Source organism: Petromyzon marinus, chromosome 34, assembly GCF_048934315.1.
Source record: "Petromyzon marinus isolate PM22_M1 ecotype Great Lakes invasive population chromosome 34, UKy_Petmar_22M1.pri1.0, whole genome shotgun sequence".
Lineage (NCBI taxonomy): Eukaryota > Metazoa > Chordata > Hyperoartia > Petromyzontiformes > Petromyzontidae > Petromyzon > Petromyzon marinus.
Window position 1 is genome coordinate 4,210,527 of NC_133700.1, and position 1,001,356 is coordinate 5,211,882.

Genomic DNA, 1,001,356 nt, shown 5'->3' on the forward strand with positions numbered 1-1,001,356 from the left:
TAATGAATCGACTTGCTTGGGGTGCTGAGCAGGAGCCAGATGGGTTAATGAATCGACTTGCTTGGGGTGCTGAGCAGTAGCCAGATGGGTTAATGAATCGACTTGCTTGGGGTGCTGAGCAGTAGCCAGTCGATTCTTTAATGAATCGACTAGCTTGGGTGCTGTCATCTCCTGGACCCCTCTCGGAGGGCAGCACGCTTGAGAGTTTAATTCTCGGCGTGATCCACCAACCCCTGCATTCACAGCGCTGGTCTGGTGAGTGCTGGGGTGGTGGTGACATCGTTCGTTGCAAAGGTTCGCGGTTCGAGACCCAGCGGCCACCCTGGTTAATACTGCGGGTGTGCGTATTAACCGTAAAATGTTTTACTTTGCGGCGTATGCTTCACAGTGGACGTTAAAGATCCCGTGACGTCGTTTGAAACGAATACGCCATTGTGTACCGGCTTCAGTCTACAAAATTGCGCATTGCGAGAATTCATGGCAATCATTGCACTGGCAGACCACTGGTGCTTGGACCAAGTGTTCGTAGCGCCGGCTCTGGCTGCCTCTGGGCCGCTCGTCTCTGGTTTCCTTGCGCCTCCATGTGCAGACGTGAGTGCGTTCCAAATTGCGAGATTTACTTCTCTATCAAGGAGAGCCTCGTCAGGATGGCGCTGCAACGTTTAAGATGTTTTCATCCATTTAATGACGAGCTGTTTATTACACAAGTGGGAGGAAACCCACACGCGTCAAGGGGGCAGCACTCGATCCCCGTGCAGATGGCAACAGGGCATGGCACCTCGACGCCCACGTGAAGGGAGTTTCACAACATCTGTCCGTGATCCACAAACCCTCGGTGCATGCCTCCACAGTGCTGATGACGACAGGCAGCCACGTGCAGCAGCGAGGCGGCACCTCCCGGCTCAGTAAACACGTTGCGTTTGAGCACACTTCGTACACCACATTACTCCGTCACACACACGGCGAGCTAGCTAACACGAGCAGATCACCCAACTATCAACATAAGCCTCACACCCTACCAGGCAACCAGACATCGTCATCGTCGCTGTCTCGACATGATCCATTCATCATCGCATTATCTACACATCGTTATATGTACATCATCGCATTATCTATGCTATCACAATTAATCCATTCATCATCACATTATCTTTCCATTATAATACATATCCATGCACTCATCATCATCAGTGACATCATCATTAACATCCATACCCCCCCCCACGCCCTGCCAATAAATCCCCGACCAACAAAACAACTCAACCCCACACTCAAATCTGTCTCCCACACGCCTTTGCCGGACCCCTCGTATCCCCCAGACCCCTCTCGATCCCCATGCACATTTCAACCCTCCCCAGACCGCGTGGTCCTTCTCCCACCCTCTGCGTGACCCCTCTCCCACCACTCCGCCACACACCCCCCTTCCCCTACCTCCCCCCCGTCTTGCGGGGTGGTGTTGTTGGAGGAGCGATGGTCGCATCTCGGATGGAACATGTGAAAGCTTCCTGTTGTAATCAATGCCGAGGGCTCCAATTGCCGGATCATTGTCACGAAGCAGCCACGGGGCATCTCAACGCCCCGGCGGTAGCAGCCATCGTCATCATCGTCGTCATCGTTTGTACCGCATCATCCACCACGTACTTTTGTCCGCACATCTTCAGGTGTACATCGTCAGTCGATCACTGTCATCATCATTATGTTTGTATCCATACGCCTTGAAGCAGATGATGATGGCGGTGGTAATCGTGATCTTTTATATACCACTGATCATCATCATCATCAATCTCTGTTATAATTTTCACATCACCATCTTCGCCGTCCATATATCTCTATCCATGCATCATGATGACCACTCATTCATCATCATTTGTACATTCACAAAATATCACTTCAACGTTATCACCACCATCACATTACCTATACATTGCATCATCAAATCACCGGAATCTACACTTTCACATAATCATGCACACATCATCTTCCGTATGTCATCACCGGTAGAACATCAATTATCCAAGCAGCATTATGTTAATATGCACATCGTATTAATGTTTAAATCATCACCCGTGGTGTCCATTACTCATACATCACACGCACATCACCAATAAAATATCCTCCTCGTCGCCATCGTCTCCACTCTCACCTGATCTCCCAAAGAGCCGAGAGCACGGGGCCTCTGACTCACAAGCCTCTTCGCTCATTCATTCACTCGCTCACTTCATTCATTAGCGCATTGATTAATCGGCTCATTCATTCGCTCTCCGAGCCGCCCTGGGACGGGTCACGAGTGCCAGTAATGGATGTTCCCGTAACCCGAAAGGAAACGCGGAGCAGGGAGAGCGGCCAGAATCAATAGCCGATAACGCATCTCTTTCTGCACGCCACGATCATCGCACGCCGAGAGAAGGGACGCTGTTGCCGCTCGGTGCGCGCGTGTGTGTGCGTGCCCGGCAGAAACACTCACAATTGCAACCTGCTGAGTCAGTGGTGGAAATGACACATTGCCATGACTCGGGCAGCCTCTCCGCGATTCTCTCCATTGGACATCCACCGTTGACTCCCCCACAAAGTGGTACTCATTTTATCGGCCCCACGTGGGATGATGGGTTTATGCAACCAGGATTTTGAACTGCCAACCTTCTGATTTCGAGCCGTTGAGCCACCTGCTCGGATGCTCACTTAGACTAAAAGTTAAAGGTTCACCCCTGCAATTTCTTGCTCACGCCACTGCTGAAAGAAGGGCCTTGACAAGAGGTTGCTCTAGAGAGCTCCTAGAGTGGATATTTGGCCTACTCTTCCATGCTGGTCAAAGTCGTCTTTCAAGGGGTGATGATGATGCTGAGTGAGGGTGATGAGTCAATGTAACGGGAGGTGAGGATGAGTGGAGCTAACAGATGGATTTATGCACACATGTAATACGTGCCATAGGCAAGAGCTGGAAACTGGCTACACTGGATCAAGCAAGGGGGATCCGAAGATCTTAGTGGAGATGACAAGCAGGATGGAGATGATACGTTCATAGATTATAGCACGCAGTGACTTGGCTAGTGCTATTGTTGCATGTTTAACCATAGACACTTGAATCTGGGTTTTCTCATTCATGCGGAGTCAAAATATAATTTACAGCCAGCCCACTACTGCATGAAGGGTTGCCGATGCTGGGAGTCTTTTGAGTATACGTCACCAGGCTGGTCAGTGCAGGTTGAAGGGGATGATGCACAGCCCAGGACCAGTTCTGATATCACTTGCTGCTGATGTTAGCTGTGGCCAGGAAGGAAATCAAAGTAACCGCAGAAAAGCCACAGATAAGAGCGATTCACACTCAAATTCCACACAGATGGATCAAATGCTGTGCTACCATCTCCTAGCCACCTGGAATTCCAAGCCAGTTTCCTATCAAAGCACCAACCAGGCTCATCATCGTCCACGATCAATCTACCGCTGGATGAAGGCATCCTCAAACCATCTCTCAAAGCCTTCATCGTCTCTCCACCCGAACGAATCCTGAATGATCACGCAGTCACGCCAGGTTGTGACGAGCATGCGCCCAGGCGGTTTATTGTGTCTTCCACTCTCACCGAACCCTCGGGGCGTGAGCTGCACACGAGAAGAGAACCCCGATCCGCGTGGGCACGCGGTCGCCGCTCGTGGACAGCAGCCGGCGTCACTTTACTGTTGAAGCAACTCGGAGATCGGAATCGACCTGCACATCTGACCACGCTGCGATTCGTAAATCCGCAATTTGCATTCAGCACTCAGATCAGCACGAGCGATGTCGCCAACAGGAAGATTATGGACACGCATTCACATCAACCTAGAATCATACACAAAACACCACGTAAGAACCACGAAAGGAACGCAATATCTGAGACAAACGCTTAACATGAGCCAGAGACTTGCAAGGTCAACAGCTTTTTTTTGGCCAAGATCGTAATTGACTACGTGTGGAGCAAGGAAGCGATTGCCACGGGTGCCTTGCACTGAATTACCTCGGGTTCGTGAGGGCCAATCGTCCATGCCTCCTCGCTGCCAGGGTCATGGGTACAGTGAACACCACCACTGAAAAGTGACCCAACCATGGAAAAGGGGCTTTGACAAAGAGCCATAGGTAGCACGGTTAAGGTCAGTGGGAGTAATATTAGTGGCTTGTAGCTACTTGTTTAGGTTTGAGGGTAGTGATTGGTTGGCTAGTGTTATGGTTTAGCGAGAGGTAGGGCTAGTACTAGCGGCTGGTTGCTTAGTTGGTTCGGGGAAGTGTTTAGTCGGTATGGTGAGGGTTTAGAGGGAGGGTGAATACTATTGGTTGCTTGAATATTTGGCTCGTATTAGGATCAATAAATAACTAGCACGAGTGGCTGGTTGTTTAGTGGTAGTGGTTGGTTGGCGAGTAGTCGTTATGGTTTAGTTAGAGGGAGGGGATGGTAAGACTGGCTGGTTAAATAGTTGGTTAGTGGTGTTAGGATCAGTGGAAGGGCTTGTCGTACAAGTGGTTTCTTGGTAGAGGTAGTGTTTGGTTGGCGAGTGTGGTTAGGGTTTAGTCAGAGGGAGCGCTAGTACTAGTGGCTGGTTAGTTAAGGGTAGGGCTATCATTTGGTTGGTGAGTGTTCTGTATCCCAAACTGCATGCCCCTCCTCTCTATTGCAGTGTATGGCCTTTCCAGTTTTTGGCTGCTTTTCATTTCTCTGGTAAGATGCATAAAACACAATTTACGTTTTTTCACCCGCTTAACTTACACCCGAATTCAATGACAAACGAAGCGAATTTCACCCAAGGTAGTTTATGCCATCCTGCCACTAGCGTTTGCAGCACACCCACGGTTATCGGAGCATCAGAGCCCCCTTGTGCGTTGCGGCCGTTGGGCACTCTCTGTATGAGCAGCGGCCGTACGTGACGCTTCAAGCAGGCAGCTCATATTTCACATTCGTGGGATGTGGCGATTACTGCTCAATGAATTATCCGCCGGGCCTCACCCATTCCCAGCAACATCCATCTACAGAACTGTGTTTCATAGCAGGCGCAGAGGAAATCTTGAAACAATGCGGACACTTTTGCTAAATCTTGACACACACAGACGACACAGATATTAGAACCAGGAACCACAGATACAATTGCGTGGGAGAATAAGGATCGTGGTGTAGGTTCGCGGCAGCTGCGCTTGAGATGCTAATGGATGGGATCTTGAGCTGTGAACCGAAGTGTTGGTCACATTTTAACCTGCGGGGGTCACACGCAAACGTATTTTTTTCATCGCAATCCCAATGACGGTGTGTGCTGATGTCGCCGGTAGTGGTGATTCTGTGGGGAGGAGGGCGGGGGGTGGGCATGTCTTCCTAATAGCATTGCCTCCCATATGCCCCCTGAAATGGAGTGGCAGCGAGTGGATGGGAATTGAGTGATCGGGTGGCACTGAAGTCGAGGTTGAAGAGGTGGTCATCACGTCCAGTGCTGTTGATGTCACCGCACCTCGCCCATCACCTTCTGCCAGATTCCACAGCAGTCGCACAGTCCACACCCGAGACCCTCAAGGTCTGCTCTTAAAGTCTCATCCCACTCGTAGGGTTTTACGCACCCCCGGACTATGAAGTGGCTCCCAACTTGAGGCTCCCCGTTTTACCGTGTCCTAGAATTGCCGGTGGCCACGAGTCGGCAGGGATCGCCGCACCCACAGCCTGTTCATTTAAGCAATGTATTCTCTCAGAAAAATAATAGCAAATCTCATCTCTATTCAAATATGATAATAATCTTAAATCTCTGATGATCGTGGGTCACACGCAGCGAGTGCGCACCCCGCCGCTCCGTCTGTCCGGCCGTGCTGACGGTGCCACCGGCGCCCATGCAGCCACGGCCGTCACTCGAGCACCTCGGGCACTTCCACCCCGTTGAGGATGAGGCTGTGCACGATGCCCTCGCGCCGACGCCCGCTGCTCACCGCCTTGATGCAGCACTCGTGCCGGTCCAGCAGCGTGAAGTGCGTCTCGGTGCCCTCCTCCACAAACTCGCCCTGCCACCGTTCGTTCAGCAGCAGAGAAAGGGGCACGTGGGTGGGTAAAACGCTGGTGGTGGCGGTGCAGCGGTTAGCGCGATGCGCTATGCACCCGGCGACCCGAGTTCCATTCCCGTTCACGGCCATCAACATAAGTGATGATTAATGATCTGAATCGGTCCTGGGCCTTCCCTAAGTCGACTTAGCCTTAAATGAGTGCTTGGTGCGATGCGAAAACATCAGCACTGGGGTGACAAAGGCGGCCGGACCTGGCGTTGGCCATACTACCCCCTCGTGTGGCGTGCCGGCCTTCAGAGGTGCTCGCCAACAGCACTTGCTCAAACAGTTTGGTAAATCTATACAGGGGATCTTTGTCTTTGGTGGTGGCACATGCCTGTGATATCCAGTGCTTTGAACGTGAGGGGTTGGTAGTTCGCAAAAAAACATCTAAAACCCACTGCGCTGTGAGGTGACCAGGAGGTGGTGGTACAGCAAATGTGTTGTGACCCTGTGTGTGTGGACCTTTGAGTGTTATCCCCACCATATAAGCGAGTTTCCCCTGGGTACTCTGGTTTCCTGCCGCACGATAAACACACACTCATGGTCCCCTAGCAGCCACACCGGGTGTTGTCATTGTGTGGGGCCACGTCGTGGGCAGCAGAGGGTAGTGGTGGGCAGCAGAGGGCAGTGCAGTATATCTGTTGCACACTACTTTTCTGCTTCCACGCCTTTGCCTCCCCACATTCACCACTGACCAGTGGCTGTAAAGTATGGTTAAATAACCCCCCATGGTCTACATGGGTTGGGGAGGCCCTCATTCAGCAGCGGATTGACAAAGGTTCCATCGTACATGTGTGTCGTGTGGTGTTACAAGTACGGCATGGGTGTCGTGTAAAAGGCTGACTGCAAAATGCAAATGACAAAACATTCCAATGCAAGCAGCTTTCCGCAACGAGAGTTGAGGCTCGTTAAGGATTTCATGGTTGAATTACATTACAAGGACACATTTAAATTCACATAATTAAAGCTAGCACGGAGAAGCTAGGTTTCAGGTCACAGCGTGGGCAGAACAGGAAGACTTGTGGATCCATCCCAACTGATCGAAGGTGAACAGATCATTAAATTAAGCGGCACATTAAACCGTAATTATGAACTGATCTTTGTCAATCCACTCCTGGATGAAGGCCACCCCACTCCGTGTTGGCCATAGCGCTTATTTTACCATACTTCACCACGCTGGTCAGTGTGGGTTGAAGGGAGCTCAGGGTTGGTTCAGATAACCGAGTGGCGGTGGTGCACGCCTGTAATCAAGTACTGGGGAGGCAGCGAGGATTGGTAGATAATATAAATGTTGTGAAACTTCCTTACCCGTGGGCATCCAGGAGGTAGGGCAATAATGTGGACTCCACCTGTTCCTTCCGTATGGGATAGAGTGTTTCCCCCTCCTATGCGTGGGTTTTCTCAGATTTCCTCTCACATGTAAACTCATTAACTGACTGAACACATCTTATTTCATAGGGGATCACAGAGCTTGGACAATTATTGGCACCGGCTCACCGCCTGGCGGCCGCCTTCCCATTTGTCAGCGGCTCCTGCGGGGCACCTCTACGTCGGCCACTGTCTTCGAGAGCGAGCGAATACCGTGCAGCACTTTACAAGTTGAAAACAATCATATATCGCTCTCCACAGATGTTGACCATTGCTGGGAATCATGCGTAAGCCCCTGGGTTCACATCACCATGCAATGGAACACACTGTGCCACTTGAAGAGAAAAATGAAAATAAGGTCATTCATATAGCAAGGACAGGCTCATTGAGTCTAAAGGCTCTCTCTTTCAAGGTTTCCCTTGTAAATAAATAAACTAATCACATCATCCATCTATACAGTGTAGGTTATAAATAAAAATAATCAATGTCCTTGTGCTTTCCGGCGAATAGTGCTGGCTCTCAGCATTTCAATCGGCAACCTTACAACGTGCTCATTTGCACATTTATGATTGTCAAGGAAACGCACCACAATATTCTTTCCGCACGTAACCAACTCCAGTTGTTTGTTTTGTACAACCCCATTGAAGGCCGTCTTTTGTACAACACCATTGAAAGCTGTGTTTTCACATCCAAAAAGATACCCTTTTATCAGCCCCAATAGAAGAGCCGTGGCGATGAATACGGGAACGTTGCATACTGCCGACACTGGAGAGCACAGCTGAACAGCACGTACCGCTCCTCGGAGCAAGCAGCGGGAACACTCACCGCAGTCTCCATCTTGTCTCCATTGCACCAAATGTCCATGGTGTCCTTCTCTGTAGAATGGGGTACACAACGACAAAGATAAGCCATATAGCCTCAACCAAATGTGGGGGGAAGTGCTGTTAGCGAGCAGCACCTATGATGGTCGGCATGGCACACGAGGGGGTGGGTGGCCAGCACCACGCCGGGCCGCCTTTGTCTACCCAGTAGTGATGTTTATACACTGCACCAGGTACTTATTTGAGGCTGAGTCGACTTAGGGGATCCTCAGGACCGGTTCAGGTAATTGTCACTGATGTTGATGGCCGTGAGCGGGAATTCAACTTTGGTCTCTGGGGTTTGTAGAGCAGCATGCTAACTGCTCCACTACCGCTCCTCCAAAAACAAGCACGCAGTAACACACGCAAACATGAACATACAAAGTCTGTAGTAGTGGCTACAGTCATCACCTGCACCGATAAAGATAGTTACATTATCCTGATACTCTGACCAGCCAAAATGACTCTCAATACAATTCTGGATCAACTTCAAGATTGCCCTGTTTTAAAGATCCTCCAATGACTAATGCTTGCCTACCTCTCCCCTCTCATCTCACTCTGCTCTCCTCCTCGTTATCTCCGCTCCAGAAGACAAGGGTTCCTGTCAAAGCCGCCAGTCAACCATCACTCAGTAGGGGGTCGCTCATTCTCCTCTGCTGTCCCCATCCATCTATCCTGCCAAGTTTTCGACTCCCTGCCCACATTCAAGTCCATCCGTGGGGCCTCACCGAGCACCACGCGGATGTCCACCCCATCCAGCTGCAGCACCCACGTCTTGCTGGTCTTGGACCGGTTCTCGATGAACTTCTTGAGGCTCTTGCCGTTGATCTCAAGCGTGTACTCGTACGCAAACCTGCGACCCAGCCGGACACATGGGCATGCACGGGCCACGTCAGGCGCTCAAGGTGCTCCTCATCACAACTCCACACGCCGAGTTGAAAACCCCACGAAGGACCAGAGTGCACAGGGACAGTCACTGCTCAAGTGGCAGCACAGATGGATTTAGGTATCATTTCCCTTGGGACACGAAAGAAGAAAAGACCGAACACTTCTCGCCCCCCCTCTCCTCCACCCCTCCCCAACAACAACAGCCGCCATACGCCACGAAGTGAAGGTGACGTCACCGTATCGATTGTGCCACGGCTAGCTGCACATTGATGCCGTCACGTGAAGTGTCGATGGCTTTCTGCCAGGTGTCATGGGAAAGGCCCTTTTTCCTCAACTCTCCAACCCTCATGCCAGGATGCGGCGGGTGGGGAGCGGGTGGGGGCTGGGGTCATGGGAAGGCAGCAGCAGCATCATCGATCACTCACCCACTCACGGCGTCAATGTTGATGGTGGCTTTGGTCTCGGTGGCGCCAACTGTGAAGGTCTCCTTGCCAACCAGCTTGAACATCCAGTCCCGGCGGATGAGCTCCTAAGTAAATGGCCAGCGTAAAGGGGCATGGGAGCGGTGGTACAGTGGTTAGCATGCTGCGTGATGAACCCGAAGCCCCGAGTTCAAATCCCGGTCATGGTGAGTAACATCAAGTGGCAAGTAATATCAGAACCGGTCGTGCCCTCGAGCCCCTTCACCAATCTGCACTGACCAGTTTGGTGAAGTATGGTAAAAAAACAAACAAACAAACAACATGACCGACATGGTGTAGAGACCCCTTCGTCTATCAGAGATCCCCTGATGTCATTTGAAACGAGCAGGCCATTGTGTGCCGGTGTCATGGCCCAAATTTTCCAAATATTATTCATGAATTACTCACTTGGAATAACGCATAGAGTAGCAATCATCAAACCCTTCTGGCAGACTAATTAACATCCGATTGCCGGCCAGGTGCTAAGTCACCTCATGTCCACAGGGACAGCTGCGACTGGGGGTGTTCATTTAAAATATTTGACATGCGATGTGAATTGCTTATTGCATGCAAAGGGCGCTACATTAAAAACAAATCATTATTGTTGGATTGACAATGAATAGAATGTTAATTTTACTTTACTAAATGGGCATGAGATAGGTGTGGGTGGGTGTGTGCATTGGGGTGTGCAGGGACACATGTAGATGTTTGGGCATGTGAGCAGGTGTGCATGCGTGTGGGAGCGGTGGCGTAGTGGTTAGCACATCAGCGGAAATAACCCAGCGAGCCGGGTTCGCTTCCCGGCCACGGCTAACATCAGCGATAAGCGATATCCGTACCTGTTTTTGGCATCCCCTAAGTAAACTAGGCCTTAAATGGATACCTGGTGTGGTATGTAAACATCAGCACTGGGGAGACAAAAGTTCAGCAAGGTGTGGCACTGTCTATCTATGTGTGCTGCGCCGGCCTTCGTAGGTACTCAATTACAGTACTTGCCCCAGCAGTCTGTTAAGGCTACAGGGGGGATCTTTGTCTGCGTGGGTAGGGCGTGCGGACCGCACCTTGCCGTCGACGTACACGACGCGCTTGCCCGACGTGGTGCCGTGCTCAAACTCGATTTTGTGCACTCCGTCGCTCAGCGCGACCTCCCACATCGCGACCAGGTCTGCCATGCGGTCCGCGTGAGCGTAGCGCGCCCTGCCCAGTGGCCACAACCACACAGATTAGCGGCTGACGGTCGCGGTTCAATACAGGACTAAGCAAAGTATTTGGTGATGCTGCTGCTGTGTTGGCAGTGGTGCACAAGCACAATGAAGAAAAAAGTCTACACGTTCATCAATAGCGAGACTTTAAGCCATGAATTTAATCGTTATTGTTTATTTTAAATTATTGATCTTTTTTTGCTGTTACTCCAATTATGTTTTGCTGCATGTCAAGAGACTTAGTGCAATTTGAAGTTGTGACTATATATTGGAATTTATTCCTTAAAAAAATAAATTTTGCCGATTTGATGGTAATAATATGATGATAATTTAATAAAGTGATGATATTTGTATTTTGATTATGTTAATGACAAGAGGATGTAATTGCTGTTTATATTATGTTGATGATGTATTTCACGTTTCCTTTGACCTGTCTATGTTCTCTGCGAATGTCCTCAAGTTAAATATGTCATTTTGGCTGTTAAGAAAAGTGAGAATCTAGATTTGAAGCTTTCGTGACTGCAGGAATGCATACTCTCTGGTTCTTTCGGTAAAGTCACGTAGGTATAAAATAAAATAAATCACGACGTTTCGGTTGCAACACAAGCAATCATCATCATCATCAATGATCATCATCAATGATGATGATTGCTTGTGTTGCAATAGAAACGTCGTGATTTATTTTATTTTATACCTACTTGACTTTACCGAAAGAACCGGAGAGTAAGAGAAGTGAGATCGAGCAAGCCATGTTGCTGGAAGGGACAATGACATATTTGAGAATAATTTCTGAGCGGTAGCCAAGGAGAGGGAGTACGCCTGAGAGGACGTCTGATGTAGAGACGGAGCAATGAGATGACCACGTATGCAGGTGCCTGATGGATCGTTACATCGCAGGACTGTGGGAGAAGGCGACAGCTCGGGAAGGCCTTCAAGTTAGAGACGTCACTTTGTCACGAGAAGTTAAGCAGGTTTGGGCAGGGCACTGCTGGACAGGATGATGGCCAACGGTCGAGACTAACGATGATGGAGTGGCAGCCAACGGGGGATGCACGCGCGAAGTGGACGTCAAACTACGGAGGTGGAGCAATCAAGAGGAATTGTTCAATTGCGAGATGGTAAGTGATGGCGATGCCTTCAGCCAAAGTAGATTGATCATAGCTGATGATGATGCTGACATAGTGATGTTGATGATGGCGTTGATCATTGTATGCTGATGACGATGTCTGCTCACGCACCGCATATCCTCCTGGGTGATGGTGATTTCATCGCGCGACGCCATTGCCCCTCGTAGCTCCAACCTGGACAGAGAGAAGCAGATTCAGGGTTACCCTGAACCCATCAACAAGCACCCATCGTCCATCTCCCGGGCATATTTCAGCGCGGTCAAAGACATGGAAGATATTTATGCACCCTGCATACCACATCCTCCAGGGTTGTGCGATACGGCCAGCAAAGTTTTGAGGTCTTCGGCCTGTGGATCTGAAACCAGTTGCCGGCATGTTTGGGATCTATCCTTGAGTCTGAGCCAGTTTTGCAACAGTGGTGGCCCAAAGATCAGTGTGGTGAATGGGTGGTGGACTAGACTCAAAACAGTGTGCGGTAACAAATGTTCAGACTTACTTACCGTGGCTACGATCAAGTCTTTAACATTTTCTTTGACCTGTCTATGTTCTCTGCATATGTCCTGAAGTTAAAGACGTAATTTTTACTGTTAAGAGAAGTGGGATTGAGCAAGCCATGTCGCCGGAAGGGACAATGAACATATTGGAGAATAATGTTGGAGCAGCAGCCAAGGAGATGGAACAGACCTGAGAGTACGTCCGATGTAGAGATGGAGCGGAGGGATGAGCTGGTGTGTGGATGCCTGATGGCACGTCTACCAGCGACTTGGAAAATATTCAGTGAGATTTTCAGCTTTGCCCATTACCCTACACCTCCATCTGCTCCACCCATGCTCTATCCACTCTATGCCTCACTTATCACCCAACCAGTTACCCATTCACTGCACCCATACTCCATTAATTCTCTGCTATTTCTAATGTGGATTTTCCGAGAACATTCCTCCACAAGTGAGCCGCCATGTTTCCAAGCACAAAGCACTCACAAAATTAAACACCAGTGGAGACTAGGCTCTAAGAAAAGCTGTCTCGGGTGTGGAACAATCAAATTCAAGGACAGTGCATATTATTATCAGAGTTGTCTCTTTGTTTGCATTTTGACTGCTTGTGTTGTGGTTATTGCAAACATGATGTCTTGAATAAAGGTGTCAGTTTTTGTGCCAGTTAAAAGGGTAAAACCTATTACTATATTAAAATAGTAATTTACAGTCCTTTTGTAAATCCACTGCTGGATAAAGGCTGGGCATGGGGTTGTAGGACCATACTTCCACCACGTTGATCATTGCAGGCTGGTAGAACGTTGGCATTATTATTGGTAGGTATTTTTTTACCATGACTAAAATCGTATAATAATCAACCGAGCATATAAATAGGTTTGCTAACATTGGCCCAAAAAAAAAGTAGTCAAGCAAGGGTGCCGGTACAGATGAGACAGCAGACAATGGTATGAGAAAGCACCAAAAATCAAGACAATACAAAATGTGACAGCACAACCGAGACAGACAGTACAGGCAACGTAGTCAGGAGTCAACAATAATAATTCACTCTTGAATTGAATCGTGACCCAATATCATGACAATTTATGGAATCACAGGTGAGGTGAATAATGAGATCCCGAGCATACTACCGGAGAGGCCTGTAACACACGAGTCGTAACCCGGGGCGGCCACTTCGCCCAAATTAAACATCGCAGTGGTGAGGATGCCTGCTGACGGTTGCGTAAGCTCGCATTACTGGCTACGTTGCGTTTTATTGCAAGTGTTTATCCAATGCGTTTATGACGAGGGCAACCAACAACAGAAAATGGCAAAGCGTAGCAGGCGAAAATCGCATACATTATTATGCCGCTGTGCAAAAGTCATGAAATACGTGACACATGAGGATGCCTTTAATTCGCCAACTCATGCAAATAACTATTTTTTTTTACGAGCATTAATTTAAATGAAACAAGTTTCCTTTGGATAAAAATAAAATGCGTGACTCTTAAGTTTGGTTGAATATTTTTTCGGAGAGTATTCAATGTGCATAACAGATAATCCAATTGTATGAAGCTTCTCTCATCTGTGGTCCTATTACCCAAGACGTCCATTAGCCTCGACTCCAATTAATGTGACAAAATCCTATTATCACAGAGAGATTTTTTCCTTCGATACGAATTTGTGGATCGGAAGCGGTAACCCAGCACTGGTGAAAAATAATTAACACTCTGACAGTATTTGCCTTTACCCTAAATCACATGCAAGTGGTGGTGGCAAATTATTCACGGATAAGTCACCCAGCATTCGCCTGCACTGATTATTGTGGTGAGTTTTGGTCAAGTATCCTCAATGGTGGCACTGCATATGGAGGCCTTTAGTAGCAGTGGATTGACAAAGGGCAGTACATTCTTGTTAACTGTAATTACGAAATCACTCAGGCGTGGCCTCTGGGGGAGGCATTAAATTTGTCCTATTATCCACAACTTTACGTGGATAAGAGGAGTCGCTTGGGAGTGGTGGTAACCTCGTCCTATAATTATCCGTGTGTGTGTTGAGTTTTTTTCGCACCGTACGTGGCCAACCGTGCTAATCGGATGTCTGTGCAGCTATGAGTTTTCATGAGAGCGAACACGATTCACAAATAGTGCCCCCCCCCGCCCAATTCAATGTGTAAATGTTTCTCGGTACGGCATTTAATTGTAAACATAGGTAGTGGCGTTCTTTGATCCATCTGTCATGGCTTCTCATGTCAAACAGACAGGGGTCCTTGCCAATAACATCCGGAAATTCACTAGCATTTGTTGAAGCAAGCCTTAGTCTTCATAATAACGGGTTTTGGGTTAGATCGTGTACGTATAAATGAGTCTTAACCCTCCACTACCCGGCACAGACAAATGTTTGTCACGTAAACAACGCGACAATGAGTTACTACTTCAGCCCACCGGTGTGTTGGAGAGTAAATCCACAACATTTACACACCGGTGGGCTGAAGTAGTAAACTAATTGGCGCGTTGTTTACGTGACAAACCTTACTGGCTGTGTCGGGGGTGGTGGAGGGTTAGGACACATTTATACTTAGGCAATCTCACCCAAAAAAAACATTTGATTACGAATAATATTAGTCGCGAAAGCCTACGTGTTAAGCCGTACTCTGCTGATGAAACACTGCAAGTAAAAACCAGCCCAGAGTTTGCTTGCGTTGAACAAAAATCACTCCAAGAAGGCCGCGTGGCCAATGGCATGTGAAAAACAATGTTTAGATTTAATGTGGAGGGCCAGATATGGGAAGTAAGCGGATTTGTCCTGCTCATTTATTTTGTCATTATATAGGAAGGCATTTGCCCGGATTAACAACCACAGAGTGAGGACGGAAGGCTCGCTTGTATATCACTGACACCGGGGAAACACTGCGCAGATCAAGGGTTATGATCCTGTGGCACACGGGGGCTAGACGTGGTTGTACAGGCTGCCCACTACTGCCCACTGGTGCATTTTTAGAGTGGAGCAACACTCAAGGACACTGTGTGTGTATATGCACAAGGAACCTTGGAAGCTAACACACACAACTGTGTGCATAAAGCGTTGCTCATGTGCTTCTATTAACCTAATTGTCGGTACTGCATCAGGCTTATATAACTGCATACCAGATATTTAGGGCACAGCGCTAACCCTATTTACGTACGATGTGGGTCCAGTGTGAAAACTATGAAAACTGACTGGACGTCTGTGAAAAAGAGCTTCATAGGACATCGGATTCCTCCAAGTAAAAATATTATCGCTTGACCCTGCTCACTGACTCGAGCAAACAGCGTGTGCTCTCAGGGACAGGGGTACTGTATATGGGTTGTGATTAGGGGGTCCCTGGCTTAGGGTTATGGGGGTCTCAAGGATATGGTTAGGGGGTTCTCTAGGTGAGGGGGCCTCTGGTTTGGGATTTCTGGATTAGGGAAAGGAGGTCCCTGAAGTAAGGTTGGGTTAACCTGCATTTAGGGGGTCTTCGAGTGAGGGATTTAAGGGTACCTGGGTGTGGGTAAAGGGATGTCTGTTAAATGATGTTTGGGTTAATGAGTTAGGAAGACGATACGAATCTCTACTCCTCGGGGGGGGGGGGGGGTCTCTAGGTTCGGGGTTAGAGTCACCGGGATCAGGGGTTGCGGGGGTCCCGGAGGGGGGTGGGGGGGGGGGTCCCTGCGAGTGCTATGATGAGGGTTAGGGGGTTCCCTGGCTCTCCAGATCGCCGGATGAGTGGCGGAGTCTCTGGGCGTGCGTGCACACCTGGGATGCGCGCCGGGACGGAAGAACCTTCGGGGTCTCAGTCCCTGGGTCCGGTCCCCCGTCTGGATTTCAGCTCCTGGTTCTGTTCCAAGGACGAGTTACGAGTCGTGACCTCTCCCCGCTCCCGCGTCCTGCTCTTGTCCAGATGACCCGTCTTGCCCCTCGCTCGGCTCCGGCTCTCGGTCCCAGGCTACGGTCTCAAACCTCGGCTCCGGCTCTCGGGTCCTGCGCTAGGTTCTGGTCAGGGTAAAGGTCCCCGAACCCTTGTCCAGCGGTCCCCGGACCCCAGGTCCTGCTCTGAAACGTCAGGTCGGGGCGTAGGCTGTAAGCTCTTGCTTTCACGTAATTCTAAACGTGTACTTATGCCGGATATTAAAACACAAGTTGATGAGCACAGGCCCCTCACCACCCCCCCCACCCGCAAAAAAAAACCACGGCAAGCAGTCAGCAACACGCAGCACTTAATATAAAGGCTTACGATACGGGGGATTTAACCCAATATATATTTGCTCGCTTCGTGAATTGAGCAAAGGCTAAGGGGGCGGCTGCCTCTGGCTGTGTGCTTCTGTATCAGGATCGAGGGATCCGCGGAGTGGGGGGGGCTCGCCCGCTGCTCGTCTCCCGCGCGTTGCCATGGTTGCAGAAACCTCGCGCCGCGTCCCCGTTGGTCGCGCGTGCCCCACGTGGGATCCCGCCGGGCACGAAAGCGCCCGGCGATAGCCCGCCCGCGATTGGTCGGCTCGCCTCGCCCGCTAACGCGATATGCAAATGAGCGCGCGTCGTGTACCGGAAACAGTTTCGCGCGCGCTCGCGCCGCCGTCGCGACAGCCCGTTGCCCTTCGTTGCTGGGCAACGGTTGTTGCTAGGCGATGTCGTTTTCTTAATGGACCGTCGTTTTTGCCCCGTATGTTGCTAAGGTTCCTTTGATGCCGCAGATTGTTGATCGCGCGACTGTCGTTTGTTCTCCGACGGTGTTACACGTTTGCGTTAACGCCTCGGGACATTGTGAAAGGCGCCTAATAAATGTTTTTTGTTTTGTTTTATTGTTACACGGGGATGGTTGTTGATGGAACTTCGTTGCTAGGCACCGCTGTTGCTGTACGTGTTGTTACTTATTGAGGGCCGGCCGTTGTGAAAAATGCTGAGTTAGGTAACTTCTACGCTTGCCCGAAGCAGTTACTATGGTTACCCGTTGCTAGGTTACGACGGTGCGTTGCTGCGGTGATGCGTCGCTAAGGCATGTGCGCTGCTCGAGGGGTGGGCATGGCGAGACGCGACTCCCATTGGTCGGCGCGCAGGGCGCGAGGCATTTGAACGCGACGCTTCCGCTTCCGGTGTGAGCGACTGCGAGATACCGACTCCCCGTAACTACACCAACAACAACTAACAACAGCAAGGTCTGTAACGATAATAATAACAACAATAACAGCTACAACTACAATCGTTACTAAAGCTACTACTATTACAACTACTAATAACAGCCAAAAAACGCAATACCAGCAAACGGCGTCGAGCTGCGACTGTCGCATTCTTCACTCGGACAGCGCGAACCAACGACAGCTGTGACCACCACCACAACAACAGCAGCAGGAGCAGCAGCAGGAGCTCCAGCGACGGGCAGGAGGCGCGCCGCGTTGTCATGAACGCCTCCCCGCTGGCGGTGGCGGAGCGTGGCCGGCAGAGACTCCGAGCCGGTACCGATCCCTCACCCGTTTACTCGGTCGCCTTGGACGGTGATACGTTTCCCGTTGCCATTGACCCATACTCTTTGGTTCTTTCGGTAAAGTCGCGTAGGTAGAAAATAAAATAAATCACGACGTTTCGGGCGCAACGCAAGCGTCCGTCATCAGGTGGGAAAGCGTGGTCTGCTGATGGACGCTTGTGTTGCGCCCGAAACGTGATTTATTTTATTTTATACCTACGTGACTTTACCGAAAGAATCAAAGAGTATGGATTCCTGCAGTCACGAAAGCTTCAAATCAAGATTGCTATTAACCCGTTACCATCAACCCGTTACGCTTAACCCGTTACGATTAACCCGTTACGCTTAACCCGTTACGATTAACCCGTTATACCTCATCCACCCGTTACCTGTTTCCCGTTTCTCTACCCTTGATCCAACTCTGACCATAACCCCTTACCAGACCCCGAATCCTTCATCCACCCAGAACTTCACCCGTTACCCGACCCCTAACCAGAACCAAAAACCTGACCTTTACCCGACCTCTAGAACTGCCCTTTCACGTGGCACCGGATGACTGATGGGACCTTGCCGCTGTGAGCCCTGGGCCGCACTGAACTCCACTGAGCTCCTTTTCATTGTTTTGCAGATGCCTGCACTGGAGGAGAGGAGGTACAGCGACTGACACATCGATGCATCCGTGACACCGCAGACACGGCAGTGATGCTCGGGGTTTAATTTTAAAACAACACACAGATATGTGCAAAGAGCACACAGCCTCTGTGCATCACGCAACATCCTTTAGCAGTTTCTGAATACGTGTAATGAAGTCCTTATGTCTGAGGTCACCATCAAAATAAATGTCAGCAAACGTAAATGATGACAAAAATGCATCATAACTCATTGTCTATCCACTGCGCATTTGCTTTCCTTGGGCCATTCCACAACACGAATGGTTGCCCTGCCACTGTGCGAGAGATCCGGATTATTTCAAAATCGATTCTTAATTTCACGGCATGACGCTGATAGCACAGTAGTGATAACATTGGGGGAAAGTGGATTTTACCTCTCGGAGGGTTGATGAACTTGTGGTGATTAACGCAGTGCTCTGACGAGTGAGCGATGTTTAGCCAGTGTGTGCTTAGAGGCTGTGTACTGTGGGTACTGTGTGTGGGAGCCCTAACCCTGGCCAGGGCATCTCTGTAAGATAGTGGTGGCCAATACACCAATCACTTATCCATTTTTAGTGGATCTCAACCAGAAAGCTCTGACCAACAATTACCCGGATTAAACCCAGTAATATACGGTACTACAGGCTCTAGATTTAAAGCTTTCGTGACTGCAAGGATCCATACCTACGTGACTTTACCGAATAGAACCAAAGGTACTACAGGCGTTAAGTATTGGCAGGTGTTATTTGTTTCAATGTTACGTGTGGTTTTGTAGTCTGGGATTTGTATTTGCTCTTAGCGAGAATGAAAACATTTTTGTGCACTTATGTTCGTGTTTTGATATTTCCTGAGATCCACGAGAACATATTTAGCGATCCACCCGTGGATCTCGATCCTCGTATTGGCCACCAATGCTGTGAGAGGTCCTGCTCACGCTGCTCCCTCTCCAGGTGGAGGAGGAGTGGGAGGAGGTGAACCGGTTACTGCGAGGACAGGGACTGGGTACCGTGCGTGTGCGGGGCTCCCGGCGACACGGCAACGGTGCTGGGGGTGAGACGGCATGCGTGGAGCGGTGGTGTTGGTGGTCAATGCCGAGTGATGTGGGTGGTGTGTGTACATTGTGGTGTTTGCACGACTTATGCCTTGTATTACGTGTGTGTTACATGTGCCGTGTAGGGTGTGCCGTATATGTTGTACGCTGCATGTACTCTGTGTAGTGTGATATGTGTTATATCTTCAGTGTGTGCTGTGTGTGCATTATGTACTTCGTTGTGGTATGTTATGTGTGAGTATTTTATGTTGCGTGCCGTGCACACTGCGTTCCATGTGTGCTGTGGATACGTTTGTGTGTGCACACGTACAACTGAGTACTGGTCTTGTGCCGTGCCAGCTAACTTACAGCACTTGCCCCAACAGTCTTTTAAGGCTACGTGGGGATTTTTTTGTTTTTTTCTTCGTATCAGATGACGTTGTGCTGGATGCGTGTGAGCTGCGGCGCACGCTGCAGACGCTGCTTCGTGATGCCGAGCGCCGGCAACACCTGATCCAGGACTTGGTCCTCACCAACAACCGCCTCACGTGAGCGCACGGCACCAGAAGCACCCACGTCTCGCACGCGGCTCAGGGACCGAGGCATTGACGAGATCACCTTCAACACCGTCTCTATACTCCACGGGCTCTCCCGCTCACCTCTCTCCTGTCCTGCGAAGACTCTTAATCTTGCCTTTTCTAAATTCTCAACCTTACTAATATTACTGTGTCCTCTACAGCCTCCCCAATTCTTCACCTCCACACTACGCACGACCTGGAACGCTGCCAGGCTTCTCAATACCCCGACGCCTCTATTGGATCTGAATCTAGCACCAAATACAAGATCTCCGTAACTGTCTTCAAGGTCCTCCATGGAATTCCTACCCTTACCACCCCTTCTAATTTTTTATTCAGGTCTTTTTTGTGTTCTCACTGTTCCAGCAACCGAGGCCTTTCAAACCCCCCAGTCAACGTTTGCTCTATGGAAGGTCACTACTTTCTGATTGTGCCCCTGCTGTCTGGAATATCCTTCAAACGAGACAGACATTTACAATATTAATTGATTCTTGAATCGAATCGCCACCTTAAATTTTGTCAACTTATCCAATCGCTGGGAAGGGGTGGGGGGGGGAAATGAATTGCTACAAGCTTTGTGTTTGTGCTCTAGAATGGGTGCCAATTTGCGCGTGTGTGTGGTGTGTGTGTCTACGCGCTGCGTGGTGTGTGTACGCGCTGTGTGGTGTCTGTGTTGTGCATGGCGTACACGTTGTGCACGTACCGCCGATTCCGCCAGTGCAGACCTGCGTGCACAGCAGGCGCGGGTGCAGAGTGCGGAGGAGCGGCTGCGGAAGCTCGAGCGAGCACAGGAGAGAGGTGGAAGCGGTAAACTGGGCAGCTCACAGGGGCCGCCGATGAAGGAGCACACACAAAACCGGCGCCCGCGGGTCCTGGAGGGGGGGAGCAACCCTCGGGGGGGCAGCGCCTCCCCGCACGAGAGGAAGGGCACCGCCGTGACTCCCGGCGCCGCACGGAGACGGAATGAGGGAGAAGGGGAGCATCCAGCAGGGAACGGCTGGGAAGACGACGCCCTGATAGGAGCGCAGGTGCGTTCCGCTGGTGGCGACGCCACCCCCGGGTAGCGTCGCACTGGGAGATGATGCACCGGGAGGCGTCACAACAGAGGTGCTCTTATAGATTCTGCTTTGTGGTTTTGTATTAGCTAGTGATTGCATTGCTATGAATATGGTTGTGGTTAAAGTTGTGAAGATGGTAATTATTGTGGTGTGATTGTAACTGTGGTAGTGATTGCATTGTTGTAGGTGTGGTCATGATTGTGTTGGTGTTGTGGTAGAGATTGTGCTGCGGTTGTATTGTGGTTGTAGATGTGGCTATGTATATATTGTGGTTTTCTAAAACTCACAAAAACGTGCGCTGTGTGTAAGGAGAGCTTTTAGCATTAAACAGGAAATCACCAGTTCGGTAGAACTGCTTTGTGGTCACTTTGTCTTCGATCACCATAAATTAACATTGCAGTTCTTCTAAACGGGTCGTTTCACGTTCTAATTTTTCTATTATCATGGCTTTGCTTGCATTTACAGTATTTTAGTTGTGGTATTTGTCGTACTGATTGTATGCGGCGGTTGTAGTTGTGGCTGTTGCAGCGTTTGCTCTGTGGCTGCGTTTGTGGGCAAAGCAGGGCCCTGCGTGGGGAGCGTCGCGTGCGGTGCTGGCGGGGCTGGTGAGCGCCGTGCAGCGGCTCTTTGAAGTTCGCTCCCTGGGTGGGGTGTACCCGCACCTGCACACCATGTACATGCGCCTTGGCGAGATGAACAACGCCGTGCGCACGCTCAAGCAGCTGCTGTCCCTCGGTACGCAAGCGGCACGGAAGGGGCCGCCATGGCCAGGAGACAGAGATAGAAAGAGAGAGATTCTGACAGCACAGAGTTAAACTCAAGACAATTTGTCAATGTGGATTGATGTAGTGTCTCAATGGTGGCCAATGCACCAAGCACTGTGATTCATTACGGTGGATCTAAACGGGCTCCGTAATCCACCAGAAAGCTATGATCAACAATTACCTGTATTTACCCCTGTAATATACTACACTATAGACACAAACTACCAGCGCCATCTATTGGTAAAATATTTTTTGTAAGCTATTCTTAGTTGGGGATTTTTTTTGCCATCAGCCATTGGAAGAATTGTTCAGTGCTTATGTGAGTGTTTCTTCTTTTCGTACTGAGATCCACAAGACATTGGTCACGTGGAGAACTGGTAGACCTCGCCGAGGCCCCAGAGGGTTGAACCACATCCGCATGTGCCCCCGCCTGCACGTTACGGTCGATGTCGCGAGTGCTGTGATGCGTGTTTGTGACGTGTAGACGAGGCGGCGCCTGTAGCAGCGGTGGTGGATGCTGTCGGCCGGCTGTGCGTCATGCCGGGCAAGCTGACGTGCAGCCAGCGGTCTTCTCAGACCTCACCGGGGAGTGACTGGTGCGTTAACCTCTCGCCTCGTTACACAGCACACATCGGCGGTCAGTCGCCCTCTTAAACCTTCTGTCGCTACTACCATGGTTATTGGCCAAATTAACTTTACTGATGGGTGATTTGTTCACCCATGTTGAGAACTCAGTCTACTAGAATCAGCCATGCTGTGTACACAACCACACTTTTCTTTTGCTTTGGAATTCCCTCCTGTTGTCTCTTTTCGCAAGTCTTATAACTTTGGCCATTTCAAGAAACATCTTGTACTCTTATCTATTCAACTTTCAGATACCTCTTGCAGTACTACATCAACACATTCACGTCTGTAAGAGGCCCCTGCAGTGGCAGGAGTGACTGAGAGCACTAAACAGTGTACTTACCAGGTCGAAGATATTCCCCTTTAATACCCGATTAGTGCTACTAAGACGCTTGTAAGGGTGAAAACGTATTCTATGGGTGACATTTTTAAGTGGTAGGCCTAATGGCTGTGGGCCGTATGAAACGAAGCCCACGGGCTGTAGGTTCCCACAGCTCCCTCGGAGAAAGACTCCTTTGACCAAGTCACCCGAAATGCGCACGATCTCTTCAGATCTCGGAATCTAAGTGAGTGTTGAGCCGGAACATTGCTTTGGTCGGCGATCGCCGTGCAGAACACAGCCCGCTGTGTGCTGCTGCAGGGCTGCATGGTGGGCAGCAGAGGGTGGCGCAGCACATTCCATTGTTTTATTGTACTATACTGCCACATCTGTGCTCCCTGCCTTCGTCAGTCCGCATTGACTCGCACGGTGAAGTGTGGCCAAATAACTCCCTCACGACTCGGACTCGCATAGGTGTGGCACGGCCCTTACCGACCAGTGGATTAACAAGATGGCTGTTATATATACAGCACTTCCATGATTGTAAAAATCGATACATCGTCATATGGCCATAGGGCCTCGGTGTGCGATCACTGGAGTGGAAGTTATTGTGGGGGTGTGTGTTTGTGCATTTGCAGTACAAGATCCTGGCTTGAACTGTACGAGGAATTCTTCCCAGCTTTCCAGCAGTTGGTGGAACAGCTCAAAGATACTCTGGGTAAGGCTGCCAGCGTCTCCCTGTCTCTCGCATCTCTAGCACCAGTTTGGAAAGACCGGCACTACCGGCCGGCTTGGAGAACAGTTGGCTGAAAGTTTGTATTTTATCTCTCATGTCTTTAAAATAACGTGACGGTGTGACGAAGTGGCATATTAAGTCGTGATGGTGTAAATGGGATGGTATAACACGATGGTGTAACGTTATGTGAGATTGTAATCGTGATGGTACAATGGGATTGTGTAATGAGATGGCAGCATCCAGCCGGGAGGAACAGTTTCCTTGTGCCGCTGGGTGGTTACAACCAAATCACTGCCGCCTCTACAGGGATCGACAGCCTGGATGCCATTTTGCCGACCGTTCAACGGTTAAAGGCGGAGTCGAGGGGCCGGCCTTCACGGTGACCACCACAGCCAGCGGCACAGCGCGGTGACCCAACAGCGTGATCTGATGACCCAACATCCCGACGTGGTGACCCAGTCGTCGCATGACCCAATAGCTCAGAAACCTCACACCCGGTGACTAAGGAGCATGATCGAGTGACTCAGCAGTATTATCCAACGGCCTGGCAACCTCACCCGGCGACCCAGCAGCATGGCTTGGCGACCCAGGATAAATGACCGAATGACCCAGAAACCTGGCCTAGTGACCCAGAAACCGGTTACTATCAAGCAGGATGAAGCACCACTTCATGAGCCATTGCTGGCTCCTCATATCCCTGTAAGTCCCTGAGCACCGATAAGCGAGCAGGCGGTGCGTGCGTTATCAGGTTGTAGCGCATGCCAGGGCAGTTTAAAATAGAATTGTGTAAAGGCTAATAGAAAAAAATAAGTTAGCCTCACTGCTTGTAAATGTGATATTTGTCTGTAATTGTTTAAAGCAGGAAAATTAGTTTGGACTAGTTTCTGCCTTATGTATCAGGCCTGTTAAACATATGCTGCTGTATTCCAGATGGTACTGGTAAAAAACATACACTTAAGCTATTGGGCCTGTTTGGTGCAAAACTGCAACATTGAAAAAATCATAATGCGTTGTTGCAAACATTAAATTGGGCATTTGGTTAAATATTGCTGGAAAACATGATGCCTGAAGGCTGACAGTGTGATAAACTCAAACATATTTCTATGTAGGGAGATGGACATTGGTCCATTAATTTTTTTATTTTAAATCCTTCAAACTACATTATGAACTAAATTTTGATTTAAAGCTTTCGTGACTGCAGTAATTCATATTCTTAGTTTTTTCGGTAAAGTCACGTTGAAGAGAAACAACAAAATAACAAAATATATATAAAACAATAAAAATTCTCACGACGTTTCGACCATAACTCAAACGGTCATCATCAGGTGTGTCGGTTTGCATAAATTTATTTTGAAAATGGCATATTTATTTATTTATATAAAAAATAACGTTTGCGTCACGCGCAACGATTGGCTGTTTGCCAGGACTAGTCCATCTATTTTTTGAAAAGAGGAGGGGGGAGACGAAATTTGTTTTTATGTATGCTGTCTGAAAGCCACTGTAAGCGTGAACAATCAATCAAGAACTGAAATGATTTATCAAATCTTTCCAATGATTGCTAAGATAGAATCCATCTTCTCGGTTGAAATTGTCTCTGTGTTTGTATATGTGGATAGCCTCATGAACGAATCTCTCATGGAAGCCAGATGGCTTACAAAGAACCTCCGTCTTGGAAAAGTCAATGGTCTAATGGTTACTCCGACTATACAATCCGCAAAGCTATCACTCAAACCATGAAGAAGAACCCTCTTGAGGAGCCTTTCAAAACCATCACTTTACCCTACATTGCTGGGATCACAAAAAAGATCTCCAAAATCTTGAATAAACACAAGATCCAGGTCCGTTTCAACACATTACATAAAATCCGTGATCTGGTTCCGTCTGTAAAAGATGTGATTCCGGACATACAATACCCTGGTGTCTACAAACTAAGTTGCCTCTGTGGTAGTAGTTACATTGGAGAAACCAAACGCCATATCTCGGACCGCATTCGTGAACATAAAGCAGACCTTAAACACGGTAGGACCAACACCTCGGCCGTAGCAGATCATTGTTCTAATTCAGTAGGCTCACATGCCATTGACTTTTCCAAGACGGAGGTTCTTTGTAAGCCATCTGGCTTCCATGAGAGATTCGTTCATGAGGCTATCCACATATACAAACACAGAGACAATTTCAACCGAGAAGATGGATTCTATCTTAGCAATCATTGGAAAGATTTGATAAATCATTTCAGTTCTTGATTGATTGTTCACGCTTACAGTGGCTTTCAGACAGCATACATAAAAACAAATTTCGTCTCCCCCCTCCTCTTTTCAAAAAATAGATGGACTAGTCCTGGCAAACAGCCAATCGTTGCGCGTGACGCAAACGTTATTTTTTATATAAATAAATAAATATGCCGTTTTCAAAATAAATTTATGCAAACCGACACACCTGATGATGACCGTTTGAGTTATGGTCGAAACGTCGTGAGAATTTTTATTGTTTTATATATATTTTGTTATTTTGTTGTTTCTCTTCAACGTGACTTTACCGAAAAAACTAAGAATATACATTATGAACTGTTTATTTTAGAGCTGGGCTATCTATTTATAACATTTATTTATGGCCGATTATCAGATGAATTAGTCGACTCATTGGATAACACAAAAATAGTTGGGGGAAAAAAAATCTCACCTTTGTTACCACGTGTGCCACTGGATGGGAGGTGATGGGTAGGGCTTGGTAATGTAATCATCGGCTGCACATAGCTTGGATGAGATTCTTGCCTTCCGGATTTTTGGGCAGTCGTTATTTGTAAAAGAGCCTTCGTCGTCAACCACGACAAAACTAGTCGCTTCTAAATTTTAGTTGATTAGTGAACTTAATTGATTCACCGTCCTAGCTACGGTTTAGTTTTAAAGGCTGCAACTGTAGAGATTGGTCGTGAGGGAGTTTAGGTGATGGGTTGTCTTGACACGGGCCATTCTCATGTTGGCGACGAGTGTGTTAAGGGAATTAGACTGGTGTGATGAGCAGCATACCGCTGAGACACCCTGGGAGGAGCCTGGCAGGATACATTTTAATACACTGGGGTGAAAGGATATAATAAAGTCTTCTGTGACATACGGCAATAATGCAACACCCTGGCGAGGCATATCAACATATCTCCGCGGACAACTTTGACTGTGTTGTGTTTGTTGCTCTGACAATAGGAAGCTTGAAATATTTGTTCGTACATCTTGCGTGTCATTTTTATTGTTAGATTGTAAATAAGCAACGTATGGGAATATCATTTGAGACATGAGATGTAAATGTTTTGCTTGTGTATGAAGGTGTCATTTCATTTATTTATCCAGGAAAAGTCTTATCGATTGTCAAGATACTCTTTCAAGAGGATTTGCTTTGGAATGTTTGGAAAATTTCACTTTAAGGGATGGTTTGCACGTGGGAGGAAACCATCAGTTTGTCAACACAGAAAGGCAATTTACAGTTGAATGTATACACAAGTAAAGTCATGAACTTACTTGCTCTACTGCCATGGTTTGGAGAGTATGAGAGTTTCACATATACAGTTAACTCTCAATTTCTATGAGCAGGTGATCCGAGTTGCTGATTTACCATGCTTGCGAATGAAAACAAAATAACAACAACAACAACAACGTATTTTCACACATGTATTATTAGCTGGTCCTCACTTATTGGGGGCCAGTGACTCGGTAACCGCCAACACGTCGGCAAGTAAACTGATTACGCAGAAATAAAATCAGGTGACACATTGTAAGTAAATAAATGCAATGCAATAGCCTAATTAACATGTTTTCATGACCTGAGTTTTTGTTTTATTCGAGCCTTCCCTCCTTACTAATTACCACTAATGTAGAGTTTATCTGTAAATGTGATCAATCAACCTTTGTGTTCCAAAGCGATATATTAGATGCATATGGGACCGTGCCTGGTGCAGCAGTGCCTCTTACTGAAAATGAATGCACTGACAGGCCCTTTGAGGCTGTTGCAAACTGAATCCAAGCAAGCCGTAAGTACTGAACAGGGAGATTTGAAAAGGTCAGCGGGTCTGAGATGGGAATCCCCGTCCAGACAAGTACACGCTCATGGGTTGATGCAATGAGAAAATACAAGCTTGTTATTTCCTTAATACACCATGCCTAAGACGGACAATCAACAGCGTGCCTTGATTGTTGTGGTTGGGACCAATAACTTTTGCCTTTTGAATCCTGGAGAGTATATTTGAGCTATATATGTGAAACGTCTTTCGCACCATACGTAGCCAACCGTGCTAATGTTTGAGTAATGTATTACTCTTCTGATTAGCAAGTCCGTAACTTGGCTCATTAGCTCGGTAATAGTATTGCCTTTGTGTCGACTGGTGCCGCTGGACGGGAGGTAATCGGCAGGACTTGGTGATGTCACTGGAAATGTTTGCTGTCACGCTTGGCATGACCTGCGTGGAGGCGGCCACTATTTTTGAGTAATCTGTTACACAATAAGTAGTTGATATTCATAGTTTATTTTTGGATTAATCGAAATTGCCCCAGCTCCATTGGAGAGTCCAACATTCACAGAGGTGGCTGGGAGAAGGCTAATATTTAAAGTACATTAATATGCAATATCCATTGCGGGAATTCTGTATTTACGGTACATTGTTTTATACCTGTGTTGAAAATGTTCGGGTGTGTTCTAGCTCAGTGGGCTTGCGCATTGAAATAAACGAGTTTCTCACTTGAATTGTTGCACAATGCATGTGTTTACACACTCGTCATCACCACGAATATTGATATGCACAGCAAACTCGGTCTAGATGCGAGGGTTTTGGAAACAACACATTCAGGTTTTAAATTACAGTCCACGAATGCTCAGAAAATGGTTGCTGCAGAATTGTCAACATATAAGCTTCACTTGCATGCAACCAAGTTTCGCAACTGATAACTCGATGTGGACAAATCTCTGTAGTGTTTTTCTTGAAACGAGTCTACTATAAGAAACCAATTACGTAACTGCTCTCAACTGGTTGCAGCCAGGTTGCATTCAACTAAGTTGAAAACAAGTTGCACGCAGTTTAACACGTAGGCGTTCACGACCAATATCCATAATAGAGGGTTTTGGGTTAGATTGCATAAATATAAATGTGTCGTGAAACCCGCCACACCCGACGGCAAATGAGCAAGGTTTGTCACGTAAACAAAACGTTACTAGTACAGCACACCGGTGTGTTGGAGAGTAAATCCACAACATTTGCAATTTGAGTACGACGTTTCGCCAGTAAGGGGCCGTCCATAAATTACGTCACGCACCTCGGGGGGGGGGGGGGGGTCAGACATTTGTGACGATTTTTTACCCCCCCCCCCCATCGTCACACGGCGTCACAAAAAGTCAGACCCCCTTCAAATATGACGTCACAAAGCTCTGCACCCCCCCCAAAATAAAACATGCTTCAAATCGCTTTAAACTATTGTCATTGTAGTGCGTATTTAATGTGGCGCTGCACTCTGATGTTGTAGGAGAAAACATTTATTAAAAAGTTTATTTAATTAAGTAGAACGTGTTGTCTATATTTATTTAAAGTTGCGCATTTTTATGTGACGTCACATTTCTCAAACCCCCCCCCCTCGTCACACATCGTCACAAATGTCGGACCCCCCCCCCCTAGGTGCGTGACGTCATTTATGAACGGCCCCACAGGTGCAAACAGGTTGCACGCAACAGGTCACTCCGGTGTGGTGAGCCACCTGAACGTTTGTCGCGTCGCGTCATCGTCGATTCACCCCTGCGACTCGACGTCACGGCGAGCGCAACCAATCAGCGTGCACTTTGCTCAGGGCCCGCCCCCCCTTACCACACCCCACCACCACACCCCCCTCGAGTCACCACCGGCGTCGCCATGGAGATGGCCCAGGCGTGCTGATTGTGCGACGGGCAGATCGCGCCTCTCATCACCACCTCGTTAGGCCTCCTCGTCGCCTCCAGCCGCACTCCTCCTCATGGCGTCACGCGAGGTACGGGGGCCGCCTGCGCTGGCCTCTGCCGCCGTGGCTCGCCGTGCGGTCCCTGCGCGCGGGGCGGTGTTTGCACCTGCGAGGGCCTAGTCCGGAGCGCGCGACATCGGCGTTGCCTGAGCAGGCCTGCCTGGGTGGGCGCGCCCGTCGCCACCGTTAGGGGGAGGTCGAGTGCGCGGGGATTGGGGAACGCGCTACGGTTTGAGCGTGCGCGCACTCAGCCGTCGTTTAAGCGAAGACCGGTGATTTTCAAGTTTAAACACACACACGCATGACTGTAGGAGAGAGAGAGAGAGCGAGGGTTGTTGCGAAGGAAGGCGAGGTGCGGATTTAAGTTCAGTTACTGCATCAAAATTTATTCAGTTCCCGTGGTTAAGCATTAAAAGCAGCGCGAGTTGAGGGAACATTGCTTAAGGTGTTTTTTTTCTTTTTGCAGCCGGCCACCGATTGAGCGGGCTCCCATCCGCTTTTAATTGAGCCTAATCCGTCCGTGACCTCATTATAACCCAGTCAAGACCAAGACCCAGATATGACCCATCCAGTGACCCAGATACGAATGAACCAGACCTGACACAATCACGCCGCAACCATTACCCCAAAATGACCGAATTATGACCGAACTATGACTCAGATGTGCCGCAAATATGACTCAGATATAACCCAATAATAACCCAGACACGACTAAACTAAACTATAAAGTAAACTTTTTTTTATTTTACCAGGTAAGGCCCACTGAGCTATATAGCTATTTTTTTTAGAAGCGACCTGGCCACAGATGATAGTTAAACGAAATGGCTTATCGCGTAGAAATGTATAACAGCCAAATACTTTAATCTCATATTTCAAATGTGGAGGAAAAAGCCGGAGGACCTTGAAAAAAATCCTCTCGACCACAAGGAAAAACATGCAAACTCCAAATTTACAGGCGTCAGGGTCAAACCCACGACCTCCTGTATACCTGGCGAGGTAGTTCACATCTCGCCACAGCCTCATGAACCTAGTTGTAGCCTGAAGAAGCTAGTTGCAATTACTGGCTAAATGTCGAACTCAGATTGTAAATGTGCCTTGGCTCTCCAACACTCCGGTGTGCTGTACTAGGGACGAATTGGCCACGTTCTGTTTACGTGACAACCCTTACTAGTTGGCTGTGTCGGGTGGTGGCGGGTTTAACGACACATTTATATATTTACGCGATCTAACCCAAGAAACCTCTATTATGGACTTCACGATTTAATTCGAGCGGCCACCCTGGTTATTACCGAAGGGGCATTGACCGCAAAAATACGCGCCGTCTGTTTCAAAGTGAACATCGAAGAGCTTGCGACATCATTTGCACGAGTAGGTCATTGTGTGCCAGCGTCACGCTTAGAGTTTTAAAAATTACATGAAAAAAATTCAATTGAAATACATGTATAGTATAGCAATCATCGCCCCCTACTGCGAAATCTTGTCAGAACCCTTAAAAATACTTATGAGACTCGACGAGGCTTTCATGGGTAAACAAGCCTAAAAGTAACACAACATGGCAAAATTTAAAAAAAATTAATGAGAAAATAGAACGATTTCCTTGATTGTTATACTTTACTTGGCGTCGGCCACCTTACAACGCAGGTCCGATAAATAGAGGTGGTGCTTGTGTTGTTATTCTGGACCATAATGGGAGTGCATTCCGTGAACAGTGTGTGTTTCCCCTCACCGCAAACTGTTTTATAACTTTACCACCGAACATACCTGGCCCACTAAGTTTCACGTGTCCTTAATTATTACACGCTTTTTATTTAACTCACTCTGTCTGTTGTTGTTGTTGTCGTATCATCAAATCTTGTAACTCAATTTTAACCCACTTCCCAATGTGGTATCGACTCAAACTTCGTGTACTTATGTCTTACTGATGGCAATACTATATTATATCATAACAAAATATAAAATAAATATTTTAACCATCTTTTTACACGCTTTCTATGAACTCACTCTGTCTGTTGTTGTCGTATCCTCAAATCTTTTAACTAAATTTTTACCCACTTCCCAATGTGCTATCGACCGCAAACTTGGAATACTTATGTCATACTGATGACAATCCTATATTATATAATTAAAAGATATATTTTTAAACCATCTTTTTTATGTTATGTTTGGGCCTGGGTCTAATTGTCTACGCTCAACTAACGTTGGCTGTAAATCACCACGGTGGCCACTTCCTGGAGTCGTGGAGTTTTGCCATTACGAGTACGGTACATCTCATTAAAGCGTGTTTTAAAAAAAGTATTTTCAAATATTACTTTTTTTTTTCAGAAAAGGACCAAAGAAGATACTTGGAAATCAGAAGACTTGAAGAACCAGCTAAAAGTGGGAGCTAATTTCGTTCTTGAATTCAGGTCTAATTAATTACAGTAAAACCTCTTGAAGCCGAATTGGGGTAAGCCGGAATTTAAGGTATGCTGGAAAGGCTACTGAAAAAACTAAAAAAGAAAGAACAAATACCAAAAACTCTGATCGGAACACTGGGTGCTAATTAAGCTGCGCAAGGAAAGATGTGGCATTGTCATCATTAATGAATTAAAATACAATTAAGAAACAAGCAATAAATACAACCGTTATGAATGGTTAAATTATTTAAGTACAGTGTATTCTGCTCGTTGATTACCGCACTTGAAATACATTTAAAAAAAATAGTCCAGCTTCAAGAGGTTTTGATGTGATTAAAACCGCATGCGCCGTTTATCGCCACGTGTGGCTCTGTGCTGCCGGTGGTGCTTGTGCGCCTGTATGGGCTGCGACGTTGATGCGGCGTGCCATTGCCTGTCCCGGCTAGCAGGGCGTGCATGCCGACATGAAGGAGGCGGAGGAGGCCGAGCGCAGGAGGCGCAGGGAGCAGCGACGACAAGCAGAGGAGGGGAGAGGCGAGGAGAGGCTCCGAGGTGAAAGGGATGCGGAGAGGAGGCGGCCGGGAGAAACCGCAGGAGACAAGAGCAGAGACAAGCGTCGGGAGAGGGACGAGGACCCTGCGCGACACAGCAACAGGGAGAGGTTAAAAGAGGGAGAACAGGAAAAAGGGAAAGATAGAAGAGAGCGCCAGGAGCAGAGGGAAAGACACGATCGTGTTGAAGATAAACCGCGCAGAGACAAAGAGAAAGAGAGGAGGAGGGAGCGGGAGCAAGAGGCCGATGGGGCTACAGTGGGCATCCATGAGCGTAGAGACAAGAGAGATAGGGATGCTGGAAAAGAAGAGAGAGTGAAAGAGAGAGAGCGAGCTCAAGATGGAGAGAAGGAGAAGAGGAGGGACAAGGAAAGGATGTTTGGTGGAGACCGTGATGCTGACAGACACAGAAGTAGCGGAAAGGAAGGAGAAACTTTGACAAAGAGAGATGAGGGCAGTCGGAGGGAGAGAGGCAAGGGGGCACTCGATGGGTATCAAGTGAGTGACAGAGAAGTCAGAGAAAAGGACCGAGACAGGCACAGGAACCATGAGACACACAGAGATCGTGACGTGGAGAGGGATGGAGGGAAATTAGCAGATCGAGAGAGACACAAGGATAAGGAGAGAGACCGAGAGAAACACAGGGAGAGAGACAGGGACAAGGAGAGAGAAATGGACACAAGGAGAGGCAAAGAAATAGACACAGAACGAGACAAGGAGAGAGACAGGCACAGAGAGAGAGATAAATATAGAGACCGAGAGGAACACATCGACAAGGACAGGGAAAGGCACAGAGATAGAGATAAAGAGAGAGATGCAGAAAGAAACCGACACAAGGAGAGAGCTCGAGACAAAGACAAGGATAAATACACAGAGAGAGAAAGGGATAAGCGAAGTGTCAGCGAAAAAGACAGAGACAAAGAAAGGGACAAGGATAGGGACAGAGAAAGGCATAAAGAACGAGACAGAGACAAAGGTCGGGAGAGGGAGCGAAAGGAGGGGAGAGACAGGGATGTGGAGCGGGACAGAGATGATCACACGCGTCGTGCTGAGAACGGGGACAAAAGAAGGGTGAGGTATGCGGAGGCGGAAGGGAGTGCGGGAAGGAGACACAGGGACAGCACTGCAACCACAGGTGGCGGAGGAGGATCTGCCGTGGGAGCCGACTCCACAGGCCTGGGGAGGCCCTCACAGGTGTGTGCTGCATCTGCTGTGTACGCGTGGGTAGTGGAGTACAGAGGGGTTCAGCTCTCATTAGCCGTGCCTGTAATCACAGTGCTGTTGGTAAAGCCCTATGTTATTGTCTATTCCCTGTTGTGAGATACAAAAAATACGTAGCAAAGCCACACAATGTGTTTGCAGTATCTTACTGTAATGGGTCGAGGCGCATAACTCTACTGCTTGAGTTTGGTCATCATATGAATTGTGTAGCAGAAACAAGTGTGGTTATGAAGGTATTCCTCTTCATAATAATTAATGCATTTATCCAGGAAAGCCTCATTAAAGGTCCTGCATTTGGGATGTTTGGCCAAGTCCACACAGGAGTGGTTTTGCATGTTAGAGGAAATGGACGTACCAGAGAAAACTGAGGCATACAATGGAATAACCCTCGTATGTCTACGGAGATTGAAGAACTTGTTTTCTGTCCTGTTACCTCTGGTTAATATCATAGCCCAAGAATATGCAGGGATTCATATTCTTGGTTCTTTAGGTAAAGTCACGTAGAAGGGAAATAATAAAATAAAAAAAGTTAAACAATGAAATTCTCACGACGTTTCGATTGCAACACAAGTAATTGTCATCAGGTGTGAAAACCACAGCAAGAAAATGTGTTATGTTTATTTATGCAGGAAAGCCTCACTGAGTCTCATGACACTTTTTAAAGAGGATTCTGCCATTTGTTTGCCGTAGGGGTGATGTTCGCTATGTAGATTCCAATTGATTCGTTTACAGCTAATTTTTCAAATTTTGCATGTTCAGACAGTGACAGCCGATACACAATGACCTACTTTTGCGAATAACATCACGGGATCTTTGATGTCCACAGTGAAGCAGATGGCTCATATATTATGGTGAATACACCGCCGGATTACAAACTCTGCAACTCATGGTGAAGGCGTCACCGCTAGGTCATGTCACCGAGTTTTACAAATCTACATGATCCACTTGCCACTAAAGTGTCGATGTGTATGTCACTACACCTGGGTTAGGATTTACCATTAGTCTATGCCATGCCCATCTAATTTTTCACGAACAGCAGCCCGCTAGGTTGTGGGGTAGACGGGTAGCTGTATGGCTGAGTGGTAGGTGGGTGGACAGATGGGTGAGCAGGTAAAGGAGTAAGTGGTTGTGCAGGCTGTGACGGTCGTGTGTTTCTCTTTGACAGCCTGGAGCCGCCGGTGCAATCCGGCCTTCATCTCCGCAGGATGACGCAGCAGCGGAGTACGAGGACGACTTTGAGGTGCTCTAATCACAGTCTAGTTTTATTCCTTCTGACATCATTTCCACTCATGTGAGGTCTGACCTCCTGGTCTTTTTTCTCCACTCATTCATGTCCTGGGTTATCTTCACATCCACTCAACACAGTCTTTCATATTCTAGCCCACCACTTCAAACTACCTTTTCAAATGCCTGCCTCAGCCAACTGAGCCGATTTTCTTTACGCTTGTCTGAGATGGACACCACGAGCCTGATAGTAACATAGAACACGTTAGGGACTGTTGGCAGTGCTGCACAAGCACAAATCAAATCAGGTACGAATGTTTATTTTGCGTAATTTAAAGTCTGATGCAATTCCTTCATCTTTAGACCAGGTAACAGCCCATTGAGATGAGAAGTCACTTTTACAAGGGATACCTGGGTAAGAAATACATTGTAACAGCAAACAGGAGATGATGAGATGAACAAAGTAGATGCCTGGACTCTCGACCCCCTGATTATGTGCTAGGTTCTAAACCCACAATAATAATAACATGTTAATTATTCTAAAAATGGTAATGCACTAGTAATTGCCATAATTATAACACGTGTCATCTATCATGGCAATGCAGAGAAACCCTGCCACATACACGTACACATGAAACATTTGCAGAAAAAGAGAACATGTAATGTGCCATCAGTCCAACAACCCCAACACAAAGAAACCACTCAACAGGGCCAATGAGCACACGCACATTGTTTATGGATAGTGACTACAGAAAGGGAGGTCTATGTCTCCCAGTATTCAGGTTAAACAGGTGTCTGTTATAAATAGACTTTGCATTAGTTTTTCAATAACCATATGTGTACACCCAAAGTGCCTGCTAATAGCACTTGCCCCAAAAGTGTATTAAGGCTATACAGGGAATCTTTGTCATTGTATACTCTAAGTATTCAGTTCCTCATGTGTTCCACCATTGTCTGTATGTGCTGCAACAACATCTTGTCGCTGGTGTTTGTGTCAGGATTATGATGATGACTTTGAGGATGAGGAGGGCAGTGCTGAGGAGAAGGTGGTGGAGGTGAAGGCCTCGAGGGAGGTCAGCGAAGGTCACCCGGGCTCCAATCGCGAGCTTGAGGCCGTGCGCCGGGCCATCGCCGCTGAGAATGAGCGCGTTGCATCCTGGAGCCCAGGGGATGTGGTGCCCCCAGCAGCTGCAGGTTCTACGCGCACTCGTCTCACGCACGCTCATCTAACGCACGCTCATCTCACACACGCTCATCTCACACACGCTCATCTCACGCACGTTCATCTCACGCACGCTCATCTCAAGCACGCTCATCTCACACACGCTCATCTCACACACGCTCTCATACACGCTCATCTCACACACGCTCTCATGCACGCTCATCTCAAGCACGCTCATCTCACGCACGCTCATCACACCCATCTCAGTCTCCTCACCCTGCACACATTCTGCCGGGCCCCACAGTATTATGTCACATGTGACGTGATCATCACATATCTGTACTGACCATCTGTACTAACCTTCCTCACCCAGTGCAGTATTTGTACATGGTGTAACTGACCTTTTCACACACAGTAAAGTGTTCTTAATGTCACAATTGCATACAAGGGTCATGGTAGGTGGAGCAGTGTCACAGTGGTAAGTGTTACTGCACTGTGAACATGGAAACCTGAGTTCGATTCCTGGCCACGGCTAATCATCCAGTGATATCTGAACCGGTCCTGGGCATCCTATGTCCCCCACCCCCTTCATAAACCTGCACTGACCGGCATGGTGAAATGTCATCAAGAAACACACATGACTTACATGGTGTGGGTAGGCCTTCAACCAACAGTGGATTGACAGAGCCGTACAATGATCATGGCATTGAGAGTTCCCTCGCAGAACTTTTGCCGTGCAAGCTATCTGACATGTTAAGGCACAGCCACGTGCCCGTGCCGCCCGGATTACCTGCAGTACCGTGCGCCCGTCTGTGCAGAGCCCCAGAGTGCGAGAGCAAGCAGGAGCGGCGGCAGCGGGAAGACATTTATCGACTTCACGGGGGCCGGGGAGCGCACTGCTACTCGGAAGGTGGTGGCCAAACAGCGGTGAGTGATACCGGCCACCGAGGGTTGCCACCTAGCTGGTCCTGGCTTGTCCCAGGATCTTCCTCTTTTTGTGCTAGCTGTCATGAGAACATCAGTAAGTCTTCCCATGACATTTTAAGTGAAAATTATTTTGCTAGTGGCGGAATAATACACCAATAATACACCACTCGGTACCACTCAAAGGTGGAACCCCCCTATGCACACCTCATGAAACTACCACGCAAACTACAGTTACTGGGTTTCAAATTTACTTCTTTGTCAAAATGGGTTCTGTTCTTTAAAATGGATTTTCTAATAAAAAAAAAACATTCTTTGGAAATTTTATAGGAAGGATAAAATGTAAACTTCTTGTCCAAAAAACATATCTTTTTATGAGAAAAATAAAACGTTATGTGTCCTTTGTAGTTTATTTCTGTGAAATGTATTGCCAATTTGTTGTGTATTCGTACACACAAAGACCATGTGCAAGATTGCAAAAATAGGCGAGGGAGGAATTGTGCACAGTGAGGATGGAGCGGTTAAATCAGCTCATGGACAGGATATGCCAGGTGGAATTTTACAGCATGCAGGACTGAGAGAGATGGCGATGGATTAGGGAGGCCTTCATCCAGCATTTGTTTGATAATCTTCACTTATTTTGGTTTAACAAAATCTTGTCTTGATTTTTGATGACTGTGCTGTTCGTTTTCCTCCACGGAGATGTTTTGCACAGTTTTTTACCCAGGTTTCACCACTCCTTTTTTTCGCAACGGGTTCTCACCTGTTTGCACGGTTCATGTACGTATGTTGAACTTCTTTTGCACCGTACGTAGCCAACCGCACTAATGTATGCATATGAAGTACGCGTCGTGTTGCCAAGTGCGGAGGTATGGTGATGTTTTTGTTGTTGCAGCAAGCGTGGCCTGGAGGTGCTGCGCATGATTCAGCTGGACACCGTGACTTTTGACCTGCTGGACATGCCCCCAGTCAGCGAATACGACGCTTATATTTCAACCTACGGTCGCTCCAACACCAAGCAGGTACCCCGCTACAAAGGTACATCACAGGTCACTCACGCGACATATACCTCGCATCACAGGTAGCTCACCTCACAGTTGCCCCACCTCATTATGTATCAGGTGAGTGCTGTGTGCTGGGGTTATATGCAATGTAGTGATATGATTGCTGTATGCAGGATTATTTGCATTGTGATGTGCAGTGTAGTGATGTGCAGGCATAGTGCAGTGTGGTGGTATGAGCAATTTGGTGATGTGATAGTGGCCATATTCATCATGGCACTGTCCAGTCGTCCAAAGGGACTCGTGGGTCCCATCAGATGTGTCGTGACACTAACCGTGCAAGAGGCCTTGTACAAAGCGATGAAAAATTACTCAACGGGCCTTGGTCACTTACGTGTTTCTGATGATGATGATGACGATATGCAGGCATAGTCCAGTGTGGTGATGTGAGTGCCACGTGTCGACATATGTGCAGTGTGGTGCAGTGCAGGCGAGGTGCAGTGTGGTGATGCGAGTGCTTTATGCAGGCGTATGTCCAGTGTGGCGAGGACGATGTGGAGCGAGAGGTGCAGACGGAGGAGATTGAGACGGAGGAGAAGTGGAGCCAGCACCCAGGGGAAGGCCCCATTGTGTGTGCAGGTCAGGCAGAGTCTTTTACACATTTTTGATCATCATACACTACACTGGTACTCTGCATATGTATGCTATACGTGCGTGTATCTACACCGTGCACACACCCACAACAACGCATGTACCGATATAAAAAAAAAAACTTCACACATTCATCCGAAACAGTGCCTTAAAAGGAAAAGTACATAATCACTTGCATTTGGGGCATATGCTATGAAGAATGGCAATGGCCCTATGAAGGCAATGGCCCTTCTTCATAGCACATGCTCATTGTCCCAAACATAACTTTTTACATACTTTTCATTTTAAGGCAGTGTTATTGATGGATATATCGAGTTTTGTGTGATTTGTGCTTATGTACCACTGCCAACGCAGTGTCCCCACAGGATATACCTATATCACGTACGTTCCTCAATTTTGCACAATTGTTAACATTGTATCTGAAAACTTGCATTATAGATACAGTACATGCATACGTGCTTTATATATTACATTCCCCTGCTTTTCTGTATCGTATACACATCCCAGCGTCATATACAGTAAAACCCCGGGTAGCTGGATTTCATGTCCATCCGTATTGATCCGGCTAGCCAGACTTTGCAGTTACCTCCTCAGTGAGTGCATGAACACTGAAATAAAGAAAATGGAACATATGTTGAAAAATACACAGTGAAGCATGGGGCAGTGTGTACTGGGAATTAACACTGAGAGACAGAAAGATAAACACATGTGTAGGACAATAAATGCAAATTAGAGACATCTTGTTAACTAGTAAAGGAAGTCGCTTGGACAGGACCTATCGATGGAAGGGGATGATGGCCTATGGATGAGACTGGTGACAGAATGGCAGCCAAAGGAGAGAGGGAAGCCAACATGGAGATGGAGTGATGAGATGAGCTCGTGCACATGGGCGAGCTGGATTTTGGTAGTGTAGCACCGTGAGAGATGGCGATGAGGTAACGAGGGCTTAATCCAACATTACATAGGTTATGCATGGTGATGATATTACAATTAAGAATGGATATGAAATGAAAAATAGTAAATCAAACACAACATTTTCACATACAGGCTATAATTGCTACATTTTGAGAAGCCGTTGTCAGCTATGATCCAATAAAGACCTTCCCAGACCTCAACCATCTTGTGGTCATGCAACGCAAAATTCCGTCGCTCTCCTGCACACAATACGAGCTGCTCTCATCACTCCATACTCTCGGTGGATGTCCTGATTGCGGGCACGTTCCCTCCTAAAGTAGATAACTTTGATTTAGTTCACACAAATGGTTTAATTAAATCTAGTGCACTTATTTCATGTAAAAGTAATGATTTTCAATAGGCGGACAAATCACGACTTGGGTAGTAATGCATGTTGGCCGTTTTGTCAGGACGTGAATCTGGTGCATGATACCCAGTGCTGTTGGGATAGTAAGTGTTGGGACTGTCGTGCACAATACGACTGCTCTGTAGGATGGAGCTGAAATCTGGAGCCCTAACTCCAACCCCAACCCTATCCCCATCTCCTTGTTCCTACACACCAGGGGTGGGGAACCCAAATGCCTGCCTTTGTGGACCAGCGGTAGCTTGTTTACCGCTTGTTGCAGAGGTTCGCGGTGTGAATCCATTGGGATGACACACAGCAGCAACACCCCCACTGCAAACATTTGGCAGGACCCTCCTGAGTAAAAAAGAGTCATGACACTCGGCGAGGCTTTGCTGGGTAAACAAACGTAATTATGAAATAATTAATATTTGGCCCATGTAGACTGTGATCGCCACACTCAGTCGCGTAGCGTGGTTGGCATGTGTCCCGGTACAAGGAATAGAGTGAGGTTCCCTGTCAATTTCCACTCCCCCTGCCCCCCCCCCCATGTTTCATAGCCTGGCACCCATAGGCCCTGGTGCAGTTCCACTGCCTGCACACTCGATAGCTGCGCAGCTGCTCACACCGTCTCCGCTTCTGTCTGCAGGCCCAGCGGACGATGCTGGAGGTGGTGTGGGAACAAGAGAGGAGCAGCAGCTCGACGCACAACGCCTCCAACGCTTCCTGGCCTCCGCCTTCCAGGTACGGCACGCGTAGTTGCTCTTGCTATAGCTGCTGCTGCTGCTGTTGTTGCTGCTGTAGCTGCTACGGCTGTTGATGCTGTAGCTGTACCATCTGACGTACTGTGGAAAAATCCCAAGAACGTGTGTTTGTGCTGAATAGTTACCGATTTTGAGATGAATTTACACCTCTTTATTTTGGTGTCCTGTGTGCTGAATGGTATCCATGTCTGTGCTGGATGATATCCCCGTGTGTTTTGTGTCAGATGACATGTCTAGTTTGTGTATTGGATGAAATGACCGTTGGTGTGCTGAATGACACCTTATGCGTTTGTGCTTCTCAATCTGTTTCATTCCGCACCACACTTTCGAGCATGCTCGATTTTTACGGCACACCAAGCCAAAAATACTTGTAGGCCCGAGTGGATAGTTGGCCGGGGGTGGGGGTTGACGGGTATCTACCGTACTACGCCGTGACCAATAGAGAGGGGAGGATGGGACGTGGGGCCTGGATCAGCCACTAATTGGCACGGATAGTTCGTCTATCCAAGCTTGCGCATAGCGATCTTCTTTCCGATAATTCCAAAAATACCGCAGCACATCCGGCTCTTTGCGTGTCACACTGGTGTGCCGTGGCACACAGGTTGTGGAGCACCGTGCTAGGTGATCGTATCTTGTCTATGTGCTGGATGTCCTGTTTGATGCATCTGTTTGCTGGGTGGTGTCATTATGTCTGTGTGCTGAATTATACGTCATATTGACGTGCTGGATGGTGGCTCGGCTTTTTGCAGTACATTGGAGCAGTGACGTGGCCTGGCGGTAGCGCGTTCGCCGTTTGTTGCAGAGGTTTGTGGTTCGAATCCAGCAAGCCACCCTAGGAGTGTGTTAACTATAAAGTACATGCCATCCACTTCACACTGGATTATCCCCTAACGTCAGTCAAATCGAATAGACCATGGTCCAAATTAATCTTGATTTGAAGCTTTCGTGACTGCAGGAATCCATACTCTTTGGTTCTTTCGGTCAAGTCACGTAGGTATAAAATAAAATCAAATGAAACAAACCACGACGTTTCGATCTCAACACAAGCAATCTTCATCAGGTGGAACAACCACAGCAAGAAAATGCTTCAGCATTTGTGATTTGTTTTATTTTATTTCTACCTATGTGACTTTACCGAAAGAACCAAAGAGTTTGGTCCAAATTAGCCAAATAAAAAAAAATTACCCGCAAATTACTCATTTGGGATGACAAATAGCAATCTCTTTCCCTTACCAGCGGACTAATGCCCGCTTGCAGGACAGGTGCTCGGGCACCTTGTGCCACACAGGAACATCTGCTGCTGGAGGTGCCTTTGCAGTTTTTTGAGGTGTGATGTGATAAGTTGGTTATTTGTGTGCAAAGCGCTCTGAGGTTCCCCTTTGCGTAAAGTGTGCTCTATCAAAAACAAATGATCATCATTACCTGCCAAGGTGGTGTCTGTGCTGCTGGAGGAGGAGTGGACAGAGAAGGAAGCCTCAAGGAATCTCGAGACACGCACCAGCAGCCTCTCAGTCGGGAGCAGCTTCTACCCTCTACACACGGACCTCCCGTTTTTGCACGGTACTCGATACACCACCTCACCACACGCGGAGTTGGCCTGATAACTTTAATCTAAATTGTCTTATGGTTGTTAATGTTTGACTTGCATCGCACTGGGATTTTGCACACAGCGTTGTAATACGATGTTTTTTTTCTGGAAGATTTGCTGGTTTATCCAGGATGTTTCTGTTGCGCGTCATCGCTTTAAGATGTTCTCTGTTCATATTTTGTTTATTTGTTGCGGTTGCACCCGACTCAAGAGCCGCATGGCTCACTTGAAACACACCGTTCCATGCTTTCGTGTCCAGTAGAGGGCACTGTATGAATAGGTTTTGGATTGAAAGTGGCTTCAAAACAAGGAGGTGGCTTGGTGCATCAGGGAGATAATTAATACCCTGTCAGAGCTGCTGAAAGTCTGGGTTTGGATCCAGGTCCCTGTCCTCACCCCCTCTCTACCAATTACACCCTACTTCTCTAATGTTGTCCCTCGCGCATGTAAAGGTGCGGTTGCATATTAAAGTTCAGTCAAAGTAATTTCCTGCTTAAATAAGCATTGAGGCAGTGGTCACCTCCTGATTATTGTCCTAAGCCAGTGGTGGAGTTTCCATGTACCCTGTAACAGGGCTAGTCTATCCATAGGACAACTGCTGTTGACTTCCTCCAAAAGTGGTACTCAGCCCATTATCAAAATTTTGTCTGTCAACCTTCCGATTGTGAACAGCTGATCCACCAGGTTGCATTTATACATTAAAATTGTTATATTTGTGTGTGTATGCTGTGTGTGCGCGTGCACACTGTGTACAGGCCGCACTGTGTCGAGGTTGCACGTGTCTGAAGTGCAGAGGCACATGCTGCTGAGCGTCCATCCTCCCGGGCCGAGCAGGCTGCAGGTGGACGCCGTGCTCGCCCGCTGTGTGGTACTGTGCGTCTGGGACCTCAGGCAGCCATCTCAACCACAGAGGGTGCTGCTCAGTGAGCCAGAGGTGAGAAGTTGTGTTGCTTTATATGCTACATATATGTACGAATGTTGTTAAAAGGTAAACACTAAACCGGTTACGATTTAAAACAAGATTTTTGTAACCGAAACTCCCTTCCCGTGGGCGTTGAGGTGCCATACCCTGGCTTGCCAGTAGAAGGCGGTACAGCAAGTGGACTAATTGCCATCTGCCTGCATCCATCTATACGGGGATTGAGTGTTGCTCCCTCGCGCAAGGCGTGGGTTCCTGCAGCTGCTGCGGTTTCCTCCCACGTGTATAACAATTGCTCATCATTAATTGGCTGAATACATCCTAACATAATACCCAATGCACGAACCTCTTGAAAATAGTTATATGAATCAAAATGACGTTCTTGGATAAATAAGTAAATTATAATTATCAAATTATGATGTTAGAAATGTTTTGCTTGATAATAGGCATTTATACATGTGCCTAAAACTGCCAATACCGGACCCCGGTCACAGCTTCGGCTGTCGTCTGGAAGGAACTCTGTGTAAATGTGTGTCACAGTGGGAATACTCAGAATCGGTCAGGAATTGTCACCGTAATGCACAAAGTGACAATGACATAACCCAGTATACATCAGGTAGATCTTGGTACTGGAATTTGAAAGGAAACATGGTTTGCAGGATCAAGGCAGTGTGCTACTCGAGGCTCAAGATTTACAACCATTCAGATATAATCCCAGCGGTAAACACAAGCTGCACCAGAAACTCTAATCCTAATCCTAGCCTCTTAATCTTTACCCCTAGTCCATAATAACCATAACTCCAATTTTAACCCTGTGCATTCACACAACTAATCGTTTCCCTAATCTTCACTATAAACCTCAGACGTAGGCACTAACTCAAGTCCTACGGCTCTGCATCTAACTCGAACACTCGCCCCTATTTCTAACACTGGCATTAATCATAACCGTAGCCCCAACCCTTTCCTTAATCCCATCCATACCCTCCTTTAAAGGATGATAAAACAAAAAAAACCCAGTAGCTAATGCCGATATTGTGTCTCCTGGGAAGTTTAATGCAAGTTTGAAGCAAACTAAACAGTGCTGCGTCATATTGCCCTCCCGATATCACTGCTTTGGTGTTGTATTGTAATGTATGGAAGTGATGCCACATTGACATCACTGGAGTGATATAATGGGTTGCCTTCCTGTTACTCTCAGGCTTTTTGTTTTCTCATTAACAATGCTCGATCTTGTGTCCACCCAGGACACACATCACAGGTGGGTATCCACTCGGCAACCGACGTAAAATTGATTGGTTATCATGATTAGTGATTCTTGCTTAATTTCAAGATTCAATACTCTTCTTCTTAAGAGTGTAAAAATAAGTTTGCTCGGTTACATTCGCTCCAGTAGTCTTAATTGTAACGTCATAATTATTTATGTACAATTTGCATCGGGTCCTCAACGTGGGTGCGACGACCGGTTGGAGGAGGAGGATGAGAAGAGAAGGAGAGAGAGAGAGAGAGGGAGAGGGATAACCCTGATCCTCTCTCCCTGTCCTCCAAGGTTTCCTGCTGCTGCTTTGGGCTGGACCGCGCCGGGCTGCTGTTTGCAGGGACGGAGGAGGGCGGCCTGCTGCTGTGGGACCCGCGGGAGCCGCCCGCCCTGCACCGCGCACTGCGTGACGACGGCGAGCACGTCTGGCCGCTGCGCCTGCCCACCTACTCGACAGGTACGGGGCAACCGTGCCCGCTCGCCCCCTCGTAGCACGTTCCCTTGCTGCCCGCCCCGCCCGCCCGCCCGCCCCGCCTCCACCCCCGGTAAGCAGGCCGTGTGAAGATGCTGTTGGGACCCCGAATGAGATCAAGTTAAACTATAAGCTACACTGCGTAACACGATTTTTGTTCCCGGGTAGTGAGTGTTATTTTCTTAATGCTTATGCCTCAAAAGTATAGAAAATGGCTATTATTCCACACAAACTTTGCTTTTGTGACCAGGACTTTATGTGAAGGAATAACACAAATGCACACATTTCCTCATTGAAAATAGGTACATTTCAAAATAGCACTGTCCTGGTCACACAAGCAAAGTTTTGTGGGGAATAATAGCCATTTTCTGTACGTTTGAGGCATAAACAATTCGGAAATAACACTTACGTTCATGTTCCATTTAGACTCACCACGTATATTGCTGCTGGCGCTGTTGTTTGTGCTGTGCCTTGCAGTGGGTGCGGCTTCGGGCACAGGGCACTCGACGCCAGTGCGTGCCGTGGAGCCAGTGCCGACACCATCCGTTCACCCATCTGCACGCTCATCCACAGGTGATTACACCACACCACAGAGCAGCAGGCGGCACCCCCAATGGGTCAGGTCCATCAAAGCCACTGCCACTCGACTCTACTCTCCACACACTCTCCAACCCCTCCCGTCTCATCTCACTCTACTCCCCTCCACGCACTCTCCTACCTCTCCCCTCTCATCTCACTCTACTCCCCTCCACGCACTCTCCTACCTCTCCCCTCTCATCTCACCCTACTCCCCTCCAAACACTCTCCTACCTCTCCCCTCTCATCTCACTCTACTCCCCTCCACACACTCTCCTACCTCTCCCCTCTCATCTCACTCTACTCCTCTATACACAGTCTCCTACCTCTCCCATCTCATCTCACTCTACTCTCTCCACACACTCTCCTACCTCTCCCATCTCATCTCACTCTACTCCCCTCCACGCACTTTCCTACTTCTCCCCTCTCATCTCACTCCACTCCCCTCCACGCACTTTCCTACCTCTCCCCTCTCATCTCACTCTACTCCCCTCCACACATTCTCCTACCTCTCCCCTCTCATCTCACTCTACTCCCCTCCACACACTCTCCTACCTCTCCCCTCTCATCTCACCCTACCCCCCTCCAAACACTCTCCTACCTCTCCCCTCTCATCTCACTCTACTCTCTCTACACACTCTCCTACCCCTCCTGTCTCATCTCACTCTACTCCTCTATACACAGTCTCCTACCTCTCCCCTCTCATCTCACTCTACTCCCCTCCACGCACTCTCCTACCTCTCCCCTCTCATCTCACTCTACTCTCTCTACACACTCTCCTACCCCTCCTGTCTCATCTCACTCTACTCCTCTATACACACTCTCCTACCTCTCTCCTTTCATCACGTTACTCTCCAAGCACCCTCTGCTCCATCGCTCATTCTCCTCTGCTGTCTCCATTTTATGTAACCTCCTTCCCCCTCCCATCAGTGCTGTTGATTCCCTGGCCCTGTTTAAGTCCAGACTGAAATCCTTTCATGTTATCTTTTGCCTGTGATTTACTGCCTCCCCCTATAAAATAAGTATGCCCACTGTTTTCTGAGTGGCGTCTTGAGATGCGGTAACATTTAGACGCTGCTTAAGTATTTTTTGTAGGCCACCTCTGCCACCCGTGCTGCCCTAAAAGAACACAATGCCACTCCCTGGGCAGCTCCATTTTCTCCTTGAGGCTGACAGCACCGTCCTCAATTATGCCTCTTTATGGGTGCTCGGATGCATTTATTATGCATACAGATGCTGTGTCCGTGAGCTGCCACTGTTTATTATTTAGGCACTTTAAATATTCATCATATTGAGCGCATGGTTCTCAAGGTGGATGCAAGATGACACCGTTATGCAGGACAAACCCAGTGTTCTCTGCTCGCTGGGATATAGGTCACCCACTATTGCTTTCCAGCTCTGACCAACGTGCATAGACCCCTCGGTATAGTCCCTGCCCTAATAGTGTGTCATTAACTTAACAAGTAGGTGTTTTGCCGTTAATATTTATGGCTAAATATTTATTTATTTATTCATGCTGAGTAATGATCTGGCCGAATTTGTATGTTTAAGACCTCTCCACCACCCGACAAAGCCAAACAACTTTTATTGTCACGTGTGTGTTTAACGTGCCAAATGTTTCAGCACGTGGGTATGTTGTAAGTGGAAGAACAGTTCTCACAGCAGAATGTACAATTTCAATATCACATTTTGCTTGAGAAACTACATCAAGTATCATCAGGACAAGATCAAGTAGAGATTTGTTGAATGGCACTTTTTTTTGTGTGGTCGTTGGTGACCTGGCTGGAACCATTAACTCGTTACATTTGAGAATTTGGTTTAATCGTGGCCGAAACCTGGATTCTAACCCAAGTCCTCGGAGTCTTTGGCTCTGCACTCTGATACATTATATGCCCCCAGTGCCATCCAGGCAGGTGTATCAGTTTGCATTTCACTATCGGCATGGGGGCCGTACCTGTGGGCAACCTTAATCCACACTGAGCTGGCCTGGTGGCTCAAGAGGTCAGAGCACTGAGCTGGCACAGCTGGGTTTGAATCCAGGCTGCCACCTGTGGCCAAACTGGGTTCTCAAGTGCAGCGAGTTCAAGGTGACGGCTCATAAAAGCATAACGCTAAATTTGGTTCTGTGCTTAATCTGGCTATGTTCCAACCCTGAGGATTAAAAATAAATTGATTTCACTTTCACATGATGAACATTATTCTCAGTGGGAGAGTTTGTGGGAAAGTGCTGCTCCCTACCGTATTGGACAGAGGTCACTTGACGGGGTCTCAGATGTAGCTCTGTGATATCCACTTACATTTGTTGTTCTCTAATACGAAGGGTTTCACCGCTCTGCGAGAGATACGAATGGATTATTTGTCTCTTGACACGACATTGACGGTACGTTCTGGATAAAATTGGAGGGAAAAAGAGAGATTTAACAAGAACAAAACATTTTAACCCATGCTGAGGACAACAAGGCATCGCATCACAAAAATGCAGCCACAGATGTGAGGCACGTGCACGAGGGCGCTGACGAGTAACAGAGCCACGTGGCCCTTCAGCTGGAGCCAGGTACACTGGACAGGCTACACCACAGCACCCTCGGCCTCGTCTCACGTGTCGCTCGCACACGAGGCGGGCTCCACCAGTAGGCCACAGAGCGCCGCGCTGGTGGGATGCCAGTAGTGCCAGTAGCGGCTTCTTGTCGCAGCGGTACTGAGAGCAGCAGTTTGCGGTTTATGCCCTAAGCAGTGCCTCCTGGATCGGCTTAAAGGAAGACAACCTAAGTTATGTTTGCTTGTGAAGAGGAGACTTGAGCTGGTTAAGAAGGATATTTATTTTCAACGCGAACTTACACCACACTTCCACTCGTCATCCAAAGCCAACCCCCGAACTCTTCAACTCCGTCCCTTTTTATAGCCCATCTCCCCCGTTTCCCGCCAATCACATTCTCGGATTTTTCTGCCCTTTTACAATCCTTCTCCGCACCAATCCGATCAGAGTGTCCCACTCAATCATCGGATTGCGTGTCGTGCACGACAGTGCTCCCGTGACCCCTGACCCTTAACCCGCGGTTGTGTCGTGTTCGTGTGTGAGGATGTAACGAGCATCCTCTAGACTTGTATTAAACCAACGTGGCTTAAGGAAATCACTCCCAGAAGGCTGTGTGGCTGATGGGATGTGTAAAAAAAATGTATTTTTTGTGTGTAGAGAAAAAAAGATACAGGAAGGAGGCTTATTGTCTGCTTGTTTAGTTTGTTACAGAATGTATGTGTCTTATCCTGTAGATGCATGCCTAGGCTCTGTGTCCTGTGCTGTCCAACATTGTTGAGAAAATAATCCTTGATTGCCAAGGTTGGGTGCATATTTATAGGAATCGAGTGATGTATTGGGTGCATATTTATAGGAATCGAGTGATGTATTGTGATGATACTCTCAATATTGTAAATATAACGGCTGTGCAGTGACATCACTCAAGTGCTATGATGGACTGCTGGACTGTGATTTTAACGCATATCCACTTTCACGAAGCTTCAGACTTCTCGGACAAATTGAGACATACATTTTCGGAAGCTATCTGCAAGATAAAAGCTGTTTGATTTTTGAGTTGTATTTTCATTTAGCGTGGTACTGGACTGCGTGTAAACTGAGACTTTGAGCACACGTGCATTCCATGGTAGGGGAATAGAGGCGTGGCCACAGCAGATCGGATAGCTCCCATTACACACAGACCAGATGATGGGCCGTATACACAAGCGGCACGCCAGACAGCTGGCCGTACACACAGTTCAATGGACAGTGATGTTACACAGCATGGTACATGAACAGTGGTGACGCATGGATCCAGTTTCCATATGCAGGTGATGTGTACAGGTGGATTCATTGGTAATTGGAATGCGATGGCAATGGATGATGGTGAAGGATGATGGATGTTGAGGATGCTGATGATGCTGCACCAGTGCTGGGCTCCCACCAGAGAAGTCCTCCTGGGAGGCTACGTGGGCTGCGTGTGGTGTAGAAAGCTCTGCTGGTGAAGCCACTGAAAGTGAATTCCAGTCACGCTTCACCTGAGAATGGAAAAACCGAGGTGGAGTTTGCAGCCTTCTCAATCTGGGGCCACATTGTGATACTTGCCGTGCAAGTGGTTTTGCTTGGTACATTTATTGAAATGAGAGTGATTCCCTAGAGACCCAGAGCAGCCGAATTCCTGAGGCTACCACCTACCTGCAAAATGAAGTATCGATTCCCAGCAGACCTCTTGTTAAAAAAAAACAACTTACAGGGGGCAGAATGCAGTCTGGAAATTAAAACATATGGCTGACTCAGGGAAAACAGTTCTGGCTTCAATTATGTCCTCAAATTCCAAGGCTGATGGAGTCAAAACAACGTGTGTATTATTGCAAATGTGTTGTTGATGTGCTGATGGCATGCTTGATGGCGATTATGATGTACATGATGATGATGGTGGTGGTGGAGGTACTGATGATGATGTGCTCGCTTGCTTATGAAGAACTGATGGTGTTGAGTTTCATTAAGATATGATGATGTGATGTGTGGTATTTGAAACTGATGATGCTGGTAGTGGTGTGTTTTGTGTTGTGCTTCATGATGTACATATGTTGAACTTCTTTCGTACAGTACATAGCCAACCGTGCAATGATGACGATGAGCCCGATGGTGTGCTTGATGATGAAAATTATTTTGACGATGTTTTTGATAATGCTAATGGTGGTGGTGTCCTTTATAACGACTATGTGACTGGTGCTTGGTGGCAGTGGTGTCGTGTTTGGTGATGTGGGTATTGGGCATATAGATGCCGGTGATGTTTTTGATAGCAACGAGATGGTGGCGTCGTGCTATGTAACAATGGTGACATAACGGTGCGGTACTTGGTTATGAGAAAGGTGGCATTTGATGATGATGTATTTAGTGTTGATAATGACGATAACGACGGCGATGACGACGAGGATGATGATGTGCATCTCCTCCCACACAGAACGTTCTGGCTTGTCATACCAGCTGGCCTCCCTGGAGGAGGGAGGTGTCATGAACCTGTGGGTGAGAGATTGTGCATCGACACGCACGTACGCATGCACATACAGTGAGGGAAAAAAGTATTTGATCCCCTGCTGATTTTGTACGTTTGCCCACTGACATAGAAATGATCAGTCTATAATTTTAATGGTAGGTTTATTTGAACGGTGAGAGACAGAATAACAACAAAAATCCAGAAAAACGCATGTCAAAAATGTTATAAATTGATTTGCATTTTAATGAGGGAAATAAGTATTTGACCCCCTCTCAATCAGAGAGATTTCTGGCTCCCAGGTGTCTTTTATACAGGTAACGAGCTGAGATTAGGAGCACACTCTTAAAGGGAGTGCTCCTAATCTCAGCTTGTTACCTGTATAAAAGACACCTGTCCACAGAAGCAATCAATCACTCAGATTCCAAACTTTCCACCATGGCCAAGACCAAAGAGCTCTCCAAGGATGTCAGGGACAAGATTGTAGACCTACACAAAGCTGGAATGGGCTACACGACCATTGCCAAGCAGCTTGGTGAGAAGGTGACAATAGTTGGTGCGATTATTCGCAAATGGAAGAAACACAAAATAACTGTCAATCTCCCTCGGACTGGGGCTCCATGCAAGATCTCACCTCGTGGAGTTGCAATGATCATGAGAACGGTGAGGAATCAGCGCAGAACTACACGGGAGGATCTTGTCAATGATCTCAAGGCAGCTGGGACCATAGTCACCAAGAAAACAATTGGTAACACACTACGCCGTGAATGACTGAAATCCTGCAGCGCCCGCAAGGTCCCCCTGCTCAAGAAAGCACTTATACATGCCCGTCTGAAGTTTGCCAATGAACATCTGAATGATTCAGAGGACAACTGGGTGACAGTGTTGTGGTCAGATGAGACCAAAATGGAGCTCTTTGGCATCAACTCAACTCGCCGTGTTTGGAGGAGGAATGCTGCCTATGACCCCAAAGACACCATCCCCACCGTCAAACATGGAGGTGGAAACATTATGCTTTGGGGGTGTTTTTCTGCTAAGGGGACAGGACAACTTCCCCGCATCAAAGGGACGATGGACGGGGCCATGTACCGTCAAATCTTGGGTGAGAACCTCCTTCCCTCAGCCAGGGGATTGAAAATGGGTCGTGGATGGGTATTCCAGCATGATAATGACCCAAAACACACGGCCAAGGCAACAAATGAGTGGCTCAAGAAGAAGCACATTAAGGTCCTGGAGTGGCCTAGCCAGTCTCCAGACCTTAATCCCATAGAAAATCTGTGGAGGTTGCTGAAGGTTCGAGTTGCCAAACGTCAGCCTCGAAACCTTAATGACTTGGAGAAGATTTGCAAAGAGGAGTGGGACAAAATCCCTCCTGAGATGTGTGCAAACCTGGTGGCCAACTACAAGAAACGTCTGACCTCTGTGATTGCCAACAAGGGTTTTGCCACCAAGTACTAAGTCATGTTTTGCAGAGGGGTGAAATGCTTATTTCCCTCATTAAAATGCAAATCAATTTCTAACATTTTTGACCTAAGTTTTTCTGGATTTTTTTGTTATTTTTCTGTCTCTCACTGTTCAAATAAACCTACCATTAAAATTATAGACTGATAATTTCTTCGTCAGTGGGCAAACGTACAAAATCAGCAGGGGATCAAATACTTTTTTCCCTCACTGTACGGGTGGCCACTCTCACTCACATGCACACATAGTTTCACAAATGCTCAAAAACACACGCGCGCACATGCGGGGCTGATGACGATTGCGCGTTACAAGGCCCAGATCTCATGTACGGGCGGCCGGTGGTCGTGAGATGACAGCATCATTTGTTTCGTCTGCAAACTCAAACACGGCTGTCGCGACGTGTTTGTTTAAGGGAAATGAATGTTTGAGTGCTTTAGAGATAGTGTGTCCACTACTTGGCACCTTATAAGGGAAGAGGGGTTCATAGCGAGTGGCACTTGGTATCTGCAGGCTGGGGTCATCGTGAGCTGTCAGGGCGCCTCTTGTAACCTGCAGGGTGCGCGGAGTGTGTGTGGTGTTCAGGGTGTGTGGGTTGTACCGTGTGCGCTATGCTCAGGGTGTGTTTGTGAATGCAGAGTGTGCAGAGTATGATGGGTGTGCAGAGTGTGTATGAGAATGTGTTGTGTATGCAGGGGGTGCTGGGTTTTTGCTGGGTGTGTTGCTGTGTGCAGGGTTTGGCATGTGTGCTGGTACATTGAATGTGCAAGGCATGTTGATTGTACTGGGTGAGTTTGTGCTGGTGCGTTGGTGTGTAGGGTGTGCTATGTTTGTTGGGTTAGATAGGTGTACGGGGGGGGGGGAGCAGGTGTGTTAGATTTGTTAGTTGTGCTTGGTGTGCAGGTTTGTAAAGGATTACTTAGATGCCCTTGTAAAGTTGGTCACTAGTCAACATCAAACTACCTTCCTTCGGCTAAATAGCCTGCATTTTTCATGTGTTTTTTTTAAATTAATGTTTCTGTCTATTGGCAGGGTCGCCCAGTATTACCTTACATTTCCTTGAGATGGCGTTTGCATTCAGATGTTATATAGACACTGAGTGTAATTGCATTCTAAAGTGGAGCCTGTTTTTGAGTGGTGCAACCAAGTTTGTGTCTGTGGGCTTTGTTTTTGGTAAGATTCACGCCACGTCTCAACCTCACATCTCGATCCACCCCATCCATCTCTCCCAGTGTTCCACCATGGCCCTATGTGAGACACGAGCGGAGTCTGCAATGTTAAACAAAAGCAGCGAGTGTTTTGGGTTCAGTCTTAGGAGAAAAGCTTCAAGCAGCAGGTGCAGTGCAGGGCACTTATATCCTTTCACAAACCAAGCGTGTTCATCAATTTATGGGTGAACTGTGAGCTCAAACAGCCAAGCAAGCACTGCTTGTCCTGATCACTGGCTGCCTACCCAGGGAAGAAAGTTAATTTCCCTGTCTTTTATTTTACATTGCATTCCACGAGAGGGCAGCTCGATGATTAGCATGGTTGTCTATGTAATGGTGTGAAATAAATTCAACATACATACTAAAGGGTCTGTTTAACATTTAGACTTTCGCGACCAATATTGTTCATAATAAAGGTTTTTTGGGTTAGATCACACAAATCCTACGGATTTACTTTAAATACTAAAGGGTCTAATATGGTGTCGGAGCTCAGAGCCGGTACCACTGCCGGAGGTCCTGGGTTCCAATCCTAAAAGCCACCTGTAGATCAAACTGCTTCACTGTAGATTAGGCTTACACTGGAGTTTTGTGCATTTCATAGTCTTAGCCCAGTCACAAATTATTGCATGAAAAAAGCCCATCACATATATATAGAACGTGATTTGTCATTTACTTGGGCTTATTTCGACTGTTTGATTGACGTCCGATGGACACCTCTGTAGCAGAACGTGTGAGAAGGTGTGGTGCCCCTCGTATTGATGCGGGGCGAATGAAAGACCTCGGAAGTAGTTCTACGATATTGTGTTTTCGGGATGTTACCGTATGCTGTTCCTCACGACGTCCAACATTGTCTCCACGTGCTGGGAGCTTCTTCAGAAACTGGAGAATTGAATCTCGATTCAACTACTGAAGAGGCTCCCGTTCTGGACAACACATCGCACAACCATGAAAAGCTGCACAATCGTTCAGTGATATTACCTCCAAAAAGGCCATTATCTCTCGTGGGGTCATGCACTTGATTTCTGTAGAGTTCCATATGAAAATGTCTCCTGCTCATCTCATGACAACATACATACAACGTGAATGAATGCAATTGGAAGCATCAACGTCAGCCATGAACAATCTGCTGCTGGACGAAGACTTCCACAAGCTGTCGGTCTCCCTCAAAGTTCCGCGATGCAACAATCCAACCGTCTCTTGCAAACACGTGCTATTAAAATCCAATTGGACGAGTGGGGAAAAAAAAATGCCCCCCACATTCCAACACAACCTCGCGGTGCGAAGATCACAAGCCTCGCCTCACACAACACCAGTGCTCCGAGTGGCATCACTTAAGCCTTCCCTGAGTGCATTCTTAGCTCCGTGAGAGAACGGTAATTATTTGAGGTCACCGTCCAGGCCATGTGTTATGATAGGAGGTGAGTGGTGCGTGCACATGCACACACACACACACGGCTGGCGTAGGAGCCCCCGTGTGATGTAGCTGGGTTTCCTGCGCAATGTGGAACATGGGTTTGTAATTGGGCTGCAAGATGTAAAAGAGATGGCATGAGGGAAATGGAATGTATGTCTGTTGAACCTCTTTCACGGCACACGTAGGCAACCGTGTTAATCGGAGGTGATCCATGTTTGTGAAATGTTAGTGTTATCCCTTCATTATGGGTGGGTGTTCTCTGGTTGCTCGGATTTCCTCCCACACGCCAAACACTAATGGAATAGGACAAACATTATTGTGCAGGACAAGAGCCATTGTAACCCAAGAGTCTGTTAGCGAAATAAAGGGCAATGCCAACCGATGCCTACTTGTCTGCAACAGTCTGCATCAGTCCACTCCGTCCTATCTCACCGGGCAGTGTGTACGAGCCTCAAAAGAGCCCAGTCGATGGAGTCTACGATCCGCAGCCCACAGGGACTTGCTGCCTGCTTTACCCTTGCGTAAACCTTGTGCAAGCGGGGTCTTCGGCCCGAAGACCTGGAACCGGTCACCTGCGAATGTTCGGGATCCATCCCTGAGTCTGAGCCAGTTGTGCAATATTCCTAAAGCAGTGTTGTTCCGAAGAGCTTACGATGTGCGGTCAGCGTGGTGCATTCGTGATGAACTGGACACGTTAGAGTGCACTTTGAGGAAATCGTGGAGAGTCCTCAAACTCAAAGCCGCTGGAAAGTGAGGTAACCAGTAGGTGAAGGCACAGCAAGTAAGCCATGTAGGATTGTGAACCCATCGATAAAAACCTTGTTGAGTTTTATCCCCTCGTATGTTTTTAGCTTTCTTTAGGTACTCCAGTTTCCTGCTCTCTGCACATTCTTTAAAAATGCGTGCCTTTACATGTGTATTTGTATGTATGTTTAACTTATTTGCACCGCGTAGCCAGCCATGCTGATTGGAGGTGTGGAGGAAGGACAGTGTATGTATGCATGTAAGTAAGTGATACGCATGTGCGTACTCGTGCGTATAGTATTCACGTGCGTGCGTGCGTGTGTGAATGTGCCAGGTGGTGTTGGAGATGCCCACAGCAGATGCCGCTGGCTCCCTGAGCGACCTAGGTGAGCGTATATTCGTCACACGGCCTGTTGCGACCTGCACATGTGGCCAGCTACAACCTTTCACAAGATTTGTCACGTTGCCTGCACAAGAGCTGTCACACCAATCACACGAACCAGTTGTGTTCTCGCATCTAACTTCTCGCACCTATAACACATCGCCAGTGGCGACCAATCACACTCGGCCACAGCTGCCACTTGACCTGCCACAGAACCTGTCACGTACACCTATTACACCATCGCGTTGTCTATCACCTGATCCGATCTTAACTACGTCGCCTGGTATACAGGAGGTCGTGGGTTCAATCACGACCCTGATGCCTGTGTATTTGTAGTTTGCGTGTTCTTCCCGTGGTTGCGTGGATTTTTCTCTGGGTCCGGTTTTTCCCTCCACATTTGAAATAAGTGATTAGAGTATTTGGCTACTACACATTTCCACATGATAAGCCACTTCGCTGAGCTATAATTTGTGGCCAGGTCGCTTCTGAAAAAGAGCTCTATAGCTCCGTGGGCTTTACCTGGGGAAAAAAAAAGTAGAAAAAAAGTGTTTACGTCTTATTTAAGATGAGTAAGTGGGCCAGGGAAACATGCGTCGCTAGTTACAGTGGCAGCCAAAGGAGAGAACACGCCCGAGAGGCACGGAGATGGAGCGATGAAATCAGCTCTCGCGCTGGTGCTCGGTGGATTTTTACATAGTAGCGCTGTGTGAGACGACGGCTTGGGTATGCTTTTGTCCAGCGTGAAGTGGCTCACAGTTGATGATGTGAAGGCATTTAAAAGCACGGCTCCTTTTCTTCATATAAGTAAAAAAAAAACTAATTTGGCCCATCGGACCGACATGATCCAGCAGCATTTATTTAAGTGAACACACTCAGGACCTTGCGGGTCTCATCAACAGAGACGGGCTTGTAAGCCAATGCCGCTGGGCTACCAGACGCTCCTGCTAAATGCTTGTTGATGATGATGATGATATTATTAACCATTACGCTTATCACACAAACAATCAAACTGTCACGTGGCCAGCCCTGCCAGCCCGACCCAGTCAAAAATCCCCCCCCCCTCCACCCCGTGGGCCGCATTCCCCCGGGGGCTTGCGGTGCGTTGCCGCACTCCGTGACCGCTCCCCGTTCCGTTTGTTCGCGGCCACGTTGCCGATTTGTTCCCTGGCGGAGGCTGTGGGCTTTCTGCTGCGGGTTGCCGTGGAGACGCCTCCTCATTGCGGGCCGGTCCCCCCCCCCCGCGCGTGGCTCGGCACGGCACGGCTCGGCTCGGCTCGACTCGGCACGGCGCCGTTCCGTGCCGCATGTCGCGTTTGTGACGCGCCGTCTGACATGCGACTAATCGCCGCTCGTTAGCCGCGACGGGACGGTGGTTACTTGCGGGGCGTCCCCGTGGTGAGGAGGCGGATTCTGCAATGCCCTGTTTGCTACGCACGCCCAGGGCTATCTTTGCCCGGCACATTCAGCATATATATATTAAAAACACGTGCGCGCGCGCGTGCTTGAACGGTATAGTAATAATAATAATAAAAAACGATACGTTCAGCTTTGCAAGTGTTTCAATTAGCGAGGCCAGGGAGAAGAAAAGCTGTTAAACGATCAGGAGGCGACAGTGGCGCGGCTTCCCGTGCGGCTCGCGTCACGGCAGGTGTCGGCTACTAATTGTCTTGTGGTTAACTTGCAGATACTTGGGACTGCCGGGGCGATAATGAGAGCTGCATTACCATCAGGGTCAGTGGGCTGGGCAGATTGGGGAGGAGGGGTGGTGGGGGTACGGCGTGGTAGTGGTGGGGGGGGGGGCTGTGTGCATGTAGTCACGGGAAACAAACGGTGGTGGTGGTGGTGGTTGCTATCCGTGGGTGTGTGACAATCGAATTGGAAAATTCAAATCGATTCTGGCGTCCACGATGCCTGATTTTTTTTTAGTCTTGTGGGTGAGAATTGGTTACTTGCAGTGTATGCTAATTATGTACAAATGTTACCTTCGGGCTAATGGTGAATAAGACGGAACAAACGAGGACACGCATGGCAGACAATACAAATGAGACGTAGCTAATGAGCACAAGTGCAACGATACATTCTTGAAGCGAATCACGATAGTTCATTGGGTAATTAATTACAATCCTAGTGTGAGTTGTCGGAGTGCGTGGTGCAAGTGTCAGTTGCTAGGGTATTAGTTGCTCAGGATGTGAGTTACTAGGGTTGGTGTTCAGGAGTGCGTTGTTAGGGTGTGTCAGTTGCTAGGGTATGAGTTGCTGAGGATGTGAGTTGCTCGGGTATGAGTTGCATGGATGTAGTTGCCATTGAGTTAATTTGCTTGGGTGTCACTAGAGTGGGAGTTGCTGGCAAGTTAGTTTTTCCAGGGAGTTAGGAAGTGAGTTTGCCAGGGAGTGAGTTTGCTAGGAATTGAGTTGTTCAGGGTGTGAGTTGCTAGGGTGTTAGTTGCTAGAGAGTGAGTTTGTATGGTGTGAGTTGCTCGAGACTGAGATGCTCGGGTGCGAGTTTGCTAGGGACTGAATTGCTCAGGGTGTGAGTTGCTAGAGATTGAGTTGCTAGGGTGTTAGTTGCTAGGGAGAGAGTTTGCTATGGTGTGAGTTGCTAGGAACTGAGTTGCTCAGGGTGTGAGTTTGCCAGGGAGTGATTTGCTAGGAACTGAGTTTGGTCAGGGAGTGAGTTTGCTAGGGTGTGAGTTGCTAGGAACTGAGTTGCTCAGGGTGTGACTTTGCCAGGGAGTGATTTGCTAGGAACTGAGTTTGGTCAGGGTGTGAGTTGCTAGGGTGTTAGTTGCTAGGGAGTGAGTTTGCTAGGGTGTAAGTTGCTAGGAACTGAGTTGCTCAGGGTGTGAGTTTGCCAGGGAGTGATTTGCTAGGAACTGAGTTTGGTCAGGGAGTGAGTTTGCTAGGGTGTGAGTTGCTAGGAACTGAGTTGCTCGGGTGTGAGTTTGCCAGGGAGTGATTTGCTAGGAACTGATTTTGGTCAGGGTGTGAGTTGCTAGGGTGTTAGTTGCTAGGGAGTGAGTTTGCTAGGGTGTGAGTTGCTAGGAACTGAGTTGCTCAGGGTGTGAGTTTGCCAGTGAGTGATTTGCTAGGAACTGAGTTTGGTCAGGGTGTGAGTTGCTAGGGTGTTAGTTGCTAGGGAGTGAGTTTGCTCGGGTGTGAGTTGCTAGGAACTGAGTTGCTCAGGGTGTGAGTTTGCCAGGGAGCGATTTGCTAGGAACTGATTTTGGTCAGGGTGTGAGTTGCTAGGGTGTTAGTTGCTAGGGAGTGAGTTTGCTAGGGTGTGAGTTGCTAGGAACTGAGTTGCTCAGGGTGTGAGTTTGCCAGGGAGTGATTTGCTAGGAACTGAGTTTGGTCAGGGTGTGAGTTGATCGGGTGTTAGTTGCTAGGAACTGAGTTGCTCGGGTGTGAGTTTGCTAGGGTGTTAGTTGCTAGGAAGTGCATTTGCTAGAGAGTGAGTTGCTTGGGACTGAGTTTGGTCAGGGTGTGAGTTGCTAGGGTGTTAGCTGCTAGGAAGCGAGTTTGCTAGAGAGCGAGTTGCTTGGAACTGAGTTGCCGAGGGTGTGTTGTTGTGTGTTGATCAGCATAAATAGTTTAAACGAAGCTCATGGTTTCGGGATGAAAAATCCAGGCCTCATTCAGCTTCAGCTTTGGACGAACAGTTAACACTACACGCCTGAAATTCCAAAATGTAATGAGAGCTATTATTTTAATGAACTCAAAATGTTCGAGTGACTACATCTCACTGCGTCTCCCTCTTGTCTGTATATCAGTTGTGGCTCTTACCGCATATCTCATTTACACCATCTTATCTCACCACCGATCCATGCTTTCTTGTTGTGTAACACCGAGTCTCAGTCTCTTACCTCTCCTCTTTTTTATTTTCTCACCTAACTCTTCTCTCATTTCAGGCTTTTGCGAGAATAATACCTAATGAGGTATTGTGTACTTCGGTATTCGTCAGATAACTGTTGAGTAATGCACCCTTACGTGAGGGTTACAGTGGTCGACGTTGGAGTTGCGGGAGGGTAATTTGAGTGCTGGAGCTATCCCGCCCGACGACAACGATGGATCCGTAATGACGACTTGACACACTTCTCTTGAGATGGCGCCCCCCCCCCCCCCCCATGATCCGATCGAAATCCCTAATTTCGATCGGATCATTGGGGTTTTATCTCCATATACATGAAAGGCAAAGTTGTGAATATGAATGTGTCTGTTCAAAATGTTTAGCGTACTTCCCGACATGCAACAAACTGCAAATTTGCCATGTGGGTACTTTCCAGACTGTACACCATGCAAAAATTATAAAAATACACTTTTTTTTTGGGGGGGGGGAGCTCAATAATGCATATTTTTATTGCACGGCAAGTGAGCTGTGACGTCAAATCTGTCACGTGACCCGCGCATGTGGAAGCGTAACGCATTGTAGTGTAGTGGTTAGCGCGCCGCGCTACGAACCCGGCGACCCGAGTTCGATTCCCGCTCACGGCCACCACCGGTGACGATTATTTCAACCGCTTCTGGGCCTCCCCTAGGTCGACTCAGCCTCAAACGAGTAACTGCTGTGGTGTGTGAACATCGCCACTGGGGAGACAAAGGCGGCCGGACGTGGTGGATCCAAGTCCCGGGCGAAGCCGGGTGGTACAGCTAGTTAGTAATAAATCGGCATTTTGCGACCCACACTGTGTAGCATATTATTACGTGCCAGGGACTCTATGAGATGATAGACAATAGCCTGAGTACATAATTGGCAATAAGTAACGGCGAAGCAGTTATAAGTGACTCACAGAATTGTGCGCAGTTGCGTAGACAGTCCACGACTTACCCTGAAGGCATCAACACCTTCAGCGAGCGCGATGCCGATCACACAACGCGGTTCGAATTTGACCCTCGATCGATGGCTGCGCCATCGCCGCACACGCTTCGAATTAAAAGCAAGGGATAAGTCCTTACTTACTAGCAACTCCTTACTTACTAACAACTCCTTACTAACAACTCCTTACTTACTAACAACTCCTTACTAACAACTCCTTACTAACAACTCCTTACTTACTAACAACTCCTTACTAACAACTCCTTACTAACAACTCCTTACTTACTAACAACTCCTTACTAACAACTCCTTACTAACAACTCCTTACTTACTAACAAGTCCTGACTTACTAACAACTCCTTACTCACTAACAACTCCTTACTAACAACTCCTTACTTACTAACAACTCCTTACTCACTAACAACTCCTTACTAACAACTCCTTACTTACTAACAACTCCTTACTAACAACTCCTTACTAACAACTCCTTACTTACTAACAACTCCTTACTCACTAACAACTCCTTACTAACAACTCCTTACTTACTAACAACTCCTTACTCACTAACAACTCCTTACTAACAACTCCTTACTCACTAACAACTCCTTACTAACAACTCCTTACTTACTAACAACTCCTTACTCACTAACAACTCCTTACTAACAACTCCTTACTTACTAACAACTCCTTACTAACAACTCCTTACTAACAACTCCTTACTTACTAACAACTCCTTACTCACTAACAACTCCTTACTAACAACTCCTTACTTACTAACAACTCCTTACTCACTAACAACTCCTTACTAACAACTCCTTACTCACTAACAACTCCTTACTAACAACTCCTTACTTACTAACAACTCCTTACTCACTAACAACTCCTTACTAACAACTCCTTACTTACTAACAACTCCTTACTAACAACTCCTTACTAACAACTCCTTACTTACTAACAACTCCTTACTCACTAACAACTCCTTACTAACAACTCCTTACTTACTAACAACTCCTTACTCACTAACAACTCCTTACTAACAACTCCTTACTCACTAACAACTCCTTACTCACAACTCCTTACTTACTAACAACTCCTCTATCATTTTTCATTGCTGGAGAGGTTGCTCCCCCAACCCCCCCACCTGAAAATCCTGGCTCCGCCATTGCCTTCACTTGACATCAGGCGGAGAGCCCACTGCAACAGCCCCGAGTCTCCCGCGCATCTCCCTTTTGAATACCAACACGAGGCCACGCCCACCTCCTCGATCCTTCTCGCTGACTCTGGACGGCGCCCTCTACCGGCAGACCTCACCGGCCTCTTCCGTCACCTGACCGCGCTCCCTTCTCGAACATTCGCGTAGCCACCAGTCCCTTCGCGCTCGCAGCCGATACCCCCTGCTGTCATTACCCCCTGTGGCCACCAGTCCACTCGCACCGCACGCAGGCCTCTGTTGCCGTCACAGATGAGTGGACAAGGTTGTGATCGCTCGCGGGACGGGGTGGGTGCGGGTGTTGCTGTGTGCGGCGTTCACAGAGAGTTGCGAAAGGCCGCCAGAGGGGGGTGGGGGGCGATTTCGAGGGCGCTTTAAATCTGTTCTCAACCCACCCATAGGTGTCACGCTGCACCCGTGGTCCGCGCGCACGCACGCACGGCTGTGCGCGCGGCTGTCATTAGCATGCCTCCCGTGCGGTACCGGTCCCCCACGCACTTGGGCGCGCGGCACACGTGCCCGCTCGCCCGCGCTCTCATTAAGATTCCGCGTGCGTGTCCGTTCGCTCGCAGGGACACCAGCGGCTTTGTTTTCTCCACAGCGCCCCGCTCATCGGCATGCCCGGCCCGCGCTTTGCCACCACGCGCGCGTGCACGGCGCCGGAGAGAGAGAGCGTGTCAGCGTGCGCGCATTTCAAACGCCCGCACCGCACGCTTTTGGGGTACGAGCGGGGGGGGGGGGGAGTGCGCGCGGCCCCTTCTGAATGCCGCATGGCGCACACACACACACATGCGTGTACCGTGTGTGTGTATCGAGAGCGTTGAGCACGCGCGCGTGTGTGTGTGTCGTATATACGACACACACACACGCGCGATGATGCTCATCAGCATGCCGAGCGCCGATCACGACTACAGGAGCAGCTGCTTTGTTTGAGGTTGCTGTGAAAACATGGGCGTGAAAAGCGCGGGGGCCTCCCGCCCCCTTGCTCCCTCCCTCCCATCTCCCTCCCCTCGCATCTCCCTCCCTCCCATCTCCCTCCCCTCGCATCTCCCATTGCCTCGATACCTCCCCACCCTCCCCCACTGCCAGTCTCGCACGCAGTGTCCTGCAGAACACGGCATTGATATTCAAGGCAGCGCGCCTCGATTGTTTCACATTCACCCAAGCTGCGCTCTCATGAATTAGCTGCTAATTTTCATCCCGGGTCACAAACAGGTTTTCCAGCCTCTCGCCTCGGCAAAGCTTCCCCGTGACTGAGCTTTGCTCCCAGTGACGGATCCTGATGCTCTCCTCCTGGTTCCGATGCGAGGCTGTGAATGCCCAAATGTGCTGCTTGTGCAGCTGCTGGCTGGGTACGGATTCTGGGTTGGTTTGACCGTACAATGGTGCCCCGATGGCCATGGCAACGCAGTTTTTATGCAAGGATTCTGGTAACCCCGGAAACTGGGTTCTGATACAAGGATCCTGGTAACTATGGTGACTGGTTTATGATGCACAGATCCTGGTAACCATGACAGCTGGCTTCTGATATACAGTGAGGGAAAAAAGTATTTGATCCCCTGCTGATTTTGTACGTTTGCTCACTGACAAAGAAACGATCAGTCTATAATTTTAATGGTAGATTTATTTGAACAGTGAGAGACAGAATAACAAAAAATCCAGAAAAACGCATGTCAAAAATGTTATAAATTGATTTGAAATTTAATGAGGGAAATAAGTATTTGACCCCCTCTCAATCAGAAAGATTTCTGGCTCCCAGGTGTCTTTTATACAGGTAACTAGCTGAGATTAGGAGCACACTCTTAAAGGGAGTGCTCCTAATCTCAGCTTGTTACCTGTATAAAAGACACCTGTCCACAGAAGCAATCAATCAGATTCCAAACTCTCCACCATGGCCAAGACCAAAGAGCTCTCCAAGGATGTCAGGGACAAGATTGTAGACCTACACAAGGCTGGAATGGGCTACAAGACCATTGCCAAGCAGCTTGGTGACAAGGTGACAGCAGTTGGTGTGATTTTTCGCAAATGGAAGAAACACAAAAGAACTGTCAATCTCCCTCGGCCTGGGGCTCCATGCAAGATCTCACCTCGTGGAGTTGCAATGATCATGAGAACGGTGAGGAATCAGCCCAGAACTGCACGGGAGGATCTTGTCAATGATCTCAAGGCAGCTGGGACCATAGTCACCAAGAAAACAATTGGTAACACACTACGCCGTGAAGGACTGAAATCCTGCAGCGCCCGCAAGGTCCCCCTGCTCAAGAAAGCACATATACATGCCCGTCTGAAGTTTGACAATGAACATCTGAATGATTCAGAGGACAACTGGGTGAAAGTGTTGTGGTCAGATGAGACCAAAATGGAGCTCTTTGGCATCAGCTGAACTCGCCGTGTTTGGAAGAGGAGGAATGCTGCCTATGACCCCAAGAACACCATCCCCACCGTCAAACATGGAGGTGGAAACATGCTTTGGGGGTGTTTTTCTGCTAAGGGGACAGGACAACTTCACCACATCAAAGGCACGATGGACAGGGCCATTTACCGTCAAATCTTGGGTGAGAACCACCTTTTCTCAACCAGGGCATTGAAAATGGGTCGTGGATGGGTATTCCAGCATGACAATGACCCAAAACACACGGCCAACAAAGGAGTGGCTCAAGAAGAAGCACATTAAGGTCCTGGAGTGGCCTAGCCAGTCTCCAGACCTTATTCCCATAGAAAATCTGTGTAAGGAGCTGAAGGTTCGAGTTGTCAAACGTCAGCCTCGAAACCTTAATGACTTGGAGAAGATCTGCAAAGAGGAGTGGGACAAAATCCCTCTTGAGATGTGTGCAAAACTGGTGGCCAACTACAAGAAACGTCTGACCTCTGTGATTGCCAACAAGGGTTTTGCCACCAAGTACTAAGTCATGTTTTGCAGAGGGGTCAAATACTTATTTCCCTCATTAAAATGCAAATCAGTTTATAAAATTTTTGATATGCGTTTTTCTGGATTTTCTTGTTGTTATTCTGTCTCTCACTGTTCAAATAAACCTACCATTAAAATTATAGACCGATCATTTCTTTGTCAGTGGGCAAACGTACAAAATCAGCAGGGGATCAAATACTTTTTTCCCTCACTGTAGGCATCCTCCTAGCCATGTAAACTGGGTTACGATGTAGGGATTCTGGTTACCACATCAACTTGGTCCCGATACAGGGGTCTCGGTCGCCATGGTGATTGGGCTTTATGCAGAGGTTCTGGTCGTCATGGTAACTGAGTTTTGATGCAAGGGTCCTGGTTACCATGGTGACTGGATCCTAAAGCAGGGGTTCTGGTAACCATGGTGACTGGATTATGATGCAGGGCTCCTGGTTGTCATGGTGGCTGCGTGCGTCTGATATTAACGAGCAAGCGCAAAGAGAGCACATCTAATTGTCTGCACTTTTGGCCCTGAAGATTGGCAGTTTTGTCTCCATGACAATGCTCCAACGTGTACCGGCAATTTCAGATTCCAACGGAGCTTCACTCCGGACAGTCACACTTGGGAGACAGTGGAATCACACGGCTGTAACTTTAATATCTCTATTTGTCATCGATGAAGCTTCAAGCTAATTTCACACAGAGCCTCTGTGCACATCTCCCTATAAGAGCTCTTTACATTTTGCGTTGCGCAATTTTGAGTGCATCACTGTTTGCGCGTGTGTGTTGTCATCTATTTAAAAAAAAAACATCTTGTATCTGCATGTGTGTGTATCTGTGTGCGCGGGGCTGTTGGGGAGAGCGACGGTGCAATTGTTTGCGCACTCCACTACGAACCCCCACGACCTGGGTTCAACTGCAAGCCATGGCCGACACCAGTGGCGAGCAATATCTCAACTGATTCTGGGCCTCCCCTGCGCTGACTCGGCCTTAAATAAGAACCTGGCGCAGTGCGTAATCACAAGTACTAGGGAGACAAAGGTGGCCAGGTGCGCGGTGCTGGCCACACAGTCCCCATTGTGCCCTGCTGGCCTCAGTGGAGCAGGGGCGGTGACCTGACCTAGTGGTCATGGTAGCGCATTCGCCCATTGTTGCAGAAACCAACGAGCGTGCTGATGAATACATTGGCGGGTGCGTTCATCGTGAGAATAGGCGCCGCCCGCTTCACCGTGGACTTTAAAGATCCCGTGACGTCATTCGCAAGAGTGGGGACATTGTGTGCTGGAGTCATGGTCCAAATTTGAAAGATTACCCACTAGAATGTGCGTAGAATTCAACGCCCTCTACTGAGGAAACTTGGCAGGACCCACCTGAAAAATATTTTTGAGACTCGGTGAGGCTTTCCTGGCTAAACGAATGTAATACAATGACAATATGTCCTCGCTAACAGCACTTGCCCTAAATTGCTGTGATTGGCTACACAGGGAAGCATTGTCTCTGTGATGACTATTGCTGCATTCAGCCAAGCTTGTGGGGGTAGCTTTATGTACAGCGAGTGTGGCCAGCGTGCCAGCGTCAGTGTCAGCACTCACTCTAACAGCCTCCGAAAAATTCCGTGAAGTAGATTCAGTCAGTGCTGGTTGCTTTTGTACATTGACACGGGTGGGGTTTTTCGCACGCACAGCTGTGCCTCACTGAGCTTTACTGAGGTACTCTGACATGGCGCATCTGTTATTATATTAGTAGTAAGAATAAAACCCAACCCTGGTTCTCTGCTCGTCACCCTGGTCCGTATGTCTTTCTATTGCCCAGTTGGCACAGCGGCAGAGTGAGCGGCTCGCAATTGGAAGATTGCAAGTAAAAATCCTGGTTGGGGTTGACTCAGCCTATCATCTGGGTGTCGATAAAAATACGTACCACTTTGCGCGGAAGTCAACAGTGATTGTTATAAGAATCGCCCCCACCATGAGAATGTGGAATTTACCACCACTGGCTCTGCAGGGCTGCAAACAGGAGATGAGCACCGATGCCTCTCAATGCTCATTGGAGCAGGAAATCACTTTAAACTTTTGTCTTGAGAAGTGGTATTTAGACGTTCTGTAAATTAAAAGTTAATTGTAACTGTATTCATCTCGATGAATCGGCTGGATGAGTTGACCGGGTGTCGGCCGGGTGAGCACTGACCGTGCACTCTGACACCTGCTCCCCCACGTGCCAGGACTGATGCCGGGTGGCCGAGTCAAGCTACTCCACAGCTCCAGGATACAGCTGCATCCAACGTGAGCACAGTCTGCACCTCACCACGCCTCAACACATCACACTAAACTCGGCACAACTCATTACGCCTCGACATCCCTCAAACGACACTTTTAACACCTCACCGCATCTCACCATGCCCGCCAACACACCTCACCGCACGTGGTGAGGTCTGTTCGACGCCGCTGTGTTATGTTGCTTCTGTATCGTGTGATGCTGCCACTGTGCGAAGCTTCTGTATCATGTTGCTGTATCCGATTGCTGCTGGATTCTGTTGCTGCGCTGGGCAGGCTGTTTGGGAAGAGCCTTGCTCCTGTGGTGCAGCCCGTAACGTTGGGCCTGCACTTTCTTCCGTGCGACCCTGCCCACTACCTCATCATTACGGACACGGTGAGCAATGCTCGCCGCACCGTCAGCCCACACCACATTGAGCTCACTGCTCCAGCCGCTCACTGCTCCAGCCGCTCACTGCTCCAGCCGCTCACTGCTCCACACTCCCACTGCTTCACCCACTCACTGCTCCAACTTCTCACTGCTTTCGGCACCCATGGGCACACACGTGTGTATGCGGGTTCCCGTGTGTGTGCGCGCGAGGCAGGCGTACGTGCTCCGTGGTGCGCGCCCCGGGTACCGCTCCTCCACCCGCTCCTACCATCCCAGCCCTGGCGCCGGCTGCCCACTCTCCCGGCACGCGAGCACCTGCTCCATCTCTCCCTTCGGGCTGCCTCTGTTCCTCGTGAGTGTAACACAGAAGCACAGGCGGCTGGTGGCCTAACAGGACTTGGTCCCCCAAAACCTATTCACCAGCTCTAGCATTCAAACATGGCCTACAGAGTCAAACCACCTGAAGCCGGTCTTGGAGAGAGCACGAGGTCACCACTCGTACAGCACGTGGCAGACTGACGCAGTCGGGCAACCCGTGCCCTTGGCTGCGTCGGTCTTCCACGTACTCACAGTGTGACATTGTCTATCTTTGACAGTGTGCACTCCTTGGTATTGTGTACCACTGATAACCAACATGTCTAGTGCAGTGTTTCACTGATTCTGGTGCAGTGTTCCACTGATACAGAAGGACCTCTGGTGCAGTGTTCCACTGATACAGAAGGACCTCTCTGGTGCAGTGTTCCACTGCAAGCGTGCTGCATCTCCCTGCGTGTTCCCCGCGTTGTGCAGATGGGCAGCGGCGACGGTGGGATACGTCTGCACTCGCTCGGGCACGAGGAGCCCCTGGAGAGCTGGCCTGGGGAGCGGGAGGGCCTCGCGGAGAGCCGGGCCCTCCGCGCTGTGCGGTGGTCGCTGTCGCGCCCGGCCGTGTTCTTCGTGCTGGACGGCGCGGGGCAGGTCCGATCATGGGACCTCCTAAAGAGCCGCGGCGGGGCACTCGGCGTGGAGAAGCCGACACGTGGGTACGGTCGCCCCCTCCTCCCCTGCTCCACCCCCTGTCCGGGCCTGCGCCGCGCTGGCCGCCGGCGGTTAAAGTGGAGCGTTACGCAACGGTGTGTGTGTGTGCCAGTAAGAAAGAAATGGGGCACGACGAGATCACGCCGTACGCACGCCTAGCGGCGTGTGCACGGCGTGTAACGGAATTTTGCGTGAAATTGAGGTGTAATGCCGAAATATTCGTGAGGCGTGCACATTTAAATTGTCTCATTGTTTATTTTATTTTTTTGTTCATTTGAGCTATCTCTTTAAGGTTACGGTACCATTTACATATGGTACATACGATATGCACACACGATACAACGTCGCATCCCCAACCATCACATATCCGCCTCGAGTGATTAATCACCTACATCCAGTGCAGGTATTGGTGCGCGATGACACATTTTTTTTTTATTGACGTTCACAACTCTTGACTTTTCGATAATAAAACTAAACTATTTATTTTAACAGGGTAAGGCCCGCTGAGCTATATAGATATTTTTTAGAAGTGACCCGGCCACAAATGATAGCCCAATATACAGGTTTCAGGGTCGGGATCGAACCCAGGATCTCCTCTATACCAGGTGAGGGTGATAACATCTCACCACCGCGACACCCCACACACAGTAGGGTATGTTTAATCTCACATTAATTTGCTCACTTCTCAACAGCAGTAAAATATTTCCTCATGTTTAAAGCCATCTGTGCCTTGCTTTGGTCCAGTAACCTTATCTGCGAGTCAGATATGCGACAGTGTCCTGTAATTTGTAGAAATCGTAAAATAATTGTTCTTACACACATGACTTGATGCATGTGTCACAGGCTTGAAAATCAATTATAATTGCTGATTTGATGGATCGTTAAATGCTTAGTGCTCAGCATTAACACTTTGCTATCCTTAAAACAAAAACAATTTATTTTTTCTCACGATTATATTCCAGTTTTACTTTTAGTGTCGCGTCACGAGCTGGAGAAATTTCCATTTGCAACTGTAACAGAATTCAGCGCATTGTGCAACGTGAGAGCAAGTCCTGTGCGGATGATGACGTCAAAGCACTACAAACATGTTGGGTATTGGCCCCTCTTCAAAGTGGATTATATATATCCTGAACTGTCACGCAGTGTTCATGATGAAAAGGGTGATATTTTAAATGTTGTTTTTGATTGCGTACCACCGCAACTGTCCACTTAACATTTTGATTTTAATCGCAGAGCTCCAAGGGTCCTTTCAATTGCCTCGTGCACCCACCAGGTAGTGCACGGTCTCGCATGCCCCGACTGTCGAGGTGCTTGTCGCATGGCAATCAAGGCAAACGTCGTGTAGTCGTCAAAAGCTGGAATATGACAAATGAAGTGGGGAATAAAATGGCAGTGCTTGTTCTGTGCGGTCATTGGCGAGTGACCCATACATGTGATAGACTGGAGAAACCTGGCTTAGTAACGGTTGCCCAAATGTGAACCCACGCTCAGGATTGACACCGTGCTTTGACTTTGGCGTGAGTCACCTAAGCCACATGGCCACCTCGCGCTTTTTAGCCTCTTTGATGACTCCTCAATTCACCAGAAGTAAACCTAACATTCCAGAGCCATAAACAATCGGACAAATCAGCATAACATATATCTGCGCTGCTGTGGTTTGTGGTCATCTGGGTTTTGTTGAATGATGAGTGTTATCTGGGCTGTTTGAATGTTTCTGAATGAATGTGCCCATATCAAGCGTCTGCTGTGTTTAAATGTGTTCTCTCGGATTGTGAGCTGTGGTACTGCTGCTCCAATTCGGGCAACGTGAGTTTGATTCTCAGCAGCCGTGGATAACATGTGACACATGGCATCCAAAATTGTCCTAGGTCTCCAATTAGGGTTGCCACCTATGAAGTAAAATAAACTGGGACGCATTATGGGAATATTTTCCCCAGTACTGGAAGAGGGGATGACTGCATGGTAAGTGCATCGTCTTGAGTGGTGTATTGCTATGCAACTGACGAAAACTGAAGTTTTTAATGTCCAGGGAAGACTTACAGATTTTGCAAATCAGCTCCCTCAAAAACATGATCCTAGGATAGGTGGAAACCCTACCTTCACTCAATCTACTCAGCCTTAAATGAGTACTTGGTGTGATGCGCAAACCACAGCACTATAAACAAAAGGCGTACATGCTTACTACTGGCCAAATCAGCCCTTCGTGTGTTGTGCCAGCCTAGCCTATACATGTGCTCCACCGAACGGCACCAGCCTCAGCAGTGTTTAACGCTACATGCGGGGACCTGTATCTCCTACGGTGTGGCAGGGTGGTGGCGATGGCTGCGTTTGGAGACCCGGAGAAGCCAGGCCTCCCATCGGGCCTGGTCCTTGCCAAGGAAGGTGGAGCTGTAGAGGTTCATCAGCTGTCTTCCAAATTGTCCACCCCGGACGAGGATGAGGTATCCCGGCTGGAGACACTACTCCATCAGCCGGCGGCATAGGTCACCTCTGGCCTCAGGGAGTGACCTTCTTGTGGCACCGGCGGTGTTACCACCCCTGGCTGTGTGTGCCACTGTTCAGGGTAACGTGCGAGACAATCGGTGCAGCAGCAGCAGCACTTCCCCTTCAGAGATGCTGGGATGCAGTGAGGCTCGGAGCAAGGAGATTATAGATCAGGACTTTATACTGTACATGCATTGGTAAATCACTTTAGAAATGCCTCCTCCTCCTTTACAAAATGTTGTTTTTTTAACTAGTTATCCTTAAAACATATTCATAGGTTTCAAACGGTAGTCCACAGAGTGTATTTAATGAGCATACGATACATTTGTAAATACATTTAATAAAAATACAATTTTGTGATTTGTCACAAGTGGCGATGTAAAATAAACACATGACGCCCATCATATTGCTGTGTGCATTGCCGTGCGTTCAGGTGTGACGGTGTGCTGCAAGCGGTGTTGTTTTGGCACGCAGTGTGATGCTGTGTGTTGCAATGGCTTGTCTTAGTGCTGTCTTTTCGAGCTGCGGTCGGTGTAATGCTATGCAGTCTGTGCCTTGTGGGAGGGATCACATTAAGAGGCATTGAACAATTCACTATCGCCTTCGGCCATTCAATTAATTGTCGTGTTTCGGTGACACGATTCAATTGAAGAATCCATTCTTTTGTTCCGTCCCATTTGATACAGCCACCTGCACTGTCCCATTTGTTGTTTTGTCTTGTTTTGACGTGTTTGCCTTGTTGCTTCGCTTAGATGGTTCTACCATCCTGCACAGTTAATCGTCCATTTATTAGAGACTTTTGATGCGAGTACCATGAGCGTACAAATCGAGTTTTAATTGATGAACAGTTTGCACGTTCTACCCTTCAGGCACTCTGTGGAAGCGACATGGACCGCATGTGCTCTGCCCGTTGGCTGCAGGGCAGGTGACGGGGAGACAGACAGATATCTGATTATTCACTCTTCCTCTTCAGATGCTCAAGCAGCCCTGTGCCTTGAGCACAGGGTGTTACTATGTCACTGAGCAGCACGTGTGTGTATGCGCACACGTGTGTGTGTATGCGCGCGAGCGAGGCTGCGAGGCTGTGCGCGAGAGTGCGCGAGAGTGCTGTTGTTGGATGATAAATATTATATGAAAACCATGAATTCATGCATTTAATTTTTAGCGAAGAAATTGACAAAAATGATGAGCAATGTCATCCTACCTATAGTGTGTCTCACCACACTCCATATTTCCACATTATGCTTCTCTACACCAAATCTCACCCTACCCAGGGGAGGTGGGAAAGGAGGAGAGGGCGGGAGGGAGGGGTCGGGGACGAGGAAATGAGTGGATTGGAGGAGAGAGGTGGCAGAGCAACGAGGGAAGAGAATGGAGGGGTGCAGTGGAGGTTAGGAGAGAGATGGCGGATAGAGGGTGGAGAGAGAAGTTAGTGTAACGCAGGGAGGAGGGAGGCTGTGGAAGTAGCCCGTGATGAATTGGGGAAGCGACGCTGTTACATACATGGGGCCAGTGGAGCGCAGTGTGCATACGGCAGCAGATGTGAATGGGGGAAATTACGACAAATTGGCCAAACATGGAGAAAATGCAGCCGCATACACCTTCCTCCATATGCACAGAGAGAAAGACCCCTCCGTATTGACTGCTGGGGCTGGTGGCGAGCACCTATTGCACACGAGAGGGTGGTGTGACTAGCACCATGCCTGAGCTGATGTTTATACACCTCAACATATAATTACCTAAGGCGGAGGAAACAACCTAGACAAAGCCCAGGACATATTAAGATATGACTCGCAACATTTGTCAGCCGTGGCCTGGGATCGAACCCAAATCGCCGGGTTCGTAGCGCAGTGTGTAAACCACTACGGCACCATTCCCTATACACCAGCACACACATGCACACTTGTACACGATTGTGTAAGCCCAACAACAATGGTAGCAGCTGAGCACTATTGTAGATCTTGGCCAGAATCGGAGCTCCCATGCTGAAGCGAATGGGGGGCCCCCCTGTTGGTGAGAATATCCCAAGCACAGAGGGGTAGCGTGTGATGTGAAGAGAAGCGTAATGTGGTAAATCAAACCTCTCCGCTCCCTGCACCAATCCCATTTTTAGCCCGCCACGTCGCTGGCGTGCAAACAGCATTCCCTTAGCCCCTTCGCCCACACGACCTCCACCCCGCCACGTAACCGGAAGCGGTTTGACCCTCCGCCCACTCAACTGCGCTCCCTCTGCACCTCGGTTACGCGGTGCTTCACCCTGGTGTCATTCGCACAGGCTTTAGCGTGACAACGTGCTGGGTAAGGTCACGCATATGACCGTGTGGTGAAACGGTGGTCTCCTTTTCTGTGGTGGGGAGTTGATCAGGTCACGTTTGCATGTTCATGTGAAGGTTGGTGAGTGAGCCAGTGGACGACCTCAGGAGTCGCTTCATGTTAAATATATGAAACGCTGCTGGTGAATGATCGAATCGGGCAGTGCTGTGTGAACGCGGTCAATGGTTTGAGGGGTGGTGAGGGCGTGTAAGGAGGCTTAAGGACGTGTGGTGAAGTCACGATTAGGGTTATGCTTCCGCACTGCACGCAATTTTGTGCCTGTTGCCCAAGATGCCAAGGGCAATCACCGCACGATGCCGCCGCCGCCACCACCACCACCACGGAAAGTGCCCCCTTTCATGCGGATCTCCATTCCACTGCACATGAGCGATATGACACCCAGAGCCCATCGACTACAGATGCTGGAATCAAAGATATGGCTGGAGCCAAAACAGCACGACTGTGATAAATTTGAGCGTACGCTCAGGCGTGGCGTAGATGCACCGCAATCATCGTCCTGGCTGTGGGATGGGTTAATAAGACGGCGATCACCCAGTGGGAGCACACACTCTGGGGAGAGCAGCGATTCTTTGAGCGCGAGTATAAGAGCGCATCCGCGCATCTAACACAGTTTTACAAGCGCGCCCTGATTCTACAAAAAAATCAATCCCGGTGACAACAAAGGCTCAAGACACAGGCACTGAGGGTCATGTGGCCCGGGAATGGGGTCTCTCTTGTGAAGTAGGATGCACATGACCCAACCGATGTCCGTTTACATTGCCCAGCGTAGCACACGCACCAAGTCATAACACCCTCGAGCACATTCACCTGGTTATAACGCCCAGCGCAACGTACATGCACGCACAGTTACAATGCTCGGCACAGTTACAATTCTCGGCACAGTTACAATTCTCGGCACAGTTATACTGGTAGGAACGAAGTTGTAAACTGAGTGTACCAGCCTGCAATAGATTAATGTGTCCGTCCGTCCGTCCATCCGTCCCCTTTCAATACTTTAACGAAGTGAAATCTCGTGCTGTTGGGTGTAAAATCAGCAATAGACAGCGCAGCGACTTGTCCTACCAGCCCACCCTGCAGGGACCTGTTAATGCTCGGCACAGTTACAATGCTCGGCACAGCTATAATGCTCGGCACAGCACGCTCGCTCGGCTATTACCCACAGCAATTGCAGGTGCTCCTCGATCCACCCACAAACACCAACAACGTCCACATCGCCAAGAGCCTCGTGGATTCAATCAGAGCAGCATTCACTTTGCAGCACCACTCGTGCTGCTCCCATCACACTCCAGCGAGGAAGTTCTGGCGTGGCGCATTTGTCTCGTGGCGTTCGCGTGATGCCTGGCGCTCACGGTGCAAGGGTTTGGATCTCGGAGGTCGCCCAATAAAAACCAAATCGGTCCCCACGCCCCGCCGTCCCCGGCCCCACTCATGGCGCTTAGCGATGTCTATCGGCGCACAGGAGCTGCACCAACAGAACGGCCGCTCCCTCCCTTGGCTTACCCCTCCCTTGGCTTACCCCACTCTCCCGTCGCCAGTCCCCCGACCACGCACCATTGTCTCTTCTCGCGACCCCTCCCTCCCGTGGACGCTTGCTTTTTTTCCTAACAGTTAATATTAAACATTAATGTCCACTGGCTTCAAATGCAAAGCCATTTTTGGGAATTGGTTGTCACCTCTTTCAATGAGGCACCTCTGTGCCAATTATTCCCTGGAGCCAGTTTTGGCCAAGGGGCAATAAACCCATCGTAGGTTGAAATGTAAAATGGTGGCAGCTGCTGTGGGTGTTGTTCAAAAGTTTTGAAGAGATATTGCATACTACATGTGTTGGGATGTCTCTCTGATAAAAAAACAAACTCCATATGTAGACCAAGTGTATGATGTCGTGCAGTGGCGCAGCATTACCCCACCTATAGGAGGCTACCAAGCCCTTTATTCGCAAATTTCCCGGCACGGTATCCTTGCCAAACCCGCCGGGCAGTGAACTGGTTAGTGGGTTCGTGGAACCATTTGTGCTAATCTTTGTTATTCCCCCTTGTGCGTGGTGATTTCTTTGTCCTTACGCTCGATATTTTCTTTCACTTGCAAAGCATTACATTTGAAGGCTACAAGGAAACGTACCGAAGCAAGACTCCACCTGATAAAGAATGCAGAAATGCAGTGAGGCTTTCCTGGATGAATACATGCATTCGTGATGATTATCATTAAGTGGGTGTATAATAAGTGGGTGTAGTGTGGTGGTAAGCCTGGTGATAATTATCCAGACCAACATTCGCCTGGGTTGCAGTAGCAATAAAACAGCATGTGCAGGATGTTGCAAATGTACAGCCCTCTGCCAATTCACTGCTGGATAAGGGCCTTCCAAGGCCGAGTGGATCTTGAAGGATATTTGACCATACTTCACCACGCTGCCCAGTATGGGTTGGTGAAGATGGGGAGCATAGCCGTGCGAGCAACCTATGACAACCTGCAATGCATGGCGGTCACCCATATAAGTATCTCTGAGACCTGATGAGATTGGGCGCATTTTTGGCCAATCGGTTGCAGGCGTGCAGGGTTTAACACCACTCAAAACTAACAGAGAACATTCTGCGCAAACGTTGGACATGGGTCCAACCCAGCGTCTGGGCACATGCAGGTAACGGAGGCGAAGGGTTACGGTCAGGGCAGGAGGAGCGTGTGAGCATCGGTTCACCCGTCACACCCGTGGGCCCGAGTCGCTGTCCGGCAGCACGAACGTTGCTGCCACCATGCTGGGAGTGAGCGCTATCCCCGGGGCGCCCCCTCCAATGCTCTCCTGGTCCTCGGGCGACAGAGCTCGCTGGAGCACCAGCGCTTCGCCCAGTAGCATCGTCGTTGTGCCCGCGAGCATCGTCCTGTACGCGACACGGTGGGGTCAGCTGCAGGTCACGGCGGCAACTCGTCCAGTGCAAGCGGACTTCACAGCGGACGTGAACTTCGTCAAGGAGCACGCTGTCGTGGAGGTGTTCGCGGCTGTGTTGTACGGCTGCGCTACAAAACCGGGGTGACCCGAGTTCGATTCCCGCTCACGGTCACGAGTGACGATTATCTGAACCAGTCCCGGGCCTCCACTAGGTCGACTCAGCCTCGAATTAGTACCTGGTGCTGTGTATAAGCATCGCCACTGGGCAGACAAAGGTGGTCGGGCTTGATGCTGGCCACCCATGCTGGCTTTTATAGGTGTTCTCGCTCGCAGCACTTGTCCCAAAAGTATCTAAAGGCTATATATATAAAGGGGATCTTTGTCTTTATTGTACGGCTCCCTGACGTTATTTTGGATCGTACCGCGTTTTGTCCGGCACTATGTCTGACGTCACGTTCCACGCGCTCATACGCTTTTTCAGGAGCACGTGGAACGAAACGTCGGACATCAAGCCAAACAGCATGCGGTACGACCCACAAAAACATTGGAGAGCATTTGGTATGCTTCAATGTGGCCGGGCAGATCAGGGGTCAGAGGAATGAGATGGTGCCACTGAGAGCCTTGGTTTGAATTTGGGGGCAGCCACTTGTGATTAGTGTAGCGAGAAGTTCTCAGTTCTCACTAGATGTGTAGTGATGATCTCAACCGAGTCACCAATGACTGCACAAAAAAAGTTTTTTTGCTTGCTTTGTGGTAAAAAAATCCCACCTAGAATAAAAACCCCATCTATTTCACTGCCATGTGAGTAACATCTCTGTAATAACGTGCACGGAATTATCTGGTGCCTTCTACTGGATAAGAGGTCACCAGAAGGTGTATCAGAAGTAGTTCTGCAATATCACCCTCTGCGGGCCATTCTCTAACACGGACAAGGCATTTCATCGCATGGCACGCCGCCAAATGAAATAAAATTGGGCAAAGCACAAACAGACCGTGCTGAATTTAGCATCCCCGGTGTCAACACGGGAACGAGGAGCGCGTAGTGGTGGTGGCGCACAGGTGCAATGATCCAGCACTTCGTGGGCACGGGGTTTGGTGGATGCTGCTCGTTGGTGAAACCCTGAAAGCCGCTGGGCTTCGAGGTGGCATGGAGGCGGCAGGTGGCTGTGTGACGGAGCTTGTGTGGCTCTTGGGGTGTTAATCCGCCCGTCCGTGTGTGAGAGGTGTGTGGGAGGTGTTCTCCGGGTGCTCTGGTTTCCTCCCACACGTGAAACTTTCTTTAAAAAAAAAAAGGACAAATTCCTTTTCCAATGCAGGACCCTCCTGAAGACGAAACTGAGTGAGGAGTTTTTAGGTAAATGAATAACTAAATCTTGACTTAAAGCTTTCGTGACTGCAGGGATTCATTTTCTTTTTCTGTAAAGTCACGTAGGTAGGTTCAAAGAAAATAACAAAAAAAACTACAACACAAACGTTCGTCATCTTCTCCACCTGATGACATCTGCTTGTGTTGCGATCGAAACGTCGTTTTTTGTTATTTTCTTTAAATCTATCTATGTGCCTTTATCGAAAAATAATATGGAAATGAATAACTAATTATTATTGTTATTATACAACTCGTGTGAACTCCTCGGGGCGTCAGGGCGGTGCTGTGGTGACACTTGTGTATCACAGCAAGAAGGGATTGGGTTTTATTCTCAACTCGGGTGCCTTCTTGTGTGGAGTTTGTATGCTCTTCACCTGTTCTACATGGAATTCCTCTGGGTTCCCTATCTTTCCTGGCATAGCTAAACAACAACAACAACCGCCATTCGCCACTAAGTGGCGGTGACGTCACCACGACGCTTGTGCCAGGCCATGTGCACCTTGAGACATGGCTAAAACACACACACAGACAATGTAACTGGTATTGGCCAAACATCCCAAAGCAAAAAAGTTAAATACCTGCAAATTACTTAATTGGGATCACACACAGCAGCAACATAGGCCCCATACTCATTAATTTTATTTAGTTAAATTTTATTTTATTACTACATACGTGACTTTACTGAAAAAATTATCTATGTGCTATGTGCGTGATGTCCCCCTATGTGTTCCCCCCGCTATTTGTTTTACACCTGATGATGATCGTTTGTGTTGCGTTCGAAACGTCGTGATTTGTTTTAATTTAATTTAGTTAAATTTTATTTTATTTCTACATACGTGACTTTACCGAAAAGAACAATGAGTATAGTAATTTCTGCAGTCACGAAAGCTTCAATTCTATATTAACATAGGCCCCCTACAGCTAAAACGTGACAGAAGCCTCCCAAAAAAACAATCTTGAGACCGAGTGAGGCTTTCCTTGTTAAACAAGCATCATAAAAGGAAGATTAATAATACAAATAATAATAACAAATAATAACCTAGACCCGTATAGGCATGCCCAGTGTGAACACGTCCACGAGAATAACAGCTTGTGTGATGCAAGGCAGCATGCAGCGTGAACATCGTCTCATGAAAAACACCACCATGGCCAGTGCAGGCAAACTGCATCTGCATAGTGAACACTCAATCAAGCCTTTATGGACACATAAGCGACAGTCCTATTATATATAAGTAGCGTGAACACCTACACCCGTAGAGGCATACCCAGTATAAAAAAAAAAACCTACACTTGCATAATCAGCAGGGGGTGAGGGGAGTGGGGGTTTAAAGGCCTCTGCACAGCAGGCGTGGCCCAGGCCACCACATCTGCAAACAGAACACCACGGAACTTAATGCCAGCACACTTACCCGGTGCACCGTGCCATGGGCTGTAACCGCCTGCAGCTATATCGCGACCACGCACCGGTGCGAAATCCACGCGGGGCTTCTAACAAGCGCAACAAATCTCACGAGGAGCGTTTCACAGCAGCGTGCGTCCGGCCTCTTGGCTGTGCATGTGCTGGTGGTGAGGGCGTTGTGTGAAGGTGAGCGGTACCAGCTGGGCGTGGTGGAGTTGGGCTGTGAAGAAGAGGTGAAGAAGAGGAGGCCTGGCGGCAGGAACCTCTGCCAGTCCATCGCACCCCTCCCAGCATCCTGAACCCACGCGGCGGCACACGTGATCACTCCGCAAACTCAACGTACACAGCGCACTCATGCAAAGACCACCCACCAAAACAAAGACGAAGATCCCCCGTGTAGCCTCTAGCAGACTGTTAGGGAAAGGGCTTGAAGCGATCAAGGCCAGCGCGGCGCACGAGAGGGCAGCTATGGCTTACGCCCCCCGATGCGAGGAATGGAACGGGGCCCCCAGCGCTCGATCGCTGTCCCCTCTCACCGGAGCGCGTTTCACACACGCGCGTCTCCAAGGAAATAGGCCGAGGTGTCTTCGTGCCGCGTCTGCAGATCACGTGACACAACACCCACCGATCACAGCCACACTGCTGCAGAATGTTACACTGCCGCCCTGGACAGACGCCTACGTTGCCTAAATCCGGCAGTGCCAGGGTCCCCAGCCCTGACAATGCCGGCTGGCCGGTGCCTATGCTCCTCCTGCCTGTGCTGCCCTGGTGTAGTGGCACTGCCAGCACGCTCGATGGCTATGCCAGTGCTGCCGAAGGGTTCGTAGCAGAAACTGAGCGTGGTGGTCAGGTCGCATCGCCGGTGGCCTTACCCTGCTTGTGAAGGCCCTGCGTTGGGTCCGGGGCCTCCTCGCAACAGCCCCTGGGCCCCATGTCATCCCGCCACTAGGAAGCACGGCGTCAAGATGGACGTCCACGTGAGGCAGCATTGAGACACGGGCCTGAAGGCTGGGCGCTGCGCTCTGCACCAGTGGCAACGCGGGAGAGTGCAGCTCATACAGCGGCGCTACGCAACACCAACATAGCACAGTACAAGCTCAACAAAGCTCTACTCAACATGGCAAACCAAGAGGAGGCCAAATGCCCATTCAGGTCAGCTCCTACAGAGCTCCCTCTTGTGTAGGCAAGTAATTTAAGAGCTGCGCGTTTACCTTTTAGAGCAAAGGCAGTGTCATAATAACCTCACTCGACACACCGAACCACACTTGGCACGGCACATCATCACCAAAGCCAAAGGCCCTCCACATAGCTTTAACAGACTGTTGGGGCAAGTGCTGTTCACGAGCACCTATAAAAGCTGGCACGGCATACGAGGGGGTTGGTGGTCAACACCACACCCGGCTATCTTTGTCTCCCCAGTGGCGATCTTCACTAACCGCACCAGGTACTCCTTTGAGGCTGAGTCGACCTAGGGGAGGCCCACGACCGATTCAGATATCTGTCACTGATATTCATTGTTCGTGAGCGGAAATCAAACTCGGATCGCCGGGTTCGTAGCGTAGAGGGCTGACCACTGTGCCACCGCTGCCCACATCATAACCTCACGCACACACACACATACACACGCACTGTCGTGTGACAGCGACTCTTACGAAGAGTAGTGGCGAGGGGTGTGGGGGGGTTAGGAGCAGTGTGGCGGGCGGTGACATCAAGTTGGGACCGCCATCAGGGTCTTGGGTCGTCTCACGTCCTCGCTCCGCCTGCTCCGACTTCCCCAGACCACCGACAGTCGGGTACCCACTCGGCTGCTGCTGCTGCTGTTGCTCCTCCTGTAGACAAGATGACGCCAACAAGACCATTAATGCTTCGTTAAGCTTGAATAACCTTGGAGGGAAAGGTGCTGTTAGCGAGCACATCTCAAAGCTGCAATGGGGCAAGGCGTTGCCGGCACCACGCCTCGCCGCCTTTGTCGCCCCCAAAGTTGGTGTTAACACACCACATTAGGTCCTGGTTGGTTTATTTAAGTCTGAGTCAACCTAGGGGACGGTCATTTTGTCAATCCACTGATATATTAGGGCGTCCCAATGCCATGCGGGTCGTGTGGGTTATTTTGATCATACGCCACTGCCCCTGTACATGGGCTGGAATCGAACCCAGGTGACCTGGTTTGTAGCACGATGTGTGAACCACTGCGCCACACTGCTCCCCGCACAGAATGGCTGTGTTGCCAATGCAAGTGTTAATCCGAAACAAAAACAATTTGGAAATAATTTGCATACATTTTGCTGTTGTTAGGATCTCGCAAAATGCAATAAAACCCAAATAAATCTCGGGCCCCTGGGCTGCGACCCATGAAGCCCCTGCGTTAATATACATAATACACGCACCACACACGTGCACCAACGCAAGGCAAACTCCACCAAAACACTACAAATAGACCAATTACACAACAGCAGCCCATACATGTCCAACGCACCACACCATCCGCATAAACCAAAGCAGCACGTACGTAAAATACAACGGTAATGGTAATAAGAAAAGCAATGATGTCAAGTCATTGTATCTGTTTATGCGTTTCCATTTTAGAAGACGGGGAGCCACTCAATCGACACGACTAAAAATAGCGACGTCTTTATTTTGAGAGAAAAAAAAAAACTCAACACGCTCAGCAACAAACACCGTGTGGCCTTTAAAAAAAACAAAAATATGTATAAACAGCGACGTTTTCGGCCTATGGCCCTTCTTAATAGCTCTTCTGCATAACGCATAGAAGGGCCATTCTCCTAAAACGTCGCAGATTTTATATTTTTTCTTTTAAGGCCAATGTTGTTGACGTGCATGTTGTTCCTATAACACACAGGCTTTTTTTGTGTTAGATCGCGTAAATCTGAATGTGTCCTTAAACCCACCACCACCCGACAGCCAATTAGTCAGTTCAGATTGAATCTGGCTGTCACCTGATGATGCTAGTTGTAATTACTTGGCGAAACGTCGTACTCGAATTGTAAATGTTGTGGATTTGCTCTCCAACACACCGGTGTGCTGTACTAGTAACGAATTGGCACGCTCTATTTACGTGACAAACCTTACCAATTGGCTGCGTCGGGTGGTGGCGGGTTGAACGACACATTTATATTTATGCGATCTAACCCAAAAAAAAACCTCGATTATGATTTCGGTGTGATGTTAATTGTGCGTGTGCACCAATGCCAATGCAGCCGCAGCAGCATCACCGCATAATTTGTTTACTCGATGGCAATCAAGAATGTCGATGTGTTTCGTGAATTCATAGTGCAGTCAACTATGGCACAGCGGCTACCTTAAATGTCAGGCAAATAATGAATGACTTAACCTTGTAGGTGGCTTGGTAGTTTTGGTGGCGGCTGTTATTTCAGAGCACTGACCCTGTATGCGTCGCTGAAGGTGTATTTTTATCGTTGGGCTTGCTGAACTTCGCTAATTTTTGGGAACTGTTTTAATGTGTTGTCGTTAATCTGCACTAAAATATTGTGCACCACACTGCAGGTCCCACACACTCACCCACCAACTCGCTGACCCACACACTCAGCCACGCACTCACCCACACACTCAGCCACCCACTCACCACACTTCATGTGACAACACTTCTCTGTCTGCATCTTCTCTCGCACTGCTCCACTCTGCAATTCCCTCCTCCCATCATCTTCTCTGCTCCCCAAGCCCTAGCAATATTAATAATAACTTTGCTCAATTCAGGAAATGTGTTATACTCTTTGGTTCTTTCGTTAATGTCACGTAGGTATAAAATTAAACGTTGATGGTGTTGTTGCTTGCTGGCCTGTTTGACGTTGTGGATCTTCGGGCCTGTGTTCAGCGACTGTGGCAAAAATAAAATCATTGCTCACGCCCCCCAGGTCTTCTTTGCAAGAGGGGCGTTTGTCTCCATGGGATCTTAACTTGTTATAAACGTTTTACGTATTCGGTTTGTGAGCATATATGTATACGTACGTAGGTACGATCATGGATTTTACATGAAATGTATGGATTTATATTCGCCGAATTATTCCAATTGCACGGTTTTAAAGTTTTATTGGAGAATAATATATTTACGTACGGGGAACTTGACTGAAGAAAGGTGCCTTTAAGTTAATAAATATTTGATTGATTGATCGGTTTATGAATGTGTGCACGAGTGTGTGCATGAGGGAGTGCAGACGGAGCCGAGTCACCTGGGGCCTGGGTGGCAAGCTGCGGGGCGCGATCGGGAGGGCCGAGCGGCTGTAGGTGAGGAACGCATCGTGGACCGACACGGGGCGGTACCTGCCCAGCTGCTGCGAGTCCAGGTTCACCTGCTCCGAGCACAAGCACACGCGCGCGTAGGCAGAGAGATCTCCCGACTCGCCGCGTACGCCGTTAGGGCGATAGGGAGCACCAATGGGCACCTCCCAGTCGACGCTCGGGTATCCGTGGCTATACAGATGAATGCAAATCGTACGAATACTCTGGCAGGACTAATGGTGAGGAGATCGCGCGGAGCACAGTTTAACCTCGCCCGTGTCATCGGTCTATGGTTTAACCTCACTGGTGTCATTGGTCTATGGTCTAACCTCGCCCATGTCATCGGTCTATGGTTTAACCTCACTGGTGTCATCGGTCTATGGTTTAACCTCGCCCGTGTCATTGGTCTATGGTTTAACCTCGCCCGTGTCATCTGTCTATGGTTTAACCTCGCCCGTGTCATCTGTCTATGGTTTAACCTCACTGGTGTCATCGGTCTATGATTTAACCTCGCCCGTGTCATCTGTCTATGGTTTAACTTCGCCCGTGTCATCTGTCTATGGTTTAACTTCGCCCGTGTCATCGGTCTATGGTTTAACCTCGCCCGTGTCATCGGTCTATGGTTTAACCTCACTGGTGTCATCGGTCTATGGTTTAACCTCACTGGTGTCATCTGTCTATGGTTTAACCTCGCCCGTGTCATCGGTCTATGGTTTAACCTCGCCCGTGTCATCGGTCTATGGTTTAACCTCACTGGTGTCATCGGTCTATGGTTTAACCTCGCTCGTGTCATCGGTCTATGGTTTAACCTCACTGGTGTCATCGGTCTATGGTTTAACCTCGCCCGTGTCATCGGTCTATGGTTTAACCTCACTGGTGTCATTGGTCTATGGTTTAACTTTGCCCGTGTCATCGGTCTATGGTTTAACCTCACTGGTGCCATTGGTCTATGGTTTAACTTTTCCCGTGTCATCGGTCTATGGTTTAACCTCACTGGTGTCATTGGTCTATGGTTTGACTTTGCCCGTGTCATCGGTCTATGGTTTAACCTCGCCCGTGTCATCGATCTATGGTTAAATGTGCAACTGTGTAGAACTGATGAGGTGGTGGTGACAGGAAAGTTCCATCTCTAACCCCGCCTACTCCAAGCATATATAACCTTTGCTTGCGGTGGCTCTGCATTTGGCTCAAGCAGCTCTCTCGCTATATTTCTCTCAACGGTCCGCCCAGCTGTGTTTGTTCACCTGAGGACGATCGCTTGTGTTGCGATAGAAACGTCGTGGTTTTTTTTACCTTTTTATTATTTTCTATCTACGTGACTTTACCGAAAGAACCAAAGAATATGAATTCCTGCAGTCACGAAAGCTTTAAGTCAAGATGTAGGAAAACAATCCTGCAACTTTTTCGAAATGACTGATTAAAAACCACTTCAACTCGTAATGCGTCGCACGGCATTCGCTTACTCTCTAACGAGTCGAGAGGTGCGAGGAGGAACTACAGACAACCAGGAAGGTAGCCACGTGGTGAGCGGGTGTCAACAATTGCCCAAGCTCTGCGGTCCTCTATATATGAAGGTATTGTCAGCCAATAAATGAGCATTTACACGCGGGGGGAAAACGCATCACCCAGAGAAAACCCACATGTGCGAGGAGGAGACACTATCCCATCCAGACGGGAGGGGTGGAGTCTACATTGCTGTACCGCGTTCTGCTGGCGAGCCAGGCCACGGCACCTTCCCTGACGCCCACAGAAAGGGAGTTTCACAACATTCGTGCGATCCACCAACCCTTGCCTCCAGTGACGGATTACAGGCATGCACCACCACCGCCCAGCTAATTATCCCTCCTGTAAGAAAAATGTTGCCGTGATGTCTTTGATTATTGCTATTTTCCTAAGCACGTACTGTTTTGGCATGTTAATTGATTCTCTTGATTTCTGGATATCGTTGGGGGTAGGGGGGGGGGTTGGATAATTAAACTCTTCTCAAAATCTTAACACCTGCAGAAGGTGCGAGATTGCTGTGGACCCACCCACAGTTATAACAACCACCCACTTTTAATTCAAACATTAATTCGAATTGCGACAGGTACATTCAGCTTGGCAACATATTTATTGCTTAGCTGCATAGGAGTGGGGCTCAAGAAGTGTGATGTCCGGCAAAACAACCCCCTACCTCCTCGCGGTGCCGGACGGGCAACTCTGTCGTGGACAGCGCTGTGGGGGGAGATCCAATTTTGATTGGCTCCTCCCCTCATGGCATATGTGTCCACCACAGGGGCTAAACGGGGGCTCTGGACGGGTGCGAGGGGCTGGTAACCCCTCCACCTTCAATTAATTACCACGAAACTACGAATTAAACTGAAATATGTAACAACTAAGCTTGTGCCGGAGGCCCCGGGGGGCCAGGCGTCTATGACGTCTCCTGGCCAAACCCCAATTGGCGGAGCCAGGAGATTGAATACCTACCCTCGGGGCTACTCCAGAAACAACGAAAAGCCACTACGGTTGGCCACGTGGAATGTTCGAACGCTCACTGCAGAGGAGAGGCTGCCACTCCTCTGTCGGGAGCTGGACCGGTACTGCCTGGATCTATGCGGCATTCAGGAGGTCCGGTGGACCGGCTCTGGCTCCTGCCACCATGAGGGGTGGACAGTCCTCTACTCGGGGCAGCAGACTGCCAAACAACAGGGTGTGGGTCTTCTTTTGAACAAAAGAATGAAGGGGGCGTGGGAGCGTGGCGGTGAGGTGTGGGAAGCTGTAAGCCCCAGGCTACTTTGGGCTCGCCTTCCCATCAACCGGAGGCGAGGAATGGTGGTCGTGGTTACTTATGCCCCCACCGAAGATGAACATCCGTGGAGGGATGCAGGCAAAGCCGATGAGTCAGATGCCTTCTATGACCTCCTGTCACAGGTGCTGGCTAAAGTGGCCCCTCGGGATAGAGTCATCATGTTGGGTGACTTCAATGCCCGAGTTGGTCATGATACTGGCACCTGGTCTGGAGTGATTGGAGGGCATGGGCCAGATCAGCTCAATAACAACGGTAGGAGGCTGCTAGATTTTTGTGCAGCCCATGGGCTTGTAATTACCAACACGCTGTTCCGGCATCGGCGCATCCACACAACATCATGGATGCATGCCGGGTCCAAGCAAGAACATCTGCTGGACTACATAGTGACGGACCAGCGAATGCGAGCCCATGTCCTTGACACCAGGACCTACCGTGGAGCTGATCTGCCCTCTGACCATCGACTAGTCATCTGTAAGATGCGCCTGCCATTCTTCCACTCCGGTGGTGGGTGTACACCCAGGACCCCATTCCAACCTAAAGTGGCCTGGTCTCAGTTATCTGATGAAAGTTGCAAGCGAGAATTTCATCATCGCTTGCGGCTGGGATTGGCATCGTCCCCGACTCCTCCTGATGTCGAGGGTAAATGGGCGAGGTTTAGGACTGTGACTCATGCAGCTGCAATGGCTGCTTTGGGTACGCGGTCCAGACCTCCCCAGACACCCTGGATGACAGAGGAGTTGTTCACGATGGTTGAGAAAAAGCGACAGGCCCACTGTCATCGGCTACAGAATCCCACGTCAGAGAATGAGGAGGCTTACCGCAGCCTTCGCTCGGAGGTTCGGAGAGCCGTGAGGCGCTGCAAGGATGGGTGGTGGTCGCGGATCGCTGAGGAGATGGAGTCTGCCTCAGTGGCCCGTGATCACAAATCTCTATTTAACTCCATCAAAAAAGTAACCTGCAGCGCCACACCTATTACCATCATTAGGGGAAAAAACGGTGATCCAATTTCCGACCCCCAGGAACAGGTTCGCAGATTTGCTGAGCATTTCTGTGAGGTCCTGGGGGAGGGAAAATCCCTCAGCCAGGAAAACATCGTGGCACAAAGTGAGGATGACCCTGCTGAGGCTGCGGTGCCTCAAATATTGGATGAAGTCACCCCCTGTGAGTGGCTGGCTGAGGTGCCATCTGCTGAGGAAGTATTGAAGGCGATCCGGAGTCTGAGACCAGGAAAGGCAGCGGGCAGAGATGATCTCCCAAGCGAAATGCTGAGGGAGGGTGGCGTTTGTGCACAGACTGCCCTATATGACATCATAACAACAGTCTGGACCACTGGACGGGTTCCGCAGGATTGGAAGGATGCCCTGGTGGTCCCCCTTTTTAAGAAGGGGGACCGCACAGACTGTAACAACTACAGGGGCATCTCACTCCTCAGTGTGCCGGGAAAGGTCCTGGCAAGGATTATTCAGCATCGCCTTGCCAGGCACGCTGAGGAGAGGCTTGCGGAGCCCCAATGCGGTTTCAGGAAAGGGCGGTCCTGCACAGATGCCATATTTTCTGTCCGTCTGCTACAGCAGAGGTGTAGGGAATTCCAACAAGACCTACATCTCTGCTTTATTGACCTGGTCAAGGCCTATGATACCATCAGTAGGCCTGGGCTCTGGGTCGTTCTTCGTGCTTTTGGAGTACCTGACCCTCTGCTCACGATCATTAAGGACCTTCATGATGGTGAGCGGGCCCGGGTAAAACTACGTGGCCGGGAGTCAGAGCCATTCCCTGTACACCTTGGGGTGCGACAGGGATGTCCTCTGGCTCCCACATTATTTAACATCTATTTTGACCACGTAGTTCGTGAAGCCTTCAATAGCTGTACCGGGGGAATCTCCATATGGTACAGATATAATGGGAGGCTAATCGATGCCCGGGTGCGGTCAAGGGATGGCTCCCTATTGCTCAACCACGTTATGTATGCTGATGACTTGGTAATAGCTGCTCAGTCAGAGGAGGAGTTGGAGACGCTGCTGCTGAGACTGGAGCGTGCCACTAAGAGGTGGGGCCTTACCATCAGCCCCACCAAAACTAAGCACCTGCCTGGGTATTTTGTACCATCGGACACTCCACCCCCACAACTCCCAATCGGTGATGGGGCAGTTGTGGAGAGAGTGGAGAGTTTCCCATACCTGGGCAGTGTGCTTATGACTGGCTCCAGTTTAACAGCAGAGGTCTCACTCCGAATCAGTCGAGCGGCAATATCTTTTCATCAGTTGCGTAACGCTGTGTGGAAGCTACCTGGTCTGTCGCTCCGCACTAAGCTTCAGGTCTTCTCGGCCACGGTCATTCCCTCCCTTCTCTACGCTTGCGAAACGTGGACCCCCCTAATGGAACATCTTCGCCGCTTAGAAACATTTAGGCTGGCCTGCCTACGATCCATCCTGGGTTTAACCAGACTGGATTGCGTGAGGAGCTCACAAATCCTTGAAAGATCTGGGCAGGGTCCCATCGGTGAGCTCCTCCGGCAGGCAAGGCTGCGATGGCTGGGTCATGTAGCCCGCATGCCCAGCCACCGCATGCCGAAACAGCTTTTGTTTGGCCGGATTGAGGGGGCTAAGCGGGCGCGGCACGGGCTAGAGAAGAGATGGAGTGATGTGGTACAGGAGGACGTGGAGCTGAGTGGACTTGCCGATGACTGGTACCAGCGGTGTCAAGATCGGCCTCTGTGGAGGAGGCTCGTGAAGGATGCTACTGGGCAGTTGGAGGCAGTCGCCCTCCAACAACAACGGAGGGCGGAGGAGCGACGCTCACAACAGCGAGCGGAGCGCCGGGTGGCTAAAGCACAGCAGGTTGGCACAGTAGGGGGCACAGGTGGTGCATCAGCCAGTCATCTCAGTCAGTCGACCCGTGGCACCTGGGTCTGCCCCGTGACCTCCTGCCAGCGGGCGTTCGACACTTCACGTGGCCTCAGGGTGCACATAGCCTGGCACAAGCGTCGTGGTGACGTCACCGCCACTTAGTGGCGAATGGCGGTTGTTGTTGTGTTGTTGTTGTCTGATCGTATTGATTCTTTAAGTAGCCTGTGTGCTTGCCGACAAGTTTGTGCAAGGGTACTGCATCACTGACCCTCCACGAGCGAGGAGCGTTTAATAGTTAAACCAACGTGGATGTGAAGATTGTCGTTTTCAACAAGGAGGGTTAATCCGCAACTCAGATAAGCTGCCTCACCCCCTCTCCGTGCAACTGAGCGGTTAGGCTGGAACGGCACCCACGGGCGGACCAGGAGCCAGCATCGTGCTCCGTTGTCGTGGCTGATGTTCCCACGTTAAAGCAGCCACTCATTTAAGGCCGAGATGGCAGAGATGGCCCGGATTCAAATATTCTTTGCCACCGATGTTAACTGTGGCAGGGAACTAAACTGTTAGCACGGTTGATGAGCACGGTTGGCTACGTACTATGCAAAAGAAGTTCAACATATATACGTACGGGTTATAGCATAGCACTATAACCACTGCACCACTACTCTCTACAAATGCACACAAAAGACAAAGATTCCCTGAATAGCATGAACAGACTGTTAGGGCAAGTGCTGTGAGTGAGCACTTATGAAGGCCGGCACGGCACACGAGGGGGTTGGTGGCCAACACCGCACCCGGCTACCTTTGTCTCCCCAGTGCTGATGTTTACACGCTGCACCAGGTACTCATTTAAAGCTGAGTCAACCTAGGAGAGGCCCAGTACCAGTTTAGATAATCGCCACTGTTATTGGCCACGAGCAGGTATCAAATTCAGGTCGCGAAGTTCTTAGCACAGTACACCAACCACTGCACCACCGCTCCCCATACAAGTGCATACACACGTACATACGCGCACACAAGTGTACAAACACGCACACACAAGGATCCTTTCTATTGCCGTAGAGATTCTCGGGGCAGGTGCAGTTAGTGAGCAGCTATTTAGGCTGGCACAGAGCATGAGGGGGTGGCGTGGTCAGCACCCCGCCTAGCGGCCTTCGTCTCTCCAATGTTGATGTTACCAGATGTTACCAGATCGCACCAGGTTGCGAAGTCGATCTAGGTGAGGACTGAGGATCAATTCGGATAATCGCCACTGATGTTAGCCGTGGCCGGGGAATCGAACTCAGGTTGCCTAGCTCGTGGCCTAATGCGCTGGCCACTATGCTGAACACTCCACCCCCCTTGTGCACGCACGAGTACAAGCACGCGGGCACGCACGGGGGCACGCACGCACGCACGCACCCACAAGCGAACAAGGGCCTCTCCTTTAGTCTCTTTAGACCGTGGGGGCAAGTGTTGTTAGAAATGGTGAGCTTTTCTGGGGGAGGCCACGGTCAGGTTTAGAAGAGACGAATGGGCAACCAATCAAACGCGCTGGCTGGGGGTTGTACACGTTGAAGCTGTGCCGCTGAAATAATAGTGCACGGAGCTTATCGCCATGGCAACACTTCCAAGAAAACAAGACCATCTGAATCTGCGCGGCGTCTCTCAATGTGACCGCGTCTTGAGAGGCTGAGACACACACGCACGTACCGACAACACGGGCAGAATAAAATGGGGGAGCAGAGTGCGCGCCGTACCTTCAGGGGTAGGTACGGCACCTCGATGGGAATCCGCACTTCCGTTGGCTCGAGGAGCTGTGGTTGTGAGGGTGGAGAAGCCTGCGGGGTGGGCGGTGGGAGGACGAGCGAGGGCAAATGGAGAGGCGATGGGAGAGATATACAGATCGGAGGAGTGAAAAGAGATGGAAGGGGATCACGGGAGGAAATGAGAAAGGAGAGGTGATCGGAGAGATTCGGAGAACGTGAGAGAATGCAGAGGGGATGAGATTGGAGGGGGTGTGAGACAGAAGAATGAGTGGTGATGGGAGATGAGAAAGGAAATGAAGATGAGAGAAGACGGGAAAACAGAGATGAGATGAGAGGGAGTGGAAATGGGACAATTTATGAAAGTGAAAGGAGATGGGAGAGGAATATGAGAGAATACCGGAGAGATGAGAGGGAGAAGACGGAAAGGGAGAGTTGGGGGATGAGAATGAGAAGAGACATGAGAGAAGCAATGATGGGAGAGGACTAGATGTGATGAGAGAAGGAGGGAGGGAGAGGAGATGGGAGGGATGACTAAGAGAGGAGAAAATATAGCAGATGGGAGAAGAGATGAACGATCAGCTGGGAGAATGGGGAGCGAATGATGAGAGAGAGGAAGAGACAAAAAGGTTGGGAGATAGGGAAGGAAAAAAACCCATCAAGGAACATAATTAGGAATTGAGGAGAGAGATAATAATAATAACAACAGGGCTATCATTCGCATGTTTAATCCACTACATTCTATTGTTTAGAATTCATCCTCGCCACGGTCTCACGTCAAACGATGTACCATGCGTACCGGAAGCGGGCGCGTGTTCACGCATGCTCGTAACGTTGACCTTTATTTAACGGGTAAGTCACGCGGAGATTACCATCTCAAGCGAAGCAGAACTGGCCACGGGTGCATCGCAATATCAAGAGAGGCACGGCCCAGAACATTGCCAAACAAAGCGCGCGCGCCATCAGATTTGCCCCTCGCAGACTGCCCCGCTGCATGTTCTCCCACTGACGTTGAAAACTGCCACGCGTGGTGCAAGGCTGCGGCGCATTTGTACGCAACTAACCGGGCTGCCCAATACAATCTGGATGAAACCGTCTTCTTTGGTTCTTTCGGTAAAGTCACGTAGAATGAGAATAAAATAATAAAATAAAACAATAAAATTCTCACGACGTTTCGGCCACAACACCAAGCGGCCTTCTTCAGGTGAAGGAACAAAAAACTGTCGGGACGCTTGTGTTGTGGCCGAAACGTCGTGAGAATTTTATTGTTTTATTTTATTCTCATTCTACGTGGTGACTTTACCGAAAGAACCAAAGAAGATGAATCCTTGCAGTCACGAAAGCTTTAAATCGAAATTGAATGAAACCAGTCGCAAGGTTTGCCAGGTTTTAGAGTAACTGCTGCTGGGGAAGAAGGGTCCTGCAACTGAAGAATGCGTTCCTGTTATCACTTTCACGTCTCTTCCGACGAATTCAATTTATAATTATACTAAATAATAGGGTATATGAGTGGTGGTGCAGTGGCGAGTGCACTGCGTTACAAACCTGGTGACCGGAGTTCGATTCCCGGTCATGGATAACACCAACTGTGATTGATATCTGAACCGGTCCCATGTGAATCCTTTAACCAAAACCACGACTCACCAGCATGGTGAAGTATGGTCAAACAGCCCCCTTTGTGTTCAATAAGGAAATGGGGATGCCTTCAAGTAGTGAAATGGCAATGGGTGCAATATTTTAAATGTTAAATAAACACAAGACAAATTTTAATTAAATTTAAACAGGGTAGGTACTGTGACTGCATGCTCATTAATACTGGTATTATACTGAACACAGCGGCGGAAAATATATTGACGAATCAATTCTTACACGCATTTATTTGCATGTGAAGGAATTGATGTTTGATTCACATACGTTCATATATGTTGTATGTAGTGGGCTGAGATGATCCCACCAGCCTTGATCAAGTGGCTAAAGTCCACACGTGCTTCACATGTGCAGTGCCCTCTTTGCTCAATTGTATTTCCTAAATCCCACTGGCGCTTCGGGACTTGTACTTGTGCGAGGTGCGACATATCGAGTAACTAATGATGATGATAAATTCACCGCAATGTTTAAAAATAACCCATTTGGTAAATCCAATCGTGACCCTAAAGTGGGACAATTCACGGAATTGCGAGGTGGATGAATCATCGCAGCGACTTGCCCTAATAATTGTCCAAGTGATTTCCTGCTGAGATGGGCAGTGAGGTTGTGCTCACCTCTTTAGAGCCCACAGCCATTGGTGGAAATTCCACATTCCTATGGTGGAGGCCAGCCTATCCACAGGAAAACCACAAATGACTTCCCCACAAATCGGTCTGAACGTTTCCCGCTTGAAAAACTGCGCATGTTACAAAATGTTTATTATAAATATTTTATCGACCCCCGGAGGGATGATGGGCTAAGTCAACCTCCAACCAGGGTTTGAACTCACAACATATCGATAGCAAGCCGCTCGCTCTACCACTGAGCGACCGGGCTAGTTCTGGCATCGCCCGGTATGTATGTTGTACTTCTTTCGCGGCCGCATGTAGCCAACCCTGCTAATCAAAGGTCTCTCTCCACGAGAGATCCTTATGACAGAGTCTTGAGACTTTGTTTTTTTCCCCATGACGATTGTTGGAGAGAATGATTCTGCAGATCCGCACAGAGGGAGTCCCAATCCAGCACTGCAGGGGGCTGATGCCACAGAGTGAGTTCCAACACAGGCAGTTGGTGGGGGGTGGTGGGGGGGGGGCTGATACCATTCCTGACTATCGGCGCAGAAGAAGGAGCGACCTGTCACCATGGCTTTGAGCAGTAGAGCGGTGGTTCCCAACCTTTCTGGACCGCCGTGTAGTCAAAACTACAGGACGGTGTTTGTGAGAAAGCATCATATCTGCAACAGGTACGCAGAGCACTTCCCACACACACACACACACCTAAAGACAAAGATCCCCCGTATAGCCTGAATAGACTGTTGAGGCAAGTGCTGTTCACGAGCACCTATGAAGATCAGCATGGCACACGGGGTGGGTGGGTGGCCAGCACCACGTCCGGATGCCTTTGTCTCCCCAGTAGCGATGTTGACACACCACACCAGGTACTTATTTGAGGCTGAATGGACGTAGTAGAGGCCTAGGACCGGTTCAGATAATCGTCACTTGTGTTGGCCGTGAGCGAGAATCGAACCCAGTTCATAGCGCAGCGCGCTAATCGCTTCAAACCCACGTTCACACGCACATAAATCTTCATCTTGACGCATTCTTGGCCAATTCCCTTTCAGTAATAGATTTTAATCTCTGCGATGTGCTCGTAAAAATGCCAATAAAAAAATTCCAAGCATTCGGATAAACCGTGCATGTTAAACGTCCTTACAGGACTCCTATCAATGCATATCTCACATACGAGGGAGCGAGTTGTCACTGTTGTCATGTAAGGTGCACAATGGATGTTGGCAATGGTGGCTCGTATGAGGCTGCGTGTGCAATGCAGGGTACGCAAGAGGCCCTGCTAATACCGAACAGTCACCACGGGACACTCTTCCTCTCACCGCACAACTCCTTTCGCACCATTCTCACTCCGCTCAATAGCATCCTCATGCGGTCTGCGTTCAGTACAACGGAGCATCCTCACGCGTGCATTCCCCACCAGTAATATCAACTTCGACCGTCTCGTCTAAGCCATTCATAGCATCCTCGGTCTGCATGTGCAGGCTGTGTGCACCATTCACAGCATCCTCACACAGCCTGCCTATAGCAACGCATTGCATCTTCACTCGCACAGCCAGCACCTACCCATCTTAGCATTCTCACACAGCCTGTCCCCACTCAGTCTTCTCAGATAGCCAATCCCTACCCGTCATACAACCTGCACACAACCAGACTCTCTGGTCATAGCATGCTGAAATAGCTTGCCTTCACCGACCATAGCATCTTCACACAGCCAGTTGCTATGATTTATAGCTTTCTCACACAACCAGACCCTGATCACACAGAATCTTCACACAGCTAGCACTTGCGTTGCATCCTCACGAGAGCCAGACCCTCCACTCATAGCATCCTCACACAGCTTGAACCTAATAATCGTAGCAAGTTCGCGACCATCAAAAACAAATATCCCCTGTATAGCCTTCACAGAATATTCGGGCAAGTGTTATTAGCGAGCACCTATGAAGGCCATCATGGCATACAAAGGATGGGTGTGACTAGCACCACACTCGGCCACCTTTGTCTCGTTCGTGGCGACACTGAGTCGACCTAGGGGAGGGCCCAGGACCGGTTCAGATAATCGTCACTGGTGTTGGCCGTGAGCGGGAATTGAATTCGGGTTGCCGGGTTCGCAGTGCGGCGTGCTAACCGCGGCACTCACACACGCACGCGCACCTTCACGACTCATTGCACCTTCGCCCAGCTTAACCCCACTCCCTAACAGCATCGTCACGCAGCCATTCCCTACCACTGCCAGTGTCCTCAGATAGCCTGCCCCGACTCACCTTGTCCTCAAATAGCCTGCCCACTGCCACGGGCTTGAATGACACTGGAAGGATCCTCTCTATGGAGATTTTCAAAAGCCTCTCCTCTTCTTCCTCTGACTCATCTCCACTCCACGTCGCTTCCCTCTTCGCCGCCACGTGCCCTGCTCACGACACACGAGCGCACACGGACGCACACGGGCACACACGAGCACACAGGACCGGCACCCAGTTGTGATAAATGAGCCTATATACATCCTAGCTCATCAGACATTGATGCCAAAGCAAGCAGGGTTAGTAGTTCAATGGGCGACTGCGTGGGAATGAATACCAAATCTTGAATGCTTGGGTTGTAGTGTGTCAGGAGATGACACTGCAGCAGTGGAATATTTGATCTATCCGTAAGGAGCTTTAAGTGCCATCCTCTCGCAATGCGCGGGTTTCCTCCAGGTCCTGTAGCTTCCGTCCGCCCATTAACGTAATTGGCTGAACATCCCAATGCGGGATCCTTTTGAAAATCACAAATAAACTCAGCGAGGCTTTCGCGGGCAAATAAAGGGTATCATTATTTCTTATTGTGATTATTTAGCGTCCGTAGCAAGCGTGTACATTTGCATACAAGCAACAGAGGGCGGTGTGCGTATGTGTTAGTTACATCTGGCCGTGAGCTAGTTACATCTTGCCGTGAGCTAGTTACATCTTGCCGTGAGCTAGTTACATCTTGCCGTGAGCTAGTTACATCTTGCCGTGAGCTAGTTACATCTTGCCGTGAGCTAGTTACATCTTGCCGTGAGCTAGTTACATCTTGCCGTGAGCTAGTTACATCTTGCCGTGAGCTAGTTACATCTTGTCGTGAGCTAGTTACATCTTGACGTGAGCTAGTTACATCTTGCCGTGAGCTAGTTACATCTTGCCGTGAGCTAGTTACATCTTGCCGTGAGCTAGTTACATCTTGCAGTGAGCTAGTTACATCTTGCCGTGAGCTAGTTATAGCTTGCCGTGAGCTAGTTACATCTTGCCGTGAGCTAGTTACATCTTGCCGTGAGCTAGTTACATCTTGCCGTGAGCTAGTTACATCTTGCCGTGAGCTAGTTACATCTTTCCGTGCGCTAGTTATATCTTGCCGTGAGCTAGTTACATCTTGCCGTGCGCTAGTTATAGCTTGCCGTGAGCTAGTCACATCTTGCTGTGAGCTAGTTACATCTTGCCGTGAGCTAGTTACATCTTGCCGTGAGCTAGTTACATCTTGCCGTGAGCTAGTTACATCTTGCCGTGAGCTAGTTACATCTTAACGTGAGCTAGTTACATCTTGCAGTGAGCTAGTTACATCTTGCCGTGAGCTAGTTACATCTTGCCGTGAGCTAGTTACATCTTGACGTGAGCTAGTTACATCTTGCCGTGAGCTAGTTACATCTTGCCGTGCGCTAGTTATAGCTTGCCGTGAGCTAGTCACATCTTGCTGTGAGCTAGTTACATCTTGCCGTGAGCTAGTTACATCTTGCCGTGAGCTAGTTACATCTTGCCGTGAGCTAGTTACATCTTGTCGTGAGCTAGTTACATCTTGCCGTGAGCTAGTTACATCTTGCAGTGAGCTAGTTACATCTTGCCGTGAGCTAGTTACATCTTGCCCTGAGCTAGTTACATCTTGCCGTGAGCTAGTTACATCTTGCCATGCGCTAGTTACATCTTGCCGTGAGCTAGTTACATCTTGCCGTGAGCTAGTTACATCTTGCCGTGAGCTAGTTACATCTTGCCGTGAGCTAGTTACATCTTGCCGTGAGCTAGTTACATCTTGCCGTGAGCTAGTTACATCTTGCCGTGAGCTAGTTACATCTTGCCGTGAGCTAGTTACATCTTGCCGTGAGCTAGTTACATCTTGCCATGCGCTAGTTACATCTTGCCGTGAGCTAGTTACATCTTGCCGTGAGCTAGTCACATCTTGCTGTGAGCTAGTTACATCTTGCCGTGAGCTAGTTACATCTTGCCGTGAGCTAGTTACATCTTGCCGTGAGCTAGTTACATCTTGCCGTGAGCTAGTTACATCTTGCAGTGAGCTAGTTACATCTTGCCGTGAGCTAGTTACATCTTGCCGTGAGCTAGTTACATCTTGACGTGAGCTAGTTACATCTCGCCGTGTTAATAATGTCGGCAGCGCTTTGTGTTCTGGGAATGTGCAGCCTGGATTGCGGTCTCCACCGCCCGCATGAGGCGGTGGCTCCTGCACGCTCCCTCGCCTCCTCGTGACAGCTTTAAACCACAATTGCAACAAAAGGCATGGCACACTCTACCCCGTCAGGGCCCGACACCCGTAATTACAGCCTTTCTTTATCCACAAGCTGAAACGAAGCAACATTTTAATCATCTCCCGGGTAAAAAATGTTTTTACTCTATCAATACATTTAAAACGTAATAATAGAAATGCAATTTACGTATTCGTAATAAGAGTAATGGTGCGCTGGTGCATACTATAAATCTTCCGACCTGCATTCGATTCCCGGCCACGGTTAACATCGGTGGCGAGTGATGTCTGAACTGATGCAGTGGTTAGCGCACTGTGTTGTGACCTGAGTTTGATTTCTGCCCATGGCTAACACCCATAGCATATGATATCTGAACCACTTCAAAGTCATCTCCTCTTCACGGGCACCATGGTGGCAAGATGTTAACTGCCTCGCCTGGTGTAAAGGAGGTCGTGAATTCCCTGACGCCTGCAAATTTGGAGTTTGCATGTTCTCTTCGTGGTCGCGTGGATTTTTTTCTCCGGGTCCTCTGGTTTCTCCCTCCACATTAGAAACACGCGTTTAGACTATTTGGCTGCTATAAATTTCCACGTGATAAGCCACTTCGTTGACCTATCATTTGTGGCCAGGTCGCTTCTGAAAAAGAGCTATATAGCTCAGTGGGCATTACTTGGTAAAATAATAAATAGCTTAAAATTTTTAAATAGTTTACTAACCTGCACTGACCAGGATGCTGAAGTACGGTCAGGCGTGCAGAGGCTATTTTCATCCAGCATTGAATTGACAATGGGCTGTACATCATGATAATAGTCATGTCAGGAAAGCCTCACGGAGTCTCAAGAACTCAGGAATACCCTGCATTGCAGAGTTTGGCCAATTTCTACGTAGAGAAGTGCACCGCTGCACGTGGGAAGATATTGGCAAGAGAAGTCCATTCGATGACTCGAATCGGCCACAAACAAAAATCCACCAACAGCTTGGAACATGAAAAAATTCAAGTATAGCGTCAACCGCACAAACCTTTTGCTGCTGCCAGAGGCCAGAGTTAGTCCACCTTGACGGAGTCAACATTTCAAAGGGGTGAAGTTTATAACACAAACTATGCTCGCTAGAGGATACCGGAAACACACAAGGCAGCATCATTGTGATTAGCGCCGGGACGCGGGGGTCGTAACGAGGCGAGGAGATAACCGCGCGTGCACCTTTCCGTTGCTCGTTTTCATCACGGTGACAGTTGACGACTGGGCAGGGCATACTGAGTGATTCATTCATTCACAGCAGCGGCGACAACAGACGTTTTGTTCAATGACAAATGAAGATTTAACATTTGCTTACTCATCCATTTATAGTATCCTTATTTTATATATTTTTTTGTATTCACGGTAACCAACTTCATTGCATGGGATTCACACGGGACCCCGTGCTACCTGTGTCCGGTTGAACGCGGTCTTCTTGAGCAGGCAGGGCCTTGAGGCGGGCCAGTCGTGTCATAAGTCTTGCTCTCACAATCACCTGCATTGACGGCACCACCACCACCACCACCACGATGTTACTTACAGCCGGGACGACTCGTGTATTCAAGTCAAACAATTGACTCAGAATTTTTATTTTATTTGTCGATTTTTCTTTCTTCAATTACTGAGGCCCCTACATCCATCCTCGTGAAGGCAGGAAAATCCCTCACAAGCCAGGGCCAGCGTGGAGCGGTTAATTGTGCTAATAACACCACCGGGCTCTGCTCATTATTCCCCACGTACGCAATAATTGCGAATAAACCAATTGTTGATAAATTAACGTCAAATCACATGCTCGTGATACATGTGCAATTAACTGTACATGTAAGAATAGGTTTACAATATATGCATATTACATGCAAAAAATATGCTGATAGAAAATTACAACACTGCAATACAATATACATGTAAGTGAAAAGAATCAAAAGATACAACATAAATGAGACAAAAAATGCATTCATTCTTAAATTGAGTCGTGACTACAAATTGTGACGATTCATCACATCACCAGGGAAACGCGGGCGGAGGGGAGGGGCGATGGATTAATCATTGCCCGCGTAAAGAGAACCCTTAAAATGGAATTGTCCAAACATCCCAATGCAGCAAACTGCTCAGCAAGAGACGAGATTGCTGAGGCTTTCCGAGATGGAGAAATTAACATTATTACTTTGACGAGTACTTCGCATCAGCACTGCTGCGTAGGCTGTGGCGGTTGTGCCGTACGTATCAGCTCTCCGCTGTGTGTTTTTCCCGGGGTTGTACCACGTGCGGCGTCCTAAACAACGCGTGGTGCAACCTGAAGTCCACGTCGGGCAGGCTGTGCAATGTTCAGGCTTGACTACAGCGCGCTGCCTGGCACGCTCCCCTGCATCCGCCATGTGTCTCGCTCCCTGTACCGTGCCTGACCTTGCGGGCCGCTTGTTGCAACCGCTCCAGCGCGCGCTGGCGGAGAGGCCAAGGATCGTTCGCGAGGACATCCATGCCGGGCGGCACAGGCAGCTCCTGCACGTACAGCGCAATGCAAGTTGGACGGTTTGCAATGAAAGGTAGGGGTGCGAAAAGGTGCAGCCCTGCAACCGCTTAGCCTACGCCGCTGCTTGCCGAAGGGCATCCAATCGGGCGAGCTCAAACATCCCCCTCTGGAGGGTATTTGGCCTGCTCTTCCATGCCGGCCAGATGCCGCGGAAGAGGTGGGAGTGCCCACACTTTACCCCACCACACGTGGCCTGCTGATCGACTTACAGTGGTGTACCGGTACGTACCGCTGGGCGGACAGAGAAGGGGTGGAATGAAATAAACTTGCAACATATTATCAACTGCCATGCCGAGAGATCTAAATGGACCGGCAAACCCCTGGATCGCAAGTGCGATGCGCTAACTGTTACACCGTGGCAGCAGCATCCCTAAAGAATCTAAATTTGACTATATCTCTAGACGTGGTACAGAAACAGCGAGACATGCCCATGTAGAGAGTAGGAAGAAGGGGTTTTGCAAAGCAGGAAATCATGGATAGAATTATTGCCAGATAGGGAAGTATGGTGACAATGTGGTAGAACTGGTGGGGGAACTGGAGTATTTTGATTCAACGGAAACACAAAACAAACTATCAACTCGCTGCACTTGAGACACCAAACGTAATCACGGGCAGCTGAAACACCGATATAAACCCAGGGTGTTAGTCCCCTGAGCCACGCAGCCGCCCCACAGTCCCACGATCCTAACCACCCTTGAAGCAGCTGGGAGTCTTTGTCCCGGAACCGTGAGCGATGGCACCTGCGAGATGAGGCGGCAGGAACGGTGTGAGGTCAACACCGTCTCGACGCTTGGTTGCGCGAGCACACCAACGTGCTCCCCTCGGCTCCGCTGGGGGGGAGAAAGGAAGCAGAACGCGGGATGAGGGGCAGAGTGCGGCGGGTTCAGAGGTTAGACAATAAGGGTCAGAGGAGATATGACAGGGGTTAGAGGTAATGAGGTTGTGTGGCATTAATGGCTTTGGAGATGATGACACCCTGATCTTGAGAGATCACGGTGATTGTAGAGCGGATGCACCATCGCAGCGCAGGCAGTGCGGTGTCGGGAATGGAGGGGGGACTGCGCGGCTCATTGGCCAAGCCGCAGAACGCGGCCCCACCGCCTGTGTGGCAGCGCCACGTCCCCCATCAAGGCGAGCGGCGCTCGCGACCGGAGGAGGCAAGGGGCACGACCGCCCGCCCGCGGCGGTCGCGTGCGCTAAACGAGGGCTGCGGCGCAGGGCTTCCCGTGAATCCCGTGTCCCGGCCGTGACCTCGCACCGGCAGCAAAAGAGGTGGCGCAGAACGCGGCGGTGATATCAATCCTATAGTGGGTGGTACAGAACGGAGGGCTTATCGATGCACCGGGTCGCGTGGCTCGCTGGGGCATTGGCAGAAAAGGTGAGCCTTCTTCAGCATCTAGGCGCTTCCCTTCAGGTGGGTTCACAAATAAGCGATCAGTTGGGCAACTTGGTTGCAAGCAACTCAATCCATCTCTGCTGTGAGCAACCGGTTGTGCAATAGTTTGCAACTGGTTGCTCACAGCAGAGACGGATTCTGCTCAGCGATTTCTAGCAACATATTTAAACACGTGCCACAAGGCTACGATTGGTCGTGACCAATCCTAATGCGGTTTAATTCGCCGTTGTAAAGAGGCAACACATCCACGCGAATATGATCACCAATAACAACAATAACAACAAGAGAATGCTCTCAGGATTCTTGTGCATTACAACACCATCGGCAATTAATGTAGCGATTGATTAAAAGAACTGGCAGCGCCACGAGAGCCAGTCATCGCGATTACCAGAACAAACTACGAGGGCAAAAGACACACGCAGACGCTTCCTAACGAGGGAACATTGCTGCGCAACCAATCGCTCAGGAGTGCAACCGCCGTGAGCCATCGGTGGCGCTTCAAGGATTGCACACACCTCACCTGGTACTCCAGCACCGCCACTCGCAGTGCCTCCGCGAGTTCCCATTTCTCCCGAGATGACAGCGGCTCGCTGCCCAGGTGAACCTGCCTGCACACCCGCAGACACACGCACACACGCGCAGACAGACACACGCACACACGCGCAGACAGACACATGCACACACGCGCAGACAGACACACGCACACACGCGCACCATGTGCAGAGGTACCGTGTGGCCGTTTGTTGAGAACTACTCTTTGTGTTTAGTTTGTTGTCCTATCCCGCACCTCTGATTACAACGGTTGGCTACGTACGGTGTGAAAGAAGTTCAACATACATACATACATACATGCCGACTGTGGGACAAGAGCTGTTAGCGAGTACCCGTTAAGTCCGGGACAGCATATGGGGGGAGGAGGGAGAGTGGTTCAATGTGGCAAGCAACATTCCGGGCTAACTTTTGTCTCTCTGTTGCCGGTGTTTGCACATAACACAATGTTAATTGTTATTATTCATCCCCATGGTCTGCCAAGTGGGAGAGCAATGAAATAATTATACTGATGATTTCGGCTTGTAACACGCAGAGTATTCGCTCACTCTCGTAGAGAGAGAGAGAACAAATGGGAGGTGCAGTCCTCTATGTGTGACGGTGTTATCGGCCAATAAGTGTTTACACGTGGGAGGAGGCCGGAACACCCGAGGAAAACCCACACGGGTGCGAGGGGGAGACACTCTATCCCATACAGATGGAACAGATGGGGTCCACATGTTTGCTGTACTGCCTTCTCCTGGCAAGCCAGGGTCATGGTTACCTCCTTGATGCCCACAACATCCGTGCGGTGACCCACCGACCCCCGCTGCTTCCACAACGCTGAATCACGGGTCACGTGCATAGCCACCACCACCACCACCACCACCGCCCGGGTACAGGTGGCTGTGGGCTCTGTTGGTGATGTCCCCAGGCTGGTGGATAATGCCCTGAGAGGGGGGTGGAATGCTCACCAGCGCAGCATGTTGGCTCGCTCCTCCCTGGTGAATCTCGCTACTTTCTGCAGGAAGAGCGCTTCGGCCGCATGCCGAGACCCCTGCCCGCCTCCTCCTCCTCCTCCTCCTCGCTCCGCTGGAACCGCGGGGCGGGAGGGAGAAGAGCGAGGCAGGCTGTCTCACAAACAGAAATATTCAACGGACTTCGACGTACGTGACACAAGACAATCATACGGCGTCATTTTGGAGAACACCGTGTAAGTAACACGATAAATGAGGAGACAATATTGCTCCCTCACGTATCTGTCCCTCCACAGTTTTCCCACTCCGTGCAAACACAAGGCATTCTGGGGGCACGTAGTTTGAGCGGCATTGGTTCCGTACAAGCACTATCTACGTCGAAAATGGCCTAGAGTTTGCTTGTCATTCAACCAGGTGTGTTGTGGACGTTTTGCTTCTGCCTGGTATTCACGTTGGAAAATAATCTGACATCCGTAACAAACTCCTGCACTGACTGTCCCCGTAAATTGCGGCGCAGCACTTCCCGACATTTCATTTTTACGACCGGTTGAGTGAACATTATGATTGGCTGGCGCAAGACTTACGGACGCGCTCGGTGCGTCTCGCTGCGCGGATGCGCGTCGTGCGACGCGGAGTGCGCCGTGAGGTCGAGCCCCCTGCACCTTTGTCACCGATTCGGTGCGACGCTGCGAGTTGACTCACAGAGGCTCTTTAGGGCAACTCTATCTCAATACTGAACAAGAGGGAAGAGGTCCCGGGGGATGGAAGGTGCCTGGATTAGCAGGTGAGAGATTAAGTTTACGAGTGGGTGTTGGCGTCAGAAGAATTAGCTTGTACGTAAGTGGGTGGATGGGGGGGGGGGTGGATGATTAATTTGCTGAGTGAGTGAACCTATACGTGAGTAAGTTGGGTGTGAGCGAGTGATGAGTATTCCACGAGCATATGTGTGACACATTGTGGGTGATACGTACCTTACATTGCTCACTCACAACTCCTCATTAGGACCATATCTCAGCTGTGCTCAAGTCTCTGCATTGGCTTCCAATTCAAACCCGCACCGAGTTTAGGCTTCTCCGACTCGTGTTCACGACTTTAAACAGGCAAACTCCACCATACATCCAGGAGTTGATTTAGCCACACATTCAGCAATACGCTCCACTGAGATCTCTGAGATGCGGCGTTGCATGCCCTACTCAGCTGACCGCAGTGCTGGCACCAAATCTGGAGTGACCACCAGGATGTTGTCCGCGTGGGCGCCCGGCCTCTGGAGTTCCCTGCTCTTATAGGTCAGGGACTCTCAGTCGATGGAGACTTCTAAGTTCTGGCTGAAGAGCCCACCAGGCGTTTAACGAAGCCCCCTTCTCTCTCTCTCTAGTTCTCTATCCGGTCTCTTGAGTCTTTCTCTCCCCGGTTACTTCTCACTTACCTTCCTCGTTTATTCGCAAGCCATTCTGCAATACATTGTTTAACGGTGCCGTATAAATCTAAATTATTATTTTATTGGCGATTATGAGATGCACTTTTGTCCCCTGTATTAAAAGCAAAAGTTGGGGGTGCATCTTGACAGAATACGTTGGTCTTCTGGAAGACGCGTTTTGATTTGGTTGTTCAGAATCATCTTCTGAAAGACGGTTCTCCATGGCAATACATGCCCACCCAAAGGATGGAAGGCCACCAGCATGGATTCATAATCATCTTCCAGAAGATACTTATCCTGATTTTAAAGCAACACATCCATAATCCTCTTGTGAAGATGCCTTTGACGATTATAAAACAGCCTTTTATTCTCAGTGTCCACTCCATATTCCGTTTCTTTAGATTCTACACACGTGCTTCCCATTTCCCTTGGATGTGGACAAATATGGATTGAAACAAAAATGATTTATCCAAAGTTTTAGGTGCATCTTGCTTTGCAGAGTGTCTTGTAATCCATGGAGTATGGTATACTGTGGTTATGTGTAGATTTGAGTGTTTGGGATTGACGATCGGTGATTAGTGATGCGTTTTAGGTGGTGTGTTATTGGTGATTGACAAGGTCGTGATGGCCGAGTATTGTTTTGGTCTTCTGGTGTACTGTATATTGCATGTGATTATACGACGAGAAAAGTATTTTGGTCCATTTGATCATAAATTAAGTGTGTGATTGTAGGATGGGTGACTGTCTGAGTGGTGTGTGATGATCTGGAACAGTGGTAGATGAGTGATAGGTGGCAGCCTATACAATTATGGATATGTTATATGTGCTGGTTTGGTACTGGTTGGTCGTCAGGTGCGTACCATCCCGGAGATCTGTTGCATGGGATCGGTCGGGCTGCTCACGAAGGATGCGACTCACAGCGAACACGGTGTCCAGGCGCGGCGGCACGCCCAGACTCGCCCCTCCTGCAACCACCCCGCTCATCGATCCCTGCAACGTCTCACACACACACACACAGCTCTGATCTGCTGGCAGGCAGGGCATGAACTACGTGGGACCACTACATCTAAGCGAGCCGCAGTCTCCACAGCAAGTAAGGTCAAGAGGTCTTCGTGGCAGATGCTGATCATGCTACTACACTACATTGTCACTAAGTTGTTTCTTTCTGCAGATGAATAAGCCCTCGTTTTTAATTCAACCCAAGAGCTCATGCAGGGAAGCCCCGCCGGTGTAGCTGTTGAAGTATATCTTAGCTGTATGAAGTGACAAGCTCAAGAGGTCATGACAACCAATATCACCGACATCCATCAGGCCTCCACAGAGGATATTGAAAGGCTCAAATGACCTCGAGATCCACAGGTAACATTGCTAATTCCATCTTGCCATACGAAAGAAGAAGTCAATTCCATGAATTCCACCGCACACCATCATTGCTTTCCTCCTTTTCTAGTAACTCGCACAGCTGCTGCGCAGTCAGTACCTGACCTGTAGCCATTTTGCTCTTAAATTAGCCTACTACGCTACAATCTGGTTTAATGTCTTCCACTGGTGGTAGGCATTTGGGTACCACTCCAATGCCTCTCTTGGTAACCTGCCCTCCTCCTTCCCGCACATATACTTTGGCCATTGCAACCTCCTCTTCCTGATTCCTGATATCTGCATTACTCGCTTTTCACTTTCTGGAGTGAACCTCCCACTAATTTATCGTATCCTTTTATAAAATTCCTAACATCCTCCGCATACACCCATGTCAACAGCTTATTTTCTAGTCGCTTTGAAGAAGTCCAGTTCTCTGGCCCAAAGTGACTCCAGCCTCAAACACTTAACAGTGATGCTAACCTCTCCACTCTTGCAACGTTGTTTATACAGCCCATCAAAACAACACTTTGCCAACAAAATACGTCTCTTGACCACATTCTCACAACCCTCTGTAGTATGCACATTACTTCCTAAATACATAAAGCTATCTATTTCTTTTCACATGTTCACCTTCAATGGTAAATAGGAGTGTTTTTTGATGATACTATTTCGTCGAATTTTAACCTGACCCATAGGGGAGGTGGCATGGTCTAACGGTAGCGAGTTCTTTGCAGGTTGCGGAGTTTCTCTGTTCCGATCCAGCGGCCACCCTGATTAACACCTCGGGTGTTATGAACCGTGAACATACTACGAGCCATGTCCTCGCTCTCAGTAATTCGCAAGAGAGTAGGCCATTGTGTGGCAGCGCCATGATCAAAATTTGTCAACAAGTAATCCGTAAATTACTCAATTGGGATTATACACAGCAACTGTAAAAACCTGGCAGGACCCTCCTGATCAAGAAAAACTCACGAGACTCAGTGAGGTTCGCCTAGGTAAACAACTAGATCAATAACACGAGTAAAAAAAAACACATTTTATTTGATGTTTTACTGCTATCAGTTCTGAGTCGCTGTGGCAAGTTTCCATGACATTCAATGTATTCCTCCGCATTACTTGACCTAAATAGATTTTCCTCTAGAGCGCCTATAGATGCTTCAGGTAGTCAGATGCTAAATATATACAAATTCTCGTCTCGACACCTGTAATAACGGAACGGTATACCAATGCACAAACGCTACAGGGAGATCTGCGCTTTAGCAGCTGCTGATGTTATGTCTCACACACACACAAACAGGCTCAGTGGCACTGCTCAATGTCACAATCACGCAACGAGACAATGTCTCCGCCTGATAAAGACCGCTTGTGCTGCGATTGAAACGTCGTGGGTTTATTGCTTTGATCATTTTCAATTTATTTAAAAAAAAAATTCTATCCATGTGACTTTACCGAAAGAACCAAGAATATGAACAGCATACCGCTGCTTATAAGTAACCTGCATGGCACTCCAATGTCCTTGGTCGTCCGACAAATACATATTGCCAAGTAAGAGTTGTGCAGCAAATGGAAATGTGGCACGCAAGGTTATTCAACTTCATTAGGATGGCACTTTTGTTGCAAGGGCATTATTAGAACGTATAACCAAGTCTTTTCAGACGAGGAAATGAGACCTTGAATCGATTGCTTACGATGGTAATATCGTCACCTGTTTTTTTTTGTACAGAAAAAAAACCCCCCATTGAGTCTCAAGACTATTTTCAGGAGAGTCATGCGATTGCGAAGTCAAGAAAATTCATTTTTTTAACAAGATTTTTTCACGTGAAATTGAACCCAAGTGCCTGGAAATCCCATAAATCTACGTGATTCATGCCAGCCTTCGTAGGCGCCCGGCACTTACCCCAAAAGTCGGAAAAGGCTCTACGGGGGATCTTTAGGTCTTTGTTTTGTACATGCGCCCGAGTGTTCGCTGGGGTGGTATGACGTACACTGCGGTGGGAGGAGAGTTGACCGAGGCGGCGAGTTCTCCGTGCCTGTGGACCCTGGGAAGCGGTTGGGCTGGGAACCGCTTTGCTGCTCCGATCCTCCTTGGCTGCCCGCACACGACTACACATACACGATACGGCATTCATCCCGGGGGCACGGGAAAGGGTAAATGTAATTTCATGCTCAGGCCACTCTTAGCAGAAGGGCCTCCAACTTGCCGATTGTCTCTTCTTACCTGCTGCACCATGGCCAAAGGCAACACTCTGGCTTGTAGCATTCTCGGCACATGTCTCGATTATTGCAACGCCACCCTCACTGGAACGTGGGTAAAAATATCTCAAGAAACGACGGCGGCTTCAGAGCGACCTGTCTTGCGCTGTGTCCTGGGCGTTAGGTGCTCATGCAGCTTCCATAGCTTCGCTGAACACGTTGCGCCAACTCATTTATAATAATTTTCATTTGGAAGGCGCGTTTCATCCGTAGATCCCAATGTGCCATGGGTACAGTACAACATCGCTATCCTGTGACACCGAGTTCTCTTCCAAGGTCACACCACTCCACCCTTCTCACTCTACCGACCATGGAAAATCGGCGCGTCCTACGGAGCACATCTAACAGACGGCTGATTGTACCCAGAACCAGCACCGGCCTGGCTTCGCGGTGTTTCCGGGTAGCTGCACCGGCAACAGCAGCCGTCTGGAACGCTCTCTCTCCCACTGCACATTCGTTGCATCAAAGCTTTATCCACCTTTTAGCAGCAGCTCAAGGCTCACTTCTTCAGGCTCTCACCTCTTCAGGCTGACATGTGAGGCGCTTTGCGTTTTGGCTCCACACCTCCAAATTCTCAAGCGAACAATGCGTCCGATTCAGAACGTATGTGCATTATTAATTGTTGTTGCTTGTCCAGCGTGCTAACCATTACACCACGGACGCATTCAAATGCAACCTTTTGAAAGGAAGAGACAACCTTAGTAAAATACTATACAGGTGTGCGTGATGAAATACGTCACGATACATTTATGAGCGTGTCAGTGGTACCAGCAGGTGAGCAAGAGACAGGTGCACTGAGTCTTGGCTCGGTGTCTCCGAGTTTGCCATTGAACAATACATCTGCTTCGCGAAAGGTGTGCGTGTTCTGAAACATTTTCAGATCTTTCACGTATTACGCGCGTCTCTCACCGCGCGTGCGTTCCGGGCGTGCTCGTCCCTGTCACGGTGCACTCGAGCGGCTGGGCGTTGAACTGCGATACGAGCAGTGAGAGCGTGGCGCGGGCCGTGCAGAACTCGCGCGGGGAGAACCGCACCGCCAAGCGCGTCTCCCCGTGGGCCGGGATCAACCCTACGATGCAACGGCGCGCACACGCAACACACGCGTCCCGCGTCAGACGCCGCTGCACCCTCCTCAACGCGGGCAAAGCAGAGCGCCGTTACACCACAGCACCTCTTCCGATTTATCATTATTGTCATTGTTATCGCACGCTCGTCTTGCCGAGCCAGGCGGATAACTGCCGCTTCATCATCGGTGCAGGGGGAGGGCCTCGAGACCACCGTCGAGTCCGGCCAGGGGCCACTCGTCGACAATGTGCGACCCGGTGTGTCGCTGACCACATCCCGTTGGCCCCAGGCTTGGAGGTCGGCTGCACGCGAACCCTGGCCGGTAGGGAACATGCTGAGCAGGGCCCGTGACCAGCGTGGCAGGAATATAAACGGCGGCATCGGCGATGAGAAAGAATTGGGATCGGCATTCTGGTTGCGCTCCCCGTCGGTACTGGGACCTGTCTGGGGGGAGCTAACAATCCAATCTCACGGACCGCATTCTTCAATGAATCTCAATCGCTTTGCCAACCAATAACCTCGGCGAAGTGCCACCCTGAGAATTATGAACAATTGGGCCGGCACTATGAGTTCTTCAACTTAACATTGAGGCTCTTGTCGGTTGCCAAGCACAGCCAAACCAGTGACCTCTTCCAATGGCCACCAACACAGCGGGTACTATGGCCGCTCAACAGTCAATAACAACTTAACAAATAGTAGTTTGTTGCAGCCGATAATATGAATCATAATAGATTTAATGTTAGGCCACATGCTGATCTAACCAAATTATTATGGCTGTCAGGTGGAGGTTGGTTGCACGACCTAAATGTGGCCCGATTGTTAAGCGACCTGACCCAAAATCATTCAATAAATATGTTTGGTCATCTGGTGTAGATTCATTGTGAAGAAAGCAGGAACATCTGGGACCCGAGAGGCTTTGGGACCAAACCTCCACTCACGGTTTGCACCGGGCAGCTCGTGTCAAGCCAATCTCTTGAAACGTTCTGTGGGTGCAACCAAGGCTGGAGGGCTTGCAACAAGGGTGCACCCGTACACATGGTGACAAAAGACCTCTGAATGCAGCCTAACCTAACCTACACTTACATTAAGCTTCATTTAAGGAAAGATACAATGCAAAAAAAACACTTAAAATGTAGTCCGCGTGTCCGAGGCTGTCCCAAGTGATTTTAAAGCTTGGTTAATGAACAAATACACTTTAAAATCACAGCCGAGTGCTTCAATACAGAAGTCCAGTTAATGCTGCATTATAAACTGTGGGAGTGATGTCACAGCAACATTACCGGAGTGCAAAAATAGCCTGACCTTGATTTAAAAATGGTCTATTCCCCCCCCCCCCCCCCCCCCATTAACGAAACTTTCAACTCATGATAGACAGCCCAGGACATCCAGTCAAGGCGCGTATCTACAAGCGCCTTTTATTTATGGCAGCTTTTAGGCCACCGTCCACCCATTCCGGCCTACATGTTTGCCAGGCAAAGGCGTGCCCTGCTCCCCGGTGTGGTCAGTAGGCAAAAGTGTGGGCGGTACGAGTAGTCAGAGGAGAGGGATAGAGAACAAACGTTAATAAGACCACAGACTCCTATTTATATTTTGGACATTTGGACCTTTGTTTATCGCCAAATGACCCGGAATTCGATAAATCTGCTCAAATCTCAAGAGGCTAAACAGATGTGAGCATGGAGAGTGCTTGGATGGGTAATCACCACGTATAAAGCAGATGTTGTAGGCTGCTGTTGCTGCTGCATTACCAAGCCTCACTGACCAGCACGGTTAATTGTGTCCAATTAACACAAATGACCCTATAGCATGGGGACGCCCTCATCCAGCAGTGGATTTGCAAAAGGACTGTGTCTAGTACATGCACACGGAGACCTTAAGCCTATTGGTGGGTATGGGCCCCAGTGCCGTTCCTAGAGAAGGGGATACACGCAGGGTGAGATACGCGGGGCCTGGGTGAGACACACACGGGGCCTGGGTGAGACACGTGGGGCCGGGTGAGACAACTGGAGCAGGGTAAAGACACACAGCGTCTGAGTACGGCCGCTGTAAAGGACCTGCCCAAAGTCACTGTGAAAGGCTGCACCACACCCCATTGGCGAGCTTCCGTACGCGGGAAAGAGTTAGTCACCTGAGCTGGGCGTGACCGTGATCGCCGGGTTGGGCTGCGTGATGGACACCTGGAACTCAAAATCGATGGGGCAGCTGCAGCGCAGGGGAATGGCAACTTCACGGCTGTTGAGACACAACGCACGCACGGCGACGCAATGAAGCATGGCGACACAAAGCACGCAGCGACGAAGGGAAGGAAACACGGCAACACCGCATGTGCGGGGGACGCACGAGCACGGACATGACGCAACACTTCCCCGTGCGTAAGATACACGCGCAGTGACACGACAAAACACAATACGCGGGGATATCACACAACACAGGAACACAACGCAGCGGTGCGACATAAAAAGGATAAGACACAACACGGAAACGTAGGAGCACAACATACACAGCAAAACAGACAGAAATACATGGGGCAGTAACCCATTCAAGCAATGCCCAGGCTTAGCTTCCGAGATCTGAAGAGATGAAATACATTACGGGTGATTTGTTCATTAGCGCACTAAGAAATAGACGCCGGCAGACACGCAAAAGCACATACAAATAGACGCACACATTAGGCATGCACGCTTACACCCATGTGCTTAAACGCACATGTGCTAATCACACTGGTACGATGTACGTAACAATGCTTTTTTATTTTACAAAAGTATTATATTGTCAATCTTGGACAAAAACATTTTTGAACGTGGGCATTAATATGATTAAGCTGTGCGAAACGTTGCCGTGATTTTTTTCTTGTGAAAACATTTAAAAGTATCCTTGGATTGACGAATATAATATATAGCGGGTACGGCAATAATTAGCCTGTTGGCTTTGTTTAAAAATACAGCAGGGCTACGAACTCATTGACACGGGGAGAACACTAACAATGTTTATCAAAGCAAAGCAGCATCTGTGGCTATAACAGAAAGATGAAGACTAATGTCTCATGCATTTACAGAATATTACAATTATTCAGACTCGCGTGTTTATGAATACATCTACAATAGGTTATGTGAGTGCAGGTAACAGGGTTTTATGATTTAGAATGCCTGTACTCAACAGCGTGGACCAGAATCTCATATTGACAAATGCTCAATTTAGTCTAGATACTTTTACGTGTAAACGTTAATTTGCGTTTCCATCAATCGGCAATGCGGTGATTCACCAAGGGCGACGTGTTTCGGCTGTTTTGCGCAAATGTGAATCTGGCCCTATTACTGTCATCGGCTCAGACCAATTTATCCACTGATGGATGGTCACAGCAAGTCATCACCATCTCTCGATACAATAAAGATAAAGATCCCCTCCTGTATAGCCTCAACAGACTGTTGGGGCAAGTGCTGTTAGTGAGCACCTACGAGAGCCGGCACAGCACACGAGGGGGGTGGGTGGCCAGCACCACGACCTTTATTTTCCTCGTGGCGATGTTTACACGCCGCACCAGGCACTCATTTGAGGCCGAGTCGATCAATGGGAGGCCCAGGACCAGTTCAGACTATCGTCGCTGGTGTTGGCCGAGAGCGGGAATCGAACTCGGGTGGTCAGGTTTGTAGCGCGGGGTGCTGACCGCTGCACAACAAACCGCCTATCACCTGCAGGTGAGCCGATTTCATCGCTCCATTATTTACGGTGCATGCCCTCCCAGCGACGCATCTCATTTCTTGGCTGCCACTCTGTCACCAGTCTTGACCACCGGCCACCGTCCCTTCTGGCAACATGTCCTGCCCAAGCCCACTTAATTTTATTGGCAGCTAACGTGATGTCTCCAACCTGCAATATGTTCAAAAATCCACATGTTGCTCTTTCTGTCTCTGAAGTGTGGTTACAAACGTGCAGCTAGTTGCTCATCATCCACTGCAAACTTCAGAAATTCAACGGAGGTATAGAAGCAATTAATTCAGCCTCACCTGAAGCTGTCGTGTGGTGTTGAAACTTTGATGTAGACACGTAAGTTGATATCCACAAAGACATACGCAAGAAGAGGATCCAAAATATGCATTTCTCCAAGCTTTTGTGCCACTTTTCAGCTTCAGTTAAATTTTCTTCATCGTGTTTCTGATCCACTTGTGACAACTAATAATACGCACCGATTGAAAAAGGCACATTCTTCAGACACACTTGTATGTCACTTGCACGGACCAAACTCGGGACAGTCACGAGCAAAGGGAACGGGCCACATTGACTGTGGCGCGTGGGACAAAACAGACGACCCCGTAGCAGGGGTCATGAACCAGGCCCTAATTGCAATTGCTACGAGGACCAAGACCCCATCCGTCACCTAATACGAAATAACAGCGAGCACACCGCCAGTGCACGACAACACGAACGCCAATTTTTTCACAAGGCGTGGAAGGTTACTCGGCAATGATGAACGTGTGCAATTAAGATGGGATTTGGTTTACTGGCCGTGCCTGTTTAGGGACGCAAATGAGGGCGGGGGACGGGCGGAGGGGGGCCACGCCACAGCAGCAGGCGCATGGCGGCGCTGAGCCGTGCCGCGCGGGGCGATCGCCGATCGATCAGCCCGACCTCCGGAGGAGACCGCTGCCGTCGGCCGCCGCTGGCGGGCCTCGTATCGTCGCCCTACGCACGGCGCGCAACGACGACGAAACCATCACGCGTGCACTCGACATACACACAAGGGCATTGCCCCCTGCACGTGTGTGTGTGGGTTGTTAGATATGGGGAGCGCTAGCGTCGTGGTTAACGCACGGCGGCACGGACCCGGCGTCCCCACTCCGATTCCCGCACACGGCCAATACCTAGTCGCAATTATCTGAACCAGTCCTGGGCCTCCCCTAGATCGACTCGGCCTCAAATAGTATCTGGTGTGATGTTCAAACATCACCACTGGGGAGGCAAGGGCATGGTGCTGGCCACCCACACCCACGTGTGTGCCATGCCGACATTCAAAGGCGCTCGCGAACAGCACTTGCCCCAAAACTCTGTCACGGCTAAAACTGGGGATCTTCATCGTTGTTAGTTAGATGTGGGGCGCAGTGGCGCAGCATTTTCAGCACTGAAACTATCAATTTGTTTTGCCCGAATACAATTTCTGGCGACTGTGTTCTCCATTTCTTGAGACACGTAACATAAATTTCGATTTAAAGCTTTCGTGACTGCAGGGATTCATATTCCGTAACATACTCCGTACAACTGAACTGATAAAGGACCCCAGTGCAGAGCCCTTGTTAATAAGAGTCGGGGGAGACTGAGGGAGGCGTTCCTGAACAAACAAATTCAATTAGAGGTCCAATTTCCTTTTTGTGTGTGTTAGGCCACGTCGCAGTTTTATGCCCAAATTATTGTAATTGAATCCTCCAACACCCGAGAAGTTTATCGCGTTTTCAAAGGTATACGTGCCATCGTACTGATCGAATTATGACCGATAAAGCTACTCACCGATGGCCTGAGACTCTTCATGACTCAATTTAACACCAACGTTAAGCCGGCCGAGTCGCCCCTGACAAAGAGCCTCTGACATCTGATAAGAAGAGCTTTCGCTCAAACCGCGTAGGGTCTCCTCACGCAGTGGGCTGCCTCGGTCGACTGCGCTTCAGATACCCACGTGTCAAGCAGCAGCCCTTCTTCATAGCACGAGAATGTGCCGTGTGCGGATGGGCTATGCAGAAGGGCCACTGCCGAAAAAGTCGCCTATCATAGATTCATCCTCTTAAAGCCACAGGGTCATTGACGAATATGTTGGAGGTTTTTGTTGTTGTTGCCGTCAACGCTACAGTGGGTTCGAAACAGCGTTGGAATAGCTGAGACAGCAGCAGTGGTGAGCGGTCTTAGGGGCCGTCCATAAATGACGTCACGCGATTTTGGACGATTTTTGACCCCCCCCCCTTTGTCACACGGCGTCACAAATAGTCACACCCCCCCTCAAATATGACGTCAAAAACCTCTGCCCCCCCAAAAAAAAAAACATGCTTCAAATCGCTTTAAACTATTGTCATTGTAGTGCGTATTTAATGTGGTGCTGCACTCTGATGTTGTAGGAAAATACATTTATTAAAAAGTCTATTTAATTAAGTAGAACGTGTTGTCTATATTTAAAGTTGCGCATTTTGATGTGACGTCACATTTCTCAACCCCCCCCCCCTCGTCACACATCGTCACAAATATCTGACCCCTCCCCCCCCACCAAGGTGCGTGACGTCATTTATGGACGGCCTTTTTACTGAACATTGCAGGAAAGGTGTTTATCAGAGTTTTTTTGTTTGTTCGTGAATACTATTCTACTTTGGTTCTTTCGGTAAAGTCACGTAGAAAATCAAATCAAATATTAATATAATACGACGTTTCGGTTGCAACACAAGCAACCACCATCAGGTAAGAATGAATGATAAAACACAGACACGGGAACAGCATAGGCAGACACACATGCAGAGAGAGAGACATACACCAAGACAAACAGGTTTGTTTACCGAAACAATCGAATCTAATACTATTCTAACAAAAATAATTCAGACAGCCCGGACATTTAATGGGAGAAGCAGTGTGGGATTATCTCAAAGCAACAAACAGCTAAACGTGAATATCAGCCAGGGTTCTGACTTTGTCCTGGAGACTGCAAGCGAGCATGTGATCGTGTTTGTTCAGGAGCAGACGGATAATGAGGATGGGGACGGGGGAGGAGGAGGCTGTTTGATTAAATGTCACCACGCTGGTCTGTGCGGTTTGGGTAATACAGCGAGAAAGACGCGCGGGAGCGTAGACGGTACCGTACAACAATGGATGTAACTACACTGCCCTCTGCTGCTCGTGCCACAGCCTTGCAGCCTATAGCGCTCAGTTTTTTTTGTGAGCGGTCGTCACCCATCCCAATCATTAATGTATGTAGAACTTATTTTTTTTTCGCGCCGTGTGCAGCCAACCATACTAATCGGACGTACTAAAAACCTAAAGCCAGATGGTGAGATACTGTATTAACATCCACGATGTTGTATAAAGCCGGGCGGTGATGGCTCTGCTGCACGTGGCCTGTAATCCAGCGCTGTAGAGGCAACGAGGGTTGGTGCACCATCGCACGAATGTTGAGGTGCCATCTACCCTTGCTTGCCAGGAGAGGGCGGTACAGAAAAAGGTGGACTCCACCTGTTCCACCGACATGGGATAGAGTGTTACCCCCTCGCATGCATGCGTTTTCTCTGGGTGCTCCCGGGTTTCCTCCCACACGTGAAGACTCATTAATTGGCTAATAACATCTTAATATATAGACAACCACAGAGCTCGGACACATGTCGGTGTCAGATCCCCATGTGCCTGCTGCCTTTGCACTCGTCTGTAGTAACATCTCGCACCTCTGAGAAGCCTCTCTCTTCGAGAGTGAGCTAATACTGTGGGGCGGCGAGTTACAAACTGAAATTATTATCCTTATCCGACAAAAGGAAGAATCAATAGCAAGGCACGGCAACATCAAAGGCACGGGCTCTGATGACCTCTTGATCGTGTCACTCTATACAGCTGAGGTGCAGCTTAATTGGTACAAATGCAGTGCTTCTCAGCTCGAGAGTATGAGTTTAACTCCTGCGTAGTCAATTCAGTTGACTCCATCATCATGATTTGCCCATGGTCGGCAAAGTGAGCTCCAACTGGTGAGAGTAGATCAATTGCTAAGGAGCCAGCAATGATTGCAAAATTACTAGTCCATGGCACAGCAGCATTGCATTTCCACGAAAAGACACAAGCAACCAACGTATTTTTGTTTCACTATTGCTCTTTTTATAAGTCCACTTTCTGATCCTACTCGCAGTGTGGGAATATTTAAATCATACATTGAGGGAATATAAAAAAAACAACGTAGGGCCCGAGCCTCGGGAATTGTATCCAATCTTTCTGGAAACTTTTATAATCATTCATTCAATCGAGGGAGGTCGGCATCACTCCCACAGCGCGGGGCGTCACGCATCAGATGGGCCCGTCTCATTTTCACACGAGCAGCAGCAGCCCTTGAGCAGCCATTTCATTTTGACGTCCCCCGCACGTGCGGCGGACGTCACGTGCGGGGGACGTCACGTGCGGGGGACGTCACGTACGGGGGGGGGGGACGTCACGTGCGGGGGGGGACGTCACGTGCGGCGGGGGACGTCACGTGCGAGGGACGTCACGTGCGAGGGACGTCAAGTGCGGGGGACGTCACGTGCGGGGGACGTCACGTACGGAGGACGTCACGTGCGCGTTGACGAGGCTGCAAGGCGATTCTGTGCTTTTTTTTTCATTTCCTGCAGTGTCATTCTATGAAGGACAACACGTGGAATGTGACGACACAAGGCCTGAATGACCGCACACTGAATTGGAATGACCACACAGGGAATGTGAATGAATTCACACGCGGTGTTCACGATTACCCAGAAAATTGTGAAGGATTACACGCACACAGTGCGAATGACTACGTACACAATTGTGAATGACTACACACACAATTGTCAATGGCTACACACAATTGTCAATGGCTACATACACAATATGAATGACTACACAATTGTGAATGACTAAACACAATGTGAATGACCACACAGAATGCTCGTTGACATTCTGCAGCATTTCTTGGAGATTGTGTGGATCTGGGGTTTTCTATTTTTGTTTACATTAAAACTGACAAGGTGCATCCCTGTTAGGTGAAGGAGATCCTGTTAATCGGATGGCTTTATCTTCTTCCGAATCTTGCCACCAGCAGCACTCGCTATTGGATACACCGACTCTTAATTTACGGACGTTATGACGTCACGCCGCAATGTGACGTCATAACGCCTGCACGTGTGATCGCATATCCGTTGCCCTCATGCGTCTCGTTTTATCTCGCGTTCACGTCACTCATCTGTATCTCCGGTCTATAGCCCTCTCATCTCTATCGTTAGTTAAGCTCTCATCTCACTCATCAGTATGTCTTATTAATCAACTGCAATTGATGAATGTGTAGGGGTGTCAGGGGGAGGATTCCCACCAATAGGAGGGGGAGTGGGACGGTGACAGGAGAAAGGGGAAGAGCAAGCGAGGGGATATAAGGGAGAGGACGGGTGGGAAGAGGGGTTGGTTAGCGGGAACGAGATTGGGACAGGTGTGGATGGGAGAAAAGGAATAAAAGACGAACCCCTTGCAACCTTGCGTCGGCTCTCCTTTACAAATGTGTGCACTGTTAATTGTCTAATGTTCATAGCGTGGCATTTGGATAGTCAGTTTAACACTTAGTAGGCTTTCGCGACCAATATTATTCATGATAAAGGTTTTTGGGTTAGATCGCGTTATTTACGTGTCGTAACCCTCCACCACCCGACACGGCCAATCAGCACGTTGACAAAAGACAAATAGTTCACTACTTTAGCCCACCGGTGTGTTGAAGAGTGAATCCACAACATTTACAGTTTGAGTACGACGTTTCGCTGGTAATTACATCCAGCATCATCGGGCAATTCGCCAGAATGGTAAAGCCCTCGCTTGCTCCCGGTCTTAAATAGAGCAGCAGGGTGACGTGGGGGGGGGTATTGTACCCCCCCCTCCGCCTCAAATCACTGCACCTGAAATGAGTTAAACTATGACGTCATCCTGCTGCTCTATTTAAGACCGGGAGCAAGCGAGGGCTTTACCATTCTGGCGAATTGCCCGATGATGCTGGATGTAATTATCAGCGAAACGTCGTACTCAAACTGTAAATGTTGTGGATTCACTCTTCAACACACCGGTGGGCTAAAGTAGTGAACTATCTGTCTTTTGTCAACGTGACACTTTTTTGCTGATTGGCCGTGTCGGGTGGTGGAGGGTTACGACACATTTATAAATAACGCGATCTAACCCAAAAACCTTCATTATGAATCATTTGGATTGTTTTACGAACTCCACGATTGGAGGAAAAGGGCCATCACTCACGGTTTAAGCCATCGTTTGCGTTCACAAAGACAAGCAATCGATGAGCTTGCAGGGCCGTAGATACACCACCACGACTGCACTGACTGCACTAACCACACTGGCTGCAATCGACCAGGCCAACCACACACTTTCCCCTGTTTCTCACCATGCCGAGCCACCCCACCTCCCCCAGACCCCACAGGCCACACAACATCACGTCCTTGCCGCCAGTGGCCATTAAACATTCATAAGGAACTCTCAGATGTACGAGCCAATCGATATTTACTGTCTTGCAATTAACTTACACACATCGCACATGTAAAAATGCAGGAAATACAATGCATGGGTCAAATATAGCGTGTCAAATGAGGAATGCGATCACTGTGAAATCCGGCACGTGCGGTGCTAAGTGCGCTGCACCCTAAATCCACAGGGCCGAGTTCAATCCCAGTCGGGGGGGGGGGGCATGATCAGCGGTGAGTGACGTCTGAACCGGTGCTGGGACTCCCTTTCTCCAACCAGCACAGACACAAGCACGGTGAAGTATGGTCAATCCACGTCCAACACAGTGTGGGGAGGCCCTCATCTGGTAGTCGATTGGCAAAGGCGGTGTATATGTATTATTGTGATTCGCAATGCGTAGGTTACACTTTATTTAGGTACTGAAACTTCTACTTTGTAATTTTTTGGTTTCATAGGGAAGTAAAGAGGCGGAGTGAAAGCAAGGCGATTCCAGGAACGTGGAGCAGCAAAGCCGAAATACTTTTTACCAAAGAACGTTTTAGAAAATGGAATTTATAGCAGGATTAAGGCTACATTTCGGAGGCCATGGGAGTTAGAAGACTTAAGTGGGCCTTTAGATAATTTGCAGATTTGTTTAAGAAGACCCTTAGTTTTAAGCCATCAGTGGCATCCCTCGTGCATTTAAACTATAGGGACTGTGCTATTGTTTAAAAAAAAACAGGGTTACATTTTAAAAATGATAGATTTCAGCTGAGAAAAGTGTAAGATAACCCAAGAATACGTAAAAGCAGTTTCAAAAAAATTAGATGTCTATATTCGTCTCATGACATGTGTCACGTCATTTCTTGCAGAGAAGTGCAATCTCACTTTGTGTTAGAGAACGTCCCAAGGAAGCGGATATCACAGAGCTACCTCTGAGATCCCTTCAAGTGACCTCTGGTCCTCACAGTGAGTGGGGAGTTTTCTCCTTCCTCATGACAGTCAAACTAATATTCTAAATTCTCAGAGCTGGAATTTAGCAAAAGTACCGAACAAAATGTGACTGGACGGAGACCATCACATCAATTCTGCCTGAATCTAAATGCAGGTTTTCAGTGGTGCCAGCTCAGTGTTCTGACCTCTGCATAACCTGGCCATCTGACATTAAACCTTGTATGTATATACAGTGAGGGGAAAAAAAGAATGCAAAAAAACATACTCTGATAATATATATATGCATTGTCCTTGACAATGCATATATATATTAGAGACAGCTTTCTTTTGAGCCTCGTCTCATCATGGGATCTCCTACTGGCAAAGGAGATCCCATGATGCACAGTGAGGGAAAAAAAGTATTTGGTCCCCTGCTGATTTTGTACGTTTGCCCACTGACAAAAAAATTATCAGTCTATAATTTAAATGGTAGGTTTATTTGAACAGTGAGAGACAGAATAAGAACAAAAAAATCCAGAAAAACGCATGTCAAAAATGTTATAAATTGATTTGCATTTTAATGGGGGAAATAAGTATTTGACCCCTCTGCAAAACATGACTTAGTACTTGGTGGCAAAACCCTTGTTGGCAATCACAGAGGTCAGACGTTTCTTGTAGTTGGCCACCAGGTTGGCACACATCTCAGGAGGGATTTTGTCCCACTCCTCTTTGCAGATCTTCTCCAAGTCATTAAGGTTTCGAGGCTGACGTTTGGCAACTCGAACCTTCAGCTCCCTCCACAGATTATCTATGGGATTAAGGTCTGGAGACTGGCTAGGCCACTCCAGGACCTTAATGTGCTTCTTCTTGAGCCACTCCTTTGTTGCCTTGGCCGTGTGTTTTGGGTCATTGTCATGCTGGAATACCCATCCACAACCCATTTTCAATGCCCTGGCTGAGGGAAGGAGGTTCTCACCCAAGATTTGACGGTACATGGCCCCGTCCATCGTCCCTTTGATGCGGTGAAGTTGTCCTGTCCCCTTAGCAGAAAAACACCCCCAAAGCATAATGTTTCCACCTCCATGTTTGACGGTGGGGATGGTGTTCTTGGGGTCATAGGCAGCATTCCTCCTCTTCCAAACACGGCGAGTTGAGTTGATGCCAAAGAGCTCCATTTTGGTCTCATCTGACCACAACACTTTCACCCAGTTGTCCTCTGAATCATTCAGATGTTCATTGGCAAACTTCAGACGGGCATGTATATGTGCTTTCTTGAGCAGGGGGACCTTGTGGGCGCTGCAAGATTTCAGTCCTTCACGGCATAGTGTGTTACCAATTGTTTTCTTGGTGACTGTGGTTCCAGCTGCCTTGAGATCATTGACAAGATCCTCCCGTGTAGTTCTGGGCTGATTCCTCACCGTTCTCATGATCATTGCAACTCCACGAGGTGAGATCTTGCATGGAGCCCCAGGCCGAGAGAGATTGACAGTTCTTTTGTGTTTCTTCCATTTGCGAATAATCGCACCAACTGTTGTCACCTTCTCACCAAGCTGCTTGGCAATGGTCTTGTAGCCCATTCCAGCCTTGTGTAGGTCTACAATCTTTTCCCTGACATCTTTGAAGAGCTCTTTGGTCTTAGCCATGGTGGAGAGTTTGGAATCTGATTGATTGATTGCTTCTGTGGACAGGTGTCTTTTATACAGGTAACAAGCTGAGATTAGGAGCACTCCCTTTAAGAGTGTGCTCCTAATCTCAGCTCGTTACCTGTATAAAAGACACCTGGGAGCTAGAAATCTTTCTGATTGAGAGGGGGTCAAATACTTATTTCCCTCATTAAAATGCAAATCAATTTATAACATTTTTGACACGCGTTTTTCTGGATTTTGTTGTTGTTATTCTGTCTCTCACTGTTCAAATAAACCTACCATTAAAATGATAGACTGATCATTTCTTTGTCAGTGGGCAAACGTACAAAATCAGCAGGGGATCAAATACTTTTTTCTCTCACTGTATATAGAACTTTTCATACATATAGCCTTACCTCTGGCAGAGGGGTATGCAGCTGGCTGGTCCTTGAAGCCCTGGGCCATTCCTAGGACAGCCCAGCATGGCTCACTTACTCTGATTTCTAATTGTTATGGAAACATGGCCGTAATTACCATGCACATACTCAGAAATGATTGCATTCGCTAAACATGGCCCTTGCCTTTGGTCGTGCCCAGTACCATTGAGCTGATGAAGAGCACCCCTGCAATGTATAAAATCAAGGTTAATTTTATTTCCATCAGTCTCATACCCTCCATAGTGCCGGCGATGTGACGCATTAACCTATGGATTCATCTCAATGACCGTGTGCTTCCGTGTTCTCGGATATTCACAGCGGCTCACTGGCACAATGAGCTCTCATCAGACACGGCCTACGCACACGAGGGACACTGGCTTCCTCTGACATCCATTCCCATTGAGTCCACAATGACACCGCGAGCGCAGGGTTTGATTACAGGGCCGACACAGATGACGAATTAGAGGGTTGACACCAATGCATCTTTCTTGGAGAGCTAATGCCATTCCAGAGCACATGTTAATACAATGAAAGCTCCTGCGTGTGTTTTGAGATTCGTTTTTTTTCTTCTTCAAATGACACTCTTCAGCACAAATAAAGTAAAGGGTTATAATAAAGATCACCTTGGTTTGCTTTGTTTGATAAAGGCTTCATCTTTTGGAGCCCTATCTGGACTCCTCACTCACAAATGTAAACGATACCACATCACCGCAATTGTCAGGTCACTGCATTAACTCTTCATGCAGTCCTTGATAAATTAAAATATCACCCTTAAAATATCTTCAAGGTCATCCAAGGACTTGTCGTCTCTTTCTATCTCTCATAGTCTATGTCAATTTGCGTGTCTTTCTGTTCTCTATGTCTAATAATAATGCTTTTTTTATCCAGGAAAGCCTCACTGAGTCTGAATACTTTTTCAGGAGGATGCTGTGTAGTGAGGTTTAGCCAATACCATTAATGAGTGTTGAGTATCTGAGAGTTATCAGAATACCCAGAGAAAACACAGAAATAAGGAGTTAACACTCAAAACTCTGCACAGATAGATTAAAAAAAATACATGACTGTACTGACTGCCATTTCCTCACCACCTCATACTCCAGGCTATCCTGTTCCTCACTGTATGTCTCTGTCTCCGCATCTCTGTGTATAGTAGATGACAAGGCCCTCACCATTATCAAGATCCTCCATTGACTCGCTCCTCCTTGCCTCTCTCGCAACTCTATTCCCCCTCCACAAAATCAACCGATTGTACTTGTAAATACCCCCCCCCCCCCAGTTGACCTCTGCTCAGTGTCAGTTTGTTCCTTCTCCACTGCTGCACCTCCAGCTGAAACTCCATGCCACTTGCGCTGTTTAGGCCCAGGCTTAAGGCATTCCTGTTCTCCTCCTTTACCGTCCCTCTCTCTATGAATTGCTTTATTTTCCCTGTCTGTTCTGTAGCCTCCCATCCATCACTGTCCTCTGAAAAGAACCCACACAAAATCCCCTTGCACCCATAAAACCCATATCTCTCATATTTGTCTAGAGATGCAGTCACGTAGTGGAGTGGGGGGTGGGGGTTGCAGATTCTCATCTTAATCGATTAACGGTCTTTCTGAAAAGTGCATATCTTTACGTCGCCAACAATGGGGTACATTGTCAAGGGGATGTGTGCTTCAGCCGTCTCGTAAAAAAGTGAATGTGGTCTTAGAGGCGACACAAATCTAACCGGTGTCGCATTTTGTCTCGTGTGCAGAGGCCCATCCGGCGTGACTTCGGGGCAGCACCGACACAAGGCTCCTGGCGGCGTGCACAGCAGGAACGACAAGGAGACAGGCAGGATGCCTTCCTTGCCTTTAATCCCAGGGCCTACCATCGATCCCTCCGCAGGGAAGCACAAAGCCTAGCAACAGTCACATCTGCATGCTATAGGTCACTACACTGCATTACTTTCAAACGCATGTATTTCCATTTCAAAACAGGCCTGTCTGAAACGTCTCCGGGGGTGATGGCAATGAAGCCACAATAGGCACGTTAATCCTATTATTAGGCTGTCGCAGCCTCTGTTGACCTTTTCTTCTCATTTTGCGTGCATTCACGGGATGAGGAGAAGAGCTACATGTACGTGAAATTCTCGTTTCCCCGCTGGGGGTGGGGGGCGGGGGAGGTTTTTGGGACCAAGGTTATATCTAAATGGTCTAATTTCTCCCTCAATTTACGCGGAAGCAAAAAGCCGCGAGACACGTTTGGCATTATGCAGTGCCTGTCCGCAGGGCCCCGCCGCGACCGGCAGGCACATAAACAGACGGAATATGCCCTGCAGGGGAGTTGCAGAGTAATGGCATTTGTTACCATGCGTCAGAGCCTTGCCAACACCAACCGATACGTGCGGCGGACAATTTACTAAAATACCTCCAGTTTGGAATTGCGCTTACATCACCGTCCTAATGGCTCCAACAGTCACGACTTGCGGGTGCTTGTGCATTTCTGGTAGGGTGGGTGGGAAATCTGTAAAAGAAATACCCCCTGTAAAGGAGCGCTGTGCCATAGCGACTGTGGGGATGCACTCTTGGGCACCATGTAGGGTTGAGCAATGAGGTGGTGAGCTTCAACGGTTTGCAGCCCGCCCCTCAGTGGTGGAAATTCCGCATTCATATGATGGGAGAGAGTCTATCCATAGGACAGCCATCCGTTGACTTCCCCACAAAGGTGTACCCATTTTAATGACCCTCGAGGAACGATGGGCTGAGCGAACCCCATCCAGGATTTGAACATGCAACCTTCCGATTGCGAAGGCGCTCATTATATCTCTGAGCCACCCTGCCGGTACCGAAGAAGAATATCTCGCAATGCCAGAAAACATGAAAACTACCCGTACATGTATTGGCTTGGCAAATAAATAAGAAATAGCATCCTCCAATGTCTTGACAAGGCGTAAACAATAACAAAAACCCCAGGACAGTAATCTCAAGAAGAGGACGTTCTGGGAAAACAAGCACAGGTGGCAACCGCAGCGCATCACTAAGCCGGGGTGGAGGGGGTGGCAGCAGCCGCCCACCGGCGAGCTCGGCACACGACGGGGAAATGAGGGCGCTTATCGGTGCGCGGCACCTGCCCGCGAGACCGGGGCTTCGTGCGCGCCACTTGCGTCCCCGCTGCAGACGCTGCTCACGACGCGATTCTGCCAGCTTAATTACCTGGGTGCCGCCACCCTTGCCCTCCCCCACCGGGCCCCGCGCGACTACCCGCGCTCGCACCCCAAGAGTCACCCGCTTGAACACCCACCTACCCCATACCCCCTTCCGCCGCCACCATCGCCGCTGCTGCCGCCACCCCTCCCCCTGCATCTCCATCTCTCTATCCCCAACCCATTCATCCAAGCAGCTGGGCTGACAATTACGGATTAAATTTAATCATGAAAAAGCTCATGTTTTTTGCCGATTGCTTTTTCTGTAATGTATGAAATCATGAGGATGCGACCCCGGGCTTTAAAATGCATCCCCCGCGTCGCAGCTGCATTGCACGTGTTTTGCCCGGAATTGGGGTGCGGCGGCACGTGATTTACCTCTCTCCGAGGGCGGTGTCTGGGATATTGAGGAAGGAGGGGAGGTCAGGAACGTTGACGACCGGGTAGCCGTGGATGGGGACCAGGAGCGTCTCGTCACCCTTTGGGGGGGCGCGGGGCGGGGGAGTGATGGGATGCAACACGCGGAACAAATGGAAGGCCACAAAATGTGGCAGACACACTCACCACACCTGACACCACACTTCAGGAGAGTCAAATCATCGTTACATGACACAATATGTAACCACACAAACCCAGCAATGATTTACAAGCAATATACAGAGCCCACGTATAATGACTGAACAGGAACCTATTGCTTAGTCCCTTCGACAGTAACCTAAAAGTCTATTGTTAGTGTACTCTGCATTAAGTTAATAAGCACGGGATTGATTGTTGTATATTCACCCCCACTTGATAATTATTTATTTGGAGAATTTGTAACGATAATATCAACTTGTATCGTGCACAGTATTCACTCACCCACGTAACATTGCTGACTAAAGTCAGACATTTCGTACCAATGTCATCTCAAAAGCGAAATAAGAAAATCACAAAACACGTTTTATTTATAAAATATGTATTTCCAAGCAATGCCACTCAATGATCTCTCCCTTGCAAAATATTGGAAAAATAAGGTATCTTTATTAGCTTGTGTTACCTGTGACCAAATCACCCATAATTCACCGAATCTTGTTAGATCTCAGAAGCTAAGCAGGTTTGATCCTGGACAAGGGCTTGGATAGACAACCTATAGACAGCTATAGGGCAACGTGGTGGGCAGTCAAGGGCAGTTGAGCATAACCCATTGTTGTGTTATGCTGTCTTAATCCCACTTCTATGCTCAACGCCCTCACTACCAACCCAGAGTGACAAAGTAGGGTCAGAGAAACCCCCCACGACCCACACGGTGTGAGAAGGCCCTCATCCAGCAGTGGATTGTACGTAGCTCATTAATAACCAATACAATTATTGCAGTAATTGCCGTGTGCTACCCGCTACGATAAACAGTTCAGAAACGTGATCATTAAGGAGACAAAACAAAGTGAACGACGGTACGTTTGCAAGGAAGCATGGAGAGATGCATGCTTGGAATTATATGAAGACACAGCAAGAGGAAAAAAACATGGATTTGTAAACATACGCAGATTAATTACACCATTAAAGCTGCTAAGAAAAGCAAGTGGGCTTGAGCGCGACACGTGCCACTTGAGGGGACGATGGCTGATGGTCAAGAAACAGTGACCAAGCGGCGCCAATGAAACGGGACGCGTCTGCGCAGACGTTCACCGGGGAGACGGAGCAATGAAATCGGCTTGCGCGCAGGCGCTGGATGGATTAGTACATCACATGAACATGATGGGTGGCGATGGCGTGGGGGAGGCTTTTATCCAGCAGTGCATTGATCAAGGCTGATGATGATTATCATGATGATGATGAATTAAAGACCAACCTGGCAGTGGACGCGGATACAGTCGTAGTAGTAGCGCCACTCGTCTGGACAGAACTCTACACACACGCGTAATGACAGCCCGGGCACCAGTGCACCCTGGGAACAGACACCACAAAGACAAAGATCACCACACGCCTGATTTTAGACACCAGCGGTCTATCGATTGCAAATGCAGTGAGCTAACGGTTACACCATGGGGGCAACTCCCCTAATTTCTCAGTTAAAAAGGTGACAATGTACATTTCTTGTTCTAGATATTTCTGTACGTGCAGCATACTGGTAAGCGTTTTTGTTAACTGTTTTGTTTTCATTTGGTTACCGGTTATGCAAAAAAATGATTTGAACAAGTTTAGTTCAGAGTGCATCATCAGAAACCGCAAGCACTTTTGACGAGTCACCCACCTTTTTGGAGTACTTCACTTGAAAGTGTTTGCTTTGCGGAGGAATAATGTGCATGTTAATGCACTCAGCTGAAATGTTGATAAGTTTCTGAAAAACACAGGGGAGTATTAAGAAACGTTGTAATATTAAGATATCTGTATTTTCCTCAGTGCCACTTTGAACAATTTGCAATAATTACCCCCCTCCCCCCCCCAACTTTATTTCTCAGTTTCCATGTTTCTGATCTAAGTCATGGCTGGCAATATGCACTTATTGAAAACGTTACGCTTCAGAGACAAAGCCAGGCGGTGGTGGCTACGCACGCCTGTAATCCGGCGCTACGGAGGCAGCAAGGGTTGGTGGATCATTGCGCGGGCGTAACCTGGCTCACCAGGAGAAGGTGGTACAGCATAAATGTCGACTCCGGCTGTTTCGTCTGTATGGAATACAGTGTTTCCCCCTCACATGTGTGGGAGTTTTTTTTCCGGGTACTCCAGTTTCTTCCCACATGTAAACAATCATTAATTTGCTGATAACACTATAATATAAAGGGAACCGTAGAGTTTGGAAAATGTTTGGTTCTGGTTCCCCGTGTGGCTTCCTTTCCCTCTCGTCTGTGGTTCCCCCTCGCCCCTCGACGATGGTGATCGAATACTCGTGCGAGTTACAAAGTGAAGTGATCTTCTATGCTGCTTTTAATAAGCAAGTTCGACTTTCCATCAGTGCTTTATCCTGCGCTCATTTGCATTCTTATACCATAATTTTGATTCCAATACTCTTTCCCACGCCACCCCCCAAAAAAATGCACGGATGTAATTTGTCTAGCGTACTTTGTTGTGCCTTTTATTTTGCTCATATTTATCTTGAGTCCAAATTTGCAGTCTTCATTTTGCAGTTCAATCATTTTCTGTAATTAGTTTTCCGTTGATATGATAGAACAACTCTACCATCAGGACATACAAGATGTAGAATGCTTCATTCATTTACGCTCATACCATTATTTAATAAAAAAAACTATTTTCATGAAATGTTGTTGTTGCTATGAATAGATTTTCTGAGTGCAGACCTCCTTATCTGACTTCTCTGAATTGTATGTTCCTTCTATATTTACTCCATCTCAAAGTAGCAGTTGCATCATGCATTTCTTTATGAAATGCCTAGGGTTGTGAACGCTTTGATGATTGCTTTAGCTTTTCAGTGAACATAATGCCATTTAAAATCAATAACAGCCAGACACCGTGGTATGTGATACACATTTGTCTCTTTCCACTCAAGAGACGAGAAAAAGGGGCACATGGATCAGAGGATAAACATAAAGCAGACACATCACATTGACTGTTAACGAACAACAACAATAATAATGATTTGTTTTTGATTGAGTCTCCCTCTTTAACGCCGAGGAATCTCAGAGCGCTTTGCACGCAATCGGCGATTTACACCAAATCTCATCTCAAACATTTGTATGGGCACCCCCAGTGGCAGCTGTCAATAAACATTTCATTACATCATCCTTGGGAGTTGATGGTTGGGATTGATGATGGAGTAGCAGGCAAAGAAGAGCTCTTACATGAGAGGACGACTCTTGTGAAGACGGAGCAATTACATCCGATCACATGCAGAATTTACATTAATTTTGGCATCAAAGGACCATGGGGGAGAGTGAGAATGTGAGAAGGATATTATCCAGCAGTTAATAGGAAATGGCTGATGATGAAACCACGAATAAAACTTTATAATAAATACCCCTTTAAGGCATAAAAAAACATTTTTTCAAATAGAAAAATGTTATAAAGTTCATAGCAGCAATGCAATAACCGTAACAATATATCAATCGACTAAAATGAGCAAATTGACAATGTGGTAATAATTACACAACTCTGCACAAATTAATAAAAACAAATGCGCGTAATTATGGCAATGAAATGTAGTCAATAAAGCATTTTAATCGGTAATGACAGCAAAAATAAATAAATCATGGAAACATAAACACTGCTTATTTATTTTAAAAGCCACAAAACTTGAAAGTGACAGATTTACAGTAAGGGAAACTATAATTAAAACAAAAAAAACTGCCATTAAATATTTCTATCATGTTTAAAGAACGCCAAAATATGGAGATTAATTAAAAAGTCAAGCGCACCTCAAAAGAAATCCTTTGCCAATCAGCCTTCTGGAATTATAATTTTCCAGCAACGGTAGCAGCAGCTAAATCCTGGATTGGAATTAACTTTATAAATCTCACCAGCAGGGTATATGGCTGGTTAACCAAATGCGGCGAGATTTCCAAATGTTATTGGGTGGCAAGAGTCAATCCACCAACACCACGAGGCCTGTTCACTTAAAAAAAAGCATTACGTGCCGTCGTGGAGAATTGTGATAAATATGGACAAAGTGTGTAATAGGGTTGCTTGCTACATATTCCAGAACAATTAAACGAGCAGACAATTAGTGGCTCAAAATATGTCCTGAAATTGAAAAGATCAATATCATGAAGGTCACAATGACCGGTGCTATTTAAGTTACAATGCTTAACTACTAGCATACTTCTATCGGTTCCTGAAACTGTTCCACATGACAAAAATGCAGTCCTGTGCAAAACACACACAGCCATTGTGTATATGCCAACAAGCCGTCATCATTTCCTGAAGAATTGCATTGTGGTCTTCTTATCTTCGGCCACCATCTCAAAACATGTGAGCAAATGTGACCGACTGACAGCAGCAGAGATGATGCAGTGATGGACAACTGTGGGCTGGTTTATCATAATTAGGACTCATCAGCACAGCAGAGTCACCCATGTTAACTGCTGCAGTCTCCCTCTGAGAACCATATATGTGGAGTACCCACATCCCCACGATGGGGTGCATGAGTTTGGCTAATGCCAACGGATTTTAAATGCGAAAATCACAAGAGAAAAAAACATCATGACAGAATCATAGTGCAGGCCGTAAAACCACATATTTCAAACAAGACAAAGAAATGTGTAAGAAAAACACAATGTTTGCATTTCCTGAAGATGAACATGCACTTCTTCATGATATGCTGATGGTTTTTCGCTTGCGCGCAAAGGCTGTGTACTTTTACACATTTCTGTCTCGTTTGAAACTCATGGTTTTCCAGCCCACATTATTAGTCTGTTTTGATGGGTTTTGACTCGTCAATTACAGATTTAATGACTCTTGCACAGCCAACACCTGATCTCCAACGTCTACTCTTACAGTATCCCATCACTTGACTCGACATCTTCCCGCACCCGTAAACGGTTTCTCACCGACACCAATAAACAACACCACATCCCTCCAATCCCAAGATGCCTCCGCTGGCTCGCAATCAAATCCTGGATCAACTACAAGATCATCTTAACTCGTCTAGATGCTTCACGGACTTTCCTCGGCCTACCTCTATCCCTCTCACCTTGATTTACTCTCCTTCAAGTGATGGCCACTCCAGCAACCAAGCACGTATTTGGAAACCCCAAATAAACCTCCACTCAACAAAGGGAGTTTGCTCCTCTCTGCCGCTGTCCTGATTAGCTATATTTCCCCTTCTGCGCACTCATGCTGCTGATTATCTTACCCTATACTAGTCGAGGCTCAATACTTTCCTCATCCCTTCTGCTTAGGATTGACTGTATTTTGTCTATGTAGATGTATGGTCATTTTATCGATCCATTGTTGGATGAGGGCCTCACCATGCTGACACGGTGGTGGGGATTATTTGAGCATATTTCATCACACTGCTCAGTCCAGGTTGGTGACGACGTGGAACACAGGCGTTTTAAAACAGCATCGCACAACAATGGCTATTGCTGCACTTGCCATAGCTTTTCTCTATCACATCAAGCCACACTCTTATCTCTTTGCCCTTTCTGTTCTACAGTCTTCTACCTCTTACTCCCTTCCCCATTGTCAAGTCTTCTTCATCTGCATGTCCACCTTCCTGTACAGCATCTTTAAATATACAGTATTTGCATTAACGCTCGTTCGAATACCAACAGTATTATACTGGATACACTTACGTCCGGGGGCAGTACGGGAATATCTACTTAGAGAAAAGACAGACAATTATATTCGAGTTACCCTGTTACCACTTTGTTGCAGCAGACATTCTGGCACGCTGTTATGGTATCCCCCATCTCACACTAAACACGTGTAATTGAGCGTCAGTGGTGATGTTGCTGCGTGCACTGTCGATCTAGAGTTGTCACTCACCATGGTGGGGCCTCGGGACCAGGTGAGGAATCAAGGCCAGGTGGGTACTAAAAGTACAGTGGAAACTCAAAGGAAGGTAGAAGTAGGATTGCCCCCGCCAAGGTACAAAGGTACATAGAAGCCAGGACATATTGCAGGAAATAAAAAAATATATCACAATACCAGGACAGGGGAGAACGACATGTTAATGCCTTGTCTTCAGTGGTATATTATTCTGCTCCTGAAAAAAGCCAGGACCGTTAATGTCCCGCAGAGACTTACATGTTTCCCAGGACAGCTACCCCAAAAAGGGAACAATCCTGGGAAAAACCCAAAGCAGAATACTAATGGGAAGGTGCGAATCTAAGTCTGGCAGTGCTCGAGGCCGGGAAGAGTGAGCGGCAGAGGTGGCTGTGGAGGCCGGAGTTACCACGTCCTGTGCATGCCGTTTCCCCAGCTCGTAGCCTCCGAAATGTAGGATCCCAGGCTTGGCCTCGACCACTTGGTTCTTGACAATGTTCCTGAAGGTTCCTGCAAAACGGCCAGCTTTTTTGGAACGCGACCTTTACCGCGAAATGACAAAGCAGTCATAATAATGTGAAATTATCAAATTCAAAGGTGCACTGCCACCGCTGCGGTTCTTTCTGATAACGGCAAGGCTTTGTAGTAAAAAAAAACAGAACGGAAGAGAAATAAATGAAATTTCATAACCTTACTGATAAAACGGCGCTGATTTGACAAGATGTGTTTAATCTCTAAAGCCGCAAGGGTGGGTTGCACGTGCATTCAGAACGTACGTGCACGTATTGCAGCGTAAACGGCATTCTCTCCGGGGCCCTTTGCTCAACACGCTATGAAATTTAAAACACTTACAATTTATTCATGAGAAATGCACATAAAGTTAATATTACTGAGCAACGAGTTATCGAATTACATTGAATGGTTCCGAAATAAACTCTTTCTTATACGCTTGTTCAGGGCAGGTCTGAATCTATGAGCATCTCCACCATGACACATGAAATTGACCATTTGTATAATAAAAATAAATTATTACGCTTGTTTACCCAGGAAAGCCTCACTGAGCTTCCAATTATTTTTCAGAAAGGTACTCCCAATTTTTTTTGCAGTCAAGGGCAATGTTGCTTTGTGCATCTAAATTGAGAAATTTGCAGGCAACTTTATTTTGCATTGGGATGTTTGCAAAATATGGGGGAGAATATACAAACTCCACACAGAAAGGCTGCCGAGTCGGGAATCAAACCTACGCCATCCGAGCTGTGAGGCACAAGTATTACCACCTTGCCACCCTGCCACCCTAATGGCCCTTGTACAGGAACAGCTATCTCAGCGTGGGCTGGTATTTAGCTGCATGCTGAGTTTTGGCAATGTTCTGGGCGTCGAGATGGTGGGATGTGTGTATCCGCCAAGCATCGAATAATTCACTTCCCCCACACTCCTGCAGTGATTCAATGAATAGTCAAGACTCGGGGCTGCGTTTCAATTTATAAATCAAATATATTTAATGTTGCTCATTCTGTCTCATTCTATTCATTATCTTTAGTGTAACTTATATATGTACATGTGAATAATAACCAGATGCCAAACAAGACGTGGTACAACTGGGAAACACACTGGAGAGTATACAATGCAACCGCAAATCCTACACAGCACTAGCCACATTCAATGATATCAACATCTCTCTGCGCTGTGCAATGCAGGCAGATGCAGCAGACGAAGATGTCTGCAGAACTCACTTGTTTGGAGCAAGTGGTTGGGCACCAGCCTACGGGGCCCTACGAGGCTTGGGCTTCTGGTCCGGGGAGCAGAAGGCCTGGCGGGGTCTGGGTGATCCTGGGGTTGGAGTGCTGGCCTCCACCTGCTCAGCTCCCCCGAGGAGTAGGGCCTGGCCACGGTCTGCATTGTGCGGCTGCACCTAGCAGACAGTGGCATGGCAATATACTCGCTTCATTCAACGAACACGCGCAGTCCCCACGGTCCTCACACCTGCTCTGAGAAAGATCACACATGGGCACTTCGACCTGCCCTGCCAAATGGCCTACTTAACCAAATTGGGCAAAATAGTAAAATGGATATTATCCATCCTTGTCCAACAGCTGCGTCTTGTGTGTTAAACTAACATAATTGGGAAAATGTAGGATATTATCATCAATGACTGCAAATGGTCTGGAATGGACTGAAATTAACTGACAAAGTGCCATGGGCAACAATGGATGGACACACAATGGATTGACACGTGGTAAACTCACACCAAACTGTGGCCAAGTAGGTGAGAGAGAAAACAACCGCCAATTTTTTTTTATTATTCTTTGGGTCTTTCGGTAAAGTCACGTAGATAGGTTCAAAGAAAATAACAAAATAACAAAAAACTACGACCTTTCGATCGCAACACAAGCGGTCATCAGTGTCAAAACGGTGTTAGACCAGAGGACGCCAAAAGGCGTACAGCCCAAAGACAATGCACTATCAGAGTAATGAGAGCTCGGGGTGAGCATCTACAGTGAGGGAAACAAAAGTATTTGATCCCCTGCTGATTTTGTACGTTTGCCCACTGACAAAGAAATGATCAGTCTATAATTTTAATGGTAGGTTTATTTGAACGGTGAAAGACAGAATAACAACAAAAAATCCAGAAAAACGCATGTCAAAAATGTTATAAATTGATTTGCATTTTAATGAGGGAAATAAGTATTTGACCCCCTCTTAATCAGAAAGATTTCTGGCTCCCAGGTGTCTTTTATACAGGTAACGAGCTGAGATTAGGAGCACACTCTTAAATGGAGTGCTCCTAATCTCAGCCTGTTACCTGTATTAAAGACACCTGTCCACAGAAGCAATCAATCAATCAGATTCCAAACTCTCCACCAAGGCCAAGACCAAAGGCTGGAATGACCTACACAAGGCTGGAATGGGCTACAAAACCATTGCCAAGCAGCTTGGTGAGAAGGTGACAACAGTTGGTGCGATTATTCGCAAATGGAAGAAACACAAAAGAACTGTCAATCTCCATCGGCCTGGGGCTCCATGCAAGATCTCACCTCGTGGAGTTGCAATGATCATGAGAACGGTGAAGAATCAGCCCAGAAATGCACGGGAGGATCTTGTAAATGATCTCTAGGCAGCTGGGACCATAGTCACCAAGAAAACAATTGGTAACATACTACGCCGTGAAGGACTGAAATCCTGCAGCGCCCGCAAGGTCCCCCTGCTCAAGAAAGCAAATATACATGCCCGTCTGAAGTTTGCCAATGAACATCTGAATGATTCAGAGGACAACTGGGTAAAAGTGTAGTGGTCAGATGAGACCAAAATGGAGCTCTTTGGCATCAACTCAACTTGCCGTGTTTGGAGGAGGAGGAGGAATGTTGCCTATTACCCTAAGAACACCATCCCCACCGTCAAACATGGAGGTGGGAACATTATGCTTTGGGGGTGTTTTTCTGCTAAGGGGACAGGACAACTTCACCTCATCAAAGGGACGATGGACGGGGCCATGTACCGTCAAATCTTGGGTGAGAACCTCCTTCCCTCAGCCAGGGCATTGAAAATGGGTCGTGGATGGGTATTGCAGCATGACAATGACCCAAAACACACGGCCAAGGCAACAAAGGAGTGGCTCAAGAAGAAGCACATTAAGGTCCTGGAGTGGCCTAGCCAGTCTCCAGACCTTAATCCCATAGATAATCTGTGGAGGGAGCTGAAGGTTCGAGTTGCCAAACGTCAGCCTCGAAACCTTAATGACTTGGGGAAGATCTGCAAAGAGGAGTGGGACAAAATCCCTCCTGAGATGTGTGATAATTTGGTGGCCAACTACAAGAAACGTCTGACCTCTGTGATTGCCAACAAGGGTTTTGCCACCAAATACTAAGTCATGTTTTGCAGAGGGGTCAAATACTTATTTCCCTCATTAAAATGCAAATCAATTCATAACATTTTTGACATGCGTTTTTCTGGATTTTCTTGTTGTTATTCTGTCTCTCACTGTTCAAATAAACCTACCATTAAAATGATAGAGTGATAATTTCTTTGTCAGTGGGCAAACGTACAAAATCAGCAGGGACCAAATACTTTTTTCCCTCACTGTACATCATGGGATCTCCTTTGCCAGTAGGAGATCACATGATGAGACGAGGCTGAAAAGAAAGCTGTCTCTGGTGTGGACCAATCAGTATCAAGGACAATGCATATTATCAGAGTATGTTTTTTGTTTGCATTCTGACCACAAGCATTGTGTCTAATGCAGACATGATTCCTTGTAAAAAGTTTCAGTTTGGTGTTTTAACATCTCAACACCTGTTTTGTTGCCAGAAAAATGGGGAAAACCTATTCTCATATTTTGGTACTGGCAAAGGAGGTCCCATGATCACGTAGATAGGTTACAAAAATAATAAAATAAACAAAACAAAAAAACTACGACGTTTCGATGCCAACACAAGCGATCGTCATCAGGAGGGAAAAAGTCAAGATTCGTTTATCTTATCTCCCAATTTCCAATTGTAATTATTAGAAACAACATGAAGACATGAACATCTGGAAGTCATACAGAAAGGAGTGCATTATTCGAAGTTAGCGAATCCCCTTTGGACAGTGATATTAAAGAACTACTTGAGATCCATTCAACTGCTTTTCATCCACATCTTTACCGCCCTTTCTAATGTGCCCTCCTATATGATATTCTCGGGCTTCATAGCAGGAAATATGAAATTAAGCGACAAGACAAATTCAACACGACGTTATGTTTTTGTGCAGGGGCTGATGACCAGCCTGAGACCATATGGCACCTTCAGTGTACTCGAGAAGGCAGATGAATCACATGGTGTCTAAACCCCCAATCTCAGCAGCTGCCAGCTGAGTGTCCTCTGACGGCCATTCAGACTCTTTTGAGCCACCCGGCACATTTATTGGCCCATGTTTGTTACTGGCATGTTGCTCATCTTGTGGCCTAACTGTTAATGTATTTTGATGAAACACAATCCATGCTGAGAAGTACACATGGCTGTTAATCTTACTGCTGCTGAGAAGTACACATGGCTGTTATTCTTACTGCTGCTGAGAAGACTTGCTGTTAGTGTTACCGCTGCTACCAATGCTACGACTATCACCACCAGCGGTGTTGCTAACCCATTGGGGGACACAAACAGAATTTATCTCTGAGGGCCCCTTTATCAATTGATGAAACCCTGGTGATATGACAGGAGAGATATAGACAATAAATTCGTCGTAGTAGTGAGAGACGATATAGATGCTGACAAGACAGAGATGAGACATTCATTGAGGTTTTATATTAATTGCGATAGCTTGTAGTTTTTTTTTAAAGATTTGAATTTGAGCTCATATTAGACGCACCACGATTGTATTTAAATTAATTCAGGGGGGCTTCAGCTATCTGGGCCACTCTGCTTGTGCTTTCACGTAAGCTAACACCTCATTGGCTTTGCCTGGTAGGATGGGCATGGTTTAGTTTTATGTGTTTTGGTTATTTGTTTACCTTTCTTATACTTTGCACTACGATCATGTTTTTTTATTGTTTGTTGTTGTAACGTTCTTACTGGACAGCCTGTGAAAAAGAGCTTTATAGCTCATCGGATTCCTCCGGTGTCAATAAATCTTCTGATTATAATTCCAAGCGCCGCCACTGATACGACCCTGACTACATACTGCTCTTAATACTACAGTACCTGTACTGTGAATACTGCTTGTCGCTACTGCCCAAGCTATGACTGCAGTAATGATAATATTGTTGTTACTACAACTGTTGTTGTTATGCCAGTATTACTCTCACGTTCGTTAACTACCCTGCTGTTGTTAATATTGCCGGCATTGCTATTGTTGCTGTTAAAACAATACTACCTTTGCCACGAACACCGTGATGCTACTGTTTGTTTATATTGCTTTGATAAATGCTGTGCCGGCATTAGCAGAGTTGGGCACAATAGGGGGTACAGCTGGTGCATCAGCCAGTCATCTCAGTCAAGTCAACCCGTGGCACCTGGGTCTGTCCCGTGACCTCCTGTCCAGCGAGCCCTCAACACTTCACGTAGCCTCAAAGTGGACCTAGCCTGGCACAGGCGCTGTGGGGATGTCACACCGTCACTTAGTGGCGAATGTCGGGTCACATTGGTGTGGCTAATAACGCACTAAACGTGTTGTTGTTGGCGCAGTCGTGGGTGTTGCTGCTGCTGCTGTTGCATCGATGTCTTTGTTGTCAAAGACGTCGTCGTCGCTTCTGTCACACTGTTCTCGCTGTGTTTAGTACTGTTGGTGTTGCTGTGTGTATAGATTATTGAGGAGCGGTGGTGTAGCGGTTTACGCTGCGCTACAAACCCGGCGACCCGGGTTCGATTCCCGCTCACGGCCAACACCCAGTGATGATTATCTAAACCGGTCTTGGGCCTCCCCCTAGGTCGACTCAGCCTCAAATGAGTACCTGGTGCGGTGTGTAAACATTGCCACTAAGGAGACAAAGGCGGCCTGGCGTGGTGCTGGCCACCCACCTCTCGTGTGCCGTGCCGGCCTTCATAGGTGCTGCTCGCTAACAGCACTTGCCCCAACACTCCATTAAGGCTATACGGGTGATCTTTGTATATTATAGCCGGCGCTGCTGTAAATGACTATTCTCATTCATACGATCGTTAATGCTGCTGATGTTATTACTGCAGCTGTAGCCGTCACTACTATGCGTGTTGTTGTTATTGTTTCCGTTATTGATGCTGCTGCTGTTGTTATACCCTGAATGTTTCTGCTCTCACTTTTGAGATCGTGTGTAGAGCGATGTTGATGTTGCTGCTAATGTTGTTAAGGTTGCTCTTACTGTGTACGTTGTGTTGACGCTCTTGATTGTGCTTTCACTGATGTTGCAGTTGTTGTTGCTGCTGTTGAAAATATAGTTGCTGCTGTAGTAGATGTTGCTGTAGTAGATGTTGCTGTAGATGTTGCTGTTGCTGTAGTAGATGTTGCTGTAGATGTTGCTGCTGCTGTAGTAGATGTTGCTGTAGTAGATGTTGCTGCTGTAGTAGTAGTTGCTGTAGTAGATGCTGTAGTAGTAGTTGCTGTAGTAGATGTTGCTGCTATAGTAGTATTTGCTGTAGTAGATGTTGCTGTATATGTTGCTGCTGTATATGTTGCTGTTGTAGATGTTGCTGCTATAGTAGTAGTCGTTGTAGTAGTAGTTGCTGTAGTAGTAGTCGCTGTAGTAATAGTCGCTGTAGTAGTGTCGCTGTAGTAGTAGTCGCTGTAGTAATAGTCGCTGTAGTAATAGTCGCTTTTGTAGTAGTCGCTGTAGTAGTAGTAGTTGTTGCTGTAGTAGTAGTTGCTGTAGTAGTAGTTGCTGTAGTAGTAATAGTCGCTGTAGTAGTAGTTGCTGTAGTAGTAATAGTCGCTGTAGTAGTGTCGCTGTAGTAGTAGTCGCTGTAGTAATCGTCGCTTTTGTAGTAGTCGCTGTAGTAGTAGTAGTTGCTGTTGTAGTAGTTGCTGTAGTAGTAGTTGCTGTAGTAGTAGTCGCTGTAGTTGTAGTAGTTGCTGTTGTAGTAGTAGATGCAGTAGTAGTTGCTGTAGTAGTAGTCGCTGTAGTAGTACTAGTTACTGTAGTAGTAGTTGCTGTAGTAGTAGTCGCTGTAGTAGTAGTAGTTGCTGTTGTAGTAGTTGCTGTAGTAGTAGTTGCTGTAGTAGTAGTCGCTGTAGTAGTAGTCGCTGTAGTAGTAGTAGTAGTCGCTGTAGTAGTAGTTGCTGTAGTAATAGTTGCTGTAGTAGTAGTCGCTGTAGTAATAGTTGCTGTAGTAGTTGCTGTTGCAGTAGTTGCTGTAGTAGTTGCTGTTGTAGTAGTTGCTGTAGTTGTAGTAGTTGCTGTAGTAGTAGTTGCTGTAGTAGTAGTCGCTGTAGTAGTAATAGTTGCTGTAGTAGTTGCTGTAGTAGTAGTCGCTGTAGTAGTAGTCGCTGTTGTAGATGTTGCTGCTGTAGTAGATGTTGCTGTAGTAGTTGCTGTAGTAGTAGTTGCTGTAGTAGATGTTGCTGTAGTAGTAGTCGCTGTAGTAGTAGTCGCTGTAGTAGTAGTCGCTGTAGTAGTAGTCGCTGTAGTAGTATTCGCTGTTGTAGATGTTGCTGTTGTAGATGTTGCTGTTGTAGATGTTGCTGTTGTAGATGTTGCTGTTGTAGATGTTGCTGTTGTAGATGTTGCTGTTGTAGATGTTGCTGTTGTAGATGTTGCTGTAGTAGATGTTGCTGTTGTAGATGTTGCTGTAGTAGATGTTGCTGTAGTAGATGTTGCTGTTGTAGATGTTGCTGTAGTAGATGTTGCTGTAGTAGATGTTGCTGTAGTAGATGTTGCTGTTGTAGATGTTGCTGTTGTAGATGTTGCTGTAGCAGATGTCGCTGTAGTAGTAGTCGCTGTAGTAGTAGTCGCTGTAGTAGATGTTGCTGTAGTAGATGTTGCTGTAGTAGATGTTGCTGTAGTAGATGTTGCTGTAGTAGATGTTGCTGTTATAGATGTCGCTGTAGTCGAGTGACTGTTGCTGCGGTTTCCGCCGCGTCTCCGGTGCCGCTGGTCTCCATGGAAACCAAACACCAACTTCCTGGATGACGCCACGTGACACGCGACCACGTGGGGCTCCCACCTGTCTGTTGTCACCTGCACTTGGGGGATGCCACCTGTCCCGGGTCGACCCGGGACAGGTGGCATCCCCAAGTGCAGGTGACAGGTGACATCCCCAAGAACAGATGACAGGGGGCATCCCCAAGTACAGATGACAGGTGACATCCCCAAGTACAGATGACAGGTGACATCCCCAAGTACAGATGACAGGTGACATCCCCAAGTACAGATGACAGGTGACATCCCCAAGTACAGATGACAGGTGACATCCCCAAGTACAGATGACAGGGGGCATCCCCAAGTACAGATGACAGGTGACATCCCCAAGTACAGATGACAGGTGACATCCCCAAGTACAGATGACAGGTGACATCCCCAAGTACAGATGACAGGGGGTATCCCCAAGTACAGATGACAGGGGGCATCCCCAAGTACAGATGACAGGTGACATCCCCAAGTACAGATGACAGGTGACATCCCCAAGTACAGATGACAGGTGACATCCCCAAGTACAAATGACAGGTGACATCCCCAAGTACAGATGACAGGTGACATCCCCAAGTACAGATGACAGGTGACATCCCCAAGTACAGATGACAGGTGACATCCCCAAGTACAGATGACAGGGGGCATCCCCAAGTACAGATGACAGGTGACATCCCCAAGTACAGATGACAGGTGACATCCCCAAGTACAGATGACAGGTGACATCCCCAAGTACAGATGACAGGGGGCATCCCCAAGTACAAATGACAGGTGACATCCCCAAGTACAGATGACAGGGGGCATCCCCAAGTACAGATGACAGGGGGTATCCCCAAGTACAGGTGACAGGTGACATCCCCAAGTACAGATGACAGGTGACATCCCCAAGTACAGATGACAGGGGGCATCCCCAAGTACAAATGACAGGTGACATCCCCAAGTACAGATGACAGGGGGTATCCCCAAGTACAGATGACAGGTGACATCCCCAAGTACAGATGACAGGTGACATCCCCAAGAACAGATGACAGGGGGTATCCCCAAGTACAGGTGACAGGTGACATCCCCAAGTACAGATGACAGGTGACATCCCCAAGTACAGATGACAGGGGGCATCCCCAAGTACAAATGACAGGTGACATCCCCAAGTACAGATGACAGGGGGTATCCCCAAGTACAGATGACAGGTGACATCCCCAAGTACAGATGACAGGTGACATCCCCAAGAACAGATGACAGGGGGCATCCCCAAGTACAGATGACAGGGGGCATCCCCAAGTACAGGTGACAGGTGACATCCCCAAGTACAGATGACAGGTGACATCCCCAAGAACAGATGACAGGGGGCATCCCCAAGTACAGATGACAGGGGGCATCCCCAAGTACAGATGACAGGTGCTGACAGGAATTAATTCGTATCTGAGGTCTCGTACCGGTATTGCCGTGTTGAACTTTACAACATAAAAAGTCCACAATGTTGTCAATAGACCAAGGCTGACTTGAGACATACAGCCCGGTTTACTCTGCAGTGGAAATCACCGGTACCAGGATAACATCAGATACAAGACTGCAATGACTTATCAAATCAGGAAAATCAGTGACTATAAATGCATTTTATTGCAATGGTAATTTGGGTCCAGGTATATATTGCGAGGTGGACTGTGCCTTTGGGGCCGTCCATAAATGACGTCACGCACCTGGGGGGGGGGGTCAGACATTTGTGACGATGTGTGACGATGTGTGACGAGGGGGGGGGGGGTTGAGAAATGTGACGTCACATCAAAATGCGTAACTTTAAATAAATATAGACAACACGTTCTACTTAATTAAACAGACTTTTTAATACACTTTTCTCCTACAACATCAGAGTGCAGCGCCACATTAAATACGCACTACAATGACAATAGTTTAAAGCGATTTGAAGCATGTTTTATATTTTTTGGGGGGGGGGGCAGAGCTTTGTGACGTCATATGTGCGGGGGGGGTCTGACTTTTTGTGACGCCGTGTGACGACGGGGGGGGGGGGTCAAAGATCGACCAAAATCGCGTGACGTCATTTATGGACGGCCCCTTTTCCCTGCGGGGTCGCCAGTACCGATCAACTGCAAAACAACCAGACTCATTTAACTGGGAATACACGATGATGGCCTTCACCAACCCGCACTGACCAGCGTGGTGAAGTATGGTCAAATAACCCACCACGACCCGAGCTGTGTTGGGAGGCCCTCAACCAGCAGCAGATATACAAAGCGCTGAAATCTAATAAATTAAACAAATAAAGCAAAGCCTTAAACCCGTGTTGGCACAGCCGAATACAATTTGACACAGGCGAATCTAACCTGGTACACGTGCATGATACAGTTTGTACCTATTCTGGTACACGTGATCCCATCCTTACAAATGCTAATAACACAAGCGTACCTATCCTGATACAGCTAAATCCTACAGGTGTACCTAACATGGTTCAGGTACACCTGTGAAGGTATGTGTATCATCTGTACTGTATCTAAATGATAGAAACATTCGTTGTGTCTTGTGTATTCCTGTAGCTAGGATAGATGTGCTTTATAGATTAGCCAGCGGTTTTTTTCACGCATTTGTGTGAATTGCATCACCAGTTCATAGGGTTATGCAAACACCGTTAAGACGCTTCATAAACAGCAGAGCCTAACAGCATGGCCTGGCAGCAGCCGCGCAGTCCATAACAGAACTCTGGGTGGCACACAGCGTTGGCTTAAATACCAGCCGGGCTGTAGTTGGCTTGCTGCACCTGGCTGCCTGGAATCCAGCACTGTGTGGAGACAACAGCGAGGGTTGGTGGATTACACACAGATGTTGCGAAACTCCCTTACCGTGGGCGTGGAGAAAGCCAGACCCCTGGCTCTCCAGGAGAAGGCGGTCCAGCAAAATGTGGACTCGGCATTTCATCCCACCTGTGTGGGGATAGAGCGTTGCCCCCTCGCACACGTGGGGTTTCGCCGGATGTTCCGGCGAAACCCCACATGTATATATACTCTTGAATTGGGCGACACAACCCTACTAAATAGAGGAACGCAGAGCTTGGGCAATTGTTGGTAACTCCGGCTTCTCACCGCTGCGTGGCTGCTGCTGCTCGTCTGTGACTCCTCATCCTCCTGTCGCCTCCGAGTCGTCCTCTCTCTACAAGAGCGAGCAAATACTCTGCGACGCGACTGGATCTTGCGTTTTGTGTGGAGAGGAAACCTGAGTACTCACACGTACAACGACTTCACATGCAAATGTCCCCATATACGAGGTACACAACCCACTTGCTGTACTGCTACCTGCCGACCAATTTGCCCTCCTGTCTGGAGAAAGAAAGTATACACTCACTCGCTAGTCTACGCGTGATCCACCAACCCTGGATAAGCACGCGTGCCCCCACCACGCCCCGCTAAATAAAGGAACTTGACCACAGTACGTTTATTTGTTTAGGTAGTTGAACTCAATTTTGTCCTTGATTGTGTCGCGTGCGGTGTCGTGTGAAACGAATTGGTCACTCGGATCGCTCGCAGAGAATGGCGCACGGAAGTAGATACCGCAAAACTACTTCTAGCATCCCTTCAAGTAGGGAAGGCGGGGGGGGTAGAACTGTTCCCAACCGCTCTGCCTGATGGTGCTGGTTGTAAATACCAGTAATACCTCGGACTACCCAATAGGTGAATGTCGTGGATTGCTCTCAAACACACCGCTGTGCTGATGCGGTAATAAACCAGCACGTGTGTTCACGTGACAACTTCAATAATTGGCCGTGTCACACATTTTAATGTTATTATTGCTATTGACACGCATTTTACTTACCAGATCTGACGAAGAAAATATATTACGAATCAAGATCCCGAAGTCAGCCAAATGGGGTTGTGGAACAAAATGTGAAGCGACGAGACAATTATTTTTTGTCACGTGTGCTACGATCGTGGTGACCGAGCCGAGACCACCATCGACATTGCCCGGATTCAAACCCAGGCTCTCTGCGCGGAGCTTTGCTCGGCGCTTTGACCTTTGAGCCACCCCACCCGGCCATCTCCTAGATAATTGATATGGTTATATATGTTATGATTTTGGCGTGCTCTGTAAGCACCACGTAACCCTATATTGTAGCTTATGCAGATTCAATTAAAGCGCTTCTGCCTCCAACTGTCGAGGCACCCGGGCAGCACGCGCGTGCGCGCAGTAGGGCCTCGTATGCCCGTGAACATCACAGATTCAACGCGAAGTCCCCGCTATTAAAGCTGGACAGCGAAGTGCCTCTCTTCCTTAAACCCCCCTCGACCTTTCGGACCGTTGGAGCACGTGGCCGTTTCCGTCGCCGATATCTCCTTTGCAGTGGCCTCTCCACCGTTTCTCTGCCCGTCGCTGCGCACGTGCGTCTTGCACTGAGATAGCTTCCCATCGGTTCCAGAAGAGGGGGTATCCACACTTTACCCCACTGCAAGCCAACTGCCGTTCGCATACTTACCGTGGTGGTGTAAAGCCCATTTCTATTATTGGTTCTTTCGATAAAGTCACGTAGATAGAAGAAAACTAATTTAAAATAAAATAAAAGCAAAAAAAAACCCACGACGTTTCGATCGCAACACAAGCGGTCTTCATCATCTTCATCAGGCGGATGAAGACCGCTTCATCAGGCGGATGAAGATCGCTTCATCAGGCGGATGAAGATCGCTTCATCAGGCGGATGAAGATCGCTTCATCAGGCGGATGAAGATCGCTTCATCAGGCGGATGAAGACCGCTTGTGTTGCGATCGAAACGTCGTGGGGTTTTTTTGCTTTTATTTTTATTTTATTTATTAAATGTTCTATCTACGTGACTTTACCGAAAGAACCAAGAATATGAATTTCTGCAGTCACAAAAGTTTGAAGTCAAAATTTAAAGCCCATTTGTTTATAAAAAGCGCAAGTCCAATGTTCGATAAACATCCATTACACCACGGCAGGATTCCTGAAAATTGCAATATTCATCGTTAATTTGTTTTGTATTCTAGTTCAATGTGAAAATACGTAACGGGAGGAGATGTATATTTACTCCAATTGTATTGCCTCGCGCGAATGGGGAGCGGTAGTGTAGCGGTTCGTGCGATTCGCTACGGACCCGGCCACGAGTTCGATTCCTGCTCACGGTCAACACCAGTAACGAATATCTGAACTTCAAACGGGTACCTGCTGTGGTGTATAAACTATCTCCAAAGGCTGCCCGGTGCTGACCGTGCCGTGTCGGCATTGATAGGTGCTCGCTCACAGCACTTTGCCCCCAAAGTCTGTCGAGGCTATACGGGGGATCTTTGGTGTGGCTTGCACCTCGTAACGCCACCCGTCACCACGCCGTGGCCCAGGGTAGGGTTGAGTGTTGTCGGTGGGTGTGTGATGGTATTTGTTTGCAGAGGGGATGGGGGCTGGGATGGTTTGACCAATGGGTGCGTGTGGGGGTTTATATGAAAGACAAACAACATGCACACACATGTCAAGTGACGCATGGCCGCACTTTGCTGTGTGAATCGAGGCAAGGGATAGCAATAGCGATAGTTCTGCAATGGGGAGGTGTTGTCAGTGGCTTACAGACTATGGATCACATAGTAGACCACAAGTACACCTGTGAGTGATGCTGTCACAGGGTACAAGGTGTTAGCGATGTCATTCCCGGATCCTATTTGATATGTGAAGTTTGGTGAAGGAATGCTAAACAAGAAATAAAAAAACGTGCATACGCATGGATTCTGAACACATTATTTTTCCAAACTTGCGTTAGTGTGGCACGGCCCTAGGCCACGATCCATCCTCAACTGGAACGCAAAAAGAAAACACGTGCTCTGGGCATGTCTATGTCATTGAGGGACTGTCCTTTGTTGTCTCGCTGTGGTATGGGACTGCTGTTACTGTTTTGCTGCCTTGCCCCAAGCTTGCATTTGGTGTTAGACGAATCGGCAGGAATGTGCGTGCTTGTGCAATTTCTACTTACATACGTTCTTTGTTTATTCATTTATGTCGAGTGCTTACCTTTTCTCTATTGTGCGCTCGTATCGTCTTTTGTGCGTGTTGACGTTGAACGTCTTCCCCGCCGTACGTAAAACCGACCGTGCTAAACGGAGATTAATATAACTCGCTGACCCGCCCTTACTGGACGTCTGTGAAAAAGAGCTTCATCGCTCATCGGATTTCTCTTCCAGGATGAAACCAAAAAAACATTCGGATCCGATTACGGCGCCCGTTGTCCGTGACTGCGACGTCACTCCCGTAGGTTCGCTTGCATTGAGTGTACGTTGAACTTCTTTCGCACCGTACGTAGCCAACCGTGCCGATCGGAGGTGCAATGACAATGCAGTGTCGTCACCGGGGTTGTTATGTTGGTGCGCGATCGTGAATGTAAAATTATTAACAATAAGAATTTTAGTTTTTTTTAATGCACACTTCGCGAAAAAAGATTCACACTCGCATGAGCAGGCGAGGCACACGGTCTCCCGCATGGTGGGGTGACTCGTCGGGACGGGCTCCGTGGGAATGTTTGGGTTGCATCTGTACCGGGACGAATGAATTCGCAGTCTCGGCAATGCACGCGTCTGCCGCGCCCGCGTCTCTCGGCGAGAATATTAAAAATCCGCGGCAGCATCTCCCCGACCCCTTTCATTGAACCCGGGAGTCAACGTGTAATTTACATTAGGCCGCTGCGTAAGGGCAGGAGAGGCAAGGTGACAACAGGGAGACGCAGGGAGACACGGGTAGGGGAGACAGGGGGACACGGGTAGGACAGACAGGGGGACACGGGTATGACAGACAGGGAGACACAGGGGGACACGGGTTGGGGAGACAGGGAGACACAGGGGGACACGGGTAGGGCAGACAGGGAGACACAGGAGGACACGGGTAGGACAGACAGGGGGACACAGGGGGACACGGGTAGGACAGACAGGGGGACATAGGGGGACACGGGACACGGGTAGGACAGACAGGGGGACACAGGGGGACACGGGTAGGACAGACAGGGAGACAGGAGGACACGAGTAGGGCAGACAGGGAGACACAGGGGGACACGGGTAGAGCAGACAGGGAGACACAGAGGGACACGGGTAGGGCAAACAGGGGGACACAGGGGACACGGGTAGGGCAGACAGGGAGACACAGGGGGACACGGGTAGGGCAGACAGGGGGTCACGGGTAGGACAGACAGGGGGACACAGGGGGACACGGGTAGGGCAGACAGGGGGACACAGGGGACGTGAGGAGAGACAGAAAGAGACACAGAGGTACACATAGACGCCGAGACACACACAGAGGGAGATAGAGGGACACAGAGATACGGGGACACACGGAGACGCAGCACACAACAGCCATGGAGAGGGCCACACAAACACAGAGGAACGCAGCAAGAGCGACGCAGACACGCATAGACACACACAGACGCATCTTGAGAGAACGACACAGGCACAATCGCACGCATAGAGAGACACATAGCCGCTGAGACGCACGCAGAGACACCCAGACACAAAGGTGGAGGAGGCTCGAGTCGACATCACGGAGAGGTGCGGAAAGGGACAGAGAGAGGGGCAGTGCGCTCTCCCCCTCACTCCCTCCCTCTCTCGCTCTCTCCCTCCCTCTCTCTCTCCCCTCGCTGCTGCTGCTGCCGCATTTCACTCAAGAGCTGAGCCGGGGAAAGAGTCACCCGGGGATCCCATCGGAGACGCCGACGATGGTGGCGTGAAGAGTGTCGCCACACGTGTACGTGGTCAATCGCTCGCCAAGCTGGTCACCCACCCCGGTCAATTCGACGCAGCGCAGGTCACCCCGCTCACCCAGTCGCGCGTGAACCACACCGGCCGCATTACGCACCGAGTCAGCTGAGTCAATTAGTCGCCTGAGCCGTCCGGTCAAATACATGTGACCGGCCGGTCACGTAACAAGCTAGTCGCCCAGTCACGCGGTCACGGAGGAGACATCCTCGTCACCGGATCACCTCGTCACCAAGTCACGCAACCAGGCAGTCACCCAGCCAGTCTCACCTACAACCACCCCCGGTCGACCAAACGCGCACGTTCACGCGCAGTCAGTGAAGTCACGGGGATATCAACCCACCCGGTCATCCCAGCAGCCGGTCACCCGGGTCACACTCGGTCACCCAAGCGGCCACGCGGTTTAGGCGGGGCATTCTCCACCCCAGTGAGGACGGCCACTGAATAATAACCAACGCGCAAGGGCGAGAGAGAGAGAGAGAGGAGGCGCGGAGAGGAGGTGCGGAGAGCCATCCAAACCCGGGAGACGCGGCACCATGGCAGCCACCGTGGCCACCCTTCTGCTCCTCGCGCAACTCGCAGCGGTAAGCGGCCCGTGCCCCCGCTGTGCCCCCAACCCGTGCCCTCTTGCCCTACACCTTGCCCGCCCCCCCCTCCCCACCCTCTCCAGAGGGCAATGTGATGGATATGAACTCGCGGTTGTGGCGAGAGAGAGAGAGAGAGATGGAGAGATATCCACCCCATCACCGCGGAGCGCAAATGCACGGCGATGGTAATGAATTGACGCGAGTCACGCGTCTCAGTAATTGATGTCATAATTAATTTCTTGGGCGCTGAGGGCGCCAGTGGAGAGCAGGGGGAATGGGCTGCGGTTGGAGAGGAGGGGCTGGGTGGTGGCAGCATTAGATGCGACGGAGCTGGAATGGTGACGATGGTGATGATTGTTCGAGGCGCAAGGATAGAGTGGGAGCAGGAGGAGAAATGGAAGCGGCCGCTTAGGAATCCGCGCACGTGCGCGTCTTGAGCAACGCTGGTGGGGGTGGGGGGGGGGTACACGGAGGTGGTGGCACGGGAGAAATGGGGGTAAGGGTTGAGTGGTCGGCGGTGGAAGGGATGGTTGTCACGGAGGGATGTAGCGAAGGCATGAATGGGTCGAGTGGTTACACACGTCACTGGGTGATGCAGATTGAACACGTAGAGATGTCGCAGCGGGATGGAGATTGAGCGGTTGCAGGGAGATGTTGCAGCGGTTGCGGAAGGGTTGGCAGTCACGGGAGGATGTCACAAGTTGGATCGGGATAGATGCATGGCCGTGTGACGAGGAGACACGAGGGGTTTGTGGTTACAGGGTAATGTTGCGCGTGATTGCGTGGAGGTGCCGTCACGACGACTGATTGCGTGGTTACGGGGAGAATGTCACGAATGGACGGGGCTGGTAAGGGTGAGTGTTTACAGGGAGTAGTGACAAGCGGATGTGGTTAGACACGTGGATATGTCACGGCGAGATTGGTAGCCATGGCAGGGCTGCTGGCTGCAATGCGATGTCACGGTGGGATGGCGTTGACGATGTGGATATACAACGGGTAAAATAGGAGTGGGAGATCACGGAGAGATGTTTCTGTGACTACCAGAGCAGAGATTTATTGAGACGTCACAGGAAATGGCGAGGAATATTTTTTTTTTATAGCTCGCGGCTGTCTCTCATTCTCGACTCCGAGTTGACCTCTGAGGTCGATTATGGTTATCTACATCGCCACGATCATTTTATCAACATCATCATGGTCCGTGTTGTCATTAACTAATATAATGAGCCAAGAATGTCAGTGTGTAACGCACGTGACGTCACTCCACGTGCCCCCCCCCCCCCCCTCATTATTATTCATGTCCGCCTGCTTTTTTTGTTTAATAACGCAGAAGAAGGTCGAGCGGCTATGACACATTTTTAACGCAAATTCCCTTTCGATTTCACGTATCTTTATAGAAAGTTAAGGCAATTAATAATTATACGCCGCTTCGCAGTGCATTTCGTGCCTTTTTTTTCCCTTCGCCACCTCAAACAAAAGACACGTACGTGTACCTGACGCTTCCTAATTGTGCTACGCATTAAACACGTCTCTGCTACTTTGCAGACATTAGATCGAATTCCAATTGTTTTCAACCCCAGCGAGCGAAAGCGGATGATAACGAAGCATCAGAGCAGTTAATTTCAAGTAATTGAAGGTCCACTAAACACGGTGCTACTGTCACATTACGTCAGGTGCTTTCCGGCATAGTTGCGTGCAACAACCACTGCCATTAATGCAGTGCTACAGTGAAATGCAGTGAAGTGTTCGATGACATTATTTGTTTTCAATATTTCCCTGCCATTACATTCACACGAGATTGTAACAATTGTACTCTGATCATTTCCCCCCCCCTCCCCCCCCCGTAACTCTGATACTTATGTTTGGTCTTCGCTATTTGCTAAGTTACTTCGGACAGTATCGCCACTCAACTTAACAGCTTCAGGTGATTTGAAAACAGTGCTAAAGTTAAGTCCAGTAACGGGTTTTTTTCTCCAATTTCTCAACCAAAGAGATTGTTCGCCTTCGACTATTGTGGAAGATACCGAAGAGTCCCTGGTCAAAAAAAAATCACCAATTTTAATGCTTCTTTTGCCTCAATGTTAGCGAAATTTGGCCCCTCTGCAGATCACGCGAAATTTGGCCCCTCTGCAGATCACGCGAAATTTGGCCCCTCTGCAGATCACGCGAAATTTGGCCCCTTTGCAGATCACGCGAAATTTGGCCCCTCTGCAGATCACGCGAAATTTGGCCCCTCTGCAGATCACGCTGGCCCTATACAGTGTCTGAAAAGCGCGAGGGAAGCTTATTCGCAGTGTTCCAGCTGCTGGAGCACGTTGAGTGTCGTAATATCTCAATACGTCAGCCCAGGGTTGCCAAACATCATGGAGGACGGAGATACCGCAGATCAGAAACGCCGTTTGCAGGGAGAAAGACATCAGAGATTGAGAGCTCGCCAGAGCCAAGCAACGTTGGACAAAATGCTTCGGCAGAATGCTAATAGCCCTTTATTTAATTTAATAAGTCAAGAAACATTTATTTACGTTGCAGCATTTCCGAACAGATTTTACAATCACACAAGAAAACGCAAATGTACATCTTTAATATTACAGCTTCAGCCATAGGACGGGCAAACAAGCTAGTCATATAGACTCATCAACATCATCATGATCAACATATCATAATATAATTATCAACATTATAATCAACATCACCTTGATCATAATACAATTATTATCGTCATCATCATCATCAAATTAACAAACACCATGATCATCACATATTATCACCATCATCCGTGCATCACCATTATCATATATGCTTATCTGCATCACAATTTTCTCTGTTTCATTCACGTGTCTCCACCGTCTCGTCTCTTTGTCCACTCTCTGTGTCTCACTGCGTCTCCTCGTGTCTCCTCCCCCCGTTCGTCAACGTGGAGCCTCGTTGTTGTCTTCTCTGTCCGCTTGTGTCTCCTCCCTGTGTCTCACGTCTCCCTTGCATCTCCTCCGAGTATTTTCTCTCCGAGTGGCAATGGCCGCGTTCTTTTATAAGATGGAAACAGCACACGCACGCAAATACAAAAAAAATCCCCCATGTAGTCTCTTGGGGCAGGTGCTGTTAGCGAGCAACTATTAAGCCGAGATCGTTGTACGGCAATATATTGTAGCCAGCACCACGCATGGCCGCCTTTGTCTCCCCAGTGCTGTTGTTCACACATCAGATCGTGTTCATTGTAACGCTGAGTTGCCCGAGGGGAAAGACCCGGGACTAGTTTAACACACCGTTTGCCACTGATGTTAGCCGTGCTCGCGCACACGCATCTACTTAGGGGTGCCTCGCTACATCCCTAACGTGGCATCTTCAAAATGCCTATATGATTGCATAGAGTATTACGTTATTCAATGGAGTCAATCTCTATTCACTGCCACGTTAATGCACCAGCGCACTCCGCATGCACACCATCAACGTCCAATGGCGATGGATACACCTGCGTTCCAGATTAGTGACGTCGGCAGGATAATGATGATGCTGCTGGTGGTGGTGGTGACGATGACGTTCACCACTCAGGCTTCCCATGTGTTGTCGGTGCGGTGGTGCAAGATGTCGCTATAAAGAGGTGGCAGCGTTGAGTGTCATCCCCTCGAATCGTGGGGAGGGCAGGGGAGGGGGGGTTGTTCTCCGGGTTCTCAAGCTATCTCCAACGTGAAGGCAAACAAAACGATCGTTAATGGGATTGATCAAACATCCACATTCAGGAACCGAGTGGAAAAATGCCTCGCTCAATGCGATTTTCCTGGAAAAATAATGACGCTGGATGAAGGAATCTCAAGACGTAAACATATTCACTAATTAAATCAAAATAAACACACCTGATACAACGCAGTAGTGGTTTAAACGCTACACTCGTCAGTAACAAATACAGTATATATTCTGCCCTTAAGTAATCTAAGTGGAATGGTTATCCCAATCCTTATAATTACGTATACTAATTATAATAATAATGGAGTTCTGGTTTCTTACTAAGAGGGTCACAGAGGTAATGTTTTTTCTTATGTGGCTGACTTTTTAAAGTAAGGTGCAGCTCATAAAACGGAGCTCGACAGCTCGGCTGCACGTCTCGAATGAAGAAGATGCAACCCCTCCCTACTTGGGGACACAAAACGATGACTGCGGTAGTTGTATTCGTGCTCTAAGATGGCTTAAACAGCCTGGTCACCACGGTCACCGTCCTACTGAACGCTTCACACACTTCAGCTGTGAACAGTGGCAGGAGCAGCTGCACTCTATGGCTCAATGTGCTAAAGTGGGGTATATCTATCGGGACTCAATCAAGGGCAACAGAACCAAATATGGCCACGTGAGATAAGAAATCACTGGAGCTTTTATATATGCCAAACACAAATGGGCAAACATGTTTCGACATTATTTATGAGGTTTCGTAATAACGCACAAGTGAAACCACTCATTTATTTTCTGAAATTGACCCAAACACCCGAATCGCTCTTCATGAATATATACGCACGCGTCATTGGTGATGCGTGATGCTCCTGCTGCGTTGGCATTCGTGCACAAGCACCATTTGTACAGAACAAAAATGTCATCATATTCATCAATAAGACTGCGGCCTTAAAGATAAATATATAATTGTTGTTTCAGATAATGGACCTTCTTCATAACAAGTTGCGATGAAGAAGCTTCACGTGCTATAAAGAAGACGGGACATTTGCCAAAACGTCACCTATCCTATATATATGAATATATATGAATATATATTTTTAAGGCTGCAGTTTTATTGACGAGTGTTTACTCTAAAACATAAATGAACATTTTAGTCCTCTTAATTATCAAACAAATTATTGGATGCTGCTGCACAGTGGCACACGAGCACAATCATCAACAAGTCAACACACTCGTCAATAAACACATTGCGTGGCCTTAAAATGAAATATAATCGGTGACGTTTCAGGCAATTGCCCTTAAGGGCTTAATTATGAGCTTTCGCATAATTTTCGCGCCGTTTCTATGGCAACCGATTTTTTTGTACGTAAATACTACTGTATTCAGGTGAAATAAAATGACAATATAGAGGAAGAGTATGTCTTGGGAAAAAAGTAATCTACGCAATAGGACTAAATCTCGGGGGGGGGGTGGGGGTGGTCAGAATTTCAAACATCACCATACACGGCACACACTTGTAATCCAGTGCTGTGGAGGCAGCGGCGAGGGTTGGTGTATCACACACAGATGGTGTGAAACCCGCTTCCCGCGGGCGTCCAGCAGGCACCTTGCCCTCCTCTCACCAGACGGTGACGCAGTGAATGTGGACTCCATCTGTTCCGTCTCCATGGGATACTGTGTTTCCACCTCACACGTGTGAGTTTCCTCCAAGTGCTCCAGTTTCCTCTCGCGCGTATAACCATTGGCCAATATCACATACTTGTCAACCCTTTATTAGTGCCCACCTTATTACAGAACAAATCAGACCTTATTGGTCACCCCGTGCCCCTTATAAATCTCAACGTTCGTCCTACAAAGTCACCATCACAAGGGAGAAACACAAACAAATAAACAATCACCATTAGTACACTCACCACTACACTCACCACTACAAACCTGTCAACTCCTCATCAATGCCCTACCTTATTATAGATCAACTAGCTCGTTTGCCCGTCCTAGGACGGAAGCAGTAATATTTACGAAAGAATTTAGCAGAGTAAAGTTGTATCTTGTGTAAATTTAATGGCAGTGAATATTGCACTAAAGTATGTCATCAAACACATCACTGCCGTTTGCTGTAGCACTGTATTAGTGGCAGTGATTCTTGCACAAAACTATGTCATAAACACCTCACTTCATGCCACTGTAGCACTATATATAACTGAACTTCAATTTGTTCAAATTCACTGCTCTAATACTTTCTTTTCTTCTGCTTTCAGTCGCTGGGGTTGAAATAAATTGGAATTCGATACAATATCTGGAAAATCACCGAGAAATGTCTATCTTACCATAATGTAGAAGCATAAATTAGACTTACCTTTTGTCTCAAGTGCTGAAGAAATAAATAAAGACACCAAATCCACTTTGTTGATGCGTATAATTATTTATTAGATTCACTTTCAATAAAGAAACGTCAAACTTAAAGCGAATTTGCAAAAAAAACGTCTTTCCGCTCGACCTGCGTGAGTGTAAAAATCCACCCACTCATGAATATTAATGACGGGGGGATGCGGCATGTGGAGTGACGTCACGCGCGTTACACACAGACATTCTTGGCTCATTATAGTAGTAATTCAGACCTTATTGGTCACCCCGTGCCCTTATAAATCTCAGCGATCATCCTAAAAAAAGTCCCATCACAAGGGAGAAACACAAACAAATCGAATGTCTTGATGTTGCCCGGATCGAAACGGCCGCACGCCGAATGGACCTGAAATCTCAGTATTCCCTGTACAAGAAGACGGGGTTAAACCGCGATGGGTTGACGGGTAATGGTATCGCCTTTTTGTGTGTGTGTATATATAGTGGACGGCAGAGCTCAGGGGGCGCAATGTGGCAGTGGCTCGCCGGGTAACAGCAGCAACAGCAGCAACAGCAGCTGCTGCTGTTGCTGCTTTCGTGCCCGTCTGTGGTGCCTCCTCCTGACGTCGCCTCCGAGTCGCCTGCCTCTGCGGTCGCATTCCCCACTTGGTGTGAACAACCTTGCAATCAATATTGCAACGTTTTGGAAAGCATAGCCATGGCCGGCAGTAGCTCTGAAGGTCGAATCCTCATTTCATGGCTACAAAGTGGAGCATGTTCCAGCAAAACAAAAACGTGTGATGGTTTGCATCATCGGATGTACCGTTAATGATGTGTACGGTATTCATATTTTGCGGCGTTTCGGTGGTTAGGTTTAATGGCAGGGACACGTGTAAATTTCAAGGCTGGTATTAATGAATAATCACTGCGTCAACTTTCGCTGCACGGGCGCAATATGCAGACGTCGTTGCCGGTAAAATGCAAATATACCCAGAGGGCATTTTAGACGTCCGTTATCTCGCATTGCAGAAAAGCTGTATCTTTAATGCCCTGGGTCTCCCAAGCGGTGGGCGGGAGGCTCCAACGCGCACGAGACCATCACGGGCTTCTTCGTCCCGAGGAAGTTCACGGGAAATCCCCGCCTGTCCCAATTAACAACATTTTTCTCCAATACATTGTCCATTGAATAGCGTCCAATACAAACCGATCGGAGCCCAAAACATCCTCGCGGAGTCGGTGACTCGCGTTTGTATCGGTAGAATCTTCCAGAAGATTGCGTTTTCAACCCCCCTCCTCCCCCCCCCAATTGATTTGTATTTAAAAGGCTACCTGAATACGTGACATCATAGTTACTCAAGGCTGTGGCTTCGACGCGATGACGTCACAGCACGGCTGGAATGTCGACGGGATGACGTCACCGCACAAATTTGCGTGCAGTGCCCGTAGCAATTACATTCCAAAGCCGAGCTGTCACCCCATACGGTTTAGGGGCGATCCATTTAGTACGTACGCATGGAGGGGGGAGGGGAGGTTAAGCAAAATGTGTACGCTTGCGTATGGGGGGGGGGGGTCTACTGACAATGCGTACGCATAGGAAACTGGGGGGGGGGGGGGGTGAATCCTCGATAGTAATTTGGCCTTCAAATGAGTCATATAGGATTCGGGAGGGGGGTGCGTCAGCCGTACGTACGCAGGTGGGGGGGGGGGGGGTGTAAAAAGCCCGCGTGCGTACAGGGAGTGGGGGGGGGGGGTTAAGTTTTGACAGATTTTTGTGTACCTACTCAATGGGTGGCCCCTTCATCCCGTAGTCTTATACGGGTACATTGAGTTTTCAGGTCCATACGGCGTACAGCCGTTTCAATACGGGCAAAAAAAAAACACATGTGTGTTTCTTCCTTGTGATGGGACTTTGTAGGATGAACGTTGAGATTTATAAGGGCACGGCGTGACCAATAAGGTCTGAATTTGTAATAAGGGTAGGCACTGATAAGGGGTTGACAGGTATGCGATAGCCATCCTGCTTGCTACAACGCACACGTGTACATTTTCAGTTTCACTTTCATTTATTTTGGTATAGCCCTGTGAGCCATTCGGCTCTTGAATCGGGTGCAACCGCAACAAACAAAAACACATCAATAAGAAACGTCTTAAAGTGACAACGGGCAACAGAAACAAATCCAGGAAAAAAACAGCAAAGTCTTCCAGAAAAAAGCACCGAATATCAACGCTGTGTGCAAAAATCCCAGTGGGATGCAAGTCAAACGATAACAACCATAAGACAAGGTATAGGAATAGGTTTTACCCTTTTAACTGGCACAAAAACTGACACCTTTATTCAAGGCATCATGTTTGCAATAACCACAACACAAGCAGTCAAAATGCAAACAAAAAAGACAACTCTGATAATAATATGCACTGTCCTTGAATTTGATTGGTCCACACCCGAGACGGCTTTTCTTAGAGCCTAGTCTCCATTGGTGTTGGACCAGAAGACGCCAAAAGGCGTACAACTAAAAAAAACCATAAGACAATTTAGATTAAAGTTATCAGTCTAACTCTGTACAACAACAAACAAACATGGCTAAACCAAAACGTTTTCAAAATCACCAAAATAAAGCAATAAAAACAACGTAACAGTGATCATAGGAACTGTGATTGAAATTTTACAATAAACGATATACATAACGTGTACATTGCGATGTGAAACACACTCAGGATGCTATTCATGTTATTTTTAGTCTCAACAACAACCGCCATTTGCCACTAAGTGGCGGTGACGTCACCTGGGCGCTTGTGTGCCAAGCTGGGTGCACTTGAAGGCCACGTGAAGTGTCGAAAACGCCCGTCGGCAGGAGGTCACGGGACAGACCCAGATGCCATGGGTCGACTGACTGAGATGACTGTCCGATGCACCACCTGTGCCCCCAACTGTGCCAACCTGCTGTGTTTCTTAGCCGCCCGGCGCTCCGCTCGTTGTTGTGAGCGTCGCTCCTCTGCCCTCCGTTGTTGCTGGAGGGCGACTGCCTCCAACTGCCAATTTTTGTCTCAAAAGCCACAGAGACAAACAATCTGTACCGTAACTGTGATTGACATGATCGTCATCATCACGTGTTCCAATGCAATCGCTGTTGTTATGACGTCACACCGCAATCTATCACAATAAATTTAAGTTCAGTCTCTGGTCAAAATTCAAAATGCTCATCATCACAAGTGTCAATCTCCGATTTGGTCTGGAGGTGCTCGTGCCGTTTACAACATAGTCGTCCATCTAATTGCCTTTTAACTATCCCAAGAACAGCCTGCCGGCTGCACCAACGTTTTGGAACCATCTTGTTTTGCTCCCTGAAGATCGTAAATCTTGTTCCAAAAATAAGTCTGAAGCAGAAGATTAGCGCTGGATAATAACCACATTTGCAAATGTTATTATGTAGCTTTGATCCTTACCCATGTATCGATAGTTCGATTTTCATGCGTAATTGTCTAGACGGGACTGTGTCATCCAAAATAGAATTTTTTTTGGGTTAGATCGGGTAAATATATAAATGTGTCGTTAAAACCCGCCACCACCCGACACAGCCAACTAGTAAGGGTTGTCACGTAAACAGAACGTGGCCAATTCGTCACTAGTACAGCACACCGGTGTGTTGGAGAGCCAAGCCACAACATTTACAAACTGAGTACGACGTTTCGCCAGTAATTACAACTAGCTTCAGCCTTACCAGTTGGCTGTGTCGGGTGGTGGCGGGTTTAAAGACAGATTTATATATTTACGCGATCTAACCTAAACAAACCTCTATTGGGGGACTGTGTGTGTTGTTTTTGGTGTAATCTGGAATTGTTTTTGTGTTTTGCTGCCTTACCCCAAGATTTGGTGTTTAAAAATCGGCAGTAATTTATGTACTTGGCTACTATCAATTTCCACGTGATAAGACACTTCGTTGAGCTATCATTTGTGGCCAGGTCGCTTCTGAAAAAGAGCTATATAGCTCAGTGGCCAAAGCCTGGTAAAATACAATAAACAAAAATGCTTTTTAGTTTAAGTGGGAAGAGATGTCTTGCAGGAGCAAGAAACTGAAATTCACGCAGAAAATCTTCATCAAAGACAGAGGGCCTGAACTGAACTAAATCGGTATATTTAAAAAGCCAGATAACATCGATAGATTGGACCATGATAAAAAAAAACATTTTCAAAACGGTGAATAGAGATACAGGAAAATATTGCTGTTTGTATCGTGCAGCTGACGATTCAAAATGAGCTCCCCCGTTACGGAGGATATTTCAACCAACATCGATATATTAATTTAAAAAAAGGAACGTGCTTTTGAATAAGCTTAACCTGTGATAACGTTTACTGCTATTTTTTTTTACAAGCCATACATTTCTATCATGTGTACATTTTTGTTTGCCACGGGACATCGGTCCCAATTGTGGACGAAATCAATGAACTAAATTAATCTAAGCATCACACGCCGCCTGAATGCATCTCACGTGTGGGGAATATGCCGCACGACCGCAAGCCTGAGCTAATCCGATGTCTCCACGCCACGCGCCGAGTGTACGCATCTCGAGACGAATGTCCACATGACAGGAAGCGAAAGCTTCGTCGACTGTTAAAGACCGTTCGAAACCCAGACAAGGCTCGATCCGCGCATTGGTACTGGTTTGGTTACAGTACACCACGCGTCGCATATATCAAACAGATATCAAGGTCATGGAGCGCGTGCGTGGCGTCACAGTTGTTGTTGGGCGGATGGCTGGAAAACACCCACAGGCTTTTTGCTGACATCCTTTCCGGCAATTCTAAGCATCGAGGGTGAATAAACGCCGAAATTGTTGCGGCGTCCCAATGTGATTTATCAGTGGCAACCATCGGAAGGCCACGGGGTATTGGTAAAGCGGCCAAACTGCCCATCGACTCAGAAGGCTTAGTTGGGTACCCCCATGAGGCGATTGATGTCATCTTGCACCGCGCGGTGCAACGGTCACTCAACTCGACTGCGCTGCCGTGCCTTCACCGACTCGCAATTGAACCGGCGTGGTGAAGTATGGTCAAACAAGCCGACCACACGAGCAGGCACAGCGTGGGAGAAGGGGGCCTGGTCTAAGCGGTGGGTTTTACCCAATAATAATAATAATAGCTGGCGGCACATTGTGCAGTTGATGCATGCCGCTATATCAGGCGTTCTTCATTGCAAGGCACCGCGGGCAACTGGCGACCCCTGCGTGGTCTTTAGTATGGCCCCTGACGTGCGGCCCCCCGACAAATACACAAATTTGAAAACACCCCCACAACATCGTGCTGCTGTCAACCCCCCCAAATAGTTTCAAATGTGTGGCGGCCCTCACCTATGATGTCTTATTGGCGGAAGTGGCCCCCCTCTGAAAATAAGCGAAGAACACCACGCTCCAATATTCACCGTTATCGACAATAAAAAAAACGAATAAACCTGTGATTTTAAACGACCCGTAAATCACGGTGACCTCGACTGATCTCGAAAAAACACACCGTTAAAACGCAGTACTCCCTGGAGATGTGGCCAACGGCAGGCCGACGCTTTTTTTCTTCAAATCAATATTTGTTTGCTTTAAATGCCCTTTGCAGCATTTTCCCATGACCAGCGTTACTAAAATTCAGGCGGAGTTCGGGAAAATATTTCATGAGAAATGAAGCCCTGCCTACTACTACAGTACTATAGTAACTACAACTACTTAAGGATGAAATCACCCGGACTGCCCCCGATCTCGCGAGATCTTGGGAAGCTCATCAGTACCCCGGAGCCTGGACAGCGCCTGGGTTTCCGAGCCGGCTGCGAAAAAAACACTGTCAAGCGGTAGGTAGCAAACTCCAATGTTGTACTGCACTTCTGCTCCCCCACAAGGGTCCCCGCTTCAAACCTCTTCGCCAAACCCACACTGACCAGCGCGGTGAAGCATGGTCACATAACCCACATGACCCCGACGGCGTGGGGTGACCCTCAATTCAAAGGGCTACGTCCTTAAATGCCCTTTTACCTCATTACATTGCAGGGGTAGTGAGAGATGGTTCGCGGCGTGTGGTCATTATCCAGCAGTGGACCGAACACGACCCCCTCTATAATATTTATTCAAGAAAGGGTCACGGAGTCTTGAGGCTCATTAGTAGGAGCAGGAGACACGGTCCAGTATGGTAAGAGCAGCTCTTCGTCTAGTATAGGGGTGGGGAACCTTTTTCTACCAAGGGCCATTTGGATATTTATAACATCATTCGCGGACCATACAAAATTATCAACTTAAAAATGAGCCTGTTATATTTGGTCAAACATTTAATTAACGTACCCCTAATGTGATGGCTGGAACTGCTTCTCTTTGGCGAGGCGTGTGATGTTAGCCGGTATTGATGATGTTGCTACTCGCAACTGCTTTTCCAGGTTTGCTCTCCTAGATTTATTGAATTTCGAGTCCCGCCTGCGGTTGCCTTGGCAGGGCCAGACCAAATGATTTCGGGGGCCTCACACGGCCCGCGGGCCGGACGTTCCTTACCCCTGGTCTAGTAGCTGCCGTGTGGTATCGGGCTGTCAGAGACACGATGCTGGAATCTTTCGTTCATGAGAAATAAAAAGGCTTTAAAGTTACGGTCAAGCGCGGTTTTCGAGTGAGGACATTGATTCGAACGTGTGGGACTTCTCGTTGCAGTGACATCACGAGAGGGGCAATGACGAAACGGCTCCTTGTAACTTGAGACTTTGTTTGGATTATAGTTCATGAGAATGACTCGATAACATTGTGTAGCCGTAAAAGGAAAAGTATACAATAGGCGACGTTTCGGGCAGCGACCCTTCACAGCACATGGAGAGGCCATGTACGTAACAGGTGGTGAGTGGGCTAGTCAGGGTTAGGGGCAGGCGTAATATTTGCGGCTGCTTAGTTGCGTAGGGTCAGTGAGAGGACTGGTGCTAGTGAGCCCAATGTGGGCCCTGAGGATACATTACCTTGGCAGGCCACACTTTCAAGAGGACAGAAGAACTACGGACAAGATCTAGAGATGTAGCAAGATAAGAGAAACATAGACGGGGATGTAGTAGAATGGAAATTCGGACAAGATATATAAATGAGAGAAATTAATTGGATTTCTGAAATTTTAAAACGGCTTGTTTACGCTTCATAGGATTCGAATTTAATCTGAGATGTTTTGATACAGCCAGATAATCGCATGAATCCCGGGCCCCTTGAGCCGTTTGGGCACCCTAATCATTTGCTTGGTTTGCTGATGCCTCGCACAACCACGGGCTGGTTGGTTCGTTGATTAGGGCCACTGGTGTAGGGTTCGTACTTCATGGATGCTGGGCTATTAGTTCAGGATTATTGAGAGAACTTTCACTCGTCGCCGATTTACTATATGGCAGAGTTAGGGGGGCCATGGTAGGGCTAATAATAATACTCGTGGCTGGTTGGGTAGGTGTCTAGGGTTAGGGTAGAGCTGGCATGTGGTTGGCTGAGTTAATTACAGTATAAATACATATTTTGAATTTCTGAACTTATCTTTAACCGCCACCCATGCCTGATGCTAAACTAGGGTCGCCGTCTTGGGTTTGACTCGGACAGTCCGGGAATCGGCGTCTTGTGTTCGGCTGGCTGCACGAATTGGTTGGTACCGAGGTCGAGTACCGGTGTGTTACTGTGCGGATCTTTATTACAGGATACCACACAGTTGTCAGAATAAAATTACGTGGAAAAAGTTGGCAAAACACCATAACCAAACGCTCCATTGTTATTTACCTTGGTTACATCAGTTCTGTTAAAAAAGAAAATACACCTGTAATGTACCGCGCAGTATTCGCTCACGTTTTGAAGAGAAAGAACGACTGAGGTACGATGAGTTGCCACAGACAAGTGGAAATGGCAGCCAGGCGGCGAGCCGGCGCCTGCGATTGCCCAAGCTCTACGATCCTCTGTATATAAATATTTTCAGCCAATAAATGAGTGTATATACTATACTGTATATATATTTTTTTCCAAGTGAGGCCCACTGAGCTATATAGCTCTTTTTTTTAGAAGCGACCTGGCCACAAATAATAGCTCAACGCAATGGCTTATCATGTGGACATTTATAACAACCAAATTCTCGAAACGCATGTTTCTAAATGTAGAGGGAAAAGAAACTGGAGGACCCAGAGACCACGAGTAGAATATGCATCTCTAAATATATAGGCGACAAGGTCGGGATCGAACCCGCGACCATCACTATATACCAGGCGAGGTAGTTAACATCTCGCCACCGGTGCACCATATACGTGTGACGAAAGCGGATCACATGGAGAGGCGGCAACAACCGATTGCGCACTCATAAAACAGATGGAGATTAGTCCACACCTCGCTGTACCCAATTCTCCTGTCGAGTCCAGGATTGATGGCACCTCCGCGGCAACCACGGGAAGGGAGTCTCGCGACTTCCGCGTGAGCCACCAGCGGTGTTTTCAGTTGGCTTCAACTCGGGGCCACTTTAGCCAATATTTGTTGCGTGTTGCAATCCACCGGTGGATTGACAATTTGAAGGCCGTACCTGTATATGGATGGACGAGGCACCTGTGTGCCTGTGCCCGGAGAAGAGTTAACGCACGTCAAGGGAAAGAAAAAGCCAACTCGAGAATGCCACACACCGTTCGGCAGCAGCCTTTCCTGCTGCACGTGCTCTGCCACCTGCCGGCCGGCCGGCCCGTGGCCCTGGCGGCAACGCGGTTGAATGTTCGAGGAGGCGTTGCCACGCACGGACCGCTGCGACGTCTCGTGGCCGTATTCGGGAGCACGTTTTCCCCGCGATTAATAACTTAACGACCGCTTTAACTGTTATCGGCGGTTGCATATATTTACAACAGCGGGCGGAGTTTAGATTGACGTCGGGTGGCGTGGCTCTGCGATCTGCTTGGTACGCGGGAGAAGGATAAGCGTTGTCATCACTGAGCATATGCATCGATCGGTCGCATCGTTGTGATTCGTTCTTGACGAAAGAGTAACAATCGAAGTGCTTCGTTTCGAGTGATGTATCCGATCATTTTCATTTGTGAGGTTTCAATTTACGAAACCGTGCGATGGCAGAGAAACGGAAGCGTATTGTTTTAACTTTAGATCGGAAAACTGGATATTATAGACGTAAATTGGAAGACAGTATTTCCAATGTTCTTAACTTCAACGTGTTTTACACCCATATCAGTGTTTTTTTCGCATCGAGCTCCACGGAAGTGTGTTTTTTTATTATTCGCGATTTTGGATTATCCGCGGGCATCCTCCCCGTAATTAGCGCGGACAATCGAGAGTCCACCGTGTAGCATTCAGTTGATGTTCTCATTTAAACCAGGTGAGAACTCAAGATACCAGGATTGAGTCTCATTTGCGAGAGTGACCCTGGGGGCAGTCGTCTGCCAGCAGGGCAGCGATGCTTGCTCCCTAGAATCCCAACCGAGGAGCTCGCGGTGCAGTTTTAGAATTTGGCAAATTTGGACCCCGTGACGCCGGCACCGCACACAGTGGCTCCCTGCTCTTGCGAATTACGTCAGGGGATTATTCTTCCTCTTCTTCTACCTCTTCTTCTACCTCTTCCTTCTTCCTCTTCCTTCTTCCTCCTCTTCTTCCTCTTCTTCTACCTCTTCCTTCTTCCTCCTCTTCTTCCTCCTCTTCCTCTTCCTCCTCTTCCTCCTCTTCCTCTTCCTCCTCTTGCTCTTCTTCCTTCTTCCTCCTCCTCCTCCTCCTCCTCCTCCTCCTCCTCCTCCTCCTCCTCCTCCTCCTCTTTCTCTTCCTCCTCTTCCTCCTCTTCCTATTCCTCCTCTTCCTCCTCTTCTTCTTACGTGCACGTGTACACCATTGTATGCGCAGTGTATTGAAATGGGATAAAATAGTAAGCGTCACACCGGGGAATTACCGTCGCCCACTAATAGTCGACGATTTCGACGGATATTTCCTACAGATTTCGTTGACGATATTAACACGACGCACGTGCGTCTGCGTCGTCGTGCCATCGACCAGCTCTGTACATAATGGGAACCCCCCATCAGAATCAGAGTGCAGGCTATAAAACCAAAAGAATGCGGTTTCCAGAAGCAAGACTTTCTACCAAGTGAGCCTTGGTGATTATAACTGTACCGATGAGTCCCAATAAAAACGAAGCCAGTCCACAGTTTTTCTATCTCTGCATCACTGCTGCCCGTCAGGCGGTAACACGTTTACTCGAATTGATTTATTTTGATGGTGACCTCGAGCAACAAGGGAGGGCCCCACGGTGCGGTTAGTTCTTCGGGAACTGCCGGCAGTTTTTGTTGTTGCTGCTGCTGCTACTGCATGATGCACAAATGCTGTGGTCCGGTCGCTGTTCTGCGCCAGGTGACGGGGATCTTGCCCGAATGTGAATTCCTCGTGGAGCTCAAGAAGCGGGAGAACGAGTGTGCGGAGCGCGTGGGCCACGAGATCAACGCGTCCGTCGCTCGCGGCCTCTACCTGCCCGGTACCGTGGTGACCCAATGACAAAGACAAAGATCCCCCCCCCCCGCGTAGCCTTAGAGTGTCGGGGTAAGTGCTGTGAGCGAGTAGCGCATGCGAAGGCTCGAACGACACACGAGGTGGTTGGGTGGCCAGCGCCACGCCCGACCTCCTTTGATTTCCCCGGTAGAGATGTTTACACAGCCTCACCAGGCATTCATTTGAGGCTGAGTCGACCTAGAGAAGGCCCGGGAACGGTTCAGATGAATTATCGTCGGTGGTGTGGCCGTGAGCGGGAATCGAACTCGGTTAGCCGGGTCCGGAGCGCGGCGCGCTAACCCCTACACTACCGCTCCTCCGTGACCCACTCCCTCCACCCACGTGGCGGTGTGGGGGGGATAAGGGTAAAGCCCTCCCCCCCACCCCCTGATACACGTACACGCAACGTGGGCTTTAGGGGCCTTCAGCACTGAGCCAGCGACAGTAACGACGGATTCCTTGGCTTCGGGTCTCGATGGTAAAGGAGTGGGTGGGGGTGGGGCGGGGGGGGGTCAAAACGATAACAGCCCTGCCCCCCCCCCACTCAGACTCAATCTGGCTCTGAGCCACGTGCGCACAAAGATGTGTGGAGGGGCATGAATGGGACAGCCATTAAGTTGATTCATCAATTGAAAATGGTCATCGGCTAACGTGTTCTGGAGGATTGCTTTGGGCCCTGTTAACATAAGAAAAACAACGAATAATATGTTTTACTTGACCAAGTAAGGCTCACTGAGCTATATAGATCTTTTTTTCAGAAGCGAACTAGCCACAAATGATCGCTCAACGAAGTGGCTTACCGTGTGGACACTTATAGCAGCCAAATACTCTAAATGTGGAGGGAAAAACCAGAGGACCCGAAGAAAAATCCACGTGACCACGGGGAGAGAGACACGCAAACTACAAATATACAGCAGGCGTCAGGGTTTGAACCCACGGCCTCCTGCATGCCAGGCAAGGGAGTTAACATCTCGTCCAAAGCCGGACTCATCCATTGCCGGAGGAGTTGGCGTCAACACCCCCTCCGTAGCTCACGCTATTGGAGACCCTTCCGCCAGCGAGTGGCGTGGGCAAGACAACACGGCAGCACTGCGCTGGTACCCTGCACCAAATTGAAAGACCCTCCTAAGAGGTCCGTACTCCCCGTAGTTCTCAGGTTTCGGCCTCCAGAGGCCATTCTCGAGCACGTGACGGGTCGGGGGCAACGATGTTACCCGGCTGTTTACGAGTGAGTTGAAGGTCTGGGTTGAGTTCCGAATGTGGTATTTCTCCGTCGCACGATGCCGTCGGCACAATCGGATCGCAAACGCGTCACGTGAAACGAAAAGTAAAAGTTGCTCTGTCCGTGCATTTGTCCGCGTTTGTGCGCGTGTGTGCGTGCGCTCGCCTCGTGCCAGGCTGCCCCGGCATGTGGGACAATCTGTCGTGCTGGCCGGCGGCTGCCCACGGAGACGTGCGGTCCGTGCCCTGCCCGGATTTCATCGCCCTCTTCAAGAAACGAGGTGCGCGCTCGCGGTCACGGCAGCAGCGCGCCTGAACACGCGCGCCATCAACACCGGCGCACTCTCAAACCACCCGCACCGCTAATTAGCAACCGCACCGTCGACGACTGTTTCGCGATGGGCATCGCTTGTTCGGGTGGCGGCAGGAATGGATTCGTGCAGGTGACCTGGTGCCGGCCGGCGTTGCTTTGCGGAGCTTCGTATACAGGAGAAGGCAGAGACGCTTTCGATGACAGGCCGAGCGGTGGCTGAGAAACGCGTCCGGGTTTTGCTCTCCAGTTGGAAAAGGTGGCGGCCCTCCTATAGCTGAGACCCCAAAGGCTGCAGCATTAAATACCTCCAGGTTAGCGGTGGCTATGCTGCGTGTCGCCTGTAATCCAGCGCTGGAGGCGGGGGGGGGGGTTAGGTGGATCACGGCACAAATCTTGTGAAACTCCCTTCCCGTTGGGCGTCGATGAGGAGCCGTACCTCGGCTTTCCAAGAGAAGGCAGTACATTAAAATGTGGACTCCACCTGTTTCATCTGTATGGGATAGAGCGTTGCTTCCTCGCATGCGTGGGGTTTGTTCCCACATGTAAACACCTCAGTAATTGGGCCGATGGCACCTTAATACATAGAGGACCGCAGCGCTTGTGCAATTTGCTGGTGCCGGCTCACCACGTGGCTGCTTTCCTGCTCGTCTTTCATGCCTCGTGCCTCGCTTGACAGCACTTGCCCCTGGCGGTCTGTTAAAGGCCACGTGTGGGGGGCATTTGTTTTCATGCGTGTGCTCATCCAGGCGTGGTGTATCGGAACTGCACGCACACCGGCTGGACCGACCCCTACCCCAAATACGACGAGGCCTGCGGCTTGGACGACGTCAACGAGAATGAGACGGACGAGAGGGTGAGGGAGCCGTCTACAGGACAACCCCGCCCCAACCCCCGACTCCCTTCGGACAATCGGCATCCGAAAACTGCCCCGGCCTTTCTCGTTGGCTGGGCTCGACCCAACACGAGCGAGCTTGGGCTGCGTGGCCGTGTGCGGCCGTTTGCCGGTGGCAACGCGGGCTCTGTGGGCACGACGTCCGGGTGTCGATTTTATCTTGCCCTATCGTAACCACCACCGTTACCGTCCCCCCCCGCTACGTGTTCTCATCATATGGGGCTCACTCATTAACCCTTTTCGTTCAATCCATTCATCGTAATTTACTGTCGTCGATTTCGCTTTCACCGAATTGACGCATCCCAGATTCGGCCCCCCCGCCTCCCCATTGCTTCCTCTCATCCATTTGACTCACCTCATCTCCACCCTTACGCTCATACGTTCTACCGTTGCTAATGCTCTGTAAAGCGCCCTGGTTGAGGCGCGATATACATGCACGATAAGATTTTGTGCGGCCTTGCTTCAAATTCACACCTCAAGTTTATTCGGCTGTCGCGCGTCACAGAAATGTGAATGACATCCGGACTTTCCGCGCCCACGTGCTGCTGGGAGCTTCTTCAACGAAACGACATAATTCAGGAACGATTCAGCTCCTGAGCAAGCTGCCAGCACGTGGAGGCGAAACGTCGGACATTGTGCCGAACAAGCACGTGGCACAATCCGAAAGCACATCGGAGAGTGTGTTTGGGGGAGCGGTGGCACAGTGATTAGCTCGCTGCCCTACAAACCCGGTGACCAAAGGTCAATTCCCACATGACCAATCAACGGTCGCAAATATTTTAACTGGTCCTGGGCCTCTCCTACCTGGTACGGTGTATAGACATCAGCATTGAATGCCTGGCATGGTGCTGGCCACCCACTGACTCGTGTGCCGTGGCGGCCTTCATAAGTGCTCGCGAAGCAGCACTTTGACCGCAAACAGTTTGCTCAAGGCTACACGGGGGGGAATCTTTGCCTTTGTGTGCGTGTGCAGTCGTACTACAGGACGGTGAAGATCACGTACACAGTCGGGTACAGCACGTCGCTCATCGCTCTCACCGCCGCAATGCTCATCCTCTGCCTCTTCCGGTGCGAAGCCGAGGGCACGAAACACGCGGACACGCGTGGGTGGGTTCGTGCCGTGACCTCCCGGGGGGGGGGGGGCCCTGCCGGCCTAGCGCTCGGTCACGCCGCGGGGCCTCGGAAGCGCACATAGCCCGGCACGAACGCCGTGACCGTTGTTGTTGACGCGTGGCGATGGGACGTGCGGTTTGTTCGGTGGTTGCGATTGGTCGCGTATGGGGGGGGCGGGGGCGGTGTGGGCTTTGGTGCACGAGAATACGGGGGGGGGGGCGGGCAATTTTCTTCGTCCGGCCCCACTGGCCCCAGGAGTGCCGTGGCCACCGCCTGCACACCCAGTGCCGGATGAAGCTAGTGCGGGGCCTGTAGCATGTGTTACAAAGGGGCCCGAAATACAAAAAAAAAACACGTAAATATATAAAAAGAAAAAATTTACCTGCAGAGTAAAGTAATTTGATTTTTTCATTTGCTATACAGCCAGATAATACGACAAATCGCAAACCTAAAACACGCAGTCGTTCATAAAAATTGAAGGCGGTATAGTACTATAGTAATTGAGCAAGTGCAGAATCACTGAACCGGAATTGATAGCTTTAAAGTATTTATCGCGGGGCCCTTGAAAGTGCGGGGTCCCTAGCCATATGCAGCTACTTTTGCGACTAGAAGAATCCGGCACTGTGCACACCCGATAGCTAGTTTTATCGAACAATAGAGTTGTGATGGTTCAGTCTTTTTTTTACGTGTTATATCAAAATTCGCGATCATTCAACATGTGAAGACGCTGACGATGCGATGTGTGATAACGCAAGGGTTGCCACCTGTGGTCCGGGCGTCAGCTGGTGCAGTCCTGGAATCGGCGTCTGTGTTCAGGTGGCAGCAGCAATTGATGTGCGCCGAGATCCGGTACCGGTGTAGCTGCTGCGAGGAAATTCGTTACAGAAGTCTACCGCACGCTCCTGATAATAGACCCAGTGCGGGCTGGGGGAATCTGTCCAGGGTTTGGCCGACAGCGGAAAAGGTGGCGACACTAGATGACGCGTATGTGTATGTGTGCGTGTGTGTGTGTGCGCGTGACGACGTGTGGTGCCCGTGTCTGCAGGAAGCTGCACTGCACGCGCAACTACATCCACATGCACCTGTTCATGTCGTTCATCCTCCGCGCCATCTCCGTGTTCATCAAGGACGCCGTCCTCTTCCCCGACAACGAGGGCAGCCGCTGCTCCACCGCCGCGGTGTGCGCACACGCACACGTAGACACGCACAATCTCTGTGACAAACGGCAACGAGGACCCGCATCAAGGAAGCTCATTCACGCGGGAGCAAAGCCCGCTGTCGACGCCCGATGGTGGCCCGGATGTAATCTCCGACGACGGAAACCTCGTCTGGAAATCGCAAAAAAAGGGTGCTCGCGTTTTGAAAGTTCCTCCGGTTTTTCACGATTAGAATAACCAAATTAATTTGGCGCATTTGCTCGCGACGTGGAAACTTGATCTGATTGGCTCTGTCGGGTGGCAGAGGGTACAGCTGAAAATTGGGAGGGCACCTTACGTGATGATTTCAGCCAAAAAGTGACGAACAATTGCCAATAGCTATTAATGATTCTTAACAATTGTACAGTTACGGTAATTAATAATGATTAACAATTGGGTTTTCACCGCCGACGTCGTGAGCTCTTTTTTTTATGGCTCAGGCTCCGCCGTGATGACCGCCGACCAGATCTGTGTCACTGGAAGCCCTCCACCAGCCGACGCGGCGAAACGAATGAAATTGTCGCGCGTGCGTCACGGCGAGCGTTTGTCACGGGCGCAGATAACGTCGTGTCGAGCTCACTCAACGGGGCAGCGGGAGAATAATTCTCGCGACCAAAATGTTCGCAGCGAAGTGACATTTACCTGATTAATCCTCTATTTAGGAAATCTTCTGCAGTTACAGTGCTAATTTCTCACATTAACATCACTAGCCCCGGCCACTTCTTTGTGACCCTTGGGCAACACCCATTTCAAGCCCTTTGGAGCAGTCTGCCTCAGCAGCAGACCCACGCTTTCCCACCTGATGGCGGACGCTTGTGTTGCGGCCGAAACGTCGCGATTTATTTGATTTTATACCTACGTGACTTTACCGAAAGAACCGAAGAGTATTAGTTAATCCTCTTCATCCACGTGTGGGACACAAGGCCGCAATGACTCCCTCCCCGTCTCCTTTCCTGTCCTTGGCCACGTGTTGAGACTCGCCCCGAGAGAGGTTGGTCTCTGCAACCAGCTCGTTCTTCACCGTCTTGCACCACGTGGTCTTGGGTCTCCCAGGTGTCCTGTTTGCCCGGTGCTGTCCATCTTAGCAACAATTGTATGCGACCTTATCTAGGAATTATAAATGTTACGTTAGTTATTGGGTGATGGATAAAAAGGGGATGGGGTTTGAGTGTTGGGGAAGGGAAGGGAAGGGATGGAAAGGGAGGGTGATGGTGAGGAAGGGGGAGGATGGTGAAGGTTTTAAGGATGCGGACAGGAAGTAGTCGAGGGATACGCTATTGAGACCACGTCAAAGTCAGAATAACAGTCCAGGAAGTCGGAATCGAGGGATGGCGATATCACCACAGTGCCTGGTCACGTGAGCGATGTGTGAGTTGTGTTGGTGACGGCGTGTGTTGTGTTGATGGTGGAGCAGTTATATTGGTGATGAGTTGTGTTGCGCTGGTGACCGTATTTTACGTGTCTGGCCAGGATGAAGATGAGTACTTCGATGACATGGAGAACATGAAGGTGATTGCGTGTTATAAAACCCGCAGCCCCACGCAGAACCCACACGAATACACTTGCGCACGCGCGTACACCTCCCACTCATCATCATCATCATCCCTGTAGACACCTACACATGCCAACATGTACCACTTTAAGACGACAAAAACCCGTATAGCCTTTTACAGACTGTTGGGGAAAGTGCTGTTAGCGAGCACCGACGAAGGCCGGCACGGCACACGTGGGGGGTGGGTGGTCAGCATCACGCCCCGCCACTTTTGTTCACACACCGCACCAGGTACTCATTTAAGGTTGAGTCGACCTAGGGGAAACCCAGGACCGGTTCAGATAATCGTCACGCGTGATTGGCCGTGAGCGTGGTTAAGGAACGAGCAACTCCCCCTCCCCCCTCCCAGCCCCCCTGCCCCACCCCCGTAACACGAACGACGATTCTGTGTGTGCGAGCGTAGCTGGGCTGCCAGCTCACCATGGTGTTCTTCCAGTATTGCATCATGGCCAACTACAGCTGGCTGCTGGTGGAGGGTCTCTACCTGCACACCCTGCTCCTCATCTCCTTCTTCTCCGAGAGGAAGTACTTCTGCTGCTACATCCTCATCGGCTGGGGTGAGCTGACCGGTGGCCAGCGTTATCCCCGCAGCCGGCCCGCCCGCGCGCTTTCCGGGTCGATTCCGCGTCACCGGGGCGAGGACTCCGGGGGGACCAGGATCGGGTGTCTTGTCCGCAAGAGTGACCTGGCCGTGGTGGCTGTGCGTGCGCGGCTCGCCAAAATGACGTCAGAGGCAGCTGGCTCTGGCCGCCACTGCGACCGCACCGTTGTATTGGCATTGACATTTCTCATCGAGCCTTGCGCTTTCCAGTTCTATTTATTTTTTGCGGCGGTGGCTCTTGTCCCAGTCTCACTTGTCCCAGTCTCTCTTGTCCCAGTCTCACTTGTCCCAGTCTCACTTGTCCCAGTCTCACTTGTCCCAGTCTCTCTTGTCCCAGTCTCACTTGTCCCAGTCTCACTTGTCCCAGTCTCACTTGTCCCAGTCTCACTTGTCCCAGTCTCACTTGTCCCAGTCTCACTTGTCCCAGTCTCTCTTGTCCCAGTCTCACTTGTCCCAGTCTCACTTGTCCCAGTCTCACTTGTCCCAGTCTCTCTTGTCCCAGTCTCACTTGTCCCAGTCTTTCTTGTCCCAGTCTCTCTTGTCCCAGTCTCACTTGTCCCAGTCTCACTTGTCCCAGTCTCTCTTGTCCCAGTCTCACTTGTCCCAGTCTCACTTGTCCCAGTCTCTCTTGTCCCAGTCTCACTTGTCCCAGTCTCACTTGTCCCAGTCTCTCTTGTCCCAGTCTCACTTGCCCCAGTCTCTCTTGTCCCAGTCTCTCTTGTCCCAGTCTCTCTTGTCCCAGTCTCACTTGTCCCAGTCTCACTTGTCCCAGTCTCTCTTGTCCCAGTCTCACTTGTCCCAGTCTCTCTTGTCCCAGTCTCACTTGTCCCAGTCTCACTTGTCCCAGTCTCTCTTGTCCCAGTCTCACTTGTCCCAGTCTCTCTTGTCCCAGTCTCTCTTGTCCCAGTCTCTCTTGTCCCAGTCTCTATTGTCCCAGTCTCTCTTGTCCCAGTCTCTATTGTCCCAGTGTCTCTTGTCCCAGTCTCTCTTGTCCCAGTCTCTCTTGTCCCAGTCTCACTTGTCCCAGTCTCTCTTGTCCCAGTCTCTCTTGTCCCAGTCTCACTTGCCCCAGACTCTCTTGTCCCAGTCTCACTTGTCCCAGTCTCTCTTGTCCCAGTCTCACTTGTCCCAGTCTCACTTGTCCCAGTCTCACTTGTCCCAGTCTCACTTGCCCCAGTCTCACTTGTCCCAGTCTCACTTGTCCCAGTCTCACTTGTCCCAGTCTCTCTTGTCCCAGTCTCTCTTGTCCCAGTCTCTCTTGTCCCAGTCTCTCTTGTCCCAGCCTCTCTTGTCCCAGTCTCACTTGTCCCAGTCTCTCTTGTCCCAGTCTCTCTTGTTCCAGTCTCACTTGTCCCAGTCTCACTTGTCCCAGTCTCACTTGTCCCAGTCTCTCTTGTCCCAGCCACGCGTCGTTCCGTCTGCCGTGGGTCCTGCTCAGGCTGTCGCCGTGCGTACCAGGAGGAGCTGCGGCGCCCACCGCTGCATCGTCCTCGTCCCATAGCCCACGTGTTTTTTTGTTTACTCGATTGAGCGTTTAGAATGAGGAGCTGAGCCTTCGGATTGGGGTAGGTGGGGGGCTCAGCCTTTTCCAGCCCCCCCCTCCCCACAACGCTACAAGGGCTGCCTTGTTAACCTGCAAATTCAACAATTCCACTTTTGGTTGAAATTCAATTCCAGAATCGCGCACGTGTAGTATCTGGGCAGAGGCCTATCTGGAAACTTCCCAAGGGGGGAGCTGTCTTGAAATTTCAAGCTTTTTAAACATGACTCTAGATTACGAAAGAGACTTTCAATGCAATTTCTCTGATAAATATCAATGATTTATCAATGTTTCGCGGTCGCAAGTGGATGGGGGGGGGATATCACCCCCACATCGCCCCTCCCCCCCCACCCTACCCCCCTCCCCCGCACCACTTTGAGCCGCCACTGACCCGCGGCGTGTGATGTCGCGTCAGCGAGCCGAGTGGGTGTCTTGCAGGAGCCCCCGCGATCTTCATCGTGCCCTGGGCCCTGTCGCGCTGGATCTACGAGAACACCGGGTGAGCGCTGCCTTCACCTCCTGTCACACCACAGCCCCTCCCCTCGACCCCTTCCCCCCCCCCCCTCGACCACCCCCCCCCCCCCCCCAAAGGCAGCCGCGATTCCCAAGACGCGGGGAGTCGGCGACTCTACCCCGCGGCCGCTGATACTGTAGCCGCCACCTCTGCTGTGCGAACATTATTTTGACTATGAACTATTATTATTATTTTAACCAGGTAAGTCCCACTGAGCTATGAAGCTGTTTTTCAGGAGCGACCTGGCCACAAATGGTAGCCCAACGAAGTGGCTTATCACGTGGACATTCATATATCATCCACATACTCTAAACGAGTGTTTCAAAATGTGGGGGGGGGGGGGGAACCGGAGGTTCCAGAGGAAAATCCACGGGACCGCGGGGAAAGAGACACGCACAACTCCGAATATACAGCAGGCATCGTCATGGTCGGGATCGAACCCACGGCATCCTGCACACCAGGCGAGGTAGTTAACATCTCGCCACCGTGGCGCCCTGGCTGGCTGGGCTCCTTATGCCGTAATTATACAACTGAAGAAACAGTTACACGTGGGTTCGAGAACACGGGTGCGGCTTAATGACATCATCCGATGCATTGTCTCCGATTAGCACAGGTGGCTGCATACGGTGCGAAAGAAGTCCCTACGCTCAAGATCCATACGCTCAAGCGATTAGCGCAAGCGAGGGGGCCTGGGCGGGACGCGGTCAAGAATAATAACGGGGTGGCAGCCGAGGAGTCGAGCGCATCCGAGAGGGCGTCCGTTGAAGAGACGTAGCGGTGAGATTGGTTCGTGTGCGGATACCGGGGTGGATTGTTGCGCCGAAATAATCGCGAGACAGCGGTGGCTTGCGGGAGGCCTTTCAGAAGATGACGATGATAATGATGATGACAAAACAAGGACTTTTGAGGACAGCAGTTGCATCAAAACGAGGACGTTCTGAGAAAACCAGGACAGCTGTCAACCTTTGTCACCCAGGAGCAAACAGCGGTACCTGTAGCGGCGTCAGCGACGTCAGCAGCAGGTGACACGTGGTCTCTCTGTGGTGCTGTGTACAGCTGCTGGGACACGAATGACAACCACGAGATCTGGTGGATTATCAAGGGCCCCATCCTCTTCTGCATCCTCGTGAGACGCGCGCGCGTGTGCACACGCGCACACACTCCATTCACACACACACACTCCATTCACACACACTCCATTCACACACACACACTCCATTCACACACACTCCATTCACACACACACACTCCATTCACACACACTCCATTCACACACACACACTCCATTCACACATACACACACTCCATTCACACACACTCCATTCACACACACACACTCCATTCACACACACACACACTCCATTCACACACACACACACACTCCATTCACACACACACACTCCATTCACACACACTCCATTCACACACACACATACTCCATTCACACACACTCCATTCACACACACACTCCATTCACACACACTCCACTCACATGCGCATACTCCATTCACACACACTCCATTCACACACACACACTCCATTCACACACCCTCCATTCACACACACTCCATTTACACACACTCCATTCACACACACACTCCATTCACACACACACACATACTCCATTCGCACACACACACTCCATTCACACACATACTCCATTCACACGCGCACACAACAACAACCGCCATTCGCCACTAAGTGGCGGTGACGTCACCACGACGCTTGTGCCAAGCTATGTGCACCCTGAGGCCACGTGAAGTGTCGAACGCCTGCTGGCAGGAGGTCACGGGGCAGACCCAGGTGCCACGGGTCGACTAACTGAGATCACTGGCTGATGCACCACCTGTGTCCCCTAGTGTGCCAACCTGCTGTGCTTTAGCCACCAAGCGCTCCGCTCGTTGTTCTGAGCGTCGCTCCTCCGCCCTCCGTTGTTGTTGGAGGGCGACTACCTCTAACTGCCCAGTAGCATCCTTCACGAGCCTCCTCCACAGAAGCCGATCTTGACACCGCTGGTACCAGTCATCGGCAAGTCCACTCAGCTCTACGTCCTCCTGTACCACATCACTCCATCTCTTCTCTAGCCCGTGCCGCGCCCGCTTAGCCCCCTCGATCCGGCCGAACAAAAGCTGTTTCGGCATGCGGTGGCTGGGCATGCGGGCTACATGACCCAGCCATCGCAGCCTTGCCCACCGGAGGAGCTCACCGATGGGACCTTGCCCAGATCTTTCAAGGATTTGTGAGCTCCTCACACAATCCAGTCTGGTTAAACCCAGGATGGATCGTAGGCAGGCCAGCCTAAATGTTTCTAACCGGCGAAGATGTTTCATTAGGGGGGTCCACGTTTCGCAAGCGTAGAGAAGGGAGGGAATGACCGTGGCCGAGAAGACCTGAAGCTTAGTGCGGAGCGACAGACCAGGTAGCTTCCACACAGCGTTACGCAACCGATGAAAAGATATTGCCGCTCGACTGATTCGGAGTGAGACCTCTGCTGTTAAACTGGAGCCAGTCATAAGCACACTGCCCAGGTATGGGAAACTCTCCACTCTCTCCACAACTGCCCCATCACCGATTGGGAGTTGTGGGGCTGGAGTGTCCGATGGTACAAAATACCCAGGCAGGTGCTTAGTTTTGGTGGGGCTGATGGTAAGGCCCCACCTCTTAGTGGCACACTCCAGTCTCAGCAGCAGCGTCTCCATCTCCTCCTCTGACTGAGCAGCTATTACCAAATCATCAGCATACATAACGTGGTTGAGCAATAGGGAGCCATCCCTTGACCGCACCCGGGCATCGATCAGCCTCCCATTATATCTGTATCATATGGAGATTCCCCCGGTACAGCTATTGAAGGCTTCACGAACTACGTGGTCAAAATAGATGGTAAATAATGTGGGAGCCAGAGGATATCCCTGTCGCACCCCAAGGTGTACAGAGAATGGCTCTGACTCCCGGCCACGTAGTTTTACCCGGGCCCGCTCACCATCATGAAGGTCCTTAATGATCGTGAGCAGAGGGTCAGGTACTCCAAAAGCACGAAGAACAACCCAGAGCCCAGGCCTACTGATGGTATCATAGGCCTTGACCAGGTCAATAAAGCAGAGATGTAGGTCTTGTTGGAATTCCCTACACCTCTGCTGTAGCAGACGGACAGAAAATACGGCATCTGTGCAGGACCGCCCTTTCCTGAAACCGCATTGGGGCTCCGCAAGCCTCTCCTCAGCGTGCCTGGCAAGGCAATGCTGAATAATCCTTGCCAGGACCTTTCCCGGCACACTGAGGAGTGAGATGCCCCTGTAGTTGTTACAGTCTGTGCGGTCCCCCTTCTTAAAAAGGGGGACCACCAGGGCATCCTTCCAAACCTGTGGAACCCATCCAGTGGTCCAGACCGTTGTTATGATGTCATATAGGGCAGTCTGTGCACAAACGCCACCCTCCCTCAGCATTTCGCTTGGGAGATCATCTCTGCACACTGCCTTTCCTGGTCTCAGACTCCGGATCGCCTTCAGTACTTCCTTAACAGATGGCACCTCAGCCAGCCACTCACAGGGGATGACTTCTTCCAATATTTGAGGCACCGCAGCCACAGCAGGGTCATCCTCACTTTGTGCCACGATGTTTTCCTGGCTGAGGGATTTTCCCTCCCCCAGGACCTCACAGAAATGCTCAGCAAATCTGCAAACCTGTTCCTGGGGGTCGGAGATTGGATCACCGTTTTTTCCCCTAATGATGGTAATAGGTGTGGCGCTGCAGGTTACTTTTTTGATGGAGTTAAATAGAGATTTGTGATCACGGGCCACTGAGGCAGACTCCATCTCTTCAGCAACCCGCGACCACCACCCATCCTTGCAGTGCCTCACGGCTCTCCGAACCTCCGAGCGAAGGCTGCGGTAAGCCTCCTCATTCTCTGACGTGGGATTCTGTAGCCGATGACAGTGGGCCTTTCGCTTTTTCTCAACCATCCTGAACACCTCCTCTGTCAGCCAGGGTCTCTGGGGAGGTCTGGACCGCGTACCCAAAGCAGCCATCGCAGCTGCATGAGCCACAGTCCTAAACCTCGCCCATTTACCCTCGACATCAGGAGGAGTCGGGAACGATGCTAATCCCAGCCGCAAGCGATGATGAAATTCTCGCTTGCAACTTTCATCAGATAACTGAGACCAGGCCACTTTAGGTTGGAATGGGGTCCTGGTTGTACACCCACCACCGGAGTGGAAGAATGGCAGGCGCATCTTACAAATGACGAGTCGATGGTCAGAGGGCAGATCAGCTCCACGGTAGGTCCTGGTGTCAAGGACATGGGCTCGCATCCGCTGGTCCGTCACTATGTAGTCCAGCAGATGTTCTTGCTTGGACCCGGCATGCATCCATGATGTTGTGTGGATGCGCCGATGCCGGAACAGCATGTTGGTAATTACAAGCCCATGGGCTGCACAAAAATCTAGCAGCCTCCTACCGTTGTTATTGAGCTGATCTGGCCCATGCCCTCCAATCACTCCAGACCAGGTGCCAGTATCATGACCAACTCGGGCATTGAAGTCACCCAACATGATGACTCTATCCCGAGGGGCCACTTTAGCCAGCACCTGTGACAGGAGGTCATAGAAGGCATCTGACTCATCGGCTTTGCCTGCATCCCTCCACGGATGTTCATCTTCGGTGGGGGCATAAGTAACCACAACCACCATTCCTCGCCTCCGGTTGATGGGAAGGTGAGCCCAAAGTAGCCTGGGGTTTACAGCTTCCCACACCTCACCGCCACGCTCCCATGCCCCCTTCATTCTTTTGTTCAAAAGAAGAGCCACACCCTGTTGTTTGGCAGTCTGCTGTCCCGAGTAGAGAACTGTCCACCCCTCATGGTGGCAGGAGCCAGAGCTGGTCCACCGGACCTCCTGAATGCCACAGAGATCCAGGCGGTACCGGTCCAGCTCCAGACAGAGGAGTGGCAGCCTCTCCTCCGCAGTGAGCGTTCGAACATTCTACGTGGCCACCCGTAGTGGCTTTTCGTTGTTTCTGGAGGAGCCCCGAGGGTAGATATTCAATCTCCTGGCTCCCGCCAATTGGGGTTTGGCCAGGAGACGTCATAGACGCCTGTCCCCCCGGGGCCTCCGGCACAAGCTTATTAGTTACATATTTCAGTTTAACATGCGCACACACACCCATTCACACACACATACTCCATTCACACACGCACACACACTCATTCACACACACATACTCCATTCACACACGCACACACACTCATTCACACACACATACTCCATTCACACACACACACACACTCCATTCACACACACCCATTCACACACACACTCCATTCACACGTGCACACACTCCATTCACACGTGCACACACTCCATTCACACACACACTCCATTCACACACACACTCCATTCACACACACCCATTCACACACACACACTCCATTCACACGTGCACACACTCCATTCACACACACACACACACTCCATTCACACACTATTCACACGCTCCATTCACACACTCCATTCACACACGCACTGCGCACACACATACACACTCTATTCACATACGCACCGCACACACACACACTATTCACACGCTCCATTCACACACTCCATTCACACACGCACTGCGCACATACATACACACTCTATTCACATACGCACCGCACACACACACACTATTCACACGCTCCATTCACACACTCCATTCACACACGCACTGCGCACACACATACACACTCTATTCACATACGCACCGCACACACACACACTATTCACACGCTCCATTCACACACTCCATTCACACACGCACTGCGCACACACATACACACTCTATTCACATACGCACCGCACACACACACTATTCACACGCTCCATTCACACACTCCATTCACACACGCACTGCGCACACACATACACACTCTATTCACATACGCACCGCACACACACACACTATTCACACGCTCCATTCACACACTCCATTCACACACGGACTGCGCACACACATACACACTCTATTCACATACGCACCGCACACACACATACACACACTATTCACACGCTCCGTTCACACTCGTACACCCTCCGTTCACGCACGCACTGCACACACGAGAGGGACCTGGTTTAATCACGAGGGGCTGGATCCCGGATGTGAACCCAGACCCCTCGGCGTTGCCAGCTCAGTGCACTGAACCCCTGAGTCACCCGGCCACCTGCAGACCCAGAGTCTCAACCTGAATTACTGGACTTGTGGAACTACAAAACTTCTCCCCAACACCAAACACTGGCGGAGCCAGGGGGGGTGACACGTGCCCCCCCCCCCCAATGATCCGATCAAAATCCCTAATTTCGATTGGGGTTTATTAGTAATAAATCGGAATTTTGCGACCCCCACTGCCACTGTGTAGCATATTATTACGTGCCGGGGACTCTGTGATGATAGGACAATAGCCTGAGTCCATAATTGTCAATAATTCACGGAAAAGCGGTTATAAGTGACTCACAGAATTGTGCACAGTTGTGTATACAGGACACGACTTCCCTGAAGGCATCAACACCTTCAGTGAGCGCGATGCCGATCACACAACGCGGTTCGAATTCGACCCTCGATCGATGTCTGCGCCATCGCCGCACACGCGTCGAATAAAACGCAAGGGACAAGTCCTTACTTACTAGCAACTCCTTACTTACTAACAACTCCTTACTAACAACTCCTTGCTTACTAACAAGTACTTACTTACAACTCCTTACTTACTAACAACTCCTTGCTAACAACTCCTTACTTACTAACAAGTACTTACTTGCTGACAACTCCTTACTTACTAACAACTCCTTACTTACTAACTCCTTACTCACTAACAACTCCTTACTTACTAACAACTCCTTGCTTACTAACAACTCCTTACTTACTGACAAGTACTTACTCACTAACAACTCCTTACTTACTAACAACTCCTTACTTACCAACAACTCCTTACTTACTAACAACTACTTACTCACTAACAACGCCTTACTCACTAACAACTCCTTACTCACTAACAACTCCTTACTTACTAACAACTCCTTACTAACAACTCCTTGCTTACTAACAAGTACTTACTTACTGACAACTCCTTACTTACTAACAACTCCTTACTTACTAACAACTCCTTACTAACAACTCCTTACTAACCTTACTCACTAACAACACCTTACTTACTAACAACTCCTTACTTACTAACAACTCCTTACTAACCTTACTTACTAACAACTCCTTACTTACTAACAACTCCTTACTAACAACTCCTTACTTACTAACAACTCCTTACTAACAACTCCTTACTTACTAACAGCTCCTTACTAACAACTCCTTACCTACTAACAACTCCTTACTTACTAACAACTCCTTACTAACAACTCCTTACTTACTAACAACTCCTTACTAACAACTCCTTACTAACAACCTCTTACTTACTAACAACTCCTTACTTACTAACAACTCCTCTATCATTTTTCATTGCTGGCGAGGATGTCCCCCCGCCCCCCCCACCTGAACATCCTGGCTCCGCCATTGACACCAGCCCTCAATTGTAACCTCGACATCCATGGGCGCGTTTTACCGAGACGTGATGATGTTCATTTGTCTCAGGCCACGCTTACCCGTGTGCCAGGCTGGGTGCACGGCGAGCCCGTGGCTCGCCATGCGCCTGAGCCTTGGAAACAGCGCTCCGTCTGAACAACGGGGTCGCGTTCGGCCCCCATCGTTTCCACGGAGTGCTCTTGCCAATGCAACGCCGGAACCCGGCAGCATTTGCCCAACTAATCCTGACTCGGCTGGCGGGACCCGGGAAGGTCGCAGGCGGCCCTGAGTTTGCGTGCCGAGGCAAACGCCGCTTGGGTAATGTTGGTCTGGAAAGTCAACGTGGTGGATGGACTCAAACGGGTTGAGACGCAGGCCAGAGGTCTAATGGTGCATATGCAATCACCCACGGTGATCCGCACCAGCGCGTAACGAGGCGGTGCCATTGCAGGTCAACTTCATCCTCTTCATCAGCATCATCCGCATCCTCATCAAGAAGCTCAAGTCCCCAGACGTTGGAGGGACCGACTCGAGCCACTACAAGTGAGACGACCACCCTGGGCGCGTGCGTGCGTGCGTGTGTGTCTGTGTGTCTGTGTGTAGTGTACCTAGCTTGGCACAAGGTGCACCTGCGCTACGAACCTGGCCAACCCAAGTTCGATTCTCGGTGAAGGTCACCACCAGTGACGATTATCTGAACCGGTCATGGGCCTCCCTCAGGTCGATTCAGCCTCAAATGAGTAACTGGTGCGGTGTGTAAACATCACCAGTGGGGAGACAAAGGCGGCCGAGCGTGGTGTTGTGCCACCCACCCCCTTAATAGGTGCTCGCTAACAGCACTTGCCTCAACAGTCTGTTAAGGCTATACGGGGGGATCTTTGTCTTTTTGTTTTTTCTACTGCAGGTGCACCTAGCCTGGCACAACGTGCACCTGGTGTGGCACAAGCGCCGCTGAGTGGTGAATGGCGGCTGCCGCTGCTGCTGTTGTATCTCCCCTATGTCGACCCAGCATTAGAAGAGCCATGTTTGCGGCGTGTAAACATCGCGCCACGCCACTGGCTCGTGCGCCGTGCCGTCCGTCATCGGCGCGACTTGCTAACAGCACTTGCCCCAACGGTCCGTTGAAGGCTGTCCGTGCGCCCGCAGGCGTCTGGTGAAGTCCACGCTGCTGCTGATCCCGCTGTTCGGCGTGCACTACATCGTGTTCGCCTTCACGCCCGACAACATGCTGCGCGACTTCCCCATCGAGATGAGACTCTACTTTGAGCTGTCCTTTGGCTCCTTCCAGGCATGTCCACGCTCACCCCCTGCACTCAGCCACACGCTCGCTCGCTCGCTCACTCACCCACGCACTCGCCTGCTTACTCACCCACACACCAGCTGGCCACAAACTCACTCGCCCGCACACTCACCCACGCACTCACCCACGCACTCACCCAAACACTCACCCACTCACCAGCCCGCTCACTCGTTAACATGCTCACCTGCTCACTCACCCGCAAACTCACTCACCCACGCACCTAAGAACAAAGACCCCCCGTGTAGCCTGTAACAGACTGTTAGGGCAAGTGCTGTTATCGAGCACCTATGAAGGCCGGAATGGCACACGATGGGGTGGGTGGCCAACACCACGCCCGGCCGCCTTTATCTCCCCAGTGGCGATGTTTACACATCGCACCAGGTACTAATTTGAGGCTGAGTCGACCTAGTGGGAGGCTAGCACCGGTTCAGATAATTGTCACTGGTGTTGGCCGTGAGCGGGAATCGAACTTGGGTAGCCGTGTTCGTGGCGCAGCACGCTAGCCGCTGCACCACCGCTCCCCACAATCACACATTCATGCACACGCTCACATGCACACCCGCCTACCACTGTTGTACTGCAGTATGCACCGACGTCTATGCTGCCCATCTTCACCGACCCGCATTGACCAGGGTGGTAAAATACGCTCCCGTGACTCTCACGACCCGCAGTGTAAGGCAGGGCCCCCCAATCCAGCAGTGGATTGGCGAAGGGGCAGTGAACGTGACATGCCATTTACAGCGGGCAACGTGCATCGGTTGAGCGTTGGCCCGCAGCTGCAGCGCACAATCCCTTGGGATCGACGTCAGACGGTGTTTTCACGTCCACTGCCTAAAGCACAGACGACGGCTCGTCTTTTGGTCTTCACAAATCAACTCGGGGATTATTGAGCGGCTGTGAACTTTCTTATCACAGGTACCACGAGTAAGAATCATAGTAATAATATTTTTTTTATAGTCGCGTCATTGATGTAACTGCATCACACACTGCTATGCAATTAGAAACAAACGAAGGTGCGAGCGCTTGAACTACGATATTTTCAACCAACTAATGAGTGTACGCGCACGTGGGAAGAAATCAGAGCATCTGGAAGAAAAGTCACGGGTGCGAGGGGGAAACACTGTATCCCGGACAGAGGGGATCCTCAGTCCACGTTTTGCTGTACTGCCTTCTCCTGGGCGTCTACGGGATAGCGTGTTGCTCCATCGCGCGTTCTGCGGGCGCTCCGGTTTCCTCCCCCACAATTAATGGAGTTGGCCAGACGTCCCGACTTAGGGCCGCAGAGCTTGAAAAATTGACGGCACCGGTTTCCGACTGCCTTGCTTCCCGCTCGTGCGTGGTCTCCCACGCCCCTGGATCTACGGCAACTACGCGGCGTGTAACTTTAACTTGTAGCCGCGTCCCGTGAGAGTACACGGAGGCAGCCAGTCCCTGTGTGGTGTTCAGCCAAGTCCCCCTGTGTCGACTTTCAAGCGTCGCGTTTATTTTGTTCAACCCAGCTGAGAACCTCCCGAGATCAGGATGAGTGTCACGTACGAGGGTGACCTCGGGGTCACCAAAGCCGTGTGCCGGCCGTGCGTGGTGACCGTGATGTGCTGACGGCACAGGCGACCGTGGCGACTGTGCCCAAAGCCGCCGTCTCCCCTCTCTCCGCGCTGTGTCCGCAGGGCTTCGCCGTGGCGATCCTCTACTGCTTCCTCAATGGAGAGGTACGCGTCCACACACGCACGCACGCACGCACGCGTCCACACACGCACGCACGGTCCACGTGTTCACGTGCACACATGCCCAGCGGTCCATGGTGACGCAGTTCGAATCTGGCGGCCGCCCCGGTTAATACTGCGGTGCGCACGAACCGCAGTATACCGCGCACCGTCTGCTTCACAGTGAACGCGAAAGATGTATGCGTGTACGTTGAACTTCTTTCTCACCGTACGTAGCCAAGCGTGCTAAGCGGAGGTGTGGGAAAGATCGCCTAATGCCGTTTTTGAAACGGGTGGGCCATCGCGCGCCGGCGTGAAGGTCCAAATTTGCCAAAATTCGACATGTGACCCCCACAAGTTACCCAATTGTGATTTACACACAGACAGCAACATCGCCCCCTGCTGTGTTATACCTCCTGCAGACTCTGCCTGTGAAACAGCAGCAGCGTCTTCCTTCGTGATAGCCTTGCCGCTACTGCAATGGCGCGAATTCCAAATGTGCTAAATTATGATTAATTATGAAACCTATTAGTTCCATAGCTCACGGCGACTGCTGCCTCCCCTCTATGCAACTTAGAATACGAATAGGAACCGTTCTGAGCAGTGCCGGTGGTGTACCACATTTAAAAGAGAGCATTCAGGCGTTGCTCAACATCCCGGTGCTCATTTCAATCGACCTTAGCCGCAGGGTGGAGTCAGCGAAGGTTGGTGGACCACTGCACAAATGTTGGGCGTTAAAGTGCCATACTCGAGGGTGGGACTTCATCCCATCTGTACGGGGATCGAGCGTTTCCCCCTCGCACGTGTGGGTTTTCTCCCGGTGCTCCCGGGTTTTCTCCAACATAAAAAAAAAACATTCGTTGGACAATAACCCCTTCATATATATTGGACCGCAGAGCTCGGGCAATTGTTAGCATTACCACGTGTCTGCTGCCTTCTCACGCATCTCTGGTTCCCCCATGCACGGTGGCGGCACGTTACGAGTTGACATTATTAGTACTATTATTGTATTAGTATTACTATTATTAGTACTATTATTGTATTAGTATTACTATTATTAGCACTATTATATTAGTATTACTATTATTAGTACTATTATTGTATTAGTATTACTATTATTAGTACTATTATTGTATTAGTATTACTATTATTAGTACTATTATTGTATTAGTATTACTATTATTAGTACTATTATTGTATTAGTATTACTATTATTAGCACTATTATATTAGTATTACTATTATTAGTACTATTATTGTATTAGTATTACTATTATTAGTACTATTATTGTATTAGTATTACCATTATTAGCGCTATTATATTAGTATTACTATTATTAGTACTATTATTGTATTAGTATTACTATTATTAGCACTATTATATTAGTATTACTATTATTAGTACTATTATTGTATTAGTATTACTATTATTAGTACTATTATTGTATTAGTATTACTATTATTAGTACTATTATTGTATTAGTATTACTATTATTAGTACTATTATTGTATTAGTATTACTATTATTAGTACTATTATTGTATTAGTATTACTATTATTAGTACTATTATTTTATTAGTATTACTATTATTAGTACTATTATTGTATTAGTATTACTATTATTAGTACTATTATTGAATTTGTATTGCTATTATTAGGACTATTATTAGATTAGTATTACCATTATTAGCGCTATTATATTAGTATTACTATTATTAGTACTATTATTGTATTAGTATTACTATTATTAGCACTATTATATTAGTATTACTATTATTAGTACTATTATTGTATTAGTATTACTATTATTAGTACTATTATTGTATTAGTATTACTATTATTAGTACTATTATTGTATTAGTATTACTATTATTAGTACCATTATGGTATTAGTATTACTATTATTAGTACTATTATTGCATTAGTACTACTATTATTAGCACTATTATTGTATTATTATTATTACTATTATTAGTTCTATTATTGAATTTGTATTGCTATTATTAGGACTATTATTAGATTAGTATTACTATTATTAGCGCTATTATATTAGTATTACTATTATTAGTACTATTACGGTATTAGTATTACTATTATTAGTACTATTATTGTATTAGTATTACTATTATTAGTACTATTATTATATTAGTATTACTATTATTAGTACTATTATTACATTAGTATTACTATTATTAGTACTATTATATTAGTATTACTATTATTAGTACTATTACATTAGTATGACTATTATTAGTACTATTATTACATTAGTATTACTATTATTAGTACTATTATTACATTAGTATTACTATTATTAGTACTATTATTACATTAGTATTACTATTATTAGCACTATTATATTAGTATTACTATTATTAGTACTATTATATTAGTATTACTATTATTAGTACTATTATATTAGTATTACTATTATTAGTACTATTACATTAGTATTACTATTATTAGTACTATGATTATATTAGTATTACTATTATTAGTTCTATGATTATATTAGTATTACTATTATTAGTACTATTATATTAGTATTACTATTATTAGTACTATTATATTAGTATTACTATTTTAGTACTATTATATTAGTATTACTATTATTAGTACTATTATATTAGTATTACTATTATTAGTGCTATTATATTAGTATTACTATTATTAGTACTATTATATTAGTATTACTATTATTAGTGCTATTATATTAGTATTACTATTATTAGTACGATTATTATATTAGTATTACTATTATTAGTACTATTATTACATTAGTATTACTATTATTAGTACTATTATTATATTAGTATTACTATTATTAGTACTATTATATTAGTATTACTATTATTAGTACTATTATTACATTAGTATGACTATTATTAGTACTATTATTACATTAGTGTTACCATTGTAATAGAATGAGCCAACCTCCAACCTAGGATTTTTGACTCGTAACCTTTTTCCGGCTCGCACCGCCGCGCGGAGCCAGCCGGGGCGGATTCACATTGGCGGCTAATGCCGGTGGCGAGCGGTAACTGAACCCGACCGCAGGCCCCCTACCCCTCCTTCGGCGATCCGCACCGAACGGCACGGTGGGGTACAATCAAACGGCCCCCCACTCCGTCGTCCGGTAACCCACAGGTGCAGGCCGAGCTGAAGCGCAAGTGGCGACGCTGGTGCGTGGACCGCTACCTGTCGGTCGACCTGCGGCAGCAGCACAACTCCACCGTGAGCAACGGCAACAACGGAGCCACGCAGCTCTCGCTGCTCACCAAGTGCAGCCCCAAGACGCGCTCCTCCAGCCTGCAGGTGGACTCTTCGCTCATCTAGACCCAACCGGGGGGGCGGGGTGGTCACGCAGCACGTGCCCCCCGCCATCACACACGTCCCCCTGCGATCGCACACCCCCCCCACCCACCCTCCACCCAGCATGGTCCACACCCCCCCCGCCCTCCTCACCCTCCATACTTCGCTCCACTGGACGCGTCCCTCCGCCTCACACCCCCCCCCCCCTCCGCTCGGCATGCGCCTCCCCGCGCCCTCGTTCCTCCACTCCACGTGCGGTGTCCCTCCATGCGTTCCCCCCCCCCGCCCCCCTGACCTCTGCATGTCCCTGCGCTCCACGCGTCCCTTCGCTCCGCTTACCTCTCCGCACCCCGTAAACCACGCGGGCCCCTCTGCCCCACGCTTCCCTTGCCTCCCGCACGCCACCTCGCTCTCCACTGCGCATGGCCCAGTGCGATCGCGCGCCCCCCTCTCCGCCACACTTCCCTTCGCTCCGCACGTGCCTCGACTCGTCGGCATGTTCTTCCACTCCAGATGTCCCTCTGCGTTCACAAGTCCCTCCATCGCATGTCCCTCAACTCCACACATGACTCTACATGCCCCTCCACTCTACATATCCTTCCATATCATACTTCCCTCTGAAGTTCACAGCCCCACCACACACACGCGCACCACACCCATCTCCACACCCTGCACACTCCACATTGCTCCACGCACGAGCACCCCTTGCTCCTCTCCCTTGTACAGCCATCCATTTCCCAATGCCTCCCACTAAGCTTTTGCCCTTTACTACTCACCGATTAATATCGACAAACGCCGAGTCTAACCCAAGCGGTAGAATCAATTTTATACGGCTGAATAGGGAGACACAATGGACCTACGCCACACCCATCATTTCCCCTTGGCCTTTTCCACCGTCAGCCACAACCTCACCGCTACCAATCCTTCCCTCCGGACCTAGGGCTCCTCATGCTCGTCTCTGCAGCCACGCTGGGAGACGCTCCAGTTGCTTTACAGGCGGCTCTCCGGAGGCCACAGTGCCAAACCCGACGCTCATGGCACTTTGCACTTGGAACAAGCGAGCTGCCCGCCTGCCGGCCGGCAACCGCAGCCCTGTTGAGCCACCTTCTCAGTAAACGTTGGGCCAACGTTGACTCAACGTTGACTCAACGTTGGCTCAACGTTTCATGTTTCCTGAGAGTACTCGGTAAACGCGCAACGTTGGGCCAACGTTGGCACGTGTTTGGGACTGTTGGACCAATGTTGACTCAACGTTGGCCCAACGTTCCATGTTACCTGGGAGTTCACGGTAAACGCGCAACGTTGGGCCAACGTTGGCACGTGGTTGGAACCGTTGGCCCAACGTTGGCTCAACTTTGGCCCAACGTTCCATGTTCCCTGGGAGTTCCCGGTAAACGCGCAACGTTGGGCCAACGTTGGCACGTGGTTGTCACCGTGTTTTAACCGGGTTGCTTGTTCGTTCCGCCGTAGCCTTTAGCTGATATCGCAGGGGTTTCGTTTTGAGCTCCAGGGCGCACACGCACAGGGAGGGAAGCGAGCGGTGAGATTGGTCATCACGCACCCTGCCCCTCCAATTTTCGCCGCACACCAAAACACCCAGCAAGCAGCGCAACTGCACCAGACCACGCATTCCGCGAAAGAAAAAGTTCGGAAAAAATTCTGCATGCGCACAGGTCGTGTAACGCTCTCCGAGAACGCGTGCGTCCTTCGGAGTGTTTAACCAGCAGCGCAGAAGACCACGGGTAACTTTTGCGTATTTCTATCGTCCTCTGTCCCCTCGGTTATATTCTCCAAGTGTTGGGCAATCACCCTTTGATGAACTTGGCCGCTTTTGCGGACAGGGTTCATGCCGAATAGCGACACAGGGTTTCGCGCGAATTTCGTTCATATCCGATCGCCTTTACGAGTGCTATCGCGGGCCCCCACCCCCCCCCCCCCCCGTTACTAACGTACAGAACTAGCGCACAAACCCTTTCGTGCTTAGTTGGAAAGCGTTACACATTATATATATATATTTAAAGCAAATCTTGCGCTCGCAGAAATTTTTTACAAGAAAAAAAAAATTCTTATTATCCTTTGTGCTTTTTTTTTCTTCTCGTTGGAAGTGCCCCCTCGGGGTGGGGCGGTTGGAGGGGGGGGGGGGGCATGCCGTAGATGTAGAACGCTCGTGTGCGTGTCGTGTGGTGTGTGTGTTCTTGGCTCGTCCGATAGACAGTAACCGCAGCCCCGGAGCAGCATGGCGCGATGATCAGTGACTGCCGCGTGTAGCCGTCCCGTGGCGCCACCCCGCGTAGTGTCCGTGGTTTCGTAGGGACCCCTGTCGATGTATAGCCGTCCGCAAGCTCGGTCGCTGTAGCGACCTCCGGCTTTTATGGCGCCGGTTTTCCCGCAGAGCGCGGGCAGAAACTTCCCCGCGGAAAACGTCTTGCTCGATCCTTAGGGTGCGGAGGCCTCAGAACACCGGTCGGGGAAAACCAGGCGCCGGCCAAAGTTTTGCGCGCGCGACGCGTCGTTACTGTTATTATGATGATGATGATTATTATTATTGCTGCTCAACGTCTCCCGGCAGCAAAAGTGTCAACTTTTCTATTTCCACGGGAGGATTGCCGTTTGGTCTGAGCGAACCACTCGAGCTTGCGGCTCTTTGTGGTCACGTGGTCGAGGCCGTCGTACGCCCAGCGAGAAGGCGGCTGCAGTGGCCGAGACGCGCCCCGTGCAAAGGGGGGGGGGGGGAGGGTGTGGGGATGGCCATCCTTCGGATTTCCATCAAAGCATTCTCGCGATTGAAAACACGGAAGCTGAATGTGAGCACGCGGGCTGGATCGAGACCAAGCGCGCTTGTCCCAGAAATCGCCCTCTTGCCTCCCCCCGCCACCCCTCACCCTCCCATCAGCGTAACGTGAGGACTTATATGAGGACTGTACTTATATAGGGTGTGCTTGTATCCGGCTTCTAACATAATAGGAATAATTTGCCCAGATAAGCCTCACTGAGTCCGAAGGCTTTTTCTTTTTTTCCTGGAGGGTTCTGCATTGGAATGTTTCGGGTGAATTCCATTGATGCGTAATTTTGGTATACGGAAGGAGTAACTGGAAGAAAAAAAACATCGAAAAACTCTTCTTGCAGTTGAGGGGGTTCCACTCAGCATGGCAATCTACCTTCTGGCTGCCACTCGCCTACAACACGTGGCTATCCCTGGCACACACGTGGTGCAAATACCGCTGAGTCATCGATATCCGACAAGGTTGGGCGCATTGAGGACCATTTGGCCGTAGGTCATAGCCGTGGAAATGTGTCCAGCAGAGCGTCCGTTGCTTCACGTGGCTCTCTCGGCGAGACTCCGCCAACGCCGGTTCGTCTCACGTACGGGGGGCGGGCGGTGGGGGGGGGGGCGAGCAGTGGTGAGGGGGGGGGGCTACCCACCCCCCATGTGGTTTCGTGCCCGTGAGAGCCGTCGCTCACGGGCAGCGCGTATTCCGCAAACGGAATTAGCGGTGCAAAATATCCGCCGTCGACGAAAGTGTTTGTGTAGTTTACGGTGATTCGGACGAGTGGACGAAGTGATCGAGCGACGACTACTACGACTACGGACGCTGCCCTCCAGAGACAAACGCGCGACCCGCTGAGACAAACGTAGACGCTCCTCCGAACGCTCTGAACAAAAGCGGAGACTTAAACTAACTCGAGCCGTGTTCATCAGCGACTACGTTGCAGCCTGGAAGACCAGAAAATGATAACTGCCCGACACGGTATGTACGTATTTAAAACGGTGTACCTCGGTCACTGATTGGCTGAGCTGATGACGTTGTGGTGGGGGGGGGATCGCGTGCCCACGTCACAAACATCGCTCGTCTGACATTGGATGACACTCTCCACTGCCCTCGTCGACCAGACCCCCCAAAATCAGTGACGACATGAAATCCGCAGACCTGCGGTTCGACTAAATCTCCACGTGGTTGTCGTCGCCTCGGCTAGGACTGGGACTCGGACAAATAAATAGAACGCTGACTAAATGTCCGCCGCTCCCGGGCTACGGTCGAGGGGTCGCCCAGTGTCCTGAAGCGTTGGGGGGGGGAATTGCCCCTCTCGCCACCCTCCCCCCAGCAGTGCTTTCGGACGTAGCCCGAGTTCCGGTCGTCACTCGTAGACCTCTGCTTAGGTTTCCTCGCGGTGGCGCCGTTTACGGCTCCCCGATTGTGTTTTTACGCTTGCGCCGCGTTTTGCTGACGTTGGGCACGACGGCGGGCGACGTTTTATTTATTTATTTTTTTGCTGCCGCTCCGCGCGCGCTCGGGAGCCGCCGCTCCCTTCGGGAACCGAACGTTCGCTCGTCCGCGCGCTCGGGGTGTTCGCCGACTCAAAGTCCACGTTCCTCCCGGCGTGCGGAGCGGTGAAACGTCGGGCAATGGTGGTGCCGAACGGCGCGCGGCCCCGAGTGGGGGGGGGAGGGGGGGGGGCGTGGGTTGGGGGTACGACCCGACAACAGGCCGGAGGGAGGGCTCCCTTAGACTCGCGCGTGCGTGCGTGTGCGTGCGTGCGTGTTCACCTAGAAAGTGTTTTTTGTAACCAAAAGCCCTGTGGGCGAGGGAGAGCGGGCGATGTGGAGGACGAGGAGGAGGAGCACTGGTGTCGTTAACGAGTCGGGGCCCCCCAGCCTGGCCTGATAGAATGCAGCGTGAGGGTGGGAGGGTTACAGGGAACCCACCTCTGGCTTGAGGGGTCATTTGCTACTCGATATCTGTTTCTTTCTAAGTAAAAAAAAACCTGTTCGTGTACGAATGCCGAACTGTTCACATGTTAACGTGGAGGTTTTTTGGAGCGCCGCAATGTGATGTGTACCGCGCGTGACTTTCAGCTGTAAGCCAGTCAATCGATCTATGTGATGTGTATCACGTGACTCTCAGCTGTAAGCCAGTTGATCGATCTATATGGTGTGTATCACGCGTAACTTTCAGCTGTAAGCCAGTCGATCGATCGAACTTACGTATCTGCCGTCTCTTTCTGTTACCCATTACCCGCAAAGACTATCCCATGGCACATTTCTGTTACGAGGCCACGTCAGTGGCGAGCGTGGTGAGGCTGGTCATCGTTTTCGCGCGTCGCATTGCCCACCACGAGCGCCACCCAGCGGGTCGGACCTGCGTCATTCGCTCTGCTGCAAGTCATTTCTTGTATCCGACGCTTAAAATGAGTTTCGATGTCCCTACGCGGAGACTGCGATCATTCCCCCCCCACTCCGTCCAGCCATGGGCTTTCGCGAGAAAAATTCGATCACGGCGTTCTACTTCCATTTTGTGTTCGACGGCTTGCAGCCCCCCCCCCCACCCACGCCCCGTGGCTGCACGTGCGGCACCACGTGGCGCCGTGTTTTGATAATCGCAAAGGTGGCTAATAATGTGTAATGCGTTACCAATCGTAAATGAGAAATGTTTGCAGTAGTACACACACGCTTTTGTCGACGGAATGGATACAGCCAGGGCTGAATTTCTCACTCGATATTCTCCAGAACGCTGCTGGGCTGGCTCGGAGTAGGGATTGTAGAGCTACAAGGTACGTCTATACACAATAAACCTCGGTTGTCGTCGATTACTGTACCCTATGTTCCAATAATCCCACGAGGATAAGATTAGTAGGATTACAAAACAAGGTGAGATTGATGGTGGCGTGCTCAAAACAATTCCCCAGAACAGTGTTCCGGATTTTTCGTGTTGAAATTAAGACTTCTGGTATGTACCTAATTACAGATATACATGTAGCGTTTAGGCAAACGTTTCGGGTAATTGCCATGTTATTCAGAGTAGGAGGAATATGCAGACGAGAGCGACGTGCTGAATAGTTGGAGACAACGCATTGCAGGGTCCCATGAGCCCAGAGCCAGATGTCTCACCCGTGGGGTGCCACCTCAAGTGGCATCCATCACTTAAGCGGTTCCAAGTTTCTTCATGTTGGACAATAGCCGTGATTTGTGCGTTATGACCGTTTGAGATGAGTGGGGTCATCAGGTTATTCACCCTTGTTATAAATAAACTCCGTACTGGTAAAGATGTTGCTCCCTTGGGGTGGTACCCACTTACTGCGCTGGCCCCCATGGACCGATGACGAAATGCTTTCTCCAGCTACGTGTCGCTCCGAGATATTTGCTGGCTGCGGCGTTCCCCACCCCGCTTTCAAGCAGGAACAATTGTCCAAAACGTTCCTCTGCTGCCGTGCGCTGTATCCTGTTGTTGTCCTGTTCCGAGGAGGGGGGTGGGGGGGGTGTTTGCCATCGGCGATGGCATCGTCAAGTGTTCTGCTCTCCCGATCTCTGCGCTGCCTACAGCCCCCACTTGCACCGATAGGGCGGCGCGGGCTGCCACTCGCGTCGCCACCTCAAACGCGCGCGCGCCCTGAAATTTTCTCTCTCGCGTGCGTGCACGCACGCGCGCACGCGTACATACAGCGGCGGATAGAAGGAGACTTTCAACTGTATTTTATGTAACCCAGGTGCGAACTGCCGCAGACCAGGACGCGAGTTGCGTTTGCAAGAGCGACCTTTTGGGCCCATTGCTTTGCCGGGAGGGGGCCGATGGTTGCTGTTGCTGCTGCACGTGTAATTCCAACTGAGTGGATTTTTGGACGTTTTTTTCGAAAAAAATTGGTACATTTGGACGCTGACGCCGACACGCCATGGACGGCCCACTCCTGTGATTGACGTCGGGGCGGCCCGCTGGATGCGAACCGTGAACTGTTGCGGCAAGCGGCAAACGCGCTACCGCTGGGCCCCTGTTGAGGGGAGGGGGGGGGGGGGGGCAGGTGTACCATGTGATCACTACTAGGGTTGCCACCTTCACAGACTCAACCCGTTATGTAATTCCGGTCGGCACGAGGTGTCTTATGCTTATGACAACCTTGCAGTGTACCCTGTGATGAAGATCAACACAGCAACACTGGCGGTACCGGATCTCGGTACAAATTGATTCCAGCGGCCACCCGAATACAGGTGCCAAATGCCGGACTGTCTGGGTCAACCGTTCCCTCTGGGTGACCTCAGGTTACGGTTGCCACCTGTCCAGATCAAACCCGGAGAAGCAGCAACCCAAGCCACTGCACAGTGCTGTGAGCACCAAAAGCTGAAGTAAATGTCAAATGAACAGGGGTCTGGGTGAAGCACTGAAGGCGGTGGGACGAGGTTTGGTGCGAATGGCTTGTTTGATTGGCTTGTTGGAGCGGAGTACTGGTAGAGATATCGAGAGATAGTACTCGTGGCTGATTGGCTAGTGTGCTTTTGGGCTCGGGCCATTGGGATTTGGGCATCATTCTTACTAGTGGCCGGTTGGCTATTGTGGCTAGGATAAGTGGTTGAGATTGCACTAGTGGCTGGTTGGCTATTGTGGCTAGGGTTAGTGGTTAGAGATTGTACTGGTGGCTGGGTGGCTATTGTGGCTAGGGTTAGTGGTGTAGATTGCACTAGTGGCTGGTTGGCTATTGTGGCTAGGGTTAGTGGTTAGAGATTGTACTGGTGGCTGGGTGGCTATTGTGGCTAGGGTTAGTGGTTAGAGATTGTACTGGTGGCTGGTTGGCTATTGTGGCTAGGGTTAGTGGTTAGAGATTGTAGTGGTGGCTGGGTGGCTAGGGTTAGTGGTGGAGATTGCACGAGTGGCTGGTTGGCTAATGTGGCTAGGGTTAGTGGTTAGAGATTTACTGGTGGTTCGGTGGCTATTGTGGCTAGGGTTAGTGGTTAGAGATAGTACTGGTGGCTGGGTGGCTATTGTGGCTAGGGTTAGTGGTTAGAGATTGTGCTGGTGGCTGGTTGGCTAATGTGGCTATGGTTAGCGGTGGAGATTGCACTAGTGGCTGGGTGGCTATTGTGGCTAGGGTTAGTGGTAGAGCGACTACTAGTGGCTGGTTGGCTAATGTGGCTAGGGTTAGTGGTAGTGGTAGCACTAGTAGTACTCGTGGTTGGTTGGATAGGTGTGGTTCAGGCTGAGGTCAGCGGGAGGGGTAAGTGCTGTTGTGTGGTCGGCTAGCTGGTTGGTATCAGAGATAAGAACCAGCCATGTGATTGGCTCGTGTACTCTGCTAACGAGCGGCTCGTTCCTCTCCTGCCACCGCTGCTCGTTGCTCCTCCATGCGGTTGTAGACTTCTCCGATTTGTTGTACACTTTTTGTTTTGTAGACTTATTGTTTTGTAGACATCTTATTTTGTATACTTGTTTTGTAGACTTCTTGTTGACTTGTAGACTTGTTGTGTAGACTTCTTGTTGACTTGTTTTGTAGACTTGTTTTGTAGACTTGTTTTGTAGACTTCTTGTTGACTTGTAGACTTCTTGTTGACTTGTAGACTAATTGTGTAGACTTGTTGGTGACTTGTAGACTTGTTTTGTAGACTTGTTGTGTAGACTTCTTGTTGACTTGTAGACTTGTAGACTTCTTGTTGACTTTTTGACTTGTTTTGTATACTTGTTTTGTAGACGTCTTGTTGACTTGTAGACTTGTTGTGTAGACTTCTTGTTGACTTTTTTACTTGTTTTGTAGACTTGTTGCGTAGACTTCTTGCTGACTTGTAGACTTCTTGTAGACTTCTTGTTGACTTGTAGACTTGTTGTTGACTTGTAGACTTGTTGTGTAGACTTCTTGTTGACTTGTAGACGTATTGTGTAGACTTGTTGTTGACTTGTAGACTTGTTGGTGACTTGTAGACTTGTTTCGTAGACTTGTTGTGTAGACTTGTTGTTGACTTGTAGACTTGTTTTGTAGACTTCTTGTTGACTTGTAGACTTGTTGTTGACTTGTAGACTTGTTTCGTAGACTTCTTGTGTAGACTTGTTGTTGACTTGTAGACTTGTTGTGTAGACGTCTTGTTGACTTATAGACTTGTTGTTGACTTGTAGACTTGTTTTGTAGACTTCTTGGTGGACACGTGGTGGGGGGGGGGGTTGCACGCTGCGTGACGCTTCTACATGATAGGGTCAGAGATGTGGCAGGTGGTGTTCAGTTCACTGCAGGCCGTGTAACGCGATATTGTTTACCTACTTTAGTAGAACCCTTAAGGGTGGCAGATTTAAAAAAATGTATTTTAGGTGGGCGGTGTGGGGCGGGCCCCTGCAAAAAAATTAGGTGGGGGGGGGGGCATCTGCCTGACATAGTCGTTGCTCTGCCGCTGCCTTTGTCGTCACATTAAACTCAGAAAGAAAGACACCTCCCCAGTACTCATCATGCATGGCACGCACAAAGCATAAGGCACGTGCCACGCATGTTCGTGTACGGCCATGTGGGTCCACTGCTGGATAAGGGACCTCTCCTCCCCGTGCAGGTTACGTACCACCAGCCGTGCTGGTCAGCGTGTGTTGGTGAAGGCGGGCAGCGTAGAAGCGCAGTACAACAATACAGGTTACTCCGCTACTTACGAACGAGTTAGGTTCCGAAGGTCTGCACGTAAGTTTATTTGTTCGTAAGTCCAACGCTGCTCCTGTCGATTTCAAATATGTTGTACGGCGTGTACACTAAACACGGGGGAATGACTTTAAAAGTTGTACAATCTCTTGTAGATGTAAATGGCTCTGGTTCGTCATGTTCTGGAGATGTAGATGCCACTGGTTCTTCATGTTCTGGAGATGTAGATGCCACTGGTTCTTCATGTTCTGCAGATGTAGATGCCACTGGTTCTTCATGTTCTGCAGATGTCGATGCCGCTGGTTTGTCATGTTCTGGAGATGTCGATGCCACTGGTTTGTCATGTTCTGGAGATATCGATGCCACTGGTTTGTCATGTTCCGGAGATGTAGGTGCGGGAGTTCAGCTTACAACTCTCAGTCCGAACAGGCAACTGGACACACGGACAACTTTGTTCGCATCTCGGAAAGTTCTCCCCCAGTGGCGATATTTACACACCGTGCCAGGTATTCATTTGAGGCTGAGTCAACCTAGGGGAGGCGCAGAACCGATTCAGATATTCGTCACTGGCTGTTGGCTGTGAGCAGGAATCGAACTCTGGTCGCCGAGTTTGTAGCGCAGTGCGCTAACCATAACACTACCGCTCCTCACATTACAACATGCATATCACAGCTGAAATGCACAAAGCATGCACGCTTGTTCATACCATGTGCATCATACTCATGTATAGGATCGCACCCTCCTATTTACGCCTGTATAAACGAATGCTTTGTGTGCGATTTCCACCAAACGCTACACATGCTATATAACATCACACTGTGTGTGTGCGTGTGTGATGTGTACCTGTGCATGCCCGCGTACATCATTGTGTGCTGTTGCATGCTGTATCATGCGACGTCGGTCACACATGCCGTGTAAGTGCTGTGCGTCATGCGTGCTCTGCGCTGTTGCACCCTGCATGCCGCCGTGTACATCGCGCGTGCTGTGTGACGTGACGACGTTCCGTTCAAAAAGCCAGCCACATTTTCTGGGAGCCTTAGCGAGGACACACGGTGAAGCTGGCTGGCCCCATCCCCACCTGTAAAGCCAGCCTCGTGTTCCTTAGCCGCACTCATTCCTATCGCAAGGCCAGGTTCGCATTGAGAGTGGGATTCGCTCTCAACCTTGACATTGCCCACCAAATACTTCTGATAGACCCCTGCCTACTACCCCCCATCATCCTGTCATAGCTCAGTGCTGCCCACTGCTCAGTTAGCCCTGCCCTTTGCCCCCATCGTGAGGCCAGAACATGTTAAACCAGGGACAGTTACGATTTTCGCAAAAAAAAGCTTCCGGGGCTGCTGGGCGCATCGCCAATGTGTATTTGAACGTGGTGCGGCACCATCTTTTCCACTGTCGACAATACCCAGGCATATTTCTCAGTCGGCACTGGCTCTCCTGCAGTGAAGTTCAACACGGCACCACAGGCACCAGGTGTCGTACATGGGTCAAACCTGGACAGGTGGCAACCTAAGTTGTGCGTCGAGTGTGCGAGATGCGCGATCACAACAACGCACGCGCTGTGTACGTGCTGGCTGCGTCCGTTCCTCCGTGGTGTACACACACACACGGCGATACACACCGCCGTGTGTGTGTGTGTGCATGCCTCGGCAAGCACACGACGCTGCCAAGGAGCCACGCACCGCTCCACGTGCCACACAGCGCACTGCCCCCTAGAATAGTGGCACACCCTCATCCATCGAGGGCCCCGCCTCGTTGAAAGAAGAAGCCTTCTGCCCCAGCCACGGCCACATAACGGGGCTCCACGCCCGTGAATTCACGGGGGGGAATCTTCATTAACCTGGGGAGCCAGCGATGTGCCAGCGGTGTAGCTTGGTTGGGATGGGCCCTCGTTAATAATCCCCCCTCTCTTCCCCTCCCGCCGCCCTCTTTGTATCTCGCTGTCCGTGTGCCCCCGCTGCGTCACTTTCTGATGGGGGGGGGGGAGATCTCTGTGCGAGGTGAGCTTCTGCTGAGTCGAGAGGTAAAGGCGACGGTTTGAGTCGTCGGTTCTGTCAACGATCGGGGTTCCTTGTGCGTTGTATTGCGAGATGTGTTTCTGTGTGCGCTGGGAGTTCCAATTCAGAAGCGAGTCGCGGGTTCTGTGTGCGATATGGTGATGGTAGTGGGCGGGGGGGGGGGTGATAAATGGGCACCGTGTTTGTGTGTGTGATGAGTGAGTCTGTGATGGAGAGTGATAGTGGGGAGTGATAGTGCATCGGTTAGCGCGCTGCGCTACGAAACCTGGCGACCCGAGTTTGATTCCCGCTCACAGCCAACTCCGGTGAGGAATGATCTGAACCGGTCACGGGCCTCCCCGTGGTTGACTCAAAGGTGGCCGGGCGTGGTGCTGGCCCACCCACCCCTCGTGTGCCGCGCCAGCCTTCATAGGTACTGCTCGCTAACAGCACTTGCCCCAGCAGCCCGTGTAGGCTACACGGGGGATCTTTGCCCTTGCCTTTTGGGGATGGAGATGTCTCGGTTGGCTGCCATAGTCGAATGTCGGCGTGCATATTCGCTCAACCTGCGTGTGTCCCATCGCTGCGGCAGCTGCTGCTGCTGCTCGCGGGCTCAAGACGATGCAGGGGGCATCGCGCCGCGCAAGGTGTGACGAACCCGCACCTGGCCGCACCTACGGTCAGCACGCTTGGCTACGTACGGTGCGAAGGAAGTTCAACGTGGGGCGCGAGTATCCGCCACAACTGTGAAAGTGTAGAAAATATGGAAAGCGGGCCTCACTTTAGTTGTGATGGAAGTCAGGGTTAGTGTCAGGGTTTGGATGGTTGTACCAGTGGCTGGTTGGTAAGTTGCTTTGGCTTAGAGAGGTCGGGCTAAACAAAGTTTTGGCTCACGTGCTCCACCTTCAAGCCGTGTGCCCATCCTCTCCATCGCACCGTGTGCCTTTTCGATATTTGGCCGCATTTCGTTGCTGATGACTACAGCACACTGTAGTCGTGGCCTATGAACCATTGAGCTGTCATGGTCTGCGTAATGGGAATGGCCTCCACGAAGCAGCTCGGAACGTTCGCGGGACACTGCGAGCGTTGATGCTGCGGGGCAAAACGACAATCAAAAGCGCTACGTTTGGACCCCTCAACCTGAAGCAGTGAAAAGATCATGAACGTTTATTGCGGTCCGTTCAAGGCCCTCACCCTTTTTCTATAATTCAAATCGATCCGTAAACCTTAGACGTCTCGCTGACATGAACTGGGAGGTTATTGTGTCGGCATTTAGCTTCAGAGATATTAATATGTGCACATAGGAATGATCTCGGTATAATGTATGGGAATGAATGTCAATGGCATTTGCAAAGTGCAAGTTTCATTTGGAAGTTATCGACAAAAATGAGGGTTCGGTTGATCAAAACAATTTTTTTGAGTTATATTTACGACTGTTTACCCAGGAAAGTTTAACCGAGTCTCATAACTCTCTTCCAGTGAGGTCCTGCCAAGTTTTCGCATTCGGGGGCAATAATTACTGTGTAGAGTCCCAAATTGAATTGACTGCTATGTGGGTCATTTTTCAAATTTGGCAAATTTGGATCGTGACACCAGCAACACAATGGGGCCTCCGCTTGCGAGTGACGCCAGGGGAATCTTACGTCCACTGCGAGTGAAGCAGACGGCGAGTAGTGTTATTACTATTCGTATTATTGGTGGTTGTTACACCCGCAGCATTAATCAGGGTTGGCCGCTGGAATCGAACCGTGTGAACCTCTGTGGCGAGCGGCGAATGGCGCTGCCGCTAGGCCCCGGGTCATCTCAAACCCAACGACGTCCACGTTTCCGAACGCATCGCGATGCAAGTCGAGAACGATCCGTTCAGAATCCGATCCACGACAAACAACAACAACAAAAATGAAATGGCGCAAAGCTTCGTCCGGACAAACGTTTGTGCGCTTTTTTTTTGCCAACTTTAGTTCCCCCCGCCCCACCCCCCCTCGTGACAACGTCTCATCAAGGCTAACTGTCGGGACAATTATAGTGGCTCTTGGTGACGATTCAAGGCACCCACCAATTTCAGGGGCCTGTATCCGTCCACTACGTTACACTCGGTGTAATTGCCCAGTGACGTTTCTGACCCTCACGTCTGTCTGGTGCGGGCGGGTGTCGGCAAACTCCCTTCGAGGACTGCTTCGTGACGTTATGTATCAAGGACCCCACCATCTTGTGTTCACATTGCATTGCGGCTCTTGAAACATTGAGTTGTGTCGTCGTTGTTGTTGTTGCCGAATTGGAATAAAATGCCTCTCCTTATTTCGCTTGCCGACTCCCCGGGTTCTAGTGACACACGGCTTTTTTTTTGGGGGGGGGGGGGGTGGTTCGTTTGGGCCGCTATCTCCGCTTCGACGCGTTGGTCAACAAAACGGCGCAAATGTAGCAAACTCTCGCAAAGCGTCCACCCCCCCCTCCCCCCTTGCAGCGCCCACTCCCCCTCCCTCCCCTCGGTCCCAGCACACGGAGACCGTCGCTGGTTCTCCAACAGCTGTCGCTTCGGGTTGAAAATGTGAAGGGCGCCGCTGGAAGGGTGTGCGGGTCTCTGCCGCCGAGCGCATTTCGTGTCTCACCGTGTGCCCCGGTCCGCTCCTGTCCCCCATCCCCTCTCCCCCATCCCCTCTCCCCCATCCCCTCTCACCCATCCCCTCTCAACCATCCCCTTTCCCTCGCTCGCCGCGCTGCCGCTGGCTGTGCCATGAGTTTTGTATCGTCTCACGTGTTTGTAATTGTATTTTGCGATTTAGCGATTTGTATTATGTAACATGGAAAGTAAACTACAAAACGTACTTATAAACACCGTCTTTCGCGCCCGTGTGCTTCTTCGAGTGAAACGGACTTTCGTCGTTGAGGACGGGTTCATCAGACGGAGGGTTCTCGCTGGCTCAGAGGTGGCGTCGCTGAGAACCTGGGTTCGAATCCAGGTTTCAGGCCGCCCGATGTACGTATGCTGAACTTCTTTCGCGCCGTACGTAGCCAACCGTGCTCATCGCGAGGTGCGAGCGTGGAGAGACAACGTTTGTAAGGAGGCAAATTGCCTGCTGGTTTATTGAAGTCACACCGTTTTACAGCAGGGGCCGGCCAATGTACACCAGTGCGCGCACGCACAGGTTATCTGTAGCAAGTGTAATCATGCCCTTACCTTACCCAGGAAAGGGTTTCGTATTGGAATGTTTGGCCAGTTCCAGTCACGAGTGACACGAAGGCAGAAAGTGGAGCATCCGAAAAAAAAAGCCAATGCACTATTGCTTACAAGGTAGTAAAATTCAAAAGCGCCACACTGATATATACTCAATATTGCATTGCTGGACTGTCATCTCCTGGTCACCTTGCAGCCCAAGCCTACTACAACACCTGGTATTCCTGCTAAAGGTCTCCCATCTAAGTACCGGCTGCGCTCCACTGAACCTGCTTAGCTTGCGAGACCGGACACGATCAGGCACGTTCAGGATTCCAGAAAGCAAAACTGGGATGCTGCCTGCGTGAGTTTTCGCGAGCTGTGCTCTATCGCCCTCCGACGCGGTCTTTCCGGTCGCACCGCGCTGTTTTTGTTCGGCGCGATGCTCGACGTTTCGATGCGCGTGCTGGGGAGCGTCTCCAGGAGTTGAGCTTCTTTAAAGTTTGTGAGCAAACTCCCGACACGCGGGGCGCCCAACAGGAACCGTCGGTCATCGCGCGGCGCAACACGCGGCGCGACCCGAGAGCGCATCCAACGTCCGCCCCGGTAAATACCGGCGGGTTGTTATTAACACGCTACACGCCGCCGATTCGCGGTGCACGCTGAAGATCCCCGCGACGTCGCTCGCAGGGAGTAAGGCCACCGTGCGTCGGCGTCCCGGATCGAAAGTTGAACGAAAAAAAAATGCACCGCAATGATTACGCGCCGCGACGAAAAAGATACACGGCAGGCACCCGGCTGAAGAAGAAAAAGGAAGGAGAAAAAGAGTCACGAGGCTCGGTGAGGCTTTCCTGGGTAAACATGCGCTGTTAATTCATGCATAATAATGAATGAGAGAGAGAGAGTATTCGTGGTTATTTGGTCATAGGCAGTACTCGGCAGAGTACACGACAAGGGGCGGGGGGGGGCAACTACAACGACCCAAGGCAGTCGAATAGCATCCCCACTACGGATACCCCTGGATACCTCGCTGGGGTACTCCTGGATACCCCGCTGGGGATATCCCACTGGGGATACCCCGGATTCCCTGTTGGGGATACCCCGGATACCCCACTGGGGATTCCCTGCATACCCTGCTGGGGATACCCCGCTGGGAATACCCCGCTAGAATACCCCGCTGGGGATACCCCACTAGAATACCCCACTAGAATACCCCGCTAGTATACCCCCCTAGAGATACCCCGCTAGAGATACCCCGCTAGGGATACCCCACTAGAATACCCCCCCTAGAGATACCCCGCTAGAGATGCCCCGCTAGAGATACCCCGCTAGAGATACCCCGCTAAGGATACCCCGCTAGAGATACCCGCTAGAGATACCCCACTAGAGATACCCCGCTAGAGATACCCCGCTAAGGATACCCCGCTAGAGATACCCGCTAGAGATACCCCACTAGAGATACCCCGCTAGAGATGCCCCGCTAGAACAAACGCTAGGGGGCAATGGCTGCCGTGTTCTGCGAGACAAAGGCACAAAACGGGTTCACCGTGGCTCCGAGCACGCTCCATAGCTCGCTTAACGGTTTGGCGTCGAAACGCCTTCCTGCGGCCAACTACCCTGCAGGTGACACCATCGGGAGACGGCACGGGAACACGCGCAGGTGTCTCTATAGTGCGTGTGTGTGTTCGTGCTTTCGGGTTGCGATTGAGCCTGATGTGCCACTTCTTGCCCCATGTACATACGACTCTTGTCCCTTCGTGCCCGTTCTGCTGCGTCTTTCTATCTCACGGTGTCTATCTCTGCGACTGTGCGTCTGTGCCCTATTCACATGTCCGCCTTGCCACTCACTGCCTCTGTTGTGTCGTTTTCTGCATCTTTCTCTCTGTCTCTCTCTCTATCTCCTTCTTGCACCTCGATCCGCATAGCTCCGCCGTCTCTCTCTCTCTCTATGGCTGGGCGTCTGTGTTTGCATATCTCTCTTATCTGCCTGCGTCTTGCCGTGTCCAGTCTTTTATCCAGATTTGAAACTTTGGGTGATGCAATGATGAGGTCAGGTGAGGTGGAGGTGGGGAGGGGTGTGGCGACTCTGTCACTTGGCCGGGGTGGGTGAACACGAGGGAGGGTGCAGATCAATGCCTCGCCGTGGGTCTCTTCCGATGCATTCGTTTCTCTCCATGTCTCTCTCTGTGCCGCTGTCCATGCTTTTTTATCGGTAGTGCCGCACTAACCCAACCCCGCTGCCCCCCCCCGGATCTGCACAGGTCCCCACTTATACCCCTTTTCTGCTGAAGAACCGAGCGGTGCCAAGCTCAGCTCAGGGAAGCGCCAGCTTGTTTTATTTCCTTCCCTTCCCACTGCCGAACCTGAGCCACCGACGCCGTACGCCGCCGATCGAAGCCGCAACGCGACACGCAGCTGAACGCGGTGCTGCCGTGCCTTCACGGGTGCACCGACTCACGTCACGCGCAACGACGCGTGACGTTGGCCCCACCCTCGACCCTGCTTTTGCCCTCCCCCCCTCCTCCAACCTCGAGTCACATTCAGATGTCTTGGGAGTACCAGCGGGAAAGGGGTAATTAAGCGTAGAGACGGCCCTACCGTGCTAACGCGTGGCAACACCGCGGAGCGCTGCGCGCCTCGTGCGGCCGCAGCGTCATCCACGTCGAAAATCTACCAGAACCCAAAAGCAAAGCAACGCCGGTGTACGCGGGGGCGCGCCGGGGGCCGGGGGAGAATGCGGGCGGGGGGTGGGGTGGAGGGGGCGCGCGACGAGAGAGGTCACAGCTTGATGTCGTCTGGGCTCTCGGTCGAGTCGTGGGGTGCGGGCGAAGCCTCCTCGATGGGACCCGCGCGGAGAGCCCTGAGCCGCGCTCGCAGAGGCATGGAGCGCGGGGCGAGCAGGAAGTCGTAGAAGAGGGCTGCACACAGCGAGCCGCTGAGCGGGCCCAGCCAGAACACCTGCGGGGTGAGAGGGAAGGCAGTCGCTCGGGTAACTGGCTCGATGCAATATTGCAGTTAAAAAAACTCCTCCGTCCTGTCCACGAGTCGTGATGGCGCTTTGTATGGGACATCATTCATGGTCCGCGCGGTCGGAAAATTCTGCTCCTTCGTGAGATTCTAAGAACTTTTTTTTAGACAATAGAGGCGTTTTTTCATCGCGGTGTATCGGTGATTATAGGATCCCCCCCCCGCCATGAACGTGGATTCGAGGCATTTTACGTGATAGCGGATATCCAATAATTCGCGTTGATACGGGGAGGGGCCAGGTCGCAGATCCTGTAATCCGCGACGCACCGTGGATGTGAAACTTATAATCCACAAAAAAATGCTGTCGCCGCCGCGGTGTTGCCGCAGATTACGGGACAAATTGGCCACGCCATTCCATAAATCCGCAAAACAAATATCCGCCTTACAGAGGAAACGCAGAACGTGACTCGCGGCCACATTAATCCACGATAAATTGACGGATTATAACTCCAATTGGCACAACTCTGCCATGTGGGTCTACTCCGTGAAAGGATATTTTTCCTTCATTTGACTTCAAATTATTGGATAGCAAATTATTGTATTTCTGAAAAATAAGAATAGGTTTTACCCTCTCTGGCAATACAGCAGGTGTTAAGATGTTCAAACACCACACAAGAAAGAAGGGTGTCTCTCTGGTGTAGGCCAATCAGTCTCTAAGACAATTCCATATATGTTTGCATGTTCACCACAAGTACGTGTGATAAATGCAGACTTGATTCCCTGCAAAAAGTATCTATTTGGTGTTTGAACATCTTTACACCTGTTTTATTTCCAGAAAGGGTAATATCTATTCTTATTTTTCATACTTTCATACTGGTAAAAAAGGTCCGATAATATTGTATTTCTGCTGTACTTGTTACTAGCCAAAAATATCTATTGAACAACTCTCCACTCTTACTCATTCCCCCAAAACATCTGCAATTCACTCCACATTCCCCAATACTTTTGGACTGAAAATCAAAGCTCAACATCATACTCTGAAAAAGGATGCTGCTATTATTCCGTACGACATTCCTCACCAGAAGCGTAGAGCTAGCTAGTTTGGTCACGACACTTTCGGTTCCAGAAGAAAAAAAACTGTCCTGGTATCCCAAAAGGTTTACGAAACTTTGCGATTTTTGTGTCTGTCTGACAACATCTTGGCCTCATGCCCGATTTGTGATACGGGAAAATGGGTGGGGAAAAGTGGATGAGTGAGGCGGGGCCTGTGAGCTGTAGGCAGTCTCAATGTCAGAACGTTTTAATGAGTTTACAGTCGCCTCTCGATTATTCGAGTGCGGTTAACCCGATTTGCGGATTAACCGCGTGCCTGAGATTTTGACATGGATGGATTAACTCATGGATTTCCCCTTGAGCCCAATTGCATAATCTAAAAACAGTTATACATGTTTATTACCAGGTCACGTGCTTAAACCGAATAATATGTGCTCCGGTTAATCCGAAATCCACGTGATCGCCCCTACAGTACAGGAGTTGCATTTGTTGACAACAGTTGGTGGAGTTAGATTGATGTCGATTGGCGTGGTTCTTCTATCCAATTCGTGGGCAGTCTTCTGCGCGAGAGCAGGAAAGTGTTATCATCACTCAGTACATGCATCGATCGGTCAGATCGTGCGTATTCCTCGTCAATTTGAAGAGTAAGAATCGAAATCGTCAGGTGTGCTGCATTTTGAGTGATTTGGTTTGGACTTAGATCGATATATTATTTAGTGCAAATGTTGTTTTTGTTCATGAACAAATTCAATTTTCTTAACTTAAACATAATTGATACCAATTTTAGTGGCTTTTTTGGCGTAGAGATTCGCGTTAAAATGGATATTTTTGGATTAGCCGCGATTTTAAATAATCCACGACCGTCCTCCCCGTCATTAGTGCGAATAATTGAGAGTCTACAGCAGTTAGTTTCGTGTACCTAGGTGATCACTCAAGAAACAGGATGAGTCTCATTTGCAAGATTGACCTGGATCACGAGCATGACAAAAATAAAATAAAAAGTGCAGCAAAGTACAGCGAACGAAGCAAACATGAAATCAGAACAAGCGTGTCACGCGAGAAATCGAAAAAAAAACGCACAAACACACAAAATGAATGCCGACTAATGAATTCCCTGCGAGGCGAACCAGCTGGGACAGATTATGCCTCGACTGATCAAAGTGCAATTGCAAATTAAGTTACAGAAATATCAACACAGATGCAGGCTGACCATTGCACAAACATGTAAACAGACTGTATCATGTCAAGTAATAGAATTAGGTCACTCGCTGTGGGCAATGCAAATTATATGCCGCTACATTTCGGCGAGTAGAAAGAACAATTGTATAAACTGGAAGGACCAAAAAGGATTACAAACAATACAACTGTGTTTACCCGTTTACCACACTCTTATTATTGTTTATTAAACTATTGCTTTATTTTACCAGGTAAGGTCCACTGTAGCTCTTTCTCAGAAGCGACCTGGCCACAAATGATATCCCAATGAAGTGGCTTATCGTGCGGAAATGTATCGCAGCCAAATACTCGAACACGCATGCTTCTTAATGTGGAGGGAAAAACCGGAGGACCCGGAGAGAAATCCACGTGACCATAGGGCGAGAGAGACACGCAGACTCCAAATATACAGCAGCAGGCGTCAGGGTCGGGATTGAACCCACGACCTCCTGCATACCACGCGAGGTAGTTAACATCTCCTAGCCACCGGGGGAGTAGAGTCGGTTTCGCAAGAGGGCAGCAGACGGAGCGACAAAACCAGGGAAGGGGAAGGGAGGCCGGCACGGAAGTTCCCCACAAGACGGAAAACGAGGGCACGGCTCAAGACGAGCAGCGTGAAGGAGGAGCGCTGGGCGCCGAATGGGGGAGGGAGGGCGAGAAGCCATCGTGGAGGGGGGGGGGGGGGATAAGAGGGGGAGGGGAAGAGACGGAGAAGAGAGAAGGAGCGAGCGGTAAGAGTCCCTTTTCGCAGGGGGTGGTGGTGTGGTGGTGAGGGGTGAGAGACTCAGTGGGGATGGCCACACACAAGTCGCGTGACGTTACGGGAAGGTTGAGCTGGTTTACGTAGATAGAGATGAAAACAAGACGGCAGCGATAAAATAACAAAGAGTTGATTCTTGGGGCGAGCTGCAACACAAAATGAGGACAATCCTTCAAACTGCTGGGCGAGCCATTGCCTCGCCAATCCGAGCCGAGCAGAGGGCCACTCCTCCCCATGTACCCCCTGAGCTCGCGAGGCGTGTGGCACGGAATTCGTGTGCTCATCGAGTTAACGACTGCTGCATCCGCAGTTCCGCGCACCGCTGTCTATCCATCGCACAAAAGAAATGAACGCACAAGCCGTTTCCATTGAGCTCGCGAAAAGCATTTGACTCCGGAGGGCAGGGGGGAGGGGGGCGGTTGGCAGGGCGGGGGGTGGGGTGGGGGGGGTCGTGAAAGGATCCACAACCGCGGCCGCCAGCGCCTGTGGCTTCGCAATTAAAATCGAGCGCTGGTTTCAGAGCGAGGGTGCGAGCGAGGGTGCGAGCGAGTTCGCTTTTGCCACACCGATGGCCGAATTGGGACTTTCAGATTTCGCCCTTGGCCCTGCAGCCGCTCTTATTCACCGCACGCGAAGCGCGGTCGCTCTCGTCACTGCAAGGCGGCCTTGCAGTGACGCAGGTGACCGCTGGCCAAAATGAGAAACCGTCTTAGATTATATACGTAGGCTTTCACGGCCAATACTCCGATTCATAATTGCTTGTTGTGTTTCGATAAGCTCGTGCGTCGTGACAGCCCCCTCTCTCCACCCAGCACGACCAGTTAATAAACGTGTCACATGAACGAACCGCATTCAATGCATGAACAATCTCAGGACGCTGGATGTAATATCCAGCCAAGCGGCGTTACCCACGTGAATGTTGTGAGGCTCCTGTCCACCACCAACAACACCACCACCACCACCGGTGCTGCTGCTGAAGCAGCAACGCATTTAGCGCATCGGTTTCACTTCGATTAATTGGCCGTGTCGGGTGCAGGAGGGTGTACGACACAACGTTTTAAACTATGACTTAACCCCAAAGAAACCAACTATGAATCATTATTTTGCTAGGTTAAAAATATCAGTTCAGTTCAGTTTATTTTGGTATAGCCCTTGTGAGCCATTTGGCTCTTGAATCGGGTGCAACCACACCAAACAAAAAACTAAAACACGAACAAGAAAAACATCTTAAAGTGACTATGTGTGACTGTGCAAACAGAAAATCCATGGAAAAAAACCCAGCAAAAATATTCCTGAAAAAAAAGCACCGTACACCAACGCTGTGTGCAAAATTTCCCAGTGGGATGCGAGTCAAACAACAACAACAACAACCACAAAAACTTAGATTAAGGCCATCAGTCTAACTCCGTACTACAACAAAACAAACATGTCCAAACCAAAAAACTTTTCCAAATCACCAAAAAATTAAGCCATAATTGCAACGTAACAATGATCACAAGGACTGTGACCGAATTTTTACAATAAACTACATAAATAACATGTAACACCAAATCCTAGAGCCATAGCTGGCTGCATGAGTTACTCCACAAAAACAGAAGCATCGGTCGGAGTATCAAATTTTTCAGTGCACCTTATATGCCCCCTTATATGCCTCTCGAGTACCCGATTAGCGTGGCCAAGATGCCCGTAGTGGTCGATGTTTAGAAGTGGTTGGCCTCATGCGGTCACGGGCCATACTGAATGCAACCGGGAGCTGTTATCGGGCCTGTGAGCCACAGGTAGCGTTGCCACCTTCCCCACAGTCCACACCCGCACGTGCTTCTCAGCCATCAGCAGGTCTACCGTTATCAAATTTGTGCGGTTTGCTGGAATAAAGTTGAAACACGGCGGCGGCGGCACCGGATCGCGACACCAAATCAATTCCTGCCACCCGCACACAGATGCCACTTCCCGGACCATCCGGGTCAAACACGGACCGCATTGTGTCAATCGTACGAGGGCCGTGAGTTGTTAGGCGCTTAAAACTAGGCCCCGCCCGAGTAACCAGCACTCGCCCTCCCACTGTACCTAACCCAACAGACTTCATGTTATCCGCACTTCTAAGAGCGGGGCCACTTCTTCGTGTCACGTAAACCATTTCCGTTCGGCGCTGCTGTTCACAGAGGAGTGGAGAGCAGAATAGGCTCGTCGGCTGGCTCACGTGATCCTGCTTACGAAAATCGCTCCGTACGATTATTCAAAGCCCAGGCCCGTCTTGTGTCCCTCTTCACACAAACACGTTTTTAAAACGAACCTATTTTTATTTTTTTACCAAGTAAGGCCCACTGAGCTACACAGCTCTTTTTCAGAAGCGCCTGGCGATCACAAATTAAAGCTCAGCGAAGTGGCTTGTTTTGAAAATGTGGAGGGAAAAACCGGAGGACCAGGAGAAAAATCCACGCGACCACGGGGGGAGAGACACGCAAACCCCAAATATACAGCAGGCGTCAGGGTCGGGATCGAACCCACGACCTCCTGTATACCAGGCGAGATAGTTAACATCTCCGAGCCACCGTGATGATGATGGTGAGAGAGACACACATACTCCAAATATACATCAGGTGTCAGGGTCGGGATCGAACCCACGACCTCCTGTATACCAGGCGAGATAGTTAACATCTCCGAGCCACCGTGATGATGGTGAGAGAGAGACACACAACCTCCAAATATACAGCAGCAGGTGTCAGGGTCGGGATCGAACCCACGACCTCCTGTATACCAGGCGAGGTAGTTAACATCTCACCAGCGTGGCGCCGCCATCAAGTGAAAATCTAAATTTGTCCGCAGTGTGCCTGCTTTTAAAAAAATACATTTTGCCAAGCACAGGGCTCAGAGGCGTAAAACAGCAAGAGACCAGCAACAAGCAGAACTATTGAAGGTGTGATAGAGGGTGCATCAACTTTTTTGAATTGAGCGAGGTGATAATTATTCGTATGAGAGATTGAGGAGGAGAGACGGTTAGGAGGGAATTCCACGGTGGAGCAGTGCGAGTGTTGAAGTGTGGTGCGTGAGTGGGTGAGCGTGTGGGCGAGCGAGTGAGTTGTTGGGGCCTGGAGCTTAGTGGTGGTGGAAGACACGATACAGTTTAGTCTGGTAGACCGAGTTTCTGAACATAAATGGAGGAATGAATGAGTGACGTTTACGTGAACGGTAACCACGATTATGGCGGTACGACACCTCTGTCACTCACCCTACCCACTCACCCACTCACTCACTCAACCAACCAACCGGATCCACCCACAACTTCGTCACTTCTCTTTCTCCATGGGCACCATGACAGGTGACGGTGGCTGGTTGTCACCTGGCCCGGCGCCGTCTCTCCCAATTCGCAGTGAGATTGGCAAACCTCCTTATCCTAAAACAATTTATATAGCGCCTTGGTTTATAGAGCGCCTTGGTTTACGTAGAATTAACAACGGTACAACGTGCGAATGTCATGTTGGAGGCGAGGTGAATGAAATGGATGAGAGGAAGCAATGAGGGCCGAATCTGTGTTGCACGAATTCGGTGAAAGCGAAATTGATGGCAGTAAATGATGGTGAATGGATTGAATGGATGGGGTTAATGAGTGATGGCCATACAATGAGATTATGAAGACGAAAAGGTAACGGTGGTGGCTATCAGGGGGAGATGAAGGGGTCGTGGGGCGAGCTAGGGAACAATGAGTGTGAGTTGTGAGGGAGGAGCGGGAAACTGGCGAGCGAAGGTGACCGCTTAATGTGGAGGGGGAAGTTTGTTCCAGTGCAGGGGGTGGACGAGAAGATAACAAGAGCCAAAGCGTGGATTGAGCACAATGGGGAGGAGGAGGAACAGAGAGAGAGAGAGCAAAGATTGAGAACGTATAGGGCCGAGAAGGCCACGCAGAGAGTGGCAAGACATGGTCGGGCAAGACCACGAAGGGATTTGAAGATCACGGTGAGTAATTTGAACGGGCAACGGGAGTAAAGAGGGAGCCAGTGCAGCTGACACGGAGACCGCCTCTTGGTATCGGAGCTTTACCAATACACTACGAACTGAGCATGTGGGCAATCGGTTTCGCACGCGCTGGAATCGGCGCGTGTATCGCGAGAATAAGGATGGATTTCAACAGATAAACTCGTGCATAGTCACGTGCCAATTACTAATACTCACAACGCAAACAACGCTGCAGTAATCAAACGCATGCCATTGAGGCTGCCACTAGAATAGTGGCCACGCGAATCCACGGTTCAAAAGGGTACATTTTTAAGTGCCATACGGAATACGGGGAATGAATGCACTTTATACACTGACATTACATTTAGTTTAATGGTGTGACTGAAGCTGTCTTAATAGTTACAGGAAAAATTTGAAACAATACAACAGCGTGGGGTTTCACACTTGTGCTACAGAGACGTTTTGATTTAAAGCTTTCGTGACTGCAGTAATTCATATTCTTAGCTCTTTCGGTAAAGTCACGTTGAAGGGAAACAATAAAATAATAAACGGTCATCATCAGATGATGACCGTTTGTGTAATGGTCGAAACGTCGTGATAATTGATTTTGTTTTATATATATTTTATTATTTTATTGTTTCCCTTCAACGTGACTTCACCGAAAGAGCTAAGAATATGAACTACAGAGACGTGTTTTCGGATTGCACGTACGTTGAACTTATTTTGCACCGTACGTAGCTAAAACCGTGCCGATGCCGCGTATTGTCCGGCACGAAGTCCGACGATGCACGCCATGTGCTTGGCAGCTCCTTCGGGCGCCGAATTCTTACATCCTCAAGAGAGCTTCCGAAGCACGTGGACATCCCTGGTGAACAGAGCACGCGGTGCAATGCGAGAGAGAGAGAGAGCGCGCGCGTACCGGAGCAGGAGTTGTTATTGTTAGACTTGCATCCCACTGGGATTTGTGCACACAGCGTCGATATACGGTGGGGTTTTTTTTCTTTCTGGAAGACTTTGCTGTTTTTTTTCCTGGATTTTTCTGTTGCGCGTAGTCACCACCTTAACATGTTTTCTTTGTTCATGTTTTTGTTTGTTGCGGTTGCACCCGAGTCAAGAGCCGCATGGCTCACACGGCTATATACCTAATACATGAAACTGCAACAAACTGAAGGCACAAAGGGGCAAATCACCACCGCGCCGGGCCGCGACGAATGCCCCAGAGCCTCTTGGAGGGGTGACATCGCCACTCGCCTCGGTCAGCTCGACGTCGACATCCCGCGGCCCTCTCGCCGGGGCAACGCGCCCCAACTCACCCAGTGGTCTTTGAAATTCCTCGTTAGCACGGCGGGAGCAAAGGAGCGAGCCGGGTTCATGCTGCACCCGGTGAAGTTGATCTGTGAACAGAATTCCGTGCGTCGCGCGCAGCTCAGCTCGGTAAAAGGGGGGGGGGGAGGGGGGGGGGTGATGCAAGGCACAATTCACCGCTGTTTTCACATCGAGTGGCGCTTCACGTTAATTCATATCGTCAGCCACGGTCTAGCCGCTGACGGACGAAGGCTTCTTGCGTCGGCATCGCATTCTCTCACGGCCCTGCGATACCACGGACCACGAGAGCGATGTTTACTCAAAACAATGATTGGGAAAATAACTCTAGAATGGATTAACGCTGCTAAGTTTTTTTTTATGAAGAAGTGTTCTTTAGTGTATCGGCGAGTGAGCTGACACAATTAATAATTGGCGTGCCGTTAAACGCTTCAGTATACACCACGTGATAACTAAATGTGTTCGGCTACGTGGGGGGTTCGTGGAGGGTCTTCCAACAGAAATCGAGGCAGCATTATTCGTCACGTGGCCTAACCCAAACGTGACGACATCAGCTGCGAAAGCCTAGGTGCGAATCTGGTGTCTGTGTATTTTTTTTTGCGCGTGGCAAATTTCCTCAGAAGAGCTGAATGCAAGAATGCATTTCTCCGAGACGGCGGCGTGGGGCTGTGTTTAAGGTGACACGAAGACTTCACGGTTGGGGCCACTGCGACAAGGCTACCGTCTCCCGCGCTTACGTGTGCCTTGAAACGTAAAACCCGTGCTTTAAAAAAAAAACTTGCCGTTCTTAAAACCGGGATAGCAAATGTTGGCGCCGCCCTTATTATTTGGCTTACGATAAATGCATCGTGAAGAAGGGGTGGATGAAAAACGGGACGGCTTCGTCACGCGTGATGAATGCCATCCGAGTGGGTGGCAGGGGGGAGTGCGTGCACAGTCGGGCAAGGGGTCAAAACTGCTGTGCCCCGAAGCTGACCAGAAAAACAAACAAACAAAATGTATGCACGAGCATCCCCCCCCACCGTCCGCTCTATTAATCTAAATCACAATGTAATTGCTTCTCAGCAGGTGGCAGTGGGCCCAGTGGTATACGCAATTGCCCAGAGATCAAGTTGTCTGGCGCAACAGATATCGTTTAAAGTCCAAATATTATTTTGTTTAACCAGCGGGAAACTCAAGAGGCCAGGATAAGTCTCAAGTGCAAAGACTAATTTGGCACGAGGGACCTTGATCACCAAAACGACAAATGCAAAAATAAAATGAAGTACAGCGATGACATCAAAACAACTGTGTCACATTTACATTGCATTGACTGAAATGGTAATTGGGCTCAGGAGTGCATTGCTAAGTGGATAGAGCCTCGTGCTCACAAGAACAGGTCTTCCTACAATGCAACGTGCCAGCAAGACGTATTTATAATTTTACTTTGGAAAATAGTTTATTTAGCAGCGATACTTTTTAATAATGGAAGTATTTTTCTGGCACCATAAAACATTAAAAACATTAAAAATATGAAAAAATATATAACTATCGTATAATTAATTATCAGGCCCCATGGTGTAAGGTGCAGTCTCCGCTGTATCTCTGCCCTCTGTATCTGTGTGCGAGGAAGCGGGACCATTACTCAAAATGTTTTATTTTAAGGCCCCAACTATTGTTATTGACGAATGTGTTGTTTTTTCTGCGTGAGTTTTAACACGCAATAGGCTTTCGCGACCAATATTATCCATAATAGAGGGGGGTTTTTTTGGGCTAGATGGTGTAAATATATAAATGTGTCGTTAAACCCGCCACCACCCGACACAGACAATTAGTAAAGGTTTGTCACGTAAACAAAACATGGCAATTCGTTACCAGTACAGCACACCGGTTGTGTGTTGGAGAGCAAATACACAACATTTACAATTCGAGTGCGACGTTTTGCCAGTAATTACAACCGGCATCATCAGGCGACAGCCAGATTTGTGGAGAAATCCTCCAGTTTCGTTCTTAAATAGAGGAGAATAAATGTGATGTCGCCACCTGCAGCAGCGGCAGCAGCAGCAGCAGCAGCGGCATCGCCACCGAATAAGGGCGTCACGAGTCACGACAAACGAGAGACCGAAAACGTCGCGATTTAAACGCGCGCGATCTCACAGCCCCCTTTTCGTGTCCGCACGCCCGAGTTGGCCTCTCCGCCCTCCGCCAAAGGCGTCCGTTCGTCGCGGGCGATCTGCCGCGAGCGGAGCCACTTGCGCTGTCGGTCGTCTCACCGCGAACAGGTGGCCCAGCGCCACCGCAAAGCCCACGGCGAGGGGCAGCGAGCCGCCCACGTCGCGGCGCCGCGAGTCCGTGGACGCGAGGACGCAGAGGACCAGCGCGAAGGTGATGAGCACCTCCACGCCGAAGCCCTGCGCGTGAGTCACGCCGGGTCCCAGCTGCCGGGAGGGGAGGGGAGCGGGGAAGGTTAAGGCGCAGCCCCTGCAATTGGTCGGTCGCGACGCCGGCACCCGGCGGAAAGAGTTGTCCGCTGTGGTGAGCTCTGGAGGAGCCCAACTTCTAAGATGTTGTTTTGGCCTACTCTTACACGTCAGCCGTGCATATGCATTTGCACAGGTCTGTATGGTGCTAGATCCTCCGTGATCCGAAAACAGAGGCCGAGTGCATGAGTCCTCTTGTGCTGGTACACAGCCCATCTACAGACCACAGACTTACGGTACCAAACCTGTCAACCCCTTATCAGTGCCTTACCTTATTACAGACCAATTCAAACCTCATTGGTCACCCCGTGCCTTTATAAATCTCAACGTTCATCTTACAAAGTCCCATCACAACGGGAGAAATACATTTTTTTTTACAACAAAAATGTTTTAGTCAATTTCCCTGTACAAGAATTACGGGGTACGGGTTGGCAGGTGTGCAGTACCTCCCCGCGGAAGCCATGGCAGCAATTAGGCACTGGGGCACCGAGGCCACGGGTTGGCAACCTGCGGCTCCGGAATCCGCATGCGAGTCTTGAAAGACCGCTTCTTCATGACGTTATTATTTATTTAGGCATTAATGACCACCGTCTCGCATTCACGTAAGCATTTCGGATCTTTAAATATTGCACATTTTTTTGCTTTTTTTTTACCGAAGTAGAACCAAAAAAATTGCTCCACTTGTGAATTTGGTTTCCGACCCCTGACGTAGTCTCAACCTGCAAGGGCTGTCGTAGAAGGAAATTTGAGTTCAAACCGGGGCAGCAGAGAGAGGGAGAGCTGGCTTAGCTGCCCCAGCTCGTGAGCAATAGAGAGGCAGGTGGACTAGGTGACGGGGGAGGGGTGGGGGGGCGACGCTGACAACTGGTTCCCCATTCGAAGATGAATGGTCGTGGCACAGCTACCTATGACGATAACCTGACCTGACGCCGGGCCAGACACCATTGGAAGAGGTTGGTAGTAGCCCACACTTTACCCAACGACCCGCAATGACCGGGAATTCTTTTTGAGGCTGCGTCTTGAGATGTGGCTTGTGTTGAGACGCCGCACACGTCGCAAATTGTATTGCGTTGCACGTCACCACCCGGAGAGCGAGCAAAACTAAAAAATAATAATTTTTTGTTCAACACAAGCGAGGGGAGCCGCGCGTTAGCGACGACGGCTGCGCACGTGGTGCGCTCTGCGCGGCTTTTTTGGCGTCCGAGCTCTGTGGATGAGCCTTGATCCCGTGCGCGCGGGAGCGGCCGCTAATCGCTCCGGACGGGAGCTTTTGTGGTTGGACGCGCGACCGACGGCTGTGGCCGCGGGCTTCGCTGCGGCCGGCGGCTCTGCGGCGGCCTGCACACCCCCCCCCTCCCCGCCGCGGGAGATTAGCGACCCGTAATCCGGCGGTGAATAACACCGCGCGGTGTGCACAACTCCGGACACAATGAGGCCGACTTTTTTTGGCTGAGCACGGACGTTTTTACGGATCGGCGATCGCAGTGCCTGCAACTCGCTCGGTTGGGCCGCGCAAGACACGAACGATTTTTCTCTGGCGCACAGGTGACGCGAGCCCGTTGGGTTAACCGACTGGAATGAAAGCGCCAATGTGCGGTGATTCATTGGGGTCGCCACCATTTTCCACTGCAGACCGAACGCACGTATCTTCAAGTGAGCACTACGTCTATTGCCAAAACTGTGCAATTGACCACAATAAGGTTCAACGCAACACTGGTGTCAAATTATGGTACAAATCAATTCCTGCCACGCGAACACAGATGCCAATTCTCAGACTGTCCGAGTTCAACTGTTGTCCTTTGTAGACCGGACAGGTGGCAACCCCTGGTGACGATGCCGCGCCAGCGCTGGGCTCCCAGCAGACCAGCGCCTCCGGGAAGATGCACGGCCTTGGAACGCCCGCGTGGCAGGGAACGCATTGACGATGAAACCGCTGTCGTCGTAATGCAGCGACCGCGTGTATCCACCCTCTGTGTCTTCAAGTGAGACTGGAAAGCTAGCACGAGACGGACCTTGACGTTGTCGGTCTGTGTGTGTACTGTGATATCTAACGAACGCACAACGATCCCCCGTAACCGCCTGGACAGAGTGTAAGAGCAAGTGCTGCGTGCGAGCACCGATGAAGGCCAGAACGGCACAAGAGGGTGTGGGTAGTCAGCACCACGCCCAGCCGCATTTGTCTCCTGAGTGGCGATGTTTACACACCGCACCAGGTACTCAATTAAGGCTGAGGGGAGGCCCAGCACCGGTTCAGATAATTGTCACTGGTGTTTGCCATGAGCAGGAATTGAACTCAGGTCGCCAGGTTCGAAGCACAGCACGCTAACCACTACACTACCGCTCACAATCATTAAGGACCTTCACGATGGTGGGCAGGCCCGGGTAAAACTACATGGCCGGGAGTCGGAGCCATTCCCTGTTCACGTTGGGGTGTGACAGGGATGTCCTCTGGCTCCCACATTATTTAACATCCTTTTTGACCGGGTAGTTCGTGAAGCCTTCTATGGCTGTACTGGAGGAATCTCCATCTGCTACAAATACAATGGGAGGCTAATTGATGCCCGGGTGCGGTCAAGTGATGGATCCATATTAGTCAACCATGTTATGTGTGCCGATGATCTGGTCATTGCTGCTCGCTCAGAGGAGGAGTTGGAGGTGCTGCTGTCGAATCAGGAGCATTCCACTACGAGATGGGGCCTTACCATCAGCCCCACCAAAACTAAGCACCTGCCTGGGTGTTTTGTGCGATCAAACACTCCACCCCCTCAACTTCCCATTGCTGATGAGGCAGTTGTGGAGAGAGTGGAAAGTTTTCCATACCTGGGCAGTGTGCTTATGATCAGCTCTCGTTTTACAGCAGAGGTCTCACTCTGAATCAGTTGAGCGGCATTATATTTGATCGACTGCGTAACACTGTGTGGAAGCTACCTGGTCTGTCGCTCCACATGAATCTTCGGCTCTTCTTGGCCACGGTCATGCCCTCCCTTCTCTATTCTTGCGAAACGTGGACCCCCCTAATGGAACATCTTAGCCGGTCGACACATGTAGGCTGGCCTGCCTACGACCCATCCTAGGTTTATCCAGGCTGGATTGTGTGAAGAGCTCATATCCTGAAAGATTTTTCAAGTCAAGTTTGCATTCAATCCAATGGTGAGCTCCTCTCGCAGGCAAGGCTGCGTTGTCTGGGTCCTGTACCCCGCATGGCCAGCTACTGCATGCCTAAACAGCTTTTGTTCGGACGGATAGAGGGGGCTAAACGAGTACGACACGGGGTAGAGAAGAGATGGAGTGATGTGGTACAAGAGGATGTGGAGCTGAGTGGACTTGCAAATTACTAGTACCAGCAGTGTCAATATCGGTCTCTGTGGAGGAGGCTCGTGAAGGACGCTGCTACTGGGCAGTTGGAGGCAGTCGCCCTCAAGCAACAACGGAGAGCAAAGGAACGACGCTCACAACAACGAGCGAGGCGCCGGGCAGCTAAAACAAAGCAAGTTGGCACAGTAGGGGGCACAGTGCATCGCTAGTCATCTCAGTCAGTCAACCCATGGCACCTGGGTCTGTCCCGTGACATTCTTCAGCGGGCGTTCGACACTTCACGTGGCCTTAAAGTGCACTTAGCGCCGTGGTGACGTCAATGGGGTCTCATGCTTAACTAAATTAAAATCATGATTTATATCACTTTATCGCGCTATCAACCATCCTATAATCTCATCAGATCCCGAAGAATGCCGGTTAGCAGAGTGAAACAACGCAGACGTCCAGGATGAACACCTCACTCAACACACAGTCACAATTTCACCTCCCGGCTTTGACATTCCTCCATCAAAGACTCCGGTGGTGAAACCAACAACCGCATGAGAACATCAGCAGGGCGATGAGCAACATCTCCTTTATCAACGGAGAAACTATCGGCCAAAACACGCGGTGCAATTGTGGCCATGTAATCCAAACTATGGACCACGTACTAAACCGCTGTAGTCGGCGCTCCTTCAAAGGAGGCAGTAACAGCAAAACCACACGAACTTTATACTCCTGAAGCCCTCTCTGGTCGTGGCGAGCAGACCTCGTGAACCACAGCGCCACCATGCATAAGAAATAGAAAGCGCGCACAGTGCCGAAGGCCCCTCGTCCCCCCCCCCCCCCCATGAGAAACCCGCTCGTCACGGCGCACGAGGAGAAGAGGAGACGTCGTCTCAACAGAGACATGGGGGGGGGGGGGCGGGGGGATGGCAGGGGGGGGGGTGCACGACCGTGAGGAGTGCGCTGTCTCTGTGTGGGTGTGAAGGCTCCCTACCGAGTTGAGGCCCAGGGAGCCACGCTGCACTGCAGGGGTGAGGCCGTAGAGGAGGCCGCTGGCCGCCAGGGCCCCACTCACCTGCGCCACCATGTAGAGGAGGGCGCGTGGCGCGCTCAGCCGGCACCCCACCTGGGAGAGAGAGAGAGAGAGGTCAGGCATTGAGGGAGCAGGGGGGCATTCACCTGGGAGAGTAATGGAACCGATAATCGGTATAGTGATCGATAACTTCCATTACCCTGTAATCCTACAGCCCAGCTAACTCCAGGGTCCACCAGTCGGCGTTGGGTCTTGTTTTGCAGCCCGCGAGTGACCTTCAAGTACCACTCTTACATTCTTGTGCAGGTTGACTCAGGTGTCTCTTGAAATGTCTCAAAGGGCCCTCACCTGGAGTTGAATAAAGAAAATGTGCGTGCGTGTGTGTGTGTTCAGGCTGGGAACTGAGTGTGCGTGGAAAGAGACCTCCGCTGGGACTTTAAGGGGCTTCCAAAACAGGCCTGTGTCTGTGCCTCTCTGTACGTGTCTGTGTCTCTGTACGTGTCTGTGTCTCTGTAAGTGTTGTAGTATATCTGAATGTGTCTTTATCTCTGTCGCTGTGTCTTTCTCTGTTTAGCTTTGCTCCTCTGTGTGTTTTTGTTTGTCTTTATCTCTGTTGCTCTGTGTCTCTCGTGTGTCCAACTCTGCATATCTCTCGTGTTTATCTCCATGTCTCTGTGTGTCTCCAGATGTTTGTGTCTGTGATTGTATCTGTGCATAAAGCAGCTATGTCCTCATCACTGATTCTGTCTCCATGTGTCTTTGTATAACTATTTTTATCTCTATGTATGTGTGTACGTCACCATGTCTTTCTGTTTGTGTTTCTGTGTATTTATTTGTTTGTTTCAATGTCTGGATGAATGTATGTACGTGTTTTTGTCCCTGTGTTTCCATCTCTAGGCCTCTCTCTCTGCCTCCATGTCTGTCTCAAGCTGCGTTTCTCTATTTCGTGTGCAACATTCACCCATTGGACGTTTGGGCGGCAGGGTGGCACACGGCAAGAAGGACCTGGGGTAGATTAATGATTCGGACGCCTTCCTGCGTGGAGTTTGGTACATTCTCCCCCGGTACTGCGTGGGTTTCCTCCGGCTTTCTCCGCTTTCCTCCCCATAGCGAAACAAAAATCGAACAGTGTGACCGGTATTGGCCAAATCATCCCAATGCTGAAGAATCGTTACCAGTAAATTACTCAATTGGGATCGCATGCAGAAGCAGCAGCATCACCCCCGACTGCGAAAACTTGGCAGGACCCTCCTGAAAACGAGTCTCGGGACTCAGTAAGAACAAAGACTATACAGGGACAATAATAACGTCAGTAAGAAATAATTTTGAAGGGAAAGTTTAAAACATAATATTTTATGCATTAGAAACTCGTATTAATTTTAACCATGCAATTGATAAACAAATAAATGCCAAAACACGTAATTGCTGTTACAAATGTAAATAACCAATATGTTTCCATATTGATATTGTTTTAACCAGGTGACAACCAGGGTGAGTGTCATTTGCAGAAGTGACCAAAATGGGGTATTGATCCGCCAGTAGAGGGCATTGCTGGCTGTGTATCGCCCCAATTGAGCAATTGGGCACAAAATTAGACCCTGGGGCTGGTGAAAGCTTATTCCAGACACTTGTGATGCCCCAACATCTCCAAGTCTTCATACCTCTCTCTGTGTCTATCTGCCCCTCTATGTTTCTCTGTCTCTCTCTCTCTCTATGTCTAGGTGTCCCTCTGTGTCTCCTTCTCTCTCTCTCTTTGTCACTTAGTGTCTATTCCAATTCTCTCTTTGGATGACTCCCTCCCGCGTCCCCCATGTCTCCTTGACACCAGGTACGACAGTGATTGTCGATGCCCGTGCTTGCAGCACACAAACAAACTCTGCCCTCAGCTCGCATCAGCTCGTCTTGAGTGTTCGACCCTCACGCGACGCATCTTGCAGGTATCGTCTGGCACGTATATGAGATTAGGGCATTAGCCGGGGTCGTGGATTAGCTGGCGGTCGTGTTTATATTTATTACCAGGAGGTGGCCCGCAACGGTGTAATAAACCGCGAGCTTTTACATTGCACCGTAAGCGTTCAAAGGGATAGTGGCGCCTCATTATCACTCGATGAGCCTCAGGCTTTAACACTGACTCCCCTATAACATGCAAAGATGCCCCAATCAGACTCGATCAGCCTCATGCGTGAATAGTGAACCTTGTGACGTCTAAATGTGCCTTAGTCTGGCTCTATGAGCCTCAGGCATTCACAATTAACATTACGGATCCTAAAGGTGCCTTATAGCTTGTGTCTCTGCGTGTTATTGTATCACAGGGTAAAATATATACTTGGCTCCTCTATGCATGTCCCTTCAATAATACAATAACGCAAACTAATTATGTTCGTCTAATTTCAACAGCATTGATTCAACACATCGGAGCACAATTCAACTGTGGGATTTACTGCCCCGCCCCATCTGCTGACTGTCACGTGGCCCCGCGGCCTATACCACCTATTGTGCATGATGGTCGTCCTTATCAAGCACTTGTCCAAGCTCAACACCCCACTTATCTTTCGAGATCTGGCGAAATCGATCGGCGATTCGGTGAATATAAATCGAGATCGGAACGAGGGGTGGAGCGGTGGCGCAGTGGTTAGCACGCCGCACTGTGAAGCCAACCGAGGCCGTGGCTAACGAACAACGGAGCGGGTTGAGCGGATTCCCAGGACCCGTTTGGAATTTTACTCGCCACTGATGTGAGCCCTGGAGGGGATCTGAACTCTGATTGCCGGGTTCATGGTTATTGCGGCAAACTACGACGAGGTGACACAATCTCATTATGCGTTGGCGTAGAGCATTATATAGTTAAAGAGCCTAATCGCAGCCCCTGTCCTGTCTCTCCATACACATGCATGCATATGCTAAACGTGCTTCTAGTCAATCCCCTTTTTGGCTTCGCTGCGCCAGTGTCGAAACTCCGCACGGGTCTCCACGTGCTGGCTTGCATCGGCGGGCGGTGCCAGGCAGGCTTGTCAAGCGAACGCCGTTGCATTGACCGAATGCAACGGCGTTCAGAAGAAACCCCGACGGGACGCCCAATTGAGCTCGAAGGGGCAGTGGCCGTGGTCACGGCGAACACGGCGACTGCACGTGTGGGCTACGCTGACGAGGGTACCCCGTCCGCCACGCGTGTGCCGAGTGCGTGCGAAACGAGATGTGCATCACTGCATTGACACCGAGGGTAACTTTGAAGGACTCATGGGACGAAATGTGGTATTGTTTGTTGATGTTTCGTGACGTGCTCACCATGTTCTCCATGCTGCACTCCCATCGTTGTTTTATTTGTTGTATTGTTTGCTGTTTGTAATTGGCTGACCCCGTGCCCATAACCGTACATATGTGACAAAAAGAGCTTTATAGCTCATCGGATTTATTCTACAGTTGAAATAAAGATTCTGAAGCGGGGGGGGGGGGGTTCGGTGGTCTTACTTTCCGAAGCTTAGTCCGAAGAATGCGCTAGCTAACGTGGATGAGGTTTGACGGCGTACGAAATTGATGCCTGGAAGATGTGTTTACACTCCTCGAGCATAGTGGCACTACAAGACGGAAGAAAGTAAATACAAATTGACGAAATGTGCAGTGGACACCTTACGGGCTACCTGCCCCATGGATCGTGATGAGGATGATGATGAACGTGGACGAGTGAAATAGTTCCCCACGGGGTGGGGGATTGAGGGTGGGATGTGTAGAAGGTCAAAAAAGTGTCACACCCACCAGGAGGCCAAACGTGACGGCAGGGTTGAGGTGTCCACCGCTCACGTGACCCACGCACTGCACAAGCGTGGCCACCGCCAGCCCGAAGGCCAGAGACACGCGCACGACATCCACCGAGCCGTCGGCGCGTCCCCACCGGAGTGTGGAGCCTATCCCGAGAGCCACCAAGGCGGCCGTGGCCAAGAATTCCGCGAAGACCGCTCGCCAGAAGGGTCGAGAGCGCAACTCGGAGGCCATCGGAGGAGATCGGAGCGAGCGATGCGGTGACGAGGTGGCGGCGGCGGCTGGGAAGGAACGTGGCAGTGGAGGTCGAGGTGCCTTGCGCAGGTGAGCAAGGTGAGGCGTTGGGAGGGTAGGTTCGATGGATGGATGTCTCGGGAAGGGTGTTGGTTGGGGCTGCTTCGACGGACGGATGGGCTATGTCCAAGCTTGGCAGTGGACAGGCGCGGCGCGTGGATAGGCGAGACGATGTCCGCTTCGGAGCTCGGGAGAGTTCAAGTGAAGGCGACAGGAGACGAGGGAGAGACGCGCGCACACAGAGAGAGAGAGCGACGGGGTGCGCTGAGTGTCAGCGGAGTGCGGAGTTGGCATTGAGCGCCGCGCTGGTGGTGGCGATGGTGGTGGGGGGGGGCTCGACTTTATATTCACGCACGCGCCAACACTCACACACACAGATTACACACACGGATTACACGCACGGATTACACACACGCAAACGTACACAGACAAAGATTCCCCGTAAAGCCTACGCAGGCTGGTGGGGCAAGTGTTATTAGCGAGTGCCTACGAAGGCCGGAACGGCACGCGAAGGGGGGCGGTGGTGGGCAAAACCACACCCGGCCGCCTTTGTCTCTCCAGTGGCGATGATCTCACATCGCACCAGGTACGCATTCATTTAAGGCTGAGTTGACCGAGGGGAGGCCCAGCATTGAGTCAGATGTTGGCCGTGAGCGGGAATCGAACTCAGGTCGCTGGCTTCGCAGCGCGTGAACCGCACCACGGACGCTCCCCACTTGTACAGACTATAGACGTAGTGGACACAGATTTTTTTACACGCGCAAACATACAAAGGCAAAGACCCCCCCCCGTGTAGCCCTGAAGACTTTTAGATGAAGTAAAGCAATTCCAACACGCCATACACAGACACGTACAGACACACGTTCAAATATACGCACGCTTACACAGACATGCAGGCGCATAGGCACAAAAGATCGCCTTTGTCTTCCAAGTGGCAATGTTGACACACCGCATCAGGTACTCATTTGAGGCTGAGTCGACGTAGGGGAGGCCCAGGACCGGTTCAGAAAATCGACACTGATGTTGGCCGTGAGCGCGTTGCATAGTGCGCGCTAACCGCTACACTACCGCTCCCCACATAAACAGACATGCACACACACACACAAAAATGCACGTAGGCAAAATTATTCGCATACACAGACACACATATGCCTACGCATAGATATATACAGTATATGTAAACTCAGAACCATATATAGTATACATAGATCACCAATATTTCCAATAAGATACGAACACACATGGCCACACAGACACATACGCAAATATTCACACACATACGCGCACAAAGAATCATAGATTATACAGACACAACACAGATTAAAATACGCATACACACACGTAGACTAAATACGCAGTCACGCGTACTTTATTACACAGTCACGCAGATACTGAAATTCACCCTCACACACAGTAACACAAAGTGACACACACACAGTCGCTCACAAAGACGAAGATCACCCGCATAACTTTTAACAGACTATTGGGGCACGTGCTGTTGATGTTTTTAGCACGCCTCACCAGGTACTCGTTTGAGGCTGAGTCGACCGTAGTGGAGGCCGCTAGGACCGGTTCAGATAACCGTCACCGATCTTAGCCGTGAACGAGGAATGGAACTCAGGTCGGCCGTGTTCGTATATCGTGTAGTGCGCTCAGGTCGGCCGGGTTCGTATATCGTGTAGTGCGCTAACCACTGCGCCACCGCTCGCCACCTAGTCTCACGCACGCACGGCCACTCAGTAAAGGAGGAGTCCAGTAGGAGGGAGACAGCGACGGGGAGGTTGGAAGGCATCGGAGGTTTTAGCCACGGTGATCTCTCAACATTGACCCTCAAGGCTTCCTCTTTGGACAGCTTCCTTCTCGCAGTTGCAATGTGGCCAGCAAACAAGAGAGCAATGGTGATAGTCCATCGGGCAAGGAGAGAACGCTTTCCTTGAAGTGAACTCAGTTTATACAACCAAAAATCCCGTGGACAGAGATCGATGAGAGTGAGTTTCCAAAGCTGAGGAGCGTGATAGCAGGATGTTGCGCACATGATGGACGGTTGGAAACAGTGATAGTCCGAATTTGCAAAATAAAAAAAATGACACCGCAAATTCATCAATCAGGATTACTGCATACACACTGCAGCAATTATCGTACCCTATCAGCAGACTAATGCCCCCCCCCCCCGAACACTTACAAACGAGACTCATATTGGTATCTTGAGTTCTCAACCTGGTGAAACACAGAATGAACTTGAAACTTAGTAGAACAAGTCCTTGATATTGGCGCAGGTGGCAAGGCCCGAAGGTCATGCGAACATCGGCTGTGGAAGTAGCGACTGCACTTCCAAAGCCCAGGGTCAGCTCATTAAGCAGCCTCGCTCGCGCCTCCCGAGTCCGCGAATGGAGCAAAACGCCGTCGTGCCTTGAATTCATGCGTGACAAGTCTCAAGTCGTCAGTGAGGGTGGAGCTTTATTGGTGAGAATTTGAACGGCACATGGGCATCGTATGAATCATATCTTTGCAAACGTGACAACGCTGTCGGGGGGTGAAGGGTTCACGACAACAATGTTGGCATACAATCACAGCCACGTGGCATCCAAATCAAATGTGAATCACGGAGGAGCATCTATCTATTGGCTTTGAGTGTCGTTAGCTAGCTGACACGGGAGGCGTGATGCAGGTTGACCACATGGGCGCTCATAAACTACGATGGTGGCCGTGTGGTTGAAGGTTCAGAGCCACTGAGTCAGAGCTACTGAGATCCAGGGTTAGCATCCAAACAGTCACGTGTGATTAAACCAGGTTCTCAAATGTAGGGAGTTGATGGTGTCAGCCCAGTCACTCTTGACCGCACAAATTATATTAAATTAATTTTTCGAATTCATTTCGCAGTATTTAATCTCTAAAAATATAATAAATATTCCATTGATTTATATGCTAATGCAAGGGGTGGCCAACCACAATAATGAGAAAAGCCATTTTTTTTCAAATCCAGAAAAAAAAAACCCTCAATGCGAGACGATCCTAAATATAATAAATACATTCACGAAGCAACGAGCAATTGTAGCGCTGCACTTTGAATCGTTATTTCTCCTGGGAAGTCTCTTGAATGTTTTTTTTGTTTAACCAGGATCTTCTGCTAGCACGTTAGGCCAAAATTGTTTTCACAAAGTGTTTTGCAATTGGGAGCGAACTTTTTGCTCACGCTCGAAAGGTCTGCCGCGCCAGAAGAGGTACAGAGCCGCTTGGTATACTGCCGTCTGCTGGCCACCATGCAGCGCAGCGGGTTTGGGGAGTTTCAACACATGAACCGCAGCGGGCACCTATCAGGGAATGGAGACCAATGGATGGCCATCCGTGGCTTTGCATTGCCACGTGGAGGGGGTGGGGGGAGGGGACAGAAAGAAGGGGCTGTCCACGCCAGGGGTGGATTGACGGTCTAAAAGAGGCCCGACTTATAGCAATAGGTTTTACCCTTTTAACTGGCACAAAAACTGACACCTTCATTCAAGGCATCATGTTTGCAGGCCCGACTTGAGAGAAATAAACCAAATGGGCCAGCAGGAAAATGATTGCCACGACCGGGGGGAAATAAAGGCGCTGAAGAAGTTGGTCCGGCCTCATCGTTAGCCGCCGTGCGATGACTGAAATAAAGAATACGAACGACAAGCCCCTTTCCTTGCAAAATTTCGTGTTACAGGATAAACGCCACTCTCTGCCCAACTCGTTCCCTCCTCAAAAAAAGCATTCGCTCATCGGTGGCGGAGGAGCGTGCACGGGTTGTGAGCACAGGAGGCAGATGTCCACCAACACTGGAGTTTAGAAGTGCCCTGGTTATAACAGCACCGTCATATGGGTATAATCGTATGCTCCCCAAACCATGCTACAGACAGCCAATCAGGCCCTCCTCGATTCACACAACAAAATAAACATTTTTTTTTATTTTACCACTGAGCTATATAACATTTTTTCAGAAGCGTCCTGGCCACAAATGACAGCTCAACGAAGCGGCTCATCACGTTGGAAATTTATAGCAGCCAAATACTGTAAACGCATGGGGTTTCTAAATGTGACGGGAAAAAACGGAGGATAATCCACACGACCACGGGTAGCGCGGGCACGGCGGCTCCGGACAAGCTGTGCACCTCCAGGGTCCCGATGTCGTGGCACGTGACGCACACGCCACACACGCATTGGAGCTCTTGAAATATTGAGTTTTTTCATTTTTACCAAATTCGAACAAAAAAAATGGCTTTCTTTGTGATTTTGGTTACCGACCTCTGAGCTTTGGCGAAGGATACCGCAGGAAAAAAAAACACACACAGCGAAGAAAACCCCCACGGGGCAGCGAACTTGACGAAGGAGACGAATAACAATAATAATAATAATCACATAACGGCCATTGGCGAGCCCTCCCCACGGACTCATCCCTCCGCCTCGGGCTTCACGGCGGACACTTTGGAGTGGCGCTTGGGGAGGGCGGGCGCGGCGGCCACGCCGGGCAGCGGCGCCAGCGACGAGCGGGACGCGCTGCGCGCCTCCGTGATCTCGATGTCGCGGCACGTCGCGCACGCGACGAGGCGGTCGCGGTTCGCGGCCGACGAGAAGACGAGGTCGTGAGCGGCGGCGGCCAGGAGGCCGCCCAGCAGGGGCCCCATCCAGTAGACCTGCGGCACGCAGTGTGGGGGGTGGGGACGTGGGGGGGGGGGCGTCGTGGGGGCCACACTGTGGTCGAGTACGATACTGCAGGTCACAATAACTCATTCACTCACTCATTCACCGCAATGAAGGTCACGACAACTCGCCCACTCACCACACCGCAGGTCACGACGCTGACAGCAGCCGTGCTCAATTCCAGAGATGTGTTAACTCTTATCTAGTCGAGAACTAATTTAAGAGTGCTGTTTCTTGCTGGCCGAAAGAAGTTTAACATACATGCATACAGGTGTGGCAATGATGCCTCGATTAATTTATATTGACTGTAAGCGTATAATGCTTGCAAATAAATTAGGAATTTTTCAACACGTTATTATTTAACCATTTATGCAAATACTATTGAGGCTAACAGAGAAAACTAACCTGTACAAGTGAGACAGAAAATAAATTAAACAACACAAACGAGACAATAAAGAGAATACATCTTTTTAAAAATTACTCAGCAATCCAAACTGGTGAGTGATTAATTGAATGATGCATTGCAAGAGGTCTGGACGGCTGCTCGTTGTGACAGGCCAACAGCACGCTGCGTGTCGAGGAGGTGCGTGGCACTGCACGCTGTACGTACCCAGTGGTGTTTCCATAATCCGCACACGAGTGCAGGTCCAAACGACCGTGCTGGATTGAGGCTGCCCCCAGAGAACTTCTCCTGCAGAGGAAACGAGAGGTGTAGCGTAAAACCAAACCACGATACGCTGCTGGCCTCACAAAACAACTGAATCTGGCTCGGGGCCAAGCAGGACCAGGGGTAAGCAGCCAATGACATCGCCTTAACGCCAACACGCGTCTCGACCCGTTCGTTACGCGTGACGCCAACGGCATGGCTCAGTTTCCGCAGTGGAAAACCAACCCGCAGCCTACCTGAGCAAGTGCCCGGTTTGGATTGACACAGCTCTGGCACGGCTCGGATATTCAGTGGAAAAGACGTTATCAGATTCACGAGCCCTCTTGCGGTCCAAATTGTCCCGTTAAAACTCTGGCCGGCTCGCCTGGGCCCTCTCCGTGCCGCGTGGCCTAGCCGGGGGCGGTGAGAGACGAACCGAGGCGAGGATGCCGGCGCCCAGTGCCAGCCCGACCGGCAGCGGCCCCGCCTCCCCGGAGCGGCGCACGCGGTGCTCCTCCCCAGCGAGGGCGCTCAGCACCAGCTGGAAGCTGCAGAGGAGCTCGGCCGCCAGCGCCTGCCCCGCGTTGCCCTCGCTGCCAATCTGCGGAGAGTGAAACACGGTGGGACATTTTGTGAACGGTCAGCCAGCGGACGTTTCATGAAGCCGCCGAATGTGCTGGTTGGGCCGGAACTGTTTTGTGAAAAGGTGGTCTTACTGTGCTGAAGAGTGAGCGACAACTGGGACCTTGTCCCGGGTTGAATTGTGAAACGGGCATAGGATCTGGCTACCTAAGCAGTGGGCATGGCTACCAGAGGAGTAGGCAGGGTCTGTGAGCCAATACGCGGGCCCAACGTCACAGGGCGTGAAGAGGCCACTCTCTTTGTGTGAGCGGGGCTAGCCATAGAGTGGGCGTGGCTATGTAAAAGTGGGCTGGCTGAAGGAGGGAAGGGCTGCTAGCTAACAACCATGTGTCTCGGTTATTCTTCCCAGGAATTTGGTAACTTTAACTCGACAACCAGACCAATGTCAAAGGATAAGTATAAATGTGTCACAACCCTCCACCACCCGACACGGCCAATCAGTAAAAAATGTGTCACGTTAACAAAACACCAATTAGTTACTTCTGCAGCCCACCGGTGTGTTTGAAGAGTGAATCCACAACATTTAGAATTCACTATGATTGTCAAAGGAGTCACAATTCCTTTTACAAGTGTCACACGCAGTATAATTTAAGCAATATAATTGAGAATAATTTCATATATGGATTTAAATGCATGTAAACAAATCTAGGAGGAAAGGGGGCTGCCTGAGGTGTAAACATTTTTCTCACGTTTTGTTCCTTGATATTCAGCTAGGCTCAATCATTGTATTGGATCTCTCCACTTGGCCTCCCAGTCAGGTAACTGGAGGGTGCATCTCATCACATCCCGGTAAACATGTCAACCAGTTGTCGGATTATCCCAGTAGCAAAAGTAGCTACACGTGTAGTAGCTACGGGCCCCGCACTTTCAAGGGCCCCGCGCTAAATGCTTTCAAGCTATCAATTCCGGTTCAGTGAGTCTGCCCTTGCTCTATTACTATAGTACTATACTGCCTTCAACTTTTATGAACGACGGGGTGTTTAAGGTTAGCAGCGATTTGTCGTATTATCTGGTTGTATAGGAAATAAAAAAAACAATTACTTTACTATGCAAGTAAACAAATGTGCGTTTTAATATTCATGTGTTTTTTTAATTTAGGGCCATTTTATAACATATGCTACAGGCCCTGCACTAGCTTAACCCGGCACTGATGCCAACGTTGAGTCAACGTTGGCACGTCGTTGGAATCGTTGGAGCAACGTTGGCCCAACGCTCAAAGTTTACTGAGATGATACCTTGTGACGTCACCAGTGATTTTGAGATGGCAGTCACCGCACTAGCAGAGACGCTAAAGAAGAATGCACAGTCTGCGGCACGTGACCAGGCAGTGTCTGAGGGGCCTCCCTCCTCATTCACACACAAATGTTCAAAATGAAAGAAAAACAAAGTATCAACAAGAAATTTATATGAACAAGTATTTTAGGAGTATCAAAATAAATAAATAAAACAAGTGCAAAATAAACCCAAAACATAAATTACTATAACTGTAAGGTTCAAATAAATGACTGAAACCTATAGTAAGACATGCTAAACTAATGCTTGACAATTGTAAGTCGTTTACAATGTAGAATGTTAGTTTGATGTCATTATAACGGCTGCTAGTCTCAAAAACATTTTTTATTCACGATTGCAAATTAAAGATTAAATGATGTGAAATTAGACTTGGACAAGACCGTAAGCGATAACAAAGCCGAGTCTTCTATGGATAATTAAAGGGCATTCATGTTATTATGTATTTGCCCGTGATACCATTCCACTTTATTGGAAACTATGGCCCATGGCACCACCCCCACTCCTCCAGTTGCTACATAGGTCAGGGAAAGGGCAACGTTGTTCCGATCTTCTAGAGAGCTCCTTCACTCACAACACAGTGGAGTTATCCGACTAAGCCAGTGGTTCTTAACCTTTACTGCAGCAGCCTCGCACCCCTTTCGCTCTTAATTGTTGAAACATTTATAATGTTCATACATACAAACGTTTGATGAAACAAAATAGTCGTACTTACCTGCCCGTGCTTAATTTGTGTTTTCGATTATTTACCTTCTTTAAAAAAAAACAATCTGGCCATGTCTCGCACCACCCCCCCCCCCCCCCAGAAAGGGCATCTCACACACCCCCCACACACACAACGGGACCTCCCACTGTCACCCAGGGCGGCCCAGCGAGCAGAGCAGAGCAACCGAACCCAACGACCGACGGCGATCACCCCACAAACGCGACGGGGGAGGAAGAGGAAGAAGAGGAGGGGACACATAAAAAAACACAATATTCTGAATCCACTCACCGACGTGACCAAGTACTTTCTGCCGGACCGTTCCGGCAGCAGCAGGGCAACGACTCCGGCCGCCACGACCGCGCCCAGGCACTGTGCCAACACGTAGGCCACCGAGGGCAGAGCGCCGAGGCGGCGCGTGCACAGCAGGGCCACTGTGACGGCGGGGTTGAACTGCGCGCCGCTTGTCGGTCCCAGGCTGTGGGACAGCGCCGCGCACGAGAAGGCGGCGCTCAGAGCCACGGGCAGGGAGGCCGCCGCGCCACCGACGCAGCCGCAGCCGCAAGCGGCGTCGGTGGCGGGCCCTTCTCCCGCCGTGCCGGGCCAGGCCGCGCCGAGCACGGCGAGGACGAGGAGGAAAGTGCCCACGGCCTCGGCGAGCGCGGCGCGCCAGAGGGACGCGCTGCGGATCTCCTACGGCGGTCGGGGGTGGGGGGGGGGGGCATTGGGGGCTCCCGCCGGAGGCATCGATGGTGCCAGGGGGAGGGAGAAGAGGAAGATGAGATGGGGCGTGGGTGGGGTAGGGGACTCCAGCAGAGTTGACCAAATTTCAGGTCTCGGTTTCATAAACACATCGGAGTTGCATCGACCAAAGGTCGTCCTCTCTCATGTATCCCATCACCTTGGTGCACCTTATCGGCAGGCCCAGCCCCTGAAACGTTGACCTTCAGAACAGGAGGTATTTCTACAAACTTGCGTTGTCTGGGAAATCTCAGCCTACTTGGGAAAATGCCCTCATTGGTGGTGGTGCTGGAGTCCAGCTCACTGAGGGTTCAAATCAAACAGTCGGAGTTGACTTCGCTAGTTACAACTCGAAGGGTAGACGGGTGTCATTAATCTGGCCTTCCTGAGAATCCTGCATGAGGTCCGAATAGCACGGTTGGCTACGTACGGTGTAAAAGAAGTTCAGCATACGGTACTCGTTGACAATCGCTGCAATTCATTGGGTCCAATGACAACCAAGCAGAGCGATCTGACAACACCCCACCAATGACATAACCGTGTGGACCTGCAGGAGTTGCGGATTTCCCCCAAAAGATTTGTCATACGGTAACTCATCACGAGCTTCAACCTCGCTTTGGGTGACCCGTAATTGCCTCTTGTGGATCATTGCCCTGCCGGATTTGAGTCCAGGAATGAGTCGAGAATTTACAAACTACATCATTAGACCTCCTTTGCCAGTGCCAAAATATAATAATAGGGTTTTCCCCCTTTTTTCTGGCAACAAGATTGAAACCTTTTTACAAGGATTCATGTTACTGCATTAACCACAATACCTGCAGTCAAAATGCAAACAAAAAACATACTATGATAATATATGCATTGTCCTTGAAACTGATTGGTCCACACCAAGGGACGGCTTTCTTTTGAGCCTCGACCCAATTGGTGCTCGACCAGATGACGCCAAAAAGCGCCTTTTGAGGACAATGCCACATATATTATCATAGTATGTTTTTTGTTTGCATTTTGACTGCAGGTATTGTGGTTAATGCAGACATTAATCCTTGTAAAAAGGTTTCAGTTTTGTTGCTAGAGAAAAGGGGAAAACGCCTATTATTATTATACAAAATATTGACTATTTTTATTTTATTTATTTTACCAGGCAAAGGCCCACTGAGCCATTACAGCTCTTTCTCATAAGCGACCTGGCAATCGTAAATGATAGCCCAAATGAAGTGACTCATCACGCGAGGCAAAATGAAGGATCGCATTAAAAGGCTGAGGTTTTTGTTTTTCACTCTCTCTCTCTCTCTCTTCCCCCGTAGCGGTCGTAGTGGACCCGTCGTGCGCACACGGCCATCTTACTCACGTCTAGAAGAGCCATCGGTGCTCGTGTCGCGTCGCGGCTTGCGTGCAGGTAAATTTGTCGGGCGGGCGACTTGCGGCGAGAGACGAACAGAGAGAGAGAGAGACCTATGGGCCACATCACCCACGCCAACGCACACGGGGAGCTCATTAACGCCTCCCATTGGCGGGAGTGAATCACCAACCGAGACACCGCCGTCAAATTAATGCGGACCTTTAATGATTGAGAGAGCATTCATTCTCTGCTTTGAAGTGTCACGTCGGAGACCTCTCGTTCACATCGGGGTGGTGGTGGGGGGGGGGGGGGGGTGTGTGCAGGTAGAGGGGTGGTGCCCATTGTTGGGCACGGAGCAAGTGGCCTCCGGAGTTGAGGAGGCCCTTGCGTGGACACGCGCACCTCCAGCAACGTTTCCATCGCAAACCCCAAAACGAAGTCGTCGTGTAAACCGCCGACGCCGCTTCACTCACCTCGTCGAGTTATTCGATAAATTCGACTGTCGCTCGGGAGAGGTTTCACTCACGGGGCGGCGCGCAAAGCGCCGGCGGCGGTGCGTCGCGCTACGCGCGGTCGTCGCTCGACGCCTCGGGGTCGCTTGTGACCAGTCTGACGCAGGTGGCACACGCCGGTTAATTATTCTCGCCCATTCACACCGTCCCCCTCTCGCGTTTTGTACCCAAAAGGAGTACTCGAGGTTGCCGTGGTGATGGCAGTGGATGCGCGCGTGGTGCTGTTGACGGAGGTCCGCGCAGTCCCCCTCTCTGAGCCCACGTCGCTGCGCGCCTCCCAGAAAATCCGCGGCGCTCTCCGCACAGGGGCAGCAGCAGCAGCAGCCTCACCGGCAGCGGCCCCGACACGCGCCACGTCGCCCGTGGCAGGGCGCGCCAAGCTGCTGGTCTCTCCCCCCACCTTGCCGGGGCCTGCGGGCCGAGGAGTACGCACGTCGTTGCCGGCGGCACCTTGTCGAGGCTCGCGGTGTGGCTCTCGCGAGAGCCGGCGTCCTCTCGAGAGGTCAACGCGGCCCACCGGAGCCGTCACCTTTTGGCCCACGACGCAGTCGCCAAACGGCGGCCGCGCGTCTTCGTGGTGAAGACGCAGCTCGCGATGGCCGCCCGCTCACGATAGCGCGTCCTGTTACTTCGCAATGTTAAGGAATCACCGCATTTGTCTCCCGTGTTTTGCTTTCGTTTGACCCTTGCCTCTACGCTTCGGTTTTACAGCAGTGGGTAGATCATCGCTGCCGCTGCTGACGATAGATCGACATAGCGAAGGCCCTCAGGTACCCGTCTGTGAAACAATGTGCCCTTCGCGATAGCCTCGTGCTTAGAGAATGGCGGGAATTATTCCGACTCAGCCTTTATTTCAGCTGGTAGGGCCCCATTGAGCTCAGTAGCTCTTTGGTGATGACGACCACAGCCCAAGACACTCGGTTGTGGTGATTGTTACATTACAGGATACTGCAGGGTGGAGGGAACGTGCAAACTAACCAGAGCGAAAACAACAACAACAACAAACACGTTATTTACACGGAACCCACGCCAGAGCTCACTGCACACATGAGAAACAATATACAGGGCTTACATACAAATCAAAATCAGTGTCAAAACCTCCCCGTCACAGACGTGCGGAATGTCCTCGCTTGGAAACAGGGCCTTAACGGGCAGCGAGCCCAACCGGCTCCGGATTGGACACTGATTCCAAAGTTCGCCCTTATAGGTTAACATTCGGAATTTGGTGTTGATGGGCGCCCAAATAATAATGGCATTTCCTCGTGAACGACGTCCTTTTATCAATTTTCAGAATTTTTGGCGAAGATTTCCGGTTCAAGGCGGTTTATAAACTTCCCAAAAAAGGAAACCAAGCCAAGCTTCTAACGAGCTGAAAAGAGACACTGTGTGAGAAATAATAATAAAAATGAGAACAGGGAGAAGATTTCCACGTTTAACATTTTCACACTGCTGCGCGTACACAAAAGCAAGCGGTAAATTTCACGAGCGGTTGAATGAGGTTTGAACACGGCCCACAAATTCACTCTGGTCACGCAGCGCAATGAAATGCAATAGAATTTGGACTTATACAGCGTCTAAATTGCCACTGCATCTCAAGGTGTTTGTACAGTATGATGTACATCACCAGGAACAGAATAGCGTGTGTGTTTGTATATACATATAGTTTAAATAGATGTATATACATACAAGAGCAATAGACGGAAGAGGAGAGGATGATTTTGAACCTGCTTCAGCTGAACAGGGGCATGCGGTTGGCAGTGCAGACGGCCAGTGGGTCTGAGGTCCATTAAACAATTAGCGTACGGTGCAAAAGAAGTGCAACATGCATACCGTACATAAAGCACAGAGGCACCGTGACCAAAGACATTGTTTGCTGGACTAACACACGAAGCGGAGTATAGTGAGTTCGTAGCAGGGCGAGTCCGTGGAGGATCTTGAAGACGCTAAGGGTGATATTGATGCCCATACTGGACATCTGCGAAAACAAGCTTTATAGCTCATCGGATTCCCCCGGTATCAATAAATATTCTGAGCCAGTTGGGTAACTGGGGTGGTGCAGGAAGTGCCGCCTCGAGAGACCGCGGGCAGGAGGCGAGGCTGCACGATTGCGGGGCTAAGGCCCATGAGTGTTTCACGGTGACCACGCTTCTCTGGGATAGGAGCGAAGAGTCGATGTTTACGGAGGAATGGGGGAGCTCCACGCTGCCTCCGTAAATGCCATCATTTGGCTCAAGAAGACTGGAGCTAAATATCTCGATTGCTCCTTGACTTTTCACACTGAGCCGCACGCGAGTCGTAGAGTGTTCACTGGCGTTGTGCGTTTTTCACCAAGAGCGTTAGCTTTACAATAACGCCTAGCAAATTTAAACTTCGAGTTGAGCAAAGAAGGAACTTTATTCTGCGCCTCAATACTGAGTTACCCCCCTCCTCCCTGTGCTTCGATTGTGCTGCTGTTACTGCTGCGTGGTCAATCCCGTAGAATGCTTGGGCCAGACCCGGCCTCAGCAAACTCCTGGCGCCAGGAGATGAGGTGGGGTGAGCACACAACTCTCGAATGTCACCGAGCCGCAGTCAAAGAAATCGTGCTCTTTGCAACATTCAGCCACGGCCGCGGCCAAATCACCCGGGGCTGTGTGCGGTGTCTCACCAAGACCTCAGAGGCTAAGCTGGACAGATAGGGTTAGGACTTGGATGGGAGACTACCTTCGGGAATACCAGGAGGTACATGTAGCCTTTGGGCTGCTAGGTAGCCAGGGGATGGTAGCAGAGGAATGGGTTTTGAATCTATCTGTGCGGAGTTTCGAGCGTTACCTCTCACACGCGCGGGATTCCTTGGGTGCCCAATGGTCCTCTTCTTTTTACTTCCGATATTAGGAAGCCACTGGAGCCGTGCATATTTATATCTACGTTGAAAACTCATTTCTTTAGAACTGCTTTTTTGTGTTCAGTTTTGTCGTCCTTCCCCCGCACCTCCGATTTGCGCGGTTGGCTACGCACGGTGCGGAAGAAGTTCAATATACATGCATACGTGAAGCCAAACACTCATGATTGCAAACTGGCTAAACATCCGGGATCCTTGTGAAAAAGAGGTCTGAGGGTCAGTAAGGCTCTCTTGGGTAATTAATGGACATTATTATTATTCCGACGACTACTATCGGAAACCGTCGACGCTGTCCCATGGAGCCTCTTGCACAATACACGTTTGTAACACCCAGCGAGATTCGTAATGAAATGCGCAACCGCCTCCTGCCAGAGCGGCTCGTAATTTCTAAGAAATAAACGTCAGCAGTGTCCATTGAGGTCGCCTCTCGGCGCAGTCGGTGGCACGCAAACCCGGCAACAATTACAGCAGTAGCAGCAGCAACAACGACGACGACAAAGCCGCGAGAGAGGCGGCTCTGTGTGCCCAACTTTGCGGCAAGCAACTCTATTCAGGGCATCGTGACGGTGACGCCAGAGGAGGGCATTTGCTGGCAAACGTGGTTGGGAACGAAACTTTTATTTGTTTTTTCACCTTGTGCCACACTAACGCCTTGCACTCACGCACAACTCTCACGCTCTTAGGGAGTGTAAATCTCTTTCTCGTCCTCCCTCCTCATCCTCCTCCGTCTTTTTGCGTCCGGCTGAGTTGAGAGCGACGTTAAAGATCTCGCTCTGAGCGTCAAAGCCACGCAACGGATTCAGCTGATGGCTGAGTTCACTGCTGTCGCTACTCCAGCTGCTACTGCCTCCGATGAATTTTCAAAGTTGGCAGCGGCAGGGTGTGAGAAACAGACACCGTTCTGCCAGTCTCCGCTGCAATATGCCCTCTCCTCGCCTACTCTCTAGCCATGTGTTTGATGGTACACACTCAGCTCCAGGAGATTTACTTAAACCCCATTATGCTCCACGGCAGCGGCATCACGAGTTTGTGCACGGCATTGCTAATTGCGTTGAACGGGGCCCCATATTTTGATATGGAGCACTCTTGCCAATAACATATGGTAATCCGGCAACGTTTCCATAATACGCATGTATCTATCCATGAGAACCGGAAGGTCGCAACCTGGTCCAGACGGTGTTTGCTTAACAATAAATGCTGCTAGGTAATATTGGTCTCGAAAGATAATATGCTGGTGAACTAAAACATATATCCGTTTTATTTATACGTAAAGAGGCAGAATTAACTGCCTCTTTACGTATTTTGCTCATATCAATGTTCTCCAGTGCACGTGGGCGATGCTGGCCCAGTGCAGGGTGCGGGTGGGGGGGTCAAGAGGAGGCCGCCAAGTGAGAGACCGAAATCGCGGCAAGTGTGCACACAGCACGCCTTTGCTGAACTCGGATCGCCACCTTTTCCCATTGTAAACCAAACCCGGACCGTGTTTCTCAGTCATCACGAGGCCTGTTATCAAAGCTGTTCAAGTTTATGCTGTAATAAAGGTCAACAACAATAAAAAAAACCGGTACCAGATCTCGGTACAAATCAATTCCTGCCACCCGATCACAAAACATGAACCTTATGGCGGGACCCCGGGGTCCCATAAGCCCCCGGCTCTCGCATAAACTTTGTTGCGACGTCATTTTATGTCTGTTGAAGGTGAACGAAACGGAAATCTATCCCTCTCGACGAGCTCTACACGATGCGCTAATCAAAGTTTTGTTTATGCCTACGGGAATTTTGGCAACGGCGGGTGCTTGGTGAAGAACGAGCGGATTGACTTCTGCTGGGTCGCAGCATTTATGTGCGCGGTGGGACGGAGTCGCCAAAAATAAATAAATTAATTACGATTTTGACTTCCGTTTATTCGAGACCCCGGGGTCCCGCCATAAGGTTCATATATCAATTCCCAGACTGTCTGGGGCAAACCCAGACTGGTGGCAACCCTATGCTGAACCCCAAAACAAACCCTCCCACTGGGTTAATTTAGCCGTGCAGTGGCTAATCCCTGACGTCCTGACCTTCACATGCACCTCAATGACCTCAATAACTGGAACAAGGAAGATTGATAATGGATGTTTTTTTCTCTTCTAAACTCTATCAATTCATGCATTTTTGGAATTTCAGGCCTCGAATGTGCGGGCACTGAGACTGGTGCTGGGAACCACTGCTGCCACCAGCTCAGCGGGGTCACACAGCCCACGCAACCAGCCAGGCAACCAGCCACACACTCAGCCAGGCAAGCGGCCACACACTCAGTCGACCCCTGCAGGCACCGTCCCAGAACACGCACCCAGCCACCACACACACACCCACACATTCAGCAACGCATCCAGTCACAGGATTCATTCACACCACCAGCCACGTAACAAAGTGCTGTTAGCGAGCTCCTATTAAAGCCAAAACGGCACGCAGCAAACTACGCTTAGCCGCATTTATCTCCCCAGTGACGATGTTACATAGATCCCCCGTGTAGCCTTGAACAGACTATTGGGGCCTTTGTCTCCCTTGTGGCGATGCTTACACCATCGCACCAGGTACTAATTTGAGGCTGAGTCGACCTAGGGGAGGCCCAGGACCGGTTCTGATAATCGTCACCACTGGTGTTGGCCGTGAGCGGGAATCGAACCCGGGTTATCAGATTCGTAGCGCAGCGTGCTAACCGCTACACTACCGCTCCCCACAAAGATCCCCCACATAGCCTTAACAGACTGTAGGGGCAAGTGCTGTTAGCGAGCACCTATGAAGGCCGGAACGGTACACGAGGGGGTGGGTGGCCAGCACCACGCCCGACCGCCTGTCTCCCTAGTGGCAATGTTTACCACCGCACCAGGTACTCATTTGAGGCTGAGTCGACCTAGGGGAGGCCCGGGACCGGTTCAGATAATCGTCACTGGTGTTGGCCGTGAGCGGGAATCGAACCCGGGTCACCAGATTCGTAGCGCAGCGCGCTAACCGCTACACTACCGCTCCCCACACACACAGTACCACACACACAGCACCACACACACACACATCTCATGCACCTCCGACAGGGCCCTCGAAGTCCCTGGCACACATTACCATGGCAACCGTGATGTGCTGTGGGGGGGAGGGGCGAAGTGGGGGTGGGGGGGTGACAATTCGTACCCGGCCCCCCTCCCAAAACGACTTTCTCCCTCCCACGCGGTGAGTGTTTGTGCCATGGAGAACCATCTTCAGCTGCAGCCCACCGGACCCCCACCCCGCACCGCGTCCACAGTGAGGCGCTTTGTGCCGATCGCCCCAATGGGCGCTCGGCAAGATTTCTGCTGCACGGGACAGAGGCGCAAAGCCGTCGTTGGAATCGCTCTCCCCGCACCGTGGCGGTGCCTCGCTCGCAGTGGGCAGGCAAGGGTCACAACACACACACACACCCCTGTCCGCCTGCGAGCCCGAACAAGCGCACGCACAAGGGGGTGACCCAAAAGTCGGGACACGTTGGGTTATTACATTTATTTGAACGAATCACGTTTGGGGGTTTATTTGCATTTTTTTTATTTTGACGCGCGGCATGCGCACCTTTTGGCTGTTTATTCTGTAAGTTAAAGTGTGCATCTAAGTGTTGTTATCATTAAGATCAATGTGCAATTCTTCCCTTTCAGATGACCTTTGAACAAAAATTGAAAGAACATTTATTACAGCTGGCGTTCCCCCTCTCGCTCAAACTTCAACGGTGATGACGACGACGACGACGCTTGTGACGCGGCACGGAGTTCCCCAGAAGCGACAAGCAAGCGCCGTCTCCTCCCCGTCAAAGAGCCGACGACGAAGACGCATCCTGGCGTTCGAGCATTCCACGACGCTTCTGCGCGCAACCCCTGACACCGCATCAACCGCACACAAACCAATGTGAGCAGCAGCAGCAGTAGCAGCAGCAGTAGCAGCAGATGCGGACAGACACTTGACGATGCGGACACTTGACGATGCACAGATGGAACACGGAGAGCTCTCCGGCAGCATGCGGTGACTGCGGTCACCCAGAACAGATCCTGCGGAACGTGGCGCCGCAGGGAGAAATCAGTGATCGGAGCGATCGACATCACTGCCATCGAACGAAGACGGCCATTGCATCGCGCGCTTTCAGACGCGCTTCTGCGGCCGTCTGGAACGCTCTTCCTTTCGATATTAGGAAGCAACTGGAGCTGTACACTTTTAAATGTAGATTGAAAAAAACAATATTTCTTTAGAACTGTTATTTTTAAATTTAGTTTGTTGACCCTGCCCCCTCACCTCCGATTAGCGCGGTTGGCTACGTATGGACGACACAAGTTCAACGTACAGTACAGCAAAATAGATACATACAAAACCATCCCCGTATCCATGTGACTGACGGGCGGTGTTTTATTTTTGCCCACCTCTAACTTCGAGAGACTTTCGAAGTCACCTGAGCGGGTAGCCCCCTCTGCGTACCACACACACGTTGGACGTTAATAAAGACACCGACTCGCAACCACACACGTAGATCGAGTACGTTTCTTTCTTATGCTCGTTGTACGCGTATATATATATTTGCGTTAAGTCGAATCTTGAAAACAATTACGGGTATGAAACAATCAAGAAAAGGTGACACACACAAAATTCGAGGGCATTAAATAATATAATAATGTTTTAAAAAAAGCCTCCGCCCCCCCCCCATGCCCCGCCCCGTCCAAATCGCTTCCACCCTCCTCGGAGTCCGACACCTGCCCCTCCCCCACCGCATTTTGGCCCACGGGTCTCCGTGCAGTTGCACTGCCTGCACACCGGACAGCGACGCCACTGGTGTCCCCTCGCCAAGGCGTCAGCAGCCAGCAGCCAGCAGGTGAAGTTCGTGGTACAAACGCGATGACTCTGCAATGCACAATCTGTCAAGTACTCTGTGTATATATATATTTTTTGCAATTTATGACAAAGCCACGTGGTTCTTCATTGCAAGGCCCGCGGACCACTGGCGGCCCCTGTTGGCCTTTAGTGTGGCCCACTGACGTGCGGCACAAATGTGAAAACACCCTATCATCATCATCATCGTGCTGTCAAACCCCCAATGCTTTCAAATGTGTTGCGGCCCTCACACTGACGATGTCTTATCGGCGAAAGACGCCCACCCCACCCGCCCCTGTGAAAGTGAGTGCAGGACACTGGACGTGAACATTCGAGTCGTGCGCGTCCTCCTGTGTTGGCCCTGCTGAACTGCATCTGACTTGTCACAAAAAAAAAAAACTTTGGGGCGGGCCACGCCGTGGGCTGCAGAGGGCATCGCGGCAAAGCGAGGCGACATCCACTGCTGTGCTCTGCCAACGCTCAAGTTGCCCGCACCTCCCCCCCACCTCCCACCCGACCTTCACCAACCAGCACAGGGCCAGCAGTGGTCAAGAACGGTCCGACCAACGTGGGGAAGCCCCTCAGCCAGCGGTGGACGGCCAAGAGGGCTGCCGGATGGTCTTCGCACGCTAATTGTTGGCGGGCTTATGCGTAATGCTCTAATCATAGCATCAGCTTGCAACGCGCCGCTCGGTATCCGCTCGCTCTCGTCGAGGAAAAAAAAGAGAGAGAGAGGGAAGGGGTAAGAAGAAGGAGCAGAGCTGGACATCTTTCGTGAAATATTTTATTTATACAGTGGGGGGGGGGGGCGGGGGGGCACATAGAGCAAAGCATTGAAAAAACAAAACCGAAATGATGAACGAAGCAAAGTGCCGACTACACCGAGCATCTTCTTATTTCCTCTGATCGTAAAAAAAAAACAGAGAGAGGGAGGGAGAGGACGGACTCGGCGGAAGCCGCAGACAAGCGGGGAGCCGGCCCCAACAATTTCCCCAAGCTCTGCGATACTCGATATATTAAGGTGTCGTCGGCCGAATCATGAGTGCTTAGGCGTGGGAGTGAACTAGAGCATCAGGAGAAAACCCACACGTGCGAGGAGAAATCACTCGACCCCATACAAATGGAACATATGGCGTCCACACGTTGCCGTAGTACACATTCTTCTGGCGAGCCAGCGTTGTGTGACACCTCCTCCGACGCCCACGGAAAGGGAGTGTCACAACATTTGTGTGACGAACCACCGACCCTGGCTGCCTCCACGGCGCTGGATTACAGGCCACGTGCAGCATAGCCCTCCGATCAGCGCGGTTGGCTACGTACGGCGCCAAGAAAATAAGAAGTTCAACACAGACATAGCCACCGACCGCTATGGGGACCACTTGACCCTCTCCTCCTTATTTTGGACAGAGGGTAAACCAATACTTTGTGTCTCTCAAAATGCCTTTACAGACCCGCCCCACGCCCCCCCCCCCCCCCCCCCCCCATGGCCACTTAGACTCTAATTTTCTCCAAAAATATTCACCTGGTCTTATGATACATATGGCTGATGTGTGTACGATATGTATCAATGGCTAAATGAACCATTGCGCGTTTGCCTAGTTTCTGGATGCAAACACGAGATTACCATCGTCCACGAAATACCGTTAATCAGGCCCGCTGCGGAGATGGAGCGATGATATCGGCTCGCGTGCAGTCCCGAGATTGATGATTGCGTTAAAGGTCCGTGGGAGATGGCGACGGCTTGTGGAGGCATTCGTCCAGCAGTGGATTGATCGTGAATGTCGATGATGACCAAATAACTGTGATTTGGTACCTGTGGTTGGTAAGTGAACACATTGGCACATTTCTGGTCACTTTTGCCCATTATTGCAGCGAAATCAATTGAAAGTGAATGTTTATTGTTGTTCCGAAAAGCCGGTGGCCATCACAGCGCATTCAAGCGTAATTGTGCGTCAACAAAATGTGTTACAAGCATAATGTTGCATTGGCAATTACATTAAAAGCCATGTGTATGGAGCCTAATAATGATAATTATATAACATCGTTCGGCAAGAATGTAACGCGGGGAACCAATGTTCCCAAGCTGTAGGAACATTATAGGGCATTTCGTATTTAAATCGGCAGATTGAGACCATGTTCCAGAAAACAGGGAGACGAGGTTTCAGGCCACATTGGTTAAGGATAAAAAAATATTTTGAAAAGATAAAACTGTATTGTGACTTAGAAATAATTAAATTTGAACGCATCTCAGAGGTAGCCAGATGGCTCAGAGTGCTTCAGCTGGCGCTGGCAAGATCCTGGGTTCGAATCTGGGCACTAGTTCTTGAAGGGTAGTAAGTTGATGGTGTTTTGTACAGTCCCCAATGTCTCACATCGGGACGCATAGACTCACATAGAGACCCATAGAATGAGCTGTGTTAAATTTGGTGCTGCCCTTAATTTGGCTAAACCACATCTCCGAGTATATGTATATAAAAAATAATAATGGTTGAGCTGTCATTCGACAGGCATTATTCTCAGTGACAGAATACGCGGGAAAGTGATGGCCTCTCCTGATGTTGACCAAAGGGTCACTTGAATGGATCTCTGAGATAAGTGCTGTGATATCCACTTCATGGGCCATGAGCTAATTGTGAAGAGTTGCGAATAATTGGGACACAATTTGTATTTCTTTAATAGATCGCATCTCAAAAATGCAAACAGGGGAAACTCGAGGGTTTGAATAGACTTGTTTTTATTTTAACAATGCTATTTACAGGGACAACTGATGATGGGTAGAATTCTATAGATCAGAAAGAGAACTTGGAAAGGGCATTTTAAACATGTTTCAAACATTTTGGAATTCATCCCCACATGATATCATGCCCTGCGTTGCAGCCATTATGTGCCATGCCTGTAAATGAAGAGACCTGGACGTGGGGTTGGTGTATAGCACAGAGATGGAGCAATCACACGTGTGAGGCACGCATCTGCAGGCCAGTGAGGCAGTGCCTAAGAAAGCAGTACACAAAGTCGGTCGTGTATAATAGGGCATGAGTGCAATGGTATTTGTGTGTGTGCTGTTTTCTGTTAACACATAGTTCCTGCTACAAATCAAAATACCCTAAGAACAATTGGTCAAATACCCGAAACAGGACCCTCATGAGAAGGCATTGTATGATGCACTGAGACTTCAATATGCAAATTAAGTTCTAAAACATGGGGGTTGTGGGATTATCGTTGAATGCATTAAACAATAATCATAACCTTCATCTCAAACCTGTGCTGCATAAAGCTGTCACGAATAAATTAAGCAATTTACATTCTGTATTCCCACATGAAGAAAAAAATATGTTCGAGCTAATTTGCCTTTTGCCCCCTACCGTAATTTTATTTAACCAGCAGCATCTGTTGAAGCGCAATAGGTCGATAGGTAAAGGTGCAGCCCCTGTAATTTCTTGCTCATGTCACTGCTGACACAGGGGGCTTCACTTCAGGGAGCTCTAGGGAGCTTCACTGGAGAGAGAGACCAGTAGACTTCAATATATGTTCTTTGCGAATATATGAAAGGGAAAATAACGTATTTAAATTAAATATGCATCACCCAAAAGCTTGCTCCGCTATCGTGCGAGACAATCGTTCGTTATGAATTCTAATGAGAGTCACGGGTCTCCCTACTCCTGACCTCCGGTCTCCGTGCCACAAGGTGGCTTTTGTGACCGAGCTCAACGGGCATGGATAGAGAACACATACAGGCAGAATACGACAATGTCACAACACACAAAAAAACTCCCATAAATATTTGTTACGCCCGCCTCTTCCCAGCGACACAGACACAAATCGATACGAAATATGAAAACCGATGTCTGTGTAAACGGACCCTTATTGATATTGTCAGTCGACGAACGCGCCCCAAACCCATCCCCTAGCCCACCTCGATATAAACCTCGTCATATAACAGCTACATAAATAAGATTTACAACAGCGCGCAAGGGACACGTTTAAGTACAGCGGGACGTGGGGCGTGCGCAGGGTGGGGCAGGGGGGCGGGGTGTGTGTGTATGTGTGTAACTAACAGCGTTCGTCAGAGCAGAGACGTCTCCCGGCTGCTGTCGCTGCGTGCGCTGGGGGCGAATCGTCCGCAGGACACCAGCGAATGTCGCTCGACCGCTGCGTCGCCGTGGAGTTGCATCGTCACCACCCTCACGGGACGGTGCTCGCCGCCGCCGCCGCACGCGCACGTGGTGGGGCCCCGTGTGACGATCTCGTCGCGTGCGGTCAAACCTCACACGTGCTCCGTGAACCCTGACCCCTGCTTGACTTTACTATTACGTGGCCACGGCCAGAACATCATTCCCAAACTAATGGGCACTGACCAGCGCGGTGAAGTATGGTGAAACAACGCCCCCACCCTCCCCCCCCCCCACCGTAGATCAGCAGCAACAACGCACGGTCATGCTGCGCCCCCTCTCTACCGGATGTCCGTCTCAAAGGGATGCAGCTTTGTCTTAGCCTAGGGGGCCACCCGATGACAGCCGTCCCATCACGACGCGGGGGAGATGGCCTTCATTCAGCAGTGGATTGGCAAAGGGAGCTGTCTATTATTTTATTTTTCCAAACCTTAATTGGTGGTAGAGACGATTAGTTTGTGTTAACACCTTACACACCTGGGATTTTGTTTCCTTCTCCTGGTTCTCAGGTTTTCTCCCATGCACAAAATACCGATATATACTCATTGGCCAAATATTACCAATTCTGAAAAGCAATTTTGAAAGGTTGTCCAATATACGCTTTTTAAAACGACAAATTGACTGTGATTATATTTTTTGAGAAATCTATTAAAGTTGTCTCAGTGAAATGACATCGTAGTACTCCTCATTCTAATTGGATACGGGGGGGGGGGGGTGTTTACAGGGGTATCCGCGCGGGCACGAGGGAGGGGGTGGAGTGGAGGGTGGCACGGTGATTACCGCACTGCTTCTGGGAACACGGCGGCGGCTGCTGCTGCTACTGCGTTGGCAGCGGTGCACAAGCACCGCCAACAATGTGCAACTCAACACGCTGTGGCCTTAAAAAAGTATAAAATCGGGAGATGTTTATGCAGCAGGGCATATGTGTTGTGGATCGTTCTCCAGCACATCTGTGGTGGTGCTCAACCAGGAATAAACTGGCACCTTGGTTCACGTGGCAACTGCTGGACATCTGTGAAACTACTGGACATCTGTGAAAAATAGCTTTATAGCTCATCGGATTCCTCCACTATAAATACATTATTCTGTTGGCCGTGTCAGGTAGATGACGGTGTACGACACATATTTCCCTTTCACGATCTGAACACAAAAAAATAATAATTCAGAATCAAAAGCAGCAGAGTACGTATACGCCGGGTGATCGTTTTGGCTGGGTGGAACTGGCACAATTACACGATTCGTACCGGGCTGTTCTCGCAACGGTCCCGGCACAGCCTCGGGTCCAATTCCTGACTGCCGTGGAAACGCGGCACTCCAGGGGCACCGTCGAACGAACGGACTGTCCGCGGACTGTCATCGATTTCGTCTACGGAATAAAGTAGGACCCATTTCTGGTCTGGTTTGTATCTTCCTTTAATACAAATGGACTGGAAAACCATCGCGACGATACACCTTGTGTGATATCCGTGGGCCGTATATTCACAATGTGTAGAGTAACGTGTATGGCGTGTGTCATTTTATTTTTTTATCAGGCTTCCTTCCTTTGATGAAGCCGGTCCACACAACGTGACCGAGCGCAGCGCGGCGCAACCACAAGGCAATACCCATCCTTGGTTGTTGTCCCATTCTGCTGTTGCCCTTTCGGCTGTTGCCCCTTCGAAACGACAACTCACACTCGAGAGGCCTCCGAAGAGGTTTTGTCAGCCTGCGGAAGCCACGTGGGATCGATAACGCACTTGGCGTGACTTAATAAAGCGTGGGGTTTTTCGCAGCCAAATATTCGAGAGTGGTGATTCGCTTCTGGGTTCGGTCACGCAGTCATCAGCTGCCCATATTTCTAGCGCGAGACCCTCCGCCACCCGACACAGCCAAACGAATGACATCGTCACGCGGCATACAAAGCAAGTTTGGTATACACGCGTTTAACGACGGGCCAATTATAATTTGTTCAGCTCGCCCACCCCACCGGTTTCGATGAAGCGCAATTCTCCAATTGCCCAATTCGGGAGTGAGTATTGTCCTTCAACTTTACCGGTGGGTGAGCTGAAACAAGAACAAAAATCCTCGGCACGTTCTTAAACGCTCGTACGCCACGTGACAATTTCACCCGTTTGGCTATGGCGGGTCGCGGAGGGTGCCTTGACCAAAAATAAATCAGTAGTGAACAATGCGTGATGCAATTACTTGCGCGATTAAAGTGTAGCTAGCATTTGGACACCGGCATGGGGCCATATAACCACGTGTGTGTGATGATGATCGTCACACCCACATCTCGTGCTGTTTCACCCGAAACAGCACGAGATGTGGTGAGAGCACCGACAGAGCGACGATCTTTGTGCCAGTTGCTCTTTTGTCACCCGGACAATCGCAAAGTGTGGACCAGATTCCCATACATTTCCACCGCAGCGTATTCTACATAACGGCCTTCGGAACTGGTCTTACCCAACACCCCCATAAGTCTGTACATTTACAAAGTGCACCAAAAAACGAGGCAGCCCCCCCGCATAGAGAACACCCTCCCCCATCCCTCCCCTCATGCACGTGTACAAATTGCACAAAACAAATCGCGGTGACATCCAATCACGTGCGACTGGCTGGCGAGGTCATTGTGCCCACTCCCTTGCGATTGGCTGCTAGGTATGCACAGCCTATGACGTGCGCTGTTAAGTGAACTGCCGGCCAATCACACGTACGTTGGGGGTGTGGCTATCCGACACCCGCCGACCAATCACGTGAGAAGTAGATATGGCGGCTCTGCTTGACGGCCAATCGCATGCGAGTTGGGCGTAGCTGCTTTTCAGACCAACGAAAATTAAGGTTTGAATTTATTCAGTAGATAATAATAATAGCGACAGCAGCATAAAGGAGACCTCTCGCCTGGCAGACCAATCAGTGCTGCCCTTCGAGTACTCAGTGGCTCAACAAAATAAACAAAGCAAATGACTTTAGAGCCACCAACTATTAAATGCACGTGGCCGACGCAGGAGATGCTAGATACATTACGGAATGAGCTGATTTCAAGTCAACAGTAAAATATATGAATCACAAGTAAATGTTTCTGTCGAAAACCAATCAATGATGATTCAATTGTAGTGGAGAGACGCTGCAGCTGAGGGGATGAGACAGAAGAGGACCCTTCGCTTAACCTTCCGATGTTAACAGTTTAGAGGTTGATTTGAAAGTTAAAGACAACTTTATTTCGTGATAATTACTCGTCTAACGTGAATTCAATAATACAAAATGAACCAAATACAATATGTACCCCCCCCCTTTTGTTAACCCATTCCATTGGGCATCTCTCTCCTTTCTTCCTCCACACAGCTTCAACCTTGAACTCTCCGTCATATATAATGGCCAGTCAAAGCTCCTCCTCCCCCTCTAAGCTCCCATTGGTCTGCTGCCGAGACCCTTGTCCATGCCTTACTCTTTCTACGTTCGCCCCCCACGATCCCCTCACCGCAACATTCCAGACGACCCAATATGACGCTTTCCAGAATTCTCACTCGCACCGCAATCACGTGACGACATCACCACGATTCTCCGACTGGGCTCACACTACAATCGCACATCAACGAGATCATCACATTGACCATCTTCAAGGTATTCTTCCCTCAAGGTACCCCCTTCCCGGCCCACCTTCCCTCTCAGCCCACTCTCCTCTCATCCGTGCACACTCCGCTCCTGCAACCAATTGCTTTCTGCTGAAGCCTCAAATCGACATTCGCTCAGTGCGAGGTCGCTATTTTGCCTGTGTTGCCATCAAACTATGAAACTTCCTTCCCCCAGCCACCTGTGCTGTCCCCTCCTTGCCACTGTTCAAGTCCAGGATCAAAATCTTCCTCCCTTCCTCTGACAAACTCTCTGCTGAACATCTGTGAAAAAAAGAGCTCCAAAGATAATCAGATTCTTCCGGTATAAAATCAAGAGCCTGCTTCTTTAGTCATGAAATCAATGTTACTCTTTTCCATAGGATTTTCATGTACAACTGTTGTGTAACAGCATATCGAGATTTGGTTGCAATTAGATACTATATAATGTTGAAATTGTATTGTGTTGGTAATGGACTTTTTTTTTTCACCACGGTCGGTGGCTCTGTGTGGATTGGTCATGACAAGCGATGGTCAGGAATGGTTCGAATATCACTCGCCACTCATTTTAGTCACAGTCACCAATCCAATTCAGGTCACCAGGGTTCATAGCAGTGCTGTGATTCCTGCACCACTGCAACCTCAAATTGAATATGCATGCCACAAATTAAAAGTTGGACTAAGAAACTGTATTATACTCATCATCTGTGCTAGGCAATAAAACCCGTTTCCTTTTACGCGAGGCTGCTTGGTCTCCTACTCTCTTGGCTACAGCGTCCCATTGCCAAGGTACGCTCATTTGTCACGAGAAAGTTACTGGTAAATACCTGGCGTCACCCTCCACCCATGCAATGACGGTGGCACCCGCTTATCCCCCCCCCCCCCCCCCATCAATGCAAGGGTTAGCGAACCCAGGAGGGGTTCTGGGTAGGTTCCAACGTGATCGTAAACCTCCAGAGAGCCTCCGGACAATCAGGTGCAGAGGAGCCGTGGCCACGTGTTTGGGTACACTCTGCGAAAGGTCACAACGCGAAGTTGACGCCCGCTTGTTGAACACCCCCCCCCCCCCCCCGATCACCCTTCCCCTGCTCGCAAGTAGCTGGAGCCTATTGCTTACATTACACACACCGCCACGAGAGAGAGAGAGAGGCGCAAGCAACGAGAAAGTGAGTAATTAAAAGGCCTCCAACGGAAACGTCGAATTGCCAATGAAACATACCCCACGAAGATCAAAGCGGCGAATTTCCAGGTATTCTCCGCGTTAGCAAGATGCAACCCACGACTTTTTTTGGATCAGTATATGATTGAGCCACGAAGCGTGGAATATACGAATGAGCCATGCAGCTTGGAGCACATGAATGAGCCACAAAGCATGGACAAATGAATTATTATGAACGCACTGCTTTGTAATGGGGAGGTCGGGAAGATGAGTCCGCACAGCCCGTGGTGTCGTCTGCTTGTCCTCTTGGTGGTCGCTGTATTGCTATGGAGAACTGAATTCCGGAAGGTGACTCTGAAAAGCTAGATTATCAGGACGCATCGCGAACGTTTTGCTTTAAAATACAGGGGAAATAGATTGGATCTAATAATCTGGAGAATACGGTAAGAGGTTGTGTCGCCCATCGTCATTCTCGATTCACATTGTGAATTAGAGTTGACGTATAACGCTTCCAAAGGCTGATTTTATTCACTTATGTATTTGCTGTCACCCTAATTGGGTGTTTTAAATTGAAATATGCACCGTCTGTTGGAGATCTTTAATTACTGAACTTATTACTTTCACCTGTCATACACCAACACCACCATCATCATCACCGACGATCATTGCGCCTGCGTAAGAATGATTACCGTCAGTTGCCATGAATGTTGATCAACATTATTTCAGTCAACATCATCATCATCATCGTCGTCGTCGTTTGACAAAAGACGCAGAGCCGAGTAAAAACCCACCAGGCATGGACTGATAACCGTCGGCAAAAAGATAAAAAAAACATTTGCGCGACCCAAGTGCCGAAAGCCTCTCCTCGTTTGTGCGAAACGACGACGTGCACGGGAAGCGCTTGCGAGCCGCGAACGCCGCCGTTTGCGTCGAGACGCAGTGGATACGCTTGGGTTGCCGCATGGCTGGCTCTGACCTGGGATTGACCCCGACAGTCCAGGAATTGACAGCTGTCATTTGGTGGCAGCAGGGATTGATTTGTACCGAGGATCTGCTACTGGACATTTTCTTGAACTTCGTCACGGTAAACTGCCACGTTTTCATACCACTCATCGGGGCAGGAATTCATTTGTAGCGAGGATCTGCTACCGGCGTTGCCGTGCACGAACTTTATTGCAGGAGACTGCGGCACAGATCTGATCACTGACCCAGTGTGAAGTATGTCCGGGTTTTCTTCTCTCCAGCGGACAAGGTGGCAACCCTGAGGTGTACCCGTTGCCCGTGGGCATGTTTTACCAGGCTCCGCATCGACGACCGTCGCGCCCGTCCAAAAGATCAATCGAGTAGTGCTACAAAACGCCCCCTCGAAACCACGAACAGCCACGCCCGCGCATATGTGTAAATATGTATATATATACATAGAGAATACGTAGGTGGCGCGTGTGAACAGTTATACCCTATGCCGTGGCATCGTAACGGCGCGTGGGAGTGACGATGCCGTGACACTTGGCCAGCAGCCCTCTGCCTCGCTCCCGTGACCGGACGTTCCCGGGCTGTGTTTGTCCAGCCCGAGCCGTCTGTGCTCTATCCACCCACCCCACTCCCCCCACCCCCGGTGTGCCCATTAGGCTCTGGGGACTCTGAAAGTCTCACTCTGTCCCTCCCACAACCTTCTCTCCCCTTCTACCCCTGCGGCCGTAAGGGTGGCGGGTCAGTAAAGGGGGAACCGGTATAATGACACGTGACGAAGTGTGTGTGTGTGTGTGGGGGTATAAGATTATATAGTCATTTTCAGTATTTGCCGATCCGCTGACGGACAGAGACATCTCTAAAGCCTGATGGTCACGGGTGTTTTTTTTTTTTAAGCGAGCGCACTTCAATGCGCTGGTTGAGTGCGGATCGGTGAAGTGAGGGGGTGAGGGGTTGAGCTCAGTACTGGTTCGGATATCACTCATCGCAGACGCTGGCAAGGCGGCCCTGGTTATTGCTGCAGTGTGCACTAACTGTGATAATACGTTGCCGTCTGATTAACAGTGGGTGCTCAAGATCCCGGGATGTAGTTCACAAAAAATTCTAAAGAGAGACAATGAGTCATTCGGAAAACTCTACCGCCCACCGACAAAGCCATCCTCGCATCACCAGCAGCAGCAGCAGCAGCCGCTCCACTCCACCCCACGTGGGACTCTCTGCACGTGGATAAGGATCAAGGGACAGGGGCTCGGGGTTGAAATTTGGAGAAGGGTGTAATTGAGGCAATCACAGGAATGCATCAGTGGATGACTCCGTGCCACCTGCGGTCCCGTCGCTCCTCATCGACACTCGTCAACGCTCCTAGCCTCTCCGCGACACTCCCCGTCAATACTTGTGAGTGCTCTTAGTCGCTCCACAGTCAGTCCCCTATTCATGACTGCAAACTGTGAATCTTTCTACATTCCATGCGTCCTCTTCATAACTACAAACACTACCCCGTCACACCACACCCCATCACACCTCACCCCATCACACCACACCCCGTCACACCTCACCCCATCACGACTCACCCCGTCACACCTTAGCCCATCACTCTTCGTTATTCCTCCGTGCCACTCAACACCACCACTTCTCCACAACCCGATCCCTCCTCTCCCTCATCACAACCGTGCAGTCATTACTTGTTTGTCTCCATCACCATCACTCATCCTAATGCCCCTCTTCCACGCCGCCCCCTCGCCCCTCGCCTCCCGCCATCGGCCCTCCGTGTCACTTCCTCCCCTTCCTCCTCCTCGTCGTTACTCCTCCTCCTCGTCATCGTCGCCCTTGTCGTGGTAGGTGATGAGCACGACGGCCGGCTCAAAGCAGTCGTCCAGGAACTTGAGCAGGCTCCGGTAGAAGTGGCGGCGCGAGTGATTGTCCAGGAGCGTGTGGCCCTCGTCCGGGAAGATCTGGGGAGCGCGTGCCAAGTGAACGAAGCCGAGTGTCAAACGTGACGGAGGAGCGAGCTGGTGAAGTGGTGGAGATTCCACATTCCTATGATGGGGGTCGAGTCTATCCAGAGGACAAACCGGTCCCGCACCACCGATTTAGCACGGTTGGCTACGTGCGGTGCGAAAGAACTTCAACGTTCTCACGTGGACTTCCCCACAAAGTGGTACTCATTTTACCGTCCGCGGAGGAATGATGAGTTAACCACCCAACCAGGTTTTGAACTCTCAACCATCTGACTGCGAGCCTCTCGCTCGCTCTCCTGCTGGGCCACTTTGGGGTTCAACGTACGTTGAACTTCTTTCGCACCGTACGTAGCCAACCGCGCTAATCGGAGGTGCGGGGGACGGACAACAAACTGAACACGAGAGGCAGTTATAAACAACATCAGCCACCCGCGTGTGCGTACAACGAATGCGACGATGGGACACGCGCAATGCGATACCATCGTACGATGCAATTCGGGTTGGACACAGTGACTTAGCGTGACCGCACGTCAGGACGCTGGGCAGAACAACAATACGTGTTGCGCATATTCATTTAACGATAAGTCAGCCATAGACGATTGGTACTGTAGGTGATGTTGAAGGTGGAATAGTTGATGATGAAGATGATGATGATGCCAAAGACTTTGACAGTGAGCAGAGTTTGTCAGTGGTGCCACAGGCACACTCGTCAATAACAATGAACACACCCGGCGATAACACTGCAGCCTTAAAATAAAATAAAAACCGGTGACGTTTCAGGCAACAGCCCTTCTTTCACAGCACACAAGGGCAGTGGTTGTTGATGAGTGTGTTGAGCTTTTCATGACGGTAAAGGTAGCAAGAGAAGCACCGACGGTGATGATGATGATGACGCTGACGACGATGATGTTAGAGGGCTGTACCTGGAGTGTGTAGTTGGCCCCAGCGTTGATGAGGTGAGTAATGAGCTCCGCCGTGTGCTGAAAATGCACCTTGTCTACACAGACGGCACACAGACGGCACATACAGCCAGCACACAGAGACAGTACACAGAAGGGACACACACACACAGCACACAGAGCCAGCACGCACAGAGCACACACACAGCACACACAGACACACACAGCAGACACATATACACACGTGTAAAAATACACACGAGACAAAGATCCCCTGTGCAGCCTTGACACGCTGATGGGGCAAGTGCTGTTAGCGAGTAGCACCTATGAAGGTTGGGAGGATGAACTTTGAGATTTGTAAGGGCACGGTGTGAACTAAGAATTGGTCTGTAATAAGACAGGCACTGATAAGGGGTTGACAGGTATGTATTTTTTTTTATAGAAGATATGTTGGTAAATTTTTGTTAAATCATACAAAGAAAAACATGGGCACATTTTTTTAGTAGGCCCTTTTAGTTTTCTCAGGCCCTAGTCACAGTGCCTATTGGATAATACGGCCCTGGTGGGTGGGTGAGTGCGTGGGTGGGTGAGTGAGTGGATGAATGATTAGTCAGCCAGTCAGTCAGCCAACTCGGCTCAGTCAGCCAACCCATGGCAACCTGGGTCTGTCCCGAGACCTCCTGTCAGCGAGCCTTCGACACTTCACGTGGCCTTAAAGTGCACCTAGCCTGGCACAGGCGCCGTGGGGACGTCACCGTCACGAAGTGGCAAATGGCGGGTATTGGTATTGGAGTGAGTATGGGGCGGTCCATAAATGACGTCACGCGATTTTGGACGATTTTTGACCCCCCCCCCCCCTCGTCACATGGCGTCACAAAAAGTCAGACCACCCCTCAAACATGACGTCACAAAGCTCTGCCCCCCCCCCCCCAAAAAAAAATGCTTCAAATCTCTTTAAACTATTGTCATTGTAGTGTGTTTTTAATGTGCCGCTGCACTCTGATGTTGTAGGAGAAAACATTTATCAAAAAGTATATTTAATTAAGTAGAACGTGTTGTCTATATTTATTTAAAGTTGCGCATTTTTAAGTAACGTCACATTTCTCACCCCCCCCACCACCACCTCGTCACACATCGTCACAAACGTCTGACCCCCCCCCCCGCCCCCAGGTGCGTGACGTCATTAATGGACGGCCCCTATGCCCTAGGCCCGTAGTCTAGGGTCTGCCTATAGGATAATACGGCCCTGACGAGGGCGCATGAAGCAGCAGGTACCGTCGGCCGTGCCGTGCACCAGCAGGAGGCGCCCGTCCACCATGCGGGCCACGTGCGGCAGGAGATTGGCGTCCTGGGCGGGGTGGGGGTCAAGTCGTCAGCAAACACATGCACGGTCAATTTTCGTCAATTCCACTGCTGGATGAGCACCATGTGGGTCGCGGGGGGGGGGTGGGTTTTACGGAAATCCCCACACCGCGCTCGTGGAGGCAGGCGGCATATAAGCGGGCATAGAGGGTGCAGTACAATGACAGATTTCACCTAGACACGGCTGCCAAAAATAAACCTCGGCCCGCAAGCCCTTGAACAACGCGCCTTGCATGTTGGTTACTCATCCAAGCTCTTAACCGTGCCAACAAGTGGAACCCACCTGGTCATAGATACTCACTTATAAGAGTTAATAATAAATACATAAAAACACATCCATCATAAACACTGCGGCCTGAACAGAAAATAACAAAATAGTTGACGTTTTAGGCAATGGCCCTTCTCCATTGCACTTTGTTGTTGTTGTTAATTGTGCACCACTGCCAATGCAGGAGCAGCATCATCAAGTGATTTGTTCCCGGATTATGGCGATTACGTGTTCACTCATTAGGGCGACTGCTTGTTCATCAGTTGCGTGGCTTCAGTTTTGCGGCGGGCGGTGACGGACTCCCACCTTGTAGGCCTTGCCGTCGCGCGAGGGGATCCCCAGGTATCGCTCGGAAAAGGCGGAGGCTAGGGACAGGACGAGGGCGCACGGATGGAGAAAGCGGCACATGGGAACACACAGAACACACCACCCACAAGACACACAACCGCAATTATTCCAACGCTGAGGCAGTCCCTCCCCCCCCGCACCCCCCCCATAGCCTGACCTTGTCAGGGAGAGGGTGGTGCACGTCACAGTCAGCGTCACACACACACACGTTCAACAAATGTTGAAACGCTCGACGGAACGAGCACCCGATGCACGATCTGCTGTTGCCCGTCGCGCATATCTGCTCCAGCTCTTACTGCCTGAAATGCGGGGGGGGGGGGCGTTTTCCCCCGCCCCCTTTCCGCCCCTCCCCCTTCGTTTAGCCGTGGGGGACGCGCAAACCGACCAAGCCCACGTCAAGAATCCTGCAGCAAAAAAATCCCAACGGCGAGTGGCACACACGGGGAGAGAGAGAGAGAGAATCGTGCGCGCGAGCCTCACCATAGAGAGAGAAGTCAGTGATCGGCGCCACCACGACTCCACATCGGGCGAGGCCTTCGCCAGCGCTCAGCAGCATGGCGCTCATGTAGCCCCCGAAGCCCTGCGCGGACAATCAAGCACGCGGCGCTCGCTCGTTCACGGTTTACATTTACGCCGCGCGCAAATTGAACTCGAATTGGATTGTGTAAAATTGACAAACGTGGTGACGTTTAAAAAAGGTGCTGAGCTACGTTTGCTCCGCTGCTGTCCTGGACAGCATGGCTCCAGCCGTGGCGTGCCGCTGGATAGCTGTATTTTCAACCCCTTATCAGTACCTTTCTTATTACAGACCAATTCAGACCTTATTGGTCACCCCGTGCCCTTTAAAATCTCAACGTTCATGCTACAAAGTCCCATCACAAGGGTGAAACACAAACAGACAATTTATTTTGCCCGTATTGAAACGGCTGTGCGCCGTATGGACCCAAAAACTCAATTTCCCTGTACAAGAATAGGAGGAGGGGGGGGGGGGGTAAACCATATGGGTTCACAGCTATGGTTATTAGGATGTTTTTTTTGCCATCCCGAGTGCAATTACCTTTGACGATACGAGTTAAGTCACGTGCTTAATAAGGAAATAGACTTGAGGGTGTTGAGAGGCGCGGGGGAATGAATTAAAGAGATAAGTCTTGAGAATTTGACATCAGTAAGTGATGGCACCGACGCCAGATGAATCACGTTCAGGAGGTGACTCCCCGGAGGCACCAGGAGGCTCATCGCCAGCCAAAACGAAATGAAGACCGTCTGGATTCAGCTCAACATACCTCTGTGAGTGTTATTTATTGACTTAATTATTCTATAAAAATGCCTTGTATATTTGCATTCTTTATGAGTCCAAATTCACCCAGCTCCCCTCCAAAACACATTTTGAATAAAGACTCAGTGTATCCGATTATGCAATTTCCGGCTGTTGCATCTGCTCACTTGCTGCTGACCAAATTCCTTTCTGATTGGCCATGGTTGTGTATAAATTGAGGCTGGTGAAATGGAAAGTGTCGTGCAGTCTCCCCAGGTAGTGGTCATCTTACCGTTATGATGATGGTCGTAATGATGATGATACATGAAGAATATAATGATTATGATGAAGCTCTCTACGAAGTGAACGACATCCTTGCCATCACAGTTAATCAGGCCTCCAGCATCGTGTGAAGCAATGCTTACCTTTCCATACACACCTACGCGGCTTGAATCTATGTAGGGTAAGGTGGAAAGGAACCTGGACACAAATACACAAAATAAATCAGTGCCGGATTAAGCTAGTGCGGGGCCTGTAGCATATGTTATAAAGGGGCCCTAAATATAAAAAAACACATAAATATAAAAACACACATTTTTAACTTGCATAGTAAAGTAATTTTCATTTGCTATACATCCAGATAATACGACAAATCGCTAACCTTAAACACCCAGACGTTCATAAAAGTTTAAGGCAGTATAGTACTATAGTAATAGAGCAAGTGCAGAATCACTGAACAGGAATTGATAGCTTGAAACCATTTAGCACGGGGCCCTTGAAAGTGTGGGGCCCGTAGCATATGTTACTTTTGCTATTGGGATAATCCGGCACTGAAAAAAATTACAACTATTTACTGTGTTTACATTTGTCCCATGGGCCACAGTAGAAATTGCCACCACCTAAGGTGGCATACACATCTGTAGTGGTACCCATGTTATTTATACGACCAATGAGGGTGGATTTCACGAAAACCCCACTCATCTCAAATCGGGGTCACACAATTCACCGTTACTGGCCACACAAAAACAACGGGAACCGCTAGATTTATGTCATCTCGGACAGAACCGATAACAGAGGGCATCTGGTTCCCGGGCTCATGAACTAACTTGAGAATAAGGAGATACAACTCAGCTTTCAAAAATTCCAAGAGTGTCCTATGTGTTTATTCGAATAAGTGGAGCAGCTTCAGCGTTTTTCCCAAAACAAAATTGCTTCTCGATAATGGCCACGAACGGAGTACATTAAACTGAATAATTTCACTCTATTTACCAGGTAAAGCCCAGTGCGCTATTAGCTTTTTTTATTCAGAGGCAAAAAGGCCACGCGTGATAGCTCATCGAAGTGGTTTATATAATACGTGGGCATTTATAGTTGCAGACAAATAATCTGGAAGCACGTTTCTAAATGTGGAGGGCAAAAGCGGAGGACCAGGGAGAAAAGTCAACGTGACCACCACCGGGAGAGAGAGAGAGAACACAAAAACTCCACATATACCGGCATCATCGCGGTCCTGGATCGAACCCACGCCCTCCAATGTACCAGGCGAGGCAGATAGCAACTCCTTGTCACCGCAGCGTCACGGAGGTACGTGCGCTGCCGTGATTTTGACGAAAGTTTTTTGTCCAGTTCACATCGCGACTCAGAACTGCATTCCCGTCGTGCTAAATGCATTATATTTGACGAAATCTGACGGGCCCACGGACTTTCATCCTCCTCACGAGCTGGCAAGGCGCGCGTCTACTTGTGTCGCGGCATACCGCCTCGCGTCACATCGTGCGTGTCACGTGGTATTTCTGTGACTGCGCGTAGGGACGTACCGCGTCACACAGCGTCCCATCACCGTCACCTTGCGTCACACCACCTCGCCGTGCCAACCAGGGCATCGCGTTGTGACGCTCTGCGCCGTGCCGTATCGCTTCACGTTGTGACGTACCGAGTCACACCGCATTGCATTGCGACATTCTACGTCACACCGCATTGCATTGCGACATTCTACGTCACACCGGCGCATCCCGTTGTGACGCTCTGCCCCGTGCCGCATCACGCGGCGCCACGCCGCGCGATGCGTCACGCCGCTTTCACCGCGTACCGGATCGCGGAGAGGTGGTCTCGCAGCGACACGCTGCCCAGCCGGCGGTACGCCGCGTGCAGGAACTCGCTGCCGCGCCCGCCGCTGCCGCGCACGTCGCAGCGCGCCAGCACGGCCGGGTGCTCGCCCATGTGCAGCGCCCAGTCCCAGCGCGACGCGGCGCGCTCGCTCACTGCCTGCTCGCCGGGGGAGCCCTCCCTGCACCGCGCGACGCGCACACACGCACACGCGCACACACGCACACGCGCACACACGCACACGCGCACACACACACACGCGCACACACGCGCACACACGCACATGCACGTACGCACGCACACGCACGCACGCACGCATGCACGCACACACGCACGCGCACACACACATGCACACGCGCGCACACACGCGCACACACACGCGCACACGCACGCGCACGCACACACACGCGCACACACACACACGCGCACGCACACGCACACACACGCACACACACGCACGCACAGACGCACACACACACACGCACGTGCGAGCGCAGCGGTTACAGGCGGAACCACGCTTGCAAGCGACGGTTCGAGAAACGCATTAGCGGAGAGAGGCAGATAGCAGGCGTCCGTATGGATGTTGAACTTTGTTTTGTTCCACACGTAGCCAACCGTGCTGATCGGAGGTGCGGGGGGGGGGGAAGAGCAATAAACTGAGCACAGAGGGCAGGTGTGGGGCATAGCGCTGAACGATTAATCGATTTCAAATCGATTAATCGATTTCAAATCGAAATCGCAAATTGAAACAATAAGATAATAAAATCGCAAAGGCTGCGAATTTTAGCGGTTTCAAAAGTCCTATTACTTTCTGATTGGAATTTTTATTATTCTATTATAATAACTTTATTTATTTAACTTAACAATTGTTCTATGTTTGATTGTTCTATTTCAATTAAAACAGTTTAATAATTACATGTTGGAAGCAATTCATATCTTTTAAGTTCTCATCCTTGCATTAGAATATATCGAGCAGTTCATATTTTGATGGTATCATGTGACAATGGTCCATCACACGTTTTAAATCTATTACACCGAATATTGAACTGAAGCTTGACTTATATTTTTTATCGCAAATCAAATCGTGATCGCAATATCTGTTAGAAAAATCGCAATGATATATTTCCCCCAAATCGTTCAGCCCGAGTGGGACAGTCCCCAGCAGCATTGCCGTTCGACGTTCCTCACAAAGATAAAGGCAAAGATTCCCCATGTAGCCTTTAACAGGCTGTTGGTGCAAACCGCCGTTCACGAGCAGCACCTGTGAAGGCCGGCACGGCACACGAGGCGGTGGGTGGCCGGCCGCTTTTGTCTCCCCAGTGCTGATGTTTATACAAACTGCACCGGGGTACACATTGGAGGCCGAGTCGAACTAGGGGAGACCTAGAACCGGTTCAGAAAATCGTCACTGGCGTTGGCCGTGAACGTGAATCGAACTCAGGTCGCCGGGTCTGGTTGCGAAGCGCGCTAACCGCTGCGCCACCGCTCCCCACACACGCGCGTACACGCATGCACATACGCACGTGCGCCCCGCTCCCGCTTAGCCCCGCAGAGCGATGGTACAGGGAAGCCTTCGCCACGTCGACTTCACTCCGCTACCACGGTTTAATACCCGCACGGTTACAGCCCTCTGTCAATCAGCTGCTGGACGAGGGCCTCCTCACGCCGTGCCAGTCATGCCGCTTGCTTTGGCCCTGCTTCACTACGCCTGCCGCTGCGGACTGTCGAAGGATGGTGGGGGGTAGGGGAGGGGTTCCCAGGACTGGCTGAGATGTATTTTTTGCGCCACTGATGTTAGCCGTCGGAGGGAATCAGAACGCAGGCTGCCGGGTTGCCCACGTAATGCGCAAAGCACTGCGCCACTGGTTCTACCCCGATGCCCGAATGAATGAGATTAATATCACGTGTTAGATATGGTGATTATGATGATGCAATGGTGTACATCATTATCATTTACCATGAGTGCCGGTGGTCTCTAATGGCTAAATATTAGACCCAATGCTTCACGGCTCATTCACATTACAGTATTATAATTCATAAATTGCACTTGTTTTGCTCAGGAAAGCCTCACTGAGTGTCAAAGCTCTTTTTCAGTAGGGTCCTGCCAAGTTTTTTGTATAGTAGGAGGGCGGGCGGACGAAGCTGCAAAAATGCAATCCAAATCGAGTTATTTTCGGGAAGTGTTCCATCATTGGGATGTTTTGTCGATGCCAGATACATTGGGATGGTTTTATTTTTGTCAGCTGCATCATCCAATGCGTGACTGTGCAATCTTATCTCAAATGAATTTATAAAGAATTAACAACGGCACAACGTGTGAATGTAAATGGTGGGGACAAGGTAAATTAAATGGATGAGAGGAAGCAATGTGGGCGAATCTGTGATGCGCGAATTCGGTGAAAGCGAAATTGATGGCAGTAAATGATGGTGAATGGATTGAATAGATGGGGTTAATGAGTGATCGCCATACAATGAGATTATGAAGAGGGAAATGTAACGGTGGTGGTTATGAGGGGGAGATTAAGGGGTCGTGGGGTGACCGCTTAATGTGGAGGGGGAAGTTTGTTCCAGTGAAGGGGGTGGGCGAGAAGAGAACAAGAGCCAAAGCGTGGATTGAGCACAAGGGGGAGGAGGAGGAGGAACATAGAGAGAGATGGCAAAGATTGAGAGCGTAGAGAGCGAGAAGGCCACGCAGACAGATACCAGATTGGCAAGACATGGTGGTGCTGAGTGCCAGTGGCTCATCGCCAGCGGCTCCTGGTTTACTCACAGGATCATAAGCAGGGGGTAGAACCCATCCTCCGTGAAGCCAGAGGGCAGGTCCAACTGCACCTGCACTCCTGGGGGTGGGGGGTGGGGGTAGAGAAACACGCAGCGTCGTCCTTTAACATTGACAGCATCGGCGTGGTCCTCATCACCGTCACTCGCTGGCTTCCTCCCACCGTGCGTAAACACCCATCAAGGGAGTTGGGCAAACACGCCGATATAGGAGCACAGAGCTTGGGCAATTGCTGGCGCTGGTTCAGGGCTGCCTTCCCACTTGCCCGTGGGGTTTCCGCGTCTGCGTGCAAAGACAGCGTTCGTAAAATATTGTTTAGCGCTTTTCAAATGCAATTTGCGAAATTAATTTAAATGAAACGTTATTACCATTGTGCTCATTTTTTTTTATCAAGCTCCTAATTTTTTTTATAGTGGCAATTTTAATCCGAAAGGTCAACACAAAGGATGAGCCCCTGCGTGGATGGCCGCAAGCGGCGTGACGGCGTTGAAGGCCGCACAGCTGGGATACAACCCGGACGGAAACAACCTGTCGATGAAAATCTACTTAAACGATTCTTTTATTTTACCAGGTGAGGCTCACTGAGCTTTATAGCTCTCATTCAAAAGCTACCTGGCCACAAACCGATAGCTCAACAGGGTGGCTTATCGCGTGTAAATGCATAGCAGTCAAATACTCTAAAAGCGTCATGTTGATTCTCAATGAGCAGGGAAAAAACCGGAGGGCCCCGGAGAAAGAAAAAAAAAGCAGCACGCGACCACGAGGAGAACACGAACAAAACTCCAAATATACAGCAGGCGTCAGGGTCGCGATCGAACCCACGACCTCCTTGCACACTGGGAGAGGCAGTCAACATCTCGTCGCCACCGTGACGCCGTGATCGTGACTCACCGAACTCGTCCAGAGCGAAGTTGAGGTAGCGCCTCGTGGGCAGCCTCTTGGCGGCCAGGGTCGCTCGCAGAACCTCGTTGCTTTCCAGATCGACAAAGTCTGCAAGGCACCCCCCGCGCACCCCACCACCACCATCACCACCAAGACAAGCGGTGAACGCAATCGCCGTTCCGCGCGCGCTCGCTCGCTCGCGCTCGCTCTCTCTCTCATCGCGACAGATTGCGGGAAGGTGAAGTAAGGGGGACAACAACCCCCCTGCAGTCGTTTTTTATTATTATTATTTTCTGCGGCTCTTCGGAAGTGTCGCGTGCGCATGGCGTGTTACACAGATTCTCTTGCGTTGTTGGTTGATGGACCGAAGTGTCAAATTTGTTGTTGTTGTTGTCGGTGACCGAATGACCACTTTTGTCCATTAATCTTATTTTGTTTTATTACCCACAGTTCGCTGTTTCGCATTGAATGGGCCCCGCGGTGTTCGAGGGAGGCTCTCGCTTGTAGACGGCCCAGGCAGCACAGCACGAAAAAAAACCCCACTGCATTATGGATGATATTGGTGGCGAAAGCCAACGTGTTCAACAGCGCCATTTGTTTACTGGGTCCGCACGCTGCCGATGAGACGCGGAACAGTCCAAGCAGCAACGAATTAGCTGCTGTAAACAAATAAATACCACCAGAAGACATTGGTCTACTAGACACATTGATTCATTGATTGATGAACGATTTAAATTCTCGATATTACATGGCCTCGCCCGACGTTCAATCAGAAGGGCACGATCTGGATTCTCACCGGGTCGAATAATGAGTTGGGGACGGAAAAAAAAAGCCAACTTATTTGGCGATGAAACCGATCAACTAAATGAGAAAGGCGTTTTTTGCTGAATTTTCAACTTTTAAATTTCTAAAAGTAAATACTGCGGAGTAGGTAGACGTGGGGAGAGATTTAGGCGACAAACGGCGTGGCCTGACAGGGTCTCCTGGGCGGGATGCCACCTCTGAGCCACACGGGGGCAGCTCAGAACCGCGCACGTAGCGCCCGCGTTCTACAGACGCGAATCACTCCGCTGTCTCACACCACGCAGGCTTTCGCGACCAATATTATCCATAATAAGACGGGGTTTTTTTGGGGGGGGGGAGAGGGGAGGGGGGGAGAGGGGAGGGGGGGATTAGATCTAGTGAATATAAATGTGTCGTTAAACCCGCCACCACTCGACGCAGCCAATTAGTAACGTTTGTCACGTAAACAAAAACATGTCATATATTTGTAAATGTTTTCAACTTAAATGCTGTGGGTTTTCTCTCCAACGCGCCGGCGTGCTGTACTAGTAACGAATTGGCATGTTTTGTTTACGTGACAAACCTTACTAATTAGCTGTGTCGGGTGGTGGGAGGGTTTAACGACGCATTTATATATACGCCATCTAACCTAAAACATCTCTATCATCCACTATGTTGTTATACTTTTATAAAGGAAGACTGAAGCTCGTCAGCTCTGCGATGTGTTTTCAGGTTTAACGGCGTAGGCCTTCCGTGACCAATATTATTCACGATAACGTTTTTTTATTTCGAGTTAGATTGACATTTACGCGATCTAACCAAACAAAACAAGACCCTATGCTTCTAGATTGTACCGAGTCTTGTTCGGCATGGCGTCAATCTTTCGGAGCGGAGCGTTCCAGAAGAAGCTCCCAGCACGTGGACCGAAACGTCGGACATCGTGCCGAACGACACGCGGCACAAACACACGAACGCACGTCGGAGAGATGTACAGAGCAATCGCGTGAAACCTGCGCGGTAGTAGAGTAATCAAGTTCACGAGAGGTACACGCCTGGTCTCAAGTCTTCTATCCAGAATGAAGAATTCAATCGGAAATCTCACATCTCCCCCCCTCCCCCACCCTGAATTGATTCCAGTTGCGTTGTTGGGGTCGTGCCCTTAGACGAATAAAATCCATGCAGGGACTTGAGCCCAGGCAAATACCTCCGTTGAACTTTTCAAGTCAGGACACCGCCCTCCCTGAAAAACGATGCTCCCTTTAAAAGGGGTTCCAGACAATGCATCAATCCGGTCACTGGATTACAAAATCGGCAGAGCTATTTCTATATAATCATTAACCGCATTCATTGTTAATAGTGTCTGTAAGGTAGAGGAAAGTGTGCGTGTGTGTATATATAGGCTGAAATTTCAGGCAATGCCCCTCCTTTAGAGTTTAGAGGGAGTACGGGCAGAGAGGTTGACATTTGCAGTATTTTAAATTTCTCGTGTGATGAAGTTGCTTTTTTTGCTGCTGTATAATTCCTTCATTGCTTCACTTTAATTTTGTATTTGTTTTTGCTTTTGCCACTTTGGTGAGCCAGATCACTCGTGCAAATGAGACTCTTCTGCTGGTCTCCGGAGTTCAGAATCAGAATATGTATTTATACTGGAGGAATCCGATGAGCTATAAAGCTCCTTTTCACATATTTTCAGTAGGAGCGTGTAAGAACGTTACGACAATAAACAATAAAAGCAAAAGTCGTGCAAAGTATAAGAAAGGTAAACAAATACAGATACAGCTAAACCATCCTAGATTTGAAGCTTTCGTGACTGCAAGGATCCAAACTCTTTGGTTCTATTCGGTAAAGTCACGTAAGGTAAAAATAAAATAACCATCCCCATCCTACCAACCTGAAACTTGACGGGGCTTGTATTTGGAGACTGTAGCACTTACTGGCACGATGCGTTGGGTTGAAAAACAAAAACTGGGAGACTGTGAAAGCTGCCACGAGCAGCTCTGGGGAGGTGATGCGGCCCAGCGGAAATGCGTTGTGACCGCTTGTTGCAGAGGTTCGCGGTTCGAACCCCCGCGGGCTCCACTGGTTAATACTGCGGGTGTGTTATTAACCATTAAAATAATAACGCGACGTCCCGTTGTAGATAACTAAGGATCCTGTCCATAGACGACTCAAAATTGAGTAGGCCATCGTGTGCCGACGCGAGCGTCCAAATGTGCCGATTAGCGGAGGGCATGGCATGCAGAAGCAGCGCAACCTACTCGATCGGGATCACGCAAAACAGTAGCAATCGTCGTCTCTCGGGACGGCAGACTAGTGCCCATTTGCAGGCCAGGTAGCGAGCCACTTTGTCGTCACAGGGACAGCTGCCACTGGGGATGCCCTTTGAAATGTTTGAGATGAGATGTAAGGCGCTCTGAAGAAGCCCCTCGGCGTGAAGGGGGCGCTGCGTCGTCATTATTAGATAACGTTAATTTGTCCATCTGTCACTGTCGCCGAGTTAGTTACCAATCTCCCAAAATATATCATAAAGCACGAGAGCTTTGCAGCCGATGCAGGAAATCAGATTAAGTTGAGGCGCCACGGACGTTCACCGTGGCTGTTAATCAGACCCAGGTCGCCGGGGTGTCGTGACGCAAAGTGCTGCCCCCGCCGCCACCCACACCCATACGCACGTGTGCGCAACCACCCCCCGCTTTGTCCTTGCATGCCCCCCCCCCCTCCTCGCTTGTAACATTCACAGCTTCGCCGCTATAGCCAACCGTACGCTGAGTAACTACTGGAGCTTTCTTAGCAGTTTCCTGAGCGGGAGGGGAACTTCGCCGTAATGAGCAGTAGATTGTCCGCAGGTTTTTTTTTTACGATCGATGGGGCCAGATTCCAGCCCAAGTCGGGAGACGGCTTCTAACCTGGGATTGGGGGAGACCCATTAATCACATTATGCGGGGATGCACCGCACACATACGCAGTGCCGACTTCATCATTAATAACCCAAGTGACTCAAGACACTGGCTAGGCCCAGTTCGCGAGAGAGCCTCAGATTAAATTGGTCTTGAATTCTACGGAGTGTATTTCCACCCCAACAACTTTATGCTATTTGCGTCGTATGCTGAGATAAAGAATCCATTCGGAAACCTCACGGAGCAGTGTTGCATCGTGCGCCAGGGCATGGCATGCAGAAGCAACCTTTCAGAAGCCTTCTTCTGGAAAATTATTCAAGTGGCCTTTTTTTCCTGAACACGTTCGGGGGGTAGGGGGGGGGGTGCATGCTCCCACGAGCTCAGCTATGGGATTGTCACATGGCAGTCCAACGAATATAATTGGCTTTCATATTCTTGGTTTCTTTCTTCGAGTGAAGACTGCTTGTGTTGCGATCGAAACGTCGTGGGTTTTTTGCTTTTAATTTACATTTTTGTTTTCTATCTACGTGACTTTACCGAAAGAACCAAGAATGTGAATGCCTGCAGTCACGAAAGTTTTAAGTCTAAATATATTTGGCTTTTTTTTTAATGAGCGGAGCTGGAATTGAGCCAGATCAAGCACTCAACCGAAATGAAAACGACATTTTATTTGTGTGTGTGTGTATGTGCGGCCGTTCGCCACTGGGCTGAGACCATCAGCTCGCTCCACTCGCACACCCAGTGTTCACGTGGGTTGGGCTGCCACCCAGATGTGAACTCAACCGTGCCGGTCTCTGGAGCCATCCGGCCGCCTCTCCTCCCTTGCCAAAACCAGGGAGAGTAAAAGCTGAGCCAAAGCACCTCCCCCCCTTGGCAGCAAGGCCACGTGTGCTTATATTCGAAGTAGTGTCGGATGTTTCCCCATTGTCCACCCCCCACCAGTGTAATATAGGCACGTGTTGCTTATATATATATACAAGCACGGGGGAGGGATTGTCAGAGCTTAAGCTGAGCTCTGTACACCTTTGAGCTTAGACTATACCACTTCTGTTCTCACCATTAAGAATAATCTCATGTGAGCACTCTGCACACGCGGCTCGTCATCGCTCATTAACATCACGCTTCGTGCCGCGCTGGGTTCGGGGTGGCTGTTTCTGGCAGCACAACGATACGGTTCACTTGCTCGCAAATACCGGTCACCGTGTCGGCGAGCGGCCCCTTCTAGAGAGGCCATCAAGCCGCCAGCGGTACAATGCGACACCAGGGCCGCTTTCGCCCAGAACAAAAAAAAAAACCGTGCTCATCGGCGTGCCATATCCAGCTACGCACGGCCACTATCACCCAGAGCGATGCGACGACGATAACACGGAGAGAGAACGAAGCGGGAGGCGCCAGGAGGAACCACAGACAAGCGGGAAGGCGGCCACGCGATGAGCCGGCGCTACAAACACATCCCCAAGCTCTGCGGTCCTCTATGTTTGTTAAGGTTTAGATACTTTCTTTTACGGCCAATTAATGCGTGCTCACAATGTGGGAGGAAACCCGGAGTACGCAGAGAAGACCCACCACGCGCGCGAAGGGAGCGACGCTCCATTCCATGCAGAAGGAACAGGTAAGAGTCCACATTTTCGCTCGCACCGCCTTCCACTGGCAAGTATGGCACCTCGACGCCCACGGGGAAGGCGATTTTGCGACAGCTGTTCGATCCACCAACCCTCGCGCTCACGGTGCCGGATTACAGGCCACGTGCAGCATAGCCTCCGCCTGCCCGCCCGCTCGCCCGCCCGCCCGCCCGCCCGCCCTCGTATTGGCAACGAGATGTCAGCTAAAGCAACGCGCCTCCAAAAGGCATGGAAACGAAATGGTGACACGTGGGCAATTTCAACAAATGATGCAATCTCACGGTCAATACATATATACTTAGAAAATAAAGTCTCTAACAATGTCAACCCACTGCTGAATAAAGACATCACCACACTGTCAGTCATAGGAGTTGTTTGACCATACTTCAACACGCTGGTCCGTGTGGCGTTGTGAGCGGGGGGGGGGGGGGTGCAGGATCGGTTCACATATCGCTCACCGCCGATGTTAGCTGTGGCTGGGAATCAAACTCATACGGAAAGGGTTCATAATGTAATTTGCTAATCACTGCCAGCGCTCCAACGGCAATAGTAATACGCATGAGGTGTAATGTTTTGGGTAATTATAGGTTAAGACAATTTGGCTTATTTATAAAATAAGTAATTGGTTTTGACAAATAATGATGGAATGCACCGTGAGGTGTTGATGAAATAGAAATTCCGTCTGACTCCGTGGGATTTCACGAGCGGTTCTCCCTCTTCACCAAAGCGGGACAAATTATTTCTCCCCAAATCACCTTCCTAATTGTTCGACACGCTGCACCCCCATGTCGAAAGCCACTCTACAATAACGCCTAATGATTACACACATCTTTTGAAATGTCTGAAATCTACATCCCAAGTTGCGCATGTAATATTGCCTGCAGAGGTGGGTGGGGGTGGGGGGGTAGACTGTTGATCTGGGGAGGAGAGCGACTCAATTCCCTGCCATGCTCACCAGTACCGGGTTAATCTCGTGCGGGCCCTGCAGCATATGTTATAAAGGGGCCATAAATTAACAAAAAAAGAAAGCAAATATTAAAACACAATTTTCAACTTGCATAGTAAAGTAATTGTATATTTTTTTATTTGCCATACAGCCAGATAATACGACAAATCGCTAACGTTAAACACCCAGTCGTCCATAAAAGTTGAAGGCGGTATAGTACTATAGTAATAGAGCAAGTGCAGAATCACTGAATCGGAATTAATAGTCTCTGTGTGTCGATGTTGTGTGTCTCTCTCTCTGTGTCTCGGTGTTGTCTCTCTCTCTGCTTGTGTGTCCGTCTATGTGTCTCCATGTCTGTGTTTTGTCTCTCAAATTCAGTTCTACCTGATGACGACTGCTTGTGTTGCAATCGAAACGTATTCTATTATTGAATTTATTTTCTTTCTAAGTGACTGTACCGAAAGAACCAAAGAGTAATTCCTGCAGTCACGAAAGCTTCAAATCTAGTTCGGAATTGATAGCTTGAAAGCATTTAGGATAATCCGGCACTGATGCTTACCCACACCCAAGACTGCGATCAGCCACCCATCCCCTTGCCCCCCCCACCCCCCACAACAGCAGCACGATTGCTTTTGCCTCACTGGGAACGCATAATTTCTTGTCGAGCATGAAATCGCATCATCTTGCCCCGATAATCGGAGCATGGGTCAAGCAATTAAGACGTAAATAGGCGATGGAAACAAATACTAATTTCTGGTAATTGCCCGTGGGCTTGGTGATTGAGTGACAGTCGCCTCTGCCCCCTCCCCCATCCCTGTTCCTCCACCGTCCTCCCCTTCGCCCCCCCCCCTTCCTCACCGCCACGCTCCGGGGAAATAATCATTATGGCGCTTCAAAGTGGGGCCATGAATTAAAGATGCCAACAGACAGGATGTGACCGCTACTAGCCAAAATCATCTCAATGATTAAAAAAAAACCCTGAAAATTATTCACTTGGGATTTCACGCATAGGAGCAATGTTGCTTCCACTGCTGGGAAAACTTGGCAGGGCCCTACTGAATATAAAATGGCCTTGAGACTCAGCGAGGCTTGTCTGTGTGTACAAGCGCAAAAATATAAAACAATGAATAACAACCCATAGCGCTAGGGTTGCCGTGACATCAATTTCCAGGATACAATACGGAATACAATTTCACGATATGACAGCTGTCACGATATCAGTGTTCACTACCTCTGCTGGTATACAGGAGGTCGTTGGTTCGATTCCTACCACGACGCCTGTATATTTGGAGTTTGCACGTTCTTCCCGTAGTCGCATGGATTTTTCCCCGGGTCCTCCGATTTTCCCCTCCAAATTTAGAAACAACATCGTGCGTTTAGAGTATTTGTCTGCTACACATTTCCACGCGATAAGCCACTTTGTTGAGCTATTATTTGTGGCCAGGCCGCTGCTGAAAAAAATATCTAAATAGCTTAGCGGGCCTTTTCTGGTCAAATAAAAAAAAAGAAGAATCGCTCATAGTTTTAGTCCCATCGCGTGTGACCGGCTGATCAACTCGCTGTGGGTGTTCTGCTTACACTGCTGGGTGGACAGAGGCACGGTGAGAGACATCTCTCCTTCACGGTTTTTCCTTCCACATTTAGAAGCAAGATCGCACCCATAGAGCATTTGGCTGTTATACATTCCCAACGAGATGACGATAACCCACTTTAATGGACCCTCCTGAATGAAAAAGGTGACATGAGACTCGGCGCGGTTATCCCGGGGTAAAGAAACGTAATAATACAAATATTGCTGGATGAAAAGAGGCCGGGGGGAATTTAAGAAACTAATTCCGACATCAATATACTGGAAACTAACTCCATTGATATTAAATTTCGACTTAAAGCTTTCGTGACTGCAGGGATTCATATTCTTGGTTCTTTCGGTAAAGTCACTTAGAAGGGAAACAATAAAATAATAAAAATAAAACATAATAAAATAAAATTCTCACGACGTTTCGGCCACAACACAAGTAGCCTTCCTCAGGTGAAGAAACAGAACTGTCAGGAAGACAGCGCTTCAGTGAACAAGGCCAAGCTTGGCAGCGTCTTTTAAGCTGGGTGGGAGGAGCAGAGCGCCTTGACGAAGGAGTTTACATATCAACAGAATAATTTAGCATTGAAGTAGCTGTGTTAATGGGTTGGATTAGCAGGATGTTAAAGTCAGAAATTAGCATGTAACTGTGAGATTAGCATAATGTTAGTGTGAGGGATTAGCATGTAACTGTCGGAAAAAGTGGCGGTTTCTTTTTACTTTTCAACGTTAGTACCACGGAGAGCGGTGCTAACGTTGAAATGTGACGAAAAATTGCATTCCCATATCACCTCCCCTAAAAAAAAGACATCAAACAATAAAAAATCCCCACCACCAACATTTATGGCCCAAAAACCTACAAGAGCCATTATATATCGGAGCAGCGATGTCGTCGTCGTTGTCATTTATTTTTCACCAAGGACAATATATTCACCGAGTCTAAGGACGGCTTCAAGAGGAGGATCCTGGCTTTGTGTGTTTGGCCGATTTGATAGATTGTTGTTCTTCCTGTTTAGGCGTGCCAGTTGCACGTGGCAATACAACGGGAGAACCCGGAGGCAAGCCACCGTTTCCTGCCACAGAGAGGGTTCACAGAACCCGCCTGCTGTGCCTCATTTTCCTGGCCGCCTCACATGCCCAATGGGTTTGTGAACATCTCAGATACCACCAACTCTTGCCCACGCCGTTCTGGGTCACTGGCCTGCAACCACTACACCCAGCTACCCAGCTACGTTTAAAAGTGCTTGCTCACGCGGCAGTGCTCACGCTTGTCAGCTGGCCAGGATTGGCAATCCAAGATGTTTTTTTACTTTTCCTTCTCTTCATATTTGTATGTTTTGCTCAAACCGAGATGTATGAAGCCCCTCCGGAACACACTGTAAGGCAGGATGGTAGCATCGATTGAATTGAGTTCATTATTTCATAGAGACAATGTTAATCTGGCTACCCGCAGGCTGCAGTGAAAACTTGGGTTGGATAGCTCTTGCTCCGTATTGTTTCACGACGCGTGTTTACCCAGTCTGAAAACCGAGTCTGAAAACTTGAATTCAGGAGGGTCCTGCCAAAGTTTTCGTAGTATTGGGGCGAGGTCGCTGTTGCTGCTGCGTGATCCCAAATGAGTAACTTTCGGTGTCATTTTCCAAATGTGGAAAATTTGGATACTGACGCTGGCATATGATGGGCCCACTCTTGCAAGTAATGTCACGGAATCTTTAGCATCCACTGGCCAATACCCATGCAGAGAAGGGGGAGAACATACAAACTCCAAACGAGGATGCCCCGCATAGCCTTAACAAACTGCCACGAACTCCACACACCCACACACTTACAAACTCGCTATCACTCACACACAGCAGAACAGAGGGACGGCATACAAACTCCAAACACTCACACTTTGCTCAACATGGCTAGAACATTAATTCCAAAGACAAAGATCCCCCGTCTAGCCTAAACAGACGGTTGGGGCAAGTGCTGTTAGCGAGCACCTATGAAGGCCGACAAGGTACACGAGGGGGTGGGTGGACAACACCACCCCGGCAAACTTTGTCTCCCCAGTGGCGATGTTTACACATCTCACCAGGTACTGATTTGAGGCTGAGTCGACCTAGGGGAGGCCCAGGACCGGTTCGGATATTCGTCACTGGTGTTTACCGTGAGCGGGAATCGAACTCGGGAAGCCAGGTTCGTAGAGCAGTGTGCTAACCGGTACACCACCACTCCCCACATATAAATTCCACACACTCACACACACTCACACGCACTCAAATACACTTACACACACTCACACGCACTCACACACACTCACACGCACTCACACGCACTCAAATACACTCACACACACTCACACGCACTCACACACACTCACACACACTCACACACACTCACACACACTCACACACACTCACACTCACCCGCACTCACACACTCACACGCACTCACACGCACACACACTCACACACACTCAAACACTCACACGCACTCACACACTCACACACACTCACACACACTCACCCGCACTCACACACTCACACGCACTCACACGCACTCACACACACTCACACGCACTCACACGCACACACACTCACACACACTCACACACACTCACACACACTCACACACATTCACACACACACACGCACTCACACACACTCACACACACTGACACGCACTCACACACACTCACACAGAAACTCACACACACTCACACACACACTCTCACACACACACACTCACATACACTCACACACTCACACACGCACACATGCACACACACTCACACACACACTCACACGCACTCACAACAACAACCGCCATTCGCCACTAAGTGGCGGTGACATCAACACGACGCTTGTGCCAGGCCATGTGCACCTTGAGGCCACGTGGAGTGTCGAACGCCCACTGGCAGGAGGTCACGGGGCAGACCCAGGTGCCACGGGTCAACTGACTGAGATGACTGGCTGATGCACCACCTGTGCCCCCTACTGTGTCAACCTGCTGTGCTTTAGCCACCCGGCGCTCCGCTCGTTGTTGTGAGCGTCGCTCCTCCGCCCTCCGTTGTTGTTGGAGGGCGACTACCTCCAACTGCCCAGTAGCGTCCTTCACGAGACTCCTGCACAGAGGCCGATCTTGACACCGCTGGTACCAGTCATCGGCAAGTCCACTCAGCTCCACGTCCTCCTGTACCACATCACTCCATCTCTTCTCTAGCCCGTGCCGCGCCCGTTTAGCCTCCTCGATCCGGTCGAACAAAAGCTGTTTCGGCATGCGGTGGCCCAGCCATCGTAGCCTTGCCCGCCGGAGGAGCTCACCGATAGGACCTTGCCCAGATCTTTCAAGGATTTGTGAGCTCCTCACACAATCCAGTCTGGTTAAACCCAGGATGGATCATAGGCAGGCCAGCCTAAATGTTTCTAACCGGCGAAGATGTTCCATTAGGGGGGTCCATGTTTCGCAAGTGTAGAGAAGGGAGGGAATGACCGTGGCCGAGAAGACCTGAAGCTTCGTGCGGAACGACAGACCAGGTAGCTTCCACACAGCGTTACGCAACCGATGAAAATATATTGCCGCTCGACTGATTCGGAGTGAGACCTCTGCTGTTAAACTGGAGCCGGTCATAAGCACACTGCCCAGGTATGGGAAACTCTCCACTCTTTCCACAACTGCCCCATCACCGATTGGGAGTTGTGGGGGTGGAGTGTCCGATGGTACAAAATACCCAGGCAGGTGCTTAGTTTTGGTGGGGCTGATCGTAAGGCCCCATCTCTTAGTGGCACGCTCCAGTCTCAGCAGCAGCGTCTCCAACTCCTACCTCTGAATGAGCAGCTATTACCAAATCATCAGCATACATAACGTGGTTGAGCAAGAGGGAGCCATCCCTTGACCGCACGCGGGCATCGATCAGCCTCCCATTATATCTGTACCATATGGAGATTCCCCCAGTACAGCTATTGAAGGCTTCACGAACTACGTGGTGAAAATAGATGTTAAATAATGTGGGAGCCAGAGGACATCCCTGTCGCACCCCAAGGTGTACAGGGAATGGCTCTGACTCCCGGCCACGTAGTTTTACCCAGGCCCGCTCACCATCATGAAAGTCCTTAATGATCGTGAGCAGAGGGTCAGGGACTCCAAAAGCACGAAGAACAACCCAGAGCCCAGGCCTACTAATGGTAACATAGGCCTTGACCAGGTCAATAAAGCAGAGATGTAGGTCTTGCTGGAATTCCCTACACCTCTGCTGTAGCAGACGGACAGAAAATATGGCATCTGTGCAGGACCGCCCTTTCCTGAAACCGCATTGGGGCTCCGCAAGCCTCTCCTCAGCGTGCCTGGCAAGGCGATGTTGAATAATCCTTGCCAGGACCTTTCCCGGCACACTGAGGAGTGAGATGCCCCTGTAGTTGTTACAGTCTGTGCGGTCCCCCTTCTTAAAGAGGGGGACCACCAGGGCATCCTTCCAATCCTGCGGAACCCGTCCAGTGGTCCAGATTGTTGTTATGATGTCATATAGGGCAGTCTGTGCACAAACGCCACCCTCCCTCAGCATTTCGCTTGGGAGATCGTCTCTACCCGGTGCCTTTCCTGGTATCAGACTCCGGATCGCCTTCAGTACTTCCTCAACAGATGGCACCTCAGCCAGCCACTCACAGTGGGTGACTTCTTCCAATATTTGAGGCACCGCAGCCTCAGCAGCGTCATCCCCACTTTGTGCCACGATGTTTTCCTGGCTGAGGGATTTCCCCTCCCCCAGGACCTCACAGAAATGCTCAGCAAATCTGCAAACCTGTTCCTGGGGGTCAGAGATTGGAGCACCGTTTTTTCCCCTAATGATGGTAATAGGTGTGGTGTTGCAGGTTACTTTTTTGATGGAGTTAAATAGAGATTTGTGATCACGGGCCACTGAGGCAGACTCCATCTCCTCAGCAACCCGCGACCACCACCCATCCTTGCAGCACCTCAAGGCTCTCCGAACCTCCGAGCGAAGGCTGCGGTAAGCCTCCTCATTCTCTGACGTGGGATTCTGTAGCCGATGACAGTGGGCCTGTTGCTTTTTCTCAACCATCCTGAACACCGCCTCTGTCAGCCAGGGTATCTGGGGAGGTCTGGACCGCGTACCCAAAGCAGCCATTGCAGCTGCATGAGTCACAGTCCTAAACCTCGCCCATTTATCCTCGACATCAGGAGGAGTGGGGGATGATGCCAACCCCAGCCGCAAGCGATGATGAAATTCTCGCTTGCAACTTTCATCAGAAAACTGAGAACAGGCCACTTTAGATTTGAATGGAGTCCTGGGTATACACCCACCACCGGAGTGGAAGAATGGCAGGCGCATCTTACAGATGACTAGTCGATGGTCAGAGGGCAGAGCAGCTCCACGGTAGGTCCTGGTGTCAAGGACATGGACTCGCATCTGCTGGTCCGTCACTATGTAGTCCAGCAGATGTTCTTGCTTGGACCCGGCATGCATCCATGATATTGTGTGGATGCGCCGATGCCGGAACAGCGTGTTGGTAATTACAAGCCCATGGGCTGCACAAAAATCTAGCAGCCTCCTACCGTTGTTATTGAGCTGTACTGGCCCATGCCCTCCAATCACTCCAGACCAGGTGCCAGCATCATGACCAACTCGGGCATTGAAGTCACCCAACATGATGACTCTATCCCGAGGGGCCACTTTAGCCAGCACCTGTGACAGGAGGTCATAGACGGCATCTGACTCATCGGCTTTGCCTGCATCCCTCCACGGATGTTCGTCTTCGGTGGGGGCATAAGTAACCACGACCACCACTCCTCGCCTCCGGTTGATGGGAAGGCAAGCCCAAAGTAGCCTGGGGCTTACAGCTTCCCACACCTCACCGCCACGCTCCCACGCCCCCTTCATTCTTTTGTTCAAAAGAAGAGCCACACCCTGTTGTTTGGCAGTCTGCTGCCCCGAGTAGAGGACTGTCCACCCCTCATGGTGGCAGGAGCCAGAACCGGTCCACTGGATCTCCTGAATGCCACAGAGATCCAGGCGGTACCGGTCCAGCTCCCGACGAGGAGTGGCAGCCTCTCCTCCGCAGTGAGCGTTCGAACATTCCACGTGGCCATCCGTAGTGGCTTTTCGTTGTTTCTGGAGGAGCCCCGAGGGTAGAGATTCAATCTCCTGGCTCCGCCAATTGGGGTTTGGCCAGGAGATGTCATAGACGCCTGTCCCCCCTGGGGCCTCCGGCACAAGCTTATTAGTTACATTTTGTATCCGTAGTTTAGTGGTAATTAATTGAAGGTGGAGGGGTTACCAGCCCCTCGCACCCGTCCAGAGCCCCTGTTTTAGCCACTGTGGTGGACACAGACGCCATGAGGGGAGGAGCCAATCGGAATTGGACCTCCCCCCACAGCAGTGTCAACGATAGAGTTGCCCGCCCGGCACCGCGAGGAGGTAGGGGGTTGTTTTGCACACACACACACACTCTCACACACTCACACACTCACACATGCACACACACACACTCTCACACACTCACACACACTCACACATGCACTCACACACACTCACACGCACTCACACACACTCACACATACTCACACACACACGCACTCACACACACACTCACTGTGCATGAACAATGGAGGGAGGCAGCGTGAGAGTGACGCTGGTTAACCACTGGGCTATTGTTCTGTGCGTGAACAATGGAGGGAGGCAGTGTGAGAGTGACACTGTGTTACCACTGGGCTATTGTTCTGTGCATGAACAATGCAGGGAGGCGGCGTGAGAGAGGCGCTGGTTAACCACTGGGCTATTGTTCTGTGCGTGAACTATGGAGGGAGGCGGCGTGAGAGAGGCGCTGGTTAACCACTGGGCTATTGTTCTGTGCGTGAACTATGCAGGGAGGCAGTGTGAGAGTGACACTGTGTTACCACTGGGCTATTGTTCTGTGCGTGAACAATGCAGGGAGGCGGCGTGAGAGAGGCGCTGGTTAACCACTGGGCTATTGTTCTGTGCGTGAACAATGGAGGAAGGCAGTGTGAGAGTGACACTGTGTTACCGCTGGGCTATTGTTCTGTGCGTGAACAATGCAGGGAGGCGGCGTGAGAAAGCGCTAGTTAACCACTGGGCTATTGTTCTGTGCGTGAACAATAGAGAGAGGCAGCGTGAGAGAGGCGCTGGTTTACCACGCGGCTCCAGGAGGCTGTGCACCGTGAAGCGAGGCACCGACGGGCCTGCAACCAGAGCGGAGAGACGCTGGGTGAGACGTTTGTTACGGAAGGCCTCGTGTACGTACGCTGGACTTCTTTTGCGCCGTACCTAGCCAACCGTGCTAATCGGAGGTGCGGGGGAAGGACAACAAACTGAACACAAGAAGCAGTTCATTCTTATGCAAAGCGCCACATGCAAACAAATACACGCGATGAAAATTGTCCGTTGCACCGCCAACAAATAAAATAACATTTCCTTTTCGTCGGCCAGCCAGCTTTCTGGATCATCACCTTCCAGTCGCAGCTGTTTACTAAAACGAATACAACCACAGGATCCGTGTAGATGTTTTCTTTTCGGCTCTTTCTCACTAATTAATTTGCAAATGTGCTCTCGGTGGTATGTCATAATAATAATGAATTACGTTTATATAAAGCACCTTTTATACATGGTACTCAAGGGGCTGTACATCACAAAGAAATATCATAGGCAAAGGGGAGGGAAAACTAAGAAGGCAGAGAGGCGTTCATGAGAGAAGTGAAAGCGAGAGAGCGGCAGTGACCCCGCATCGATCCAGCGGTGTTTCCACCACTATGCCCTTGTCTCCGAATCCCGAGCAACTCTGGGCAGGGTACTCCAGAGGCTGGGAGCAGCAGCAGCAGCACGGCGGAGTGCGCGGTGGGCGCTGGGCCTCACTGTGCCCCACTGGGAGCCGCGCCCGAGGACAGCACGGTGGGCACCGCCAACAAAGGACGAGGCCTTCGTGAAGGCCACACGCACGGGCAGGGCTGTGTTATTCAATAGGCACTGTGTCTAGGGCCTACGAAAACTAAAGGGCCTAGGAAAGACAAATTTTGACCGTGTTTTTATTTTATTTTGATGATACAAAGCATCCGCGGCGCACAGCGCGCTCCCATCCAATTGGAGCACAGGCTAAATGATGAACGTGTCAGTAACGACGTCTGTCGAGCGGCTGGACGAAGTACCGCGTGAAACAAGCGGAGTGACAGCGGCGGTAGTAGTGACATGGGGCAGCAGCAGCACCAGTTGTAGAAAGTTATAATTGAAGGCCTACGAAACAGAAGTGCCTCGGGCCTACAAGAACCTTAATCCGGCCCTGCAAAGGGGGTCAGTAGCTGTATGGGATCATGCGGTCTTCCACTCTGATGGCCTTGTGTGTCAGAAGGACTGTCCAATTATGATCCCTGCAGCAAGCAGTGGACCCCCCAATGTCAGAGAATGGCCCCTGGAAGATGATGTCACGTAACTGCTTCTAAAAACAGCAGTGTACGGCTCAGTTCCGTGACCCGTTGAGCGACACAGCCACCTCTGGTTTCAATTTCATGAGTTTCATCAGCAGGGTGTGGCCTATTAAAATGAATGCTGCTAGGTTTCTTGGCGCTGTAGGCAACAGCCCTCCATGAACAGTCACGCCTATTCAAGGCAGAATATATTTTACCAACATTTATTACGTGTGACCTTATGGGATTGTGGTTAATTCAACACATACATAATTCAGTCGAGGCTTTGTTTAAAACAAATGAGAATCAGAATCCTTATTTAAACTGGAGGAATCTGATGAGCCAAGAAGCTCTTTTTCACATGTCCAGGAGGTCCACCAGTCAACCTCGCAGCATTTCTCTAAAGGCTACGTCATTCGGATGAGACCTGGAAACGGCAAGGCCAGTCTGGGGTTTGTTTGCTTTAAATAACCCTGAAAACTAAACACCACAGACCTATCTTTGGCCGTCCCTTCAATAAGGTCTCACACAATAGCGGACATCATTCCGTCACGCATCTATGGAGTGGTTTGTGACATGTCAACATCTGATACGTTTACACATTTTATCCCTCAAGAGCTGGGGCTAGCTGACAATGTGAGTGGGAGGGGGGGCAGGGGGAGACATTTCTCAATAATAATTTTTGAACGCATTCATTGGTGACCGGGCTGAGCCCATCAACTCACTGCGTACCAGAGCCTTGTGTTAAACACTCGGGGGCTGCCCATTATTAAAAGGCTGCACCTCAGTGGGTTATGGCTCAGTGGTCTGACACGGCCATTATGAGCCTCATGAACCAACCGGGCTGTCTTATTCAGAATTGTATTTGAAGACACGTCTCCATGAATTAATCATGTGTTTGAAAAAAAAAACCAAAGAGAAGCATTGATGTTTTAGAGGTGACTATAATTTTTTTTTTATAATCTGGTTAATAAGTATGAGTCTCCGCATAATTGTATCCACTGTCGAACCCCTGCCACTCTCTCCTGTGAATTTCCCCTTTGTAATCACTGTCAGTGAAAGCGTCTCACATTCGAGCCTTTACTCCTTTGTTATCTCTGAAGTCTGACCTCTCCGTCCCTCCCTCACTGCTCACATTCTGCCCTTATCTCCCCCCCCCCTGCCTCCACCCCTTGCGATGAGTTTCCGTAGAATGTCAACCGGGCATTGACACTGACGACCATTACGGTACGCCACGTCCATCCGCAGTTGTACCTCGAGCACCGATAATCCGGCTATGTGCTGTGGGACCCTTTCTCCCCGACTTATGTCGTTTTTTTTTATAACGATAATGATGATAGCCAAAGTAATTACAGTATCGTTGTCGATGTTGGCCATGGCGGAGATAAGTTTTAACTCTTTCAATCCCGACCCTGATGCCACATTTGGAGTTTGCATGCCTCCCTCTAACGCGCCGCCACACGGTATCCGCTCGCTCTCGTAGAGAGAGAATGACTCAGAGGCGCGAGGAGGAACCACAGACAAAAGGAAGGCAGCCACGTGGTGAGTCGGTGCCAACAATTACCCAAGCTTTGCAGTCCTCTCCATATTGACGTAGGATTGGCCAATTAACGCCTGCCTTCATGTGGGAGTAAACCAGAGCACGCGGAGAGAACCCACGCGTGCGAGGGGGAAACACTCAATCCCATACAGAGGAAACAGGTGGAGCGCACATTTTTCTCGGACCACCTTCTTCCGGCGAGCCAGGGAACGGCTCCCCCTCGCCTCCACAGCGCTAAAGCAGCGCGCCACCACTCCGCATAAACACGAACGCGTGTGCAAACACACACGCGCGCATGTGCAAACACACGCACGCACACACGCGCGCGCGCACGTAACACCAAGTCAAAGAACGCACGAAACAAACGGCAAAAGTGGGCGGCGAACGCTAACGGGGTCCGCGCGCGGTACCAGTGCTCATCATTAAATATGCATCGAGCAATCGGCGCAGCACTCATACGTCGTGAATAAGGAACGCGGTATGACGGCGCGCTGTGCACCGCGGCCCCGAGGGGTTGAGGTGGTGGCCGGGGAGCGGTGCTGTAACGTACCCAGGCAGTGCAGCATCACATGGCCGCAGCCCGGGCTCATGAGGGCCGAGAAGTAGCTGCAGTTGGGCACGAGGTTGCACGACTCGCAGCTGCGGTGGAACGAGCCCTGTAGGTCCACACTGCGGGGAGCGCGGCCGCCACACGACACGCGACACGCAAACAGAAACGGCTCGGGCTGATCGCGTGCAACAATCGCGCGCAACGTTTCGTTGTGCGTACACAGATCGCGTCTCTCGCAAATCGCCGGGGAATCACAGGCGAGCGTGAAGGCAGCGGGCGAGGGGGCGAGGAGCTGGCGTGACCAACAATTGCCCAGGCTCCGCTAACCTCTGACACATTCAGGTGTTTTCAGGCAGCTCATGAGCGCTTACGCAAGTGGGAGGAGGACACCGGTTCACCCGGAGAAAACCCAGGCGTGTCCGAAGGGGTGACGCTTCGTCCCCACACAGAAGGGACAGACGATGAAGCCTGATCCCTAATTCCTAACTTAACCTAGGCAAGGGCTGGCAACGTCCAAATTGTGCAATCCTCTACTCATGTACAGCGTGGCCAGGGATCAACAGCAGGCTGCCAAGGCTGCAGCGCGAAACAAAAGTAAGTTTTGGAAGAGTGGTGGCAAAGTGGTTTCATTTTCTGGATACGGCTAACATCAGTGGCGTATGACCCTTTGTCAGTCCGCACTGAACCAGCACGGTGAAGTATGGTCAAACGATGACACTGGGGATGGCTCCAGACAAGCTTCCTAAGAGTTCCCTCCAATGGTGGCCTGCCCGCCAGCAGTGGCGTGAGCAAGCAATTGCAGGGCCGCGCCTTTACCTTATACAAACAAAGACGAAGAGAATCAGAATCGTTATTTACACTGGAGGAGATGTCCAGTAGGGGCACGGGGTCAGAACGTTACAACAACAAACAATTCAAAAACGCGATAGGAGTGCAAAGTATAGGGAAGGTAAACAAATCATTTAAAATATACAAACATCCTCTGATATTATTAAACGTGCTCTTATATCATCAGAGGATGTTTGTTTCCATGCTCACCACAAGTACGTGCGGTTAATGCAGCGCTTGATTCCTTGCAAAAGGTTCCCCTTTGCCGTTTGAACATCTTAACACCTTTGCCAGAAAGGGTAAAACCTATTCTTATTTTTCAAAACTAAAATATATATTTTTCAATCCGACCGGGCAAAGCCCACCGAGGAATTTACTTGTTTTTGTTTCAGAAGCAACCTGGCCACAAACGATAGCTCAACAAAGTGGCTTTATCGCCTAGTGGAAATCTTTCGACAGAGACGGGGGGGGGGGGGGGGGGGGGCGGTCCCAACGACGTGGCTGGGTTGTGATGCGCACGAGTGCCGGACGGGTCACAGAGATATGCAGGCGCACGGCACTGCGTCGCGCTGTTACCCTTTGCGAACCGTTTGTCGGATGTAAACCAGGAACGCTTTAACGGGGGGGCGGGGGGGTGGGAGGGGGAGGAGTGGGGGGCTACATCCCCCCACAACCGCCCACGCCCATCGCTTGTCGCGTTCAATTCCGTAATGAGCCGCTCATGCAATTCTGCCGGTGACTCATTACACAATAAAGTAGTGGAATTTAATAAACTCACTCGGAGAAATAATGGAAAATTAAGCTCATAGCTATTATGGGTAATTACCTGCCATGTCACCGCCGTTGGATGGGTCGCGCAAACGCCGGGGCGGAGGGTCTCCAATATCCCGGCGTAAAACGAGCGCGCGCACGAACGTACGCGCTCCCATGAACGAACGCACGCGCATGAACGGACGCGCTCCCATGAACGAACGCACGCGCATGAACGCACGCACGCGCGCGCCGCGAACGCCGCGAACGCCGCGCACACCGTGCACTGCACGCTCCCGTCTTCAGCACGCGAAGCTTCCATCGGCGTGGAGAGGATGGCCTTTTGGCAGTTTGGTCCAGAGCCGCTCAAAGATTGTGAAATGTAGGGAAGGCACGGGGCCAGTGTTACTTCTAGTCAGCATTTTTCCTATAAGTCTGGGGCTGCTGACAGCCTGTGGAATATTAATCAAAAGTCCTAAGTCTGTGGATTTCATTTAGTCATTCAGAATTTTTTTTTTAAAAATCTGACAAACTTAACAATCCCATACCTATGACTCTTCCGAGGCTGCCCTCCTCCCTCCTCCCACCCCAACCGCTGCCAGAGTAAGACTGTGCTCTGCCTGGGGGAGTGATCTATGGCGTGTGAGTACTGTGCAACACTTGTGTAGTGTCTTGTTAAATTACTCACACCGACACGTTGTAACAAGTCACCTGCTTACACTTTATTTCACCTGTTCTCGCGCCAGGTGTAGGCACTCCTATAACTATCTGTAAGGTCACAAACACTTGACTTCTCCCCGCACTTATTCTGCACTCAGCGACTCTGCACACAGCAGCTCCACACTCAGCGACTCTGCACACAGCAGCTCCACACTCAGCGACTCTGCACTCAGCAGCTCCACACTCAGTGACTCTGCACACAGCAGCTCCACACTCAGCGACTCTGCACTCAGCAGCTCCGCACTCAGCGACTCCGCGCACAGCAGCTCCACACTCAGCGACTCTGCACACAGCAGCTCCACACTCAGCGACTCCACACACAGCAGCTCCACACTCAGCGACTCTGCACACAGCAGCTCCACACTCAGCGACTCCACACACAGCAGCTCCACACTCAGCGACTCTGCATTCAGCATCTCCGCACTCAGCGACTCCGCGCACAGCAGCTCCACACTCAGCGACTCTGCATTCAGCAGCTCCGCACTCAGCGACTTCGCACACAGCAGCTCCACACTCAGCGACTCTGCACACAGCATCTCCGCACTCAGCGACTCTGCACACAGCAGCTCCACACTCAGCGACTCTGCACTCAGCAGCTCCGCACTCAGCGACTCTGCACACAGCAGCTCCATACTCAGCAACTCTGCACACAGCAGCTCTGCACTCAGCAACTCTGCACACAGCAGCGCCGCACTCAGCGACTCCGCACACAGCAGCTCCGCACTCAGCGACTCCGCACACAGCAGCTCCGCACTCTGCGACTCTGCACACGGCAGCTCCGCACTCAGCGACTCTGCATCTCCACCGCTGCCCTCACCTACGCTCCCTTAGAACCGCTCACCCGTCTGTCCAGGGCAGCGGGTTCAGCCAACACCCGTCCGGCAACGGCGTGAGGGTTGAGGTCCCGTTGATGGCTTGACCGGCAGCGGCGAGATGTCTTCACACTTCGTTCCCGGGAAACTCAACCCTCCGCTTACGCACACTCCCCTTACAGTATATATCCCTACTAATTCTGAGTCCCCACGTGCTCCCACTTAAGCTGCCATCTGCCCGGCGCCCCTTGCCCTCGATAATCCTGATCATCACCCTCATCTCCCGTCTCCACAGCGCCAACCCCATGTTCCCACGCGCACACCTGTTCGACCTCAGTTTTACCCGCTTCTCCCCTTAGTTACTGGTGGTTTGTTGGTGCAAACATCATGTTGCAATGCACACATCCATTCGACCTCAGTTGCACCCACTTAACAGCGCGCACCATGTATATTTCTCCTCTACATAATCCCCCCCCCCCCGTGAATAAAGACGCAGCCGTCCCGGCTGTCAAATCTATGCGAGCGTGCGCACATGTGCTGTGACCGACCCATTAAAACTAACATAATCGTAAGCAGTGACCGCGGAAGGGGCAACGAAATAACAACAATAAACAGTATCTAGCGTAATGTGATGGCGTGAACAATCCGTCCTATTAACGAAAAGTAACGCGTTGTGAGCGAGTGCGTGTGGCAGGACCGTCCCCACGGGTAGAGTTGGTTTCGCTCCGGTGTGAAGAATGGTCCGCTGCAGGAGTCCTCATCGCTCCATCCATGGACGTTAGGTGCTCCGGTCCTGTAGGCATTACAGAACAATTCCCCTCACGTCCCGTTTCCTCAGCCATGGCGGTCAGCGCGCCGGACACATCAGACATTGGCCGCAAGAGATGTGGGGATGAATCGACAGGACCGGGCGAGACATATCTTTTTAACCACGACGGATGCACGAACCAGCACCGCTGGCCCAACCTCGACCGGTCCTTGCCAAGGACGGTACAGTTTTGGGGATGTGCCTACGAGCTCTTGAGGGCAGTGCAACAACGCCATGTCACCGTTTTGCCAAGGCACCCCTGGACCTGCTTGTACCCACAGCCACTCGTTTCCTGCCTGCGTGCGGGCCGAGTTGCTCCTAGCAGCCTCGCGGGCCAACCGCAGCTGCTCAAGTGTTAGTGACATTGGGTCTGGCACCACCGACCCCTTCCAACAAGGGCACAAGCCCATCTGAACCTGCACCGGGGGTTTGGGCTCTCTCCGATACATCAAATAGAACGGTGAGAATCCCGTTGAGACATGAGGAGCTAGCCTGTAAGCAGCGAGGACCCTTGGAATGTGAAGATCCCAGTCCGACTGGCCCATGGTCACTTTCTGTCATAGCATGGAATTAAGTTTCCTGTGCATCTGCTCGACCATCCCATCCGTTTGTGGATGATACGGTGAGGCACATGATTTCCACGTACCCAGAGAATCGCACACCTCCTGGAGCAACTTAGAGGATAAATTCCTGCCCTGATCCATGAAGAGTTGCTCAGGGGCCCCCTTATCAAGAACATAACCATAAAAAGGCGTCGGCTTTGGATGCGGCTGATTGGTCAGCCGGAAGCCAGGCCATAGGCCAATGGGTCAGATATTCAACCCCAACAAGTAGGTACTTGTGTCCTCTCTGGGAGACCGGAAAAGGGCCCCAAAATGTCAAGGGCCAACAATTCATTCACCAGTGACACAACAATAGACTGTGCGGTCGCAGGGCAGGAGATTTCTGACGTGCACAAGCAGCACAAACTTTTATCAGGAGGAGTACATCGGTTTCCATGCTAGGTCAGTAAAAGTCCTTTTTTAGTGGCGCTAACCTTTTATGAACGCTCAGGTGCATCAATTGTTCGTGTATATCTTTAGCTAGTTTTCCCCTAAGGACCATGGTTACGACCAAAGAATAACGCTAGGACTCCCCTTCCTACCACATGAGGAGTCCCTCGTCTCGTGTAGTACATTGGATGGGTGACCCCCGGGGCCTGGACCACGAGAAGCACGATGACGCAATCTCAAGAGTGAGGCGTCATCAACCTGTAGGGTAGCCCACGCATCGTGGTCAAGATTCAAGACAGAATCACGTGGTGACTGAGCACCTTCAACCCGCGTTGTCCCGGCCGCCGCAAGCACCACGGGCGTACCCTCTTCCGAGGGCTTACATCTCGACGTCCCCGAAGCAAACGTGCACGCTACATGGGGCGGCAAGCGGGACAATGCGTTAGCGTTGACGTGCCGAGTGCCTTTCCTGTACACCACCGTAAATGAAAATCCCTGGAGGATTTCAAGCCATCGGAACAACTGCCCGGACGGCTGGTCGATGCGCACAGAGTACTGGAGGGCCGCATGGTCCGTGCGGACGACATAGTACAAATACGGACGATAAAGTTGGATGAAATGGACCATGGCCAGTAACTCCCTGCACGTGACGCAATAGCGCTGTTCAGCAGGAGACAAGACTCGACTGCCGTAAACCACTACCCTCTCTGTGCCCTCGACAAGCTGGGAAAGGACTGCCCCAATGCCCGTATTGCTCGCGTCCGTATCCAATATGAAAGGCCTGGTAAAATCAGGCTATACGAGCAGAGGGGCATTGGCAAAGAGCGAGGAAGGAATCCTCCTCAGCCTTTTCCCACCGAAATTTCTGGCCCTTGGCCGTGAGGGCGTGCAGTAGTTTAGCAATAGTGGCAAAATCCCTGACAAAATGCCGAGAGTATGAAGTGAATCTGACGAAACTGTGTACTTCTGCCACCAACTTGGGCACCTGCCATGTGTGCACTAACACGGTTTTCTCCGGATCCGTGGCAACACTGGCTGCACTGACTCTATGGCCCAAGTATTTAACCGATGTCTGAAGCAAATGACATTTCGGAGGTTGAAATTTCAACTTAGCTGCACGTACTCTTTCAAAGATCGAACGCAAGTGCTGTTAATGTTCGTCAAAGGTACTGTCAAAAACGATGACGTCGTGCAAATAAATGAGGCAAGAATCCCATTGCAATCCTGCTAGGACCAATTCCATTAATTGCTGAAAGGTGGCTGGCGCCGAATTCAATCCCATCGGAAGGCAATTGTGGTAGAGGCCCTGCGGCATGCAAATAGCGGTTTTTGGTTTGGATTCGACATCGAGGGGCAATTGCCAAAACCCAAACAGTAAATTAAATAAAGTGTCGAAAAAACTGAACAGCCGATAATGCATCTAGCAAGTCATCCATACGAGGGAGGGGATATGCATCCGCCACCGATATCTTATTCAATTTGCGGAAATCAACGCAAAATCGTAAGTTACCATCACGTTATGTCACTAGGACTATGGGCGCCCCCCAAGGGCTATTTGACGGGGAAATAATATCTGCTGCTAGCATCTCATCCACAGCCTGGCATACTTTTTCCTTCTCCGCGGGGCTAAGTCTGTGGGAATTAATCCGAATTGGGGGCGAGTCGCCCGTATTGATATGATGTTGGAGGAGAGGAGTGCGCCCAATATCAAATTTGCTGGTGCTAAAGACATCGGCAAAATCGCATAAGAGCCAGCGCAGCTGAGCTCGCTGAACCTCCGTCAGTGCAGGGTTCTCGGAGCATAGAGATTCCAACCATGCGGAATCCGGCTCATCAGGTTTACCAACGCTTCCCGCGAAACTAGGGGCTGGCTCTGTATTATCAAAACACCGGGCCGCCAAGGCGTGCGCCAGGACAGTGCCCACCTGAATCACAACCGGTGTATGTCCCCGCATTAAGTACTTGTAGGAATGGTATCCGCTCGGTGGATACAATAGTCATAGCCCCCGCCAGGGAAGGAGATTGCGACATGGCGTTTGAAGGGGTTAGAAGGATACCCTCCTCTGGGCCTGTTGAAGGCAACTCTTTGCGCAATCACAGCGGTACGAGCATTTGGAAACTCGGAGGCACTTTAACGGTTTGGTTCGCTATCGCTTGAATGACAGCGTTCTGTGATGGTTGTCGACCGGGGGAGTTCAGAAACAGCAATCGCTTACTCGATGGCATTTCAATACACCCCTGGTCGTTGAGAATTTTCAAGGGCATCCTGCCTAGAAAATCGGTGCCCAGCAAACAGGGCACGGCCAACATCCATGAAACCAACAAATGTCCTTCCAAAGAGATTTCTACAATTTGCACAGAGGCCACCATCTGACCCATAATGCCCAGACTCCCCCCATTAGCCCCCACGTAAGCGCTCTCCATGGGGGCAAGACGATCGGACGACGAAGGCAACGTATGAAACACAGCCTCGGAGACCATAGTCGCAATGGCCTCTGTGTCTATCAACAGATGAACCTGGATCCCCTGGATTAATCCCATAATTGTTGAAGAACCCGCCGCGGCGCCCACTACGCGATGAGCCAGTGCGTTCCACTGTTCGATGCCGCACGGCCAACACGATAATGACCCCGCACCCTGTGTATGAGTCGCGACGGGATGAGACTTCACAGGATGAGTCCGCACGCGACCTATGCTAGATGGATGATGGGACAAAAACGGCCATGTGTCTGATGCGTCCGGACTCGCCTGTCTAGTCCGGGAGGAGGAGGCATTGAAGCTGGATGATGGAGGCGACGAGAACCCACCGGTCCCCTGGCGGCAGTCGACGGCGATGTGGCCCGGGCAGTCGCACCTATAGCAGGTACGGTAAGAATGCTCCAGGCGGCTCCTGGCTCAGCTTGGGGTGCCATTCCCGTGCCGATGGCCGCAGGCTAGCGCTCCTTCCCCCCGATCCCCGGGCAAAAAAGGCACACGCCCGCTCATCCCTGGCTGGCTCCATTGAGCTGGCCGCCACCGCCGGCTAGTCCTTAAGGTTGAGGTGTGCTTCAATGCCGCGGGCCACCTGCAGAGAAGTCAGGTTGTCTTCCTCTGCCACCGCGAGGGTGACCCTCAACTCCCGAGCCAAGGAGAGAAGCCGTTCCAAGGCGAGGGAATCCAAGGCGACTCTGTCCATGCGAGGGAAGGCAGCGAGCCCCAAGGCGAGGAAGGCACTGCGATAAGCCAGCGGCGTCTCGTTCTCTCCTCGTCGGTGCAGCCTGAATCTTCTCCGAGCATGAGATGGGGGATCAAAAAGGTCGCTCTATCTGACTCGGTGATAGCGAAAAAAGCAGCTAACGAGACGTCATTGAGGTCTGTGTGGAGAGCTTGAAACGCCTCCCGGGATGTCCATCCCACCGAGATGTAGGCGGCCTCGAATCGACGACAAAAAGCCATCCAATCTCCTCCTGCAGCAGTGAACTGACGCACCGGTGGCAGCCGTCGGAACTTGGAAGCGTCTTCAACCTTGGCTGCTGCTGCGGCGCGGGCCGATCGCCCGAAATGGAGAACGGGTGGAGCGCGGCTGCAGCCACCGAAATGGCGGGAAGGTCCAGCGCACCAGTCACCTCGGTCATGACAGCGGCGGGAAGCGTGTCGTGGCGTCCAGTGGAAGTCGCAGCCGTTATTCGCTCGAAGAGATGAGCGGCGGCTGACAGCAATCTTCCCAGCCAGCTCTGCGGGGGAGGTGGCTGGGCTGGACTCGCCACGCATTGCTGAGCCGACTGAAGCACGTCGTCGGAGCGGGTGCTCCCAATACTCTCTCATTTCCACGGACCGATCCTTCAAAAAACTCCAAAACACTTTCATATGCCTGACGCTTCTCGTATTATAGATCATTCTTCAAACTGCTGGTCCGTCTATGAATCCCGATCCTTCTCAAACGACAGGCACAATGGATGCAAGTTTCTTAAATCCTCCCAGCCCTGCCCACCCAGCAGCATGAATGGGCAGAACCGCAGTCAAGTCGATCGGCTGGTCGCGTACGGTGGGATCGAGTGTGGGTACTCCCACCCCTTCAAACATAATCTACCCGCCTTGAAAAAGTAGGCCAAAACAACCCTCCCTAGAGGGTCTCTCCCAGAGCTCTCTCTTAGTGGAGGAGGAGACCCCCACCCCCATCCGCCAGCAGCTACACTAGCAAAGCAATTGCAGGGCTGCACCCATAGGCGACGTTTTACTTTCATATTTTGGGAGGGGGGAGGAGGGGGAGTTCGCTTTGCCCCTCACGTTAGGAATCGCGGGTGCATACAATTGCTAAATATTTTTTTTTTATCTTAATTGTAAACTACTGAAGATGAATTAATAAAAGGTGTCCAAATTCAGCCCATGGCTGCCCCTTCACAGTTGCCTCTTTGCCTTTTGTTTTGCGCCGTGTTGCTTCGCCGTAACGCGCGTTATCGTATAATTCTTGTGACGTGTCGAAGGAAACGCGAGGCGAGCTCAGACTCGTTCTCGTCGTCTCATGGCCAGGCTAAACGAAACAAACAAGCAACAAAAGACTCTCGCAAGGAAATGGAGAGGAGGAACTTAATTTTTTTTTAATAGGTGCGAAAGCTTAAACATTTTCTAATGTGGCGATTCTTATCGCAGTAAATTGCGGCAACGCGTGTCGCGCGCGGACGCATTATAAAAAGGCTGATTACCTAAAGCCAGCCTCGTTCCAGCCCAATACACAGCAGAGCCGGGCTCGGATAAAAATTTTTTATATAAAAAAAAAAACCTTTCACGATTTCACTGCACAGAAACGCACGGCAGATATGTATAAGCCCAATATTATTACAGCGCTTTATTAGTTATATTCTCTTTCACACCCTCCAGACAATGGAGCACGCGCGGCAAGCACAGGAGGCTCAGGGCGTAATTAGATTTTTCATACGAAATCTCATAACCATAATGCAAACGCTGTAAGCCAGAAATATAAAGGCGAGTTTTATTACTTTTTATATATATACTTTAAATAAAATGATACAAAAAAAAATCTCACTTTTAATGAATATGGCCAAAAATGTGAACACCATGCTTCTTGCTGGAACGTTTTTACGTGAACATGTGGGGTGGGGGGGGGGGGAAGAGGGGGGAAGTGGGGGAGAGGGGGAGGGCGTGCTATGCCAGTGGTGGGAAGCGCGGAAAAAAAAACAACGCTGGACAAACTGCTCAGAAAGATCTCGGAGGCGTCAAGCATCTAAACGCTCCCTTCATGCCCTTTTAAAGCACTTACGTCGAAAATTAATTTCTTTAGAACCGCTCCTCGTGTTTAGTTTGCCGTCCTCCCCCCCGCGCCTCCGATTAGCACGATTGGCTACGTGCGGCGCGAAAGAGCTTCAAAAATGCACGCGTACACAGGTGCGTTCCTTCCCACATAGTTTTGCCAGTCACCTTTCCCCACTTTCGTAGTCGACGCGATGATTGCAATGGCGTGGGCGATCATCGGTTGCCGCTGGTAAATTCCCGGATGCGAATAGGGTGAGCATGTTTGTACAGTGACCAAAAGGTACCGCGTAGTCTCATTCCGCCGTCGTGGTGCACATCTCTCCGACGCTGCGTGTCGTTCGGCACGATGTCCGACGTTTCGCTCCCGAAAAAATTACAGGAATCCCGACACCCAATTTGGTTCCTCCAGACCAGCAGCGGGGAGCGAACCGTCGGACAAAAATCACGCTGAACAAAGACGTGGACACCAACCCAAAAAGACCCGAGTCCAAAAGTAAAAGGCACGTGGTCTTACGAAGCTCTGAATGAGCCTTCCAAGTCAACATGGAGCCCGATAATTTGACGTAATTTTTATTTCAGAGTTGTCCTGTGTTCCAAAATTCCTGACCACTTTTTTTTCTTTGTACAATTCCCCTGGAACGTGACGCTGGGGGGGAGCGGGTGGCTTGGAGGGAAATTGAAGCCTCGTCTCAGCGCGAACCTCACTCCACAGTACACCCTTTATGCGCGCGACGCGATTTAATGTTTGTCTCCAAACGAGAAGCTCGAGCGGAATTTCAATTTGATGCCGGCAAAATCCAGCGTGAACTCACGCCACTGAAAGGTCGTTGCAAATATTGCAAATAAACACCCAAAGTTACACTTACACTGAGCCATCAATTTCACCCGTAAACTTGTGACTCAACGAGACAGATTACATGGCATTTAAAAACGTAATAAATGTCTGGAAATTTTGATTCAGTCCGACACTTTTCTGGACTGTTATATTCAGAAAAAACTCAGAAATGAATTGGCTTTTCTGTACAACTAAAATTCATGGGCATATATATTTTAATTAATGAATCATAAATGGCTCATCTCCCCTACTTTCGCGGCAATTATGATCACCAAATGTACAAATCAATTGGCAATTGTGTGAGCAAGTCTGTACAAATGAGATACAATTTTTCATGATGAGTAATATTCAATTCTTGATACAAGCTGCTATATTTTACTCCATCACCGTGCTCTTTACAATCACTCTGGTTTATGTCCTCTGTCGTTGTGAATAAAATTACAGAGACCACATTTTTTGAGACGAACAATAACACATTTGTTTTTGATAGAGCGCCCTTCGTGCGTCTCACACGTGATGAGCGACTTCCATTGCGCGAGTCACCTCAACGCATTTTCAACGGTGACCCCCATTGGCAGCTGTCATGCAGGGCACACGGCGACCCGGCACATGGCCTGCAATCGGGTGTTAGTCTGCCAGTAAGGGGCGATGATTGTTGTATGATAGCGGGCTGTAATGTTTCGAATTCGGCAAAAATTGGGCCATGATGCCAGGACACAATAGCCTGCTCGTTTCCTACGACCTCACGACATCTCTAACGCCCACCAAGCAGATGGAGCGTATCTTATGATTGACACACCACACACGTTAATAACCAGGGCGGCCCATCGGTTTTGAACCTCTGCAACAAGCGGTGAACGCACTCCTCCCGGGCCAGGTCATGGTCCCGTGGGTGTGCGCCACAACAATATGATTCGGAGGTGGCCGGATAGTTGAAAGGCCAGATGTATGTATGTATGTTGAACTTCTTTCGCACCATACGTAACCAACCGTGCTAATTGGAGGTGCGATTAGCACACACTGAGCCAGCACTGGTACCATCCCTGGGTTTTGAATCCAGGATTCACCCAGCCATGATTTAAACCGTGTTCCTAAGAGTAGTCAGTTTACGGTCTCAGCTCAGTCATTAATGACTTAATAAAATCGCCATTGTGTTGGAACTATTTATTTATTAATTTGGCCAAAAAAAAAGTTGGGTTCAATGCCCTGTTATGATAGTCTCTATAGCGAGGTGCGTGAGAAAATTCAGCGCCCGTCGTATGGATAAGATGTTACTTGTAGGGATCTCAGAAGTAGTTCTTTGATGCCACCTTCGATGGGTCATTCTCAAACACTTGGTGATTCACTGCATGATGCCGGTATCACCGTTGGAATAAAATGGAGGGTGGGGGGGGCGGAGGGAAATGACGAAGAAAAAATATCTCATAACTCCAATTACCAGCTGCATATAAAATTCTGAGCCACGCTTAGAAAACTATATGTCACAATCCTCAAGTAAATATAGAATTGGTTCTGATATGCGTTAAATAGGATGACTCACACACATGGAACGCAATGATGTCACATCAGCATTACATTGATCATTCCTCCCATTTCAATCCATTTGCTTCACGGATTTAAATATTAATTGGCATGGCAATGATGAATAAATTATTTTTTACTAAATATAATAAGCGACTGTATTATAAAATTATAATTAAAATAATAAATGTACAGCCCTTTGTTAATCCAAGGCAGGATAAAGGCCTTCCCTACGTCATTGGGGTTGTTTGACCATACTTCACCCTGCTGGTCACTGGGGACTGCTCCGGATCTCGCCACGAGGGTTGCTACATATTTAAAAACCCTGGATATATAATGGGAATTATAATAATAAGAATCATAATGATGCTGTTATTAGCTCACAATACCGGGAGAGCGGAGATGCAAATGAGTTGCCTTGAGCCGTGTAAATTTTTTATTGGTATATCTCTTTAGTGATTTGTTTGCCTTTCCTGTACTTCGCCCTGTTGTCGTGTTTTGTATTGTTTTTTTTTTGTAACGTTATTACCCGCCCCTTACTGGACACTTGTAAAATAAAAAGCTCCGTAGCTCATCGGATTCCTCCAGGAAAAAGAAGGATATCGATTCTGATTATTACGCAACTTGTGCAAATCAGGCACGATGTCCTCGTAGGAGGCCTGGCAAATGCCCCACGCCAGCAGCGACCTCAACAAGATCCCCGGGGAAACCAGGACAGCTGACACCCCGAGTGGGAATCTGGTCTGAGTCCAGGTTGCGACCCGGTTCACTTCGCGGTTGTCATGGAGACGTGGGTTCTGTCTCGCGATTCCCCACCCTTCCCGCTGGCCGATCCCACATCGAACCCTGGCCACATTCCTGAAACCAGGAGGAGGCGTGGGGGGGGGGGGTCAAAGCTGGGGGTGCCCATTGCCAAGCTGTCCACCATAGCTCTCGATTAAAAACATAAATCTCTTCTTGACAAAAGCAAGGATGAGAAAAAGGAGACAAGGATGCAGAATCTGCACCCGCGCACGCAAAGCAGAAGGTGCCTCCTGGAATGCCAAGTGAGCAATTTTGTAATTTATTCCACCAAAAATAAATAACTAAAAATGGCAAAAAAAATGTGCGCGCCCTATTAATAATAATTTGTTTTGGCAATTGTTGTAGCAACACAGTGAAAAAGGTGAAAATCTACCGAGTAAAATTTAAATAAAAACTAAAAACAAGGGATTAGGTTGGCAGCGTTGAACAAGCGGACATATACAAAAATATAAACTCAACGTAACACCTTCGCTGCTCGTAATTAACGCTGCCCCAGAACAAAGGGATACGCGGCACACACTGCAGAATTCTCAGAGCAATAGCCGCTCTGCAGAGCGAAAAGAAGGCCCGGGGAGATTGACCGACGGGATTCCGTTTTTTTTTCTTCCAGAAGGTACCGGCACATTGTTAAGTGCAGTCTACCAGCATTCGCCAATCTCACCGCACCAAGGAAGAGCTATTGCCTGCAGTATTATCCTGCATGGATTAATCCCTCCGCTTGGCTTTACAGACTGCGGACGGGCCAGTTTGGTTTAGCGATTTCCTATTATGGCGGGCACATCAAGCGTGATAGAACGGTCCGGGAAAGATGAACAATTATTGTCACGTTTATTCTTCGAGGTATCAAAGACAAAGATCCCCCAAATATCCTCAACGGATTGTTGGGACAAGAGCTGTTAGCGAGTAGCATCAATGAAGGCTAGCACGGCACACGTGGGGGTGGGTGGCCAGCACCACATTCGGTCGCATATGTACCCAAAGTCGAGATGTTTACACATCGCACCAGGTACTCATTTGAGGCTGAGTCAACACAGAGGAAGCCCAGGAGCAGTTCAGATAATATAATTAATCGTCACTGGTGTTGGTGGCTGTGAGCGGGAATTGAACTCGTGTCACCGGAGTTCGTTGTCCAGTGCACCAACCACTACACCACTGCTCTCCATCATCATCATCATCAACACAATCTAACGTCTTTGTCTAAAAGGTATATGGCACACGCAGAAACAAATATGCTTTTCACGAATGGGTATTATGGGGAAAATTAGGGTGTGTGTGTGGGGGGTGTAGGGATCACTAGTTATTGATTGGTGTGGGGGGGGGGAGTCACCATACCAACAAGGGTTAGAACCACGGCTCTATAATGACGTACCCCCTCCCCCCTTCCTCATCCACCACGCTTGTGAGACGGAAATGCCGACCATGAGTGGGAGTCGAAATGAATAGGCAGACGAGACGTCGCCTCCGCATACCCCTCTCTCGGCTATTTCCTACACACCCCAGAATCCGCACAGCCTTCTCAAAGTGCAACTTTCGGCAGCATCGTTTCAAGACAAGCAAACCCCGGACCGGCTTCCACACGCGGTTTCTCATCAGCAGAGCGAGGCTTGCTTTGAATCGATGCTGGCAAACTGTCGATCTTTCCCTCCCCTTACGCTTTGGGGTCCCAGTTCGAAGCAAAATGATATCGTTCCTGGCTCTGAGTTATTAACGGTAGTCGATGTATGTATGTATGTTGAACTTCTTTCACACCATACGTAGCCAACCGTGCTAATCATAGGTGCGGGGGGAGGACAACAATCTAAACGCCAAAATCAGTTCTGAAGAAATCAGTTTTATAATCTTGAAATTAGTTTTATAATCTAGCCACCATCGATGAGGTGGCAACCGTCGCTCACCTGTACAGGTGCCGTTGCAGGGGCGACTCCTCGGTACTCATGAAGTACCTGTGTGCGAGGAGCGGCGGGGAGACAAATACGGCAGGGATGAGTGGTGCAGCCATGCGGAAGGGGCTGAGCGCTCACGTCGCAATTGATCCGACTGAAGTCAATGATTTCCCTCGCAATGCCGCGTGCAGAACAATCAGTTTCATCATAATCATCCCCAGCGGCAGTTGCCCGTCTAAGGCCACAGACGCAACACGCCGTCGCCAGCCCTCAAGGTCCGGTGCGGCTACCCTCCGTCTCGCCGATGAGCGTGGAACGGATTTCACCGCTCCGCGCCTCCACGATCGGTCGCCATCTTGGACGCGTGTCATTCATTTGGCTCGCCTCATTGGCCGTGGCCCATCGTCCCCGTCACAGCATCTGTCGTGTCTCGTCGGTAGCCGGCTACACCAGGGTGTTGTCGTCGAGCGCAGCCCGTCCTATGCAGGTGGTCAATCATCGTGTCGGCTCTCACGAACCCCCACACCGCTCATCCACACCAACGCTGATCACACCACCTCTGCTCTACCCTCCATCACCAATCACAGTCACAGGTGTTTAGTCCGAGGTCGAAGGTTGGAAGTAGAACAAACGAACGAAACGCGAAACTGCTTTTTGTGTCGGTTTGTTGTCCTTCTCACGCACCTCCCATTAGCGCAGGATGGCTACGTACGGTGCAAAAGAAGTTGAACATGCATACAGACAGACAGAGGTACATCCTCAATTCCATAGGTCCCTCACTTCTAAAGACCCTTGCTTCTGTACAAACAAGAGCCATATTCTTAGCTCTTTCGGTAAAGTCATGTTGAAGGGAAAACAATAAAATAATAACATATATAAAACAATAAAATTCTCACGACGTTTCGACCATAACACAAACGGTCATCATCAGGTGTGAAAACCAACGGCAAGAAACATTTGAAAGAACTGGCGGTTTTCACACCTGATGATGACCGCTTGTGTTATGGTCGAAACGTCGTGAGAATTTTATTGTTTGATATATATTTTATTATCTTATTGTTTTCCCTTCAACGTGACTTTACCGAAAAAGCTAAGAATATGAATTACTGCAGTCACGAAAGCTTTAAATCAAAGCAAGGGCCATTCAAGTGACTGCACTTTCCAACACATTGTGGCTCTAGATGAGCGGGCGTCTAAGTGGGACCGCATCTCAAGACGCTGCACGGAATCATCGGGCGCGTTCATTTTGTAGACGGAGGCAATTCGTTGTCGGCAGAAGGAAACATGGAAAGCATTGGGCCTGGACTTACACCGGTACATGGAGTCGGCAGTACGGACAGCTGGGGGAAGGAAGTTCACGAATATTAGGACAGCAGAGGAGGACGAGTGGGCCTTGGTTGTAGAGGGATTTTCTCCAGATTCTTACAACTACGTTGTTTCTTGTGCATGCACCACATTGCCAAAAAAAAGGTATCCTTTCGTAACAAATGTACATGGACTCTGAATAGTTAAAGCCCTTTTGCAGACGAAGGGGTTTTGGTATTAGTGCGGGGGGGTGGGGGTGGGGGTGTTGTTTTCGTGGCTGCTGAGCACAGGCCCAAAGGTCCAAGCATGGCATGTGGTCAGCGACAAACATGTCCATTGGAAGTGTAATAGATAAGGAGTCGATGCGTTTTTTGACTTGAGCAAGGTTATTCATAAGAGCTTGGCGAAAGAGAGGCGGTGGGAGGCAATTGTGGAATTGCAAAGTCGAGCGGTGCGATGGAAGAGCAGGGAAAAGAGCAGCGCTGTGACCTGTAGTGTAGCGGGTGAGTGAGACGGTGAGTGGGTGAGTGAGACGGTGAGTGGGTGAGTGAGACGGTGAGTGGGTGAGTGAGACGGTGAGTGGGTGAGTGAGACGGTGAGTGGGTGAGTGAGACGGTGAGTGGGTGAGTGCGCAAGTGGGTGAGTGAGAGGGTGAGTGGGTGAGTGAGACGGTGAGTGGGTGAGTGAGACGGTGAGTGGGTGAGTGAGACGGTGAGTGGGTGAGTGAGACGGTGAGTGGGTGAGTGAGACGGTGAGTGGGTGAGTGCGACGGTGAGTGGGTGAGTGAGACGGTGAGTGGGTGAGTGAGACGGTGAGTGGGTGAGTGAGACGGTGAGTGGGTGAGTGAGACGGTGAGTGGATGAGTGAGACGGTGAGTGGATGAGTGAGAGGGTGAGTGGGTGAGTGAGACGGTGAGTGGGTGAGTGAGACGGTGAGTGGGTGAGTGAGACGGTGAGTGGGTGATTGAGACGGTGAGTGGATGAGTGAGACGGTGAGTGGGTGAGTGAGACGGTGAGTGGGCGAGTGAGACGGTGAGAGGGCGAGTGAGACGGTGAGTGGGTGAGTGAGAGGGTGAGTGGGTGAGTGAGAGGGTGAGTGGGTGAGTGCGACGGTGAGTGGGTGAGTGAGACGGTGAGTGGGTGAGTGAGACGGTGAGTGGGTGAGTGAGACGGTGAGTGGGTGAGTGAGACGGGGAGTGGGTGAGTGAGACGGTGAGTGGGTGAGTGAGACGGTGAGTGGGTGGGTGAGACGGTGAGTGGGTGAGTGAGACGGTGAGTGGGTGAGAGAGACGGTGAGTGGGTAAGTGAGACGGTGAGTGGGTGAGTGAGACGGTGAGTGGGTGAGTGAGACGGTGAGTGGGTGATTGAGATGGTGAGTGGGTGAGTGAGACGGTGAGTGGGTGAGTGAGACGGTGAGTGGGTGAGTGAGACGGTGAGTGAGAGGGTGAGTGGGTGAGTGAGACGGTGAGTGAGACGGTGAGTGGGTGAGTGAGACGGTGAGTGGGTGAGTGAGACGGTGAGTGGGTAAGTGAGACGGTGAGTGAGACGGTGAGTGGGTGAGTGAGACGGTGAGTGGGTGAGTGAGACGGTGAGTGGGTGAGTGAGACGGTGAGTGGGCGAGTGAGAGGGTGAGTGGGTGAGTGAGACGGTGAGTGGGTGAGTGAGACAGTGAGTGGGTGAGTGAGACGGTGAGTGGGTGAGTGAGACGGTGAGTGAGTGAGACGGTGAGTGGGTGAGTGAGACGGTGAGTGAGTGAGATGGTAAGTGGGTGAGTGAGACGGTGAGTGGGTGAATGAGAGGGTGAGTGGGTGAGTGAGACGGTGAGTGGGCGAGTGAGACGGTGAGTGGGTCAGTGAGACGGTGAGTGGGTGAGTGAGACGGTGAGTGGGTGAGTGAGACGGTGAGTGGGTGAGTGAGACGGTGAGTGGGTCAGTGAGACGGTGAGTGGGTGAGTGAGACGGTGAGTGGGTAAGTGAGACGGTGAGTGGGTGAGTGAGACGGTGAGTGGGTGAGTGAGACGGTGAGTGGGTGAGTGAGACGGTGAGTGGGTGAGTGAGACGGTGAGTGGGCGAGTGAGAGGGTGAGTGGGTGAGTGAGACGGTGAGTGGGTAAGTGAGACGGTGAGTGGGTGAGTGAGACGGTGAGTGGGTGAGTGAGACGGTGAGTGGGTGAGTGAGACGGTGAGTGGGTGAGTGAGACGGTGAGTGGGCGAGTGAGAGGGTGAGTGGGTGAGTGAGACGGTGAGTGGGTGAGTGAGACGGTGAGTGGGTGAGTGAGACGGTGAGTGAGTGAGACGGTGAGTGGGTGAGTGAGACGGTGAGTGAGTGAGTGAGATGGTGAGAGGGTGAGTGAGACGGTGAGTGGGTGAGTGAGAGGGTGAGTGGGTGAGTGAGACGGTGAGTGGGCGAGTGAGACGGTGAGTGGGTGAGTGAGACGGTGAGTGGGTGAGTGAGACGGTGAGTGGGTGAGTGAGACGGTGAGTGGGTGAGTGAGACGGTGAGTGGGTGAGTGAGACGGTGAGTGGGTGAGTGAGACGGTGAGTGGGTGAGTGAGACGGTGAGTGGGTGAGTGAGAGGGTGAGTGGGTGAGTGAGACGGTGAGTGGGTGAGTGAGACGGTGAGTGGGTGAGTGAGATGGTGAGTGGGTGAGTGAGACGGTGAGTGGGTGAGTGAGACGGTGAGTGGGTGAGTGAGACGGTGAGTGGGCGAGTGAGACGGTGAGTGGGCGAGTGAGACGGTGAGTGGGCGAGTGAGACGGTGAGTGGGTGAGTGAGACAGTGAGTGGGTGAGTGAGACGGTGAGTGGGTGAGTGAGACGGTGAGTGAGTGAGACGGTGAGTGGGTGAGTGAGACGGTGAGTGAGTGAGATGGTAAGTGGGTGAGTGAGACGGTGAGTGGGTGAGTGAGAGGGTGAGTGGGTGAGTGAGACGGTGAGTGGGCGAGTGAGACGGTGAGTGGGTGAGTGAGACTGTGAGTGGGTGAGTATGACGGTGAGTGGGTGAGTGAGACGGTGAGTGGGTGAGTGAGACGGTGAGTGGGTGAGTGAGACGGTGAGTGGGTGAGTGAGACGGTGAGTGGGTGAGTGAGAGGGTGAGTGGGTGAGTGAGACGGTGAGTGGGTGAGTGAGACGGTGAGTGGGTGAGTGAGACGGTGAGTGGGTGAGTGAGACGGTGAGTGGGTGAGTGAGATGGTGAGTGGGTGAGTGAGACGGTGAGTGGGTGAGTGAGACGGTGAGTGGGTGAGTGAGACGGTGAGTGGGTGAGTGAGACGGTGAGTGGGCGAGTGAGACGGTGAGTGGGCGAGTGAGACGGTGAGTGGGTGAGTGAGACGGTGAGTGGGTAAGTGAGACGGTGAGTGGGTGAGTGAGCCGGTGAGTGGGTGAGTGCGACAGTGAGTGGGTGATTGAGACGGTGAGTGGGTGAGTGAGACGGTGAGTGGGTGAGTGAGACGGTGAGTGGGTGAGTGAGACGGTGAGTGGGTGAGTGAGACGGTGAGTGGGTGAGTGAGACGGTGAGTGGGCGAGTGAGAGGGTGAGTGGGTGAGTGAGACGGTGAGTGGGTGAGTGAGACAGTGAGTGGGTGAGTGAGACGGTGAGTGGGTGAGTGAGACGGTGAGTGAGTGAGACGGTGAGTGGGTGAGTGAGACGGTGAGTGAGTGAGATGGTAAGTGGGTGAGTGAGACGGTGAGTTGGTGAGTGAGAGGGTGAGTAGGTGAGTGAGACGGTGAGTGGGCGAGTGAGACGGTGAGTGGGTGAGTGAGACTGTGAGTGGGTGAGTGAGACGGTGAGTGGGTGAGTGAGACGGTGAGTGGGTGAGTGAGACGGTGAGTGGGTGAGTGAGACGGTGAGTGGGTGAGTGAGACGGTGAGTGGGTGAGTGAGAGGGTGAGTGGGTGAGTGAGACCGTGAGTGGGTGAGTGAGACGGTGAGTGGGTGAGTGAGACGGTGAGTGGGTGAGTGAGATGGTGAGTGGGTGAGTGAGACGGTGAGTGGGTGAGTGAGACGGTGAGTGGGTGAGTGAGACGGTGAGTGGTTGAGTGAGACGGTGAGTGGGCGAGTGAGACGGTGAGTGGGCGAGTGAGACGGTGAGTGGGTGAGTGAGACGGTGAGTGAGACGGTGAGTGGGTGAGTGAGACGGTGAGTGGGTGAGTGCGACAGTGAGTGGGTGAGTGAGACGGTGAGTGGGTGAGTGAGACGGTGAGTGGGTGAGTGAGACGGTGAGTGGGTGAGTGAGACGGTGAGTGGGTGAGTGAGACGGTGAGTGGGTGAGTGAGACGGTGAGTGGGTCAGTGAGACGGTGAGTGGGTGAGTGAGACGGTGAGTGGGTAAGTGAGACGGTGAGTGGGTGAGTGAGACGGTGAGTGGGTGAGTGAGACGGTGAGTGGGTGAGTGAGACGGTGAGTGGGTGAGTGAGATGGTGAGTGGGCGAGTGAGAGGGTGAGTGGGTGAGTGAGACGGTGAGTGGGTGAGTGAGACGGTGAGTGGGTGAGTGAGACGGTGAGTGAGTGAGACGGTGAGTGGGTGAGTGAGACGGTGAGTGAGTGAGTGAGATGGTGAGAGGGTGAGTGAGACGGTGAGTGGGTGAGTGAGAGGGTGAGTGGGTGAGTGAGACGGTGAGTGGGCGAGTGAGACGGTGAGTGGGTGAGTGAGACGGTGAGTGGGTGAGTGAGATGGTGAGTGGGTGAGTGAGACGGTGAGTGGGTGAGTGAGACGGTGAGTGAGACGGTGAGTGGGTGAGTGAGACGGTGAGTGGGTGAGTGAGACGGTGAGTGGGTGAGTGAGACGGTGAGTGGGTGAGTGAGAGGGTGAGTGGGTGAGTGAGACGGTGAGTGGGTGAGTGAGACGGTGAGTGGGTGAGTGAGACGGTGAGTGGGTGAGTGAGACGGTGAGTGGGTGAGTGAGACGGTGAGTGGGCGAGTGAGACGGTGAGTGGGCGAGTGAGACGGTGAGTGGGCGAGTGAGACGGTGAGTGGGTGAGTGAGACAGTGAGTGGGTGAGTGAGACGGTGAGTGGGTGAGTGAGACGGTGAGTGAGTGAGACGGTGAGTGGGTGAGTGAGACGGTGAGTGAGTGAGATGGTAAGTGGGTGAGTGAGACGGTGAGTGGGTGAGTGAGAGGGTGAGTGGGTGAGTGAGACGGTGAGTGGGCGAGTGAGACGGTGAGTGGGTGAGTGAGACTGTGAGTGGGTGAGTATGACGGTGAGTGGGTGAGTGAGACGGTGAGTGGGTGAGTGAGACGGTGAGTGGGTGAGTGAGAAGATGAGTGGGTGAATGAGACGGTGAGTGGGTGAGTGAGAGGGTGAGTGGGTGAGTGAGACGGTGAGTGGGTGAGTGAGACGGTGAGTGGGTGAGTGAGATGGTGAGTGGGTGAGTGAGACGGTGAGTGGGTGAGTGAGATGGTGAGTGGGTGAGTGAGACGGTGAGTGGGTGAGTGAGACGGTGAGTGGGTGAGTGAGACGGTGAGTGGGTGAGTGAGACGGTGAGTGGGCGAGTGAGACGGTGAGTGGGTGAGTGAGACGGTGAGTGGGTGAGTGAGACGGTGAGTGGGTGAGTGAGACGGTGAGTGGGTGAGTGCGACAGTGAGTGGGTGATTGAGACGGTGAGTGGGTGAGTGAGACGGTGAGTGGGTGAGTGAGACGGTGAGTGGGTGAGTGAGATGGTGAGTGGGTGAGTGAGACGGTGAGTGGGTGAGTGAGACGGTGAGTGGGTCAGTGAGACGGTGAGTGGGTGAGTGAGACGGTGAGTGGGTAAGTGAGACGGTGAGTGGGTGAGTGAGACGGTGAGTGGGTGAGTGAGACGGTGAGTGGGTGAGTGAGACGGTGAGTGGGTGAGTGAGACGGTGAGTGGGCGAGTGAGAGGGTGAGTGGGTGAGTGAGACGGTGAGTGGGTGAGTGAGACGGTGATTGGGTGAGTGAGACGGTGAGTGAGTGAGACGGTGAGTGGGTGAGTGAGACGGTGAGTGAGTGAGTGAGATGGTGAGAGGGTGAGTGAGACGGTGAGTGGGTGAGTGAGAGGGTGAGTGGGTGAGTGAGACGGTGAGTGGGCGAGTGAGACGGTGAGTGGGTGAGTGAGACGGTGAGTGGGTGAGTGAGATGGTGAGTGGGTGAGTGAGACGGTGAGTGGGTGAGTGAGACGGTGAGTGGGTGAGTGAGACGGTGAGTGGGTGAGTGAGACGGTGAGTGGGTGAGTGAGACGGTGAGTGGGTGAGTGAGAGGGTGAGTGGGTGAGTGAGACGGTGAGTGGGTGAGTGAGACGGTGAGTGGGTGAGTGAGATGGTGAGTGGGTGAGTGAGACGGTGAGTGGGTGAGTGAGACGGTGAGTGGGTGAGTGAGACGGTGAGTGGGCGAGTGAGACGGTGAGTGGGCGAGTGAGACGGTGAGTGGGCGAGTGAGACGGTGAGTGGGTGAGTGAGACAGTGAGTGGGTGAGTGAGACGGTGAGTGAGTGAGACGGTGAGTGGGTGAGTGAGACGGTGAGTGAGTGAGATGGTAAGTGGGTGAGTGAGACGGTGAGTGGGTGAGTGAGAGGGTGAGTGGGTGAGTGAGACGGTGAGTGGGCGAGTGAGACGGTGAGTGGGTGAGTGAGACTGTGAGTGGGTGAGTATGACGGTGAGTGGGTGAGTGAGACGGTGAGTGGGTGAGTGAGACGGTGAGTGGGTGAGTGAGACAATGAGTGGGTGAGTGAGACGGTGAGTGGGTGAGTGAGACGGTGAGTGGGTGAGTGAGACGGTGAGTGGGTGAGTGAGACGGTGAGTGGTTGAGTGAGACGGTGAGTGGGCGAGTGAGACGGTGAGTGGGCGAGTGAGACGGTGAGTGGGTGAGTGAGACGGTGAGTGAGACGGTGAGTGGGTGAGTGAGACGGTGAGTGGGTGAGTGCGACAGTGAGTGGGTGATTGAGATGGTGAGTGGGTGAGTGAGACGGTGAGTGGGTGAGTGAGACGGTGAGTGGGTGAGTGAGACGGTGAGTGGGTGAGTGAGACGGTGAGTGGGTGAGTGAGACGGTGAGTGGGTGAGTGAGACGGTGAGTGGGTGAGTGAGACGGTGAGTGGGTAAGTGAGACGGTGAGTGGGTGAGTGAGACGGTGAGTGGGTGAGTGAGACGGTGAGTGGGTGAGTGAGACGGTGAGTGGGTGAGTGAGACGGTGAGTGGGCGAGTGAGAGGGTGAGTGGGTGAGTGAGACGGTGAGTGGGTGAGTGAGACGGTGAGTGGGTGAGTGAGACGGTGAGTGAGTGAGACGGTGAGTGGGTGAGTGAGACGGTGAGTGAGTGAGTGAGATGGTGAGAGGGTGAGTGAGACGGTGAGTGGGTGAGTGAGAGGGTGAGTGGGTGAGTGAGACGGTGAGTGGGCGAGTGAGACGGTGAGTGGGTGAGTGAGACGGTGAGTGGGTGAGTGAGAGGGTGAGTGGGTGAGTGAGATGGTGAGTGGGTGAGTGAGACGGTGAGTGGGTGAGTGAGACGGTGAGTGGGTGAGTGAGACGGTGAGTGGGTGAGTGAGACGGTGAGTGAGACGGTGAGTGGGTGAGTGAGAGGGTGAGTGGGTGAGTGAGACGGTGAGTGGGTGAGTGAGACGGTGAGTGGGTGAGTGAGATGGTGAGTGGGTGAGTGAGACGGTGAGTGGGTGAGTGAGACGGTGAGTGGGTGAGTGAGACGGTGAGTGGGCGAGTGAGACGGTGAGTGGGTGAGTGAGACGGTGAGTGGGTGAGTGAGACGGTGAGTGGGCGAGTGAGACGGTGAGTGGGCGAGTGAGACGGTGAGTGGGCGAGTGAGACGGTGAGTGGGTGAGTGAGACAGTGAGTGGGTGAGTGAGACGGTGAGTGAGTGAGACGGTGAGTGGGTGAGTGAGACGGTGAGTGAGTGAGATGATAAGTGGGTGAGTGAGAGGGTGAGTGGGTGAGTGAGAGGGTGAGTGGGTGAGTGAGACGGTGAGTGGGCGAGTGAGACGGTGAGTGGGTGAGTGAGACTGTGAGTGGGTGAGTATGACGGTGAGTGGGTGAGTGAGACGGTGAGTGGGTGAGTGAGACGGTGAGTGGGTGAGTGAGACGATGAGTGGGTGAGTGAGACGGTGAGTGGGTGAGTGAGACGGTGAGTGGGTGAGTGAGACGGTGAGTGGGTGAGTGAGACGGTGAGTGGTTGAGTGAGACAGTGAGTGGGCGAGTGAGACGGTGAGTGGGCGAGTGAGACGGTGAGTGGGTGAGTGAGACGGTGAGTGAGACGGTGAGTGGGTGAGTGAGACGGTGAGTGGGTGAGTGCGACAGTGAGTGGGTGATTGAGACGGTGAGTGGGTGAGTGAGACGGTGAGTGGGTGAGTGAGACGGTGAGTGGGTGAGTGAGACGGTGAGTGGGTGAGTGAGACGGTGAGTGGGTGAGTGAGACGGTGAGTGGGTCAGTGAGACGGTGAGTGGGTGAGTGAGACGGTGAGTGGTTAAGTGAGACGGTGAGTGGGTGAGTGAGACGGTGAGTGGGTGAGTGAGACGGTGAGTGGGTGAGTGAGACGGTGAGTGGGTGAGTGAGACGGTGAGTGGGCGAGTGAGAGGGTGAGTGGGTGAGTGAGACGGTGAGTGGGTGAGTGAGACGGTGAGTGGGTGAGTGAGACGGTGAGTGAGTGAGACGGTGAGTGGGTGAGTGAGACGGTGAGTGAGTGAGTGAGATGGTGAGAGGGTGAGTGAGACGGTGAGTGGGTGAGTGAGAGGGTGAGTGGGTGAGTGAGACGGTGAGTGGGCGAGTGAGACGGTGAGTGGGTGAGTGAGACGGTGAGTGGGTGAGTGAGACGGTGAGTGGGTGAGTGAGATGGTGAGTGGGTGAGTGAGACGGTGAGTGGGTGAGTGAGACGGTGAGTGGGTGAGTGAGACGGTGAGTGGGTGAGTGAGACGGTGAGTGGGTGAGTGAGACGGTGAGTGGGTGAGTGAGAGGGTGAGTGGGTGAGTGAGACGGTGAGTGGGTGAGTGAGACGGTGAGTGGGTGAGTGAGATGGTGAGTGGGTGAGTGAGACGGTGAGTGGGTGAGTGAGACGGTGAGTGGGTGAGTGAGACGGTGAGTGGGCGAGTGAGACGGTGAGTGGGCGAGTGAGACGGTGAGTGGGCGAGTGAGACGGTGAGTGGGTGAGTGAGACAGTGAGTGGGTGAGTGAGACGGTGAGTGGGTGAGTGAGACGGTGAGTGAGTGAGACGGTGAGTGGGTGAGTGAGACGGTGAGTGAGTGAGATGGTAAGTGGGTGAGTGAGACGGTGAGTGGGTGAGTGAGAGGGTGAGTGGGGGAGTGAGACGGTGAGTGGGCGAGTGAGACGGTGAGTGGGTGAGTGAGACTGTGAGTGGGTGAGTATGACGGTGAGTGGGTGGGTGAGACGGTGAGTGGGTGAGTGAGACGGTGAGTGGGTGAGTGAGACGGTGAGTGGGTGAGTGAGACGGTGAGTGGGTGAGTGAGAGGGTGAGTGGGTGAGTGAGACGGTGAGTGGGTGAGTGAGACGGTGAGTGGGTGAGTGAGACGGTGAGTGGGTGAGTGAGACGGTGAGTGGGCGAGTGAGAGGGTGAGTGGGTGAGTGAGACGGTGAGTGGGTGAGTGAGACAGTGAGTGGGTGAGTGAGACGGTGAGTGGGTGAGTGAGACGGTGAGTGAGTGAGACTGTGAGTGGGTGAGTGAGACGGTGAGTGAGTGAGATGGTAAGTGGGTGAGTAAGACGGTGAGTGGGTGAGTGAGAGGGTGAGTGGGTGAGTGAGACGGTGAGTGGGCGAGTGAGACGGTGAGTGGGTGAGTGAGACTGTGAGTGGGTGAGTTAGACGGAGAGTGGGTGAGTGAGACGGTGAGTGGGTGAGTGAGAGGGTGAGTGGGTGATTGAGACGGTGAGTGGGTGAGTGAGACGGTGAGTGGGTGAGTGAGACTGTGAGTGGGTGAGTATGACGGTGAGTGGGTGAGTGAGACGGTGAGTGGGTGAGTGAGACGGTGAGTGGGTGAGTGAGACGATGAGTGGGTGAGTGAGACGGTGAGTGGGTGAGTGAGACGGTGAGTGGGTGAGTGAGACGCTGAGTGGGTGAGTGAGACGGTGAGTGGTTGAGTGAGACGGTGAGTGGGCGAGTGAGACGGTGAGTGGGCGAGTGAGACGGTGAGTGGGTGAGTGAGACGGTGAGTGAGACGGTGAGTGGGTGAGTGAGACGGTGAGTGGGTGAGTGCGACAGTGAGTGGGTGATTGAGACGGTGAGTGGGTGAGTGAGACGGTGAGTGGGTGAGTGAGACGGTGAGTGGGTGAGTGAGACGGTGAGTGGGTGAGTGAGACGGTGAGTGGGTGAGTGAGACGTTGAGTGGGTCAGTGAGACGGTGAGTGGGTGAGTGAGACGGTGAGTGGGTAAGTGAGACGGTGAGTGGGTGAGTGAGACGGTGAGTGGGTGAGTGAGACGGTGAGTGGGTGAGTGAGACGGTGAGTGGGTGAGTGAGACGGTGAGTGGGCGAGTGAGAGGGTGAGTGGGTGAGTGAGACGGTGAGTGGGTGAGTGAGACGGTGAGTGGGTGAGTGAGACGGTGAGTGAGTGAGACGGTGAGTGGGTGAGTGAGACGGTGAGTGAGTGAGTGAGATGGTGAGAGGGTGAGTGAGACGGTGAGTGGGTGAGTGAGAGGGTGAGTGGGTGAGTGAGACGGTGAGTGGGCGAGTGAGACGGTGAGTGGGTGAGTGAGACGGTGAGTGGGTGAGTGAGAGGGTGAGTGGGTGAGTGAGATGGTGAGTGGGTGAGTGAGACGGTGAGTGGGTGAGTGAGACGGTGAGTGGGTGAGTGAGACGGTGAGTGGGTGAGTGAGACGGTGAGTGGGTGAGTGAGACGGTGAGTGGGTGAGTGAGAGGGTGAGTGGGTGAGTGAGACGGTGAGTGGGTGAGTGAGACGGTGAGTGGGTGAGTGAGATGGTGAGTGGGTGAGTGAGACGGTGAGTGGGTGAGTGAGACGGTGAGTGGGTGAGTGAGACGGTGAGTGGGCGAGTGAGACGGTGAGTGGGTGAGTGAGACGGTGAGTGGGTGAGTGAGACGGTGAGTGGGCGAGTGAGACGGTGAGTGGGCGAGTGAGACGGTGAGTGGGCGAGTGAGACGGTGAGTGGGTGAGTGAGACAGTGAGTGGGTGAGTGAGACGGTGAGTGAGTGAGACGGTGAGTGGGTGAGTGAGACGGTGAGTGAGTGAGATGGTAAGTGGGTGAGTGAGACGGTGAGTGGGTGAGTGAGAGGGTGAGTGGGTGAGTGAGACGGTGAGTGGGCGAGTGAGACGGTGAGTGGGTGAGTGAGACTGTGAGTGGGTGAGTATGACGGTGAGTGGGTGAGTGAGACGGTGAGTGGGTGAGTGAGACGGTGAGTGGGTGAGTGAGACGATGAGTGGGTGAGTGAGACGGTGAGTGGGTGAGTGAGACGGTGAGTGGTTGAGTGAGACAGTGAGTGGGCGAGTGAGACGGTGAGTGGGCGAGTGAGACGGTGAGTGGGTGAGTGAGACGGTGAGTGAGACGGTGAGTGGGTGAGTGAGACGGTGAGTGGGTGAGTGCGACAGTGAGTGGGTGATTGAGACGGTGAGTGGGTGAGTGAGACGGTGAGTGGGTGAGTGAGACGGTGAGTGGGTGAGTGAGACGGTGAGTGGGTGAGTGAGACGGTGAGTGGGTGAGTGAGACGGTGAGTGGGTCAGTGAGACGGTGAGTGGGTGAGTGAGACGGTGAGTGGTTAAGTGAGACGGTGAGTGGGTGAGTGAGACGGTGAGTGGGTGAGTGAGACGGTGAGTGGGTGAGTGAGACGGTGAGTGGGTGAGTGAGACGGTGAGTGGGCGAGTGAGAGGGTGAGTGGGTGAGTGAGACGGTGAGTGGGTGAGTGAGACGGTGAGTGGGTGAGTGAGACGGTGAGTGAGTGAGACGGTGAGTGGGTGAGTGAGACGGTGAGTGAGTGAGTGAGATGGTGAGAGGGTGAGTGAGACGGTGAGTGGGTGAGTGAGAGGGTGAGTGGGTGAGTGAGACGGTGAGTGGGCGAGTGAGACGGTGAGTGGGTGAGTGAGACGGTGAGTGGGTGAGTGAGATGGTGAGTGGGTGAGTGAGACGGTGAGTGGGTGAGTGAGACGGTGAGTGGGTGAGTGAGACGGTGAGTGGGTGAGTGAGACGGTGAGTGGGTGAGTGAGACGGTGAGTGGGTGAGTGAGAGGGTGAGTGGGTGAGTGAGACGGTGAGTGGGTGAGTGAGACGGTGAGTGGGTGAGTGAGATGGTGAGTGGGTGAGTGAGACGGTGAGTGGGTGAGTGAGACGGTGAGTGGGTGAGTGAGACGGTGAGTGGGCGAGTGAGACGGTGAGTGGGCGAGTGAGACGGTGAGTGGGCGAGTGAGACGGTGAGTGGGTGAGTGAGACAGTGAGTGGGTGAGTGAGACGGTGAGTGGGTGAGTGAGACGGTGAGTGAGTGAGACGGTGAGTGGGTGAGTGAGACGGTGAGTGAGTGAGATGGTAAGTGGGTGAGTGAGACGGTGAGTGGGTGAGTGAGAGGGTGAGTGGGTGAGTGAGACGGTGAGTGGGCGAGTGAGACGGTGAGTGGGTGAGTGAGACTGTGAGTGGGTGAGTATGACGGTGAGTGGGTGAGTGAGACGGTGAGTGGGTGAGTGAGACGGTGAGTGGGTGAGTGAGACGGTGAGTGGGTGAGTGAGACGGTGAGTGGGTGAGTGAGAGGGTGAGTGGGTGAGTGAGACGGTGAGTGGGTGAGTGAGACGGTGAGTGGGTGAGTGAGACGGTGAGTGGGTGAGTGAGACGGTGAGTGGGTGAGTGAGACGGTGAGTGGGCGAGTGAGAGGGTGAGTGGGTGAGTGAGACGGTGAGAGGGTGAGTGAGACAGTGAGTGGGTGAGTGAGACGGTGAGTGGGTGAGTGAGACGGTGAGTGAGTGAGACGGTGAGTGGGTGAGTGAGACGGTGAGTGAGTGAGATGGTAAGTGGGTGAGTAAGACGGTGAGTGGGTGAGTGAGAGGGTGAGTGGGTGAGTGAGACGGTGAGTGGGCGAGTGAGACGGTGAGTGGGTGAGTGAGACTGTGAGTGGGTGAGTTAGACGGTGAGTGGGTGAGTGAGACGGTGAGTGGGTGAGTGAGACGGTGAGTGGGTGAGTGAGACGGAGAGTGGGTGAGTGAGACGGTGAGTGGGTGAGTGAGAGGGTGAGTGGGTGATTGAGACGGTGAGTGGGTGAGTGAGACGGTGAGTGGGTGAGTGAGACGGTGAGTGGGTGAGTGAGACGGTGAGTGGGTGAGTGAGATGGTGAGTGGGTGAGTGAGACGGTGAGTGGGTGAGTGAGACGGTGAGTGGGTGAGTGAGACGGTGAGTGGTTGAGTGAGACGGTGAGTGGGCGAGTGAGACGGTGAGTGGGCGAGTGAGACGGTGAGTGGGTGAGTGAGACGGTGAGTGAGACGGTGAGTGGGTGAGTGAGACGGTGAGTGGGTGAGTGCGACAGTGAGTGGGTGAGTGAGACGGTGAGTGGGTGAGTGAGACGGTGAGTGGGTGAGTGAGACGGTGAGTGGGTGAGTGAGACGGTGAGTGGGTGAGTGAGACGGTGAGTGGGTGAGTGAGACGGTGAGTGGGTCAGTGAGACGGTGAGTGGGTGAGTGAGACGGTGAGTGGGTAAGTGAGACGGTGAGTGGGTGAGTGAGACGGTGAGTGGGTGAGTGAGACGGTGAGTGGGTGAGTGAGACGGTGAGTGGGTGAGACGGTGAGTGGGCGAGTGAGAGGGTGAGTGGGTGAGTGAGACGGTGAGTGGGTGAGTGAGACGGTGAGTGGGTGAGTGAGACGGTGAGTGAGTGAGACGGTGAGTGGGTGAGTGAGACGGTGAGTGAGTGAGTGAGATGGTGAGAGGGTGAGTGATACGGTGAGTGGGTGAGTGAGAGGGTGAGTGGGTGAGTGAGACGGTGAGTGGGCGAGTGAGACGGTGAGTGGGTGAGTGAGACGGTGAGTGGGTGAGTGAGACGGTGAGTGGGTGAGTGAGACGGTGAGTGGGTGAGTGAGACGGTGAGTGGGTGAGTGAGACGGTGAGTGGGTGAGTGAGACGGTGAGTGGGTGAGTGAGACGGTGAGTGGGTGAGTGAGAGGGTGAGTGGGTGAGTGAGACGGTGAGTGGGTGAGTGAGACGGTGAGTGGGTGAGTGAGATGGTGAGTGGGTGAGTGAGACGGTGAGTGGGTGAGTGAGACGGTGAGTGGGTGAGTGAGACGGTGAGTGGGCGAGTGAGACGGTGAGTGGGCGAGTGAGACGGTGAGTGGGTGAGTGAGACAGTGAGTGGGTGAGTGAGACGGTGAGTGGGTGAGTGAGACGGTGAGTGAGTGAGACGGTGAGTGGGTGAGTGAGACGGTGAGTGAGTGAGATGGTAAGTGGGTGAGTGAGACGGTGAGTGGGTGAGTGAGAGGGTGAGTGGGTGAGTGAGACGGTGAGTGGGTGAGTGAGACGGTGAGTGGGTGAGTGAGACGGTGAGTGGGCGAGTGAGAGGGTGAGTGGGTGAGTGAGACGGTGAGTGGGTGAGTGAGACGGTGAGTGGGTGAGTGAGACGGTGAGTGAGTGAGACGGTGAGTGGGTGAGTGAGACGGTGAGTGAGTGAGTGAGATGGTGAGAGGGTGAGTGAGACGGTGAGTGGGTGAGTGAGAGGGTGAGTGGGTGAGTGAGACGGTGAGTGGGCGAGTGAGACGGTGAGTGGGTGAGTGAGACGGTGAGTGGGTGAGTGAGACGGTGAGTGGGTGAGTGAGACGGTGAGTGGGTGAGTGAGACGGTGAGTGGGTGAATGAGACGGTGAGTGGGTGAGTGAGACGGTGAGTGGGTGAGTGAGACGGTGAGTGGGTGAGTGAGACGGTGAGTGGGTGAGTGAGAGGGTGAGTGGGTGAGTGAGACGGTGAGTGGGTGAGTGAGACGGTGAGTGGGTGAGTGAGATGGTGAGTGGGTGAGTGAGACGGTGAGTGGGTGAGTGAGACGGTGAGTGGGTGAGTGAGACGGTGAGTGGGCGAGTGAGACGGTGAGTGGGCGAGTGAGACGGTGAGTGGGCGAGTGAGACGGTGAGTGGGTGAGTGAGACAGTGAGTGGGTGAGTGAGACGGTGAGTGGGTGAGTGAGACGGTGAGTGAGTGAGACGGTGAGTGGGTGAGTGAGACGGTGAGTGAGTGAGATGGTAAGTGGGTGAGTGAGACGGTGAGTGGGTGAGTGAGAGGTTGAGTGGGTGAGTGAGACGGTGAGTGGGCGAGTGAGACGGTGAGTGGGTGAGTGAGACTGTGAGTGGGTGAGTATGACGGTGAGTGGGTGAGTGAGACGGTGAGTGGGTGAGTGAGACGGTGAGTGGGTGAGTGAGACGATGAGTGGGTGAGTGAGACGGTGAGTGGGTGAGTGAGAGTGTGAGTGGGTGAGTGAGACGGTGAGTGGGTGAGTGAGACGGTGAGTGGGTGAGTGAGACGGTGAGTGGGTGAGTGAGACGGTGAGTGGGTGAGTGAGATGGTGAGTGGGTGAGTGAGACGGTGAGTGGGTGAGTGAGACGGTGAGTGGGTGAGTGAGACGGTGAGTGGGTGAGTGAGATGGTGAGTGGGCGAGTGAGACGGTGAGTGGGCGAGTGAGGCGGTGAGTGGGTGAGTGAGACGGTGAGTGGGTGAGTGAGACGGTGAGTGGGTGAGTGAGACGGTGAGTGGGTGAGTGCGACAGTGAGTGGGTGATTGAGACGGTGAGTGGGTGAGTGAGACGGTGAGTGGGTGAGTGAGACGGTGAGTGGGTGAGTGAGACGGTGAGTGGGTGAGTGAGACGGTGAGTGGGTCAGTGAGACGGTGAGTGGGTGAGTGAGACGGTGAGTGGGTAAGTGAGACGGTGAGTGGGTGAGTGAGACGGTGAGTGGGTGAGTGAGACGGTGAGTGGGTGAGTGAGACGGTGAGTGGGTGAGTGAGACGGTGAGTGGGCGAGTGAGAGGGTGAGTGGGTGAGTGAGACGGTGAGTGGGTGAGTGAGACGGTGAGTGGGTGAGTGAGACGGTGAGTGGGTGAGTGAGACGGTGAGTGGGTGAGTGAGACGGTGAGTGGGTGAGTGAGAGGGTGAGTGGGTGAGTGAGACGGTGAGTGGGTGAGTGAGACGGTGAGTGGGTGAGTGAGATGGTGAGTGGGTGAGTGAGACGGTGAGTGGGTGAGTGAGACGGTGAGTGGGTGAGTGAGACGGTGAGTGGGCGAGTGAGACGGTGAGTGGGCGAGTGAGACGGTGAGTGGGCGAGTGAGACGGTGAGTGGGTGAGTGAGACAGTGAGTGGGTGAGTGAGACGGTGAGTGGGTGAGTGAGACGGTGAGTGAGTGAGACGGTGAGTGGGTGAGTGAGACGGTGAGTGAGTGAGATGGTAAGTGGGTGAGTGAGACGGTGAGTGGGTGAGTGAGAGGGTGAGTGGGTGAGTGAGACGGTGAGTGGGCGAGTGAGACGGTGAGTGGGTGAGTGAGACTGTGAGTGGGTGAGTATGACGGTGAGTGGGTGAGTGAGACGGTGAGTGGGTGAGTGAGACGGTGAGTGGGTGAGTGAGACGATGAGTGGGTGAGTGAGACGGTGAGTGGGTGAGTGAGACGGTGAGTGGGTGAGTGAGACGGTGAGTGGGTGAGTGAGACGGTGAGTGGGTGAGTGAGACGGTGAGTGGGTGAGTGAGACGGTGAGTGGGTGAGTGAGACGGTGAGTGGGTGAGTGAGACGGTGAGTGGGTGAGTGAGACGGTGAGTGGGTGAGTGAGACGGTGAGTGGGCGAGTGAGACGGTGAGTGGGTGAGTGAGACGGTGAGTGGGTGAGTGAGAGGGTGAGTGAGAGGGTGAGTGGGTGAGTGCGACGGTGAGTGGGTGATTGAGACGGTGAGTGGGTGAGTGAGACGGTGAGTGGGTGAGTGAGACGGTGAGTGGGTGAGTGAGACGGTGAGTGGGTGAGTGAGACGGTGAGTGGGTGAGTGAGACGGTGAGTGGGTCAGTGAGATGGTGAGTGGGTGAGTGAGACGGTGAGTGGGTAAGTGAGACGGTGAGTGGGTGAGTGAGACGGTGAGTGGGTGAGTGAGACGGTGAGTGGGTGAGTGAGACGGTGAGTGGGTGAGTGAGACGGTGAGTGGGCGAGTGAGAGGGTGAGTGGGTGAGTGAGACGGTGAGTGGGTGAGTGAGACGGTGAGTGGGTGAGTGAGACGGTGAGTGAGTGAGACGGTGAGTGGGTGAGTGAGACGGTGAGTGAGTGAGTGAGATGGTGAGAGGGTGAGTGAGACGGTGAGTGGGTGAGTGAGAGGGTGAGTGGGTGAGTGAGACGGTGAGTGGGCGAGTGAGACGGTGAGTGGGTGAGTGAGACGGTGAGTGGGTGAGTGAGACGGTGAGTGGGTGAGTGAGACGGTGAGTGGGTGAGTGAGACGGTGAGTGGGTGAGTGAGACGGTGAGTGGGTGAGTGAGACGGTGAGTGGGTGAGTGAGACGGTGAGTGGGTGAGTGAGAGGGTGAGTGGGTGAGTGAGACGGTGAGTGGGTGAGTGAGACGGTGAGTGGGTGAGTGAGATGGTGAGTGGGTGAGTGAGACGGTGAGTGGGTGAGTGAGACGGTGAGTGGGTGAGTGAGACGGTGAGTGGGCGTGTGAGACGGTGAGTCGGCGAGTGAGACGGTGAGTGGGCGAGTGAGACGGTGAGTGGGTGAGTGAGACGGTGAGTGGGTGAGTGAGACGGTGAGTGGGTGAGTGAGACGGTGAGTGGGTGAGTGAGACGGTGAGTGGGTGAGTGAGACGGTGAGTGGGTGAGTGAGACGGTGAGTGGGTGAGTGAGACGGTGAGTGGGTGAGTGAGACGGTGAGTGGGTGAGTGAGACGGTGAGTGGGTGAGTGAGACGGTGAGTGGGTGAGTGAGACGGTGAGTGGGTGAGTGAGACGGTGAGTGGGTGAGTGAGACGGTGAGTGGGCGAGTGAGACGGTGAGTGGGTGAGTGAGACGGTGAGTGGGTGAGTGAGAGGGTGAGTGAGAGGGTGAGTGGGTGAGTGCGACGGTGAGTGGGTGAGTGAGACGGTGAGTGGGTGAGTGAGACGGTGAGTGGGTGAGTGAGACGGTGAGTGGGCGAGTGAGAGGGTGAGTGGGTGAGTGAGACGGTGAGTGGGTGAGTGAGACGGTGAGTGGGTGAGTGAGACGGTGAGTGAGTGAGACGGTGAGTGGGTGAGTGAGACGGTGAGTGAGTGAGTGAGATGGTGAGTGGGTGAGTGAGACGGTGAGTGGGTGAGTGAGAGGGTGAGTGGGTGAGTGAGACGGTGAGTGGGCGAGTGAGACGGTGAGTGGGTGAGTGAGACGGTGAGTGGGTGAGTGAGACGGTGAGTGGGTGAGTGAGACGGTGAGTGGGTGAGTGAGACGGTGAGTGGGTGAGTGAGATGGTGAGTGGGTGAGTGAGATGGTGAGTGGGTGAGTGAGACGGTGAGTCGGTGAGTGAGACGGTGAGTGGGTGAGTGAGACGGTGAGTGGGCGAGTGAGACGGTGAGTGGGCGAGTGAGATGGTGAGTGGGTGAGTGAGACGGTGAGTGGGTGAGTGAGACGGTGAGTGAGTGAGTGAGACGGTGAGTGGGTGAGTGAGACGGTGAGTGGGTAAGTGAGACGATGAGTGGGTGAGTGAGACGGTGAGTGGGTGAGTAAGACGGTGAGTGGGTGAGTGAGACGGTGAGTGGGTGAGTGAGACGGTGAGTGGGTGAGTGAGACGGTGAGTGGGTGAGTGAGACGGTGAGTGGGTGAGTGAGACGGTGAGTGGGCGAGTGAGACGGTGAGTGGGTGAGTGAGATGGTGAGTGGGTGAGTGAGAGGGTGAGTGAGAGGGTGAGTGGGTGAGTGCGACGGTGAGTGGGTGAGTGAGACGGTGAGTGTGTGAGTGAGACGGTGAGTGGGTGAGTGAGACGGTGAGTGGGCGAGTGAGAGGGTGAGTGGGTGAGTGAGACGGTGAGTGGGTGAGTGAGACGGTGAGTGGGTGAGTGAGACGGTGAGTGAGTGAGATGGTGAGTGAGTGAGTGAGACGGTGAGTGAGTGAGTGAGATGGTGAGTGGGTGAGTGAGACGGTGAGTGGGTGAGTGAGAGGGTGAGTGGGTGAGTGAGACGGTGAGTGGGCGAGTGAGACGGTGAGTGGGTGAGTGAGACGGTGAGTGGGTGAGTGAGACGGTGAGTGGGTGAGTGAGACGTTGAGTGGGTGAGTGAGACGGTGAGTGGGTGAGTGAGACGGTGAGTGGGTGAGTGAGAGGGTGAGTGGGTGAGTGAGACGGTGAGTGGGTGAGTGAGACGGTGAGTGGGTGAGAGAGACGGTGAGTGGGTGAGTGAGACGGTGAGTGGGTGAGTGAGACGGTGAGTGGGTGAGTGAGACGGTGAGTGGGCGAGTGAGACGGTGAGTGGGCGAGTGAGACGGTGAGTGGGCGAGTGAGACGGTGAGTGGGTGACTGAGACGGTGAGTGGGTGAGTGAGACGGTGGGTGGGTGAGTGAGACGGTGAGTGGGTGAGTGAGACGGTGAGCGGGTGAGTGAGACGGTGAGTGGGTGAGTGAGACGGTGAGTGGGTGAGTGAGACGGTGAGTGGGTGAGTGAGACGGTGAGTGGGTGAGTGAGACGGTGAGTGGGTGAGTGAGACGGTGAGTGGGTGAGTGAGACGGTGAGTGGGTGAGTGAGACGGTGAGTTGGTGAGTGATAAGGTGAGTGGGTCAGTGAGACGGTGAGTGGGTGAGTGAGACGGTGAGTGGGTGAGTGAGACGGTGAGTGGGTGAGTGAGACGGTGAGTGGGTGAGTGAGACGGTGAGTGGGCGAGTGAGACGGTGAGTGGGTGAGTGAGACGGTGAGTGGGTGAGTGAGACGGTGAGTGGGCGAGTGAGAGGGTGAGTGGGTGAGTGAGACGGTGAGTGGGTGAGTGAGGCGGTGAGTGGGTGAGTGAGACGGTGAGTGAGTGAGACGGTGAGTGGGTGAGTGAGACGGTGAGTGGGTGAGTGAGACGGTGAGTGGGTGAGTGAGACGGTGAGTGGGCGAGTAAGACGGTGAGAGGGCGAGTGAGACGGTGAGTGGGTGAGTGAGAGGGTGAGTGGGTGAGTGAGAGGGTGAGTGGGTGAGTGCGACGGTGAGTGGGTGAGTGAGACGGTGAGTGGGTGAGTGAGACGGTGAGTGGGTGAGTGAGACGGTGAGTGGGTGAGTGAGACGGGGAGTGGGTGAGTGAGATGGTGAGTGGGTGAGTGAGACGGTGAGTGGGTGAGTGAGACGGTGAGTGGGTGAGTGAGACGTGGAGTGGGTGAGTGAGACGGTGAGTGGGTAAGTGAGACGGTGAGTGGGTGAGTGAGACGGTGAGTGGGTGAGTGAGATGGTGAGTGGGTGAGTGAGACGGTGAGTGGGTGAGTGAGACGGTGAGTGGGCGGGTGAGAGGGTGAGTGGGTGAGTGAGACGGTGAGTGGGTGAGTGAGACGGTGAGTGGGTGAGTGAGACGGTGAGTGGGTGAGTGAGACGGTGAGTGGGCGAGTGAGAGGGTGAGTGGGTAAGTGAGACGGTGAGTGGGTGAGTGAGACGGTGAGTGGGTGAGTGAGACGGTGAGTGGGTAAGTGAGACGGTGAGTGGGTGAGTGAGACGGTGAGTGGGTGAGTGAGACGGTGAGTGGGTGAGTGAGACGGTGAGTGGGTGAGTGAGACGGTGAGTGGGCGAGTGAGAGGGTGAGTGGGTGAGTGAGACGGTGAGTGGGTGAGTGAGACGGTGAGTGGGTGAGTGAGACGGTGAGTGGGTGAGTGAGACGGTGAGTGGGTGAGTGAGACGGTGAGTGGGTGAGTGAGACGGTGAGTGGGTGAGTGAGACGGTGAGTGGGTGAGTGAGACGGTGAGTGGGTGAGTGAGACGGTGAGTGGGTGAGTGAGACGGTGAGTGAGTGAGTGAGACGGTGAGTGGGTGAGTGAGACGGTGAGTGGGGGAGTGAGACGGTGAGTGGGCGAGTGAGACGGTGAGTGGGTGAGTGAGATGGTGAGTGGGTGAGTGAGACGGTGAGAGGGTGAGTGAGAGGCTGAGTGGGCGAGTAAGACGGTGAGAGGGCGAGTGAGACGGTGAGTGGGTGAGTGAGAGGGTGAGTGGGTGAGTGAGAGGGTGAGTGGGTGAGTGCGACGGTGAGTGGGTGAGTGAGACGGTGAGTGGGTGAGTGAGACGGTGAGTGGGTGAGTGAGACGGTGAGTGGGTGAGTGAGACGGGGAGTGGGTGAGTGAGATGGTGAGTGGGTAGAGTGAGACGGTGAGTGGGTGAGTGAGACGGTGAGTGGGTGAGTGAGACGTGGAGTGGGTGAGTGAGACGGTGAGTGGGTAAGTGAGACGGTGAGTGGGTGAGTGAGACGGTGAGTGGGTGAGTGAGATGGTGAGTGGGTGAGTGAGACGGTGAGTGGGTGAGTGAGACGGTGAGTGGGCGGGTGAGAGGGTGAGTGGGTGAGTGAGACGGTGAGTGGGTGAGTGAGACGGTGAGTGGGTGAGTGAGACGGTGAGTGGGTGAGTGAGACGGTGAGTGGGCGAGTGAGAGGGTGAGTGGGTAAGTGAGACGGTGAGTGGGTGAGTGAGACGGTGAGTGGGTGAGTGAGACGGTGAGTGGGTAAGTGAGACGGTGAGTGGGTGAGTGAGACGGTGAGTGGGTGAGTGAGACGGTGAGTGGGTGAGTGAGACGGTGAGTGGGTGAGTGAGACGGTGAGTGGGCGAGTGAGAGGGTGAGTGGGTGAGTGAGACGGTGAGTGGGTGAGTGAGACGGTGAGTGGGTGAGTGAGACGGTGAGTGGGTGAGTGAGACGGTGAGTGGGTGAGTGAGACGGTGAGTGGGTGAGTGAGACGGTGAGTGGGTGAGTGAGACGGTGAGTGGGTGAGTGAGACGGTGAGTGGGTGAGTGAGACGGTGAGTGGGTGAGTGAGACGGTGAGTGAGTGAGTGAGACGGTGAGTGGGTGAGTGAGACGGTGAGTGGGGGAGTGAGACGGTGAGTGGGCGAGTGAGACGGTGAGTGGGTGAGTGAGATGGTGAGTGGGTGAGTGAGACGGTGAGAGGGTGAGTGAGAGGCTGAGTGGGTGAGTGAGACGGTGAGTGGGTGAGTGAGACGGTGAGTGGGTGAGTGAGACGGTGAGTGGGTGAGTGAGACAGTGAGTGGGTGAGTGAGACGGTGAGGGGGTGAGTGAGACGGTGAGTGGGTGACTGAGCCGGTGAGTGGGTGAGTGAGACGGTGAGTGGGTGAGTGAGACGGTGAGTGGGTGAGTGAGACGGTGAGTGGGCGAGTGAGACGGTGAGTGGGTGAGTGAGACGGTGAGTGGGTGAGTGAGACGGTGAGTGGGTGAGTGAGATGGTGAGTGAGTGAGACGGTGAGTGGGTGAGTGAGACGGTGAGTGGGTGAGTGAGACGGTGAGTGGGTGAGTGAGACGGTGAGTGGGCGAGTGAGACGGTGAGAGGGCGAGTGAGACGGTGAGTGGGTGAGTGAGAGGGTGAGTGGGTGAGTGAGAGGGTGAGTGGGTGAGTGCGACGGTGAGTGGGTGAGTGAGACGGTGAGTGGGTGAGTGAGACGGTGAGTGGGTGAGTGAGACGGTGAGTGGGTGAGTGGGTGAGTGAGACGGGGAGTGGGTGAGTGAGACGGTGAGTGGGTGAGTGAGACGGTGAGTGGGTGAGTGAGACGGTGAGTGGGTGAGTGAGACGGTGAGTGGGTGAGTGAGACGGTGAGTGGGTAAGTGAGACGGTGAGTGGGTGAGTGAGCCGGTGAGTGGGTGAGTGAGACGGTGAGTGGGTGAGTGAGACGGTGAGTGGGTGAGTGAGACGGTGAGTGGGTGAGTGAGACGGTGAGTGGGTGAGTGAGACGGTGAGTGGGTGAGTGAGACGGTGAGTGGGTGAGTGAGACGGTGAGTGGGCGAGTGAGGGGTGAGTGGGTGAGTGGGTGAGTGAGACGGTGAGTGGGTGAGTGAGACGGTGAGTGGGTGAGTGAGACGGTGAGTGGGTAAGTGAGACGGTGAGTGGGTGAGTGAGACGGTGAGTGGGTGAGTGAGACGGTGAGTGGGTGAGTGAGACGGTGAGTGGGTGAGTGAGACGGTGAGTGGGCGAGTGAGAGGGTGAGTGGGTGAGTGAGACGGTGAGTGGGTGAGTGAGACAGTGAGTGGGTGAGTGAGACGGTGAGTGGGTGAGTGAGACGGTGAGTGAGTGAGACGGTGAGTGGGTGAGTGAGACGGTGAGTGAGTGAGTGAGATGGTAAGTGGGTGAGTGAGACGGTGAGTGGGTGAGTGAGAGGGTGAGTGGGTGAGTGAGACGGTGAGTGGGCGAGTGAGACGGTGAGTGGGTGAGTGAGACTGTGAGTGGGTGAGTGAGACGGTGAGTGGGTGAGTGAGACGGTGAGTGGGTGAGTGAGACGGTGAGTGGGTGAGTGAGACGGTGAGTGGGTGAGTGAGACGGTGAGTGGGTGAGTGAGAGGGTGAGTGGGTGAATGAGACGGTGAGTGGGTGAGTGAGACGGTGAGTGGGTGAGTGAGACGGTGAGTGGGTGAGTGAGACGGTGAGTGGGTGAGTGAGACGGTGAGTGGGCGAGTGAGAGGGTGAGTGGGTGAGTGAGACGGTGAGTGGGTGAGTGAGACGGTGAGTGGGTGAGTGAGACGGTGAGTGGGTGAGTGAGACGGTGAGTGGGCGAGTGAGGGGTGAGTGGGTGAGTGGGTGAGTGAGACGGTGAGTGGGTGAGTGAGACGGTGAGTGGGTGAGTGAGACGGTGAGTGGGTAAGTGAGACGGTGAGTGGGTGAGTGAGACGGTGAGTGGGTGAGTGAGACGGTGAGTGGGTGAGTGAGACGGTGAGTGGGTGAGTGAGACGGTGAGTGGGCGAGTGAGAGGGTGAGTGGGTGAGTGAGACGGTGAGTGGGTGAGTGAGACAGTGAGTGGGTGAGTGAGACGGTGAGTGGGTGAGTGAGACGGTGAGTGAGTGATACGGTGAGTGGGTGAGTGAGACGGTGAGTGAGTGAGTGAGATGGTAAGTGGGTGAGTGAGACGGTGAGTGGGTGAGTGAGAGGGTGAGTGGGTGAGTGAGACGGTGAGTGGGCGAGTGAGACGGTGAGTGGGTGAGTGAGACTGTGAGTGGGTGAGTGAGACGGTGAGTGGGTGAGTGAGACGGTGAGTGGGTGAGTGAGACGGTGAGTGGGTGAGTGAGACGGTGAGTGGGTGAGTGAGACGGTGAGTGGGTGAGTGAGAGGGTGAGTGGGTGAGTGAGACGGTGAGTGGGTGAGTGAGACGGTGAGTGGGTGAGTGAGACGGTGAGTGGGTGAGTGAGAGGGTGAGTGAGAGGGTGAGTGGGTGAGTGCGACGGTGAGTGGGTGAGTGAGACGGTGAGTGGGTGAGTGAGACGGTGAGTGGGTGAGTGAGACAGTGAGTGGGTGAGTGAGACAGTGAGTGGGTGAGTGAGACGGTGACTGAGTGAGACGGTGAGTGGGTGAGTGAGACGGTGAGTGAGTGAGTGAGATGGTAAGTGGGTGAGTGAGACGGTGAGTGGGTGAGTGAGAGGGTGAGTGGGTGAGTGAGATGGTGAGTGGGCGAGTGAGACGGTGAGTGGGTGAGTGAGACTGTGAGTGCGTGAGTGAGACGGTGAGTGGGTGAGTGAGACGGTGAGTGGGTGAGTGAGACGGTGAGTGGGTGAGTGAGACGGTGAGTGGGTGAGTGAGACGGTGAGTGGGTGAGTGAGACGGTGAGTGGGTGAGTGAGACGGTGAGTGGGCGAGTGAGACGGTGAGTGGGTGTGTGAGTCGGTGAGTGGGTGAGTGAGAGGGTGAGTGAGAGGGTGAGTGGGTGAGTGCGACGGTGAGTGGGTGAGTGACACGGTGAGTGGGTGAGTGAGACGGTGAGTGGGTGAGTGAGACGGTGAGTGGGTGAGTGAGACGGTGAGTGGGTGAGTGAGACGGTGAGTGGGTGAGTGAGACGGTGAGTGGGTGAGTGAAACGGTGAGTGGGTGAGTGAGACAGTGAGTGGGTGAGTGAGACGGTGAGTGGGCGAGTGAGACGGTGAGTGGGTGAGTGAGACGGTGAGTGGGTGAGTGAGACGGTGAGTGGGCGAGTGAGAGGGTGAGTGGGTGAGTGAGACGGTGAGTGGGTGAGTGAGACGGTGAGTGGGTGAGTGAGACGGTGAGTGAGTGAGACGGTGAGTGGGTGAGTGAGATGGTGAGTGGGTGAGTGAGACGGTGAGTGGGTGAGTGAGACGGTGAGTGGGCGAGTGAGACGGTGAGAGGGCGAGTGAGACGGTGAGTGGGTGAGTGAGAGGGTGAGTGGGTGAGTGAGAGGGTGAGTGGGTGAGTGCGACGGTGAGTGGATGAGTGAGACGGTGAGTGGGTGAGTGAGACGGTGAGTGGGTGAGTGAGACGGTGAGTGGGTGAGTGAGACGGGGAGTGGGTGAGTGAGACGGTGAGTGGGTGAGTGAGACGGTGATTGGGTGAGTGAGACGGTGAGTGGGTGAGTGAGACAGTGAGTGGGTGAGTGAGACGGTGAGTGGGTAAGTGAGACGGTGAGTGGGTGAGTGAGACGGTGAGTGGGTGAGTGAGACGGTGAGTGGGTGAGTGAGACGGTGAGTGGGTGAGTGAGACGGTGAGTGGGCGAGTGAGAGGGTGAGTGGGTGAGTGAGACGGTGAGTGGGTGAGTGAGACGGTGAGTGGGTGAGTGAGACGGTGAGTGGGTGAGTGAGACGGTGAGTGGGCGAGTGAGAGGGTGAGTGGGTGAGTGGGTGAGTGAGACGGTGAGTGGGTGAGTGAGACGGTGAGTGAGACGGTGAGTGGGTAAGTGAGACGGTGATTGGGTGAGTGAGACGGTGAGTGGGTGAGTGAGACGGTGAGTGGGTGAGTGAGCCGGTGAGTGGGTGAGTGAGACGGTGAGTGGGCGAGTGAGAGGGTGAGTGGGTGAGTGAGACGGTGAGTGGGTGAGTGAGACAGTGAGTGGGTGAGTGAGACGGTGAGTGGGTGAGTGAGACGGTGATTGAGTGAGACGGTGAGTGGGTGAGTGAGACGGTGAGTGAGTGAGTGAGATGGTAAGTGGGTGAGTGAGACGGTGAGTGGGTGAGTGAGAGGGTGAGTGGGTGAGTGAGACGGTGAGTGGGCGAGTGAGACGGTGAGTGGGTGAGTGAGACTGTGAGTGGGTAAGTGAGACGGTGAGTGGGTAAGTGAGACGGTGAGTGGGTGAGTGAGACGGTGAGTGGGTGAGTGAGACGGTGAGTGGGTGAGTGAGACGGTGAGTGGGTGAGTGAGAGGGTGAGTGGGTGAGTGAGACGGTGAGTGGGTGAGTGAGACGGTGAGTGGGTGAGTGAGACGGTGAGTGGGTGAGTGAGACGGTGAGTGGGTGAGTGAGATGGTGAGTGGGTGAGTGAGACGGTGAGTGGGCGAGTGAGACGGTGAGTGGGCGAGTGAGACGGTGAGTGGGTGAGTGAGACGGTGAGTAGGTGAGTGCGACGGTGAGTGGGTGAGTGAGACGGTGAGTGGGTGAGTGAGACGGTGAGTGGGTGAGTGAGACGGTGAGTGGGTGAGTGAGACGGTGAGTGGGCGAGTGAGACGGTGAGTGGGTGAGTGAGACTGTGAGTGGGTGAGTGAGACGGTGAGTGGGTAAGTGAGACGGTGAGTGGGTGAGTGAGACGGTGAGTGGTTGAGTGAGACGGTGAGTGGGTGAGTGAGACGGTGAGTGGGTGAGTGAGAGGGTGAGTGGGTGAGTGAGACGGTGAGTGGGTGAGTGAGACGGTGAGTGGGTGAGTGAGACGGTGAGTGGGTGAGTGAGACGGTGAGTGGGTGAGTGAGATGGTGAGTGGGTGAGTGAGACGGTGAGTGGGCAAGTGAGACGGTGAGTGGGCGAGTGAGACGGTGAGTGGGCGAGTGAGACGGTGAGTGGGTGAGTGAGACGGTGAGTAGGTGAGTGAGACGGTGAGTGGGTGAGTGAGACGGTGAGTGGGTGAGTGAGATGGTGAGTGGGTGAGTGAGACGGTGAGTGGGTGAGTGAGACGGTGAGTGGGTAAGTGAGACGGTGAGTGGGTGAGTGAGACGGTGAGTGGGTGAGTGAGACGGTGAGTGGGTGAGTGAGACGGTGAGTGGGTGAGTGAGACGGTGAGTGGGCGAGTGAGAGGGTGAGTGGGTGAGTGAGACGGTGTGTGGGTGAGTGAGACGGTGAGTGGGTGAGTGAGACGGTGAATGAGTGAGACGGTGAGTGGGTGAGTGAGACGGTGAGTGAGTGAGTGAGATGGTGAGAGGGTGAGTGAGACGGTGAGTGGGTGAGTGAGAGGGTGAGTGGGTGAGTGAGACGGTGAGTGGGCGAGTGAGACGGTGAGTGGGTGAGTGAGACGGTGAGTGGGTGAGTGAGACGGTGAGTGGGTGAGTCAGACGGTGAGTGGGTGAGTGAGACGGTGAGTGGGTGAGTGAGACGGTGTGTGGGTGAGTGAGTCGGTGAGTGGGTGAGTGAGACGGTGATTGGGTGAGTGAGAGGGTGAGTGGGTGAGTGAGACGGTGAGTGGGTGAGTGAGACGGTGAGTGGGTGAGTGAGATGGTGAGTGGGTGAGTGAGACGGTGAGTGGGTGAGTGAGACGGTGAGTGGGTGAGTGAGACGGTGAGTGGGTGAGTGAGACGGTGAGTGGGTGAGTGAGACGGTGAGTGGGTGAGTGAGACGGTGAGTGGGTGAGTGAGAAGGTGAGTGGGTGAGTGAGACGGTGAGTAGGTGAGTGAGACGGTGAGTGGGTGAGTGAGACGGTGAGTGGGTGAGTGCGACGGTGAGTGGGTGAGTGAGACGGTGAGTGGATGAGTGAGACGGTGAGTGGGTGAGTGAGACGGTGAGTGGGCGAGTGAGACGGTGAGTGGGTGAGTGAGACGGTGAGTGGGTGAGTGAGAGGGTGAGTGAGAGGGTGAGTGGGTGAGTGCGACGGTGAGTGGGTGAGTGAGACGGTAAGTGGGTGAGTGAGACGGTGAGTGGGTGAGTGAGACGGTGAGTGGGCGAGTGAGAGGGTGAGTGAAACGGTGAGTGGGTGAGTGAGACGGTGAGTGGGTGAGTGAGACGGTGAGTGAGTGAGACGGTGAGTGGGTGAGTGAGACGGTGAGTGAGTGAGTGAGATGGTGAGTGGGTGAGTGAGACGGTGAGTGGGTGAGTGAGAGGGTGAGTGGTTGAGTGAGATGGTGAGTTGGTGAGTGAGACGGTGAGTGGGTGAGTGAGACGGTGAGTGGGTGAGTGAGACGGTGAGTGGGCGAGTGAGACGGTGAGTGGGCGAGTGAGACGGTGAGTGGGCGAGTGAGACGGTGAGTGGGTGACTGAGACGGTGAGTGGGTGAGTGAGACGGTGGGTGGGTGAGTGAGACGGTGAGTGGGTGAGTGAGACGGTGATTGAGTGAGTGAGACGGTGAGTGGGTGAGTGAGACGGTGAGTGGGTGAGTGAGACGGTGAGTGGGTGAGTGAGACGGTGAGTGGGTGAGTGAGACGGTGAGTGGGTGAGTGAGACGGTGAGTGGGTGAGTGAGAGGGTGAGTGGGTGAGTGAGACGGTGAGTGGGTGAGTGAGACGGTGAGTGGGTGAGTGAGACGGTGAGTGGGCGAGTGAGACGGTGAGTGGGTGAGTGAGACGGTGAGTGGGTGAGTGAGAGGGTGAGTGAGAGGGTGAGACGGTGAGTGGGCGAGTGAGAGGGTGAGTGGGTGAGTGAAACGGTGAGTGGGTGAGTGAGACGGTGAGTGGGTGAGTGAGACGGTGAGTGAGTGAGACGGTGAGTGGGTGAGTGAGACGGTGAGTGAGTGAGTGAGATGGTGAGTGGGTGAGTGAGACGGTGAGTGGGTGAGTGAGAGGGTGAGTGGGTGAGTGAGACGGTGAGTGGGCGAGTGAGACGGTGAGTGGGTGAGTGAGATGGTGAGTGGGTGAGTGAGACGGTGAGTGGGTGAGTGAGACGTTGAGTGGGTGAGTGAGACGGTGAGTGGGTGAGTGAGACGGTGAGTGGGTGAGTGAGAGGGTGAGTGGGTGAGTGAGACGGTGAGTGGGTGAGTGAGACGGTGAGTGGGTGAGTGAGATGGTGAGTTGGTGAGTGAGACGGTGAGTGGGTGAGTGAGACGGTGAGTGGGTGAGTGAGACGGTGAGTGGGCGAGTGAGACGGTGAGTGGGCGAGTGAGACGGTGAGTGGGCGAGTGAGACGGTGAGTGGGTGACTGAGACGGTGAGTGGGTGAGTGAGACGGTGGGTGGGTGAGTGAGACGGTGAGTGGGTGAGTGAGACGGTGATTGAGTGAGTGAGACGGTGAGTGGGTGAGTGAGACGGTGAGTGGGTGAGTGAGACGGTGAGTGGGTGAGTGAGACGGTGAGTGGGTGAGTGAGACGGTGAGTGGGTGAGTGAGACGGTGAGTGGGTGAGTGAGACGGTGAGTGGGTGAGTGAGAGGGTGAGTGGGTGAGTGAGACGGTGAGTGGGTGAGTGAGACGGTGAGTGGGTGAGTGAGACGGTGAGTGGGCGAGTGAGAGGGTGAGTGGGTGAGTGAGACGGTGAGTGGGCGAGTGAGACGGTGAGTGGGCGAGTGAGACGGTGAGTGGGCGAGTGAGACGGTGAGTGGGCGAGTGAGACGGTGAGTGGGTGACTGAGACGGTGAGTGGGTGAGTGAGACGGTGGGTGGGTGAGTGAGACGGTGAGTGGGTGAGTGAGACGGTGATTGAGTGAGTGAGACGGTGAGTGGGTGAGTGAGACGGTGAGTGGGTGAGTGAGACGGTGAGTGGGTGAGTGAGACGGTGAGTGGGTGAGTGAGACGGTGAGTGGGTGAGTGAGACGGTGAGTGGGTGAGTGAGAGGGTGAGTGGGTGAGTGAGACGGTGAGTGGGTGAGTGAGACGGTGAGTGGGTGAGTGAGACGGTGAGTGGGCGAGTGAGACGGTGAGTGGGTGAGTGAGACGGTGAGTGGGTGAGTGAGAGGGTGAGTGAGAGGGTGAGTGGGTGAGTGCGACGGTGAGTGGGTGAGTGAGACGGTAAGTGGGTGAGTGAGACGGTGAGTGGGTGAGTGAGACGGTGAGTGGGCGAGTGAGAGGGTGAGTGGGTGAGTGAAACGGTGAGTGGGTGAGTGAGACGGTGAGTGGGTGAGTGAGACGGTGAGTGAGTGAGACGGTGAGTGGGTGAGTGAGACGGTGAGTGAGTGAGTGAGATGGTGAGTGGGTGAGTGAGACGGTGAGTGGGTGAGTGAGAGGGTGAGTGGGTGAGTGAGACGGTGAGTGGGCGAGTGAGACGGTGAGTGGGTGAGTGAGATGGTGAGTGGGTGAGTGAGACGGTGAGTGGGTGAGTGAGACGTTGAGTGGGTGAGTGAGACGGTGAGTGGGTGAGTGAGACGGTGAGTGGGTGAGTGAGAGGGTGAGTGGGTGAGTGAGACGGTGAGTGGGTGAGTGAGACGGTGAGTGGGTGAGTGAGATGGTGAGTTGGTGAGTGAGACGGTGAGTGGGTGAGTGAGACGGTGAGTGGGTGAGTGAGACGGTGAGTGGGCGAGTGAGACGGTGAGTGGGCGAGTGAGACGGTGAGTGGGCGAGTGAGACGGTGAGTGGGTGACTGAGACGGTGAGTGGGTGAGTGAGACGGTGGGTGGGTGAGTGAGACGGTGAGTGGGTGAGTGAGACGGTGATTGAGTGAGTGAGACGGTGAGTGGGTGAGTGAGACGGTGAGTGGGTGAGTGAGACGGTGAGTGGGTGAGTGAGACGGTGAGTGGGTGAGTGAGACGGTGAGTGGGTGAGTGAGACGGTGAGTGGGTGAGTGAGAGGGTGAGTGGGTGAGTGAGACGGTGAGTGGGTGAGTGAGACGGTGAGTGGGTGAGTGAGACGGTGAGTGGGTGAGTGAGACGGTGAGTGGGCGAGTGAGACGGTGAGTGGGTGAGTGAGACGGTGAGTGGGTGAGTGAGACGGTGAGTGGGTGAGTGAGACGGTGAGTGGGTGAGTGAGAGGGTGAGTGGGTGAGTGAGACGGTGAGTGGGTGAGTGAGACGGTGAGTGGGTGAGTGAGACGGTGAGTGGGTGAGTGAGACGGTGAGTGGGTGAGTGAGACGGTGAGTGGGCGAGTGAGACGGTGAGTGGGTGAGTGAGACGGTGAGTGGGTGAGTGAGAGGGTGAGTGGGTGAGTGAGAGGGTGAGTGGGTGAGTGCGACGGTGAGTGGGTGAGTGAGACGGTGAGTGGGTGAGTGAGACGGTGAGTGGGTGAGTGAGACGGTGAGTGGGCGAGTGAGACGGTGAGTGGGTGAGTGAGAAGGTGAGTGGGTGAGTGAGACGGTGAGTGGGTGAGTGAGACGGTGAGTGGGTGAGTGAGAGGGTGAGTGGGTGAGTGAGACGGTGAGTGGGTGAGTGAGACGGTGAGTGGGTGAGTGAGACGGTGAGTGGGTGAGTGAGACGGTGAGTGGGTGAGTGAGATGGTGAGTGGGTGAGTGAGACGGTGAGTGGGTGAGTGAGACGGTGAGTGGGTGAGTGCGACGGTGAGTGGGTGAGTGAGACGGTGAGTGGGCGAGTGAGACGGTGAGTGGGCGAGTGAGACGGTGAGTGGGTGAGTGAGACGGTGAGTGAGTGAGTGAGACGGTGAGTGGGTGAGTGAGACGGTGAGTGGGTGAGTGAGACGGTGAGTGGGTGAGTGAGAAGGTGAGTGGGTGAGTGAGACGGTGAGTGGGTGAGTGAGACGGTGAGTGGGTGAGTGAGACGGTGAGTGGGTGAGTGAGACGGTGAGTGGGTGAGTGAGACGGTGAGTGGGTGAGTGAGACGGTGAGTGGGTGAGTGAGACGGTGAGTGGGTGAGTGAGACGGTGAGTGGGTGAGTGAGACGGTGAGTGGGCGAGTGAGACGTTGAGTGGGTGAGTGGGACGGTAAGTGGGTGAGTGAGAGGGTGAGTGGGTGAGTGAGAGGGTGAGTGGGTGAGTGCGACGGTGAGTGGGTGAGTGAGACGGTGAGTGGGTGAGTGAGACGGTGAGTGGGTGAGTGAGACGGTGAGTGGGCGAGTGAGACGGTGAGTGGGCGAGTGAGACGGTGAGTGGGTGAGTGAGACGGTGAGTGGGTGAGTGAGACGGTGAGTGGGTGAGTGAGACGGTGAGTGGGTGAGTGCGACAGTGAGTGGGTGAGTGAGACGGTGAGTGGGTGAGTGAGACGGTGAGTGGGTGAGTGAGATGGTGAGTGGGTGAGTGAGACGGTGAGTGGGTGAGTGAGACGGTGAGTGGGCGAGTGAGACGGTTAGTGGGTGAGTGAGACGGTGAGTGGGTGAGTGAGAGGGTGAGTGGGTGAGTGAGAGGGTGAGTGGGTGAGTGCGACGGTGAGTGGGTGAGTGAGACGGTGAGTGGGTGAGTGAGACGGTGAGTGGGTGAGTGAGACGGGGAGTGGGTGAGTGAGACGGTGAGTGGGTGAGTGAGACGGTGAGTGGGTGAGTGAGACGGTGAGTGAGTGAGTGAGACGTGGAGTGGGTGAGTGAGACGGTGAGTGGGTAAGTGAGACGGTGAGTGGGTGAGTGAGACGGTGAGTGGGTGAGTGAGATGGTGAGTGGGTGAGTGAGACGGTGAGTGGGTGAGTGAGACGGTGAGTGGGCGGGTGAGAGGGTGAGTGGGTGAGTGAGACGGTGAGTGGGTGAGTGAGACGGTGAGTGGGTGAGTGAGACGGTGAGTGGGTGAGTGAGACGGTGAGTGGGCGAGTGAGAGGGTGAGTGGGTAAGTGAGACGGTGAGTGGGTGAGTGAGACGGTGAGTGGGTGAGTGAGACGGTGAGTGGGTAAGTGAGACGGTGAGTGGGTGAGTGAGACGGTGAGTGGGTGAGTGAGACGGTGAGTGGGTGAGTGAGACGGTGAGTGGGTGAGTGAGACGGTGAGTGGGCGAGTGAGAGGGTGAGTGGGTGAGTGAGACGGTGAGTGGGTGAGTGAGACGGTGAGTGGGTGAGTGAGACGGTGAGTGGGTGAGTGAGACGGTGAGTGGGTGAGTGAGACGGTGAGTGGGTGAGTGAGACGGTGAGTGGGTGAGTGAGACGGTGAGTGGGTGAGTGAGACGGTGAGTGGGTGAGTGAGACGGTGAGTGGGTGAGTGAGACGGTGAGTGGGGGAGTGAGACGGTGAGTGGGCGAGTGAGACGGTGAGTGGGTGAGTGAGACGGTGAGTGGGTGAGTGAGACGGTGAGAGGGTGAGTGAGAGGCTGAGTGGGTGAGTGAGACGGTGAGTGGGTGAGTGAGACGGTGAGTGGGTGAGTGAGACGGTGAGTGGGTGAGTGAGACGGTGAGTGGGTGAGTGAGACGGTGAGGGGGTGAGTGAGACGGTGAGTGGGTGACTGAGCCGGTGAGTGGGTGAGTGAGACGGTGAGTGGGTGAGTGAGACGGTGAGTGGGTGAGTGAGACGGTGAGTGGGCGAGTGAGACGGTGAGTGGGTGAGTGAGACGGTGAGTGGGTGAGTGAGACGGTGAGTGGGCGAGTGAGAGGGTGAGTGGGTGAGTGAGACGGTGAGTGGGTGAGTGAGACGGTGAGTGGGTGAGTGAGATGGTGAGTGAGTGAGACGGTGAGTGGGTGAGTGAGACGGTGAGTGGGTGAGTGAGACGGTGAGTGGGTGAGTGAGACGCTGAGTGGGCGAGTGAGACGGTGAGAGGGCGAGTGAGACGGTGAGTGGGTGAGTGAGAGGGTGAGTGGGTGAGTGAGAGGGTGAGTGGGTGAGTGCGACGGTGAGTGGGTGAGTGAGACGGTGAGTGGGTGAGTGAGACGGTGAGTGGGTGAGTGAGACGGTGAGTGGGTGAGTGGGTGAGTGAGACGGGGAGTGGGTGAGTGAGACGGTGAGTGGGTGAGTGAGACGGTGAGTGGGTGAGTGAGACGGTGAGTGGGTGAGTGAGACGGTGAGTGGGTGAGTGAGACGGTGAGTGGGTAAGTGAGACGGTGAGTGGGTGAGTGAGACGGTGAGTGGGTGAGTGAGACGGTGAGTGGGTGAGTGAGACGGTGAGTGGGTGAGTGAGACGGTGAGTGGGTGAGTGAGACGGTGAGTGGGCGAGTGAGGGGTGAGTGGGTGAGTGAGTGAGTGAGACGGTGAGTGGGTGAGTGAGACGGTGAGTGGGTGAGTGAGACGGTGAGTGGGTAAGTGAGACGGTGAGTGGGTGAGTGAGACGGTGAGTGGGTGAGTGAGACGGTGAGTGGGTGAGTGAGACGGTGAGTGGGTGAGTGAGACGGTGAGTGGGCGAGTGAGAGGGTGAGTGGGTGAGTGAGACGGTGAGTGGGTGAGTGAGACAGTGAGTGGGTGAGTGAGACGGTGAGTGGGTGAGTGAGACGGTGAGTGAGTGAGACGGTGAGTGGGTGAGTGAGACGGTGAGTGAGTGAGTGAGATGGTAAGTGGGTGAGTGAGACGGTGAGTGGGTGAGTGAGAGGGTGAGTGGGTGAGTGAGACGGTGAGTGGGCGAGTGAGACGGTGAGTGGGTGAGTGAGACTGTGAGTGGGTGAGTGAGACGGTGAGTGGGTGAGTGAGACGGTGAGTGGGTGAGTGAGACGGTGAGTGGGTGAGTGAGACGGTGAGTGGGTGAGTGAGACGGTGAGTGGGTGAGTGAGAGGGTGAGTGGGTGAGTGAGACGGTGAGTGGGTGAGTGAGACGGTGAGTGGGTGAGTGAGACGGTGAGTGGGTGAGTGAGAGGGTGAGTGAGAGGGTGAGTGGGTGAGTGCGACGGTGAGTGGGTGAGTGAGACGGTGAGTGGGTGAGTGAGACAGTGAGTGGGTGAGTGAGACAGTGAGTGGGTGAGTGAGACGGTGACTGAGTGAGACGGTGAGTGGGTGAGTGAGACGGTGAGTGAGTGAGTGAGATGGTAAGTGGGTGAGTGAGACGGTGAGTGGGTGAGTGAGAGGGTGAGTGGGTGAGTGAGACGGTGAGTGGGCGAGTGAGACGGTGAGTGGGTGAGTGAGACTGTGAGTGGGTGAGTGAGACGGTGAGTGGGTGAGTGAGACGGTGAGTGGGTGAGTGAGACGGTGAGTGGGTGAGTGAGACGGTGAGTGGGTGAGTGAGACGGTGAGTGGGTGAGTGAGACGGTGAGTGGGTGAGTGAGACGGTGAGTGGGCGAGTGAGACGGTGAGTGGGTGAGTTAGACGGTGAGTGGGTGAGTGAGAGGGTGAGTGAGAGGGTGAGTGGGTGAGTGCGACGGTGAGTGGGTGAGTGACACGGTGAGTGGGTGAGTGAGACGGTGAGTGGGTGAGTGAGACGGTGAGTGGGTGAGTGAGACGGTGAGTGGGTGAGTGAGACGGTGAGTGGGTGAGTGAGACGGTGAGTGGGTGAGTGAGACGGTGAGTGGGTGAGTGAGACGGTGAGTGGGTGAGTGAGACGGTGAGTGGGCGAGTGAGACGGTGAGTGGGTGAGTGAGACGGTGAGTGGGTGAGTGAGACGGTGAGTGGGTGAGTGAGAGGGTGAGTGGGTGAGTGAGACGGTGAGTGGGTGAGTGAGACGGTGAGTGGGTGAGTGAGACGGTGAGTGGGTGAGTGAGAGGGTGAGTGAGAGGGTGAGTGGGTGAGTGCGACGGTGAGTGGGTGAGTGAGACGGTGAGTGGGTGAGTGAGACAGTGAGTGGGTGAGTGAGACAGTGAGTGGGTGAGTGAGACGGTGACTGAGTGAGACGGTGAGTGGGTGAGTGAGACGGTGAGTGAGTGAGTGAGATGGTAAGTGGGTGAGTGAGACGGTGAGTGGGTGAGTGAGAGGGTGAGTGGGTGAGTGAGACGGTGAGTGGGCGAGTGAGACGGTGAGTGGGTGAGTGAGACTGTGAGTGGGTGAGTGAGACGGTGAGTGGGTGAGTGAGACGGTGAGTGGGTGAGTGAGACGGTGAGTGGGTGAGTGAGACGGTGAGTGGGTGAGTGAGACGGTGAGTGGGTGAGTGAGACGGTGAGTGGGTGAGTGAGACGGTGAGTGGGCGAGTGAGACGGTGAGTGGGTGAGTTAGACGGTGAGTGGGTGAGTGAGAGGGTGAGTGAGAGGGTGAGTGGGTGAGTGCGACGGTGAGTGGGTGAGTGACACGGTGAGTGGGTGAGTGAGACGGTGAGTGGGTGAGTGAGACGGTGAGTGGGTGAGTGAGACGGTGAGTGGGTGAGTGAGACGGTGAGTGGGTGAGTGAGACGGTGAGTGGGTGAGTGAGACGGTGAGTGGGTGAGTGAGACGGTGAGTGGGTGAGTGAGACGGTGAGTGGGCGAGTGAGACGGTGAGTGGGTGAGTGAGACGGTGAGTGGGTGAGTGAGACGGTGAGTGGGCGAGTGAGAGGGTGAGTGGGTGAGTGAGACGGTGAGTGGGTGAGTGAGACGGTGAGTGGGTGAGTGAGACGGTGAGTGAGTGAGACGGTGAGTGGGTGAGTGAGATGGTGAGTGGGTGAGTGAGACGGTGAGTGGGTGAGTGAGACGGTGAGTGGGCGAGTGAGACGGTGAGAGGGCGAGTGAGACGGTGAGTGGGTGAGTGAGAGGGTGAGTGGGTGAGTGAGAGGGTGAGTGGGTGAGTGCGACGGTGAGTGGATGAGTGAGACGGTGAGTGGGTGAGTGAGACGGTGAGTGGGTGAGTGAGACGGGGAGTGGGTGAGTGAGACGGTGAGTGGGTGAGTGAGACGGTGAGTGGGTGAGTGAGACGGTGAGTGGGTGAGTGAGACGGTGAGTGGGTGAGTGAGACGGTGAGTGGGTGAGTGAGACGGTGAGTGGGTGAGTGAGACGGTGAGTGGGTGAGTGAGACGGTGAGTGGGTGAGTGAGACGGTGAGTGGGTGAGTGAGACGGTGAGTGGGCGAGTGAGAGGGTGAGTGGGTGAGTGAGACGGTGAGTGGGTGAGTGAGACGGTGAGTGGGTGAGTGAGACGGTGAGTGGGTGAGAGAGACGGTGAGTGGGCGAGTGAGAGGGTGAGTGGGTGAGTGGGTGAGTGAGACGGTGAGTGGGTGAGTGAGACGGTGAGTGGGTGAGTGAGACGGTGAGTGGGTAAGTGAGACGGTGATTGGGTGAGTGAGACGGTGAGTGGGTGAGTGAGACGGTGAGTGGGTGAGTGAGCCGGTGAGTGGGTGAGTGAGACGGTGAGTGGGCGAGTGAGAGGGTGAGTGGGTGAGTGAGACGGTGAGTGGGTGAGTGAGACGGTGAGTGGGTGAGTGAGACGGTGAGTGGGTGAGTGAGACGGTGAGTGGGCGAGTGAGGGGTGAGTGGGTGAGTGGGTGAGTGAGACGGTGAGTGGGTGAGTGAGACGGTGAGTGGGTGAGTGAGACGGTGAGTGGGTAAGTGAGACGGTGAGTGGGTGAGTGAGACGGTGAGTGGGTGAGTGAGACGGTGAGTGGGTGAGTGAGACGGTGAGTGGGTGAGTGAGACGGTGAGTGGGCGAGTGAGAGGGTGAGTGGGTGAGTGAGACGGTGAGTGGGTGAGTGAGACAGTGAGTGGGTGAGTGAGACGGTGAGTGGGTGAGTGAGACGGTGAGTGAGTGAGACGGTGAGTGGGTGAGTGAGACGGTGAGTGAGTGAGTGAGATGGTAAGTGGGTGAGTGAGACGGTGAGTGGGTGAGTGAGAGGGTGAGTGGGTGAGTGAGACGGTGAGTGGGCGAGTGAGACGGTGAGTGGGTGAGTGAGACTGTGAGTGGGTGAGTGAGACGGTGAGTGGGCGAGTGAGACGTTGAGTGGGTGAGTGGGACGGTAAGTGGGTGAGTGAGAGGGTGAGTGGGTGAGTGAGAGGGTGAGTGGGTGAGTGCGACGGTGAGTGGGTGAGTGAGACGGTGAGTGGGTGAGTGAGACGGTGAGTGGGTGAGTGAGACGGTGAGTGGGCGAGTGAGACGGTGAGTGGGCGAGTGAGACGGTGAGTGGGTGAGTGAGACGGTGAGTGGGTGAGTGAGACGGTGAGTGGGTGAGTGAGACGGTGAGTGGGTGAGTGCGACAGTGAGTGGGTGAGTGAGACGGTGAGTGGGTGAGTGAGACGGTGAGTGGGTGAGTGAGATGGTGAGTGGGTGAGTGAGACGGTGAGTGGGTGAGTGAGACGGTGAGTGGGCGAGTGAGACGGTTAGTGGGTGAGTGAGACGGTGAGTGGGTGAGTGAGAGGGTGAGTGGGTGAGTGAGAGGGTGAGTGGGTGAGTGCGACGGTGAGTGGGTGAGTGAGACGGTGAGTGGGTGAGTGAGACGGTGAGTGGGTGAGTGAGACGGGGAGTGGGTGAGTGAGACGGTGAGTGGGTGAGTGAGACGGTGAGTGGGTGAGTGAGACGGTGAGTGAGTGAGTGAGACGTGGAGTGGGTGAGTGAGACGGTGAGTGGGTAAGTGAGACGGTGAGTGGGTGAGTGAGACGGTGAGTGGGTGAGTGAGATGGTGAGTGGGTGAGTGAGACGGTGAGTGGGTGAGTGAGACGGTGAGTGGGCGGGTGAGAGGGTGAGTGGGTGAGTGAGACGGTGAGTGGGTGAGTGAGACGGTGAGTGGGTGAGTGAGACGGTGAGTGGGTGAGTGAGACGGTGAGTGGGCGAGTGAGAGGGTGAGTGGGTAAGTGAGACGGTGAGTGGGTGAGTGAGACGGTGAGTGGGTGAGTGAGACGGTGAGTGGGTAAGTGAGACGGTGAGTGGGTGAGTGAGACGGTGAGTGGGTGAGTGAGACGGTGAGTGGGTGAGTGAGACGGTGAGTGGGTGAGTGAGACGGTGAGTGGGCGAGTGAGAGGGTGAGTGGGTGAGTGAGACGGTGAGTGGGTGAGTGAGACGGTGAGTGGGTGAGTGAGACGGTGAGTGGGTGAGTGAGACGGTGAGTGGGTGAGTGAGACGGTGAGTGGGTGAGTGAGACGGTGAGTGGGTGAGTGAGACGGTGAGTGGGTGAGTGAGACGGTGAGTGGGTGAGTGAGACGGTGAGTGGGTGAGTGAGACGGTGAGTGGGGGAGTGAGACGGTGAGTGGGCGAGTGAGACGGTGAGTGGGTGAGTGAGACGGTGAGTGGGTGAGTGAGACGGTGAGAGGGTGAGTGAGAGGCTGAGTGGGTGAGTGAGACGGTGAGTGGGTGAGTGAGACGGTGAGTGGGTGAGTGAGACGGTGAGTGGGTGAGTGAGACGGTGAGTGGGTGAGTGAGACGGTGAGGGGGTGAGTGAGACGGTGAGTGGGTGACTGAGCCGGTGAGTGGGTGAGTGAGACGGTGAGTGGGTGAGTGAGACGGTGAGTGGGTGAGTGAGACGGTGAGTGGGCGAGTGAGACGGTGAGTGGGTGAGTGAGACGGTGAGTGGGTGAGTGAGACGGTGAGTGGGCGAGTGAGAGGGTGAGTGGGTGAGTGAGACGGTGAGTGGGTGAGTGAGACGGTGAGTGGGTGAGTGAGATGGTGAGTGAGTGAGACGGTGAGTGGGTGAGTGAGACGGTGAGTGGGTGAGTGAGACGGTGAGTGGGTGAGTGAGACGCTGAGTGGGCGAGTGAGACGGTGAGAGGGCGAGTGAGACGGTGAGTGGGTGAGTGAGAGGGTGAGTGGGTGAGTGAGAGGGTGAGTGGGTGAGTGCGACGGTGAGTGGGTGAGTGAGACGGTGAGTGGGTGAGTGAGACGGTGAGTGGGTGAGTGAGACGGTGAGTGGGTGAGTGGGTGAGTGAGACGGGGAGTGGGTGAGTGAGACGGTGAGTGGGTGAGTGAGACGGTGAGTGGGTGAGTGAGACGGTGAGTGGGTGAGTGAGACGGTGAGTGGGTGAGTGAGACGGTGAGTGGGTAAGTGAGACGGTGAGTGGGTGAGTGAGACGGTGAGTGGGTGAGTGAGACGGTGAGTGGGTGAGTGAGACGGTGAGTGGGTGAGTGAGACGGTGAGTGGGTGAGTGAGACGGTGAGTGGGCGAGTGAGGGGTGAGTGGGTGAGTGAGTGAGTGAGACGGTGAGTGGGTGAGTGAGACGGTGAGTGGGTGAGTGAGACGGTGAGTGGGTAAGTGAGACGGTGAGTGGGTGAGTGAGACGGTGAGTGGGTGAGTGAGACGGTGAGTGGGTGAGTGAGACGGTGAGTGGGTGAGTGAGACGGTGAGTGGGCGAGTGAGAGGGTGAGTGGGTGAGTGAGACGGTGAGTGGGTGAGTGAGACAGTGAGTGGGTGAGTGAGACGGTGAGTGGGTGAGTGAGACGGTGAGTGAGTGAGACGGTGAGTGGGTGAGTGAGACGGTGAGTGAGTGAGTGAGATGGTAAGTGGGTGAGTGAGACGGTGAGTGGGTGAGTGAGAGGGTGAGTGGGTGAGTGAGACGGTGAGTGGGCGAGTGAGACGGTGAGTGGGTGAGTGAGACTGTGAGTGGGTGAGTGAGACGGTGAGTGGGTGAGTGAGACGGTGAGTGGGTGAGTGAGACGGTGAGTGGGTGAGTGAGACGGTGAGTGGGGTGAGTGAGACGGTGAGTGGGTGAGTGAGAGGGTGAGTGGGTGAGTGAGACGGTGAGTGGGTGAGTGAGACGGTGAGTGGGTGAGTGAGACGGTGAGTGGGTGAGTGAGAGGGTGAGTGAGAGGGTGAGTGGGTGAGTGCGACGGTGAGTGGGTGAGTGAGACGGTGAGTGGGTGAGTGAGACAGTGAGTGGGTGAGTGAGACAGTGAGTGGGTGAGTGAGACGGTGACTGAGTGAGACGGTGAGTGGGTGAGTGAGACGGTGAGTGAGTGAGTGAGATGGTAAGTGGGTGAGTGAGACGGTGAGTGGGTGAGTGAGAGGGTGAGTGGGTGAGTGAGACGGTGAGTGGGCGAGTGAGACGGTGAGTGGGTGAGTGAGACTGTGAGTGGGTGAGTGAGACGGTGAGTGGGTGAGTGAGACGGTGAGTGGGTGAGTGAGACGGTGAGTGGGTGAGTGAGACGGTGAGTGGGTGAGTGAGACGGTGAGTGGGTGAGTGAGACGGTGAGTGGGTGAGTGAGACGGTGAGTGGGCGAGTGAGACGGTGAGTGGGTGAGTTAGACGGTGAGTGGGTGAGTGAGAGGGTGAGTGAGAGGGTGAGTGGGTGAGTGCGACGGTGAGTGGGTGAGTGACACGGTGAGTGGGTGAGTGAGACGGTGAGTGGGTGAGTGAGACGGTGAGTGGGTGAGTGAGACGGTGAGTGGGTGAGTGAGACGGTGAGTGGGTGAGTGAGACGGTGAGTGGGTGAGTGAGACGGTGAGTGGGTGAGTGAGACGGTGAGTGGGTGAGTGAGACGGTGAGTGGGCGAGTGAGACGGTGAGTGGGTGAGTGAGACGGTGAGTGGGTGAGTGAGACGGTGAGTGGGTGAGTGAGAGGGTGAGTGGGTGAGTGAGACGGTGAGTGGGTGAGTGAGACGGTGAGTGGGTGAGTGAGACGGTGAGTGGGTGAGTGAGAGGGTGAGTGAGAGGGTGAGTGGGTGAGTGCGACGGTGAGTGGGTGAGTGAGACGGTGAGTGGGTGAGTGAGACAGTGAGTGGGTGAGTGAGACAGTGAGTGGGTGAGTGAGACGGTGACTGAGTGAGACGGTGAGTGGGTGAGTGAGACGGTGAGTGAGTGAGTGAGATGGTAAGTGGGTGAGTGAGACGGTGAGTGGGTGAGTGAGAGGGTGAGTGGGTGAGTGAGACGGTGAGTGGGCGAGTGAGACGGTGAGTGGGTGAGTGAGACTGTGAGTGGGTGAGTGAGACGGTGAGTGGGTGAGTGAGACGGTGAGTGGGTGAGTGAGACGGTGAGTGGGTGAGTGAGACGGTGAGTGGGTGAGTGAGACGGTGAGTGGGTGAGTGAGACGGTGAGTGGGTGAGTGAGACGGTGAGTGGGCGAGTGAGACGGTGAGTGGGTGAGTTAGACGGTGAGTGGGTGAGTGAGAGGGTGAGTGAGAGGGTGAGTGGGTGAGTGCGACGGTGAGTGGGTGAGTGACACGGTGAGTGGGTGAGTGAGACGGTGAGTGGGTGAGTGAGACGGTGAGTGGGTGAGTGAGACGGTGAGTGGGTGAGTGAGACGGTGAGTGGGTGAGTGAGACGGTGACTGGGTGAGTGAGACGGTGAGTGGGTGAGTGAGACGGTGAGTGGGTGAGTGAGACGGTGAGTGGGCGAGTGAGACGGTGAGTGGGTGAGTGAGACGGTGAGTGGGTGAGTGAGACGGTGAGTGGGCGAGTGAGAGGGTGAGTGGGTGAGTGAGACGGTGAGTGGGTGAGTGAGACGGTGAGTGGGTGAGTGAGACGGTGAGTGAGTGAGACGGTGAGTGGGTGAGTGAGATGGTGAGTGGGTGAGTGAGACGGTGAGTGGGTGAGTGAGACGGTGAGTGGGCGAGTGAGACGGTGAGAGGGCGAGTGAGACGGTGAGTGGGTGAGTGAGAGGGTGAGTGGGTGAGTGAGAGGGTGAGTGGGTGAGTGCGACGGTGAGTGGATGAGTGAGACGGTGAGTGGGTGAGTGAGACGGTGAGTGGGTGAGTGAGACGGGGAGTGGGTGAGTGAGACGGTGAGTGGGTGAGTGAGACGGTGAGTGGGTGAGTGAGACGGTGAGTGGGTGAGTGAGACGGTGAGTGGGTGAGTGAGACGGTGAGTGGGTGAGTGAGACGGTGAGTGGGTGAGTGAGACGGTGAGTGGGTGAGTGAGACGGTGAGTGGGTGAGTGAGACGGTGAGTGGGTGAGTGAGACGGTGAGTGGGCGAGTGAGAGGGTGAGTGGGTGAGTGAGACGGTGAGTGGGTGAGTGAGACGGTGAGTGGGTGAGTGAGACGGTGAGTGGGTGAGAGAGACGGTGAGTGGGCGAGTGAGAGGGTGAGTGGGTGAGTGGGTGAGTGAGACGGTGAGTGGGTGAGTGAGACGGTGAGTGGGTGAGTGAGACGGTGAGTGGGTAAGTGAGACGGTGATTGGGTGAGTGAGACGGTGAGTGGGTGAGTGAGACGGTGAGTGGGTGAGTGAGCCGGTGAGTGGGTGAGTGAGACGGTGAGTGGGCGAGTGAGAGGGTGAGTGGGTGAGTGAGACGGTGAGTGGGTGAGTGAGACGGTGAGTGGGTGAGTGAGACGGTGAGTGGGCGAGTGAGGGGTGAGTGGGTGAGTGGGTGAGTGAGACGGTGAGTGGGTGAGTGAGACGGTGAGTGGGTGAGTGAGACGGTGAGTGGGTAAGTGAGACGGTGAGTGGGTGAGTGAGACGGTGAGTGGGTGAGTGAGACGGTGAGTGGGTGAGTGAGACGGTGAGTGGGTGAGTGAGACGGTGAGTGGGCGAGTGAGAGGGTGAGTGGGTGAGTGAGACGGTGAGTGGGTGAGTGAGACAGTGAGTGGGTGAGTGAGACGGTGAGTGGGTGAGTGAGACGGTGAGTGAGTGAGACGGTGAGTGGGTGAGTGAGACGGTGAGTGAGTGAGTGAGATGGTAAGTGGGTGAGTGAGACGGTGAGTGGGTGAGTGAGAGGGTGAGTGGGTGAGTGAGACGGTGAGTGGGCGAGTGAGACGGTGAGTGGGTGAGTGAGACTGTGAGTGGGTGAGTGAGACGGTGAGTGGGTGAGTGAGACGGTGAGTGGGTGAGTGAGACGGTGAGTGGGTGAGTGAGATGGTGAGTGGGTGAGTGAGACGGTGAGTGGGTGAGTGAGAGGGTGAGTGGGTGAGTGAGACGGTGAGTGGGTGAGTGAGACAGTGAGTGGGTGAGTGAGACAGTGAGTGGGTGAGTGAGACGGTGACTGAGTGAGACGGTGAGTGGGTGAGTGAGACGGTGAGTGAGTGAGTGAGATGGTAAGTGGGTGAGTGAGACGGTGAGTGGGTGAGTGAGAGGGTGAGTGGGTGAGTGAGACGGTGAGTGGGCGAGTGAGACGGTGAGTGGGTGAGTGAGACTGTGAGTGGGTGAGTGAGACGGTGAGTGGGTGAGTGAGACGGTGAGTGGGTGAGTGAGACAGTGAGTGGGTGAGTGAGACGGTGAGTGGGTGAGTGAGACGGTGAGTGGGTGAGTGAGACGGTGAGTGGGTGAGTGAGACGGTGAGTGGGCGAGTGAGACGGTGAGTGGGTGAGTTAGACGGTGAGTGGGTGAGTGAGAGGGTGAGTGAGAGGGTGAGTGGGTGAGTGCGACGGTGAGTGGGTGAGTGACACGGTGAGTGGGTGAGTGAGACGGTGAGTGGGTGAGTGAGACGGTGAGTGGGTGAGTGAGACGGTGAGTGGGTGAGTGAGACGGTGAGTGGGTGAGTGAGACGGTGAGTGGGTGAGTGAGACGGTGAGTGGGTGAGTGAGACGGTGAGTGGGTGAGTGAGACGGTGAGTGGGCGAGTGAGACGGTGAGTGGGTGATTGAGACGGTGAGTGGGTGAGTGAGACGGTGAGTGGGCGAGTGAGAGGGTGAGTGGGTGAGTGAGACGGTGAGTGGGTGAGTGAGACGGTGAGTGGGTGAGTGAGACGGTGAGTGAGTGAGACGGTGAGTGGGTGAGTGAGATGGTGAGTGGGTGAGTGAGACGGTGAGTGGGTGAGTGAGACGGTGAGTGGGCGAGTGAGACGGTGAGAGGGCGAGTGAGACGGTGAGTGGGTGAGTGAGAGGGTGAGTGGGTGAGTGAGAGGGTGAGTGGGTGAGTGCGACGGTGAGTGGATGAGTGAGACGGTGAATGGGTGAGTGAGACGGTGAGTGGGTGAGTGAGACGGTGAGTGGGTGAGTGAGACGGGGAGTGGGTGAGTGAGACGGTGAGTGGGTGAGTGAGACGGTGAGTGGGTGAGTGAGACGGTGAGTGGGTGAGTGAGACGGTGAGTGGGTGAGTGAGACGGTGAGTGGGTAAGTGAGACGGTGAGTGGGTGAGTGAGACGGTGAGTGGGTGAGTGAGACGGTGAGTGGGTGAGTGAGACGGTGAGTGGGTGAGTGAGATGGTGAGTGGGTGAGTGAGACGGTGAGTGGGCGAGTGAGAGGGTGAGTGGGTGAGTGAGACGGTGAGTGGGTGAGTGAGACGGTGAGTGGGTGAGTGAGACGGTGAGTGGGTGAGTGAGACGGTGAGTGGGCGAGTGAGAGGGTGAGTGGGTGAGTGTGTGAGTGAGACGGTGAGTGGGTAAGTGAGACGGTGATTGGGTGAGTGAGACGGTGAGTGGGTGAGTGAGACGGTGAGTGGGTGAGTGAGCCGGTGAGTGGGTGAGTGAGACGGTGAGTGGGCGAGTGAGAGGGTGAGTGGGTGAGTGAGACGGTGAGTGGGTGAGTGAGACGGTGAGTGGGTGAGTGAGACGGTGAGTGGGTGAGTGAGACGGTGAGTGGGCGAGTGAGGGGTGAGTGGGTGAGTGGGTGAGTGAGACGGTGAGTGGGTGAGTGAGACGGTGAGTGGGTGAGTGAGACGGTGAGTGGGTAAGTGAGACGGTGAGTGGGTGAGTGAGACGGTGAGTGGGTGAGTGAGACGGTGAGTGGGTGAGTGAGACGGTGAGTGGGTGAGTGAGACGGTGAGTGGGCGAGTGAGAGGGTGAGTGGGTGAGTGAGACGGTGAGTGGGTGAGTGAGACAGTGAGTGGGTGAGTGAGACGGTGAGTGGGTGAGTGAGACGGTGAGTGAGTGAGACGGTGAGTGGGTGAGTGAGACGGTGAGTGAGTGAGTGAGATGGTAAGTGGGTGAGTGAGACGGTGAGTGGGTGAGTGAGAGGGTGAGTGGGTGAGTGAGACGGTGAGTGGGCGAGTGAGACGGTGAGTGGCTGAGTGAGACTGTGAGTGGGTGAGTGAGACGGTGAGTGGGTGAGTGAGACGGTGAGTGGGTGAGTGAGACGGTGAGTGGGTGAGTGAGATGGTGAGTGGGTGAGTGAGACGGTGAGTGGGTGAGTGAGAGGGTGAGTGGGTGAGTGAGACGGTGAGTGGGTGAGTGAGACGGTGAGTGGGTGAGTGAGACGGTGAGTGGGTGAGTGAGAGGGTGAGTGAGAGGGTGAGTGGGTGAGTGCGACGGTGAGTGGGTGAGTGAGACGGTGAGTGGGTGAGTGAGACGGTGAGTGGGTGAGTGAGACAGTGAGTGGGTGAGTGAGACAGTGAGTGGGTGAGTGAGACGGTGACTGAGTGAGACGGTGAGTGGGTGAGTGAGACGGTGAGTGAGTGAGTGAGATGGTAAGTGGGTGAGTGAGACGGTGAGTGGGTGAGTGAGAGGGTGAGTGGGTGAGTGAGACGGTGAGTGGGCGAGTGAGACGGTGAGTGGGTGAGTGAGACTGTGAGTGGGTGAGTGAGACGGTGAGTGGGTGAGTGAGACGGTGAGTGGGTGAGTGAGACGGTGAGTGGGTGAGTGAGACGGTGAGTGGGTGAGTGAGAGGGTGAGTGAGAGGGTGAGTGGGTGAGTGAGACGGTGAGTGGGTGAGTGAGACGGTGAGTGGGTGAGTGAGACGGTGAGTGGGTGAGTGAGACGGTGAGTGGGCGAGTGAGAGGGTGAGTGGGTGAGTGAGACGGTGAGTGGGTGAGTGAGACGGTGAGTGGGTGAGTGAGACGGTGAGTGGGTGAGAGAGACGGTGAGTGGGCGAGTGAGAGGGTGAGTGGGTGAGTGGGTGAGTGAGACGGTGAGTGGGTGAGTGAGACGGTGAGTGGGTGAGTGAGACGGTGAGTGGGTAAGTGAGACGGTGATTGGGTGAGTGAGACGGTGAGTGGGTGAGTGAGACGGTGAGTGGGTGAGTGAGCCGGTGAGTGGGTGAGTGAGACGGTGAGTGGGCGAGTGAGAGGGTGAGTGGGTGAGTGAGACGGTGAGTGGGTGAGTGAGACGGTGAGTGGGTGAGTGAGACGGTGAGTGGGTGAGTGAGACGGTGAGTGGGCGAGTGAGGGGTGAGTGGGTGAGTGGGTGAGTGAGACGGTGAGTGGGTGAGTGAGACGGTGAGTGGGTGAGTGAGACGGTGAGTGGGTAAGTGAGACGGTGAGTGGGTGAGTGAGACGGTGAGTGGGTGAGTGAGACGGTGAGTGGGTGAGTGAGACGGTGAGTGGGTGAGTGAGACGGTGAGTGGGCGAGTGAGAGGGTGAGTGGGTGAGTGAGACGGTGAGTGGGTGAGTGAGACAGTGAGTGGGTGAGTGAGACGGTGAGTGGGTGAGTGAGACGGTGAGTGAGTGAGACGGTGAGTGGGTGAGTGAGACGGTGAGTGAGTGAGTGAGATGGTAAGTGGGTGAGTGAGACGGTGAGTGGGTGAGTGAGAGGGTGAGTGGGTGAGTGAGACGGTGAGTGGGCGAGTGAGACGGTGAGTGGGTGAGTGAGACTGTGAGTGGGTGAGTGAGACGGTGAGTGGGTGAGTGAGACGGTGAGTGGGTGAGTGAGACGGTGAGTGGGTGAGTGAGATGGTGAGTGGGTGAGTGAGACGGTGAGTGGGTGAGTGAGAGGGTGAGTGGGTGAGTGAGACGGTGAGTGGGTGAGTGAGACAGTGAGTGGGTGAGTGAGACAGTGAGTGGGTGAGTGAGACGGTGACTGAGTGAGACGGTGAGTGGGTGAGTGAGACGGTGAGTGAGTGAGTGAGATGGTAAGTGGGTGAGTGAGACGGTGAGTGGGTGAGTGAGAGGGTGAGTGGGTGAGTGAGACGGTGAGTGGGCGAGTGAGACGGTGAGTGGGTGAGTGAGACTGTGAGTGGGTGAGTGAGACGGTGAGTGGGTGAGTGAGACGGTGAGTGGGTGAGTGAGACAGTGAGTGGGTGAGTGAGACGGTGAGTGGGTGAGTGAGACGGTGAGTGGGTGAGTGAGACGGTGAGTGGGTGAGTGAGACGGTGAGTGGGCGAGTGAGACGGTGAGTGGGTGAGTTAGACGGTGAGTGGGTGAGTGAGAGGGTGAGTGAGAGGGTGAGTGGGTGAGTGCGACGGTGAGTGGGTGAGTGACACGGTGAGTGGGTGAGTGAGACGGTGAGTGGGTGAGTGAGACGGTGAGTGGGTGAGTGAGACGGTGAGTGGGTGAGTGAGACGGTGAGTGGGTGAGTGAGACGGTGAGTGGGTGAGTGAGACGGTGAGTGGGTGAGTGAGACGGTGAGTGGGTGAGTGAGACGGTGAGTGGGCGAGTGAGACGGTGAGTGGGTGATTGAGACGGTGAGTGGGTGAGTGAGACGGTGAGTGGGCGAGTGAGAGGGTGAGTGGGTGAGTGAGACGGTGAGTGGGTGAGTGAGACGGTGAGTGGGTGAGTGAGACGGTGAGTGAGTGAGACGGTGAGTGGGTGAGTGAGATGGTGAGTGGGTGAGTGAGACGGTGAGTGGGTGAGTGAGACGGTGAGTGGGCGAGTGAGACGGTGAGAGGGCGAGTGAGACGGTGAGTGGGTGAGTGAGAGGGTGAGTGGGTGAGTGAGAGGGTGAGTGGGTGAGTGCGACGGTGAGTGGATGAGTGAGACGGTGAATGGGTGAGTGAGACGGTGAGTGGGTGAGTGAGACGGTGAGTGGGTGAGTGAGACGGGGAGTGGGTGAGTGAGACGGTGAGTGGGTGAGTGAGACGGTGAGTGGGTGAGTGAGACGGTGAGTGGGTGAGTGAGACGGTGAGTGGGTGAGTGAGACGGTGAGTGGGTAAGTGAGACGGTGAGTGGGTGAGTGAGACGGTGAGTGGGTGAGTGAGACGGTGAGTGGGTGAGTGAGACGGTGAGTGGGTGAGTGAGATGGTGAGTGGGTGAGTGAGACGGTGAGTGGGCGAGTGAGAGGGTGAGTGGGTGAGTGAGACGGTGAGTGGGTGAGTGAGACGGTGAGTGGGTGAGTGAGACGGTGAGTGGGTGAGTGAGACGGTGAGTGGGCGAGTGAGAGGGTGAGTGGGTGAGTGTGTGAGTGAGACGGTGAGTGGGTAAGTGAGACGGTGATTGGGTGAGTGAGACGGTGAGTGGGTGAGTGAGACGGTGAGTGGGTGAGTGAGCCGGTGAGTGGGTGAGTGAGACGGTGAGTGGGCGAGTGAGAGGGTGAGTGGGTGAGTGAGACGGTGAGTGGGTGAGTGAGACGGTGAGTGGGTGAGTGAGACGGTGAGTGGGTGAGTGAGACGGTGAGTGGGCGAGTGAGGGGTGAGTGGGTGAGTGGGTGAGTGAGACGGTGAGTGGGTGAGTGAGACGGTGAGTGGGTGAGTGAGACGGTGAGTGGGTAAGTGAGACGGTGAGTGGGTGAGTGAGACGGTGAGTGGGTGAGTGAGACGGTGAGTGGGTGAGTGAGACGGTGAGTGGGTGAGTGAGACGGTGAGTGGGCGAGTGAGAGGGTGAGTGGGTGAGTGAGACGGTGAGTGGGTGAGTGAGACAGTGAGTGGGTGAGTGAGACGGTGAGTGGGTGAGTGAGACGGTGAGTGAGTGAGACGGTGAGTGGGTGAGTGAGACGGTGAGTGAGTGAGTGAGATGGTAAGTGGGTGAGTGAGACGGTGAGTGGGTGAGTGAGAGGGTGAGTGGGTGAGTGAGACGGTGAGTGGGCGAGTGAGACGGTGAGTGGCTGAGTGAGACTGTGAGTGGGTGAGTGAGACGGTGAGTGGGTGAGTGAGACGGTGAGTGGGTGAGTGAGACGGTGAGTGGGTGAGTGAGATGGTGAGTGGGTGAGTGAGACGGTGAGTGGGTGAGTGAGAGGGTGAGTGGGTGAGTGAGACGGTGAGTGGGTGAGTGAGACGGTGAGTGGGTGAGTGAGACGGTGAGTGGGTGAGTGAGAGGGTGAGTGAGAGGGTGAGTGGGTGAGTGCGACGGTGAGTGGGTGAGTGAGACGGTGAGTGGGTGAGTGAGACGGTGAGTGGGTGAGTGAGACAGTGAGTGGGTGAGTGAGACAGTGAGTGGGTGAGTGAGACGGTGACTGAGTGAGACGGTGAGTGGGTGAGTGAGACGGTGAGTGAGTGAGTGAGATGGTAAGTGGGTGAGTGAGACGGTGAGTGGGTGAGTGAGAGGGTGAGTGGGTGAGTGAGACGGTGAGTGGGCGAGTGAGACGGTGAGTGGGTGAGTGAGACTGTGAGTGGGTGAGTGAGACGGTGAGTGGGTGAGTGAGACGGTGAGTGGGTGAGTGAGACGGTGAGTGGGTGAGTGAGACGGTGAGTGGGTGAGTGAGACGGTGAGTGGGTGAGTGAGACAGTGAGTGGGTGAGTGAGACGGTGAGTGGGCGAGTGAGACGGTGAGTGGGTGAGTGAGACGGTGAGTGGGTGAGTGAGAGGGTGAGTGAGAGGGTGAGTGGGTGAGTGCGACGGTGAGTGGGTGAGTGACACGGTGAGTGGGTGAGTGAGACGGTGAGTGGGTGAGTGAGACGGTGAGTGGGTGAGTGAGACGGTGAGTGGGTGAGTGAGACGGTGTGTGGGTGAGTGAGACGGTGAGTGGGTGAGTGAGACGGTGAGTGGGTGAGTGAGACGGTGAGTGGGTGAGTGAGACGGTGAGTGGGCGAGTGAGACGGTGAGTGGGTGAGTGAGACGGTGAGTGGGTGAGTGAGACGGTGAGTGGGCGAGTGAGAGGGTGAGTGGGTGAGTGAGACGGTGAGTGGGTGAGTGAGACGGTGAGTGGGTGAGTGAGACGGTGAGTGAGTGAGACGGTGAGTGGGTGAGTGAGATGGTGAGTGGGTGAGTGAGACGGTGAGTGGGTGAGTGAGACGGTGAGTGGGCGAGTGAGACGGTGAGAGGGCGAGTGAGACGGTGAGTGGGTGAGTGAGAGGGTGAGTGGGTGAGTGAGAGGGTGAGTGGGTGAGTGAGACGGTGAGTGGGTAAGTGAGACGGTGATTGGGTGAGTGAGACGGTGAGTGGGTGAGTGAGACGGTGAGTGGGTGAGTGAGCCGGTGAGTGGGTGAGTGAGACGGTGAGTGGGCGAGTGAGAGGGTGAGTGGGTGAGTGAGACGGTGAGTGGGTGAGTGAGACGGTGAGTGGGTGAGTGAGACGGTGAGTGGGTGAGTGAGACGGTGAGTGGGCGAGTGAGGGGTGAGTGGGTGAGTGGGTGAGTGAGACGGTGAGTGGGTGAGTGAGACGGTGAGTGGGTGAGTGAGACGGTGAGTGGGTAAGTGAGACGGTGAGTGGGTGAGTGAGACGGTGAGTGGGTGAGTGAGACGGTGAGTGGGTGAGTGAGACGGTGAGTGGGTGAGTGAGACGGTGAGTGGGCGAGTGAGAGGGTGAGTGGGTGAGTGAGACGGTGAGTGGGTGAGTGAGACAGTGAGTGGGTGAGTGAGACGGTGAGTGGGTGAGTGAGACGGTGAGTGAGTGAGACGGTGAGTGGGTGAGTGAGACGGTGAGTGAGTGAGTGAGATGGTAAGTGGGTGAGTGAGACGGTGAGTGGGTGAGTGAGAGGGTGAGTGGGTGAGTGAGACGGTGAGTGGGCGAGTGAGACGGTGAGTGGGTGAGTGAGACTGTGAGTGGGTGAGTGAGACGGTGAGTGGGTGAGTGAGACGGTGAGTGGGTGAGTGAGACGGTGAGTGGGTGAGTGAGATGGTGAGTGGGTGAGTGAGACGGTGAGTGGGTGAGTGAGAGGGTGAGTGGGTGAGTGAGACGGTGAGTGGGTGAGTGAGACAGTGAGTGGGTGAGTGAGACAGTGAGTGGGTGAGTGAGACGGTGACTGAGTGAGACGGTGAGTGGGTGAGTGAGACGGTGAGTGAGTGAGTGAGATGGTAAGTGGGTGAGTGAGACGGTGAGTGGGTGAGTGAGAGGGTGAGTGGGTGAGTGAGACGGTGAGTGGGCGAGTGAGACGGTGAGTGGGTGAGTGAGACTGTGAGTGGGTGAGTGAGACGGTGAGTGGGTGAGTGAGACGGTGAGTGGGTGAGTGAGACAGTGAGTGGGTGAGTGAGACGGTGAGTGGGTGAGTGAGACGGTGAGTGGGTGAGTGAGACGGTGAGTGGGTGAGTGAGACGGTGAGTGGGCGAGTGAGACGGTGAGTGGGTGAGTTAGACGGTGAGTGGGTGAGTGAGAGGGTGAGTGAGAGGGTGAGTGGGTGAGTGCGACGGTGAGTGGGTGAGTGACACGGTGAGTGGGTGAGTGAGACGGTGAGTGGGTGAGTGAGATGGTGAGTGGGTGAGTGAGACGGTGAGTGGGTGAGTGAGACGGTGAGTGGGTGAGTGAGACGGTGAGTGGGTGAGTGAGACGGTGAGTGGGTGAGTGAGACGGTGAGTGGGTGAGTGAGACGGTGAGTGGGCGAGTGAGACGGTGAGTGGGTGAGTGAGACGGTGAGTGGGTGAGTGAGACGGTGAGTGGGCGAGTGAGAGGGTGAGTGGGTGAGTGAGACGGTGAGTGGGTGAGTGAGACGGTGAGTGGGTGAGTGAGACGGTGAGTGAGTGAGACGGTGAGTGGGTGAGTGAGATGGTGAGTGGGTGAGTGAGACGGTGAGTGGGTGAGTGAGACGGTGAGTGGGCGAGTGAGACGGTGAGAGGGCGAGTGAGACGGTGAGTGGGTGAGTGAGAGGGTGAGTGGGTGAGTGAGAGGGTGAGTGGGTGAGTGCGACGGTGAGTGGATGAGTGAGACGGTGAGTGGGTGAGTGAGACGGTGAGTGGGTGAGTGAGACGGTGAGTGGGTGAGTGAGACGGGGAGTGGGTGAGTGAGACGGTGAGTGGGTGAGTGAGACGGTGAGTGGGTGAGTGAGACGGTGAGTGGGTGAGTGAGACGGTGAGTGGGTGAGTGAGACGGTGAGTGGGTAAGTGAGACGGTGAGTGGGTGAGTGAGACGGTGAGTGGGTGAGTGAGACGGTGAGTGGGTGAGTGAGACGGTGAGTGGGTGAGTGAGATGGTGAGTGGGTGAGTGAGACGGTGAGTGGGCGAGTGAGAGGGTGAGTGGGTGAGTGAGACGGTGAGTGGGTGAGTGAGACGGTGAGTGGGTGAGTGAGACGGTGAGTGGGTGAGTGAGACGGTGAGTGGGCGAGTGAGAGGGTGAGTGGGTGAGTGTGTGAGTGAGACGGTGAGTGGGTAAGTGAGACGGTGATTGGGTGAGTGAGACGGTGAGTGGGTGAGTGAGACGGTGAGTGGGTGAGTGAGCCGGTGAGTGGGTGAGTGAGACGGTGAGTGGGCGAGTGAGAGGGTGAGTGGGTGAGTGAGACGGTGAGTGGGTGAGTGAGACGGTGAGTGGGTGAGTGAGACGGTGAGTGGGTGAGTGAGACGGTGAGTGGGCGAGTGAGGGGTGAGTGGGTGAGTGGGTGAGTGAGACGGTGAGTGGGTGAGTGAGACGGTGAGTGGGTGAGTGAGACGGTGAGTGGGTAAGTGAGACGGTGAGTGGGTGAGTGAGACGGTGAGTGGGTGAGTGAGACGGTGAGTGGGTGAGTGAGACGGTGAGTGGGTGAGTGAGACGGTGAGTGGGCGAGTGAGAGGGTGAGTGGGTGAGTGAGACGGTGAGTGGGTGAGTGAGACAGTGAGTGGGTGAGGGAGACGGTGAGTGGGTGAGTGAGACGGTGAGTGAGTGAGACGGTGAGTGGGTGAGTGAGACGGTGAGTGAGTGAGTGAGATGGTAAGTGGGTGAGTGAGACGGTGAGTGGGTGAGTGAGAGGGTGAGTGGGTGAGTGAGACGGTGAGTGGGCGAGTGAGACGGTGAGTGGGTGAGTGAGACTGTGAGTGGGTGAGTGAGACGGTGAGTGGGTGAGTGAGACGGTGAGTGGGTGAGTGAGACGGTGAGTGGGTGAGTGAGATGGTGAGTGGGTGAGTGAGACGGTGAGTGGGTGAGTGAGAGGGTGAGTGGGTGAGTGAGACGGTGAGTGGGTGAGTGAGACGGTGAGTGGGTGAGTGAGACGGTGAGTGGGTGAGTGAGAGGGTGAGTGAGAGGGTGAGTGGGTGAGTGCGACGGTGAGTGGGTGAGTGAGACGGTGAGTGGGTGAGTGAGACGGTGAGTGGGTGAGTGAGACAGTGAGTGGGTGAGTGAGACAGTGAGTGGGTGAGTGAGACGGTGACTGAGTGAGACGGTGAGTGGGTGAGTGAGACGGTGAGTGAGTGAGTGAGATGGTAAGTGGGTGAGTGAGACGGTGAGTGGGTGAGTGAGAGGGTGAGTGGGTGAGTGAGACGGTGAGTGGGCGAGTGAGACGGTGAGTGGGTGAGTGAGACTGTGAGTGGGTGAGTGAGACGGTGAGTGGGTGAGTGAGACGGTGAGTGGGTGAGTGAGACGGTGAGTGGGTGAGTGAGACGGTGAGTGGGTGAGTGAGACGGTGAGTGGGTGAGTGAGACAGTGAGTGGGTGAGTGAGACGGTGAGTGGGCGAGTGAGACGGTGAGTGGGTGAGTGAGACGGTGAGTGGGTGAGTGAGAGGGTGAGTGAGAGGGTGAGTGGGTGAGTGCGACGGTGAGTGGGTGAGTGACACGGTGAGTGGGTGAGTGAGACGGTGAGTGGGTGAGTGAGACGGTGAGTGGGTGAGTGAGACGGTGAGTGGGTGAGTGAGACGGTGAGTGGGTGAGTGAGACGGTGAGTGGGTGAGTGAGACGGTGAGTGGGTGAGTGAGACGGTGAGTGGGTGAGTGAGACGGTGAGTGGGCGAGTGAGACGGTGAGTGGGTGAGTGAGACGGTGAGTGGGTGAGTGAGACGGTGAGTGGGCGAGTGAGAGGGTGAGTGGGTGAGTGAGACGGTGAGTGGGTGAGTGAGACGGTGAGTGGGTGAGTGAGACGGTGAGTGAGTGAGACGGTGAGTGGGTGAGTGAGATGGTGAGTGGGTGAGTGAGACGGTGAGTGGGTGAGTGAGACGGTGAGTGGGCGAGTGAGACGGTGAGAGGGCGAGTGAGACGGTGAGTGGGTGAGTGAGAGGGTGAGTGGGTGAGTGAGAGGGTGAGTGGGTGAGTGCGACGGTGAGTGGATGAGTGAGACGGTGAGTGGGTGAGTGAGACGGTGAGTGGGTGAGTGAGACGGTGAGTGGGTGAGTGAGACGGGGAGTGGGTGAGTGAGACGGTGAGTGGGTGAGTGAGACGGTGAGTGGGTGAGTGAGACGGTGAGTGGGTGAGTGAGACGGTGAGTGGGTGAGTGAGACGGTGAGTGGGTAAGTGAGACGGTGAGTGGGTGAGTGAGACGGTGAGTGGGTGAGTGAGACGGTGAGTGGGTGAGTGAGCCGGTGAGTGGGTGAGTGAGACGGTGAGTGGGTGAGTGAGACGGTGAGTGGGCGAGTGAGAGGGTGAGTGGGTGAGTGAGACGGTGAGTGGGTGAGTGAGACGGTGAGTGGGTGAGTGAGACGGTGAGTGGGTGAGTGAGACGGTGAGTGGGCGAGTGAGAGGGTGAGTGGGTGAGTGGGTGAGTGAGACGGTGAGTGGGTGAGTGAGACGGTGAGTGGGTGAGTGAGACGGTGAGTGGGTAAGTGAGACGGTGATTGGGTGAGTGAGACGGTGAGTGGGTGAGTGAGACGGTGAGTGGGTGAGTGAGCCGGTGAGTGGGTGAGTGAGACGGTGAGTGGGCGAGTGAGAGGGTGAGTGGGTGAGTGAGACGGTGAGTGGGTGAGTGAGACAGTGAGTGGGTGAGTGAGACGGTGAGTGGGTGAGTGAGACGGTGATTGAGTGAGACGGTGAGTGGGTGAGTGAGACGGTGAGTGAGTGAGTGAGATGGTAAGTGGGTGAGTGAGACGGTGAGTGGGTGAGTGAGAGGGTGAGTGGGTGAGTGAGACGGTGAGTGGGCGAGTGAGACGGTGAGTGGGTGAGTGAGACTGTGAGTGGGTGAGTGAGACGGTGAGTGGGTAAGTGAGACGGTGAGTGGGTGAGTGAGACGGTGAGTGGGTGAGTGAGACGGTGAGTGGGTGAGTGAGACGGTGAGTGGGTGAGTGAGAGGGTGAGTGGGTGAGTGAGACGGTGAGTGGGTGAGTGAGACGGTGAGTGGGTGAGTGAGACGGTGAGTGGATGAGTGAGACGGTGAGTGGGTGAGTGAGATGGTGAGTGGGTGAGTGAGACGGTGAGTGGGCGAGTGAGACGGTGAGTGGGCGAGTGAGACGGTGAGTGGGTGAGTGAGACGGTGAGTAGGTGAGTGCGACGTTGAGTGGGTGAGTGAGACGGTGAGTGGGTGAGTGAGACGGTGAGTGGGTGAGTGAGACGGTGAGTGGGTGAGTGAGACGGTGAGTGGGCGAGTGAGACGGTGAGTGGGTGAGTGAGACTGTGAGTGGGTGAGTGAGACGGTGAGTGGGTAAGTGAGACGGTGAGTGGGTGAGTGAGACGGTGAGTGGGTGAGTGAGACGGTGAGTGGGTGAGTGAGACGGTGAGTGGGTGAGTGAGAGGGTGAGTGGGTGAGTGAGACGGTGAGTGGGTGAGTGAGACGGTGAGTGGGTGAGTGAGACGGTGAGTGGGTGAGTGAGACGGTGAGTGGGTGAGTGAGATGGTGAGTGGGTGAGTGAGACGGTGAGTGGGCAAGTGAGACGGTGAGTGGGCGAGTGAGACGGTGAGTGGGTGAGTGAGACGGTGAGTAGGTGAGTGCGACGGTGAGTGGGTGAGTGAGACGGTGAGTGGGTGAGTGAGACGGTGAGTGGGTGAGTGAGACGGTGAGTGGGTGAGTGAGACGGTGAGTGGGTGAGTGAGACGGTGAGTGGGTGAGTGAGACGGTGAGTGGGTGAGTGAGACGGTGAGTGGGCGAGTGAGACGGTTAGTGGGTGAGTGAGACGGTGAGTGGGTGAGTGAGACGGTGAGTGGGCGAGTGAGACGGTGAGTGGGTGAGTGAGACGGTGAGTGGGTGAGTGAGACGGTGAGTGGGTGAGTCAGACGGTGAGTGGGTGAGTGAGACGGTGAGTGGGTGAGTGAGACGGTGAGTGGGTGAGTGAGTCGGTGAGTGGGTGAGTGAGACGGTGATTGGGTGAGTGAGAGGGTGAGTGGGTGAATGAGACGGTGAGTGGGTGAGTGAGACGGTGAGTGGGTGAGTGAGATGGTGAGTGGGTGAGTGAGACGGTGAGTGGGTGAGTGAGATGGTGAGTGGGTGAGTGAGACGGTGAGTGGGTGAGTGAGACGGTGAGTGGGTGAGTGAGAAGGTGAGTGGGTGAGTGAGACGGTGAGTAGGTGAGTGAGACGGTGAGTGGGTGAGTGAGACGGTGAGTGGGTGAGTGAGACGGTGAGTGGGTGAGTGAGACGGTGAGTGGATGAGTGAGACGGTGAGTGGGTGAGTGAGACGGTGAGTGGGCGAGTGAGACGGTGAGTGGGTGAGTGAGACGGTGAGTGGGTGAGTGAGAGGGTGAGTGAGAGGGTGAGTGGGTGAGTGCGACGGTGAGTGGGTGAGTGAGACGGTAAGTGGGTGAGTGAGACGGTGAGTGGGTGAGTGAGACGGTGAGTGGGCGAGTGAGAGGGTGAGTGGGTGAGTGAAACGGTGAGTGGGTGAGTGAGACGGTGAGTGGGTGAGTGAGACGGTGAGTGAGTGAGACGGTGAGTGGGTGAGTGAGACGGTGAGTGAGTGAGTGAGATGGTGAGTGGGTGAGTGAGACGGTGAGTGGGTGAGTGAGAGGGTGAGTGGGTGAGTGAGACGGTGAGTGGGCGAGTGAGACGGTGAGTGGGTGAGTGAGATGGTGAGTGGGTGAGTGAGACGGTGAGTGGGTGAGTGAGACGTTGAGTGGGTGAGTGAGACGGTGAGTGGGTGAGTGAGACGGTGAGTGGGTGAGTGAGAGGGTGAGTGGGTGAGTGAGACGGTGAGTGGGTGAGTGAGACGGTGAGTGGGTGAGTGAGATGGTGAGTTGGTGAGTGAGACGGTGAGTGGGTGAGTGAGACGGTGAGTGGGTGAGTGAGACGGTGAGTGGGCGAGTGAGACGGTGAGTGGGCGAGTGAGACGGTGAGTGGGCGAGTGAGACGGTGAGTGGGTGACTGAGACGGTGAGTGGGTGAGTGAGACGGTGGGTGGGTGAGTGAGACGGTGAGTGGGTGAGTGAGACGGTGATTGAGTGAGTGAGACGGTGAGTGGGTGAGTGAGACGGTGAGTGGGTGAGTGAGACGGTGAGTGGGTGAGTGAGATGGTGAGTGGGTGAGTGAGACGGTGAGTGGGTGAGTGAGACGGTGAGTGGGTGAGTGAGAGGGTGAGTGGGTGAGTGAGACGGTGAGTGGGTGAGTGAGACGGTGAGTGGGTGAGTGAGACGGTGAGTGGGTGAGTGAGACGGTGAGTGGGCGAGTGAGACGGTGAGTGGGTGAGTGAGACGGTGAGTGGGTGAGTGAGACGGTGAGTGGGTGAGTGAGACGGTGAGTGGGTGAGTGAGAGGGTGAGTGGGTGAGTGAGACGGTGAGTGGGTGAGTGAGACGGTGAGTGGGTGAGTGAGACGGTGAGTGGGTGAGTGAGACGGTGAGTGGGTGAGTGAGACGGTGAGTGGGCGAGTGAGACGGTGAGTGGGTGAGTGAGACGGTGAGTGGGTGAGTGAGAGGGTGAGTGGGTGAGTGAGAGGGTGAGTGGGTGAGTGCGACGGTGAGTGGGTGAGTGAGACGGTGAGTGGGTGAGTGAGACGGTGAGTGGGTGAGTGAGACGGTGAGTGGGCGAGTGAGACGGTGAGTGGGTGAGTGAGAGGGTGAGTGGGTGAGTGAGACGGTGAGTGGGTGAGTGAGACGGTGAGTGGGTGAGTGAGAGGGTGAGTGGGTGAGTGAGATGGTGAGTGGGTGAGTGAGACGGTGAGTGGGTGAGTGAGACGGTGAGTGGGTGAGTGAGACGGTGAGTGGGTGAGTGAGATGGTGAGTGGGTGAGTGAGACGGTGAGTGGGTGAGTGAGATGGTGAGTGGGTGAGTGCGACGGTGAGTGGGTGAGTGAGACGGTGAGTGGGCGAGTGAGACGGTGAGTGGGCGAGTGAGACGGTGAGTGGGTGAGTGAGACGGTGAGTGAGTGAGTGAGACGGTGAGTGGGTGAGTGAGACGGTGAGTGGGTGAGTGAGACGGTGAGTGGGTGAGTGAGACGGTGAGTGGGTGAGTGAGACGGTGAGTGGGTGAGTGAGACGGTGAGTGGGTGAGTGAGAGGGTGAGTGGGTGAGTGAGAGGGTGAGTGGGTGAGTGCGACGGTGAGTGGGTGAGTGAGACGGTGAGTGGGTGAGTGAGACGGTGAGTGGGTGAGTGAGACGGTGAGTGGGCGAGTGAGACGGTGAGTGGGCGAGTGAGACGGTGAGTGGGTGAGTGAGACGGTGAGTGGGTGAGTGAGACGGTGAGTGGGTGAGTGCGACGGTGAGTGGGTGAGTGAGACGGTGAGTGGGTGAGTGAGACGGTGAGTGGGTGAGTGAGATGGTGAGTGGGTGAGTGAGACGGTGAGTGGGTGAGTGAGACGGTGAGTGGGCGAGTGAGACGGTGAGTGGGTGAGTGAGACGGTGAGTGGGTGAGTGAGAGGGTGAGTGGGTGAGTGAGAGGGTGAGTGGGTGAGTGCGACGGTGAGTGGGTGAGTGAGACGGTGAGTGGGTGAGTGAGACGGTGAGTGGGTGAGTGAGACGGTGAGTGGGCGAGTGAGACGGTGAGTGGGTGAGTGAGAGGGTGAGTGGGTGAGTGAGACGGTGAGTGGGTGAGTGAGACGGTGAGTGGGTGAGTGAGAGGGTGAGTGGGTGAGTGAGACGATGAGTGGGTGAGTGAGACGGTGAGTGGGTGAGTGAGACGGTGAGTGGGTGAGTGAGACGGTGAGTGGGTGAGTGAGACGGTGAGTGGGCGAGTGAGACGGTGAGTGGGCGAGTGAGACGGTGAGTGGGTGAGTGAGACGGTGAGTGGGTGAGTGAGACGGTGAGTGGGTGAGTGAGACGGTGAGTGGGTGAGTGAGACGGTGAGTGGGTGAGTGAGACGGTGAGTGGGTGAGTGAGACGGTGAGTGGGTGAGTGAGACGGTGAGTGGGTGAGTGAGACGGTGAGTGGGTGAGTGAGACGGTGAGTGGGTGAGTGAGACGGTGAGTGGGTGAGTGAGAGGGTGAGTGGGTGAGTGAGACGGTGAGTGGGTGAGTGAGACGGTGAGTGGGTGAGTGAGACGGTGAGTGGGTGAGTGAGACGGTGAGTGGGCGAGTGAGACGGTGAGTGGGTGAGTGAGACGGTGAGTGGGTGAGTGAGACGGTGAGTGGGTGAGTGAGACGGTGAGTGGGTGAGTGAGAGGGTGAGTGGGTGAGTGAGACGGTGAGTGGGTGAGTGAGACGGTGAGTGGGTGAGTGAGACGGTGAGTGGGTGAGTGAGACGGTGAGTGGGTGAGTGAGACGGTGAGTGGGCGAGTGAGCCGGTGAGTGGGTGAGTGAGACGGTGAGTGGGTGAGTGAGAGGGTGAGTGGGTGAGTGAGAGGGCGAGTGGGTGAGTGCGATGGTGAGTGGGTGAGTGAGACGGTGAGTGGGTGAGTGAGACGGTGAGTGGGTGAGTGAGACGGTGAGTGGGTGAGTGAGACGGTGAGTGGGTGAGTGAGACGGTGAGTGGGTGAGTGAGACGGTGAGTGGGTGAGTGAGACGGTGAGTGGGTGAGTGAGACGGTGAGTGGGTGAGTGAGACGGTGAGTGGGTGAGTGAGACGGTGAGTGGGTGAGTGAGAAGGTGAGTGGGTGAGTGAGACGGTGAGTGGGTGAGTGAGACGGTGAGTGGGTGAGTGAGACGGTGAGTGGGTGAGTGAGACGGTGAGTGGGCGAGTGAGACGTTGAGTGGGTGAGTGGGACGGTGAGTGGGTGAGTGAGAGGGTGAGTGGGTGAGTGAGAGGGTGAGTGGGAGAGTGCGACGGTGACTGGGTGAGTGAGACGGTGAGTGGGTGAGTGAGACGGTGAGTGGGTGAGTGAGACGGTGAGTGGGCGAGTGAGATGGTGAGTGGGCGAGTGAGACGGTGAGTGGGTGAGTGAGACGGTGAGTGGGTGAGTGAGACGGTGAGTGGGTGAGTGAGACGGTGAGTGGGTGAGTGCGAAGGTGAGTGGGTGAGTGAGACGGTGAGTGGGTGAGTGAGACGGTGAGTGGGTGAGTGAGACGGTGAGTGGGTGAGTGAGACGGTGAGTGGGCGAGTGAGACGTTGAGTGGGTGAGTGGGACGGTGAGTGGGTGAGTGAGAGGGTGAGTGGGTGAGTGAGAGGGTGAGTGGGTGAGTGCGACGGTGAGTGGGTGAGTGAGACGGTGAGTGGGTGAGTGAGACGGTGAGTGGGTGAGTGAGACGGTGAGTGGGCGAGTGAGACGGTGAGTGGGCGAGTGAGACGGTGAGTGGGTGAGTGAGACGGTGAGTGGGTGAGTGAGACGGTGAGTGGGTGAGTGAGACGGTGAGTGGGTGAGTGCGACGGTGAGTGGGTGAGTGAGACGGTGAGTGGGTGAGTGAGACGGTGAGTGGGTGAGTGAGATGGTGAGTGGGTGAGTGAGACGGTGAGTGGGTGAGTGAGACGGTGAGTGGGTGAGTGAGACGGTGAGTCGGTGAGTGAGACGGTGAGTGGGTGAGTGAGAGGGTGAGTGGGTGAGTGAGAGGGTGAGTGGGTGAGTGCGACGGTGAGTGGGTGAGTGAGACGGTGAGTGGGTGAGTGAGACGGTGAGTGGGTGAGTGAGACGGTGAGTGGGCGAGTGAGACGGTGAGTGGGTGAGTGAGAGGGTGAGTGGGTGAGTGAGACGGTGAGTGGGTGAGTGAGACGGTGAGTGGGTGAGTGAGAGGGTGAGTGGGTGAGTGAGACGATGAGTGGGTGAGTGAGACGGTGAGTGGGTGAGTGAGACGGTGAGTGGGTGAGTGAGACGGTGAGTGGGTGAGTGAGACGGTGAGTGGGCGAGTGAGACGGTGAGTGGGCGAGTGAGACGGTGAGTGGGTGAGTGAGACGGTGACTGGGTGAGTGAGACGGTGAGTGGGTGAGTGAGACGGTGAGTGGGTGAGTGAGACGGTGAGTGGGTGAGTGAGACGGTGAGTGGGTGAGTGAGACGGTGAGTGGGTGAGTGAGACGGTGAGTGGGTGAGTGAGACGGTGAGTGGGTGAGTGAGACGGTGAGTGGGTGAGTGAGACGGTGAGTGGGTGAGTGAGACGGTGAGTGGGTGAGTGAGAGGGTGAGTGGGTGAGTGAGACGGTGAGTGGGTGAGTGAGACGGTGAGTGGGTGAGTGAGACGGTGAGTGGGTGAGTGAGACGGTGAGTGGGCGAGTGAGACGGTGAGTGGGTGAGTGAGACGGTGAGTGGGTGAGTGAGACGGTGAGTGGGTGAGTGAGACGGTGAGTGGGTGAGTGAGAGGGTGAGTGGGTGAGTGAGACGGTGAGTGGGTGAGTGAGACGGTGAGTGGGTGAGTGAGACGGTGAGTGGGTGAGTGAGACGGTGAGTGGGTGAGTGAGACGGTGAGTGGGCGAGTGAGCCGGTGAGTGGGTGAGTGAGACGGTGAGTGGGTGAGTGAGAGGGTGAGTGGGTGAGTGAGAGGGTGAGTGGGTGAGTGCGATGGTGAGTGGGTGAGTGAGACGGTGAGTGGGTGAGTGAGACGGTGAGTGGGTGAGTGAGACGGTGAGTGGGTGAGTGAGACGGTGAGTGGGTGAGTGAGACGGTGAGTGGGTGAGTGAGACGGTGAGTGGGTGAGTGAGACGGTGAGTGGGTGAGTGAGACGGTGAGTGGGTGAGTGAGACGGTGAGTGGGTGAGTGAGAAGGTGAGTGGGTGAGTGAGACGGTGAGTGGGTGAGTGAGACGGTGAGTGGGTGAGTGAGACGGTGAGTGGGTGAGTGAGACGGTGAGTGGGTGAGTGAGACGGTGAGTGGGCGAGTGAGACGTTGAGTGGGTGAGTGGGACGGTGAGTGGGTGAGTGAGAGGGTGAGTGGGTGAGTGAGAGGGTGAGTGGGTGAGTGCGACGGTGACTGGGTGAGTGAGACGGTGAGTGGGTGAGTGAGACGGTGAGTGGGTGAGTGAGACGGTGAGTGGGCGAGTGAGATGGTGAGTGGGCGAGTGAGACGGTGAGTGGGTGAGTGAGACGGTGAGTGGGTGAGTGAGACGGTGAGTGGGTGAGTGCGACGGTGAGTGGGTGAGTGAGACGGTGAGTGGGTGAGTGAGACGGTGAGTGGGTGAGTGAGACGGTGAGTGGGTGAGTGAGACGGTGAGTGGGTGAGTGAGACGGTGAGTGGGTGAGTGAGACGGTGAGTGGGTGAGTGAGACGGTGAGTGGGTGAGTGAGACGGTGAGTGGGTGAGTGAGAGGGTGAGTGGGTGAGTGAGACGGTGAGTGGGTGAGTGAGACGGTGAGTGGGTGAGTGAGATGGTGAGTGGGTGAGTGAGACGGTGAGTGGGTGAGTGAGACGGTGAGTGGGTGAGTGAGACGGTGAGTGGGTGAGTGAGACGGTGAGTGGGTGAGTGAGACGGTGAGTGGGTGAGTGAGACGGTGAGTGGGTGAGTGAGAGGGTGAGTGGGTGAGTGAGACGGTGAGTGGGTGAGTGAGACGGTGAGTGGGTGAGTGAGATGGTGAGTGGGTGAGTGAGACGGTGAGTGGGTGAGTGAGACGGTGAGTGGGTGAGTGAGACGGTGAGTGGGCGAGTGAGACGGTGAGTGGGCGAGTGAGACGGTGAGTGGGTGAGTGAGACGGTGAGTGGGTGAGTGAGACGGTGAGTGGGTGAGTGAGACGGTGAGTGGGTGAGTGAGACGGTGAGTGGGTGAGTGAGACGGTGAGTGGGTGAGTAAGACGGTGAGTGGGTGAGTGAGACGGTGAGTGGGTGAGTGAGACGGTGAGTGGGTGAGTGAGAAGGTGAGTGGGTGAGTGAGACGGTGAGTGGGTGAGTGAGACGGTGAGTGGGTGAGTGAGACGGTGAGTGGGTGAGTGAGACGGTGAGTGGGTGAGTGAGACGGTGAGTGGGTGAGTGAGACGGTGAGTGGGTGAGTGAGACGGTGAGTGGGCGAGAGAGACGGTGAGTGGGTGAGTGAGACGGTGAGTGGGTGAGTGAGAGGGTGAGTGGGTGAGTGAGAGGGTGAGTGGGTGAGTGCGACGGTGAGTGGGTGAGTGAGACGGTGAGTGGGTGAGTGAGACGGTGAGTGGGTGAGTGAGACGGTGAGTGGGTGAGTGAGATGGTGAGTGGGCGAGTGAGAGGGTGAGTGGGTGAGTGAGACGGTGAGCGGGTGAGTGAGACGGTGAGTGAGTGAGACGGTGAGTGGGTGAGTGAGACGGTGAGTGAGTGAGATGGTGAGTGGGTGAGTGAGACGGTGAGTGGGTGAGTGAGAGGGTGAGTGGGTGAGTGAGATGGTGAGTGGGCGAGTGAGATGGTGAGTGGGTGAGTGAGACGGTGAGTGGGTGAGTGAGACGGTGAGTGGGTGAGTGAGACGTTGAGTGGGTGAGTGAGACGGTGAGTGGGTGAGTGAGACGGTGAGTGGGTGAGTGAGAGGGTGAGTGGGTGAGTGAGACGGTGAGTGGGTGAGTGAGACGGTGAGTGGGTGAGTGAGACGGTGAGTGGGTGAGTGAGATGGTGAGTGGGTGAGTGAGACGGTGATTGGGTGAGTGAGACGGTGAGTGGGTGAGTGAGACGGTGAGTGGGTGAGTGAGACGGTGAGTGGGCGAGTGAGACGGTGAGTGGGCGAGTGAGACGGTGAGTGGGTGACTGAGACGGTGAGTGGGTGAGTGAGACGGTGAGTGGGTGAGTGAGACGGTGAGTGGGTGAGTGAGACGGTGAGTGGGTGAGTGAGACGGTGAGTGGGTGAGTGAGACGGTGAGTGGGTGAGTGAGACGGTGAGTGGGTGAGTGAGACGGTGAGTGGGTGAGTGAGACGGTGAGTGGGTGAGTGAGACGGTGAGTGGGTGAGTGAGACGGTGAGTGGGTGAGTGAGACGGTGAGTGGGTGAGTGAGACGGTGAGTGGGTGAGTGAGGCGGTGAGTGGGCGAGTGAGACGGTGAGTGGGTGAGTGAGACGGTGAGTGGTTGAGTGAGAAGGTGAGTGGGTGAGTGAGAGGGTGAGTGGGTGAGTGCGACGGTGAGTTGGTGAGTGAGACGGTGAGTGGGTGAGTGAGACGGTGAGTGGGTGAGTGGGTGAGTGAGACGGTGAGTGGGTGAGTGAGATGGTGAGTGGGTGAGTGAGACGGTGAGTGGGTGAGTGAGACGGTGAGTGGGTGAGTGAGACGGTGAGTGGGTGAGTGAGACGGTGAGTGGGCGAGTGAGCCGGTGAGTGGGTGAGTGAGACGGTGAGTGGGTGAGTGAGACGGTGAGTGGGTGAGTGAGACGGTGAGTGGGTGAGTGAGACGGTGAGTGGGTGAGTGAGACGGTGAGTGGGTGAGTGAGAAGGTGAGTGGGTGAGTGAGACGGTGAGTGGGTGAGTGAGACGGTGAGTGGGTGAGTGAGACGGTGAGTGGGTGAGTGAGACGGTGAGTGGGTGAGTGAGACGGTGAGTGGGTGAGTGAGACGGTGAGTGGGCGAGAGAGACGGTGAGTGGGTGAGTGAGACGGTGAGTGGGTGATTGAGAGGGTGAGTGGGTGAGTGAGAGGGTGAGTGGGTGAGTGCGACGGTGAGTGGGTGAGTGAGACGGTGAGTGAGTGAGATGGTGAGTGGGTGAGTGAGACGGTGAGTGGGTGAGTGAGAGGGTGAGTGGGTGAGTGAGATGGTGAGTGGGCGAGTGAGATGGTGAGTGGGTGAGTGAGACGGTGAGTGGGTGAGTGAGACGGTGAGTGGGTGAGTGAGACGTTGAGTGGGTGAGTGAGACGGTGAGTGGGTGAGTGAGACGGTGAGTGGGTGAGTGAGAGGGTGAGTGGGTGAGTGAGACGGTGAGTGGGTGAGTGAGACGGTGAGTGGGTGAGTGAGACGGTGAGTGGGTGAGTGAGATGGTGAGTGGGTGAGTGAGACGGTGATTGGGTGAGTGAGACGGTGAGTGGGTGAGTGAGACGGTGAGTGGGTGAGTGAGACGGTGAGTGGGCGAGTGAGACGGTGAGTGGGCGAGTGAGACGGTGAGTGGGTGACTGAGACGGTGAGTGGGTGAGTGAGACGGTGAGTGGGTGAGTGAGACGGTGAGTGGGTGAGTGAGACGGTGAGTGGGTGAGTGAGACGGTGAGTGGGTGAGTGAGACGGTGAGTGGGTGAGTGAGACGGTGAGTGGGTGAGTGAGACGGTGAGTGGGTGAGTGAGACGGTGAGTGGGTGAGTGAGACGGTGAGTGGGTGAGTGAGACGGTGAGTGGGTGAGTGAGACGGTGAGTGGGTGAGTGAGACGGTGAGTGGGTGAGTGAGGCGGTGAGTGGGCGAGTGAGACGGTGAGTGGGTGAGTGAGACGGTGAGTGGTTGAGTGAGAAGGTGAGTGGGTGAGTGAGAGGGTGAGTGGGTGAGTGCGACGGTGAGTTGGTGAGTGAGACGGTGAGTGGGTGAGTGAGACGGTGAGTGGGTGAGTGGGTGAGTGAGACGGTGAGTGGGTGAGTGAGATGGTGAGTGGGTGAGTGAGACGGTGAGTGGGTGAGTGAGACGGTGAGTGGGTGAGTGAGACGGTGAGTGGGTGAGTGAGACGGTGAGTGGGCGAGTGAGCCGGTGAGTGGGTGAGTGAGACGGTGAGTGGGTGAGTGAGACGGTGAGTGGGTGAGTGAGACGGTGAGTGGGTGAGTGAGACGGTGAGTGGGTGAGTGAGACGGTGAGTGGGTGAGTGAGAAGGTGAGTGGGTGAGTGAGACGGTGAGTGGGTGAGTGAGACGGTGAGTGGGTGAGTGAGACGGTGAGTGGGTGAGTGAGACGGTGAGTGGGTGAGTGAGACGGTGAGTGGGTGAGTGAGACGGTGAGTGGGCGAGAGAGACGGTGAGTGGGTGAGTGAGACGGTGAGTGGGTGATTGAGAGGGTGAGTGGGTGAGTGAGAGGGTGAGTGGGTGAGTGCGACGGTGAGTGGGTGAGTGAGACGGTGAGTGAGTGAGATGGTGAGTGGGTGAGTGAGACGGTGAGTGGGTGAGTGAGAGGGTGAGTGGGTGAGTGAGATGGTGAGTGGGCGAGTGAGATGGTGAGTGGGTGAGTGAGACGGTGAGTGGGTGAGTGAGACGGTGAGTGGGTGAGTGAGACGTTGAGTGGGTGAGTGAGACGGTGAGTGGGTGAGTGAGACGGTGAGTGGGTGAGTGAGAGGGTGAGTGGGTGAGTGAGACGGTGAGTGGGTGAGTGAGACGGTGAGTGGGTGAGTGAGACGGTGAGTGGGTGAGTGAGATGGTGAGTGGGTGAGTGAGACGGTGATTGGGTGAGTGAGACGGTGAGTGGGTGAGTGAGACGGTGAGTGGGTGAGTGAGACGGTGAGTGGGCGAGTGAGACGGTGAGTGGGCGAGTGAGACGGTGAGTGGGTGACTGAGACGGTGAGTGGGTGAGTGAGACGGTGAGTGGGTGAGTGAGACGGTGAGTGGGTGAGTGAGACGGTGAGTGGGTGAGTGAGACGGTGAGTGGGTGAGTGAGACGGTGAGTGGGTGAGTGAGACGGTGAGTGGGTGAGTGAGAGGGTGAGTGGGTGAGTGAGACGGTGAGTGGGTGAGTGAGACGGTGAGTGGGTGAGTGAGACGGTGAGTGGGTGAGTGAGACGGTGAGTGGGTGAGTGAGACGGTGAGTGGGTGAGTGAGGCGGTGAGTGGGCGAGAGAGACGGTGAGTGGGTGAGTGAGACGGTGAGTGGTTGAGTGAGAAGGTGAGTGGGTGAGTGAGAGGGTGAGTGGGTGAGTGCGACGGTGAGTTGGTGAGTGAGACGGTGAGTGGGTGAGTGAGACGGTGAGTGGGTGAGTGGGTGAGTGAGACGGTGAGTGGGTGAGTGAGATGGTGAGTGGGTGAGTGAGACGGTGAGTGGGTGAGTGAGACGGTGAGTGGGTGAGTGAGACGGTGAGTGGGTGAGTGAGACGGTGAGTGGGTGAGTGAGACGGTGAGTGGGCGAGTGAGCCGGTGAGTGGGTGAGTGAGACGGTGAGTGGGTGAGTGAGACGGTGAGTGGGTGAGTGAGACGGTGAGTGGGTGAGTGAGACGGTGAGTGGGTGAGTGAGAAGGTGAGTGGGTGAGTGAGACGGTGAGTGGGTGAGTGAGACGGTGAGTGGGTGAGTGAGACGGTGAGTGGGTGAGTGAGACGGTGAGTGGGTGAGTGAGACGGTGAGTGGGTGAGTGAGACGGTGAGTGGGTGAGTGAGACGGTGAGTGGGCGAGAGAGACGGTGAGTGGGTGAGTGAGACGGTGAGTGGGTGAGTGAGAGGGTGAGTGGGTGAGTGAGACGGTGAGTGGGTGAGTGAGACGGTGAGTGGGTGAGTGAGACGGTGAGTGGGCGAGTGAGACGGTGAGTGGGTGAGTGAGACGGTGAGTGGGTGAGTGAGACGGTGAGTGGGTGAGTGAGACGGTGAGTGGGTGAGTGAGAGGGTGAGTGGGTGAGTGAGACGGTGAGTGGGTGAGTGAGACGGTGAGTGGGTGAGTGAGACGGTGAGTGGGTGAGTGAGACGGTGAGTGGGTGAGTGAGACGGTGAGTGGGCGAGTGAGCCGGTGAGTGGGTGAGTGAGACGGTGAGTGGGTGAGTGAGAGGGTGAGTGGGTGAGTGAGAGGGTGAGTGGGTGAGTGCGATGGTGAGTGGGTGAGTAAGACGGTGAGTGGGTGAGTGAGACGGTGAGTGGGTGAGTGAGACGGTGAGTGGGTGAGTGAGACGGTGAGTGGGTGAGTGAGACGGTGAGTGGGTGAGTGAGACGGTGAGTGGGTGAGTGAGACGGTGAGTGGGTGAGTGAGACGGTGAGTGGGTGAGTGAGACGGTGAGTGGGTGAGTGAGAAGGTGAGTGGGTGAGTGAGACGGTGAGTGGGTGAGTGAGACGGTGAGTGGGTGAGTGAGACGGTGAGTGGGTGAGTGAGACGGTGAGTGGGTGAGTGAGACGGTGAGTGGGCGAGTGAGACGTTGAGTGGGTGAGTGGGACGGTGAGTGGGTGAGTGAGAGGGTGAGTGGGTGAGTGAGAGGGTGAGTGGGTGAGTGCGACGGTGACTGGGTGAGTGAGACGGTGAGTGGGTGAGTGAGACGGTGAGTGGGTGAGTGAGACGGTGAGTGGGCGAGTGAGATGGTGAGTGGGCGAGTGAGACGGTGAGTGGGTGAGTGAGACGGTGAGTGGGTGAGTGAGACGGTGAGTGGGTGAGTGCGACGGTGAGTGGGTGAGTGAGACGGTGAGTGGGTGAGTGAGACGGTGAGTGGGTGAGTGAGACGGTGAGTGGGTGAGTGAGACGGTGAGTGGGTGAGTGAGACGGTGAGTGGGTGAGTGAGACGGTGAGTGGGTGAGTGAGACGGTGAGTGGGTGAGTGAGACGGTGAGTGGGTGAGTGAGAGGGTGAGTGGGTGAGTGAGACGGTGAGTGGGTGAGTGAGACGGTGAGTGGGTGAGTGAGATGGTGAGTGGGTGAGTGAGACGGTGAGTGGGTGAGTGAGACGGTGAGTGGGTGAGTGAGACGGTGAGTGGGCGAGTGAGACGGTGAGTGGGCGAGTGAGACGGTGAGTGGGTGAGTGAGACGGTGAGTGGGTGAGTGAGACGGTGAGTGGGTGAGTGAGACGGTGAGTGGGTGAGTGAGACGGTGAGTGGGTGAGTGAGACGGTGAGTGGGTGAGTAAGACGGTGAGTGGGTGAGTGAGACGGTGAGTGGGTGAGTGAGACGGTGAGTGGGTGAGTGAGAAGGTGAGTGGGTGAGTAAGACGGTGAGTGGGTGAGTGAGACGGTGAGTGGGTGAGTGAGACGGTGAGTGGGTGAGTGAGACGGTGAGTGGGTGAGTGAGACGGTGAGTGGGTGAGTGAGACGGTGAGTGGGTGAGTGAGACGGTGAGTGGGCGAGAGAGACGGTGAGTGGGTGAGTGAGACGGTGAGTGGGTGAGTGAGAGGGTGAGTGGGTGAGTGAGAGGGTGAGTGGGTGAGTGCGACGGTGAGTGGGTGAGTGAGACGGTGAGTGGGTGAGTGAGACGGTGAGTGGGTGAGTGAGACGGTGAGTGGGTGAGTGAGATGGTGAGTGGGCGAGTGAGAGGGTGAGTGGGTGAGTGAGACGGTGAGCGGGTGAGTGAGACGGTGAGTGAGTGAGACGGTGAGTGGGTGAGTGAGACGGTGAGTGAGTGAGATGGTGAGTGGGTGAGTGAGACGGTGAGTGGGTGAGTGAGAGGGTGAGTGGGTGAGTGAGATGGTGAGTGGGCGAGTGAGATGGTGAGTGGGTGAGTGAGACGGTGAGTGGGTGAGTGAGACGGTGAGTGGGTGAGTGAGACGTCGAGTGGGTGAGTGAGACGGTGAGTGGGTGAGTGAGACGGTGAGTGGGTGAGTGAGAGGGTGAGTGGGTGAGTGAGACGGTGAGTGGGTGAGTGAGACGGTGAGTGGGTGAGTGAGACGGTGAGTGGGTGAGTGAGATGGTGAGTGGGTGAGTGAGACGGTGATTGGGTGAGTGAGACGGTGAGTGGGTGAGTGAGACGGTGAGTGGGTGAGTGAGACGGTGAGTGGGCGAGTGAGACGGTGAGTGGGCGAGTGAGACGGTGAGTGGGTGACTGAGACGGTGAGTGGGTGAGTGAGACGGTGAGTGGGTGAGTGAGACGGTGAGTGGGTGAGTGAGACGGTGAGTGGGTGAGTGAGACGGTGAGTGGGTGAGTGAGACGGTGAGTGGGTGAGTGAGACGGTGAGTGGGTGAGTGAGACGGTGAGTGGGTGAGTGAGACGGTGAGTGGGTGAGTGAGACGGTGAGTGGGTGAGTGAGACGGTGAGTGGGTGAGTGAGACGGTGAGTGGGTGAGTGAGGCGGTGAGTGGGCGAGTGAGACGGTGAGTGGGTGAGTGAGACGGTGAGTGGTTGAGTGAGAAGGTGAGTGGGTGAGTGAGAGGGTGAGTGGGTGAGTGCGACGGTGAGTTGGTGAGTGAGACGGTGAGTGGGTGAGTGAGACGGTGAGTGGGTGAGTGGGTGAGTGAGACGGTGAGTGGGTGAGTGAGATGGTGAGTGGGTGAGTGAGACGGTGAGTGGGTGAGTGAGACGGTGAGTGGGTGAGTGAGACGGTGAGTGGGTGAGTGAGACGGTGAGTGGGCGAGTGAGCCGGTGAGTGGGTGAGTGAGACGGTGAGTGGGTGAGTGAGACGGTGAGTGGGTGAGTGAGACGGTGAGTGGGTGAGTGAGACGGTGAGTGGGTGAGTGAGACGGTGAGTGGGTGAGTGAGAAGGTGAGTGGGTGAGTGAGACGGTGAGTGGGTGAGTGAGACGGTGAGTGGGTGAGTGAGACGGTGAGTGGGTGAGTGAGACGGTGAGTGGGTGAGTGAGACGGTGAGTGGGTGAGTGAGACGGTGAGTGGGCGAGAGAGACGGTGAGTGGGTGAGTGAGACGGTGAGTGGGTGATTGAGAGGGTGAGTGGGTGAGTGAGAGGGTGAGTGGGTGAGTGCGACGGTGAGTGGGTGAGTGAGACGGTGAGTGAGTGAGATGGTGAGTGGGTGAGTGAGACGGTGAGTGGGTGAGTGAGAGGGTGAGTGGGTGAGTGAGATGGTGAGTGGGCGAGTGAGATGGTGAGTGGGTGAGTGAGACGGTGAGTGGGTGAGTGAGACGGTGAGTGGGTGAGTGAGACGTTGAGTGGGTGAGTGAGACGGTGAGTGGGTGAGTGAGACGGTGAGTGGGTGAGTGAGAGGGTGAGTGGGTGAGTGAGACGGTGAGTGGGTGAGTGAGACGGTGAGTGGGTGAGTGAGACGGTGAGTGGGTGAGTGAGATGGTGAGTGGGTGAGTGAGACGGTGATTGGGTGAGTGAGACGGTGAGTGGGTGAGTGAGACGGTGAGTGGGTGAGTGAGACGGTGAGTGGGCGAGTGAGACGGTGAGTGGGCGAGTGAGACGGTGAGTGGGTGACTGAGACGGTGAGTGGGTGAGTGAGACGGTGAGTGGGTGAGTGAGACGGTGAGTGGGTGAGTGAGACGGTGAGTGGGTGAGTGAGACGGTGAGTGGGTGAGTGAGACGGTGAGTGGGTGAGTGAGACGGTGAGTGGGTGAGTGAGACGGTGAGTGGGTGAGTGAGACGGTGAGTGGGTGAGTGAGACGGTGAGTGGGTGAGTGAGGCGGTGAGTGGGCGAGTGAGACGGTGAGTGGGTGAGTGAGACGGTGAGTGGTTGAGTGAGAAGGTGAGTGGGTGAGTGAGAGGGTGAGTGGGTGAGTGCGACGGTGAGTTGGTGAGTGAGACGGTGAGTGGGTGAGTGAGACGGTGAGTGGGTGAGTGGGTGAGTGAGACGGTGAGTGGGTGAGTGAGATGGTGAGTGGGTGAGTGAGACGGTGAGTGGGTGAGTGAGACGGTGAGTGGGTGAGTGAGACGGTGAGTGGGTGAGTGAGACGGTGAGTGGGTGAGTGAGACGGTGAGTGGGCGAGTGAGCCGGTGAGTGGGTGAGTGAGACGGTGAGTGGGTGAGTGAGAGGGTGAGTGGGTGAGTGAGACGGTGAGTGGGTGAGTGAGACGGTGAGTGGGTGAGTGAGACGGTGAGTGGGTGAGTGAGAAGGTGAGTGGGTGAGTGAGACGGTGAGTGGGTGAGTGAGACGGTGAGTGGGTGAGTGAGACGGTGAGTGGGTGAGTGAGACGGTGAGTGGGTGAGTGAGACGGTGAGTGGGTGAGTGAGACGGTGAGTGGGTGAGTGAGACGGTGAGTGGGCGAGAGAGACGGTGAGTGGGTGAGTGAGACGGTGAGTGGGTGAGTGAGAGGGTGAGTGGGTGAGTGAGAGGGTGAGTGGGTGAGTGCGACGGTGAGTGGGTGAGTGAGACGGTGAGTGGGTGAGTGAGACGGTGAGTGGGTGAGTGAGACGGTGAGTGGGTGAGTGAGATGGTGAGTGGGCGAGTGAGAGGGTTAGTGGGTGAGTGAGACGGTGAGCGGGTGAGTGAGACGGTGAGTGGGTGAGTGAGACGGTGAGTGAGTGAGATGGTGAGTGGGTGAGTGAGACGGTGAGTGGGTGAGTGAGAGGGTGAGTGGGTGAGTGAGATGGTGAGTGGGCGAGTGAGATGGTGAGTGGGTGAGTGAGACGGTGAGTGGGTGAGTGAGACGGTGAGTGGGTGAGTGAGACGTTGAGTGGGTGAGTGAGACGGTGAGTGGGTGAGTGAGACGGTGAGTGGGTGAGTGAGAGGGTGAGTGGGTGAGTGAGACGGTGAGTGGGTGAGTGAGACGGTGAGTGGGTGAGTGAGACGGTGAGTGGGTGAGTGAGATGGTGAGTGGGTGAGTGAGACGGTGATTGGGTGAGTGAGACGGTGAGTGGGTGAGTGAGACGGTGAGTGGGTGAGTGAGACGGTGAGTGGGCGAGTGAGACGGTGAGTGGGCGAGTGAGACGGTGAGTGGGTGACTGAGACGGTGAGTGGGTGAGTGAGACGGTGAGTGGGTGAGTGAGACGGTGAGTGGGTGAGTGAGACGGTGAGTGGGTGAGTGAGACGGTGAGTGGGTGAGTGAGACGGTGAGTGGGTGAGTGAGACGGTGAGTGGGTGAGTGAGACGGTGAGTGGGTGAGTGAGAGGGTGAGTGGGTGAGTGAGACGGTGAGTGGGTGAGTGAGACGGTGAGTGGGTGAGTGAGACGGTGAGTGGGTGAGTGAGACGGTGAGTGGGTGAGTGAGACGGTGAGTGGGTGAGTGAGGCGGTGAGTGGGCGAGTGAGACGGTGAGTGGGTGAGTGAGACGGTGAGTGGGTGAGTGAGAAGGTGAGTGGGTGAGTGAGAGGGTGAGTGGGTGAGTGCGACGGTGAGTTGGTGAGTGAGACGGTGAGTGGGTGAGTGAGACGGTGAGTGGGTGAGTGGGTGAGTGAGACGGTGAGTGGGTGAGTGAGATGGTGAGTGGGTGAGTGAGACGGTGAGTGGGTGAGTGAGACGGTGAGTGGGTGAGTGAGACGGTGAGTGGGTGAGTGAGACGGTGAGTGAGTGAGATGGTGAGTGGGTGAGTGAGACGGTGAGTGAGTGAGTGAGATGGTGAGTGGGTGAGTGAGACGGTGAGTGGGTGAGTGAGAGGGTGAGTGGGTGAGTGAGACGGTGAGTGGGTGAGTGAGAAGGTGAGTGGGTGAGTGAGACGGTGAGTGGGTGAGTGAGATGGTGAGTGGGTGAGTGAGACGGTGAGGGGGTGAGTGAGACGGTGAGTGGGTGAGTGAGACGGTGAGTGGGTGAGTGAGACGGTGAGTGGGCGAGTGAGACGGTGAGTGGGTGAGTGAGACGGTGAGTGGGTGAGTGAGACGGTGAGTGGGTGAGTGAGACGGTGAGTGGGTGAGTGAGACGGTGAGTGGGTGAGTGAGACGGTGAGTGGGTGAGTAAGACGGTGAGTGGGTGAGTGAGACGGTGAGTGGGTGAGTGAGACGGTGAGTGGGTGAGTGAGACGGTGAGTGGGTGAGTGAGACGGTGAGTGGGTGAGTGAGACGGTGAGTGGGTGAGTGAGACGGTGAGTGGGTGAGTGAGATGGTGAGTGGGTGAGTGAGACGGTGAGTGGGTGAGTGAGACGGTGAGTGGGTGAGTGAGACGGTGAGTGGGCGAGTGAGACGGTGAGTGGGTGAGTGAGACGGTGAGTGGGTGAGTGAGAGGGTGAGTGGGTGAGTGAGAGGGTGAGTGGGTGAGTGCGACGGTGAGTGGGTGAGTGAGACGGTGAGTGGGTGAGTGAGACGGTGAGTGGGTGAGTGAGACGGTGAGTGAGACGGTGAGTGGGTGAGTGAGAGGGTGAGTGGGTGAGTGAGACGGTGAGTGGGTGAGTGAGACGGTGAGTGAGTGAGACGGTGAGTGGGTGAGTGAGACGGTGAGTGAGTGAGTGAGATGTTGAGTGGGTGAGACGGTGAGTGGGTGAGTGAGAGGGTGAGTGGGTGAGTGAGACAGTGAGTGGGTGAGTGAGACGGTGAGTGGGTGAGTGAGACGGTGAGTGGGTGAGTGAGACGGTGAGTGGGTGAGTGAGACGGTGAGTGGGTGAGTGAGATGGTGAGTGGGTGAGTGAGACGGTGAGTGGGTGAGTGAGATGGTGAGTGGGTGAGTGAGACGGTGAGTGGGTGAGTGAGACGGTGAGTGGGTGAGTGAGACGGTGAGTGGGTGAGTGAGACGGTGAGTGGGCGAGTGAGACGGTGAGTGGGCGATTGAGACGGTGAGTGGGTGACTGAGACGGTGAGTGGGTGAGTGAGACGGTGAGTGGGTGAGTGAGACGGTGAGTGGGTGAGTGAGACGGTGAGTGGTTGAGTGAGACGGTGAGTGGGTGAGTGAGACGGTGAGTGGGTGAGTGAGACGGTGAATGGGTGAGTGAGACGGTGAGTGGGTGAGTGAGACGGTGAGTGGGTGAGTGAGACGGTGAGTGGGTGAGTGAGACGGTGAGTGGGTGAGTGAGACGGTGAGTGGGTGAGTGAGACGGTGAGTGGGTGAGTGAGACGGTGAGTGGGTGAGTGAGACGGTGAGTGGGTGAGTGAGACGGTGAGTGGGCGAGTGAGACGGTGAGTGGGTGAGTGAGACGGTGAGTGGGTGAGTGAGAGGGTGAGTGGGTGAGTGAGAGGGTGAGTGGGTGAGTGCGACGGTGAGTGGGTGAGTGAGACGGTGAGTGGGTGAGTGAGACGATGAGTGGGTGAGTGAGACGGTGAGTGGGTGAGTGAGACGGTGAGTGGGTGAGTGAGATGGTGAGTGGGTGAGTGAGACGGTGAGTGGGTGAGTGAGACGGTGAGTGGGTGAGTGAGAGGGTGAGTGGGTGAGTGAGACGGTGAGTGGGTGAGTGAGACGGTGAGTGGGTGAGTGAGACGGTGAGTGGGTGAGTGAGACGGTGAGTGGGTGAGTGAGACGGTGAGTGGGCGAGTGAGACGGTGAGTGGGTGAGTGAGACGGTGAGTGGGTGAGTGAGAGGGTGAGTAGGTGAGTGAGAGGGTGAGTGGGTGAGTGCGACGGTGAGTGGGTGAGTGAGACGGTGAGTGGGTGAGTGAGACGGTGAGTGGGTGAGTGAGACGGTGAGTGGGTGAGTGAGACGGTGAGTGGGTGAGTGAGACGGTGAGTGGGTGAGTGAGACGGTGAGTGGGTGAGTGAGACGGTGAGTGGGTGAGTGAGATGGTGAGTGGGTGAGTGAGACGGTGAGTGGGTGAGTGAGACGGTGAGTGGGTGAGTGAGACGGTGAGTGGGTGAGTGAGACGGTGAGTGAGTGAGACGGTGAGTGGGTGAGTGAGACGGTGAGTGAGTGACTGAGATGGTGAGTGGGTGAGTGAGACGGTGAGTGGGTGAGTGAGACGGTGAGTGGGTGAGTGAGACGGTGAGTGGGTGAGTGAGATGGTGAGTGGGTGAGTGAGACGGTGAGTGGGTGAGTGAGACGGTGAGTGGGTGAGTGAGACGGTGAGTGGGTGAGTGAGACGGTGAGTGGGCGAGTGAGACGGTGAGTGGGCGAGTGAGACGGTGAGTGGGTGAGTGAGACGGTGAGTGGGTGAGTGACACGGTGAGTGGGTGAGTGAGACGGTGAGTGGGTGAGTGAGACTGTGAGTGGGTGAGTGAGACGGTGAGTGGGTGAGTGAGACGGTGAGTGGGTGAGTGAGAGGGTGAGTGGGTGACTGAGACGGTGAGTGGGTGAGTGAGACGGTGAGTGGGTGAGTGAGACGGTGAGTGGGTGAGTGAGACGGTGAGTGGAAGAGTGAGATGGTGAGTGGGTGAGTGAGACGGTGAATGGGTGAGTGAGACGGTGAGTGGGTGAGTGAGACGGTGAGTGGGTGAGTGAGACGGTGAGTGGGCGAGTGAGACGGTGAGTGGGCGAGTGAGACGGTGAGTGGGTGAGTGAGACGGTGAGTGGGTGAGTGAGACGGTGAGTGGGTGAGTGAGACGGTGAGTGGGTGAGTGAGACGGTGAGTGGGTGAGTAAGACGGTGAGTGGGTGAGTGAGACGGTGAGTGGGTGAGTGAGACGGTGAGTGGGTGAGTGAGACGGTGAGTGGGTGAGTGAGAGGGTGAGTGGGTGAGTGAGACGGTGAGTGGGTGAGTGAGACGGTGAGTGGGTGATTGAGACGGTGAGTGGGTGAGTGAGACGGTGAGTGGGTGAGTGAGACGGTGAGTGGGTGAGTGAGACGGTGAGTGGGCGAGTGAGACGGTGAGTGGGTGAGTGAGACGGTGAGTGGGTTAGTGAGAGGGTGAGTGGGTGAGTGAGAGGGTGAGTGGGTGAGTGCGACGGTGAGTGGGTGAGTGAGACGGTGAGTGGGTGAGTGAGACGGTGAGTGGGTGAGTGAGACGGTGAGTGGGTGAGTGAGAGGGTGAGTGGGTGAGTGAGACGGTGAGTGGGTGAGTGAGACGGTGAGTGGGTGAGTGAGACGGTGAGTGAGTGAGACGGTGAGTGGGTGAGTGAGACGGTGAGTGAGTGAGTGAGATGTTGAGTGGGTGAGTGAGACGGTGAGTGGGTGAGTGAGAGGGTGAGTGGGTGAGTGAGACGGTGAGTGGGTGAGTGAGATATTGAGTGGGTGAGTGAGACGGTGAGTGGGTGAGTGAGAGGGTGAGTGGGTGAGTGAGACGGTGAGTGGGTGAGTGAGACGGTGAGTGGGTGAGTGAGACGGTGAGTGGGTGAGTGAGACGGTGAGTGGGTGAGTGAGCGGGTGAGTGGGTGAGTGAGACGGTGAGTGGGTGAGTGAGACGGTGAGTGGGTGAGTGAGACGGTGAGTGGGTGAGTGAGATGGTGAGTGGGTGAGTGAGACGGTGAGTGGGTGAGTGAGACGGTGAGTGGGTGAGTGAGACGGTGAGTGGGTGAGTGAGACGGTGAGTGGGCGAGTGAGACGGTGAGTGGGCGATTGAGACGGTGAGTGGGTGACTGAGATGGTGAGTGGGTGACTGAGAAGGTGAGTGGGTGAGTGAGACGGTGAGTGGGTGAGTGAGACGGTGAGTGGGTGAGTGAGACGGTGAGTGGGTGAGTGAGACGGTGAGTGGGCGAGTGAGACGGTGAGTGGGTGAGTGAGACGGTGAGTGGGTGAGTGAGACGGTGAGTGGGTGAGTGAGACGGTGAGTGAGTGAGTGAGACGGTGAGTGGGTGAGTGAGACGGTGAGTGGGTGAGTGAGAGGGTGAGTGGGTGAGTGAGACGGTGAGTGGGTGAGTGAGATGTTGAGTGGGTGAGTGAGACGGTGAGTGGGTGAGTGAGACGGTGAGTGGGTGAGTGAGACGGTGAGTGGGTGAGTGAGACGGTGAGTGGGTGAGTGAGACGGTGAGTGGGTGAGTGAGACGGTGAGTGGGTGAGTGAGACGGTGAGTGGGTGAGTGAGATGGTGAGTGGGTGAGTGAGACGGTGAGTGGGTGAGTGAGACGGTGAGTGGGTGAGTGAGACGGTGAGTGGGTGAGTGAGACGGTGAGTGAGTGAGACGGTGAGTGGGTGAGTGAGACGGTGAGTGAGTGACTGAGATGGTGATTGGGTGAGTGAGACGGTGAGTGGGTGAGTGAGACGGTGAGTGGGTGAGTGAGACGGTGAGTGGGTGAGTGAGATGGTGAGTGGGTGAGTGAGACGGTGAGTGGGTGAGTGAGACGGTGAGTGGGTGAGTGAGACGGTGAGTGGGTGAGTGAGACGGTGAGTGGGCGAGTGAGACGGTGAGTGGGCGAGTGAGACGGTGAGTGGGTGAGTGAGACGGTGAGTGGGTGAGTGAGACGGTGAGTGGGTGAGTGAGACGGTGAGTGGGTGAGTGAGACTGTGAGTGGGTGAGTGAGACGGTGAGTGGGTGAGTGAGACGGTGAGTGGGTGAGTGAGAGGGTGAGTGGGTGACTGAGACGGTGAGTGGGTGAGTGAGACGGTGAGTGGGTGAGTGAGACGGTGAGTGGGTGAGTGAGACGGTGAGTGGAAGAGTGAGATGGTGAGTGGGTGAGTGAGACGGTGAATGGGTGAGTGAGACGGTGAGTGGGTGAGTGAGACGGTGAGTGGGTGAGTGAGACGGTGAGTGGGCGAGTGAGACGGTGAGTGGGCGAGTGAGACGGTGAGTGGGTGAGTGAGACGGTGAGTGGGTGAGTGAGACGGTGAGTGGGTGAGTGAGACGGTGAGTGGGTGAGTGAGACGGTGAGTGGGTGAGTAAGACGGTGAGTGGGTGAGTGAGACGGTGAGTGGGTGAGTGAGACGGTGAGTGGGTGAGTGAGATGGTGAGTGGGTGAGTGAGACGGTGAGTGGGTGAGTGAGAGGGTGAGTGGGTGAGTGAGACGGTGAGTGGGTGAGTGAGACGGTGAGTGGGTGATTGAGACGGTGAGTGGGTGAGTGAGACGGTGAGTGGGTGAGTGAGACGGTGAGTGGGTGAGTGAGACGGTGAGTGGGCGAGTGAGACGGTGAGTGGGTGAGTGAGACGGTGAGTGGGTGAGTGAGAGGGTGAGTGGGTGAGTGAGAGGGTGAGTGGGTGAGTGCGACGGTGAGTGGGTGAGTGAGACGGTGAGTGGGTGAGTGAGACGGTGAGTGGGTGAGTGAGACGGTGAGTGGGTGAGTGAGAGGGTGAGTGGGTGAGTGAGACGGTGAGTGGGTGAGTGAGACGGTGAGTGGGTGAGTGAGACGGTGAGTGAGTGAGACGGTAAGTGGGTGAGTGAGACGGTGAGTGAGTGAGTGAGATGTTGAGTGGGTGAGTGAGACGGTGAGTGAGAGGGTGAGTGGGTGAGTGAGACGGTGAGTGGGTGAGTGAGATGTTGAGTGGGTGAGTGAGACGGTGAGTGGGTGAGTGAGAGGGTGAGTGGGTGAGTGAGACGGTGAGTGGGTGAGTGAGACGGTGAGTGGGTGAGTGAGACGGTGAGTGGGTGAGTGAGACGGTGAGTGGGTGAGTGAGCGGGTGAGTGGGTGAGTGAGACGGTGAGTGGGTGAGTGAGACGGTGAGTGGGTGAGTGAGACGGTGAGTGGGTGAGTGAGATGGTGAGTGGGTGAGTGAGACGGTGAGTGGGTGAGTGAGACGGTGAGTGGGTGAGTGAGACGGTGAGTGGGTGAGTGAGACGGTGAGTGGGCGAGTGAGACGGTGAGTGGGCGATTGAGAAGGTGAGTGGGTGACTGAGATGGTGAGTGGGTGACTGAGACGGTGAGTGGGTGAGTGAGTCGGTGAGTGGGTGAGTGAGACGGTGAGTGGGTGAGTGAGACGGTGAGTGGGTGAGTGAGACGGTGAGTGGGCGAGTGAGACGGTGAGTGGGTGAGTGAGACGGTGAGTGGTTGAGTGAGACGGTGAGTGAGTGAGACGGTGAGTGGGTGAGTGAGACGGTGAGTGAGTGAGTGAGATGTTGAGTGGGTGAGTGAGACGGTGAGTGGGTGAGTGAGAGGGTGAGTGGGTGAGTGAGACGGTGAGTGGGTGAGTGAGACGGTGAGTGAGTGAGACGGTGAGTGGGTGAGTGAGACGGTGAGTGAGTGAGTGAGACGGTGAGTGGGTGAGTGAGACGGTGAGTGGGTGAGTGAGAGGGTGAGTGGGTGAGTGAGACGGTGAGTGGGTGAGTGAGATGTTGAGTGGGTGAGTGAGACGGTGAGTGGGTGAGTGAGACGGTGAGTGGGTGAGTGAGACGGTGAGTGGGTGAGTGAGACGGTGAGTGGGTGAGTGAGACGGTGAGTGGGTGAGTGAGACGGTGAGTGGGTGAGTGAGACGGTGAGTGGGTGAGTGAGACGGTGAGTGGGTGAGTGAGATGGTGAGTGGGTGAGTGAGACGGTGAGTGGGTGAGTGAGACGGTGAGTGGGTGAGTGAGACGGTGAGTGGGTGAGTGAGACGGTGAGTGAGTGAGACGGTGAGTGGGTGAGTGAGACGGTGAGTGAGTGACTGAGATGGTGATTGGGTGAGTGAGACGGTGAGTGGGTGAGTGAGACGGTGAGTGGGTGAGTGAGACGGTGAGTGGGTGAGTGAGATGGTGAGTGGGTGAGTGAGACGGTGAGTGGGTGAGTGAGACGGTGAGTGGGTGAGTGAGACGGTGAGTGGGTGAGTGAGACGGTGAGTGGGCGAGTGAGACGGTGAGTGGGCGAGTGAGACGGTGAGTGGGTGAGTGAGACGGTGAGTGGGTGAATGAGACGGTGAGTGGGTGAGTGAGACGGTGAGTGGGTGAGTGAGACTGTGAGTGGGTGAGTGAGACGGTGAGTGGGTGAGTGAGACGGTGAGTGGGTGAGTGAGAGGGTGAGTGGGTGACTGAGACGGTGAGTGGGTGAGTGAGACGGTGAGTGGGTGAGTGAGACGGTGAGTGGGTGAGTGAGACGGTGAGTGGAAGAGTGAGATGGTGAGTGGGTGAGTGAGACGGTGAATGGGTGAGTGAGACGGTGAGTGGGTGAGTGAGACGGTGAGTGGGTGAGTGAGACGGTGAGTGGGCGAGTGAGACGGTGAGTGGGCGAGTGAGACGGTGAGTGGGTGAGTGAGACGGTGAGTGGGTGAGTGAGACGGTGAGTGGGTGAGTGAGACGGTGAGTGGGTGAGTGAGACGGTGAGTGGGTGAGTAAGACGGTGAGTGGGTGAGTGAGACGGTGAGTGGGTGAGTGAGACGGTGAGTGGGTGAGTGAGATGGTGAGTGGGTGAGTGAGACGGTGAGTGGGTGAGTGAGAGGGTGAGTGGGTGAGTGAGACGGTGAGTGGGTGAGTGAGACGGTGAGTGGGTGATTGAGACGGTGAGTGGGTGAGTGAGACGGTGAGTGGGTGAGTGAGACGGTGAGTGGGTGAGTGAGACGGTGAGTGGGCGAGTGAGACGGTGAGTGGGTGAGTGAGACGGTGAGTGGGTGAGTGAGAGGGTGAGTGGGTGAGTGAGAGGGTGAGTGGGTGAGTGCGACGGTGAGTGGGTGAGTGAGACGGTGAGTGGGTGAGTGAGACGGTGAGTGGGTGAGTGAGACGGTGAGTGGGTGAGTGAGAGGGTGAGTGGGTGAGTGAGACGGTGAGTGGGTGAGTGAGACGGTGAGTGGGTGAGTGAGACGGTGAGTGAGTGAGACGGTAAGTGGGTGAGTGAGACGGTGAGTGAGTGAGTGAGATGTTGAGTGGGTGAGTGAGACGGTGAGTGAGAGGGTGAGTGTGTGAGTGAGACGGTGAGTGGGTGAGTGAGATGTTGAGTGGGTGAGTGAGACGGTGAGTGGGTGAGTGAGAGGGTGAGTGGGTGAGTGAGACGGTGAGTGGGTGAGTGAGACGGTGAGTGGGTGAGTGAGACGGTGAGTGGGTGAGTGAGACGGTGAGTGGGTGAGTGAGCGGGTGAGTGGGTGAGTGAGACGGTGAGTGGGTGAGTGAGACGGTGAGTGGGTGAGTGAGACGGTGAGTGGGTGAGTGAGATGGTGAGTGGGTGAGTGAGACGGTGAGTGGGTGAGTGAGACGGTGAGTGGGTGAGTGAGACGGTGAGTGGGTGAGTGAGACGGTGAGTGGGCGAGTGAGACGGTGAGTGGGCGATTGAGAAGGTGAATGGGTGACTGAGATGGTGAGTGGGTGACTGAGACGGTGAGTGGGTGAGTGAGTCGGTGAGTGGGTGAGTGAGACGGTGAGTGGGTGAGTGAGACGGTGAGTGGGTGAGTGAGACGGTGAGTGGGCGAGTGAGACGGTGAGTGGGTGAGTGAGACGGTGAGTGGTTGAGTGAGACGGTGAGTGAGTGAGACGGTGAGTGGGTGAGTGAGACGGTGAGTGAGTGAGTGAGATGTTGAGTGGGTGAGTGAGACGGTGAGTGGGTGAGTGAGAGGGTGAGTGGGTGAGTGAGACGGTGAGTGGGTGAGTGAGATGTTGAGTGGGTGAGTGAGACGGTGAGTGGGTGAGTGAGAGGGTGAGTGGGTGAGTGAGACGGTGAGTGGGTGAGTGAGACGGTGAGTGGGTGAGTGAGACGGTGAGTGGGTGAGTGAGCGGTTGAGTGGGTGAGTGAGACGGTGAGTGGGTGAGTGAGACGGTGAGTGGGTGAGTGAGACGGTGAGTGGGTGAGTGAGACGGTGAGTGGGTGAGTGAGATGGTGAGTGGGTGAGTGAGACGGTGAGTGGGTGAGTGAGACGGTGAGTGGGTGAGTGAGACGGTGAGTGGGTGAGTGAGACGGTGAGTGGGCGAGTGAGACGGTGAGTGGGCGATTGAGACGGTGAGTGGGTGACTGAGATGGTGAGTGGGTGACTGAGACGGTGAGTGGGTGAGTGAGACGGTGAGTGGGTGAGTGAGTCGGTGAGTGGGTGAGTGAGACGGTGAGTGGGTGAGTGAGACGGTGAGTGGGTGAGTGAGACGGTGAGTGGGTGAGTGAGACGGTGAGTGGGTGAGTGAGACGGTGAGTGGGCGATTGAGACGGTGAGTGGGTGACTGAGATGGTGAGTGGGTGACTGAGACGGTGAGTGGGTGAGTGAGACGGTGAGTGGGTGAGTGAGACGGTGAGTGGGTGAGTGAGACGGTGAGTGGGTGAGTGAGACGGTGAGTGGGTGAGTGAGACGGTGAGTGGGTGAGTGAGACGGTGAGTGGGTGAGTGAGACGGTGAGTGGGTGAGTGAGACGGTGAGTGGGTGAGTGAGACGGTGAGTGGGTGAGTGAGAGGGTGAGTGGGTGAGTGAGAGGGTGAGTGGGTGAGTGCGACGGTGAGTGAGACGGTGAGTGGGTGAGTGAGATGGTGAGTGGGTGAGTGAGACGGTGAGTGGGTGAGTGAGACGGTGAGTGGGTGACTGAGACGGTGAGTGGGTGAGTGAGACGGTGAGTGGGTGAGTGAGACGGTGAGTGGGTGAGTGAGACGGTGAGTGGTTGAGTGAGACGGTGAGTGGGTGAGTGAGACGGTGAGTGGGTGAGTGAGACGGTGAATGGGTGAGTGAGACGGTGAGTGGGTGAGTGAGACGGTGAGTGGGTGAGTGAGACGGTGAGTGGGTGAGTGAGACGGTGAGTGGGCGAGTGAGACGGTGAGTGGGTGAGTGAGACGGTGAGTGGGTGAGTGAGAGGGTGAGTGGGTGAGTGAGAGGGTGAGTGGGTGAGTGCGACGGTGAGTGGGTGAGTGAGACGGTGAGTGGGTGAGTGAGACGATGAGTGGGTGAGTGAGACGGTGAGTGGGTGAGTGAGACGGTGAGTGGGTGAGTGAGATGGTGAGTGGGTGAGTGAGACGGTGAGTGGGTGAGTGAGACGGTGAGTGGGTGAGTGAGATGTTGAGTGGGTGAGTGAGACGGTGAGTGGGTGAGTGAGAGGGTGAGTGGGTGAGTGAGACGGTGAGTGGGTGAGTGAGACGGTGAGTGGGTGAGTGAGACGGTGAGTGGGTGAGTGAGCGGGTGAGTGGGTGAGTGAGACGGTGAGTGGGTGAGTGAGACGGTGAGTGGGTGAGTGAGACGGTGAGTGGGTGAGTGAGACGGTGAGTGGGTGAGTGAGATGGTGAGTGGGTGAGTGAGACGGTGAGTGGGTGAGTGAGACGGTGAGTGGGTGAGTGAGACGGTGAGTGGGTGAGTGAGACGGTGAGTGGGCGAGTGAGACGGTGAGTGGGCGATTGAGACGGTGAGTGGGTGACTTAGATGGTGAGTGGGTGACTGAGACGGTGAGTGGGTGAGTGAGACGGTGAGTGGGTGAGTGAGACGGTGAGTGGGTGAGTGAGACGGTGAGTGGGTGAGTGAGACGGTGAATGGGTGAGTGAGACGGTGAGTGGGTGAGTGAGACGGTGAGTGGGCGAGTGAGACGGTGAGTGGGCGATTGAGACGGTGAGTGGGTGACTGAGATGGTGAGTGGGTGACTGAGACGGTGAGTGGGTGAGTGAGACGGTGAGTGGGTGAGTGAGACGGTGAGTGGGTGAGTGAGACGGTGAGTGGGTGAGTGAGACGGTGAGTGGGTGAGTGAGATGGTGAGTGGGTGAGTGAGACGGTGAGTGGGTGAGTGAGACGGTGAGTGGGTGAGTGAGACGGTGAGTGGGTGAGTGAGACGGTGAGTGGGTGAGTGAGACGGTGAGTGGGTGAGTGAGAGGGTGAGTGGGTGAGTGAGAGGGTGAGTGGGTGAGTGCGACGGTGAGTGAGACGGTGAGTGGGTGAGTGAGATGGTGAGTGGGTGAGTGAGACGGTGAGTGGGTGAGTGAGACGGTGAGTGGGTGAGTGAGATGGTAAGTGGGTGAGTGAGACGGTGAGTGGGCGAGTGAGACGGTGAGTGGGCGATTGAGACGGTGAGTGGGTGACTGAGACGGTGAGTGGGTGAGTGAGACGGTGAGTGGGTGACTGAGACGGTGAGTGGGTGAGTGAGACGGTGAGTGGGTGAGTGAGATGGTGAGTGGGTGAGTGAGACGGTGAATGGGTGAGTGAGACGGTGAGTGGGTGAGTGAGACGGTGAGTGGGTGAGTGAGACGGTGAGTGGGTGAGTGAGACGGTGAGTGGGTGAGTGAGCGGGTGAGTGGGTGAGTGAGACGGTGAGTGGGTGAGTGAGACGGTGAGTGGGTGAGTGAGACGGTGAGTGGGTGAGTGAGATGGTGAGTGGGTGAGTGAGACGGTGAGTGGGTGAGTGAGACGGTGAGTGGGTGAGTGAGACGGTGAGTGGGTGAGTGAGACGGTGAGTGGGCGAGTGAGACGGTGAGTGGGCGATTGAGAAGGTGAGTGGGTGACTGAGATGGTGAGTGGGTGACTGAGACGGTGAGTGGGTGAGTGAGTCGGTGAGTGGGTGAGTGAGACGGTGAGTGGGTGAGTGAGACGGTGAGTGGGTGAGTGAGACGGTGAGTGGGCGAGTGAGACGGTGAGTGGGTGAGTGAGACGGTGAGTGGTTGAGTGAGACGGTGAGTGAGTGAGACGGTGAGTGGGTGAGTGAGACGGTGAGTGAGTGAGTGAGATGTTGAGTGGGTGAGTGAGACGGTGAGTGGGTGAGTGAGAGGGTGAGTGGGTGAGTGAGACGGTGAGTGGGTGAGTGAGATGTTGAGTGGGTGAGTGAGACGGTGAGTGGGTGAGTGAGAGGGTGAGTGGGTGAGTGAGACGGTGAGTGGGTGAGTGAGACGGTGAGTGGGTGAGTGAGACGGTGAGTGGGTGAGTGAGACGGTGAGTGGGTGAGTGAGCGGTTGAGTGGGTGAGTGAGACGGTGAGTGGGTGAGTGAGACGGTGAGTGGGTGAGTGAGACGGTGAGTGGGTGAGTGAGACGGTGAGTGGGTGAGTGAGATGGTGAGTGGGTGAGTGAGACGGTGAGTGGGTGAGTGAGACGGTGAGTGGGTGAGTGAGACGGTGAGTGGGTGAGTGAGACGGTGAGTGGGCGAGTGAGACGGTGAGTGGGCGATTGAGACGGTGAGTGGGTGACTGAGATGGTGAGTGGGTGACTGAGACGGTGAGTGGGTGAGTGAGACGGTGAGTGGGTGAGTGAGTCGGTGAGTGGGTGAGTGAGACGGTGAGTGGGTGAGTGAGACGGTGAGTGGGTGAGTGAGACGGTGAGTGGGTGAGTGAGACGGTGAGTGGGTGAGTGAGACGGTGAGTGGGCGATTGAGACGGTGAGTGGGTGACTGAGATGGTGAGTGGGTGACTGAGACGGTGAGTGGGTGAGTGAGACGGTGAGTGGGTGAGTGAGACGGTGAGTGGGTGAGTGAGACGGTGAGTGGGTGAGTGAGACGGTGAGTGGGTGAGTGAGACGGTGAGTGGGTGAGTGAGACGGTGAGTGGGTGAGTGAGACGGTGAGTGGGTGAGTGAGACGGTGAGTGGGTGAGTGAGACGGTGAGTGGGTGAGTGAGAGGGTGAGTGGGTGAGTGAGAGGGTGAGTGGGTGAGTGCGACGGTGAGTGAGACGGTGAGTGGGTGAGTGAGATGGTGAGTGGGTGAGTGAGACGGTGAGTGGGTGAGTGAGACGGTGAGTGGGTGACTGAGACGGTGAGTGGGTGAGTGAGACGGTGAGTGGGTGAGTGAGACGGTGAGTGGGTGAGTGAGACGGTGAGTGGTTGAGTGAGACGGTGAGTGGGTGAGTGAGACGGTGAGTGGGTGAGTGAGACGGTGAATGGGTGAGTGAGACGGTGAGTGGGTGAGTGAGACGGTGAGTGGGTGAGTGAGACGGTGAGTGGGTGAGTGAGACGGTGAGTGGGCGAGTGAGACGGTGAGTGGGTGAGTGAGACGGTGAGTGGGTGAGTGAGAGGGTGAGTGGGTGAGTGAGAGGGTGAGTGGGTGAGTGCGACGGTGAGTGGGTGAGTGAGACGGTGAGTGGGTGAGTGAGACGATGAGTGGGTGAGTGAGACGGTGAGTGGGTGAGTGAGACGGTGAGTGGGTGAGTGAGATGGTGAGTGGGTGAGTGAGACGGTGAGTGGGTGAGTGAGACGGTGAGTGGGTGAGTGAGATGTTGAGTGGGTGAGTGAGACGGTGAGTGGGTGAGTGAGAGGGTGAGTGGGTGAGTGAGACGGTGAGTGGGTGAGTGAGACGGTGAGTGGGTGAGTGAGACGGTGAGTGGGTGAGTGAGCGGGTGAGTGGGTGAGTGAGACGGTGAGTGGGTGAGTGAGACGGTGAGTGGGTGAGTGAGACGGTGAGTGGGTGAGTGAGACGGTGAGTGGGTGAGTGAGATGGTGAGTGGGTGAGTGAGACGGTGAGTGGGTGAGTGAGACGGTGAGTGGGTGAGTGAGACGGTGAGTGGGTGAGTGAGACGGTGAGTGGGCGAGTGAGACGGTGAGTGGGCGATTGAGACGGTGAGTGGGTGACTTAGATGGTGAGTGGGTGACTGAGACGGTGAGTGGGTGAGTGAGACGGTGAGTGGGTGAGTGAGACGGTGAGTGGGTGAGTGAGACGGTGAGTGGGTGAGTGAGACGGTGAATGGGTGAGTGAGACGGTGAGTGGGTGAGTGAGACGATGAGTGGGCGAGTGAGACGGTGAGTGGGCGATTGAGACGGTGAGTGGGTGACTGAGACGGTGAGTGGGTGAGTGAGACGGTGAGTGGGTGAGTGAGACGGTGAGTGGGTGAGTGAGACGGTGAGTGGGTGAGTGAGACGGTGAGTGGGTGAGTGAGATGGTGAGTGGGTGAGTGAGACGGTGAGTGGGTGAGTGAGACGGTGAGTGGGTGAGTGAGACGGTGAGTGGGTGAGTGAGACGGTGAGTGGGTGAGTGAGACGGTGAGTGGGTGAGTGAGAGGGTGAGTGGGTGAGTGAGAGGGTGAGTGGGTGAGTGCGACGGTGAGTGAGACGGTGAGTGGGTGAGTGAGATGGTGAGTGGGTGAGTGAGACGGTGAGTGGGTGAGTGAGACGGTGAGTGGGTGAGTGAGATGGTAAGTGGGTGAGTGAGACGGTGAGTGGGCGAGTGAGACGGTGAGTGGGCGATTGAGACGGTGAGTGGGTGACTGAGACGGTGAGTGGGTGAGTGAGACGGTGAGTGGGTGACTGAGACGGTGAGTGGGTGAGTGAGACGGTGAGTGGGTGAGTGAGATGGTGAGTGGGTGAGTGAGACGGTGAATGGGTGAGTGAGACGGTGAGTGGGTGAGTGAGACGGTGAGTGGGTGAGTGAGACGGTGAGTGGGCGAGTGAGACGGTGAGTGGGCGAGTGAGACGGTGAGTGGGTGAGTGAGACGGTGAGTGGGTGAGTGAGACGGTGAGTGGGTGAGTGAGACGGTGAGTGGGTGAGTGAGACGGTGAGTGGGTGAGTAAGACGGTGAGTGGGTGAGTGAGACGGTGAGTGGGTGAGTGAGACGGTGAGTGGGTGAGTGAGACGGTGAGTGGGTGAGTGAGACGGTGAGTGGGTGAGTGAGAGGGTGAGTGGGTGAGTGAGACGGTGAGTGGGTGAGTGAGACGGTGAGTGGGTGATTGAGACGGTGAGTGGTTGAGTGAGACGGTGAGTAGGTGAGTGAGACGGTGAGTGGGTGAGTGAGACGGTGAGTGGGCGAGTGAGACGGTGAGTGGGTGAGTGAGACGGTGAGTGGGTGAGTGAGAGGGTGAGTGGGTGAGTGAGAGGGTGAGTGGGTGAGTGCGACGGTGAGTGGGTGAGTGAGACGGTGAGTGGGTGAGTGAGACGGTGAGTGGGCGAGTGAGAGGGTGAGTGGGTGAGTGAGACGGTGAGTGGGTGAGTGAGACGGTGAGTGGGTGAGTGAGACGGTGAGTGAGTGAGACGGTGAGTGGGTGAGTGAGACGGTGAGTGAGTGAGTGAGATGTTGAGTGGGTGAGTGAGACGGTGAGTGGGTGAGTGAGAGGGTGAGTGGGTGAGTGAGACGGTGAGTGGGTGAGTGAGATGTTGAGTGGGTGAGTGAGACGGTGAGTGGGTGAGTGAGAGGGTGAGTGGGTGAGTGAGACGGTGAGTGGGTGAGTGAGAGGGTGAGTGGGTGAGTGCGACGGTGAGTGAGACGGTGAGTGGGTGAGTGAGATGGTGAGTGGGTGAGTGAGACGGTGAGTGGGTGAGTGAGACGGTGAGTGGGTGAGTGAGATGGTAAGTGGGTGAGTGAGACGGTGAGTGGGCGAGTGAGACGGTGAGTGGGCGATTGAGACGGTGAGTGGGTGACTGAGACGGTGAGTGGGTGAGTGAGACGGTGAGTGGGTGACTGAGACGGTGAGTGGGTGAGTGAGACGGTGAGTGGGTGAGTGAGATGGTGAGTGGGTGAGTGAGACGGTGAATGGGTGAGTGAGACGGTGAGTGGGTGAGTGAGACGGTGAGTGGGTGAGTGAGACGGTGAGTGGGCGAGTGAGACGGTGAGTGGGCGAGTGAGACGGTGAGTGGGTGAGTGAGACGGTGAGTGGGTGAGTGAGACGGTGAGTGGGTGAGTGAGACGGTGAGTGGGTGAGTGAGACGGTGAGTGGGTGAGTAAGACGGTGAGTGGGTGAGTGAGACGGTGAGTGGGTGAGTGAGACGGTGAGTGGGTGAGTGAGACGGTGAGTGGGTGAGTGAGACGGTGAGTGGGTGAGTGAGAGGGTGAGTGGGTGAGTGAGACGGTGAGTGGGTGAGTGAGACGGTGAGTGGGTGATTGAGACGGTGAGTGGGTGAGTGAGACGGTGAGTGGGTGAGTGAGACGGTGAGTGGGTGAGTGAGACGGTGAGTGGGCGAGTGAGACGGTGAGTGGGTGAGTGAGACGGTGAGTGGGTGAGTGAGAGGGTGAGTGGGTGAGTGAGAGGGTGAGTGGGTGAGTGCGACGGTGAGTGGGTGAGTGAGACGGTGAGTGGGTGAGTGAGACGGTGAGTGGGCGAGTGAGAGGGTGAGTGGGTGAGTGAGACGGTGAGTGGGTGAGTGAGACGGTGAGTGGGTGAGTGAGACGGTGAGTGAGTGAGACGGTGAGTGGGTGAGTGAGACGGTGAGTGAGTGAGTGAGATGTTGAGTGGGTGAGTGAGACGGTGAGTGGGTGAGTGAGAGGGTGAGTGGGTGAGTGAGACGGTGAGTGGGTGAGTGAGATGTTGAGTGGGTGAGTGAGACGGTGAGTGGGTGAGTGAGAGGGTGAGTGGGTGAGTGAGACGGTGAGTGGGTGAGTGAGACGGTGAGTGGGTGAGTGAGACGGTGAGTGGGTGAGTGAGCGGGTGAGTGGGTGAGTGAGACGGTGAGTGGGTGAGTGAGACGGTGAGTGGGTGAGTGAGACGGTGAGTGGGTGAGTGAGACGGTGAGTGGGTGAGTGAGATGGTGAGTGGGTGAGTGAGACGGTGAGTGGGTGAGTGAGACGGTGAGTGGGTGAGTGAGACGGTGAGTGGGTGAGTGAGACGGTGAGTGGGCGAGTGAGACGGTGAGTGGGCGATTGAGACGGTGAGTGGGTGACTGAGATGGTGAGTGGGTGACTGAGACGGTGAGTGGGTGAGTGAGACGGTGAGTGGGTGAGTGAGACGGTGAGTGGGTGAGTGAGACGGTGAGTGGGTGAGTGAGACGGTGAGTGGGTGAGTGAGACGGTGAGTGGGTGAGTGAGACGGTGAGTGGGTGAGTGAGACGGTGAGTGGGTGAGTGAGAGGGTGAGTGGGTGAGTGAGACGGTGAGTGGGTGAGTGAGACGGTGAGTGGGTGAGTGAGACGGTGAGTGGGTGAGTGAGACGGTGAGTGGGTGAGTGAGACGGTGAGTGGGTGAGTGAGACGGTGAGTTGGCGAGTGAGACGGTGAGTGGGCGAGTGAGACAGTGAGTGGGCGAGTGAGACGGTGAGTGGGTGAGTGAGACGGTGAGTGGGTGAGTGAGACGGTGAGTGGGTGAGTGAGACGGTGAGTGGGTGAGTGAGACGGTGAGTGGGTGAGTGAGACGGTGAGTGGGTGAGTGAGACGGTGAGTGGGTGAGTGAGACGGTGAGTGGATGAGTGAGAGGGTGAGTGGGTGAGTGAGACGGTGAGTGGGTGAGTGAGACGGTGAGTGGGTGAGTGAGACGGTGAGTGGGTGAGTGAGACGGTGAGTGGGTGAGTGAGACGGAGAGTGGGTGAGTGAGACGGTGAGTGTGCGAGTGAGACGGTGAGTGGGTGAGTGAGTCGGTGAGTGGGTGAGTGAGAGGGTGAGTAGGTGAGTGAGAGGGTGAGTGGGTGAGTGCCACGGTGAGTGGGTGAGTGAGACGGTGAGTGGGTGAGTGAGACGGTGAGTGGGTGAGTGAGACGGTGAGTGGGTGAGTGAGACGGTGAGTGGGTGAGTGAGACGGTGAGTGGGTGAGTGAGACGGTGAGTGGGTGAGTGAGACGGTGAGTGGGTGAGTGAAACGGTGAGTGGGTGAGTGAGACGGTGAGTGGGCGAGTGAGACGGTGAGTGGGCGAGTGAGACAGTGAGTGGGCGAGTGAGACGGTGAGTGGGTGAGTGAGATGGTGAGTGGGTGAGTGAGATGGTGAGTGGGTGAGTGAGACGGTGAGTGGGTGAGTGAGACGGTGAGTGGGTGAGTGAGACGGTGAGTGGGTGAGTGAGACGGTGAGTGGGTGAGTGAGACGGTGAGTGGGTGAGTGAGACGGTGAGTGGATGAGTGAGAGGGTGAGTGGGTGAGTGAGACGGTGAGTGGGTGAGTGAGACGGTGAGTGGGTGAGTGAGACGGTGAGTGGGTGAGTGAGACGGTGAGTGGGTGAGTTAGACGGTGTGTGGGTGAGTGAGACGGTGAGTGGGCGAGTGAGACGGTGAGTGGGTGAGTGAGACGGTGAGTGGGTGAGTGAGAGGGTGAGTAGGTGAGTGAGAGGGTGAGTGGGTGAGTGCGACGGTGAGTGGGTGAGTGAGACGGTGAGTGGGTGAGTGAGACGGTGAGTGGGTGAGTGAGACGGTGAGTGGGTGAGTGAGACGGTGAGTGGGTGAGTGAGACGGTGAGTGGGTGAGTGAGGAGGTGAGTGGGTGAGTGAGACGGTGAGTGGGTGAGTGAGGCGGTGAGTGGGTGAGTGAGACGGTGAGTGGGCGAGTGAGAGGGTGAGTGGGTGAGTGAGATGGTGAGTGAGTGAGTGAGACGGTGAGTGGGTGAGTGAGACGGTGAGTCAGTGAGACGGTGTGTGGGTGAGTGAGATGGTGAGTGGGTGAGTGACACGGTGAGTGGGTGAGTGAGACGGTGAGTGGGTGAGTGAGACGGTGAGTGGGTGAGTGAGACGGTGAGTGGGTGAGTGAGACAGTGAGTGGGCGAGTGAGACGGTGAGTGGGCGATTGAGACGGTGAGTGGGTGACTGAGACGGTGAGTGGGTGACTGAGACGGTGAGTGGGTGAGTGAGACGGTGAGTGGGTGAGTGAGAGGGTGAGTAGGTGAGTGAGAGGGTGAGTGGGTGAGTGCGACGGTGAGTGGGTGAGTGAGACGGTGAGTGGGTGAGTGAGACGGTGAGTGGGTGAGTGAGACGGTGAGTGGGTGAGTGAGACGGTGAGTGGGTGAGTGAGACGGTGAGTGGGTGAGTGAGACGGTGAGTGGGTGAGTGAGACGGTGAGTGGGTGAGTGAGACGGTGAGTGGGTGAGTGAGATGGTGAGTGGGTGAGTGAGACGGTGAGTGGGCGAGTGAGAGGGTGAGTGGGTGAGTGAGACGGTGAGTGAGTGAGTGAGACGGTGAGTGGGTGAGTGAGACGGTGAGTCAGTGAGACGGTGTGTGGGTGAGTGAGACGGTGAGGGAGACGGTGAGTGGGTGAGTGAGACGGTGAGTGGGTGAGTGAGACGGTGAGTGGGCGAGTGAGACGGTGAGTGGGTGAGTGAGACGGTGAGTGGGTGAGTGAGAGGGTGAGGAGGTGAGTGAGAGGGTGAGTGGGTGAGTGCGACGGTGAGTGGGTGAGTGAGACGGTGAGTGGGTGAGTGAGACGGTGAGTGGGTGAGTGAGACGGTGAGTGGGTGAGTGAGACGGTGAGTGGGTGAGTGAGACGGTGAGTGGGTGAGTGAGACGGTGAGTGGGTGAGTGAGATGGTGAGTGGGTGAGTGAGACGGTGAGTGGGTGAGTGAGACGGTGAGTGGGTGAGTGAGACGGTGAGTGGGTGAGTGAGACAGTGAGTGAGTGAGACGGTGAGTGGGTGAGTGAGACGGTGAGTGAGTGAGTGAGATGGTGAGTGGGTGAGTGAGACGGTGAGTGGGTGAGTGAGACGGTGAGTGGGTGAGTGAGACGGTGAGTGGGTGAGTGAGACGGTGAGTGGGTGAGTGAGATGGTGAGTGGGTGAGTGAGACGGTGAGTGGGTGAGTGAGACAGTGAGTGGGTGAGTGAGACGGTGAGTGGGTGAGTGAGACGGTGAGTGGGCGAGTGAGACGGTGAGTGGGCGAGTGAGACGGTGAGTGGGTGAGTGAGACGGTGAGTGGGTGAGTGAGACGGTGAGTGGGTGAGTGAGACGGTGAGTGGGTGAGTGAGACGGTGAGTGGGTAAGTGAGAGGGTGAGTGGGTGAGTGAGACGATGAGTGGGCGAGTGAGACGGTGAGTGGGTGAGTGAGACGGTGAGTGGGTGAGTGAGACGGTGAGTGGGTGAGTGAGACGGTGAGTGGGTGAGTGAGACGGTGAGTGGGTGAGTGAGACGGTGAGTGGGCGAGTGAGAGGGTGGGTGGGTGAGTGAGATGGTGAGTGAGTGAGTGAGACGGTGAGTGGGTGAGTGAGACGGTGAGTCAGTGAGACGGTGTGTGGGTGAGTGAGACGGTGAGTGGGTGAGTGAGACGGTGAGTGGGTGAGTGAGACGGTGAGTGGGTGAGTGAGACGGTGAGTGGGTGAGTGAGACGGTGAGTGGGCGAGTGAGACGGTGAGTGGGCGAGTGAGACTGTGAGTGGGTGACTGAGACGGTGAGTGGGTGACTGAGACGGTGAGTGGGTGAGTGAGACGGTGAGTGGGTGAGTGAGAGGGTGAGTAGGTGAGTGAGAGGGTGAGTGGGTGAGTGCGACGGTGAGTGGGTGAGTGAGACGGTGAGTGGGTGAGTGAGACGGTGAGTGGGTGAGTGAGACGGTGAGTGGGTGAGTGAGACGGTGAGTGGGTGAGTGAGACGGTGAGTGGGTGAGTGAGACGGTGAGTGGGTGAGTGAGACGGTGAGTGGGTGAGTGAGAAGGTGAGTGGGCGAGTGAGAGGGTGAGTGGGTGAGTGAGACGGTGAGTGAGTGAGTGAGACGGTGAGTGGGTGAGTGAGGCGGTGAGTCAGTGAGACGGTGTGTGGGTGAGTGAGACGGTGAGTGAGATGGTGAGTGGGTGAGTGAGACGGTGAGTGGGTGAGTGAGACGGTGAGTGGGCGAGTGAGACGGTGAGTGGGTGAGTGAGACGGTGAGTGGGTGAGTGAGAGGGTGAGTAGGTGAGTGAGAGGGTGAGTGGGTGAGTGCGACGGTGAGTGGGTGAGTGAGACGGTGAGTGGGTGAGTGAGACGGTGAGTGGGTGAGTGAGACGGTGAGTGGGTGAGTGAGACGGTGAGTGGGTGAGTGAGACGGTGAGTGGGTGAGTGAGATGGTGAGTGGGTGAGTGAGACGGTGAGTGGGTGAGTGAGACGGTGAGTGGGTGAGTGAGACGGTGAGTGGGTGAGTGAGACGGTGAGTGAGTGAGACGGTGAGTGGGTGAGTGAGACGGTGAGTGAGTGAGTGAGATGGTGAGTGGGTGAGTGAGACGGTGAGTGGGTGAGTGAGACGGTGAGTGGGTGAGTGAGACGGTGAGTGGGTGAGTGAGACGGTGAGTGGGTGAGTGAGATGGTGAGTGGGTGAGTGAGACGGTGAGTGGGTGAGTGAGACAGTGAGTGGGTGAGTGAGACGGTGAGTGGGTGAGTGAGACGGTGAGTGGGCGAGTGAGACGGTGAGTGGGCGAGTGAGACGGTGAGTGGGTGAGTGAGACGGTGAGTGGGTGAGTGAGACGGTGAGTGGGTGAGTGAGACGGTGAGTGGGTGAGTGAGACGGTGAGTGGGTGAGTGAGAGGGTGAGTGGGTGAGTGAGACGGTGAGTGGGCGAGTGAGACGGTGAGTGGGTGAGTGAGACGGTGAGTGGGTGAGTGAGAGGGTGAGTGGGTGAGTGAGAGGGTGAATGGGTGAGTGCGACGGTGAGTGGGTGAGTGAGACGGTGAGTGGGTGAGTGAGACGGTGAGTGGGTGAGTGAGACGGTGAGTGGGCGAGTGAGAGGGTGAGTGGGTGAGTGAGACGGTGAGTGGGTGAGTGAGACGGTGAGTGGGTGAGTGAGACGGTGAGTGAGTGAGACGGTGAGTGGGTGAGTGAGACGGTGAGTGAGTGAGATGTTGAGTGGGTGAGTGAGAGGGTGAGTGGGTGAGTGAGACGGTGAGTGGGTGAGTGAGACGGTGAGTGGGTGAGTGAGACGGTGAGTGGGTGAGTGAGACGGTGAGTGGGTGAGTGAGAGGGTGAGTGGGTGAGTGAGACGGTGAGTGGGTGAGTGAGACGGTGAGTGGGTGAGTGAGACGGTGAGTGGGTGAGTGAGACGGTGAGTGGGTGAGTGAGATGGTGAGTGGGTGAGTGAGACGGTGAGTGGGTGAGTGAGACGGTGAGTGGGTGAGTGAGACGGTGAGTGGGTGAGTGAGACGGTGAGTGGGTGAGTGAGACGGTGAGTGGGCGAGTGAGACGGTGAGTGGGTGAGTGAGACGGTGAGTGGGTGAGTGAGAGGGTGAGTAGGTGAGTGAGAGGGTGAGTGGGTGAGTGCGACGGTGAGTGGGTGAGTGAGACGGTGAGTGGGTGAGTGAGACGGTGAGTGGGTGAGTGAGACGGTGAGTGGGTGAGTGAGACGGTGAGTGGGTGAGTGAGACGGTGAGTGGGTGAGTGAGACGGTGAGTGGGTGAGTGAGACGGTGAGTGGGTGAGTGAGACGGTGAGTGGGTGAGTGAGACGGTGAGTGGGTGAGTGAGATGGTGAGTGGGCGAGTGAGAGGGTGAGTGGGTGAGTGAGACGGTGAGTGAGTGAGTGAGACGGTGAGTGGGTGAGTGAGACGGTGAGTCAGTGAGACGGTGAGTGGGTGAGTGAGACGGTTAGTGGGTGAGTGAGACGGTGAGTGGGTGAGTGAGACGGTGAGTGGGTGAGTGAGACGGTGAGTGGGTGAGTGAGACGGTGAGTGGGTGAGTGAGACGGTGAGTGGGTGAGTGAGACGGTGAGTGGGTGAGTGAGACGGTGAGTGGGCGAGTGAGACGGTGAGTGGGCGAGTGAGACAGTGAGTGGGCGAGTGAGACGGTGAGTGGGCGAGTGAGACGGTGAGTGGGTGAGTAAGACGGTGAGTGGGTGAGTGAGACGGTGAGTGGGTGAGTGAGACGGTGAGTGGGTGAGTGAGACGGTGAGTGGGTGAGTGAGACGGTGAGTGGGTGAGTGAGACGGTGAGTGGGTGAGTGAGACGGTGAGTGGGTGAGTGAGACGGTGAGTGGGTGAGTGAGACGGTGAGTGGGTGAGTGAGACGGTGAGTGGGCGAGTGAGACGGTGAGTGGGTGAGTGAGACGGTGAGTGGGTGAGTGAGAGGGTGAGTAGGTGAGTGAGAGGGTGAGTGGGTGAGTGCGACGGTGAGTGGGTGAGTGAGACGGTGAGTGGGTGAGTGAGACGGTGAGTGGGTGAGTGAGACGGTGAGTGGGTGAGTGAGACGGTGAGTGGGTGAGTGAGACGGTGAGTGGGTGAGTGAGACTGTGAGTGGGTGAGTGAGACGGTGAGTGGGTGAGTGAGACGGTGAGTGGGTGAGTGAGACGGTGAGTGGGTGAGTGAGACGGTGAGTGGGTGAGTGAGACGGTGAGTGGGTGAGTGAGATGGTGAGTGGGCGAGTGAGAGGGTGAGTGGGTGAGTGAGACGGTGAGTGAGTGAGTGAGACGGTGAGTGGGTGAGTGAGATGGTGAGTCAGTGAGACGGTGAGTGGGCGAGTGAGACGGTTAGTGGGTGAGTGAGACGGTGAGTGGGTGAGTGAGACGGTGAGTGGGTGAGTGAGACGGTGAGTGGGTGAGTGAGACGGTGAGTGGGTGAGTGAGACGGTGAGTGGGTGAGTGAGACGGTGAGTGGGTGAGTGAGACGGTGAGTGGGCGAGTGAGACGGTGAGTGGGCGAGTGAGACAGTGAGTGGGCGAGTGAGACGGTGAGTGGGCGAGTGAGACGGTGAGTGGGTGAGTAAGACGGTGAGTGGGTGAGTGAGACGGTGAGTGGGTGAGTGAGACGGTGAGTGGGTGAGTGAGACGGTGAGTGGGTGAGTGAGACGGTGAGTGGGTGAGTGAGACGGTGAGTGGGTGAGTGAGACGGTGAGTGGGTGAGTGAGACGGTGAGTGGGTGAGTGAGACGGTGAGTGGGTGAGTGAGACGGTGAGTGGGCGAGTGAGACGGTGAGTGGGTGAGTGAGACGGTGAGTGGGTGAGTGAGAGGGTGAGTAGGTGAGTGAGAGGGTGAGTGGGTGAGTGCGACGGTGAGTGGGTGAGTGAGACGGTGAGTGGGTGAGTGAGACGGTGAGTGGGTGAGTGAGACGGTGAGTGGGTGAGTGAGACGGTGAGTGGGTGAGTGAGACGGTGAGTGGGTGAGTGAGACTGTGAGTGGGTGAGTGAGACGGTGAGTGGGTGAGTGAGACGGTGAGTGGGTGAGTGAGACGGTGAGTGGGTGAGTGAGACGGTGAGTGGGTGAGTGAGACGGTGAGTGGGCGAGTGAGAGGGTGAGTGGGTGAGTGAGACGGTGAGTGAGTGAGTGAGACGGTGAGTGGGTGAGTGAGACGGTGAGTCAGTGAGACGGTGAGTGGGTGAGTGAGACGGTGAGTGAGTGAGTGAGATGGTGAGTGGGTGAGTGAGACGGTGAGTGGGTGAGTGAGAGGGTGAGTGGGTGAGTGAGACGGTGAGTGGGCGAGTGAGACGGTGAGTGGGTGAGTGAGACGGTGAGTGGGTGAGTGAGACGGTGAGTGGGCGATTGAGACGGTGAGTGGGTGAGTGAGGGGGTGAGTGGGTGAGTGAGAGGGTGAGTGGGTGAGTGCGACGGTGAGTGGGTGAGTGAGACGGTGAGTGGGTGAGTGAGACGGTGAGTGGGTGAGTGAGACGGTGAGTGGGTGAGTGAGACGGTGAGTGGGTGAGTGAGATGGTGAGTGGGTGAGTGAGACGGTGAGTGGGTCAGTGAGACGGTGAGTGGGTGAGTGAGACGGTGAGTGGGTGAGTGAGACGGTGAGTGAGTAAGACGGTGAGTGGGTGAGTGAGACGGTGAGTGAGTGAGTGAGATGGTGAGTGGGTGAGTGAGACGGTGAGTGGGTGAGTGAGAGGGTGAGTGGGTGAGTGAGACGGTGAGTGGGCGAGTGAGACGGTGAGTGGGTGTGTGAGACGGTGAGTGGGTGAGTGAGACGGTGAGTGGGTGAGTGAGACGGTGAGTGGGCGAGTGAGAGGGTGAGTGGGTGAGTGAGACGGTGAGTGAGTGAGTGAGACGGTGAGTGGGTGAGTGAGACGGTGAGTCAGTGAGACGGTGAGTGGGTGAGTGAGACGGTGAGTGAGTGAGTGAGATGGTGAGTGGGTGAGTGAGACGGTGAGTGGGTGAGTGAGAGGGTGAGTGGGTGAGTGAGACGGTGAGTGGGCGAGTGAGACAGTGAGTGGGTGAGTGAGACGGTGAGTGGGTGAGTGAGACGGTGAGTGGGCGAGTGAGGCGGTGAGTGGGTGAGTGAGAGGGTGAGTGGGTGAGTGAGAGGGTGAGTGGGTGAGTGCGACGGTGAGTGGGTGAGTGAGACGGTGAGTGGGTGAGTGAGACGGTGAGTGGGTGAGTGAGACGGTGAGTGAGACGGTGAGTGGGTGAGTGAGATGGTGAGTGGGTGAGTGAGACGGTGAGTAGGTGAGTGAGACGGTGAGTGGGTGAGTGAGATGGTGAGTGGGTGAGTGAGACGGTGAGTGGACGAGTGAGACGGTGAGTGAGTGAGTGAGATGGTGAGTGGGTGAGTGAGACGGTGAGTGGGTGAGTGAGAGGGTGAGTGGGTGAATGAGACGGTGAGTGGGCGAGTGAGACGGTGAGTGGGTGTGTGAGACGGTGAGTGGGTGAGTGAGACGGTGAGTGGGTGAGTGAGATGGTGAGTGGGTGAGTGAGACGGTGAGTGGGTGAGTGAGACGGTGAGTGGGTGAGTGAGACGGTGAGTGGGTGAGTGAGACGGTGAGTGGGCGAGTGAGACGGTGAGTGGGCGAGTGAGACGGTGAGTGGGTGAGTGAGACGGTGAGTGGGTGAATGAGACGGTGAGTGGGTGAGTGAGACGGTGAGTGGGTGAGTGAGACGGTGAGTGGGTGAGTGAAACGGTGAGTGGGTGAGTGAGACGGTGAGTGGGTGAGTGAGACGGTGAGTGGGTGAGTGAGACCGTGAGTGGGTGAGTGAGATGGTGAGTGGGTGAGTGAGACGGTGAGTCGGTGAGTGAGACGGTGAGTGGGTGAGTGAGACGGTGAGTGGGTGAGTGAGAGGGTGAGTAGGTGAGTGAGAGAGTGAGTGGGTAAGTGCGACGGTGAGTGGGTGAGTGAGACGGTGAGTGGGTGAGTGAGACGGTGAGTGGATGAGTGAGACAGTGAGTGGGTGAGTGAGACGGTGAGTGGGTGAGTGAGACGGTGAGTGGGTGAGTGAGACAGTGAGTGGGTGAGTGAGACGGTGAGTGGGTGAGTGAGACGGTGAGTGGGTGAGTGAGACGGTGAGTGGGTGAGTGAGACGGTGAGTGGGTGAGTGAGACGGTGAGTGGGCGAGTGAGAGGGTGAGTGGGTGAGTGAGACGGTGAGTGAGTGAGTGAGACGGTGAGTGGGTGAGTGAGACGGTGAGTCAGTGAGACGGTGAGTGGGTGAGTGAGACGGTGAGTGAGTGAGTGAGATGGTGAGTGTGTGAGTGAGATGGTGAGTGGGTGAGTGAGAGGGTGAGTGGGTGAGTGAGACGGTGAGTGGGCGAGTGAGACAGTGAGTGGGTGAGTGAGACGGTGAGTGGGTGAGTGAGACGGTGAGTGGGCGAGTGAGACGGTGAGTGGGTGAGTGAGAGGGTGAGTGGGTGAGTGAGAGGGTGAGTGGGTGAGTGCGACGGTGAGTGGGTGAGTGAGACGGTGAGTGGGTGAGTGAGACGGTGAGTGGGTGAGTGAGACGGTGAGAGGGTGAGTGAGACGGTGAGTGGGTGAGTGAGATGGTGAGTGGGTGAGTGAGACGGTGAGTGGGTGAGTGAGACGGTGAGTGGGTGAGTGAGACTGTGAGTGGGTGAGTGAGACGGTGAGTGGATGAGTGAGACGGTGAGTGAGTGAGTGAGATGGTGAGTGGGTGAGTGAGACGGTGAGTGGGTGAGTGAGAGGGTGAGTGGGTGAATGAGACGGTGAGTGGGCGAGTGAGACGGTGAGTGGTTGTGTGAGACGGTGAGTGGGTGAGTGAGACGGTGAGTGGGTGAGTGAGATGGTGAGTGGGTGAGTGAGACGGTGAGTGGGTGAGTGAGACGGTGAGTGGTTGAGTGAGACGGTGAGTGGGTGAGTGAGACGGTGAGTGGGCGAGTGAGACTGTGAGTGGGCGAGTGAGACGGTGAGTGGGTGAGTGAGACGGTGAGTGGGTGAATGAGACGGTGAGTGGGTGAGTGAGACGGTGAGTGGGTGAGTGAGACGGTGAGTGGGTGAGTGAAACGGTGAGTGGGTGAGTGAGACGGTGAGTGGGTGAGTGAGACGGTGAGTGGGTGAGTGAGACGGTGAGTGGGTGAGTGAGACGGTGAGTGGGCGAGTGAGAGGGTGAGTGGGTGAGTGAGACGGTGAGTAGGTGAGTGAGACGGTGAGTGGGTGAGTGAGACGGTGAGTGAGTGAGACGGTGAGTGGGTGAGTGAGACGGTGAGTGAGTGAGTGAGATGGTGAGTGGGTGAGTGAGACGGTGAGTGGGTGAGTGAGAGGGTGAGTGGGTGAGTGAGACGGTGAGTGGGCAAGTGAGACGGTGAGTGGGTGAGTGAGACGGTGAGTGGGTGAGTGAGACGGTGAGTGAGACGGTGAGTGGGTGAGTGAAACGGTGAGTGGGTGAGTGAGACGGTGAGTGGGTGAGTGAGACGGTGAGTGGGTGAGTGAGAGGGTGAGTGGGTGAGTGAGACGGTGAGTGGGTGAGTGAGACGGTGAGTGGGTGAGTGAGACGGTGAGTGGGTGAGTAAGACGTTGAGTGGGTGAGTGAGACGGTGAGTGGGTGAGTGAGACGGTGAGTGGGTGAGTGAGACAGTGAGTGGGTGAGTGAGAGGGTAATTGGGCGAGTGAGACGGTGAGTGGGCGAGTGAGACGGTGAGTGGGTGACTGAGACGGTGAGTGGGTGAGTGAGACGGTGAGTGGGTGAGTGAGACGGTGAGTGGGTGAGTGAGACGGTGAGTGGGTGAGTGAGACAGTGAGTGGGTGAGTGAGACGGTGAGTGGGTGAGTGAGATGGTGAGTGGGTGAGTGAGACGGTGAGTGGGTGAGTGAGACGGTGAGTGGGTGAGTGAGACGGTGAGTGGGTGAGTGAGACGGTGAGTGGGTGATTGAGAGGGTGAGTGGGTGAGTGAGACGGTGAGTGGGCGAGTGAGACGGTGAGTGGGTGAGTGAGAGGGTGAGTAGGTGAGTGAGAGGGTGAGTGGGTGAGTGCGACGGTGAGTGGGTGAGTGAGACGGTGAGTGGGTGAGTGAGACGGTGAGTGGGTGAGTGAGACGGTGAGTGGGTGAGTGAGACGGTGAGTGGGTGAGTGAGACGGTGAGTGGGTGAGTGAGACGGTGAGTGGGTGAGTGAGACGGTGAGTGGCCGAGTGAGAGGGTGAGTGGGTGAGTGAGACGGTGAGTGAGTGAGTGAGACGTTGAGTGGGTGAGTGAGACAGTGAGTCAGTGAGACGGTGAGTGGGTGAGTGAGACGGTGAGTGAGTGAGTGAGATGGTGAGTGGGTGAGTGAGACGGTGAGTGGGTGAGTGAGAGGGTGAGTGGGTGAGTGAGACGGTGAGTGGGCGAGTGAGACGGTGAGTGGGTGAGTGAGACGGTGAGTGGGTGAGTGAGACGGTGAGTGGGTGAGTGAGACGGTGAGTGGGTGAGTGAGACGGTGAGTGGGCGAGTGAGACGGTGAGTGGGCGAGTGAGACGGTGAGTGGGTGAGTGAGACTGTGAGTGGGTGAGTGAGACGGTGAGTGGGTGAGTGAGACGGTGAGTGGGTGAGTGAGACGGTGAGTGGGTGAGTGAGATGGTGAGTGGGTGAGTGAGACGGTGAGTGGATGAGTGAGACGGTGAGTGGGTGAGTGAGACGGTGAGTGGGTGAGTGAGACGGTGAGTGGGTGAGTGAGACGGTGAGTGGGTGAGTGAGATGGTGAGTGGGTGAGTGAGACGGTGAGTGGGTGAGTGAGACGGTGAGTGGGTGAGTGAGACGGTGAGTGGGTGAGTGAGACGGTGAGTGGGCGAGTGAGACGGTGAGTGGGCGAGTGAGACGGTGAGTGGGTGAGTGAGACGGTGAGTGGGTGAATGAGACGGTGAGTGGGTGAGTGAGACGGTGAGTGGGTGAGTGAGACGGTGAGTGGGTGAGTGAAACGGTGAGTGGGTGAGTGAGACGGTGAGTGGGTGAGTGAGACGGTGAGTGGGTGAGTGAGACGGTGAGTGGGTGAGTGAGACGGTGAGTGGGTGAGTGAGAGGGGGAGTGGGTGAGTGAGACGGTGAGTGGGTGAGTGAGACGGTGAGTGGGTGAGTGAGACGGTGAGTGGGTGAGTGAGACGGTGAGTGGGTGAGTGAGACGGTGAGAGGGTGAGTGAGACGGTGAGTGGGCGAGTGAGACGGTGAGTGGGTGAGTGAGACGGTGAGTGGGTGAGTGAGAGGGTGAGTGGGTGAGTGAGAGGGTGAGTGGGTGAGTGCGACGGTGAGTGGGTGATGAGACGGTGAGTGGGTGAGTGAGACGGTGAGTGGGTGAGTGAGACGGTGAGTGGGTGAGTGAGACGGTGAGTGGGCGAGTGAGAGGGTGAGTGGGTGAGTGAGACGGTGAGTAGGTGAGTGAGACGGTGAGTGGGTGAGTGAGACGGTGAGTGAGTGAGACGGTGAGTGGGTGAGTGAGACGGTGCGTGAGTGAGTTAGATGGTGAGTGGGTGAGTGAGACGGTGAGTGGGTGAGTGAGAGGGTGAGTGGGTGAGTGAGACGGTGAGTGGGCGAGTGAGACGGTGAGTGGGTGAGTGAGACGGTGAGTGGGTGAGTGAGACGGTGAGTGAGACGGTGAGTGGGTGAGTGAAACGGTGAGTGGGTGAGTGAGACGGTGAGTGGGTGAGTGAGACTGTGAGTGGGTGAGTGAGAGGGTGAGTGGGTGAGTGAGACGGTGAGTGGGTGAGTGAGACGGTGAGTGGGTGAGTGAGACGGTGAGTGGGTGAGTAAGACGTTGAGTGGGTGAGTGAGACGGTGAGTGGGTGAGTGAGACGGTGAGTGGGTGAGTGAGACAGTGAGTGGGTGAGTGAGAGGGTAATTGGGCGAGTGAGACGGTGAGTGGGCGAGTGAGACGGTGAGTGGGTGACTGAGACGGTGAGTGGGTGAGTGAGACGGTGAGTGGGTGAGTGAGACGGTGAGTGGGTGAGTGAGACGGTGAGTGGGTGAGTGAGACAGTGAGTGGGTGAGTGAGACGGTGAGTGGGTGAGTGAGATGGTGAGTGGGTGAGTGAGACGGTGAGTGGGTGAGTGAGACGGTGAGTGGGTGAGTGAGACGGTGAGTGGGTGAGTGAGACGGTGAGTGGGTGATTGAGAGGGTGAGTGGGTGAGTGAGACGGTGAGTGGGCGAGTGAGACGGTGAGTGGGTGAGTGAGAGGGTGAGTAGGTGAGTGAGAGGGTGAGTGGGTGAGTGCGACGATGAGTGGGTGAGTGAGACGATGAGTGGGTGAGTGAGACGGTGAGTGGGTGAGTGAGACGGTGAGTGGGTGAGTGAGACGGTGAGTGGGTGAGTGAGACGGTGAGTGGGTGAGTGAGACGGTGAGTGGGTGAGTGAGACGGTGAGTGGGTGAGTGAGACGGTGAGTGGGCGAGTGAGAGGGTGAGTGGGTGAGTGAGACGGTGAGTAGGTGAGTGAGACGGTGAGTGGGTGAGTGAGACGGTGAGTGAGTGAGTGAGAGGGTGAGTGGGTGAGTGAGACGGTGAGTGGGCGAGTGAGACGGTGAGTGGGTGTGTGAGACGGTGAGTGGGTGAGTGAGACGGTGAGTGGGTGAGTGAGACGGTGAGTGGGTGAGTGAGACGGTGAGTGGGTGAGTGAGACGGTGAGTGGGTGAGTGAGACGGTGAGTGGGCGAGTGAGAGGGTGAGTGGGTGAGTGAGACGGTGAGTGAGTGAGTGAGACGGTGAGTGGGTGAGTGAGACGGTGAGTCAGTGAGACGGTGAGTGGGTGAGTGAGACGGTGAGTGAGTGAGTGAGATGGTGAGTGTGTGAGTGAGATGGTGAGTGGGTGAGTGAGAGGGTGAGTGGGTGAGTGAGACGGTGAGTGGGCGAGTGAGACAGTGAGTGGGTGAGTGAGACGGTGAGTGGGTGAGTGAGACGGTGAGTGGGCGAGTGAGACGGTGAGTGGGTGAGTGAGAGGGTGAGTGGGTGAGTGAGAGGGTGAGTGGGTGAGTGCGACGGTGAGTGGGTGAGTGAGACGGTGAGTGGGTGAGTGAGACGGTGAGTGGGTGACTGAGACGGTGAGTGGGTGAGTGAGACGGTGAGTGGGTGAGTGAGACGGTGAGTGGGTGAGTGAGACGGTGAGTGGGTGAGTGAGACAGTGAGTGGGTGAGTGAGACGGTGAGTGGGTGAGTGAGAGGGTGAGTGGGTGAGTGAGACGGTGAGTGGGTGAGTGAGACGGTGAGTGGGTGAGTGAGACGGTGAGTGGGTGAGTGAGACGGTGAGTGGGTGATTGAGAGGGTGAGTGGGTGAGTGAGACGGTGAGTGGGCGAGTGAGACGGTGAGTGGGTGAGTGAGACGGTGAGTGGGTGAGTGAGAGGGTGAGTAGGTGAGTGAGAGGGTGTGGGTGAGTGCGACGGTGAGTGGGTGAGTGAGACGGTGAGTGGGTGAGTGAGACGGTGAGTGGGTGAGTGAGACGGTGAGTGGGTGAGTGAGACGGTGAGTGGGTGAGTGAGACGGTGAGTGGGTGAGTGAGACGGTGAGTGGGTGAGTGAGACGGTGAGTGGGTGAGTGAGACGGTGAGTGGGTGAGTGAGACGGTGAATGGGTGAGTGAGACGGTGAAAGGGTGAGTGAGACGGTGAGTGGCCGAGTGAGAGGGTGAGTGGGTGAGTGAGACGGTGAGTGAGTGAGTGAGACGGTGAGTGGGTGAGTGAGACGGTGAGTCAGTGAGACGGTGAGTGGGTGAGTGAGACGGTGAGTGAGTGAGTGAGATGGTGAGTGGGTGAGTGAGACGGTGAGTGGGTGAGTGAGAGGGTGAGTGGGTGAGTGAGACGGTGAGTGGGCGAGTGAGACGGTGAGTGGGTGAGTGAGACGGTGAGTGGGTGAGAGAGACGGTGAGTGGGCGAGTGAGACGGTGAGTGGGTGAGTGAGACGGTGAGTGGGTGAGTGAGAGGGTGAGTGGGTGAGTGAGAGGGTGAGTGGGTGAGTGCGACGGTGAGTGGGTGAGTGAGACGGTGAGTGGGTGAGTGAGACGGTGAGTGGGTGAGTGAGACGGTGAGTGGGTGAGTGAGACGGTGAGTGGGTGAGTGAGACAGTGAGTGGGTGAGTGAGACGGTGAGTGGGTGAGTGAGAGGGTGAGTGGGTGAGTGAGACGGTGAGTGGGTGAGTGAGACGGTGAGTGGGTGAGTGAGACGGTGAGTGGGTGAGTGAGACGGTGAGTGGGTGATTGAGAGGGTGAGTGGGTGAGTGAGACGGTGAGTGGGCGAGTGAGACGGTGAGTGGGTGAGTGAGACGGTGAGTGGGTGAGTGAGAGGGTGAGTAGGTGAGTGAGAGGGTGAGTGGGTGAGTGCGACGGTGAGTGGGTGAGTGAGACGGTGAGTGGGTGAGTGAGACGGTGAGTGGGTGAGTGAGACGGTGAGTGGGTGAGTGAGACGGTGAGTGGGTGAGTGAGACGGTGAGTGGGTGAGTGAGACGGTGAGTGGGTGAGTGAGACGGTGAGTGGGTGAGTGAGACGGCGAGCGGGTGAGTGAGACGGTGAGTGGGTGAGTGAGACGGTGAGTGGGTGAGTGAGACGGTGAGTGGGCGAGTGAGACGGTGAGTGGGTGAGTGAGACGGTGAGTGGGTGAGTGAGGGGGTGAGTGGGTGAGTGAGAGGGTAAGTGGGTGAGTGCGAGGGTGAGTGGGTGAGTGAGACGGTGAGTGGGCGAGTGAGACGGTGAGTGGGTGAGTGAGACGGTGAGTGGGTGAGTGAGACGGTGAGTGGGTGAGTGAGACGGTGAGTGGGTGAGTGAGACGGTGAGTGGGTGAGTGAGACGGTGAGTGGGTGAGTGAGACGGTGAGTGGGTGAGTGAGAGGGTGAGTGGGTGAGTGAGACGGTGAGTGGGTGAGTGAGACGGTGAGTGGGTGAGTGAGACGGTGAGTGGGTGCGTGAGACGGTGAGTGGGTGAGTGAGACGGTGAGTGGGTGAGTGAGACGGTGAGTGGGTGAGTGAGACGGTGAGTGGGTGAGTGAGACGGTGATTGGGCGAGTGAGACGGTGAGTGGGCGAGTGAGACGGTGAGTGGGTGACTGAGACGGTGAGTGGGTGAGTGAGACGGTGAGTGGGTGAGTGAGACGGTGAGTGGGTGAGTGAGAAGGTGAGTGGGTGAGTGAGACGGTGAGTGGGTGAGTGAGACGGTGAGTGGGTGAGTGAGACGGTGAGTGGGTGAGTGAGACGGTGAGTGGGTGATTGAGAGGGTGAGTGGGTGAGTGAGACGGTGAGTGGGCGAGTGAGACGGTGAGTGGGTGAGTGAGACGGTGAGTGGGTGAGTGAGAGGGTGAGTAGGTGAGTGAGAGGGTGTGGGTGAGTGCGACGGTGAGTGGGTGAGTGAGACGGTGAGTGGGTGAGTGAGACGGTGAGTGGGTGAGTGAGACGGTGAGTGGGTGAGTGAGACGGTGAGTGGGTGAGTGAGACGGTGAGTGGGTGAGTGAGACGGTGAGTGGGTGAGTGAGACGGTGAGTGGGTGAGTGAGACGGTGAGTGGGTGAGTGAGACGGTGAATGGGTGAGTGAGACGGTGAAAGGGTGAGTGAGACGGTGAGTGGCCGAGTGAGAGGGTGAGTGGGTGAGTGAGACGGTGAGTGAGTGAGTGAGACGGTGAGTGGGTGAGTGAGACGGTGAGTCAGTGAGACGGTGAGTGGGTGAGTGAGACGGTGAGTGAGTGAGTGAGATGGTGAGTGGGTGAGTGAGACGGTGAGTGGGTGAGTGAGAGGGTGAGTGGGTGAGTGAGACGGTGAGTGGGCGAGTGAGACGGTGAGTGGGTGAGTGAGACGGTGAGTGGGTGAGTGAGACGGTGAGTGGGCGAGTGTGACGGTGAGTGGGTGAGTGAGACGGTGAGTGGGTGAGTGAGAGGGTGAGTGGGTGAGTGAGAGGGTGAGTGGGTGAGTGCGACGGTGAGTGGGTGAGTGAGACGGTGAGTGGGTGAGTGAGACGGTGAGTGGGTGAGTGAGACGGTGAGTGGGTGAGTGAGACGGTGAGTGGGTGAGTGAGACAGTGAGTGGGTGAGTGAGACGGTGAGTGGGTGAGTGAGAGGGTGAGTGGGTGAGTGAGACGGTGAGTGGGTGAGTGAGACGGTGAGTGGGTGAGTGAGACGGTGAGTGGGTGAGTGAGACGGTGAGTGGGTGATTGAGAGGGTGAGTGGGTGAGTGAGACGGTGAGTGGGCGAGTGAGACGGTGAGTGGGTGAGTGAGACGGTGAGTGGGTGAGTGAGAGGGTGAGTAGGTGAGTGAGAGGGTGAGTGGGTGAGTGCGACGGTGAGTGGGTGAGTGAGACGGTGAGTGGGTGAGTGAGACGGTGAGTGGGCGAGTGAGACGGTGAGTCGGTGAGTGAGACGGTGAGTGGGTGAGTGAGACGGTGAGTGGGTGAGTGAGACGGTGAGTGGGTGAGTGAGACGGTGAGTGGGTGAGTGAGACGGTGAATGGGTGAGTGAGACGGTGAAAGGGTGAGTGAGACGGTGAGTGGCCGAGTGAGAGGGTGAGTGGGTGAGTGAGACGGTGAGTGAGTGAGTGAGACGGTGAGTGGGTGAGTGAGACGGTGAGTCAGTGAGACGGTGAGTGGGTGAGTGAGACGGTGAGTGAGTGAGTGAGATGGTGAGTGGGTGAGTGAGACGGTGAGTGGGTGAGTGAGACGGTGAGTGGGTGAGTGAGAGGGTGAGTGGGTGAGTGAGACGGTGAGTGGGTGAGTGAGACGGTGAGTGGGTGAGTGAGACGGTGAGTGGGTGCGTGAGACGGTGAGTGGGTGAGTGAGACGGTGAGTGGGTGAGTGAGACGGTGAATGGGTGAGTGAGACGGTGAAAGGGTGAGTGAGACGGTGAGTGGCCGAGTGAGAGGGTGAGTGGGTGAGTGAGACGGTGAGTGAGTGAGTGAGACGGTGAGTGGGTGAGTGAGACGGTGAGTCAGTGAGACGGTGAGTGGGTGAGTGAGACGGTGAGTGAGTGAGTGAGATGGTGAGTGGGTGAGTGAGACGGTGAGTGGGTGAGTGAGAGGGTGAGTGGGTGAGTGAGACGGTGAGTGGGCGAGTGAGACGGTGAGTGGGTGAGTGAGACGGTGAGTGGGTGAGTGAGACGGTGAGTGGGCGAGTGAGACGGTGAGTGGGTGAGTGAGACGGTGAGTGGGTGAGTGAGACGGTGAGTGGGTGAGTGAGACGGTGAGTGGGTGAGTGAGACGGTGAGTGGGTGAGTGAGACGGTGAGTGGGTAAGTGAGACGGTGAGTGGGTGAGTGAGACGGCGAGCGGGTGAGTGAGACGGTGAGTGGGTGAGTGAGACGGTGAGTGGGTGAGTGAGACGGTGAGTGGGCGAGTGAGACGGTGAGTGGGTGAGTGAGACGGTGAGTGGGTGAGTGAGGGGGTGAGTGGGTGAGTGAGAGGGTAAGTGGGTGAGTGCGAGGGTGAGTGGGTGAGTGAGACGGTGAGTGGGCGAGTGAGACGGTGAGTGGGTGAGTGAGACGGTGAGTGGGTGAGTGAGACGGTGAGTGGGTGAGTGAGACGGTGAGTGGGTGAGTGAGACGGTGAGTGGGTGAGTGAGACGGTGAGTGGGTGAGTGAGACGGTGAGTGGGTGAGTGAGAGGGTGAGTGGGTGAGTGAGACGGTGAGTGGGTGAGTGAGACGGTGAGTGGGTGAGTGTGACGGTGAGTGAGTGAGACGGTGAGTGGGTGAGTGAGACGGGGAGTGGGTGAGTGAGACGGCGAGCGGGTGAGTGAGACGGTGAGTGGGTGAGTGAGACGGTGAGTGGGTGAGTGAGACGGTGAGTGGGCGAGTGAGACGGTGAGTGGGTGAGTGAGACGGTGAGTGGGTGAGTGAGGGGGTGAGTGGGTGAGTGAGAGGGTAAGTGGGTGAGTGCGAGGGTGAGTGGGTGAGTGAGACGGTGAGTGGGCGAGTGAGACGGTGAGTGGGTGAGTGAGACGGTGAGTGGGTGAGTGAGACGGTGAGTGGGTGAGTGAGACGGTGAGTGGGTGAGTGAGACGGTGAGTGGGTGAGTGAGACGGTGAGTGGGTGAGTGAGACGGTGAGTGGGTGAGTGAGAGGGTGAGTGGGTGAGTGAGACGGTGAGTGGGTGAGTGAGACGGTGAGTGGGTGAGTGAGACGGTGAGTGGGTGCGTGAGACGGTGAGTGGGTGAGTGAGACGGTGAGTGGGTGAGTGAGACGGTGAGTGGGTGAGTGAGACGGTGAGTGGGTGAGTGAGACGGTGATTGGGCGAGTGAGACGGTGAGTGGGCGAGTGAGACGGTGAGTGGGTGACTGAGACGGTGAGTGGGTGAGTGAGACGGTGAGTGGGTGAGTGAGACGGTGAGTGGGTGAGTGAGAGGGTGAGTGGGTGAGTGAGACGGTGAGTGGGTGAGTGAGACGGTGAGTGGGTGAGTGAGACGGTGAGTGGGTGAGTGAGACGGTGAGTGGGTGATTGAGAGGGTGAGTGGGTGAGTGAGACGGTGAGTGGGCGAGTGAGACGGTGAGTGGGTGAGTGAGACGGTGAGTGGGTGAGTGAGAGGGTGAGTAGGTGAGTGAGAGGGTGTGGGTGAGTGCGACGGTGAGTGGGTGAGTGAGACGGTGAGTGGGTGAGTGAGACGGTGAGTGGGTGAGTGAGACGGTGAGTGGGTGAGTGAGACGGTGAGTGGGTGAGTGAGACGGTGAGTGGGTGAGTGAGACGGTGAGTGGGTGAGTGAGACGGTGAGTGGGTGAGTGAGACGGTGAGTGGGTGAGTGAGACGGTGAATGGGTGAGTGAGACGGTGAAAGGGTGAGTGAGACGGTGAGTGGCCGAGTGAGAGGGTGAGTGGGTGAGTGAGACGGTGAGTGAGTGAGTGAGACGGTGAGTGGGTGAGTGAGACGGTGAGTCAGTGAGACGGTGAGTGGGTGAGTGAGACGGTGAGTGAGTGAGTGAGATGGTGAGTGGGTGAGTGAGACGGTGAGTGGGTGAGTGAGAGGGTGAGTGGGTGAGTGAGACGGTGAGTGGGCGAGTGAGACGGTGAGTGGGTGAGTGAGACGGTGAGTGGGTGAGTGAGACGGTGAGTGGGCGAGTGAGACGGTGAGTGGGTGAGTGAGACGGTGAGTGGGTGAGTGAGAGGGTGAGTGGGTGAGTGAGAGGGTGAGTGGGTGAGTGCGACGGTGAGTGGGTGAGTGAGACGGTGAGTGGGTGAGTGAGACGGTGAGTGGGTGAGTGAGACGGTGAGTGGGTGAGTGAGACGGTGAGTGGGTGAGTGAGACAGTGAGTGGGTGAGTGAGACGGTGAGTGGGTGAGTGAGAGGGTGAGTGGGTGAGTGAGACGGTGAGTGGGTGAGTGAGACGGTGAGTGGGTGAGTGAGACGGTGAGTGGGTGAGTGAGACGGTGAGTGGGTGATTGAGAGGGTGAGTGGGTGAGTGAGACGGTGAGTGGGCGAGTGAGACGGTGAGTGGGTGAGTGAGACGGTGAGTGGGTGAGTGAGAGGGTGAGTAGGTGAGTGAGAGGGTGAGTGGGTGAGTGCGACGGTGAGTGGGTGAGTGAGACGGTGAGTGGGTGAGTGAGACGGTGAGTGGGCGAGTGAGACGGTGAGTCGGTGAGTGAGACGGTGAGTGGGTGAGTGAGACGGTGAGTGGGTGAGTGAGACGGTGAGTGGGTGAGTGAGACGGTGAGTGGGTGAGTGAGACGGTGAATGGGTGAGTGAGACGGTGAAAGGGTGAGTGAGACGGTGAGTGGCCGAGTGAGAGGGTGAGTGGGTGAGTGAGACGGTGAGTGAGTGAGTGAGACGGTGAGTGGGTGAGTGAGACGGTGAGTCAGTGAGACGGTGAGTGGGTGAGTGAGACGGTGAGTGAGTGAGTGAGATGGTGAGTGGGTGAGTGAGACGGTGAGTGGGTGAGTGAGACGGTGAGTGGGGTGAGTGAGAGGGTGAGTGGGTGAGTGAGACGGTGAGTGGGTGAGTGAGACGGTGAGTGGGTGAGTGAGACGGTGAGTGGGTGCGTGAGACGGTGAGTGGGTGAGTGAGACGGTGAGTGGGTGAGTGAGACGGTGAATGGGTGAGTGAGACGGTGAAAGGGTGAGTGAGACGGTGAGTGGCCGAGTGAGAGGGTGAGTGGGTGAGTGAGACGGTGAGTGAGTGAGTGAGACGGTGAGTGGGTGAGTGAGACGGTGAGTCAGTGAGACGGTGAGTGGGTGAGTGAGACGGTGAGTGAGTGAGTGAGATGGTGAGTGGGTGAGTGAGACGGTGAGTGGGTGAGTGAGAGGGTGAGTGGGTGAGTGAGACGGTGAGTGGGCGAGTGAGACGGTGAGTGGGTGAGTGAGACGGTGAGTGGGTGAGTGAGACGGTGAGTGGGCGAGTGAGACGGTGAGTGGGTGAGTGAGACGGTGAGTGGGTGAGTGAGACGGTGAGTGGGTGAGTGAGACGGTGAGTGGGTGAGTGAGACGGTGAGTGGGTGAGTGAGACGGTGAGTGGGTGAGTGAGACGGTGAGTGGGTGAGTGAGACGGTGAGTGGGTGAGTGAGACGGTGAGTGGGTGAGTGAGACGGTGAGTGGGTGAGTGAGACGGTGAGTGGGCGAGTGAGACGGTGAGTGGGTGAGTGAGACGGTGAGTGGGTGAGTGAGGGGGTGAGTGGGTGAGTGAGAGGGTGAGTGGGTGAGTGAGAGGGTGAGTGGGTGAGTGAGACGGTGAGTGGGCGAGTGAGACGGTGAGTGGGTGAGTGAGACGGTGAGTGGGTGAGTGAGACGGTGAGTGGGTGAGTGAGACGGTGAGTGGGTGAGTGAGACGGTGAGTGGGTGAGTGAGACGGTGAGTGGGTGAGTGAGACGGTGAGTGGGTGAGTGAGAGGGTGAGTGGGTGAGTGAGACGGTGAGTGGGTGAGTGAGACGGTGAGTGGGTGAGTGAGACGGTGAGTGGGTGCGTGAGACGGTGAGTGGGTGCGTGAGACGGTGAGTGGGTGAGTGAGACGGTGAGTGGGTGAGTGAGACGGTGAGTGGGTGAGTGAGACGGTGAGTGGGTGAGTGAGACGGTGATTGGGCGAGTGAGACGGTGAGTGGGCGAGTGAGACGGTGAGTGGGTGACTGAGACGGTGAGTGGGTGAGTGAGACGGTGAGTGGGTGAGTGAGACGGTGAGTGGGTGAGTGAGAGGGTGAGTGGGTGAGTGAGACGGTGAGTGGGTGAGTGAGACGGTGAGTGGGTGAGTGAGACGGTGAGTGGGTGAGTGAGACGGTGAGTGGGTGAGTGAGAGGGTGAGTGGGTGAGTGAGAGGTGAGTGTGCGAGTGAGACGGTGAGTGGGTGAGTGAGACGGTGAGTGGGTGAGTGAGAGGGTGAGTAGGTGAGTGAGAGGTGTGGTGAGTGCGACGGTGAGTGGGTGAGTGAGACGGTGAGTGGGTGAGTGAGACGGTGAGTGGGTGAGTGAGACGGTGAGTGGGTGAGTGAGACGGTGAGTGGGTGAGTGAGACGGTGAGTGGGTGAGTGAGACGGTGAGTGGGTGAGTGAGACGGTGAGTGGGTGAGTGAGACGGTGAGTGGGTGAGTGAGACGGTGAATGGGTGAGTGAGACGGTGAAAGGGTGAGTGAGACGGTGAGTGGCCGAGTGAGAGGGTGAGTGGGTGAGTGAGACGGTGAGTGAGTGAGTGAGACGGTGAGTGGGTGAGTGAGACGGTGAGTCAGTGAGACGGTGAGTGGGTGAGTGAGACGGTGAGTGAGTGAGTGAGATGGTGAGTGGGTGAGTGAGACGGTGAGTGGGTGAGTGAGAGGGTGAGTGGGTGAGTGAGACGGTGAGTGGGCGAGTGAGACGGTGAGTGGGTGAGTGAGACGGTGAGTGGGTGAGTGAGACGGTGAGTGGGCGAGTGAGACGGTGAGTGGGTGAGTGAGACGGTGAGTGGGTGAGTGAGAGGGTGAGTGGGTGAGTGAGAGGGTGAGTGGGTGAGTGCGACGGTGAGTGGGTGAGTGAGACGGTGAGTGGGTGAGTGAGACGGTGAGTGGGTGAGTGAGACGGTGAGTGGGTGAGTGAGACGGTGAGTGGGTGAGTGAGACAGGTGAGTGGGTGAGTGAGACGGTGAGTGGGTGAGTGAGAGGGTGAGTGGGTGAGTGAGACGGTGAGTGGGTGAGTGAGACGGTGAGTGGGTGAGTGAGACGGTGAGTGGGTGAGTGAGACGGTGAGTGGGTGATTGAGAGGGTGAGTGGGTGAGTGAGACGGTGAGTGGGCGAGTGAGACGGTGAGTGGGTGAGTGAGACGGTGAGTGGGTGAGTGAGAGGGTGAGTAGGTGAGTGAGAGGGTGAGTGGGTGAGTGCGACGGTGAGTGGGTGAGTGAGACGGTGAGTGGGTGAGTGAGACGGTGAGTGGGCGAGTGAGACGGTGAGTCGGTGAGTGAGACGGTGAGTGGGTGAGTGAGACGGTGAGTGGGTGAGTGAGACGGTGAGTGGGTGAGTGAGACGGTGAGTGGGTGAGTGAGACGGTGAATGGGTGAGTGAGACGGTGAAAGGGTGAGTGAGACGGTGAGTGGCCGAGTGAGAGGGTGAGTGGGTGAGTGAGACGGTGAGTGAGTGAGTGAGACGGTGAGTGGGTGAGTGAGACGGTGAGTCAGTGAGACGGTGAGTGGGTGAGTGAGACGGTGAGTGAGTGAGTGAGATGGTGAGTGGGTGAGTGAGACGGTGAGTGGGTGAGTGAGACGGTGAGTGGGTGAGTGAGAGGGTGAGTGGGTGAGTGAGACGGTGAGTGGGTGAGTGAGACGGTGAGTGGGTGAGTGAGACGGTGAGTGGGTGCGTGAGACGGTGAGTGGGTGAGTGAGACGGTGAGTGGGTGAGTGAGACGGTGAATGGGTGAGTGAGACGGTGAAAGGTGAGTGAGACGGTGAGTGGCCGAGTGAGAGGGTGAGTGGGTGAGTGAGACGGTGAGTGAGTGAGTGAGACGGTGAGTGGGTGAGTGAGACGGTGAGTCAGTGAGACGGTGAGTGGGTGAGTGAGACGGTGAGTGAGTGAGTGAGACGGTGAGTGGGTGAGTGAGACGGGTGAGTGGGTGAGTGAGAGGGTGAGTGGGTGAGTGAGACGGTGAGTGGGCGAGTGAGACGGTGAGTGGGTGAGTGAGACGGTGAGTGGGTGAGTGAGACGGTGAGTGGGAGTGAGACGGTGAGTGGGTGAGTGAGACGGTGAGTGGGTGAGTGAGACGGTGAGTGGGTGAGTGAGACGGTGAGTGGGTGAGTGAGACGGTGAGTGGGTGAGTGAGACGGTGAGTGGGTAAGTGAGACGGTGAGTGGGTGAGTGAGACGGCGAGCGGGTGAGTGAGACGGTGAGTGGGTGAGTGAGACGGTGAGTGGGTGAGTGAGACGGTGAGTGGGCGAGTGAGACGGTGAGTGGGTGAGTGAGACGGTGAGTGGGTGAGTGAGGGGGTGAGTGGGTGAGTGAGAGGGTAAGTGGGTGAGTGCGAGGGTGAGTGGGTGAGTGAGACGGTGAGTGGGTGAGTGAGACGGTGAGTGGGTGAGTGAGACGGTGAGTGGGTGAGTGAGACGGTGAGTGGGTGAGTGAGACGGTGAGTGGGTGAGTGAGACGGTGAGTGGGTGAGTGAGACGGTGAGTGGGTGAGTGAGACGGTGAGTGGGTGAGTGAGAGCGGTGAGTGGGTGAGTGAGACGGTGAGTGGGTGAGTGAGACGGTGAGTGGGTGAGTGGACGGTGAGTGGGTGAGTGAGACGGTGAGTGGGTGAGTGAGACGGTGAGTGGGTGAGTGAGACGGTGAGTGGGTGAGTGAGACGGTGAGTGGGTGAGTGAGACGGTGATTTGGGCGAGTGAGACGGGTGAGTGGGTGAGTGAGACGGTGAGTGGGTGACTGAGACGGTGAGTGGGTGAGTGAGACGGTGAGTGGGTGAGTGAGACGGTGAGTGGGTGAGTGAGACGGTGAGTGGGTGAGTGAGACGGTGAGTGGGTGGTGAGACGGTGAGTGGGTGAGTGAGACGGGTGAGTGGGTGAGTGAGACGAGTGAGTGGGTGAGTGAGACGGTGAGTGGGTGAGTGAGACGGTGAGTGGGTGAGTGAGACGGTGAGTGGGTGAGTGAGACGGTGAGTGGGTGAGTGAGACGGTGAGTGGGTGAGTGAGACGGTGAGTGGGTGAGTGAGACGGTGAGTGGGTGAGTGAGACGGTGAGTGGGTGAGTGAGACGGTGAGTGGGTGAGTGAGACGGTGAGTGGGTGAGTGAGAGGGTGAGTGGGTGAGTGAGACGGTGAGTGGGTGAGTGAGACGGTGAGTGGGTGAGTGAGACGGTGAGTGGGTGAGTGAGACGGTGAGTGGGTGAGTGAGACGGTGAGTGGGTGAGTGAGACGGTGAGTGGGTGAGTGAGACGGTGAGTGGGTGAGTGAGACGGTGAATGGTTGAGTGAGACGGTGAAAGGGTGAGTGAGACGGTGAGTGGCCGAGTGAGAGGGTGAGTGGGTGAGTGAGACGGTGAGTGAGTGAGTGAGACGGTGAGTGGGTGAGTGAGACGGTGAGTCAGTGAGACGGTGAGTGGGTGAGTGAGACGGTGAGTGAGTGAGTGAGACCTGGTGCATGTGGGTGAGTGAGACGGTGAGTGGGTGAGTGAGAGGGTGAGTGGGTGAGTGAGACGAGTGGGTGAGTGAGACGGTGAGTGGGTGAGTGAGACGGTGAGTGGGCGAGTGAGACGGTGAGTGGGTGAGTGAGACGGTGAGTGGGTGAGTGAGAGGGTGAGTGGGTGAGTGAGAGGGTGAGTGGGTGAGTGCGACGGTGAGTGGGTGAGTGAGACGGTGAGTGGGTGAGTGAGACGGTGAGTGGGTGAGTGAGACGGTGAGTGGGTGAGTGAGACGGTGAGTGGGTGAGTGAGAGGGTGAGTGGGTGAGTGAGACGGTGAGTGGGTGAGTGAGACGGTGAGTGGGTGAGTGAGACGGTGAGTGGGTGAGTGAGACGGTGAGTGGGTGATTGAGAGGGTGAGTGGGTGAGTGAGACGGTGAGTGGGCGAGTGAGACGGTGATTGGGTGAGTGAGACGGTGAGTGGGTGAGTGAGAGGGTGAGTAGGTGAGTGAGAGGGTGAGTGGGTGAGTGCGACGGTGAGTGGGTGAGTGAGACGGTGAGTGGGTGAGTGAGACGGTGAGTGGGTGAGTGAGACGGTGAGTGGGTGAGTGAGACGGTGAGTGGGTGAGTGAGACGGTGAGTGGGTGAGTGAGACGGTGAGTGGGTGAGTGAGACGGTGAGTGGGTGAGTGAGACGGTGAATGGGTGAGTGAGACGGTGAAAAGGGTGAGTGAGACGGTGAGTGGCCGAGTGAGAGGGTGAGTGGGTGAGTGAGACGGTGAGTGAGTGAGTGAGACGGTGAGTGGGTGAGTGAGACGGTGAGTCAGTGGGACGGTGAGAAGGTGAGTGAGACGGTGAGTGAGTGAGTGAGATGGTGAGTGGGTGAGTGAGACGGTGAGTGGGTGAGTGAGAGGGTGAGTGGGTGAGTGAGACGGTGAGTGGGCGAGTGAGACGGTGAGTGGGTGAGTGAGACGGTGAGTGGGTGAGTGAGACGGTGAGTGGGCGAGTGAGACGGTGAGTGGGTGAGTGAGACGGTGAGTGGGTGAGTGAGAGGGTGAGTGGGTGAGTGAGAGGGTGAGTGGGTGAGTGCGACGGTGAGTGGGTGAGTGAGACGGTGAGTGGGTGAGTGAGACGGTGAGTGGGTGAGTGAGACGGTGAGTGGGTGAGTGAGACGGTGAGTGGGTGAGTGAGATGGTGAGTGGGTGAGTGAGACGGTGAGTGGGTGAGTGAGACGGTGAGTGGGTGAGTGAGACGGTGAGTGGGTGAGTGAGACGGTGAGTGAGTGAGACGGTGAGTGGGTGAGTGAGACGGTGAGTGAGTGAGTGAGATGGTGAGTGGGTGAGTGAGACGGTGAGTGGGGTGAGTGAGAGGGTGAGTGGGTGAGTGAGACGGTGAGTGGGCGAGTGAGACGGTGAGTGGGTGTGTGAGACGGTGAGTGGGTGAGTGAGACGGTGAGTGGGTGAGTGAGATGGTGAGTGGGTGAGTGAAACGGTGAGTGGCTGAGTGAGACGGGGAGTGGGTGAGTGAGACGGTGAGTGGGTGAGTGAGACGGTGAGTGGGCGAGTGAGACGGTGAGTGGGCGAGTGAGACGGTGAGTGGGTGAGTGAGACGGTGAGTGGGTGAGTGAGACGGTGAGTGGGTGAGTGAGACGGTGAGTGGGTGAGTGAGACGGTGAGTGGGTGAGTGAGACGGTGAGTGGGTGAGTGAGACGGTGAGTGGGTGAGTGAGACGGTGAGTGGGTGAGTGAGAGGGTGAGTGGGTGAGTGAGACGGTGAGTGGGTGCGTGAGACGGTGAGTGGGTGAGTGAGACGGTGAGCGGGTGAGTGAGACGGTGAGTGGGTGAGTGAGACGGTGAGTGGGTGAGTGAGACGGTGAGTGGGCGAGTGAGACGGTGAGTGGGTGAGTGAGACGGTGAGTGGGTGAGTGAGAGGGTGAGTGGGTGAGTGAGAGGGTGAGTGGGTGAGTGCGACGGTGAGTAGGTGAGTGAGACGGTGAGTGGGTGAGTGAGACGGTGAGTGGGTGAGTGAGACGGTGAGTGGGTGAGTGAGACGGTGAGTGGGTGAGTGAGACAGTGAGTGGGTGAGTGAGAGGGTGAGTGGGTGAGTGAGACGGTGAGTGGGTGAGTGAGACGGTGAGTGGGTGAGTCAGACGGTGAGTGGGTGAGTGAGACGGTGAGTGGGTGAGTGAGATGGTGAGTGGGTGAGTGAGACTGTGAGTGGGTGAGTGAGACGGTGAGTGGGTGAGTGAGACGGTGAGTGGGTGAGTGAGACGGTGAGTGGGTGAGTGAGACGGTGAGTGGGCGAGTGAGACGGTGAGTGGGTGAGTGAGACGGTGAGTGGGTGAGTGAGAGGGTGAGTAGGTGAGTGAGAGGGTGAATGGGTGAGTGCGACGGTGAGTGGGTGAGTGAGACGGTGAGTGGGTGAGTGAGACGGTGAGTGGGTGAGTGAGACGGTGAGTGGGTGAGTGAGACGGTGAGTGGGTGAGTGAGACGGTGAGTGGGTGAGTGAGACGGTGAGTGGGTGAGTGAGACGGTGAGTGGGTGAGTGAGAGGGTGAGTAGGTGAGTGAGAGGGTGAGTGGGTGAGTGCGACGGTGAGTGGGTGAGTGAGACGGTGAGTGGGTGAGTGAGACGGTGAGTGGGTGAGTGAGACGGTGAGTGGGTGAGTGAGACGGTGAGTGGGTGAGTGAGACGGTGAGTGGGTGAGTGAGACGGTGAGTGGGTGAGTGAGACGGTGAGTGGGTGAGTGAGACGGTGAGTGGGTGAGTGAGACGGTGAATGGGTGAGTGAGACGGTGAAAGGGTGAGTGAGACGGTGAGTGGCCGAGTGAGAGGGTGAGTGGGTGAGTGAGACGGTGAGTGAGTGAGTGAGACGGTGTGTGGGTGAGTGAGACGGTGAGTCAGTGAGACGGTGAGTGGGTGGAGTGAGACGGTGAGTGAGTGAGTGAGATGGTGAGTGGGTGAGTGAGACGGTGAGTGGGTGAGTGAGAGGGTGAGTGGGGTGAGTGAGACGGTGAGTGGGCGAGTGAGACGGTGAGTGGGTGAGTGAGACGGTGAGTGGGTGAGTGAGACGGTGAGTGGGCGAGTGAGACGGTGAGTGGGTGAGTGAGACGGTGAGTGGGTGAGTGAGAGGGTGAGTGGGTGAGTGAGAGGGTGAGTGGGTGAGTGCGACGGTGAGTGGGTGAGTGAGACGGTGAGTGGGTGAGTGAGACGGTGAGTGGGTGAGTGAGACGGTGAGTGGGTGAGTGAGACGGTGAGTGGGTGAGTGAGACAGTGAGTGGGTGAGTGAGACGGTGAGTGGGTGAGTGAGAGGGTGAGTGGGTGAGTGAGACGGTGAGTGGGTGAGTGAGACGGTGAGTGGGTGAGTGAGACGGTGAGTGGGTGAGTGAGACGGTGAGTGGGTGATTGAGAGGGTGAGTGGGTGAGTGAGACGGTGAGTGGGCGAGTGAGACGGTGAGTGGGTGAGTGAGACGGTGAGTGGGTGAGTGAGAGGGTGAGTAGGTGAGTGAGAGGGTGAGTGGGTGAGTGCGACGGTGAGTGGGTGAGTGAGACGGTGAGTGGGTGAGTGAGACGGTGAGTGGGTGAGTGAGACGGTGAGTGGGTGAGTGAGACGGTGAGTGGGTGAGTGAGACGGTGAGTGGGTGAGTGAGACGGTGAGTGGGTGAGTGAGACGGTGAGTGGGTGAGTGAGACGGTGAATGGGTGAGTGAGACGGTGAAAGGGTGAGTGAGACGGTGAGTGGCCGAGTGAGAGGGTGAGTGGGTGAGTGAGACGGTGAGTGAGTGAGTGAGACGGTGAGTGGGTGAGTGAGACGGTGAGTCAGTGAGACGGTGAGTGGGTGAGTGAGACGGTGAGTGAGTGAGTGAGATGGTGAGTGGGTGAGTGAGACGGTGAGTGGGTGAGTGAGAGGGTGAGTGGGTGAGTGAGACGGTGAGTGGGCGAGTGAGACGGTGAGTGGGTGAGTGAGACGGTGAGTGGGTGAGTGAGACGGTGAGTGGGCGAGTGAGACGGTGAGTGGGTGAGTGAGACGGTGAGTGGGTGAGTGAGAGGGTGAGTGGGTGAGTGAGAGGGTGAGTGGGTGAGTGCGACGGTGAGTGGGTGAGTGAGACGGTGAGTGGGTGAGTGAGACGGTGAGTGGGTGAGTGAGACGGTGAGTGGGTGAGTGAGACGGTGAGTGGGTGAGTGAGCTGGTGAGTGGGTGAGTGAGACGGTGAGTGGGTGAGTGAGACGGTGAGTGGGTGAGTGAGACGGTGAGTGGGTGAGTGAGACGGTGAGTGAGTGAGGACGGTGAGTGGGTGAGTGAGACGGTGAGTGAGTGAGTGAGATGGTGAGTGGGTGAGTGAGACGGTGAGTGGGTGAGTGAGAGGGTGAGTGGGTGAGTGAGACGGTGAGTGGGCGAGTGAGACGGTGAGTGGGTGTGTGAGACGGTGAGTGGGTGAGTGAGACGGTGAGTGGGTGAGTGAGATGGTGAGTGGGTGAGTGAAACGGTGAGTGGCTGAGTGAGACGGGGAGTGGGTGAGTGAGACGGTGAGTGGGTGAGTGAGACGGTGAGTGGGCGAGTGAGACGGTGAGTGGGCGAGTGAGACGGTGAGTGGGTGAGTGAGACGGTGAGTGGGTGAGTGAGACGGTGAGTGGGTGAGTGAGACGGTGAGTGGGTGAGTGAGACGGTGAGTGGGTGAGTGAGACGGTGAGTGGGTGAGTGAGACGGTGAGTGGGTGAGTGAGACGGTGAGTGGGTGAGTGAGAGGGTGAGTGGGTGAGTGAGACGGTGAGTGGGTGCGTGAGACGGTGAGTGGGTGAGTGAGACGGTGAGCGGGTGAGTGAGACGGTGAGTGGGTGAGTGAGACGGTGAGTGGGTGAGTGAGACGGTGAGTGGGCGAGTGAGACGGTGAGTGGGTGAGTGAGACGGTGAGTGGGTGAGTGAGAGGGTGAGTGGGTGAGTGAGAGGGTGAGTGGGTGAGTGCGACGGTGAGTAGGTGAGTGAGACGGTGAGTGGGTGAGTGAGACGGTGAGTGGGTAAGTGAGACGGTGAGTGGGTGAGTGAGACGGTGAGTGGGTGAGTGAGACAGTGAGTGGGTGAGTGAGAGGGTGAGTGGGTGAGTGAGACGGTGAGTGGGTGAGTGAGACGGTGAGTGGGTGAGTCAGACGGTGAGTGGGTGAGTGAGACGGTGAGTGGGTGAGTGAGATGGTGAGTGGGTGAGTGAGACTGTGAGTGGGTGAGTGAGACGGTGAGTGGGTGAGTGAGACGGTGAGTGGGTGAGTGAGACGGTGAGTGGGTGAGTGAGACGGTGAGTGGGCGAGTGAGACGGTGAGTGGGTGAGTGAGACGGTGAGTGGGTGAGTGAGAGGGTGAGTAGGTGAGTGAGAGGGTGAATGGGTGAGTGCGACGGTGAGTGGGTGAGTCAGACGGTGAGTGGGTGAGTGAGACGGTGAGTGGGTGAGTGAGACGGTGAGTGGGTGAGTGAGACGGTGAGTGGGTGAGTGAGACGGTGAGTGGGTGAGTGAGACGGTGAGTGGGTGAGTGAGACGGTGAGTGGGTGAGTGAGACGGTGAGTGGGCGAGTGAGAGGGTGAGTGGGTGAGTGAGACGGTGAGTGAGTGAGTGAGACGGTGAGTGGGTGAGTGAGACGGTGAGTCAGTGAGACGGTGAGTGGGTGAGTGAGACGGTGAGTGGGTGAGTGAGACGGTGAGTGGGTGAGTGAGACGGTGAGTGGGTGAGCGAGACGGTGAGTGGGTGAGTGAGACGGTGAGTGGGTGAGTGAGATGGTGAGTGGGTGAGTGAGACGGTGAGTGGGTGAGTGAGACGGTGAGTGGGTGAGTGAGACGGTGAGTGGGCGAGTGAGACGGTGAGTGGGCGAGTGAGACAGTGAGTGGGCGAGTGAGACGGTGAGTGGGTGAGTGAGACGGTGAGTGGGTGAGTGAGACGGTGAGTGGGTGAGTGAGACGGTGAGTGGGTGAGTGAGACGGTGAGTGGGTGAGTGAGACGGTGAGTGGGTGAGTGAGACGGTGAGTGGGTGAGTGAGACGGTGAGTGGATGAGTGAGACGGTGAGTGGGTGAGTGAGACGGTGAGTGGGTGAGTGAGACGGTGAGTGGGTGAGTGAGACGGTGAGTGGGTGAGTGAGACGGTGAGTGGGCGAGTGAGACGGTGAGTGGGTGAGTGAGACGGTGAGTGGGTGAGTGAGAGGGTGAGTAGGTGAGTGAGAGGGTGAGTGGGTGAGTGCGACGGTGAGTGGGTGAGTGAGACGGTGAGTGGGTGAGTGAGACGGTGAGTGGGTGAGTGAGACGGTGAGTGGGTGAGTGAGACGGTGAATGGGTGAGTGAGACGGTGAGTGGGTGAGTGAGACGGTGAGTGGGTGAGTGAGACGGTGAATGGGTGAGTGAGACGGTGAGTGGGCGAGTGAGACGGTGAGTGGGCGAGTGAGACAGTGAGTGGGCGAGTGAGACGGTGAGTGGGTGAGTGAGACGGTGAGTGGGTGAGTGAGACGGTGAGTGGGTGAGTGAGACGGTGAGTGGGTGAGTGAGACGGTGAGTGGGTGAGTGAGACGGTGAGTGGGTGAGTGAGACGGTGAGTGGGTGAGTGAGACGGTGAGTGGATGAGTGAGACGGTGAGTGGGTGAGTGAGACGGTGAGTGGGTGAGTGAGACGGTGAGTGGGTGAGTGAGACGGTGAGTGGGTGAGTGAGACGGTGAGTGGGCGAGTGAGACGGTGAGTGGGTGAGTGAGACGGTGAGTGGGTGAGTGAGAGGGTGAGTAGGTGAGTGAGAGGGTGAGTGGGTGAGTGCGACGGTGAGTGGGTGAGTGAGACGGTGAGTGGGTGAGTGAGACGGTGAGTGGGTGAGTGAGACGGTGAGTGAGACGGTGAGTGGGTGAGTGAGACGGTGAGTGGGTGAGTGAGACGGTGAGTGGGTGAGTGAGACGGTGAGTGGGTGAGTGAGACGGTGAGTGGGCGAGTGAGAGGGTGAGTGGGTGAGTGAGACGGTGAGTGAGTGAGTGAGACGGTGAGTGGGTGAGTGAGACGGTGAGTCAGTGAGACGGTGAGTGGGTGAGTGAGACGGTGAGTGGGTGAGTGAGACGGTGAGTGGGTGAGTGAGACGGTGAGTGGGTGAGTGAGACGGTGAGTGGGTGAGTGAGACGGTGAGTGGGTGAGTGAGATGGTGAGTGGGTGAGTGAGACGGTGAGTGGGTGAGTGAGACGGTGAGTGGGCGAGTGAGACGGTGAGTGGGCGAGTGAGACAGTGAGTGGGCGAGTGAGACGGTGAGTGGGTGAGTGAGACGGTGAGTGGGTGAGTGAGACGGTGAGTGGGTGAGTGAGACGGTGAGTGGGTGAGTGAGACGGTGAGTGGGTGAGTGAGACGGTGAGTGGGTGAGTGAGACGGTGAGTGGGTGAGTGAGACGGTGAGTGGGTGAGTGAGACGGTGAGTGGGTGAGTGAGACGGTGAGTGGGTGAGTGAGACGGTGAGTGGGTGAGTGAGACGGTGAGTGGGTGAGTGAGACGGTGAGTGGGCGAGTGAGCCGGTGAGTGGGTGAGTGAGACGGTGAGTGGGTGAGTGAGAGGGTGAGTAGGTGAGTGAGAGGGTGAGTGGGTGAGTGCGACGGTGAGTGGGTGAGTGAGACGGTGAGTGGGTGAGTGAGACGGTGAGTGGGTGAGTGAGACGGTGAGTGGGTGAGTGAGACGGTGAGTGGGTGAGTGAGACGGTGAGTGGGTGAGTGAGACGGTGAGTGGGTGAGTGAGACGGTGAGTGGGTGAGTGAGACGGTGAGTGGGTGAGTGAGACGGTGAGTGGGCGAGTGAGAGGGTGAGTGGGTGAGTGAGACGGTGAGTGAGTCAGTGAGACGGTGAGTGGGTGAGTGAGACGGTGAGTCAGTGAGACGGTGAGTGGGTGAGTGAGACGGTGAGTGAGTGAGATGGTGAGTGGGTGAGTGAGACGGTGAGTGGGTGAGTGAGAGGGTGAGTGGGTGAGTGAGACGGTGAGTGGGCGAGTGAGACGGTGAGTGGGTGAGTGAGACGGTGAGTGGGTGAGTGAGACGGTGAGTGGGCGAGTGAGACGGTGAGTGGGTGAGTGAGAGGGTGAGTGGGTGAGTGAGAGGGTGAGTGGGTGAGTGCGACGGTGAGTGGGTGAGTGAGACGGTGAGTGGGTGAGTGAGACGGTGAGTGGGTGAGTGAGACAGTGAGTGGGTGAGTGAGACGGTGAGTGGGCGAGTGAGACGGTGAGTGGGTGAGTGAGAGGGTGAGTGGGTGAGTGAGAGGGTGAGTGGGTGAGTGCGACGGTGAGTGGGTGAGTGAGACGGTGAGTGGGTGAGTGAGACGGTGAGTGGGTGAGTGAGACGGTGAGTGGGTGAGTGAGATGGTGAGTAGGTGAGTGAGACGGTGAGTGGGTGAGTGAGACGGTGAGTGAGACGGTGAGTGAGTGAGACGGTGAGTGGGTGAGTGAGACGGTGAGGGAGTGAGTGAGATGGTGAGTGGGTGAGTGAGACGGTGAGTGGGTGAGTGAGAGGGTGAGTGGGTGAGTGAGACGGTGAGTGGGCGAGTGAGACGGTGAGTGGGTGCGTGAGACGGTGAGTGGGTGAGTGAGACGGTGAGTGGGTGAGTGAGATGGTGAGTGGGTGAGTGAGACGGTGAGTGGGTGAGTGAGACGGTGAGTGGGTGAGTGAGACGGTGAGTGGGTGAGTGAGAGGGTGAGTAGGTGAGTGAGAGGGTGAGTGGGTGAGTGCGACGGTGAGTGGGTGAGTGAGACGGTGAGTGGGTGAGTGAGACGGTGAGTGGGTGACTGAGACGGTGAGTCGGTGAGTGAGACGGTGAGTGGGTGAGTGAGACGGTGAGTGGGTGAGTGAGACGGTGAGTGGGTGAGTGAGACGGTGAGTGGGTGAGTGAGACGGTGAGTGGGTGAGTGAGACGGTGAGTGGGCGAGTGAGAGGGTGAGTGGGTGAGTGAGACGGTGAGTGAGTGAGTGAGACGGTGAGTGGGTGAGTGAGACGGTGAGTCAGTGAGACGGTGAGTGGGTGAGTGAGACGGTGAGTGAGTGAGTGAGATGGTGAGTGGGTGAGTGAGACGGTGAGTGGGTGAGTGAGAGGGTGAGTGGGTGAGTGAGACGGTGAGTGGGCGAGTGAGACGGTGAGTGGGTGAGTGAGACGGTGAGTGGGTGAGTGAGACGGTGAGTGGGCGAGTGAGACGGTGAGTGGGTGAGTGAGAGGGTGAGTGGGTGAGTGAGAGGGTGAGTGGGTGAGTGTGACGGTGAGTGGGTGAGTGAGACGGTGAGTGGGTGAGTGAGACGGTGAGTGGGTGAGTGAGATGGTGAGTGGGTGAGTGAGACGGTGAGTGAGTGAGTGAGACGGTGAGTGGGTGAGTGAGACGGTGAGTGGGTGAGTGAGACGGTGAGTGGGCGAGTGAGACGGTGAGTGGGCGAGTGAGACGGTGAGTGGGCGAGTGAGACGGTGAGTGGGCGAGTGAGATGGTGAGTGGGTGAGTGAGACGGTGAGTGGGTGAGTGAGACGGTGAGTGGGTGAGTGAGACGGTGAGTGGGTGAGTGAGACGGTGAGTGGGCGAGTGAGACGGTGAGTGGGTGAGTGAGACGGTGAGTGGGTGAGTGAGACGGTGAGTGGGTGAGTGAGACGGTGAGTGGGTGAGTGAGACGGTGAGTGGGCGAGTGAGAGGGTGAGTGGGTGAGTGAGACGGTGAGTGAGTGAGTGAGACGGTGAGTGGGTGAGTGAGACGGTGAGTCAGTGAGACGGTGAGTGGGTGAGTGAGACGGTGAGTGAGTGAGTGAGATGGTGAGTGGGTGAGTGAGACGGTGAGTGGGTGAGTGAGACGGTGAGTGGGTGAGTGAGACGGTGAGTGGGCGAGTGAGAGGGTGAGTGGGTGAGTGAGACGGTGAGTGAGTGAGTGAGACGGTGAGTGGGTGAGTGAGACGGTGAGTCAGTGAGACGGTGAGTGGGTGAGTGAGACGGTGAGTGAGTGAGTGAGATGGTGAGTGGGTGAGTGAGACGGTGAGTGGGTGAGTGAGAGGGTGAGTAGGTGAGTGAGAGGGTGAGTGGGTGAGTGCGACGGTGAGTGGGTGAGTGAGACGGTGAGTGGGTGAGTGAGACGGTGAGTGGGTGAGTGAGACGGTGAGTCGGTGAGTGAGACGGTGAGTGGGTGAGTGAGACGGTGAGTGGGTGAGTGAGACGGTGAGTGGGTGAGTGAGACGGTGAGTGGGTGAGTGAGACGGTGAGTGGGCGAGTGAGACGGTGAGTGGGTGAGTGAGACGGTGAGTGAGTGAGTGAGACGGTGAGTGGGTGAGTGAGACGGTGAGTCAGTGAGACGGTGAGTGGGTGAGTGAGACGGTGAGTGAGTGAGTGAGATGGTGAGTGGGTGAGTGAGACGGTGAGTGGGTGAGTGAGAGGGTGAGTGGGTGAGTGAGACGGTGAGTGGGCGAGTGAGACGGTGAGTGGGTGAGTGAGACGGTGAGTGGGTGAGTGAGACGGTGAGTGGGCGAGTGAGACGGTGAGTGGGTGAGTGAGAGGGTGAGTGGGTGAGTGAGAGGGTGAGTGGGTGAGTGTGACGGTGAGTGGGTGAGTGAGACGGTGAGTGGGTGAGTGAGACGGTGAGTGGGTGAGTGAGATGGTGAGTGGGTGAGTGAGACGGTGAGTGAGTGAGTGAGACGGTGAGTGGGTGAGTGAGACGGTGAGTGGGTGAGTGAGATGGTGAGTGGGTGAGTGAGACGGTGAGTGGGCGAGTGAGACGGTGAGTGGGTGAGTGAGACGGTGAGTGGGCGAGTGAGACGGTGAGTGGGTGAGTGAGACGGTGAGTGGGTGAGTGAGACGGTGAGTGGGTGAGTGAGACGGTGAGTGGGTGAGTGAGACGGTGAGTGGGCGAGTGAGACGGTGAGTGGGTGAGTGAGACGGTGAGTGGGTGAGTGAGACGGTGAGTGGGTGAGTGAGACGGTGAGTGGGTGAGTGAGACGGTGAGTGGGTGAGTGCGACGGTGAGTGGGCGAGTGAGAGGGTGAGTGGGTGAGTGAGACGGTGAGTGAGTGAGTGAGACGGTGAGTGGGTGAGTGAGACGGTGAGTCAGTGAGACGGTGAGTGGGTGAGTGAGACGGTGAGTGAGTGAGTGAGATGGTGAGTGGGTGAGTGAGACGGTGAGTGGGTGAGTGAGAGGGTGAGTGGGTGAGTGAGACGGTGAGTGGGCGAGTGAGACGGTGAGTGGGTGAGTGAGACGGTGAGTGGGTGAGTGAGACGGTGAGTGGGCGAGTGAGACGGTGAGTGGGTGAGTGAGAGGGTGAGTGGGTGAGTGAGAGGGTGAGTGGGTGAGTGTGACGGTGAGTGGGTGAGTGAGACGGTGAGTGGGTGAGTGAGACGGTGAGTGGGTGAGTGAGATGGTGAGTGGGTGAGTGAGACGGTGAGTGAGTGAGACGGTGAGTGGGTGAGTGAGACGGTGAGTCAGTGAGACGGTGAGTGGGTGAGTGAGACGGTGAGTGAGTGAGTGAGATGGTGAGTGGGTGAGTGAGACGGTGAGTGGGTGAGTGAGAGGGTGAGTGGGTGAGTGAGACGGTGAGTGGGCGAGTGAGACGGTGAGTGGGTGAGTGAGACGGTGAGTGGGTGAGTGAGACGGTGAGTGGGCGAGTGAGACGGTGAGTGGGTGAGTGAGAGGGTGAGTGGGTGAGTGAGAGGGTGAGTGGGTGAGTGTGACGGTGAGTGGGTGAGTGAGACGGTGAGTGGGTGAGTGAGACGGTGAGTGGGTGAGTGAGATGGTGAGTGGGTGAGTGAGACGGTGAGTGAGTGAGTGAGACGGTGAGTGGGTGAGTGAGACGGTGAGTGGGTGAGTGAGACGGTGAGTGGGCGAGTGAGACGGTGAGTGGGCGAGTGAGACGGTGAGTGGGCGAGTGAGACGGTGAGTGGGCGAGTGAGATGGTGAGTGGGTGAGTGAGACGGTGAGTGGGTGAGTGAGACGGTGAGTGGGTGAGTGAGACGGTGAGTGGGTGAGTGAGACGGTGAGTGGGCGAGTGAGACGGTGAGTGGGTGAGTGAGACGGTGAGTGGGTGAGTGAGACGGTGAGTGGGTGAGTGAGACGGTGAGTGGGTGAGTGAGACGGTGAGTGGGCGAGTGAGAGGGTGAGTGGGTGAGTGAGACGGTGAGTGAGTGAGTGAGACGGTGAGTGGGTGAGTGAGACGGTGAGTCAGTGAGACGGTGAGTGGGTGAGTGAGACGGTGAGTGAGTGAGTGAGATGGTGAGTGGGTGAGTGAGACGGTGAGTGGGTGAGTGAGACGGTGAGTGGGTGAGTGAGACGGTGAGTGGGCGAGTGAGAGGGTGAGTGGGTGAGTGAGACGGTGAGTGAGTGAGTGAGACGGTGAGTGGGTGAGTGAGACGGTGAGTCAGTGAGACGGTGAGTGGGTGAGTGAGACGGTGAGTGAGTGAGTGAGATGGTGAGTGGGTGAGTGAGACGGTGAGTGGGTGAGTGAGAGGGTGAGTAGGTGAGTGAGAGGGTGAGTGGGTGAGTGCGACGGTGAGTGGGTGAGTGAGACGGTGAGTGGGTGAGTGAGACGGTGAGTGGGTGAGTGAGACGGTGAGTCGGTGAGTGAGACGGTGAGTGGGTGAGTGAGACGGTGAGTGGGTGAGTGAGACGGTGAGTGGGTGAGTGAGACGGTGAGTGGGTGAGTGAGACGGTGAGTGGGCGAGTGAGACGGTGAGTGGGTGAGTGAGACGGTGAGTGAGTGAGTGAGACGGTGAGTGGGTGAGTGAGACGGTGAGTCAGTGAGACGGTGAGTGGGTGAGTGAGACGGTGAGTGAGTGAGTGAGATGGTGAGTGGGTGAGTGAGACGGTGAGTGGGTGAGTGAGAGGGTGAGTGGGTGAGTGAGACGGTGAGTGGGCGAGTGAGACGGTGAGTGGGTGAGTGAGACGGTGAGTGGGTGAGTGAGACGGTGAGTGGGCGAGTGAGACGGTGAGTGGGTGAGTGAGAGGGTGAGTGGGTGAGTGAGAGGGTGAGTGGGTGAGTGTGACGGTGAGTGGGTGAGTGAGACGGTGAGTGGGTGAGTGAGACGGTGAGTGGGTGAGTGAGATGGTGAGTGGGTGAGTGAGACGGTGAGTGAGTGAGTGAGACGGTGAGTGGGTGAGTGAGACGGTGAGTGGGTGAGTGAGATGGTGAGTGGGTGAGTGAGACGGTGAGTGGGCGAGTGAGACGGTGAGTGGGTGAGTGAGACGGTGAGTGGGCGAGTGAGACGGTGAGTGGGTGAGTGAGACGGTGAGTGGGTGAGTGAGACGGTGAGTGGGTGAGTGAGACGGTGAGTGGGTGAGTGAGACGGTGAGTGGGCGAGTGAGACGGTGAGTGGGTGAGTGAGACGGTGAGTGGGTGAGTGAGACGGTGAGTGGGTGAGTGAGACGGTGAGTGGGTGAGTGAGACGGTGAGTGGGTGAGTGCGACGGTGAGTGGGCGAGTGAGAGGGTGAGTGGGTGAGTGAGACGGTGAGTGAGTGAGTGAGACGGTGAGTGGGTGAGTGAGACGGTGAGTCAGTGAGACGGTGAGTGGGTGAGTGAGACGGTGAGTGAGTGAGTGAGATGGTGAGTGGGTGAGTGAGACGGTGAGTGGGTGAGTGAGAGGGTGAGTGGGTGAGTGAGACGGTGAGTGGGCGAGTGAGACGGTGAGTGGGTGAGTGAGACGGTGAGTGGGTGAGTGAGACGGTGAGTGGGCGAGTGAGACGGTGAGTGGGTGAGTGAGAGGGTGAGTGGGTGAGTGAGAGGGTGAGTGGGTGAGTGTGACGGTGAGTGGGTGAGTGAGACGGTGAGTGGGTGAGTGAGACGGTGAGTGGGTGAGTGAGATGGTGAGTGGGTGAGTGAGACGGTGAGTGAGTGAGACGGTGAGTGGGTGAGTGAGACGGTGAGTGGGTGAGTGAGACGGTGAGTGGGTGAGTGAGACGGTGAGTGGGCGAGTGAGACGGTGAGTGGGTGAGTGAGACGGTGAGTGGGTGAGTGAGACGGTGAGTGGGTGAGTGAGACGGTGAGTGGGCGAGTGAGAGGGTGAGTGGGTGAGTGAGACGGTGAGTGAGTGAGTGAGACGGTGAGTGGGTGAGTGAGACGGTGAGTCAGTGAGACGGTGAGTGGGTGAGTGAGACGGTGAGTGAGTGAGTGAGATGGTGAGTGGGTGAGTGAGACGGTGAGTGGGTGAGTGAGACGGTGAGTGGGTGAGTGAGACGGTGAGTGGGCGAGTGAGAGGGTGAGTGGGTGAGTGAGACGGTGAGTGAGTGAGTGAGACGGTGAATGGGTGAGTGAGACGGTGAGTCAGTGAGACGGTGAGTGGGTGAGTGAGACGGTGAGTGAGTGAGTGAGATGGTGAGTGGGTGAGTGAGACGGTGAGTGGGTGAGTGAGAGGGTGAGTAGGTGAGTGAGAGGGTGAGTGGGTGAGTGCGACGGTGAGTGGGTGAGTGAGACGGTGAGTGGGTGAGTGAGACGGTGAGTGGGTGAGTGAGACGGTGAGTCGGTGAGTGAGACGGTGAGTGGGTGAGTGAGACGGTGAGTGGGTGAGTGAGACGGTGAGTGGGTGAGTGAGACGGTGAGTGGGTGAGTGAGACGGTGAGTGGGCGAGTGAGACGGTGAGTGGGTGAGTGAGACGGTGAGTGAGTGAGTGAGACGGTGAGTGGGTGAGTGAGACGGTGAGTCAGTGAGACGGTGAGTGGGTGAGTGAGACGGTGAGTGAGTGAGTGAGATGGTGAGTGGGTGAGTGAGACGGTGAGTGGGTGAGTGAGAGGGTGAGTGGGTGAGTGAGACGGTGAGTGGGCGAGTGAGACGGTGAGTGGGTGAGTGAGACGGTGAGTGGGTGAGTGAGACGGTGAGTGGGCGAGTGAGACGGTGAGTGGGTGAGTGAGAGGGTGAGTGGGTGAGTGAGAGGGTGAGTGGGTGAGTGTGACGGTGAGTGGGTGAGTGAGACGGTGAGTGGGTGAGTGAGACGGTGAGTGGGTGAGTGAGATGGTGAGTGGGTGAGTGAGACGGTGAGTGAGTGAGTGAGACGGTGAGTGGGTGAGTGAGACGGTGAGTGGGTGAGTGAGACGGTGAGTGGGTGAGTGAGACGGTGAGTGGGCGAGTGAGACGGTGAGTGGGTGAGTGAGACGGTGAGTGGGCGAGTGAGACGGTGAGTGGGTGAGTGAGACGGTGAGTGGGTGAGTGAGACGGTGAGTGGGTGAGTGAGACGGTGAGTGGGTGAGTGAGACGGTGAGTGGGCGAGTGAGACGGTGAGTGGGTGAGTGAGACGGTGAGTGGGTGAGTGAGACGGTGAGTGGGTGAGTGAGACGGTGAGTGGGTGAGTGAGACGGTGAGTGGGTGAGTGCGACGGTGAGTGGGCAAGTGAGAGGGTGAGTGGGTGAGTGAGACGGTGAGTGAGTGAGTGAGACGGTGAGTGGGTGAGTGAGACGGTGAGTCAGTGAGACGGTGAGTGGGTGAGTGAGACGGTGAGTGAGTGAGTGAGATGGTGAGTGGGTGAGTGAGACGGTGAGTGGGTGAGTGAGAGGGTGAGTGGGTGAGTGAGACGGTGAGTGGGCGAGTGAGACGGTGAGTGGGTGAGTGAGACGGTGAGTGGGTGAGTGAGACGGTGAGTGGGCGAGTGAGACGGTGAGTGGGTGAGTGAGAGGGTGAGTGGGTGAGTGAGAGGGTGAGTGGGTGAGTGTGACGGTGAGTGGGTGAGTGAGACGGTGAGTGGGTGAGTGAGACGGTGAGTGGGTGAGTGAGATGGTGAGTGGGTGAGTGAGACGGTGAGTGAGTGAGTGAGACGGTGAGTGGGTGAGTGAGACGGTGAGTGGGTGAGTGAGACTGTGAGTGGGTGAGTGAGACGGTGAGTGGGCGAGTGAGACGGTGAGTGGGTGAGTGAGACGGTGAGTGGGCGAGTGAGACGGTGAGTGGGTGAGTGAGACGGTGAGTGGGTGAGTGAGACGGTGAGTGGGTGAGTGAGACGGTGAGTGGGTGAGTGAGACGGTGAGTGGGCGAGTGAGACGGTGAGTGGGTGAGTGAGACGGTGAGTGGGTGAGTGAGACGGTGAGTGGGTGAGTGAGACGGTGAGTGGGTGAGTGAGAGGGTGAGTGGGTGAGTGAGAGCGTGAGTGGGTGAGTGCGACGGTGAGTGGGTGAGTGAGACGGTGAGTGGGTGAGTGAGACGGTGAGTGGGTAAGTGAGACGGTGAGTGGGTGAGTGAGACGGTGAGTGGGTGAGTGAGATGGTGAGTGGGTGAGTGAGACGGTGAGTGGGTGGTGAGACGGTGAGTGGGTGAGTGAGACGGTGAGTGGGTGAGTGAGACGGTGAGTGAGTGAGAACGGTGAGTGGGTGAGTGAGACGGTGAGTGAGTGAGTGAGATGGTGAGTGGGTGAGTGAGACGGTGAGTGGGTGAGTGAGAGGGTGAGTGGGTGAGTGAGACGGTGAGTGGGCGAGTGAGACGGTGAGTGGGTGTGTGAGACGGTGAGTGGGTGAGTGAGACGGTGAGTGGGTGAGTGAGATGGTGAGTGGGTGAGTGAGACGGTGAGTGGCTGAGTGAGACGGTGAGTGGGTGAGTGAGACGGTGAGTGGGTGAGTGAGACGGTGAGTGGGCGAGTGAGACGGTGAGTGGGCGAGTGAGACGGTGAGTGGGTGAGTGAGACGGTGAGTGGGTGAGTGAGACGGTGAGTGGGTGAGTGAGACGGTGAGTGGGTGAGTGAGACGGTGAGTGGGTGAGTGAGACGGTGAGTGGGTGAGTGAGACGGTGAGTGGGTGAGTGAGACGGTGAGTGGGTGAGTGATACCGGTGAGTGGTGAGTGAGACGGTGAGTGGGTGAGTGAGACGGTGAGCGGGTGAGTGGGTGAGTGAGACGGTGAGTGGGTGAGTGAAACGGTGAGTGGGCGAGTGAGATGGTGAGTGGGTGAGTGAGACGGTGAGTGGGTGAGTGAGAGGGTGAGTGGGTGAGTGAGAGGGTGAGTGGGTGAGTGCGACGGTGAGTGGGTGAGTGAGACGGTGAGTGGGTGAGTGAGACGGTGAGTGGGTGAGTGAGACGGTGAGTGGGTGAGTGAGACAGTGAGTGGGCGAGTGAGAGGGTGAGTAGGTGAGTGAGACGGTGAGTAGGTGAGTGAGACGGTGAGTGGGTGAGTGAGACGGTGAGTGGGCGAGTGAGAGGGTGAGTGGGTGAGTGAGACGGTGAGTGAGTGAGTGAGACGGTGAGTGGGTGAGTGAGACGGTGAGTCAGTGAGACGGTGAGTGGGTGAGTGAGACGGTGAGTGAGTGAGTGAGATGGTGAGTGGGTGAGTGAGACGGTGAGTGGGTGAGTGAGAGGGTGAGTGGGTGAGTGAGACGGTGAGTGCGCGAGTGAGACGGTGAGTGGGTGAGTGAGACGGTGAGTGGGTGAGTGAGACGGTGAGTGGGTGAGTGAGACGGTGAGTGGGTGAGTGAGAGGGTGAGTGGGTGAGTGAGAGGGTGAGTGGGTGAGTGAGACGGTGAGTGGGTGAGTGAGACGGTGAGTGGGTGAGTGAGACGGTGAGTGGGTGAGTGAGACGGTGAGTGGGTGAGTGAGACGGTGAGTGGGTGAGTGAGACGGTGAGTGGGTGAGTGAGATGGTGAGTGGTGAGTGAGACGGTGAGTGGGTGAGTGAGATGGTGAGTGGGTGAGTGAGACGGTGAGTGGGTGAGTGAGACGGTGAGTGAGTGAGACGGTGAGTGGGCGAGTGAGACGGTGAGTGGGTGAGTGAGACGGTGAGTGGGTGAGTGAGACGGTGAGTGGGTGAGTGAGACGGTGAGTGGGTGAGTGAAACGGTGAGTGGGTGAGTGAGACGGTGAGTGGGTGAGTGAGACGGTGAGTGGGTGAGTGAGACGGTGAGTGGGTGAGTGAGACGGTGAGTGGGTGAGTGAGACGGTGAGTGGGTGAGTGAGAGGGTGAGTGGGTGAGTGAGACGGTGAGTGGGTGAGTGAGACGGTGAGTGGGTGAGTGAGACGGTGAGTGGGTGAGTGAGATGGTGAGTGGGTGAGTGAGATGGTGAGTGGGTGAGTGAGACGGTGAGTGGGTGAGTGAGACGGTGAGTGGGTGAGTTAGACGGTGAGTGGGTGAGTGAGACGGTGAGTTGGGCGAGTGAGACGGTGAGTGGGCGAGTGAGACGGTGAGTGGGTGAGTGAGACGGTGAGTGGGTGAGTGAGACGGTGAGTGGGTGAGTGAGACGGTGAGTGGGTGAGTGAGACGGTGAGTGGGCGAGTGAGACGGTGAGTCGGTGAGTGGGTGATGTGAGACGGTGAGTGGGTGAGTGAGACGGTGAGTGGGTGAGTGAGACGGTGAGTGAGTGAGACGGTGAGTGGGTGAGTGAGATGGTGAGTGAGTGAGTGAGATGGTGAGTGGGTGAGTGAGACGGTGAGTGGGTGAGTGAGGAGTGAGTGGGTGAGTGAGACGGTGAGTGGGCGAGTGAGACGGTGAGTGGGTGTGTGAGACGGTGAGTGGGTGAGTGAGACGGTGAGTGGTGAGTGAGATGGTGAGTGGGTGAGTGAGACGGTGAGTGGCTGAGTGAGACGGTGAGTGGGTGAGTGAGACGGTGAGTGGGTGAGTGAGACGGTGAGTGGGCGAGTGAGACGGTGAGTGGGCGAGTGAGACGGTGAGTGGGTGAGTGAGACGGTGAGTGGGTGAGTGAGACGGTGAGTGGGTGAGTGAGACGGTGAGTGGGTGAGTGAGACGGTGAGTGGGTGAGTGAGACGGTGAGTGGGTGAGTGAGACGGTGAGTGGGTGAGTGAGAGGGTGAGTGGGTGAGTGAGACGGTGAGTGGGTGAGTGAGACGGTGAGTGGGTGAGTGAGACGGTGAGCGGGTGAGTGAGACGGTGAGTGGGTGAGTGAGACGGTGAGTGGGTGAGTGAGACGGTGAGTGGGCGAGTGAGATGGTGAGTGGGTGAGTGAGACGGTGAGTGGGTGAGTGAGAGGGTGAGTGAGTGAGTGAGAGGGTGAGTGGGTGAGTGCGACGGTGAGTGGGTGAGTGAGACGGTGAGTGGGTGAGTGAGACGGTGAGTGGGTGAGTGAGACGGTGAGTGGGTGAGTGAGACAGTGAGTGGGCGAGTGAGAGGGTGAGTAGGTGAGTGAGACGGTGAGTAGGTGAGTGAGACGGTGAGTGGGTGAGTGAGACGGTGAGTGGGCGAGTGAGAGGGTGAGAGGGTGAGTGAGACGGTGAGTGAGTGAGTGAGACGGTGAGTGGGTGAGTGAGACGGTGAGTCAGTGAGACGGTGAGTGGGTGAGTGAGACGGTGAGTGAGTGAGTGAGATGGTGAGTGGGTGAGTGAGACGGTGAGTGGGTGAGTGAGAGGGTGAGTGGGTGAGTGAGACGGTGAGTGGGCGAGTGAGACGGTGAGTGGGTGAGTGAGACGGTGAGTGGGTGAGTGAGACGGTGAGTGGGCGAGTGAGACGGTGAGTGGGTGAGTGAGAGGGTGAGTGGGTGAGTGAGAGGGTGAGTGGGTAAGTGCGACGGTGAGTGGGTGAGTGAGACAGTGAGTGGGTGAGTGAGACGGTGAGTGGGTGAGTGAGGACGGTGAGTGGGTGAGTGAGACGGTGAGTGGGTGAGTGAGATGGTGAGTGGGTGAGTGAGACGGTGAGTGGGTGAGTGAGATGGTGAGTGGGTGAGTGAGACGGTGAGTGGGTGAGTGAGACGGTGAGTGAGTGAGACGGTGAGTGGGTGAGTGAGACGGTGAGTGAGTGAGTGAGATGGTGAGTGGGTGAGTGAGACGGTGAGTGGGTGAGTGAGAGGGTGAGTGGTTGAGTGAGACGGTGAGTGGGCGAGTGAGACGGTGAGTGGGTGTGTGAGACGGTGAGTGGGTGAGTGAGATGGTGAGTGGGTGAGTGAGACGGTGAGTGGGTGAGTGAGACGGTGAGTGGGTGAGTGAGACGGTGAGTGGGTGAGTGAGACGGTGAGTGGGCGAGTGAGACGGTGAGTGGGCGAGTGAGACGGTGAGTGGGTGAGTGAGACGGTGAGTGGGTGAGTGAGACGGTGAGTGGGTGAGTGAGACGGTGAGTGAGTGAGTGAGATGGTGAGTGGGTGAGTGAGACGGTGAGTGAGTGAGTGAGATGGTGAGTGGGTGAGTGAGGCGGTGAGTGGGTGAGTGAGAGGGTGAGTGGTTGAGTGAGACGGTGAGTGGGCGAGTGCGACGGTGAGTGGGTGAGTGAGACGGTGAGTGGGTGAGTGAGACGGTGAGTGGGTGAGTGAGACGGTGAGTGGGTGAGTGAGACAGTGAGTGGGCGAGTGAGAGGGTGAGTAGGTGAGTGAGACGGTGAGTAGGTGAGTGAGACGGTGAGTGGGTGAGTGAGACGGTGAGTGGGCGAGTGAGAGGGTGAGAGGGTGAGTGAGACGGTGAGTGAGTGAGTGAGACGGTGAGTGGGTGAGTGAGACGGTGAGTCAGTGAGACGGTGAGTGGGTGAGTGAGACGGTGAGTGAGTGAGTGAGATGGTGAGTGGGTGAGTGAGACGGTGAGTGGGTGAGTGAGAGGGTGAGTGGGTGAGTGAGACGGTGAGTGGGCGAGTGAGACGGTGAGTGGGTGAGTGAGACGGTGAGTGGGTGAGTGAGACGGTGAGTGGCGAGTGAGACGGTGAGTGGGTGAGTGAGAGGGTGAGTGGGTGAGTGAGAGGGTGAGTGGGTAAGTGCGACGGTGAGTGGGTGAGTGAGACAGTGAGTGGGTGAGTGAGACGGTGAGTGGGTGAGTGAGACGGTGAGTGGGTGAGTGAGACGGTGAGTGGGTGAGTGAGATGGTGAGTGGGTGAGTGAGACGGTGAGTGGGTGAGTGAGATGGTGAGTGGGTGAGTGAGACGGTGAGTGGGTGAGTGAGACGGTGAGTGAGTGAGACGGTGAGTGGGTGAGTGAGACGGTGAGTGAGTGAGTGAGATGGTGAGTGGGTGAGTGAGACGGTGAGTGGGTGAGTGAGAGGGTGAGTGGTTGAGTGAGACGGTGAGTGGGCGAGTGAGACGGTGAGTGGGTGTGTGAGACGGTGAGTGGGTGAGTGAGATGGTGAGTGGGTGAGTGAGACGGTGAGTGGGTGAGTGAGACGGTGAGTGGGTGAGTGAGACGGTGAGTGGGTGAGTGAGACGGTGAGTGGGCGAGTGAGACGGTGAGTGGGCGAGTGAGACGGTGAGTGGGTGAGTGAGACGGTGAGTGGGTGAGTGAGACGGTGAGTGGGTGAGTGAGACGGTGAGTGAGTGAGTGAGATGGTGAGTGGGTGAGTGAGACGGTGAGTGAGTGAGTGAGATGGTGAGTGGGTGAGTGAGGCGGTGAGTGGGTGAGTGAGAGGGTGAGTGGTTGAGTGAGACGGTGAGTGGGCGAGTGAGACGGTGAGTGGGTGTGTGAGAACGGTGAGTGGGTGAGTGAGATGGTGAGTGGGTGAGTGAGACGGTGAGTGGGTGAGTGAGACGGTGAGTGGGTGAGTGAGACGGTGAGTGGGGAGTGAGACGGTGAGTGGGCGAGTGAGACGGTGAGTGGGTGAGTGAGACGGTGAGTGGGTGAGTGAGACGGTGAGTGGGTGAGTGAGACGGTGAGTGGGTGAGTGAAACGGTGAGTGGGTGAGTGAGACGGTGAGTGGGTGAGTGAGACGGTGAGTGGGTGAGTGAGACGGTGAGTGGGTGAGTGAGACGGTGAGTGGGTGAGTGAGACGGTGAGTGGGTGAGTGAGAGGGTGAGTGGGTGAGTGAGACGGTGAGTGGGTGAGTGAGACGGTGAGTGGGTGAGTGAGACGGTGAGTGGGTGAGTGAGACGGTGAGTGGGTGAGTGAGATGGTGAGTGGGTGAGTGAGACGGTGAGTGGGTGAGTGAGACGGTGAGTGGGTGAGTGAGACGGTGAGTGGGTGAGTGAGACGGTGAGTGGGCGAGTGAGACGGTGAGTGGGCGAGTGAGACGGTGAGTGGGTGAGTGAGACGGTGAGTGGGTGAGTGAGACGGTGAGTGGGTGAGTGAGACGGTGAGTGGGTGAGTGAGACGGTGAGTGGGCGAGTGAGACGGTGAGTGGGTGAGTGAGATGGTGAGTGGGTGAGTGAGACGGTGAGTGGGTGATTGAGACGGTGAGTGGGTGAGTGAGACGGTGAGTGGGTGAGTGAGACGGTGAGTGAGTGAGACGGTGAGTGGGTGAGTGAGACGGTGAGTGAGTGAGTGAGATGGTGAGTGGGTGAGTGAGACGGTGAGTGGGTGAGTGAGAGGGTGAGTGGGTGAGTGAGACGGTGAGTGGGCGAGTGAGACGGTGAGTGGGTGTGTGAGACGGTGAGTGGGTGAGTGAGACGGTGAGTGGGTGAGTGAGATGGTGAGTGGGTGAGTGAGACGGTGAGTGGCTGAGTGAGACGGTGAGTGGGTGAGTGAGACGATGAGTGGGTGAGTGAGACGGTGAGTGGGCGAGTGAGACGGTGAGTGGGCGAGTGAGACGGTGAGTGGGTGAGTGAGACGGTGAGTGGGTGAGTGAGACGGTGAGTGGGTGAGTGAGACGGTGAGTGGGTGAGTGAGACGGTGAGTGGGTGAGTGAGACGGTGAGTGGGTGAGTGAGACGGTGAGTGGGTGAGTGAGAGGGTGAGTGGGTGAGTGAGACGGTGAGTGGGTGAGTGAGACGGTGAGTGGGTGAGTGAGACGGTGAGCGGCTGAGTGAGACGGTGAGTGGGTGAGTGAGACGGTGAGTGGGTGAGTGAGACGGTGAGTGGGCGAGTGAGATGGTGAGTGGGTGAGTGAGACGGTGAGTGGGTGAGTGAGAGGGTGAGTGAGTGAGTGAGAGGGTGAGTGGGTGAGTGCGACGGTGAGTGGGTGAGTGAGACGGTGAGTGGGTGAGTGAGACGGTGAGTGGGTGAGTGAGACGGTGAGTGGGTGAGTGAGACAGTGAGTGGGCGAGTGAGAGGGTGAGTAGGTGAGTGAGACGGTGAGTAGGTGAGTGAGACGGTGAGTGGGTGAGTGAGACGGTGAGTGGGCGAGTGAGAGGGTGAGAGGGTGAGTGAGACGGTGAGTGAGTGAGTGAGACGGTGAGTGGGTGAGTGAGACGGTGAGTCAGTGAGACGGTGAGTGGGTGAGTGAGACGGTGAGTGAGTGAGTGAGATGGTGAGTGGGTGAGTGAGACGGTGAGTGGGTGAGTGAGAGGGTGAGTGGGTGAGTGAGACGGTGAGTGGGCGAGTGAGACGGTGAGTGGGTGAGTGAGACGGTGAGTGGGTGAGTGAGACGGTGAGTGGGCGAGTGAGACGGTGAGTGGGTGAGTGAGAGGGTGAGTGGGTGAGTGAGAGGGTGAGTGGGTAAGTGCGACGGTGAGTGGGTGAGTGAGACAGTGAGTGGGTGAGTGAGACGGTGAGTGGGTGAGTGAGACGGTGAGTGGGTGAGTGAGACGGTGAGTGGGTGAGTGAGATGGTGAGTGGGTGAGTGAGACGGTGAGTGGGTGAGTGAGATGGTGAGTGGGTGAGTGAGACGGTGAGTGGGTGAGTGAGACGGTGAGTGAGTGAGACGGTGAGTGGGTGAGTGAGACGGTGAGTGAGTGAGTGAGATGGTGAGTGGGTGAGTGAGACGGTGAGTGGGTGAGTGAGAGGGTGAGTGGTTGAGTGAGACGGTGAGTGGGCGAGTGAGACGGTGAGTGGGTGTGTGAGACGGTGAGTGGGTGAGTGAGATGGTGAGTGGGTGAGTGAGACGGTGAGTGGGTGAGTGAGACGGTGAGTGGGTGAGTGAGACGGTGAGTGGGTGAGTGAGACGGTGAGTGGGCGAGTGAGACGGTGAGTGGGCGAGTGAGACGGTGAGTGGGTGAGTGAGACGGTGAGTGGGTGAGTGAGACGGTGAGTGGGTGAGTGAGACGGTGAGTGGGTGAGTGAAACGGTGAGTGGGTGAGTGAGACGGTGAGTGGGTGAGTGAGACGGTGAGTGGGTGAGTGAGACGGTGAGTGGGTGAGTGAGACGGTGAGTGGGTGAGTGAGACGGTGAGTGGGTGAGTGAGAGGGTGAGTGGGTGAGTGAGACGGTGAGTGTGTGAGTGAGACGGTGAGTGGGTGAGTGAGACGGTGAGTGGGTGAGTGAGACGGTGAGTGGGTGAGTGAGACGGTGAGTGGGTGAGTGAGACGGTGAGTGGGCGAGTGGGTGAGTGAGACGGTGAGTGGGTGAGTGAGAGGGTGAGTGGGTGAGTGAGACGGTGAGTGGGTGAGTGAGACGGTGAGTGGGTGAGTGAGACGGTGAGTGGGTGAGTGAGACGGTGAGTGGGTGAGTGAGACGGTGAGTGGGTGAGTGAGACGGTGAGTGGGCGAGTGAGACGGTGAGTGGGTGAGTGAGACGGTGAGTGGGTGAGTAAGAGGGTGAGTGGGTGAGTGAAAGGGTGAGTGGGTGAGTGCGACGGTGAGTGGGTGAGTGAGACGGTGAGTGGGTGAGTGAGACGGTGAGTGGGTGAGTGAGACGGTGAGTGGGCGAGTGAGAGGGTGAGTGGGTGAGTGAGACGGTGAGTAGGTGAGTGAGACGGTGAGTGGGTGAGTGAAACGGTGAGTGAGTGAGACGGTGAGTGGGTGAGTGAGACGGTGAGTGAGTGAGTGAGATGGTGAGTGGGTGAGTGAGACGGTGAGTGGGTGAGTGAGACGGTGAGTGGGTGAGTGAGACGGTGAGTGGGTGAGTGAGAGGGTGAGTGGGTGAGTGAGACGGTGAGTGGGTGAGTGAGACGGTGAGTGGGTGAGTGAGACGGTGAGCGGGTGAGTGGGTGAGTGAGACGGTGAGTGGGTGAGTGAAACGGTGAGTGGGCGAGTGAGATGGTGAGTGGGTGAGTGAGACGGTGAGTGGGTGAGTGAGAGGGTGAGTGGGTGAGTGAGAGGGTGAGTGGGGTGAGTGCGACGGTGAGTGGGTGAGTGAGACGGTGAGTGGGTGAGTGAGACGGTGAGTGGGTGAGTGAGACGGTGAGTGGGTGAGTGAGACAGTGAGTGGGCGAGTGAGAGGGTGAGTAGGTGAGTGAGACGGTGAGTAGGTGAGTGAGACGGTGAGTGGGTGAGTGAGACGGTGAGTGGGCGAGTGAGAGGGTGAGTGGGTGAGTGAGACGGTGAGTGAGTGAGTGAGACGGTGAGTGGGTGAGTGAGACGGTGAGTCAGTGAGACGGTGAGTGGGTGAGTGAGACGGTGAGTGAGTGAGTGAGATGGTGAGTGGGTGAGTGAGACGGTGAGTGGGTGAGTGAGAGGGTGAGTGGGTGAGTGAGACGGTGAGTGCGCGAGTGAGACGGTGAGTGGGTGAGTGAGACGGTGAGTGGGTGAGTGAGACGGTGAGTGGGCGAGTGAGATGGTGAGTGGGTGAGTGAGAGGGTGAGTGGGTGAGTGAGAGGGTGAGTGGGTCAGTGCGACGGTTAGTGGGTGAGTGAGACGGTGAGTGGGTGAGTGAGACGGTGAGTGGGTGAGTGAGACGGTGAGTGGGTGAGTGAGACGGTGAGTGGGTGAGTGAGATGGTGAGTGGGTGAGTGAGACGGTGAGTGGGTGAGTGAGATGGTGAGTGGGTGAGTGAGACGGTGAGTGGGTGAGTGAGACGGTGAGTGAGTGAGACGGTGAGTGGGTGAGTGAGACGGTGAGTGAGTGAGTGAGTGAGATGGTGAGTGGGTGAGTGAGACGGTGAGTGGGTGAGTGAGAGGGTGAGTGGTTGAGTGAGACGGTGAGTGGGCGAGTGAGACGGTGAGTGGGTGAGTGAGATGGTGAGTGGGTGAGTGAGACGGTGAGTGGGTGAGTGAGACGGTGAGTGGGTGAGTGAGACGGTGAGTGGGCGAGTGAGACGGTGAGTGGGCGAGTGAGACGGTGAGTGGGTGAGTGAGACGGTGAGTGGGTGAGTGAGACGGTGAGTGGGTGAGTGAGATGGTGAGTGGGTGAGTGAAACGGTGAGTGGGTGAGTGAGACGGTGAGTGGGTGAGTGAGACGGTGAGTGGGTGAGTGAGACGGTGAGTGGGTGAGTGAGACGGTGAGTGGGTGAGTGAGACGGTGAGTGGGTGAGTGAGAGGGTGAGTGGGTGAGTGAGACGGTGAGTGGGTGAGTGAGACGGTGAGTGGGTGAGTGAGACGGTGAGTGGGTGAGTGAGATGGTGAGTGGGTGAGTGAGACGGTGAGTGGGTGAGTGAGACGGTGAGTGGGTGAGTGAGACGGTGAGTGGGTGAGTGAGACGGTGAGTGGGCGAGTGAGACGGTGAGTGGGCGAGTGAGACGGTGAGTGGGTGAGTGAGACGGTGAGTGGGTGAGTGAGACGGTGAGTGGGTGAGTGAGACGGTGAGTGGGTGAGTGAGACGGTGAGTGGGCGAGTGAGACGGTGAGTGGGTGAGTGAGATGGTGAGTGGGTGAGTGAGACGGTGAGTGGGTGATTGAGACGGTGAGTGGGTGAGTGAGACGGTGAGTGGGTGAGTGAGACGGTGAGTGAGTGAGACGGTGAGTGGGTGAGTGAGACGGTGAGTGAGATGGTGAGTGGGTGAGTGAGACGGTGAGTGGGTGAGTGAGAGGGTGAGTGGGTGAGTGAGACGGTGAGTGGGCGAGTGAGACGGTGAGTGGGTGTGTGAGACGGTGAGTGGGTGAGTGAGACGGTGAGTGGGTGAGTGAGATGGTGAGTGGGTGAGTGAGACGGTGAGTGGCTGAGTGAGACGGTGAGTGGGTGAGTGAGACGGTGAGTGGGTGAGTGAGACGGTGAGTGGGCGAGTGAGACGGTGAGTGGGCGAGTGAGACGGTGAGTGGGTGAGTGAGACGGTGAGTGGGTGAGTGAGACGGTGAGTGGGTGAGTGAGACGGTGAGTGGGTGAGTGAGACGGTGAGTGGGTGAGTGAGACGGTGAGTGGGTGAGTGAGACGGTGAGTGGGTGAGTGAGAGGGTGAGTGGGTGAGTGAGACGGTGAGTGGGTGAGTGAGACGGTGAGTGGGTGAGTGAGACGGTGAGCGGGTGAGTGAGACGGTGAGTGGGTGAGTGAGACGGTGAGTGGGTGAGTGAGACGGTGAGTGGGCGAGTGAGATGGTGAGTGGGTGAGTGAGACGGTGAGTGGGTGAGTGAGAGGGTGAGTGGGTGAGTGAGAGGGTGAGTGGGTGAGTGCGACGGTGAGTGGGTGAGTGAGACGGTGAGTGGGTGAGTGAGACGGTGAGTGGGTGAGTGAGACGGTGAGTGGGTGAGTGAGACAGTGAGTGGGCGAGTGAGAGGGTGAGTAGGTGAGTGAGACGGTGAGTAGGTGAGTGAGACGGTGAGTGGGTGAGTGAGACGGTGAGTGGGCGAGTGAGAGGGTGAGTGGGTGAGTGAGACGGTGAGTGAGTGAGTGAGACGGTGAGTGGGTGAGTGAGACGGTGAGTCAGTGAGACGGTGAGTGGGTGAGTGAGACGGTGAGTGAGTGAGTGAGATGGTGAGTGGGTGAGTGAGACGGTGAGTGGGTGAGTGAGAGGGTGAGTGGGTGAGTGAGACGGTGAGTGGGCGAGTGAGACGGTGAGTGGGTGAGTGAGACGGTGAGTGGGTGAGTGAGACGGTGAGTGGGCGAGTGAGACGGTGAGTGGGTGAGTGAGAGGGTGAGTGGGTGAGTGAGAGGGTGAGTGGGTAAGTGCGACGGTGAGTGGGTGAGTGAGACAGTGAGTGGGTGAGTGAGACGGTGAGTGGGTGAGTGAGACAGTGAGTGGGTGAGTGAGACGGTGAGTGGGTGAGTGGAGATGGTGAGTGGGTGAGTGAGACGGTGAGTGGGTGAGTGAGATGGTGAGTGGGTGAGTGAGACGGTGAGTGGGTGAGTGAGACGGTGAGTGAGTGAGACGGTGAGTGGGTGAGTGAGACGGTGAGTGAGTGAGTGAGATGGTGAGTGGGTGAGTGAGACGGTGAGTGGGTGAGTGAGAGGGTGAGTGGTTGAGTGAGATGGTGAGTGGGCGAGTGAGACGGTGAGTGGGTGTGTGAGACGGTGAGTGGGTGAGTGAGATGGTGAGTGGGTGAGTGAGACGGTGAGTGGGTGAGTGAGACGGTGAGTGGGTGAGTGAGACGGAGAGTGGGTGAGTGAGACGGTGAGTGGGCGAGTGAGACGGTGAGTGGGCGAGTGAGACGGTGAGTGGGTGAGTGAGACGGTGAGTGGGTGAGTGAGACGGTGAGTGGGTGAGTGAGACGGTGAGTGGGTGAGTGAGACGGTGAGTGGGTGAGTGAGACGGTGAGTGGGTGAGTGAGACGGTGAGTGGGTGAGTGAGACGGTGAGTGGGTGAGTGAGACGGTGAGTGGGTGAGTGAGAGGGTGAGTGGGTGAGTGAGACGGTGAGTGGGTGAGTGAGACGGTGAGTGGGTGAGTGAGACGGTGAGTGGGTGAGTGAGACGGTGAGTGGGTGAGTGAGACGGTGAGTGGGGGTGAGTGGAGACGGTGAAGTGGGTGAGTGAGACGGTGAGTGGGTGAGTGAGAGGGTGAGTGGGTGAATGAGACGGTGAGTGGGTGAGTGAGACGGTGAGTGGGTGAGTGAGACGGTGAGTGGGTGTGAGTGAGACGGTGAGTGGGTGAGTGAGACGGTGAGTGGGTGAGTGAGACGGTGAGTGGGCGAGTGAGACGGTGAGTGGGTGAGTGAGACGGTGAGTGGGTGAGTGAGAGGGTGAGTGGGTGAGTGAAAGGGTGAGTGGGTGAGTGCGACGGTGAGTGGGTGATGAGACGGTGAGTGGGTGAGTGAGACGGTGAGTGGGTGAGTGAGACGGTGAGTGGGTGAGTGAGACGGTGAGTGGGCGAGTGAGAGGGTGAGTGGGTGAGTGAGACGGTGAGTAGGTGAGTGAGACGGTGAGTGGGTGAGTGAGACGGTGAGTGAGTGAGACGGTGAGTGGGTGAGTGAGACGGTGAGTGAGTGAGTGAGATGGTGAGTGGGTGAGTGAGACGGTGAGTGGGTGAGTGAGAGGGTGAGTGGGTGAGTGAGACGGTGAGTGGGCGAGTGAGACGGTGAGTGGGTGAGTGAGACGGTGAGTGGGTGAGTGAGACGGTGAGTGGGTGAGTGAGACGGTGAGTGGGTGAGTGAGACGGTGAGTGGGTGAGTGAGACGGTGAGTGGGTGAGTGAGACGGTGAGTGGGTGAGTGAGAGGGTGAGTGGGTGAGTGAGACGGTGAGTGGGTGAGTGAGACGGTGAGTGGGTGAGTGAGACGGTGAGTGGGTGAGTGAGACGGTGAGTGGGTGAGTGAGACGGTGAGTGGGTGAGTGAGACGGTGAGTGGGTGAGTGAGAGGGTGATTGGCGAGTGAGACGGTGAGTGGGCGAGTGAGACGGTGAGGGGTGAGCTGAGACGGTGAGTGGGTGAGTGAGACGGTGAGTGGGTGAGTGAGACGGTGAGTGGGTGAGTGAGACGGTGAGTGGGTGAGTGAGACGGTGAGTGGGCGAGTGAGACGGTGAGTGGGCTGAGTGAGACGGTGAGTGGGTGAGTGAGACGGTGAGTGGGTGAGTGAGACGGTGAGTGGGTGAGTGAGACGGTGAGTGGGTGAGTGAGACGGTGAGTGGGTGAGTGAGACGGTGAGTGGGTGAGTGAGATGGTGAGTGGGTGAGTGAGACGGTGAGTGGGTGAGTGAGAAGGGTGAGTGGGTGAGTGAGACGGTGAGTGGGTGAGTGAGACGGTGAGTGGGTGAGTGAGACGGTGAGTGGGTGAGTGAGACGGTGAGTGGGTGAGTGAGACGGTGAGTGGGTGAGTGAGACGGTGAGTGGGCGAGTGAGACGGTGAGTGGGTGAGTGAGACGGTGAGTGGGTGAGTGAGACGGTGAGTGGGTGAGTGAGAGGGTGAGTGGGTGAGTGCGACTGTGAGTGGGTGAGTGAGACGGTGAGTGGGTGAGTGAGACGGTGAGTGGGTGAGTGAGACGGTGAGTGGGTGAGTGAGACAGTGAGTGGGCGAGTGAGAGGGTGAGTGGGTGAGTGAGACGGTGAGTAGGTGAGTGAGACGGTGAGAGGGTGAGTGAGACGGTGAGTGAGTGAGACGGTGAGTGGGTGAGTGAGACGGTGAGTGGGTGAGTGAGTCGGTGAGCGGGTGAGTGAGACGGTGAGTGGGTGAGTGAGAGGGTGAGTGGATGATTGAGACGGTGAGTGGGTGAGTGAGACGGTGAGTGGGTGAGTGAGACGGTGAGTGGGTGAGTGAGACGGTGAGTGGGTGAGTGAGACGGTGAGTGGGTGAGTGAGACGGTGAGTGGGTGAGTGGGACGGTGAGTGGGTGAGTGAGACGGTGAGTGGGTGAGTGAGACGGTGAGTGGGTGAGTGAGACGGTGAGTGGGTGAGTGAGACGGTGAGTGGGTGAGTGAGACGGTGAGTGGGTGAGTGAGACGGTGAGTGAGACGGTGAGTGGGCGAGTGAGAGGGTGAGTGGGTGAGTGAGACGGGTGAGTGAGTGAGAGAGACGGTGAGTGGGTGAGTGAGACGGTGAGTCAGTGAGACGGTGAGTGGGTGAGTGAGACGGTGAGTGAGTGAGTGAGATGGTGAGTGGGTGAGTGAGACGGTGAGTGGGTGAGTGAGAGGGTGAGTGGGTGAGTGAGACGGTGAGTGGGCGAGTGAGATGGTGAGTGGGTGAGTGAGACGGTGAGTGGGTGAGTGAGACGGTGAGTGGCGAGTGAGACGGTGAGTGGGTGAGTGAGACGGTGAGTGGGTGAGTGAGAGGGTGAGTGGGTGAGTGAGAGGGTGAGTGGGTGAGTGCGACGGTGAGTGGGTGAGTGAGACGGTGAGTGGGTGAGTGAGACGGTGAGTGGGTGAGTGAGACGGTGAGTGGGTGAGTGAGACGGTGAGTGGGTGAGTGAGATGGTGAGTGGGTGAGTGAGACGGTGAGTGAGTGAGACGGTGAGTGGGTGAGTGAGACGGTGAGTGAGTGAGTGAGATGGTGAGTGGGTGAGTGAGACGGTGAGTGAGAGGGTGAGTGGGTGAGTGAGACAGTGAGTGGGCGAGTGAGACGGTGAGTGGGTGTGTGAGACGGTGAGTGGGTGAGTGAGACGGTGAGTGGGTGAGTGAGATGGTGAGTGGGTGAGTGAGACGGTGAGTGGGTGAGTGAGACGGTGAGTGGGTGAGTGAGACGGTGAGTGGGTGAGTGAGACGGTGAGTGGGCGAGTGAGACGGTGAGTGGGCGAGTGAGACGGTGAGTGGGTGAGTGAGACGGTGAGTGGGTGAGTGAGACGGTGAGTGGGTGAGTGAGACGGTGAGTGGGTGAGTGAGATGGTGAGTGGGTGAGTGAGACGGTGAGTAGGTGAGTGAGACGGTGAGTGGGTGAGTGAGAGGGTGAGTGGGTGAGTGAGACGGTGAGTGGGTGAGTGAGACGGTGAGTGGGTGAGTGAGACGGTGAGTGGGTGAGTGAGACGGTGAGTGGGTGAGTGAGACTGTGAGTGGGTGAGTGAGACGGTGAGTGGGTGAGTGAGAGGGTGAGTGGGTGAGTGAGACGGTGAGTGGGTGAGTGAGACGGTGAGTGGGTGAGTGAGACGGTGAGTGGGTGGTGAGACGGTGAGTGGGTGAGTGAGAGGGTGAGTGGGTGAGTGAGACGGTGAGTGGGTGTGTGAGACGGTGAGTGGGTGAGTGAGACGGTGAGTGGTGAGTGAGATGGTGAGTGGGCGAGTGAGACGGTGAGTGGGTGGGTGAGACGGTGAGTGGGTGAGTGAGAGGGTGAGTGGGTGAGTGAGAGGGTGAGTGGGTGAGGGCGACGGGTGAGTGGGTGAGTGAGACGGTGAGTGGGTGAGTGAGACGGTGAGTGGGTGAGTGAGACGGTGAGTGGGTGAGTGAGACGGTGAGTGGGTGAGTGAGATGGTGAGTGGGTGAGTGAGACGGTGAGTGGGTGAGTGAGACGGTGAGTGGGTGAGTGAGACGGTGAGTGGGTGAGTGAGACGGTGAGTGGGTGAGTGAGACGGTGAGTGGGTGAGTGAGACGGTGAGTGGGTGAGTGAGACGGTGAGTGGGTGAGTGAAGACGGTGAGTGGGTGAGTGAGACGGTGAGTGGGTGAGTGAGACGGTGAGTGGGCGAGTGAGACGGTGAGTGGGCGAGTGAGACGGTGAGTGGGCGAGTGAGACGGTGAGTGGGTGAGTGAGACGGTGAGTGGGTGAGTGAGACGGTGAGTGGGTGAGTGAGACGGTGAGTGGGTGAGTGAGACGGTGAGTGGGTGAGTGAGACGGTGAGTGGGTGAGTGAGACGGTGAGTGGGTGAGTGAGACGGTGAGTGGGTGAGTGAGAGGGTGAGTGGGTGAGTGAGACGGTGAGTGGGTGAGTGAGACGGTGAGTGGGTGAGTGAGACGGTGAGTGGGTGAGTGAGACGGTGAGTGGGTGAGTGAGGACGGGTGAGTAGGCGAGTGAGACGGTGAGTGGGCGAGTGAGACGGTGAGTGGGTGAGTGAGACGGTGAGTGGGTGGTGAGAGGTGAGTAGTGAGTGAGAGGGTGGTGGGTGAGTGCGACGGTGAGTGGGTGAGTGAGACGGTGAGTGGGTGAGTGAGACGGTGAGTGGGTGAGTGAGACGGTGAGTGGGTGAGTGAGACGGTGAGTGGGTGAGTGAGACGGTGAGTGGGTGAGTGAGACGGTGAGTGGGTGAGTGAGACGGTGAGTGGGCGAGTGAGAGAGTGAGTGGGTGAGTGAGGCGGTGAGTGAGTGAGTGAGACGGTGAGTGGGTGAGTGAGACAGTGAGTCAGTGAGACGGTGAGTGGGTGAGTGAGACGGTGAGTGGGTGAGTGAGAGGGTGAGTGGGTGAGTGAGACGGTGAGTGGGCGAGTGAGACGGTGAGTGGGTGAGTGAGACGGTGAGTGGGTGAGTGAGACGGTGAGTGGGTGAGTGAGACGGTGAGTGGGTGAGTGAGAGGGTGAGTGGGTGAGTGAGACGGTGAGTGGGTGAGTGAGACGGTGAGTGGGTGAGTGAGACGGTGAGTAGGTGAGTGAGACGGTGAGTGGGTGAGTGAGAGGGTGAGTGGGCGAGTGAGACGGTGAGTGGGCGAGTGAGACGGTGAGTGGGCGAGTGAGACGGTGAGTGGGTGAGTGAGACGGTGAGTGGGTGAGTGAGAGGGTGAGTAGGTGAGTGAGAGGGTGAGTGGGTGAGTGCGACGGTGAGTGGGTGAGTGAGACGGTGAGTGGGTGAGTGAGACGGTGAGTGGGTGAGTGAGACGGTGAGTGGGTGAGTGAGACGGTGAGTGGGTGAGTGAGACGGTGAGTGGGTGAGTGAGACGGTGAGTGGGTGAGTGAGACGGTGAGTGGGTGAGTGAGACGGTGAGTGGGTGAGTGAGACGGTGAGTGGGTGAGTGAGACGGTGAGTGGGCGAGTGAGAGGGTGAGTGGGTGAGTGAGACGGTGAGTGGGCGAGTGAGACGGTGAGTGGGCGAGTGAGACGGTGAGTGGGTGAGTGAGACGGTGAGTGGGTGAGTGAGACGGTGAGTGGGTGAGTGAGACGGTGAGTGGGTGAGTGAGACGGTGAGTAGGTGAGTGAGACGGTGAGTGGGTGAGTGAGAGGGTGAGTGGGTGAGTGAGACGGTGAGTGGGTGAGTGAGACGGTGAGTGGGTGAGTGAGACGGTGAGTGGGTGAGTGAGACGGTGAGTGGGTGAGTGAGACTGTGAGTGGGTGAGTGAGACGGTGAGTGGGTGAGTGAGAGGGTGAGTGGGTGAGTGAGACGGTGAGTGGGTGAGACGGTGAGTGGGTGAGTGAGACGGTGAGTGGGTGAGTGAGACGGTGAGTGGGTGAGTGAGAGGGTGAGTGGGTGAGTGAGACGGTGAGTGGGTGTGTGAGACGGTGAGTGGGTGAGTGAGACGGTGAGTGGGTGAGTGAGACTGGTGATGGTGAGTGAGACGGTGAGTGGGCGAGTGAGACGGTGAGTGGGTGGGTGAGACGGTGAGTGGGTGAGTGAGAGGGTGAGTGGGTGAGTGAGAGGGTGAGTGGGTGAGTGCGACGGTGAGTGGGTGAGTGAGACGGTGAGTGGGTGAGTGAGACGGTGAGTGGGTGAGTGAGACGGTGAGTGGGTGAGTGAGACGGTGAGTGGGTGAGTGAGATGGTGAGTGGGTGAGTGAGACGGTGAGTGGGTGAGTGAGACGGTGAGTGGGTGAGTGAGACGGTGAGTGGGTGAGTGAGACGGTGAGTGGGTGAGTGAGACGGTGAGTGGGTGAGTGAGACGGTGAGTAGGTGAGTGAGACGGTGAGTGGGTGAGTGAGACGGTGAGTGGGTGAGTGAGACGGTGAGTGGGTGAGTGAGACGGTGAGTGGGCGAGTGAGACGGTGAGTGGGTGAGTGAGACGGTGAGTGGGTGAGTGAGACGGTGAGTGGGTGAGTGAGACGGTGAGTGGGTGAGTGAGACGGTGAGTGGGGAGTGAGAGAGTGAGTGGGTGAGTGAGGCGGTGAGTGAGTGAGTGAGACGGTGAGTCGGTGAGTGAGACAGTGAGTCAGTGAGACGGTGAGTGGGTGAGTGAGACGGTGAGTGGGTGAGTGAGAGGGTGAGTGGGTGAGTGAGACGGTGAGTGGGCGAGTGAGACGGTGAGTGGGTGAGTGAGACGGTGAGTGGGTGAGTGAGACGGTGAGTGGGTGAGTGAGACGGTGAGTGGGTGAGTGAGAGGGTGAGTGGGTGAGTGAGACGGTGAGTGGGTGAGTGAGACGGTGAGTGGGTGAGTGAGACGGTGAGTAGGTGAGTGAGACGGTGAGTGGGTGAGTGAGAGGGTGAGTGGGCGAGTGAGACGGTGAGTGGGCGAGTGAGACGGTGAGTGGGCGAGTGAGACGGTGAGTGGGTGAGTGAGACGGTGAGTGGGTGAGTGAGAGGGTGAGTAGGTGAGTGAGAGGGTGAGTGGGTGAGTGCGACGGTGAGTGGGTGAGTGAGACGGTGAGTGGGTGAGTGAGACGGTGAGTGGGTGAGTGAGACGGTGAGTGGGTGAGTGAGACGGTGAGTGGGTGAGTGAGACGGTGAGTGGGTGAGTGAGACGGTGAGTGGGTGAGTGAGACGGTGAGTGGGTGAGTGAGACGGTGAGTGGGTGAGTGAGACGGTGAGTGGGTGAGTGAGACGGTGAGTGGGCGAGTGAGAGGGTGAGTGGGTGAGTGAGACGGTGAGTGGGCGAGTGAGACGGTGAGTGGGCGAGTGAGACGGTGAGTGGGTGAGTGAGACGGTGAGTGGGTGAGTGAGACGGTGAGTGGGTGAGTGAGACGGTGAGTGGGTGAGTGAGACGGTGAGTAGGTGAGTGAGACGGTGAGTGGGTGAGTGAGAGGGTGAGTGGGTGAGTGAGACGGTGAGTGGGTGAGTGAGACGGTGAGTGGGTGAGTGAGACGGTGAGTGGGTGAGTGAGACGGTGAGTGGGTGAGTGAGACTGTGAGTGGGTGAGTGAGACGGTGAGTGGGTGAGTGAGAGGGTGAGTGGGTGAGTGAGACGCTGAGTGGGTGAGACGGTGAGTGGGTGAGTGAGACGGTGAGTGGGTGAGTGAGACGGTGAGTGGGTGAGTGAGAGGGTGAGTGGGTGAGTGAGACGGTGAGTGGGTGTGTGAGACGGTGAGTGGGTGAGTGAGACGGTGAGTGGGTGAGTGAGACGGTGAGTGGGTGAGTGAGACGGTGAGTGGGCGAGTGAGACGGTGAGTGGGTGGGTGAGACGGTGAGTGGGTGAGTGAGAGGGTGAGTGGGTGAGTGAGAGGGTGAGTGGGTGAGTGCGACGGTGAGTGGGTGAGTGAGACGGTGAGTGGGTGAGTGAGACGGTGAGTGGGTGAGTGAGACGGTGAGTGGGTGAGTGAGACGGTGAGTGGGTGAGTGAGATGGTGAGTGGGTGAGTGAGACGGTGAGTGGGTGAGTGAGACGGTGAGTGGGTGAGTGAGACGGTGAGTGGGTGAGTGAGACGGTGAGTGGGTGAGTGAGACGGTGAGTGGGTGAGTGAGACGGTGAGTAGGTGAGTGAGACGGTGAGTGGGTGAGTGAGACGGTGAGTGGGTGAGTGAGACGGTGAGTGGGTGAGTGAGACGGTGAGTGGGCGAGTGAGACGGTGAGTGGGCGAGTGAGACGGTGAGTGGGCGAGTGAGACGGTGAGTGGGTGAGTGAGACGGTGAGTGGGTGAGTGAGACGGTGAGTGGGTGAGTGAGACGGTGAGTGGGTGAGTGAGACGGTGAGTGGGTGAGTGAGACGGTGAGTGGGTGAGTGAGACGGTGAGTGGGTGAGTGAGAGGGTGAGTGGGTGAGTGAGACGGTGAGTGGGTGAGTGAGACGGTGAGTGGGTGAGTGAGACGGTGAGTGGGTGAGTGAGACGGTGAGTGGGTGAGTGAGACGGTGAGTGGGTGAGTGAGACGGTGAGTGGGTGAGTGAGAGGGTGAGTGGGTGAGTGAGACGGTGAGTGGGTGAGTGAGACGGTGAGTGGGTGAGTGAGACGGTGAGTGGGTGAGTGAGACGGTGAGTGGGTGAGTGAGACGGTGAGTGGGCGAGTGAGACGGTGAGTGGGCGAGTGAGACGGTGAGTGGGTGAGTGAGACGGTGAGTGGGTGAGTGAGAGGGTGAGTAGGTGAGTGAGAGGGTGAGTGGGTGAGTGCGACGGTGAGTGGGTGAGTGAGACGGTGAGTGGGTGAGTGAGACGGTGAGTGGGTGAGTGAGACGGTGAGTGGGTGAGTGAGACGGTGAGTGGGTGAGTGAGACGGTGAGTGGGTGAGTGAGACGGTGAGTGGGTGAGTGAGACGGTGAGTGGGCGAGTGAGAGAGTGAGTGGGTGAGTGAGGCGGTGAGTGAGTGAGTGAGACGGTGAGTGGGTGAGTGAGACAGTGAGTCAGTGAGACGGTGAGTGGGTGAGTGAGACGGTGAGTGGGTGAGTGAGAGGGTGAGTGGGTGAGTGAGACGGTGAGTGGGCGAGTGAGACGGTGAGTGGGTGAGTGAGACGGTGAGTGGGTGAGTGAGACGGTGAGTGGGTGAGTGAGACGGTGAGTGGGTGAGTGAGAGGGTGAGTGGGTGAGTGAGACGGTGAGTGGGTGAGTGAGACGGTGAGTGGGTGAGTGAGACGGTGAGTAGGTGAGTGAGACGGTGAGTGGGTGAGTGAGAGGGTGAGTGGGCGAGTGAGACGGTGAGTGGGCGAGTGAGACGGTGAGTGGGCGAGTGAGACGGTGAGTGGGTGAGTGAGACGGTGAGTGGGTGAGTGAGAGGGTGAGTGGGTGAGTGAGACGGTGAGTGGGTGAGTGAGAGGGTGAGTGGGTGAGTGAGACGGTGAGTGGGTGAGTGAGACGGTGAGTGGGTGAGTGAGAGGGTGAGTAGGTGAGTGAGAGGGTGAGTGGGTGAGTGCGACGGTGAGTGGGTGAGTGAGACGGTGAGTGGGTGAGTGAGACGGTGAGTGGGTGAGTGAGACGGTGAGTGGGCGAGTGAGAGGGTGAGTGGGTGAGTGAGACGGTGAGTGGGCGAGTGAGACGGTGAGTGGGCGAGTGAGACGGTGAGTGGGTGAGTGAGACGGTGAGTGGGTGAGTGAGACGGTGAGTGGGTGAGTGAGACGGTGAGTGGGTGAGTGAGACGGTGAGTAGGTGAGTGAGACGGTGAGTGGGTGAGTGAGAGGGTGAGTGGGTGAGTGAGACGGTGAGTGGGTGAGTGAGACGGTGAGTGGGTGAGTGAGACGGTGAGTGGGTGAGTGAGACGGTGAGTGGGTGAGTGAGACTGTGAGTGGGTGAGTGAGACGGTGAGTGGGTGAGTGAGAGGGTGAGTGGGTGAGTGAGACGGTGAGTGGGTGAGTGAGACGGTGAGTGGGTGAGTGAGACGGTGAGTGGGTGAGTGAGACGGTGAGTGGGTGAGTGAGAGGGTGAGTGGGTGAGTGAGACGGTGAGTGGGTGTGTGAGACGGTGAGTGGGTGAGTGAGACGGTGAGTGGGTGAGTGAGACGGTGAGTGGGTGAGTGAGACGGTGAGTGGGCGAGTGAGACGGTGAGTGGGTGGGTGAGACGGTGAGTGGGTGAGTGAGAGGGTGAGTGGGTGAGTGAGTGGGTGAGTGGGTGAGTGCGACGGTGAGTGGGTGAGTGAGACGGTGAGTGGGTGAGTGAGACGGTGAGTGGGTGAGTGAGACGGTGAGTGGGTGAGTGAGACGGTGAGTGGGTGAGTGAGATGGTGAGTGGGTGAGTGAGACGGTGAGTGAGACGGTGAGTGGGTGAGTGAGACGGTGAGTGGGTGAGTGAGACGGTGAGTGGGTGAGTGAGACGGTGAGTAGGTGAGTGAGACGGTGAGTGGGTGAGTGAGACGGTGAGTGGGTGAGTGAGACGGTGAGTGGGTGAGTGAGACGGTGAGTGGGCGAGTGAGACGGTGAGTGGGCGAGTGAGACGGTGAGTGGGCGAGTGAGACGGTGAGTGGGTGAGTGAGACGGTGAGTGGGTGAGTGAGACGGTGAGTGGGTGAGTGAGACGGTGAGTGGGTGAGTGAGACGGTGAGTGGGTGAGTGAGACGGTGAGTGGGTGAGTGAGACGGTGAGTGGGTGAGTGAGACGGTGAGTGGGTGAGTGAGAGGGTGCGTGGGTGAGTGAGACGGTGAGTGGGTGAGTGAGACGGTGAGTGGGTGAGTGAGACGGTGAGTGGGTGAGTGAGACGGTGAGTGGGTGAGTGAGACGGTGAGTGGGCGAGTGAGACGGTGAGTGGGCGAGTGAGACGGTGAGTGGGTGAGTGAGACGGTGAGTGGGTGAGTGAGAGGGTGAGTAGGTGAGTGAGAGGGTGAGTGGGTGAGTGCGACGGTGAGTGGGTGAGTGAGACGGTGAGTGGGTGAGTGAGACGGTGAGTGGGTGAGTGAGACGGTGAGTGGGTGAGTGAGACGGTGAGTGGGTGAGTGAGACGGTGAGTGGGTGAGTGAGACGGTGAGTGGGTGAGTGAGACGGTGAGTGGGCGAGTGAGAGAGTGAGTGGGTGAGTGAGGCGGTGAGTGAGTGAGTGAGACGGTGAGTGGGTGAGTGAGACAGTGAGTCAGTGAGACGGTGAGTGGGTGAGTGAGACGGTGAGTGGGTGAGTGAGAGGGTGAGTGGGTGAGTGAGACGGTGAGTGGGCGAGTGAGACGGTGAGTGGGTGAGTGAGACGGTGAGTGGGTGAGTGAGACGGTGAGTGGGTGAGTGAGACGGTGAGTGGGTGAGTGAGACGGTGAGTGGGTGAGTGAGACGGTGAGTGGGTGAGTGAGACGGTGAGTAGGTGAGGGAGACGGTGAGTGGGTGAGTGAGAGGGTGAGTGGGCGAGTGAGACGGTGAGTGGGCGAGTGAGACGGTGAGTGGGCGAGTGAGACGGTGAGTGGGTGAGTGAGACGGTGAGTGGCTGAGTGAGAGGGTGAGTAGGTGAGTGAGAGGGTGAGTGGGTGAGTGCGACGGTGAGTGGGTGAGTGAGACGGTGAGTGGGTGAGTGAGACGGTGAGTGGGTGAGTGAGACGGTGAGTGGGTGAGTGAGACGGTGAGTGGGTGAGTGAGACGGTGAGTGAGACGGTGAGTGGGTGAGTGAGACGGTGAGTGGGTGAGTGAGACGGTGAGTGGGTGAGTGAGACGGTGAGTGGGTGAGTGAGACGGTGAGTGGGCGAGTGAGAGGGTGAGTGGGTGAGTGAGACGGTGAGTGAGTGAGTGAGACGGTGAGTGGGTGAGTGAGACGGTGAGTCAGTGAGACGGTGAGTGGGTGAGTGAGACGGTGAGTGAGTGAGTGAGATGGTGAGTGGGTGAGTGAGAGGGTGAGTGGGTGAGTGAGACGGTGAGTGGGTGAGTGAGACGGTGAGTGGGTGAGTGAGACGGTGAGTAGGTGAGGGAGACGGTGAGTGGGTGAGTGAGAGGGTGAGTGGGCGAGTGAGACGGTGAGTGGGCGAGTGAGACGGTGAGTGGGCGAGTGAGACGGTGAGTGGGTGAGTGAGACGGTGAGTGGCTGAGTGAGAGGGTGAGTAGGTGAGTGAGAGGGTGAGTGGGTGAGTGCGACGGTGAGTGGGTGAGTGAGACGGTGAGTGGGTGAGTGAGACGGTGAGTGGGTGAGTGAGACGGTGAGTGGGTGAGTGAGACGGTGAGTGGGTGAGTGAGACGGTGAGTGAGACGGTGAGTGGGTGAGTGAGACGGTGAGTGGGTGAGTGAGACGGTGAGTGGGTGAGTGAGACGGTGAGTGGGTGAGTGAGACGGTGAGTGGGCGAGTGAGAGGGTGAGTGGGTGAGTGAGACGGTGAGTGAGTGAGTGAGACGGTGAGTGGGTGAGTGAGACGGTGAGTCAGTGAGACGGTGAGTGGGTGAGTGAGACGGTGAGTGAGTGAGTGAGATGGTGAGTGGGTGAGTGAGACGGTGAGTGGGTGAGTGAGAAGGTGAGTGGGTGAGTGAGACGGTGAGTGGGCGAGTGAGACGGTGAGTGGGTGAGTGAGACGGTGAGTGGGTGAGTGAGACGGTGAGTGGGCGAGTGAGACGGTGAGTGGGTGAGTGAGAGGGTGAGTGGCTGAGTGAGACGGTGAGTGGGTGAGTGAGAGGGTGAGTGGGTGAGTGAGAGGGTGAGTGGGTGAGTGCGACGGTGAGTGGGTGAGTGAGACGGTGAGTGGGTGAGTGAGACGGTGAGTGGGTGAGTGAGACGGTGAGTGGGTGAGTGAGACGGTGAGTGGGTGAGTGAGATGGTGAGTGGGTGAGTGAGACGGTGAGTGGGTGAGTGAGACGGTGAGTGGGTGAGTGAGACGGTGAGTGGGTGAGTGAGACGGTGAGTGAGTGAGACGGTGAGTGGGTGAGTGAGACGGTGAGTGAGTGAGTGAGTGAGATGGTGAGTGGGTGAGTGAGACGGTGAGTGGGTGAGTGAGAGGGTGAGTGGGTGAGTGAGACAGTGAGTGGGCGAGTGAGACGGTGAGTGGGTGTGTGAGACGGTGAGTGGGTGAGTGAGACGGTGAGTGGGTGAGTGAGATGGTGAGTGGGTGAGTGAGACGGTGAGTGGGTGAGTGAGACGGTGAGTGGGTGAGTGAGACGGTGAGTGGGTGAGTGAGACGGTTAGTGGGCGAGTGAGACGGTGAGTGGGCAAGTGAGACGGTGAGTGGGTGAGTGAGACGAAAAGTGGGTGAGTGAGACGGTGAGTGGGTGAGTGAGAGGGTGAGTGGGTGAGTGAGACGGTGAGTGGGTGAGTGAGACGGTGAGTGGGTGAGTGAGACGGTGAGTAGGTGAGTGAGACGGTGAGTGGGTGAGTGAGAGGGTGAGTGGGTGAGTGAGACGGTGAGTGGGTGAGTGAGACGGTGAGTGAGTGAGTGAGACGGTGAGTGGGTGAGTGAGACGGTGAGTGGGTGAGTGAGACGGTGAGTGGGTGAGTGAGACGGTGAGTGGGTGAGTGAGAGGGTGAGTGGGTGAGTGAGACGGTGAGTGGGTGAGTGAGACGGTGAGTGGGTGAGTGAGACGGTGAGTGGGTGAGTGAGAGGGTGAGTGGGTGAGTGAGACGGTGAGTGGGCGAGTGAGACGGTGAGTGGGCGAGTGAGACGGTGAGTGGGTGAGTGAGACGGTGAGTGGGTGAGTGAGAGGGTTAGTAGGTGAGTGAGAGGGTGAGTGGGTGAGTGCGACGGTGAGTGGGTGAGTGAGAGGGTGAGTGGGTAAGTGAGACGGTGAGTGGGCGAGTGAGACGGTGAGTGGGTGAGTGACACGGTGAGTGGGTGAGTGAGACGGTGAGTGGGCGAGTGAGACGGTGAGTGGGTGAGTGAGACGGTGAGTGGGTGAGTGAGAGGGTGAGTGGGTGAGTGAGAGGGTGAGTGGGTGAGTGAGATGGTGAGTGGGTGAGTGAGATGGTGAGTGGGTGAGTGAGACGGTGAGTGGGTGAGTGAGACGGTGAGTGGGTGAGTGAGACGGTGAGTGAGTGAGACGGTGAGTGGGTGAGTGAGACGGTGAGTGAGTGAGTGAGATGGTGAGTGGGTGAGTGAGACGGTGAGTGGGTGAGTGAGAGGGTGAGTGGGTGAGTGAGACAGTGAGTGGGCGAGTGAGACGGTGAGTGGGTGTGTGAGACGGTGAGTGGGTGAGTGAGACGGTGAGTGGGTGAGTGAGATGGTGAGTGGGTGAGTGAGACGGTGAGTGGGTGAGTGAGACGGTGAGTGGGTGAGTGAGACGGTGAGTGGGTGAGTGAGACGGTGAGTGGGTGAGTGAGATGGTGAGTGGGTGAGTGAGACGGTGAGTGGGTGAGTGAGACGGTGAGTGGGTGAGTGAGACGGTGAGTGGGTGAGTGAGACGGTGAGTGAGTGAGACGGTGAGTGGGTGAGTGAGACGGTGAGTGAGTGAGTGAGATGGTGAGTGGGTGAGTGAGACGGTGAGTGGGTGAGTGAGAGGGTGAGTGGGTGAGTGAGACAGTGAGTGGGCGAGTGAGACGGTGAGTGGGTGTGTGAGACGGTGAGTGGGTGAGTGAGACGGTGAGTGGGTGAGTGAGATGGTGAGTGGGTGAGTGAGACGGTGAGTGGGTGAGTGAGACGGTGAGTGGGTGAGTGAGACGGTGAGTGGGTGAGTGAGACGGTGAGTGGGCGAGTGAGACGGTGAGTGGGCGAGTGAGACGGTGAGTGGGTGAGTGAGACGGTGAGTGGGTGAGTGAGACGGTGAGTGGGTGAGTGAGACGGTGAGTGGGTGAGTGAGACGGTGAGTGGGTGAGTGAGACGGTGAGTAGGTGAGTGAGACGGTGAGTGGGTGAGTGAGAGGGTGAGTGGGTGAGTGAGACGGTGAGTGGGTGAGTGAGACGGTGAGTGGGTGAGTGAGACGGTGAGTGGGTGAGTGAGACGGTGAGTGGGTGAGTGAGACGGTGAGTGGGTGAGTGAGACGGTGAGTGGGTGAGTGAGAGGGTGAGTGGGTGAGTGAGACGGTGAGTGGGTGAGTGAGACGGTGAGTGGGTGAGTGAGACGGTGAGTGGGTGAGTGAGAGGGTGAGTGGGTGAGTGAGACGGTGAGTGGGCGAGTGAGACGGTGAGTGGGCGAGTGAGACGGTGAGTGGGTGAGTGAGACGGTGAGTGGGTGAGTGAGAGGGTGAGTAGGTGAGTGAGAGGGTGAGTGGGTGAGTGCGACGGTGAGTGGGTGAGTGAGAGGGTGAGTGGGTGAGTGAGACGGTGAGTGGGCGAGTGAGACGGTGAGTGGGTGAGTGACACGGTGAGTGGGTGAGTGAGACGGTGAGTGGGCGAGTGAGACGGTGAGTGGGTGAGTGAGACGGTGAGTGGGTGAGTGAGAGGGTGAGTGGGTGAGTGAGAGGGTGAGTGGGTGAGTGAGATGGTGAGTGGGTGAGTGAGATGGTGAGTGGGTGAGTGAGATGGTGAGTGGGTGAGTGAGACGGTGAGTGGGTGAGTGAGACGGTGAGTGAGTGAGACGGTGAGTGGGTGAGTGAGACGGTGAGTGAGTGAGTGAGATGGTGAGTGGGTGAGTGAGACGGTGAGTGGGTGAGTGAGAGGGTGAGTGGGTGAGTGAGACAGTGAGTGGGCGAGTGACACGGTGAGTGGGTGTTTGAGACGGTGAGTGGGTGAGTGAGACGGTGAGTGGGTGAGTGAGATGGTGAGTGGGTGAGTGAGACGGTGAGTGGGTGAGTGAGACGGTGAGTGGGTGAGTGAGACGGTGAGTGGGTGAGTGAGCCGGTGAGTGAGTGAGACGGTGAGTGGGTGAGTGAGACGGTGAGTGAGTGAGTGAGATGGTGAGTGGGTGAGTGAGACGGTGAGTGGGTGAGTGAGAGGGTGAGTGGGTGAGTGAGACAGTGAGTGGGCGAGTGAGACGGTGAGTGGGTGTGTGAGACGGTGAGTGGGTGAGTGAGACGGTGAGTGGGTGAGTGAGATGGTGAGTGGGTGAGTGAGACGGTGAGTGGGTGAGTGAGACGGTGAGTGGGTGAGTGAGACGGTGAGTGGGCGAGTGAGACGGTGAGTGGGCGAGTGAGACGGTGAGTGGGTGAGTGAGACGGTGAGTGGGTGAGTGAGATGGTGAGTGGGTGAGTGAGAGGGTGAGTGGGTGAGTGAGACGGTGAGTGGGTGAGTGAGACGGTGAGTGGGTGAGTGAGACGGTGAGTAGGTGAGTGAGACGGTGAGTGGGTGAGTGAGAGGGTGAGTGGGTGAGTGAAACGGTGAGTGGGTGAGTGAGACGGTGAGTGGGTGAGTGAGACGGTGAGTGGGTGAGTGAGACGGTGAGTGGGTGAGTGAGAGGGTGAGTGGGTGAGTGAGACGGTGAGTGGGTGAGTGAGACGGTGAGTGGGTGAGTGAGACGGTGAGTGGGTGAGTGAGAGGGTGAGTGGGTGAGTGAGACGGTGAGTGGGCGAGTGAGACGGTGAGTGGGCGAGTGAGACGGTGAGTGGGTGAGTGAGACGGTGAGTGGGTGAGTGAGAGGGTGAGTAGGTGAGTGAGAGGGTGAGTGGGTGAGTGCGACGGTGAGTGGGTGAGTGAGAGGGTGAGTGGGTGAGTGAGACGGTGAGTGGGCGAGTGAGACGGTGAGTGGGTGTGTGAGACGGTGAGTGGGTGAGTGAGACGGTGAGTGGGTGAGTGAGATGGTGAGTGGGTGAGTGAGACGGTGAGTGGGTGAGTGAGACGGTGAGTGGGTGAGTGAGACGGTGAGTGGGTGAGTGAGACGGTGAGTGGGTGAGTGAGATGGTGAGTGGGTGAGTGAGACGGTGAGTGGGTGAGTGAGACGGTGAGTGGGTGAGTGAGACGGTGAGTGGGTGAGTGAGACGGTGAGTGAGTGAGACGGTGAGTGGGTGAGTGAGACGGTGAGTGAGTGAGTGAGATGGTGAGTGGGTGAGTGAGACGGTGAGTGGGTGAGTGAGAGGGTGAGTGGGTGAGTGAGACAGTGAGTGGGCGAGTGAGACGGTGAGTGGGTGTGTGAGACGGTGAGTGGGTGAGTGAGACGGTGAGTGGGTGAGTGAGATGGTGAGTGGGTGAGTGAGACGGTGAGTGGGTGAGTGAGACGGTGAGTGGGTGAGTGAGACGGTGAGTGGGTGAGTGAGACGGTGAGTGGGCGAGTGAGACGGTGAGTGGGTGAGTGAGACGGTGAGTGGGTGAGTGAGACGGTGAGTGGGTGAGTGAGACGGTGAGTGGGTGAGTGAGACGGTGAGTGGGTGAGTGAGACGGTGAGTAGGTGAGTGAGACGGTGAGTGGGTGAGTGAGAGGGTGAGTGGGTGAGTGAGACGGTGAGTGGGTGAGTGAGACGGTGAGTGGGTGAGTGAGACGGTGAGTGGGTGAGTGAGACGGTGAGTGGGTGAGTGAGACGGTGAGTGGGTGAGTGAGACGGTGAGTGGGTGAGTGAGAGGGTGAGTGGGTGAGTGAGACGGTGAGTGGGTGAGTGAGACGGTGAGTGGGTGAGTGAGACGGTGAGTGGGTGAGTGAGAGGGTGAGTGGGTGAGTGAGACGGTGAGTGGGCGAGTGAGACGGTGAGTGGGCGAGTGAGACGGTGAGTGGGTGAGTGAGACGGTGAGTGGGTGAGTGAGAGGGTGAGTAGGTGAGTGAGAGGGTGAGTGGGTGAGTGCGACGGTGAGTGGGTGAGTGAGAGGGTGAGTGGGTGAGTGAGACGGTGAGTGGGCGAGTGAGACGGTGAGTGGGTGAGTGACACGGTGAGTGGGTGAGTGAGACGGTGAGTGGGCGAGTGAGACGGTGAGTGGGTGAGTGAGACGGTGAGTGGGTGAGTGAGAGGGTGAGTGGGTGAGTGAGAGGGTGAGTGGGTGAGTGAGATGGTGAGTGGGTGAGTGAGATGGTGAGTGGGTGAGTGAGATGGTGAGTGGGTGAGTGAGACGGTGAGTGGGTGAGTGAGACGGTGAGTGAGTGAGACGGTGAGTGGGTGAGTGAGACGGTGAGTGAGTGAGTGAGATGGTGAGTGGGTGAGTGAGACGGTGAGTGGGTGAGTGAGAGGGTGAGTGGGTGAGTGAGACAGTGAGTGGGCGAGTGAGACGGTGAGTGGGTGTTTGAGACGGTGAGTGGGTGAGTGAGACGGTGAGTGGGTGAGTGAGATGGTGAGTGGGTGAGTGAGACGGTGAGTGGGTGAGTGAGACGGTGAGTGGGTGAGTGAGACGGTGAGTGGGTGAGTGAGCCGGTGAGTGAGTGAGACGGTGAGTGGGTGAGTGAGACGGTGAGTGAGTGAGTGAGATGGTGAGTGGGTGAGTGAGACGGTGAGTGGGTGAGTGAGAGGGTGAGTGGGTGAGTGAGACAGTGAGTGGGCGAGTGAGACGGTGAGTGGGTGTGTGAGACGGTGAGTGGGTGAGTGAGACGGTGAGTGGGTGAGTGAGATGGTGAGTGGGTGAGTGAGACGGTGAGTGGGTGAGTGAGACGGTGAGTGGGTGAGTGAGACGGTGAGTGGGCGAGTGAGACGGTGAGTGGGCGAGTGAGACGGTGAGTGGGTGAGTGAGACGGTGAGTGGGTGAGTGAGATGGTGAGTGGGTGAGTGAGAGGGTGAGTGGGTGAGTGAGACGGTGAGTGGGTGAGTGAGACGGTGAGTGGGTGAGTGAGACGGTGAGTAGGTGAGTGAGACGGTGAGTGGGTGAGTGAGAGGGTGAGTGGGTGAGTGAAACGGTGAGTGGGTGAGTGAGACGGTGAGTGGGTGAGTGAGACGGTGAGTGGGTGAGTGAGACGGTGAGTGGGTGAGTGAGAGGGTGAGTGGGTGAGTGAGACGGTGAGTGGGTGAGTGAGACGGTGAGTGGGTGAGTGAGACGGTGAGTGGGTGAGTGAGAGGGTGAGTGGGTGAGTGAGACGGTGAGTGGGCGAGTGAGACGGTGAGTGGGCGAGTGAGACGGTGAGTGGGTGAGTGAGACGGTGAGTGGGTGAGTGAGAGGGTGAGTAGGTGAGTGAGAGGGTGAGTGGGTGAGTGCGACGGTGAGTGGGTGAGTGAGAGGGTGAGTGGGTGAGTGAGACGGTGAGTGGGCGAGTGAGACGGTGAGTGGGTGAGTGACACGGTGAGTGGGTGAGTGAGACGGTGAGTGGGCGAGTGAGACGGTGAGTGGGTGAGTGAGACGGTGAGTGGGTGAGTGAAAGGGTGAGTGGGTGAGTGAGAGGGTGAGTGGGTGAGTGAGATGGTGAGTGGGTGAGTGAGATGGTGAGTGGGTGAGTGAGACGGTGAGTGGGTGAGTGAGACGGTGAGTGGGTGAGTGAGACGGTGAGTGAGTGAGACGGTGAGTGGGTGAGTGAGACGGTGAGTGAGTGAGTGAGATGGTGAGTGGGTGAGTGAGACGGTGAGTGGGTGAGTGAGAGGGTGAGTGGGTGAGTGAGACAGTGAGTGGGCGAGTGAGACGGTGAGTGGGTGTGTGAGACGGTGAGTGGGTGAGTGAGACGGTGAGTGGGTGAGTGAGATGGTGAGTGGGTGAGTGAGACGGTGAGTGGGTGAGTGAGACGGTGAGTGGGTGAGTGAGACGGTGAGTGGGTGAGTGAGACGGTGAGTGGGCGAGTGAGACGGTGAGTGGGTGAGTGAGACGGTGAGTGGGTGAGTGAGACGGTGAGTGGGTGAGTGAGACGGTGAGTGGGTGAGTGAGATGGTGAGTGGGTGAGTGAGATGGTGAGTGGGTGAGTGAGACGGTGAGTAGGTGAGTGAGACGGTGAGTGGGTGAGTGAGAGGGTGAGTGGGTGAGTGAGACGGTGAGTGGGTGAGTGAGACGGTGAGTGGGTGAGTGAGACGGTGAGTGGGTGAGTGAGACGGTGAGTGGGTGAGTGAGACGGTGAGTGGGTGAGTGAGAGGGTGAGTGGGTGAGTGAGACGGTGAGTGGGTGAGTGAGACGGTGAGTGGGTGAGTGAGAGGGTGAGTGGGTGAGTGAGACGGTCAGTGGGTGAGTGAGACGGTGAGTGGGTGAGTGAGACGGTGAGTGGGTGAGTGAGACGGTGAGTGGGTGAGTGAGACGGTGAGTGGGTGAGTGAGACGGTGAGTGGGTGAGTGAGAGGGTGAGTGGGTGAGTGAGACGGTGAGTGGGCGAGTGAGACGGTAAGTGGGCGAGTGAGACGGTGAGTGGGTGAGTGAGACGGTGAGTGGGTGAGTGAGAGGGTGAGTAGGTGAGTGAGAGGGTGAGTGGGTGAGTGCGACGGTGAGTGGGTGAGTGAGACGGTGAGTGGGTGAGTGAGACGGTGAGTGGGTGAGTGAGACGGTGAGTGGGTGAGTGAGACGGTGAGTGGGTGAGTGAGACGGTGAGTGGGTGAGTGAGACGGTGAGTGGGTGAGTGAGACGGTGAGTGGGTGAGTGAGACGGTGAGTGGGTGAGTGAGACGGTGAGTGGGTGAGTGAGACGGTGAGTGGGTGAGTGAGACGGTGAGTGGGTGAGTGAGACGGTGAGTAGGTGAGTGAGACGGTGAGTGGGTGAGTGAGAGGGTGAGTGGGTGAGTGAAACGGTGAGTGGGTGAGTGAGACGGTGAGTGGGTGAGTGAGACGGTGAGTGGGTGAGTGAGACGGTGAGTGGGTGAGTGAGAGGGTGAGTGGGTGAGTGAGACGGTGAGTGGGTGAGTGAGACGGTGAGTGGGTGAGTGAGACGGTGAGTGGGTGAGTGAGAGGGTGAGTGGGTGAGTGAGACGGTGAGTGGGCGAGTGAGACGGTGAGTGGGCGAGTGAGACGGTGAGTGGGTGAGTGAGACGGTGAGTGGGTGAGTGAGAGGGTGAGTAGGTGAGTGAGAGGGTGAGTGGGTGAGTGCGACGGTGAGTGGGTGAGTGAGAGGGTGAGTGGGTGAGTGAGACGGTGAGTGGGCGAGTGAGACGGTGAGTGGGTGAGTGACACGGTGAGTGGGTGAGTGAGACGGTGAGTGGGCGAGTGAGACGGTGAGTGGGTGAGTGAGACGGTGAGTGGGTGAGTGAGAGGGTGAGTGGGTGAGTGAGAGGGTGAGTGGGTGAGTGAGATGGTGAGTGGGTGAGTGAGATGGTGAGTGGGTGAGTGAGACGGTGAGTGGGTGAGTGAGACGGTGAGTGGGTGAGTGAGACGGTGAGTGAGTGAGACGGTGAGTGGGTGAGTGAGACGGTGAGTGAGTGAGTGAGATGGTGAGTGGGTGAGTGAGACGGTGAGTGGGTGAGTGAGAGGGTGAGTGGGTGAGTGAGACAGTGAGTGGGCGAGTGAGACGGTGAGTGGGTGTGTGAGACGGTGAGTGGGTGAGTGAGACGGTGAGTGGGTGAGTGAGATGGTGAGTGGGTGAGTGAGACGGTGAGTGGGTGAGTGAGACGGTGAGTGGGTGAGTGAGACGGTGAGTGGGTGAGTGAGACGGTGAGTGGGCGAGTGAGACGGTGAGTGGGTGAGTGAGACGGTGAGTGGGTGAGTGAGACGGTGAGTGGGTGAGTGAGACGGTGAGTGGGTGAGTGAGATGGTGAGTGGGTGAGTGAGACGGTGAGTGGGTGAGTGAGACGGTGAGTAGGTGAGTGAGACGGTGAGTGGGTGAGTGAGAGGGTGAGTGGGTGAGTGAGACGGTGAGTGGGTGAGTGAGACGGTGAGTGGGTGAGTGAGACGGTGAGTGGGTGAGTGAGACGGTGAGTGGGTGAGTGAGACGGTGAGTGGGTGAGTGAGAGGGTGAGTGGGTGAGTGAGACGGTGAGTGGGGTGAGTGAGACGGTGAGTGGGTGAGTGAGATGGTGAGTGGGTGAGTGAGACGGTGAGTGGGTGAGTGAGACGGTGAGTAGGTGAGTGAGACGGTGAGTGGGTGAGTGAGAGGGTGAGTGGGTGAGTGAGACGGTGAGTGGGTGAGTGAGACGGTGAGTGGGTGAGTGAGACGGTGAGTGGGTGAGTGAGACGGTGAGTGGGTGAGTGAGACGGTGAGTGGGTGAGTGAGAGGGTGAGTGGGTGAGTGAGACGGTGAGTGGGTGAGTGAGACGGTGAGTGGGTGAGTGAGAGGGTGAGTGGGTGAGTGAGACGGTGAGTGGGTGAGTGAGACGGTGAGTGGGTGAGTGAGACGGTGAGTGGGTGAGTGAGACGGTGAGTGGGTGAGTAAGACGGTGAGTGGGTGAGTGAGAGGGTGAGTGGGTGAGTGAGACGGTGAGTGGGCGAGTGAGACGGTGAGTGGGCGAGTGAGACGGTGAGTGGGTGAGTGAGACGGTGAGTGGGTGAGTGAGAGGGTGAGTAGGTGAGTGAGAGGGTGAGTGGGTGAGTGCGACGGTGAGTGGGTGAGTGAGACGGTGAGTGGGTGAGTGAGACGGTGAGTGGGTGAGTGAGACGGTGAGTGGGTGAGTGAGACGGTGAGTGGGTGAGTGAGACGGTGAGTGGGTGAGTGAGACGGTGAGTGGGTGAGTGAGACGGTGAGTGGGTGAGTGAGACGGTGAGTGGGTGAGTGAGACGGTGAGTGGGTGAGTGAGACGGTGAGTGGGCGAGTGAGAGGGTGAGTGGGTGAGTGAGACGGTGAGTGAGTGATTGAGACGGTGAGTGGGTGAGTTAGACGGTGAGTCAGTGAGACGGTGAGTGGGTGAGTGAGACGGTGAGTGAGTGAGTGAGATGGTGAGTGGGTGAGTGAGACGGTGAGTGGGTGAGTGAGAGGGTGAGTGGGTGAGTGAGACGGTGAGTGGGCGAGTGAGACGGTGAGTGGGTGAGTGAGACGGTGAGTGGGTGAGTGAGACGGTGAGTGGGCGAGTGAGACGGTGATTGGGTGAGTGAGACGGTGAGTGGGTGAGTGAGAGGGTGAGTGGGTGAGTGAGAGGGTGAGTGGGTGAGTGCGACGGTGAGTGGGTGAGTGAGACGGTGAGTGGGTGAGTGAGACGGTGAGTGGGTGAGTGAGACGGTGAGTGGGTGAGTGAGACGGTGAGTGGGTGAGTGAGATGGTGAGTGGGTGAGTGAGACGGTGAGTGGGTGAGTGAGACGGTGAGTGGGTGAGTGAGACGGTGAGTGGGTGAGTGAGACGGTGAGTGAGACGGTGAGTGGGTGAGTGAGACGGTGAGTGAGTGAGTGAGATGGTGAGTGGGTGAGTGAGACGGTGAGTGGGTGAGTGAGAGGGTGAGTGGGTGAGTGAGACAGTGAGTGGGCGAGTGAGACGGTGAGTGGGTGTGTGAGACGGTGAGTGGGTGAGTGAGACGGTGAGTGAGATGGTGAGTGGGTGAGTGAGACGGTGAGTGGGTGAGTGAGACGGTGAGTGGGCGAGTGAGACGGTGAGTGGGCGAGTGAGACGGTGAGTGGGCGAGTGAGACGGTGAGTGGGTGAGTGAGACGGTGAGTGGGTGAGTGAGAGGGTGAGTAGGTGAGTGAGAGGGTGAGTGGGTGAGTGCGACGGTGAGTGGGTGAGTGAGACGGTGAGTGGGTGAGTGAGACGGTGAGTGGGTGAGTGAGACGGTGAGTGGGTGAGTGAGACGGTGAGTGGGTGAGTGAGACGGTGAGTGGGTGAGTGAGACGGTGAGTGGGTGAGTGAGACGGTGAGTGGGTGAGTGAGACGGTGAGTGGGTGAGTGAGACGGTGAGTGGGTGAGTGAGACGGTGAGTGGGCGAGTGAGAGGGTGAGTGGGTGAGTGAGACGGTGAGTGAGTGATTGAGACGGTGAGTGGGTGAGTTAGACGGTGAGTCAGTGAGACGGTGAGTGGGTGAGTGAGACGGTGAGTGAGTGAGTGAGATGGTGAGTGGGTGAGTGAGACGGTGAGTGGGTGAGTGAGAGGGTGAGTGGGTGAGTGAGACGGTGAGTGGGCGAGTGAGACGGTGAGTGGGTGAGTGAGACGGTGAGTGGGTGAGTGAGACGGTGAGTGGGCGAGTGAGACGGTGATTGGGTGAGTGAGACGGTGAGTGGGTGAGTGAGAGGGTGAGTGGGTGAGTGAGAGGGTGAGTGGGTGAGTGCGACGGTGAGTGGGTGAGTGAGACGGTGAGTGGGTGAGTGAGACGGTGAGTGGGTGAGTGAGACGGTGAGTGGGTGAGTGAGACGGTGAGTGGGTGAGTGAGATGGTGAGTGGGTGAGTGAGACGGTGAGTGGGTGAGTGAGACGGTGAGTGGGTGAGTGAGACGGTGAGTGGGTGAGTGAGACGGTGAGTGAGACGGTGAGTGGGTGAGTGAGACGGTGAGTGAGTGAGTGATATGGTGAGTGGGTGAGTGAGACGGTGAGTGGGTGAGTGAGAGGGTGAGTGGGTGAGTGAGACAGTGAGTGGGCGAGTGAGACGGTGAGTGGGTGTGTGAGACGGTGAGTGGGTGAGTGAGACGGTGAGTGAGATGGTGAGTGGGTGAGTGAGACGGTGAGTGGGTGAGTGAGACGGTGAGTGGGTGAGTGAGACGGTGAGTGGGTGAGTGAGACGGTGAGTGGGCGAGTGAGACGGTGAGTGGGCGAGTGAGACGGTGAGTGGGTGAGTGAGACGGTGAGTGGGTGAGTGAGACGGTGAGTGGGTGAGTGAGACGGTGAGTGGGTGAGTGAGACGGTGAGTGGGTGAGTGAGACGGTGAGTGGGTGAGTGAGATGGTGAGTGGGTGAGTGAGACGGTGAGTGGGTGAGTGAGAGGGTGAGTGGGTGAGTGAGACGGTGAGTGGGTGAGTGAGACGGTGAGTGGGTGAGTGAGACGGTGAGTGGGTGAGTAAGACGGTGAGTGGGTGAGTGAGACGGTGAGTGGGTGAGTGAGACGGTGAGTGGGCGAGTGAGACGGTGAGTGGGTGAGTGAGACGGTGAGTGGGTGAGTGAGACGGTGAGTGGGTGAGTGAGAGGGTGAGTGGGTGAGTGCGACGGTGAGTGGGTGAGTGAGACGGTGAGTGGGTGAGTGAGACGGTGAGTGGGTGAGTGAGACGGTGAGTGGGTGAGTGAGACAGTGAGTGGGCGAGTGAGAGGGTGAGTGGGTGAGTGAGACGGTGAGTAGGTGAGTGAGACGGTGAGAGGGTGAGTGAGACGGTGAGTGAGTGAGACGGTGAGTGGGTGAGTGAGACGGTGAGTGGGTGAGTGAGTCGGTGAGCGGGTGAGTGAGACGGTGAGTGGGTGAGTGAGAGGGTGAGTGGATGAGTGAGACGGTGAGTGGGTGAGTGAGACGGTGAGTGGGTGAGTGAGACGGTGAGTGGGTGAGTGAGACGGTGAGTGGGTGAGTGAGACGGTGAGTGGGTGAGTGGGACGGTGAGTGGGCGAGTGAGACGGTGAGTGGGCGAGTGAGACGGTGAGTGGGTGAGTGAGATGGTGAGTGGGTGAGTGAGAGGGTGAGTGGGTGAGTGAGACGGTGAGTGGGTGAGTGAGACGGTGAGTGGGTGAGTGAGACGGTGAGTGGGTGAGTGAGACGGTGAGTGGGTGAGTGAGACGGTGAGTGGGTGAGTGAGACGGTGAGTGGGTGAGTGAGACGGTGAGTGGTTGAGTGAGACGGTGAGTGGGTGAGTGAGAGGGTGAGTGGGTGAGTGAGACGGTGAGTGGGTGAGTGAGACGGTGAGTGGGTGAGTGAGATCTTGAGTGGGTGAGTGAGACGGTGAGTGGGTGAGTGAGACGGTGAGTGGGTGAGTGAGACGGTGAGTGGGTGAGTGAGACAGTGAGTGGGTGAGTGAGACGGTGAGTGGGTGAGTGAGAGGGTGAGTGGGTGAGTGCGACGGTGAGTGGGTGAGTGAGACGGTGAGTGGGTGAGTGAGACGGTGAGTGGGTGAGTGAGACGGTGAGTGGGTGAGTGAGACGGTGAGTGGGTGAGTGAGACGGTGAGTGGGTGAGTGAGACGGTGAATGGGTGAGTGAGACGGTGAGTGGGTGAGTGAGACGGTGAGTGGGTGAGTGAGACGGTGAGTGGGTGAGTGAGAGGGTGAGTGGGTGAGTGAGACGGTGAGTGAGTGAGTGAGACGGTGAGTGGGTGAGTGAGACGGTGAGTGAGTGAGACGGTGAGTGGGTGAGTGAGACGGTGAGTGAGTGAGTGAGATGGTGAGTGGGTGAGTGAGACGGTGAGTGGGTGAGTGAGACGGTGAGTGGGTGAGACGGTGAGTGGGTGAGTGAGACAGTGAGTGGGTGAGTGAGACGGTGAGTGGGTGAGTGAGACGGTGAGTGGGTGAGTGAGAGGGTGAGTAGGTGAGTGAGAGGGTGAGTGGGTGAGTGCGACGGTGAGTGGGTGAGTGAGACGGTGAGTGGGTGAGTGAGACGGTGAGTGGGTGAGTGAGACGGTGAGTGGGTGAGTGAGACGATGAGTGGGTCAGTGAGACGGTGAGTGGGTGAGTGAGACGGTGAGTGGGTGAGTGAGACGGTGAGTGGGTGAGTGAGACGGTGAGTGGGCGAGTGAGAGGGTGAGTGGGTGAGTGAGACGGTGAGTGAGTGAGTGAGACGGTGAGTGGGTGAGTGAGACGGTGAGTCAGTGAGACGGTGAGTGGGTGAGTGAGACGGTGAGTGAGTGAGTGAGATGGTGAGTGGGTGAGTTAGACGGTGAGTGGGTGAGTGAGAGCGTGAGTGGGTGAGTGAGACGGTGAGTGGGCGAGTGAGACGGTGAGTGGGTGAGTGAGACGGTGAGTGGGTGAGTGAGACGGTGAGTGGGTGAGTGAGACGGTGAGTGGGTGAGTGAGACGGTGAGTGGGTGAGTGAGACGGTGAGTGGGTGAGTGAGACGGTGAGTGGGTGAGTGAGAGGGTGAGTGGGTGAGTGAGACGGTGAGTGGGTGAGTGAGACGGTGAGTGGGTGAGTGAGACGGTGAGTGGGTGAGTGAGATGGTGAGTGGGTGAGTGAGACGGTGAGTGGGCGAGTGAGACGGTGAGTGGGTGAGTGAGACGGTGAGTGGGTGAGTAAGAGGGTGAGTAGGTGAGTGAGAGGGTGAGTGGGTGAGTGCGACGGTGAGTGGGTGAGTGAGACGGTGAGTGGGTGAGTGAGACGGTGAGTGAGACGGTGAGTGGGTGAGTGAGACGGTGAGTGGGTGAGTGAGACGGTGAGTGGGTGAGTGAGACGGTGAGTGGGTGAGTGAGACGGTGAGTGGGTGAGTGAGACGGTGAGTGGGCGAGTGAGAGGGTGAGTGGGTGAGTGAGACGGTGAGTGAGTGAGTGAGACGGTGAGTGGGTGAGTGAGACGGTGAGTGAGTGAGACGGTGAGTGGGTGAGTGAGATGGTGAGTGAGTGAGTGAGATGGTGAGTGGGTGAGTGAGACGGTGAGTGGGTGAGTGAGAGGGTGAGTGGGTGAGTGAGACGGTGAGTGGGCGAGTGAGACGGATAGTGGGTGAGTGAGACGGTGAGTGGGTGAGTGAGACGGTGAGTGGGTGAGTGAGACGGTGAGTGGGTGAGTGAGACGGTGAGTGGGTGAGTGAGACGGTGAGTGGGTGAGTGAGACGGTGAGTGGGTGAGTGAGAGGGTGAGTGGGTGAGTGAGACGGTGAGTGGGTGAGTGAGACGGTGAGTGGGTGAGTGAGACGGTGAGTGGGTGAGTGAGACGGTGAGTGGGTGAATGAGACGGTGAGTGGGCGAGTGAGACGGTGAGTGGGCAAGTGAGACGGTGAGTGGGCGAGTGAGACGGTGAGTGGGCGAGTGAGACGGTGAGTGGGCGAGTGAGACGGTGAGTGGGTGAGTGAGACGGTGAGTGTGTGAGTGAGACGGTGAGTGGGTCAGTGAGACGGTGAGTGGGTGAGTGAAACGGTGAGTGGGTGGGTGAGACGGTGAGTGGGTGAGTGAGACGGTGAGTGTTTGAGTGAGACGGTGAGTGGATGAGTGAGAGGGTGAGTGGGTGAGTGAGACGGTGAGTGGGTAAGTGAGACGGTGAGTGGGTGAGTGAGACGGTGAGTGGGTGAGTGAGAGGTTGAGTGGGCGAGTGAGAGGGTGAGTGGGTGAGTGCGACGGTGAGTGGGTGAGTGAGACGGTGAGTGGGTGAGTGAGACGGTGAGTGGGTGAGTGAGACGGTGAGTGGGTGAGTGAGACGGTGAGTGGATGAGTGAGACGGTGAGAGTGAGACGGTGAGTGGGTGAGTGAGACGGTGAGTGGGTGAGTGCGACGGTGAGTGGGTGAGTGAGACGGTGAGTGGGTGAGTGAGACGGTGAGTGGGTGAGTGAGACGGTGAGTGGGTGAGTGAGACGGTGAGTGGGTGAGTCAGACGGTGAGTGTGTGAGTGAGACGGTGAGTGGATGAGTGAGACGGTGAGTGGGTGAGTGAGACGGTGAGTGGGTGAGTGAGACGGTGAGTGGGTGAGTGAGACGGTGAGTGGGTGAGTGAGACGGTGAGTGGGTGAGTGAGAGGGTGAGTGGGTGAGTGAGACGGTGAGTGGGTGAGTGAGACGGTGAGTGGGTGAGTGAGACAGTGAGTGGGTGAGTGAGACGGTGAGTGGGTGAGTGAGACGGTGAGTGGGTGAGTGAAACGGTGAGTGGGTGAGTGAGACGGTGAGTGGGTGAGTGCGACGGTGAGTGGGTGAGTGAGACGGTGAGTGGGTGAGTGAGACGGTGAGTGGGTGAGTGAGACGGTGAGTGGGTGAGTCAGACGGTGAGTGGGTGAGTGAGAGGGTGAGTGGGTGAGTGAGACGGTGAGTGGGTGAGTGAGACGGTGAGTGGGTGAGTGAGACGGTGAGTGGGTGAGTGAGACGGTGAATGGGTGAGTGAGACGGTGAGTGGGCGAGTGAGACGGTGAGTGGGCAAGTGAGACGGTGAGTGGGCGAGTGAGACGGTGAGTGGGCGAGTGAGACGGTGAGTGGGCGAGTGAGACGGTGAGTGGGTGAGTGAGACGGTGAGTGTGTGAGTGAGACGGTGAGTGGGTCAGTGAGACGGTGAGTGGGTGAGTGAAACGGTGAGTGGGTGGGTGAGACGGTGAGTGGGTGAGTGAGACGGTGAGTGTGTGAGTGAGACGGTGAGTGGATGAGTGAGAGGGTGAGTGGGTGAGTGAGACGGTGAGTGGGTAAGTGAGACGGTGAGTGGGTGAGTGAGACGGTGAGTGGGTGAGTGAGACGGTGAGTGGGTGAGTGAGAGGTTGAGTGGGCGAGTGAGAGGGTGAGTGGGTGAGTGCGACGGTGAGTGGGTGAGTGAGACGGTGAGTGGGTGAGTGAGACGGTGAGTGGGTGAGTGAGACGGTGAGTGGATGAGTGAGACGGTGAGTGGGTGAGTGAGACGGTGAGTGGGTGAGTGAGACGGTGAGTGGGTGAGTGCGACGGTGAGTGGGTGAGTGAGACGGTGAGTGGGTGAGTGAGACGGTGAGTGGGTGAGTGAGACGGTGAGTGGGTGAGTGAGACGGTGAGTGGGTGAGTCAGACGGTGAGTGGGTGAGTGAGACGGTGAGTGGATGAGTGAGACGGTGAGTGGGTGAGTGAGACGGTGAGTGGGTGAGTGAGACGGTGAGTGGGTGAGTGAGACGGTGAGTGGGTGAGTGAGACGGTGAGTGGGTGAGTGAGAGGGTGAGTGGGTGAGTGAGACGGTGAGTGGGTGAGTGAGACGGTGAGTGGGTGAGTGAGACGGTGAGTGGGTGAGTGAGACGGTGAGTGGGTGAGTGAGACGGTGAGTGGGTGAGTGAGACGGTGAGTGGGTGAGTGCGACGATGAGTGGGTGAGTGAGACGGTGAGTGGGTGAGTGAGACGGTGAGTGGGTGAGTGAGACGGTGAGTGGGTGAGTGAGACGGTGAGTGGGTGAGTCAGACGGTGAGTGGGTGAGTGAGACGGTGAGTGGATGAGTGAGACGGTGAGTGGGTGAGTGAGACGGTGAGTGGGTGAGTGAGACGGTGAGTGGGTGAGTGAGACGGTGAGTGGGCGAGTGAGACGGTGAGTGAGTGAGTGAGACGGTGAGTGGGTGAGTGAGACGGTGAGTCGGTGAGCGAGAGGGTGAGTGGGCGAGTGAGAGGGTGAGTGGGTGAACAATGTGCATGAGACAAAACAATCAGTCCGTTAGAGTCCTTAACATTGGAAGGAGGAATCAGTGAGTGAAGTTCACGGGAACGGTGAGTGAGTGGGTGAATAAGTGGGTGAGTGAGTGAGTGGTTGAGTGGGTGAATGGGTGAGTGAGTGAGTGGGTGAGTGAGTGAATGCGTGAGTGGGTGAGTGAGTGAGTGAGTGGGCGAGTGATTGAGTGGGTGAGTGAGTCGGTGAGTGAGTGGGTGAGTGAGTGGGTGAGTGAGTGGGTGAATACGTGGGTGAGTGAGTGGGTGAGTGAGTGGGTGAGTGAATGGGTGAATGGATGAGTGAGTGAATGAGTGGGTGAGTGAGTGGGTGAGTGAGTGGGTGAATGGATGAGTGAGTGGGTGAGTGAGGGAGTGAGTGAGTGAGTGGGTGAGTGAGTGGGTGAGTGAGTGAGTGGGTGAATGGGTGAGTGGGTGAGTGAATGGGTGAGTGAGTGAGTGGGTTAGTGAGTGAGTGGGTGAGTGAGTGAATGGGTGAGTGAGTGAGTGAGTGGGTGAGTGAGTGGGTGGGTGAATGGATGAGTGAGTGGGTGAGTGAGTGAGAGAGTGAGTGAGTGGGTGAGTGAGTGGGTGCATGGGTGAGTGGGTGAGTGAGTGGGTGAGTGAGTGGGTTAGTGAGTGAGTGGGTGAGTGAGTGAGTGAGTGAATGGGTGAGTGGGTGAGTGAGTGAGTGGGTGAGTGAGTGAGTGAGTGAATGGATGAGTGAGTGAGTGAGTGGGTGAGTGAGTGAGTGGGTGAGTGAGTGAGTGGATGAATGGGTGAGTGGGTGAGTGAGTGAGTGAATGGATGAGTGAGTGAGTGGGTGAGTGAGTGAGTGGGTGAGTGAGTGGGTTAGTGAGTGAGTGAGTGAGTGGGTGAGTGAGTGAGTGAGTGGGTTAGTGAGTGAGTGGGTGAGTGAGTGAGTGAGTGAATGGATGAGTGAGTGAGTGAGTGGGTGAGTGAGTGAGTGGGTGCGTGAGTGAGTGAGTGGATGAATGGGTGAGTGGGTGAGTGAGTGAGTGAATGGATGAGTGAGTGAGTGAGTGAGTGGGTGAGTGAGTGAGTGAGTGGGTGAGTGAGTGGGTTAGTGAGTGAGTGAGTGGGTGAGTGAGTGAGTGAGTGGGTTAGTGAGTGAGTGGGTGAGTGAGTGAGTGGGTGAGTGAGTGAGTGGGTGAATGGGTGAGTGGGTGAGTGAGTGAGTGGGTGAGTGAGTGGGTTAGTGAGTGAGTGGGTGACTGAGTGAGTGAATGGGTGAGTGAGTGAGTGTGTGAGTGAGTGAGTGGGTGAGTGAGTGAGTGGGTGGGTGAGTGAGTGAGTGAGTGGGTGAGTGAGTGAGTGGGTGAGTGAGTGAGTGAGTGGGTGAGTGAGTGAGTGAGTGAATGGGTGAGTGTGTTGTTTTGACCTGCGGTATGCTGGTTAAACACAGTAAGAATGCTGTTTGTATGTAGCAGGGGCAGTGTGTGTTGTGGCAGGGCAGGGTTGGATACTGACACTCTCTGTAGCTGCTCATCATACGCCACGATCTCCGTGACCTCCCAGTCCCCAGAAGTGAGATAGCGCACGTCCTGACCTCCTCGCTCCTGTGTACCACGGCATCACCAAATCACCACCGAATCACCACATCACCACCAAATCATCACCAGATTACCGCAAAATCGACACTGCAAAACCACGATGATATCACCACCAAATCACGATCAAATCACCACATCACCACCAAACCATCACCAGATCACCGCAAAATCGACACTGCAAAACCACGATGACATCACCACCAAATCACGACCAACTAACCACATCACCTCCAAATCACCACCACATCACCTCCAAATCGCTATCACATCGCGACCAATCATTACTACATCAGGACCAAATGATCACAGTCACATATTTCACCGTAGCATCACCATGCACAATTCAGGCAACTGCGCCATAACCCCCAGCTGTTACCACGACGCGATCTTTACCACGAGGAGTTAAACATCTAAACGCAACCCATCGCAACATCCATGTGAACATGGGCCACAGCCATTGGTGCAGTGTAGTTGGCATGGGCGCGTGATGATGGCGGTCGTCGTGATCTGTGATTGCTGCACGACGGTTGTCCACGTCAGTCGCACGCGGTTGTTGTGGCTGTTGGCGCGGCGGTGTTGGTGGCGGTGGTGGCGGTGGTGGTGGCGGTGGTGGCGGTGGTGGTGGCGGTGGTGGCGGTGGTGGTGGTGGCAGTCGCCGTACCTGCGTGGTGAACATGGCGAGGTGGTAGAAGTCTCCACGGCCGCCCTGCTTCACCGGCAGCGGCAGGAAAAACCGCGTTCCCTCTGCCGAGAAGAGCGGCTTCTCACCCTATGGACAGCACGGACAAAGACAAAGGCCGCCCGCGTAGCTTTAGCGCACTTCTGGGGCAAGTGCGCCTGTTAGCAAGCACCTGTGAAGGCCCACACGGCACACGAGGAGGTGGGTGGCCAACACCACGGCCCGGGCCGCCTTTGGTTCGGGCAGGGAGTTTCATAACATTTGTGTGGCGATCCGTCAAACCTCGGTGGATTACGGGCAGCGTAGCCACCACCATCACCACCACCACCACCCAGCTTGTGTGGCTGACAGAATCGTGCGCCATGAAATATGGAACGCACTGCACGGTCCTGCTGGCTTGTGACATGACAGCTGACGGAGGGTCACGGCTCAAGCAGCCTACAGCAGCCCGGTGCTACAACGGAAATCCCCAACAACAACAACAACAACGATGCCGATCGGCCAATACCTTTTTCCCCAGTTCCCCTGCCCTGGGGCCAAGGTTCTTGGTTACCATTCCCTCCGTCCTTGCACACGTTGCACCTCGCTCAATGTCGTTGTCATCACGCAGGCCCGGAGGAGCACTTTCCTCTCTTACTTCCTCCCTGTCAGGCCCTTCGTCGCCATCGTCAGCCGTTGATATCCACTGCTGGACGAAGGCCTTCCCAACAACATCGCCACTACCTCGCGGTTCCGCCGTGCCCGTGAGCCGTCTTGCACCCGCGCGTGAACTCGTCCCATTGCTCCATCTCCCGAGGTAGTTGTCCTCTCGGGGCGAACGTCATTCCTGTGGCTGGCATGCTGTGAGCAGTCTTGTCCATCAGCCACCATCCCCTCTAGCAATGTTGAATTCCCAAGCCCACTTTACTTTTCTTAACCGTCTGCACAAGATTTTTTTAAATAAATTCAGATGTTTTTATTCTCTCATGCATGTCTTTTTTTTGCTTCTGTCTCTCAACGTAAATTCCAGGCACGCATCTCTCCAGAACTTTTTTTTCTACGCACTCCTAAGTTCTTGTTTAATTTCATCCGCCGTTTGTCACAGGCCCGTCAGCCGCCCGCTGGTAAATACCAAACACTATAAATAACGTGGGACGGCCTCTGGTCATTGTCGTTGCAGTTTGAGACTTCACGTCCTAAAATTACAATTATCTTGATTGGTGCGCTGCATAATTAACCCAGAAACCTGAATTAAAGTCGCAGCTAATGTCACTGGCAAATGACATCTAAATCAGTCGTGGCGTCTCTGCTTCATCAATCCGCACTGGCCGGCGTGGTGAAGTATTGCCTCACAACCTCCCCACCCCCTATGAATAATGACATGAGGTTGCCTTCATCCAGCAGTGCATTGACAAAGAGCTGTTGATTATAATAATATAACAGTCATTAGAGACTAGGCTGAGATCATTAACCCACTACATAGGACAAGCTGATTTAATTAATTATGGGTGGCCCATCATATTTAGAAGCTAGCATCTCGGGAAGTGCCAACTCCGTGATCAGAATCAGCCACCGTGAGGCCCTTGAATCAACTTGCAGGGTCATCGTCGTTGTCGTAGTTGTCCACACAGACCACTATCTAAATATTCACAACTTCAAATTACTCCATCATGGGCATGAAATGTTACCAACATGGTAGAAATAATACACGAAATGCAGGTGCAGCACCAGTGCACGGTAACGTCTCGTTGTACTGAAGACGAAATTGCCACCGCATTTTTTGTAAATTTACTTTAGGAATCGCGGGGAACGCCGGCACAGTGGAGTGAGTTGTTGAGACTCGCACTCCAGAGGTCGCTAAATGCGATCCCACCTCAGGGCGCTGCAGTCGAAACCACGGCGCAGGATCATGACCAACCAGCCATCGCTTCTGTCCACCCGGCGGCGCAAATGGGTCAACGCCGCAAGTTCAGTCGATTGGCAGGTCGCGTGTGGCGGGGCAAAGTGTGGGTATACTCCCACCCCTCACAAGACGTCTGGTCAGTCAGAATCAGAGTGACTTTACCGAAAGAACCAAAGAGTATGGATCCTTGCAGTCACGAAAACTTCAAAATCTAGAACAGAATCAGAGTCTTTGTTATGACTGGAGGAATCCGATGAGCAATGAAGCTCTTTTTTTCGTCGATGTCCGGCAGGCCGAAGAAGCCTTTTAGAAGGGCCTCTCTGGAGCTGGCTCGAGTTGGAGGCCCTTCCACCAGCAGTGGCGTGAACATTAAAGCGCACCTGAAACCTTGGCACGTGTTGCCGCAAGATGATGGATGTGCTGCTCTTGTCACGTGTGTACAGCGAGGTGCAACGTTCTGCCGATGTCTTTTTTTTTTATTTAAATCGTGTGATCTCACGATGTTTCGCGAAAGGGGTTAACGGATTCAGACCTGGGGAGAAGTGACGGGGGTTCAAGGTTGCATGACTCTGAAGACAGCCCGTATTTTCATTCATAGAGACGAATCAAAAACATATTTAAGGTTAAAAAGAAAACAACAAATTGAATAATCTAAATTGAAAATATGCCGACTAATTAATTACCCATGAGGGCGAGGTGTGAGAAATATATTGTGAAATGAATCGTTCAAATTGGAAATGCGTAGATGCGTGTGTGCGTGTATGTGTGAATTGATGTATGTGGGGAGCGGTAGTATAGCGGTTAGCGCACTGCGCTATGAACCTGGCGATCCAGGTTCGATTTCCGCTCATGGCCAACACCAGTGACGATTATCTGAACCGGACCTGGGACTCCCCTAGGCCGACTCAGCCTCAAATGAGTACCTGGTGCGATGTGTAAACATAGTCACTAGGGAGACAAAGGCAGCCGGGCGTGGTGTTGGCCACCCACCCCCTCGTGTACCGTGCCGGCCTTCATTGGTGCTCGCTAACAGCACTTGCCCCAACAGTATGTTAAGGCTACACGGGGGATCTTTGTCTTTGTATGTATGCATGCGTGGGGAGCGGTGGCGCAGGGGTTAGCGTGATGCGTTAAACACCCGGATATCCGAGTTTGATTCCCGCTCACGGCCAACACCAGTGACGATTATCTGAACAAGTCATGGGCCTCTTCAGCCAATTGAGTACTTGGTGCGGTGTGTAAACATCGTCACTAGGCAAATATAGGCGAGCGGGCGTGGTGCTGGCCACACACCCCCTCGCGTGCCATTCCGGCCTTCATAGCTGTTATCCACTAACAGCATTTGCTCCAACAGTCTGTTAAGGCTACACAGAGGATATTTGTGTATGCACACAAATATCAGCACTGGGGAGACAAAGGTGGCCGGGCGTGTTTCTGGCCACACCACAGATAAGAGTTAATAGGTTTCCTGAATTGAGCATGCGCGCGCGTGAGCGTGTGCCACCGTGCGTGAGCTCCGCCACACGCGACCACACACACACGTGACCACACACACACACGCGAATACACACACACACGTGGCCACACATACGCGACCACACACACACGCGGCCGCGCACGCACGCGCGCGCGCTCACCTCTGTGACGTCCGCCACATCATTATCTCCACACCCAACGGCGCGAGCCGGCGAAAATATTAATATAGCAAAGTGTGCACATTAAAAAGTGTTACAAAATCCCACCACCCCCCTCCCCGTGCCCACCCCAAACCGCCCATCCCCCAACCCACACCGGCATCAAAGGCCAGAAGTGGTGATTAATGCTAGGGACTCTCACAGGTGAATAAGAGCAATGATTGGGTGGGGGAGATGGGGGGGGGTATAGCTATATAGGCATGCAAGAAAGGTCGCAAGAGTGTTTCATCTTTAATTCATCCAATTAGGTGACCGGGAAGCTCAGAGGGCCCGTGACGGGTGAACGTCGGGCAGCACTGAACCGGAGGTTTTAAGAAACTCGCATCCGGGAAGCTGCAACGGCCGCGCCCGGAGATCGAATCGAACCGGCGAGTCCTCTGGGTCGCAGGTCCGGTGCGCTGCGGCAGCGTCCCTTCTGCCCCGCGCGGCTCTGAACGTGAACGGGATGATTGGCACGGGAGGAAGCACGCGTCCCGTGGTACGAACGAGCGCTGACTTGCGCTGGGAAGAGGCCGAGGCCGAGGCCCTCGGCGTCACCTTCCCGGGCTCTTTCCACACGACCCGAGTAGCGGGGCTGCCACCGTCACGTGACACCGGCTATGGCAGCGCTCGATTCAACAATGTGACGAGCACGCGACGGAGATATTCCCCTGGTTCCAATCGTCGCATTTCCGCATCCAACACCGATGGGCAGCCCTTGCCGGCAGCGCGCTTGCGTGACGGGACAGCCCTACACTGCTAACATTCTGACGAGAAACTTCAACAACGTCCATTTCAAAACTCAAGTCCAGCTCCCCGTCCTGGGATCGCGTTGGCTAAAAGAGTGCAACAACACGGGGGTCCAGAATAAACACCTCCTCGTCCGAGACCCAAAAAATCATCGCACCTCCTGGGTTTGACAATCCTCCTCCCCGAAGGCACCAGTGATGGAACCACGAACCGCATCAGAACATCACTAGGCCTGTGCATGAATGGTTAGTTAAAGTGAGCCACAGTGATGCGGCCGTGGCCATCCAAGCCACACTCTGTGCCGTATCGTAAACACACTGTAGTCCGCGCTCCTTCAACGCAGGAGGAGGAAGAGCAAAACGACACAAAGACACTTTCTTTCTCTCATGAAGCCTCCTCGCCGTGGCGAGCAGCAGACCTCGACATTGGCAATTCGTTTCCGAACACATTGACATTCACAAGAAGACAGATCGTACCTTTCGGATTGTGAAATATTTAAAGGGGTTAATCTGGAGATTTGTTTTTTTTATGCTACTGGTTCATCAAGCGCCACGGACACTTTTGAGACCGCAACATCTTGTGTATTGTTTGAGAAAATTCTAAATGTCCTCCAATAAACAAGCTGATATTGGACAATTTGTTTTTATTTTGCTGTGCTGGGGGAAATGAAGGCACAAGCAGCGTCATAATCGGCTGTGGGTTTTTTTGCCTGGGAATGTGAAATTAGATTCACTTCCCAGTGGAGCAATGTAATGTGCATCATTTCTGCTGGATCCCAAAACAAAAAGCAATACAGTAACACACATTTACAAGTGCACGCGCACACATGAACGCACACAAACAGACACGCGTACGCGTACGTACAGAACAACGTCGGGTGCTGGTGGCTAATACAAGGCTCCTCACTCTACCCGCGGGAGGGCATTGAGGTCGCCATCTCCTGGCATGCTGGGGCGTGAGGGCATTATTGCAGGTGGGTTAATTTTCATCTGTATTCCGTCTGTACGGGGATTAAGTGTCATACCACCCCCCCGCCCCCTTCTTCGAATTCGTGGCTTGTCTCCAAGTACTTCGGTTTCCTCCCACGTCTATAAAAAGATCATTCCCTGATTTGGCCAAACATCCCGATGTAGGGCCGCAGAGATTAGGGCAATTTTGGCGCGAGTTCTGGCTGCCTTCCTAGCTTGTCTGTGGTCTAAAACAACGTCTGAATCATCGTCCCTCTATGGTGCCTGCTACGTACCCCGTAACCCCAACGCAGTCATTGCACACAATAGCGCCACTAACGTAGCCGTCTCTTCCCGTGTATTGGCCGTGAGAGAGGCTGAGATTCACAAGGCGGCAGGAAGCTAATGGGTGGCTCCTCACGGAATTAATCACCCCCCCCCACCCCCACCCCCGCTAAGTTAGAGTCAGCGTCCAAAACGCCTGTCAGCAAATGCCACGATTTTAATAGGAGCCAGGGCTTCTGTTCATGCATGTATTTATGTGTGTGCGCAAACCTATTCCTTCACCGCAATGAGTGAACGTCATGTAATTTTATCCACTTTCAAAAACACACACACACACACAGACAAACTGCTTTAAGTTGGAATTCACGGCTGGATGGGAGCGCTAATCGCCGAGTCGGCTGCCCAAGGTGCGATAAAGCCGAGGCCCACGCTCGGCAGAAGCACGCGGCAGCAGCCACGCAGCGACTCTGCCCGCCAGCAAAGCCCGGCAAGGGCAGCCACCACACGGCGGACCCAACACGTCCAGCCCCACCACCCCCTGTGGGTTCAGCTCCCCCGCCCCTCCCCACCGACTTCCCCCCCCCCCACCCCCCCCCCACCTGCCAAAGGCTCAGCCACCCCCACCCCTCACTTCACCGAGTTGCCCAATGTCCGCTACAATATCATTGTAATCTATTATCATCATCATCATCAGCATGAGAGCTGTGGCAGAGAGTCCAAGGTAGACACAAGGAGATCGTATCGCGGCCCATTTATGTTCAGTGATTTTTTTTGTTTAATATTCGTACACAGTTTGTTCAACATTCAATATGTTGAGGCCCCCCGCCCTTTAATCTTTGTAAGCCGCCCTCACCCCCTCTACCCCCCCCCCCCCCACCCCCCAGCACTTCTAAATGACGACGATATCGGAGCCAGTAATGGGCCCCCACTTTTACCGGCCAACAATGACCAGCGCGGTTGAAGTGCGGTCAACCAAATCTCCCGACTGCCAGCGATTTGTTTTTGTTAAAGGAAGATGACCATTAATTTCAATGACGGAATTAATATTTACGTGCATCGCCATAGTCCGCAACTGTAGGAAATGCCGCGGTCAGTGTTGTATGAATAATTATGAACGAACTGATGAAAACAATGGAATTGCTGATCATTGTTCGGTAAATTATAAATTATCGCGATGTACGCATGGGGCTGAAACCTGAACTATGGAGCCCTTGCATATGAACACGGCAATCAGAAATGAGCTATCGCTCGTTCCAGTAATTATTCATGAACGTGTGCTCGCAATCCTGGCCTATGTCAAGGTAAGGAGAGCGTGAGACTAAATCATATTGAGAATTGTTACCGTTAAGTGTGGGCTTATTAAATCCCCCTCTACCCCCGCCTCTACATCCAGCAGTATGAATGGGTTCACCGCGGTGAGCTTATCGGTTTCTTGCAAACGACAACCTCTGCACCAGCAATGTCCCTTGCCGACAATTCAAGTCCCGATCCCTCTTCCAGGATCGTAACCGCTGCTGTCACCATCCTAGAATCCCGCACAGATCCGGAAGAACGGCCTGATAGCGAACAGTCCAGACTAAACACCTCATTTGAGACCCAAGAACTGCGCCTCTTGGCCTTTGACATTCCTCCTCGAAGACACCGGCGGTGGAACCACCAGCTGCATCAGGACCATCTACAGCGGTCCTTGGAGCACATCTCCCGCACGAACGGAAAATTCAAGACAAGCCACAGCGATGCGACCGTGGCCATGACACTCAGACTTATGGACTACGTAGTAAACCACTGTGGTCTGTAATCCAGCACTGCAGAAGAGGTCGGCGGGGGTTGGAGGATCACCGCACAAATGTAAAAAGAAGCTCCGTTCCAGCGGGCGCGTCGTGGAGTCGCCAACTCCCTGGCTTGCCAGCAGAAAGGCGGTACAATAAAAAAAAACGTCGTCCACCTTCTTGTTCCATCCGTATGGGGATAGGGTGCGCGTGGGATCTCTCCAGTTGCTCCGATTTCCTCCCGCGTGTAAACTCGCATTAACTGGACGATGCCACCTTGACGGAGAGAGAACTACAGAGCCTTAGGGGGAGTTTGGCACCGGACCGCTGCTCCCCCCCCCCCCCACTTGTCTGTGGTTCCCCTTCGCAGCGCCTCCGAGTCGCCCCCCTCCCTCTCTCTCTCTCTCTCGGTCTACGAGAGCGAGCGGATACAGTGATGCGCATTACAAGTTGACGTTATTGTTACGACTATTATTGTTGAACTGTGTATAAGAGAGCTCACAATGCGTGAGAATTGGGTGCTCGTGATAAATGTGCTCGCAGCGTAAACAAAATAAGCGAGGATAAAACATACGTATATAAAATCGTGGTCGTGATTCGCAACAATTTGCCGGGAGGAGGAATCATTTCACCCGTTCTACTTAACGAAATGTACTGAAACGTGATGAATTTATGCAGCGGCACCTGAAATCCTCGGGAGTAAATGAGATGCTCAACCCATTTTACTTCTTAATTATTTTCCCCCGACTAATTGCTCGCATATTTATTTATCTGGTCGAATTTCGCCACAAAAGGGCAACGCAATGACGGATCGCGCGCACGCACGCGCGCGGGGAGCCGAGAGAGTGATGGTGGGGGGGAGGTAACGGGATGATGGATTACGGGGCGAGGCTTTCCAAAACACGCGTGGTGGCGGAATCCCGATGAGTCGGGATTGCCAAGGAGGGGTTGGTGGACCGCAGAAAGACCGTCGTGGGCATGAGACGCTGACCTGCGAGAAAAGACGCCGCCACCCCCCCCCCCCTTGCTCCAACAAGAAAGCAGTACAGCAAGTAGGGCTGGCCTACATGCGCCCGATACGTGGCGTTTTACGATCGTTGTAACACCGGCCAGGCTGGCTTAGGCCGGTTGAGCGAGCAGAATCGCAAACGGGAGGTTTGCGGGGTTCAACTTTTGGTTTGGGGGAGTTGACTCTCTCTACCCATCGTTCTCCCGGGGTCGATACAATTAGTACTACTGTGTGGGGTTAACAGTGATTGTGGAGCTAACAGTCGATGTCCTGTGGAATCAACTCATCCCCGCCATAGGAATATGGAATTTCCACCACTGGCTCAGGGCTGTAAACGGGAGATGAGCACCGCCTCAGTGCTGAATTTGAGCGGCAAATCGTTTCTGACTATTGACTAAGCGGTTGATTTATTACTGTATCCACCAAACACCACGGATCGTTGCGTTGCACATTCAGTCTGAGCATATATATTTTTTGTTTGTTATGAAAGACATTTGCTTAGAATTGGCTTGGTGCCAACGCGCGAACAGAGCCGCCCCGAGTCTGCAAAGGCCTCGGCAGCAGCGTTGCTCTTCACAAGCACACGACGATTCGTCCAACGGTGGCCATAACATTCCCAGCCGCCTGCATCTCAATTGCCATGCGATGCATTCTCACGCGAACAAACCTTCCACAGGTTAAGATAAAATGCATCTCATTGAGCTCTCAAAGGGTTCGAAAGTGCAGGCTTTAGGCATACCTTCCTCGATGTGCAATTATAATTTTATTTCTCAAGCCTCCTTTACTGCTGAAGCTCAGATAAAAGTCGACACTGGTTCCAGCGTTTTCTGCTAAAACAAATGCTGGCTGAAAAAAAACAATACATTAATTTTAAAAAAAGGTTCATAGGTTGATGAACGATGTGGTTTTCAGGGTTGCACTGCATGCTCCCTCGGCACAGTGTCCGACGTTTCGCTCCACATGCTGGGTGCTTCCTCAGGAACTGAATGCAGCACGAGGAAGATCGAGGCACGTGCATCGAAACGTCAGACATCGTGTTGAACGTGAGAGCCTGAACCAGGTAAGAGCCTGAATGTATGAGAGTCTAAACAGATGAGAGGCTGAATTGGTGAGCGTCTAAGCAGGTGAGAGGCTGAATCCGTGGGAGTCTAAGCAGGTGAGAGTCTGAGTGGGTGAGGGTCTAAGCAGGTGAGAGGCTTAATGGGTGAGAGTCTAAGCAGGTGAGAGGATGAATGGGTGAGAGTCTAAGCAGGTGAGAGGCTGAATGGGTGAGAGTCTAAGCAGGTGAGAGGCTGAATGCGTGGGAGTCTAAGCAGGTGACAGGATGAATGGATGAGGGTCTAAGCAGGTGAGGGGATGAATGGGTGAGAGTCTAAGCAGTTGAGAGGCTGAATGGGTGAGAGCCTGGACCAGGTGAGAGGCTGAATGGGTGAGAGTCTAAGCAGGTGAAAGGCTGAATGGGTGAGAGTCTAAGCAAGTGAGAGGATGAATGGATGAGGTTCTAAACAGGTGAGAGTCTGAACAAGGTGAGAGCCTGGACCAGCTGAGAGCCTAAACGGGTGTGTAGCCTGAATGGGTGAGAATCTAAACCAGGTGAGAACCTGAACCAGGTGAGGGCACGAACCAGGTGAGGGCACGAACCAGGTGAGCCTGATTGTGAGTCTAAATAGGTAAAAGCCTGCATGTGTGACAGTATAAACAGGTAATAACCTGAACGAGGTGAGAGCCTGAACAAGCGTTTTCCCCTGTAGCCCCGAGGCTATGGAACGCTCTTCCACGATATATGAGGCTTCTCGGAGTCTGTGGACATTTTTAAAATGGGGTTTCAAACCTATATATACACTTCCGCTTGTTAAACCTTCAGTCGTTTCAGTAAATGGATTCCTAAAATGCATTTAAATCAACATTATTTATATGCTGTGTCTGCTGCCGCTATGACCTGTACAGCGCTGTGTAAACCATTGATGAAAAGCCGCTACGTAAATGGCATTGTTGTTGTTGTTGATGATGATGATGATGCTTTGACGGTTTGCGAATGTGCCGTGGGTGAGAGCCCCAAAACGGCTGCTGCCGGCCGATGCGGCCACGGGGAGAGAGACGAACTCCTCTCAGCTGGGACGGCGCTCCCACAGGGAGAGAGAGGGGAACTCCTCTCAGCTGGGACGGCGCTCCCAGGGAGAGGGGAACTCCTCTCAGCTGGGACGGCGCTCCCACAGGGAGAGAGGAACTCCTCTCAGCTGGGACGGCGCTCCCACAGGGGAGAGAGAGGGGAACTCCTCTCAGCTGGGACGGCGCTCCCACAGGGAGAGAGAGGAACTCCTCTCAGCTGGGACGGCGCTCCCACAGGGGAGAGAGCGGGGAACTCCTCTCAGCTGGGACGGCGCTCCCACAGGGAGAGAGGGGAACTCCTCTCAGCTGGGACGGCGCACCCACAGGGGAGAGAGAGGGGAACTCCTCTCAGCTGGGACGCCGCTACCACAGGGAGAGGGGAACTCCTCTCAGCTGGGATGCCGCTCCCACAGGGAGAGGGGAACTCCTCTCAGCTGGGACGGCGCTCCCACAGGGGGGAGAGAGGGGAACTCCTCTCAGCTGGGATGCCGTTCCCAGGGAGAGAGGGGAACTCCTCTCAGCCCCGTCGCTCCCACAGGGAGAGGGGAACTCCTCTCAGCTGGGATGCCGGTCCCACAGAGAGAGGGGAACTCCTCTCAGCTGGGACGGCGCTCCCAGGGAGAGAGAGGGACTCCTCTCAGCTGGGATGCCGCTCCCAGGAGGAGAGAGAGGAACTCCTCTCAGCTGGGACGGCGCTCCCAGGGAGAGGGGAACTCCTCTCAGCTGGGACGGCGTTCCCAGGGAGAGAGAGAGGAACTCCTCTCAGCTAGAACGTCACTCCCAGAGAGAGAGAGGGGAACTCCTCTCAGCTGGGATGCCGCTCCCACAGGGAGAGAGAGGGGAACTCCTCTCAGCTAGGACGTCACTCCCAGGGAGAGAGAGGGGAACTCCTCTCAGCTGGGACGGCGCTCCCACAGGGAGAGGGGAACTCCTCTCAGCTGGGACGGCGCTCCCACAGGGGAGAGAGAGAGGAACTCCTCTCAGCTGGGATGCCGCTCCCACAGGGAGAGGGGAACTCCTCTCAGCTGGGACTGCGCTCCCACAGGGAGAGAGGAACTCCTCTCAGCTGGGATGCCACTCCCACAGGGAGAGAGGAACTCCTCTCAGCTAGGACGTCACTCCCAGGGAGAGAGGAACTCCTCTCAGCTGGGACGGCGCTCCCAGGGAGAGAGGGACTCCTCTCAGCTGGGACGGCGCTCCCAGGGAGAGAGGAACTCCTCTCAGCTGGGACGGCGCTCCCAGGGAGAGAGGGACTCCTCTCAGCTGGGACGGCGCTCCCAGGGAGAGGGGAACTCCTCTCAGCTGGGACGGCGCTCCCGCTATGGACGCCCGCCTCATCTCACGCAACGGTCTACAAAGCTCCCGCGTTCAATCATCGCTCCAGCGAGTGTCCCCACGCATTCTCCTCTCCTCCTCTCCTGGCTCTCGCTGCTGCTGCTGCTGCTGCATCTATGAGATACCGTTACATTCACAGACTTTTAGAACAAAATAACATTCGCGGTGATATTGTTCTTCAAATGAAACCGACGGCTACGTCTGAGCGCGGGCGGATCGAAACCGGCAACGACGCCGAAACCGGCAACGACGCCGAAACCGGCAACGACGCCGAAACCGGCAACGACGCCGAAACCGGCAACGACGCCGAAACCGGCAACGACGCCGAAACCGGCAACGACGCCGAAACCGGCAACGACGCCGCTTCCCTCGCTGCCCTCGCACACGACAGCGGCGTGCTCGAGTGTGCAGGCGGTGTGACTGCACGGCGTGCCCATGGACCGGGGACATTGGACAGGGCGCCCCCCCCTCACCCCCCGCCCCGCCCCCCTGCCCCCGCCCCGCCTCTCCCCCCCCATGTCATTCCTTGCCCCCAGTGCCCCACGGGTTGTCGCACTACGCTGTGAACTCAGCTAGCAGAGTTCGGTATCCCAGCGAGGGTTCACTTCAGTGGTGAGTGGGGCATCGCAAAGCCATCCTGGACCCCCCCCCCCTCCTCACCTCCTCACCTGCCCATGGAATGTGTATACATATAGATTAGGAAAGGCTTTAACCCACATTTTTTTGACTTGAATATTAAGAAGTTACAAAGGGAGGGGGGGGGGGGTGGCTGGGGGTGCTTAGCGTGGAGCCGAGGACTGTGACGAAATTATCGCACGCCGGCAACATGACGTACCACGTGACCCCCCCCCCATCTCATCCCAACCTCGCCACCCCCGGAACGTCCGGTCGATTTCCACGGTGCTGCTGCTGCTGCAGCTGCCGCGTGAGCGGCGCGCGTTCCACCTTTAACGTGCGCGCGCACCCCCTCCTCCCCCCCCCCCCAAAACCGCCCCCGGCGAGAGTCGAGAAATCCGCGCGCGCCGGAGACGGCAGCCCCGCTCATGCTTTTCGGCTTTTAAACAGCGGAGGCGAGTTTCGGCTGCGACGCATGGCCACACGGCTACGCGGCAAATAACTAAAAAAAATACATAAAAAAAATAACGGGAGCCCACGGGGAGTCGGTCAGGGAGAGTGTCAAGGGCACAGGGCCCCGGGAGTTAATGCGATTTTGAAAAAAAAAATACTTAACGGTTCACTTTGGCTTCGCGAAGTTGAGATGTGACACGTGCATGTATGATATCCTCGCTGTGGTGAATTTAGATTCATTATTGTCACTTTAGCTTCAGAGTAAAGACCGGAATTCATTCTATTTATTGGCACCGATTCAGTTGAAGGTGTCTTTATTCTGCCTGCAATATGCTGTCATTCATTTCGCAGAAGGCGTTTGCTTTTCTGCTTCTAACTCGAGAATGAAAGCCAGTGCAAGGGTGAACAATCGACCAAACACACGATAGTGGCACCATGGGCATTCATAGCTCTACCATCGCAGCACTACCAGTGAGACGACACCACTCGCTACAGGGTAGTGGGACCCTGGGCAATCAAGCTCTACATTCACAACATCCATGGGGAATCTTCTTTGGTTCTTTCGGTAAAGTCACGTAGAATGAGAATAAAATAATAAATTAATGAAATAAAATAACAATAAAATTCTCATGTTGAATTAAAGTGAACTGTGGACAACTTTGACAGAATTACTGAAGGCCAGAAAGGTGATCAAAATGTTGAGATCTTTCTTTCCAATCAATGACTGGGATGTTTAAAAAAAATGTATGAACCTGTTTTCCAACTTTAATATATTCACCAATTGAAGGAAGCACAGTAAGTAGGTTATTCCTATAGGACAACTGTATGTATGTGACAATTGATATGGGCACCTCCACTCATTTCTGTTCGGAGCAATCGTGTGTACGTATGCCAACCGGGGCTAATCGTTTCTAAGGTCCCTATTTCCTTGAGGTTTCACCAACACGTTGTATGTACACGGGCAGTCAACATTTATTCTGGCCATGAGGGTGGCTGGCGAATCTCTCGAGTACAGGAGGTCGCCCTCGCTTCCCACCAGCCGCAAGAATAATGGGGGTGTGATGCAGGCCTGCTCGGTGTGATATCCATATCGTTGCGTTTCACAGATATTTGAAACGAACGCGTCGTCATCTCTGTGGAGCCCCCCCCCCCCCCAGGCACGTCTTCCATCGTAAGTGTGCAACGCATCTTGAGATGGACATTCTTCCTCGAATCAACGTGGCCCTTGACAGGACACCACGACGGCCAACATTAGCGGAGAGCGATACCCGAGCAACGGGCTCTTGGTAACTTCTCCCCCCCCCGCCCCCTTTCAGCAAACCCACACGCTGACCAGCTACGGTGAAGTGTGGATAAAGAGGTCCCTCGTGACCGTCACGGTGTGAGAAAGTCCCTTCATCCAACAGTGGCGTTTGGAGAAGGGGGCTGCGTCAAAATGCAATTGACAAAAAATAAAATCACGGTTACCAGTCGATGGCTGCCACCTGCGCCGCACGTGCCCTCATTGCAGATGCCAAACCCGACGGCTTTTCGCCAGACCCAAGTGTGCGCGTTGCACAGAGGCGCCTCAAGACAAACACGTGCCACTCTTCCCGAGTTATGTGAACACGTGGCGATGAAATCCACGTGGGCGATGAAAATCCACGCGCTTTTCATCCCTCGCCAGGACCCTCGAGTCATCACCCAAGGGATGTTTAATTTCACTCCGACGTGAACACGGACGCTAGTAGAATTGCATTAAAACTCCGGCGAGTGCCGAGTCGGCAGGCAAGGAATTGAGAACGGGATCGCGGGAAAGCTATCCAACGCCGCCCAATTAGGCGTTCATCGGTGGTGGACAACCGTGCGAACGTTTCACACCTCGTGCATGTATTCAACTGTTGAGCGTGCACCTGCCCGTTATTTAAATGAGCTTCAACGCATGTGGATACCGTACATGGATTTCCCTCTTCTTGGTCTGCTCTTCCACGCTGGGCAGACATCGTGAGAAGCGGTGGGAGTACCCACACTTTACCCCGCCAAACGCGAACCGACCGATCGACGAACCACGTGGTACTGCGGCCAGTTACGCCGCCGGGTGGATAGAGGCAAAGTGGTTAGGGGGACGGGGTGGGGGAAAGAAACGGCAGTGCCTCGGGATCGATCGAATCAAGTATCTGGATGCGAACCACAACAACAACACAGCATCCTCGCTCCCTATGAGATACACCGACGACACTGAGTGTACAATGGTGATCACAGTTATTTACTTAAATGTATTCAACTCGTCAAACTCATTCGGGAGGGGGGTGGAATTCCATCACCCGGGGCAATTTCACTTGGAAGAAAATTTGAGTGCCTGGAGAAAACCCCCCACACATACGCACATACGAGGAGAGAATGCCTATCAAATAGTTATTTGCCGTACTGCACCATAGAAGCGATATTTTTATATGTTATTACTGTAGCCTTATGCTTCCACGCCATCCCTCAATGCCAGGTGCATTGCAAAGCATTAGGCCACCAATCCCACCACGTATGTTTCTATCTCTGGAACCAGCAAATCATAAAAACGCACGTGAGCACAAACAAAATGTGGAAATGTTTCCGCTGAATGGAAAGGAGTTGTTTATTTTATACTTGCCTTGCCGTTAATGTCGTTCTGTTCCTTCCACTAAACATTGATCACTGTAAACCAGCTTTGCAATAGGGAATGCAATTATGTATACACACACACAGGCATCACTTTGTATAAAACACCATTTCCAGAAAATACAAAGGAAATGGAATGATTGCAGCCCAGGGTATACAGGATTCCAATTTGCAATCATTTTTCCATTGATTGCTGTGGACCCAGGATTACGGTGCGGCGAGCGGGGTGGGAGAGCGGGGAGGGAGAGCGGGGTTGGTGAGCGGGGAGGGAGAGCGGGGTTGGTGAGCGGGGAGGGAGAGCGGGGTTGGTGAGCGGGGAGGGAGAGCGGGGTTGGTGAGCGGGGTTGGTGAGCGGGGAGGGAGAGCGGGGTTGGTGAGCGGGGTGCGGGAGCGGGGTGCGGGAGAGCGGGTGTAACAAGGGTTCATTTCGGGACGGGCGAGGCGTGTAATGAAGGGCCAGGTTACCGTGACGTTACACGCCACTGCCTGCCTGTTATTGGCCTCAGACCTATCTGCCCTCCATTTCCTGGCCGCTTCCACCTCACCCCACCCACTCCCCTGCCCTCCCAAGGCCGCTTCCCTTCTCCTCTGCTGGGCCACACTCCCTGCTGCCTGCCCCCCCCCCAGCCCCTGCACCCCCCCGCCCACCTGCTCTGCCTCCCGTCCCACCGCCGCGTCTTCTGCTCTGAGTCTTAATAACCCAGAGCCCCAGCGGCCACATTCAAATGCCGAACGTGTGCGCACTTGAAGTGTGCACTCGGCTGCAAAACTTGCGAACGGCTGCGCATGTCGAGCGGTGGCGTGTGCTGGCGATGCAGTTTCAACTGAAGAAGCAACGTCTGAATGCGACGGCGACTCCAAGATGCTTCGCAAAGCGTCGCTTCGGATGGAGCCGCAAAGCATTCATTGCTTAAGACGACGTCACAAAGCAACGCGAAACGTCGCCCGTCTCATCGCCGCTAGATTTGGCCCAGGAGAATGGTTCTTCAGCTCGCCGGCAAGTGAGCTGCCTTCTCCTCGTGTGCCAGGGGTATGGCACCCTCCTACACGCCTATGGGAAGGGAGTCTCACGTGACATCTGTGCGGTGATCCACCAACCCACGCTGCTGCCTCAGCACAGTGCTGGATTACAGGCAGCCACGTGCAGCGTAGCCACCATCGCCAAAAATAGGAATGAGATTCTGAATGCGGTGGAGATACAAAAGCATTCCACGTATAATAGCATTTGCTCAACTTATTTAGAACTTTTGGCGATGTGGCGTTTGATAATTTGGACACTTATGTTGAATTACCAAGGTTTGCCTGTGGGCTTAGAAACTCTGAGTTGATGAGAGTGGCATGATAAATGCATTTATACGATAATCAGTATCTCATGAGTGCCAATTAATTACCATGGCACAGCCATGAAGCCACCGGGCCATCTCGATCCAGCACATTTCAGAATGTATTTCCGAATTTGTTCATAATTATTTTAACAAGTTTTATTTCGGTCGATGTATGCAGGTTGCTCTTCACCCCCTACCTTCCCGCTGCCGACCACCTTCCCCCTCCACCACCACCTCCCCCCAGATGCCTTGTCCCCCTGCTCATTTTGACGGTCGTCACGGCAACAGCGGGGATCGTCCGTGGACCTTACGAGCACCGTGGCCTCTTTTTGCACCAGTGGCGCATTCGCAAAGGTTAATTAATGTCCTGGGGACAGAGTGGCTTCCACTTCAGCTGTTTCAGCCGAGACCATGCAGGTGGGTGGGTTACACTCACTGGCAACCCCAATTATTGCCGCATGACTTCAACAGCACTCGCCAGACTCCGGCTCCCGCCGTGCCACTGAGCTTCTTCTGAAGCCATTGGTCCGAAAAATGTCTCATCGGTACCACCTGGGATGGCAAACGATAACAATGATTTGTTGGAGTTGTTTCACCTCTCAATTGGCAAACACATATCATAGCAAGGTGGCTGTGGTAGCTTTCATACTATCTTCTTTGGTTCTTTCGGTAAGGTCACGTAGAATGAGAATAAAATAATAAAATAACACAATAAAATTCTCACGACGTTTCGGCCACAACGCAAGCGGCCGTCTTCAGGTGAAAGGTACGGACCTGTTGGGACGACAGAGCTTCAATGAATTCATTGAAGCTCTGTCGTCCCGACAGGTCACGAAAGCTTTAAATCGAAGCTTTCATACTATATTAGAAAACAATTGTCGCTGGCTGGTTAGGACAGACGGATGGACGGTTACGTCCAAAAGACGTGCACATTGCTGGATTCTGAGAAAGGAAAAGTAATTAAAGAAGGGAACCATAGTATGTCCGACAGAGGACACTATCTCAGAGCAAAAATGTACGTCGTGTGAAAGGTCTACGGAACGCGAAAATAAATATAAAGTACGTCTTTAAAACAAACAGTATGACAGTAGTAATCATTGATAATTACAAAAAAATTTGCGCAATGATATTCGCGCCATTCTTACAGTGCAAGGCTATTGCGAAGGCGCTGTGTTTCAGTAGGTGGGAGGGGGGGGGGTGCATGTTGCTCTATGTAATCCTCGTTGAGAACTTTGAAGGCAATTTTTCTAATTCTGAAAATGTGGACCGCGCCGCCGGGCACAGAATGGCCAACTCGAATGATATCGCGAGGTGCCTCGAACGCCCACTGTGAAGCATACGTATTTCATGGGTTAATGCACACAATGTAGCAATAGCCAGGCGCGGCCCACCGGATTCTAAACGCGAACCTCTGCCGCAAGCGCCAAACACGCTACCGTTGGGCCAGGTCATTAATTCATTCATCGCGCCAAACGTGTGACCCGCTTGTGACGAAATTCGCATAAACTGCGTCTCGAGTGATTTGTTTGATTCCACGTGTCACGATATATGGGCCAGGTCACTGCCCCATATATCTTGCTATCATACACTTTGTGCCCACGGTAGACACTGGTGTGGCTATTTCATGTGTCTCGAACAGTGGACACTGCCCATGCAGAATACTGATCATGCTGGATATTCGAAGCATTTGCAACCCCTGGTGGTAACCTTTTAACTTTTACACCGATATAGTATTAAAAAAACAGCATTACGCATACAGTACAATTAAACACCGAACATGCATTCTGCGGTCAGATACCGAGACGGTACAAAAGTCGTCTAATCGCATGTAATCCAGCGTTTAGCCGAACATGCTGTTCTCGGGAAAGATTTAGCGTGGCATATTAAGCCCCGATGATATCGTGCCATTGGCACAGTACGCTGGAGCTACGCTACCACGGTATATATTGAGCTCTGTCGGCGGCAGAAGACTTCCAACGCAAGGCCACCAATGTAGTCGCTACACCAACGATGATAATTTGATATCCAGTTTGCATTAACGGAAGCGTCATTTTCAAAGCGAGCTCGGAAATGAAGACGAAGTGTCTGAATCTTGACGCGAGCTTTTGGAGCCTCCCCGAAGCGAGAGAGCGAGCATTGTGTCAAACGCTCCCTGGGCGATGTCGTCAAGCTGCCGCTTCAGGATTCTTTTCGTCGCTTCAGTTCGCATGCGCCTGCTTCGGCTGCTACCGCTACATATCCTCGTTTTCCCCACCCGCCTTTCATTACCAATAATGCCGGTGGGAGACCCAAATCTATCGTTACGAACGGCAATCCTCGAATGCGTTTAATACTGAGTGTCTGCAGTGTTATGATTTTATACGATGTAACCTTTTGTCCCCACCAAGATCCTCCGCGGGTCACTCTTGTAAAACAGCTGACGGCTGAATGTCACTTACCCACGTCAACAAATAAACGACAACAACCTCTACGTCCGGACGAAGCGACCAATCCAAATACGGCAGAGAGCATAATCCTATGAACGTAATCCGAGTCAAACCACCTTGCCTCACTGACCCAACAAATCGAGTTGCAATTTAATAAAAGCTCAAAGTGCGGTTTAAGGGATTCAGAGGGCATTGCAGCAACATCAGCAGCAGCTGTGAACGCCAACCACGCAAGGCCTCTCCCTCCACCCATGTCTTCCCCGCTGCGGTGCCCGGCTCGCTCATATTCCTCGGACGGCTCTCAACGTCCTCCCTTTCGCGGTTGTGGGGCCGTCATCTGTTGGCCGATCGCCCACCCACTCCCCCATCGCTGGTTCAAGCGGGGGCCAAGTGGTAAACAGTCGGAGGGGATGGGCGCATCTCAAATGAGATTTCCTCCGCTCATCGATGTGTTTTTTTTTTATCACGCTCCCGTAAGCCGGTCACATTTTCCACAAAGCAATCTCCGAGTTCTGCCCGTAATGGCCCGTCCCGCCCGTGCCCTCCCTCCGCAGAGCCTGGAAACCTTTTTTTAATTCCTGCTGTGGAGGCTGCGGAGAAATGCTCCGCATCCCGACGGCGGAGTTCACCGCTCGGGGTCGCGTGTAAACGCAGCCACGCACGCCACGGCACACGGGCGGCGGCACTGCGCCCGCCGTCTCTCCGGACACAAAGCACCGTTCGGAGACGTATTGCTGCTGCTGCCGTCCGAGCCGCGGGGGTTGTTGTTGACGTCATCGAGGGGATGCGTTCGCGAAGCTATCCCAACGGGTTAATTAAGTGCTGCTACGCGCGTTGTGCCGGACCGCTGCCCTGGTGTGATGGGCGAGGCAGTTGGAAACAACGGCGCAGAGGTTTGCTACGAATCCCCACCACACCCCGGCTAACTCTGTCCACCCAGTCGATTGGCAGCGTCTCGTGCGTGGTGGGGTAAAGCGTGGGCGTTCGCACCTCTTCCCAGACGTCGAGCCAGTGTTGACGGGGAGGCCCAATTCCGTCGAGAGGTGCTCTCTAGAACGCCCTCCAGAAGAAGCCCCTTTGCCAGCAGTGGTGTGACCGAGCAATCGCAGCACCGGTGGTGAATGATACCTGGAACCTCACCTTGGTCTCCCCTAGGCTGCGCGAGGCCCCAAACGTGTGCATCTTTGACGGTGTGTGAACATCAGCACCGTTGAGACAAAGACGGCCAGACACGGTCCTGCCTCGCCAGCCCCTCTCGCGGCAATGCCTGACTTAATAGGTGCTTGCAAACAGCACTTTCCGCAACAAGTCATCCAGTGTGTGTGGGTGTGTGTGCATTCACACGTACATTAAGCACGGGTACTCGAACACACAGAGGCACACCAACCCAAACACGCCGTCTCACGTCTGACACGCGGCAATCTCACGTTATGCATAAGCACCACCCGGTGGTATGACAAGTTATGGGGCCCCTCAATATTTCTCCTCATGCTGCTGCTGCTGCTGCACGTGCAAGACACCGAGGGAAAATGATGAACAAGAATCCGAGTGATGCCGCAAGAAGAAGGTTGGCACGGCGGTTGATCAGAGGTCGCGTATCTGCCAGTCGACCCGATCTATTCACTGCGTAAGTCACAGAAGCCATCGCGCCTGGCCTCAAAAGCGGACCCAGCTTGGCACAAGCGGTGCGGCGGAACGCTTCCTCGATGCCGGCGGCGGTCACGGTCAACGCCGAGAGGTCACCGGGGCCGGCGCCCGAAGATGGCGTGGCCGCCAACGTCACACGGATCCCACGCGTCAACTCCCAGTGGCCGCCCCCGCCCCCCGGCAGCGTCCACACCCCGTCCGCCTTCACGTCCTCCCGTCGGTCGCCCGCCTCCGGGTGCCACTCGGGACGCCCGTCATTGGCGACCGCCGCCCCCAACCCCTTCACCCAGTGCGGGATTATCTCAGTAGCACAAGTAGCTACATATGTCGTAGCTACACGTGTAGTAGCTACACATGTCGTAGCTACACATGTCGTAGCTACACATGTCGTAGCTACACATGTCGTAGCTACACATGTAGTAGCTACACATGTAGTAGCTACACATGTCGTAGCTACGGGCCCCGCACTCTCAAGCTATCAATTCGGGTTCAGTGATTGTGCACTTGCTCTATTACTATAGTACTATGCCGCCTTCAACTTTTATGGACGACTGGGTGGGTACTGATTTGTCGTGTTATCTGGCTGTATAGCAAATGAAAAAATACAATAACTTTATTATGCAAATAACATTTTTGTGGTTTAATATTTAGGTGTTTATTTCATTTTATTTAGGGCCCCTTTCTAACACATGCTACAGGCCCCAAACTAGCTTAATCCGGCACTGCCATCACCCCTACCCCCTCTCATCACCCAGCGCCGCTTTTCGATCGATACCCAGGCGAGATAACGGTGGTGGTGGTGGTGGGCGCGGGATGGGGGATGCGCTCGAAACGCCACTCCCATGATCTCTCTCCTCGCGCGATCCAAACAGGCGCTCACTAACGGGCCCAAGATTAGCTGTCGCAACGGACCAAATGGGCGAGTGGGTGGCTCGCGTGTGGCCATGCATGACGAGTTCCGGGGGGGGCGGTGTGCGCGTCACCTGTCTGGGCAGCCAGGCCTCCGACGCTTCACGGTATCTCTGCGGAGGCAACAAAGGGTGGTGGGGGGGGGGGGGTTGGCAGATGCAGGGGTGGCAGAGTGAACATGATGATAATAATAATAATTAAATAATGATCGCGCAATTATTTTGTTCATTATCAAGATTAAGATAATAATTACAGCTTATACAGCGCCCTTACATAATTCTCAAGGTGCTTTACATAACAATGGGGGGGGGAGTGCACCGGGGAAGGGGGACGGGTTGGGTAAGAAGTCATTCCGAGTCAAAACAATCAAATGACTTCTGAAAGGGAAATGTCTTTCAGCGGAGAGACTTGAAGATCCCAACTGGACCGGACTCCCTGGTAGCCTGTGGCAGAGAGTTCCCCAGTCCATGTGCCATGTGTGCGCGGGGAGCGACAGTTGATCTGGGCACGGTCCCGTCAGTGAGATAGGCGAGGCTGCGTAGCCTTGAGTCACGTAGCGCGCATGCTCAGCCACCGCATACCCAAGCTGCTTCTGTTTGGCCGGATAGAGGGGGCTAAATGGGACACGGCACAGGCTGGAGAGGAGATGGGCTGATGCCGATACAGGCGGACGTGGAGCTGAGTGGGCTTGCCGACGGAGTGTCAAGAATCGGCATCTGTGGAGCAGGCTCTTGAAGGATCGCTCCCGGGGAGTTGGAGGCATTTGACCTCCAGCAACAATGGAGGGCAGAGGCGCGATCCTCACACAACAATGAGCAGAGCGTCGGGCGGTTTAAAAGCAAGCAAAAGTTGGCACAGTGGGGAGCACAGCTGGTGCATCTGCCAGTCATGTTAGTCAACCCATGGCACCTGGGTCTGTCCCGTGACCTCCTGACAGCGAGACTTCCTCACTTCTTGTGGCCTTAAAGTGTAACTAGCTTGGCACAAGCGCTTATTGTTGTTGTTTGCGAGTGTGTACCTCGCTGCATGCCCCAGTGGTGGCTTCGCACACGGTGAGCACCGATAGGTTCTGCCTCCGGTTGACCCACGTGACAGCCACCTGGGTTCCCGTCACCCAGCGCACCATCGTGAAGTAGTGCTCCCTGTGATCAACAAAGTCAAGACAAAGATCCCCCATATAGCCATTAACAGACTTTCAGGGAAAGTGCTGTTCGTGAGCACTTATGAGGGCAGACACAGCACACAAGGGGGTGCGTGGCCAACACCATGCCTGGCCACCTTTGTCTCCCTTGTGGCGATGTTTTCACACCACACCAGGTACTCATTTGAGGCTGAGTCGATCGAGGGGAGGCCCAGGACCGGTTCAGATAATCGTCACTGGTGTTAGCCATGAGTGGGAATCGAACCCGGGTCTGCAGGTTCGTAGCACAGCACGACAACAGCTCCTTTACCCCTCCCCTACCTCTGCCCTGCCTCTGCCCTGCCTCTGCCCTGCCTCTGCCCTGTCTCTGCCCTGCCTCTGCCCTGTCTCTGCCCTGCCTCTGCCCTGCCTCTGCCCTGTCTCTGCCCTGCCTCTGCCCTACCTCTGCCCTGCCTCTGCCCTGCCTCTGCCCTGCCTCTGCCCTACCTCTGCCCTGCATCTGCCCTGCCTCTGCCCTGTCTCTGCCCTGTCTCTGCCCTGCCTCTGCCCTAATTCTGCCCTACCTTTGCCCTGCCTCTGCCCTGCCTCTGCCCTACCTGTGCCCTGTCTCTGCCCTGTCTCTGCCTTACCTCTGCCCTGTCTCTGCCCTAATTCTGCCCTACCTTTGCCCTGCCTCTGCCTTACCTCTGCCCTGCCTCTGCCCTGTCTCTGCCTTACCTCTGCCCTGCCTCTGCCCTAATTCTGCCCTGTCTGTGTCCTGCCTCTGCCCTGTCTCTGCCCTACCTGTGCCCTTACTCTGCCCTACCTCTGCCCTGCCTCGGCCCTGCCTCGCCGCTCATCCTCTCGTCTCTCCAGAGCTACCTCGCCTTGAACGCCGCTGGCGATCGCCGGTGGCCGCGTGGCGCCGTGTGTGCGTTTACTCGCCGGTAGCGCAGCATCTCGGGGGGCAGCAGCTCGACGATGTGCTCCACTGGCAGCCCGAAGAGGTTGATGATGAAGAGGCGGGCGGTGGGGTTGGTTTGCCCAGCCTGGATGTGAGCGATCAAGGGAAGGCAGCGGAGGGGAGAAGACATCAGGAGAGCGAGCGAACGGTCAGCGGTGCAGCGGGAGGCGACCTCTGGACCACGAGTCCAGAGGTCGCTGGTTTCATTCAATTCCATCTCCTGGTGCAGGAGTACAGTAGTAGCATTTCCTCCTGGTCAATGTAGAAGAGTAGGCCAAACACCCTCTGAAAGGAGCTGTCTAAAGATCCTTCTAACGGAGGCTCATTACGCCACCAGTGGCGTGAGCAAGTAATCGCAGGGCTGCGCCTTTACCTTTGTAAACAGGATGTCGGATAAGGATTGAGTAGACACCGCAGAGACCGTTTGCATGAGTGAGGATACCCAATATGGATTGGGTATACCATCCCTGTCAGGGATGTTCTCTGCCCGAGCCCACTTTACTTTTCCGAATGGTCAATGTCAATGCCTCTGACTTTGTGTCCGTCATCTAATCCGCACGTTCCTCTCTCCGCGTAAATGTGATTACACGCGCGTAACCTCTCCACGTGTCTCCGCGACGAAGTAACACCTTGCGGAAATTACATTGTGCAACGGAGTTAAATGGAGGCGTCACAGCATGGGTACGCACGTCAAATCCTATCGAAAACACGCGATGACAATTCACAACTAAAAATACCCATTTGAAACAGAGCGCCAATTAAATCGAATCGAAGATGGTAGAAAGACAATCAGAAGCAATTGCGCTCGTGCTCTCCAAAGTAACGAGCTGATCGTAGAAGACCGACTTAGCGGGGATGGATTGTGATGGTGCAAGAGACTCCTGGTGGTTCCAGCTCGTTGAACGGCCTCTGGGTTTGACCCCCAGACAGTCCGGGAGTTGGTGTTTGTATTTGGGTGCCAGAGGCAATGGCGGAGCCAGGATTTTCAGGTAGTGGCGGGGGGGGGGGCAACCCCTCCAGCAAGGAAAAAATGATAGAGGAGTTGTTAGTAAGCAAGGACTTGTCCCTTGATTTTTATTCGACGCGTGTGCGTCGATGGCACAGCCATTGATCGAGGGACGAATTCGAACTGTGTGTGATCGGTATCGCGCTCGCTGAAGGTATGCCTTCAGGGAAGCCGTGTACTGTATACGCAATACTTATTGCCAATTATGGACTCAGACTATTGTCCTATCATCTCATAAAGTCCCTGGCACGTAATAATATGCTGCACAGTGGCAGTGGGGGTCGCAAAATGCCTATTTATTACTAATAAACCCCAATGATCCGATCGAAATGAGGGATTTCGATCGGATCATTGGGGGGGGGCACGTGCAACCCCCCCCCCCCCCACACTGGTTCTGCCAGTGGCCAGGAGTTGATTTGTACCGAAATCTGGTTCCCGGCGAAGCTGCGTTGAACTTTATATCAGCAGAGTGCACCGTGTTCCGATCATAGACCCAGTGTAGACTGAGACATCTGTCCGGGTTTGGTCTGCAGTGGAAAACGTGGCGACCCTACGTGGCTATGAAGCACGACAATTAATTAAACCGCCAGAGGGGCGAATCGTTACCCACTCCATAGTATTGGTTACTTCACTCTAATTTCTTCCCATGATTAATGAGGATGGGGTCGTAGCTAGTGATTATCCATTTTTCTATCAGCATTTTAGTGAGGAGGGGTCAGAAGAATTTGTTGAACGTTAACGATCCCCAAAACCTCTTTGGGTATAATATACCTGTGCTTCTGGCCTGTCCGGTGCGTGGTTCGAATGCTCAAATGTAATGAAGTGAATTAAAGATTTGTCCATATTTCAAAAGCTGCAATCCCACAAAGTTTCAGAGTTCATAAGGTTGAAGTTTAATGCTACCGATTCATTTACAATTTAATTTACACTTTTGAAAAGTAAAACAATACAACAAATTTGTTTTAACTTCCGTATATCTCAATGTAAGAATATCACCAAAATAACCTTTTAATGTGCCCAATCTCATGTGATCTCAGAGGCTAAGCGGTGACGAGCCTGGTTGGTCACTGGACCACGGAGACCATGAAACGGAATAGCGACGTGGCACTGCAAGCTGGCCAGGAGATGGCAGGACCGAAATAGATTGAATCTATCTGTGCGGAGCTTTGAGAGTCTATCCGCTTGTTTTCATGGGGGTTTGATCCTGGTACTCGAGTTTTCTCACACATGAAGCCAAACACAATAATGCATGGACCTGGTCAAACATCCCAGAACACTCGTGAAGAAAATGTGACTCAGTGAGGCCTTGCTGGGTACATTTGATGAATGTTCCACTTCAAATCGTGCAATGTGTATAAATGTGTCATGATTGTCTTGTTTGTTTTTCTGCACTGAAATGCCTTTCACTGCACGTCTTCTTTTTTAGGTACTCACCTGGGTTATAAGGCTCATGAGCATATTGTGTACAAGTCAGATGACGCTCAAAGCTCCACACAGATGGATTAAATAAAAAAAATTAACTCGGCAAGACCACAAAAAAGACCTCCGAGTGATTTTCATATGCTCTATTTTATTTCATCAATAAAATAGGGCCTATATCCATACCTTTCAAAACATGAAACATTACATTTATTGAAAATCAATGTTCCCAACAGCAGTTAGTAATTGCCTTCAACGTTGCACTCTGTGATGCTTAAACATTATCAACGAATTACAAGATCCTTCAAGGTTCTTTGATCTGGCTTACCGAGCCTCAGACATCAACACTGAACCAAATGAACCATAAACGTGCCTTAATCTGGCTTAACAAGCCTTTGGTATTCATGATGAACGCTGAGAAACTAAACTATTAAACTAAAAACTATATGTATTTTTTTTTTATCAGGTAAGGCCCACTGAGCTGCATAGCTCTATTTCAGAAGCGACCTGGCTATCACAAATGATAGCTCAACGAGAAGTGGCGGCTTATCGTTTGGAAATACACAGCAGCCAAATACACTAAACGAATGTTGTTGATTCTAAATGTGGAGGGAAAAACCGGAGGGCCCGGAGAAAAAATCCACGCCACCACGGGCAGAGACACGCAAACTCCAAATATACAGCAGGCATCAAGGTCGGGATCGAACCCACGACCTCCTGTATACCAGGCGAGGTAGTTAACTTCTCGTCACCATGCCCTTGTCTCCCATCAGCTTCAGATATTAGCAACAAACCCGAAACGATTCTCGAGGCGTCAAAATCTGACTGCCTGAGCCTCGGGCATTAAGAATGAACAATGACAATCCTCGTCTCAAAATCTGACTGCCTGAGCTTCGGGCATTAAGAATGAACAATGAAAATCCTTGTCTCAAAATCTGACTGCATGAGCCTCGGGCATTAAGAATGAACAATGAAAATCCTCGTCTCAAAATCTGACTGCCTGAGCCTCGGGCATTAAGAATGAACAATGACAATCCTCGTCTCAAAATCTGACTGCCTGAGCCTCGGGCATTAAGAATGAACAATGACAATCCTCGTCTCAAAATCTGACTGCCTGAGCCTCGGGCATTAAGAATGAACAATGAAAACCCTTGCCTCAAAATCTGACTGCCTGAGCCTCGGGCATTAAGAATGAACAATGAAAATCCTCGTCTCAAAATCTGACTGCCTGAGCCTCGGGCATTAAGAATGAACAATGACAATCCTTGTCTCAAAATCTGACTGCATGAGCCTCGGGCATTAAGAATGAACAATGAAAATCCTCGTCTCAAAATCTGACTGCCTGAGCCTCGGGCATTAAGAATGAACAATGACAATCCTTGTCTCAAAATCTGACTGCCTGAGCCTCGGGCATTAAGAATGAACAATGAATACCCTTGTCTCAAAAACCTCGGCAGTCGTGGCCATCCTTCCATTGAGCCCTGTGCGTGATCGATACCTCATCAACTTTGCATTGGATATTCCTGCAAGTCGCATCCAATTGATCAATTTGCTTGTGTAGCTTAATGTTAGCCGTCATCCCTGTATGTATAATTTTCACAGTCAAACATTACGTTAAGTATCGTGTTTCCTCATTTCAGCTGCAAGAAATGTAACCCTGCCTTCATTGAATTATTCTTATTCGTGTTCTTGTCATGTACCCTGCTGACATTCGTAAAACATTCATACGACTCATCGTGTGTGTCCGCAAAATGTTTGAGATCCTTCTTTGAAAATCCTGGGCATCGCTTAATCTGGCTCTACTAGCCTCGGTCATTTAAGCAATGCAACAAATGTTCGTATTATTACCACAGCATCTCTGGCGACAGATGTAACTAATTAATAAAGGCATTCTCATTTTCAGGATTCCTAAACTGTGAGCAGACGATGCAGACGTGTGCGTACACGCTGCACGTGAACGGACGTACACGTGAACACGCGTACGCGCTGTTGGTAATATCGACACCATGATCGACGCGCGCAGCATCGATGGTTTATCGGAGCACAGCGGGTCTGTCTGAATGGGTCGTTTGTGTCGGTGGATTCAAGCACGTGTCTGCCCATATTCTAACCGCACCACAAACAGACGCACGTCACAGAGCACACACAGACAGAGTTCTCATTTGCCATTTCAGGCTGTGAGGGCGCTGTGCTGTTCGAACAGCTAACAGTGGCAGTACTTATAGTCACACACTGCATCAGGTCCTCTGTTAAGGCTGAGTTGACCTAGATGAGGACCATAACAGACTCCACTTACCTCTGGTGCTGGCTTTGTCGCCCAGCCACCTGTGATGTTGATGTTCCGTCAATTCCATGCCTCTGTTCATATTCAAGTCCAAGATTAAGAAGCTCCTCTTTTTCACCTGCCTATGGCCAATTGTCTCCTTTAATTCAAAATGAGGCCGTGAAATGACTCGCTGACGCCAGTGCCGGCGGGAGAGCTCTAGAGAATTCCTGTCGAGGGTGTTTGGTCTACTCTTCCACGTTGGCCAGATGTCTTGGAAGATGCGGGTCGACTCACTCGTTACCCCACCACACGCGACCTCTGCCAATCCACTAACTGCGCTGCACCAATTTATGCCACTGGGTGGACAGAGATGTGGGTGGTGTGGATTTGTAGAATACTTTCCCACCACTCTTTCAACTTTCACGCTGGAAGATAGAGTCGAACTGGTCACCTCTGGATTGCAAGTCCAGTGAGCTGCTAACCATAACATCGGTGGCAGCACCATTTATCATCAAACAGAACGCAGCATCACAATTGCATGAGGTATAAACAGCGACGTGAAGAAATGCCACTGTAAACTGTCCAAGAAAAGTGTCGGGTTTGTCTGTAGAATGTGACGTTGTAAGGTGAAACACAGCGGGCAGCGTGAGAATACAGCCCAAAGTTAATGTGTGTTAATTGTAGTTGGGCCTAGCGACACGCGCCCGCGATCCGGAGCTCAGGATACGAGCGCCTGGCGGTTCACGAAAGTTTGCTTCACATTAATTTACGCTCTGCCACGGGAGCGGCAGTACAGCAAGTAGGCTGCGCACGTATTAAAACACTCGTAAGTAATAATAGGAATATTTTATCAATGAACGAAGAAAGCAGCTACACATCCAGATGCTGTCGAACCTCTCCTGAAAATGAGTCGGGATTCACCGATGTATTTATTGGATAAAAGTGAATTCGAATTAGAATCTGGAAATAGAAGATTCTAACAAAAAACGTGTCTCCTTATATAATTGAAATTGCTGTCGTAAAAGAGGTAAATGAATCTCAACGGTCATTCACCTGCTTAAATAAAGTGTAATGCATTGAGGTGAAATGAAGTCAAGTGCTGCAGCCAGTCATAATGTAATTTTGGCAAAATGTAATTGTATTGACATATTGTTTGACATAAAGGTCCCCCATTATTGGTTTCTGTTATATTCATTTATAATCCTGCGAAGTTGGGCCAGGTCTCCTGAGCAATGGCAGCCATCGCTTCTCAATGAGCTCTCGTGTCGCGTGGTCTTTAATCAACGGCAGCGGATTGATTTATCGCCCGCTGCTTAAGGTTTCCGCGTTTGCGCCGTACAGCTTTCCAAACAAGGGGTTTGCCACCTTTTCCCCGCAACATGCCAAAAGCAAGAGGTATATATTTATTTCAGTCGGCACTCGGACCTACTTTCAAGACTCTACTCTTCGTTATACTGCGGTGACGTTCAACGCGGCAACGGCGGTACCAGATCTCGGTGCAAATCAACTCCTGCTGCCAACCGAGACACGGATGCCAATTCCCGGACTGTGCGGAGCAAATCCGGACCGCAGGTGGCAACCCTACTGCCCGGTGTGTTTCCAGGTCGAATCGCGTCTCGCCGGCAACGCACGATGCCTGTGACATTTTCCCTCCACGTGTCGAGAGCTTTCTCTTTCGGAATTTAATTGAGCCGCTGTCCACGTTCACGTCGATTGTCCAACGCCGCCCGAGCTACGGTGAGCCGCATCAGCCCTGGAGCGCCGCTCGTTTTCCTCGTGACCATGGACACTTGGTGTCAAACTTCGTTTTCAACTTTTCATTAAAAAAATAAAACCCTTTAACATAATTTAGAGTCTATCATTGTGTCAATCGTTGAAAACAATAATAAGGCCACATTCCATAGTGGAAGCATCAAAACTAAGTCTAATATGCAAACATTCTATTGTGAGTATTTAATTACTGACTTCAGTGGTCATTACAGGTTGTTATTTTTTTTTGTTTAAAGCATTGCACGAAAAAACTGGAATAAATTCGAATCTCTGATCAGAGAAACAAACCAGGTCCTCCGGGAATCAGGGTTCAAGTCTCATGCCCCAGGGCAAAATGAAATGAGGCTGTCAAAGTGAAGGCAGTTGTGTAATCTCAAACTGAAAAAAAACCCTGTACGAAAATGATGTGTAACTTCATTCTGTCACGCCCAATTCATTCGGCGTTTTTTTTAGGAATACAAAAAAATTCAGATGTAAGGAGACTCGAAAGTCGTGAGAAATTGCTCGTGGCGTCGAGTGTAAAACAAAACAAAAAAATCTGTTGGATGTCGCGAGAAAAATATAGGAATGGGGAAGTTTCTGTGCTGGCTCGGGAAGGAGAGAAGATTTTAAATCACAACAATCTAGAAAAAAAGGATACGGATTGGGCACTTTCTCAGAGGTGAAAAAAACTTGACGGAGGAAGCTCTAGAAATGGAGGATGAAGGGAAGGAGGCCACGAGGTAGAACATTGTATGAAGACGAAGAAGGCCCAAAGTGGGAGGGGATTTAAGCCAAAGGCCTGCCATGGGCGAGAAGACTAAGAATCTTGAGCAAGCGTCGCATTATTATTCAGTGACACCGATCCCCTGGCTCCCTGTCACAGTGAAAATCCTGCCACCAAATATCCGCAGAAATGTGCACAACTGTAGGAATAGGTTTTTACCCTTTTATCTGGCACAAAAACTGACACCTTTATACAAGGGATCATGTTTGCAATAATCACAACACAAGTAGTCAAAATGCAAACAAAAAAGACAACTGATAATACGCACTGTCCTTGAATTTGATTGGTCCACACCCGAGACGGCTTTTCTTAGAGTCCAGTCTCCACTGGTGTTGGACCAGAAGACGCCAAAAGGCGTACAACTCAAAAACAGCGCACCGTCACAGTATTGAGAGCTCGGGGTAAGCACTTAATTATGAGACCTCCTTTGCCGGTGCACAACTGTTCGGGAGTTTCCACGTTTTCTTGCCAACGACAACCTCCTCCATCAACCGAGACCCCGACAGTGCTCCTCACCGCCGACTCAAGTCCCGATGCCCCCTTTCTGGGATCGCGTTGGCGAAACAGACCGTGACGACGCGGGCTTCCAGAATGAACACCTCCTCATTCGAAACCCAAAGATTGTCGCACAACTCCTTGCCCTCGCATTCCTCCGCCTCGAAGGCACCGGTGGTGTAACCATCCACCGCGTCAGGACATCAACAGCAGGCTGCTGTCCGCATCTCCTCAACGGATGGAAAATTTAAGACACCAGCCACAGTAGTGTGACCGTGGCCATGCAACCGAAACAACGGAGCACACAGTAAACCACTAGAGCCTGCATCCCTTCAATAGAGGTTGAACAGCAAAACTCTACGAACTCCCTCTCTCCTGAAGCGCTATCATCGTGGCTAGCAGACCTCGACACTCAGCTCCTGCCATGCCCAAAAGCATAATTGGCAAAGTGTCGTGATTGAGGTCGGATAGAACCTTAAAGGATGTCGAGAACTTCAAAATCATCCCCCAATATTAGAAATGGCTCGGTTGATAGGACTCTAGATGCCTTGCTTGAAGCACTGAGATGGAAATACTGAGACACTGAGGTCTAAACAGAAACTCAGCAATAATGGGTTGGTTTGAGGCTAAATTTGGCTTATTTTTCTGATTTAATTTGCCTAAATTCCAGCTTTGAGAATTTAAAAGAGTGATGTGGCAATTACATTTTTGTAGAAGGCATGTGAAAATAAACTATGCCCCCTTACGTGTAAATAAAGGCACTTAAGGTACCTCCACAGTAGCTCTGTCATATCTCCATCCACAGGGCGTTCTCTAACATGGAGTGATGTGCCACTCTACTTGGGCTTACACCGGACACATTGACCGTTAACACTACCCTGATAGCAACATTGGAATCAAATTAGCGAAGAATAACACAAGATAATGTATATTTAGATTCACGCAGAAAAATCAAACACCAATAGCAAGGCATAAAATGGAGAAAAATAGAACAATGACGCTGACAACCTCCACACTCTCTCACTCCCACACTTACACGACACTCCGAATTCACATCACGTAGAGAGAAAGAGAAATAACTATATAAATAAATTTCTACGTAAATATAACATCACAGGTATCACAGGGGGATGGTACGATCTCCTCAAGCGAATGAAAATGAAAATAAATGTGTCACCAACATTTGAAATTGAATTTACAGGCATGGAGGCTTCTGGGTGCCGCTGGGATTTTAAATAAAAGATTTGAAACAGGGAACCGCAGGTGTCCCTGTGAATTCACCGCTCGCTCTAAAGCCCGGGATCACTACTTACTGACGGACACACACGCAAAAAAGACAAAGATCCCCCATATAGCTTTAACAGACGATTGGGGCAAGTGCTGTTAGCGAGCGCCCATGAAAGACCGGCACGGTACACGAGGGGGTGGGTGGCCAGCAGCACGCACGGCCGTCTTTGTCCCCGAGTAGCGATGTTTACAGGTACTCATTTAAGGCGGAGTCGACCTAGGGGAGGCCCAGGACCTGAGCGGGAATCGAGCTCGGGGTGGCCGGTTCCCGAGCGCAGAGCGCTAACCGCCGCGCCATCAATCCCACACGCACGCACGGGCACACGAGCGCACACGAGCGCACACACGCGCGGACTCGCAACGCGCGGCACAAATCCGCACACCGCCGCGCTGACACATTCGCGGAGGCGCACATTCCCAGACGCATTAGGGCAGAGAGGAAATATATCACGGGGGGCACACGTTTACAAAGGCACGTTCACAATAGGGACCAGAGATCCCCCCCCCCCCCCCCCCCCGCTGCCGCCGACCACCACAAGTGAGCCTTAAAATGTCGGGGCGCATGCCGCGAGTTAAATGCCCATCCAAGCCGCTTTGGCAAAGGGCGAGGCCCACATTGACGCGTTTTCCGCCAGACTCCGGGGTGCCGCACTGCACGAAGCACAGATTTTCGGTTGAATCTTCCAAGGGAATTACCGGACCACCCCCCCCCCCCCCCCCCCCGCCTGCTCCCCGTGTAACCCAACGGTGTTGATGTTCCTAAAGTCGTTGCACAGTTCAAGTCTGACCCTCCGATGTCTGCTCACAGGCTCCCCCACCGCCTCTCTGTCTTCTGGTTTTCCCCGTTGGTCGATCGCCCTCCGCCCGCCGGTCCGACACCCGTGTCCCACCTTCGGGGGTGTGCCACCTTTCTCCCACTGCAGACCAAAACCCCCGACGGATTTCTCAGCCAGCCTTGATCTATACAAACTGCGCAGCGTGCTGCCATAGAGTTCAACGCGATGCCGTTGCCATACCCGCCACCAGAAACGCAGATGACGATTGCTGGACTCCCGGGGTGGCAGCCCTGAGTCCCAACCCTGATAAATAAAAAAATCGACAGCACGTTCCATTCTCAACGTGCAAAGTCGTTCACTCGAAGCCCTTGTGCCGTGCAATTCAAAATGCCATCCACAGGGGGCAGGTACGTTATTAAGAGACGACGCTTTGATCGGAGTTTGAGTGCCGCGACGAACTCGTCACGCCGCGCAGCAAACCTATTGGAAAAAAAAATCCGAGGCAGTGTACATTTACCATGAAAACAAGACCTGCTTGACCCTCCACGAACTCGTTTGAAATCCCGCAAACCAATCTGCGATCGAGCGGTGGTCAATTGGAGACCGCTGGCGAACATTGTGGATTTTCCTGTGGACGTTCCAAACACGGGCCCTCATCGACGACCACCACGATTGCTCCGCACGGCGTTGATCTGCCAAGAAAACTACGGTTGCTCCATCAACCGCTTCAGAACATGAACTGGCCGCTGCGCCCACACCTCCTCCACAAGTGGAGAGTTAAAGATGACCCACGGGGCGACTGCGGCCACCCGAACCAGACAATGGACCTCATCCTACGCCCGCTCTCTGGCGGACTGAGCGGTGTTAGTCGCGCAACTCCCGAAGCTATCGCACGGCGCACAGACTTAAACTTGGACGTGTGATTTGCACAGACTTGCCGTACGCTAGAGAGAGTCACGCCTCACTGGCAAGATGCACGCATTTTTTACCAATAAATGCATTATTCCTGCACCAGGCACCCGTTGCCTGTTGTCCTTGCCCTGCACCTCTGATTAGCACGGTTGGCTACGTACGATGTGAAATAAGATCAACATACATACATGGGTCCTAACACTGGGGTTTACCTATATTCTCTTACGAAGTGGTTTTATAGGGCCTCTCAAAAAAAGTTGCTCAACCCATGCCTTCTCACAAGCCCCTGCAATAGGCACACCGCTGCCGAAATACAAAGGACCCATCAAGTACCCACCTAATTGTCTCTGTGTTCTAATACCTGTGAGTAATGCTCTCCCATGGGACTCAACCCTAACTACTGCCGGCAAACTTATAAGCTCCTGCAATCTGCACATCACGCCGAAATACAAAGGACTCATCAAGTACCAATCACATTGTCTCTGTGTTCTAACACTTGTGGGTAAATGGTTTCCCATGGGACTCAACCCTAGCTACTGCCGGCAAATTTACGTTTTTGCAAATTACACTTCAAGGAACCAGGTGATCGCTGCCACCTCTGATGGACAAACAAAGCCAAAGACATGGGAAGAAGACAAACTCACAGTCTCCCGAAAGCGAGGGATTGATCTACGTGTAAATGTATTGTTTTTAGTGATGTGTCATTATTATCACGTGTAAAAGGTAGGTTTTCCCGACCAATATCCATAAGAGGTTCTTTTTGGGTTAGATCGTGCGTGTAAATATGGTGTCGTTAAACCGTATTATGGATGGTATTATCATGCGGAATAGAAAACCGGCGACTTTGAATGCCAGCGAAATACTCGCACATTTCCCGGGACAGCTGCCTCAACAGGAACACGATCGTGGGGAAAAGCCAGGCCAAGGCGGCCTCAGCGGCGACACACTCCCCACGAGCTGGGATGCCCCAGCCGAGGTCACGGTAGTGAGCAAGCAATGCAGCATCATTTGCGTGCTCCGGGTCCTTTTTTTCGAGCTCAAAATGAGCGGTCGATAAGTCGTTTTTGTCCCACTGCCGCTACTGCCCTCTCCAAGGCTGTTCTTTAATGAGTGCGCAGCTGGAGTTGCGCACGATGTTGAGTAAAAGTGGGTGACCAAAAAAAATACACACACGCCAGCCCAACAACTGGGCCTTGATGTCGATCCATTCCAATGTATCTGCTTCTAACCACACACGCACACACGCGCGCGCACGCAAGCTGGAATTCCATCACACACGTCCCTAAGCAATTGCCCCATTTGACCCGGAGTGCAATGGGGGGAGTGGGGGGGGGTGCAGTGCTTAGCGCACCGTCTTAAGAACGCGACAACCCGAGTTCGATCATCCGAACTGATCCTTTGAGACGGGCCCCGCTTAACCAAGCCGTAGTGACTTAAGGATACTCTCTGGTTCTTTCGGTAAAGTCACGTAGATAGAAAAAAGAATAAAAGAAAACACGGCGTTTCGGTCGCAACACAAGCATCCGTCTTCAGGTGAGAAAATTATCTGCTGTTGTGGCTTTATATAGGCACGGGACTCGACAGAACTCCTTCCCCCCCCTTCCCCCCCCCCCCCCCTCCTGTGCCTATATAAAGCCACAAAAGCAGATCATTTTCTCACCTGAAGACGGACGCTTGTGTTGCGACCGAAACGTCGTGTTTTATTTTATAATTTTTTCTACCTACGTGACTTTACCGAAAGAACCAGAGAGTATGGATTCCTGCAGCCACGAAAGCTTCAAATGAAGACTAACTTAAGGATGTTGAAACATGGCGAAACGAACCCCGTGAATTGTGATGAAATAACCCCCCTGACTGCCAAGCCATGGTGGGGGTGGGGGCATTAATCAAGCAGTGGATTGACAATGGCTGTCTATTACAGCGACAATCCAGTCGCGTGACGCAGTGGTTAAAGCAAACACTTTCCGCTTGACGGGGAGTTGTACGTTTGAATCCTGGTCAGAGGTCAACGCAGCTGCCCATTGATCCACGGTTGATCAAATGAGTACCAATTTTTGGGAAGTCAATCACGGGATTAACTTGGCCCAGCCAAGGGAATGTGGAGACGTGAAAGAAGAGATGAGTGAATATCCTCCATGCTTGTTACAGTGAAAATTACTTTTGAATGTTTATATTCATTTATTTTCATAACCAGTTTACATCACCCCATCTCTCCATATGAATCACGAGCCAAACACTGATTTACGGAATTTGCCAAATATCCCAATCGAGGAAGAGCTCACATTTCCTGGCAGAGCATTTTAAACAAACGGTGCGAGTTTCTCAAAACTCATCTGCCTCGGTTCACCCAGCGGCAGAAAATGGGGTACACTTCCTGCGTAGACGATCGGCAGGTTCCATGCGTTGGTGGGGCAAAGTGTGAGCACTCAATGTCTCTTTCGTGGCATCTCTTTTGGTGTGGCTGAGTAGGCCAAATACCCCACAGTGCAGCCCCTTTCTGACAGCAGTGACGTAAGCAAAGAAATTGCAGGGCTGCACACTTATCTTTGCATTTTATTCCATCTAGAACCCTCCTGGACAAAAAAAAAAGGTGAGGCTTGCTCGGCTAAACAAAGCTATTGGACTCGTCCATCTGAACAAACTGTCAAATCGCTCTCCGTGGTGCTAACGTTAAAAAAAAACCGCCACTTTTTTCAAATTTTCTTGCTGTGTTTTTCACACCTGATGACGATTGCTTCTTGTGTTGCAGTCGAAACGTCGTGAGAATTTTATTGTTTTATATTTTTATTATTTTATTGTTTCCTTTCTACGTGACTTTACCGGAAGAACCAAGAATATGAATCCCTGCAGTCACGAAAGCTTTCTTTAAAAAAAAAAAACTATTGTTATTATTACTACTACTTCGGCATAAAAAAAATAACAACTCCAAGCACATCCCCATCTTACCAGCTCTTCTACCTCATTTGAAGGTAAAAACCTCATAGCTCCTACGCCTCCGCACTTTAAGCCTACATGCGTGTATTCCCTTAAGTGCACTTCTACCCGCTTGCGTGTTTTTTTTTCATCCTATTCAGCGAAACACTAAACACCTCTTGTGGAATGCTCAATAAAGTCATTCCCCCAGAGTTATCACACTTTTCTATCCTCCCTCTTATGTAATAACATAATCGCGGTTTTGTTTCGCTCTGCACGACTGCGCCAGACCCCAAACGGCTCTGATTATTTTCCACTTTTGTAAAATTCAGTTTTTCTCCCCAGCTGCCCGCATGTCCGTTTCAGAGATTCTGCTACGCTCCGTGGTTTTAACCTCCGTTCGCGGGCTAGCTGGGCGACACCGGGGCGTGCCATTGCACCGCTGCGTCACTGCCATCACTCGTAACCGACGACACTCACCGCTCACCAGTCATCAACTCACCTAACTTTCACCACTCACCAGTTTACACGGCGTAGTGGGCAGCCCGTTTAGATTCAAGGCCTCCTGCCACCCCCTTCCCCCCAGATTGGGCCTTTCTGGCCACATTGTGAAGCTGACGTCGTTGCCGTGACGCACTATTCATCATCGTCTTCCTCTGCAATGAAGCACTTATTTTCTACCGCTAAGTGGATTATCCGCGAAACTGTGAATCGGGAAACATTTACACCACGTAATTGTCATCCGCCCCCATGGAAAATACATGTCTGTGTCCAACTATTATATCCAACCTGCCTGTCGCTGTTGTATGACGCAAGGCCGTAATTATGATATATATTGGGGGGGGGGGACATCCCCTCCAATATTCAAATATGCTCAAAATGTCCCCCCCAATATGTTGTTATAAAATAGATTTTTATTTATATTATTGTGGTTATAATTGTACTTTATTCATCCATAATCTCTGCCATTAGATACAATGAAACAAGAAAAGGTAAAAAAAGAAAAAACAGAGCAATGTAATACCATATACACTATTAGACATTATTGTAAAAAATAAATAAAAAGTCCATCCGATGTGTTAGTGAATATTTTTTTTATATTTTGTTGTGGATTCGCTCTTCAACACACCGGTGGGCTAAAGTAGTGAACTAATTGTCTTTTGTCAACGTGACACTTTCTTTTTGCTGATTGGCCGTGTCGGGTGGTGGAGGGTTCCGACACATTTATAAATAACGCGATCTAACCCAAAAACCTTTATTATGACTCTCCGACTTGGTCGCCGTAGGGAAGCCGAGCCTTTGCCCACCTTGGGGTAGGGGTGGTGGCGCGGCGCCGGGTATAGTGTCCCCGTATACTGCGGGATCTCCGTCGTCGCCACGCTGGAGTCGTCGATCTCGGCGAACGCCAGGCGGGCGCCGTCCGGTGACCACCAGTGAGCCACGGGGGAGTGCAGGATCTCGTCTGAGTCGCCACACACACGCACGCACGTGACGCACGCGACACACGCAATACACGCGCGTGCGGCACACACGCGCGTGACACGTACGCGTCACACGCGCCAAAGACAAAATGTGCCACCGTTCTAGCCTTTGACACGGCGTTGGGGCAAGTGCTATTAGCGAGTGGCACATATGAAGGCTGGCATGGCACGCGAGGGGGGTGGGCGGGTGGCCAGCACCATGCCCGGCCGCCTTCGTCCCCCCAGTGCTGATGTCTATCCACCGCACCGGGTAATTGTTTAAGGCTGAGTCGACCTAGGAGAGGCCCAGGACCAGTTCAAATATTCACAGCTGTTATTCGTTGCGAGCAGGAATCAAACTCATACCGCTTTTTGAACAACATGGAACGTGCAACGTTATAACGCAAACTACTTTCTTGAAGCGGTGGTTTAATTACGGGGACTTGCAACCTAGATTCACACTCGGGATTCTTAGTGATGATGGCTCAGTGAAATTTTGATTTAAAGCTTTTGTGACTGCAGTAATTCATATTCTTAGCTCTTTCGGTAAAGTCACGTTGAAGGGAAACAATAAAATAATAATATATATAAAACAATAAAAATTCTCACGACGTTTCGACCATAACACAAACGGTCGTCATCAGGTGTGTTGGTTTGCATTAATTCATTGTTATAATTCAGTAGGCTCACATGACATTGACTTTTCCAAGACAGAGGTTCTTTGTAAGCCATCTGGCTACCATGAGAGATTCGTTCATGAGGCTATCCACATATACAGAGAGACAATTTCAACCGAGAAGATGGATTCCGGCTTAGCAATCATTGGAAAGATTTGATTAACCATTTCAGGTCTTAATTGATTGTTCATGCTTACAGTGGCTTTCAGACAGCATACATTAATTTTTCGTCTCCCCCCTCCTCTTTTCAGAACATAGATGGACTAGTCCTTCTAAATAAACTGCCAAATCGCTGCGCGTGGCGCTGACGTTTTTTTGTATAAATAAATACACCGTTTAAAAATAAATTAATTAATGCAAACCGACACACCTGATGACGACCGTTTGTGTTATGGTCGAAACCTCGTGAGAATTTTTATTGTTTTATATATTTTATTACTTTATTGTTTCCCTTCAACGTGACTTTACCGAAAGAGCTAAGAAGATGGCTCAGTGCTCGAAGGGTTCATACAGTGCGTGGCCCTTCATGAGCTATGCGTCTGGTAGTTCTACCACTCGAATATTATTATCGCACAAAAGCTTCTGGACTCATAGCGTTTAACTTTGGTCATGACGCATATTCAGGGCTCGGAGGGGTCAAGAATACTTGACCCATGAATATTAGTCGTATGATTATAAATGAACCACGATGGCTTTAATTAATTACCTGCAGTTCGCCTGTGTAAGGGATTAGGCTGGCACAAGCAGGCATGTAGGACACGTGTGAGAAGAGCCGCCGGTCAAGAGTATGCCCGCTAGCTATGGGGGGGGGGGGGCTGGGGGGGGAATTGCCCCCCTCGCGACTGGGCGCCCTCTGTCACGAAAAATGTTCGGGAGCGCAATGAGAATATTGTCGCGGTGTAAAGTGTGCGGCACTGAAGTCCACACGGTGTTATTGTGTGATCCCCACTTTGGTTCGTCAACACTTATGGCGTGTGTGGTGTTCACTGCTGGTGGTGTGTAGTGAGTGCGTGCGGAGAGTGTGTGCGGTGAGCGTGTGTGGTGTTTGCCGGTTGTGTTTGGTGAGTGGGTGTGGTGAGTGTGTGCGGTGAGTGTGTGCGGTGAGTGTGTGCGGTGAGTGTGTGCGGTGAGTGTGTGCGGTGAGTGTGTGCGGTGAGTGTGTGCGGTGAGTGTGTGCGGTGAGTGCGTGCGGTGAGTGTGTGCTGTGAGTGTGTGTGGTGCGTGCGTGCAGTGAGTGTGTGCAGTGAGTGTGTGTGGTGAGTGTGTGCGGTGAGTGTGTGTGGTGAGTGTGTGCGGTGAGTGCGTGTGGTGAGTGCGTGCGGTGACTGTGTGCGGTGAGTGTGTGCGGTGAGTGTGTGTGGTGAGTGTGTGGTGAGTGCGTGTGGTGAGTGCGTGCGGTGAGTGCGTGCGGTGAGTGTGTGCGGTGAGTGCGTGCGGTGAGTGCGTGCGGTGAGTGCGTGCGGTGAGTGTGTGCGGTGCTCACCGCCATACAGCCAGTCTGTGATGCCATTGTAGACGGAGACTTCCTTGCCCGAGGTGGTGAGAGGGATGGCCGGGCTGCGCACGTTGTGCTGGTAATAGATGTTGTTCTTGTAAATGTACACCTGTCGACAGAGAGATGTCGACATAGTCGACCTGGGTGGGATCGGTAGCGCAGTGGTTTCCGATTCCCCACCTGCGGCTAACATCAGCGGTGAGTGGTATCTCAACCAGTCCTGGACCCTCCCTCCTCCACCCCCCCCCCACCCCTCATCCCACTCACACCTTGTGAAAGAAGGCGGCAGTATAGAGACACTTTTGAAACCTTTTCGATTGCCTCTGATCCATTTAAAAACAAAAATCTGCCATGCAAATGCTGGATTTGGGATATGGCAATCGGTCTGAAATTGTTACTCATCAGCGCTGAAATATGCTGAATTGAGTAACAAACCAAATGTTATTTCAACTCAACGATGTGCGGAGGTCTTAGTGCCTGAGCAGTGCGTCGAATCTCAAAGGAGAGCGGCAATGGAAGTTGCCGTCACAGAACTACGTCTGAAGCCGCTGCAATCGGCCTCTTTGTCCGCACCGGGGAACGTACGCTGAACTTCTGTCGCACCGAGCGTAGCCAACCGTGTTGATCGGAGGCATGTGACACGCACTTCCTACGCGCCTTGCTAGACGTCAGTCGAATCAAGCGTCTAAACGTCCCAGAGACGTTGAATTCGTCAAGCACAAAAAAACAATTTTTGATTCGTGGTGCGTGCAAACTCGTCGCGTTGTGGGTGAGACTCGGCCAGGGCCACGAGGGCACCCATAGACCATCATCGACATCATAAACATCATCGACATCGTCACCATCATCAACCCGCTCGCCAGATTGGCCACCCAGGTGTCCAGCGTTGGCCGCATCGGTGCTCTGGCCGGGGGGTGGCGCGTTCGGGCAGCGAGCCCTCCAATCGCGCGTTTGTGACGTCACCGCACGCTGACACGCGGTGACGGTCATTTTGAAATTTTCATGGGGAGCAAAATAATCCGCACACACCTTTGGGGGGGGGGGGGGTGGGGGGGCGGGTTGGGGGGAATAACATTTAGATTCTGTTTAAAGGGCCCATCGGATGCCTTTCGCCCCGGATTCATCGGGACACGGCTATTTTGATGACATAGAAACTGTGCGACTGACATGTTTAGATAGAGGCAGGGAGGTGCTGGCCCCTTACAATGTCTTCAACACGTGGACCTGGACCAGAGCTGTGGTCCCGGTCCATAGTAGCTAGTTACGGTGTGACTAGTGTAGTTAGCCTAGTGGTCACCACCCGGTTAACTACACCAGTTACGTGGTAACTAGTGTAGTTAGCCTGGTGGTCACCACCATAGGTTGCTATTCTGTTAAGGGGAAAGTTACCCCGTGTGTTGGTGTTAAATAAATGTGTTGCCTCCAAGAGTACGTCTGCGACTCAGGTGAACTCACTACACATGCATGCAAGGCACGAGTACTTGCTCCTCTTCCAATAAATTTGGCCAACATGGAAGAGTAGGCCAAATACCCCTCTCGAGGGCATCTCCAGAGCTCACCATACTGGAGGCCTTTCTGCCAACAGTGGCAAAAAGCGATTCATTGCAAGTGCTGAACTTTTCAATCAGGAAAGCCTCCCAACACTATTTCGGTTACGGATTTCGCTTGACCGTACTTCACCATGCTGGTCAGCGCGAGAGTGGCGACTAGGAGTGGCCTGGACTGGTTCTGCTATTGCGCAGCAGTGATGGTGCGCCAGTGCTGGGAATCAAACTCAGGTCACCAGGGTTCACAGCGCAGTGTATTGACGGGTTTCCACCGCTGCAGCCCCGCTGCTTGCCACCGTGTCTCTTGCAATGATCGCATTCATCTGTGTGTGTGTGTGTGTTTAGACGGCGATATCTGATTCGTCTACAGGCAAACCTTATCTCTTCACACTCATGCACGCTTAGGGGCATCGGGATACAGCGAATGCTGATAAATGGAAAAAGGTCAACAGACACAGATGGTATGTTTTAAAAGGATAAAGGCGCAGCCCCTGCAAACTGCTTTATTACGTCATTGTTGGCGGAAGGGGCTTCAACCTAGTGGGAGGTCGAGAGAGAGGATTCCTCTGGATGGTGTTTTGGCCTACTCTTCCACGATGGCCAGTTCGTCTTGGAAGCAGAGGTGGGAGTTACCCACACTTTACCCCAACACGAGGTTGCCTGCCGATCGACTTACTGCGGTGTGAAGCATGTCCGATACGGCTGCACTACCGGGTGGACAGGGGGTGTCGTGGACTGGAGGATAGATGGAGCTCGCTTTGCCGCAGTTTATTTCCACGTGTTCAGATTTCAAAACGAAGACGATGATGATTATGATGATGACACGTCACCTTTTTAAAAACGAGTGCGGAATGCAAACGAAAGGGAGGAAAGGGGCCAAACACGGTCTACCATGTGCGACTGAGCTACAGGAATTTTGCTGTGATCTCTGCACCTTGGCCATCTCCTCTGCTGGGCTTGCCGCTGATGCCTTTCACGATTTACATGAACCGCACATTACGCTGAACGAAAATGCGAATATTTAGGCGCGTAGCCATTCGTTCCTCCATCTGGACAAAGAATATTCGGTGCTGCTGCTGCTGCTGCTGCGTTGGCAAGTGGTGCACAATCACATTGAACGAAAACAACAACAACAACAACAACTCAACACAATTCGTAAATTTAATTGTGTCGCCTTTAAAAGTCAAATGTACGATACGTAACGTTTAGGGCAATGGGCCAAGCACATGTGCTATGAAGAAGGGCCATTACCTGAAACGTCTCCTATATAGAGAGATGTTCACTTTAAAGGTCACAGTGCAAGTCAGATTTCTAATAAATGAGAAACCTTTGATGAATGTGACGGGTTAAACAAAAAAAAACATCTATTTGAAGAATGATTATGACGTGTGTCTGCGATGCGAATGAATAATATGTTTATTAGCACGTGTTGTTTACCTTTTACTTGCTCCTTTGGATTAATTTGTTTAGAGCTGTGCATGCAATGCGTGTGGGTTGTAAACGACTGATTCTTGCACAGCGGACTCGATGCGAGTGCGATAACTAATCTTAATTCAGAGTCGACACCTTGTGACGTGTCTAAATAACGGTGAAATCGTAGCAGCGATTGCGCGATTATTAACCGTCTGTTCTTCCCACGATGAAGCTTGTGTCAATTAATTAATCCATACTCATATCATTAATTAGACAACTTTCAAATAGGGACGTTTCACAATCCGACTCGGAATCTTTTTGCGTTGCCTTAAAAAAAGCAGCGCCGACGTACAATGTGCGCGTAAGAGGATGTTGCCACGTTGAATTCACTTCAGGTCCGATACTCCCTCCAGCGATGTTGTTACATTTCATCCCCTTCAGGTCAAATACTCCCTTGCACCGGCAAGTGGCGCGAGCAAGCAATTGCGGGGCTGCGCCTTTACCGCTTTTTTCATTTTGAACAACGGGCGACTCCTTCGTTGTTAACCGTGTGCTCATTCATGATTCGCGGTGTTTGTTCGTCGCGGACTCACGAGCTGTTGTCCGCGTGTGCCCCAGCCGGCGAACTGCAGGGAGCCCTCCGAGCCTCCTGGAACCTTCAGCTCATGGAGTTCCCTGGGGCAAAGACAGGGACAGAGATATCCCTCACCGAGCACGGCCTTAACGCACCGTTGGGGGAAAGTGCTGTTAGCGAGCACCTGTGAAGGCCGGCGCGGCACACGAGGGGGTGTGTGGTCAGCATCAGGCCCGACCGCCTTTGTCTCCCGAGTGCTGTTGTTTTACACACCGCACCCGGGTACTCATTTGAGGCTGAGTCGACCTAGGGGAGGCCCAGGACCGGTTCAGATAATCGTTACCGGTGTTGGCCCTGAGCGGGAAATAAACTCAGGTCGCCGGGTTCGTGACGCAGCGCGTTAACCACTGTGCCACTGCTCCCCCCACACTACTGGACAAAGACACACATGCAAACAACACGACTTTCTCAAATTTAGCCTCATCGGCTGTTGAGGAAAGCAGAAGCCATCGAGTGTGCAGGCGCTGCAACTGCACCCAGGCACCATGGGCCAGAGTCGCCCAGGTTGGTGAGGAGAGAGGGTCCGGAATCACTCGCCACCAATGTCAGCCGTGACCAGGACTCGAACTCGGGAAGCCGGGTGCATAGTGCAGAGCGCTAACCGCTGTACTTGGCTTCTCAAGCGGAATGCGTCGGTGATGGTCTGAGCTCGGCCCAATCTCTAATGACCGCACAACGCTGTGCGGGCGATTTGACCAGGAATTCAGCCCGGGTTGCAGGAACCGCAGTTCACTGCTTGATGCACCGCCGCGTGCAATGCCGCTACCTCGCAGCTGCACACGGAAGCCCACGGATCAAACGCATTCCCACCTGTCAATCATAGATTTGATTGACTTCATAACGTCCATTGAGAAGGGCAGGAATATGATATAGCTACGGTTAATAAAACAGTGTGCACCCACTGGATGTCAGGGCGCTTGATTTTTCTGTCAGGTCTCATTTAATTGCCCCGAAAATGTTTTGGCGAGGTATGCCAAAAACTCGTGCCTCCGCGGACCCCCGTGTGCTGGAAACTGCCGCTAATACCTGGCAGGAGTCGCGGTGCAAAACGAATTTGTGGCGCTCAGCCGTCCTGCTCGTTTTGCGTAAAGAAACGGCGGGACGCACATATTGTGGCTCGCCCACGGTGGCAAGTCCCAGCACAATAACAACAATAACAGCAAAGTCCAAATTCATCAGCTCCAGTAATGTCTCCAATCACTTTTTGTTCAACGGGCAAAACAGCGTGATTTTGGGGTCGACTATTTGTTCAGCAACATTGTTTCGTGGCCCGAAGCGAAGAAAGAAAGGGAGAGAGGAGAGAAGGAGAGAGGGAGGGAGGGAGGGAGGGGAGGGAGGGAGGGAGGGAAGAGAGTTGTGTTAGAAAAGTGAACTTTAGAGTGTTGCCCAAGTTGAAGAGGGAGAAACAATCTCTGCTGGCCAAGGTCACTCTCAGAACAGCCCTTCCATGTTTCTCCTTTTTTAAATTTCTGACTTTCTCGCTTTTCCAAAGTCGGTATGTATTCGCTCCGAATGTCTAAATTGGCTGCAGCTTGAAATATTCACGACCAAAGGTGCGGAATTATTCATCTGGGCTCTGTCTCTCCGGGAGCGGTGAACACTAGCGGAGCGGGCCGGGCCAAAGACGGAGCACAGCAGAAGAAGAAGAGGGCCTGAGACGGCATCCAACCCGCTAGGGTTGCCACCTGTCCTGGTTTTCTCAGCATCATGCTCTTGCCGAGCAGGTAACTGTCGAGACAAATCCCCAAGTCTTCCCAGGACAATAAAAGTCCCAGTTTGTTTCGTCAGTTATGTAATGATAATCATATTCAGGGTGACAAACCACTCAATGCGATGCATTTACATGTGGTTCACCCCTCCTTCGGTACTGTGAGATGTTTGTTCTACTCGTGGTAATGTCGCAAGTTTTTGTACTTCAAAGGAAGCAACCTCACTAAACTAAGCCCTGGAATCAGGCCTCTATCGTCAAAGCAAATGCACCAGGGTTGGGCAATGGTAAAATAATTCAAATGAAACTAAATTAATATTTTAAACAACAATTTCAAGATATCAATACGCTAATGATGCCAGCCTCCACAGACCCTGGGCGACTGTGTCTGAGTGCAGTCGATTCAGGGGCTATTAAGAGAAGCCGTGTGGCCAAGTGGCCACGTGGCTGAGTAGCCAGGTCGGCAAGTGGCCAGGTGATCGTGTGGCCCGGTGGCCATGTGGTCGTGTGGCCAGGTGGCCGTGTGGCCAGGTAGCAGAGTGGCCAGAAGACCAGGTAGCCGGGTCGTCGCGACATGTTTATGCCACTAAAGTTGTGAGACAACAATATCTGGCAATATCATTAATGTGGCCACACTTAACCTCCGTTCATGAATTTAAGATGAAAGGAGATGTACATGTATAGGTAGTGCATTAATATATCAAACAAAGTAGACAAAATAAAAGAAGAGAGGAAACATTTTTTCACTATTCAATTCTGTCCTTGTCTTTTATTGTGTATGATTGTCTCCGCTGTATTCTTTTTAAACCCAACTATTTCATCTGCAGTCACTTTCTTGCTGAGTAATCATCTCTAAACACCCCTTTCCTCGAGCGCCTTGAGATACACTGTGTGGGAGGCACGCTATAGTAAATGGTGATGGATTAAATTATTGTCTGCTTGAGAACATTGTGACTGTTCACTGCGCCTGTCTATACATGCATAACGCACATTCTGACCAAAAGACAAAGATCCCCTTGATAGACTGTTGGGGCAAGTGCTGTTAGCGAGCACTTCTGGTACGCCTGCCCGCTTTTATCTCCTTAGTGGGGATACTTACGCACTGCGCCAGGTACTCATTTCAGGCTGAGTCGCCCAGGGCCGGTTCAGATAATTGTCACTGGTGTTGGCCATGAGCGGGGATTGAACTCGGGTCGCCGGGTTGGTAGCGCAGGGCGCATACCGCTACACTACCGCGCCCCCACGCACGCACACACACAGACGCACACGTGCAGGGTGTCTCCTGCTGTGCTACAGGGCGGCAAGTCGGAGGTGGTCTGCTGCATCCACAAAACCACCGTGTGGGTCTGCTGTGCCCACAGACCGCTATCGGGCCTGCAGTGTGGAACTCACCTGCTGTGCACGTTGTAGATGGTATAGGAGGCAGATAGGAGGTACCGAGGCGTCTGCAGAGAAAGAGGAGGGGCGGAGGAGGAGGAGGCGGGGGGGATAACAAGTGTAAATACAGGTAAAACGATCATTATAATACGAATGCTCTATCGGACCAAAACAAAGACAAAGATACACCTATAAAGACTGACCAGACTGTTGGGGCAAGTGCTGTTGGCGAGAACCTATGAAAGCCGACACGGCACGCGAGGGGGTGGGTGGCCAGCAACTACGCCCGACCGCCTTTGTCTCCCCAGTGGCGATGTTTACACACCGCACCAGGTACTAATTTAAGGCTGAGTCGATCTAGGGGAGGCTCAGAACCGGTTCAGACAATCGTCGCTGGTGCTGGCCGTGAGCGGGAATCGACCTCGGATCGCCGGGTTTGTAGAGTAGTGAGCAATTCAGTGAAGCAGGACCTCACTCACCCGGTGGCCCATGTTGAAGAAATGCACAAAAACACAATCGCCTTGGTAATTTGCCCCATTGCTGGTCATTTATGGAGACATGGACACATTTTTTTGCCAATATCAGAGTAAAATCCACATTTGCTTATGAGTGGATGAGGCAGCTTTTACGTATTCATTCAGAGAAGCCTAAGTCTCAAACCTTTGCGTACCCATAATACTGTAAAAGTAACACAAATATAACAGCATATTAATACCACGAGCATCTCTGGAAGCGTATTACATCAAATGATACCAGAGAAAAAAACATCAAACGTCGCAGAGACTCGCCGCAAGTTTAAACTGGACGTGTCTGGCCCAATTCCACTTCGAGTTTTCCTTCGCCAATTGTTGGGATGAGGCCCGCGGAGTTGCCTAAGTCAATTGTTTACCCCGGGAGGAGATTCACCGAGTCTCGAGACTCGTGCTGGAAGGCTCTCTGTGGAAAAGGTTTGGCCACCAAATAGAAGGCTTGCCTCTGGTGTAGGCCAATCATTTTCAAAGACAATGCATATATTATCAAGGCATGTTTGTTTGCATGTTCACCACAAGTGCGTATGGTTAATGTAGACTTGATTCCTTGCAAAAGATAACTATTTGGTGTTTGAACATCTTAACACCTGTTTTATTTCCAGAACGGGTAAAAAAAAACCCATTCTTATTTTTCATACTTTGATACATCACTGGCAAAAACGGTCTCGTAAATAGCTCATTAATGACATTGGTCAAACCTTTTCTTATTTTTAATGCCATTGATAAGATTTTGGCAGATTGAAGGAACGTTAAGAGACCGGGAGAAACCCCACGATGCGTGAAGAGAAGGGGTGACACTCCGCACTGCCATCTGCTGGCTACCATGCAGACACATACCCAATAATATTAGTTTACTTATTCATCCAGGATAGTTGTAGCACTCTTCTTCAAAAGAGGCCAGCTGCTGCACCATATCCCCGTATATATGGAAACAGATGGCGATTAGTCCCCTTGCCTTTCTGTCTGCTCTTGGCGAGCTAGGAGCAGACAGAAAGACACTTGAAACAACTTCGCCGTTGCGACGCCCCACAGGAAAGGCGTTTCACATCATCTGTGTGCGATCCACCAACGCTCGCAGCTGTCTCCACAGCGCTGGATTACAGGCCACGTGCCACACGGCCAGCACCTCCCGGCTATGACAACACGTGGTCATGCTTAACCACACGGGACAAGTACAGGTTGGTGGAGGAGGGACCCGTGAGAGGTTATCAATCACCACGGATGTCCATCATCATCATCATCGACTGAAGTGGCGCAAGCTCAATTGGACCTCCCGTGCTGAACCTTCAACGATGCCACTTCAACCCTGATGATGACGATGACGACGACGCTTAGAACGCCGAATTGAGTTCACCAGCAGTGACAAACACGTCCTCCTCGTCAAGGAGCCGACAACGCAGAATATCCCTTGGCTTCGATCTTTTGCGTAGCTTCTGGGCACAACCCCTGAACCACATCATCTGCACACAAACCCATGGCAGCGGCAGCTGATGATGATGGCGATGATGCAGACACTTGGTGATGCATAAACGGGCAAAAACAACAACAACAACTATAAAGTGTGTGACTGTAGTCACCCAAAACAGAATGGTGGGACGTATAACATTGGCCCAATGCCCGATTCACAAACACGAAGAGCAGGCATCATCATCATCCTCACGCCACTACTGGGCGGCGGCGGCCGTGACGGTGGTGGCGCATTACAGGTCGACATTATATATTATTTTTGTTACACCGTGGGATCGTGAGAGATGATGACAGCCTGGGAGGGGGGGGGGGGGGTGGGGGCCTTCATCCAGCAGTGGTTTGACCATCGCTGGCCGCCACCTCCACTGACGACCTCCGCGTGTATCTCGCGCGGGATCGGGGACGCGGGGAAGATCCTCGCGTCGAGTTGGCGGGCGCCTGACATTGGGATTCGCCTGACGGATGCGTGGCCAATTTTTCCGCGGCATTTTCGCGTCTCGGGGCCAGCGGATCGGGGGAAAGGAGACGAGGCCTGGGGAACGTTAGCGGGGAGCTTCGGGGGGGGGCGGGGGGGGGCGATTTAGGCACTCGCGGTGCGCGGCGGCTCCGCGTCACAGCGGTTTAGGTTGGGAGGTGGGGGTGGGTGACGATGCGGTGGGAGGATTTGGGTGCGGGTGGGGGGTGCAGGCTGTATATGGGATTTGAGGAAGGTTTAAATGTAAATTGGAAAGCAGTCACCACCAGCAACCTCCAGGCACTTGAAACAACTTCGCCTTTGCTTCCCCCTGCCCCCATCATCACGCACCAGCACGGCAACCATTACCGTCGACTCTTCCGTGACACGCAGCCACCGGCGCCGAAATCATTCTGCGATCGCGCCTTTCGCCTCGCGCCCCCTGCCTCGCTCGTCCGAGAATCAGCGCGCTCGCCAACATTTGTTCAAGTTAAAATGCGGTGTCCACAGCACAGACGCCATCTCGATCGGTGGTCGTTGTGGGGACGGCACGCGGGCCACGGTGAGAGTGCGGAGGGGAGAGGCTCAGGTGTTGGACCACCGTGCCCTGGTCACGCGAAACGCCAAGCTGCCGGTGACAAACAGCGAGGGGTAAGAGATGAGCTCGGGGAAAAGGAGAAAGACGATGGGGGGAGGGCATTGAAAAGGAGAGAGACGTGGTGAGCGGGCAAGCGGCTGAGTCGTTGTGACCCGCGGCGTGGCGATTGGACGCCGCGTGATGGATGGGACACGGCAGTCGGTCTGGCAGGCCGGGTCCTCAACACGGGCGGCGGAATCCGACGGGTGAGGTTCGAGGGAAGCGTAAACCGCGGTCGCGGCGAGAGGAGAGCGATTGGCCTGCCGCTCGAGTTGAGTATTGAACCCGTGGCTTCGCGCGTGCCGTTTGTGACGCCTGGAGAGAGAGAGCGTTTAATGGGTTTAATAAAAAAAAATGTCGGTTATTTTGTCAATCAACGGTGGGATGCTGAATGCCAAGGGGATAGATATCGTACCCACCGCGTATCGCACACATGCACATTGCAGCTTAACTCTTTTCCTCTGCTTTCTTCGCATTTGCTCTCCATTGACGATAGCTCTGGGCAAGGGTTCCTTTTTTTAAGATCAGATTACGAGTCGAGGTAAGAGTTGCGCCATTCATGACAGAGCGTTGTGGTTGGGGTGAGTGATACGAATCAATCGTGCAGCTCAGTCAGCAACCTACGTCCTGCACTTCAATCTGTTGCCCATACGAGGCAGCGCTCGCCGGCAACGAAGTCAACTGGTAACTGGGTTGTGTGGATAGGAGGAAAATGAAGGGGAACGCGGTGGTTTCGCAATGCTTTCTTCCTTCTGACGCGGGGTGATGCACTGCCCTCCACAAGACCCCTGAACACAAAACGTCTAATTCGTCTCACGGCATGAAAGCAACGAGCGTAAGCGAACTATCACGGAGGAATTATTAAGAATAAAAAGAACAAACAAAAAAAGGCAACTGGACCCATGTGAAGGATAGCTGACCCGCGATTTTGAAGCGATCGCCCCCCGTTCGGCTCTGGCGCTGCGTCTCTGCAACGGGAACCCGCCCGTTCCAACGCTCCTCACCGCTCAATACAATTTCGCCTGTGCAGCAAAGCGAGCCTGAGCTCGCGGAAGCGGTGGGTGGGGAGGCCGGGGGGGGGGGGCATTTTACACAAAGCTTGGAACAGATTAGAAGAAGACACGGAAAATATCTCATCACAGCAATTCGGGTGGGGATGGGGGTGGGGGACGTGTGTGTGTACATCTTGTACTCGAACTCAGCCTCCGAAACGTCGTTCAGAGGCAAACCTCTCACTCTTGACCAGCGGCCTGGCTGGTCAAGAGGGAGAGGTCAGGCTGGTCAAGAGTGAGAGGTTTGCCTCTGAAACGTCGTTCGGAGGTAAACCTCTCACTCTTGACCAGCGGCCTGGCTAGGTCGTGTTCGCAGCGATGATACAAGCACTCGAAATAAACATGTGCGGAAGTAACCAACAACAACAACAACCACAGCCGTAATTAACTCCAAGTTAATTAAACGCATGTGAAGCAGGATAAGGAGCTCACCTCTTGATCTCTTAAAAACAAACAAGGGGCAGTAGTTTCAGCCGAGTAGCTCTGGGCAAACCAGGAGGGCAGTGCTCATTAATGCCCCCCCCCCTCCTTCGCTCCTTAATGAGTACACAGGGCCACGTAAGCTCATTAACCTGGAGCGGACACCCTCGAGCGCTTTGTATTATAATAATTCTGGGTGCGCAGGCCACCGAACTGACGAGAGGCTTGCGTGGGGGCGTGAGATGTGTAAATGTCGCCCACTGGGGAGACAAAGGCGGTCGGGCGTGACGCGCTGGCCCATCCACCCGCCCCCCTCTCGCGTGCCACGTCGCCTGCCTTCACAGATGCTCGAAAAACAGCGCTTGCCCCGACAGTCTGTTTAAAGGCTATACCGGGGGGGTCTTGTGTTTGCGTTAACCAGAACGTCTCGCAAGCAGATGGGATTCAAATACCAGAGAAAGCAGGACAGCTGCTTTTCAGTCCTTAACAAAAAAAAAACCCTCCACATTAGGACTCTAAATTGCGATAAGTTTTCCCGAGATGCTAAACCAAAGAAGCTCAGAAATTCTACCACAATGCCAAAAAGTGAACACCGAGCGTGGGGCATGAGGTCATTAGTCAGATTTACATCACACCCACAGGGGGCCTAACGAACACAAGGGATCGTTGGATTCCAACGTCGATCACGAACAGTGTCCTTTGGCAGTCTGGCAGAGTTTCATAAGCTGGGGGAAAAACAAACAAAACTGTGTTGACGGCCAAGCGAGTTGACGCAGCCCTGCTGCACCGTGGCTCTCCCCGTTCCCAGGAGGCACAGCTGGCACAACTGGGCTTGCCTCAATCCAGGTGGGAGCGGTAGCGGTAAGCGGTTATAGCGCTGCGACTATGAACACGGATTTCCCGAGTTCGATTCTCGCTCACGGCAGTGGCGATCATCTGAACCGGTCTTGGGCCTCCCCTAAGTCGGCTCAGACTCAAATGAGTAGCTGGTGCGGTGTGTGAACATCGCCACTGGGGAGACAAAGGCGGCCGGGCGTGGTGCTTGGCCACCCCCCCCCCCCCTCGTGTGCAGTGCCGGTCTTCATAGGTGCTCGCTGACGGCACTTGCCCCAAACGGCTATACGGGGGATCTTAGTCTCGTGAGCGCCAATTAGCCATTCCTCAAATCGCACCCAACTCTCTCTCTCTGTATTCAACCCCCCGCACTCAACTGCAGTGTCTGTGAGAATTCAGCTAAGGCAGCGTCACAGAGGTGGGGCGGGGTGGTTCAGGCTACAGAGATGCTTGCGCGAAGGTTTCTCACTGTGATTTCTGCTGACGGCACACGCGCGGACACACACGCAGACTCACACAGGCACACGCGTGGACACACGCGGACACACGCGCAGGCACACGCGTGGACACACGCGCGGACACACGCGCGTGGACACATGCGCGGACACACGCGCAGACACACACGCGGACACACGCGTGGACACACACGTGGACACACGCGTGGACACACACGCGTGGACACACACGCGGACACACGCGCAGACACACACGCGGACACACGCGTGGACACACACGTGGACACACGCGTGGACACACACGCGTGGACACACACGCGGACACACGCGTGGACACACGCGTGGACACACGCGGACACACGCGCAGGCACACGCGTGGACACACGCGCGGACACACGCGCGTGGACACATGCGCGGACACACGCGCAGACACACACGCGGACACACGCGTGGACACACACGTGGACACACGCGTGGACACACACGCGTGGACACACACGCGGACACACGCGTGGACACACGCGTGGACACACACGTGGACACACGCGCGGACACACACGTGGACACACACGCGGACACACGCGTGGACACACACGCGGACACACGCGTGGACACACACGTGGACACACGTGCGGACACCTCGCCGGCTCGCCGACGCTCGTGCGGTCACACGAACAGTCACGCGAGCACGTTGGCGCAAACGCGCGCAACGTGTAACGGGCACGCGCATATGAACGTATCGGCGGTAAACCGGCGGTGCGCGCTATTTTCTATAAATAAAAAAGCTAGTTTTGTCGCGATAATTTTTTTCTTTATTTTCCCGCGATCCGCAAAACTCCGGTCAGAAAATCTTGCGGGCGGTTTTATGATGACCGCTGTGCTCTGTTGCTACCGGTCTACCGCCAATACGTGCATATTCCCCACAAGAGAGGTGTTTTTTTTTTTTGGGGGGGGGGGGGGTTGGATCGCGTAAATATAAATGTGTCGTTAAACCCGCCGCCACCCGACACAGCCAATTAGTAAGGGTTGTCACGTGCCAATTCGTTACTAGCTCAGCACACCGGTGTGTTGGAGAGTAAAGCCACGGTGTGTAACTAATCGGCATGTTTGATTTACGTGACAAACCTTATTAATTGGCTGGCTGTGGCGGATTGTGGCGGGTTTAACGACACATTCATATGTATGCGATCCAACCCATACCCCCCTCCCCATTATGGATAATGTTAGTCGCGAAAGCCTACGACGTGTTAAACTGTATATTCCCATACGCATGGACACTCACACACATACACACGCTCTGTGGCACACATGCACACCAAAAGACAAAGGTCCCCCGTAGAGCAGGCAGGCTCTTGGGGCAAAGTTTGCGAGCACTGATGAAGGCCCGCGCGGTGCACGAAGAGGTGGTGTAGCCAGCAACCATGCCCGGCCACCTTTGTCTCCCCAGTGCTAATGTTTACACACCGGATACCCGGGTAACCATTTAAGGTCTGCGTAGACCTAGGAGAGGTTCAGGACCAGTTCAGACATTCACCTTGTTAGCATCGAGCGAGAATCGAACTCGGGTCTGTAGCGCATCGAGCTGACCACTGCCTCGCCACTCTTGCGTGTGCACCCACGCACACTCCTGACACAATCATTGACATGCACATCCACCCAGTCGCATAACGCGTGTATGCCCCCCCAACCCCCTCTTCGTGACCAAAGCTGCGAGTTGAGGCCCCCTTGACAACCACCGTGAGATGTGTAATAGCCTAGACGCGACCGTGCGTGACCAAATCAAATATTTGGCGCCCCACCTGACAGGATTGCCGCAGCCCCTGAGCTGATAATGTCGTCACTACGCCACCGCATCCATCCCACTGCACACACGTAGCCAACAGGCATCCAAAGAGCAGCAGTGTGACCAAAGTGAAAGGCCTAAAAGCCAGATGGTGGGACACTGCAAAGAGCCACATCTCTGGTGGGGGGGGGGGGGGGGGTCGACGTTGCTGTGGGGTTTATCAAGGGCGAGGAAGTGGATGGCATCAACTACACCGGCTCTTCATAATAAACGTCGTTGGGTTAGATGGCGTAAAGTATAAATGTGTCGTTAGCCCTCCACCACCCGACACAGCCAATTAGGAAGGGATTTCTCACGTAAACAAACGCCAATTAGTTACTGCTTCAGCCCAGTGGTGTGTCGGAGAGTAAAATCCACAACATTTACAATTGGAGTACGATGGTTCGCTGGTAATTACATCCAGCGTCATCGGGCAATTTGCCAGAATAGGGTTACGACACATTTATACTCACTTGATCTAACCCAAAAACCTTCTTTATGAATAACATTGGTCGCGAAAGCCTACGTGTTAAACTACACCGGCTATGACGACCTCTCGATCATCACTTTATACACCCACCACCGTCAAACTGTTTTGACTCTGCCCTGCAAAATAGACGCGGGCATTGCCTGCAACCCGAACCCTCTCTCTCTCTCGCTCTGAGTTTGGCTTAAGAGGCTACGCGCCATCTCTAATGAGCAGCTCGGGGTCGAACCTGCTCCTCGGTGGAACGTCTCGAGGAACACAACGCCCAAGGCTAATTGCATAAATGATGTTTGCTTGCCTTATTTAGGTAAAACTCCCCACTCACCCATCGTCGTATTGCTTATCCCCCGGACGCGAATGGAGAACGGCGCCTATGGTAATAGCTTCCGCTGTTTTCTTAGCGGGCGAACCGGGGATTTTTTTTTATTAATCTACGGCAAAAAAGCGCCTGCTCCATTCGGCAAGGGCTGAATGCGCCTTCGTCGCATCCAGCGGTGCGCGTCAAAGTAATCACAGCTCGGACCGGTGGGACGTGCCCATTTATATATTCACACACATACATACACAAGGGAGACAAGCGACGCGAACTCCAGTCTTGTCATCACAGCGCACAAAGAAGGTGGTCTGGCCACTGCTGCAGCCAGCCACCGGTGACTCCACACCCCAACAGTTTTTAGACGTTCACACACCCACCACGTATTAAGTTACGGCCAAGCTGGGCTAGATAGGGAAATTCACGAAGCCGTCTATGGCCAGGAATCAAACCCAAGTTCGCTTGTATCTGTGATCATAGGACACGGACCAAATGTCCCACCCCTCTCCACACACATAGACAAAGGTCACTGCGTAATAACAGACTGTCGGGGGCAAGTGCTAACGGCGAGCGCCTACGAAGTACGGCACGGCACACGGGTGGAGTGATGTGGCCAACGCCATTCCTGGCCCGTTTGTTGTCTCCCCAATGCTGACGCATACACGCAGCACGAGGTGCTCAAGCGTAGGGCTGAGTTTAACCGAGGGGAGGCAGGAGATCTGTTCTGATATTACCCCAGCAGCGATGTTTGCCACGGCTGGGAATCAAGCCGAGGTTGGGTTCGTAGCACGGCACACTGACTACTACAAAGACAAATATCCCCCCCCGTATAGCCTTCAGAGACTGTTGGGGCAAGTGCTGTTAGCGAGCACCTATGAAGGTCCGAACGGCACACGAGGAGGTGGGTAGCCAGCACCACGCACGGCCGCCTTTGTCTCCCCAGCGGCGATGTTTATACACCGCACCAGATACTCATTTGAGACTGAGTCGACCTAGAGGAGGCCCAGGACCGGTTCCGATAATCGTCACTGGTGTTGGCCTTGAGCGGGAATCGAACCCGCGTTTGCCAGGTTCGTAGCGCAGCGCGCAAACCGCTACACTACCCAATACTCACACACTCGCTCACGCACGCACATTCACACACTCGCTCACATACGCAGGTAGTCACGTGATAACGCATTTGCATATTTACTCCCTTAGGGTACGGTCCGTGATGAAGGGAAATGTAACATCCAACAATAGTTATTACACTACTCATTAAAGCTTTCATAATTGAGCACTGGGGCTTAGCGATATGCATACTGTGTGTGTGTGAACGAACGCACGTGTCCGCGTTATCATGAGCAAGCCCTATAACCAACGCGTTGGGGATCCAGTGGCACAATCGTAGGTAATAATGCCGTTCGTTCTGGGCTGTCCGCTTATGTAAGAAGTAAATTTGTGTGCACGCTTCCCGTTGTCGTTCAGATGAGGCGACCGATCGGATTGCACGAGAGTAGTCGGAGAAGAAAGCCTCCCAGGTGCCGCTGGACGGGAGGTGACGGGCGGGGATCGATAACGTAGGCGGCATCATCAGCCGTGTCATGCCGGGCGTGGCTTTGTTGGGGGTTTCCTGCCTTCGGTGAGGCAGGATGTGGAGGGGGGGTGGGCGGTTGCTAATTTTAAAGGGACCTGAGTAGTCGACCTCGAATAAAATTAAAAAAATCATCGGGCAGTAGTGCACAAGCACAATTAACAATAGACTCAACACTTTCGTCAATAACACTCCCTGCAATGGTCAATGGACTGACTTAATCTATGAAATCCTGAAAAAAACCCAATTATTTGAACAGGGAAAGCTCACTGAGCTATATCGCTCTTTTTAAGAAGTGACCTTGCCACAAATTGTATCCCAATGAAGTGGCTTATCGCGTAGACATTTTATCAGCCGAACAGTCTAAACGCACGTTTTTAAACGTGGGAAGAAAACTGGAGGACGCGGAGAAAAATCCACCCAACCACGGGGAGAACACGCAAACTCCAGATTTACGGGCGTCAGGGTCGGGATCGAACCCACGGCCTCCTGCATACCAGGCGCGGTAGTAAACATCTCCTAGCCACGGCGGTGCCCAGTGAGTTCCCTCGCTCGCCCGACGAGTGACGCTCGCGGAGCGTCATCGTGTGCCATGGTGCGGACCGTGCCTGGTCAGCAGGAGGCCTGGCTAGAGGAGGGCGACACGTGGGGAGGGTGACATCCGAAACGGTGGCCCCGATTGATGTTTTCGCGACGAGTACCACTTCTACCACGACTAGAGTAACTCACAGTCAAGGATTCAGCAGGCGCATTGTCGGCTGCTTATCTTCTGACATCTGACGGGAGCGTGTCACACATCTAAAATCAGTTAATTTTTGTTTTCATAGAGACATTCAAGGGGCTTTTGTGAAGACACACTGGGACGCCTCGGGTGCCTGGTGGCGATAATGACGACGTACAAGTGCTGGTAGTGAACCACGGCCGCCACCACCAACCCCCACCCTCCCCTCCACTGTGACATGGGACGAGAGGACCCCTATTGCAATACTCCTGCTCCAGTGGTAATGTGGCCTTAATTGGAATACAACTGCACCCCTTCAGAGCAACGTTGGTTTAATTATCATTTAAAACTTATCAATTTAGTGGTAACTCTCTCTCCCTACTCCCCCCCCCCCCCCCCCCCAGTTAATTCAGGGACACTTTTGAGAAAACATTATTTACCCGTAATATGAATTAAATAATTAGCAAACATGTTCGCTATGTATCCCACATCGGCTTAATCAGCTTGCAAACTCTACTTAATTGCATTCCAACCCATTAATTAGCCTTTTTCCGCACGTAATTGCCACGGAGGCTAGCGTGTTCAAAATGTAAACAGTGCATGGATGGATACATCATTTACCGGGCAGATGGCAGAACATTGCCAAGTATCTCGCTCTCCTTGCCACAGAATCTGGCAGAGGCCATCAGACAAATGCAAATAGATGAGAGGAGTTTCGTTTGTTTAAAATACATCAATAACATTATTTTTAACTGTCCTATTGGCAGAGTGGCATCTGCCATAGTCACGTAGAATTGCTGCTACTGGCTTCGAGCCACTGATGGACAACCCCATAACCATTGAATTACCAACACTGGATTTTGGCTTGTTTTTACTCATCGCAACTTGCATCTCCACAACAGCAAACTCGTCGATGTGTCGAGTCCGAGTGTATCTGTTTAATCCAAGGCCGTAGCCATGGAGTCAACATTGGGGGGGGGGGACCAAATCTTCAAGGGGGTCTGGGGGTCCCCCCCTAGGAAAAAAAAAATCGAAATTTGAAAACGAAATTCCTGCCTAAAATATCTAAAAAATTCACTAACACATCGGATGGATTTTTTTTTTACAACAATGTCTAATAGTGTTTTGTATTACATTGCTCTGTTTTTTTCCAATGTTTTACCTTTTCTTGTTTCATTGTATGTAATGGCAGAGATTAGGGATGAATAAAGTACAATCATAACCACAATCATATAAACAGAAATCTATTTTATAGCAACATATTGGGGGGGACATTTTGAGCATATTTAAATATTGGAGGGGATGTGTCCCCACAATATATATTATAATTACGGCCTTGGTTTAATCACACGATAAACTCCAGAGACCGGGACTAGTCTCACTTGCATGAGTGACTTGGGTCATCACCATGACAAAATCAAAACAAGTAAAGTATAGCAATGAAGCAAATAGACATTTGGACAGCAAACTTTCGCGTCGCAAATGTGTACGTCAGACTGTCAGTCACCATTACCGAGTGAGTGGTGAGTTAATGGATGGGTGAGTGGTCGGTGGGTGAGTGAGTTAGTACGTGGGTGGGTGGTTGAGTGAGTGGGTGGTGAGTGAGTGGGTGGGTAAGTGGGTGGGTGGGTGAGTGAGTGGGTGTGTGGGTAAGTGGATGAGTGGGAGAGTGAGTGAGTGGGTGAGTGAGTGGGTGGGTGAGTGACAGAGCGTGTGGGTGGGTGAGCGAGTCAGTGGGTGGGTGAGTGGGTGGGTGGGTGGGTGAGTGAGTGAGTGGGTGGGTGGGTGAGTGGGTGGGTGGGTGGGTGAGTGGGTGAGTGAGTGAGTGAGTGGGTGGCTGAGTTAGTAGGTGGATGGGTGAGTGACAGAGTGAGTGGGTGGGTGAGTGAGTCAGTGGGTGGGTGGGTGGGTGGGTGAGTGAGTGAGTGGGTGGCTGAGTTAGTAGGTGGATGGGTGAGTGAGTGACAGAGTGAGTGGGTGGGTGAGTGAGTCAGTGGGTGGGTGGGTGAGTGAGTGAGTGGGTGGGTGAGTGAGTCAGTGGGTGGGTGGGTGAGTGAGTGGGTGGGTGGGTGAGTGAGTGAGTGGGTGGGTGAGTGTGTGGGTGAGTGAGTGGGTGGGTGAATGGGAGGGAGGGGTATGTTTAATAAGGCATTGATGGAGGAGGAAGATCACTTGCGCACGCAACCACGACAAACTAAAGAAACTAATTTTAATTATGTATTTTAGCTTTTGATGTAAATAGATTGGGAACATGAGATTCTTCAGCGTGTAACATTTATGAAAATGTATTCTTGGTTCTTTCTGTAAAGTCACGTAGAAGGAAGACAATAAAATTATAAAAATATAAAACTATAATTGTTAATATAAAACAATATTGTTTTATATTTTTTTATTGTTTCCCTTCTACGTGACTTTACCGAAAGAACCAAGAATATGAATCCCTGCAGTCACGAAAGCTTTAAATCAAAATTTATGAAAATGTCAAGAAAACGTAGTCACTTTCTAATTTTAATGTATTTTTCCGTCCGATAGAACTCAATAAACCGTCGGAACGCCCTGTAAAATGCAAAAATGAACTTCCAAAATGTACCATTTACAAATTAGCAAGATTCGCCCTCCTCGCAGTTCCATGAATTGTTGCGATTCAGTCGAAATTCATGTCAAGACTCGATAATTACTTGTCTTCTTCTAAATAGCGAATGTGACTGTAGCAACTATAGTGGCCACTGCAAAGGGTCATGTGCGTTCATTTTACATCGAGTAAATATGAAGAGGAAATTATTGATCCTGGATAAACCCGAATTCTTACTCACCCCTCATGTAAAGCAGGGCAACTGGTTAACTCTGTCATGGCAAAAGCCATCCTTGAACAATTCGGGCAAATGTTTTTTACTCGCGAATTTACAGTCCATTGTCAATCCACTGTTGGATGAATGCCTCCTTTGCCCTCTTAGTTATTCGCACTGACCATGTTGGTCAGTACGGATTACTGATGGGGGGGGGGGTGGACTTGGGACCAGTTCAGATATCCACTCCCTGTGACAGCCTTGGGCATTTCTTGCAGCCTCGCACACTCAAAGAAGCCGCGTGCTTTCTGTTGACAGTTTCACACTCGTTATTTTTTTTGTGTTGTTTAATCATGAACCGCGCTGTTGCGGCATCAACATAACGTGCTGCGCCAATTAGACGGATTGGTATTTACGACCAATTTGCGCCTCGCTTTCAATGCGACACGACGTGTGACTTCTTGCTCAAGACGCTCACAATCACTGTGGATTGATGGAGATGATTATTCTTGTTATTCTGGCACACCAACCGAATGTGAAGTCTCAGCGGTGGGGGGGGGGGGTGCAATACAACGATGAATGACCAATTACCACAACTTGTCCGAAAATGAGAAAATCATGGCCCACAATCCCCCAAACTTGGCACCGATCGTTGATAAGAAACGATTCTATATTTACGCAGAGGGTTTGTACCAACTGGTTATCTGTTTGGGAAGCGATACAAATGTTTATCTTTCGGCTTAAAATTGTAGCATGTCACCTGGGACACTTTTGTAACAAACAAAAAAGAAGTTGGTGCGGGATGCAATCCAGAGGTCACCGGGGTCGATCTCCCCACGCGGTAGTCAAAGCATGTGGTGCACGTTTCTCAGCTCCCCCCTCGACCCCTGTGTACAACCAAGCGGTGCGAACGGGATGCGTGGTCGGGTAAATTGCGGGTACTCCGACTACCTCTTTCAAGTCGTCTGACCAGAGTGGAGGTCCCTTCCACCGGCAGTGGTCTGAACGAGGCATTGCAGGGCTGCGCCTCTTTTAACGACTGGATGTCGTGCTTCATTGCTGTCCAGCGTAGCGGTGTGTCTCTCATTTCTCTACAAAACTCACAAATCTCTGACCCCCAGCGAGTCGGATGTGCGACATTGTCAGGGTTGAGAACTGCCCGGGTGGGTCTGGGACTCCGCATCGGTGTTCGTGCGGCAGGGATTGCTTTGTTCCGAAATCCGGTACCAGTATTTCTCTGGAGACTGCACAATTATGAATAGGCCTAGGCTATGTTTTTTTTAGGGTGGCGAGATGTTAACTACCTCGCCTGGTATACAGGAGGTCGTGGGCTCGACCCCGACGCCTGTATATTTAAGAGTTTGCATATTCTCCAAGTGGTCGCATGGATTTTTCTCCGGGTCCTCCGGATTTTCTCTACACATTTAGAATCAACATCACCACGCGTTTGGAGTAATTGTCTGCTATAAAATTCCACATGAATAGCCACTTCGAAGAACTCTCATTTGTGGCCAGGTCGATTCTGAAAACGGCTACACATCTCAGTGGCCTTGCCTGGTACAATAAAAAAAAACACGTTGAATTTCAGTTTCAACGCAACTGGCTTTTTGTCTACCCACGACGTTGCACCATAGCTATTAGCTCAGAAGGTTCCATGCGAATGCCGCTGCGCGACGGGACAACGCCCTTCCGACTGCAATCGCCGGGGGCGTTGAACGCTTATGTGCCCCGCAGCCCCGGTCGCGGTCGTGACAAGGGGTAACGAGCACCACCACTGAGAGTCAGAAAGAGGAGGCCTTGGATTCCTCGGACGGCGCTGCCTCGGTGGCTACGACATGGCCGTCAGCCTCCTGAGAGACAGCGAGCCTCAAGGGCCTTAGCCGTGGATGTCACGGTGCTCTGACATCGTGTGGAACCCCCTGGCGTTATCTGACGGACGTACCCCTACGTAGCACGATTAAGATTGGTCTCGGCGTGGGTTTAAATTTATACGACCGGGGTCTTGGTGTCAGGGTCACTTTTTTGAGAAAGTGATTTTTGATTGCCTCGACTCAACAAAGTCGTTCCCCCGCGTTTGCTCACCCATGGGTTTTCGGGTCGTGCCGCGTATTGATCGGGAAGACGTCCGACGTTTCGCTCCACGTGCTGGAAGCTCCTTCAGGAATTCAATGTTCAGCCCAAGCCGACTGCAGGATCTGAATATTGAGTTGCCGAATGAGCTCCCGGCGGGCACGCAGCGAACCGTCGTACATTCAGGTCAAAGCACACGTCGTGTACAACCCAAAAAAACCACATCGGAGCGCTGTACAGCACAACCCTGGAAACCTCTACGCAGCATCGTTCGTGAGACCTTTAAGTCGCATCAAATCCTATCCGAAAACACGTCGTTATTGTGGAAAACTTTTTTCTGAGATGTTTTTTTTTCCTAAAGAGGGAAATGTCTGTGATGTGCAGGCATCTTGTTTTTCTCTGCGTGTAATTTGAGAAAACCACGCGTACAAGAGAAAGGCACATTGCACACGGTTAGGTCAGCTGTCTCTGATGCAGCTGCAAATAGGTCAGCAAACCCACTCTCAGTGCTGCCTCTTGCACGCACGGACACCACAAAGCGAGATACTGAAGAGACAATAGATGGACCCCCCCTCACGGTTAAATATCGCGCTCTTGATTGAATTGCGCATGCTTTTTTATACACAAAGGATAACCCTAAAGCAATGCCTTCCGTATGTTATCAAGATACATTTTAATCAATCGTCAACTTAAACGTGGATTTTCATTCAGGCAAAATGTCATGAGCCTTTGATTGCATTGAAAAAAATAAATAAATGACGAGCCCTTCATCCAACAGTGGAGTGGCAAAGAACCATAGTTTTATTCTTAGGATATACCTGCCCATACACTGAAACTGGTATTGCCAATGGTGGGAAGACGGGATCAAAGATGACAGACTTTTCAGATAACAACATTATTAACTGCTGATGGAATACAAAAGCAATATATATTTCCAATTAAAATACATTGCCCAGGGTGGCATGAATTGACCACCACTATAGTCAAGCAACCCAGCATGAAGCGTTTCACCACTACTTCGGTTCGTTGAACATTTTCGGGTTACGTTTCCACCGACACCTAAGAACCCGGCATGGCTTAAGCTTGTCGATGTGAGCCTTGGGCACTTTAAAACAAATACCAACATCATGAACTCGCACGGTCTTAAATCAATACGTCCTGAGATCGCCATTCAAATTCATGGTATGGCCTGCAACGGTGCATGACATCATGAATATTAATGACCACGTGAGCGCAGGTCTGATGGGTTTTGTTTTTACTGGTCATCTCCCGCGTGCGAATAGGCTCGCGTGCCTACCAACCCAGGGTGTCGCACGGGTGAATATGCAGGTAAGCTGCGCAATTCATTTTTCATCGTACGGAAAAAAAATCAACAATCGTTGATGTGCTCCGTTGGACAAACATTATCTGGAGTCTTCGAGACCTGGGAGAGGTTGTGAGGTCCGACACCGGACCCTGACGCCTGCTGCTGTATAGTTGGAGTTTGCGTCTCTCTCTCTCTCTCCACCCCGTGGTCGCGTGGATTTTTCCCCGGGTTTTTTCCTCCACATTTAGAATCAACGTCACGCGTTTAGAGCATTTGGCTGCTATACATTTCCACGTGATTAGCCACTTCGTTGAGCTGTGATTCCTAGTGACCAGGTCGCTTCTGAAAAAGAGCAAATAGTTAAATGGGCCTTACCTGGTAAAATGCGAAATAGTTTAGTTAAAAGAAAAAAATAGCAACATTTATCGCTGCTCTCTCGAGAGTGAACCCCTACACTCACGGGTAATTGGTCTACTCTTCCCCGTGTTGAATCTCTTCCCGCGCACGGCAGAAATATGGTTCAGGGGCTAAATGTTAATGTCGAAGTCTGTTCACTACGACGAGAAGGCTTCAGAATAGAGAGAGTTTGTGTAGTTTTGCGAACGCTTCTTCATTTAAGGAGTGTAGATCACAGGGTACTATGTGGTAGGGCTGAACGATTTGGGGCAAATATCTCATTGCGATTTTTCTGACAGATATTGCGATTTGATTTGCGATTACATTTTTTAAAAGTCAAGCTTCAGTTCAATATTCACTGTGTAATAGATTTAAAACGTGTGATGGAGCATTACCACATGATAGCATCAAAATATGAACTGCTCTATATATTCTAATGCAAGGATGAGAACTTTAAAGATATGCATTGCTTCCAACATGTATTTATTAAAATGTTTTAATTGAAATAGAACAATCAAACATAGAACAAATGTCAAGTTAAATACATGAAGTTATTTTAATAATAAAAAATGAAACAATTCCGATAAGAAAGTAATTGGACTAACCGTTCAGCCCCACTATGTGGTCCATAGTTTGGGTTGCATGGCCACAGCCGCACTGCTGTGGCTTGTCTAAAATTTCCATTCATGCAGGAGACGTGTGCATCGGCCTGCTGTCGATGTTCTGATGCCATTCATGGTCCCACCATCGGTGTCTTCGAGGAGGGATGCCAAAGGCAGGCGGTGTGCGATGATGTTTGGGTTCGCGAATGAGGAGGCGTTCATTCTGGACGTGCGCGTTGTTCCACTCTGTCCGCCAGCGTTCCTCTGTGTCGGGGTGATATTCTAGGATGGTGACAGCGGCGGCGCGATCCCAGAAGGGGGGATTGGGACTTGAGTTGGCGGCGAGGTTCATTGTCGAGACCGCTCAGAGAGAAAACGCGTCAACTCAACCTCGCAGCGTGCACGTCTCCTTCCCCGTTGACAAGACGTGTTGGATGAGGCGTGGGGATACCCACCACTCTACCCCACCACTCGCGACCTGCTTGATTGACTGGCTGGTGGTGTAGGGGTTGCCTCTCGAGGTCTACTCCCGGAGGAGACGCTCCCCGCCAGCAGTGGCACGAGCGAGAAATTGCAGGGGCTGCTCCTTTACTTAAAAAAAATATAACCCACCAAACAAATCTCCGAGCATCCTCCGCACCTGAGACACCGAGAATGCGCATATATTTAGCTTTTTTTTATTTGCGGCGGGGAGCGGCTTGTTTAAAGATGCGGGCCACGCCGACAGACCTGACCCACCGCACGAGGCCCCCAAACCGTCGCTCGTGCGCCTGGGTGGGAAGCCACGGGACAGCCACTCTGCCCGCTGCGCCTCCAATACTGCACGCCGTTCGTGTCGCCCAAGAAGGTGGTGGGGCTGCGCTCGCGGCAAAAAGTTTGGGGGCGTCGTGCGGAGAAGCAGGACAAGCGCCACTGGCTGTGCTCCATTCTGTCGCACTTTGCGCTTCGTGTGTGTGTGTGTTTTTGTGTGTGTTTTGCGATTGCCTTCCAGCGGCGTTTAATTACCGGCGCACAATCGTGCTGCGGCGTGCCGGCATGCTTTCTGGGACAGCCATTAATCACGCACGTGTCTAAATTGCGTATATTTGAGTACGCGTTTATACGTACGGTGCAAACCTTTCAGCGCGCGCGCGTGTGTGTGTGTGTACACGCGGGTTTGTGTGTCTGTGGAGGAGGCTCGTGAAGGACGCCGCTCGGCATTCCAGAGGCAGTCGCCCTCCAACAACAACGAAGGGCGGGAGGAGCGACGCTCACAACAACGCAGCGAGTTGGCACAGAGGGGGGCACAGGTGGTGCATCTGTCAGTCATCCCAGTCAGTCAAAACCAAACACGTGGGTTTGTCGTGTGACCTAGCATTGCTGAAGCGCTGTGGCAACACCACCATCACTCGTGGCAAATGGTGACTGTTGTTGCTGTTTGTGTCTATACGTGTGTATATATATGTGTGTGGGGAGCCGTAGTATAGCGCCGCACTACGAACCCGGTGACTCGAGTTCGATTCCCGCTCACGGCCAACATCAGTGACGATTATTTGAATCGGTCCTGGGCCTCCCCTAGGTCGACTCAGCCTAAAATGAGTACCTGCTGTGATGTGTAAACATCGCCACTGGGGAGACAAAGGCGGTGTTGGCAACCCACCCCTTCGTGTACCGCGCCAGCCTTTATAGGTGCTCGCTAACAGCACTTGCACCAACAGTCTGTTAAGGCTATCCGGGGGAATCTTTGTCGTTGTGTGTATATGTACGTAGCAATGTTACAGTCAAATTGATATTTCCATTCTCTCTCTTCAAACACATTTAAAGCGACGTGCATTTTCCGTGCAGTCATTGGCGAACAGGCTGAGATTATCATCAACAATTCGCTCCAATCGAGATCATCTGGTTAAAGCACAGGGGGCTTGCCTGGGAGTCTAACCCAGGCATTAGCGTTGCCAGCTCAAGTGTTCTAAACTCTGATCCACCAGGTCACATGCTTACCACTGTCATCTTTTAAACACGCAGAGATTTCACGTGCGCCACAAGGACAAACGTAAATAAATGCCGTGTTAAAACGCATCATGATCACGATTTGTGACAATCCAGCACATTACGAGACCTTCTTTGCCAGTAACAAGATATAGGAATAGGTTTTACCCTTTAAACTGGCACAAAAACTGACACATTTGGAAAAAAAATGATAAAATCACTGGCGATGTACATCTCTAGATGGCGAGCTGACAACAAGGGGGGTGTGTTATTGCCAGTTAATTGTTTGGTAAAATGAGTGGGGTAAAGAGACAACAAAGACCAACTCAGCCACTGTGACAGAGTTGAGGGGGTTACCTGAGGATTGCGCAATGTCTGCATTAATTCTCTCTCACATGAACTGTCATTAGCAAAAAGCGATTATTTGTTTTGTACGATTGGTTTACAAACCTTTCTTTCTTCCGTGAAACAAGCATAGAAAAAACGCAATGTAATTTTGTTTGGAAATAAACATATGGTTTTGCTTTAATAATGTAAAGAAATGAAGGCGGTGGAGTGTTTGTGAATATCAACTGAAGCTTGTGAAAAGGGCCTGTTGGGACCCAGCGTGAAAATAGTGCAAAGGTTCGCAGGCATGTTCTACGTGACAACACGCCACCGATATCAATAACTTAGAATGTTATGATTTCACTTTCTTCTTCATAAATTCCCAGTTGGTTTAAAACTGTTTTTTTTATCTTTTTTGTTTTTAAAGTTCATGGAAGGTTACATGACACGAAACATTGGCAACGATCAGAGGAGGTATTGATACACAAACTACAAGACACGCTCCCATACATACAAACAAACACACACACCCTCTATAATCTTGATTTGAAGCTTTCGTGACTGCAGGAATGCATGCTCTTTGGTTGTTTCGGTAAAGTCACGTAGGTAGAAAAAAAATATCACGATGTTTCAATCGCAACACAAGCGGTCGTCCTCAGGTGTAAACAAAAATGATCAAGCAGTGGAACTGCTGAACCAGCGAGAGAGCTGTTACAACAAGGGGTTAATTATGTGGCGATGGGCAAGCAAGCCTGGTCATAATACAGTTCAAGTTTATGCAGTAAAGCCTACTTTGCATCTGACCCCGCTTGCTTGCCCATCGCCACATAAATAACCCCTTGTTGTAGCTGCTCTCTCGCTGGTTCAGCAGTTTCACTGCTGGATTATTATTTTTTACGCCTGAGGACGACCGCTTGTGTTGCGATTGAAATGTCGTGATGTATTATTTTTTGTTTTATTTTATATTGCTACCTACGTGACTTTACCGAAAGAACCAAAGAGTACACCCTCTATAGCCCTGCAGACTATTCGTGCCAAGTGCTGTTAGCGAGCGCCTATTAAGGCCGGCACGGCGCACGAGGGGATGGTTGCGGTGAGCACCACGCCCGACCGCCTTTGTCTCAACAGTACTTGGTGATCGGACATCTTAGGCTAGTTCGTATTTAATTCTGAGTCAACCTAGGGGATGCCCATGACACGGCACAATATACTTACACAGTATGCTAAAATTAACTTGCACACACGTCCAATACGCCTTGCACATATGTATTTTTTTTTTACTAATGATACATGTATAATGTGCATATATACACAGAGTATGCAATGCATCACCATGATACAGTTCAAGTTTATGCAGTAAAGCCTACTTTGCATAATAGGCCTAATAGGGACACATAATAAATCTTTGGCATACATAATTGGCCTCATTACTACACAATAGATGTCATTCTTAATCATCAAAACAATCGCTCGAACATTTAGAGTTTTCGCGTTCTGACAAAAGACGGACGCACACATTGTGCGCACACAGACTAACACTCACGCGCGCAGGGTTATACACGTAACACACACATCTTCTTTGGTTCTTTCGGTAAAGTCACGTAGAATGAGAATAAAATAATAAAATAAAACAATAAAATTCTCACGACGTTTCGGCCACAACACAAGTAGCCTTCTTCAGGTGAAGGAACAAAACTGTCGGGACGACAGAGAGAGACTCGATTAGTTGAGCTTTCTTGTCCCAAAGAAGATGAATCCTTGCAGTCACGAAAGCTTTAAATCGAATTTAACCGCCTCTATGGGGAGGGATTCCACACAACCTTAAGATCATTCAACAAACTCCGGGACAAGAATGCTCAACTAATCGAGTCTCTCTCTGTCGTCCCGACAGTTTTGTTCCTTCACCTGAAGAAGGCTACTTGTATTGTGGCCGAAACGTCGTGAGAATTTAATGTTTTATTTTATTATTTTATTCTCATTCTACGTGACTTTACCGAAAGAACCAAAGAAGATGAATCCTTGCAGTCACGAACGCTTTAAATCGAAATGTAACACACACACTAAAAAACACATGCACAAACCACACAAGTACAACACACAGAAAACAAAATGAAACACTCAAAACAGCACACAAGCACGCATAACAACGTACAAAAATCACCCAAGACGTACTTCACAAGACAATCCAAACATAGCCTTGACCTGGATTAAAAACTCATTTCTTTACAATTGATTTTTGTGTATAGTTCTTTGTCCTTCCCTCGCACCTCCGATGAGCATGGTTGGCTACGTACGGTGCGAAAGAAGTTCAACGCGCGCGCACACACACACGCACACACACACACGCACACACACACGCACACACACACACGCACACACACACACGCACACACACACGCACACACACACGCACACACACACGCACGCGCGCGGTCTTTTCTCCACCAGCGTCTCGAGACGCGGTCACGCGAACAACGCCTTTTAGAAACGGCCAGACCAAGAAGGGGTGGCTGGGCCTCTGACGCTACTGCGCGTTACGCGTCTGCAACAGGGGGGCCGCTTTACGCAAAGCGGAGGTGGCTGGGAGCCAAGTGGTCGGCGTACTGCGCTGTAACATTCGATTGACGTTTCTTTAACAATTGACTGTGTCGTGCCCCCCCTGAGTTTATTGTATGCCCCCCCCCCCCCCACTACCTGTAACATGTCAAGCCATGCCTTACATACAATGCCTGTAAAGTCATCGTGGTCACCACATCCTCGTCCTGTACTCAGCAGGCTCCAGCCCGCTTAGCTGCCGAGATCTGCCGAGATCGGGCGCATCGTTCAGGGCGATGTGTGTGTGTGTGTGTGGGCCCCGCTCAGCCATGTCCACAAAGCCCGTGTCCCCGGGAATCACCCTCGACTGGACTCTCAGCGATCGCAATCACCTCGGAGCCAACAGCAACAACAAAAGAGCGACGAAATCCAGGGTCGACATCGTCCCAAAACTGGGGGAGGGGCTTCCTTGGGATGTGGCACCGCTGGGGTCTCTCCGAACATCAACGCAGAGCCCCGGCTCCGTCCTACGGCGGGATATCATCGCGCTCCGCCCGCGTGGCCCGGCGGCTCTCAGGCCCCCGGGCTCGAGGTCCCCTAGGATCCACGCAGAGCTGCGTGCGGCGAGAGGCTCCCCTCGCTGCGTCGACGCAGCGGCGGTGGCTGCCGGCGACTCGCGAACGTCCGAGGGGACGCTGCTTGCAGCAGCACCATCGAGGAAAGCGGAAGGAGATCGTGGAAAATCCAAATTATCTTTCCTCCCCCCGCACGTAGACATCAAATCCTCACCACCACCATCACCCTCCTCCTCCTGTCTGAAACCGAGACGCCCATTTTGGCCTCACGCCTCGACTCGACTGTCGGTTTGCCACGTGTGTGAACACAAGTGGCGTCCCAAACAAGAACCTGGCTGAAGACCGGACAAAGGAACAGCCCTGGTTCCTCTCTGCTGGTTCATCTCCACAGCGACAGCGGGGACCCGCTCTCAACCGCGTCCCAACAGCAACAACAACAACCACCACCACACGTGGAGGAAGACATGTAATCATCAGGGACTTCACCAAGCTGCGAATGCGGGGAGGTGCCAACCATCAGGCGCATGCCACTGCTGACTGCCCAACACTCTGGAAGAACAAGCGGACTACTCCACTCAGATGCCGTGAAATGACTTAGAACATTAAACATAGAATTGTAGCCTGCTGCTTTTTTCAAACGCCATACAAAAACAAACTAGAAAACAGGCTTCTGTGTGCTATGCTGCAACTAAACCGTGGTGGCGGTGGCTATGCACGTGCCTGTCTGCAATCAAGCACTGTGGAGGCAGCAGTGAGGGATGGTGAATCACCGCACACTAACGTTTGTGAAACTTCCTTCCCGTGGGCATCGAGGAGGTGGCTAGACCCTGGCACGCCAGGAGAAAGCAGTGCAGCAAGCGGACTGATCGCTATCTGTTTCCATCTGTACGGGGATAGAGTGTTGCCCACTCGCAGGTGCGTGCGTTTTCTCCGTGCGCTCCGGTTTCCTACCACACGTGTATAACAAACAACTCAGCATTAATCGGCTGAAAACGTCAATATAAAAACCCTAAAGCAGGACCCTCCCGAGAAAGAGTTGTGGCTCCCTGAATAAATAAGGAAATTATAATAATTATTAAAGCCACTTGCTGGTAACATGTATCTCCATAGACGCAGCTTTGGCGCTATCTCTGGATTAACACACAGCCATCGCAAGTGTGGCGCCACGCGGGGTTAGAGATTCGTTTTTCGTCTTGATGCGTTCCAACGAGACAGTGTGCTTTGGGTGCGTCACGCACACGAGGGCTCGGTCAGGCACTCACTGTGGGTGTGGAGGCCTATGGAGGAAAGCGGGCCACTGGGTGTCCTCAAAGGACCGCAATTACAAGAGGTCCAGTGAGAGAGGATAAAGGAGAGCGACGATGTCAGGGAGATACACAACATGTCCGCAGACTACCTGCTGGATCTCCTCTCTGTTTCAAAGAACAAAGTTGACCTCAGGTCTTCGCTCATTTACCAGCTTCACATTCCTTATTGCCGTACAAAAACTGGAGGAAGGGCCTTTGCTATTGATGCCCCCAGAGTCTGGAAAGCTATTGCCAATAAACTGCAACTTGAATCACTACCAATGAGATCTTCTCTCAAAACTGCTCTAGAGGAGTTGTACACCCCTAGCTGCCACTGATATTCATTGGCGTAAATTTAAATAAAATGTTTCGCTCCGAATGACGCTGCAAAGTATTATCTGTATTTTGATTTAGCGTGCTGATCTTAAAGGTGCATTGAAAAATTTGATACTCCGACCGATGGTTCTGTTGTTGTGGAGTAACTCATGCAGCCAGCTATGGCTCTTCGGTCACAGTCCTTGTGATCACTGTTACATTGCAATTGTGGCTTTATTTTTTGGTGATTTGGAAAAGTTTTTTGGTTTGGACATGTTTGTTTTGTTGTAGTACGGAGTTAGACTGATGGCCCTAATCTAAGTTTTGTGGTTGTTGTTTGACTTGCATCCCACTGGGATTTTTTGCACACAGCGTTGGTGTACGGTGCTTTTTTTCAGGAATATTTTTGCTGTTTTTTTTCCATGGATTTTCTGTTTGCACAGTCACATAGTCACTTTAAGATGTTTTCCTTGTTCGTGTTTTAGTTTTTTTGTTTGTTGTGGTTGCACCCGATTCAAGAGCCGAATGGCTCACAGGGCTATACCAAAATAAACTGAACTGAAAACTGAACTGAATGCCTCAGCCCGGATCGTTTTTAAATTTACACCACAATTCCCAGACTTCTGCTCTACTTTCCCAACTCCACTGGCTCGCTCCCTTCGATCGCTGTCTGTTTACATTTCTATCTCTTGTCTATAAATCGCTCCATGGTCTTGCCCCACATTATCGTGCGTTTCTCGTCTCCGACCACTCTGTCCCATCCTGTCCTCTACGCTCCCAGTCTCTAATGTCCCTCTCTGTGCCTCCCTCTCACTGCTGCGCCCAGTCTCGCTCTGTCGATGCTTCTCTCTTCTCGCTCCTCTTCACTGGAACCAACTCCCACTACAGCACACAGAGCAACCATCTTCACTCGAACCTGCAGCTTCCGTTCCTCGCTTTAAAAAAAACCCCGAGCCAATCCTGCGACTGCAACTGCCTCTACCCCTTTCACTACCCCAGCCCCTATCACTACCCCAACCCCTATCACTACCCCTATCACTACCCCAACCCCTATCACTACCCCAGCCCCTATCACTACCCCAACCCCTATCACTACCCCAACCCCTATCACTGCCCCAACCCCTATCACTACCCCTATCACTACCCCAACCCCTTTCACTACCCCAACCTCTATCACTACCCCGACCCCTATCACTACCCCAGCCCCTATCACTACCCCAACCCCTTTCACTACCCCAACCCCTATTACTACCCCAACCCCTATCACTACCCCAGCCCCTATCACTACCCCAACCCCTATCACTACCCAACCCCTATCACTACCCCTATCACTACCCCAACCCCTATCACTACCCCAACCCCTATCACTACCCCAACCCCTATTACTACCCCAACCCCTATCACTACCCCAGCCCCTATCACTACCCCAACCCCTATCACTACCCCAACCCCTATCACTACCCCAGCCCCTATCACTACCCCAACCCCTATCAATACCCCAACCCCTATCACTACCCAGCCCCTATCACTACCCCAACCCCTATCACTACCCCAACCCCTATCACTGCCCCAACCCCTATCACTACCCCTATCACTACCCCAACCCCTTTCACTACCCCAACCTCTATCACTACCCCGACCCCTATCACTACCCCAGCCCCTATCACTACCCCAACCCCTTTCACTACCCCAACCCCTATTACTACCCCAACCCCTATCACTACCCCAGCCCCTATCACTACCCCAACCCCTATCACTACCCAACCCCTATCACTACCCCTATCACTACCCCAACCCCTATCACTACCCCAACCCCTATCACTACCCCAACCCCTATTACTACCCCAACCCCTATCACTACCCCAGCCCCTATCACTACCCCAACCCCTATCACTACCCCAACCCCTATCACTACCCCAACCCCTATCACTACCCCAACCCCTATCACTACCCCAACCCCTATCACTACCCCAACCCCTATCACTACCCCAACCCCTATCACTACCCCAACCTCTATCACTACCCCAACCCCTATCACGACGCCAACCCCTATCACTACCCCAACCCCTATCACTACCCCAGCCCCTATCACTACCCCAGCCCCTATCACTACCCCAACCCCTATCACTACCCCAACCCATTTCACTATCCCAACCCCTATCACTACCCCAACCCCTATCACTACCCCAACCCCTATAACTACCCCAACCCCTTTCACTATCCCAACCCCTATCACTACCCCAACCCCTATCACTACCCCAGCCCCTATCACTACCCCAACCCCTATCACTATCCCAACCCCTTTCACTATCCCAACCCCTTTCACTATCCCAACCCCTATCACTACCCCAACCTCTATCACTACCCCAACCCCTATCACTACCCAACCCCTATCACTACCCCAACCCCTATCACTACCCAAACCCCTATCACTACCCCTATCACTACCCCAACCCCTATCACTACCCCAACCCCTATAACTACCCCAACCCCTATAACTACCCCAACCCCTATCACTACCCCAACCCCTATCACTACCCCAACCCCTATCACTACCCCAACCCCTATCACTACCCCGACCCCTATCACTACCTCTCCCGTCTGTTCTCCTCACTGTCACCATAACGACACCTCCACTTTTAATAACCCTAATCTTTATCTCAACCACCGTCATCTTACGTACAATTTTAGACATTGATGTGCAGCGCCTTGGAATGAATGCACGATATTAATCTATATAAGACAAGATGTGAGATAATATCGTGGCAGGCTTGCCCTTCGAGCTCGAGAGACTGATAGGGCCCGTGCTGTGAGCGAGCACACTTAGAGACCTGCATAGTGACCAGGCAATAAGGTTATTTTTTTTCTTTCTTGCATGTACAGGGAAACAAAAGTAAAATATAGCCTCGAATCAAATAGTTACAGAACATAATTAGCATACTCTCCTATGATTAGATTATTAACATCAGCTGATCACGTCGGCTGATGTGATCAGGGTGGGGTAGATCACGTCAGCTGATGTGATCAGGGTGGGGTGGATCACGTCAGCTGATGTGATCATGGTGGGGTAGATCACGTCAGCTGATGTGATCAGGGTGGGGTAGATCACGTCAGCTGATGTGATCAGGGTGGGGTAGATCGCGTCAGCTGATGTGATCAGGGTGGGGTAGATCACGTCAGCTGATGTGATTAGGGTGGGGTAGATCATGTCAGCTGATGTGATCAGGGTGGGGTGGATCACGTCAGCTGATGTGATTAGGGTGGGGTGGATCACGTCAGCTGATGTGATCAGGGTGGGGTAGATCACGTCAGCTGATGTGATCAGGGTGGGGTAGATCACGTCAGCTGATGTGATCAGGGTGGGGTAGATCACGTCAGCTGATGTGATCAGGGTGGGGTAGATAACGTCAGCTGATGTGATCAGGGTGGGGTAGATCACGTCAGCTGATGTGATCAGCTCAGAAGTAAATTTAAAACACTTCAATTTCTACTTCTCTCTGTGCAATATCTCGACTTTAGAATCCTTCCCATCGTTTATTTTCCTCAACTTGTTATAATAACCTTTCCCAATAATAAAAATAACGATAACAACTGTCGGAGCTCGTATCTATACATTACACCTTCGATCGTGCTGTTTGCGTGGCTGGCCATGTGGGCCTCTTTGGGCCTCCGGGCCTGTGCTCAAGAACCCTAATTTAATCCGTAAAAAAATCAAGTCTGCTTTGAGCCCAGCATGGCCCGGTCCCACCAGACCCAATCCAAGCAAACGGCGAATGGCGACGGCCCACTGGCAGGAGGTCACAGTTGAGACCCAGATGCTGTTAATGGAGTGGTTAGGGGTAGCCGAGAGGGAGATTATGGGACTGACCCGGGCATTACTGTGTGAACGGATCGGTGAGGGCTCAGAAGCGGAGTGAAGGTGGGGTAGATCCTTGGACATTGATGCTGGAGGGGTAGAGGTTTGTTGACAGGAGATCACGGGACAGAACTGTGTTGCTTTGATAGATAATAATAATGCTTTCATTTTTTTTTAGGGTCATTCGTGCTAATAGCTTCCCACAGATTTCTACATTCATTCGATGGGAATGGCCACAATCCACACCTTCAAAATATTCCACCAGATAGCCTTTGATAGTTGGGGCCAAGCGCTGTTAGCGAGCACCTGTTGGGGTGGAAGTGGTGGTGGTGGTGGTCAACGCTACACGCGGCCGCCCTCGCTTCCCCAACGTGAATGTTCAACACAAAGCGCCGGGTGGTGCTCATTTGAGGCCGAGTCAACGCAGCAGAGGCAAAGGAAACCGCTTGCCGCTCACGACGTTTGCTGGAATCGCGGTGCGGTGTGATCATCGCCGGACCACCGCGCACACGCAAAGACAAAGATCTCCCGTATAGCCTTGACAAACTGTTGGGGCAAGTGCTGTTAGCGAGCACCTGTGAAGGCCACCACGCCACACGAAGGGGGTGGGTGGCCAGCATCGCGCCCGACCGCCTTTGTCTTCCCAGTGGTAATGTTTACACAACGCTGCAGGTTCTCACTTGAGGCTGAGTCGACCTAGGGGTGGCCCAGGCAGTGAGCGGGAATCGAACTCGGGTCGCTGCGTTCGTAGTGCAGCGCGCTAACACACACACACGTACGTACGCACGTACATTCACACAACCGCAAATGTGCAAATGCAATTTGGATGAAGTGAAAGTATACTCATTTACAGGGCTCAAAGAAAGAAAATAAATAACTGGTTTAACCGTCAGAAAGGATCTTGGAAATCAGTTTCTACCACCTTTAGTTTAAGAAAATTAACAACTTTGGAGATTGCATTTTTCAATTCTTCTGGGTTTAAAAAAAAAATACTATATATCTGCAACCATTTCACATTTTTAACAAAAGTATTTCATTACTGGATGAAAAGAACTCGAATTAGTACCTCTCCCCTCGGGGCCCAGACTGAAAACTCTTCCATTAAATGTTCAATTTGACAAAGATTTATTATTTATTATGATTACAATATTTGATGGTTCATCTTAAATATATAAAAAAGCATATATACTTTTTTTTACATTTACTGTATACACAATTGGCATGCCAGGAGATTGGTTAAGGCACTTGACGCCGAGCCCATTTATTTATAAAGATGACGGTTCAATTCCCGTTAAAGACACCAAGGAAATATTTACGGGGAGTTTGTACCAAATGTGCTTGACCTGCTTAGACTGACGATGTGAGATGCATGCCATGTGTGTATGTACCTATGTTGAACTTCTTTCGCACCGTACGTAGTCAAACGTGCTAATCGGAGGTGCGCGGGAATGACAACAAACTAAACACAAGAAGCACAAAAGGAGATAAAGGCAAAGTTTCGGTCCTGCAGTCTCTTGCTCACGTCACGCAAAAGGGCGTCCGAGAGAGAGAGAGAGACCCTCTGTCGGTGGTATTTGGTCTACTCTTCCACATTGGCCAGACGTCTTTGAAGATGATTGAAGTGAGATTTTAGAGGACTACTTTAAAAAAGGAACAGCAATATAACTGTACCAACAAAGCAAGACAACAATACAAAAAAATCTTACACGCAATAATGGTAGCATTATTTATATACTTTTACAGTCGCTTTGGCAGTGTGATGTTGGAAGGCCTCCCCAATTCTTGTGTTAGTCACGGAGGGTTTTGACCCAGATGTGCCACGCTACTCAGTGTGAGTTAACGAATATGCGACTGTAAATCTTAATAACGTTATGTTTAATAGCCTGGTGATGCTGCTGTGTTTTACAGCGGTGCACAAGTACAACTAACAAAACCACAACGCATTCCCTAACACATGAAAAATAAATCTTCATTAAAAGTAATAAAAAAACACATTAAAATTTTATTTAACTTTAAATATAAACGACTTGAGGCTATAAATAAAATTTTCATCGTCCGTTACTCAATAGTAACAGCAAATATTTTTTAAATGTTCTTCTCATCAGGGCCGCATGATGGAAAGTGAAGTCTCCCCTCCATCCATGCCTCTGGCTTCTTCTGTATTTGTGTTCAGATTTTTAGGCACACAGTGTTATTGACGAATGTGTTGCCTTATTTGATTTTCTTTCAGAAAGTTTGGTTCAGCTGAAGTTTTCAAGAACGTTTAGATTCATTACACGAATGGTGGTGTCCGTTTAGCCAGTCGCCCGGCATTTTTTACACGGCAGATCCGTGGTGCTGCGTGAGCACATCAACGACAACAACCACCACCACCACCACCACACAAAAGAGGTCAACAGTGCAGAGAACGGGTAACAGGGTCCTTTAGGAAGATTGCACAACTACATATATATAGCACCATGGCTAACACTGCATGCTTAGTTGTTTGATTCACAACCACAATGATGGGTTGGGTAAGTGGGAGGGGGGGGGGCGTGATGACGTTACACGCACGAAACCCTGCGACATGCGGGCGACGTCATCGCGCGGATTTGCGAGCGTGACGTCACCGCAGCGCCTGCCTTGCCAGCCAGCCGGCAAAACTTTAAACAAAACAAATGTAGTGTGGTACGGCTGCTGAGGCAACCAACATGGATTTTATCTCAATGCCGTCGACTCTGACCTCCCGACATTAGCGGTTAAGAGCTCAGAGGTGACTTCTAGAACGGCCGATTCAAAGCGATCAACGTGCCTCCTGCTGCAAATCATATCCACTGTTTGTGGATTAATTCAAATTATTCCTGTTGTAGCCGCCGTGGTGGCCTTTTTTAAATTGGAAGTCCTGTGTGTGGCCTCGTCGACAAAGCCCCACGTTATTCAACGTCAATTCTCACTCGTCATGCCGAAGTATCGTCAATTCTTGCTGCAGCTGTCTGTCTGGAAGGAATTACCACACAATCAGCATTGATATAGAAGCATAAAAAAAAGATTTCGCTGTATTCACGTGAAATAAATATAGAAGTCTTTTCTAGGTGTGTCATGCTATGTTTTAAAAAAAAAATTGAGCTTGAATCCAAACCTCTGCGAACCATCTCGAGCCGTGGCGGTATTGGTAAGTTCAAATCGAAGTTCAAATCGAATTTGTAGCCAACAGAACATCATCGTCTTCTGTGGACTTCATTAGGGCGTGGTTGCTATCGTTGCTACTTTGCAGCAACGGACACAAACAACAAAGATCGCGGGAAAAGCTTTCGAGCGTCCGATTTGTCCCCATGGGGAAGTTGTGATCTAATGACCGTCGCGAAGAACGCCAACGTCGTTTCAAGCCTCCGCGTGTCCTCCCCATGAATCTCAACGCACGCCTGTTAAGTCGATACATATAGCACCGGTCTCCTCTGTAAGACGCGATGCCATCCCCATCGCCACATCCAATGATCTGTTGCGAACGAGGTAAAGAGGCGAGGGTAATCATTACGAACGAATGGCGTGTTTTATAATTGGAACCCTGAATTCGCTTAAAAAAATGTAGTTTCAAGTTTCATTTATCTTAGCCTGCTGAGAACACGTGCGATCGAGATACCACGAGTCTCATTTTCAAGAGTCACCTGGGTCGCCAATAACATAAAAATGCGTACAACAATGAAGCAAATAGGAATCAGAGTACTGCACGAGTAATGGTTAATCCGCTGTTGCCTGTTTGTCCTCCGAATGACGTGATCTAACGTGATTGCATTAAACGGTGATTTTTCTCACAATATATAACTCCTTTCTAAACGACCTTTCAACAACAACAACAACGACGACAATTTCTCTCTGCTCTGCCCGCTGACACCGTGCGCATGTGCAAGTTTTCCCGAGCTAGGAAAGAATGATCATGACTTTTAATCAAAACAAAACCCTCCCAGCCAGACTGCGTTCCGCCATTTGGCGGGCAGGAGGAAAAGCAAAAAAACAATCCGAATTTGCTGGGCGTGAAAATAAAATGAATATTCTATAATTAACATTATGTTATGAATGTCATCAAATTAAAACGCCACAGACGCATTCGAGCTCCGCATTATACCCTCGGCTGCCGTATGGGGAATGTTTCCCTTTTTTAAACCCGTCACAATGAAGCCTCTCAGAAACTCCAAATCTAAAATACTTGTGCGTGTGCGCGTTGGGGTAAAATACTTCGTGACGAATTGAGCTTCATTACTGTTCGCCGGTAGCTTGGCCGTCAGAGATACGTGAAAGAAAAAAAAATACTCGAGACAATTTACCAATGCTGTTATCGTCACTGCATTTCTGCTATCGGTCTACTACTATTATTATTACTCGTATGTAGCACTCGGTCCTGGGTTGAGTTTTCTCTCTGAACGCCGCGCGTTTCCTCTGAGGGCGAGCGAGCCAGCGGAGCCAGCGACTGAGCGGAGGCGAGCGGGCGTCCGGGTGGGAGAGCCGTGGTGCCAGCGATGCTGGCACCACACATTGGCTGTTTGGGGGGGGGGGGGGCTCCTCGCGTGCGGCCCCCCGTGGCCCCCCGGCAGTCCTCCCCACGACCGCCCACCACGCGTCCACGTGAACTCGCGACCCAACGCGGCGCAGGACGAATGGTGGACGATTTGGGGGGGGGGGGGGAAGGGAGGCTGTGCAAGGGGTAAGTTGGTGGGCGTTGCCTGCATCGACTTGAGCGAGTAAATCGTAACAATGATGATGCTAGTGACGACGGTGAGAATGATGTGTTTGTCATCCAGCGCCCTCCCCTAATACGCCGAGTTCCGTTATCAGAGCGATTTGCATCTCACGTCTTATCTCAATACATCCCCCCATGCCCCCCCCCCAGTGGTGGCTTTCCCTGTGCGGCACAAGGTGACTCAGCACCTGGCCTGCAAAAATGGGAATTTGTCTGCCGTAAGGAGAACGATGATTGCTTCTGCTACGTGTGATCCCGACGGAGTGATTGTCGGAGTCGTTTGTGGAAATCTGACAAATTTGGACCCTGACTCCGGCACGCAATGGTCTCCTCTTGCGAATGATGTCACGGGGTCTTAAACGTCCACTGCGAAACTGAGAGCAAAGGAGTATCGCTACTACGTTCGTTACCCTCGCAGTATTAACCAGGGCGGCCGGTGGGTTCGAATCGAGAACGTCTGCAACCCGCGGGGAATGCGCAATCGCTCGGCTCCGCATGAGAAGCAATTATGATGTATGCAAATGTGAAGCAAATGACATGCAAATGAACGGTGATTGCATAGACATGGCATGCTAATGCACCAATTAGGCCAACGGAGCGAAAGCAAAGCTACAAATGTGACTAATATTATTCTCAAAAACAACCCCATGGAGACGATTAAAAAAAACGACACAAACAATCATGACAATCCATACAACCATGAGCACGTGGCGGGTGGGTGGGGGTGTAAATCATCGTCGTACTGTACAGGTATTCAGAGCATCCTGGGATAACTCATCACCTACCGCAGTAGCGATACATCATCAACTATTGCAGCAGTGGCGTCTCCGTGAGCACCAAGTGCTGTTGTTAGTGAGCAGCAATTACCCCGTGCTGTTTGCGAGCACCCTTTGAGTACATGACCGAAGGTTGTGGGGTGAGCACTACGCAACATTCGCCGACTCTTGTTTCTCCAGCGCAACGGTTCTGCCAAACAGCCCACGCCGTTCCGTTCCGCGCGAGGCCGAGGTGAGCTCGGGGCGAGGGTCGGGCTACGCTCGGCATTCCCGTCGCCAATCACTGTGTAGGAATCGAACGGAGGTCGCCGGGTTCGTCCGAAGCTCTTTGTTTGCGTGCGAAATGCCGCACACAGGCACGCGCGCCATCAGGGACCGCCAGTGTCCGCGCACAGTCATTGTCCTTGACTTGTTGATTGGCTCCAATAAACAGAATTAGAAATGGATTAAAGGAATTATCGCTGGCGCACCACATGCCGTGGACTTCCTTGACCTAATTATCCCATCACCGTGAAGAGCACGGTCAGGCGGAGCACGCCTGGCTGCCCAAGCGTATTCTACACGACAACAACAACAACGACTACAACATCAACAACGACTACAACAGCGACTACAACACGTGTTATTTATTTTATTTAGCGATCGCAAAGTCCCTAAACCAAGCGGCTGCTTCCGGTCCCGCTGTGTTGAGGGTGAGTCGGCCTCTGCTGAGCTTGTGGATTGGGCAGACTTCTAGGATGTGGTGCACGGTTTTCTCTACCCCACAGGCACATAGGGGGGCTTGCTCTTATGCCCCATCGGTGGAGGTTGGCAAGGTGTGGGCCGTAACCAGTCCTGATCCTGTTGGGGATGAACCCACTCCTTCCCGGGGAGGTTGAAACCTGGGGGCTGCTGTTGTGTGGGGGTAGTCATGAGGTAGTTATTTGTCCGGTCCAGTGACTCCCATTCTTGTGTCCAGGTGAGATTTGTGTTGAAGTCGTGAGTGGGTGGCTGGGTGAGTGGGTGGCTGGGTGAGTGAGTGGGTGGGTGAGTGGGTGGCTGGGTGAGTGGGTGTCTGGGAGAGTGAGTGGGTTGGTGGCTGGGTGAGTGAGTGGGTGGGTGAGTGAGTGGGTGTCTGGGAGAATGAGTGGGTGGCTGGGTGAGTGAGTGGGTGGCTGGGTGAGTGGGTGGCTGGGTGAGTGAGTGGGTGGGTGAGTGGGTGGCTGGGTGAGTGGGTGTCTGGGAGAGTGAGTGGGTGGCTGGGTGAGTGAGTGGGTGAGTGGGTGGCTGGGTCAGTGAGTGCGTGGGTGGCTGGGTGAGTGGGTGGCTAGGTGAGTGAGTGGCTGGGTGAGTGAGTGGGTTGGTGGCTGGGTGAGTAAGTGGGTGGGTGGCTGGGTGAGTGGGTGGCTGGGTGAGTGAGTGGGTGGGTGAGTGAGTGGGTGGCTTGGTGAGTGGGTGTCTGGGAGAGTGAGTGGGTGGCTGGGTGAGTGAGTGAGTGGGTGGTGGGGTGAGTGAGTGAGTGAGTGTGTGGCTGGGTGAGTGAGTGGCTGGGTGAGTGGGTGGCTGGGTCAGTGAATGCGTGGGTGGCTGGGTGAGTGGGTGGCTAGGTGAGTGAGTGGCTGGGTGAGTGAGTGGGTGGCTGGGTGAGTGGGTTGCTGGGTGAGTGAGTGGGTGGCTGGGTGAGTGGGTGGCTGGGTGAGTGGGTCGCTGGGTGAGTGAGTGGGTGGCTGGGTGAGTGGGTGGCTGGGTGAGTGAGTGGGTGGCTGGGTGAGTGAGTGGGTGGCTGAGTGAGTGAGTGAGTGGGTGGTGGGGTGAGTTAGTGAGTGCGTGGCTGGGTGAGTGAGTGGCTGGGTGAGTTGGTGGCTGAGTCAGTGAGTGCGTGGGTGGCTGGGTGAGTGGGTGGCTGGGTGAGTGAGTGGGTTGGTGGCTGGGTGAGTGAGTGGGTGGGTGGCTGGGTGAGTGGGTGGCTGGGTGAGTGAATGGGTGGCTGGGTGAGTGGGTGTCTGGGTGAGTGAGTGGGTGGCTGGGTGAGTGGGTGGCAGGGTGAGTGGGTGGCTGGGAGAGTGAGTGAGTGGGTCGCTGGGTGAGTGAGTGAGTGGGTGGCTGGGTGAGTGGGTGGCTGGGTGAGTGAGTGGGTGGCTGGGTGAGTGGGTGGCGGGGTGAGTGAGTGAGTGGGTGGCTGGGTGAGTGGGTGGCTGGGTGAGTGAGTGGGTGGGTGGCTGGGTGAGTGGGTGGCTGGGTGAGTGAATGGGTGGCTGGGTGAGTGGGTGTCTGGGTGAGTGCGTGGGTGGCCGGGTGAGTGGGTGGCTGGGAGAGTGAGTGAGTGGGTCGCTGGGTGAGTGAGTGCGTGAGTGGGTGGCTGGGTGAGTGAGTGGCTGGGTGAGTAAGTGGGTGGCTGGGTGAGTGGGTGGCGGGGTGAGTGAGTGAGTGAGTGGGTGGCTGGGTGAGTGGGTGGCTGGGTGAGTGAGTGGGTTGGTGGCTGGGTGAGTGAGTGGGTGGGTGGGTGGATGGGTGAGTGGGTGGCGGGGTGAGTGAGTGAGTGGGTGGCTGGGTGAGTGGGTGGCTGGGTGAGTGAGTGGGTTGGTGGCTGGGTGAGTGAGTGGGTGGGTGGGTGGATGGGTGAGTGGGTGGCTGGGTCTTTCCAAATCGGCTTTCTTGAGGGGGAGGCGACATCTTTGGTGGGTTGAAGAGGTCCTCGTGGAGTGGCAGGTGTGGGGCGTTGGGGACATTTTTCAATAATTTTCTGGGTCATTTCGAGTCTCCGGATATGTGGCGGGGGGGGGCGGTGATGTTTGCCAGGACAGGGAGCCAGGGAAGCAGGGTGGATCGTCGTCGTGTGCTAGTGACGATGTGCATGGTGGCGTTTAGTTGCGTGTCGACTCTATGTATGTGCGACGACCTTGACCAGACAAGGTGCACAGTATTCTGTTGCTGGCAATGAGAGTGGCCAGTGCTGAGGTGCGGAGGGTGGTGGTGGTGGTGGTGATCGTGGCGCTCCATGTTGAGCCAGCTAGTTTGGAGATGAGGTTGTTCCTGGTTTTGACCTTGGCTGTTGTCGTCCTCAGGTGTTCCCGGAAGGTGAGTGACCTATCCAGGGTGACCCCGAGGTATGTGGGGTTGGGGTGGTGCTGTAGCTTGTGGTTGTTCATCTGGATGTTGAGCACTTTATTGGCCTTTGCGTTGTAGAGGCGGAATACACTGGGCACAGTTTTTTTTGCAGGGTTTTGTTCGAGTCGCCACGTGATGCAGTGTTGTTCGAGTTTAGATGTATCCTCGTTTGGGGTCTGATCCAGGGTGTCGAAGTTGGGAGCTTGCGTTGCTCGGCAAATGTCGTCAGTGTGTTGAATTGTCGGGAGGCGGTTTCTGGGAGGTCATTTGTGTAGAGGTTGAACAGATGGGGGACCAGCACTGAACCTTGAGGTGAGACCGTTGTAGTCCGTCTCTTCTCTATGATTTGCTCTTTGCCTTTCCGAGGTGAACTCTGAAACGTCTATTGCTCAGCAGCGTCGCGATGATTTTGGTTGCCCATTCGGGGAGGTGACCGCGACAGCCTGAGGAGGAGGAGGGAGCCAGTGCGCCAGACGGTGCCATAGGCAGCTGTGTGGTCGAAGAAGACAGCTCCTGTGCTCCGGTTTCTCTGGAAGCCATCTTCGATGTAAGCGGTGAGGGCCGGAACCTGTTCTGCTGTCCTTGCGGCCCTTGCAGAAACCAGCCTGTTCCAAGACGAGTACTTCTTCAGTGGCAGGGGGGGCGGGGGGGTATGCGATGGAGAGTGAGGCGATCGGGACTGATCGCAATTAGATTGGGCGGTAGCTGGCTGCAAGATGTGGGGTTATTTTCCTGGTTTTGGTACGGCGACGAATTTCTCTGCAGCCATTTCTTTGGCATGGTGTTAGAATGTATAACCATGTTGTCAAAAGCGTGTCAGCCAGTTGAGAAGCATCTGGGCCCCAGGTGTTTCATGAATTAAGACAGGATTCAATCTTGATTTGAAGCTTTCGTGACTGCAGGAATCCGTACTCTTTGGTTCTTTCGGTAAAGTCACGTAGGTATAAAATAAAATAAATCAGGACGTTTCTATCGCAACACAAGCGGTCGTCCTCAGGCGGAAGAAATATAATCGAGCTGTTCCACCACAATGCCCCTCGCCCACTCCTCAAAGACAAAGATCGCCCGTGTAGCCTTAACAGACTGTTGGGGTAAGGGCTGTTAACGAGCACCTGTGAAGGCCGAAACGGCACACGACGGGGTGGGTGGCCAGCACCACGCCCGACCGCCTTTGTCTCCCCAGTGGCGATGTTTACACACCGCACCGGGTACTCATTTTAGGCTGAGTCAACCTAGGGGAGGCCCGGGACAGGTTCAGATAATTGTCACTGGTGTTGGCCCTGAGCGGGAATCGAACACGGGTCGCCAGGTTCATAGCGCAGCGTAGCGCTAACCGCTACACCACCGCTCCACACTCCTCACCCACTCGCTCACCGACATCGTTACGCTCCATGCGCTATTCGTGCTCGGCTTTGTAATATTCACTGCCACCGTCGATCTTCCCGCGTCGCTACAACCTTGATGAATACCAACGATACGTATTGACTCTTAACTATTAAACATTGCACAGCGGTTGTCCCATGGATAGACCAACAGTAGGGGTGTGGGAATTCCACCGCTGGCTCTGCAAGGCAGGGCTGTGAGCAGGGGGTTTGGCACTGCCTCAATAACGCTCATCTGAGCAGGAAATCAGTGAAGCACACTTTTAATGCACCTCCAATGGCGCTGTTTGTAGATGACCGCTAGGCATGATGGGCCTTCACGGCTGTGCTCAGCAACCTTAATATATTTAGAAAAATAAATCACGCAAGGTTAAATCTTGACTTAAAGCGTTCGTGACTGCAGGGATTCATATTCTTTGGGTCTTTCGGTAAAGTCACGTAGATAGAGGTTAGAATAAAATAACAAAAAAATACAAAAAACTACGACGTTTCGATCACAACACAAGCGATCGTCATCAGAAACGTAGTTTTTTTGTTATTTTCTTTGAACCTATCCACGTGACTTTACCGAAAGACTCAGAGAATATCACACAAGGTTGACTACCAAACATGTCTTATGATGCCCGTGCACCCGATAGCGGAGGGGCTTTTCCCGTGCCGGAATTGGCGCGAGCAGGCACCTCTCCTAGGACTGCCACTCTTCGTTACCTTTCTGACACATTTCACTTCGTCGTGCTCGCGAGGGCGTCGTGTTCCACGTCGACTCAAGGGGGACCGGCTCCAGTGGATGGAGAGGAGGAGGAGGAGGAGGGGGACGGTGTAAATCAGGGACGTGCGGTCAGGGGAGGCAGGCGAGGCACAGCCTCGCCTGTCATACTCCGATAAAAATAGCGGTTATGAAAGTGAATAATGAAATAAATATTCAGATTTTTCCACTGATCTGTGTTCTGAGTGTAATTTCTGTACGGTTCCAATCATTTTTCTAGTCAAAATCGCCAAATTTGCGGAGCTTCGCTGCAAATACAGGAAGAGACGAGAGGTGAGGCAGCGACGAGCTCAGCCTCCCCTCTGATTGCGCAACCCTTCAGAAACTGTACGGAGCGTGGGCAATAAGCGTGTGCCTGTTACTAATTCAGTACGTCATCGATGTAATGTTTGTAGACCCCTTCATTAAATGTCCTCGCCTTCCATACTCCGGGTAACTTATTTCACGTACGTGTATAAAGATATTTAGGCTCGCTGGTCTCGTCATGAAACTGCAATGAAAAAGCACCAGGGGAGGCAGCTATCACATCTGCCTCACTGAGGGGGGCGTGTCTAACACGCGTGTCTAACACGCCCCCCTCAGTGAGGCCACGCCCCCTCCGTGAGGCCACGCCCCCCTCAAGTGTGTGAATCTGGCTCTGACACTAGCCCAGTGCCTCCCCAGCCAATGACCTCACCGTACGTCACTGCTGTAAATCCGAGCGACGGGAAGAAACTAATATACTCCCAGATAATGACTCCCACGATGGGTTGACCCAGGCATTCTGTTACGAGGCCAGACGCCGAATTAACAGGACAATAACGATATTGAACATTTCGCGGGCGCCATAAATCTCCGGAGAAATAAACGACCTTGTGCCGTAATTTGCGCGAGCAACACCCGCCCATTTCTCCTCCCCGCGCTTAGTGTGCGGCCTTTTGGAAAAAATAGAAAAAAGAGGCGGAGAGAGAGAGAGAGAGAGAAAAAAAACCCTCAAGGTTTCCAATTTACACTCAAGCCACTGATTCATGAGCCCCGGCAATCCCGATTCTAACATTTGTCATTGCGTGCTTTCACACGCGCGGTTGTATTCAGTTGAACCTGGATGCCTGTATAGAAGCTCCATGCCTTTTTAATTTTATATATGTATATATATTTTTTTTATCATCGGTGACCATCGCTTCCCTACCGTCGACGCATTGCAGACAGCCGACAGTCCCCTTATTGATCACTCTCACAAAGAGACGACGACTCGGAGGAGCGGGGCAGGCAGGAAGACGGCAACACTACGCGGTGGGACGGCGCCAACCATCGCCCAAGTTCTGTGGTCCTCTGTTTGTTAAGGTGTTATCTCGGCCAGCGAATGAGTGCTACGCGCTCTGTAATTGTTACGACCACTGGCCCATTTTCGTTTGAGCCAATGTTAACACACACAGTTAATGGGGTGCATGCCATTATGGACACGCATGTTGCGCTGCACGTATGTTGAAGTCTGTGGATGTATGTGTAAGCACGCTCGGTGGTGTAGGAGTTATCACACTGCACTAGAAACCCTGTCACCTAGGTGCGATTCCTGGTCACGGTTAAAACCAGTGGCGAGTATTAAAATACATGCCCGAGGATCATCTAGGTCAACTCAGCAGCAAATGAGTACCTGGTGAATAAAATACTACCTTTTTGCATGAAATCACTTGGTTCCATTCAAAGAGAGAGGCCGCCCCGACATCCTGCCTCCTGAAGGCTGGAAACCCCCTTCAAACCACGCCCAGCGTGACGCGGCCGACGGGTACGGATGACTTCAGCAAGCCTTGCCCATCACCTTCCGTCGACAGCGGGGAGCAGAGGGGATACTTTTTTCACCCCCCCCGTCCCCCCCCCCAACTATTTTCGTGTCAATTCAATTGGTTGGGTACGGGAGCAGATAATGAGTGGAGTACAGAGATCAATCACTCACACAGTCGTATAGCCAAGCTCTACCGCTCTCACGGAGCGAAACATTTTCTCAAGTCCCTGGCCAACGACGTGGGGTGGCGAGGATTCCCAAGGCACGCGGTGCGGTGCAGAGTGTGGTGGTGCGTGTGGTGGTGTGTGTGGTGGTGTGTATGGTGGTGTGTGTGGTGGTGTGTGTGGTGGAGTGTGTGGTGGTGTGTGTGATGGTGTGTGTGGTGGTGCGTGTGGTGGTGTGTGTGGTGGTGCGTGTGGTGGAGTGTGTGGTGGAGCGTGCGGTGGAGCGTGCGGTGAAGCGTGCGGTGGAGCATGTGTGGTGGAGCGTGCGGTGGAGCGTGCGGTGGAGCGTGTGTGGTGGAGCGTGTGTGGTGGAGCGTGCGGTGGAGCGTGTGTGGTGGAGCGTGTGTGGTGGAGCGCGTGTGGTGGAGCGTGTGTGGTGGTGTGTGTGGTGGAGCGTGCGGTGGTGTGTGTGGTGGTGTGTGTGGTGGAGCGTGCGGTGGAGCGTGCGGTGGAGCGTGCGGTGGAGCGTGTGTGGTGGAGCATGCGGTGGTGTGTGTGGTGGAGCGTGTGCGGTGGAGCGTGCGGTGGAGCGTGCGGTGCGCGGTTGCTCGTGGTGCACACCGCCGTGAGGTTCCTCTCACCTGGACCGTGCTGTGCTCCAGGAGCACGTACTTGCGGTCGGGAGACACCTGGAACCTCGTCACCTTGCCGTTTTGCTGCCGGCAGACGGGGAGGCACACAGAGGTGGTGGTGGGGGGGGGGGGACGACAACGACGATAGAGGTCAGAGCGCCAGACACAGGTCTGTCCGAAGCCACGGTGAAGTAATGAATAACAGAAGAGACTTTTCCCAGCAGACATTGTTTGCCCCACTGTCAATTTATTTGTTCGAATGCCAAAAAAAAAACCAGCGGTGGCCCAACGCTGCCATCCCTGATCCTGTCATTCGGAAGGAGTGCTCTTGCCAATAGCGTCTGGCAACGCAGCTCGCATTTGATTGTTTAAACAAATGCTGCTGCTGCTGCTCCTGGACAAGGTTGGTCAGAAAATCCTACAGGTCGATGGACCTCGATCGCTTTATTTATGCATGGAAATAGAGAAGGAAGTTCTGCCTATAAACGTGCGATTAATCGAGGCTATCAAGCAGGTAATGTTATATTTTGCAGGCTCGTACAGCAACCCAACCAGTGACGTCATTAAATGCCACTATACAGTATTAACTTTAGAGTTAATTCCTTTTGGCCTCATCTTTACCGTATCGCTGCATGTTGCATCTCTGTTGTACTGTACTGTCCACTCCATTTCGCCTGAAATTAACATTTTATGAGGATGCAATTTTGCGGAAATTGCTAAATACTCCGTTCTTGAAAATACGGTTTTGGTGCGTGCATCTTGGGCACTAAAAATGATGCCATTGGAGTCATGTCATGAAACAAACCGATCTCTTTGGTGACTTTCACAGAGCAGTGCGTAACCACCCTGTGCGCATTTGAGTCTTTACCTCTTTAACGTTGCACAGAAAATGTTGTGAAATTCCCTGCCATACCCTGGCTTGCCAGGAGAAGGCGGTAGAGCAAAAAAAGTGTGGACTCCACGTGTTCCGTCGGCATGGGAAAGAGTGTTTCCCCCTCGCACGCGTGGGTGTTCTCCGAGTGCTCCGGTTTCCTCCCGCATGTAAACGCTCATTAAATTGCCGATAAAACCTTCATATATAGAGGACCCCCAGAGCTTGGGCAATTTTTTTGTCACCAGCTCACCGGGTGGCTGTTTTCCCTTTTGTCTCTGGTTCCCTCGTGCCTCGGTGTCGTTCTATTTTCTCGAGAGTGAGCGAGTACTGTGCGCGTCGCAAGTTGAAATTGCTATTATTATTATTGACCAACCGACGGCTATATCAGATTCCCAAGTGAAGGAAAGAGTGTTTCCCCCTCGCACGCGTGGGTGTTCTCCGAGTGCTCCGGTTTCCTCCCGCATGTAAACGCTCATTAAATTGCCGATAAAACCTTCATATATAGAGGACCGCCAGAGCTTGGGCAATTTTTTTGTCACCAGCTCACCGGGTGGCTGTTTTCCCTTTTGTCTCTGGTTCCCTCGTGCCTCGGTGTCGTTCTATTTTCTCGAGAGTGAGCGAGTACTGTGCGCGTCGCAAGTTGAAATTGCTATTATTATTATTATTGACCAACCGACGGCTATATCAGATTCTCAAGTGAAGAGTCTCTCCCAGTCTCGGCCCGGTCACCAATGATGATTGCACCGCCCACCCGGACTTTAATTGGGGCACACACCACCGGCTCTGAGAAAGGTAAAATATGTCAGCTTGATTGTCGCGCAACGCTTATTTTGCGTGGTGATAAAGGCGGCGGCGGCGGCGCGGAGGGGGGCGAGGGGTGTGGACGATGCCTCGGCGTTGGGTAATGAAGTCTTTTTTTCAGTCATAGCTCCGTGCGGAGGTCCACTCGGTGAGCCGTGGCGCTGCTATGCGGCGCCCTAATTGTGCCATGACACCACTCTGCCGGCTGTAGGAACGTATTGTTAGCGTTTTCTTTGTTCCAGCCTCGCGACTTCAACGGAGCACCCGGGATTTGTGAATCTTGATAACGATCACCCCCTCCCCTTCCTCACCAGAAAAACAACCGAGAGTAACAGCTAAACACGGCCATCTATGGAGTTCATGAACAAGGGCCATTTCCCAAAACGTTATCTCATTACGGTATAGAACAGGGAGAGAGAAAGAGAGGGGTGGAGGGAAAGGAGAAAATTGTGGTGCGTGTTGGTGATGAGGCCAGCCTATAATTCAGTGACCGGCTTTAATTTAGACAAGTCATCTGGTGATGCTACAACTGCCAATGTGAGCTGCAGCATCACCAGATGATTGAACAAATCATCAAATTAAAGAATAAAGAAAAACACCTACATTGAGTGCTTTAGTGCGACTCAACGGGACCACTCCTAATATTCACATATTGTGAGTGTGCTCACATTTTGTATCGGAGCTATTGTCGCCTCGATATGTTGCAGCCAACCATCAAAAAGTGTTTATTTTTTTTGTATTACCCAACAACTTTCCAAAACTCACCACTGAAAATCAGCCCTCCTTATTGCCTAAATCCTTTTGAGTCAAGCCCGGTGCGAGTACGTGCGTGGCTGACCGTCTGGGAATACCAGGTGCTGAGGGCATAAGGCTGCGCGTTTAGTAGTAGCTTTCAGCACAGCGACGGGTTATTTGTGTGGAGATTTGGGGTGTTGTACCTTCCTCGGGGGTGTGTGTGTGTGGGTGTGTGTGGGGGGGGGGGGGGTTCTCCGGGTCCTTTTCTTGCCTCCCACACGAATTCGAAACACAACTCGTTAATGAGAATTGGCCACATAGCCCTAATGCGGGAATTTTCCGAAGAAAAAAAAGTGTCAGATAAATGCGTGGGCACGGTTGTGCCGACGATGATGATGATGACGTTCAACAAGAACAGACTCTTTGTTTAAAAATAACACCCATATGTTTGGGTGCCAAATGCCCCACAATAACGTCGGGAGCGGGTGGGAGGAGAGAGAGAGGTGGGGTGGGAACCGCTTTACAATGCCATTTCGAGCGAATGACAAACAAACGTACTCACAAATGCACCCAGTCATTTTGGCACTTATACGCGGGGGTTAATCGCGGTGCACATAAATTGGCCATTATGTCGTTATTGCGGCGTACAACAGTACTAAATGCGGAGACATCAGACGATGCTTTTCGCTGTTGTTGTAAAAAAAAAATTGAAGATAATTGCCGAGGATTGCGGCGGTGGATTGCTGCGGCCAGTTGAAGAATTGCACGCGTGCAAAGGTAAAGCGACGGCGCTTCTCATCTCCCTTTGCGAAGGAGACAAATGGGGACATGGCTAAGTTGAACGATGACATTTTGAAATCGTCGTCGCGCCGCGCGTCGTTTACGACACGGGAGTCCGACGTTTCGCTGAGCGTGTCGCGAGCTCCTCCAGGGACGGAATATTCGTTTTCTGTTGTAAGGCTTGGAATTTTTTTTTTTTAAGAAATGAAAAATAAACTCATCAACATTTTTTTTGACCAAAATAATGCCGCTTTTCATATCGTCATCGTTCATGACCACAGAGACGACGACTACATTTGTGCCGAATAAATGTTCATCCTTTCTAGAACGTCAATAGAATATTACACCAGTTACGATTATTTATAAGGGGCGGCCGAAAAAGTGAGTCACCGGGACAACGTGTAACTTATCATGTCGATGTCTTGACAGTTGTTTTGGTGATAGCCTTGATAATATTATTGTAGTACATTTTTACTCTCTGATTGTACGTAATTACGCGGAGCAATTTGTCATTCCGTGGCTGATCGCTGTCAAACGCCCCTAACAATGAAGGCAACTCATTTTAAAGCTCACTTAGCTACCCTTCTCTTCGCCCATTTCAGAAGAAAGACGTGCTTTGGCATTTCCACTAATTGTTAATGCGTTCATGTGAATAAGAAGTGATTATCGAGTAAATTGGGATGCATGTTAAAAGGTTACGTGAAAAACACATTTTTTTGCGTGTGTCTATCTCAGTTATGGGAAGTGTTGGGTCACCCTGAATGCATTAGGTGAGTGGTGTCAGCTCCTTCTCCGCCCATCATCGCTTTTCCTAAGTTTTTACACAACCCTGGCTCAATTCATGAACTCTCACCCGGCACACATTCAGCCGTGATGACGCTCGTTGCTGCTCGCTCGGCATTTCATGCCCTTGGGCCTGTGCTCAGCAGCCGTGCTTATAACTGCACGTGAAGGTCACGGCGATGTTGATGGAAGATGCCAAGCAAGCAGGACGACGACGATGATGTTGATAATGGCGAGGTTACTTATGGAGGTTATTTCTGTATTTGCTGTCCGACTTTGGACGTCCCTCCCATGGTCAGGCTCTTACATCCCTCGGCTCAATTCAGCAAATCCATTCGCTCTCGTCGACGCCACCGTCAAACAACGCTGTATCTTGCTGGCCTGCTTGGCAGTAGTTTGGGCCTTTGCTCAGCTACTGTTAATACCGAAAGCGGGAAACCAAACACAAGAACAGAGAGAGAGAGAGAGCGATGGTCTTTGTTTGGGGGGGGGGGGGGGGGGGTGAGGGGCTTGCAGACACGGGGACACCAGCGGTGTAGGCTTCGGGCAGGAGCAGGCAGAATGAAAGCGCTTTTTTAGCTTTTCAGTTTAACGGCGCGCCAAGACTGAACGGGTTCTCGCACTCTACGAGAACCCCCCCCACCCACCACCCCGCTACACACACAGACGACGGAGGCACTTATTTATATTATTATTATTTTTAAAAACTGCCGAGCGCGGTTTTTTTTATATGCTCCGTGTCTATTTATTTTTCTTTCCTTTCAGGCTGTCCAATTGCCACGGCTCTCCGGACCAATTCAAATGGGGGGGGGGTGGCTGGGGGGGGGGGAGGGGGGGGTGTAGCGTGCCCGACGGTCCGGAGTGCATCGCAGTGGCGCAGCGCCTCGTGGCGCGTGCGCGAGAGGGATTCTGCTCGCGCGTGCGCGCGAGCAGAATCCCTCTCGCAGTCCGGACGCAGCGGCGGCGGCGCTGAGATTTGAGCGGAACAATCGCTATCCAAACGGCGTGCGTATCAATCCGGCGTGGCGCTAAGCCATTGCTCATCCTATCTCACACGATCCATCACGGCCGAATCGATATAAACCTCCCGTCAACGTCCCTCGTGCTGTGTTGCACGCGGGGGAGGAAGACAGCGACGGACGGAGAGAGGGACGGATACAGAGACACGGATGCATAGATGGATGGATTGATAGGGCGGAGCAGTGGATAACCAGTGATTAGCGCGCTGCCCTGCGAGCTCAGCGACTTGAGTTCGAGTCTCGGGTGTGGATAGCATCAGTGGTGAGCGATGTGTGAAACCAGCCCCGGGGCACACACATCACCGACCCGCACTGAACTAGCGTGGTGAAGTATGGTCCAACAACCCCCATGACCGACGCGGCATGAGGTAGCCAAGCATCCTGCTGATGATTTGATGGACATTCAGGCAGGCGGATGAATGTATTGATGAACAAATTGTGGACTCGACCTGTTCTATCTGTACGGGATAGAGTGTTTCCCCCTCGCGTGCCTGGGTTTTCTCCGGGTGATCCAATTTCCTCCCACATGTGCACACTGATGAATTGGCCAATTACACATCGACATATAAAGGACTGCAGAGCTGGGGCAATTATTGGCTTCCCACTTGTCTGGGGTTCCTCCTCCTCGCCTTTCTTGAGTCATTCTCTCTCTACGAGAGTGAGCGAATATACTGTGTAGTGCGTTACAAGTTGACATTATAATACAATAATATAATTACGAGGTGCATCCAACTAAAATTCATCATTATCAGCCATGGCCTATATGCGCCACCTGACGAGGGCCCTTCCCCAAGCTGTCGGCATCTCTCATGGTGTCACGATGCAGGAAGCCATCAGCGTCTGCACAGCGAGCCGATTGCATTGCTCCGTCTCATGCGAACGTTCTCTCGGGAGCGTTTTCCCTCCTTTGGCCGCCACTCCGTGGTCAGTCTCGACCTTTCAGCCGTCATACGCTTCCTGCCCAAGCCCCACTCACTTTTCTTATCGGTCGACACGGGGCGCGTGCGTTCTCAATTCCACGTGTTCCCCTCGTTCCTGACTCTCTGGGTAATGCCAAAAGCGTGCATCCTCTTCACGCCCGCTTTGCGAAATTTTGCGCCTATCTAATCATCCGGCAATTGTTAATATGAAACAGAATAAGCGGCCCATCAATGGTAACAAGTGAATGGCGAGTCACCGCGGACTTGTAGATAGACGGTTGCACGTGCCAATGTTTAGCAGGTGGGCACAAGCCTTTTCGCGGATGTAAATTGCGCAGACAATGCGTGTCCTTCACGTAACGTCAGCGGCATTGTGCGGCAAGGCGTGCAAACTGTAGGCCAGTTTTCACCATCCAGTGTTCTCGTCGACAGAGTCGGGCTTGAATCAACGCTGGCGAACTGTCCTCTTTGGTTCTATTCGGTAAAGTCACGTAGGTAAAAAATAAAACAACAAAAAACACGACGTTTCGGCCACAACACAAGTGGCCTTCATCAGGTGAAGGGACCGTACTGTCGCGAGGACAGCGTATGGATCCCTGCAGACACGAAAGCTTCAAATCTAGAGCTGGCGAACTGCTTTACAAGGCAAGGCTACGTGTTTCAACTATGGGGGGGGGGGGGTCTTAGTTTGACGCACATCATATCGTGATAGATAACTCAAAATAATCGTTGCGGAGAATATGAATAATAATAAACAAGCAGACAATATTTATCCTTCACATGTTATTCTCTCCATGTTCAAATAAATAAAGAGTGCTTCTTACACAACACATCAGCCACACGGCCTTCTGCGCATTAAAACAATCCCGCAGAAAATTGTGCACTTAACAGACGGCCGTGGCGGCTCATTGGACGTGCGGGAAATAATGTTGGGTTTTTTTTTTCTTTTTTCGCGCAGAGAAAGACGGATGATATGTGTAGGAGGCGCGTCTCGTCTACCTATTCGCTTCGCTATTTACGTTCTCCACAACGACGCTAATGACTATCATTGCAGAAGCGACCGTGGCCCTATCGGACTCTGTGGGCCTGTAGGGAGAGGAGAGAACAAAGAGAAACACGTGGTGGAATACAGACATTCAATGTATTGTGTCTTTTGTTTCGTTTTGTTTCCCCGAATTTACCCCCAATTGTGCCATCCGTGGCGATGTCGCCAGACGAAATGTCCATTGAGTCCTCTCATAGAGCAGTGGAAGCCTGCACGTTAAAGAATGTCCTGCGGAAGCGGATATCACAGGGCTACCTCTGAGATCCATTCGAGTGACCTCTGGCTCAACGTGGCGAAATGTTAACTCGCCACGCTGGCGAGATGTTACCTACCTCGCCTGGTAGGCAGGAGGTCGTGGGTTCGATCCCGACTCTGAGCGTCTGTTGTATATCTTGAGTTTGCGTGTTCTCCCAGTGGTCGCATGGATTCTTCTCCGCGTCCTCCGGTTTTACCTCGCCACGTTCATAAACGTGCGTTTAGAGTATTTGGCTGCTATTCATTGCCACAAGTTGAGCCATTTCGTTGAGCGATCAATTGTGGCCAAGTCACTTCTGAAAAAGAGCTACATAGCTCAGTGGGCCTTACTTGGTAAAGTAAAAAAAAAACAGTTTCGTTTAATATTCTTGGTTCTTTCGGTAAAGTCACCACGTAGAAGGGAAACAATACAATAATAAAAATATAAAACAATACAATTCTCACGACGTTTCGACTGCAACACAAGCAATCATCATCATGATGATTGCAAGACAATTCTTGCTGTGGTTTTCACACCTGACGATGACTGCTTGTGTTGCAGTCGAAACGTCGTGAGAATTTGTATTGTTTTATATTTTTATTATTTTATTGTCTCCCTTCTACGTGACTTTACCGAAAGAACCAAGAATATGAATCCATGCAGTCACGAAAGCTTTAAATCAAAATGTAGTTTCGTTTAAGTTTAAGGTAGTTAGCGTCTCGGCACCGTGGGAGGCCCTTGGTAATGTTGAGACGCGGGCGTCACTCACGAGCACGGAGGCGTCGACGAGCAACGAGCTGCTGTTGGCTCCGGGCACCTGGATGACGAGGTGGCCTTGAGCCGTTCTGTACACGAGTTCCTTGTCTGGGGGGTGGGGGGTGGCAAGAGAGACAGAGAGCGGCATCAGAACCCCCACTCACGCACAGCCAGCTTCGCTCTCTCCAACTGCTAACGCACACGTAAACAAACGAAATACATACATTGAGTCTCGTTCACAGTTGTATTTGAATCGCGCTATCGGCGCGAAAATCACGACAGGGACGCGTGTCCAATCAGATCTCTTGCATAATGCAGTGCAACACGCCGCGTTCGAGAACAGCTGCTGGAAGGTGTCATCACGGAAGTGCTGTAGGGGATATCTTCCGTTGCCTCTTAGCCACAAGGAGGGGCACCGAATCTACTACTCACACTACCCGGGGTGTTTGTCACGTGGAAATCAAACGGATATTGGTTTAGTCCGCGTGGAACGCGGCGGTTTAAATGAGAAAAAATATATTTTATATTACGTTGAGTCTAATTCCAGAACCATGATTCATCAAATCACATGGGGGTGTGGGGGGGTTATGTCTGCAAACACTCATTGCATATCACCATCCAATATGTTGCTATACACTTTACCTGTTAAGAGTGTGGATCATTGAAATGCCATAAACACACAAACCTCGTAGTTTCGCACATAAACTAGCCTATAATTCGCAAGTCCAACCGATAACACCCTTTTCACTCGTGCACTTTTGCATTCGCAAGCGGCACACGTTGATTGTCGCAGGATATAACAATGCACCCATTGTCAGTGCAGCGCGAGGCTTTTATAAAGCCGCGGTGGTGACATGTCAGAACGCCCGCATGCAGTTCCATTTATCAACGTTACACAACAAACCTACGACTATTAATTAAAATGGGTCCCCCATCTCCCATCTGCTCGCAACGGGGTTCCTGGCGTTCGTGTGAATTAGATGATGTTCGCCTGGTTTGTTTTGTAATTGTCTTTCGTCGTGTTAAGTATCCCCCATAAATTCAGGGGTATTGAACGCGGCGAACAAAAAAAAACCCAAATATATAAATATATACTGATTTACAACCTTCTGTCTGCAGAGGCACCAGCTGCAATGGCAGTGCTGGTGCCATTTTTCAGTTGGGCAGTCCCTATGGCAATGCTTTAGAACGGCGACTTTTTATTGGCCTGGGGAGGAATGAGTCGAGCTCCCTTTGCGTTTATTTTGGCACTCTGTGGGGGAGGTGGTTTGAAGCGGCCCGGGGTATTCCTGAAACGTGAAGCCGAGGTGGTGAGGCTGAGCGCCCCATATTTCAATTCTGTTTAAATTCCATTCCAAATTAATTAAAATTGAAATACAACTTCAGAACATTTCTTATATTATTTACGTTTTACTTTTGTTAAATACATGTATATATTTTGCTTTTTTTCTTTAAATGTAAATGCATTTATTTTCACAATGTGACGTGAAAATGAACAGGATTTTGACGCGATATAAAATTACGCTATATAAAACGAAATGACTATTATTTAATTTAATTGCATTTTATAAAGGACATTTTTTTTTAGGTTGGGTACCACCGCAATGGCCCCAAGGAGCCACTGCCACCACTTGTGCCTCGCTGGCCCTCTATCTCTCACTCCTCTCTCTCTCTCTCACTCCCTCCTCTCTCTCTCATTCCCTCCTCTCTCTCACTCCCTCCTCCTCTCTCTCACTCCCTCCTCTCTCTCTCACTCCTCTCTCACTCCTCTCTCTCTCACTCCCTCCTCCTCTCTCTCACTCCCTCCTATCTATCTCACTCCCTCCTCTCTCTCTCTCACTCCCTCCTCTCTCTCACTCCCGACCACCCCACGTCAGTCCGTCACGCTGGACATCTCGCTCCATCTTCGAGTCTGCCCGCCCGTTCTGTCATCGCGCACGATGCTCAGTGGGGGGGGGGGGTACTGACCGCCTGCCTCTCGCCTCTCTCAATCTCACGTCCTACTTCAATCCTCGCCCCCCAGCGCAGGGTCCATGCCGCATTTCTCTCCGTCATAATTCAGCACCCCCCCCACCCCCCCCCCCAACTTACAACGCTTTTGTCAACACACTGCTACATGAAAGCCCCCCCCTCCCTCCCGCCCCCACGGCGGCCTATCGGTCATTTTGGAGGTCGTTTGACCATACTTCACCAAGCTGACCTCAGCGCAGGTGGACGAAGAGGTGGGTTAAGATATCACTCGCCTGCTGATGTTAGCCGTGGCCGGCAAGCGAACTCAGGTCGCCGGGGTTCAATGTACCATGAGCGCCGTATAATACATTTACTTGTAATGCTCTTATAACTGCTTATGTTTTGTCCCCTTAAATGTGTTTCGTATGCGTTACTTATTTATGCATTCATACGTTTTAGTCGCGTAAATTATTTTCTAATGCGCTTATGTTTGTAATGTATTATATTTTAATGGGCATGCCGTTTTAGTATGCATTATATATTAAATGTCATCAATTATTGATTGGCCACATGCTCTGCTGTGCCCTCACTCATTTGCGCATTTTATCCGAGCGCGGTCGTAACATGTGCGGCTATCAGTTGAGATCCACCCATCGTGAAATCCACACGAGCATTCATTCATATAGCTACCCAGGCATCCATCCCGTCGATGCATATATTCTGTTTCACAATCATCAATCACACACCATACGCGTCTGTTGCAATGTTCATCAATCCATCCTTACGCCAGCGCACACATTCATCCATTGGCGTTTGGTGCCCTCGTCCATCAATTACAGAAGGATATATCAATCCATCCATCCACACGCAAACACGCATGCCCACACATTCATCTATAAAATAGCAAACGTAATATTATTTACATACCTGGGTAGATCTCACTAACTTCGCTAAACCCACACGTGGAGTTTCTCCGGGTGCTCCTGTTTCTTCCCACATGTAACCAACCATTAATTGGCTAAATAACACGTGAATATATACAGAGGACCGCAGAGCTTTGAGTGGCTGCTTCTGTCTTCCCGCTCCGCTGTGGTTCCTACCCCTGGCGCCTGGAAGTCGCCGTCTCTCTCTCTCGCTCGCTGAGAGCGACGAGCGACTACCGTGCGGTGGAGGTGCGTTACAAGTTGACACTATCCTTACTATTACTTCGGCTTTGTTTCAGCAGGCTCGGTGTAGGTATGCAAAGTATGTGGGTATTAGTGTCGATGAGTGCGTGGGTGTCAGGGCAGGTATGTGCTGTGAAATGCTTTTGTTTCCCAAAAGACCCTGAGAGCTATGCCGGTGGGAGTTTCGGGCTCCTGGCAGGTTTACCCGTGCCGGATTTGTTTCGGGAGATAGGCCAGACGAGAGCCAGCACACTGGCCCCTCCAGGCTGGGGATTGGGCGTGGCGCTAACAAAGCCAGCCCGTAAAAAAAAAAGCTCAATGTGACAGAAACTACAACTCAACTATGTGACGTGTGTGTGGGTATCAGACTAGGTGTGTGAGTGTGTGAATATTGGTGTAGATTTAACACGTAGGCTTTCGCGCCCAATAACATACATAATACATGCTCTTTTGGGGGGTTAAATACTCCCAAATACAACTGTCAGCAGTGGCAGAACACGCGTGCCAACAAGGACACTCAATTGATTTTGATAATGTTGAAGTTCTGTGCAAAACTAGTCACTACTGGCCAAGACGAATTAGATAATCTACAGAAAATTAGAGAAATACAAATAATTGTAACCGTTCGGATAGCTACAGGCTTACTACTGCTTGGAAACTAATAATCAATAATACATAGTTTAAATGCATGTATATACAGGTCACCATACTCCAATAGGGATTACCGTTGTTACGGCTATTTTAGTACACACAATCGAGAGGAAGTGGACTCCCATAATATGCATGCATAATGTACGTTGATTACCGTATAAATATGCAATCATTAATCAATACATCAACGCCACGATGTAAGGAACGAAACAGGTGGACTTCTCCACAAATCTGGCTGTCGCCTGATGAAGCTAGTTGTAATTACTGGCGAAACGTCGTACTCAGATTGTAAATGTTGTGTATTGGCTCTCCAACACACCGGGTGTGCTGTACTCGTGACGAATTGGCCACGTTCTGTTTACGTGGCTGTGTCGGGTGGTGGCGGGTTTAACGACATATTTTATATATTTACGCGATCTAAAACCCCCAAAAACAAACTGTGTGATGATTGGTGTAGACGTATGTGTACATTAAAGTGGGTGTGCGTGAGTACCAGTGTAGTAGGGGCGTGCGTGCACGTGCGCGAGTGGGTCGGCTGTGGTGGCGGTCGCTGAGCACGAGGCTGATTTCGCACTTTTCTAACCGGCGCTGGAAGGAAAAAAAATGTTTAACCTTGCACTCTCGTCCGATGCGGCTGATGCACTCATCATATCCCCCCAGCCGCCCACCAGGCCCCCACCTGAGTGTCATGACCCTGATCAGGAATCTGACTCGCTTCACGACACACGTGCCGCTCATGTAACGCCGCTTAGCAATGCTGCCGAGGCCCGCGTTCACTGAACGCGCACGCTGGGGGTTACCAACCCCCCTCCCGCCGTTGTCCCAGAGCTCCTCACGCAATTTGTGGGGGGGGGGGGGGGGGTTTCGAGCCGCGTTCGTAAAAAAAAATCGATTTCTTTTTTTTTGTCGTTTTGTTTTTTGCCGATCGGTAAAAAGCAAAAGTCCGTTCTGTGTTTGTAGACTTCAGTTTGATCGTCCACTTCGGCTTAGTTCGGGGCCATTATAAAATCGAGGTCCCATCCACGTGTGGCACTCCCCACTATGCGCTGTTAGTGGAGAAGACCACTAGATTGAAAATTATTTTTTTTAGAACTAAATTTTTTGTGTTTAGTTTGCTGTCCTTCCTTGAGTGGGTATCATAGTGGACGTGTAGAATCACACGGAAGTGTATACAATTGTGTATACGGCCCTCGGGTTTGTTCGTATCTCTGAAAGTTCGTAATTCGAATATTCGTAAGTAGAGGAGTCCATGTACACCTGAGTCCAGTCCATCACCAAATGCACCGTGCTATGGAACGACGCTGCTTGATAGTCTAAACTGGCTCAGACTCGAGGATGGATCCCAAAGCAACTGCCGGTAACTGGTTTTGAAGGGGTCATGAGGTCGAGGGTTTGAACTCGCAACCTTCCAATCGCAAGCCGCTCGGTAGACCGCTGAGCCACCTGGCCGGATCGACGTCAGGGAGGGCACCTTTTGCTGGCCCTTGCCGTAGCGGTGTTCGTTGGATGCCAGTCAAGCAAATATTATACATTTTCGACCGCTGGCATTTCTGCCAATTTAATTTAAGAGTGCGCGCAAAGAAACACCGAGCGACCAGTAATTACATCGTAGAGACAGACAGAGGGACACGTGGATTAGATCCGGCAACGCTTGTGGCCACCGTCACGATCTCGAGAGTAATTCTCGCTTACAGGTAGCCGTCGTCCCTTAATTGCAAGGCGTTACGCCTGCAAGGGGTTGCTGTGACACGGAAGCACGCTCATGTACGCCCACGCCGTCTATCCATATCGATGTGACGGGGCACTATGTACACATCCGTGTGAGGTGTGCACACGCATTATTCGTGTACACAGCCGTGGTGGGGTGTCACTACTGGCACGGACTCGAGTCTAATGGAGTCCCCTAAGCTTTCTTTTTTGTTGTTTGCGGGAACTCATCTCTTCACCGAGAGCTCCCTAATTAAAATACCAGACGCAACGTTCCAGTTGCCACGAAGGGCTGCGTGAGCAGTTTGCTTCAGAAGTGGGACCCACGTACATTTTTGTTTCAAGACTTAAACAAAATTGGATCACGTGGAATGATCAGATTGGCCGTGCAAGCTTTGAAATGCGACGTTAGCAAGAGCGAGCGATAATCTAACCCGGCGGGCACGTGGCGATTTGTGCCTCTCGACATTCTATGAATTTGTCGTGATTTAAAAATGGCGATTTGATCGAAGAGCCGATTGGGTTTGACCCTTTCCCCACCAGTGAAACCAATTAAATTGCACACCATGCTTTTTAAGGCATCAAACAAAACAACCCACCATAGCCTCGTCAATACTTGTGCGACGTTGAATCTTTACGGCCCTTCTAGAACATCATTAGAACCTGCTACCTAAGTCGACATCATCATCATCACCATCACGTGTATGAGATGTGGCTCCTTGTGTGATAGCCCCCGAACATGCACTCATCACATTGGAGAACTCCGCTTTTCTGTGGTCATGTTGGGGACCAATATTGTGGATCCGATTACTCGTGATGTTATCCGCAAATTGCCTCCGCTTATCAACGGGAAAATAATCTTGGACAATTACGGATAATAGGAGGTTTTTTTTTATGGACTCCACAGTTCCCACGGACATATAGCGTCACGGGTGATAGGATCGTGGATAAAAGGAGTTCTGTACATACATAATCATTGCATGGACTCTAGCCAATAAAAAAAATCATTGGTAGCATCCCTAACTCACTTTACTTTGAGTGATATCCACTGCAACATCCTAATAGGTCGAGCTTTCCCGTCAAAGATCATTAAGGCTCAGTTAGGATTTCCTCGTTATCCTCGTCGCAACCATGATCGATCCACTGCTGGATTAAGTCCTTCCAAAGACCATCGGATGAACTGCGGAAACAAAGTATAACTTAATAAAGAAAGTAGAAAATCGCGGCTCAAGATAAAAACGAGCCAAATAAATGGGCTGTCCTTGGTAAACACAAATATATAATTGCGCCACGCAGAGGTTTTTTCGTTTTCCTTGAGTCTGGAAACATCGCGCTGGGCAAGTGGCCAGGCGTGTCGCGGTGAATCACGGCGCGAATTCATCCCAACACCGGGCGGCACATGCTTTCGGTGCACTTAATGTCCTCATCTGTTTCCTCGCACCCGGCCATGCAAAGCGGGCCAAGGGGCCACAAATAAAAAAAAAACATAAAACCTCAACGGAAAAAAACCCCGCAAAACACTCAGAGGGGGGCGGGGGGGGGGGAAAGACTTTGTTTAAAAATAATACGCTGCGAATTTAATAAATGCTTGACCTGTTGAGATCCCGGTGAAAAATGTATTTTTTTTTCGAGGGTGTGTGTGGGGGGGCATTATAAACGGCCGCCGGAGAGCGAGAGAGCCCCCCCCCCCCCCCCCCACCACCTTCTCCACCGCTCGCATTATGACAAATCCCCGCGATGTAATGCTCCGGCGATATTTCAAACGGCATTACGGCGCGAGCGATCGGATCGCGGACGGCCTCCGCCCGGCACTCTTCCCTCCTCCTCCTCCTCCTCGCGCCTCGCATCGCGGGCGCAGGAATAACAATTAGCGGGCGATGATGCACTGCACGACGTGCCGAGCCGCATTCGTCACGCGGACTGCGTGGGGGGCGGGGTGCGAGGTAACCCGATTGCCGCTCGGCCCCCCCCCCACCCCACCACCACCACCTCCCCGGGCGCTCTCCCCGCAGCAGACGGAGCCTCTCTTCGCTATCCGTCACGCAAGTTGCGTTTCGTTGCGGTGCGAGCGAGTGGCTATCGGGGGTGGTGGTGGTGGTGGGGGGATGGGGGGGGTGAATGCACAACAGCGGCGCTTGCCTTTAATTACCTGCGTGCAAAATGTGCACGCGCGCAGGGACCCCGATGCTAATTTTAGGAACTTGTGCATCAAGCGCTCGAGTCCCTTCCTGTGCGTATCTCTCTCTCTCTCTCTTGACGTGTTTCTCTGTCCCTGTTTGTCAAGGTGTGTGTCTTGTTTCCATCTGTCTCGAGGGCTCCGACTTGGCCCGTCCACTCAGGGACCCACTACGTTCTGAGATGGCGATGAATAGTTAAATGAATGTGGCGGCTGCGTGTATATGCATGGATGGACGTCAGTGTGGATGGGTGTGTGTGTGAGCATAGGTCTGGCTGAATGAACTCGAATGGATGCCCAGATGAGCATGGGTCTAAATTCCACACGCGCATGGCATGGGTCTTCTTTTATTGTTACAAATGCCGATCTGGAGAGATGAAAGGCTGCATTGTTGAACTCATAATTGAACTCGTTAAGATTTTGATTGCTAGTCAATCACTATCTACATTGTCTCCTTTTCAGATATGAAGGATTGCGAATATTTGTGTGGATGGCATTTACACGTGCGTACGTTCGTGTGTATACCCTGTGAGAGTGGTGGCAGTGATTAGCGCACTGCGCTACGAATGAGAATATTATCTACCATAATCACCCAGAAATGTCTGTCCGTCCCGCGCGTGACGTCACTCCACATGAGGCCCACCCTCCTCATTAATATTCATGAGTGGGTGGATTTTTACACGAACGCAGAGGAAGGTCGAGCTGAATTAAATAATTTATTACGCAAAGTCGCTTCAAAAATGACGACGTTTCTTTACAGAAAGTGACGGTAAAAAATAAATCTACGCAGCACAGTGCTACATCCGTGCGTGACGTCACTGCAAAAGAGGCCCCGCCCCCTTCATTAATATTCATGACCGCGTGGAAATTTACATGAACGCACAAGGTCGCGCACTCCACATGGTACACCCCTCCCCTCATTAATAATCATGAGCGGGTGACGTAACTCCAGATGACAGCACCCCTTCACAATAACCATGAGGGGGTTGACGTCACTCCACATGCCGCACCCCTCCCCAATAACCATTAGCGGGTGACGTCACTACACATGGGGCAACCCCCCCCCCCCCCCCCCATCATTAATAATCACGAGCTGAACAATTTTTCTATTGAACATTTAAGATGTACTGCAATATACACCCGTCCTTGGACGGGAAAAAAAGCTAGTTAGTTTATACTGGAGGAATCCGATTTAGCTATAAAGCTCTTTTTCACATATATCCAGCAGTTTGACAGACGTCCAGCCTGTCTAGCCGAGTTTAATATCCAGCCACGGCTAACCTTAGTGGCAGGTGGCATCAGAACCGATGCTGTGCCTCCTCTGAAGACGACTCGGCCTCGAATGAAGGAAGCGGCGCTTATTTTGTGGACACCGTGGGTATAATGACATCGCAGTAAATGACAAGGAAGACCTGCTGGAATTCCAATGGCGAAGCTTCGGCGAAACAAACGGCCCGAGCGCGCTACCCGCTGGGCGATTGCCACCACCCTGACAAGGGAGCGGCTGTCAAGGAACAGGAACAGGACAGCCAGCAAATTGCAACAACAACAAAAAAACCCCCAACAACACCGGCTCAGAACACCGACACCAAGAATTGGCCCCACCGGTATAATGATCTGCGTCCTCCTAATGCGATGTACACCGCGTTCACCAATGACGCAGGAGCACAATAGCGACAGCAGCGGCCACCCGCGCTCAAAGAATCGCCGGCGACACTGACGCGAGCGCTCGTAAAGAGACGAAAAGTTAGGGGGGGGGGGGAGGGCGAATTGGGTGGGCGAGCGAGGCTTTAATGGGCTGGCGACGAGCCTAGCAACTCGAGGTGCATTTGAAAGCCGTAAAATTGTTCGTGCCGAGGTAGCGGCGGCAGGGAGCATGCGGCACGGCTAACGGCGTGACCACATCGGCAACGGGACGAGGGGTGAGCCCGAAGTGCGCTGCGTGTGGCTTCGAAATTGCGAGCAAATAATTGCATTAGCGATCATAATCAGGATGCTGACACATGGGCGTAATGGGTGGCGCGCGAGGCTCGCAATCCGGAGGTCGCGGGTTCAATTCGATCTCACCGGCGTGACAGCTGGAACGATGGGTTCGCTTTAAATTTGAACCCACGATCTTCAGCGGTGCTGGCTCTGTGCTCTGGCAAATGTGGACGGTCGGCGCACCGAGCGCATAACGAGGTGGCGAGGAGATGACAGTACAGCAAATGGGTCCGTTAGTTATTTCCTGCCTCTATCTCTCTTTCGCTCTCTTGCGTATGGCAAGTCTGTGCAAATCACACGTCCAAGTTTTAAGTCTGTGCGCCGTGCGATAGCTTCGGGAGTTGCTCGACTAACACCGCTCAGTCGGGCCGGAGAGGGGGCGTAGGATGAGGTCCATTGTCTGGTTCGGGTGGCCGCAGTCACCCCGTGGGTCATCTTTAACTCTCCACTTGTGGAGGAGCTGTGGGCGCAGCGGCCAGTTGCTGTTCTGAAGCGGTTGATGGAGCAACCGTAGTTTTATTGGCAGATCAACGCCGTGCGGAGCAATCGTGGTGGTCGTCGATGAGGGCTCGTGTTTGGAACCTGCTCATTCCCCTGTGAACCCTTTGAGGGTTATCCCCGTCGCGCACAGTTTCCCCAACACGGACCAACGTGCATGCTCGTCACGCGCAAAAATCCCAATTGCAAAACTCTCCTCGAAAAAGAGTCTGAATTTACAATTGCAACTTACCCGAGCGATAATCGCGATCAAAACGTTTGCACTAATGGTCTTGACGACACAAGCTTGCCCACATATTATCTGGTGATGTTGGGTTGGCAGTGGTGCACAAGACTACCCACGCTCGTCAACAACAACACAGCCTTAAAATATGTAGATATGAATTGGCGACGTTTCGGGCAATGACCCTTCTTCGCGGCACAAAATTGCCCAGATCATTACGTGGTGTCGCCCAAAAATCTCTTACGGATCGTAATATTGGCTGTAACAAACACCACTCCGTGCTAATTTAAACAAGTCATCACACTAACCAGTGTGACGGTGACAGCCAGGTCACTAATGAATGCATAAAGGCAAAGTATATTTTATGTTTCACTAAATTTGTCTGAAACCAGTTCTGAAGGCTGAGGCGTGTAATTATGTCGTCGCATGGAGTGAACCAATATTTACAGACTACAACAGAGCAGCATCTGGAGTTGAGGAAGTGAGGTTTAGTGAAGTGATTGATTCTCATCTACCGGAGCCATTCCTCGAGATGAAGATGCAATTCTTGTGTTGCCAGCCGTCCCGGATTTCCCAAGATCGTCCCGTCTGTGCGATCAAATCTGTCCTGGGAAATTTGCAAGTCTTCCCAGGTGATTTACGGTCCCAATTTGTTTCCATTTGCGTAATATTGCACCGCACAAGACAATAAAATTACGTGTCGTTCTGCACTCTTCTAGCATTGTGAGATATAATCATTTCAACTCGTAACGTGCTGCAGAGTACTCGCCGGTTCTCAAGACAGAGAACGGCTCGGAAAAGCGTGAGGAACCACGGACAAGCGAGGAGGCAACAACGATGTATACACAAACAACAAAAAAACGCTTACCGTCGAAATATACCAGCAAAAAAAAAAGAAGGGCACGAAAGAAATGGCAGCACCGGTTGGCATATTTTGCGGTTAACCACAGCGCGTGTCAGCGGTTAAATCACGGCGCGTGGCAGCGCGTAAAGCTAGATAAGTGGCCTTTATCTCCGCAACAAAATAATGACGGCGGTCTTGCAGCTCTGCCAGGGATCTGTTATGGGAAGAGGCCATGACATTGCCCATTGATAATATGAAACAAATGCATTTTGCGAGCCAACTTTTTTTTACAGGCAAAAATAAAGAAATGAGGACATGCATGCATGAACACGGCAACCAACTCGCTGTCTTCTCAAACAATAATTAACGCTATTATCAATTGTAAACAGTTTATAATAAATTATAACTAGAATTCAGATATCCAGGAGTTGGTCAGAATGGCTATTGGTTCCACAAGTATACGCCCATAATATCTTGGTCATTTGAAAGTATTTTAAAAAATGCTAATACCAAAGAGGCGGAGAGAGGAGTGGTGCAGTGGTTAGCGCACTGCACTACGAACCCGGCCACCTGAGCTTGGCTACCCAGCCACGGCTAACGTCCGTTCGCAGATATCCGAACCTATTTTGGGCCTCTTATCTTATATAGATTTAAATAGCGCCTCAGCTTAAAGGCGCTGTCCAATAACTAAAATTGACATTAGATGTTAGTTGTTAAAATAAAGAGTGGGGTTATTAAACGTGATGGTGTAGCTCTGGTAACAGTAAGGAGCACAAGAAACCAACACAGCTGAGAAACTTGGTTTAAGGTTCGTAGTATCGCTGATATAACCAGGGAGATTTAATACAAGTGCATTGAGACACGATGCACTACTTCATTTGCAAGATCGACCTGGTTTACATGAAGCTATGTAGAATACAACACCTGGTTTACATGAAGCCATGTAGAATACAACACCTGGTTTACATGAAGCCATGTGGAATACAACACCTGGTTTACATGAAGCCATGTAGAATACAACACCTGGTTTACATGAAGCCATGTAGAATACAACACCTGGTTTACATGAAGCCATGTAGAATACAACACCTGGTTTACATGAAGCCATGTAGAATACAACACCTGGTTTACATGAAGACATGTAGAATACAACACCTGGTTTACATGAAGCCATGTAGAATACAACACCTGGTTTACATGAAGCCATGTAGAATACAACACCTGGTTTACATGAAGACATGTAGAATACAACACTTGGTTTACATGAAGCCATGTAGAATACAACACTTGGTTTACATGAAGCCATGTAGAATACAACACCTGGTTTACATGAAGCCATGTAGAATACAACACCTGGTTTACATGAAGCCATGTAGAATACAACACCTGGTTTACATGAAGTCATGTAGAATGCAACGGCATATTTTAAAACTGTATGCGGCACATCCGTGGCTCTCTGCATCTCGTAAATAAACAAATAACTTATTAAAATGTTTATTCCTGGCAACGAAAATTTAACAGCGCTTTGGCCGCATTATTTCGAAAAACGAACGTCCAATGCAAAGACCAATAACGGGAGCCAAAATATTCCTGAGAAAGGCGACCCGCGTGTTATTGGCAGGATCTTTAGGAAATTGGAGTTCCCCCATTGATTTCTACTCAAAGGATAATGTCTGTTCATGACGTCATCGCCCCGAAGTCCACACCCTTGGCTTCCACGCGGTGACATGACCCGCCGGGGGCTGAGGCGTGATGCCTCGATGACGTCATCGCGCTGAAAGCCGACTTCCTCGCAAAAAATGCGCGGGGTCATTAACATTAAAGTGCAGCGAAGTGTCTTCTTGGTTCTTTCGGTAAAGTCACGTATTGTTTCCCTTCTACGTGACTTTACCGAAAGTTCCAAGGAGATGAATCCCTGCAGTCGCGAAAGCTTTAAATCGAAATTGCAGCGAAGTGAATGAGGGGAATTTAACTCGGAATGTTTAAATGTATGAGGGAATGGAGTGTAACAGTTTGAAAGCACTCATGCATTTACTCTGTGTCTGTGACATGGGGTCACAATAACTCGTCGAGACAATACGAATAGAACGTTTTGTTAATCTCCATATATATACAAGGCAAAGTTGTGATTATATGTGTCTGTTCAAAATGTTTAGCGTACTTCCCGACATGCAACAAACTTGAAATTTGCCATGTGGGTACTTTCCAGACTGTACACTATGCAAAAATTATTCAAACAAATACACTTTTTGTACGGCAAGTGAGCTGTGACGTCAAATCCGTCACGTGACCCTTGCATGTGGAAGCGTAACGCATTGTAGTGTAGTGGTTAGCGCGCTGCGCTACGAACCCGGCGACCCGAGTTCGATTCCCGCTCACGGCCACCACCGGTGACGATTATTTTATCCGGCCCTGGGCCTCCCCTAGGTCGACTCAGCCTCAAACGAGTAACTGCTGTGGTGTGTGAACATCGCGACTGGGGAGACAAAGGCGGCCGGGCGTGGTGGATCCAAGTCCCGGGCGAAGCCGGGTAGTACAGCTAGTACTGTATTAAGAATGAACCCGAACGAAATCCGTGAAGAATTGGTCAAAGTACTCCCTAAAACCTCACGATAAGGGCCGTAGTTTTGGACGAGCGTTGTCGACCAAGGCGATGACGTCACACGGCAAGCGCCACGTGACACCGCCTCGTCTTGCAAACGCTTCGTTATTATTATAACAATTGGGGATTTAAACAACAACAAACCGCACGTGGCAGACACGGCTGCAGGATCTAACGAGGGGGCGCACGAACGTTCTTCGTTAATCAAAAGCGGCACAATTAGCAAATTCAGTGGAGTTGATGGTTCTCAGTCTGATCACAAATTACTGCACAAAACGAGCCACTTAGAATGCATTTCTAATGTTCAATTAAGCAGCCTCCCCCCTCCCCCCGAGAGGGCTGTCCCCACGTACGAAGAGCGAGTTGAGAGAGGCAAAGCTTCCCACAACTCGAGAGCGCAAAGACGCAAGGGGTCATCCATTGAGTGGGTACGCACAAATATGTCAAAAAACTTGACCCCTCCACCCCCTCCCTGTACGCACGCGAACGTTTTACACCCCCCCCAGCTGAGTACGTACGCCTGACGCACCCCCCCCCCCCCCCGAATCATATAGAACGACCGATATTTAATCCACGCAGGAACGATCATGGGTTAATAACATTAACGTGTTTAAGCAAACAGATAGTCCACCGCCGGACTGGCTAACTCATTTGAAGGCCAATGTAGACAAATTATTATCGAGGCTTCACCCCCCCCCCCCCGTTTCCTATGCGAACATTGTCAGTAGACCCCCCATACGCACGCGTACGCATTTGGGTTAACCCCCCCCTCCACCCTCCATGCGTACGTACTGAATGGATGGCCCCAAACACGTCGTGTTGAGAGAGGGGAGACGCTGAGGGTGACACGCGGAGGGTGACACGCGGTGGGTGACACGTGGTGGGTGACGCGCGGTGGGTGACACGTGGTGGGTGACGCGCGGTGGGTGACACGTGGTGGGTGACACGTGGTGGGTGACGCGCGGTTGGTGACACGCGGTGGGTGACACGCGGTGGGTGACACGCGGTGGGTGACACGTGGTGGGTGACGCACGGTGGGTGACGCGCGGTGGGTGACGCGCGGTTGGTGACACGCGGAGGGTGACACGTGGTGGGTGACACGCGGTGGGTGACACGCGGAGGGTGACACGTGGTGAGTGACACGTGGTGAGTGACACGTGGTGAGTGACACGCGCTGGCTCTTCCCATGTGTTGGGATGCACTCGGTTTTGATTTTATTTTTTTAATGCTCACAGTTTCTTATTTTTATTTTCACTCGTGTAGTTTCTAGATGTTTGTAGATCGGCGTTGTTGTGCTTTGACTGCAACCTTGCTTATTGGTGTAGCTTCGCCCCGGGAATTATTGTGGTCTCATGTAAAATGCTTTGAGAAGGTAATTATCATGATAAGCCGCGATATAAATAAAGTTTGATTCGATTTTTAGAGACCTTTTGAATTTGGCTGTTTTCCAAGTTATAGTTCAGTTGTTGCTGTTCGCATCACGCCACAAGATTAACACATTTCCATTGAGAACTGCACAGCTAGCTAGCGGTGCATCACCTTGTGTTCGAGAACGGCCCACAGCAGACGACATCACGGAAGATGACTTTTCGATGACCGACGATGACGTTCAATATACGACAAACGCCAGAAGCCCCACAGAAGTTTGGAATGCCAATCGCCGACACAAGACCAAGAATAAAGTTGAGCTCGTTTGAGATTGGGCACGGAGTTGAGGTGACCGGGGTGGCTCAGAGGTCAGAGCACTGAGCAGGCGCCGCTGAGCTCATGAGATCGGATCCAGATTTCAGTCGTCTGTGACTAAAGCGGATGCTCAATTATAGTGGGTTGAACCGAGGCATCGTTGACCATGCGGATATCATCAGCAAAGTCTCTCTGTCATCGCCGACCACGCTGATCATCTTCCTGCCACGCTGGTCACAGGCTCTGCTCAACAGGTTCCCTATCGGCCAGGGTTCGCGTGCAGCCGACCTCCACGCCTGGGACTAAGACAACCACCACCTGCACGAGTGGGCTCCTGGCCAGATTCGACGGTGGTCTCGGAGCCCTCCCTCTGCACCGATGGTGAAGCGGCGGCTGTCCGCCTGGCCCCGGCAAGACGAGCGTGCGATGATGACAACAACTTTATTCTTCTTTAATTCCAAGTCTGAGAATGTTAAATATTAGCGAGACCACCCTAGCTGCGGTTGTGGGGAAACACACACCTCCCCTCGCCCCCGAGTGCCTGAATATAAAATATCGCTTGAAGCGAATCTCAGAAGTAGTTCTGCGACTTCCCCTTCTGCGGGCGGTTGTCTCACGCGTAGTGTCGCACTGGCGTTAACGAGAGGAGACACTTCGCGTGGTGACGCGACGCCGATGGCACAAAGAGGAATAGCGATAGCGATAGGGAAAAAAAAACCAACAACACAAAATCTACAGAGGAGAGAGAGAGAGTTCAACTTTTCTGCGATAACGCAAACCTTGACGACAAACACATTACGGCTGCTCTCTATTTCAAAGTCAAACTGCAAAAAAAAAATACAAAAACATCCTTGCTCAGTAAAACCAAATCAACAAAAAATAAACATGGCTTCATCTTGGCAGGGGGGCTACTCCTGAGGTTCTTATTGAGGAACGGCGGCGCTACCCGCCCATCGCCATTCCTCGCCTCGCTCCTGTTAACGCCACGCCGGACCCATTACGGATGAATTTAGTGCCGCATTAGTTGCGTGAACTACAGCGCGGCACGCCGAAGCCAAACCAATTACCATTATTGACCCGCAGGTGTGCGACGGGTGTGCGATTGGACATCTGTGAGCGACGCGGTGGCACCGGGAAGTTAGTTTCATCATCATCATCATCATCGGGCAGCAGCAGCAGCTATCAGTTATCCACTGCTGGATGAAGTTCTCACCAACCCGTGGCCACCTCACGCCGACTGTCCCCACGATGGCGATGCACGGTCCATGCGACTCTTGCACGTGAGTCGATTTTGTTTGAATCATTTGTGCGGTGGATAAATTCCCGGGGGTGTGTTCCCTCCCTTGGCTGCAGCCATGTCGGATAGACGTCTTGAAGGATGACCGTTAGGAAAAGTAAGTGGGGCTTAGGCAGGGAAGTCGGGATTGCCTCCACAATAGATATCGATTACGATAGTTTCCACTTAACAATCTACAGGTAAAGTAGCTGTAAGTCTATTTAATTAAATTGCTTGCTCAGAGACCTTGGCCGTTTTTGTTTTCCTTCAATTTACAATACGCGCAACTCTCCCGGCCTGAATTATGTGTGGATGGGGAAAAGGCAAAATTAAATCTTCTCTGCGTAATTTGGCTCTTTTTTCTTGTAAAACATTGGCAACGATCATAGGCATAATTTTAATGTAACTGATCCAGGCTGTTATACGCGAACAAAATAACGGCAAGATATATTTTAAATAAAAGCAGCAATACATGCTGCTGTACGTCTGACTTATAACGAATTGATCACAGAGCATGAACACGCTGGGTGACTGGCATCATTTAGAGAGAATGATGGAGGGCGTGCCATGATTCTTTGAGTGTTGTTAAAACAGCTTTGTGAAATTGCGCACTCGCAGAAGGAAATGCGAATGATCAGATGTTTAAAGAAATTGAGACATTGTCAGCTTATTTTTTTTACTTGTATTCTCCACAATGATGCTAATGATCATTTTGTGTCGTGTATTCTACAGTTTGGCATCAAACTCGGACCCATGTCTAACAACAAGAGGGTCCATGCCTATATTAATTTTAAAAAACACAATTTATAATGCACGCTAATTTTTTTTCCGCAAATCGGATACGAGGTTCAGTCGAGAACCCGGACGAGTGGAGCCAGAGCCCAAAGTCCTTTATACGCTAGGCTGAACGGGTGAGGGCCTGGGTGAGTGAGGGCCTGGGCGAATAAGGACATGAATGGGTGAGGGCCTGAACGGGTGCGTGCCTGAACAGGTGACGGCATGAACGGGTGAGGGTATGAACCAGGTGAGAGTCTTGAGCTGTCAAACGCCTGGCAGTTCACGAGCATTGGTTCAAGCAATCCTGACTCTGCTGATGAGATGCTGATGAGCTACTGAGTGTCAACACCGGTCCAGAGCATGCTCGTGTGGAACTAATGCTGCTAACATTGTACAGTCTCAGAAGGTCACGTGGCTGGTGGGATTAAATATGTTCACGTGGAGGGAAATATATATGTGAAGGGGGGGGGGGGGGGTTGTCCACTTATTTATAAAATTAAAGTGATACCAAACATTTTCCTGCAGTGTGATCTTCTGGATGTTGTGATGTCATGCTGAGGGGGTCCCAAAAGGGCGGTTCTCCGATGTCACACAACACGAGGCAGATCCCATTTCAAAATAAAATCAAAAATGGACAAAACAATTATATTTTCCACGCTCTTTATCAATCAGCTTCTGGGTGAAGGCCCTCCCACACCATGTTAATCGTGGGGGTTGTTTGGTCACACTTCACCACACTGAAGGTGGGGAGGAAGGGGGCAGGAGCGCATCCGAAATCACTCGGCATTGATCAAGGCCGTAATTATAATATATATTGCTCAAAATGTCCCCCCCCAATATATTGCTATAAAAAATGCTATGCTATGTAAATAAAAACAACAATTTTCTAAGCCTTGGCCACAATATCTGTACTTGTCTTAAAATAAATCAATGCATAGATTTCTGTTTATATGAGTGTGGTTATGGTAGTACTTTATTAATTCCTAATCTCTGACATTACATACAATGAAACAAGAAATGGTAAAAAAGTAAAAACAGAGCAATGTAATACAATACACTATTAGACAATGTAAAAAAAATAAGAAAAAGTCTATCCCATGTGTTCGTGAATTTTTTTTATATTTCAGGCAGGAAATTAGTTTTCAAATTTAGACATTTTTCTGGGTTGGGACCCCCAGGCACCCTGGAAGATTTGGTCCCCCCCAATGTTGACTCCATGGCTACGGCCTTGCCACTGATGTTAGCCGTAGCCGAGAATAGTAACTATAGTCCCTGGTATCATAGCTCACAACTAACCACCGCAACAACCGTTTAACAACCAAGTAAACTACTTAACGTAAAATGATTGCATACAGTGCTTTGTAAATCCACTGCTGAATAAACCACTGCAGCATCGCCGATTCATTTTAAAATAAGTTAATATGTGTCCATTGGAGGACATCTCCGTATTCTGATGATGAATAAAGAGACAGGGAGGAGAGCAAGCATACAGCACTGAGGGCTTGTGTTCAGCCCTTACCAGCGGCTAGTTCAGTCGCTTAACAAATCATCTTCTCTGCAATAACACGAAACCGATAATGGAACACGCGCCGGTTTAAAGGACGTACAGGGAGGAACACGAGCCCACTCACAAGAGATCCCCCACCACCCACCAACCCTCCGCCCCGCACGGCTGTCCGATCTCATCAAATCCTTTCTCTCCGCTCCCTCACTCACTCTATCACTCCTCCACCACTTGCCGTTTAGCCGGGGGGGGGGGGGGGGGGGGCTCGTTACCAGAGTGCCTCGTCTCTCAGGAGCGGGAGGGGGTGGAGGGGGACTGGCTGGCTGGCTGCAAGGTCGGTTGCGGCTGTGTCCTTCGCTCGGACGGACGATCACTGTTACGTTGCAATTATGGCTTTATTTTTTGGTGATTTGGAAAAGTTTTTTGGTTTGGACATGTTTGTTTTGTTGTAGTACGGAGTTAGACTGATGGCCTTAATCTAAGTTTTATTGTGGTTGTTGTTGTTTGACTTGCATCCCAATGGGATTTTTTGCACACAGCGTTGGTGTACGGTGCTTTTTTCAGGAATATTTTTGCTGTTTTTTTTCCATGGATTTTCTGTTTGCACAGTCACACATAGTCACTTTAAGATGTTTTTCTTGTTCGTGTTTTTTTGTTTGTTGTGGTTGCACCCGATTCAAGAGCCGAATGGCTCACAGGGCTATACCAAAATAAACTGAACTGAAATAAACTGAACTGACCTGAACGAGATTTGACGACGCGTCCGAGCGAAGTCCGCGGTCGATTGGGGACTGCCCGGAACGTCCTGATCAACGCGCTCGCCACATTCGCCATTCGCGGCCAGTGGCGGACTTTAAGCAACGCAAGCGAAAGCATTGGGATGGGGGGGGGGGGCAAGCAACCCAAGAGGGGCCCAGGATCGTTTAAAAGAAAATGAAAATTAACAATAGGGGCATCGAATATGAACTCAAATTTAAATTGTAATCAATGTAACACGTTCATGCAAAGTGCGGTATTTTTACGGCTTGGGCTACGTGATGAGCATTTGTTCTCTGAAGCGTTTGGCGAACACTCCTTAAGGGCGTTCGGTTGAAGATGCCCGCAGTGAAAAGTGCGTGGTGAGATCTTGAGAGAAGACACTTTGAGCACGACTGCAAGAAGCCGGGACAACTTACGTGAAAAAAACCCCCAATCTTATTTACATAAAAAAACAGACTTATTCTGATCTTTGTCTCTCTTTGCTCATCTCACTACATCTCGATGTGTGTGTGTGTCTGCTGTTCTGTACACTCAATCTCGCTACAACAACATCAATTGTCGAGCTCTTCTGAGCAAAATAGGGGGCCGGTGGGCTTGCACCCCTGCTCCCCTCTTCTCAAATTAATTCTCACTTAATATCAATTTCATTGTCATTTAATATCAATATAATTCTCACTTAATATCAATATAATTATCACTTAATAGCAATATAATTATCACTTAATAGCAATATCATTCTCACTTAATATCAATAGCATTCTCACTTAATATCAATATCATTCTCACGTAATATCAATATCATTTTCACTTAATATCAATATCATTCTCACTTAATATCAATATCAATCTCACTTAATATCAATATCATTCTCACTTAATATCAATATCATTCTCACTTAATATCAATATCATTCTCACTTAATATCAATGTCATTCTCACTTAATATCAATATCATTCTCACTTAATATCAATATCATTCTCACTAAATATCAATATCATTCTCACTTAATATCAAAATAATTCTCACTAAATATCAATATCATTCTCACTTAATATCAAAATAATTCTCACTAAATATCAATATCATTCTCACTTAATATCAATATCATTCTCACTTAATATCAATATCATTCTCACTTAATATCAATATAATTCTCACTTAATATCAATATCATTCTCATCTAATATCAATATAATTCTCACTAAATATCAATATCATTCTCACTAAATATCAATATAATTCTCACTTAATATCAGAATAATTCTCACTTAATATCAATATCATTCTCACTTAATATCAATATCATTCTCACTTAATAGCAATATCATTCTCACTTAATATCAATATCATTCTCACTTAATATCAATATCATTCTCATTTAATATCAATGTCATTCTCAAACAATATCAATATCATTCTCACTTAATATCAATATCATTCTCACTTAATAGCAATATAATTCTCACTTAATATCAATAGCATTCTCACTTAATATCAATATCATTCTCACTTAATATCAATATCATTCTCACTTAATATCAATATCATTCTCACTTAATATCAATATAATTCTCACTTAATATCAATATCATTCTCACCTAATATCAATATCATTCTCACTTAATATCAAAATAATTCTCACTAAATATCAATATCATTCTCACTTAATATCAATATCATTCTCACTTAATATCAATATAATTCTCACTTAATATCAATATCATTCTCATCTAATATCAATATCATTCTCACTAAATATCAATATCATTCTCACTAAATATCAATATAATTCTCACTTAATATCAAAATAATTCTCACTTAATATCAATATCATTCTCATTTAATATCAATATCATTCTCACTTAATAGCAATATCATTCTCATTTAATATCAATATCATTCTCACTTAATATCAATATCATTCTCATTTAATATCAATGTCATTCTCAAACAATATCAATATCATTCTCACTTAATATCAATATCATTCTCACTTAATAGCAATATAATTCTCACTTAATATCAATATCATTCTCACTTAATATCAATATCATTCTCACTTAATATCAATATCATTCTCACTTAATATCAATATCATTCTCACTTAATATCAATATAATTCTCACTTAATATCAATATCATTCTCACCTAATATCAATATCATTCTCACTAAATATCAATATAATTCTCACTAAATATCAATATAATTCTCACTTAATATCAAAATAATTCTCACTTAATATCAATATAATTCTCACTTAATATCAATATCATTCTCACCTAATATCAATATCATTCTCACTAAATATCAATATCATTCTCACTAAATATCAATATAATTCTCACTTAATATCAAAATAATTCTCACTTAATATCAATATCATTCTCACTTAATATCAATATCATTCTCACTTAATATCAATATCATTCTCATTTAATATCAATGTCATTCTCAAACAATATCAATATCATTCTCACTTAATATCAATATCATTCTCACTTAATAGCAATATAATTCTCACTTAATATCAATAGCATTCTCACTTAATATCAATATCATTCTCACTTAATATCAATATCATTCTCACTTAATATCAATATCATTCTCATTTAATATCAATGTCATTCTCAAACAATATCAATATCATTCTCACTTAATATCAATATCATTCTCACTTAATAGCAATATAATTCTCACTTAATATCAATAGCATTCTCACTTAATATCAATATCATTCTCACTTAATATCAATATCATTCTCACTTAATATCAATATCATTCTCACTTAATATCAATATCATTTCCATTTAATATCAATATCATTCCCAAGTAATATCAATATCATTCTCACTTAATATCAATATCATTCTCATTTAATATCAATGTCATTCTCACTTAATATCAATATCATTCTCACTTAATATCAATATCATTCTCACTTAATATCAATATCATTCTCACTTAATATCAATATAATGCTCACTTAATAACGAATCGGACTCTGACCAGCGTGGTGAAGTATGGCAACAAAAACAAATCCCCACGACTGACACGGGCCTCCATCCAGCAGTGGATTGATTGACAAAGGGCTGTAAATGGTCACGTGTGAGGATCAGCACGCGGCACTTGGAATCCGGCTGCAGGCCAACCGAACAAAATTCATCATCAGATGTGTATGGCTGCGTGCCTTTGTCTAATCGCTACCAGGCATCTCAACAGTGACTACTTTATCGCAGGGCCTGGTGTATCTCTCATTCGGCGTTCAGTATCTCATACCTCTGCCCCCCCCCCGCCCCCCTATTCTCCCCCCCCCCAACACCATCCATTCCGGGAACATTGCGCGATCCCACCCATGAGCTAGAATCACGCTTCAGCGTGCGATGCAAATCCTGTAAGGGGCCATCCATATAGTACGTACGCATGGAGGGGGGGAGGGGGTTAACCCAAACGCGTTCGCTTGCGTCTACTGACAATGTGCGTACATAGGAAACGGGGGGGGGGGGTGAAGCCTCGATAATAATTTGTCTGCATTGGCCTTCAAATGAGTTAGATAGTCCGGCGGTGGACTATCTTTTTGCTTAAATACGTTAATGTTATTAATGCTTGATCGTTTCTACGTGGATTAAATATCGGAAGTTCTATAGGATTCGGTGGGGGGGGGGGGGGGGGGTGCGTCAGGCGTACGTACGCAGGTGGTGGGGGGGGGGGGGTAAAAAGTTCGGAGGAGTGGTCAAGTTTTGACAGATTTTTGCGTGCCCACTAAATTCGATGGCCCCTAACACGATGGTTCCTTCAGCAGGAATGACGGGGGGGGGGGGTCATTGGAGTATCGAATAATACCCATTTGTATTCCTCACTTATCTAGGGAAATACTCACTGGGGTTTAACACATTTTCAGCAGCTTCCCGCTGGGAACGGCACCCTCGATGGGCGACATTACCGCCCAGGGCTCTCCGCTGCGTCTCCGATGCTGCTGCGGCGCCCGACGCTGAATCGAATTCAAACGAACCGAATTCAGTTCCTGAAGACGCTCCCCGGGAAACGTGGGGAGACACGTCGGACGCGATGTCCGAATAATACCACCGCGTGGGAGAGTTGTCTTAATGATTGTTTAATTAATTCAACCCCACGGATGTTTTGCGTGTCACTAGAAAGCAGAGTTCGTGCGGGAAGATGTTTTTTTTTTCTCTCTCTCCTGAATAGTGCATACAGTAGTTAGTTTAACACGTAGGCTTTCGCGACCAATATCATCCAAAATACAGGTTTTTGTCGGGGGGCTAGATCGCGTAAATATAACGACACGTCTATAAATGTACGCGATCTAACCTTGCTGTACCAGGCCTGTGTTGCCCACTTCAGGTTAGGATGGGCTCTGCACACACGCACGGCGATCCAAACGTGCACGCGATGCACTGAGGCCCACCTCGTCGGCCTTAGATCGCAGGCACACTCGAGCGCACGCACGCACGCAGCAGTAGCAGCAGGAGGCTTGCACTCGGGCACTCGGAGCCTGGACGACGAGGATTGCGGGTTTTGTTATTCGCCTTTCAGTGACCCATTGAAGTGGCCAAGTCGCCTTCTCGGCGTGCTTGCTTGCTCTGCCCGCTCAAGTGTGGATTGAATCAAAACTACTTTATTTTTTTTTGTTTTGCCACAGCACCCCCCCCCCCCCCTTTCAAACAAATGAAAGAGCATTATTGATAACGACGGAATTCATTCGTAGGTTTTCACGAACGATATTACGATTATAATACCGGAATGCTCACTATAACCTCCAACGAAATTTCGTGCAACATTGTCAACATTCTGGTTTTGCTAAAAGAAAAAAAACTGGAAATCAATTCGCATATTTTCCGACGTGACAATGAGATTTGATTGCCTCTGTCGATTTGATTGCTTCCGTCGGATGTGTCTGCATGTGTGTGTGTCTGTCTGTGTGTGTCTGCATGTGTGTGTGTGTATCTGTCTGTGTGTGTGTTTGAGGAGGTGCGGTGGTGTAGCGTTTAGCGCGCTGCGCTACAAACCCGGCGACCCGGGTTCGATTCCCGCTCACGGCCAACACCCAGTGACGATTTTCTGAACCGGTCCTGGGCCTCCCCCTAGGTCGACTCAGCTTCAAATGTGTACCTGGTGCGGTGTCTGGTAAACATCGCCACTGGGGAGACAAATGCGGTCGGGCGTGGTGCTTGGGAAACACCCCCTCGTGTACCGTTCCGACCTTCATGGGTGCTCGCTAACAGCACTTGCCCCAATAATTTATTAAAAGGCTATGTCTTTTGTGTGTAGACGTGGGGAGCGGCGGTGCAGTGGTTAGTGCACAGCGCTTCGAACCCAGCGACCCGAATAAAATTCCCGCTCACAGAAAACATCAGTGATGCATGTCTGAACCGTGCCTGGGCCTCCCCTAGGTCGACTCAGCCTTAAATTAATACCTGGTCTGATGTGTAAATATCAGCACTGGGGCGACAAATGCAGTTGGGCGTTGTGCTGGCCAACCAGCCCCTCGTGTGCCGGCTTTAAATTGGTGCGGGCTAACAGCACTTGCCCCAACGATCTATTAAAGGTTATAAGGGGGATCTTTGTCTTTGTACATGTGTGTGTATGCATCTATAGGCTACTGTGTGATTGTATGCATCTTTTCTCTGTGTGTGTGATTGCTTGTCCATCAGTGGAGAGTGGTGGCGCAGAGGTGGAGTGTTGAGTATGTCATTGAGAAACACGTGCACACAATCTCGAGACCTTGAGATGCTTCTGACAAAACGAATAGGCCCACACGAACACGTGGGGTACACTCAATCACGCACGCAAATAGACAAAGAACCACCACATCGCCTTCAACAGATTAATGGGGCAAGTGCTGTTAGCGAGCACTTATGAAGGCCAGCACGGCGATGAAAGAGGTGGTGGGGCCAACTCCACGCCCGGACGTCTTTGTCTCCCAAGTAGCGATGTTTACACACGGCACAGGGTACTCAGTTGAGGCTGAGTCGGCCTTGGGGAGGACCAGGACCGGTTCAGATAATTGTCACTGGTGTTTGCCGTGAGCGGGAATTGAACTCGGGAATGCCAACTTTGTATCGTGGTGGTCAAACCGCTACACTACCGCGTCTCCTCCCCAAATGTGGACACAAAGTCAAAGATCCCCCATATAGGCTGAACAGGCCATTGGGGCAAGAACTGTTAGCGAGCACCTATGAAGGCCAGAACGGCACACGAGGTGGGTGGCCAGCACCAAGGCCCGACCGCCTTTGTCTCCCTAGTGGCGATATTTACACACCGCACCAGGTACTTATTTGAGGCTGAGTCGACCTATGGGAGGCCCAGGACCGGTTCAAATCATTGCCAGTGGTGTTGGCCGTGAGCAAGAATCGAAGCCGGGTCCCCGGGTTCAAAGCTCAGCACGCTAATCACAAAAACTACCGCTCCCCACGCACACACACAGATCTGTACATACGCAGAGGGATATATCGATGCGTACACACGCAGACGCATAACGACAGCTGTTTACACAAAGATCGCGGCAGTACAGAGCTTCCAACAGACTGGGGATGGGAGTTGCTGGAGAGTGCATCTTAAGGCCAATATGACTTGACTGGAGTTTGAAAGATTTAATGAATGTGTCTTAATTTATTGCAAATGTCAAATCCACAAAGTTATCGTTTAAAGTCGTCTTGGCCTTTCAAAAAAATGCAAATATTTAAAATGTCATTATGAATCATAACACAGTTGGGAAGCGATGGCGCACTGGTTTGGAAACCGCACTTTGATTCCGGTAATCTCAGTTCGATCCCTGGCCAGGGCTGACATCGGTGGCGGTCCTGGGCCACCCTCGTCACCAAGCTGCACCGACCAACGCTGTAAGCATGGCTACAAAAACAAACATCCCCACCATTCAAAATAGAGGGTTTTTGGGTTAGATGGCGTGAATATATAAATGCGTCGCTAAAACCCTCCACCACCCGACACAGCCCAACTAGCAAGGGTTGTCACGTAAACAGAACGTGGCCAATTCGTCACTAGTACAGCGACACCGGTGTGTTGGAGAGCCAAGCCACAACATTTACAAACTGAGTACGACGCATTTATATATTTACGCGATCTAACCCAAAAACCTCTGTCATGGATGATATTGGTCGCGAAAGCTTCCGACGTTTTTAAAATCCCCACGATTGACAAAGCGCGGGGAAGCCTTCATCCAGCAGTGTATTTACAGAGGTATGTAAATGAGCATGAGTAGACCATTAAACAGGGCACACATCACTTTTGCATTAAGCTCAACATCTGTCCTGAGTAAAACTAAAACATCTTAAACCCCAGCACGCACATTCTTTATTAGGCTCTAAGCCCGTCCTACTTTATTAAGCTCGTCTTTTCTCTTTTTGGTGCCCATGGTCAAACAATAACCGCGATAGCCACATTGTGGGGGCGGATTGACACACTGCTGTTAATTAATATCGTTATTATTATTATTTACAAAGCAGTTGAACTACTGCTCGTGTTACCAGGCAAAGAAATGCCCCATTCTGGAACTCCAACAGGCAAGAGAGTATCGTATAACGTCGGGGAACGGCCCCGGAATATGACCTCACAGATCGATCGCATCACCTGGAGCCGCCTAATCACGGACGTCTCGACCAGCACTCGATGGCACCCTTCATATGCTTTCATAGAGTGCTTGAACACATCAAAATAACCCTCTAGCGCGGAATAATTCGGCCTGGTGGCTCAACGGTAGCGCAAGCCGCTTGCAATCAGAAGGTTGCGAGTTTCAAGTCCCGGTTTTGGGGTGGACTCAGCCCATAATTTCTCTGGGACCGATAAAATGAATACCACATGGTTGGGGAAAGGCAACGGTGGTTGTCATCTGGATCAGACTCGGCCCCCGCCTTTAGGAAAAAATATATAATTTCCACCACTGGCTCTGCAGGGCTGTAAACAGGAGATAAGCGCCAATGCCTCAACGCTCATTTGAGCAGCAGAAAATCACTTTGACTTTAAATGAAGGGGGAAAAGCTACATATAATATAATGGGGCAATAGTGCAGTCATTGCATTGTGATTTGGCTGAGACCATTAAAACCCTCGCTACACACCGTTCAATATTAAACCTGGCTTCTTGTTTAGTAGCTGCCCTGGGTGTAAACACTGAAAATGCAGGGATTTCGAGAATGCAATGCGGCACGATAAGATACCCGGCCACCTGGAGGGGCGGCACTCCACCAGTGGCGCCGTGGCGTGGTAGCAGCGGTGCCGTCAGGATGATGAACGGGTGGGGGGGGGGGGGCTGGAGATTTGGGTCAACCATCCGAGGGCTTCGAAACGCAAAGTGAAGCGGTGCAATTAAAAGACAATTCGCGTGGAGATGGGGGCCGTCCCATTGCTCGTTTAAGACGAAGAAAATGTGTTTTTTTTACGTTACAAAGCAATTCGTGATCTGGCTCTGGGTGGCTCAGGGGTCAGAGGGCTGAGTTTGTACCACAGAGTCCTGAGAGACCAGGGTTCAAATCCAGGCAGCCGTCTTTAATTATATACCGGGCTCTCAAGGTGCAGCGAATTGATGGTTTCAGTGTCTCTAAAATGGTCCACATGATGCCACATTTCCACCTAATTCACATTTGCCTTGTCAAAGAGAATTGAAGTCCTTATTCGTTGACAATCTGTTTTTGTTGTTGTTGCTAACTACCCTGGTGCACCAACCAGCATGGTGAAGTCTGGTTTTTAAAAAAAAAACACATTTCGAATGAAAGACGTGGGCAGGGCTTCATTCAGCAGCGGATTCGCAAAGTATGCAATATTATTGCTTCGTTTCATAACGGGGCGCCTACGGCACCGTCGGATTAAAACTGTGCAAAAATGACGGCGGCGGCAGAACAATTATCTAGAGCTGCCCATCTTATGGGATGGGATAGCCACAGCCGTGTGTCCGCAGTTGCCGTGAACACCATCCCTAAAAAAAACACAAACACACCTGTCCGGAAAAAAACGTGGCATTCCCAAATGTCACGCTGCGTAGCGCTTATGATGTGCCAAATGTGACGGACATGAAAGACCGGCAATTTCGTTGCCAGATTGATGTTCTCTCTCTCTCTACCCCCATCTCCATCGCGTCCCACCCCCTCCCCTCGTCTTGTTCTTTTTGTCACTTGAATGCGGCAGGCGGTCTTGATGCCTTTAATATCAGCCTGGGATATTTCATGTTCAAAGTCCGAAAAACCCATTTGTGCTCCCAACTGTTGGTCTGCCACGCAAGCCGGCCGCCGCTTCACTCTGCCGCTGCTGGATACGACGGACGGGGGAGGGCTCGAGGGGCCCCCCACAAACGGCTCATTCCTAACAACGCATCGAGAAAGCGTCTTGGACTCTGGCCATGCCAGTTGCACGCGGACGGACCCGTGGGTTTCCCGCCCCCACACGGCCCGAAAGGGCAGCGTCCGTGCCGTCGTAGGCGAGCTCCGAACGTACCCCGGGAGGACCAATTTACGCCATTATCATGCCTCCCCCCCGCCCGCCCGCCCGCCGAGTGGACCCCAGAAACAATCGTAACGCCGTAGGGTGACCGCGCGACAGATGCCCACTGGTCACGGCGCGTCTCGCGCTGCTCAATAAACCATTTAAAGTTGACGCCCCCACCCCGCCCCACTCTCCCCGTCCAAAAAAAACAATCCCAGACTTCTTTGGTTGGAAACGGAACCCTCGACTTATCCATCTGCCCGCTCGCCCCTCCCACTCCCCTGGATGGCTTCTGTGCCTCCCAAGGCCGAGCGCGGAAAATATGGCAAATGAAGACCGATAGATGACTGCAGCCTCCTTGCCGCGAGTCAAAATGTCCCGTTAAATAAAAAACCGGTGTGCCCCAAACTGTCGCGAGTATTCATTACGGGGTGTACATCTCTGCACGTTGCAGAATTAAATCGGATAAAAATCACGTCAGACATTTGTCCTTTGTTGAGATTCAAATTAACGTTTGCAATTCCAAGGCACGGTTTGATGTAAGAATTAAGTGTCTTCATTTGACATTGCGGTGCGTGCAACTGCCTCGAGTGGCTGGAGGGGGTCACGTGAGCCCATTTCGGACAAAATATGAGAAACAAAAAAACGTATATATAACAAAAAAATTCAATTAATTGTCTGTCTTGTAAAGCTCACAACTTCTTAAAAAGACCAATCCTGCATTTCAGAAAATGGCGTTTCAATTGCTAATTCTTGGCAGAATAATTACGCACGTATTACATTTGTTTCTCAAGTCGTAAGTGGAATGGATGATATCTCCAATGCATCTACATTAGCAATAATTTACAGCAACCAGCTTGCATATAGTGGATTAGGGTTATTTGTATGCCAATTTAAAAACCGTTCATTATCAGGAATAATGTTTTAAATGTTAATCTCACGAAGGGCTGCATGGTGTAAGGTTCAGTCTCCAACACAGTGGTTACTTACTCTGTCTCTCTGGCCTCTTGATGAATGTGCTCTGAAGAAGGACTATTGCCTGAAACGTCACCTATTACATTTATATGTTCTTTTAAGTTCCAAGACAGATTCGGATGCCACCCACTTTCCACTGGTGTTGCGGTTGGCCTGTAAGTGAATCCAACTAATTCTTGAGCGATGATTGTGTTTGGCAGTCGTGCAAAAATAAAAAAATAAACTCAGCACGTTCGTCAATAACACTGTGTCCTTCAAAGCAAACGCTTACAATCGGCGACACTTCAGGCAATGGCCCTTCATCGCAGCACAAAGGTGATGAAGGTCCATTATGTGTTATGAAGAAGGGTCATTACCCAAAACGTCACCTATTTAGCATATTTATATTTTATGTTTAAGGCCACAGTGTTATTGACGAATGCCATGATGGCATTCTTACACTCTTCCACGAGGCTTCTCCTGGGCCATTGCCCAAGTCGGATGATGTGGGAGGACAGATTCTAATAATTTTTCTCATCGCCTAATTTCCAACGCCAGCAGAATGGATAGAACCATTTGTAGTACCCTCGCCGTTTACACCGCTATGGCAGCGTCCCATTCTACATAAGGCAGGCGGCAGAATGAGGTGTTGGGACCGTGACCTGATTTGTGGAATCTGGGCTTGGAACAAACTCTCTCGATTTTTTCGCTATATTTGACATGGCTGGGCCTGCAGCTTCTCTTGCCAGGATCAGGCCACTGGTGGGACTTGGGTAATGCCAGAGGAGACACTCGGCAAATTATGAGCCAATCACCGCCGCACACATTCGCTTGCGCGCAAATACACACAGGTGCTCGTGCGTGTGTGCGCACGCACGCACACGCGTAGAGACACACACACGCAAGGCGGCAATGTCTATACTCGCTGGAACACGCACGCGCAAAGGCACACATCGCACGGCTATCACGCGCACACATACACTCGCTTAGGCGAAGGTACACACAGGTGCTCGTATGTGCGTGTGTACAAAAAATATCAAATCATTCGCATAACCTTGTCAGGCTATTGCGGCAAGTGATGTTAGCGAGCGCCTATTAAGGCCCAGCGCGGCGCACGAAGTTGACGGTACGGCCAGCATCATCTTATTTTATGTTTTTAGAGCGCCTTAGCTCAAGGCAGCATAGTCACTTTAAGATGTTTTCTTGTTCATGTTTTTGTTTTTTGTTTGTTGCGGTTGCACCCGATTCAAGAGCCGAATGGCTCACAAGGCTATACCAAATACATGAAACTGAAATGAAACTGAAACGTAGTTATATATATATTTTAAAAAATCGCCAACACAGAGTGATTTAGATAGAAGCAGCGCACAAGGACTGCCTTTGTCTCCCCCAGTGCTGACGATTACACAACGCACCATGTATTAATTTAAGGTCGAGTCGATCTACAGGAAGCACAGGACCAGTTCATATATTTGCCACTGATGTTTCTCCACACTATAATTAGCACGGTTGGTTATGTACGGTGCGAAAGAAGTTGAACATACATGCATTTTAAAAAAACTCACATTCGTCAGTAACAGTGGCCTAAATAGAGAATATATAAAATAGGCAACGTCTCGCGGGCAATGGTACATCTTCATAGCACATAAACTAAAGAGGCCAGAGAGACAGAGTTTTCATGGGGGGGGGGGGGTGCACGAAACACAATCAGAATAATTTATGCTGGAGGAATCCGAAGAGCTATACAGCTCTTTGTCACAGGTGTCCAGCAGGGACGTGTAAGAGGAACCGTCGCGACAACGAAACAATACAAAAGCACCACGGGGCCTGACGAGAATTATATGAAGGCTCTCATTAGTCACCGGCTTCGTGGGGCAGTGCTTTGACCAGGGTCTCCACCCCCTGCTTCGCTGGTCCGCCCACAACGGCAATGGCTGTGCACAAACTGGCACCAGGGCTCGCACACAAAAAAGACGGCACTCACTCCAGCAGCACAGCTATCGCATGCGTGCACACACAAAGACAAAGATCCCCCGTATAGCCTTAACAGACTGTAGGGGCAAGTGCCGTTGGCGAGTACCTACAAAGGCCCAGCACGGCACACGAGGGGGTGGGTGGCCAGCACCACGCCCGGCCGCCTTTGTCTCCCTAGTGGCGATGTTTACACGTCGCACCAGGTACTCATTTGAGGCTGAGTCGACCTAGGGGAGGGCCAGAACCAGTTCAGATAATCGTCACTGGTGTTTGCCGTGAGCGGGAATCGAACCTGCGGTGGCCAGGTGTGTAGCGCAGCGCGCTAATCGCTACACTGCCGCTCCCCACACACACACACGTACACACACACACACGTTCACCCACACACACGTTCACCCACACACACGTACACACACACACGTTCACCCACACACACACGTACACACACACACGTACACACACGTTCACACACACACATACTGACAACAATGGCATGGGGAAAATGTCTTTAGGCGCAAGTTATTTTGTCCAATTTCCACGAATTGTGGGGGTCTTAGATTGTAAAAGGCGTGAAAAGGAATCACCGCCCCACACAAACTCACAAGGGATGCGATACATTATCAAGATTCAGGGTTCACGTCTTCATTCGATAATCATTTGTTTTGTTTGGTAGGTTTTTTAACATCTCATTTGTGTTGTTTTCCCCATTTTGTTCAGTCTCGTTCCTGTGTTTTATGCACTCAATTAGAATAAATTTTACATTGACAATATGCAATTTGCATACGATTTGCATAGCTTCGGAATAATCATTTATCACGGTTGGATGCACGTATCATGGGTGAGCAAAAAAAAAAATCAATTTTAACCACTGGAGCCGACGCGTAATTTCTTGCCTAGAAATGACAGATAACGGCCCCCACCACCACGTCCACAGCCAGACTCACGCCCGGTGAGAGCCTTGCGAGTTGGTGTAGGAGCAAGACAAGAGGGAACGATGCGGTGAGACGAGCAAGGCGTGGACTAGAACTGTGGAAGCAGTGAGATGAGAGCAGAGGGATGCAGGCAAGGTAGCGACCAGAGAGATTAATTGCCTTCTGTTGATTGTCTGTTCGTGCTTATTAGGGGTTTTAAATTGAGCTGACATTTGATGCGCTTCTATTTTTGACATTCGTCCGGGGGCCCCCTTTCAGCTGCTTGCCGGGGGGGGGGGGGAGCGGGGGGGAGGGAGCGGGTGGGGTGAGCGGGGGGGGGGGGTAGGGCAGTGGGGGGGGGGGAGGCCCTAATCTTTCTCTTGCTTTGCTTGCAACTCCCGCCACGAGCACACACGGGCGCAGGCACCAACCGCGCGCGATCGAGAAGAGTTAAAAGGCATCGTTTTTCGCGTCGCTCGGAAACCGCGCGGCCCAATTACTACCTTCCAGTGCCAGCCCATCATCGTGCCGAGTACCACAGTGCATCACCATCATCATCACCACCACCACCACCACCGCCATCACTCTGCCATCCGCGGAGCCGCCCATCAGCCGTCAAAGCCGCGGGCGCTCCGTCAAACACTGGAGGCAGCTCCATCATTAAAATTCCCATTTTGCTGGTTTCTGCCCCCCCCGCCACCCCACTCCTGCCTCCACCGCTCTGCGTGCGTGTCAAGCATTATTGAATTAGATAACCCACATACAAATTAGAGGGTATTGTTAGGCGTGAGTTATAGGGGGAATGAACATGGAAATCTCTCCGCATTCCATCACGCCGCCGACGGCGCCGCCCGTGCAAGGCGGCGGACAAATGTTTGCGACGCGGGGTGCAGGATGAACGCCTGGTGCAGGATGAACGCGGTGTGGGTGCAGGATGAACGCTTAGTGCAGGATGAACGCCTGGTGCAGGATGAACGCCTGGTGCAGGATGAACGCCTGGTGCAGGATGAAAGCGGGGTGGGTGCAGGATGAACGCGGGGTGCAAGATGAACGTGGGGTGGGTGCAGGATGAACGCCTGGTGCAGGATGAACGCGGTGTGGGTGCTGGATGAACGCTTAGTGCAGGATGAACGCCTGGTGCAGGATGAAAGCGGGGTGGGTGCAGGATGAACGCGGGATGCAGGATGAACGTGGGGTGGGTGCAGGATGAACGCCTGGTGCAGGATGAACGCGGGATGCAGGATGAACGTGGGGTGGGTGCAGGATGAACGCCTGGTGCAGGATGAACGCCTGGTGCAGGATGAACGCCTGGTGCAGGATGAACGCCTGGTGCAAAATGAACGCGGGGTGGAGGATGAACGCATTAAATGGATGCTGCCTATCCCCTGGGGATGGACAGGGAGTGAGGGGGCTATAATGGGTTTATAAGTTTACAAATGCGCGTGTAAGTTATTCCTTTCCAAGTGCTACTCCCTTTCCTTTTACCATCCACCCCCTTCCCCTCTCCCCCTTTCCCCTCCCCCTTCCTACCCCCGCCCCCCGCTTTCTTTTGTAAGATCTTCCCCCCCCCTGCTCCCTATTTAAACACAAACGCGCACCCCGCTGGCGGTCTCCACTCGATGGGGCGGCGAGCCCAACCAATCTCTCCTCCCTGCTTGAAAGCCAGATCAACGCTGTCCGGGGATTGAGTTCTGCCTAGTTTCTGTAACAACCCCCCCCCCCCCCGTCGCCTCCCGGTGTGTGCTCTGTACCGGGCTCCTACCGCAATAACAGTTGTACAAAAAAAAATACTATGTATAACACAAAAATATTTAACAAAAATACATTGCTGCTGCGCTGTCCCTGACAACTGCTCACCGCAATAACCGAACGCCGCACGCGGATGAATTAGTTTGGCAGAGCGGACGCGCGGCCGCACGCCGCTGTTCGATATTCATCCACTCGAGCGGAAGTTCGTCGCGAGAAACGCATCCTGAAAAAATAATGGGAACAAAGATCTGGAGTATGCGCGCTGATATGTCACACGCCGCTCTGTCAGTCCACTGATGGGTGGAGGGCTGCCCAATGGACGTGCCACGTGGGGTTATTTGGGTCATTGGGGTTGCCTGACCATATTTCACCACACCGGTCAGTGCAGATTGATGGAAGGACAGGGAGCATGCAGAGAACCGGTTCAGGCATCACTCGCCACTCTGGTGTCAGCCGTGGCCGGGAATCGAACTCAGGTGAAACCGGGTTCATAACACACTGCTGTGAACAGAATCCAAACATTAAATGAAAAAGAAACGTCAATCTCAAGATATATTAAAGTTGTCGTGATAACGGCCACAATGGTTTCCACTAGGGGCTGGAGAGGACAGTCTCAGGGTGAGCTTTCCACAAACAAACCCGGCGCGAGTGGTTATTAATGGTGCCCGTGGTGGCTTCGACGTGCTAGCGGACTTTCCTATTCAGATCGAGGTCAAGAGGTCGTAGTGGAAGGGGTTAGCGCACTGCACTTGCGATCCAGAAGCCGCCAGGTCAACTCCCATTCTGCTGCTCCTGAATTGGTAGTTGAAATAATAATGCAAGATTATTAAATCCCACTGTCCCCACCTCTGTCCACCCATCAGTAGACACGATCGGCAGGTTCGTGTGCGGTAAGATCAAGGCAGGATAGTTTGCACCTCTTTCAAGACGTGGAACAGGAGCCCCCCCCCCCCCTCCCCGAGAGGGCCTATCTCAAGCTCCCTCTAGTGGAGGTACCTCTGTCAGCAGTGCTGTGAGCGAGTAATTGCAGGGCTGCGCCTTTGCGTGTTCTATTTATCAAAAGGGTCAGCTAAGCCATCGCTGTCGATGCTGATAAACCTCCCAATCGCTTCCTTCACTTTACAATCATTTGGACACTTGACACTTGAGCTCTTTAAAACAATTACGGGAGCCATTTTTGTCCTTTACTTAAAAGCATTCTGATGTCACTCCTTTCACTAAAAGCCCGAGACCTTGAGTCATATTATACAACGCTTTTTGAGTGGAAGTTCTTTATTTTGCCTGACACAGGAGGAACACAAATCTCCTCTGGACAGAGTGCGATGGGAAAACAGCGTGGACAATTAAATGAGTTGTGCTCATTGGCAAATCAGTGTTATGCCAATAAAAGTTCAAATTTGGGTTTAGATTCGAGAACTCATGAACTTAAATCTGTCGGTACAATATGTGACTGATACAAAAAAAACCGTATGGGGTAGTGATGGCGAGAATGTAAGCGCTTGAAGCGAGTTCTATATTTATGCAAAAATGTGCAAAGCATTTGATAGATCGCAGTGACATAAGCGAGGTTCAATATTAATCCAGAGTGATTAGCGTGAAATTTGAATTTCTTTAATTTAGGTTGGCACAACAGGTACCTAACAGAAGTATAAATTCACAAGGGAGGTGATTAGAATATGCATTATTACTGTAACAAGTATTTAAATTATAAAAAGGGGACCGATTATATAAAATTTGTAAAATAAAGTGTCAATCCGAATGAAAATCGTATCTAATGATTATATGAGCTTGTAAAGATTGTTCTACTTGATGAATCTCAAACTTGATTAAGAAAATTACATATTAAAAGTTTCAAGTGTGGAATATAAAATGGTATCATGAGACAGACGTGACTCGTGTCTTTATATATATATAGACATATTTATATTATATAGAATAATGTACAGCGCTTTGTCCATCCACCGTGCTTTGGCGATTATGGGGTGTGCGTGTGTGAGATATTTCCACCCAACTTTTCCAACCCAACGCTCCATTACCCTTTGTTAACTCGACATTACGAGAAATATTATCCCGAACGGAACTTGCTATACGATGTCTCTACGCGGCACTGCTCTCGATGTACAAGCACGGCCATCCGTGCGTGGTTGTTGTGGGAGCGATCCTTCTCAGCTTCTGCCACGCACTGCTGTGGTCATCCCGACCTTCCACATCTCTTGAAGACGGCCGCAGCGAGTTGTACGCGTGGCGAAAGCCTACAACGTCACATTGTAGTTGTTGCTCTAACACGCTCGTCGACCATACGACGATGACATATTGTTCTACCTCTAAAAGCCACGGTGTTATTGACGAATGTGTGTCGTTGTTAGGAGGGCATTGGCGGCGGCCGTTTGACGCGCGGCACGATCCCAGAGCGACGTCCTCCGCCGTTCATCTGCTAGGACGCCCCCCCCCCCTTGCCTCACCCCTACAGACAAATCCCACCCCCCACACCCTCTTTGCCTCACCTCCATAGACAAAGAAATCCGGCAACCGCGCGCGCACTCACGCGAATGTGCACGTCGGCGAGCACTAAAAATATATCGCTGCCGTCGCCAAAGAAATTACCGGCAGCGTCGCGCTCCCTCCCGAAGTCATCTCCGCGTGCCTGGGAACTCGAAAGTGATTAAACGAATAAACATTAAGACATTACGAACATTCACGAGGACACGTGGAGAAATTACAACAATTAAAGTGAGGTTTTTTGATGTTGTTATTTGGGGGGGGGGGGGCGAGGGGTGGGGTGGGGAGAGACACCGCAGACATTAATATATTCGCGTTGCACTTGCGAGATAATCTTACACCATGGTGGCTCGTTTTTATTTTGTAGTGACTTTGTAAAGTGGCTTACCCTGCTGTCCACTGACCACCTTTCCCCCCCCCCACCTCTCCCTCCCTATCCCTCTCCCCATGCACTGCCTCTCCAATGCCAGCACCGCACAGCTCCACTATCCCCATGTTAATTATTAACAAGGTGAAAGTGCAGCCCTGCAAATGACAGTTTCACACCATCGATGGCAGAAGAGTTGGGAAGTAAACCTAAAACTGGCAATCGAGTAGTTATTTATTATTCTAGGTGGACAGAAGTCACGCTGGGAGATGGATTCAAAGAAAGTCACCTAACTGCTACACCACGACAACAATTCCCTTTGTTAATGTAACGGTGCTTCTGCATAAACAATATTGATTATGGAGTATCATGTTGCACGACTGCTCAGGGTGGATGAGGGTGGTTGTGTATGAACGTGGTGGTGGTATTGGGTATCAATTTGCTCAAAGTTGCGAAAACATGGTAACTGCGACTGAAAATATCGAATATTCATTTAACCATTCGCGTGCAGCGAAACGCCAATTCCATCATCGCGCCTAAATAAGAATAGTTTGAAATCAGTGCGCATAGCATCTGCTCCGAGGCATGGATCATAAACACGGACATTGACCAATCAGCATGGGGGGGGGAGAGTGCTATGGTGGTGGTGGGGGGGGGGAGCTGTGTGCACACTTGCAGTGAGTAGTGAGCGACAGAGAGAGAGAGGCGCGTGGAGCAGAGATCACTCGCACATTGGAGAATTCGCATTGACCGTCAACACAGAAGGGGGGGGGGGGGCTTTGGCAGGAGATGTCGTTCGCAGGGGGGTGGCGTGCATCGAACCGTGCGTGTCGGCATGATTGCAATCATATCTGCTACGAATAAGGGCCATTGCTCGAAATGTCGGCTATATTATATATATATTTTTTGTTATTCTAAAGAGGTGTTACTGTCGAATGTTGTTGAGGTTCGTGTTATTTGTGCGAATGCGCCAGCTGCCAATGGAGTATCCCAAAAACTCGCACACGTTTACGTTACAAGGCACGTCAATTACATGCGCATGTTATAGCTGAGTACACATTGAAGCTAATGGAACAAAGGACATTAATGTTTTACAAGCGAGATAAAGAGCAACGACAACATGAACGAGGGGTAGAAACGAGACGAAAGAAGAACGTACACTGACGTCAAACACAATCCTGAATCGTGACAAATTCATAACATCTCTAGCGGGAGGTGAATTGTTAGAAGCTCAACACATTTTTGGCAAAAAAATTTAATTCTTGCCAATGATTGTCAATGCCAACGTCGAGGTTTTCTCTCCAAGACAGGGGTGGTGGGTGGTGGGTGCTCCCTATGAGAGTGAGTTGGAGGCGGATGGGGGTGGATTTGTAGCTCTGAGCTCCACGGTTTCCTGCACCCTCCACCCCACACGGTGACCCCCGCAGCCACAGTGGACAGAGCCACTTGTGGAGTGAGGAGGAGGGGGGTGGAGTATTTTCTGCTTCTCAATGAGCAGTGCTGGGATTACTCTCTCATGCTGCTTTGCTGCCACTGTTGTTGCTCGCTTCTGGGGCGCTGCGTATGCGCGGCTTTAGCCAAGCTTCGCGAAACAGCACGCGGTTTGAATTCGCTTGCGATGCGGGCTATGCGGTCGGACGTGGGACAACATTGCGTGTGTACTGTGTGTATACTGTGTGTGTACTGTGTGTGTGTATTGTGTGTACTGTGTGTGTGTACTGTGTGTATGTGTACTGTGTGTGTACTGTGTGTGTGTACTGTGTGTGTGTACTGTGTGTGTGTGTATTGTGTGTATACTGTGTGTGTACTGTGTGTACACTGTGTGTGTAATGTGTGTGTACTGTGTGTGTGTACTGTGTGTATGTGTACTGTGTGTGTACTGTGTGTGTATTGTGTGTGTGTACTGTGTGTGTACTGTGTGTATACTGTGTGTGTACTGTGTGTGTGTATTGTGTGTGTACTGTGTGTGTACTGTGTGTGTGTACTGTGTGTACTGTGTGTGTGTCCTGTGTGTGTGTACTGTGTGTGTGTACTGTGTGTATGTGTACTGTATGTATACTGTGTGTGTACTGTGTGTGTACTGTGTGTATGTGTACTGTGTGTATACTGTGTGTGTACTGTGTGTGTGTACTGTGTGTGTACTGTGTGTATACTGTGTGTGTGTACTGTGTGTGTACTGTATGTGTACTGTGTGTGTACTGTGTGTGTGTGTGTACTGTGTGTATGTGTACTGTGTGTGTACTGTGTGTATACTGTGTGTGTACTGTGTGTGTGTGTACTGTGTGTATGTGTACTGTGTGTGTACTGTGTGTGTGTACTGTGTATACTGTGTGTGTACTGTGTGTGTGTACTGTGTGTGTGTACTGTGTGTATACTGTGTGTGTACTGTGTGTGTGTACTGTGTGTATACTGTGTATGTACTGTGTGTGTACTGTGTGTATGTGTACTGTGTGTGTACTGTGTGTGTGTACTGTGTGTATGTGTACTGTGTGTGTACTGTGTGTGTGTACTGTGTGTGTACTGTGTGTGTGTACTGTGTGTGTACTGTGTGTGTGTACTGTGTGTGTACTGTGTGTGTGTACTGTGTGTGTACTGTGTGTGTGTATTGTGTGTATGTGTACTGTGTGTGTACTGTGTGTATACTGTGTGTGTACTGTGTGTGTGTACTGTGTGTATGTGTACTGTGTGTGTACTGTGTGTGTACTGTGTGTGTGTACTGTGTGTGTACTGTGTGTATGTGTACTGTGTGTATACTGTGTGTGTACTGTGTGTATGTGTACTGTGTGTATGTGTACTGTGTGTGTATTGTGTGTATATACTGTGTTTACTGTGTGTGTGTACTGTGTGTGTACTGTGTGTGTACACTGTGTGTATACTGTGTGTGTACTGTGTGCGCACTGTGTGTATGTGTACTGTGCGTGTATTGTGTGTGTACTGTGTGTGTGTACTGTGTGTGTACTGTGTGTGTGTACTGTGTATATACTGTGTGTATACTGTGTGTGCACTGTGTGTGTGTACACTGTGTGTGTGTATTGTGTGTGCACTGTGTGTGTGTACTCTGTGTGTACTGTGTGTATGTGTACTGTGTGCACTGTGTGTGTGTACTGTGTGTGTATTGTGTGTGTACTGTGTGTGTGTGTACTGTGTGTGTACTGTGTGTATACTGTGTGTGCACTGTGTGTATACTGTGTGTATACTGTGTGTGCACTGTGTGTGTGTACACTGTGTGTGTATTGTGTGTGCACTGTGTGTGTGTACTCTGTGTGTACTGTGTGTATGTGTACTGTGTGCACTGTGTGTGTGTACTGTGTGTGTACTGTGTGTATGTGTACTGTGTGCACTGTGTGTGTGTACTGTGTGTGTACTGTGTGTATGTGTACTGTGTGCACTGTGTGTGTGTACTCTGTGTGTACTGTGTATGTGTACTGTGTGCACTGTGTGTGTGTACTCTGTGTGTACTGTGTGCACTGTGTGTGTACACTGTGTGTGTGTACTCTGTGTGTACTGTGTGTATGTGTACTGTGTTCACTGTGTGTGTGTACTGTGTGTGTACTGTGTGTATGTGTACTGTGTGCACTGTGTGTGTGTACTCTGTGTGTACTGTGTGTATGTGTACTGTGTGCACTGTGTGTGTGTACTGTGTGTGTATACTGTGTGTGTACTGTGTGTGTGTACTGTGTGTGTGTACTGTGTGCACTGTGTGTGTGTACTCTGTGTGTACTGTGTGTATGTGTACTGTGTTCACTGTGTGTGTTACTATGTGTATTGTGTGTATACTGTGTGTACTGTGTGTGTGTACTCTGTGTGTACTGTGTATGTGTACTGTGTGCACTGTGTGTGTGTACTGTGTGTGTGTACTGTGTGTGTGTATTGTGTGTGCACTGTGTGTGTACTCTGTGTGTGTGTACTGTGTGTGTGCACTGTGTGTGTACTCTGTGTGTGTGTATTGTGTGTGTGTACTGTGTGTGTACTGTGTGTATGTGTACTTTGTGCACTGTGTGTACTGTGTATGTGTACTGTGTGCACTGTGTGTACTGTGTATGTGTACTGTGTGCACTGTGTGTACTGTGTTTGTGTACTGTGTGCACTGTGTGTACTGTGTGTATGTATACTGTGTGCACTGTGTGTACTGTGTGTATGTGTACTGTGTGCACTGTGTGTACTGTGTGTGTGTACTGTGTGCACTGTGTGTACTGTGTGTATGTGTACTGTGTGCACTGTGTGTACTGTGTGTATGTGTACTGTGTGCACTGTGTGTACTGTGTTCACTGTGTGTACTGTGTATGTGTACTGTGTGCACTGTGTGTGTGTACTGTGTTCACTGTGTATGTGTACTGTGTTCACTGTGTATGTGTACTGTGTTCACTGTGTATGTGTACTGTGTTCACTGTGTATGTGTACTGTGTTCACTGTGTGTGTTACTCGGCAGGCAGCTGTCTCGCATGGTTTCGCTTTGTAAGCCCCCCTGTTTTTGGAACGCATCTACTACTTACTACCACCGCATATATCGAGGTGAAACCTGTAGTTAAAATTGACAATATACCTACATATGCTCTACCAGCCCCCTCCCCGAAAAAGCATAATAATTATTAATTGTGAGTGCTTTATTCGGTATTGCCCGAAGGCAAACAGCTGGCGGGGAAGGAGACAGGGAACTGTTGATGTGTTGTGGGATATCTCAGAGCTGTGTACGAGGTGGTGGCGGCGGTCTCAATTGAAGTCACGAAGCGCATGGTCTGGTGGTGGTGGTGGTGTGTAACGTAATGTACGCGTGTGTGTGTCTGCGTGTGTGTGTGTGCGCATGTGTGTGCGCGTGTGTGTGTGTATGTGCGCGTGCGTGTGCGTGTGTGCGCGTGTGTGTGCGCGCGTGTATGTGCGTGTGCGTGTGTGTGCGCGTGTGTGTGCGCGTGTGTGTGCGTGCGTGTGCGCGTGTGTGTGCGCGCGTGTGTGTGCGCGTGCGTGTGCGCGTGTGTGTGCGCGTGTGTGTGTGTGCGCGTGTGTGTGCGTGCGTGTGTGTGTGTGCGTGTGTGTGTGCGCGTGTGTGTGCGCGTGCGTGTGCGCGTGTGTGCGTGTTTCTGTGTGTGCCGGTTAGCGCTGCGCTACGAACCCCGGCGACCCGAGTTCGATTCCCGCTCACGGCCACCAACACCAGTGACGATTATCTGAACCGGTCCTGGGTCTCTCCTCTAGGTCGGCTCAGCCTCAAATGAACACCTAGTGCGGTGTGTAAACATCGCCACTGGGGAGACAAAGGCGGCCGGGCGTGGTGCTGGCCACCCACCCCCTCGTGTGTCGTACCGGCTCGCTAACAGCACTTGCCCCAACAGTCTGTTACAGGCTACACGGGGGATCTTTGTCTTGTATGTGTGTGTCTCGTGATGGAGGTAGTGGAGTGGATCGTGCACCGAGCTATGAACCTGGCGACCCGAGTTCGATTCCCGCTCACGACCGACATCCGTGACGAATATCTGAACCTGTCCTGGGCCTCCCCTAGGTGGATTCGGCCTTCAAATCAGTATCTGGTGCGCGGTGTGTAGAACGGTAGCACTGGGGGAGACAAAGGCGGCTGGCCAGCCACGCCCACCCCCTTTGCGAGTCGTGCTGGCCTTAATAGGTGCTCGCTAACAGCACTTGCCTCGTCTCGGCAGACTGCTAAAGGCTGTAGAGGGGATCGGTGGCTTTGTGCATACGATGGTGGTGGTCATGAAAGTCTGCAGGCAAGAAGAAGCTCAGGAGCGGCCGGGAGGTGTTCAGCTTTTTCGTCTTCCTCCAGATCAGAGACTTCTCCGCAGATCTAACGGTGTATATTTAACGTGCAGACAAATCGGGAGTCGAGGGAAGAAGGGGCGGTGTTTCTTTTCAAGTTGATGGGGGAGGGTGGTGGGATTTGGATTTGGGGGGGGGGGGGGGAAGGGGGTACCATGCCTGGCTGGGGATCCCTGGCGCTGTGCCCTTAACATCGCAACATCCACAACGATAATCTCTTTGGCTGGCGACAACGGAAGCAACGGACATCCAAGGGGGTCCGGGGTAGGCCCGGCCGAGAGCACCGAGAGCGGCGGAGTGTCCAGCATCTACCATCCCTCATCGTTCTGTACAAAGAGCCGTGTTGTTGTTGGTGGTGGTGTTGGTGGTGGTGCAACTCTGCTTGCTAGTGCGGGTTGGGGGATCACGCAGGGATCGGAGTTGGTGGATCACGCAGGGATCGGAGTTGGTGGATCACGCAGGGATCATGAGTTGGGGGATCACGCAGGGATCAGAGTTGGGGGATCGCGCAGGGATCGGAGTTGGGGGACCACGCAGGGATCGGAGTTGGAGGATCGCGTAGGGATCGGAGTTGGAGGATCACGCAGGGATCAGTGGATGTGTGAAAAATGAGAATTGGTTTTTACCCTTTTCTGGCAATACAACTCGGTGTTACGGTGTTCAAACACCAAACGGACACATTGTGCAAGGAATCAAGTCCGCATTAACCCAACGTGCTTGTGGCAAATATACGCAAACAAACATGCTCTGATGAGAACATATGCATTGTATTGGAAACCGATTGGCTTGCACTAGAGACAGCCTTCTTCATTGCCTTGTCTCACCACCAGTGGCAGACCAGATAACAACGCCAAAAGTCGAACGGTACAAAGACAATGCGAGCATCAGAGCATTTGTCAGGGCAGCGACTTGTCCGGCTTCGACCCGGGACAACTGGCACCTGGCGGTCGGAACTGAGTTATACCCCGGATCCTGTACCGGTATTGCGTGATACGTCACGTATTACGACGCACGTGCCCTGGGAAGGATTCTTTATTAAGGAGTCATGTGCTCACCCTCGGACCGGCGATAACCCCACCGCAACAGCCCCGAGTCTCCCGCGCATTTCCCTTAAATACGATGCGTGGCCACGCCCCTATTCCCGAACCTTCTCGCTGGCCGTAGACCGCTCACACTACAGGTTGACTCCACTGTCTCATTACATCACCTGGCCACGCCCCTATTCCTGAACCTTCTCGCTGGCCGTAGACCACTCACACTACAGGTTGACTCCACTGTCTCATTACATCACCTGGCCACGCCCCTATTCCCGAACCTTCTCGCTGGCCGTAGACCACTCACACTACAGGTTGACTCCATTGTCTCATTACATCACCTGGCCACGCCCCTATTCCCGAACCTTCTCGCTGGCCGTAGACCACTCACACTACAGGTTGACTCCACTGTCTCATTACATCACCTGGCCACGCCACTATTCCCGATCATTCTCGTGGCCACCAGTCGACTCGCACTCTCAGTTAACTCTATTGTCATCACATGTGCATTGTGTAATACGTCATGAACGATGTTGTAATGCTTGTAGCAATAATAGAGGAGACCAAAAGTTTTTAGCTACTTTGGCAGTCGTGGCTAAGTACTCGCAAGAACAACAAATCCAAACGTCGATGAACAAACGCGAACAGTGAACACTGCTCTAGAAATCGCTGATCATATTCGGTTTCATAACACGCATAAAGCTTTCGTGACTGCAGGAATTCATATTCTTTGGGTCTTTCGGTAAAGTCACGTCGATGGTTCAAGGAAAATAACAAAACTACAACGTTTCGATCACAACACAAGCGATCGTCATCAGGACCGACTCCCGATATTCAGAACCGGCACTTCTATATTTCCATTTTGAACTACTGTGTGGTGTGTACACAATGGGTATATGTATATGTGTACGTCTTCATGAGTGTCGATCCATAATATAGGTTTTTTTTGGGTTAGATCGCGTAAATATATAAATGTGTCGTTAAACCCGCCACCACCTAACACGGCCAACTAGTAAGGGTTGTCACGTAAACAGAACGTGGCCAATTCGTCACTAGTACAGCACACCGGTGTGTTGGAGAGCCAAGCCACAACATTTACAATCTGAGTACGACGTTTCGCCAGTAATTACAACTAGCTTCATCAGGCGATAGCCCCATACATTACACAATCTAACCCCAAAAAACCTGTATTATGAATGATATTGGTCGCGAAAGCCTACGTGTTAAATTAGTGTTGATGATGTGTGCGTATATGTATGCGGGTATACGTGTACAGAGTATGTGAGTACATCTGTGTGTGTGTTATACGTAAGAATGTGTTCGTGCGATGGCAGCGGTAAGCGTAGTGGTTAGTTAGCACATTGCGTTAGGATTCCAGTAACACGAGTTAGATTTGCGCTCACGACCAACACCAGTGACAATTATTTACACCTGTCCCTGGGCCTCCTCTACGTTGACTCAGCCTCAAATGAGTCCCTGGTGCGATGTGTAAACATCATCAATGGGGAGACAAAGGCGGCCGGGCCTGATGATGGCGACCCACCTGCTCGTGTGCCGTGCCGGCCTTCATTCAGTGCTCACGAACAGCACTTGCCCCAAAAGTCTGTTAAGGCTATACGGGGGATCTTTGTTTTTTTACATGTAAGCAAAGTGTGTGGTTAACAAATTTTATATTTTTGGCAGTCTTAAATGTAGCAATTTTAACATTTTACGCGGCATATTATCATTGTTTTTTGTTTAAATTGTTCATTTTTATTTGGAAAAAATACACCAAAAAACCGGTCGAGGACCCGCTTGATACTCGTTCGCGCTGCAAACGAGCGTGCATTAAAAATAACAAAAAACCCCCCCACCGATTTCACTTAGCCTTAATAATTAACGCGACGGAATGGATCATTAAATAAATAATGCTTCCGCGAAATTCTGAACGTCGTGAACGCTGGGGAAATGTCGCATGCACATCCCAGCCAGAGCTACCCCCCCCCCCCCCAAACACATGAAACAAAGACCCCCCGAATAGCCTTAACAGACTGTAGGGGCAAGTGCTGTTAGCGAGCAGCACCTATAAAGTCCGCCACGGCACACGAGGGGGTGGGCGGCCAACACCACGCCCGGCCGCCTTTGTCTCCCCAGTGGCGATATTTACACACCGCACCGGGTACTCATTTGAGGCTGTCGGCTTAGGGGAGGCTCAGGACCGGTTCAGATAATCGTCACCCACCGGTGTTCGTGGCCGTGAGCTGGAATCAAACTCGGGTGGCCGGTTTCGTAGCGCAGCGCTAACCGCGACACTACCGCTCCCTACACACACACACATCACGATACAGCCATGTACCATCGCCACATTAGGGGCCATCCATTTAGTATGTACGCATGCTTTAAACTATTGTCATTGTAGTGCGTATTTAATGTGGTGCTGCACTCTGATGTTGTAGGAGAAAACATTTATTTAAAAGGCTATTAAATTAAGTAGAACGTGTAATATTGGTCGCGAAAGCCTACGTGTTAAACAGAACGTGTTGTCTATATTTATTTAAAATTGCCCATTTTGATGTGACGTCACATTTCTCAACCCCCCCCCCCCTCGTCACACATCGTCACAAATGTCTGAACCCCGCCCCCCCCCCGTGCGTGACGTCATTTATGGACGGCCCTATGTGAGGCTATGGGTCTCAGGTGTGAATGTATAGAGCTGTCCTCTTCTCGTGGCGGACATTGAGATTGAAAAACAACTATAATGTTACACCGAGCTGATTGAGCCAGATGTGATTGAGCCAAGAGTAGCGGTGTGGTGTCAGCGCCGCTGTGATGATGCTTCCTCCTCCGTAGTTGTGAATCGGCCATCGAGTCCACGTGACACGCTCCGTGGTTCTGTTCTGGCTGGTGACCACAGTCTCCGCATCATCAAGTGTCCGCATCAATTGACAACATGCGACTTGGTTCATACTTGGGATGAGATATTTGCCGGGAATACCAGGTGTTGTTGACTTGGGCTTCAAGGTTGGCAAAAGGAATGCCAGTACGCCGATGGATTCTTGAATCCATCTGTGCGGGAAGGTGAGTGTTAACCTCCCCCCCCCCCCCACCCTCTGGTAATACGTGGTGGGTTGTCTCTGGGTACCGTGAATTTCCTCCCGCAAGAGCCGAAAGTGAATTATCAGCATTGGTCAAATATCCCAACGCAGGTCAAGAGTTTTGAGAGTTTGAGAGTTAATGTGGCTTTCATGGGTAAAGCAAGGGGGGGGGGCATGACGATAAAACCTGGCATCGTGGAATATGACTGCGATGACTGCAGCTTTCGCTTACATTTGTAGAGGTGTTAACTACGCACTGTTGCGCAACCTGCATTGCCACCGGGGCAGTGCAGCATTACCCCTGCGTACAACGGTTGGGGTCAGTCGAGGTGAAACGGATCGTAGCCAGGGGTTGGTCAGAACCAATCAGACGGTTCCACGTGGGAATGTATGATTGGTTCTACCTGGCCACGAAGGAGTATAAGAAGGGTGACCCAACGGACCTCGGGGAGTTCTCTCCCTGCACGAAGATAGAAGACTGGGCTGTAGCCTAGCTAGGACCCTGGACCAGCCTTCCAGCCCTTCTGAGGGCTAAGGCTCGGCATACCCAGTGGTCAGGACCCACCGGACCAGCGGTGGGTCAGATAGCCTCCCCTAGGTCCTAGCCGGAGGACTAGGATAGCGGTAGACATGTGAGTCCCGCCAAGTCCGTAGGTTGTACCTCCTTAGGTATCAAGGAGGTTACCGGTAGATGTGTGAGTCCCGCCAAGTCCGGAGGCTGTACCTCCCTAGGGTATCGGGTGAGGGGACCGTATATCCCTCTGTGTGTTAAGCATTGTATAAGGAAATACAATAAACAGAGTGTGCCTCCTAAGAAGTCTGCTCGTCCTTACAACACTACACATTAACAGTGCGGCAGTAAGGCATTGACCAACACGGTCCTGAATAGTGCCAACATCAACTCAAATACAGGCAATCTTCAGGTATTTGAATCGCAGAATCTCCAGGCAATGTTTGTATTGATATGGCTATAATAAACATTACGTTAACAGCAGTTCGGGATTTACGATACCTGCAGGCATCGCGCAGAATTACTGCTCAGCTGCGTTTCTAGACCAATGCCAAGCATGGCTCGAGGTGTTCATTCACTCTTCCATTGTACAACAGTCAACGGAACGACTCATTCATTCCTTTCCATGGCTCTTGCCTGCAGTGCCTGTGCCATCTCCTTCAAATACTGTTTTGTTTCAATTGTTCTCTCTGTATAGCTGATGGCTCTCTCACAAAGACAAAGATCACCCCCACCCCTCCGTAGAGCCTTGAACAGACTGTTGAGGCAAATGCTGTTTGTGAAAATAATCTATACAAGCCGGCACGCCCACACACGCATCTCTCTGTATACACATTGCTCTTAGACGCATCCTCTCTTTACAAGCTATCTTGCTATAGGTTATTGCATTCTCCCTGTCGGAGCGTTCGTGTGTGCGCGTGTGTGTCCGTGTGTGCTCTGAGAGACCCCCTTGTGGGGAGCGGTGGTGTAGCGGTTAGCGCGCTTGCGCTACGAACCCGGCGATTCGAGTTCTATTCCCGCTCACGGCGAACACCCAGTGATGATAATTATCAGACCCGGTATCTGGGCCTCCCGCAGGTCGACTCAGCCTCAAATGAGTACCTCGTGCGATGTAAAAACATCGCAAAGGCGGCCGGGCGTGGTGCTGGCCACCCACCCCTTCGTGTGCCGTGCCGGCCTTCATAGGTGCTGCTAGCTAACAGCGCTTGCCCCAGCAGTCTGTTAAGGCTACACTGGGGCGTCTTTGTGTGTGCGCTGATAGCCCCCCTCCCCTCCCCAGTTCCCTCCTCCGCTCTCTTGTAAACCTGCCCTCCAGATTCCACGGGGGGGGGGGGGGGTGGCATCGTCGGGTGAGTGAGCGAGCGAACGGAACGTGCGCGTTCCGCTCGCACTCTAAAAGAGCCATCGCGTCACCTTTGTAGAGAGCCCCAATGTTCTCGTTTGTCAGCGCAAGCAAACGCGTTTTCTCTTTTGTGTCGGAAGGGCCGATCCGTTTTGAGAACTCACGCGCGTGTCACTTACAGAGCTTAGTGTGCGCGTGTGTGCGTGTGTGTTTGAATGCATTCATTAATTAGTTCTCTCATTCCGATGTTCAGTCCGTTCCATCGGTTGTCACCCTGCGGGGGAGACCAAGTCCCTGTCATACCAGGTAAAAGGTGCAGCCCCTGCAATAGCTTGCTCATGCCACTGCTGGTAGAAGGGTTTTCCAACTGAGTGGGGGGCGGTTGTCGGCTCTCGAGGAGCTCCAGTCGATTTTGGCGACCTATGGGATGCGCGACGTCCAGCGAGCTCACCAATTATACCACGGCAGTAATTTGTCTCCTTCACGTGCATATGGAATTTTCACCACTGGCACCTGGGACGGCATTTTGTTGGTGGGAGATACATTCAAGACTCGTGATTGTTCCATTTTTTTTTTGAATTTCCATTTTCGAACGCGGTTTTCAATTCCATTCACATTTCTCTTCAGACAGCGGTCGCCTCCGGGCAAAGGGACTAAAAGTGCTCACATCGCTTCACTGCCCTCCCCCGCTCCCCTTCCTGCACTCTGATCTCGCTGGCAGTTGCGCGTACGGATTTGTCGTGTTCCTGAGCACGCACAAAGACAAAGACACCCCCCCCCCTGTTCAGCCTTATATAGCTCGCAGGTGGGAGGGGGAGCATGTGATGCTATCAAGCACCTATTCATGTCAGCCATGCCTTTCCAGTTTCCGTTCTTGACACACAGAGATCGCAGGGGCACTTTAATCGCACCCACGATGAGCACGGTTTGGCTAAGTACGGCGCGAACGAAGTTCAACATGCCTTTACATTATGAGACCTCCTTTGCCAGTAACAAGATATAGTAATAGGTTTTTAGCTGGGACAAAAACTGACACCTTTATACAAGGGATCATGTTTGCAATAACCACAACACAAGCAGTCAAAAATGCTAACAAAAAGAGACAACTCTGATAATCATATTGGCACTGTCCTTGAATTTGATTGGTCCACACCCGAGACGGCTTTTCTTAGAGCCTAGTCTCCACTGGTGTTTCGGGTGTGGACCAATCAAATTCAAGGACAGTGCATATCATTATCAGAGTTGTCTCTTTTTGTTTGCATTTTTGATTGCTTGTGTTGTGGTTATTGCAAACATGATCCCTTGTATAAAGGTGTCAGTTTTTGTGCCAGCTAAAAGGGTAAAAACGTATTGCTAAGTTCAACATGCATGCACTTGTATTTAAGGCAGAGGCAACCTAAGAGAGTCCTCCAGCGACCGATTCGGGTGCCACTTTACGTTGGGGTTGCGGATGGCCCTGCGATTGAATCGACAGTCTGCTGCGTCAGGCAGTGGTGCACACAGCACACATCACGAGAAAACACTCCAACGCATTCGTCATTAACCGTGGTGCGTGTGTGTGGCATTAGAGGAGAAATAAATATAGAATGGGACACTTTTTTTTAAGCAACAGCCCTTATTCACAGCACATGAGCTATACTGTAACGAGCTGTCTGTCATGCGTCGACTATTAAGAAGTTTTACTTCGTAAGGCTGCGGCGGCGGCAGCAGCGGCGCTATTGACGAATGTGTAGAATTTATTTCTGTCGTTGTTGTCACTGGATCCAAATCATCGCGACTGTAGCGCCGCGTGTGGCAAGCACTGCACCACCGCTCCGCAACAATCAAGCACATCCCCGCAAATCCTCACAGATCTCCGCAGATACCCACTGATCCCCACACATCTCCACAGATCCCCACACATCCCCACAGATCCCCGCAGATCCCCAGAGATCCCCACAGATCCCCACAGATCCCCAGAGATCCCCACAGATCCCCACACATCCCCACAGATCCTCACTGCTCCACACAGATCCCCGCAGATCTCCACAGATCCCCACACATCCCCGCTGATCCCCGCAGATCCTCACAGATCCCCACAGATCCCCGCAGATCCCCGGAGATCCCCGCAGATCTCCACTGATCCCCACAGTTCAGATAGCAATCACCGGTCACGGTAGCAGTGGCTGGCAATCAAACTCAGGTCGCGGTGTTTGTGGCGCAGTGCTCCAGCGAGTATGCCAGCGCTGCGCACACACACAGATACGACGACGATTTTACAGCCGTCTCTTCTATTATATTTCGGATTTATAAAGCGACCTTTCGAGGGCGCTTTAAAATGCCATCCGACGGCGTTCAGTGGGGAAGTTGACGGAATGGATGGACAGACAGGGGCTGGGAATGGAGCCCATGTTGCTGGGGGATGTCAGGCAGAGTAAGGCGGAATGTGATGGTGAGCGCGCGTGTCTGGTGGGTGCGGCGTGGACGAGAGGCAGTGGGGTATGGGGGCGCATGCGTGAAGTAGTGAAATGGGCATGGATGACGGTATCCGGGCTGGGTGAGAGATGTGGTTATGGGTACATTGAAAGCCTTCAACAGATTGTAGGGGCAAGTGCTGTTAGCAAGCACCTATGAAGGCCGGCACGGCACAAAGAGGGGGTTGGTTGTCCACAACCACGCTGATGTTTTACACACCGCACCGGGTACTCATTTAAGGCTGAGTAGACCTAGTTCAAATATTCGACGGTGCGCGAACCACTGAATTGTTAGTGAGCACACGAATACCACACACACACACACACTCGCGTGACTTGAACTGATTCTAACATTACATTAGGAGGCTCTACCACATGGCATTTTGTGCGTCTAAATTGTTCATGATACTGGCAGCCGAGGATCCCAGGGGGCATTGTCTTGTGCTGCACAGAAGATTCAAGATCACAGACAATTTCACGGGAAACGGGGGCAGAGGAAAGAGTTTTAAAGATTAAACTAAAACGTAAAACAAAACAAAAAAATATATTCACTGCTGTGCGGTTCACACGGGCGCCCCCAGCCGCCTATCCGCTGCTGCCCACACTCCGGCTCGTAACGAATTCGTTAGCCCGAGCCCCAGATACGTCCGGAGAGACAACGGCGGGGGGGGGGGGGGGACGGGGGCCGAGTGATTGGCTCGAGGCTTCGTTCAATTCCCCGCGCCAGGTGTGGCCAATAGAGGCAACACTTTTGTGTTCGCGCCGACATTGTTTGTAACACCTGGTGCGGGGAATTCAAAAATCCCCGCGGCTCGATCTCGCTTGCCTCCCCCCCACCTCCTCCTCCCCCCTGCACGACCTCCTCCTCCTCGTTCTGTCTCCACCTCCCCCGCCTCTGTAGCCCACGGCTCTACGGTGTCGTCGCTTTCGAGATTACATTGTAGCCGTAAGAACCTTCTCCAGCGCACCGTCGAAACGGAAACATCGCAGCGGTGAGCGAGCGAGCATGCGAGTCAAGTGCAACAAACCGTGCAATAGGAACACATTTTTGAGCGGTAAATCTGTTCTTCACAACAATCGCTTTGCTCCTAACTCATTTCTCCTGATCATTCTCCTCTAGCCCACGACTAAATGGCGGGCCCGTGATCTCGAGGCTACGCTTCAACCCGAAGGGACTTCTTGCACGTCACCATCAACGGTTATTAATTCAAATCGTGGCACCTGGATGAACCCTTTGAGATAGAATATCTCGTTTTTTTTTTCAAGCGGTGCCAAGCGAGGTATACGTTACACGAAGCAATGGCCCGTACCGCAAACTATTTAGAATCTACAGCATGCACAGATTATACGATGTCACAAACGTTGCAAATTTTTTCAAGAACGGGAAAGTCAGCATCGTCGCAGTGTGCGAGCGGTGAAAACGTAACGAGGCACCCATTTGTCACTATCACTGCGGCTTTAGAAGTAATAGGTGACGTGGCAGGCAATTGCCCTTCTTCATAGCACGTGCAATCAGCTATTATGAAGTAGGACCATTGCCTGAAACGTTACCTATGATGTAGTTTTTTTCCTTGATACCTCGTGATAAGTGTTTTATTTGATGTTTAAACATCTAAAACACTTCCCGTGTTCTTACCATCAAGGGTAAAGCCCAATTCTTTTCAAATCACTTTTCCCTTGAAGGCCACTGCTGTTGACGGACGTGTTGAGTGTTATTTTGTAATTATTTCTTTTTTCGTTGTGCGCCACTGACAAAACGTAGCAGCAGCAGCACCACCACCAAATGTATGCACTTGTGCAATTTGTGAGTCTATATTTTATATTTCTTTATTTATTATTAGTGACTGACTCACCTGCTCTCGATGTCGCGCTCCAGTCGTCTTTTTGTATTGTTTGTTGATGTAATTCGCTGCGCCCCCCCCCCCCCCAGCTACTGAGCATCGGTGAAAAAGAGCTTCATAGCTCATCGGATTTCTTCTCCTCCTCCAGTCTGAATATAAAAATTATATAATCTTATTTTTTTCGGTAAAGTCACGGTGAAGGGAAACAACAAAATAATAAAATATATATAAAACAATAAAAAAATTATCACGACGTTTCGACCATAACTCAAACGGTCGTCTTCAGGTGTGTTGGTTTGCATAAATTTATTTTTAAACGGCGCATTTATTTATTTATAAAAACGTTAGCGCCACGCGCAACGAAAACGTTAGCAACGAAAACGTTAGCGCGTGGCGCTAACGTTTTTATAAATAAATAAATGCGCCGTTTAAAAATAAATTTATGCAAACCAACACACCTGAAGACGACCGTTTGAGTTATGGTCGAGACGTCGTGAGAATTTTTATTGTTTCATATATATTTTATTATTTTGTTGTTTCCCTTCAACGTGACTTTACCGAAAAAACTAAGAATATGAATTACTGCAGTCACGAAAGCTTTAAATCAAAAAATAAAAATTCTAATTTAGAACCCTAAGATACGTCGAGATGAGAATGTCATTCACGGCCAAAGCCACTGCAAAAAGAACCACTCCTCTCATGAAGTATTACAGCTGGGGCACTCTAATTGTTAGCAAGCTTAAAAACAATGTAATACTTTTTTGTAAATTAGTGGTCGCCCTCTCGGGTTGTGTTACCTTCTTTCGCGCTCACGAGTCTCAACCAAAAAGCCATCACCCCCCTCCCCCACCCGCCCTTCTGGCGATGCGTCTTGCGCAAGCCCACTTTACTTTTGACGAACAAGTCCGCCGTGCCGAAGGCTTCGCTCACAATAATGTATACAACAGCAAGAAGCGCGCACACAAAAAATAGCCATGGAGAGGTGCGGGCACGGAATTACACCGCGCGCGCGCGCGCGCGAGAGAGAGAGAGAGGCAGCGAGAGGAACACACGGATCGGAGAACAAAATGAAAATTAGGGAGGCATCACATTGCCACGACTCGAGAGACCAAACCGACAGTGACAAAATCCCCACCCCGTCCTAGCATCCGACAAGCCACCCACCTCTCTCTCTCTCAGTTATGCACTTACACGCACTCTACCTGGCAAGATGAATGGGGTAATAGAAATGATAATTAGGGTGTTTTCTTCTTTCTTCTCTGCAATTGTCAATGAGAGCCCGAGAGAGAGAAGAGGGGGGGGGGGTGGGGGAGAGATGTATCTCTGTTTGTGCTGCCTGACCCCAACTCCGCTTGTTGCGGCGAGCGGCAGACAGGGGCAGCGCGTGCGTGGGAGACTGCGAGACGGAGACGGGTGGAGACTGCGAGACGGAGAGATCGAGGGAGCTCAGGACAGAGCAAATAGGTGGCCGAGATGGTGGGACGCGCGTAATGGTCATGGACAGAGACGCCGTCAAGGACAGAGGATTGCCGTGTGTTTGATAACTCCGGGGGGGGGAGGGGGGGGGGTAAAATGGCATACGGAGGCCCGCCCTCAAGTCTTTTCTGAGAGCCTCACAGATCTAAGGCCTAGGAAAATGTGCCCCATCTAACCCCCCTCCACCCCACCATTGGGCCCATGAGTGGGCAATAGGCAAGAGACAGGCAACAACATCCAAACAAACGATACACAAATCACGACGTTTCGGAGGCAACACAAGCTTCCTTCATCAGGTGTAAACGATACACAGGCTGGGGATTGACCATGACACTGCACAGTCCAGTCCCCTCTTGCCATCAAATGTCAGCTCAAAATCAGCCCCTGATAAACATAACACGATAATGAACACCATTAAGCCAATTAATGTATCTCACCACTATCATGTCTTAATCTGTCTTTCTCTAACCACACTGCGTACATGTAATGTGTCTACATTTCTCTCGTTTCAAAACATCTAGATCTTGTCTCCATCTCTGTCATCTCAATCATGAATTGAAAGGGGTGGGGGTTACCCAATAATAATTTATGATTAGGGCCCCCAAACAGCCAGCACCACAACTCACTTAATTGGACCCCCCGCCCCATCTCGTCACTGTCGCAGTGAGCCAGCGAACCTTAAATCGCAAACATTTTCATAATTAAGGTTTTTGGGTTAGATCGCGTTATTTATAAATGTGTCGTAACCCTCCACCACCCGATACGGCCAATCAGCAAAATAAAGTGTCACGTTGACAAAAGACAAATAGTTCACTACTTTAGCCCACCGGTGTGTTGAAGAGTGAATCCACAACATTTACAGTTTGAATACGACGTTTCGCTGGTAATTAACATCCACGATGAATTTCCTGCCGAAAGATAGTTCAGTTTTCCTTTTCCGGCGCTCGCAACTGCAATATAGTTTCCTGGTGCTCGAAACGAAAAGGTCAAATGGATGTAAGCCCACGAGGACGCGGAGGAAGAGGCAATATTTTTCTTTTTAAATGCGACAATTACAGAGCAGCCCTGTCCCGTCCGCTTCCATTGCCCGCTCTCTGGAGAAGCCTCGGCAATGTGTGAGAGGCATCAGCGCGCTCCCCCCCCTCGTTCGCATCACGCAGGGTATCGGGGCAGGCGGGGCCGCGTGCGTGTGCGCGCGTGCGCGCGTGCGTGTGTGAGAGAGTTGTGGGGAGCGGTGGTGTAGCGGTTAGCGCGCTGCGCTACGAACCTGGCGACCCGGGATCGATTCCCGCTCACGGCCAACACCAGTGACGATTATCTGAACCGGTCCTGGGCCTCCCCTAGGTCGACTCAGCCTCAAATGAGTACCTGATGTTCACACATCGCCACTGGGGAGACAAAGGCGACCGGGCGTGGTGTTGGCCACCCACCCCGTCGTGTGCCGTGTCGGCCTTCATAGGTGCTCACTAACAGCACTTGCCCCTACAGTCTGTTAAGGCTATACGGGGGATCTTTGTCTTTGCCTTTTTTTGTGAGAGAGAGTGTGGCCGTGAGGTTGGCTGCTGCCGAGTGTAGTTGGGGAAAGGCCGCAAGGTGGCTCAGGAGGGAACAAAGCTAGAGACGACGACGACGACGAAGACGCCGCTTGTGTTTGGCCACGAAAGCGAACAGGTCAATCTCGCACGTAAGGGCCTCGTCCTCGTCTCTCGAGTCCTCGCCCGATGAACCCAAAATGAACTGGGATGCAGCAAAACAAAACAAAAAAAGCTGACAGAAGCCCCTCAACGCTCCACCAACGTCCCCTTGTCTCGGTGGCCGCAGGAAGGTGATCTTAAAAATTAAAGATGCGACCGCTTTGGTTAGCTTGCACTATCCCCACAGTAAAAAAAATGTATTTGTATATTATGTTTGCAATATTCCACTTTTACTTCATTACAAAAATTGCCAAGATTTTTTTTTTTACTTTCGCGAAGCATTGCCCCTGTTACCTCGCAACTGATTCCAGAAGTGGTCCAGCTGAAAGCGAGTGGGTCCCTGAGGAAAGTGAGCCAAGTGTCCCACCTGTGTCAGTGATCTACGTGGCCCACGTGTATCGCTTGCCTGGCGAGCACATCACAGCCATGCCTAAAACATGCCGACAACATGCCTAGAACATGCCGAGAACATGCCGAGAACATGCCGAGAACATGCCTAGAACATGCCGAGAACATGCCTAGAACATGCCGAGAACATGCCGAGAACATGCCGAGAACATGCCGAACGAGGCAACAGCGGCGCAGAAGGTACCAGGTTGTCTTTGCAGAAACCGAGCGAGCAGTACCGCTGTGCTTGACACGGCGAGCCCGCGTTTGAGTTGCGCTGCACAGACGCCACGTGCCAGGAGAACTTTATGAGCCCGACCCCAGGCCCTGCTCGTTTTCGTGCCAGATCGAGATGCCTTGCGAGGCCACTGTTTGGTTCTGGATCGGCAGGGCGGTGAGATGTTAACTACCTCGTCTGGTATACAGGAAGTCGCGGTTTCGATCGCAACCCTGTCGCCTGCTGTATATTTGGAGTTGGCGTGTCTCTCTCCCCGTGGTCGTGTGGGTGTTTCTCCGGGTCCTCTGGGTTTCCCCTCCACATTTAGAATCGACATCGAGCGATTAGAGTAATTGGCTGCTCTGAAACTCCACGTGAAAAGCCACTTCATTGACCTCTCATTCGTGGCCAGGTCTCTTCTGAAAAAGAGCTATATAGCTCAAGCGGGCTTTACCTGGTAAAACAAATAGTAAAATAGTTGAGTTTAATAGGTGGGAAACTACCCGTACTCCTTCCACAGGCTCACGATGGCTCTGCTCGGATATGCAAGTGGAAAAAAAATGTCTCAGAGCTACTTTGGGCCAACAAAGGCTGCTCCGCAAAACTCAACACGAGCCCAGGTTTTCCGGGAATCCCAAACCAGGCTGGCTCATTTCAAAGTCGCCGGGGCATTTTTCGCCTAACTTAAAGAGCGGAGAGAGGATGGCTTGTCCCGTGGTGCGCGTGTGATTGGCGAATCCCTCTAATTCAACCACGTAGACTTGGTAATGGCGGACCATGAATAATTAGAGTCCTCGTTAGACAGCCCGTGCAGAGCAAGGAAACAGAAGAGGTAAGGGCATGCTGCTGTGGTGTAATGATTACCACGCTGGTCTTGCAATGCAGAGGTTACAGGTTCAATTTCCCAGCAACGTAGTTGAAACCATGAATACGTTTGTTAACCCCCCCTCCTGCCTCAATCCACCCAGCAGCCTAATTGGGTGCACATCGATAGGCCGTGTGTGATGGGGTAAAGTGTGGGTAACTCCTACCACCTCTTCCGGTAATGGCATAATCAAGTGCTTTAATGGCTGAAACATTAACATTTTAGCCTTCCAACAGACCATGTAGAGGTGTTAAGATAAAAATAGGATCTGGAAAAATATGTCGTGACCATTCTTACATAGTCCCGAGATTCAGTGATGAATAAAGGATGAGAGGAATAACAATGAAACGGATTCGTTGAATCTTAAGTCTCTTGAGAAGTGTTCCGCATTGGGATGTTTGGCCATTGATACCACGTATGAGATGATTATCAATTTTAATCAGTTATTAGCTTAATCACAAAATTGCCGTGATGTAATTACTCCACACAATTGCTCCTTCATGAAAGTTACACGTTTAAAAGTGCAGTACACAATGTGAATACTGTGCTTTAAAAATGTAATCAATCCATAATTGAAACAATTTTAAATTACAAAATTATATTTTTTGATTAGTGTCCCCTCCAGACTCATTGCAGAGACTGAATCACTGCCGCACATTATATTGTACAACGCCAACCTCCATTTTCATTGTGCAGCGGCTGCACAGTTTCGTAAATTTATTTTTTCGTTTATTACCCATAATCCTCCACTATAGGACATCATGGGAATTATTGCACCCCTGCCCAAGTGTGAAGATGGAGGAGCATAGACATAGGAGCATCGAAGTATAGTATAACAATAGATTATTTTTTCATGCAATGTCCTCTTTTGCCCGCCACTTCGCCTCACAGCCCTGGTGTTTGCCTATTTGTAATATACACGGCGATCATCACCCCCTACTCCAAACAACGAAATTTTGTAGTATCCCTTCCTAAAAAGTCATACAACTCAGCGAGGCTCTCCTGGGTAAACAAGCGTAATGACAACAATAATAATCCGTACAATTTTGATCCAAGCACGATACAGGCTCCTTTCAGAATTATAGAAGTTATGTGCATCGCAATTTCATTTAAAAAAATTCACCCCAAAAATGTTTATCCTGGTGCTCATATAAAACATGATTATTTTCCAGATTTTACCACTAGATGGCAGATGCATCACATGATTAAAGGTGGTGGCGCCCTTGCACAACTGCAGACGAGAAAAGCAGCGAATTCTAATTTACATTTTGGCTGGTTTTCACCTTGGAGGGTACAAACAAAAAAATGGCATTTATTGAAGAATTAGCTGCAGTACAATGACAACTATGTGATCCATGGCAAACACTGATAAAATGGTTACAATCTGGAGGTAATCATGCTTGTTATATTGTATAATGACAGATATGATAGCTACAGCTGATATTTCAGTTCTAGGAGATGTTGCTCAAGTTGAGAAACCAATTTTGGATGGCAGGTGACAAGTAATGAAGTCAATATTCGTAGAGATAAGTGTAAGAGCAGTACATTCAATAATCAGTGACAGGTGAATTTCTGAAAGTGTGTGCCTGTTTGGTGCTTGAAATATTAATGGAAGACCATAATACAAAGATTATTCCTTTTCATCTTACCTTATCTAATGTAACGTGACAAGATATGATGAGAACGCATTTCTGTCCCCTGTGCAGCCAATCTATTCAATCACAAACTTTTCAGAGATGCATACAGTTCTCACCATATAGCATCTTCATTCTCTTTGGTTCTTTCGTTAAAGTCACGTAGGTAGAAAAATAAAATAAAATAAAAAATATAATATATCACGACGTTTCGGTCGCAAAACAAAGCGGTCGTCCTCAGGGGGAAAAAATAATCCAGCAGTGGAACTGCTGAACCAGGAAGAACGAGAGAGCTGTTGACAACAAGACTTTATATATGTGGCGATGGGCAAGCAAGCGGGGTCTGAGCTGGAAAGGAATTCCATCCCCGCACGCAAGCACGCCAGTTGTGTTAATGGGGGAGATTAGGGAGAGAGATTAGGGAGTGAGAGATTAGCATTAAATGAGCTTCCGTCGCCGCATAAGAGTATCGCCCCGCATATGCGCACCACAGCAGTGTTAATGGGCGATTAGCACTCTGTTGATGGGAGAGATTAGGCAGGGAGATTAGGGGGATTAGCAGGTTAATGTCATGTCTATGTGTAACACAAGCTGCTGCGGCGCTGCCAACTGCGCTGCCCAATCTCTCCCATCAACATAGTGCTAATCTCCCATTAACACTGCTGTGCTGCGCATATGCGGGGCGATACTCTTATGCGGCGTCGGAAGCTCATTTCATGCTAATCTCTCTCCCTAATCTCCCCCATTAACACAACTGACGTGCTTGCGTGCAGGGATGGAATTCCTTTCCGGTTCAGACCCCGCCTGCTTACCCTTCGCCACATATTCTTGGTTCTTTCGGTAAAGTCACGTAGAAGGGAAACAATAAAATAATAAAAATATATATAAAACAATATAATTCTCACGACGTTTCGACTGCAACACGAGCAATCATCATCAGGTGTGAAAACCACACCTTATTTTATTGTTTCCCTTCTACGTGACTTCACCAAAATAACTAAGAATATTAATCCCTGCAGTCACGAAAGCTTTAAATCAAAACTTTGCCATGTATATACATCTTGTTGTAGCAGCTCTCTCGCTGTGTTCTTCCTGGTTCAGCAATTCCACTGCTGGATTATTTTTTCCGCCTGAGGACGACCGCTTGTGTTGCGATCGAAACGTCGTGATATATTATATTTTTGGTTTTATTTTATTTTTCTACCTACGTGACTTTACCGAAAGAACCAAAGAGGATGGATTCCTGCAGGCACGAAAGCTTCAAATCAAGCTTATAGCATCTTCATTCTCAAATGACAAAACACAATTTGTAGGTCGCTGATTTTCACAATGTGCATTTGTTCAAGGGCACTGCCATATTTGATGAGGTGATCCATCTGCCACATAGTGGCAATATTCGGAGGTACAATAATCTTGCTTATAAGTATCAGAGCCATGCCAAAAAAGAATTATACGTTTTTTGACATCAATCACACTAACATGTCACAATTAATTCAAAGTTGCCCTGCTTATCGAAAGAGTCTCGTATATTATGCGCATATGTGTGGTAATGCAGACAAGTGGAGCATACTTTACTCACAGCAGTGTTGAGGCACCACAGTTATTATCACAAGCTCCACGTTTTTTGATCGATCCCAAAGTTAACTTGCGAATGGCAGAAGCGCACAGCCTGTGGGAATTTAAAAACAAAAAAAAAAAATCCCTGGCAGCTTCTTTTTGGTGTCACCGCTGTGACAACCGTCACATTCAGCGGGCCATGAGAGGCTGTGGGCCCGCCGAGCAAATTCGGGGCGCAAATCAATACGCGACGTATTGCGGCGACACCGCTCATCCTCCTGCCAAGACACGCAGCCGTCCGCGGATGGGTTACGGAGGGCCCGTCTCCACGGGCGCATCAACATATGGCACCGGCACCGGCCCCGGACGGCCGACATTTTCCAGTTATAGCGTCCCGTCTCATTACGTTGCACGAGCACCGTCAATCTCACTAACTGCGCGGCGCTTTGCCGCGATTCACTACGGCACTTACGGGTGTCGTCGCCGCTGGCGCCGCCGTGGTGCTATGGTTATCGCACCGCACTTCGATTCAGTCTCCCCGCACGGCAGGTGAAACGTCGTGCGCGTTTATTAAATCCGAACCCCCCCTGCTCCTCAGCCTTTGTCCACCTTTTTTTTTTGTTTTCACGCAGCCCATGTAGGAGTAGAGAACCACAGCTTATAATTTTACATCGAAGCGGTTGAGCCAGATGATTGCGTCAGGAGTAGCCGAGCGCGAAAATGGTTTTGATCGCAGTGAGTTGTTTCGACAGGTCACGTGTAATTGGGTAAAGTGTGCTTACTCCCACTGCTACTAAGACGTTTGGAAAATATGAAGATTTACAGCAAAACACCCTCTCTAGAGCCCCTCTTAATGGAAGATCTTCTTCCAGGATTGGAGTGGACATGAGCAAAGAATATTCGAAATGCCACAAGGAGACATCGATCAGCAACCCACGGACATATAGCTCTTGAAGTATAGCAGGGGTGGATAACCTTTTTCTTACTGAGTGCCTCATATGAATATACAGGGCTTAATTTATCAAGAGCTATTTTCCAGAGTGCTGCTGGTAGGCTGGATTTCCGTTTAGGGATTAGGCACTACCACAAAGTACAACGTACTCCTATCCGTAATAATCATATATCGTGCCCTACATTAATTCACATAATCCTGTTAACAGGTTTACTGTATTGTTTAAAGAGGACAAAACAAGGCGAGTGAGATGCTATGTTGCGTGCCAAAATGATGATCGGAACAGCAGCCTGGATTGTTCCGGATGGAATTAAGCACCGTGAATTACTACTATATTAGCCCAGACATGTGTGTAACGCGCATGACGTCACTCAATATGCCACACCACCCCCCCCCCCCCCCATCATTAATGATGAAATAATCATGAGCGGGTAGATTTTTACACTCACGCGAAAGAAGGTCGAGCGGAAAGATATTTGTTTTCGCAAAGTCGTTTCAAATATGACGTTTCTCTACGTAGCACAGTGCTACATCCGTACATGACGTCACTGCAAAAGAGCCTCCCCCGTCATTACTATCATAAGCAAGACATTTTTCTACGCAAGTTCGCCTTAAATTTGACGTTTCTTTATTGAAAGTTACTCAAGTAAATAACTCTACGCAGACGTTTCTTTACAGAAATATTACAACTTCCATCCTAGGACGGGGAAAAAAGGCCAGTCTCAAATAACACACGAAATTCACACGCCTCAAATCATTTCTCTCTGCTGCAATTGGCGCGTGCATGGCAACAGAAGTTGACTGGTCACGGCGCTAAGCTTGCAAACACAAGATGGTACCACGTTGAAAATTCTCCCCCCCAAGCACCCGACTAAAGCGGCTAAGAAGCTGGCGGCGAACGGCTAAAGCTTCGTTCGCGGACTAAGTGGCCTCGTGTGGCCAGCCGCGATCCCGCGTGACGTGGAGTTGTGGGTCGGACACGGCCCGCGGGTCGCACGGTTTCCCAGCCTCGCTTCTTAATAGGCCCCTTCCTATTCTTTGGATTTTTCGGTAAAGTCACGTAGATAGGTACAGATTAATAAAAAACATAATAAATAGAAAAGAAAGAAGAAAAAAAACTACGACGTTTCGATCACAACACAAGCGATCGTCATCAGGCACCTTCCTGTCCTGCAGATGATCGTAGACGGGAAAAACCTTATCCACCCCCCTTCCCCACAACCGCATTATCTCTTAAACACACAAGCGGTGTGGAAGTGGTGGTGGTGGGGGGGGGGGATGTAGTGATTTGAGATTGGTGTAGATAAAGAGCACCTGCAGTCTAATGGGTTCCCGTTAACCGACTGAGACAGCCTATTAACTCTCAACTCAACCCCCCTGTTAGCTCACCAGTGCCAAGACTCATCAACTGCACCCATTCACGATGTAACCGTGGAATGGGGCGGCCTTTATAGAAAATGTTACGCAACATCTGTTCGGGATTGGCCGCGCGGGAATGCAATCTCGACGTCGCTAATAGAAGCCGTTGTGGCTGCACATGGGCCACCGCGGTGGCGAGGAGATTTTAACTCCCTCGCCTGGTATGGGGCTGTCCATAAATGACGTCACGCACCTGGGGGGTGGGCGGGGGTCAGACATTTGTGACGATGCGTGATGAGGCGGGGCGGGGGGGGGTGAGAAATGTGACGTCACCTCAAAATGCGCAACTTTAAATAAATATAGAATTGTTATAACAACACTAATTGTTATAACAACACTCCTACAACACCAGAGTGCAGCGCCACATTAAACACGCACTACAACAATGACAATAGTTTAAAGTGATTTGAAGCATGTTGTATCTTCAAAATGGAAATATGGTTTTGGGGGGGGGGGGCGGGCAGAGCTTTGTGACGTCATATTTGAGGGGGGGTTGACTTTTTGTGACGCCGTGTGACGATGGGGGGGGGGGGTCAAAAATCCTCCAAAATCGCGTGACGTCATTTATGGACGGCCCCTATGCAGGAGGCTGTGGGTTCGATCCTGTACCTCACGATGTCAGTATATTTGGAGTTTGAATATCTTTCTCTCTCCACGAGTTTGCGTGGACTTTTCTACAGGCACTCTTGGTTTTATCTTTACCCTCCACATTTACAATCGACGTGCGTTTAGAGTATTTGACTGCTATACATTTTCGCATGATAAGCCACTTTGTTACGCGAACAAATTGTGGCCAGGTCGCTTCTGAAAACGATCTATATTGCTCAGTTGGGTCTTAGCTGGTAAAATACAAAAAAAATTAAATAGTTAACTAGTTATTAAGAAGCGGAGGTCGTTGTTGTCGCTGCTGCGAAGCCGTTTTTTTTATCGAGAGACGAAGCAGCAGGAGCGTGGTCGCTCCTCCAGGCTGGACAATAAACATTTCCCGCTGCGCGAGTTTGCAGATTTAAACTTTTTAGATCTTCATTAAGGACGCCTTAATTGGATTTACGCGACGCAATCGCTTAACAAAAGTGACGTCACCCGATGGCACGCGGCACCACTGTTGGAGGTGACGTCATTTCCGGTGATGTCAATTTCGGATCAATCCAAAACAACGCTGCTTTGGATAATTTGAAATGTTGTCGAGACCACATTTTTTTTCTTTAAATCCAATACCGGGAACACATCTCTCCCATTTGCTTACATTTACACGTCAGTATCCTTGTGGAGGGGCGGTAGTGTAGTGGTTATCACACTGATTCCCGACCATATGTTAGTAGCGAGTCATGTCTGAACCAGCCCTAGCAGTCCCCCCCCCCCTCACCAACTCGCACTGACCAGCAGGGTGAAGTACGGTCAAACAACCCCTATGGCTGACACGGCGTGGGAAGGCCTTCGTCCAGAAGCGGATTGACAGAGGGCCGTACATTTTTACTCATTTAATAAAAGCACATGCTTGAGGTACACATGTATGATTTGAAGAGAGAAGCATCCAAAGCTTTGAATCTCGTTCCCGGTGAGGGTGATTTACTCGGGCTGGGGAGAGAGACGACCGAGCAGGTAGATTTCACATTGTCACGAAGCCTGCCGTCACCGCGGCAGGCCAAGGTTGAACTCCAACCGCATCTGCGGGCACAGATTATTTTTCGAACGTCCAAGCCACGGCCAAATTTGCTACAGCAGAAATAAATAACCCATCGGAGCTTCCCCCCCCCCTCCCCAAATGGCCGCTCGTGATTTAGCGGCGCTCCAAGACTGAGAGGGACTCGTGAGCCGCAAGGTAAAAATTATGTAACGGCAAAGGCGCAGCCTTGCATATTTCTGGCTCGTGCCACTGCTGTTGAAGGGTCTTCTCCTAGTAGGAGGGGGCTTTTAAGCAGGCCATTTTGGTCTCCTCTTCCACGCTGACCAGAGGTCATGGAATAGATGGGCAGAACGTGCACGCAATCCCACCACGCGCGCTCTGCCCACTTGCACTGCCGGGTTGGCTGAGGTTGGCGGTGGGGTCACGGTGAGGGGGAGAGGGGGGGGTTTAATAAACGTGCTCTTGCTGTCTAAACCGCCGGGCCGGGAGAACAAAAAACAAAACCGGCGACCTCTGCATTACAAGTCCAGCAGTTGCGCTCGCCATCACACCCTGATCCCGCACTTTAAAAAAGTTAATAAAACAACAATAAGAAATCGTGGCGAGCAATTGCCGAACAGATCATGGCCATTACCTGCGCCCTGCCCATCCTCCTCCTTTCCCCTCTCTCTCTCTCTCTGCTGCGGCGATCACGAGGCCACACACAGCCGCTGCCACCCACAATGGGCACGGTTCAGCAGGTGGCCTACACTGCTGACACAGCGCTGCTGCTGTTGCTGGATCAGTAGCGCTGAGATTCAGCCTTCAAGCCCTGGGGCTGGCTGACTCTCTCTCTCTCTTTTCTCTCTAATTGGTCACATATTCCGACTGCGCAGGCTTTTCGCGATTGTGCTGTGTATGTCCCTCCGATGTGTTTTCGGGTTGTACAGTATTCGGGTTGCCACCTGTCGAGGAATTGTTGGCATTAGTGTTCGGGTGGCAAGAATAAACAAGCCCGGATGCCCTAATGTCCTGGTGTATAGGATACTACCGTGTTGATATACCTAGGCCGACTGAGATATATGTCTCGGTTTGGTCTGCAGTGCAAAAGGTGGCGACCCTACACCACGTGATTATTCTGCACGAAGTGCGGCGTCTCACTCCGCGTGCAGGGACCTCCGTTGCCTCATTATTATAAATCCATCCCAATCGATCAAGATTGGGTCGATGGAAACATGCATCCGATTGGATCGGCGCGGAATAAGATTATAGTACCGATCCGAACCATGTGAAGGGAGCGAGAGAGCGTCTGAGAGGGGTGAAGCAGGGATAATGAGTGAGTGGAGGGGAGAGCGAGGGAGTGAAAGAGAGAACAAGAGAGTGAGGACAGGAGCAAGTGAGAGAGAGAGAGAGTTAGAGTGTGAGGGAGGCGAGTGAGAGAGTGAAAGAGCGATTGGCAGGACGTTTGATTGAGTTGAGAGTGAGTGAGAGAGTGAGTGAGGCGAGTGGGTAGCAGGGAGAGTGAGCGAGTCAGCGAGTGAGAGAGTGAAAAAGAGTGAATAGCAGGAGGTTTGAGTGAGTGAGATAGATTGAATGACTTGAGGATGAGGGAGGGAGAGTGCGTAAGACAGCAGGGAGAGATTTCGGGAGTAATCCCTGCTCCACAGTACTCGCTCTCTCCAGCCACCGTTGATCCCAGCTGCGTTTATCTCACCCCGTGAGCGTATTTTGCTATATTTAATCCTCTGGCGTGCCTGCATATACGTGCACACACATGGCAAACCACACAAGGACAAAGACCCCCCGTATAGCCTTGAACAGACTGTTGGGGTAAGTGCTGTTAGCGAGGACCTATTGATGGCCAACACACCACTCCCTACCACACACACACACTCTCGTGCAATGATATTATATATAGGATACGTGTATAGAGTGAGACCAATACAAAATACATCGATATAGACTTTTCACTCAGGTTGTTTTATTAAATCCACACGTTAATATGCATGCACATCTCGGTGCTTTCATCGCAGGCGTTGATTGTGAATACATTTGCGTCCTCATTGGACAAATGTGACTAATTATTTTAGAGAGAAAATGCGGCGAACAGATACAGTAGCACTGTGCTTGGGAGTAGAAATCCCAAAGGTGGCTTCGTGATGATGTGTGAGCTTCAGGTGGTCAAGTTCCTCGGAGTGGATTCTTACAAAGGGCTCCTTCTGCCTTATGGCGTTTACAATGGTTTCTTATATATGTATTATTACACCCACTGAACAGGTGGAACAGAGCCACTGGACGACAGCCAGGAACAGCATGAGAGCATTGCACGGACGCTGCGAATTGTCTTCAACACCGACACTCCGCAAGGTGACTGTGGCGAACAGCCCCTCCGCCGGCCTAGAACGCAGCCCTCCTTTCGTAGCCAACACAGCGACCCATATTTGATTTTGTGTGGGGCTTCGCGCGATTGCAGTTTAATGCGAACATTTTCGGCATGAATGCCCTCCACCGTCCCGACAAGATTGTCACACCTTTTTTATTTTTTTTATTTAGTGGACGTGACAATGTGTCGGTTAAATTCTGACCAATAGAGCCTCCCATCCCCGCCCCCCATGCAGCTGACCGCTGGATTGAGATGCTTTTTCACGACGGAATGAATCATCAACAACGACGGTTTGCGAAAACTGCTTCGAGCTTTTTCCGGTGGCGAATTTGGAAATCGAGTGCCGCCCTTACTCATTACACCCCCCCCCCTCTAACCCCCCTCCAATCCCCCCTCCAATCCCCCTCCTATTCCCCCTCCAACCCCCCCTCTACATCTCCCTCCCTACCCCTTCACCCCCCTCCACCCCCTCCACCCCCCCCCCCCGCCCACGGGAAACATCTCTGAGATTCACTCCGCTTCTCCCGAAACTGTTCGACCGGACATCAAACCCCAAACGTGGTACCCTCTAAAATGTCGCTTTCCCTCCGTGACGACATCATCACCGTGAACATCGCCGCCGTTACTCAGAGAGCGCGCCAGAGAGAGAGAGATAAACTCGTCGGAGAATGATGGTATCATGAGAGAAAGCACCACCCCAACTGTTGCGATCGCACAGCCGGAGACAAAGAGCACTGCATGGTTGGTGGTGGTGATGGCGGTGCTCATGGGAAAGACACAGAGAGACTTTTATTGAAAGACGAGGCTTAGGAAGCGCTGTCCATAGTGCTGATCACACGAACGCTACAATTAATCGCATCAGATCTCCCAAACTAAGCAAGATCGAGCCTCATTAGTGCTCGGCTCGGTTGGAACCGTGCTTTCGTTGCCAGCACACTTGTTGTAGCCATGTGATACGAATAATAATCATTTTTAGTATTTAAACACGTAGGCTTTCGTGACCGATATTATGACCAAATAAGAGAGTTTTGAGTCAGATCGTGTCGGTGAACTGCCTGACGATGCTGGTTGCAACTACTCTGTTCATGTACCGTTCACCTTTTTTCATTTGTGAAATTGAAATGTTTTAAAACGTGTTTTTTAATTGTTATTTATTTTACCCAGGTGGTCCTCTGCAAGAGAGGCGACGCAGTTTCATGGGTCTCAACAGCTGTATTGCATCTCCGAGTTAAATAAAAAGTCCACAAAAACCGACATTGTGGCGATGCCTACAAGTCTATGTCTGCATTGCTCAAGTAAACCGGGGTCCGTTATTTCACCGCAAAGTGATGCTGAGAAATCCGCTCGGCTTCCGCGCGTGCATACTGACGTATTAGCTCCTGTACAGACGTAGGTGTTCACTCCATTTAAATACTCGCCAGCCAGAGGCCAATTTAGACAATGTAAATTCAGCAATTTTATAATTTTCCGCCGTTAGCGCAGGAAATTATACAGCTTTACGAAATGCTGCTTTCCTGGCAAGCTGACAAGCCGAACTACTAAAGGAGCCTCCGTTAGACACAAGGGCCTATACCGACGTGTGCGCGTATTATGACAGAAGCAAGCTAATCCTGCCGGTATGGAGGATAATCTTTTTGCACTAACTATTGTTTTTAGCTTCAGAATGCCGTTGTTAATGTCAATCAAGGTTGCGCTGGGTGGGCATGTTGGAGGAGGGCCGGTTACCGAGACGAGGCATTGAAGTGACCTTCACGAGTCCCAACGACCAGCGACCAAAGGGTGGACCAGTAAGAGCAGGCGGTGGTCGAGAAATGTCCAGACAGACCACGGAGGTCGTCGAGTATCCACTGTGTAGCAGCAGCCGTGGGGATTTGGCGGAGGGTGGAAAAGGTTGGCGATGAGGCGCGGTGGTGGCGGTTTCAACAGGTTAGGCCGCGATGACATCTTGACCTTGAATTTCTATCAAAAGACGTCTGGGGAGTGACAGCGATAGGCTGTGCGGCGAGATTTATAACCATTTGATGCTTCTTTTTGCGTGTGTGTGCAAACATGCAAAAGTGTCCTCGGATGGACGGACAGGCAGACGGACATCGCGAAATTACCCAGACGCGGTAATGTGCAGCCTTTCGACTCCTTTATAAAACAATAATCATGACGATTTTCTCTGGCTTTCAGAGTCATTCCGCACGGTGGTGAACCTTAACAATCTAACCCTTTGGAAATTGTGGTTTTGACTTGCTCGGACAGCACAGTGACTGCAAGACAACAAAGCGATCAGCTGCGATGTAACCGCTGGGTTGTTGACACCCTTCCCTACCTGCAGTACAACTAGTAGGGTGTTAACGTAGCTGTAGCAAATGAACGTTCTTCCATTACGTGCATGGTTTTTTTGTCTATGCACTCCGACCTCCTTATCACTGCAGGGATACCGCGCTCGGTAAGGAATTTCTTTGGACTCGCCGTTTCATGGTTGCATTAATTAATTCCCAGCCCACGCGGCCGCAAGCGAAAGTGATCTCCGCAAAAAAGGGAAGCTCTAGCTAGATAGTCCCCTCTCGAGGGGATATCTTGGGCACCACTCTTCACGACGTCTTGGAAGAGGTGGGGTGACCCTTACTTCATTACCACCAAATGCGAGCCTGCCAAGCGCGTATACTTATGGGGTTGTACATTCGCAAATAATTGCCCTCGACGGCGAAAACTTGGCAGGACCGTCCTTGAAAAAGTTACGAGGCTTAAGCGAGCCTGGGTAAATGAGTATAATAGTAATAATAAATCAACGGGTACATAAATATATATACACTGTTATATTTTACTGTTTAAGAACGTGTTTGCTCATTAATGTGTGCAGATGAAAATTACAGTCCGTATTCACATTTTCTCTTCCGTCCATGTCTCTTCTGTCATCTGATGAGGGCACTTATAAATAAAAACAAAGGCCCCAGAATAGTTGTTTTCTGGGTAAAGCCCCTCTAACGGCGAGCGGTAGAGGCAGGAGTGATCGGGGCGAGCGATTGGGACGAGAGAGCAGGGTGGCAGCGGGCTCCGGGGTTTATGGATCCCTTACATTAGCGCCTACTTTATCCAATGGAGAGTTACCAGGCTGTTAGCTTGGCCGCTAGGGTCCTTCTGTGGATCCTCCTTAATAAAAGGTTCATGCCTCATAGATCCCGGGTTGAGAAGCCTTAATATACAGGCCTCAAGAGATGGGATCTCACTAATAGCTCCGTGATGCCGTGCGATTTAACAGTTGCTTTAATCACATTATTAAATGAATCGCTAATATGTGTCCCAATGAAGACAGGCAGCATGAGAGCGAGAGAGAGAGAGGGAATTAATATATCTGCGCTTTCATAATATCACCAGACGGGCATACTCCTGAGATGAGCGGATTGAGAAATGGTAAAAGTGTTCCATATGGATGCCTTTAGAATGACTTTTCGTAAAAAAAAGAATCTGCATAATTAATTACTTAACATGTTGTGCATGTGAATGGTTTTTGTTTGGTTTGACGTGCTGTTTTCGATGTCCTGATGTGACGACTTAAAAATAATCATTGATTTGCCCATCAGGGGTTCATTGTGTTTGAGAGTCGTGCTTTTGTTGATAATTCTGCTCCTTGACTAAGCGGATGCTGCGAGCAGTATTGGTTACATTCAGCTATTCACACAGAGACAAGGTCCTCCGTTAACGCTTTCGCAAGTGCTCTAAGCTGGCACCCATAAAGGCCGGCATGGCACATTTGGGAGTTGTGTGGCAAGCACCATGTACTCATTTGCGTCTGAGTCGACTTAGGGGAGGCCCAGGACTGATTCAAATAATCCTCACTCGGTGGTGGCTCTGAGCGGGAATCGATCTCGGGTCGCTGGGTTCGAAGGGCGAACGCGCTAACCACTGCACCGCCGCTCCCGACTACCACACACAAATGCACAAATACACACACATGGACACAAAGGATGGAGCTGCCACCTGCAGTCCGGGTCTGACCGGAACAGCCGGGGAATTGGCATCTGTGTTCAGGTGAAAGGAATTTATTTAGACTGAGATCTGTTACCCGGTATTGCTATGTTGAACTTCATTACAGCAGACCGCACAGTTTTGATAACAGAACCAGGCTGGCTGACACATTCTTGCAGGGTTTGGTCAAGAGTGGAAAAGGTTTGCGACCCGAATTCGCAAACACCTCAACACATACGTACGTACACACGCACATGCATGGAAGTACACCGACACACACACACATAAGCGGACACGCTAATACATGCACACGGACAGCACAGACGCACACGTGCGTTTAAACGCGTGCGCGGACACGTGCAATGCGCACGCACAAACGCACATACACACGAGTGCATTCATGAAGCTACGCCCACACAGAGCAATGCGATACTTAATACGAACAAATTGCCAACGTCAACACGTGTGCATTTGGGAGGCCAACACACGGATGCACATACACACGAGCACACGAGTACAAATCGTGCGATGACACATTGATTCATTGATTATTAAGCTCATGACGTATGCATTGAATGGCACGTGCATAAATCAGCGATATTATATTCGTATATATATTGAATGCATCTGGGCCAGTGGCCCATCCAGCCACTAGAGGCCACTACATTTATCACGTGAAAAAGAATCGAGTCTTGAAAAAAAAATCACAACAATGTATTGCGAATTCGAAAAAGGGGCAAATTGTTACAACGCAAATGAATGCACACGAAGACGTATCATCGACAACATCGTCATCATCATCAGCAGCAGCAGCAGCAGTCATCACTGTTGGTTGAAGACCTCCCAAAGTCATCATCATCATCATCCATCTCTCGGAATTCGTCGCCCCATCTCCGCGATGCACCCCCTCTCGATCGCGATACGCAGAGTCATTGACAAACACTCACGCTGGTGGAACAAAGGCAGCGGATTCCGCCGCATGGCCGAGTAGACCCCACGGCGAGCAAAGTTTGGTGGCTCGTTGCGGGTGGTCAGAGCGCGCGATGCGGGGCTCAGAAACAACGTTTGGCCGTCTTTAAGTCTCTCCAGCGCTGCTTTTTTTGACACCGCCACGCCAGCTATTAATTTTAAACATAACAGAGTTTTTTTTTTTGGGGGGGGGGGGTTAGATCGCGTAAAATATATAAATGTGTCGCTAAAACCCGCCACCACCCGACACAGCCAACTAGTAAGGGTTGTCACGTAAACAGAACGTGGCCAATTCGTCACTAGTACAGCGCTAACCGGTGTGTTGGAGAGCCAAGCCACAACATTTACAATCTGAGTACGACGTTTCGCCAGTAATTACAACTAGCTTCATCAGGCGACAGCCAGATTTGTGGAGAAGTCCACCTGTTTCGTTCCTTATATAGAGGTGGAGATGTGGTGATCACGATTCTGTGCTCTTGCACAAAGTGGGGGGGGGGGGGGGGGGGCGGGGGTTGGCTCAAACCATCTTCGTACGTGACAAGTACTTGAATCATTATAACATACAAAGGCAAAAGATCCCCCCGCATAGCCTTAACAGACTGTTGGGGCAAGTGCTGTTAGCGAGCATATTTGAAGGCCGGTACGGCAACGAGGGGGTGAGTGACCAGCACCACGCCTGGTCCGCTTTATATGTCTCCTCAGTGCTGTAGTTTACACACAGCACCAAGGGATTAATTAAGGCTGCGTCCACCTAGGGGAGGCCCAAGACCAGACCGGTTCAAATAGCCATAACTGGTGTTGGTCGCCGGGTTTGTAACACAGCACGCTAATCACGACACTACCGCTCCCCACAATACTATAAACACACGCATACACACTCGAACGTATGCAAGCATTCAAACAGACTTGCCCACACGCAGACACCCAGCACTTAAATTCTCATTAGGAAAATGCTGCCATAGCTTCTTTTGTCCTCGTTTTTACATTATTATTATATTAAAATACAGTAATTACAATGTATATTTAATTATATACTGTCCCATTGCTCTGCTGCGTATCTCCCACATCTCACCAAATATCTCCCCAAACAACAACAACAGCATATATACAACATATATCACTCAGCCATTTACAATTAAAATGATGTAATTTGTTTATCCAAGGAAGTCTCACTGACACTGAATGCTTGTTCTTCAGTCTCAGTGAGAAGGCTTGTTCTTCAGTCTCAGTGAGGGTCCTGCGTTGGGATGTTTGGCCGATTGGACCGAGCGAGCATTGCGGATGTCGGAAGCACCTCGAGTACTCGGAGATACCCCGTGCTTAGGGGGGAGTAACACAACAAGATACATACAGACGAGTTCCAGAATCCAGGTTGCAATCTTCGAGTTCGTCTTGTTTAACGGGGCGAGAACTCGAGAGACCTGGAAAGGCTCATTCGTGAGAGTAAGCTGGGGAATTAGTCTGCAATGCCCCAAATCCACCAATGCGAAGGAGACGTTACAGCGATAACACTCCGCTGCCCGTGATGCGGTTATCTGGCTTGACCGCCCGAATCTGAAATTGTAGTTGCTGCTCTGCGTCTACATCAGCATCCGTGCGAAAAAAAGGAGTGGATGAGTCTGCCGGAAGAGACGACAATGCCGCGGGCTGGATCTAATCCCAAGATGCGGTGCCTTTTTCGAATTTGGCACATTTTTGGACCCTTGCGAAGGACTGCGATGGGATCCTTAACGTCAATTGTGAGGCAGACGGCTCGCAGTAGTAGTCAGATTGTGACGGTTATTATGCCTTCAGTATTAACCAGGGTGGCCGCCGGATTCGAACCGTGAACCTCTGCAACGAGCGGTGGCGCTAGGCCCTGTCCCAGCCCGAGCGCTACTCCCGTTCTGTGGACAGAGCTCCGTGGGTCTGACAAGTTCATCGTGTCAACGTGATCCACCACACCCAGCATCTAAAGCAACTGTATTACATAATAATGCCATAGTTCTTTGTCTATCCACTGCTGGATGAAGGTCTCACCGCGCTATGTCAGCCGTGGGGAGGCGCAGCATCACAGCCGCGAGACGCCTCGTGTAGGGGAGGTGGCGCGCGCAGGAGCTACGCCCTTTAAATCACCCAGATTGACAACTGGTGTCTTCACAGCTGCTTTGTGTGTGTGTGTTTAGCCCGGGGAGCGGTAGTGTAGTGGTTAGCGCTACGCTGCGCTACGAACCCGGCGACCCGAGTTCGATTCCCGCTCACGGCCAACACCCAGTGACGTTTATCTGAGCTGTTCCCAGGCCTCCCCCTAGGTCGACTCAGCCTCAAACGAGTACCTGGTGCGGTGTCTAGTAAACATCGCCACTGGGGAGACAAAGGCGGCCGGGCGTGGTGCTGGCCACCCACCCCTCGCGTGCCGTGGGGGCCTTAACAGCTGTTCGCCAACAGCACGTGCCCCTACATTGTGTTAAAGCTATTCGGGAGATCTTTGTCTTCTTTTTTTAGTCCGTCGCCCCCCCCCCCCCCCGCACCTCCGATGAGCACGGCTGGCTACGTACGGTGCGAAAAAAGTTTAATGCACGTACATACAAGCCTCATCCTGAAGCCAGCGAGCACATGCAGGGCGGGGGGCATTGATCTTTGCGGGGGCCGTGACCCCTTGCAGCTCGGCGTCCGCTGATGCCGCCGTTAATGCGTCTGGCGGGTTTCGGTTTTCGCCGCTGTGGAAGTGACCGCGACGCGCGTGGCCACGACCAAAGCCCACGCGCGGAGAGAGAGAGAGAGAGGCGGGCATACAGGCGGACTCCGTCGTCACGCACGCACCCGCACGCACGCTCGCTACGTTGGGATTTATGGCATCAGATTAGGGCCATCTGCCACGCCACATCTGTCACAACTGCGAGTGCGTAAATGCTCGAAATTGTCCTAATGACGCACATTAGAGAGCCCCCTCCCTCCATTACAGACTAAATGCACTTTCCCGTGCATGCATCTGCCCCCCCCCCAACACAGCCATGGAAAGAACAATAGAGAGGGGGAGAGGGTGGGGGGGTATGAACACCGTCAAGTTATGTGGGGTTAGTGGAACAACGAGACTGAGATTGTAAGTGCGGTGGCACAGACTTTGAAATCCAGCGCTTCGTAGCCAAGAGCCAAGATCTGGTGGCTCAGAAAAAAACTTTGTGAAGCAATCAAACCCAATCAGCTGTCAGATTACCAGAAGAGGGCAGTGCAGTATATAGGGGGGGAGGGGGGGGATAATGAAACCCATCTCTGTGGACTTTTGAGGGTTATACCCTTATAAATGTGGGCTTTCTCCAGGTATTCAGTATTGCTCTCCCGAGCAAATACAGACGTTACTGTCATTATGATAATCTTCTAAATAATGAGACAGATACGTGCAGTGCACAGTGGCGAAGGTCATACACACAAAGACAAAAGGTCACCCCCCCCTCCTCCGTAGAGCCCGCAGATACTCTTGGGACAAGTGAACAAGTGATGTTCACGAGCGGGAAGGCAGACAGCTCTGGATGGCACCAAACTGTGGCCTTGATTTTCCTGCGCTCGCCTGCGTACGTAGCGCAGCGGTTAGCGTGGTTCGATTCCCGCTCACGGTCAACACCAGTGACGAATTATCCTGCCCCCCCCCCTCTCCTCCCCCGAGCTCGACTCAGCCTCAAGTAAGTACCTGGTGTGGTGTACACACATCGCCGCAGGAGAGGTGAAGGCGGTCGGGCGTGGTGTTGGTCACTCGCCTCCATCGTGTGCCGTGCCGGCCTTCATTAGGTGCTCGCTAACAGCACGTGCACCCAACAGCCTGGTAAAAGACTATATGGGGGATCTTTGTCTTTGTTATGTATGTATTTCAAGGCCGGCACGGTGTGCGAGGGGACGGCGTTGCCAGCACAATGCCTGGCAGCTTTTGTCTTCCCAATTGTGAGATTCGCTCATTGCACCAGCTACTGATTTAAGGCTGAGTCTACCTCGGGGAGGGCCAAGGACTGGTTGAGATATCCAGTTCCACTTACTTTATCCGAGGCTGGGAATCTAACTGAGGTCGCCAGGCAGTTTCTTCCAGTATTAACGAGCCAGGTTCAAACCTGCTTAGCTTTGCGAGGCCATTCAGGGTAAATTTGACCATTGGCAAATGATCTACTTCCACTCGGCAAACTGCTAGGAAGAAACATGCTGTTTGCCATTCAACAAACCTCAGAACGAGCTGGGCGTTGGTGGCCATGCACGTGGCCTGTGTGGAGGCGTGGGGTTGGTGGATCACCGCACAAATGTTGTGACGCTCAACATGTGCGTCGAGCAGGTGCCGTACCCTTGGCTCGCCAGGTTGAAGGCAGTGGCAGCAGAAATGCAAATTTTTCCCTGTTCCGTCTGTAAGGGATCGAGTGTTCCCCCCTTCCTCGGATACGCGGGATTTCTCCAGGTGCTCTGGTTTCATCGCACGCGTCGACACGAATGAATTGCCCGGCAACGCCTCAATTACATAGAGGACCGCAGAGCTTGGGCATTGTTTTGGCGTGGCTGCTGCCGTCCTGCTCGCTGTGTGTAGTTCGTCCTCTTCGCGCTTCAGAGTCGCCCGCCCACTCTCTCTCTCTCTCTGAGAGAGTGAGCGGGCGCTGTGCGGCGCGTTCAAAGTTGGAATTATTATAATGATTAAAAAAAAAAATTGAGCGGAATTTAATGATTATTACCCAATTTAATGGGTAATGATTATTACCCATTAAACCCCGCTCAAATGTTTTAATGTATTATTACTATTAAAAATATAATTGAACAAAGCACACCCTATTTCATATCTCGTAAATAAACAGCTTTTCCGAACGATATTTCGCAATCAGCGTTTTTTTTCCCGTTTATTTCAACTTTTGATAGTGTCAATTTATACTTCGTACGCATTTATTTTCATAGGGCCAAACTCTGCAGCGATGGCGCGCGTATTTTAAAAGACGGAGGGCGCGTAGATGTGTGGTTTTTTTTTAAATATATAAACCGCTGATAAAAGCCCAGCGTCTGTGCCGTGGCCCAGTAAATCGTATTTCTCTATTGCGCGGAGCGATGTAAATGACCGTGTTAATACGCCGGGGGCGTTGGAGCGGCAGCCGACGGCTGCTTTCTGCTGCTGGTACAGTCGGTGCATGCGTAAACAGTCGGGGCCGGCCATCACGCCGCGCACGCGGGGAGTAAAATTAACGCGAGAGGTCCCCGGCGCTCTTATCGCATACATCTGAGCGAGCGCGCCTCAGTCATTGTCGAGGTTGTCGCCGGCATTGTCGTGTCGGTAAGAGGCGCGCACGCGCGCCGTTTGCGCGCATCGACTGGGCACTGAGCAACACGCCCACGTGATGAACACTGACACCCCGGGACCTAAATCCACAGTTTAGCTTGGAATTGCCCTGTCAACGTCGGTGTACCATTGGTAATTTGGAGTTTGCGAACAATCCATTTGATTCCACCAAACCGTCGCCTCCAAAAGTGCTGGATCGCAAGCACCCGCCATCCTGCCCGATTAGATTAGGTGCACTTTCTTGCTGCACCCACGTTCGGATCGTGCGGCATGCTCACAGTAACATCGTTAGGGCTCTCTTCTTCCCCGCTCTCAAGATATATATTCCCGCATGCTTTCTATTTTCTGTCTCTCCCTCTTGTTTTATTTCATCGGACAGGGCGAGGAAAAACACAAAATGTAAAAGCTGAACTCACAGGCTCTGCCACGAACTGCAGAAGGCAGTTGATCTCGTGCCCTGGACCAGAGCCACGTCACTTTGCGAGCCAGCGTGGTCAGCCAAGGCTCACTCTTAATCTAAAACGCAATATCTTTTGAGTGCACGTGGTGAGGCAATGGTCATGAAAGGCACAACTGTGCAGAGTTTAGAATGCACAATGTGTCGATGCATCTCCAAACCCATGCAATCATGGTCGAATTTTCGGGCGAGGGTGCCACGGGTTTGTGGGCAATGCCCCTCCAAAGATTGGGCACCTTTATTAATCGTAGTTTACAATTAAGATAAAAAAATACGTTAATTATATACAACCGCGATCCCTAATGTGAGGGACACAGCGAACTCCATATCCACCCCCCACCCCCCCATATATAGAAGTCAAACTCCGCCTATGCCATGCATCGTTTGATTATGCATCATGCGTCTCTCGTATACCTCGCTCATTTATTGACCACGAGATTTAAGGAAGGCCCCTCACTAAGCACCAATACCAATTTTGAAGGAGGGTCCTTAGTTGGGGGGGGGGGGGGAGGTTTGCCAATTCTACGAACGAGTGTTTTGCCACGCACACCGGGGTCCAATTCGCTGAACCAATTCTAACTTTTGCAGCAAAACATCGGGGCAATCTAATTCTGAAAATCTCATAATTTGGAGAGTGACTCAATGCCAGTGCGGTCATGGGGTAAATACGCACGTTGTCTCGTTGGCATAACCTGAGGCCCTTTTTGGTGAGTGTTGAGCAATGGGGTCTCGTTGGTTAAGTACTGGGTCCAGAGTGAGACGACTAAACAAGGCATCGGGGCTGTACGCAGGAATACACACATCGATTGGTCGACAGCGTGGACTGCCTGCTCTGCCACGGTGGCGAGATGTTAACTGCCTCGCCTGGTATACAGGAAGTCGTGGGTTAGATCCTGACGTCTGCTGTATATTGTGAGTTTGCGAGTGTCTCTCTCCCCGTGGTCGTGTGTATTTTTCTCCGGGTCCTCCGGTTTTCCCCCCTCCACATTGAGAATCAACGTCACGCGTTTAGAGCACTAGGCTGCTCTATATTTTCAAATGATAAGCCATTTCGCTGGACTATCATTTGTGATAGCCAGGTCGCTTATGAAAAAGAGCTACACAGCCCAAGTGGGCCTTTCCTGGCAAAATGAAAAAAATACAGTTTTCAAATCGTGGTTGGTTGTGAGGACTTGCGGTTAAATTGATGTAAACTACTCACGCGGCGATTTGTCAACACGTGGCGATTGTGGCGCATGGTGCGGGGGTGGTGGGTGAGGAGAGCGCTTGGCCACGCCGTTTGGACGGCGGCGTGAGACGGCTCACTTTGTGATTGGTCAGTGGGCGGGCGGGCGGGCGAACCGTCATTGCTTGCGCGTTAATGAATGTACGGCGGATTTCACGCGCCACAAATCTCCACGCTCTTGCTACACCCCCCCCCCGCCCCGCCTCTCTCTTTTCGGGGTAGTCCCCCACTGCACCCAATTCCAATTCTCCCCGAGCACGCCCGCCCGCCCGCCCGCCTGCCCGCTCTTTCCCCGCGCCTCCACAATTAATTGCCTCGTTTCAGGGGAATCAATCTACGGCCGACGAAAGATAGAGGATGGGGAGCGCGGTTTTATTTTTTGTTGTTATTGTTGTGTCCACTCACACCCGCCCCATCAGGACCATTAGGGGGGGGGGGGCTGGGGGGCGCTAAGACGCCGTGTTTTGCGGCGCGCATTGTAATTGCGCGCTTCTCCTCCTCCTCCTCCGGCGCCTATTAGCGAGATTTAGACGCACGCCCACTTCATCTCCCCGCTAGCGGAGCGTTGGGGGGAGGAGGAGGAGGAGGAGGGGGAAGGGGGGGGGGGCACGGACACAGCCGCTGCTCGTTGCCGGGTCTCAGCCGCTGGGTCCCGACGAGACGAGCACCTCCACCCACCAACCCACCCACCCCACCCCACCCCCCACCGACCCCACCTCACCCCCCACCCACCCCACCCCCCAGTTTCAAGGACAATGCATATATTATCATAGTATGTTTTTTGTTTGCATTTTTTGAATCCTCGTAAAAAGGTTTCAGTTTTGTTGACAGAAAAAAGGGGAAAAACCTTTTTTTATTATATTTTGGTACTGGCAAAGGAGGTCTAATGATTTACCGAAAGCCCCAAAGAATATGAATTCCTGCAGTCACGAAAGCTTTAAGTCAAGATTTGGGCATGTCCAGCCATGTGAACTGAGCGGCCTTGGCGACACTCGGCTCTGGTAGCTCCCTGAGCTCCAGGTGAAGATCACGGCTCTGGAATGTGGATCAATGAAGGACCGAACATCAGGGTCCGCATCTTGAGGATCGCCTCGAGGAATCTGTGTCTCAGGATCGACGAAATCTGGCTCTCGGGATCGGTGTCAAATGAGGCTCAGTGCCAGGTGCCAGATAGCAACGCTTCAGGATACATTCGCAGATTTTCTTCTTTTGTACGGTATGACGCAGATGTAAGAGCCACGACGACAATTTCACATTCGGGTGGTCAAGCCAAGATAACCGCGTCCGCAGCAGCGGAGTGTATCGCTGTGCTGATGTTTGCTTCGTATTTGTGGATCGGGCATTGCGCTATAATGTGGTGTATGGTCCGTTCTGGACGATCCACAGTCGCGCACTGGAGAGTTTAAAATGTATCCGCATCTGCCATGGTTTGTGCGATGAACAGTGGTTGGATTCGTTTTGCTTAAAATGTAGTTGAGAGGCTACGGATCTTCCAATACTTGGGCACGAGTCGGCTACCGGAAAAAAAGTCTGGTGCAATATACGAGAAAACTTTACCCGATGTGGATCCTTGTCTTCGACGCGAATAAATAATTACGCGTCCGATAGAAAGTTCAACGAGGAGATGGAGTGGTGACATCGGCTCGTGTGCTCCAGGTGGATTGTAAAATCGCAGCAACGTAAGAAATCGTGACATCAGGACTGATGACGAACAATGTTTACAAAAGGTGGGAAAAGTATACTTGATTTGTGTTTAAACAAATTATTTCAGTGATACGGCTGCGTTGGCAGTGGTGCATAGGGATACATAACGAAAACATGCATTCCACTATGAACTAGAGCCATTGCCCAAAACGTTGCCTATTATGTTTTTTTTCCTCTTATGGCAGTGGTTATTGAGAAATGCGTCGCATGTTTTACTTATATATTGCATCTACTAAGCCTAAAATAAGATATTTCCCAAGATATCCCAAGTAAGGCCCACATGAAAATGGCCCTGAGACTTAGTAAGTCTGCCCTGCGTTAAAAGAAAAAAAAATATTTTTGATGATATTGTCATTAAATTGAGCTCAAGATTTCCCACAGCTTCAAATGTGACAGTTTAAAGCACTTGTCCCAGTGATTTCATCGTACGACACGTTTTTTCCCCCCATCAAACCCACGCTCTTAAAGCAGAAAACGAGATTTTATAAGATTTGTTATTGTTAGTATAAACATGATTGATACATGATCCCATCGCCTTTATTTTATTTGCCACATCGCAGTTGTAAAAAAAGAAGCATTGCTCTTTGTGCGAACCCAGAAGAGTTGGGGAGGAAAAAGGTCAGCCGAGTCTGGGAGCGTGCACGCGCGTGCTTTCGTGTTGTGTAACGGCCTGTAGTTAATCCCCAATAGAGACAACTAAACAGCACTCGTGGTGCCACGGAAGAGTCAAATGAACAATAAATAAGTGAATACCTATCCCCCCCCCTTCCACCCCCCCCCCCCGCCACCCCCACCTCCCCCCCCCCCCGCGGAGCAAAGGTCCTTTCAGTCAGCAGACAAATCACAGGAAGGAGGCTTTCAGCCGATTAACAGAGGGAATTCAGTTACTGGGAAACCAAAGTAAAACGGTTCCGTTATTTTGTCTGCTGCCGACCACCAAAACCACCCACCCACATTTCCCTCCCTCCCCACCACCACCACCACCACCACAGTTACACAGCCCTAACCCCTCGCTCCCTCCACCTCCACACACGCACGACCGACACGAGCGCACACAGGTGCAGCCGCAGAGATTCCCCACTAAATCACAAATAGGACGGAGGCGCGATTGATCGCGTCGATGTGTTTCCAGCCCGTGGCCACTATCGATTTGCTCGAGGTAAGACCGCACGGCGAAAATTAATTCCAGGCTCCTGGCCGGAGGGAGGGAGAGGAGGAGGGGGAAAGAGAGGATGGTACATGGACAGCGACAGGGAGCGGATGGTATGGATGGGATGGCTGCAGCAAGGGGCCGTAGGGAGAAGGAAGAAGGCGACATGGGAAGGAAGCGAGGGATGTGGCGAAGGAAGCCGAGGCTGTGGTGTTCACTGCTGAGCTACGGTGCCGTGTTTATTTTGTCCGAAACGTGAGCGAACGGTCAACGTGTGAAACATCTTCCGACTGCGCTTACGCGCCATTCTCACGCTGCTCGGAAGGAAGGTGCATTCGTTGGTTGTTCAAGTTTCATCAAGGATTTGCCCGGGCCAGTACGGCGCGGTTGATGATGGTTACTATCCTCCGGAGTTCATCCCACAAATCTGCTCATCGTACCCAGAACCAGCACCCCGTCCTGGCTGAGCGGAGTTTCCCCGTGGCTGCAGCGGCAGCAGCCGTCTGTAACTCGCTCTCCCGTTGCAGCACCCACGCAGCATTCAGGCACCATCAGCAACCTTCAAGCAACAGCTCGAGGCTGACCTGTTCAGGCTCTCACCTGTTCACGTCCTCATCTGCTCAGGCGCTCACCTGGATCAGGCTATCACCTGGATCAGGCTCTCACCTGGATCAGGCTCTCACCTGGATTAGGCTCTCACCTGTTCATGCTCTCACCTGCTCATGCTTTCACCTGTTCAGGCGACCTACCAGGGACTTTGAGCCCAGCCTCTCCGCCCCTCTGAGTTCTCGATGTGTTTAACACAATGTGCATAAACACACCTACCCTCGCACCCAGAAATACGAATGCGCAGTTTTGTGGGTATTAAAAATATGAATCTTTTTTTGCTATAAAGTATTTCCTTCAAATGGAAATACTGTATAGAAAATCCACATAGTGAATGCATCCTACCCCCCCCGCCCGGCGTGTCGGAGAATGTCTCCAATAGATAAATTATTTTACAGCACTTCACCCCAAACAAACGTTCACGTGGTATCTGTATCCCTTACACACGACGATCTCACTGAGCTGGCATCAGCACCGCTGAGACCCTGGCTGGCATCGTGTTCAGTTTCAAGTGCCAGTGCTTAAAAATGAACACGCCCGTAACCCAGCACATGTGGAGGCGAGGGTTGGTAGATCACACGCAAACTTTCTTCCCGTGGCAGGTCGAAGGTGCCATGCCCTGGCTCTGCCGGAGAAGGCGGCTCTGCAAGTTGACCTACCATCTGTATCTAATTTGTAGCGAAGCGCGCTAACCGCTGCACTACCGCTCCCCCACAAGACATTGAATCGCACAAAAGGTGCAGAGAGAAAAGAGTAGGGAGCGGTAGTGTAGCGGTTAGCGCGCTGCGCTACGAACCCGGCGACCCGAATTCGTGTCCCGCTCACGGCCAACAGCAGCGACGTTTATCTGAACCGGTCCCGGGCCTCCCCTAGGTCGGCTCAGCATCTAGTGCGGTGTGTAAGCATCGCCACTGGGCAGACAAAGGCGGTCGGGTGTGGTGCTGGCCCACCCAACCGCCTCGGGCTAACCGCTGCACAACGTCTCCCCCACAACACAGTGAAAGTAACAACAGTGGCACGCACGCACGGACGTACACCCACGCATTGGCCACGCCACAGACGCTGCTGGTAAAACCTGAACAATGATGATTTCCCTAGAGCTCTCCGGTCGAGTCCATTGTTTGGAAATAAAGCAAAGCTCGTGTAAGTTATTACTAAGCCCCCCTCCCGCCCCCCAGCAAAACATAGTGATTACCGACGCGAAAACATAAAAAAACAGAACAAAATACGCTCCGCCGGTGTATTTGATACAATTTTATTTAGCGTTATTCATAAATTATTCCAATCTCATTTTGTCCGTGGTCATGCTTCTGGCTACGGGGTAACATTAGTCTGCCGAGTAGGCATATTCAATTCTGCCTGCCCAGTGAACTAAAAATAGTTTGGATGGGCACTTACCAGCAGATTGGTTTTATTACCTTACATTTTGTGAGCGCTTTGAAACTAGTGGAACATCACCTTTATTGGTGTTATTTTCCACAAAAGTGGAACAGCCGGTAACTGCGCTCTGTTCCCCGCACTTAATATCTCATCCATTAGAGGGGAGGGAGCCCAGTGTCGGACACGCTGCGTTCATCTTCTCCTGCCCGTATGAGATTAAAACCCGGTTCACGTGTGCACAAAAAAAAACCTCACGGGTAAAGGTCCAGCCCTCAATTACCGGCTCACGCCACTGCTGGTGGAAGGGCGTCCCCTGAGAGTGAGCTCTCAGGAGAGCTCCCTCCCCCTCGCTCCTCTGAGAGGGCAGTTGGCACAAACATCTAGAAAGAGTTGTGAGTACCCACACTCTATCCCACCACACACGACCCGCCGATCGACTAACCGCGCAGTGATCCGCAAACACGGCTGGGTGGACACAGGAGGAGTGAGGGGGGGGGGGTGTTTCAAATGAACTTGTTCGATGTTTCGACGTCCACGTTGGGAGGTTGAACCGACGAGCTCTGGATGGCAAGTCCACAGTGCTGTCCATAACACCGTGACCAGGGCAACACCCCCTCCCCACCCCCCCACCCCCCCCCCAACAGTGGCGAGGTGTTGGCTACCTCGCCTGGTATGCAGGAGGTCGTGATTTAGAATCAACACGCATTTAGAGTATTTGGTCGCTATACATTTCCACGTGATAAGCCACTTCGTTGAGCTATCATTTGTGGCCAGGTTGCTTCTGAAGAAGAGCTGAATAGCCTAAGTGGGCCTTATCTGGTAACACAAAAATGATTTAGTTTAATAGTTTACGTGCTGAGTTCTACTGCTCTCTGGGGTTTGCCGCATCAGGCGCGGGGATTTAAGACGTCAAACTTTTTTGATACAAGCTCCCACCAAAATCGTACGGCCATTATATCGTTGATAATGTTCATATTGCATTACTGCTAATCCCATTCATTGGAATGTCTTCTTTCCCGACGAATAAATTAGGTGAAATAATGAACACAATGAGCAAAGTTCGAAATAATACACAGCTATTTATATATTAGTCATTCAGAACGGGCTTTTATATATCCCCGCCTGACAACTGAGAGTGAGCCGAGATGATTGCGGCAGCCTGCTTCTTAATTCGCTGTGTTTATTGCGGCACCTGACAGCGTGCACACCGTCGTATGCGTTACAGATTGGAAAGCTGCGATGATTACACCACGTGGCAGGCCTCGGGTCGCGTGAACGGCCACAGTTTGCAGAACTTTTAAGAGTCCCTTATTTGTAATGGAAGTAACACAGCAAACAACACCACCACCACCAGGGGAGCAAAAATGACAAACTGCGTAATACAATATATTTTTTTTTTTAAAAAGTTACGGTGAAAAAAAACCGTCCTTGCGAAATGTTGTCAAACTGTGAACGTTTTTCGTCGTATCCAAAAGAATCGCGAACGGCTGTTTCTTGGAGGGCCGACGAGTGTCATTTAGCCAGGGTGGGGGGGGGGGTCGTGGTAACCGCATCGCAACTAACTTCTCAGGTGGCGAGTGACTTCTGAAATTAGTCCCAGATGACTCACCCATTCACCATTGTGAAGAGTGGGGCGTCCTCAGAAAATTCCATGGAATGACACTGCGTGGGGGGAGTGGACGTCTTTCATGCAACAGTGGATTGACAAAGGGCTGTACGTTATCATTAGTAGTAGTTGTTGTATAGACGGTATTGAGGAATACAAAGTATTTACACGAGTTAAAATCTTCCAAGATTGCGATAAACGAACCTCTTTTAAGTGAATAAGAAGATTACAATTGTTTATGATTATTTTGCAATAGGGTAATTTTAACATCACTGGTCATGCCTCACTTTTACTAATACTAATCATAATGATATGATTTATGTAAAATAAAATTCATATCTTATTTATGCCTCTCCAGATCCCAAGTGGTCAGCAATCATATCCAGAACCAGCGCACCAAACTGAATTAAAATCCTTTTCAGCTGGGTGGGAGTCCACTGAGATCTACTGGTGCCTTTCTTTAGGTCTGGATCATTATTGGATTTTATACAATAATTAACTTACGCTATTTAAACCTGAGGCTTGGGCAATTACACTTGCGCCTACTGTAAAGCCATGTGCAAATGACCAAGGTCCTTTAAGCAAATTAATCTTTGAAAAAACATCACCCAATTTTATTCTGCGCTCAGTATCACATCACGAGGTGAAGTCACCATTCAAATATCGCTCTCTCACACAACAATGCCACCCTTAGAGTTATATACAGTAGGATGGAAAGGGGAATGGGATATCACAGAGCTACCTCCGAGATCCCTTCATTCAAGTGATTTCTGGTCCAATCAGTAGCGGGCGGCACTTTCCCAGTCACTAACACCAATGTTCCCTGCATGACAGTCAAACCAATGTTTGAATTCTCATGGCTGAAATTTGGCCAAATTAAGCGTAAAACTCAATGTAATTGTGTTTTTTTTTTACAAAGATAATGGTGATTCGGTTGAGCCCGTGAATTCACTACATATCATTACTGGAGATGAAGATACTCCTTTTTGAACTTTGCAGCTAGCAGTGTATTACCCTGGTCAGAGGATGTCCCTGGAATATTAAGTCAATGAATTACTCCTGAGAGACACTTCAACTGGTCTGTCTTAACCACATTATAGACACACATTTTAATGCCCTGCACATTGTTTTACTTCATAATATAAAGGGATGCATGATCTCAGAACTGGAGCATAGCCAAATTAATTGAACGCCTAAATATAATATGATGGAACTTTCATTTGTGTTGTCACAGGTGATGAGACAAAGCACGATGCTGGATGGTGCAATTTTAATCACGGGTCGCTTCCCAGATTCAAACCCCAGGATATCCCAGCGTTGCCCTCTCAATGCTCCGAGACCCTTGAGCCACCTCGCCTATTCTAGACGCACGTGGCATTAACCGCACACCGGCGGCTGCCTCGATTGGTCCGTGGATCTTTTTTAATTTTTTCTAAAGTCACAATGCCCCAACGGCGAAACAAGGCATGGCCAGGCCCTGTGTGGGCAGGCGGTTGGCACGAAATGTAAATTCGCGAGCACCGCGCGATTTGGCCAAGCGGGTGTTCGCGCCACAACGGCTTCTGTCCCCCGCAGGCTCAGCGAGTGACGCATCAACACGGCGTTGGTGCCGATAGTTTTCGGCGTGGCTGTTTAAGTGTCAGAAAAATGGCTCTGCTGGGGGTGCTCTCAATGCAATAATAATGCCAGGTACCTGGTACCAGGTACAGCGCTGTGCGTTGATTACTCGTACCACTGCCGGCGAGTTCAGTCACTACCAACTCGGAGGCGGGATGTAGGTATGCATGTTGAACTTCTTTCGCATCGAACGTAGCCAACCATGCTAATCAAAGGTGCGGGGGAAGGACAACAGACCAAACACAAAAAGCAGTTCCAAAGAAATTCGTTTTCAATCTAGATGTAAAAGTGCATAGCTCAGGTGGTTTTCTAATATCGGAAGGAAGAGCGTTCCAGACGGCTGCAGAAGCGGATCTTTGTCCGATGGCCAGCGGCCAAAAGCCACTGCGAGGATGACCGCAATTCCCGTGCTGGTGGGTTATCCTCCTTGACGAGCGATGACACCGAGGTAATGAGTGCTCAGTAGCCGCTGACGTTACACATCTGCAGCATTCAGGAGACCTTCCGAAAAGCTCCGACCGTGCAAACGAACGCCGTCACCCCTTTCTTTTTAACCGTTGCGGCGTCAAACGTCGATTCGCCCGCCCGCCCACCCGACCGCCCGACCGCCCGCCCGTCACTCTGCGCCCGCTGCTGCGAAGGCAGGCGGCCAATAGCAAGCCCCACGCGCATGCCTCGTGTACGAAGTCGTCGGCGTGAATGACGGCGGTGACGCTGACGGTGGCGGCGGTGAGGTTTGGGGTGCGGGAGTGGAGTGTAGCGGGCGGCCAGGCTGGGAAAGGGCAGGCGGTGGCTGGGTGGTTGAAGATGGGCAGAGATTCATTTACCGCGCGGGGAGGGGGAAAATAGGGGAAAAGGCTTCCCTAACGGCCTAACTTAACGCTCAATTCAATTTCCGCGTGATGGAATATGAAGATTCCTGTGCCAGTGGCTGCGTTTGAGATAATAACTATTGATTTTACATGCTTAATGTCAAGGCCGGCCTGGTAGCCACGATCCGCTGTGTAATACATTATTTTTAGTTTTCAACACTTATTTATTTTTTCGCATTGGCTTCACCTCTCCCCCCCCCATCCCACCCCTGCTCCCCCTCTCAAGCCCCTCGTCCCCTGATGGCGATGTGTTTCGGCTCTCATCGTCAGCATTCCGGGGCGGAAGATGAAAGAGGGAGGAAGAGGAGGGAGGAGGAGAGAGAGGGGGGGTGGACGAAATAGGTCCAATTTGTGGTTGTGGTGGAGTAGAAATTGTAAGGGGAAGCTAAAAGAGGTGATGCTGAAGAAAGAGGAGTGAGTGAGGGAGGTGGTGGAGGAGAAAGTGTACGAGTAAGAGGGGATTGCGAGGGAGAAGGGAATGCTAGAAGCGTCAAGATGCGACGAGGAGATACAAGGGAGGGTGCAAGGGGATCTTTATGAGTGGGCAGAGGCGGTCGTGAGTGGAGGCGGTGGTGGGAGGAGGTGTAAAATAATGTCTCAGGGGAGGACACTTGGTAGGGGAAAAAAAAAGAAGTGAGATTAATTATTGGGCTGGCAAAACAGGACGCAGATCTAACGGTGATGAGGTGGATGCGCTGCTGCTGCTGGAGGAGAAGTAATGGGAGGAGGAGCAGGAGAAGGAGGAGGTATGGGCAGAGGAGGTATGGGAGGAGGAGGTGGTGACCTCCACAGCCTCTCACCCCCCTTCTCCCTCGCTACAACCGCACTCAATTATCAGTGCGGTGACACGGACACAAGCAGGCAAATTAATCAGCGAGTGGCAGACACCCAGGGCGTGAAGAGAAGAGAAGTTGGAGGGGCTGGTCTGGGTGGATGGGGGGGCGGGGGGTTAGGGAGGGGGGCTTCAGCAGTGAGGGAACAAGCCCCCTAAATGGTTTCATTCGACCAGGAATGCAGAAGGGTGGCTGAGCATTGTTGGTACAAATATTTGTACGATTTAGCCATGGACTTTTGGTGCCTTTATTCATATGCAACACAAGACAAAGCTACCCCGTAGATCCTTATCATACTATTTATGGCGGCAAGTGCTGTCAGCGAGCACCCATAAAGGATTGGCACGGCGCACGATGGAGTGGCAAACACCACGCCCGGCCGCCTTTGATGTTTACACACCCGCCAACCAGGATCTGAACTCGGGAACCTTCCCATCTTGGGCCAAGGACTCTGGCGCTGAAGGCCTCCTGGCCAGGCAACAGAATACACGGCAGACATAAGCGGATCGTATCGTTTGCTCTCGCTGGTTAGCATTCAAAGTCTGTTTCAAGTTAGTACAATTCTGGCCGTGTTCAGCCACCCAAAAAATCGTGGTCCACCCTAAATTGCATCCGCACAAACCATGGCAGATGCGGATACCCGATGCACAAATAGAAAATTCCAAATTCTCCAGTAGTGTGTGACTGTGATCATACAGAAAAGACGGTATCAACGTACAACGACGCAATGCCCGATCCACAAATACGAAGGAGACGTCACTACAGCGATACACTCCGTTGCCCCTGACGCGCGTTATCTGGCTTGACCACCCGAATGTGAAATTGTAGTTGTTACTCTGCATCTACATCAGCCGTACGAAAGAAGAAGCCAACCGCTGGAGTTTGCGTATGCCGGTTCGCCTCTTCCCCTCCCTCTGTAAACAAGGTCAAGCTCCGGGATGAGTGTGAAGGGGGGCAATCCTGAGGAGCATGAGCAGAGGAACCCGAAACGGAGTGGGGCAGGAACCCTCTGTCCCCTAACTTACGCTCCCCGAACGTCCTCTATCGAGCGCCGATCGTTCATCAGTCCAGCCGCTAAGCAACGACGGCATCGCGAGCGCGCCTAGCTGAGGACCGATCTGCAGTCGCACAGGCGGAATCGTTAATCTGCAATTAGGAAAGTATTTTGTTTTTATCAACCCGAGAAACGCTCCGAGAACCCCGCCTGACATAGCCCTGCGGCTCCGCTCTGTCGTTCCAGGATAAACGAGGGACCGTGATTATTTCAATATTAAGTGATTGTCTTCTGGACCACAGCTGTGATGTTTTCCTGGACGTAAGGAGGGGGACGAGATTATATATATAAACAAAAATCAACACGTTAATTAATTGGGCCAAAACATCCCAACATGGGATCACAGCGCTTAGGCAATTGTTGGTGGCGCTGGTTCTGTCTGCGAGTTTTCTGCACGCTTTGCACATTCTACGGCGTTGTGAGATGCACGATGCTTGAATAACACGATGTAAAAATAAAAATAAACTGACATCAACAAACATTATTATTATCGTCATCATTACTGCCAGACGGACGCAACAGCGCCACCTCGATGCCACTATGACACGACATCAGATCCATGAGCCACGGAGAGATGTCAACTACCTTGCCTTGTATGCAGCAGCTCGTGGGTTCGATTCCGACCCTGACGTCTGTACATTTGGAGTTTGCATGTTTCTCCCCGTGGTCGCGTGGATTTTTTTTTCTCCGGGTCCTCCGGTTTTTCCCTCCACACGTAGAATCAACGTCACGCGTTTCGAGTATTTGGCTGCTAGACCACGTGATGAGCCACTTCGTTGAGCTTCCATTTGTGAGAGTCAGGTCGCTTCTGAAAAACAGAGCTACTTAACTCAGTTGGCCTTACCTGGACTCTTAGACCGTGTCAGGGTTTCATCTTATTGGTTCTTTCGGTAAAGTCACGTAGAAGGGAAATAATAAAATAATAAAAATACAACATAATAAAATAAAATTCTCACGACGTTTCGGCCACAACACAAGTAGCCGTCCTCAGGTGAAGAAACAGAACTGTCGGAGGACGGCTACTTGTGTTGTGGCCGAAACGTCGTGAGAATTTGATTTTATTATGTTTTATTTTATTATTTCCCTTCTACCTGACTTTACCGAAAGAACCAAGAAGATTAATCCCTGCAGTCAGAAAAGCTTTAAATCGAAACGTGTCAGGGTTCTTCGTTATTGTCCCTAAATCGCTAGTTAGCCTCTCCCCCGATGAAATGTAAAGGACAATATAATAGAAAAGGTTCCCATTCCAAAAATATATATATACCCCCGCAGCGCTCTGTTCACTCCACGGCGGCAAAGAAAATCGGTTTCCGTCCGAATAAAAGCAACATTTAAATTCTCAAATGTCAACGACTGGATGGATTTAAAACCAACAGCAGCTGCGACGCTTTTAAACAATAAGGTTAACGGCAGCCCTGCAGCAGCTTTTCTCACGCCACTGCTGGTGGAGGGGTCTCCACTAGAGGGAGCCCTCGCTGGCCACACGTCTCGAAAAGGAGGTGGGAGCGCTCACATTTCACCCCACCGCGGCAGACCTGCCGATCGCGACTGGTGGGCGAACCCATCGACTCCGTCCTGCTGAAATGTTTCTTTCCGACAGTTCTGTTTCTTCACCTGAGGACGGCTACTTGTGTTGTGGCCGAAACTTCGTGAGAATTTTATTTCATTATGTTTTATTTTTACTATTTTGTTATTTCCCTTCTACGCGACTTTACTGCCGCGCCCAGAGATCGAATCGCATCGGCAGACTCCGGTGTACGAAGTCCGCTCGTCGCTCACTCGTGCGCCACGACACCGTCGACGGCACTCGTAACCCATTGTGTAATGCATCATGAAGCAATCCCAGAATGCACGCTGTGTTTACAGGCGCTCGGGGTCAAGCGGTCCGGCGGACTCTGCTCTCATGTCTACGGAAAGGGAGCGAGCGTTTGAGATTCGTCACGCGTGTGCATAATTGCTGAGGTCGCCAGGACAGATGCTCTACGGCGCAGCTGGATTACGGAAATACTGCAACGCCAACACAAGTTTAAATGTCGACAAAAAAAGACCCGTCAGAGATGTTTCCTTTTACCCGGTCACGGGCTCCGAATAAACAGCGAACGCAACCCCCCCAGTTAGACGATATGCAGGTCACGTGTCGTGGGGTAAAGTGTGGGTACACCCCCCCCCCCAACCACTTCCAAGTGGAGACTAACCCACCAGTAGTGCTGTGAGAAAGCTATTGTAGGCCTGTACCTCTGCCTTTGGCTACCGGGTTGGGTTTCAGCTTCCTCAAAGAGTCCCCGTGTTTAATAACGGTCAGTCATGAGACCATCTTATCATTCCGAGCTGGGCAAGCCAGTCAAATACGCGAGCCTCTCCTAGTGAGTCTGTAAGGGAGGCCTGTGAGGACTGCAAGCTCCTTATTAATCAGTGAGAAGCGGGGATCGTTTCTGAGTGACATGGGGTTCACGCTGAAGGTCAATTTGCCTCCCTGATGAATCACTACACTCGCTTAAGAACACACACGCACGAATGCGCTGCGCATCGTATTCTCTGAAAAAAATGCAAAAGTGGTAAATTACATTTTTTAAAATTTCCACCGGAAGAAAGTTTTCTTTTTTTTGCTATGTTTATTTGCCGCGTCAGTTGTGGTGGAGAGAGAAATGCAGTCGAGAACATGAAGGGTAACATACATGTTTGTACATGTGTGTTAGTCCAGAGACGCCCAATGTGGTGACCGGTGGTGCAGTAGTTAGCACGCTAAGCTTCAAACCCGGCGACCAGAGTGCTATTACCGCTTACGGCCAAAACTGGTGCCACGTTACGGCCGTAGGATCTGCCATCGGGCTGCTGAATGTTTTATTTTGGACCTTCTGCGCTGCTTCCCATAGGTGCCGCCACCTTGTTCCTCCGGAGTGACGTTCGATTCCGGAAAGGAATTCAACTCGTGGAGGGCAACTTTGCATTCACGCAGAGGGGAACCTACGGGCGGACGAAGTGCCTCGCTTTTAGCGCCCACGACCCTGCAAGACTGCTCCACGCCTCAACGTGTGCTGCACCCCATTTGCGACGTCTGCCACGTGGATCAAGCGTCAGGGGTGCCGCGCTGAGCAGCCGTGCGACACACGAAGAGGGCGCGGAGGCCCCAGATAAATGAGCAAAAATCAACGCCCGATTAGACAAAATCTCACCCCCAGGCGGCAGCCTCCAGCCGATGGATTTCTAGGGATCTGCAGGGAGATCAATAGTGCCTCTTCGAAGAAGAGAATTGGGTTTTTGTATTTACGTTTTTTTCTTTTATTGCAAGAATCCTCTTTCACTAGAACACATTTAAATTAAAAGCACAATGAGCAGAATTGTCATTGGAGCGCTCGTATTAACAAAGTGTTTGGTTTCGTCTCAAAAAATATAGAAATGTACGTTACAAAAACATCCTGCAACGTGTTACATTGGATGCGTGCAGACCATAATATTCCTTCAGGGTTAACATTCCAATTTTAAATTCTACACACGAGTGTAATTGTCACTGTGATGACCGAAACACTGTGGGTTTCAATAATTCAGGGTTCATTATTTAAGCCAATGAATCCACTTTTAAATTGCAGCGACGGACTCATTTGTAAATGTACCTACACTTGCCAAAAGGCCACCCCCTCGTGAAATATAAAAAAAAAAACACGTACACAATTACAATACAAATTTAAATTAAGAAGCACTTCAATACTTAATCAATCATGATCCATCCACTGCTGGATGAAGTCCTCTCCCCCAAAAGCCGTGGCCATCTCTCAAGGTCACGCGCTGCCACGATCCATCTCGCTTCTTCTGCACACGAGAATGCGCCGATTATATTCGGTGCATTCCCTCCTTTGGCTGCCTTTTCACCGTGGCCATCAGCCGGAGGTGTCCCTTCCGCCGTGATTTATTTGTGTCCATTGTTTTTTTTTCACCCCCCACCTCCTCGGTTTCTTCCATTATTTGTCGCCTATGAGATTCCGTGGCGTTTATCCTTTAAAAAAAAATAAAACCAGAAATTGTTTTGCTAGAGTGCAGGGCATGGGGCGGGTGCTGAAGTAGAGATGACTTGGGATAGACCGCGGGGGACAAGTTCATGGGGAGAGGCGGGGGGGGGACAATGAAAAGCAATCAGAGGGGACCTTGTAGTTGATCCGTGGTTGTATTCAGAGCCAGGGGGGTGAAGGGGTCCGAGGGTGGGGGCGACGTGCGAGTGTGGCCGAGAAGTCTGGCACCGGCTCCAAGCGAACGTATCGATGGAAGTGGAGCTGGGAGAGACCGCGGACGATGTAGCTGCGAGGCACAAGGATGAGAAGCGACGATAGACGGAGAGGATAAGAGGGCTTGTTTTTGTTGTTGTTGTTGTTGTTTAAACCCAGCAAGAGTTGGCAAGACGTGGGTGTGCAAGAGTCGTCATGTTAGTAGCACGAGCCACGTTTGGGAGGATTCGGAGAGGGAAGTCTGCGAGCGAAGGGTGACGCCAACAATGTGGACGTTCATTGTGAGCCGGAAGGATGGCTAGAGACGAGTCAAATGGCATCTGCAATGACACCCGGCTGCTCCCATAAACGGGGAATGGAACCTGAAGCGGCCCTCACCTTTCCGACATAAAAAGGATCCTGTACGATTCATTGCTCGGAGTAACAACCTGGAACTTTCAGAGGGAAGTTTCCCCATCATGGACCGCGTGTTTCCCTGCACTTGCGGGATTCCATCCGGGGAGGCACCAAAATTGTCGTTAAAATCTCAGAACCTAGGAAGATAAATCGTGCACAGGGAGGTATCTGTGAGTAGTGCGGAGGCCGACGGGCAGCTGTCAGGGCAAATCCCTTTGCGTTTGAAAAATAAGAATAGGTTTTACCATTTCTGGCAATACAACATGAGCTGTTAGGATGTGAAAACACCAAATAGATACATTTTTGCAAAGGAATAAAGTCTGCATTAATCACACGTACTTGTGGTGAGCATGCAAACACACATGCTCTGATAGTTGATGCATTGTCTTTGAGACTTATTGGCCTACACCAGAGACAGCCTTATTCGTGGCCTAGCCTCACCACCAGTGTCACACCAGAGAACGCTAAGGCGAACAGTACAAAGACAATGCGCGTATCGGAGCATTTATAGTTCGGGGTGACCAGCTGTCTGAACATCTTACCACCTGCTTTAGTGCCAGAAAGGGTAAAAACGATTATCATTTTCCATACTTTGATACTAGAAAATAAGTCCCATGATACGTTCGCAGAGATGCAGATAGTCCTTTTAGCACTGGTTTGTGTCTGCAAGATAATCACTAACACAACTTCATATTAAGGTTTCGTTCACGTTGGATCACCTTTACGATGGTTAGCATGAACCCCCGTTACAGACAGACAGACAGAGAGATAAAACGCATTCATTCACCCTTTCAACCTTTGTTGGAAAGCATTAAAAACCAAGGTGGCACAGGTCACCTTGTCACCAGACCTGATAAAAGTCTCGCTTTCAATCTGGAATTCCAGCAACTCGTAATTACACGTAGCATTCATGTGCAATGGGAATGTGATCTCAGCCTAGTCACCAGTAATGGTAGTGATAAATTACACTCTTGATCAATCCACTGCTGGGCTACGGCCTTCCCTACGCCGTGTTGTCCAGTGAGCGTTGGTGAAGGTGGGGTCCAGGACCGGTTCGTATATCACTCGTCTAAGCCATGGCTGTGAATTGAAGTCAGGATGCTGGGGTTTTTAGCGTTGTATGCCAATGACTGCATTACCGCTTTATCGATTTGTTCTACGGAACAGAATAGTGGACAACAAAGAACTATCGGGCTTTCATTTCTGTCGCAAGTATTTTTCACCCCGATTAATGACTGCGGGCGTATTAACCGTAAGACATTAGCGAGCGCCGTCCGCTACGCAGTCGACGTTTAAGATGCCCTGGCATCGTTGTGTGCCGGCGTCGTGGTTCAAATTTGGCCCCATTTCCAAAAACTACGTGCAAATGGGCTCAGTGGGAACATGCTTTGCGATCATCGATCCCATTTCGTGGTCGCAACTTTGACAAGGACCCTCCTGAAAAAGCGTCTTAGGTGAGGCTGCCCAATGTAAACTTCCAATACAGGCATTATTAAAACTACAACGATGGTACAGCTTCGGTCAGTCTCAATACTTTGCGAAATAAATTGTAAATGATGTGGATGTACTCTTCAACACACCGGTGGGCTAAAGTAGTGAACTATTTGTCTTTTGTCAACGTGATACTTTTATGTTTACTGATTGGCCGTGTCGGGTGGTGGAGGGTTACGACACATTTAGAAATAACTCGATGTAACCCAAAAAACGTTTATTATGAATCTCTATATTTTCACCACCGCATGCGTCCACCTGGGTTTTATGTCCTCCCTTATGCATCTGTTATTCCACTTCCGCGCGCATCACCAAGCACAGGATCCCTGTCCGACCTCGTTCCAGTGAATGCATCCACCCCTAGCTTGCATCGATCATGGAAACGCATCATCTGGCGTTGCACTACAAAGACCACTCCCTCAAGTTACTCCAGGAGCAATTTTGTAAGGCCAGTTAGAATCTTGGTGGCGATATGTTAACTACCTCGCCAGGTACACAGGAAGTCGTGTGTTCAAGCGCGACTCTGACGCCTGTATATTTGGAGTTTGCGTGTTCTTTCCGCGGTCGCGTGGATTTTTCTCCGAGTTCTCCGGTTTTTCCCCCTCCGTATTTGGAATCAACATGCATCGAGAGTATTTGGCTTATAGAAATGTAAACATGATAAGCCACTTCGTTGAGCTACCAATTGCGGCCAGGTCGGTTCTGAAAAAGTGCTACACAGCTCTGTGAGCCTTGCCCGGTAAAATAAAAAAAGCGAAAATAAATTTAAAAAAATGTGTCCAGGACTTTTGACGCTCGAGGCTATTGCGAAGTCCTGCGTAGCGAGTAAGTTGATGGATGTTGTTCCCCCCCCCCAATCGCACGACTGCGACACTGAGTAACTGGTTGTGAAATCTAAAACTGTAAGCTCTAAGCATCTTTAAAAAATAATAATATACAGACGTGAAACAAAATCAACGGCATAACTTTACAACCGGCGCACGTGTGCCCCGATTTACCCCCCCCCCCCCCCCCCCTTGAGCCGCGCAAGTCTCGAAAGCAGAAAATTCGCTCTCGCAGATGCACGCGTTATGAAATGTTCGTCTGATTACTTATTAAGTCAGTGTCAACTCCTGTTTCCTTCCAAAGAGCACCCCTAATAAAGCGTCCGCTGCACTCACGAATTTAACCTCGCCGAGACGGCTAAGGTTATCATCGATTAGTGTTAATGCTCTGGGATTTTTGTTGTTGTTGTTGTTGCTGTTGCAGTCTTGTCATTGTTGTTGTTGTTGTTTGTCGTCGTCGTTGTTGCTGCTGCTGCTGTTGGTTCTGCAAATTGGTTTGTAATGTTGTTGAAATCTTTGATCCATCGCAGTCTGGCCCACCGTCCCACACTGCTCAAAATAAAAATGTACCAATGACAATAAGAGCAGTTGCAGAAATAAAATAAAACGCAGGCTGCACATGAAATCGTTGAAAAAAAACAATACGCATAGGTGCGCACCGCTGCTGATCCAGACCACCGGCTCAAATCAACGGAACGCGTGGCCCCCATTTAGTGAGACCGCCCGCACACAACAGCTGAGTTTATGTGGCCATGCAATGAGCCTTCATGAGGATGAAAGCCTTCGCCAGTTGCGCCCGTGGCCATATACGTGTGTATGTTGAACTTCATTTGCACCGTACATAGCCAACCGTGCTAAATCGGAGGTGCGGGGAGGGGGAAGGACAACAAACTAAACACAAACATCCGTTCTAAAGAAATTGAGTGTGTCAATCTAGATGATGATTTAAAAGTGCATAGCGCCAGTTGCTTCCTCATATCGGAAGGAAGAGCGCTCCAGACGGAAGCAGAAGCGCAACTGAAGTGACCCGTCTTTGTTCGAAGGCTAGCCAAAAGCCGCCTGCGGCAATAAGCATCCAATGCTGCATTTTGGGACGTTTTGTTCAAATGTTATTACGTGTGGACTGATCGAAAACATATCCGCCTGCGCCTTAAGTTTTTTTTTTTTGGATGGTGGTGTGGATAAGACCGAGAGCTTTCTGTACACGCGATGCTGCACATCTCAGTATGCTTGCTACATTAGATGTGTCCAGATGTTAACCGTGGGGAAAACGCTGCAGCAGCCATGGCCGATGATGATCGCTGGCAACCGTTGCCCTTAGCGCTGCCCTGCCAGTGGATCAGAATATGCATTGGTACTGGTTGGAATCCTACAATAAATTAATGCAAACCGACACACCTGATGACGACCGTTTGTGTTATGGTCGAAACGTCGTGAGAATTTTTATTTTTTATATATATTTTATTATTTTATTGTTTCCCTTCAACGTGACTTTACCGAAAGAGCTAAGAATATGAATTATTGCAGTCACGAAAGCTTTAAATCAAAATTTAAATCCTACGAGCTATGAAGTTATTTTTTTTTACAGATGTCCAGGATAACATACCTTTACTACTGAAAGCTGGCCAAGTACTATTTGCAAAAAAATACTATCACTAAAATAACGTTTTGTAAAATGCAATCGCATTTCTACCCAGACACATTCCCCGCTCTTTGGACTTCCCTGCAATGAATGCGATGTGCCGTAGATGGGCCGCACCTACCGGCAGGGGTAGACGTGGCCCATCTGCAGGCGGTACCAGGGGAGGGGCTGTAGTACCAGCCCAAGAGGGGAGGGGCTGCTGGGGACTCAGGACCTCAGACAGCTAAGCCCCTCGGTGCCCCCAACGGGGGGAGGGGGGGAGGGTGGGGCAGCGGGGGTTCTGGATCCCACGCAACCCCACCTCTCGATGGGCAAGAGGATAAAAGGGCACCTCCCCAGCCGATCGGGGCCAGTCGCCGACCGAAAAACCAAGACCAGCCAGTTTAGGACCCTGAACCCCCTCGCCCCGCTGCCCTTGTAAGGGCCGGGACGCTGTGCGGGCCAGTGGTGAGACTCTGGGCCAGTGGTGAGACTGGGCCAGTGGTGAGACTGGGCCAGTGGTGAGACGGGGCCAGTGGTGAGACTCTGGGCCAGTGGTGAGACTGGGCCAGTGGTGAGACTGGGCCAGTGGTGAGACTCTGGGCCAGTGGTGAGACTCTGGGCCAGTGGTGAGACTCTGGGCCAGTGGTGAGACTGGGCCAGTGGTGAGACTCTGGGCCAGTGGTGAGACTGGGCCAGTGGTGAGACTCTGGGCCAGTGGTGAGACTGGGCCAGTGGTGAGACTGGGCCAGTGGTGAGACGGGGCCAGTGGTGAGACTCTGGGCCAGTGGTGAGACTGGGCCAGTGGTGAGACTGGGCCAGTGGTGAGACTCTGGGCCAGTGGTGAGACTGGGCCAGTGGTGAGACGGGGCCAGTGGTGAGACTCTGGGCCAGTGGTGAGACTGGGCCAGTGGTGGGACTCTGGGCGAGTGGTGAAACTCTGGGCCAGTGGTGGGACTCTGGGCCAGTGGTGGGACTCTGGGCCAGTGGTGGGACTCTGGGCCAGTGGTGAGACTCTGGGCCAGTGGTGAGACTGGGCCAGTGGTGAGACTCTGGGCCAGTGGTGAGACTGGGCCAGTGGTGGGACTCTGGGCGAGTGGTGAAACTCTGGGCCAGTGGTGGGACTCTGGGCCAGTGGTGGGACTCTGGGCCAGTGGTGATACTCTGGGCCAGTGGTGGGACTCTGGGCCAGTGGTGGGACTCTGGGCCAGTGGTGGGACTCTGGGCCAGTGGTGAGACTCTGGGCCAGTGGTGGGACTCTGGGCCAGTGGTGGGACTCTGGGCCAGTGGTGAGACTGGGCCAGTGGTGAGACTGGGCCAGTGGTGAGACTGGGCCAGTGGTGAGACTCTGGGCCAGTGGTGAGACTCTGGGCCAGTGGTGGGACTCTGGGCCAGTGGTGGGACTCTGGGCCAGTGGTGGGACTGGGCCAGTGGTGGGACTCTGGGCTAGTGGTGAGACTCTGGGCCAGTGGTGGGACTCTGGGCCAGTGTTGAGACTCTGGGCCAGTGGTGAGACTCTGGGCCAGTGGTGAAACTCTGGGACTCCCGGCCCGACGCCCTTGTAAGGGCGAGGTCCGAGGAAGTCAGAGGTCTGGACCCGCACCTTGGCTGGGCCGGGTCAGGTAGCCTCCCCTAGGGTAATCATAGCCGGAGGAGCCGAGAGCGTAGCCGGTGTCAGGCACGCTAGAAGTAGGCTGTGTCCCTTGGCTGTATCAGGACTCTTGGCGTGGTTGTTGTAATAAAGAGTCGCCTCTGCAAGTGTCTCCGGAACCCATTACAAATGTAACAGTTCCGAAGAAATTATGAATCTGTATATCCAGCTCGAGCGCAAGTGCACATGCTAAATACGTAAATATATTGCGACGTGATCCTCCTTTGTGATATTTCGCCGTGACTGACTTGGACTGGATCCCTGTGATAGCAGAGCTGCATGGCTCGTCGGGTTATTTCCCATCTTCGATATTAAATGTCTGCTTAGGATGTTCTTAAGTTACCTCCGAAGGCAAGTGCACGTTGAAGCCCGTCAGAATTTGAATATGTACTTAGACTTTGGAGGGATCCGACGATGCCCAGTCGGGGTGGGTAAGAAAGTTACAGCAACAGAGAGAACACAAACACGACAGGAGTGCAAAGTACAATAAAGATAATCAATTCACCCAAAGACGTGCACATTAAACTGAACCATCCCCATGCTACCAGACAAAGGCCCACTGAGGTATTGACTTTTTTTTCAGAAGCGACCTGGCCACAAATGATAGCTCAACAAAGTGGCTTATCATTTGGACATTTGTTCACAGCCAAATATACGAATTAGTCTAAACGTATGTTTCTGATTATTTACTTTTTCAAACTGGTTGAAATAATAAGCTCATCGTGGTGCATTCTAGTTCCTCTGAAACCACATTTACCAATTGGTGTGCTCACTCTTGACAATTGTTTATATATATTGATGCAGGTAAAAGGCATTGAGAAGTAGGTGATCATTTTCGATTAGGAACATGCCTTAAAAAAACCTGGTCACACCAAAAAAATATATATACATAAACATGAATTAAACAATCCCCCCCCAAAAAAGACTGTAAACGGTCAAATTTAGAACGGCAAGGTCGTGCATTAACTTGGTACAATCAGCACAAAGAATACATTAAAGCTCTATACGTAGGCATAAAATGAAATAAAACACGACGTTTCGGGCGCAACACAAGCGTCCATCAGCAGGTGTGAAAGCGTGGTCTGCTGCTGAGGCAGACTGTTTTTTAAAGGTTTGAAATGGGTGTAGCTCAAGGGTCATAAAGAAGTGGCCGGGGCTCGTGATGTTAATGTAAAATTAAGATAGGAGAGCGGACTCCTAGACGAGGGCATGGAAGTGGCTATGTTAATGTGAGCGATTAGCATGTTGTTAATGTGAGCGATTGGCATGTTGTTAATGTGAGCGATTAGCATGTTGTTAAAGCTCGCAAACAGTACATATATACAGACCACACGTAGAAACAGAGCCATGTATAACAATGCGTCACCACGAAAATAAATATGTGTGTACCCCAATACGCTGTCAGCTCATCAACATTCCTTCCCCATCCTATCCATGATATGTACTTTGCAGCGAATGCTTGTTGTGAAATGCGTGCACATCTGCGAGCAACTCTGGCATTGTGATTGTAACTGTTAATTACAGATACGAGCTGCCCATGGAGAGAAAGAGATCGCAAAGATGAAGAGTCTGTAGTCTGCATTTGCCTTGCTAGCCCCATTGTGGGCGCACTAGACAGATACCCCCCCCCCCCCCCCCCACCTCTTATCGTTTCAATTCCTGAACTCTGAGAGACGAGAGAAAGAAATGTATGCACAAAACACACAGATACACAACGTGATACACATGCCTTATTACTAAACACATAGATACACAACGTGATACACATGCCTTACTAACACAAAAACACACAGATACACAACGTGATACACACGCCTTATTACTAAACACAAAACACACAGATACACAACGTGATACACATGCCTTATTACTAAACACAAAACACATAGATACACAACGTGATACACATGCCTTACTAACACAAAAACACACAGATACACAACGTGATACACATGCCTTATTACTAAACACAAAACACACAGATATACAACGCGATACACACGCCTTATTACTAAACACAAAATACACAGACACACAACGTGATACACATGCCTTACTAACACAAAAACACACAGATACACAACGTGATACACATGCCTTATTACTAAACACAAAACACAAAACACACAGATACACAGCGTGATACACATGCCTTATTACTAAACACAAAACACAAATACACAACGTGATACACATGCCATATTACTAAACACAAAACACACAGATACACAACGTGATACACACGCCTTATTACTAAACACAAAACACACAGATACACAACGTGACACACATGCCTTATTACTAAACACAAAACACACAGATACACAACGTGATACACATGCCTTATTACTAAACACAAAACACAAAACACACAGATACACAACGTGATACACATGCCTTATTACTAAACAAAAAACACAAAACACACAGATACACAACGTGATACACATGCCTTACTAACACAAAAACACTCAGATACACAACGTGATACACATGCCTTATTACTAAACAAAAAACACAAAACACACAGATACACAACGTGATACACATGCCTCACTAACACAAAACACACAGATACACAACGTGATACATATGCATTACTAACACACAGATACACAACGTGATACACATGCCTAACTAACACAAAACACATACACATCATGACACAGTGCTTTTACTCACACGAAACACACTAAAATAAATACATAAATACGAATTACACATGAGCACTTTCCCCGAACGAACGTCCATCGAACGAGCTCTGGCTGGGCGTTCCATCGGGGAAGACGAGAAATAAACACGACTTTATATTGTCAAATAAGAATGTGCCAGAAAGTCACAAACGTTTGTCGTCAAAGGCCGCTGCTGCTGGAGAGGTGTTGTGACTTGCGCTACACAGAAGACCTGGCGGACCTGGGTTCAATTCCTAGCCTGCGATTCCTAGCCACAGACAACAGCAGTGCCAAGTGGGATTTGAGCCCCATCCTGGGCAACTCAGCCTGACGTATGTAAGTTGAACTTCTTTCGCACCGTATGTAGCCAGCCGTGCTAATTCGAGGTCTTTCCTACCGAGGTGTCTATCGGCATTGGGGGGGGGGGGGAGGGGGGGGGAGACAAAGGCGGCCAGGCGTGGTTGCTGTTAGTGTGTGGCGGCCTTCATTGGTGGCCGCATATTTCAAGATCCTCAGCATTATTGTGAAACGTCCAAGGCTCAAAAAGGTGCCAAACGAAGGTAACTCATCAACGTAACCGCCGCACTATCTGACAAGACATCCTGTTCTGGCTTCCACAGATGCATAGTTTTGTTATACGGCAGCGATAATGACAATGGCAGTGAGATATTTTTGATTTGTTGCTATAATATATATGCAAATCTTCACACCGATGTACATCATCGGTGCAGTAGTTGGTGACCTGGCCTACGCTTTCCACGGTTCAACTCGGCCTAAATGAAGTTCAAAACTACACATATGCAGTTTGTGCATGTGTATATATATGAGGAGTGGTAGTGTAGCGGTTAGCGTACTGCGCTACAAACCCGGCGACTCGAGTTCGACTGGCGCTCAAGGCCAACACCAATGACGATTATCTGAACCTGTCCTGGGCCTCCCCTAGGTCGAATCAGCCTCAAATAGGTACCTTTGTGCGATTGTCTGGTAAACATCGCCACTGGGGAGACAAAGGCGGCCGGGCGCGGTGTTGGCCATCCACCCCCTCGTGTGCCGTGCCGGCCTTCATAGGTGCTCGCAAATAGCACTTGCCCGAACAGCGTGTTGAAGGCTATTGCCGGGGGATCTTTGTCTTGATTGCGATGCCCTCTGGCAGCACTCGTCTCAACCGTCTGCCTCGAGAGGAACTCCGTCTGATGTTGCGCGTGTTGATATGTGAGCCACACCGACGGAGGAGTTTGTATGCTCTGATGTGATCCCTGGCAATCATGCAACGTCAGCGTCATCAAGACCGGTGGCAGAAAAAAATATTTTGTTTTATTTAACCAGGCCATTCCAACCCCTGGAGTTTGAAATGGTATTTGCCATTTAATGCACATCTGAGAAAGCATGCGCGTGTGCGTGCACACACTCGGAACAGGAGAGTGTTGGCTGGAGTAAAAACATTGTTGGTACAAATACGAAGACAAAGAACCCCCCCCCCCCCGTTTGGGGCAAGTGCTGTTATTGATTAGCACATATGAAGAAGGCAGGTGCGGCACACGAGGGGGTGGGTGGCCAACACCACGCCCGACCGCCTTTGTCTCCCCAGTGGCGATGTTTACACACCGTACCAGGTACTCATCATTTGAGCCGACCTAGGGGAGGCCCAGGACCGTCAATGGTGGTACTGGACGTGAGCGGGAATCGAACTCGGGCAGCCGCGTTCGTATGGCAGCGCGCTAACCGCTCCACTACCGATCCCCACGCACATACATATATATACACATGCACAAACTGCATATGCTTTTGAACTTAATTTATGCCGAGTTGAACCGTAGAAAGCGTAGGAAATGTCACCAACTACTGCAGCGATGATGTCTTTGCCGGGTTCGTAGCGACAGCGCGCAAACCGTTGCACTACCACTCCCCCCTCACAAAGACAAACATCCCCCGTGTAGCCTTAACAGGCTTGGGGCCAGTGCTGTTAGCGAGCACCTATGAAGGCCGGCACGGGCACACGAGGGGGTGGGTGGCCAGCACCACGCCCGGCCGCCTTTGTCTCCCCCGTAGCGATATTAACACATCGCACCAGGTACTCATTTGAATCTGAGCCGACCTAAAGGAGGCCCAGAACCGGTTCAAATAATTGTCACTGGTGTTGGCCGTGAGCGGGAATCGAACTCGCGTCTCCAGGTTCGTAGTGACAGCGCGCTAACCGTTGCACTACCACTCTTCCCTCACACACACACACACAAACACACGCACACACAAACACACACACACAAACACACACACGCACACACAAACACGCGCGCACGCACGCACACTCACAGACAACGTGCACGTTCGAGAACGCGAATTTCTCACGCAGCGAAAGATGACAAGAGCGAGCCTCGGAGATGGTGGCTGGGGGGGGGAGGGGGGTGGTCACGCAATCGATTTCCAGCGCGCCGCTCGTACCCAAGTCTCATTCTGGAGCGCAGCGTCGCCGGGCTCTGATGTATCCCCCACCACCTACACCGCTCCCAGCCATCTCCGCGGTCATCCCGTTGCCCAAGCCACTCACGGACCGGTCACCTCCTCGAGATCGGTGCAGTCAGAGAGGCGCGTGGCATCAAACGGCGCCCTGGCGCTCCGCGCTCGGACGCCAGCCACAATGAAGACAATGTGTCGGTGATCCGTTCTCCACCGCCGCCCCCCCCCACCTCCTCCTCCCGTCTCGTCTCCCGTAGCGACTGTCAGTGGCACGGCAGAGTGAAATAAACAAACCAACTTTTCTGCTGTTTGGTTCTTTTGGTAAAGTCACGTAGGTAGAAATAAAACAAAATAAATCACGACGTGTGGCAGTGTGGTGAGTGGATAAGTGAGTGAGCAAGTGAGTGAGCGAGTGAGTTGTAGTGATCTGGAGTGTGGTGAGTGGATACGTGAGTGAGCGAGTGAGTGAGCGAGTGAGTTGTCGTGACCTGCAGTGTGGTGAGTGGATAAGTGAGTGAGCAAGTGAGTTGTAGTGATCTGGAGTGTGGTGAGTGGATAAGTGAGTGAGCAAGTGAGTGAGCGAGTGAGTTGTAGTGATCTGAAGCGTGGTGAGTGGATAAGTGAGTGAGCGAGCGAGTGAGTGAGTTGTCGTGACCTGCAGTGCGGTGTGTGGATAAGTGAGCGAGCAAGTGAATGAGCGAGTGAGTTGTAGTGATCTGGAGTGTGGTGAGTGGATACGTGAGTGAGCGAGTGAGTGAGCGAGTGAGTTGTAGTGATCTGAAGCGTGGTGAGTGGATAAGTGAGTGAGCGAGCGAGTGAGTGAGTTGTCGTGACCTGCAGTGTGGTGAGTGGATAAGTGAATGAGCGAGTGAGTTGTAGTGATCTGGAGTGTGGTGAGTGGGTAAGTGAGTGAGCGAGTGAATGAGCGAGTGAGTTGTCGTGACCTGCAGTGTGGTGAGTGGATAAGTGAGCGTGCAAGTGAGTGAGCGAGTGAGTTGTAGTGATCTGGAGTGTGGTGAGTGGATAAGTGAGTGAGCAAGTGAGTGAGCGAGTGAGTTGTAGTGATCTGGAGTGTGGTGAGTGGATAAGTGAGTGAGCGAGTGAGTTGTAGTGACCTGCAGTGTGGTGAGTGGGTAAGTGAGTGAGCGAGTGAGTTGTAGTGATCTGGAGTGCGGTGAGTGGGTAAGTGAGTGAGCGAGAAAAGTTCCAGTGAACTGCAGTGTGGTGATTGGATATGTGAGCGGGTGAGCGAGTGAGTGAGCGTGTAAATTGTAGTGACCTGCAATGTGATGAGTGGTTGAGTGAGTGAGTGGGTGAGCAGGTGCGTGAGTGGGCGAGAGTTGTTTTGAGCTGCAGTGTCGTGGTAAGTACGTTGAACTTCGTTCGCACCGTACGTAGCCAACCATGCTAATCGGAGGTGCGGTTGTTGATCACCGTGTGACAGTAGATGAGACGAAACAGCGTGGTGTATGTGTTGCATGCGATGGGATTACATCACCCCTGCAGCTAGCATTCGCCACAATGTAAAAACAAAGATAACATTGATTCCTTAAATCAAATATATATATATTTTGCCTTAATCAAATCGCCTCTATTGCATCAATTCATCATTCATATCACTGCCGAGTGAAGTGGAGAGCATGAATTGCATTGCCACTAATGAAAACCCACACTCGAAAGATCCATGCAGGAAGGTCACGCGCATTCTTGAGGCATGCCTGCTTGCTCTCATACTCAATTAAAGCCGCAAACATATTGAATTGAACCAAATAACATCCCCGGCATGAATGTCCTGGCGAGGAGCCACGAGTGGGAGCGCGTAGTCCGTGGGCAAAATGGGCAAAATCTGGTGAACATGTTTATGTTGTTAATCTGGTTGATATGTGCATGTTGTTAATCTGGTTGATATGTGCATGTTGTTAATCTGGTTAACATGTGCATGTTGTTAATCTGGTTAACATGTTCATGTTGTTAATCTGGTTAATATGTGCATGTTGTTAATCTGGTGAACATGTTCATGTTGTTAATCTGGTTGATATGTGCATGTTGTTAATCTGTTTAACATGTGCATGTTGTTAATCTGGTTAACATGTTCATGTTGTTAATCTGGTTAATATGTGCATGTTGTTAATCTGGTGAACATGTTCATGTTGTTAATCTGATTGATATGTGCATGTTGTTAATCTGGTTAACATGTGCATGTTGTTAATCTGGTTAACATGTTCATGTTGGTAATCTGGTTAACATGTTCATGTTGTAAATCTGGTTAACATGTGCATGTTGTTAATCTGGTTAAACATGTTCATGTTGTTAATCTGGTTAACATGCGCATGTTGTTAATCTGGTTAACATGTGCATGTTGTCAATCTGGTTAATATGTGCATGTTGTTAATCTGGTGAACATGTTCATGTTGTTAATCTGGTTAACATGTGCATGTTGTTAATCTGGTTAACATGTGCATGTTGTTAATCTGGTTAACATGTTCATGTTGGTAATCTGGTTAATATGTGCATGTTGTTAATCTGGTTAACATGCGCATGTTGTTAATCTGGTTAACATGCGCATGTTGTTAAGCTGGTTAACATGTGCATGTTGTTAATCTGGTTAACATGTTCATGTTGTTAATCTGGTTAACATGCACATGTTGTTAATCTGGTTAACATGTTCATGTTGTTAATCTGGCTAATATGTTCATGTTGTTAATCTGGTTAACATGTGCATGTTGTTAATCTGGTAAACATTATCATGTTGTTAATCTGGTGAACATGTTAATGTTGTTAATCTGGTTAATATGTTCATGTTGTTAATCTGGTTAAACATGTTCATGTTGTTAATCTGGTTAACATGTTCATGTTGTTAATCTGGTTAACATGTGCATGTTGTTAATCTGGTTAAACATGTTCATGTTGTTAATCTGGTTAACATGTGCATGTTGTTAATCTGGTTAACATGTGCATGTTGTTAATCTGGTTATCATGTTCATGTTGGTAATCTGGTTAACATGTGCATGTTGTTAATCTGGTTAAACATGTTCATGTTGTTAATCTGGTTAACATGCGCATGTTGTTAATCTGGTTAACATGTTCATGTTGTTAATCTGGTTAACATGTGCATGTTGTTAATCTGGTTAATATGTGCATGTTGTTAATCTGGTTAACATGTGCATGTTGTTAATCTGGTTAAACATGTTCATGTTGTTAATCTGGTTAACATGCGCATGTTGTTAATCTGGTTAACATGTGCATGTTGTTAATCCGGTTAACATGTGCATGTTGTTAATCTGGTTAACATGTGCATGTTGTTAATCTGGTTAACATGTTCATTTTGTTAATCTGGTTAACATGCGCATGTTGTTAATCTGGTTAACATGTTCATGTTGTTAATCCGGTTAACATGTGCATGTTGCTAATCTGGTTAACATGTGCATGTTGTTAAGCTGGTTAATGTGCAACCTCTATTCTGGATAATATTGGTCGCGACAGCCTACATGATCAACTAAATACGCATCATTTGTGTGAGATAGCCATATACAAGGCAACACGGTGGGTTGTTGACAGGCAGGAGAGCAAGACGATGTTCTATCCTGTCAATGCATTGCTCGGGAGCTATCCCCTTATACAAACAGCCACATGGTTGTTGTTGTTGTTTTTCCTCCAAGCGTTACGATTTTAGTTTTACTCTCAGCGAGATATATTCCAGTTTTACAACAAACAATAAAAAAAACCACCACCACCCCCACCGTGCCGTAAAACTCAATGTGGAAGTGGTAAAAACATCACAAGGGAAGAGCGCCTTTGCAACTAACGTGACCGATTGCTCGAAGGCCTCTGCCGGGGTAGAGAAGGACTAAGCCACGGGACAAACGATGGCTTCCTTTAAAACAAAACACAAAGGCAGGGAGGGAGTAAGAATAACCAAACCCGTGGCACGCTAGTGGCCCCTTCACTTTGCGTGGATTTTTTTTTTATCGCCCGTTAAAACAGAAATATTGTACGCCATCACTCAATGGGCGACGCGGGGTGGGCAGAACACCGATTTGTTGTTGTTGTTGTTTACAGTAACCAGGATTAAATTTCGATTTAAAGCTTTCGTGACTGCAGTAATTCATATTCTTAGTTATTTCGGTAAAGTCGCGTTGAAGGGAAACAATACAATATATATAAAACAATAAAAAAAATTCTCACGACGTTTGGACCATAACACAAACGGTCATCATCAGGTGTGAAAACCAACGGCAAGAAACATTTGAAAGAAGTGGTGGTTTGCGTTTATTTATTTTTAAAACGGTGTTTGTATTTATTTATTCATTCATTTTTAAAACGTTAGCGCCACGGGCAGCGATTTGGCAGTTTGTTTAGAAGGACGAGTCCATCTGTGTTCTGAAAAGAGGAGGGGGGAGGAAAATAACAACAACAGCAGCAGTGGCAGCAACTGTGAACTCGGTGGAGTCGAAATGGAAGCGCGGTCGTGCCACCGGTGATGAAACCCTCGTGTTGGTGTTACGTTGCCGATTCTATCCCGTCCATGGGAACGGCGCGCTCCAGGGAAGACGATGCGAGTTGGCCCGCTCGTCTAAGGCAGTGGCTCCTCTCAACCTGGTGGGGTGCACGCACCCCAAAGGGGCGCGAGATGCCCTTTCTGGGGATGCGAGACACGGCCAGGTTTTGTTCAGAAGGTAAATAATCGAAAACACAAATTTAAGCGCGGGTAGGTAAAGCACAACTTTCTTCGTTCCATGAAACCCGAAGGTATTTATTAACATCATGCTTTTTTATATATATAACAATTGAGAACCAACAAAGGTGGTGCAGGCTGCAGCAAAAAGTTTAAGAACCATTGGTCCAAGTGATCCCTCTGCCTCGCAACTCGAATTCGCACGGTTGGCTACGTACGGTGGTGCGAAAGTCGTCCCACGAACACAACTCTCGAGCAATCCTTCCTCGACGAGAGAGAGAGCGAGCGAGTTCCGAGCGGACATGGGCGCAGCGTTACAAGGGGCATGGCACGATCACCCGTGCCTCGTGTGGCACGACATCGGAGTGCCCCGAGCAAAACGAATGCGCATCAGTAGCTTACGCTCAAAGCCGCTCACCAATAGGGTCAGCAACCATGCTGCTGTGCTGCCTCCTAGAGGCGGAGGAGGGTCTCTCTGTCGCTCTCTCACACTCCTCACGATAGCTCCATCTCCGCCTAATCAATCAACCCGGCCGACAAAATCGCTGGCTTTACGGGGAGCGTGTGATCACGGGCAGGGTCACACGGGATGCAATGCCAATGTTGAAGGGCCACAATTTTTAATTCGTGTTGGTTTTTATTTCATTTTTGGTCCTTCTCGGGCAGCATTTGAAAAGCTCGTGGAAAGAAAAATAACCCAAAAAAAACAAATCAAGAAGGAAAGATAACGTTCGAAAGAGAGGAGACGAAAAAAAGGCGCAACATTTGATGTTATTTCGTATGCTTTTCAAATGACAAACAAAAGCCGCGGGCAAAAAAGAAAGACCTTGAAGCCGAGCGGCCAGGAGCCGCTGCTCGCGTGCTGTGTGTGTGTGTGTGGAGGGGGTTGAGGGTTTTGGGTTTAATGGGATGTGGTTCAGGGTCTGGGTTTCGTGGATGTGTGGAGATTGTGGAGGGGAGATGCAGCAACGCTGCTGGTCAATGGTGTTTGATTACCCGTCACAGTTAATTTATAGCTGCGACACCAGCGCGCCGCCGCCGCCGCCGCTGCTGCTGCCGCTGGGGCTGCTGGGGCTGCTGACTCGACGACGCCAGCGATCACCGCAGCCCCGGGGCTTTGCGCCATGCCGCGCCAGCCCAGCCGTGCCTGTCTCTCTCCCCCCCCCGTCTCACGCGTACCAACCCCCTATCCCCCCATCCCCCTCCATCCACGGCAAACCCACCCACGACCTCTCTCGTTTTCTCTCTGCGGCTCTCCAACACATCTTTGTCTCTCTCTTTTTTACGATCAGAGGAAACAAGAAGATGCTCGGTGTAGTCGGCACTTTGCTTCGTTCATCATTTCGGTTTTTTTATGCTTTGCTTTATGTAAATCCCCCCCCCCCCCCTTTTAAATGAAAGACCCAACAAAATATATTTTTTCCTTTTTTCTCTCCTTTCCCCTTCCCTCTCTCTCTCTACCCCCCTCTCTGCCCCCTCTCTCTCTACCCCCCTCTCTACCCCCCTCTCTGCCTCTCCTCTCTCTCTGCCCCCCTCTCCGCCCCCCTCTCTCTCTACCCCCCTCTCCGCCCCCCTCTCTCTCCACCCCCCTCTCTGCCTCTCCTCTCTCTCTACCCCCCTCTCCGCCCCCCTCTCTCTCTACCCCCCTCTCTGCCCCCCTCTCTCTCTATCCCTCTCTCTGCCTCTCCTCTCTCTCCACCTCCCTCTCCGCCCCCCCTCTCTCTACCCCCCTCTCTGCCCCCTCTCTCTCTACCCCTCTCTCTGCCTCTCCTCTCTCTCTACCCCCCTCTCCGCCTCTCCTCTCTCTCTACCCCCCTCTCTGCCTCTCCTCTCTCTCTACCCCCCTCTCTGCCTCTCCTCTCTCTCTACCCCCCTCTCTGCCTCTCCTCTCTCTCTACCCCCCTCTCCGCCCCCCCCCCCTCTCTCTCTCTCTCTGCTGATGTCTCACTCTCTCCGTTTTACACCGATATACTCTTTGGTTCTTTCGGTAAAGTCACGTAGGTAGAAAACAAGCAAGCATAAACCACGACGTTTCGATCGCAACACAAGCAATCTTCATCAGGTGGAACAACCACAGCAAGAAAATGCTGAAGTAGGCGAGGGAGCTGCCGTGGCAAGAGGTTATATAGGTAATACAGGTGGGAGGAGCAAGGGGGGAGAGAGAGGGGGGGTAGATATCCGATTCCTAAAAAAACAACGTGCGCTGTCTGTTCCTCGGTCCCGTTGTTTTCCTCACTGTCGTGAACAAACGCAAACCCTTCTAAACATCGATGTTGTTTCCCGCGGCACTTGTTGAAAGAGCATTGTTTGAATACGGATGGTGGCTATGTGCATGTGTGTGTGTGTGTGCACACATATGGCCTCAGCGTGCACCTAGCTTGGCACAAGCGCTGTGGTGACGTCACCGCCACTTAGTGGCGAATGGCGGTTGTTGTTGTTGTGCACACGTATAGTGGGGAGCGGTAGTGTAGCCGTGAGCGAGATGCGCTACGAACCCGGCGGGCCGAGTTCGATTCCCGCTCACGGCCAACATCAGTGACGATGATCTGAACCGGTCCTGGGCCTCCCCTAGGGTCGACTCAGCCTCAAATGAGTAGTTGGTGCGGTGTGTAAACATCATCACTGTGGAGACAAAGGCGGCCGGGCGTGGTGTTGGCCACACAACTCTTCGTGTGCCGTGTCGGCCTTCATAGGTGCTCGCTAACAGCACGTGCCCCAACAGTCTGTTAAGGCTATACTGGTGGTTCTTTGCATGCATGTGTGTGTATGCATGTGTGTGTATGCATGTGGGCCAGGGTACATTTTGAAGGAGCATATGCAAAGTTTGTTGGAGGGGGGCAGCGTGGGGTGGGGGACGAGCTGACAGTGTGACAGGGGAAGTACCAAGATTAATGTGAAACGTGCCACAGTGCATGTTTCTGGAAATTAATGCGCACAGGAGCCGTGTCGCAAAGACAAAATATAAAATAATTATTACGCGATGCATCAGCGATCACGAGAGCCCGCGCATGCACCGCACACCTCCCTTCCACCTGCATCATCCACGGAAGGCGAAACCTCGCCAAGCAAATTAAGAAACAATTCTCCAGACAAACGATCTCTGCGGAACGAGGCGGCCAGTCTGCAGATAAGCCAACCCTCGTTTTCACTAAATCTGGAAATGTGACGACATTAAATTGTTATTTATGTATTACGAAGATGATCCTGACGGTGGTGTTGGTGGAGCTGTAATCCAATGGTTTGAAGAGAAGAAGAATGAAACAATGGCTTTGTGGGTTTGTCACGCTTGTGCTCTCTAGCTCCCTCGCACCCATGGTGACAGTAACGGTGTATTTTAATAAACGGAGGAGGGTATTATTTTACCAAAAATTGCACAAGGCTCGTTGCTCTAAGGCATTTTTAAAAGCAGCAGTGTGGTGCTAACCGCTTACGCCACTGTGCAACTTCCCCCCAAGCAGAATCGTATCTTTGCTAAAACGTCTACAGAACAAAAAAGCCAAAAGATCCTCTCCGATATTGTCGTGTCTTCTCCATCAGCGAGTCGGCAGTACATATCTGACCGCTAACAACCCCCACTCCGTTGTCTGGCCTTGAGCGCACCCTACTCACTCTCTCTCTCTCTGTCTGTCTCTCCCTGTTTATCTATCCGATTCCTAAAAAAAAAAACTCTGGCGAAACCCTAGCCCTGGAAACCTCAATATACGTATCCCTCTACTCTGATAACGGCCATTCTCAGCCCGTGGCAACTGCCCTCTAATCCGTGCAGCTTGTGTGACTATCTCATGCGGTTCGCTTCCAGCTTCCAGCGGCCACCTCCTCTCATGGATCTCTGCAGTAGCAACGCGTACTCCCGCTCGCTTCACAACCGCCTTCGTCTTATTTCGATGGATGTTTTTCTGTTGTTGTTGTTGTTGCAAATTCTTTGGAGCATTTACGGTTGAATCACACAAACACACAGAGGAGGGGATACTGCCACAGCGGTTGTAACCCGTTAGCAGCGCACAGGGCTTGCAATCCAGAGGGCACCGGTTCGATTTCATCTCCCGGCGTGGCAGCCGAAATCACGGTGCGAGTTTCTTAAATTCACTCCCCCCCACCTCCATCCCACCACCTCCTCTGTCCACCGAGCAGTAGATATGGATTGCATTGCAGTTGGTTGACCGGCAGTTAGTTGACCGGTAGGTCGTATTTGGTGGGGGTAAAGTGTCAGTTCCTCCCAACTTTTCCTACACGTCTGGCCAGAGTGGAAGAGTATCCCAAATAAATAGCTCGGCCGCTTTTTCGCAAGAGATTTGCGGGCCCATAAATGTTGGGCTTTGCTCTCCAACACACCAGTGTGCTGTACTAGTAACGAATTGGCATGTTCTGTTTACGTGACAAACCTTACTAATTGACTGTGTTGGGTGGTGGCGGGTTAAACCACACATTTATATATTTACGCGATCTAACCCAAAATAAACATCTGTATTATCGGCCTCCTAAGTTTATACTGTGGTTGTATTATTATTATTAAAACGTAAGATGCATGCCTTCTGCTTTAGAGTGGACGTTAGAGATCCCGTGATGTGGTTCGAAGAAGAGTTGGTGTAGGCCATTGTCTGCTGATGTCACGGTCCACATTTGCCAATTCCAAAAAAAACCCCTCAGAAATCACTTCATCTGGGAAACACACAGCGATCGTCGCCATCGACTGCCAATATTGAGCAGGACCCTTCCTGAAAAAAATAACCTTGAGACTCAGGCTTCCCCTGGGTAAACAAGTCTGCGAATAATATTAATCATCATGATCACCGGTCATGCTCAGTCCACTGTACACCCCAACGGGAGTAACAAAAAATAATATCGAGGCCACGTGCAGGCCACGTGCAGCCCACGCTGGCGTGGGCGTCATCTCGCTCGCAGCAGGCCACGTGTCCCGGCGGCACGAGCCCTCTACGCCCGAGGGGTCACCGCGACGCTACCGCGAGCTGTCCCGCTAATAATCCTCTCGCGGTGGCAGCCCCCGTCGTGTTTTACACCTCAGGGCTACAACGAAGGCAGTGCCACGAGAGAGAGAGAGAGAGAGCTACCCCTACCCCTCCTCCCCCGCGTGGATTTAACCTTGAAGACGGCTTTTCATGGGAGGTGTCAGAATTGGGAATTATTGATCGGTCCGGCAACAACAACAAAAAAAAGTGGAAACGGTGAGAAGTCTTGGGTTTGAAAAGATACGAGTTTATCTTCAAGGGAGCCACGCTTCCGTTACGGCGAAATGACGATCAAGGGCCGTAACCGCATCAGCGACGCCGCTGGCTCGGGAAATCACCGCTGTGGCACGGCGGGGGAGGAGCGGGGCTTTTTACGTGCGGCTTGCAAGCGAGGTGTTTGCCGCACGGCCGCCAGGGTTGTTCTGGTCCCGGTTAAGGCGGGGGGGGGGGGGTGTCTCGCTGATGTGCAGCAGTGGGAACCCTGGTAGAGTTGCCACCTGTCCCGTTCCTAGGGTTTTTGTTTTCTTTCTCCAGGATCATACTTTTTTTTTTGTCTGGGGAATCTGTGCAGGTTTTCCAGTCACGTAGTAATCAACGACCCGCTAAGATGAGATGCATTTCTCCCATCTTGCGAGATTTGCCGAGATGCTCTCTTTCCCACGGAACGTCCCCGATTTTTTTGTATCTCAAATGTGGCAAAAGTAGCCATGGCCCAGATGCTCAGCAGCAAAAAAAAACGACGGTGACCACAATTAAGTACTCTTTGGTTCTATTCGGTAAAGTCACGTAGGTAAAAAAATAAAACAACAAAAATCACGACGTTTCGGCCACAACACAAGTGGCCTTCATCAGGTGAAGGGACCAGACTGTCTAGAGGACAATCTGGTCCAGCGCTGTCCTCTAGACAGCCTGGTCCCTTCACCTGATGAAGGCCACTTGTGTTGTGGCCGAAACGTCGTGATTTTTGTTGTTTTATTTTTTTTTACCTACGTGACTTTACCGAATAGAACCAAAGAGTATCTATCCTTGCAGTCACGAAAGCTTTAAATCTAGAACACAATCAAGTAGTTTCACGTCACAACGGGACACCCATCTCATACAGATATAGACGCGGACCAAATGTATGACTTTGAGATGAACTTGGCGCAAAATTCTCCGCCAACGTTGAGTTTTATATATTTATTAAAAACCCTTGAGATGTTGTTTCGCTCCTGTGTCATGAAATCCTGTCACGCGTGACGCCCCGTGTCCATCTGCCCCTGCGTCGCTCGCTACTTTCACAAAACATCGGCAAGGGCGACCGAACACGAGCTCAGGTTCGATGTCCTGTACGGAGAAAATCTTTTCACCTGATGCATCAGTGCCCCCACTTGTGAGCCACCCAGCCGAAAAGGATGTACAAGACGTGAGGGGCCATAGACGGTGGAGTACCGTGGTTGGCATGGACCGCGGCGCAAATCATTAAATGCTAAACTAACTAAACTCAACTTTTCATTAAATTTTAACAGGTAAGACCTACTGAGCTATATAACTCTTTTTCAGAAGCGACCTGGACATTTAATGATAGCGCAACGAAGTGACTTACCACGTGGAAATGTATCGCAGCCAAACGCTCTGAACAGCTCGCTGTCCAATATTCAATTTCCCCAAGGGAGTCCGTCTCGAGGGTATTTTGGCCTACTCTTTCACGCTGGCTAGACGTCTTGGGAAGAGGTTGGTGTACCCACACTTTACCCCTACACCACACGTTACCTGGCAATGGACCCACTGGCGTGCGTGTGCACCCAATCATACCACTGGGTGGAACGACAACGGCATAAATAATAAATTAGGACCATTTGTTTTCAACCGCTTGCAACAAGTCCAGTGTTGATAACCGAGTGACCACGGCAGCATTCCTCGTGCCCATGTGAGCGTGTGAATTGACCTTGACTGATTAATCGATTAATCGTTACATCCCAAATGTCTGCTTCATGTGGGGTCGGGAAGACCTCAAAGGAACACCTCTTTCTATAGAAACGTCCCCAATCGCTCAAATTAAAATGTGAATTATGGAGCCATTTTTTATATGAATGTTAAAAAAATAACTAAACTTAAGTTCTCAGAAAAGTGTTGTAATTCAATTTTACACACTCAAAGACTGTGACCGTTTCTGATAACATTCATTGTTAAATTTCACGCAGGATAATCAAAATGGAAATTGTCCTGCGTTGAGAATTGATAGGGGCGTGTGTGTGTGTGTGCATCAGTGCCGTACAAAACATAATTGTTCCACGTCAAAAGAGTTACATTACAATGATCTCTGTATTAATGAATAGACCTTAGTCATATGCCAAGTTAATCTTTTCTCTAAGATTAACCAATTTGTATTCTTGAAGGCATTTTTTTTCCAGAATTAGATTCCAATTGCGCTATCGGCGTCACGAGGCATATGACATTATTCGTGGGGCTATTTTGGCCACCATTCTGGCCATATTTGCTTGGGGGGAAAAACAGACTCCATTCTGCAATTTTGTAATTCATGTACAGGGTACATTCTGCATTGTCGCAAAAGCCTGACGTGGAAAAAAAACGACGCGGATTACGCCGAAAGTGTCCACTCGGGATCTCTCGCAGATCAGTGCAGCCCTGCACATTAATGAACAGTCCACAGAAGAAAATATTACAGAACTACTTTTGAGATCTTCTCAAATGACCTCTTAGCCATATTAGGGTCATTGCACATTCTCTTCACACACAATGTAAAATAAATGACCTTCGAATGGCAGTCAAATAAAAATGTTTATTTTTTGTTTAAATCTCACAGCTGGTATTTTGGCAAATTAAGCGATTCATTAAATTGCATTAAGATGGTTTTGTGGTCAGTGCTGAGCTGGCACTGCCGAGATCCTGGGTTTGGATCCAGCCCGGTCACCCATAACTGCAGGAAAAAATAAATACCCACGACATTAAATTTGGCGCTGTATTCAATTTGCGAATTGTACAATTCAGAGAATAAAAGATGTCGGCCCGACTCTCGTTGTGGCAAACGTTACTCTTCAGGTTGGCACTGTGGGTGAGAAAGTGCTGCCCTCTTCCATGTAGACCCAGGGTTACTGGAAGAGACCTCCAAATTACTCCAGCTCTGCGGTATCCCGCTTCCGCGGGCCATTCTCGAGAACGACAGAAGAAAAAAAAAGAATAGCGTAAAACGAACTTAAACGAAGTAAAAGACAAACAAAAATACACCGGAATGCAGCGTGAAAGAGCAATGCGTGGAATGTGGCACCCGGTTGGGAATCGCGCTGCTGTAGCTCACGCGGTCACAGTTCAGAGCGATCGCATCTCGAGCGCCAGAACTAGCCCAGTGCCATGTCTCGCATTGACAAATAATCTCAGAGCTGTGTCTTTTTCTTTGTTTTTCATTTCACGCTCCTTTTTTGTTTGTCCCTTCCCACAGGGCATCGTATTTAAGATGGGGGGGGGGGGTTGGCCGAGCGTTTGATTTTTTTTTTATCAGAGGAGTGGTGGCCAAATAATACTCACGAAACAACGCAATTCCAAAGCGCTTGCCCTGCGGTTCAGAGATTTCTAAACTCGGATGGATATATTTATTAATCTGGAAGCGGTACTGGGTTTTACAAACATACGAAAGCTAAAAAAGGGGGCGAAAAAAGAATTGCCCGCTGTCCGTCAGCGCCAGTACACACACGCGCGAGCGCACGTACGCGCGCACGGACAAACGGTGACAGCTGCCGCATTTAGGAGTAAAAAAATAATAAATTGGAAAAAAAACGATTTCTGTTTATCTCGTAGGCATTGTAACGTCGAGGCAGGTTATCTCTCGTGGTGCACACCACGGCCTTGGTTCCAACGCCAGCAAGAGGACACCATGGCCAGAGACGGGCCCCCTCTTTGAATTCATTGCATATTACTGACCACGTGTGCTTTCCCCCCACATCAAAATAACTCAGCCAATGCATTCACAGAGATATATAAAAATAGCAGCTTTTGTTTGTTTGTTATTTATTACCTTCCCACATGTTCTTCACTTTTCTTTTTTATTCGTGCCATAACTAAAACAACCACTCGGTTATTTTCTGACTGGCCCCATAACCCACCTGAGCACACACTGAGCCTTAATGCCACGGTGGCGAGATGTTAACTAACTCGCCTGGTATACAGGAGGCCGTGGGTTTGATCCCGACCCTGGCGTCTGCCGTCTATTGTGAGCTTGCGAGTGTCTCTCTCCCCGTGGTCGTGGGTGTTGTTCTCCGGGTCCTCCGGTTTTTCCCTCCACATTTAGAATCAACGTCACGCGTTTAGAGTACTAGGCTGCTTCTACATTTGCAAATGATAAGCTATTTCGCTGGACTATCATTTGTGGCCAGGTCGCTTCTGAAAAACAGCTATATAGGGCGTTACCTGGTAAAAAATAATAATAACGATGTATTGGCCACTATCTCACCTACCACACTCTCCTGCATGTGTATCTCACCATCCATGTATCCAATCACCCTACCACAAACAACCACCTACCCTGCTACGTACGCACCACGCTCGTACCTCCGATTAGTACGGCTGGCTACGCACAGTGCGCAAAAGAAGTTCAATATACATACATGCTCGCCACTTGACCAAATCGTTTGTGTAGTTATTTAGTCAATGTTTGAGGACCCGGTTCAGAAAGCTCTTTCACACAAGAGCTGTGCTTTTGTTAACCAACTGATGGTGCTGGATGTCATTTCCATTCGAAACGTCGTCTAAAAATGTCCACTTTTTTGCCTGCTCTTCAACGCCCCATGTGTTATGCTGTAAAACCATACTCCTTTGGCATATAGTCCCATGACGTCGAGTGGTGGAGGGTTACAGTTCAAACATTTACGAAACCTACACGATCCAACCCCCCCAAAAAAGGCGACTAATAATCAATCGCGTGAGAAAACACGTGTTTTAAAAACGCACGAGCCTGGCTTGCAGTGCATTAGCCTCGCGCTATCCGCCATGCATTTGTGGCATTATTCAAATTGATATCCCCAGCCCCAAGTTGAAGGCGAGGCCATCAGATAGCGGAGCTACAAAGCTTAAATGTTTTCCACATATTGTGCGTCGTAATTGGCGTTTTCTATCTCTCCCTCAGTCTCTCCCTCGCTCTCTCTCTTCTTGTTTGCGAGCGTTATTTATTCATAGCTACCCGCGCGCGCACGCGTGCATGTGTGTGTGTGTGTTTTGTATGGGGAGCGGCGGTGTATCGTTTAGCGCGCTGCGCTACGAACCCGGCGTCCCGAGTTCGATTCCCGCTCACGGCCAGCATCAGTGACAATTATCTGAACCGGTCCTTGGCCTCCCCTAGGTCGACTCAGCCTAAAATGAGTAACTGGTGCGGTGTGTAAACATCGCCCCCACTGGGGTGACAAACGCGGTCGGGCGTGGTGCTGGCCACCCACCCCCTCGTGTGCCGTGCCGGCCTTCATTTGCGCTCGCTAACAGCACTTGCCCCAACAGTCTGTCATGACCGTACGGGGAATCTTTGTCTTTGTGTGTGTGTGTTTTTTTGTTTTATACTGTGCATCTATCATTGGAAGAAAAAGCGGCACGATTCATCAAAACATTATCGGAGCTCCCTCTCGGGCGCGATCGCAGAAGGACTCCTGGCTCACGATTCTCTAAACGTTCGTACAATGTTTACGGAGCACCGGTGAATAATAACGTCGCTGTAACCCTGTCTGTCTCTCCGTGCAATTTGTTTCCAAGCGACCGTTCTGTTTCCTTTCTTTTTCTCTTTGAAAGGAAAAAAAAACGTCGCAAACGCTGCGCCCATCTCGGACGGGGTTCAGTTGATGACATTAATAATAATGCACGTCGTGTTCGCGACGTCACTCGAGTCTGAAAGTGTCTCCAAATACAATTACAATAAGGCACGGAAGCTATAAGCGCACCATTTGTATAAAATCCACGACGATCATTTGAACGTATGACAGTCAACAACGAGGCAGCCATGCAGGACGGCTTGGGCCGTTTCTCCCGCTGCTCCTCGGATCTTCGACGAGTCGCTTTAGTTCGGCCGCTGGAACTTTTTTGGCATTTTCCACGGAATCCACGGGGATCCTGAACGTTGCGCTGGTTCGACGGCTCGGGGAAACTCGCGGTCGCCCACAGGTTCCAAAACGCGGCGGCTGCGAAAATACGTCATTGTTGTTTTCTTAAACTAGTTCGAATTGCGTGTGGTTAGCATTATTATGACGTCAGCGGTATAGTTCACCAACCGATACGGGGGGTTCGCGTTGCTGTCACCATCCTAGAATCTCACGCAGGCCCGGAAGAACGCTGGCGAAGAGAGTGGAGCGACGCGCACGTCCAGAATGAACATCTCGATTCAAGATCCAAACGCCACACCTTCTGGATTTGACATTCCTCCTCTAAGTCACCGGTGGTGTAGCCACCAACCGCATGACTACATCAACAGCAGGCCGATTGCGCCCATCTCCTTCAACAATCGAGTTACATAGAGACACGTAGAGATGCGCACAGATCCATAGAGAGAGAGAGAGAGACCCAAAGAGATATACAGCGATAGATTAAAGACAAGCCACACTAGTGCAATTGTGGCCACGGAACACAAACTATGAGCCATATATTACATCACTGCAGTCTGCGCTCCTTCAACGAAGGAACAGCAAAAACGACGCGAACTCTATCTCTCTCTCTCCCGAAGTACTCTCGTTGCGCTCAGCAGACCTCGAATATTTGGCGTCTTGCTCCATAGCCCTCACCTCCCCTCACCTCGAATCCGCCACTGATAAATCCGATGACTGTCATCAGCAAATCTGAGACGGGTGCTATGGTTTATGCAATCAAATTATTTTGAAAAAAAAAACCTCATCTACGACACGAGCATGCCCAACCAATCATCATAATCGTCTTTGTCATCACTGCCCACGATCTATCGACTGCTGGACGAAGGCCTCCAAGCCTTTGGCATTCCTTATAGTTGGTCACGTGATATAAAAACATCAATCATTGCTCCAAAGTCGCCTCCCGAACCTGTACACTCACAAGGCTCCGCTGTGGCGTCACACCAGCCCACTGTGGCGTCATAACTCTGCCCTGGCGTCATAACACTCCACCGTGGCATCGTAACACTCCACTGTGGTGTCACACCACTCTGCTCTGGCGTCATAACTCTGCCCTGGCGTCATAACACTCCACCGTGGCGTAATAACACTCCACTGTAACATCATAACACTCCACCGTGGTGTCTACATCACTCTGCTCTGGCTTCTCATCATCCACCGCGTCCCTTTGCAGGTAAAAGCAGCAACCAAGATTATATTGCATCGCGTTGACACGTACAAACGTTTTGAAATAATTTACATTTAATGAGGTGCACTTTATTGTTATTGTTGTAATGACCGATTTGAATCGTATCGTAAATAAATGTGGATCTGCCTGTCGATTTTTTTAGTGGGGTGGTGGGGGAGGGGGGGAAATAATTGGATGGGCGATCACGTTGCGCGTCCGATAGTATAATGAGTGTACACCCAATCAGCACGCGCGCAGTACAAACGCACGCGATGTCCACAATCGACACGAAATCAGGGCAATTGCATCTCACACGTTCTCAGAGTGCGGCGCGTAAAACTGGCCCAAGCTCACCGCATTGATCACACGGATCACTCGCAACGAAAATAAAGTGTGGGATTTCCGGAGACAATCTAATTGCGAAGGAATCTCCAGGCGCTGTGAAGAAAATTGGCGACGTCACAAACACGGATAAATGACGGAGCGTGGACCCTTAGTGTTTGGGAGGTGAACCGAAGCACGCTATAGAACGCTGTAGGACAGGGAAATAAAATGAGATAATGTTGCAGGGAAGTGGTCAATTAACATTTTTTTCATAACGGGACTCGGTTATGCGTTCACCATTTTGCTTTGTTGTTGCTGTTGTTGAAGGGGGTCGCCCACCGCCAAGAGGACATATCGTGACCCAGCAGTGTTTAAAACAAGCCCGGCTGCTGCCGTGAGAGACCCACAATGTTGAAAGCGGTCCACAAAGTTCGCGAGTTTAAATCAAATGCTGCTCATTCGCACGAGTCTGGATTGGCCAAAAGGCTGACAGGCTGAAATAGACATTTACGTTGTTTATGTGGAAGCAATTCTACACGCGAGTTCTGACTCCCATAGCTCAGTCAACGGCCCCGTAGCTCAGGTGGATGTTTGTTGAACTTCTGTCGCACCGTACGTTGCCAAGCTAATCGGAGGTGGTCATTCAAAGGCCACCAACCACATCTTGTCGCCATGTTTATATATTTTTGCCCACGGTAGATTTGCTTTTTTTTTCCCACAAAAAACTTGAACACGAGCTCAAGTTGAGGAATACATCACGTCCTGTGTGTCATGGACTCTTGTCCAATCAGATAGACACAGCTATAATTAAATGGATCAATTATAAATATCAATTGTGTTGCTGTTGTTGACTTGTTACCGGCACCGAGAGAAAATGAAGGCATTTATGCTTCGGCTGACCGACCTTCATCAGGAAATAATGAGACAAGCAACGGAGGCTTTGATAGTGCTATATGTGGATTTCGGGAAGCGGTAGCATTGTGGTTAGCATGTTGCACTCGAACCTGGCGCTCGGGGTTAGATTCCCGCTCACGGCTAACACCGGTGACGATTATCTGAACCAGTAAAGGGCCTCTCCTTGGTCGACTCAGCCTCAAATGAGTACCTGTTGCGTTGTGTAAACATCGTCACTAGGAAGACAAATGCAGCCGGGCGTGGTGCTGGCCACCCACCCCCTCGTGGTGCCGTGCCGGCCTTCGTAGGTGCTCGCTAACAGCACTTGCCCCAACAGTCTGCTAAGGCTACACGTGGGATCTTCGTCTTCGGTGTGTGGATTGCAGCCCAGCAATTGCTCGTTCACTCGACACCGCTGGCAGAAAGCACTCCCGCTGGAAGGGAGCTCTTCCACGCTCGCTAGACATCTTGCAAGGGGGAGATAGGAGTACCCACCACTTTACCCCACCACACGCGGATCTGCTATTCGACGAGAGGCGGTGCATCCTTCCATACCACTGGGTGGGACCGGTGACCGCTCGATTGCAAGTCCCGTGTACTCACCGTTATAGTACACCTCGGCTACAACATCCATTAGAGTAGGGTGATTATATAAACCCTAAACATTGCATTAATCTTACTTTGCAGTTCGTAATGAGATTTTTTTTATGTTTCGGTTATTTTTATTTCTTAAACCAGGACGGGTTGAGGCACACAATAATGAATCACGTAGAATGATAAGAAGAAAAAATATTCCTAATTTGCAGTCACTTCGCCAAGCTGCTAATTACATGAAAGTAGGCTCTCTCTCCGCTGTGTTTTCCAGGTCGTACCCAAGTTGTCGTTCTTCCCCATGCCCGACGTTTCGCTCCCACGTGCCGGGAGCGTGGACCCTCCACGTGCTCTCGGAGCATGAAGCGAAACGACGGACATCGCGCCGCACGAGGTGCGGTACAAAACTCGAGAGACTCATCAGCGGAGAGCTGCTGAGCGCAATGGCAAACCAAGAAAAACAAGACTTAGTGGTAGCACAAATAAGTAATATTTTTTTTAAAAACTTTTGTTTTAAAACACGCTTTCATGAAATGTACCGTACTAGTAATGGAAGAACTCCACGACTCTAGGAAGTGGCCCCGAAGTTTGCCACAACGTAAGGGGACCGTGGCCAATTACAGCCAACGTGAGTTGTGCGTGGACAATTAGACTGAAGCCGAAACATAACATATAAAAAATATTTGTTTTTTTATGATATAATATAGTATTGTCATCAGTATAACATACGTATACCAAGTTTGCAGTCGATACCACATTGGGAAGTGGGTTAAAATTGAGTTACAAGATTTGAGGATACAACAACAACGACAATAACAACGACAACAACGACAACGACAACAGACAGAGTGAGTAATGAAAGCGTGTAAAAAAAAAACCCGTTTGGTGCGACGTGCCCTGTGGCTCAGCTGCGACATTGCGTTCATCAGGAACCTGCTGCCACTCTCCGCTTACATTTTCCTCCCATGCCCTCCACGTAACCAGGTAAGAGAGTCGATCGCAAAAGCATCGTTACAACCTCTTGAGGATCGGAGCCCGTGTCACCTACATGGACACCCCGGGAGCGCTGCGACTCTTGGCGGTCATCCATAGACCTCCTCGCGCCACATCACTCAAGTCCGGAGCGTGCCGTTGTCTGAGCACGTTGAAATGTCTTTCGCACCGTACGTAGCCAACAACCGTGCTAATCGGAGGTGCGTTCACTTTACCAGCAGAGCCAAATCTATCTTACACGTCTGGCTTTGCTTATCTCGCCTCCGCACTCGGTCCCCCCCCCCCCCACTCTCATCGCTGCACGGAATACTGTTAGGGGGGCTTGCGACGTCCACGTTGACGGACCATAACCCCCACCCCCAGCCCTCTCCCCCCCCGTTTCCGACCCCCGCCCCTCGATCATCCGCTCTCCTTTCTTTAGCAACGAGACTCCCGCGGCACCCACTGCGACGCGTTGGCGGGTCGTGCGTCACACGCCGTCCTTCGGGCACGATGTCCGACGTTTCGCTCCAACGTACCGGGACCTTCTTTTTGTTTTCTTCACGCAAGCGAGCTCCCGAAGATCCCCGAGGAAGCTGCCCGGCAGGTGGCGGGGCGAAACGTCGGATATCGCACGAGCTACACAGCACTACCGCGGACGTGCCTGCAGCGTCCACTCGCAAAACGAATTGAAGCCGCCAGCTCGGCCCCCCCCCCCCATTGGCCGCACCCTTGACCTCGTCACCCCCGACACACGTCCGTCTCTCACCGCTCCCACATTCGTCGGTCGCTTTCACTGACGGCCGCTCCATCGGTGTCTCCCCTAGAGCAGCAACGTCGCTCCTTCCATGCGTCCCACATTCATTTCAGACGCATCGTCGCCCAACTCCCTTGCTTCTTCGTGAGCGTCGAGCCCTCTTCCCCGGGAATCCAGGTTGGTCCCTTCACCTGATGAAGGCCGCTTGTGTTGTGGCCGAAACGTCGTGATTTTTGTAGTTTAATTTTTTTTTTACCTACGTGACTTTACCGAATAGAACCAAAGAGTATGAACCCACGGTTGTCACCGTGTATCTTCTCCGCCCTCAATGATAACTGCCCGCTAAGGGCCCATAATTGTATTCGCAGGTCCCTACCCTGCCCCAGAAACGTCCACTCTGGCTACTTCTGCCATCCACACACAACAACAACAACAACAAAAGCCTGGGCGCGGCTCTGATGCTATCATCAAAAGCCCCAGAGATATGACCACAGCAGGCTCAACGAATCAAGCACTAATCCGAATTGGGAACAAAGCCACTACTCATTGCCCTCGGAGACTCAGGAAGCATTCCAGAGACGCGGAGTGCGGGCAGTGCAATGGGAGTGGGGAAGGAGCAGTCGTTACGTGAGGATATGGAACTCATGGCTATTCGTCTGGCAGTGCTGATAGAGTGGACGAGTGTTGCGATCGGAGATTTGAGGAATCGGTCATAGTTTTCGGATGGGAGTGCGGGGAGAATGACAGATGTTGCCATTGGGGTGGAGAGATCGCGGGCAGGCATTGGGGATGGGAGTGCTCACGGAGTGGAATTGTGGTGGGAGATGAGGGGGAGTTGGTACAGGTGTTGAAATGAGATCGGAGGGAGTACGTGGCTGTGGTGATGGAGGTAATGCTACAGTGAGAGCAAAGTGTTGCGGTGGATGATTGGAGGAAGTGCCTCTGTTGCGCTGAGAGTTGATAAAAGAACGAGTGGGTGTTTGCCGGTGTGGGTGCTTGATTGTGGCACGGCAGTGTTGCAGTGGGAGATGAATGGCTGGTGGGTTTTTGAGTGGAATTATAGGTTTTGGGTGGGGAGTGGTGGTAGCTTCGGCGAGCGTTGCGGTTTGGGGGAGATGAGTGGATGGTGGGATGTTCGGTTTTGGGTGGTAAAGTTGGAGAGTGTTGCGGTGGGAGATGATCGGGTGGTGGGTTTTAGGGTGGGATGATGGGTTTTTGGGTGGCAGTGGGCGTGGAGTGGTGGGCGAGTGTTGCGGTGAGAGGTGAAGGCGAAAGTGGGTGGGCGCTGCGGTGGCACTGCCAACGGTGGCTCGACACCAGAGCAGCATTTGTGCCGCGTGCGCTCGCGAGCTCCAATTTTTTGTTTATGTCAGCAAAACGCAGCGAGGCTTTGTAATTAAATTGTACACCGAGTTGCATCTGTTTCGGATTTGCATTTTTATGAGGTGCACTTATTCAATGTTTCCACTAAGCCTTTGCCCATCCCCATCCCTATTATATATATACACCATGATATAAATTAGATTTTAAATAGCATAAAAAATATAAATATAAAGGTCGATGCTGTACATTCACGAACATGTAATGCATAATGATAGGGCATTGAGTAATAGGCTTATATTGGGCATGGGTACATGCCCAACAGGCAGGATTGTCTTTGCTGTGTCTACACAAACGTGTTCATTTATCAGATAATCGTCGCTGGTGCTGGCCGTGCTGGCCGTGATCGGGAATCGAACTCTGCTTACTGGGTTAGTAACGCAGCGTGCAAACCACTACACCACCGCTCCCCATAGGTGCTCGCTAACAGCACTTGCCCATTAAGTCTGTTAAGGCTAGACGGAGAATCTTTGTCTTTGTTCATTTATAGGTGGGGAACGGTGGCGCTGTGGTGAGTGCACTGCGCTATGAATCCGGCCACTCAAGTTGGATTCCCGGTCACGGCCAACACCAGTGATGATGTTTTGAACCGGTCCTAGGCCTGCCCGAGGTCGACTCAGTCTCAAATGCGTACCTGGAGCGGTGTGTGAACATCGCCACAGGGAGACAAAGGGGGCCGGGTGTAGTGCTCGTTCAAGGCTGAGTCGACCTAGCGGAGGCCCAGGAACTGTTCAAATAATCGTCACTGGTGTTGGCTGTGAGCGGGAATCGAACTCGGGTGGCCAGGTCCGAAGGGCAGCACGCTAACCGCTACACTACCGCTTCCCACAATGACACAGCTCTACACACACACACAAAGATTCCCAGCGAATGACAGAGATGAAAAAAAACTGACAGGCAAAACCGCAACAACATTTAAAATGAATGCGCCTTTTGATCACACACGGTGCTTATTTGTAATTGAGTTGGAATAGTATCCCCCCTCCCTCTCCCCCACTTTGCCCTCAGTCAGAGAGACATCGCGTTTGAAGTCGCGATGGCTCTTGGTAATTAATTGCTTCACTTTTGGGCAAGCGGGTTGCAGGTGCTGTAATTGACTGGAACTTGAATAAATCAAATAACACATTTTATTCGAAGGAAGCATTTCGTGCGGAGAAGAGTCGGGTTTCAGATTCCACTCCACTCCAGCGCTGTCCTACCAGACAGTCTCGCCCCTTCACCTGATGAAGGCCGCTTGTGTTGTGGCCGAAACGTCGTGAGAATATTATTGTGTTATTTTATTTTATCAATTTATTATTTTATTCTCATTCTACGTGACTTTACCGAAAGAACCAAAGAAGATTTCAGATTTCTTCTCCGGCAGTGGTAGTGGAGTGCGGCTGGCCAAGGCGAATGCGGTCCCGTCAACGCGTCCACCCCCCACCAACGCCCCCCCCCCCAGCTCCCACAACTCACCCCCCCTCCCCGCTGTCCACCGAGCCCCCACCCCGCCCCTCCCCCTTGTGGGTGATGCTTTTCTGCAGGGTTTCACACACATGCAGAGTATTCTCGAATTCAAATTGATAAGGCGCCTGACAAAGTGAGGCTGCAGAGTCAGCGAGGCTTTGCTGGGTAAACAAAGACCATATTGCTTATGTATTATTACTTTTTAGGAGGAGGATTCTGTTGAGCACCTTTGGACTACTTATTTTAGACCTGCATTTCGAAAATGAGAAAACAAAAACAAAAACCACTCGATGGTGGTGGCTGCACGTGGCTGGCTGTAACCCACCGCTGCTGCTGTGGGAGGTGGCAGCGAGGGTTGGTGTATCACGCACAGATGGTGTGGATCTCCCTTCCCGTGGGTGAGCGGGGAGAAGGTGCCGCATACTCTGGCTGGACCAAGAGAAGGCGGTACAGCAACAATGTGGACTCCAACCTGTTCCGTTTGTGTGGGATGGAGTGTTTCTCCCACCCCTCTCCTATCCTCGTGTGCCCTGGCTCCCCCTGACACATGCACACACCACCGTGGCTGCTACTTTCCTTGCACACAGGGCAGTAAGGCAGGCGCGTTCATCTCACATGTGTGTACGGTGCAAGTATTTCTTACATCTGGTGATGATGATAGCGATGACGACAACAACGACAACCTCAACTTGTAGCGCAGCACCCGCACGCTATGCGCCTGCTGTCGTAGCGAGAGGACGACTCGGGGGCGCGAGGAGGAGCCACAGACGAGCGGAGAAGGCAGCCACGTGGTGGTGAGGCGGCGTCAACAATTGCCCCAGAGCTCTGCAGTCCTCTCTGTATCAAGGTGTTATTGGGGCAATTAATGCGTGTTGATGCGTGGGAGGAAGCTAGAACAAACCCACCCATACTGACGAAACACGTTTCGTGCAGAAGCGTCTGAGTTGGTGACTACAGTTACATAGCAAATATGAACAAATCTCATCTAGGCTGGCTGACGCCTGCTGTGCCCCCACTCCTACCGAACCACCACCACTCATCAAGCATTCCTAGCATTACGCGTGTAGTATATTGTATTCACGGTTTTCATGAAATATGAATTGGTTGGCAAAAAAAAATGTAACCAAATTTGAAAAGCAATATGTTTAAAAAAACAATTTTGATTAAGGACCGTTATAATTTCTACTCCATTAATGAAACTGTCATTTTTATAAACGCGTGTCGATTTTTTTTATTGTTGCAAAGAAAGCTTGAGGCAAGCATTGTCTCTTACAGGTTGTACATGTTAATTGCTGAAAATGTAAAAAAAAAAACAAATCTATTTTCTATTTGTCAAGGTCAACCGTAAAATTATTGGGCCTGTAATGACGAGCGGAGCATTGACCGCGATATTCCTGAGTCCCAGTCACGGCTAACATCAGTTGGCGAGTGGTGAAGTATGGTCAAACAACCCACTCATGACCCTCACGGCAAGCGAAGGCCTTCGTTCGGCAGTAGATTAACAAAGGGCTGTGAGTTTAAACACGTAAATTATTCTAAGAACGTTATTGTTCAACTATTATATAGTTATCCCTATTACAGTTTTTTTTTGGGTTAGATCGCGTTAATATATAAATGTGTCGTTAAACCCGCCACCACCCTGCACAGCCAATTAGTGAGGTTTGTCACGTAAACAGGACATGCCAATTCGTCACTAGTACAGCAAACACCGGTGTGTTGGAGAGCAAAGCCACAACATTTATAATCTGAGTACGACGTTTCGCCAGTAATTACAACTAGCTTCATCAGGCGACAGCCACATTTATATCGTACGTTGAAAACTGACCGCCACATATTCGCCCTGGCAAGGTCGCTTCTAAAAAGAGCTAATAGCTCAGTGTGCTTTACCTGACAAATACAAGTTTAGTTTAATCTCAGAGTCGGGTAGGTGGGTGTCTGTGGTGGTAACCATTATTTCGATGCGAAGTGGATTGTTCCGAATGCTCCGCTGAACGGTGTTGGTGTAAAACGCGTAGTGCTCACGTGCCGTTCTGACAGCCGGATGCGATATGTCGCAAAGCCAGTAACACAACACGCTATCAGGAGGCGTCGAGAGTTTGTTTCCGCTATTCTCGATTCGCGCGCTTCCATTTATTTCGCATTTAATTTCGTGGCCGCGTATCGCTGGAAATTACTACGAATGCAATCAAGCACTCGGGTAAAATGTTCTTTTTCATTTTGCAGAAACGAATGATCAAAACAAACGATTACGCGTGCGAGTGCCGAGCCCCCTGGACGCCGTGAAGATGGTCTCTCATCCCACACCTCAGCCACGCCGCTCACAAATGCAACAACCGGGTGTATTTAACGGTTTCCGCCGCATTTCAATAAACGTATTTTGTACGTCAACTTACACGACCGGCACTATCCAACGGATTGCCACCAAATTTGGCGTCGGAATCAAAGAGGCGATGGCAAAGGTGCAGCCCTTCAATTGCCTGTTCATGCCACTGTTGACGGAAGGGGCTTTCAACTCGTGTAAACTATCGAGGGTACCCCCAGACTATTTAGAGCAGTGGTTCTTAACCTTTACAGCAGCCTTGCACCCCTTCGTTTCTCAGTCGTAAAACAAAGTACAATGTTAATAAACGCATACGTTTGATGAAACAGAGTAGTTGTACTTATATGCGCGTGCTTAATTTGTGTTTCGATGATTTACCTTCGAAAAAAAAAATCTGGCCGTCTCTCGCACCCCCGGCAAGGACATCTCGCACCGCCCGGGGGGGGGGGTGTGCAGCGTACACCCCAGATTAAGAACCAGTGCACTCGACTATCTCGAGGGTGTTTTGGCCTACTCTTCCACGCTGGCTAGATGCATCCCGGGCAGTCCACCACATTGGCATAGGAACCGCACTTTTCAATCACCACACTGGACATGCCGATTGACTAACCGTAGAGCACCCATTCAGAGTAGGCCCCCGGACATAGGCACACCTTATAAGCACATCTTACATAAGCACCGTTCTGATATAAGAAACACATGCTTACATTACACTGGTGTGGAGGGAAGGTAAAAGGCAACTTCTTATAGGAGCACACTTCGGATATAAGCACACCTTGCCATGCTCCCAATGAGCGTGCTCATAGCCAGCTTCTTACTGTGGAGCAAGTACAATAAATTTAAATGTATTTATCCAGAAAAGCCTCTCCGAGTCTCAAGACGCCTTTTCACGAGTTTACATTATTCGAAGGCCCCTTCTGCCAACAGTGGCATAAAAAGGCGATTGCAGGGCTGCACCTTTGCCATTGCCTGTTTGATTCTGACGCCAAATTGGTAATATTTGGTACAATTCATAAAATTGGTATTTTTGCATGTAGGGATGATAGCCGAAGGGGATAACAACCAACGCTTGGCACAAACGAACGTTAGACTTGGTCCCCTGTCCTCCCACCTCTGGAATACCTCGCACAGCTCGGCACGTTTTGGGGCGTTCACAAATCTGCATTGTCCGCCAACCGCCTTCCTTTCGGAGCGCCGCATCGCCGGCAGTCTGCCACCGTGCCACAGATATGAGACACCCGTTACGTTCACAAACTTCCTTGCTTCTATTTTCAAATATTTTCAGCAAGGTATTGTTTTATTCCACTATTAGAGGCACCCTGGGAAGATGGCGGAGTGATGGCCTGTTGAATAGATCTGGACATCTGTGGAAAAAAGAGCTTCATAGCTCATCGGATTCTTCCAGGATAAATGCAAATGCTGACGATTCTAAAGATTGCGAGATGGACAGATGGATGGCGGTGACTAACGGGGTGCACGTGGCCGTGACTGCAAAGGGTTGTGGTGGTTGTTGTGGTGGTGTTGATGATAACGACGATTGATGATGATGGAGGACCATGCGCAGCATACATCACTGCCGTCAACAACTGACCCTTAGAGGCGGCGCCGCGTCTGCTGGTTTGCAGGTGTAAAGGTCCCGGGGACGTTACACGCGACACTAGACTGTCGCTTTTCTCGAGTCACGCTCAATTTTGCCCGGGCCCCATTAGCCGAGCCTGGCCCGCGATAACAGAAAACGCGAAGCAAGGTATCACACACAAAACACCTACGCGCAATGATAACACCTGATAACACGCACAGCCCTTTGTAACGCCACTGCTGGATGAGGACCCTCCAACAACGACACGTTCATAATACTTCACGGGTCGTTGAAGGTGGGGAGCATAGAAGTACAGTTAAACGATGGATTTTTGCTGCACTGCCGGTCAACTGCTTGCTGCTTACCCTCACAGCCTGTAACACCCTGCTGCGTCTAATGTGGTCGCCGATCTACGAACTACCCAGGCTCAACTTCGCTTAACTGCAGAGATCGGGCGCTTTGTGATTTCGTCACAAGCCATACCTGGTAAGATAAATGCTAAATAAGTGTATTACAGTCTAACACGGAGGCTTTGGCGACCAATATCATCCTTAATATTGTTTTTTTTTTTGTTCTATCGCGTACATATAAATGTGTCGTAAAACCGGGCCGCTACCCGACACAGCTAATTAGTAAGGTTTGTCACGTAAAGAGAACATGCCAATTCGTTACTAGCACAGCACACCGGTGTGTTAGAGAGGAAATCCACAACATTCGGGTGGTGGCGGGTTTAACGACACATTTATATTTAGGCGATCTAACCCCCCCCCACCCCTATATTATGGAAGAGTATTACACATTCATATATAGCAAGAATCGCATCATGCTTTGAATGTCAAGATGCCATCACCAATCTAGCGGGGGGCTTCCTGGGGATGTGGCACCGCTGGGGTCTCTTCGGACATCAACGCAGAGCCCCGGCTCCGTCCTACGGCGGGATATCATCGCGCTCCGCCCGCGTGTCCCAGCGGCTCTCAGGCCCCCGGGCTCGAGGTCCCCTAGGATCCACGCAGAGCTGCGTGCGGCGAGAGGCTCCCCTCGCTGCGTCGACGCAGCGGCGGTGGCTGCCGGCGACTCGCGAACGTCCGAGGGGACGCTGCTTGCAGCAGCACCATCGAGGAAAGCGGAAGGAGATCGTGGAAAATCCAAATTATCTTTCCTCCCCCGCACGTAGACATCAAATCCTCACCACCACCATCACCCTCCTCCTCCTCCTCCTGTCTGAAACCGAGACGCCCATTTTGGCCTCACGCCTCGACTCGACTGTCGGTTTGCCACGTGTGTGAACACAAGTGGCGTCCCAAACAAGAACCTGGCTGAAGACCGGACGAAGGAACAGCCCTGGTTCCTCTCTGCTGGTTCCTCACTGCTGCCCTAACAACAGTGGGGAAGTCGTCCCAACAACCACAACACGTGGAGGAAGAAATGGAATGATCAGGGACTCCACCAAACTGCGAACGCGGTGAGGTGCAAACCATCAGGTGCATGACACTGCTGACTGCACAACACAGCACGCGTACTCTGGTGGGACAAGCGGACTACTCCACTCAGCTACGTCTCCGGAATGGCTTAGGAAAAAAAAAACACGCAATTTGAGCCTGCCACTTTTTTAAAAAGTTATATGAAAGAAGATCACCACCCAAGTGCATATTATGCACACGGACTTGGAGTTCCACAAGGCTTGGATTGTGGAATTTCTTAGCTTGGTCAGCAGAAACACACGCGCTCCATGCTGGGAATTCTGGCATTGTGCTTCAGCTGCCGAAGAAACGCCACTGTCCACACGTAGATGTTATAATTTGTTTCCTGAACGACCTCTTAATCGATATAAATTGCTCGGAATTCCATAGGTGCCTGTACATGAGAGACAGAGCCTGCTCTAGCCCTATCCCAAGCTCCTCTAAAACTAAGACTGAACCCAACCATAACCATGACACCACTCTAGCACGACTCTAACCATACACGAACTTTCACGATAACAATTACACTACGCGTAATTTACAGCACTAATACAAGCACTAACAATAACCCCATCATCATTATTTGTCCGGTCCATATATTTCATCTGAAAGTTAGTATTCACCAAGTTAATGAGAAAAAAAACGATCCCAAAGAGTGAAATTAATCTCAGTAAAATAATAAAATATATATAAAACAATAAAATTCTCACGACGTTTTATTGTTTTATATATATATATTTTATTGTTTCCCTTCAACGTGACTTTACCGAAAGAACCAGGAATATGAATCACTGCAGTCACGAAAGCTTTAAATCAAAATGTAATCTCAGTATTATTTTTTTTTCAGAGCGCGCATTGGCCATTCTGCACCATGGACAGAAGTCACCGGTTTCCCCATCGAGTGAGCGCTCTAATAGTCTACTGCAATGGCATGCGACGTCCAAACTCAATGTCCACCCAAGTGAGGTGTAAGACATCTAGAATATTTGACTGAATGGTAGCCCATTGCTATTAAACAGCAGGGAAATCCTGGGACACATTGATGATATGAATACGCGTTATCCTATCCACTGTTTTTGAAAAGACGATTACCAGCATTTTTTGGACAAAGTTAACCGGATGGGATGATATATGCTTGTTAATTATATTTCACGTTATTTTATTTGAGAGTTATTTTGTATTAAAAAAACTGATAAACACGTGAAAAACAAATCATGTGTTTGTGGGGTGCCGGCGGGGGGGAAGACTTAACCGGTCAAAGTTGTGGGCCATTTAATCCTTTCATGAATTTGCCGAATTGGTGTACATGTGCCTTTCTTGCGACGAATAACAACCAGCTCCAAGATCAGCGGAGACCGCAGTGGAGATGCAGGTCGTGACCAGTTCCTCGAGCTCAGCTGAATATATTCAAGACAATCGTACACTGGTTTGGTCAATTCCGATGCTATCGCTGCTCCTTTGTCCCATTAACTATAAATTAACACATCTGCTCGTCTCCCGATCAATTTTACCATATGAATCACTCACCACGCGAAGGAGACGCAAGGGATTTAAAATATAGATGGGGTGACATCAATACATACGCCTGCTGTCATCACGCCGCCAGATAATTTGTAAGAGAATAAGCTGGCTCCCGGTTAAAAAAAAGGATAATTTCTGTGATTGCCAGAAGCACTGAACGATCTTCTAAAGCAAAATGGGGCTCACAGCCTATAAGACTCGAGAAATTAGGAGGCCCAGAGAAGAAACAAATGGACAACATTTGCAAAAAAAACAGCACAAGCAAAGTGAAAATAAGTCTGGCATTCGTGAGCAACGATCATCGATTCCAAGTCTGGTGTATGGACCAGTGGCTGTAAATTCCGAAACGCGCGCGCACTCTCGCTCTCTCTCTCTCTCCCTCGGCAAACGCGCGTGGCTTGGCTCACAGATTTGTACACTAACGCCGCTGAAAATTTAAATTTTTGATTTTACGTGTTACTTTTGAGACCGATATATATAAAAAAAAATAAAGACACAAGGACCAGCCCAGCGCACTTGGCTCCAGGTGACCGACACGCATGCAACATCGTCGCGGTGATCCCCCCCCCACCCCTCTCAAACCATGGACCCAACGAGCTGGACAAGGACAGAAGAGAGTAAGAAACAGGGAGCAGCGGAGGAGGAGGGAGGGAGGGAGAAGGAGGGAGGGAGAGAGAGGAGGGAGGGAGGAGGGAGAGGAGGGAGGGAGAGGAGGAAGAGGAGGGAGGGAGAGGAGGGAGGGAGGGAAGGGAGGGAGGAGGGAGGGAGAGGAGGGAGGAGGAGGAGGGAGGGAGAGGAGGGAGGGAGGGAGGGAGGGAGAGGAGGGAGGGAGGGAGAGGGAGGGAGAGGAGGGAGGGAGAGGGAGGGAGGGAGGGAGGAGGGAGGGAGGGAGAGGAGGGAGGGAGAGGAGGGAGGGAGAGGAGGGAGAGGAGGGAGGGAGAGGAGGGAGGGAGAGGAGGGAGAGGAGGGAGGGAGAGGAGGGAGGGAGGAGGGAGGGAGGGAGAGGAGGGAGGGAGAGGAGGGAGGGAGAGGAGGGAGGGAGGGAGGGAGAGGAGGGAGGGAGGGAGAGGAGGGAGGGAGAGGAGGGAGGGAGAGGAGGGAGGGAGAGGAGGGAGGGAGGGAGAGGAGGGAGGGAGAGGAGGGAGGGAGGGAGGGGAGGGAGAGGAGGGAGGGAGAGGAGGGAGGGAGGGAGGGAGAGGAGGGAGGGAGGGAGGGAGGGAGGGAGAGGAGGGAGGGAGGGAGAGGAGGGAGGGAGAGGAGGGAGGGAGGGAGAGGAGGGAGAGGAGGGAGGGAGAGGAGGGAGGGAGGGAGGAGGGAGGGAGGGAGAGGAGGGAGGGAGAGGAGGGAGGGAGAGGAGGGAGAGGAGGGAGGGAGAGGAGGGAGGGAGAGGAGGGAGGGAGAGGAGGGAGGGAGGGAGAGGAGGGAGGGAGGGAGAGGAGGGAGGGAGGGAGGGAGGGAGGGAGGGAGGGGAGAGGGAGGGAGGGAGGGAGGGAGAGGAGGGAGGGAGAGGAGGGAGGGAGAGGAGGAGGGAGAGGAGGGAGGGAGGAGGAGGGAGGGAGAGGAGGGAGGGAGAGGAGGGAGAGAGGGAGAGGAGGGAGGGAGGGAGAGGAGGGAGGGAGGGAGGGAGGGAGAGGAGGGAGGGAGAGGAGGGAGGGAGGGAGGGAGGGAGAGGAGGAGGGAGAGGAGGGAGGGAGGGAGGGAGAGGAGGGAGAGGAGGGAGGGAGAGGAGGGAGGGAGAGGAGGGAGGGAGAGGAGGGAGGGAGGGAGAGGAGGGGAGGGAGAGGGAGGGAGGGAGGGAGGAAGGGGAGGGAGGGAGAGGAGGGAGGGAGGGAGAGGAGGGAGGGAGAGGAGGGAGGGAGGGAGAGGAGGGAGGGAGGGAGGGAGGGAGGGAGGGAGGGAAAGGAGGGAGGGAGAGGAGGGAGAGGAGGGAGGGAGAGGAGGGAGGGGAGGGAGGGAGGGAGGGAGGGAGGGAGGGAGGGAGGGAGGGAGGGAGGGAGGGAGAGGAGGGAGGGAGGAGGAGGGAGGGAGGGAGGGAGGGAGGGAGAGGAGGGAGGGAGAGGAGGGAGGGAGGGAGAGGAGGGTGGGAGGGAGAGGAGGGAGGGAGAGGAGGGAGGGAGGGAGGGAGAAGAGGGAGGGAGGGAGGGAGGGAGAGGAGGGAGGGAGGGAGGGAGGGAGAGGAGGGAGGGAGAGGAGCGAGAGGAGGGAGGGAGGGAGGAGGGAGGGAGAGGAGGGAGGGAAGAGGAGGGAGGGGGAGGAGGGAGGGAGAGGAGGGAGGGAGGGAGGGAGGGAGGGAGGGAGGGAGAGGAGGGAGGGAGAGGAGTGAGGGAGGGAGAGGAGGGAGGGAGAGGAGGGAGGGAGAGGAGGGAGGGAGGGAGGGAGGGAGGGAGGGAGAGGAGGGAGGGAGAGGAGGGAGGGAGAGGAGGGAAGGAGAGGAGGGAGGGAGGGAGAGGAGGGAGGGAGAGGAGGGAGGGAGGGAGGGAGAGGAGGGAGGGAGAGGAGGGAGGGAGGGAGAGGAGGGTGGGAGGGAGAGGAGGGAGGGAGAGGAGGGAGGGAGGGGAGGGAGAAGAGGGAGGGAGAGGAGGGAGGGAGAGGAGGGAGGGGAGAGGAGGGAGGGAGAGGAGGGAGGGAGAGGAGGGAGGGAGAGGAGCGAGAGGAGGGAGGGAGGGAGGAGGGAGGGAGAGGAGGGAGGGAGAGGAGGGAGGGGGAGGAGGGAGGGAGAGGAGGGAGGGAGGGAGGGAGGGAGGGAGGGAGGGAGGGAGGGAGGGAGAGGAGGGAGGGAGAGGAGTGAGGGAGGGAGGAGGGAGGGAGGAGGGAGAGGAGGGAGGGAGAGGAGGGAGGGAGGGAGGGAGGGAGGGAGAGGAGGGAGGGAGAGGAGGGAGGGAGAGGAGGGAAGGAGAGGAGGGAGGGAGGGAGAGGAGGGAGGGAGGGAGAGGAGGGAGGGGGAGGAGGGAGGGAGAGGAGGGAGGGAGGGAGGAGGGAGGGAGAGGAGGGAGGGAGAGGAGGGAGGGGAAGGAGGGAGGGAGGGAGGAGGGAGGGAGAGGAGGGAGGGAGAGGAGGGAGGGAGGGAGGAGGGAGGGAGAGGAGGGAGGGAGAGGAGGGAGGGGGAGGAGGGAGGAGAGGGAGGGAGGGGAAGGAGGGAGGGAGGGAGGAGGGAGGGAGAGGAGGGAGGGGAAGGAGGGAGGGAGGAGGGAGGGAGAGGAGGGAGGGAGAGGAGGGAGGGGGAGGAGGGAGGGGGAGGAGGGAGGGAGAGGAGCGAGGACACAACACGTGACGGGTCGCTGAAATGCTCAAACGCAAGACTGCACGTCGCGGCTGGGTTTTCCGTCTTGATAGTGAACGCGTTTCTAATGTGGAGTGGTGCCGTCACGACACTCTCCCTTCCAATGCCGAGGGATAAAATAAAAATCAATTGCAAGTGGCGGGCGTGTTTGCGGCGATTACTCATTCTGAGAGCAGACATGATCCCGCTGCTTTGCATGCACACATTGGTGATGCGACCTGAAAGCCGCGTAAACGTAGAGTAGGGACACTTGACAGGGCCTCTGTGAAACCACTGCTGGACGTAAGACTACCCGTGCTATGCAAGTCACGGGGGTGGGGAAGGGTGTTTGACCATACTTCACCATGTTGGTCATTTGCGGGTAATTGAAGGGGGTGCCCCCAGATTATTTCTGACATCGCTTTCCACTGACATTAGCCGTGGATTCGGAATCGAACTCAAGGTCGCCGGGTTCAGAGCGCAGCTCGGCAACGATAGGAAGCAGACCCCCAAAAGTCAAAGAGATTTCCGGCTCTCAATGAACGCGCAGGCATCGGCGCCCATCTCTTGTTTAGAGCCCCGCAGAGCCAAACGTGGAACTTCAAACAATTCGGGTTCACAGTTGAACAGGCAATGGCAAATGTGTAGCCCTGAAAATGCCCACTTATTCAACCGCTGGCAGAAGAGGCCTGCCCACGAGAGGGCTCTGGAGGGCACCTCTCGAGAGTACGTTGGCCTACTCTTCCACGCAGGTCAGTCACCTTAGGAGAGATGGGAGATTGCCCGCACTTAACCAAACCACACACGGTATGCCGTATGCCGATTGGCTCACCGTGGGGTACGCCGATTGGCTCACCGTGGGGTACGCCGATTGGCTCACCGTGGGGTACGCCGATTGGCTCACCGTGGGGTACGCCGATTGGCTCACCGTGGGGTACGCATTTATAGCAGACCCTGGATATAAACACACATTATACGAGCACAGTTCTGATATGAGCAATACACGCGTACACTACAATGGTGGTGGGGGGGGGGGGCAAAAGGCAACATTTGTTACAAGCACACTACTTTGAATATAAGCACACCTCCTGACCTTCGCTCACAGCCAGCTTCTTCTGTATAGCAAGTACAGTGCAATGAAATGCAATTTATTAATCTACAAAAGACTCACCGAGCCTCAAGACTCATTTCCAGGAGGGTCCTGCCGTTGGAATAGTTGGTGATGCTCATTTTCTTCAGAATCGGAATGATAATTTATCCTGGAGGAATCCAATGAGATGTGAAGTTATTTTTCACAGAGTCGATCCCAGGTGACCAGGTTCATAGTGCAGTGCATTAACTACTTCGCCACTTATCCACCCTGGGGATATGAAAGGAATCACGTGTGAATAATAACGCAGCACTATCTTTGTTGTTGTTGTTTTACAAGTTGTGCAGAAGTTCATTAATCGCGCCTAATGAAACGTGCGATATTGTTGAGAGATGAGTCAAATGAATTGCGAAAGACGTCAGGATCCACATGGACTCGTCGCCAGTCACCGGAGTGTGCCAACCGACGTGAGGGCTTGACAAAGAATACGAGATCCGTTCACCGTGTCTCTCCGAGTGGAGAAGATGAGGCCGACAGTGCCCACCACAGCAACAAACGGGCGTCTCGCCGCGACATCAAACGGCAAATGCGCAGCGCCCTGCGACGCCACTGATGGCGGGCGAGGCCTCCGCGAGAGGACGTTCTGGACAGCGTCTCTCAGAGGGCATTTGGCCTACTCTTCCACATCGGACTAGGCGTCTTCTGGCAAAAGTGAGAGTACCCACACTTCACCCCAACACAACGCAACCAACCTGCCGATCGACAGACTGTGGTGTTCCCGTGTCTACTGCCGGGTGGGCAGAGTTTCGGGTGGGACTTAAGAATCTCGTATCGTTCTTTCCACTGCCGCGCCAGGAGGAGAAGGGATGGGAGTTGAACTGGCAGCTTCTGGATCCCAAGTCCAGTGCGCTAAGCGTTACTCCACTGCGGAAGCATCCGTTCAAGTGAATAATCAGAAAATAAACACATCAGGTCTATTTTCGCTGCACGGCAAATTTGAGTGAAATGACTTCTTTTTTTTTAGCTGACGGGACTTTCCGGAGACTCTCAAAGTAAACGAAAGCAAAAAAAACAACAATTTACTTTGTGAAGCGCTGACGCAGCTGGCAACATTATGTCAAGATGATTTTGCTTTCTTGAAGGCCACCATCTGGAAAGACTATCCTCATGAAGTAGAAATTAACAACAATTTGTCAATTATGTAAACTACAGTTTTGGCATGCGCAAGGACTCACATGCTTTGCTTGGGATTTTTGTTTGTATTGGGGAAAAAAAACAATGTAATGCATCCACCCTCGTTTTAATCTCTGTCTCGTCGTGTCCTTTCCAAAACGGCGCGTAGATGTTGACGGGCGATAGGTCGTTCGCAAGGTTGCTGGGGGCCTAATTACAAGTTGATCGATATATCTCCGCGCTTTTCATCCACCCTTGACTGTTTCGCTCTCTCCCCAAAAATAAATAAATCCCGACGATAATTTGTTTAAAGTGACGCACGTCGCAGATTATCAGCGCAACTCAAGTTGGCAACTGATCACTCGTCGTCTTTGCACATTTCCAGGTGTGAGGCTTTGCCAAGATCATGGGACGCACGTGGCATCTTTAACGAAGCAGTGCATCACGAATGGAGGCCGACCGAAATTGAATTTCTGGCTTTGGCCGAAACCGAAATCAGACCGAAATTAAAAAATTTGCTTTCGACCGAAACCGAAACTTTAACTACACTTTCGACCAAGACCGACACAGAAAAGTATATAACCGAAGTTACCGAACACAAGATTTATGAAATACTAGCTTTACTACCCGGCTTCGCCCGGGACTTGGATTCACCACGGCCGGCCGCATTTGTCTCCCCAGTGGCGATGTTGACACACCACGCCACTTACTCGTTTGAGGCTGAGTGGACCTAGGGGAGGCCCAGGACCGGTTCAAATAATCGTCACCGGCCGTGAGCGGGAATCGAACTCGGGCCGCCGGGTTCGTAGCGCAGCGCGCGAATCGCTCCGCAGTCACTGCCCCCGCCCCAGGTGCGTGACGTCATTTATTGACGGCCCCAGACTATGGTTGCGGCTGTAACCTCGCTCGCAAGTTGCTGCTGCTGACGTGTGTGTATGTGTGTACGTGTGTGTGTGTGCGTGTGTGTACGTGTGTGTGTATGCAGCCTATAGCATAGGATTGCCTCGCGCCGACTGACCGGCTGATAGACTTACCACTAGCGTTATATTCGAAAAATAGATCAGTTTCGACCGATACTAGACCGAAATGTAAAAATGTACTTTCGGCCGAAACCGAAACTATACCGAAAGAGGCCATTTGCCAACTTTCGGCACCGAAACCGAAACCGAATTTCGGTCGGCCTCTAATCACGAATTAATTGTGAGTATGATCACGGCGATATGATGACTGCCATGCCCAGCGATATGACCACGATGCATATGAAGAAGAGCAGGCTCGTCGACCATCGTCTCCATGTAAAAGCATGCACGTGGAATCTACCGTAAAGGCCGTGCATATACACTAGGCTATGATCGTGATGATGGCGATGAGATCGAAAAGAGCAAAATGCCGAGTCAGGGAGCCAAGCGTTACCGCGTACGACGCGAGATTGCCTCGTGGCAGCGTTAGACCCCGGGAGGAGAGCGGTGTCACGCTGCAGACCACGTGATTGCCGGGTATGCAGTGAGATGCTGCTACTGCTGCTGCTGCTACCGGCTGTGTTGGTGAGCGGGACGACGCCGCCACTCCGGTGTAGGTTTCCGGGGTCGGGCCCCGCGCGCCCCCCTCGAACGCGAGTTTCGTATTGCACCGCGCGTCGTTCGGCACGATGTTCCGAAGCTATCGGAGCTCGGTGACGTCATAGTCACGATCAGCCGCGTCACGCATGCCGCCGAGAGACAGATAGCCACAATTTTTAAAGGGGTCCGCGTGATGATTTTTTTTATCTGTTTTAGATAATGAACCAATTGAGTAATTTTCCCAAACAGTGTCACAACTAAGTCTAGGAAACTTTTTTTCAGGTATCAAGATAGTGAAAAAAAAGATTAGGCTTCACCTTTTCCGGCAAAAACGTTTGGTGTTTGAACATCTTAACAACTGAAATTGTAAAACCTATTATTTTTTCATCATTGTTATAACTACAGTGAGGGAAAAAATGTATTTGATTCCCTGCTGATTTTGTACGTTTGCCCACTGACAAAGAAATGATCAGTCTATAATTTTAATGGTAGGTTTATTTGAACAGTGAGAGACAATAACAACAAAAAAATCCATAAAAACGCATGACAAAAATGTTATAAATTGATTAGCATTTTAATGAGGGAAATATATATTTGACCCCTTTGCAAAAATAACTTTGTACTTGGTGGCAAAACCCTTGTTGGCAATCACAGAGGTCAGACGTTTCTTGTAGTTGGCCACCAGGTTTGCACACATCTCAGAAGGGATTCTGTCCCACTCCTCTTTGCAGATCTTCTCCAAGTCATTAAGGTTTCGAGGCTGACGTTTGGCAACTCGAACCTTCAGCTCCCTCCACAGATTTTCAATGGGATTAAGGTCTGGAGACTGGCTAGGCCACTCCAGGACCTTAATGTGCTTCTTCTTGAGCCACTCCTTTGTTGCCTTGGCCGTGTGTTTGGGTCATTGTCATGCTGGAATACCCATCCACGACCCATTTCAATGCCCTGGCTGAGGGAAGGAGGTTCTCACCCAAGATTTGACGGTTCATGGCCCCGTCCATCGTCCCTTTGATGCGGTGAAGTTGTCCTGTCCCCTTAGCAGAAAAACACCCCTAAAGCATAATGTTTCCACCTTCATGTTTGACAGTGGGGATGGTGTTCTTGGGGTCATGGGCAGCATTCCTCCTCCTCCAAACACGGCGAGTTGTGTTGATGCCAAAGAGCTCCATTTTGGTCTCATCTGACCACAACACTTTCACCCAGTTGTCCTCTGCATCATTCAGATGTTAATTGGCAAACTTCAGACGGGCATGTATATGTGCTTTCTTGAGCAGGGGGACCTTGTGGGCGCTGCAGGATTTCAGTCCTTCATGGCGTAGTTAGTTACCAATTGTTTTCTTGGTGACTATGGTCCCAGCTGCCTTGAGATAATTGACAAGATCCTCCCGTGTAGTTCTGGGCTGATTCCTCACCGTTCTCATGATCATTGCAACTCCACCAGGTGAGATCTTGCATGGAGCCCCAGGCCGAGGGAGATTGGCAGTTCTTTTGTGTTTCTTCCATTTGCGAATAAACGCACCAACTGTTGTCACCTTCTCACCAAGCTGCTTGGCAATGATCTTGCAGCCCATTCCAGCCTTGTGTAGGTCTACAATCTTGCCCCTGACATCCTTGGAGAGCTCTTTGGTCTTGGCCATGGTGGAGCGTTTGGAATCTGATTATTTGATTGCTTCTGTGGACAGGTGTCTTTTATACAGGTCACAAGCTGAGACTAGGAGCACTCCCTTTAAGAGTGTGCTCCTAATCTCAGCTCGTTACCTGTATAAAAGACACCTGGGAGCCAGAAATCTTTCTGATTGAGAGGGGGTCAAATACTTATTTCCCTCATTAAAATGCAAATCAAATTATAAAAAATTTTACATGCGTTTTTCTGGATTTTGTTGTTGTTATTCTGTCTCTCACTGTTCAAATAAACCTACCATTAAAATTATAGACTGATCATTTCTTTGTCAGTGGGCAAACGTACACAATTAGCAGGGGATCAAATACTTGTTTCCCTCACTGTATCTACCTACCGATATTAATCTGTCCGCCTATCAAGGTAGGCTGATTAAGCTTTACATTTAAACTGCATCGATCCCAGAATACACTGCTCCTCAGCTGCCCTGTTTCTCCGGGGCATACAGCGGCGGTTGGTTAATGACGCGTGCGGCTCCCTCAATTAAAAAGAAAATTAAAAAACACAAAACGCGGTACACACAGAGGACGTAAAAAAGAATAAGGGGAAATAAATACACAAGCTATTAAATAAAATATAACACCATCACACCGCAGAAAGCATTTTAATGAGAATTCAATTCAAGGTGCGATCCTTAAGACGCCCACAGACATCGCCGATAGCATAATTTTTCGGCACTGTTTTGGTACGATGGCTGATTTGCGTTCTTTCATGTGCAAGGGTACTGTGGGGTGGGGGGGGGGAGGAGGTTGCACGTGACTAAATTACATCGCGCTGTCGCTTAACAATAACGCAACGATGCTTGCCACAGCGGCGCGTCGGCTCTCGCACTCCTAACGGTTCGCCGGTTCGATTCCATGTCACGGCGCGCGCAGTCGCTGAAATGATGCGCCAATTGTCAAAAGCCTTCCCGCCGTCACTCTCTACCCAGCGGCATCAATGCGTAAACCACGAGGGTCCCGACACGGCAAGACAAAGCCATCGGTCCCTCGTATATACAGCCTGCACGGGGCTGTTGGGGCACGTGCGGCGAGTGAGCACCTATGAATGCCGGCACGACGCACGAAGGGGTGGATGGACCAGAACAACGCCCGGAACGCCTTTGGCAATGTTTACACACCGCACCAGGTACTCATTTGAGGCCGAGTCGACCTAGAGGGGAGGGGGGGGGTTCAGGATCGGTTCAGATGATTGTCACTGGTGTTGGCCATGAGCGAGAATCGACCTCGGGTTCGTAGCGCAGCGTGTTCGCCGCTACACCGCCGCTACCCACGGCGCACACACACACACGACACACACACGCAAATAAACAAACACACACACAAACAACCACACGCTCGTGCAAACGAAACTACCTTCATTAAAAACAAAAGAGCTTCGCTTCCCGATACCTAATTCAAATGAGCGCTTGCACCGTAGTTCCACTAATTGATAAACTACCTCTAATTCCTACGCCGATGCTGTGGATCGTCCCGCCAGATGGTACCTTCAAGGGTGCTGCGCGAGCCGCGAGCGTTCGCTACAGTGGAAGGGGGCATCATCTGAAGCCTCGGCGGAGCAAAAACGCTCTCTCTCTCTCGCGTGTGCGCGCGCTCTCTCGCTCTTGAGCGCTGCGGGCACGGTGATTTCACACAAGTGCTTGACCACGTGGACACCTGTTGGATTATGATCACAGCGGGCGAGCAATTTTCAGAACGTGTCGAATTAACCAAAGCCATTTCCCACCCTTGAATGAATTAACGATTTTATTTCACTCGCCCCAACCCCCCCCCCCCCCGGGTCCTCCCCTTTAAAAGTAGCGAAAGCTCATTGAGCAAGTGGGGTTGTTGTTGTTGCCTGGAGGATGGACCCCCCCTGACTAGAGATCACCTCCAGGAGGGGTTAATTTGGCTAACCCTTCCACGTTGGCTCCACGCCTTGGAAGAGGTGGAAGGACCCACACTTTACCCCACCACGCGCGACTCGGTGATCGACTAACTGTGGTGTGACCCAGTTTACAACGCTGGGTGGAAATCCTGGGACAAATCGATGATTTGAATACGTGTGTCATTCTATACACTGTTTGGAAAATACGATTACCAATATTTTTAGGACAACGTTAACCGGATGGGATGTTATAAAGCTCCTTAATTATATTGACGTTGTTTCATTTGTATGGCTCTACGAGTCGAGATTTGAGAGTAATTTTGCAAGGTGAATTAAAAAAAAATCTGATAAACACGTGGAAAACAAATCATGTCTTTGTCGTTTGGGGGCAAGGGGGGGGGAGGGAGAATTTCTGAAACTTTCCCCCACACCGTTTCAACTTTTCAGCTGCCACGCCGGGAGATCCAATTTAACTGGCGACCTCTGGGATCGCAGGTCCGGCGTTCACCGCCACCACAACCAACTCGCAGCATTCGCCGAGCCTGCGAGTGTGGCCGGGAAATGGCCGTGGTTTCGTGAACCAATCTCCGTGTGGCCCTTCTGAAGCGTGCAGAACTTTCTCTGGGTAAGGCACCGCGCGCGTTTCTCTCCCAGATGGAAAATATTATTAATTAATCAAATGCGTCAATAGTTTGCGAATGCACGACTCTCCTGAAATAATTCAAGTCTGTTGCGAAGCTTTTCTAGGTGAAAAGAGATTAAATAATGAATGCATTCATTAACTTCGGTAACGAGTATAAATTCGGGGAGAGTAGGAGACGAGAGAAAACAGAAATAACGAGGATTTGTGAAAACTTGTGCTGGCAAGGAGCGTGGGCAATTTGTGCCAAATGAAGAAATTGTTAAGAAGCGCACAGAGATGAAATGCAACGTCGACGACAAATTATTTAAGTGGGATAACAACAACAAAAATGTTACGTACGCCTCAGAATACATAATAGTAAATGCATGAAACAAAGTTAAGTGCGTTGGACAAAAATACATTTCAAAGCAATTTTACCTTGAACCACCAGAAACATCTCGTTTAATAATACAAACAAATAGAACCCGTTTCGTGAAAAGCCCTTTTAATACGTAAAAAAACAAATTGCACTTAACTCAATTTTACTGAAATTGACGTGCGGCTCTCCTTCTGTAATCTTTCCCTCGACTCCTCCCTCCTGTCCTGCAAGGCCCAGCCCTCCGCACCAGCCCTGGCTCGCCACCTCCAACCCCGCAATCACTGCACGCCCTCCACCAGTTTCCATTTCGCAAACCCTCATCCACCTTCCTCCCTCCCTCCCCCACCCACCTCCTCCCTCCCCCCACCCACCCACCACCTCCCCCCACCCACCACCTCCCTCCCCCATTCACCGCCCTCATCTCCCTCCCAGCGAATTGATGCAATGTGTAGTCGCAATTCAATATAAATAACGATTGTTTTCACCCCGTTTTTATTTTCTCATTTGCATAGTCGTCATATTTGTGTTTGTCTCGTTTGTACAGTTTCACCTGGTGGCTGCTTTTAGCTTATATATAACACTATCATGTAACTTGCGTATGAAATACACTCAAAAAGTGAGCTCAAGGATGCAGATTAATCAAGGAACTGATCGTGTCATTGCATGTCTGGTAAATGCGCAATGGAAAGCGCGTCTCTTTTCGAGTAACTATTTTGAGTAAATTCATTTCCGCACCCACGCAGACAACAAGAGCGAGCCATTGTGAGTAACTTTAAATGATACCATAGCACAGTTGAGATACCTCGCCGGTTTGCCAAAGATATATCCAGACCAAGAAACATAATTGTGATTTAGAAGTCTGGAAAAGAACAATGACTTTATACTCATAATAAAACTGGGAGAGGAGAGAAATAGTTTCAGTTACAACGGTTTGTGTTAAAAAATAATAAGTAATTTTATCACCCCATTTGAATAATTGTAATGTTTGTTTAATGCCTTGCTATAAAAACACCTGCACCCACGTTAAAAAATATATAACTTGGATTAAATATAAAAGTTTGCAATAACGCATGACGGGTGCTTAAATGTGCATTTACGATGGTTAACTAAGCGGTGACAATTTAAAAATGTACAAAATTCTAATGCCTTCTTGTAGAAGAGCATTAATCCTATAATAGGTCTGATTTAAGATAGCAATTATGGATTTTAATTAATTTTCCACTACCTGTCTGCTCTGTATTCTAAGAGCCACGCCCCCAGGCCCCGCCCCACCTCTGTCCCCCCGTAAATTATTTCAGCAGTAACGGAATTAAATTGAACACGGAGGCTTTCGCGACCAAAATCATCCACAACACAGGTTTTTTTTTTGGGGGGGGGGGGGGTTAGATCGCGTAATTTACGCGTCATTTACGCGATCTAGCCCATCTAATTTACACGATCTAACCCATCTAACCCCAAAAATCGCTACTATGGAATTATATTCCTTTTAACGAATGCCGTTCCCAGGCTCTACTGGCGACTTATAGGCCCGACTGTGATGGTTGCGTGGCCTCGCCTAGGGCACCCCTGGTGGCAGATATCCCTGTGCGGCACCTGGCCAGTGAGCGAGCATTAAGTCTGCCGCGTGTAAGTCCTCAATTGGGCGGCCGAGTAAACCACACCTGAGCGATTGTGATGCACAGCAACATTCTCTCGTTTATAGGTGTCTGCGTGTGTGTTGTTTGTGGGGAGCGGCAGTGTTGCGGCTAGCGCACTGCGCTACGGAACCCGTCGACCCCAGTTCGATTCCCGCTCACGGACGCCACCAGTGACGTTTATCTGAACCGGTCCTGGGCTTCCCCTAGATCGACTCAGCCTCAAATGAGTACCTGGTGTAGTGTGTGAACATTACCACTGGGGAGACTAAGGCGGCCAGGCGTGGTGCTGGCCACCCACCCCCTCGTGTACCGCGCCGGCCTTCATAGGTGCTCGCTGACAGCACTTGCTCCAACAGTCTGTTAAGGCTGTACGGGAGATCTTTGTAGTTTGTCCGGGTTATTGTAACGACTGGCTCTTGTGGCGCTGCCAGTTATTTTAATCAATCACTACATTAATTGCCGATGGTATTGTAATGCACAAAAAATCCCGAAGGCATTCTCTTGCTATCATTACTGTTGCTATTGTTGACGACATTCTTGTGAATTCGCTGCCCTCTTTACAATGCAGGAAACCAAACCAGCGCATTCAGGATTCATAACGACCCGTCGTCACTGCACTCATGTGAATTTTTAACAAAATAAAATCACGACACATTTCCGACTCGCAACGGGTTGCAGAGATGGCCACGTATAAAGGGATTCAGTCGCATGCAACGGACAACGTGTGCAACTAAATCAGCCGGTTTAACGGAAGATATATATTTTAAAAAAAACTCACTCGCAAGGTAACGGAATTCAAATAACGGCGTACTCTGCGAGAACGTTTACTGGCTATAAAAGCCCAAATGAGGCTCCGTGTGAAAATTGTCTGATCGTTGGTATCACGTCTCCCACACAGCAATTCCATTACCGTGGAATTGACCGCGCATAAAATAAATACTCGCAAAACCCATCTCAGGACGGCTAACGCCAGCCCTAATAGAAAACAAGTAGTTATAGTTAACGTTTACTCGTAATTGTGATGCTGGAGGGCACACAAGGACTCCTTGTGACCTCTGACGCGATCCGAGAGACGTGCCGGCGCTTGAAAGTCTACCGTGGACCAAAGTCACACGAGCGCTGGCGATGATGGATGGAAGCTCCCTTCGTTACGATCCACCTCATCCACATGGAGTGAATCATAACATAGGCGGAGTTTGACTTCTATATTTGGGGGTGGGGGGGGTGGCGGTGGCAGGGGCTCGCTTTGTCCCTCGCATTAGAAATCCCGGGTGCATATAATTATTGTATTTTTAATCTTAATTGTAAAATGCTGAAAACAATTATAAAGGTATCCAGCAGTTGCGTGGAGGGGGGCGTTGCCCCGACGTGCCCCCCCCCCCTCTAAACTCCGCCCATGGATCAATGTAAAGGTTTAACACGTTGGCTTTCGCGACCAATACTATCCATAATAATAAAACAAATTAGGTTAGATCACATGAATATAAATGTGTCGCTAAACCCGCCACCATCCGACATAGCCACTTAGTAAGGTTTGTCACGTAAACGAAAGGTGTCAAATGAGTCACCACTGCAGCAGACCCCGTGGTGTGTTGGAGAGTAAACCCACAGCATTTACAATTGGAGTTCCGTGACGTTTCACTGGGTGATTACAACAACCAGCCCCATCAGGCGACGATTAGCCGGACTAGTGAAGAAGTCCAGCGCTTTGGGCCAGGTGAAGTGCTGCACTTGCTTGCCCACGCCGCTGTTGGTTGAAAGGGTCCCCCCCCCCAGTTGAGGGAGCTCCAGAGAGCTCCCCTATCCACATCATCTCGTGGGTATTTGGCACACATACCTTGGAAGGAGGTAGGCGTACCTACACTTTACCCCACTGCAAATAACCCGCCGGATTGACCAACACTGGAGGTGTATCAATTTATACTGTGGGTTGGACAGAGGCGAGGGGATTTATGAGAATAGCCGTTGAGGCCCTATCTGGCTGGACTTCCAAGGTGGCCAGATGTTTTGGAAGCGGTGGGAGCACCCTTGCTTTACCCCACCTCACACGACCGGCGATAGGATCACGGTGGTGAACCCAATTATACCGTGGTGGCGAAGAGATGTTATCTCCCTCGCCTGGTAAGCAGGAGGTCGTGGGCTCGATCCCGACCCTGACGCCTGCTGCTGTATATTTGGAGTTTGGATGTCTCTCTCTCCCAGTGGCAGCGTGCTTTTTTCTTTCCTCGGTTCCACCGGTTTTTCCCTCCACATTTAGTAACACGCGTTTTGAGTATTAGACTCTCATGAATTTCCACGTGATAAGCCACTTTCGTTGAGCTATCATTTGTGGCCAGGTCACTTCTGAAAAAAAAGCTATATAGCTCAGTGTGCCTTACTTGGTAAAATAAAATAAATAAAAATTAGTTTTAGGTTCCTCCCACATAGCATTCACCCCCCCCCCCCAAATCTGGTTAAATTGTAGCTTGGAAAGTAAGACACATCCTAAGCTTATGCTCAGTCTCAATAAAGTTATACAGATCTGGTCAAATGCACAACTATCGGATTATACCACGCACCGCACATCTTTTTTCTTTAAAAATGTGGACGGTAGGGAGGTAATCCGGAGCAAACGCATAACAATCCCAAGCGACTCTCGCGCTAAATTTCTGTCATTGTCTGGTTTTGTCACACGCACTATGATTCCGTTTCTGTGAAATTGGACGCGTTTACCACAAGTCAAAGCGTCTTGCCGCTCTCTCACTTCCTCACTCACGAAGTGAGAGAGAGAGACGGGGGCGCGGGATATGCTCGCGTCTCTGTAGGCGATTCCAGAGCCAGTGCTGGAACATTCCACATTCTCGCGGCAGGGATGAAATCTCTCTTCAATTTCCGACGAGTGCCGTTGATGTCCTTACACGAAGAGCGACGGAGTCTCGCAGAGGTGGAGGGCGCAGTTCACCAACCTCGGGGGGAATGACCAACCCTCCCGGGAGTGCACGCGATCATCATCAGACCTCAGAAGCTAAACAGATTTGAGCCTGGATGGCGCTTGAATGGGCGACCAGGTGCGTTGTGGGCAGTCGAGGCCAGGCCAGCAAGAATCCACTGTTGGTTGCTCCACCCCTTCCTTCACTGAACTGCAATGACCAGCGTGGTAAAGTGTGGTCAAATAGCCTCACTGCCCGCATTGCAGGGTTGCCCGGCCAGCGTTTGCAATACAACTTCTAACACACATTTAAAAAAGTTCACATCACATTATTACGAATGAAAAAAACAACAACAACAACTAGTCTACCACTCTGAAACGTGGTTGGTCCTCTCATGAAGCATAAACCATTCAAAGATAAGCGCCAAGCTCAGACTCGGAGACTGTCGAGGCAAATCCCGTGAGCGAGCACCAGCGGCGTAACCGGCGTTGGTCTACGGGGTGCCTTGCCCCCCCCCCACTCACCCGTGGTGGCCAAAGCTACGAGTCGAGGCCCCCTTGACAACCACCACGAGATGTGATTTCAACAGCAACAGTGTAAGAGAACACAACACTGTCGTTGCGAAGACGGAGCGTGAGACGTGAGAGTAATCGATGTGATTAGACAAGAAGAGCCGCGATGTACAATAGCCGAAGGTGCGACAGTGCGAGACAAAATCAAATATTGGAGGGGCCCCACCCGGGTGGGACCCTACCCCCCACCCGGGTGGGACCCTACCCGGGGGGGGCCCCACCCGACCGATTGCCGCACCCCCTGAGCTGACGATGTAGCTACTACGCCACTGGCAAGCGCCTACTCAGGCCGGTTAGAGCACGCGGGCGGGGGGGGCTAAGGTGTGGAAGGGTGCCCACTCCGAGCCGAACTCGCAAAGAGTCACGCCGCGAGTTCATGGCGGAGGATGCCCTGCGATGGCTGGGCTCACATCACCGCCGGTGGAAGGGTCTGCCCCGGCCACTCGAGTGAGCTCGATAGTGGGGTGGTGGGTGGTTGGGGGGGGAGGCTCCCCCTCTTAGATGGCAGTCGGCCAACTCATGCACGCTGGCCAGCCATGTCGAGGAAGGAGGCGGGAGTTACCCGCACTTTAGCACCACCCAGACGCAACCTGCCCGTCGACTGGCTCGGCTTGCGACGTCCTCGTCATTAATATACTCTTGGCTGGACGGCGGAGGCGAGGGCGACAATCTGCGTTGCGTTTAAATGCAACAATCTCCAGCACAAACTCCTCGTTAGCTTTAAGGAACCCTCTGTTCGGCTGGCGCTTAACAGGTGCTCTCTGTTGATTGCGCTGCCTGTCTCGCTATGGGGGTATGGAGGTTGGGGGCTGTGGGGGGAGGGGGGGGGCGAGGAGGGGCGGAGGGGGGGGAGAGTCGTGAAAAATCCTGTGAACGCATCCGTGTGCGGCTCAACTCCAGCACGGGAGGGGTGCTCACCCAGCCGCACCTGAACGCGGATCTCGAGTCCACAATTATCACTTCTTCACACGAGAGGGCAATTAGCGTTTGTTCCCTCGCTCGGCAATTACAGCGATCGTGGGTGGGCTGCTGCTGCTGCTGCGCGTAATGTGGTGGGTGTGTTAGGTCGACTCGACTCGACCTCCAATTGAGTACCTGGTGCGATGTGTATTAAACATCGCCACTGGGGAGAGACAAAGGCGGCCAGGCGTGGTTGCTGGCCAACTTGCCCCCTGGTGTGCCGTGCCGGTATTCATAGGTGCAGCACTTGCCCCAACACTCCGTTAAGGCTATACGAGGGATCTTTTTCTTTGGTCTGTCATGCACGAGGGTGGCAACCCTCTCTCGGAACACAGCCTGGCAGTGTGTGCGCAGGTCACGTGGGTGCACATGCCATTACAGTATCATGGTTGTCATGAGCCATGGTCAATCCACTACTGGATGAAGGCCCCCACCCCCCCCCCCCCCAAAGCAGCTGCCACCTGTGATGTAACAATCCACATAGCGCCTGCGCGCGCATTGATTGCACGTGCGATAAGTGCCACAATATAAGTAGTTTTTCTAACACTTTCCTGATCTAGGAATCTGACAGGGGTGAGGAGCAATAACTGCATATGGAGAACTCTATTAGGTGGTGGGGTGGAACGGGGGGGGGGGGGTTAGGTGTCGAAATCTCTGCCACCACCACCATCATGCTGAGATCATCCGCGAGTCTGATTGTGTCCCAGCTGACAACGAGCTTTTAAATCGGTGCCTAATTTGTCATCCTGCTACGCAATTAGAGCTTGTTCCTCGAATCGGTAATTACAGCGATTTGCGATTCCGGCAATTGCGAGTGGGCAACTGCCGCTGCTGGCTGCTACTGCCGACGGATTTGGCGTGCGAGGAACGCGCCCACAAGGTCCCAAATGTTGCACTGCCCGGCTCCCTAAGCCGGGCGGCCCGAGCGCAGGTCACGTGCGAGAGACACACACCGAACCGATCCGGGAAAGTCCTCGGGGGAGTTGGAGTGACACCTGCAGGCAGGCAAACAAAAAATATTGTGGTTGGGGCCCAATCGCCGCCATCCCTGTACCTCCGTGAAGTGACATTTTGCCTAGGTGGTGGCTGTTAGGACAGAGCCCTGTCGCAACACCCACGCCGTACCCACAGAATCGCTTTATACGTCATTAGATCTCCAAGAGCGACCGGAGCAGTACCGCTACGAATCTGGAGCGACCTGAATTCAATTCACGACCGCAGCTACCGTCAGTGTCGAGTGATATATATTGCCGCCTTTAGGACAAACCATAGGACTTATTGTTTATACCCTTTGCCGCTCCAGAATGATGGATAATTCCACTGGCTTTTTATATATATGTTTCATACAGTGGGTATTTTCTTTGCTTACGCACATCATTACATTGCAATTTTGCTTTCGCGTGATAATCCATCCTGACATTTCATTCAGACGAGAATTGTATTATTGAAATGACTCGCCCTCCAAAGTATGTTGGGTCCCATTCAGATGGACAGGAAATGTGAATTTACATTTCACAGGCGCTTTGTCAATCCACTGCTGCACGCAGGCCCCCTCAGTCATGGGAAGGTTGTTTGACCATACTTCGCCACGCTCGTCAGCACCGGGTTTGGTGAAGGAGCGGTGGAGCAGTGGTTAGAGCGCAGCGCTACGAACCCGGCGACCGGAATTTGATTACTGCTCACAATAGACACCGGTGAATCGACAAATGGTTGTAAAAATAAAAAGCAGAAACAGGATCTCATCGTTGACTCCATGCTTTAACAAGGATTCATGATCACCATCATTACCATCCTTATAACCTCTGCTGAGCCACACAGGCAACTAACTCCATTTGTGTTGGAGAACGTCATAATAATTGTTATAATTTCAAGCTATAAATAATTTAAATATGGGTACATCTCAAGACGCTATACAAAAAAAAAACGGAGGACAGCCGCATGGGAAACAAATGGGGTGACCTTCTGATTGTTACCTTTGAGTGTCAAAAAAAACCAGGACACATCATGGGAAGAAAAATAATACTACATTACATCTCACAATACCTGAAAAGGGGAGAGAGTTACATGCAAATGCATGTTTTGACCGGTCGATTATTACAGAGCTCCCCAAAACCAGGACTACTTGTTCCTGGACGACTTAAAGACCTCCCAGGGGACAGCTACTTCAGCAACGAGGACGATCCTGGATAAATCCAGAAGAGGTGGCAACTCCCTTAAGACAAACGCTGGAGCACATCATTCCAGGAGGAAAACAAGATCGGGGCAGGAACCAGGCCCGTAGTGGGCCGGAAGCGGCAGGTGGATGGTGGGGCACGGACACACGGGGAGTATGGACACACGGGACACGGACACACGGGACACGGACACACGAGGCACGGACACACGGGGCACGGACACACGGGACACGGACACACGAGGCACGGACACACGGAGTATGGACACACGGGACACGGACACACGAGACACGGACACACGAGGCACGGACACACGGGACACGGACACACGGGACACGGACGCACGGGACACGAGCCACGAGCATGAAGGACGGACGCGAGATCCGCGAGACCTGGGGCAGGTGCCACGACCACGAAAACCGAGCACGGAGAAGGCCAAGCGATAAAGAGCCCCAGCGAAAAAAAAACTAATAACCACTTTGCTTTTAAGCACCCCCCCTCCCCTTCTCCACCATGAGAAGGGCGTCACCGCAAGCAGAGGCAGGTTACTGGGGTCCCGCTTTCACTCAACCAACACCGCGCATCGGATGTGCCCCCTGCAGACGAACTAAAACAAATAAAAATGACCTTGCAAACAGAAAACAAGTGATAATGAATCTGAATTGGCTCTCGCCCTGTTTAATAAAGGAAAATGAATTTCAATTATTCAACAAACGTGTGTGTGGGGGGGGGGGTGTACGGGCGGACGGGGAGAGAGAGAGATTGGTGACGGATTTTCCCAGAGTCGACCCCGTCTCGGGGGGGGGGGGGTGGAGGGAGCCTGTTTGGTAGAAATGGAGAAGTCGCGAACAGAGAGGGCAACGCGCGCGCAGTGAGGCCCTCTGCGGGTGCCAACACGGGGGTGAGGGGGGGGGGGGTTAATCTCATCAGCGCGCCACCCACCTCGCCCTCCTCCAGCGCTCGCCTTGAATCTCGTTACGCCGATAAGATTTGCGAGAGAGAAATAAATGAAGAGTAATCGCTGTGACCACATTACGCGTTTAACGTCGAGCGCGGTGGCGAAACGTGGCCCACCGTCTTGAAACGCAGCGATGCGAGGCGGAGGGGTGCCTCGGGGGGGGGGAGTGCCTCGGGGGGGGGGTGCCTCGGGGGGGGGGGGTGCCTCGGGGGGGGTGCCTGGGGGGGGTGCCTCGGGGGGGGGGTGCCTCGGGGGGGGGGGTGCCTCGGGGGGGGGTGCCTCGGGGGGGGGGTGCCTCGGGGGGGGGGGTGCCGGGGGGGGAGGGGGTGCCTCGGTTTCGTAGCTGTTGTGAGACGTTACCCGTCGTTTTGCATGTTCAGTGAATCGTCCCGGGTGCAGTGATCGTCATCTCCGTCGTCGTCAGTGGCCTTTATTAATCCGCTGCTAGATTGAAGGCCACACCCCAAGCCGTCCCTATCTTATCGTATGTAGGATGTTATAAAGCGCTTTTCTCGAATTATAAATGGTACATTAGTATTGGCTGATGGGGGAAAGGAATGAGGATTTGAGTGTTGGGGGGGGGAAGGGATGGCAAGGAAGGGTGATGATAGGGAACGGGAGGGAGGCGAGGTTCAGAGAGGGAAGAGGGAGGATGGTGAGGGAGGGTGATGATAAGCAAAGGGAGGGCCGAGGTTAGGAAGAGGGAGGATGGTGAAGGTTTTGAGACAGGAAGTAGGCGAGGGATACGCTCTTGATAAGAGATGAGTCCTATGGGAGGCAGGAAAACTGGTTGAGTGACGTTGCCTGTGTGATGTGGAGTGGGAGTGTAGTCCAATGGAGGGGAGCCGGGAGAGGAAAAGAGCTGAAACGTGACTGAGCACAGGGAGGGGATGGAGGGAGGTGAGAGAGATTGTGGTGTAACGATCCACCCAGCACCAACACACACAAGGCGATCCCCATCGTTCCGTCTCCCTGCATGGACGCTCTCTCGGACGCCTTCTACTCCGAGGCTTCGACAGTCACCATCTGGTGCAACAACAACAACAATGATGAACAGTAATTTACAGCCGTGTCAATCCACTGCTGGATGAAGGCGTGCGCGGGCCGTGTCAGTCGTGGAGGCTGTTAGGTCTTACTTCGCCATGCCTCTCAGTGCGGGATGGGGGGGGGTAGGGGCCGTAGTGCAGGAGGCCCTTCCGCCAGCAATTGCAATGAGCAAATCGTTTCAGCGATGCATATTTTTATTCCACCCTTGATAAAAAAAAAGTTATCATTATTATTCATTACATTTCTTCAGGCGCCACCGGTGCGACACAGCAGCATCAGCCCCGAGTCTCGGGGGCCTCCCGCCACGTTAGCAGCTATCGCCAGAGGCGTCCCGAGGGTACACGTCGAATCGGGGCGACTGCCCAGGGCCCTGCGCTGTTTGGGCAGGGGGGGGAGGCCTTGTGGGCAGGCCCACGCGGTGTGAGATGCCCCGCCCCCCAGGCCCCGCCCTCCCCAGGCCCCGCCCCCCCCCAGGCCCCGCCCCCAGACCCCGCGCCCTGCCCATCGCACTTCGCTGTACAGTACTTCCCCACACTACCACCCGGTGCGATCCCTCCCGGGATACCAACCGCGTGCCTTAAAACGTGACAAGAAGAGAGGGCACAACACTCTACCCCCCCCCCCACGGTACCGTCCACAACACAACCCCTTTTTCATTTGTATTTGCCAAGACAAATAAAAATGAAAAATAACAGCTCCCCCCCCACTCCCCCCACTTCGTCGTCTTCTTATTCTTCTTGGAATCGAGAGATTGGAGAGATGGATAAAGTTTCAAGTGTATTTGTTCAAATCGGGTGACAACTCAAGAGACCAGGATAAAGTCTAATTTGCGAGAGTGATCTGGGGTTGGCAATGCTCTGCCGACAGGGGCAAGGGGGGTGGTAGGGCAATGATTGTTGCTGTGTGTATAAATCCCAATTGAGGTTTCATTTGTGGTCACTTTTCGAAATTTGCGCAGACACCGGCAAAAAGATGGCCCACTCTCTCGCGAATGGCGCCAATGGATCTTTCATGCCCACTGTCGCAGACGAGCATGGTGTATTTGTGGTCGTTATACATGTGCAGGAATAAGCAGGGCAGCCTCTGGATTCCAACCGTGCACTTCTGCAACGAGCGGCAAACGCTCGGGCCATATCACCACCCAGAGAGATGGATACATATGTAGCACTTCTTTTGCACAGTACGTAGCCAACTGTGCCAATCGGAGGTGCGGGATAGATTTGTATTACTAGGCTTGGCGGAAACGGTGTCAAGGCAGATTTAAAAACAATTTCCTCGGACCACCTATTCAACAAACCACGTACTAAACCTCTCTTAAGGAGGGCTCATAATGGCCGAGTCTGGATATATTGTAATGCTATTTCTCCTCCGTCAAAGGATGCTCGTAATGGCGAGGCACCGAGTCAGGGCACAGCTTCGAAGCTAGATTCAAATCCTAACCGAACAAGATTCAAACCAGGTTCTCACATGCAGTCAGTCCGATGTTCTTAGCCCAATAGCCAATTACTGCAGGAAACCACAGTGTGTGTATAAAAGGGATCGGTTTCTGCCAGCGGTGACTGGGTGGCTCATGGGGCCCACCAAACAAACGCAGGGCTGCCACTGCTGAGATCTTCTATTGATTTGTGCGGTCGAGTTCACGGTCTTAGTTTGGTCATAAGCGGCTGTTAGAAAGAAAAAAAACAACCTCATGATATGAAATCTGAGTTGGAACTTAGTTTGGCGAAATTCTAACCGTGAGAATAAAAAAGAAAATGATAAGTTTGACAAACAATTAGGACGTTTGCTTAGTTGCGCATACCCACGATTAAGAAGTATTGCAAGTGGAAGGAAATTAGAATGATTGGGGGGAAGCCCCACAAATGCGAGAGTATTTCACATGTACAACCCGAGCGGTGGTGTTTGTGACGTGGCCAGGCGGTCGCGCGTTTCACCGCTTGTTGTTGCAGAGATTTATTTAATGGTTTGAGCCCACCTGCCACCCTGGTTAATACTGTGGGTCTATTAAGCCAAAAGCAATAATACCACGTGCCATCTGCTTCATCTTGAAAGTTAAAGATCCCAGAACATTATTCAAAAAGGGTCGGCCATGTTTGCAGGCATCCTGATCCAAATATTGTCCAGTTTTTTTTTGTATAACACCGAAAATTACTTAATTGGGTAAAATCAAAGAGCAACGTCGCCACCCCCCCACCTCTTGATTAGTGCTCGCTAACAAAACTTGCCTCTATGGTCTGTAAATTCTACATGGGGGATGCTTTGAGTATTATGCATTGCGCTCGTGGCAAAAGGTAAAACCTATGATTATTATTTTTTCATGCAACAATCCTTACACCCCGCCTTCAAATATCACCCCACTCCACAAGCAACGTCTCGGTCTGTCCCGTAACCTCCTGTCTGTGAGCCTTCACCACTCCACATGGCTTCAGAGTGCACCTAGCCCGGTGCAAGTAGCGGGGCTGACGCATTCACTGTTTGGTCATTGCTGTGCACGAGTACGCTTTCATTAATAAAAATTATTTCACTTGTTCACCCAGAACAGTCTCATCAGCGAGTCAATAATTGTTTTTTTCAGGAGGGTTCTGCCAAGTTTTCAGAGTTGGGGGCGATGTTTGCTACGTGCAATCGCACCTGAGTAATTTTGGAGGTCGAGTCTTACTCTTATTGGGATGTTTGGCTCAATACCAGTTACTGCTGCATGGCTTTTCTTAGCTATGGCAGGAAACCGGAGGAAACCCATGCAGAACAGGGGAAGACAACGCATAGACTTACACAACGAGAGCACACGAGGGATGAATCGAACCCAGGAACCTTCCTGCTGCGCGGCCACCAGCACTTTCACGCGTGTGGTGCTTATCGTCTTGGAATTTGATCTCTGTGTGGATCCCATTTCCCCGAGCCTCTTTCTAGAAACGGGGAAGGGAGGGGGGGATAGAACCGCATGGAGCAAGTGACAGGGAAGTCCCCGTCACACACACAAAGCCCTCCGCCCCCACTACTACTCCGTAACACATCCTCGCAGCCGAAAAGCCACGCAATTAGAGGACGCGCTCGCACACACGAGCACAGGGTGCAGTAAATATCACTGGTGCCACTCTAATGGGCCCCCAGGGGGGAATGGCAGGGGGGGGCGCCGTCAATCAATACTGCCGCTCCAACTCGGAACCGCCGGCAACAGTGGTGGTGATTAAGGCAATTAGGCCGAGGCAAGCTGGGACAAAAAAAAAAGAAAAACCTCCAGCAGCTTGTTCAATTAACGAGATAATCCGGTCGGCGACTGCAACACCGCGAGCTCCCGCCCGGAGTTGACTCAACGGCGATCGCGTAATCAACGCTCCGCGGGTTAATAGTTGCGAATTGCGCTCCCCTGCGCCATTGGGGAGTCCCAAAAAAAAAAGCGTCCCGCAGTTAAAGCTTGTGGCGAGAGCCTGCGGTGGTGGCGGGGTGTGTTTGTCTCACGAGTTAGAGTTCTCACGGCAATAGGTTGCGGAAGAGAGGGGGTGGCAAGCCAAGCCAAGACCTTGTTTGTTTCACGAGCGAGTCAGTGAGAGCCACACGCGCGGGTGACTGCCAACAACAAGTGGACGAAACAGCTAAAGAGGGGGCCTCCCAAAAATCTCCCTCTCGTGGAGATCGTTCTGCCCAGCAGCTGCGTGAGCAATTGCTAATTAAACACAAACCCTGCAGCCACCAGAGGTGCTAACATTCACTACAATGTAATAATATGTAAATATATATGTCCATGACCGCAGGATCGTTACAATTAATGGAGTTTCAAGGAGGGGGGGGGGATTCAGCCCATAGAGATTCCAAGCAGCATTGATCTGGGGGGTATTAGAACCAAACATGGCCTCTGTGCTCCAATCACCATTCAGAATCATCGATTCGTATAGCAGCACTTGCCCCAACAGTCTGTTAAGGCGATACGGGGTTGGGGGGGGGATCTTTGTCTTTTCCTTGTGTGGGTGGCTAGGGAAGCATTTACCCCACCCCTCTCCTTGCCGCCCACGCCCGATACAGCCGGCGCAGCACTTAAAGTCGCGGAGTGAAATGAGGCCGGGACAATCAGCGGTGGAGCAGACGCAGAACGGCTCAGGGACGCTCTGTGTGTGTGGGGGGGGTGAGAGAAGGGCTCTGGGTGAGGGCACCGCCAGGTGTCTGCGAAGCGCGGGCAGGCGGCCACGCAAGCACAATCTCAAGAAAAGAGCGGCGTCTCGCGGAGAGGTTGCCAAATGTCTCTAGAAATCGGTGGAGTCGGCAAAAAAAGGAAACTTACTTTGGCCAATGTGCGCGCGCCGTAGACGCGTCCGGCTTTTGCCAGATCTCAGGGCCTGAGCAAGGGTTGCGAGCCTGGCGAGTACTTTGCATGGGAGGATTGCCTTGTCTCTGTCGTGTGTGGTAATATAAACACAACACATTTTAGGTGATTTGTTTACCAGTCCTATACTTTGCACTCCGATCGTGTTTCTGTATTGTCTGTTGATGTAGCGTTCTGACCCGCACCTACTGGACATCTGTAAAGAAAGAGATGTACAAGGACTCACCTACTTACGAACATTCGACTTACCAACTTTCAGAGATACGAACAAACCTGTCCGTATGTCCAGTTGCCTGTTCGGATCGAGAATCGTAAGTTCAACCGCCAAGCAAAAGATGGCGGTGGTGGCGTCTACATCTGCAGAACGTGAAGAACCAGTGGCGTCTACACCTGCAGAACATGAAGAACCAGTGGCATCTACATCTGCAGAACGTGAAGAACCAGTGGCATCTACATCTGCAGAACATGAAGAACCAGTGGCGTCTACATCTGCAAAATATGAAGATCAGTGGCATCTACATCTGCAGAACGTGAAGAACCAGTGGCATCTACATCTACAGAACATGAAGAACCAGTGGCGTCTACATCTGGAGAACATGAAGAACCAGTGGCGTCTACATCTGCAGAACGTGAAGAACCAGTGGCATCTACATCTGCAGAACATGAAGAACCAGTGGCATCTACATCTACAGAACATGAAGAACCAGTGGCGTCTAGATCTGCAGCACATGAAGAACCAGTGGCGTCTACATTTACAGATTATACGACGTTTAAATCCATTCCGCTGTTTAGTGTACATGCCGTACAACGTGTTTGAAATCGACAGGAGTAAAGTTGTACTTACGAACGAATCTACTTACGAGCAAACCTCTGGAACCTAACTCGTTCGTAAGTAGAGGAGTCCCTGTATAGCTCATCGGATTCCTCCAGTATAAATACATATTCTGATTTCTGCCTGGCAATGCCAAATGTTTTGCAGACGTAGGGGCTGTATGGTGGCACGGGAGGGTGGAGGCACGCTTGAATCCAACGTCGTTACTGAGCTCCGAGTGCTCTGCCCTCGAGCCCATGCGCGCTTTCAGAATCAGAATCTTTATTGAGACCGGAGGATGAATCCGATAAGTTGTGGATGTCCAGTAGGGGCGGGTCAGCAAGTTACATGTACCTGAAAATAACAATAAAGGGTCGACGAGTAAGAGAGAGAGAAAATACTTTGAAATAAAGCACGTTAAGTGCAAATGGCACTCGTATATACATCCCTGCGCGTTATAGTTTGCTCCCCACGGAATTAAAGCATCCCAGTTTGTCCATGATATTGATGGAAACAAAGGTTAATACTCGGCGAGTTTTTTTTATTTTTTCCCCTGGGAAAAGGCAATGAATAATATTACCGTTGTTATTACTGTACTTTGACTCTTTACGTGAAATTGACCACAATTCAATTTTTAGACTTGCGTAATCTGCTTTGCATTGATCTGTTGCGTTCAAATGGGGCGGATCAAGGTGTTTCTGCCGGGTAATGAAGCGGAGTTTCCCCACTTTTCTTACGCCCACGCCGAGACAATTGACTTGGCGACATCAGTGATGTCACAGTGACGACGGCTCAATAGAGACCACAAGCGTTAAAAAACAATCACACGCCGCGCACTCTTCTAAAGTAAGCTCGTGTCGTCATCTGCTCTTTATATTATTTTTTAATGAGGTCCACGTGACGGCTTTGCTTTGAAGATTCGTGTGTGTGTATACAATTAAAACATCATCCGGTTGAATACCACGTTAACTGAATAACACATGCAACGTGATGCTCTGAAATTCCCCCTAGGCCGTCCGTTTTATCACCACCTGCCCCCGGTTGCCCTGTTGGAGGCCATGCTAAATAAATTCATTTCCGCCTCTGCGTACGAGACTGCCTTTTATTTTTTTACCAAATCATTAAATAGTCCACGCGATCCGCGCGACCCAGATTTGCCAGCGCAATTGCCGTGCCCATCGCTCCGCACGCGCGCGTGCGCTCACTCGCTCGCAAGTGCGCGTGCGCGTGACTCAGCCATCGCTGGCTGGAAGTGCCGGCGAATGATCATGATGAATGCGCGTTGCGCGCGAGGGCGTCCCCGGCGAGTGACGGCTGGGTTCGAGATACGCCGAGTCGCTCCGCTGGGGTTGCCATTTTTTTCCGCCGTGGACCAAATCGGGACGTGGATTTCAGTCGGGAGGCGGGGGGGGGGGCTGGCGGCTGTGGGCGGGGGTGTGCAGCCGTGATGGAAATGCCCCCCCCCCCCCGTTCTTGTACAAAGCAGGCTGCGGCCCATGATTGTGCCGTGAAGCCAATTCTCAAAGGGAGATGGCAGCTCCTGTCGTGGTGTGCAAGCCAAGGGGGGTCGGCAGCATGCGGATCCGGCGCAGCCGTGCGGCTATTTAAGGACTGCATTGCGGCCATTGAAATGTTGAGGTTTTCGTTGAGCGAGCTTGAGAACAAAAAGATGGCTCTTATTTTCAATTTGTTTTGCCGACCACCGGTGAAGCCCATTCACAAAAAGGGCAGAGGTAATGCAAGTAGAGGGGGTGAATTGTACTTGTGTAATAGGAGTTGAATATCAGCATAGCTGATCTTAGTAGCAAGACCAGCTGTGCTTATGTGTTTTAATCAGAAATTTCCTTTCACCCCCCCCACCCTTAACCAATGTAAGGTGAAGGATGTGTCGCTTTTATTCGAACTGTGTTTGTATGCGGTGTGCCTATATCCTGATGATACGGTACAATCGAAGGTCCAAGCCATTCCAAGTATGCATTAACTTGTAGAATCTGAAAAGCGAAGCCGTTTTGGAGCCTGGTCGGTACTTAAGATGCGTGACTGACCACCAAGGCTTGCCGGGTGTTGCAGGAATGTAACTGCGAGTTTTGTTGGGGTTTCCGCTTTCTTCCCGCGGTCCAAACACTATTTAAATGGTCCCGGTCCAACATGACAATTGAGAAGCCTTCTGAACTGCAGTTTTGGCACTCAGTGGGGGCCCTTTACGCATATATTTACCACGAACAGCCCTTTTGTCATTATCCATCCACTGCTAGATGGAGGGACTCGCCTCACCGTGCACTTATTTCAGAGCAAATTGCAGGATCTAGCAGATGGACGATGTTGTGCGGTGCGGTGCCATACTTCAACGCTGTTTCACTTATGTATTCGTGAACGGGAGGAGCATAGACATCTGAACATAGTACGGTACAACAATGGATTTTGCTGCACTGCTCTCTGATGACAACATAGCCCCGCATTAGTCTAAAGTGCCCGCTTTAATCGTGGTTAATCCAGGCCACGTTCAAGATCATCCTCGCTTAGCTCCCGAGGAAAGATGAGTTCGGGCACATTGCATGTGATCTGATCCAAATATGGGCATGTAATTCCGAAGGCACACAAGGTCAAGAGAGCATGACGGCAAATTCCGTTGTCGTTACCACCACGCCTCACCATCACTTCCAAAGTTGGCACAGTCAAAGTCTGCTCTGGCAGTATCCCGCAAGCTACCATTGTGTCGCTAACAAACCTTTGTATGGAATGTCACGGAAGGCGCAGAGTCCCTGATTGCACAGGACAGCCACTCTTCAGAAAGGGCCCCGGTCCATGATTGCAGAGTGCAGCCCATTCTTAGTGAATAAAAAGCTCCCTATTACGGACTCAAGGAGAGAGTTTAACCACTTGCCTAGAGGCCCGCGGCATGTCTGCAACACAGCTCCCATTGCCCTAATTGGTCAATCACCCGCAGAGAAGCAAAGAGTGAGCGACGCAAATATTACCATCAGCGAGGACCACGGGCATACGGGGGTTTCCACCTGTCAGGATTTGACCCGGACAGACCGGGGGAATTGGCACCCATTTTTCGGGTGGCAGTACATCATGATATTTTGTCCACAGATCTACTTTGCAGTGTACTGCAAAAGTGCACTGCAATAGACCGATAGACCGACTGAGAAACGTTTTGGAGGGGGGGGGGGCTTCTCCGGTGGAAAAAGGTGGCAGCCCTCTAAACGCGAGCGTCAAATCTGAACGCGGTTATTGCAGAAAGAGTGAAGTGAGAATTCTGAGTGGCCATGAGATTTGGCTGCTTACACCGTGGGAGACGACGTTACCGTTTGGTGAACTGACCTTTTCTCCACAAGGGATGAAAATAGTGCCACAGAAGGACCCCGTATCACCCGCACCCCTGTTTCTCCTCTTATCTACGATCGCCCGCGGAAATTTCTCTCCAGATGTTTGGGGAATGCCTTTGTTATTAGCTGCAGCATTTTTCATTTTTAAAGGAAGCCAAACACCAAAGAGTCGTGTAACTCTTTTTTTTCTAAAAGGGTCATCCATTTGCAAGTTTGGGTCAGTTCCGTTGATCGGTGCTTAGCTTGTGTAATTAAACCGGAGTGCCTGGGAGAGAAAAAATAAACTGTGCATACGAGGAGATAACACTCAAAATGTTCGCAGGGACGGGTTCAGCGAACCAATTTTATTTACTGCCATCTTTGCCGCCAAGAGGATATCAGAATCAGAATAGGAATATGTATTCATCCTGGAGGAATCCAGTGAGCTATGAAGTTATTTTTCACAGACGTCCAGTAGGGGCGGGTAATAAGTTTCAAAGCGCTGCGTAATCCACCAACCCTCGCTGAGAGAAGATTTGAATGACGAGCGTGCGCCACTGCAGCAGCTAAGGCTACCTCCTTCCACAATCTGTTGGTTTATTATGTTTGTCGAGCCAGCTGGACCAGGATTGATCAATACTGAGCCCACTCTTCACCCAGGCAACTGGAGGGCAGCCGAAGCGTTTCTGACAAAACTTAAAACTAACAAAAACATATTTAAAGAATTACAGTTAATAGAAAAACATATATACAATAAGAAAACATGGCAATGGTCCTCATACTATCTGGGAGCACTGTTCCAGTCCTCAACCAGGCTGCTATTTTTTATAAACACCTTGAGAACCAATTTAACACCGCGAGTAAATTTTAGTAATTGAAAAGCAGTACTTGTGTACAGAAGGTAAAATTTTCCTTCAGATAATACATTTGATTAGATTAAATCTCGTGTGTAAACAGGATAGGTAAATTTGTCTTCGATTTCACTTAGTGAGCTGATTAAGGGTGCTTCGTGGAGTGAGGTACCTGGCATCTGAGATTAAACGGAAGGATGAAAAGGAATATCAAGACTCTCTCAAAAGTCTTGAGGGGCACAATGATGGAATATTATTTGGCTCTTTCGGTAAAGTCACGTAGATAAGTTCAAAGGAAATAACAAAAAAATTATAAAAGTTACAATTAAAAAAAAATCATTTTCTTTGAACCTATCTACGTGACTTTACCGAAATATCCAAAAAAATATGAATTCCTGCAGTCACGAAAGCTTTAAGTCAATGATAGAATAGATCAGAATTCGCATGCACACCGCTCAGCTGCTTTGATTGCGGCGGGCGTCCAGACAGCCCCGCATCATTTGAGGATCCGGCTAAGTGACAGCCACGAAGTAAGAGATAAAACTCACGCATTGTTGAGTCTTGAGTTTTGCCCCCCCCCCCACCGCTGCCACCCCCGCCGCCACCCCCGCTCCCTTCAACAAGATGACATAGATGGAGGTAATGCCGACGACTGAACCCGCGCGTGTGCGGCGGTGCAGGCAATCGCCAGGCACCAAACTTCGCCCCGGAGCCCAGAAACCCGCGACCGTCCACAGACCCCGTCTCGAATCTAATTTATCATTTCTGCGAGTCGGATCAGGCCCCGACACCCAAAGTGTGGCTCTATCCCCTCCCACGACTGCACAAAAAAAGAAGGCTATTTCGCACAGACTCCCATCTCTGCACGATCCACCAACCCCCACACCTCCGGGCTGCTGGATGACAAACATCCCTCGCGCAGACCCTGCACAGCCACCGCCACCCACCGCTGCTGCTGCTGCCGCCGCCACAAAACAAACACTTCAATCTGCGCTCAGACGGCGACGGCGCGATTGGGACAAAATTGGGAACGTATTAACAAACAAAAAAACCAGCGGGCAAAAAAAACACTTTTTTTCGCTTTTCTCCTCCAGGCGAGAGGCAACCACCCCCCACCCACACGAACCACCCCCCCCCCCCCCCACCATCCGCCTGTGGAATTTCCCCCGACGAGCCGCGACCACGTAAAGCGTGGGGGGCCGCCTGCGTTGTAACGGAGCCGCGTGCCGCGCCATCCATCACGCGGTTAGCCGCGATTGCTCGGCCCGCCAAGGCCTCCACCACCACCACCACCAAGTCCCTGCACCATTGGATCCGTTTCTCCCAACCACCCAACGACAACAACAACAGCCGCCGCCGTTCACCACCAAGTGGCCGTGACGTCACCCACATCGCTTGGTGCCACGCCAGGTGCACTTTGAGGCCACGTGAGGTTGCGGCAAGGCCCGCTGGCATGGAGGTTTCACGGGACAGACCCAGATGCCACGGGGTGACTGACAAGACGCGCGCTTTCACTTGGTGCCGCGCGGACGGAGAGAGAGGCCGGGATGCCGCGTCTCAGAGCGTTTGGGCAGCGTACAAGCTCCGTGGACCTTACTATTTGGTTCTTTCGGTAAAGTGACGTAGGTAGAAAAAAAAGATAATAGATCACGACGTTTCGATCGCAACAACAAGCGACCGTCTTCAGGTGAGAGGACCTTGTTTTTTCGTAGTCGTCGTCACTTAATAGGGACGGATCGGCACAGGGGTGGAGTTCAATTGAGCCAGAGCGCGTCGGTGAACACCATTAATTAAAAAACACACGTTCATATTGCGCATCCATGCAGTGTATGCAGCCCCAGGTACCCTGTGGCAGGTACCCTGCCCCCCCCCCCCCACCGTGACAGCTGTCCCTGTGCGGCACGAGGTAAACGCAGCACAGCCCAGCGAGTGGCGCACGAGTGGAAGGCCTTGGAGGCGGATATAGAATTGGTTTGGGAGGCGGATATAGAATTGGTTTGGGAGGCGGATATAGAATTGGTTTGGGAGGCGGATATAGAATTGGTTTGGGAGGCGGATATAGAATTGGTTTGGGAGGCTTTCGGCGGAGACTTCGTGCCAGTGGGGACGCGAGCTTGTTGACTGGCAGCGGATGTTCGAATCTGGCGGGTGAAGCAAAACCAACAACAGCAGCAACAGCAGCAACATCACCAACACCAGCACCACCTGAAGCATTATCTGGTAGGGCCAGCAATAGCTTTAGCGGCAACAGCATCACCACCACATCAGTTGTAGCCAGCCAGCAATATATTTAGCGGCAACAGCATCACTACCACAGCAGCTGTAGCTGCTACCAGCAGCAGCTATTACCAGCAGCAACATCATCATCAGCAGCAGAGCATCCATCATCCCAACGACGGTGGTTGTGACGACGGCCGCGTTGCCGCTGGTAATCGTGTGGCACGTCGTGGTGGCTGCGGTGGACGGTACCCCTGGTGCTGGTTGTGATGCGGTTCCTCCTCTCCGAATGACACCGCCAACGAGTTCGGGCCGAGGTTCACACTCTGGGTGGCTACTCACATGCATGGGTGGTAGCGATGGTGCTTTCGTTGTTGCTATTTTGGCTGTTGATTTTCATTCCCTTCGCGCACATCGTCGCGGGTGCTTTAAACCATCGGCTGTGCCATGGCTCCTGCCAAGAGGCGGGGCCGGGGGGGGGGGGGTTGCCGTGAGCGAAACATCGTCCGTGATTCACAGCGAGACGTAGGGGGGTCATGTTCTGGGCCACGTGGAGATGGCCCGCGACGCTCCCCGAGACTCGCTGTGCGGGAGCCGACACTTCTGAGGCGGCGGTGCTGTTGTTGCAACAGTGGGGTTTGTGTGTGGGGGGGTTGTATAGTGGTAGCGTTAGTTGTAATTGTTCAGCGTTGGCTGGAGTTGAGCTTCCCGTGGCGGTGATGGTATAGCGGCAAGCACTCCGTGCGGTGAGTAATGACTCCAGTTTGGCAGAGATGGCTCGTCGTGCCGTCCCGGGGATCAGCTCTATTTTCCATAACCAAACACGATTGTTTAACCCTGAGATCTCATCAGGAGGCTGAGAGTCGTGCGTGCGTGTGCCCACTGCGCAGTAAATATAGCTTTTTCGGTTTCATACAAAGCCTTGGGACAATGTATGGATTCAGAATGCAGAATGTATTTTGTTTCTGTATAGTGTACTGGTGGTGATAACAACATAAATAAATAATCCCAACCATTCTACATCCACCAATGGATGAATGCCTCCCCGTGCCATGTAGGTCATGTGGAAATATTTTGACTGTACCATCAGCGATCGGTGAGGCTTTGCTGAAGCGAAGGACCACTTTTTGATATAACTTTCCACTGATGTTAGCCGCGGTCAGGAATTGAACTCGGGACTCTGGGTTCGTGGCACAGAGTAAACCAATGTATCACCGCTCCATCACTAGCATTGCGGACAGTAATTTACCTTGTATCAGCCTCCGTCTGCAGCATACACTGCTGACGCAATCACCCTTACAGCCTCATCATACTCCTATCAACCCTTATATATTGCAGAGACGCAGGTCGGTGAAAATGCTGCATCATCGTCACCACAAGCAGCAACATAATCATCAACTTATCGTCACGAATTTACATTCCTTAATCCATCATCAGTTGATCATACACAATTCATCTCCATGAATAAAATAGCACATTCATCACCGTCAATGGAGATCAATTTGGCAGCTAAAAAGTAATGCCCACTTAACGTGAAAATAACACGTCCCCCCCCCCCCCCCCCGAAACTTACAAAATGAAATAAATCAGCGGGAAGCTTTATTTTTTTAAACATGTTACCATTGAGATGCTATAATTTCTAGCACCTCTTTAGACATGAGACGAGCATGTGGATCTCTGATTTAATGAGGATTTGTTTTTTTGTATTTGCCCGTTGTAAAAATGTGGTTGAGAATATCCCTCCAAACATCCGACGAGCTTCAGACAATAACAAGCGACGCAATAAGATGCTTTCTACTCCACGTGACGACGTTAATCCATGGCTGTGTCGGGCTGGCGGAGACTGTCAAGGCACATATTTGGCCAGATAATTACGTGGCCCAACCCAAAAAAAAATCAATCATAAATCATTGATATTGATGAGCAAAACCTGCATGTTGACTATGGATCTCTGATGGGATCTCTAGACAATAGAATGATCAACTGCTCCCCAATGATTACCTCGGGACAATGGACTTACAGACCGATCTCTGAAATGATATTCAGACCCACATAACTATTATCCAAACCATAATATAGCCCTGTTCATTATTAAAACGTCAATAACTACAGCCTTATAAGATGCAACGTGTCACATTTGCACTGCACCGGCGTATGCTAGGTTTAGCGAGTAACAATTTAACACATCAATTCATCGACTAAAACCATTTCCTAAACAACAAAACGCACGCATTAAAACGTCTGTAAGATTCGTACGCGTTTGATGTGCATGTAGCGACGTATGTAGTGGGTACACATCACCCCTGCTGCCAATGGAGACGCTACCATTCACCGCAATGTAAAAAAAAAAGATTAAATATCAAGGACATGAATCTCTTGGGTGTATGGGGATTGCCAGGGATTGCTTGAACATCGCCTTTCAGTTCAAAATGTGACTACAAAAGGTTTGCTGCCGTAGTGCGTTGCTGCATCGAATCATTGCCGTCAACGAAACTACTTGCTGTACTACCCACCTCGTTGCACAGCAGGCAGGCAGGTGTCCCATGCAAAGACAAAGACCCCTCCGTATAGACTACTGGGGCAAGTGCTGTTAGCGAGTAGCACCTCTGAAGGCCGGAGCGGCACGCGAGGGGATGGGTGGCCAACACCACGCCCGGCCGCCTTTCTCTCCCGAGTGGCGATGTTTACGCACCGCATCAGGTACTCATTTGAGGCTCAGTCGACCTAGGGGAGGCCCAGCAGCGATTCAGATAATCGTCAGTGGCCGTTGGCTGTTAGCGGGAATCAAATGCGGGTCACCGATTTCGTAGCGCAGCGTAGCGCTGACACACAAGCACGTGAGCACACGCACACGCGCCGTCTTGGCTGTCATCCCTGCGTCTCCGACACAGACATGCCAGTGACAAGGTCATCGATGGGGGGGGGGGGGCGACAATTACGCCCAAAACACCCGCCACCAAGCACCATCGCTTATGTCAGAGGACATCTGTCTACGGCGGTTAACATTGTAATTCATCAATTCTGCTAATTGCATGAGCCGGCCAATTATTTAATTGCCTAACGAACTGGCTAATTGTACACTCGGCAAAAGAATGGTTTGATTGATACAAATGCGGAGGAGCCAATAATAGCAAACGAGAAATAGACTGCTGCGATGCTACGTGCAATAATGCAACAACAAAAAAACGAAGAGGCCATTCTCAATCCACTGCTGGGTAGCGGTCGTTTGATTTAATTACATCATTGTGATCGGAGCCCAGGACAGGTTTAAGACATGCCTCGGCACTGACGTCAATCGCGGCAGAGAATTGAACTCCGGTCGACAAGTTCACAGCGCAACGCGCTAACGAATGTACCGCCACTCCTACCGTGTAGGAGAAAAATACGAATAATAATATAAATCCATAATAGAGGTTTTTTTTGGGTTAGATCGCGTAAATATGTGTCGTTAAACCCACCACCACCCGACACAGCCAACTAGTAAGGGTTGTCACGTAAACAGAACGTGGCCAATTCGTCACTAGTACAGCACACCGGTGTGTTGGAGAGCCAAGCCACAACATTTACAATCTGAGTACGACGTTTCGCCAGTAATTACAACCAGCTTCATCAGGCGACAGCCAGATTTGTGGAGAAGTCTTACTGTTTCGTTCCTTATATAGAGGCGTAGATGTGGTGGCATTTTCTGTTTACATGACAACCCTTACTAGTAGGCTGTGTCGGGTGGTGGCGGGTTTCACGACGCATTTATATATTTACGCGATCTGTTATGGATGATATTGGTCGCGAAAGCCTACTGCGTGTGTTGGACAACAATCTAAATATTGACCACCCACGATGTTCATCCAGGAAAGCCCCCACCCCCACAACGGAGCCTCTCGAAACTCCCTTGCACAAGAGGCGCTCCACGCGAGTGCGAGGCCGCTTTGGCCGCTTTCACGAGCGAGTGTCTGCTGGCTTCGCCGAGGCACACCGCGAAGGAAATCCCAACGACTCGACACGAGCGGGGCTGCATCCAACAAACGCTGCCATCTGCCGGCGACCTCGCAGCGCGGCCGCCTTGAGCTCCACACGACGGCAAAGCCATCGCGATCATCCAAGCCGGCACTGACCAGGCTTGGTGTTTTTTTTGTTGTTGTTGTTGTTACCTGCTTCGCTTTTGAGCGATTTGTCGAGACCGGGGTAAAACCAAAACAACAACAATAACAGCAATCGGGTCAACCCAAACGCTTGTCCGCACCGCTGCCTCAAAAACGCGTGGGCATTCGAAACCGAACGAGTGGTCGTGAAGTCGCCGACAGTTTGCAAAAAGGCGATTAACATCTACCGTTCGTACCGAGCGAGATAGAGAAATACCACAGCTATATGCGACCGATGTCACAGCACCTCGCCGCATTGTCTCCCCAATTACTGTCAGACGGCAATTATTCCTGTGTCGACGATGCCTGACCTTGTACGGGGCCATGTTTACAAACCATCCATCATTCCGCTTTGCATCTTCGTCGTCGTCGTCGTCTTCTTCTTTGATTTAAATGTCAAGAAAAAAATAAAAGTGCAGGTCACATTGCAAAAAGAAAAAAAAGTTTGATACAAAGTTGCAGATGCGTACGTGCGCTTTGAAGCAACGTTTTGATTAAAAAATAATTGAAGATTAAACCCACCGGAGGGGAATTGTCAAAATATAAAACACGACAGGACGAAAAGAATAAAAAAAATATGAAGTTAGATAGTTGGGATGATAAAGGCAGTATACTCCCAACAAAAAAAACACACGTTCCATTTGCAAATTACACAAGTCAGAGAAGTGTGTATGTTTTATCAGATTGGCCAAAAATGACAAAAATTCTATATTTTTGGCTTTGTTTGAAGACGGACAAGGAATTGTCAATTCTCAATTCCAAGAAAGTTAATTCCTGTAAAGTGGCACGCGACAAAGATCTCGCGAGGCTCCCTCCAACGGATCAATCCAACTAAGCATCTCCTTCAAGATCACACTTAACGTCTTCAAGATCCTCCATGGACTCACCCGTTCCCACCTCGCCAGTATCACTACTCCCCTCCACACAGTCTCCTACCTCTGCCCTCTCATCTCACTCCACTCCCCTCCACGTACTCTGCTACCTCTCCACTCTCATCTCACTCCACACACTCTCCTACCTCTCATCTCACTCCACTTCCCTTCACGCACTCTGCTACCTCTCCCCTCTCGTTTCACTCGGTAAGAGGTCGCTCAATCTCCTCCGCTGGTCACGTGGTCTGGAACGATCTTCCCCCAGACAGCGCTGTCCACTGTCGATGTATGAATAATGTCGTTATTTTTGTTGCATACATACACACACATACATTCACCTCCATTTTTCCAAATTGACGCGACAATCTCAAAGTGCGGTTGCGTTTAAGAGCTGTATAAATCCAAAATCGTATCGTGGTGCGTGTTTTTGTTTCGTTTGTTTTCCCCGCTTCGACGTAGAAGCTCAGCTGGTGACGAGGCTTTTGTCGGGCACGTGGGACGATGGCGATTGGACCAGGCCAATTGATGCAATGCCCCACAATGCAAATGCAGCGACGACGCGAGGCCCGGACCGGCGACTCTGGTGCCGACGAGGAGCGGCCCGAACAGCCGTTACAATCAATGACAACGGACCTCCCCGGTCCTCTTTGAGCGGCGTGATCTCTGCATCGTCTGGCTTTACGAGTGGTGGTGGTGATTCATACCGTCGAGTCTGAAACTTTCCGGGGGGAGTGGGGGGGTGGGTTACTGCAGGTTGGAGCTTTTGTAACGAGAGTACTCCGTTACCGTATTGTCTAGAAATATATTGAATATTTTTTTCCAGCAAATATCAATACAATTACTTTTTTTTCTGGATCCGCCACTGGTTTGACCATACTTCACCACGCTGGTCAGGGCCGGTTAGTAAAGTTGGGGGGTGGGGGGGGGGTTGGATCGGATATCGCTTGCCCACCGATTGTTATCCAGAGCCCTGGAATCATACTTAGATTTTCCCAGAGCGCTGTGTTTCCAAACCACTGCGCCACCAGGCTCTCCCGCTGTGCAGCATGTTATATACCGTACGTTGCACACACAGCATTAGGGTACGATATTCTACGTGCGCGTGATGTTTTGCGAGACTGACTTCGTTGAAGAACAAGTTTACATATGGAGAGGGAGGCTCCGAGGGCGTGTATACAATTACAATTTCAATTGTTTGCGCTGCGTTTGCTGGGTGTATTCAGACGACTTCTGTAACTTCTCCGCTGTGCCGTTACATTTCATGCCTAAGTGTTGCATTGGTTTTTTTTTTGGCAATTTTGTGTCATGTCGCCGACGCTGAAATCACAGCGGCAGCTGCCGAGATTACACCTAACGTCTGCGGTGAATTGGCATTAATTAGCGTTAATTAGCATTAATTAGCATACGCGGATGGGTTTGGACGGTAACCGCCGATGCGTTCCACCGTCGCGGCCCAAGTTTGGACTCATTTTTTTTTCGGGATCTTGGCTCCGATCGAAACTTACAGCTGGTGAATTATTCCTGAGATGGCTCTTAAACCGGCATTACAGACGCCTAATTAGCATGTGCAAATAATCAATATCAACCTAAAAAAAAACGAGGGCTCCTTTTTGAGTGGTCAGATATTGGTTAAAACAAAACAATCCCGGACGCGGATTTTCCTGACGGCAATGTTGGCAAAATGGGTAGTGGAAGAAAAAAGAAAACAAAAATAACAAAATAGCATTAATTACCGTATTCGAATGGCGCGTGGCCTTAAACGCCAAGGGGCTCGATATTTGGTATCATAATAAGGCACGGCCCACTCGTTTGCAGCACAGACAAAAGTTACGATAAAGCCGATTAAAGTGGAAGGCGTGTTTAATGGGCATTAATCAGTGCTCATTTGCATATGTAGATTACAGACACGTTAATATAACAAAGTCGTTGGCTTCGTTTTTATGCCTCCCAACACTGTTACGGGGTTTTCCTATAAATTTTACCTATAAATGCAAGACTCAAATGAGCCAGGTTTGGTTCATATTTCTCCCAGAGGAGAGAGAAAATGAAAAAAAAAGACACGCGTGCAGTTGGTGGGAGTTTATATATATATATCTGTGAATTTACAAGCCCAGTGGGTGCAGTGTGAGGGTGTGGGGGGTGGGGGCACAGTGGTTGAGCGAAGCGACAACGAAGCTTGGGAGCCCAAGTTCAGTTCCCCCCCGGTCGATCACGACTTACACAATCATGGACGTCGTCATCATCATCATCATCATGAGTGGTGAGCGATTGATATCTGAGCTGATCCTCCGCTTCACTGACCAGCGTGGTGAAGTATCGTCAAACATCCCCCACTCCACCCCCCATGACCGACAAGATGCGGCATGACTTTCATCTAGGTGGTGGATGACGAAAAGTCTGAGAATTGATATTATTTTATTATTATTAATAATATTCAGCATGAGGATAATAGTAATTCGCTTGTATTTTGGTTTTATGGGAAAGAACAACCTATTTTGCGGTGGCAAAGCATCCGCGGTAAAGCCATTCCCAGGTGGTAATACAATCACTCTTCAAGGTGCGCACAGCCTCACCACATCACACCTATGTAGCTGACGTCATCTCGCACGACACATGCCCAACAAACCAGAGGTGCAGACCACAGATTGTCCAGCTATTACATTTCTCAGGGTAACATTCTTCTACCATCGCTCACACCGTGGGATCCACATCACAGTGTCACGACTTCTGGGTGCTGAACGAATACATGATAATGTCGCATTCATCACACACACAAAGTGCTTGCCACAAATGAACCACAACACCTTGGCTGATCTCGGCACGGAGCATAAACCAGCACGCGAAACGTCGGTCATCCTCGCAGCAGCGGCTCTTTGCGTGGCCATCGAACAAAGACGGTCACCGCATCGCGCGGCGCTTTCAGATGCGCTTCTGTGGCCATCGGGAACGCTCTTCCTTCCGATATTAGGAATCCGCTTTAAAATCTAGATTGGAAACTCTTTAGAACTGCGTTTTTGTGTTCAGTTTGTTGTCCTTCCCCCCCCACCCCACCCCCCGCATCTCCGATTAGCACGGTTGGCGACGTACGGTGCGAACAAAGTTCAGCATACGACTTCCATTGCCAAGCGAAGGGGCCCCGCCAGGCATCAGCTATGCCGAGCTGCAAGAAGCAGCCGTGGCAGCGAGGGACGCGATTAGCGATATGCAGATGGGTTTGACGGTGACATCGACAGGTTTGAGTATTATTTGGCTTCAGCTCTCAATAAACAGAGCCAACTTTTCCTCTTTCTCCCTCTCTCTATCTCGCTCTTCCTCCGACAGCAAACGGCTTCACTGCCCTGGCTCTCCGATGCGGTTTTCGGGTCGTTACCGCGTGCTGTTCACGAGGTTCTTCAGACACTAAAGACAGTTCACGAAGAAGGACGTGAGACACTAACAACTGTTCCCGATGAAGATTGAATTTCCTGTAGAAGCCCCACCCCCCCCCCCCCTCCCCCATCAGCGCGTGCAGCGAAACGTCGGACATCGCGCAGAACAAAAAAAAAACAGCCGAGAAACGCATCATGGGGAGCGCTGTCACATCACGACCGCTCAACCGTACGCAGCAGTAGCAGCAACAGGAGCCCTGCCATCACTGTGCCTCCGTCGCAGTAAATTTCAAGACTGGACTTCCCTGCAGCGGGGCAGAACAAAATAAATAAAACAATAATTATTGTCGCCCGCGGTGGCCGTGGGCTCAGTGGTTACAGAAGCAGCGGGGTGCCCCCCCCCCTACCCCCATCCATACTCGGAACGTGTCACGCATCGCGGATGGAGTGGCCGGTGGTGGAAATGATGGCGCTCATCGATTCCTCAAGAGGAGCGGCCCCACCCCCGCCCAGCGAGGTTCCACCAACGCGACCGACCTCGAGCACACGGAGCGCGTTCCTCCCTCCCTCGTGGCGGCTGCCGCCTTGGGTTCTGCGATTGCCGCGCGCCTTGCGTCTGCTGGGGCGCGTGCGTCTCTCGTGGAGGAGCAGGGGAGTGGGGGGGGAGGCTCGTGAACGACGTTGCCGTGTTGACGGACAGCTGGTGAGGGAGGAACGGAGGGATGGAGGCTACCTTCCCGCAATGACAGTCGGGGGAAGGTTGCGGAGCACCGGGCGGATAAATCGCGGCAAGTTGGCGCGGTGGAGAACGCAATCCGGGGGCGTCTGCCAGTATCCACCTCCTCTAATGACCCATAAGGACCCGGGGCCTGGCCGCCGAACTTCTGCCAGTGAGAAGTCTGCCGACTCCGGGGTGGTCCGGGTTCGTTCTTCTTGTTGGCGAGCTGCCGGGTATAGTCGCGATTGGGGTCGCCGCGGTGTTAGGGCAGGACGATGTGACGATGTGGCGATATGACGATATGACGATGTGACGATAGGACGATAGGACGATAGGACGATATGACGATGTGACGATATAACGATGTGACGATATAATGATGTGACGATGTGACGATATAACGATGTGACGATGCGACGATGTGACGATATAACGATGTGACGATGTGACGATATAACGATGTGACGATGTGACGATGTGACGATATGACGATGTGACGATATTGACGATGTGATGATGTAAGATCCACGCTAAAATGCCACCGTCCGTTCGGGAATATGTCGTCACGTCGCGATTACTGTCGCTCGTTAATTGGGAGGGTAAACAACCTCGCATATATTTTATTTCGTTGACTAAATAATTGTGAAACAACAACACGAAAGTTCACGATAATCCTTACAGTTATGCAAAGTAGTTGATATTAACTTAGTGCTTTGTAAAATGTTTTCTGGAGTAACTGATGGCATGTTGATTATATGACCTGGTCATTTTACGGCAGCGTGTATTTTATGAGCATTTTATATTGTAGAGTTATAGCGCTTAGGAGCCTCATTGCAGGCTTAAGTCGACTGGCCCGTGGTCAAATGGCTCTTCAATCTCTATTCGTACTTAAAGTGCATCAAAGCACAGGATCAAGACGATAAAAAATGTGAAATACACCAAATTAAGGAAACGTAAACTGACGGCATATAACGTGGTAAAATTTACTGACGTATAAAATTATATCGTTTCAAGCCTAGTAGTGATGTAAGACATATTATAAATGCATACTTTTCTAACCTTGAACATGATACAACTCCAAACACGGTCAAAATAACTAAAATCGTCAATAACACAGCAGCCTAAATAGGAACAAATAAATAATAGGCGACGTTTCAGGCAATGGCCCTTCTTAATAGCACACCCTTTACGTACTGTGAAGGGATATATCCTGTTTAGGCCGCAATGTTTTAGATGAATGTGTCGAGTGTATTGTTAATTGTGCTCGTGCACAACTGCCAACACAGCCACAACAGCAGCACGACCAAATAATACGAGTAACCATAGCAGATAACCAAAGATAAGAACACCCTAGTCTCAACGTGCACCTAGCCTGGCACAGGTACTTTGGTGATGTCGCCTTGCACCGCCCCACGCGAACGGCTGGATGGTAGCTGTTGTGGATTTGAGAGTGTCCGAGAGAAAGAGAGAGCCAGAGAGAACACGTGTGTGCGCGCGTGTGTGCCTGTGTGCATATGCGCGTGCGTCCTACCGCTCAGCCACGCGGCACGGGGATCACGTGCCACAAAGTCCTCGCTGAAGATGTCCTGCAGAGTGATCTTGGCGTGGATCAAACTCGGGTCTTCATCTGCAACCCGCACAAACACAAAGGAGAACATGGCATAGATCAATTCAATGTCCTTTTTTGCTCAGTCAAAGCCAATCAAAATTCATCTGAAGCAAAACTTTTCTCGAGTGTCGTTGATGGGTCGCGTGTGTAAAATAAAAATAGGCCGAACATGTTTCACATTACAAAAAATAAATTTCCCATAGAGCAAACAGCCTTGCATCTTGAGAATGAGAACATGACAAACTATGTTGATTCAGAGATTTGTTTACATCATAAAATTGGCGATTGTATCACATGTACAATTTTTTGTTGTTGGCAATTATTGCCCAAATACTTAGTGACGTTATTATCTGGGCGTTAGCGAGCTGCGCGGTAAACTCCACACAGATTGATTTTAGGGGTTTTGCACTTTCCTTGCAAACATGCGATGTTTCCACACGTGGATCGTTTATCGGCTCCTTTTAAAGTCCAGCGAGGTTCCGTATACACATTGACCAATTATTGACCAGCGGTAGGGTGAGCGGCGGATTAACTCAGACAATCATCTTTATCGGGGTCAATAAAATGAAGCTCCATTTTGTGAGCAAGTCAACAGCAGTGGTCCTATGGATAAACTCGTCCCCACCATAGGAATGTGGAACACTCCGCCACTGGCTCACGGTTGAAAGCAGGGCAATGAGCATAAATTCCTCAATGGTGATTAGGGTAGAAAGAAAAAAAAACACACTCCTGTTCTGATATTGACCAGCATAGTGAAGTATGGTTACCGACCGGCACGACGTCGGAACAGCCATGATCCATCAGATAATTTGCCATGAGGATGACAGCGATCATCATCATCGTAGATAATGACCAACTGGGGAATCCGATCGCTCAGCCGACCCATTTCTCCCCCCACCCCCTCCACCCCCATCTGTGTCCCTCGTCCACGGCTCCTTGTCCACAACATTAAACTCGGGATGACGCCCAGAGGCCACGTAACGTCAATCAATACCTTTATTATACATTCCAAAATTAACCATCCGTCCCCCCCATTTTAGCAGACGTCTCCAAACCCCCGCGAAGGATGGCCTTCTGGGTATTTTGTACACGTAACGATGTAGGGTTACGGGCCAGTCCCATATGAAATGTACTTCCCCAAAAGTGAAAAAGGAATACAAATGTTTCCACACAAACCGCCATTCAATAAATGCGAAATGTAAATATAACACCCACGACATTTCGCAGTGAAACCATATAAAATACAAACAGTGTTATTGCATTCAAGATTATGCCCAATGAAACTGTAACAAACGCTGAAAATGTGTATTTTAAAAAAAATGAAAAATCACGGTACCGTATGGAAATGTTTTCACAATAAGCAATACAATAGGCAATGTGCGACTAATGTGTACACGAAACAATATACATAGACTAGGAATGGGCGCCAATGTTTGACAAAACAACACATGACACACACCATAACACCATTAAATATCTCAAAAAAGCCTGATATTTCACAATAAAATGCCACATTCAATAAAATACAATAAACACTGCACCGTGAACTTTTACATTGACCAATGTGAAATAGAGACGGAAAAACTTAAACAATAAAAACCAAGTTGATTTACCACAGGGTCATGCAATGAGTTCAGATTTACGAGGCTGACAATACTCCAGAATTTATCTTTTATTTATGGGGTAGGTAACGATGTTCTGGTCAAATGTATGTCATAAGACCCTCCACCACTCGATGTAACCGGACAGATTAAACTGTCACCTGTACGATGCACAAAAATGTAACGAACTTTCGCAGCAATTATAATCGTGACATTTCTCTTGCAAACTGTGCCCAAGCTTCTATGGGACAGACTCCTGGAAGTCAGAATAAAAAAATACATATCGTGCCATATCATTACGTACCCCTCACACAAAAAAAGTTAATTAAGAATTGTAAATATTGGTTGCAAAAACAGTTGTTATGTTAACTCAATGGGCGCCACGGGGGGGGGGGATATGTTAAATTCCTCGCCTGGTATGCAGGCGTTCGTGGGTTCGCTCCCAACCGTTGTCAAGTGGATTTTTCTCCAGGCTCTCCAGTTTTTTTCCCTCCGACATTTAGAATCAACATGCATTTAAAGTATTTGTCTGCAATACATTTCCACTTGACAAGCCACTTCGTTGAACTGCTATTTGTGGCCAGGTCGCTTCTGAAAAAGAAAGAGCTATATAGCTCAGTGGGCCTTACCTGGTCAATGAAAAATGTAGTTTAGAAGTAAACTCAGAGTTGGGATGCACAGACATTTATCCCCCCCCCCCCCCCTCCGCAATTATAATTTTAAGTGATATAACAGACAACGTATGGACAAGAAGATGTCGATGTGGTAACGCGAGATGAGACGTAGCAAGATGACAGGGATGTGACATGAGGGGTGGTTTTGCGATTAGTTACAAGCTCAAATTTAACTTGGGATATTCATTATTCAGATGTCAATTTGAGCTGATATTTGGTAGGTGGGTGGCTCAGGTATGAAAGCGCTGAGCTGGCACTGCAGAGACGATGGGTTTGAATCCAGGCAGTAAAGATTGTGATTAAAAATCAGGTTCTCACGTTTTTAAAAGTTGACGGTCTCAGCGTGAGCTCCAAGGACTGCACAAAAAAAGAAAAATCCATCAAAACCATGTTGGGGTTTCCACTTAAATTTGCCTCAACTGCAGTTCTGAGAATGTTAAATGTCGGGCTGGCCGTCATGTGCCGGAACACTGCTGATATCGTTGGACCAGAAGTCACTTGAAGGGCTCTACAGGAGGTAGGCTCCCCTACGACTCGGCAGATAGATCCGTAGCACGGAGATGTGCGCTGCTCCGAGGAGCTTCCGAATGGATTCTTCCTTTCATGACAAGATACCGATAACAGACGCCGGATCTAAATGGTAAAAAATATATATTTTATTAAGCAGATTCTAATTAAAGAAAAATACTCTTCACGTGCATTCTATACTTTCCCATTGTCCTACAATGGTTGCCTCCGCCGGCTTGCTTAATAAGCTGACAAAATGGAAAATAAGCAAAAGAAATGCATATAAACATCGGTAATTACATACTTTGGTGTATTCATTAGTACGTGTTGTTTTTTGTATATGCCGTGGTGATAATTAGAATGGATTAATTTCGTAACTAATTGATAAACGGTCTTCATGCCATTATTGTTTACAGAGAACATAACGCGGATAGCCAGAAAATTGCTCAAATTACAAACGTGGAGGCGAACATATTTCGCATTCGTCACTCTCTTAACGAGGGAGTGAACATGAGAGCCAGAAACGCAACATTCTTCCAAAAAAAAACACCCGCGTGTTTGAATTACCCTTTGCAAAACTTTTTTTTCAATATAACAATAACAGCTTTTCTTTCAATCCTCCATGGAAAGTTAAACAATGATTAAAGCAGCCGTCGGTTTGATTAGAAAAGTAACTATTTTAGAAATCAACTAAATTAATTCGTACGGTAGAAAATAAACCAAAAAGGGCCGTTAATGTCTCTCTTGACAGCGGAACGGAACCCGCCGATGGCGTTAAAAGTCAAAATAATAAGATTTAACTACTCGCCGTCACCCAGCGTTTACATGTCAATTGAACATTCCCCAGTGTAATTCACAACCACCGTGAACATAACAGGAGCATTATTTGCACATCGCAAAAAAGGCTGACATTGTTAGAAACTACAATCATAATAATTTATGCTGCCCCGATGCAATCCGGAGGTCACCAGTTTGATATGAACTCCCGAACTTGGCAGTTCAAATAAATGGTGCAAGGTGCTCAAATCCTCCCATCGCCACGGTCCGACTGGCACGTCCCACCTCTTCCAAATAAATTTGGGGCCGGCGTGGAAGGAGTAGGTCAAAAACTCCCTCAAAGGGGCTCTCTAGAACTCCCACTACACATTGAAATAGTATCCAAAATATAGCATAAAAATATTACAAATCTAATATTTGAAAAAAAATCAGTAAACTGAATATTTCCATATATTTAAATAAATCCCATACTGGCGTCTATGGGACAAAAAAATCTGAAACACTTTTCATTGTACAAGGTGCACGCAGACAGCCACACGATGAACTTAATAATTCACCTCACTGCATTAACTTAAAATCTGCCCATCTGAAAAAAGTAACCTGCACGTTACTCAAATTGTGATTACACGCAAGACAGCAAAGACATGGAATCCCAACTCTTGCAACAGCGTGGCAGGACCCTCCTTAAAAACATACAATCTTGAGACTCGGTGAGACTTCCTCAGGCAAAGCAGCAACACAAAAAATATAAATATATTTGAACCAAAGGCTACATTCGGGACAATGATATTTCACGAGTTATTTTTTTATTTCTAGGACAACGCTAATTTACAACTGTAGGGGGTGTATAATGAGTTCTTCACTTGTAATTCATGGGTGCATGCAGGTGCTAAAAATGAGGCTCCGGTTTTCCTTACAAAAAAAGCAAATGCATCACCTTGCCCTTGCTCATTAAAGTTACGACTGAGGGCTCTCGCTTCTGTCCGACCCGCTTTTGGAATACTAGGGTGGACAGTTTGCTCTGTGCAAACTGTCCACCCTACATTCGATTGTCTTGTAAAGTATAGCACTTTATTAAATATTTCTTGGTTGCTCCGATTGATCTTGTTTTGTATGGAGTGTGATTTTTCTCCCCCCCCGCGCACGTACAGAAAAAAGGCGGTCTATTTCATCATAACTTTAATTATCGGTATTCCACTATAATACAATCCGGATATATTATAGGGATGGCAACATTGTATTTCAAAGTCTATATCTGTCTCCCACTAATCTCATCGCTGCCATACTACGCTGTTTTAACTCGATCGCCTGTTGAGAGGAACCGCACGGATAGGGTCGTTCGTAATCACTGGGTTATCTGTAAATTAATCACCCTGTACGCGCAGTGCCGGATTACGCTAGTGCGGGGCCTGTAACGTGTGTTATGAAGGGGCTCTAGATTTAAAAAAACACACAAATATTAAAAGACAAAATGTGTAACTTGCATAGTAAAGTAATTGTATTTTTTCACGTGATATCCAGCCAAATAATACGACAAATCGCTAACCTCAAACACCCAGTCGTTCATAAAAGTTGAAGGCAGTAGAGTACTATGGTTATAGAGCAAGTGCAGAATCACTGAAACCGGAATTGATAGCTTGAAAGCATTTAGCGCGGGGCCCTTGAAAGTGAGCGGCCCGTAGCATATGTTACTTTTGCTACAAAGTTAATCCAGCACTGTGTACGCGTTCCAACTGACGAAACAATGAAGGTGGAGATCGTTCATCGGAGAGGAAGAAACGCCACGAGCAAGCAGCACTTCACATCGCTCCCAGGTAACGCCTTCTGAAGACGGCACTAAAGAACAACTACAGGAGCCCATTCGTTGGCAATTCTCTCTTTAGCACTCAGATTTCCGCACCTCCGATTCGCACGGTTGGCTTTCGCGCAACCGTGCGCGAAATAAGTTCAACATACGTGCATATGTATTAACACCCATGTTTAAATGGAGGTGGCCCTAACATCCCAACGTGGGATCACATAGCTTGGGCAATTGTTGAGGTTGGTGCCGGCTTCCCGTCCCGTTTGTTTGTAGTCTCATGCGCGTTACAAATTCTACGCAGAGTTTTGATCTGCGATTTTTTCGCGAATGATGCCGAATACAGAAACAACATTATCATCTTATTCTCATCTTCTTCTACACGACTAGAGCACACATTTACTCGGAGCGCTAAAAGTTATATTTTTTCCCTGTAATATTAAAATGCAAGAAAATGCGCTGACGTGTACTCTTATATTCTGTAGGATTTAGGAAACATTCCCGGTAAAAAGATAACATTTATAGGAGCACAAATTGATCATCACATTTGGCTTCGTACGATGCAAAAAAAGTTCGACACACGTAAGTTCGAGCAATTTTGAATTAACTGTGCCAGTCTTCTCCTTTATCCCACATTTTTGATGTCGCTATCTATTATTACATCTTCCACCGTCTCAAGTCAATGTTTACTGGTTGCACGGAAAATACCGTGGAGCAAAGTTTCCCAGCTGGTTTCAGCGACAACGGCCCGCAGCCACTGGCAGAGTTATTGCCGGGGTGGGAAGGAGCCCAGCCAACCAGGAAACTCGACATAGATTATACCAACTATAATCACCCAGGGAATGTCTGTCCTTAACGCTTGTGACATCACTCCACATAGACCAGCCCCACCCCCCTCATTAATAATCATGAGCAGGTGACGTTCTCCAAATGGAACCCCCCCGTTATTATTACCTACTCTAATGAGCCAAGAATGTCTGTGTGCAACGCTCGTGACGTCACTCCACGTCGACCAGCCCCTTCATTAATAATCATGAACAGGTTATGTCCTCCACATGGACCCCCCTTCATTAATATTCATGAGCAGGTGACGTCACTCCAAATGGAGCACCCTCCCCTCTCATTAATAATCATGAGCAGATGACGTCACTCCATATCGAACATCGAACAGCCCCCCTCATTAATAATCATGAAGAGGTGACGTCCTCCAAATGGACCACCCCCATCATTAACAATAATTAGCGGGTGACGTCACTCCACATGGTGGGGGGGGGGGCGAGGCGCCTTCTCCCCCCTCCTCGGCGTCAACTTGAACCCTCACTACAAAGGCAGAACCCTGACGTCACGTGATCTCCGTGACGCTGTAGAGACATCAAAGTTAAAAAAGACGTCCTGATGAAATAGGTATGTGTCACCGCACCCTTACAAATTTCACACGCATTAATGCAATTATTATCACGTCGCGGTTTGCTTTTCGCTTGCAAGTTTCAGATTTACTGCAAAACAGCCGCCCTTGGACGGGCAAAAGGCTAGTTATGTAATATTCGTAGAAAGGTTCAACATGCCTCATCAACGTCACGAGGTGGTGAGCCTCTGGTGCTCTTTGCAGGGTGTTTGTCGCATTAATTTCGCGAGAAGCGAATATGCAAACATTTAAAATTGTTCTTGTGTTTAACCAGCTGTGGCCTCAAGAAACCAGGATCGCCGAGTCTCATTTAGAAAACGTGTCCTGGAAGGAGGTAAAGGGGAAGCCCTGAAAGTGCTTGCTCGACGCTACTGCTGTGGAAGCCCCCCCCCCCCCCCTCTAGAGGGCGTGCTAGACAGCCCCTCTCGAGAGCGCAGAAATTAAAATCGAGCCATAAAAACGAAGCAGAATTGAAACGTGAAGAGGCTTTTTATTCGGGGAATTATCGGTCACCGCTGGCAAGCATTCATCCTCCCTCCAAGCTACCCCTCCCCCCACCCACCGCACGCCTCCAATTAAGGGGCATGATTCAATTAATGAATCGATTATTTCGGGTCTATTTTTTTTACCACATCATTTGCATTATTCCCGTTCGCTCCATCTCGTTAGTACATTCTATCTCGCTTCATTAGCATACATCTAAATATAGCACGTCATTTCCATTATTTTTTTTAAAGCAACGCTGGAGAAAGCAATCAATCCCTACACGTGCAATTTGAAGAGCGTGTCGCAAGCGCATGAAACCGTTTTCAATTGATTAATCGATGCAACTTTTACACGCCTAACAGTGACTGGGTTGAGACCATCAATCAACTCATTACACTCGGAAGCCTGCTTGTGTCACGGGTGGCTGCCCAGATTTGAACGGTCCCAGGATCTCAGAGGCGCTGTCTCTCCGCGCTCCGACCCGTCCATTATTCCCTTGACTTATCGCCCACGTAAGGCCTCCGTTATAACGCGCGAGGGCCCAATAATGAGGCCTCCGTTACATCGCGAGCCCCATAAAAAGGCAGTCTTGGTTATAATTCATGCGCGCTCCCTAACACCCAAGTCATAATTGCGGGCATCCATAACGAGCCAGCTACCCAAGGGCTGGTGTGGAACGCTTCCTCGCGTTCATTTTACATCGCCACCGATCGTTGATTCTTGTGGCTTTCAAGAGGAATGTAAAAAAAAAACCCAAGGTGTACGTGCACACGAGTCGCTGTGGGATTGGAAGCACAGGCGAAATGTGTTGAACGCACCAGGGAACAACCGGCAGTGCGCCACCGCAGCAGAAAATGCGCGTTTGGGTTGCGGGCGGATATCCGACGGTCGGATATGCGACGTGCAATTACACAGTAAAACAAAAAAAACCACAACGGGTCATCTTATCAATTAGTCACGGCCGTGCGTTAATGCGCAATGAATATTAATGAGCTTCTAGGCCAATGGCGTCACTGGGTGGCACAGCCCCTCCAGGAGCGCGTGCTGGCGACATGTTAGTCGGGCGACGCAGCCTCTGTGCGTTGTAATAGGAATCTATTTGGGTGTTCGAACATCGTAAACACGCGTTTTTCTTATTCTTCGTTCTTTCGGTAAAGTCACCACGTAGAAGGGAAACAAAATAATAAAAATATAAAACAATAAAATTCTCACGACGTTTCGACTGCAACGAAAGCGATCATCATCAGGTGTGAAAACCACAACGCGTTTTCTTGCCAGAGGCACATGAAGCCTATTCTTGTCTTCACCGCCCTCCCCGACATCATGTTGATACTGGCAAAAAAGAAAGGTCCCGAAGAAAATCACTGCTCAATCGGTGCTCGCCACACATTGACACGTGCAGTCTTTGTACCTGGCGCCTGCTGGCGTTGTTCTTCGGTCTGACACTGGTGGTGCCGAGACACAATGCCAGGAAGAAGGCTGCCTCTGGTATAGGCCAATCGGTGTCAAAGACAATCCCTATGGAGTATTATCTGAGCATCCTCGTTCGCATGTTTTTTTTTTTCCCCACAAGTGTGTGTTGTTAATACAGACTTGATCCCTTGCAATATGTGTGTCTGAACATCTTAACACCTGTTTTATTTCCAGAAAGGGTAAAGCCTATCGTTAGATATATTTATTTTATCATTATTCACGTGCTACATCACGACGCCGATGACTATAGACCACGGGAGGACGGGGACGGCGGGGGTGATAGTGGCAATAGATAAACGGTGCAGCCCTGCAATATCCTGGCTCACGCCACTGCTGGCGGAAGGGCCTTTACTAGATGGAGCTCTAGAGGGAGGCCTTCCAGATGGTATTTTGACCTACTCTGCAATACCGGACGAGGTGAGAGTTACCCACAGTTTCCCTCCGACCGCCACGCATCCTACCGATCGAAAAACAACCGGTGTACCCATTCATACCGGGAGGGATGCAAGAGACTTGCACCGTTGTTTCAACCTCCACTCCAGTGAGATTGTGTCGAACCCGCGACCCTCTGGATCACATGTCCATCGTGCTCGCCAATTGCACCGCGGACGAACCCATACACGAAGGATCCCCGTGTTCCAATTCATTGCACTAACGAGAGTTTCATTATTCATTACAGATGAATGCTCGCGTTAACCAATCCCCCTAACTGGCTCCATACCCTCCCCCACACCTCCAGCCCTCGCTTGACCCCGCCACGGACTCCCTCTGCTCAATCATCCCCGGGACTCCACTTCACCACGCGTGCGACCGAGGTCAACGGTGAACAGGGCCACGCGTCACGAGCAGGCGCCACCGTGTGCCGGCGGCAGTCTCCAAATGTTGCCCAATTTTGAGAAATTACGCGGAAAGTACCCAAATGGGAACACACATAGCGCTCCTCGCCAGCACCCCCACCTCCTCCTGCGGAAACCTTGGCAGGACCCACCTGAAAAGTGGAGTCACGAGACACGGCGAGGCTTCACCTGGGTTTGCAAGCCTCATCAATAAAGGTGAACAATTGCAGTGGCCATCAGGAAAACCGTGACTCGGGGCCGAGTTGGAAGGCGGCCTCAGTTTTGGGCCGACACCTCGATTACTGTAGACCATACCCAGTTCAGAATTCCTCAGCCAGCGCTGGGTCTATATTATCGGAACTGTGCAGTCTCCTGTAATAAAGTCCATCACAGCAACAGCACCGGCATCAGAAATCGGCGCAAATCAATCCCCGCTGCCACCCGAACACAGACGCCGATTCCCCGGACAACCCTTCCGCGTGTGCTCATGTTAAGCGCACGCGCATGACCAAAGAGCAGCACGCATGAACATTGTCCGTAAGTTAACAACGTCACTGTGATGTTTGCGGTTTATTATCATGCATTTTCAGACCTTTACGTGTCACTGTTTGATAAAGACTTCTCCACGCTGTTGTCGGTCATGGGGGCTGTTGTTGAAACCATACTTCACCACGATGGTCAGTGCGGGTTCTCGTGAGAATGCCAAGGATGGTGTGTGGGCGGGAGGGGGGGTAGGGTTCAGGACCGGTTTTAGATAATCGCTCACTGGCAATCCAACTCCGCATCGCCCGGTTCGTAGCACGGTGCGTTAACAACTGCGCCACCGCTCCACCCACACGGAGACGCAGCACCGGGTATGCCGCTCATTACCAGACCTCAAGGTGCCGGGAGACCCTCCAACCTTCAATCCAACCAGTGCACACGCGCAATGATTACCACGACCGGGTGACACCAGCACGAGAATCGATGTGACATCTGGAAACCGATGTCCTGAGCTCCCCGTACCCCCCTCCGCGTGTCCACACCCCCCCCCCCCCCCACTCGGAGCCCCGTGTTTATGGAAGAGGCCACCACCTGCAATGCGAGCACGCACTTAGCCGAGCCGCTCACCGAGCACTCCTTTTGTTGTCGATGAGTTATGGCTGTAATAGGAGAGAACACTCTCCTGTGTGTGTGTAGAGGCCGCTGCTGCTGTTCCTGCTGCAGGGGATAAGAGTGGTGTGGGGTGGAGGCTGCTGGGTTATAAAATGTCCATAAGGAGCTAAGAGCGCGGTGCGCGTGCGTGCGCAAAATTTGGCGTTCGCTGTAAGTAAGCGGCCCCCCCCCGGCCCCCCCAGCCCCCCGCCCCCCCCAGCCCCCCTGGCCCCCCCACCGTCCCCGTTGGTTCACGGTGCGTGCCCGTGTGCCCGACTCGCGAGACGAGCCCCAGACCACCACAGGGCCAACATATCGCAAAAAAAAAACCCTAACAAAAATCGACGCAAAAAAATGAAACGCAATCGCTACAACGTTCGCTCGTTCGGGGGGGGGGGGGAGGGGGGGGGTGAAGAGGCGTAGTCGTAAAGCCGTCGCGGTGCGTCCTGTGTGCGTGGTGCGTGAAATGGTTCGTAAGGCTGGATTTGCAATCTCTGAAACAATGGTGCAGGTTTCTTTAAAACAAAACAAAAAAGCGCGCCACGACCTCTCTGTTCAGCCAGCAGTATAAGTGGGCACTGCGTGCGGTGGGGTAAAGCGTGGGTAACCCCGATCTCTTTTCAAGGATGTCTGGCCAGTGTGCAAGAGCAAACCAAAAAGCCCTCTAGATCGTCAGTGGCTCTTAACTTTGACTGCAGCCTTGCACACCTTTGGTTCTCAATCTTTACTAAATGTACAATGATAATAAATGCACAGGTTTGATGAGACAAAGTAGTTGTACTTACGTGCCCGTGCTAAAGTTGTGTTTCGATGATTTACCTTCTAAAAAAATATATGGCCATGTCTCGCACCCCAGGTTAAAGGCTACTGCTCTCTCTCTCTCGAGGGGCTGTCGCCTAAAGCTCCTTCTCGTGGAAGCCATTCCGCCAACAGTGGCCTGGGCAAGCAATTGCAGGGCTGCACCTTTAACCCTCACGGTGCAGGGCATTGTTGCCCGGGTAAATATATTGCGTAGAAATATGAAACGGGCACACACACACGACAGGAGCGGCGCACGTTTTTATCTCACGACGTATTGAGTCGAGCGGGGATCAGTCTGCGGTAGTCTGGGGGGTGACATCAACGCTGGAGGCACGGGATGGATGACCGCAATTCAGCGGAGTGGTGGTGAATGGATGGTGGCTCCGGTTTTGTGGCGATTAATCTGACTGACAAGGGGCTAGAGCAGTGTCATAATCCTAACCACCGTGCTGACCCCTAGTCCACCAGTGCTGACCCCTAGTCCACAGTGCTGACCACTAGTCCACCAGTGCTGACCCCTAGTCCACAGTGCTGACCACTAGTCCACCAGTGCTGACCACTAGTCCACCGTGCTGACCACTAGTCCACCAGTGCTGATCACTAGTCCACTGTGCTGACCACTAGTCCACCAGTGCTGACCCCTAGTCCACCGTGCTGACCACTAGTCCACCAGTGCTGACCACTAGTCCACCGTGCTGACCACTAGTCCACCAGTGCTGACCCCTAGTCCACCGTGCTGACCACTAGTCCACCAGTGCTGGCCCCTAGTCCACCAGTGCTGATCACTAGTCCACCAGCGCTGACCACTAGTCCACCAGTGCTGATCACTAGTCCACTGTGCTGACCACTAGTCCACCACTGCTGACCACTAGTCCACCGTGCTGACCACTAGTCCACCAGTGCTGACCCATAGTCCACCGTGCTGACCCCTAGTCCACTGTGTGACTTCTACTCCACCAGTGCTGACCACTAGTCCACTGTGCTGACTACTACTCCACCAGTGCTGACCACTTGTCCACCAGTGCTGATAACTAGTCTACCACTGCTGACCACTAGTCCACCGTGCTGACCACTAGTCCACCAGTGCTGATCACTAGTCCACCGTGCTGACCACTAGTCCACCAGTGCTGATCACTAGTCCACCAGTGCTGAACACTAGTCCACCGTGCTGACCACTAGTCCACCGTGCTGACCACTAGTCCACCAGTGCTGATCACTAGTCCACCAGTGCTGAACACTAGTCCACCGTGCTGACCACTAGTCCACCACTGCTGACCACTAGTCCACCGTGCTGACCACTAGTCCACCAGTGCTGACCACTAGTCCACCAGTGCTGATCACTAGTCCACCAGTGCTGACCACTAGTCCACCAGTGCTGACCCCTAGTCCACAGTGCTGACCACTAGTCCACCAGTGCTGACCACTAGTCCACCGTGCTGACCACTAGTCCACCAGTGCTGATCACTAGTCCACTGTGCTGACCACTAGTCCACCAGTGCTGACCCCTAGTCCACCGTGCTGACCACTAGTCCACCAGTGCTGACCACTAGTCCACCGTGCTGACCACTAGTCCACCAGTGCTGACCCCTAGTCCACCGTGCTGACCACTAGTCCACCAGTGCTGACCCCTAGTCCACCAGTGCTGATCACTAGTCCACCAGCGCTGACCACTAGTCCACCAGTGCTGATCACTAGTCCACTGTGCTGACCACTAGTCCACCACTGCTGACCACTAGTCCACCGTGCTGACCACTAGTCCACCAGTGCTGACCCATAGTCCACCGTGCTGACCCCTAGTCCACTGTGTGACTTCTACTCCACCAGTGCTGACCACTAGTCCACTGTGCTGACTACTACTCCACCAGTGCTGACCACTTGTCCACCAGTGCTGATAACTAGTCTACCACTGCTGACCACTAGTCCACCGTGCTGACCACTAGTCCACCAGTGCTGATCACTAGTCCACCGTGCTGACCACTAGTCCACCAGTGCTGATCACTAGTCCACCAGTGCTGAACACTAGTCCACCGTGCTGACCACTAGTCCACCGTGCTGACCACTAGTCCACCAGTGCTGATCACTAGTCCACCAGTGCTGAACACTAGTCCACCGTGCTGACCACTAGTCCACCACTGCTGACCACTAGTCCACCGTGCTGACCACTAGTCCACCAGTGCTGACCACTAGTCCACCAGTGCTGATCACTAGTCCACCAGTGCTGACCACTAGTCCACCAGTGCTGACCACTAGTCCACCGTGCTGACCACTAGTCCACCAGTGCTGACCACTAGTCCACCGTGCTGACCACTAGTCCACCAGTGCTGACCACTAGTCCACCAGTGCTGATCACTAGTCCACCGTGCGGACCACTAGTCCACCATGCTGACCACTAGTCCACCACTGCTGACCACTAGTCCACCGTGCTGACCACTAGTCCACCAGTGCTGACCCATAGTCCACCGTGCTGACCCCTAGTCCACTGTGTGACTTCTACTCCACCAGTGCTGACCACTAGTCCACTGTGCTGACTACTACTCCACCAGTGCTGACCACTTGTCCACCAGTGCTGATAACTAGTCTACCACTGCTGACCACTAGTCCACCGTGCTGACCACTAGTCCACCAGTGCTGATCACTAGTCCACCGTGCTGACCACTAGTCCACCAGTGCTGATCACTAGTCCACCAGTGCTGAACACTAGTCCACCGTGCTGACCACTAGTCCACCGTGCTGACCACTAGTCCACCAGTGCTGATCACTAGTCCACCAGTGCTGAACACTAGTCCACCGTGCTGACCACTAGTCCACCACTGCTGACCACTAGTCCACCGTGCTGACCACTAGTCCACCAGTGCTGACCACTAGTCCACCAGTGCTGATCACTAGTCCACCAGTGCTGACCACTAGTCCACCAGTGCTGACCACTAGTCCACCGTGCTGACCACTAGTCCACCAGTGCTGACCACTAGTCCACCGTGCTGACCACTAGTCCACCAGTGCTGACCACTAGTCCACCAGTGCTGATCACTAGTCCACCGTGCGGACCACTAGTCCACCATGCTGACCCCTAGTCCACTGTGCTGACCACTAGTCCACCGTGCTGACCACTAGTCCACTGTGCTAACCCCTAGTCCACCGTGCTGACCCCTAGTCCACCGTTCTGACCCCTAGTCCACCGTTCTGACCCCTAGTCCACCGTGCTGACTACTACTCCAAAAGTGCTGACCCCTAGTCCACTGTGCTGACCCCTAGTCCACCGTGCTGACCCCTAGTCCACCGTGCTGACCCCTAGTCCACTTTGCTGACCTCTAGTCCACCGTGCTGACCCATAGTCTACCGTGCTGACCCCTAGTCCACCAGTGCTGACCACTAGTCCACCAGTGCTGACCACTAGTCCACCGTGCTGACCACTAGTCCACCAGTGCTGACCACTAGTCCACCGTGCTGACCACTAGTCCACCAGTGCTGACCACTAGTCCACCAGTGCTGATCACTAGTCCACCGTGCGGACCACTAGTCCACCATGCTGACCCCTAGTCCACTGTGCTGACCACTAGTCCACCGTGCTGACCACTAGTCCACTGTGCTAACCCCTAGTCCACCGTGCTGACCCCTAGTCCACCGTTCTGACCCCTAGTCCACCGTTCTGACCCCTAGTCCACCGTGCTGACTACTACTCCAAAAGTGCTGACCCCTAGTCCACTGTGCTGACCCCTAGTCCACCGTGCTGACCCCTAGTCCACCGTGCTGACCCCTAGTCCACTTTGCTGACCTCTAGTCCACCGTGCTGACCCATAGTCTACCGTGCTGACCCCTAGTCCACCGTGCTGACCTCTAGTCCACCATGCTGACCTCTAGTCCACCGTGCTGACCCCTAGTCCACTGTGCTGACCTCTAGTCCACCGTGCTGACCACTAGTCCACCGTGCTGACCTCTAGTCCACCGTGCTGACCCCTAGTCCACCGTGCTGACCTCTAGTCCACCGTGCTGACCTCTAGTCCACCGTGCTGACCCCTAGTCCACCGTGCTGACCTCTAGTCCACCGTGCTGACCTCTAGTCCACCGTGCTGACCCCTAGTCCACCGTGCTGACACCTAGTCCACCGTGCTGACCACTAGTCCACCGTGCTGACCCCTAGTCCACCGTGCTGACCCCTAGTCCACCGTGCTGACCTCTAGTCCACCGTGCTGACCCCTAGTCCACCGTGCTGACCTCTAGTCCACCGTGCTGACCTCTAGTCCACCGTGCTGACCTCTAGTCCACCGTGCTGACACCTAGTCCACCGTGCTGACCACTAGTCCACCGTGCTGACCCCTAGTCCACCGTGCTGACCACTAGTCTACCGTGCTGACCTCTAGTCCACCGTGCTGATCCCTAGTCCACCGTGCTGACCCCTAGTCCACTTTGCTGACCTCTAGTCCACCGTGCTGACCACTAGTCCACTTTGCTGACCACTAGTCCACCGTGCTGACCTCTAGTCCACTGTGCTGACCACTAGTCCACCGTGCTGACCACTAGTCCACCGTGCTGACCCCTAGTCCACCGTGCTGACCACTAGTCTACCGTGCTGACCTCTAGTCCACCGTGCTGACACCTAGTCCACTGTGCTGACCTCTAGTCCACTGTGCTGACCCCTAGTCCACTTTGCTGACCTCTAGTCCACCGTGCTGACCCCTAGTCCACCGTGCTGACACCTAGTCCACTGTGCTGACCTCTAGTCCACTGTGCTGACCCCTAGTCCACCGTGCTGACCCCTAGTCCACCGTGCTGACCCCTAGTCCACCGTGCTAACCCCTAGTCCACAATGTTGACCACTAGTCCAGTGTGCTGATTATTACACCATCAACAGGGTAGCATGTACCAGACCCTTCGATAAGGAGGTTGTACATTTATATTTTCACAATGCTGTCGGTATGTCATATACACAGCACGTCGTACGCTGTAGCACTACGTGCTATGGAGTTCATATTCATGGTTCTTTCGGTAAAGTCACGTAGATTAAAAAAATGATTACAAATATCACGACGTTTCGATCGCTTGTGTTGCGATCGAAACGTCGTGATATTTTTCATCATTATTTTTTCTATCTACGTGACTTTACCGAAAGGACCATGATACATGCATTCCTACAGTCACCAAAGTTGTAAGCGGTGGGGTAATTGATTAGCGCACTGGGCTATGAAACCAGGCAACCAGAATTCGATTCCCCATCGTGGATAATATCACCGACGCACCTCAAGAACCGGTCGTGAGCAGCCACCCTAGGTTGCCTCAGCCTTAAATAAGAACATGTCTCAATGTGTAAACATCAGCACCAGGGCGTTGCGCTTGCCTTCATCAATGTCCTCGCTATCACACTTGCCTCAACAGCCTGTTAAAGGCTATATGAGGGATCTTTGCATTTGTGCGTGCGCTTGTGTAGTGGCGATTATTGTTGAAGCTAATTCATGAAAAAAAAAGAATGCTTGCACTTAATGTCATCCGTGAATTAAAGTGGCACAATAGATTCGGGAGAAAATAAACAAATAAAAATAAACCGCGCATTTCGGGGGAGATTGAACCTCTCGGTAAAACAAAAACGCACGCACGGAACGAAATGAGTGTGACGGCTGTTATAATTTAAAGGCGCGTTTCAATGACAAAATATGACATTATGTTTGCTCTCTCTCTTTCTCTCTCTCTCTCTTCACCTGCTGCCGTGCATGTATTTTTAATGAGGCCGTGAATTTTGTTGTAATAAATGTGTGACTTTTAAGGTCCCGCAGGCAAGACAGATGGCGCGACGCGCCCCCACCCCAAACCCCGCCCCGCTCCTGCTGTGGTGTCCGACGCGCCGACCCCGGTGCCGCGGCGCCTCTCTGCGAGCTGCCTCGACCCCTCTCGCAGCGTCGATGCCATGGGTAGGCTCAGCCTCTCTGTGCGACAACAGGCGAGTAGCCCTCCAAATGGGCCCCACGTTCATTGTCGGCACCGGCATCCGTGGCAGCAGTCGCAGTAGTAAGGAGCAGCAGTCGTAGTAGCAGCAGCAGCAACAGTGTGAGCAGCAGGAGCTGTAGCAGCAGTCGTAGTAGCAGCAGCAGCAACAGTGTGAGCAGCAGGAGCTGTAGCTGCAGCATTAGTGGCAGCGGGAGTCATAGTCGTAGCGGCAGGAGTCGCAGTAACAGTAGTAGCACGTGGCATTATGATCATTCCTGTGGTCATCGTTGGGTTGTTAATGACAGTCACGATTGTGCGTTTTGGAGAAACGTACCAAAGAATCGCTCAATTGGTGAACTGGTGCTGCCTTTATTCATTCTCAGGAGGACTGCGTGGAATAACACGTTCGCAAGCATTACCACTGCACCACCCATCGACATGGCTCCATCTCCGCATGAACCGCCAAGCGCACCTCGATTCGGCAGCAGAATTGAAGTGTTCATCACCGCCACAAATGAGCATCGCTGAGTGTGGAACTGAAGCAAGCAGGCGCACACATCATCCCCTCCGTCCACACTCACCTAGGCCAAGCCTCCACATTAACCCAATGAAAAGTAATGAATATTACCTTTCGTACAATGATTGATTTTGTTTCACTTCGCATTCGCTGTCAAATAATAGCTTAACCCGAGTGCCGTTTCCAATAAGTTTATAGGTCCGAGGCAACGAGAATGTGACCGCGGATATTACTAAATTCTCCGCGGGCAGCAAAACCGACACCTCAATTCATATTGTATTACATTAGCATACGGCATTTGTTTTGTGGCTGTACATCATCGTGAGAGTCGAGCCATGGGACGCTATCGGTTTTTTTTCTCCCTCCCTTTCTCTTTTTAATTATAATGAAAGGTGAATAGGAGACGGAAGGCACCGAGCGGATTTTCCGCAGGCGTCTTCCCGCAAGGCAGCGAACGGGCAGCGGGCCGGGGTCTCAGTGGCCACGAAAACGTCTCGCTGGGGTATTCCCACGTGCTCGTTCAAAAGGATTTTCTTTTTTTTTAAGCAAAGTTATGGATGCAGCCGAGAAATTGGCTTGCTATTGCTGACCGAAGGTAGCAGAATAGAAGTTGTGCATCACAAATCAGCATCACTGAGTGGGAAATGCAGCAAAACAGGCACACACACAGACACAGCAGTGTTACAGCATCCCCTCCATCCAGACTCACCTAGCTCAAGCCTCTACTATTAACCCAATGAAAAGTAATGAATATTACCTTTCGTATAATGATTGATTTTGTTTCACTTGCAAGGAGCTCTAGGGAGCAACTCCAGGAGTTTTCTTTGGGCCAACACTTCCACGCACTTCCAAACGTTTTTTAGAAAGGGCAGAAACAGCGACACGTTACGCGACCTGCCCAGCTGCGGTGGTGAACTCATTCGTACCGCTGGGTAAGCAGAGGTGGCTGTGGGGTGGATTTAAGAAAAACTCGCACCGTTGTTGCAACTGCCGCGCCGGGAGATCGAGTCGAACCGGCGACCCTTTGCATTGCAAGTCCAGTGCGCCGCTATCCGTGACACCACCGTGTTCATAGTTACTGTACAACTTCCTTTACTTAGACTGCGAATACAAAACAGTGTCAAAAATATTGATTTAAAGCTTTCGTGACTGCAGTAATTCATATTCTTAGTTTATTTCGGTATTTTATTGTTTCCCTTCAACGTGACTTTACCGAAAGAACTAAGGATATAGTGTCAAAAATAGATAACATGTTCCAGTCCGAAAAGCAATGTTCCATATGCAAAACTGGTGTTCCAATAAGGAATACGTATTCCATTTTAATCGCCGTGGGTTTCTGTATGTATTGGTTTATCCTGCAGGGAGACAAGATTCAGACGCAGCTCCTGTATGTATGTGTGTGTTATTCTCTGCACATTGGTAAGCTCTGCACCTATGAGGCTTAACGCCGGTACCTTGGGTCAAATAAAATATGCACGCTTCTTCTTTGACGTAACAAAGTGCAACATTTATAAATGGTATAGATTTTTCTCATTTTAAAGTATCTACTATGGAACTGGGCCACATAATGGAGACAGTATTCCGGTGGTGAAATACGCAATGGCAGTCGACAGAGAGCTTCCCGTGTGTGTAACTTTGTACTGCTCTACACGAGACCCACTTGTTCCGCTTTTTAAGAACGTTACCTCCCATTTCGAGCACCGACGTCACATCTGTAGCGTGTGCTCTTTGATTTCAGAACATTCACAGCCCACAGGAGCTGAGCACTGACAGTGTACAAGTGCCTTAAACGTTGGTACCCCAAAAATAGATCCCGTGTTACCCTGCACCGACACCCCCCGCGATTGACACGGCATGAAGGAGGCCTCCACAAAGCATCGAATTGGTAAAAAAGCGCTAAACTATTTTGTTGTTAAATTATGGATTGCTATCATTATTATTATTGTTACACCATGTAGCTTTTACATCCGGTACAGGAGCTAGCCCAAACAAATCAGTTATCACTTGCACCGCTAAAGGCTCGCGCGCTCCATGATTTAAAGTCACGCATCGCGTGTGCCAACAAGTTCTGAACTTTCGCCATCGTCACCGTCATCAGTTGTTCCTCTTTACACTGCTCGGTGAAGAAGGCCCTTCCGAAATGGAGCGCGGCTGAACTTTCGCGAGCGGTGAGAATGTCAGAGACGTCGTCTCTCTTTGCCGACGTCCCACGAGCCGCAACTTTTTTTTATTTTGGGGGGGGGGGGGGAAATTGACGGGAAAGGAAAATGTCAGTGCCAAAACAGAGCTTATCTAATAATTCACTGTCACGCGCCCTGTGACGGCACCGTGCATTTCAACGACGCTTTGGGGAGGTTAATCCGCTCAAAGCAAATAACGGTTTTTTTTTCTTCCGATGAATGTGGAATCGGAACTTAGATCTGGAGTGCGACAGACTTCAGCAGGACAGCCGAGAGCTAAACGAGGCGGAGGCCCAGCCCTGCAAATTCCTGCACACGTCCCTGCTGGCAGAAGAGTCACCACTCGATGTAGCGCTATAGGCCCATCTCTCCACGACATTTTGGCCTTCTCTTCCACAATGGTCGGGAGCCTTGGAAGTGGGGAAAGGGGCTTAGATTTAATCAACTTGCCCCATGGTTTGAACTGCCACGCCGGGAGATAAAATCGAACCGTCGACATCTGGATGTTAAGTCCAGTGCGCTACCCCGATTACACCACAGCAGAATAATGTTAATAACACAGATCTTTACATGATCAGAAACGTTGCGCATACGTGCCACAAGAATATCTTTCAACAAGGGCCTGCTTGGGATATTTGCCAATTTCCAGGCGTGCATTTGTGTTTTTATTTAGCGTGTGCGTCTGGGACCGGGATTCGTGGAATTGGAGCTGATCGGATAATTCTCAGCCTCCCGGTGTGCGAGGAGGCGGGGAGATTGACGCGACAGACCATGCACACAGACGAGTGGATAAGCATTAAGCGCAAGCCGCTTTGAACATTTGGGGGAAATGTATCGCTGTTTTCGAAGAAGTGAGCGAGCGAACGCAGGCAAGGGTGAGAGCGCCGCATTGCGTGTGAAGGACGGTGTCGTGAACGTGTGGGGAAAAGTGTACGCTCACACCGCCATGCACGCACAGGGCACCGGGTGTGGGCGGTTAACAGGTCGCGGACGTTGTGTGGACAGTCCGGAAACGCGGCACTGCACAGGTCATTGCTGCTGGCGTGCCAAACTGCGGCACGGCGCTTGTCGTTCCAGTTATCGGCAATTTTTCAGTCGTTACGGAAGATGCGCAAATTTAAATAATTTAAATTCTGATTTAAAGCTTGCGTGACTGCAGGGATTCATCTTCTTGGTTCTTTCGGTAAAGTCACCACGTAGAATGGAAATAAAAGAATAAAAAATAAAACATTTTTTTATTTTATTATGTTTTATTTTTTTATTTTTTTCCCATTCCACGTGACTTTACCGACAGAACCAAGAACATTTAAATTCAATCAAACAAAAATGTCAAGGCTGAAAAAATCCGTGATCGTCTGCTCACGAAAACATGCCATGGATAATCTTGATTTGAAGCTTTCGTGACTGCAGGAATCCATACTCTTTGGTTCTTTTGGTAAAGTCACGTTGTTAGAAATAAACTAAAATAAAACCAAAATAATTGTATTTCTAACTACGTGACTTTACCCAAAGATGGATAGCTCCTGTTACACTAATTGATTAAAATTGGACGAAACAAAGTGTTGTCATTATCAGTCTATAGAGCGCGTACAATGAATGTCTGGGTAATGTTTGGAGGGGAAACCCCGCTGAAACAAAGGGGAGCTCAGAAGTATATCTGCGGTGCCATCTTCCGGGCTCCTTCCATAAAAAAAAACCGCACAATTCTCTGTCTCTGGCTGGAACAACTTCAAATTGGATTCTCTATTGGTCCAATTACAAGGCTCCATGTGGGGATGGTGGATCCGAACTCTGCCAACACTCACAAACCAGACAGTCGTGTTAGACCAAAGCGGCTTTTGTTTACACCGTAGGGAGCCGATGGTTGTCCTTCAAGATCACGGTTTCATCTCTGGTCCTAAGAAAACAACATCATTAACTCCTTTACTTGCCGTCAAAGTTCAACCAAAGTGCAGGCCAGGGTGTCGAGATTTCCAGGCCCCACGGCCAGTTTTCGTTCAGCCAGCATCCTTAGTCCAGTCGACAACAAATTGTCAAACTTTAAATGAAGCCCGTGGATTTTATATCCAAGTACAGTACCTCGATTAAATGCACTGAGAAAAATACAATCGTGGTCGGGGATGGGGGGTGGGGTTAGTGGATGTCGGGGGGGGGGGGGGGGTGCTCCAAGGGATGGAGTGGAAGGTGGCTAGAGATGGGAGGGGGGGGGAGGGATTGAGGGGAGGGGCGATTACTTTTGGGGGATGGAGGGGAGGGGCGATGGGGGGGACAAGGGGGACCACAAACGCCTGGGTCGACCGCCTCACTGAGCGATGGGGTTAACTGCAGCACAATGCAGTAGTGCGCCCAACAACAACAAACCTCATTATAAATACGTTTTGCAAACTAAAATCGCCCACACCTTGCACGCACCGATACATTTATTACGCGTACGCACGCACCAGGGCCATTGTTGTGTTATTGCAAATATGTTCATTAAAATCGCTGCCAGCCAGCGTTGTTCGTCCAATTAGCTGCACCAGGGCTCACTCATCCCTTTATTTGTCCAGACAGCCAAGGATTTTTAGTTGCGCGCAAAATACAGCACCGTTTTTTCTGCCCCGTCTTAATCTGCAGGACCCCCGAGATTGCCACGAAGTCCTCTGGCATCTTTGATGATCCATACAGGCCCAGGAACAAACACAAAAAGAGTCCTACTGGACCATCTGTGAAAAAATAAAGAGCGTCATCACAGCTCTTCGGATTCCTCCAGGCTAAATAAAGACGCCGGTTCACACGCACAGAGGATTTGCATCGCGTGACAACAGCGTGCGTGGGGGTCAGACCCGGACGAGCACTTGACATTTTACACGGGCATTGTGTCGGCGGTCGAGCATTGACTTGGCCTGACCAGCCACCTGCAGGTTAGACATTCGATACGGATTGCACCAGCTATGGTAATACCTGGGGGTATTGGTGCCACGGTGGCGAGATGTTAACTACCTCGCCTGGTATGCAGGAAGGTCGCGGGTTCGATCACCACCCTGACGCCTGTATATTTGATGTTTGCATGTCTCTCTCTCTCCCCGTGGTCGCATGGATTTTCTCTGCGTTCTCCAGTTTTTCCCCCTCCACATTTAGAATCAACATCACGCGTTCAGAGTATCTGGCGGGCATACATTTCCACGCGATAAACCACTTCATTGAGCTGTGAATTGTGTTAGCCAGGTCACCTCTGAAAAAAGAGCTATATAGCTCAGTGGGCCTTGGCTGGTAAAAAAAATGGAGTATCACAACACTAATGTCATGATCCCAAAGGCGCCATCTATATCATTAAAGTCCGACGCTGCTGATGAGTGTGATGTTGCAATCCAGAGGCCGCTGGGTCCCATGTCAATCTGCCGGGCGTGGCAGGTGAAAAATAAATGAATGGGAAGGTTGCCCAAACTTTACCCCACAGCAGGTGACATGTGTAGCTGGGAAACGGAATCGAACCGGCGAACCTCCGGATTGTAAGTGCAGCGCGCTGACCGTTGCATGCAAAGGTGAACTACAGTGTTGCCTAGAGTTGTAAGGCACGCAAATGTTCGCTGCATCTCAAGATGCAAATCAATGAGCCAAGCCTCCAAAGCGACGCGCGACAGAGGGCTTACACCACCACACCGATATTAATAAAATCGTTAACAAATAAGAGTGCACATTTAAACGCGGTAATTAAAAACTCGAGTCGACTCGTTTCAAATTTGCGGAGCGAAATTAACCATAATGAAGCGTGTGTCTCATTACGTTATGAACACATATGAAGGCGCAACCCACCTCGGGCACACTGGAGTTGTCACACTTTCGCTAATTGTAACTAAAACGTCAAAAAATTGACAAAGAAACACATTTTAATGACACAAACATGAAAAGGATTTTTTTTTGTCTTCCCACTGTCGCGCAATCAATTGCATCTTCATCAATACGAGGGAGGCACTCAGGCACGATACCCCAATGGGAAACATTAATCGACCCGCAAAACAGCCGAGCCGAGGGGCTGCGATTCAATTGCGACTCAAGCCTAAGCGTCACTGCGGATTCTAAAAATTGGGTGAACCGGGTGAAATCCAAAAGGGTCACGATTTTGACTCCTTCCTGCTGCTCGACTCCCGAGGCTGCATGAAAGTCGACAGCTGATCTTCAAGGACCGTCTTTGCAGCATTAACACAAGCACCGTCTGGCTTTAGGTCTTCCCTTCCCCTTGGGTCGCTAAACAACTCTGGGTAATCACCCCAACGTGTCTTTTTGTTGTTGCGTAAATAGTTTGTTGTCCTTCCCCCCACACCATTTAATAGCACGGTTAGCTATGCACGTTGCGAAATAAGTTCAACATAGGTACAATGCCCACTTCGGTGGTGATCTGGCCACCCTCCTCCATCCTCACACGCGCATCACCCACCCATCGCAACCTCCTATAGCTCCCGATTACATCAGCAGCGCACGCTCTCCCCTGTCACGACATCTCTTTGGGGAACATGTTCTGACTTTTGATATAAAGCTTTCATGACTGCAGGGATTCATATTCTTGGTTCTATCGGTAAAGTCACCACGTAGAAGGGAAACAATAAAATAATAAAAATATAAAACAATACAATTCTCACGACGTTTCGACTGCAACACAAGCAACCATCATCAGGTGTGAAAACCACAAGAGGAAATTTTCTTGTTGTGGTTTTCACACCTGTTTATGGTTGCTTGTGTTGCAGTCGAAACATCGTGAGAATTGTATTGTTTTATATTTTTATTATTTTATTGTTTCCCTTCTACGTGGTGACTTTACCGAAATAACCAAGAATATGTTCTGACTTATTTACCCCGTCTGACCAGGGCATTTAAAAAAGGGGGGGGGCGTTCTGGGAGCTCTATCAGGAATGTAAGTTTCCAGCACGTGGGAGCGAAACGTCGGACGTCATGCCAGAAGGCAAGAAAGAACACGCCGTACAACAGCATAAACACATCGATCGACTTGCAAGAGGAGGTCCCTAATAACAATAGGGCTGTGCATGCTAGGGGTTTAATGCTTGGATTAAATTGAGGAGAGATCACGTGACCCTTCCCGTTACAGACGGACGGAGCTCACGCGCATGGACCGCTGTGGACCCTACCTGGGAAGCGTTAAAAAGCCAATTGCACGACAATAAAATTAAGTGTAACATATCATGAACACGGGCGATAAGAGATAAACAAATTATGAAACAATTAACTGAGGCTAAGCAAAAAAAAATTACACAAATTACACGAATGAGGTAGAGCAACAACCAAAAGCGATTGCACGCAAAGTCCTCCCACGTAATTAATTCGGTTTGTCAGAGAATAATTGAGAGGGCAGTGACGTTCATTCCAAAAGACTGCTTAAATTGTTCCAAGTTGGTGAAGCGGCACAGGCAAAATATAATTTTCCACGTCGAACGTCGACTCTTGGCCCACGATAAAAGGAATTTGTGGTCTCGGGTTGCAAGGGATTTAAAATTTAATCAAGAGCCGATCAGATAAATTCAGGAGCATCTCCGAAACATTTGATTAAACACGCATTTATTTTAAACACCCGATCCTAAGCTTCCAAGCTCTTTTTTCATTTTACCAGGTAAGGCTCACTGAGCTATATAGCTCATTTTCAGAAGCGACCTGGCCACAAATTATAGCTCAACGCAGTGGACATTTCAATCATGTGCACATTTATGGCAGCCAATACTCTGAACGCGTGTTTCCAAAAGTGGAGGAGAAAACCGGAGGACCCGGGGAAAAAATCCACGCGACCACGGGGAGCGAGAGAGAGACACGCAAACTCCAAATATACCGCAGCAGGCGTGAGGGTCGGGACCGAACCCACGGCCTCGTGCATACCAGGCGAGGAAGTTAACATCTCCTAGCCATCACCGCTGAGGGTGGTGGTGGCGGCGGAGGAGATAATCTCAGGGTCACGGGGTTTAAAGGCAAGGATTATTGATAACGAGCGAGGACCAGCAGGGCGGGGGGAGGGCGTATAATTACAGAATTTGTTCCATCCCCACTAGGACCCCCCACCTTGCCCCCCCCCCCTACCCACGTCGGTGCAAATTTACAGGCGAGAATTACCGAGGCTTTTATACAGATTGGCCTGCGATAAAAAGCGCCACGCAGAGCCCGGCCAGTCCTCCACCTGCCCCGCTCGCTTGCCGTGCCCCGGCTGCTGGGTAAAATATATCTGTAGCCCATGCGGGTAGGGGGGGTTGGGGCTTAGGTGATCATCTGCTCACCTTGGTTGCATGCAATGGACGTGCTCTTGTGAGCAATTGCGCAACCGGTAGCTGACCGCTGAGACAGACTTTGATTTCTAACAAACTGCTCCTGGTGATTGTCCCCACGCCTAAAGCGGTCGGGTACTCGGTTGCACGCAACCAATGTTGCTTACACGTGGACGTCTCTGCAATCGGTTGCGGGCAATTTGCCCACAACCGGGTTTCTTCCAGCGAAGGCGAATTCCACTTGAATGCGATCCACTCGCAGCCATTTTTTTGATTGACGCATTTCTTAGAGGTGAACATTTTCAAACCATTACTCTGGTCGCACCTTACAATCCCGAATGCGCCGTTTTAACATCCCGGTGTAAAGTCGCGTGGGAGGCGTGTCCTTGAATCGAATTTAAACCCCGAAATCGTGACGACTCATGGGCGCGCAACGGCTCGGGGAGGGAGGTGAGTGGGACAGCATCGTTACGGGTTTCATTGCAATCCGAGAATGGCAATTGCATCAATCCGGTGGACAGCGATTATTGTGCTAGTCCGTGCCATGGTGATGCCAGGTTTGTGATCCAGGGCTATGGAGCAAAGGGTTGGTGGATCACTTAAAGAGTTGTGGGACTCATTGAACGTGCCTGCTGGGTGGCTGTACACAGCAAATTGTCTCGCGATTCCATCTGTGTGGAACGGGGAAGCGGTCGATCATCTCTCTACATCGGGTGAGTCTCCATACAAGCGTCGACATTCCCTGGGTATGCTCCTCCCGCCCCTTTGCTTTGTGCTTTCCACGTGCAAAACAATCAAATGCAGGGCTCCTCCTGAACAAAAAAAGCATTGAAACTAACGTGATACTGTCCTATGTAATTAAATGGCATTGCTCCTATCGTGGTTATCACTGTGCATTCGTTTACTGTGTCTCTTTAGAAATCAACAACAACACCGAGCCCAGAATTTAATTGGCGATATCGATATTTACATTCTCTCTTTATATATCTATATTCTCTTGAGCGAAACCAAGTGTTGAGGGAAACTGGATGCATGTGAGAAAAAAATAACAAAATTGTGAGAAGAGCGAGAGAGGATGTTCAACCAAGGCGATTGATTGATGAAATCATCGCGTGTGCAGTTGACAGCGCGTATCTCCCGGGGGAGCGGTGGTGTAGCAGTTCGCGCGCTGTGCTACCAACCTAACGACGCGAGTTCGATTCCCGCTCACGGCCAACACCGGTGACAATTACCTGAACCGGTCCTGGGTCTCCCCTAGGTCGACTCAGCCTAAAATGAGTACCTGGTGTGGTGAGTAAACATCGCCACTGGGGAGAGAAAGGCGGTCGGGCGTGGTGCTGGCCAGCCACCCCATCGTGTACCGTTCCAGCCTGCATAAGTGCTCGCTAACAGCACTTATGAAGAAGGCTGGAACGCAGAGAGATGTGGCGGCGGCTCTGTTGAGGCTTTCATCCAACAGTGGGGTGATCATGGCTGATGATGATGACAGGCGATGGCTTGGGGAGACCTTCATCCAGCAGTGGAGTGGCCACGGCCGATGGTGGTGATATCGCAATGTGTATTATAATGATCCAGTACCAATATCACCGGTGTCACGAAGCACAATGGTTCTTGGTTTTTACAGCCGATTGAACCTCTAAATATATCCTCATCCGAGCGTCATTAACCCCTCTCTACGCGCGCTTCCTAAAAAGCGGCCACGGTCCTAACACCTTTTTCTAATTAATCAGCCTCAATTATGAGAGAGAATTGCGATACGGTGCTTGAAATTACATTTAAATGAGTTTCAAGGGTCGTGGTGTGTGTGTGTGTGTGCATCCAGGACTGTGGTGGTGGTGGTGGCTACGCTGCTGCACGTGACTGCCTGCGATCCCAGCGCTGCTGTGGGGGCAGCAGCGAGGGTTGCTGGATCACACACAGCTGTTGCGGGAGACTCCCTTCTCAGAAACAGAATCCTTATACTGGTAGGAACCTCCTGGTTACACCACCAGCCCACAGGGGATTATTGTGTCCGTCCGTCCGTCGTGCATCCAAAAATGGGAGGGGTGGGGCTGGGTGGAAAGGGGAGGGTGGGGAGGGGCTGGGTGGGGAGGGAGGGTGGGGCTGGGTGGGGAGGGTGGGGAGGGGCTGGGTGGAGAGGGTGGGGAGGGGCTGGGTGGGGAGGGCGGGGAGGGGCTGGGTGGGGAAGGTGGGGCTGGGTGGGGGGTGGGGGGGGCTGGGTGGGGCAGGGCTGGTCACCCCGTGGTGCCCTTATAAAACTCAACATTTAACCTACTCACGCCGGCTTGTGCCCGCCCTCACAGTCGGGCATATTTGCGGAATACACCACGTGGTTCCGCCGTTGACCCTGGCCATTGACCGAGCAACCCAACGTTCCTACCAGCTCCCTCCGCAGGAATGTGTTTTATACTGGAGGAATGCGATGAGCTATTAAGCTCTTTTTCACAGATGTCCAGTAGGGGCATGGGCGTGCCATGCCCTGGCACGCTACGAGAAGGTGGCACAGCAAAGTAACACAAAAATATATTTTACCAGGTAAGGCCCACTGAGCTATGTGGCTCTTTTTCAGAAGCGATAAATGATAGCCCAACGAAGTGGCTTATCACGTGGAAATGTATAGCAGCCGAATACACGAAACGCATGTTTCTAAATGTGGAAGGAGAAACCGGAGGACCCGGACAAAAATTCCACGCGACCATGGGGGGAACATGCAAACTTCAAATATTCAGGCGTCAGTGTCGGGTACGAACCCACGATCTCCTGTATACCTGGTAAGGTAGTTAACATTTCGCCACCGTGACGCCCGACTAAACTCCATCGTTCCCGTCTATATGTAGGATACAGTGTTGCCCCCCGCCCTCCCCACTGCAGGCTCTCTCGTTTCTAAAAGCTTCTAAATATAGAACTGCAGAACTTGGGCAAATCTTGGTAGCGACGGCTCCTCACCTCCTGGGTGCTGCATTCTAGCTTTGCCTTTGGTTCCTCGGCGATTGAGAGATGTGATGACGAGGTTATTTATTCAACTAAACGTAAAATTAAACATTAAATGCAGGTTTAGTAGTGTTGAATTGTCGTGGTTTGTCTTATCATACTGGGTGGCCAAGTGAAATAGTACCAAATTTAAATATAAACGTCCATCAATCTCAAAACGCGTAAAAAACACACACTAGACTCGCGCTAATTAAATAGCACACGTTAAATTATTAAAAATAGTCTATACATCTGTGCCTTGATAGTAGAGTGCAACAAAGTACAGTGTGCAAAGGCGCAGAGGAAAAGTAAAATATTATTACAGTCATAATATGACGAGACTGCGATGTTAATAAAAACGTAATTTGAGGGACCGAGTGAGCGATCGTCAAGAAATAACGAAAATCTTTCATTGTGGCAGCAGCCAGCTGGCACAGTGGCTACGGAGGCTCCGAACGCCGATCCGACACGCCGCTTTAGATCGTTGCTGGGGTTCGAATCCAGGCAGCCACTCGTGATTACCCCAGAGAAGCTAAACCGTGACTCCGGTCGCCGGACCGATCCCAGCATCCACACACATCACGCAAAGTATATATGGGGTTTTTTTATGCTTTGAAAATATTTTTTGAAAGCATTCGTGCATGGGCTGTGGCCAGGTCAGCCATACAAAAAGCGGACAAGAAACCAACCAGCAAGGGTATTACACCGTTAAAGTTTGACCTAAAACTTTCCTGACTGCAGGATTTCATCTATCTACGTGACTTTACCGAAAGAACCGAAGAATATTACACCGTTGTTTTAGAATCTATAGGGGCCATCACCGCTTGAAACCAGTCATGTCGCTCTCAAAAAATGGTTGGCCAAAACTTTGAGACTTCACACAAAGTGCCCAAAATGACAACAGGCCCTTCCGAACCGCCGATTGCAATAAAATCAGGAGGACGAGCCGCGCACTGGAGAGCACACGGCGGAGAATTATGAACAAAAAAAAACTACACAGAGCGTGGATGCGATCTGGATATGAAGCTTTCGTGCCTGCAGGAATCCATACTCTTTGGTTCTTTCGGTAAAGTCACGTAGGTAGAAAAATAATAATAGATGACGACGTTTCGATCGCAACACGAGCGACCGTCATCAGGCGAGACAATCACCGCAGGGAAACTGCTGAAACAGGCGCCTGTTTATGATCTATTATTTTCTACCTACGTGAAAGAACCAAAGCGCGTGGATGCGATTGGGAAAGGTCGAGAGAGTGGGGAAGGAAACTCTCCATCGAACTCACTCCAACCCCGTCGTCTCGGTGGGGCAAGGACCAGAAACAAAAAGAGCGGAGGGGAAGATTCTGGTCTCCTCCAGACGTGAACCACTCACCTGGACAGCCAGCCACGACAGGCCTCGAGAATCCAAATGTGCGCATCGATTCCCTCTCCCATTTATGGCCTCTATTATTTATTCTGGCCTTGTAACACTATGGGTGGGATATGTTCTTGGAATGTAAATAACAGGAATGTAATAAAGTTGATTTGGTATTTCCCCCTCCCCCCTCCTAAGATTATATATACAAGTGGAAGCTATATATTATACAGTAAAATAAAAAAATTAAACAGCCATTCTCAATCCACCAATAGAAGAAATGCCACCCCAAATGGCCCACATCGTTCGTGGAGGTTTTGGACCATACTTCACCACGCTGTTCAGGCAGAAAGGCAGGACCGTTTCTGATATCGCTCGCCGCTGATATAAGCTGTGGCTCGGAACCTTGGATTTCTGGATTCGTAGCGCAGCGTGCTTACCACTACCACTGTGTTATATATATACAGTAGATTAATAAAACACCGCGCCTGCATGCAAGCGTGCGATACCGCAGGAAACGGACAGCATTGACAAACGTGGATCCTCAACGACTAAAGGAAGATTTAAATCTAGATTGAAACCTCATTTCTTTAGAACTGCTTTGTGTTTAGTTTGTTGTCCTGCACCGCACGCCTCCGATTAGCACGGTTGGCTGCGCACAGTGTGAAAGAAGTTCGCCATACATGCATTGTAGGATGCATTGGTTTACAAAGTACCTGGATGGTTCAGACATGAGAACACGAAGCCAATATGACTAAGATGCTGGGTGTGAACTCTGAAGTTACCCATGATTAAACCGGGTTCTCTACAAGTAAGTGTAATGAGTTTATGGTTTCAACCTGGGCACAAATGGCTGCACAGTATATTGTAAAATCCACACTCTTGAGAATTTAAAGATCTGTTTGACTGTCATGTGACAAAAAACGATGTTGCAGCGATAAAAATGCAACTTGCGGTTGCACGGCTCTGCAAGGCTTTGTTATGGATTACCTTTCCCAGACACGCTCACAGCAGACTGGAAATACAATTAGAGAAAAGTCACCAAACATGTTTTAAAGTTCACTTGAGGCCTGTTAGGGCTGAAAAAAATCAAATGTATGCTTGAACTTTGCCATTTCAAACAAAAACTAAATTTCGTTGTATTAGAATTTCCACAGCCGATATTACAATTTATAGTTGATTCATGGGTCAGGCCATGTAATGACCTGGCCAAATTTGCGCCTTTAAGTCCGACATCCTGGATTTCATTCGAACGAAAAGTCTAATTTGCTGCTGAGCTTGGTCAAGAACATTGTTCAACGTGCTGGCGACGAGCTAAAAAAATTAGAAAAAACAATAGCCACATTGTCAAACGCCCGTTCACCAGGTGACGATGACATTTGTTTGGCTGTGTGAAGGTGTTGTCGGGGGTTTATTAATGACCTCACATTTCGCCAGAATATTACTTTGACGCGACCGCCCCCCTCCCAAAAAAAATAATACGAATCAGATTTCATGAAGTTGACTATTTTATAACGAAGATAATATCAAGGCCCTTTCTTTACCTTTTCTGGTATGGCAATTTTTAATTAATCGACGTATTAAACATTTCTTATGCACTGAATACGTTGGTTTCCACTCACAGGCTATTGCTGCTCCAAGATTGGAAAAGTATCGCTGCTTGCGTGACATTTTTTTTTTTAAATCAGAGCACAGACGAAGACAGAACCCACCAAAAACGGATCGGAACTCCCTGCAAAGTTCCCATCAGCACATTAATGCCGCGTGGTTGGCACATTTAAAAAAAAAATCCACAACAAAACAGGAAGAAAGACAATTCCAATTAAATGTATTCATGGCGCATGTCGAGTTGTTGTACCCCGAAGGAAAGCAACGGTTGACCTGACAACTCGGATAATTAGTACGCGTGATCAAAGTGTAGGATAATCTAACAAAATATATATATGCTCTTTTCTCACGGGAGCCTCTGCCAAGTCTGAAGACATTTCCAGGAGAGAGCTGCCCACGACGACGTTTGACCAATTCCCTTTTGGAGAGCTTTCTTTTTTTTTTTGACACGATGAAAGAAAACGAATCGCACCGTCGAACGCCAAACCACGCATTCGATGAGACAACGCCGCTGGCACAGAATTTCGCAGCCGTGCTGCACACCTCTCGGGTTGCACCGCGCGTGGTTTGGCGTTATGTCCGATCCAGGAACCGAGCAAAACAAACATCGGAGATCGTCCCGCAAGGCTCTGCAAGCAGGCGGCGAGCGCGCTGCCTTTCGGCCACGTCGGTCGCGAAAACGCTCGTTAACGGCACGGCCAAACATCTCGAAGCAGGACCCTCGTGAAGAAAAATTCATGAGACTCGGTGGGGCTTTTGCTCGGTATAAAAACAAATAAAAGGGCATTTTTTTTTTCTCTCTCTGGCCGTGCCGGTTCAGTTTCCCTGACAGCGTTAAAACTCCGAGCCACCGCATTGTAGGAGATATAAATATATATCTTAACAAAAGAGAAAATGTGCTGGGCTTGGCAACTTCCACAGTATGGATAAATAAACAACACCACACACACACACAATTTTCAACAGAGCCACATTCAAACACGCCCGTCTATCTCAGTCCCTTGTCCGAACGCAGCTGTTTGTCATTTTAAATTGCGCCCCGTGCAGGCGCTGGTAATTTATGGCCACGAGAAACTGTTGCCAGGATTTTTACCCCCCGCCCCCCCGCCACCACCACCAGGCAGCTCAGCGGACCGTCAAGACCACACTGCACGCCAACTCCAAATGAGCATGAGACCAACAACACCGCCGCCGCCGCTGCTAAGCTAGCGTTGCATCAACGCGTATGCTTCTCACAAGCAGACGAATTGTACATTGGGTGAGAGGGGTGGGTGGGTTGGTTGGTAACAGAACATGTTTGTTTGTTTGTTGTCGCTGGTACACCTGTTGTATGATATTCGGTCGGCAGGTCGTGTGGTGGGGGTAAGCTGTGGGGGTAAGCTGTGGGGGTAAGCTGTGGGGGTAAGCTGTGGGGGTAAGCTGTGGGGGTAAGCTGTGGGTTCTTCCATTTCTTGCTTGCGAAGGCATCTGGCCAGCGTGGGTCGAATTGTCTGTAACTCAGGGGCCGAATTGTCTGTAACTCAGGGGTCGAATTGTCTGTAACTCAGGGGTCGAATTGTCTGTAACTCAGGGGTCGAATTGTCTGTAACTCAGGGGCCGAATTGTCTGTAACTCAGGGGTCGAATTGTCTGTAACTCAGGGGTCGAATTGTCTGTAACTCAGGGGTCGAATTGTCTGTAACTCAGGGGTCGAATTGTCTGTAACTCAGGGGTCGAATTGTCTGTAACTCAGGGGTCGAATTGTCTGTAACTCAGGGGTCGAATTGTCTGTAACTCAGGGGTCGAATTGTCTGTAACTCAGGGGTCGAATTGTCTGTAACTCAGGGGTCGAATTGTCTGTAACTCAGGGGTCGAATTGTCTGTAACTCAGGGGTCGAATTGTCTGTAACTCAGGGGTCGAATTGTCTGTAACTCAGGGGTCGAATTGTCTGTAACTCAGGGGTCGAATTGTCTGTAACTCAGGGGTCGAATTGTCTGTAACTCAGGGGTCAAATTGTCTGTAACTCAGGGGTCGAATTGTCTGTAACTCAGGGGCCGAATTGTCTGTAACTCAGGGGTCGAATTGTCTGTAACTCAGGGGTCGAATTGTCTGTAACTCAGGGGTCGAATTGTCTGTAACTCAGGGGTCGAATTGTCTGTAACTCAGGGGTCGAATTGTCTGTAACTCAGGGGTCGAATTGTCTGTAACTCAGGGGTCGAATTGTCTGTAACTCAGTGGTCGAATTGTCTGTAACTCAGGGGTCGAATTGTCTGTAACTCAGGGGTCGAATTGTCTGTAACTCAGGGGTCGAATTGTCTGTAACTCAGGGGTCGAATTGTCTGTAACTCAGGGGTCGAATTGTCTGTAACTCAGGGGTCGAATTGTCTGTAACTCAGGGGTCGAATTGTCTGTAACTCAGGGGTCGAATTGTCTGTAACTCAGGGGTCGAATTGTCTGTAACTCAGGGGTCGAATTGTCTGTAACTCAGGGGTCGAATTGTCTGTAACTCAGAGGTCGAATTGTCTGTAACTCAGGGGTCAAATTGTCTGTAACTCAGGGGTCGAATTGTCTGTAACACAGGGGTCGAATTGTCTGTAACTCAGGGGTCGAATTGTCTGTAACTCAGGGGTCGAATTGTCTGTAACTCGGGGGTCGAATTGTCTGTAACTCAGGGGTCGAATTGTCTGTAACTCAGGGGTCGAATTGTCTGTAACTCAGGGGTCGAATTGTCTGTAACTCAGGGGTCGAATTGTCTGTAACTCAGGGGTCGAATTGTCTGTAACTCAGAGGTCGAATTGTCTGTAACTCAGGGGTCAAATTGTCTGTAACTCAGGGGTCGAATTGTCTGTAACTCAGGGGTCAAATTGTCTGTAACTCAGGGGTCGAATTGTCTGTAACTCAGGGGTCGAATTGTCTGTAACTCAGGGGTCGAATTGTCTGTAACTCAGGGATCGAATTGTCTGTAACTCAGGGGTCGAATTGTCTGTAACTCAGGGATCGAATTGTCTGTAACTCAGGGGTCGAATTGTCTGTAACTCAGGGGTCGAATTGTCTGTAACTCAGGGGTCGAATTGTCTGTAACTCAGGGGTCGAATTGTCTGTAACTCAGGGGTCGAATTGTCTGTAACTCAGGGGTCGAATTGTCTGTAACTCAGGGGTCGAATTGTCTGTATCTCAGGGGTCGAATTGTCTGTATCTCAGGGGTCAAATTGGCTGTATCTCAGGGGTCAAATTGTCTGTATCTCAGGGGTCGAATTGTCTGTTACTCAGGGGTCGAATTGTCTCTATCTCAGGGGTCAAATTGGCTGTATCTCAGGGGTCAAATTGTCTGTATCTCAGGGGTCGAATTGTCTGTTACTCAGGGGTCGAATTGTCTGTATCTCAGGGGTCGAATTGTCTGCATCTCAGGGGTCAAATTGGCTGTATCTCAGGGGTCAAATTGGCTGTATCTCAGGGGTCGAATTGTCTGTATCTCAGGGGTCGAATTGGCTGTTAGGGAGGCTGGGCCCTGCTGCCACCACTGGGCTTAGGCGCCACCAAAAAGGAAGATAAGCGCCGTTCCAATGTCTGTCCGAGCAGGGAAGAAACTTTGCATTTGCAATCCTCTAATTATCTACCCCTTGTATGCGTGATGGGTTTTCTGTGGGCCAGCCAAGAGCCCAATTACCCATTAATGGAATTGGCAGGACCCTCCTCGACAAAAAAAAAAACAGTGTCTTAAGCCTTGTGAAGCTTTCCTGGTTAAATAAAATGGTATTTCTAGGGTGACATGCACTGGTTTAAGCCCACTGCACGATGAACCTCCTGACCCGAGTTCTATTCTCGGGCCAGGCTAACATCACTCGCGAGTGATATCTAAATCCCCCCCCCTCCCCCACCACCATCCACCGCTCCCCCAAGCCGTACTAATCGTCGTGGTAAAAGCATACTCAAGCAACCTTCCTAACCGATAAATGGCATCGGGAGGACTTCATCCAGTAGTGGAATGACAAAGGGTTGTGAATAATAGTATTTCAATACCATAATAGGTTTAAGTACGCCAACTGGGGAGATGGAGCGATACACTCAGCTCCAGCACAGGCCCTATAGGGTGGGTTACGGAGCAAAACTGCAAGAGATGGCGACGGCTTGGGGAATCCTTCATCCAGCAGTGGATTGATCATGGCTCATGATGACGAGAAATGAGTTACTGAGACTGTACAAGCAGGTGCTAGGCACGTACGGCTTCGCTCTGCGTTATCAAACTTTCACTCGGGGGGGGTGGGGGGGGGGCAAAACAAAATACAAAATATATGTCATGGAGAACTCCCTCCTGAATTGATTTCTGGGTCTCAGCGAGGCTTCTCGAGCAAATCGAGCAAGATTACAAGATGACATTGGAGGGCAAAAGTTAAGATTGTGGCAGGGGCAAGGGGATGCAACGGAGGCAGAGGAAGTTGGGTCTTCACAAAGACCACTCGCGACCGAATGCACATTTATTCTGTTCCGTCTGTTTGGCTCTCTCTCTCTCTGTCTCTCTCTCTCCTCATTCTCTCCCCTTTCATTCTCTCTCAGCCGCCACTTTCGCTCTCTCTAACTCTCCATCCACGCGTATTTTTTTTAGGCCGAGTGAGCACATTTTCCACACACACACACATTTCCGGGGGTGATAGTGCGTGAAACGGCTATTTGAAATACGAGTCTGCGAGTGTAAAACAGCCCCAGCGCTGACTGGCACAGCTCAGAGGTGATGTAATTACGCGCACTAAGCCCTCCCCTTGCGGGGCTCGGTGCTGGTGGTAACATAGCGTAAATAAACTAAATAAACAGCACCGGCGGATGGCGATGTCTTGAGGGGGAAGAGATTAATCGGGACGCAATGGACTTCTGTTTCACAGCCTTGTAGACCGCAAGTGACAAATGCCGTTGGCGAGCACACCCATCAAGGGCCCGGCACGGAACAACGAGTGGATGGCGTGGCAGACGCAACGCCACCTTTGTCTCCGCCAGTGATGACGCTTACTCCCGTGTGCTTTTGTTGAGCTTCATTGACATTGATTGGCCAAGGGAAAATTCCATTGAAGGCGTTTTGTGTAACCAGCCACCAACATTCATTTAAGGTCAAGTCAACCTAGGGGTTACACCACGAGGTGTAACGATGCATCGAATCAAAACAATTCCTGCACGAAGGATACGTGTCTAGAATATTGTGTGAGATCTTAAAAAAAAATGTCTATGGTGATATCCGGGCGGTGGTGGCGGCCACGCTGCATGTGGCTACTGTAACCCAGCACTGTGGAGGCAGCAGCAGCAGCCAGGGTTGGTGGATCACCGCACAGATGTTGCTGGAACTCCACTCCCGTGGGCGGCCGTCGAGGTTGTGCCGTAGCCAGGCTCACCAGAAGAAGGCAGTACGGCGAGGAGACTAATCGCCATGTGTTTCCCATCTGTACGGGGATAGAGCGTTGCCCCCTCGCACCGCGTGGGTTTTCTCCCCGGGTGCTCTGGTTTCCTCCCACATGTAAAATAAAGTTCATCACTAAATCGGCTGAAAACATCGAAACCCCCAATAGAGGACCCTCCTGAAAATAAAAAAGTCCTAACTACTGTGAGGCACTCCTGGATAAATAAGTAAACGAGTGTGTTTTAATAAACATTATTACATCATTAATTAACGTGTGGCCACTGTAGCCACGCGTGTTGCGCTGAATTGCACCGCAGTGTTTGAGAGGGGAGGGAAAAAATGACCCTTCCATTGAGGCTTGCCACCTGTCCGTGTTTCACCCCCGGACAGTCAAAGATTTGGCGCTCGTGCTCAGGTGGCAACAGGAATGGATTTGTACGCAGACCTGGTACCGGTGCGGCTGTGTTGAACTTTATTACGCGAGACTGCAGCACGGCTATTATAGATCGAGGCGACTTGAGATTTACGTCTGGGTTCGGTTCTGAAGTGTGGCAACAGTACATGAATCGTGACCTCAAGAGTGAGGTAATGGGGTGGGGTCGTTGCTGGCCAAGTTGCAACAGTACATCAAAGTGACACGAATGTAGTTCCCACCTCGTTCAGAGACACGGATTCCAGGTATAGCCTCCATAGGCTATTGGTGCAAGTGCTGTTATAGCGAGTAAGCGCCTCTATGAAGGTTGGCACGGCACACGAGGGGTTGTGTGGCCAAACAATCGCACCAAACCGTCTTTGTATCCCGAGTGGCGATGTTTACACGCCGCACCCGGTAGCTCATTCGAGGCCGATTCGACCGAGTGGAGGCCCAGGACCGGTTCAGGTAAATCGTCACCCCCGGTGTTTGGCGGCCATGAGCGGGAATCGAACTCGGGATGGCCGGGTTCGCAGCGCGACTAACGACCAACTCCGTTTGCTCCCCGCGCACCAAAAACCGCACGCGCACGAAGGGGAGAGAGCGAGAGATAGAGAGAGGGGGGGGGGGAATATCTACTACCCCCAAAATAAGAAACAGCAGCAGATGGGAGGGCGAGATTGATGGCGCTCGTGTTTCACTCGCGGGCACACCGGCCATGAATCACGACCGGGATCGGGAGACAAAACAGATCCCGGGGAAGAGTAAAGCGAATGATGGAAGGGCAGCGCGAGCAATCACTTAGAGTGCACGTGAAAGGCGCCACGCGCTGGGTGCCGTCTCAGACAAACGTCCAGGCAGTGGTCCACCCTGGGCCAATGGCCGGGCCAGCAGTGTTTAACGCATCTATCCACTTGGCCATTGAACTATCCATCTATCCATCCATTGATCCACCTACCCACAGGGCCAAAATGGTAAATAAGGGGGGGGGGCGGGGCGAGGAGAGGCCCTGGCCAGGGCCAACAACGGACAACGCTAACGTTCAAGCAGAAAGCCGCGGAGTCGGCTGGGACCAGGAAGCAGCGATGCTGTAGGTCGGCTGGCCAGTGCAAACTTCCCTCTTTGTCTTCTTCCTTTGTCGGTATCACCCGAAAAATGACACACGTCCTGGTTCTCGCCCTCGCAGACCCCCCACCCCCCACCCCCCATGCGTTTTGAAATCTCATCATGCAAATAAACAGATGCAAGGTTGTAATTTAATTTTGTATATATATGAACATTACATCCCAGTTGCCCTATCTGGTGACATATCAAAGTTGGGTTTAATCAATTCTGGATCCTCCTACAGACAGCAGAGAAAAATGTCCCCCCCCCAACCCCGTCCCAATACCCCGACCCCTCCCATTAAAGCAACCCCCGAGTGAAATCAGAGGCATTCACATGATATCCTTCAAGGGCCTCTTTTACCACAGACCAATATGTTTTTTTTATATCCCAGCTGTGAATAGAAGCGAATGGTCCCGTCCTATTCCCGTCTCCCGGTTAAACCCTCCACTCGATTAACGTACGCAGCCAGAATCCGTTATCCTGCGTGGTGTTAAGCAATGGTCAACGATGACCGGGCCAATAGACTCAAATGCGGGTATGCTGGCTACGGGTTCATCCCTATTGTTGAGACGGCAATTTGACCTCTGCTATTTTTAGGATGCGTTTTTAGTACTACCTGGGTAGGCTAAGGAAATGACCATGTTCTCTGGATAAGATGTTACAGAAAGTAGGACGCACCCCAAACTTGTACCCGGTTTCCAATAAGGTTACACAAACCTAGTGACACACATGCACGCACAATTACTGGACTATGGAATGCACCCCCACAATTATTTAAATAAAGGGGGAAAAGCGAAAAACGCCTATAACACAGAGCATACGGTAATCTTAAGATGATTCTAAGAACTGCAGTGATTCAGGGTCACAATGTAATTGCGTTATTAACGTCTTGTTTACGTGATCTCATTTATTATTGCCCAACTGCACAGTAATACCAAGGCATCATTTGAATATTATTTTCATGAATCATAAATAATCAATTATTCCAGATGCAATTCAATGTTATCATTTCGAGTGTAAGATTCCACTTGAATCTATGAACTGACGCATTGTCAAGTGTGTGATTAAATATGGAATACTTGAAAATGTGTTTTTCAACCTCTAAACCAGAGACCAGATTTCAAATCACATGCACTCAAGCCCTCACTCTTGGAATATGACATTTGGGCTGTTTAACAAACGCACAAAGGGCAAGTCTCACGAATGACATTGCCTGGTCTTTAACGCCCATTTCTCAGAGCAAGTTTATAGAAATATTCATCTGGCCAGGTGGCTCGATGGTAGTGCAAGCGGGCTCACAATCAGCAGGTTCCGAGTTCAAATCCTGGTTGGGCGTTGACTCAGCCCATCATTCATCCCGGGGCTGGGGGATTTAACAAATATATACCAACTTGTAGGGAAGTAAAAAGTGGTTCTTCTATGGATGGACTCACCCCTGTCCAGAGATGTGGAATTTCCGTCACTTGTTCAGGGCTGCATACAGGTTCCAAGCACCGATGCCTTAATGTTCATTGAAGCAGGAAATCACAAACCGTGGGTGGATGTGACGGGAATCGAACATTCAACTGCACATCGGAGGGTTCAGTGGGGTCGACGTTCTAAAGCTCAGTGGCTGAAGCTCTGACCTCCGAATCACCACAGTGGGCTCGCCCGACCAAGTCCCTTTTCACATCCCACGCTGCTAATTTCAGCCAGAATGCCGCGGACAAATTGTAATATATATAAAAGGCCGGGAACGTTAGTCAAATGTTACGCCGCGTCCAATTCTGAGAGAGTGCGGCGCCCTTTCCTGCGAGCCATTTGGAACGTGGGGTCACGTGGGGTCACGCTCTCCGGTATAGTTCACTCTCGGCACACCTGGACGCGGTCGAGTCACCGTAAGCGGAGGCTGCGCGGGACTCCCCGTGGAGGGATTTCGCGAGAAGCGAGTCCCAAGATAAAACCAATTACACAAATGAAGAGGAAATATTAATGTTCAGGTGCTGCTGATGAAACCAAATCAATTGGCGTATTTGCCCGTCACCTGACAACTTCATATGGTTGGCTCTGTCGGACGGTGAAGGGTCGTTATCAAACATTGACACAATACCTACACGATCGACACCAAAACAGCCTAATTATGAATCATAATATTAATTTGGTAATGTTTGCATACATGTATACAACTCTTTTAAATAATTACAAACATGTAAGCAGCAGCAGCAGCCCACGAAGCATGCAAAAGTCATATCCTGTCGATTTTTTGTTTTCTAAATTAAGCTTAGCGTATTGGCTCCTGCTCAATGTTTGATGTCGACTAAACAACAACAAAAACCACGGTGCAAACAAGGGGCCAGAGGAAACGTCAGCGATCCCCAAACAGAAGTCCCCCAATCGAGCTCCTCGCTCACAGACACACGACCGCGAGATGAATTTAAACTGCGTTCAACTGCCGCGATGAAATGGACTCCCAGCGTAAACAAAGCACCGTACAGTTGCATCGTACTGCTTTACGATACACGAAGAGCATTTCGTTCGTATCGTATATTGTCAAAGTACCACGGTGAGGCCATCCAAATATCCGAGCGGATTGTTTCTTCGTGCGCCCGGCTGAAGTGAATGATGGGCTCCATCCGACACAAAAAAAAGACCACACGTTTAAGCATCGCCTCGGGTCTGCGTCATGCTGCTTGCACTGCTGCAATTCTCAGCCTCTCTCTTTCTACAGCTTTTATAAAGATAAACCCGTTGATGCCATGAACTGGAAAAAACACTCACCACGTGTTAATTACGCGGCCTTACAGTGAGAGAATACCGAAGCAGGCCGGCATTTCAAGCCACGGCTCTTCTTCAGAGCGGAGCAGTGTTCTTCATTGCAAGGCCCCTGGGCCACTGGTGGCCTTTAGTGCGGTCCCCGACAATACACGCATGTGAAAACACCCCAACGTGCTGTCAAACCCCAATGGGTTTCAAATGTGTGACGGCCATCGCACTGATGATGTCTTATTAACGATTGTGGTCCCTCCCCCCTCTGAAGAACACCGAGACAGAGGGTGCAAAGATTTGCCTGGCTCACCAGTCGGTGATTGCACTCTACAGCCATGAAGCCCTCGAGATAAACTGGTAAATGTTTTAAAAAGTTGATGAAATAATGAGCATCTTTAACATTGATGCGTGCAGGCACCGAATTTCACATAAATTGTAATCAAGTTAAACAAAAATGTACATTTAAATTGATTTAAATGGCAAATATATTTTTTATTTCAATGTTGAATGGCATCATGGGGAAAAAAAGTAGTTACCATTGGAGGAGATATTGTTAATTGGAAGTAACTAAACTGTATTTTTTGTGATGTCGTACGATCGCATCCACTATCTAGGATAGACCATAGGGGGCGTGTGGTTTCCCATAAAGATTCAACTTCCCGTGGCCCCCATTGCAGGATTTATATTCTCCACCAGGGGCCGAATTACCAAGCATATCTAGTACAGTAAAAGTCCTCTTATCCTCGGCTCATTAATCCACAATGCCTATTATCGACAGGGTCAAGGCAATCTAGATTGGTGGGTCACCGGTTGTATGGATTTGCTCTCCGTAGTTTTCAGTACCTTCCGTGAAGAATAAGGACGGGGAGAATCGAAGGAGACGTTGTGTTAAACAAAATAGAGAACAGGTACGTTTTCTTGTTCAGAGATGTCTTTTAATGGGGTGTGAAGAAATTCTGGGACACGTTTCTTTGGCTCGTATCCTCGATGCCGCGGTGTGGAGCGTACTAGCAAAGTTCTATGAATGCTACTGCATGACGCATAGATCTGTAAGTCTCAAGTTTATGTTGCTTAAGCAGGTGAGAAAGTCAAGAGATCAAGATAGTATCCAATTTGCGAGAGTGACCTGGGTCAACAAAAATAACGAAAGCAATCTTGGAAGAACTAATGCATTTACATATTCCATCAAGGTCCTTAAGATATTCTGATCTCCAACTGCTCAGCACTTCCAGGTCGAGGTTGTGGTCTTTTGACGATCGGTGCTTTTGTTAGGGTGGCATCCAAACTATGGAACGCCTTCCCACTTGAAATCAGGAAATCAGAGTCGGTAGGTATTTTTGTCTGCTTCGAAAACCCATCTCTTTAAACTGGCCTTTGCTCTTTAGTTTGGTCAGTTGTCCTGGTTCTGGTTTTGTTTCCTGCTTTCCATGCATTGCGTATTAGGATCCGATGATGGAATATGCATCACAAATTTTAATTATTATTAAGAACGTACAAACACTATTCGAAAGAAAATTGAAATTAGAGCAAAAGAACCATCTTACAGAAGAAATTGAAAATGTGCACAAACAGAAAAAATACTAAAATTAAATTACATTTCATGAAATAAAAGTTTAGCTCAGACAAATTACTTTTAAAAAAACATTCGTATTAAAATTAAGTTACAGAAACGTAAAAATAAACGAAGGCTGACGAGTGCACGGGCATGCGAAAAAACAACAGGGATAGGAGATGCGGAATGTATGAAATGAGCCAGCGTCTGGATGGGATAAATAACATTTATTTTATGAAGATTCACCCAACTCCTCAAAAGTCAATTTATTTTTTCATCACCAACCGTCTGGTGACTAGGCTGTTTCTCCAAACGCGATATAATAATTTAGTTTTTACCTGGCCTGAACGGGAGAAATTCGGGCCCACCCTGCCTGCCCGGTTGACTAACGACCACACGGGGCCCCGTGGCCGGAGTCTCGCGTCGGCCCAGGGGCAGGCGGGCGGTGGTGGTGGTGGGGATCGGTGGGGAACATGGCAATTGCTCGATGAAAAAGAAAAATCACTCCGTCAGCTTGACGCAGTCACAGACAATCGCCCATCAAATTCGGGTTAACGGGGAAGGGGGGGGTGGTTTTGATAGAAAGGTATAAATAATAATAATAAAATAAAGTACAATAAATGACATAAGAGTGAAGAGTGGAATGGATGTGGCAGGTGGGAGAAGAGATATGGGGCTTTCCCGGCCAAGTGGGGACACATAATGATGTATTTACGCCTTAATGGGCGTCGCGGCTCAGATAGCCGTCCTCCCCACGTGGTGCGGTCCCCAGCTTCTCGCCAAGGTGTCAACTCGCTACAGTTGCCAACTGTCCTGGTGTTCTCAGGATGTTGTCCTCCCTTTCTTTTTCCTTTGAAATATTTTGTCACTTTTCGCTCGATTATAAGACACTCCGGAAAGTAAGGCGCACCCTCTCGGTGTCACTTAAAGTCACCGATTTTGTCACGCGTGCATACACACACAGACACCCCCCCCTCCCCCCCCCACTAGATTATAGCACAACTGCATGGGGTGGGGGAAATACGAACCCTTTCATTTGTTGACCTTATGAATACAAACGCTTTTTTGATCTGTAGGTTTTAAAGGACGCTGAATAATAAATAATAAATAATACAGTAATACAGAGCTTTGTTAACTTTTTGAGGAGTGCCATTGCCAGTGAACAGGAAGCTGCCAAAGCCCCCAACTCGGCATGAGTATCGAATAAACACGAGACCGCGACTTTGGATAACCGCACACTCTGTGACAACATTGACGGCGTGATCGTGGACGAGCTGCCGGCGTTACGCGGAGTGCGCGGCTGTGTAAGACCGCGTAGATCTGGAAGGTTTCGATTTTATTTTGGTTTTGTTTCAGCAGGCGAGAGGTCAAAGAAAGCCAAATCAGACGCGGCGCTCGACTGCAATCCGAAAGTCTGGAGTTCATATCGGCCGTTCGTGATGATTTCCTGGGTTATGTACGAGTTGACGTCTGGTGGACTTTAAATGGCATCTGATGTGCCGATGATTCGTTCGAGTTTGGCCAAACGGGATGATCCGTGGAAAGACTCAATTGCCCGGCTATATTGCAAGGGAAATCCGTGGTAAACGAGCAGAGCGACGACATCAACGTTGCACGAGAACGAGTAAGGAGGGGTCCTTGAAGGAAGGTTGCACAACTGACAAATGGGAGGTATCTAATCGGCGGTAAACACAAAATTACGCGGATCGGAAAGAAAAAAGCTGCGCAAACATATTGCGAGGACAAGAGGCGCCAAACAAAAAAGGTTCGTTACACGTGTAAGCAATGTCTATTATCTTGGTGCGATGCTAGAAACATGAATGCACGCGAACCAATATAAACGTAGGTGCAGGTGTCGGAAGTGTGTGTATTTTGAACTAATTAGGGACAAAGGGGAGCAGCAACAAAGCACAAACAAGTAACGACACGTTCATGCGGGTGGCATCGTGGATATGAACCTCATGGCTCTCGCATAACGTCCGTGATGCAGTCATGTTTAGTCTGTTGATGATCGGCGATGCGGAAATCGACTCATCTCGACGAGCTGTACACGATGCCCTAATCAAAATAGAATTGTTCGATAATGGATTTTTAATGTTGTTGTTTGGCCTTTCGACATCGCGGAGTGGCACTGATTTCGGATTGATTCGTACCCCAGTCGCGGAGTTAAGTAACACCCCTGGAAAAAAAAATAGTGTCCCATTAATAAAGTATTAAGTTGCCTCGGCCAGTTTGTATTATCTGGTACCCCGGGGTACCACCATAAGTATCATATGAACAAACGTTGCTGAACAACTCGGCCGCCATGCAAAAAAAGATTGCTATCCAGGCCGTCGGTCGCCCTCACCGCATCGTCCTTCCAGCGTCGATAACATGGCAATCACTTCGTGTGATATCGACAGCGGCTTTGATAGAATGACCACTTCCGTGTAATAAATGTGGAGCCGAGTGTAGATTGACGATGACACGTCCGTACCGGGTGTGAGCAGGATGACGGAGGTGACGATAAGGGAGCAGACGATGATGATGACGAGCAGAGCGATGGCGATGCCCTTCCAGTTCCTCTGTGGGGCCTCCCCCTCATCCACCTCCTGGGAGAAGGACATCAGCATATTCGTTATTGTCACAAACATCATCATCACAAAATAGCATCACATATCCGACCATCATATATCTTGATGCTCCCCCCCACCCACCCCTCCACAAGAAGCAATAGTTCTTTCAGTGTCCTCAAAAGTTTGATTTGGAGCTAAAAAAAAAACACTTCAAAGAGCTTCACGCGTGGCAGTGTCACAAGTATCGTGAACTCTTGTCAGAGGGCAGACGTCCCGATTCCACACAGAAATGGCAGACCATGAACAATGCCAGACCACTGATGGTCATCTGGCACCGTTTCCACGGCCATTAGGCACCAGACGCAAGCCGTACCCAGACCGTTCTTCATACAGCCCGGCATGGCTTCGACACATTTTGCTCGATCCCTGCTCCTCCCTCCCTTCCTAACCTTCCACCACCACCCCCCAAACTAATAATAACAATACAACCAATATTAATTTCATGAAGCGCCGATTCACACCAAAATGTATCGAAGCGTTGCACGTAAATCCACAAACACAACGCTGGAGAGAAGCAATCGGAATTTTGAAATTCCTAACGAGGTTTAACGCTCTGCTTGGGTCAGAGCGCACAGATCATCATGCACATAAGAAACACTGGGAGGGCTTGGTGGTGGACAGCACGTGGCAATGCGCTTCGTCGATTGACGTTTCGCTCTGGAATTGTGGTTCTATCCCACTGTATTCTTGACGCTTTTCTTTTTGCAGCCACGTAATGCATTTAACAGGCCTAACTCTGCTTGTATGTACGTACGTTGAACTTCTTTTTGCACCCAAACTTAGCCAATGGGATGTGCGGGGGAAGGACAACAAACTCAACGAAACATTATGCTGATGAGACCCAGAAGGTGAATATCAGCTCAGTGTGTTGGTTTATATGCTGCTTGATAATAATGGCCTGGAAAGCAAAGTGTCTGATAAGACTAAAATAATGTTATATTCTTAGTTTTTTCGGTAAAGTCACGTTGAAGAGAAACAACAAAATAATAAAATGTATATAAAACAATAAAAAATTATCACGACGTTTCGACTGCAACACAAGCAATCATCATCAGGTGTGAAAACCACAACAAGAAAATTTGAAAATAGTGGCGGTTATTTTTAACGTTAGCACCATGGAGAGAGATTTGACAGTTTGTTCAGATGGACGAGTCCATCTATGTTCGGAAAAGAGGAGGGGGGAGACGAAAAACAATGGAAAAAAAAATTTCGTCTCCCCCCTCCTCTTTTCCGAACATAGATGGACTCGTCCATCTGAACAAACTGTCAAATCTCTCTCCATGGTGCTAACGTTAAAAATAACCGCCACTATTTTCAAATTTTCTTGTTGTGGTTTTCACACCTGATGATGATTGCTTGTGTTGCAGTCGAAACGTCGTGAGAATGTTTTATTGTTTTATATATATTTTATTATTTTGTTGTTTCTCTTCAACGTGACTTTACCGAAAAAACTAAGAATATGAATTACTGCAGTCACGAAAGCTTTAAATCAAAATTTAAAATAATGTTGTTATTTACATGTGGAGACAGAATTTTGCTTCACATTTTCTTTAACCTCCGGAGCTATCTGGCCGACTTTATTTTAAATAAAACCTTTCACTAACCCCCCCCCCCCAACCCCAATCCTCTTTTACATACCCATTAAAAAAGGCGTTCAACCAACCCTGTAAAATCTCAGCAACAAGCTCGTTAAACAAGGAAGCGCACGATCTGTAACGCCGGGGCAAGTGCGTTTATTGGAGCGTAGCACGCGTCGGAAATGTGAATTTGGAAAAAGTAAAAAAACATCTTCCACTGTTTGATTGACGTTTCAAGCCACGAAAAAGGGGGCTCGGTGCCCTCAGAGTAAACACAAAACCACGGCTGGGGGAGAGCCAACCTCCTGCTAACAGCGGAGCCCTCGTCGAGCCGGCAAAAATCCCAGCGTGCAATAACATCCCAGCATCTCTCACGGGCAACCAGGACACATCTCGGCCTGCAATTGCAGCAATGACAGCGGCTGTGGTGCACTACTCAGGACCCAGGAGAGAGAGGGAGAGAGAGGGAGTGAGGAGAGACCGGCACACGTAATGGGGGTTACGGAAATTGACGGCGTGATAAATATTTCCTGCTGAAATATTCACGCGTTTAATGGGCTACAACTCAAAAATTGCACCGGGGGGGGGGGGGGGAATATGAATGTTTACGAAAAGGCAATACATCCAAAAATAGGACAGGTCTACATCAACTGTTTTGAATAGATTAATAGTAAAGTGTGCTGACCAGCGCTGGAATTGGATGAAATGCTCCCGCAAAGCGGTGTGCGCTTGACAAACGTTAAATGCTCGCACGACGGCTTTTCATTTTTTTCTCCTGCGCCCTTACATTTAATGGCCAGGCTACTTCGGGAACCATTACCATCATCAACCGTAAGTGGTTCCTGAACTAGCCTTGCGGTAGAAAATATATATTTAATCCCAGGAACACGCAGCATCTATCAGATGAAGGGGGGTGGGGGAAGATTTTCAGATGTCATCCTTCAATGGAAGGCTCCTGGATCAGGTGGAATAATTGCGGACAGTTTATTTTACTTTTATTTTACCATGTAAGGTCCACTGAGCTCTACAGCTCTTTCTCAGAAGCGACCTGGCCACAAATGATAGCTCAACCGAGTGGCTTATCACGTGGAAATGTATAGCAATCAAATACTATAAACGCGTGCTGTTGATTCCAAATGTGGAGGGGAAATCCAGAGGACCCGGGAGACAAATCCACGCGACCACGGGGAGACGGACACGCAAACTCTAAATATATACAGGCGCAATATATGGCCAGATAATTAAACGCCTCCATCACAGAATGAGTCCACGACCATTCTTCGATTAAAAAGTGGGAGAAAGGTCTACTTTAAAGAGTGTAATCCTCCAATTAGGTGGACATAAATTAGGTGGACATAAATTGTTCACAAAGCTCATTGGGAACGGAACAAGGAATAATTTAGAGGGCACCCAGCCAAATGAACAAGCAAGTTTTTTTGCAAAAGTTTCTCTATCACCAATCACACTGTCAACCAGATTTGAGAGGTCTAATAAAAGCGACGTAATCAAGGTTTGAATTTTGTACGGAAAAAAAAAATCCTCAAATGTCAACCCGATTTTTGACACCATCATGTCATGAGATAGAGAATCGTTTCAGAAACGTCGCAGCATGAAGCTTCACACCAAGTGAGAGACTGGTGCGCGGAGGGAGCCATAACAGAAGAATTTATGTAACATATTATTATGATTAGTGACAGGTGTGTAGCAAAGCTTTGATTTATCATACAATCTATTTTTGTATTCATGATGGCTACGTGAAATCGCGTGTGAGAAATCATTATTATTTTGAATCGCATTATGCTGCATCGGGAGGAGTGGTAGTGCTGTGATTAAAGCACTGCAATATGAACCTGGAAACCCGAGTTCGATTCCCTTACATGGCTTAACATCAGTGGCGATTAGGGTCGCCTTCTCCACTGCAGACCAAACCTGCACAGATGTATCAGTCGGCACGAGGTCCAAGATCAGAACCGCGCAGTAAATTACTGCACAGTAATAAAGTCCAACACGCAACAGCGGTACCAGGGTCTCGCTACAAATCAATTCCTGCCACCCAAAATCACAGATGCCAGCCAATTCTCGGACTGAGAGAATGCACGGCTGATTAAGAACGCGTGGCCGTGTGAGGTGGTCTCAAGAACACGACAGCTGCGCCGCTGCATTGGGTGGGTGGGGAGCCGCTTTGTTGGTCGTGGTGGACACGTGTGGCGTTCTCATATGCGACCTTGGTGTGGTTGCACTCGAAGTTGATATTAAAACGAGTTCTAGTTGTTATGAGGCCCTACTGAATGAGTTCACTTCAGTGGACGAGTCAGTGAGGTGCCGTCGAGAGAAGAATGTAGCACTTGTATTGTGTGTAGATTATATTAACAATCTAGTTGATGTGCGGAAGACTTAGTTTAAGCTCCGCTTTTGACGGACAGCAATTTTAGGACCCTTTCGATCACAAAAATTCGGGGTATTTTTTTCGACAGTCAACTCCAGGAGTTGATTTGTTCAATTACGTTCGAAGATTAAAGTTTTAAATCCTAACCCCAACATATTCCAACTCTTTTCCTGGAAGCCCTTTCCTTTTATTTTGGCTCAATTCTCCTCTTCGGGAATTTATGTCTTTGAGATGAAATGGTAATACGCAGGGAGCCCACCGCACACCATAGATGAAGACGCAAATCATTCTGCACAGAAAGGTAAGACACATAGCTGGTGTACTGTCGCCTAGGTTGTTTCTGTTTGGTCTTCAGTACAGATAGGAACTCACACATCGCATTCGACGCAACCGTCCGTCCCTTCCACCAGCCAGCAAAAAATATATAAAAATTATATCTTTGATCAAAGCATGGACCGGCGTTATTTTAGGCATGTGATGCGTCTAACAGGCCTAAACTCTGCTGTGTGTATGCATGTTGTACGACGGGCCTCCCCCACCCCCAATACCCCCCCCCCACACTCCTGGGTGCCCCCCGCCCCCCTCTAGCACGTCACAACACCCAACAACAACCGCCGTTCACCACTAAGTGGCGGTGACATGTACGGTGCACTGTGAGGCCACGTGGAAGTGTCGAAGGCTCGCTGGCAGGGGGTTACGGAACAGACCCAGGTTCCAGAGGTTGTGGGTTGATCGACTGGGACGCCATAAGTAGCTCCAATCTTCTGGTATTCTGAGATATTTTTCCATATTTCCAGTAAAAAAAAAGTGTACTTGGATATGCAGCCAACACATTTAATTTGCAGCGCTGGGATTTTCCCCCAAATCAACTGAGCCAACTTTGAAAACGTCGTGATTCTGTGTGCACTCATTAGTGACTCGGCTAAGGCCCTCGTTTCCCTACAGTTGAACGTGCACGCATGGCTGAAACCTGGGGTACCAGACCAGCTGTCTTTCCCTTGACACACTCGGCCACCGAAGAATAATAACCACCCAAGGAAATCCTGAATACCGAGTCTAAAGAATGTAGTTTGGTAATTTTATTCCAGCGTTTTGAAACGTGGACGCTAAAGTTTAACACGGGAGGGTTTCATTGGTAGAAAACTCAGACACATACGGGCTGAAGTCGGCAGGTTTCTAACGAATTAATAATATAATACACACCACGGATTATATTCATTTCGCTTATCAAGCCGAAACGTGCGAACACCTTTCACACGGACGTTTCAAATGCCACAGCTTTCATATCGACGGTCACAACTCAAGTAGCTGCTCTATAAATATAGTAAACAGCCTGTTCCTGGCATGGACACATTTTGGAATATGGTACTTGTGCGTGAACCAATTATCCTGTAGTCCTTCCCAGGGCAATGTTCCTGCTACTGCCCATAGACAAATTTGGCAGGTTTCACGCGATGGAGTAAAGTGTGGGCACTTCCCACCGCTTCCAAGATATCTGGCCAGCGTGGACACCAAAGCATCCTCTGGAAGGGGCTCTCCGGAGTTCCGAGTGGAGGCCCTTTCACGAGCAAGTGGCGTTAGCGAGCGCTTGCACGGCAGCTGGAGGGGACTACTGAGGGAGTGGCAGCAGTAAGCAGGGCACACGCCCGAGAGGACGTCCGCAAAGGAGAAGGAGCGATGAGATCCGCTCGCCTGCAAGAGCTACGTAGATTTTAGCGGCTGGGGAGACCAGCCAGCAGTGGCTAGATCATGCCCTTAGGTTGTCAAATCTCATTTGCAGAGACTCATTCCTCTGCCTTTTCGAAAGTATCAAAACATTTTTTAATTTAATTTAACTAAACTATAGCTATGGGGGCTAGAATAACAGTCTATTTATAAACGTGTCAAACACCTGATGATTGCTTGTGTTGCAGTCGAAACGTCGTGAGAATGTTATTGCTTCCCTTCTACGTGACTTTACCGAAAGCACCGAGAATATGTGTCAAACACACTTTAATATGTTGAAGACACGACCTCGTGCGAATGAGAAACATCACAGAAATGAGCCTCTCAGGTGAACTCCAACCGGGGTTCATTGCGAACTTCCCCTCTGATCACCCAGAGGCCGACACCCCCCTCGGTTTCACCCTCCTCGCCCCCTCCCCTCGGCTTCACCCTCCTCGCCCCCCTCCTCGGCTTCACCCTCTTCGCCCCCCCCCCTATAAAAATTATTGCAATCATACAGAAATGACATTTATAACACAGATCAGTGGAAAAAAAATCTTTATCTTTTTGTCGTAAAAGCTATTTTCATTGGAGTTATGACAGGTGAGGCTCTGCCTCCCCTGCCTCCTAAGACCGCACGTGACTGGTGGATTCGAACCTAGGCAGCTTCAGTGGTGGCGGCGGCGTCTGCTGCTCTCATTCCCGAGTCACCCGCACGCCTTCACCGTTCTACTCTTGGGCAGACGGCAGCAGCAATGTGGTTCAGGAGCTCGACGCCAATGCTCCAGGTCTGCTCGCTGGCCACGACGAGACGGCTTCAGCAGAGAGATACAGAGTCGGTGTCCTACTCCTCCCCCCTCCCCTCAGCTAGCGTGATATTGGGCAGAGTTGTTCGTGACTGGTGCCTCGCTGCTGTGGTCTCTCCCCACGTCTCAATTGTGTGGCCAGCGGGGGGGGGGGGGTGGGGGGGTTAATTTGAGCTAGATTTGGCATGGTCCATTACTTAATTTCCTGATGAAATTAAACCCTGCACCTGTTCTGAAATAATACCACTCACAGCGCATGCTGCACCGCTGAAGAATTGGCGACCTGCATGGACTCCTCATTCTTTCATCACCTGGCAAACTCAGACACTGCTGCTCTTCCTGTGCCACTTCATCCCCCATCATTGCAGCACGTGGTCCAACCCCAAACACCCTGTCTTGAGAATGAACCCCCCCATCCCCACCACACACACAGAATATCCCGCGCACCACTCTCACCTGGGAGTCATTTTAAGATTACACATTTCGGCTTTAGTTGTACCACGTGACCTCGGGACAGGTATCACTCACTGTTACAGGTGCTTAATCTATTCAACAGTCAAGGGGCGGAGGGTGGGAGGGTGGCGGGAGTGTAAGTGCAGAGAATGACTCTGCAATTAAATTCCCGCATGCTGCACCAGTGCAGTTCGATTACCAGCCACGGCTGACATCAGTGGCGAGCGATATGTTAACCAGTCCTGAGACACCCTCTCTCCCCAATACACAGCAACCGGTGTGCATTATGGTCCGACGACCCTGGTAACCAACACAGCACGGGGAAGCCTCCATCTAGCCGTGGATTGACAAGGGACACTCATAAAATATTCACCGTAGAGGCCTCCTAGGAGTATGGATTCAGGTTGGAAGATGGATGTGCAGATGAGAATCACGTAGAAGCAATGCAGCCCGCTAGGGAGCTTTTGAAGAGGTGTATTCCTCCTGTATGAATACATATTATGATTCTGTATGTGGTATCATGGTATCACCTTCGTGGACCTATCCCTGGCAGGACGCGAGGCTCTTGCTGGTTGAAATAGTTCTGGAAATGGAGTCTCCTTGTCTCGTTACGTAACTCCGATAGGCAGAGCTGAGATAAACCATGCGTGCGTGTACCTTCACCGCCTACCTCGCCCATTGTCCCACAGCAGAAGGTGCCCCATGAATTACAGAAACGGTGCCATGGGATTCCGGCAGTCTAAATACAGATTCTGATTACAAACGTATTCAAATTCGTGTATGCGCTTGCCATTCTTAAGCCAACACTTAACTCTTGAGACGTGCCAAGATAATTGGACAAAAAGGCAATTTTTTGGTCTTGGAGATAATAGTGTAATGAATTAACGAATGAATGTGTTATCTTGTAGCCACATATAATAGAGTTGAGAGTACCCACGCGTTAACCCACCGCACCTGACCTGCTGATCGACTAACTGTGGTTATAGCATGGACACGTCTGGGTGGACAGAGGCAGTGGGGGTGGGTAGGGTATTTAAAAACTTGCACCTTTGTTTCGACTTGGATTACAAAGTCCAACGTGCTAAGCGTTACCCATCGGCAGCATTACGTAGCAGTGCGTAAGAGAGAAGATTAAAGAAACCCAAATGGATTTCACTCGTATATTCACTCATCAAAAGTCAACAATTATACTGCTGAGTTGTACAAAGATCATTTCCAAAAATAAATGTTTGGCTTGGAGATAATGAATGAATTAATGAATATATAAATGGCTTATCTCTCAACTGAATAAAAAATATATAGATATTTGGTAGTACAGTACCGTACAGAACAGGGGAAGCCGCCACAGTGGTGTAATGTTGAGCGACCTGTGGACTTGCAAGCCAGAGGTTGCCGGTTCATTTCAATGACCCATTTGTACCCAGCGGTACAAATGAGGTCGCGCCGCAGTTAGTTGATCGGCAGATAGCGCATGGTGGGGTAAAGTGTGGGGTGTTCCCACCTGCTCCCACGACGCTCAGCCAGCGTGGAAGAGTAGGCCACACATCCTCTCGGCGGGGGTTCTCTCTGGAAGCTCCCCTTTGAGTGAAGGACATTCCTCCCAGCAGTGGCGCGAGCGACCTATTGCAAATCTTTATCCGAATGCAGGGCGGTTACGTGTACTGTATTTAAAAAAGAAAACCCATGCTAGTGATTCAAAGGGGGCAACACAAAACTTCGCGCCTTAACAGGATGCTTTCTTTGCGATGACGTCCAGCTTGGCTGGACGATTTGCGAGCGCGTCTCCTCGGCCGCAGTCGGCGGAGTGTCTCTTGAGAAGGGGATTCCTGGGGGACCATCGCGCGCGTGCGAAGGTTCTACTCGGCACGCTCATGACCGCGTCACGCGGAACAACGCGAACGTTTCCCCTAAATCGTCCTCGCCGCGGGTACGTTTTGAATCCTCGAATTGCCATTTTTGGGCAATTTGCTCACTGGTTTTGTTATTAAAGTTCCAATGCGTTGCTTTAATTTGCGCCGCGCGTCATAATCACCGCCGTAACGGCGCCGTGAAGATTTACACTCTTTGCAGCATTAATGTGGAATCTCTTAAAACATTCTGCGACGTTTCATTTGCCTTCTTTATTTCTCTCTTTATTTCTCTCTCTCTCCATCTCTCTCCCTCGTGCCTTCATTTCCTTTCGCCCTATTACGCGATATTAACTGCGTTTCCAAGTTAGTCCCCCCGTCCGCCTCCAAACTCATTACTCGCCCCACAGCGAAAACAACGATATCTAGGGGGGCAGTGCCCCTCCCAAGCGAACAACAAACGTCTCACCCACGCAAAACCCCAATTCAGAATAATAATATTTATTTACACTGGAGGAATCCGATGAGCCACAGAGCTATTTTTCAAAGATGTCCAGAAGGTTTCACAGATGTCCCATTAGGTGGCACATCGTACCTGCACATTAGCAGAGATGACCTGGTATGTATGAACACACTGTACACTTGGCTCTCTACAGTTTATTGTAGTTATTATAAGTTAGGGCCCTTTGTCAATCCACTGCTGGATGAAGGCCTGCTCACGCCGTGTCGGTCATGGGGGGGGGGGGGGAAGGGGGTGTTTGACCGTACTTCACCCCGCTCATCGGTGTGGGTCGGTGAAGTGCGGGAAGGGGCCATCCATTTAGTACGTACGCATGGAGGGGGGAGGGGGGGGTTAACCCAAATGTGTACGCTTGCGTATGGGGGGGGGGGTACTGACAATGTACGTACGCATAGGAAACGGGGGGTGGGGGGGAGGGTGAAGCCTCAATAATAATAATAATAGTAATGCAGCCGGCGGTGGGCTATCTCTTTGCTTAACCACGTTAATATTATTAAGCCTTGATCGTTTCTGCGTGGATTAAATATCAGCCGTTCTATATGATTCGGTGGGGGGTGCGTCAGGCGTACGTACGCTGGTGGGTGGGGGGTGAAAAGTTCGCGTGCGTACAGGGAGGGGGGGAGGGTCAAGTTTTGACAGATTTTTGCGTACCTACTCAATGGATGGCCCCGAAGGGCCAAGACCGCTCGCCACTGATGTTAGGCGTGACCGGGAATCGAGCTTCGGGTTTCCAGGTTGGTGGTTGCAATGTGCTAATAGGTGCGCCCCCGCTCTCGCATGCAGCTATACAGTTAATTACCACTAGCCCACAATCTAAGCGTAATGGGAGGAAGTGTACTTGATTGAGCCGATGAGATTGTGCATTCAAATCCAAACTATGTTTAGCTCCAAACTTATTATGCACCATTATCATCATCGTGTTGGGCCAATACCATGAACGAGTGTTTGGCAAGTTGGGGGAACACGGATTATCCGGAGAAAATCTGCCGTGCATATACCACGTACGTAAGAGGGGAAATCACACACCTAAAGCCCTGCACAGATGGATTCAAGAATCCATTGCTGCACTAACTTAACCTGGGCCCCGTCACGGCCATTAGCCTGCAACGTCTTGGGAATTCACAAGACACGTCTCCCATCTAATTGCTAACCAGGCTTCCGAAGATCCAACGAATGAAGGCACATTTTTTATTGGGTACAAAATTCGGTCGTAAGAATATGCACTCGACTCTACAATTGTGTTGTATACACCGCGGCCCCTTCGATTGTTACTGACGCATTGTTACTCTACTACAGTGGGTTCTTAACCTGCACTGCAGCCTTGCAGCCCTTTGGTTCCCAATCGTTGAAAAAAATGTACGTTAATAAACACTTAGGTTTGATGAAACAAAGCAGTTGTACCCACGTGCCCGCGCTAAATTTGTGTTTCGGTGATTTAGTAACCTTCTAAAAAACAATCTGCCCATTTCTCGCACCCTCCAGAAAGGGCATCTAGTACCCACAGGGGGTGCGTGCACCCCAGGTTTAAAACCACTGCTCGACTGTTATCATTGCATTCGTTTCACGAAGAGGGGACGGAGGGCTGCGGTGGGTAGAGAGGCGGGCATATGTAAATAAATAAATTAACTGTGAAGGCCACGCACGACCTAACGCGCCGCTGATGTGAGTAGCAAGGCTGCGTTATTAATGTTTGCTGTGTGCTCATTAGCAGTGAGAGGGCAGTGTTCTATGAAAGCTTCGAGGCATAGAGGCAGCCTCATTACGGACGCGCGATCGGAGACGAGTCGCATCACCACCGCATCCCCCCATTTACACGAGCCCACATGCCTCCTGTCCAGGGTAAATGAGAAGCAAAGGTGCGCGTGTGTGTGGTTTTTGTACACACGAAACATTTTTTTCCTATAGAATGCAACGTCAAAGCAAGTCAGGTTTATCGATTGACCCGGCCGATTCAGTCCGGTCACTCCGCTCACTCAATCGCCGGTCGGCCACCTCCTTATCACTCCTCTTTCGCTACTACCGTGGTCACTGATCCCGTGGTGCTTGACCCGTTGACACGGCCGCCCAGCAACGGACTGTTGACTTTTTATTTACTTTATTTCGAGAGCAGACCCATGAGTTGTGAACGTCGATGTGGAAGCCGTGACATTTGACGCGGCCGTGTGAACGACGTTCGCGCGTTTCAGCTTGATAAGCGAAATTAATACAAAACGCTTTGTAAATATTAATACGTTTGAAATCTGCCGGCTTCAGCTCTTACGTGTCTGAGCTTCATGCCAATTAAAACCCCACTCCATGTCAGACTTTATAATTAAATACACGAGCTGAGAACTCTTTGCTCTGAAATGGAAAGTCAGAGACAGCTGTCATTTCCATGCTCTTCTTCCAATTCTCGGAGCACTAAAATAAATCTGCTTTTTATATAACTCTGAAATATCAAGTTAATGTTGGTGAGGGTTTTATATATATGCTCTTGGGTTAAAATAATATTCTGGCAAAAAATTGCACGTTAATAAGGGCACAAATTGAAAAGTTAGATCAACTTTGAATATAACCTCAGTCTACTGTGTTCATCACTCCCACCTCTTCAGTGTCTATGTCTTTATCAGTATTAAACGTCTTGCGAGCTTCTTATTCCGCCGTGTCAATTCAACGAAATATTTATTTTGTTACACGGAAAACTCCGTGCAGCCAGTTACCCAGCTAGTGTCGTTGGCAAGGGCCCGCAGCAGCCACTAGCAGAGTTATTGTTGGGGCGGAGAGGAGCCCTCACAGCAGTCAGCCAGAGATCTCAATGATTCATTTTTTTTTTCTAGCACAGAAGTGCAATGGTGATTGCCCATTTACACTGTTGGGTGGACAAGAGGAGAGAGGAATAGAGAAACTCGCTCCTTTATACTCCAGAAACAGGAAGACTTCTTGACAATTCTAGCAAATCGGCTGATGGAGCCGGTTGTACTCACCAGCGAAACATCGTAGTCGAATTGTAAATGTTGTGGCTTTACTCTCCAACACACCGGTGTGCTGAAGTAGTAACTAAATGAAACGTTTTGTTTACGTGACAAATCTTACTAATTGGCTGTGTCGCGTGGTAGTGGGTGATCGACACATTTATACTTACGTGATCTGCCCCCACACCCCCCCCCAAAAAAAAAAAACCTTTATGATTAAAAACTGACATCTTGTTGCAACCGGTGACCTTTGTATTGCAAGTCCAGTGCGCTGCTCACCATTACACCTGCACCACTCTTCGACGCTGGACAGATGTCTCGGGAGACGTTCGTAGTACCCACACTTTATCCCACAATGCACGACCTGCCGCCGATCGACGGACCGTTGTCTAATTGGAATTATTTAACAAACGCATGCTACGTTTACTGGCGAGCTTTGTCATAATAATAGCATTTGGGAGGGCGAAAGATGCGGAATGAGAATCGGGTCGTGTTTGCCTGCCTGTGAGACGTCCACCACATTCCTCGAGCTTGTCGCCGGGATCTAGCGGCTCGCTTGTGACGTCATTGGTAATGAAATCCCCCCACCCCACCCCCCCGAAAAATATCTATCAGATGGAAATGAAGGAAAATAAATAAGGAATACAAATCTCAGAGCGTTCAGGCACTCATTATGGAGATCGGCGTTAGAACTGCGTTATCCTTGACTTCAAAAGTAAATTCATGTGGACAAAGATCCCACGTTAAGCATTTAACAGACTGTTGGGGCAAGTGCTGTTAGCGAGCATCCGTGAGGCCCTGGACCGGTTTGCACGCAGTATTTGGCACCGACATTGGCCGTGAGCGGGAATTGAACTCGGGTTGCCGGGTTCCTATCTCAGTGCCCTGATCACTAAGACACCGCTCCCCACGCGTTTTTAAATGGACAACAACCGCCATTCGCCACTAAGTGGCGGTGACGTCACCACGGCATTTGCGCCAGGCTAAGTGCACACAACAACCACCGCCATTCGCCACTAGGTGGCGGTGACGTCACCACGACGCTTGTGCCAGGCTAAGTGCACGTTGTGGTCACGTGATGTGTCGAGCGCCCGCTGGCACGAGGTCACGGGACAGACCCAGGTGCCGCGGGTCGACTGACTGAGATGACTGGCTAGGTGCACACGAGCACACGCGCACACACACGGGTCGCAAGGAATTGCGTCCGTGCGTTCGAGACAGAATACACACAAAAGTCGCACGTGTACACATCAGGGTAGCAGTAATAACAATCTTGACTTAAAGCTTTCGTGACTGCAGGAATTCATATTCTTGGGTCTTTCGGTAAAGTCACGTAGATAGGTTCAAAGGAAATAGCAAAAAATAACAATAACAAATAGCAATGACAATAATACAACGTTAAAAAGAGGTTTAGAGCATTAACCGCAAAAGGTCGCAACGACAGCATCAGTGTTGCTCCTGGGCCCTGCATGTATCTTGCTGCGGGCGATGGATGACGCAGTGAGCTAAGAGCAAGCCGTATGACTCGAGGAAGAATATTAGAATTTTAAAAGGTTCCGAGGTGGCCCGGGATAGCTTAAGGAGGTCACAGCGCTGAGCCGCCACAAGCCGAGGGCCTGAGTTTGACTCCGAGGCCAGCCACCAAGTGACAGTAAGCGAGTCGTTGGTATGCGGTGCTTTTGTATGGAAGTTTTTGCTGTTTTTTGCTGTTTTTTCCTGGATGTTTCTGTTTTTGCGCGTAGTCAATTGAAGATGTTTTCTTGTTCATGTTTTTGTTTGTTGCGGTTGCACCCGATTCAAGAGGCGAATGGCTCACAGGGCTATACCAATTAAATGAAACTGAAAAACTGAAACTGAGTCGACGCGTAGCCCGCGTGCATGTCGTTATGACGTCACAACATTTACTTTAAGAACCCGAATCAGGAAGCTCTTCCACGCTCACTCACAGCCACAACTTGGCTGTATTTTTTTGCGCTTACAAAAAACTGTGGATAGTATGTAAATATATTGTCATTGTTTGGATTTTTTTTCGTTGCATTTTCTATTCAGTATTGACGTGATAATGGCGCTTTGAAAGACGTTTATGTGCCAGAAATGTGTCACGTGTGTAAACACAAATAAAATTGACTTGACGCGAGAGAAGAGCGGCTGCCGTTCCCGCATGACAATGCTGGTTGCAATTAAGCGCGTCCAATTATTTTGTCCAGGAAAAGCCCACTAAGTCTCAAGATTATGTTTAATGAGAGCGCTGACTTTTAATGCATATTTGACCAATAGCGTGTTCGTGTACGTGGGTGGTAAAATGAGTACGGGGAGCTGTAGTGCCGGGGTGAGCACGCTGCAATACGACCCGAGTTCGATTCCCGCTCAAGGCCTAACACGAACGACGAATATCTGAACCAGTCCTTGCCCCCCCCCCCCCCTCTAGGTCGACTCAGCCTTAAACGAGCACCTGTGTAAACAACGGCGCTGGGGAGACAAAGGCGACCGCGCGTGGTTTTGGGTCACATCACCGCCATCGTGTGCCGGTCCGGCCGTTGATCGGTGCTTGCTAACCGACCTTGCACCAAAAGTCTGTTTAAGGCTTTGAGTGCCTGCGAAAACCCCACGCGTAACAGCAAAAAATAATGAAACCGCCGCAAGGATATCTTGTCGGGAACCTACTTGCTATACCCCCCACCACCACACACCTCCCCTTACAGATACACCACGACATTTCCCGGCAAGGGAATGACTCAAACTGTCATGGTCTTCTCGCAGCAGAAATTGCTGCGTTGATTCCTTCCTCTGGTCCCTGTTTGAAGTCACCATCTCGCTCTCCTTTTCTCTCTCTCTCTCGCCTCTCTCCTACCCTGTGTTATACATTTGAATTACCGTACAGTGCGCTTGCTATAGTCTCTGAGCCGGTGGCTCTCAATGCTCTGGAGCAGGGTCAACAGCCCAAAATGTTATCTCACTGTATATATATCCCAGTGATAAATTGGCCTCAATATATCAACCGTCGCTGAGCCGCACTCAGCCCCCCGTATATTTAGTGGTTAGTGTGGGCTCTTTTACTCTGGCCAAAAAAAGAAACACTAACATCCACTCCCTTCATGCTTACACACGAGGGACATGTAACAGCGAGATTATCCCACAATGTTAATTACAATTTGGGGGATCGCCATTTGCCCGTTTAATTCGAGCATAAAACTGACTACATAACGCTCAGTCTGGAGCCAGATTATTTTAGTACGGTAGTCGATTCTCGCTTTGAATAGTGGTTCGATTATTGAGACTAAACGGACGTATGTATGTATGTATGTTGAACTTCTTTCACACCGTACGTAGCCAACCATGCTAATCGGAGGCGCGGGACAACAAGATTGGAACACAGTCTCTGGACGCTAGAAGGAACCACGGTAAGGTGCTAGGTGGATGTCGACATACCAGCACCATGAGAGATGGTGCACAACCTTGGAGAGGCCTTTATCCAGCAGTGGATTGGCCATGGCAGCAGCTGCTGCTGCTGTTGATATCGCACTGTGTACCCACGGTTCGGTCCCAGGATAACCGAGCCTGGCTAAGCCCGCAGTTCCTTCGGGGGTGATCTTATTACACGGCTGATGATGGCTGACGACGGCGTTGAAGAAATTGCATTGATCCTGCGCTCATAACCTTCACGCGAACACCAAAGTCAACCTCTAAGCTCAGACCCTAATCCCTGTACTCGTATCCGAAGCGGCAATCAACTCGGCCCACAGTTCCCCACTAAGACCCCGGGGTCCATAAATGACGTCACGCGATTTTGGACGATTTTTGACCCCCCCCCCCCCTCGTCACACAGCGTTACAAAAAGTTAGACCCCCCCCTCAAATATGACGTCACAAAGCTCTGCCCCCCCTCCCCCAAAACCATATTTCCATTTTGAAAATAAAACATGCTTCAAATCGCTTTAAACTATTGTCATTGTACTGCGTATTTAATGTGGCGCTGCACTCTGATGTCGTAGGAGAAAACATTTATTAAAAAGTCTATTTAATTAAGTAGAACGTGTTGGCTCTATTTATTTAAAGTCGCGCATTTTGATGTGACGTCACATTTCTCACCCCCCCCCCTCTCGTCACACATCGTTACAAACGTCTGACCCCCCCCCCCCTATGTGCGTGACGTCATTTATGGACGGCCCCTCACCCACACCCCCCCCCCCCCACTGTAAACCCGAGCCGGCCAAAACAACTTTCCTGCTCCGTGTGGAGCCGCAACAACACCGCGGTAAAAAAAAATAAAACCCTACCGCACAACTTGACAGCGTCCGAGTCGGAGGCCCCATGAATTGTTTATGAGGGTGTGGAGATGATGTTGGCGCTAATGAAACTTAATCTCTCTTTCAACTCTTTCGGCCACATCCCCACCCCCGCCCGCTTGCCCGGCTCATTAATTTTGCACGCAGGGTGGCAGGCGTGTAGCCTTCCCGTGGGCGATAAGAAACCCTGAGCAACGACCCTTTTTTTTTGGTTGCCAAACTTTCCGAACCAGGGTCACTTCGGAATGGCCAATTGCTGTTCACACGGATGTGCGTGCGTCCGCGTGCGTGCGTGTGTATTTTCAGTCAACCCATCGCGCCTGACACTGTCCCCGTGACCTCCTTGCCAGCAGCAGCGAGTAGTCTTCCGCACTTCACGCGACGGCCTAAATGTGCATCTAGCCTGGCACAAGCGCCGTGGTGACGTCACCGCGTGGCGGGGTGGGGGATGGCGACTGTTGTTGTCGCTGTTGAACGCCAGATGGACGTGAATAACGCCGCAACTCGCGCCTCTGATTGGCACGGCTGGCGAACGTTCGAAAGTAGTTCAACTCACAAACACTCTCAGCCTTTGTTGTGTTGTTTTTGGCTTTGCCTGGCCACAGTCGGGAGGCGGAGATCTGTAATTTAGAAGGAACATGCAACACTCAACACGTTTGTCACCAACAATGGCCTTATAAAGGGAAACAATATATATAAATCGGTGATCCTTCGGGCAATGGCTCCCTTTATTCATAGCACAAAACTTTAGAGGCCAGATAGATGGAGTGGATAAGAGTGCCAGCAACATTTCATAACTTTACTTTTGATATAAATTAGTTGATTTCGAAGCAATATATTTTGAGATATTGAAGGGTCTGTCTGTTGCTCAACAGCTACTATTAGTTTTTCATTTAAAGCTTTCGTGACTGCAGGGATTCATATTCTTGGTTCTTTCGGTACAGTCACGTAGAAGGGAAACAATAAAAGAATAAAAATATAAAAACAATAAAATTCTCACGACGTTTCGACTGCAACACAAGCAATCATCATCAGGTGTGAAAACCACAACAAGAAAATGTATTCTTTTATTGTTTCCCTTCTACGTGACTTTGCCGAAAGAACCAAGAATATAGCTACTATTAGTATAACTATTCATATGCCAATTTAAAAACTGATAATCAGACATTTTTTTAAATGTAATCGCTATCAGGTGTTAAGTGCATTCCCAAACCTTTATTATATCTACTCTGTCTCTCTGACCTCTCTATTCATGATCTATAAAGAAGGGCCATTACCATAAACGTCGATTATTATATATTATTTTCTTTTAAGGCTACACACAGTGTGATTGACGAATGTGTTGAGTGTTTTTTGTTCTTTGCACTTGTGCAGCACTGCCTACGAAGCATCCATGGATAATTTGTCATTTATAAAGATGACAGTGGGGTTGGTGGATCACAGGAGGAGCCACCAAAGTCATAACATACAAAACCGCCGACGGTAACGTGCTTGTGCAAGGAATTACAGCAAGTATGACCAGCGTCGCCTGCATTTTGAACATAATCCCATTATACGTGTATGGGGAATACCAAAACATTTTTTTAGCGTGGTAATACTTTACGATTCACTATTTGGGTTTTCAACATTTTTTTATCGAATCATACGAATGCTAAAACGTGCCTACATGGAGCCCTTTGACTCATCAGCAATTCCATTGTGAATTGTACATCTCTAACATAAATAATGCCATGCAGTATTTTTATGTTAGACATTTCAATATTCACAATCCCTCTCCCCAACAAATTGTGACAATTCATTATTTGCCACGATCATTTTTGGGTTGCAATTGGGATTCAAGAATCTATTGCTTTGGTCTTGTTTTTGTCGATGTTTGCATTGCTTTGATAAATCCACCCATCGATATAATACCGTGTGCTCAGTTTTATAGGAATTGCACCGTCGTAAAATATTTAAAAAACAGTCAAAGCCAACTCATTCTAAGCTGCAAGTTGACAAGACAGCGGCGAGCTGTGTTTACTGGACGACTCTGTAGTGCCATGCTGGCTCAGGATCATGAAGTACTGCACGTGTAGATCTTGACTTAAAGCTTTCGTGACTGCAGGAATTCATATTATTTGGGGTTTTCGGTCAAGCCACGTAGATAGGTTCAAAGAAAATAACCAAAAAATAACAACAAAAAACTACGGCGTTTCGATCACAACACAAGCGATCGTCATCAGGAGGAAAAAATAAAAGGATGACGATCGCTTGTGTTGTGATCGAAACGTCGTAGTTTTTGTAATTTTTTTTGTTATTTTCTTTTAACCTATCTACGTGAATTTACCGAAAGACCCAAAGAATATTGCATGTGTAATGACAACACAGCGGGCAGATGGCTGGCCGATACACGAGGAGTGGAATCTTTACCCTCTTGGATGTTTTGATACGTATGATTCGAGTACAAAATTAGAAAGATCGCTGATTAGGGCGCATATTCTCCACGTCGTGATGCGTGGTTTATTTGTGGGTTTTTTTTGTTAATGATTTGTGTGCAAAACTGTTATCTGTACGTTTGTAGAAAGATACAAAAAAAAGCCACGAGTGAAAAATAAGGACTGTTAAAAAAAATGTGGGAACCCTGCAGGTATAACATCTGGCATAATCAACCCAAACCGATTAAGACACAACACCTAGCAGAGGCTAAATTCTTAATTTAGCTGTGGGTAATTTTAAATGGGGGGGGGGGGGGGGAGCGGTGCTACAGTGTTTAGCACATTGCATTCTCAACCCGTTGTCCTGAATTCTGTTCCCTGGTCGTGTAGAATATCAGTGGCGAGTGATTCCCGCATTGACTGGCGTGGTGAAGTATGGTCAAACAACTTCCATGACTGACATCGCCGTTAGGAGGTCATCCAGCAGTGTACTGATGAAAGGTTGAACATACCTATTAAGATATGCAAGAACTAACACACACAAAGACAAATATACCCCTATATCCCATACAGGCTGTTGGGGCAAGTACTGTTAGCGAACGTCTATGAAGGCTGGCACTTTACACGAGGAGGCAGTACGACTTGCACCACGCCCAGCCGCCTTAGTTTTTCCAGTGCCAATGTTTACACATCTCTCCAGACGTAAATTTTAGGCTGACTCGACCTAAGGGAGGCCCAAGATTGCTTCATATATTCATCACTAATGTTGGCTGCGAGCGGGAATCTAATTCGGGTCGCTGGGTTTGCAGTGCAATCCACTAACCACTACACCACCGCTGCCCAAACACACACACACATAGACGCAATCACAAAGACACACACACATGCATGTCATAATTCGTCTTATCTACTGGCGCCCCTCCACCACAACAGACACAGCAAATAAACCCAAATGACAAATGCCTGTAAATTATGACTATTTGTTATGTAATAATAATTTGAAATGTGTATCAAACCCCAAGACACGGTGGCTTAACTCTTGCAAATGACACCATAGATCTTCTGCCGTCTGCTCTTTGCGGAAGGGATTTGCGTAGAAAAAAAAATTCTATAGATCTTAAGGGATGGCTTTAATAGCACACCTAAACATAACCTAAACTCACCAATCGGCTGCTAGGGAATAGCGGGACACCTTTTGAGTGTGTGGAGAACACGCCGATGCGATAATTATTCAATTTAAATTGCCTGCAGCCCACCGCAAAAAGGGTATTTTGACCGCAACAACCAGCCAAGGGATATGCTGGAAGATGCTTAAAAAAACGAGTGTCAGAGAGAGAGAGGGCCATAGCCAATGAAAGAGACAGTGGATGTGGTATTTTTCCGCAAGTCCAAAATCAAGAACCCCCGCAGAAAAAAAAAACGCCGCACCATTACAGACAAAGGCGCGAGTAATGCCACCTCATCTCTTGATCACGGCGAGTTTAAATAATGCAGGGTGGCGAGACAGGGCCGGGCACGGGTTACAAATGGCTTTGGGGGGGGTGGGGGGAGGGTGTGCAATAAAAGCAGCATAGACGAGGAAGACTTTAAAATAAATTTTCGAGAACCAAAAAGGGGAAATATAAATAATGCAGAGGACAGCACGAAATGTGGCACACGCTGTCCAGGCCTTGCGGAGGAGGACAATTTATTTGCACGCAGAGGCCCGCGGGCTGACACCACCACCACCACCACAATGCGTGCGAGTGGCTCATGCTGAGCCCTCGGTTACTTTGTTTAATTATTAGTGATTTTATTACAATAATAATGATGATTGTTAACATTTCATGAAGCTCTTCATCAATCCAGAGGCCTATACCCAAATCCGCCGCTGTCTCTCACGGTCCTGCGTTTAGCATCTAGTTTTTATTTATTTAAAGCTTTCGTGACTGCAGGGATTCATATTCGTGGTTCTTTCGGTAAAGTCATGTAGAAGGGAAACAATAAAATAATACAAATATAAAACAAAATTCTCACGACGTTTCGACTGCAACACAAGCAATCATCATCAGGTGTGAAAACCACAGCAAGAAAATTTGAAAAAAGTGGCGGGTTTTTTTAACGTTAGCACCACGGAGAGCGATTTGGCAGTTATTCAGATGGACGACTCCATCTATGTTCGGAAAAGAGGAGGGGGGAGACGAAAATAATGGATGCGGTCTGAAAGCCACCATAAGCGTGAACAATCAATTAAGACCCGAAATGGTTTATCAAATCCTTCCAATGATTGCTAAGCCAGAATCTATCTTCTCGGTTGAAATTGTCTCTGTGTTTGTATATGTGGATAGCCTCATGAACGAATCTTTCATGGTAGCCAGATGGCTTGCAAAGAACCTCTGTCTTGGAGAAGTCAAGGTCATGTGAGCCTACTGAATTATAACAGTGATCTGCCACAGCCGAGGTGTTGGTCTTACCATGTTTTAGGTCTGCTTTGTGTTCACGAATGCGGTCCGAGACATGTCGTTTGGTTTCTCCAATCTAACTACTACCACAGAGGCAACTTAGTTTGTAGATGCCAGGGTACTGTATGTCCGGAATCACGTCTTTTACAGACGGAACCAGATCACGGATTTTATGGAATGTGTTGAATCGGACCTGGATCTTGTGTTTATTCAAGATTTTGAAGATATTTTTTGTGATCCCGCAATGTAGGGTAAAGTGATGGTTTTGAAAGGCTCAAGAGGGTCCTTCTTCATGGTTGGAGTGATAGCTTTGCGGATTGTGTAGTCGGAGTAACCATTAGCCTTAAGAGCTTGGTGTACGTGCTTGAGTTCACTGGCTATGTGTTCCTGGTCGGATATGCATGGGGCTCTATGGTGCAGAGTCTTGATTAGGGAATTCTTCTGGGATGGATGGTGGTGGGAATCCGGTTTCAGGTAAGCATCCATATGGGTAGCTTTCCTGTAGACAGAGTGGCTCATTGAACCATCAGGTCTCTTTTTTATTAGGACATCCGAAAAAGGTAGCTTGCCATATTTTTCGACTTCCATGGTAAATCTGATGGCTGGGTGTATGGAATTGATGTGGTCGAGGAATTGGTCTAGAGCAGGCCAGCCATGTGGCCAGATGACAAAAGTGTCATCCACGTACTTCTTCCATAAGGTTGAGCGCAGAGTGGCAGTCTGGATGGCGTCAGTCTCAAATTTTTCCATGAAAATGTTGGCTACAACCTGAGATAGGGGCGAGCCCATTGGGGTGCCCTCAGTTTGTTTGAAGAAATTTCCATTCCAAGTGAAGTATGTATTGGTTAAGCAGTGTCTCAGCAGGGGGGGTACCTCAGTGTTTGGTCCTTGATTAACCAAGTCTTCAATGATTGCGATGGTGTCAGGTACAGGAACTTTGGTGAATAAGGAAACTACATCAAAACTGACAAGCAGGTCGTCTGGGGACAGGGAAATACCCGTGATTGTCGATGCCAGGTGAGTAGAATTTTGTACCGCAGAGGTGTTTTTTCCAGTGAAAGGCCGCAGGATTTCAGACAGAAAACGAGCCAGTTTGTAGGTGGGGGAGTTGATAGTACATATGATGGGACGAAGAGGTGTATCTACTTTATGTATTTTTGGTAAGCCGTATAATCTTGGTGGCCTGGCAGTAGAAGGTTTCAACAAGAACTGTTTGGTTTGATCAATTAATGCGGTTGAATCAGAAATGATTTTGTTGGTTTCCATGACGAAGCTGTTGGTGGAATCTCTTTTTATTTTTGTATAGCTGCCATCGTTGAGTAATTCTTGAATTGTTTCCTTTCTACGTGACTTTACCGAAAGAACCAAGAATATCTAGTTTTTTGTCTCGTGACTGAGAATCAGTCTACATTCTCCCACGTCCTTCACCAGATGTTTCAGTGGGGGGGGGGGGGGGGGAGAGTTCATTAATTTATTTTTGGCAGTAATTCATGTTTGTCCTCTTTGGTAGTGTTGATTGTTAACTTGCAACACCTAAGATCTGTGATCACTTTACGCATAGCATTTATTGTTGAGAGAGACGTCACCGATGTTCTTTGGTTTGTTTGTAAGAAACCAAATAAATGTCACGTCTCATGCCCCAAATTAGGGTTGTGGTTTTTAAACTTTTAGTTTTCTAATGGTCTTCATCATCTCCATTTTCCTCGCCGGCTGCAAACTTTAGTACAACTGTAGCCAGATGTAAGCGGACCTCGTCTAAACACAATTCGATATAAGCAACATGTGCTTTCATTACACTGATGTGGGACAAAATGGCGACTTCTATTACAAAGCACACTGCAGATAAAATAACATTTGATCTTGCTTTAAAGTTACAACCTTCTCCACAGACCAAACCCTGACATATTTCATAGTCAACCCAAAACGCTGCAGTTATACCGTAATACGTTTCAAGACGATAATCGTACCAGATCTTGGGACAAATCAATTCCTGCCACCCAAACCCAGACGCCAATTCCTAAAACCCAATTTCACGGGTAATATTATATTTTCCAAACACTAAAACTAAACTAAACTATTTTTCTTTGACCAGGTAAGACCCACTGAGCTATAGAGCTATTTTTCAGAAGCGACCTGGCAATGGATCATAGCTCAACGAAGCGGCTTTTCACGCGGAGAAAAATCCACGCGACCATGGGCAGAGAAACACGCAAACTCCAAATAAACAGGCGTCAGGGTCGGGATCGAACCCACGACCTCCTGCATACCAAGCGAGGTAGTTAACATCTCCTAGCCAACGTGAATTGCAGCGACTCTAGTGGCCGCATGGGCCAGAGTGAACTAATCACGGTACATGTGACAGAAATGTATAATTCAGGTATGGCATTTATTTTACCTGATCCGTCTAACATGGCCTATATGGGGAATGTGTGTTTTGTATGTTAAATGAAACTGCAGTCATATCAGCTACATGCACTGTGTTGTAACTAGGCCTGTCATGACCCCCCTTCCCCTCCTTGAGGCTCAATTAATGATAACGATGTGAAAGGTGTGGGGGTCATGATTCGTTTCAAGAAAGAAGAGTTGCCACCTCGTTCACAGAACGCAAACATAAATACTCTTTGGCTCTTTCGGTAAAGTCACGCAGGTATAAAATAAAATAAATCACGTTTCGGGCGCGACACAAGCGTCCATCCCGCCTGATGAAGGACGCTTGTGTTTCGCCCGAAACGTCGTGATTTATTTTATATTTCTACCGACGTGACTTTACCGAAAGAACCAAAGATTATGGATTCCTGCAGTCACGAAAGCTTCAAATCAGGAGCAAACATACATCTCAAGCAGCCTACATCTATATGAAAAGTAATTTCGTCCCCCTGTCTCGGTGTAATTGTCAGCATGTGAGGGAACTTTAATGTTTTCCAGGAACGCCAACATGAACACAGATGTCCCCCCCCCACCACCACCACCCCCAACAGGGAAACTTCTGCCTGCTTTGTCTCCGTCGCTTCCCTTATATAGCCTCACTTCGTTCCCGCCCAAAGGGGTTTCCCACCAATCCCCTATCCGCATTTTCCCGCCTTTCTTGCCCGGTACCACCCCCTCCCGCCTCCTCCTGCCCCACCCAACACCTCCCCTCCCCCTTCTCATCGTCTCTATGGGCGTGGCCCCGCGTCCCCTTCGTGACCCCTCCACTCTCCATTTCCCATGCAGATGCTGTTCGCATTTGTAATCCGGTCAGCGCCGAATGTTTCTCGTTTGTATGTCACAGCTGGCAATGTGCGGCTCTCTTTCGGTGAAACGCCACCTGAAAATATCTCCGAAGGCGTCTGCTCGGATGAATTTGTAAAAAAAAAAAGTCTCGAACCAAAACACACGAAGCTGCTGCATCTTTTAGCGAAAAACGGACCTTTGACTGGTGACACAGTCACGGCTTCAGTCGCAGCAGCAGCAGCAAGGAAGCGGTGAACACGCGCATTGCGTTGTTCAATCCACTGCCGGATGAGGGCCTCCCCACATCATTGCCTCGCGGTCCCCACACCTGACCATACTTCACCACGCTTGGCCGCTGCGGATCGATGGTGGACAGTGCAGAACAGCGGCGGCGGATTTCGCTGCACCGTCCCCACTTCCCGCCCCGCCACGTCCTACCTGCAGCCTGTTCAGTGAACGCGCTACTCGCCCATCCAAGCCCCGGCCGGTCTCGACCCTCGCTTGGCTTCCGAGGTCTGGCCGGAGCCGTTGAAGTGAATTCCGGGGGGCGGTGAAGGGGGGGGGGGGGGGTCACGACTCTAGAGACCCCCCCCAGCCCGCCCGCCTCTGCAAATGCGACCTCTAATTTAAATTACGTTCTCTCCCCGCACCGCCGATGAGCACGGTTGGCTACGTAGGGTGCGAAAGAAGTTCAACGTACGTACAAGGCGGGGGGGAGGGGGGGTAGGTGGGGTGTCGTGACTGCAAGATATAGGACCGCTGATGATTGGGAGAGGCGGGCGAAAGAGGCACATTGACGAGAGAGATGAGAGGGAGGCAGACGAATGACAAAAGAGACGGACAGATGAGAGAGGCAGGAGGCAAAATCGGAAGACGAGTTTGAAAAATAAAATACGATGTGACAGATTGGAGAAGAGAGGGTTACAGAGACCAGAGAGATAGGCAGGGCCATGATTAACAGACGCAGAGGTTAACAAAGATGAAGCTACACATATATGCAAAGCAGACACAAGTGAGATAGAGAGATACACAGGTGGATGTCATGCATACTGCACATACAGACAGAACAAGGCAACAAGACAAGCAAGCGAAAGACAGATTCATGATCGATATCCAGGGATAAGCCAGAGTATGGCACACCCATACAAAGATCCCCCGTATAGCCATAACAGACTGTTGCATCCCCAGTGGTGATGTTTGCACATCGCACCAGGTACCTATTTGAGGCTGAGTCGACCTAGTGGAGCCCCATGACCGGGTTCAGATCATCGTCACCGGGTGTTGGCCGTGAGCTGGAATCGAACTCGGGTCGCCAGGTTCGTAGCGCAGCGTAGCGCTAACCGCTACACCACCGCACCCCACACACTCTCTCAAACACACACACACGCACACAGAGAGAGAGAGAGGCCGGCTTCTCACAGATATTCTCGTACCTGCGGCACGGCAGATTCGACAGCGGGCAACGCGAAATCCGCCGCTGGTGTGGCTTCTGTTTGGGCGCCATAGCCCCGCGCGTCATGTTTGATTAATACCAAAATGCAGATCACCCGCGCTTGCTATTCATGTATTCCGGACGAACACAGCACGGGCGGTTGGGAGAGGAATGAAAGGTGGCATGCTCTGCCGTGAGCTTGTCGTATTGATTAATTTAATCCTTTTTGCGAGCGGGAGACACAATTATTCCTTGTGTAAGCACGTGTAGTGTGTGGGTGGGTTGTGGATTCCCTACCCGTTGCATCCCCCCCCCTCCACCCACCCCTCTCCCCAACCACACCAAGAGCAGTCCCTAGGGTACGGCAAATCGCGGCGACCGCCCTGGGCCCCACACTTTATCGGGCGGAGGGGGGGGGCGTGCTTCAGCCTCAAGGTGTCAGATGTAATTCTTGCGGTTTCGTTTACCCCGGGGCCCCCCACCTCCCTACGGAAGGCCCTGTCCACATTACATGCTTTGCTCATTGGTCTTGGTGGAGAATTATTAAATTCATCGACGAACGAATGGCGATGTGTGATCACAGCAGTTTTTTTAGTTAATCCCCCCTGCCTCCGACGACACTCCCAGTGCAAGCAGATTGTGTCGTATTACTTGTTGTCTAAATCGTGGCCCGCAGACTGGCATTTCAGAAGAACGGCCAACAACAGCAAACATTAACGCTCAATTGGTCGGTGGTGTTGTAAGGCGGGATGGGTATAATGACAAAAAACAATCCATGCTGCCACAGTGGGGTAACGGTGAGCCAACGCAGTGGACCTGTGATCCCAGAGGTTCGCCGCTTCGATTCCACCTCCCGGCTCTGGACGCGGCAATCGAAATAATGGGGAAAGTTTCTTAACCCCCCCCACCCCACCCCGCCACCTCTGTCCACCCAGCAGTTATTAATACGTTACAGCACAATTTATTCATAATAAAGGTTTTTGGGTTAGATCGCGTTTATTTATAAATGTGTCGTAACCCTCCACCACCCGACACGGCCAATCAGCAAAAAAAGTGTCACGTTGACAAAAGACAAATAATTCACTACTTTAGCCCACCGGTGTGTTGAAGAGTGAATCCACAACATTTACAGTTTGAGTACGACGTTTCGCTGGTAAATACATCCAGCATCATCGGGCAATTCGCCAGAATGGTAAAGCCCTCGCTTGCTCCCGGTTTTAGTCCATCGTCAGGTCGCGTGCGGTGAGGCTATTGGCGGGTACTCCCAGGTCTTCGAAGACCCAAAATGCCCTCTTACAGAGGGAAGCTGTCTCGAGCTCGCCACAGTGGAGGTCCTTCTGCCAGAAGTAGCGCAGGCAAGACATTGCAGGGATGCAACTTTACATTTGTACTGTCCGTTGTTGTTATTATTATCAGCAGCTTCTTTATGGTATTGGTAAAATGTACGCTATCTGACCCGCACCTTCGATTAGCACGGTCGGTTGGTCACGTACTTTGCGAAATAAGTTAAACATACGTACGTTTAACACGTGGCGCCCCCCAACCACCTATTTTTCTTCTATATACATATTTTGGCAAGTTTACGCGTTAGTGACAGAATGACAGACATAATGACACTCAGAACTGTGTGTTTGTTATATAATTTAACTTTCATAGTGGAAAAAGTCAGCACTGTACATGAGTGCTGTACTTTTTTTTAGTGTTCAAATGCACTGCTGGATGAAGGCCCACTGCGCTTGTCGTGGTTGGAGGCGTTACGTCATTACACACGAACGCGGCTTAGGTGTTGTGAAAGAGAGCTGACGTCACCGCCCATAGGTGCGTGATGACACGCGCGTCGGGGACGTCATCCCACCCGTGCCCGTTTGGGGGCGTACATGTTTGTGAGGGGCGCACCTCTGGTTGGCTGCTTGGTCCCGGTCACGTGACACACTTCAACCAATCCGTGCCGCGTTAGTCACAATTACAGAATGACCGAATCTCAGACCTGGGTGTTTATATATTGGGATAAAGGTTTTTGGGTGAGATCGCGTTGTTTATAAACAGGTTAAATGTCTCACACTAACTAATGTACATTAACAGATTAAATGTCTCACACTAACTAATGTACATTAGGTTAAATGTCTCACACTAACTAATGTACATTAACAGGTTAAATGTCTCACACATACATAGCCACCGTCGCTCGTGTCCTCAATGTGGCGGTGGCTCTGCGATCCTACATTGACATGCAAATTTCTCACATTAACATAACTAGCCCCGCCCACTTCATGTATGACCCTTGGGCTACACCCATTTCAAACCTTTAAAACAGCCTGCCTCAGCAGCCTTCAGCGCTCATTTTTCTCCTGATGACGATTGCTTGTGTTGCGATCGAAACGTAGTAGTTTTTTGCTATTTTTGTTATTTTATTTGAACCTATCTACGTGACCTTACCGAAAGACCCAAGAATATGAATTCCTGCAGTCACGAAAGCTTTAAGTCAAGATTTAATACACAACACATATTGCAATTCCTTACACGTGAGTCACATGCTAAGTGGCTGATTACTGATCTATTACATAATTGCATACAGCCCCACCTCCGCCTCTGATCTCGAATCCTAATGGGGTTCAACAATGATGCGGTCATCCTGCACTATTTAAGACCGGAAACAGGTGGATCGCTTCACTATTCTGGCAAATCGCCCGAAGATGCTGGATGTAATTTTTAGCGAAACGGCGTACTCAAATTTAAAATGTTGTGGATCCACTCTTCAACACACCGGTGGGCTAAAGTAGTGAACTATTTGTCTTTTGTCAACGTGACACATTTTTTACTGATTGGCCGTGTCGGGTGGTGGAGGGTTGCTACACATAAATAACGCGATCTAACCCAAAAACCTTTATCATGAAATTACGTACGTCACCACTTCGCTAAAAGCCAAGTATGGCATTTCGGTAAGAGTATTGGTTCCTGTCATATGGTGACACGCGTTGACTTGGCGTTTACACACAAATGCCGAGGACCTTCATCTATTCACCAGCGTGAAAAACCTCAATTATTATCATTTTTGTTCATATATAAAGAATAAAATGCCTTTGCAATAATGAAGCTACGCGGCAACCGTGTACCAGAGGAAGCTTTATTATGTTAATTCCACTTCAGTGCGGCAGGAACATTTAATGAATAAAATGTACTGAGCACAGAGTACTGGTTTTCTTCATAACCGCGCGTGTGACCAGAATTTCCGACACTCCGTACCTCATTACCCAGTCAGCATGGAACGTTGAACCAACGTTAAACTGCCGTTAGATTAACGTTGGCCCAGCGGTTCCAACCACATGACAACGGTAGCATGTTTAGCGGGTAATGAGGAGCGAAGTGCTACTATTGTTACGTGGTAGGAACCGTTAGGCCAACCTTAGTTTAACGTCACAACGTTGGCCCAGAGTTCCATGCTTACTGGGTGTCCTCTTCGGTGCGTCTTTCAAAGGGCTACCAATGTACTTGTTTTATCAAATAGCTGTTCGTTCGTTAAATGCCGTACGCGTTTGCTAAACGCGTGGGATCACAATGAGCGGAAGTGACATCGCACAATGCTGTCAAGTCACTTTTTAAGTTGAATCCACGGCAATAGAAAATTATTTCCAACCTAATTTTTTTTTCCCGCAGATCCAAACTTTCATTTCCCGGAGAGATTTTCGTAATCTTAAGATTAATGCAAACATGGGAAACACATCCCGAATACGCATCGCAGATGTTCAAGCGCAGTACTGTCACGTATACGTAAATGTGAATACGCATGTGTGCTTTGTGTGTGTGTTGTGGTGCGCGGTAGTGCAGTGGTTAGCGCAATTCGCTATGGCACTTGTGATCCCGAGTTCGATTCCTGTTCACGGCTAACATTGGTGACAAATATCTGACCCGGTACTGGGCCTCCCCTAGGTCAATTCAGCCTTAAATTAGTACCCGGTGCCGAGACAAAGGAGGCCGGGCATGGTGTTGGCCACACCACCGTTCCATTGCGTGCCGTTCCGGCCTTGATGGATGCTCGCTAACAACACTTGCCCCAACAGTCTTACACATGCTACACGGGGGATATTTGTCTTTGCACACGCCAACGTACGTTTCAAGTCAACGATAAAGCAGTTCTAAACCGGCTCTCCGCAATGGGCGCCCGAGCACTTCGAGATTTGCATTTCCTTTTTTCCTTCCCTTCACTTACATTTGGTATGTGTTGTATAGATCGCGGTCACAGCGGTTAATTGGCAATACACTATGAACCCGGTGAATATCTGGAGCGGTCCTTACAGTATGCCCATTCAGCCTTAGAATAGTTACCTGGTGCGGCACGTAAAAATAAATTATGGGGAGACAAACGCAGCTGGGTGTGGTACTGACCACTCCGTCTCTCCTCGCGCACCAGTTCAGCCTCAATAGGTGCTCGCTAGCAACACTTGGCTCAGCAATCGGGCATTCTATACGGGAGGGGGGGGGGGATCCTTTCGCTTTAGCTTTTTTGCACATGCGTGTGAAAACCATGGCTCTTGCATGCTCCGCAATGTGTGCTGAGTTTTATTAGTGTATCTCCCCGCCGCGCGTAACATCGCTCCACTTGATTCAATTCCTTCGCTCTTTAATATTCACTTTACACCGCTGTCGCGTGCCGTCCCTCCGACGACGCGAGAGACGTCTCATTAATATCTCGCTGGCCCTGTCCGTGCAGCGGGAAGAACGGGGGTGGGGGGGGGGGGAAGCGCTGGGGGGGGGGGGGTTGGTGGGACCGCAATCTGCACGAGGCTCTTATCGACCAGGAATTCATCATGTGTTTTTTTTTATTTTGGGGGGGGGGGGCGACAAACGGGAGGATTCAGTGAGCCCGGCGCAAACAACGAGGAGGCGGCGAGCACCGCGATAGGGCACCGAGTATAGGGGCACCGGCAATTAACTCGATCGCGCAATGCGTCGAAGGAGATTCCGTGGGGCAGCGCACGCGCGACAAACGGGGGAGCGATTTGTCGCCTAAATCCCCCAACGTGATTCCATTTCTTGCGACATCACAATGAAAGTAATAATTTGAATGTATAAAGAGCTCTTAAACAATCGTTCTCAGGGCGCTATGCATGGAAAGGCGGAAATAGTTCAAAACAACCAAGTAAAGAAGAAGTGATAAAGACGTTTGAAAACAACTAAAGAGAGAAAAAACATTTGAATCAGATACGTTTTTAGTCGAGATTTGTAAGTGTCTTGGAAGTCTCAACAAGTTCCACAGTTTGGGTGCCGAAATTTCAAAGGCAACGATCACCCCAAGTGTGAAGCCCAGACCGTGTGGCATTGAGCAATGCACAATCTGAAGACCTTCATGATCTCGATGGAACACACGGCTGAAGGTTCTAATCGGAGCGACCCCAACACCCCGGGGAGGAGGGTTCTCAGGCAGATCTAGCGAGAGGGAACTCAAGCCGGGAGATGGCGAACGCGTGCGACGAGCGGGCACCAGCGGAGTGCCTCGAGATTGGCGAGCGTCGGTGCGAGACTCGTTCGTGATCCATCGCTGACAAGCAGTTGGAACGTTGGGTTGCTGTCACAAGTTGTGGCGCAAGGATGTTGAACGCCAGCGGAGACGGAAGGGCAGATTGTTTGCTACCTGTATATTGTGAGAAACGATTTGATTTGAAATAAATATAGCGGCCATGCACACACAGGGGCAGCTGCCACTGGGGGGTTCCATTTCTAATGCGAGATGCAGAGCGTTCCGGAACGCAAGGAGCGCATAGGAGGGCGCGCATACGCATATTAAACACATCACGAGCATCATTAGTGTTCCGTCTGTATGGGATAGAGTGTTTCCCCCTCGCACGCGTGGGTTTTTACCAGGACACGCGTAAAGTGGGAACGTTTCGATGACGTTTCACTATAATTCCCAGGCGCTGTCGCGATGACGATAAATGAGAGAAAGCGATCGGAGACATCTGTTGGGAGGAACACGACTGGGAAAGCACTGCAATGATCATGACGTCGCCGTAATTTCAAAAGACGGAGCTTCTCAGTTTCTCAGGAGTGATGCAAGCGTTGACTGAGCAATCAGTCGCATTTGTATGCACGGCACATCCCAATATTGATCCGTGCATAATGAGGAAAACAGATGCATTAATCATGACACCTACAGTATTCATGCATCATCAATACAATAACAGGAACACGAAACTACATCATTAATAAAGATAATACATGATACATGTGTTAATCCATACGTTAGTTTTACATTCATAACACAACCATACAGTGGCTGATTTATGTTTATAAAATAATTATGGATTAACTGAGAATGGAACAGCGCTTCTCTTGAATGATGGGTCCTGATCGAGTGTTGGAAATTTAACATTTTTATGTGTGGCTTAAAAAATAGACCCCGGTACATGGGTAAGGAAGCAGAGGTGTAATGGTTTGCATGTCGCACTAAGAACCGAGTTCGATTACCTGCCACGGCTAACATCAGTGGCGAGTGGCGTCTGAACCCTCCATCTTCACCATACCTGATCAGCTTGGCAACGTATGGTCAAACAACCTCCATGTCTGACAGTGTGGGGAGGCCGTCATTCAGAAGTGGATGGACAAATGGCTATAGATTATCACTATTTTATTAATAGACTACGAATGCTGATAGGTTAAGAATGATAATAATTATCGAATAATCTAATAATAATAGGGGTTTTCGCCTTTTTTCTGGCAACAAACCTGAAACCTTTTTACAAGGATTCATGTCTGCATTAACCACAATACCTGCAGTCAAAATGCAAACAAAAAACATACTATGATAATATATGCATTATCCTTGAAACTGATTGGTCCACACCAAGGGACGGCTTTCTTTTGAGCCTCGACCCAATTGGTGCTCGACCAGATGACGCCTTTTGGCGTCATCTGGTCGAGCAGATGACGCCAAAAGGCGAGCAACAATTGGGTCGATGTTTTTTTTGCATTTTGACTGCAGGTATTGTGGTTAATGCAGACATAAATCCTTGTAAAAAGGTTTCAGTTGTGTTGCCAGGAAAAAGGGGAAAACCCCTATTATTAAATTTTGGTACTGGCAAAGGAGGTCTAATGATGATGATGATATCGAATAATCGTTTAAATTAATTGCACAACAATACACATTTTAACGTTAACATGCACTTTTGGAATATAATATGTACATAATTGTTGGACAAATGTCCTTTAACCAGCGCACAATGGGGATGTGTTGTCAGCAACATATCTGGCCGCCTTTGTACTCCCAGTGCTGATGCTTACACACCATGGGAGGCCCTCATTTTAATGCTGAGTCGACAAAAAACACAGAAACACAATCATTCTCACACAAACCGTAACACAAAGAAAACAAAGACATGCCCACATACACCTTCCCACACAAGCACACACACACACCCATATACCGCCCGTCCACACCCTCACACAAACACACATACACACACGCACATCACAACACATTCCACCACATCGACACTCAAACACAATCACACATTTCGACCTACACACACAGCACGCAAAAACCTCCACGTGCACGCACGCACCACAAAACACACACCCATACGGAATCACACATTCCCACCCCGACATACACGATACAACACAGCACACACACGTACCACAAAAAGACAAAGATACCCCGTATAGCCTTAACAGACTGTTGGGGCAAGTGCTTTTAGCGAGCACCTATGAAGGCCAGAACGGCGCACGTGGGGGTGGGTGGCCAACACCACGCCCGGCCGCCTTTGTCTCCCCAGTGGCGATGTTTACACACCACACGGGATACTAATTTGGGGCTGAGTCGACCTAGGGGAGGCCCAGGACCGGTTCAAATAATCGTCACTGATGTTGGCCGTGAGCGGGAATCGAACCCGGGTCGCCGGCTTCGTAGCGCAGAGCGCTAACCGCTACACCACCACTCCCCACGTATCACAACACACACGACACACACACACCCATACACGATCGCACATTCTCGCTTACACACACCACAACACGGCTCCCAGACACAAACACACTGCAGCACAGGCACAATAATAAATCAAGTTCCTTAAAGGCTCCCCTGAAATATGTCAAAACAACAACGGTAGAGGCGTCACGACGCAATTAGCGCCAGGGAGATAACCACTCACGGGGCCTTTGTCAGCCTGCACTGCATCACAATCGGACGGTGAGGTTGGGAAACAATTGTGTTTTGTACGTAATAATAGAAAAGAGCCCCCACCCACCCATCGCCGCCCCCCGGTAATCCTATAGACTGCACGCATGATTTATAAGCGAAATGAATGCCCCATGTATCTTGCATCTGTGCAACAACAACAAAAAATGCAAAACCCACACACGTGAATCGCATGTAATTGATTTAAGGTTGCCGGCAAAGCCAGGAGGCACGCGGAATAAGGAATCAATTCCGAGTGCGTGGCTTCGTCCGTGTTGCGGCGTATCTACAATCATTCTCATTTATTGGGAATTTCGTAAAAAAAAAACCGTCGTGGGTGCCGTCACGTGAAGGAGGGTCCCCACCTTGGCTGTGCCGTCCACGTCGGTCCTTTTTGAGTCGCAGGAAATGACAAACTCACGCGCGCACAAGTCGAAGGAATGAAAGTGTGACGTTCCGTGAGAGAGCCCTTTTTGGGTGGAGCAGAGAGGCGCGGCGATTAGCACGCTGCACTACCAACCCGGTGTCCCCAAGTTCGATTCCCAGCGACGGCTAACATCAATAAAATAAATTGCCAGCAGTGTCAATGGCGAGTGAAGTCATGGTGATAGCCCAACCAAGCACTATCCAGGATCATCCCAGCTTAACGTCTTATATACGACGAGAGTGGGAGCTTTCGGGATTCTTTGGTCTTACAAGAGAGAGTCCTATATGTCAACATACATTTTAAAACATTCGCTGGTGATTCAAGCAGTTTCTCTTGCGCAGCAAATTCGATGGTCTCTGACTTGATAACACTGATCGGACAAAAATATCCCATTGTGTATACGAGGCTTGTAACAATGGTGAATCAGTGCGCTTTGAATGCAGACACTTGAGTTTGATTCCCATCCATGGCTACCGTCAGTGGCAAGTGACAACTAAACCGGTTCTAGGCCCCCTTTTCAGCAACACGCGTTGACCAACGTGGCATTTCCCACAACAGGACTTGAGGAATTTCATCCAGCAGTGGATTGGGAAAGGGCTGCACATTGAGCCCTGCTTTGCATGTGGCTTCGGAGTCTTATAGCTGCTGAGCATCGGGCGAGTTGCCACTGACACCCTGGGTTTGTGAATTCCAGCAGTCCCCAATCACAACTCTAAGCCTGGTTTCCAACTGTAGTCGTTTGATTGTCTCAGTTGGGTGAAAAACAATCGTATAATACTTTTCATTTTTCACTTCAATCAGCCTAGTCGAGTGCTAGGTCTAAACTATATAAATGCCGTACATCAGCTGATGAAAGTGGTTTCAAGGAGCTGTCAGGAGCTCGTTGTCAGCCTTAGCGATGATTGAGTTTCTTAAAAGAAAAATCAGTCTTTTTTCATCTTTTGTTCCATGCGAGATTGGTGTCGTCACAAGATAAATAATCAATCGGGAAATCTCACAAAGCAGTGTGCTGCATGTGTCAGAGAATGGCTCGCCAAAGAGTCTTTTCACACGTATACACAAAAATCTTCAAGTGACCCTGTTTATCCTTTGCACATTCGGGGGGGGGGGACATTTTCACATGATCTGCTATGATATTTAACACGTAGGCTTTCGCGACCAATAAAATCCATAACACAGGTTTTTTTACGTTGTGGATTTTTTCTCCAACACACAACCGGTGTGCTGTACTAGCAACGAATTGGCATGTTCTGTTTACGTGACAGACCCTACTAACTGGCTGTGTCGGGTGGTGGCGGGTTTAACGACACATGTATATTTACGCGATGTAACCCAAAACACCTCTATTGCGGATGGTATGATAGTGTCACGTGACAATAAAAAATATATATGTTGAGTTTTCATCACGGAATATTAACTCAATTACGTTGCAAACTCGACTTAAACGGGAAAAAAGTGTTCGCACAGTAATTGGTGACCAGCTTCAAACCATCAACTCCGAGCACCTGAGAACCCGGTTCTCAGCGGTGTTGGCTCAGCACTCTGATCTCAGAGCCGCTTTGCGTTTAGGGAACCTTCAAAAACAACTCAACGTGTTTTGGAATCCAGCTCAAGGATCTGATCCCGTTGGTTCTCCGATGCGTTTTCAGCTTGTGACGCGTGTTGTCGGGGTATGATGTCTGACGTTTCGCTCCATGTGCCGAGAGCTTTTTTGTTTTAGAACTCAGATGCTGACTTCACCTCCCAACACGTGGAGTGGCACAGCCTGAAAATGCATCAAAGAGCTGTAGAGTAAACAGCCAAAGCTTACCCTCGATCCCATTATTTAGAGCTTTTGATCACTGGAAAAGAGTAAAGATGTCGCCCAAGAGCTCCAGATGATGGGATCAAGGACCTGAGCTGGATCCCAAAGCACCCCTAAGCTGCATTTGAAGCGTCTACGTTGCTTCCGAGTCGATTAACTCCTCGATAGCTCCTGGAAACCACCGCTATCCCAGAAATGTATGCAAAATTAAAACAGGTACTTTGCTGTTAGAGTATGTCAAAAGAATTGACTTGACGTGAAGTTAGAAACTTCATCTGCTATCGGATAAGAAACGCACGAGTGAAAATATTTTTGTTGTTGTTGTTGAAGTGGTTCTGACTTCATCCCTTGGCACGATATAATGTGATGCTAATCATCGTCATTAGACATGATCGATCCACTTCTGGATGACGGCCTACCAAAACCGTTTGCATCGCTCATAAGCCTACGATGTAATCATAATATTCCACCTCGCACCTGTACACGAGCACCTGTACACGAGCACCTGTACACAAGCACCTGTACACAAGCTGAGATATGCCGTGCTGCATGAAAGTTTTATAAAAATAAAAAAACATGCTAATTCACCTCTCTTGCGATAACTCGTAAAATATACAAACTCATGTTGATGAAAATTCCAAATTGCTATACTGTAATTAATCAAAATAAACTATTCTACGTGGCATCACAATACCTTGGGGTTTCACGTGTTAGTACAGAGGTCTGCGTAATTAATTCAAGTTGACCGCATTTCGTGAATATTTCGGCATGAGGTGCGCGGATCGAGCGCCGATGAGGATGAGACCACGGGGGGACCCGGACAGGGCCACCTTAAACATCATCGTAACAATAAGCAACCCGCATTAAAAATTGTATCAGCGGCAAGTCCTGACCGCAGCATTGTGGAATGAACGCAGCCAAATTAAAATCCGTTATCTCTTCCTCCTGCGAGGAAGCAGGAGCGCGGAGATGACAAGTTGCGGCGGTTATTAACGCTGCACAATGTGTGCCGGGGCATTCCTAAATAAGTAGTTCCGTCGACAATTTGCACGGTTGTAAAAATGCGAGGTTCAAGCTGCTACGACAGGTTTATTCTTATTCGCAAATTATAATACCTTCAGCAAATTATAATGGCCTAGCGTACTTAATGCTCATTCATAGCACGAGTCTGCCCGGCCGAAGATCTCTTCTCGGGATTAAGGCCGACTTGAGGCTGTAATTTCTGTGACCATACAAATCCTCTATTGTCTCTTCTTTTTTTAAAGCCGGCCAGCGCGTGGGGGCGAAACGTCGGACATCGCGCGGAACACAACACGCAACAACGCGAGGAGAGTGCCGTCACAACTTGACAACGGACAGCAAACGAACCCAGCAGCGCCTTGTTGCTGCCATTGTCACAGCTTGGGCATTGCCCAGGATTTGTGCGGCTTCATCAAACTTTGTTTTACGAAAGCGCCCTTCACGATAACAAATAAAAAAAAATGTACTTACGCGAAGCAATAAAAAAAACGTACTGGATACACATACTAGATTTGAAGTTTTCGTGGCTGCAAGGATCCATCTGGTAATTTTGTTTCTTGCTGTGGTTGTCCCACCTCATGACGGAAGCTTGTGTTGCATCCGAAACGTCGTGATTCATTTTTATTCCTTCTTATTTTTATTTTTTCACCTACGTGACTTTACCGAAAGAACCAAAGAGTATGGATACACATAAGCTGCCAAATATCTACGTGCAAAATTTAATTACATTTAAAAAAACACATTTTAGGTGGTCGGGCGGATTTGTTGTTGCATCGCCGAAACGTGAGATGTTGTGAAAACTTAGAGAGGCGTTCATCCGTCAACGGACTGATGCTAATGATGATAACGATTGTTGATGAATCCTGGGAAGGGTCAGTTGTCCAGCACGATTAGGAAGAGGATGAGGATGGGAACGAGCGTGAGCGGATGCGTTGCTGGGATTCCTCAACGTGCCGGGCTGCCAGCAAGCCTTCCTCACCCGGAGCCAGACATCGCAACGCGAAGACCGAAACGCTTGGTTGCTTGTTCTTCACCACTTCGGCGAATCGAATTAACCAAACGTTATTAAGTTAAAATTTGATTTAAAGCTTTCGTGACCGCAGGGATTCATATTCTTGATTCTTTCGGTAAAGTCACCACGTAGAAGGGGAAACAAGAATATGTTATACGTTATTAAGTTAAGCAAAATCTAAATTTCAAACGTACTCCACAAACACACAAAGGAGCAGCACTTATTTATTTCATTTTCTGAAGCAGCAAACGTTTTCGTTTGGGTCGCTGCGCTGCACACCGCTAGCGTTCTTCTTTTTGGGTTGGGGGGGGTGTGGGGGATGAACAGACGACAGTGCCCGGTAAAAAAACCTTTCCCGTGAAATTTCGCGGATCATTCCCCCCGACGACTCAATCTCTGCCCCTTTGCTGGAACCGCAATCAATCCATGCCAAGCCGCTACGTCACGACGCCCGTGATACCACTGTGAAGCCATCGTTAGGACCGAAACACCTGCAAGTCATCGCGTCCTTTCTTTCTCCCCAAGGCAGAATCAGAAATGTTATTCACACCGGGCGAATCCGATGAGCTACAAAACTCTTTTTCGCAGATGTCCATTAGGGCGGGTAAGAACGTTACAACAACAAACAGGACGAAAACACGCTAGGAGTGCAAGATATAGGACCAGTGGTGATCTATCCACTGCTGTATGAAGGCCATACCCAAACCCATGACCATCACTTAGAATCGATACATAAATTAACCCGATGCCTGACATCGCCGTAATGAGCACCAAGCTTAAATTTCTCTTGGGTTGAGGTCCTCCCCCTCGGCTATTGCCCCACGTTTAGATTGCACGACTGACTCCATCTCCAACTTGGGATCCATCTGAGACCATTTCAAGGAAGGTTGTAACCCGTTGATAAATGTCTTATTGCAGTAAAAAAAAGGTACATGCGCAGCTCTGCAATTGGTTGTTCACGCCGCTGCTGGCAAGAAAAGCCTCCCTCCACTAGAATGGGAGCTCTGTATGACACTTGGTCTACTCTTCCACGCTGAACAGGTGTATTGGAGGACGTGGGAATGACCCGCACTTTTCCACCACCGGCCACAACCTACGGATGACACGCGACTGCGGTGAACCCATTTGTGTTGCCGGGTGAGCAGGGCTGGCGTCGGCGCAGTTTTGGGAAACTTGCCTCGACATTTCGACTGCCGCTCGCCGAGGGAGACGGAGAACCGAACCGTCGGCCTCTGGATCGTCCTGTAACGCCCTCGACGGATGTCTCACCTCGACGAATACGAAATATGCCGACCGTTTGTAAATCAGCGCCACTTCATATTTAACTGAATCTTTTATTTTTTGTCGTGTTCCTTTCAGAGTACTAGTATTGCCAGCTGCCACCTTTGAAACACAAATCAATCGAAACGTATCATGGAAAGAGGAATATCTCCCGTGGAGACCCACGTGCATTGCCTCGATTGGGGGTAATGTTATCATTATCGCATAGCTGAAAGTGGAAAAAAACGGGAATTTTCATATCCTCGAAAGCCTTCTAGATTTTACAAGGGACAGCAGCTACCTCAAAAAAGAGGTCAAGGGTAATACGAGGACAAGTGGCAACCCTAGCTGCAGTATGGCCATAGTCAAGCTCACTTGACGTCCTTTTAGCCAATCACATAGCAACGAAATGAAAGAACAAACGGACGGCGAGATCTTGAAGTTTGGGTGTCGAACATTCTGCACAACGACATCGCAGAAGCCTGGCAGCAACAGCTTGGGGAAGCCTTCATCTAGCAGTTGATTGACCATAGCCGGTGATAATTATTACATACCGAGCAATATGGCTTTGTTTGTGCCAAATCGTGTTCAACGATGAATCCCAAGACCGAATGTAATTCCCGTAAGCTGTGCTTGCCTTTGCCGAAGAAAGCCAGAGCCAGCCAAAGGTTGAAAATTTGAAGCATAAGAACACCATTGTATTTGCTCCTTCATTGTATGCTATATTTTCCCCCAGATAGCGCCAAGGAGAGAGATCAGTCCATCAGCCTATTGTGGTGTAAAATATGCCTGAACGATGTGCACAATGTAAAGTGCCTTTGAGCGTTTCTTTGACAAAAGGAATGGTATTAATGTGACATTATTGTAAAGAGCCCATCATGGACCGGTATGTCATTCTTAGTGTCGAAAGATTTCATCTGAGACGGGTCTGTCAGTCTATTGTCTAAAGATCTCATCAGAGACCCGCCTGCGAGTCCATTGTCTAAATATCTCATCAGAGACAGGGATGTCAGTCTATTGTCTAAATGCCCCATAAGAGACCAGTCTGTGAGTCTATCGTCTAAAGATCTCAACATAGACAGGTCTGTGAGTCTATTGTCTGAAGACCAACCCTATCAGAGACCAGTCTGCCAGTCTATTGTCTAAAGATCCCATCAGAGATCGGTCTGCTAGTCTCTGTCTGAAGATCTCATCAGAGACAAATCTGTGAGTCTATTGTCTGAAGACCAACTCTATCAGAGACCAGTCTGTCAGTCCATTGTCTAAAGATCCCATCAGAGATCGGTCTGCTAGTCTCTGTCTAAAGATCTCATCAGAGACAAGTCTGTGAGTCTATTGTCTGAAGACCAACCCTATCAGAGACCAGTCTGTCAGTCTATTGTCTAAAGATCCCATCAGAGATCGGTCTGCTAGTCTTTGTCTGAAGATCTCAGCAGAGACAAGTCTGTGAGTCTATTGTCTGAAGACCAACCCTATCAGAGACCAGTCTGTCAGTCTATTGTCTAAAGATCCCATCAGAGATCGGTCTGCTAGTCTCTGTCTGAAGATCTCATCAGAGACAAGTCTGTGAGTCTATTGTCTGAAGACCAACCCTATCAGAGACCAGTCTGTTAGTCTATTGTCTAAAGATCCCCTCAGAGATCGGTTTGCTAGTCTCTGTCTGAAGATCTCAGCAGAGACAAGTCTGTGAGTCTATTGTCTGAAGACCAACCCTATCAGAGACCAGTCTGGCAGTCTATTGTCTAAAGATCCCATCAGAGATCGGTCTGCTAGTCTCTGTCTGAAGATCTCATCAGAGACAAGTCTGTGAGTCTATTGTCTGAAGACCAACCCTATCAGAGACCAGTCTGGCAGTCTATTGTCTAAAGATCCCATCAGAGATCGGTCTGCTAGTCTCTGTCTGAAGATCTCATTAGATACAAGTCTGTGAGTCTATTGTCTGAAGACCAACCCTATCAGAGACCAGTCTGGCAGTCTATTGTCTAAAGATCCCATCAGAGATCGGTCTGCTAGTCTCTGTCTGAAGATGTCATCAGAGACAAGTCTGTGAGTCTATTGTCTGAAGACCAACCCTATCAGAGACCAGTCTGTCAGTATATTGCCTAAAGATCCCATCAGAGATTGGTCTGCTAGTCTCTGTCTGAAGATCTCATCAGAAACAAGTCTGTGAGTCTATTGTCTGAAGACCAACCCTATCAGAGACCAGTCTGGCAGTCTATTGTCTAAAGATCCCATCAGAGATCGGTCTGCTAGTCTCTGTCTGAAGATCTCATCAGAGACAAGTCTGTGAGTTTATTGTCTGAAGACCAACCCTATCAGAGACCAGTCTGTCAGTCTATTGTCTAAAGATCCCTTCAGAGACCGTTCTGCGAGCCTATTGTCAAAAAAATCTCATCAGAGATAGGTCTGCCAGTCTATTGTCTAAAGAATGTCTTTAATATTTTCTCGACAGCAACGTAGAAAAAAAACAAGAACGCGTCTGTGGATTACGTTTTTTTTTACTGCTACAGAGTTCGGATTCCAGGCAAAACAAGCAGAGTGTGTAGCTTCAAATGGCACAGAAATACGTGTGTTTGCATGACATGTTGCAATTAATACACAATGAGTCACAAGGAAACACATCCCGCGAGTTTTATGAATACGCTTCTTTACCCATGGAGAGCCTCGCCGAGTCGCGTGACTCCTTGTGAGGAGAGTCCTGCCGAGTTTTCACAGCAGGGTGCCCGATGATTGCCGTGTACACTCTAATCCTAAATTTGTATTTAAAGCTTTCTGTGACTGCAGGGATTCATATTCTTGGTTCTGTCGGTAAAGTCACGTAGAAGGGAAACAATAAAATAATCCAAATATAAAAAATATATGAAGCAATAAAATACTCACGACGTTTCGACTGCAACACAAGCAATCATCATCAGGTGTGAAAACCACAGCAAGATATTTTGAAAAAAGTGGTGTTTTTTTTTACGTTTTCACCACGGAGAGCGATTTGGCAGTTATTCCGATAGACGAGTCCATCTATTTTGATTTAAAGCGTTCGGAAAAGAGGAGGGGGGAGACGAAAATAATGGATGCGGTCTGAAAGCCACCATAAGCGTGAACAATCAATTAAGACCCGAAATGGTGTATCAAATCCTTCCAATGATTGCTAAGCCAGAATCCATCTTATCGGTTGAAATTGTCTCTGTTTGTATATGTGGATAGCCTCATGAACGAATCTCTCATGGTAGCCAGATGGCTTGCAACGAACCTCTGTCTTGGAGAAGTCAATGTCATGTGAGCCTACTGAATTATAACAGTCATCTGCCACGGCCGAGGTGTTGGTCCTACCATGTTTCAGGTCTGCTTTGTGTTCACAAATGCGGTCCGAGATATGTCGTTTGGTTTCTCCAATGTAACTACTACCACAGAGGCAACTTAGTTTGTAGACGCGAGGGTACTGTATGTCCGGAATCACATCCTTTACAGACGGAACCAGATCACGGATTTTATGTAATGTGTTGAATCGGACCTGGATCTTGTGTTTATTCAAGATTTTGTAGATCTTTTTTGTGATCCCCGAAATGTAGGGTAAAGTGATGGTTTTGAAAGGCTCCTCAAGAGGGGTCCTTCTTCATGGTTGGAGTGATAGCTTTGCGGATTGTGTAGTCGGAGTAACCATTAGCCTTAAGAGCTTGGTGTACGTGCTTGAGTTCAAGACTCTGCACCATAGAGCCCAACGCATATCCAACCAGGAACACATAGCTTCACTGCCCACGCCACCGTGCATAAAAATATATATACGTACAGTGTAGTAAGGTGTACAAGCATAGGCAATGTATGTATTGTTATGAACTGTGAGAGAGAGAGAGTGCTGTTTTTGCGATCGTCTATCAAGGACAGGCGGGCAACACGAGATACAAAGTACTATTAGCAGGCCCGTCCATTGGGGTGCGGGGCCTGTGGAAACTCACGCTGTGTGGGCTCCCCCCGCCACCCCCCGACGCCTGCAAGCTAACCCGGAAATATTACACCCGTGACGTCGAATCGCGGGGGGCCCCTCAAAGCGCGGGGCCAGGGACGGTCGCCCCGACTCGCCGTGTACCCCACGTATGGACTGCTCTTGGGTGTGAGGAACGGCATGCACGCCTGGCTGCCAGCTGCATCTCCTCCGCACGTGATGTTATGCACTGCGTGTCGAACTTCTTTTGCATCGTACGTAGCCAACCGTGCTAATCGGAGGTCATGTGGACCGCACGACCACGCAAGGTGAACCCAATTTTAGGCTGAATAATCCTAGAGGAAGGGGGGGTGGGGAGCCAGACAAAGCCTGGAGACTGTCTGAGTATCGACGCTTCGATTTTTCCCACTCACATCATTACTGTCAACCCATACGGTTTACCCGTATTCTTGTACAGGGAAATTGAGTTTACAGGTCAATACGGCGCACGGCCGCTTCAATACGGGCACACAAAAAAATGTTTGTCTGTTTGTGTTTCTCCCTTGTGATGATGGGACTTTGTAGGATAAACGTTGAGATTTATAAGGGCACAGGGTGACCAATAAGCTCTGAATTGGCCTGTAATAATGCAGGCACTGACAATGGGTTGACAGGTATGCTCACAGTACCATCACGCGCGGAGTTGTGAAAGTCAACGGTAGATCCGTTACAGTATTTCCGATGGGCGTACGCTTTGCTGGTTCTCGTGAAATCCCGCCGCCGCTAGAGGCGCTACATGCACCGTCATAAGTCGCCATCGAGCCCACCCCCCAGGAGGCCCTGACCGGGAATGAAATCGATCGCGGGTGACCCCGCGGCGTGCAAACGACGCTACCGCGTCTCCGGTGTCGGCGAGCTGTACTGCGCTACGACCCGCCCGTGTACGCACAGCACACAAGTTCAATCCCTAGGACCGAGTTGGCACGAACACACACGCGCACACACGCGCACACGCGCCAGCTCTCCACGAAAGCGCACGAATGCATCGTAAATATTACCTCGCGCAAAATGTGAAGCAATACGGGTGTTTGTACATCGATTATGAGATGAATTCACGCAAGCGCACAGAAAGAAAAAAAAAACCTCTCTGTCTCTCTCTCTCTCGCGCGTGCCCGACTCGGCGGCCACCTCGCTGTGGCCGCGCGGTTTCAAGCGGAGGCCTCTTGACGGATGCGCGCGTCGCGCTCTGCTCGCTCGCCGCGTAAATCCGCGCGCGTTCGTTACTCCGCTCATCGACCCCGCCGTCTCATTAATGCCCGCCGGGGGCCCCGCACGTGTAAATTTTGCGCCACGTTACGACGCTTCGCGGCGGGGGGGGGGGGGTCCGCCCCCGACCTGCCCGCCAGGTGTAAATTTGCGAGGCGCCGCCCACCACCATCATCACCGTGATCATCAGCACCCCGCCCCCACCACTGCACCGCTCCAGACCCTCAATCCTCGGTCGGCCTCACCTGGCTGGTTGGCCGGATCCGGCCGGCGGGCCGGGCAGCCGTGCCGACCGTTATCCGCCATCGTTGCGGGTGTAAATTTCCCGAGCGTTGGGATGATGCAGTATCGACGGGGCACATCTGAGGGCACGGCCAAGGTCTGAGTAATGGGTGGGGGAAGGCGGCTACCGCGTGGCAATGGTTTTGAATTTGTGGTGAGAATCCGCTGTAGTCATGGGGCCCTAGATTGGTTTCCCCTATGGAGTTATTGAGGGAGAACAGCATATGGCTAGGGGAGCACCTATCACCCCCCCTGTCCCCTGGGTTACCATGCACACGGTAATGAAGGCAATGGTTAGGAGAGGCACTTATTATAATAACATTAATAATGCCCTTCATTTACCCAGGAAAGGCTAATTGAATTTCAAGGCTCGTTTTAATGAAGGCCCTACATTGCGATGTGTTGTTTTTTTTTTAGCAAAGCCGTTCGTGAATATGTTGGGCTTCATGTCGGAGGAAAAGAGAATAATCGTGTACAGTACACGAGAGGGTGACGCTCGGCCTGCAACACGTGAGACAATCCCTGGTGGCTGCTCATCCCGAGCACTAACCAAGGCTCAACACCTGCTCGACCTTCAGAGATGCGTCGAGACCAAGGCGTGTTGGGGGTGTTCTGGTCAGGTGGGCGCTCGTGAGTGACGGTAAAAAGACGGTTGGAAAGGGGCGAGACAAAACTGTCGCGAAGTTTGTCGTTCATGCCGGGATGACGGGCGACGATTTGTAACTGGATCAGCGGCAGTTCGTGGATCAACAAAGTCCATCTCGGGTTGTCCAGTCTCCGGTGAAAGTAATTCATCATGTCAACACAAAGGCAACATGAGGTGGTGGGTGATGATGATGGTGCCGAGTGCTGAGCTGCCTAGTCACCCACGTCTCTATCCACCTACATACTCACCCAGATACTTACACACCTTCCTTCACACGTACAAATGCGTTGAGAGCATTTGGCTGCCATAACGTTGCACGTGTTAAGCCACTTTGTTGAGCTATCACTTGCGGCCAGGTCGCTTCTGAAAAAAAAGTGGGCCTTATCTGGTAAAATACAAATCGTTTATTTTTTGTATTGTTTAAATATAACTCACCTAACTACCCACCCACCCCTAAGAACCCACTTAATCAAACATTCACCCACACACCCATCTATAAATACTGCATAATTACACTGCTCAGATCATTATTAACTCACGGAACAATATACCCACCCACACAATCACCCCGTGAACCTCTCTACTCACGTACCTGCACGTACATGCAAAGATAAAGATCCCCCGAATAGCCTTTTGACAGACTGTTGGGGCAAGTGTTGTTAGCGAGCAGCACGTACCTGTATAAGGCCGGCACGCAACGCGTGGAGGTTGGTGGCGAGCACCGGGTACTCGTGCAAGTCCAAGTCAACGTCACGAACGGTCGGGACCAATTGAGATATTGATGTTCGCCGCAAGCGGGAATCCAACTCATGTGGCTGGGTTTGTAGCGCAGAGCGCTTACCAAAACGCAATCGCCCCCCGCACAAAGACAAAGAGAGACAAAGATCCCCCGTATAGCCTTAACAGACTGTAGGGGCAAGCGCTTTTAGCGAGCACCTCTAAAGGCCCTCATGGCACACGAGGGGGTGGGTGGCCAACACCACGCCCAGCCGCCTTTGTCTCCCCAGTGGCGATGCTTACACATCGCACCGGGTACTCATTTGTGGCTGAGTCGACCTAGAGGAGGCCCAGTACTGGTTCAGAAAATCGTCACTGGTGTTGCCCGTGAGGGGGAATCGAACCCGGGTCGCCGGGTTTGTAGCGCAGCGCGCTAACCACTACGCCACCGCTCCCCACACACTCACCTGCACACTCACCAATAAACTCAACTACCAATTTCCTATATTATCTACCTCCCCACCCATCAATGTCTTACTAAACCAATCACCGACTTACTCAACTGCCTACGTACCTACTCACACAACTGGAACCCATCTTACCTACCCACAAATCTACCTATGAACTCACGTACCCATCCACACATCCACCTACCTCGCTGGATGTGTGGATGGGTACCCGCCACTTACCTGCCTGTCACTTTACGAGATGGGCAGGTAGGTGGCAGGCAGATGGCAAGTTGGTAAGCAGGCGGGTGGGTCGATTGAGCTCTTAACTCCAAAGTCAATCGACAAGTCGCATCCTCCAGATCACAGCGCCACGCGGACGCCTTCGCAATTCTCCCTATGTCCGTCCACGTGCGGCGTTCCAATTTGGGCCACGTGTTGCGCATTCAATCTCTCAAGCCTGCGCCACGCACTATTACGGGCACCCTCAGCTCCTTCAACTCCTCAAGATGCTGGCGGTCAGTTAAGTGCTCGGCGACAGCTCGAGTAGTGAAGAAAATGATTCTCAACCGGGACATCCACTCTCGGATTGCAAGTCACTGCGAAAGCTTCCGACTTGTTAAACTGACAATGACCTCATTTCTGTTTGGGTTTTAATTTTTTTCCACGCCAAAACAAAAACAAAACAAAAATACCCGGGAACATTCGTAGAGGAGCATTCACCAGCACGCGAATCCCGCCCCGAATCTGCGAGCTCCCGAATCTACGAGACTCCGCCGTGGCTCTGTCCACGAAGAAGTAGAAACAACGGCAGCACGCGTGCGTTCCTCCCGCACGCGTGGTGCTTCGCACCCCTTTGGAACTGGGGGGGGGGGGGGAGGGGGGTGCTTGGAGTAGGCGTCGAAGGCTCCCTCCCTGTTTGCCTGGCCGACGTTAAAAGCTCCCGCGTCGCTCTTGAATAAACAGTGCAGGCGTTAACCCCAGAAGCCGCGGCTAAAATCCCATCACAGCTCGGTAGCATCGGAGTTTTCAGGCCAATCGGTGGCACGCGCGCGCTCTGCTGCGATCTCCCCACCCCACCTTCTCTCTCCGCCCCAGTGTGGATCATGGATTACACTCCAACGATCCGAAAGCCTCCCACCCCCCCCCCCCCCCCGAACCTTTTTTGTTTGTTCTCAGACGTCCATGCAAAGGAGACTGATGCGGCCCGTGGGAGTTTGCCCGCGTGTGGCCGTTGCCAGCCACGCGTTTGTTTGAAGATTACAGAAAGCACAACCGCTTCCGTCCCTCTGAGGGATCGCGTCGTGCCAATGTCAACGGCGCCGCCCTTGTTCAACGTTACTAAACACTGGCGTGTCTTTTATTTACCCGACGACGCAATGAGGACTGCAACCTGTGCCGGTGTTTGGCTCCAGTGGTCTGGGGATCGGCATCGGTGTTCGGGTGGCAGGAATTGATTCGCACCGAGATTTTGTGCGCGATACTGAGCCGGACTTTACCACAGTAAACTGCACAGCTTTCGTAGAATGGCTGGGAAATATGACGCTAAACTATTTCAACCAAGTTTTTTTTTGTTAGTTAGTTATATTACTAGGCAAGGCCCACTGAGCTATATAGCGCTTTTTCAGAAGCGACCTGGCCGCAAATAATAGCTGAACGAGGTGGCTTTGCACGTGTACATGCATAACAGTAACGAAATACTCCAAACGCACGTTGCTTCTAAACGGCTGGGTTTGCTCTGTCGATACGGTGGCAATGGTATGCAAGATGTAGAGGCCCTTCATGGCACATGCGGTTCTGTATGAGCAAGCAATTGCAGGGCTGCACTTTTATCGTTTTCAGAAATCCACAACCCTGGCTCAATATCGCTGAACAGACATCCTTCAGATGTCAAGATCCTATGCACCATTATTTTGACACAGCAATAACAATGTATGCATTCAAATGGCGATTAAATTTACCCAACTCAAAGCGGCTTCGGTGACATCTCATCTCAAACAATTTGAAGCGGGGTGCCCACCAGTGGCAGCTGTCTCTGCTGCGGCTCAAGCTGACTCAGCAAACGGCATGCAAGCGGCAATTCCGTCTGTAAGTCGGGGGCGATTATTCGCTCGGTCCAAGCGAGCGATTTTTTTTCGCATTTGGCCACATTCGGAACCGCGTGACGCCGGCATTTTCGACTGACGGCGCGTGGGATTTCACGATCAAGACGCCCGCGGTAGTAACCGCCTGGGCGGCCTGCCTAGCCCCGGAGTCGAACCGCGAACCTTCGGATGCGAGCGGCGAACGCGCTACCGGCGGGCCCTGTCACCGCCACCGTGGCTTTACAAGGAGTGGAGGGATGGGCGTGGGGAGCGGGGGGCTCGGTATTGAAAACGAATTTCTTTAGAACTGCTTCTTGTTGTTGTTGTTGTCGTCGTCCCCCCACACTCCCCCACACTCTCCGACTAGCACGGTTGTCTACGCACGGTGCGAAAGAAGTTCAATGCAATCGTGCATCCTGCTGGGCTGTCGCTAAACCCCCTCCCCTGCAGCGGTGCCTCCGGCTCCAGCGCAAAGACAGCGGTCCCTGAGCGCAGTCGGCCAGATCGACCAGCCCCCCAGCCCCCCCCCCCCCCCCCCCCAGCTGTGTGGCTGCGAATTCAGAGGCTAATAGCGTCAAAGGATATCTTGAAGGAGAGGAAAAAAAAGCCCTCGTGGGCCGCTTTACACACCGACTCCCCCTGGCCGCGGGGCACCTCCTTGCCGGAAGACGCGCACGCACGCGCACGCACGCGCCAATGCAACGCACGCGCCCGCGAGCACGCGCAATAACAATCAAAGCTCTCACTTCTCTTATCACGTCGCGGCGGTCGCTCTTTGCCGTTCGGATTATCGCGGCGGCGGCGGCGGCGGTTGCGGCGACTGCGCGCCTTGAAGAAAGCGCAATTATTTGTTAAATATTCCTTTGACCAAAAAAAATGTAACCGCGGGTCATCTTAGCCGCTGAGACGACGAGGAACGCGAGCCGATAAGAGGCGAATGTCTGTGTAGTCCCCCCCACCGCCCTCCCCCCTGCGTGTAGCGAACGGTTTTGGTGGCGTTGTTATATATTTCTTATTTCATGTTTTTGTTTCTTCTGCTGCAACCAGATTTTGTTTGTGACGTCTTTAATCTCTCGGTTTCATCGATAGCTGCATTTCTATGCACTGGAGAAAATTGTGTGGTGGTTCTCGCCCCCCCCCCCCTCCCCAGCTGTCGGTGTGCCGTGGGTTTATTTATAAACCATTTAATAAGGTTGTTTGTTTTTATCTCACAGACTGATTTAATTAAACCAATTTAACCCGTAGGCTTTCGCAACTAACTTCATCCATAATACAGGTTTTGTTGGGGTTAGATCGCGTAAATACGTGAAAACCCTTACTAATTGGCTGTGTCGGGTGGTGGCGGGTTTAACGACACATTTATATATGTATGCGATCTATCCCAAAAAAATCCCTGTATTATGGATAAACAAACCAACATACAAGCTAGAACACCACTCCATTTTGAGATCCTCAACTTTTTTTCTCTCTCCAAATAATGGCTCAAATACAAATAATTGTTTGTTGCAAAATGATTTGTAGGATGCCCCCAGTACGCGCAAACGCCGGCTCCGGCATCAATCGAGGTCGAGCCTTCGTCGGTTTCACGCGCTCAGGATGATACGCGACATCGAAGAGGCGATCGTTTTGAACGACTCGTTACGAATTTCGCCTGCGAGGCTCGCGAAAGGAACCAGACGGGACGAGGCGAGACATTGCAATGTCGAGGTCGCGCTAAAGTCGCGGAACCAAATCGTGACAATTCACTGCGTGACGGAGAGGAATTGAATCATCGCAAGGTATAAGTAGCAAATACATTTTTAAAAAAGCATTAAGTGGAACGCAAACGAGATCGCCGCTCTCTGTGACTTCGGCACAAGGACTACTCGCCACCATTTCGAACTGATGCTCTGCATTGTTGGCATTTGCGCAAATTTAGTGACTCTGACTGGGAAGTAAGGTTGCCATGATCTAATAGTTATTTCATCGTGTGACTCGTCACACCAGCCTTTTCTCTTTCTCGTAGAGAGAGAAAACAACGCGGAGGCGCGAGGAGGAACCACGGAGAAGCGGAAATAGCAGCCACATGATTGGCCAGCGCCAAATTCCCCCCCCCCCCCTCCTCGACCCAAAGCTCTGCGATCCTCTATATGTGAAGGTCTCATTGTCCAATCAATGAGTGTGTACTTGCGGGAAGAAACCGGAGCACCCGGAGAAACCCCACCGAGCGCGAGGGAGCAACGCTTTATCCCGTACAAATGGAACTGGTGGAGCCCACATTTTTGCTGTACTGCCTTCTCCTCCTCGACACCCACGGGAATGTTATCCACCAAGCCTCGCTGCTGCCTGCACAGTGCTGGATTACAGGCAGCCAATAGCAGCACAGCCACCACCGCCCGGCGGATTCTTTTCATGATGGCAATACTACCAACATTATTTGCGATTAGATTCCTGATAAATTTACAATTCTTTTATTGTCAAATACCTTTATACTGATATTGTTATTATCATCCGCTAATTTGTTTTACGAAAAATAAATACGAGAATACGGCATTAAAATTCGACAATACACTGTGACAATTTTAAATCGACACCCAAGCCTACGTATTTTAAATAATGCCCATTAACGTAGTGCTCTGTTTAAAATATTTCCCGCAGTAATTGAGAGCATGGTGGTTATGTGACATCATAAATTGATAAACATATACATTCTAAAACTAAAATGACGAGAAAACGCGTGGCAGGCTAATATCCACTTGTAAGCACGCAATTAAGTGGCCGATAACACCTTAATATCGAGAGGACTGCAGAGAATGTTTCAATAATTGGCAGTGGCTGGCTCTCCGCGTTGCTGCGATCATTCCTGCCGCTCTTGTGCGGTTCTAAAGTCGCTCTCTGCCTTCGCAGTGCCATCGAGGAGCGTGGCAGCGCCGCTACAAGTCGCAATGATAACATCGATGGCCGTAACATTTAAAATCGCGGTGAAAAACACTTTTAAGCCATCTTAACGCATCCATGACCGCACCAGTGAAGCCCGTTAAAATTACGATGGGAATGTGAAATACGATTACAACGTCATGGGAAACGGACACTTAGATAGCCCTCGCATTGCGAAACTGAATCATGTAACAACGGAGTATCGTGAACAATGACATTGTGGCAACCCTTCTGGGAAGCGGTGGCATGTTTTGCAATTTCCACACGTCACGGGGAATGGGTCTGTGTTTGAACCACGAAACATTCCACGTAAGAAAAATAGTCGTCATTGCTTTGATGGAAACCCTCTGGTGTGTGTGTGTGCCCATTGTGTCCACGCACACATTGTGCACAGCTATCGTGCGTTAGGCAGCCGTAAAGCCTTAAATAAATACTTTTATTCCGACTGCTTTCAGCGCGTCCCTCTCAGGGATTAAACCGCAGCCATGGGAACCCCGGCACTCCCTCGGAATCCTTGGGGTGACTTTAGAGCACGATTCCCCCCCCCCACCTCCGAGCCTTGGATTACGTCAAAGCATCGTCGCGTTCACGCCGCAACGATTCTTCCTCGTGCTTTTAAAATACTCATTGCCCCTCGGAGAGACTTGACATTGGATCGCGTGACCCCCCGCCGTGACACTGAACGCCTCGCCACCCCAGGCGATGAGTGTAATTAGTGCCGCGCAAACAGTTGAACGGTGTTGCGTTACAAGCGAAGGGCATCCTTTCCACTACATGATGGACGGTTCCAGTTTCGTCCCGTTAACAAAAAAATGTTAAGCGTTAAACGTCTCTTTTTTTAAAAATAACGGGTTTTTTTGTATTCCAAATGTTATCCCTGTTGCGTCACGAGGCGAAGCATCCGCTAGGAAACGCTCGCATGGCAATGCGAAACCCCGTGTTCGAAAACGTCCCACGGAAGCGGCTATCGCAGAGCCACCTCTGAAGCCCCCTTGCTGCAAGCGATCTTCTGGTCGGTAAACGGGCAACGCTTTCCCACCGCTCTCCGTACGAGAGTCGTGTTCGTCGCACGAGAGTGACGTCGGTATGTTTTTGCCTCTCAGAGCTGAAATCATTTTATCCGGTGCAGAGCCGATGCATTTAGGGCAATTGGAATTTTGCGCGCAGCCGTGAGTTGACCGGCCTGAGGCCATCAACTCACCGCACTTGCGCACGCGGTTTAATCACAGGCAGCTGCCTCGCATTCCAACCAATGCCCTCGACGGTGCCAGGTTATCACTCTGACCTCTGGACCACTTCTGGACTATCCCAGTTTACACAACGATATGCTCATGAAGTTCGTGGTCAGCTGACACTTTGTCGGGGGCGGGGAAGGGTGGCGGAGCCTCTGAGTGCCGGGCAAATATCCTCCGTTTACGTTTGCTTCAACCCGCTGTACGCTATTGTGGTTGCGCTGGAACGCGTTCGCAAGGTCTACAGCGAATAACTCCCTTTGATCTTACGTCTTGTTTTCATGTATTATATATCACAGCCTCCGACCAAATCACGCAGAAAGCTAGAAACAGAGTTGAGGATGAGCGACGCTGTGATGGGGCGACCCAACCACCGTGCGTAACAGATGCAATGAGCTGCTGCCGGAGGCTGCGTTCGTCAGCAGTGAGCGGTGCAGTAACGTGCGTTGTACTGCACAATGCTGAGATGTCTATGCTGCCTGCCCTTTTCCACAAAGCCCTCTCAGGGTTCCCAAATGGGCGCACGGCGTCCACGTGTCGAGAACGCGCTGCGTGAACACCGCCGCGTTCAAGCGAGGACCCCGCCGTACACACATCTACGACTGCGGCTGCTCAAGGAAAAACGAGAGGCGGGATGAGACCGGGGGGGGTGGGGGGGTCGGGGCACGGATCCGAGTGCCGGCGATGCTGGCTGTGTCATCATCGCCCCATTAAACACCACTTAGTTAGCAGCTCCGGTTAGCGGGGGGGGGGGGGGGGAGGAGATTGCGACGTGCACAGATCATTTACCGCGAAGAATGCTTTAAAAAAAAAAACTAAACAATGATTGCAACGATTAAGACAAACAAATCGACTCGGGAGAGATCGCGTCGCTGGGAGGAACCGTCAATCGATGGAGAGCAGCTGATGAAGGTGGTGGTCGGTCATAAACAAAGAGAACGATTCCCGCCAAGAGCTCTCACAGATTGTTGGGGCAAGTGCTGTTAGCGGAGCGCCTATGAAGGGGTGGGTGTCCAGAACCACCCCCGGCCGCCTTTGTCTCCCCAGTGGCGGTGTTAACACACCGCACCGGGTACTCACTTGAGGCTGAGTCGACCTAGGGGGAGGCCGAAGACAGGTTCAGATGATCGTCACTGGGTGTTGGCCGTGAGCGGGAATCGAACTCGGGGAGCCGGGTTTCGTAGCGCCGCGTAGCGCTAACCGCTGCGCCACCGCTCCCCACTCCCCAGGTCACGCACGCACGCACGGAGAGGGAATGCAGATGCTGGGGTTCGCGACGCCACCTGAGCGATGCTAATATTCGCAAAGAAAGGTAGAGGGTCAAAGGTAAAGGTGCGGCCCTGCGATTGCTTGCTGACACCACTGCTTGTGGAAGGGCCTCCACCATATGGGGTATTTAGTTGGTCTACTCTTCCACGCTGACCACATGTCTTGGGAGTGCTGGGAGCTCCACCACTTTTTCCTATCACACGTGATCTGCCGATCGACTTCGCTGCTGGCTGGACAGAGGCGGGGGAGGTGGGAGATTTTGAGAAACTTGCGCTGTTGTTTCAACTTCCACGCCGGGGGACACCAACGAACCGGCCACCTCCCAATCATAACTTTATACGACGGGGCTTTTTGTTGTTGTTGTTGTTTCTACTGATTTGTGGCCAGGCGGAGATCACCAACTCACTGCACTTGACAACAACAACAATACAAAGTGATCCACGGCGAAGCTGAAACTCGGATTCGAACCCGGGCTCTCGTCGGTAGGCAAGTTCAGTTGCCGTGACACAGAATTAACGCCCAAAGATGACCAGCCACTCGAATAGAGAATCTTTTTTGTGTGTGCACAAAGTCAAAGGGTCAAAAGTTATTTCCTGCAAAAGTGGGCATTGATGGGGGTGCCTTTTTCACATTCACAGCCCTGAGCCAGTGGTGGAAATTTCACGTGAATCGTGCGTATCGGTCCCGCAGGGATGATGGGCTGAGTCAACAGCCCAGCCAAGATTTGAACACGCAACCTCCTGAAATGTGAGCCAACCGCCCGACAGTCCACCCGCTGAACTTCCAGGCCGGATGAATGTCAAGAGAAACGCGATGTTTTACTTCCCAGAGTACAGCGCGTCAATTTCCGAGTCTGTATTATTTAACACTGAGCAGCAGTCCCAAAATGCCCTGTGCCTTGTAAGAGAGCTGGGCGCAAGAGTGTGCGAGTGAGCGTGTGGTGTGGCGTGGTGAGACTCAGTCTGCCCGTGTGAATGGGTCAGACGGGGTCTCTGGAGGCGAGTTCCACTCCTCGTGTCTTCGGAGACGCGTTCACTCCGCGTGTCTCCAGAGACGAGTTCACTCCGCGTGTCTCCAGAGACGAGTTCACTCCGCGTGTCTCCAGAGACGCGTTCACTCCGCGTGTCTCCAGAGACGAGTTCACTCCGTGTGTCTCCGGAGAAGCGTTCCAATCAGCGTGTTTCTTGAGACGCGTTCACTCCACGTGTCTCTGGAGACGCGTTCACTCCGCGTGTCTCTGGAGACGCGTTCACTCCGCGTGTCTCTGGAGACGCGTTCACTCCGCGTGTCTCTGGAGACGCGTTCACTCCGCGTGTCTCTGGAGACGCGTTCACTCCGCGTGTCTCTGGAGACGCGTTCACTCCGCGTGTCTCTTGAGACGCGTTCACTCCGCGTGTCTCTGGAGACGAGTTCACTCCGCGTGTCTCCGGAGACACGTTTACTCCGCGTGTCTCTGGAGACGAGTTCACTCCGTGTGTCTCTGGAGAAGTGTTCCAATCAGCGTGTCTCTTGAGATGCGTTCACTCCGCGTGTCTCTCGAGACGCGTTCACTCCGCGTGTCTCTTGAGACGCGTTCACTCCACGTGTCTCTGGAGACGCGTTCACTCCGCATGTCTCCAGAGACGCGTTCACTCCACGTGTCTCTGGAGACGAGTTCACTCCGCTTATCTCTGGAGACGCGTTCACTCCACGTGTCTCTGGAGACGAGTTCACTCCGCTTATCTCTGGAGACGCGTTCACTCCACGTGTCTCTGGAGACGCGTTCACTCCGCATGTCTCCAGAGACGCGTTCACTCCACGTGTCTCTGGAGACGCGTTCACTCCGCGTGTCTCTGGAGACGCGTTCACTCCGCGTGTCTCCAGAGACGAGTTCACTCCGTGTGTATCTGGAGAAGCGTTCCAATCAGCGTGTCTCTTGAGGCGCGTTCACTCCGCATGTATCCAGAGACGCGTTCACTCCACGTGTTTCTGGAGACGACTTCACTCCGCTTATCTCTGGAGACGCGTTCACTCCACGTGTCTCTGGAGACGCGTTCACTCTGCGTGTCTCCGGAGACGCGTTCACTCCGCGTGTCTCCGGAGACGCGTTCACTCCGTAAGTCTCTTGAGACGCGTTCACTCCGCGTGTCTCCGGAGACGCGTTCACTCCGCGTGTCTCCGGAGACGCGTTCACTCCGCGTGTCTCTGGAGTCGCGTTCACTCCGCGTGTCTCTGGAGACGCGTTCACTCCACGTGTCTCTGGAGACGCGTTCACTCCACGTGTCTCTGGAGACGCGTTCACTCCACGTGTCTCTGGAGACGCGTTCACTCCGCGTGTCTCTGGAGACGCGTTCACTCCACGTGTCTCTGGAGACGCGTTCACTCCACTGGAGACGCGTTCACTTCGTGGGTGCGGGATGGGATCACTCATTCGCTCGACGGCTCCGGTCGGTTGTGGGGGAGCGCACATCCCCCACCCTCACCCCAACCGGCCCGTGGCGTGGGAATGCATCAGACGAATTTAAGTCGCACCTCGACGCAGATCGCATCACTGGCGGGGGGCTGGGGTGGAGGAGCGTCGTGGTGGGAGACGGGGTTGGAGAAGGGGGGGCTGGGGGGGGGGTGCTGAGCCCCCACCCCTCCACCCCCAGCCTTTAAGGAAGGTCACGTGACAGCGTTGCTTCTCATCGCTCTATGTCATGACCACGACTCTACCAATGTAATGTACCGGGTGCTCGTTTCAGGCCGAGCTAACCTGGAGGAGGGGAGGGGGGGGCCGGGGATAAAATCGACGACACCCAAATGGCACCGGTGCCGCGAGTCGCACCGCCAAAAAGATGCAAACGGAGGGCGTAGAGGGGGGGGGGGGGAGATGGCATCGGATATTGAATGTCCCTCCCATGCGCGTCGGCCCCATCCATCACCACGCGTGCCCTCGCAATAAACAGACGGAGGAGCGTGGCGCGTCGGCGCCGCGCGCACTAAAAATCCGCCTTCCCCTCCGCGTTTTCGAATTCGTCATTCCGCTTTTAATACGCGGCTGCAATTGAAGGGCCTCGGTCTGCCAGGCGTTTTTGTTTAGTGCACGGACACCTCCGGGCAGCGGAAAATGCGGCAGGGAGCAGCTTCACTCCCCCCTCCCCTCCAGCCCAACCAGATCCGCATAAGCAAAACACAAACGTGTAATCGCAGTAGGATTAATAACAATAACGATGATGATGATGATTATATCAACTTGTCAGAATGAGAATCTGAATATTTTTTTTTTTACATTGGAGGAATCCGATGAGCTACAAATGTATTTTTCACAGATCGTCCGGTAAAGCGAGAGAGAGAGAGGACGACTCGGAGAGAGATGTGTTGATTAACTGATAACTACATGCGATACCAGCTAGAGTAAAGGGCTCTGATATAATCTAACTTTACGAAACTGTCCAACTTCATGAATTCTAATTCATGGTCGATTCTTTTTTTCAGCTCGGATCGTGTAATACTCCAGCCAAATGTGAGGTCATCACCCACAGCCCCCCCCCCACCTCCACCACCTCGACGGAGCCATACAAGTTGTCACCTGGCGACCGGGCGTTTAATCATCGGGGCAATGACCATGTCACCGTCGTTTCAGTCTCAGTGCTAAGTTGAAGGGCAATTCTGACAAGAAAAAAACAAAGTTGGCAACCGGATCCGAAACAACAATCACATTCGGTCGCGCGGTCGAACGGCGTGCGCAACGTGACGAGATGTTAACCACCTCGACTGGCATGCACGAGGTCGTGGGTTCGATCGAAACCCTGACGCCGGATGCATATTTGGAGTTTGCGTGGTGTCTCTATCTCTTCCCGTGTTCGCGTGGATTTTTCTCCGGGTCCTCCGGTTTTTCCTTTCACATTAAGAATCGCCCTCCCTCCCCCCTCTCTACACATCGCCTGCCCCCCCCACTCTACACATCGCCTGCCCCCCCACTCTACACATCGCCTGCCCCCCCACTCTACACATCGCCTGCCCCCCCCCCCCACTCTACACATCGCCTGCCCCCCCCCCACTCTACACATCGCCTGCCCCCCACCTCTACACATCGCCTGCCCCCCACCTCTACACATCGCCTGCCCCCCCACTCTACACATCGCCTGCCCCCCACCTCTACACATCGCCTGCCCCCCCCCCCCCCCACTCTACACATCGCCTGCCCCTCACCTCTACACATCGCCTGCCCACCCCCCACTCTACACATCGCCTGCCCCCCCCCCACTCTACACATCGCCTGCCCCCCATCTCTACACATCGCCTGCCCCCCACCTCTACACATCGCCTGCCCCCCCACTCTACACATCGCCTGCCCCCCACCTTTACACATCGCCTGCCCCCCCCACTCTACACATCGCCTGCCCCCCACCTCTACACATCGCCTGCCCCCCCCACTCTACACATCGCCTGCCCCTCACCTCTACACATCGCCTGCCCCCCCCCACTCTACACATCGCCTGCCCCCCACCTCTACACATCGCCTGCCCCCCCCACTCTACACATCGCCTGCCCCCCCCCACTCTACACATCGCCTGCCCCCCCCCACTCTACACATCGCCTGCCCCCCACCTTTACACATCGCCTGCCCCCCACTCTAGACATCGCCTGCCCTCTCCCACCTCCCCCCTCCCCCACTCTACACTTCACCTGCCGCTGTGCGGTGCTTTCGAGTTTATACCGAGCTGGTGGCAAACGCCGTTTCCACCACGACCGCACACCCCCCCCCCCACACACTCTCGTCGAATGTTTCAAATAATATTCACGGTCTTTAAAAATGAAACTAATCATAAAAATTAATCAACCGGCACGCGTGGAGCAATCGTTACACGATTACCGCCTTGCGCGCTGAGCACGTGCACATTCACACAGGCGCCTGCGCCCGACTTGGCCAATCTATCTAAGGTCGGTCGAACGCCGCTCGCTTCGTCGGAGGCAACATCCCCAGAGGTCGCCCGTTCCATCTCCAGGCGCGGCAGTTGAAGCATTCGCCGAATTTATTACAGCCCCCTCCCCGCCTTCCTCCACCACCTCTGCCCCCCCCCGCCACAAAGCGTTATAAATGACCACCACAGTTAGTATATGATTGTCAGATCGCGCGTGCTGGGGTAAAGTGTGAGTATTCCCACCTCTTCCTCTTCCCGAATTGTCTGTTCACCACGGTGGAAGAGTAGGCCAAATACCTGCAAGACTTGGGCGGGGGGGTGGGGGGGACTCTCGAGAGATACCTCGAGCGGATGCCCTTCTGTCAGCAGTGGCCTTGAGCAGGAAAGTGCAGGGCTGCACCTTTACCCACGTCACCGTGTGTTTCCCCAATTCTTCAACAATGCTTCATTGCTAACACTCTTGGGGCGCGTGACAGATGTCAACTTGTCCAACACCAGTATGGACGCCTCCTCTCACCAGGCGCGGCTTCTTCTCGTCGCATGCGACGCGGTCTTGAGCAGAGTGATTCAATCGATACTTGCGATTGCGTGGCGGCTGCGATAATTTTGTTTATATTGCCATCATTTCACAATAAAAGTCATAACGGCGAATAAATAGACGCGTTGTGCGATTGTTGGACTCAGTGGGGGTTCGGAAGAGGGAACGTGTCTGTTCGAGACTGTGGCTCACGTAAAGAGTTATGAAATGAGTAACTAAGTTAACGAATACATGAATGAGTGAAAGAATGAATGAATGGGTACCCAGTGGTTGCGTGGATTTTTCTCCGGGTCTCCTGGTTTTTTTTTCCCTCCACATTTAGAAACATGCGTTTAGAGTATTTGGCTGCTATATATTGCTACTTGATAAGCCACTTCGTTGAGCTGTCATTTGATGCCAGGTCGCTGCTGAAAAAGAGCTGTATAGCTCAGTGGGGCTTACCCGGTAAAAAAATTATATATATGATCGAAGGAGTGTATGAGTGGAAGTTGTGATGAGTGAATAAGTGAATTAAATAATACAGAAATGGCTGAATAAGTGTATTCGTGGATACCGTCGATTAATAGATTGATGGATGAGTAATTGAGTGAAATAATTCCTTCGTGGGTAAATTAGTTAACAAGTGTGTTTATGGGTTATTGAGTCAGTGAATTGGTGGAATAATAAATAAAATCGTGAATGGGTGGAAAGTGAGCGAATAAGTGCGCGTGGATAATTGAGTCAGTGAATTAGTGAATAAAAACATGACTGAGAGAAAGAATGAATGGCCAAACGGGTGAATACGTGCGCGATTTGGATCACTGAGCCAGTGAATAAGTGAAGATGTAAATAACGCAAGTTAGTGAATGATACAAATGAGCATCTGGGTTCATGAGCGGGTGGCTTATTGAGCGATTTAACAAGTGAGAGTGAACGAGCGAGTTGGCAAAGTTAATAAATCAGTGGGAAAATCAACCGCTCGCGTTAATGAGTGAATTAGTGGGCGAGTGAAACGTCACCAAGTGAGTCGAGGAGTGAACAAATCAACAAATCCGCAGCCGCATGAACAACCAAATTGATTAATAATGCTCCTTCAAAATTACAAATACAACAACTACCGTAATTCATGCGGTAAAACATAGCACAGTGCAACCTGCTTAAAGCGTAATTGATTTTAAAGTGAAAGAACAATTTGCTCGTGAGTTATTTAATTGATTCATTTTAATAATTGACATTAACAAACACACGCGAGCACTTATTCATGCTACTTTGCGAGACTTAGCGCTGGCAAAAAGCGTCAACCGTGCAGTCCTATGCTGCTCTGAATTTCTCATCTGTTCATGCCTTCATCCGTGCTTAGGGTTGGCCACTTCTGAGACACACAAGCAGAAAAAAAACGTGGACATGAATCACGGGAAGCAGAGGAACGTCTCAAAAACTGGGTGGAAAACTGCGTACAGATACTTTTGTCTCAAGCGGTAAATTGTTATCGTCGTGTCTGTTGTTACGCAACTGACAAAGAAAAAATGGGACTTTAAACGTCCCGGCAAGACTCACAGAGAGGACGTGCAGGGAAAACGAGGACAGGTGGTAATCCTATCTGTGCCTGGAGCTGATCAGAGATGGAGATCTCCCTCTCTCTCGCTCGCCAGCATTGCTCCGATTAGTATCGGCACGGACGCACGGACGGCGGAATCGAGCAAGAGAAGCGGCGGCTGCTGCTGCTGCCAGGCAGGGAAACCTTTAATGGGCCAGAGCGGCGGCCAAAATCATTACGTCCCCTGATGCATCACTGCCACGCAATTATCTCGCCCATCCATATAATATTCTTTTTTTTTGTAACGCCTGACCCGCGACCGACTACAAAAACAGCTAATCAGCGATCGCTCGACCGGCAGTGCCGACGGAGCTGAGCCAACTCGCTGCGTTTACCGGAATATTGCGACGTTTTTGTGTCTGTCTGTGTGTGTGTCTTGAGCCAAGGTGGCCCAGTGTCTCGCAGGCCTTGCTCAGTGTACGCATGTTGCACGTACGTTGAACTTCTTCTGCGCCGTACGTAACCAACCGTGCTAATCGGAGGTTGCTGGGAATAATGGCCGTGTCAGAGGAGCCACTGTGGCATAAACAACATGTATCGTGATAATGTCATTGGTACAGCGGTGCACTGGCACAAATAACAACGCATTCGTACAAAAAAAAACATGTAACAACACTGCCCCGAAAGAGAAGAACATATATGTTTTGATTGAAAGCTTTCGTGACTGCAGGGATTCATATTCTTGGTTCTTTCGGTAAAGTTACGTCGAAGGGAAACAATAAAATTATTAAAATATAAAACAATACAATTCTCACAACGTTTAGACTGCAACACAAGCAATTATTATCAGGTGTGAAAACCACAGCAAGAAATTTAGAAAAAAGTGTACGCATGTTTTATATTTTTATTATTTTATTGTTTCCCTTCTACGTGACTTTACCGAAAGAACCAAGAATAAGCACATATATGTTTTGAAATGCTGTGGGTTTGCGAGGCTTCCAGAACCATGCCTAAAATGAAACGTCTCCAAGGACACCGAGGCGTATCGTGCAGCCTCCTTCATCTCGTGGTGAAACAATGAAGGGGACAACAAAATCCACGGTCTCTCCCTCGCTCTGCTACGAAGAAGGGCTAATTTGCCTGTGAGGCTGGTGTGAGCTTACCGGTGATGAATCGCACGTATAATTGCGCACTGTGCTACGACCGTGAAGCCTGGGGGTCCTGTCTTTAATAATTATTGTTTTCACTTGTAATAATAATAATAAACGCATATGGCTCTCTGTAGCAATTACAGCAAGGAGGAGAGGGACAGGTCTGGGCCGGCTACACCTGAAACGTCAACCATTGACTCTTTAGTTTTAGTTTTTAAAAGCCTAACTCATTGTGGAGAATATTAATAATTGTATAGATAATATAATCCGACAACACGTGTCCTTCACATATCCGTCTCTTCACGTTTTAAAGTTCTCTTTCACGCGATCCATCAGTCCCAGGGCCTTCTGGGAGTGAATAATTTCAGCAGTGTTGATTCGGTACAAGCAAGCTCTGGAGCGGTTTCGACATGCGGTGTCTCATCAGCAGAGGCAGGTTTGTTTCAATCAATGCTGAGGAACTGAAAACTGTTGAAGTCAACGGCCTCATCTTTCAGATATGTTCGACGCAAAGTTATATAACGCGTATCTAAAATAATCATCAGCGTTGTTGTGGAGAATATAATTTAAGAGCTAAACTATGTTTAATTTTACCAGGTAAGGCCCGGTGTGCTATATAGCTCTTTTTTACAAGCCCCCCCCCCCCACAGGGTGACACCTGGCCACAACGAAGTGGCTTATCGTGTGGAAATGTAGAGCAGCCAAACACTCTAAACGCGTGTTTCTAAATGTGGAGGGAAAACCGGGAGAAAAATCGACGCAACCAAGGGGAGAAAGAACATGCAAACGGGATTCTCCTGTGTAAGCGAACTTTTGTGGTCTCAGTAAGATCACCAGTCTCCTGTGCTTGCGATTCAATCTCTCCTCTCGTCACACAAGGACCCCTTTCGTTAATTGAGCACTTGGTAGACGAAAGGCCTGTAATCGTGTACCTGAGCCATTATTACCACGACCATGCATCACAACGATGATTGCCACGGTGCAGTGACTGAATTTGCATCTTAATTGGAGAGGACTGGTCAACGCTTCGAGGCGAACTCCATTGGGTTTAGCGAGCGCTACAGTTTCGGAAGCTTTGTTTGGTTTCAAGAGCGTGCGGTTCTTGGTGAGCTACCGTGCAAATAGCTCCTGGCGGAGTTTTGCCCACCCATGGATGCACACGAGTATGGAGCCCGTGTCTGAATAATGGCATACTGATGCCAAAAAGCATAAATTGTCATCGTTATGTCCGTCCTTGTGTGGGTCTGTTGGGGCCGGCTGGGGAGAAGGGGGTTTGAGGTGAAGAATGGGAGGGGGAGGCATCATCATCAAAGAGAAGCAGTAATGACGACTCAAAGCCCCACCCCCCAGGGTGACACGTGAATCGGCCAAAACCACAAATGAGACAGCGGTGGCTCCCGTGGCAAAGAAAAAAATGCTTTACGGAAATGAATAAAACATTGGCGCGCACGGTAAAAGAAAAAAAAAAACCCCGACATATATCACAACTCATAAAATAAAATAAAAAATATGTAAAAGTATAATACCGGCTCGGAAAAAAGGACATTTGGTGGGAGCTAGACGGGCGCGATTTGTTTAACTTTCTGACGGCAGCCGGCATATCGAGCGAGCGAAGGGGCGCCCGGCAACCACGTGGTGGAGGTATTGAAAATCCATACGCGCGTTCCGGTCGCGAGCCTCCATCCTATAATGGAGTGAACGCGAATGCTTGTGCAGCGAAGCGTTCAGCCTCTCCCGGCCGTTCCACCCCCCCCCCCCCCCCCCACATGCCTCGACTCATCCACCAGGATGGCTCCACGTCGCCCACTCCCCATGCATAGAGAACCACCCACCCACCTGCCCCTAACCTCTCGCCCTGGCCTTACTATGCACGGTGCGTTTTGCCAACTACCCACGTGCTGAACCACCAAAAGTGGTTTCCCTGTTGGAATTCGTATTAAGGCCCGGCTCGCCTCACATTTACGGCTCTGGAAATTCCACATTCATGTGGATGGGGGTGGTATATCCAATATGACAACCCACTTGACTTTCCCACGGTGTGGTGGTGAGCTGTTGATGTTTGGTGACGCAGCAGTAGCAGAAGCTACGTCATTAGACAATTGATTGTATCTGTTTTGCCTCTGGAAACGGGATCGAATCCCTTTCGTTTAGATATGACGCTCATCGGCGCGGGCGCATTTGTTGCAATAATTCAATTGCATAGCCTTTGGTCATTTCGGTAAAGTCACGTAGATAGAAAAATTAATAGATCACGACGTTTCGATCGCAACACAAGCAACCTTCATCAGGTGAAACAATCACAGCAGTTCTCCTGAAACGTCGTGATGTATTCATTTTCTACCTACAGTGAGGGAAAAAAGTATTTGATCCCCTGCTGATTTTGTACGTTTGCCCACTGACAAAAAAATGATCAGTCTATAATTTTAATGGTAGGTTTATTTGAACAGTGAGAGACAGAATAACAACAAAATAATCCAGAAAAACGCAAGTCAAAAATGTTATAAATTGATTTGCATTTTAATGAGGGAAATAAGTATTTGACCCCCTCTCAATCAGAAAGATTTCTGGCTCCCAGGTGTCTTTTATACAGGTAACGAGCTGAGATTAGGAGCACATTCTTAAAGGGAGTGGTCCTAATCTCAGCTTGTAACCTTTATAAAAGACACCTGTCCAAAGAAGCAATCAATCAGTCAGATTCCAAACTCTCTACCATGGTCAAGAACAAAGAGCTCTCCAAGGATGTCAGGGACAATATTGTAGACCTACACAAGGCTGGAATGGGCTACAAGACCTTTTGACAAGTAGCTTGGTGAGAAGGTGACAACAGTTTGTGCGATTATTCGCAAATGGAAGAAACACAAAAGAACTGTCAATCTCACTCGGCCTGGGGCTCCATGCAAGATCTCACCTCGTAGAGTTGCAATGATCATGAGAACGGTGAGGAATTAGCCCGGAACTATACGGGAGGATCTTGTCAATTATCTCAAGGCAGCTGGGACCATAGTCACCAAGAAAACAATTGGTAACATACTACGCCGTGCAGGACTAAAATCCTGCAGCGCCCGCAAGGTCCCCCTGCTCAAGAAAGCACATATACATGTCCGTCTGAAGTTTGCAAATGAACATCTGAATGATTCAGAGGACAACTGGGTGAAAGTGTTGTGGTCAGATGAGACCAAAATGGAGCTCATTGGCATCAACTCAACTCGCCGTGTTTGGAGGAGAAGGAATGCTGCCCATGACCCCAAGAACACCATCCCCACCGTCTAACATGAAGGTGGAAACATTATGCTTTGGGGGTGTTTTTCTGCTAAGGTAACAGGACAACTTCACCGCATCAAAGGGACGATGGACGGGGCCATGTACCGTCAAATCTTGGGTGAGAACCTCCTTCCCTCAGCCAGGGCATTGAAAATGGGTCGTGGATAGGTATTCCAGCATGACAATGACCCAAAACACACGGCCAAGGCAACAAAGGAGTGGCTCAAGAAGAAGCACATTCAGGTCCTGGAGTGGCCTAGCCAGTCTCTAGACCTTAATCCCATAGAAAATCTGTGGGGGGAGCTGAAGGTTCGAGATGCCAAACGTCAGCCTCGAAACCTCAATGACTTGGAGAAGATCTGCAAAGAATGAGTGGGACGAAATCCCTCCTGAGATGTGTGCAAACCTGGTGGCCAACTACAAGAAACGTCTGACCTCTGTGATTGCCAACAAGGGTTTTGCCACCAAGTACTAAGTCATGTTTTGCAGAGGGGCCAAATACTTATTTCCCTCATTAGAATGCAAATCAATTTATACAATTTTTGACATGCGTTTTTCTGGATTTTGTTGTTGTTATTCTGTCTCTCACTGTTCAAATAACCCTACCATTAAAATTATAGACTGATCATTTTTTTGTCAGTGGGCAAACGTACAAAATTAGCAGGGGATCAAATACTTTTTTCCCTCACTGTATGTGACTTTACCGAAAGAACCAAAGAGTATGGATTCCTGCAATCACGAAAGCTTCAAATCAAAATTTTATTTCAAGTCAAACACAAATAAACTTGTCAAGCCCTGCATGAGAATAATCCCCCATGTCACGGGGTTAAGGGTGCAGCCCTCCTCCACTCCCATCGGGCGAAGAAAAGTAGCTCAGATTAAACTGTGCAGTCGTAACTCATATTTTTTTTTATAAAGTGTTATTACATTGTTAACACATTGTAAACTATCCAGTTGTTTGCCATTAAGTGTCGATTAAAACCGTTAGGAATCCTCTTTGAAGGTAATTAAACCTCAGTAATTATGCGTGGAAGGATGCGAATTCAAATCCTGAGTGGGACGTTGACTCAGCCCATCATCAACACCGGGGTGGATATAATGGTGTACCACGCTGTGGAGTCAACAGTGGTTATCTCATGTAAGGACTCGCCTCCTCAATAGGAATGGGGAATTTCCACCACCCGCCGTAGATCTGTAAATCTGTGGTGAGCACCATCATAGTGCCTATTTGAGGATGAGATCACGTTGAACTCTGCACTATAGCTAATCGATCATTGTCTACGTGTACGCCTTACATGCCCCCCCCCACAGCCGGAAAGGCTCTCTCCCAGAGTTAGTCCGGCTTCACTGTCATTTCAAACCCGCTCCCGCGTGACGTTAATCTGCTGCGAAGGCACACAACCATCCGACGGATTGATCGTCACTTTTCCTATCGGCAATTTAAGCAGAAGGAAAAACCTCGCTCTGTAATTGTGTGGCTTTGACCGCTTGCAAGTGACTGCCCGGGGGGGTGGGGGGGATCCAATGAGCTCACCCCCCCCCCCTCCCCCCCTGGCTCTGTCCTCGCACAGGGGCCGCTCGTAAGGCTTCACGCGCCAGCTCATTCAACACTTCATCAGGCGGCTCACCCCGAGAGCGTTTTACTCTTCTCACGATGACTACCAGAACCCACCCACCCACCCCAGGCCTCTCCCCGCCTACCCCGCCCTCATCACCCCGCTTCCCTCCCCTCCCCTCCACCCCTCCCTCTCACCCCCTCCACCCCTCCCTCTCACCCCCTCCACCCCTCCCTCTCACCCCCTCCACCCCTCCCTCTCACCCCCTCCACCTCTCACCCCCTCCACCCCTCCCTCTCACCCCCTCCACCCCTCCCTCTCACCCCCTCCACCTCTCATCCCCTCCACCCCTCCCTCTCACCCCCTCCACCCCTCCCTCTCACCGCCTCCACCCCCCCCCTCTCACCCCCTCCACCTCTCACCCCCTCCACCCCTCCCTCTCACCCCCTCCACCCCTCCCTCTCACCGCCTCCACCCCCCCCTCTCACCCCCTCCACCCCTCCCTCTCACCCCCTCCACTCCTCCCTCTCACCGCCTCCACCCCTCCCTCTCACCCCCTCCACCCCTCCTTCTAATCCCCTCCACCCCCCCCTCTCATCCCCTCCACCCCCTCCCTCACCACCCCCCTCACCCCCTCCACCCCCTCTCACCCCCTCCACCTCTCACCCCCTCCACCCCTCCTTCTAATCCCCTCCACCCCTCCCTCTCACCCCCACCCCTCCCTCCTCTCCCCTCCACCCCTCCCCCCACCCTCTCACCCCCTCCCTTAGCACCACCAGTCTGCCAGAAAGAGTTTGGATAATTATAAGAAGTGAATTCGGAGCGTCTCTGCGTCCGTGGGATTAAGGGACACCGCGATGCGAGGGTTCGGGGAGCCTGCGAAACGGTGCCGGATGGATCAAGCGGCGCTCATTAGCAGAGGTGGCCGGGGTGGTCGGCTCAGCGGCTCGAGACACGGCGGTGGTAGCACCGAGATCCCGATTTTGAAATCCGGGGGTTTCAGTCGCTGCCTGCGGAATAAGTTCAACGCGCGGCCACGCATTAAGCGCCGCTCTGCGAAAGTTCTAAATTGATTATTGGTCTCGGGATGCCGACGCCGATGGCGCGAACGGGATGTGACGGCCCAGGTTCGCTTCGGTGGCCTCTTAGCCACACCAGACATGAGGTGCTTCGGTCGATCAGTCTGATAGACCCAAGTATACTCAGCGTGCGTGCAGCCCGGGCTGAGACAATTAACTCGCTGCATTTGAGAAACCGGTTTAATCACCGGCGCCTGTTACAGAGTCAAGCCTCGATTCTCAGCAGTGCCCTGGCACGGTGCTCTGAGCTGGCATTAGCCGACCGAGCCGCCTGGCCATCCCGAGTCGGGTGTGGTGGCCCATGCCAGCAATCTACTACCTTGGAGGTGGGGTTGGCGGATGAGAGAGAGATTATCTCGCGCATGGAAACTCACCGCTTTGCAGAGCCGTGCGTGGCGTGCAAAGCTCGAGTAGGTATAACACCTCTCTCGGTGGTTGACTGCAACCGCCCCATGTGGATTCTCCCGACGAGTACAAATAGAAACAAAAAAGGACAAAATAACTTGACCAAGCTTCTTGAGAAATCATTGCCGAGGAAAATAAGCTCTCAAACTCGGTCATTACTGTGGCTTTTCTTCTCCCCCCCCCCCCCCCCCCATTAATAAGCCGGATAAATAACTGTAATCGAAGCTCTATTCAAGAAAAAATGTATTCGTAAAAATGAACTTCCCATTTTCCGCAACAAAATGTTTGTTTGCTTCTCCCGAACGGGCAGTACTGGTGTCGCGTGCTGTGATCTACTCGTTGATGTAAAGTAGCATTGTGACTAACACTGCTTGGATGAAACGGTGGCCCTTCGTCACAGCAGAGAGCTCACTGCTATGAAGAAGGGCTAATTGCCTGGAACGTCGCCTCTAATATTTATTTGTGTTGAGATTTAAAAACATCTGCGCTGCGTCCTAAATTAATTCCATGGTATGAATGATAATGTGCAGCCCTGTGTCAATCCGCTGCAGGATAAAGGCCAACGCACGGTGTATCAATCACGTGAGTTGGTTGACCGTACTTCGCCAGACTGGTCAGTGCTCGTTGCTGGAGAGAAGGCCCAGGGACCGATCCGGGTGTGGCTCGCCGCTGCTGTTAAAGAGCCATGGCCAGGGAATCGAACCTAAGTATGGCGGGTTCGCAGCGCGCTAACCGCCCAGCGCAAGCCTCCGGCCACTGTGCACTCACAGTGGCCGGAGGCTTGATATAAATGACGCACGCGTGTGGATAATTTTCGCGAGTTCGGAAACTTTGTTGGGAGGACGTGGGCGGTTTTCTGCATCAAATGGATTCTCCGAGGAACTTTTAATTGCTCGAGTGGCACTTACCCGCAAAAAAAAGAGTAAATTGGAAAGCTCAGTCTGTGAAGTTTTCCCAGGATAAAAGGCGACCATTATTCCTGAAGATTTTCTCTACCAATGCCCTCTCACGCGGCGTATCACTAAGAGCGAGCGAGAGCGCGAGAGAGGGAAAGTTTGGTTGATTATATTAAAACTTGACGAACGAGTCGCCCCCACTGATCGGCGGTGAGCCTTGTGAGGAGGCCCGCGTTAAGAGGGAGCCCGTGGCAGCAAACAGAAATAAGCCGAACAATCGGAAACTCCGTTCGGAGCCCGCGTATCGTGATGCGAGCCGCATCGAGACCTTAGGGGCCGTCCATAAATGACGTCACGCATCTACGGTGGGGGAGGGGGGTCATACATTTGTGACGATGTGTGACGAGAGGGGGGGGTTTGAGAAATGTGACGTCACATCAAAATGCGAAACTTTAAATAAATATAGAATTGTTATAACAACACTCCTACAACATCAGAGTGCAGCGCCACATTAAATACGCACTACAATGACAAAAGTTTAAATCGATTTGAAGCATGTTTAAGTTTAAAAACGGAAATATAGTTTTGGTGGGGGGGGGGGGGCTGAGCTTTGTGACGTCATATTTGAGGGGGGGGGTCTGACTTTTTGTTACGCCGTGTGACGAGGTGGTGGGGGGGGGTCAAAAATCGTCCAAAATCGCGTGACGCCATTTATGGACGGCCCCTTACGCAGTTACACAACCGCGCTGTGTTTGCACCGTCCAACCCCAAACCCGCGAGCGATTTCTTGCACGCAATTTGTGTTTGTTTGCTCTCGTGGGCTCGACTGATCAACGTTAGAGTGCACGGCGCTAACCGAAGAGCCATCAGTGCCAGAGCGTTGGCCGCCTCCCCGCGTCCGCCAATAGAAACGCGATCGCGCGCACGGCACCGCCCGCTCGCAGCTGACCCCTGACCCAGATCGTGTCACCGTCCGTTCGCCTCTCCCTGAATCAGCGGCTTCGGTGCGTCTGAGCTGCCCAGGGCTTCGCCGCGTTATTGTTTCGTTGCCGCGAATATTTTTATATATTTTATTTTGGACCTCATCTGTCGAGGTGGCGGCTTTCCTTTCGTCGTCGTCGTCATCTTTGCCCTCCACCTCTCCTCCTCACCCTCCGGCAGCGCTCCATCGATTTATTTGTTCGTTTCTTTTTTAATGTATATTTGCTTTTTAATTTTCAAATCGTGAGCATGAGGCACAAGGCACAGGAAGTCCCGCGGTCCCTCGAGCACACGAGCACCGTCGAGTGGAGTCGTCCAGAGGAACAAAAACACAAATAATCCCTGGATTATTGTAGCGCTCGCCGATCCCCGGGGGCCCTAACTCGGCGGCGATGGGCTGAGTAAGCGAGTGGCTCGCCTGGCTAAATAAGGGACAGTGAATAAAATATCAGCGGGCTCTCGCCTGGTCATATAAAGCTCCGCGGTGAAATGATTTTGTTGTTGTATTGCCAGACCATACGTAATGTCGAGATGGGTTTCGGGGGTTTGCTTGCGTTAAACCAATGCTGCTAGATATATAAAACGATATGTATGACTCCAAGAAGGCCGCGCCGTCAATGGGATGTGCAATCTTTATCGTTTTATATATCTGTATGTATCTATATATATTCTCCACAACGACGCTGATGATTATTTTGTGTTATGTGGTTACGCACACAGTACTACATCCTGTGAATGCGTACCCTATGTAAGGTGGTGTAGTTAAAGGAGCAGCCCTGCATTAGCTTGCTCGGGTCACTGCTGGTAGAAGGGTAAAGGGGAGCCAGAATCGGTTTAGATATCAGACATCTGAACCGGTTCAGATGTCAGACATCGCTCGCCACTGAAGTTAAGCCATGGCCGGGATTCGTCGAGCAATGTACTCATCACTGCACCACCATTCCACCCCTCATTCACCACTGCACTCGGGTTTAAAATCCACCCCCACCCCCTTCTTAAAATGGGCATCTTGCTGGTATATACATAACCCGAGCTCGTTGTTCCCCTGTCACCTATGCAGATGCCCAGCCCCCCTTCCTTACATAATTTATGAGGCTCTGCGAGGTGAAACATCTATCAGTGAGAGAGACGGGCTGAAGTGCGGCAGGGAGGAATTTACGGAGTGAAAAAGGCAGATGAGTCGACTGTTTGAGGCAGCGGTGGCACTTGTCCACACGGGAAGACCGAAGCATAAATTATTTCATGGGACCCACTCTCAATCCGCGCAAGCTGGGAATAGGGCTCAGTGGCCATCCAATTTCAGCGGTAGGGCGAGTTTCAAAAACCTGGTTGGAGGTTGAGTTAACCCATCAACAATCGAAGGTCATATAAAATTAGCACCACTGTGCAGGAAAGTCAACATTGCTTGTCCTATTCATAAACCACCCCTCCCCCCTCTACCCTCCCGTCAAAGGAATGTGGAAGTTCCACCACTGGCTCAGGATTATTCAGAAGAGATGAGCACCACTTCGATGTTTATTTGAGCAGGAAATTACTTCTGTCTTGTTCCTGTCGAGCGGGATGACAGAAGGGCCACAGCCAAGAGATGGAGATGTGGGGAGGGGAGCTGAGATGTAGACAAAGCACAAAGACATGGTGAGCTGATGAGAGAAAGAGAGTTGCAGACGAGAGATGCATCACTTCTCTCGTTATGTTTTACGAGCATTTGAACTGGTAACCCACTATACAGTGTCTAGATTGACAAACTCATTTATTCACAACTGCTTCGTGTCGTGTTTAGTTTGCCGTCCTTCCCCCGCACCTCCGATTGACAACGGTTGGCTACGTACGGTGGTGCGAAAGAAATTCAACACACACTCATACCTACATGTCATGAAGCTGGGACCCTTCCATCCCCTTGAGCAGAGCAGACGATCGCTGCCCGCGATTGCAAATGCGAGGAGGTCGAGGAGGAGGGGGTGGTGGTGGTGGGGGGGGGGGGGTGTTGGTGGTGGGGGTGGTGGTGGGTGGGGGGTAGTATTGGTGGGGGTGGTGGTGGGTGGGGGGGGGGGTGCTGGTGTGTGGCAGTGGTGGGGTCGTGGTTGGGGGGAGGGTGGTGGTGGGGTGGTGGTCGTGGTGGTGGTGAGGGGTGTTGGTGGTGGTGGTAGTGGGGGGGTAGTGGTGGGAGGGCGTGGTGGTGGGGGGGTGGTCGTGGTGGTGGGGCGGTGGTCGTGGTGGTGGGGGGGTGGTGGAGGTGGGGGGGTGGTGGTGGTGGGTGGGGGGTAGTGATGGTTAGGGGTGGTGGTGGTGGGGGGTAGTGGTGGTGGGGAGTAGTGGTGGTGGTGGGGGGTGGTGGTGGGTGCGGAGGTAGTGTTGGTGGGGGTGACGGTGGTGGATGGGGGGATAGTGGTAGGTGGGGGGGTAGTATTGGTGGGGGTGGTGGTGGTGGTTGTGGTGAGGGGGTGGTGTTGGGTTGGTTGTAGGGGGGTAGTGATGGGTTGTGGTGGTGATGGTGGTGGTGATGGTGGTGGTGATGGGTGGGTGGGCTACCGTGTGTTCTCAGCTCCTGGCAAAGTGGGCTTCAGGGACCCCAGCGTGAAAGGCAGCGGCGCTGCACCGCCGTTTGCTCGCTGTCCGGCATTTAAAGGCAGCTGTGGGCCACCGGGATGCCTCTCTTGAGCGACACGCTCCTAACTCTTTACTAAAAGGGCGGCGGGTGCATAAATCTGAGATTCCCTTTTTACGGAGACCTTGGTAGAGGATGACTTACTACTCCCCCTCGCCCCATTCCATTCGCCTTTGTGTCCGTGTGTGTGTGTGTGACTCTCTTGTGTCTGTGTCTCTGAGTGTCTGTTTGTGTCCATTTATACGTGTGTGTGGTCCATATGTGTATGTTTGTGTGCGTTTATGTGGGGAGCGGTAGTGCAGCGGTTAGCGCGCTGCGCTACTAACCCGGTAACCCGGGTTCGATTCCCACTCGCGAACAATAACAGAAGCGAATTTTTTAAACGGTTCTAGTTCTCCCGTAGATCGGTCGAGCCTGAAATTAGTACCTGTGTAAACATCAGCACCGGAGAGACAAAGGCGCTCGGGCGTGTTGCAAACCACACCACCACTACGTGTGCCCTTCCGGTCTTCATAGATGCTCGCAAATAGCACTTTCCCCAACAATAGGTTAAATGCTATATGGGGGATCTTTGAATATTGTATTGTGTTTCCAATATCTAAGTATGTGTGGGGTATAATATGTATTCATGTAGCCGCTACAGGGCAGAAATCCCAATCCGTTAATTAGGCAAATATAGAATTAAAATGTTAACCTCATTCAAAGAACAGCTTCACATTGACAATGAACACACAAATGTTGTGAAGTGTAATATACTTACGTGAATACCTGCTCTCATGTTAATTATCGGTACAGACGTAAAAGTCTGAAGGTTTTAAATTAATTCCCAATGCCGTGGTACGATGCTTAGCATGCTGGACCTCCAATTCAGCAAAAAAAAGTTGTTGCCGTGTATCTCCGATGAGAAAATCTGAGAATAGCATCACACCCACCACAGACGCGGATTCTTGTATCGTCGTATTCAATGAACTGACCTGGAATCATCCGAATTAAGTAAAAAAAAACGTCGAGTTTAATAGAATTGTAATTTCCCACCGCACTATTATTATCTCGCTTGTGCTATCGGTGTCGTGTCCACGTGACACCCGACAGCACACCTTCGAGTAGCACGGTTGGCTACGTACGGTGCAAAAGAAGTTCAACCTACACACGACAGAACACACGTACATGCCACGCTTTCCATTTGGACCTCTGGCACAGCGACCCTTTGTGAGTTCATGGGCTTTAGGGCTACACGATGGGCTGCAGGGGTCAATGCAGAAACGTCGATGAGTCAATCAATACAAGATTTAGAAGGCGCCGAGACGGAAGCGCTGACGGCACTGTGACAATGAAACCGGATTATACGAAACAGAAGTGAAAACACGTGGTTTTCAGTCCGGCAGTTTAAAATCAGCACCCATCGTTATGGCTGAGCGGACTTCAGTTGGCAGAGACTGTTCGGGACCCCACCGCACTGCAGCTGTTCTGCTCTTCAAGTTTTCAACTTTGCTCTGCTCTCCTAAGCCGAGTGGCTCCCACGCACACAGCGGCAACAGATGAACGCAGATGTCGTGATAGCAGCGATTGGCTGGATGGCATCGCTCTGGTAGGTTGGTTGACCCGGATGTCTTCGCGACAAAAAGCCGAGGCTGACTTGAGAACTGAATCCCGGTGTGGTCTACGGTCTATAACTGTGGCAACCCGACGTCTCACACGGCCGCAATCGAGGCAGCCTTTAAACCTGCTGGCTTTCCAGAGGTTTATTTTTATTTTCTAAAAGGGATCAACCTCGTCGATTAAACGCGGTGAAGCAAAACCTCACAGATGTCCTACCGTCCTACTGGACATCTGTGAAAAATTAGCTGTATAGTTCATCGGATTCTGCCATGGAAAATACATATTCAGATTCTGAAGTAGAGCTCGTAACACATTGCGTTTCATCTCAAATATCTGTTGATTCCGTCCCCTCCGCCCCCTCACTTGCTTCCGTTCATCCTTCCCTTTCCTTCCCCATCCCGGCTGTCACAATATGTTAATAAGTAAATAAAAGTAAATGGAGTGCGGAGACGCTGGCGGGTTTACAGAGCGCGCACTTATCGACAGGTGCGGGCCAGAGGCTGTCCGTCACGGACACCGCCAGCGGATGGGCCCCGTGAGCCCATCGGCCAAGGACGTTCGAGGGTGAATAATGATGGGGAGCATCTTAGATTGGGGCTCTTCGTCGAGTGTGCAGGCGGTACGACTGCACACTCCATAGCTACGCCACTGAGACCGCACCCTGCTGATGAGGCTTCCAGGATTGTACTTGCCTGGAAGCACCACATAAAAAAAAAATGACAACAATGGGCCACGACCGTTGCACAAGCTGCTAGGTAATGCGCACGTACAACAACAACCGCCATTCGCCACTACGTGGCGGTGACGTCACCACGACGCTTGTGCCAGGCTATGTGCACCTTGAGGCCACGTGAAGTGTCGAACGCCCGCTGGCAGGGGGTCACGGGGCAGACCCAGGTGCCACGGGTCGACTGACTGAGATGACTGAGATGACTGGCTGATGCACCACCTGTGCCCCCTACTGTGCCAACTTGCTGTGCTTTAGCCACCCGGCGCTCCGCTCGTTGTTGTGAGCGTCGCTCATCCGCCCTCTGTTGTTGTTGGAGGGCGACTGCCTCCAACTGCCCAGTAGCGTCCTTCACGAGCCTCCTCCACAGAGGCCGATCTTGGCACCGCTGGTACCAGTCATTGGCAATTACACTCAGCTCCACATCCTCCTGTACCACATCACTCCATCTCTTCTCTAGCCCGTGCCGCGCCCGTTTAGCCCCCTCTATCCGGCCGAACAAAAGCTGTTTGGGCATGCAGTGGCTGGGCATGCGGGCTACATGGCCCAGCCAACGCAGCCTTGCCTGCCGGAGGAGCTCACCGATGGGACTTTGTCCAGATCTGTCGAGGATTTGTGAACTCCTCACACAATCCAGCCTGGTTAAACCCAGGATTGATCGTAGGCAGGCCAGCCTAAATGTACACACATGTGTACACACACACACACACGCGTGTCCACACGCAACCACAAAACGCACGTGGCGCAAATGCAGCGGCGAGCAAGGCTCAAACACGCCGATTGCAGACATGAGGTGGTGGGGAGTGGGGGGAGGGATAGGGGGCGGTAGAGGTCACCCCCAGGAGAGATCACAGTTCGGCGACGGGAGGGGAGCGGGCCTCCGATTTGGCTTTGACGAGCGTCAATCAAATTCCACCGCCGCTCAAACTCCACACATCGCGCCGACCTCTGAACCCTGGGCTCGGGGTGTGTGTGTGTGGGGGGGGGGGGTCGAAGGAGCTATGCTCACCCCGGGCCCAGAGAAGAAAAAAAACCACACCGCCTACACGGCTGAACCCGCAGGTGTGTAGGTGGGGTTCCGCGGTGGTGGTGCATGCCTGAAATCCAGAGATGTTTTTTTAATCTATTATAATATTTCCGCTGGATCATCGCTCGATATGGGACGTCTCCTTTTTTGGCTAGGGAGTCGAGGGTGTCGGGCTGACACGTGCACAGCACAGATCGCCACTCCAAGTGCGCCATCGGCGTCACGTGGCCCGCGAGACGAAGACGTTTTCGGTTGTTTCGTAAGCCGTGCGGCGACGAGTGCGAAGCAAACCGCCTCGTGTCGGAGAGCGGCCCCCGTGGGCGGTAGCGTCAGGGAGGCATTGAGGTGGCCGATGGCGGCAGCGGCGGGTGGCAGGGGAGCGCCGTGACTCAGAACTCGCTGGGGCAAATAAATCGTGGGTCGTTGTCAGTGGTGTCTAGTCTGTGTGTGTGTGTGTGGCAATCTAAGCCTCAGCGGTCCCATTGTAAAGGGTTACGGTATCTCAATTTTCGGGGGGAATTGTCTTTTTGATTCTAGCGATTTATTCAGATTTTTTTTTGCATTCCATTCTGCTATTGCGCAATGAGGACGTTCACAACTCTCCACAGCGAGCAGTACGTCGCCCTGCGTGAGGGAACAGCGGAACTTCTTCGAAGGTCACTTCTACGGGCCTCCTTATCCACGCTACGTCACACCTTCGTGTGCCCCGAAAATCGCGTTCTTCGCTCGAAGCCGTCGTCCTAAATTCTGACAGCTGGATTTGGGGCTAAATTAGATAAAAATTACGGTGGGATTTTTTTTCTGTGCAATTACTGGCCACCAGGCTGGGACCATCAACCTCGCTGTAATCAAGAACCCGGTTTAATCGCCGCGGGCAGCCGTCCCGATTTCGGCCCCAAGCCGTCCATCGTGCCGGCTCAGTGCACCGACATCTGAGCCACGTGGACACCTCTTGAACCACCGTATGCGCATCTTTATAAGGTAGGAACATCCATTGGGTTGATGACATACACGTACAAATATTTTTTTTAATATATATACTCAGACTCAAATTTCATTGCAGCTGGTGAGGCCCACAGAGTTCAGCAGCTCTTGCAGAGAATCAGACCACAGGCCCCAAGATCATCGGCAGTGGTGGCAGACACGTGGTCATTGCAGGGTCGAGGGAATGTGCACAGACAACAAAAATGATAATTCGCAACGAAACCCTCGCCCGAACTTAGTGCAAGCGGCATGAAGCGATTAACGGTGCTTGCATGCGAATCAAAACGTGCGTCAACAAATCCTGTCACAGACGGCGTGCCAATGAAACGTATAGGATTCAATACCTGTCGTGGCAGCACGTGCGTTCGCTCAAGAATGATCTCACAAGCAAGATGTTACTTAAGGAATTCGCCAAACATGCCAGGCAAGATTCTTATGAAAGAAAAGAAAACGTCTTTAGACTCAGTGAGATTTTGGCAGTTCGATGAAGGACTAAATTAGAATTTGTAATTCAGGAAAAGTCACAGGTAAATAATTACAAAGAAAGTGGATTTTTATTCAAAGTTTGGGAGTTTTTTTGTCAATGAATGGCTTCAATACAATGGATGCAACAAAACTTTAACCAATAACACTATGACTTAAAGCTTTCGTGACTGCAGGAATTTATACTCTATGGGTCTTTCGGTAAATTCACATAGATAGAAAAATAATTAAACAAAAATCACGACGTTTTAGATCGCAACACAAGCAACAAAAGTTGTCCACGAGGTGGCGTTGTGCCCGGTTCTCTGACACTGCACCTGAAGACGATTGCTTGTGTTACGATCGAAACGTCGTGATAACTACGTGACTTTACTGAAAGACCCAAATAGTATAATAACACTATGTAACACAACTTTTGTTCCTGGGAAGTAAATGTTATTTCGTAATTGCGTATGCCTCAAAAGTATATAAAATGGCTATTATTCCCCACAAACTTTGCTTTTGTGACCAGGACTAATATTCAGAAAATTACCTATATTCAATGAGAAAATGGACGAATTTGTATATTTTCGATCACATAAAGTCAGAAAAAAAACATATGAATCAAAATTTTAATATATTTATACTAAAGCAACACAACAACAGATTTAGAAGGGAGTAGTTTTTCGAGATTTACGATTATACTGTAAATCACTTTCACGAATCAGCCCCCAAATGGTGGAAGCGCTCGCCTTGCTCCTCCGAATATGCTCCCATGTTCTTCTTGAATTTATCAAGATGAGCATCAAGGATATGGACTTTTGAGGGACATCCTACAGCCCATTGTGCCATCGTTCTTCAACAGTCTCAACCAGCTCCACATAGTTTTCGACCTTGTGATTGCCCAGGAAACCACGAACCACTGCGACAAAGCTGTTCCAAGCCGCTTTCTCCTTAATAGTGAGCTTCTTGGGTAATTCATTGCACTACAGGATCTTCTGTATCTGTGGTCCGACGAAGACACCGGCTTTGACCTTTGCCTCAGACAGCTTTCATAAGGCCCAATTTGATGTGCAGTGGTGGCATCAGCACCTTCCAGGGGTCCACCAGTGGCTCCCACTTGACGTTGTTCCTCCCCACAGAGAACTCGGTCTGCTGTGGCCAATCTCGCCTGTGGTAGTGCGCCTTGGTGTCCCTGCTGTCCCAAAGGCAAAGATAGCAGGGAAACTTAGTAACACTGCCTTGGAGACCCATCAGGAATGCCACCATTTTTAAGTCTCCGATGACCTCCCAGCCGTACTCATCATATATCAAGGCGTCCAGCAAGGTCTTGATGCTGTTGTAATCCTCTTTGAGGTGCACCGAGTGAGTCAGGGGAAGAGACGGGTACTTGTTACCATTATGGAGCAGCACGGCTTTGAGGCTCCTGGATGAGCTGTCAGTGAAGAGGCGCCTCTCATTCTGGTTACAGGCGATTCCGATTGCCTCGAACAGACTGGTCACATTGTGGCAGAAGCAGAGCCCACTTTCATCCAACAAGTTCCACTGCTTGAGCCTAGACATCAAAAGCTCGACATTGCACTTGGTGAGACCAAGATGTCTGATCAAGTCGGTTGGGGTAGTATGGGTTACTCTCCTCAGCTCCACCTCTGAAATTGTCATTTGGATCTACAACGTCTTCATCGCTCCCTGACTTGCTGCTCTCTTATAAAGACGGCTGCTCTCTCTCCGGAGGAGTGGGTACTGGGAGCTCATGGCAGTGTGGCACCGGGGCGATGGATGAAGGAAGGTCCGGATACGTGATAGCAGGTGCATTTTTGCCAGTCCGACGTTTGAAAGGGTCCACCATGCAGAAGTAGCAGTTGCTTGAGTGGTCAGTGGGTTCCCGACAAATTATTTGGATAGAGTTGTATTGCATTGCTCGCAGGTGAAATGAGGTGCCCAGAAGTTGTCTTGATCCCCGACAGGCATGCCGAAATATGCCTTGTTGTAGGCCTCACACATCTTGGCAGATGCTTCCACAGAGTACTTTTTTGCTCTTGTCTTGATAAATTGGCCACAGACAGAGCAAAATGCGTCTGCCGGATGCTTGCAGCCTCTTGATGCCATCTCAGAAAAATGGAGAGACGTATCCACTTAGGCAGCTGTAACTAAACTGAACTGGTGGGCTTTTGTCCCCTGTATTTATACTACTATTTATATAACTGGAAAGTTTTAGAATGTTCTAGAAGTTACTCCAAGTTTACTCAGCACTGAATCTATCTGGAATGTTCTGGAAAATAGGTACATTTCAAAATATCACTGTCTTGGAGGCATAATCAATTAGAAAATAACACTTACTACCCAGGAACAAAAAAAAAATTGTTACACAGTGTAATTCATGTGATAATTTATTAAGGAACCCGTGATGAATTTAAAAATATTTGTATGACTACTTAGAGCCTCACTTCATTTCCATGCTGCAGGTCACCTCACTCCAATTTCTGCTTTCTCCCTCGCACCGCTCCACTCTGGATTTCTCTCCTCCCACAATCGTCGTCTTCTTCCCAAAACTGTCATAATAATAATAATAACCTTCTTCAATCCAAGACACGTGCCATCACTTGTGTATGACGATGATCCCTTTTATGTTTGTGGTTTGGGCCACGTGGTAGCATTTGTTAACCCTCCACCACCCGGAAAGATTGTTGACTGAGACGTTATGTATGCCGTGCCAATGTGTCGATCGAATTCTGACCGATAAGGCTTCTCCACGCAGAGGGCTTGAGACATTTTTTTTTAAAGGCTGAATTTAACATCGACATACGATGACGACGTTTTTGCCCAACTTTTGCTTGAGCTTCATCCGCTGGCCGGCGCGGGAATGCAGTGTCCGAGGCTTCTTCATCGACAGACACTGCTCTTTTTTGTACCTGGCAGCGACATCACGGACTGCTAAAGAACTGGGCTCTTGGTCCAATGTGGATCATCTCCAATGATGATTTATTCGCACATTCAATATCTAGTGAACCTTCTATAGTGCTGTTTGTTCCTGGCTGTTTGGTGATTTGGGGCTATATGAGCGTGTGCCTCCCCCCCCCCCAAAAAAAAAAAACCTATTTGAACATTCATACAAACAGCCAGGTTTATGTTCACAGGAAAGACAAGCTCCAGTATGCCTGGGGCAGTGGCAACGCGTTTTCATCCCGTGCACCTGTACAACTGCCAACAGCACAGTCTCTGAAATGTAACTTGTGTCATGACAATTTTATGGGCGGGGTGTTTTTTCTTCTTCTTTTGTTCCCTGGGAGGTGAAGTTATTGGCCGCGCCTTGGCAGCACTCGTCGCAGGGAGAGGCAGAGTGACAGTTCGCCAGGCTCGCTTATCTACCGCGAGCGGTGTAGGGCCCTGTGCGATGACAATCGCTCCCGTCGGTTGTAAGAGATGGCACTTGAAGGAACGCATGTGAGCTAGAGCCTACAAGCCGTACGTTTTAGACTCATAATAATAATCATCGAAATACGTGGTTTTATTTGGCCGTCAACATTGAAAATAAAACTCTAAACATGCATGTGCAGCTTATAGAATAATATTTACTTGCGTCGTTTACAGTGAAGGTCAAGTGGAGGTCAAACAGGTAAACACGAACGATCAATGCAGTTGATGACGCCACCCAAATCTTTTGCTTCCTTCCACTTGCTCGATCCTGCAGCTGATAAAATGTTGACACCTGACCAGCCTCATGGTCTCATCATCACCCAGGAGGTTAAGGAACATCATTCTGCAATTTTTACCAGCTGAAAGTAATCCCTGCTCGTATATAAACAAAGATAAAGATCCCCCATATAGCCTTAACAGACTGTAGGGGCAAGTGCTGTTAGCGAGCACCTATGAAGGCCGGTAACGGTACACGAGGGGGTGGGTGGCCAGCACCACGCCCGACCGCCTTTGTCTCCCCAGTGGCAATGTTTACACACTGCACCAGGTACTCATTTGAGGCTGAGTCGACCTAGGGGAGGCCCGGGACCGGTTCAGATTAGCGTCACTGGTGTTGGCCGTGAGCGGGAATCGAACCCGGGTCGCCAGGTTCATAGCGCAGCGCGCTAACCGCTACACTATCGCTCCCCACACACACATACATACACACATATATATACGTCCTATCAATTTTCTTAACGATTTATTGAAACATTTATTGATTGAACACACTGTGGTGTGACCAACTGGGTATCAAATCGCACCCTGTCTCTCACTTATAATGTTGCCCACTTGTATAAAACTGTGCACAGGCATGTTTTGCGGTCTAAGTGGATTTGTATTTAATCGTCAAATCCTCCGTAAGTTCCCGAAGGTTGCGCCTCTCTCCCTCCAGTGCTGGAGGTACCTCATAAATTATGCAGCTGCCCCGATGTTCAAACTGATCTCAAGAAGAAGAAGAAGAAGAAATCGTAAGAAAAATAATAAAATACAACTCAGAAAGAATTGCCCTCCCACTGAGATCCTGGAGTTCAAATCAAGGCAGGTGCTTGTGATTACATATTTATATATATACTGTGCACTTCTGATCGGGTGCTGTAGATTATGTTGGTGTAACTTCCTCTCCTCTACTGGGCATCTATGAGAGAGAAAAAAACAAAGCATCATCGCTCATTGGATTTCTCGAGGATAATTAAAAATTATAATTCTGATTTCATCAGGTCTTTTTCCAAGTGTAGTGAGTTGATGGTCTCAGCTCAGTCACCAATGAATGCATTTGAGAGAGAGAGAGAATAATAACCCCATCACGTTCAAGTTGAGTTTTGCACTAAAGTGTGGATACATTCCCCGTCTGAGAATTTAAATCTGAGTTGCACCGGTCAACATCGCTCCCATATGCAGAGCAAGGTGGGAAAGTGCTACCCTCTGCTGTGTGTGGACCAGAGATCGCTGAAAGGTATTGCAGAGGCAGCTCTGTGATTGCTACTTTCCGTGGGCTGTCCTCAAACACAACGGTGTTGCACTTCTCCACCAGGCATATTTATTATCATGACATGACAGCACAAAAAAGCGAAATCGTAATAGATTTGGGATGGGAAAAAAATATCACAAAAATATTTTATCTCTCGTTTGATGCTAGAATTATCATTTGGGTTGGGAGTGCGGCGTCTGCACAAACTCCGCCGGTGGAAATCACTTTCCAATCAGCCAGTCGGTTATCATCATCATCATCGTCGTGAACATATTGTTATTATCAGAAGGCTGAACAGGAGTGCACAGACCTCCACTAATGAAGCTAATTCTCTCGTAAAATGGATCGTTGAACCCTCCCCCTTTGGCATCGCCATTCACGGGTGACGGCGATTTTTGTGCAAGTTGTCAGTGTCAAAGTCGCAAATTTGAAGAAGAAAAAAAGAACGTGGTCGCAGCTAAAGGCAAAGAAAGAACAATCATGCATGCCAACGTGCATTTGTCTTCGGGAAGAATGTTTTTCTGGGAATGTAAGCGGCTTTCAGGGCAGAATGCGTTTGCCATGTATTGCAAACAGTCTCTTTTAGATATTCTTGGTTCTTTCGGTAAAGTCACGTAGAAGGGAAACAATAAAATCATACAAAAATATAAAACAATAAAAGCTTTAAATGAAAGTCTTTTAGCTCGGGTGTGTGTATCACCGAGTTTTGGGCAAATCCTTTTGCATATATCATTTTTTGGCGGTCATAAATAGGGTAAGTCTCCAATGGAAACACAACTTGATACTAAAGTTTCATTCATACTGGATTCTCATTACGGGAGTCATTGTGACCCCGGATCTTACAGACACACGGACAGACAAAGCTAATGCATTTAACGCTTTCAACGTTAACAAACACAACATGTCTGGTGACTGGATGTCCATCTCTCTCTCTCTTGCAACTCTTACAAATCGTACAATGTATCTTACAGGAGTTTCACGTGGTTAAATAAAGTAGAGTGAAATTAAATTAATGTCAATTTCCTCTCGCTCAGTTGAGCACAGTAGCATGCGGCTAACATATGAATGAGTCTCAAAGTGCTGTCACCTGGTTAAAGTCTGGACATTGAATTTCGCTGAATGCCAGTGGGGCTACCCATATGGTTAAATAATGAACGCTAAATTGCATCTCTGTTGGCTCCAATCGGTTTAAATAAAGAACAGTACCTCCGTTCAACTATAATCTTATACAATTTTAAAATACACACGCGTAAATGTTTTCTAAACATGGACCAAGTACATACATTTATTATTTCTATATGGCTCCATAGTTAATGGCTTTACATGGCTCCAAGTGCCTTCCATATGTCTCCACACATCAAGAATCATTCACCAAAGATAAAGAAAAATAGTCTAAGAGAAAATGAAGTGAGTGGCGTATAGTGTGAAAGGGTTTTAAGAGCACGGATAGTCTCACGATTTGTAGATCCATAATCGCGATTCTATTTTAGTATTTGTTTACTATCAAATACGATTTCTGTAACGAGATGGGAAATGTAAAATCGTTGGGGACAACGCTGTAAGGGAGCTTGGGATGGCATTCAGGCAACAATGGAGGGCTCACATGGCCTACTTGATTCTCCATCAATTGAATTACTTCATATCAAGCTGCTAAATTGTAATAACGTAAACGTTACAAGATGATACAAACATTTTGTAAACAGGTACTAAATGTCGTACCACGTTTTGCATTACTTTCCCTGAGCTTATTAAACTAAATCTGGATACATTAAGCCATGTAAATATACAAATTCCTTCTCAGAACACTGACATGCTGGGTTAGATCTCAAGGTTTCATCCACCCACAATTAAACTAGATTCTCAAATGTGGTCACCAATGGACCAAAAAACACCGTAACATGAAATACTCTTTGGTTCTTTCGGTAAAGTCACGTGGGTATAAAATATGTTCAATCACGACGTTTCCATCGCAACACAAGCAGTCATCGTCAGGTGGGAAAACCACAGCAATATTTGTTTTTTAGCTGAAGTGGGGGAGAGATACCGTGGTAAGAGGTTATATAGGTAAGAGAGGGGGGAGGGGCAAGGGAGGGGCGTTAGGGAGAGGTGGAGCGTTGCGTGGACGCTAGGAGAGGGAGACGTGAAGCGAGGACGGGGGGAAGTGGGCGGGGCTGGAAGTGGGAGGCTGAGAGTGCTGGGGATGCGCTGGGGGTGCTACAACAAATCAGCTGCAGTACCAATAAAGCCAACAACTCCAATGCAGCAGCAATGCCAAACGCTAGGGATGCAATTAACTCGGCAAAATAGACTCGTGCCCGGTAAATATGATGGAACAACCATAAAGTATTTAAGGTTTTACCTGGTTAATAACATCCTTCCAATGATTGCTTAATTTGTATCCATCTTCTCGGTTGAAGTTATGTCTATGTTTATATATCTGAATGGCTTCGTGAACAAACCTTTGATAGTAGCCAATATGTTTTTTCATATTGGTTTTTTTCCGAGACCAAGGTGCTCTGCAAACCTTCGGGCTACTATCAAAGGTTTGTTCATGAAGCCATCCAGATATATAAACATAGACATAACTTCAACCGAGAAAATGGATACAAATTAAGCAATCATTGGAAGGATGTTATTAACCAGGTAAAACCTTAAATACTTTATGGTTTTGATTTAAAGCTTTCGTGCCTGCAGGGATTCATATTCTTGGTTATTTCGGTAAAGTCACGTAGAAGGGAAACAATAAAATAATAAAAATATAAAACAATAAAATGCTCACGACGTTTCGACTGCAACACAAGCAATCATCATCAGGTGTGAAAACCACAACAAGAAAATTTGAAAAAAAAATTATTGTTGTGGATTTCACACCTGATGATGATTGCTTGTGTTGCAGTCGAAACGTCGTGAGAATTTTATTGTTTTATATTTTATTATTTTATTGTTTCCCTTCTACGTGCCTTTACCATTAGAACCAAGAAAATAAATACTTTTTGGTTGTTCCATCATATTTACCGGGCACTAGTCTATTTTGCCGAGTTAATTGCATCCCTAGCGTTTGGCATTGCTGCTGCATTGGAGTTGTTGGCTTTATTGGTAGCTGCTTTGTTGTAGCCCCGCCCCGCGCATCCCCAGCACTCTCAGCCCCGCCCACTCCCAGCCCCACCCACTCCCAGCCCCGCCCACTCTCAGCCTCCCACTTCCAGCCCCGCCCACTTCCCCCCGTCCTAGCTTCACGTCTCCCTCTCCTAGCGTCCACGCAACGCTCCCCTCTCCCTAACCCGCCTCCATTGCCCCTCCCCCCTCTCTTACCTATGTTGAGGAGTAGAGTGGTGACGGGATGTCACACTCGCCTCGGGAGGAGTGACGTCATGTCCCCTCGGCGTATTTGAGGGGGGACCCGTGGCGTTTTCGGGGTTTTCGCCAGTAGCCGGGGTTGTGAGCGGTAGGAGAGTGGGGACCCAGGGTAGGGGAGAAATAGCACCAGGTTGGCTACTTTACCCGGCTGGCCGAGTTGGCTGAACCGTCGGCCAGCGCTGTGGGAAGAGCCCGTTAGCCTGGGAGGCGTAGGGATTCCCAGTACCCTTCCCCTGGGGAGATTGCCTTAGCCGAGTCCGGTGTTAACCCTTCCCCAACCCTTAAGCGGGAAGCCCTAACAGTTGGCGTCAGCCCCCACAACGACTGCTCTCCCTGACATCATTTACGCCTCAACACCTATATAGCCTCGTACCACGGTATCTCTCTCCCACTTCAGCAAAAAAACATATATTGCTCTGGTTTTCCCACCTGATGATGATTGCTTGTGTTGCGATCGAAACGTCGTGATTTAATTTGTTTTATTTTATACCTACGTGACTTTACCGAAATAACCAAAGAGTATGGATCCCTGCAGTCACGAGAACTTCAAATCTAGATGTAACATGAAATGTAATGTTTCAATAAATGTTGCTTAGTCCAGCCCTGAGACTTTAAAATTACAGTTTTATTTACTTCTGATGAATACCCTTTGCCGGATATGCAAACGGTGTGCTCATGGCGTGGACAACAGAGCGCTTTTAAAATGACTTCATAAGTTCTAGCTTCTGCGGTTTCATCTTTCAGGGCCCTACCCGTGACGACACTAGGTTGTGCGCCGCTCACTTTGAGAACCCCAAATGGAAATGCCCTCAATTGCATAACGTGACGCCAATAGCCACATCCGCAATAGAATTCATACGGGAAAGAAAAGCCAACGTAATTCGCATATACAGTAGCTTACAATTTACTCTGCGCCAGCAAAACTCGTAGATTTCTAACCGCCACGCACAAGCACACCGAACAGCAGAGGCGTGCCCCCACGATCACTTTCTCCACCGAATTGTGAGGCACGGGCGCTGTCCCCCCGGCACTCTGCAGCCCCATCAACTGGCAGCCCGGTCAGGGCACCGTAGTTTATTATTTGTGTCCGTGTCTCGCAGCTGAAGCCAACGAACGGCCGCGGGACAGAACGCAGCGCGCTCACGACAACAGCCCCCGTCCAGGGTGCAGCTGTTGTGTCTCACTGGGGATGTGAGGCGTGCACCCGCGTGTGCGGAACGCGGAGTGGTTGGTGCGCTGCGCGATGAACCTAGAGCTACTCCGAGTTCCATTCCCGGTAACATCGGTGGCACGCGGCGTCAGAACGTGTCGGCTTGCGCGCGTGTGTGTGTGTGTGTCTCTCTTGTGAGCGGCGCTCACAGCAAACGAGCGGAGCGCTGGGCGGCTAAAGCACGGCAAGTTGGCACAATAGGGGGCACAGGTGGTGCATCTGCCAGTCAGTCAACCCATGGCACCTGGGTCTCTTCCGTGACCTGTCAGCGGGCGTTCGACAGCTCACGTGGCCTTAAAGTGCAATTAGCCCGGCAAAAAGCGCCGTGGTGACGTCACCGCCACTTAGTGGCGAATGGTCGTTGTTGTTAATCATCTGTATGCGGTGTGTACAACACCAGCACCGGGGAGACAAAGGTGGCTGTGCGTGGTCCTCACCACACCACCCACTCCGCGAACCATGCTGGTAGGTCATCACTGACAGCACTTCCCCCCCCCCCCCACAGTCGGTGTAGGCTTTGTTCTTTTCAAATGTCGTGTATGTACATTTGCCTGGATATATTTACATATATATACTATATACACACACGTAACATTACTGAGTGTATATCAGAATCCGAATATTTCTTTATATAATCATGGGACGATATGTATTCGTGCCATGCACTCTAACAACCCGACAGGGTGTGTGCACATTCGCTTTGGGTGTTATTATTCATTTATTGCATTTTAAGGCGGGAGTGTAATAAACAACAATGTAACACGATTTACGTTCCTGGGTAGTAAGTGTTATTTTCGAATTGCTTATGCCTCAAAAGTATAGAAAACGGCTGTTATTCCACACAAACTTTGCTTTTGTGACCAGGACTTTATACTAACCAAAGACACAAATGCACACCACGTTTTCTCATTACAAATAGGTGCATTTCAAAATATCACTGTCCTGGCCACAAAAGCAAAGTTTGTGGGGCGATAAAAGCCATTTTCTGTACTTTTGAGGCATAAGCAATTAGGAAATAACACTTACTAGCCAGGAACAAAATAAAATTGTTCCTGGGTAGTAAGTGTTATTTCCTTACTGCCCAGGAACAAAAAAAATACAATTATTTTTTTTCCTGGGTAGTAAGTGTTAGAAAAAAAAATTGTTACACAGTGCAATCATCTGCGTAGTGCAGCGGTTAGGGAGCGCCTCTGGCAATGGGCCGACTCTAGTGAGGTCACGCCCCTCGTCGGCGGTGGGGCCGAATCAGCGCATCACCCCTCTGGGGTGGATAAAACGAGTTAACCGCTTTATGGAGACACGAACGGATGTCCTAGGGATCCGCTGATGCCTCCCAATGGAATGTGCACGTTCCACCACTGGTTTTCTCGACGGAACGCAGGACATGAGCGCGTTCATAAGATTGTTTGAGTGTGTGGTACTTTGATACATTTTCAATTAAAATTGCTATTTAATATGAGTTTCAAAAATAATCATAATATTGAGTGCGATTTCATGAACGTGTTACGTACCAGAAGTGAAAGAAATTCATGTTACGTGATTAAACACAATTTCAAATCATGTAGCATCTAAATGCAAATTTAAAACATAATTACATGTACATAGTTGCAGTAAATTATAAAAAAAATCCATTAATACTTTGACAACATAACGACCTGTCTATTCCTTTATCCCATTAACTGACGTAACAAGTATGTGGAACCGCCAAAATATTAACCAAATCTATGTATTCATTGAATCAATCAAACTAGTAAAACAAAATAACAAATTGTATTGTTCGATTCCAAACACTGGCGAAACGCCAGGTCAAAATAAACCGCGATGATAACATTCGACTGATACATTGTCGTACACATGGTCGCTATCTTCAACAACATCTAGAGTTGTGATGAAACGTACATTAAAAAAACGTCACCAGCCGAAGAAGACGCGTGTATGTGCATTGGAGGGGCAGTGTTGTGGTTAGCGCGCTGCCCTACGAACCCGGCGACACGAGTTCGATTCCCACTTCCGGCCAACACCAGTGACGGTCTTGGACCTTAACCTTTGTCGACTCAGACTCAAATTCGAAGTGTGAACATCGCCACCTTGGAGACAAAGACGGCCGGGCGTGGTTGTGGCCACCCTCCCCATCCTGTGCCGTGTCGGCCTTCATAGGTGCTCGAGAACAGCACTTGCCCCAACAGTCCTTTCAGGCTATATGGGGGATCTTTGTTTCCGTGTGTGTCTCGGGAGCATTGGTACAGAGGTTCACGCACCGTGCTACCAACCCGGAGAATTGAGTTTATTAGCGCCACGACTAATATCAGTGACACATGGCATCTGAACTTATCCTGGGTCTCCCCTAGGTCAACTTCTTCTTCAACTAGTGCGTGGTGTGGTGTGTAAACACTAAGCAATGGGCGCGCTGTTAGCCAACCCTAATCGTGAATCGTGCCGACCTTAATAGGTGCTCGCTAACAACAGCACTTGCCCCACCAGTCTATAACGCTATAGCGCGGGTTCCCACTGCGCGGTGAGCGATCTCGCATTTCCCCTGGCCGCAGCGAATACCCCCGTTAAGGATGTAAATCCGCGTTCGCTATTCCCCGCCCTTTTGCAATTCCCACTGCCCCCCCCCCCCCCCCCCCGATGAAGGCGCGCGCTGCTGTGAATGTTTCATTCTCACTCGGCGTCTGAGCCGCTCCGTTTCCTTGGGCCCCCCCCCCATCCCCCCCACCCCTCCATTCCCCCCACCCCCCTCCCTACCGTTACCACGGCACGTTGTCAATCCACCGCTGGATGAGGGGCCTCCGCACGTGCTTGTTTTTGGCTCACACTCGAAAGTGAAAACTCCTCAAAGTGATTTCTTGCTCATAATGAGCATCGAAGCGGTGCTCATCTCCTGTGTGCAGCGCCGAGCAACGGGGGGGGGGGGGGCATTCCACGTTCCCATGGCAGGGCCTAGTTAGTCCATAGGACAACCACCGTTGACCTTTGCACTAAGTGGCGATCATGTTTATTGATCCCGGAGGAAGGAATGATGGGCTGAGTCAACTCCCCCCCCCCCCCCAGACACCCAACCACAGTGTTGAGCTCGAGACCTGCTGACTGTGAGCCGGTAACGCCACGTGGCTAGTTGGCCCACATTGGTAGGCCAGGTATAGATTTAAGGCCGAGTAGATCTAGAGGATGCCTGGGATACCGGCGGAGGGACATTGTCGCTGACGAAACGCATGTGGTCTGGAGTCCCAACTTCCACGAGAGGAATTGTGAAGGGTGCCCACCAACCACAGCCACGCGTCGCGTGTAACGGCCCCTTGAGTTAAGAAGCATCCCCTGCTGGATGAGGGCATCCTCACGCTGTGTGGATTGTGGGGTGAGTTGGGGCGGGGGGAGGGGGGGTGCTTGACCATACTTCCCCACGCTGGTCACAGTAATTCGAGTCCGTTACCCTTTACTCCACCTGGTGGCAACTCCTTCTTAAGTTAACCGAACATGCTCATATGTACATCGGCAATCATAAAAGTATTTATTTTTTTAAACGTGATGATGATGATGACTACGTACTGGACTTTTAAAATGCCAAATATCCGACGGGATTACTCGTGTTACTTGAAACGCCCTGAGCGATCGGTAATTAACTTAATTGTGTTTGTGGAATCACCCACCCGCCCAGCACCGGTATCAGGGATTAGTAACAATGTCGGTATCGTTTCAATGTCGAGGTCACTGTGACGTTGGTGTTAGGATTAGGAACTGCATTAACGTGACTTTTGATTAGGATTAACTTTTTTTTTTAACTCGCTATGGGTAGTGCGACATTAGCATTACCATTAGCGTTGGTGCTGGGATTAGCGCAACGGGTAGTGTTAGCGTTGGGATTAGCCTTATGGTTCTGGCGGTTGTCGCTTCAGCAGCTACGATGAAACAACGCGATGACTTTCCACCTCCCGAAGTGGCGCCTTCTAATACGCCAGCGTCCATTTCATCCGCGGAACAGAAGCGGCTGTGGCCATGCAACTGTAGAGGTGTTAACTACTCACTGTTCGGTAACCTGCATTGCCACTAGATATCAAAGGGGCAGTGCAGCGTTACCTCTGTGTACATAACGGTTGGGGTCAGACGAGGTGAAGTGGATAGTAGCCACAGTTTGGTAAGAACCAATCAGACAGTTCCACGTGGGAATGTGTGATTGGTTAGACCTGGCCACAAACGGGTATAAGAAGGGTGACCGCGCAGAGCGCGGGGAGTTCTCTCCCTACACGAAGACCGAAGCCCGGGCTGAAGATAGCCAGGACCCTGGACCTGGCCTCCCAGCCCTTCTGAGGGCTAAGGCTCGGCGCATCCAGTGGTCAAGACCCGCCGGGCCAGCGGTGGGTCAGATAGCCTCCCCTAGGTCCCAGCCGGAGGACTCTAGGATAGCGGTAGACGTGTGAGTAAGTCCCGCCAAGATAGGAGGCTGTCCCTCCTTAGGTTAGGAAGAGACCTGTGTGTAGGTCACGCTAAGTCCGGAGGCTGTACCTTCTTAGCGTATCGGGTGAGGGGACCGTATACCCCTCTGTGTGTTAAGGACTGTGTAAAAGAAGTATTACAATAAACAGTGTGCCTCATAAGAAGTTTATTCGTCATTATAAACACTACACAACTAGGCCTCGGCAAGGTAAGGTGAAAGGTAAAAACAACGAGCCTACCTTTACCCTACCTTTTACCTTACCACAATACAATTACTCTACCCTACCTTTTACCCTTCAATAGGTAAGGTAAAAGGTTAAAAGCAACGAGCCTACCTTTACCAGACCTTTTACCCTTACCCCATGCAAATTTCCCGATTACAGGGTAATTACTGGGGCACTACTACACATGCAGGTAAATGCTAGGTAAAGCGCTTTATTCATATAGAATACTCTCAATGATTCCAATTTGACACGTATTCTTTTAACTCACTCTGTTGTTGTCGTTGTATCCTCAAATCTTGTAACTTAATTTTAACCCACTTCCCAATGTGGTATCGACTCCAAACTTGGTATACTTATGTCATACTGATGACAATACTATATTCTATCGTTAAAAATAAAATAAAAATATTTTTAAACATTATTTTTATGTTATGTTTCGGCTTGGGTCTAATTGTCCACGGTCAACTGACGTTGGCTGTCATTGGCCACGGTCCCCTTACGTTATGGCAAGCTCGGGTCCACTTCCTGGAGTCGTGGAGTTCTACCATTACTCGCACATTTCATTAAAGGGTGCTTTAAAAACAGTTTTTTTTTAATATTACTTATTACATGGAGGCTACGGACTGTGCCACGGAGCTTTTAGCGTTAAACAAGGCACCGTATTTACCGGGTAATACTTCGCACTACCTTAACCCTACCGGGTAATTCTTCCAAACTACCTTTACCCTACCCTTTACCCTTTTACCCGGTAATAAAGGTAAATTACCTTACCTTGCCGAGGCCTATACACAACCATACACTGAGGGGGGGAGCAGGAGGAGGAAGGAGAAGGGGGAGGAGGAGGAGGGAGAAGGGGGGAAGAGGGGGGAGGAGTAGGACACCGACTCTGTATCTCTCTGGTGAAGCCCTCTCGTCGTGGCCAGCGAGCAGACCTGGAACATTGGCGTCGAGCTCCTGAACCACATTGCTGCTGCCGTCTGCCCAAGAGTAGAACGGTGAAGGCGTGCGGGTGACTCGGGAATGAGAGCAGCAGACGCCGCCGCCACCACTGAAGCTTCCTAGGTTCGAATCCACCAGTCACGTGCGGTCAGGGGAGGCAGAGCCTCACCTGTCATAACTCCAATTAACATAGCTGTTACGAAAAGTAAAAAATATATATTAAGATTTTTTTTCTCCACTGATCTGTGTTATAAATGTTATTTCTGTATGATTCCAATAATTTTTATAGTCAAAAATAACCAAATTTGCTGAGCTCCGCTGCAAATACAGGAAGAGACGAGAGGTGAAGAGGCAGCGATGGGCTCAGCCTCCCCTCTCATTTCGCAACCCCTCAGAAACCGAATGTAGCGCGGGCAATAAGCGCGTGCCTGCTCCTATTTCTCTGTGTGTCACCAATGTAATGTTTGTAGACTCCTTCATTACATGTCCTTGCCGTCCGTAGTCCAGATAACTTATTTCACGTATGTGTATAAAGATATTTAGGCTCGCTGGTCTCGTCATAAAACTGAAATGGAAACGCACCAGGGGAGGCAGCTATCACATCTGCCTCACTGAGGGGGGCGTTTCAGACACGTCCACCTCGTTGAGGACACGCCTCCCTCAGCGAGGACACGCCCCCCTCAGTGTGTAAATCTCTCTCTAATACTACTGGCCAGTGCCTCCCCACCATTTTGACCTCACCGCACGTCACTGGAATGCACGTGGCAGCCGCCACCGTCGACGGCAAAGCGCGTCCCGGGCATCTCGCGGCTCAATCGTCACCCCCTCTCTCTCTCGCGACATCACCCGGCCTTCCCCAGGGTCGCCTCTCGCCTGACGTCATCGATGTCACGTGCTCAAGAACGCGCGCTGTGACGTCACAAAGCGATAGGCCGAGCGGGAGGGTCTCCGCGCCCAAGCAAGCGCTGGCTGCGGCGGTGCGGTTTCCCCGTCTCTGTGGGTGGCCCTGAACTGGTGTTGACAATTCCACGTTTCTATGGCAGGCACCGATACGTGCATTAAGATGACTGCGGCTGACTTGCTAGGGTCCTGCAGGGCAGAGGAGAATGTGCTCCTCTCTCGCTCGTGTGCTTGGCTTCAGAGGGTTGCGACCTCGGTCCGAGCAATTCTGATGAGATTTTCTGAACAAGGCGCTTGAAGGACGTGTTTTATTTGCGCAGTAAAAGTAAAATGAACGCAATGAACGAGAGGAGAGTGAGGGAGAGAGTGAGAGGCAGGCATCTGAGCGCACGTGTTCGCCAAATTCCACGCGACGGACAGGGTCGTCCTCGCAGAGGCGGCACCAGTAAGCTGACCCCGCGTGACCCTCGCCCCCAGAGCGACCGGCTCCGTCGCTTGATCCGTCCCGCGTGGCGCGCCGAGAAACGTCACGCGGCCCCCCCCCCCCCCCCCAGGGCTTCCCCCAGCGTGGGTGGGGAGGGGGTGGGGGTACCGCGGATTGAGGTCGCCCGGCCTAGAAGATCCAGCCTTAACACAACCCCCCAGCCTGGGGGGAGGGGGGCTGGAGAGGGATAATGTCGCGACCCCACCCACCTCCCCCCCAACAGTGACGGGTTTTTTTTTAGTTGCTGACACGCGGAGAGAGTGAGAGAGAGACGTACAGAGACACGTGGAGAGAGAGACACTTACAGACACACGTGGAGAGAGAGAGACACGCACAGAGACAGAGAGACGTACAGAGACACGTGGAGAGAGAGACACGTACAGACACACGTGGAGAGAGAGAGACACATACAGACACACGCGGAGAGAGAGAGAGACACGCACATAGACACGCGGAGAGAGAGAGAGACAAACAGAGAATTGCAGAGAGACAGCTACGGATACAAAGAGACGGAGACCTCCCTCCCCTCTTCTCCTCGCCGTGCCGAGCGAGAGCTCCGAATGGATTCCGCGTCTCGTGATTAAACCACGTGGCGATGATGCTGCGGCACGAGGAACGCAAGCACAACAAGCAAACAACACTCAACACCGCGCTGGTCGTATGCCTCGCGGCAACACGAGGACAACAACAACAAGAAACAGCAACAAAAAACTAACTTTTTTTTCTAAAGGTACAATATTTTACATGTATATATTGTTCAGAGAACGGGGCTGAGCATCCCAATGTACGACCTCCCCCCCTGTAAACCCCAAGTCGCAGGAATGAGTGGGCGCTCTTCCCATGCAGAGAGAGCGAGCGAGCTGCGTCGTCAGTGCTTGACGCGTTTCGCCCCCCCCCCATCCAACCCCCCACTAACAGCGGTCGCAGCAACTGGCGTGCGATATTTTTAGCCCTTTATGCATCAGTGGTGGCAGAGCCACCGACCCCGCCGCCGCTTCTCCTCTGCAAACGCGTGGAGATTATTTTGTTTCCATTTTATCGAGAGAGTCAGAGCAATGTGGGCGGGGGAGAGAGAGAGAGAGATGGATAGAACACGAAAACAATAGCAAATGTGATTCAAAAGAACGTTGATGTGACGTGGGGTGGGAGTTTCGTGGGTAAAATCGTGCCCCATGGTGAGGGAGTTGAAACGCCGAGGTTATCAGCCTCTGACAGTTTTGTCCAGTTGTCGAGAGTGCATCTGCACACCGTGCGACGGCGCATCGGGTGAAACAGCAGAGCTCACGATCCTGTATCAGCAGCGGAATCTTGATCATCATCATAATCAGCCGCGTATCATCATCATCAACAACAGTAACAGTAGTGTGTAATTATCAACATCAGCAGCAACAGCAGCTTAAGTATCTTGATCAGCAGCAGCAGCGCATCATTAGCATCATCAGCAGCCAAATCGTGATCATCATCAGCAGCAGCAGCAACAGCAGCATCAGCAGCATCTTCATCATCAGCAGCAACAGCAGTTTCAGTATCTTGATCATCAGCAGCAGCGGTGCATCAATATCGTCATCAGCAGCAACATTGTGATCATCAGCAGCAGTAACAGCAGCATCAGCAGCATCTTCATCAGCAGCAACAGCAGCATCAGCATATTGATCATCATCAGCAGCATCATCAGCAGCAGCGCATCATTATCATCATCAGCAGCAGCCATATCGTGATCATCATCAGCAGCAGCAACAGTATCTTGATCATCATCAGCAGCAGCATCACCAACAACCTCCATGACTGAGGGCTTCATCCAGCAGTGGATTGACGTAGCGGCTGTAAACCATTGCGTGTGCACGGTATATGTATGAGATGGTTTTGTTGTGTGCCGGCTGCTGATTTTTTTATTTTCTCCAGACCAAAACAATTTACTTAAGAAATAAATTTGATAAAGATCCCAAGCAATAACTTTTCATAAAAAAACGTTATAAATATATATCTTGCACACTCAGCGAGGCTTTCCGAACTCCCCAAAAATATGAAAAATATTAAAATACTATCTATTGTGCTGTATTTTATCTTTCGTGTGAACAAGAGACACAAACCTAGGACCTCAGCGGGGCTGGCTAAGTGCTTTAGGTATGGGCAGTGCGAGGTTTAGAGTCACTGGCATGGCCATTATGAGCCCCCAGAGTCACTGCCATGGCCATTATGAGCCCTCGGAGTCACTGCCATGGCCATTATGAGCCCCCAGAGTCACTGCCATGGCCATTATGAGCCCTTGGAGTCACTGGAATGGCCATTATGAGCCCTCAGAGTTACTGCCATGGACATTATGAGCCCTCAGAGTCACTGACATGGCCATTATGAGCCATCAGAGTCACTGCCATGGCCATTGTGAGCCCTCGGAGTCACTGGAATGGCCATTATGAGCCCTCAGTCACTGACATGGCCATTATGAGCCCCCAGAGTCACTGCCATGGCCATTATGAGCCCTCAAAGTCACTGCCATGGCCATTATGAGCCCCCAGAGTCACTGCCATGGCCATTATGAGCCCTCAGAGTCACTGCCATGGCCATTATGAGCCCTTGGAGTCACTGGAATGGCCATTATGAGCCCTCAGAGTCACTGCCATAGACATTATGAGCCCTCAGAGTCACTGACATGGACATTATGAGCCCTCAGAGTCACTGCCATGGCCATTATGAGCCCTTGGAGTCACTGGAATGGCTATTATGAGCCCTCAGAGTCACTGCCATGGCCATTATGAGCCCTCAGAGTCACTGCCATGGCCATTATGAGCCCTCAGAGTCACTGGCATGGCCATTATGAGCCCTCAGAGTCACTGCCATGGCCATTATGAGCCCCCAGAGTCACTGACATGGCCATTATGAGCCCTCTGAGTCACTGGAATGGCCATTATGAGCCCTCGGAGTCACTGGAATGGCCATTATGAGCCCTCAGAGTCACTGACATGGACATTATGAGCCCCCAGAGTCACTGGAATGGCCATTATGAGCCCTCAAAGTCACTGACATGGCCATTATGAGCCCTCTGAGTCACTGGAATGGCCATTATGAGCCCTCAAAGTCACTGACATGGACATTATGAGCCCTCAGAGTCACTGCCATGGACATTATGAGCCCTCGGAGTCACTGGCAATGGCCATTATGAGCCCTCAAAGTCACTGACATGGCCATTGTGAGCCCTCTGAGTCACTGAAATGGGCATTATGAGCCCTCAAAGTCACTGACATGGACATTATGAGCCCTCAGAGTCACTGCCATGGACATTATGAGCCCCCAGAGTCACTGCCATGGCCATTATGAGCCCTCGGAGTCACTGCCATGGCCATTATGAGCCCTCAGAGTCACTGGCGTGGCCATTATGAGCCCTCAGAGTCACTGCCATGGACATTATGAGCCCTCAGAGTCACTGCCGTGGCCATTATGAGCCCCTAGAGTCACTCGCATGGCCATTATGAGCCCTCAGAGTCACTGCCATGGCCATTATGAGCCCTCAGAGTCACTGCCATGGCCATTATGAGCCCTCAGAGTCACTGCCGTGGCCATTATGAGCCCCTAGAGTCACTCGCATGGCCATTATGAGCCCTCAGAGTCACTGCCATGGCCATTATGAGCCCTCAGAGTCACTGCCATGGCCATTATGAGCCCTCAGAGTCACTGGCATGGCCATTATGAGCCCTCAGAGTCACACGGTTGCATAGCCATATTACACACGCATACACAAACGTTCTGTATACGGTGCACACCCCACCCTGCACCATATGCAGCGTGCCTATAGGACGGACCCGTGGATCCACTTTGCATCCATGTCATGGGAAGAAGCCCTCCCCAACTCCCGCAGATGCATATATTCATGCGATGCAAATCATGCCTCTGTGTACGTGCGAGCGGTTCGGGGGAACAAAAGCGGGCAGCCACATGTATGGAGAAATAACGCGGCTACATCAACATCACTGCCATAAAAAATAATATATAAATAGGCTGACGTTTCGGGCAATGGCCCTTCATTCACAGCACACAAAGGGGCTAGAGAGGTAGAGTGGCCTCTCTCTGTGACTGCTGTAGCTCTCTGGCCGTCTATGTGTGCTGTGAAGAAAAGTTATTTCCCGGAACGTCGTCTATTATACTTTTTTTCTGTTTAAGGCCACAGTGTCAAGGGCGAATGTGTTAAGTTATATATATATAGAGAGAGATACATTACTGTATATGGGGTCATGATGTGTGTGTGTGGAATAGCTTTATACCGCTTCCTTAAATACATAGGGTGAGAATATGCGAAGCGACATTGACCGCAGGGGATCCCGAACCAGCAGTCCCCACGACAGCGTGCTGCACTGAACGTGGAGCCGCGCTAATCAGTCGGCGCTCGCCGGCTCCGAGTGAACGCGCAAAGAGAAGAGATCCCCGTGTAGCCTCCAACGGGAGGCGGAAAGAGATGGGGGTTTTTTTTGTTTTTTAGCGAGTAGCTCGTATTAACTCCGGCACGTCGAACGACGCCCGACCGCCTTTGTCTCCCCCAACCGATACTGGTGTGTGCCCCCCCCCCCACCGCGCCAGATACCCATTTGAGGCTGAGTCGACCTCGGAGAGGCCCAGAGCACGTCAATATATTCGTCCTTGATATTGACCACGAGCAGGAATCGACGTTGGGTAACGCGGTTCCTACATTACCGCTGCCTAATTACACGACAAATTCACGCACACGAATGTGCTGATGCATTCACATATCTCAAAACGACAGTACTCTCTTACAGCTACAGTACTCTTTTTCAATGGCAGTACTCTCTTAAGGTAGGTAAGGCGCACACGCCGGCTGGTGTGGCCAGCACCTTCACAGTCGCCTTTGTCTTCCTGGTGCTGCTGTTTCCACACCACACACAGATATCACTCGCCAATGGTGTTGCATAGAGCAGGGAATCGAACTCAGGTTTAGGGGTTCATAGTGCAATGCGCTAAAAACTCCCCCACCGCCACTCTCTACTACCACGCACTACACACGTACACAATCAATTATAAAGATCTCCCTTGCAGCCTGCACACGCTTTTGGTGTGGGTGCTGTTAAGGAGCACCTATTAGGAGCAGCACAATGCAAGAGGGTTGTGATGTTGCCAGCACAACGGCCTTATTTATCTGCCCATTACTGATGTTTATACACTGCAAAGGCAGTCTTTTGAGGCTAAGTACACCGTGGGGGAAGCACAGGAGAGGTTCACAAAACCGCTTGCTACTGGCGATATCCACGGATGGACGTGGAATCCAGGTTACGGGGATATCCGTGCACTGCGGGATCGAGCACGCGGTCAAGCATGCGGTCCAGTTGTTATGTGAGCATGGGATCGAGCACGCGGTCGAGCATGGGGTCGAGGTGTTATGGCAGCATGGGATCGAGTACCTGGGGTCGAGCATTCGTTCAATTACTCTCAATTCCTGTTCCACAACGCCTCGTGTGGGCAAGCACACGCCCTGGATAGCCTTGCGTGGCCACGCACGCACAATCCATATCGTCGCAATCGAGCACTTCCCTTGTGCCACGGACCCATTGTGTCGCTTACGAGCGCCAACCGCTGCGCCGCCCTTGGCCATGTGTCACGCCCGCACACGCGCGCTGGCACAACACCGCGAGAGGAAGCTGCTGGCATTTCTATTCACGACGGCCTGGGGCGAGTGCTGCTGTTAGTGAGCACCCATTAGACCCAGCAGAGCAGCTCCAGCTGCTTCAGCATCAGCATGGGGAGACGTGACGGTACGCGCGTGACGGTACGCACGTGACGGTACGGACGTGACGGTATGGACGTGACGATACGCACGTGACGGTACGGACGTGACGCTATGAACAACGGCCCCGCACACGGGTATTGGTATTGGGCTGAATGTGCCCATGGGTGAGACCCCAAACCGGGTTGAGAAAGGCACTAATTTGCGCTGGCATTGTGTATCAGGGCTCGGTATGAAACCTGAGATTGTGATGTCTGCGCACGCACATACACATACACGCACACACACGCACGTACCAAGACATAGAACTCCCGTTGAGCCTTTTAACATATTGTGGAGTGTTGTTAGCGAGCGCCTAATAAGGCCGGAATGGTGCACGATGGGAGTGGTGTGCTCAGAACTACGCCCGGCCGCCTTTGTCTCCCCAGTGCCGATGTTTGCATCCTGCACCGGGTACTCATTTAAGTGTGAGTCGACCTAGTGGAGACCCGGGACCCGATCAGATATCCAGCTCACCAGCGTTGCCTGTGAGCTGGAGTCGAACTCGGGTGGCCAGGGTTCATATCGCAATGCGCTAACGGCGACACCACCACGAAAAAGTGCTCTTCCGCTCCAAACAAAGACAGCCACACAAAGACACGCACACACACACACACAATTATCCTCCATATGCTGACAGTCATGCACGCAGAAGCACACACACACACACTTACCCTGTCACCATGCGAAGCAATGCTCTGACATGACATGATGATGGTCATCTGGCTGCGTGGGAGTTGTGCCATGATTGGGATGGCACAACTGACACTGCAGGTGGTGGTGCTGCTGGTGATGATGGTGATGCAAGAGAAGAATATAATTCATCTCCGTTCAACGGGCACCACCCGCCATTCACACGCCCGTGTTATCCTCCCCGAAGCGCCGTGGATATATCCTGGAACTTGGAGCAGGCGAAAGATAAAATATCATTCACTCGCAAAAGCACCCCCCCCCCGCCCCCCCCCCCGCTGCTCGAGACGACAGGGGACCCAGCATACATAGAGAAGGATCAGTGACCCTCAGCTATAACCAAGCGGGAGCAAATTGGCGGGCGGGAGCGGTGGCGCAGCGGTTAGCACACTGAATTGAATTTAAACCAAAACAAGATATTCGAATTCAAATCAGACTACATTTAACATGTTTGACATTCGAAGACGTTTTGACGATGCTCGATGTGTCCTCAACTTGATTGGCCACGGTCAATCCACTGGTGGATGAAGGCCTCCCCCAAGCCAACGCCAACGTGCACGATCCTGCGATGTTATAATACAAACACGAAGATCCCCCCCCCCCCCACCATTGAAACAGACTGTCGGGGGCAAGTGAGCACATATACAGGCCGACCCGGCACACGAGGCGGCGGGTGGCCAGCACCACGCCCGGCCTCCTTTGTCTCCCTTAGCGGCGATGTTTAGACATCGCACACGGCACTCCCTTGAGGCTGAGTCGACCTGGGGGAGGGTCAAGGTCAGTTCAGATAATCGTCACCGATGTTGGTAGCCGTGAGCGGGGAAGCGAACTCGGATCGCCGGGTTCGCGGTGTAGGGCACTAACCGCTACACCGCCGGCTCCCCATTTGTCACAATGCAGGCAGCCACTCACCTGCAACTCGAACTGATTTAATCAAACAAAGACGGGCACCGCATCGCGCGCTTTCAGATCCGCTTCTGCGGCCGTCTGGAACGCTCTTCCCTCCGATAGTAGGAAGTCACTGGAGCTTATGCACTTTTAAATCGTCTACATTTGAAACCTCATTTCTTTAAAACTACGTTTTTGTGTTTAGTTTGTTGTCCTTCCCCGCGCACCTCCGATTAGCACGGTTGGATACATACGGTGCGAAAGAAGTTCAACATTCGTACAAACATACGCACATTAGTCCATCTCCTCGGTCAACATCCTTGGCTCCCCCCTCCGTCACTATCAGTGTCTACAACTGGAAGACTGCTTCCTTTTATTCTTTCGCTGGGAAATGAATTGAGTGGCAACGATGAAGCCACGTCTGGGTTGTCAATCCCAGCCGCTCCTGCTCGTGCGTGTCAATTCCAAACTGGTCGTGGCCAACTCAATTACAATGTTCCAAGTTTGTGTCACGGCCACCCGGTGGGGTAAGGGGCGACCTCCAGCAATGAATTATCTCAATCTGTTTGACCTCTGCGTCTGCCGTGAAGAAACGCCATTGCCAATAAAGACAATCCTGTTACAAGGTATAATCTACTTCTGGTGGGAAGCGGTGTTATGTTTAAGCTAAGTTAATGTCAAATGTAATGAGGGATTTAGATTTTGTATCCCTGCTTAAACAACAAACCCATTTCAGCCCGTTAGTTGTTTGTTTGCTGTGTGTTTTATGTAACGAGAACAACTGTTGACTTTCCTACCAGGTGGTACTGTGCTTGCTTTATCGACCCCGGTGTGATGATGGGCTGAGCCAATTAGCTAAAAAGCAATACATTCTAATTAATTCATTACAACTGAATTGTCTTATTCGAGTGAGAAGAGGGAATTCCGCCTCTCAAACGGAGCTTCATAAGTCCATTAGCAATAAGATATTGCCAGCTATTGGATTGTTGAGATAGTTACGTTTATAATTAACATAGACAGCACTGACCCAGTAATAATAATTACAGCTTATATATAGGAGGCTTATGGGTAAAAGTGGCTAAATTTAAATATAAATTAGTTCTAAAGGGATGTTTGTTTTAAGGAGGGACTTAAGATTTAAAACCGAAACCGTACTTCTCACTGTTGCCTTCAGCCAGAGATCCACAGTCCAATTGTCACGGAGTGTCACAGTCCAATTGTCACGGAGTGTCACAGTCCAATTGTCACGGAGTGTCACAGTCCAATTGTCACGGAGTGTCACAGTGCAGGTGTCACGGAGTGTCACAGTCCAATTGTCACGGAGTGTCACAGTACAAGTGTCACTTAGTGTCACAGTGCAGGTGCCACTGAGTGTCACAGTGCAGGTGTCACTTAGTGTCACAGTCCAGGTGTCACTTAGTGTCGCAGTGCAATTGTCACGGAGTGTCACAGTGCAGGTGTCACTTAGTGTCACAGTGCAGGTGTCACTTAGTGTCACAGTGCAGGTGTCACTTAGTGTCACAGTCCAGGTGTCACTTAGTGTCGCAGTGCAATTGTCACGGAGTGTCACAGTGCAGGTGTCACGGAGTGTCACAGTGCAGGTGTCACGGAGTGTCACAGTCCAATGGTCACGGAGTGTCACAGTGCAGGTGCCACTGAGTGTCACAGTCCAGGTGTCACTTAGTGTCGCAGTGCAATTGTCACGGAGTATCACAGTGCAGGTGTCACGGAGTGTCACTGTCCAGGTGTCACGGAGTGTCACAGTGCAGGTGTCACTTAGTGTCACAGTCCAGGTGTCACTTAGTGTCGCAGTGCAATTGTCACGGAGTGTCACAGTGCAGGTGACACGGAGTGTCACAGTGCAGGTGTCACAGAGTGTCACAATGCAGGTGCCACTGAGTGTCACAATGCAGGTGTCACTTAGTGTCACAGTGCAGGTGTCACGGAGTGTCACAGTGCAGGTGTCACGGAGTGTCACAGTGCAGGTGTCACGGAGTGTCACAGTGCAGGTGTCACTTAGTGTCACAGTGCAGGTGCCACGGAGTGTCACAGTGCAGGTGTCACTTAGTGTCACAGTGCAGGTGTCACTTAGTGTCACAGTGCAGGTGCCACGGAGTGTCACAGTGCAGGTGTCACGGAGTGTCACAGTGCAGGTGTCACAGAGTGTCACAGTGCAGGTGCCACTGAGTGTCACAATGCAGGTGTCACTTAGTGTCACAGTGCAGGTGTCACGGAGTGTCACAGTGCAGGTGTCACAGAGTGTCACAATGCAGGTGTCACTTAGTGTCACAGTGCAGGTGTCACTTAGTGTCACAGTGCAGGTGTCACAGAGTGTCACAGTGCAGGTGCCACTGAGTGTCACAGTGCAGGTGTCACGGAGTGTCACAGTGCAAGTGTCACTTAGTGTCACAGTGCAGGTGTCACAGAGTGTCACAGTGCAGGTGTCACGGAGTGTCACAGTGCAGGTGTCACTGAGTGTCACGGTGCAGGTGTCACGGAGTGTCACAGTGCAAGTGTCACGGAGTGTCACAGTGCAGGTGTCACTTAGTGTCACAGTGCAGGGGTCACGGAGTGTCACAGTGCAGGTGTCACTTAGTGTCACAGTGCAGGGGTCACGGAGTGTCACGGTGCAGGTGTCACTTAGTGTCACAGAGCAGGTGCCACTGAGTGTCACAGTGCAGGTGTCACTTAGTGTCACAGTGCAAGTGTCACTTAGTGTCACTGTCCAGGTGTCACTGAGTGTCACAGTCCAGGTGTCACGGAGTGTCACAGTGCAGGTGTCACGGAGTATCACACTGCACGTGTCACTTAGTGTCACTGTCCAGGTGTCACTGAGTGTCACACTCCAGGTGTCACGGAGTGTCACAGTGCAGGTGTCACTTAGTGTCACAGTGCAGGTGTCACTTAGTGTCACAGTCCAGGTGTCACTTAGTGTCACAGTGCAGGTGTCACTTAGTGTCACAGTGCAGGTGTCACTTAGTGTCACAGTGCAGGTGTCACTTAGTGTCACAGTGCAGGTGCCACTGAGTGTCACAGTGCAAGTGTCACGGAGTGTCATAGTGCAGGTGTCACTTAGTGTCACAGTGCAGGTGTCACTTAGTGTCACAGTGCAGGTGTCACGGAGTGTCACAGTGCAGGTGTCACTTAGTGTCACAGTGCAGGTGTCACGGAGTGTCACAGTGCAGGTGTCACTTAGTGTCACAGTGCAAGTGTCACTTAGTGTCACTGTCCAGGTGTCACTGAGTGTCACAGTGCAGGTGTCACTTAGTGTCACAGTGCAGGTGTCACGGAGTGTCACAGTGCAGGTGTCACGGAGTGTCACAGTGCAGGTGTCACTTAGTGTCACAGTGCAGGTGTCACGGAGTGTCACAGTGCAAGTGTCACGGAGTGTCACAGTGCAGGTGTCACTTAGTGTCACAGTGCAGGTGTCACGGAGTGTCACAGTGCAAGTGTCACGGAGTGTCACAGTCCAGGTGTCACGGAATGTCACAGTGCAAGTGTCACAGAGTGTCACAGTACAAGTGTCACGGAGTGTCACAGTGCAAGTGTCACTTAGTTTCACAGTGCAGGTGTCACTTAGTGTCACAGTGCAGGTGTCACGGAGTGTCACAGTGCAGGTGTCACGGGGTGTCACAGTGCAAGTGTCACTTAGTTTCACAGTGCAGGTGTCACTTAGTGTCACAGTGCAGGTTCCACTTAGTGTCACAGTGCAGGTGTCACTTAGTGTCACAGTGCAGGTGCCACTTAGTGTCACAGTGTAGGTGTCACGGAGTGTCACAGTGTAAGTTTCACTTAGTGTCACAGTGTAGGTGTCACGGAGTGTCACAGTCCAGGTGTCACGGAGTGTCACAGTGCAGGTGTCACTTAGTGTCACAGTGCAGGTGTCACTTAGTGTCACAGTGCAGGTGTCACTGAGTGTCACAGTGCAGGTGTCACGGAGTGTCACAGTGCAGGTGTCACTGAGTGTCACAGTGCAGGTGTCACTGAGTGTCACAGTGCAGGTGTCACGGAGTGTCACAGTCCAGGTGTCACTTAGTGTCACAGTGTAGGTGTCACGGGGTGTCACAGTGCAAGTGTCACGGAGTGTCACAGTCCAGGGTACCATGGAAACAAATGCCCGATCGCCACCCTTTGATGAGCTTGAGCTGAGTTCTGTAAGGTGATAAGCGGCTATTGATTACGGGCGGATACATGTATAGCTATACCTCGCTGGTGTCTAACGAATCGACGACTTGTCTGTCGGTAGATGATGGGACTTTGCGTGACAGTGACGGCTCAGTATCGTACAGAGGAGAGAGTTAAAACATTAAATAAGTGGCACAGAGATCGGAGAGTCCAAGACGCGTAGAGGCTTAAAAATGAAATGTTGACATGTCTGTATAATTTATGTATAATAAACATGTACATTTCCTGGGAAAGCTGCCGAAAATCGATATACATACACGGCGAGGTTTTTCAATTCGATGTGAGCATCTATAAAGATTAACAAACATGTTTCTGAATAAATAATCCAAGAAGCTAAATATGTGAGTGGGTAACGATTTCGCTTCCCTTGCCATGCAATGACGTGCCGTGATTCCGGTTCACAATTAGATTGACGAATTTATTTTGTATTTCATTTCTTTTTTTTTACATTACTGTGCAACGTAAGCGCCTCTAGCGGCTGCAGGAAGCCATGAACAAATAAATTACGTCGCCACAAACACTAATGGGGAAATAACAGTAAAAAACAGACATAGCGGCCGTCGGGAGATTTCAGTAACGCCCGCGTTATAATGGCAAATGCATGCGTGTGTCTGTGTATGTCTCTCGTGTGTGTGTCTGTGTGTGCGTGTGTCTCCGTGTGGGAGAGCGGTAGTGGAGCGATGGGCGAGCCGCACTACGAACCCCGGCGACCAGAGTTCGATTCCCGCCCACGGCCACAAACACTAGTGAGGGTTACCTGAACCGGTTCTGGGACACTCCTAGGTTGACTCAGCCTAAAAAAAGAGCACCTAGTGCGGTGTGTAAAACATCGCCACTGGGGATACAAAGGCGACCGGGCGTGGTGTTGGCCACCCACCGACCTTCATAGGTGCTCGCTAACAGCACTTGCTCCGACAGTCTGCTGAGGCTATTCGGGGGATCTTTGTCTCCATGTCTCGGTGTGTGTTATGTCTGTGTTGTGTCTCCGTGGAGAAGGCACGTGGTAGGGCAGGTGGAGGCAGTCGCCCTCCAACACTTGTACCCCCACCACACGAACATCTGCTGACCGACTTGAACTGCGGTTGGCCTGGGGGGCCTGGGGGGGGTGGGGGGCTGCTGGCTGGGCACACAGGACAAAGGTGGGAGCGGATTTGGGAAACTCGCAACCGTTGTTTCAATTAGCCGCACCGGGAGATGGACTCGAACCTGTAAACCTCTGGATTGCAAGTCCAGTGCGCTGCTAATCTTTGTTCTTCCGGAGCAGCAGCAGCAGCAGAATCGTCATCTCTGGACTCTAATCATGACGCGCAGAATTTACTATCGCAGCTGTTGTGAAATTGCTACGCGGAGGATGGATGTACTTCCATGAAAATTCGCTCAGTGTTACTCGCTGACCACTAAGCCAAATCTATTTTGGCAAAAAAAAAGACTGTAGCTGTAGTAACAGACGTTTGATTGCATTCATCGTCAGTCATTCGACGTATAATTACACAATCAGCAGTCATACGAAGATTAACAATTCACTTTTCCCAAAAATGTAAATTAAAATACTCTATGGGAGGGCATGACCCGAGCTGAAAAGCAGGCAACAGAAAAATGAAAATGTCATGGAGAGGACTAACAAGTCGGGGGCCACATCGCTCACTGCAATCTGCGAGTCCCAAAGTAGTCAGATATTAGGTAAAAAGAATAAAAATAGAGAGTTGCGTTTGGACAAGGCAAAGGGAGAGCGAGTGGGAATCACCCGCCCAAGAATCCTCCCGTCAACGATTCACGTAATAAAAACATGTATGTTGGAGGAATACGATGAGCGATGAAGCTCCCTTTCACCGATGTCCGGTCTATACTTGGCTCTCACTAAATCCTGACTTAAAGCTTTCGTGACTGCAGTAATTCACATTCTTTGGGTCTTTCGGTAAAGTCACGTTAGATCGGTTCAAAGAAAATAACGAAAAAAAACTAGGACGGTTTCGATCGCAACTCAAGCGATCGTGAGAAATTTCTCACACGAACACAGCCACCTCGCTCGCCGAGCTCGAGGTTGCTGCTCTGCGGTCTCCCATTAACACGTTAATCTCTCTCCCATTAACACGCTAATCTCTCTGACATTAACACGCTAATCTCTCCCATTAACACGCTAATCTCTCTGACATTAACACGTTAATCTGTTTGACATTAACACGCTAATCTCTACCATTAACATGTTAATCTCTCTCCCATTAACACGCTAATCTCTCCCATTAACATGTTAATCTCTCTGACATTAACACGCTAATCTCTCTGACATTAACACGCTAATCTCTGTGACATTAACATGCTAATCTCTCTGACATTAACACGCTAATCTCTCTGACGTTAACACGCTAATCTCTCCCATTAACACGCTAATCTCTCTGACATTAACACGCTAATCTCTCTGACATTAACACGCTAATCTCTCTGACATTAACACGCTAATCTCTCCCATTAACACGCTAATCCCTCTGACATTAACACGCTAATCTCTCTGACATTAACACGTTAATCTCTCTCCCATTAACACGCTAATCTCTCTGACATTAACACGTTAATCTCTCTCCCATTAACACGCTAATCTCTCCCATTAACACGCTAATCCCTCTGACATTAACACGCTAATCTCTCTCCCATTAACACGCTAATCTTTCTGACATTAACACGCTAATCTCTCTGATATTAACACGCTAATCTCTCTCCCATTAACACGCTAATCTCTCTGACATTAACACGCTAATCTCTCTCCCATTAACACACTAATCTCTCTGAGATTAACACGCTAATCTCTCTGACATTAACACGCTAATCTCTCCCATTAACACGCTAATCTCTCTAACATTGACACGCTAATCTCTCTGACATTAAAACGCTAATCTCTCTGACATTAACACGCCAATCTCTTCCATTAACACGCTAATCTCTCTTCCATTAACACGCTAATCTCTCTGACATTAACACGCTAATCTCTCTGACATTAACACGCTAATCTCTCTGACATTAACACGCTAATCTCTCTGACATTAAGACGCTAATATCTCCCATTAACACGCTAATCTCTCCCATTAACACGCTAATCTCTCTGACATTAACACGCTAATCTCTTTGACATTAACACGCTAATCTCTCTCACATTAACACGCTAATCTCTCTGACATTAACAAGCTAATCTCTCCCATTAACACGCTAATCTCTTTGACATTAACACGCTAATCTCTCTGACATTAATACGCTAATCTCTCCCATTAACACGCTAATCTCTCTGACATTAACACGCTAATCTCTTTGACATTAACACGCTAATCTCTCTGACATTAACACGCTAATCTCTCCCATTAACACGCTAATCTCTCTGACATTAACAAGCTAATCTCTCCCATTAACACGCTAATCTCTTTGACATTAACACGCTAATCTCTCTGACATTAATACGCTAATCTCTCCCATTAACACGCTCATCTCTCCCATTAACACGCTAATCTCTCTCCCATTAACACGCTAATCTCTCTGACATTAACACGCTAATCTCTCTGACATTAACACGCTAATCTCTCCCATTAACATGCTAATCTCTCTGACATTAACACGCTAATCCCTCTGACATTAACACGCTAATCTCTCTGACATTAACACGATAATCTCTCCCATTAACACGCTAATCTCTCTCCCATTTACACGCTAATCTCTCCCATTAACACGTTAATCTCTCTCCCATAACACGCTAATCTCTCTGACATTAACACGCTAATCTCTCCCATTAACACGCTAATCCCTCTGACATTAACACGCTAATCTCTCTGACATTAACACGCTAATCTCTCTCCCATTAACACGCTAATCTCTCCCATTAACACGCTAATCCCTCTGACATTAACACGCTAATCTCTCTGACATTAACACGCTAATCTCTCTCCCATTAACACGCTAATCTCTCTCCCATTAACACGCTAATCTCTCTGACATTAACACGCTAATCTCTCCCATTAACACGCTAATCTCTCTGACATTAACACGCTAATCTCTCTGACATTAACACGCTAATCTTTCTGACATTAACACGATAATCTCTCCCATTAACACGCTAATCTCTCCCATTAACACGCTAATCTCTCCCATTAATACGCTAATCTCTCCCATTAACACGCTAATCTCTCTCCCATTAACACGCTACTTTCTCTCCCATTAACACGCTACTCTCTCTGACATTAACACGCTAATCTCTCTGACATTAACACGCTAATCTCTCCCATTAACATGCTAATCTCTCTCCCATTAACACGCTACTCTCTCTGACATTAACACGCTAATCTCTCTCCCATTAACACGCTACTCTCTCTCCCATTAACACGCTACTCTCTCTGACATTAACACGCTACTCTCTCTGACATTAACATAGCCACCTCAGGGCGCTGGCCGTGGAGGCCGCTCAACGATCTTACATTAACATGCAAATTTTTACGTGGCAGCCCTTTGATTGGTCGAAAACCCACCACCGTCGCGGTCGCCGCCCACCACTTACAGTAACATTGGCTGCTGACATTTGGGCTACGCCCATTTCAAACCTTTATAAACAGTTTGCCTTTCGAAGCTAACCCCCTCTTCCTGATGACGACCGCTTGTGTTGCGATCGAAACGTCTTAGTTTTTTGTTCTTTTCTTTGAACCTATCTACGTGACTTTACCTAAAGACCCAACTGATATTTGGCTCTCGCTGTCGACAGACCCAATGCGTCCCCGATTAATTCTCCAGCCACTGAGTGGGCAATAATTGCATCATTGTAAAACTCACATGCAAAACTGTTTTTTTTCTCTCTTCTACTTCTTTCGAGCAAAGCGAAACCTGCTACTGCACCGTTGCCGCACACACGCGCGCACATAGATTGTTTGTACCGGCTGTGGCGCAGCGTTTCATTAACCCTGTGGCACAGAGCACTGAGGCAGCACTCATCTGCAACTGGCGGTTTCTCAGCGAAATGTGAACATTCCACATTCCCGTGGCAGAGGCCAGTCTCTCGGTGAGACAACCGACGTTGATGTCCGAAAGAGTGGTAGATGAGCTGCAATTGGCCATACGCCTCAGTGCAGAACCCTCCTGAAAAAGGGGGCGTGGTTATTACGTCGGGCTATGTTGGCTCTAGGCCTTCTACACCATTGCGAAATCTTAAAGATGGAACATCTAAACAATCCAGCAGGTGACTCAAATACCCCCGCCTCTGTCCTCCCAGCGGTGTGTATTTGTCTCGCCACGGTGAGCGTGGTGGGGAAAAGCGTGGGGTTACCCCAACCTCTTCCAAGACGCCCTGCCGGCAGGAAAGAGTAGGCCAAAATAGCATCGAGAGGACTTCGCGAGCGCTCTCCCTCGTGGGAAGAGGTCCTTTCATCAGAAATGGCGTGAGCGAGGAATTCCAGGGCCCGTGCTTTTGCCAACACAACACAGAGCTCGTTACGTGGCACCGTAATGGGTTGTGGGTAAAAGCTTAAAAATTAAACAGCCGAGTGAGTGTCTGTCAGCCCTGCATGGAAAACACAATGGCAAGTTAACGCGTCAACAGTCTAAACCGGTCACTTAACCGCATGCAAATACCGCTGCATCTGCAGATATCCCTGGATACGATCCATTGGTTCAGGCAACCCCGTGGGATGATGCATTAATATCTCAGTGTGAATTTATGCGTGTTTAGACAGACCTTAAATATAGATCAGTTACGTGAGATTAAATCTGGGACTCGGCGAATGGCGAATGGACGTCTCCTACCCCAGAGATAACCCGGGAACTGGTCGGCCAAGAATCCCGCCACCCCCAAGGCTGCCCCTAGGATCTGTCGGTGCTGCCCCTGATGCCCCTGACTCCGTTGTCGTTGTACGTATGCATGTAGAACTTCTTTCGCACCATACGTAGCCAACCGCGCTGATCGGAGGTGCGGGGGAAGGACAACAAACTAAGCACAACACAAATTTGATTTTAAATCGAGATGATTTAACAGTGCAGAGCTGCTGTAGCTTCCTAATTTCGGACGGAGGAGCGTTCCAGACGGCCATGGGAGCGCATCTGAAAGCGCACGATGCGGTGGCCGTCTTTTTATCCGATGGCCAGCCTAAAGCCGCTGCTAGGGAGGATGACCGGAATTTGCGTGGGGGTCTCTGCCGTGCTGTGGTTGTTGTTGTTGTTGTTGTGGTTGTTGTTGTGGTGGTTGTTGTTGTTGTTGTGGTTGTTGTTGTTGTTGTGGATGTTGTTGTGGTTGTTGTGGATGTTGTTGTGGTTGTTGTGGATGTTGTTGTGGTTGTTGTTGTTGTGGTTGGTGGTGGCCCCCGAATTATGTTCTCTGGCTTGTGCCTCGGCATTGCTCTCTGCCATGTCCCCTTCACCCCCACCCCCTCCCCTCCTTCACCCCCACCCCCTCCCCTCCTTCACCCCCTCCTCTCCTTGCCCCCCCCCCGCCCCACCCCTCCCCCATCATCTTCCCTATGCAGTCCCTCACCTTCGTTAAACCATCTCTGAGATATGGGGCCGCCCATAAATGACGTCACGCACCTGGGGGGGGTCAGACATTTGTGACGATGTGTGACGAGGGGGGGGGGGTTGAGAAATGTGACGTCACATCAAAATGCGCAACTTTAAATAAATATAGACAACACGTTCTACTTAATTAAATGGACTTTTTAATAAATGTTTTCTCCTACAACATCAGAGTGCAGTGCCACATTAAATACGCACTACAATGACAATAGTTTAAAGCGATTTGAAGCATGTTTTATTTTCAAAATGGAAATATGGTTTTGAGGGGGGGGGGGCAGAGCTTTGTGACGTCATATTTGAGGGGGGTCTGACTTTTTGTGACGCCGTGTGACGAGGGGGGGGGGAGTCAAAAATCGTCCAAAATCGCGTCACGTCATTTATGGACGGCCCCTATATTTGCACTTGCTTGCCTACGCCAATGTTGGTGGAACGGCCTCTACCATAGGGAGCTCTTGACCAGGGGCCTCTCGTGTAGAGTATTGGGGCCTACTCAGTGGCGTAGTGACTACGTCATCAGCTCAGGTCTAGAGAGCTCCTCGATAGAGGCCAGTGGCGTAGTGACAATGTCATCAGCTCATGTCTAGAGAGCTCCTCGATAGCGGCCAGTGACGTAGTGACTACGTTATCAGCTCATGTCTAGAGAGCTCCTCGATAGAGGCCAGTGACGTAGTGACTACGTTATCAGCTCAGGTCTAGAGAGCTCCTCGATAGAGGCCAGTGACGTAGTGACTACGTCATCAGCTCATGTCTAGAGAGCTCCTCGATAGAGGCCAGTGACGTAGGGACTATGTTATCAGCTCAGGTCTAGAGAGCTCCTCGATAGAGGCCAGTGACGTAGTGACTACGTTATCAGCTCAGATCTAGAGAGCTCCTCGATAAAGGCCAGTGATGTAGTGACTACGCCATCAGCTCATGTCTAGAGAGTTCCTCGATAGAGGCCGGTGGCGTAGTGACTACGTCATCAGCTCAGGTCTAGAGAGCTCCTCGATAGAGGCCAGTGACGTAGTGACTACGTTATCAGCTCAGGTCTAGAGAGCTCCTCGATAGAGGCCAGTGGTGTAGTGACTACGTCATCAGCTCATGTCTAGAGAGCTCCTCGATAGAGGCCAGTCACGTAGTGACTACGCTATCAGCTCAGGGGGTGCGGCAGTCATTCAGGTGCAGTCCAATGTTTGATTTTGTCTCGCACGGTCGCACCTTAGGCTTATTATAATATCGCGAACTCCTCTTGCCTAATCACACCATTGTTACCCTCATGGTCTCGAACATTGAACGCTGTAGAGGGGGCGCTCCGTCTTTGGAAAATGCGGCCACTTTTAGCTCCGTAGTAGCAGTACGTTTTTGCAATATAATTGACGCAGTATCTAATGAAATACATATCCCAGAAATGGAGTTCTATGTCCAAAGTCCTTTTATCAAGTTACACGGTGGTCGTTAAGAGGGCCCCCAACTCGTATCTTTGGCCCCCACGCTAATTACGATACTGGGCCTATTCTTTAACTGTGGGCCAGATGTCTTGGAGGAGGTGGGGGCCTGCCCACTTGACCCTACCAGCACCACCACACGGGACCCGCTGACTCGTGCCCAAGTGGCGACCACGTTTATCAGAATCCGAATCTTTCGTTAGACTGGAGGGTTCCCATGAGCTATGAAGCTCTTTTTTCACAGATGTCCAGTCGTTTCACAGATGTTTCAGTCTGTTGGACAGAGGCGGTGGAGCATTCAAAGGGACTTGCACCGTCGTTTATCCTGGACAACTGTAAAAAAAGAGCTTAACAGCTCATCGGATTCCTCCAGTATGAATGCACATTCTGATTCTGTTGCAACTGCCGCACACGCCAGGGATAATGAACCAGATGGTTGCGGTTATCGGCTAAATACATTTAATTGTTGTTGTTGTTGTCATTCTGCTTGTGAGCCCCGTGTTTGGCCTCCGACTCTGATTGTTAAGACCCCTAAGTGATGGTTGGTTTCGCCTCGGGCAACCCGGGGTGGCGGTAACACGAGGTACCTTAATTCAACGCAACATTCGCAGAGGCACTCGCTATTGCTTCTGTTTGAAGAGCGCAATTATTATTAATTATTCGGAGTAGTATCCTCGAACTCGTGGCAAATCTGGACCATTCCACTCTCCGTGTAATCTAGGAGTGTTCACGGCGGTGCCTCGTACCTGGGTCGTCCCACTTGCCTCGCACGTGTCACCTCGTCCACCCTCCACCCCCCCCCCCCCCGAAACGTCGTCCCAACAGCGCTATCGCGTGTTTGTGTTGGGGAACGGCCCACCGGAGGTGGATTTCACAGAGCTATCCCACCTGCCCTGCTACCGAACATGTGTTACTCGGCAATGAAACTCGCCTTTTTAATTCCACCTAGCTGCAATAATTTTGCGAAATTAAGTGCAGAGCCACATTTGCCGTGATGGGGGATTTTTAGTTGTTGTTGTTGTTGTGTGCAGGTAGTTAACATCTTGCCGCGGTGGCGAGATGTTTACTACCTCGCCTGGTATACAGGGGGTCGTGGGTTCGAACCCGAGGCTGATGCCTGTATAGTTGTAGTTTGTATGTCTCTCTCCCCGTGGTCGCGTGGATTTTTTTACTGATCCTCCGGTTTTCCCCTACACATTTAGAAACATACATTTAGAGTATTTGGCCGCTGCTATAAATATCCACGTGATAAGCCACTTCTCGTTCAGCTATCATTTGTGATAGCCAGGTCGCTTCTGAAAAAGAGCTATATAGCTCAGTGGGCCTTACCTGGTAAAATAATAAAATATATATTCATACATTTTGACTTTAAACTTTCGTGATTGCGGGAATAAATGTTCTTTGGTTCTTTCGGTAAAGTCACGTAGATAAAAAAAAAAAGGTGAATAAAAATTTATATTTTATTTGCTATTATTTTTATTTACTTTATTTTGTATGTATTTTTTTCCTATCTACGTGACTTTTACCGAAAGAACCAAAGAATATATATATTCATAGTTTTCATTGGTGACGGAGCTGACAACGTCAACTCTGTACCCTTGAGAGCCCGGCTCAATCACAGATGGCTGAGCACATACACTCGTGGCTTTATGCGTGGCGGTGATCGCCCATCCAAGCACTATCCAGGCTCAACCCGCCTTTATCTTCCGAGATCTGATGAGCACGGGCGGATTGTGGTTGATTTCGGTCATAGGCTGATGTGGTAATAGATTATAAATCACTCCCGGTTAGTGGAATGACCCTTCAGAGCTGCACGTCTGCTTGCTTCATTCGTTAAGAAGCTTAGCGGCCAGGACGCAGTAAATTTCCTGTAATTTGTCGCCTATTCACCCCCCCCCCTTTTTTCTGACTGCCTTTTTCAGCTTCCGCGGAATAATTATAATCAAAAGACCCGCTTGTTAACTGCTACCCTATCTCTCACACACACACACAGCAATAACAACAGCCGTTCAAGACTAGCGGACGGTCACGGGACAGACCCAGGTGCAGTGGGTTGACTGACTGAGATGACTGGCCGATGCATCAGCTGTGCACCCCACTCTTCTGAAAAAAGAAGCAGTTAGCTCAGTGGGCTTTACCTGGGAATATAAAACAGTTGAGTTGTATTTGTGGGTTTTTTGGCAATTTCTTTACCTCTCATATGCTGTACACTCATGTAGTCTTATTTGTATCGTTTGTTGTCGTTGTTGTAAAGTTCTGACCAGCCCCTACGGGACATCTGTGAAAAAAAGAGCTTCATAGCTCATCGGATTTCTCCAGTGTAAATAAACATTCTGATTCCGATTCCGACACGCAGGGCAACATCCACCGCCGCCGCCGCTGCGGACAGGGCGTACACGCGAGTGGCGTGTTAAGCGTTTTGTTTTATTCCGCGTAATTGCTCCCCACGCAATAATTCGTTTAATTTGGTTTAACGCTTCGCGCGGTGGTGCCGTGTGTGGGAGGTGTAGGGGCTGGCGGGCGCGGGCAGGGCGGGGGGGGGGGCACGTGCACCCCCGTTCTCCCCAGACGCACGTGGGGTGCACGGCAACAGCTGGCCACACGGTCAAGTGAACACACAAAGACCAAGATCCCCCCCCCCCCCCCGTACAAAGATTCGACAGGCTGGTTTTTTTTTCTGCACAAATTGGGGGGCGATGACACGACTCGTCGAATAATCGACTAAACACGTTGCTTGATCGGCCGCTTCTTTCGTGGTCGGTTAATTCCACGGGAGCCTCTAAAATCATTTTTTTTAATGTAAAAAAGGCCCATATTCCTGCGTACCGAAGGAGTGTTCGTTATAAACGAGGGAGGGCAACCGGAGCACCAGGAGAAAATCAACGCGTGCGAGGGGGCAACACCCTATCCCACACAGATAGGACAGACGGGGAGGTTCGAACGAACTTTTCTGCACCATCCTCCCCTTGGCGAGCCAGGTTACGGCTCCTCCTCGACGCACTTCAGATTAGCACGGTTGGCTACGTACGGTGCGAAAGAAGTTCAACATTCATGCACATGCCTGTACACAATTTGATAATACGGTAGACACAATAATACTCTGCGATCTACATAACCACAATAGAATTGCGGCTTTGAGTCACGTAAAAAATACAAAGTACAGGACAGCAAACGTGTTAGTTATTTTTAGAAACAAAAAAAAACGCTGTCGCGAATGAATTTTGAAACACGAAATACTGACGTGCATTTGGCACGTGAAGGTTTACAAATGCATTTCAATGAATGGCATAGTTTCAAACACGTGCATTTGAAATCCACGCAGACGGCAGGGGCACGGTCCGTCTGTGTTGTGTGGACAGTCCACTCACTCACCCTGCCTGCAAAGTTCCGGGCCCGACATGCAACGCACGTGAGCAGCGGCGCACCTCATTATTATCCCACCTCAACACGACCCCACAGACCTCATTAATTCAACTTCTCCTCCCTCTCCTCCTCCATCTCCCCTCCCTCTCTCCCTCTCTCACCCGCACTGAAGTTGACCCAACCACCGCTACCCCCCCCCAGCCTCTCTGCGTGGCGCAAGACCCCAACCTATCATTTTTTATTTTCTATTTTTAGTTTAACAGGCGAAGGCCCACTATAAGCTATGTAGCTATTTCTTTTTCAGAAGCGACCTGGCTATCACAAATTATAGCTCAACAAAGTGGCTTATCGTGTGGACATTTACAGCAGTCACATACTCCAAACGCGTGTTGATTCTGAATGTGGAGTTGGTTGGGGGGGGGGGGATCCGGAGGACCCGAAAGACATCCACGCGACCACGGGGAAAGTGAACATGCAAACTCCAAACACACGGGCGCACGGGTCGGGATTGAACCCACGGACTCGTGTGCATCAAGCGTGGGAGTTAACGTCTCGCCACCGTGACGCCCATAGTCATCATCATCCCCGTGTTGCCTCTCTCCACGTGCACCTCACGCGCACGAATCTCCATCTCCACCACCATCACCGCGACGTCGTCACGGCTGAGATTTTAGCGGGGGGGAGGGGGTGGGAGTGCACGTGGGGCGGTGGGGGGGGGAGGTGCCAGGCCGGGGCTTGAATAATGAATTAAAGGGAGCTTCCAGCCCACGCTCATTAAATTGCAATCGAGAGGGCATTTGATAGCGCAGGCAACCGTGTCCGGCATTGCGATGGGGGGGGGCGAACAGCCGCAACCAGTGGCGCGAGAACCCTCACCCAGTACGCTCCGGCTCGGATGGTTAGACGAGAGAATCAAAATCATGACGTGTATTTATTCTCGAGGCATCCGATGAGCTAAATTGCCACTGAGTTTGGCTTCTGCTAATTCCAAACAAAATCGAAACGTGACTTTTTCTATGCATATATGCCCGCCACGCTGGCGAGATGTTAACTACCTCGCCAGGTTTACAGGAGGTCGTGGGTTCGATCACAACCCTGACGCCTGCTGCTCTATATTTGGAGTTTGCATGTTGGATTTTTCTCCGGGTTCTTCCCTCCGCATTAAGAAACATGGTTTTAGACTTTGATTTAAAGCTTTCATGACTGCAGTAATTCATATTCTTAGCTCTTTCGGTAAAGTCACGTTGAAGGGAAACAATAAAATAATAAAATATTTATATAACAATACAAATTCTCACGACGTTTCGACCATAACGCAAACGGTCATCATCAGGTGTGCGTTATGGTCGAAACGTCGTGAGAATTTTTCTTGTTTTATATATATTTTATTATTTTTTTGTTTCCCTTCAACGTGACTTTACCGAAAGAGCTAAGAATATGGTTTTAGACTATTTGGCTACACTCATTTTCCTCGTTGAGCTATCATTTGGGGCCAGGTTGCTTCTGAATTAGAGCCATATAACCCAGTGGGCCTTACCTGGTAAAATTGCTAGAAAAAAGTAGTAGTTTTAAATGTATATGTGCGTATATGTCCATGCCGGTTTGATGCACGAAGTCTCGGGCATTTCCATGGGACACAACACATCTTTAACATGTAAGCAAAGCGAGGAGCTGCAGCATTAACATAAGGACGTTTGAGGCATGTGCTATTGTCCGTGTCACGACGATACTGTGCCGGTGGGAGAGCCAGACTTTGACAATACAAAAAGGCCAGTTGAAAAGAATCTTCCCTTCTACCTTTGAATACAGATGCGCGTGGAGGATAATATTTATTTCATAACATAGATAGGCAAAATTACCTTGGGCGTTCTGAATAGAACGTCGCTAGGCAGTGCTAATAAGTAGATATTATCCGGGACAAGCAGATACAGTACAATCACGATGATGAGGTTGCGATTGGTGGGACACGTGTGCGGGATGGAGGAAGGCAGGTTACGGAGACTGGCAGTGGAGCGGCATCCAGAGGGCATCCATCAAGTGGAAGACCTAGAGCCAGATGGTAGCAAAGAATAAGAGCGGATTTTTGAGGTCACCTGTTGACCTTGCGATAGTATTCAGGATCTCTATCAGAATGTACGGAGGCAATGGCAAAGTCTCGTGGCTTCAACGGCATTGGCTGTGAGTGATGCCCTTTGGACCTTTGAATCTTGGGTATTCCGAGTAAATCCCATTAGTCGTAGAACGATCGCCGCGTCTTTTAGCCGTTCCGGTGATTCATTAGACTCGTAGCTCTACGTGTTCCTTTGTGACTCACGGACCTTAAAGAGTATAATGTTTGGGTTCAAATGAAATTGCGGAAAATTATTGCGAGCATTTGATCGAGCTCGTGGCGATCGCGATGGCTGTGTGACATCGCCCATCACCCAACCTCGTTGTCACAATAATAATCTGTATTTATGCTGGAGGAATCCGATGAGCTAACCCCCCCAAAAAACCTCTATTATAGCTGTAAGGCTCTTTTTGTTTCCACAGATGTCCAATAAGTTTTCACCTTCAACAACAACAAAAACACAAAGAGGTACACCGATTGCTTCTCGAGATGTGGTTTTCTGGGCGACCCGGCTGAGAGAGACGGTGCCACGCTGTTTCAGCGCAGCAAGGAGGCATTCGAGTGAAAGAGACCGATTGGGGTGTCGTACGAAAAACAGACAATTATAGCGACAATGTCACGGACTTTTAGAAGAAATCCCTGCAAGTGCCTCAGAGGTAGAGTGAGCGGCTGGAGATCTGGTTACGGCGGGGGCGGAGGGGGGGTGTGACTCAGCTCATCCTTCAGCCCTCCCGAGGTTGATGGCACGGGTACCGACGTTGTTGGGGGGGGGGGGGGTCAACAGTATAGCTGACCTGCCCCCGCCATAGGAATGTGACGTTTCCACCACTGGCTCAGGGCTTCATACAGGAGATGCGCGCCGATGCCTCAATGTTTACTTGAATAGAGGTCCAGTGTTCGACTAAGCCTCGCTGAGTCTGAATAATATTGTAAGGAGGATCCTCTACTGGGATAATTGGCCAATTCAATTTTAAGGGAACGCGTTAAAAAGTGATAAAAGTGAACCAGAGTACCGGAGAAAGCCTCCAAACACTAAATGGGATAATATAAATGCGGGGTGCTTACAATGTTTTTTTAACACTTCTGAGAATTTGCAATGATACCACTAGAACTGTGCCTCCGGGCTCTGTAGACCACCTGGAGACGATTCCAGGCACGCGTTGACAATGATGGAGAACCAATGGGATACTCTTTGACTTTTTGAAGCTATTAACATACATTTACATTCTTGGTTCTTTCGGTAAAGTCACGTAGAAGGGAAACAATAATATAATAAAAATCTAAAACAATAAAATTATCACGACGTTTCGACTGCAACACAAGCAATCATCATCATCATCCTGATCAATCATCATCCTGATGATGATTGCTTGTGTTGCAGTCGAAACGTCGTGAGAATTTTATTGTTTTATATTTTTATTATTTTATTGTTTCCCTTCTACGTGACTTTACCGAAAGAACCAAGAATATGAATCCCTGCAGTCACGAAAGCTTTAAATCAAAATTTTACATACATTTGTTATCATATTCCAGTGTACTATCCGGTTTTTTTCCATTAAAAACGGTAGTCCCACTTAAGTGTTAACATTGTTTTGAAGCACCCTGTATATTTCATAATCATATACCTACCGCATATACAATCTCAACTTCTAAAGCTCTGCCATCTATTGCCTCAAAATCGCCACTCCGGGCTCATCAGAGTGTCCGGCATTCATGACGGATGCCGGGCAGACAACACGCGTGCCAGACAAGGCGGCACGTGGCCACGGTAACCGAGTCACCGCCTCTCCACGTGTTAAAATCTGCGGGGTGGTCGATGCCATCGCGACGCCGACATTACCACGGAACTCGGAGTTGGAGTTGCGACTCCGGATTGGCACTCGGTAAGAATCCGGGGGGCAAATCTCGAGCCTCGACTTGCTCACAAAAGTCATACCGCGAAGCACACAAAGCGAGCGTGAAACCCCCCTTTAATTTGCCGTGAAGGGAAAAAGGGGTCAAGCCTCTGGAATTGCGCGCCCACACCACCGCTGTCAAGATGGGCCTCTGCTAGACGGAGGTTCAGAGGGCCCCTCTTGCTTGCACCCTTCTGTCACGATTCTTGACCATCAGCCATCAAGTCCGCAAACAAATGGGCAACAACAGCAACAACAAAAATAATACACGCTTCCATGGACATATCGAAAAGGTCGAGCGAAAATTCGCGTTTGGGGTTAGTGTCCCATGCTGTGATCATAGCCCGGGTAGTGGCGTTGGTGGTCACGCTGCTGCCTGTTACCGAGCGCTGCGGCAGGCAAGCAGCGAGGGTTGGTGGGTTACCGAGCAATCGCTGCGAATCTCCCTTCCCGTGGGCGTCGAGGAGGAAGTTGTAGCTGCTTGGCTCGTCGTGAGAAAAGCCGGTATAGCAAATAGACTGACCTCTGTCTGTTACCGGGTGTCGCTACCATTAACAGGCGTGGGTTTTACTTCGGGGGCTCCACTTTTCTCCCACTTGTGTAACAAACGCCCACATTTAATTGGTTCAAACAAATCTGAGGATTAAAAAAAAAGGCCGATGGAGCGGCGAGGAAACTCGGGAGGAAGAATAATTGGACTCATCGTTGTTATTACATGTGTAAGACGCCGGCTACGTAAGGCAGTGCCGCATGTAGATTGCAGACACAACTGTGATGTGGGATTTGAGTGTTCTCCCTTAGTATCTATCGATTTTTGTCCAGGCACTGTTTTCCGCGGGGGCTAAACCGTTCACCCTGTATTTATTTATGTTAGACAATCATTGGTGACCGGGTTGAGGTTATAAACCCTCTTACACACGAGAGCTCGCTTTAATCGCGGGCGGCTGATACTCAGATTCGAACCCAGGCTCCCATCGCTCCCGGGGGCTTGAGTTATTACCCCCCCCCCTCTCCTCCCACCGGGGCACTCAGCCAGAACGCCGTTGCAAGTTTATAGGACGGGGAAATCGGTTTGGTTGACCATTGACCTTACAGCCATCAAAAGGTTACAGCAAATCCTCAGCGCCAAACAAGCTGCACAATTTCAGTTAATTAGAAGGGTCGCGGTGGGGGGTGGCGTGTAGTGGGAGGGGGTTGTGGGAGGTTAGCTCGCCACTGATTCAGCAGTGGCTCGGAGATGTTAACTCCCTCGCCTGGTACGCAGGAGGCCGTGGGTTCGATCCCGACCCTGACGCCTGCTGCTGCTGCTGCTGTATATTTGGAGTTTGCGTGCCTCTCTCGCTCCCCATGGTCGCGTGGATTTTTCTCCCGAGTCCTCCGGTTTTTTTTCCTCCACATTTAGAATCAAAATGACGCGGTTGTTTTTTTTACTATTTGGCTACTGCTATAAATTTACACGTGACGAAAAGCCACTTCGTTGAGCTAGCATTTGTGACCAGGTCGCTTCTGATAAAAAAAAATCTATATCGCTCAATGGGCCTTACCTGGTTAAATAAAAAATAGTTTTAGTTTTATAGTTTCTTTTTCGCTAACACGCTGCTTTATTCACCGCATGCACGACTAATTTTAGCAGAACAAATAATTTCTTCCTTCATTAGCTACCTGCAGCAAGATTCCAATACAGCTGACGTCTGCCGTCCTGCATCCCGTGAAGAAGATTGCATCGGATATTGTTAACAAAGTCGAGAGGGGGGAGGGAGGGAGGGGGCGAATGGTGGGGGGAGGGGTGCATTCGGGGCAATAAACACATCAACACAGAGACGCGACAATTCCCAGAAGGCGCGTCCCATAAGTGTGCAGGGCGCGTGTTGTTTGGGATCTCGCATTCATCAGTGGGTAGGGAGGGGAGGGAGGGAGGGAGGGAGGGAGGGAGGGAGGGAGGGAGGGAGGGAGGGAGGGAGGGAGGGAGGGAGGGAGGGAGGGAGGGAGGGGAGGGAGGGAGGGAAGGGAGGGCAGATTGCACCTCGCAATCCAGAGGGCGTCGATTCATCTCTCCACGTCGACTAAAATGCACCCCCCACCTGCCGTTTGTACATCTAAGCAGTATAAGTGGATACGCTACATTTAGTCGCTCCAGCGGCAGATCGCGTGTTGTGGGGGTAACGTGTGAGCACTCCCAACACTTCCAACACGTCTGGTCAGCAGGGAAGAGTAGACCAAATACCGCTGTAGAGCTCCCTCTAGTAGAGGCCCTTCCGTCAGCAGCCGCGCGAGCAAACTATTTAACCATTTTTATTTGTAATTGTTCTAGGCGATGCCCGCTGAACTATACAGCTCTTTTTCAGAAGAGACCTGGCCACAAATAATAGCTCAACGAAGCGGCTGATCATGTCGAAATTTATAGCAGTCAAATACTCTCAACGCATGTTTCTAAATGCGGAGGGGAAAACCGGAGGATGCGGAGAAAAATTCCACGCGACCACGGGGAGAACATGCAAAAATACAGGCATCAGCCTCGGGATCGAACCCACGATCTCATGTATACCAGGTGCAGTAGTTAACAAAAAATTGCCACCGCAAGAAAGAAATTGCAGGGCTTGCACCTTTAACTTTTGACTGAGAAACAAGGACAAGTCTGCCATGTGGTGACTTACGTGCACGTTCGCGTGTGCCAATCGGCGCATTCGTTACGAACATTCCATTGGAGACGATTACCGATTCCTGACTTTTTGAACCGGTTCTCAATTTCGAAAACGGTTACCGGTTACCGTTTAGCAACCCTGTTACAGTCAACGCTGCGTACCTTACCGGCGGTGGAGGGGTGGCGCAGTGATTGGTGCACTGCGCTGCGAACTCGGCGACTCGGTTTCGATTTCCATCCCCGGCTAACATCAGTGGCGAGTGATATCTGACCTCCTCCCCACCCAGCCAACAACCCATTTCACCAAACCAGCATTGCACAATGCGGTGAAGTATGGTCAAAGAATCCCCAAAGATGCGCACGGCGTGGGGATGGAGGCTCTGATCCGGAATTGGATTAACAAAGATCTGAAAATCACCGTAAAAAAGACTTATTTTTTATTGAAAGAAAAACATTCTGCACATTTTTAACTCTAGTGATTAAGCTACTACTACTGGTATAGCCACGGTTAGGGCATGCATGGATACAATAAAAACTTGTCGTCGACCCCATCTAGGTCGACTCAGCCTTGAATGAATCCAGCACTGTACCCAGTGCCGTGCGTAAACATTGGAGCGAGCGAGGGGAAGAAAACGGCTGATTTGTGATGATGAGACGAGCGGAGGATGGAGCAAATGTGGCGTCACTGAGCTCATAATGCCCAGGGGAGAGAGAGAGAGAGAAAAAAAATGTCGAGATATGTTCTGTACGAAAATACGTTCGGAATGTGATCAAATGGAACGGAGACAACATATTTCACCCCCATTAAAAAAACTAAAAAATCCCCCACTCAATGCAGGGTCAAATATATCCGGACCTCTTGTATCATTCCATGTCTTTATTTATCTTACAGAAAAAAAATTGCCAGTGAAGGAGGTGGCTTTAGTAAGCGGCCTGTTTTTTTTTTGTATTCGCTTAAAGTGGGGCCATCTCCCATTCACGTCGAGCACGTGGAAGGAAGCTCTGCGATCGCAGCGAGCACGCGACTTGAGAGCTCTTGCTGCCTTGTGTATGCGTCTCTCTCTGTCTCTCTCATTGTGCAGATGTGGTCGAGTGTGGTGTGTAATGTGCGGGGAGCGGTAGTGTAGCGGTTAGGGCGCTGCGCTACGAGCCCGGCGTCCCGAGTTCGATTGCCGCTCACATCAGTGGCGAATATCTGAACCGGTCATGGGCCTCCCCCTAGGTCGACTCAGCCTCAGATGAGTACCTGGTGCGACGTGTAAACATCGCCACTAAGGAGACAAAGGCGGTTGGGCGTGGTGCTGGCCCACCCACCCCCTCGCGTGCCGTGCCGGCCTTCAGAGGCGCTCGCTAACAGCACTTGCCCCAACAGTCTGTAAAGGCTACATGGCGCATCTTTGTCTTTGTTGCGTTACATACACACACACACATATAATTACACCGATAAAATATAATGAGTGTCCTTTTTTTGTCGGTGTCTGCATTTATTAACACGTACAATTAAGGACAGATAATACCCTAGAGATTTCCAAGGTACAGTAATTTGGAAATATATGCTCTCGGGATCTGCAGCCACTAGAGGCTAGTAATGCGTGTTCCCATCATGCGAACGTGATCATTTTAAAAGTCGTCCTTGCACACCATCGATAACGCATTTCTTTTTATTTCTGTCACCAGAGATTATAAATAGGGCTATGGAAAATTATAAATAGCCGACGTTGGAGAGATACCCAGAGAGTCAGTGAGATAGAGATGAGAAAATAGCGTTCTCGTGAAACAGAAAAAGATATGGGAGAGAGATTAAGATGATGTGGCGGTGGTGTAGGAGATATTATAGAGAGCTGGGAGGATTGTGGAGAGGGAAGAAAGAGACTTGATGTGATTGTCGAGAGACTCGAAGAGCGAGCGCGATGGGGAGGGGAGAGAGAGAGAGAGAGTGAGACAAGTTAACTGGTGAGATGTAGGGAGAGTGTCAGGAGAGTTGGTGAGCGACGGGGGGGTGGGGGTAGAGGGGTAGAGACGAGAGATCTATTGAGGAGGAGAAGGACAGGAGAGCTGACAAGGTCGCGACAGAGTCAAGAGCTGGTCAATAAACAGCACGCGGTGGAGACTTTGCCGACGCTTGTTGGGGTTAGGGTTGGGGCTGGCGATCGAGTTGGGGTTGGGCCGTCACCTCCGCGTCTGTGCGCTCTCCAAGGTACCGCTCCTCCGCGCGATTCGCGGAGGAGACAGAGAACCGGTGACACGGGGACACGGGGGAGGGAGACAGTGGATGTACCAAGACACGGACTGAGACAGAGACACGGAGACACGGGTACATTGGCACACGGGTGCACAGAGACGGAGTAAGGGGACGAGTAGGCGCGGGAGAGCAGAGTCACGGATACAGGAAGAGCCACTCTTACACGGTAACCCGGAGACACGGGGACACGGGGGAGTCACGGGGAATTCATGGGGAATTCACGGGGACACGGGGAGTCACGGGGACACGGGGAGTCACGGGGACATGGAGAGTCACGGGGACACGGGGAAGTCACGGGGATACAAGGACACGGGGGAGTCACGAGGACACGGCGAGTCACGGGGACACGGGGGAGTCACGGGGACACGGGGAAGTCACGGGGATACAGGGACACGGGGGAGTCACGGAGACACGGGGACACAGGAAGTCACAGGGATACGGAATCACCGGGATACGGGGACACGGGGGAGTCACGGGGACACGGAGACGCGGAGACACGGGGGCACGGGGAAAAGGGGACACGTCGTGTAGCCAGAGCCGCAATGAGGCGCGAATCGCGGAGAGATGCGCGGTCGGGTTACTGGGTGCACCTAGACGGGCACTGACCTTGAGGGCGTCCGGCAGGATGGGTATGTTTGCTTGTGTGTGCACGTTTGTGTGTGTATATATGTGTGTGTGTGGGGAGGGAGCGGTAGTGGAGTGGTCATCGCACTGCGCTACGAATCCGGCGACCTGGGTTCGGTTATCGGCCACGGCTAACATCGGTCACAAATTTCAATCTGAACCAGTTGAGTTCGACTCGGCCTCAGACGAGTGCTCATTGCGATCTGTAAACAAAGGCGGCCGAGCGTGGTGGTAGCGGCCACACAGCCCTCCTCGGGCGCGGTCCGTACCGGTCTTCATAGGTGCTCGCTAACAGCACTTGCCCTAATAGTCTGTTCAGGCTGTACGGGAATCTTTGTCTTGAATATGCATTGGCGAGTATACACATGCACGTGTGCGTTTGCATACGGATAGGCATATATGTACACGAGTGTGTGTGGGCGAGGTATCCAGCAGTGGAAAACTAATGATTGATGGTGATGGTAGGTAAGTGAAAACATGTATACACAGGTATGCATGCACATATACGAATGCAAAGTATGTACATGTATGTGTGGGTAAGCATAGGTGCGTGTGCGCATGTATGTACGCACAGGTATATATGCGCGAGTGAGTGTGCACACGTGTGCATCTGTACAAGTATGTGTGGGTGTGCACACGTGTGCATCTGCACAGGTAAGTGTGGGTATGCACACGTGTGCATCTGCACAAGTATGTGTGGGTGTGCACACGTGTGCATCGGCACAGGTATGTGTGGGTGTGCACACGTGTACATCTGCACAGGTATGTGTGGGTGTGCACACGTGTGCATCGGCACAGGTATGTGTGGGTGTGCACACGTGTACATCTGCACAGGTATGTGTGGGTATGCACACGTGTGTATCTGCACAAGTATGTGTGGGTGTGCACACGTGTGCATCTGCACAGGTATGTGTGTACCGGCTCAGGTGCGCCGCTCCGCGACGGAGATTCATCCGAAGTTCCGGTCATAATCTCCCGTTGGCTCCGGCGAGGCAACCGCTCTCAGGCAGCAGATGCGTGTGTCCCTCTCCCCTCTCCCCCCTCTCTCTCTCTCTCCCCTTCGTCTCTCTCTCTCCGCTTCTCTTCTTCTTTCCTCTCACTCGACACACGTGCGCTCTCTGGCCGCGGTGATGCGCGCGACACAGAACGTCCTTGCGTCTCTGCACCCCGACTCTCTCTCTCTCTCTCTGCCCGTGCTCCCGCTCTTACCAATTGCTTCTTACGATGATTATTCCTACGCTGATGAGGCTGCTGCTGATGCTGATGGTGATAACGGTAGTGTATGTGTGTGCGTGTGAAAATATAGGCTATCGCAGATGAGGGTTTTTATCCTCCCTTCCCGGTGGCTTTATAATGCAACGGGGTCCCGTCTTTCCTCTCCTCTCTCTAGCTCTCTTCTCGGTCGCTCTCTCGCGAGCGTGGGTGATGTGCGAATGAATGCGCGGTGCACACGGCAGAGAGAGAGAGAGAGGGGGGATAGAACGAGGGAGAGGGAGGGAGGAGTGAGAGGGAGGGATGGAGGCAGACCAAAGTCAAATGGGGAGGAGCGATGCAAGGATTGAAGAGGATGGTGGAGGATTCTGGCGATGGCACACAGGGTTGAATGCTATTCCGGCCAGTGTCAAAATCCCCTCGTTCGCTGCCTGGCGTAACCGCACGACCTGGAAGGAGGGAGCGAACCTAGCATCACGGAGAGCGGTGGCTTTCTTTGGAGTGCACCCCCTCCTGCATCCCCCCCCCCCCCCCGTCCCTCCTCTCGCATTTGCCTTTATGGGCTACAATCGTGTCCGGCACTTAAAGGTGCTGAATGCAACACGGCGTTAATAGGCAGAGGCTGGAAGAGCGAGCGAGAGAGATAATGCATCGTGACACCAGCTGGAGGGAGGGAGAGGAGGGAGGGGAGCGAGGGGAGCGAGCTGAGGGAGGGAGGATCTGTAGGGGATGTTAATTTGCATATAGGGGTTAGGATGAGAGGTCGGGGCTAATTGCACTCGAAGTAGAGGTTATCGGGCCAATATTAGCAATAGGAGTAGATGTTATAGGGCCAATATTAGCAATAGGAGTCGAGGTTGGGATTCGGGTTACGAATGGAAGTTGGTTTTATTATCAAGGGGCGGGAGTAGAGGATATAATTAGCAGTAGAGGTTGGGGTTAAAGTTTGAGCTTGGGTTAGGAGACGATGGTACGATGAGGGTTAGGTATTGACAAGTGTGAGGTTCAGGGATTACAGGTTAGGACTGACGTTAGAGATAACGATTAATATTCGGTGTGGGAGTAGAGGCTGGGTGTTAGTGTTAGGAGTCGAGGTTGGTGATAATATTAGGGTTAGGTTAGGATGTGGTCATCGATCGGGTTATGGGTAGAGGGATTGTTTACAGTCATGATTAGCGATGGGATGGGTGGCACAGTGGTTAGGGCACTGCTCACAGTCAACAAACACTCTCAGGTTTAATCCCGCAGCCCTTCACATCTCCAGGGTCCAAAACATAAGTACCACTTTGTTGAAGTCACCCGTTAATTGTTCTGTGACATGCCTGGACTCGGCCACGAACAAAAGAAGCTGGTCTGTCTGCACGCAATTGAATGGGAAAGCATGTGTTAGACTGATGGGTCAATATTAAGGTTTATGGTAGGATAGGATAAGCTGTCGTGCTAGGTTTATGGGTCAGTATTTGCGTCCGTGCTTGGTGTTGGGACTTGGTGTTAATGCTAGGTACAGGATTAAGCAAAAGTAGTTTTCAGGTGAAAGCTAGAGCTATAGAATCGAAAGGTCTATCGAAACTATCTGATAATTACCGGACAATTATAATTGTTGGTGCTAAGGCTAGAATACGGAAAGCATTATCGTAACGGATAGGTTTTTGGCGTATAGAATAGTGTTCCTATTTGGGGTGATATTTTGAGACTGGCGTCATTGCCTGTGACCGAGTGGCCCAGGATGCGCCCGGTCTCATCACATCCCGGAAGCTCAGCGGGTCTGAGCCTGGATGGTTCCTGGATGGGCGGTCACCGCCGCGTGCCGGGTTGTCATTGACGTCTGCAGGGTCTTGACCCACGTAGTGGGCAGCAGTGGGGTCAGTTGAGCGGACTCCACTGTGGGACTGTCCTCTCTCCTCCCGCGTCATCTCCCCCTGCCATCCCGCACGCTCACCGGTGTGGTGAAGTATGGCGAGAACAGCCCCACGACCCGCATCAGCGTGTGCGGGGAGGCCCTCGTGCAGCAGCGGATTGATAGAACGCGATGTGTACACGTGCTCGTTCTTGTGGTTAGCGAGAACGTTTGCCGGTGGCAAACTGGCAATAATAAACCTGTGTCGGCCCAGGCAACCGCTGGATCTGTTCAGCCTAAAATGAATACCCGGCACGCCAGGGTGATGTGAAGAATAAACTCAGCCCTCGGAAGACAAAGGCGGCGGGCGCGAGTGATGATGCACCGGACCACCCCTGCATGTCGCAGTGCCGAACGACGTTAATAGGTGCTCGCGAACAACACATGGTCCTTCGGACTACGAGATTCTACGGCCATGAATGCGAGTGGTCTTAGCCTGGGATGGAATATCGGTGTGGGGTTAGCGTTGAGGCTTGGGTTCGGGAAGGTAAAGTGTTGGCGTTAGGCTTTGTGCCTGGGGTTAGGGTAGGTGCAATTGTTGGTCTTGGGATTAGCTTCTTAAGTTGTGCATACAGCCTCGTTAGCTCTGCTCCCGCATTAATTTGTCTCTCTTTTTGCGAAATAAGTCGGCGGATCTCAATGGGCCCTCCCGCCAAGTCTCATGGACGTCGATCGATCGCAGCGTCCGTCCAGAGCGGTGGTGAAGCGCCTCTCTAAGTCCGCGGCTTTGGAGGTGCAGGCCGGTGGATCACGCGGGGATTACGATCACGTGGTGTGTGAGACACCCACCACCAGCACGGGCAGCAAAGAGGCCGTCCATAAATGACGTCACGCGATTTAAAGCGATGTTTGACCCCCCCCCATCGTCGCCACACGGCGTCACAAAAAGTCAGGCCCCCCCTCAAATATGACGTCACAAAGCTCTGCCCCCCCCCCAAAAAAAATATATACAACATGCTTCAAATCGCTTTAAACTATTGTCATTCTAGTGCTTATTTAATGTGGCGCTGCACTCTGATGTTGTAGGAGAAACATTTATTAAAAAGTCTATTTAATGAAACGTGTTGTCTATATTTATTTAACGTTAAACTTTTGATATGACGTCACATTTGTCAACCCCCCCCCCCCCCACCTCGTCACACATCGTCACACATGTCTGACCCCCCCCCCCCCCAGGTGCGTGACGTCATTTATGGACGGCCCCAAAGGTGACTGACAATGACTGTATTATGAGGCAGTACGGCAATTAGGTTGTTCAGGTATCAATGAGCACTTGTTTTAAATGTTCCGCACCCCCACCCTTTCCAAACGCATGGTGCAGTCGACACATAATAATAAATACATCACAGCCCCTGTGTCAGTCCACTGCTCAATGAAAGCCTCCCTATGCATGTGTCAGTAGTGGAGCTTGTTTGGCCATACTTCACCATGCCGTTCAGTGTGAGTTGGTGAAGAGTGAGCGGGGGGGGGGGGGGGTGAAGGATTGGTTCACAGAACGCAGTGTGCTAATCATTATGCCACTACTCCTCCGCCCATTGCCCCCTGAAGCACACTACACACACATATATATACACACACACAAGGTGCTTTAAAAAAATGTGAACACTTACATGGAACTATCGTTTTTAATGGCAAAAGAACAGTAACATGATAACAAATGTATGTTAATAGCTTCAAAGAGTCTCCCACTTGTTCGCCATCATTGTCAACACGTGCCTGGAATCTTCTTCGGGCGGTCTCCAGAGCCCGGAGGCAGCAGCACGTGTCACGTGGCGTTGTTGCGAATGCTCAGTCGTGTTCCAATGTTTTGAAGCACCCTGTACACCAACCATCCCAAGCAGGTGTCTGATTCAAAATTGTCTTGGAAATCGTCTTACGTGGGTCATCCCCCTTGGTCCACTCAGCCTAAAATTTGTATTACGTCGCACAGTGGAGGCAATGTCGTCGACAATTACTTTTGGGTGCGTACGCATGCGTGAGACTGTTGGGGTAAGTGCTGTTCGCGTCAAGGAGTTGCCATACTCGGACTAGCCAGGAGACGGCGGTATAGCACAGTGTGGACTAATCTCCATCTGTTCCAACTTTGGTTCCTGTTCGAGGAGGTGCCGCACCCTGGCTCGCCAAGAGGAGGCAGAATAATATTGTCTGTCCGAGCTGTGTGGGATAGAGCGTTACCCCCTCGCACGCGTGGAGTTTTCTCCGTGTTCTCCCCCCCCCCACACCCCCATTCCACGTGAGTAAACGGCTCATCTTTCATGTTTCTGAAAACACCTTCCCACGTGCGCGCCTCTTTGTGTTGCGGATTGCGCAACCGTGCATCATGCGGCTACATAAATGACGCTCGCACGACCAAAATCGCATTGCTGCCAATGCAATCCTCGCCGTCCGTCGGAGCGCGAGGTGGGTGAATTGTTGCAGGCCCTCGCATGAATCCACTTCAAACGTGAGCGCGTGTCGTCTGGAGAATGCGAAGACACGTGCGACATCTGCAAATGTCTCTGGAGATTCAGGTGACGTCCTCACGTTACCACTTGTTTTAAGAAAGCCCACACCGTCCGTCCGTCCGTCCCCCACCCACCCACCCCCAGGTTCTCAATTGAGCGCTGAGTCGACCCAAGGGAGGCACAGAACCGATTCAGAAAACCGTCACCCGCTGTTGGTCGCGAGCAGGAATCGAACTCCTGTCGCCGGGTTCCGTATCCACCACACTGCCCCTCCCCACATACAGAGACAAAGATGCCACCACCCGTATAGTCTCAGGCGACTGTTGGGGCAAGTGCTGTTAGCGAGCAGCTATGAAAGCCGGCATCGGCGCACGAGGGGGTGGGTGGGCCAACAACCACGCACCGGCCGCCTTTGTCTCCCCCGGTGGCGATGTTTACACGCCGCACCAGGCACTCATTTGAGTCGCCCAAGGGGAGGCACAGGAGCGGTTCAGATATTCGTCACCGTTGTTGGCAGTGAGCGGGAATCGAACTCGGGTCGCCGGGTTCGTAGCGCAGGCAGCATCCGCTAAACCGCCACACGACCGCTCCCCACTACATACACACAAACAAAGATCCCCCATATAGCCTTAACAGACTGTAGGGGCAAGTGCTGTTAGCGAGCACCTAACACACAAACACACACAATCTCACACACACACATACACGCACCCACGGGCTCAAACACCGCGCGCACACAGACACGCGCACCACACGACGCACAAAAGACACGCAGATACACATTCTCAGGGGGCGCGCACTTTGATGAGACTCCGTGTCTGCTTTAAGGCGATAAATACGCCGAACAAAAGGCGAAGGGGCGCAGCGTGGAACGTTTGTTGCTTTGTGTGTCCGGTTGTGTGCGCGCGCGCGTGCGTCGATGCGCGGTGTTTGTTGTTGTCAGGCCACCAGAGCGTTAAGTGGAGTTATCACGACCACGTGAATTTCTTGTCAAAATCTGACCACCCCCCCCCCCCCCGACGGAAGAGGTCACGCACCCTGACAATTGAGTGTCTCCCGCACCGCGCCACGCGCGTGCGGTGAGTGACAGAACGTGAACGCACACGCGCACAAAGACAAATGTCCCCCGTATAGCCTCGGCAGACTGTTGGTGCAAGTTCTGTTAGCGAGCACCTTTGAAGGCCGCCATCTCCGAGTTGAGAGCAAGCCTGTGACCAATTTGGCCGGTGCTTAGTCGGCTTAGCCCATTGCTCGAATGCAACTTTATCCTAAAATTTCGTTCACATAGGGGTCATCTTTACGAAGAGAGTCCCCTAGACTGGAGGGTTGCAGTATTTAGTTTATAATTCTACACTGGTCAGACGTCTTGCAAGTATACACCCACACGTCTCGCAAGTATACACCCACACGTCTCGCAAGTATACCTCACCGCAGGCAACCTGCTGACCGACTGACTGCTCATATCCCGACTGCTGGGTGGGCAAAGGCGGTTGGTGCGGTATGGAGGTGGAGTGGAGGGGGGAAGTGGAGGGGAAGTGGAGGATGGAGTGGAGATGGCGAGGTGGAAGTGGTGTGGAAGTTGTAGTGGAGCTAGTGGGTGGAGAGGAAAGGGGGAGGGAGTAATTTAAGAAACTTGCGCAACTGTTTCAACTGCCCTACCGGGAGCAGTAAAGAAAGAGCAGGAGGATCCACTTTGAAATATTTTTTTTTTTAACAAACCAATATATGTATGAACTTAGACAAAACAAATCACGTTAATTTAAATTGCTAAGGATTAAAATGTTCCACGTTATGATTCGCTTTCAGGTTTTTTTTTTAAAGAGAATTGCCTTACAGAGCCAAATTAATCTCACTTTTAAATGGGCGAGATTGTTTGATGTTACGTGAATGAATAATCAAGGTCGTGATGAATGCCAGGCCGCGGTAAGCGCGTAATCCATGTCTACAGCCTCCCGCGTAGATGAAGCGAGAGGGGGGCATTTGCTGAGTTTCTCTCTAAATTCCTCTTCGTATAATCTCATTCGAAACAAAGGAGCCCGCTGTCAATAATTAAGGCCGCGTTCGACGGAGCACCCCGCGTGTGTGCCGTGTGGCTGGCTTCACGCGCTCGCAAAATTGGGCCCTGTGTTTTACATTTGTGGGAGGGAAAACCCGTCGGGGCAAGGCGCTGTTAGCGAGCAGCACCTATGCAGGCCCGCACGGCACGCGAGGTGTTGTATGACCAACGCCACGCAGTGTGGGCGATTGTTGATCACACCACACCAGGTGCTAATTTGAGACTGAGTCGACCTAGGGGAGGCCCAGGACCGGTTCCAATAATCGCCACTCCGGTCGCCCACCACGCTACCGCATCCCCGACAGACACCTACGCACTTGAAGATACTACGCACATGCACATAATGAACACAGACGCGCAAACACGAATTAAGCCCTATCGATTGTTTGGACTTCCTACTGTTAGCAGCCGCTATTAAAGCTGACGTGATGCGTTGTTGTAGTGGCGGGGCCAACAGAAAGTGCGCTCAGCCGCCTTTGTCTTCATCATGTACTGACCCATTGTTCATTACCGCACTGATGTGTTACGCGACGCTTCAGGCTGAGTCGACCTAGGGGATGCCCAGGACCGGTTCAGATAACACTATGTAACACAATTTTAGTTTTTGGGTAGTACCGGTAAGTGTTATTTCCTAATTGCGTATGCCTAAAAAGTATAGAAAATGGCTATTATTCCCCACAAACTTTGCTTGACCAGGACAGTGATATTTTGAAATGTACCTATTTTCCAGAACATTCCAGATAGATTCAGTGCTGAGTAAACTTGGAGTAACTTCTAGAACATTCTAAAACGTTCTAGTAATATAAATAGTAGTAAAAATACAGAAGCCTTAAGCCCACTAGTTCAATTCCAGCTGCCTAAGTGGATACATATCTGCATTTTTCTGATATGGCATCAAGAGGCTACAAGCATCCGGCAAACGCATTTTGCTAGGTCTGCGGCCATGATTTCGGATTTGAAGCGCAGTTTGGCGAACTACTGCACCGCTGTTTCCGGCCAGATACTTCCCGTATAGCCTCAACAGACTCAGATAAAGGGGTGTTAGCGAGCACCTATTAAGGTCAGAACGGCACGCAAGGGGCTGGGTGGCCAACACCGGTGGTTATGTTTACACACCGAACCAGGTACTCATTTGAGGCTGAGTCGACCTAGGGAAGGCCCAGGACCGTCAATGGTGGTGTTTCCCTTGAGTGGGAATCGAACTCGTGTCGCCGGATTCGTAGCGCAGTGCACTTAACCACTGCGCCAACGCTCCCACAACGCTCCGTGTAGCCTGTAACAGACTGTTGGGGCAAGTGCTGCTAGCTAGCGAGCACCTATAAATGCCAAAACGGCACACGAGGGGGTGGGTGGCCCGGTGGCGAGGTTTACACACCGCACCAGATACCTTGGGGAGGCCCAGGACCGGTTCAAATAATCGTCGCTGGGTGTTGGCCGTGAGCGGGAATCGAACCCTGGTCGCCAGGTTCGTAGCGCAGCGCACTAACCGCTACACTAACCGCTCCCCTCCACGTATACACACGCGTGTGCTAAGACTCCGTACGCAAGGGCACATTGGGCAGTGCACGCACGCCGTCTCTGGCATGCGCAGCTTGTGGGAATTGGTGCTTGGGCCCACGCACAGGGGGCAATGCAGCAGCAGGTGGGCTGACGCATGACTGGTCGTGCGCTGCTGAGTACTTGGTCTCGTGTGTGGATGGAGTGGGCTGCTGGGTACACGGGTTGGCTCGTGTGTGGATGGAGTGGGCTGTTGGGTTCACGGGTTGGCTCGTGTGTAGATGGAGTGCGCTGCTGAGTACTTGGTCTCGTGTGTGGATGGAGTGGGCTGTTGGGTACACGGGTTGGCTCGTGTGTGGATGGAGTGGGCTGTTGGGTACACGGGTTGGCTCGTGTGTGGATGGAGTGGGCTGTTGGGTACACGGGTAGGCTCGTGTGTGGATGGAGTGGGCTGTTGGGTACACGGGTAGGCTCGTGTGTAGATGGAGTGGGCTGTTGGGTACACGGATAGGCTCGTGTGTGGATGGAGTGGGCTGTTGGGTACACGGGTTGGCTCGTGTGTGGATGGAGTGGGCTGTTGGGTACACGGGTAGGCTCGTGTGTGGATGGAGTGGGCTGCTGGGTACACGGGTTGGCTCGTGTGTGGATGGAGTGGGCTGTTGGGTACACGGGTTGGCTCGTGTGTGGATGGAGTGGGCTGCTGCTGCTGCTGTGGAGATGGGTTGGCGGGTGAGGTGTTGGCACAGATGGCCAGTGTCCTGTTGGGCCGATGGGTTAGCTTTGAAGGTCGGTGGGTTGGTTGACTGAAATATCAGCAAATTGTGTAGGATGATAGGAAAACTGATGCGTTGGTGCGTTGGTGTGAGACAGGGGGCTAGTTGGCTGGTTGGATGATGGGTTAGGTTTAAAGGCCGGTGGGCTGGTTAACTGCATGGCCAGTAGGCTGGTGGGCTAGTGAACTTGTGGTCTGATGGGTTGACTGATGGGTTGGTGCGTTGGTCAAGTGATGAACCAGAGGACGAGTGGGACGACTTGTCAGTGGATGGGTGTGGACTGGTAAGTCAGTGGATGAGTGGGTTTGTGCTTGGTGCTCTGGTGGGTTGGCGTCTTGACGAAGCGACGGGGTGCAGGGTCGGTGCGCTGGTTGCTCACACTTGAAGGCTGCTGGACAGCCTGCATTGTACTTTGTGGTCTGAAGTGGACGAAACAAAAATTTAAAGTGACTGCAAAGTTAAAATAAATACGCTCAAAACAGACACACAAACACGCGCAGAGCCAATTGAGGCTCTTCCCAGCTTCCGACTTGTAACACCCCCACCCCACTTCTCTGTCCAGACGACTTTCTCTGCTCTCTCTCCTTGTGTCTCTGCGTGACTTCCTCTGTTCCCTCTCTCTCTCCTTGTGTCTCTGCGTGACTTTCTCTGCTCTCTCGCTCTCTCCTTGTGTCTCTGCGTGACTTTCTCTGCTCCCTCTCTCTCCTTGTGTCTCTGCGTGACTTTCTCTGTTCTCTCTCTCTCTCTTTGTGTCTCTGCGTGACTTTCTCTGCTCTCTCTCTCTCCTTGTGTCTCTGCGTGACTTTCTCTGCTCCCTCTCTCTCCTTGTGTCTCTGCGTGACTTTCTCTGCTCTCTCTCTCTCCTTGTGTCTCTGTGTGACTTTCTCTGTTCTCTCTCTCTCTCTCTTTGTGTCTCTGCGTGACTTTCTCTGCTCCCTCTCTCTCCTTGTGTCTCTGCGTGACTTTCTCTGCTCTCTCTCTCTCTCTCCTTCTTCAGTCTCTGCGTGTGGCGGCGTGATGTGTGCCCCAGTGCAAGGCGTTCCGGCAGGATTTTTTTTTTAAATCAAGCAATCCATCAAAAGTTTGACGGGACACCGTGAAGAGAGCGGGCAAGGTTGCCTGTTATGAAGTAGAGGCACGCGCAGATTAATTTGCTTTCCTCTCTTTCCCCTCCCGCCGGGATGAGACGTCAATGCATGCAAAACACGTGCCTGTGTTCAGAGTATTTATTTTAACTTTTCCAACTAAGCTCGGGTTTTTTTTTTGACAAGGCAAGGTCAGTCAGCTAGCCAATTTACATGCACAAATAGGATCAATTCGGGGCCACTTTTTGCGGATAATTCTCGTTATTTAGAATCATCGCTGATAATGCTCCTGCTGTAGTGGTGAGCACGCTTGGCGTGTAATTCCATAGGTCGGCCGGTTCGATCGGCAGTTCAAAGAAATGGGTCACCTTTCTTAAATACTACGCAGCGGTCTCGGTCCACCCAGAAGTAGCATAGTGCATGGATTGCGCGCAGTTATAGTTGACCCATAAGTCTCCTGTGGTAGTGGTGGTTGTGGTGGGGTGAAGCGTGGGAACTCCCACCTATTTCGAGATGTCTAGCCGGCGTTGAAGAGTAGGCCAAATATCCGCTAGAGGGGGGGTCTATCTAGAGCCAAATCCAGTGGAAGGCCCTCCCGGCCAGCGGTGGCGCGAGCGGAGCAATTGCAGGGCTGCGCCTTTACCCTCAATGTCATTGTTGGGGAGTCGCGCGGCCACTACTAAATAATGCACGACTGTAACGACGGAAATACAATAACAAATATCGGCGTCTGTTCTGCGTGTACACATTAAAATAAAATATATTATGGTCTGTTTGGCCTTTTGGCCTTGCAGACTTACGGATGCCCCGAGAAGTGTTTATTAAAGTACGCAATCTCTACAACGGTCTCATCATTCTGGGTCTCATCAGCAGTGTCAGGTGTGTAAACAACTAAACTATTAAAACTACTTTTTTTGTTTTACCAACTAAGGCCCACTGAGCTATATAGCTCTTTTTTCAGAAGCGACCTGGCTATCACAAATGACAGCTCAACGAAGCGGCTTGTCGTGTGGACATTCATCGCAGCCAAATACTCTTAAACGCGTGGTGATGTTGATTCTAAATGTGGAGAAAAAAAAACCTGGAGGACTCGGAGAAAAATCGACGCAACCGCGGGGAGAGAGAGAGAGAGGCACGCAATCTCCACATATACAGCAGCAGGCGTCAGGAACGGGATCGAACCCACGACCTCCTGCACACCAGGCGAGGTAATTAACATCTCACCACCGCGGGTACCTATTGCTCATTTGGGATGCAGTTATCGTTGAGAGTCCACTCTCTCAACGATGGGAGCCCTGTCGACTTAAAAAGCTATTTACGCCAATAGACCAAAATGTCATATTTTCCTACGGGTGCATTACCGTATTGCTTCGCTCTAGCGCATAATGAGATCTTACACATCGTATCACGTGCTCACGGGCCGCGTCGTTTAGACAGCTCTTGCTAATAATATCTGGTAAACGAGCGGTATTATTTAAAACGATTCTACAAACAATTAAGAGGGGGAGGGGGGTAGAATTACTGTGGCAACAGCTTGGGTTATTCCAGACAGCAGAGCCCATTGCATACAGATCACAATACAACGCCCACGTTGTGTATGGAGCATATGCAGTGCTGGTGAATTATATCGGCCTGAAAGCCAATAGGCTGACGGACTAAGAGGTACTTTTTTGCGTGTGTGGAGAGACAAAACGGGGTACTAATTCTCACATGAAAGTTGTGCTCGAGGTTTTCATGTTAATTTTAACAACAAAAAAATCTGCAAAATCGGCCCTTTAGCGGTGACATTTCGAGCTGATCGGTGGGGGGATTAAAAAAAAACTCCCACTGTGCTTTGATTGTTCCGGAACACGGAAGTGACATCACCAACGTGACGCCAGTGCCACCGTTTTCCCGCCAATAAAAAAGAGAGTGACGTCACAATAGAGAAGCGAGTGACGTCACTTTTGTTGGGGCCCCATCATACGTGCGTACGAATATATACAGTACCGTCATATACACGATCGGGAAATTTGAGAGAGAAAAGATCTGAACTATTCATTAAAATCGACGTGTGACGTGGTTTTTGTGGGGGGGTTTTTAAATCAGAAAATCGTCACGGTCATGTATGTACGTTGCACCGCACGTGACAACAACGAGCGGAGCGCCGGGTGGCTAAAATACACCAAGTTGGCACAGTAGGGGGTACAGCTGGTGGTGCATCTACCAGTCATCTCAGTCAGCCAACCAATGGCACCTGCTGGGTCTGTTCCGAGACCTTGTGTCAGCGAGCCTTCGACACTTCACGTGGCCTAAAAGTGCACCTGGCCTGGCACAGGCGTCGTGGTGACGTCATCGCCGTCACTTAGTGGCGAATGGCGTGGTATTAGTATTGGATATGCTTGTATTATGGATGAAGATGCGTCGATCGTGAGCTGACGAAAACGACAGCTCCAGAAAACAAACTTATGTCGTCGGTACTTTTTCTCCCCCCACCACCAAAAACAGTGATCACTTCCCACCTCCTCTCCTGGCTCAATTACAGCCAAGCACAGCAATTACAACACCAAACAAGTGTAGTGTTGTAACGACGAGCAGACTTCTTTAGGAGGCACACGCTGTTTATTGTATTATTTCCTTATACAACGCTTAACACACACAGAGGGATATTCGGTCCCCTCACCCGATACCCTAGGGAGGTACAGCCTCCGGACCTGGCGGGACTCAAACGTCTACCGGTAACCTCCTTGATACCTAAGGAGGTACAACCTCCGGACTTGGCGGGACTCTCACGTCTACCGCTATCCTAGTCCTCCGGCTAGGACCTAGAGGAGGCTATCTGATCCACCGCTGGCCCGGTGGGTCCTGACCACTGGGTATGCCGAGCCTTAGCCCTTAGAAGGGCTGAAAGGCTGGTCCAGGGTCCTAGCTAGGCTTCAGCCCAGTCTTCTGTCTTCGTGCAGGGAGAGAACTCCCCGAGGTCCGTTGGGTCACCCGTCTTATACCCCTTCGTGGCCAGGTAGAACCAATCATACATTCCCACGTGGAACCGTCTGATTGGTTCGCACCAAACCCTGGCCACGATCCATTTCACCTCGACTGACCCCAACCGTTGTACCCAGGGGTAATGCTGCACTGCCCTGGTGGCAATGCAGGTTATGCAACAGCGCGTAGTTAACACCTCTACACAAGCAACAGCTAATTTAGCAACTCGCAGCACAACGGAATAATATCGCTCGAAACACGGACACACTGTAAACCAAAACAATGAGAAGTGGCAAATTCGAATGCGGTTCTAAAGATGCACCGACGTGTTAATGCCGGAGGAGAAGATGGGAGCCCGGTTTTGAATAGTGAACAGGGAGGGTCTACAGTACTACGGCTCCCTTCTCGCTACGGTATTGTGCAGTGTGCGTATCGAGACTATTCGATAATCCCCAGTGAATGTAGAATTTGTGTTCCAGCAATTTTTTTTGTTACATTTGTATTTGACCAGGTAAGGCACACTGAGCTATATCGCTCTTTTTCAGACGCGACCTAGCCATCACAAATTATAGCTCAAACGAAGTGGCTTATCACGTGGAAATTTATAGCAACCAAATAATCTAACGGCGTATTTATAAACGTGGAGAGGGAAAACTGGGAGGACCCGGAGAAAAATCCACACAACCAGGGAGACAGGACACGCAAACTCAGAATATACAGCAGGCGGCAGGGTCGAGATCGAACCCACGATCTCCTGTATACCAGGCGAGGTAGTTCACATCTCCTAGCCACCGTGATGATGATAGAGAGAGAGACATGCAAACTCAGAATATACAGCAGGCGGCAGGGTCGGGATCGAACCCACGATCTCCTGTATACCAGGCGAGGTAGTTCACATCTCCTAGCCACCGTGATGATGATAGAGAGAGAGACATGCAAACTCAGAATATACAGCAGGCGGCAGGGTCGGGATCGAACCCACGATCTCCTGTATACCAGGCGAGGTAGTTAACATCTCCTAGCCACCGTGATGATGATAGAGAGAGAGACATGCAAACTCAGAATATACAGCAGGCGGCAGGGTCGGGATCGAACCCACGATCTCCTGTATACCAGGCGAGGTAGTTCACATCTCCTAGCCACCGTGATGATGATAGAGAGAGAGACATGCAAACTCAGAATATACAGCAGGCGGCAGGGTCGGGATCGAACCCACGATCTCCTGTATACCAGGCGAGGTAGTTAACATCTCCTAGCCACCGTGATGATAGAGATAGAGACACGCAAACTCAGAATATACAGCCGGCGGCAGGGTCGGGATCGAACCCACGATCTCCTGTATACCTTGCGAGGTAGTTAACATCTCCTAGCCACCGTAATGATGATAGAGAGAGAGACACGCAAACTCAGAATATCCAGCAGGCGGCAGGGTCGGGATCGAACCCACGATCTCCTGTAAACCAGGCGAGGTAGTTAACATCTTACAGGGAAGCCGCATGTCTTCAAATGTCTTCAAACTACGTCAAAAATATTATTATGGTAGGTCACGAGCCATTAATACAAATATAAAAATACAAAGGTCCCCCTGTATAGCCTTCAACAACCCGCTTTGGGGCAATTCCTGTAAGCAAGCCAGGACGGCTCACAAAGATGATGGCGTACCAGCACCACAAACTTCCCAGTGCTGATGTTTTAAACAGTCAGGCTCTTGAACTGAAAATACACAACACTGACAAATGTGGGTGTTTTATTTTGCTACGAATTACATTTAAATTTTCGGCTTTCCAACGCACGGGGAAGCTCGGATTATACAGTATATCGATGTGAGCTCTGACTGGGGAATCATGGTCTAGTGTGGTCACCACTGTACCACCACTCCCCTCCACCCAAATTGAACAGTATTGAACGGCTATTCTGTTTAGTTTTAAATATGGAAATCTGTAGGATACTCGTTTTTGAATCATGGTGTATAACTTCCAATGTTAAATAATTACAATCTCTATCATGAAGGATATTTTCTTGTAACAGCAACGTTTAGTGAAATTGAAGAGTGAGATGCGGAAAAAATATTTGGATAGGCGGGGCAGTGTCTCTCCCCAAATCCCACCTACATCTGACACCGTGACGTCGAAGCGCCAGCCCCCCTCCCCGCCGCCCCCCCCCCCAAAGGGCGGGGCCTTGGTCGGTCGCTGCCGATTCGCCGTACCCTCGGGAAGGGCTCTGATCGTGAAAATTCCTTCTCCTCCCCGTGGCCATCGCGCTCGCCATCTCTTGGCTTGTCCAAGTATTGCAGCACAGCGAGTGGGTTAAGTTTCCATCTGAATTCCATCTGTACGTGTATTGATTGTTACCCCCCCTCCCGCCCCGCATGTATGAACACTCATTATGAATGTGATTTGCCAACCATTCCAACATTTGAGCACAAAGAGATCGAGTTCATAAGGGTTGGACACTTCACTTAACACCACGGCACTCGATGAGAATTACAATTTAAAATGTTTTCTGACTATCGATTTTTTTTTGCTGCTGCTGCTCAAAAATGATTTCCTGCTCAAATGACCATTGGTCGTGGTGCACATCTCCTTGTTGAAAATTCCACATTCCCACGGCGGGGTAAGTCTATCCAGAAGGCAAACCTTGGGGTTGTTTTTTATTTATTTTTTTACTTCCTCGCCAAAATGGTACTAGGTTTAATCAGGTCCCCGGGAGGGGATGAGCTGCACTGGTGAACTCACAACCTTTGGGTTTCAACTCGCCGCCCCTTCCCGTTGCCATCCGCTCGCTCCTCCCGTCGAGCCCACCAGCGGCCGACGTTACAAAACGCAGTCCGTTATGCCGTGGATTCCGCACGGAGGAAACTATTTTGTTGATGATAAAAAATTCGGCTCGAAACAAAGCTCGCTCGTTAAACGCGTGTCTCTGTGTGAACGGAGCGCGTGTCTCTGTGTGAACAGAGCGCGTGTTTCAAGACCGAAGTTTCCAGGACAGGGCGAAGCCGCTGTGGTTGCTGTGGGCACCGTGAGACTTGCCTGCACACGATCCTAACAGTACCAGGTATTGGCTAAGAGGCACCCACATCTTCTCTGCGTCTCTGCTCATCGCACGCTCAAACTGGCTTCGAATTAAACGCGTGTAGGCTTTCGAAGACCGATATTATGATACATAACTGACTTGTAATATCACGATTCGTAATTATTATTTTGGGGTCAGATAGAATCGATAAAATGTGTGTCGTACACCCTCCTCCACCCGACATAGCTAATTCGTAAAGTGGTTACGTGATGGTACAGAGAGCGCACGCACTCGCGGTCATACAGTCAGCATGCACGTAGTCACAACGAAACACACGCATTAACAGGGTTAACGCACACACAGAGTGTACACACGGATAACATGCACACGGCGAACACACAGAGCAGCACACACACGCACTGTCAACAACAACAACAACCGTCGTTCGCCACTAACTGGCCTTAAAAGAAGACGTGTATTGTAAGTCGACGTTTCGGGCAATGGCTCTTAATTATATGTCGCACGCGATGACATTACGGCACCTTTAACGTGCACTGGTGAAGAAAACGGTGCGTATTGCTCCGATGGAATATACCCGCGGGGAGAGTGACCACGGTTCATTTAAATTTGCTTTAACTTCTCGATCTGTGGTCCTGTTAATGTAATTCTTACGCCAGAACATCCTTAGAACCCTAGAGAATATAAAAACAACCTTACAATAAATGTTATCTTGGCATTCCATTGATTAACATTTAAAGCAAATTACTTTTATTGCTCGCAATACGGGAGGATCGAGATATGATCATGGACACGACCGCTGTCTGTACATGTCAAAAAGCGCTTTATAGCTCATCGGAGTTTTCCAATATAAATATTCAGATGTCGAGCTGTCTCTTATTTCCCGCTACAGAGGAGACGATGATGATGATGACAAGAGACAACATCGCTCAGCACGATACTCATATTTCACCCCTTTTCCACTACTGAGAGTTGTTCTGCTTCGCATCTTAAGTCTCGATTTTTGGAGCTCGAAGGTGGAAACCCTAAATCCCGAAGCGAACACTCGCGCCGCCTGGACAACATACGGAGGCATGGCCCAGTCGTTGAAAAACAAAATATCTTATTATTGTGACGTTTGAAACAAGCGGGACTTTTTTGTACTATTATTATCACATCTCATCTCGAGAGCTTTCCAAAAAAAAAGTTACAATTAGCATTGTGGGGGCTTTGTAACCTTGGCGTGTCGCCTGTAATCATGGGAGCTGGCAAGGCGGGTGGAATACCGCTTAACAATGGGCCCGATTGCGAGCAATTAAGGCTGCGCACGTGAGCGCGATTAACTAACGAGCGCGCAACCAGTGCCAATCACGTGCACGCGCGTCCAATTAACTCCCAACGCGAGAGGGCCGTGGGGGTGGGGTGGGGGCATTGGCTCAGCACGTGACCAGAGCTCGTTAACCGAAGCCGAGGAGCACGTGATGTGAATTAATTGCCTTCATCACTGCCCATTGTCGCTTCTGTCACTCCAGCGAGATTCCACCTTTAGGGAAATTAACGATGCAGCCTCAAAACAGTACGAACAGCCCCTTTTTTTATCGCGGCAGTGTGGGCAACGCCTACGGGTGTATGGTTCCGATTTTCGCAATCATCTGAAATATCTGAAAATCAGCCCTTTTGTTGGATTATCCCAACACTTAAACGAGTATCTTTGCCAAGAAGTGGCGTCAACGTGGCATCGAGTGAAGTCACGCGTGTTAGCACGCAGGCAGTTGACATTGCTACATAACGGAAACGAAGGGGAGTGTGAAAAGCAAGGTGGGCGTGATCAATAAGGTGCGTATGATCAATAAGGTGTATGCGATCAATAAGGGTGCATGTGATCAATAATGTTGGCGTGATGAGTAAGGTATCATCAATAATAGATCGTTTTATCAATAAGGTTGGTATGATAAATAAAGGTGGGTGTGATCAGTGATGTGAGTGTTCCCAATGAGGTGAGTATGATCAATAAGGGTTGATATGAAATTTTCGATGTGTGTGATCAATGAGGTGCGTGTGATCAATAAGGGTGAGTGATCGAAAATGGTGGGTGTGATTAGTAACGTGAATGTAATCAATAAGGTGCGTGGTCAATAATGGTTAGTATGATCAATAAGGCGAGTTCCATCAGAGGTGAGTGTGATCAATAAGGGTGAGTGTGATCAATATGTTTGGTGTGATCAGCAAGATTATTGTGACCAATACGGGCGGGTGTGATTAAAAACGTTGATATGATCAATATGTTGAGTGTTATCAAAAAAGGTGGGTGTGATCAATACGGCTAATTTGATCAATTAGGTGAATGTGATCAATAATAGTGTGATCAATAATAAAGAAACATCTATGGTCATCAATATTGGAATCTACAACAACACACACCACTGTCCGTCAGTGGCGAGGGTACATCTCTGGAGGGTTTGAGACATCGCTCACATTTGCGACTTAATTCCTAGAATGGTAAAACTTATAAAACTATTTTTCTTGCGCTCGCAGACCTCACAAAATCCAAGCAACCTTGCCGCAATGTCCAACGATTTCACAAATCTAGACGTCTCCACTCTCGACATAGGGCCGCCACCTCGGAGACACAAAGAAACCGCGACACATATCGGAATAAGGGGCCGTCCATAAATGACGTCACGCGATTTGGGACGTTCTTTGACCCCCCCCCCCTTCGTCACACGGCGTCACAAAAAGTCAGACCCCCGCTCAAATATGACGTCACAAAGCTCTGCCCCCATCCCCCCCGCAAAAAAATAAAACAGGCTTCAAATCGCTTTAAACTATTGTCATTGTAGTGCGTATTTAATGTGGCGCTGCACTCTGATGTTGTAGGAGAAAACATTTCTTTAAAAGTCTATTTAATTAAGTAGTACGCGTTGTCTATATTTATTTAAAGTTGCGCATTTTGACGTGACGTCACATTTCTCAACCACCCCCCCCCCCCCCATCGTCACACATCGTCACAAATGTCTGAACCCCCCCCCACCCCCGTAAGTGCGTGACGTCATTTATGGCCGGCCCCTAAAGGGAAGAGGGGAGAACGGCGTGGCACGAATTTTCTTGGGTGCTGAATCATGACGCGACTGACAACATCCGGTGACACTCTAAATGCGCCGGGAAGACTTAACACGTTTCCCAGTTGCAGCCATGTACCTTGAACAAAGCAAAAGAATCCTTGAAAAACCAGGACGGGTACTAACCCTAAAGGCAGACCTATATTTAATTTATCCTCTGCATTTTTTTTATTTATCGAAATAATGTTTCCCTGCGACTCACAGATGTCGAATTATTCCACAATCTCGATGCTTCGACAAGTCAATGCAGTGCAGGGCGAGGGAGAGATGGCGCGGGGGGGGGGGAGGGGGGGCGGTGTTGGCTTGGTAGAAGAAAGGGGAGCAAGAGAATTGATTTCGGGTGAGCCGCCAGGCCCCACGGGGCCCTACGCGCCAGCGGTGGTGCCCTCCAGGCGATGGCTTTCCCTTCACAGTGGGGGCGGGTCCACAGCTGAGTCAGGGGGCACTGAGCCAGCACATTGGGGGGTCACGCGGGTCAAGCCACGGGGATGAGCGTCTCTCACTGGTCCACCCCCCCCCCCTCCCCCCGCGTAATGCTCCGTCTCGCGGCGTGCGTCCGGCCAGCAGCGCCCCTCTCCTCTTCCCCCTCGAGGCGCTGGATTCAGTCCAAGCCCCGTTGGATGATGGCCGTATCTGGGACGAAGCCAGCCACCTCTTGAGGTCACCGGTTCAAAATCGTGGAGCGATCTGCTGCCTCTGCCTCGGGTGTGCTCATCGTGGTCAGCATCACTGACACTGAGCTGGCGTCTGTGAGGTCCCAGGAATCAACTCTGGGGCTGGGTGTAACAACAACAACACACTTACTAACCCCACCCGCTCATTCACAAATTAACTCACTCACCCACTCGCTCACTCACTCACCACACTACAGGTAATCTCACTACTCCCTCTCTCTCTCTACGTGTTCCCTCGCACCACTCCACATTGTAATCCCCTTCCTCCCGTCGTCATTCTCCAAAGTTCTCAAAACACTAACACTTACCTTGCTCAATTCAAGAAACGTGTTACACTCCTATCTATGAAAGCGTGGCTCGTACCGTAGTGCTGTTTGTTTCTGGCCACTTGATTCTTGGGAGCCCCGTACGGCCTGTGCCCAGCGTCACCGCGTTTCAACGTCAAAAGGCCCTGAGCCGTTTGTTTTCCAAGTTACGCCGGACCACCGGACCGCGTTGACTCTCCAGCTAGTTCCCCTGAGATCCTCGAATCGCCTTCTTCTCAAGTAATCCGAGGTCAAGGTTCATTTCCTGCAGGGCTTGACCGCGCTTTTGCCAGCACTGCGCAGCTCCCAAGCTTTGGAAGGACGCTTTTACCATTAATATGAAGGCAATCAGAATCGCCGAGAGCTACGTATTTAAGTCCCGTCTTGAAAACTCGCGTCTTTAAACTGGCTTCTTCCCCCTTAGTGCTGGCCGTTTATTCTGCAGGTGCTGTCTATTTCCTGGTTTTCCAATACACGGTGGCGAATTGGGGTCTCCCGGATGAAACGCGCCACCTAACAAATGTAATTATGCATTATGATTGTTATGACATGTCCAGGGGGAAAGAAGTTCGTTGGCCACTTGGTTAGAGAGGTTCGTGGGTCTCGGGACCCAGCGGTCACCCTGGTAAATCCCGCTTGGTGTATTTATCAACCGCAAAAAAAACAACTTCCGCGCCATCCGCCTTGAAGTGGACGGCAAAGATCAGCACGTGACGTTCGACACGCGTCGGGGCCGAATGCGCCGGAGTCACGGTTCACGTTTGCAAAAGGGGGAGGGGGACGTGAAACACCATCGTGCTGTGCCTGCAACGTTCACAATCACACGATAGGTAAAAACCACAACAGCATCGCCCCATACGGCGAACCCACAGGTGACTGAACCCATGTGCGCGTGCCAGCCTCGCGCTATTAGAACGGTGGCGCCAAATACCAACTGCGATAATGATTTGATTTCTGAGATCCCAAATCGGAGCCATAGAGTACAGGGTTTTTTTTATTTTATTGTCGTATTGTTTCGTAATGGCTTCTTCGTTCGGTACAATGGTCGTGATGTGTGTTCTGGAGCTGGGTGTTTGATGGGGAGTGTGGAGGGGGGGGGTCTGACGTCCGTGTCGTGGTAATGAACACATCGTGTTGCGTTCACTAAAGCCAATTCTGCTCGTGCACAATGTTACGGGAAGCGCCGTTTGGGGTAATTCGGTGCAAACTAATTTAATTTAGGGCTTAATGCAGCAAGCGGGGGCCTTTTGTGTCCACGGCCACGTGTATTGGGGAGGCAGAGAGAAGGAGCGGAGCTTGTGACCAATTAAATTCGAGTCGCTCCCCGTCTCCGTTTTCTTTGTTAGTGTTGTTAACCAGCCGAGAGCCCATTGACGTTGTTTCGTCTGCAAGGGGGCGGGAAGTAAACCCCCGACAGAACGCGCAAGTCCGCGACGGAGTTACGCAACACAAGTGCCTCTCGCCCACGGAGACTTGTGTTTTGCTTTGTTATCCGCAAATCCCCCTGATCCTTCTAAGGCGCTGGGTCCACAACAACATTTCCTATCCGCAGCCGCTCCGATTCTGCCCTTCTTTTTTTGTGTTGCCGTGAATTTCCGTGGCTTTTCTTTTTTGATTTCCCAGCGGATAAAGGATAAGCGGCGACATTGCCCACCCCCCCCCCCCCCCCTCGTGTCAACGTGGATAACAGCTCTTCTCTAATAACAACGTAATTGCTTTTTTTATAATAATAATCTTTAATTGTGGAATGCTTTGATGTTGTCTGCCGGCCGTGTCGCCCTTGAAAAAGAGAGCTTCTCAGCTGTCCGGGCTTTCCTCGCCAAATGAAACTTCTGAACTTCTGAAAAAAAACAGCAGAGCTTCGTAGCTCATCGGATTTCTCAAGTTTAAAATAAATATTCTGATTCGTATGAATATAGACACCCAACGTACGGAGCGCTGTGTTCACGCCCTGCTGCTGGATGAATGCCTCCCCCTCGTCGTGGGCATTGTTTGACCATACTTCACCACGCTGGTCATCGCGGGTATGTGAAAGGCAACCAGGATGTGGTTCAGATGTGACTCACTGCTGATGTCAGCCGTGGCCGGGAATTGGAACTTAAGTTGCTGGGTTTGCAGCGGAGTGCTGTAAACTAAACAAAAAAATAGTTCAGTTTAGTTTGTATACATTTTGTAAGTGATTCGAACACCTTTCCTATACTTAACACTCCTATTGTGTTTCTGGATCGTTTGTTGTTGGCACGTTCTGGCCTGCCCCTACTTGACATCTGTCTAAAGGAGCTTTATAGCTCATCGGATTCCTGCAGTATAAACATTCTGATTCTGTGCGCTAACAACTGTGCCACCGCTCCACGCCGAGCGCTCATGCTGCTAGGTAGTGCAGTGTGTGCACACGTGGTGGTCATATACAATGTATCTTATGAAGACAAAACACTCAACACGTTCGTCAACAATGTCGTGGCCTTAAAATTAAACAAAATTAGATGTTGGCCAATGGAATTTGCTGATGACACACCCACACACACAATCTCTACGAAAATGTTTAACGAGGAAAAGCAGAGGCAATCCGAGATTGTCAACGAATTACAATTGCGAATACCGTCATGTGTAATTATGTATTACAGTATTAGCATCGTCATCATCATCATACTATCTTCATACCGTCACCATGTCATCTTGTTCGCGCGCGTTGCGAGGTCACATCGCAGCAAAAATGTGTCGGAACATTTTTTCGAGCAGAAATCGATCGAAACAAAACTAAAAAAACGCCGGAAACGTTTCCGTGCGTAAGTCGCGTCAAAAAAATGTTTCGGAATGAAAGCATCGCGAGCGTGGAGGCGAAGAAGGGGGCAACCCGCTGCCCGCTCAGGGCCAATCCACGCTCCCCTATTCCTGATGGGCGCGATGCCCACGTGCGCCGGTGTTCACGCCGTGACGCGGTTCTTCCATCGGGGAACGCAGTTTGTTGTTGTTGTTCCGCACAACGCGGGAAGAACCCGCCCGTTATAACGCGGTCGGTGCACCGTGATAACGCGGTCCTCAAGGGATGTTACACAACTCGCAAACGAGGTGTTTAGCGGTCGTAGACAATACACGGGCGAATGAACAGCAACAACAAAAAAAACCCTGTGAAAATAGCATGGCACAGTTAGGTACAGGTGCGAACAAACTCTGTATTGTCGTCGACCGGTGATGTAAACCACAGGCGCATCAAAAAGGGCAGTGCGAACATGTGGGAGTGAGAGGCGCGAGAGAAAACAATAGGCGCAGGTATTTCAAACACAGGGTGCATACAGTATGGGACTATCGTTTCTAATGGGAAAAATAGCTGATAATACACTGCAACATGATAACAAATGTATAGCTTCAAAAAGTCAAAGACATTTATCAAAACGGACGTCTGCCGATTAATTATCGTCGAATATTCTCATCTCATACGATGATATTGATGTAGTACGGCCGTATATCGCATGCAGCGCTACCCCAGCGTGACACGGATCAAACGAATGAGCCAATGAACGCGAGCACCAAGTGTCGCGGCTGTCCCGCTTGAGGCAGGGAAACCTTTGAGAACGTTGGTTTGTCCTCTACGGGAGAACCTGGGCCCTCCCTGCCATAGGGACGTGGAATGCCCACCAATTTTACTCGGGAGCTGTGAATTAGTATGTTCGCCGCTGGCTAGCAGTGGGTGGGTTTGTCGCGAGTTGTAATCCCCGCACGCGGAGCGACAGAAAGCGACAGAGGAGGGAGGGAGATGCGAGATGGAAATTTAAGAAAATTGGAACGCAAAGTGGCGGGTCCCAGATGGGAGACACGACCCTCATTTACGGAATAACGGCGGAGTGTGAGATTGAAACGTGGGGAGCTCGGGGGAGGGAGAGAGGGAGCTGTGAGTGTACGGTGCCTGACGTGCTTTGTATGTATATTTGTACGTTAACAACTGAGTTTGCGCTGAATGCGGGGGTCCCTTTGGTGTGCATCGCTCGTCCAGAATATTGAGCCAGAGGATGTTGCGCGTGCACACGAGTTGAGCTCTCATTACAAACCTAAAATGAAAAGGTGAACAAAAATCGGTGCACATATACATCACTGTACATGTGCTGTACTCTACTTCAATGCTCCCACGTCGATGTCACCCGCCCCGTACTGGACATCTGTGAAAAGAGCTTTATAGCTCATCGGATTCCTCCGCTATAAATGGATATTCTGATTCTGATGTTCTCCAGCCTTCACCAGCCCGCACTCACCCGCCGTGATGAAGCATGGCCAATTGACCCCCTCCACAGACAACCCGCGGTGTGTGGGTGACACCTCATACAGCAGTAGATGTATAGAAAGAGGGCAGTCAATGTATAAATGTACGTAATTAAATACAAAATATCGAGGTCCCTGCCATCAGAATGTGGAATTTACACCACTGTCTCGGAGCCTGCAAAACATAGAAAGCACAACCAATGTGTAATGTAACATCCGAGCCACGATACATTGAATTGCGCAGTGTAATGATCATAATCATGGAAACGTCATACCGTAGAGCTTTCTCACATCCACCGCTGGATGAAGGCTTCCTCACAACTTTTCAGCCGTGGGGGGATTGTTTGGCCATACCTCACCACTCTGGTCAGTGGCGTTGGTGAAGGTGGTTGAGGCCCAGGACTGATTCAGATGTCACAGTTGACTTCGGCACACGGCGGAGTGCGCTAACCACGGCACCACCGCTCCACCCGGATGTTTGTGTGCACAATGTATATTAGACAGAACCCTGGCTCCAACTGGACAAGGTTTCTGAAATCCCACCAACCGCCTCTGTGCACCCAGCAGTATACAGGGGTACATCACAGAGTTCGTCGATCCGCAGGTCACATGGTGGGGTCAAGTGTGGGTTACGAGGATTGCCCTATTGTACACTGTAAACCAAACACAGACACATCTTCATAATAAAGGTTTTTGGGTTAGATCGCGTTTATTTATAAATGTGTCGTAACCCTCCACCACCCGACACGGCCAATCAGCAAAAAAAAAGTGTCACGTTGACAAAAGACAAATAATTCACTACTTTAGCCCACCGGTGTGTTGAAGAGTGAATCCACATTTACAGTTTGAGTACGACGTTTCGCTGGTAAATACATCCAGCATCATCGGGCAATTCGCCAGAATGGTAAAGCCCTCGCTTGCTCCCGGTTTTATATAGAGCAGCAGCAGGGGGACGTCATCAAAAACCAGACACATCTGTCAGTCGGCATCGGTCTATCAATACAGTCCCGTACAGTATATGCATGTACTGCCATAAAGTTCAACACACCAATACCGTTACCCGGTCTCGGTAGAAATCAATTCCTGCTTCCACGCAGACTGTCCGGGTCTCACCCGGACAGATGGCAACCTTTGGTGGATGCGCTCACCTATTCCCAGACGTCGTCAACGTGGAAGAATTGGCTAAATAAATGAATAACATCTCGTCTTGTGGAACTGTCAAGAATCTAGAGCTCCCTCTAGCGGAGGCCCCTTCCACCGCGAGCGAGCAGTTGCAGGGCTGCGCCTTTGCCTTTCACGACGGGCAGTGAACCTGCAGCTTGGAATTACAGTTTGGTGAAGCACTCATATGTGAAGCCACCTACGAGGCAAATAAGGTCGTGCCTATAGGTGGCGGTACAGCAAGTAGCGCAGGTACTCTGGTTCAAATCAACACGCGCATTTTCAGATTCAGAATCTCCGCACAACAACAGACTTACACCCGCTACCGATGTGTTCACCGTGCAATGAACAGGAGTGGTTCATCGTTATGAGTTTTAATCTCGCGTCCTTGCGGTCGAGAGTGATCGCCGTGCTGCTGAACGCCCACACCGCTTCACACACTCCGCATGTTCAACTTCTTTCCCACTACGTAGCCAACCGCGCTAATTGGAGGTGCGGAGGGAAGGACATCAAACTAAACACCAACAAAAAGGCAGCTATGAAGAAATTCGTTTTCAACCGAGATGACTTGAAAGCGCAGAGCTCCAAGCGCCTCTCCTGACATCGGAAGGGAAAAGAGCGTTCCAGACGGCCGCGGAAGCGCGCGTCAAAGCGCCGCGCGTGGACGCGGTGACTGCCGCCTTTGCTCGTTCGCCAGTAAAAATCTACCGCAGCGAGGATGACCGCCTCTCTCCCTCCCTCCCTCTCTCCCTCCCTCTCTCTTAACGCGTCTCCCAACACTCTCCTCCCGAGCTCATCGTATCATCTCCGCTCGAGGCCCGGGTGGGGGGGGGGGTCTCAAGGTGAGAGGTGAGGGAATGAATGAGGTTCCCCTGGAGGTGCTGATGTGAGTTTGCGATACGCAATAGGATGCGGTGGGTGGGTGGGTGGAGGATGGTGGTGGCCGGTGGTGGCTCGGGGGAGTGGTGTGACAACACATTTCGTGTGATTGTTGTCGTTCGCAACACTGGCAGGCGTACGTAGCAAAGACAAAGATGCCCCGTATAACCTCAACGGACTGTTGGGGCAAGTGCTGTTAGCGAGCACCTATTAAGAGCGGAACGGCACACGAGGGGATTGGTGGCATGCCGTCTGAACGGGGATACGTGGCGTAGAGGTTTCTTGCTCCAATGTTCCGGTTCAATTCCTGGCCGGTTGCCAGAATATTTTCGCCCATCGAGGTTGCTTTTTAGAATATCTGAACCGGTCCTGGGGCTCCTCGCTCGGTCGACTGGGCCTTAAACGAGTACAGTACCTGGTGTGGTGTGTGTCTATATATCAGCACTGGAGAGACAAAGGCGGCCGGGTGTGGTGCTGGCTAAACCACCACCTCGTTCGTTGTTCCGGCTCAAAACCCCAATCCTGAAAGCGAAAATTATTAATCAAAGAATGTTGATTTTTTTTTCCCCCTGTACGTTGCTGCTAAGTGCCGATGAATCTCGCGCTGACGTTTTTATCGGGTTTAAAAACTTGCTTTGTTTGATTAAATTAGCACTTATTTATGTGTAAGATTCATATAATACCTCAGCGGGCTTTGTGGAAACTTCCCGTGCTTTAAAAGGCGGATAATGGCAATTAATCGCTCGCGTAAAATAGTGGTAAGCGATTTGAAAACTTGCAGAGCACATTCCTTCAATCAATAAATGCAATTCCTTTTATCGTACGTCCATCTTCTTGTATTCTACGCTCAAGGAAGATTTTGATGCCGTAAATCCGTAATTGATTTGCACCATATCAATCATAACACGACGCGCGTGTACTTTCTCTCGTCGCTAAATGCGACAAACGACATTTTATTGTACAGTCCTGCGTTTGTAGAGACTTTTATGGGGAGTGCCGTTGGTGAAAATCTCCCAATCACCGCGGGACGGCAGACAAGCAGCAGAAGCAGCAGCAGCGGCAGCGGCCAGGTAGGCAGGGTGGAAGTCGGTGCCAACAATTGTTGTGCAAGCTCTGCAGTCCTCTCTCTCCCCTTGTGCGCAATCCCGCTGCCGCTCTTTTTGCCTATTCGCCTCCTTGCGCTGGAACAAACTTCCCCAGCACATGAAGCGAGCACGCTCACCCCTGTCTAGTTCTGGCTCCTCCCTCAAGACCTCCACCTATTTTCCCTGGTCCATCCTAACCCTCCATCCTACGGTATCCCCGTTATCCCCGTAGCCACTAACCTCCCTCCCCCATACCCCATCCCTTTTCGCCATGTCACCTTTCGCTTCACCTCATCGTAACCCTTGTGAAGCGCCTTGGATGAAGTCGCTATATAAATATAAAATAAGATTTTTTAAATTTTGATTGAAAGCTTTCGTGACTGCAGGGATTCATATTCTTAGTTCTTTCGGTAAGGTCACGTAGAAGGGAAACAATAAAATAATGAAAATATAAAACAATAAGATGCTCACGACGTTTCGACTGCAACACAAGCAGTCATCATCAGGTGTTTGTGTTGCAGTCGAAACGTCGTGAGAATTTTATTGTTTAATATTTTTATTATTTTTATTGTTTCCCTTCTACGTGACTTTACCGAAAGAACCAAGAATATATAAGATAAGATATTACGATGTAACATCTTATTCATGAGTTGGTATACATGGCGGGAAGGAAATCAGAGCACCCGAAGAAAGCCCACACGAGCGAGGGGGCAACACTCTATCCCATACAGAAGGGACAGATGGTATTTGTCCGCACTCTGCTGCGTTCGGGCGAGCCAGGGTACTGCTCCTTCTTGACGCCCACGGGAAGGGAGTTTCACAACATCTGTGCGGTGATCCACCAAGCCTCGCCGTTGCTTCCGCAGCGCTGGATCGCAGCACGTGCCCACCACTTTGACAAATGTGTCCATCGTAATGCCTCGTGTTTTTTTTTTGCGATTCAGATGAAATTTGAAATATCGATCGTAGCCATCATTATTCGGTGGCCCATCGGTTGACCCAGAGGTCCGGGGTGCTGAGCCATCATTGCTGAGTTCAAATCTGAGCAGCCACTAAAAGATTAAATGCGGGGAACCTGAGCACGGAAACGACTTAGGAATATCCAGAAATGGAACACGGTAAGACATTGCCATGGCTCCATTTCCTTAGGTGAGTGCGGTCGATGAAGTTATTTTGTATCCGACCATTCAGAACACCATCGTTCTTCGGCGTGACGGTTCATCGCGATGTGTCGACGTCCCTGTCGATTTAATGAAACACCGACATTGGGGTGCGCGTTCGAGATAGGAGAGGAATTCCATCCTAAACGGGCAAAATACCAACACCGTCGTCTTTCACGCGCGGACCGTGAATGCATTATTTATACGACGTGTTCATTGCGTGTGAAATATATATGTAGTGGATTCAACTGAGTCACAAACGTACTCTTTGGAGGCAATACATTTATTAATACCAACACATTAACACAAAGGGGCAACTGCCCCTTTACCAGATAATACCCTATGGTTGTGAACCACCAGGCTAACTACACACTATAGCGGTGGACAACCAGGCTAACTACACACTATAGTGATAGACCACCAGGCTAACTACACACTATGGTGGTGGACCACCAGGCTAACTACACACTATGGTGGTGGACCACCAGGCTAACTACACACTATAGTGGTGGATCACCAGGCTAACTATACACTATAGTGGTGGACCACCAGGCTAACTACACACTATAGTGGTGGACCACCAGGCTAACTACACACTATGGTGGTGGACCACCAGGCTAACTACACACTATGGTGGTGGACCACCAGGCTAACTACACACGATAGTGGTGGACCACCAGGCTAACTACACACTATAATGGTGGACCACCAGGCTAACTACACACTATAATGGTGGACCACCAGGCTAACTTCACACTATGGTGGTGGACCACCAGGCTAACTACACACTATAGTGATGGATCACCAGGATATCTACACACTATGGTGGTGGACCACCAGGCTAACTACACACTATGGTGGTGGACCACCAGGCTAACTACACACTATGGTGGTGGACCACCAGGCTAACTACACACTATGGTGGTGGACCACCAGGCTAACTACACTAATTACACTGGGAGTAGCTACAACAGACAGGACCCCGGCTTGGGTCCGGGTCCAGGTCCACGTGTTGGTGAATTCTTCTTGAACGTAGATCTTCAGTTGACAACAGCAACGCTGAAACCCGGTCCCCCCCCCCCCCCCCGGGAACCCGGTTTATATGCTCGCTGGCCGTGGCTGGCTCCGCCCTTGGCCACGACCACCTTCTCGAACCCTCTAGCAGGATCTCGCCCCGGCACGTGACCACCCCCAGCCCCCACTTGGGGCCCCTGTGTAGATCTTACTCGTCACTTGCCTTCCAGGGTCAACCAGAGTGTCATGGCCTGGGGTAACCTCATTCCATGGCTGACACTCCCACACCCCGTCCTGTAGGGGTCGGCACTGCACGCCACGCGTGGTGCCACTCAGCGCTATGACTCATGGCCCACCGAGCTCCCACTAGGGCTGGTACTACACCCACATATACGGGGTGTCCGCGATGGCAATTCATCGCACGCCGTGCCTCGCGAGAGCCGGCATTCCCCCAGTGACATCCACGATGTCGCTACATACGTTTCAGTTTCAGCTTTCAGTTTCATTTATTAGGATTTACCCTGTGAGCCATTCGGCTCTTGATTTGGGTTCAACCGCAACAAACAATAAAATTGCAAGATACACCTAAATGCATTGTACACAAATCTAAACGTCACATACGTAAACAATAAAATCCTACAGAAAAAGCACAACCCGTCCATGCTGCGTACAAAAAGTGCAAAAAATTCGGCGATGTGAATACATCGCACGCCCTACCTCTCTATGGCCGGCACCACACAGTGACATCGGCGATGTCACTACACATATATATAATAATCGCCGACGCTCTTTTGTAATTTGCTCTCCGCTGAATCACCCCGACTGTTTAAGTCCCCGTGCTTGTCACATTGCAATCTACCTCTGGCTGGCCATCTCTCTCTCTCTCTCGCTTGCTCTCTCTATCAGTGTCTTCATTCACACTTTGTCATCACCCTCCTTGTTCTCGTATCCCCTGTAGCCCCACCACCCACCCTCTGAAAAAGCAACGATCAATTCCAGAGGTGACTTGGTGGCTCAGCAACTTTGAGATATTCGGATATGAAAGGCGCTTTATAAAACTAAAGTTTATTCGTGTTATGAATATTATGCCGTTAACCCTGGGCACATTCACGAATGCCCGTGTTCCTCTTTCCGTCTCTCAGCGTAACTCCAAGTGTGCATCTCTATTTGCGTGTTTTTTAAATGAACTTTTCAGGGTTTTTTCGGTGAGTTTTGCTGCGGTGGTTGTTGTTAGATGACCGTGTTTTTTTTTAACCGAATGTTACAGCAAGTGGTCCGCAGATAGTATTCTTTAGGCCCATTGAGCTCTTGCTCTTCATTATTAAAGTTCCCAGTTCCTATACTGTGCTCACTTTGTTAAGTTAAATGTTTTCCGTCCTTTATTGGGTGCCACGGTGGCGAGATGTTAACTACCTCGCTCGGTATGCAGGAGGTCGTGGGTTCGATCCCGACTCTGACGCCTGCCGTATTTTCGGAGTTTGCGGTGTCTCTCTCCCCGTGGTAGCGCGGATTTTTCTCCGGGTCCTCCCGGTTTTTCCCTCCACTTTTAGAAACGTGCGTTTCGAGTATTTGGCTGCTCTAAAATTCGACATGATGATAAGCCACTTCGTTGAGCTATCATTTGTGATAGCCGCAGTCTCTTCTGAAAAAGAGATGCATAGCTCAATGGGCCTTACCTGGTAAAATTAAATAAACGTTTAGTTTACTTTTGTTCGTAGAACAATGCAGTCCGGTTTTGTGTTTTTTTTTTACATTTTAGACCGGTTCCCTATTTAAAGCTTTCATGACTGCAGGAATTCATATTCTTGGGTCTTTCGGTAAAGTCATTTTTTCTTTCTCCTGATGACGATTGCTTGTGGTGCGATCGAAACGTCGTAGTTTTTTTTTGTTATTTTTTGTTATTTTCTCTACGTGACTTTACCGAAAGACCCAAGCGGACGGTTCCCTATTCCTGTAACGTGTCAAGCGCATGCACCGATTCTCGCTGTTTGTTTTCACGACCAATGTAAACCGCGATTGTCACTAAGAATCTGCACTCCATAAAGTCTGTAACCGTCGCCAGACGCGCGTGGAATTGAGCTGAACAGCTCATTGTGCCCTTCCTCTTAAAATCAATAACATATTTTAAAAATATATGTAAATCTAAAATTACCAAGTTCATCTTGCCCAAAGCGTTCTTCCGCCATGCACTCATTGACCTCTCGTTTTAATGATAATTATTATTATTTAAGTTATATATCTCGCGTCATTGCATCTCACAACGCTGTACAGTAATTATATGCTTTAAAAAGTTGTTCAGCGTCTGTTCCAGCTACACACACACACACGTTCCCCAGTTTGTTACATTTGTGTCCCGCTAACATATGAATCATTTGGCGGGACCCCGGGGTCCCGCAAAAATCAGGTCAATAATTATTATTTTTCAGTCCGCCCACTCGTGATCCCGACAGCAACGCGCCGCCCGCCCAGACTCGCGCCAACGAGCGCCAGCAGCAGGCGGCGATCGACACGATGGGCGCCACCCCACCGGCCAAACGCAAGCCCCGGGGGGCGTCCACCGCAGTCGCGTGCGGCGACGACGCCCTCCGGTCAGCCGTCGATCCTTAGCTTCTTTGCCAAGGCGAGCCCGCCGCCCCCAGGCAGTGAATTTAACGTGTTTATGTAATTTTTCAGCTTTTTACGAAACTTAGTGCCCCGAATAGCTCTCAACGAGGCCAATCCATTGACGCTAGTTTTGTTGTTGTCGGTAAGGCGACAAGACTCGTGTCGCTACGCGGGTTTTCCCACCCCGGGGCAGTGATGGGACCCCGGGGTCCCGCCAATTGCTTCATATATCCTCAATCAGGTATCGATAATGACAATATTTCTGAGTCAGGATGTCATCAAAGTATGTGGTATGCTCCTATTAAGGCTTGGTGTGTAACTACGATGAGTATATTTATCATGTAATGCAGTGGTTCTTGACCTGGAGTGCACGCACCCCTTGGGAGTGCGAGATGCCCTTTCTGGGGGTGCAAGACATGGCGAGACTCTTTTTTTTTAGAAGGCAAATAATCGAAACACAAATTAAGCACGGACACGTAAGTACAACTACTTTAAATAGTGACTTAAAGCTTTCGAGACTGCAGGAATTCATATTCTTTGGGTCTTTCGGTAAAGTCACGTAGATAGGTTCAAAGAAAATAACAAAAAAAACTACGACGTTTCGATCGCAACGCTAGCGCTCGTCATACGGTGATTTTGATTCATATGTTGTTTTATTCTGACTTTATGTGAACGAAAACACACAAATTCGCCCGTTTTCTCATTGAAAACAGGTCAATTTCAAAATATCACTGTCCTGGTCACAAAAGCAAAGTGTGTGGGGAATAGTAGCCATTTTCTTTACTTTTCAGGTTAAACCAATTACAAAATAACATTTACTACCCAGGAACAAAAATTGCGTTACATAGTGTTATAAGAGCGTGCGTGAAACGACGGGTGGTTAGAGATACCCGTGGTTGGTTGTTGTTAAAAGTGGTGCTGTCGTTATGGTGACAGCAGAAGAGGCGAGAGAGGTTAAGGAGGGGTTGGAGTCGTGATGGGGGTGGTGATGGGGGTGGTGATAAGGGTAGGGGGTAGTGATCGGAGTTGGGGTCGTGATGGGGGTAGGGGTGGTGATAGGGATAGTGATAGGCGCAGTGATAAGTGTAGGGGCAGTGTTAGGAGGTGGAATAGTGATGGGGTTAGGGATGTTGATAGGGGTAGGGGTGGTTATAGGAATAGTGATAGGGGTAGTGATAAGAGTAGTGATAAGAGTTGGGGTAGTGATGGCGGTAGGGGTGGTGATATGGATAGTGGTAGTTGTAGTGATAAGGATTGGGGTAGGCCTTGTCGTAGCTGGAGGATGGGGACAGGGAGTAGCAGTGGTAAGATGATGAGCTCTGGGAGGGAGACGAGTTGGGTTATTCCGTGCTTGCATCTGCCCCTGCTGCTCTTCGTGTTCCGTCACGCGTGCACAAAGCCTCACAAAAGGCAATTAAAATGAAGTTGGGTTTCGTCTTCGGAAATAAATCTGGCTTCTCATTATCCGCTCCGCAATCAGCTCACCGCATCCTCTTCCACGCCAGTGACCAATGATGCCGATGTGATGTATCCGTGTGCTCCGAGTAGCGCAGCTCTGCATAGTTTGGGGACGCTGTGAGCCCCATTCTTCCCTGCCGTGTGTGTGTTTGGTTATTCTACATAAGGGCCGCTCATCACCATCATCACCGCAACCTCTGCTATCAATCTGGTTGCCTTCCATTAACAAGGCTGTGTAAATGGTTAGCACGCTGGACTTGAAGTTCGGAAGTCGCCGGGTCGATTCGATCGATCGCCCGGCACGGCAGTTGAAACAATTGGACAATTTTCTTAAACCTCCTTCACCCCCCACCCCCATCACACGCACAGCGCCTCTGTCCACCCCGCAGCGCACACGGGAAACGCCGCAGTTTGTCGATGGAAAGGTCGCGTGTGGTGGGGTAAAGTGTGGCTACCCTCACTTCTTCCAGCATGGAAGAGGTGAACTAATGCCACGTGGAGGAGGGGCTCTCTATCTCTCTTTCGCGGAGGCCTCTTCCTACAGCAGTGGAGGCGACGAAGCAATTGCAGGGTTGCGCCTTTAGCTTCCAACATCACAACAGGGGCCATGCATTTGTTTATTATTATTTTCCAAAGCAACCTATTGAGCTCTGCCCGCTAAGTTTAACTGGTTGTCTTTAATACCCGATTTAAACGATTCGCCATCAAAGACGCACCGAATACCCCTCTGCAAGGTGAACACGCAGAGGGGTCTCCAGTGGTGGGAGGTCTACAGAGCTCCTCCATAGAGGGCAGTGGTTGTCGTGACGACATTATCAGCGCACGGGGTGCGGCAGTCGGTCAGATGGGGCCCCCAATATTTGATTTTGTCTCGCACGGTCGCACATTCGGCTCTTCTATATCTGGGCCCCTCTTCCCTAATCATTACGCTCACGGTCTCCAACATTTAACGCTGCAAGGGGCGCTCCCTCGTCGCAAAAATGCGGCCACGACAGCTCCGTCGTACCTGTTTGCGAAATAATTGACGCGTATCTAATAAAATGAAGACCCCAGAAAGGGAGTTTTACGTGAAAGCATTTTCTTCAGTAAAAAAAATATGTATATAAGAATAGGTTTTACCCTTGCTGACAATAAAACAGCTGTGTTAAAATGTTAAACGCCAAACTGAAACCTTTTTGCATGGAATCATGTCCGCATTAAGCACACATACTTGTGGTGAACATGCAAACAAAACAAATGCTCTGATAGTGTATGATGCATTGTCTTTGAAACCGATTGGTCTACACCAGAGACAGCTTGCTTTAGAGCCTCGTCTCAAAACGATGTTAGACCAGAGGACGCCAAAAGGCGAACAGCACAAAGACAATGCCACTCTCAGAGCATTCATAGCTCGGGGGTGAGCAGCTACGAGGTCCCATGATATGTATGCGTTGCCCTTGGCCTACACCAGAGCTACAGCCTTCTTAGCTGTAGCCACCAGAGGTGGGTGGGTGGGAGGGGGGGGGGAGGGGGAAGGCACCCCCCTGCCCCCACGCTCGTTACTCGACTGCTCGAGGGCACGTCTACCCGACTCTTCCACGCCGAACAGACGTCTAGGAATCGGTGCAAGCACCCACTTCTGTACCCCGCCGCACGCGACGCGCCGATAGACCCCCTGACTTGCGGCGTAACAATTTACACCGCTGCTGGGGGGGGTGGGCGGGGGTGCTTAATAAACTCGCATCCGTTGCTATCCACTGCAGTGCCGGGGGAGACGGAATCGAGGGATGCGAGTCCAGCGGCCTCACCGCTACGCCGCCGTGGCAGCAGCCGAACCCACCGGTGTTGCAATCTGCGAGAGTTACTACCTGATTCAGAGAAAGGCTCGATTCATCCGCCGTGGTGGCGCGTTCCCGGAATAACCTGGCGTCCCTTTGGGCAGTTGACGTCACAGCAGCGGCCGCCCAACCCCCCCCCCCCCCACACCTTAAATCAGACTTTTACAACGAACTGAAAGTTTGAGTGCGATTGCTTCCAATCATATATTTCACCCCCCCCCCCAGCGTGTACGTTTTCCTGGTAGTGCCGCTCAGCTCCTCTCCGAGAGGGCTCAGAGGGTCAGAGCGCTGAGCTGGCGCTGCTGAGAGAGCCTCAACTCGAAGGTCTCGGCCGCCCGTGATGAAATCAAGTCGTCAAGCATATGTATATTGAACTTCTTTCACACCGTATGTAGCCAACCGCGCTAATCGGAGGTGCGGAGTGTGGTGAGTTAATGGTCTCAGCTCGGTCGCCAATGACTGCATGGATTTTGTTCGGCACTTAATTCACGTCAATTCCAGTTCTGATTATGCAAATATCAGAGACAAAATATGTGTTAGTGCTTGAGGAATTCGATCAGCTGTCCAGTAGTCTTCTGTACGATGAACCCCGCTGTCGTACGCAGAGTGACCGGCAAGTGCTGCCATTGACCGCGTGTGGACAAGAGGTCACTACTGGAAGGGCTCTCGGAGGCAGCTCTGTGGTGTCCGCTTCCGTGGGCCCTTCTCCAACGCGAAGGGTGGCGCTGCTGTGCGCAAGGAGGCTTCGTCTCGCGGCGGGGCGACACAGAAAGCTCCGATTCGGAGGAGAATTGTTCGAGAGAAAAAAAATATATATCCGAAGTGAAATAAAATAATTTTAAACACCACCGACGCTCAGCTAAGCTGGGTCCTCCAAACGATCTTAATATAATTGCATCCCTTTTGCGTGGATATATACGTCGCAGAAACTCTGTTAAAATCCCATTGGACAGAACAGGGATTTTCATGTCGGAATCACTCATGGGAAGAGTCGTGACCGCTGGATAGCTAAACACCACCGGTGGCCCACTAAGTTAGACTCCGAATCGAATGTGAAGAGAATCCCGTTCCATTGCAGCGAATATTTCACGGCAGAATCCCTGCTGGAATCCCACAGAAACGGATTGATTCACCTCTAACATGGGAATCGTCCGTAGTGGAATCGCGACTCCTGACGTGCCGCTGTCTTTGACGAAGGAGGAGCGGTCATGACTCTTTCTTTCATTTTAAACCACGCGCGCAAGCAACGTGACGTCCGCATTAATATCAATTGTGGAACCGTCCCACGGCTCTTGCAATGGGTTTTTTTTTTACAATTACTCAGGACTCGGAGACGGCCCCGCTGCTCGGTAATTGGTCTAAAAGCCAGATGGGAGAGAGAGAGAGCGAGAGAACGAGACACCGAGAGAGAGGGGAGGGGGGGGGTAAATTCACCTTCATGAGTCAGCAGCTCCATGTGTCATGCAAAATGAATTCTGTTTTTTTTGTTGCGCAGGGGCAAGTCGAATGCAACGGAGGGTGGTTATCCCAATCGAGAGAATCATTCTCCGAGGCTTCTAATCGTTAGCCATGCTTCAAGAAGTCGCCGTGCATAATCTCGCCGTGGCGGCGGAGCGGATAGAATGAAATACAATATACGATGTGGATTTCTAAGAGCGTCTGAACGTGATCGCACCTCAACCCTCTGTACAGAGCCAGTTTGCGTTATTATTGCATGGACAAAGGGGGGGAGGCAGTCGATCGCAGGCAGAGTAGCAGAGGGAGGTCTGGGGCAGGGGGTCAGCTGGGGGGAGGGGATTCCATACGATGGAGGCAGCAGGATAAAATTAGTCACATCCCAGTGAAGCATTGGTTGATGGAGCCTTCCGTTGATAATGCTGGCAATGATGACAATTCGTAGGGGCTGGCTTGTACAACGCTGTACAAGTCAGCCCCTTCGCGAGACACACAGCGCACCCAAACCAGACCAGCGTTGCACTGCTGCTCTGCGACAGTTATCAACGGAGTCTTGACTTAAAGCTTTCGTGACTGCAGGAATTAATATTCTTTGGGTCTTTCGGTAAAGTCACGTCGATAGAATATCAACGGAGTCCTCGTTTCATGACGCGGTGGTACAATTTGGGGATTCAATTGGGGATGGGAGGGGAGGGGGGGTGGTTGGCGACGTGACAAAAAATATCCCCAGTCTAACAATAATAATAACAACAACAATACCGACCTATAAGATGCCCGCAAGTCATATCGCCGATTACATCTCGATTGCGCTATCGTCGAAGAAATGTTTCTCGCCTCGTGCCGCGGGATGGCCGCGGAGGGAGAGGGGGACGCGGAACCGCAGCCGCCGCTGTTGGCTGTCGCCGACACGGCTGGCGTCGTTCCTTCGCACCGCGCGGAGTTGCTCGTTCGGTAGCGGTAAACCCTCGCAGCTGGGCCTTGTCGGCTCCAATTCCGACATGTGACGGACGGAAGCCCCCCCCCCCGCCCTGTGGAGTTCCGATGGGATGCGAATACCACAAATTAGGAACCGTCGCTCGAGTCTGTCAGTCTGTTGTCCAGAGGTCTCACAAGACAGCCGTGTCTGTCAGCGCGTACACCTCGCACATCCGATCGGGGCGGTCGGCTATGTACGGTGCGAGAGAAGTTCAACGCACGGTACATACGCGCGTGCCACGTGGGGACAGCTGCCACCAGGGATCCCCTTGGCCAGACCGCTGCAGGGCATTGGAATGCTTTGAGTTGCTGAGATATTCAAGCAAGCTTCATGTACATGGCAGTTTATAATCGTTAACTTTCCGAGCGCACACCATGAGCAAACTTGTGATTCCGTCGGTATAAATTGGAGCACCAGGTTATGAGCTCTCAAAAAAACACTTTTGCCCCAAAAGGTCTCACTAACTTTTCAGTCCTCAAGTGCTGCAGGGTCTGACATGGAGCTATTTTATTAAGTTTATTTTTCTCTTTACATGCGGGAGGAAACCGGAGCACCTTCAGAAGCAAATAAAAAAACCCATGCGTGTGAGAGAAGAATGGACAATCATCTCTGTTCGTGGGGGGGCGGGGCCTGGGACAACTCACACCGCATGGGCCACTCGACGCATTCAAACTAAAGCGGAAGTATTACATCGCCCCCCCCCCCCCAAAGCGCGGGGCCTGGGGCTGTTCAGGCCGATTCGCCGTGTACCCTAGGGACGGCTCTCGCTACCAGTGGAGTTTATGTCGGGATGTCACCTGTCTGGGATTGGCCTCGGACAATCCGGGAATCGGCGTCGGTGTTCGGGCGGCAGTAGGAATTGATTTGAGCCGAGATCTTGCCGTGCTGGACTTCGAGGCGTGGTGGAAACATCTCGCTTGCAGACGTGCCCCAGGGTGTCGAGCGACACACGGCGGCGCGTACATACAAGCGCGTTCGATCGCACCCTCATTCCGCTACGTTCCATTCATTCGCTAAGCGACATTCTCCTGCACTGCGTTCCATTTCTACGGCGTCGCGACAGAAGAGGCGTAAATGGACAAATATCGCGAACACGTATTGTTTCCAAGACCATGAGCGCGCAAGCGACGCCGCGGAGCGTTCCGCCGGAACGCGAAGATGTTTCATTGCGACGGGGAAATTCGGCGCTGTTTTTTGTTTTACTGCGCACTCTCGGTGCCGATGCCGCAATAGTGGCCCCCGGTGATGGAGAGCTCGCTCGTCTTGCCAGATTTTAATTGCTCTTTGGTTTGTTGCCTCTCGTGCCGGCTTAACGAGCTACTAAATTGCCACGCGGCTGATCTGACTGCAGTGGCCGGCTTTTTGGTTTTGAATGAGCCGATGAGCCCGTGGTCAGTGATCGATTGCCCAACTCGCGCGAGTGCCAACTGCACATTATGCAAGCGTTTCCCGGCCGCTTGTATCGTTACGACAGTATTGTTCCCATCCTCTTGTATCGTTAATATATTATGGTTCCTGTCTGCTTGTATTGTTACGATAGTAGTGTCCCCGCACCTCCGATTAGCACCTCCGGCTCGAGGTCTTCCCCCCCCCCCCCCCCGTCGCTGACCTCTGGATGCCAAAGTTTGCTCGCTGCTGATGCTGTAACTCGCTCGCCCGCCCTGATGGACATCTGTGGGAAAAAGAGCTTCATAGCTCATCGGATTCCTCCTGCAGACTAAATACAATAGTCAGAGTCTGATTCACTCCAGTACCCATTTCGGCGACCTGCCCTCCTCCACCCTGCACAGGTGTCCCACCCATAATCGCAACCTCATTTTCCCGATTATATCTACAACGCCTTTTTTTGGCCACGTTCTATTCTAGATATCCGGGTTGCTTGCCCTATCCTGCTATGAAATTCCCAGCATCCTCCACATGCAGCTGATTATAAAAATCTTTCAATGTTTGACCGACCGACTGCCCTTCTCATCTCGCCGTTGTTAAACAGCAGATCGAGAGAGAGGGCGAGCGAGCGAGCGAGCGGATGAATGAATGAGTGTCGTTTTTATTACTCACATTTTTGGGTGACCGTGACTCAGTCACGCGTGGACTAAGCCCGTTACGAGTGTGCTAAAAGCATCAGCCGTGCTATATTAATTAACAGGGACATATAACACAAAACAAAAAATAATGAAGCCTGCATGCAGTGTTAACGTCCATTTCAAAGCATAAAAATGTATTCCGCGTCACGGTTACTAAACCAAGAGACGCTGAGATTCTAGGTTCAAGGCTTAGGACTGGATACCTCTCTCTCTCATAGGAAGTCCATAATGGCCATGGTCAGAGACACTGAGCCAGCACTGATGGTTGGGTGCTCATGTCTCTCTCTCTCTTCGTGTCTCTGACATGACCATTATGCATTTCCTAAGAGAGTGACAAGAGGCAGGCAGGATAATTTTTTCAAACTTGTGGGTAATTATTTTGGAACGTACGGGTAATATGAATAGTTGGACCGTGACGCAACGGCCTACCCGTTTCGAATGCCATTTACGGGATCTTCCAAAGTCCACTGTGACGCAGACGGCCCGTGGTGTTACTTGTAACGCATCCGCTGTATTCACCGGGGCTGCCTACCGGATTCGAACTGCGAATCTGTGAAACAAGCGGCAAACATGCTAACTCTGCATGCTCGTATCTAAGTTTAACTTATTTCCCACTGTACGTAGCCAACCGCGCTAATCCGAGGTGCGGGTGCAGGACAACGAACTAAACACAAAAAAAGAACATCTTAAAGAAATGAGTTTTCAATCTAGATTATTTGAAAGTGCACTGCTCCAACGGCTTCCTAATATCGGAAGGCAGAGCGTTCCAGACGGCCGCAGAAGCGCACCCCCGTAAGCGCGCGATGATGATGCGGTGACCACCGTCTTTGTTCGCTGCTGCGAGGATGACGACCGGCGATGCCATTGGAACCGCACTGACCTTGAACCCGGAATCTCAACAGCGCTCGCTTGTCAGGGCCCGCGACCCTAACAAACCCGGCCCACGTCAATTCTCCTCTTGTTTATAAGCTCGCACCTTTGTCGCGTGCGTTATTTTTAGTTTGTTTGTTCGTCCGCTCTTCTTTCTTTTGCCCCCGGGAGAATTTTTCACCGCCTTGAGGTGGTGGGGGGGGGGGGGTGGGAGGGGGTGGGAGGGGGGGTGGAGGGGTGGAGGGGCCCCCGCGTCTCCACGGGCTTTCTGCCTGGCTCTAACGAATCAAGGATTATGATTGATGATATTCGGAAGGAATCTCGCACGCTACCGCTTGTTAAACAGCAAACGCTGGCGTGGCGAGCTTCGTTAGCGGCCGCCGCCGCCCCAAAGGCACTGTGCTACGCACGCCTGGAACTTGACTTTCGTAGACTTGCCGGGGGCCTGTGAGAAAGATAAGATGATGGGCTAGAGAGGAATACATTTCACTGCTGCATATGTTTTTGCGATGATCATTCAAATATAATAATTATTATTATTGTGCCACTTGTTTACCCGGGAAAGCCTCACTATATCTCATTACATCTTCAAGAGGGTCGTGCCAAGTTTTTGTTACAGTCGGGAGAGAGGGGGGGGGGCGATGGTTGCTCCTCTGAGTAATCCAAATTGTGTAATTGGCGAGTAATTTAGCAAATGTAGTCAATTTGGACCACGGACGCGACAGGCACGCACGCGATGTATCACTTATTTCTATGGTCAATGCGCACAATGCCTCAGTATTAACCAGGGCGGCCGCTCGCTTCGCACCGTGCATCTCTGCGACGAGCGGCACTGCCCCTGTGTAGGGTGTACCTGTGTGTCGCGCGCCGTGATTTTTCGACGTTTGTCTCCACGCATGCTGGGTCCCTCTTCGGGAAGCTGCCATTTGATCCCGGGGCGTGTTTGACCCACACATTGGTAGAGCATTGCGTGCGACTGGCTACAAACGAAAACGAATTGACTGTATTCCAGTTTCGATTTAAAGCTTTCGTGACCGCAAGGATTCATCTTCTTTGGTTCTTTCGGTAAAGTCACGTAGAATGAGAATAAAATAATAAATTGATAAAATAAAATAACGCAATAAAATTCTCACGACGTTTCGGCCACAACACAAGCGGCCTTCATCAGGTGAAAGGACGAGACTGTCTGGAGGACAGCGCTGGAGCGAACACAGCCAAGCTCAGACCGCGTACTGTTGCTGTGTTCGCTCCAGCGCTGTCCTCCAGACAGTCTCGTCCCTTCACCTGATGAAGGCCGCTTGTGTTGTGGCCGAAACGTCGTGAGAATTTTATTGCGCTATTTTATTCTATAAATTTATTATTTTATTCTCATTCTACGTGGCTTTACCGAAAGAACCAAAGAAGATGTATTCCAGTTGTTGTTATCAGCGTCATGTCGTGAGAGAGGGGGCCAAAATAAGATGTTAACAGAAACCCCTTTCGCAACTCTGCAATTCGCAGTGCATCGTCCTGTGTCTGAGAATGGCCCCGACAGAGGTCGACGTCGCAGAATCGTCTCAGCAGTGACTTCAAGAGACCTCTTAATCCACGCCGATGTCATGAAAAACCCGTGTTCTTCACATGTCGATGAAACCAACTTTTCTCAGAGCTGGAATTTACCCAAATGAGGTGAAAGGAAATATCGAGAGGTGATGCTGGCTGCTGGCTGCTGCTGCTGCTGCCCCTCTGGTCAGCACCGCCACCACCACCGGACTTACATTCGAGAGATCGCCGGTTCGATTCTATCTCCTAGCGTGGCATTTAAAACGACGCATCACGTTTCTTGAGTCTAACCCCGGCGCCTCTGCACGGTACGAATGTACGTGTGTGCGTTGAACTTCTTTCGCAACAGTACGTGGCCAACCGTACTAATCGGAGGTGCGGATGTGTACACCGCATCGGATCGGCAGGTCGCGTGTAAAGTGTGGGTGGCTCCCCACCCCTCACAAAATATCTACCCGGCATGCAGGAGTTGGACCAAGTAACTCCCTGCGGAGAGGCTCTCTGGAGCTCCATCTAGTGCACGGTCAGCAAGCAAAGTAACAAAAAGAGCCATTTTTTTGGGTTCGAATTCGATACATAACTCAATATTTCAGGAGCCGCAATGCACGTGAATATGTACACATATACACACATACATACATATAGCCTTGCCAGACTGTTGGGGCAAGTGCTTTTAGAGAGCACCTATGAAGGCCGGCACGGCACACGAGGGGGTGGGTGGCCAACACCACGCCCGGCCACCTTTGTCTCCCCAGTGGCGATGTTTACACATCGCACCAGGTTCTCATTAGAGGCTGAGTCGACCTAGAGGAGGCCCAGGACCGATCCAGATAATGGTCACTGGGTGTTGGCCGTGAGTGGGAGTCGAACCCGGGTGGCCAGGTTCACAGCGCAGCACGCTAACCACTACACTACCGCTCCCCACATACACACATACATACACACGCACCTACATACACACACACACACATTACGTCACCAAGCAGTCCTTAAAGGGCCGCATGCGGCTCCGGAGCTTCAGGTTGCCAACCCCTGACCTAGTGGATGACCTTCTACCAGCAGTGGCGTGAGCACAGCAATTGCCGGGCTGCACCTTTAACCCGTTGACCTCTCGTATATATATATAAAAAAAGACGAAGTGGATATGATAGGGTGTGTTTTTTTTAATGTGTGTGTGCAGTCAGAATTTCAGAATCTTTATTCACGCTGGAAGAATCCGATGAGCTCCGAAGCTCTTTTTCACAGATGCCCAATCGTGGCGGGTCGGTGACTCGTGACCGAGGCGGAGAGCAGCACCAAGTTGCGGGCCACTTGGGAGCCCAGTTTAACTCACGGGAGGATGCCCTCATTCGAACCCAGGGCCCTCAGGAGTTCCGACTCATTGAGCTGACCTCTGAGCCACCCAACAACCTCTCATACCAACATCGATTCCTGAGCTCGCAATACATGAATCAAATTGTTTGCGCGTGCGAGGATCGATATTTTTCTGATTTGTATATGTTTTGTAATGGGTTCGCATGACCCCTTACAGCCACTAGAAGCCACTACATTCATAAGAAAAATACACGCGGGACAAAAAAAAATGGCTTTATAGATAATACATTTTTGAAATGAATCGTCAACATTTTAGTTGGATCACGAACTCATTACGCCCCTTACTAGGCAGGCTCAAGTCGGCTTAGCTTTTGAGATTCGACGAGAAACGCTGCATTCAGGACTGAGCCACTGATGTAAGTCACGGCCAACATGGCGACGTGCGATCAAACAATCACTGGGGCGGCCTTCGGCCAAGCAGTGGATGGACAGATCCACTGCGCGATTGTAAAAAAACAACAACAACTCTGGATTGCAAGTCCAGAGTTGTTGAAACAGTGGGGCGAATTTATTCTGATCTCCCCACCCCCCCACCACCCCCCACCAACCCGCCACCTCTGTTCAGCCAGCAGTAGAGGTAGGTTCACCCCTGTTGAGTCGATCGGCTGGTCGCGTGTGGTGGGGCAAAGTGTTGGTAACTCCCGCCTCTTGCAAGACGTCTTGTCCGGCGTGGACGAGCAGGCCGAAGACCCTTCTAGAGGGGATCCCTCTAGAGCTGCCTTCTCGTGGGAGACCCTTCCGTCGACGGTGGCGTGAGCGACCAATTGCAGGGCTGTGCCTCTTACCCCTTTAACTATAATAAAGGGGGGTGGGGGGGGTTATATCACGCAAACATCAATGTGTCGTTAAACCCACCACTATCTGACACGGCCAATTAGTAAGGTTTGTCACGTAAGCAAACAAACAAAACGACAATGTGTTACTAGTTCAGCGCGCCGGTGTGTTGGAGAGTAAACTAACTTACCCGACGCGAGACTTGAGGTTTTAATTGTGAGTGGACTTCACTCGCGCGGCACGGCGTGGACGGACGGACGAAGGAGCTGAGACTTTTCGAGTTGGCGGTGTCGAACGCGAGAATGCGGACTCGTAAGGCGTGACGACTTTGAAGTTTCTCTCCCATGGCCCGGACTCATTCCCCAACACGAAGCGGCCCCCCAAGGCCAACTGCCAACAATGACTCGGTGACCCAAACCCATAAATCCGCACTGAACATCGTTCGTGGTTTAGTGACGACAGAGCCCCCCCCCCCCCCCAGCCCTGCAATTGTACCCTGTCCTCTCCATAACATCGTGAACATAAATACATCAAAGTGCTCAGCAGAACCGATGTTTCCGTGCCTCTGAGTCTCTTTCTCTCTCAATGTGTGACTGACGGCCCCTCCATCGTTCCGTGTCTTTTTTTGTGTGTCTCTCTCTCTGCGTCTCTACGTCCCTCTCTCTCTCTCTGTATGTCCCTGTGACTGTCTGTCCCTTCGTCTCTCCGCGTCTGTTCATATTTCATTTGTCTATATCCGAGTCTCTGTGTGTGCCTCTCCGTGTGCGCGTATCTGTCATCATTTTTCATCTCCTTGTCTCGCGACACGTCTCTCTCCATATCTCTGTGTTGGCCTTCATGTCTCGGCGTATGTCTATGTCTGTCTCCGTGTCTCTGTGCTCTCCTTGTTCCACATCTGGCTCTGTCGCAGTATCTCTCCGTGACTGTCTCCGTGTCTCTTTCTCTGTTGTGCCTTCGCACGGGATTGGCTCACAAGTGACGCCATCACATTTATCTCCTCTATTTAAGAACGAAACAGGAGGGTTTCTACACAAATCTGGCTGTCGCTTAACGATGCTGGTTGTAATAACTGGCGAAACTTCGTACTCGAATTGTTAATGTTGTGTGTTTACTCTCCAACACACCGGTGTGTTGAACTCGTAACGAATCGACATGTTTTTTTTATTTACTGATTGGCTGCGTCCGGTGCTGGCGGGTTTAACGACACATTTATATTTACGCGATCTAACCCCCCCAAAAAAAATATATCCTCTTATGGATAAACCGCTGCGGCAGTTGAAACAATGGGGCGAGTTTTATTTTTTTATTTAAAGCTTTCGTGACTGCAGTAATTCATATTCTTAGCTCTTTCGGTAAAGTCACGTTGAAGGGAAACAATAAAATAATATATATAAAACAATAAAAATTCTCACGACGTTTCGACCATAACACAAACGGTCGTCATCAGGTGTGTCGGTTTGCATTAATCATTGGAAAGTTTGATAAACCATTTCAGGTCTTAATTGATTGTTCACGCTTACAGTGGCTTTCAGACAGCATACATTAATTTTTCGTCTCCCCCCTCCTCTTTTCAGAACATAGATGGACTAGTCCTTCTAAATAAACTGCCAAATCGCTGCGCGTGGCGCTGACGTTTTTTTCTAAATAAATACACCGTTTATAAATAAATAAATAAATGCCGGCCGGCACACCTGATGACGACCGTTTGTGCTATGGTCGAAACGTCGTGAGAATTTTTATTGTTTTATATATATTTTATTACTTTATTGTTTCCCTTCAACGTGACTTTACCGAAAGAGCTAAGAATATGAAAAATGGGGCGAGTGTTATTTCTGATCTACCCCCCCGCCGCCCACCCACTCCCCACGTCTGTTCACCCAGCAGTAGAGGTGGCGGCATCACCGTTAAGTCGATCGGCTGATCGCGTGTGGTGGGGTAAAGGCGTGGGTAACTCCCGCCTCTTCCAAGACGTCCGTCCAGCGTGGCCGAGCAGGCCGAACCCCCTCTCTCTAAAAGGGGCTCCCCTCTAGAGCGGCCCTCCCGTGAGAAGCCCTTCCAACGGCGGTGGCGTCAGCGAGCGGTTTGCCGGGGCTGCGCCTCTTAAACCCTGGAACTAACCACCCCGCACGAGGCTTGTTATTTCTCCACGACGATCGGGTATCCTTGGTTTATGGCGTACTCCTGCCCCTCCTGCCATTTCATCTTCTAGCCCCCCCCCCCCGCCCCCCCCCCCCCCCCCCGCCGGTGTCTGACAGCAAGAGCAGTTGATGCAAACGCTGTCGCAAGAGCAAGAGGTCACACGTTTGGGGCACAACGGTCCTGCGCTGAATATGCGCGGTGAGTAAATGTCCTGTTTCGGTCAGTTGTGTAGTGATTCGCCACTCAAGACAACGCGTTTTGCATGTAGTTCGCACCTCTTCCGTTATTGCCCCAAATTATTCTCTCCGTGGTATAACCGGCCCGGTGGCGCAGTAATAAAGAGGCACAGAATCAGAATCTTGGGGGTTGACTCGGCTCATCATCTCTCTGGGGTCGATACAACAGGCACCACCTTTCGGGGAAGTCAACAGTGGTTGTCCTAATATGGATAAAATCAGAATATGTATTTATACTGGAGGAATCCGATGAGCTTTAAAGCTCTTTTTCACAAATATCCAGTCGGGGCGGGTAAGTACGTTACATAGTCAACCCCAACATGGGACCTTTTTTTGCCAGTATCAAAGTATGAAAAAATAGGAATAGGTTTTACCCTTTCTGGCAATAAAAGAGGTGTTAAGATGTTCAAACCTTAAATATAAACATTGCAATGAATCATGTCCGCATTAACCACACGTATTTGTGGTGAACACGCAAACAAAAAACACGCCCGGACAATAGAAGCGTTGTCTTTTTAAACTGATTGGCCTACACCAGAGACAGCAGCCTCCTTGAGGTCCTAGTCTCACCACCAGTGTCAGACTTCAGGTGTCCCTGGCGTAGACCAATCAGTTTCAATGACAACGCATCATATTAGTTATCAGAGTATATTTCGTGTGCACGTTCGCTGCAAGTGTGGTGCACGTGTGGTTAATGCAGTACTTGATTCCTTGCAAAAGGTGTCTCTTTCTCGTTGGAACATCTTGACACCTCCTGCGTTCATTGCCATGAAGGGTGAAACCGATTCTTAATTAATGTATACGTACTCACCCCCCGCCATATCAATGTGGAATTTCCATCACTGGCTTCCGGTGCGCTATGCATGAGTTGGACATCCATGAGACGTCGTCGCCGTGTCTCCTGTCCAACCCACGTGGTCTTTTCCCAACGTTCCGCACAGGCCACCGCTTCCAGCGTTGGCATCGTCAAGTCTTGAGGAAGCGGCATTGCGTTGCTGCGGTGTATCTCAGGAGATGATCCACGCGGTTTGCTTCTCTTGACAAGCACATTGGTCGGTTGTGTAGAAGCACACCCCCCCCCCCCCCCCCCCATGATTTAAAGAGAGAAGTTACATCTGTCGGTACCCACTCTCGGTCTGTTTACGCTCCGCCGTGTGAGCCATTTGAAATTGTCGCCAGACGCGAGCTCCCTCACTCGGGGGGGGGGGGGGGGGGGGTGTGATGCCTCGCCGGCTCCATTCAGCAGAGTTTTTGTCGCTTGATTATTTTTTTTCCCCATTCCTTGTGCTAGAGGGGACGTTTCCAGCAGATTCCGTTGCTGTGAAGCAGCCGAGGTTACGGGGAGGCGACACAGTTCCATACTGTTAAGTGGGTGTTAAAGGAAGGGGTGACATCACCGAACGGGGCGATGGGGGCCCACGCTTAGTGCCATGCCACAGCGAGGAATCGAATTTTAATATTGGCCACAACTGAATTGTGAAATTAATAACCACCATGCTCGTGTGACTACAATGAACCTCGCGTGCCTCTCTCTCTCTCTGCGGGAAAGGAGGGGATCATGAATCTCGGAGGGCGGCTTTCACCTGATTAAACGGGAGACATTGAAAATGCCAAACTCTGTCCACACGTGTACAATAAATGCTAACCTGAAGATTCGATGGATTAGCGGCAATGAGATTAGCACTGATGAAATCGTATCAGTGGGGGGGGGGGGGGGGGGACAATATTCTAAGCGGTCACCCGAGAATTATAACGCTGCTCAGTTACCCGCTGCTGTTGTAGGCGGGCATAAATCGGGCATGGAAATCCCAAAAAGCGACGCAGTGGCATTTTTGAACTGACAGGCCACAAGACTCATAACGGTGATGGCGATGCAGAATGTTTGACTTTTAAAATATTTTTTGTCAAGATACCGTCCTTCACGACAACGTTATTAATCTTGATTTGAAGGTTTCGTGACTGCAGGAATCCATACTCTTTGGTTCTTTCGGTAAAGTCACGTAGGTAGAAAAAAATAATAATATATCACGACATTTCGATCGCAACACAAGCGGTCGTCCTCAGGCGGAAAAAATAATCCATCAGTGGAATTGCTGAACCAGGAAGAACACAGCGAGAGAGATGTTACAACAAGGAGGTTATATATGTGGCGCAGGGCAAGCAGGCTGGGTCTGAGCTGGAAAGGAATTTCATCCCCGGACGCAAGCACGTCAGTTGGTGTTAATGGGGGAGATTAGGGAGTGAGAGATTAGCATGAAATGAGCGTCCGTCGCCACATAAGAGTATCGTCCCCGCATATGCGCACAACAGCAGTGTTAATGGGAGATTAGCACTATGTTGATGGGAGAGATCAGGCAGGGAGATTCGGGGAATTAGCAAGTTAATGTCATGTCTGCGGCGGCGCTGCCAACTGCGCTGTGAGAGGCAAGCGCGTCCACGCAAGAGAACCACCACAACGGTGGTCGCGCCAGTGAGACACACAGCCCATCACACAGCCAGAACCATCGATACATCGAGGCTAAGGGAGCAGAGGTGGCCATGTTAGTGAGACCCCAGCCCGTGAATGCAGAGGCACCTGACAGGGCAATGGAACTCAGAGAGTCGGAGATAACAGCCAAACGGCAGGGAAGAATGGAAGCACCACAGCAAGTTACGACTTTGCTTGGTTAATAACGTCCTTCCAATGATTGCTCAGCTTATACCCATCTTCTCGGTGGAAATTGTCTCTGTGTTTATATATCTGGATGGTTTCTTGGACAAATCTTTGATGGTAGCCCGAAGGTTTGCAGAGTACTTTGGTCTCGGAAAAAAACAATATCGTTCGAGCCCACTGCGTTATAACAATGATCAGCCACGGCAGAGGTATTGGTTCTGCCGTGTTTCAAATCTGCCTTGTGTTCGCGAACACGGTCCGAGACATGTCGTTTCGTTTGCCCAATGTAACTGCTGCCCCAGACACAACTTAGTTTGTAGACACCAGGGTATATCATGTCAGGAATGACATCCTTCACAGATGGGATCAAATCACGGATTTTGTGTACTGTATTGAATCGGACCTGGAAATCTTTTTGGTAACACCTGCTATGTACGGCAAGGTGATGGTTTTGATTGGATCCTCAGATTGTTGTGTTATTAATGTTTAGTGCTACTTGTTAAACATTGGGCTAATGCAGTCATTGCTAGTTTTCAAATTACTGTTGCTAAATTTTGCTAACAGTCACACACGCTGTAGGGTATTAAGACTCGTTGGCATGCTATAGGGCATTAAAACTTGTTGGCACCACGCTATAGGGTATTATGACTGCATTAGCCCAATGTTTAACACGATGTACTTACAAAGAAATCCGCAGACTACCTGCTGGATCTCTTTTCTGTTTCAAAGAACAAATTTCACCTCAGGTCTTCGCTCATTTACCAGCTTCACATTCCCTATTGCCGTACAAAACTGGAGGAAGGGCCTTTGCTATTGATGCCCCCAGGGTCTGGAATGCTATTGCCAATGAACTGCAACTTGAATCGCTACCAATGAGATCTTCTCTCAAAACTGCTCTAGAGGAGTTGTACACCCCTAGCTGCCACTGCTATTCATTGGCGTAAAATAAAATAAAATGTTTCGCTCCGGATGACGCTGCAAAGTATTATCTGTATTTTGATTTAGCCTGCTGATCATAAAGGTGCATTGAAAAATTTGATACTCCGACTGATGCTTCTGTTGTTGTGAGTAACTCATGCATACAGCTATGGCTCTAGGGTTTGGTGTTACATGTTATTTATGTAGTTTATTGTAAAAAATTCGGTCACAATCCCTATGATCACTGTTACATTGCAATTATGGCTTTATTTTTTGGTGATTTCGAAAAGTTTTTTTGGTTTAGAAATGTTTGTTTAGTTGTAGTATGGAGTTAGACTGATGGCCTTAATCTAAGTTTTCTTCTGGTTGTTGTTGTTGTTTGACTTGCATCCCATTGGGATTTTTGCACACAGCGTTGGTGTACGGTGCTTTTTCAGGAATATTTTGCTGTTATTTTCATGTATTTTCTGTTTGCACAGTCACATAGTCACTCTAAGATGTTTTATTGTTCGTGTTTTTTGTTTGTTGTGGTTGCACCCGATTCAAGAGCCGAATGGCTCACAGGGCGATACCAAATAAATGAAACTGAAACTGAAAGGGTATTAAGACTTGTTGGCACCACGCTATAGGGTATTAAGACTTGTTGGTACCAGGCTATAGGGTGTTAAGACTTGTTGGCACCACGCTATAGGGTATTAAGACTTGTTGGTACCAGGCTATAGGGTGTTAAGACTCGTTGTCACCACGCTATAGGGTGTTAAGACTCGTTGTTACCACGCTATAGGGTATTAAGACTTGTTGGCACCACGCTATAGGGTGTTAAGACTCGTTGGCACCACGCTATAGGGTATTAAGACTTGTTGGCACCACGCTATAGGGTATTAAGACTTGTTGGCACCACGCTATAGGGTGTTAAGACTCGTTGTCACCACGCTATAGGGTATTAAGACTTGTTGGCACCACGCTATAGGGTATTAAGACTCTTTTTCACCACGCTATAGGGTATTAAGACTTGTTGGCACCACGCTATAGGGTATTAAGACTTGTTGGCACCACGCTATAGGGTATTAAGACTCGTTGTCACCACGCTATAGGGTATTAAGACTTGTTGGCACCACGCTATAGGGTATTAAACCTTGTTGGCACCATGCTATGGGGTATTAAGACTTGTTGGCACCACGCTATAGGGTATTAAGACTCGTTGTCACCACGCTATAGGGTATTAAGACTCGTTGTCACCACGCTATAGGGTATTAAACCTCGTTGGCACCACGCTATAGGGTATTAAGACTTGTTGTCACTACGCTATAGGGTATTAAGACTCGCTTGCACCACGCTATAGGGTATTAAACCTCGTTGGCACCACGCTATAGGGTATTAAGACTTGTTGGCACCACGCTATAGGGTATTAAGACTTGTTGTCACCACGCTATAGGGTATTAAACCTTGTTGTCACCACGCTATAGGGTATTAAGACTCGTTGGCACCACGCTATAGGGTATTAAACCTTGTTGTCACCACGCTATAGGGTATTAAGACTTGTTGTCACCACGCTATAGGGTATTAAGACTTGTTGTCACCACGCTATAGGGTATTAAACCTTGTTGTCACCACGCTATAGGGTATTAAGACTCGTTGGCACCACGCTATAGGGTATTAAACCTTGTTGGTACCACGCTATAGGGTATTAAGACTCGTTGGCACCACGCTATAGGGTATTAAACCTTGTTGTCACCACGCTATAGGGTATTAAGACTCGTTGTCACCACGCTATAGGGTATTAAGACTCGTTGTCACCACGCTATAGGGTATTAAACCTTGTTGTCACCACTCTATAGGGTATTAAGACTCGTTGGCACCACGCTATAGGGTATTAAGACTCGTTGTCACCACGCTATAGGGTATTAAGACTTGTTGTCACCATGCTATAGGGTATTAAACCTTGTTGTCACCACTCTATAGGGTATTAAGACTCGTTGGCACCACGCTATAGGGTATTAAGACTCGTTGTCACCACGCTATAGGGTATTAAACCTTGTTGTCACCACGCTATAGGGTATTAAGACTTGTTGGCACCACGCTATAGGGTATTAAGACTCGTTGTCACCACGCTATAGGGTATTAAACCTTGTTGTCACCACGCTATAGGGTATTAAGACTCGTTGTCACCACGCTATAGGGTATTAAACCTTGTTGTCACCACGCTATAGGGTATTAAGACTCGTTGTCACCACGCTATAGGGTATTAAGACTCGTTGGCACCACGCTATAGGGTATTAAGACTCGTTGGCACCACGCTATAGGGTATTAAACCTTGTTGGCACCACGCTATAGGGTATTAAGACTTGTTGGCACCATGCTATAGGGTATTAAACCTTGTTGGCACCATGCTATGGGGTATTAAGACTCGTTGGCACCACGCTATAGGGTATTAAGACTTGTTGTCACCACGCTATAGGGTATTAAATCTTGTTGTCACCACGCTATAGGATATTAAGACTCGTTGGCACCACGCTATAGGGTATTAAATCTTGTTGTCACCACGCTATAGGGTATTAAGACTCGTTGGCACCATGCTATAGGGTATTAAACCTTGTTGGCACCATGCTATAGGGTATTAAGACTCGTTGTCACCACGCTATAGGGTATGAAGATTCGCTGGCGCCACGCTATAGGGCACCACGCTATAGGGTATAAAGAATTGTTGGCACCATGCTATAGGGCACCACGCTATAGGGCACCACGCTATAGGGCACCACGCTATAGGGTATTAAGACTCGTTGGCACCACGCTATAGGGCACCACGCTATAGGGTATTAAGACTTGTTGGCACCACGCTATAGGGCACCACGCTATAGGGTATTAAGATTCGTTGGCACCACGCTATAGGGCACCACGCAATAGGGTTTTAAGACTCTTTGGCACCACACTATAGGGCACCACACTATAGGGTATTAAGATTCGTTGGCACCACGCTATAGGGTATTAAGATTCGTTGGCACCACGCTATAGGGCACCACGCTATAGGGTTTTAAGACTCTTTGGCACCACACTATAGGGCACCACACTATAGGGCACCACAATATAGGGTATTAAGATTCGTTGGCACCACGCTATAGGGTATTAAGATTCGTTGGCACCACGCTATAGGGCACCACGCTATAGGGTATTAAGATTCGTTGGCACCACGCTACATGGTATTAAGATTCGTTGGCGCCATGCTATAGGGTTTTAAGATTCGTTGGCGCCATGCTATAGGGTTTTAAGACTCTTTGGCACCACGCTATAGGGCACCACGCTATAGGGTATTAAACACCAGGAGTATCGTTCTGTCGAGGTGGAACATTTGGGGCTTGCGTGCATCACGCAACGACGGCGTTTAATCCTGAAAAATGTAGAGCCGTCCGCTTGAGTAAGTGTGTCTGCACCGTGTCTCTATAAAACACATAACCGAGTTAAGCACATCATATAGTCTTCCATTGAACTGGAACCCGCATAGATTTCAGGGCCGTAGAAAGAAGGACCTGGTTTCAACTCCCGATTCGAGCGCCTTCATGCGTGGAGTTTGCATGTTCACTCCCCCTCTTCTGCATGGCTTTCCTCCGGGCTCTCCGATGATTTCCTCCCCCCCCCCCCCCCCATAGCTCAAAAAACCCCACACAACGTATTGGCCACAACGTCTGAAATGCTGAACATGTACCCCCCCGCAAAGTAAGTAATGAATTGGCATTGCACACCCCAGCTGCAGCAGCAGCAGCAACGTCGCCTCCGACTGAAACGCTGGCAGGACGCGTTCCTCGGTAAACCAGCGTCACGATCTGTTTCAACAGAGGAGGCCCTTGCCTATAAACAGCTGGGGCAGTCCACCGGTTCAAGCGAGCCTGACTCTGCCGATGAGACACCGTATGTCGAAACCGCTCCGGAGTTTGCACGTGTAACGAACGGAAATGACACTAAGCCATATGCAGCCTTAGGGGCCGTCCATAAATGACGTCACGAGATTTTGGACGATTTTTGACCCCCCCCCCTCCTCGTCGTCACAGGGCGTCACAAAAAGTCAGACCCCCCTCAAATATGACGTCACAAATCTCTGCACTCTGATGTTGTAGGAGAAAACAAGGACGAGAAGGTTCGAGACATGGGGCTGAGGGATACATCAGCAGGGAGTGGAGAGGTTTGGAGTAAGATACAAGCAGGAAGACAGTGACGAAGGCGAGGGTCCCTTAGTGTGTAATGCATTGGCGGGATCCTCATCAAGTGCCTCTTCTTACACTCTTGTCGTCTCAGTCAGTGCACACGTGTGGAAGCACAATACACAACATGTGTGGGAGCCCCCCCACAATACACAACATGTGTGTGAGCCCCCCCACACAATACACAACATGTGTGTGAGCCCACCGCACAATACACAACATGTGTGTGAGCCCCCCCACACAATACACAACATGTGTATGAGCCCCCCCACACAATACACAACATGTGTGTGAGCCCCCCCCACAATACACAACATGTGTGTGAGCCCCCCCCCACAATACACAACATGTGTGTGAGCCCCCCCACACAATACACAACATGTGTGTGAGCCCCCCCACAATACACAACATGTGTGTGAGCCCCCCCACACAATACACAACATGTGTGTGAGCCCCCCCCCACAATACACAACATGTGTGTGAGCCCCCCCACACAATACACAACATGTGTGTGAGCCCCCCCACACAATACACAACATGTGTGTGAGCCCCCCCCACAATACACAACATGTGTGTGAGCCCCCCCCCCACAATACACAACATGTGTGTGAGCCCCCCCACACAATACACAACATGTGTGTGAGCCCCCCCACACAATACACAACATGTGTGTGAGCCCCCCCCCCCACAATACACAACATGTGTGTGAGCCCCCCCCCCACAATACACAACATGTGTGTGAGCCCCCCCACACAATACACAACATGTGTGTGAGCCCCCCCACAATACACAACATGTGTGTGAGCCCCCCCACACAATACACAACATGTGTGTGAGCCCCCCCCACAATACACAACATGTGTGTGAGCCCCCCCCACACAATACACAACATGTGTGTGAGCCCCCCCACACAATACACAACATGTGTGTGAGCCCCCCCACACAATACACAACATGTGTGTGAGCCCCCCCCACAATACACAACATGTGTGTGAGCCCCCCCACAATACACAACATGTGTGTGAGCCCCCCCCCCACAATACACAACATGTGTGTGAGCCACCCCCACAATACACAACATGTGTGTGAGCCCCCCCCCCACAATACACAACATGTGTGTGAGCCCCCCCCCACACTACACAACATGTGTGTGAGCCACCCCCACAATACACAACATGTGTGTGAGCCCCCCCCACAATACACAACATGTGTGTGAGCCCCCCCACACAATACACAACATGTGTGTGAGCCCCCCCCCACAATACACAACATGTGTGTGAGCCCCCCCCCCCCCACAATACACAACATGTGTGTGAGCCCCCCCCCCCCACAATACACAACATGTGTGTGAGCCCCCCCCCCACAATACACAACATGTGTGTGAGCCCCCCCCCACAATACAGAACATGTGTGTGAGCCCCCCCCCACAATACACAACATGTGTGTGAGCCCCCCCACAATACACAACATGTGTGAGCCCCCCCCCACAATACACAACATGTGTGTGAGCCCCCCCCCACACTACACAACATGTGTGTGAGCCCCCCCCACAATACACAACATGTGCGTGAGCCCCCCCACACTACACAACATGTGTGTGAGCCCCCCCCCACAATACACAACATGTGTGTGAGCCCCCCCCCACAATACACAACATGTGTGTGAGCCCCCCCCACAATACACAACATGTGTGTGAGGCCCCCCCACAATACACAACATGTGTGTGAGCCCCCCCCACAATACACAACATGTGTGTGAGCCCCCCCCACAATACACAACATGTGTGTGAGCCCCCCCCCACAATACACAACATGTGTGTGAGCCCCCCCCACAATACACAACATGTGCGTGAGCCCCCCCACACTACGCAACATGTGTGTGAGCCCCCCCCACAATACACAACATGTGTGTGAGCCCCCCCCCACAATACACAACATGTGTGTGAGCCCTCCCCCACAATACACAACATGTGTGTGAGCCTCCCCCACAATACACAACATGTGTGTGAGCCCCCTTCCCACAATACACAACATGTGTGTGAGCCCCCCCCCCACAATACACAACATGTGTGTGAGCCCCCCCCCCACAATACACAACATGTGTTTGAGGCCCCCCCCCACAATACACAACATGTGTGTGAGGCCCCCCCACAATACACAACATGTGTGTGAGCCCCCCCCACAATACACAACATGTGTGTGAGCCCCCTTCCCACAATACACAACATGTGTGTGAGCCCCCCCCACAATACACAACATGTGTGTGACCCCCCCCCCCACAATACACAACATGTGTTTGAGCCCCCCCCCCCACAATACACAACATGTGTGTGAGGCCCCCCCACAATACACAACATGTGTGTGAGCCCCCCCCACAATGCACAACATGTGTGTGAGCCCCCCCCCACAATACACAACATGTGTGTGAGCCCCCCCCCCACAATACACAACATGTGTGTGAGCCCCCCCCACAATACACAACATGTGTGTGAGCCCCCCCCACAATACACAACATGTGTGTGAGCCCCCCCCCCACAATACACAACATGTGTGTGAGCCCCCCCCCCAATACACAACATGTGTGTGAGCCCCCCCCACAATACACAACATGTGTGTGAGCCCCCCCACACTACACAACATGTGTGTGAGCCCCCCCCTCACAATACACAACATGTGCGTGAGCCCCCCCACACTACACAACATGTGTGTGAGCCCCCCCCCCACAATACACAACATGTGCGTGAGCCCCCCCCCACAATACACAACATGTGTGTGAGCCCCCCACAATACACAACATGTGTGTGAGCCCCCCCCCACAATACACAACATGTGTGTGAGCCCCCCCCCCACAATACACAACATGTGTGTGAGCCCCCCACAATACACAACATGTGTGTGAGCCCCCCCCACAATACACAACATGTGTGTGAGCCCCCCCCCACAATACACAACATGTGTGTGAGCCCCCCACAATACACAACATGTGTGTGAGCCCCCCCCCTACAATACACAACATGTGTGTGTGCCCCCCACAATACACAACATGTGTGTGAGCCCCCCCCCACAATACACAACATGTGTGTGAGCCCCCCCCCCACAATACACAACATGTGTGTGAGCCCCCCCCCACAATACACAACATGTGTGTGAGCCCCCCACAATACACAACATGTGTGTGAGCCCCCCCCACAATACACAACATGTGTGTGAGCCCCCCACAATACACAACATGTGTGTGAGCCCCCCCCACAATACACAACATGTGTGTGAGCCCCCCCCACAATACACAACATGTGTGTGAGCCCCCCCCACACAATACACAACATGTGTGTGAGCCCCCCCCCCACAATACACAACATGTGTGTGAGGCCCCCCCACAATACACAAAATGTGTGTGAGCCCCCCCACAATACACAACATGTGTGAGCCCCCCCCACAATACACAACATGTGTGTGAGCCCCCCCCCCCACAATACACAACATGTGTGTGAGCCCCCCCCCACAATACACAACATGTGTGTGAGCCCCCCCACACTACACAACATGTGTGTGAGCCCCCCCCCCACAATACACAACATGTGTGTGAGCCCCCCCCCACAATACACAACATGTGTGTGAGCCCCCCCACACTACACAACATGTGAAGCCCCCCCCCCGACAATACACAACATGTGAAGCCCCCCCCCCCACAATACACAACATGTGATGCCCCCTCCCCCACAATACACAACATGTGAAGCCCCCTCCCCCACAATACACAACATGTGAAGCCCCCTCCCCCAAAATACACAACATGTGATGCCCCCCCCCACAATACACAACATGCGATGCCCCCCCTCCCCCACAATACACAACATGTGAAGCCCCCTCCCCGATAACACGTAACATGTGATGCCCCCCCCCCCACAATACACAACATGTGATGCCCCCCCTCCCCCACAATACACAACATGTGAAGCCCCCTCCCCCACACTACACAACATGTGATGCTCCCCCCCCCCCACAATACACAACATGTGAAGCCCCCTCCCCCACAATACACAACATGTGATGCCCCCCCCCCCACAATACACAACATGTGAAGCCCCCTCCCCCACACTACACAACATGTGATGCTCCCCCCCACAATACACAACATGTGAAGCCCTCTCCCCCACACTACACAACATGTGATGCTCCCCCCCCCCCCCCACAATACACAACATGTGATGCTCCCCCCCACAATACACAACATGTGATGCTCCCCCCCACAATACACAACATGTGAAGCCCCCCCCCCCACAATACACAACATGTGAAGCCCCCTCCCCCTACAATATACAACATGTGATGCTCCCCCCTCCCCCCACAGTACACAACATGTGATGCTCCCCCCTACAATACACAACATGTGTGTGAGCCCCCCACAATACACAACATGTGTGTGAGCCCCCCCCCACAATACACAACATGTGTGTGAGCCCCCCCACAATACACAACATGTGTGTGAGCCCCCCCCCACAATACACAACATGTGTGTGAGCCCCCCCCCACAATACACAACATGTGTGTGAGCCCTTCCCCACAATACACAACATGTGTGTGAGCCCCCCACAATACACAACATGTGTGTGAGCCCCCCCCCCACAATACACAACATGTGTGTGAGCCCCCCACAATACACAACATGTGTGTGAGCCCCCCCCCCCCACAATACACAACATGTGTGTGAGCCCCCCCCACAATACACAACATGTGTGTGAGCCCCCCCCCCCCGCAATACACAACATGTGTGTGAGCCCCCCCCCACAATACACAACATGTGTGTGAGGCCCCCCCACAATACACAAAATGTGTGTGAGCCCCCCCACAATACACAACATGTGTGAGCCCCCCCCACAATACACAACATGTGTGTGAGCCCCCCCCCCCACAATACACAACATGTGTGTGAGCCCCCCCCCACAATACACAACATGTGTGTGAGCCCCCCCACACTACACAACATGTGAAGCCCCCCCCCCGACAATACACAACATGTGAAGCCCCCCCCCCCACAATACACAACATGTGATGCCCCCTCCCCCACAATACACAACATGTGAAGCCCCCTCCCCCACAATACACAACATGTGAAGCCCCCTCCCCCAAAATACACAACATGTGATGCCCCCCCCCCACAATACACAACATGCGATGCCCCCCCCTCCCCCACAATACACAACATGTGAAGCCCCCTCCCCGATAACACATAACATGTGATGCTCCCCCCCCCCCCCACAAATACACAACATGTGAAGCCCCCTCCCCCACACTACACAACATGTGATGCTCCCCCCCCCCCCCCACAATACACAACATGTGAAGCCCCCTCCCCCACAATACACAACATGTGATGCCCCCCCCCCACAATACACAACATGTGAAGCCCCCTCCCCCACACTACACAACATGTGATGCTCCCCCCCACAATACACAACATGTGAAGCCCTCTCCCCCACACTACACAACATGTGATGCTCCCCCCCCCCCCCCCACAATACACAACATGTGATGCTCCCCCCCACAATACACAACATGTGATGCTCCCCCCCACAATACACAACATGTGAAGCCCCCCCCCCCCCACAATACACAACATGTGAAGCCCCCTCCCCCTACAATATACAACATGTGATGCTCCCCCCTCCCCCCACAGTACACAACATGTGATGCTCCCCCCTACAATACACAACATGTGATGCTCCCCCCCACAATACACAACATGTGAAGCCCCCCCCCCCCCCCACAATACACAACATGTGAAGCCCCCTCCCCCTACAATATACAACATGTGATGCTCCCCCCTCCCCCCACAGTACACAACATGTGATGCTCCCCCCTACAATACACAACATGTGATGCTCCCCCCCACAATACACAACATGTGAAGCCCCCCCCCCCCCCACAATACACAACATGTGAAGCCCCCTCCCCCTACAATATACAACATGTGATGCTCCCCCCTCCCCCCACAGTACACAACATGTGAAGCCCCCTCCCCCTACAATACACAACATGTGATGCTCCCCCCCCCCCATCATCGTGCTGTCAAACTCCCGACGGTTTCACAAGGCGGCGACCCTGGCACTGACGATGTCTTCTCATGCGCGACAGCGGCGGCCTCGCCCTGTGGAGTGCAAGGTCGACGTGAGACGCCGTCGGTGGGCGCCTCTGTGGCCCGACACATGAGTGGAGGAGGAGGAGGAGGAGGACGAGGAGGAGGAGGAGGAGGGCGAGGACGAGGAGGAGGAGGACGAGGAGGAGGAGGAGGCTGCCATGTGCGCACTCAGGTCGCCTCTCGTCGTGCGATCGCTTCGACGGCGGGAGCGCACCACGGAGAGATTTGCGGGAGGATGATGACGATGATGATGTTGTTGTTGTTGTTGGTTGTGTTGGTGATGATGATAATGGCGTGAGCGCGGATGAAGGAGGGCAGCGATAGAGGGGGGGCTGCTGATGGTGGCGATGGGTAAGGGGGGCGAAGGAAGCCGTGGAAGTTTTGTCAACCGCGCGTTCCTTCTTTAAAGGATAATGTTTGCGTTCGTGTCGTTAAGGTGCCTGCGCTGAGCGCGTCCGTCGGCGTCCTAAAACGACGATGGCAAAAAAAACTGAGATTCTCCTTCTCAGGGGGAACATTTTTTTTTCTTCATCCAAGGTGAAATATAAATATGCAATTGTTCGTTAAATATTTTATTTTATTCACATTCCCGACGGATTGTAGACTCGAGCAATCGACGTGCTGGACCCGTGGCGTTGCCGGGTCGTGCGCGTCTTTATTGACAGAGCCCATTGCTGGGATTCCGCGGGGAAAGCCGTTCTGGTTCTACAAATAAACACGCGAGGGGCGGGGGAAGGGGTGTGGGGGGCGGGGGGGTGTGGGGAGCGGGGGGGGTGTGGAGAGTTGGGGGGGGCTGTGGGGAGTGGGGGGGGGGGCTGTGGAGAGCGGTGGTGCAGCGGTTGGCGCGCTGCGCTACAAACTCGGCGACCCGAGTTCAATTCCCGCTCACGGCCAACACCATTGACGATTCATTAATCATCTAAACCGCTCATGGGCCTTTCCCAGGTCGACTGAGCCTCAAACGAGCACCCGGCGCAGTGTGTAAACCTCTCCACTTGGGGAGACGAAGGCGGCCCGGTGCGTGATTGTTGGTCACTCTCCTCCTCTCGTGCCATGCCGGCCCATCACAGGTGCGACTCTCTAAGCAAGCACTTGCCCCAACCGTCTGTGTGCAGGCGATACGGGGTGGTGGGTTATGGTGGATCGTTGCCTTTGGGCTAAGAGCTGCGTCCTTGCCCCCTGGGGGCCCTCGTGGGGTTTGAGACGCGAAAGGAAAACGGAAGGGGTCGGCGAGCTAAACGAGATCGTTGCCTCCGCCTCCTCCTCCTCTCGGCGTCGCAAATCACGGAGGCTCCGTCGGGTGGCCGTGCTGCCGGAGCTCGCTCCGCTGCAGGAGTTGTCAAGAGGGCAGCCTTGGCAAGCGGTCCCAAATGGGCGAGATTCGTAAAGATTAAGGTACCCCCCCCCCCCGCTCCCCCCGTATATAGCCTGTACACAGACTGTTGGGGCAAGTGCATGTTAGCGAGCGTCATCATCCTCCTGATGACGGCCGCTTTGTGTTGTGATCGAAACGTCGTAGTTTTTTTGTTGTTTTTCTTTGAACCTATCTACGTGACTTTACAGAAAGACCCTAATGATATGAATTACTGCAGTCACGGAAGCTTTAAGTCAATATTTATTACCATGAAGTAACGTATTACCAGTTGTTACTATTAAGTTGCTAGGTAACTATTCGTGCTGCCTATTTGAAAAAAAAACAGGTCAAATATTTGTTTTCATATAATACTCATCAGGGCCCCGTGGTGTAATGTGTAGTCTCCAACTCTTATCATCCTCTCTACCTCTCTGGCCTCTCTGTTTATGTGCTACGAAGAAGGACCATTGCCTGAAACGTCGCCTATTCTATATATTTTTTTTCTTTTTTCAAGGCTACGGCGTTGTTGTTGACGAACGAGCTGGTGTGGTGTTGTTGTTTGTTGTTGATTGTGCACCACTTGAGCAAGGTGATGGAGCTGCGCGTTGCTGACACCGCCGGTTGTGTTGAGCCAATCCATTGGCCGAGCGACGTAAATCGATGCTCGCCCCGTGCACTGCCGACTCGACAATACTAATACTAATGCCGTTAGCATCGGCGCGTCGGCGTTGGAGAGTTAAAAGAGAATAACAGATTGTGTCCTGTACGATGCAGTTTCGATTTATGAAGCGTCTGAACGGGAGTGCATCTCACAAAGCTGAAGGAAATAACAATAATAATAATAATGTCAGCTTGCGACACGCCGCACGTTATTCGCTCGCTCTCAGAGAGAGAGAGGACGACTCGGAGGCGCGAGGAGAAGAAAACGCAGACGAGTGGGGAGGCAGCAGCAGCAGCATCCACAGGGTGACCTGGCGCCAACAATTGCCCGAGCTCTGCGGTCCTCGATATACTGAAGATGCTTTGAACCAATTAATTACGAGTGTTTGAACACGTGGGAGAAAGCCGGAGGACGCTGGAGAAAATCTAAATCCACGCATGTTTAGAGTGGGGGAGGTAACCAGTCGATGCCGTACAAACGGAAACAGGTCGAGTCCATGTTATTGCCGCACCGCCTTGCCCTTGGCGAGCTCCTGGCGGTGATCCACCAACCCTTGCTGCTGCCGCCACAACGCTGGGTTCGAGGCAGCAGCCGCGTGCAGCACAGCCACCACCACCCACCCGGTCAATGGGCCGAGTCACCCCTTGGGGGAAGAAAAAAAACTGCTGCATAGCTCAATGGGTGATTTACTCGGGGAATAAACTTCTGATTCTGAACTTCTGATTCTGAACTTCTGAAATGCACCTCGAGAGGGCTTCAATAAGAAGATAATTTATTTTTTTTAAGAGGAGGGAGTTGTTTTTGACCGATGACCATGTTGATGATGTGCGTGATGTGGCACGGAATGGGTGATTTACTCGGATAATAAACGTCTGATTCTGAACTTCTGACATGCACCTCGAGAAGCATTCAATAATAAGAGGGCGTTTTTTAAAGAGGGAGTTGCTTTTTGGCCGATGACGACGATGTTGCCGATGTGGTACGTAATGAGTCCCCGTCACCCTTTGCAGCCACGACAAGTCACCGCATCGTTACAGAAATAACAACCGATTCATCACAACGCCATCCTGAATTGTGACATTTAATCAAATCTCTGGAGGGTAGCGGGAGTGGTGTTAAATGTCCAACCCTGAATCAGCGTAATAATAATTTGTTGTAATACAGCGCCTTTCATCGGAAGATTAAATTGCTGCGGCATGTGATCATCCCAACGCTCCACACACAACGAAATCAATCAGGGTAACCAAGATACATATTTATATTTGAAACTAGTCTTAACTATCGGGAAGTTCCACGGTTTCAGATGTAAATGACATTTCGGACTCATTCAAGAAGTGGGTTCCTCTTGAGTACAGCCACAAAGTGGCTTTCGAAATGTAAGCAGCGTATGTACAGTGAAGGAAAAAAGTATTTGATCCCTTGCTGATTTTGTACGTTTGCCCAATGACAAATAAATGATCAGTCTATCATTTTAATGGTAGGTTTATTTGAACAGTGAGAGACAGAATAACAACAAAAACATCCAGAAAACGCATGTCAAAAATGTTATTAACTGATTTGCATTCTAATGAGGGAAATAAGTATTTGACCCCTTTGCAAAACATGACTTAGTACTTGGTGGCAAAACCCTTGTTGGCAATCACAGAGGTCAGACGTTTCTTGTAGTTGGCCACCAGGTTTGCACACATCTCAGGAGGGATTTTATCCCACTCTTCTTTGCAGATCTTCTCCAAGTCATTAAGGTTTCGAGGCTGACGTCTGGCAACTAGAACTTTCAGCTCCCTCCACAGATTTTCTATGGGATTAAGGTCTGGAGACTGGCTAGGCCACTCCAGGACCTTAATGTTCTTCTTCTTGAGCCACTCCTTTGTTGCCTTGGCCGTGTGTTTTGGGTAATTGTCATGCTGGAATACCCATCCACGACCCATTTTAAATGCCCTGGCTGAGGGAAGGAGGTTCTCACCCAAGATTTGACGGTACATGGCCCCGTCCATCGTCCCTTTGATGCGGTAAAGTTGTCCTGTCCCCTTAACAGAAGAACACCCCCAAAGCATGTTTCCACGTCCATGTTTGACGGTGGAGATGGTGTTCTTGGGGTCATAGGCAACATTCCTCCTCCTCCAAACACGGCGAGTTGAGTTGATGCCAAAGAGCTCCATTTTGGTCTCATCTGACCACAACACTTTCACCCAGTTGTCCTCTGAATCATTTAGATGTTCATTGGCAAACTTCAGACGGGCATGTATATGTGCTTTCTTGAGCAGGGAGACCTTGCAGGCGCTGCAGGATTTCAGTCCTTCACGGCGTAGTGTGTTACCAATTGTTTTCTTGGTGACTATGGTCCCAGCTGCCTTGAGATCATTGACAAGATCCTCCCGTGTAGTTCTGGACTGATTCCTCACCGTTCTCATGATCATTGAAACTCCATGAGGTGAGATCTTGCATGGAGCCCCAGACTGAGGGAGATTGACAGTTCTTTTGTGTTTCTTCCATTTGCTAATAATCGCACCAACTGTTGTCACCTTCTCACCAAGCTGCTTGGCAATGATCTTGCAGCCAATTCCAGTCTTGTGTAGGTCTACAATCTTGCCCCTGACATCCTTGGAGAGCTCTTTGGTCTTGGCCATGGTGGAGAGTTTGGAATCTGATTAATTGATTGCTTCTGTGGACAGGTGTCTTTTATACAGGTCACAAGCTGAGATTAGGAGCACTCCCTTTAAGAGTGTGCTCCTAATCTCAGCTCGTTACCTGTATAAAAGACACCTGGGAGCCATAAATCTTTCTGATTGAGAGGGGGTCAAATACTTATTTCCCTCATTAAAATACAAATCAATTTATAACATTCTTGACATGCGTTTTTCTGGATTTTGTTGTTGTTATTCTGTCTCTCACTGTTCAAATAAACCTACCATTTAAATTATAGACTGATCATTTCTTTGTCAGTGGGCAAACGTACACAATCAGCAGGGGATCAAATACTTTTTTTCCCTCAATGTAGAACTTCCGCACCGTACGTTGCCAACCTTGCTAATCGGAGGTGCAGGCGGGGGGGGGGAAGGACAACAAACTGAACACGACAACAACAGCAAGCAGTTCGAGCGTGTCAACCAACTAGGACTGCGATGCAGATACACAAGTCGTTCGTCCGCGTCTCTTGCGACGGGGAGAAACGTTGGCACAAAAAATACGTCAGAACCCACTTTCACATCCACGCTGGCTGGGGTTGATGGTGGTGATGGCGAATGTACCTTCGGTGGACGGTTCGTGCCAAACACCACTGACTCACAATACTCCGCAGATAAGCCGCATCTTTCATAACCTCTAAAAAAAAAGACACCCCCATATGTGTTACTAGGATGATTTCGAGACGATGGCTGGGAGCGACCTTTCGTTAGTTAATTGAAATGTAAATAATATAGTCCATTAGGTTCACTGTGACTCGCCGTGTCGTAACGATTTGTTTATGATTCGGGATTAAGATTCAATGCAAAAAAAATCCTTTTAGTATGATATCTTGCACCATCTCGCTCGGACGCCGCCATCGTCATGTCACGGTCAGCACGCTGGACTTACAATCCCGAGATCACCGGTTCTATACAATATCCCGGTGCGGCATTTGATTCAATGGTGCAAGATCTTAAAATCCACATTACCCCCACTGCGTCCCCCCCCCACCACCTCTCTCCACCTAGCAGTATAACTCGATGAACAGTTTGTCGATTGTACGTGTGCTCCGTGTGTGTATATATGGTGAGCTTTTTGATTTGCACCCTACGTAGGCTAACCGTGCTAATCGGAGCCTTAGCACGCTTGGCCCGTCAACAGGTCCGAGTGCCGCGTGTGATGGGGTAAAACGTGGGTACACTCCCACCTCTTCCGAGACGTCTGAACAGCGTGGAAGAGTAGGCCAAGTACACCCTCGAGCTCCATCCAGTGGAGGCCCTTCCGCCAGCAGTTTCGCGAGCAGCGCAATTGCGGGGATGCGCCTTTGCACGTTTTACTTCATATTGTCCTGCACCTATGACCACGTGACCCGCAATGCGTCTGATCTTATCTGAGACGACGCGCGCTGGGTCTCATGAGACGAGATATCATCTGTCGATCAATGAAATATTCACACGCCTCCTAAACGGCAGATTTTTCTTCGTCTCAGCAGGTGTAGGTGTGTATGTGTGTGTGGTGAGGAATTCCCTAAATCTCTATTGTAGCAGACGAACAGAAAATACGGCATCTGTGCAGGACCGCACGTTCCTGAAACCGCATTGGGGCTCTGCAAGCCTCTCCTCAGCGTGCCTAGCAAGGCGATGTTGAATAATCCTTGCCAGGACCTTTCCTGGCACACTGAGGAGTGAGATGCCCCTGTAGTTGTTACAGTCTGTGAGGTCCCCCTTCTTAAAGAAAGGGACCACCAGAGCATCCTTCCAGTCCTGCGGAACTCGTGCAGTGGTCCAGACTATTGTTATGATGTCATGTAGGGCAGTCTGTGCACAAACGCACCCTCCCTCAGCATTTCGCTTGGGAGATCATCTCTGCCCGGTGTCTTTCCTGGTCTCAGACTCTGGATCGCCTTCAGTACTTCCTCAATAGATGGGCACCTCAGCCAGTCACTCACAGGGGGTGACTTATATTATTGGTTCTTTCGGTGAAGCCACGTAGAAGGGAAACAATAGGACCAACACATAGGCCGTGGCAGATCACTGTTATAATTCAGTAGGCTCACATGACATTGACTTCTCCAAGACAGAGGTTATTTGCAAGCCATCTGGCTACCATGAGGCTATCCATATATACAAACACAGAGACAATTTCAACCGAGAAGATGGATTCTGGCTTAGCAATCATTGTAAGGATTTGATAAACCATTTCGGGTCTTAATTGATTGTTTACGCTTACAGTGGCTTTCAGACCGCATCCATTATTTTCCCCCTCCTCTTTTCCGAACATAGATGGACTCTGCTTTAAAGCTTTCGTGACTGCAGGGATTCATATTTTTGGTTCTTTTGGTAAAGTTGGTAAAGTCACGTGACTTTACCAAAAGAACCAAAAATATAGATGGACTCGTCCATCTGAATAACTGCCAAATCGCTCTCCGTGGTGCTAACGTTAAAAAAAACCGCCACTTTTTTCAAATTTTCTTGCTGTGGTTTTCACACCTGATGATGATTGCTTGTGTTGCAGTCGAAACGTCGTGAGAATTTTATTGTTTTATATTTTTATTGTTTCCCTTCTATGTGACTTTACCGAAAGAACCAAGAATATGAATCTCTGCAGTCACGAAAGCTTTAAATCAAAATTTAGGGGGTGACTTCTTCCAATATTTGAGGCACCACAGCCTCGACAGGGTCATCCCCACTTTGTCCCACGTTGTTATCTAGGCTGAGGGATGTCCCCTCCCCCAAGACCTCACAGAAAAGCTCAGCAAATCTGCAAACCTGTTCCTGGGGGTCGGAGATTGGATCACATCTCTGCTTTATTGACCTGGTCAAGACCTATGATACCATCAGTAGGCCTGGGCTCTGGGTTGTTATTCGTGATTTCGGAGTCCCTGACCCTCTGCTCGCGAATATTAAGGACCTTCGTGATGGTGAGCGGGCCTGGGTAAAACTAGGTGGCCGGGAGTCGGAGCCATTCCCTGTACACCTTGGGGTGCGACAGGGATGTCGTCTGGCTCCCACATTATTCAACATCTATGTCAACCACCTAGTTCGTGAAGCCTTCAATAGCTGTACCGGAGGAATTTCCATCTGGTACATATACAATGGGAGGCTGATCGATGCCCGGGTGCGGTCAAGGGATGGCTCCCTATTGCTCAACCATGTTATGTATGCCGACGATCTGGTAATTGCTGCTCACACAGAGTAAGAGTTGGAGGCGCTGCTGCTGAACCTGGAGCTTGCCACTAAGAGGTGGGGCCTTACCATCAGCCCCACCAAAACTAAGCACCTGTCTGGGTATTTTGTACCATCGGACACTCCACCTCCACAACTCCCAATTGGTGATGGGGCAGTTGTGGAGAGAGTGGAGAGTTTCCCATATCTGGGCAGTGTGCTCATGACCGGTTCTGGTTTAACAGCAGAGGTCTCACTCCGAATCAGTCGAGCGGCAATATCTTTTCATCGGTTGCGTAACGCTGTGTGGAAGCTACCTGGTCTGTCGCTCCGCACTAAGCTTCAGGTAGGTCTTCTCGGCCACAACCATTCCCTCCCTTCTCTATGCTTGCGAAACGTGGACCCCCTAATGGAACATCTTCGTCGGTTAGAAACATTTAGGCTGGCCTGCCTACGATCCATCCTGGGTTTGACCAGGCTGGATTGTGTGAAGAGCTCATAAATCCTTGAAAGATCTGGACAAAGTCCAATCGATGAGCTCCTCCGGTAGGCAAACCTGCGTTGGCTGGGCCATGTAGCCCGCATGCTCAGCCACCGCATGCCTATACAGCTTTTGTTCGGCCGGATCGAGGGGGCTAAATGGGTTCGGCACGGGCTAGAGAAGAGATGGAGTGATGTGGTACAGGAGGATGTGGAGCTGAGTGGAATTGCCAATGACTGGTACCAGCGGTGTCAAGATCGGCCTCTGTGGAGGAGGCTTGTGAAGGACGCTATTGGGCGGTTGGAGGCAGTCGCCCTCCAACAACAACGGAGAGCGGAGGAGCGACGCTCACAACAACGAGTGGATCGCCAGGTGGCTAAAGCACAGCAAGTTGGCACAGTAGGGGGCACAGGTGGTGCGTCAGTCACTCATCTCAGTCAGTCGACCCGTGGCACCTGGGTCTGCCCCGTGACCTGCCAGCGGGCGTTCGACACTTCATAGCTTGGCACAAGCGTCGTGGTGACGGCACCGCCACTTAGTGGCGAATGGCGGTTGTTGTTGTTGTGTGGTGAGGAACGGTGGCGCAGTGCTTAGCTCACTGCACTCCGTACCCGGCGATCCGAGTTCGATTCCTGCTCACGGCCAACGTCAGTGGCGAATATGTGAACCGGTCCTGGGCCTCGCCGAGGCCAACTCAGCCTTAAACGAGTGCCTGGTGCGATGTGTATAAACACCAGCACTGGGGAGAAAAAGGCGGCTGGCCGTGGTATTGGCCGCGTCGTCACTAAAGGGCCGTCCATAAATGACGTCACGCGATTTTGGACGATTTTTGCCCCCCCCCCTTCGTCAAACGGCGTCACAAAAAGTCAGACCCCCCCTCAAATATGACGTCACAAATCTCTGCCCCCTCCCTTTAAGCTATTGTCATTGTAGTGCGTATTTAGTGTGGCGCTGCACTCTGATGTTGTAGGAGAAAACATTTATTTAAAAGTCTATTTAATTAAATAGAACGTGTTGTCTACATTTATTTAAAGTTGCGCATTTTGATGTGACGTCACATTTTTCACCCCCCCCCTCCCCTCTCGTCACACATCGTCACAAATGTCTGACCCCCCCCCCAGCCCCCCCTAGGTGCGTGACGTCATTTATGGACGTGCCCTAACAGCACTCGCCCCAACAATCTGTTAAGGCTACAGGAAGAGGGCGGGGGAGGGGGTGGAGTCTGTATCTTGGTCTTCTGCGTGCGTGTGTAGGTTGCTCTCCGAGTGCGTGGTGCGGCGGGACGAGATGACATGCCGCTGCCGGGATGTCGCCGTGGATTTTATTTGGCGATCTCGAGAAGCGGCGTTAGAAGACGTCCCGACGAAGGTGGGGGGGGGGGCTGGTGGGCGGGGCTTGGGGGGCGGGGTGATAACCCGGTGGGCGCCGGCGTCTCCACGGCTATGATCACCTCGCGGCGCACTTTGTTATTTTTTAGTTCACATTTTTTTTCGTAGTCACAATTTTAAAATTCACATTTAAAATTCACGTTTTAAATTCAACTTTTTTATTCACATTTTTTAAAATAAAAATTTTAATTCATATTTGAATTCACGTTTCAATTCACAATTACCATTCGTAATACATTTTCGCATTTCAATTCACATTTGAATTCACATTGTTGATTCACATTTTCTTTTTTCATTTACATTTCAATTAAACGTTTAATTTAGATTTGCAATTTCACATTTTTGGAGATCGATTACCCCGTCGGCCGAACGACAGATGTTACCTCCATTAACATTTGCGATTCCAAATCCTTCCCTGTCGATCGGGCCCGATTTATTCTCATTCAAACAAACGCACGCGCCCCTGCGCGCGTGAGTGCACGCGCCTTCACATGGCCGACCCTCACAGAAGACACGTGGGGGAACTTCATTTGGATGCTTTCATTCCACCCCCCCCCCTGCCCCTACGAAATCGCTGGCAGAGGGGGCGGCCGTTTGGATTTTTTTTAATTTGCGTTCGCCCTCTCACTTTTCCATTCGCCTGTCGTCAACCACGGCGACCCCGTCACGACCACGGGGCCTGCGTCTAAACGAACACCCACGGGGCGATTATCATCACACGGCCTCCGAGGGGTCGAACCAGCGGGCGGAAGAACACGAGCCGCGATTGCCACGGGCACTGATTTACATCCACATTTGAATGTAAGGGTCGCTTCCGGGGTGCAATGGTTAGCGCACCGGGCTTGCGTTAACTCCGTTAGCCCAGCGGTGGTGGCTGCGCTGCCGCGCGTGGCTAATGCCTGTTACCCAGCGTTGTGGAGGCAGCAGCGAGGGTTGATGGATCACCGCAGAGATGTTGTGAAACTCGGTCTAATGACATTTGTTCCTTCTGTATGGGATAGAGCGTTGCCCCCTCGAGCGCATGGGGTTTTTTTTCCGGGTGCTCCGGTTTCCTCCCGAATGTATAATGAACTCATCGTAAATTGGCAGGACTCGTCTTAAAATATAGCAAAAAAAATGTAGCGGCGCCCCCCTGAAAAAGAGTGCTACAACTCAGCTTGGCTTTCCTGGATAAATACAAATATTATTAATATCATATAATTATTTTTCAGTATGGTCCTGCTAGGTTTCTGCAGTTGGGGGCAATGATCTCCGCATAAACCAATTCCAAATTTGTTCAATGACGCCGGGACACAAAATTGAACGCAATATTTCGACATCAAATTAGCCGAGCGAACTTTTCAGATTTAAAAAAATAAAAAAACAAGAAAAGGCTGCACCGTCGCAACAGCTTGAAGCTCGATTTCGACCACAGACAAGGTCAACGCCCTTTTAAACGCCACGTTTCACAGATTAGAGAGAGTATTGTGTGAGAAACCACTCGTAAAATCATCCTCCAAGATCAGAGAGATCTGGGAGAGAGTAAAAGCGCTGTACAATTGGTAGCTCTGAGCCCGTGGTGGAAATTCCACGTTCCTTTTAGTGGCGGCTAATTCTAATAAAATACCTGCGTCGATGCTGACTTCTCTTAAGGTGGTATTGACTTCCGTTGAAAATGGTGCCAGTTGATGGTACAATAATATAATATAAAACACAATTTTGTCAAGCGTCTTTCACATTGAAGTATCTCAAAGCGCTGTACGTAAAAATAAAACTACACTCACAAGTATAGATACAATCTAAGCGAAATAGAAAGCTGCTAATAACAATGTCAATGACTCCTGGCGAGATTACAATGAAGTTATTATGGTCGTAGTGGTAGAGTGAACGTAAGCTGTCCGTGGTCCTGTTTACAGAGCCAGACAAACAGACCCTGACGCAGCTCTGGTGAAACACAAGCGCCGCTCCTAGAGAACACGGTAATAGGAAGATGTGAGATCAACAATTTGATGAAAGTGCGCGAGAGGACGGATAAAGAGAGAGAGGGAGCTGTCTATGGTGCAAATTAAAGAAAGAGCAGAGTGATTGTTGTCCATTGTACTGATCACAGCGAGATAGATAATCAAGCCACCTATTTCTCCAGGAGAGCCTCTCTGAGTCTCAAGACTATTTTAAGAGGAATCCTGCATTGGGATGCGTGACAAATACTGTGCTGTGAATGAGACCAAATGTGTGTTTTTTTTTTATCCAGGCTGCTTCGGCTGCGTGTTTAGAATGTCCTCTCTCAAACCTCTGCTACAACACTGCTGGTGCTCCGAGGACATCTTCATGAGTTGAAGACGTACGCGTTCCTGTTGACTCTTAATGAGTGTTGGCCTTTACGTGGACGGAAACTCGAGCGCATGACACACAGCACTGCCATCTCCTGGATGTCTCGCGGCACCGTGCCTGCAACACGTGGACAGCCACGGTGGTCACTCATCCATGTCACGTCGCTCATTCCTGCTCAGCTGACTCTCTCTCTCTCTCTGTCAGGGCAGAGGAGCGACGCCCACAATAACGATCTGAGCACCGGGTGGCTAAAACGCAGAAAGTTTGCCGCAGTGTGCGTGTGTATAGGGGGAGTAAAGATGATGCATCATCCGTCAATCCTCTCAGTCAGCTAACCCGTAACACCTGGGTCTGTGTTGTGACCTCCCGTAACACCTGGGTCTGTGGTGTGACCTCCCGTAACACCTGGGTCTGCGTTGTGACCTCCCGTAACACCTGGGTCTGCGTTGTGACCTCCCTTCAGCGAGCCTTCGACACTTCACGTGACAGGCCCCAACGTGCCAATAGCAATGCCCGCAACTCGCCACTCAGTGAAGGTGACGTGACACCACGTTGCCTGGACGAGGCAAGACGCACGTTGAGGCCACGTGAAGTGTCGAAGGCTCGCTGACAGGGAGGTCACGGGGCAGACCCTGGTGCCATGAGTTGACTGACTGAGATGACTGGCAGACGCACGAAGCACTGTACCAATTGTACTTGCTCAAAGTGCACCTATCCTGGCACAAGCGATGCGGGGACATCGCCGTCACTTTGGTGGACGCGAATGGCAGTTGTTGGTGTCCCACGTGATTCAGAAAGCACCGGTTAGAATGATGATAGAGACCTTGTGTGTGTGTGTGTGCGGACATTAGAGGATCTTAATAAGGCACTGGATCTTAATTGGAATCAGCACTCTTTACATTCCTCGGCACGTGTTTAGCCATTATCGCTCGTGTGCACGATTGTCAACGACTCATTTGCATTCGAACGGAGAATATTGGCAGACACGAGAAGGCGTGGATGGGTATGGTTGGGTGAATTATTGCGCGGCTGAGTGGGCGAGTGAGTGGGTAAGTGAGCGATTGAGTGAGTCAATGGGCGAGTGAGTCAATGGGCGAGTGAATAGGTGAATGAGTGGGTGAGTGGGCGGCTGAGTAGGTGAGTAAGTGAGCGATTGAGTGGGTGAGTGAGTGAATGAATGGGCGAGTGAGTGGGCGAGTGAGTAGGTGAATGAGTGGGCGAGTGAGTGGGTGAGTAAGTGAGCGATTGAGTGGGTGAGTGAGTGAGTGAGTGAATGGGCGAGTGAGTAGGTGAATGAGTGGGTGAGTGGGTGAGTAAGTGAGCGATTGAGTGGGTGAGTGAGTGAGTGAGTTAATGGGCGAATGAGTGGCCGAGTGAGCGACTGAGTGGGTGAGTGAGCGGGCGAGTCAGAAATTGAGTTGGGAAGTGGGCGAGTGAGTGAGTGAGTGGGTGAGTAAGTGGAAAGGTTTCCACCGTTCCAACTGGAGGCAAATCCCGACGTATTTCTCAATCAACCATATTGATATTGTGCGATACTCTGCAAAACAAGACCGGTACCAGATCCCGGTACAAATCAATTCCTGCCCACCACCTGAACACAGCCACCAACTACTGTCCGGTCTGGGTGAAACCCGGACGGATCACAACACTAGTGGCTAGATCTGCCATTCAGGAATGTCTTGGGTTAGTAGGGACGGTGCAAGTAGCGATATCGACGGTGATGATGGTGGAGGTGGAGGAGGAGGGGAGTGATGGAGTGCAGGGTGTGGGGGTGTTAATTATCCGACACGCGGCTGAGTTTCGCCATAAGGCACGGGGACAATGCGTTCGACAGGGGTGGTCTGCGATGCCACGATGTGGAAATCTGCAAACGCTCGCAGACATCTGCGGGAGAGCCACACAGGCCCAGCTGCTCGTCTCGAGCCGTGACCTCCTCTGCCCGTCAGGGGCAACATTCGTCCCAGCCTCCCTTCCTTTTCCCGTTCCTTTTCTCGTCTTCCCTGCATTTTTAAATTCCCATTGTAATTCCACGCGTCAAAAAAAGTTTAATTTTAAACATGGCTTTTAAATTGTTAGAGCTGCAATAAAGCAAATTAAGTAGCGTATGCGTTATATATATACAATGGGGGTTTGATTACGGTCATCGGCATGGCGTACTTTCAGCTGGGTCGGCAAGCATGGTAATATTTCCATGACCGGTACACCACATCCAGTCTACCTCTCGCTATGGCGACGGATACTATTCACGGAAAATAATCGGTGAGAAACTAAGAGCTGCTCATTCGAGAAGAGAATATCAACCAACTTGAACACCCAGCTGATCCATGGATGGCTGCCTTGATTTGAACCCAGGATAATATCGAGACTTAAAGCTTTCGTGACTGCAGGAATTCATATTCTTTTGGTCTTTCGGTAAAGTCACGTAGATAGAAAAAATAATAGCAATAAAATAAAAAAAATATTTAAATAAAAAATGCAAATAAAGTGAATAAAAATAATAAATAATAAAATATCACGACGTTTCGATCGCAACACAAGCAATCGTCATCAGGAGAAAAAAGGAGGGGGAAAGCTGCTGAGGCAGGCTATTTTAAAGGTTTATTTTATTGTTATTATTTTTTCTTCTATCTACGTGACTTTACCGAAAGACCCAATGAATACAGGATAATATCAT

General features: G+C 51.3%; 8 protein-coding genes and 1 long non-coding RNA gene across 13 annotated transcripts; 4 read left to right on the forward strand and 5 right to left on the reverse strand.

Moving 5' to 3' along the window:
* Nucleotides 1–3,530: 3,530 nt before the first annotated feature.
* On the reverse strand, nucleotides 3,531–16,790 carry FAIM (Fas apoptotic inhibitory molecule). 3 transcript variants are annotated; one of them, XM_032965448.2, is made up of 8 exons: nucleotides 16,197–16,790; nucleotides 12,061–12,123; nucleotides 10,682–10,817; nucleotides 9,585–9,688; nucleotides 9,000–9,124; nucleotides 8,237–8,286; nucleotides 5,930–6,001; nucleotides 3,531–3,711 (listed from the first exon to the last, which is right to left on the reverse strand). In XM_032965448.2, the coding sequence occupies exons 2-8, from the start codon at nucleotides 12,102–12,104 to the stop codon at nucleotides 3,670–3,672; spliced, it is 573 nt and encodes a 190-aa protein (XP_032821339.1). In that variant the 5' UTR covers nucleotides 12,105–12,123; nucleotides 16,197–16,790; the 3' UTR covers nucleotides 3,531–3,669. The 3 variants fall into 3 exon arrangements, with proteins under 3 accessions (XP_032821339.1, XP_032821338.1, XP_032821337.1); XM_032965447.2 differs by having other exon boundaries at nucleotides 3,531–3,720; XM_032965446.2 differs by having other exon boundaries at nucleotides 3,531–6,001; nucleotides 16,197–16,789.
* Nucleotides 16,791–16,920: 130 nt separating this feature from the next.
* Nucleotides 16,921–28,382, forward strand: CEP70 (centrosomal protein 70). The gene is made up of 9 exons (XM_032965444.2): nucleotides 16,921–17,890; nucleotides 18,527–18,549; nucleotides 19,499–19,598; nucleotides 20,012–20,126; nucleotides 20,872–21,181; nucleotides 21,775–21,946; nucleotides 22,460–22,571; nucleotides 23,557–23,636; nucleotides 23,961–28,382. The coding sequence occupies exons 1-9, from the start codon at nucleotides 17,836–17,838 to the stop codon at nucleotides 24,035–24,037; spliced, it is 1,044 nt and encodes a 347-aa protein (XP_032821335.1). The 5' UTR covers nucleotides 16,921–17,835; the 3' UTR covers nucleotides 24,038–28,382.
* Nucleotides 28,383–29,492: 1,110 nt separating this feature from the next.
* On the forward strand, nucleotides 29,493–71,305 carry DYNC2I1 (dynein 2 intermediate chain 1). 3 transcript variants are annotated; one of them, XM_032965449.2, is made up of 20 exons: nucleotides 29,493–29,650; nucleotides 31,943–31,996; nucleotides 32,463–33,761; nucleotides 34,954–35,028; nucleotides 36,011–36,206; nucleotides 36,993–37,101; nucleotides 37,994–38,120; nucleotides 38,627–38,738; nucleotides 40,697–40,791; nucleotides 42,242–42,371; nucleotides 43,155–43,333; nucleotides 44,865–45,030; nucleotides 45,523–45,618; nucleotides 50,601–50,662; nucleotides 55,789–55,840; nucleotides 66,979–67,039; nucleotides 67,307–67,406; nucleotides 67,615–67,752; nucleotides 68,190–68,422; nucleotides 70,726–71,305. In XM_032965449.2, exons 1-20 carry the CDS (start codon nucleotides 29,636–29,638, stop codon nucleotides 70,898–70,900), a joined length of 3,474 nt encoding a protein of 1,157 aa, XP_032821340.1. In that variant the 5' UTR covers nucleotides 29,493–29,635; the 3' UTR covers nucleotides 70,901–71,305. The 3 variants fall into 3 exon arrangements, with proteins under 3 accessions (XP_032821340.1, XP_032821341.1, XP_075927762.1); XM_032965450.2 differs by having other exon boundaries at nucleotides 32,466–33,761; XM_076071647.1 differs by lacking the exons at nucleotides 29,493–29,650; nucleotides 31,943–31,996 and adding an exon at nucleotides 32,046–32,066 and having other exon boundaries at nucleotides 32,466–33,761.
* On the reverse strand, nucleotides 71,193–133,440 carry CFAP221 (cilia and flagella associated protein 221). The gene is made up of 21 exons (XM_032965451.2): nucleotides 133,276–133,440; nucleotides 131,952–132,052; nucleotides 127,353–127,439; nucleotides 126,951–127,046; nucleotides 125,501–125,601; nucleotides 110,923–111,026; nucleotides 108,639–108,798; nucleotides 107,462–107,579; nucleotides 104,978–105,107; nucleotides 102,698–102,815; nucleotides 101,716–101,803; nucleotides 100,540–100,629; nucleotides 99,673–99,768; nucleotides 98,680–98,764; nucleotides 95,034–95,176; nucleotides 90,512–90,592; nucleotides 83,090–83,209; nucleotides 80,534–80,710; nucleotides 79,754–79,903; nucleotides 79,079–79,176; nucleotides 71,193–76,108 (listed from the first exon to the last, which is right to left on the reverse strand). Exons 3-21 carry the CDS (start codon nucleotides 127,404–127,406, stop codon nucleotides 75,931–75,933), a joined length of 2,187 nt encoding a protein of 728 aa, XP_032821342.2. The 5' UTR covers nucleotides 127,407–127,439; nucleotides 131,952–132,052; nucleotides 133,276–133,440; the 3' UTR covers nucleotides 71,193–75,930.
* Nucleotides 133,441–147,362: 13,922 nt separating this feature from the next.
* Nucleotides 147,363–201,920, forward strand: LOC116948614 (vasoactive intestinal polypeptide receptor-like). The gene is made up of 15 exons (XM_032965452.2): nucleotides 147,363–148,435; nucleotides 164,786–164,906; nucleotides 166,318–166,422; nucleotides 167,201–167,307; nucleotides 168,320–168,414; nucleotides 169,505–169,637; nucleotides 171,126–171,164; nucleotides 171,611–171,764; nucleotides 173,787–173,847; nucleotides 174,919–174,988; nucleotides 181,853–181,944; nucleotides 182,548–182,689; nucleotides 184,369–184,410; nucleotides 187,551–187,718; nucleotides 189,927–201,920. Exons 1-15 carry the CDS (start codon nucleotides 148,388–148,390, stop codon nucleotides 189,981–189,983), a joined length of 1,434 nt encoding a protein of 477 aa, XP_032821343.1. The 5' UTR covers nucleotides 147,363–148,387; the 3' UTR covers nucleotides 189,984–201,920.
* Nucleotides 201,921–202,138: 218 nt separating this feature from the next.
* On the reverse strand, nucleotides 202,139–224,726 carry LOC116948615 (aquaporin-1). The gene is made up of 5 exons (XM_032965453.2): nucleotides 224,056–224,726; nucleotides 220,264–220,395; nucleotides 215,763–215,927; nucleotides 213,501–213,581; nucleotides 202,139–205,196 (listed from the first exon to the last, which is right to left on the reverse strand). Exons 1-5 carry the CDS (start codon nucleotides 224,290–224,292, stop codon nucleotides 205,017–205,019), a joined length of 795 nt encoding a protein of 264 aa, XP_032821344.1. The 5' UTR covers nucleotides 224,293–224,726; the 3' UTR covers nucleotides 202,139–205,016.
* Nucleotides 224,727–226,789: 2,063 nt separating this feature from the next.
* Nucleotides 226,790–234,685, reverse strand: LOC116948616 (aquaporin-like). Its single transcript, XM_032965455.2, has 5 exons — nucleotides 234,385–234,685; nucleotides 232,587–232,988; nucleotides 230,097–230,261; nucleotides 229,625–229,705; nucleotides 226,790–229,007 (listed from the first exon to the last, which is right to left on the reverse strand). The coding sequence occupies exons 1-5, from the start codon at nucleotides 234,613–234,615 to the stop codon at nucleotides 228,765–228,767; spliced, it is 1,122 nt and encodes a 373-aa protein (XP_032821346.2). The 5' UTR covers nucleotides 234,616–234,685; the 3' UTR covers nucleotides 226,790–228,764.
* LOC116948617 (uncharacterized) lies at nucleotides 233,022–239,340 on the forward strand. The gene is made up of 2 exons (XR_012945921.1): nucleotides 233,022–234,432; nucleotides 235,062–239,340. It is a non-coding gene; the product is annotated as an uncharacterized LOC116948617 (long non-coding RNA).
* Nucleotides 239,341–245,345: 6,005 nt separating this feature from the next.
* On the reverse strand, nucleotides 245,346–926,548 carry LOC116948618 (inactive dipeptidyl peptidase 10-like). The gene is made up of 26 exons (XM_032965456.2): nucleotides 925,760–926,548; nucleotides 797,702–797,816; nucleotides 751,692–751,787; nucleotides 571,572–571,666; nucleotides 563,620–563,694; nucleotides 521,559–521,611; nucleotides 518,418–518,499; nucleotides 514,853–514,973; nucleotides 512,540–512,694; nucleotides 497,604–497,707; nucleotides 496,557–496,680; nucleotides 495,613–495,651; nucleotides 473,756–473,863; nucleotides 473,012–473,100; nucleotides 297,914–297,961; nucleotides 282,699–282,817; nucleotides 279,346–279,393; nucleotides 264,379–264,477; nucleotides 263,479–263,548; nucleotides 260,692–260,889; nucleotides 259,028–259,082; nucleotides 257,828–257,927; nucleotides 257,306–257,364; nucleotides 256,645–256,717; nucleotides 255,394–255,467; nucleotides 245,346–254,464 (listed from the first exon to the last, which is right to left on the reverse strand). Exons 1-26 carry the CDS (start codon nucleotides 925,808–925,810, stop codon nucleotides 254,312–254,314), a joined length of 2,403 nt encoding a protein of 800 aa, XP_032821347.1. The 5' UTR covers nucleotides 925,811–926,548; the 3' UTR covers nucleotides 245,346–254,311.
* Between the last annotated feature and the right edge of the window lie 74,808 nt (nucleotides 926,549–1,001,356).

Bases quoted from the DNA above. Each gene is read 5' to 3' on its own strand.
- LOC116948616 (XM_032965455.2), bottom strand. From the start codon at position 234,615: ATGCTCTCTCAATCATTAAAGGTCCGCATTAATTTGACGGCGGTGTCT. The intron at 232,989-234,384 runs GTGAGTAAGATG...CGACCGCCGTAG, and splicing joins CACCGATGGCTCTTCTAGAC to GAGATCCGCAGCGCGTCCCT. The intron at 230,262-232,586 runs GTGAGTGGATTC...CACTCTCCGCAG, and splicing joins GAAAGTACTTGGTCACGTCG to ATTGGCAGCGAGGGCAACGC.
- CFAP221 (XM_032965451.2), bottom strand. From the start codon at position 127,406: ATGCACATTATTCCTCCGCAAAGCAAACACTTTCAAGTGAAGTACTCC. The intron at 100,630-101,715 runs GTGAGGTGTGTG...TCTCCCCCCCAG, and splicing joins TGGCGGTGCTGGAGTACCAG to CGGAGCCGAGGGGAGCACGT. The intron at 79,904-80,533 runs GTAAGAGTCGCT...CCACTGGTGCAG, and splicing joins ACCCCTCGCCACTACTCTTC to AGCGCAGCGCCCAGCCTTCA.
- FAIM (XM_032965446.2), bottom strand. From the start codon at position 12,104: ATGGCGTCGCGCGATGAAATCACCATCACCCAGGAGGATATGCG. The intron at 8,287-8,999 runs GTGAGGCCCCAC...CCCATTCTACAG, and splicing joins GGACATCCGCGTGGTGCTCG to AGAAGGACACCATGGACATT. The intron at 6,002-8,236 runs GTGAGTGTTCCC...GAACGGTGGCAG, and splicing joins GAGACAAGATGGAGACTGCG to GGCGAGTTTGTGGAGGAGGG.
- LOC116948618 (XM_032965456.2), bottom strand. From the start codon at position 925,810: ATGACCGGAACTTCGGATGAATCTCCGTCGCGGAGCGGCGCACCTGAG. The intron at 496,681-497,603 runs GCGAGTAAACGC...TGTTGATCACAG, and splicing joins CCCGAGATGCTGCGCTACCG to GGAGCACTACTTCACGATGG. The intron at 473,864-495,612 runs GTGACGCGCACA...TGCTGTCCATAG, and splicing joins AGGCCTGGCTGCCCAGACAG to GGTGAGAAGCCGCTCTTCTC.
- DYNC2I1 (XM_032965449.2), top strand. The intron at 38,739-40,696 runs GTCAGGCAGAGT...TTCTGTCTGCAG, and splicing joins AGGCCCCATTGTGTGTGCAG to GCCCAGCGGACGATGCTGGA. The intron at 50,663-55,788 runs GTGAGAGATTGT...TGAATGTGCCAG, and splicing joins GAGGTGTCATGAACCTGTGG to GTGGTGTTGGAGATGCCCAC.
- CEP70 (XM_032965444.2), top strand. From the start codon at position 17,836: ATGAACGCCTCCCCGCTGGCGGTGGCGGAGCGTGGCCGGCAGAGACTC. The intron at 18,550-19,498 runs GTACAGCGACTG...CTCCCTCTCCAG, and splicing joins CCTGCACTGGAGGAGAGGAG to GTGGAGGAGGAGTGGGAGGA. The intron at 22,572-23,556 runs GTGCGTTAACCT...GTGCATTTGCAG, and splicing joins ACCTCACCGGGGAGTGACTG to TACAAGATCCTGGCTTGAAC.
- LOC116948615 (XM_032965453.2), bottom strand. From the start codon at position 224,292: ATGGCCTCCGAGTTGCGCTCTCGACCCTTCTGGCGAGCGGTCTTCGCG. The intron at 215,928-220,263 runs GTAGGGAGCCTT...CCCTCCCGGCAG, and splicing joins GCTCCCTGGGCCTCAACTCG to CTGGGACCCGGCGTGACTCA. The intron at 205,197-213,500 runs GTGAGTTGGGGC...CTCACCCCGCAG, and splicing joins GGAATTTCAAAGACCACTGG to GTGTTCTGGCTGGGCCCGCT.
- LOC116948614 (XM_032965452.2), top strand. From the start codon at position 148,388: ATGGCAGCCACCGTGGCCACCCTTCTGCTCCTCGCGCAACTCGCAGCG. The intron at 168,415-169,504 runs GTGCGAAGCCGA...CCGTGTCTGCAG, and splicing joins CTCATCCTCTGCCTCTTCCG to GAAGCTGCACTGCACGCGCA. The intron at 182,690-184,368 runs GCATGTCCACGC...CTGTGTCCGCAG, and splicing joins TGTCCTTTGGCTCCTTCCAG to GGCTTCGCCGTGGCGATCCT.